This window comes from Nematostella vectensis, chromosome 6, assembly GCF_932526225.1.
Source record: "Nematostella vectensis chromosome 6, jaNemVect1.1, whole genome shotgun sequence".
NCBI lineage: Eukaryota > Metazoa > Cnidaria > Anthozoa > Actiniaria > Edwardsiidae > Nematostella > Nematostella vectensis.
In genome coordinates, this window is record NC_064039.1 from 10,770,373 (window position 1) to 11,833,981 (window position 1,063,609).

Below are 1,063,609 nucleotides of genomic sequence, written 5' to 3' on the forward strand. Positions count from 1 at the left end.
TATGTGCATTACGGGATGCATTCAATGGCGTGTCATCATCTACTATGTGCATTACGGGATGCATACAACGGCGTGTCATCGTCTACAGTGTGCATTACGGGATGCATTCATTAACGTGCCCATTCTGTCAGTCATTGCGAGGTACGATTTGACCTTCAAATATCTAAAGATAGAGTTGCCATTTTTTACTATATTCATTACGGGCTGCATTCAATGGCGTGTCATCATCTTCTTTGTGCATCACGGGATGCATTCAGTGGCGTGTCATCATCTACTATGTGAATTACGGGATGCATTCTAAGGCGTGTCCATTCTGTCAGTCATTGCGAGGTTCGATTTGACCTTCAAATATCTACAGATTGAGTTGCCATTTTGTACTATGTTCATTACGGGATGCATTCAATGGCGTGTCATCATCTTCTATTTGCATTACCGGATGCCTTCAATGGCGTGCCATCATCTACTATGTGCATTACAGGATGCATTCAACGGCGTGTTATCATCTACTATGTGCATTACGGGATGCATTCAATGGCGTGTCATCATCTACTATGTGCATTACGGGATGCATTCAATGGCGTGTCATCATCTACTATGTGCATTACGGGATGCATTCAATGGCGTGTCATCATCTACTATGTGCATTACGGGATGCATTCAATGGCGTGTCATCATCTACTGTGTGCATGGCGAGATAAATTTAATGGCGTGTCATCATTTACTGTGTGCATTACGGGATGCATTTAACGGCGTGTCATCATCTACTGTGTGCATTACAGGATGCATTCAATGGCGTGTCATCATCTACTATGTGCATTACGGGATGCATTCAATGGCGTGTCATCATGTACTATGTGCATTACGGGATGCATTCAATGGCGTGTCATCATCTACTATGTGCATTACAGGATGCATTCAATGGCGTGTCATCATCTACTATGTGCATTACGGGATGCATTCAACGGCGTGTTCTCTACTATTTGCATTACGGGATGCATTCAATGGCGTGTCATCATCTAATATGTGCATTACGGAATGCATTCAATGGCGTATTACCATCTACTATGTGCGATACGGGATGCATTCAATGGCGTGTCATCATCTACTGTGTGCATTACGGGATGCATTTCATGGCGTGTCATCATCTACTGTGTGCATTACGGGATGCATTTCATGGCGTGTCATCATCTACTATTTGCATTACGGGATGCATTCAATGGCGTGTCATCATCTACTATGTGCATTACGGGATGCATTCAATGGCGTGTCATCATCTACTATGTGCATTACGGGATGCATTCAATGGCGTGTCATTATCTACTATGTGCATTACGGGATGCATTCAATGGCGTGTCATCATCTACTGTGTGCATGGCGAGATAAATTTAATGGCGTGTCATCATTTACTGTGTGCATTACGGGATGCATTTAACGGCGTGTCATCATCTACTGTGTGCATTACAGGATGCATTCAATGGCGTGTCATCATCTACTATGTGCATTACGGGATGCATTCAATGGCGTGTCATCATGTACTATGTGCATTACGGGATGCATTCAATGGCGTGTCATCATCTACTATGTGCATTACAGGATGCATTCAATGGCGTGTCATCATCTACTATGTGCATTACGGGATGCATTCAACGGCGTGTTCTCTACTATTTGCATTACGGGATGCATTCAATGGCGTGTCATCATCTAATATGTGCATTACGGAATGCATTCAATGGCGTATTACCATCTACTATGTGCGATACGGGATGCATTCAATGGCGTGTCATCATCTACTGTGTGCATTACGGGATGCATTTCATGGCGTGTCATCATCTACTGTGTGCATTACGGGATGCATTTCATGGCGTGTCATCATCTACTATTTGCATTACGGGATGCATTCAATGGCGTGTCATCATCTTCTTTGTGCATTACGGGATGCATTCAATGGCGTGTCATCATCTTCTATGTGCATTACGGGATGCATTCAATGGCGTGTCATCATCTACTATGTGAATTACGGGATGCATTCAACGGCGTGTCACCATCTTCTATGTGCATTACGGGATGTATTCAATGGCGTGTCATTATCTACTATGTGAATTACGGGATGCATTTAATGGCGTGTCATCATCTACTGTGTGCATTACGGGATGCATTTAATGGCGTGTCATCATCTACTATGCGTATCACGGGATACACTAAATGTCAACATCCGCTGTATATATTTGAAGACAATACTAATCTCAAGTTGGCTGTCAGATGGGCTTTAAAAAAAATAGAAGAAACCAAAGTTTTCAACATTGAAACCTTTTCCTATAAAAAGTTTGCCCATTCTGTCAGTCATTGCGAGTTTCGATTTGACCTTCAAATATCTACAGATTTAGTTGCCATTTTAAACTATGTGCATCACGGCATGCCTTCAATGGCGTCTTCATCTACTATGTGCATTACTGGATGCATTCAATGGCGTGTCATCATCTCCTATGTGCATTACGGGATGCATTCAATGGCGTGTCATCATCTACTGTGTGCATTACGGGATGCATTTAATGGCGTGTCATCATCTACTATGTGCATTACGGGATGCATTCAATGGCGTGCCATCATTTACTATGTGCATTACGGGATGCATTCAATGGCGTGTCATCACCCACTATGTGCATTACGGGATGCATTCAATGGCGTGTCATCATCTATTATGTGCATTACGGGATGCATTCAATGCCGTGTCATCATCTATTATGTGCATTACGGGATGCATTCAATGGCGTGTCATCATCTACTATGTGCATTACGGGATGCATACAACGGCGTGTCATCGTCTACAGTGTGCATTACGGGATGCATTCATTAACGTGCCCATTCTGTCAGTCATTGCGAGGTACGATTTGACCTTCAAATATCTAAAGATTGAGTTGCCATTTTTTACTATATTCATTACGGGCTGCATTCAATGGCGTGTCATCATCTTCTTTGTGCATCACGGGATGCATTCAGTGGCGTGTCATCATCTACTATGTGAATTACGGGATGCATTCTAAGGCGTGTCCATTCTGTCAGTCATTGCGAGGTTCGATTTGACCTTCAAATATCTACAGATTGAGTTGCCATTTTGTACTATGTTCATTACGGGATGCATTCAATGGCGTGTCATCATCTTCTATTTGCATTACCGGATGCCTTCAATGGCGTGCCATCATCTACTATGTGCATTACAGGATGCATTCAACGGCGTGTTATCATCTACTATGTGCATTACGGGATGCATTCAATGGCGTGTCATCATCTACTATGTGCATTACGGGATGCATTCAATGGCGTGTCATCATCTACTATGTGCATTACGGGATGCATTCAATGGCGTGTCATCATCTACTATGTGCATTACGGGATGCATTCAATGGCGTGTCATCATCTACTGTGTGAATTACGGGATGCATTTAATGGTATGTCATCATCTACTATGTGCATTACGGGATGTATTCAACGGCGTGTCATTATCTACTATGTGCATTACTACAGGATGCATTCAATGGCGTGTCATCATCTTCTATGTGCATTACGGGATGCATTCAATGGCGTGTCATAATTTACTATGTGCATTACGGGATGCATTCAATGGCGTGTCATCATCTACTATGTGCATTACGGGATGCATTCAATGGCGTGTCATCAACTACTATGTGCATTACGGGATGCATTCAACGGCGTGTTCTCTACTATTTGCATTACGGGATGCATTCAATGGCGTGTCATCATCTGATATGTGCATTACGGAATGCATTCAACGGCGTGTCTTCATCTACTATGTGCATTACGGGATGCAATCAATGGCGTGTCATCATCTACTATGTGCATTACGGGATGTATTCAACGGCGTGTCATCATCTACTATGTGCATTACGGGATAAATTCAATGGCGTGTCATCATCTTCTATGCGCATTACAGGATGCATTGAATGGCGTGTCATCATTTACTATGTGCATTACGGGATGCATTCAATGGCGTGTCATCACCCACTATGTGCATTACGGGATGCATTCAATGCCGTGTCATCATCTATTATGTGCATTACGGGATGCATTCAATGCCGTGTCATCATCTACTATGTGCATTACGGGATGCATACAACGGCGTGTCATCGTCTACAGTGTGCATTACGGGATGCATTCATTAACGTGCCCATTCTGTCAGTCATTGCGAGGTTCGATTTGACCTTCAAATATCTAAAGATTGAGATGCCATTTTTTACTATATTCATTACGGGCTGCATTCAATGGCGTGTCATCATCTATTATGTGCATCACGGGATGCATTAAGTGGCGTGTCATCATCTACTATGTGAATTACGGGATGCATTCAATGGCGTGCCCATTCTGTCAGTCATTGCGAGGTTCGATTTGACCTTCAAATATCTACAGATTGAGTTGCCATTTTGTACTATGTTCATTACGGGATGCATTCAATGGCGTGTCATCATCTTCTATTTGCATTACCGGATGCCTTCAATGGCGTGCCATCATCTACTATGTGCATTACGGGATGCATTCAACGGCGTGTTATCATCTACTATGTGCATTACGGGATGCATTCAAATGCGTGTCATTATCTACTATGTGCATTACGGGATGCAATCAATGGCGTGTCATCATCTACTATGTGCATTACGGGACGCATTCAATGGCGTGTCATCATCTACTATGTGCATTACGGGATCCATTCAATGGCGTGTCATCATGTACTATGTGTATTACGGGATGTATTCAATGGCGTGTCATCATGTACTATGTGTATTACGGGATGCATTCAATGGCGTGTCATCATCTAGTATGTGCATTACGGGATGCATTCAATGGCTTGTCATCATCTACTATGTGCATTACGGGATGCATTCAATGGCTTGTCATCATCTACTATGTGTATTACGGGATGCATTCAATGGCGTGTCATCATCTACTATGTGTATTACGGGATGCATTCAATGGCGTGTCATCATCTACTTTGTGCATTACGGGATGCATTCAATGGCGTGTCATCATCTACTATGTGTATTACGGGATGCATTCAATGGCGTGTACATTCGGCGGCGTGTCATCATCTACTATTTGCATAACGGAAGGCATTCGATTCATCGATTATCTTTGAATTCATTCTATCTATTTTGTTGTTTTGATGTTGTCTTGGTTTCCTCACATCTGAATACTGTTTGTTTGTTTTTGCAGTTGCGTATTTTCATGTGCAGCGCTCCTCGTAATGTCAATAACAAAACGTTCTTGTTAAAAAAAAGTAATCCTCCCTAATCCTTTAATGAACTGTTTATTATTCTAAACCCGTTATGCTCTTTAATTAAATCATTAACGGTCCTCAAATCAATCTGTTGTATTATTTCTTACTATAGCCTTACGTTTGTTTCATTTTTGTGTGTGTGTTTTATGTCTTTTATGGGGAAGAGGCTTCTGGATTTCTGTTGAGTCAATGAAAAATCTCGCTTGAATCACAAGGCATTTATATATATATTAGTGCGAAGCCTTCATTTGTTTTTAGAATTTGGGTTAAGTATTTGGAAAGCACGCCTCCTCCCTCCAAAAACAAACAGAATAAAGAGTAAGTTACACAAAGAAGTAAAAAGTGTCACGTAATTAGGTCCGAAGTCACGCAACGCCATGCTTGACAAGCCATGTTGACGTCCAAGGTTATCTGTTGAATGCCAATATACATAGCACTCCTTTACAAGGTCACAATATACTTCACATCTCTGTTTATATCTAAGCACAATTCACCGACACTCGTTTGTATAGTTTTTCTTCGTAAGGTTTGCCGTCCTTCTCCGTTAAAGGTTTATTCTTCGAGAAGTCTTTTTCATAAGACAGGTGAGGTGCCGCTAATGGTTTTATTTCTTCATGAATTTATCGAGGGATAACAGCATAGTCTGTGTGTCTAACAGGCCACATGGATAAGGCGTTCTCGATTGAAAACTGAGGTGTTGTGTATAGTCTTCGACTGACCTGTTCTTAGCATTTCGCTATTATTACACGAACTAGAATTGTAGGTATTCTGGTTTGTTTGAGTATAATAATGTAGTGAGCTTTCTAATGAATTCTTGTTTACATCCTTGAGTGCATGTATTATAAAATCACGTCTTGACACGGCACGGCATATCTTAGTAAAAAGACACCAATTGTTCAAATACTACATTATAATTAAATTAATGGGGAATCCTCCATTTTGTTACTTTGAATTTGGTTAGTTACCGTTCATATAGGGTCTCAATATGCAAGAAGATAAAACGGATCCGACAAAATACCGTAATCTGTAATGATTCAGGCGTTGCTTGAAGTAACTGTGTATACGTACGGTTAAGACGCCGGCTAGAGGCACTTGGGTTCAATACTCGTTCTTGTTGCCTCCGAAATATCCTCATTCGGGTTTTTAGCAACTCCTTATTCCTCATTGTTCAAGCACTGGTTTTGATTCACGCTCAACCTAAGGGGTAGACACGGTTTTATGGTGACATAAAATTTAATTTAAATGTCTGAAGCATCCACAAATTAACCAGCTGCGAAATCTACACTCCTATATCCAAAAGCTACCCAAAAGCAACTGTTTCTTTAAGAGGTATCCATGCGACTTATCGTAGGTACCTACCAAGGGAGCCAAGGGGAGTGATGGATGAGGTCCCAGATTTCTCGTCCCCCTGGCACTTTAGTGATGTAGTGTTGGTCATAGAAGGGACTAAATTCCATGTCCACCGTAGCACCCTCTCCATATGGTCTCCAGTGTTTGAGCGCATGTTTACATCCGGGTTCACTGAGAAGACGGCCGAGGAGATTCCGTTACCAGGGAAACGCGCTGCGGAGATCGAGGTGCTCCTAAGGGTGATGTACACATTTGGCAAGGCGCAGCCAATCACGGGTGAGCATTAACCTAGCCAATCACATTTAGTAACACTCAAGCCAATCAGACGTGAGTGTCAGTCTCTCACACTCTAGCCAATCATAGACCTTCCTTGTGCCTTTTGCACTAGCAGCAGATAAAAGCTGATTAATCTTTAATTATTAAAATTTAGGCAATCTAGAGATGATATCTGCATGATAGAAAAATGCCCTGACCATATGTTAAATCACAAGAGAGAGGGGTGCTAACAAGATTTCGTCAAGTGGATGCGCCCACTACATATCTACGAGAGAAATCATTATCGTTCATGTTTTGATCTTTATAAAAGGGCCAAAATTCCGATCACAACGCGCAGCGTCATCCTACTCGTAATTAGCAGTGAATTATACATAGATAAATAGATATATTCGATGAGCTCCCTCGGCCAGTTTTTTTTTTTTTTTTTGAGTTGTAACGCCGTCCCTGTTCTAGAATTTTACGCATAGTATTAGATGACCGGGACATACTCAAATGTTTTTTTTTTTAGAGGGCAACTACACGTTCCTGCTGGAGCTTGCCGAGGAATATCAGATGGATCGAGTTAAGGAGCTGTGTGCCGAGTTCCTGAACTACAACCTGCAAGAATCCAACTGCCTCAAGTTCTACAGGGTAGCAGAGCACTTCAAACTTAAGGTAGAGACCAAAAGTCAAACTGCCTCAAGTTCTACAGGGTATCAGAGCACTTCCAACTTAAGGTAGAGACCAAAAGTCAAACTGCCTCAAGTTCTACAGGGTAGCAGAGCACTTCCAACTTAAGGTAGAGTCCAAAAGTCAAACTGCCTCAAGTTCTAGGGTGGAAGAGCACCTTCCAGCTTAAGGTAGAGTCCAAAAGTCAAACTGCCTCAAGTTCTAGGGTAGCAGAGCACTTCCAACTTAAGGTAGAGTCCAAAAGTCAAACTGTCTCAAGTTCTAGGGTAGAAGAGAACCTTCCAGCTTAAGGTAGAGACCAAAAGTCAAACTGCCTCAAGTTCTAGGGTAGAAGATCACTCCCAATATAAGGTAGAGTCCAACTGTCTCAAGATCTATAAGGTGAAAGAGCACTAGTCCAACTACCCCAAGTTCTGCAGGGTGGCTGAAAAAGTATCCGGACTTTTGCAGAGCTGTAAAAACCCTGACTTTCTAAATTGGAGAGTATGTATTCCTCGTTTTGCCGTTATGCCGGAGGTCCCGTCTCCGACAATTGGGGTCGCAAGCCCATGACACCATTTTTAGTAATAACATACTCACACACTCACATTCATGATTGGGTTAGGCGCAGTTAAGTATACCCACATGGATACTTTGTGCTAAAGCAATGCCACACACTCACATTTACTAAATATATCAATCCACTTTGAGGCCACTTTCACATAAAGGATGGGGGAGGGGGTGGAAGAGCAACAGGGAATGTTGACACTAATCGCGATTATTAACTCATAGGAAGTTATGGCGAGGAGCCTGGAGGAATCCCGTTACCAGTCCCTCGCGAACCTCCAAGACTGCGAAGATTTTGAGAAGCTTGGACCCGAGATCCAGTTGAAAGTATACGGCGAAAAGATCAAAGAACTGGAGCGAACACTGCAAGAGTACGCCAAGACGTGCTCAGCACTCATCGATAACATCTACCGCACAGTGGCCGCGCGCGTACAGGAGTCTGGAACGGACTGTGATAACATCGAGGTGCACCGAACAGGGGTACGCGAACCATTCAAGATGAGCTGCAAGTGCTGTAGGCGGAGGGTACAGAACACCGACTGCAAGTTAGAGTACAGCGCATTCCGGGGCTTGCTCAAGAAACTCTTCGACCTGGAGCACTATAATAGGACCGCAAGAAGAGCCAAAAATTCGGGAGATTAGGAGTATATTAGTTTGCTGCGTAGCTTGCGAGTTAAGAACTTAAGAGATAAGGGGAGAGATTACAGAGTTTGTTACGAGCCCCACCAGTATATGATGGGAACTCGGGGGATATATTTGGTAGTAGCCATCTGTAAATATATTTTATTATGTGCGCCCTTGTAATTGTTGTTTAATTTCTTTTGTATGACGGGACATGCCCATAGAAGGACTGATACCTTATCTACTGGATAAATATAGCTCGGGAGATACCCATATAATGATTGATCCTGTTCTGCTGGATGACGTAATGTCTGAGAAATGCCCATATAAGAGAGCCAGTGCTGAAAAACGCAAGACTAGTTCCAGTACTGCACCATTAAACCAGCCTTTTTGTTTCGAAATGACGGCGTTTTACCGGCGAACTATCACATTTTTGCGAACCAAACTTAAGGTTATAATTTTCTTTATGACTCCCTCATTATCACACAAATCTGTCATCTTTTGTACAGTATGGTTTTAATGCTGCACAGTTAGTCAAAACAGCGACTGAAGTCAGTCTTTCGTTCCTTTACTCGAACGATTCAACACTACGATTGTGCTTGTTTACGCCAGAGCACGCGCATGCGCATACGTTATTCAGGACTGTCTATAAGAGATGATACCTCCTCTACTTGATGACGTCACGTCAAGCGGTGTTAAGATCCTGAAAATGCTGGGCAACATTCCGTATATCGGAGCTCGGGAGATACCCATATAAGGATTGATACCTCCTCTACTTGATGACGTCACGTCAAGCGGTGTTAAGATCCTGAAAATGCTGGGCGACATGCCGTATATCGGAGCTCGGGAGATACCCATATAAGGATTGATACCTCTTCTACAAAATGACGTAAGGTTTTAGACATGCCCATATGAGGATTGATACCTCATCTATTGGATGACGTCAGGTTAAGCGGTGTTGAGATCCTGAAAATGCTAGGTGGCATGCCGGATATCGGAGCTCGGACTGAAACCTCTTCTGCTGAATGACGTAAGGTTTAAGACAAGGCCATATAAGAATTGATACCTCTTCTGCTGGATGACGTAAGGTTTTAGACATGCCCATATAAGGATTGATACCTCATACATTGGATGACGTCAGGTTTAGCGGTGTTGAGATCCTGAAGATGCTGGGCAACATGCCGGATATCGTGTGGAACATGTCGGCGGAGATCCCCTGTGGGATCATGAACTGTACATTGAGCGACTCCACGCCACTCCACGTGGTACACTCCATCATGAACCCTGCAACACAGCGGCTTAGTCAGGCTGGTCCAAACTACACTAAAATAGCCCTTATCAGCCACACATTTTGTTATTGTTTTGATTTGCATGAACCCTGCAACACGGCGGCTTAGTCATTCTGGTCCAAACTACACTAAAATAGCCCTTGTCAGCCACACATTTTGTTATTGTTTTGATTTGCATGAACCCTGCAACACAGCGGCTTAGTCAGGCTGGTCCAAACTACACTAAAATAGCCCTTGTCATCCACACTTTTGTTATTGTTTTGATTTGATATTGGAAGGCACATAAAATCTCGAAATAAGTTCAAGTCAACCCAACCCTCCCCTAACCATTAAAAGTAAATGTTGGCTTTCATCCATCAATCACAATTGAATTACTTTTCCATTTTACTCTGATTCTTATTGTAAAGTAAGCGATAGAGCAAGACAAGAAAACGCAACTGGTTCAATTTCTTGGGCTTGTTCTTGTGTTTGCATCTTAGTAATAAAAAAATCATAGGCCTGCCTGACGACTGAGTCAATGACAACGTGCAAGTGCAAATTGAGAATATATATTTTGCCTATGAGAGGAAACGAAGCTTCTATCGAAAACAGTATTTTGACTTTTAATGGGTTCCTTAAAAAGCGCACTTATCAGGTGGGTAAGCAGGGTGCGCGCGCAACCCCCGCCCCCTTGGAGAGGAAATCTCCAAAAACTCTGCTTTTTCCATATCATACCTATAACTGCGCACCCCCCCCCTACCCTCTCACCCAATTCTGGGTACGCGCCTCTACCATAGCCCTGAAAACCATCTTATGTTACATCACCTACAGCTGACCTTTGACACACTTGAGGATCAGCTCTGCGCGTTTCGCGCACCAGTTGTTAGTCATCTCCTCTGTCATGTCATGGAAGAGCAGCAGAGGGATGGTGATGGTGGTGATGTTGTACCGCACTGCGGTGTGTAGCACGTGCCTCAGGCCCACCACACACGGGTTACGACTATTCAGAGACGCAGACTTGACGCTATCATCCACAACCAAGTGGAACACCACTTGGGCTTCCGCGAGGTTTGAGTGACGTGTAACGTAAAAATCCCCTGTGGAACAAAGACAAATAAAGCCTCGATCAAACGATGCCATGCCAGCTTAATCGTTTACCCTCACACACTCTCAGCTACTCTTACTTACGTTCAACATGTTCAAATCGACATGATGCTAATGAGAGTTCTGATAAGTATTTCTATAAGCTGCTTACAAAAAATGAGAAAATGTAATTCAGTGAAATAATCACTTCAAATGATTTTAAGGAAATTGTATTCCATGTCTATCTTGTCAGAAAATATTTACCTATGAAATCCTATGATTCTAACAAAAAAGCACGTTTTGAATACCTGGACCACTCTCATAAACTTTCAAGGACTGTTTTGATCAACCCTGGCTTGGAATTGCCGGTAGATTGACGGTTTGGAACACGCTTTGAGCAGCATCTCACCTGTGTCTAGCGTCAGTGTCTTGAGGGCGGTATCCTCTGTTGCTTGATTGACACCTCGGCCTGGCGTCGTGAGGCTGGATGCAGACTTGGCCCTAGCCCTCTGCTCTATGTTCTGCTGAATCAGGCCGAGCTGTTGGTCGAGGTCTGGGAAGTGGAAATCTGTTGACTGCTGGCAGATAGCTGCGAATTCTAGTAGAAAGAATAATTAGTCTTTAGCAACCTCCTCCAAAGGTTTGCTGTTTTTTTTTTAGCTCAAAAAACAAGTGTAACTACAAGTATAAATAAACAGACCACAGACATGCGTATGCAATAGCATCACATTCAGAGTATTTTGTAAAAACACTGGTAGTTTCTTGGTGTCACGGAGCACCAGCGCCAAAAACACAATGGAACAAAATCCAAAAATAAAGACCTTAGAACTAGACAATGGAATAGAGTACAAAGGCCTTGAGCACCAACAAAGCAAAAACAAAGCTCTAAGTAACACCAAGGAATACCCAAAACACTGTATAAAAGACTCAGAAGCAGTTCCCAAGAAATAAAAAAATTGTGAAAAAAAACATTGGCATATAAGAAGAATAAGATATGACGTACAGTAATGGCACCGAAAGCATGACTTAAGAGAGAACACAAAAGCATAGTTAATGCCAAAAGCAACAGAGCATAAGATCGAACACATGGAAGCACACCTTTTGTGATTCCAGTATATGTATTGAGACGGTTATCTGCCAACAAGACCAGTCCAGCCAGTGATTCCGAGTACAAGGATAGAGCAGTCTGTATACGATGAGGCTGAGAGAGCACAGAACTGCAAAATAAAACAGTCAAATCTCATTTAAATAAGTTTATTTGCAGTCGCATCAAATAGGCACTATAAAGGGTGTTTACCAAGACTAGCACCACAGTCCTGGGGGTCATTTTCCAATAAAGCAGAACAATTTAGGTATCTTCTTGTAGCTTGCTGTGACACTAATAAAGTGACTGGGTCTCCCAGTGAAGTGGATGAAATCATCTAATCCCTGACGTCACCCAACAAGTTCTAAATAATCATCTTTTGCAAAGAAAGAGAAGTGGTTTGTACCAAAAGCTATTTAGCAGTCACTACACACACACACAAAAAAATACTTGCTTTCCACTTAAGAGCTGTATTAGATACCTTTATTCAGTGGCACACCTTCAACCTTAAAATGGCCATTTCTCGTGCTCCAGAGGGTAGTCACACACAGTATTAAACAACATGTGAACCCACCCCAAGCATATCCCAAAACTACCATAACGCCACCCTATCTAAAGAACACCCTCCTAAGCTCACAAGTTTGTAAAATCAGCTTAAATTGCCTTTTTGCTTAATCTGAGCTTGGCTTCTACTGGGGGGGGGGGGTGAATAGGGGTATGTAAATCCGCCGATCCGCTACATTTTCGGGGCAAATCCGTGGATCCGCAGAATTTTTTGATCAGCATGGTTTGACAGATAAACAATAGCATCAATTGAAATTAATTTAAAATCCGAAATTCGACCGTCAAAGCAGTCAAAATCCGAAATCCGCGCCCGAATTGTCAAGAGATCCGTGATCCGCTGTACTTCCAAAATCCGCCAATCCGCTGAAATAATAATCAAAATCCGTAATCAGTGAGCATTTCGGGTCCCCCCCCCCCTACTGGTTGAGTCTTCCTCAATGTCAAGAAATGCTTGCTACACAGGCTATAATTTAACGTGATCCTGACTGAGACTAGAACTCCAGTGCACTTTGGGTTTGTTCTTTATTGGTTATAGTTTGTAAAGAACGCCCCTCTCTTATAAATGCCTTCTATCTATTGAATATCCCCCCCTGGGACCATCAAAATTTCATAAACGCCCCTGGCATTTACTAGATCATTTATGATGCAAATAACAATACTTTGTATTAGAGACTGGGTAGCCTACCCTCCGGGTGGGACCTTGTGTCGGCACATGTCCAGCACATCCCCACAAATCAGTCTAACATTGTGCATTGTCTTCATCTGAGCCCCTGCAATACATATATTATATGCACATGAAATAGGGTATACACATGCAGCTTGGTGAATGATTGGATCCACTCTAAACCCAGTTTTAAATCAGCTAAAAATAAATACACATTTACCTCCACCGTATTCCTTATATAGTTCCCTCCCCATATTGGATGGTGTCCCCCCCCTTGAAGAAATCTTGACCCACCCCTCCCCATATTGGATGGTGTCCCCCCCTTGAAGAAATCTTGACCCACCCCTGAAACCTTTCAGAAAAATATCGGTATAGCCTCAGCACGGAAGACGGAAGAGCCTCACCAGCTTACAACTGGCTGTTGAGCACCCCTTTAGGTGAGTATAAACTTTTTCTATTTCAAGAGAAAAGTTCAGAATTGCCAGTGTACTGAAACATGACTAAAAGTGTGATTGTGAAGGTATAGGGGTGGGGGTTATGGCACCTGCATGCCGTCATTTTTCCCGGGAATGTACCTAGATGGATGGTGAAGCTTTCCTCCATTCTCTGCTCTGGTTCTGGATGGTATTCCTCTGACGATGGCGCACTTAGCGTCGAGACACTACGCAGCCTGAAATGCACACAACAACATTGGTTAACAACAGATCCCAAATCCTGTGAGCTGATGGAATATATTTAAAGTAACTATGAAGAAATATAAATACCAGGTTAAGAAGGGTGAAAATACCCAAAGGCACATTAAAGTATTTCGATTTTGAAGAGACTTCATTTTATCAAAACTTTTTCATTTTTACTCACTTGAAAAATGATCCAGCACTAGAGGAAACATCTGGAAAAATAAGTAAACAATGTCAAAAGCAGCAGGAACCACACAGCAAGGTAAGGGTGGGGGAAATATGTATTTGTGACCTGCTAGAGTTTTACACCTTCAGTATCCAGTATCCTTCCATTAGTACAATAAATCAAATTACCCTCAAAATTCTAAAAAAATGTGTATTATGATATATACATAGTAGGTACATCAAGTAGTTATCATGATCTGCATCACAATAATCAGAAATAAAGCAATAAGGTCAGGGAGTTTACCTGTTTACAGTATGGACTAACCTTCTCCTCTGGCGATGTCCTCATGTACTTTGACGACCCACTCACGGTACTCCCTCTTCTGCATCTCCTGAAGCTGGGATAACTCACTTGACCAGTAGGTCTCAAGCATCTGGGAAAAGATGGGTCATATTTATCCACAAAACAGAATAATATTGGATGAGTCATTGTGTATGTTAAAAAAGTCTAAGAAAAAAATATTTACTTGTGTGTCTTCACATTGCTTGGTAGCAAGATTAGAAACATCACGGTCTGTGTTGGTAAGACCAATGTTACTAATGGCTTCTTCTAATTTCTTTCTGTGCCTGGAAACAAAATGGACAGTCAAAAAATAAATGATCAACTCAGGACTGTATATGGCCTTGAAAACCTGGATTTCAAGGCAAGAAATCTGACTATAGTATACAGTGCGTCACTAAAGAGCTTGGGCAAATGCATGAAGAAAATGCACTTAATGTAAACAACAAAAACATCTGGTTAAAGTGCCTTAGTATCTTAGCTTGTATTGTTTTGTATAACAAAAAAGGTAATCTATTCTCAAGCAAGGGAAAGCTGAGCTCATCAGCCCTGCAAAATTTCAAAATCATCAACCATTTCTGAAAAACCTCCATTGCACTTGCGCTAGTTCTGTCGTGACATACAGTATCAAACATGGGCCATTAACATTTCCATTTTGGTTTTTTTCCCTCATTTAATGATACTGCTGTAATATGGCCAGCACAGAAAACCCATGTGCAAGTCTGTCCTTTCCTGTTCAACTCCAAACAGTATTCCTTGTTGTTGACTCACTTATCTTCAGAAGACTTTAGGGCAGCATCCCGATGAGATAGAAGCCCTTCAACAGCTAATGCATAAGTATTCTCAAGCTGTAGTAGAGTTTCAAGTGCAGCTGAGTGGATCAGGGAATGATACATCTCAGCAAAAGTCTCATTCTCCGTCTTATCACTTGCGGTGCAGTATTTGGAATGCTCTTGAGTGAAGGTGTTTGCCCAGGAGTTGATGTAGTCGCTGGTCACTTGAGGTGAGTCAAGGGCTTCTTTCAGGGCTTTGTCAGCCATTTCATCATACAGCTCATGGAGAGATTTTTTAGCAAAGTTATCAATTGCTGATGTCAGCTCTGTTGTGAATTTCAAATAGAATGTCACCTATTAGCAGATGGGGAATGGGAATGTTTCAAAGGAAACTTCGAAAATCAATATAGCAGAGAGATCACCCCTTATTTCTTTCAAGGTCAACTAGACTCTAGATCAACTTTCCTTTCAAACAATGCACTCAGCATGACTGTTTTTGATACTGTATGAAAACAAGGGGTAGCGATGGGTACCTCAAAGTTTCAAAAGATTCGCAAAGTATTGGAATCTCAGCTTTTTTTTTTACGCATGTCTCAAAGTCTCGTTTTTTTACAAAAAGCGTCTCAGAGCCTCTTTTTTTTTTCTACCACGGTCTTGGAGTCTCAGATTTTTCAATGCGATCTCGGAGTCTCTGGTTTTGTTAAACGCTATCTCTGTTATGTTGTTACCATGCTATGGGTTTCCCCGAGGTTGCATTGTAACTCTACTTACGTTTTTTCAACTGATGTTTCTGACAAACCTCGAGCAAGTTATCTAAAACAAACTCGGAAAAGCTTTGGCTTTTGACAAAAGTCTTGGACTGGGATTTTGAAACACGGATATTGGCACCTTGGCAAGTCTCGGATTTACCCATCGCTACCCCTAATACAATCACACTGGTATATACCCCCCTCGGGATTAAGTCTATCATTGCTGCTTCACATCCCTAATAAGGACACTAAAGCGATAGTTACCTGTACCTCTATTAACAACATTTTTGATCATCTGAAATATACTTTATTTTTCCAAATGTGAAGGTATACTTAAGTTCTATGTAGGTCGAGGGCCTGTCATATAAGCTTAAGTACATGACACATACTTAATACTTGTTCTACATAGCACAGTATCTGTAACCGACATCATTTCCATGAGATCTCACCTTGTTCAAGATAGCAGGGCATATTGTGCGCATGTATAAGCCTCCATGCGTACTCTTTGGAAGATATCTGTAAGGGAATTGGCACAGGAACAGTCAATTTCTTTACTTTTTTCTCATCTCTGAAGACGAACTCGAACCCTTTGGTACGGCCATCGAAAATTGGAGCAGACAGGATGTCCACACTCGACATGGTAAAACAAGGCTTATGTTCGCGTTACATAAGGAAATAACCCCGCGTAGGTTCTTAAGTAATCCCCAAAAATACCTAAGCTACCCATGCAGTCAAACATTCGAGAGTTCCTAAAGGTATGTTTTGAGTTGCTCTCTGTTTGGGGACTGGTGACTAAAATGCAAGCCCACGATCAACCGTAAGCTAGATCAGCGGTCACTCGTTAAGCTTTTCAAGATGGCGGAGGAAGATCATGGTTTACAAAGTAAGAAAATCAGTAAAATTATCTGCCTTCTCATGCATTGATCTGATTTATAAGTTGAAACTATCTTTCAGTTATTTGTTTTCTTCTCATGTTGCCTCTTCGATTCTGTATACCAGGCCACGGGTTTCTGATATTGATTGATGAAGCTTGTGTGTAAAAATGTGTAGCTTATTTTTCTACATGAATGAAGTTTTGATTATGTTCTTTTCGATGCGTTCCGGTATAAATAACTATGCGTTTTCTTTCAGATAATGAAAAGGAGGCTTACAGCCCCTTTGCGATTATGACCAACAACAGCATCATTGAGTTTTGGTTAGTGTTTGATTAGAAAGAGACAATTACATGATTTGTAGTTCATTGTAACAATGGCATATTTTCATTGATGACCAAATATTGTGACTATTAATAGGCACCTTAGTTCATTTTTAATGAAAAATTTTGTTGTTGTTTTTTATTTCATCCCAGTCGTACATCACTTGCGGCAATGGCAGGGATTTCTGCAGGGATACTGGGTCTTACTGGATTAAAAGGATTTATATTCTACTTTGCTGCCTCAATATTAATGTCTGTAAGTTGAAATTCCTTCAAAATGGTGATATTATCTTTTGAGGATCAGCTTATTTTGATGAAGAATTGCCAATTTTAACTTACCTTACAGTACAGCCAAATTTGTTGTTGTGCCACTTTGGCAAATCGAAAATCCTCGTCTTATTTGGAAAAAAAGCGCATACAGTAGTCAGACACAAGCTTTGGAGTGGTTTGTTTGGTTTAATAGACTATTCCAAAACAAAGAAAGGAATTTCAGATTCTGCAAGGTTGTGTAAAAACAAATTTAGCTATAACTTAACTTAGTAATACAGTATGGACTTATATACTCATATATTGAACTTTTGGTTGCTGTCTGTTGTCCATGGATGTCTGCCGAAGCTTCCTATGATTAAGGCTGCAATTGCACCAGTTTACCTCCCCGGGCCGACAAAAACCTCAACAGACAAAAGAATCTATTAAAATCCATGCTAACATATCGCTATCCAAGTACAGTAAACAATAGTGTACTATTCAGGCTCCTTTGATTACATCTTGTAGATTTACTGTTGTTACATTTTTCTCTAGAAAGTCTATTGGATAGTCTTTGAATACGGCTTATACATACTACATGTTTCTTTTTTGCTTTATGATTGACTTACAGTAATCTGTTTTACCAGATATTCATTTGCTGGAAGGCAGGCTCCTCGTGGCCAAAGTACTTCATTTCATGGTGGGACCTGAGTACATCAGGAATCTTTGGAGGAGTTTTTGTAAGTTCTGCCACCCAATCAAATTCCTTTTGAGTTATTCTGGTTACATTGCTTATTCTGGTTACATTGGTTACATTACATTGCAGTATATAATGCTCTGATCTAGATTGTACTCATACTATTTTCTTGTTTTTTCTCTTTAGACTTACCTGTTATTCTGGACGTATCCTTTCTCTCATTTTTTTCTTTGGAAAAAATTTAAAAGGGGTGGATTTAGTTGACCTAAGATAAAAAAATACTTTTTTTGAATTTTTTAGTTTGCTAATAAAAAGCAAAAGTCTAAGCAGAAAATGTATTGACAATGGTCAGAACATTTAACTATTTATTCATTTGAAATAACTGAACAAATGGGATATCTCCTTTTCTCTACTATCATTTAAAAAGACAGTTCCTTGACATAGTTTTTAGTTTTTTGTATGGAATGGTTCATGTCTATTAAAGAAAGAATTCATTGGTGTACAGAAGAAAACCTTGAAGAGACCCATTACTCCAGCAACCTACATAGATACTGTACAAAGACAGATAAGTGACATATACACAGAAAAAGTGACTACTGTGCCGATGATACAGTAGGGTGTACTATAACCGGCTGATAAGAGGTACCATAGCGTCATGTATGACGTACTTGAAAACCTTCGAATACAGTAACTATTGATAGAAAAATAAATATTTATTTAAATTGTTTGAAGTAGTCATTGTTAAACATTATTCCATTAATAAAGGGTGAATATTGTTCAAACATTTTACCTTTAATACCATCTGATTTGTAATGCAGGGCATATAACCAGGATTTGTAGTGAGGAGGTGCACAGGCATAGATATTGTATGCTAAAAGTCTCAGAATTGGCTTTTTTTTAGTTACAGAAGACTGTAAGATCTCACTCTAAGATCTCACTTTATCCTTGTTCCCTGGCTTCTGTTGGTTTGTCAGTTAAGATGTCACTTTTAAGAGTGACACTTGAAATAGATGAGTCTATGGGCTTTTATGGAACTAGGTTGAGATGTCTATGGCTTATAAGGGGAACTGTTATTCGAGCATTTCAACATGAAATCAGTCGAGTAAAGTACAAATTCACACATATCTCTTTGTTACTGAGACTATTCACTTCAACTAAACCAGATTTTGATAGATTCTCAAAGTGCAAGAGTAAATTTAACGTGATATTTTGCAAGTCGGTCTGGAGAATGTTTGACAACAGAGGGTTGTCACAAGATACCTGGGGATGAGGCTAGTTATATGCCACCTTTTGCTGTGTCGTTATTTGGATTGGGAACATAAAAGCACAACACTGAACACGGCTTCAGCAGTCATGCTGATTACGATTCAAAGCAGAGCTTTTGTTGTGCCAAATCCAATACCATATTTGACTTGATTCTGTCAATAGAAACTCCACATCAAGACATCTATGACCACTTAAACCTATTTAGTGCAACTAAATAAATGCTAAGCCTGAAATGTATTTGTGTCAACACAAAATGGCAATTAGATTTGGCAGAGAAAGAGTGTAATGTATGAATTAGGAATCTTTCAGTGACCATTCACCACCCCTGTAACAATGAGTTTTTGCTACAATTACAATTATTATACAATTTATTAATGTTGCACTTCCCTCATCTACATATTTCATTCATTTTTATGGTCTTTACTGACACTAGATTACAAGGAAGAAAGAGTTCTACAGTAAGAAAATCACATAAAATAAAATATAGGCACTAAGGTTTTATAGCTATTGAATAGTTTTAACTATTAAAAAATCCTCTAAATAAAATCCTTTGAAACCGACTAAAACTTGCTTTCTTATCACTGTATTTTTTACCATCCTATTACCTATAAAAAGCCATGGCGTGGGATACCTGTGCCCACCTAGCCATGCTAGTGTGTGTGGCATGGGATACCTGTGCCCATCTAGCCATGCTAGTATGTGTGGCATGGGATACCTGTGCCCACCTAACCATGCTAGTGTGTGTGGCATGGGATACCTGCGCCCACCTAACCATGCTAGTATGTGTGGCATGGGATACCTGCGCCCACCTAACCATGCTAGTGTGTGTGGCATGGGATACCTGCGCCCACCTAACCATGCTAGTATGTGTGGCATGGGATACCTGCGCCCACCTAACCATGCTAGTGTGTGTGGCATGGGATACCTGCGCCCACCTAGCCATGCTAGTGTGTGTGGGATGGGATACCTGTGCCCATCTAGCCATGCTAGTGTGTGTGGCATGGGATACCTGTGTCTCTTACCCGTCCTGCCTAGCCAGGCTATCGTGTGTGGCATGGGATACCTGTGTCTCTTTCCCGCCTTTCCTAGCCATGCTAGTGTGTGTGGCCAAGTGCTGCTTGAGGGAAGAGTGGTATCGGTACGTTCTGTCGCATATCTCACACTTATACGGTCGTTCCCCGGTATGGATTCGCCTGTGTTGACGTAATGTGCTGTGATTTGTGAACGCTTTCGAGCATGACTCGCACTGGTAAGGGCGCTGACCAGTGTGAATATTTATATGCTGCTTCAAGTCACCAGAGTATCGAAAAAGCTTGAGGCAGTAAGGACAGCGGTACGGCCGTGCCCCTGTATGCGTGCGCATGTGAACGGCCCGCTCGGATGGCTGAAAGAATGACTTGGAACAGAACTGGCAGTCATAGGGTCGATGACCGGAATGGCGGCGCACGTGCAGTTCCAGAGCGCGAGGGTTTCCAAAACTCTTCCCGCAAAAACTGCAAGTACAAGTTGCCTTAGTGATTGTGTTTCCTGTAGATTGTGTGGCGGGGAAAGCCCCCGTGACAGCTGGCTTGATGTCAGACGTGACAAGGGTATTTACATGTTTCTTATCCTTGATGTCAAGTGATGCCATTAGCACATCTTTTTCAGACTCTTTGAATGTGCTGCTCTCCATCGTCAAATTCTTTGTTGGTTTCTTTGATGGAGTGTCACTTGCATGAGCCCGCGGGCTGTAAAAGACGGTTTCTCCACTTCCTTTAAGTTCCCCATGTTGTTCGTGAGAGTGTCCTTCTAGAAGTAACTCTTGCGGCCCACGTGAGCTATTCCTCGTGCTATTGCAACCCAGTTCATCGAACCCCCACGAAATGTTCTTCTTCTTCAGGAAGTGTAGAAATGAACTGGAAGAATCACATTTTGAGGGCGAAGTGCTCTCTTGTGGTCTCCACCCGTCTTTAAAGTCTCCTACAGGAGGCGAGCCATTATTCCAGACCACGTAAGGTATTTCGTCTTTTATTTCATTCTTAAACGTTACAGGCGCGGAAACAACTGGCGTGACAGTAGTGCAAATGCGTGCCGTGACAGGGACTCGAACATGTTGTTTGGCGTCATCCGCGATTTCCCGTGTGACATTTTGATTTCTTCTTGTAGGGAAATTCGCTTCGATGGTATTATTCCTAGCTGATCTCGCCTGTCGCTCATGCAATTGGTTAGTGTTCTTTGAGTTGGGTTTAATTTTCACAAGCTTCGGTATAGTTCTGCTTGGCAATTTACTGGATCGTCTTTGATTTAATGGCATCACCGTTTGTACGTAACCGTGCTTGGTCAAGCAATCTAAAACAGTGAACAACACGAGATCAATCAGACTATTTAGCAGGAACCTATATAACACGGACCTACTTTCACAATCAAAGATCACAAAGGACAGTTGATCCCACACACGGAAAATCTAAAGAACTATAAAGGGAAAGGGAGTAGAATAGGAACATCTTTTTTTTATCTCCGGTGCTTTTTTAAGTGTTAGAAAGTGCGATATGCGCTGTCTTTGAAGTTAGTTTTTTGAAGTCTGTAAGGATACAAGGTGCTATCTGATTGACATGGAATTTACTAGGCAGTCAGCGTGACAAAGAAATGCCATAACAAAATCAGAGCACGGCATAATCCTCCTAGCTATGAAGTTCGTGTCGATCAAAGTGTCATTCTCGTATATAGGTTATGGTATTTATTGATAATAACCTTGAGGTATAGTCAGTGATATTTACCCTTAGATATTGCACATCTCCATCCTGCTAGCTCATGTCCAGTTTCCCATTCAGCGTTTACCACTGAAATCTCGTGTTGATAACGGATTAGTCGTGGACTAATGTGGAATGTGTCCACAGGGGTACTTGAGGTGGTGCAGTAGGGACATTCGCAAGTATAAACAGGCTGGAACTAAAAAACACAATATGGTCTTGATTATCATTGACCGAAAAAGAAACATCTTCTAATGGGTCAACCATTTAACTTTTGAAGGAGAATGTTTTTTGTTAAGAATTTGTTTCTTTCTATTTATGGTAACTGACAGACCTGAAAGGCAAACCTTCAAAAGTTTTAACCATTTAAAAATAGTCTGCCCCAAACAAGCCATATTCCATTCTGGAAGATTGAGCGGTTTCTTGCTTCTGACGCGAATGTCACGCCGGTGGAGACTACTTATGGGAGCGCAGTAACCACTGGATCTTCGTGAATGAGCATACTTCCGTTTTTTTTTTTTTTCAAAGATTCAAATCCATACGTTTGAATACTTAATAAAACTCCTCTCATATGTTGTAAAAAAGTCTATTCAAGGGCAAATCGAAAGAGATTAGACATCCCCTCAAAGGAACAGGTTACAATCAATGAAAGATGCATGCCACGGGTGCTTCCACATGGATGAATAGAAGTGTCAAAAGCTGTCTTCGCTCTGCTCAGACAGACGGCGGTGTTTTAAAATTAGATGTTTATTTTAGTCTTTGTTTGAAAGAAAAACATGAGGTGGGATCTAGGCTTAGAAAGCAATCAATCATACAGACTCGAATATTTTTTCACAAATTGTGAAATGCTGGTTAAAAATAGTGGAACTGGTATTTATAGCTAGGGGGCAACTTTGTGGTGATGATATAGGAGGTTTATAGGTACGTCACCTGAAGGGTGAAGAAAACATTACAGCTTTTTGGTTCAGCGAAGCTGCACAATATATTTTTTTTATAAAGAACATTTCTTTTGAATCTAAAGAATTTAACATAGCAAAGAACAAATTTTATGAAACGAACTAAAAAAGGGAGTTGAACTGTTAGGTAACACATGAGCCTGACGATTGCATAGCATGAAACTCTGAGTCACCGGTGCGCCAGGAACCATATATATTATTGTATAATTATCCTCTTCTGAATTTTAGTCACTATCGAGCACTCTTGGCCTGGCAGAACAAATGTACCTATATCTAACATAGCAAAGCTCAACGTTTGCAGCAAAAAAAGGGATCGATTTCTGGGCCACACGTTTCTCTCTCTTTTTTTTTGCTGAATACGATTTTATGCCAATACTTACAAGCTGTGGGGTGTGTCTATTCATGTCCATTTTTTAGCACTTTTACGTTAGCAGACCACTAGCGCTTTGAAGTGCAAAGTACTCCTGTCTACACGGCCCTCTTAAAGCACTAATATCAAAGCTGTCTGAAACGCGATGGTTTACCGACGGCTCATGCATTATTCAATGAGATGGATTGGCGCGTTTCAACAGAGCAAGTCATGGAGCAACAGGTCCACTGAGGATAGACACTACAAACCCCTGATTGCAATGGCAGGTTGAATAAAGCTCAACTCACGCGAACCGTGAAACATGTAAAACGAGGTGTGAAAAAAGGGAGGAGAAACACTTGTTTGCTAGTTACTAAAAAAGACAAAGGGAGGTGGTCTAGGTGGTGGAGGTGATCTGTGGACTTAAAATGGAAAAGAAATTAGACTTAAAAAGAAATTAAAATAGAAAGCGAGTTATCAAATCCAGGTGTCTTATATCAGGGACTTCCCTGCTTATATCTATTTTTTTACTGATCACCCGAAAAACGTTTTTCTCTTCATGTTGTTTTCTTTGTCTTACACCAGATTCAGTACTTGCGGACTCATTATTGAATAGAGGTATTGCGTGCTTATCCTACTTAAAAAAACACAAACTTACACGACATCTGTGACATTTTAAGGTCCCGATTATGATAACAGTATTGTAAAAATGCATGGTTTTCGATACGAGACAATAGACGAGTAAATGTATTGTTTCGCTTGGGTAATTTGACGAAACCCCATGATTTGAACCGACTTGAATAATAAAAACGGTGCCCTAGTATCTAGTACAACAAATAAAAATAAAATGGAATATGCGGGATGAGGAAAAAGGAATATAAAAGAAAAGAATGTGTAAAGAGGGGGAGAGAAGAATGTGTAAGGGTAACACATGAGCCTGACGATTGCATAGCATGAAACTCTGAGTCACCGGTGCGCCAGGAACCATATATATTATTGTATAATTATCCTCTTCTGAATTTTAATCACTATCGAGCACTCTTGGCCTGGCAGAACAAATGTACCTATATCTAACATAGCAAAGCTCAACGTTTGCAGCAAAAAGAGGGATCCATTTCTGGGCCACACGTTTCTCTCTCTTTTTTTTTGCTGAATACGATTTTATGCCAATACTTACAAGCTGTGGGGTGTGTCTATTCATGTCCATTTTTTAGCACTTTTACGTTAGCAGACCACTAGCGCTTTGAAGTGCAAAGTACTCCTGTCTACACGGCCCTCTTAAAGCACTAATATCAAAGCTGTCTGAAACGCGATGGTTTATCGACGGCTCATGCATTATTCAATGGATGGATTGGCGCGTTTGAACAGAGCAAGTCATGGAGCAACAGGTCCACTGAGGATAGACACTACAAACCCCTGATTGCAATGGCAGATTGAATAACGCTCAACTCACGCGAACCGTGAAACATGTAAAACGAGGTGTGAAAAAAGGCAGGAGAAGCACTTGTTTGCTAGTTACTAAAAAAGACAAAGGGAGGTGGTCTAGGTGGTGGAGGTGGAGGTGTTCTGTGGACTTGAAATGGAAAAGAAATTAGACTTAAAAAGAAATTAAAATAGAAAGCGAGTTATCAAATCCAGGTGTCTTATATCAGGGACTTCCCTGCTTATATCTATTTTTTTACTGATCACCCGAAAAACGTTTTTCTCTTCATGTTGTTTTCTTTGTCTTACACCAGATTCAGTACTTGCGGACTCATTATTGAATAGAGGTATTGCGTGCTTATCCTACTTAAAAAAACACAAACTTACACGACATCTGTGACATTTTAAGGTCCCGATTATGATAACAGTATTGTAAAAATGCATGGTTTTCGATACGAGACAATAGACGAGTAAATGTATTGTTTCGCTTGGGTAATTTGACGAAACCCCATGATTTGAATCGACTTGAATAATAAAAACGGTGCCCTAGTATCTAGTACAACAAATAAAAATAAAATGGAATATGCAGGATGAGGAAAAAGGAATATAAAAGAAAATGTGTGAAGAGGGGGAAAGAATAATGTGTAAGGGGGGGGGGGGGGTGAAGAAAAAGCAAAGGGGGAGACAAGTAGATGAACTTCCTCTCCTCGTGGAAAATCATATACGGCAAACCTGCTATTGTTATATTTTTTTACTTTGCCTTAAAACAAGATATAACATTTAAATATATCTACACATATTTACAGATGGCAGAGGACAAGCAATGTCTTTCTCAAATATGTCAATTAAACATGTTGCTAGAATTTCTGGCGAAAACGATTTTGCGTCGCTATTGCAGCATAGAGTCTGGTTTGTGAGTAACAAATAGACGTTGGAGGCTCTGGGATCATATATGGCCTATTAGAGACTAAGTTCTATTCTACTCCTTAAAGAGAATTGCCGGCCATAACTTAATTGTTTTTAATTGTTTTCATTCAATATTCAAATTGTGGAGAAATCTTGAAAAACCTAATCTAACATCAAACTTTTATCATTCATTAAGCGAACTCAATTATCACACTTGGTATTTTGCTAGGATGGCAAAACGGTGGCTATAAAAGGCTGTTTAACTTGTTTTGGTTCCGAGGTCCTCTTGACATCCTCTCATGTACCACTTTCTTTGACATCCCAAGAATTCCCTTCAACAGTCAGCAAAATTTTTCTGCCATGTTTTTGAAAGTACTGATGTTGGTATAGTGGTAGAACTTGCGCCAGCGCTAATCATTACACATCTCTCTAAAGGAAATCGAACTTTGGCGTGAGAGCAACAACATCATAGTCAAAGTCCTTGTCTAATTCGAATGGTTGAACATCACAGCTGTCAGAGGCATTCTGTAAAGAAAGACTAAGATTAGACTACTATTTGAGAGAAATCCTAGAAGAAATAAATTACCGAAAAATATTTGGAAGTAATTTTTGATTAATTGTTAATGTACTGTATGACCATTTTTAATTATGCTTTCCTTTTATGCACATTTTACGTTAAAACATTGTTAGTATTAGATTGGAAGGATAAGAAAGAGATAGAACAGACTAGGTACGATGTTCAAGACAATAAAGCACCTGCTCAACACTGTGTCCCAAGCTACTTGTATTCTCAGTGACTGGTTTACTTGTAGTTGTGATCCCAAGCTTTCTGACAGTCGGCTCAAGAGACAAACTCGCCCTTTCAATATCTGAAATTATGTAATGAGGTTACTATAAGTTGAGTTACATATATGAACAGTGGTACAAAACTATTGTGCCTTACTTGATTCTTCAACAACTTCTCCAGGCAAGTTATCCACACTGTCTTGCTGAATATCTGTATTCAGTCATGCAAAATCCATGTTAGAACTTGCAATATTATGTTTCCTAATAATCATATTCATTTGAATAACTGCTCCTTCGATTAAACTCTTGTTATTGCATTTACTGGTATCATATCTTGTTTGGGGGCCAAAGCAGGGGTTTCAAGAAAGGGGGGCCGGATTCATTGATTTTCCGTGGATTCCCTTATATTTCTTGTTTTTTTTTTAAAGCCAAATATCTGAAAATAGGGATCCGCCCCTGAAAAGTCCTGTCCATTATCAGTCTTACCTTGATGGGGTGATCTAAGACTCATTTGAATATCTCTGTCTGGCTTGCTATTCCCTGCTGGATGTATATCAGAACTGGACTGCAATCCTGGTAGCTCAATAAGTGTGCTGTCACTCCAGGATGATTCATCATCATCACTAATGTCTCCTTCATCATCCACAAAGTTATCAAGCTAATGAAAAGATTAAATCACATTGAATACAGACATTACAAGTCAAGTCAAGAAATACTATATATTATACGTACCATACATTTATTTATTACACGTATAATGAGAATTTTATTACGTAAAGATCCGTTGTAGAAACCAGTATGCTTTATTTTTCCATATAAAAAAGAGCTTTACAGCCAATCAGGATACCGTATAGCTTTTATCACATGTGCGAAATATAACCAATCAGCGCAAGCAATTTAGTTGTTCAGCCAATCAGGTGTTGCACTTTAATCGCTTCTCAGACAGATCTGGCAGTTGGGCATGTTTTGTGGCACGTTTCCTCTGCGAAAATGGAGGAAAATAGATTTGTTGCTGTCGATTACTCAATCGTAAAATTTGTCTCCTTTGTTTACTCAATGTGAGAAAGAAAGACAGCGAACAGTACGAGCCCTCGTCGTTCAGACAACCTCGTCATCCGTGAGCATTTGTGCTGCCTTCGGCATGTTGCCTTTTCCTTCTTTTTTTAGTCCTTTTTTCTTTGCAGCTAACCTCGTCGCTTTATGATTGAATCAGATATTTTTACTTTTGTTGACTTTATTAACCTTTGACTTGCAAATCAAAGTCTTCATGAAGACTTTATATTTAGGTTATTTGTTGTTGTTGTAACTATACTTTTCAGCTCAATAAACTGAATTAGCTACACGTATGTAGTCCACTGACATTCTTTCCTGCATTATTTTACCTTGATTTCTTCGCAAGGACAACCTCATCATATGGTTGTGTAATGTGCTCAAATAAAAACTTTCAATTATGTAATTACAATTAAATTCTCATTATACGAATAATAAAAAGCTCACAGCATAGAAAGTGCTTTGTACGGAATTTTATTCACTCGTGGCTTGTGACTTAATACTCACTCGTTCGTGTTTAGCCACAAGCCATTTGTGAATAAAATCCTGTATGTCGCACTTTCTATGAAGTAAACTATATGTATGTTATAATAGCCCAAGTTCAATATATGGTACTCTGCTAATAAACATAACATCAAATTAGCTGCAACTGCACCAGTTCACTCCGCTCAATTACGTAACAATCTCAGATACTGTATAATTAACGGAAAACACAAAAAACATTTCAAAATGGTAAAAGCAGTGTGTCTATTGGAAGTTTCTCTGAGGATGCGATTGATAATTTTAGCCTGTTGACTAGCCTGGATTCTAATACATTCTTTTGTCGGTTGAAGTTTCCATCGGCCCACCGGAAAACTAGTTTGATGGCTGCTTTAAGACTCTCATCTAGAATTCAGTAGATATATCAGAATTAAAGAAGTACCTGGTCTTGATGCTTTTGTCTTGTTAGCATTGGAATGTGTATCGAACCTGGGCTATTTCCATACATACTGTACCAACCTTTGCCATTTTACCATCACTACCACTGCTTAGTGATCTCATGAGAAACGGTTCTGTTTTTGTCCCCGGACCAATTTCCTACCAAAAGCATTCATTTAATTATTATAATGCATATCATATAATAAAACCCAGTTACTGAACATATGAAAGCATGATATAAAAATTCATGGAACTTTTTCATTTAATTTCAAATTCTATATTTGAATACAGTACCCATACAATAATGATGGCTTGTAAGGATGTTTTGTACAAATAAGTATGTTCAACATTATGACTACTGTACCATTTAGAAGAAAAGGCATTATTCCCAGCCAGAATGAGGCAGCATATAAGTGTGTTTCGGAGTGAATAGGCATGGGAGTACTTAGTAATGCTTTTGACATTATTCATTTGACCATTTCAAAACAATTTATCTAAATAGTATTTTTAAATACTATAAAGCTAATTAAAAGTAGCTTAAAAAATCCTAGTACCTCCCCTGGATTGGTATCCCAGTCGGTGTCGTCATCATTATTGGATGCAGTACCAGCATCTGTTCCTGGATTATTTGAATGAGGTGGTAGTGACTGGCTACCAGTAGATTGTTGGTGAAGGGAAGATGTCTGGCTACCAGATACAGCTTGCAAACTAAACCCTTGGGATGTTCCTGAAGAAGAAGAAAAAATAGAAAAAGAAAAACAAAATTAGACGAGGTGAGATTTTGTATGTGCAACCAAACATAAACTCTCATCAAATCCAAAATGTTATTAAAGGTTTTAGTGAAAATCATCAATTATTCATTTTTTAAAAAAAAAAATGTGCGTTGTTATAAAGTTTTGAAGCTTGAAAATTATACTGGCGAATATTGATGTAACAGTAAAATTATCCCTTCCCTTCAATAAATCAAGGTCTGTCTTTCTCGAATGCGGATACTGACAAAGAACATTATTATACACAATTCATCTACAGCCATGGTAACAGAGTACGGCCATCTTATAGAACCAAGATCACGTACCTTCGCCTTCTACCGTGTCGAAATTCACACAGTGCTGCTCGGCATTTTTAAATATCTGGTCTAGAAACTCAACCACGTACTGGTTAAGGTCCGTACCGGTCGCTGGGAGGCCCGAGGGGACGGATGTTCCGTTCGTCTGTGTACTCGTTTGTTTGTTGTCATCTTTTTCACCCGTTCCCACCGCCATCTTGGAAGTGTGGACACAGGATACCCAAGGACGCTCAGTCGCGCTAAGGATATTGGTCTTCCTGTGGTGTCTAAATTACCAAAGAACTGTACAGGACCCGAAATGATCCCAGGACGTTCGGGCCCTGTAAAGCCCCTCCCCAATAAGTGCCCCCTGTCGGGTCGCTTAGCGCACACAAAAAGAGCTCAATCTATTAGTCGGGTCGCTTAGCGCACAAAAAGAGCTCAATCTATACACAGCGGACAAAAGCACCAAAATTGGTATAATTATAGCCTATGAGATGGTAATTAATATTGAGACCGGTGCCCACCGGTACCATTAGCGGATCCATAGATAAAGAGCCATTATTTTTTTTTTTAGAAATCTGGTGTTGCAAGTTTCTCTGAGGATGCGATTGATAATTTTAGCCTGTTGACTAGCCTGGATTCTAATACATTCTTTTGTCGGTTGAAGTTTCCACCGGCCCACCGGAAAACTAGTTTGATGGCTGCTTTAAGGCTCTCATCTAGAATTCAGTAGATATATCAGAATTAAAGAAGTACCTGGTCTTGATGCCTTTGTCTTGTTAGCACTGGAATGTGTATCGAACCTGGGCTTTTTCCATACATACTGTACCAACCTTTGCCATTTTACCATCACTACCACTGCTTAGTGATCTCATGAGAAACGGTTCTGTTCTTGTCCCCGGACCAATTTCCTACCAAAAGCATTCATTTAATTATTATAATGTATATCATCGGTGCCCACCGGTACCATTAGCAGATCCATAGATAAAGAGCCATTATTTTTTTTTAGAAATCTGGTGTTGCGGGTACCCTGTGGTAAGATTTTCATACTTTTTCAAAACACAAAAAATATCAAAATGCATATATTTGAAAACGATGTCTATCATTTTAGCTGTATTCTATCAAATTCCGAGCCAAAAAAAACATATAATAGCTATAAAAAGCTACATTTAAAGAAGGAAAACCTACTGGAACCTAGGCCCACGCGGCTTTATTTACATCCCTTTTGCTAACATGCGACTATGACTGATTTTTGTTCATTAAATAAGCACAAATAGAAGTGGTGCACATGAATTTTCCAAGAAATTTTTTTCAATGAGTTCTCTAAGAATTATATTGGCTAAAGAGCTTTAACTCAACCAGCGCGGCTGCTGTAAGTCTTTCATTGCCATTACGCCCTGAGACGCCTGTGAATTTTGGCCCAACTCCAAAACGTCAGAAATGCAAATGAAACGTCCCCAGACCCGGATACCCATAGATTCCTCCAAGGCAAAGACGACCTTCAAAAGCGCATCTAAGCAATGTAATAGAATTGACTCTATTGTTGAAAAAAAACCCACAAAATTCTGAACTACAAATAGAGACAAGCACACACAGATCAAGTCACAAATAGATACCTTTATTGCGTTCCGTCAGGTCCCATTTTACAGCAATCAGTCACAATAATCAATGCTAGAACCTCCATTAGAAGCGAGTCACCGTGTTAAGCCTATTTTGCTTGCCTGCACTGCATCATGGGAGTCTTGAAAACACCTTGACAGACAGGCGGGCAATCTTCTCCCCCAGAATCGTAACAGTTTTTTTATAAGTCTCTTTGCACCGAAGCCAAACAAAACATTTCCAGGTCCAAGGAACCTAGAATAAGCCTGAAAACAATTTTTGAATAAGGTTGGGTAGCAAAGATGGCCCACATTGGAGACTTTAGCAGCACACTAGCATAGTCCTAATAAGGACGAAACAGCTGTCCATGGTTGCCGAACTGCACGGGTAATAGACTGTGCTAGCGTCCCGTCTTGGCCCGACTGGTGCCAATGTGTGTATGCTAGTGTGCTTCTAAAGTCCACATTTATGTATACATACTCGAAAGGATAGTTTGGCTATCCGACGGAGTTTTAGACTAGCAAAGGTCGCATGCGTGATCCGCACAATTGGCATCACGCTAGCCCGGTCGCAGCTCTAGATCCCACATGGATCTGAGCTGTGGTTTAAAGCACTTCGTTCGAGTCGAAGTCGCCCTGCAGTTTTTTTTTGCCGATGAAGTTTAACTGAGGCAAACCGGCTATGCCATGCTGACGAGTCCTAATAAGGACGAAACAGCTGTCCATGGTTGCCGAACTGCACGGGTAATGGACTGTGCTAGCGTCCCGACTGGTGCCAATGTGTGTATGCTAGTGTGCTTCTAAAGTCCACATTGGAGAGTATGAGGCCATTCACTAGAAAATTCCTTTCTCACTTGGTGAAGCCCAGACAATGAATTATCCCATTGAATCAACCTCAGCGTGGAAACATCCATAAGCAAAGCATTAATTATGCCCAAATAGACTTTATGATGTCCTAAAGCACTCTCCAGATGTAAAAAAGCTGTAATTTTTAAGCAAATTACAAGCAAAACTGTTGTAAGCAACAGGCTGTAGCAGTGCCGTCGCTAGAAAGAAAAGGCACCGCAGTGCATTGTTGGAAACTTCAAGGCATACCGTCTTGGGTCAGCAGTAGCTTAGCTTAACTGGTAGTGTTGGACTTGAAATGGGGGGGAGGTTTCTGTTTTCAGTCTGTTTTTCGTACGATTTTGCTCAAAAGTACCCAGGAGTAAAAGGGTTAATAGGCCCGTCAGAGGAAAAATATGCTACCGATGAGGGAGTTTTTTCATAGCCTGTTGTGCGTTGATAAATTATACCATGACAACTCGGATCATTTGTTTATCTTATCGTTACGGCCCTATGTTATTTTTAAAATCAAATTATCACAATTGTCTCCGAAGCGAGAGCCTCGCTCTACCCCATGCTAGTAACGGGCCAAAGCGGGGGAGCCGGCAGACGCCCTTGACTTCCAACCACTCGGTCGTACGAAGCCGAAAATTCTAGCTAATAGCGTTCCATGATTAATATTTTCATTTCGTAAAAAAAGATTACAAACTAATATAGATCAGCAGTGGTGGCTGGCGTCTACGGATATGGCGCTCAAAACCTTCTGATCCTTAGAATAATAGAATCATTCTGGCTTACGTCAGGTTTGAGGCTAAACGTGTCCTCTCTTAAGGTTGACGCTAGTATCGTCAACACTAGAGTTTTTGAACACTTGTTTATAGCACCGTCGGCACCTCAAAGAAAACGTCCCTGAGAAAGGAAAAATCCTCTGTTTGGAAAAGAAATTCCCGCGGACCCTGCGGACATGCTAGCGTACGCGCATCATTTTGAATAGTCTCTTTCAGTTTCTTTCAGAATAACTCCCCCCTTTTATTACAATAACGGTCCGCCGATCACTGATCCGCACCTTAGGAAAAGCCTCTAAAACACTGTCCTTTAGTAGAAAACAGTTAAAGGATTTCCCATTCCCAAAATCTCCCGAGCGTGTCTCATGTGCAATAAGGAGCTCGGACATCAGTAAAAAGGAACGTACCATTTTCAACAGCCTCCACTTATATATTCTGTTAATATATTCTATATAGTCCTCTATTGCTGGGGCGATTCGTTGGAGGTTTGGTTGCTATCCTGTTAAAAGCATGCGATGAGTTCAACCCCATCACTATAATGCACACGTAGGGAGCAATAAGCACTGTTTTTTTCGTAGTGCCTCTGCTTGTCAGCTTTTTTCGTTCTTTTAAGAACTTAAAAGTTCTTTCGAGCATTAATACCGCAAATTTGTAAAAAAAAAAAAAATCCTGTGCCATTTTGCGCTATTTGCGACAAAGAGTTTCTACAGATGTTTCTTCTGCAGAACATTCAAATCCTCTAATATTCTCAAAAAAAGAATCACAATCTAATAACTTTGATCAAGGAGGCATATCTAAAGCATCTTATTGGTCTTTGGTGTCTAGTTGACAGACACTTACAAAGCCCCCTTATTAAATCCATCTCTCCCTCTTTTTATTTAGCCAACGTCAAAATACCCGATAATTGCGATTAATAAACTTAATATCAATACAAAAGTTCATATTTAGTTGGTTATAGACATTGTAAGTCCTTGATACATAAAGAATGAGCTTTTTTTACCTAAAATACGCGATTTTATGAGGTACTTACAGCATATACAGTGCCAATATAAGCCGCCATCTTGGATAACCGTGAGGGGGACTGGGTCTAGCTTTGAAAAGTTTTTCTCTTAAATAAAGCGTTTTAATGCAGCCGACGACAGTTTTATAAAAAAAAAAACAATGAGATATTTCGCCTTAGTTTTGGTAATACAAGGTCTTTTAAATTTCCCCACAGGGAGCCCGTGATGAACGTTTTTTTTCTAATTTTTATTCCGTTAATACACAAAATCCTCAAGTGGTACCGGTGGGCACCGGTCTCAATAATCATCCTCTTGACTATCTTTATGCCAAGTTTGGTGCTTTTATCCGCTATGTATAGATTGAAACACTAAGTGACCGGACTACTTTCCAACAAGCACTCTCCCCAAAGACCAGAAATATAAGTGCCCCGGGCGCTTTTTCGAATCATTAGAATATACAAATTAAAAGCGACAAAATAAAGCTCTCCTATTTGTTGAGGCGATAAAGGTATATTTGTAGGCCAAGACGTGTTATACTTGATCGATCGGTTATCTTTTCCTGTGGCATGATAGAATGCTGCCAAGTTCATTGTGTATGTATGTGCATGGGCGCAGGTCTTCCTCCCAGCTGGACATCACCTGCCTAAGGGGGGAGACATGAGGGTATCCGAGAAAGGTAAACAAACAGATACGCTATCTAGTATCTGTATTTGCCGGGGTAAAATTCATTCTCAACTAAAGTGAGAAGCATCCCATCTCCCTCCACCTTTTATCTCTCCCCTGAAATCGGCCTTGAAATATAATATACAGATCGTGTGTGTTGGCTAAGCTGCACGAAATACATACAAATTGATAGATATTGTTAACAGCGCTGGTTAATTACTTATGAGTGGTCGAAATAGAAAAGGTCGGGGACAAATTGGTGCCACTATAATACGATCTCAAAGGCTCGGAGGACCTTTTAAAAAGGCGTTGGGGGAGAAGTGGGTAACTTATACATCGAGGCAAACGTCCCAGTTTTATGGACTTTGAAGCTGCGATATATGGTAGCATCAGTTGATGATCTACTGATTTTTTCATTGGCTTGACATGTTAATATAAAATGTAAATAAATATGGATGTCTGTTTAGATTTTTATCTTGATTTAACGCTTTTATTATTTAAACACGCTCCCACCTACTGAGAGCAAGCGACCAGAACACGAAAGAGACCACCACAAAGCCAAAATGTCTTCAACCACGCCAACGTTTTGTTCTCCGACTCTGGTAAATCCTTTATGAACCCTTAAGAGGGTATCATTCGCTGGTAACACACCAGAGCGAAATGGACACCAGACCCGGGTCCATCGGTGCACGACTGACGACAATCAAGATCTCCTCCACAGATAACTGCTGCGGCTTTCCTTCAATTATCTTTTGTTTGATTGACGGTATTTTTTAATAAGAAGTCCGTCTTTGCGTTAATCCCACTTTTTGTTCATATTGTTTGGAGATCTCACGGGTTAGGGTTCTCTTTTTCTCTGTGAATTGACGAGCCGCTTAAAGGCGACTGAACCAGTGGCACGCGCCAAGATCGAGGATTTATATACATCAATCGTAAGCCAACTCAATTCTTTTTCTGTCCTTCCTATCTGTTCTTGGCAAAAATGGATTTTCCGGGCACTAAACGGTAAGGACGGATCCAGTAATTGGACTCTTACAAAAACCCACATCGATAAATTATATTAGGAAAGAAAGGAGTTCTTTACTGCTTATATCTTATAAATGGATATAAGGCAGTAAGAGCAGCTTTTCAAAGAAACCAAAAACAGCGTAAAAACATGCAACGGTACTAACCAAATATATACAATTGATTCATTGTTTCTTCGGGGTTGTGTTTTTCGTTTAGTGCTTTCGGTATTCGTAAACAGAAAAATAACAATTCGTAAGATAAGATCTATCTTCACCCGAAAACGACCGGCCATGGGCACTTTATCTTTTTGCGTTTGCAAAATCACTCCCTTGCCTTTGAAGACCGAGATGATGCACAAAACTCCCTTGAGCAAAGCCTTTTAGGTTTACAGGTAAAACCTTCAAACAGGCGAATCACAGCAATGGACTTACATAAGGGCTGAAATCCCCCAAGAGGCTTTTCGGGCAACCACTTTAGTCTAAGCCTTTATTGAATTCCCCATATGTCATGGATAATGGCAGATAGCTCTTGAGGTGAGAGGACAGACGGTTCATGAGTGTTCTTACAGCGAAAGCTGATCCGCATGTTAGTATAGATATAGAATCGGGTATAGACTCAAGGCTACCAAAGCCGGCGTTTTTCTGACAGGATATTTGTCAGGCTCAAGTCTCAACCATGAGTTGTACCTGTGTACGGATTTCATCAGATTCATAAATGTCAAGTGTCACGTCTTTTGTGGACCACAAAAATATAAGGGGGGAGGGGAAAAAATGTGACCCTTGCCGTCCTTACAAAATTTCGTTCATTAATTTTCCAAATTATTGTTTTTCCTCTATCTGGCTTTAGACGTGTTTTTATGAACGGGACACACATGAATGCTTTATGTATGCCAGATATCAATCTTTCATCATGCTATCGATAGCATACTTTATCGTAAATTTCCTCTCATTTGTTTTGATCATTGTTGAATTTGTAAGAGCCTCGTTTCCGGGTCTGAACAATATCCAAACTAGTGCGCACATTGCATTCCCTTCCTTTCATTCATTTGTTTTTCTTTTGGCGCTCTTGTCACTCCCACGTCCGTTAAAAATATCTCTGCATGTCTTGTGTAGGAACTAAAAAGGCCCTTCAGTTCATTTACCCAATTGATCTCAATTTATGGAAGCACTTTAAGAATCGCAGCATCAAAGACCAAAACACAGGTATCGAGAAATCGGTAGATAATTAGTTCACTCCCGAGACACAAATCTCCATAGATAATTCGCGTGCGTTTTTTTTGCTTTTTCTGGGTGCCATCGAAGTAAGGTATCGTTTCAAAGATCTGCGTTCGCTCCAATGTAATTAGGATTTACTGAGTCCTATCTGAGGCACTTATTATATTTGTAGGCGGTATGTCAGGTTATCTGACGATGGTACAGTAGGCGACTGCAAATAAAGTTATCAAGCTGGAGAAATCTGACGGAAATAAGGAACATCGCGCGGGGGAGCACTGTTCGTTTTATGAATAACTACGGGAGAAAAATAATCCGTCAACTAAACAAAGTAAGTTTTCTATGGAATATGCATCATTCACATTGGACAACTTTGCCATATGAGAAAAATTTTTAGATAATCGTTATGATAGTATTTTTATTGGAATAACAAGTCTAGCGATAATTATTCTAGCGCAAGGCCTTTTGCCGTGGTTGTGTTACTATGATCTTTGTAAATGCAACAATTTTGGAAAAACTTGTTAATCTTTTTTCATGGGAGTTTATAAAAAAAAAGTCAGAATAAACATTTTCATTTTCTGAGCTATTTTCTAATTTCTATTATTATTTCCCCAAAAAGGTATGACTCACGGGTACGTATCCACACTTTATTTTCGGAAAGTCTATTCAATACATGTTTTTTTTTCGTGCTTCATTATTAATTGCTTGCTTCCTCCAATATAATGTGGCCAGCGCAAATTCAGTTGTCAAACGTAGCTTAATGATTAACTCTCATTAGCCATTAGTATCGCCTTCAGGCTCTAGTACAACGAAACACATGAGCAATGACACGGGGGAACTACCAAGTGACGTCACAACCCCTCGTTTAGTCACCAGTCTCCACCTCAAATAATGTGTGTGCGGGCCCTCGCTTATAAGCCATAAATGACGCGAGAAGTAAAAGTACAGATTTCTGTGTGATGAAAGAAAGAATACAGTTTCCAATTCCATAGGTCTCGGAATGGACTAAGAGTTTCACTCAGTCGTTCCTAAGGGCTATTTAGAAGAAATCTGGGAGAAACGGTGGCTTCTTGTCTCTTTTTTTACGAATCCTCATCTTCAAACGAGGTAAAGCGTAGTATTTTGTCTGTGTATTTAGTGGCATAAGCCTTCTCCATCTGCTCGTTTTGACCAAAATCGGTTATAATCGGTTGGACCTGGAGCCAGTGCTCGCCATCATATTGACATACACGGAGGCGTGAGCAGGCAAACAGGCGACTTAAGATTACTTATCCTATCCCACGCAATACCCAGCGAGGCCAACCACTGTCTAGTTGGTGACTAATTCCACCAACTCAAATAATATACGCCAAATATTTTTTTAAAGAAAGTTTGTCAGAATCGAGCTCTTTGGTATACCAAGCGCTACTCTTGCGAGAGTGTTAGTATGAAAACATGATGGCAGGAAGATTAAAAAGTTATTTGTATTATTTTAACAATGGCGCCTTACTCTACTTAACACTTCAAAATATATTGGACCGAGTTTTCAGTAATCAGCATTGACGATGACGGCATTTTTACCATGAGCTACCGCAGGCAACACTTTCCAACGATTTTAAACTGTGATGTTAGCTGAGAGAAATTACTGCAATTAGTTCCACCTAAAACCACAGATTGACCGGAATAACACCGTAGATGGAATACTTCCGAGACGCACCAGGATCCAACAACGTGGAACGCGTAATAGTCGCACAAGCTAAGAGTTCATTTTTCATACAAGAAATAAATTAATAAAAAAGGTTTTTACATGACGAATTTTAGAGTTGGCTCGTTATTTGCAGTTGCAAAATAAGGTAGAAGTCTCACATAACTGACGTATTCGCGTTCCGAGCCACAGAAATGTACAACCCCTGGGAGTTCGAGTCAGCAGTGTCACATAGAATATTGTTTTTTAAAAACAACTCGTTTGGCATCTTCCCAGGGTTTGTATAGTGAGGCATGTATTTATATCTAATCAACTCGCCTCAAGTCATTGATAATTGCCCATCATACAGTAAGCAATTCTAGGTGCTGTAGAGACTAATGGAAATATTGTTATTTTGCTCTCTGACATCTGGACATTGACGACCTAGTTTAAAGCGATCTTTTCTAGATATATAAACTAATGAAAATATTGCTAGTGAACACGTCCTACATCCTGGTCATTGAAGACATGTTGTACAGCGATCAGCAATTCTAGGTATATAAAATGAGTGGATATATCTCTAATTAATTCCAGCCATCTTGCCACGGACGACACAGTTTGAAGCGATCTGTTCTATGTATATAAACTATTGAAATGGCTGGTTAACTCTTTTTACATGGCCATCGATAACCTGGTTTACAGCGATTAGCAATTCTCTTCCTCGTAAGCTAATAATGGATTTGGCACCAAGTAACGTATTGCCGTAAACGGTAGGGCGGAGCATCAAATGCCGAAGCGCCTAGTGTCTAATCGTCAAAATGGCGGTAACAGATAAACCCAGTGTTCAGTCATTATACTAATGGGTGACGTTGATGCGTTATGCACCGTAATGCAAAAGGACAAATGGAAATCCGATAAAAAGTATTTTTTTTTACGAGGCATTCCACTTACGGTATGGAATCACCGTTTGCGTATTTTCTCCCTCCATTAAGTGTAAGCAAAATATCAGATAGCGCGCAAAACATACACTTGACGTGTAAATTATTTTAACACGAAAATTTGATGAGTGTTAATTCCTCTACATAAAATATTTCAAATAAAATAACGCGTTCCTAAAATGCTTTTGCTTACGATCGGTATGTTTTTTGTGGCCAATCAACATGCACGATGCATCATGGCCTAGACAGCCAATCAACGTACGCGACAGAAGTACCTTCCTTGAAAACGACAGATAATCGAGTACAATAAACTAAATATTTTAGAAAGTGATATTGGAAGGGGTTTCACCATAGTAACTGTTGTCACGTGATAACGCGGAAAACAAACGTTAATAACACGTGCTGTCTCGCTTAGATCACAGGGTTAATCGCGCACGCGCGGAGTACAAACGATTACACTAAAAGGCCTCGTGAGCATTCAAAATGCCGTCAAAGTTGCTTGATTGACAGATTGATGAGCATCGAGTTGGCAAACAATAACGTCTTATATTTTGTTTCAGTAATCTAGAATGCCTTCTGACACAATGTACGCACTGGATGCTGGGAATTTAGTGCAGCAATCAAGGTACCTACCGTTTTATATGACATTATATATTGTCCTGACCCTAACCCTAGACAATATATAGTATCATATATAACGTACCTAGGGTAATCAATCAAATGACCGCTGACAGGTCTCACAGTAAAAACCTTGAGAGCATGTAATATATTTTTCTAGGAAAATTCTGCTGATAAGGACTAATTTCCAAGAAGTAAGATCTTTTTTCTGTTTTTTTTTTTTATTTTTTTTCAGACAACTATAACCCAAAAAATAATAATAAAATATAATAATAAAAAATGTATGTATTCAAACTATCGGTATTTAACATTATTAGTGGGCTCAATGCCATTAAATTGCGGGGAAAAAACAAAATAAAGAGATAATCTGTCTGCTATTTTTTAATAATCTGTCCATGTTTTGCCATACGGGAAGACTAAAAGACTGTTATTCGGCAAATAAAAAAAGGTATCAGGGTATTAAGAACACGATACTTTACACAAATTACCTATCGCTGGGAATTAACTAATCTAAAATGGGCGGAATTTTAAATTGAAAACTTGTATTGGAGCTGCGAGATAAGAGATCAAAATTCAATTTGAAATTCGATATGGAGTCTTTTAATTTCGGGCTACTCTAATACTACATTACGCCATGCTATTTTTGGAGCTTGTTACGTACAGCAATAGAGTAAGGCTAAGTTCAAACGTCGTATTATCCATGAGCCGTATTCAATGCAAATGCATGCAAATGAATCAAGTCGATTGTTTCATCTTCATTTGCATGCATTTGAATTGAATACGGCTCATGGATAATACGGCGTTTAAAATTAGCCTAAAATATATTAATGTACAGCACCCGTAGTACAAATTTCAATGTTTTCCTAGATTCAGCCAATCAGTAGCCTTTCCGTATACGAGCTAACTGAAATCATGATAAGATTAAAAAAATCAGCAAACCGAATTTCACTCTTTTTATTTAATTTGCGAAACGGATATGGAAATATCAAGCTGCTGTCTTTTCCAAGGCTCAAAGCCTGTCGTACGATCATTAACAGAAAAACTAATTACTGACTAGAAGTAGAAGTAACGAAGTGCTTCGGCTAATTCATACGTTCTGTCAGTGTATAGAGGGGCCGTTCCATTAGCGAGGATACAGTTAGAAAACGCTTTTTTGTACTGCGAGATAAGAGTTTAAAGGGGATCATTTATGAGTTTTCCGTGGGCCACGGTAAACTAAAAAAAACCTCCACCAGAGCAAAGAAGGAAGATAGACTTAAAAAGCCCTTGTCAGCCACGCCTTTGTTATTGTTTTTAATATTGGAAGGCGCATAATCTGATAAAATCTCGAAGAATCATCTAAAAACAAAGTTTGATGCTTTATTTACCAAATTCAATCGAAAATATCGCAAGAGACCTGCCTTTGCAAACGGATGCTTTCTTTTTAAGCTTGGTACTTTGTTGGAACGACAAATGGCGGCTTACAGAGGCTGTTTAAGAATCTAAGTTAAGACTTTATAGTTCTCTAGGTCATCCGCTTTATATATTAAAATAATTTTAGCAAAAGTTTTAGTACTTTGTATGGCATAATGAAAAATTAAAAAAATAATGCATAAACTATGCGCAAATGATGCCCATTCAAAAAGTAGTTCCTCTAATGACCAACGCTCCCGAAAGTAAAGGTATAATTATTATCTTTGCTTGCTTTTTTCTTCTTTTGACTCTAGTTTTAGTCGAAAACAGTTCTAATCAAAGTAATCAATTTCTGGTTATATTTGAAAGACAGCTGTTGACATCTGTTATATGATGACGTCATTTAGGAGCCACAAAACACTTCAGACTAAAAACACTTTCACTCAAGACAAATAAAGCCACATACATGACAAGTTTCATGAAGGCTCCTCCCCCGAGACACGCGGTCTACTTCAAAGATCGACTAAATAATTGAATAGATGAACAAGTGGAAGTAATTGGTCTACACCCTTTATTAGTTATTTGGTCATTTTTCATCTGTGCTAATATGCCAGTAAACCAATGGACTGCAGTCCTGTCAATCACAGACAACTTGACCAATAAACTTGAGCCTTGTCAATCACATGACCTGTCAATCAAAGCCATCTTGTGTTTGAACTGGGCTTCTGAATTGTCGATAAAGTCAAGTAAAGGTCGATTTTAGGTTTAGAGTACGGCTTAGGAGCAGGTTGTTCGATACATTTTAACCCATAAATCTGCAAAAAATTGGCTAAGACGAAAATCAAGTGATTTATCGCAAATTCAGCTAAAGCAATATTTTAGTGCTTGCAAACGGACGGATGCAAACAGCTTTACCTCTTTGGGAAGCTACACATTTTTCAGGTATTTCAGTTTATGCACTAAATAATGCAATTCAAAGTATTGTTCTTTGATTTAGATGTTATACTTTTGGTTTAATGGATAGGTAAAAAAAAAGAGAAACATGCGTGTAGACAGATGGCAAATGTGGGAAATCACATCGCCTTTTATATCACTTCTCCTGCTAGGACAAAGTTTAAGCTCCCAGTAAGCAACGAGCAGTTACGAGGCCTAGTGAAGTAAGCAATGGTGTAGTCTAGTAAGCAATGGTGAGCAATGCATCTCCAAGAGGCATCATAAAAAAAGAAAATCTTCGGGTTTGTTTAAAACTTATCTATACGACTTTGCCAAGCTCAGTACAAACGCTGGATGGAATTTGCATCGATATACTTAGAAATGTTACAAAAACTGTCAAAAGCGGAACAGAGGTTTTCAAGTTGACTGTTGTTGTGACGTTAAGCCGGTAATACATTTTGCTGTTTGCGCAATTTTGAATGTTGTGTCCTTTTTGTTTGCAACCGTAACAAAAGACTTTGCTCTTAGTTTAAGAAAAAATGTTCTTTGAACGTACCGGCTTTAGTATGAATATTACCTACCCACTGTACGACCTCTAAATGTCTTTTGTTAGTTTTAGCATAATAACTATGGTTTTGTTGTGTACAGTTTCTTGTATAATAGAGAGGTGTTTAGCAGTATACGAGTGCACTAATGTGACGGACTTGTGCTAGATCGTAAAACATGATATAAAACATCGACATAATTTTTTCATTTTGTGCGCAATTAATTCTAACATCGCGGGGGAGTGGTTGTTTTGATTGGCTACAGTGTTCAAAATGCGACCAACTTCTTTTGCTGCCATAGCGGGCACGCGCCGAAAAGCATGATGGGTCTTAATATAAAACCCCAATACGCGGTGGTGGGGACAATTTCACGACTTCCCTTTTAACAAGATACGATTTTATTTTGTTTTCAGAATCTCTACACAATTCAGTTAGATCGCCAGTGCGGTCGAGCGCACAAGAGTGGAACCCACTGGAACACTAATCATAAGAACTGACTTGATCGAACAATCAAGAGTTTATCAGAAGAGTAGAAAGGTCCTTGAGACTTCTTTAGAAAGGTAAGTGATATCCATTACTAGCACATTGATAACCCCGTGCGCAAATGCTCTTCTTTATCAGCTCATGTGAATTCCTCGACATTTATTACTTAGAAGAATCCAATACTTTCTGCAATGCCCTTTATTAGTTGTACATTAATTTTTGTACCCCTCGTTTGTTATTAGTTACACTTCATCATTTGAAAGTTGACTCTGGGAAGAACGATAAATCTCTTGCTCATTATTTCTCTGAAGTTCTAGAGAGACTCTAGAGTACGTTTTAACCATCCTCGAACTTTATTGGATTTCTTTTTGCCTAACGCTATTTTCCGATTATTGCTTTTCACTTATTTCTACACGACATAATACGGCTTCTTTACGTGTCAATGTTCCGATTCCCTTCTATAAATCTCTCCCTATACTGCTTTCTTTTCGTTATGCATATTTTTACACACGACTCCTCTTTTTATGCTCCTCTCGCAACGCCATCCTCCTACGGCTATTTTATCTCTCCTATACGGTAATATTTTTTCCTTTTATAAGACTATTTTTTCCTCCTATACGACTGTTTTCCTCCTATACGGCTATTTTTCCTCCTATACGGCTATTTTATTCCTCCTATACGGCTATTTTATTCCTCCTATATGGCTATTTTTTTTCCTCCTATACGGCTATTTTTTTTCATCCAATACGGCTATTTTTTCCTCCTTTACAGCTATTTTATTCCTCCTATACGGCTATTTTCGTCCTTATGTGGCTATTTGTTTCCTCCTATACGGCTATTTTATTCCACGTATGTGGTTGTTTCATTCCATCTATACAGCTACTATCCCTTTTATTTAAATTTCTCTTTCTCTCCTTTCCTTCAGATTTTTCCGCCCAATTACTAGCAACTAATTCAAACTCTAATTACCAACCAAAATAAAACAGATTCCAATCTCAAGTCTTACAGTACTAAAAATCAGCGGGAGGCTTCCATTGATGTTTAGTCAGAGCAACGGGGGTTTCTTTTACCGTTATCGGCAGGAAAACCTTCGTAATCAACAGTAACATAGCGGCGGAAGATTCCAAGCTATTACTACGGTATATTTACATTATCTTTCCAAACGCTAAAGCTAGTTATCTCGTCAGTGGAATCCAAATGTTAAACATGACTAAGTCACGATGCGCAATTAGCCACCCCCCTCCACCCGCTTTCTATTTACCACCCTAACCCCCCCCCCCCCCCCCCCCCTCTGGGCCCGCTATATGCTACCCTAGCCTTCCCCTCTGAGCCCGTTATATGCTATCCTAACCCCTCCCCTCAAAGCCCGCTTTGGGTTATCCTAACCCTCCCCCCAAGCCCGCTAGCTATCAGTTCGTGCGTAATTTAGGGCAGGTGGCGTAGATAAAGAGCATGCGGCTGGTGTCTTTTCCATAACGGAGTTTATTGCGCTTTCATTGTCGCAGTGACTGTGGGAGGTCTGCTAACAAACTCATGCGAAAGGTAAGACACAGCAGTATCATCAACGTCAAGAATTCTTTAATTAAATTATTAACAAGGAGTCCATTGTGAGAATGAAGTAATACAAATACGTCAACAACAATCAACAACACGAAAAATAATGTGTAATTTTGTTGAATTGCTAGTGTTATGACTGATACGCTTGAGACTAGAAAACGAGGAACGAAAAGAAAACATTTAGCACATTCGATGGCTTATAATCAAGTGGAAACCATCTTTCTTGACAACCGCCATCCACATCGCTCTCTAAGCAAGACTTGCATTATAATGGGCGTGGACAACTGAATGATATTGGTTTTTCAAAAAGCCAAACTATGCCTCGAGGCCGTAGAAAAGAGCATCTCGATTGTTCGGCGATGTGTTTGTTATAACTCTCTCGTGATGTGAAGGACGTTACTCTATCAATGCTTGACTTATAGTGCTTATAAATCACGCATTTTTTTGTGTTGTATTATCAACATGCACTCGTTTTCGCGCCATTCAATGCTAAACTCCGGCGAGATCAATGTACGCAATATCTAAGGCTGGGATTACAGTACCAAGGATAAGATCAGATCAACCCCCGCAAAGAGTGTTTTTTGGATTGTTTGCTCCCTTCTGCCTTTGCACAGACAAGAAATCAGTATTAAATAACACAGGTCAATAATCCAGATTACACAGTATAGCTTCCTTGCTGCTATCGAATGATAAAGAAACTAACAGGATTTAATTTGCGAGTTTTAATAAGATATATTTTCCCCGGAATATTGACACTAACAAGAAAGAAATGAAACGGTCAAATTTGAGGAATTTCAAATATAGGGAATTGTAGAGTAATGCTTTGTTGGAATGAAGCGATAGGGACTTCATTTGCGTGATATCTACTTTAAATTAGCTTAAAGAACAAAACATTAAGCATTAGGAAATACTTTAGAGTGAAAAACTCTAATAGGGAATATGATTAATCACTAGTGAAGTCTGGACTAATGCTAACTGAGTAAAATGCAATATTTCAAAGTCCAGAATGCATCAATCCATTTTACGTAAAACACCACCGCATTATCAGCGTCAAAGAAACGCCATCCTCGAGGATTCAGCGCTTAGGGTGCCCGCAAAGGCCTCTGGGTCTCAGAGCTTTGGTAAATGCCGACTGCGAGTCGTATGCTAATCCCTGCCAAAATAACTATATTTTCCTATTGTCTGGCTATTGAAGCTCGTCTCAGCACACACAAGCTGTATACTAGAAGCGTTTCAAACTATAGCAAAAACAAATTCATTCAAATCCCCGTTAAATCAAAGTAACCTCCTCTCCTTCTAGAACATATATCATGATCTACCATTATTTTTTATATACACCCCAAAAGCATTATTGTGTATCGGATGAAAAAGTTTGGCCGTCGCGGATTCACTTGACACATGAAACTGTCGACATCGTCAACTTTTACATTAGCGTTCGTGAACAACCTTGAAGTACAATATAGACAATTCTTCTCACAAGAAGGAAAACACGAGAAAAAATTTGAATCAGCCAATCGCACCGTATCCTTGTTAAAGCAGCGCTCTTTTAATCCGTCTGGTTACTATACTTTTAACAAGCTTTAATTTTTATTTTTTTTTAAGCTTTAAGTTAACTTTAGTGTGTGTCCACCGTATTTTTTTTTTCTCTCTCAAGTTAGCAGTCGACGCGTCGAACTTGCTGCTCACAAACGAAAGCTAGCGAGACGTCGTATGACTAAATAATGTCTTCTATGTCATTGTATCTAGGGGCATTTGCCTTCTAGAAGACACCATTTAAAATTGTATGCGTTATCTTGTAGGGAAATCAGTAATATACTGATTGTTTGGGGTATTTAGTAACGCATGTAGGGCATGGAAACGCCAGCAACAATTCTGCATCAAATTTTCTTTCGGAGAATCGTACATGCTTATGTCATTTTGTTGGCAAAACAGAAAGACAAAGTCTCATCCGTTTTATCCAATATACACTTCAATTTCAAAACCAAATCCTTGTCTTCCAACTCACATAATCATCGTGTCACCGGATGAGATGAGCCCTTAAGCCAATACTAATATTTGAAATGAAGGGAATAGATAGCTTATTGTTTTGGTCTCACAATGCAATTATCGACTGTATTTGATGATGACGCCTTTAGATTTTGATTGTTTTACGAATGCAGCGAGCAAAAGGAACCTTCGGGCTAGAGCATATCATATACCGCTCGAAACTAAATGTATACCTTTAGCGGAGATGAGCAAATTGCATGGATTGAGATAGAAGGTTGGATCTGATAAAACCACATACATTTTTTTTCTTAGATCGACTTTGAAAGTGTTTAAGACACAGCTTTATGATGACAGAAAATGTGAACTTCAGTGGTGGCAGCGACAACGGTAAGGATAAAGCTATACTCTACTATAAGATAAGCCATACTCTACTAAACACTCAATGACATTGAGCCCTAAATAACAATCGGATAAAAAAAATTTAAGTGAAAAAATTTTCAATTTCGAACTCACGCCTTATTACCTTTCAACGAAATGATGCACATAAGGTAGACAAATTCCGCACTAAAAAATCCGTAAAATCAAGTGGTTAGGGAGGATAAAGAATGGCCATGACGAAGGTCATTGCTTGAAGTTAAGAGACCATGGGTCGAAAAACTAAGAGTACGCAAAAAAAAGGAAATACAAGTTGACAATGGGAAGTGAAGAGAGATGAGGTTAGCTGAATTAAAAAAGGGGTAGGATAAGTAGATCGAAATGATGATGACATGAGTGGAGAAAAGGGAAATGAAGTTGAAGTTAAAAGGAAATTAAGTTATGAGTCTTTGCCAGCCGCCGTTTTGTCATTCTAGCAATTTACCAATTGTGAGAGATTCCCACCGGCTGATATAGGGAAGTATCATAGTACATTCGATTCAATGTGAGAAATAAAGTACAAAATTTTCATTGACTGGGTTGGGATTTCTCCATATAAATTCCAATATTGATTAACGAAAACATTTGACAAAGAAGTGGCTAACTGTGGTAATTTCAACGACCCAACTATTATGACTACCACAACTTGTCAGAAAAGACTAAAAATGACCTCATGGCAGTGCTTGCTGGGAGGGTTCAGCTTTTACACAAAGGTTTACTTCAGCTCGAGCTCGACCCATGTCCCCCTCGCTTCGAAAATCGTTATGTGTTTCGATACAAGGCAACCAATTGATCAATTCCGGCTGCCCAATAGGCCATTATTGCTTACCGTAATCAAGGCATATACACCAAATGCAATAAAGCAATGCGCATCAGTTAGTAGAGGAAGACTTCTGACAGCTAAAGCATTTCTTAAATATGGCTTTTGAAACACTTTTACAGGCGAGAAGGAATGATCATTTATCATCTAAAATGACGCGGCAAGCCAGCTTAACACAGTTAACGTGACCAAATGACCAAATAGTACGCCTAGCTCTCAAAAGACTAGATTAATATTACGTGAAACCGTTTATCTCAGTGATTTACCACTGGCTGTCACATCATGAATAAGCCACTCTTACAAGCTTGACAAAAAAACACATTAAGGCGTGGATCTGTTATCGGAATATTTACAAATTGTTTTTTTTGACACGCAAATACGGAGATAAAAACAGAGACAAATAACAAATCACGAACAGGGCAATCGAGATATATCGTGTCTTCACATTGTTTCGTGTATAAAATGATAGTCTTTTGATCAGTCGAAGGCTTTTTAGTTTACTTGCGCCCCGCGAAAAACATGGCAAATTTCAGTAGCCCCGGGACTTATACTTTTCAAAGGCCCTCTTTTGGGGGGGGGGGGGGGGGGGGGGGGCTTATATTCGGGGGGGAGGGCTTATATTTGGGGGGCTTATTATTGGAGGGATTTTTGCGTCTGTATGAAACATTGACCATGGCCTATGGGCATTAAATATTACTGTGTTTATGGCCCGGTTTTTTAGTAAAAAAGTTTTTCAAACACAACAGACTTAACACCTTACATGATCGACTTCCGGCATGCCGTGGCCGCATGCCGTAACAGTTTTACTACAGGGAAAAAAAATGGAGGTATCCATTCCCAGAAATAAGGGACATTAGCCAGCGGTTTCTCTGGGCTCACATTTTGCTAGGCCCGCGAGGAATAACAGCGGTATCACAAATAAAAACGAGATTCCGGCCAGCACAGGGGCTTCCCTTTTGTTGTTACACTAGAAGTTTTTAATCAGGTTGACTAAAATTCCAAATAAAAGTAGTATTAGCGGTATTTAAACGTGCAAGGGGCATCTCTGATTTGATACGTCCAATGATAATGGAAGTGCGGCAGTCTTGCTGAGGTTGGAAAACATATATGCGCAAATTTAAAAAAAATGTATTTTAGAAAGGCTTTATGGTTCCCCTGTGTCTATCCCAGAAAGCCGTGGAAATGGAGAACCGACGAACGGAGAGAAGTTGTTCTTGCGGAGCGCACCGTTTTCCTTGCTTCAGTCTGTATCTTAAAGACAACAATAATGGTTCCTGAACTAGGCATAACTACATCAAATGTTATTTCTTCGGGAACAAGATTGAAAGGCGCTACTGCCTATTTTATTGGCCAATTTGATGGAAGGATAGTCGATTTACCAATTTCGAGTCCTGCACCTGTGATGCGGCGAACAGTTCTACCTTTTAAACGACTACTTTTATGCCCGATTTCAATGAAATTACAGAGAATGTATGGAGGATTGTACGCTCTCAAGCGAACAAAAGTGCAATGTCCAAGGAACAATTATAGGGCTTTCTCTGGCATCGTTTGAACGGAAAGTGTATCACTCGAATGGCAAGGTTTTTTTTTCGAGTCCTGCATCGTGAGCCCAAAATCTCTGAAACGAGAAAATTTGATAAATTGTGATGTTTAAAGGATCACAGCCACAGAGAAATCGGAAGGAATTCCATGATATTACCAAAACCAAACACAGAAAAATAATAGTCCGCGTTGCCTCCTTTGGAAACCCGTCTCAAATCTCAAAACAATGGTGAGTTGTATCTGTCTTACCTTGTCATCTGTTATCCCGGTAGGGACTGAGGGGAGCCTCGAGATGCCCCACGTGATCCAGGCGGTCATGACGACAGCCTATGCGCTGTCATTCGTGGTAGGTCTCCTTGGCAACGGACTGGGTCTCTTCATTATCTTCAAACGGTCCAGCAAGGGAAACGCGAGCACGAACGTACTCATAGGTAAGCTGCGGGAGATCTTGGGATTTCTTCCATTAGAAACAGGTAGCTGCCGGTATCTCTCTATTCCAATAACAATAGCCGCATGCATAAGCACGTATTCCTGACCTCACGTTCACGTACTTATCACGTGATCCTGTATACGCAGTCGTCGCGCACGTGGTACTAGCTGAGACCAAGCATGCATAAGCACGTGTATTTCTCTTCTCATGCACGCCCTGACCACGTGCATCTGTCCTCACTTGCAGGTAACATGGCCCTGGCAGACCTTTTAGTTACACTCTTCGCCATGCCTCACTCAGTCGGCTTTCTGTACTACCAGAACAAATGGATCGGCGGAATCATTGGCGAGATCGGGTGCAAACTTGCGCAGTTCCCCTTCGTCGTGTCCATCGCTGCGTCTATTCTTACACTCCTTGCTATCTCAGTCGAGCGCTTCTGGGCGATCTACTACCCTTTGAGGGCTCGCAAACTAAGAAAGCCCAAAGTGTTATCGTCCGTAATCTGGCTGCTCGCCATAAGCGTGTTCTGCCCGTATCTGTTCTCATACACGGTGAAGCGGACGGCAAGCGGGCAGTACTACTGCGTGGTAGAGTGGGGCGACATAGAGGAGACGTACCGCACCCAGCGACTCTACTACCTGATGATCTTCGTCTTCTTGTACGCCCTCCCTCTACTGGTCATCACGCTCCTGTACACGCTGATAGGCGTGAAGCTCTGGTACCGCAAGCAGCCAGGGCAGGAGAACGCACGGTCTCGCCGCACCGCTATCGTGGCAAAGAGAAGGATCCTGCGCCTGCTGATCGTCCTCGTACTGGTGTTCACTGTTTGCTGGCTACCTGCACATCTCATGCATTACTACATGTACTACGACCTTAAGGCGTGGTTCAACATCCCAGTCGCCGTCAAGCTCTTGTCGTTCTGGATTTGCCACTCCAACAGCGCGATAAATCCAGGGATTTATATTCTCCTCAGCGAGAATTTCCGGCGCGAGTTTTTAAAGACGACTCTGGGGCTTGTGTGTTCGAAGGCGCCGAGTCTTCCGAGGACTTCGTCCTCGAAGTCGAGAAAAACCGGACGAAAAGCGACGCTAAGCTCCAGACTGTTTGGCAGCAGACGGGGCGGGAGGACAGTGACATTTGTATAGAGACAGGGGACACTTGAAGCGTAAAGAAACCATAACTTGTAATCTCGCTATGGGTTATATTGCCCCTAGGGAGGGAGGGGAGGGATTTTCGTTCACATAAAGACAATTTGTAAAAAAGATGTAGAGAGCGTACTAAACCTACTCTATGTGTTGCGGTGTGCCTGTAAATAAGTAAAAATATATAAAATATTATCAAAAGACAACAATCAAAATGTAAAATCATGAAGACATAGAGCGTGGATATTAAGAAGGGAAGGAATGGAATTTCGTAGTAAACAATTTGCTTAATACTAAATAAGCAAAGGGTACTTGATAATATTAAAAATTGGAAAGGTTTCCAGTAAAAACGTTTACTCTCATTTTTTATAGTTTTTTCTTTCTTTATATTTTATTCTTTATAAATCGCAAATTCAAATTGAGCATTCTTACGTCTTGTGTTTAAACTAGGACATAGCGCAGGTCTATCTCTTAAGGCCCCTACGGGTCGCTTGGACCACAATAATCTAGATATAGGGAATATCTGAGTAAATGCTCGAGTTCCTAACGAACAGTATAGGAAATCACTATAGAACTGATAGAGATTTTAAAAGCCATTCAAGATGTTAAATATATATTTAAAATAACAATAATGATGATTTGTTAGGAAGGGCAAGTAATTTATTTTGTTTTGCCCTATGGTCTTTTAAAATATGTTTTTTTACGTGTATGTGTATCGCTTATGCCTTATCATTATCATGTTTTATTCGTAATCCTTACTGTCCCTATCGTCGTTTCTTATGATTCATCTTGTACTTGTCTCCAGCGGTAGTTTTTATCACCACAGGTATCTCGAAGCCTCCAGGGAGTTTTAGTCTTGCGTGACGCGCGCTGGTCAAGTCACGCAATCGGCTGTAGTCTCTTTGGGTGAGCTGGAGTGTGGCGGTGTCACGCGGCTCGTAATCCGATAACCACCCTTCAAAATAAATTAAATAATCATAGTTCTTTTTTTATAAAAAAAAAGAGTTTTCACTAAATTTAAGAACATGCCGAGTCTCGGATAGCAGCAAAATTTTGCTTTGTAAGTCTGATGCGCTCTAAAATGCTCTAAACCGCTCTAAAGAATCAAATTGTGTTCATAATAGCAACCTTATTTTTGCTCATTTGCGTAATTCTCTTCCCATAGCCGTAGCAGGCCTCGAATTAATGGGGGGGGCACGATTCGGAGACATTAAGAAAACAAGGAGGGGGGGGGGGGGGGGAGCAGCCACGCCACTACTGGTCATTTCAATCAAGAGACCATAATATAAGAGAACGAATCCCCGTGTCCCATGATAACGTCCAAGAAAGCTATTTTTAGATTGCGCGAGCTTGTCAATCATAGCATCCATACATGGTTCGTCGCGCCATATTTGGTTATGGGCACCACGAGCTAGTACAATTTCACACCAAATTTTTTCCCTCTGCACTTCTTTACTTCGTTCGCTACCTGTTTTTATCCTTTTAGCTTCACTTCAAGGCTCATGATCACAATGCTACTCATGGGGTGGTGTCCTGTAATCTGTTAAGTTATCTAATGTTCAGTTATCTAAATGTTATATAAATAATGGAACGGGAAGACGTCGGGGAGACGGTGAATTTGGAGTTCATTCGAGATGCATCGTGCAGACTCCTAAAAAGTTCTTATTCTCTGCAATTCGGTGAGATAGAATACCTAGGCATTCTCATAGTCTATGTTATGTATTTTAATACAAGAAGGCCTTTATTTTTCTTTGATTTATAACATTTTTAGATGAATGAACTTCAATATTTCACGCACATGTTCAGAAATCATGTCACTCAAGAAACCCTTGGCACTGGAATAAGATTTACTTCATTATAAAGACTTGAAATCTTTTATTTGTAATATCGGTGTGAATATAATGGTATTAAGTTCTGGATGTATCTTTTTCATTAAAAGGGAATTGGAAGAGAATTGTGTTTTGTAAACACAGATTTATGATTGATTGTTGTGTTATAAGTAATTTGCGAATCAGCAGTGAAAACTTTTACTGGGGAAGTTGATCCCAGAGCCTAAAATCACACACTTTATGCATTTCAATGTCCCAGAAACGGTTGATTGGTTCCAGCGTACTCTATGGAAGATCATTTTTACAGCGTTCGTATAAAAGGAAGGTATTTTCGGTCAAAAAGATTTCCGAAACATCCTTTGCCGGATCACATTGCTCAAGATGTGATCGCGCGTAAGACTCTTGTTGCTAGGAAACGTGAGCGCTAACTAATCAGAGACGTATCTAAAAATAACTGCTTGTTCTAAAAATAGTTTTTACAGACGTCATCATTGGAACATACCCTAATACGGGGGATTCGTTCTCTTACATCATGGTCTCTTGTTTCAATTAATTTCAATTATCGTGCTCGTGCTGCGCACTCGCTGATTTTTTTTAATTCGTGCCCTAAATCCGATAGAACACTGACGAGCGTTATGCAAACTAAAGGGTGCAGTTAATCTTAAACAAAAGCTTGTGAAATGTCATAACTGGTCGCGAAGGGAATACTCCTCCTTGTATTTGGTACAATTAAGTTACTTTTTAAAGTCCATATAACCTTTCAGAGTTGATAGACTTTGTCAATTCTTTATATTTTTATCTTCCAAATGGTATGTGGTTCGTATCGACCCTATGAAACACGCGTTCGCGTGAATAGCTCAAATCTGTAATTTTGAGGTATTTTGGTCAACCTTCGGAAAAAAGGCCGTGAACTGAAAGGCCCGGGTCCAGTCATTTGTGACGTAGATCGAGATGTCAACCAAATTACACGAGAAAACATATGCGCACGTTAATCGGTTCCCGTCTTCATTTCTTCTTAGTTATTGCTGAAGAACGTTGTGTGGTTACATCTTTCACCGTAATCTTTATATCTCAACCTGGTAGTCAAATGATTATTTAACTTTAGGAAACAAATCTGCAATATTTAGCAGATATTTTTTTTGTCTTTGAATTGTTTTTTTGCATTGTGCGCGCGCGCTGTGCATGTGCTTATCAAAGTAACCTTATGTTTATTAAGTACAAGGATGAATATAAACATTGCTTCTTTCATCATTTTTTTCTCCAAGGAAGTATTAGATTTATACGTATTTTATAATATTAAGCTTAATATTCACTATTTTAGGATATAAAACTCACCAGTTTTTCGTTTGCTATACTCAGACATGGTAGTCAAAGACATATTTATTCGATTTGGTTGCTTTACTCACTCTCAGACATTTCAATGAACATTTCTTCACAGAAGTAAGTGGTGAGTCCTGTACTAAAGTAAAATCCAAGAGATAGTTAACTTATAACAATGACTTAACATTTTTACCAGGAGTCTAAAGTAATTGAAATTGATTTTATACAATTGTTAAAGTTACAGTTAAAAATATCAGTATAGTAGTAGCAGCCACTTATCTACTGCATTAACTAATTATTCAAAATTTTTAATTATTTGAAGTAGCAAGCAAACGGTTTTTAGCTAATTTTACATCAAGTCAAAATATTGAAAGAAAAATTGGCAAATGCCATTGTACTACTGCATTTATGATAAACCAAATGTTACTGTTAGAATTGTTATCAAGCTTATCCATTCAAAGTGTAAGTTATTAATAAGCATATATTTCAATCATTTTTGTGTCTAACTTACGTACATAGTTGTCTTATTACATTACAATATATATATACGATGCGATTTTACTTCAATGTGATTAAAATCAACAGCTTACTTCTTTTCTCTTGAACATTCAAACAAGTCCAGTTAAGTAATATTGTCAAATGGTAACTAAATAAAAACGATATACATGATATATACATGATATGATATATATAAACAAATATCGATATCGATAATATTAACAAAATTAATAAGGATGCATTTTAAGACCAAGGTACTTCAGAGTTAATTCGTAAGTATAAGATATTAATAGAACATTTGAATTTTTTTTAAATAATTATCTTAGTGAAAGAATAACAACAGTGCGTTAGTTGTAATGAAAGACATTTCCTTTTCGAGAAATCTGATTTAAGAGAATCCCGGGTTCACGCAGCCATGCGTCTAGTTTAGATTGAAAAATGCTTCTCTAGCCATAGGCTCCAGAGACATCTGTGTAGAGGCAAACAGGTTTCTTTCGGCAAGTCACCGATTTCCTAATTTCGGATAGTCCACATTCGATGGATTGTTTTGGTGTGGACCAATTATCATGTCAAGTGGCGGGTGAAAATACATAAATGCTTTAGTTGCCATGCATCTGAACATAATTACACAACAAGGTGCTCTATAGAACAGATGCCCCAAGACTTTGGTATTCAAATGGTAAGCGTATTTTTTTTTCACGAATGCTCTGTAAATTATTCTGCAAATCTATAAAGCATGCAACTATGCTCCGTTTCGAGGGTTATATCTCGAGGAGTGGAGCGTTTTGTGAAATTCTACCTATATTTCCTGTTTTTGATATAAAAATCTCCGCGGACCGTAATGTCTTTACAAGAAAGCGTCTAGAAAAGACCCAAAATTCAACTTTTCGCGAAATTGTATCTGGCATTACAGCACAAATCGAGTGTTGACTGATTATTTTTTGGAAGGATTATATCAGACCGTTTTGTTTCTTGCAATATGGATTTGTTAGCGACACGCGGGCGAAAGCCCATTGACGATTCTTGGTTTGTGAAGATAAAACATTTTTATAAATTAATTATGAGCAAAAAGGAAGGGATTTGATATGTGATTCAGTAAATATGTTTTTATTGGTTCTCAAATGAAAAAAAAAAAAACTACGGATACGGAACTATAACCGCTGCTACGGAACTACTACCACTATGTGTTCAAAGAAAAAAACATATAAATCAATAAAATTTGAAAATGTGTAGTCTTTTCTGTGCATATTATATGCATAAGTGGTGTTTAAAAAAAGGAAAAAAAACATTTTTTTAAGAAAAAGGGTCAATATTGTCATGCGGCAAGTAACGCAAAGTAACAAAACTAAACACATGCTATTTTTAATAACTAGACATATAATACTAATTAGCTGCCAACTTGTCGGAAGTCAACAGGGCAACTAAGAGCATTTAACCTATCGCGTTTGACAGGGAAATCTAAAACGCTCGCATAGAAATTGCTTAGCCAAGCAGTTCCTGTTTCTAGCAGATGATCTTTTGTTGGGAAATTATTAATAGGCGTGCCGTTAGTTTTCAAGTGGTACTTGAGAACACAGAGTTTTGAATATTTGTTTTGGTCCTGTATCCGTTAACTACATAAGTAAAGATAGGTCTGAGTTCACACAAGGTTTACCCTAAGTAGGCTTCAGACCTAGCCGTCGGTAGAATTAGGTTTTGGTACGTTTTAACACTTTGACTGAAAAAATGGTTAGAAAGCTGTCAATCATTGTATTCACGTGTGAAACTTGTCATGCGCACTAGCACAGCAAGCATGTAGTGTGTTACCACCGTAGTCAATAGCGACCATGTAAACCTTACATAAGTCACGGCAGTCCAAGGGTAACCGACTGGCACACCCACGTAGGAAGGTCGCCCCTCGTACACCCATTGGCTAAACCCTTATCTAAAGGAGATAAAAGCTTTTCAGGATGTCAGTGTCTGTTATCCAAAAGGACATACCGTCTTAGGAGCATATAAAAACGAAAACGGGAGACACGGCGGTTTTGAAGAGAAACAGACAGAGAGACACGGTTATATATACGTACATGAACATACACGATTATAAATGTAGGATGACATGATTTGAAGTCTTCAGTTTGTAACAGCGAACATGTAAAAGCATACCCTGGTTTCAGAGCCTCGAACGTCTCTCTATGGCCACTTAATAGAGAGCCAGCTGGCCACTAAATAGAGAGACGTTCGAGGCTCTGGAACCAGGGTAGTAAAAGCAGGTACCGATACCCCATCTCGTTTCAAGCCGTTGTTACAATATACTTAAAAAAAAAATAACAAAAATTTGGTTTTTGGGCCAATTTCCAACTTTTTTCGAATCTTACAGTCAATGACTCTTAAATATTAGATTAAACTATAGAATAGAAACTGATTCTAAACCACTTTCAACCATTTGTTCTGATATCCTGTCGGTCTATGTTTTCTTCGTAAATAAGACTACTTAATACGGCGAAACAAATCTCAAAGCTTAGCCGATCATACATAAAGCCACATACCTTTGTATCACATTTCACAGAAAATAGCGTGGAACCCACCACCAATAATAAATAATACCACCAAGACCGGGCATAGTTTTTTTTTTATAGCGTAGCATATAAAATTTCTTATAGAATAAAATGAAGATAACTTATAATAAAAATTATATATATTGAATACACAGAGGTATAGATTAATAATTGATTGATTACTGATTATGATACCATTTTTTTAGATCAGATAGTGATTCTAATGTCTTATTATGAATTATAAACGTGAATGTTTCACGGGTACCCACTAGTAATAATAGTAATAATAATATACTCAAACCGTCGAAGGGCTCAAATAATATTTAAAGGTCCTGATTGCTCACAATGAAAAACATAACACTGTGATAAAAAAAACACCAAATAGAAGACAGAATTTCTTCATTTCTACGCCGAGAGAGCCCCAATTCACCATTCCCATGATTCACTGAATTGCAATAAAACCAATAATGAAACGCTGCCATGTATTTTGTAGCCTGGGGCAAAGGGCGAAGGAGATAAGCGATTGGGCCATTCTCAAAAAGGTGATAGGAGTAAAGGGAGCTTATTCCCAGAGGCGCGCTTGCTATGCTGGCTAACATGAACACGACATCCTATCTAGATTGTTTAGAAGGAAACAGTATGCGTTTGCCCGGGTCGGGAGGGTTGGCCACTAGGAGGTGACCAAGCAGGACTAGGGCTGAGACAGGCCCGAGCATATCTTCGGAAATCTTTAAAAAATCTACTTCACTGTTGACCTTGGCCCTGACCTTGCTCACGTGATTCCCGCGACTCATCTGAACCATCCCGCGCATCCCGCGAGTGCGGTTCTTTGATGTTGGGGACCCTGTGCTGCTTGAGGCCGGAGTTGACCGCAACGCCGATAATCTTTTCCACAAACTGCTGCATCTCGCGCATGTTTTCTTGGTCCGTGAACACCTCGGGGAAGCGGTAGCTGTGGAAGAGCATGCACACAGGAACAGGTAAATGAGCGAATCTCACAGTATAAGGGTGTTTAAGGGTATCGCCTTATGTAGACCACACCCATAATCCCCGAAGCAGCTCCCAGCAGCGGTAAATACATGATGAATATGGTCAAAATATTATACCTGATGATTATGACACATGATGAATATGATATATGATGAATACGATCTGAATATGATACCTGATGAATATGGTCTAAATATGATACCTGATGAATATGATATATGATGACTATGATACCTAATGAATACGATCTGAATATGATACCTGATGAATATGATACATGATGAAAATGATACATGATGAATACGATCTAAATATGATACATGATGAACATGATACCTGATGAATATGTTACCTGATAAATGATAAATGATAAATAGATGATAAATTATACCTGCCGAATACGACCTGAATATGATACACGATGAATATGATACATGATGAATATATTTCCTGATGAATATGATACATGATGAATACGATCTAAATATGATACATGACGAATATGATACACGATGAATATGATACACGATGAATATGATACCTGATGAATATGATACACGATGAATATGATATATGATGAATATGATACATGGAGAATATGATATGACTATGATACATGATAAATATGATCTGAATATGATACATGATAAAAATGATCTGAATATGTTAGATGATAAAAATGATCTGAATATGATACATGATAAAAATGATCTGAATGTAGTGTAAGCAAGCACCCTTGTTAATAAATAAAACTGGAAAAGCTACTGAATACAAACTTCAGAGGTACCTGTAATACAGCAACAATAATTGGTAAGGGTTAAAAGCTATCTCTAGAGGGGAAAATGTAGGAGTCAAAACCAAGCTGTCATACCTGAAGAAGGACATCGCATGAGCTCACGCGTTAAGTTAAATGCATTGACAAACGTAGAAATACTACCTTAGGAAAAAAACAGGGGTTTAACCTTAGTGTTACAAACGACGTGTTACAAAGTATGATTATACGAGTCCATCGCCCGAGTGTACTGAAAGGGCTTGCCATGAGAGCCAGGGTAACGTAAATGCCCTACCTTAGCCATAGATAGACGTCGCACACTTCATGCACTGCCTCAACGTCCTGCAGCGTCTTGAGAGATTTGGGCATCACCGGTGGCCACCGCACCATCTCCTTCACATCAATCACTTTGGTCTCTCTTTTCTCGCTCACTCGTCGAGCAAACTGTGAAAATCAAATGTTCTCAATGAGGTCAATATAATCGGCTACGGTAAAAGGTGTCATCATTTGGGAGGAAATGCTGGCAGGCTGAAGGCTCACACAAGCTGTGTGTGTCGTGACGTTGGTAGCGTGACCCTTGACACTGTCCTCGACTATGTTGGACAGAGAGCATCCTGTTACTTGACAAGTGTCGTGACGAGGATAGCGTGACTCTTGACATTTACCTCGACTATGTTGGAAACAGAGAGCCCAGTTAAGTGTCAAGTGTCGTGACTAGAGTAACGTGATGCTGGATACACTTCGTCTATGATGGAAGCAGAATGCTTCCTACAAACGTCGTGACGACGGTAGCGTAACGTGTGGCACTAAGCTTGACTATGATGGTAGCAGAGAACTTCCTGTTGCGTGACAAGTGCCGTGAAGTGCCGTTGTAGCGTGACCCTGGACACTCACCTCTAATATGACAGAAGCAGAGTTCGTCCTGCTGCGTGACAAGTTTCCTGACAGTGGTAGCGTGATGCGTGACACTCACCTCTACTATGATGCAAGCAGAGCGCGTCCCCTTACGTGACAACTGTCGTGACACTGGTAGCGTGACGCAGTACACTCACCTCGATTATGACGGAAGCAGAGCGCGTACTGTTATGTGACAACTGTCGTGACACCGGTAGCGTGACGCAGTACACTCACCTCGACTATGACGGAAGCAGAGAGCGTCCTGTTACGTGACAACTGTCGTGACACCGGTAGCGTGAGTACACTCACCTCGACTATGACGGAAGCAGAGAGCGTCCTGTTACGGCTGACTGGAGCTTGACAGATGGAGTACTGCTCCCAGATAGTTAGCGGTATCCCCTCGACAAGTTCCGCTAGGTACTGAAATAAGACAACATAACTGCATATGAGCATTTTCTCTGTGGTTTACACCCTATACACAAAACAGCCACCAAAAGCCTGCCAAAGTACACGGCCTGAAAACCCCAAGTTTGACAGTCTATCGAAAAGGCGAGCGTTTAATCGTTCAGCTCCCTGAAATGCAGAATTTTTTCCACTGACCTGGACATTCTCCAGATCACACATGAAGTAGTTTTCTCCATCAAGCTGCGCCACATCCAGGAAGAGATCCTAAAACCAACAACAACCAGATATTTCCAGGTACTAAAGAATGACGACTATGATCCAGATGCATGATATAATAATTAAAAGCTATAGACAACTGACGTACCACAAGGTCCCCAAGGGTGGCGTTCGGCAGCTGATGCGAGAGCATCTCGATCTGTTCCACGCTCGGTGATAATCCCGCACGCTGTAAGTATAACAGGCATAAGTATCAGCAGAGAGAACAGAGAAGGTGTCGAAAACCCAGCGCGCTGTAAAGATAAGAGGCATAATGATCCACAGTTAGAAGCAGAGAGAGCGAAGGCTCTGCACGCTGTAAAGCTAAGAGGGGTATCAGCAGAGAGAACAGAAAAGGTGGCAAAAGCCCTGAACACTGTAAAGATAAGAGGCATAAGTAAGGCATAAGTAATCGGAGAATGAGGAGGTGGCGAAAGCCCTGCGCGTGGTAATAAAGAGGAGAAATCAGGTCCCGATCAGAATCACAGGCAAATATTCAGAAATTATCATCGGTAGCATAGTACACCTGAACTTCGTCGGAGGGTTGGCTCATGAGTTTTTTTAGCGTAGGGAGACTCGAGGCGTACAATCTAGAAAAGTATAAGCACACATCAGGTACTGAAAATCGAGGTAAGCATCCGGCGACCACATTACGCTGTGATGCTGCTTTGTCTTTTTGATACTCCCGCTTGGCGTGAGAGGTGCTACTTACGTGGTGACTTCGCCTTTTGGGTACTCAGACCCGTATCTGCCGGCTCTGCCTGCTATCTGCTTGACGTGAGATGCGGTAAGTTGTGTGACAGACTGGCCATCAAACTTCTCCATCGCGTGGAAGATGATACGCTTGATATTTCTGAGAAAAAAAAATCAGATTTCATTCTAACGTCGCTTTCCCTGCGTCCTTATAAATATAGAAAGAAGTCGTTAAAGGAATCGTTACATTCAGTTAACGACCTTTAAACAATCGGACAACATACAGTGTAAGTGAAAAAAAAAATAGAAGAAGAAAGAAAGAGGATTAACAGAAAGATATAGGACGGGTAGGAAGGGTGCAAAAAGGGGAGAGTTGGAGAGAGCAAGAAGAACTGGAAGGAAAGATGGATGGGTGGGGAGGCCTAGGTGAGAAGTGGGCACAACCGACACCACTGAAATGCAGCTCTTACAAGTTGAGGCCCATGCCTATTGCATCTGAAGCGATAAGAATCTTGTGCTCATCGTCGGGGTTGTTGAATTTGGCCGCTTGCTCTACTCTAGTGGCTGAAAAAAAGAACAAATACTTTTAGCAAGACTAATGCGATGAGAGGGGTTTAGCACCTCTCGGCTTGCCTGTGTTATCGAGGCCTTGCCAGACCGCTTCAATGGAGCAGACGATAGATCTCGGACGTTAGATAACTATAGCCAAGTTTTTGATTATTAAAATACCGGCTTGGTACCAAGCAATGGATATCGTTTCAGAGATTTCCGTTGTGGATTTTAGCGCATTCAGCATCGATTGTCCGATTCGCAGCACCGACAGCCAAGCGGTACAAGAGCTGGCGAAGAATGTCATCCATGTTTTCAGTACCATGGGATTCGTGTACCTCACGAACCACGGCATCCCACAGATCCAGGTATTGTTAATATTATGTAGATAAGGAGAGAATCATAGCAGATACGATTTGAGGATAAATAATGGAGTAACTCTATACAACAATGGAGTAACTCTATACTTGCACACTTGACCACTTGACAGCTGTGTTGTCAGCGGTCAAGAGGCGGGATAACACTTGAATTTTGCGTCGAAAAGGTCTCTAATTACTATGACAACAAACGACTAAATCCCAGTTCTACTACTCCACGCGTTTCCCTGTAAACCTGTATCCGAACAAGCTAATCATTCAGAATTACCCTAATATTCGTGTTTCTTGAGCATTGGATATAGCCCCTGAATAAGTCTTATCAAAGACGAAAATCTGGCATAGTCGAGTACCTATCTTTTTGGTGAGCCCCGCCCAAGCAAGCTAACCCAAATAGTCGTGCGTGTTACCAAGGGCATTGAATATAACCCCTAAAGAAGTCTTATCAAAGACTACCAGTTCTTGGTGAACCACGCCCAAGCAAGCTAAGTATAGTATTTTCGATTCAATCGTTCAATACGAACGATACGCACTTGAGGCCATGGAAGAGTTCTTTACGTTAGACTAACAAGGCGAAATACTCAAGCAAGGTCGAGAAAACCCATCGATCAAACGGGTGGGACGCTTTCTTAGTATTACTGATAGAGGACGGTATAGGATGACTGGAGGTACGGCTTTTTTAGTATTAATGATACAGGACGGCATAGGAAGACTAGAGGTACGGCTTTCTTAGTAATACTGATAGAGGACGGTATAGGAAGACTGGAGGTATGGTTTCTTAGTATTACTGATAGAGGACGGTGTAGGAAGACTGGAGGTACGGCTTTCTTAGTATTACTGATAGAGGACGGTGTAGGAAGACTGGAGGTATGGTTTCTTAGTATTACTGATAGAGGACGGTGTAGGAAGACTGGAGGTATGGTTTCTTAGTATTACTGATAGAGGACGGTGTAGGATGACTGGAAGTATGGCTTTCTTAGTATTACTGAAAGAGGACGGTGTAGGAAGACTGGAGGTACGGCTTTCTTAGTATTACTGATAGAGGACAGCATAGGAAGACTGCGTCACCTTTCTACAATATTTGTATCTTTGAAATTCATCACAACTAAACATTTTGCATTTCTCGGTAATCAGGGGGTGGTTGTTAAGGGTTGGACCTATAGTTTATAACAATGTTTGGACGTATTCTCCAGGTAATCCTAACTCAAAGTCTCATGGTTTCGATGCATACTCCAAAGGTGCAAACTCTAGAGGGTGGATATGTACAAGTCACGCCCATCAGGGGAAAGGTTATAGTCAACATTGGAGACTTGATGCAGATGTGGACATCAGATTGGCTCAAGTCAAACGTAAGTCACGTGATACGCTTCGACAAAGTCGAACGCAAGTCACATGATAAACCAGACAGACCAAAGTCAAACACAAGTCACGCGATAAGCCTCAGACAGACCCAAGTCAAACGTAAGTCACGTGATACGCCTCGACAAAGTCAAACGCAAGTCACATGATAAACCACAGACAGACCAAGTCAAACGTAAGTCACGCGATAAGCCTCAGACAGACCCAAGTCAAACGTAAGTCACGCGATAAACCTAACAAGTCTTAAATACATCCTCAGACAAGCAAAAAAAAAAAAAACTACAAAAACCATAACAACCAGGCTCCCACCTTCAGCATTCGCAAATGAGTCATTGAGGGATGTAAGAAATTTGTAAGCTTGCTTGTATATATACAATATATATATATATACAATAACCGATATACAATATATATATATATACAATAACCGATATACAATAACAACTGACAAGCCAAGCACTATAGAACCATGTTCAGTGAGAAACAGCACATTTTTATCAATCGGCCTGTGAGTCTAGAAAGTTTGCCTCAAACATTTCCCGGATTTATATCAGTAGAACTTTCGGTCAGTTGACCATTTTGTTTTGTTACTAACCTGGAGGAAGACCACCGTAGACAATAGCACATTTTGTTACTTTTGCCTTCTCTATTCGCTGACGCAGTTTGAACAGCTCACGTTGAGAAAATGCAACAATGCAATCACCAGGGCGGACTTGGTGCAGTTGACCACCTGTGTGTGAACATAGACAACACGAAAATTATATTCAAAACACTGAACCTTTTGGATAGCTCAAATATGTCAGCCGCATTTAATTGAGTGAAAAATGTTTTGAATTGTTGTTCGATACTTTGTTAAGGGAGAGAGTGTATATCCTCTGCTAGCAGGGTAAGCCACAACTCGTGAATGCAAATGTATTTCCTAGTTATGTTCTTGTGTGCATAAAAGATATACAGGATAGTGAACAAAGCATGAACACATCCAAGATGCTGAGAGTACATAAAAATGTCCTTATACCTTTTTTTTTTCTTTACGATGTCATGACACACCAAGAACAGTATAATTAATTATTATCATAAAAAGTAAAAAAAAAATAATAATTGGCTCCCTCAGTGGGAATCGAACCCGGTAAGCTGTGGTCATAGACAAGTCTTCGCACCGCTAGACTAACGTGCCATTACTGAGTTGACCAGTAACTAAAATTATTTTTATTGGTAACGGTCCTTTACCTTATGTTTCTCGGACTTAAAAGTCGCAGTTTTACTTGTCGCTCTTCCAGCACAAATTCAAACAAACAACGCGAAAACCCAGAGACGCGAATCGGCAAGTACTAAAAGAAGAAAGCCTTGCTAGCATTTTACTTGTTTTGTTTGCCAAATTGAATTGGACTGAACCGTAGAAGATAGATTGACGTCGGTGACGAAGGCGCATGCGCACGCTCAACCCACATAGAAGACTTTTCTGAAAATACTAGCTTATATATTTTTTACGGCTATACAAACAAATGACCGTAGCGGTCACAGGTCGATGCCAAAGCCATTTTATGGTAGTAAGCTTTAACCGGAAGTTGAACACCGGAAGTTTACAGGATGACCTAAGGACTGCTGTGTTGCAAAAGCACAGAAAGACCATAAAAAGTTTACGGATTAGTGATCCAATGATGGAGGGACATCGGAGTCCCCACAATAACTTGTACATGCTTCGCATTCCCGAGTTAAAAAGTGAAGGGAAATGGTAATCACACTCTTACCTTCTACTCTTACTACTAAACACGTTGCTTTTTTGGTTCATTTTCAAAGCATGCAACAAGGACAGGTCACGGCTTTGAACAATTTGCGTCACGACAATTCACTTTGAGTGTCACGACAGGTTTAGTTCACAATATCGCACTTTGCGTCTAAAAACATCGCACTTTGTGTCTTTAAAAACTCATCATTTTGCCTTTGCTTAAAACATTTCAGTATATCGTTCACGGCATTCAACTTTGTGCTTAATATAACATAGCACTATTTGTCTATTGCATAAAATATTTGACTTTGTGCTTTATAACATGGGACTTTGTGTCTTAAAAAATCTCGCGATTTGCTGATGAGTTCTTTAAGACACAAAGTGCGATGTTTTTAGACACAAAGTGCGATATTGTGAACTAAACCTGCGATGTTTTAAGCGATAATCAAATAGTGCTTTGTCGTGACACTCAAAGTGAGTTGTCGTGACGCAAATTGTTCAAAGTCGTGACCGAAAGGTGAGATGTTGTTAACGAAAACCTTGGTTGGCCCTCATGGGCTTCCGTAGTTACCATTACCATAAATAGCAAGTGGTAAACGTTTAGTATTCAAGATGAATAGGTGGAACAGAAGAGTACTACAGCGTGCCAGAAGATATCACGTTTTAATATACATATATCAATATGTTGACGCTTGATAAGACTAGTGAAAATTAAATGGTGTATTCTACTAAATTCTATTATATATAATGTGATATGTACCTAAACTGTACGGCAGCACTTGAAGCTGGCTAAGTCTGTCGTAGTGAAAGACCTAGAAATAAGGAAAATGGGTGAACGTATGTCAAAGACACTAGAGTACACCCAATATAATGGTCAGCAATACTATGAGTTAGGCAAAACTCAACTTCTTTTATTACTAATTCTTGGGTGCCCTTAAAACAAGTGACCACTTGCTTTTTTGTTTAACACATCAATCATACAGTATGAAGATCCTCTTGCATGCTTGACATACAATTTGGTTGGAAAACACTGGGTGGAGAAAATCTGCACTTACCTCAAATTCATCACCGCAGGTCTTAGCAAGTCTCTTTATCAGCCCAACAGCTGTGTCTTCTCCACACACGTGGACCTCATCACTAACAACACCTGGACCAACAACAACAACAAAAAAAACATAATTGGCTCAGTGTAGAGTGATTTTCATTAACATGTGAGCTACACTTAAGCGTATTACACTTCAATGCCATGTAATTCCATTGTGTTTTCCTGACTATTACACTTTGACTATCACACTATGTTCACGGGTAAATGAAAACCACTCTAAAACATTTTCTTCAGTAGCCTATTTTTCTACTTCGTATATGTATTCGGAGCATAGCTTCTTTTATACTCGTTTATTAGTCCTCTCATAGCCTTAAAAGCTAAAATACAGGATTCCAATAACAAATAATATAATAAATAATGATTAACTGGTACAATATAATAAATACAGTCGTTTGACAAAAGGTTGTCATCAACCGGCTTTGCGACTCGCTACACCGTCTAAGTTATGCAGTGGCTAATATATGCAGCTAAGCGCTTCAGTGGTTTTTACCCATGCTTACATGCGGGCTTGTCGCGTAGTCGCAAAGCCGGTTGATGACAACCTTTAGTCAAACGACTGTATAAAAGGTAGCACGGTATATCAGATAGTCAAGGCCAGCGCGTGTTTGTTATGACAAAATTGCCAAATCTATTGGTCGCAAAGGGTTTGATGTGACAGCCAACGCGCGTTCTTATGTGGTATCTATGGGTATGAGCCTCTATGCGGTCTTGCACAAGCCGGTACACTCAGTTTTGTGGCGTCAAACAAGAGATAAACCTGCAGCAGGCATCAGACCAGAGTGAAGTTAGTTCCTTATTCGCAGTTCCTTTTTCGTCTGTTTCCTTATTCGCTCAGTTCCTTATTCAAATCCGGGGGGGTACTTACATGATACCTTTTAATTCGAGTTGAAACAGTATTTAGGCATAACAGTTTATTCAGAACAAGTCCAACAGCATTTTCGTCGGGTAAATTTCGATGCTTTAACGTGCTCGCTGCTAAGCGGAGCTGTGAACATGAGACTCTATCTGCTACAAAAGGTCAAATTACGAAATGCGTGCAATCGCTTTCACAAATGAATCTAGCAAAAGAGAGGAAATCTACCTCTCATCTAATAAATGTATTTGTATCTTGGGCTTTATTTCCAAACGCATTAATATATTTAGAGGAGAAATATTCACGCTTTACTTGACTACGTACGCGTGTAGAAGGAATTTGACCTTGCTAACAAAACCACAATTTGACAGATAGTGCTTGTTGTCAATTAACACCTTGGCTACTACATAAGGCTCTGACAAAACAAATAGATTAGTGCAGTGACACGAATAGGGAACTGCTCCTTATTCAAGTTAGTTTTCGCGAATAAGGAAATGGAATCTCCCAACGTCCGATTTCGTTTTACGACTTTATCCGAATAAGGAATAGACTATGAAGAGGGTTGTCAGTGTTTGCTCATCATTTCTCAATAAAGGACATGAAATTTCATAACGCCCGATTTCGCTTTAACGACTCCTTTCGAAAGAGTTCTCGAAAAAGGAAATGGTATTTCATAACTCCCTATCTCGTTTTAACTACTTATCCGAATAAGGAATAGACTAAAAAGAGGGTCGTTTATGTTTTCTAAACATTTCTCGAATAAGGAAATGGTATTTCATAGCGCCTGATTTCGTTTTACCTACTTATCCGAATAAGGAATAGACTAAAGAGAGGGTCGTTTGTGTTTTCTAAACATTTCTCGAATAAGGAAATGGAATTTCATAACGCCCGATCTCGTTTTACGACTTATCCGAATAAGGAATAGACTAAAGAGAGGGTTCTTTAGTATTTTCTAACCATTTTTTGAATAAGGAAATGGTATTTCATAACGCCTGATTTCGTTTTAACTACTTATCCGAATAAGGAATAAACTAAAGAGAGGGTTCTTTAGTATTTTCTAAACATTTCTCGAAAAAGGAAATGGTATTTCATAACGCCTGATTTCTTTTTAAATATCTATTCGAATAAGGAATCTACTTTAAAGAGGATTGTTAGTATTTTCTCACAATTTGTTTAGAGGAGTATATTCGCGCTTTACTGGACTACGTACGTATGTCGTGTGAATTTGACCTTATTCGAGAAATGTTAAGAAAATACTAAAGAACCCTCTCTTTAGTCTATTCCTTATTCGGATAAGTAGGTAAAACGAAATCAGGCGTTATGAAATACCATTTCCTTTTTCGAGAAATGTTTAGAAAATATAAAAAAACCCGCTTTTTAGTCTATTCCTTATTCGGATAAGTAGTTAAAACTAGATCGGGAGTTATGGAAAACCATTTCCTTTTTCGAGAACTCTTTCGAAAGGAGTAGTTAAAGCGAAATCGGGAGTTATAAAATTTCCTTTCCTTTATTGAGAAATGATGAGCAAACACTGACAATCCTCTTCATAGTTTATTCCTTATTCGGATAAGTAGTTAAAACGAAATCAGGCGTTATGAAATACCATTTCCTTATTCGAGAAATGTTTAGAAAGTACTAAAGAACCCTCTCTTTAGTCTATTCCTTATTCGGATAAGTAGTTAAAACGAAATCAGGCGTTATGAAATACCATTTCCATATTCGAGAAATGTTTAGAAAGTACTAAAGAACCCTCTCTTTAGTCTATTCCTTATTCGGATAAGTAGGTAAAACGAAATCAGGCGTTATGAAATACCATTTCCTTTTTCGAGAAATGTTTAAAAAACACTAACGACCCTCTTTTTAGTCTATTCCTTATTCGGATAAGTAGTTAAAACGAGATAGGGAGTTATGAAATACCATTTCCTTTTTCGAGAACTCTTTAGAAAGGAGTCGTAAAAGCGAATCGGGAGTTATGAAATTTCATTTCCTTTATTGAGAAATGATGAGCAAACACTGACAACCCTCTTCATAGTATTCCTTATTCGGATAAAGTCGTAAAACGAAATCGGACGTTGGGAGATTCCATTTCCTTATTCGCGAAAACTAACTTGAATAAGGAGCAGTTCCCTATTCGTGTCACTGCACTAATCTATTTGTTTTGTCAGAGCCTTATGTAGTAGCCAAGGTGTTAATTGACAACAAGCACTATCTGTCAAATTGTGGTTTTGTTAGCAAGGTCAAATTCCTTCTACACGCGTACGTAGTCAAGTAAAGCGTGAATATTTCTCCTCTAAATATATTAATGCGTTTGGAAATAAAGCCCAAGATACAAATACATTTATTAGATGAGAGGTAGATTTCCTCTCTTTTGCTAGATTCATTTGTGAAAGCGATTGCACGCATAGCGTAATTTGACCTTTTGTAGCAGATAGAGTCTCATGTTCACAGCTCCGCTTAGCAGCGAGCACGTTAAAGCATCGAAATTTACCCGACGAAAATGCTGTTGGACTTGTTCTGAATAAACTGTTATGCCTAAATACTGTTTCAACTCGAATTAAAAGGTATCATGTAAGTACCCCCCCGGATTTGAATAAGGAACTGAGCGAATAAGGAAACAGACGAAAAAGGAACTGCGAATAAGGAAACTTCACTCTAGTCAGGCATCAGTCCGACGATCTTCAAGGGTGGCTAGGTTTGCATGCCCTAGTTAGAGCCTCGTTGTAATCCATGCCCGGATAGATCATGGCGAGGGCGCGTCTCTGGTAGCGTGTTGTTCTTTATAAGGCTACACTATGTATGCTTAGATTTAACAGTTCACAAAGTAAGTTTAAAAGAGGCATGCCGCAGGCATTGTGACAAAAACAACACGGGCCCCGAGGGGAAGCATAATGAATGCTGTGTTTTGCTCACCGAGAAATGCCCTGGTCCAGGCCCAGCCTCTCTCGACATCCCGCATCATCTGAATTTCATCAATCACCACACAATCATCTGTGATAAGCACACATCTTTAATGGATAGACAGGCAGATAGATAGGGCATTACTTTGTCAGGGGTGAGATGTTGTACAAGGTGGGGTGTTGGATGTAATGTACAGTAGCGGGTCGTAATGTACAGTAGCCGCTTTTAGTTTCGGTCACGCAACATTTTCCTCATGTAATGAGAGAAAGTAGCGAGTGTCAGTTTAAATTGTGTTTCTTGAATGTAGCTTGGGGTTGTCATTGTAATGTGTGGTGTGAAGTACTCTCCTCAAGTGTTGGTAAAGGTGTGTTGTTGGTGTACAACCAGACAATGCTGTTTTAAGGTGTGGCATAGGGTGTACCGGTCAAAAGTGTTGGTATAAGCAGGCCTTCTGATAATTCGCAGAAAAAAATAGCAAAAATCGCTAGAAATTTCTAAGGTTCATTTTGTCAAATATATATTTTTATTGCTTTCCTTCGCATACCAAAAAGGCGTGATTCGCCTGGAATTTGAGGAAAAATATACTATATCGCAGGAAAAACTGCAGAATATTACATCTTACCCTTTTTGGGTGAGCAACAATGTTCCAAGGTGTTTATTGATTATCGTCGACGTGCAGTGTTCCTTTTGGGTAACTTTGCAGACGATCAACAGATCAGGTGCTTTCACATTCAGAGCAGTATTGCTCTCTATTTGGTCAGAAATTTCTCCAAGAAACTTTAAAGCCAAACATAAATTCTACATAATATGGTATGGTATCGGATGCACTAAAGTGTGGTATTGGGTGTACTCTAGTGTTGGTATAAGGTGTGGTGTTGGGTGCACTCTAATGTTGGTATAAGGTGTGGTGTTGGGTGCACTCTAGCGTTGGTATAAGGTGTGGTGTCGATGTACTCTAGTGTAGGTATAAGGCGTGGAGTTGGGTGTACTCTAGTGTTGGAATAAGGTGTGGTGTTGGGTGCACTCTAGTGTTGGTATAACGTGTGGTATTGGGTGTACTCTAGTGGTGGTATAAGGTGTGGTGTCGGGTGTACTCTAGTGTGGTATAAGGTGTGGTATTGGGTGTACTCTAATGTTGGTATAAGGTGTGGTATTGGGTGTACTCTAGTGGTGGTATAAGGTGTGGTATTGGGTTTACTCTAGTGTTGGTATAAGATGTAGTGTTGGGTGCACTCTAGTGTTGGTATAAGGTGTGGTGTTGGGTGCACTCTAGTGTTGGTATAAGGTGTGGTATTGGGTGTACTTTAGTGTTGGTATAAGGTGTGGTGTTGGGTGCACTCTAGTATTGGTATAAGGTGTGGTGTTTGGGTGCACTCTAGTGTTGGTATAAGGTGTGGTTATGGGTGTACTCTAGTGTTGGTATAAGGTGTGGTGTTTGGGTGTACTCTAGTGTTGGTATAAGGTGTGGTATTGGGTGTACTCTAGTGTTGGTATAAGGTGTGGTGTTGGGTGTACTCTAATGTTGGTATAAGGTGTGGTATTGGGTGTACTCTAATGTTGGTATAAGGTGTGGTATTGGGTGTACTCTAGTGGTGGTATAAGGTGTGGTATTGGGTTTACTCTATTGTTGGTATAAGATGTAGTGTTGGGTGCACTCTAGTGTTGGTATAAGGTGTGGTATTTGGTGTACTCTAGTGTTGGTATAAGGTGTGGTATTGGGTGTACTCTAGTGTTGGTATAAGGTGTGGTATTGGGTGCACTCTAGTGTTGGTATAAGGTGTGGTATTGGGTGTACTTTAGTGTTGGTATAAGGTGTGGTATTGGGTGTACTTTAGTGTTGGTATAAGGTGTGGTATTGGGTGTACTTTAGTGTTGGTATAAGGTGTGGTGTTGGGTGTACTCTAGTGTTGGTATAAGGTGTGGTGTTGGGTGTACTCTAGTGTTGGTATAAGGTGTGGTTATGGGTGTACTCTAGTGGTGGTATAAGGTGTGGTGTTGGGTGCACTCTAGTGTTGGTATAAGGTGTGGTGTTGGGTGTACTCTAGTATTGGTATAAGGTGTGGTATTGGGTGTACTCTAGTGTTGGAATAAGGTGTGGTGTTGGGTGCACTCTAGTGTTGGTATAAGGTGTGGTGTTTGGGTGCACTCTAGTGTTGGTATAAGGTGTGGTGTTGGGTGCACTCTAGTGTTGGTATAAGGTGTGGTGTTGGGTGCACTCTAGTGTTGGTATAAGGTGTGGTGTTGGGTGCACTCTAGTGTTGGAATAAGGTGTGGTGTTGGGTGCACTCTAGTGTTGGTATAAGGTGTGGTGTTGGGTGTACTTTAGTGTTGGTATAAGGTGTGGTTATGGGTGCACTCTAGCGGTGGTATAAGGTGTGGTGTTTGGGTGTACTCTAGTGTTGGTATAAGGTGTGGTGTTGGGTGTACTCTAGTGTTGGTATAAGGTGTGGTTATGGGTGTACTCTAGTGTTGGTATAAGGTGTGGTGTTGGGTGTACTATAGTGTTGGTATAAGGTGTGGTTATGGGTGTACTCTAGTGGTGGTATAAGGTGTGGTGTTGGGTGCACTCTAGTGTTGGTATAAGGTGTGGTGTTGGGTGTACTCTAGTATTGGTATAAGGTGTGGTGTTTGGTGCACTCTAGTATTGGTATAAGATGTGGTGTTGGGTGTACTCTAGTGTTGGTATAAGGTGTGGTATTGGGTGCACTCTAGTGTTGGTATAAGGTGTGGTGTTGGGTGTACTCTAGTATTGGTATAAGGTGTGGTATTGGGTGTACTCTAATGTTGGTATAAGGTGTAGTATTGGGTGTACTCTAGTGTTGGTATAAGGTGTGGTGTTTGGGTGTACTCTAGTGTTGGTATAACGTGTGGTGTTGGGTGTACTTTAGTGTTGGTATAAGGTGTGGTGTTGGGTGTACTCTAGTGGTACTATAAGGTGTAGTTATGGGTGTACTCTAGTGTTGGTATAAGGTGTGGTGTTGGGTGCACTCTAGTGTTGGTATAAGGTGTGGTGTTGGGTGTACTTTAGTGTTGGTATAAGGTGTGGTTATGGGTGTACTTTAGTGTTGGTATAAGGTGTGGTGTTGGGTGCACTCAAGTGGTGGTATAAGGTGTGGTGTCGGGTGTACTCTAGCGGTGGTATAAGGTGTGGTATTGGGTGTACTCTAGTGTTGGTATAAGGTGCGGTATTGGGTGTACTCTAGTGTTGGTATAAGGTGTGGTGTTGGGTGCACTCTAGTGTTGGTATAAGGTGTGGTGTTGGGTGCACTCTAGTGTTGGTATAAGGTGTGGTTATGGGTGTACTCTAGTGTTGGTATAAGATGTGGTATTGGGTGTACTTTAGTGTTGGTATAAGGTGTGGTTATGGGTGTACACTAGTGTTGGTATAAGATGTGGTATTGGGTGTACTTTAGTGTTGGTATAAGGTGTAGTTATGGGTGTACACTAGTGTTGGTATAAGATGTGGTATTGGGTGTACTTTAGTGTTGGTATAAGGTGTAGTTATGGGTGTACACTAGTGTTGGTATAAGATGTGGTATTGGGTGTACTCTAGTGTTGGTATAAGATGTGGTATTGGGTGTACTTTAGTGTTGGTATAAGGTGTGGTTATGGGTGTACACTAGTGTTGGTATAAGATGTGGTATTGGGTGTACTTTAGTGTTGGTATAAGGTGTAGTTATGAGTGTACTCTAGTGTTGGTATAAGGTGTGGTGTTGGGTGCACTCTAGTGTTGGTATAAGGTGTGGTGTTGGGTGCACTCTAGTGTTGGTATAAGGTGTGGTTATGGGTGTACTCTAGTGTTGGTATAAGATGTGGTATTGGGTGTACTTTAGTGTTGGTATAAGGTGTAGTTATGGGTGTACTCTAGCGGTGGTATAAGGTGTGGTGTTGGGTGTACTCTAGTGTTGGTATAAGGTGTGGTGTTGGGTGCACTCTAGTGTTGGTATAAGGTGTGGTATTGGTTGTACTCTAGTGTTGGTATAAGGTGTGGTGTTGGGTGTACTCTAATGTTGGTATAAGGTGTGGTGTTGGGTGTACTCTAGTGTTGGTATAAGGTGTAGTGTTGGGTGCACTCTAGTGTTGGTATAAGGTGTGGTTATGGGTGTACTCTAGTGTTGGTATAAGGTGTGGTGTTGGGTGCACTCTAGTGTTGGTATAAGGTGTGGTGTTTGGGTGTACTCTAGTGTTGGTATAAGGTGTGGAGTTGGGTGTACTCTAGTGTTGGTATAAGGTGTGGTGTTGGGTGTACTCTAGTGTTGGTATAAGGTGTGGTATTGGGTGCACTCTATTGTTGGTATAAGGTGTGGTGTTTGGGTGTACTCTAATGTTGGTATAAGGTGTGGTGTTGGGTGTACTCTAGTGTAGGTATAAGGTGTGGTATTGGGTGTACTCTAGTATTGGTATAAGGTGTGGTGTTGGGTGCACTCTAGTGTTGGTATAAGGTGTAGTGTTGGGTGCACTCTAGTGTTGGTATAAGGTGTGGTTATGGGTGTACTCTAGTGTTGGTATAAGGTGTGGTGTTGGGTGTACTCTAGTGTTGGTATAAGGTGTGGTATTGGGTGCACTCTAGTGTTGGTATAAGGTGTGGTGTTTGGGTGTACTCTAATGTTGGTATAAGGTGTGGTGTTGGGTGTACTCTAGTGTAGGTATAAGGTGTGGTATTGGGTGTACTCTAGTATTGGTATAAGGTGTGGTGTTGGGTGCACTCTAGTGTTGGTATAAGGTGTAGTGTTGGGTGTACTCTAGTGTAGGTATAAGGTGTGGTATTGGGTGTACTCTAGTATTGGTATAAGGTGTGGTGTTGGGTGCACTCTAGTGTTGGTATAAGGTGTGGTGTTGGGTGTACTCTAGTGTTGGTATAAGGTGTGGTGTTGGGTGTACTCTAATGTTGGTATAAGGTGTGGTGTTGGGTGTACTCTAGTGTAGGTATAAGGTGTGGTTATGGGTGCACTCTAGTGGTGGTATAAGGTGTGGTGTTGGGTGCACTCTAGTGTTGGAATAAGGTGTGGTGTCGGGTGTACTCTAGTGTGGTATAAGGTGTGGTATTGGGTGTACTCTAGTATTGGTATAAGGTGTGGTGTTGGGTGCACTCTAGTGTGGTATAAGGTGTGGTATTGGGTGTACTCTAGTATTGGTATAAGATGTGGTATTGGGTGTACTCTAGTATTGGTATAAGGTGTGGTGTTGGGTGCACTCTAGTGTTGGTATAACGTGTGGTATTGGGTGTACTCTAGTGGTGGTATAAGGTGTGGTGTCGGGTGTACTCTAGTGTGGTATAAGGTGTGGTATTGGGTGTACTCTACTGTTGGTATAAGGTGTGGTGTTGGGTGTACTCTAGTGTTCTTATAAGGTGTGGTATTGGGTGTACTCTAGTGTTGGCATAAGGTGTGGTGTTGGGTGCACTCTAGTGTGGTATAAGGTGTGGTGTTGGGTGCACTCTAGTGTGGTATAAGGTGTGGTATTGGGTGTACTTTAGTGTTGGTATAAGGTGTGGTGTTGGGTGTACTTTAGTGTTGGTATAAGGTGTGGTTATGGGTGTACTCTAGTGTTGGTATAAGGTGTGGTATTGGGTGTACTCTAGTGTTGGTATAAGGTGTGGTGTTTGGGTGTACTCTAGTGTTGGAATAAGGTGTGGTTATGGGTGTACTCTAGTGGTGGTATAAGGTGTGGTGTTGGGTGTACTCTAATGTTGGTATAAGGTGTGGTATTGGGTGTACTCTAGCGGTGGTATAAGGTGTGGTATTGGGTGTACTCTAGTGTTGGTATAAGGTGTGGTATTGGGTGTACTCTAATGTTGGTATAAGGTGTGGTATTGGGTGTACTCTAGCGGTGGTATAAGGTGTGGTATTGGGTGTACTCTAGTGTTGGAATAAGGTGTGGTATTGGGTGTACTCTAATGTTGGTATAAGGTGTGGTATTGGGTGTACTCTAGTGTTGGTATAAGGTGTGGTATTGGGTGTACTCTAGTGTTGGTATAAGGTGTGGTATTGGGTGTACTCTAGCGGTGGTATAAGGTGTGGTATTGGGTGTACTCTAGTGTTGGTATAAGGTGTGGTTATGGGTGTAATCTAATGTTGGTATAAGGTGTGGTATTGGGTGTACTCTAGTGGTAGTATAGGGTGTGGTATTGGGTGTACTCTAGTGTTGGTATAAGGTGTGGTATTTGGTGTACTCTAGCGGTGGTATAAGGTGTGGTATTGGGTGCACTCTAGTGTTGGTATAAGGTGTGGTGTTTGGGTGTACTCTAGTGTTGGTATAAGGTGTGGTGTTTGGGTGTACTCTAGTGTTGGTATAAGGTGTGGTGTTGGGTGCACTCTAGTGTTGGTATAAGGTGTGGTGTTGGGTGCACTCTAGTGTTGGTATAAGGTGTGGTGTTTGGGTGTACTCTAGCGTTGGTATAAGGTGTTGTGTTGGGTGCACTCTAGTGTTGGTATAAGGTGTGGTGTTGGGTGCACTCTAGTGTTGGTATAAGGTGTGGTGTTGGGTGTACTCTAGTGTTGGAATAAGGTGTGGTGTTGGGTGTACTCTAGTGTGGTATAAGGTGTGGTATTGGGTGCACTCTAGTGTTGGTATAAGGTGTGGTATTGGGTGTACTCTAGCGGTGGTATAAGGTGTGGTATTGGGTGTACTCTAGTGTTGGTATAAGGTGTGGTATTGGGTGTACTCTAGCGGTGGTATAAGGTGTGGTATTGGGTGTACTCTAGTGGTGGTATAAGGTGTGGTGTTGGGTGCACTCTAGTGTTGGTATAAGGTGTGGTGTTTGGGTGTACTTTAGTGTTGGTATAAGGTGTGGTGTTGGGTGTACACTAGTGTTGGTATAAGGTGTGGTGTTGGGTGCACTCTAGTGTTGGTATAAGGTGTGGTGTTGGGTGCACTCTAGTGTTGGTATAAGGTGTGGTATTGGGTGTACTCTAGTGTTGGTATAAGGTGTGGTATTGGGTGTACTCTAGCGGTGGTATAAGGTGTGGTATTGGGTGTACTCTAGTGGTGGTATAAGGTGTGGTGTTGGGTGCACTCTAGTGTTGGTATAAGGTGTGGTGTTTGGGTGTACTCTAGTGTTGGTATAAGGTGTGGTATTGGGTGTACACTAGTGTTGGTATAAGGTGTGGTGTTGGGTGCACTCTAGTGTTGGTATAAGGTGTGGTGTTGGGTGCACTCTAGTGTTGGTATAAGGTGTGGTGTTGGGTGTACTCTAGTGTTGGAATAAGGTGTGGTGTTGGGTGCACTCTAGTGTTGGTATAAGGTGTGGTGTTGGGTGTACTCTAGTGTTGGTATAAGGTGTGGTATTGGGTGTACTCCAGTGTAGGTATAAGGTGTGGTGTTGGGTGTACTCTAGTGTTGGCATAAGGTGTGGTGTCGGGTGTACTCTAGTGTGGTATAAGGTGTGGTATTGGGTGTACTCTAATGTTGGTATAAGGTGTGGTATTGGGTGTACTCTAGTGGTGGTATAAGGTGTGGTATTGGGTTTACTCTAGTGTTGGTATAAGATGTAGTGTTGGGTGCACTCTAGTGTTGGTATAAGGTGTGGTGTTGGGTGCACTCTAGTGTTGGTATAAGGTGTGGTATTGGGTGTACTTTAGTGTTGGTATAAGGTGTGGTGTTGGGTGCACTCTAGTATTGGTATAAGGTGTGGTGTTTGGGTGCACTCTAGTGTTGGTATAAGGTGTGGTTATGGGTGTACTCTAGTGTTGGTATAAGGTGTGGTGTTTGGGTGTACTCTAGTGTTGGTATAAGGTGTGGTATTGGGTGTACTCTAGTGTTGGTATAAGGTGTGGTGTTGGGTGTACTCTAATGTTGGTATAAGGTGTGGTATTGGGTGTACTCTAATGTTGGTATAAGGTGTGGTATTGGGTGTACTCTAGTGGTGGTATAAGGTGTGGTATTGGGTTTACTCTATTGTTGGTATAAGATGTAGTGTTGGGTGCACTCTAGTGTTGGTATAAGGTGTGGTATTTGGTGTACTCTAGTGTTGGTATAAGGTGTGGTATTGGGTGTACTCTAGTGTTGGTATAAGGTGTGGTATTGGGTGCACTCTAGTGTTGGTATAAGGTGTGGTATTGGGTGTACTTTAGTGTTGGTATAAGGTGTGGTATTGGGTGTACTTTAGTGTTGGTATAAGGTGTGGTATTGGGTGTACTTTAGTGTTGGTATAAGGTGTGGTGTTGGGTGTACTCTAGTGTTGGTATAAGGTGTGGTGTTGGGTGTACTCTAGTGTTGGTATAAGGTGTGGTTATGGGTGTACTCTAGTGGTGGTATAAGGTGTGGTGTTGGGTGCACTCTAGTGTTGGTATAAGGTGTGGTGTTGGGTGTACTCTAGTATTGGTATAAGGTGTGGTATTGGGTGTACTCTAGTGTTGGAATAAGGTGTGGTGTTGGGTGCACTCTAGTGTTGGTATAAGGTGTGGTGTTTGGGTGCACTCTAGTGTTGGTATAAGGTGTGGTGTTGGGTGCACTCTAGTGTTGGTATAAGGTGTGGTGTTGGGTGCACTCTAGTGTTGGTATAAGGTGTGGTGTTGGGTGCACTCTAGTGTTGGAATAAGGTGTGGTGTTGGGTGCACTCTAGTGTTGGTATAAGGTGTGGTGTTGGGTGTACTTTAGTGTTGGTATAAGGTGTGGTTATGGGTGCACTCTAGCGGTGGTATAAGGTGTGGTGTTTGGGTGTACTCTAGTGTTGGTATAAGGTGTGGTGTTGGGTGTACTCTAGTGTTGGTATAAGGTGTGGTTATGGGTGTACTCTAGTGTTGGTATAAGGTGTGGTGTTGGGTGTACTATAGTGTTGGTATAAGGTGTGGTTATGGGTGTACTCTAGTGGTGGTATAAGGTGTGGTGTTGGGTGCACTCTAGTGTTGGTATAAGGTGTGGTGTTGGGTGTACTCTAGTATTGGTATAAGGTGTGGTGTTTGGTGCACTCTAGTATTGGTATAAGATGTGGTGTTGGGTGTACTCTAGTGTTGGTATAAGGTGTGGTATTGGGTGCACTCTAGTGTTGGTATAAGGTGTGGTGTTGGGTGTACTCTAGTATTGGTATAAGGTGTGGTATTGGGTGTACTCTAATGTTGGTATAACGTGTGGTGTTGGGTGTACTTTAGTGTTGGTATAAGGTGTGGTGTTGGGTGTACTCTAGTGGTACTATAAGGTGTAGTTATGGGTGTACTCTAGTGTTGGTATAAGGTGTGGTGTTGGGTGCACTCTAGTGTTGGTATAAGGTGTGGTGTTGGGTGTACTTTAGTGTTGGTATAAGGTGTGGTTATGGGTGTACTTTAGTGTTGGTATAAGGTGTGGTGTTGGGTGCACTCAAGTGGTGGTATAAGGTGTGGTGTCGGGTGTACTCTAGCGGTGGTATAAGGTGTGGTATTGGGTGTACTCTAGTGTTGGTATAAGGTGCGGTATTGGGTGTACTCTAGTGTTGGTATAAGGTGTGGTGTTGGGTGCACTCTAGTGTTGGTATAAGGTGTGGTGTTGGGTGCACTCTAGTGTTGGTATAAGGTGTGGTTATGGGTGTACTCTAGTGTTGGTATAAGATGTGGTATTGGGTGTACTTTAGTGTTGGTATAAGGTGTGGTTATGGGTGTACACTAGTGTTGGTATAAGATGTGGTATTGGGTGTACTTTAGTGTTGGTATAAGGTGTAGTTATGGGTGTACTCTAGTGTTGGTATAAGGTGTGGTGTTGGGTGCACTCTAGTGTTGGTATAAGGTGTGGTGTTGGGTGCACTCTAGTGTTGGTATAAGGTGTGGTTATGGGTGTACTCTAGTGTTGGTATAAGATGTGGTATTGGGTGTACTTTAGTGTTGGTATAAGGTGTAGTTATGGGTGTACTCTAGCGGTGGTATAAGGTGTGGTGTTGGGTGTACTCTAGTGTTGGTATAAGGTGCGGTATTGGGTGTACTCTAGTGTTGGTATAAGGTGTGGTGTTGGGTGCACTCTAGTGTTGGTATAAGGTGTGGTGTTGGGTGCACTCTAGTGTTGGTATAAGGTGTGGTGTTGGGTGCACTCTAGTGTTGGTATAAGGTGTGGTATTGGTTGTACTCTAGTGTTGGTATAAGGTGTGGTGTTGGGTGTACTCTAATGTTGGTATAAGGTGTGGTGTTGGGTGTACTCTAGTGTTGGTATAAGGTGTAGTGTTGGGTGCACTCTAGTGTTGGTATAAGGTGTGGTTATGGGTGTACTCTAGTGTTGGTATAAGGTGTGGTGTTGGGTGCACTCTAGTGTTGGTATAAGGTGTGGTGTTTGGGTGTACTCTAGTGTTGGTATAAGGTGTGGAGTTGGGTGTACTCTAGTGTTGGTATAAGGTGTGGTGTTGGGTGTACTCTAGTGTTGGTATAAGGTGTGGTATTGGGTGCACTCTATTGTTGGTATAAGGTGTGGTGTTTGGGTGTACTCTAATGTTGGTATAAGGTGTGGTGTTGGGTGTACTCTAGTGTAGGTATAAGGTGTGGTATTGGGTGTACTCTAGTATTGGTATAAGGTGTGGTGTTGGGTGCACTCTAGTGTTGGTATAAGGTGTAGTGTTGGGTGCACTCTAGTGTTGGTATAAGGTGTGGTTATGGGTGTACTCTAGTGTTGGTATAAGGTGTGGTGTTGGGTGTACTCTAGTGTTGGTATAAGGTGTGGTATTGGGTGCACTCTAGTGTTGGTATAAGGTGTGGTGTTTGGGTGTACTCTAATGTTGGTATAAGGTGTGGTGTTGGGTGTACTCTAGTGTAGGTATAAGGTGTGGTATTGGGTGTACTCTAGTATTGGTATAAGGTGTGGTGTTGGGTGCACTCTAGTGTTGGTATAAGGTGTAGTGTTGGGTGTACTCTAGTGTAGGTATAAGGTGTGGTATTGGGTGTACTCTAGTATTGGTATAAGGTGTGGTGTTGGGTGCACTCTAGTGTTGGTATAAGGTGTGGTGTTGGGTGTACTCTAGTGTTGGTATAAGGTGTGGTGTTGGGTGTACTCTAATGTTGGTATAAGGTGTGGTGTTGGGTGTACTCTAGTGTAGGTATAAGGTGTGGTTATGGGTGCACTCTAGTGGTGGTATAAGGTGTGGTGTTGGGTGCACTCTAGTGTTGGAATAAGGTGTGGTGTCGGGTGTACTCTAGTGTGGTATAAGGTGTGGTATTGGGTGTACTCTAGTATTGGTATAAGGTGTGGTGTTGGGTGCACTCTAGTGTGGTATAAGGTGTGGTATTGGGTGTACTCTAGTATTGGTATAAGATGTGGTATTGGGTGTACTCTAGTATTGGTATAAGGTGTGGTGTTGGGTGCACTCTAGTGTTGGTATAACGTGTGGTATTGGGTGTACTCTAGTGGTGGTATAAGGTGTGGTGTCGGGTGTACTCTAGTGTGGTATAAGGTGTGGTATTGGGTGTACTCTACTGTTGGTATAAGGTGTGGTGTTGGGTGTACTCTAGTGTTCTTATAAGGTGTGGTATTGGGTGTACTCTAGTGTTGGCATAAGGTGTGGTGTTGGGTGCACTCTAGTGTGGTATAAGGTGTGGTGTTGGGTGCACTCTAGTGTGGTATAAGGTGTGGTATTGGGTGTACTTTAGTGTTGGTATAAGGTGTGGTGTTGGGTGTACTTTAGTGTTGGTATAAGGTGTGGTTATGGGTGTACTCTAGTGTTGGTATAAGGTGTGGTATTGGGTGTACTCTAGTGTTGGTATAAGGTGTGGTGTTTGGGTGTACTCTAGTGTTGGAATAAGGTGTGGTTATGGGTGTACTCTAGTGGTGGTATAAGGTGTGGTGTTGGGTGTACTCTAATGTTGGTATAAGGTGTGGTATTGGGTGTACTCTAGCGGTGGTATAAGGTGTGGTATTGGGTGTACTCTAGTGTTGGTATAAGGTGTGGTATTGGGTGTACTCTAATGTTGGTATAAGGTGTGGTATTGGGTGTACTCTAGCGGTGGTATAAGGTGTGGTATTGGGTGTACTCTAGTGTTGGAATAAGGTGTGGTATTGGGTGTACTCTAATGTTGGTATAAGGTGTGGTATTGGGTGTACTCTAGTGTTGGTATAAGGTGTGGTATTGGGTGTACTCTAGTGTTGGTATAAGGTGTGGTATTGGGTGTACTCTAGCGGTGGTATAAGGTGTGGTATTGGGTGTACTCTAGTGTTGGTATAAGGTGTGGTTATGGGTGTAATCTAATGTTGGTATAAGGTGTGGTATTGGGTGTACTCTAGTGGTAGTATAGGGTGTGGTATTGGGTGTACTCTAGTGTTGGTATAAGGTGTGGTATTTGGTGTACTCTAGCGGTGGTATAAGGTGTGGTATTGGGTGCACTCTAGTGTTGGTATAAGGTGTGGTGTTTGGGTGTACTCTAGTGTTGGTATAAGGTGTGGTGTTTGGGTGTACTCTAGTGTTGGTATAAGGTGTGGTGTTGGGTGCACTCTAGTGTTGGTATAAGGTGTGGTGTTGGGTGCACTCTAGTGTTGGTATAAGGTGTGGTGTTTGGGTGTACTCTAGCGTTGGTATAAGGTGTTGTGTTGGGTGCACTCTAGTGTTGGTATAAGGTGTGGTGTTGGGTGCACTCTAGTGTTGGTATAAGGTGTGGTGTTGGGTGTACTCTAGTGTTGGAATAAGGTGTGGTGTTGGGTGTACTCTAGTGTGGTATAAGGTGTGGTATTGGGTGCACTCTAGTGTTGGTATAAGGTGTGGTATTGGGTGTACTCTAGCGGTGGTATAAGGTGTGGTATTGGGTGTACTCTAGTGTTGGTATAAGGTGTGGTATTGGGTGTACTCTAGCGGTGGTATAAGGTGTGGTATTGGGTGTACTCTAGTGGTGGTATAAGGTGTGGTGTTGGGTGCACTCTAGTGTTGGTATAAGGTGTGGTGTTTGGGTGTACTTTAGTGTTGGTATAAGGTGTGGTGTTGGGTGTACACTAGTGTTGGTATAAGGTGTGGTGTTGGGTGCACTCTAGTGTTGGTATAAGGTGTGGTGTTGGGTGCACTCTAGTGTTGGTATAAGGTGTGGTATTGGGTGTACTCTAGTGTTGGTATAAGGTGTGGTATTGGGTGTACTCTAGCGGTGGTATAAGGTGTGGTATTGGGTGTACTCTAGTGGTGGTATAAGGTGTGGTGTTGGGTGCACTCTAGTGTTGGTATAAGGTGTGGTGTTTGGGTGTACTCTAGTGTTGGTATAAGGTGTGGTATTGGGTGTACACTAGTGTTGGTATAAGGTGTGGTGTTGGGTGCACTCTAGTGTTGGTATAAGGTGTGGTGTTGGGTGCACTCTAGTGTTGGTATAAGGTGTGGTGTTGGGTGTACTCTAGTGTTGGAATAAGGTGTGGTGTTGGGTGCACTCTAGTGTTGGTATAAGGTGTGGTGTTGGGTGTACTCTAGTGTTGGTATAAGGTGTGGTATTGGGTGTACTCCAGTGTAGGTATAAGGTGTGGTGTTGGGTGTACTCTAGTGTTGGCATAAGGTGTGGTGTTGGGTGCACTCTAGTGTTGGAATAAGGTGTGGTGTTGGGTGTACTCTAGTGTTGGTATAAGATGTGGTGTTGGGTGTACTCTAGTGTTGGTATAAGGTGTGGTGTTGGGTGTACTCTAGTGTTGGCATAAGGTGTGGTGTTGGGTGCACTCTAGTGTTGGAATAAGGTGTGGTGTTGGGTGTACTCTAGTGTTGGTATAAGGTGTGGAGTTGGGTGTACTCTAGTGGTGGTATAAGGTGTGGTTATGGGTGTGCTCTAGTATTGGTATAAGGTGTGGTGTTTGGGTGCACTCTAGTGTTGGTATAAGGTGTGGTATTGGGTGTACTCTAGTGGTAGTATAGGGTGTGGTATTGGGTGTACTCTAGTGTTGGTATAAGGTGTGGTATTGGGTGTACTCTAGTGTTGGAATAAGGTGTGGTGTTGGGTGTACTCTAGTGTGGTATAAGGTGTGGTATTGGGTGCACTCTAGTGTTGGTATAAGGTGTGGTATTGGGTGTACTCTAGCGGTGGTATAAGGTGTGGTATTGGGTGTACTCTAGTGTTGGTATAAGGTGTGGTATTGGGTGTACTCTAGCGGTGGTATAAGGTGTGGTATTGGGTGTACTCTAGTGGTGGTATAAGGTGTGGTATTGGGTTTACTCTAGTATTGGTATAAGATGTAGTGTTGGGTGCACTCTAGTGTTGGTATAAGGTGTGGTATTGGGTGTACTCTAATGTTGGTATAAGGTGTGGTATTGGGTGTACTCTAGTGTTGGTATAAGGTGTGGTATTGGGTGTACTTTAGTGTTGGTATAAGGTGTGGTGTTTGGTGCACTCTAGTATTGGTATAAGATGTGGTGTTGGGTGTACTCTAATGTTGGTATAAGGTGTGGTATTGGGTGTACTCTAGTGTTGGTATAAGGTGTGGTATTGGGTGTACTTTAGTGTTGGTATAAGGTGTGGTTATGGGTGTACACTAGTGTTGGTATAAAGTGTGGTGTTGGGTGCACTCTAGTGTTGGTATAAGGTGTGGTGTTGGGTGTACTCTAGTGTTGGAATAAGGTGTGGTGTTGGGTGTACTCTAGTGTTGGTATAAGGTGTGGTATTGGGTGTACTCCAGTGTAGGTATAAGGTGTGGTGTTGGGTGTACTCTAGTGTTGGTATAAGGTGTGGTGTTGGGTGCACTCTAGTGTTGGTATAAGGTGTGGTGTTGGGTGTACTCTAGTGGTGGTATAAGGTGTGGTGTTGGGTGCACTCTAGTGTTGGTATAAGGTGTGGTGTTGGGTGTACTCTAGTGTTGGTATAAGGTGTGGTGTTGGGTGTACTCTAGTGTTGGTATAAGGTGTGGTGTTGGGTGCACTCTAGTGTTGGTATAAAGTGTGGTGTTGGGTGCACTCTAGTGTTGGTATAAGGTGTGGAGTTGGGTGTACTCTAGTGTTGGTATAAGGTGTGGTATTGGGTGTACTCTAGTGTTGGAATAAGGTGTGGTGTTGGGTGTACTCTAGTGTTGGTATAAGGTGTGGTATTGGGTGTACTCCAGTGTAGGTATAAAGTGTGGTGTTGGGTGCACTCTAGTGTTGGTATAAGGTGTGGTGTTGGGTGCACTCTAGTGTTGGTATAAGGTGTGGTGTTGGGTGCACTCTAGTGTTGGTATAAGGTGTGGTATTGGGTGTACTCTAGTGTTGGTATAAGGTGTGGTATTGGGTGTACTTTAGTGTTGGTATAAGGTGTGGTGTTGGGTGTACTCTAGTGTTGGTATAAGGTGTGGTATTGGGTGTACTCCAGTGTAGGTATAAGGTGTGGTGTTGGGTGTACTCTAGTGTTGGCATAAGGTGTGGTGTTGGGTGCACTCTAGTGTTGGAATAAGGTGTGGTGTTGGGTGTACTCTAATGTTGGTATAAGGTGTGGTGTTTGGGTGCACTCTAGTGTTGGTATAAGGTGTGGTATTGGGTGTACTCTAGTGGTAGTATAGGGTGTGGTATTGGGTGTACTCTAGTGTTGGTATAAGGTGTGGTATTGGGTGTACTCTAGTGTTGGTATAAGGTGTGGTATTTGGTGTACTCTAGCGGTGGTATAAGGTGTGGTATTGGGTGCACTCTAGTGTTGGTATAAGGTGTGGTGTTGGGTGCACTCTAGTGTTGGTATAAGGTGTGGTATTGGGTGTACTCTAGTGTTGGTATAAGGTGTGGTGTTGGGTGTACTCTAGTGTTGGTATAAGGTGTGGTGTTGGGTGCACTCTAGTGTGGTATAAGGTGTAGTTATGGGTGTACTCTAGTGTTGGTATAAGGTGTGGTATTGGGTGCACTCTAGTGTTGGTATAAGGTGTGGTATTGGGTGTACTCTAGCGGTGGTATAAGGTGTGGTATTGGGTGTACTCTAGTGTTGGTATAAGGTGTGGTATTGGGTGTACTCTAGCGGTGGTATAAGGTGTGGTATTGGGTGTACTCTAGTGGTGGTATAAGGTGTGGTATTGGGTGTACTCTAGTATTGGTATAAGATGTGGTGTTGGGTGTACTCTAGTGTTGGTATAAGGTGTGGTGTTGGGTGCACTCTAGTGTGGTATAAGGTGTAGTTATGGGTGTACTCTAGCGGTGGTATAAGGTGTGGTATTGGGTGTACTCTAGTGTTGGTATAAGGTGTGGTATTGGGTGTACTCTAGCGGTGGTATAAGGTGTGGTATTGGGTGTACTCTAGTGGTGGTATAAGGTGTGGTATTGGGTGTACTCTAGTATTGGTATAAGATGTGGTGTTGGGTGTACTCTAATGTTGGTATAAGGTGTGGTATTGGGTGTACTCTAGTGTTGGTATAAGGTGTGGTATTGGGTGTACTTTAGTGTTGGTATAAGGTGTGGTTATGGGTGTACACTAGTGTTGGTATAAAGTGTGGTGTTGGGTGCACTCTAGTGTGGTATAAGGTGTGGTTATGGGTGTACTCTAGTGTTGGTATAAGGTGTGGTGTTGGGTGTACTCTAGTGTTGGTATAAGGTGTGGTATTGGGTGTACTCTAGTGTTGGTATAAGGTGTGGTATTGGGTGTACTCTAGTGTTGGAATAAGGTGTGGTATTGGGTGTACTCTAGTGGTGGTATAAGGTGTGGTGTTGGGTTTACTCCTCAGAAGTGTTGAAATTAGGTGTAGGGATGAGTGCACTCTAGCGGTGGTATAAGGTGTGGTGTTGGGTGTACTCTAGTGGTAGTATAGAGTGTGGTGTTGGGTGTACTCTAGTGTTGGAATAAGATGTGGTGTTGGGTGTTCTCTAGTGTTGGTATAAGGTGTGGTATTGGGTGTACTCTAGTGTTGGAATAAGGAGTGGTATTGGGTGTACTCTAGTGGTGGTATAAGGTGTGGTGTTGGGTTTACTCCTCAGAAGTGTTGAAATTAGGTGTAGGGATGAGTGCACTCTAGCGGTGGTATAAGGTGTGGTGTTGGGTGTACTCTAGTGGTAGTATAGAGTGTGGTGTTGGGTGTACTCTAGTGTTGGTATAAGATGTGGTGTTGGGTGTTCTCTAGTGTTGGTATAAGGTGTGGTGTTGGGTGTACTCTAGTGTTGGTATAAGGTGTGGTGTTGGGTGTACTCTAGTGTTGGTATAAAGTGTGGTGTTTGGGTGTACTCTAGTGTAGGTATAAGGTGTGGTATTGGGTGCACTCTAGTGTTGGTATAAGGTGTGGTGTTTGGGTGTACTCTAATGTTGGTATAAGGTGTGGTGTTGGGTGTACTCTAGTGTTGGTATAAGGTGTGGTATTGGGTGCACTCTAGTGTTGGTATAAGGTGTGGTGTTGGGTGTACTCTAGTGTTGGTATAAGGTGTGGTATTGGGTGTACTCTAGCGGTGGTATAAGGTGTGGTGTTGGGTGTACTCTAGTGTAGGTATAAGGTGTGGTGTTGGGTGTACTCTAGTGTTGGTATAAGGTGTGGTATTGGGTGTACTCTAGTGTTGGAATAAGGTGTGGTATTGGGTGTACTCTATTGGTGGTATAAGGTGTGGTGTTGGGTTTACTCCTCAGAAGTGTTGAGATTAGGTGTAGGGATGAGTGTACTCCAGTGTTGGTATAAGGTGTGGTCGGTCTTGGTAGGTGGCGGTGTAACATACAGTGATGTCTAGTGTTGGTATAAGGTGTGGTCGGTATTGGTAGGTGGGGGTGTAACATACAGTGACGTCTAGTGCTGCCCATCTCAACAGTACAGGCCATGTGTGAAGCTGGCTCATCCGGGGACAATGCCCATAGCCGTTCTTCTCCTGTTACCAAGTCACAAGGCACTCCCTGAAACAAAAGGAATGATGGTAGCAATTCATGATGGTTGTAGAAGGGTTGATTCGGTAGTGATTCGGTAATGATAATGTTGATGAAGATTAGAAGCAAAGAAGTGTGATGATATCGATGATGATAACAATAACAGTGATTGATGATAATGATGATGCCACACTCACATCATTGTTTGTCTGCTTGTACACCTCAGTTGCCAGAAGTCTTAGAGGTGCACAGTACATTGCTGACTTGGCAGTCTTGAAGCTCTTAAGAGATTGGTGTGTTTTGCCACTGTTTGTTGGACCAGCATGGTAGATAATTTTTCTTCTCAATTTTCTTGCTTCCGGAAATCTAAAAGAGACAAACGTCAGACACTTTTACATCTCACTCTGCAAGAGAGCAGACATACTATGTGTGCATATGTTCATAAATTGAAGGACTCACAGGTCATGTGGCCCTCGTAGGTCTGATATCTTCTTCAGCTTATCCAGGTCACACCCAAGCAATGGAAATATTCTGTTTCCTTCTGCCAGGAAGTATGGCACAAGTTCTTGTACATGAGCTATAAATAATATGAGAAATATCAAAGTTGGAAAATATCTCTATAATGTTCTTATATTCATCCCAGGCTTACCATCCCATTGTTATTGGGATTTCAGAAGCAGGTAAGTATGCCACAGAATGGATCACATATTTATTTTCTGTCATAGAGTAAGGGTCAAATTATCCCTCATTAGGTTGTCTTTGATGTCTGGAGGAAGAGAACTTGGAAAGACTGTTCTCCCTCTCCTTCCTTAGGATGGTAAGCATGTGTTCTTCATTAGATGTCACAACAAGGTCACTATATGTCCCTAGGCCTTTTTAAGTTAAGCATTTTTTTCAGCTTAATTACAGTGGAGTAATCTGTATTATTGGGGTGTCCATATTAAGCGGGCTGACCTACAAGGTGCAAAAATGCATTTTAAACGCATGCTACAACAACACAACATGTTTCATATTGAAATTTGTTATCTTTAAAACTCATGTATCAAGTTACATTTAGATAAAGTACTTCTGCAAACTAGTGACATTTCTTCAGTTCCAGTTCTTTCTTTATTACTCAAATTCATAGGGATATTTTTTTAAACAACAACAAAACAGTATAACTAATTCTTTCCTCGTTTGTCCTTGCAACGGTTCAACTTAATTATTCTAACTAAATCCATTATACTACAATTCAACAAAGGCTGCGAAAACTCTGCTCAGAAGGCATTTTCGAGCATCAATCTCCTAAAAGTGTGAGACTCGGATTCCTATTGTCCGTAAAGCGGGGTTAATTTTGTATGAAAAATGTCCTTTGGGACACATAAAACTGTCTGTTGTTCGTATTAACAGGTGTCTGTATAAAGCAGGTTAAATTATAAGAGAAAATATGAGACTTTTGTTTGGACTTTGATACTGTCCAGGAAAACGGGTACTGTTTTAAGCGGGTATCCATAGAGCGGGGTCCCACCGTATGTATATTTGGAAATATGAATAAACCAACCCTTTTTCATTTATACTATGTCTTTTTTTCAAAATTATGTGCTATTATATGCATTTATTCCAAATCATCCACTAAAAGGGAAATTATTCTATTTGCAATGGCACATAATGCCAGAAGGTCTACTAGAAGATAAAAGTCTTGGGACCAAAAGAAAGAGCAAAGAGTGTGATCTTATTGTAGATAATCAGATTTCACCTTTATTGGAGTCAATAGCACACATGAGAGCATGCAGCTCAATGTCTTGTTTCATGGCTCTCATCATTCCTTTTCTGAATGATCTGTAGATTTCTTTGAAATGAGAATCTAGGGAAAAAAAGCTAATTTATATAAACGTTTTCTGCATACAATGAAACCTTAAAGAAAATAATTCCTACCATCAAGACCTTGATTTTTAGCTGCACTTTGTACTGACTTGTCAGCTCTGAATCTCCACATTATGGCATCAACATCAGCTATAAACAGCAAAGAGACATCTTTATAAAGACTTGTTTAAAACATTGCCTATATGCACAAGAAGGTAGCACTTGGAGAATCTGTGTATCGTAACACAAAGTGCTTCATGGGTATCATATTATTTATATTCTATTGAGAATGCTTAGATAATACGGTATCATTCAACATTATAGTCTTATCTTTCAGACATTTGATTGTAACACTTTGGAAAAAAAACTGTCAAACAGATGGTCCAAGCTAAAGAGCATGATTTCTTTATTTTTTTGTATGTTTGGTAAAAGCAATTTTTATTTCTACTTTGATCAGATATTATACACATGGGGTGGGGGAAGCAAAATGGGGGTCAGAAAGTGAAATATACAGTAGATAATAAAAAACTGTAATTGCAAATATGCCTTCAATAAAGAAAAAGTAAATTAAAAAATCTCAGGTAACATGGTGTGTGTCCCGGGGGGGGGGGGGGGGGGTGGGGGTCTTCCAATGTTGACCTGATAGGGATGCTCGTCATATTATTTAGGGGTCGTAATCGGGACTCTGGTACTTTTTAGGGGGTATCTGAAAAAAAAGCTCTTCTCTTAGAAATGGTACTTTTTAGGGCTTCTGAGGAATTTTTTAAGGTGGCAATATTTGGTCATGCCGCTATTTTTAGGGGTATTTTTTGAATTTCCCGACAAGCATCCCTATCACTTTTACCCTGAAGAACCTCCCCCAGGGGTGTGTGGAGGGGGGGGCATCTCAAACTCCTCTACTTAATCCACCCCTGACAGGTTCGTACCCAGGATTGGCTGAGGTGGGTATGCAAACATTGGTACTGTGTCATGGGAAAATATTATTTGACAGTCCTTCAATGCACCCTATGCACACCTCTGGGTACAAACCTTTCCACAGCTTGTAGGGGATAAAAGGTAACTCTTCCTCTGCACTCTCCAAGCTCTCACGTGATTCATGCAAGTCTGGGGTGGTTCCATCAACGTCAAGTGTTTCCACTGATAGTTTGCTTTCAGGAGATCCAACTTTTGGGTCGTCTGGTGATGGGCCATCTCCATGGCTACCAGAGCTGACACCAAAATTACCTCCACTGGAATAAAATTTGTAACTTCCCTTGGAAATAGCAGAGCGTTTAGGTTTTGTCCCTACTAATATAGTATTATTTTCAAAGCATGCCACAAGGGACAATTGGAAGAGTCCTCGCCTGACCATTAAATCCCGGACTTCAGTGTTCGGAGTATAACCATACGAGCCTCTTTTTCTGAAGTTAAAAAGAGAACATCCACGCTTGGATATCGCAAACCGAAATCTGATGGCGCCATTTCCAAATCTTGGCAAAACAATCATGTTATTTCTTTGGAGGCAATGATATTAAATACATCTTGATGCAAATAGATTAAGTTATCATTATGGATTGAAATTGTAGCGCATAGTAAACCAGATCAAGAATTCATTGAGTAGTTTGCAAAAATCTTAAATTGCGCGAAACTCGTCCTGGAAGCCGCCATCTTTGAATGTGAAAAGAAGAGTGAGACTGGTACACATACACAGGCTACCCAAACCAAGCATCTTCCCGATCTCTCCGCGCTTTCCGCCATCTAATACAATGAAAAAATGACAAAATTATGGCTTATAGTCTTCCGATTCCGGGAAAACCTCTCAGTCGGTCATTTAGAGAAGTTGCAGAACACTCTAAACTCCTTGACTGGGAGCTAGACTCCATCAAAACCGAGCAAGATGAGACGGTTGGTAGAAGCTTGTTCTATTTCCGTAACCTGAAAACAGAGCTCAGAAACCAGTGCGAGAATGCGAGTTCGCAGCAAGAAAAACTAGACATTCAGACGACGGCCGAGGAAGCATCCGTGTGGGTGATGGGCTCATGGGGAGCTCTAGAGTCCGTGGACTGGAGGAGAGAGGAGGCGAAGGACTATGCGAATAGGAAATCTGAGTTAGTGAAGCAGATCCTTTCATTCAAGATTCACGTCCTGTGTTTGAAACTGTCACGAGTTAGCGCTGTTATAAGAGAGTTACAGGTTCGTAGTTTAGGCATTAAGTTTTATTGTGGATCCGTTTACTCCCTTCAAGGGAAACAAGGGACAGTGGGTAGAAGACTGTGTCTGCAGTGCCATGGCAGGCCTCAAAATATTGAGGAGTACGATACAGAATCATTTAGAAGATATTGGGGGCACAGCCACACCCCTATTGGTCATTCCCTTATAAATTTTGAAGATATTGGGGGGGGGTAGGGGGCACATGCCCCCAGTGCCCCAATCCCTGATATGGCCCTGATCTGTATAAGGGGTGGTGGTGGTGTTTAGGGTGGGGGAGGGGCAGAGGGACTGGGGAGCTTTAGACTGAGATTGATGTGATGAATATGGGGCGTCTCCAGATACAAACACGGTGTAGGGTCCAGCAGCTATTCACTTACCTTGGAATGCTTTAAAAAAATTTCAAATTCTAAACCATTCCTGAGCTCTAGTGAATATGTCACTAGACCCATCTTGATCTAAACTTTTTTCTATCCAAATTCACAAAAATGTCAATCATTTTCTTAACTTAATCTATTCAGCAGCTATACCAATATTATTTCTCATCTTGGCATCTTGGACATGATCTTCTCTGAACACATGCCTGCCAATGATCCCACAAAAATTCCAAAATTTTGAAAATCTTGAATTGAGATGCTAGAGTCTTGGAGTACTAAGACCCTGTTCACATGGATCCGGACGAATATTCGTCCGCATAAATTTTGTACCTGTAACACCTGTTTAGACATACCTGCGCAAAATCTGGCACAGTTTGCTGAAGTGTTCACACGGATCCGGGCCGGCTCTCAGTGACTTTTGGAGCCATTTGAAGCAGTGATAATTGTAGAAGTAAAGTCAACCCAGCCAAAATAGCTTAACATGTTGCTGCCGCTTGTATTGACATGCCTTGTTTTGTTTTATGAAACCAATGATAAAAGTCAATGTATCAAAATGTAAACAAACTATTTTTGTTTTGAAGCATAGCATCCGATCAATATCCGCGCAAGAATGGTTTCTAGTTTACAGTCTTAAACCGTGAAAGTGTGCAAAAAGTGTGCCAGTTCCGATTTTCATGCGAGTACAGACAAATTCGGAACCGTGCAGGACGAAAGTTGTACCTGCTTTTTTCAGGTCCCAAACTTGCACCCTTTGCCATGCCAGAATTCTCAGCTACGTCGGACCTGTGTGAACAGAACGCCTAAGTGCGCAAGAATTTGTGCGGGCGAATATTCATCCGGATCCATGTGAACAGGGTCTAACTCAAACCCTAACCAGACTTATTCTTGGTGATCTAGCTAAATATAGCATGACCAAAGACCAGACATACCAGGGTGGAGGTACTCAGCTAAAATTTGGATGGGGAAGGGGGGGGGGGGGTCAGACAAAGCCTAAAGAAGAGATACTAATGATAATATATACTTGTAACCCAACAAAATACTTCTTTGATCCCACCATTGAATGGGGATGTATTCCTGATACGCCTTCCCTCTGCTTCATAGTTATAGTAATAGTAATTTGCTTTTCTAACATGGGGTAAAATGTTGAACACAAAGTTTTCAACCCCAAAAAATAAATTGTCTCCAACATGCTCACTACCAAGCACCCACTTGGGCCGGCATTTACTCATTTCGTGATGCAAATTTAAGCTGGATTCAGAAATTCAAAAAGTAAACTTTTGAATAACCATTTCAAAACCCTGATTTTCTCAGAAAATCTCCTGTTGACCATTTGCCATCACTGAATTGTGGAGCTAACAATTGTGTCTTGCAGGAACTAGAGTCTGCAAATGGGGCAAAGTTCCAAACTCCTCCAAGTCTTCAACAACACAAATTTGAGGACTGGGTCCAAAGCAATGAACAAATTTTCCAGCTACAGTCAAAGATTCTTGACTTGGAAGCCAGGAAAGTCAGGTAGGTGATAATGTATTACTAGTCTTTCCATGGACAAGGGTGACCAAGCTAGCCTGACTACTTGAAATGGAGAGCATTTGCTGCAAATTTCAGGTTTGGAACTTGGAGCATTTCTGGATATGAGTAGCTTGTATAAGAAAGTGGATGAAAGACAAGCCGATCACCTCATGGGCTGTGCATATTATGGGCTGGGGGGCTTGAACCCCATACATTACAGACTTTTTTATACATTTAATACATTTAATTGAGACCTCTTCCCTTGTAGTGATACAATTCCACTACATGTCCCCTCTCCCAAAATCACTGCACGGCAACAAGGGCTCATATGTGATGTTCATTCTCAAATTGGAGATTGTAGTCCTTCTGTCATTTGACCTTTGAAACTCTCCCTGTCTATTTTCTTACATTATAAGCTTACATATACTAAACCTTCACATTTGCTACTTATTTCTTCCTACCTCTAATTCAATCGGAGAGAAAAAATAGAACTCTGTTGTGATTTTTTAACTTCAGTAACAAGCTTCTACATACAACTGAGTTTCTCAGCCAAAAAGAAATATGACAACTTTAGATAGGCTAAACTGTAGCCTGGATTTTGAACTTATGGGATGAGGTGAGAGGAGGGGGCAGCGGGTAGTTTGCCTATTTTCAGACCATGCTCTCACATCTGTCTCTTCATAGCTTGTAGTAATTTTTTTTTTTGGACCATGAATTCGAGAATGGGGGGGGGGGCTGTTTGAACTCCCTGAGACTCCTGGCTATGCTACATGAGTAGACACAATATGTTTTACTCTATATGATCCCGGATGGAAAAGTGAAAACCTTCAACAGCGGCCTCCCTGGATCCGATTGGATGCAATTTCTGGAGAATATGTATAAGGAATGTGTAAAAGTTAAGGAAAAACAGACAAAACAGAAGTCGAAAGATTCTGACATTTCATACTTTACTCTTATCAGGGTGCCACCCTCTATATGATCCATAACAAATGTGTTCTGCCTGCTATTCAGGTTGCACAAGGGCTACTTGAGTAAAAAAGAAAGGCGCCCTTCCATATCCTCTATCACCACCAAGGAATCGTTCGCATCAGTGCTGGACACACACCCTGGGCGGGAAGCAGATACAGAGTTCATGCACCGGTTTATTGACGAAGTTGTCATATCTGAGGCCCCGCCCACATCTAGCGACTCAGCACTGGACAGGTTATTGAGTATAACCTCCCAGAACATGAGCTTTGAAGCTTGCAAGTTGAAGGCCTATGTTCGAGAGTGCTGGGAGGTAGATAACATTGATGACAACTTCCCGACTGGGGTTCATCCTGACCGTTACCAAGAGGTGGTCGGGGGTATGTGCCAGTATGTCGTGGACAAGCATTCATCATATGGAGCACTACCTTATGATGCCATCTATGTAAGTCTAAGGATTTGAGTCGCCAGATCTCAATTGCGTAACAAATAATGCTTCCCCCCCCCCCCCCCCCCCTGGTAAATCCTAAATTTTCCTTGGAGTCCGGTTTTTAGAATTACAATTGATAGACTTTTTTTGGTGTTAAGGTAATTTCCTTGAATTGCACTGCGCACCCCTTCTGCGCGTAGTTGCGCGCGCTGTTTGTTCGAATTTCCCGGTATTAAGTGTGCGCGCGCGCCACAGTTGTGCAAGAAAACAAAGCAAAAGGCGCGCGTTTTTTACTTAAAATCGCTTTGACAGAAAAACGAAGTCGGTTACCCCCAATTTTTATTTGCTCAAATAGTTAAATATATACGAAAAAATGATATACTGAAAGAAGAAAAAAAGTTGGCTTGTAGAAGTTTGATTATTTTCTCTTAAAAGCCGTAAAAATACTTCAAAATGGCGCTTTTTTACCGTAGCGAAAATAGTGTCTTTTAGTGCGATCTCTTAAATGTGATTTGTTTTGAACGTTAGCTACTACGGGTTATTGTTTGGGAGATCGGATTTTGGCAGCTCAACAAACAGAACTTAATTTTCTAAAGACTATAGTCACTCTTTTGAAAACAAAGAGTTGGGATTTTTCTTGCGCGATCAGTAAAAACGCGTCAACTCTACGCCCCTCTGTTGTGAAAATGAGGTCGGTACCCCCATTTTTTTATTACATTGTTTGAAAGCCTTTAACTTCAATATTGTTTATGCCAAGTTTAAAAAAAAATCTGGGTTGTAGAACTCTTTCAAGGGAATTACCTTAAAATTCTTTAAATAAGGAATGTCTGGCTTTTTTCAGGCAAAGATTGAGCATCATCTCATTCCTGTGATCTACAACAGAATTCGTCTTTATACAAGCAAACCTGAGGATGACAGTAAAATACAAAAGCTGTCCTCTGATCACAGTCAAATAACACAGACAGACATTGGTATAAAGCCGTGTTACCAAGATGTTGGCTTAGCACCCTTTTACCCAGCTATTGCAGCATTGAAGAGCATGTCACTCTCAATGACACCGACCAGGAAAATATACAACGTCGTGAAGGCTGCAAAGCTGGTGTTTGAGAAACTGAATGAGCTGGCGGCACGAGACAGCAGACAACAGCCTGGTGCAGGTCGGTGGGTTAGGGTGGGGTATATCAGCGAATGCATGTATAACTGTTCATTTTTCAACTATGCAATCGCACTAAAACAACCCGAGCATTAAGTAAAGACCGCTCCACTGACATTCTGAAAAACTCTGCTTTGCAGTGTCATATTATAAAAGTAGTTTGTACTTTTAAGAACAAATACAGCAAATGATGCTTGGGATAAAAGTTTGGACCTTTCAACTGACACGCAGTCGTTGAACACGATGTCCAACGATTTTTTCAAAGTCGTCTATTGATAAAGTACATACGTAGAATACATTAATTTGATCATAATTTTCCCCATTTTCAGACGAGTTCATGGACGTGTGGGTGTACGTGGTCCTAAAGGCTAACGTCCCTCATCTCATATCCACCATCACATACCTCAAACAGTACTCAAACCCAAACCTGGGCTTTACCGAGGCTGGGTACTACCTGGCTAGCATAGAGTTCGCATGTCAGTACATCCTGAGGCTCAGGGAGACGGACTTGTGCAGTAAGCAGCTCACCGGAAAGGAAGACCTTCTAGTGGTGTGTGAGAGGGCCAGGTACCTTACTATGGCGGCCGGGGAGGATCCACTGGTAGAGGTGGTGGCGGAGGAGGCGTGGCTTTCGGGGTATGAGTTGTATGCAGTCAAGGAGTGGCAGCTGGACCAAACCAGGTGGGTCAAAGTGTACAGCTTTTTCAGACGTTGTGCGAATGTAAGGTAAATCGAATGCCCCTACAGTAGAACTGCTTTATTGTCTAAGGTGTCTGATAAATAGAGATTTTATCTATTTTGATTGGCTGAAGAATTTAAAAGAAGGACTTTAGAAAGTGGTGGGATTCTACTGTACCTTGACCGAAAGGTTATGTTGGCATCAAGTATTTGTGCAAAGGATGGGGAGTAAAAACTCCCTTGACTCAATAGCAGTGATGAAACGTATAATTTAAATACGAATAGACAGGCTCTGCGTTGATGATTGTCTAATGCCATTCCTTTATTCACAGATTTCGCACGGCCATCCTTATTCCGAGTGCTGAATCCACAGCAAAGGTCTCTATCTCCACCGTGCGACTCAACACACGGACGCTATCTCCAATTCAACTTAAAACTCTTGAAGAAAGTTTTCTTCACCCTCAAGGTTTAGACGGGCTATCATGCATTAGTACCCCATGTGGTCAGGCCTTGGTTTTAGACCCCAATAATGTTAACCGTCGCGTCACCTTAATAAGAATCCCTGATGGAAAGTATGATGATTATGAGGAGGATATAAAATGGTATTGCACGCTGGAGAGGCTTAGCTGTCTCTGCAGCACCCTCACAGAACACCGTTCATATAACCCCTCAAGCTCCGTGGAATGTTTTGAGGGTGAAGTCTCTCGAACTGCGTCGTCGAATTCGAATGAACATTGTGTGGTTGACCCTGATATTGTTTCAAAGGCAGCGAAAAGAAGAGATGACCTGGTCACCGAGTATTATGGAGGCAGGTGTGGAATAGAGATGCGTCAATGGACTATCTCTTCCTTTATGGTCGTGCTCGTGACACTCCTACGAAATCTAGGTTACCTTTCCCCGCTTTTGGATATCACTAAACCTTTCTACTCAAACCTAGTTCTACTCTCGGTTCATCGTTTCCAAATGGATCACAATGAATTGCTTAACAAAGAGAGCTCCAGAAACCAAGCTCTCTCCACCAGTGGATACTTGTGCCCCGGGACATGGGACGGCTTGATAGATCTCATGAACACTCAGTTGTCGAAACTCAAAAGGTTGGGGTTTGAATATGATGGTAACCCCTTTGCGAGTGACAATAGAGAACAAGCGAACTTTCGTAGATTTGTCCGTCACTGCCAGGAGTCGTTAGCAATAGAGATGCACAACCGGGGAACATTAGAGAGGCATACACGAGATGAGATAGATAGGCTCATCCTAGACATGTGAAGATCACGTGTCGTCAAACCATGCTCTTCAGTGATAGGCTTATCTCAAACAGGTGATAATCACGTGTCAATGTGTGAACAGTCATGTTCACATGCCAATCTAAGGGTTGAAATGATATTGTTCATTCTGACGGTGTTCGTTAAACCTCAAAATAAAATGAAACACAAAAGAAACAAAGGGCCTTTAGCTTGTAAAGTAGAATGCTATATGTTTACAAAGGTTAATGAAAACAACTATAAAATTTAATACTATTTGATATTTAAATCTGTTTCGTTTTTGCGGTGATGTCTTTTATCTCTAAAAAAAAACAATTCACAGTCTTTGAACTAGCCCAGCTAGATGATGGGTTCTGCTACCGTAACATTCTAAGATCTCTACTTTGCTTTATTCGATATATCCCCAGTCTCCTCTAGTGGAAGGAAAACCTCCTCCCTACCCTCTAGTGAACTGATGCCTCGCGCAAACAGCGCGTTCTCCTTTTTCTCCTGCTCTGTCCGATAATTCGACCATACGACGCTTATCAAACCGAACATGATGAGTGCTCCGCCTACAATCTGAACAGTGTTCATCAACTCGTCTAACACAATATAAGACAATACCGCGCTAACTAGAACCTGGAGCGGCCACGTGGCCGTAACCACGGACGACGAGATATGCATATTACACCAAGTAATCAACATGTCGCATAGAAACGAGGCGATAAATATTGCGTACAGAACTGAGTAGACTTGCTCTCCTACTACATAGGTTAAGTTCCCAGGTCTACTTAGACAGTACATTGCCGCCATGGCCATAGTGGTCGCACCCACGAGGTAGCTCCACGCAGTCACACCAATGGGCTTATTTTTCCAAGGCGATTCCTCGTTGTTGAAGATAAATTTTTTCTGAATCAAAACATAGGCCGTCATACATAGCGTGTTTCCAAGCAAGAAGCAGTAGCCGATGATGTCCCCGTATGTAGGATGCAGGAAGTCTTTGACTGCGTCCCTCACGCTGCTGAACAACATCATTGTGATGGCACCAGTTGACGCGAGCACGATACCGAAGATGCGTGTCCACCCTTCCATCCGGGTAAACTCAGGGCGGGGCTCTATGCGCGTCAAGATGGCCAGCAAGGCTGTCCACACAGGCATCGCCGACTGGAAGATGGTGGCCACTTTTGCATTGGTAAAACGGATACCGAGCACGCAAAAGAGGATACTCAGTGAGCTTCCTGTTAGGCCAAGAAGAAGAAATAGACCAGCTTCCCTGACAAAAATAAAGAAAGCAATTGCAAAATATCTTTTAAAACTACTAGCGACAAGATGTGCATGGAAAGCAAAGTAAATTATTATCCATAATTCAAGCTATTTTTCAAAGATCTTTGTGCACAGGTACCTGTGAGATTTTCTGCGAGGGTTTTTAGGGGTCGTTCTAGACAATGGTTTATGACATGAATATTTTATAACTAATTATTAGTCAGCAGATATAGGTGAATAGAAGAAATAATTTTCATTTTAACAGTACATTGTGACATCATTATAAAATACTACAGCAATACAGTTACTCTTTTATATTTCAAGCTGCACTCAAAGGTTCGATCTTACACTTACTTTGGCTTTGGTATCTGAAGACCTTGTTCAAATATCACGGATGTCAAAAGAAGAACAGGAAACGCTCCGCCAAGTCTTGTCAAAGCAAATAACACAGGGTTAACATTTTGACTCTTGGCAAACTTGGCAACTATCACGCCATATCCACCGTAACCAAGTTGGACTATCACAAGTGCCAACAATACTTTGTAATACGAAGCCATTTGCGCGGGCTTGCTGTGTTTACCATCAATACTGTCTCAACGCTACACCACGAGGTTGAACGTTCCCATGATACCTGCGAAGGTACCGAGTTTTAAGTTTATAGACACAAGATGACGTCACAAGAGGCCGCTGACTAGTTTTACGCCCGCCGTCAACCGACAACTATGAATTCAAACACAAATGTCTCGATTTAATATTTATTATATCCCAGTGATGAATTTTTACGCGCGCTCATTGGTCAATACGGGTCATGTGCACATTTTTACAGGCCAATTATCAGACGATAACGTCCAGCCAAAGTGATATCTGTCCTTGGAACATTTTTGAGCGGTCAACTCGATTTTCGTCTGCTCAATAACTCCTCAAACAAACACCAAGGTTTTCAAAACGTTAGGCACAGAAAGAATGATTTCTTTTATAGAATTATCATCAAAATAATTTTATAGAATTTATCCTGAAACGTGAAGGAAAAAGCAAACAAAAAACTTCACGACAGCGCGCGCTCGTGGCGTCATTCCCGTGCACGTCAGCGCGCGCGCAGAAGACATTTCAAAATAATAACTTTATTCCAATAAATACCAATACAGGTATATTAGGGTAATATACAAAGTAGGTTGGCTTATATGCCTATCCTCTATTTATAATATTTAATTACATCATCACAAAATTTTAGGACTAGGCTCGTAATGGAGTCCTGTTAAGCTCATAATATACAAATAAAGGTCTTTTGGCCTTAACAGTTTGAAAGAGTTATATATTGCGAATAGACCATTAAAAAATACTCGACGTATATCATTGACATATTTTTTTCATATTTTTCACAAATCCTTAATTCATAAGGTAAATTTTTATAGCGGCCTGTTTCAATTGCTAGTTTGTGTGCCGAGACACGCAATCTAGTCATAGATTGTCGGCGTCTAACATTAGCTTCTGATAAATATTTTTCTAGATAAACGTTACAGGGACATTAGATGTTGAAGAAAGGCTGATCTTCGCCGTTTTCCCCCACTAAGGTGTTTTCATATATCCTACTTTTTATTCAGCACCAATATTTTGCCACCAGGGAAGAAATTTGTACTATTAGTGGGGCTTTTCCCAGTTCTCCATATATAGTTAAATTTGTAGTTTTTGAGTGGACTCCTAGTATACGCTTGAAAAACTTCAGTTGTAGTTTTTCGAAATCATTAGATACTTTGAAAAATTTAGTGTCAAAAATTTCATACGATGAAGCCCCTCCTAAAAGGCATGTACCCCAAATTTCACAACCGTACAGTAATACTGGTACAACGAGTGACGAAAACAATTTCAACAGTACTTGTATTGACACATTTTCAACCTTTGACAGACGGTTTAAAATACAGTGGTATACACGTGTGGCTTTGTTGTATAGACTTTTTAGGGCACTTTTAAAATTTCCCGAGAAATGAAACTTCAGACCTAGATATTTGTATTCGTCTTCACATTCTAATGGCTCTCCACCGTAGTCCCATTTACCTGTTGTAAATTGCCGCCGGTATTGTTGCGGACCAAAAACTAATACTTTAGATTTTTTCATATAAACTGTGAGCTTCCATTTATCTGCGTACATTTTTAGTTTCTGGAGGCAATTTTCTAGACCTGTGGCTGAGTCGGATAGAATAACCAAATCATCAGCATAGAGGAGACAGTTAAGTTTTGATGTATTATCGAGTATACTGGGTCGCACGATGAAGGGAATATTTCTGGAATATCATTGATGAAGATGTTGAAAAGGGTTGGGGTTAGGTTGCATCCCTGTTTCACCCCAACGTGAGAAGAAAAGGGAGGCGTTATACCCTGGTCTAGCTTAACTGATGATCTAACATCTGAAAACATACTTTGTAAAAGGGTGATAAATCTTCCGCTACACCCTATTTTTTATTAGTTTGTAAAGTAAACCCTCTCTCCAGATACTGTCGTATGCTTTTTTAAAGTCGATAAAACACGCAAAAAGCGGTTGGTGGCTTGATTTATAAGAGTCAATTAGGGTTTTTAATTGAAAAGTAATGCTTCAATTTCTCACCTCTAATTTTTATTCCAGCTCTCAGCAGAACAATAATAAAACAGTCTAGGTGTAAATCCATCAGTTAAATGCAAGTTTTGAGCTTGTAGTTTTTGCTCTAATAAAAAATTGTTGCGTGGATTTTTATGAATTGTAAATTGCTAAAATAACAGCGGGCGCCCGTGTCGTCATTCCAGTGCACGTCAGCTTGCGCAAAAGAGAGCAGCAACAATTTCTACAAGAAAAGTTTCAACAGCTACAGATTCACTGTCGATATATTTATAAATTAATATAGATGTTAAATTCTTATCCTCCATTCCAAAAACATTTTTTTTTCTCCCAAGATTCGAGTGTGACCCGCCTTTTGTTCCGGGGGCGTAGACACTATGTTTGATTGCCTTACTTTGGCAACCTGTTTCTGAAACGAAAAGTGACACAGCAGTTTTTAAATGGCTTCACTGCTGAAAGTATGGCTGGCACTTGTGATAGTGCAGCTCGGCTATGGTGGATATGGCGTGATAGTTGCCAAGTTCGTCAAATTTCATAATGTGAACCCTGTGTTGTTCGCTTTTGCTCGACTTGGCGGCGCTTTTCCTCTACTTCTTGTGACGTCAGTGATATTTGAACAAGGACTTCAAATCCCAAAATTTGAGTAAGTCTTCTTAAGGCTGGGCTAGTATTTTTATTGGAAAGTAGAAGTATTTTGTCCTTTTTTTAATTACAAGGTTACATTCATCTCATTCATATTGTTATTTTGATCTTAACACTTACTCCTGTTTTATTTCGTGAATATAAATTGACAATAAATAAATAAATAAATAAATATGACACAGCTCTTGCCCCCTTGTACTACGAACCCTCGTATTGTTTTCATAAAAAAATGGTCAGTTTTTGTGTCAAAGTATCCAATAAGCAATTTAATAGCTGATATCTTTGTAAATTTCTTTGCACTAGTGACTTGCTCGTGCGTAGAGACGGGTACCTGTTACAGGGAGGGGGAAGGGGGGGGGGGGGGGGGGGTGGACACCGGTCCTCAGCTCTCGACACTTTTTGAAAGTTTTGTTAAAAAAAGATACATCATTTCCTCAAATTCACAATCTATTAAAGCTAGCCACGAATTACTTTTATTGCGTCAACGCAGTCAAAAGTAAACAATTCATTCAATAAAAGGAGGTTATGCTTTTCAGACCCTTTTTCGTCACCTTATTTTTGGGGAATCCGCGCTCAAAAAGAGATCAGAATTTTGGAGGAAGCAAGAGCATGAATGATATAAAATTCACACATAATGGTAACAATCAAGAGCATGAATTAAAATCACAGGCGACTCTCGACTGCTGTAATCCTAGTTCCGAGATAAGTGTTACCCCCCAAAAGAGTCTATCTATCGAAGTCCAACAAGCTAAAAGTATTATCCATGATGGCCCGCCATTTTTATGCACAGCTTGTCATGATAATGGCCTCACCGCCGTTGATCAGCTTGTCATGGTAATGGTCTAACCGCCGTTGATCTCTTGTTTCCAGGGAAACTTTGCTGTTTGTTGTTCTCGGGCTAACAGGCACCGCTTTCAACATCCTCCTCTGCGTGATTGGGATCTACTTCACAAACGCCAACATCGCTACCATATTCCAAACAGCCACGCCTGTCTGGACAACCTTCCTGGCGATCCTGACGCGCATTGAGCCCCGCCCTCAGCTCACCCGGTTGGACGGATGGGCGCGCATCTTCGGTATCGTGCTCGCCGCGCTAGGTGCCATTGTCATGATGCTGTGTAGTAATGTAGGGGACAGCATCAAACAGATTCTCCGACCTTCCTTGGACGAGATTATCGGCTGCTGCTTCTTACTTGGAAACACGTTTTGCATGGCTACTTACATCCTCATTCAGAAAAAGTACGTCTTTAACAATGATGATTCCCTTTGGAAGACTAGACCGATCGGGGTGACCGCGTGGAGCTACCTTGTGGGCGCACTCACTATGGCGATGGCGTCCATGTTTTGTCTGCGAAGGCCTGAAAACATGACGTTTGTGGCAGGAGACCAAGTCTACTCAGTTTTGTACGCCATCTTTATCGCCTCGTTTCTATGCGACATGTTGATCACATGGTGTAATATGCATATCTCGTCGTCCGTGGTTACGGCCACGTGGCCGCTCCAGGTTCTAGTCAGCGTGGTATTGTCTTACATTGTGCTAAATGAGCTTTTGAATCCGCTTCAGTACATTGGCGGAACGTTAATTATACTAGGGTTGGTCAGCGTGGTGTGGTCGAATTACAGCACGGAATCGGAAAGGAAAGAGAGCGCGCTACGGGCGCATGGAATTACTACGGCGGAGGGGAGGGAGGAGATGACAGCCTCACCTCGTCAAAACACTAAGGATGGTCACGTAGAATAAACAAGGCTTGTCTACGGTGGAGGGGGAGGAGATGAAAGCCTCACCTCGTCAAAACACTAAGGATGGTTACGTAGAATAAACAAGGCTTGTCTACGGTGGAGGAAGGGAGGAGATGAAAGCCTCACCTCGTCAAAACACTAAGGATGGTCACGTAGAATAAACAAGGCATGCCTACGGTGGAGGGGGGGGGGAGGAAATGACAGCCTCACCTCGTCAGAACAAGAAGGACGATCACATAGAATAAACAAACCGCGTCTAAGGATTGAACTCTACGAGGCCTTTACATCAATTCTACCAAAATCTTCCGGCGTCTGAACCGTGCTTTGGAATATGTATGGCAACCAAAGACCCCTAGGGTTAAATAAACTATCAAGCAGACTTCAGAAATCGAATAAATAGCAGTACTATATACAAGTAGAGCTCGCATAAACGGAACTAGTTGATACACTTTTTGGAGGATTTTTGTCCCTTATATACGAGATCTATTCTAGGGTAATCTTGTGGGGTTTTGAGAAGACATACGACCTCGTACGTTTTGGCGGCCAAGGGGGGCCAACAACCTCATGGGAAAGCCTTTTATCCTAGTACCTTTTATATAACAGTCCCGTTTAGGCTTAAATCAAATTGACACAACAAATCTTTATCGATTTATTAAAATAATTTAGATTTTATTCTTATTTACATTGTGCCACACTGAAAATAAAATCGATGGATACATCATGCATCATAAATAACTGTTTGCATATTGCCAAGAATTTTCGCAATAAAATATCAAAAAATACACTAAACATTTTTTAAGCAAGGAAATATAAGATCCAAGATATAAGATAGTGGACTTAGTGGTAATTAAAGGATGTCCTCTTTTCTACTCCCTAGTTATTATTGTTACGTTAGACAACTTTTCTCCGATGATGTCCTTGTATTTTTTTAAAATTATAGATATGGTAAAATTTAAGTAAAAAATGATATGACCCACTCGTTTTCTAAGGGCTAGCCACACCAATGTAATGTTATACCTTAGGAAGCATCGCCTTGTATATGATCAGTCTGCAACAACCCTTAGTCTAACGGTAATGACATAGGTGTGAGCCGAACATTATTACAATTCTTAAAATATGATTCAAAACTCGTTGGCACGTATGAATTTCACCTTTACGCTTGTTTATATCTAGGTTATGTTCGCATTTGTATGACCTTATTGGCCTTGGCGTGAATCTAAACTCTGTGTTTGTTAGCATTTGCGTGAGTCTAAGTATAAGTCATGTTGGCATTGGTGTTATCTTATTGACATCGGCGTGAATCTACTCTTATTGCCTCGGTGTGGAACTAAAGCTGTTTTAAAAAGTTTGAAGGAGCCCAGCCCGACTTGTCGGCGATCTTGACGAGCCACCATCCCGAGTCGTCCTGCTGCACAACCTCCATCTCATCGCCTTCATCAAAACTAATCGCATCATCATCTTCGTCATGGTACGATGCCAAGGCCACGTAAACGTGTTTGGCCGGTTTGTCCTGTTTGGCGTACTCTGGAGATTTCATTTCTAGGAAGTTTGCTGGTGCCCAATTTTCCTGGCCGGATAAGGTTCTTACTAGCCACCAGCCTGAATGAGAATCTTCCAGGAATTCAAACTCTTCGCCTTCACTAAAACTCATTGCATCTTCGCCTTCATGGACATAATCCATTTTTGCTACGCACAAAGACTTGACTCCGCTTATAACGTCTTTCGTATTTCCAGTTTTACCTGAACCAGTGTCCTTAGGAACATAACCCTTACTCTCGGCTCTAGGGGGAGCTACTGGGATTTTCGACTCGAAAAGTGTGACATCGAGTCTCCCAACAGGTTTAGCAGGTTTCGGGGCGGATCTGGGTATCGGCACCGGTTTATCCCGTTTGGGTTTAGGAGTCTGGTTGCGGTAGTATGGTTGCGAGGGTCGGGGTGGAGGAGCAGGTTTTAGATCTCTTGGTTGTACTTTAGGTGAGCCTGGTTTACCATGAGGTTGGTTTACCTTTGGTGTTTTTGCCTCAAGATAACTCCCCAGTACCCAGCCTTCTTTAGATCCCATCCGCACAAACCACCATCCGTCATCACGTTTCTCCATCAAAACTAGATTGTCTCCCTCCCTAAAGGACAACACGCCATCGCTTTTATCTTCGTAATCAGACTTGGCAACGTAAACCTCCTCAACGCCATGTGCACTCGGCCCAGCAGATCTCAACGCGGATTTTAAATCATTTTGAAAAGAATTCGACAATTCATTATTAGGAATTATTGTAATTTTCTTAGATACTGGTGGTCGCGCCGGTTTTGGCTTGGAACCCGTGTCTGGAATGTCAGGCATTACTGGTTTTGGTTTGGTTCTTAGTTCTTGCGCCTTTGGTGGGCTCGCTTTCATGCGAGCAGACAGATCCGGTGGTTTTGGTCTCTCGGGAATACGTTTAGAAGTAGATATCCCCGAAGATGGTTTAGTATCTTTCGGTGGATCAATGATTTGGAACCGTAAAGGCTTAGGTGACTCTTTTTGTTCAGTGTTTCTGTTATGATCAGGGATTTTAGGCCTCTCAGGTTTAGGTTTTGAGTGCAATTCTCCAAAAACAGGTTTAGCATTTTTCGGTGGATCAATAACCTGGAATCGTGCGGGTTTAGGCGACGTCGTCGCTTTCTTCTTTACACTCTTTTCCCTCTTGCCTAGATAAGAGGATGGGATCCACCCTTCGTTTCCGTCGATCTTGCCGTACCACCATCCGTTTGGATTCTTATCCAAAACTTCTACGGATGCTCCTTTCGAGAAGTCAAGACCTGATTGGATCCCAAGCGCACGAAACTCCCCTACTGTGAAGTATTCAGCATCGGGACTCTTCAAAGCGGGCATCGCCTCGATGCCCTTTCCATAACTGAAGTTCGTTATTGATAAGGGCTTCTTCACTGATCGCCGCACCTGATAGGAAGGAACAAAACCCGCGTTAGGCAAGGAAAAAACGGATTACACGACGGACTCATATGTCGAGGGATATCGATAAGTCGCATCGCTGACTCAACAAAGATGTGATCGAGAGAGTGGGATATAGCAAAGCGCAACATAGCTCCCATTCATTATATCCTTTTCCAGTCACACGTTTACACTATGTGCTTTTCGTTTACGAGTCACAACAGTTTCTGTTTCAGCTTTAAAATTTATCGTTTTTTTGCATCTGTCTCAGCTTTTAATTTTTTCCTATCTCGTATCTGTCTCAGCTTTTTAGTTTTCCTATCTCGTATCTGTCTCAGCTTTTAAATTTTACCTATCACGTATCTGTCTCAGCTTAGACCGATCACAACCAAAAGAACATCAAAGAGAATTGCCTTCCTAGCTACCGAGTTGTGAGTTCGAGTTGTTTCTTAGCTTTGCGTTGTTTTTGGTTAAGTGCGTGTATATTCCTAAGGAACTCTTGTATGCTTTTTTGACGCCCGGTGCTTTGTGGTGCACTCTCATTGGTTGGCGGTCAAACGGCCGCTGTAACTGCGAATTTGTTCCTTACGAATACTGCAATTGATTTCCTTGATTCAAATATACTCACCGACGCTTGTCTTGGTGGAACTCTTTTGCCTTTGTTTCCTGCGATAGGGAAAACAACATAGCATTGTAGCGATGAATCACATTTTTTCCAAGAATCTAAAACATCTATTCATTACCTGTTACAGGATTCACCCCAGGTCGCACGGCCGCTGGTGCTGTGACGGCCCCAACACGATCCTTGCTGGGTAACCCCCCGACTGCCTGAGCCGCATGGAGCTGGGACGGGTCAGGCTTTCGGAGATACATGGCTGGTGCCCAGCCCTCCTTGTCCTGATATCTGAAGATCAACCAATCATTTGGTGGGTTAATAACTATGGAGGAAGTCCCAAGAACAACCAGAAGCATTGCTCTCTATCTGTAACGTTGGTTAAGGTACCTTATAAGCCACCAGCCGTCGAAGTTCTTCTGTATAACTGATACGATGACACCAGTCTCAAAAGTGATTTCGTCATCCAGTTCCGCCTTGTGAGATGTGGTAGTAATGTACTGACCAACTAAATATATGAAAAGCATAATGTTAAGGACTACTAAAGTCAAAGGATTGATACATCTGCACGCTCTGGTATATACAGAGGACAGATGCACTATTCTGATTACCTAAGTGTTTACTCTAATCCATTATTGCATCAAAACAGTATGCATTTATTGTACTTGCCTTCTACAGTAGGCCCTTCAATGGGTGCTGCATCATCAGAATGACCATCAACTGACTCCAGATATGCCGCAGGAACCCATCCCTGTTCCTCGTCAAGATTCACAAACCACCAACCTAGAAAATTTCATGAAATTAGCACAAACCTTGCTGAAACAAAACATGAAATTACCACAACACACCAGTTTAGAGACAAAAAGACAAAAGAGGTTTTGCTACTCGCCATTTTCGTTTTTATCTATTACTTCCACAATATCCCCTGCAACCATGGTAATCTCATTTCTGTTCTGTTTCTGATAATCAGCAATGGCAACGTATTGTTCCAGACTCACGGGATCAGAGATTACATCAGCTATGAAGAAAAAAAAACAGAAGCAGTAAAAAAAACGGTAGAATGAAAAGTGGTTTAATTGTGATTACCACTTTGATGAACCAATTAATGAGCACTCTGAGCAGTGTAGCATTTTAAGCAGTGTAGCTGAGACATGGCAATCTGCCAATATCTTTTACAAAAAAACAACTCCAATTTGGGGTGTTGGATGACTCTAAGTGCCCCTTGGGCCACCCACATGGTAAATAAGATGTAAATAAGGGTAATAAGATGGAAAAGGGGGTATTGATTTTAATAAGCATGAAAAGTAGCTTACCTGTCTCTTTCTTTTTCTTCTTTTTTCTGAATTTGGAGAAAAAAGTTTAAAACTTAGCATAAAACACTTAATAATAGTAAAAGTAGCATATCAGGCAGAGGGGCACTGCCCAAACTCCCCAATGATTTTGACAAGCCATATTACAGATCCTCCCAATATTAATGCATACTCTAATAACAGGGGCAACAGGATCGTACCAAAAGTAGAGGGGTGTTGAAGTGGGGAGGTGGTTTCGAGAGTACCATTTGAAATGAATACAAACAGTTAAACAATTATAATATTGTCTTTAATCAAGCAACAGTAATGCTTAATACATAATACATAGTACATAAACCAATAGGCTCATGTAAGAAAAACACAAATCTACTCAGGGAAGAAGGGGCAAGCACCCTCCCTGCCCTTTCCCGTCCTTGAAATAACACTTACTCTAAAGGTAGCTCTATGTCCTCTGGTTTCGGCTCAAAGAATTTAAGCACTAGACCACTCTGGGAAATCTTTGGAGGCAGCTCAACCAGTTTCTAAGAACAAAAAAAATATAAACCAACATAAACATAAAGGCACGGATGGCCTAGTGTGTTAGCCTCTCACCGATGAATCCTGACTTAAACTGGGGATTTTTTCCCAGGTTCCTGCCTTGATTTGTGAGTTGTTTGTTGAAATTATCCTCCCGGGTTTCAAGTCTTCTCAGATAAGGACACTAAACCAGAGGTCCCGTCTCTTCATGCAAACCTGAACCGAAGGGATGTAAAAGAACCACTGGGATGCAATAAACCCTCTGGCAGTGACCACCCTCAATGACAGTGCTTACTAACAATACACACAAGGGCACACTTGATGTGGAGCCTAGCTCTGTGGTGCCTTCCACATAAGTATTAGTGGTGAAAGTTAGTACAGTACAGAACAAAACCTGTCTTTTGCATTTAAAAACAATTTTTGCTACTTACAGAACAATACTCTTGAATTGGCTCTTTTCTTTTTACGGCAACATCTCTCACATGGCTTCTCCCAAATAGGATTTTACCTTGAAAGAAAAAGAAACATTGTTTCTCAAACACTGACAGCTAAACCAGGTGCATACATAAGGGGGAGCGCAGGGTGCACACCCCCCCCCCTCCCTGGCTGCCAACAAGCGGGTCATTTCTTATTGATAGATCGTCAGACACTATCCTTTTTTCTTATGGTACCTATGCTTGCATACCCCCTCAGCAAATCCTGGGTACACATCTGTAAAGAAAGGGGTGACATTGAACCTTTCTTTTGCTTGAGCACAGAACTCATTTGCATTAAAAACAACCTTATGGTTTGGTATCAATTTTGAGTAACTGACTTCCAAGCTGTCACTGACTAAGTCAGTCAAGAGAATTTGACCACCATCATGTTTCACTTTCTAATAAGCACAAACAAAAGATTTATAGAATAATGAAAAATGTCACCTGGTGACAAAATATTTGAATTATCTGACATTTGGTGTCAGGCAAACAATACACCTGCTTTACATATATGCAATATCCTTTAACTACTAACAAGCACCATCATGTAATTTTGTTAAATGTGCAGAGTTTTTTTTCTGTCAGCGTGTTTGTTTTTTTTTTTTCTCATCTTGTAAGCCTTTGTCAAGATAAGTCTTGAATACTTGAATTAAATGAAAAATTCTCACCAGGAAGGAATGGCAAAACTCTCGCTGATGGATCTTTTACTCCTCCCTCATCTGGGAATTCCTCCAGTAATTTAGTCTGTAAGGCAATTAGTAACTAATTCTGACAAATGCCTGGATTTAAACTAGTACTAGTAAAAATGGGACAAGATAAGTTATAGTATAATAGAAATATATTTAAAAAAACCAGAACCAGGTGCAGACACAGGAATGGTTGATGTCTCCTTTTAAGTATACAGTCGGTACAATGGTTTTTGCCCATGCTTAAATGCGGCTTGTTGCGTAATTGCAAAGCCGGTTGAAGACAACCTTATGTCAGCCGACTGCATATTGTAAAAGTAACGTCCCTGCACAGGGCCGTAGCAGGGGGGTAAGGCAATGGGGGCGTGTGCCTCCTAAAAATTTTCGAAAATTATAAAATAAATGACCAGAAGGGGCATGGCTGTGCCCCCCAATATTTTCTTAATGGCTCTGTTGTATGATTTATAACAAACACAGTTTCAAACAAAAGTCTGGCCATCTTATACCAACCCTTTTTTTAAACTGTGAATTTGCCCCTAATGCATTCCCGTTCATGTGGAAATATGATTCTAAGTATCTTATTTAATTGAGAAGCCAGGCACATGGTAGATTGGGGAGAGGAGAGAAGGCATTGATCACAGGTTTTTCCATATATCAATAATACCTCCCAAAAAAAAAACTCACGATACAGCCTCTTAGCCAATTAAAAATATACAGAGTTCTCAATGAAAATGATCTGGCATATGAAAATGGTAGATTGGTAGCTAAAGTACAGGGTTATCTTTCCATGTGATTATTTACCTGGAGATCAAAGAACTTGCTGTATCTACGATATACAACGTTGACACTTCCATCCGACCATGTGACGCTGATGACATATACCTTAGATATAAAAATAAAAGAAACATCAACTTTTAATTAAACTTGATGAATAAGATTGGAATAAAAATGTGCCTATAAGAGTGCATTTCATTATATAATACATATTCAATAAGTAAAAGATATTAAATTCAACACATAAACTCTAACAATAGCTAGTTTATAGTGATCAACTTAAATGACAAAAATTTATGAATTCCGAAGAGAACCCGGCTTCAACGCGACTATTATTTCTGCAAACAAATCGCATGAAAAGTTTACTAATTTCTTAAAATTAAACGATTTCATAAGACCAGATTTATGTAAAATACTTACATAGTGCTTGCTTGGTATTTTTCGTTTCTGTACATCTACAATTTTTACATCTTTGATCGTTCTTTTTGTCATGTTTCGCCTTCAACGTACAAGCTTCAACACTAGTCAAATGAAGTCGGAAGTTTATGAGCCCGCGTTTTGTAAAATTTACAATCGGAAGTTACAAACAAAACCGGAAGTATGTATGCATGTGACGTCATGGATTAGACCCCCCGTAGGAGATTTGTAGAGTTTGCGAAGAGTTTTATGCGTATCCCCACCTCGTTTTTCGATATTTCACACATTTCGAGGGAAATGCATAATCTATTTAATTTCACTATAAGGTCTTTTGCCTATTTGTTATGGCTACCGACGCTATAATAGCGGATTCTGTTACTGGGAGTTAGTTGAATTACGGTTCCGCGTGGGCAACTAGGCGTGGTGACCTCTGAGGTGAGGGGAATGCCCCAGCACTGGGGAATGTAGGATTCGGTCTTAACATTACATTCGTCCGCTAGTGATAACAATGTGTGTCCTGTTCCTATGAACAGATGCAGTTGCTAGATGTTTTAGTAGAAAAGTTTAAGTGACGCCCACGCAGTCATTTCGCTCAACATTCGACTATGAAACTATTGACGACATGAATACATCAGGGATTAGTTCTTTTTCTGTGTAATTCTTTATCATTTCAAAGTTTGAAGGATCCCGAAAATCGCGATTATGAGAAAGCGCCTGAGAGATGCCGAAATGGAAAGGAGTCGAACAAAAAAACAAAGCGAGACCAATGTCCATGAAACATGAATTCCCTAGTATGCAAAGCATGCATGAGTATAATCGCGTAATGACTTCGTTAGGACTTTTCATTGGCGGTATATAACAACAGTGTCAAAATTGCGTAATTTTCTGCTTAGATAAACTAGAATTTCATTAGCGAGCTAAGCCCACTAACCATTGTTTTAACAAAGCCTAGTGTACACTTAACTTTGATAACATTTGCTCTTTTCACGTGAACCATGCGTGTCTGCATAATTTGAGTTGTGTGCATCAATGATTTAGCCCGAACACCCTCTCTTTTTACTCTGCGGCTGTTGGGTGGAGGAGCAATCCGGGACGAGGGCGGCAAGACAAAATTTGGCTCTAAACGAATCAACTGTCCCATTATATACTGCCCGGTAAGAAATCTTATTTTATAAAGAAAAGAGTTTTCGTAACTACTGAACAAAGCGGCGATAAGATATAAACAATGAATAGCGTTCCACAGTAACTGCGAGTTCTACAGAGCGTAAAGTCGAGTTTGTGTTTTTAACTTCGATCTGTATACGATATTCTCTCCATAACTGACAATGGAAATGATGCCAAATTTTCACTCAAAATGCACACATCAGATAAAATAATGGATCGAAATAATGAATTTCGAGCTTACCATTCTAAATGAATACCCTGTACCGTTTTGGAAGAGTAGTTTTTATACCAATCATACATAACTAACCAAAGGCGATTTGCGGCATATTTATTTTACCCTAAAACTAATTGTATAACATATATATATATATATTTTTTTTTGTTTAGAACTCTTAGCTGTTCCCGCGAATACTTCCATTATAATAAAGGATAAGTACTACTCTAAAACGCGAGTGGGCGTTCAGCTCGAGTTAGTAACGGATTCAATACCGCGGTGATCCTAGATACTAAAATTTCTTAGATACTAAACAGATACTAATCAGAAACTAATCTTTATCTAATATTTCCCAGGCCTGGAGATGCAAATCCCGGCGTTGTTCTGGTCAGTTCTTCTGTTCCTTATACTTTCAATATCGCAATGCGCTGTACCGAAAGCTAGAGTTACTGACCCTAAACGCCAATCAAAGGCTTCCCCAGCACAAGACAAGGTGACCCATAAGATCAACCCTGGGCATCTCCATCCAAACCAACACCTCAATAAAGACACTAAGCAGCCTGGTAAAACTGAGCAGATAAAGAGGTCAAATCCTGGAAAAGTAAGGCAATCTATTCCAGGAAGAAAGACCCTGGCTGTCGATGCAAAGAATGTCCGGGAGGTATTAAAGCCAAAAGCCACTAAAAGTGTCAAAAGAGATCAAACTAGTAAATCGAAAAAGACGACAGCGACAAAGAAGAGACCAGTGAAAGCGATCAAGGAGTTTCCACTGAATGAGATCATGTTCAAGGGCAAGTCTACAAGTGAGTATTATATAGATGACACACGAATTAATGGTACCAATCCTGACAGCAATTCTTACCCCTAAAAGGTAGGCACATTAAGTGTGTTCGAGAAAAATTCTGAGCACTGAAAACAAATTGTGGTCCTTTTGACGCCACCATCGAGCACATCTCTCTTCTGACTACATTCATGTCTAGTTGCATATTTAGGATGTGATGATCCACTTGAGTGCGACCCCTTAAGAAAAAGCCGAAGAGGAAAAATTTGAACACCCAGTTAGGGATAGAAGATAGTAGAATTTTATACTCTAAAATTATACGATCATTTCTGTCTCCTTTCTGTTATTGAGAGGTTCCTCCCTCCCCCACATAATAAAAAGGTGCCATGTCAGCATGTCATGGTGACGGTACTTACAGCGTGTAGTACATGGACTGTGTTGAACGTCGTGTCGTGAATATATGCACCTTGTCATGTCTTGAAGGTTTGTGCTGTGTCGAGAAGATATTGCACAGTTTATCGTATCGTGACTCTACTTGTCGTGGCTGTGTTGTGTCGTCTCGTGATAGTACAGTATCGTGTCGTGATGGTATTGTATCGTGTCGTGAGGGTACTGTGTCGTGTCGTGGCTGTTTTATTTCGTGAAGGTATTTTATCGTGAAACTTGTATTGCGATGTTATTATACCGTGTCGTGATGGTATCGTGTCGTGATGGTACTGTATCGCGTGAAGGGTCGTCTCGGTGTTTATAGGTTCAGCATTACAAGTTCCGCGGTGCTGTGTTCATCATTTCGACCCTTATATCAGATTCTTGCCATCTCTCGCCTAGTGCAGTTGTTCACACTGGTTTTCGTCCGAGAGGGAAGCCAGGGAAGTGCACAAAACGAGACTCTGATTGGCTCAGAATGGTTTAACTGACGGAACAGAGAATCCCAAAAACAATTCGATGTTTTGAAAATGCGATACATCGAAATCGGCTATAAAGAAGGCCAATCACGCCGCCATTTTATGTTTCCACATAATACCTAAAGTTAAAGAGTCCATTTCCGTCGGCTAATTCAAGCAAGTAACTGAGAATTTTTCATGATTAATAAGTATCAGACTTCAATCGTTCAAAGTTGATGGATATTTTGAAGTTTTATTGGCAATGAAACGTTGTATATTCAATTGTGAACAATAAGATGAGTGGTTGATCAACATTCTTTAATGCCTTTTCCTCAGATGAAGCTAACCAGTTCATCAAGGCGAATGACAAGGTCGGCAAAGCAATGGAGCTTGTGTATGAGCATGCGCGCGAGCAAGATCTCAATGACATCGAACAGAGGCTACAGCGGCGAAACCAGGAAATAGCCTCACGGTGACATCACCACGAAACCCGCGGGATAGCTGTCAGCCTCACGGTGACATCACCACGAAACCCGCGGGATAGCTGTCAACATCCTCTCCTTCCTCGTCTTCCCGCTTTCGGTCTCCTTGGCCCTGGGTCCCTGAGGATGTGCTGTCAACAACTGTAATAGGACGATACGTATTATGGGACGAGGAATAATAGTGTTTATCTCCCTTGGTAATCAAAAAAGTACTCATGGATTGCGTCTTTGAGCATGTCCTCCAGTGGTAGAGTTTCATTTTTTATGGCCATCCATTGGTCTAATTCTTAACACCGTAAAGAGTTGTCTTGTTATTATGTAAGCCTTGAATATGAATACGAGAGTGAGGGGAGATTTAGAGTCTCGTTCAAAACGTTACGGATTCAGCGTCTCGCCCTATTTGTTATCCAGGTAATTATTAGGCTCAATTTCCAGCTCGTCTCTGTGAGCCTATCGACGGCTGGAAAAAGAGCCTAGGTTTTTATAAAAAGCGCACTTTCCTCTGGCAGGATTACGTGTACCTTGATGCTGTTTTTATATAAATATATAAAATAACAGGAATGCATACTTCTTGAATCTAGAGTTATTTCTGTACTAACGCTGTTGGGACATGATCTGGAATTAATAACGTATAGTGGTTATTAAATGGAGTATTTTACTTTCGCTAATTCTCGCTTTACATTTTTTTTTTACAACTTCAGTATTTCTTTTATTACTTATATCTCAACTATAGACAGTTATCTACCGATGAAGCAAGTTTCTAATGAGATACAAGAGAAGCCTCGATTATTTTGTTACAAAAGCGAATATCGGTGAATTTTAAAAGTTAGTGCGTGAAAATTATGCTATCACCTAATTACGTTCCCCCTCAGGGGGGAGGGGAGTATATACCCTGGTTCCAGAGCCTCGAACGTCTCTCTAGTTAGTGGCCAGCAAGGTTGACTCGTCTCAACGTCTCAACCTCGCTGGCCACTAAATAGAGAGACGTTTGAGGCTCTGGAACCAGGGTAAGGTATACGGCCTTGATTACAAAACACCCCGAGGGGGAGGGGTGACAGTGAGCGCTAGTGGTCACTAGTGGAAAAGCGACGGCAGTGCGAGAGGAACTCTTAACACTTTTGACTTCCCAGTGAACATTTCAATTTAAGCAACACCGTTCCTCGCTTCATCGGCTGCTTTATATAGATATTCTACACAAATAAGGTAAAAATAATCTGTACATCTACCACGTATGTTTGTGAATGTCTTGTCACCGCAGCTTTGCGGGTATAAATAATGTACAAAATTAATTAACAGCTATTACAGAGTTTCCTTATTTTTAAATGATAATTTATTAATGAAGGCGACATTCTTAAATTGATTTCCTCGGAATACATCATTTGTTTATCACTTTGTGGGAATCGATCTGCTGCCAAAAATAAGATTAGATCCATTCTTGTTTGGCAATACTGCTTCAACTAAACTGACATGAACTCCACTTGAAAGACACAAAGCAGAGCCGTAGCAGACCTCGATAAAATGGGGGGGGGGGCACAATACAGAAACATTAAGAAATATGGGGGGCACGACCACGCCCCTACTGGTCATTGTGTTGTTATTTTTTTTAAATACTGAGGGGGTACATGCCCCCCAGTGCCCCACCCCCTGCTACGGCCCTGCAGAGCAAGACAGTGACTGACATACCAAGACTCGCTAAACACCTAGACTAGATTCGCAGACAATATTCACCTGCTGTCAAAAAGGTTCATTTTCAAAATATAGCTTTTGCTATAAATCTCTTTATAAAAATTTTAGCCTATAAAAATTGACTGTTTTTCTTATCCTATTGATGAGCCCTAGCTTGTGTCACCTAGCGCTTTTATCATAGGTCAGACAAAGGGCGTGGTCCCTCGTGTCGCCCCACCCTCCGTTTGGTTGCCCATGATTACTAGGTACGCTATGCTTCTGCTCTAAAATGAGGGACTCAGGGTAGAAGCTGCGCTCGTTGTTGTTGATTATGGTGTTAACGCGAGCAATGCTTTTCTGTGGATCACACTGCTTTTTCTTGTGATGCAAACCACTAAAGTAAAAAAAAAAAACAGAGGGAATGAATGCAAGTAAGCTTTCTTAGAAAAAACTAGCAATAGTAAAGGAGAAGAGGGGGAAGAGTTCACTTTTAGGCGCATTTTTGAACAGAATTACTACTACGTTGATCTGAAGTCCCATCCCACTTCTTGGGGTGCTCCACAGGCCATGATTTGAGACATACAGTCGACCCTGTCGCATTTCGCATGCAAAGTAAATTTAGAGATTTTAACATTTTGAAATAAACACATAACCTTTGTAAACTTGTTAATGTCTTTGTCTTGAACAATTCTCCATGTAAGAACTAGGCGACATGAACGACACGTGATGGCGTGCCAAAAATGTCTTTTGTGAATACTAGACATTTGATTGGCCAAAACTTAAAATTATAGCATGAGTCACACGTTTTGGGGTTTTAAAGTATGATACAAATTTAAATGAATTTTATGTAGAGAACCTTATAATGCAAGACAAGTATAAACTTTTGTTCCTGCTTCTTCTGATTGGTATACCACTAGCCTGTCAGCCAGCTCTCAGGAGTTTCTGAATTCTCCTTTCCCCACTTCCACAGGAATCCCCAAACTCCGAAGAGCCGGCTAGCAGGCTAGCTTACCACAGAAAATCACTAGGCTATTATACCACAGAAGATCACACACCACTAAGATAGATACATAAGGAAGAAAGGTTCCAAGTAATTTCTTCAAAATCTTACTAACTTCTCCATGCTTTGCCTCTATGTTAACTCTGAAATAGATCTCATAGTTATGATAAGGTACGCCATATACTGTCCCTGAACCTGGAGTGTGTACTTGCAGTGTGCTACTAACCATTCCCCAATGTGGAACATCCTGGGGGTTTTCATGACCATCGCATGAAGGGGCTTGCCAAGACAAGTTTTGCTCATTCTCATCAGAGTCCAATCCCAGTTATAATCATCATATTTGCAAAACATCTGATGAATCACAGAAATAGCAGTATTTTAACTTGAAAGCAATGAAAACATCTGGTCACAGAAATAGGCAGTGAAGCAAAGAAAATAGACAGACATGTGTTAAACATCTGAACACAAATGAGTGCAAAGTATGTACAGCATTTAGAGCAAATAATAAAAGACTTCACTTGTTTGTTATAGCATACAAGCACAGATGTTCAACTTGAAATTGTGCCAGGAATATTTATCTTATGAGCCTTTATTATTAGGAAACTAATTTTTAATTACTCATATTTTATCGACTGAGATTGTGCAATCCACATTTTACAAAAGTCCTTCTAAATTTTTTTCACATAGATAATAATAAAAATAATACTAAACATGTTATAAATCCCCTTATTTATACAACACCTCTTTGCAGTTTTTGAGCCTATTCCATGTGTTCCTGTCAAACGCCATCCCCATATTGTGCTTGACCGACTTCCAAGGAACTAATTCCACCTGAAAAATAACACAAAAACTATAATTGGAGGAATATAAATAAATACATTATTAGAAAACTCTTTAAAGGTTATAGACATTCACATGTCACAAGGGAATAACCAGGGGGGGGGGGGGAGGGTGAGATAAGGGGAACCTGGGGTATAAGCTGAGGGAGGCCTTAGGGGAATACGCCAATGGGCTTATGGGGGTGACAAGCCGAGATGCCCAAACCTATTGTGTCTGGTAACCTACTTTGAGGATGAAAGATACATTTAGAATTACAGTTTAGCATTTATGACCCTTTCCCCTTCTCCTAAGGCTGTCACACCCATGCCCTCCCCACATTTATGACCAAGTATAGTTAATACACAGCATAATTGTCCCACCTTTTCCTCTCCAGCCTCTTTATAGTCTGCAGGGACAGTATATGTCCCCAGAGTCATGATATCACAGCCATTTGCACAGCTAGCATCACTGTCGATAAATCAAAGTACAAACCATGAATAGCCTCATCAAGGTAAACGTCAGGATACATTCAAACTTGCTAGGTGTGTTACAGTTGTTCTGAGTGCCATTAGTCTCATATTTGGTTAATTTGAGATACTTAATGGATCTTACTCAACTCATATTGATAAAGCACATGTACTAAATTGAAAATATAGGCATGCTTCATGTTCTCCCTCAGAAAACAATTTTACCATTTTAGATGTGGGATAAATCCATCTTTGAATAGCATGATAGAGCTTCTCATAACATATTGGGGTGGCATATGAGCCTACCCTTGCTTAGCATGATAGAGCTGTCTCATCATAACATATTGGGGTAGCATATGAGCCTACCCTTGGTTATCATGATAGAGCTGTCTCATCATAACATATTGGGGTAGCATATGAGCCTACCCTTGCTTATCATGATAGAGCTGTCTCATAACATATGGGGGTGGCATATGAGCCTACCCTTGCTTATCATGATAGAGCTGTCTCATAACATATTGGGGTCGCATATGAGCCTACCCTTGCTTATCATGATAGAGCTGTCTCATAACATATGGCGGTCGCATATGAGCCTACCCTTGCTTATCATGATAGAGCTGTCTCATAACATATGGCGGTCGCATATGAGCCTACCCTTGCTTATCATGATAGAGCTGTCTCATAACTATGGGGGTAGCATATGAGGCTATTATTGCTTAGCATGATAAAGCTGTCTCATAACATATGGGGGTGGGATATAAGCCTACCCTTGCTTAGCATGATAGAGCTGTCTCATAACATATGGGGGTGGCATATGAGCCTACCCTTGCTTAGCATGATAGAGCTGTCTCATAACATATGGCGGTAGCATATGAGCCTACCCTTGCTTATCATGATAGAGCTGTCTCATAACATATTAGGGTAGCATATGAGCCTACCCTTGCTTAGCATGATAGAGCTGTCATAACATATTGGGGTAGCATATGAGCTTACCTTTGCTTAGCATGATAGAGCTGTCTCATAACATATGGGGGTAGCATATGAGCCTACCTTTGCTTAGCATGATAGAGCTCATAACATCTCATAACATATGGGGGTAGCATATGAGCTTACCTTTGCTTAGCATGATAGAGCTGTCTCATAACATATGGGGGTGGCATATGAGCCTACCTTTGCTTAGCATGATAGAGCTGTCTCATAATATGGTAAAAGTCTGGTGCTGCATAATGGTCCTCTTCCAGGAATAGAACTGGCCCATTATAATACTTGGTGATGTTCAAGCCATCAAAAACAGTATTAGCCTACAGAGTAACCAATACAAATCAAGATGGACAACAAATTAGTCTGGATGGTTTTAAGATATGGTTTTAAGATTTGACTTTTTCTTGACTGCAAATATGTAATAATTGTAATTTTGACCTGCTAAGGCAAAATGTGAATAAATAATTACTACGACTACTACTACCACCACCACCACTACTACTACTACTTATAGTATTATCATTATCATTATCATTATCATTATCATTATCATTATCATTATCATTATCATTATCATTGTCATTGTCATTGTCATTGTCATTGTCATTGTCATTGTCACTGTCATTTTCATTATCATTTTCATTTTCATTATCATTACCAACATTTTCATCATCATTTTCATCATAATTTTCATCATCATCATCATCATCATCATTATCATAAGACTGCTAGTTGTCATTGCTTTCCTTGTTCTTTTTATGAAGTCTAAAAAGTGGAGTCCATTAAGTACCAAGGGTCACTTATTCAATTTTTTCCACCTTAGGCAAGCAATATATTTGGGGAGATGCTAATGCAAGCAATAACAGTAGATGCGCTTATAGATTGTGGCCAGATGGGCCTAAAGGGAGCTCTTGCTGTGACTTTACAAGCCTCTCAAGATTTTATAAAACTGCATCAGCAAAAAACACACCTTCCACCACCAGTGGTGCTTTGTCATGGTAAACTTGGCCTCTCTGAAATGACCATACTTGTCCGGATGGTCTGCATTTTTACACTTCATTATCTTTGCTCTGATGACAAAAAAGCAAAGATTTATCTATGGTTATTGTAAGGATAAGCAAAGCTTTATACTGGCTACCTTGCAGTTTGTGAACATTGGTTCTACTGCATATTTAGTGATTTCTTACTTCTCTTTAGTAACATCCCTTGGACAATCCTTTGGATCAGTCCCTGGAAATTGATCTGGGTAAAGCTGCATGGAGTACGGAAAGAATATCTGCAAGACCTAGAAAGCACATGGAATCAGTCAGGCATGACTTTCCTTTGCATCAATAGGCTAATATCCCCTAAAAAAATTGATACAAGCAATGAATATAAAAAAAAAAAATACTGAGACTAAACATTAAAATGGCAACTTAAAAGACTAAGAGACTATACATTAAAATCACATCTAAAAAGCTCTAATAAGCCCAAAGGGAAGTTTATTATGGTATATCAAAGGAACTTGGGTGTTAGGAATCCTTAATTTCAAATACCTCAATCAACCAATAGAGGAAATCAACACATCTTTAAATGGTCCCTAATCATTTGAAAACCATAAAAATCACTAAAAAAACCTTGATCATTCCCTATAACCTTGACAGAGTTTTGATAAAGTCTCTGGATTTATGGCATTTATTGCTAAATTGTACTTAGTAGTAATGAGCTTGTAGTCATATGATAGAGTGAAAAAAGAAACGAAACATGTATGAATAGCAAAAAGCAAGCTTCACACATTGACAAAAACTTATTTGCTATGCAATCGTCGGCGAAATTACTCCCATTCTATGTGAATGCTTGGTAACACAATAATTACTACTGTATCAGTAATAATTTAAAGAGGATTTCAGCTACTTTCACAGGTAACAAATTGGTACCTGTATATCTTGTTTTTAACGTAAAAGAGAAACTATTTTGTTGTGGTAAATATCAAACGAATCAAAGAGAATAACTTGAGTCAAAACATGTAGTTTTCTTTTTAAAACAAATGTATCCCCGTGGAAACAAACCTAAAGCGAAAATATCTTATTTACATTACAATCATTGTTTTGCATTTATATTTTTAACACCAACGTTTCGTTGTAACAGTGACAAAATCTTGAAAAAACGAGCTAGGTTAAAATTGTGGCTTTTTATCAAAATAATAATCATGTAATGGAGTGCTGACGTAAAGGAAATAATGCAATTTCCATATTGGAAGAAAAATAATTATAGCTGGATCTGATTTACAAATAACAAATTATCACCCAATTCTAATAAGAAATTGAAAAAAAAACTAAAATGCACAATACCTATAGAAGACTGACAAATACGTATATACATTTAAAAAAGAAACTAGAAACACGCACTAAGAATTTCGAAAAGTGAAATATCGCTAATTGCGCGCGCCCACTAAATGCTTCCAGTAAAATTTGGGTAAATATTAAGACCAAAATTACAACAACAAAATTACCTTGCAGAAATCAATGGCCTTCGCTATTTTGTCCATCTCCTCGTTGTAAAAATCATGGCTGATAACTAGAAGGGTGTTTTGAATGCCCCTAGCGCGTCCCAAGGAACGAATTAGCTGGGAAAAGTAGTCAGGTCTGTTGTGAACTTGAACTATAATCACCAAAGAATTATCGCGTAGTGATCCAGGAAACTTTTCAAGGTTTCTTATCTCTTTTCGGTTATTTATTTCTTGAACGTATTTCCTTATTTTTTCGACATCTACAGTAGATTCTTTCATGTTCAATTGGAGCGAGGGTAAATTATAAGGCGTAGGAATTGTTTTCGACGCAAAGGATAGGTCGTTTTGTAAAATTGACTTCTCTGTGTCGATCATACTTCGTATGCTTGGGGGTTCTTGTAAATTTGAAGTAGTTCTCGCTACTGGGTAACGTCCTATATGTTCGTGGTCGATGGTAAGCGATTTGCTTCCGGATAGATGTTTTTCTTCGGTGAGTGGCATTGACAAAAACAATCCTTGCAAACGCATAAACAAAACCATGCTTACGGTACAAAACACTATCACAAAAAGTTTGAATGCCGATGTCCGTATGGTTGTACCTCTGTATCGAAATGACAGCATCCCTCGTGAAGGAATAAACATTTTAAACAACATTGCAGCCTCTTAGGCGTCCAATGGATAGATTCCAATGCTAAGCGCTGTTGTATTTTAAAGTCTTCATTTATCATCGCCAAACATTCGAGCTGCCGCCATATCGTCCAGCAAACACAAGCTAACAAAATAATACTAAATCCCACTATTATCACTGCCAGCAGCGAATTAAATGTCAAAATGGCTCCGTTTAGTCTTCTTTCCCTCTGACACCAACTAAGGAATGCTTTGCCGGAGCAAGAGGCAGAAAAATTGCAGTAGATCCTTGTTGGATGGGCTCATGGTGGCAAGTGGGCAGAGCGTGACACTACACAGCAGCTCAAGGTCTGGGAAGTGACGTCGTCGGTTGTGGCGTGACGGATATACTTCCTTAGTATCCCGGATTGAATACTTGAGAAAAACGATGCAAAAAGCGTGAGAAAAGCGCTGCATACAACTGTACAGCAAGAAGATCCTATAACATCTAGACCCACTGAGTCAGCATATACTTTAATAGTTTTCTCTCGTTTTTTTTTTTACAGATAGTGCGCAATTTATACCTTTTCGTAGTAGCACAAAGCGGGATACCTGCCTTTTCCTGAGGCCTGGTTACAAAAAGCCATGTACTTCATGAACCGCTAATCAGTATATCTATTTGTAAGTCTATTTGCCCTCGAAGTACTGTGTTGGATAGTAGTTTTGAGTGGGAAGTGAAATAATTGTCCTAGAAAAATGTCTTCCTTCTCCCAATTCTTCTCTCTAGGGGTAAGCTAATAAGATTGTTATAAATCTTGGTTTTGTGTTGTTCATGGTCACTATGTAGAATACAGATGGAAATGTTTCTTTTTTATTTATTATACATCTATATAAACTCACACTACAGGTTGGGCTTGTCACAGGAAACGTCCTTGGAATCTACATTGCTCAGACGTATGAGGTGAAGATGCTCCAGATTCATTTCTTTTGATTTAGCAATGGTCCAATCTTATTGCTTGGGCGGTGTGGGTTATTGTTGTATGTCAATTCTTTTATGTCTATTTACAGCTTCCTGACCTTCACTCAATGTTTGAAGATCTCTTTTACAAGGCAAAGAAACTTGAGGGAGATACCAGAAAAACAGAGAAGAAAGATGATAGATCTTGACAACTTGAAATGGATGATCAGCTAGAATTGTTGATGGAGCTCATTCATAATCAGCCAAAAATCTTTTTAGGAAAATCAGAGGAAGGAAAAGTTTTCAAAAACAGGTTGAATCAACAGGTAGCTTTAGCAGAAATGACTAACTATTAGACCTAATCCTCAAAAATCAAAGACGATGGGGGTATCAAAATAATATGACTTTTAATAGGATTCTACTGCTGGCCCGTACCCAGCAGAAAGCCCACTTGGGATTGCAAATAGACGTGCTATTTGTAGCCAAAGACAGAACTATAAAGCAAACTTTTTTATGCAAAATTGATAATAGACGTCCTGTGGATATCCTGCAATGGCATAAAAAAAATCCTTTATGTTCTTTCGGGGGTGGAAAACTCACACCCTCCCCCTCCCCCAGAAAAATTATCAACTTTTTCGGATTTTGCACCCCCTCCCCCCTCCCCCCAAAGAAAAATTCTGGGTACAGGCCTGTACTGTATCAGGCAGGTGACAGAAGCCTGCGACAAACTAGGCTACTTCGTGAGCTTGTACGGGCGAATTACAATTACCAGCTAAAAATCACCAGGTTTGTTTGCTGCCACAGCAGCATTCATCAATGTCCAGATGTCTTAAACTGGTGATCAAATTCGATCGTTTGCTTTTGAATTCGCTACTTCAAGCATACAGAATTGCCTAGTGTGTCATAGGCTCAACAGAACCAAGATTACCTTTTGTTCTTTGGGCTGCCTTCCTTCTCTTCTCTATTGGGATATAGAATAATTGTAGCCCTGACTGGAATACCCATACCACAGTGCCTTTACACTTATAAAATGTGAGATATTGGACAATTGTTTTCAAATTCAATCTGATTTGTATACAGTCATGTGTAAAATATAGGCAGTACAGTATATAAACTTTTACAAAAGAAGCATAATTTAAGTGAAACATGTACCAGAAATTAGTAGGTATTTAGCAACAACAACATTAGGCTATTACAATACTTTTGGTTACACAAAGTGTAAGTGTTGTGGTTTGAAATGCTTCTTGGTTTGAAATTGTTAAAACCAGTTTGAAAAAAATTCAAACCATGCCACATTTGTTGTGGTTTGAAATGCTTCTTGGTTTGAATTTTTTTCAAACTGGTTTTAACAATTTCAAACCAAGAAGCATTTCAAATCACAACATAAGTTATTGAATTCAGTTATTTTGTACGTTTCATTAAAAAAGGTTTCCTTGTAGGGTTAAAAATGCACATTACTATAATAAGGTGATTTAAATCCATTATGCCAGCCATGCTCAAAGTCCAGTGTACTTTGTGACCACTGGATCTTTCAGCATTCAAGATTCAATTTTTTTACGGCGTCCTGTCCTGAAGAGGATGTGAAAAAGCGTGAAATGCTGTCCCGAAGAATACGCACATACACGAGGCAATGTCCTCTTGCCTTGCCAACGTGGATCTAAATCACCCTAGTAGCTGACCTGACACATACATTGTTTCATACCTTACAAATCATAGACACCAAGAAGTCAGGTATTTAGTTGCAATAGTAGAGCATTGCAAGGTTTCCAATAAATAAGCTGTCACACTATAATTTTAGCTATTCTAATACAATCGCTGTCGCACAATGGCAACAGTAGCTTCCACCCCAGTTGGGGTTTATGAAAAAATGAAAATATATAACACTTCAGCACACTAACACCAACATATCTTTAAGAAACAACAACCAGTAATTTAGAAATTTAGCAACAATTTATGAAAATGTCACTTTTACATGATTCTGTTGCTGCTAAATCTCTAAATTGTCCAAGGAAAGTAACTGTCAATGGTAAAACTAGCAATATTCAGAGCAACTAAAGAGAATTCTGATTGTACAGGGTACCATAAAATATCACTTTTATAATATTCTTAAATATTCATCCAAGCCATGGGATCATTTTCATTCTCTTCTTCTGTTACTGTGCCAAGACGTAATGACTTTCTGCATTTCTGTGGGGTTGCCACTGAGGATTTTGCAGGAGTAAGAGCAAAGTCCAATTGATTTGGTGAAAGCAAGTACTCAAAGTCTGAATCTTTCAGTGGTGTGAAGAAACCACTGTCTGAATCATACTTTAAAGGAGTGAGTCCAGAGCGAAGTGATGAGTAAGTAAGTGGTGATGAAGAAGTTGGTGTTGAAATCTTTGAGCAGGCACCATTGTTGGCCTTGTTGGGGATGCAAACTGGTGAGAGCATGAGCTGAGATAACTCCTGGAACTTGAAATCCTTATCTAGTGGCATACACATATCATTTACAGCTGCCAGTGTAGGCTGATTTCTTTCCCTCAATGGAGACCTGCTTGGTCTATGAACTGGAGTGCTTTTCTTTGGAAATGATGGTTTTGGAAACAAGAAATGTTCCCCTTTCTTTTTCTTCTGTTCAGGTTCTAATGGATGTATGTTTTCATCATTATTCTGATTCTTTCGTGTTGGAGTTTTAATGGATGCAATATGATTGTTAGGGGCATCCAACTCGCTGTTGTTATTCCCATCACAGGTAGTTCCATCATCATCTGTGTTGTCACTCTCAAAAGAATCTAGAACCTTGTTGAAGTTGGCATTATTTAGAATCTCATTCATTAAATCATTCATATTATTGGAATCACTTGTATCATTTTGATGTTGAACCCCTCGATTTTTCTGTGAACTGTTGTGAGTCTCAGTGTGTGTAGTACTACAAGCAGAACCCAGTGGTGTTAAACTTCCCTTCACATTCCCACTTGCAATCTTTGCTGCCAGAGACATGTAGACATTGGTGGGAAGAACAACAACAGGCATCATAGCTCCTCCACTTGTCAAAGAACAAATTCCAGTTAATTTAGGCATTGGTTCACTTGCAGCAGGGACAGTCGTGCTCACAGTATTTTCACTTGGTTTAGGAAGAATAGGCCTGAGCCCTTGCCCACCAGCACCATATGGTGTCTGCACAAGAGGTTGGGCATGCTTGATAACCTCACGCATTATGTTTTCTTTGCCTTCTGGTGAGATGGACCAGTAGCTTCCTTTGCCAGGTAGGTCTGCAGGACGTTTTTCCTTTAGGAAAAAGCTGTGCAGTGATAAATTGTGTCTGATAGAGTTCTGTGGAAATATAAATCAAAAAACTTTGTTGTTTTTTTACTATACACTTCTTATAGTGGTTTTTAAAATCCCATGCAACAAAATGTAATTGTTAAAGTGTAATAGTCAAGTCAGAAAAAAAGAGAACAAAAACATTACAGTGTATTAGTACTAAATAAACTAAATAGTATTTCACAGGTTTTTTAAAACCACTCTAGCTACACACCTATATGTTACTTTATTCTATCTTATTCTATATGATCCACCTTAATTACCTGTTAATCAATAGTTCCTACTGACCAATATTTTCTAATAAGCATAACCCAGAAATTCTTCTCTTTCCACAAAACTTTTATAATATAAGTTACCTTCCATGCTTTCTTGCATTTTGTATAGTACGGGAAACGCTCCTCAATCCATTTATATATTTCCTGCAAGGTCATTCTCTTTTCCTCAGTGCTGTTAATTGCTAGGAGTATAAGTGTTGCATAGGAGTACGGAGGTCTGGTGTAGGGGTTGGGTGAGTGTGGGGGTGCATTCACAGGTGGGGCAGTAACTTCTGTCTCGCGGGACCCTTTCTTCGCAAGCAACAATTCAGACGACTCAAGCTCGCACAACCACTGGATGTTTGTTAAACTTTCGTCGAGACATTTTTTTGCCGTAGCTCCTAAAACAGAAGGGTTTATAAGGTTTGGTATTGACGTTTAACAAGAACAATGAGGCGAGCTTTTTGTTTGACGACTTACGAATTTTTACCGTTTGACTCAAAAAAAGCAATAAAACTGAAAACATGTAGATGTCTCGACAATATGTTTTTGTTCAATATTTAAGTGATAAGTTTGCTTTTTTTCCCTTTTTAAAACACATCGCCAGCTGTACAATAAACCCGCTACACTCATTAGATTTAGACGATTATAATAAGTTAACATTCTTCTATGGTGAAAGTTTTCCAAGATTTCGTGGTAAAACTACGATTGACCATAAGTCTATTAAGTTTACACTTTCCTCACCTTCTGTAGAAGCCATATTTTTTTCCAAAGCCAAAACAGATTCTGTATTTTGAAGCTAGACCAATTTTCTGCCGTTTAAGATGCAACCGTAAAAATTTATCATCGAACAAGTAATCGAGCAAACTCTTACCGGATTTGAAATTCCTTCCGTTTCAGATTCAGCCAATCAAAAGCTGTCTTTCCAGACTAGTTTCTAGTCTCCAAAGCGAATACCCATCATACATCACCGGAAATCGAACACCAAAGTGAAAGCGACTAGAGATGATTCGTGAATGGTTTCTATTTACCTGGCATTTCTTTGCTGTCCTCTAATTGAGACGACAAAAAAGTAAAATCAACACGTTATAATGCGGAGTAGATTTTTAGAACTATTGCTACTTATTTTTCTCGAAGGATTGCGATTTTATTCAGTGTTTTCGGCCAATTCTGTAGGTAAGTTTACGAGACATACACCGTCTGCCTGTTGTACCTCTTCCTGACTTCAACCCGCATTTTTTTTATATAATCTAGAGTTTTTAGAGTTTTTAATCATATTGGTTTCATTACTACTCAGCATCTTTTGTCAGGAATCTTTACCGTACTATTATGCAATTAAGTACGGCGCCTGTCTTTCTAAACAGAGCTAAACGTCATGTGAAACTAGGATGAATCGCTTAGCATAATTTGGCCGAATCACTTAGCATAATTTGGCCTTCAAATAACATGATGTCTATGATCTCCATTTATTAATGTATGATTTATCCTGAATTTAACTCACTTATTTTATCACTACAGATGGGGCAGGTGCTCCAAAGTCTTATGACTTACCAGCAAATTGTGGTCAAAAGTTTTCAATTCAGCCTAAATCAGAGTTGACATTATATCTAACAAGGACATCGCGTTCATGGCGATATATAATCTTCCAAGCCCATTCCTTATATAGAAACAATTTGGTCTCTAAGGATGCAGGATTTTCTCATGAGACCACAGACTTTGGACAAAATGCAGCAGTCCTCTTGGAGCTACCATACATGGGCCAGGGAGTGGCTTATTGCCCATTCTATGTGAAGTCAAATTTTACAGAAACCTATAACCTAGATGTGATATCAGTGCCGTATGATGATGGAGGTGGGTTTTGTTTGTATCTTTTAGGATACTAGAGGAATGCATAAAAGGTGGAGCTACAGATATAAGAAATGTCAAGTACATTACAGACATAATAAGGTTCATGATAAGACTTATACAAGGGAGGCATGGTAGGTTTCTTTCACAGTCATTCTGACCTCTTTTACACAATGTGCTATAGGAATGTTTGTATCAGGTGAGTAGTCATTAATGAGCTAAAGTGCATTGCATGAGAGAGGTCAGAATGACTGTGTAGGAGCAGGGCTACCCTCTGCCCTATTTTCCTGAGTATTCTGTTGGTTTTAATTTCCTTCTTTTAATCCTATAGTGCCATTCCCTGGAGGTTGTTGCCTAACATGTAACATGGATGTTGACCCAAATATAAAACTAAAATACACATCAGCAAAAACCACCTTGACATTCTCATTTGCAAATGTTTTCTTCAGAAGGTAATGTTTGAATTTGTTGATTTTGTTTAATTTTAAAATTGAATTTTTCTCATTTTCATTCTATCATTTTTTTCCCAGAAATGATAAAGAGCCTCCCTGTGATGGGAATACACACCCTAACATGAACCCTTATCATTTCCGTCTCAAGTATGACATTTATCAGATGTTTCTTCCTGAGGGAGACTTATCAGAAGATTCCCTCTTTAGTTATATGGAGAAAATGGCCTATCCTAATGTCATTAAAACATATGGAACAAAGGTAAACTGAAAAGATTTGTAAGACTGCATCCAACCTACAGTAGCAGACCCCTTGACATTTGGGGGTTTTGATGAATGCCAACAGACTAAACCTCTTGCTTGTCCTGGAGGTCTGCTTTAATGATAAAGAGAGAAGTGCCACAGCGACCTATTAAAAAGAGACCCCTTGAGAAAATCACCCACTTAATGGATGAATAAGCCCCCAACACCTAAATATAGGCTTTTGAATAACACTGTATTATTATTGTAATGACAACCTGGACCATGCCTTTCATACCACAGGCCCCTCTCAAATGAAAGTTTAATTACTTTTCATCTTGCTCTTTCCAGGTTTCCAGTCTCCAAGCACCCTCCCTACCCCTAGTGTCCTTTGACACATTGTTAGGACAAGGGGTCATTTACAATATCATAGTTCATGACCCAACCACCAACAAGGAGGCAGCTTACTCTCCTGTGCACACCTATGGATGCAGTTTTACCTCAAAGATTGACGGCTGCAAGTCAATAGGTTGGTTACGATCCACCCCATTCAGTAAGGGAAATTAAGCCTGTATGGATCTTTTTTATGACTTTTTTATTTTGCTACTAGTAATTTGTAGGCAGTTATATTGTTTTCAACTGAAAATGTGTCCCCCCCCCCCCCACAAAAGTCTTTCCTAGAGATTTTGTTCGATGTAACTTAGGGAGTCACCTTTATCCTTAATTTTTCTATGATAACTGTTAAAGGAAGGCACCAAATGCCTATCATTAGTTTATAAAAGCTTTATTTTCATTTTGTTTTAGTTTCTACTGTCAATAAGGTGTTTGCTGTCCTTGGAGCAGCTGTTGGTCTTGTCATGTGTTTCTGTGGTCATAGATTATTTAAGCTATGTAAGTACTGTAGAACAATACAATCTCTATTAGTTATCCAATTTTTAAAATACTAGTAGCTATTGTTAGCTATTGATACAATTTATGGTATTTTCTCTTTTTAGCCCTCTTTCTTGGTGGCTTGGTAAACTTTGGCTTCATCTTTTTTTTAATACTTGCAGAGATGACTTCTATAACACACTTAGGTAAGGTTGTCTTTTATATTTTCAGAGTTTGAAAAGAGACATTGATTTTGAACGTGAACCACAGGTTTGATGGACCCACAACAATGTATCCAGCTTGTGGATTTGGAATTCCATTAAAGGAAACTTATGCAGACTACTGTTTCTCACAATCATCTTTTGGGTTTCCAGGTCTTATGCTTTTGAGTGCTGGTATTGGAGTATTCTTTGGATTGGCAGTGTTCACGCTGTGGTGGTTTACAGAATACACACGATGCTGTTTGCTCACTAATGCTCTATTTCTTGGATTTATTTGTGCTGGCTGTGTCTTGTTTAGCCCTTTAGGTAAGAATCCTGAGAAAACCAGTAGATACATTAGTTAAGGGACAGAAAAAAGGCATTACAGCCCAATGTTGTTATGTTATTGTTTTGGTAATAACCGTTGTCAAATTTCCACTATTCTTATGCTATTTTTCCCTCTTTCAGGCGAATCAGACATATGGCAAAGCGACTTTGACTATGGGATGGTCATTGTGTGTATTACTGTTGTTATCCCGTTTCTTTTGCTTCCATGGCCAAAAGTGGTAAAAATAAATCAATCCTCAATCCCGCCCTTTACAATACTTTCAAAACGTTAATTTAGTACTGTTTTTTGTCCTCAGTTGAGTATTGTGTATACATCAACCTTGTCAGCTTATGGAGTGATTTTAGGTAAGTCAAGTGAGTGAACCAAGTCCCTTTCAACATTTGTGCCTATGCGGAGTACTGCCAAGTTCTGCTGAATTGCAATCAAACAATAGGTAGCACATATATTTTTTGAGTCTTCGATGATGAATCTTACAGTTCATGGTTTAATTTGTTTGCAGGCATGGATGTGTTTTTGCATACCAGTCTCTCATACATTCTGCTCAACATTGTCATACGTGCAATTGAAACAGACTACAGCAATGTCATTGTGCGAAGGCCGTTCCAAACAAACGGTGCGTACTTCGAAATATATTTTTGTTTGAGGAAAGGGCTCATAATCGTTTTCTATTCTTATGATCTCTACATTGAGCACAGAAACTCCTGTGTGACTCCTGTCTGTAGAACGAGATATCTGAAACAGGGCATGTGTAGAGCAAGATATTTTAACCAGGGGCGTGTGTAGAACTAGATATCCCAATCAGAGGCGTGTGTAGAGTGAGATATCTTAATCAGGGGTGTGTGTAGAGCGAGATATCTTAACCAGGGGCGTGTGTAGTGCGAGATATCTTAATCAGGGGTGTGTGTAGTGCGAGATATCATAACCAGGGGCGTGTGTTGAGCGAGATATCTTAACCAGGGGCGTGTGTAGTGCAAGATATCATAACCAGGGGCGTGTGTAGTGCGAGATATCTTAACCAGGGTTGTGTGTAGAGGGAGATATCTTAACCAGGGGGCGTGTGTAGTGCGAGATATCATAACCAGGGTTGTGTGTAGAGCGAGATATCTTAACCAGGGGCGTGTGTAGTGCGAGATATCTTAATCAGGGGTGTGTGTAGTGCGAGATATCATAACCAGGGGCGTGTGTTGAGCGAGATATCTTAACCAGGGTTGTGTGTAGAGCGAGATATCTTAACCAGGGGCGTGTGTAGTGCGAGATATCATAACCAGGGGCGTGTGTTGAGCGAGATATCTTAACCAGGGTTGTGTGTAGAGGGAGATATCTTAACCAGGGGTGTGTTTAGAGGGAGATATCTTAACCAGGGGTGTGTGTAGAGGGAGATATTTTAACCAGGAGCGTGTGTAGAGGGATTTATCTTTACCAGGGGTGTGTGTAGTGCGAGATATCATAACCAAGGGCGTGAATTGAACGAGATATCTTAACCAGGGGTGTGTGTAGTGCGAGATATCATAACCAGGGGTGTGTGTAGAACGAAATTTCTATACCATGGGCGTGTGCAGAGCGAGATAGTTCAACCAGAGGGGCGTGTGAAGGCTTGACGCCGACGTTGGCATGGAAATTGTTTCTATGGCCGTGGGCCGTTTCCAAAAGTTCGTTTGAAAAATTATAAAAGGAATCCCTTTGATACGGTAAAAAAAAATACCCCGGAAACAGAAAATAATGTCAATTTGATTGTTTTTGGCATTTACACAAAAAAACGTATTGTACGTTTTCCCATGGAAGGTCTTGACCATATGTACGGAGCGAGATATCTTTACAGGAAATTCCTTCTTGATTTACCGATCACTGTATGTGATTCAGCCATCAAATTTTTAACACGCATTTCTTTTTTTTTTCCAGACATCGTCCTGGCCTGTTGCTGGGGTTTCTTGGCATTGTGTGGAATAGCAAGCCAGTTTTATACAAACAGGAACCGCCTTGATTTCCCGAAAAGTGGCTACTTAGAAATGAAACGGGTGAAGCGATATTATGACAGAGATAAAATAGACGAAAGAACGCCAATACTTATTAACACCCAGGGATTCACGAACAATGAAATCTGCTGAAATGACAAATATACAATAGTTTTGTGCTATACACTAGGGATTTGTAAAATGACCTCTGGTTGATAGCTTCTAACATGCTTTTTTACTGTGCATACGCTCTGCCAGAGATGGGATATCTGTAATCTGCCCCCTCCCTAATATTAATAATATTAATATATATATATATATATATATATACCACGAAACAGACCTGTAGGGAAACCTATGTAGTTTGTATTTTTCTCAAACCAACACTATATATATATATATATATATATATATATATATATATATACAGTTGTTAAAAAAAAAAATGTTGACCCAACCAGAAATACATATATATAGATACCTTTTTTCTTTCCATCAAATTTTGACAGCTAAAAATATGGTACAATATGGTAATATATATATAAATCAGCAATGAACGACTCAGTTCATCCAGGTAAATTAGTTTAATACAGTTCTGTTTCGTTGTTCCACTCCTCAGTTAAACTACCGTTTCATCTCTACAAGCCTGTTTCGTGGTTGCCCACTCATCAGGAGATTTATTAAGAATATATTACTACCATCACTTATATACTATCTATGTATAAGATTAACATAAAAATAGGGCGCGAAATTTGAATGGCTGTTATGATGAAATTGATTAGTTCAGCTGTTGCATAACAAGGCTTTGTTCCTGTGGCGGCACGAAGACACTAGCTCGTTACGCTTGTTTAAAGTTGATAGCTTGGGTTAGCGGATAATGTTAAGCTTTTCTTTGAGGCAGAGATTACATCTTTTGCTAGAGCTGTTGTTAACAACTATATATATATATTTTTTTTAATATTAGGGAGGGGCACACTTGCACTTGCGTGGTAGGATGAAGTTTAACAAAGAATTCCCATTTCTCACACGGCATGCTAAGATTACCGGGCGATGTACAAGATTACCTGCATAGTTAAAGACCACAGATAATCCTACCCTGAGCACCATAGGCTCCAAGCTCACCCACAAAGCGGCGACAACGAGGGCTTCTCGTAGCCGAAACCGCCGCTAACACAAACTAGCGAAGCCTCGGGTCAAAGTGATCCCGTGTAGCCACAGCTTTACCTTCTTATGAATGAAATTGCCATGTACAGACAACATTTGTAAAAATCATATAATATCAATTTATTTTGAGATAAACGTTTGATTTTGCAAAAATTCATTTTTTTTTATAAACCGATTAAATGTATCGTATACAATGTATTTAATTGCTGAGCTAAAGCTTTACGGTTAGGCTGCCGATTTCGGCCCGCCTTCAGCACCCTGTATAATATCCGGGTCTATTAGCTCGCCTTGGTTATCTATCTATCTAGGGACTGCTTCACCCCTCGTACTCTTGAACATCCTGTGTAAATTCGGGCCGCGGAGGCTTGGGCTAGTGTAAATCAAGATGGCGGCCAAGTGGTCGAGGTTCGGTCTTGTCAGCGCTCGTAGCGTTTTGTGGACTTGCTTGAGACATTCACAACAGAGAAACCAGCCTCAACATCTCTATGCTCTTAGAAGGTTAGTATGCGTTTGATATCAGTAAAAGGGCCGTAGTCTAATAGGACAATATACAGTCTGCCTGTATCCCCGGCCCTACCAATCGGATCGGTAATTCCAATAAGGTAATGGTACGTATGGACACATTAGATTTACGCTTAAATATCCCGCGTTCAAAACACAATTGAGTCTTAGGTTTTAAAGCTAGAAATCACTGACTATTAAACATAATAGTTCGACCAATTTAACAAAAATTCGATGGTTAAATTTGGGAGAAATTAATCGTTTGTAAGACGTGTTGTAAAGCCCTATTATCGGATACCTAGCCTTATTATCGGACAGCAGCTTCCTTCTAAAAAAACAACGGGAAGATCATGCTTCATTTTCATTTAAATACTGCAGACAATAATTGTTGACATATGTACTTTGCAAAACTCACGATAGTTTTTAGTTTGAGACTCTTTCTTCTCCGTAGCAAGCGATTCAAAACACATGCAACGTGCATGTTACAAACTGCACGGCGAAATGTGCGTTTGCTCATGGATTGCTCAAATTTATGTTGAATTGTTCGATGATTGCTTGGCTGTTCAACAATAGGGCACCGAGGTTAGGTACAAACAATTCGAACTATCATGAAGTGTCTACGGAAACAAAGGCCAAATACATCCTTGGAGATCAACAACAAAATTGGCGTTTGTGCCAAGCGACTTTCATCACGATCGGTAAATCTTGGACTTTTTAGGGCTTCTTTTCGTCCTTGCATATTCAACTCAAAGAGAGGATTTCAATGGCCATTTTGCGATGTGTGAGAGAAACTTATTTCTATTTTTGCCAAAAAATAAACAGTCGTAAAAAGCTTTGGAATACATGTTTTCTGAATGTTGTTTCTTCCACTCGATGGGTCATTTTTCGGGGTGTGTTCCTGTTGCCCTAAAGTGTCCGATAATAGGGCACTCTCCAATAATAGGTACCACTACCTTAACCCTTTCAGGCCTAAGTTTCCAGAGCTGACAAATGAGCCCCTGTCCTGAATTAATTAACCTCACACAACTGAAGTTATAGTCACCTTCAAACATTGCTTTATCGTAAGGAAACTACTGATTATTGTAGCTAACAATATAGAAATTGCTTACTCCCCATATAATAAGTATTCTTTTAAGCCTAAAATGGGGTCAAACAAGCTTGGTTTAAGAGAATTACAAAGCAATGAAAATCATGTTTTTGAATTTCCCGCCACTAATCCACCTATTGTACAGTCTTTGTCAAGAGAAGCAGAAAGCTATAGAAACTAGAATTCAGTGGCATGGAGTATTAAACTAAGCTCTGATGTTATTGCTGTCCTTTCCTCAAGCAGGGGAATGTCCGTATTTCAGTTTATTTGTTGTCGTCTCTGCGCTGCTGGTGCCATTCACACCTCCCACGCACAAGTGAACATCACACTTTCGGCACCCGTTTCGCGTTTCCTTTGCACGTTTCACTGCCTGATTTCCAGCTTTTAGGCGCTTGTTCTTAGATTGGCAGTTTTTACAGGCTTTCGCCTTGTCTGCCAATTTCTCCGAAAAGTGCTCGACATCCGCGATAACCGGGAGAACGCGTGGACGTCCGGCTCGCTGTCTTCCCTCGTAAGTTCCAATGAGGCTCTTTGCGAGTGCAAGTCTAAACTCGAAGTTAGTAAGTTTCGCTTCAGCACTCTGGCCATGGAGCTGCAATGCGTTGATTATTGAGATGTCCATGTAAAAATAAAATAAATATTTCCACCATTTCACATGTCGTCTTGAGGATACCGTATAGTATGAGCGATGCTGATCGCTGAGGTCAACAATGCCCATCATGATGGTGATGCCGAGAAACGCCTTCAGTTCTTCGACTGTTAGAGGTTTGATGTTTCCCTCTTTGTCGAACCAATTCGCGTCCTTAGCTTTCTTCCTTCCTTCTTCGTCAAACTCGTCAGTGTTGCATTGAACCGCATACATATTAGTCTCGGTCACAATGAGTTCTATCACCTTTGATTTGAAAAACAACTCAAAGAAAGATAGGGGAGACAAGTTTCCAGGTAGGTTTTTCGGGCCGCATCTAGGAGTGAAGTCAGGAATAGAGATCGGCGAAGAATTTCTCGACAAATCTCGTCTTCAATGTCTTCGCTCTCGTGGCCTTCGTCTTCGGAAGAGCTATCCGAGCTTGAACCGCCAATTTCTTGGCTTTCAAAGCCCTCAAACTCTTCATCATCAGACTCTCCGAAGATATCTTCAAACCATGAATCCATTTGGTCAAAATGGAGTTCAAAACAGTGTAAAAAACGGTGGTTTATCGCAGTAGATATTGTTCGAATGATCGCAAGTTGTATAAGAAAGTTGTGTGAAATTTCACGCTCTATCTACTGAAGCACATGGCATTCCCATATAAGGAAGTGGTAAAGAGTTATTGGTCAGTTTTTGAAGGTCACTAGGGAAAACGTCAAATGACGTTCACCGTAAGATAACGCTATGTAACGCAACACGTCATTTGACGTTCACCGGCCTGAAAGGGTTAATCAATAGTTATCAATAAAAATAAATATCAATCAATCGATTAATATCGGAAATCAATAGAAATCTATAACGTGAAACTGTGTGAGTATCGATTATTATCAAGTTTTTATTGAAAAATATTGAAATTATCAATTATTATTGATTACATTGATAAATATCTTTTCTGTACATTGCATCAAAATGTAACACCCTTAACCCACATGATCAATTTTTTTACTTTGTTTATCCAAATAAAATCAGATAGATAAAATTAAGATAAACAATGAGTCTTTATATTGTTTCTAAAGGGCTGAATCTTACCATTTGCAAACCACATTCACAAAAAACAAGATAACAACAACATGTATTTACTAAAGGTTCTTTATTAACCCATATAATTCTCGATAAAAGGAGATTATTGAACACTACTCAGCTGTTATATTAGCTGGGAAGCATAAGTACAACCCTCAATGTATAAGTACGAAGAATTAACCCATATAATTCTCGATAAAAGGAGATTATTGAACACTACTCAGCTGTTATATTAGCTGGGAAGCATAAGTACAACCCTCAATGTATAAGTACGAAGAACTTATAAAACGATGTATAAAGCCCTGTTCATATGTTGCGTTTCTGCCTTGCCGAACCGATTGTTGTGTCTGCAGTTAACAAACATTTACAGATGAACCCATGCTGAGAAGCTAAATGTATCATTTCCAGTTCACAGGGTAACAGTGATTCAATTTTCCAGCCGTCAGTTTTAAATATAAGAAATCGATAAAATCCGATATTAATCGATAATAATCAATATAATTGAATACTTTTGGGCTGTGATTATTATTATCAATTTCCAATATCAATCAATAATAATCAACTGATCAATATCGATTAATATTGATTAATTTGATTAGTTTCCAATTATGGGTTGGTAGGGCTGGGCTGTAATGTAGAAATCAAATCAGTCCAACCTTTGCATTTGGTATGAGAATAATGTACAGACTGAGCGAAAGATTATTACATTCGCATATTATGGATTACAAGCTTACCACTAAAAGACCTGGAGTAATTTCAAGTGAAGGGCATAGCATAACGACAGCAGGCACATAGCTGAACAAGAGGACTGCGGGTGCCAACTAAGCAGGTGTTCTACCAATGATGTAGCATTTCAAAATTGCATCTGCCACAAGCTCTAGCCCAGATTTGTGTGAGACACCATTCTGGCTTTCAGAGGGAAAACATAAAAAATATGCTGCAATAATGATAATGGTTTGATAAGCATAAGATAGACTAAGGCACTCTAGAGGAACATAGAGACATCTAGCCTAAAAATTGGATTGGAGGCTGATTTTCCTGGCTCTTCCACCTGTAAGAAATCAGTGATTTGTTAAGGTTTTTTAAAATACTGATATGTCTTCCTTCCCTTTTGCAGCTATTCAACAAGAGTTGGGCCTCTGCAATCTTTGAGTGCAGAGCTTCCCACATCAACATCTCCTCAACCAGAAGTATCAACATCAACATCAGATAGGCACACTAAATACACCATTCTGTGAGTGACAATGAAGCCCTGACATTCATATCTACAGTACAGTCTGTAGTCTGGCTGTAATGAGACACATACAGTCAAACTACATGCTTATCGAGTGTACTTCATGCACCAAACTTCATGCACTTGTTTTCCTAAATAGCTTCTTTGAAGTCCTGTAAGAATCTTCGGGGCTACAAGACAATTTTTACCTAACATGACTATATAACAGGTAAAAATAAAACTGGGGGGAATTGTTTTGAGCATAAATCTTAAATGTTACAGATCAGAATCTGATGACACTATCGTCAAACCCAAACCTGCTGACTCCCACAGAAACCAATCTGCCTTTGATGATGAACTTGTCAAGTAAGCCATTAGGTCCCCCCTATATGTATATTGATACTGTACAATGTTTGACTCGAGTCCCTTACACTTTATTGCCACCCTAAAGTTTTATACATTGTTGCATACATTGTTCTTTGGTTCTGTTCACAGTAAGTTTGTCAACTGCATGATGTGGGATGGGAAAAAGTCTTTATCACAAAACATCTTCACTCAGGTAAACTTGGAAAACCAATAAACTTTTTGTTGACAGATTGTACTAACCAATTATTTGGTTGAGGGGCTGTCATCAAGGAGGGGGGAGGTACTCAGCCTAAACCATGACAGGAGGGAGGGGGTGTCTGACAAACCCAGACAGAAAAATACAGAGGATAGAAGTGACTGACACCATTGCTAGTTGATAAGACTAGGTTAAGAAATGCAGCAAACTTCAAAGGCCAAACCTTTTTTTTTGCTGCTGTCATGTGGTTGTGTAGGTACACTTGTCAACCATACAGCATCATAGGATATTTGGTGTAAAAGAAAAATGCACTTCATTTTTTTACAAACTCCTCACTATTGAAAAGCAGATTTGCACAAATCATATTAAATTTTGCTTGCCGGTAAACTCACTTAGATTGTCAATAGAGGTCTATGCTATTTAGGATTTAAGCCCCAATTGGCACAAAACATACATAATAAAATAGCAAAGTTTCAATTATATTAATAAATGATATGTGTCCGCATATTCATATTAATCAATCTCATACAATATGGTCTTGTGCTGTACACTTGGTTTGTGTATGGCTGTGATCACAGGGTTATTCAACATCAGAGAGCAGACCAGTCTTCTCTACTAACTATGCTGAATCCAACTTCCATACTCCCCCCACCCCCCTCCCCCTTCCCAAACCTCCCAATACAAAAGCTACAAACGGCAAATTAAATGTTGATAATTTTCAGTGGAAAATGCTTTTCATGTGTTCACGTCATATTTCTAGTATAACTCCTTTGTACCCCACCTCCCCCTTACTAGGAACCCCATTCTCCTTTCAATGTTGTAGTCTAACACCTGCGACCTTAGTCCTCAACATTGAATAGGGGTAAGGGGGGAAGTTTTGTGTTTTCATTTAAAAAAAAAACAGGATATTGAGTATATAACTGATTAAGAAATCATTTTATCACCATTTAATTTGGCGATTGTAGTAACTAACCACCAACAACAAAATCTTATCATGGATTCTATACCCAAAATAATATACTAACTATAGTTTTGCCAAATTAGGCTTCACTAAGGAGATTTATTATAACCCACTCATTTTCCCTGTATTCATTTTTTCAGGCAATGCAAGAAATAAAAAAGCAACAATTAGAAAAGTGAGTGATTTAGGATTAAAGAGAAGATCATCTGCTAAATAGATATGTTATCCAGATATTTTGGCATGCTATATCAGAGAGTTAAAAAAATGGTGCTCATTACAATCCAGTGTAGCCTGCTTGCAGGCGGTACTCGGTTATCATCGCGGAAAACCCTCTCCGTTTGATGATCGGGCGCCATATTGTATTCTAAGCTCGGTTATCATCGCGGAAAACCCTCTCCGTTTGATGATCGGGCGCCATATTGTATTCTAAGCCGCACGGTTCCTTGGGGCGAGCGCAAAAACTGACGCTTTTACGCTCGCCCCCAGAAACCGTGCGGCTTAGAATACAATATGGCGCCCGATCATCGAACGGAGAGGGTTTTCCACGATGATAACCGAGTACCGCCTGCAAGCAGGCTAAATCCAGTGCTTTTATTGGATTGATGATCTAATTCTTTTGATTATATTCTAACAGGCAAAGATCGTCCTCAGAACCTGAGAGCATAACGACAGACCCCACGGAGATATTTCACCAAGCAATAGAGAATGTCAAACCTGTGGTTGGATGCATTCCTCTGAGAAAAGCAGGAAAAGTATTCCAGGTTTGTTCAAGTTCGCCCCTTCATGGCGTTTTTGTATTGATAAAATAACACTTGCAACCCGATTTTTGCGCTTCTTAAATTGCGAACTTACTTGATTCCTGTTTGTCACCTCTTTGAAGAGCAATTTTCTATTTATGGTAATCCTTGTCAGAAAAAGACACCAAGTTATCTCTTTTGCAGGTTCCATCACCACTAAATCCTATTCGCCGCCGGTTCTTTGCAATCAAGTGGATTATAGACGCTGCGCGTGACCAATCAGGGCCCAAGAACGCTCGCATGCACAAGAAGCTAGCTAAAGAGCTCCTTGATGCGTATAACAATGAGGTAAGAATCTAGGCGTATCATTCACATATCAATCTACGTCCTGGATACCCCAAGATAGTTTTTAAGCGCCAAAGAAGTAATTTGCGAACAGTCTTTAAGATTTGACGATTCTAGCTAGATGCCTTGTTTGTGTTTTTTGCCATCATTGACAATGCATGGCTTCTTGTAGGGTACTGCAATTCTTGTTTGTGTTTTTTGCCATCATTGACAATGCATGGCTTCTTGTAGGGTACTGCAATTCTTGTTTGTGTTTTTTGCCATCATTGACAATGCATGGCTTCTTGTAGGGTACTGCAATTCTTGTTTGTGTTTTTTGCCATCATTGACAATGCATGGCTTCTTGTAGGGTACTGCAATTCGAAAGAAACAAGATCTACACAAGCGTGCTGAAGCCAACCGCGCCTTTGCGCATTACAGATGGTGGTGAATACGAATATTGTAAAGATGTGCAATAAAAACTGATGTTCTTATTATCTGTTGCGTCGTTTAGCTTATTCATTGTGCTCATCACGCTTATCACTTGAAGAATTAAGTGAAGTTTTCGATGCAGGCCCTTTGAAATGACCCTGTGTCTTCCTTTGTGGCTCCCGAGCTTCACCATTTTCACGCGATAACGCATTTTGCTAAGTCCTGGACGCGCGCTACTGAAACTTTAAGCCTCTGGTACCCCGATAAAACGTTGAATTTTTGGTACCCCAGTAAAGCTTTGAGCCTCTGGTACCCCGGTGAAGATTTGGGCTCTGGTACCCCGATAAAACGTTGAGCTTTTGGTACCCTAGTGAAAAGCTTTGAGCCTCTGGTACCCCGTTGAAGATTTGAGCCTCTAATCCCCGATAAAACATCGAGCTTTTGGTACCCATGTAAAAATTTGAGCCTTTCGTAACCCGATAAAACATTGAGCTTTTGGTACCCATGGGAAGATTTGAGCCTCTGGTACCCCGATGAAACATTGAGCTTTTGGTACCGATGTAAAAATTTGAGCCTTTCGTAACCCGATAAAACATTGAGCTTTTGGTACCCATGGGAAGATTTGAGCCTCTAGTACCCCGATAAAACATTGAGCTTTTGGTACCCCAGTGATTCTTTGAGTCTTTGGTACCTCAGTGAAGCTTTTAGCTTCTCGTAACCTGGTGCAAATTTCAGGCTCTGATACCCGTGTAAAATTCTGCCCCTACATAAAAGAACATACAAGTGATGCGTCTTCTGCTTGCACTTTCTTGACTTTCGTTTGGCTGCGGCGCTGAAATCGTTAACCTCGATTAACCTAATCGTTAAGTGTGGCTTTTTATTTTTTTTTTCGTTTATCTTTTGCAGCTTACTTTCTGTTAATTTCCATGATCACTGAATTTCCGAATAAGTTCATGTCAAAATTATTGTGAACGTTAGGCCAGCTTCGACATCTTTCTCTAAAACTTAGTCTAATTCGTTTAATAGCTTTAAAAAAAGTCATGTTTCAATGGGAGTTCGTTCAATTCCTTTATTCTCATTTCACACCCCTAGATACATCAATTCGAATTTAACATACGTCCAGCGTTTTCAATATGTGACTTCGAGCATGATGGGTTCCTGTTTCTCGCACCTCCCGGGTTTTTTTACTATTGATCTGGGGCACGTTGTTCATGGTCATCTTTTCGGGTGGTAAAACATGTGTGATTGGGCCCTGTACTGATGATTTAGGGCACGAGTTGTTCATGGTCATCTTTTCGGGTGGTAAACATGTGTAATTGAACCCTGTACTGATGATTTAGGGCACGAGTTGTTCATGGTCATCTTTTCGGGTGGTAAACATGTGTAATCGTAAAGAACAGATCACACGGCCTCCATTTTTTTCTTTTATCTTTTGCAGCTTTTTTCTTTTAATTTCCATGATCACTGAATTTCCGAATAAGTTCATGTCAAAGTTACAGTGAATATTAGGCCAGCTTCGATATCTTTCTTTAACACTTAGTGTGGATCCGTTTGATAGCTTAAAAAAGTCGTGTTTCAATGGGAGTTCGTTCAACTCCTTTATTCTCATTTTCATACCTCTAGATAAATCAAATTGATTTTTAACATACGTCCAGCGTTTTCAATACATTTTTATGAGGACCTTTTTTATAAAAACGTCCAGCCTGAGGTTTCACCAAATTTTAAGAACATGCCAAGAACATGCTGAGGCTCAGATAGCAGAAAACAATTCTGTTTTATCCTGATGCGTTCTAAAATGCAGAATCAAATCGAGCTCATAGTAACAAACTTATTATTGCTATTGATTATTAGTGTAATTCTCTTCCTTATAATTTATTGGGTATTATAGCCTTAAAATGTCCCAAAAACAACATGCTGAGGCTCAGATAGTAGAAAAAAAATTCTGTTTTATCCTGATGCGTTCTAAAATGCAGAATCAAATCGTGCTCATAGTAACAAACTTATTATTGCTATTGATCATTAGTGTAATTCTCTTCCTAATAATTCATTGGGTATTACAGCCTTAAAATGTCCCAAAAATAAGAACGGCCCAGCCTCAACTGAAAATTCGAGCACGAGGGGTTTCTGTTTCTCACACCCCTCCGGGTTTTTTCACTATTGATATTGGGGTACGAGTTGTTATGATCATCTTTTCGGGTGGTAAACATGTGTAATTGGGCCCTGTACTGATGATTTAGGGCACGAGTTGTTCATGGTCATCTTTTCGGGTGGTAAACATGTGTAATTTGACCCACGGTCGGAAAGAACAGATCGCACGCCTTCTATGTGAGCATTTCCGGTCTATTCTTGGATAATAACTGTCAAAATGGCCCGGAAGGTTGAAGGATCGCAGACGTGACGTCAGTAATACAGTAAAGATAACCTTGAGTGCTCTTTTACCAAAAGCTTTCGGCGCCGCGCGGTCATCCCTGCCTTGAACATGCACGTTTTAATGTTTTCTATCTGCCGTGCTCTGCTTCTGTAACGCCTGCGCGCGTGTAAAGTGGCCCACAATAAAACCGACACGATCTGAGTACCCGGATGCAGGTTATAGCCTAGCTCTTACAGCTCATATGTCGCAACTCAATGATTATCGCCCGCACGTCATTCTAACTTATACATACACCTCTTCTCGAAGCTTCCGCCTGCATTTCCACTGATTCTTGACGTTGGTTGCGAGCCGGTATATGCGATTGCCGTCTACCAGCATTAGTTATTGTGCAGCCTGAGGAAGCGGCAATTACTGCTATCATGTCGTCGTTTTTGTCAAGTCGTGGCCGTCGTATTGACGAATACCCGAGTGTATTGGCACGCGCTTGGAGCAACCAACTGGAAGATGGATTCCATGCTACAAAAAACCCAGAGGTAAGAACTGCAATACCATCATGATATCAGCAAATACTCCTTATTATTATAATACCACCCTTTTCAGTGTGTGTGATAAATATTATGTTGATGATCTAACAATGCATTGAGTATAAGAGATGGCATATAAACATTATTTATACGTTAAGTAAATAGCAGGGCTTATTAGTTTGATTTGTTAGTAAATGGAATAGCTCGATACAATGGTACTCGACGGGGGTTCATGGGGTTAACTACATTCCCTTTCACAAGTTTGGAAAACAGCCGACGGCAGCAGTCATAACCAGCTTAAATACCGGACAAGCTATAAGATACCAGTCCAGTTATTTGTAATTTCTTTGTATTTACTGGCTCGTTCTATAGAAATCGGTGTAAGAAGTCCCATTGTGAAGCCTCTGTGGACGGTTGTTCTGAACTTGCTCTCCAGAAATCCCCTTAGTCCAGTTGCCAGTGGTTGTCATTTTGACACGGTAAAGTGCTCTTTTGCGTCAATCCGGTGCAAACGGAGACGCTTACGGGCCAATCCCCTAGCTATCAATAAGCTATGTTTTTACCTGTATTTCACATGGAATTCCGCACTCAGTAATTTGGGTCAACTTCCCCACCGTGCGTGTGTGAGGATTTAGCATGCATTTTCTTTTCTTTGCAAAGCCGGATATCGGACCCTTTTTTCGAAATCGAGGCCTATGGGCTGTCACTTATAAGATTTCTCAAGATCTTTTTTATTAATTATGTGGACTGCTTCTTCCAAAGCTCATTGAATGCCTTTCTTTCAGTGAAAGATGCTATCTGCTAGTATTGCTTCCCTGTCAAATGTTCACTTGTTATTGTTATCCATGTTCAAAGATCAAGTATCCAATATATAGAAAAATCAGAACATACTTGAAATCGGATCATTTTCTGCATCCAAAAGATGAGCGGATCTAGCGCTCGACTCCTATTGCTAGTCTCAAGCTACCTGCGGTACGGGATACCTGTGTTACAGTTGACAGTTCCAAGATGGCGGACACATGAGATGTTTTGAGTCTAAGCGAAAGATGGAGAATTCTCTTTCTTTGCGCGGTAATAGACTAGCTGCTATCCCCAGAAATTCAGAACCAAATCTAGAAAAGTTGGATCAAGATAGCTACCATCCGTCGCGGAACCCTGGGGTGAAACATCTCGGTTTTTCCATTATGTCCTGTTGTGTTCGTAGTGTTGTTGGGAGAGCAATAGATTAAATTCTATCTTTTTATCTTTAGGGTGTAATCAATCTTGGTACAAGTGAAAACAAGTTAATGTATGATGTTCTCTCACAAAAGGTTTGTGCTCTCCGTAGTTTTTATGGTTCACCACATTTTTCTGATTGCTAGTAATGATCTACAACCCTTATCGAAAGTTTTTTTTCCATGTTATAGTGACGTTTACGTTTGATTTCTGTTCAGTTCCAGGAAAATGTATCTCATGATGTTCTTAAGGAGCACACACAGTATTGTGACTTTGGTGGCCTACCAAGGTACATAAACGAGACACCTTTGAAGATGTCTGTAGAATGACCCAGATCCTTGCTTATGCTAGTCATCCAGTTGAATGTATAGATCTTGGAGCTTAATCCTGCATTGTCACCATAAAATAGCGTGGATTCTATTAGATTCTATTGTCTTTAAACAGTTGAGGTTTCCTCTGTAAGTAAACTAGTGATAATGTGGCTTAAAGTATGTTAAACTAATTATGTTTTTGTTATTACTATTTAACTTTGTATACTTGTGTTTGCTTTTTTTTCTAGTTTCAAAAAAGCAGTAGCTGATTTTTTAAATTATTATATGAAGCCAGCTGAAACCATTGACCCAAATAATGTAAGTCCTCAAGATTGGTGACTTGAACACTCGCACATAACTTACAGTATTTTGGTAAGATCTTTCAAAGTGAAACTGTAAATTTAATGCAAACCTCTTTTTATTCTAGTTATTGGTCCAGAATGGCTGTGCTACAGTAGTTGAGGCTCTAGGTACAGTTTTAGCTGATCCAGGAGGTATGTCAAATATTTTGTGATATGTTTAGATCTCTTTACTACTTATCCCCATCTTCCCTTGTGGGAAATAGGGCCGCGACACCGTGACGCCACTCTTGGCGGTCCTTTGCAACTTTTAGTGCCTCGCCCCAAGTCAATCCCATCTCTAGCAGCTCAGCCTGGATTGTTCTTCGCCAAGTTGTTTTAGGCCGTCCAGGCCTAGATCTACAGAGTGAGCTAACTTTTTTTTATTTCAGATGGAATCCTTATTCCTGCCCCATATTATGGGGGTTTTAATGCCGACCTCTGCCAGAGGGCTCAAGTGGTGCCTTTCCCAGTCTATTTATCCAGCAAGGTACAAACATGATGAATTTGGTGCATACATTGCTACACTGCATACTAAAGCCTTTTCCATTAATGATCCTTTTTGTAGCCAGGGCCTGGTGAGAATGGACCATTTCAGCTATCTGTGTGGAGACTAGAGGACGCACTGGATAAAGCTAAGAAGCAAGTATGTATTTATTGATTGTTTGATGCTACACTGTAGCATTGTAAATAAGATATGTGATCGCCGTACATTTCATTTTTGTTTTATGTGAGCACTGAGGACCTGTGTCAAGCACCCTAGCAATGGGCTTAAAGCCACATTGTCACCAGTTTACTTCTGGTCGATTGCGTAAAAATATCCGATGATTTTTAACCGAAAACACGAAAAATATTTAAAAATATTGAAAGCAGTGTGTCTATTGGAAGTTTCTTTGAGGATTTTATTGATAATTTAGATCGGATGGCCTATTAAATATCTCGGATTTTAATAGATTACTGTATCATTTAATGGTTGAGGCTTCGGTCATACCTCCAGAAGTAAACTGGTGACAATGCGGCTTTAAGATAGAAAGGGAGGGTTAAGCATAGAGCTTATTTCTAGTTTTCCCATGCTTATTCTTAAGGCGGAGATGCTGCTTTATATGAATTTGGTCTCTTGATATAATATAGAGATTATAACCTGCAGTATTTTGTTTCAGGGTGTTACCATACGTGGTATCTTACTCACTAACCCAAACAATCCAGTGGGGAATATCTATTCAGATGAGCTATTACAAGACTGTCTAGACTTTGCTCACAAGTATGTGCTTAACTGTATGGACTTGAAGCATATTTGAAATGGCACTTGATTCAGATTGTCTTTTCTCTTGACAGGCATAAATTACATGTCATTTTTGATGAGATATACATGCTCTCAGTCTTCAAGAAAGAGTATTCATTTAAAAGCATTTTAAGTTTCAAAAAGTAAGTATAGGATTTATTGTAAAAAGTAAGCAAAAAATTATATAACTGTTTACTTTACACTTCAGATGATACCCACTTTGACTCTATTAAAATTATAAATGTGAAGATTTGATTAAAATCAAATTTAAGACAGGTTACATATTTATCAGATGAAAATGTTGACATAACCAAACTAATATCTTGTTATTTTGTTATTAAAGCATTCCTGACAGAGAGCGATTGCATGTCATTTGGGGCTTCAGTAAGGTCAGAAGGAGACACTACTCCCTAGTTGTACAATGCCCTATCCCATGTGCAAATAACTGATCAGCCCCAGGCAGGCAGGCGGGGCGGGGTGGGGGGGGGAGATTTTATTTACTTATTTAGTTAACCATTTTCTTTTAGGTAGCTTGTTTTAGCTTGCAGTGGTACTCAACATTCCTTCTTTATAGTGGCCCTTCCAATGGAGTGGCTTGGTTCGTCCTCTCTTTTCTCCATGTTTTATCTTTTGTTAGGACAAGATTTGGTCATCCTTTGGTTTTGCCATGGCTGTTACTTTGTTATTGATATTTCCTGGTATCCATAAAAAATGGCAAGCTTGCTGAGATGGAACAGGACCCCTCCCCCCTCTTATTCACTATGGCTTTCCAAATGTCTGTACTGTACTTTTTATTTATTTTTAATATATCTTTACTTTTTGCAGGATTTTGGAGTTTCTGGATTTAGATGTGGAGTCCTTCATACATGGAATAAGAAAGTCCAGAGCTCTTTACGATGGATAGCATATTTCCAGTCTGTCCCTACACCTACACAGGTGTGCTGAGTATCATTACTTTTTAAAGACGTTTTTTGTGGCTTGGACTATCTTATTCATACAAACCTAGGGGTGGCAAATGGTTCCTAGAAATATTCACTTTTTTATATTTTTTTCTTTGTAGGGTCTGGGATCTCGGGGTTTTAAAAAAGCTAGTTTCTCAGATGGTCTTCTTGGGGTCTTGAAATTTTTTGGATTGAACATTTGCCACCCCTAAACCTGGATTAGACTATTTTCTCAGATTTCCTGTGTGTATTGATGGATACTTTACTGCATGATAATCTTTAATTTCTATCTAAAATGATCAAAAGCAACGTCATTTTCATTTGACTTGTTTTTCAGATATTGCTGACCAATCTTATAGAAGATAAAGGTAATACTGTAGTTATAAATGGTACTTTTTATCTGCTAAAGGAATATTGATTTAACTAATTTTTAATTATTTTTTTTAAAATTAAAAGTATAATGGTAACATCAAAATAACTCCTTTTTATCTTTAGACTGGATCAATAACGTGTTCCTCCCAGCAAATCATCAGCGACTAAGGGAATGCTACCAGCTTGTCTGTGACAGCTTTAAGGAGGCTAAGATCCCCTACATAGACATCCAGGCTGGGCTCTTTGTATGGGCGGACTTCAGGGAGGTAAGGCGTGACTTTATACTTGACTACACTCTATAAGTTAACAATGTGCCTCCAACTTATGCCACCTTGAAGTAGTGACCTGTCTGTAACCCATTCTTTATGAATTACAGATAATGCCTTCATTGACATTTGAGGAGGAACTGGCGCTTTTCGAGAAATTCATTGAGCATAAAGTATACATCACTCCAGCTCAAGCATTCTTCTGTGACGAACCTGGGTGGTTCCGATTAGTTTTTGCTACAGATCCAGAAGAGCTCAAACTCGGTATGTATATTGCGACTCATAGTCAACATCCAATTATACTTTCAGCTTACATAGCACCTCCAATTATAGATGAGGGAGGCATGCTCCCAGACCCAGGGGTTCAGGGGTTGCGAAGAACCCACCCCAACTTGGCTGGAAGGCCCGCTCTAATTAATAAGGAAAATTAAGTGCCACTTCGACCCAGGACAAGATACCTAAGAGGAAATGGTCCGCTATATAAGTAAATGACCCCCCCCCCCCCCCCCTCAGCTCAAATTCCTGGGTATATAGGCGTGTACCAGGAGTGTACCAGGATTTGCTGAGGGAAGTGACACAGTCATAGGTATCATCCTTTTTGGGTCTGCTAGCTATAGATAAGATTTATGAATAAAGGGATATTCTTTTTAAATGGTGCAAATACAAACAATGCGTTCATTTTGAGCCATTGAATAGATGTGTTGTAATCTTGATCGCTCATTGATCTCATATTGAAAATTACCTTGAAAAAAAAAACACACCTATGTTTTTTTTATCCCTAGGGATGACCCGTGTATTGATGTGCTTCGAGAAGTTACGAGAGGAGGTAGCCAATAAGAAAAGACTTCTCGAAGGGAAAACACCGACAGAAAGTACAGGTCTAGAGCAGAATGGCGCCTCGTGTCGTGTGCTGGCCGGAGTAGCATCGCTTGACGAGGCTGGAGACACGTTAGAGGACCTTGCCAGGGCGTTACGGAAACAGATACAGAACAGTGACTGGCTACAGAAGAATACTGCCGAAAAATGGACTCAAGAAAACCCCGATCTCGCTAAAGTTTTTATGGACCTGAAGGATTCAGAATGAGTAATTTTGTGTCGCTGCAGTGATGTTAAGCTTAGTTCTAAATGAGATTTCAAAGAGGAACAGCGTGTTGTAACATCGACAAGTTAAGGGCGTGTGTATGAGTGCAGAGACATTGTTAGTACTCGGTGAAATGCTATCCTCTAATAAGTAATTAAACGTCGACAACTAAAACAACGTATTTAAAGAGTCCCCTACAGTCGCCATTTTGGCATCCTAGAATTACTCACAATATTTGTCTTCCAATATTTAAAGAAAATACAATAGCAAAGGTTTGACCGACTAATACTCTTTATTTTGAGGTATTTTCTGACCCTGTTACAATAAAGAATCATATTTCTCTGAGACGTCTGAGTGTTTTGTCAGATGGTAGACCAGCATTGCCAGCACGCCTCGCTTGGCTTGCCACGAGACAAAGAAAGAATAACTATTTGGTATGCCAGGCATGATGAAAGCAGATACGCTCCGAAGAAGGGTTGCGCGCCGCCTCCCCCTTGGCAGCCCAAAAGTGGGTCATTTCTTATAAAGGAATCTTAAAATACTATGCTTTCTCTATATTATACCTATGACTATAATCATGCAGGCCCGTACCCAGAAATGTTCTTGGGGCGGTGGGGGGGGTGCGAAATCCGAAAAAGTGGACCTAACTTTTCCGGGGGGGTAGGGATGGAATGAGTTCTCTGTTAAAAATCTGACCATCTCCGAAAGAACAAAAAGGGATTTTTTTATGCATTGCAGTATCTCCACGGGACGTTTATTATCGGATTTGGCTACATACCAGAGTGATCTAGCTTATGCTGTATGGTTTTGTCTACAAATAGCACGACCATTGGGAACCGAAAGTGGACCTTCGGCCGTTGTGGGGGGGGGGGGGGTGCGTTCTCACCCACTGCACCCCCCTGGGTACGGGCCTGTCCTGGTAACGCGCCTGAGGGCTAACGCTCGAAACGTCAGCTCTGTTCTCATACAGGCGTAAAACAGGCCATTTAAACCTTATTTCCCCTCCTTAAAATAGAGTTGTTCCGTTACGGGCATCAGCTCTTCCATTTCTGTGCGAATATAAAAGGAAATGCGTTTCCTTTAGCGCACCTCCTAGTCAAATATTAGATTGCAAATAATTTTCCAAACCAAATTCACCTTGGCGAAGTCCATAGGTACGCCGAAAGAACAATTGACGTAGAGGTCACAGTTACAGAATTTTTAAAACGCTGTGAAAAAAAAAAAGAATTAACGAAGCGACTTATGAAATGCGACCAAAAAAAATCATTAGCAGAGATTTGGAATCTTTCCAAAGCTACGAAACAGGCTCTCGGAAAGCGCCCCAGAAAAGCTCCAGGAAAAGCCGTTGTATCGGTCGTAGCGCGCTAGCTTGTGTGCAGCCGAAACTATTTCCGGATGCACGCAGACTAGTAGCACGCAAGCTTGGCTCCGAAATCTGCTCGCGATCACCTCCGCGTAACTAAGCTCGGCTTTACCGTCTTTCACGCAACTAGCGCTTAAAGTAGACTTAATCTTTCCAGGCGCGTTTCCAGAGGAGACCCCACCCTGCTCATGTGACGAAATAAGTTCGACTCCGGTTAACACCAGAGGGCTGACACCTTCTTTGGTAGTCAAGAAAATTATAATTTTAGGTGCGCATTTGGATAGAAAAAAAAAATCTAGATGGATTTAGAGGATCCAGAGCTAGGGATGATCCAGAGCTAAGGATGCCGATCTGAACTAAATTGGTCCGTGGTCAAATTTACTACTCTGGACCCCACCCTGCGTGTCTCTAGACACGCCCCTACTTTCAGCTCGCCATTCGTAGCCTGCGTAGCGGCTCAAGGGAGAGAGACGGGGCGAGAGAAGAAAAAGCGAGCGCGCGGCCTCGCTGCTGCCAAGGATTTGGCATTCCGTCAGAAATAAAAGACTGGGCACGCCCCCTGCGCACACCTTTGGCTGCGTGCCTGGTGTTTATGTGCGACTTCACACTAATAACCTGACCCACACGTCATCGTGTTGTGTCCAAAAGCACGGTGCGTGCGTGTATGACCGCAACTAAAGATACCGCAATAAGTAAATGTTGCAAATAATACACAAATAAAGTGCGTGCTAGAAAAACGAGGTGGTGTGTAAAGATTTGCTGGAGACGTAAATGTCATAAAATGCTTTTATTTTTAATTTTCTTATAAACTCTATTCTCTATATCATCAGGTTGTAAATAGCTAAATTTCCATGAGCTATAAAATAGCTATAAAAAGGTCTTACAAAAAAAGCCTAACATGGGGTATGGTCTTAGGGAAATGCACCAATTCCAAAAAAATATTTTGAAAGCCATATAATTCTAGTCTGCCAAACAATGTTTTTCAACTTCTGTTTGTTTGTCTTTCGAGACTGTGCTGCCACAGTCTGCACTGTTCTATCGTCTATCAAAAATTCTTTTTGAGAAACTGTTGATTACTAACTTACATACATACAACAGTGCAGATAAGGCAAAACAACTCTTCTTTTATAAATTATAGCAAAATATAATATAAGAGTAGAGCGCATAACAAGATAGAAAGAGGACAGTTCAAAGGATTGGGGGGGGGGGGGGGGTAAATGAGAGTTAGCCTCATTATATAGAATATATGTCATCTTAGAATTTGTCTCTAGAATTCATCATGCCGAGTCAGGGCATCACCAAAGTCTGTGGCTTGGCTTCCAGCAAACACTTCATGCTTATCAATTATTTCACTTTTAGTTAGGTATCCATCCTATAATAGAACACAACATCAATAAGTTAGTTTATCCGAAATGGTTAATATAGATAAAATAGATCAACAGGAAGTCTCTTGGGCTAAGTTGAAACATTGTATCATCCATGAGCTGCATTCAAGCCATATTCAAAAATGCAAATGAATCAAATCAATTGTTTCATCTTATTTGCATGCATTTGCAGATTGAATATGACTCATAGATAATATACGTTTGACCTTACAGCCAAATTTATTGTTAGGGACCTCAGCAATTTCAAAATTTAGAAATAGTGTGCCATCAAACCTTGGGTAAGGTTGCCAATACAAATTTATGCATGGTATTGTCAGTGTACAATTTGCATAGACCTGCCCCCAAAGTTTGATTGACTATACACTATTCCAAGATGGGACAAGGATCTTAAAATCACAGAGGTGACACAACAAGAAATTTGGCTGTTTTACTGTAATACTGTCTCAAACATGTCTCATTCTAAGGAAAAAGCCAAGATTCACCTTGTTAACATCAGCCTCATTGATAAGATGGGTGACCTCGGCACCAACATGATCAAAATCAGCTGGAACTATCCAATCCCTCACTTCATCCTAGAAATAGAAAGAATGAGGTGTTACTAAAGGGAAAATTAATTATAACCTTATCAGATTTTTAGTTCTAAGACTCATTGACACTTGCAAACTACCATAATCCAATGAATACATATAAAATATTTTAAAAATTGCCGTAGCAGGCCTCGAAATTATTGGGGGGGGGGGGCACGATACAGAAACACCGGTACTGGTCATTTCATTATAATTTTTTAAAATATGGGGGGGTGGTGCATGTGCCTACATCCCTGTAAAAATATTAACACTTGTTACAAAACTAGAAACTCTTACAATGCAAAGGCCAAGCAAGGGAAAATTGCAAGTGTTAGCATGACTTCTACTGTACCTTGTCCATCTTGCCGTCCCTGTTCTTGTCTCTGACTGTAAGGAACTGCTCCCTCTCTGTCTTCACCCAATCTGGCTCTTCATCTTCCTTTTCACTTTCCGGGTAAAGATCACCTGGTAAACAACATGTGACATTAAACAAACACAAACAACATTTTGAGCACCCCAAAGTAAAATCAGAGCTGGGAATGCCACTTTCTGGTTCCCTGTTATTAAAGTCCCCTTTAAAAGAAACTGAACAGAAGCACCTTGAATAATGTGAACACCTGAATTGTCAGACAATTAACAGTGTATAAAAGGTGTCCTTTTGTCTTAGGTATGTGTCCACTGGGTAAAAGGTATACATTGAGAAAATTGGAGATTTTGTCTTTAGTCTTGATATTCACCTCTTTATAATCATTATTAGGAATATTCACTAAGGGGTAGTTTACATGGGCATTATGCCTTTGTATATGCTATCAGAGCATGTACATAGGGGTACAGGCTTGCATCCCCCTCCCCTGCCCCCTCCCTTGAAAGCCAAAAAGTGGCTCATTTCTTATTAGGGAATCTTCTAATACAATTCTTTTATATGATACCTATGACTGTGCATTCCCCCTCAGCCAATCCTAGCTCCCACCTGAGTGTAGTTATCACAATTCTGGGGATAGTAGGCCTGAACAGCCTGTGAGATGCAAAACCTATACATCATCGGATACAGGCCTGTAGCCAGGATTTTGAGCGGGGGGGTTCGTTTACCCATTTAGCGGACCATTTTCTCTTAGATAACTCGCCCTAACTCGCAGTGGTACTCAGTTTTCTTTCATTGAAGTAGACCTTTCAGTCCAGTGAGGTTGTTTTTCGTAACCCCCGAACCCCCCTTGGCTACGGGCATGAGATATACATCATCCAATATACAACATCCGATATACATCATCCTATCTTATGCAATAAAATTGTAAGAAGCATACCTAGGTACTCCTCAAGAGAGACATATCCATCTTTATTCTTATCAATATCATCCAATGTCTCCTCAACAACCACATCTTTCATGTACTCATATTCCTCAGGATGCAGAAAGGCTGTGTATTCTTCTTTAGAAAGCTTGTCGTCCCTGTTGATATCTGCTTTCTCCCATCGACGTCTATCTCGCTTGATCATGTTATCATAATTATATTCTGATTTGTCATCCTCTGGAATATAAACAAATTGAAACGATCAGTTTATTTGAAAAAATATCAACAGGACTGCAGGACTAGAATCACAGATGAACCACGCAATCAAACAAGAATTAAAATAGAAAGTCTGCTCTAATGGAAGGAAACTTAGCATAAGTTTAAAGAACAAAATGGCCTGCTAAAAGGGTAACTAAACCCCCTACACAGCCTTGAGGTATGGCCCAAGTGATGGTGGTATTTGAGTTGGTTGTAAATGGGTTAGGGCTATAGAAGAAAGGTTAATGGCTATAGCAACTTGGAAAGGGAAGCTGATCTGTGTGGCCAATGTTTTATAGCATCATGATGTTATTACCTTTGATAAATCCATAAGTATTATTCTTGTACTCTTCCCATCCAATAGGTGCGGCCATGTCAACTCTCTTGCCATCTACTAAGTCATCCATCTTTATCTTCGCATGCTCTATCTTTTTTAGATGGTCCCACTGGCGATCAACATCCTCATAGACATATCTTTTGGCAGATTTCTTTATCCATTGTTTTAGTTCTTCTTCTGTGACTTTACCATCATGGTCAACATCAATTTTATCCACTAGTTTACTGTGAAAAGGAATTGGAATGAGATTTTGCTTAGCAGATTGGTTGTCATAGTGATTGATAAACTTGATAATTATAATTGACAGGCAATTACAAAGAAATTGTGATCATTTATGTTTTTTTAAGGAAAATAATTCAAGATAACTGCAGTTCTTTTTGAAGGAAAAGAATTTCTATATATTTTAATCTTTATATGAAATGTCGAGTAGAGTGGCAGCTGGAGACAAAAACAAACAACGAATGATATAGTATAGTATATCGTATCAAGTACACATTCATATCTTTATTACCCTAATCTCTCCTTTGACTCCTCTGGGGATAGCTGATCGAATGTTTTCTTCTCGTCCCCAAGAAATGCCTCATGATCATATTCTGTGTTGTGTTCTTGTTCAGTGCCACGGAAATGCTCCTCTTCCGAAACTTTCCCGTCGAAAACTCGAGTCTTTTTCTTATCTTGTGGTCTTGCTAACGCTACTGCACAAATGCATAGTAGGACGATAATATCCTTGTTCATTTTAAAACAATGCCAACTGTGTTTATGAATAATAAATAATGAAACAACACGGTTGATTTGTCAACCGGCGCCCGCTTAGTATGAACGCAACTTCAGCACACTTTCCCTAGGGGTACCAGCATAACAACCGTGTGAGCCTTCGATTGGTTGAATTTAGTCACATGGCCCTACCTATGTGTTGTGATTGGTCAAGAATACTGTCATGCCACGTTGCACATTTTTGGGGAGATTCTTCGTTTGCGTGCATTGGAATGGTTTATACACGTGGGTGACTGGATTATTCGAAGGAAATTTTCTTTGAGAAAAACCTTCATTCCAGCAAAACACAGGGTCTTTCTTCGCACAAAAGGAAACTGTTTATGAAATAATAAAAAAATATTTTCAATATACGGTTTTCATTTATTGGTTGTCCGTATATTTGCTCGGAGGGAGCGCAGCGACCGGAGAGCAAGTCTAATCTTGATATCGCATATGATTTTTCGTGTCCACACCACAGCCTTCCCAGTCGGTTGATTTGTATTTTTATTTCATGCAGACCAGCGGTCTTTTTAGCGCATGCGCGAGTTTCGTATAGCGGATGCGATTTTTCGTGTCCACACCACAGGCTTCCCAGTCGGCTGATTTGTATTTTGATTTCATGCTGATCAGCGGTCTTTTTCGAGAACCCCTCTACTGAAACATGTTCGTCCCGTCCTCCGAGCATTCACTTTCTATTAGAAACTTCTAGTCTAAAATTTATTTGATTTATAGTAACTGTGGAAGAGTGTCGTATCTATATATTATGTACGGATATGACGTGTAGCAGTTTTTATCTAGCAGAACTAAAGTCAGCCCTTTGCATTGGGCTTCCTGTGTGTTTTATAGTGCGATACCGCTGAACAATTAGCCAGTAAAAGAGTTGAAATCAGTGCTGCACGGAGAAAAACGAAAAACAGACTGTTTTGTGCAGGGTCCCTGTCCTTTTGGTAAATATGTGAGTACTACTTTGTAATGAATGTAAAGTAACAAAAGAAAGGGAGAAAATGGGCGATATAAGATACCAAAAACCTTTTCATATTCGAAATATTGTTCCATCATGTGTCGTACATTTTGTCGTTTGTCGCGCCATTTCCCCAATCCGCCTAAACACAGACCTGTTTCTTTACCTTTTGACCATAAGCCAATTCAAGCACGTCAAAAAATTACCATGACTTAATTTAACAGCAATTTAATTTAAAAGTAAAGTATAAAGGCTTTAGAAATTATTGTTAATATTGATTAGTAACTTAGGTATGAGTTATGTTTAAGCTTACTTTATTAGTGTATGGGTGTTGGGATATTTCTTGTTATGTACTTGGCGATTTAGTTGTTGGGCGCACACATGATCATCCGGGGAATTCACACTTTTGGGCAGGAAAATCGAATATTGGGAAAACAATTTATGTGTGCGCGATATTCCTTTGCTTTAAAAAAAAATGCCGAAACTGGTGAGAAAAACGTATTAAAACAGCAAATACTGTAAAACAAAAATAGGCGAGCATGATCTTTCACCTAGGGCACCTACTTAGTGACCTGAAATTGCTAATTTGCATATTTCAGAGTAAAAAGCAAGAGAATATTCGATATTTTGATAAAAAAATTCTTTCGCAACATTTCCATTTGTAACCAGGCTTTATAGCAATACTCAATTGTGATGCGTGGATAATTCTACTTCTGGTTTGCGTTTCCAACTCTATAATCTTTGAGAAGAGCAAACTAATCACGATTTTCACCTATTCACCTGGTTGCCGTCTACAAAACTACATATCGATTTTCCGATATATTAAAAATTAAAGAAATTATTTAGATAAGAGTGGAAAAAAAACTTTAAATTGTATGAAAATTTTATTATTTAGAAGAATCGAAGACGCATTCGTAACTTTGTAGGCACCCTCCTGAATAATGTTATAAAGCTACATTTATCATTGCAGATACTTCAACAGCTAAGATTATATAATTTTTCTGTTGTGACATCATGTGATGACGTCATCACCTGATGACCTCATCAAATTTAGAGATTCATAAACAATGATGCCATTCATTCCATTTCCCAAATGTTTGGCAGATTTATAACGTCTTGAAGTTTTCGTAGCAATGGCCCTCAGAGAAAAGTCCCAACACTCTTAAGCTTATAATTATCTATTGAAGTATGTCCTACGTTTTGTCTAAACATGGTTTCTAGGGCTAAAGTTGAACTAGTTATTTTCCTAAACTAGTTCTTTTGGACAGTGCTATATAACCTATGTGCATGCGCATGTTTTGGCGAAAACAAACAAAATTTCAGTGTTGAATCGTTCGAGTAAAGGTACGAAAGGCTGACTTCGGTCGCCGTTTTGACTTACTGTACAGCATTAAAACCATACTGTACAAAAGATGACAGATTTGTTTGATAATGAGGGAGTCATGTAGAAAATTTTAGCCTTAGGTTTGATCTAGTTTTCTTAGCATTCGCCAAAATGTGACAGTTTGCCGGTAAAACGCCGCCATTTCAAAACAAAAAGGCTGGTTTAACCGCGCGGTACTGGAACTAGTCTTGCGTTTTTCAGCTCTGTCGTTCTTTTGCTGATATTTTTTGGGGTATTTGGCCATTATTTCAAGCTTTATGTTGTCAAAATTGATTATGTTCTTACTTCTCTATTGTGGCATACCCCTACCCTTGGATTGAGTATGTTAATTGTTCCACAGTGATTGTTCTCCCTAGTTCTATTATGTGAGTATTAAAGCATAACCTCGCCACTGATGGGTAAGCGATCCAAAGAGCGTCAGCTGGTTCAACAGGCTGGCCGGAGGAAAGCAGTGCTCCAAATTGGCTCTGTCTCCCGTAGAGAAGTCTCCCAAGGTAGGATTTGCAGAGAATATTACACTATATTATAATCAAGAGAAAAATGCAATACCTTCTCTATGAATCTACTTCTAAGAATAAAAGCTTATTAAAAAAAAACACTTTTCATATCTTAAATGCTGAGAGCTTTCCTTGTGCATGTAGTTTGTAGACACCCATCTTTTGTTAGCATATTTCCAATGTATGTATAATACTTGTTTCTAAACAATTGAGGAAGTAAGAGAAAAATAACAAAGACTCAAAGTGACCATGACATGTGCCGATGTTTTCCCAACATTTCTTTCATGTTTCTAAAAAAAGTACCAGACATGGCAGATTTGTTTTTTGCTCAATTTCTGAATTTAAAAATTGTTTCCTTTAATTTTTGTTTTGTTTTCTTGATCTAGCTTCAGCCGAGCAGAGTTCACAAGTTGATATTAACCCTACTAATATAACTGGTATGTTTACAACAGTTCATGTTAGATTCTTTTGCACGGGAAATATTAATATTGTGTGCTCTACATAAACAGCACAGAAGGTGTGGGGATTGGTGGTTACTATACCATTTTATTGGAGACAATTAACATGGTTATTGAGATAATTATAGTTATAGATACAAATCAAATCTAGATCAAACAAGCAATAATGTCCATGTAATTGCTTTTAAAAGAATGGGAACATTTGAAAAAAAATATACATACAAAAAACAACACAATATGCAAACTAGAAAGGTCAAGTGAAAAGAAGAATGTAACTAACTAGATATAAAGCCATGAGGGAGTCTCGAAGGTGTTAGGGATACTGCAGTCTAATTGAACTGTTATCTAATATGCTGATTATTTGTCTCTAGGCATTGGACTGCTTGGTGCGTATGCCGACCACAGTGATGAAGAACAAGGTAATAAAATACTTCATTGCCGACTGATCATCTGTAACATAATAAGAAAACTGTAATTAATTCTAATTTGTTCTTTTTTAAGATTTTCAAAGCACTTCTGACACTTTTCTTTTTCATGGATACTTATACTTTTCAACAGTGATTAACAAATGACCATTTTTTGCAGACATGGAAGAGAAAAGCCAACCTCCTGCTAAAGAAATTGATGCCCAGCTGGAGGACTTCTTCAAGGTACCTTATTCCTCTTCATTTCCACCCATCAGTATTTTTGAGGAAATTTTCTTAACACTTTTCGTGAGTTTTTAATTTTGCGTTCGCATAGAAAGTTTGTGTTTGCAGGGGTTTAAATTTTACGAATTTGAAGTTCAAGTGACTTTTTTTAACTTTTTCAAAAAATTGACATTAACCAACAAATGAGACAAAACCAAGATGTTGTCTACAGTGATTGTAAAATTTTCTTGTTCCTGAGCTTTTACATGTTCTTATACTAAGATATTTCAATAGAACCTTCAATCTTTTTAATCAATATTTCTATATCGATTAAATTTTGTGAGATTAAAGTTTGCAGACATTTTTTGCCAGTCTTTAAGTTCTTGAATTTCTTGACGTTGTGAAAATCACGAATTCAATACATTAAATTAAGCAGAATAAGATATGTGACTTAATGACCATGGCTTAGTTCTATAAAGGCAGCAGGGATGTGTAATTTTCTCATTTTTGTCTGGCCACGTAGGAGATAAGATCAATGGAGAGTGAAGATCCAGTGACCAGCAAGCCAGGAAATGGTGGTAACTTCCAACAAGAGCAGGACAACGATAAGGAGCATGATGAGGAGCCCATGGAGGAAGGTAATTGCTGCACCTTATTTGTAAAAATTGCTTCCTCAAGAGAGTATCCCACCAAAGTGTGTGTATCAAACAATCTAATGGTGTAAGTTCTTATACAGTGGAAACCCCTTAACCCATCCCTGGGAGAAAGACAGTTCAAATTAGTGGGTAGTTAAAGTAATCAAATTAAAAATAAATCAAATTTAGCCCCTAAAAATCCCTTATCTAGTTTAATTCAGCTGATGTTCGGTTTAAATTTACTAGACTTTATCACATACACCTTACATATTTCAAACTTTGTTCATTTGGTAAATACCATAACTCAACAGTCTGCTGCAGTGCTGTTAACCCTCTGGCTTTTATCAAACATGATACTGCTGGATAGCATGATGTATTGAATGCTAACTCAGCCATTGCAATTATGCATGATATTGTTAAATAACTCCGTTGTTTGTTTATAGACCCTAATTACCCCTGGCAGGCATGCCGGGATGAGGCAAGCAATTGCTACTATTACTGGAATCAGGAGACAAATGAGGTTCAGTGGGAAATGCCACCAGGGTTCGAATTTCTTGATACCAATGGTACCGAGGTAGAAGCCCCAAGAGTAGACAACGAGAGTGAAGATGTAATAGCACCAGAAGAATCAAATGCTGTCGAGACAGATCATAGTGCAGGTACTGTAGGCTGGCAGTAAGTTGCTGAACAGCCTCTAAAGTATGTCACTATTATTTAAATTTAAAAATACAATGGTTTATCAACAAGAAACTAGTAACCATCAGCAATTAATGTCTGATACTTTATCTGTGATATTTGATTGAAAATATCTCAATTACTTTTTAACAGCCAACGGATCTGACCCCTTCTGTGGATGTAAAATGTATTGGCAGTACTCAAGTTGACAAGTGGTATCATTTAATTTTGTTTTGAACTTTCAGGTATACCTGAAGTAACTGGAATACCAGGTGATGGTGATAATGATTATGATGACAAGAAGAGTGAAGACTCTGTTGATGGCTATCAAGTCCTTGATGACATCAACACGGAACTAGATGATGAGCAGAGCAGCATCAAAGCAGCTGATGATAATGTTGATGATGAAAAGGATGATGATGGCGAAGCAGGTGATGATCCCCCCCAAAAGAAGCCACGCCTTGGAGACACTGACGATGATGACTTTGCTGCTCAGCTCTTAGAAGGTAACAGAATGTGACATGAGAATGCGGCCCAAGACACTAACAAATGTTGAGAACAGTTGGGTGTACTAACTGTTTTTTTTTGTGGATTAGATACGTATGAGAAAGGAACAAAAGACATGGAGATGTCAGACACTGAGGAGGATAGAGGGGAAAGTACAGCTCCGCTTCTCCCGCCAGAAGCATTCGAACGTGCAGCAACACCCCCTGATGTGAAAACAGCTGATATTACTCCTTTGGGTTTGTGCTTTTATTTATACAAAATATATTATTTGTTTATTTATCAAATAGGGTTCTGAATATCTGGTTCCAAATTTTTACAATATCAAGAATAACCAAATTTAAGTGTTAATTTTATTTCTGTATTTAGTCAAATTTATTAAAGTGTAGGGATCTGAATTTGATCTGTATTTTTATGTAGACCCTATCCATATGGAATGGTCATTTTAGTAGTTAAAGCCACATTGTCACCAGTTTACTTCTGGAGGGCAGACGGAAACCTAAACTGTTAATTAAGAGACAAAAGAATCTTCTGTATTAGAGTCAGAGCTATTTTATAGGCCATCCGCTCTAATTTATCAGTCACTTCCTCAAAGAAACTACCAATAGAAACACTGCTTTCACAATTTTTAACGTTTTTTGATAAAATCGTTGGAGATGATTGTAGTGTCATTTTTTTAAGTCTAAAATGTAAGAATAAACATCTGTATCAAAATGTGAGTAGCAAAATGAAAAACGCAAATAGTTTTTTTTTGTTTATAATTTTGCATTTGCCGTTATACTCTCTTTGAATGTTCAGTTATCCTTGTGTCTCCTGAATTTAGTTGCAAGGCAAGTTCACCAGTACTCAGAAGCAGAAGAGGAGGCATTCATGGTATGAATCTGATAATTTGATTTCCTAGATGTTGTACAACTGCGGTATTTCTGTTTTAACACTGAAATAAAGACAATAATCAACACAATTTCCCTTGGTGAATTGTGTATTGGTTTGTTTGTGGTATGTTGTTCAACCAGGGTGCAAAATAGCGGCCGGCTGCCAGCAATAGCCGGCTGTTTTCTGGTCATTGCCAGCTCTTTTTTTCTGTATTCTCCTCTCATATTTTGAGTATGCTTTTTTTCACCAAAATCCACAAAGCCGGCAAAATCTAGCAGATTTAAAAGAATTATTTTGAACCCTGACAACTGCAGTATTTCTCGATAACTTGTAGTTAATAATAGGATTTTTTATGTTTTTCTAGGATAAGGTTATTGCCATATCATCTCTGATTCAAAACAAGTTGCACTTCCTTCACATCGCAGCGAGTGGAATATCAAACCTGCACGTTCTTTTGGTTGAAATGGAGGTACAGCTATGTATTTATTATATAAGGAATATTGCAGAGTTATCAAAGTCTGCCAGCAATTCTTTAACATTTTTAATGGTGATACAACATTAACAATCGTCATCTTTAATGGTATTAGAAAATCTCATCATCATCAGCATTATTATGATAATGATAACAATAACAACAATATGTAGTTTAAGGAGACTCGAAAGAAATTCCAAGTAAGCCCAAGCGCGTCTAGGCCAAGATGCCTTTTTTTGCTGTAACTCGCACAATGCGCACGTTCCAGATATCATTACTTGGACCAAGTAATAGCCTATCCTTCTGTAATAGCTGCGACTTATTCGATTTTTAATAGTCTTGGTAATTTTAATAATATTGCGATCAAAGTAAACTCGCTATTAGCGCTTCTTAGGCCTAAAAAAAAAATTGTGCAGGCATTTTTGCACGTTACTTTGTCAGTCTTCTTCAACACACTTGGTGGACATTTCCTAAAAAACAAGAGCAAAATCGTAGGACGCATTTCTGCGTTTCATTGTTTTCTTTAAGTGCAGAGTAAAATGTCTCGCAATTAATTATACAAATTCAAATGTCTTTACAATCTTCTACAAAAGACCCGAACTTGAACTTTATTGACTAAAAGTAATCTAAGAACCTATAATATGTGAAGCATCAGTTCGATTGTCTGTAGTAAAAAGCAAACCAGAGGATTTTTACATTTCCAAGACTTGCCCAAACCTTCGCCTAATATGAAGATAGCGAAGTGTAAACACCACTATTTGAGGGTTCGATTTAGGCGACTAGTTTTCCTACTTGGCCCTCAATCATCCATAGACATATACCACCATGCTATTACTTGGTTCAGTCGAGATAGCAGACAAAATGTTTATTCTTTCTTGCGAAATAGACATTTGAGTATTTGGTACGACTTTGAGTTCAGGCATTGCTTCAAAGCCATCTTTGTTGATAAATGCTAATGCCACGGCATGAAATTCACTTATTTGAAAGGGGGTGTAAAGTCTCCGCTATTGTGGGAAAGAGGGAGGGGGAATAGACAAATATTCCACTCTAATAAGAGAATGCTAATTTGATTGGTCTTACATTTTCAATTCTTAAGGAATTATACAGTGATTGTGGAAAAGAGGCAATCACCTCTTACTTGGCAGGAAAAGTCAGGTGTGTCAAAGACAGGGCATGTCCGTGTGATGTTAGTTAACTTCGCGAGATTGTGAAGAAATTAAAAAGTATATTCTTTTTCACCCTGCCTCATGATTCCTAAATGTAAATAATTAAAATAAAGTTATGTTTAGAGCCTTGCATGTTAATTGTTGTTGTTTTTATTAGACATAAGAATTTTTGCAAGCTTGATGAATTGCCACGTGGTAAATTATCAGAACAGAAAGTTTGACTACTCCCCTCCCTCTCAGAAACAGACTTTTTACTACAGGCGGTTGACCTGATGCTTCACGTATTATAGGTTCTTAGATGACTTTTAGTCAATAAAGTTCATGTTCGGGTCTTTTGTAGAAGATTGTAAAGACATTTGAATTTGTATAATTAATTTGCAAGATATTTTTACTCTGCAATTAAAGAAAGCTAGTGTGAAACGCAGAAGTGCGTCCTACGATTTTGCTATTGTTTTTAAGAAATGTCCACCAAGTTTGATGAAGAAGATTGACAAAGTAACGTGCAAAAATACCTGCACAATTTTTGGGGGGAGGCCCTAGAAGCGCTGATATGGAGTTTACTTTGATCGCAATATTATTAAAAATACCAAGACTATGAAAAATCACAGCTATTACAGAAGGATAGGCTGTTATTTGGTCCAAGTATGATATCTGAAATGTTACAGCAAAAACAAGTTACAAGTTACAGCAAAAAAGGCAACTTGGCCTAGATGCTCTTGGGTTAGCTTGGAATTTCTTTCGAGTCCCCTTAATCAGCCTTTTTGAGTATACTGCTGAATGAAATATTACAATTACAATTATTAACACAGATAACCTGAAAAAAATATATGTTTTTATCTCAGTGTCGGATCCGTGATTGGCGCGAGGGTGCACTGGACAGTGGTTATTTAGTAAAGAAACTACAAGAAGCAGAAGAACACATAAAGGAATATGAAGAGTCAGCTTCCCCCCCTGGCTGGAGTTGCCACTGGGACAGGTACTGTATCATCGTATATTTTGCCAGGGGGGGTAATATCACTGCCACAGTGGCTGGACATAGAAGAGACTTTGCAAAGGACTAACTGATGCAAACATTACTTGCTATAATGTGCTGATGACCATTTGAGTGGAGCCAGGTGGTCTGGACTGTGTTATGTGCCGTGCTGTGTGGTGTACTCTAATGTGTGCAGTGTCATGTGCCGTGCTGTGTGGTGTACTCTAATGTGTGCAGTGTGCCGTGCTGTGTGGTGTACTCTAATGTGTGCCGTGCTGTGTGGTGTACTCTAATGTGTGCAGTGTGCCGTGCTGTGTGGTGTACTCTAATGTGTGCCGTGCTGTGTGGTGTACTCTAATGTGTGCAGTGTTATGTGTTAAGCTGTGCAGTGTCTCTCCTGCACCTTAGCCAAACTTCATGTCATGTTTGTCAATGATACTGTTGTGTCTTTGCTCACTGCTGTGGGATGTCTGTTCTTAGTTGTGTGTTGTGCAGTGGTGGTAATGTTAGTGTAACATGTATGTACTTACTTTCACATGTCTGTATGTAGCTGTGTGTTGCCCAGTAGCGTTAGTGTGTGTCTTGTTCGCACAATGAGTAACATGTAAATTGTGACGGCTCCACTCAAAACACACACTATTGGATACCATCAAATATTGCGGTTTGGAAGAGTTAAACCCTGTGATCAAGAGGAAAGAGAACACCCTTCTTCTCCAACAAGAACAAAGGACAGATGAAGGTCAGTGCGAGTGTCTATCATGGCAAGGCTGGGAGTCTGCGGGTATGATAATAGTTATTCTTTATCTTAAAATCCATGAATTCATTGAATGTGACGTAAAAGGATTGTTTGTACAAAAATGCTATTTTGCTATGCATATAGTGAAATATAGTTTAGTAGAAACAATTTTTTATATGGTCACAGTCAGTTAAACTGTCATCCAAATGTAACTGAAAAATAATTATTGCAGATAGTGAAGCTTGTGTTAATTATAAAGGGCCTTTTCACTTTGCGAAGGCCATCTCTGGACATGACACTCATTTGGTGCTTTGTCTGATTTATGTCTTTCAGGAAATACAAGCAGTACTTTTATACAAACCTGGAAACCAAGAAATCCCAATGGGAATTTCCTACTGATGATGCAGAACCAGAAACCAGTACAGATGGTGCTCCATCTTTCTCTACAGCAGTGGAGACCATAGCAGCTGTTACCATGGGGATGCCAACTCAAGCAACTATGACAGCTATCACACCAGCCGCTGCACCGGTGGCGCAACCTTGGCCAAATGCATGTGAGGAATATGTCTTCATAATGTCAGTCTGATTCAAAAACTAGAAACATTGTTTAACGTACAATACTGGATTTTTATAGTTAAGGCTATATTTTTAAATGATTATGATTCTTGATGATAGTTGCAATTTCCAGGTCCTTTTGAAAGCACATCAACTTTAATTATCATAGACTACTGTGGAGTTTGAACTTGTTCAAACTGGGCTTGATGGCTTTGGTCATTTGAACCAATGATGATAGGTTTCTAGCCTCTATTGAACCTGGGGCCTATTTGCTTGATGTTCACTCGTTTATTTTCCTAATCCACTTTAGCTGCTGTGATGCCAAGTTCCATGTATGCGCCTGTACCCATGCAACTACCTATGGTGACCGTGGCAATGTCTAGCTTGCCTCTTGGACACACGACAGGTAAAGATATCCTCCCTAGATCATGAAATACTTTAAATGCTTAAATGATTCTGATTATCAGCCAGTACTAGGTACATTATGTTTCTTAGCATTACATTGTCTCTGGTCTTTCCTGTAAGCTATATGTGCCTGATCATAACGTGTGTCATTACATTGTTTGACTTGAGTTGATGGTTTTGTTTCCTGTCTGCACTACAGTACCAGCTTCCTGTAAACTATATGATGTGCCTCATCATGTGTATCACCACATTCTCTGAGTGCAGTTTTGTTTTCTGCCCTCTGTACTTTGTCTCATGGTTTGACATGACATTTTTGTTTGTGGTCTTCAGCTCATTACCAGGTTCCTATACCTGCCGTCGCACCCGCAGTCACTCCATCCGAGGAACCACCTCCCCCACCCCCGGGTGTGGACATCCCCCCTCCCCTCCCCCCTAGCGAGGATCCGAAGCCCCCACCACCTCCCCCTGAACCACCTGAAGAGTGCCCTCCACCACCCCCTGGGGATGAAATGGCACTAAGGATTGCAAGGTAATGTTCAGTAATCCATAAGGGGGTGTACAAACAAAATTAAAACAATCAAGTAATCAATAGTTAAATAAAACAGCAGGCCCTAGCCTTTATTGCAGCACGTGTCAGCAATACAAAATATCACTCAAATACTGTACATGTCAATAAATAACCCATATACCTGCTCATATCTATATATAGTATGTAGCTTTTGGGTGGGGAGCCCGATTTAACAACAATTATCAAGAAAAGGATATACCGTAAATGATCTAATAAACGCAGGGGGTGTATATTAGACTTCGATGAGCTGAGGAGGTGCGTTCAATAGATAGGAGGCATGTATTAGAGGGGCTTCAAACTATAACAATAAAATAAACCCCAGTGCAGGAGGTATCTAATTACAGTCCGTGGCAAGCTTTTCTTGACATTAAGGAAGTCTCACCCAGTGGGGGGGAGGAGGGGGGAGGCTTATTAGATAGGTGGCGTTCTTCAGATAGGAGCCATTTATTAGATTATTGCAGTAGAAATAAAGTAGCTAAACTGTCCCGTTTTGTAGGACCCCATCAGTAACGTCTGGTCGCAGCTTGATAGATTACTCAGATCTTGATAGTTGTTCGGCAAGCCCACCTCCCCTGCCGCCAAGTGAGCCACCAGGAGTAGTTAGCGGTACCTCGTCCCCTCTCCCCGCCACGACGATGATCAGTAAGCCCAAGAAGAAAAAGAAAGCAAAGGTGGGTATATCACACCAGCGCAATGCACATAATTTTCCGAGTCTCACTGGAAATAAGTGCAAGAGCAAGCTCAATGGAACTTAACTTATAGATGTTCTTCGTGTCTGTGTTTGACAGATTCTCTCTTGTGTTTAGCTTGTGTTAGACCGATTCTCATTTGAGTTTCTCTTATGTATGACCGATTTTCACTCGTGTTTGACTAATTTTTCTGCTCATTACCGGATCTTTTCTCTTCTTTAAAAATTCCTTCAAGTCGCACTCGAAACTTCAATATCTAACGCCCATCTTCTATCCCATCCAGACAATCACCCTCTGCTGTCGTTTACTTCTCTTTTTTTTTTCGGCCGTTTTGCAATTCTTTCTCTTACTCCTCTTTCCCCTCTGCCTCGCCAACTAGACAATTTTATCCATCTCTTACTATCTCCAAATCAATTCTCACCTCCCACCCAACACCTCTGAATGTATCACCTCCTAGATTAATTTCTTTGTTTCTTTTAATCTGATATCTTACTGAATACAAGCGTTATAGTAAAACCTCCATAGATGTACAATGAAAACGTACTATGAGTAATGCTTGATTGCCTGTTAACCCTACTCACGTTCTTCTTCTTGGAGTCGTGTAAAGCTTTTCCCCATTATACCTTCCTATGATTGCCTGCGTAGCAATTGTTCGTGAGTTTGAAAGCGCTAAAAATTAAGCGCAAAAAAAAAATTCCGTATTTTCCAGTGATCGTTTCATTTCTTAGTTAACGGACTCGTTGCTTCAAATTTTCAGCTAAAACACACGGAATACTTGTTACGCGGGCTAATGTCTACTACATGTATGTTTGTACCAGGCCCCCAAGGTTGGCACCAGCATGAAGTCCTCCAAGCTGAAGAAAGTGTCCAGCCTGGTCCAGAAATGGCAGACGATCAAGCAACAAGTTGCACAAGAAGAGGAACCGGAACTGACCAGCAGTGAGGAGGAAGAGGATATGAGTGACATGAACGAACGAATGATCGAGGAATGGAAGAGAAATCAGCTAGTAAGGTAATGCCGGGTGATGGAACACATGATCGAGGAGTGAAAGAAAAATCAGCAGGTAAGGTAATGACGGGTGATGGAATGCATGATCGAGGAGTGGAAGAGAAATCAGCTAGTAAGGTAATGATGGGGTTATAGAACACATGATCGAGGAGTGAAAGAAAAATCAGCAGGTAAGGTAATGACGGGTGATGGAATGCATGATCATGGAGTGGAAGAGAAATTGGTTAGTGGGGTAATGATGGGGTTATAGAACACATGATAGAAAAGATGGAAGAGAAATTAGCTAGTAAGGTAATGATGGGGTTATAGAACACATGGTTGAGTAATGGAAGAGAAATCAGCTAGTAAGGTTATGGTGGGGTTATAGAACACATGATAGAAAAGGTGGAAGAGAAATCAGCAGGTAAGGTAATGACGGGTGATGGAATGCATGATCGAGGAGTGGAAGAGAAATTGTTTAGTGGGGTAATGAAGGCGTTATAGAACACATGGTCGAGTAATGGAAGAGAAATCAGCTAGTAAGGTAATGATGGTTCATTTTTTATTTATTTTCTGTGTTATTGTTCAGTTTCATTTATTTATCGATCAACCATTATTTTTATGTTTATTATCCTTTCACAATTAGGTTATTTTAGTAGCCTATATTTTATCTGGCGAGATAAAACCCGGACTTCGCTATCTTGGCCACCATTTTGGATGTTGAGGAGCGGGACGAGCTAATGGCAGCCAGATCACGAATCCGGGTTTTCTCTACGAAATAAGACTCCAACGCCTACAAATAGGCTGTTTTTGAGAATTTTGAGAAGCGGGTCGAGCTAATGGCAGCCAAATCACGAACTCCGGGTTTTCTCTACGAAATAAGACTCCAACGCCTACAAGTAGGCTTTTTTTGAGAATGTTTTTTTTTTCTATTTCTCTCCTCAGTGGTCAGGCCGCATTCAATCCCAACTTCGCAGAAGTGAAAGGTGATTGGCGTGAAAGGTTAAAGAAGAAAGATCCGACGTAACCCACACACACCACAGTTTAACTGCCCGACCCGCCCCGCGATGTAGATAGTTTAGTTCATTCAGTCAATAAAACGCGATAGACTTACCACAAGTCTGTCTAAGGGAGCGGTCATTAATTACTGGGGTGGGGCGGCAATTTTGCAAAACCCTGGGCTCAAAAAATCCCCCCCCCCCCTCAAATCCAAGCCCAAAGATTGTGAACCCCCCTAGACCGGGCGCCTAAAAAATTGCAAACCCCCCCTTCCCCTCTAATGACAGCCCAAAAAATGTTACCCCCCCCCCCCCCCCAAATCGGCTCCCTAAACATAGACGCAGATATCTCCCCATATAGCCCACGCCCGTAGTGATATATATATCTGTGTGCTACCTTGACTTACGTTGAGTTTTCGCTCCTATATTTTTCTTGTAAGAAAATGATGAAAAGTAATAAATGTGGTTACATGCTAAATGGGCATTTATTTGCACGCTCTTGTCTTCGCACATATTTATTTGCAGGGCTGGCGCCAGCATGTGCATGGGATCGTTCAACTTTACTACTACATCTAGGGGTGGGTGTTTTATTTTATCTAATTTATTATCTTGTTTATGATGGCATCATTGCTATAAAACAGACTACCGTCTCAGGTATTCCTTGGTGTTACGGAGAGCTTTGTTTTTGGTGCTCAAGGCCTTTGTACTCTATTTCATTGTCTCGTTCTAAAGTCTTTGTTTTTGGCTTTTGTTCTATTGTGTTTTGGAGCTGGTGCTCCGTAACACCAAGAAACTACCGAGTCTACCAAGAGACCCAAGGTGTTCAAATAGACCTCGACATTTCTTTCTCTACGTTACAGCGAGCTGCGTGGATTGGAACCTAGTTATTGTTCCTCCTTATTGATGCGCGGGTACCTATGATACATTTGTGTTGCACAGTTCGATGGCGATCCGGGGCCGAATTGTCCAGCCCAAGCTGAAGCTTCAAGCTGCCATATGAAAATTCAGCGCACGTCTGGGTGTATGGTCTACCTTTTCCACTATAAGTATATCGACTTCAATTCCCAGTCTTTTTCTTACCTTTGTCACTGGTTTTACAAAAAGAGCTTGAGGCATCATCCTAAGCATCTACTTTAACTTCAATGGGGGAAACACATGGCTAAAAGCACCCACCTAGTGCTTTAAGTCTATTAACGAGTATGAAATATAATTCACGAGATTTTGACGCCGAGTAGGGTTGTAGTAAACACCCGCGTATAAAGCTAGGATTTTCAAGATCAGGCTGAATAGGTTCTCATAAATCAGGCGACCTTGACAAATCATCATTTAAGTGATATTTCAAATAGTAGGAACCTTTTTTCCCCCAATAGGCTGATGAGATTTTTATAAGAAGGGTGCTTAAAATGCCAATTTTTAGCCTGTAAATTCATAATCTCTAGCTTTTTCTTTTACAAGAAAAGACATGGGGAAACAACAACAAACAGACATCACAAGCGACAAAGGTTGAATCTAGCGAGATTCTTCTTATACCCCGTGTGTTCTTTTTTCCTTTAGACCTTAGGGTAAGGTCATCTTTATTCGGGGGGGGGGGGAGGGGCTGCTTAATAAGATTTCAGTTGGGAAGGAGCTAATGATGCTATTTTTCATTTAGATTAACAATAATGGTGGTCCACCAGGCCTGGAGGTGTTTTTTCTAACCCATTTTTCAGGGGTGTAAATACTATTGTATAGGGGTCTGGGGGCAAACTCTCCCTTAAAAATTTTGCCCTTTCCAAATATATAAAATGCCCATTATTGTTAAAATCTAAATGGAAAATAGCATCATTAGCTACTTCCAACTGAAATCTTATTTACATATATTTTTATAAAACCAGTCAAAAAAGTTAGTAGGGCGAAGGACTTCGACATTCGCAAATTCAGTTATTGAAGTTAATAAAACCAAAACTGCAAAAAATAAAAATAAGTGGCAGCCACACTTTAGGGGATAATGGTTTCCAATGCCAGCGAAACGCAAGTTATTAACATTCGTTTATTTATTTTGTAGGGGGTCTGGGGAGAAAAATTTTGAAATTCCAGGCTCGAAAATTGCAGTCTGTAGTAGCGAAGGATTCCCTCGTTTTAGGGTCCTTCAGTCGGATCTCTATTAAGCGGTCACCCTCTATTATTCAACGGTCACTTACTGAAATCCAAAATGTTCTCTTTCCTATTGTAAACTTTGACCCTTGATTAGCGTCGCCTCTATTAAGCGGGCGTGGTCGCCATATAGACAGTCCCGTTTGCCAACTTTCACTGTATTAAACAAAAAACCGCGCTATAAAAAGGTTAGTGCCAGGCGTTTGTCACCTTCAGTTGTCATTCACCCTCCGAACTGACAACAGCTGCCAATAGCGCTTTGAATAACAACGTGAATAGAGAGAAAGATTTTTACTCCATCCTGCTTGAATTATTTCAAATTACAACAATTTATAGCATAAACTCTACTAGGAATCTTCAAAAGAGTTTCACCTACCGCAGAATGACAATAAACACCGGTATAATGTTGAATAACAATTACACGGCAGTTACGCGATCTCAGTCTCGCAATCTAACACTAAAGAGCTAAAATGATATTTTATAAACTACCCCTGCAGTTTTAAGTCCCGAGGGTGACGACTGCATTATTTGGGGATACCCGGGCGGACGTCAGGTCACGCGCCATCACGCAATCCCCAACCAGAAGTAGGGCAAGCTGAAGTGTCCAAGATGGCGTCTAAGTGTGTAGTATGGTTGGCGCTTGTGGTTATCCAGTTCGGATTTGGGGCTTATGGCGTGGTTGTATCTAAATTCGCCAAGGACCAGAAGGCAGACCCTCTAGTGTTCAGCCTGATAAGGGATGCCGGAGCATTTCCAGTACTTCTTCTGGCCGCGGTCATATCTGAAAAGAGACTCCAGATTCCGACTGTTAGGTAAGACATCGTACGTGGACGCTTATAGATAAACCTATGGTTCTTCTATTTTGGTGGTGAATAATGCTACTTGATTTCTGATCTACATGTCTAATGTATAATTCGTAGATAATACCCGGGTAGGTATTCATTTAAAATTACAATCTAAGACTTTTAATCAGAAATTTACAAAGCGATCTAAATTGGATTTTGCTTTGGGAATCATACATTTCTCTGCACCGATTTAACGCGATAGCTGAGGGTGACTAAAGAAGGGTGTGGGATGTATTGAAGACTAGTTTGCAGAGGTAGGGAGGCGAGGGAAGTGGACCATTACTCGCTTTATGGGGGTGACGGCAGGTACCGGGAACGCATGACTGACCTCTTGTCACACAATCACCTATCGGTGTCAGGTCTCATTTATTTAATTGTATGTAATTTTTCTGATCTATTACCCACTAGATAGATAAAGTGAAAGCCAGATTTTTTCTTGCTAGATCGTTATTGAATTGAAAAGACCAATGATTAAAAACCGACACTGTGAGAGCCGTTAGTCATGTATGCGGAGAGAAAAAAGCGCGCCGAAATGTCTAGAGTTACCGTCTACGCGCGCGACTAATTCTCTTTTTGCAGTAATACACTTTCTCGATTGTTTGTTCTAGGGATTTGCCTTTGTTTCTTGTGCTGGGCTTGGCTGGCATGTTCGGTAACCAGCTCCTATACTTGCTCGGCGTGTATTACACAAATGCAAACATCGCATCCATCTTCCAGCCCGCTATCCCTGTGTGGACGGCACTGATTGCTATAATTACTCGTATAGAACCCTTCCCTCCGGTCACCAAACTCCACGGCTGGGCCAAGATCCTCGGCATTCTCCTCGCCGCTGTTGGCGCGTTCACTATGAGCATCAAGGGCGGACTCTCTAACAATGGCGACAGCTCTGAGGCTCTCGGCTATGTCTTCCTGCTGGGAAATACTCTCTGCATGTCCGTGTACGTACTCATTCAGAAGAGATTCATATTCAATGTCGAGGACTCGACTTGGAGATCCAAGCCTGTCACTGTCACGGCTTGGAGCTACATGTTTGGAGCCATGTTCATGGCGCTAGCATCCCTTTATTACGTCAATAAACCGGAGAAATTCCACCATATCCCTAGAGAGGAGGTCTACCCGATCGTCTACGCCATTTTCATAGCGTCCGCGCTGTGTTACTTGTTGATCACCTGGTGTAACATGCAGATTTCTTCGTCGCTTGTCACTGCCACGTGGCCGCTACAAGTTCTTTTCTGCGCCGTATTGTCTTACCTTGTCTTGGATGAGGTTATGAACTCCCTCCAGTACGCTGGGGGTGTACTGATAATCCTAGGGCTGCTAGGAGTCGTGTGGTCGAATTACTCGGAGGAGAAGGAACGCGATGAAAATTTAGATGACTCGTATGGATATGTGAGGGTTTCGCAGGAAGATGGATTTATTCCAGAGTCCGTGGCGCGCAAGCATTTGAACTGTGATTGATTGATTGAATTCCCGGCCTAGTGTTCCACCGTCACCGCGTCACCTCTCCGTCATCATAATCATAGTCATTATCACCATCATCGTCATAGTCATCGTCATCTTCGTCATAGTTATCATCATCGTCATAGTCATGGGCATCATCGTCGCATAGTCATCATCGTCATAGTCATCACCACAATCATCGTCATAGTCATCATCACCATCATCGTCATAGTCATCATCACCATCATCGTCATAGTCATCATCACCATCATCGTTATAGTCATCATCACCATCGCCATAGTCATCATCGTCGTCGTTGGTGGTGTTATCACCACCAACCCCTCTTTTACCGCCACTATTATCATCATTAGTGAGACAATCTTCCTTTTTCCCTCAGATGTTTCAAAACTTTTAAAAGTTATGTACTTTTTGTTTGAAAAAGCCTTTTTCCTAAAATTACTTTGTTGATATATTTTTAATTCTTTGCTATGCGTATTTGCCTTATATTTGCGTAGCAGCTCTCTTTGACAGCAGATTTTAACAGAAATAGAGGAATTTTCCTTCTGTAGATGAATGTAGATGAATTGAATTTTAGAGCAAACTCTATCTCTCTAAAAACAATTTGCAGTGGACACATTTCTGATTTGTCAGAAGCATAGTTGTGGCAGAGGGGAACCGGTTATCATACGAAGTCGAACTGTCGGGTTTCTAGTGAACTACGAAAGTCACGGCGCATTTTCGGCGGGCGAGTATGAAGATTATAATCATTTGGAACTTGCCCAAGGGTAAGATTCCATTTGAACAACTCCAGGTGTCCCACTAAACCAAATTTACTCAATCCAGATGCTTGTGAATACCGTTGCATACGACGACTACACATCAATTGTGTTTTTAATGGACTTGCCACCTCGAGACGTCACTAAAATCCAGTCTATTTGTTTTTATTGCTATCACTCAGGCGTGTGATGAAAGGCGTATTAGCTTTTGTTGACTTTAATTGATTGCTATTGTTCAACGGCTTTGGCTTTTTGGCTGCCATGGTTATAAGCATAGCAATGCTTTAACAACAATAAAAAGAGTTGTGCCGCAATTCACATCAATTGGTTGACAATAACACCAAGGCCTTCGTAATTACTGTTCAGCGCTGCTCTATTGAAGACTCTATAGATCCAAACCTTACTGTGCAAGAAACTTAACCTACGATGAAGACTCTGACTTGGTCGGAGCACCGTCTGATAGAAGCGATCACTTCATCGCGCATTTATCAGACAAGGCAACTTCTAGAGACAGGAACCTCGGCTGAATTTCAAGACAAGGAAGGATTGACTCCATTGCTCAGAGCTTTAAGGTTGGGAGATGAAAAGCATCGCACAAGAACTAGCTTGGTCAAGTTGTTATTGCAGTATGGAGCAGACGTAAATTCTACTGACCCCGAGGGCAGACACGCACTCGCATATACCTGCCTCACGCAAAAACTAGACCTCGTGCGGCTTCTTATAAACACCTCAGTACATAATCTGGATTTTAATAAGCAAGATTTAGACGGGAACACTCCTCTGTTGCACGCCGTTAAAGTGGGAAACCTCGAGATCGTTCGCGTTCTTTTAGAGAGCCTCAACAGGTTTCAGATTAGTGTAGACGTAAGGAATGCTGAAGACAGAACCCCATACCTAGAGGCGGTCAAGTTAGGAAGGGAAGAATGCGCTCAAATACTACGAGATGAAGGCAATGCCTCCATGAATATCCAAGTCAATCCTTTCTTGGACTTCGCGAGTGGAGAGAGGGTGGTTAAGCATGGAGAGGTGAGGAGTGCGGGGACAGACTCTATTCACAGCAAGGGTTCTTCACGGGCAAAAAGCAGTCCTAAACACAGGAGTGCGAAGATCGAAAGATTACGGAAAACAAAAGAAGAAAAACAAAATCGATTATTGAAAAGAAAGGCTTCGCCCCCAAGTATCATAAAGGTGGAAAATCAAGAAGCAGATAAAAATCCAGAAAACGAAAATATAAATGGTGTTCATATAGTCAGAGATGAACTCCATGTCAAAGAGTGTGTAACAAAAGAATTAGAGAACAAGCCTTTAGAATTAGCCGAGATAGCTTCTCCTTCACCTCAGCATCTCTCAGTATCTGTGTCCCCCGGTGGTGACGTGCTGAGCTCAATTGACACCCTGATAATTGGGCCCGAAGGCGACACGCCGATACCTCGGTCCTCGAGGATTAGCAGGCCTCGAACTGCGGCGCGTATACACAGCACCAGGCACGAGTTCCCAGGAAGAACATTTCTAACCTCGGCATTCTCACAACAGTGCGATACCAACCGCGATTCGCCACTTGCTAGACTACCGTGGTCGCGACACTACCGGGCCAAAACCGCACCTAATAGAACCCTAGAGTCGCACAGGGAAGCCAACAGGAGGTCCAGTATTAAATCAAATGGTCTGTCCGATGTCCGGGTCAGTCTTTACACTCAATCCCCCGAACACACGCGGACACGTCGAACCAAGGATAAATTAGATTGTAATGATTGCATGGACGATAATTTTAGCTGGTATTCCCATTTCAGTGTAAATACGTCTCCTTCAGTCGCTTGTATTCACAAGATGATGGCGTTATACGCAGAACAACACTGCCCGGAATCCTCGTATCGCCTCGGCTACAAATTTGTGCCTACCGAACATTTCCCGCCTTCCTGTCCGACTCCCGAAAGCGAAATCGAAGGTCCGGCGACAGACGGCCGAAGCTCTTCGGGTAGCACAGTCAAGTCACTCCATATGTCGTCGGCTACTCCTAGTGGCCGCAGTAGGAAGTTCTCGACTATTTCTCGCAGTGTGACTCCCTTTTTGTCATCAAGGAAGTTAGGATCTGCGGCGAAAGGCAAGGCCGGGAGAACTTGAAAGGATTTACCGAAGCTTTTCTTCCCCAAGACGGCCCCCTATTTCCCTTTTTTTGTAAGGGTGTGCTGCTAGGAAACTGTAGCTTCCAATAAGACTAATAAGTCCTTAAGATCGTTTGAACTTTTCAAGCTATAGGCGTATTATTTGAAAAGAAACTATTGGTCCTAAATAAAAAAACGGTATATTTTCATTATTCTTATTACGAGTATCGCTTTGAACATTATCTAGCCTACTTGTTGGCTTTGATAGTTTTTTCGGCACGAAAACCCCACGGCCACCATCTTGGATAACGCGCTCCGCAGGATTACTGCACGAGCAGTAATCCAATTTCGGTTAAAAATGCGCGCTCTTCAAAGCAAAGATGGATTTTACCTCACTTTACCCTAAAAAAAAAAACATACATTTTACCTCGACTACACATCTCGCTCCCTCTTTGAACTGAACTGATAGAACATGTGCTTTTTTTGTTGCTATAATTCCTTTAGCCTCCTCCGCAAGCTTTTAAAAACATTAGCAGAATTTTCCCGCCTCATTCTTGGTCTCCCTTCTTCCGTTTTTCAAACGGAAATCCATCCTTTCTTAAAGCCGCATTGTCACAGTTTACTTCCGGTCGATTACGTAACAATCTCCGATGATGTTTAATGGGAAACGCGAAAAATATTTCAAAATATTAAAAGCAGTGTGTTTATTGGCAGTTTTTTTGAGGATGTGATTGATAATTTAGAGCGGATGGCCTGTTTAATATCTCGGATTTTAATATATTCTTTTGTCTTTTAACGGTTGAGGTTTTCGTCGGACCTCCGGAAATAAACTGGTGATAATGCGGCTTTAAGATAACCTGGGAGAGTGGTTTTCAAAATCCCGTGCAACAAAATGTAAGTGTAATAATAGTCAAGCCAGAACAAAAGAGAACAATGACATTACAGTGTATTAGTACTAAATAGTATTTGACAGGTTTTTGAAAACCACTCTAATCGGATACTAGTAAGACGTTTGCGCATTTCAATCTATCGTAGTAAGTCCGTGTTGCGCTGTCTGTTCGGCTTCTGTTTGTTTTGCTGCCTACCAACCAAGAGAGGAGGACTCAGGGCGTCATTTCTCAGCTACAAGCAGTATAATTTAGCCAAAAAACGCAATAGAAACGAAAGAAATATGGGAGTTGCGCCGAGAGATCGCGTGACTGTTTGGATGCCAAATTAGCGCGCGCTCAGGCTTTTAGCAGCAAAATAACAGCAACAAAAAGCAATTCATTTTTCAGAAAGGGTTTAGTTTCATTTATAGCCAAATTCGTTGTTGCCCGACCCCCCAGAATCGAACATTCCTTTCTTCGTTTGGAAATAGCGCGTAGTCAATCAAACCAAACAATCAAAACCAGACAAACAGCCCCCAAAGCTTGTGTCTGACTACGCGCTATTCCCCAAACGAGACAAAGATTTTGGATTTGCCGATGTCGCGCAACAACGAATTTGGTTGTAAGGGTTTTATTTTTTGGTCGTTCTCTGGTGTGGTGGGCGCAGTCATTTTTTATTTTTTTGTTTGATTTTTTTTTTAGTTTGTAACCTAGAAAGATCACGTGATCTCTTAGCGCAAGTCGCCTATTGAAGGCTCTGTTTTAAATCGGCGCTAGGCCTCACCAGCCCGCGGGTATGGTCATGGGATGGTCAAACACGTCCGCGACGTCACTTTCCAAAGAGACAGCTTCTTTGCACCGAATTCTGCTATAAAATACCCGAGATTACTCGAAAACGCAGAAATAATAAGCACTACATTTACCAGGAACACTCCTTAATTTTGTTATTCAGTTTCCCACAGACCAGCCATCAAGACGAATGCAAAAAAGCAATGCTTATTAATACGACACTCTAAACTACAATTTAAATTTAAAATTTGGCAATAAAATAAAATTTTACGCATTGTTGAATACGGTTTACTTCACGCTTTTTCAACAATTGTTTCACGTACAGAATATCAAACTTCAAAACTCTTGGATCTTCGCCGCAGAATGCCATAAATACCTCTTTCAGAGATTCAAATCTCATGAATAACAAAAGAATTACCAAATAAAATCGAGAACCAGTTGCCTTTAAATCCCTTAGGCTTCTGGCTGACTGCAACCAGCCTGATTTGAACCCTAATATTTGGTGTCATAATGCCTTACAAAATAATTGAGCGGTTTTATGCGCCACAAACAACATCTCAGCTGGGAATCGCACCCAGTCCTCACGACCACGCGGTCGCGCATGCTCTATTACACCACTGAGGTTTTGGGTTGTTTTGTTGCAAGGAAAAAAGCCGCCGGGTTGGATAAGTTACGGTGCTACAGAGATAAAATTGGTGCCAAAATATTTATGTCTAAAATTGACTGTAATAAAATTAAACAATTTGAAAATATCCAACCAGGGTAAAAACCTCGCAATTTAGTCCAGTTCGAGTCTGGTACAAAGTTAAGCCAAATGAAATAATAGTATGATAACAAAGTCAAATCAATCAATCGCCAAACGAGGAAATTTCAATAATGAATAGGGGGGGACTAAGTGTTTTTAAGTGCTTCACTAGCTACCTAGATGACAGATATTCGAAAACAAACTGTGCGCTCTAGGTTAGTACACAGTGAGGGGAGTCAAACCCCACCCGCTATTAGAAAACCAAAATGCATAAAGACAAATTGAAGTAGAACAGGACACGCCCTGACACGCAAGGCACTGAAATACAAAGACAAATCAAGTTCGTGTTTTTAAACCCCCGAGACACTGATAGAACAGGGCCAGTGTTCCTGAAACCCTACAGATAAATCAAAGTCATTAGAATGCGTGCTAATGAAATTTCAAGGCAAATCAAGTTTAGTAGAAAGTGTAATAATGGAATCCCAGAGGGTTGTCCAATACACCAACAAAATACCAGTGGTACAAGTGGTGGGGCCTTGTTACCCAGTGGTGTTTTGCATATAATTAAGGGCACTTAGAAAATACACACAGGCATTCTTCATTGAAGCCACTGGGCTATCCACTGGCACCATTGGTACAAGTGGTGCTACAATGGGTCACCACTCGTACAAGTGGTGTTTTGCATATGATTAAGGGCACTTAGTAGAATAGGACATTCCTGAAACCCCAAGATAAATCAATGTGATTAGATTAGGGTGCTACGGCAATACAAAGACAAATCATGGTTAGTAGAAGTGTAATCCTGAAACCACAAGACACATCAAAGTTAGTAGAAAATGACATTCCTTGAGCCCCAAAATTGTTCAAGATAAGTAGAACAGGACATTCCTGAAACCCCAAGATAAATCAAAGTTAGTAGAAAATGACATTTTTGGAACCCCAAAATTATTCAAGATTAGTAGAACAGGACATTCCTGAAACCCCAAAATTATTCAAGATTAGTAGAACAGGACATTTCTGAAACCCCAAGATAAATCAAAGTTAGGACATCCCTGAAAGCCCAAGATAGATCAAAGTAAGTAGAACAGGAAGGTCCTGAAACCCCAAAATTATTCAAGATTAGTAGAACAGGACATTCCTGAAACCCCAAGAAAAATCAAAGCTTAGTAGAACAGGACATTCCTGAATCCCCCAGATAAATCAATGTGCTTAGATTATTATTCAAGATTAGTAGAACAGGACATTCCTGAAACCCCAAGAAAAATCAAAGCTTAGTAGAACATGACATTCCTGAAACCCCAAAATTTTCAAGATTAGTAGAACAGGACATTCCTGAAACCCCAAGATAAATCAAAGTTAGTAGAACAGGGTGGTCCTGAAACCCCAAATTTATTCAAGATTAGTAGAACAGGGTGGTCCTGAAACCCCAAAATTGTTCAAGATTAGTAGAACAGGGCATTCCTAAAACCCCAAGAAAAATCAAAGCTTAGTAGAACATGACATTCCTGAAACCCCAAGATAAATCAAAGTTAGTAGAACAGGAAGGTCCTGAAACCCCAAAATTATTCAAGATTAGTAGAACAGGACATTCCTGAAACCCCAAGAAAAATCAAAGTTAGTAGAACAGGGTGGTCCCGAAACCCCAAATTTATTCAGGATTGGTAGAACAGGACATTCCTGAAACCCCAAGATAAATCAATGTGATTAGATTAGGGTGCTACGGCAATACAAAGACAAATCATGGTTAGTAGAATAGTGTAATCCTGAAACCACAAGACAAATTAAAGTTAGTAGAAAATGACATTCCTTGAGCCCCCAAATTGTTCAAGATAAGTAGAACAGGACATTCCTGAAACCCCAAGATAAATCAAAGTTAGTAGAAAATGACATTTTTGGAACCCCAAAATTATTCAAGATTAGTAGAACAGGACATTCCTGAAACCCCAAAATTATTCAAGATTAGTAGAACAGGACATTCCTGAAACCCCAAGATAAATCAAAGTTAGTAGAACAGGGTGGTCCTGAAACCCCAAATTTATTCAAGATTAGTAGAACAGGAAGGTCCTGAAACCCCAAAATTATTCAAGATTAGTAGAACAGGACATTCCTGAAACCCCAAGAAAAATCAAAGCTTAGTAGAACAGGACATTCCTGAAACCCCAAGATAAATCAAAGTTAGTAGAACAGGAAGGTCCTGAAACCCCAAAATTATTCAAGATTAGTAGAACAGGACATTCCTGAAACCCCAAGAAAAATCAAAGCTTAGTAGAACAGGAAATTCCTGAATCCTCAAGATAAATCAAAGTTAGTAGAACAGGACATTCCTGAATCCCCAAGATAAATCAAAGTTAGTAGAACAGGATGTTTCTAAAACTCCTAAATAAATCAAAGTAAGTGGAACCAGGGTGGCCCTAAAACCCCAAAGACAAATCAAGGCTAGTAGCAGAGGCTGTACCTAAATACCGAAATAAATTAAAGTTTTAAAAAAGTGTATTCCTGAAACCCCAATACAAATTAAAGTTAGTAGGGCAATGTGTTCCTAAAAACCAAAGACAGATAAAGGTTAATAAAAACTGGCATTCCTAAAACCTTAAAGATAAACGAAGGTTAGTGAAACAACGTGTTCCAAAAATCCAAGACGAATCAAGGTTAGTAGCACAGAATGTTCCTGAAACCCCCAAATAAATCAAAGTAGTGGAACAAGAGTGTCCCTGAAACCCCAAAGACAAATCAAGGTTAGTTAGAAGAGGCTGTACCTAAATACCGAAATAAATTAAGGTTTTAGAACAGTATATTCCTGACACCCCAAGACAAATTAATGTCAGTAGAAAATGACATTCCTGGAATCCCAAAATTAATCAAGATTAGTAGAACAAATTATTCCTGAAACCACAAGACAAATCAAGATTAGTAGAAGAGGGTGTTCCTGAAACCCTGAGACAAATTAAGGTTAGTAGAAAATGGCATTCCTGGGATCCCAAGATGAATAAAGGTTTGTAGGACATGACATTCCTGAGAACACCAAGAGAAATCAGAATGGGGCGTTACTGAAACCCAAAAACTAAGAACACAAATATTAGGACGTGGTTTTGACATCACAAGACAAGTAAGGTTAGTAGAACACAGTGCTCCTGGAACCTCAAATCTGACAGACGTTTCTGTGAGTACAATATGGTGTTCTTGATGCCCGTAGATAAAACAAGAAGAGCTTTTCCGACCTCAACGTCGATGATGCACTTCCGATGACATCAAGGCGGTTCAAAGAACAGGATTTCTGAAACTTAGGGCAAACAATATCGTCACTAATACTACCTACTTGATACTTGACGAGAAGCACAAAGAGAAGAAAGATGAATGGAAAAGGTTGGTGCCTTAGCTTGGTAGCGTACCACAAATTTATTGCTGAAGGCATTTACAGAAAGACAATATATTGACGATCTAGGACACTATAGCCCTTTCCTACCACATGCATGGAGTCATAAACCTTGTACCGGAAATTAGGTGATCACAAGGAATAATAAGAGAACTAGTTTTTACAGAAAGACAAGATTAACGAGGTACAGATTGATGGCATGTAAGTTGACAGAGCAAGTCCAAGATGCCAGATAGAGCGACCAGTGCAATAAAAAAGGTTTTCTAAAGCGCAAGCCGGAGGAAACAAGGACTTCAGTCGAGGTGATGTGACATGCCACAATTCCATTATAGATCACCAAAGAATACATGAAACTAAATGTACAACCCTCAAGAATAATACTCCATGAAGCTGCGCAAAATGGTACTTTCTATAAAGTACAGCATCGCTTACTATTACAGCTAACAATGATTCGCGTTCACTGGAGCTGAGTGAAATGAACACTAGTTGATAATTGATGTGTGCTCTATGCATTGTATTACATCCTGATGCGGGTCTGCCCGTCTATCGTATTCGTGACAATAATTACACGATGCGTAAGATGGTCTGCCCAGAATTGCCTTTCTCTTGATGATTTTAAGATGATGCCTTAATTGGGTTCGCCAGAGTCGCGGCTTAAATTTTCGTGATGATTTCCAGACGATGCGTTAGATGGAGTGCCCAGAATTGCGTCTTACAATTTTGTGACGATTAAGAGAGGATGTGTAATATGGTCAGCCCAGGGTTTTCTAACATTTCGTGATGATTTCCAAATATTACATTTTCAGGACGATTTCTAAAAGATGCGTGAGATGGTCTGCGCAGAATTGTGTCTTACTCTTCATGACGATTTCCAGACGATGCCTAAGATGGTGTGCGCTGAATTGCGTCTTACATCTTCATGACGATTTCTAGACGATGCACAAGATGGTTTGCGCGGAGCTGTGTCTTACATTTTTGTTTTGATTTCCAATTGACCCCTGAGATGGTCTGCCCGGAGCTGCACATTACATTTTCCCGATTTCCAGACGATGCATCAGATGGTCTGCGCAGAGTCGCGTCTTACATCTTGATGACTATTTCCAGACGGTGCGTGCGTACTGTGCGAAAAATAGGCGGTAAGCCAGTGTAGTGCGCGCGGTGCGACAAAGGAACAATTGCAACAATAGGAAATTAAAGCGGGGCGCGCTAAAGAAATCGTAATTATCTATGGAAAGGACAGTTTTTCGTTTATACCTAGGGTGGCTCTACAGCCAAGAGAGAAAATAATTCTATTCTCTTTCTAGATGCGAGAGTCATTGGAACCGTTGTGTAAAAAAACTTTACAAATAGACAAGTGGTGGACAGAGTCCTGGGAAGTTCAAATGCCTAGAAACTGGTTTGAGTCTACGGCGGTAGATTACATTATTGCGATGTTCACAAAAACGCGTGCAGAGCATTCGACCGGTTTCCGCGATGTAAACCATACCGCAAAGCTTACAAGAAATACAATAAATGAGATTGCTAGTGGTGCATGTGACAGAGTACGACTCTCTATTAGGTCCGATAATGCGGGTGGTAGGAATGTTGCAATTACAAGTGGTACATCTCTTCCTAGAGCACTTAAAAGTACCGGGCTCTAGATCATTGGGAGTCAAGGTGCTTCTGACAAGAGAGGTACGCAGATTCTTGTCACGGCGGAAAGAGAAAAGCGGCGGCTGAGGAGAGATAGCGGCCGTTTCAGGGTCATCTTGTAGAATATTAAGTTCCTAGAGACTAAGTGCTTAATGGCTAGGTTGGAGGAATGAAATGCGAGAGGAAAGGGGATTCTAACCGAATTTTTAGGTTGGAGGGTTGCAATGCAACAGAGCGATCATCGGAAAGAGCGCAATCGAGAGCGTTAGTGACAACATGTGTAGGATTACCACGGTCACTAAAGAATTAATACATTTTCTCAGATTGAGAGTGAAAGCCGAAGTCGGCCTTGCAAAGTCGGCGAAGTCTGAGAAACAGCGAATAAGAGATAGCAGTTTTAACATGTTGAGGATGAGGAAGAAAAACAGAAGATAACTGTGAGAGTCAGTGGGCTTGTAGTACACTGAAGTGGCTAGGTGATCATCCTTGATGGAAAGTGAAATATCCAGAATGGTGACCCAGGTCTCAGATATTTCTCAAGTGAAATCCAATGCAGGGTGAAAGATTTTGACGTAAGAGTTCGGGTCTCGGAGCAAGATGCTGCACCAATGCAATCGTCAATATAACGGCGATAGAAGAGTGATACGGGGCCGTCATATTTCTCAAAGATCTGTTCCTCGACATAACCGACGAAGAGGTTGGCGTAGGTCCCATCTTAGTCCCCATGGCAACACCGTTGACTTGCTTGTAGAAGTCACCTGAGAAGGAGAAACAGTCCCCATGGCAACACCGTTGACTTGCTTGTAGAAGTCAACTGAGAAGGAGAAACAGTCCCCATGGCAACACCGTTGACTTGCTTGTAGAAGTCAACTGAGAAGGAGAAACAGTCCCCATGGCAACACCGTTGACTTGCTTGTAGAAGTCAACTGAGAAGGAGAAACAGTCCCCATGGCAACACCGTTGACTTGCTTGTAGAAGTCACCTGAGAAGGAGAAACAGTCCCCATGGCAACACCGTTGACTTGCTTGTAGAAGTCAACTGAGAAGGAGAAACAGTCCCCATGGCAACACCGTTGACTTGCTTGTAGAAGTCAACTGAGAAGGAGAAACAGTCCCCATGGCAACACCGTTGACTTGCTTGTAGAAGTCAACTGAGAAGGAGAAACAGTCCCCATGGCAACACCGTTGACTTGCTTGTAGAAGTCAACTGAGAAGGAGAAACAGTCCCCATGGCAACACCGTTGACTTGCTTGTAGAAGTCAACTGAGAAGGAGAAACAGTCCCCATGGCAACACCGTTGACTTGCTTGTAGAAGTCAACTGAGAAGGAGAAACAGTCCCCATGGCAACACCGTTGACTTGCTTGTAGAAGTCAACTGAGAAGGAGAAACAGTCCCCATGGCAACACCGTTGACTTGCTTGTAGAAGTCAACTGAGAAGGAGAAACAGTCCCCATGGCAACACCGTTGACTTGCTTGTAGAAGTCAACTGAGAAGGAGAAACAGTCCCCATGGCAACACCGTTGACTTGCTTGTAGAAGTCACCTGAGAAGGAGAAACAGTCCCCATGGCAACACCGTTGACTTGCTTGTAGAAGTCAACTGAGAAGGAGAAACTAACCTTAGTAAAGTGGCAGTGCTTGGATGGAGTATACTCCTACGATCGAAAAAGTTTTCAAGGGCTTCAAGGCCCTCGCCTTGGGAATGACGGTGTACAGAGATTTCACGCCCATGGTGAAAATAAACTTACTGGCAGGAGAAAACGAGAAGTTGCTAAAGATGTTGAGAGCCCTTTGTTAGTGTCCTTGATGTAAGAAGGTAGAGATTGAACGAAGGGTGCCATTTGCTGGTCAAAATAACTAGAAATGAGCTCAGTAGGACAGTTACAGGCAGATACAATAGGACGACCAGGGTTGTTTGCCTTGTGGATTTTAGGCAGAAAGTAGATATTAGAAGTCTTAGGAGTGCGGACAATAAGAGAGGAAGCTGTAGCAGGCAGCTCAATTGCTTGAATGAGCTCTTTAACAATGTTAGAGACCTGAGTCTGAAAAGAGGAGGTGAGGTCTTTATCAACCTTGCAGTAGCCGCAAAGTTTCTTCTTTGTAGGAGGCATCTTTATGATGCAATGCGAGGGTCTGCGCGGAGTCGCGTCTTACATCTTGATGACGATTTCCAGACGATGCATAACATGGTCTGCGCGGAGTCGCGTCTTACATCTTCATGACGATTTCCAGACGATGCATAAGATGGTCTGCGCGGAGTTGCGTCTTACATCTGCGTGCGATTTCCTGACAATGCATAAGATGGTCTGAGCGGATTGCGTCTTACATCTTCATGACGATTTCCAGACGAAGCGTAAGATGGACTGCGCGGAGTTTCGTCTCACATCTTCATCACGATTTCCAGACGAAGCGTAAGATGGACTGCGCGGATTTGCGTCTTACATTTTTATGAAGATTTCAAGACGATGCGTAGGATGGTCTGCGCGGATTTGCGTCTTACATCTTCATGAAGATTTTTAGATGATGCGTAAGATAGTCTGCGCGGAATTGCGTCTTACATCTTCATGACAATTTCCAGACGATGCGTTAGATAGTCTGCGTGGAGTTGCGTGCGTCTTACATCTTGCTGACGATTTCCACACGATGCGTAAGATGGTCTGCGCGGAGTCGGGTCTTACATCTTGGCGATTTCCAGACGATGCCTAAGATGGTCTGCGCAGAATTGCCTATCCTCAAAGTCTTGAGTTGCGTCTAAGATTTTTGTAATAATTTCCACATGGGCCTGAAACGAAATTTAATCAAAACAGGGGCGGATCTAAGGGGCGGCCGAGGGGCCCCCCTATTTTCAGACATTTGGCTTAACAATACCAAGAAATATAAGGAAATATACGGAAGAACAATGAGTCTGCCCCCCCCCCCGCCCCATTCTTGAAACTTTTGCTTCGCCCCCCCCCCCTTTTTTAAACTTCTGGTTCCGCCCCTGCAATAGCCAGTTAAACAAAATCCCCTTTGCCGTGATACTCACTGCGCGGTAAATAATGCTTAGCGGGATCCTTGGATAAATTCGGGAAAGTAACAAGACCTGGAAATCCTGCAACAAAATGAGAAAATAGGGACTTAAAGATGAGACAACGGCGACGGCTAGAATTGCGTGGCAAAAAATTCCAATCAAGTTTCAATGAAAATGCAAAAACTTTATGTCCAGAAACAGACATGAATTAGGTGATGACTCAGTTGTATCAATAGTGAACAGTAAGGCTGAGTTACAATTCAAACGTACACGTTCTCGCCATAACGTACAACTTGAATTTATACGTCGTGGTTCGGCGGACAGCGGTTGAAATCTATCAGACAAAATACATTTTCACGTGCGGCCTTTTCCGAATCAATTCCATTGTTTTCAACCGTCGCCGCACTCGTTGCCGTCTTCGGATCTTAAAGTCCCTATTAATCAAAACGTCGCTTACCCTGGGTAGGCTCTGAGCTTCGCTCAAAACGTTTTCGCCGCAAAGCTCGAAGCCTCTAGTACCCAGAGTGAAGATCGCTACGAGGTGCGTTAACATTTTCGTGACGATTTCCAGACTATGCGAAAGATTTTCTGCGCTAAGATGTGAAGATTTCCACATGATGCATCATACTTAAGATGGTCTACTAGTTGCGTCTTTTTAGATTTTTGTAGCAACTTCCACACGATACAGAAGATAGAGGCCTGAAACAAAACAGAATCAAAAGTCAGCTAAATAACAAATTTTTGTCATCATACTAACTACTCATCAAATAATATAATCCTTGGATGAATTCAGAAATGTTACAAGACCTGGAAAACCTGCAAAAAAAAGAGAAAATAATTAGTAGCACGCGAAAACGAAACCATAGCACACAGAGAATATTTCATAAATAGTCAGTAACTATTTTATGAGAAATACGTTGTGAACTAGGCTTTAAGGTTTAGTGGCATCTGAAATTTGAATAAAGGTGTTAGTATAGTCGTTCGGAAGAACGATGAAAAGAGGTTTTCAGGATATGGTTGAAACAATCACGCGTTTACTTTACAGGACCTGAAACGAAAGAAAGAGTTGTTAGTAGAATACGGAAAAAAAGCCCCAGCACCCAGAGCATATTTCACACCTACAGCATGCCGTTTTTGTGAAATATTATCTGTGAACCGGGCTCGTTGTTAAGATTTTATCCTGAAATGTAAGGCGGTAGTTATAGAATCCTGTAACCAAAAGTAAGTCAAAGAATCCTGCAACAAAAAGTTAGTTATAGACTGCTGAATCAAAACGCCAGTAATAGAATCCTGCAACAAAAGTGATGGTTAGTGGGGAAAATAACTACACTGCACCGCAATTTCATTTACATTCTTTTATTCATTACCAATAGTTTTACAATGCCGATTTACAGAATAAAGACTGAGATAAATAATAAAGAAAATCCTCCTGCAATAAAGAAACGTTAGTAAAGAACTCCAAAATGTGTGCGTGACTAGTAAAGGGGGGGTTAAGGGAATAACCAGGCTACACCATACATGTTCATTTTCTTTTATTAATTTCAAAAATCTATCTTTACAAAAACATCACCCTGCAACATAAAACTGGTAAATAAAAAAGTCCTAATGTTTGCGGTTGTATGCAGTCTTGAAATTCAAAATGAAAAAAAGATATTCCCGAAGGTTCGTTTAATCGCGAAAAGACCAAGAAACAGAGAGAGATCGACAAGGCAAACGAAAGCGAAAAACATTTCCCCGAAAACTAGAAACACGCGAAGAAAAAAGAAAGGTTCCAACATCACTGCAAACGAAGAAATAGTTTTAATATATCTTCAAATAACATCTAAACTACATAATAATTGCCAAATATTTATCCTAGAAGCCCGTCACACCTAGAAAATACCTATATTGTGTTCAGTGTAGTGCATTCCTCTGAAAAGGAGCCAGCCGCTTCTCTTGTCACGACCGATCTGCAAGAAACGCCTACTTGCCCTAGATTCCTTGAGGGAATGGTCGAGCGAGGAAACGTCTCTTACCACGGGAAAAAAAAGAGCCAAAACGCCGAAAATGTTGTCAGAAAGCCGAAAAGAGTCGGTGTCAGGAACGCTATCGATTGCACAACTAAAATCTAAACTTAACTCTATAGTGAAGCTTTATATTAAAGTTATAGCATAGCGTTATGCCAACCCTGGAAAGAGCACCCAAAGCTAACCCTCGGGGTCAATTTTAGAGAAAAATGAGCCAAACTAAGCCTACAGAACAATTTTGGGAGCTCTTTTTTTTATATGCTAATTGGCCACACCCAGCCATGAACAGGTAGCGCTCCTGCTCAGGCGACTTACCTTCTCCCAAAACCTAGCTATACCCAAGTGAGACATCAAACAACACTTAAGAGAAGGGGCCTACAAGGGGTGCTACGGTGGGAGGGGTGGGGGTGGGAGAGGGGGAGGGGAGGGGAAGGGTAAAGGAGGAGGTGAGCTAAGCTGAGGGGAAGGAGTGGCTAACATACCTCCAAGAGAGTGAATCCTCCATCGTAGCGCCAGTAATGTAACTAGACTAACAAAATCTTAATGTTTCCAAAAAATTAAGTGACAGGCTTCATCTAGAATCTTCCCATTCCCTTTACCCATCCCACAGGCACTGGATTTGAACTCTCTCTGGCCTTCCTAATGGCTAAGTTTTGGACAATAGAGAGCTCTATCTTGGTTTAAACTAAATGATAATAACTATAGACACCAGTAATATAGTTATTATCATTATAATTATATCTTCATGAATATACTGTGTTATGATCATAACTATAATAATTATGATACTACAGCTATTTGACTTTTTATAAAAATACTATCAGTCAATCTATATGATTACATGTAGTTGTTTATAATCATACAGTTTTCTGCTTTATAGTTTCAAACTATGATATATAACTCTCTAGCTATATGGCAATGATATAATTAGAGAAATGACCTTATAACTTAGTATTTGCCTATTTCCCCTTTTAGCATTCCATTCGAGTAAGAATGCGTGCATCCCTTTGCCTAACACTGACTACAGTAGAAATAAAATCAGAGTTTCATAACAGCCTCAGCAAGCATGATTTCAAAATTACATGTCAAACTTTCTGCCAATTAGATGCACCTTAGTATCATAACATCAAAATAAATTTAGAATAAATCTTTTTAGGGACCTGTTAGGGCTGTACTCTGAAGAAAAACTCACAGTTGACTTGTGAATGGTCTTGCAGCTTGTTTCAAGTGAATGCAAATAAACGTAGTTCATGGCTACATTCACACATTTATTTCTTATCTTCAGAACATCTCTTCTTCTTCACACTGTGCATCCAGACTCTTGTACTTCTATAAACACTAAGATAAGATTTAATCACAAAAAAGCTCATGTATAGCAGCGGAACACTCGACCATAGTTTTGGGCACGTGGTCCCCAAATATTTTAAAAAGTTATAGGAAAAAAGACGAGTAGGGTGTGACTAGGAGCCCTCAATATTTTTACAATGTTTCTGCATCATGCCCCCCCTCCCCCTTTGTACTTTGTGGATACATCTTCTGTCTTTGTCACTTCTAACAGTTTATTGTTTCAGATACCCTTGCTACATAGAGCTTTCTCCCTGTTTTTTTCTATCAGTTAACTTATTCGTGCCACGCCTATGTTTTTATGCGTTATTGTAATCGAAAGAACAGAGACGCGACACGGATTAGTGAACTGATGGTTGGGTTTCCGAAGGGTATGTGGAGGGTAGCATTTAGACTATATTATATTTTTTTAAAAGACACAACCGCTCACCTGACGTCCATTTGATCAGTTAACAGACCCATGTCCTGAAAACTATTTCATCAAAATCAACTGTAAGGTAAAAACAAACATACGCATAACTGCATAAGTTAACACATTTTGTATTGTTGTATTGGTAAATAACGGCGCCTTTGCATGCGAAGCTTCTTATACGAAGGGCTGAGAGCGCAAATATACGTGGCAAATATCCTAAGTAATAAAAGACAATTTTTTTTACCTTTTCATGTATTTCGTTGTTGTCACTTGAGACGGTTCACTTTGATTTATAGCTTTGATTTAACTGTTGAGGTATATGAAAATTTTAAAAAATCGCTTCAAACATAAAATGAATGCTTATCCACAGTTCCTAACAAAGCTATGAAAGAGTAATACCGCATTCACACCAGCAATTAAACCAGTTTTATTTATATTTGAAGTATGGTCACTCTACCGATCATGTGGGAGAAAATACCTCACAAAGTTCTTATTAAATTAAAAATATATTAAGGCACATCTTACAGCTAAAGATAATAGTTTTCTTACCTTTTGAAAGATACTCTTTGCTTCTGTAGCCTGGCATCCAAAGCTTTGGTTTCTGAGCTAGAAAATGTAGCCAAAGTTTATGGTTCAATCCGGTCTGCAAATATTCTTCTAATTGGTAACTATAAAGGATTCGCAGCTATAGTGTTACTTTTTCTTACCTCATCAGGCGTTCTGCATAATCTCAGGCATTCTGTATTATATAATGCAGTTGAGTCTCTCCTATTTTTAAGTAAAAGAAAGCAACTCCAGTTCAAGAAAGTTACGAAGTCAAATTGAGGAACGTGCGAGGGAAAACGAAACGGCGCCAAAATAGCCCCGTGTCGAGTTTTGGCCAATCAAAACCAAACTCGCACTATACAAACACCAGATTCCGGCGTGCAGCACGAATGTCAATCGTCCAATCATAAAGCAATACGCCATGCTTGCAAAAAGCATGCCAACTTGCGGCGCGAAAACTAGTACGGTCACGGGCAAACCAGACGAAATGTTCGTGTATCGAATATTATCTTTTTTGTGTGTACCGAATATATTTGTTGTAAAACCAATTTTAATGAAGTTGTTGTCATAGATTGATCTGGTTCCGTTTTGTTAGAGCCGTGATTTATAACAGTTTACGCGAGTTTCCTCCCTCACATCGGTTCACCTCCTCCCCACTCGTAATAAAATACATTGTGTAGTTACGTTCCAGAAAATATCCATACCCCCCCCCCCCCCCCCCCAATTGAGGGGGTCGGAGGTATGACCCCCCATCCCTCGGGGATTTCAATCCCCCTGGAAAAAAAATAAATACAGTAACTGTTAAGGAAAAAGGGACATTCCTGGGCGTTTGAACTCCCCCCGGAATTTCCAATCTGGAACTACACATTACGAGTTCTGAGGAGGTGAATCGAGATAAGGAAGGGAAATCGCGTAAACTGTTATGAATCCACGACGTGGAATTGTGTAGTTCCAGAAAAAAATCCATACCCCCATGGAGGGGATTGAGAATTCCAGAGGGGTGGGGGTCATACCTCCGACCCCCATGGGGGGAGGGGGGATGATATATTCTGCAACAACACATTCCAAGTTTTACGGTCTGGGCGAGTAGGTTTGTTTCCTATTGTAGAAATGAAGTTTACGGTTAATTTCTGTTTGGTCTTGAATATAAAGTCTAGGTTATTTCATCAAAACCATTTTGAAATTTGTCGCCAAGCGTTATTCCTCGGTCAATCCGTCCTCGGAAGGCTACCTCTAGGGTTCGGCCCTGGGGTAAGTGGACTCGTCCTTCTACAAGAAACTCCCCTCCCCCCCCCCCCCCCCCCCCCCCCCACACACACACACACACACCACCACCACCACCATCACCCTTCCGCAGGTAATGTTTCGAGCAATTTGGCTTTCCTTGCCTTCTTCTGCGCAAAAATAAATTTATTTCTTTTGATTTTTCTGCTTTCTTATTTATAGAGTTTTAAATCACTAAATATGAGCTTGGACTTCCTGTGTATTGGTCGCCTGGTTAAAGCTAATGCAGCGTGACACGATGTAAGTAGCCTATACACAGACCTCCTTAAAATTTTTCCGGCTATTTTTCCTGGATAATCTTGATAGTTGTCGAGCTACAGTATGTTGTCTACAACCTTTCGCCAGGAAACAGGGAATGGGCACCTTTCTGCTTCACCGCCTTTTACAGATCTCAATAATTTAGCTTCGGCTGAGGTAAGAATTTAGTCCAAGTTTTTCAGTCACTCCAAGTTCATAAGTAGGAATGATGTATCTTTTATTCTGATTCACAACTTAAAAAACGGATGTGTTGAGTTATTGTGCCACTCAGCTTTTAACTTACTTTTGCAATTGCGAATTATGAAGAGTTTACAATAAGTTAAGTCGTGATATTCATTTTTCATTTAATGAAGTAGAGCGATTATTTCGAATGCAGGAATTATAGTTCTGGGGTCGGTTCCTGAAGCCCAGTTAGCAGTTATTGGTTTATTAATATGCTCTTTATCCCCAGATAAATATATCCGTAAATAAATTAGGTTACTGAAACAGCCGATAAAGTTATCCTCTGATAAAGTAGCAGATAAAGTTAGCAGAGATCGGGAGGACCCTGTCGCTATCTGCCGATAAGTCATGTAATCCAAGATGGCGGATTAGCTGTTGCCATGGTTATTGGGGAAACACAAGGGCTCCCAAGCTTGGAAATAAAATTCAAACCTTGTTAGAGCCGCATTGTCACCAGTTAACTTCCGGTCGATTACATAATAATATCCGATGATTTTTAACAGAAAACGCGAAAAATATTTCAAAATATTGAAAGCAGTGTGTTTATTGGAAGTTTCTTTGAGGATGTGATTGATAATTTAGAACGGATGGCCTGTTTAATATCTCGGATTTTTTTGTTTTTTAACGGTTGAGGTTTCGGTCGGACCTCCGGAAGTAAACTGGTGACAATGCAGCTTTAAATTGGGGTATTAAAAGAGAAAAAAATAAACTAGATTTAAAACTCTCCAACAGTGGGTTTTGGCGGTGAGTTTTGGCGTTTTTCATACTTTTGCTTGAAAAAACAAGTCCTAATTAAACTCAAGACATAAAGCGACGTCCAGTATGTGAAACTGAAGCTCTTAATTTCAAGTTGGCACAAGAGAGCATAAGATAAGAGAGGGACACTTTGGTATTACCTGCGCGCCATGTTGATTCCGAATCCGGCTATTTTTAGTAACCACCACCCCACCACTACGTGTGAGGATCTGCTCCTTTTATTTTGTCCTACTCCCCCGCGGGGGGTTGTTGTTTTGCCAACTCAGGGAATGAAAAGAGATCATGTAAAATAACACGGAAGAAGAAAACAAGTCTAACTTAAGTAAGCAAGATTGGCAAATACACTCACAGAAAGCTGAATGCCTGAATAGTTTGACTGTTTTGTTTGTCTGAGCAGCAAAATCAAGTGAAGAAAGAAAAAACAGACAAGCGATAAAATGGCTGTGATACCGCGTTTGATTCAAATCCCGACTCCAGCTCGTATAATAACAACATAATAATATAACATATAATAATAGTTTTATGAAATGTATTTTTCTTGGATTCCTTCTCAATTCACCGGAGTATTCACAAAAATCAATATCATATCTAATGTCTAACTTACAGATTTCGTTTGACCATTAGGAAGATAAATGAATGTTGAGAAACCATGAAGAAGCAGCAAGTTAGAGCGAAAACTGTGTTTGAAGAACAAGGTTTTCCGCTCTTAATTTTGAATGAAACCTCGTTTTTGAAATCTTGCAATCATTGAAGTACCATATCCTCTTAATAAACCGCAACTGCATGTATCCTTGATGCTGGAATGAAATTTTCGACGGTATTTGTGCAAAAAGGGTGTTTTTTTTTCAGCGCGGCTAATACCAAAGTGTACCTCTCTTATCTTATGCTCTCTTGGTTGGCATCAATGGGAGACCTCAATTGCTAGCATTACGAACGAGCGCTTTTTAAACCAGTTGAAAACAAAGTTGGGACTGAATAGAGGCTATTGCAGACAACATAGAGATGTTATGAAGATTGTCTGGTGAAATAAAACGAAAATTAAAGTAAACTGGGGTCATATTTGCTGATTTACCAGGTTTCCTGTGTACAATTTACTCGTCAAACCGGTTTTTTTGGAGCTTATCCTCCGATAGCTATCAGAGGGATAACTTTTCTTTCAGGAACCAGATTTTATTGGTCACATAGCTTTCCACCGCTAAGCAAATTTAACCAACGGGTAAGTCCTATTGGCAGATAAATTTATCTGACTTTTAAGGAACCGGCCCCTGGGGAACATGCCTGTAAAACATACTCACAGTTTGTTGATAAACCTTCTAGAAAATGCAGGAATAATTGACAGTAGTTACCTATGCAGAGCTCAAGCGCAACGCTTGACAGTCTGCATAGGAAACCCCAGTGTGCGCTAGGATCTTGAGGGCACGAGCCACTGTGGCTAATTTTAAGCCAAAGGAATTAGCCACACTGATGAGGAATTAACCACAACTGAGAAGTTATAGCAAAAAAATTAATCAAAATACCTTATTGGTCTCTTTAATTTCGCATTTGATCTCTTTGATTTCGCATTTAAGCCCCGTGAAATCCTATTCATACGAGCTTTAATATCGCAAAATTCAATCCCCTTTGCTCTTTGTTTCCCTTGTTTTCTTTAAATGACGACCAAGACAAGAGGATTAAGAACTTACGATTCTTAACTTTTGTCTCACAGCTATGATATTTGTAAATGTGTTAGAAAAAAGCATCGAGGACAATATGATTTCTACAGTTTTGTTTTGTTGTAATGTTCAATCATATTCTCGTTTTTGCGAAATTGAAAATGATTTTGAACCCAAATCACAAAATCTTTTTTTGCAAAATTAAGTGTCCGCGAAATACAGTAACAATATGGTAACCAATAGTAGAGATTGTCAAGAATGATCTTATTCCTGAAAATATATGCTACCCGGAACTAGAAAACGGCACAAAACGAGAGAGTTTATTCTTCGTCCTGTGTTTTTCCGATTTGCGATCTCCATCTGTACGTCATCTTGATGTATTAGAAATATGATTTCGAGGTGAAAGATCGTGATTCAAACTTCACGAGAATAGGAAACGGGCATATGCAACCCTGGCAAATGAGTTAGCAATAGCATTCGCCACATGGGGAAGGGATTTGTATTTTGCAAAGTGGTGAACGCTATCGCACACAGAGGAGACTAAGTCTTTCAAAAGTGTTTTATAAAGAACATTTCTGCATTGAAAATCCCTCTAAACAGAGCATTCCAGAAAAGTGAAATCTTGAGTTTGGGCGTGCCAAATGATATGTACCACAAAGTGCTGTGAAGTGGCGACAATGACTGAGCGCAGGGAAGAAGGAATGAAGGAGACTCTGGAACCAGGGTAACTGATATGAGTACCTTTGTTGCTTTTAATAGGTTGGAGCAAAGATTCTTTTTGCAACAGATGATTTTTTTGCTGTAGCAGAAAATTTACTCAATGTAAGTGTATCATATTTTAAGGATTGCAAAACTGCAAAACTAATCCCACACTTTTTCAGGATTCATAAAGTATACCAAATAAGACTTTAATGTGATATTTGACATGTTTTTTGATATGTAGCAAAATACTATGGGTAGCCGTCTTGCCGATTCGCTGGGTTATTCCAAAAATGTTTTGTTTTTGAATATTGAGATTCCTGTGGTGTTTGAAGGCTGATTTGTGCTGGTGCAAAGAAATGAGAGCTAGTGGTAAATCCCATTTTTTAAGCCTCTGTGTTTGCATTGCAGTGATTGCTGAAATAGATTTGTGCCATTTAAGTGTCTGAATGTGCCAAATCCTGTCGCATTGACAGGTAACAGTAAGATCAGAATGACAACATGTCCTTAATTAAGCTTTACAAGAATTGAAAGGCCATAATGCAACCCCATACCTGTCAACTCTCCTGCATTAGGCGGGAGTCTCAAGATTTTGGACCGCTTCTCCCGCTCTCCCGCATTGAGCACCAAATCTCCTGCTTTTTAGCGATTTTTATTGCTTCTGGAAAATTATTTTATAGAAAATTGTCATTTTGCTTATTTTCTATTAAAATATTTGAAAAAATAATTCCCTTGCGTAGCACAATTTATCTACCACCCTCGTTAGATATATAAGTGGATTTGTTTGCGAGAGCTTTCTATACGGTAAACGCCTGCAAGGTTAAACCCACCCCTCCCCCCAAAAATGATGAGATTGAGATTTTCGGAGGTTGACAGGTATGCAAACCTGAACAAGAACCTACATTTCATGCTTAGCTCGAAGTGAAGATATTCTTGTGGTTCTTCCCACTGGCTTAAGGTACAGCTTGATATTTCAAGTCTTTGTTGCTAGCTCAAAGGCAAAGCCTGAAGGAGCAAGCAAATTTTCAATCATGTTACATACCTTGTTACTTCAAATTAATGTTGCAGAAATTTCCATCCAAAGCCAAAAGAGTTGCCGTCAAAATAGTGGAATTCAAGCATTGCAGTGCGAGTTGGTTTATTATGGTCTATATGCTAGCCCTCCCATAAAATTGTCAAATCTTCTTCACTTTTAGTCATTGTTGAGCTTTTAAAGTGCAGTTAGGTGTGAAGTGGGTTGATACTTGAGAAATTAGGGGTTTTATGGCCATTTTTTTATTTCTTTGCACCCTTGCCCCACTGGACTCCCAATATTTGGAAACAAAACATTTCAAACTAACCCTGAATGTAATGAGAGCCAGCTAGCAGGCTTTATTAATGCTTGGTTTTTGTTTTTTTATCTTACAAGCCTGCTCCTCCAGAATGGAAAGAAGGTGTTTTTACTGCATTTGGAAAATGGATGGATGGATGGGAAACAAGAAGAAAAAGAATACCATCCCATGACTGGTGTCTTATTAAATTGGGAGTAGCAGGGATTATCAAAGGATTTGACATTGACACATCATTCTTCACTGGAAATTACCCTCCTAGGATATCAATCCAAGCAGCATGCCTTGATAATGGTAAATGGTTTTGGGATCAGCACAGTTCTGCCTACAGGTGTATAGCTGAAATTTGTTGGGCATTCTTCAGCATAAGGGCATGCATTTTGTTAGGGAGTGTCTGTTCACCTGTTACGGACAGCTCAGATTTTACACTTGAACAGGTTTTTAAAGTTTACTTGAGAATGTGTTTTCAACACATTTCAGTGAATTTAGAGAGGATTCTGTGGTTTTGTTATAAGAATTCTGTTTCACAAATTCTGTTTCTCCTGCCCTTGTAGTCTACAGTGTGTTCTGACAATCACCCCTGTCCCCCCCCCGGGGTTCTGATTCGTGATGTAGAGAATAAATATGATTGAACCTTAGCCTTGGGAAATATACATAGCACCTTTCTATTGGTGTGCCAAAAGTAGTCCTTGAAGATTTTGCAATCTCAAACAATTCTATGTCACAGATGAAAGTTTCCCAGAGCGAGTGAGTGAGATTGGAACATGTCCTACAGAAGACCAAATGAAGCAGGCAGAGAGCATTGAGTCTCAGGTACAAAATTTAAATTCCACTCAGGTATCTAATCTAGATAATTTTTTACGTTGTGATTATTCTTTTTAATACTTTTAGAAATGGGTTGAGATTGTTCCTCGAAGTAACCTTAAGCCAGGGTATACAGAATCCTGCCATAACTATTTCACAGTGTCAGAGAACTCACGATTTACACATATTCGGCTAAACCTTTTTCCAGGTATGTGCTATCAAACACAGATTATTACTTAAAGATATACACCTATTTCAAAAAAGGTTGTGGGTGCAAATGGTGAATGGCTATTGCTAAATGACAGTTCTACAACCAAAAGGTGCTTAGGGTAGTAATTATTTTGAAAAATGGCAAATAAAACCGCTGAGCGATGTCCATAGATTAATACTATTTAATTGATGGTCATATGTTTTATTTGTATTTTTCTGAATTCGGAATAAATATTTTAGGATCCATGGGTCCTTTTGGTTGTTGAACTGCCATTTGTCAATCTGCATTTGCTGTTTGCACTGACAACGTTTGGTAAGAAATGCTATTTCAAAATTAGATCTTAATTTTCAAATTATGTGGAATAAGGACAAATACTGCGCCTTCTAATACTAAGGACTGTACTGTTGTACCAGGGATCAAAAGGGCCTCCTCCCCCTGTGTTACTGTTGACCAAGGCCTGCCACCCTTCCTGACTAGGTAATCCTAGACTCTAATTATACTCCAAGGTAGATCCCCCTTTTGTATAAAAGGCATAACAACCTTAATAATACCCATTATTTTTCTGCATTTCTTTTAGATGGTGGAATTGCAAGGCTAAGGGTCTATGGTGTTGCCTTGAGAGACTGGAAAGGATTCCCTCAACACGAGGTACTATCAGATAAGCTTTCCCATACCCAGCAGCCATTTCTGGTTTTGTTATGGATTTGTTCATTAATTGAATCTGCTAGCCTACAAGGCTTATTAGTTCATCCCTTTGTATAGGAAAAAGGCACACAAAAAGTGATTAATTAGGATTTTAAACAAATTTACTGTTGCACTTTCTCACAATATGTTCTGGATGACGTTTCATGCTTTTTCACATCATGTCCATTATTAGTGGAGTGATTTGGGACTGACAACCTGTTGGACAGTTGCACTAGAGTCTAGTCAGCATGTGACGGTTTCAGAAATCAGCTGTTGTCTATTTCAATTCCAGAGTAGCGTTGCTCTTGCTCTTCAAACAGTACATCAGATTCAGTTGAAGAAAAGAGAAAGGAGTTCCAGCATTATAAACATTATCTGTTCCAGTATCTAACCTCCTGGCAGACCCAGAAGTTACAACAAAAAAGCAAGGATTTAAGAAAGGGGGGCTGGATTCATTGTCAGTTCTCCTTACTATTCTACTTCATATTCTTAAGTAAAATCTCTGAAAAAAAGGGGGTGCTGTGAACCTGCTCGACCCCACCTCTAGATCTACCCATTTCTTATTTCTTTTTCCATATGATGCCTTTATCTGTGCATCCCCCCCCCCCCCCCCCCCCTCCCTGTCCTTGGCAAATCCTTGGTGTGTCGTGTCTGACCTCTCTGTGCCTTTATCTAGATGGTAGATCTAGCAGCAATGGTGAATGGCGGGACTGCTGTGGCTTGTTCCAACAAGCATTATGGACATCCAAGGAATTTGATCGCACCTGGTCGAGCCCCCAACATGGGGTCTGGGTGGGAGACAGCCAGACGTCTTGACCGACCAGCTGTCTTGAGGTTGCGAGAAGATGGCTGCTTAGATGTTACAGGTGGGTATTATATAGCATGCCAGATTAGTTTCAAGAGACAGGCAAAGGGCACAGATCTCAAAACATCACTTGTAACTTTTTTGGCAGCTGTTGTGGTCTCTGCCATGCATGCTCCCTATTTGACCAGGTTTTCTAAGTAATGACCAAAGAAACCTAGTTATAGCCTTGCAAACTCTGTTCCTACTACCCTTGCTCAATACTGCAATTATGTTTGTGCAGGCAACGAATGGACAGTGTTGAAGCTTGGACATCCTGGGATTATTAAAAAGGTATTAAAGCATATGGAGGGCAATACTGTAAGAGCAAATTGTAGCCTCACGTTTGTATTCAATAACTGGTATGCTAGTAGCCAAGTAGTCATTGTAGTTTTTCTTGAACTCTCCCTGGCTTGTACCAAGGGGTCTCAAGTCAGTACATGTGAAAAATATCACTGCCACAGAAAGCAATCTGATACTAGTAAGAGTAATAAACTTTGGGAAGTTTTGGTCTGGTGCAAAGAACCAAGGGACCCAAGCTCTATTGTGTGTTCGGTCACGCTAGTAAGCACGTGGGCACAGGGGAGGAACTCTCCCCCCCCCCCCCCCAAAAAAAAAAAAAAAAAAAAAGAAAGAAAAAAAACATTGCAAGCAATGGTTTGATTTGTAAAGAGTAAAACCCAACTTCACCGTGCATGCATTGGTTAAGACACCATCTTCTAGCTAGAAATAAAACATTTGTCATCTGAGGTGGTTGTGAGTAATCTTTGCAGTCTAATTGTAGAAAGTAGTAAGGGGTTATTCCGTTATGGATGAAAGCAACAAAGCGATACATTGTGGGGTGGAAAATTTGGCATTTTTTAAAATTGTGTGTGGACCGAGCTTTTTGGTGAAACGAGGGTTTGGCCAAATGGGGATAAGCCTCCCTCCTAGATCCTCATGAAATTGTTCTCATTTTATGAGTCCTTGGTATATGGTATGAACTTTTTTCAGATTGAAGTTGATACAAACCACTTCAAAGGAAACTTTCCAGATTCCTGTCTTATTGAAGGTACTAAAAAACGTCTACTTTGTCTTCAATGTGCTGTTATAGTTTTATTTTTATGATAGTGTGATATAAGTCTTGGAAGTTACAAGAAGCTAAAAAATGCGAGAATTCAGTCTAGTATTCACCTACTATAAGTATCATTGTTTTTATTTTGCATGTTTGGCTTGCAGGTACTTTTCACAGCCGGTACAGGCCAGTTAAAGAGATAATGGGTTAATGTTTAGGGAACGCAAAAAAGGGCCTCAAATCTTATTATTTTACCATTTCTTTGATACCCAAGACAAAGATTCACGAAGTGCAACCTTATTTGTATTATGCTTATAGGTTTTTTTTTTTAAACAATCCCCCCCCCCAAGAATTCTGACGTGTTTCTATATTAAAGGTTGTATCATGACAACAGAAGAAGAGCAGAAATTCACAAGTGACCAAGAGAAATTTGAACCAGCATGGAGAACTTTGCTACCCAGTACTAAGGTATAATGTATCTTATGATTATTTTTATTATCACTTTTGTGACTGCAAGATGGTATTTCAAGGTGTTTATAAAGAAGATTATTACATAGACCCAGTTATGGGCTTGGGAGATGATGGTGGTGCTATGATGGTAATGCTGATGGGGGCGATCTTGATGATGACTCAGGTGACAATGATGTGCAGTTATGATGAAGACAATAACATAGTCATGGTGACGACGGCGGCTGCAGCGGCGGCGATAATAATAACAATCTGGCTGCTTATAGCCTTCTGTAAGGAGAAATAAACACCTGTTGGCTACTATAAGTTTCTGTTTCACATGTTTGCTAAATCTGTTGTTACCCTGGTTCACCTTCTCTATCCAAGATAATGGTGATGATAACAAAAACAATGGTGATATGATAATAAAGATTGATGCTGATGGTTGCAATCCTAATAATGATGGTGTTGTTGCTTTAGATGGCAACTATGATAAAATATTTAATAGAAATTTTTATTTTCCAGCTGTTTGCTCACCGTCAAATGTTCTTCACGAGCACTATCCAAGATTGTGGCATCATCTTCCATGTGCGATTGACCATCTTCCCGGATGGTGGTATCAGCAGACTAAGGCTGATGGGTTACCTGCGATCCTTGCAAGACAACGCCCTTCCTTCCAAACTATCAGGGCTGAACTGACTGGGAGAGTATAGCATACCATAGAACATGGCACATAGTCAGGATTTGCTGAGTGGCAGTCTGTAGTCATAGATATCATTTCGAAAAAGTATAATATTTCAGGATCCTTCAATAAAAATGCTCCGTTTTGGGAGTTTTTGGGTAGAAGTTGCGCGCAACACATTCAGCATGATAACACACAAATATCGTGCCTATCTACTTTATTTAGGTAATGTGACAAAGATTTTTCCTTTCCGTATATGCAAATCTTTCTGCGGCTAGAAAATAGTGAAATAGCTCACGACTTGAAACAATCTTCTTAAAATTGTAATAAACTAAGTGATTCCCCAGTGGTGAGTGGAAGAGTGGGGATTTTATATGAGTCTTTTGGAACTTCATGAACGGCGACATTGGGATTTCTGTGGTGGTCAGGTGTGAGGGGCCTGGGGAAACAGCAGATCTGCTCGACAGTACTCCCCTGTGTCTAGATTTAGCGCCATCAGCTGACCGGGCTCAAGGTTTGGAGTGCGATGTTCCACGAAAACCCGCCGTAAACAGCAGTCCTGGTGATACAAACACCCGGGGTTTTAGTGTCTTCACATTCAAATGCTATACTGTATGTCAATGCGTCGTGCAGAAAGTTCTCGCACCCGTAATTTTCCCGACTTTTCGCGTTAGTTTCTTGGCAGCGGTGAAAATTCTAGCGTGATCAAAATCATTTAGATTACAGCAGTAGAGGTCAAGGGGGGAGAGGTTAATTGCCATATCTATGGAAACCTTTTGCGATTATCTTAAAGGAAATGGCTTGTTGAGGGAGGTGGTGGGGGGCCTAGCCTTCGTAGCAAGCGCTTCTGGGGGGGGGGGGGGGGGGGTCAGAGAGTTCGGGATTGTGGTCAGGGACCGTGACCAGTCACGTGTAAGGGGTTACATAACGGATGTAGGGGATTTTGGGTAGAAGAAGAGTAACCGGGGAGCTTGTATAAACCTATTTCACAAAAGGTAGTCAGTGCAAATGGTAAATGGCTTATGTGTACTAATTATTCGTAAAATTAAAGGTGTTAAATAAAGGCCAGCAATGTCAGAGCCAAGCATTGGTAACCTTTAATGGATAGTTGTTTTGATTTATCCATATTCTTCGAGGCGCATGGTTACTTTCAGTCGTAGAACTGCCATTTGTCAGTCGCCATTTGCACTGACAACCTTTATTGAAATAAGTGTATGTGCGAAAAGAGTAGGATAATAAAGCAGATGATTTACCATAAAATTGCCGTCGTTTAAGCATCCGACCAGAACATTACAGTAAAGGAAATAGAGAGGGAACGAAGGGTATAGCCGCGCAAAGGCTGGGAAGGGGGTTCCCTGCTCATTCTTCCTGGGGCCATACTGTTTGCTTTCTTTCTATACAGGCTTCCTGCACCCATGTATTGTTATGTAGGCATCGGGTCGACTTCCAATTTATTGAAAAACCAAGAAAAATTTTAAATTGGTTCGAGTTATCGGGAGGTCACGAATACACTAGTACACTATTCGTTTTGATTTAGAAAATTTGACTGTGCACTTAAATTGCCAGTAATGTACAGGACCCGAAATGATCCCAGGACCCGAAACGAACCCAGGACCCGAAATGATCCCCAAAAGTACCCCAACTGATCCCGGGACCCGAAACGATCCCCAAGAGTCCCCGAAATGAACCCCAAGGAATTGCGGTAATGGACAAAGGGAAAGCAGAAGAAAGCACTTATCAATTAAAGCAAAATTAAGGGTTGACAGCGAATCTATTTCTAAATAACATGACTTAAAAAACTTATATTCCAATACAATACTTCTATTTATTACATTGCCCCGGCGGTAAACCCATAAACAGAGTCCAAAACAAATACACAACTTTTTTAAAACGAGGTAAAATTTCTTGTACATCGCAATAAATTGATCATTACCTTCAAGTAGTTTATAGCTTGTGTTGTCATCTTTGTGCATGCGGACGCATAGACTACTTTGAGCGTGGACGCGCAGCCATTCGTAAGAGCGAACACAGACTTGTCCGTGAGGGAATGGATACCAGAGACAACCACGTGGGCAAGAGGGCACAGCCGCGCAAGCTCGCTCACACCGGCGTCTGTCACCAACTCGCAGCCCTTCAGGTTAATAGCTTGAAGTTTAGGGCACTGCCGGGCAACAATTGAGACCATTTCATCATCCATCTCCTTCAAGCCTGCAAGGAGTAGAGTCTCGAGGTTCGGGCAAGACATCGCTAGCTTGCGAATGACGTCTATGGAGAACTGTACAAAGGGGGAAAAAATACGGTAAATGCTCGTTTTAACGCCCAGATAAGTGCACATTTCGGATTAGCGTCCCTTTCGTTTTGTTGTTCTTATATAATTTTTTGCTGTTTGTAAAGGACAAGTAAACATAAAAAATCAAAACAGACTATGGAAGTCTGATTTTTTGTTTGTTTGTTGCTTTTTATGCATATTTCATTAAAAAAGCCAGACAAGTATTGATTGGTGGCGAAGGGTGCCGACAAACAGTTGCTCTCGCAATGGAGCGAGAATAAGAAGTGGCATGGGGGGTACTGTGAACTTACAGGGCAGGTTTATACTAAGGGACAAGCGCAAACACAAGTGAGAACCGGGCGAATTATGGCGCCAGCGAAAGAGAAAACCGGGCGAACGAGGACGCAAGCACAAATAGGAACCGGGCGAATAAGGGCGCATGCATAAGTAAGAACCGGGCGAATAAGGGCGCATGCATAAGTAAGAACCGGGCGAATAAGGGCGCATGCATAAGTAAGAACCGGGCGAATAAGGGCGCATGCATAAGTAAGAACCGGGCGAATAAGGGCGCATGCATAAGTAAGAACCGGGCGAATAAGGGCGCATGCATAAGTAAGAACCGGGCGAATAAGGGCGCATGCATAAGTAAGAACCGGGCGAATAAGGGCGCATGCATAAGTAAGAACCGGGCGAATAAGGGCGCATGCATAAGTAAGAACCGGGTGAATAAGGGCGCATGCATAAGTAAGAACCGGGCGTATAAGGGCGCATGCATAAGTAAGAACCGGGCGAATAAGGGCGCATGCATAAGTAAGAACCGGGCGAATAAGGGCGCATGCATAAGTAAGAACCGGGCGAATAAGGGCGCATGCATAAGTAAGAACCGGGCGAATAAGGGCGCATGCATAAGTAAGAACCGGGCGAATAAGGGCGCATGCATAAGTAAGAACCGGGCGAATAAGGGCGCATGCATAAGTAAGAACCGGGCGAATAAGGGCGCATGCATAAGTAAGAACCGGGCGAATAAGGGCGCATGCATAAGTAAGAACCGGGCGAATAAGGGCGCATGCATAAGTAAGAACCGGGCGAATAAGGGCGCATGCATAAGTAAGAACCGGGCGAATAAGGGCGCATGCATAAGTAAGAACCGGGCGAATAAGGGCGCATGCATAAGTAAGAACCGGGCGAATAAGGGCGCATGCATAAGTAAGAACCGGGCGAATAAGGGCGCATGCATAAGTAAGAACCGGGCGAATAAGGGCGCATGCATAAGTAAGAACCGGGCGAATAAGGGCGCATGCATAAGTAAGAACCGGGCGAACGAGCGCGCAAACACAAGTGTGGACAAGGCGAACGAGCGCGCAAACACAAGTGTGGACAAGGCGAACGAGGGCGCAAGCCAAATGAGAACCGGGCGAGCGAGGGGGCAAACACGTGAGAACCGGGCGAGCGAGGGGACAAACACATAAGAGGACAAGGCGAACGAGCGCGCAAGCACAAATGAGAACCGGGCGAAAGAGGGCGCAAACACACGCATATATACATTTTCATCCTTGATTACTTAAATTCCTGATAACCAGGTAGCCTTGTATGCTTTTACGTTCGAATCCTACACTCCGTTGAATGCCTGTATGCCTGAAACAGCAACAACTGGAGAAACAGGGGCGTAGCCAGAATTTGTTAGGTGATTCTCGAATAAAAACTATAAGATTGATCGGTCAGAGCCGAGTTGGGTGTTGGGAAGCTCCCACTTACCGCTTTACATCCATTAGCAATCATAACTCTAATCTCGGCAGCCCTTTTAGGGTCCTCTAGCAGTGGAAAGAGCCTCCTGCCAGTCACTTTTGAGCAGAACGAGAGAATGAGGGACTCGATGACGTAACAATGCCTAGGTATGGCTGACAGGCCGTCATCAGTGATCGCACTACAAGCACTAAGGTCTAGCTCCACGAGAGTACCGCCTGCCGTGCTACACACCTGAAACGATACTAGGTATAAGCGAGGTGCCATTGCATCGAAAGTCATTTCACTACATGGCAACACGTGTAACAAAATCCATACACCTCTCATGGGTTCTAAAGCAAAAACGTAGAGTTCTGGGTAACGTTTTATTTTCTACTTCATTGCCCATAAACAACTAATGATTTAAAGCATGATAAGGGCTGGAGCATTTGCGAAAGAAATAACAAATCGTAAGTTGGGTGCTAAATCATGTTAGCATAAATAAGTTTTTTCAATTATTACAGAATAAGTTATGAATTTATCTAATGCTAGATCTCCACCCTAATAATGTGTGATAAAAAAAGAAACAAAGTCACTGTGGCATTTTTTTTTTTTTTTTTGCCTCCCCCCTTAACAAATAATGGACTCTGCACTGATATCTCTTCTACGGACGCACATGCAATAGAAACCGTTTTTAAAATCCGGACTATCAAATGCACTACTGAAGAGCCTGCATTGAGCCTTGTTATCCCTAATATCTTACTTACCTCTTCCAAGACGGTGTCATCGACAGCTTGAATCCCACATAGTCTTAAGATCTCACTCACCTCTTCCAAGACTGTGTCATCGACAGCTTGAATCACACATAGTCTTAAGATCTCACTCACCTCTTCCAAGACTGTGTCATCGACAGCTTGAATCACACATAGTCTTAAGATCTCACTCACCTCTTCCAAGACTGTGTCATCGACAGCTTGAATCCCACAAAGTCTTAAGATCTTGATCTTTGACAACCGCTGTGCCAGCTTCGTGATGAGATCTCCAGGAAGTTGGATTCCATGGAGGGTCAGCTCAGTTAGTGAGGCTGGTAGGAACTCCGCTGTGATGAAGCATGGCCCATTGCGACAAGCACGGTAACAGTAACCAATGTCTAGACAGGATAGTTTGGGGCAGCTTGTAGTAACCTATTGAACATAAGAATATAGCCAAGCAGATGTCTTACGCTTTATTGATACAGGAAAACAAGAGGCGGAATGCATAAAAGTCAAATATGCATAAGAGTCAAACTAGAACTGTTTTAATTAAAGGCATAAGAAGAGGATGACAACACATCCTCTAACATTTTGAGAGGAAGTAGTGAAGTTAAAGTCAGTCAATCAATAATTTTCATATATTGGTCTTTATTGAATGATTGAAGTACATACAAAAGGAAAGGCTGAAGAAAGACACTTTGTTAGCATTGAAACATCATTTACGAAAATATGCAGAGATTGATTGTAGTGCTAAATCTCTACTAAAGACTACTGAAACTAAAATCTAAAAAGATTTTATTGTTAACCAACTCTTTACTGTATATATAGTAAATAAAAAATACAATAATGCCTAGTAACAATGATACTATCTTATCACTAACTAAGTAAAAGTATCTTTGGGCCCATAGAAAGGACTTCGATTGAGGAGTCAAGGCCCCCTAAGGGGGTGTTTATTTAATGCACCGAGGGGGGAGGGATGATTATAATTAAGAGCCCCGCTTTCATTGTTTACATTTTTTTGGTGCCCCTCCTTTCAGAACCCCAAAATGTTCAGAGCCCCAACTCCCCTTATCGACCTTAATAAACAAAAAAGTCTCCAAATCTGGAAAATGAATACTATGAAGTTGCTCTCCTTGTCCGGGTTGATGCCCCAGTTAAGTTCATCATTTTATCAGAGTCTGACAATTTTTTTCCACAAACTTTAGTTTTCAGCCTTCTTTTATTTCGTACTTTTCGGCATGTAAAGTTGTGTAAAATGGTACTGGGTTGGGTTGCACCAATTTTTCCTCATTCAGTTGCTTGCAGGAATTTCTTTCTTAATTCACCCCCCCCCCCCCCCCCCCTTTAAAAGTCAATGGTTCGTCCCTAAGTGTAAGATTCAAACGTTACTTTTGGTCAATGTATTTCACCGTGACGTCACACGCTGTGACCACAAGGTTTTGTTAAACTACAAAGATGGCAGACGATCATAAGTTCGTTTCCTTTGTTTTATTTTGTTCCATTTTAACGTTTATGTTTTCTACACGTAATCAAACCACAACCATATCATCATTATCACTTGAAGAAGCTTGACGACCTTTGCCTCCGAGTTTTAGCCTTGTCAGAGAATTATAAAGAAATAAAGCAGTTTTGTTTGCATTGTGGTTGTGTTTAGAATCTGCCAAAAGTCAGGAAATCAAGTCAACACTAAGGACGCCTGTGAAGGAGTATACATTTGTATTTAGTTGTTTTTGTTAAGAATTTTTTTCTGTATAAAAAGGGATAATGTCAATCATATAAAACATTGTATGTATATCATTTTGTGGATTTGCATGCTCCACCACTGTTTAGAAGTCTATTTCCAGTTGTTCCTGTTACCTAATAATGAACTGTATCAGTAAATCCAACTGCTATATACTGAAAGCTTGAAGTATCTATATTATGGTTATGAAGACAAAAGTATTAAATACATTGGTCATTTGGGTTAATATTCAGGACCTTTTTTTACCCCCCCCCCCCCCCTTTTGGTGGTTAAAAATTTTTGGAAACTTCCCACACCTCCAATATCTTCCCTACCCAACTTGGTGTATTTAATGAACACTCCCTAAATTTAGATAAAATATATAGGTTTCTTCCACAGTTTATAGTTTGAATTTATATTCTATACAATTATAGTCTGTCTAATACTGTTAAGAATTCACCAACTAGAGATCTATCACAATTCCTTTATTCTGATAGGCTGATAAACTAATGGTCTATTAGCGATAGACAGTGAGTAGCAAAATGCTTGGCAAAATGGTGACTGAATGGTGATTGCCCGAACTCAGCAATGACTAAAGAGGAGCTGAATGGCTGTCTACGAGTATTTAAAGCTTCAGCTCGACAAAATGAAGGCATTGAATTTCAAAGTCACCTCAATGTGATAAATACAAGTGGCCATTGAGCAGCACTGAAAAAAAAATCACTAATATATGAACCATTTTAATCAACGCTATTACCATCTAGTTGGTGAATTCTAAAACAATTAGACCTCTGACCCTCTTGGACTATGATTTTGAATCAATCAGCCAATGGTGCATTATAATAGTTTCATATTTACCATTTGCAATCCATTCCCTGTAGTTATATTGCATCCATTTATGTTTAACCTGAAAATGATAGAATTAAAATCATTAAATCTACAATGATTTAGATATAGAAATGGCATCTATCTTAAGTACTCACTCTTTAAGATTTGGACAGGCTCCTAATGCCATCAAGCTCAAATCTGTAATTAATCGCTGGTTGTTTAGGTTTAAAATTTCCTGCAAGGTGCAAATCATTATGTAAATAGAGTGAAAAAGAAAACACAGTCAGTCAGACAGACTCCAGGGGCATAGCAAGGGGGTTCACCCCTTCTAGCAGCCAAAAATACAGTAATGTATTAGACATTATCTTAAATACAGGAGAAAATGCCTTAAAAGGGTCTTTTGGGCCCCCTCCTGTTGAAAATCCTGGCTATTCTGCTGGACTCATAGCTGTCAACCAAATTTGGACAGAAATCTTGTGAAATCGGGTGAAATACAGTAAATATGCGAAAAACCCCAAGAGAGCCAATGTGGATGAATACAGAGAATGTATGAACATTCTCACAAAAACTAGGCTTGTGATGAGGTCCAAAATCATGTGACACCTGTCTAAAGAGGGTGAATTGGCAGCTATGCAGACTGATATTCAGATTTTGATAATAATGGTAGGTCGGTCAGCATAAATATGATTCACATTATTCATATAGGTAACTTGCACTAAGATATCAGGTGACTTTTCCAATGGTAAATCCAAGAAAAAAGAAAAAAAAACAGAAATTAATAAAAAAAATATCTGAATAAAAATCTGAAGAATGTGAAATAAGCCCTTCCTGACAAAGAACCTTCTGGCTGATTCATAAGCGCTGAATAAGTTGCTTTTTGTTACTGTTTTTTTCCGCTAAAACCTGCATCATGGGTAAGTTTGTCACCAAAAAAGGCACATGATTTTTTGTATTGCAAGTTGCCTATTGTACTAACCAACTTTGTTTCCAGTGTATCAGTAATTGCTTGGACGGCCCCATCTGATACTTTGTAGCATCTACTTATCTTAATTTCACAGATGTTTGTACAGTTTTTCACCATTGTGACGATACTTGCATTGGTAATTTGCTCCAGACATTTCATATGAACTGTGGACAAGTCTTTAGATTTGATGGTACTTATGCTTTTATCTGTGATGTTTAATGACTTTAACTTGACATATTTCAGTTCAGTTTGTGTTTTCAGGAAGGGGGCAAGGCCTTTATCTGTTGAGAAAAATTGAAATGAAGTTATCAAATAAAGAAGGGACAAATTTCCAGGGAGGGAGGGGGGTTCTTCCCATGTCGACCTGATAGGGATGCTTGTCGTATTTTTTAGGGGTTAAAATCAGGCCTCAAGTATCTTTTAGGGGGTATCTAAGAAAAAAAACAGGCTTTTCTATAAGAAATGGTATTTTTAGGTGTTCGCAGAAATAGGTGCTACAAGCCTATGGTTATTCGTTACTTCCAACTTCTAAACAAAACACTTTGTCAATAGCAGGAGACAATAGTTGGGTTTAGTTTGGCCTCTGATATTATGACTGTATACACACATAATTTTCTGGCATGTAGTGAAAAGTAAGGGTAAAGTAAAAATATAGGAAATAATAGGCCAAGTGACCCCCTCCCCTCTGCCCCATCCAGACATTTACCAGCGGGGTGGTTCGTTTTTCCATTTGAGCATACCAAATTTCCGGTATACCCCTCTCCTCGCCTTACTTCATTAGGCAATCCATACTTCAAATAAATTCAATTTTGTATTTAAAATGTTATTAATAGGATGCCTTTTAACATATAGCTATAATAATAAAGATAATTATTTTTAAAGATTTGAATAGTCATTTTAAAGACATATTAATGTGCACGGTATATCCAGCCAACGTTGAGCGGACCTTCAAGCCGGGTGGGGGGGTTCGTCCGAATCCCCACTGGCTACGGGCCTGTTTAAGGTTAATCTAAGGTATAGGTTGTCTTACCGGTTATTCTAAAACAGTGATTCAAAGTGACCTCTTTTAAGGCACAGCCACATTCTGCAAGATTAACAAGCAGGGAGTCATTGACCTGATCACTGTACGAGAATGTCACTGTCCGCAAGTGCGAGGCGAAAAGGTGGTATGTAATCTGTGGTAGTCTCTCTGCGGATAGCATGTCATGATCGCACAAACGAAGCAGTAATTTCTCCTTGTCGAAACGAGAGAGGTATGTCCCAGCTCGGTTAATTGTACCGAGGTTTCCAGCAACACAGAATAAACACATATCTACTAAAGACTTCATGATGTTCAGTCGCACGGATTGCAATGCCGCTCTCCAAGTAAATAATTGATCCTATGATCCTAAAGTCGTTGAGTTTCCAGGCGGTGTGTCGACTTATGCTCAATTATGGTGGAGTAGCCATGCTTTTATTGCCTTCGAGCCAAAGGGACTATTTTCTGTGCATGACTTCATTAATGGGCGGCGTCTCGGGCTTCCTGTGGTAAGATCGATCGAGATAGACTAGGTATGAAAATTCGTTTATCGTGAAAACAAAACTAAAACTAATAGACCTTGTAAAAGTGTGTCTTTCTTTGTTGCAATTTTGCCGATAGAACGTCAGTAGAGCGATATTGAAGCGCCAAGCGCTCGGGGAGCCTACAGCGTGGGAAAAAAAACGGGCATACATACACGCAGGGGATGTTGGGAGAATTGATAAAAAAAACTTGAAAGTCACGAGCCGGAGGCGACCGTGTTGTGATATTTATTTTTTATAAAAAATATATTTTTTGTTATCGCTATATGTTAAAAAGCACCCTATTAATAACATTTTTTAAAATTATTTTTAATTTTTTTTAAAAATACAAGGTTTAATTTATATTTGAAGTATTGATGCCTAATGTAATAAGGCGAGGAGAGAGGTATACCGGAAACTTGGTCCGCTCAATCAAATGGAAAAACGAACCACCCCGCTCAAAATTCTGCATAATAATAATAATAATAATAATAATAATAATAATAATAATAATAATAATAATAATAATAATAATAATAATAATAATAATAATAATAATAATAATAATAATAATAATAATAATAATAATAATAATAATAATAATAATAATAATAATAATAATAATAATAATAATAATAATAATAATAATAATAATAATAATAATAATTATAATTATAATAATAAGAATAAGAATAAGAATAAGAATAATAAGAATAATAATATTAAGAAGAAGAAGAAGAAGAAGAAGAAGAAGAAGAAGAAGAAGAATAAGAAGAAGAAGAAGAGAGGCAGAGAGAATCCTGATGTGGTGGTAAAGGATTATCCTGTTTTGGTTTGATCAGAGACGAGACAATTGAAAAGAGTCTTCTTGAATCACCAGCGCACTCTTCTATACTATCTGCAGTGTCAAGACGAGTAGAATACTCACTTCGTATTTTAAGATAGTTCACTTTGTCTTCTACAAGTCCCGACTTCAGCATTTTTCTTTCGGGCTTTCTTTTTTTGGCTTTGAGGAGTCTGAGAGATTCGTCAAACCATGGTACTATGGGGCGTGCGAGGACCACTTTCTCTTTAGAGGTGCATTGGGCGTCTAGAATCTTTGCAAGTGAATCGTCATAACAAGCCGCTAAATCATCGACGTTGGAGGGAGGATCAACGACTAGTGGAGACTGCTGAATATCCTTCACGAACGCCTCTATATCGATTTGTTTAAGTCTTCGATACATATGAAGAAAATGTTGTCGCTTTAGGGGTCTGGCACCGAGGAAACTTAGTTTCTTTTCAGGGACCTTCTCAACTAACTAAAGATGGTCACAGTAACTGTTTTTCTCTTCTGGTTATAAGTTAACGAAGTTTACGAAGCCCCTGTGGTACGCTCACCTTAAAAATTACAAGAATCATGCAGATTTTCTAAATAAGGAATATATTAGTTTCCTTATATGGAAGTGACCGCGTTTGGCAAAAACGACAATTTTTGGCTCAATTTTCACGATATGTTGTGGTTGTATCGTCTTCTTCGGGCTTACGGGCCTGCTTATCCGGCGCTTACAAAAAAAATAGAAATCATTTTTTTTTCCCGAAAGGGTTTAGTTTCATTCGGGCGCAGTCATTTCTGATATTTGCCACCCAAAAAGATCACGTGACCTCTTAGCGCAAATCCCTATATTGGGGGGGGGGGGGGGGGGGGGGGTGTAGGGGTTCGCGGATCGGCGGATTTGGTACCGAAAGCTCACGGATTACGGATTTTGATGATTATTTCAGCAGATTGGCGGATTTTGGATGCAGTGAAATCACTGATCTGTTGTTCAATTTGGGCGAGGATTTCGGATTTTGACTGCTTACGGTCGAATTTGGGATTTTAAATGAATTTCAATCGATGCTATTGTTTATCTGTCAAACCATGCGGATCTAAAAATATCTGCGGATCCACGGATTTGCACCGAAAATGTAGCGGATCGGCGGATTTACATTTATCCCCCCCCCCCCCCTCTATATTCGACCAACATTCCCCAAGTGTCTGTATAAAAAAAGCCTAGAAAGACACGGGATATGAGTTTTTATTGCTTTTATAAAAGAACTAAGAAATAAAAATCCCAATCAAGAGATGCGTACAAATCATTATCAAAATCTGAGCGTTCAATATGTCACGTTTGAAACAGAGCGGCGATAAGAAGCCGATATCAAAAACTTTTGGAAACTTTAAAGACCAGATAAAACGCCTTTTTCAAGATTCACGATTTGAAATTTTAAACGAACGAATTTCAAATCGTGAATCTTAAAAAAGGCGCTTTAATACGGCCAAAGGACACGCAAAAAGTTAACATAAACCAATAGAGCATAAACATATCACTAGACTACACACGTCTTTTCAACTAGTTGTTTTTTATTTTCCAATAATTTTTTCGCCCTATGTTTACCTTAAAATCAAAAGGGACAAATAAAGAACTTGGGCTTTTCAGTCTACAGAACAGATGCTCATTTGCATCACAGGTAGCCCAAGCTTTTTCTTTGCCCCTATCATCGATTTTACGGTAAACCAAGAGAGCATAAGATAAGAGAGGGACACTGTGGTATTACCCACGCGCCATGTCGATTCCGAATCTGTCTATTTTTAGTAAACATCACCCCACCACTGCGCGTGAGCATTTTTACTCACCCTACCCCGCGCTTTGGCATTTACATCTTGTTTGTCGCTGTTTTGTGACTTGAAACCGAAAAAAAAACACCCTATTTGCACGAATACCATCGAAAATTTCATTCTAGCATCAAGGATATGGGCAGTTGCGGTTTATTAAAGGGATGTAGTACTTTGAGGATGGGGGGGGGGGGGACTGGGGGGTTTCATAGAAACTAGTGGGAGGCGCGGATCGCCCCTCCGGGCCTCCCAGCCCCGTCTTAGGCTTGGGAGGAGCGAGTCCCCCCTCCGAGCCCCGTCTCTTTTCTAGGTATCAGGCAGATAATGCTTCACGTACATAGATAATCGGCGATTGCTAATGTAGGCCGGGGCCGTTTTACGTACATAAATAATTGGCAATTGCTAATGTATAGGCAAGGGCCGTTCAACGTACATAAATAACCGGCAATTGCTAATGTAGGCCGGGGGCCGTTCCGCGTACATAAGGTCGGGGCGAAAAAGCGCATGGATAAATCTACGCAAAACCTACGGAGCGCGGAATAACGGCCGTAAATTCAAAGCCGCTGGCGTGGCGTTTAAACCTGAGTTTTACTCACGTGGTGCCCCCAATCCCAGTTTGATCGTGCTTGTTTTCATGACTTCGAACTTCTCTCGGGATTTCTCTGCTAAAGCAGCGGTAATAGGGCGATGAATACCGTCGTGTGTTCTTTTTATCGAACACTCGATCGCCGGCGAGGTCTACGATTTTATGGCAGCCACAGAAGCCTCCTGTTTCCGAAATACGGTTTCATAGAGGCGGTCGAACTCTTTAAAACTCCATCTACGAAGGCGTCCTCTTCTTTCCCCTCGGCTGTTACTGGAAGTTTCCAGCCCAGCACTTTAGGTCTAATTCCGTGTTGGAGTCGAGCCGCCATCTTGGGTAATTGAGCTTGGTACTTCATGACATACGTTTTTAAGGACTTTGTGACCCGCACCCTAATAAATAAAGCTGTTATGAAATATCATGGCTATATTTTTCCAATGATGCAGTCCGAACCCCCAAGGACTTGCAATTAGACATCCGTCTGTCCTGTGGTATACCGAGCATTCGAAGGATGAGGTACGGAAATGATTATTGCGGGTGGCTCAAGGTCGGCCACGCAAACACGTGCGGCCGGAGGTGCATGGACGCCTACTGCAAGGTGCACCTCAAAAGGCTCCGTAAGGGCATCCCCCTCCCCGTGCCGTGCAGGATCTGCGGCATAGGGACTCGGTCGGAGACGCGGTTGCGCGCCCATGCGGAGCGAATCGTGAAGGGCAGAGGATGCGTGGCGTCGAGAGGCGCGCTCGGAAATGGTTCGCACTCGTCCTGCCTGACATCGCAGCCCGCGGTACGGGCAATTGATACAGGGTGGCACAAGGCATACCCGAACGCCCGTCCTGTCCGACACCGCGGCCCGCGGTACGGGCGGTTAGAGACTGGGTGGCACAAGGCATACCCGAACACTCGTCCCGCCGGTTGTGATACGGGCAGTCGGAGACTGGGTGGCACAGGGTATACCCAAACATGGACGCTCATATAGAGGAGATTCTCGATAGCATGCCTGACAAAGAGGCGCCCGCCGTACTGGCAGGGCTGGTCCAGAACATCCTGGACGAGGACATCCCCGACGATGTCAAACACAAGCTGCTTAAGCCGCTCGTACCGGCGAAAGTGTGGACAGAGGAAGTCGACCCTTTGCTGCCGGGACGGCGGCAAGAGGGCCCGGAGAGCTTAGACCCCGAGGAGTACTATTTTCTCTTCGTCGGCGGCGCCCATCTTCGGTTCCCAAGCGTGGATGCCACTCTTCGGGGCCAAGACATAAGCGCCGGTGTTTACCAGGAGATTCTCGATAGCATGCCTGACAAAGAGGCGCCCGCCGTACTGGCTGGGCTGGTCCAGAACATCCTGGACGAGGACATCCCCGACGATGTCAAACACAAGATGCTTAAACCGCTCGTACCGGCAAAAGTGTGGACAGAGGAAGTCCACCCTTTGCTGCCGGGACGGCAGCAAGAGGGCCCGGAGAGCTTAGCCCCGAGGAGTACTATTCTCACTTCGTCGGCGGCGCCCATCTTCGGTCCCCAAGCGTGGATGCCACTCTTCGGGGCCAAGACATAAGCGCCGGTGTTTACCAGGAGATACGAGATCTTGTTGGAACAGGTGTCATTGCTCTAAAGCCGGTTATGCGGGGGCCTGATATTAATGACGACGCCTCGGTGTGGTGGGTCTCGCACGAGCGAGAGTCTCTGCGGGCGAACGCAGTGCTTCCGCTGGTGCTCGAGATGGTAGACCCCGACCGGCGTTACAGACTCTTTACGGTCGTTGGTAAGGCCCCCGCAGAGCCATTGGCGCCAATCACAGAGGAGGAAGGGCGCTCGGAGCACAAGATCGGTGGGTCGTTAGTCAAAAGAGGGGGCCAAATCGCAGTCGGTGCCCTGGAAGGCATCGATGCGGGTATTTGGGAGAAAGGACGAGAGTACCTCGTTACGTGAGATACGAGCTTCGCCCTTTACCTGAGCAAAATGGGGACCCTGGGCCAATGTTTGAGCGAGAGGGGAGTGACGCCTTCGCTAACTGTGTTGTGAGTTATGTTGCCCACTTCTTGAGGAATCGCGGCACCTCGCGCTCCCTTGGTCTAACCAAGACACGAGGTAAGATCCTCGAGCGATTCGACAAGAAGCTGGCCACTACGGGATGCACCAAAGAAGACGTCTTTGAGATGGAAAAGAAGCTCGAGGTAAAGCTAGTAGCCGTGGACGCCTTGGGTAACGTCCTGTGGGACTCGGGGAAGTACAAGACTAAGACGAGGATCACCATCCCCTGCCACAATAACCACGCCTGGGCGGAGCTTCCGACCGAACCACCTGCGATCGCGAGCGTCCACGGCCTTCGACTTCGAGGCTGAGGGGGAGCTTCGTTCGTTATGTCGGGGGAGGCAGCGCCTCGCGCTACCAGTGCCGCCGCAAAAACGCGCGAGGCAAAAGTGCGAGAGGTGCTCATTCGCTTTATAAACAGGGCGATCCCCAGAAGCACGAGAATCTGGCTGTGTGGGCGTGTTATAGTCACGCACGAAGGCAAACTGTACCGATCGGGACAAGACGGATGGGCTATCGACAGGGCATTTACAGACGAGACTGGATATGATCCTCAATGGCTCCCTGATGACCACCCAGCCTACCAAGAGTACACCGAAGCTACGCACTCGATGGGCGGTGCAATAGGGTATCGCTTCAAGAAGTGGACCCAAAGAGAGAACATCAGGCCAACGCCTCTTAAATACAGGGACGTCTGGCGAGCGGCGCAGGTTGAGTCCAAAGTGTGGAATAGCAAGGAAAACTTACGGGCGCAGCCTCATGCGCACATCGACATGCGTGCGGCGTACCTAGGATGCGAGGACAGCGTCTTCGGCGGCGCCTCGGACGCCATTGATTTGGTGCGGAAATACGGCTACCCTACGAACGTGTATCGTATCGCAGATGTTGTGGGACGGCCATTGAGCGAGGTTCTTCAACTGACCGGGGCCATTCAGCTGACCGAGTGGGGGTTCTCTGAGGCCTGCCACCCCTACACTTCCGGGAGGGTAGGGCAGCACTTGGAACAAAACGAGGGCTGGATCACCACGCCAGAGCTCAAGGACCTGTTTGACTCGGGTGACCTCGTCATGGCTGCGGCGAGGGAGGTGTTGTATAGCGTCGGAAAAAAGGACTCCATCAAGTTCCCCCACTCCATCGCGTGCCGCCCCGGCGGCGAAGACTCGCAGTACCCTGAGGGTCGAGATCTCGCTGTCCGTTTCGTAGGCAAGTGCGATTGCCATGGCGACGAGTCCTCGATCGTAGTCCGCTACCGTGAAGAAGCCGCGTATCTGACAGACCTCCTTGCGGGCACCGACCACTTACTTAACTTCGAACATGCCGACGGAGCTCATCTGATCCAATACAAAGACGGTGTCCGGCGCTCACAATGGTACCATATCAGGGCCTTCGTCTTGGCGTACACAAACATAGCGTTGCGACGCATGTTGAGGCGGATCCCTCGCGAAGACGTCCTCCGAGTGTGTACAGATGCCATATACGCAAAGGCGGTGCCCAGTGGTGTGAAGCTCGTGGAGCGAAATCCGAGGTATGGAGAGTGGCGCCACAAGAAGCCTTGGTACGAGTGGTGACCCGAAGCGGCTTGGGGTCCGAAGAGGTCGGGGTGCTTGGCTAGGAAGCCAAGCACTGCGCCGAGTCTGCCGTGCGATCTAGTGGCCGCAACCTCTGCAAGGATGTATCTAGCCGGCCAGGGAGGATCGGGGAAGACCGAGTGGGCGGTGAGCATGTTCCGCGGCCGCAACGTTGTGGTGCTCACCCCCGAGAACGACCTCGCCCACGACCATCGCAACAACCCGCGCCTCGCGGTGAAGGCTCAAACCTACCACCACTACCTCTGCATACCAGCGGAGAAGCCGATAGAGGAGTGGAGACCTTCCGAGCTGGGGCACAAACTCGACCGTCTCGCAGAAGTAATCATCATTGACGAGTGCTGTAAGGTACAGACTAAAGTGCAACGCGCCATCCTAGGGTATCTCGCCACGCGGCCGTGTCAGGTAGTGTGTTGTGGCGACTATGGGCAGGTCCCGCCCTGGGGAGATAAAGAGGGGCCTCACGATATGCTCAAGGAGTGGGCACAAGGGAACATCCGCTCGTTCGAGTCCGACTACCGCTGCCTGTGTGAAGACTGCGGAAAGCCGTACAGTACATGCGACTGCGGCTCTGCCGCGCCCTCCTCCAGGCTCCACGACATAAAGGGCCAGATTTGGTGTCAGCCAGATACCCAACAGCTTGAGGTGTTCCGAGAGGAGTGGGAATGGGGTGGCGTTCGACGCGGCGATCGAGCAGGCCCACCCAAGCGATATGCGGGTGTGCTCGACCAACAAGATGGGGGCCCTTGTTCAGTAGCGATTGGTAGAGCACCACAGGAAAAACTACCCCCAATTGCCAGCAACCATCCGCTTTGACCCCGATCCTAGCGTCGCGCATCGTTATCGCAAGCAAGGGCGGCCGGTGCCCGTGCCAGGCAAAAGGTGTGGGAAGGTCGACGCGTACAAAGGCACGGTAGTCGAGGTTCCTCTCGGCGTGGTCCTTAACGGGCTTCCCCTCGAGTGGAAATACGCGGGCTGGGGGACAGTCCACCGGGTGCAGGGCAAGACTATCCAGACTCCAAGACGTCTGTTTATCATAGACCACAGCTTAGAGGGCTGGATCACGAATGCTGTATACACCGGCATCTCCCGCGTGCGGCTCGCCGACCAGATAGTCCGCGTGATCCCCCCGATAACACCCCTGGTGCCTTGGTTCCCACATGACTGCAGGCTACGCCCAGTGAAGAGCTCATTATAGCGCGAATCAAGCGATACGCTATAGACGAAAGGCAAAAGGGTCGCACAAAGTACACGGGACCGCGCCACGTTCTGACGGTAGACCACGTACTCGGCGTGATTGCTGACGCGGAAAAGAAGTGCACGGTCTGTGGCACTCAACTTCTGCTCCAGGGGTACACCAAGAGTCATCCCCAATGCTTCAGTATCGACCGGCGGGACGACAGTCAGGGGCACTACAAGTGGAATGTCAGACTCACGTGCCTTAGCTGCAATAGAAGGCACAAGCGCTGATCGCGCTTGCGTGACGGCTGGGCACTAGTACTTCCTTGAGGTTCCTCCATTTGTGTTGACACGCGGTGTCAACTACTTGGTTGCTGAAGAAGTGGCAAGCTTTCAAATGAACGTCTACTCTGGGATGGCAGACTCGCCACTGTCCGTGTGCCGTTCCGGCAGGCAAACCATAGGTGAGTCCTCGGCTGTTACCTCGCGTTGACACCGCGCGTCAGCGCTTGCCGTTCCGGCGGTGTTCACATGACGTGCTATGTGTAACGCCCAGACGGCTAAAGCCATCAAACGACCGCAGCGTAGAGACAGGCTTCCGCACAATGTGCGGAGCTCGTTGTTGATGATGTAGTCGGACACTAGGTCATTGTGAAGATCGACCATACTGTCTATCGGCAGCGCCATGCCTACTAGCTTAGTCGTAAGCTTCAGAAAGCTGTCTGCCAGGGCGTCTGTAGTCCGGCTGGCTAGAGCGGTCTCGAATCGCCTCTCGTATTTCCTCACCTCCTCGGCGCTCATGCGTTTGACGTCGTCGTGAGTCAGGGCCTTGCCTACAATTTCTCTCGACTTCCCCGAAGCTACGAGAATCGCGAGTTTCTCCCTCGCGTCTGCTATCTCAGTTTGCTCACCTCCGGTTGCCGTTCCGGCAGGATGGGAGGCCTGCGGCGCCCCCCTCAAGAAGACTCTCAAAGCATTCGTCGCTCATCATGCCGTGGCTAAGGTGCAACACGTGTGTATACGTACGTATATGTGTGCACACACACGTACGCGTTATGCCCCAGGGCGGTGGTTACCGTTTAACTAGGGCGATGGTATAAGGGTGACGCAAGCAAAACTCTAACTTCGAGAACTTTTTCGTCTTGAGGGCCTTCATGTACTCTTTCATCTTCTCTTCTGAGAGCTCCGCGCCGTAGTCATGTAGGATAGCTTTCATGTCCGCCTTGCTCGGGGTATAGAAGACCACCAAGGCCGCGATGTTCTCACGGAACGGCTTCGTGGTGCTGGTGAGCTGCTGTGTGATCACCCACACGCTGATACCCACGTGGCGCGCGCTGAACGCCAAGTTGACGAGCTGGTCAGAGCGCCTCTTTACGTCTTTCGAGGCCGCACAGTCGTCGAGTATGATTAGTGTATTAGTGCCTTCGAAGAGAGCGGAGACAAACCTCAGCAGTATGTCGATCTGACCCGCCTCAGGTGCGATGACAAACAGACGATTGCCGCCCTCGCCGAAGCCGTCGTATGTTTTGTTGTAGACAAAGGCAGGGCACACGAGTACGATGTAGTCAAACTTGCCCCGGAAAGGGCCGCGCAGCCGGTCCACTACGAATTGGGTCTTCCCGAATGACGTCAGGCCCACGATGAGAACGTTAAATGGGATGTTTTTCGGGTCCATACCGCGCTGCCGCAGCGCTCCGGCGTATGTGCTCAGTATTGTTTGGACTCTAGCTGTCCGTTCATAAGGTTCATTTGGGCGTCGGCCACCACAAACACGTGACAGTTTACGGTACCAGTGCCGCTCGCCGTGCGTTTTATCTCGAGGTGCACACCGTCGCGGGTATTGACCAATCGGAGACCACCCCCATGGATAGCACTGTCGTCCGTCGTTCGAAGGTCGATCCACAGAGCAAACTTGTCATCGCCATAGAACGACTCGGGGCCGATTGCCGGGGCGGCAGGCGCTCCGCTGTGCCCCCCCGGGGAGGGGCGGACGAACCGCCTTTTCGCTTCCCTCCAGAAATCCGTGAGGCGCAGCCCCTGGCTGAAGACCTTGTTTGGCATGCCGTCGATTGTAACGCGAACGCTCTTGATGTCGGGGTACACGAACTTCTCAGAGTCGCGAGCCCCTGCCGTGTATGGCCCCACAAAGAGGTGCAACAGACCACTCATAGACCTTCGCGGCAGGTTGACACTCTCGTTGATTATGCTGTCCGTCCCTTTGCTAATATGGAAGGTCTTGTGAAGGTTCACTTGCTTGTAGAAGAACGTTGTGCCGTTTTGGTAGGCGGCGGCTGCAGACCGGGAGAGGTTGTCGTCCCTCAGGCTTTCGTATTCCAGCTCTAGATTTTTGATGCCATAGGATAATTTGGTAGCATCGCTTCCGACTACTACCTGGTCAACCGTTGCGAACGTGATTTCGAAGAGCAGCGCCTCGGAGAGCGCCCTTGGGTACAGTACGCCGTGGTCCGTCAGCAGAGAATGGTCTAGCGGGATGGTGTACCTCGCCCCGTGGGCGGCGTTTAGAGCGTTCTCCTTGGCGTTTCTAGTCGCTTTATCGCCAGCCTTGGAGCGAAGCTTGCGCATGTTTTCTGACTGTATGCCCTGCTCCAGGCGGTCCTCTCTCTCGACCTTGGACAGGTAAAGCTCCTCATACGTCTTGAAGACGTCGTAGCGGTTGGTGTCCTGGAGCGTTTCTACTGCAAACGTGATTTTCAGGCGGCTCACGAGATTTCGGCCGACGTTCTTCACGACGGTATTATTTGCATGGCCCGAGATGGAGAGATCGAGACCGACCCTCAAGGAGCCAGGCACGAGCGTGACGCCTTCCGATAGCTTTGGGACCGCCACATATAGCGTCTCGCCTGGGGAGGCTGTCGACGGGTTGAGAGTGACCCGGTGAACAGTTCTCTCGGCTTTCAACCCCAGAGGAGTTCTGGGTGTTCGTTGGGGGTCAAGTTTATCGCTGACTGACATCGTATACGTATATCATATATGTATATATACATAAAGTACGAAGCCGCGTGGCTATGGTCCGGACTGTTAGACATGTCTAATAAAGCATAGCACGAGTTATGCGCACGCATCATGGGTGATGTTGACGTTGACATTGACGATACTTTGCCGGGTGCGTCCGCCGATCGCGGAGCGGGGGACGACGCCCCTTATCCCGTTTGACCCCGACGATGGGGAGTCGATCCCAATGACGAGCACGTCACCGCGTATGCATGCTGCGCATAGCATGGCTACGCGAAGCGCAACGCAAACGACCGCTGAAACCTCGTTTACCACAGAGGGTGCAGCGACAAGATTCGGTCTCCAGTCCCTCAGGGAGAAATACCCAGACCTTAACGAGAATCTGATACGGTTCCAGTCAGACCGTAGGAGAAAGACGCTAATACAGCTTCGCAACCTCGGCAAAGGAGGTTGGACTAAACCAAAACAGCTGTTCAATGAGGACGGGGGCGTTCGACAGGACGTTGCAAAGCTGAAAGGCTTCAAGCTGGCGATGGGGTCCGTGGCAGAGATAGACGCGGTCATCCAGGAGAACACAGAACGAGTCCAAGAGCTGCAAGGGGTGGTAGCCACAGACAGGGAGACCATCGACGACCCTAACACGCCAGAGAGTCGCCGCCAAGAGGCCCGTGAGCGCAACGAGGAGAGGCTGTCCGAGATTGACGAACTAGAACGCGAAAACCGAGAGCTCGAGAACCAAAAGCCGCTAAGAGAGCGCATCAAAGCCATCTTCAAAAAGTACGGCTTTACCGTCACCGCTATCGGGTTGGCCGTAGCGACGACGATCGCGGCCATTGTGACGTCGCTCGGCAAGTCGCTCTCCTCCGTGGCCAGAGGGGTCGGTAACAGGCTTAAGGCTATCGGGAAAAAGCTAGGCGAGCTTCTCCCTGGGCTAGTAGGCAGCATCGCGAACTTCGTGTTTAAGGCTGCAGGAGAAGCGGTGAAATTCCTTGGCGAAAATGCGTGGCTGCTCGTTCTAGCCGTAGCCGCGTTCTTGGTTCGTCGAATGCAAAGCAGTCATCAGAACAAGTAATACGCCGCGGCCACCGCGAGTGCCGACAACCCCGCCTTGAGGGCGGTGTGGTCACTTTTTTCGCCCGTTCCGGCGGCAGTCATGCTATGCGCAGCGTGCGTACGTGGAGAGGGGGCAGGGGCCGCGCCCTCTGCGTGCACTTTCGCAGGGGCGGAATCCTTGCTTTGCCGCCGGGACGGCACGCGGTCGATCCCAGGGTCAGTCACGTGTTGCACCCTAGGATGCCCACCGGCCATGTTATGAGCACCGACTGGCTTTGTCTCGGTGTTGATCGCATTTGCGCCGAGCGTCATGGAGTCCGTGGCTTTCTGCAGCTTATTGTTGTAGCCCACGACGCTTTGCGTGTTTATTACCAGATCGCTCGGCATCAGCCACACTCCTGGTGCGATCGCAAGACTCAGCCTCACCTTGGCCTCCTGCACGGCCAACTGGTACCTTTGCACGCTTTGAGCGATGTCGTTTTCTATGATCGCGTCTTCAAGCAGATTCGTGAACTCCGCCTGCGCCTCCATGGCCGGCCCACCGGCCCCCGCGATAGAGGAACGGACGTTTACCTGCGCGCCAAGCACTGTGTAGACGAACGCCTCGACCGAGCGATCGAGTCTTCCTAGCCCTGCTTTTGTCAGTCCCTCACCTTTGGGAGGCGCAAACCAGCTATATTGCACGCCCCCGTGGTCGTCGTTGCGTATGTAACCCACCTGCTTCCCACTATTGTACGTCCCACCTTCGTCGCTAAACAGATCGAGGTGGCTCGGGTACTCGTCCGCCGCCGTGTCGTAGCCACGGATCACGTGCACGTTGCGATACCCCTCCCCCGGGAGAACATAAACACATCGCCTAGCCCGTGGTTCCGCCCGCCTTTCCATCGGAAGTCCGGCTTACGCGGCAAACCGAACTCTATACATAGAGGCTCGAAAGCGGCCTTCTTGTAGGGGTTACCTTTTTGCGTGAACGGGCTGTCGCCAGGCAGGGGAGCGCCGAGCTCGTAGAGTATCCTCCGGGTGGTAAAGTAGACGTGAAACCTTAGAAATTCCCTGATGACAGAGGGGAGCGTGGCGAAAGCGGGGTCGGTTAGGGACACCCCGCATCCAGCGGTTGCGCACCAGACCGCAAAGTTGAGTTGCTGTGGCCAGTACCCATAGGAAGGCTCCGATAGCCACCGGCGAGACTCCTTGGCGGACTTGTGCGTGACTACTGTCTCTTTGAATATGTCTCGGACCCTAGTCGTGAATGATTTGTCCTCAGCCACGTGTATCTCCAGCTGCGTGAGTAGTGGGGTGATGTCTGAGGCCGTGCTCTCCACGGGGGTCGCGGGCACGGCGTAGAGCAGCTTTTGCGCGAGGGTCAGAGACCTAGGGAAACCGGTTTTTGCGCGTTTGACTTGTTCGGCTATAGCGTGTTTGATATGTTCGGCTATAGAGGCTCCCGCCGCAACTGCCGCCTTGTTCGTCTCCTCCTCCTCCCTTCGGGGAATCGCCTCCTCGTTCAGCATCCGCCAGCCTTCCCAATCCATGCTCAGCCCTATTAAACACGAAGGCGGGCTATGTTCAACACAATGGTGGTCCTACATGCTGTGTTCACCGGAGGCAAACTGACGCTCTTCTTCGAGCAGCCGATAAGGCGCCCACGCTTCGTGGCGCTCCGGCAGTGCTCGCTGTTTAACAGCTGGTACAATCTCGAGCGGGAGCATCAGATAACGACCATAGCCTCCCTCCCGCCCATCGCTACTCTGCCAGCCGGGCACCACACGGCCGAGTCCATCGTGGAAACGATCAACCGCGCTGAAAGCAAGATTCTGAGCGCGAAGCTGTATCCCCTCACCGGGAAGATCGCGCTCATGTCCAAAGGCGTTGCGTTCCTGAATGCCGAGCTTTGCGCACTATTTGGCCTAGAGGCTAAAGACGATCAGTTGGGGGGCGGGGGCTCGTGCTGCCCGTGGGGGGGGGGGGGGGGGGCACTGATGGTGACATTGCCGAAAATAGAGGCCCTCTACATCTTCTGCGATGTCGTAGGCCGCACGCAATGCCTCGCCTTAGACGAGCCTTCAAACGTTCTCGCTTGCCTAGAAACCCGCGGGAGGCCGCACGAGAAAGTCATCTATGGGCCCGACATCCCCGTTTGTGTCGCAGCATCTTCCTCTGAGTTTATCTCGAGTATCCAAATATGGATCAGGGATGACCGCGGTAGACGGGTGGACTTTAAGGGCAAGCCTGTTCGCCTCGTATTAGAGCTAACCTAGGTCCGACATAACAAGCATGGCAAACAGCGACGTTAGCAGCGGTGCCATATACCCCTCGCTTCCCAGCGTCTGCCCCCCGACTTGCCCGCAAACGCACATGACGCCCACCGCTCCGGCAAGCATCGGCGGCGACGTGCAAAGCTTCCGACTCCAGAAAATATGTGACACTCAGGCGGTTCTAGACAACAAGATAACACATCATCGACAGGTGCGGAAGAAGTATAAGCGCGCCTTTGCCGTTACCCATGCTTTGTCTGTGGCATCCGGCATCGCTGCAGGGGCGCTTTCCAGTGCCGGGGTGGGGGTCTCTTTGAGTGGGATAGGGGTTCTGATCGGCGGTCCGCTGGCAGGGGTCGCTGGGCTGGTCGGTGTCGTGGGCGCGGGGGTAGTCTCTAGGGGTCTTACGACCAAGGTGGCTAAACACGAAGACACGATGGTTTTAGCGGAGAGTAAGAAAAACTCGATCATCGAGCTGGTCTCTAAGGCTCTGCAGGACGGGCATATCTCAGACGAAGAGTTTCGGCTAATACTTCAGGAACAAGAGAGATACTACGCGCTCAAGGCCGCTATCAGAGCTCGACACGGCCTCGCACCGCGTGATAAAAAAAAGCGGGAAAGGGCCCTCCCTGGAGGCACGCGAAAAGATGAAAAAGAGGCTGCGAGAAATTCGCGAGGAGTTCGGGAGCGAGGTGTTCGAGTAAAACTCAGGTTTAAACGCCACGCCAGCGGCTTTGAATTTACGGCCGAAAAACGGTTATTCCGCGCTCCGTAGGTTTTGCGTAGATTTATCCATGCGCTTTTTCGCCCCGACCTTATGTACGCGGAACGGCCCCGGCCTACATTAACAATTGCCGGTTATTTATGTACGTGAAACGACCCGGAATACATAAGCAATTGCCAATTATTTATGTACGTGAAACGGCCCCGGCCTACATTAGCAATTGCCAATTATCTATGTACGTGAAACGGCCCCGGCCTACATTAGCAATTGCCAATTATTTATGTACGTGAAGCATTATCTGCCTGATACATAGAAAAGAGACGGGGCTGGGGGGGCTCGGAGGGGGGACTCGCGCCTCCCAAGCCTAAGACGGGGCTGGGAGGCCCGGAGGGGCGATCCGCGCCTCCCACTAGTTTCTATGAAACCCCCCAGTCCCCCCAGAGGATTGCAAGATGGTGCCGAAAACGAGACTTCATTCAAAATCAAGAGCGGAAAACCTCGTGCTTCAAACACCGTTTTCGCTCTAACTTGATGCTTCTTCGTGGTTTCTCAACATTCATTATCTTCCTAATGGTCAAAAGAAATCTGTAAGTTACACATTAGATATGATATTGATTTTTGTTAATATTCCGGTAAATTGAGAAGGAATCCAAGAAAAATACTATTTCATAAAACTATTCTTGTAATGAGGGAATGCATTTTTGTGATGATCAAAGCCAGCAAGCTGAAGTATCTGAGCTTTTGTAATAATGAGAAAATAAAGAGGGAGATATTACTGTTCTTCTTTGATGTTGTTATTATAATAATATTAAATTATTATGTTGTTATTATACAAGCTGGAGTCGGGATTTGAATCAAACGCGGTAACTTATCACAGCCATTTTATCGCTCGTCGGTTTTTTCTTTCTTCTTCACTTGACTTCGCCGCTCAGACATACACAACAGTCAAACTATTCAGGGTTTTAGCTTTCTGTGAGTATATTTGCCAATTTTGCTTACTTAAGTTAGACTTGTTTTCTTTTTACGAGTTATTTTACATGATCTCTTATCATCCTATCGAGCTGGCAAAACAACAACACGCAACCCGCGGGGGAGTAGGACAAAATAAAAGGATCAAATCCTAACACGCAGTGGTGGGGTGGTGGTTACTAAAAATAGACAGATTCGGAATCGACATGGCGCGCGGGTAATACCAAAGTGTCCCTCTCTTATCTTATGCTCTCTTGGGTAAACATAGGGCGAAAATCAAAATTAGTGAAAAATAAAAAAACAACTTGCTGAAAAGACGTGTGTAGTCTAGTGTTGTGTTTATGTTTTCCTTTTGCGTGTTCTTTGGTCGTATTAAGTGCACCAGTCCCTTAGATTCAACTGAGGAGTTCCAAATAAGAAATTTCGAAATCGCTCAAAATTGGTTTAAAGTTAGCCCCTGGTTCTCTTATCATGTTTAAAAAGTTTGAGTTACATACAATAAATATTTTTCGAGAAATTCCGAATTTACGATTTTGCCTATAAAATCGCCGATTTGGGGGCATTTTTCACCTTTCGTAAAAAATCGCAAAATATTCTTTAAATATACGCGGAATTAAAAATAGCGATACAGATCCTTAGAAAGGAGTTGATAAGGTATAAATCGAGTGGTTTCTTTACTTTTTCCGGCAAAAAAAAGTATATTTTATTGCTGTCTAAACATGTCCATAAAAAATATCGACTTGAATAATAGCTTAAATTAGGGGCTTATAAAACCGATGGTACATGGATTTTCGCAGAAATTTTGCACTTTGATCAAACATTGGTGTTATTTCTTTCGATTCAGCAAATAAAAAATTGGGGGAATCAAATTCCCGAATTATAATGAAGCCGAACGCAACCCCATGTCGGGCTCAAATAACACGCGATTTTCTTGACAGCCGTCTTTATTAGATACACATACCTGTTTGTACAGGAGACAAACCACAGATAATAAACTCTACCCTTACTGTATACTAATCTCAGATGCTGTATAATTGTCTTGGTTCATCCTTGGAAGTTACTGGAAGTCAATAAAGACATTACAATGAAAAATATTTGCTATTTTGTACAGACTTCAGTTCAGAACGCCTGCCGGAATGGCAAACTTTGAAGGATTTGTTTGGGTTTTAAAGTTTCTTTACGCTCAATTGAAGTAAAAGATATTCAAACACGTCAGTTCTTACCTTCTGCCAAGAGGTTTCTGGGAGAAAAGCCGATTTGTAAGATTAATTTCAATGAAAGGTCAAGTACTTGAACACGAGTCTTGTTTCAGATGACAACTGATCAGCGGTCTACCAGATGAGAATGCATGAATTTGCAAAGGAAACCCGATATAAAGAATAGTTCAACTAGTCGGCTTGCAGTTTTTATTCTAGATTGTTTCTTATTTTATGTTCTTCATTCTATAAAAAAACATATTAATGATGCCAAAATTATTTTAAAAAGATACCGTAGGAAACACCAATCGAAGAATAAAACACAAATACCACAAGCAAACATGCTTCGTTGACATAAGGGCATAAGCTAAAAGAATTGTCACACTCCCTCAAAGCGGCATCCTGTTACAGTAACACCTCCGTTAGCCACAAAAGGCTTTAGGGCAACACAGAGAGATCACATGAGGCTGCTTCTTATAAAATCAGGCAAGCATAAAATTGTAATTCAGATGATGCTTGATATTTTTCTTGATCATGACTACCTGTGATTACGCTGTTTGCGTGGGTGGTCCTTGTGGCCCTAGCGTCGATTGCTCGAGCAATTCAAAGTGCGTTCTTAAACTTTAAACTGAGTTTGAACTTCTTCTTGCTAGAGCTGGTAAGTGAATCATGATTTAACGACCGGAGTATTTGTTAAGCGCGCGCGTAGGTGACTCTTGAAACGCAAATGTAATCACAGGTAGCCCAGGCAATGGTTGCTTGTCCGTAGCTCGGAATTCGGCTGTTCTGAGAGGGGACGAGTAAGGCGACGACGAGTGAAATGAGTTCTCTAATAGAAATCTGACTACCCCCGAAAGAACAAAGAGGGATTTTTTTATGCCTTGCAGTATCTTCACGGGACTTTTATTGTCGGATTTGGCTACGTACCAGGGTTATCTAGCTTATGCTTTATAGTTTTGTCTACAAATAGCACGTCAATTGGGAACCGAAAGTGGACCCTCGGCCGCTGTGGGCGCACACCCTGCATCCCCCCTCCCCCTCCCCCCCCCCTGGGCATATTTTGGGGAGTCCCTATTTCAACTCAACTTCCCGTTTCGTAGACTCAACTTATTTATCGCGCACCTCTGCTTTCCTTATATTAGTTTATGTGTGTTCCGATGTTTGTGTGTGTGTATGTGGGGGGGGGGGGGGATATGCGGCGGAGATTGATTTTTCATTACGGACTTTGCGCAAAAGTACAGACTAGCTCACAGGCTAAAACATCCCTCGCATTAAAACAATGTCAATCAGCATTATATCTTTCGTTTAGCGAAAGTATTATTTTACCCCTCAAACACGGGGAGTAGATCGTCGTCTGTATCGGAATCATAGACATGTTCATTCAATCTGTCGCAAGCTCCAACTGATTTTGTAACCCTTTTCCAGGCAGTCTTGTTGGCATTGCACAGTTGTTGTTCTTGTTATATCAAGCAAAGTAGCCAATAACGAGTTAATGTTCTCACGGCAATCTACGATTGTGCTTGTGCAGAAGGGAAGTAGCCCATAGAGGGTTACTGTTCTAACGGCAATCAACAGTTTACATTGAGTTAACTGACAGCTCATCAGTGGTTGGACAGAGTGATATTTGTTTTCTCTTGCTACAAAGTAGCGAAGCAGCCCATTTAAAGTCACTATTCTCACGGTAGTCGCCGATTTTCCAGCTACCGATTTTTCAAACTACTTCAGTCACCTGGAGCAAGTCCGTAATGAAAAAGAAACTCCGTCCCACCGGCGACCAGCAACAACGGCACATTTACCCTAGGGACTCCCACGCAAAAGGTAAAACCTTTAAAAGAAAAAGTCGACAACAACGCAGATTTATGTTTTTTAGAACGATATTTCGGCTGGCCAATACCTGCCTTCTTCAGCTTCAGGTTATAAATGAGTTACAATGGCATGTTACAGCTAGTATATGTACAAAGTTCATTGATGATTAACTAACAAAAGGTAAAAATAGTAATTGAGTAAGGGGTGACTTATGGAAGATGGTAAATAGGGTGGTGTGGATCACTAAGTAGCTAAACGGTTTCTTCACATATGTTTGTGTATTAAAAAAAAAAAATAAATAAAATAAAAATAACCCGGTCCGCCGAGGTCTGGTCCGCGTAGGTCCTGTCTTCATTTTACAAAGACCCGCTCCCATTATTGATAAAAATTTCTGCAGTAATCAAGCAGTGCTCATGCGCACACAACTAATATGCAGATAAACGTAACGTATACAATTTTTACTCTTACGCCTAAGTTCTTTACCAAATCATCAGATGTTTTTAAAATAGATAAACAAGACATGATATCGCCTTTTTTAAAATATGATTTTCTAATAAAGAAAGACTAGGACTCAAAACGGTATGTTCTTATCGGGATTAGGATACCTGTGGAAAGTCACGCATTTTCATCTGGCAGACCGCTGATCAGTTGTTGTCATCTGAAACCAGACTCCAGACTCGTGTTGTAGTACTTGACCTTTGCATTGAAATTAATCTTACAAATCGGCTTTTTCCCTAGAAACCTCTTGGCAGAAGGTAAGAACTGACGTGCTTGAAGACCTTTAACTTCAATTGAGCGTAAAGAAACTTTAAAACCCAAACAAATCCTTCAAAGTTTGCCATTCCGGCAGGCGTTCTGAACTGAAGTCTGTACAAAATAGCAAATATTTTTCATTGTAATGTCTTTATTGACTTCCAGTAACTTCCAAGGATGAACCAAGACAATTATACTGCATCTGAGATTAGTATACAACAAGGGTAGAGTTTATTTTCTGTGATTTTTCTCCTGTACAAACAGGTATGTGTATCTAATAAAGACGGCTGTCAAGAAAATCGCGTGTTATTTGAGCTCGACATGGGGTTGCGTTCGGCTTCATTATAATTCGGGAATTTGATTCCCCCAATTTTTTATTTGCTGAATCGAAAGAAATAACACCAATGTTTGATCAAAGTGCAAAATTTCTGCGAAAATCCATGCACCATCGGTTTTATAAGCACCTAATTTAAGCTATTATTCAAGTCGATATTTTTTATGGACATGTTTAGACAGCAATAAAATATACTTTTTTTTGCCGGAAAAAGTAAAGAAACCACTCGATTTATACCTTATCAACTCCTTTCTAAGGATCTGTATCGCTATTTTTAATTCCGCGTATATTTAAAGAATATTTTGCGATTTTTTACGAAAGGTGAAAAATGCCCGCAAATCGGCGATTTTATAGGCAAAATCGTAAATTCGGAATTTCTCGAAAAATATTTATTGTATGTAACTCAAACTTTTTAACCATGATAAGAGATCCAGGGGCTAACTTTAAACCAATTTTGAGCGATTTCGAAATTTCTTATTTGGAACTCCTCAGTTGAATCTAAGGGACTGGTGCACTTAAAGCGCCTTTTTCAAGATTCACGATTTGAAATTTTAATACGAACGAAGTGAAAGGTAGGAAATGTCTAATTTATGGACTGAATAAAATTTTGTTATTATGCGTGAACATTACTCTTTAGGATTGAGGCACAATTTAGAAAATGAAAACGAATTAAACGCTCAAAATAATTTTATTCACGTCCAAGGGACTTTATGCTAATGGTCGAGCATGATTTTATTGTAAATTTCCTCTTCTGATCTTCGCAATAAATCATGGTAGTGAGACACCGAGAGAGAGAGGGTCGTAGAAAAGCAGCGAAAGATTTTAAATATTTCGAATCATTTTTCTACCTTCTGAAAGGGGAATCCTCCATTTAATTGAGTATTTCGTGTGTTTTTATTTTCGTATTATGACACCATCGATCCTCTCTTCAGCCGCCTCCGGCTTTCACGTATGCAAAACGACTGCGCATGCGCTATGTTGGAATTTTAGATTCAACAAAGATGGCGGACGCCTGGTGGAAAATCCAGCCAAATACTGCCAAGATTCTACTTAGAACTCAATAACTACTTCGGAATAAGACGGCTTTATTGACTTAGAGTATCAATGTGACTCAAGCCATGTCGATCATGGCTCCGAATTGTGAGTGGGGGTGGCAATGTGCGACAAAACAGACAGTAATTCCATTACAAATCACCAACTCTGCCAAGTTAGGCTCTCGATCTAGTCAATCTAGCCTCTGGAGGTAAAACGCCAGCGAACTTTGTGGCACTTGAGGGTCAGTGCATGTTAGTGAAATGTCAAATCTATCCTCTAGTATAGCTGATCCACTCGGGGAACCAAGTAGTGGAGCTAAATGGCTTTTGGCAGCTTCTACACTGAGGCAGCTTCTATATTTCCTTGCGTCGTGGTATTGTACGTTTGGTTCCCCCTTGCAATAGCTGTGACATGTAAAGATATCCATGGAGTACTTAGGGGGGAATTGCTGTCCAATCGATAACTGTCACGGTAAGTAGAAGTTGTAAACGCATTGGCCATTAATAGGGAAATAAATGTACATACACTAGAACCATTCCTACCAAATAAAGTTGCTTGAGAAATGATTGGTGGAAGAAACCAAAATGTAGTTCACCCAAGTTTGAGACTTGCAACATTAATGCTAATTTGAGAATTAGGTTGGGTTCCTGTGGTTGATGTAGTAGCTCTTGTTACATGTGGCTGTTGTTGAGACAGTGGTTGTGGTTGAGAATGTGCTACAGGTTGAGATTGGCTCGTCTGAGTTGAAGGCTGTGGTACTGCAAAACTAGACAGTACTTTGTCAACATGCTCATTCCACTCATCTGAATAGTAATATTCTGCAGGTTTACTTGAGGAAGTATTAATTTCATCGACAATGGTATATTGGACTGATCTCATATACTGGCTGGATCTGTCATTTTCGTTGGGCTGATAATACTCTTATTGAAGGCATCAGAAAGTGTCTTCACTTTCTCTAGGATGGAGGTGGTGCAGGATGGGCATAGCTGGCTGTTTGTTTGTATACAGATATCATGGAAAGTGTGACCACAAGTTAGTCTAAATATTTCAGTATCACTTCTATTTACTGTGCAGTTTTGATTATCACAACAGTTATTTGGATCTGGAAAACATGACGAAGAGGATTGTTTCAAGTCCTTGTATGATAATGGGAGTGCTTTGGAGTTAATTGAGTTAGGTGAGCAGTTCTGGATAGGTTTTTTTTAGCTTTATTGTATGAGGCTATTGTTCTTGGTGCACATCCAAATCTAGTCAGAAGGCCACTGTTGAGGGCAGATCTTGGCAGTCCATGCAGGTGGAGGTACAAACCAAGATCCTTCAGTAATTTACTAGTTTTCTGAGACCTGAAAACAAGAATATGCTAGACATTTAAATAAAATGAATACTAACACTGCCCTCAAATGTATTTGAAAAATCAAAATTCATTTGTTTAGAGAGTACATTTAATGCCATATTCTAATGGAATATTACTGGTATTTTCAGTCATGGAATCACTTAAAGTATAACATACCTAAAGTAAGCCAAAGTGTGTAACAGAGTAACAGTGCGCTGCTCTTGTAGGGCGGAATGCTTGCATCTGGTCATGGTTTAGAATTGTTGAATATAGCCCTGGTACATACTTTTTGGCAAAGTCTCTCGTGGTTGCTGGGTCATAGAGTGGTGCTGAGTCAGCATCATAGTGCCGAAACAATGCAATTTGGAATTTTCCTACTTGTTCGTCAAATGTCTCATCTGATGATAAAAATAATTATATCAAAAAAATTCGGGGGAGGGGGAGGATAAAGACAGTTGTACAATGTGAATCAATATTACAATAGCCCATTTTCTTACAGTTCTTTTGTTACTTTACAGATTGTTTCCTCAATGGACCCAAAAGAAGAAATGACAGATCAATGCAAAGGGGAGGGGGTGTGGCATTATTTGCTTCATGCCCTCCTGCCAATCCCTACCCTCATCCCCCCACTCTACCCTTGGGTGATTGAGAAAATTTTGATAATTACCTTTATTTTGATATAAGCTAGTCATTATCTGCTCCCATTGTTAGGTATCTACATCTCCTCGGTCATTTTTCTGGCCTCACCGAGGGGGGTCATCAGGGCATTCCAGGAGAGGGGGTCTAGGGGGTTTCTCATTAATATTCTGTAGTTTGTCAGGCACTCTAGTCAGAACAGTAAAGTTTTGATATGCTTTCACATATTATTTAATGAGGTTAGGGGATCTTGGGATAAATTTTGCAATGAGTCGCACAAGCAAAGCACAGGTGAACGGGTAGTCTCCAATATCTGTAAACAACAAAATACATATTATAATTACACATCTTTTTTGTTATGTCACAATTAAAATCAATTTACACAACCATGTATAATATACTTGCATCAAAGGCGTTTATTTGTCCATAAAGCATGACTTCGAGACACCCCAGCTTGTTTATATTATGTTGTTTTGTTTGCACAAGATATACACGTACCTTGCTGATTGAACTCTTTGGACTGGTTGACATTTTGACATTTCTGTCATCACATGCTGCTCTCTGTTGATGGAATTGCATATATTATTACTCCAATATTTTTCATAATCAGTGCAACCCAAAAGTATGTTGTACTGTGGTTTTGGTTTGATAGTTGATTACTTTTTTTACGAAAAGTAAACTTGCCTTCCGTCGCCACCAGTTCCCGGCTTATAACCGGAGATCCTGCGTCCTACATCATCAAAAACCACATAAAGCCTTGTAGGGATTTTACTTTTAGCGAGACCACCACCGTGTCCCCAGAACGAAGGACAAGAGCAACGTTTGTCTTGGCGTGTGACTTCATTTCTGTGGTGTAAACAAAGCCACGAATCTTCCGGTATATCAGCATTTATTATATCAGCTACTCTCGATGTTTCACGGCTTGCAAATGAATCTACACGCGTACGTAGTCAAGTAAAACGTGAATAACTCTCCTCTAAATATATAAATGCGCTTGGAAGGAAAGCCCAATATACAAATACATTTATTAGATGAGATGTAGATTTCCCCTCTTTTCCTAGATATATTTGTGAAAGCGATTGCACGCATTGCGTAATTTGACCTTTTGTAGCAGATAGAGTCTCGTGTTCACAGCTGCGCTTAGCAGCAGAGGACGTTGAAGCAACCAGAATTACCCGGCGAAAATGCTGTTGGACTTGTTCTGAATAAACTGTAATGCCTAAATACTGTTTCAACTCGAATTAAAAGGTATCATGTAAGTACCCCCCGGATTTGAATAAGGAACTGAGCGAATAAGGAAACAGACGAAAAAGGAACAGCGAATAAGGAACCAGAATCACACTGGTACAAACTTGTCTGTTTTCTTTTCGGATCTGTGTCAAATCTTGAATGAAAATCGAGAATTTTAACGCGAATCTCGAAATGCACATAAAAAGTAGACCATGGATGCTGTATTATCTTCTCCTACGAGGATAAATCTGTTTTAAGTCTTAACCCGATAATTTACAAGCGAAAAGCGTTTTGAAAGAAGTAAGCACATGGCGATTTCGCTCCTCCCCAGCCGCCATCTTGAATGAAATGCTCCAAAAGTCACGCGCATGCGCAATACGTTTTTCGTCTTACACGACAATGCTGCCTTGATAGCACGTTTACGTTCACAGTTTCCTATCTTGATATGAGTTTTATTGACGCTATACGCTTACCATCAAAGACATGGTTTTATCGCCGAAGGCGCCGAGTTGCCGTAGTTATTGGATTTGCTTTGCTAGTCTACATCTCTTGGGACATGGTTTTCAATGGCAAATTTATCGAGGTAAAGTATCGCTTGTTCAAGTTGATAGCTTAAGAATCATTTGAAGTTCTCAGTCGATTTATTTTGCTTCGTTTGTGATGGTGTGTTATTCAATCTAAATTTAATGTAAAAGAAAATATAATGTAGAAGAATAGACTGTGATATCTGATGATTTCATATTTTCTGGCTTTAAAACATCCCCACGATAATTTAGAACAGCCAAGCGATGATTTTTAGCCTGAAAAGCTATTGAACAAGCGGCCTGCAAATGCTCGGCACAGTATGAACGAGGTGTGGAGATCGACAGTCGGATAGAACTGTTGGGCCTTAGAAATTTATTTCTGTCTTTATATTTTTCACTGATCCTTTAGTAGCGATTCTTCACAATTCAGATGTTCAATATTTTGATTTTAGATTTAATTTTTCAAATCGAATCGGATATCGTACAGCCGTGCATCTAGCGTTTGCGAGGGTTGAGGAGCTCTTCCACGGCCTCTTTTTGCTTAGCGTTATTTTTGTTAAAATAGTCGTTTCTTGGCTTTTAGTGAGGGCTATCGTCCAGAAATTGGTGAATAAAGCAGTCTTAGTAATCCATAGCCCAAGATAAGGGTAAGAAAATATTTTAACTTAGTTCTTACCTGTGTGATTTGGCGATTGATGGCGAAACGACCATTGTTGAATTCCACGCTTCGTTTACCAACCCATTGACTCCTGGCTTTTTTTTAGCTGAATTTACAAAATACAGACTGAAAACAGATACCTCCCCCCCTATTCTGAGTTTTATACAGCCCGTCAAAGTCAAACACAGCTGCACCTAGTCAGCGGTATCCAAGCTTTCCAACAGTGCTTTACGATCCCCACTTTTAATCCCTCGTCGTTGTGCTGAAGCCAGCACAAGTTGATGGTTGCTTGTATTTTTCATCGAAAATACAGCTATGAGCATATTAGGAGAGTGTCTCAGGACATCATGAAGTCTTTTGGGGCATAATTGAGTGCTTTGCTTATGGATATTTGCAAGCAAAGGTGGATTCATGATGATTTTTTCTTGTTTGGCTTTGCCTGGATGAGAAAATAATTTTCTAATGAATCACCACAGCTCTCCTAAATGCTGTCTTTTCTTAAACCAAATTGATTGCAAAATTGTTTACACTGCTATTCTGGGTCTGTATGACCTGGAATTGATTTGTTTGGCTTTGGGGTGAAAATACTTATAAAAAACCATCTGACTTTGGGGAGAGGAGTGTTGACTGGCCCTCCCCTCGTGAATTTTCCCATGGATCTCCCAGAATGCTTTGCAATACGCAAAGATATTTTCGTGGTTGTACAATTCTTCAAGGAATGGACATTGTGTTTTGAGGCCAAGGAAATGTACCTGGAGGATCAGAATAAAGGTATCTATTTGTGTCTTGAGCTGGTTTTGCTGATCTCTCTCCCTTGTGTGGTATTTTGAGCGTTTTATTGAAAGGGGTGATTCTGCTTTTCTCTCCTTGTTCGATTTGAGATTTGTCAAAGAACCTGTGCTATTATTTGGCTTAAGAGTAGATGCCAACACCTTGGTTGGATGCATATCTGCAAGACCATTTATCCCTTAGACTGATGCCTGAGTATCTTCATCTTGTTGTGTTTATTTTGCATTTATGAATTTTTTGGGTTGTGGGTACTTCCCAAAGCCGGTACAGGCCGGTTGAGGGGTCAATGTGTTAAGTTATGTGCCGAGCATTCGCGTATTTTTTAAAGCTCGAAGCCATCGTTTGACGGTTTTTAATAACGGTAGGAGGTTTTTAAAGCCAAAACTTTTCATTTTGGCTTAAAATGGCGAAACGAAAAGGGAAGTGCATCTTGTTTTTTTATCAGTGAACATCTGTTATCAGGAAGACGATTGTGGAACTCCACGCTTCGTTCATACTGTGCCGAGCACCCATTGCACAGCTTTTCAAGTTAAAAAACATCTCTTGGGAGTTCTAAATAATCGTGGGAGGGTTTAAAAGCCAGAAACTTGTTATTTAGGCTAACAATTGAGAAAATTGGAGACAGCCATGCATCTATTTTTTTTTAACCTTTACCGGAAGCCGTGCAAGTATACACAGTGTATAAACAATCGTTATTTTTCTGTCTTTTGTGTCTGGCCGCTGCAACAACAACAAAGACCCATGATCAGGGGCAGTAAGGGTTATTTTCGTAACCCGGCCTCGGAAACCCCAGGGTATTTTCCTCTAACGTTTCACTCGCGAGAAAAATAACCGGGAATTCATATATTAGCTAAGTTAGCAAATTAACTTACTAGTACTAGTAAATGAAATTGGGGGCGAGAAAGTTTAGTGGTATTATTTTGAAATTTTATAGAATTTTAAAATTTTATAGAAAAAAAACATACTAGTAAACAAAATTTCGGGGCGAGAAAGCAATCTGACAACTCGCCCCAACATTTGGTTTACTAGTATAATAATAACTATACTATTAAATGAAATTACGGGGCGTAAAGCAAAAACGACAACACGCCCCGAGATTTGGTTTACTAGTAGTAAATAATTATAATACCTAATATATAAATTTAGGCACTGCCTAAAAGCGGAGCCAGCATTGAACACCTTCTGTGTTGATTGATTGAGGTATTTTTGGGGGATCTAGGTCCTGCTCTTTACTGAGATTTATTTATTGTACCAACCAAATGGATCCAGGCCTTATTCAATAAGGCCTGGATCCAGGTGTTATGCTCATCAACTACATCAAAGTTAACAAACACAATTTCTGGTGTGAATATGGCTGTCAAAGTTGTCAAGAGTCTAATAGTAAATTCTTATGTCCCATCATAGAAGTTTATAAGTACTTTTTTTTTTTAATCAAAACAACACTCCGACAAGCTTTGCCCTTGTGCAGAATAGGTCATGGATGTAACAGCATTCCAAAGATTTGAAATAATATATTTAGACTGTTTAGATGCCATACTGTAATTTTTATGTATTTATTTAGTGGCGATTCTCTCCTTCATTGGACCGAATATTCAGAAAAATGTCTGGAAATTAAAATCCAAAAATATATCTCCTTTCATGCTTTACATATTGGTGCACCCACCATTTACCATATAGTGGCCTTGTTGTTGGTGGCCTACTCCAAAATGAATGCAATGAAGAAAAAACAGATTGATTTTGGAAGCAAATCCTAAAAAAAACATCTAAGGCATCACTGACAGTGCTAAAATGCTAACTTCTAATTTCAAACCAAACGCTTTCATTGATCTATGTTTGGGGTAGAAAGGAAGGAAAGAATATCAATTGACCAAAAATAGTCGATGGGGGAGGAGATATAAAGGGAATTGACTCAACTTGAAAGGTGTGTTGAAAAAATATAACAGTAATGAAAATAATTTGATTGAGCATTTCTTGACATTTCCCCTTTCCCATTATCTTAACCCTTTCATCACCACAGGCCTCTAAAGAGGCCATGTCTATGCTATCCAAGCTATGTGAGCAGAATTCTATTATTGAAAAAGAACAAGGTTGTTGCTATTGTTATATAGTTTAAGTATCTTGCCCTAAAAAATCCTTCCCTTAATAAAAGTGCCATTAATGTACATTTGTAAAGCTACATTCTGACAAGCTTTGTCCTTGCGAAGAACAAGTAATGGATGAAACAGGATTTCAAAGATAGAATATAGTGTCGGACACAATTTTAGATAAGATGCAATACTGAAGTTTTAATGTACCATTTTAAGTGGTGATTTTCCATCCCCATGGGAATTAATATCTACAAATATACATCCAGTAATGTATTATATTTTGGTGTTTTTAGAAACCCTGGATCCAACCATTCCAATGAAATAAATCTAAACCTATAAAATAAATGTAATGGAAAAGAGACTTGGAAAGGGAATCCTAAAAAGAAGATATAAGTGAAAGTACTAAATGAACATTTCTAATTTAAAAATCAAATCTGTTTATTAATTTATTTTTGGTGTAGAGGGGAAATAGCAAAGAGCATCAATTGCATAAAAATAGTCAACAGGGAGAAGGAAAGGAAGAAATATGACTCTTCTTTAGATGTTTGAAAAGAAAATATAATAACAATAATGTGATAATTATATTCAGTACTTTCCTAAAATATTCCCTTTCCCATTTATCTTTAGGTTAATAGAAAACTGTTTTCGTTACAGATTTATTATTTAAATAGCAAATTATGTTTTTAGTTTTATATAATATAAGCATCTTGTTCTAAAAAAACTATTGAGTGTGTACTGCTGAATCACATAGTAATGCCCTAGTCATTTGAGCCCCCTCCCTTATGGTCCTGGGGAAGTCAGGGGTTAATGTGGGGTTTTAGATTACTTTTTAACCAGAATATATCAAGAGGGGTGGTGGTATTGACTGTTTTTGACTCTTAACTTGGAAACAGGCTTTTATTAAAGTCTAATCCCCCACCCTTTCCTGGGACCTTGTGTGTGGGGGTATCAAATGACTAGTGAATAAGAACTACCTACTGTCTTTCAGACATGTCTTTCAAGACATGGTTTTCAATTCTCGTGTCTTCCAGTCTTTAGCATTCATCTTGGCCCTCAGATAGTCCCTGGTTCATAAAAGAGTGACATTTCTTTCAAAACAATCTTTACATCAAGACATTTATAATCTGACTAATTTCCACAAATATTTGAAAAAATAATAATAAACATGAGATGTAAGATGCAGACAATAACAATACATATTGGCAACAGGGGTTGAATTTTGTTTTGTTTTTATCCTCGGTAAGGAAAAGTTGCTGTATCTTCTAAGGATATGTATCTTCTTAGGACTAAGAGCACAGGATATAAAGACAAGAACGGTCTTCTTTACCAGTATATGACAAATGCAACACGATATTGGTTAGCCTTTATGAAATATTTCAACAGAATAAAGATAGAACAAAGAATGTCAAAACAAAAGGTGTTATGCTCATTCTCAAAGCAAACAAAAAGGACAACAAAAAGCCCAATAACTGTCATATCCTCAATAGACAATAGAAATCGTCGTCTGAAACTCACCTTGCATTTTGTCGCTTTCTTGTGGTTGTGTTCGCTTTTTAATGTGTGTGTGGCGTAAAGCAAAAACGACAACTCGCCCCGAGATTTGGTTTACTAGTAAGTATAAGTAATTATAATACCTATAAATGACGGAGCGTAGAGCAAAAACGACAACTCGTCCCGAGATTTGGTTTACTAGTACTAAGTAATTATAATACCGATAATTTACGGGGCGTAGAGCAAAAACGACAACACGCCCCGATATTTGGTTTACTAGTAATAAGTAATTATAATACCTATAAATTACGGGGCGTAAAGCAAAAACGACAACTCGCCCCGAGATTTGGTTTACTAGTAAGTATAAGTAATTATAATACAGATAAATTACGGGGCGTAAATCAAAAACGACAACTCGCCCCGAGATTTGGTTTACTAGTACTAAGTAATTATAATACCGATGAATTACAGGGCGCAAAGCAAAAACGACAACTCGCCCCGAGATTTGGTTTACTGGTACCAAGAAATTACGGGGCGTAAAGCAAAAATGACAACTCGCCCCGAGATTTGGTTTACTAGTAGTAAGTAATTATAATACCGATAAATTACGGGGCGTAAAGCAAAAATGACAACTCGCCCCGAGATTTGGTTTATTAGTAGTAATGTAATACCGATAAATTAAGGGGCGTAAAGCAAAGGGCGCAGGGCGCAAAAAAAGTAAAAAAACGGTCATAAAACGCTGCTTGCAAGATATTTGAAAAACTTGCAAGATATTTCCTGAGTTCTGCCAGACGTCAAGCGAATTCTGACCCCGAAACCGCATCCTGACCGTCGTGCATCGCGCGGCTTCTGGGAACGAGACTGGATTTAACATGTCTATCTGTCATCGATCAATTTTTTTTGGAGACAAATCACTGTGGGAAATCTTACGCGTTTAGATATATTTGCCGTTTCGCCAGCTCGATCTTTTGTAATTTACGAAAGAAAAATGGGTTAGCCTTCTCTAGTTGGAAATGTAAGGTAATCGGGAATTATTGCCGCGTTTGCGGGGAAACGCGGCAATCTCAGAAAAAAATGCACAAGCTATTCGGATCGCATTTGCTTGGAGAACAACTCTCCTCGATTACTGGAAGGAATGGATAGATAGATAAATAGTTTATTAAAAAATATGCATTGCAGCCAAAAGGCTGAATTACGCATTATGTACAAAAAAATTAAAAATAATATGAAAAATTTAAATACGACAATAGTTATAAATATTATTAGGATAAAATATAATTACTTCCTATAAAAATATATGATGAAAATGTATAGAACTACAGCCTAAGTTGTTTGATCATGGAGAATATGAAAGTATTACTAGCCCTTTTTGTGCGAAGTCTTGGAACATTAAAACGGCGCTGGTGTCGCAGAGCATATCGGGAGTGATCATTTACAGGCGGCAGAAGAGTACTTTTAAGTACAAGTTAAAACTTGTGGTTAGGATTATTAATAGTGTCATTAAAAAGCTTGCTGCACAGTAAATTATGATGGTCAAAGATCGGATTGATGTTAATATCCTTCACTAATTTACACCTTCCTGATGTTATTATTGATACCGCCCTTTTTTCAAGGTGCACAAACTCATTTTTCAAGTATTGAGGAAGGCTATTATAAAATACTGGCGCGGTGTAGTCCATAAGGGATCTAACGCATGACGTGTAAAATAATACTAGCTCTTGTTGCGGAACTCCAGCTCTTTTTAGTTGTGTTAAAAAATAGAGCCTTTTACTAGCCTTTTTCGTGTTCTCGGTAACATGGTCGTTCCAAGTTAAGTTGTTCGTTAACGTAAGACGTACCAGTTTTACACTGGTGACCACCTCTATCTCTTTACCTTCTATACTTATCGGAGGGAAATCTCTCTCCTGTCTGGCGAAAGAAATTCGGAGTTCTTTACACTTGTCTGCGTTTAGCTGCACTCTATTATCACAAGACCATTCTACCACTTTATCAACTAGCTCCTGCACGTGACTGTCACTGCCTTTCGCAATTACCTCTGACACCGTAGTGTCGTCCACATATTTCCACTGAAGCGCGCTTATATCTAGGTCATTGATCATTAATACAAAAAGCCAAGGGCCTAACTTCGTACACTGAGGAACGCCGGCGGGGACTGGGCCCTACTCAGAGTAACAATCTGATGCAAATTTAGTGCGCTGAGATCTGTTAGATAGGAAATCTATTATCCAGTTAACAATACTAGCTGGAAGATTGCACTGGCTACGTAACTTTCTAACAAGTATACTATGATCTATAAGATCAAAGGCTTTACGATAGTCCAATAATAGAGTTCTCACAGCGGCTCCATTCCCATCAGTACTTGTCGACCAGTGATGTAACATGTTGACCAGCGCCATCGTAGTTGATGATTGTGGGATAGCACCATACTGACTATCATCAAGAATGCTCATTACTGCAGGCTTCACAAAATCATCTACGACGAAACCCTCAGCCACTTTAGAAACTACAGGCGTCAGTGATATTGGCCTTAGGTCTTTCTGGAGGTCAACTACTGGTTTCTTTTTGGGTAGAGGAGTTACGTCGGCCATCTTCCAAATGGAGGGAAGGCGCTGCTCTGCATAAGAGGTGTTCAGGATATCGGTGATGGGATACGACACAAGATCAGTGTATTCCTTAAGCAGCCAGTTGGGTTTTCTATCCGGACCGCAGGCCTTTCTTGGGTTCAGTCTTTCTAACGCCTTTTGCACACGTTGCTCAGACACTGTCAGAAACAGGGGAGAGTCGAACTCCAGTGACACGCGCTCAAGAGGAATGGGTAACTTGTACTCTTCCAATGGCTCGAGCAGGGTTGAATTGATGACATTTGCTTGTTCACTGGGAGGCATGTTTGATATTCCTTCAATGTTGATCTGGCTAGCCAGATCGCTGTTGGTAGTCTTCAGACCACACAAGCGTTTTACTTCACTTCACCACGTTTGGGGTTTTTGACCTTTTAGGTGCTGCATTCTTGACTCATAGTACTTCACCTGACAGCCCTTCCTTTCTCGGTTAACAATGTTCCTGAAGTATTTGAACTGGACCAAGTCAGCTCCATAGATCTTGAACGCATTTTGTCTTTTCATGATAAGGGTTTTCAATTTATCAGTCATTCATGGGACATCGGTCGAGCAAGACCGGAAAGGTTTTGCAGGCATGATGGTGTCTAGTCCTACGTGTACGACTTCTTAAAAGACACGCCATTTTTCTTCGCAACTCTCCAGAGGCGTTATCAACAATGTCCAGTCTATCTGAGTTAAGTATCTTCCTAGTGCCGCCTTTTGCTCGGTCGCAGATCCCGCCTCGTCGCAACTTTTTTGATGTTGATGTTGCGCTTTCCGTCTTTAGGGGCTGCCACCATTGCGTTGTGATCAGACAGGACAAACGGTGGATATGCCTGTGGCGGGCTATAGTACTAATACATGTTGGTCAATATTAGGTCTAGGGTTGCTTTCTTCCTCGTCGGTACTTTCACAATCTGTTTTAGCCGGAAGTGGTTTAACAAGACATTGATGTTTAAGCGATTGAAATCTCCGGTTACCAAGAGACCACAGTTCGGGTAGCGTGCTTCCACTAAGGCGAGCGATTGAAACAAGTCTTCGCGTAGGTACGTGTCATCAGCCTTTGGCGGGTGGTATATGACAGCCGCGATAATACATGAAAACCCGCGGGGGAGCCGGTTTGGCCTTAGATAAAGCCACAGAGTCTCGTGATCTTCGCAGCAGTTTAAATCGTTTAAATGCTTGTATTTGCAATACTCCTGTCTGATATAGGCACATACTCCTCCATGGTCGATTGTTTTTCTATCCTTGCGAACCACAGCATACCCTGGAATATGCACCACACCGTCTGATACAACATCTTTTAACCATGTCTCTGATATAAACGCTAAGTTGACATTATTGCGAAAAATGAACTCAGTGACCTCGTCCATTTTAGGAACAAGAGACATAGGGTTTGCTAGCATAAGTGTAGGTACTTTGGGTTTCCATGCTGACTTGGTGATAACCTTAGAACAGTCAACCACCGGAATGGGACGGTTGTTTGTTTTGCCAGTGACTGAGGTGTCAACTTGAATATTCAATGAGGGCAATGGCGGAATACGCAAATCACAACCTTCCTCTCTTTGACTTATTTTAAGAGTTGTCGGGTTACACGAAGATAAGCAAGTTGGGCTGTGTAGTTCTGTAGAGTAGTTGGTTTCGCGTTGGTTTTCGTGATTTTTTTAGTTTGTTAGTTATTCACACAATAAACCGAAATAAACCATCTGATATAACACCAAGACTTTCTCTCTTCTCTGTTTTTTATATGTAAAAACTCCTGAAAATTTTTTTTACCTCCCCTTCTTTTACTCAAGGATAGAGTTCAAACAGCCCTGGGCTCCGGTAAAGGTCACAAGACCTATCTAGAGCCAAACTTTAATGTACTATCATAAAAAATAATAACCCTTCTAGCACACCCACATAATCCCTCATCCATGCAAATAAGCAGGGATCCGGATCTCTTTGACATTAAAGGCTAACACAAAAGATTTTTGTTTTCTTTAGATTGAAAATATGGACTTTCCAGGTCTTGGCGACTTTCCATGTGAGCAGTCTCAAGTTAGCGGAAAGTGTGCGTTCTTCGTTGGAAGACACTTAACTTTGCGAGCCAAGTGGAGATGTATATCCATGGGCTCCCTGTGCAAAGGCTTTGTGTTTAACTCTGGGACTATGATGATGGAGATAAAAAATGCTGTTGGAACTCAGCCGGTTTATGCACCCGGAATGGTGTTGTACATTCGTAACAAGTACGTCAGTCGTATGAATCTGACTATCGAAGAATGTGCGCCCGTATTAGACCAGGTAGGATCAATAACAGTATAATTTCTTGAATAAGAAACTCCTCCAAATCACCACTTCCCGTGAATAAGCGCCTCGCCTGAGGAAAATAAGGAATAAGCACCTCCTTCGAATAAGCGCCTCACCTAAACGCGTTGCTTCGCTTGACAGAACTGCCTGCCAAAAGATTTCATTAGTCAAAGCTTGTTTTGTTATGAGTTTGGGAGGATTGTTTCCCCTTTCATGCTGTGAAGGGGCCTTTTTATATTGGAATAAGCGCATTGCCTGGGACATGAAAAATAAAATAGGTGCCATAGCACTTATTCAAGCAATTTGGTAAGGTACACTCCTGTTGAAGCACGGGTGGTTGGCACACTGGCCTATCACCGCTGAAATCCAAGTCAGGAATTGACTTTTTTTGTATTTACAGGCTTTCCTATGAGAAACAAAACCGAAATCCCATCTCCTAATTGAATTTGTACAACCATCTCCCCGTCTTCCAACACCCTCTTCAATTGCACATATTTTCTAATAAGGTCGTAATCTTGAAATTTACTTCAAAACATTTTAACCACAAAGTGTTTGGACGATCCTTGGTGAGTCCAATTACAAGGAAAGTGCAGTGTATACGATGGCAATTTGAGGGCAAAGAGGGTTTCAATATAAAACAGTCTACAGTTTAAATGCGGGAGATTCCGTGATTTCTTAAAGTAAGCCCGTATCGCCTCTGATTTTTATAGGAGATCAGTGTTATCAAAACACAATATAAGTATACAAGAAAAGGGGTCTCAGATTGCAAGTGAAAACAATATACCTCTTTCAAAACAAAATACTTTAAGATTATTCTTTAATTTAGAAGTCTTCATCTCATGGTGATAGCGACTCGGACATGGCGTGCAAGCTCCCAAAGCTAGATCCATTTGACAAGGCGGTGATGCCATTAATGAGAGATAAAGGAAAACTCACATGTCCAGGCAGACTTGTCACTAGCATGAAGGATGGGGTGCTAGTCTTTGACCCAAAGGGTAAGTGACCATACAACCTTGTTACCAGGTATCGCGGGTGGAGTGCTAGTCTTTGACCCAAAGGCTAAGTGACCATACAACCTAGTTACCAGGTATCGAGGGTGAAGTGCTAGTCTTTGACCCAAAGGGTAAGTGACCATACAACCTTGTTACCAGGTATCGAGGGTGGAGTGCTAGTCTTTGACCCAAAGGCTAAGTGACCATTCAACCTTGTTACCAGGTATCGAGGGTGAAGTGCTAGTCTTTGACCTTAAGGGTGAGTGACCAGACAACCTTGTCACCAGGTATCAAGGGTGGAGTGCTAGTCTTTGACCCAAAGGCTAAGTGACCATACAACCTTGTTACCAGGTATCAAGGGTGGAGTGCTAGTCTTTGTCCCAAAGGCTAAGTGACCAGACAACCTTGTTACCAGGTATCAAGGGTGAAGTGCTAGTCTTTGGCCTTAAGGGTAAGTGACCATACAACCTTGTTACCAGGTATCAAGGGTGGAGTGCTAGTCTTTGTTACAAAGGTTGAGTGACCATACAACCTTGTTACCAGGTATCAGGGTGGAGTGCTAGTCTTTGACCCAAAGAGTAAGTGACCAGACAACCTTGTTACCAGGTATCAGGGTGGAGTGCTAGTCTTTGTCCTTAAGGGTAAGTGACCAGACAACCTTGTTACCAGGTATCAAGGGTAAAGTGCTAGTCTTTGACCTTAAGGGTAAGTGACCATACAACCTTGTTACCAGGTATCAAGGGTGGAGTGCTAGTCTTTGTGACAAAGGGTGAGTGACCATACAACCTTGTTACCAGGTATCAGGGTGGAGTGCTAGTCTTTGACCCAAAAGCTAAATGACCATACAACCTTGTTACCAGGTATCAGGGTGGGGTGCTAGTCTTTGACCTTAAGGGTGAGTGACCATACAACCTTGTTACCAGGTATCAAGGGTGGAGTGCTAGTCTTTGACACAAAGGCTAAGTGACCATACAACCTTGTTACCAGGTATCAGGGTGGAGTGCTAGTCTTTGTCCCAAAGGGTAAGTGACCAGACAACCTTGTTACCAGGTATCAGGGTGGAGTGCTAGTCTTTGTCCTTAAGGTTAAGTGACCATACAACCTTGTTACCAGATATCAGGGTGGAGTGCTAGTCCTTGACCTTAAGGCTAAGTGACCATACAACCTTGTTACCAGGTATCGAGGGTTGAGTGCTAGTCTTTGACCTTAAGGGTGAGTGACCATACAACCTTGTTACCAGGTATGAAGGGTGGAGTGCTAGTCTTTGACCTTAAGGGTGAGTGACTAGACAACCTTGTTACCAGGTATCAAGGGTGGAGTGCTAGTCTTTGACCCAAAGGGTAAGTGACCAGACAACCTTGTTACCAGGTATCGAGGGTTGAGTGCTAGTATTTGACCTTAAGGGTGAGTGACCATACAACCTTGTTACCAGGTATCAAGGGTGGAGTGCTAGTCTTTGACCCAAAGGCTAAGTGACCATACAACCTTGTTACCAGGTGTCAGGGTTCAGTGCTAGTCTTTCACCTTAAGGGTGAGTGACCATACAACCTTTTTACCAGGTATGAAGGGTGGGGTGCTAGTCTTTGACCCAAAGGGTGAGTGACCATACAACCTTGTTACCAGGTATCAGGGTGGAGTGCTAGTCTTTGTCCTTAAGGGTAAGTGACCAGACAACCTTGTCACCAGGTATCAAGGGTGGAGTGCTAGTCTTTGTCCCAAAGGCTAAGTGACCATACAACCTTGTTACCAGGTATCAAGGGTGGAGTGCTAGTCTTTGACCTCAAGGGTAAGTGACCATACAACCTTGTTACCAGGTATCAAGGGTGGGGTGCTAGCCTTTGACCCAAAGGGTAAGTGATTAGACGACCTTGTTACCAAGGTATCAGGGTGGAGTGCTAGTCTTTGATCTAAAGGGAAAGGATGGGGTGTTATTTGATAACAAATTGTTTTGAGCAAACAGCTATGCTCCTTAGGGTATGAGTGTTCAGCAAATAATTGTGGCGCTAGATGTAGGCTCGCGTTTGTTTTTTACTGAGTGAAGCAAAAGGCGGGTAGTTCACGATAGGAAGATAGGAACTTGCGATGAGATTGGCACATTTGAAATGTTTAATATTCGCTTTTCCAGGAACTAATGTCCAGCAAGTTGAATATGAGACGATTATCCGTGTGAAAGGCGATTTTGGACATGGTGTCGGTCGGAGGGGCATTCTAACTCGTTCCGACAACACCGTAATACTAAATCACGATACCGTACGAGTTGCGTTCCGCAATGACAAGGGCGAGCATCAGATGGATTTCCACATGGACATCAACCCTATTCCCGGTAAGTTCGTAATTTGACTTCCCTGGGTCTGTCATTGTAGTAATTATTTTCTGGATTCTGTGCAGTTGTTGTAGGGCCACTTCATTCTTGAAATTCATATAGAAATTATTACACGCCACGATTGATTCCTGTGAATGGTTAACTGTTTGGCACCTTTATGGTAATATTTAGCACGCAAAACGGTATCCGGCAATCGCTGATTCGAGCGGAACTACATACAAACATTCTGTTTGCCTTTTGTGGGAATTTGCTGGTCAAAGAAGATATCTCTCCCGCCCAGGAATAGTGCGAGTTTTGTCATAACATTCCACATCCTCCATTTTGATCATCATAGCGCGCATTGAAATGTACATGCGCAACAGAATAGGCCCTTGTTAGTGTTGACATGCTCCTTCTATATTTTGAGTCTGCATTATCTACTTGCTAACTGCAGCTTCTCGCTCAATCCATTGGGCACGCTTGTTTAAACTGTTAAATGCGCTGATGCTGGTGGCATCACCATACTTATGTGCGCTTCTCAATATTTCCGTCCAGGTGTGTCAGGCCGAGGGTCCAAATCTCCTGGTATCCCTGTCAACGTATTAATCATCGGATTTGACTCCACATCCCGGTCTCACTTCATGCGCAAGCTTCCGCGTGTCAAACAATGGCTAGATAAAGAGTTGGACACGTTCAGTTTTAGCGGCTACAGCACCGTTGGTGACGGTACCACACCTGCTATGATCGCCATGCTGGTGGGAAAGCTTGAGGAACAACTTCCAGAGGCCAGACGCTCGAGGTACAGCTTACAGTGGGTCCTTCTTTTCCTCCCTCAGGGGCCGCCCACTTTAACACGGATTCGTTTGAACCCGTATACTTTTTTATAAGTTTAAGCCTTCCGTCCACACTAACACGCGTGCTGGTTCCAGCGGATCCGATTAGTTTTGAAAACGCCGTCGAAAGTGAGTCAAAATGAATCTGTATACTTCACTGTCCGTAGTGTGGACAGTCGAATCGGTCAGAAAATGAAAACGATGGCGTCATATCGCAGGCGCGCGCTGCTTTGAGCATGCGCATGTCATAAAAATGACGTCACCCTGTACCTTTCAGCGTTTTCAAACGTTTGAATCCGTGTTAGTGTGGACAAGTGGATCCAGGCGAAAACGCTGCAAAAACGATAGTGTGGACGCGAATCAAGTGATGCGTTTTAGGTGAAACGAATCCGGATACTTTTGAACCCGTGTTAGTGTGGACGACCCTTTCAGCCGGCCTACCTGACCAACGACTGTTCCACATACTACCCTACTCCTTCCATGGGGGCCTTTCTACTCACCGTCCTGCCTACCGGCTGCTTGCTCGCCTCTCCTTATCCTGACCAGCCTTACATAGAAAGTTCTAGCCACGTACTTACCCAACCTAAACCTACTTAACTACCTACAGTACTACCTATCTATGATCTTGCTTTTCTGCCCGAGCGCCTACTAACCTATCTAACTACGTACTTCCCCTCCTACCCGACTACCTACCCACCTACTTCCCCGATTACCTACCTACCAATTTAACTACCTACCCAGCTACCTGCCAACTAAGCTACCCACCTACCAACATACCCACCTACATAAACCTACCAACTTTACTTACCTTCCTTAAGGGAAACATTAACCTAGAAACCTATAGTCTACCTATACTTGCCCTCCTGGGTAACGCCTATTCATTGCATGTTGTATTTCAGGGGCGGTGTTAATGTTGACGTGTGGCCCTTCATCTTTCCCGAATTCCATGACAACGGCTACGTAACTGCTTGGTCAGAAGACCAGGCCAAATATGGAATATTCCAGTATCGACTGGAGGGCTTCAAAGTGAAACCCGTCGATCACTACCTTAGGAACTTCTGGGTGGCTGTTAGTGCTCACACAGGAGATATGGGTAGCCTGTGCATAGGATCCGAGCCTGCGTTCGAAAAGCGATTTCGCTTCATTGAAAGTTTATTTGAAAAGTATCCCAAAACAAGGAAACTCTCGTTGGAGTTCTTCTGTATTACCCATGACGATATGAATGATATTGGGTATGTGCAGGATGATTTTCTAAGGTTTCTGGGGAGTATGAAAAGCAAGGGGTACTTGGACAACACCATGCTTGTGGTAATGGGGGACCATGGCGCGCGATATGGACCCATAAGAAGTACAATAATTGGAAAACTAGAAGAAAGACTACCTTACCTTTCCATATCTGTACCCAAATGGTTTAAATCCAAGCACCCCGACGTGCATAATGCACTCAAAGCTAACACAGATCGTCTTACGTCGCCATTCGACTTGCACGCCACCTTCCTCCATATACTACGATACCCTGATACACCCAAGGTCGACGTCGGTCAGAGCTTATTCCAAGAAGTCCCCAAGTCACGCACTTGTGAAGTTGCTGGGATACCTGTGCATTACTGCACGTGCATGGACTGGAAGCAAGTCAGTCCTGGACATCACCATATAAAGCAGCTTGCCGAGGAGGCGGTCCGTCATATCAATGAGCGCATCCAACGTGAGGGCGTCGCTGACAAGTGTGCGGAGCTCCGCTTAACCGGTATTCACAACGCGGTGTTTATCGCTCCCAGCCGGCAGGTACAGACCTTCAAGGGCAGCGATGACATGTATTACCGTGAGATCTACGAGGGCGATAACCCCAAAGGTGCGTCAAGAGCAACTGTCTTCCAAAAACTCGAACCTGTTGTTACAGCAAAATTCGTTGTTGCGCGACCATCTTCTTCAAAATTCTTGCCTCGTTAGCGCGTAGGGAATAGCGCGTAGTCATTCAACCGTCTACACCAATAGATGGCTTTCATGTTTTCACTGTCGCTTCTTAAAGCCGCATTATCACCAGTTTACCTCCGGTTGATTACGTAACAATAACCGATTATTTTTAACGGAAAATGCAAAAAAATATTTCAAAATATTGAAAGCAGTGTGTCTATTGGAAGTTTCTTTGAGGATGTAATTGATAATTTAGAGCGGATGGCCTGTTAAATATCTCGGATTTTTATAGATTCTTTTGTCTTTTAACGGTTGAGGTTTCCGTCGGACCTCCGGAAGTAAACTGGTGAGAATGCGGCTTTAATCCATTTGACTGCACACAGCAAGGGAGTTTATTGGTTACGGTGGTATGATTGAGTACACACTCTATTCCCAGACAAGAAATGGATTTTTTCCTTTGTGTCGATTCATGAATTAACATTTGACATTCGATATCGCGCTAAATCAAGGTGATTTCTGTTACACTTTAAGTAACTTTCTGCAATCATTTAATACAATGGTTGACAATACATGGTTGACATTGGTATAGAATACAAATTTAATACAGTGGTTGACAATACATAGTTGACATTAGTATAGAAGATGGAAACACCGAAATCTAACGCAATATCGTTTATCCCAGGTATGTGCAACTACCAAGTCCAGCTCAAGACCTCTCCCAATGACGGCATATTTGAGGTGACTGGTTACATCAGCAGCTACTCCCCACACGTCAACCCCATGATGAGTCGACTAGACGCGTATGGCGACCAACCACAATGCATCACGGAATCGCACCCTCACATGAGGGAGGTCTGTTATTGTTTGGATAAACGTAAAGAAAATGTTGGGTAAACCGGATCATCTGTGCGTCGATTTGGTGGTGGAATTCTAGTACTAAAACCCCCTGGCAGACACTTGCAAGTAAGGGAGTAAACTTTTGTGGTGGTGAAATCCAAAGAAATACTTGCCCCTTATGGTATACCCTTGTTGGGGTTCACAAGATATGGGATACTTCAAAGGAGCACTCAAGCCCAAAGACAAGCCCTTGTGAGGGGTGACTGACTCACGCGTGAATGAAGCTTAAAGTGGTATCAGAGCCTAGAGCAAAAGGACCGGATTCAACACCTGTCTGAACGCCAGTGCTGAATAACGTATGCGCATGCGCGTGTTCTGGCAGAAACAAACACAATCTCAGTGTTGACCCGTTCGAGTAAAGGTACGAAAGGATGACTTCAGTCGTTGTTTTGACTAACTGTACAGCATTAAAACCATACTGTACAAAAGATGACACATTTGTTTGATAATCAGGGACTCATAAAGAAGATTATACCCGTAGGTTTGGTCTAGTTTTCTTAGCCATTCGTCGAAATGTGACAGTTCGCTGGTAAAACGCCGCCATAAAAAACAAAAAGGCTAGTTTAACCGCGCGGTACTGGAACTAGTGTTGCGTTTTTTAGCACTGTCTGTTTGAACAGTATCCTCGAATACAAATAATTTTTTCGGATGATCAATTTCGAACACGTCTACAATACAAATTTATATTTATTGTAAGACTCTTTTAAAAGTGCTAGTTTCTGATATAGACGTAGCATAAATTGATTATTGTATATAATAATTTATCAGTTGCAAAAAGTATTTTTTAACCTATTTATCAGTTGCAAAAAGTATAAATTAACCTACACTGACTTATACAGAGGTTCTGAGTATGGAGTAAAAGGCCGTATTTTGTTCTATTGGATCAGGGTCAATACTTTCCACTTAAAGTAACAACTCTCTAAATTCTTTCTAAGGTTGCGGTACGTATGACTTGACAACTGAAGACATTATTACAGAAAAAAATCCATCAGTTACCACTTCATGACGTCATGTCATGGGACTGCGTGCACGCATGCGCCGTTGCCATGGGGACGACAAAAAATCCGAATGACAGTGGAGGCACTACTATGTTATCGTGAGCGACGCGACGCGGAGAGAGACTGGGCAGGGTGTGATCATCTACAAGCTTGAGAACTTCGCCGTTTAGCTCGACATCTCTGTTAAAAATAACCTTATCAATAATCACGGGTCTATTTACCGCCGACCACCCGACAAACGTTTAAACACTTACGATGACTGGAGATCCCCATTCGTAGGGGTCAGTAAGAACTGGTCAGCGTCTAGACCCTGAAGGGATCCGGTCATGCGCAACGTAACGGCTGTCTCCGTGTTTATGTTAAGAGCGATGATGGTGACGGCGCTTGCATTGTAATTTCTGGTATGCGAAGATAGACAACCGTCGGTCAAATGAAATAGAAATATCAAAAGGGAATCCATGGGTAATGATTACTTTCTGGAGGAGAGATCATTAGGGAAAACAAAAGGTATACGAAGGCTTTGCAAACAAAAAAATCATCAAGCACGTCGGTAGCGGATCTAGGGGGAGAGGGTTTAAGGGGTTTACCCCCCCCCCCCCCTTGTGCTGTGAGAAAGCCATATGTAGCAAAAAATTACCCCCTCCCCCCTTTGTCACTGATCCAAACCCCCTTCCCCCCTTTAGCGATAAGCTAGATCCGCCCCTGCACATTTTTTGAAGAGAATAAATGTAGAGCTATTTTCCAAAGCCCTTAAAAAACGGACAAAGTTTTTTTTTGTAATATCAATTAAAAAAATATCGTCAAGAGCTCACGTGTTCTGAGTATTGGTACAATGAGCATAGACCCGTGTCATCCTTCCTTCCTTTTGCGCATCTTGCACGTCGAGTACCCGCTGACCCACTAAACGCTTGTACAGTAGCGACAGCCAATAATCCTAAGAAGTGGCACAGAGTCAGAGTTAAGCGTGTCTCGCTAGGGGGGGGGGGGGGGGGGAGGAAAGAGTAAACTCACCGGGGTAGGGAGAAGGTCTAAGGTAAGAAGGCCATAACGACCACCGAAAAAAGTCTGCCTTATGACTACATCTTGTTGAAGCATTGCAGCAATCCCTAACTTGTCCAGCCACCTGACATAGACAAGGGCAAATGAGCCTAGAAATAGAATTGGCAAAAAAGACCTAAAATCGCCTGGGGCCGGTTCCTGAAAAGCCGATTCGCGCTAACCCAGGGTTAAATTTGTCCTAGACCAAGATTAAATTTTTACCCCCGGATTAGTTCTGTTCCCGAAACGCCGATTAGCGCTAACTCCGGGTTAGTGTGGAGATAAAATCTAACCCTGCTCGCGAGGTGGGTTAACCTACGGTTTATTTGGCGTAACACAGGCCTCCCAAACTTTGTGTGTAACGATGTTACACAAAAACAACGTATAGGGATCATTTTGTTTCATTTCGTCGTTTGCGGATTCAAAAAGTTGCGGATTCGCAAGCGTAACCGTCGTATAAGTGTGGGACCATAGCCGATCATTCTTAGTTAACGGGTACCATTGATGTCACACGTATATATAGCTCTACATTTTGTATTTAGGCGCAATTTCTTGAGAGATGTGTGATTTTGCGAAGAGTTTGGGTCTATGGGAGATTTTGTTTTAAGTTTTCTGTGTAAAAAGTTCGACATATTACAAAATATTGACCTCTAAACATGTAACGCTATACGAAAACCATATGTCACAAGAATAAAAAACAAAGTTTAAACCGGAAACTTGAGATGTTCTGCCTGTAGTTGCTGCCTAAATTGTGTCACAATTTGGAGATACATGTTTCAGGACTCACCTAAATTAAAGTTACGGTTGTCGTTGGTTTGCTCAACACACTGGACCGTGATCCAAGTGTCACGTGGATTTGGGTCATTTACGTTACCAGGCACAAAAAAATCGAAATATAATTTCTTGTATATCCGTACAGAAGCCCTGAAACATATTTATAACAACTTTAAGGCTCAGACCCAAACCAATATTAAGAACTGTTCATAAAAATCAAAGTGTTCAAGAAATCTTCATGCCAGCTAATTGGCAACGGTCACTTACGCTACTTAATCTAGGTCACAACTGCCAAGCTTCAAGACCTTAGGAGATCTTGTTAGCAGTGTCACATTGCAGAGCGACCTTAGTAATATCTTAAAGAAAAATAATAATCTAATTTTGTTGAAACGTGAAGAGACAGTAGCTTGACAAATGTTAGTGTCACATTACGTTACCGTAACGTAAATAACAATAGAATTTACGTACTATCGTCTAATGGGGCGCACGTGCACACACACTAGGGAGATGAGGATAATTTGTATAGGATTAAATTGCCAAGATATCTAACGTTTTAGTTATTAGTTAAAGCCCAACAAGCTGTAATACAAGTCTTTCCTTCGATGACCTTCGCGGTAGAAGTATCAACTCTATCTTCACTTTTAAACTCAATTTGGTTTTCACTTCTCGAAAAGCAGAATTAAGGTAAGATACCACGCCTATGGTATTGTGTGAAGCTAAATGACTGATAAAGGCACTGATGCATACGCATTAGCTAATATCTAGAATAGTGAGGCACATGCTTTTGCCAGTGGTAACGTAAATGACATTGAAAGTAACGTAATTGACAAAGTATTATGGATAAGGTACGCTAGTTAACAATTGGTGGGCTACTTAAAAAAGGATCAAATGACCACTATTTAGAATTAAAAAAGCTTTTAAAATGATTTTTCTGTAATTTTGTGAAAATTGCTGTATCTTATGGTCATTGTTTTATTCGAAGCATTCAAAATGGGGAAATCAAGAGCAGAGATTCAACGCGCCTACAGAGAACGAAAAAAAGGGAAAGATTCAAATTGGCAACAAAATGAGTCAATCCGAGTGCAAAAATACTACACACCAGCATCCAAACTTAGTGAAAAAGAGATTTATTAAAAATGCTAAGACCAAGAAAGTTAGCTATACAAGAAAGGGTCGTTTGGTGGAAATCCGCAAGAGACTCCAAGAAGATATAATCAGCTTCCTAGAAAGAGACGACAATAGTCGTATGATGCCAGGAAAACAAGATGCTAAAAAGTGTGGTGATAGAAAGATACAGAAGCGAATTTTGAGCGACTACCTTTACAACCTGCGCATGAAGTACCTGGCTGAAAACCCAAACGCAAAAATCTCGCAGGCGGTTTTCTACAAAATGAGGCCCCATTATATGATGCTAGCAAGCTTTGCCTGTCGTGATACCTGTTTTTGCCAGCATCACCAGAACATGGCGCTTCTTCTGCGAAGCATGAAAAGAAAGCTTCTAATCAGCACTGGTAATCCAGATTCCTTCATTAAGGATAACACAGACGAGCAGGTCCTGGAGATCCTGAAGAAGATTGGGGATGGAGAAGAAATAACATATGAACAGTGGAAGCGAGTTCAGGACGAGGACGGCAAGCACAGGACCAAGCTTATCAATACAAAAGCATCGAAAGAAGATTTTATAGACAAGGTAACAGCGGCGACATTGAAGTTCCGTGAGCACAACAGACGCCACTATGAGCAATACCAACAACTCCGGCGTCTGAAAAGCAACCTCCAAGCTGGGCATGTTGTAATTCAAATGGACTTTGCCGAGAATTACAACTGCCAGTCTTGCGAGGTGCAAAGTGCTCACTGGAATGGCCCCACTATGGTCTCCCTACATCCAGTAGTGGTATATTACAAGGCAGAAGGCAAATACGACCTCGAGCACAAGAGCTTTGCCTTTGTTTCGGAAGAGCTCTCGCATAATGCAGCTGCCGTGTATGCCATCTTGGGGAGACTGAATCAAGAGCTGAAGGGTCTATCCCTGACCTGGCCTTTGTACACTATTGGATAGATAGTCCCACATCACAATACAGAAACAAGACAATCTTCGCCATAGTCGCGAACCACAAGGAAGAGTTCGGAGTCCCAGCAAGATGGAACTATTTTCAAGCGGGGCACGGAAAAGGTCCCTGTGATGGTGTCGGGGGAGCTGCCAAGCGGATGGCTGACGAGGCGGTGCGGTCAGGCAAGGTCGTTATTGACGATACACACAGCTTCTTTGTTTGGGCCACCGAATATCAAAGTAGTGTGACCTACATTTACTACTCAACAGATGACTTCAAAATGGCATCAGCAAGGACAAGTACAATGGCACACAGACTGTCCCTGGCACAATGTCAATGCATGCCATATGCGCAGTGGACAGACACACCGTTCTCACTCGTGTCACCTCGTGTTACTGTCCCGACTGCCTTTCCAGCCCAAAGGATAGCCATTGTGCATGGAAAGCCGCCATACTCACTCTACCCAGTGCGTCGAGTCTACGCAATGAGCTCGCTCTAAAGGTAGACGACTTTGTCGCTGCCGCTTACGAAGGGGACTGGTATGTTGGCAAAGTACAGCAGATCGACCAGGAGGACGGCGAAGCTCTCGTGACTTTTATGTCACGTAGTGGCACTACCCTTCAATCTTTCAGCTTCAGATGGCCTGCCCGCGAAGATGTTATTTGGATCAAGAGGGACATGATCTTATGTGTCATCGAGCCGCCCACCCGAAGTAGTAAAACGCGCAAAACATATAGTTTGACTCTTGCGACACTGGAGCTCGTTGAGGCACGCTTCCGCCTACCTTAGTGTCATTTACGTTACCGTTTTTATAGAGGTTTTAGAAAAACGATGGTTTTTCTAATATATATATATATATATATATATATATATATATATATATATATATATATATATATATATATATATATATATATATATATATATATATTACAGTTAAGCGCTTGAAAGCATTTAAACGATTCTTTTTGTTTGGATGTGAAAACTGTCATTTACGTTACTAGTAGCAAAAGTTTAAGAAATTATGAATATGACCAAGTTATTGTTCAGAACCTTTAATGATAACTAAAAGGCGAAAATTTGACCAAAATTTTACAAGTTAAGAGTTGCATCGTGTATCCTACTGAGAAGGTCATATACGTTACTTTACATGTCATTTACGTTACCAATTCCAATCAGCATATATTGTTTAATTGCTTTATCAAATCAGAATCAACTTTATTGCGTTCAATGCATTGATATTGATGGTAGTAATTGAATGTAGGTGTATATTTCTAGACGTTCTGATTTTGTATTGAGAAAAACTTTAAGGAAGAACAATTTAATAATTTTGAAAACATAGATTTAACTCTTAAATCAAACAAAACAAGTTCTATGATGTTTATATTCAACAAAATTCATCTACTGCCACAAAAATAATAAAAGAAGGCGTATTTTACTGGTTAAACGGTCTTGTATTTGTGTGTTTTTGGGAAATGGACATGGAAAAGTCTCCTTTTTAGCTTGATTACCGAGGCATATATAAATTTGTGTAGCTTTTTTGCCTTGAAAGATATTGATGGGTCGTTTTGGGAGCTTGAATGACAAATAATTCTCCAAAATGTTGATTGCTTATCAAGCTAGTATAACAAGTTTTATTTTCCAACTTTTTTGGGGGGCTATTGGTACCACGGGGTCTTAGCACCAACTCGAATCCTGCAAACGTCATTTTTGGCGATGAAATTGAAATAATTACAGGCGATGTAAAGGTGTTTTGGGGCTTCTCTGCGAAAATAAAACCACAAAAACAACATCGCCAGTAATTATCTCCATTTCATTGCCAAAAATGTCATTTGCAGGATTCGATTTGGTGCGTGAGACACTAGCGAGACAGATTCATTTCAAGTATAAATTTCATGTAACTTTCTGTCTGTCCCAGCATAGTTTTCGAGTCAGCATCGCAACAAAGGTTGCATAACAAAGCGAAATGTTAGGACATTTGATCCCTACACTGATTTTTTAACGTCTCTTTTGTCGGCAACTTAATTTTATGAAACTTAAGTTCTACTACAAAGTTCGGGAAGCCTGTATTACGCCAACTAAACCGTAGGTTAGATTTTACCTCAAAACTTACCAACCAGCGTTTCGGGAACAGAATTAATCCAATCCGGGGGTAAAAATTTAATCGTGGGTCAGGAACCGGCCCCTGGTATAAGTGAAAAGACAGAAATCCCGTAGAGATTAGATCATGCGGTAAACAGAAAGACGGGTCTTTGACAATTCTTTGAGAAGTACCTGGGGCTGGCATGCCTTTAACACTTGCCTGAGAAAAATATTACAGAAGACTCAAGAGTTATAGATCTTACGTGTACACCGCTACGTGTCTGTTGGACAGGTTGGTCGCTCCTCCGCCGTAAGTAAGGCATTCAAGAAGACAGGTATGGTAATAAAGAATGACAGATCGTATGTGAACCCCGCTACGTATCTGTAGAATATGTTGTGATCCCCCTTCCCGCTGTACAAAGGCAAAGAAGACTGGTATGGTAATAAAAAATAATAGATCTTACGTGAACCCCGCCACGTATCTGTCGGACATGTTAGTCGCCCCTCCGCCATACGCACTGCTAGTCTCGCCCATCCAGCCCCGCTTCCCGGGAGCATGCTGGGACACGATGTCGTTTAATATGCTCGCCTCCCTTATCATGGCATCGAGGACATCAGGGTTGTAAAAATCTTCTATCGAACAATTCTTCCCGTTCATGTAGTATCTAAAAAGAAATACGTGCCATACGAATTTACGGACGATAATATATAATACTGCAGTAGAAAGAGATTTCAATGCTTCGGCTTTTTCAGGATTAATTGATAAACACAGCAAAAGACAGGAGCAAAGAAAGGCAAAATTACAATTGTAAGGTTGTGTTAGCTTACATTTTTTTATATTTTGCCTATCGGTTCCTTGCATAATATAAAACAAAATAGGCTTTAGTATTTTTTGGTAGATGATCCGTTCTTGAGATATGATTGAGCAAAGTTGCCAAAGATCATGAAAAAAAGTAGCAATTTCGTCCAAATTGGGCAATTTCAGACAAATCAAGGGTCTTTCAATTTGCAATCTCAAGAACCGATTATCTACCAAAAAACTCTAAAGCTTATTTTGTTTTATATTACACAAGGAACATTTGTGCAAAAAATGAAACGAATATAAGCTAACACGACATAAAAATTTGAACTTTGCCATTTTTGCTCCTGTCCAGTAAAATTAGTACATCTTCAAAAAAGAAATAAATCTGAAAAAATCTAAGAATAAATCTGAAAAAAAGAATAAAAATAAATCTGGAAAAAAGCCTTGGGAATTGGAGAGAACTCGCTGGAACCAGTGTACCAGGGGCGGATCCTAGCTTTTCGCTAAAAGGGGGGGGGGGGTTGGATCAGTAGGAGGGGGTAGGATTTTTTGTTGTTGTAACATATGGCTTTCTGGCAGCCCAAAGGGGGGTGGGTGTGTTTAAACCCCCTTACTCCCCCTAGATCCACTACTGTGTACAAATCAAAACCAGGTAAAGGGTATATAGCAAGACTTACTGGTGCCACGTGACAGCTTGTATGGCGTGACCGGCGACATCTAGAAACCTGCGAAAAATTAGAAAACTAAATAAAAGGTAGCGAAAGAAGGTGGAACTGCAGCTACCTAAATAATCTCGGGACCTTTCCATAAGGTTCCACAACTTCCGCCGCATAACAGTACGAGGTTTGCCTCAATTTTCTCACCCGCTGAGGTAGTCTGTTTTCTTTCTCTTTGAAATGCTTGTTATATCGGGTCCGACCAAGTTCCCCCCCAGACGAGAATGGTCGAGGATTTCTCTCAAGGTCTGGAACGATTTTCCAAGTTCGAAAGCATCCACAGGATGACCAAATTTGGCGAGATCCATCGGCTCTACAAATTTCAATTTGAAAACGCAAATATCTATTATTAGAGCAGCCTATGATAAACATGACACTTCTAACAGGTAAATAGATTTGGCAAGAAATGAAGTCAAGGGTGATCCCATGATCGTTTCTAGAGACATCTAAAAAGGGCTATACCCGGGACTGAACCCTGATTTTTCAAAAATCAGGCTAAATAGGTTCGTACAAATCGGTCAGTTTTTTTTCCTATTCATATACTGTAAATGACCTAATAAACGCCTCTGATTAAATGAACGCTCCCCCATAAGCTTACAAGTTTGCAATGAACGCCCCTCTCTAATAAACGCCCCCCTCTACTAAACCCCCCTCTCCCCTCCCCCGCTCCCTCCCCTGCCAGCTTAAAAACAAACGACATAGAAATTCCGAAAATATACATGGTAATTTAATTGCCATCTTGCTTAATCAACACTGGTAAGCAAGTAGCGTCTTGTTCAATGTCACGTTCAAAATGAGGGTCCGCTCTCTAACGTTCCTGATCTCATTGCTTAGGATGTTTGCAATTTTCTTTCGTTTTGTCCTCGCAGTGTAGCATCCAGGAATAACAAGGCCTACTTCTCGTTTCCGCATACTTGCACCTTTAAATCATTGCATTCGTCTCACGGTAAACACTTGCTGCGCAGGTTATAATTTATAATGATTCTGGCTGAGACTAGAACCCCATGGAATGGATGAATGGATTTGTTATATTTTCATAATAGAACGCCCCTTTCTAATAAACGCCTCTATCTAATGAACGCCCCTGGTCATTTACGGCCATACAGGCCCGTGGTTGTAATACATAATGCACCAAACATTTATGAAAAGTATCTTTTTTCTCGTGTTATCAACCGTAAATCAGAACTTTGATCTTTTAAATAAGAACCTTTTCTTCCCATCAGTCTGATTGAGGCTTTTATAAATAGAGTGCTTTTAGGTTCCTAATTTACTGTGGTCCAAAACGTTTATGCCTTGATGTCGGATTGGGTTCCCTGTGGGTGATAAGTGTTGTCACGTCACAGTAAACCAGCTCTGCCAAATCCACACGGTTTAGATGTGAGCACAGGTAACCCGGTAAGAATGCCTGTGACTGACTCCTTGGTTTAAATAAAATAAATTAACAATACATCCGCTTAGATCGCAGAATCAACTTATTCTAAAACATTACCGTTTCCAAGCTCCCACGAGAAATTGTAGGCTTTTCTTGTAGCATACTTGACAAGCTCAATAGGGTTGGTGTAATTCCACGTCCCGTCTTTGCTACGAAGCGCAACGTTCAGTCCAAAATACACATCAAAACCCGCGCTCACCGCAAAGTCACGCAACTTATCTACATCGGCAGGCGTGATATTAAAATTTGATCGAAATTTTGAAGGATGCTCTAGACCCAAATCATCAAACGCCAGCGGTTTCCTGTTTGTAGATAAAGGATCTCCATGGAGGGCATTTTCATCCGTCTCTTGAAAGATGGCAAAGTCCCCGTCAGTGCCGCCAATGCGTAGAATAGCGGGAGATAGCCCCCTGGCCAAGGTTTGGACTCGGACGGACGACGTATCGAAATAGTGCCATTTATTACGAATCAAATGAACGTCGATGGCCACAGATAGGAACCTTCTGTCAACTGAATGGAGTGGTTTATCCGTGTTGACTATTACATCTCGCTGGGGAGTCGAGCTATTGTGGAAGCTCTGCGATATTGATAGAAGTGCAAGCACAAGGCAAAGCACAGGGGTAATTCCAGTCATTGCTATGGCTGAGCTTCGCGAATGTACCAAGGACATCTGTGGAAAGGCTTGTGTGACACTAAGAGCGGCTGCTAAGCAGACTATAGGAAATCGAGCATGACGTGTTTTACAATGATCGGGTATTGCGTTACGCTGGGTGCAAGTTCAATGATTTGTTCCTATCTTTTTCAGCGCATTCATTTCTACGCATATCTGCGGCCACATCACACAATACATATTCTACCCTTGAATCCTATTTCAACGCCCAAGCCGTAGCACCAGCCCTAAACCCAACGCCATGGTGCATTATGGGGTTGGGTTAGGATTCGGCTCCGAATTAAAGAAAGTGTTTAGGGGACAGGGTTAGTGTTTGGTAAGCGAAGGGGAGGGAAGCCTGCGTGGCCTTCCGGATTATTCGCGCGATCATGCTCTTCACCCTCTGTAACGCAGCCTAGGGGAGCGGAAAAGGCCCTCGAGGTACCGCAGATGACTTTACCTTTTAGGATCTAAACTCGAGCCTCGTTTGAACTTAGCCTAACAAGCAAATAAACAAAGACAAACAAACGAACAAGCAAGCAAAACAAGGTCGAGGTACCGCAGATGCTTGACTTTACTTTTTAGGATCTAAACTCGAGCCTCGTTTGAACTTAGCCTAACAAGCAAATAAACAAAGACAAACAAACGAACAAGCAAGCAAAACAATGGCTATAGGTTCCTTGTATCACGGACTGATTTTCAAAACACAAATAACGCGAGGCCGAAGTGCACATAACCAGATTTTGGCTTTTTAAAATAATTTTTCCTTGATCATCATTGCCTTGTGTATCAGTTCAGGGACGAAAAGCTCAAATTTCAATGACACTTTACAAAAAGTCGAATCAATTTCAAATAAGTCGCACTTGATATTTTGTTTGCTATAAGTTACTAAGTACTCGGAGAAATTATCCGCCTTATTCGATGTGAAATGGGCTTATTTGAAGCGTCACGTCACGTTTTTCCGTCATGTCGTGAAAGAGCAAACAAACAAACAAAAGAAACAAGTCAAAGAGCAAATAAATGGACGGACGGAAAACAAATAAGAAAATAAGCAAAGAAATAACAAAGGATAAACGAACGAGCAAACAAACAATCAAAAGGAAAAAAACACAAAAAAGCATACAAACAAACAAAAGTGTAAACAACTAAAGCAAGTGAGCACAAAACAAGCAAACACAAAAACCTAAAAGACAAGCATGCCAACAGGCCAACACAATCGAATCATTACGCAGTGTAAAAATCATTGAAATATTATTGATTTGCAGGCACCGCTTGAGAGGCCATTAAACTAAACATCAGTCTAAGATATTTCCACAAGGTACCCAGAATGCATTGCACTTAAAAAAAACTATCCAATAAAATCCGCACATGCGCGGTTATGTGATGGTGAAATCGAGTCTGTTCCCGGTTGGCGTGAACTCTATCATTTCTACATCTGGCGATGTCGTCACTTCCGATGAGAAAGGGTTGAGTGGAGACGATAATCCGTACTGGGAACCAGTAATACTTGGGAAATCCACCTAAATAAACGAGCAACAAGTTAGAACTTGCCTGGATTGGTCAACCTGTGGAAGGTTGCAAAGGGACAGAGGGTAACCCCTAGAGGGGTAACATAAAATAGAGTGTTGTTGTATTTGTTGCATAACGATAACCACGGCTACGACGGCGTGATGCAGGAAAAAACATTAACGCACTTGGCAGAAGACTCCAAACTGGTTTAAATAAACACACCTAGACTTTTGTAATTAATGACAAAAAGAAATCATCCGAAATCTTACTTCTGCTCTAGAGAACAGTGATAGGCGAGTTCATACTGCAAACGTTCACGCCCTGGATAGACATTACAATGCAAGGAAAAGGGAGCTAGAAACGGTACCTTTGTGCGCCGTAGCGGGGTGGGCGTGTTGAAGACTCGGAATGCATGCTGATTTTTGGCCGAGCTACTTATCAGACTGGAAGTTGACGTATTTCCCGCCTAGAAAGAAATATTCAAGTCGGTAAGAAGCTCTGTTGACGTATTTTCCCGCGCTGTAATAAGAATCTTCTTCATCAGTCATTTTGTCATCCTAGCAGCCAGTGTAATAAGATAAAAACGATGTATTGGCAGAGTCCTGTCAGTGCTTTATCTTTCTATTGTTTAGCTTTGAGACTTTGCGAAAATTGTTCAGCTTGGATTTTGGTTGTGCTTGGATGCTCGGTCCTTGCATGAAAAGTCATGGTGATCGAAAGTTCGCACAAGTTTTGAAAAACGCATTGTACGCTTGACTTTATTGATTTCATGGTGATCGAACGTTCGCAGAAGTTTTGAAAAACGCATTGTACGCTTGACTCCATTGTACGTACTCCTTTGAATGAGAAGAAAATTTTAAAGCCACCGAATAAAATATTCAGGTGCTTGCTAACATCATGTCATGGCTCAATGAAGTGTTCATAAGTAATGGGGTTTACCTTCAGAGGCATGCGCTGTGCAGCTAACCGCTGACTTCGTCTGACTGGACTCATCAAACCTGAAGAGATTCGCGCACGCCGCTCAGGAGTGAACCGCTGGCCACCGGCACGCTGCCGTGGAGAGTATGGCCCGTTGGCAACAGATCTTTTGCTGGCTACAGAAAGTGTAAAAAGAATATCAGTAGAACAAGTAGCCAGTGAATGGAAAGTAACACCCAACAGTCTTCGGAAGCAGAATGATTTGAAGACAATGTCAATCTTAGCCCATTGAAAAAAAAAACATCACGCAGCCCATTTAAGTGTAGGACCAAAAATAATCCTACTCTCTTTTTTCTATTATAACACACCTCGTTTACCGGGAGATTTCCTTGAAGAGCAACAACCTCTCATCCCTTCCAGCACCCCCACGGGAGGACTTTGTTGTGACGTAGCTGTAAACGTCACCATCTCAAAAGCGTTTGATTGGATAGGAGCCGGTGGAGCGTGCCCAAATATGGCTTGCCTGATGGGCGTGGCGATGTACTCCACCATGCGATTAACGAGTGACGTTGCCACGTTATCGTCACCTGTCAATATAAAACAATTATTGCCCATCATCACAGATAAATACTGTTTCACGCAGTACACAATCCTGAGTGAACGCTAAGAGCTTTCAAATGGATGGTCGCCTATTAGAACGGTAATATTGGATACAACTAGCTATATTACCTGGAAAAGTTAAAAAGCTGGCTAAAGTGACAATCACACCAGTTTAATTCCGGAGGACCGGAAAAAACCTCAACCGACAAAAGACTAAAGAATCTATTATAGAATCCGCGGTATTTAACAGGCCATCCACTCTAAATTATCAGTCAAATCCTCAAGGAAACATCCAATAGACACGCTGCTTTTATAAATTGGAAATAATTTTCGTGTTTTCCGTTAAAAAATAAAAACCGGTGACATCGCCCTTTAATTCAATTTTGCGTACCGTTTGTTTTCTGGCGTTTTCTGCGGGGTTCGTCTTCTGCGACTTTCTCCAGTTGCCGCTTGGCTTTCCTTACTGTAAAGAGAAAAGGATAAGAATCAATTCAAAAGGCCCAAATAGTCGTGTTAGAAAAAAATATGAAACACAAGTAGGGTAAATAGAAATTAGGAACTCAAATTCCCTTTAAAACACATGTATATAATATAATTATTGACGAGGTGAACGTGAGAATATGCCCATTGATGTAGATGGCTTTATATAGTTGTTAGAGGACCTTTGCATTTGATTAAAATGTAATACTTACGCGTGACCGCGCGAGACAACACGCGTGAAGTTCACTCACTCTCACGCTTCGAAAGATAACACGCGTGAAGTTCACTCACTCTCCCGCTTCGAAAGATAACACGCGCGAAGTTCACTCACTCTCACGCTTCGAAAGATAACACGCGTGAAGTTCACTCACTCTCCCGCTTCGAAAGATAACACGCGTGAAGTTCACTCACTCTCCCGCTTCGAAAGATAACACGCGTGAAGTTCACTCACTCTCCCGCTTCGAAAGATAACACGCGTGAAGTTCACTCACTCTCCCGCTTCGAAAGATAACACGCATGAAGTTCACTCACTCTCCCGCTTCGAAAGATAACACGCATGAAGTTCACTCACTCTCCCGCTTCGAAAGATAACACGCGTGAAGTTCACTTACTCTCACGCTTCGAGAGATAACACGCGTGAAGTTCACTTACTCTCACGCTTCGAGAGATAACACGCGTGAAGTTCACTTACTCTCACGCTTCGAGAGATAACACGCGTGAAGTTCATTCACTCTCACGCTTCAAAAGATAACACGCGTGAAGTTCAGTCACTCTCACACTTCGAAAGACAACACGCGTGAAGTTCACTTACTCTCACGCTTTCACGGGAGACAACACGCGTGAAGTTCACCTACTCTCAAGATAACACGCGTGAAGTTTACTTACTCTCTCGCTTGTCGGATTCTTCATGTAGTACGGCCTGGACGGCATCGATCTCCCAACCATCCACACGGACACAGTAAATTAGCGGTACAAGGAACGCCTTGCTCATACTATGGCATGACAATAACCCACATGGACAATGTAGATTAGCGGTACAAGGAACGCCTTGCTCATACTATGATAATAACCCACACGGACACCGTAGATTAGCGGTACAAGGAACGCCTTGCTCATACTATGATAATAACCCACACGGACACCGTAGATTAGCGGTACAAGGAACGCCTTGCTCATACTATGATAATAACCCACACGGACACCGTAGATTAGCGGTACAAGGAACGCCTTGCTCATACTATGATAATAACCCACACGGACACCGTAGATTAGCGGTACAAGGAACGCCTTGCTCATACTATGATGAATACCCACATGGACAGGGTAGATTAACGGTACAAGGAACGCCTTGTTCACACTATGATAATAACCCACACGGACACCGTAGATTAGCGGTACAAGGAACGCCTTGCTCATACTATGATGAATACCCACATGGACAGGGTAGATTAACGGTACAAGGAACGCCTTGTTCATACTATGATAATAACCCACATGGACAACGTAGATTAGCGGTACAAGGAACGCCTTGCTCATACTATGATGAATACCCACATGGACAGGGTAGATTAACGGTACAAGGAACGCCTTGTTCACACTATGATAATAACCCACACGGACACCGTAGATTAGCGGTACAAGGAACGCCTTGCTCATACTATGATGAATACCCACATGGACAGGGTAGATTAACGGTACAAGGAACGCCTTGTTCATACTATGATAATAACCCACATGGACAACGTAGATTAGCGGTACAAGGAACGCCTAGCTCATACAATGACAATAACACACAAGAACAGGGTAGATTAGCGGTACAAGGAACGCCTTGTTCATACTATGACAATAACCCACACGGACACCGTAGATTAGCGGTACAAGGAACGCCTAGCTCATACAATGACAATAACACACATGAACAGGGTAGATTAGCGGTACAAGGAACGCCTTGGTCATACTATACAATAACCGACATGGACAGGGTGGATTAGCGGTACAAGGAACGCCTTGTTAATACAATGACAATAGCCCACGTGGACAGGGTGGTTTAGCAGTACAAGGAACGCCTTGGTCATACTATACAATAACCGACATGGACAGGGTAGATTAGCGGTACAAGGAACGCCTTGGTCATACTATACAATAGCCCACGTGGACAGGGTAGATTAGCGGTACAAGGAACCCGCATACACCTCACGTTGTTAATAGTAATCTCTAGCACTCACATGTTTTCAGGGGGGTGCAGTAGCATGGGTAGGCTGTGGGTGATCTCGGTCGTCGACAATAAGTCATCTGTCAATCAAAAGAAAAGAAAAACTCAAACGACTGTATATCATATTCAGGCTGTAAGTGCAGGGGTAGTAGAATATCCAATAATGATCGGCCCGCCTCCTTCCCCCTTTGAAAGCGAACGAACACATAACCCCTATACCCCCCCTTAACCACACATAACCCCTTCTATTGGCTACGCTAACGCTCAAAACGTCAGCGAAACTACTCTGATTTCACAAAGGCGTAAAACGTACCATTTCAACCTAGTGTTGGTTATTTCCACCACGCATACGTAGACTACCTAGTTATTCTATAGCTTGCCCCGACGAAAGGCTTACGCTCGACACGTAAATTATTAGAGTGATCAAACGAGAGCGAACGACTTAATCGTTCCACAACAAAAGAGTAAGTTATGCATATTACGGTTTTTTCCTCACCTGAAAGACCTCTTAAGATGGCGAATGCAACACGAAAGATGACGGAGACACCTACGAGACAAATGTGATCGTTTACATGAAGCATTGCGCTTGCTTGAATACACTTTTCACGAGGATTTGAGAAAATGGAAACGACGAAATAAAGGAGCGGTTACAGCTCATTTCCTTTTCTTTCGTTATATTTTTCATGCACATCTTGTGAAAATCGACCGAAAGAGGGTAAAGATTGAACGACGCTTGGTTTTAGTGAGATTGAAGTAGAGTATAGTGTGAACGAGACTTCTTCTTAAAGGAAAAGGTGATGGAAAGTGAAGTTTGAACGAGAACTAGTTAAGGGTAAAGTGTGGACAAGGCTTAATAAAGGGAAATGTGAAAGAAAGTGAAGTTGGAACGAGGTTTAGAATAAAGAAAAGGTAAGAGAGAGTAAGTTGTGGACCAGGCGTAGTAAAAAAGAGTGTATTGTGAAGGAGGTTTAGTAAAAATAGAGGTGATGGAGAGTGACGTGTGAACGAGGCTTTGTCCTTACCATCCAATATAATGAGGTCCCATATACAAAGCACAGTATCCCAGCACGAAAGCGAAGTGTAGAGGGCCATGAACCAGGGAGTGAGGTACATGAGAGGGGCCACGCCCTGATCATTCTAAAGTTAAATGCGTGAGTTCTACTTACGATTCGTATTTTTACCATATGTATGAATATCGAGCCTGGGCCCGCCCAGTCACCAAACTAGTCCGTTCACTAGTTTGCTGCATAATATAGTAATGATTCGAATAGGCGCCCAGGGCGCTTATTTTATTTTTCGGCTGTTGGGGGCGCTTATTGGGAAGGGGGCGCTTATTTTATTCTTCGGAAAATACCAGCTTCTGAATCGATTGAGAACAAAAAAATTGCGCATAGCCTCGTTCCCAGGCTTCTCCTTTGTCAGCTCAGGTCCCATGATGCAACGCGGTCATATTTATTTTCAAAATGGCGGATTGTTACGGCGGATTGTGACGTTACAAATAAGAAGCCGCGCAGCGAAAAGGAGCCTGGGGACGAGGCTAAATTGCGCACATAAGTTTAAAAAAAGGGTGAAGTGATAATAAATAGCTCCATGTTGTATTGTGAGGATGTAAATGTGAACTAAATAAAATTAAGATTTTCACCATTCCAGTGGTGTTTTGTTTGTATCGTTTTTAGGGGGGAGGGATGGAGCGCTTATTTAATGTAGGGTGCTTATTCGAATTATTACGGTACCTTAAGACATGAATTTTTTTTGCGTGTTCAAATCTTCGCGAGAGGCGAATATTTCGCGACACTTCGTTTTGCGCCAGTTTACTGTAACATCGTAATATTAAAAAAAATGAAGGGGCACGAATGTATTTCAGGTAAATTGTATGTAAATACCAAGTGCTTATAAAGACCAGGGATCCTCTGCTTCATTAGCCTCTCAAAAACTGCTGCATGTATTTGTATCCTAAAAAAACACACAGGGTTAAAGAAGGTCAATTACGCCGCCATTTTACACTCATATAACAATACCACATATACATATATGCACATAACAATACCGAGTTGAATATGTATACAGTTTATTTCGATCAGGTAATTCAAGCAAGTAGCTAAGATACTTTCGATCAAATATTGTTTTTCTATGAGAATAGATGGTTAATTTAAAATGTGAGTAATAACAAAGGATGGGCTGATAGGCATTAATTCTGGGTGCTGAGACTGGTTTCCAGGTTCTGTGAAAAGCTCCTATTGTTCAATTAACGCAGCGCAGATACAGACGGTTAATGAGAATATAACAAAAAAATGGATCCCTTAAGTTTAGTTCAAACAAACGCAAGCGCACAAAAAACAACAAGGGTAACAAATGTGAGAATCGCGCAAGAAAATTCTTGCGCTTGCGTTCGATTGAGATTCAAAAATAACTTGAATTGTGTTTGCGTCCCAGTGTTTAGTATAGACTTAGGATGGCTTACTTGCTTAGAGAATTGTCAAAATACCCTGCTAGGTACTTAGGTCGCTCAAAAAGGGAGACGAGACACCAGAATGCATCCTACGGAAAAAAAATAGTTACGTTGGAAAACTAAAAGATAACAATCCCGTCTAGCGAAGCAAAACAGGTAATGAGAGGGGGCGACGAGAGGCACTTGCTCGCACTCAATCAAGAGATTGCCCTCAACACGGAAGTGGAAATACTTGCGCTATTTGCATCATCTTCACCGTCATCATCATCATCACCATCGCCATCATCAATGTCATAATAATTATCACCAGGGGCTCATACTTATAAGCCCCTGTTATCACACAATTAAGAAATGCCAAGAGTGCAATTCTCATTATTCCAGTACATGTTTTTCCTTCAAGTTCCCATTACCCACCTCTTCATCCATGTTCATCAGTAACATCCCAGCGATATACGACATTCCTACAAAATAGAATTATACGACAATCGTAAATCGCGCGCTTTAATTGGTCAAGGGTCCATGTGTTATTAGGGGACGTGCGTACGCTTGGCATCAGTATGTGCGCGCATTCCCCGGGACTATATTGAAACGTTGTAATAAAACAAATAGATCTCATTTTTTTGTGCGTCTGTCCTCTAATAGATGCACAGAAGACTTCACAGCGTGTCATGAACAACAGTTACGTAACTCAACTACGTCTCGTTGAGTACTTTTTTATGACACCTGCGACGTCATTTGAGATGTATTTGTTAAATATCATTACTTGAGAAGAAATTGTATTTTTCTATTTCAAAAGTCACTCATTGACAGTAAGAGACTTGCGTGACATGTCATAAGTCACTCATGCGAACACTTAAAGTGGAGATCGCATACCTTGACAATAAGATAGTTGCGTGACAAGACATAAGTCACTCATGCTAACACTTAAAGCAGAGATAGCATACCTTGACAATAAGAGAGTTGCGTGACAAGACATAAGTCACTCATGCTAACACTTAAAGCAGAGATAGCATACCTTGACAATAAGAGAGTTGCGTGACAAGTTACTGTATAAGTCACACATACCTTGACAGTAAGAGACTTGCGTGTTATAATGAGCATAGACAGCCAGCACACGGAAGAGACTTGCTCTACCCTCTTTCCCTTCTGTGGACCCATCGATAAACATCTTGTGTGTAGGGAAAGAGCGTTCTGAACCAAGAAGATCATAGGTTTAGAAACTGCTCACTGTGGCGCCATAGTGTGCATGTATGTATGGGTATAAACAAGTGGATAGCATATAAGCCCAATCCAAATCCAATCCACAAGGCAAATGAAATTCATCTTTACCAGTGTTTATTCCTGGGTTGTGGGGGACTCCCATAAAAACAGACGGGGGTGATCGATGGCAAAATCAATTATAACTCTAAGGGATAGCACTCAGGGTGTGGTCAACAGCAATTTCTAACTCTAAACCAGATGCTACCATCGAGCACATCTCTTTTTCAACCACTGTCATGGCCAGTTAATATTAGGATATGCCCCTAAGGGATAGCAGTTAGTAGCAGTTTATTCCCTAAAAGATAGAACACTCATCCCTGTCTACTCTTATGGAGAGCACCCCCCCCCCCCCCCCCAACAAACAGTGCCAGTATTTGTGCAAGGAATACTAGCTCTTCCCACAAGGTGTGCCTCGCACCTCAGGCTTTATCTACGTTTGCTGATGTGTAGTACAGTATGTGCACTTATTTGTTCAGTAGAAAGTTCTCACTCATACCAACATCCAGCATGATTTGACGCATGTGTGTCATCTTCGCATGAAGTTCGTTGCTTGTAGTTTCTTGCTTGGGACTTGATGGCACACATGACATATTCTCTTTATCACATCCTAACAACCCTGAAGAACGTCAATTCAAACATGATCATATAATTTGATGTTTCCCTAAAAGTTACTCGAAAACAATGTCGAAACTAAAAACAAACTATCGACATTAACACTGCAAAATACTCTTCCGCCAAACAAAAGTGTTGATGTCATGCATGAGTCTGTGTGCAAAAATCCGGCTTAATCGAAATTGTTTCAAGGCCTTATCCGTTCTGTCCAAAACGGAGAATATTAAATACTCAAAATGTTAACAGAAAATGAGACAAACTTTAGGCGCCCAACTGATCGAAATTCCGTTTGCTGGATTTGAAAATTAGCTAGATGAGAGTCAGTGCATTTGACTGACAAAAGAGTATATGCAGTTGACTGTCGAGAGCTTGGGTGGATATTCTACAACTGCAATGACAGCAAAAGCTTTGCACACCAAAATGTGGGCTACAAATTATTGTTGTAGTATGATTATTTATTCTGTAAAAGAGTGCTAAAAAGAGTGTAATTAGTTTAGTTCACAAGGCTACGAATCCTGCATTGTACCTTATAATTAACTGTATTTAGAACAAATATAGGCTCGGTATGACATTGGTGAACCAATATTTTGAGCCATGACCCTTGCTCTGGTTCTTTATGGTACCTTGACAAGTCTAGGCCAAGGCATTCAAAGCATTTTGTTCATTTTTGTTAACCAGTTTCCCTCCCAACTCTCTATTGGGTCTGCCCTTCATGGAAATATCATTTTTACAACATACCAATTTCTATGCCAAGGTTAGTGATGCATTTTGATCCTCCATATTCACTCACTCCAGCATCAACAAGTAAACTCCTAACATCTGACAAGGTATTCTATGACAAATATGCCAAGAAAAATACATGTTAAGCACGCATAAACCAGCACAGACGCTTTGCATGGCATGTGGTATACTCTAGTATGTTTTACTGTGTATTCAATCCCTTCATATGGAATACACCCAATCTACTGTATGGTTCCTAGGAGACAATGTTACTAGAAGACTAATACTAACAGACAATCTTATAAGCACCAGGAAATTGCTATACTTAAAACTAAAAAAAAATGTATTTCTTGCATCCAAAAAAACAGACAAGCACTGAAATAGATGAATGAACAGAAGGGATTGCAAATTAAAAAAACAGTGACATAAGTTATATTCACTAAAGAATAGTGACTAGGTAGATTTGATCTTGTTTCAAATTATAATTAATATTCAAACTCATAGCAGAAAAAAATGTTTAAATTAAAAAAGGGGAATTAGAGATGAGTAAGCAAGACATACCGACAGGTGCATAAATGGACAGATACACAGTTACCTGATAATCAAATAAAGAGTTTGCCTGCAAAGCTTTTGCTCCAAGCAATGTTTTCCACATCTTGCCTCTTAAGTCGGATGGTACACCACATTTAATAAACTTGCGTAGCTTCATTGACCACAGGAAAGATAAACAATTAATTGAAAATTTTCTAAAGCCTGAATAAACACTAGTGACATAAAAGCTGACATGTTTAATTGCTATTCATGAAATTTGTTATTCAGAAGATAATAAGGTTGGATTCGCTCTGGCCTGGGTATACTGTATCAAAGCCAAGAGTAAGTGAAGGCCTGGGTACTAGTCAAGTCAGTGAGCTTCCTAGTAAGGGTGGGTGCTGTAAATATGCATCTGAAAAATTCCACTGGTTATACTAGTTTGGAAGGCACAACAGAGCTAGGCTCCAAATCAAGTCCCCCATCATGTGTATTGTTAGTAAGCAATGTCATAGAGGGCGGTCACTGCCAGAGGGTTTATGGCATCCCCTTACATCCCTTCTACTAAGATAACTTTTAGTGCAGCATGAAGAGACAGAACCTCTGGTTTTAGTGTCCTTATTAAGAGAAGACAGGAAGCAATGGTGATAGGGTCACTGTACCTATCTCTTCTTTCTTAATTCATAAAACCCCCTTTCAGTCTTAAAAAACTGGGATTACATTTATAAAAATCTACAAAATGCTTGATGAAGACACTTGAATGCTTGAATATACAAATTAGACACCAGTTTAAGGTGGGGGGTGCCCTTTGCCTTCACCTACAGTAGTTCTGTCCGGGGGGGGGGGGGGGAGCGGCAGGCATACACAGGGGGTTCCAGGGTGCGTGCGCACTTCCTTTGGCTGCAAAAAGTGGGTCATTTCTTATTAAGGAATCTTCAAGTACTATTCCTTTTCCATATAATTCCATATGATTGTGCCCCCCCCCCCCCCCAACCAATTATGTGTACGCGCCTAGAGAGGGGTGCCCTTTGCCTTCAGCTAAAGTGTAGCTACAGTATATGCGCCTTTCTGTGCAAGATGTTAGTCATACCTGAAAAGGCGAGAGAAGTTGACCGGATCCCCATTGGTCTAGCTGGTTTCTCAATGCTTTGTCCAACTTCTTCGAACACGAGTCATCGCTGGACAATAAAAGAATAAGATTCTAATCTTTCTTTTGTATCAAACCAAAGCTTATAAGAGTAGCATAAATATCGAACCCATATTTATAAACTAGAGAGATTTCAGTACAAATACCTGTAATTATGACACCTGTGATCGTCTTCGAAGTAAGGGGTTCCTTGTTTGAACACAGCAAATCCATAACGATCGAATCGTAGAACGTTTTCATCGAGAACTGTTTTGGATTGAGGTGTGAGGTTGTCGCCCATCTTGCCTTTAACTCGTTCCTTTGGCTATGCTGATTATATTTGCTGAGAAAAGATCTTAATTAAAGCATTTCAAGGCAGACCCATAAACAAAACTTTAGTGATGTAGTCGAGAATGAAAGCTTTGAGACGTGAATAGGATGTTGTTGAAGGAATCGAAACAAAAAATTCAAAACAACCGCGCTTTCTTGGAGCCTGGTGACGGGGATTCTCTTTAACACAGGCAACCATAACCTTTGTACTTATTGTTTTTTTTATTTGTTCCAATGTTAATTGCAACATTTGGTTTAATCTATTTTCTCGTGCTTTCATACATGATTTATGTACAGATGCTGGATAAAAAATATGGAAGACTGACACAAAGAAAGATCTAGAGACAAGAAAAATAGTTGTCCGTGGGAGTCTGGGTACTAACCGCCATTTTCAAAGTTCCAACACCAACCAAACAAGCATTCTTACTCCCCACTATTATCCGTCAGAATGGATTCAACTGAATACTCTTTTGAGATGAATATGGAGAAGAAGCGCCTCGAAACTTTCAAGGATTGGCCTTTTAACCATATGGACTGCAAATGTACGGCAGAAAAGGTTTGTTCAAAGAGTTCTTATTCGTGTTCGGTTCTAGCTTGCTGTTTTCAAGCGTTTCATGGTTTCTTGAAATCCTCATTCGTTGTTGCTGTATTGCTAGATGGCTGCGGCTGGCTTCTATCACTGTGAGACAGATGATGATCCCGATGTAGCAAGGTGCTTTGTATGCTTCAAGGAGCTCGATGGCTGGGAACCCGAAGATGATCCGTGGTATGTATAACTTATTTTAAGTTACATCTTCATCTAGATGTAAAGTACCAGTAGATGTGAAGTTTTTTTTAGAACTTCTTTATAAGTTCCATCTTGAACACTGTTAGTAATACTTGGTTATCATACTAAGAAGCTGCCAATATTTTTAATTCATTAAAGGCTATAGCTATAAATGTGTCGCCCATTTGGTAACATGGGAAAGAACAAGCTTTTCAGACTGAAATGGGATCTGAAATGATATTAGAGAGTGGAGCTTTTTTATCATTTTTTGGGACTCACCTTTGATATACAGGCCCGTACCCAGGGTTTTTATTGGGGGGGGGGGGGGGTGCGGAATCTGAAAAAGGTGACCTAATTTTTCCAGGGGGGAGGGGGAGGGAGGGAGTTCTCTGATAAAAATCTGACCACCCCCCCCCCAAAAAAAAGGATTTTTTTATGCCTTTGCAGTATCTCCATGGGACGTTTATTGTCGGAATGGCTACATACCAGAGAGATCTTTCTTATGCTTTATAGTTTTTTCTTTAAATAGCATGTCTATTGAGAACCAAAAGTGGACCTTTCGACCGTTTGTGTGTTCGCACCCCTTGCACTCCCCCTGGGTACGGGCTAGATAGATAGATAGATAGATAGATAGACTTTATTTAAGACAGGCTGATATATTATTTACTAGGAAGGGTGATCAGTGCCCTCCCTCTGATACAGTCTCTATTTATTAAAATCCACATTTTTTCCCATTCCTAGGCAGGAGCACAAGAAACACTCGCCTAAATGTGAGTTTGTCAAACTGAACAAATCCTCAAATGAAATAACAGTGCAGCAATTTCTTGAGCTTGAAGCAAATCGTCAAGCTAACCGAATGGTAAGTGAAAGAAATTAGAGCTACAGGGCCAGTTCTTAGAAAGCAGGTTAGCCCTAACCCAGGGATAAATACGGCTATCTTTGATATTTGATTGTATAAAAAGGCCATTCATCCCCGGGTTAGAGTTAACCTGCTTTCTTAGGAACCTGGCCCAGAAGGGCTAATGCTCAAAACATCAGCAATACAACTCTGTTTTTACAGAGGCATAAAACATATAGGGTGTATAGCATAGTCTGTCAACCCCCATCTACCATGAATCAAAAAAGTCTACACTATATTACACCATACAACAGTTGAATTATATATAAGCTTGAGGCACAAGGGCACATAGCATAATCTGTCATGTCATCCATCATGTGTGCAATTAATGGATACATTTTATTTAGCTAAACTAACAATTTACCCCTTTCAAATTATGTCTGCATGATAGATAATGATAGTGTATAGCACAAGGCTATCTTCCACTTTCACGGGCTATCACATGTGTATCTGAATGACGAAATATATCATCAACTACCATGCATACTTTCAAATTACATAAAATTATTGTTACACTCCATGATGAGAGTTTGTTATTGTGGGCTTTCAAGTGCTTATGAGAATTACAATTTTAATTGACTACCAAAGATCATTTGAAAGGACTTTAAAGTGTTCAATTGCATCATTTGATTCTATTCCAGAGAAAATATGTTGATGCAAATCTAAAGGATTTTGAGCACATGCGTGACCAAGCAAGAGAAGAAATGATGAAACTTGTTCCTGAGCCCTGAAAGTTTTTTTTTTGTAAATATAATAATAGACATAATAGACATATGATCTTTCCGTCTTTAACACTCTTTGTTAATGTATCATTTACTTGTGTAAAATAAACTTTGAATATAACAGAAGTTAGAACTGGTAGTTTTGAGCAAGCAACAGTGTGCATCTATGTCTGTCTGGTAGAGATTAAAGGGGATTAGTGGGAGCTTTAATATGGCAAACACTTCTTGATGTGGCAAGCTAAGAAAACATGATTCAACACATGCATTCTGAAAAAAAAAAAAGGCAAACCTTTCTGGCTATCAGAGCCTAAAGGAGAAAACTTACTGGGAAACATGTTTTCACTTTTTGATGGGGCAAGCTAAAAAAACATGACGCAAAAAAAAATTGGGGGGGTTCTATAAAGGGGGGGCACCCAAAAAAATGTTTACAATGAAAGGGGAGCTCTGAAATTTAAAGGTGTCTTGAGTAAAAATCTTCCCTCTCCCCCTCTGGATGTAATTAATGAACACTCCCTTAGAGCCTAAGCCTAACTTACTGGAAAACATGTTTTCCTCCTATGAATCTCCTCTTGCCTATTTTTCATTTTTATGGTTTTACCAAGTTCACTCCGACCAAAACCATTCACAAGGTTTGTTCTAGATTTCTTTGAACCTGATTTGGGGCACAAACTTTTCGGAGGTGTCTACGACTCAAACACGAAGACGACCCTTCTAAAATTATGAAAATATGATTGAGCAAATTACAATCAATTCTTAGCCTTTTTGTGTTATCGATAAGAGGCAATTATTGAGCACTCTGTGAAGTTAGAAAAAAAGAAGACTGTAATAACGCACTTTGCGATAAAAAAAGGCTAACGCATTTTTTAATTAACCAGAGTTTCAATTTCTTGCGCACTTATAATTGAATTGACGTACTTCGTGAGTACTTCCAATTATGACGTCACAGACTATTTGAATTACGAGTGTGACTTCTGATCTACCCGTAAAAATGTGAAGCCTACCCCCGTGAAAAGGCAATGGCTACGGACACGGTTCTAAACACCACCATCCATACTCTCCAGGATCTGCGACACCTTCCAGGGTGAGTCAAAGGGCTTTCTTCCACCATGCAAATCATGAATGCAGAGTGCGCGTGCAAAGAATTTGTTTTTAGAACTAACAAAGATGTTTTGCGTCTCACTTCTTGAATATGAATATACTCTTTTTCATAAATATATTATTTTTTAAGATCATTGCTCTAAAACATTCTGCCGGGAATTTCTCTTTAAATGAATACCAGCCTTGGTCAAAAAAAGTGTAGGGTTCTAACCGTCCGACAAAAATAAAATATCTGTGCGCGCGTATTTTTTGCTCGATACAGGCCAGGGGTGGAGCTGAAGAAAATGTATTTATCTCGAGCTGTTTCGGTAAATGTAGAAAACAAAAAAAAGGAGTGGATTGGCACTTACCTTACAAAATACAGAACTTACTTTCTATTCCATCTTTTTTTTTTATCTTACAGAAAGCGCCAATGTACCAGAAGAATAAGTCTCTTTGTAGGGGCGGATACAGGGGGGTGGATATACACCCCCTTTTTGAGTAAAAAAAATCGAAAAGTCACATTGTTTGAAGAAAATGAATGTCTGAGGGACGGGAGGTACTGTCCATTTTCCTTCGCCTGCTTGACTTTGCTGACGCGACAAATCTAATTCAGCATGAAGAATTGTAAGATCTATAATAAAGCGACATATCAAGAACCACTGGATTAGTAATAGGCCGTCTATCCGGCCATTATCCACTCCCTGCTTTGACATATTTTTTTATTTACTTCTCAGTGTACGGATGCCACTGACCCAATACCTTTTATTTTTTCTTATTCAGGTACGCAGGCTTCAGGCCCCAGCAACAATGGCGCTACGGGGACACATTCGGTAACGATACGGCGAAATACTTCCAAGACAAACGTACTGCCCAACTCAAAAGGAGCACGGCACAGGCGCCTGGTACCGAGTGGGACGCGAAGATCGCATTTCCTACCGTCTACTCGAACGACCCTAAGCTTGTAGTCGGAGCACGCACTAGGGAGAGAGACCGCTGGCTCTCCAGACCGCAGTATCAGCTGTTTAACCGCCATGACAGGGACTGGGAGATTCATGACTTTGATAAGGTAGGATAATGGCGAAATATAGATAGCTAAATTCGGAGTTCTTTGCTTATTTCGCCCGCCTCTCTCTTTTATCGAGAATGTCCTGTGGCACGAAGGAAAATGGACCGTACCTTCCGTCCCTCAGACATTTATTTTCTTCAAACAAAGAGACTTTTCGATTTTTTTTATACTCAAAAAGGGGGGGTGGATATCCACCCACCCCCCTGAAGAAAAAGAAATAGTGTTAAAGGTTGGTCAGGGGCGGATACAGGGGGGGGGATTGGGTGGATATTCACCCCCCCTTTTTGAGTAAAAAAATTGAAAAGTCTCTTTGTTTGAAGAAAATAAATGTTTGAGGGACGGAAGGTACGGTCCATTTTCCTTCGCTTGCTTGTCTTTGATGACGCGACAAATTCAGCGTGAAGTATCGTAAGATCTATGTAGTGACCTACCAAGAACCACTAGATCAGTTATAAGCCGTCTATCCGGCGATCACCCACCCCCCATTTAGAAATCCTGGATCCGCCCCTGGTTGGTTCTCACTTGGTTCTCACTGGAACGCATTATTGAATTATTAATTGAATTTATGGAAATATTGAAATCCTTTTTTTGAATCCTTTTTTTCCATATATTTATGCCTGCGCATCCCTTAGCCTGATATTGGTCAAACTAAAGTAAATGAACCTAAATGAAAGAGCATAGTCGATTCACCAGAAAGCTTTCATTGATTTGAAATGAAACACGCTGCAAAGGCAACGTAACTGGTGAACCTAAGCGGCCAGTCTCTACTGTTGAAACTAAACCAAACACGGTCGGGTGTATGCCACCATTTTTTAAAGCTTTTGGTTTACATTTAAGAAAGCACAGGAGCACCGCAGGTACTTGATGGATCAAAGCGGTACTGTACCTAGAGTGGCTTACTTCGTGATGCCGTGTAAATGCGACGTCCTACCAAGTATCAACAGGTATCGACTCGTTAGGAGGGTGGGTAAACGGACAAACCACGGCCAAACGCCTCACCGCATTGCTGCTTTTATCGTTAGTGAATGAGTGTCAGTCGTGCACTAGCCAAAAGCACTAAAATCTTTACTGTGAAGCTTTGGCGCTCAATGGTACCCAGGGGCGGTCGAGGGAAAATTGGGCCTCTGAAATGTCACAAAGGGGTACCTTTCAATAACGTTAAAGAATGCACTACGTTGTTATTGTTTGCATTTTGAAAAAGAAAAAAAAAACTTGGAAATAACCATCCACAAATAAACCCTAATACTTTAAGTAAAACTATTTGACTAAAATTATCTCATACTTGCTTGAATAGGCCATTCCAGCATAACTTTGCGCGCGCATAACCATAGAAACCTACCTCAACTACCAGAATGCAGTGCGCGTCTTTTTAAGATTACATCAAACGAAGCGCGCGCTGCATGCCGGTAGTTGATGTAGGTTTCCATGGTGAGTGTGCGCGCATGCTTAGAGGTGGAGTGGCCTATTAGCCGATGGAAACAATGGCTGTTTTGTGTGGCTAAGTTATGTGTGGGAGCGTATAGCGGCGTGCTAGACCTTCTTACGAAATATGCTTTTTGTTCAATCGATGAGGGTACTCAGGGCAAAAAGCATGGTACGGTAGAACCACGACCGAATAAATTAGTAACGCAATCTCTCCATCTCTCTCAGGGAACTGAGCGAACAAGAGCGAGTGACAATATGTTGTCCCTTGTGCGGCAGAAAGGCCCCTCCGGGCACAAGGAACATCAGGGCCCATATTCAAGGCCACCATCTAATCCCACCTAAACACAACCCTCCTAAGTCAACGTGGCGAGATCGACGATTTCGCGATTTTTACTTCGAACAGCGCTAAGCCTCGGGGTTCACCCGCATGCGGGCGAGCAATTATAGGTGAATAGTTGGCAAAACAGTGAAAACATGCTACGGTTAATATAAAGTTTATAATTTACTATGGTGTCTGTTGGCTTAACCAGACCGAATACTCGTAGCAACATTGTTACACCCTCCATACATCGTCCTGACTTGACTCGATAAATAGAATAATCGTCCATAAGCGAAAGTGTTTTATTCTAACCAAATAACACCATTGGCATCATTATCGTCGGAATCCGAATCCATGACGATTCCCTTCTGGCTTTTACTCGTTTTTCTCTTCGCTTGGAACTCGCTGTGGTTGGAATAATCCGTGGAGTTATCGACCGCTTTCCTCTTGGTAGATTTAGTTTTTTTAGATGCTTCCTTTGTGCTTCCTGGTGATGATGCATCGCTGTTTGTTGATCTCGGGTTTGTCCTGTCTTTTTGTGCCGTTTTCCCCTAAAAAACACATTTGTTAATAAACACATCGTTTTAACACATTGTCTCATAATTTCATCTTCATGATCACGATTTGGATACCAAATCTTAGGGGCCAAATACCGTGAGTATTTCATATCAGAATTTAAAAATAAGCAGTCTCTTTTTTAGCCCCCTACTGTCTCAAATAAACCCCATCTAAAAAAAGAGCTCACTCACACTATCCGCTTGCGTCAGTTTCCTACCAATGGTGTCAAGCCTGATGACTGGCCATATACTTTATGTAAGTCATCGATTCTGTGGCAGAGAGAGCAGTTCTAAATACCTTAGATAGGCGGCCCCCTCCACGCGCAAGCTCCAAACTCATGGCCTTCCCTCTTGACAGCATACCAGCATTAGCACCCTTAACAATGTAACTGATGGTCGAGTAGGGTGTAAAGTGAAACTCCTCCCTCAAGACACCCTCTACCACTAGGTGCACCACCACCCTCTCACACTCACTGGGGGTCAAAGAGGGTGCTGACACGCCCCTGACACGCAGTGACACCGCGCCACGCCCACACCAGGCATCTACGAGTTTGTTCGCGGTGACCCGGTCACCTGCAGCTTTTGCTTGTTCAAGGATCTTTAGTAGATCTGAGGCGTACTGGGTGATGTCGTGTAGCTCATTAAGACCTGGAAACAATCAATTCATTCCCTTTTTTGCTCAGCTACAATTTGGACGATTTTCCTTTTACTCTCTGTGTACTGTTATACAGTCAATTGAAAGCTATATTTTAAGAGATTTCAAGAAATGTGTGACACGTAAGCTCATTTACTTCTAAACAGGCCAAAACCAATGTGATAACTACCCGCGTGCTTAAAGAATTCATAAATGAAAATAAACACAATATACTAAGTCTAACAAATAGAAAATATGCATCTAAGTATTGGGACAAAAACAAATGCAAAATTATGTATGTGTTTTTAATTCTGCTATAACTTGGTGCATTGATATGACAGAGCAGTACACCAAGTGATTTCAAGCGCAAACATTCATTTGCGAAATGGATCAACAGTTTTGGCGGTGATTGTAGCTCCCCTCGTCCTTACCTCTCTCATCGTCTCTCCTTGAGCAGTTATCGCACATCTGCTTGCACTGGGCGGGGTCCCACCCTTCTCCAAAGTGCCGTCCAATCAGAGTGCGCCTACAAACACCCTGTTGCTGGCAGTACCTCACTATTCCATACAGATTTTGTAGGCCTGAAACAAGATAGACAAGGAGAGTGATAATTCCATCAAAAATTGATGGAAGACCCAATAGTGATTACAAATGTGTGTCAGTTGAGGTAGTAGTTTTGTTAATGCAGGTAACAGCATGTGGATCCAGGATTTTGTGAGGAGGGAGGAGAAGGCACTGACCTGAGGGATAGGCGAACTAATATACTATAAAAATAACATATGGCGACTGTGCTAGATTTGAATACTGTTACCACATAAATGCTTTCAGCACAAAAGCCATCTTTTTGAAAAGAAAAGCAAAGATGAAATAGAACATCTTGGTAAATTTGTAAATATGCGATATAAAATGTGTTTGGTCAATATAAAGGCTGGCTTAGACAGTACATTTTAGTTGTATGCGACACCTCTAAAACTCAAGTCGAAGAGTGTAAATCAGCCCTCAACTCCGCTACGATGCTTGACTTCAAAGGTTGTATGTTTAATTCAGGGTTAAGACATGTCATAGGCGGGTCGCATATGACCAAACCATGCAGTCTGAATCAGCCTTTAAACATTTTGCAATTCTTTCAAGGGTGTACTGGAGGATTTGAGCCTTTGAATGTGATTAGCACACTTGTAGAATTAGCCTTGCTTTGCCCTTTGTTATCATATCCTGAACACACCCTTAAGAACTAGAATCCCCTTTACCTGTCTGTTCAGTAAATACCATGGTGGAATGCCTGAATATGTCAAATGGTCTGTAAAACACGATACAGGAAGCACGCTTCTCGTCCCGCCCCGCCCTGCCACTCTCCTGATAGTAGTTCTCCATGGATTTACTGAAGCTGTGGTGAATAACAAACCGCACATTGGATTTGTCAATCCCCATACCAAAGGCCACAGTAGCAACAACAACCTGGAAAATAAGATAACAGGTTTAGTACTGTAAAATGTAGCCGCAGAGCCATAGCAAGCCACGAAAGATTGGGGGTACACAATACAGAAACATAAAGAAAATATTGGGGGGCAAAGCCACGTCCCTTTCCTTATAATTTTAAAAATATTGGGGGGGGCACATTCCCCAAGTGCCCCACCCCCTGATACAGCTCTGAGGCACAGAATAAACGTCATACAAGTATCTATGACGGTGTTTATGGATACACAAGAAAGTCAATCATTTCACAGTCACTCATTCATACAAGTATCTATGACGGTGTTTATGGAAACACAAGAAAGTCAATCATTTCACAGTCATTCATTCATACAAGTATCTATGACAGTGTTTATGGAAACACAAGAAAGTCAATCATTTAACAGTCATTCATTCATATAAGTATCTATGACGGTATTTATGGATACAAAAGAAAGTCAATCCTTTCACAGTCACTCATTCATACAAGTATCTATGACGTTGTTTATGGATACACAAGAAAGTCAATCATTTCACAGTCACTCATTCATACAAGTATCTATGACGGTGTTATGGATACACAAGAAAGTCAATCATTTCACAGTCACTTATTGATACAAGTATCTATGACAGTGTTTATGGATACACACGAAAGTCAATCATTTCACAGTCACTTATTGATACAAGTATCTATGACGGTGTTTATGGATACACAAGAAATTCAATCATTTCACAGTCACTCGTTCAGTGGTGAAGGGTCCCTGAAAGTTTTTGACAGTTTTTTTTTGTACTTTACAAAAATTAAATTTTTGTGTTTTATAATGAATACCGACTTGTAGTTTATTAGTTGTCCATGCCATGTGCACTTGACTGCGACTTTCTGGTGGCATATCGGCATGGTAACAGGCAGCCTTGATTCCTCTGGATGACATCTCTATGGCAACTTGCTCTGCATCCTTTCTTGAGAAGCAGTATATGATGCCCGAATCTCCAGAGAACCTCTTAGTAATTAACTGATGAATAGTGCTCATAAATGCACTGTTTGTGGTGGGCTTTGACTGAACCTGGAAAAAATACAAGAAAATTATTTACCCTTACATACTGGAGATTGGTTTTCCTTTGAAACTGTACTTCTGTTCAGCATTTTTTTCTTGACAGAAACAGGAATATAGAGTATTTTGACTCAGTATTTTGACTCCTGTACAAGCCACTACCCTGGGGGGTGCAGGGGGTGCTAACAACCCCCCCCCCCCCCCACATAGACCGATGGTCCTTTTTCGGTTCTCAATAGATGTGCTATTTTTAGACAAAACCATAAAGCATAAGCTAGATCACTCTGGTATGTATTCAAATCCGACAATAAACATCACAAGGAGATACTGCGAAGGCATAAAAAAATCCCTTTTTGTTTTTTCGGGGGTGCTCAGTTTTAATTAGAGAACTCACTCCCTTCCCAAGAATAATCCTGGGTCAGGGCCTGCTGTATTTTGCGAGTCCGATGCTTACATCTCTAATTTGCATTTTGATTACTACAGCCCCCCACCCCCTCCTCCCTCCATGATCCTGATTTCCTGTTTATTGTACATACACGGAGGCTGTAGGACTGATTTTGAATATTCCAAAAAAAACAGCTCTAATTTTTATTCTAAGCTATAAAGATTCACCTTTTAGTAGACTTATAACACAACACACTTTATGTTACCTACCTCATAGAAAAGGTTTGGTCTGTTAAATGATGCTTTGAGGAGAAGACAGTCTGCATGAAGCCCTAGAATCTTCTTTACATCCTCTATGACTTTAGTCGTGGCTGTAGCGGTGAGTCCCAGGATAGGTACCCCAGGATATTGTCTTTTGAGTATACCAAGTATCTTATAATCAGGTCTAAAGTCATGACCCCACTGGCTTGTACAGTGAACCTCGTCTATCACAATCCTGGAAAGCAGACCAGCTAAAAATGTAGACAAAACATTTTAGAGGGGAGCAGCAGCAAGGGTATTTTTTTTTTCTAGGCTGGGCTACCAGTTTTGAAATTTTAGTTTCATAGCTCAAATTTCTAGGCACACAGAATCTGTGTTTTGTTGGTATTGCACTATAGACCTTTAGAAACACTAACAAAGTTCCTCATATCAGTTAGTTGACTTATACATGTATTGCAGGTATAACACTTTCATTCCATGAATTTAGCTATCTGCATCAAATAGGAATACAGTCTAAGGCAGCAAATACTTAGCAGATACTCAGCCTTATTCCTCTTTGCAGATTTAGATCTCCAACAAAAATGCCATGACAGCCATATTCCTTCACACCATTTTGAAGACAAATGCACAGAGCCTAGCTTTCATTTCTGATATCAGCACTAGTCCTGGGCTCGCCAAGCAATAGCAAAAATGGGCTATTGTGTTTGATATTAATGCTTGCTTGTTACCTTATTGAATTTGTATTTTTAAAAGTCTACTCACAAACACAACCATTTGGTCGCTATTTAGTATTTTAGCTAACTTTGACCCCTTGGTTGCACTTAAAAGCCTGTTACTCCTTTATTTTGTAGTCTTTGGTCACATGGATAATATCTACAGTACATAAAGCTTACACTCATATGATTTCTCAAGCTTCGCCATGAATCTCTTGCTCTTTGCAATCTTCTCTGGTGTAACATACAGCATTTTGAGATCAGATTTCTTATCCACAATGGATGCATGTACAGAGTTCACTTCTTCTCTTGTGCTACTCGCATTTAGCAGTGCTGCTTTTATTCCAAGCCTCTTCAAAGCCCATAGCTGATCCTCCATTAATGAAACCAGAGGAGAAACAACCAGAGTTAATCCTTTAGAAACAACGGCGGGTAGTTGAAAACAAAGGCTCTTCCCACCTCCTGTGGGCATGATGAGGATACAATCAACACCAGACATAGTTGCATTGATACATTCTAGCTGCAGGTGACGAAATGTGTCTATTTTGAACACGTTTTTCAAAGCCGCCTCGACCTCTTGAGACCACGAAAACGCCGTTGAAGACCAATCCGATCCTTGCGCGCAAGCAACATTTGAAGAGAAAGAAAGAAGAACTGAGTCATTTGAGTTGGATAAGGCAATCACTTCTAGTTCTTGTTTGCGAGAAAGAAGAAATTGTTGCCGTTCTAGCAAGCTTTCTATTTGCACCTCAATGTCTTGTAATTCTTCTGAAATTTCTTGTAGTTCTTTCACGGTATCCATATGAAAATAACACTGCGGCGAAAAATTAGCCTCAAAATCCAGCGAAAACTAATCTACATATTGAACATTCATATCTTTTTGTCGTATAATTTTTTATGAACGATCGTCTTTTCTCTCACTTTGTCCGCCATTTTACCTTTAGCTGACCAGAAATGAGCCTGCGCTGTAGGTAGCTTTCGTTCGTTTCAGGTATCCCGAGAGAGAGACGGAATTTTCATAGGCGAAAAAATGCAAACCTAGAAAGTTACCAACAATATATAAAAAGTTAAACGTTCGATTAAATTAAGCGGCTTATTTGGAAATACCTGGGCTATCGTGGAAGCTTCTTTCTTTTCTATTTGTGGAAGCTTTTTTTTCTTTCCGCTTCCAATGTAATCACAAATGCGCTGATTTTACAAATGGCCAATGATAGCAGAATGTCCAGAGAGGGGGGGGGGGGGGGGGGGTGAATAACTTGTTCACTTTTTGTTATTCGAGAATTTGTTATACAATGGGATTAAATCTCTATCGTTTTTTGTATTTTCAGGGGTAATTTTTGATTCTGGGGTATTTTTAAGTTAGCAAATTTTGGTGTGTAGGTTTTTTTTAGGAGTATATTTCCAACTTTCCCGACAAGCATCTCTATCACTTTTACCCCGAAGACTACTGGCCCACTGAAACAGGTGAAAACCGTTTCTTATTTTGCGCAAAATTTTGCTTGAGTACACCGTGGGGTTCTTTGTGTACCATTTCCGGGGAGAATATTAAGAATGATATCATAGTTTTTACCAAGAGAGCTTACTTAATATTGTCGACGATTCTACTTTTCAGAAATTAAAATTAAAACTATTTTCATCAGCGTTGACAAATACAACCTTTTTGTTGTTTCTTGTTTTTTTAAATAAAGGCCGGGATTCATTAACACTGAAATTTAAAGAACATTTTCAGCCAAGCGGCCAAGCCAAGTTTCTCATTGTGATGAATTCTTACTAGCTAAACGATCATTTAGTAACATGTACAGCACAGTCTATTCAATTTTGTTCTTAGTTCTGTTCACTCTTGGGAGATTGAGATTTAAACCAGTTGAATTAAACTACCATTAAACTGGTAAGTGCTGGTGTGAATGTGGTATAAGACCAAGTGTAGTATTTGTTCTTATCAGCTTGATAACGCTGCTAATTGAGTAGCATTTTTTGGAAGCCTCTACTGCCTCTCACCACTGGGTTCCGGGTTCAATCCCCGGTTCCGACTTGAGTTGAGTTAGTTGGTCTCGCCTTTGCTTCGATGGTTTTAATCCGGGTTCTCCGGTTCCCCCCTCCACAAAACCAACAATTTTGATCCAAGCTGTGATCCGTGGTCAGACATGAGTTGTATGGCGGTTGCCTGAGGCACCTTTCTATGCCCTCAATTCGGCCACGTCTGAATCTTAGCTTCCAAATGTATTTTATATATAAAAATAAGAATGGCCCAGCTTCAAAAGAAAATTAGACGTTCTTTTAAAAAAAGAGTGTACAGGTGTATTTGACTGTGGTTGACAGTGGTTTTACTTAGCCTTGACTGAGATGAGTCATCACATGAAAATGTCATTTTCCGATAGCCATTGACAAATGCTTATCCTAGAATTCGCAGTAAGGATCACCGGCTAGGTTGTGCCGAGGTGCCCGCTGACTTTATAGAATAAAAAAATGCAAATACTCCACTGAGGGTTTCTATCGACAGTCGCATTCGGAAGACGATAAAAATACCTTGAAAATGAGCGATTGTTAATGTATTGAATAGTATTTTGATAAAAAACGAGACCTGAAATTGAAAATCAAAATCTGCCCAGCTTAAAGAACTCGGTATAATGGACAATCGCTTAAATTATTAGGCCTTGCAGTTATGTTGAATCAAGGCTTAAAAGTTATTTGCTATTTATTTAATCAAGTGATAAGATGTAACCAATTGGTAGTGGAACTATGCACAAATGTTTCAGCAAGGTTAGAAGATCTTCGAACAGCGTCTTCTTTGTTATTGTTTACATTTAAAAATACGTTTTCTTTTTGCGTTAGCCTGCCTCACAGCCGGAAATATCTGCATTATTACCTTCTGCGTATTCGTGGTAGTAACGAGCAAAACCGTGTCCCCCCCCCCCCCCCCCCCCCGCGAACTATTGAGAAAATAATAACTAATTTTAAGGTTGCACCATAGAATAAATGTTCCGTTATTTTCATTTGATACCCATGAAGCACTGCGGGTTACGACACAGATCCTCCGGATGCAACCACATTTGACATAGGTGTATACCAACCTGTGATTGACTCGAATTCTGTCAGAGCATCTGATTGGTCAATACACTAAAATGTTTGAATTTTCGATTGTACCACGTGAGTTACGTAAGTTACAGTACCATTTAAATTCGGTAATAATGCATATTATTTTCCGGCTGCGACACAGACATTGTTGTGTGAAAATATTATATGTCCAGAAGGCCCCACGTATCCTGAAAACGATAAAATCAAATATGTTTCGCGAACGCTTTAATAGTCTTCACGAATGCTATATCTCGGGAAAAAAGCGTCATGTATGTACAGAAAAAGGATTCCAGTAAAGGCCTGGCTAAATTAGGATACATGATATATGGTAGGAGATGTTTTCTAGTTCAGCCAGCCGGAGAAAACTTCATAGCGCACGCTAGATCCAGTAGCTGAGATACAAAAGTTTTTAGTCTCTAATAGTCAAGGAACATTCTCATGTCGCCGGCTACAAACGTTTTTGCAATTTCCCTTAATATAGCGCTAGCTAAAATAGAATCGTTAGAAAACATTTGCTACAGCGATCCATATTTAGTCAGGCCTTAAAAGTTTAGTTATTACTACTTTTGAAGGTCAAGTCATTGAATTCCCCTCCAAGACCGGCATCTTCTTCTAGAATGTTCATGAAAACCGCCATGCTCTCCTCGCTTTGCTGCATGGGACTTTCCATAGACTCGATTGCATGCTGCATACTAATCACCTGCTCAAGCAAGTGAGGTTGTGTCATTTCCGGCATCCCGTACGAACCGCGGGAAAACTTTGCCGACTGCACCGATCCCATGTCGCTTTGAGGGTAGAGAGGCAGTCTCGAGTCGCTCATGGTTGACATGCCAGGGTTCATCATACTGAAGTCGATACTGCTCCCAATGCTTTCAGGACCCGCGCTGTAGCCTCCTGTAACCGAGCCAGTGGTAGAGGACGGCAATGAACTGCCGAGAACCACGGGTTGCCTGTGTATGGAATACCGATATGGGTCTTTGTTAATAAAGTAAAAAACACAGTTGCGAAAAAAAGACACCAGAGTTGGTAAAAAAAGAAAGGAGCAAAGAAAATGTAAAATCTCGAAAGCTTATGCTTCTATGGTCACTGCGCACCTTAAATTTTTTTTTCTTCTTAAGTACCGTAAATAGTTAACTTCCCCTTTTTTCTACCTGTATCCAAATATTCTTTATCTTATTCAAAATAGTGCAAAATAAAAAAATGAAATGAATGAAAATGAGTAAAGAACTACTGATTGTAATGATTGTAAGCTCCCCAGTCTAACTGTCATCCCAACCCTACCCCTGTGCAGTCTGACTGTCATCTCCATTCCCTACCCCTGTGCAGCTGGACTGTCATCCCCACCCCCTACCCCTGTACAGTTGGGCTGTCATTCCCATCCCCTACCCCTGTACAGTTGGACTGTCATCCCTATCCCCTACCCCTGTACAGTTTAATTGTCATCCCCACCCCCTACCCCTGTACAGTTTAATTGTCATCCCCACCCCCTACCCTACTACAGTCTAAATGTCACCCCTAACCCTGTACATTTGGCATACCCATCCCGCCCCTACCCCTCTACAGCCTGACTGTTATCCTGGTATCCACTCCCTTCCCATGTACTGTTGGAATGTGTTGACAATGGTAGGGTAGGGACGTACTGGATGCTCATGGAATGATTGACACCTATCGCTCACCGTTTTGTCGACTGCTCATCAACCTGTGCTTCTTCAGCGAGAAGGATGCCAATCATGGATGGTTTAGGGGTGGACGCCTCCCCATCCTCCGATGAAGGGTACTGAAATGCTCGTCCTTTCTTCCCACCCTTACCTACAGAATATCGAATAGTCAATTATTTAAAATCACTACTGCGCCAGCTATGCGGAATAAATACAATGGTAACTTCGGTTCATCAGTTAGCAACTACCATGGTATATCATGAACTCGGCTCCTAAGAACTATAGTCATGCGTCCTTAGTTCTTCTGTCAAACGAACATCTACGCACAATGCATGGCAGTCATGACTTCTGCAATGTTTGGACAGACTGGGGAGCATGATTTTCTCACCCTGCTGCCTCTGAAGCACCTCCAATAGCTGCTTGACTCCCGGTTTCGAATTCTGCATGGTCATGAGTGTCTGTGGACTCGGGGCTGGAAGGATCGGCCTCTGGCTTGTTGGAGGTACTACCACGGTGTTGCTTTGCGGCGGCAAGTCAAACTCACTGATAAATTAACAGGAAATCAGGGGCTCAAACTCGTGATTTTTACAACACCCACCTGTGCGTTCAGTTTTGGAATTTAGGTCGCACAGCTCAAATTTTAGTTGCACGGGCTCTTCGTTAAAACAGTAGTGCACATCTTCACAGATTTGCAACATACTTGCCCCTGTTCACCGGCTTTGCCGCTCATTTTGTTCAAAACAACATTCCATAATTTCTACCATGCATTCAAATACAAATTTGTGACCAAATTTTTCAGTCGCATTTTGGAGAAATCTAGTCGCACGTTTGGTCGCCAACCTTGAGCCCTGAGAAGCTACCCATACTACCAACAGGCTGTGGGTATAACTGTCAAGAGCGCGTAAAAGAACGGGAGAAAAACGTGCGTCACGATTACTGCAAAACCTCAAATTAATGCAGCTCCTTTTATATGATAACGTTACTCACGTGAGGACATCGTTGGTGCATACAAGAAACTCGATCTCTTTCGTCCATGGATTACGGAACAGAGTTGACCTTGTTCTCAGAGGAATATAGTGACCTGCAATATAAGGAAATTAGTGGGGCTTGTCATGGCTCTTAGGAACAGGAGGGGTGGGGGGTGGGTTGGGGATAAAAACACACGAGGCGATCGACGGCAAAATTAATTTTAACCCTAAGGGATATCACATTAGGTGTGGTCGAAGCAAATTTCTAAACCTAAGAGATAACAAGCACATTTTCAGAATCATCTAGCGCATCTGTTTTCTGACGCTGTCTGAGTGCTGTCACTAGTCTTTGAGTCCAGTTGTTATTGGATAGAATGATCCACTGCCGTGATAACCCCTTAAAGGATAGCAGAATCGGAAGAATCTTTGGGTACACCCAGAGCATAGGGATAGCAGCTGGTACAATTTAATACCACAAAAGGAAGAACGATTAACCCCTTCTACCCCCCCCCCCCCCCCGAGCCTTTAGGTGACATAGAATGATAAAAGGTTCTATAAGAAAAATTTAAACATTTTGAAGTTTTCATACGCCAAAATCGCATATATTGGATAAAAAATGTCTTTCTCTTCAAAGGCCACAAAGGAACGTTTCTTTTAAACCAACAACGAGTTTCAAGCGGTACATATGCAACCGAGGACAAATTTGTTGAACAGTTCAAAGAGAAACCTAGGTTATCCCCTGCGTTCTAAAAAGAAAATAGCGCTTTAGAGTTTGAAAATACCACCCACTTTTCCCCCCTCCACCTGAAACCACTTCCCACCCCCCCACAACCCACACACACTTATGGGACCGCTCCGCCGCCCCTGAAACAGTTAATAAGCATGAAGTAGTAAAACAAGAACTGCTACTTCTTTGTTGTTGTTTTAAAGAATAATTTAATTCTATAATATTTGATCAAAAGTATCTAATTCAAATAAACCGATGGAAATAAATGCTTTGCGTGACTCAGTATTGTTCGAGTGCCTGATTAAAATCATGTGATGGCTTTGCTAGAGAATTCAAAAGGCGGATCCAGGGAAAGTGAATTTGGTGGATTTCTAGCACGTTTTTTTTTACAATTCACGGCTTTCATGTTTATTTTCAGGGAGTGGATATAGGGGGGGGGGGGGGGTGGAGCCCCCCTTCTATCTCTCTCCTTTTGAGTAAAAAGGCTAACATCTTTCGCCAAACTTTAGTCTGGCCCCTCTAATACATCCACTCCTGTTTATTTGTCCTCTTTGTTAAAAGATCTCCACATTCATATATTTTTTATATTGATTTGGATGCATTACCTGATTTACAGAGGAACCTGTAGGAGGATACGGCGGTCTCTCCCTGTAGCGCGCTCTTATGTGACTGTGCCACGATCTCCAGGTCCTCCGGGTGGAAGTAGTCATACCCTGACGTACCAATAACTTCTTGAGGCAAGTAGCCGCATATTGACACAATCCTGTCAAACAACAACAGAAGTAAGAAAGATTGTGATGTTAATTCTCGTGTAAGCAGCGGTGATATCGCTGGCAAAAGGCCCAGCAATTCTGGCGGTCTTTGAACACAATGATGGGTGGCGCTAGAGGAAGATGAGAAAAGTATGATTGAGATCTGGCTATTTCTGTATCAGCAATATTGGTTCTGTTGGCACGAAACTATTGTTTTCGTCGTGAAATCCGGCGCCACATATACCTCTCTTGCCACACTTAGCTCACGCTAGTTTTACAGTAATTACCTCTGGTCCACGTAGATAAACTTTCCGTCGCTTGAATGTCGCGAGGTGAACTGCTTGGCGACATCCGGTCGGGAAAAGTCCGTCATCTCATCGGAAACCTCGACGAGCCTTCCGACGGCCACGAGACAGCTAAGGTTTCGCGCGTCGTTGTCTTCGTCCTCTTCGTCCTCAGAGCCACCAGTCGGCGGCCAAGACTTTAGGTAACCGGTGAAATGAACTAAAAAAAAAAGTTGTTGTTACCTATATTCAAGTGCGACGCCAACAGAAATTACAGCCACGAATACAAGCCATAAATCAACAGGTTCAAAAGGTTATACACATCTCTGAGACAGGGCAGTCGCGTTGACGTTGCGAGTGTTAGCCCTTCGTCAGTAAGCCCTTTTTCAGGCACGTACCCAGGATTGGTTGAGGGGGGTAGGGGGAGGTGTGCGGAGTCAGGTCTCATATGGAAAAAAAGCATAGTATTTGAAGATTCCTTAATAAGAAATGTCCTATTTTTTTTGGCCGCCAGGGGGGGGGGGGGGGGGCATCCTGTACGCGCCTGTTTTTGCTCCGTCTTTTTAAGGCAATTTTAATTCTAAAAGTTACACATAGCACATGTATCTTACCAATCGAGAACTGCTTCTTATCGGAGTTACCAACTTGCTTGGCCTTGCTCTTGCGGTTCATAATGCATGGTTCTGGTGTCGAGTCTGAATCGTCTGCTTTACTTTTCTTGATCTTTACCCCACACTTCATACGGCAAAAGAACGATCTTCGTGCTCCAGAACACATCTGCCCCTGATTCTAGACGATCACAATATCACCAAGTCAGGATTACAAATGAATTGACCATAAGGCAACCAAACAAGACTTCGAGAGCTGAGAGATCGAGTTCTTAGCCTATATAGCTACATGGGATTTTTTGCATCGCCTTAATTTAGCAACCCTCAAAATACATTTAAATGACGTGAAACATAAAACCCCCGTGAAAACAGCGCCAACAATGCTAGCAAAGTCCCGTGAAAACAGCGCCAACATTAATAGCAAAGTCCCGTGAAAACAGCGCCAACATTAATAGCAAAGTCCCGTGAAAACAGCGCCAACATTAATAACAAAGTCCCGTGAAAACAGCGCCAACATTAATAGCAAAGTCCCGTGAAAACAGCGTCGACAATGCTAGCAAAGTCCCGTGAAAACAGCGTCGACAATGCTAGCAAAGTCCCGTGAAAACAGCGCCAACAATGCTAGCAAAGTCCCGTGTAAATAGCCCCAACATTGATAGCAAAACACTTGCGAGACGCTGGCCCAGCAATGTTGGCTCTGTTCGAATGCTGTGCAGAACCAATATTTATTGGTGTGGTGAGCCGAGTGTAATGGCAAGGCTAGGGTTGATGTCGTCGCTGTTTATACGGGGATTAAGTATAGCGATAATAAGACACTCGCAAGACCTTGACTCGAAAGACCTTGACTCGCAAAACCTTGACTCGAAAGACCTTGACTCGCAAGACCTTGACTCGAAAGACCTTGACTCGAAAGACCTTGACTCGCAAGACCTTGACTCGCAAGACCTTGACTCGCAAGACCTTGACTCGAAAGACCTTGACTCGAAAGACCTTGACTCGGAAGACCTTGACTCGCAAGACCTCCCAACAGAAACCATGACAACACTCAAGCCGTGCCCCCACCCAGTGAAGGCGTGGCACCCCCGCCCCAGTTTTCTTTATGACCCTGTATTGTGCCACCTTCAAATATTAAAAGGCCCATTATGGCCATGAGTCTATAGTGAAAATTTATGTGGTGAACGTATGCAACAAATAAAAAAGTCCAAAAGTTTGGTTTTGGCAAAAACACAAAATTAACGAGTTATAAAAATATTTTCCTCTCATAAACACGAAATTCTCACGCCTCACGAAAATTTACTGCATCTATGGTTGCAAGTGACCACAGTGTCACATTAGGTTTTGGAATCACTTCAGTCTGCACAAGTTTGAACAACCAAATAACTTGTTTGAATAATACATTCAGACCCATAGTCAGGGGGGGAGGGGGTTGGGGAGTCCTGAAAAACCCGACTGGAAGGTCAGCTCTAATTAAGGAGATTACAAAGTACAACTACGAAGTAGGATAAGCTACCTAAAAGAAAATGGTCCACTTTATGGGTAAACGAACCCCCCTCCCCCCTGCTCAAAATCCTGACTACTGGCCTGACATTCTTAACACTTATCTATAGTTATATACTTTGTTCGTCTCTATTTTTGGAGAGATGTTGATGTTTTTAGCAGCTTCCTGGGCTTGTCTCTCCTTGGGGGTCCCCTCAAGGGATGACAGCTGGTCCTTGATGGTTGCCACATCTCTAGGATGCACTTGATCATAAAAACTGTTTCCCACTAAATCAAGCTAAAGGTACACAGATCAGAAAATCATTATACCGTTTCATAGTATTAAAATAGCAACTGTTCTAGGTATCAAAGAGTTAGTGGGAGAGAAACTGCAATGAAGAAGAGGGATAAGGGAGACCCATCTTCAAAAAAAAATACAGAAAGGTAGGAGAAACTTGAAAAAATAAGAAGGATATGGGAGATTTCGAGGTCTATGCCTGTGCACCCACACACACCCCTCCTATGTCCCTGAAAGTAGAATTTGTGACCCCCCCCCCCCCCCGCCCCTTTATTCACCCTTGACCTGGACTGGACTGTCTGTCTATCTGTAAACAGGGAAAATCATTTCAATATCAGGGACTGCGAAGAGGGAGGGGCTGGTAGTGCTGAAGCCCTACCACTTTAGGGCTCCAGATATATACTTGTTTGTCTTGGCCAAATTTTTAGCCCTACAACTTTAAAATGGTCTCCCTGGTCCCTGCATTTTTTGCTTGTAAGCACATAGTCTGCTAAACTGGTATGAATACAAAGGGAATAAATTACGAAACAAACCTGTGACAGATAGAGTGAGTTTTGTATAGAATCTGACACATAGAGTATACGCCCCCTGTCACATCCAACTACGAACAAGAAGCCATCAGCTGCTTCAAGCACAAGGTTTTTTAGATCCTCATCAGATAAGAAGGCTGGCTTGTAATTGGTCTCCGTAAAAGGGACGGCTCTACCTGAAAAAGAAATCATATATATCGTTATACCAGTTATGATACCTGTATGGGTTCTTGGCTGGCCCCTTAGTAATGCAGGAGTTTACAATGAAAAAATAGTGTCTCTTGTCTCCAAAGCAAATAAAAAAAATCTAAGGCTTGCCCCCCTGAACAAAGTTTTCTGGCTACAGCCTTGGAGATAATGGATTTAGCTATGATTCAAGGAAATGACAATGTACAAAATCTAAAATATGAAACACTGTCTTTAGCTGCTATTATTGGTTACCTCGCAGAGCCCTCATATGTTGCACAGCCATTCTCAGAACTGTTAACTTATCCAGCTTGCGAGACATTGCATTACACATTGGGATCATTGTAGATAGCTCATTGATGTAAGTGTTCATCTTATCACGGCGCCTTTTCTCAATTTCACTATGGTTCTGCCTATGATTGCAGAATACAGTGATATTTAGTAATACATATTATTCAGGTATTCTAAAGCCATAGCGTATATACCTTTTTTGTTGTTTTCATTTATTGAAAGACTTTTTAGAAAAAAATTTTGAAATAACCATAAAAACAAAGTTTTCATTCCATTTCCAAAATTTGATCGAAAATATCACAATAGGTTCATACAAATTATCTAATAGAAATTGATGCTTTCTCACACATGAAAGTTTTGTAAAGATGACAAATTAGCAGCTGATAAAAAATCTAGTTTTAATAAACTTACTTTATGGCTCCTTTCTGGAATCCTTTGCTATCACCAGAATCTCTGGGGTAAGAAAACTAATAATTGTTAGCACAGAGGCTAGCAGCAATACATAAGTTGGTAGCCCAGGCCCTCATAGTTTCTTCCCAAAGATAAAAGAAATGTCCAACAATCGAACCCCAAAGGTAAAGTCACCCAGTACATTGCTGCTTCTCCATTCTACATATATTAGAAATAAGGTATTATTGAACATATATTGTGATTAAGTATTAATATAGCCAAATTATAATAAATTCAAAAGAAAAAAAATGGAGGAATAAATAACAGGAAAAAGACAATATGCGTTTTTGTATACCCCAAAGTTAAAGCAATATTTTTCTTGACAATTTTCCAAACTGCATTTTCTTAAATGGGTATACCAATAATGAACCCTCCATGCAACAGACCTCAATAAAACAGTCAGCCACCATCAAATGGATCTAATCTTTTAATAAAACATATATTAGTAAAATATCCACTTAGTGGACAACTCCATAGTCTGGACAAAATCCTTTGGTTACCTGAGAGACTCGGCATCTCCGACTTCTGACTGATCACAATCGCTATCATCACTAAAATAGAACCATGCCAACTGTGAGTTTATTCTTAAAATACATGCATGATTGCAAGCCTACACTGTACATATGTGGGTAAACGTTATGTTAATCAATAATATCCGACCAAATTTATTTGTTTAAATAGGTTTTAGTTTATTGGATTAAGTCTGACTTGAGTATGGGTGAATGAAATACATGTGATATCAAATTAATGTCAAACAGGTCAAGTGTTTTGTTTAAACACAAAACCGACAAGTGGTCAAAATAAGACGAAATAATAGCGTCTAACAACGCGTTCCTATATTTCTTATGAATATAAGAAGTGTTGTAGTACATAATACTCCGTACAAAGGTAAGGTTTTGCAAATTAAATATAGCGTGAGTTTGCAAACAGTTGAATGGGTTACCCTTCCGAAAAAGTTTCGTCCAGCAAGTCACGTACAACCACGACCAACAGTAAAACTTGACCGATCTCAATTTACTCATCGCTTGGTGTACGTTGAGCCGGCATTACTTAGGAGCCAATACTTACTCGTGAATAGACTCGTTAAACTTCCGCTTCATGTCCATCGTCGTTTGGTTCGCTCAGGGTCCGCTCGAGTTGTCTTTTCGATTCGATGGCGCGATCGCGAACGTAGGTCACGTCTTCTTCGTATCGAAGAAAATTACGGTTCACCTGTTTAACTTGAGTACCAATAAACAAGGGCAGTATCGCTTTTTAAGCCATGGTTGAACGAAAATATTTAGTCGGAAAGCGGCTTTTTTGGTGCATCAAGCAAAAACCAGACGTCTGTAACTTACAAGCCTGCAACTTTGCACAACAACAGCTGAGGAATCATGGGTAAAACGTCACGTAATTAGTTAGCTCGTGTAGAGACACAGGAAACCCACATATTATCTTCTAGTTTTGGGTCCGCTTGGTCGTGGACTAGGTGCCCCCGAGAAGGCTCCATCCGTATCTTGATATCTGTGGCAAACAATTCCTTTAAAGCTAAAACCTCTAAAATGAGCAAAACAAAACTTATTTTCTATGAAGAAGACGTGACATCTGCTGTGTACGGAAGTGCTATGTTACAAGCACAAAGTCATGAAAGTCGTGAACGATATACTGAAATGTTTTAAGCAAAGGCAAAATGATGAGTTTTTTTAAGACACAAAGTGCGATGTTTTGAGACACAAAGTGCGATATGGTGATCTAAACCTGCAATGTTTTAAGCGATAATCAAATAGTGCTTTGTCGTGACACTCAAAGTGAGTTGTCGTGACGCAAATTGTTCAAAGTCGTGACGGAAAGGTGAGATGTTGTTAACGAAAACCTTGAGTGGCCCTCATGGGCTTCCGTAGCTGTGATCTAAGCTAATGTCCCGGATAGACAGCGTAGCGTGACATAAAAAACAAAATTCCTGGTTTCCGCCGATCCAGAATAAGACTGGAATACAAAACATCAGCTTACAAAAACAGAGTAACCCTCCCAAAGAGTTGTAAGTATTCTAACAAAGTCATTATGTCTATGATTTGTGAAGACCACTTCTTTTATGCCGATCGATAATCGTAAGTTATATAAAGCGCTCGCAACTCGAATAGAAGGATTAGGAACCACGGGCTCATTAGCTGTTCCCGCTAGAGACCTGCAGTGCCCTATAAAATGTTTTGACGTAAAAGCAAAGCTTGCTGCTATACTAGAAGTGATTATAACGTCGTTATCTATATCTTTATAGCACCCTTTCAGTTGATGACTACTCGTTGTAAATCCCATAATTGTTGTATGCCAAGGGAACTTGTGAAGACCAAGTGTGAAGACCCTGTGAATAGCTTAGAAGCTCTTTGACTAGATCGCCGTGTATTATTGTTAATGTCATCCTAAGTCAGCGCTACGACCAATTTCGATGTTTTTTTTATTAAATTTTCGAGTATCTACCTTCATCATCTATGTCAGCTTGTTACTTTTTGAAGGCTTTACAGAAATATGCAAATTTTTGCTAACATCAATCAACTAATTTGACTGTGACTTAACAGTAGACAGGTAGACTAACTGTCCTTGCGTAGCGGCTCAAGGTAAGTGGGAACGCAGGATAGTGGAAAAGCAATCCAGCACAGGTCCGTACCCATTTTTCTTGTGGGAGGGGGGTTGAAATCCGAAAAAGTGAGTTCTCTAATAAAAATCTAAACAGCCCCGAAAAAAAAGGGATTTTTTATTCCATTGCAGTATCTCAACGGGACGTTTTGTCGGATTTGACTATATACCAGAGTGATCTAGCTTATGCTTTATAGTTTTGTCTACTAATAGAGCACGTGTATTGAGAACCGAAAGTGGACCTTCGGCCCACCCCCCCCCCCTTGGGTACGGGCCTGTAGCAATCTGTAACAACATGCACGCACTTGACTGATTCCAGACAATTCCAGAGGATTTAAAAACAACTGTTCGCCTCTTTTTTCGTTTATTTGGTGAGCGATTACATAGCAAACTACATTGCGCAATACGCTTATTGTCACCATGGAAACTTGTATATTTTTCTTAGCGTGTACCCGGATTGGCTGAGGGGGGGGGGGGGGGGGGGGGAGGGACAGTCATAGGTATCACATGGAAAAGTACTTACCGAATAACTGATTCTGCTTTCTGATTATTATGGTTTTTGTATAAAAGATATTTTTACGTTGCCTTACTGCCCCGTCAGATATCTCACGGACGTTCCCCTTTTTTCCCCTTTTGTTTCGTTCCTTCATAAAATGTGGCCAGCTAAAAAAAATAGAATAGCCTTATCAAGCAGGCTTTCCAGGATCCCTTCGAATGAGCGGCCTTATCTCATTTAAAGTTCTATGTTTGACACTTCAGAACATGGCTTTGCCCTCACAGCGGAGGCTGTCGTGCCGTAGCTTTCTGATGGTGGAGCCTGTCTTGTTCTTCTGGGCGTTTGGTCTGTTCATGAGCGTCCCCATATTGCAGCAATACGTGTATTTCCGGATTAGCGAAGACAATGGTTTCCCTTACAGCGCTGAGAGGGAGACTGGATGTCAGGCGGGCAACGATTCGGACATGGCTGCACTCGAGCGAAAGGTGAGCTAATTCATGTTCAAAAGTTCAAATATTTGTATTCGTTTTTTAAGGGGGGAGCGGCGGGGGGCGATTGTTAATTGTAGACTTCTGCCAATTAGAAAAAGACATTCTTATGGCCTCAAAGCAGTTAATAACCAAATAAAATCATGCATCCTATGCGACATGTGCTGCGTTCGTTCGCGAAGGAAACAACAGTAATCAAACATGAAGCGAAACGTATAATTAGTTTGAAATATTGTCTTAAAGTCAGGAGTAGGACATTGAATAAAAGTTATATAACGTACAATTGAGATTTAGGGCTTAGTCAGCTTCTTTGCCATCTGCTAGAAAACTAGAATTTGTCAGGGAGAAGGACGCCATTTTGTTTTTCATATGTCCTTAGTTCCGACTCTACTAGGCGGAGAAGAAATCCTTTCTCCCCTCCCCTATTTGTGGCTCCGAAATGTGTAAGTGGTTTTGTTTTTCCTCTGTTTAAATCTCTCTCAATTGGCCATTCCAGCTATAAGCTCGCGCGCCCATTCCAATAGAAACAGTGCCGTAGCAGGCCAAGTGAGATTGGGGGACACAATACAGAAACATTAAGAAAATATTGGGGGAGCACAGCCATGCCCTTACTGGTCATTTCCTTGTAATTTTGAAAATATTTGGGGGGCACATGCCCCCAGTGCTCCACCCCTTGCTACGGCCCTGAGGAAATCTACCCAAGAACCAGAAAGGAGCCCCCCTATTAAGTTTCCGCAAAACAAAACGCGCGCTGCATGACGGTAATTGAGGTAGGTTTCCATGTCGAGTTCTGAGCTGGAATGACCTATTTGACGCCTTTCTCTCGCCTCTTTGACAGGTCCAAGATAGTGCGGCGCGCTATGACATTGGTAACGTCATGATCATGTCGATCCCATCAGTCATAGTATCGCTTATGTTGGGGCCATGGACGGACACGGCTGGGAGAAAGAGAGCGATTGTTGCCCCTGCAATAGGGTCCCTGTTAGAGTCCATCAACACCCTACTGGTTATGTACCTAAAGTGGCCCATCCTGGTGCTGTTTGTTGGTTCCGCTTTTACAGGTTTCAGTGGATTTTTCACTGTCATGACCCAAGCGTCCATGGCGTATATCGCCGACACAACACCGGAACAACAAGTGGCCTTACGGTTAGGTGGGTCAATAGAACATGCTGAAGCATCTTTACCACCACTACTTTCCTAGTCACTTTAAAACTTGTTCTATTTTGAAACTCAAAAAAAGAGGGCGATGATTTCAAAACGTATAAAGAACGTCCGTCAACCTCGGTTTAGTCGGATTCAGCTTCCGCCCATTAAACTGACGGTGATGCAGTTAGAACCCGCGTATGAAATTTGGTACTTTAAGCACATTTTCACGCACCCCTTTTGTACGCGGGTGTTAACTGTACTATACTTTAGTAAAAGCGAACAGAAACTATACGTTTTCCTTAATATTCCCGACACTTAATAGCTTTAGTCCTTTCACAAGGGCGTGGCCATTAGAAGGACACACATGTATAGGGCACAATTCAGCATAACAACTATAGTAATGATTAACACAATTCATGTTTTTTTCTTTGTCCAGCGATAATGCAGCTAATGCTTCTGATTGGCGGGCTCGTTAGCCAGTTGACAACAGGACCGTGGCTACGAACATACGGCTTCATCGAGCCCTACTGGTTCATATTCGCGTGCTTTACTCTTGCCACTTTCTACGTCGTAGTGTTGTTGCCAGAGTCCACCCCTAAGACCAAGCGGGAGCCATGTAGACTGTTAAGCTGCGATAGCTTCAAAGTCATTTGGTCCGTCTACGCAGACCCACGAAATGGGTATCGGAGAAGTCTCTTCTTGCTTCTGATAGGGGACGGGCTTGTAAGCCTAGCCACTATGGGACTTAGTGGAGGTGAGAATCCGAGTTCTATGCTTGATGTTGTCTGTTGTCCATCCGGTTTTTTGTCTGTCCATTATGTTGTTCATCTGTGTCCGACACCAGAGCTTGATGTTGTCTGTTGTCCATTCGGTTTTTTGTCTGCCCATTATGTGGTTCATCTGTGTCCGACATTTCTCAGTATCTCACTACTCGCCCTGTGCAGTTCACTCTATTGGTCCGTCCGTCACAGTATGACGAGGCGCTTATTGCCGCCAGTATGGAACCCTTGCATGTTCGAAGGATTCAGCATGCCCCAGATTTGTTAAGTCATGTAGGAAAGACGGGTTACTTGTGGGGATTATTCAAACCCCAGAGGTCATGTCCTACGGTCGTGTCCTACGCTCCGGTCACCAGTCAATTCGCCCAACTGTGTCGAGAACAAACCACATGAACGACTTTGTGTCATTTAAATTTCAAACGTATTAATTATTATTGTGTCCAGCTGACGGGCCTGTAATTCAGCTCTTGGCTGCAAAAGGGTGTAATAAACCATTGATTGATTGATTCTCTTCCCTAGTAATTTCACAGCTTGATAGCGACCAATAATATCTGTGTCTATGATATTGATTTTGTTCCTTTTCTCAGTGATCTCACTATTCGTTCTGCGCAGTCCACTCTGCTGGTCGCCCACGTATTTCGGTGGCTTCATGGCATTTCGCTTCTTGACTCAAGGCATCGGAGGCATTGTGGGTATTGGTATATTCAAAAGGTTCCTGTCCGATTCCAATATAGCCAGAGTCGGTCTTATCTCACTCATAGCCTCCCTTGTAGTGTTCGCATTCGCCAGCAAGACGTGGGTCGTTTTCTTAGGTGAGTGGTATCAACTGAGTTTTGACACTCGCTGGGTGTCAAATTGTCAGTCAAGTGTATTCATCCGTACGTACAAACAAACGAAAATATAGCGTACATACTAAAGCCATTATCAAAAGCGTTACAGAATGAAAATGAGTTTAAAGGGAAGGGGAAAGGGAAAAGAAGGCGGGGTTGGTGGGGTACCGGAATCTAATCCCTACATTCCTTTTAAAATTTACGGTTGACATTTCTTGTTCTTTTTTGCAGTCCCTATTGTAGGGTTATTGACCGGTACCATATCGCCGATTATGAAGGGAATGATCACTCAACTCACTCGTCCTGATGAGCGTGGTACGTATCTCCCTCTAACTCGTGCCAATCAAGGTGTCAAAATGCATTGTTACAAGTTTCTTGTTGTGTTCTGTTATGGTGTTGGGGGGTAGCCGAGGATCGTACACACTGGGCAAGGGTCGGTCGTCTTCTTTGTTGCTTATCGAACCGCTATCGTGTTTAAAATTCGGTAGAGCTACCGCACTGACTAGCGGGAAGACAAGTACTTTTGGAAGGTAGTGAAGGAACATCTCTATCCAGGAAAGTTGGCGAAGCCAACTTTAGAGAGTCCTCACTAAACCAACCTAGAGCACTGCCGAGTACTATCCTCGTAACAAGTTACAGTCCAATCCTAAAGCTAGTTACAATTCCTTTATAACAGTGTGGCCGTAATAATGGGATCAGGGGTAACGTATTGGCGTGGATGTTGATGTATAGTACATTCTCGCATCCTAATGGTCTTACCACATTAAACTGTCGAGGTAGCGCGCGTCTCAATGTAACACTAAATGTGTATTTTGTTTCTCATAAAGGAGCTGCCTTCTCGGCTGTAGCAGCCATCAGTACATTCTGTAATTTCTTGGGTGCGTTCGTTTTCAACCCTATCTATATCCGATCACAGAGTATCGGCTTCCCTGGACTCGTGTTTCTTGTCTGTGCTGCTGTTACTGTCTTCCCTCTCGCCATATTCAGGTACAATGCTCTTATATTTTCATCATAAAGAACCAGTAGCTATGCATTCGAATCATTTCTTGAAATCTTGATAGTCGTGGTCGGGATAAGCAAGATTGTTTGGGAGTGAAAATCGAAAGAGTAAACATGTGTTTACTTTTCAGTTTTCTCAAAAACACAAAGTATCTTCCCCGAGACTGGGACGAAGAGACCACAGGAGTCGAGGAGGCGAGTGAGAAATCACCAGACCCAGAGACCAACGAGTACGACACCCAACTGCAAGAGAACAGAGAGATAGATTGGGTGGATTCGCATGATTTACAAGACGGAGAGAAAAACTGTCAAGAAAAGGATGAGGGTATCGTGACAGTGTTGTAAGTGTGATGCTAATGTGATGCGCGTAACAAAGCTCTGGATAAAGCTAAAACGCAAGGTTAGAAACTCGACAACTCCACCGTCACACATGACGGTCAAGTAACACAACTCGCGGTCACACAAGGCGGTCAAGTAACACAACTCGCGGTCACACAAGGCGGTCAAGTAACACAACTCGCAGTCACACAAAGCGGTCAAGTAACACAACTCGCAGTCACACAAGGCGGTCAAGTAACACAACTCGCGGTCACACAAGGCGGTCAAGTCACACAACTCGCGGTCACACAAGGCGGTCAAGTAACCCAACTCGCGGTCACACAAGGCGATCAAGTAACACAACTCGCGGTCACACAAGGCGATCAAGTAACACAACTCGCGGTCACACAAGGCGATCAAGTAACACAACTCGCAGTCACACAAGGTGTCAAGTAACACAACTCGCCGTCACACAGGGCGGTCAAGTAACACAACTCGCCGTCACACAAGGCGGTCAAGTAAGCAACTCGCGGTCACACAAGACGGTCAAGTAACAACTCGCGGTCACACAAGGCGGTCAAGTAACACAACCCGCAGTCACACAAGGCGGTCAAGTCACACAACTCGCGGTCACACAAGGCGATCAAGTAACACAACTCGCGGTCACACAAGGCGATCAAGAAACACAACTCGCAGTCATACAAGGCGGTCAAGTAACACAACTCGCAGTCACACAAGGCGGTCAAGTAACACAACTCGCAGTCACACAAGGCGGTCAAGTAACACAACTCGCAGTCACACAAGACTGTCAAGTAACAACTCGCAGTCACACAACGCGGTCAAGTAACACAACCCGCAGTCTTACAAGGCGGTCAAGTAACACAACTCGCGGTCACACAAGGCGGTCAAGTAACACAACTCGCAGTCACACAACGCGGTCAAGTAACACAACCCGCAGTCTTACAAGGCGGTCAAGTAACACAACTCGCAGTCACACAACGCGGTCAAGTAACACAACCCGCAGTCTTACAAGGCGGTCAAGTAACACAACTCGCAGTCACACAAGGCGGTCAAGTAACACAACTCGCAGTCACACAAGGCGGTCAAGTAACACAACTCGCAGTCACACAAGGCGGTCAAGTAAGCAACTCGCCGTCACACAAGGCGGTCAAGTAACAACTCGCAATCACACAAGGCGGTCAAGTAACACAACTCGCGGTCACACAAGGCGTCAAGTAACACAACTCGCAGTCACACAAGGCGGTCAAGTAACACAACTCGCAGTCACACAAGGCGGTCAAGTAACACAACTCGCAGTCACACAAGGCGGTCAAGTAACACAACTCGCAGTCACACAAGGCGGTCAAGTAACACAACTCGCGGTCACACAAGGTGTCAAGTAACACAACTCGCGTTCACACAAGGCGTCAAGTAATACAACTCGCAGTCACACAAGACGGTCAAGTAACAACCGCAGTCACACAAGGCGGTCAAGTAACACAACCCGCAGTCACACAAGGCGGTCAAGTAACACAACTCGCGGTCACACAAGGCGGTCAAGTAACACAACTCGCAGTCACACAAAGCGGTCAAGTAACACAACTCGCAGTCACACAAGGCGGTCAAGTAACACAACTCGCAGTCACACAAGGCGGTCAAGTAACACAACTCGCAGTCACACAAGGCGGTCAAGTAACACAACTCGCGGTCACACAAGGCGTCAAGTAACACAACTCGCAGTCACACAAGGCGGTCAAGTAACACAACTCGCAGTCACACAAGGCGGTCAAGTAACACAACTCGCAGTCACACAAGGCGGTCAAGTAACACAACTCGCGGTCACACAAGGCGTCAAGTAACACAACTCGCAGTCACACAAGGCGGTCAAGTAACACAACTCGCGGTCACACAATGCGTCAAGTAACACAACTCGTGGTCACACAACGCGTCAAGTAATACAACTCGCAGTCACACAAGACGGTCAAGTAACAACTCGCAGTCACACAAGGCGGTCAAGTAACACAACTCGCACTCACACAAGGCGGTCAAGTAACACAACTCGCGGTCACACAAGGCGTCAAGTAACACAACTCGCGGTCACACAAGGCGTCAAGTAATACAACTCGCAGTCACACAAGGCGGCCAAGTAAGCAACTCGCAGTCACACAGGGCGGTCAAGTAACACAACTCGCAGTCACACAAGGCGGTCAAGTAACACAACTCGCGGTCACACAAGGCGGTCAAGTAACACAACTCGCAGTCACACAAGGCGGTCAAGTAACACAACTCGCAGTCACACAAGGCGGTCAAGTAACACAACTCGCAGTCACACAGGGCGGTCAAGTAACACAACTCGCAGTCACACAAGGCGGTCAAGTAACACAACTCGCGGTCACACAAGGCGTCAAGTAACACAACTCGCAGTCACACAAGGCGGTCAAGTAACACAACTCGCCGTCACACAAGGCGGCCAAGTAAGCAACTCGCCGTCACACAAGGCGGTCAAGTCACACAACTCGCAGTCATCTCACACAAGGCGGTCAAGAGATACAACGCAAGCCATACAAGGGGCAAAGTATCAAAGCTCTTAGAGAGTACTCTGTGTTTTTTTCTCCCGCCGCCCATGCACGTACAACAGAACGTACAACAAGATGCTAGATATAAATAATATCTATTATTCCTTTTTCCTGCTGCGTCAATTGTCAATTTTACATTCATGTTTGTAAGTACTTCAGCTTTTGGAATAACAAAATCTTTTTTGATAATTTATTTTGTTGCTCTAAGAACGATATTTGAACTAATAATATTTAGTAGAACGTGGAACGCCAAATTCGTGACACGAGCTACGTGTGCTACAATCGCCCACTCATTCTGCTAAATCCTATGTTATGATTATGCTAAATATAGGATATCCATGCTTTCTCTTCCTACTGCGTCAATGGACAATTTCGCACCATTGTCTGTAAGTACTGCGTCTTAATGACTAAGTAAGAACTAGAAAGGAATCTAAAGGTAAAACGGCGAGTACGTGACACAAGTCAAGGACGGTTATCAATCACTCAAATTCTGCTTTTATTTGCACCTTCATTTAATCGCTGTTCTTAATCTGAACGTATTTTTTTTTTCCGCATTGCATCATTTAGGCAATGAGAACGCACCCACACGTGACCTACAAAGACGTGGTTTTCGCTGTTGTTACATAAAGAGGCTCCCTACGGTTTTCTAGTAACCTATCATTAGTTACTTAGAAACCTGCACGGACCTTCTTAAAGCTTCTTCCGTGCACTTCAGTACTTCTTTGGGTGTCTTTTGATATCAGATAGAGGACATGTCACATGGGCACTTACTCTTTGAAACCTAGCGATGCTTTAAGATTACATCTTTCTTTCTACATTCATACTGTACTCATAATCTAACTTTGTCTAGTTTTATCTCCGGGTTTGTACGTGCTATTCGTTTCCTTGTTAAATTCCCTCAATCTTCCCACGAGCTAGCCTTTATAGTACCTGGGGCCGGTTCCTGAAAGGCCGATTAACTTAACCCTAGATCAGCGTCTAATCCCGGGTTAAAATTCGCTAATCGTAGGTTAGGTAACCTATACAGATAACTCACCGTTCCCGCAAGCTTAGTAATCCCCCGACTTACTAACCCTGGATTTAGCGAGTGAAAAACTGGTTTGACGAGTAAAATTCACACAGGATACCCAGTAGATCAATAGAGAGCAACTCAAATTTACCTTTGGTGGTTTTATTTTTGCAGAGAAGCCCCAAAACACCTATACATCGCCTGTTGTCTCCATTTCATTGCCAAAAATGTCATTTGCAGGGTTCGAGTTGGTGCGTTACACTAGCGAGACAGATTCATTTCAAGTAGAAATCTCATGTAACTTTCTGTCTGTCCCAGCACAATTTGCAAGTAAGCAACGGAGGTCGCATAAAGGGCCGTATCCAGCATGAGGCACGTGAGGCAGTCGCCTCGGTAAAATTTTGATAGTCAGTGTTTCATAATTAAAAGTAAAGGATTTTACCTCCAAACTAACCCAGATTTAGCGCTAACCAGCGTTTCGGGAACAGAACTTATCCGGGGGTAAAAATGTAATCAAAAGCAAATGAACCCTGGGTTAGCGCTAATCGGCTTTTCACAGGAACCGATCCCTGATATCCAATCTAGACTCTATGCGGTCGCTTGCTCGGGTACCCTGGGTATGTAAATTATTATACCAACCTCTACTGATTTCCCATACTAAAGCGCCTATACCGATGCCGGAAAATTATCGATGAAGCGATACTTTTTGCCTTTATCTTATTTTTGAATAACAATTTCCAAAAGACCGTCACTAGACAACTCATTATCCCAGCGCCTATGTCTTGTTGTTTCTAAGTCCTGAAATCCCGCACGAGTTGTACTCACATTAAAAAAAAATAATTCAAACCTTAGCATCAGACTGGTTGTGACACTTTTAAGACAGTGTGTCTTGGAAAGACACTCCGCGTATTATAACGAGGCAGTCGTTCCGTCCCTAAATATCATTCACGACTAGAAAGTCCAGAGATTGCCACGACTAATTTGTTATGACTTCAGATAACTGTAAACATGGACAATGCATGCATTTCACACTTTAAAGATTTAAAAAGGGTTTCAATTGATTAATTAATACAAAAAATAATAAAAGCGCGCGAAGAGCCGGTTAAGGTGAGTGCGAATATCTCCACGTTAACAAAATTCACTCCCACTTTTAGAAAACTTATTTGTTGTGATAAAATCACTACAATTCACGACAATAACTTCGAATCTTATTTTTGGAATATCCAAAAACAGGAAGAGGATGTTTTTGCCATAGGGCAAATTACGATTAGTTGTTTTGGTCACGTTTAATCAGTTCTAGCTCTCGTGAAAAAGATGGCAAAAATAACACAGGTATTTTGAAAAGCAGAAAATTTTACATAACAAAGAGAAGTTTTCAAGGATAATAAATAAAAAGGCAAAACGGTCAAGTAAAACTTTCTGTTTTATTTTCATTAAAATACAGTTCATTACACCTGCTGATGTTTTTTATTTATTTATTTCAAGAAGCTAGTCTTTCCCCTCGCAATTATGAATATTTGATTTACCATCAAGTATTGACTACCACCCTACGCGTATTAGTTATCGTCATATCCCCCCGAGAATGCCTCCGTTCGATTATAGGTTGTTATGTCTACGGTCCGATTGTCACGTAGGAAAACATCCGTATTTTTTTTCTAGTCGCCATATCGATTACGTAAAAGACGCCAGTATAGTTGGCGTATGCCAAAAAAAGAGATTTCGGATGAACACAATCAGACAAGTGAAGGTGAATAGTTTCTTGTTTTTCAATTTTAACATTTGAAATATGATTATGTTTCTTTTACCAACAGATAATACATTATTTCTACAATTGGACGTGATATATCTCAACATTTAAATCTTATCAATGTCAATCGAGTGGATCTAAGAGGGGTGAAACTTCCACACAATACTTTTTTCTATAATGACATTTTTAATTAAAAACTATTTGTTGTAAGGGAGTGGAGCCATGAGTAATCGCCACCCTTGTGTCACGCCCCCAGTACTAATGCGGTGCGCTCCTATTGGTTAAGGGCTTGTATAATTGCAAGGCCTGTATTATTACGTGCGCAAGCGTTTTTTGTAGAATTATTTTTTTGGATTACCATTACGCCTTGCCGTGCGAGTTCCCGAGTAAAAGACATTAGAGTAAAACTTTCCGGTCAGGCAATGGTCTCATTAAATACAAAATTCGTCGCATTTCTTTTTGATGCTGGAAATCCCCTATTTTTTAAGCTTCTAGTCTCAATTAGAAGTTTAAAAGTATTAAAAATATTCATTGCATTTGTCAAGTCGGCTATAATCCCTTATACTTATGGCTTTACTGTGAATAACGAATGGGAGGATCATTTTTCATAACTATTAAAGAAAACTCATTAGTTTAATGAACTTCCGAAGACAAAATATAGGCGCCTAAAGTCATAGTATTTGCGACTGAATACGTGCTCACTCACATTGTATTTTGAGACGAGAATGTGTCGCTATGAATGGCGAGACTTGTCAGACGTACGTGCTCTGCTCAGAAAAATACCGTCGGCTTTGCGGCGATAGAGTAACCGACTACTTTGTACACAATGCGGATTGTACACGATTCCGGAAAGAAAAGCTTTAACGAACGGAAGAAAAACTAAAAGATTGAAAAAAAAAATATATGGAAATCAAAAACGGGATTTGTCTACGAGTTGTTATGATAACGTTTAGTTTGGATACGACTAAACGTGCTTAAAATAAAACACGCAACGATACAATTCATACAATATTTGGGTTCGCTGAAATCTTTGTATTAAAGTACTCATTTTTCGCTTTGGTCTTATCTAATGAAATTAGAATAAAAACACTGATAAATATTGCAAGTTTTGCAAATATAGCCAGAACATGTTGGCGCATGCGTAGTCGAGTCCTCTGTAAAATGTAAAATATGGGCTAACGGCCAATGCTGTAAAAATAGATAAGGTATAAGACATGATAAGACATATCATTACATTATAATAAAACAAGTGGAAACACACAAAAAAGTACTACCCACAAGTTTATAAGTTATTTCTTATTCAAGAGGGTAACATGATGAAAAAATTACTCTTTAGAAAGAACAAGACCCGTTTCACGTCAGCGGAAGCCGGGATATGGAAGTTTTTATATAGTAAGAGCAAATATAAAACAGAAATATTTATCGTTTTTTTATACTGAACTTTTTCAGTAAATATTAAAGAGCAAGATCCAAAGGACAATATAACAATGACCGCGCTACTCAATAAGTAATTTCGTTCCGTTGATTTGACGTTTCAAAGCCACGATGAAAACAGTATACCATATAATATCAAGATCATCCATGGAAAGCATTTAGCGGCTTTTGATTGTAATCCTTAAATGGTTGACGTCAGGGTAACAGCACGCCTAGTATTGTTATATCATGATGCCTTTCTAAGTCAAGTGCTTCTAGAAAAAATACTCAGATACTTTGGTTGACGGAGACAGAGGGGAGGGGGGAGTGGCATTTTTGTAATAGCAAAATACTTTTTTAGATTAAAAATACTTGGGCGATTTTTAAGAAACTGGCGCACACCGGATTGGGCGCAGATATCGGATATTTCGAATTAACAAGGATTAGGAGAATTCTCCTTCCCCATCAGGATATACTCCGTCTGCCAGCGCCACTCAGTTTTACGTAAAATGCCCTCGTCTTTTACCCCTGTTTCAAATAAGGTTGCACTCGAGACCTCACGTTTAGATGTGCCGTAACCCGCAGTGATGACTGAATCCTGGTCAGCTTATGACATTGTGAATGTTTGAAGGCACATAAAAATCAATGTAACAGCTATTTAAACTCAGATTTGCTTCCATTTAATCTTGTTTGCCTATTTTTATACACTGCCGGTCACACCACATGGAAGGAACCCTCGAATGAAACCTTATTTAAAATCCTTTCTCTAAGAAACATGAGCACTCAAGTCTAACACTCCTTCTAAGAACCTCTTTAAGCAACAGCTTTCCTATGATATTCGTACCCTTAAGTAAAAAATGCAAAAAAAAAAGAAAACAAAAATGCAAATATCTGTAACAAACATCGGCTTTCAAAACGTAGTATCTATTCGATATTCAGCAAAGTAGATCTTTAAAAAGCTTTTGTATAACATAGATGTTGTTTCTTCATTTGTATTGTTTAGTTAGTCATTAAAGAAAAATGCAATGGCCGTGCAAAATAACATCGATTGCGCAGAAAATCCCTTTCGCTCTACCTTTTCTTCTTGTTAGTTCAATCATTGTGACATAGCAGCTGGCATGACGGGATTTTGGTCTCTCGTGATAGAAACACGAGCGCTGAGTCAGTCTTTGCGCCACCCGGCGCCACCATGACAAACGGATACAAAAAGACCAAGAAATTGACTTGATGACTTGGTGTCTCTCAGTGATTTCCATGTTGTGATTTAAAATTTAGAGGTGTTTTTTTTTTCATATATCCACATCCGCTCACTCTCTTGAAAGAACGAGTATAGCTAATGGAAGCAAAGTCATCTTTGTTTTTAAACTTTTTTGTGTCCATGGCTAAGTAACGAAAAGGCGGAGGCCTGAAAGTCCCTTGTTGTCAGGAAGAGTCGCTTCTTAAAGGAGGTAAAATATATTGACAAGTCAGTTTCATAATTTGAGCTAGTTCCATTTATTTAAACTATTTTAATAAGTATATATAAAGTAAAATAATATTTAAAGTTAAATAATATTTACTATTTATAGCTCGTTCTTTTATACTTTCCTTTACATATTGCCTATTTTTTTGTTTATCATTTACCCTTCGTTACCGCTTTTTAATGTATAGCTAGACGATTTGTACATCATCTCGTCATCGAGTTGTACTATACCCTACCACTGGGACACTGACTGATTGTGAATGATTAAGATAGATACATGAGAGATACGAAATAAATACACTAAGATTTGTTAAGGAAAACCAAAATTTCCCCACAATTAAGATGACACTAAACGCTACCTAAAGTGTTTTATCCTTGAAACCATCTGTAGAAGAAAATATTACAGGATTTCTTTTGATTGCGATAAAGCATCTTCAGTTCACAACACGACATGATAAACAGCCCTTTACAGTTTATGATCAGAAATGGAACTGGAGGCACCCGGAGTTGAGTGATGACCCCGAAGCCAGGAAAAAGATAAATCGTCTAGCTCACAGAGCCTTTTTACTACAGACGCATTTGCTAAATGCCGTGTAGGCGTATGAAACTGATGCAAATTCTGACCTTTTACGTTCAACTCATTTATCAAGAAGCAGCAAACATTTCGTTGAATGTCAGGTAAATATCTGGTTGTAATCTATCCTTGTTAGACGATATATAATTGCTTGAAGATGCTGCATACTAACAGGCTTAACTGTTTTCCCGTAAAGCTATAGGACCAAGGGGACCTCTTTTGTGATTGTTAAGAAAATGCACATCAAAGACTACTTAGTACCCTGTTTTTGTGCTCCCAGAGCATTGGCTGAAGCACGAAAGCTGAGGAGCATACTACTCCTAAGCCTAAAGCCCTTGTCTCCCACTTTCGTTCAATTCTATATTCTCGCTGAATGATTTGATGTTTGGAAGCCCTTAAGGCTATTTGGAGAACCCGTCCTTGGAGGTGTTTCCCGTTGATGAAGATTCTTGCTAGAAATGATTTGATTTCTTTTTTAAGTGTCTTTTTAGAGCACTTTCTATAAGAGCAATAAAAAAATAACTGTGTCACCGCGCAAAAAGGGCGAGACTAAATGATAAGTAGGGAAAATACTTAGACGAATTGTTTTCAATCATCGTATGAAAGTCTTAAGTTGAAATAGAAATAAATTATGAAATACAAAAATGTAGATATCTCGCCTTCTTTTTAAGTTGGAATAGAAACAAAAAATAAAATACAAAAATATAGGTATCTCTCCTTCTTTTCAAAAATTCTAGGAGTAGCAGATTATTTATTATTTGTTTTTAGTGCGATAAACATGCAGATCGGAAAATTTTTCCAAATATTGACCAAATATGAGCTGTACTAGTTGGTGCATTTGAATAATGTTTGGAATAAAGAGTTATTATTGATGTTCTTTATAGTCCGAAATACTTAAATCCGATAAAAGCGCAAAGCCTTTGTGAAAAAAAAGGATTTAGGAGTATCGGCCCAAAGAATCAGGTTACCTCAAAGATCCTTGTTATTTGAAACAACATGGTTATAAAGAACTAAAAGAGACGGTGTGTCTCGGATTCGTAACTAAAAACAGAAAATTCCTTTATTTTAAATGAGTTTTTCCAATTTCACGCAATTATTACCAAGGTGCGATAAACGAGGAACTAGCAAACTTGGGGAAACTTCAATCAACCTGGAACCCATAACATGTCATTTCTCGTTCAATATCTTTCTTTGTTGTCGGCTTTAATTCCCTCATTAAATGAATATGAAGCGCTCATTTTTCCGCTAATTAAACATTTCTATCCCAAGGACAAGTCAAATAGACATTCATGAAAACCCATTCAGGAAAACTGACACAAAAACCAACATTCGCCTGGAGTCAAAACTTTAATTACAAAAAACGAGTCCTTCTATCCGAGAGGTGCTTTCCCATATTGATCTTTGGCAGTAAACATGGACTACACTTAGAAGACAATCACAATAAGATTTTGAAAACGGAGCGGATGGAGGGATCTATGGTAATATTGCGTTTTTAGTCTGTTAAGAAAATTAATATCTCTTTCGTCAGTTGTCGGCGAGTTGTAATGGTTACCCATGGAATCGGAAAGTGGGCCAAACATAAAGTACTTTGCCAATTATCAAATGTAATATGATTTGAAATGAAACTGTTCCGATATTTCTTTGAAAAAGTAAAACGCAAAAAAGCTTTTTAATGTAAATAAAGGAATGTCATGTTCGATGTTTCTAGGGGATTTGCGCTCCGCACAACTCAAGATGTACATTAACAGCCAAACTTAACGCAAATTTGCTCTTTTAATAGGCCAAAACCGAAAGCCGAAAACGTTCTATTGAAATAGCAAATTCATATTATCTTTTTTATCAGCTTTTCCGGTGGTACCTATATGGCATGGATCGCCCGCTTAAGACAGACGTCACCAGTCAACGCGAGATTTGCTTGCTTTTCTTAGTGAGACAGCTGGCCAAACAAGTTGGCTTCCCTCGTCCAATGATCAACTGCTTCCTGCCAGGCCTCGGAGGGAATTTAAGGAGAGCAGCCACACGCAAGAATTAAAACTTGAGATTCGCGTGAAGGAGTTCACGTCAGTTGGCGAAGGAGACACATAAACAAACGCTCTCCAAACATTTCTTATTATTCACCGCTAACGACCATCCAAGCAACGATAGAAACACTCCGGGACGAAATATATTTTTTTTCATACGATAAAAACATTAGAGTGAGGAGAGGAAAAGTTGTTGTGGACACGTTTGACACTATTGCGTATCAACTGAAGATATACTGCTTTGTTATAAAACACGCTGATCTGATTGAGGAAAGAGAAGTGATATTACTTTATTTTGCCGACAAGTGTTTTTAGTCAAAAAGAAAAGGCGCGCGGGCCGCTAATTGCAGACAGCAGGCCCGAAGCATTAAAGGTTGGTCATTATTGCACCCATGATAATATCGATAACTAGGAGATATACGCTTAGCTCGGGTTGGTCGGCAAAGACAGGGACAGAGAAAAGGTTTGTAACAAAACAAGACAGGCGATTTTTATCATGGCAGACCGGAAAGCATAACAGCTAGCTGGCCGAGCAATAAGCGTTCAAAAAGACGCAATCAATCTACAGCCCCCTGATATCAATTAGTACGAAAAAAAAAAGCGAGACAAAATCACGGTCATCCGTCCCCCGATTGCCTTAAAAGAGCGCACGCGCACTAGAGCGCGAAGTCAAGCCCTGTGCAAGTGCCGTGTCAGCCAGTTGAGTGTTGCTCAAGTAAACGCCGTAACTTCAAGATGGCAGTCAACCGCGTATTGCCACCGCTAGACCAACTGAGTCCACTCTGCCAATACTACTACAACAACTGCTCGAACGAGACAGTTCTAAATGTGCGGAATCCGTCTCAGTGCTGGCGAGATTGGTTTAGCATGTGTGCAGTGCAGGCCCCCAAGACCCCGCCGAACACCGCCATCCTTGTTGGTATAATCATCGTCATCGCCTTTTTTTCACTTATTGGGAACTCGATCGTTTGTATCGTGTTCTGTCTGTACGACCAGCTTCGATTAGTCAAACATTTCTTCGTGGTGAACTTAGCAGTTGTCGATAATATTCTGGTAACAGTGTCAATACCTCTCTTTGTGGCGTTTCTACTCGGCGGGGGTCAGAACTCGTCCCTTTGCCGGGCTCAGATTGTGATTGACATTCTCTGCGGCACGGCATCCATCATGACGCTCGCTGCAATCGCTCTGGAGCGCTTCGTCGCCGTGGAAGAGCCGCTATTGTACACTACCAAAGTAACAGCCCAGCGCGCCACGGTAGTGCTGGCATTTACTTGGATTTATTCCATCATAGTCTCCTTCGTGCCTTTCTTCTCGCTCCTATCCAATCCTAGGATGCAGTGCTTGTTCTTTGGAGGCGAGTTCGTGATTTTCATCACCGTCACAAGCTTTGTGGCGCCGGTAGGAGTGATGATATTCGCGTATTGGCGAATCTTTAAGATTGCGCATCGCCACGCTACGCGTATCATGGCTATGATCCCGCGCAGCCAGAATAACAACACAAGCGAGGAAAACGAATCGAGGCATCGCCATGTGAAAATGAGTAGGGAGCTGCGCGGTGCCAAGACTCTGACTATAATCATGTGTACGCATATAATATGCTGGTCTCCGTTATTCTTATTCTACCTTGTGGATGCCTACTATCCTGGCCGAAATAGAAAAGTTTCCTTAGTCGCAAACTACATCATTCTGGTGCTCCGTTACTGCAATACTCTCGCAAACCCTATTATCTACTCGGGAATCAACAGACAATTTCGCGCCGCTATTCTCAAGTTTGTTCTCCGCAAGGAGAGCAGGGAAGGACTTGGGGTTACTATTTTTACAAATTCTTGAAAACTGAGCAACGAGCAGCAAAGCAAAAAAGCGCTTATTATTCGGCATGATCATGGAACTAATGTGGACTGTAAACACTACCAAAAGATAGCTCAGGATTAAGATAATCTATTCATAAAAGAAAACGTGGCCATGATCGCGTACCATATGATGTTATGGAATAGATGGCGTGAACCGAAAGAAAATATCGTGCGGATGTCTGTTTTGGGCATTCAGAAAGAAAATAAACCCTCAAACGTTAAAGTGTTTTTAAAGTCTTTAAAGAGGTGAAAAGCCATGACTTAATAATGGGTGAGAAATTAAAAAAAAAAGTTCAATGGTACGTTATGAGATTGTATGCTCTCAGTACATTCTGTTCTCAAAACGCAGCATCTTTTTTCTCTGAAATCTACACACTGCACAGGACGATCAAATTACAATTGGATAAAAGGACGAGCCTATTTTTTAGGCCTGGTGGGCTCCCATGCGGTCTGAATTTGGTAGTTTGTGCATACCGATTTTTCACATCACAAGAACCAACACTTGGAGTCAGCGATGGATTACGCTTTTAGCCTCTTCAGACTCATAAGAGAATGTGTCACGCAAATACGAGAGATAACCGGATACATTGGTTTATAACGAATACTAATAAAAAATACTTATGGTAGGTGATAAAATGGGGAAAAAAGACAATGTGCGGAATCCGTCTCAGTGCTGGCGAGAAAAAAGACAACACATAGGAGTAACATTTGTATAAAGAATTAGATACAGAATAGCATTGTAGAAATCATGAATAGAGATACTAAATACTGTAAATACATGAATTATTACCTTATTTGCAAAATATTACGATGGTAGTAAGATAATGAATTGTTCCTGAAGGTACGGATCTGCGCCCGACATAATGATAAACCAGATAACGACATGTAAAAATGCCCACGAAAAGGTATTTCTAAATATGGTTCAGCTTGGAAAGATAAATTTACGGCGAAGTGTTTATTTTTTTTTCTATTTTGGTTTAACAGGAAGCTTTTCTCTTTTTGTGTGTGTGCCGAAAATACCCACGTTCATTCATACAAAACACACTTAAACATTGATCCTCTCTCGTTCAACAATTTACGCATTCTGAATGCGCCAATGACGCACACTAGATACAAACACGTTGACGGTGTTTCCCTCTTTACCGTGTTAGCCGCGCTTTACAAGGCGCAAAATACGACTTTCACGAAAGCATATATAGTTTCCCACCTGTTAAATCGTAACCGCGCCCTGTCAATAAAAGTGGTCATTTGGACGCTGTGTGGTGTTCTTTTAACCCGGATTGATTATGGTGGTGGTGGGGTGGGGAGGATATGAAAATAGCCCGGTTATCCTTTTTATCGTTTCCTATGAAGTATAAACCGGGAAGCAATTTTCCTCCAGCTTTTGAAAAATAAAATCGCCAATTTTCGGGCTAATTTGAAAGGAGAATTAAAAATGCAAACTTGTTGAAAATCATGGTCATGGAAGCTTTTATATTTTATCATCATTGAGAACCAAAGCTAACTAATTATTCAAAGACAAGAGAACATTGAAATGATAGGCGTCGAAATACGAGGATTTATTAGAAAATCTTTGTAAGCGGATTAGACAAAGAGAACTTGTATACTCTGCTGAGTTCTGGGCTTCGGCACGCCATTGGTAACGTTTGAGTAAAAAGGCAGAGATCAAAATTAAGATCAGTAAAAAATGAAAGGAAAAAAAAAACATTTAAGGGAAGTTAAAAAGATAAAAAAAAGTAAAAAAAAAAACGAAAAAATACCGCAAGTGTCATTATAGTAAGCGCCAATATCGTAACATGACAGCCTTCAAGTTTTTTATCCTCTTCCAAAATTAGAGGTCTTAAGCAAATTAACGGGTTCTATGGAAATACAAACCGAGGAAGCAACTGTCAGAATGGCAAAGCAGCAAAATGGCAAATAATATTAAAAATTACCGTCGACTGACAGAGGCGTTTTATCAAAATGAGCAGCTACACCTCGTTCCAGTTAGACGATATCGAGCTTTCTCTTGGGTCTTATAGTCTCGTGCGTATATTGTCTTTATTTTGAAAGCAAGATACATTCTAGACAATAACTGTAAAATATTAGATATGCACCTATATATATTGAATTCGGCGTTTCTTGGTTATTTATTCAAGGTGTTTTTTTAGAGATTAAACGCTTTAGCAGGAGTTAGGGAAAAAAAGGTGATTATGTTTTCTTTGAGGAGATTTATGCGCCGTAAACCAAAAAAGTCATGATAGTCGTCGTACTAACACTCCTTTGAATTTCCTGAAAACAAGGCTAGAAAAATCGCATTACTGCTGGAAAACGCTCAAAGCGTTTTCAAAAAGATATGCACTTAGACAGGGTAGGCGATAGACGCGACGCGCTTCCAACCAAAAAAAAAAAATGCCAATTTACGCTAGAATATCGCTATTAGCGCTCTTACAGATCACGTTATTTGCGCTCAGGCTCTTAGCGGCAAAAAAAGCAACTTGTTCAGCGCTTAAGAATTTTTTCTTTAAAGATTTTATATTTCCGTCATTCTCTGGCTCATTCATTTCTGTGTTTATTTTGGCTTGAGCCACTCAAAAACACTGTCTTGCGCGGCGCGCAAACTAAGAATTTTACCACATGAAGCCATGTCGTGAAAAATGTAAGCGGCGAACAAACTATATGATTGAAGGATTTTTATAAGAAAACTATGTCTATTTTTCGCAACAAACTCATCATTCGTCAACGGCTTTAAATGGTTTGGCTCTGTCTTCTACTGATTTTAAAGTTACCTGCTTACGAAATAGAGAACAATGTGCTATTGTTTTCATAAAAGGTGCAAATAACGGCGACTGCAAATGGCATTTTCTTTATTTGCTCTGGTGATCTAATTCCTTTGAGATATCCTGAGGTCACTATCTCAAATAATAATTTGATTGTTAAATATTTACAGGATGGGATCAAAAATTAAAGAAGGAATTTAGTGGTTGTTTCTTTTTTCTGTCCGAGTTCCAAGTACACAAAGTAGCATTATGCATCACAATGTCAGAGATTCACACAATGATTGAATAGCTATAGATAAACGCGTGACCCTACTAACAGAAATTTCCTTCTTCTTTCTATCAGTTCACTTATCGGTCGCGCGCCTATGGCACAAACAAACGAAAACGTAAAAGGACAAAGACGCGACACGAATAAGTGAACTTATAGAAACAAACAGGAAGAAAGCTCTACTAGCAGTGTAAGGTATGAGAGGAATCCAACGAATATGCATACGAATATATCGCGCATTCCCATGAGAGTATGGATATTCAAGAGAGCCTACGATATTAGCAATCTAATTTTCCAGATTCACCTATTTTCTTGCGCGCATTCAGCGAAAATAAGAGGAGACAATACAAATCTTGGGTTTAACATTAAAGAATACTTATAATGTACTAGAAAAGAAGCCACATCTCCGAGGACAGAGAATCAGTCTGTAAGTTTGGATCTTCTCGTTATCAAGCGCATAGAACACATGCTAGGGATACGCACTCAATTAGGCCTATCTTCTGCAGGCTGTTATAGATAGTTTCCTGATTCTATTATCCTTGATGCCTAGCAGAAAGGTACTATGTCAATAACTTCTATCGCTCACGGTATCTAGCTTATCCCACCCTTCCTGCTTAAAAGATAAACCCTAACTTTTTGCCCTATTAGGACGCACATGAAATTGATTTTTCGAAATAATTGGAATAATCATTCGAGATAAGGAAGCTGCGAGAACAAGGAATAGTGATCAACAGTTAACAGACAACGCCTCCATCGATCTGAGAAAGAATAGAGTTCCATTTCCACAGTCAGCACATAAAGCGTCTAAGTGTACAAGGGTGTGTGTATGGGGGAAGGAGGGGGTAGAGGGGGGATGCGTGTCTGGCCCTTTTCCCCAGAGGGATAGCTCCGTGTATTTGTGGGGCTCCGAGAGTGGTTATAAACAAACATAGTCACGTTTTAAAAATTATCTTTATCACATTTTAAGTGAAGAAAACAGATTACTATTCTAACCTTACCCTTACGAACCACAAATCATTCAATCGTAATAGACTTGAGGAAGTAATAAAAGATGGCCCTAAGGTAATAACAAAACAGCTTCACGAGGATGGCTGTCTCCTTTGTTTTCCTTCCTTTAATCACCATCATAGCGTAATTGTCTTTTTGCCTAATGATTAATTACGGAGGATGGTGGTTAAAGAAGGGCGTGGGGTCTAACCTTCTCCCATTAGACTACTACGAGTAATCACAAAAGGTCTCTAGTGTCATCTCCTTTATCAATCCCCGCTTTTCGCTTCTATTTCGTACTTCTAATTCTAATTCTAAAAAACCTACCCCTGACACTCGCAGATGAATAAAAGAATGGTACCAATGTAAACACTATAAAAACGTGTTTAACGAATATACTGATTTCAAGTCTTCAACCGCTAAAAGGCATTTTATCGATTGACGAATTGAGTTTGGGTATCGATATTAAAAGGTTTTTCCACTTCTTTCTCACTGCTTGTGCATATAATCATGCTCTCCGGTCTCGGATGTTTGGAAATGTTGTTGAGCTTGCTTGTGTATAGACATCATATTTGCAATTCTTTTTCCAACACTTTTGCGCGTGGCGCCAACAATATTAAACGGTGTTACGCCAGCAATATTAACGGTGTTACGTGTTGCGGCAGAAATATTGAATGTTGCGTGTTACGCGAAAGGTGTTGCGTATTACGGCGCAATGACAACAAAAGATATTGTGTTGCTCCTAAAATAAAGGGTGTTGCTTGTTGCGATATAAGAAAGCTGTTTTTGTTGCTGTAAAACAGTGTTAAGCCCTGTGCAAACTGCGCCAGCACCCGCCAGCATAGCTGGCGAATTCTTGCTCGACTGAGTACAAGACAAAGGAAATGTCAGAAAGTCCATTTCCCATATTGACATTTCCTTTGTCCTATAGTCAGTAAAGCGAAAATTCGCCAGCAATGCTGGCAGGTGCTGGAGCAGTTTGCACGGGGCTTTACACCAGCAATGTTGAGCAGTGCTGAACTGTTTCCAAACAAAGACCTCTGTGGAGAATAACCACGAATAGTATGGCGTGATACGTGTAGCTATTGTATCTTAGCATGATCAGCACAATCGTGTCGCGTGCTAGGTCCCATGCCCTCCAGCTTTTTCAAAAGCTGTTGCTTAATCTTCGTCTCAAACGCTAAATGATCCTTCAGCATCCCAATTACACATCGATGGGCTTTAGCCACCGACCTGAAGTAATGCAGGCACACGAGCACCAGGAGCGTTATGGGTAATATAAAGGCGGCAGTGCTCATGTAGAAAACAGCTTGATGCAGCCATTCAGGCCATTTGGAAACTTCCGCTGAGAGAATACTTAGTATACTAGTACTCAAATCACAATTGGCATTACGAAAAGGTCCACAGAGAGACGGGGGGACACGCGTTACTCCCCACCCGACCAGACCACAGGTCATAAAAAACGTGAAAAGTAGTAATAAAGTAAAGATGTAGGTAGACTTGGCGCCCTGATATGGGCGGTCGGGGAGGGTGTTGTTGTACATTAGGCTGACCTTTTTGACGTAGAAGAGTAGGAAAAGCTTTATGACGCCGAGAGCTGGCAACAAAGGGCTGAAGAATCCACCAAGTAGAATCAAGCACTGCCCATAGACAAGGTCTAGTACATTCCGGGGTATGTCAAACTGTTGCATTCCGATACGACGGAAGCAGCTAAATTTGTTGTAGAAGACTTTACGTAAGGTTTCTAGTCCAAGAGTTGTGAGAATGACGACAAAGAAGTCCATCCATACCAACATGTACATCTGTGCAGCCAGCTCATTTTCCCAGCACTGTTCGCAAGCTTCAAGTCTATAGTGTTGATTTCCACTTTTTTTCTTCGTCTTTTTGTCGATGTTGATGTACAGTAATATCATCAGTGCTGCTACGGAGGGGAGCTTGACAAACACGCGTCGCCAAAGGTTAAGCGCCAGCTCCACCTCGGCACTCCAGTCCTCAAAGATAGATAGAAATTCAAACAGTAACGGGAGAAGCAAGTTTGGTATAGTTATCGCCAGAGCAATTAAAAGACTCGATCCGTAACTAGCAAGGATGCGCTCCATGTTGCTTTGCCCCTTGTCGGTAAAGTCTAAATCCTCGGGGTTGAAAATAGCTTGTATGATAACTACAAAGGAGACATACCACAGGGCTGGTACCACAATGAAGTTGACCGCAATACGCGAAGAGTACAGTGCGCACTTCTGCTTCCTGGTTCTGTTCTGGACACGTCTCTTTCTCTGTTCCTCAGCGATGTCAGAGTTAATATCCTGCACAATTATCCTATGCTTGTGACGAGCGGCGATCTCCTCTGAGATACAGTAGTCCCAAACAGCGAACACCTTATTGGCGTACGAATTAAACATGCCCTCGCTCTCGATGTAGCTATCCTTCAAGTTACCCATCAGGTTAGTGATCATCAGAAAGAAGCAGAGTATCAACGTGCACCCCCCTGTTAGTAGGTAGGCCAGGGGGAGGTTGTAAGTCACGCCCTCTTCTGAGATGAGCCGTTTTGATGGATAATTGCTGTAGAACATAAGGGTTGTCCCTATCCATCCCTGACCGGTGAAGAACTGCAACACAGCATTGGGGACATCCCCGAGCTGAAGGCTCTGATTGGTCGATACCGGCTTTTGGTATGAACAGCCAGTGATGTTATTCATGTGGGACTCTTGATTCCAAGACGTGCAAATTACAACCGTGGGCAAGACAACAAACCCAAACTCCAGAGCAAAGATCAATAAATTCAAAAATAACAACCAACGCAAAAAACTGAAATAAGAAACCACCCCACTGCCGAACTGCCCCTCGACTTGCTTGAGATGGCCTCGCCACAACTCCATAGCGTATTTCCATTCCCTCAGCCCTGTTACAAAGCTTCTCCACCACGATAAAGCCCCTAGTTTCATTACCTTCCAGCGGGAGATTCCTCGGACACCTTGCATCTGCCTTATGGAGTCCCTATACTTCCGGCGTTGGGACATGGGTAAGGGAACAGCTTTCAAATCTGCCACTTCGAGAAGCTCCCTCGGTAGATCTTCTTCATCTAAAAGGCCCGGTTGATGGACATCCAGTGGCCCTCCATCGACTCTATCCGCGCGCTCTGATCGCCTCAGAGCCCGTGTGCGAGTCCTCAGAGCTGTCCTTCGCTGAATCTGCATTGGTACATTTGGTCGTCGAATTGTAGAACGGTTGATAGCGGCTATGGTGGAATGTCGAGCAACTCGACTAGGAAGATGCTGAATTGCGGCTTTTTTTGGCGGCAATTCAGGCGGTTCTTCTTCAGCACCGAACCTTAAAGTGTTCATCTCAATATGGACTTCAGCCATAGTAGGGGGTTTACGTTGTTATTGGCGTTTTAGGGAATAGTTTTGGTATTAGACTCGGAGCATTGCACAGACCGGAACTTGTCGATTTATTGTAACGACAGTGGCATGCCGGGTCGCGTTTCAGGTTGATGTTTAACTAGTCAATAAAAAGCTTCATCATGACAAGTCAGTAATGTTTACACTCAATTGACGTTGTTTACAGCTATAAGCCCGATTTCATGCCATTCACATTACACACCAGAACATTTTTATCTTAGTGGAGTTATTAGTTATTATCATAAAACTAGTTTGCTGAAACCGCAGTATTCACGCAACGCTTAGCTGCTAAGTTCTAATGCATATTAAATTTGGCTAAAAGATCTGGCGATTCACGTCCTATTATCGTGTGTTTGACAGATGAGCAATCAGGGATAACGTAAGGGGAGGCGATGATAAAAGTATACCATAATTGCTCCAATGAACGCTTATTTAAGTCTCGGGCGAGGTACTTTTACTACATGCAGTTAGTACAAATCCTCCCAGAACAATGACGAAAACAACTTTAAATGAAAAAGTATTGTCGGGTAGTTTTTTCAGATTTCTTTACTTCCTTCCTACAGACCCCTATGTTGCCATGTCATCGGCTTTTAGTTAAGGCGTTTTTTTTTTTAGGAAGGCTCTTGTTCGAGCATTAGCCTGCATAGCGGCGCTAAAGGGGAGGAGGGGGTCCGTATGCGAGAAAAAACTCGGAGCGGGCGGCAAAGGGAGAGTTCCTTCCCCTCCCCCCCCAGTCTTTTTATGGCATACGGACCCCTTCCCTTTAGCGCCGCTACGCAGGCTCACAAAAGGTTTACCGAGGGTGTGGTTTAGTGTGTAGTCCTCGATGGGTTTCCTGTGCTTGCAGATGAACCCAAAGGGTATGAGATCTGGGACTAGCACACGAAGGCTGCCAAACAGCACAGAAGATCCGGTGGGAGGCCTGGGAAAAAGGCTGGTTTGCTTTGCAGGCTTTTGACCGTGTTCATAAGAGAAGACCTAACAGCTAGCGCGATAACCGAGGGCAGGATTAGAATACCTGTCTAGTTTGGGGAAGGCAGCTCGACTACTGACTGCTTGTCCCTTATATACAACCACAAGGTCAAAAGGGTAAAGAAATCTTTAATGAGAGAAGTCTACAAGGAAATAATGATAATAAAATATCATAAAGGATGGACAAAACAAAGTAGAGAATAAGCACACTATTGAAGGATCGCTGTAATTGTATGTTAATGTGGAAGTCACAAAAAGATGGCATTAATATACTAGAGAAAGATTTCGTATCGTTTACAATTTCCTCTTACTCTTACTCTCCCCTCCCCTCCCCTCCCCTCACCCCCAGACGCTTCTGTATAAGCCGTAACTTTAAGTTGAGACCAAACGAAGCTAGGACTATCGTTTCTTATAAAGTTCTTCATTACCATTTTGAAAGATTACTTGAAGCAGTTCTAAATAAGAGCAACTCTATCAAAAAAAAAAAATTATCAACAATTAAGCTATGATAGTCAACCATTCCCTTTGGAAGTATTCGTGGTCCTGCTCTATATACAGATGAATATGCTGCTCTTGGTCAAGCAGTAGACCCCGATTTTAATCCATCGTAGGATATTTACGAGATCAAGCTACCCGAGGTAGACCCGAGATAGATGCTTATATAGCCAGGGCGTGACTAGAAACGGGCACTGACTACCTAGCGCGTATCATCTTCTCAATGATTCGTTCCAGCACTCGCTTCGCCTCGCACATTGGGAAGTTACGCATGTCGTAATACACGGGTGCGATCTTGATCAACCTGTATCAGAAAGATTAAGTCAGAATCACAATACAGTGAGTGTTGAGTGTTGAGCCATTAAAGAAGGCCAGTCACTGTGCATACAGTATGTTGATATCACTCACCAGTCGGGCTTGATATCGGTGACGGTGCGGATGTAGTTTTTGGTGGTCAAGACAAACTCGTTGTACAGGACCCACTCTGGCTTGTGGTCCAAGCATGTAGATGGGTGGAGCTGTACAACCTACGGACACAATAATAAACATTCATCAGGCCTACTACATACATAGTATAAACATTCTTCAGGCCTACTACATACATAGTATAAACATTCATTAGACCTACTTCAAGGATATTTACAATCTACATAGTATAAACATTCATCAGGCCTACTACATACATAGTATAAACATTCATCAGGCCTACTACATACATAGTATAAACATTCATTAGACCTACTACATACATAGAATAAACATTCACCAGGCCTACTACATACATAGTATAAACATTCATTAGACCTACTACATACATAGTATAAACATTCATCAGCCCTACTACATACATAGTATAAACATTCATCAGGCCTACTTCAAGGATATTTACAATCTACATAGTATAAACATATATCAGGTCTACTTCAAGGATATTTACAACCCACAGACACAATTATAAACATCTACAAAGGCGGTAAGAACAGAGTTTGCTAGGCTAAATTTTGATAATAAACCATGAAATTCCCTCATTTGGCTGAAATGTGCCTTGTTTGCGACACGCTCAGTGTTTGATTAGAAACCTAGTCTTGAAAGTTATGTTGTGTAATCTCAGCTTCTATCCCTGGCGCATAAAAAGTCCCCAACTTGCTAGCCAAACCTGTCCGACTAATAAAAATATCTCCTATGTATATGTCTACTCCATATCTACATTTTAATTGATTAGTTACATTTTTACTTCATTTCTAATGTCCATATAACAAAATTTGTAGGTTTACACATACATGTAACACCTGAATAAAGAGAGGGCTGAACTCAGTACCCACCTGGTTATCCTTGACTGTGAGGTAGTGACCAGACCGTTCGAGATGCGCCACCTACTCAGTGCGAGTGACAGTGAAGAGGAGAGAGGTGGGCGGGGGTAGATAGGGTGGAGTCACATAGCAATGGTAAGTATCCTTCACAAACAAAACTACATCACTCAAGTGTGGGACAACATTTGGCTGGGGCAGTCAAGGGACACTCAAAAACTGGGTGCACTAATCTTAGAATTGATTTCAGAGGTCAAATCATCTGGTAGTTTTTGGTGATTGTATGAGTTTTCCCTTCACTCTGTACCCCATAAAAATGTCATACCACACAAAATGCTCTACAAGTTTGCCAAGAAATAACAACCAATATGCTAGAGATAATAACAAAACACAGAAACTTCCTGTAATCCCTGCTCATACAGTAGCTAAACATGCCTGCAGGGCTGGAAATTGTGTGCCTATATGAATCTTTTTATGACTAGAATTTCAAATTTATGATCAAACAGAAATATTAGGTAAGATTTTTGAAAAAAATCGGAAAGGAAAAACAGGAACTAAATGTTCCATTGATTTACAGCCCAGGCCTGGCATATGTTAGCAGGAGCTATTGTAAACTTTAGTCAAGAAGCTCCTTTTAGAGCCTGGCCTTTGCCACATCAATAGCAAGTTATTAGGATTTTCTTATCACACACTCAAGATCACAGTACCTGCATAAAGAAGCCAGAGACGAGCGCCTTGCGGATGTTCAGATAGTAGTCTCGACTGTTGAAGTCAGTGCTACGACGCTGCAGGTTAAAGCGGTCCATAATCCTTGCCAGCTGGCCACGTACGTTATCAGCTGACTTCATTGAGCGATGTTGGATGAAGTTATCATAGCACCATTGTGTGTCTTCATGGTCTGCGACAGAGGAAAATTAAGTTTAATACTGAAAGTGGGTTTATCACTTTGGAGAGCTAAGGAAAAGTAAAAGTAAAACCTTAACAAGACTGGGACCTAAACTAAACTGGGACCAGATAGAACATTGTCCTATTTTGGCCTGTACAGTACATTATCTCAAAACTAAAGAGTTGTACATAAAAGCCAGCAAAGTACCCATCTTCCCCCTGCCCCTCCTCCCATCCCACACCGCAAAAGTGTTTCAAGTATATGAATAGTCTGACTCACTCTGTTTGTATGCATGATAAACATTGAGAAGCGTCAAATGGTCACCATCAATGTGTGCAAACTTCATCTTGGACTCATCAGCTGCTTTCTTTGCCTCGTTTGGTCTCAAAAACACCTGGGGGACTGAAAACAAACAAAAACAATTTGCATTGTAGGGGATAACTAAACAATATGCAGTGGTAGGGAATTCAAATAGTGTAAAGAGGACTTTTCTCCACAATGACACCAAAAATAGTTCAATTGTAATGCCTGAGTATAACTGAGGATATGAATGAGCAATACTTTTGTTAACTTGATTCCTGCCTACTAAACTGATTGTACTGTGTTTGATAACTTGATGATGAACAGTTGAAATAAGACTTATAAAAATTGTAACCTAAATTTCTACATAGTTTTTTTTACCAAAGTGCTTAAACATAATTTTGACCATGTCTTGTACCCTACATAGGAATACACTGCGAGGCTATATATGTCATGCAGACATGCATGAGAGTACATGGGTCAACTGTGTGTTTTAGCCCGTTTGTGTAATTTTAGCTCCCCAAGAATGGGTTGTTTGCCTCTATAGGAGTGTTGGATCGACATTCCTTCCCTCTTCGAGGCAAGCTTTTGAGAATAAACTAACTAACTTTTGTGCCTGTGTCTGCCCTCGTAAATCCAGGCATATCAGACTATAACTGAATTTGTTGTTTCTGATTTTAACGATAACCATAGCTCTCAGCTGACTTTTACACGAACAATTTATTTGAATCGCTTGCAGAACTCCTGTATGTATTTTAAGTGAGTATCAGTACTGTAAGTCTTCGGTTACGAGGTACGAGTTCCCGTTTGTCAAACGGTTTGTCCCGGTCTGTTCGCGAACACAGTGTTCGCGAACATCAGCTGTTCGCGAACAGTGTTCGCGAATTTCGCGAACATTGTTCGCGAATTTCGCGAACGTTGTTCGCGAATTTTGCGAACAATTTCGCGAACATATGTCCACATGTTCGAGAGCGGTACTGTATATGGACGTGTCCATGGGTTGTGGGTTGGTGTTAGCTTGTTGATAACTGGTTGTCTGGCTATATGGGAGTGTCCATGGGTTGTGGGTTGGTAACTAGTTGTCTGGCTATATGGAAGTTTCCATGGGTTGTGGGTTGGTGTTAGCTCGTTGGTAACTGGTTGTCTGGCTATATGAAAGTTTCCATGGGTTGTGGGTTGGTGTTAGCTCGTTGGTAACTGGTTCTTTGGCTATATGAGAGTGTCCGTGGGTTGTGGGTTGGTGTTAGCTTGTTGGTAACTGGTTCTTTGGCTATATGGGAGTGTCCGTGGGTTGTCGGTTGGTGTTAGCTCCTTGGTTACTGTTTGTTTGGCTATATGGGAGTGTCCATGGGCTGTGGGTTGGTGTTAGCTCCTTGGTTATTGTTTGTTCGGCTACATGGAAGTGTCCGTGGGTTGTGGGTTGGTGTTAGCTTGTTGGTTACTGGTTGTTCGGCTATATGGAAGTGTCCATGGGTTGTGGGTTGGTGTTAGCTTGTTTGTTACTGGTTGTTCGGCTATATGGAAGTGTCCATGGGTTGTGGGTTGGTGTTAGCTCCTTGGTTACTGGTTTTTTTGGCTATATGGGAGTGTCCATGGGTTGTGGTTGGTGTTTGGTTACTGTTTGTTCGGCCATATGGAAGTGTCACGGGTTGGTAGCTCCTTGAGTCCTATGTAGTAGCCTTACCAGAGAGCATGGATGTGATGGAAAGGATCTCATTAGAGCAGTTGAATTCGCAACTCGCAATCACCATCTTGGCTAACTGAGGGTCAAGCGGGAACTCTGCCATCATGGAACCTAGCTCAGTCAGGTCCCCATTGTCATCTAGTGCACCAAGGTAGTTCAGCAACTCAAGTGCTCGCATTAGTGTCTCAGGTGCTAGGATAATACATAGAGTTAGAGATACTGTAGTGTTTACTCCCACAGGAGTAGTGGATTGACATAGAATTTCAACGTTTTAATAAACTGCATGTATAAAAACACCTATCCCAGACAGGGAGTTTTATGCAGATTTTTGGGATGTGGTGCAAAACTGTCTGCAGTCAACACTGGCATCAATGGTACTGTAAAACCATGGGAAATACTGCTATTATACCAGGCAGCACTGAATAATTTAAACAGATACTTTAATCAACAGTTCTACATTGCTAAACTGTTGATATGACAATATTTACTAATAAGAGAGTGGGTTTCTGATAGTGGGCTCACAACTAGCTAATAATTGTAGTACTGCTATGACTTGGCTTTGGTATGATCTGATGCCCCCCCCCCCCCCCCCCCCTCTTAATCTCCAGCTTGTTTCTTAAAGCTGCATTGTCACCAGTTTACTTCCGGAGGTCCAACGGAAACCCCAACCGTTAAAAGACAAAAAAATCTATTAAAATCCAGATATTAAACAGGCCATCCGCTCTAAATTATCAATCACATCCTCAAAGAAACTTCCAATAAACACACTGCTTTCAATATTTTGAAAAAAATTTCGCGTTTTCCGTTAAATTCATAGGAGATTGTTACGGAGTAAACTGGTGACAATGCGGCTTTAAATACTGCACATAGCCAATTGAAAAAGATCCATTCAATGGCTTCCCATCAAGGTGGAGTGCTCACCTGGGGGGTCCATAAAGTCAAAGTGAACCAGGTCATCAATTCCCAGCTTCTTTAGCTGCAGCACCACAGTGCCAAGGTTTGACCTGAGGATTTCGGGGTATGTGTTTGGAGGCATTTCTTCCTGGAAAGCCTTTTCTGTGTACAGTCTGAAGCACTTGCCAGGACGGGTACGACCTGCACGACCTGCTCTCTGTTGGGCGCTGGCACGGGAAATAGCAGAGACCAGTAGGGACTCGACACGAATACGGGGATTGTAGACCTGAAATGATAATGACCAATCAATTAACTATTCATAAAACTGCAGGTGTAGAATACATGGACATTCACTTTGCTTTGTATTGGTTAGAAAACAAAATCAGTTATCAATCTAATTACACTTAATTTTTGCAAATTCAAAATTTCGTGATTTCGAGATATTATTTTATAGTTATAACATTTTATTTTCGCCACTTCACTATTTTCGTAATAAAGGTCAATTTACTTTCAGAATTTTGGGAAAATAAAATCAGGCACGACAAGTGGAATAAAAAATGTATGTATGCCTAAATTTAGTTCCACAAAAATCTATAAATACAGTCCAGGACTGAAACTCAACCCTTTACTCTAATGTACTATATGTACATTAGAGGGCTAAATACACAAATGGTTTCCATGTGGTAATTCCATAAGGTAATTATTATAATCTACTCTATACCTTTTGCTTTGAGAAACCTGGATCGATGACAAATACCACTCCATCAATAGTAAGAGATGTCTCAGCAATGTTTGTTGCTACCACACACTTGCGACCAATGGCACCATTTGGCCTATCGGGCGGGGCAGCCTCAAAGATGCGCTGCTGCTGGGTGGGGGGGAGTGTTGAGTAGAGTGGAATGCACTTGAGCTCTCCTATTTCTGAGCCAAGATTATCAACTTCCTTTTTAATCCTCTTACAGGCCTCCTCAATTTCCTGGTAGCCAAGCAGAAAAGTTAGTTACAATATTGTGCTAGCTTCCCTGCTAGCAGAGGCCTCTTTTCTCTGTATTTCGTTGGGCTGGAGTTTGCGAGGAAAAGATACCTCTGCCATGGGTCGCAAGTTCGTTTGATCACACCGCCGTCCACGATCGTGGACGAGATCCAGAGCGCATGCTCCATTCATTAATTACTGGCCACTATTTGAGCCCACAATGACTAGCGCATGCAAAAAACGTATATCCGCTGCGGGATAATAAGCCCGCATTCGAAACGGCGTCCTCCGTAGAAATATCACGCGACGAATTATAAAAGAAGCCATTCAATGCCTTATCTTCATTCAGAATTTTCTCTCTTTTGACTAACGAGTCAATCTTCCGTTTACAGGTTTTGCATATTCTTCTGGGAATAGCTGATCTAAGTTTACCAAAAAGTTTTGTAACATTTTCTTCGAATCCAACTGTGCGATATTTACATTGAAGAAACTCGCCTGCTTAGATGTCTTGAAATTAATCCCACAAACAAGACAAAACTCGTCTTTGCTGCGTTTGTTGTTCAATCTTTTTAGTGACGTTTTAGGTGATTGAAATTGAACAGTTGTTTTCTTTTTATATATATTGACAGCTTTCGCGCGATGGTACGGGTTTTGGCACGTCGGTCGCTTATTAACGCTCACGCATGCGCAACAGAAACAGTTTCGACCCATAGCAGAGGTATCTTTTCCTCGCGAACTCCAGCCCAGCGAAATACAGAAAAAAGAGGCCTCTGCTAGCAGGGAATGTGCTAGCCAAATTCAAAGGTGTTTTATGTAAAAAAAGCACTAACATGGTGTCACAAGTACTGGCTTTAAATAAAATTTGCAGGCAGGTAAAAAGTCAGGATTTTAGTTATAAAACATGCACTATTGTGGCAACTTAAACAATGTCTTAGAAAATCTAAGCTTTTATAAATGCTAGGATCACAGCTTTCATCGCCACAAGCTTAAAAGCTTTCTGATGACAATGCAAAGCATTTTTGCCATGCTTCATGTCAACTACAAAGTACATATATCTTTTGCATTTATATTTGCTTATTTCTCTTACAGTACCGCTCTCGAACATGTGGACATATGTTCGCGAACATTGTTCGCGAACACGAATTCTCGAACACGAATTCTCGAAACGAACAGACCTGCTAGCGAATACTTTTGAACAGCGGGAAGCCATTTATTTAACAAATACTTGTATTACACACGGGATAATTAATTTGGGGAAGGAATGCCGATCGCTTGATATTCTTCGATGATTTTCGAATGTGTGAAAACTGCTAGCGAAGAATTTTGAAATTCTATTTGACATATACTTGTAATAAACACGGGAGAATGAATGCCGATCGCTTGATATCCTTCGAAGATTTTCGAATTTGTGAAAACTGCCAGCGAAGAATTTTGAACATCGGAAAGCCATCTCTTTAGTTTGAGGAGGGAATGCCGATCGCTTGATATTATTCGAAGATTTTCGACTGTGTGAAAACTGCTAGCCAATCCTTTTGAACACTGAGAAGCCATTTATTTGACAAAAACTTGTATTAGACACGGGAGAATTTGTTTGGGGAAGTAATGCCAATCGCTTGATATTCTTCGATGATTTTCGAATGTGCGAAAACTGCTAGCGAAGAATTTTGAACCGCGGGAATCCATTTATTTGACAAAGCAAAGACTTGTACTAAACACGGGAGAAGGAATGCCGATCGCTTGATATCCTTCGAAGATTTTCGAATGTGTGAAAACTGCTAGCGAAGAATTTTGAAATTCTATTTGACAAATACTTGTAATAAACACGGGAGAAGGAATGCCGATCGCTTGATATCCTTCGAAGATTTTCGGATGTGTGAAAACTGCTAGCGAAGAATTTTGAACATTGGAAAGCCATCTCTTTAACAAAGACTTGTATTAGACACGGGAGAATTTGTTTGGGGAAGTAATGCCGATCGCTTGATATTCTTCGATGATTTTCGAATGTGCGAAAACTGCTAGCGTAGACTTAATAACAGCGGGAAGCCATTATTTGACAAAGACATGCAATAAACACAGGATAATTAGTTTGAGGAAGGAACGCAAGTAGTACAAGTCTTTGCTTTGTCAAATAATGGCTTCCCGCTGTTCAAAAGTCTTCGCTAGCAGTTTTCACACATTCGAAAATCTTCGAAGAATATCAAGCGATCGGCATTCCTTTCTCAAACTAATTCTCATGTGTTTATTACATGTCTTTGTCAAATAAATGGCTTCCCGCTGTTATTAAGTCTTCGCTAGCAGTTTTCACACATTCGACAATCTTCGAAGAATATCAAGCGATCGGCATTCCCTCCTCAAACTAATTCTCCCGTGTTTAGTACAAGTCTTTGCTTTTTCAAATAAATGGCTTCCCGCTGTTTAAAAGTATTCGCTAGCAGTTAACACACATTCGAAAATCTTCAAGGAATATCAAGCGATCAGCATTCATTCCCCAAACTTATATTCTGTCTAATACAAGTCTTTGTCAAATAAATGGCTTCTCGCTGTGCCAGCTGTTATTTTGCCCTGGATCACACGTTACCGTCCGTCAAACCGTTTATTTTGCATCTGTTCGCGAACAGCGTGTTCGCGAACAGTCTATATGTTCGCGAATTTCGCGAACCTTGTTCGCGAAAGTTTTGCGAACAGTGTCCCTATGTTCGTGAGCGGTACTGTAACTGTTAAACAGGCCATGGTAGTGTGTCAAACTTTAAAGGGTAAGTAATAATTATTTTATACCAAAACATGCTCCAAACAAGATGAATTTCTATAAGCTTTAACTGTATATGTCAGTTATGCTCAGCTCAGGCAAACATGGGCCAGCAAACATCATACCTATTGCTAAACTAGAAACCTACTAGTCACTTACTGCTTGTGGCATTGTTCTTTCAATTCTTCTAAAGTACTGACCTCTTGGCCTGTAAGAAAGAGTAAAATATCTCCCTTGACCTCCTCCACCATGTGAATCTGAATAACTGTGCGAATAGCAGCCTCCAGGTAATCCCTCTCAGGCTCGGGGGTGTAGAATATCTCCACCGGGTGAGTACGGCCAGGAATCGTCATCAGAGGACAGTGGTCAAAATAGTCCTGGAATTTGCCAGCATCTAAAGTAGCACTCATAATGATGATCTTCAAGTCATCTCTTTGTTTGGCAACCTGGAAAATGGGAAGGTATTAATGGGGAATGGCTAGTTGGATTACAATAAGAAGTTTCAGTATGTGACTTTCTTATTGTACTAAGTGGTTTATCTTTGTAAATTAGTTGAGTGTGAATTTCTGCCTATACAGAACATGAACATAAATTATAAAAACAATTTTCTGTATAAAGTGTGCAGTACCTCCTTTAACAATCCCATAAGGATGTCTGTGGCTAGAGTTCTCTCGTGGGCCTCGTCGAGAAGTATCACAGCATATCTATCCAACAGAGGGTCTGTCATAGCTTCCCTGAGCAACATACCATCTGTCATGTACCTGTTGAGAAACCAAAGGAACTTGAAGATGACTCCTAATATAGTGCCACTAAAATTACAATGGGTAAAAATTGCAGAGAACAATTGGAAAGTCCTACAGTAATAAAACCTTCCTAAAAAAATATCACTAAAACAAACATTGGAAATATTTGCAAGGACACTTTTTCCTTTTATTTATTTCTGTATTTCACAGCTTCTGCTGGGCAACAGCAAATGAATGTAGGGGGCAGACACAATGTTATAACATGCCTTGCATTGCTATAATAATCTTAAAACTAAAAAATGAATAAGTTTGTACATTCAAAAAATTAAATGACACACAAATCCCCCCCCCCCAAAAAAAAAAAAATATTGAATGTGAAAATGAAATTTTCACTTATAATATGATGTACTTACTTCAAGGCAGTCCTTGGGCCAGTGCAGTCTTCAAACCTAATAGTATAACCAACTTCTTGCCCGAGAGTAACGTCCAGTTCATCAGCTACACGCTGAGCCACACTCATAGCCGCCACCCTTCTAGGTTGGGTACATGCAACGCACTTGTTCTTGTCCATACGAAAGTCCATGCACCATTGTGGGATCTAGTGGAGTGCAATGAAACTAGACATTTGCAAAGGGAACCTTAAACATAGTACTGTACATCTTAAAGGTGTACAGTACTGTAAGATATAAACATAGTGGGGTACAATAAACTAGAAGAGGAGACCTCAAACTAGTCTAAAATGCTCTTATTTTTTGTCTTGATTTTTCATTATAGTTCAATTGTGATAAGCTAGAAAAACACTCTTTAAATTGTTCTCTGAATAGGACAGTGGAACCTTGTCAGGTCAGACCCTTAAGGGAGGCAAGAGTGGTTTTACGTTAACAAAAATTCAATATCAGAAACATTTGCAAAAAAAAAACTAATTTAGGCAAGCCAACATTCAGCAAGCCAACATTCAATAAAGTTAGCAGGTAGCTCAATTTATATGAGTTTGTTTGAGTAAGTTAGATTTTATTTTATTGTTCACTACATTCTAACCTACCTGAGTTGTTTTTCCAGAGCCTGTCTCACCAACCAAAGCAAACACTTTATTATTTTTTATAATCTCCATAAACTTTTCTCTGTACTCCCAGACAGGCAAGTCAATTCTCTTCTTGAGGATATCAAAATAGCGCTCTGAGAAGGGTCGCCCATTGTAAGGGTTTATCTTCCCTCTGAGATTACTTGGATTACTGGAAAAACAGTAAAAAAGAAAAGTTTTTACTATTCACAATACACCCTTGCATGGCCACCTTTAACAGTCCTGTGAAGTAAACAGTTAAGTACAGTAGTGAGGCGAAAACATGTTTGGAAGTACATCGGAAAACAGCAAAATCTTCTTAGTTCGAAGTTTAAGTAAATCAAGACTAAGGTTGTTGCATTCTTATTGACTAAATTTCTTAAAACTTTGTACTTATTGCCACAGCAGCACGGGTGCACTATAGATGCAAACGCAAGAGAAAGTGTAAAAAACTAAATACGCATCATTTTTTGCACAATTTGGAGCCATGGAACGGGAAAAATCTTAATGTGCGTCAATGTCATAAATCACAGAAGAGTCCGACGGAACATAGCCTACTTTATTTGTGGCTGAATGTGAAGCAGCAAAAATGACAGCAGTGTGATTGTTTCGTGATTTCAGTTACAATGGTAATATCTATCATAGGCATTGTTTCTCAATCAAAAACATAGACCACCAATATCAAACATACTTTGTGCAACTCATGATTTTTTTCCTACATTTTGCACGCAGTAGATTCCAACCACGCAAATTTACCGGCAAATCAATGTCGAAAGTTCTAATTATTTGACCACCACGTGTGGAGTCAGGCAAACTCGTCAAAACTTCTCACCTCAATTCCTCTTTAATTCTTTTAGCAGTAGTCATACTGCTGGTAGAGTTACCAGCTACATCAAGGCGCCTTTTGGACATGGTTACCTCGAGCTAAGCGCTCACAATCCGAAGATTTCGCAGCCTACAAAAACCTTCAAGATGGCGCCGACTCCTTCCACCCTCACGTGTTCACACTACCCAGTATACTTTGCGAGCCGTCGTGACGGACGGGCTTGCTATGGCCCACAGGGATCCCACGAGTGCACAGCAAATTGCTTATGAATATGCAAAGAAATCCGGAAAATTACGCTAAAATTGCGCTCATCACCAGGCCAACAATTTACTTTTTTTTATTAGAGTGGTTTTTAAAATCCCGTGCAACAAAATATAATTGTTAAAGTTTAATAGTCAAGCCAGAACAGAAGAGAACAAAGACATTATACAATGCTGTATTAGTCCTTAATAAACTAAATAGTATTTTACGGGTTTTTGAAAACCACCCTATATATTACAGTCATATATCTTAGACATATCTAATATAGCGTTGTTCTTGCAACACAGAACTAATATAGTTATTCCACTACAAATTTGATAATTGTAAATGGGTCAATTTATGCTACATTTCGAAATATTTCATGGCACCAATCCAGGCAATCTAGCCAAGGGGGGATCTGAGGGTTCAGAAGAACCACCCCACTCGACAGAAAGGTCCGCTTTGATGAAGGAAAATTGAGTACCACTGTGAGCTAGGACGAGCTACCTAAGAGAAAATAGTGCGCTTTATGGTTAAACGAACCCCCCCGCTCAAAATCTTGGCTACGGGCCTGCAATCTGAGGGTTTGGGCGCTCCGATAGTTGTCAAGTTAGAAAATACTCTCTAAAATAACTTTTCATATACACGTAATCATTGACGGGTAGGGTCACAATGAATGCATAATTCCATTTTACGAATCTCGAACCGCATTTTAAAATAAAAATCCAAATTCATGTGCGCCATATCACCTCTTAAGTCGGGTATGATGCTTAAAGGCTAAGTGCCATATAAACGACAACCCTAACCTAGGGTACGACTAACCGTAACCCTATTCCCTAACGGTAGCGTTAGCAGTTTTAGGTTAAGACTGTTGTTTACATGGGTTTATTGTCTATATAACATTAAAAAGGGCTGTTGTTTATATGGGTTTTATTGTCTATATAACATTCAGTCATCCTGTAGCTGCCCGCCCATAAGGGTGCATCTAAACAAAACGCACGGTGTGAAGTACTAATTCACTGACCACGAATCAATTCAAATCAACGATATTAGCTCTGGTGATAGGTGACGATCCATCAAAAACATTTTCTATTCAAATGCACAAATGAGATTAAACATTCAAGAAAGGGGTCAGCCGGAGTCAAACACATTTTGTCACCAACAGGGTGGGGTCCGGAACCCCCCTCCCCCCTTCTGGGACCATGGAGACAGAGTGATTTTGGGGAAGATATTAATGCTTTTTGCACACTTATAGGCACGTAGCTAGGGAGGGCTTAAAACTGGCGCCCGTATTCTCCCTCCCTCGAACAAAAACTCGTGGATCATTTCTTATTTAAGGGACCTCAAATATGAACCATTTTCCCTTTTTTCTTTCCGACAAAAACAGACGAATTGATTTTGAGTTTATAACATAAAAATAATATCACAAGTTATGTATGAGTTTAATGTTACTTGCTTTCTCATATAGTACGGGTAATTGTGGAGACTGCTAGTTTTGATATGAATCGCAGGTTTCACCTTTTTCGTCATTGACGCCTAGAGTATACAGTACTGGGATAGTGATGTTGCCAGGTTGCAGGACTAACATAAGGAAATTGGGTTCATTCTGGCTTTTAGTGATAAGAAAAACGTTCATCTGACGTAAGACATGAATTTCTACCAAGATGTACGGTTAACAACGGTCTTCGCTTGCTTCCATCATCAGTATCCCCTTGGTGTTTCTTGATATTGATTCACGTAGACCATTTATTTGAAAAAACACACTTAGACAGATTCTCCCTTGTCCATTCGGCAAATGAGGCACAGTGCAAATATCATTCCAAGAAGCTGCGTGACGTAATAAAAAAAGAGAAAAGAAATCAAATCCAGATATGTACGGAGCAAAGCTAATTATCGTTTTTTTTTTTTTTTTTTTTTTGGCGTAAGAGCAGGTTGACACGTCAATCTGAATCTTTTAAAGTAAGAATATAAGAGTTTTCATTTAATTTTCCCCCCCCGAGGGGAGGGGGGATTTTTGACCACCCAAAGCGGGAGGGGGGTGGGGGGGGGAAGGGGTGGCTCACCAAAAGTGGCTCTTATTTCTTTTATGAAACTGGATTTTTTTCTGAGCCACTTCAACGTGAGGGACACAGAAAGCTCTGATCAGGATACCACTTAAATGAATGGACAGAGAATACAAGCCTAAGGATCTGAGGAAAACGAAACAGATAAGCACCTGAATGACCAATATGGCAATAGCCATCCCAGCGATGACATTCAACTTGCTGGTGATCAACTCCTTGAGTTTCGTTTCGCAGCCCTAAAAACATAAGACAGAGCACGATAAGGGTGACAGGACTACTGGTAGAAGGAGGGTGGAGGGGACTAAAAACTTTGCGCAATAAACATAAGAAAACATGTGAAAAACGCATGGTGGGGTCCGTCAGTAAATCATTGGCTTCAGAACGGTATCAATTTCTAGGGACAAAAGCCATTCCCGAGCTCCGGTCAATAGGTCTTCTGACCCATCTTTCCGTATCCATCATCCTTGTTACAAATGATACAGGCGTATACCCCCCTCCCCCCCCCCCCACACACTTCCGCTCCTCTCTCATCCCTTTGGGACCACTCCTGCTATAACATTCCAAAGGGCAAATGGAAACAATTATACGGAGTTCGAGTTATCAAAAGCTCTAATTACCATTGTATAGATTGTCTTGGCCGCATTGGTGGGGGTAGAACTATCGAAAGTGGAACCACAACCAGATGTCTTTGTGATGCAACAGCTGTCAGGAACTTTGCTCACGTTGAACTTCGGGTTCATTGTCCAGTCCCGGTAACTAATACCACCACAGCACTTTTCCTGTCATGAGAAGACAAAGATTGATAAATTATTGCAACGTTTTGTATTTATCGTTAAATCATATGCTAAACACCATATTGTTATTGTCTGACGTCATTGTAGTGTTATTAAGTGGTTAGCAGACTAACTACTGAACACTGAACACCCTTGTTCACAGTCCGGCTGGGTGCCGGGGGGGACTCCGATAGAAACAGACGGGGTGATTGTCGGGAAAATCGAATTTTCCCTAAGGAATAGCACCTGGGTGTGGTCAACAGAATTTTCTCACCCCTAAGAGATAGCAAATTGGGTGTGGTAAAAGAAATTTTAAACCCTAAGTAATCGGAGAATCGGCAGAAATCTGCAAAATCAGAAAATCTCACAGCACCCCGTTGAAATAAGAATAAGGTGATCGTCCTAAGAATAGGACAATCATCCCCTTGGCGAGTCCCCCCCTTAAAAGTTCTGTTACCTTTTGCTGCAGCAAGTCGATAAGGTCCGTGGTTCCTTTGTCCGATCCGTATTTGGTGGCAATGGTGCTGTTGATGTCTTTTTGAAGCGTAGCCATGACCTTTTGGAAATGAAAAGGTAGTAATCATGGTCTTCCTGTGGTTTATTGATTCAAAAGGAAAAACGCGGAAAACTTGCAGATATCTGAACATAGTTATAGATCATATTCCTAGAAGTTCTGTAGAATATCGACTTTTGTATTCAACTAAAGCTATTCTGCAATATTTACTTATGGTTGTATGTTTTTACCTTGTCTTTGTGCTGATAGGCGAGAGCAGCTGACGTGATCTCCAAGATCAGGATGATAAGTAGCAGTGCAAAGAACTGAGGTATAAGCATGAAGACATTAGAATTTACCAATAGCTCAAGAAAAAATATCCCCAACCCCCCACACACATCAGTAAGTAAATGCCACCATTTTGTTTTTAAGTCAATATAGCTTTTTTAAATCATTATATACACCAGCGCCAACATTGCAAGCAACAAATACACCAAACTAGAAGTCCCTACTACCCTTATGCTACCTATGCACTAGAACTAGTTCTTCTTTCATGGGAGTGTACAGGGCTACACTGTAGATAAACAAATATAGTTTACTGATGATTCTGTGGTTAATTTTGCTGCACGCACACTTCTGCTTTTATGCATTTTTTAGACTGTTGCCCTGGCATGGCGGATGCAAATCTATAAATAGTTGATTGACAAACTAGATAGTGAACATAAACATAAAATGTGGGGGATAACACTGTATACAATATTGTCAAAATGGGGGGGATGGATATCCATCCTATTACCATGATTTTCTGAGTGGATGTTTTTTTACATGAATGTGAGGTTTTTACATGTACCCAAATGGTCACACAGAAACTCCCCCCCCCCGGCTTCAAAACCACTATCCCTCCAGCCCAGTCCCTCACTTCCGCCCCCCCCCCCCCCCCCCCCCCCCCCCCCACACACACACACAAACACACACCTTTGGGACCACTCCTTTGGCCCTGCTGGGGTACTTACAATCATCAGCAAGCACTTGTTCTCTTTGTAGGCACCACAACAACCACAGAACGCCACAACAGCAATAATGACACCAACAGCAATCAACAGCCTTGACCCAGAAGCGTATTCGATATTGGAGAGAGCAAGGTAGGAGCCATACTTAGCCTCTGCCCAACCTCCAATAGCAACCAAAATTATACCAAAGATCTAGGATAAAGAAAACAAAATATATTAATCTTAAGGGGGGTTGTCGAGTTAAGTGTTGGAAAAAAATTTGATTATGCATATCAAAACATCTCTATTGTTAGGAGAAGATGGCGAGAGGGGACAATTTAGCATTCGACACCACTTACAAAAAAGAGAAGGTTGAAGAACAACACCAGGTATTTGATGATTTTGGTACCTCCTTCAACTGCCATACTGCTTTTATTGAGACCTAGAATTAGTAAATCGTTTTAGTGGATAGATACACTTTTGGCTTGGTAAAGATGCTTAATTAAAAGGGGTGATTGTCACTGGGGCAGGGGGTGGCAGGGGTGGCTTGACCTCCCCTCCCCCCACTTTTCTGAGCGGATGTGTGTGTAATTTTTTCTCACATGAACGCGCGTTTTACATAAACATGCAGCGTTACGTGTATAAATCGATAAATCAAATCTGTCAGTAGGTAAAATGGCGACGCGAGCGGTAAGTGGAGCAAACAAATGTAGTTTCCCTGGCCTACACAGAAAGGGACTTGATATACTGGATTACTTGCTTAGACCTCGAGATATCTGAACATAGTTATAGATCATGTTCCGAGAAGTTCTGTAGAGCTTGGTACAGTTGCAGGAATATCGACTTGTGTAATCAACTAAAGCAATTTTGCAATTTTAATGGTTGTATGTTTTTACTTTGTGTATTTTTTCTACATGAACCCGGTTTTACATAAACATGCAGCGTTACGTTTATCAATCGTTTGCTTGATAAAAGTCGACATTATAGATTTTTTTAAACTGTTTGTATTCATTTAGCGGTATTCTATTTAAAATCTCAGGTACACCCTTTCTCCTCGAAACCACACACCACTCCCTTTCCCATTAATTTGTTTTTAAGCTTCAGAGCCGCTGGGAATTGGGTAGCGCAACACGCAACGTTTAGATGAGTAACATATGATCATCACCATCAGGGGGGGCGGATACAGGGGGTTGATTGGATGGATATACACCCCCCTTTTTGAGTAAAAAAATTGAAAAGTCATTTTGAAGAGAATAAATATCTGAGGGACGGGAGGTACTGTCCAATTTTCTTCGCCTGCTCGACGTTGCTGACGCGACAAATCCAATTAAGTGTGAAGTATTGTAATATCTATGGTAGCGACCTACCAAAAACCACTAGATCAGTTATAAGCCGTCTCTCCGGCCATTATCCCACCCCCATTTTGAAATCCTGAATCCGTCCCTGATCATGTTGATCGTTTTTCGATGTCACTATGAAATTGTCATATTGGCATTTGTCAGACAAATCTTCAGGTCCTTTTATTCCGAAATATCAACTAAATGTCAAACTCGTTTTAGATATACATTTTTTAGATGTTTAATTTGTTGAAATTTGGATCATTTCTACAAATTAAAACAAAGCAATTGTCGGCCAAAGGTCTTATCAAAACGATTGTCACCCCACGCATGTTCAACAACAATAATTCTTTTATATCGAAGAACATTAATCCCAGTCATTTGCATTTGTAACTTTAGATTCTAGAGTTCTTAATCATTATGCAGGAATATGAAGCGTCGTAACAATAGTGTTTTTAATAAACCTGTGGAATACACTAAGCTTATTTATCGCTAATGCACTCTTATGTCTTTGATCTCCACCTTTTGTTCTGCTGGCTTTACAATACCACATTTCACGGGTTTATGAAAACCACTGTATGGGCCCCCTCGTAGATAGCATTTATCAGCATTAAAAAAAACATTACAAAGAATAGCAATAATATTCGAGCAATGGCTTAGTATTATAAAACGCTGTCGACAATGCCAAGCGAGACAAAACATGAACTTTAATCCCGCATAGCTCATGACCGTGTTAGGCGGTTACTTGTTCCACCGCTTTCCGTATTTCAGGTCAAAACTTGTACAATCAGTTTTAGTACAGTACACCATGCATCAATATCTTTTAGTACATGTTTTTATAGCTCATTTAATTTTACTCATGATTTAAAAATTTGAACGATTTTAGGTTGAACTTTCTTCCACATCGTTGGTAGGGCGCTTAACAAGTAGCGCGTCCTAAACTAAGAGTTATCTGCATGATTAATTAGGAGTGCTAGATGCAAAATTATTTTATCGAATAAGCATTTAACCAAGTACAACTTTTCTTAGCAGGAAACAGATGTTCAGCTTGTAATGAACCATTTGTAAGCTAATATTTGGTCTTTTTTGCAGCTTGTACCAAAATCCTTCACAAAAAAAACAAAAGACCAACCGGAGTTAATCTAACAAATTCTAAATACTTTCCTCATCTAGAAAAGTTGTTTACCTTTTCTTTTTTGTGATTCCTGCAAGCCACTCGGAGCATTAGTCAAAGTAGAAACGCAGTGACAGTCTTATGATTTAGAATTTATAATTCCCTGCCAACGGCAATGCCTGTATGTTATTGGCCAACGCAGGGTAAAGTTTGCATTATTGTCACACCTTTCCAAAGCTTTCACGCTGTCACGATCTGATGTGATTTTGTTACGTAAGGGAGACTTTGTGACAAAAACCCTCAACAACGACCCGCTTCGCTGTTGACAAGAAATTGCAAGCAAGAAATAACGTACTCAAAAGACGAGTATAAAGTTGTCTTCTCGCAATACATTCTGCGTCACAGACCATTCCCAGACAGATATTATCAGATACAGATATAGCTACAACGGTTTTTCAGTGGTACTTCTAAACCTCAAAAATGGATTCGCGTATAACATTTCATTATACAAAATACCATCAAATAGAAAGAATATCTATATATAGCAATGTTTAATAAATATCTATATATAGCAATATTTCAAATAAACTGCTAAATACTATATAAGTATAGCCATTTCAGAGCGCGCGAAAATCGCTTTACACTGGTGTAGCCCGTTATAGGCCATTTTGCTGTTGAAACCCTACTTATATCGAACAACAGACGATAAGGGCGTAGCCCGTCATAGGCCATTTTGCTGTTGAAACAAATACTTATATCGAACAACAGATGATAAGGGCGTAGTCAGTCATAGGCCATTATGCCGTAGAAACACCTACTCATATCGAATAACAGACGATAAGGGCGTAGCCAGTCATAGGCCATTTTGCCGTAGAAACACCTACCTATATCGAACAACAGACGATAAGGGCGTAGCCAGTCATAGGCCATTTTGCTGTTGAAACACCTAATTATATCGAACAACGGACGATAAGGACGACAGCCACCCTTATAAGGCCATTTTGCTATAGAAACACCGACACCTATGTATACCGGGCAATAAAGACAATATAGTGTATTGTGTACCTATTCTCTCAATATAAGCCTAATGGCGCTTTTCGAGTGAACCCATTTTTGAAATTATTATAGTCGTTATTTGTGTGCCTCCAAACATCCAACCAGAGCTGTGACTTTTTTAGTAAATCATTACCCCCCCTCCCCCCCCCCCCCCCCCCCCCCCCCCCCCCCCCCCCCCCCCCCCCCCCCCACACACACACACACACACACACACACACAACGGCCAAACATAAGCTAGATATCACTCTGGTTTGTCAAATCTATAAGTCAGACTTTTTTGGAGTCAAAACCAAAAATTAACGTCCCGTGGAGATACTGCAAAGGCATAAAAAAATCCCTTTTTATTCTTTTTGGGGTGGTCAGATTTTTATCAGAGAACTCACTATTCCCCCCCCCCCCCCCCCCGAAAAAAAAATCCTGGATACGGGCCTGGAGTGCAACCTTATTTGGAATAATGTGATGGCCGGATGGTCTAAGTGACGGATGTCTTTCATGGATGTCTTTCGTGGGATAGAAACCCCATACATGCGGACAACAGAACACAACACAGTCCAGTCAATACAAGTTTATTGTTATTTTTAGAAAATTATTTTATCCTTTCTTAAAACTCATGTATGTGTATTGTTTCCTGGTTTCCGTGTTATCAACAAGTAAATCAAAAGTTTTTACCTCCGGTTCCATTCTACCAGGAAATCTTTCACTGTTCCATTGTACAAGTACAAAACCTGTGGTTTCCATTCTAACAGTAAAATCCAACGGTTCCATTATACAAGAAAATCACGTCCCAATCTCATTTTCCTTTACTCCTCCGTTTGCTTTCTGAGATTGAGCTGTATCATTCGCTTACCCATTCGTTTTGACCTCTGTGACGCAATGCGCGTTCACTCAGAACCCACCACTAAGCCCAAGCGCATTGCATAAAAGGGGTGAGAACTGCGTATGCGACCAGTTCTGTTTAGCGGTTCCAGGGTGAATAGAATAACTTGTTTCGTACAATATCTATATTAAAAGGTAACTTGATTATTTAATTAAGTTATTGACGTAAATGAACTAGCATATACATCTCTTTTAACGCGCCACGTGCATAAGAGAAATCGCCATGACGTAATAGTTGCCTTGACTACGCGTAGGATCCCTTGTGGATTCTGCAGATCAGCGTCATGGCCAGGATCATGCCAAGAATCTAAATAATAAAGAATAGTCACACAAAGAATAGAAACTGCAAACTCGCAAATGAAAATCACGCAACAGCACGCAAACACATTGTAAGTAACGCAACGGTCAAGTCACCCGGCCCGGAAAGGTCGCATAAAAGCCACGAAAAAAATATCACAGACTGAATGTCTCTAATGTGATGTAATAAAAGACTAAGCCATACAGAGAACATGATAGGTGATTAGGAAAGGGTATTGGATTAAATGGGAAGGCATCTAGTTGGTGTGGTCGGGGAGCGATGCCCTTACCTGGATAACGATAAGTCCGATGGCCAACCCAGCAATGATGATCAACTTGTCATTTACAAAGTCCTTCATCGCCTCAAAGCAACCCTGTGGAAAGAAAATTGTTGGATGACATTTTCTTAACCAATACGCCTTGATGAGCATGATATTTGAGTATAGCGCACGTTAAGAGCTTTATGGTTTGTCATAAGTGCAATTTTCACCCATATAAGCAATTTGGGCTTTTGGGTTGTTGGGACGTTTAGCAGTTCGGGCCTTAGGGTTCTTGGTTGTTTGGTGGTTCGGCCAGTGGGCTCCACGCGGACCAGATTACCTGCCCCTTCATAAAAGCTTTTATAGTGGCCATGGTAAAGAGCCATTTAATTTAAAATTGGGCCTACCTTACTGTATCAGGTTAATAGGGTTACTTGGCTTACCTTAATGTGTGGAGTTGATAGGGTTAATTGGCTTACCAAATAATGTTTTTGGTTAATAGGGTTACTTGGCTTGCCTTAATGTATTGGGTTAATAGGTTTACCTCTCTTACCTTACAGTATTGGGTTAATAGGGTTTCCTGGCTTACCTTACTGTTTCGGGTCCCTGGGAGACAAGCATCATTATCTGGTTTACCACAGCACGAGCCAGGGCCAGCTTTGTATTTCATTTGTCCATACAAAGTCCAGTCAGAAGGACCTTTAGCTCCACAGCATTCAAACTATGAACACCAATATTGAAGCAAATAATCATGTAATCTTATCTGTCGGGCATAAAACCACGAGGGAGAAAATATATAAAGAAGTTTTTTTTTTATTTTAACAGAACTCACGTCCATCTGCATAGCGTCAATCGCGGCTTTGTTGTTCTTTGGATACTCCTTGATGTTCCTTATGATGTCGTCTGTCAGATCACTCTGGATCTATTGCAAGGGAGGAAGCACAGTTACCCATGTAATATACCCTGATAGTAGCACAAGGTAAAGGTTGAGAGATGAACAGAGGATGTGGGAACAAGAGCCCCTTTAAGTAGTAGTAAAGAGGGTTCCTTTTCAAGTTAAAATTACGGTTGCGACAGGGGTTAGGGTTAATTGAATATGAAAGTTGTCCTCTATGGGGATCTCTTCAAATAATAGGATTTGCATTGGCTGTTGTCGTCGAATTACCACCTAAACCATACGCCATATATTAGTTTTCAATAGCATTGATAACTTTGTGTGCTTGTGTCGATCGTACATACCTTGTCCTTATTGATATACCCAAGAACTGCAGCCGCAATCTCGAGGCCAAGAACAATCAGCAGCAAAATAAAGAACTACGATGAAACACAGCACTTAATCACTTGGATAACGTATAGGGTCTTGTTAAATGGGTTATCGTACTCATCGAAGTAAGAATATCCTCCCTATCCCTGGATGTTGTGACATGGGCTGGGTGAGCCTCCGTTACTTAGTAATTGGCTACCCCCCTTACCCAACTACCGCCCATTATATCCATAGGCATACCCCAAGGATTGATTTTCGACCAAGGCAGCTTTTTAGAGGTGACTTACCAATATAAGCATGCATTTATTCTCCTTCCAGGCACCACAGCAGCCAAAAAAGGCGATGATGGTAATGATACATCCCACTGCAATAAGCAGACGAGAGCCACTCATGAAATCATTGGACGAGATGGAGATATACGGACCAAACTTGATCTCAGCATATGCTCCGTACCCAACCAGCGCAATCCCAAAAAGCTGTTGAACAAAGTTGTTAAGGGTGAGTTGGATAATACAGTGGATCCCAATTAAAAACCCACGTTTAAGAGCATTCAAGGTGAGATGCTCTGCAACCAAGGTATTGACTCCTGGCTTTTTTTTTTTAGCTAAAAATATAAAAAACTGACTGAAAACAGATACCCCCTATTTTGAGTTTTGTAACAGCCCGTCAAAGACAAACACCAAAGATCCAAAGATCATCCATTTCTAAAGTAGGTGCCTGTGTCTAATGTCTTGTTGAAAAAATTCAGAAATTCTCTAGATAAATCATTAAGTGATACATTCATTTCCTTGTGAGATTGAAAATGTTCCATATTTCTGGAAAACGCTTCACAAACTCTTAGATTGTTCTAAATCAATAAAGTTTGATATCGGTTGTGATTGAACTACTTACGAAAAAGAGGAAGTTAAAAAAAAAGACAAGGAACTTGATGCACTTTGTAGCTCCTTCTGCCATGGCGACCCTTGGTTATCTGGAAATAACACAATGTAAACTTAGCAAGTCTCACAACAATTTGAGTTTAAAGTTATTTCAAGGCTAGTCAATGCATATTGAACTTTATAAGGTATGGCTCGCATGATAACACAGCAGCAGTATAGCGTCGTGCACAACATATCGACAGAACATAACGACTTTAAGTTTGTCTTGTGAAGCGCGGTGCATACTTTTGCGATATAAAGACAATAGGCACGCACTGTTCTTATGTTTAAGTATGGACATTGTGACGTTTTTTCTCTTACGTTGTTATGTCAGTTTTCTAGAACCATTTGTGTTTTGACTCTCTTGAACTTTTGAAACTCTCTTCACCATTCTTATATTCTGTCAGCTTTCGAGGACTTATTTGTTTTCTTTAAGCTTTCGCATAAAAATTTACTTGCTCTCCCTTTCATCTTTTTTAGCACTGAGCTGTTTTAGACAATAACCAAATTGCAATATTTTTGCGTAAATTCCAAGCGCCTTCTGTTTCATTTTTCGTTAACGTACCGTTGTCACTGTCAGCTATTACTATTTTTATCGGTTCAAGTTCCGATTCGTAACCTCCACATGTGCGTCACGCGATAACACGACAGAAAACCATTAATGACAATATTAATTTTGCCAAACCCATTCACGGGTCTTCATTCTTTATTTTTACGAGAAGAATAAGCCGTAAAATATTTACACGTGTACAGAACTTACATCCAGCGTATCAATATAACGATACAAGCGCGCCTCTAATATATTCGGTTCAGCGACTGAACAGATAAGGTAAACATAAGATTTTCGGGCATAGTATATTTTGTTTTCCACTGGATGTGTACAAAGTACGAAATTAAGATAAAGCACAAAATTAAAACAAAAAATAATTTAACATAATTTGCATACACGCAGGCGTTTGTGCCTTCGAAAAGTGGCTGGAGAATGAATATTTTACAAGAAATAGCAGGGTGCATTAGCTTTCGGTTGTCAATATGCTCGGCTCAAGTGCACACATTTGAACGTGCACCACTGCCAGGTCTTATCGCTGTTTTGGCTACGCTTTAAGCTTGTAATCGAAGGGACGACTGTTAACTAAGCATAATTGAGCCATATATGTTTCCTTATTCTATGCCTGAGTGAACGGACTTGCATGAGCAGAAAAGCTGTATGAGCCACCCGTAAATAATTTAATTAATCCCTTATAATTTCGACTAAGGCAGAAGGAGTGACTGCATACGCTTGATAATGAATAAGGCTGATCACACCATGTATGTGGCGAATTCTAGAAATACACCCATGCAACCTTTTAACACTGTTACAAATAAAAGCAAATTTGCTGTCCAAAGAATCGTCGAGAGTATGCAAATATGTTGCCAATAATCTCGGGGAACTGATATTTGTGTCAGTTAAATCCTGTTTTCGGCTGACTGTCACACGCATTTAAATCGTATTTTGCACAAATAAGAGCCAATAAAGACCAACACCAAACCATCATTAGAATACACAACTCGACTCTTACCTTCTTCGCTCTGTCTTGTAGTAAACAGTGGGAGATACAGCGAACAGTACAACAACAGCCTCGGGTGTTTCTTGGGTGTGAGCGCGGATTGACCTGGCACTAGCACGTGACTTGCGAAAAAGGTGTGTTTGATGTGTGTTCATTAAGTAATGTTTCTGTTTATTTGTAGCTCTTCCTAGGGCATCGTGGTAGGAAAAAAGACTTTGGAATTTCTAGATCGTATTCATGATAAAGATTTCGAGTGCGTTTCGGTTGGCGCAGGAGATAAGTTAGAATTTTCGTTTGATCAGGAGACCAGATTATATTTGCATTGAGCCGTGAGGCGTCTGGCTCTCAGCGACCACCTCGAGTAGAGGCGGGGCATTGGAAACCGTGTGATTGGTAGTGATATATATATACCGTATATTAGTCTAGATGAGTTTCTTTTAATCTCTTTGTAAGCCTAATGACTTTTTTTCCTCGGTTTGTCACTCGGTGACTTCTACCCCTAAATGTTAAATCGCTTTGCTCATGCACAGGTCTAATTTTCCAATGAAATATTAGAATATGTTCTGAATTAATAATGAATGATTTGTAAATGGGAATTTTTAGAAACACTAAGGATAAATGTCACAAGATGACAGCTTTAATTTTACTCATTGCAACTTATTTTACTAATATACTAATATATCTAAAATCGTCTATCTGTCTGTAGGTGCGTATATATCCATTTATACTGTGAAAAATTAAGTCAGTGATTATAAAATTCAAAAGTAAAACATTAACATTTACAATTATGAAAAAGCACTAGTTGTTATTATGTATCATCGGGTCAGTCAAGCAACGATCCCCATGTCATCGAGTCTGTCACACTATGTCACGGGTCTGTCACGTAACCATGTCATCGGGTCAGTCACGCAACGATCTCCATGTCATCGAGTCTGTCACACTATGTCACGGGTCTGTCACGTAACCATGTCATCGAGTCTGTCACACTACTATGTCATCGGATCTGTCACACTATGTCACGGGTCTGTCACGTAACCATGTCACGGGTCTGTCACGTAACCATGTCATCGGGTCTGTCACGTAACCATGTCATCGGGTCTGTCACGTAACCATGTCATCGGGTCTGTCACGTAACCATGTCGGGCCTTTCACGTTATCATGTCGTCGAATATGTCACACAACTATGTCATCGAGTCTGTCACGTTATCATGTCGGGCCTGTCACGTTATCATGTCGGGCTTTGTCCATTACCATGTCGGGTCTGTCACGTTACCTTGTCGACTGTGTCACGTTATCATGTCGGGCCTGTCATGTTGTCATGTCGGGTCTGTCACGTTATCATGTCGGGTCTGCCACGTTCGTCACACAATCATCACCCCCACTATACTACTGATCTACAAATCGGCCTTTCACTACTCTGAGAATACAACAACAACTTCTTTAATGAGCGTCTTTGGTACCCACTTGTACGTCTCGTGGAAATTGGCGTAGACGTACCCAATCTCGTCTCTAACTTCCCCTCCGTCCTCGTCAATGCAGCACACCTCAGAGGGACTGGTGCGGGATGTCGGGTATGTAAGCTTGTCCTGAATAGAGGATTGAGGGTCCCGGAATGGTGGCGGCGGTAGGTAGACTGGTACCTCTTCCAGAAAGTTTGACGGCGCCCATCCCTCGCCGTGCCTGGACACCACATACCACCAGCCTCCCTCGGTCTTGCGAATCACTCGCACTTTCTCATGTTTGACGAGATTCAGCTCGTTCTCTTGGTCTGCCTCGTCGAAGTCATCTAGAACGACGTAAATATCAGACTGGGCTTCCGGTATGGCGTTCTCGTCATCTGACTCTGAGTATCTGTGGTTGAAATGTCAGTGTTTGTTTCATTATAGACAAGCTACCTTTTTATAAAAAAGAACTAAAAGGTGCTTTATTTTGGGTAAACACCATTCAAAGTTTCCCTGTACGCTATCTCTAACTTGTAACATTTCTAGTAGCCTTTTAGTGATTGGATTTGCTAACTAGCCAGCTATAGCCGGATCTCATTGGAGGTTATGAGGAAAATAATTTTTTCCAGCATTTGGAATCATGTAACGGGCGAGGACGAGGCGTACTGGATTGTGCAGGCTGTGAACCCGTCTTCGGCCTTCATACGTTGAAAAACAAAATTAAGGTAAATACAAATCTGATCTTCAATCCTCGGATCCTTTCGATCAGTTGTCACTCATATGTACTATACAGAGCCTTAGAAAGCCCCGAAATATTTGAGGGGTCGATACAGAAGCATCATTAAAAAATATTGGGGGCACGACCGCGCCTCTCTTGGTAATTTACTTATAGGTTTTGAAAATATTAGGGGGGGGGGGGCGTGTCCGTAGCCGGAAACCGTGCAGCTCAAAATACAAGCTGGCTTACACCGAGTACCGCCGACAAGCAGGCTAACGTATCCCCAGTGCCCCCCCCCCCCTTATTTTGGTATGTACTTTATGTGATTTTTGCTAATGCTCAAAATAAGCATATATGCATTTGATTAATTATCTAATTCATTAAAAAATATATTTGCATGGAATAACTAGTCTCACCATATAGTTTGTTTGAGCACGAGTGAACTTTATTCAAACAGACTGACACTTGAAGAAACATGTGTCCCAAGATTACCTGTATTCGACATTAAAACATATTTGAATCAGTACTAAAATTAAATCACTACCTACCCACTCTCAAATCCACCTCCAACACGGCGAATTCCTCATCGCTGTTGCTAGGAAGGCATCTGGATTCAATGAAAGCCTCCTGGACTTTAAAGTTTTCAAACGTGATGATATCTTTATCAGATTCGCTGTCTGAACTTGACTCATCCTTGCTGAGTTCTGGTATAAAGTTGCAAGGAAGTCTTGGATAGTAGGTCCCCTCGCTGTCCCGCCGATTGAATTTTACACCTGCTTCTGTAGAAATATCATCTACGTCTACGTGTATGGTTGGAAATTTATTTGAGCTCAGCAAAGGCGGAGTCCGAGAAGCGACGGGATTTTTTGTGATCCCCGGGTACCCCAAGGTAGTGTGAAACCGACCGCTCTTGATCTTGTTGGACCGTGATCCACATTCAACTGGTTTGTTGTCCTCGGTAGATCATCGAGGGGCTGGTTGCTATAGAGCAACACAGCTTGCGAGTGGTCCTTGCAAATTTCTCTTTCAATGACTTATGATCTACAGAGATAAGATGTCTTATAACCCTGATCAGCATTAAGGTGATTCCCTTGAAATAGTTCCTTTAGTCATTAAAAAATTAATAAGTTCTGTTTGCCCAGCTGCCGAAATCCGATCTCCTCAACAATAACCCGTAGTAGCTAACGTTAGAAGCAAATCATATTTTTAGACTTAAAAGCACTAAGCACTAAAAGACAGTGTTTTCGCCACTAAAAAGCGCCATTTTGAAGTATGTTTACGGTTTTTAAGAGAAAATAAAAAAAACTTCTACAACCCAACGTTTTTTTCTTCTTTCATTTTCCGTATATATTTAACTATTTGAGCAAATAAAAAAAATGGGGGTAACCGACTTCGTTTTTCTGTCAAAGCGATTTTAAGTAAAAAACGAGCCCCTTTTGCTATGTTTTCTTGTACAACTGTGGGGCGCACTCGCACTTAATACCGGAAAATTCGAACAAACAGCGCGCGCCATTATGCGCAGAAGGGGTGCGCAGTGCAATACAAGGGAATTACCTTAAATGGTAATCATACCCTGCGCTCAAACTCGCCGCGAGTTATGTTTCATGCTTCATACGTTATATTGAGTTATATCAGTCATTTTGATATGGGTTTAAAATCATCGCGACAACTAAATGTTCTATTCTCGGGCAAGTTATTTGATATTTTTTTATGATCGAAACGAAAACCTAATGTACAGTAATTTTCCTCATGTTATTCTTGTTATAAGCCATTTTGCACCATCATCATCATAGCTTTTTTATTATAAATGATATGAAATATATATAAAAAGATTAAAATAAATAAATTAATATATGTATAATATGGTGAATATAATATAATATAAATATATAATATAAATAATGATAAATGCATAAAATAGAAATAGTATGAATAAATTAGAATAATTCTACTCATACTTTCTTCCTTTCGGGTGGTGGTTTCGCTTTCTTGTCTGTAAATGCAGATTAACCTTATATTCGCTCAAGATGTTTTACACCCAATGGCAATAAAATTCGATAAGAAATCATTCATTTTATATCTGACTTGGCAAAAAAAAAAAAAAACACCGCGACAAAGATTCAAACAACTGAACTGGCTATGATAAAAATATCAGAGAAAGCTTCAGTGGCCGCCGCGTCGGGTATTGAATGGCCAATCCCTAACATACCTTCATCCAAGTTGCTCGAGAGCTGACTATTCTCCTCGTAACCAACTATGCTAATGAGAAAAAAAAATCGTGTTATATTTTATACATTACTAAGAATGATGGAAATCAATTAACACAGTTCAGGGGTGAAGAAAACTGAGAAGCTGTGCTGAGCGGATTCAGTAGTTCCAATTAGGAAGGGGGAAAGGGAGCGAATCAAGGATTTTAAGAAAGGGAGCATGGTAGATTGTTCTTTTTTGGATTTCCTTATACTTCTTCATAATTTTAAACAAATTTTCTCATGGGGAGGGGGAGGGGGCGCCCCTAGACCCACCTAAGTTGATTGACAACGCTAATGCTCACATTGCCTTCCACCATCAATCAAGTGATTTCGCCGTCACGTACAGCTGTACTCCGACATCGAAACTGAGCTCATCAGAGAACGCAGCCTTGTAAGCATGTGTGCTTACGTAGATTTCGGCTGTGGAAGAAACGCAGTAATTGGTTGAGTAAAAAGAACTCGAGACAGCCATCAACAGGAGGTTTATTTTTTAAGATTTTTGTTTAGCACACTATACAATAACAGATACGATTCAAGACACACGAAGAAACAAACCCAATGAAATATGCCATTTTATGCATAGACAATACCGAGTTACACAAAAGCATCATTTCCCACCACTATCAAGTGTCAAATTTTCCATCAAGTTTCGTAAAAAAGCAAAACTTCATTCATAGACCGTATTCTTGCAAATAGACCGTCGTATTACCATGTAAAAATACCAAAGAGTGGTTGATCAACATTATTTAAACAGCTAAATTCCATAGAAAAAACAAACAGGGGAAAATCTTCTAGCAGGGTAGTGGTGCGGGTAGAAGTTATTTTCCATTTAACGAGCAGCATTTATCCGAGTTTACTGACAAATTTTATATAATTGTCAATTAGGAAGGTGTCAATAAATAAAGAATGTACTTAGTAGTGTCGTTTTATGAATCTTATGGGTTTTCAGGGGCCTACCCAGGATTTGTTGAGAGGGATGTGCGATCATAGGTATCATATGAAAGAAGAGCAGTTTTTGACGATCTTTCAATAAAAAATCAACCACGTTTGAGTGGCTAAGGGGAGGGGTGTAGGGGGTTTGTGCGCACACTGTGCTACCATTAGGAATGCGACTGTTTTAAATGACGTCTCGGTTTACATTACAGGGTTGTCACACCTTGCTCAGGGCTTGTACAGCTCATGAATGCCAGGTTTTCTTGGTCGTCATCAAGGTTTTCGAGGTGTGAAGATGGCACCCACCCAGTCACTCCGTGGGCGTCTACAAAACACTAGCCTTAAAGACACGGTGTGTACTATTATATGCATCAACAAACCACACCAGCCTTTAGATATATGGGATGTACTATTATATGCATCAACAAACCACACCAGCCTTTAGATATATGGGGTGTACTATTATAAGCATATATTATTCTTTTATACTATTTGTATAGAGGAAAAACACTAACAAACACAGGCAAACATATATTGAACCACCATGTTCAATTACTAACCACCACTTGCAATCATACACTGACCACCATGTGCAACCACACACTGACCACCATGTGCAATTATACACTGACACCCATTGTGAATTAACACACTGACCGCCATGTGCAATCACCACCATGTGCAACCACACACTGACCACCATGTGCAATCACACACTGACCACCATGTGCAATCACACACTGACCGCCATGTGCAACCACACACTGACCAATCACACACTGACCTAAATGTGCAATTACACACTGAACACCATGTGCAATCACACACTGACCACCATGTGCAATCATACACTGACCACCATGTGCAACCACACACTGACCACTAATGTGCAATCACACACTGACCACCATGTGCAATCACACACTGACCACAATGTGCAATCACACACTGACCGCCATGTGCAATCACACACTGACCGCCACGTGCAATCACACACTGACCACCATGTACAACCGCACACTGACCACCATGTTCAATCACACACTGACCACTATGTGCAATCATACACTGACCACCATTTGCAATCATACACTGACCACCATGTGCAATCACACACTAACCACCATGTGCAATGACACACTGACCACCATGTGCAATCACACACTGACCACCATGTGCAATCACACACTGACCACCATGTGCAATCATACACTGACCACCATGTGTAATCACACACTGACCACCACTTGCAATACTTGCAATCATACACTGACCACCATATGCAATCCAACCCTGATCACCACTGGCGATCATTCACTGACCACCATGTGCATTCACACACTGACCACCATGTGCAGTCATACACAGACCACCATGTGTAATCACACACTGACCACCACTTGCAATCGTACACAGACCACCATGTGTAATCACACACTGACCACCACTTGCAATCATCACTTACCACCATGTGCAATCACACTGACCACACCATGTGCAATCACACACTGATTATCATGTGCAATCATACACTGACCACCATGTGCAATTATACATTAACTACCACGTACAACCATACACTTACCACCATGTGCAATCACACTGACCACCACTTGCAATCATAAACTGACAACCATGTGCAATCACACTGACCACCACTTGCAACCATACACTAACCACCATGTGTAATCATACACTGACCACCATGTGCAGTCATACACTGACCACCATGTGCAATCCCACACTGACCATCACCTGCAATCGCACACTGGCCACCATGTGCAATCATACACTGATCACCATATGAATCACACACTGACCACCATGTGCAATCACACACTGACCACCATGTGCAATCACTGACTGACCGCCATGTGCAATAATACATTAACTACCACGTGCAACCATACACTGACAACCATTTGCAACCACACACTGACCACCACTTGAAATCATACACTGACCACCATGTGCAATCACACACTGACTACCATGTGTATTCGATCGATGCAAAATACAAAGATCAGTCTTTTGTCATCTTACTTATGATGAAAGAAACTTACCGTTTTCGTTTTTGTCGAAAACTTCAAAATCGAGCCCCCCTCTAAACTGAGACAGCCTGATGATTTTTAAAGAATAAAACAACAAAAAAACAATCAACTCACAAATCTTCGAAAACGTCCTCAGGGGAGGCGGAATGGTTTAATCTGAGATCCTACAGCATCAGCTAATTTTTTATCGCACGAATCCTTCCATATTTATGCATATTTATAAAATCCTGGATACTTACTTTCTGAGATTTTTTTTTTGCGACGAGCCGTCCCGCTCTCTTCCGTCTTTTTTTCGCGGCTTAACAGACATCCTAATGGAACAAGAATCCTCAGACTTTTAAGTTAGCGTGCTTTTAATGTTTTATTCTATTAATTGAACAGCCAACAAAAAGGACATATAACATACCTTAGAGGCCTGCAACTTTAATAATCAATAATTAAATTTAACAATTAATGGGGTAGTTCCATCACAGAGGCCGAGTTGAGAATTATGGCTCTAGGTCTTCGCTAGGTATAGAATTTTTCGAGATTCAATTAAAAACACCACAGGGATCCCGAGTAGAAGGCTTGGAGCTAGGATGGAGGAGTAGAAAGCATTGTTACCCACCTTCTTGTAGTCTCAATATCATCTTTGTTTGGCTTGAAAAACTTTAGCACGAGATCGCATTATGTGAACGGGCAGACGACGTCCTAAGGAAAAATAATAGTTTTTATAAACCAGTGGAATACACTAGTATAATACCCTCTAAAATGCCTTTGTAACATCGACAGAGACGAGATTTCGGGACGGTACCGGGTTTACTTGATCGCTGTTACAAAGCTGCTTTACACAGAGTGTACAAGTAAATTTTAAGAAGAACTCGGGGTATCGTACCGCATCCCTTTTGTATGCTCTCTAATAACGGCAAGCCCAAACAAGAGACCTTCACTGACGACCCGAAAAGCGTTTAGTTTCGTTTGGATAAGGTTTTTAGCCAATGGGTTTACGAAGGGCGACCTTCCAACGTGGATGTGCCAGTGAGTTACCGTTGGACTGCCGTGACTGATGACATGGTTATTACTGACGGAGGTAACACACCACATACCCATAACTAAACAAAACGCATCATTAACTGCCGGAACAAGTTGGCGGTAAATTGTCTAAAATGATTAAGTTATAAAAATAGCGAAACCCATCACCTTGCGTTAACTTCCCGCGTGACAAGTACAAGCGTATCCCGACACTGCAATAATTTCCCGCGTGACACCTTTGTTGTCAGTATTGCGACCTGGCTGTTTTGGGAACTTATCGATGTATTTTGAGATAACGTGCTCTACTCGGTTTCTTGTGCTCGAAGATGGCCCACGAGCTGGTGCGGGGTCTGGAACGAGCTCATCCATGGTTACAGTTCGGGAAATGTTTTTTATGTCCAAATTTGGATGATTAACAACAGAATACGCGGTCAGAAGGTTGGAGTGCAGTTACAGGTTTGCTAGAAGATGTCTTCTTTATATAATAAATCTCGTGCGGTGCTGGTTGTTTGGATTATTATTCTGTTTGTACCTTGGTAAAGTTGCTAATTCTCTCCAACTTCTTCATCATGCTCACGTGCACTTTTATGCCATACACTTTTTTCGCTACAAGTTAATAAATGGCCATCATTATACAGTTTGTGACAACCCAGCGACCTTTGTCTTTCTTTATTCACTCTGTACTTTACACAGTTGGAGTTAATAATTAAAGGGAAAATAAGAATAGTACATTGAGTCTGGAATCCGGAATAACAAGTAGTTTTCGAGCCGGATTCCAGTTAAATAATAAAACCCTTGCGCTTTAGTTAATTTCTGAGAGAATTAAATAACAAAGGAATAAACGTTGAATATACCTTTGTAGTGTGTGTATGATTCGTGTTTTCGCATTTTTCTTTCCTGCTTCCCCAGGGAACGCCTCAACCAGTTTTTGCTACAAATAAAGAAAACAAATAAACATAAAGCATGTAGCCCGAGTATCAGGCAATTTTATTTTTCAAAAGTCGGAGAGGCAAAATAAAACTACGCCTGACACCCCTTTTCAGGCCGCTGTCAAAATAAGTCAACTGTCAATTGTCCCAATGACTCGCGTGGTAGCACGATCAAATGCACGAATCAAATTATAAACAATATTTATGCAAAGCAAAATTGTAATACAGTGGTATTATATCAGGGGTAATAATTTTAGTAACCGACGAACCCCGTTGAGGTGATTGTAATTGAAGATTGTTCACGGCGCAAAAGATTTACAGTTTACGTATATGACTGCAGATCCACACATCACCAAATTACTAAACAGGTTTGTTGTCTAAATAGACAAACCTCTCCTTGAACACAAATTTCATTATTTGAAATGCTCACTCAAACTCGCGGCGTAAAGTACCGCAAACAATCCCAAGAATTATTTGCTCTCACAGACATATTTCTTGAATATTCGGCGCCTGGTCTATCCAAGAATTTTATAACTACTACTTATGAAATCCGCAGTATTAAAGCTTCTATTGCATCTATATTTCATATATATGTATAAAACTAGTAGATCTTAGTTTCGAAAAATTATACCGAAATAACACGCATTGACCGGCCCGGGCAAGACATTTGAACATGCTGATAAGGGCCAATAAGAGCGAGCTTTTTTATTGGCATTGTTTTCTAGCCAATCCCAGTGGCCCAATTTTGGGACCCGAAAATGAAAATTGTACAGTATTTGTATCAGGTCCTCTTTTTATCGCTTCCCGGTATATACTCCATAGGGAACGATAAAAGGGCCTGACACTCGTGCTATGAAGCATGCAATTACTTACAGAATCCAGCATAGATGGCGCAAACGATAGATAGGGGGTTTACCAGCCTATTTCCTGGCGTTTTGATGGGGTTCTCTGGTTGGTAGAGGCCGATTGAGGGGTTAACGGGTTGAGTACTGTTTCGGCTAAGAAAAAAAGCAAGGACTGCGGCAACAAACACATCCTCACATAGGATTTAAATTATATTTGTTTTATTTGTGAAATGCTTACAATCAAAGTTGCGGAAAAACAAAGCTAAAAGCATTCATTTCTTGAGAGCGAAATAGACGGCTGAAAGAGTATGTAGATGTGAAATCCGTTTGCATCGCGCCGAATGTACTCACAAGAAGACAATCAAATTGCTTTTAGATGTGTCTTTCTCTGTGCTGGATTGGTGACGGTAGCATTCTTGAAAAATGCCGCTTCCGGTGCGACTGCCCCTTTAAACTACTAAATTACTTAAACCGATTCTAATCATAATAAACTTTAAACGTTCTCACTACGCTGCTCCACCAACGTGTATAAGTAACTTCTAATGATAAGTGGTGTAAGAGCTCTCATAATGCTGATCCATTCCGCGAGTATGGTTTGGCTTTATTTAGCCCTTAAATTAAGACTTTTGGTCTAAATTTTGAATAACAAACTGAATCTTTTGTAACACACTGGATATCATCATAGAAGGATCTAAAAAATCTTATTAATACAAATTGGGTATCATCACAGAAGGAACTTCAGAATCCTTGGAACACATTGGATATCATCACAGAAGGAACTTAGTATCTTGTTGTAACAGAGTCTTGTTGTTTCACACTGGGTGCCGTTACAGAAGGGTCTTCAGAGTCTTGTTGTAACACACTGGATATCGTCATCCTTTTCCATATAGTTCGATGGAGCCCAGCCTATTTGTGTGCCGCTTCTCACGTACCACCAGCCGCTAGAGGTCTTCTTGATTACCCTGAAAGTGTCTCCCTTTGTCAAGGAAACTTCGGCGTCACTGGGACATCCCTTGAAGTCGTCAATGGCTGTGTAACTAAAAGAATATAAATTTCAGTGATGACAATTCCAAAGTAAATGAATAGGATAGTAAGTGTATGTACATTGCAAACAAGAGTTTAGCCATCCATGTACGCCATGATGTTATGGTGCACGTTATCAAGTTGGTATTATTATTGTATTTCTAGATGTTGACGTGTCCCTGGCCACACGCCTCTGCAAGATTTACTTACTATTTATCCGGCTCTTGTTCGTCCACATCCTCACGTGAGTCGCATATATCTCAATGTCTGATTGGTTATCTGACAACCCGTAATCAATGGAATTTTGCGGATGCTGCAAAGCAGTTGAACCAGACTCGCTCAACTCGACATCCTTTTCCAGGTAGTTTGGTGGTGCCCAGCCCGTTTGTGTGCCGCTTCTCACGTACCACAAGCCGCTTGGGGTCTTCTTGATTACCCTGACAGTGTCTCCCTTTGTCAAGGATACCCGGCGTCACTGTGGCATCCCTGGAAGTCTTCAATGGCTGTGTAACTAATGTAAATCAATTTCAGTGGGCAATAACAAAGTAGATGGATGGGACAGCTCTTGAAAGTCTTTGTATATTGCTAACAAGAGCTTAGAAGGAGAGAGCCTTAGTATTTCTGCAAGATTTACTTACTCTGAGTCCGGGTCTTGTTCGTCTACATCCTCATAAGTCACGTGAGCCTTATATTTCTTAATGTCTGATTGGGTATCAGACGACCCGGAATCAATGGAATGTTGCGGATGCTGCAAAGCAACTGAACCAGGCTCTTCATCTCGTCTTGACGATCTTCGAGGCTGCTTAATTCTGTCAAAGAAATGTAAAAGGTTCATTATTTTACAATAATTGTCACTAAGGGGTGTGGTTTGGAAGTGCATCCTGACTGTTTGGGTGTGTTCATAGTAATTTGAATAAGTGTTTATTTTTATTGATTTGAAAAATACTTTGATATGAACCAGTTCTAGATCATATATCGATTCCAATATGAATTTTGCGCTAATTAAAAGTATTGCAACTATTATTATTTCACAGTAATATTGAGATAATAAAAATGATAATCTCTCAGGAATTACGTCCAAGAGTATTTGCAAAATAAGAAACATAATGACCTAATAAGGATGTTTTTCTTTCATCTTGCAGATCGCAGTTGATGCTCGAAGTATGACAACATGTCGAGCCGACCAAGGGACAGGCGAGCTGTGGGTTTTCTGTGGACAAAACCGATCCGAGCTGGACTCAGGAGGAATAAAAAGAAGCGAGTCGTGGAGCGAGCAGGAAAAAGTTAGACCGGCTAATAATTTATCCTCTGTAGAAAGTGGTATACAGATTATTTGTATACAGGGCAAATTGTATTAGTATTGCATTTATGGCGTTAGGCCATTCGATTATGGTGGTTATTATTATGATTATATTGGTGCCAGTATTGACATTGACTTATGGCTATATGCCATTGATACCAATAAACTAATTATTTACATCAACTTTTTTATTACTAGAAGCCCTCTACGCGCAGTATTTGTGTTTGAATTTGGGCAATGGTTTGCTCATAGAAGGTTTAGAATTGCTATGCTCTTTCCCGCCATACCATAAGCTGTTTTTCTTTTCTTCTTGATCTTCGCACTTTTAAATTAAATCAGTTCCAGATAACAGGAATAAAGCGGTTTTCTTGTTAGTATTAAACTATTCTATGAACAAGTGATCCAAAGTGATCGAAAGGGCAGTTTTCGAATTATAATTTTTGGAAATTTTCAAGTGGTTAAACAGAAATTGTTTTCATTTCCAAGTGGTCAATTGCGGATATGTCACTCAGGTTTTTCTCGCCTTTTAGTATCAATGTTTGAATTGACGCCATTTTACCGATCACCGAAGCTTCTTTACTTGACACTGAGTCAAGCATTGTGAATAATACACGAGAAAGAGTGAATTCGTTCTTTTTAATTCGCAAAAAGAGTCGCACTACATAGTTTAAAAAAAGGCATGACACTTAATAATTTCCCTATGAAAATATCGAGTAATTATCTGGAAAATCTAGAATTCTTATAACTTCAGTAGACTGTCGTTAAGAGCCGTAAAAAGTGCCAAATCGATTTATTCGGGTATTCCTTGGTGTTACGGAGAGCTTTGTTTTTGGTGCTCAAGGCCTTTGTACTCTATTTCATTGTCTCGTTCTGAGGTCTTTGTTTTTGGCTTTTGTTCTATTGTGTTTTTGGTGCTGGTGCTCCGTAACACCAAGGTATTTATTCATAATGTGATATTTAAATTTCTTTGTGTAAATTCGGGATCTAGAATTGCCGTGAAAAATTAAGTTTTTTTTTTAAATTCCGTTTAAACTGCTGTAACATTCGTCGAAAACCTATTAAAATGTACGCTTTTGAACGTGATAAGTTAAGCGCCAGATCGATTACATAAATGTGTCAGTTTTATTGCCTTAGAGATACATTGCCGCTTAAACAGTTCAAACTTTAATAAGGCGATAATCTGTGTGTTCGGAATGGCGGTAAATCCGCCGCTGATGTTCCTCTGTGTTATCGGGAAGCATTTGGCGCCAATAATTGTGTACTTGGTAACAATACTCCAATATCAGCCAATTTCTCTCATTATAAACAATAACTGCATAAAGATGTCAAATCATTCTTGACGCGCTATCCGATTGTTTTCAATTGGACTATAAATAGCCGAAGACAGCTCTTAACTCTCCACTGTAACTAATGTAAGAATTATCAAGTGGGTAATGCTCGTTACGGTTGTGTTATGGTTGTGCCGCTGTAGGAGTGCGTTGTTTTAACTTAGAGGGGGGCGAGTTATCCATGTGGGAAACTTGTGTTATTAGTTGGCAAGAAGTTTATCAGGTTTAGACTACTCCGAATACCCAACTCCAATCACCTGTCGAGTTTTAGCCAATCAGAGCACAGGTTTGGCTTTAAACAAGTCCATTATTCGCCACCGTCCATTTCCAACCTACTATATCAATTAATGTTTGCTTTGACAGAATATCAATCAGGGGTTTACGCTTGGCCGCGCGGATGTCAGTCAGAGGGGAACTTAAGTAAACTTTAGTTTATTAATGCTAACTTATTGTAAGCAACGAGCTGCGAGCCCAGAAGAAGACACGGCCCCGAGCAAAGTGGACAACATGGACAGACACGCGTTCCTTAGCGGGACTCCTTTCGGTGCATTACACCCCATGATGGAGCTAAAGCCACACTGCATCGCGCCGTATCCCCCACCATCTCCAAGCAGCTCACCGCCACTTTCTCCCGGCATTACAAGACTCGCAAAGCCTCTAGCTTCTAGACCTGTACCACGACCAACTTCGCACTCCATCGAGAGCATTCTTAGTAAAGATCGCGAGGAGAAAGTAGCATCACTGTCGCCCCCTCCTGCCATGAGAATTCGTCCATTTTACTTGCCGCCACATCGTTACGACTACCAGCGTCTTTCCCCAGTGTACTGGCCGGGACTCTATCATCATCCATGGAGAGATCGCATTGCAGGTAATATCAAGGAGATACAATACAGGCGTTTAATTTTTTAAAGATATCATGTCATTATTACAAACTAGTAACACCGTGAACTAACCGAAACACGGGTTGTGTGGTATAAACGTGCTGTGCTGAGGTTGTACTTGCGTGTGATTCATCTCCGTTGCGTTTGTACGATTATCTTTTAAATTTTATTCGTTCTGTTGGCTCTAAACTAGCCTGTTTGTTTTCCAAATTTGCTGGTAATTTCAACAAATTAAAATAACACGGATTAGCACCGTGGCTCTAAAAATCGCCCCGCTAAACTTCTGATAAGTTTAACTTGTTTAAGATTTGCGTAGAGATTCCAACAGCGTTGACAACCCCTCTAATAAAAACTCGTCGGCCTAGGTCAGCAAACTCTCTTAACTCTATTCAATTATTACGTGTTTTATCCCCATATGCTTTCGATCACTTGTTTTCTCTGTGCTATCTCCATCACGGTATACAATTTAACAAGCCACTCTTTATTCTATTTAACTGCAGAACAGCTCTATAATTTCTCTTCATTTTCCTATAGGAAAGCTGTTCAACAAATGTTGTTACAAAAAACAAAAGCGCAGGAAATGAAGTTGCGGAGTCGATATAAAGTGAAATTGGAATCGTGCTCTCGGCTGTCACGACGGTGGCTTTGTTATTGATTATTATTTGGTTTGAAGAACGAAAAAGACCGAAAATAAGAAAGCACTTGAAAGGGGTCAACAATCTGCGAAGTTTGGGAAAAAGAATACTTAAGAAGTCTTGTTTGACATTTGTGTGTATAATAGCCTTCCGTGTGACGCATACTCATATTTGCCTTTCCCTCACAAATCAAACCGAATTTAGAAATCCATGACTCAATTCAGTTTCTATTTCACAGCCACATCCCCTAGATGTAACAGCACGGAGGACGACAGCAAGAGAAAGCATACCAGACCTACCTTCAGCGGTCATCAAATTTTCGCACTTGAAAAAACATTTGAACAGACAAAGTACCTGGCTGGACCTGAGCGTGCGCGTTTGGCGTATTCTCTAGGAATGACCGAGAGCCAAGTAAAGGTTTGGTTCCAGAATCGCCGCACGAAATGGCGCAAGCGACACGCTGCAGAAATGAACATAAAGCGAAAAGAAATCTCCGGTAACGAGTCAAGCCACGAGGAAAGTGACAACGAGGGTGCACAAGAAAACGATTCCTCAAGTCCTGAGCCCACAAAAAAGACAACGACTTGATACAAGTTTATTGAGTTTTTTCTGTAACTTGTTGGCACGACAGTAAAATTCGCTGGCGTGCCAAATTGCCTCGGTGGGTGTTTGCAGACTTCAAACAGCAGGTGTTTAAAGTGTGACTGCAATTATTTCAAATTATTGCCCCATAAAATGCAATTAAGCTATAGATTTCATTATGTTTATAAAACTCGAGATTAGGATGCATAAAAAAAAACAGCATTCCCGCTCCATCTTTGGACATCATGTAGTCAGAGGAAATGCACTTGTAAAAAACATATTCTGTATCGACTTTGAAGAGCTCTTGGTAAGAAGAGCTTTTTTTATAAAATCGAGGAAAGGTCTCCAACTTCTATTCGTATGACGAATTCCAACCAGAAATGATCATCAAAATGGTAAAGAAAATCTAATCGTGAGAAATCCTTGTCTCTTTATGAATAACTAAGGTATGGGTTTACGGATAATAAACTGTATCAACTAGTGTGTATCCCTTTCCATTTTATTAATTTTTAACAAGTTATGTGAACGGGTACCCGTCCGATGCCAATATGTGGCTCAGTCTATTTATTAAGTGATCAAAGCGCTACCAGTATTAGCATGAATACGGCATCCCTCCAAATGCGCGCTCCACGGGTGGGGGTAGCAAGGACGCTATATTACCCCTCCGGGGCTCCCTGGGTGGTAATGGGAAAAGCAGGGTAATTCTAGGGTTTACCGCATCGCAAATGTAGAAACAATGTATCAGTAGTATTATCTAAAGCTAGAAATATTACTATATTGCTTGTATTTGGGATGAGATATGAGCTTCATGAGGTCAGCCAAATTGGGCAGTGCATGATCGAGAAACTCCCGGCAAGGACTTTTTATTTATATCTTGTAAGCTTTACTTGTGTTTTGCTGTACCATCATACTGTGTTTAAGACTATATCTCATTGTTTTGTGATCTGGACCGTTTTCATAACCTTGGAGGCACCGTTTCACAGGCTTCGCTTCAAACCGAAAATACCATTCTTTTTGTAATACTTAGTTCCCTTTTACATTCGTAGTGCTAAACCAGTCGATTAAACTATGACGAAAACAGAAGAGATGCGCGAAGTAAAGCAAACAAATTTAAGACTACGTGTTTTCTATTTCCTGCGCGAAAAGCAGATCTAGGTAGAAAATATTGAGTGTTTGCCACCTGAGAGAATAAAAATGCGAAAAAAGGAAACGAAGAACAAAAGTACTGCTAATGATATTTGCTTTGGTACAAAAGATTCGAGTGGTTTGGCCAAAATATTTTGTTCCTCATTTTTGTAAAATGCAGAGAATCCTGCATTGGGAGATGGGGTATTGATATGGAGTTACCTTTTTAGCCATTCCTAAAGACAAAATACAACTTTATGGACAGTATTTTTGGTGATAAATCTCTCTGAAATTTTAGCTATATTGTGGGACTAGGAGCTAAATTATTTTTTTTGTATTTTTTTCGTTCGTGTTTAACTCTAACACCTTTAAACTTCTTGTACTTATATAAAGAAGAAGAACAAAGAATCATTATTTTTTCCTTTTTCAACGGAAACTGTATGTTAACAAAAGATTATCTATTCGCTATTTATAAGTGAATTACCCTAAGCCTAGTTTTGACCTTTTCTTTGGTTTTACTGACCTCAAACAGGATATCTGCAGAAATACGTCAAATACAAATCAACAAATGTTTTTGGTTTTCCGTTGGAGATTTAATTTTGATCGTATCTACGATGCGCGACCGGAAATGTCTGAGCTGCGAGGCTTGAATACTAGTCAAGCAATATGTCAGCTTGTTAGGTCAGTCTGTCCGGTTAAACACGAGAAACATGCTTGAGAAATTCATTGATGGTATAAAGTGTCGAAGCTTTAAGCTCAGCGAAACCAAAAGTGGAACTTCAAGGCCTGGATTTTTCAACTTGCGAAACTTTCTTTTATATTATTACTTTAAAAAGATTAAATCGATTTTTTGTTGACACTTTTAATTCGTCATTATCAGTACTTAATTCCCTGCTACTTATCATTAAAATTATTATCACGATACTGCTTCTCGCGACCGTACGGGACACTTTGGCTGGTTTAGCAAATGTTCTTTCCGTCATAATCGAGTTTAATTGAAAGGCGCGATTATGTTCTTTGTTCGTGGTGCCCTGCCCTTTGTTTTAAGTCATATCCCTGGCATTATATGCCTTCTTTGAATTAACCCAGTGGAAAAGGGGTCCTGATTGTTAAATTGGCTTTTATTGACTTTAATTGACGAGTTTAACGCCCCGCGACGCGATCCAACCATAACAAAGCTGCAAACCAGCAGAAGGTAGAATAAAATGACAATGATGACATCTATATGAAAAGTAATTCATGTTTTAGGTGGTGAACAATAAACTTGACAGAAACCGAATTTCTTTCAAATTTGTCAAATGTTTTCCAATTTTCAACCTTTCAACTTCAAGCGGAACATAGCCCTATCACGAGCAAGATTAAGCTCTTAGACCCATGCCAGTCCAGCAGTAGCACGAGGTGAGAGGTAGCGTGCTGATACATGACTTTCCCAACGACACTTATTCCTTCATACGAGACGTAGAGCAAATACTTGTTGACAGGCTCATTAAGCCTAAGGATTTAAGACGTCCGCCTATGTAAACCATTTAAAACCGAATATGGCCCGGTTAATCCTGTCTGCGGGCCATAATAATAGATAAATACTTCGCACTTAGAGTGCTAATAGTGTTTCAGATTTCACTTGGAACAAGGATCGTGATCACCTCTGACCTAATACGTCCCACATGGGTCCGCATGAACGAGTAATAGCGACGCCTGACATCGCCTCGTACGACAGGATCCTTCAAGCCACGTATTGTTCAACGCGAACCTTCAGCGAGACACAAAAAGGGGCCTTCTGCGAGATGTCGATGTTAGCTAGACAGCGAGGCGCGATGAGCTCTTAGTGGAGCTGAACTCTAATCCTTTATTATTTGTTAGTGCTGTCTGTTTGGGGAACGGAAAACGACAATCCTCGTTGATCTTGTTTATGGGTAAGATTCATTAGACTTTGATTAGGCTCACAACAGTACTAGGAACTTGCAAGAAAATGGGGGCCATTAAACGCTCTATGCAAAGACTACGCATTAACAATCATTCTATGAATGATTGGGGACTGCAGGGCTGCGCCCTCATTTTTCGGGAAGGTGTCACATAGATAGCTGGTGAATATGGTAGAATTTTAACGTCAATAAGGTAGAAAAGTTAATATGGCTAAGCTTCGAAAATGTCAAAGTTTTTTAGAGGATCACGTAGCGTCCTTCAACCCCTTATTTTGTATTTACCTCGTCCCCTCCCCCTCCTGTGTCTTTGGATTTTTTACTCCGCCCCAGCATCTCTTCGACATGATGCAAGTACTGCATTCCCAGGAATAAGAGACAACATGGCCGCCACGCATGCGTAATAGTGCACATACAATGTCAAAATGTCCCTTATTTCTGGGAATGGTTATACGCCATTTGGAGCCCCTAAAGAGCAAAAAGACTTTCAGTCGTTTTACTGACTTACTTCAGTGAAATATTCCAAGTGCCTTGATGTTTATTCTTTGCAGCTGAATTATTAAACATTTTGATTGAGGACTTCTTTCACTTTTTACTATCCCAGTTGTCCCTAGCATCGTTGTTAATAATCTCCGAGACTTCCTCACTCTCCCTAGCATAGACCTAGGTATTTACCTTTAAACTTGGTACCTAGTACCTAGCATAGACCTAGGTATTTACCTTTAAACTTGGTACCTAGTACCTAGCATAGACCTAGGTATTTACCTTTAAACTTGGTACCTAGTACCTAGCATAGACCGTCAGATGTTTTATAACTTTCCATCTTTAACATAAAACGAAAGCCATCAAGGCTGAACCTGACCCTTGTCTTACTAATAAAGTACTTTACGAAAGCCATAAACGTGCAAGTTGACCCTTCGGGCTTGACAGCGATATTCCCTGTCAGTAGCTAAAATCGTGTTGTCAGTGACCCTTTTAGTGTTTGGGGCTTGTAGAATGCGCTTGGAGGACAGAAGGCATCACACATTTTAGTCTGATGTTAGACTTTTCGGCGCATAGATGATTATGACCCTTACCACGTACTTAATATGAATAATATCCTCGTTTGCTCTAAATGGAACATCAAGATGCAGATATGCTTTGTTATTCATGGGGTGTCTCTTGTAGTCTATTTGAACATACTATCGCTTGGTTCGTTTACGATCAGACACCCTCGTGAGTGACGTTATTGGAATTTTCCGACATTATTACAATACAGTATTTGAGTGGTATGGTAGAAGCGGTTTTTTTGCGATCCCGAAAGTAAGCCCTCATCAAAAGTGCAGTGCAGTAATGGGGCCTTTATCGGCAATTACTCTTTTTATGTGCATCTCACTCTGAATATAACAACTGATATTTTCAATAGCGAAAAGAGCCTGTTGCGCAGTTAATAATAAAAGGAAAATTAGGGAAGGTGCACTGGAGTTTTTCTGAATTGAAGCAATAAAGACAGAATTGATCTGAATGATACGAGCTGATACGCGCTGTGCTGTCACAGAAGTATCTATAAGGTTGGGTGTTTTGTTTATGCCCCTTTGGGTATAAACGGGAAAGAGCCCAATTCATTTACAATCATGAAATTGCAGCACTGTTACTTAATGATGATGACTTCATAGCATGCCGCGCCTTTGATCAGCGTTTTATTGTTGGTCGGCCCACATGCGTATGGATGCATGGGCTGTATAGCCAGTTGTTTTATCCTAAGGGACGTGCCGTGCATGTATATAGTTAGTTGTTTTATCCTAAGGGTCGTGCCGTGCATGTATATAGTTAGTTGTTTTATCCTAAGGGACGTGCCGTGCATTGATTGTTAGTTGTTTTATCCTAAGGGTCGTGCCGTGCATGTATATAGTTAGTTGTTTTATCCTAAGGGACGTGCCGTGCATTGATTGTTAGTTGTTTTATCCTAAGGGACGTGCCGTGCATGTATATAGTTAGTTGTTTTATCCTAAGGGACGTGCCGTGCATGTATATAGTTAGTTGTTTTATCCTAAGGGACGTGCCGTGCATTGATTGTTAGTTGTTTTATCCTAAGGGTCGTGCCGTGCATTCATTGTTAGTTGTTTTATCCTAAGGGTCGTGCCGTGAATGCATATAGTTAGTTGTTAAATTAATTAATTTAACTAAATTAATTAATTGAAAGGTAAGCTTTGGACAGGCAAAGGCTTGAGGAGGGATTTCTCTTGATGGCAAGTTTAGCGGCTATGAAATTACATGGGATCCCGATGACACACATCCCATACAACAGGGATGAGTTGGTTGAAGCCATCACAGACCGTTTCCACATGTCATTTGTAAATAAATGGGGAGGTGAGTTCTATATTAATTAAGTACCAAATGAAACAAGAAAATTTGTCAATATAGCCCCACTCTGCCAAAATGTTCTATTGGCAAGTTTTGTTAGTTTCGTAGATTCTGTTGTAATAGTGATTTGTTTTAAATGAAAAAAAAAACATTTGCATATAATAGTGGTTTGATCCTTATCTTTGTTTTCTTTTAGATCAGCGCCTAATCCCAGGTTAAAATGCGTTAGTCGTAGGTTAGCTAACCTACGGATAACTCACCGATCCCGCAAGCTAATCCCCCGATTTGCTAACCCTGGATTAAGCGGGTGAAAAACTGGTTTGACGAGTAAATTCACACGGGATACCCAAGTAAATCAATAGAGAGCAACTCAAGTTTACCTTTGGTGGTTTTAATTTCGCAGAGAAGCCCCCTGATTGTTTTTTTTTTTTGTAGGGCAAATATAACAGTATTTGTTAATATTTCAAGATAAAACTGTCGCCGGCTGGATTAAAATGATGAATTTAAGAGAAAACGTTTTCAAAGCTAGACCCAATCCCCCTCACGGTTATCCAAGATGGCGGCTTATATTGGCACTGTATATGCTGGAAGTACCTCATAAAATCGCGTATTTTAGGTAAAAAAAGCTTATTCTTTATGTATCAAGGACGTACAATGTCTATAACCAACTAAATATGAACTTTTGTCTTGATTATAAATTTATTTCTTCTAAATCTGCGATTAATCGCAATTATTGGGTATTTTGAAGTTGGCTAAATAAAAAGAGGTAGGGATGGGTTTAATACGGGGGCTTTGTAAGTGTCTGTCAACTAGACACCAAAGACCAATAAGATGCTTTAGATATGCCTCCTTAATCAAAGTTATTAGGTTGTGATTCTTTTCTTGAGAATATTAGAGGATTTGGATGTTCTGCAGAAAACATCTGTAGAAACTCTTTGTCGCAAATAGCGCAAAATTTGCGGTATTAATGCTCAAAAGCACTTAAAAACAAAACAAAAAGCTGACCAGCAGAAGCACTACGAAAAAAAACCAGTGTTATTAATCCCTACGTGTGCATTATAGTGATGGGGTTGAACGCATCGCATGCTTTTAACAGGATAGCAACCAACCTCCAACGAATCGCCGCACCAATAGAGGACTATTTTATTATCCTAAAGATGTCTTAATGATGACCTCAGGGATAGAAAGGGCCGTGGAGCATAAGAAAAGGAAAGTCTCCTGGAAGCTAGAGAGGATGATAAAAAATGTATAGAGCCTTTGTCAGTCTTATAGAATATATTAACAGACTGTATAAGTGGAGGCTGTTGAAAATGGTACGTTCCTTTTTCTGATGTCCGAGCTCCACAATGTACATGAGACACGCTTGGGAGATTTTGGTAATGAGAAATCCTTTAACCTTTTTCTACTAAAGGACAGAGTTTTAGAGGCTTTCCCTAAGGTGCGGGTTATTGATCGGCGGGCCGTTATTGTAATAAAGGGGAGAAAGTTATTCTGAAACAAACTGAAAGAGACTTTTCAGTATAATGCGCGTACGCTAGCTTGGCTCAGGGTCCGCGGGGATTTTTTTTCCAAACAGAGGATTTTTCCTTTCTCAGGGACGTTTTCTTCAAGGTGCCGAAGAAACGACGGCGCTTTAAACAAGTGTTCAAAAGCTCTAGTGTTGACGATACTAGCGTCAACCTTAAGAGAGGACACGTTTAGCCCAAAACCTGACGTAAGCCAGAATTATTCTATTATTCTAACGATCAGAAGGTTTTGAGCGCCATATCTGTAGAGGCCAGCCGCCACTGCCGATCCATATTAGTTCGATATCCTTTTTTTTTACAAAATGAAAATATTAATCATGGAACGCTATTAGCTAGGATTTTCGGCTTCATACGACCGAGTGGTTGGAAGTCAAGGGCGTCTGCCGGCTCCCCCGCTTTGGCCCATAACTAGCATGGGGTAGAGCGAGGCTCTCGCCTCGGAAACAATTGTGATACTTTGATTTTAAAATAACATAGGGCCGTAACGAAAAGATAAACATATAATAATAAAATGATCCGAGTTGTCATGGTATAATTTATCAACGCACAATAGGCTATGAAAAATCTCCTTCATCGGTAGCATATTTTTTCCTGCTGACGGGCCTCTCACAGCCGCGCTGGTTAAATTAAAGCTCTATAAACCTTAAAATAATTCTTAGAGAACTCATTGAAAGAAAATTTCTGGGAAAATTCATGTGCACCACCTATTGGTGCTTATTTAATGAATAAAAATCAGTCATAGTCGCATGTTAGCAAAAGGGATGTAAATAAAGCCGCGTGGGGCCTGGGTTCCAGTAGGTTTTCCTTCTTCTTTAAATGTAGATTTTACCTCCGAACTAACCCAGAGTTGGTGCTAACCAGCGTTTCGGGAACAAAACTAATCCGGGGGTAAAAATTTAATCGTGGGCTAGGGCAAATTTAACCCTGGGTTAGCACGAATCGGCTTCCAGGAACCGGCCCCAGGAAAATAGCCGGCGGACTGAGGCATCTGTACTTCATAGTGTGTACCGAGTGCACACCGAGTAGAACCGAGCGTACGCCGAGCAGTATTGAGAAAACACCAAGAGTTCCGAATGTGCACCAAGTGATTATCAGTTGGAAGTGCTTAACATGTAATGTGTTATTTTGTAAGTTGAGCTTTTATTTATATTTATTTACTTTTAGTATAGAAATGGCAATACATATATAGAGAATTACACGGTTGTGTTGCACTCCTGAATTTACAAAAAAAAAAAAAAAAACAGACCGAAAACAGAGTCTAAAAAACAAAGTTTATTGGGCATAATTGAGTGCCTTGCTTATGGATATCTGCAAGCAAAGGTGGATTCATGATGATTTTTTTCTTGTTTGGCTTTGCCTGGATGAGAAAATAATTTTCTAATGAATCACCACAGCTCTCTAAATGCTGTCTTTTCTGAAACCAAATTGATTCCAAAATTGTTTATTCTGGGTCTGTATGACCTAAATTGATTTGTTTGGCTTTGGGGAGAAAAGACTGTCTGACTGTTGGGAGAGGAGAGTTGACTGGCCCTCCCCTCGTGAATTTTTCCACGGATCTCCCAGAATGCTTTGTAATCTGTAATGGCAGCAAGATGGTTTCACAAGCCTTCAAGGAGGGGACATTGTGTTTTAAGGCCATGGAAATGGACCTGGAGGATCAAAATAAAGGTACGTCTTGAGTTGCGTTTGCTGATCTCTTTCCCTTGTGTGGAATGTTGCCCGTTTTGTTGAGAGGGTTGATTCTGCTGGTTTTTTTCCTTGTTCGATTTGAAAGTTCTCAAATAACCTGATCTATTATTTGGCTTAAGAGTAGTTGCTGTCACCTTGGATGGGTTCATATCTTCAAGACCTTTTATCCCTTTATCCATTTATCCCTATAGACTGATGCCTGAGTATCTTCATCTCGTTGTGTTTTTTTTTGCATTTTGCAGTTTTCTGGCTCGTACTGATTCTAAAAGAAAAGCAATTCTTCTTTTATAGCAAAGCATTTGGAGTTGCAGGAGAATTAAAACTTTCATTATATACCTTCTGTAGATACTGTCAAAGCAAATTTTTATCAGCGTATCACCGCTTAATGTAACAACTGCCGCTTAAGGGCCTATGGCACTCGTTGCTACGAAATGGAAAAGCGCTACATTCGGTAAAATAGACTAAAATCGCCGAGCCCCTTGGTTCCGTGGCCCAGTGGTTAGCACCTCGTAAGCAAGCACTCCGGGTTCAAGCCCCGGTCAACTCCTTTTTTTATTTTTATTTTCTTCGAAACTCCAGTTCTAATATTCTTTGTTCTTTTTTTTTCAAGAGATAAAAATAAACTTTCGACATTTTGTAGAAGAAAATGCAATTTTCATATTTTTTTCGAGAATAAAAATAAATGGCGAAAGAAACAAGATGGCGGCCATTTCCGCGCGAGAAAAACACGTTAATTTTGAACATTTTACAACAATTCTGAATTTTTTTCACTCAAACCATTGATATTACCATTCCTAACAACTTAGCGCATAGGATTTTTGATTTTTGAAGAAATAAAAAAGTTATTACCAAATATGTGGTTTTCGAAGAACATAAATATTCGCCATTTCTCGCGGTATCAAAATTTCGCAAATCCGATGCGTGAAGTTTTAGCAAATAGTGATGTAAAATATTTCTGCAAAAAAAAAATTATGGTAGATTTGAACAGTAGCTTCTCCGACACGTTTTTTTCTGTTCTGGGTCACGTGACCATGGGGGGGTCAGATGACGTCATCACTTGTGTCATTTTTGTCTAAAACACTTATGTTGAAAGTTCCAAGAGATTTGACAAAAAACAGAAGCTTTTATAAAACAAACAAATTTTCCTAGCAACGGACTCAAAAGATAGTACCATAGGCCCTTAATGTAACACTAACGCTTAATGTAACACAAATTGCCGCTTAATGTAATAAAACATTTAACGCTTAATGTAACAAATTTTCAACGCTTAATATAATAACGGACCGCGTAATGTAAGAACACTCGACGCTTAATGTAATAACCATGAATTTGGATAGATTTCGGAAGAATAAGTCGCAAGACAACCAAACTTAGGGTAAGTCGTCTAAGCGTCAAGGGCGTGTAACGGGGGGGGGGGGGGGGCATTTAGCGTTGCGTCATCAATGACGTCATCACTAAAACGAATATCAATATAAATTTGTTACATTAAGCGTTAACTGTTTTATTACATTAAGCGTCGATTTTGGCTACATTAAGCGTTAGTGTTACATTAAGCGGCGATTTTTGTTACATAAACGTTAGTGTTACATTAAGCGGCAGTTGTTAAATTAAGCGGTGATACAGCCCCCACCCCCTTTCCCCCACTCCTTCTCTATTTAGTATTTGTAAATTTGGAGGATATGCTGGCTATACCTTAGGCGGTGTCAAAATTCTTGAAATGGAGAAATTAATATAAAGATAATAATTCATATAATCTGAAGTCGGAATTTTGTAATAATGGAGGAAATATCTGACATCATGACATACATTGATAGAGAACCACCTTCAAAGTGATGCATGCCTCGTGTGTAAGATGAATTAGTCCTTTTTAGTCACTTTGTTGTTTTCATTCAAAACTGAAGGATAAAATTACGTGATAAAAGCTTAAATAGCCATCTAAAAGCAAACGTTTTTATTTACCTAATTTAATAAAAAAATTCGCAATACACTCTTTTTTTATAAAATCGTCTAATTTTCTGTTGAGGCTGGGCCGTTTTCATTTTTGTTAATGTTCTTTAACTGTTAACGATGTTCTTAAATCTTAATGTATACATAAATATATAATACCCGCCCAATGAATAAACACAAATGATCAATAGCAACAATATTTAACACTGTTCAGACCGGGCTATTGGGGGCTTCCTCTGACCGGGGGGGGGACTCTTTTGGCCCCTCATTCGTAACTTTTGAACCATTGGATCTATTATGACCAAATTTTCAAAGAATCATTATCTGACAAAGAGGAACAAAATGATATATTGTGTTGCCAAAGCAACACAAGATGACATTATGACGTCATTTAAGGACATATGTCTATAAATAGCCTACCTTTTTATAAAACGTCCAAAATCCAAATAAGTTATCGTAATCAGTTCGTATTCAAAAAGCGACCGATTTTTTAAAAAACATTTGACTTTGTGACGTCACGACGACGTCACTTAAGTGAGCAGAAAGGGCAATATTTCTTTTTTTAGATATGTATTTCTGTATGTCTTTTTTCGATAATCTTATTATCTTGCATTAGACATATATTATTAGTGACACTGTTTCTTTGACAACAATATATGACACCTGTGACGTCATTGATTGGTATGGTACCTTTAATATAATAATTAATAATAATTTAATATAGCATTATAAAAATCTCAATGCTTTACAAACATCCTACTCTATTCTACTCAATAATTTTGCTAAAACTCTATCTTACACATATATAACTGATGTATATATATATATATATATATATATATATATATATATATTAATACTAATACTTATGATAATATTTCTAATGGTTAAAAACTAATCAATTGTTGTAGTGCCTACAAAATAAGTACGTCTTTAAAGACGAATTTGCTGAGACAGTCGGTGTTTCTAATGTGTAGGGGGAGGGAGTTCCATAATTTAGCTGCAAAGTTTGAAAAAGATCTGTCCCCGTAAGTTTTTGTTCGTGATTTAGGAATGACGAGAAGGTTCTTGTTAGCGGATCTAAGGGATCGAGATGGCGTATACGGTGTTAAGAGTTCAGTGATATATTCAGGAGCCTGGTTGTGGAGAGCTTTATGTGTGATTGTAAGAATTTTAAAGTCTATTCTAGAAGCAACAGGTAGCCAGTGAAGTTCCTTAAGAATGGGTGTAATGGCGTCCCTCTTCTTAGCACCAACGATTAGTCTTGCGGCAGAGTTCTGAACACGCTGTAGTTTGGCGATTTCTTTTTCTTGGAGTCCAGACAGAAGACTATTACAGGCATCTAGTTTTGAAGTTATGAAAGCATGAATGAGCTGCTTACAGTTATTGCGGTCAAGGTATTTCCGTATTCTGCCAATGTTCCTTATAGAATGGTAGGCTGATTTGCAGATGCTGTTGACATGTTTTGTCATAGATAAACTCGAATCGATGATTACTCCGAGGTCACGTGCTGCCTGGGCTGGTTTGATGAAATGTCCATCAACGTCGATTTCAGGAATTATGTTGGTTGACGTGAATCGAGATGAGATATGTACAATTTCCGTTTTATCGGGGTTACAAGCGAGGCCATTTGACGTACACCAGATGAGGATATCCTTGACACAGACTTCAAGCCTTGATAGAACTGAAGACCGATCTTCAGACGGGCAAATGGACACATATAACTGCGTGTCATCAGCATAAATCATCGCACCAAGACCATGTGCACGAACAACATCTTCGATAGGCGCGAAAAACAAAGAGAACAACAACGGGCCGAGTACAGAACCCTGAGGAACGCCATAACGCAGTGGTTGGCTGGAGGATAGAACACCGTCTATAAGGACTTGTTGAGTTCTGCCAGTTAAATATGATTTGAACCACTGGAGTGCTATCTCATTAATTCCATAACGATGTTGCATACGCGACAACAGAGCCGAGTGTTCTATAGTGTCAAACGCAGCCGACAGGTCAAGGAGAACAAGTACTACTTCCTGTTGGCAGTCAATAGCGGTCAGAATGTCATTAAAGACGCGAAGAAGAGCAGTCTCTGTGCTGTGGAAGGGGCGGTAAGCAGATTGTAATTTAGCCAGTAAGCCGTTGGGGATGAGATAGTTCATCGTCTGGTTAGCAGCGACACGTTCAAGTGTTTTTGATAGGAAGGCAACGTTTGTAATCGGTCGGTAGCTTGGATATGCTTCGCGGTCAAGACTCTGCTTCTTGATGGAAGGGTTGATCACTCCACCCTTGAGAGAGGTAGGGAAAACACCAGATGACAAAGATGCGTTGACAATGGAAGTGATGGCCGGGGCAATAACATCAATGGATTGTTTTAGTACACTTGTCGGCACAGGATCTAATATGCACGATTTAGGCTTGGATTGTTGTAAAAGATCACGTATATAACTTACTGATAGAGCAGAGATCTCAGGGATTGACGCCACACATTGTGGCTGAGCTGGCATCACTGACATCTCCATCGTTAACAGGGGCGATGATCGTAGGTTGTCCTTTAAATGCTGAATCTTGGTAGTGAAAAATGAGATGAAATCTTCTGCAAGAGCTTGAGGGGATTCATATGATGGTAGCAACGGAACCGGCTTCACCCTGAAAAGGCCATCATATAAACAAAATAACTGCGTCTGATTGGAACCAGATATTTGATCCTTGTAGAAGTTCCGCTTAGCTACATTCTGTGCAGTGCTGTAAGCTCTACACTTCTCTTCGTACATCTGGCGGTGGATTTCTAATCTCGATGAAACGTATCTCCGTTCTGCTTTGCGTTTCTGTCTTTTCAATAACCTAAGACTATCATCATACCAAGGTGAATAGGGTCGCAGTGTAACTGAAAAAGTGCGAACAGGAGCATGTTTCTCGATGAAGTGGTTTAGCACAGTGTTATACTGGTCACATAAGACGTTGCAGTCAGAGTCATCACTCGGAGCAGAACTGTAGATGGCGGAATCCCTGATGTCATTGCACCAAGAGTCCAAGTTAATTTTCCGTAACGGACGCCGATGCAGTATTTTCTTGGAGGCACATGGCTTTGGCATGTCAACATCACAAATAATGGCACTATGGTCAGATACAGAGTTAGGGAATGCAATGATTTCAGGACGTTCGCGCACTGACAAGTCGCCGTCCCGCACAACAACTAGGTCAAGGGTGTGGTCTTTTCTGTGGGTAGGACCTACTACCTTTTGCTCGAATCCAGCTGCATCGAGCATATCCAACAGTCTGACAGCATCAGCGTCACCAGGGTCATCAATGTGAAAATTAAAGTCACCTGTTATAATTAATTTCCCAGGATCCATTGCAAGGTGTTCAAGAAGAACAGAGAAATCATCAAAGAACATTCGAGTAGTAAGCTTGTTTACTTTAGACGGTGGAGGTCTATAAACGGTGACTAGACGCATCGATGAGCACGATGCAGTGATAGAGAGATCAACATATTCCAGAGCCTTAAAGACAGTCGACGTATTAGGTTTAACATTAAAAGCCTTTCTAAGAAAGAAACCAATGCCGCCACCTCGTCCAGCACGCGGTAGGTGAATGAAGTCGAAGTCTCGTAGAGTGTTTATTACATCGGCAACAGTGGGATCTGAGTAGTTAGGAACAGGCAACCGGGTGCTTGTGCCTTCAACCACGGTAGACTTAGAGTTGTTTTCAGCAGTCAGCCAAGTCTCCACAAGGGCTAAGACATCAATTCTTTTGGATATGACAAGATCACAGATAGATGCAGCTTTCCTGTTCATGGCACGAATATTCCAAGTAGCTAAGTGTAATCGAGGCGCACTGTCCGGTGTAATTTTTCCAGTATTTATTTTTAAGAGATTAGATGAGTTCCTGGCATTATGAGTGTTGGCGCTGGTCGAATAATCATGGCGTGTGGTGATTAACACAGGTAGGTGTTGGCTATTGTTCTCGCAAAGCTTAGTTCCATGAACAATAGAATGGTTGCGGCCAGGATCACTTGAGATCGCGGTGTTGACATGAAGTTGTGACTCAAGTTGTAAATTAGCTTCAGAACTCATCCTCTTTCCAGCTCTTTTCCCTCTGAATCTGAATATACCCAGGTGCTTTAGTGTGCAAAATAATAAGATATTAACAGGTTTTAGAAACAGATTCCTTGTTCTCATTTGGCGGCGAATACTGTAGAGGGACTCACGAGAGAATGTTGGTGTTGTTTTAGTGTACGAAGCTGTATGCAAATCCATAGCAGGTCTCGAAGAATAATCTTAGTGAATTTCTGGGCCAGGGTTTATAGAAATGTCCATAAATATTGTAACATCAATCGGAGGATCATGTCCTGGGATTGCTAGGGATGTGTAGCCATGTTTTGATATCTTGGTGACGGAACGCGTCGATCGGTAAAATCCTGATGGCGCCAAGCGCAATAAGACTGGCAAAGGCTTGAAAACAGTGCCAAAAAAAAAACGAACTGGTGTTGGCTTGGGCGTTTCGGCGAAGACGAATCCATTATATTGATTGAGAGATTTTCATGAGGAACAGTACCGATCATACACAAAATTAAACACAGAGCAAAAAACATCGTGGCCGCCATGATCGGCGCCTGCGCGTATGTCCAACATAAGTTGGACTCTTAATTAAAGTAATAATTTAATTATCTTTTCCAAAAATATTTTTTCTACTTTTTATTTAAAATAGAGGAACATAAAAAGGATTTTGCCAAATTTAGATGTTAGTTTAAAAAAAGCGATTTTTAGCTTATTATGTGACATCAGCATCCGCCATCTTGGATCTAATGAAAGTTATTTACTTTAATCAATACAAACTGGATGGCAAAATCTGAAGCTTTTTGACAATATTTAATCTTAAACTTTCGCTTTCGCGCGAATATCGATTAGTTTATCGATTTCAAAAAGGCAAAAAACACCCACGCGCGGCCAACTAAAAAATGTAAAAGAGTAAAAACATTCAATATAAAACGACAACATACAAAATAGATCTTGGAGTGAGAGATATTGGTTTAATAGCCTTCAGACGTAAAAAGACGAATGATCCGTGGGCCCAGCAAATGAATGAAAAGCGATGCAAAAGGGTTTACTCGGTTCATTTACCGTTCAGCGCCGTTTTTATCGTTATGACAAGCACCGTGATATAATTCAACGACTTTTCGGGCTATTTCTTCTTATCTTCACTTTTGGAAGCTACAGGCTTCATCCCAAAGGTGCTATAGATCCAAACAATGAGAAAGAAAGCTAAGATGTCAGTCTTCACGGCATGAATGGACTGTTTGGTGTGAAAACTCCACGGTATGTAGAGAACAAACTTTTGATGTAAAAGAAAACACCAAACATTTTGTGCTGCTTTATGGTGAAAATGATCGAAATATAGCATTTACAAAGAAGCTGTAGTATCTTAAAACACGATGTTCCGGTATAAAAGGCGAGCCCCAACAGTTCGCAGGGGGTCTCAGTGTCACTAAACCTTCTAGAGTGAAGAGCTCCCGGAGAACTTCCATAAAAAAATCAAATCGACGCCATTTCCACTGCTTTTTCTAACTACGCCTGTCTAACACACTAAATAGTAAGAACTTGCAACGAAAAAGCAGAAAAGGGTATATACATGATTGTATTATGTGCTGCCATCTGTAAAATTTTTATAATCAAGCTTCCTTCTCATAATTAGGAAAAATTGTTTTTGTTGCCCACATGAACAGCTAACAATAGCGTGTGTTAATATTTATTAGTGTATACAAAAATGTTTGGGGCGGGGGCAACCATACACTTATAACATTTTTAAGCCAACAAAAGCAACATCTCTAACAAACTCTCTCATCATTATTTTCTTCCTTTTACCTCCAATGTATTTTTCCCTACACTCCTCACCTAAGAAGGTTAACAGGTATATCTCATAGAGTACTGTAAGCAAACAAAAATAATAGAGGGTGGGAAGGATGTCAGAAATTTCAATACTCTTTTTTACATACCTATACACCATTGAAGAAAAGAAAATAATTTAATTTCTCTGGAGATTCCTTAATATATTCAGGGACAAGAGATGAGTAATTTGTTATTTTGTTGTTTCTTATGTAAAATACTTTTAATAAGTTTTAATGTACAGTATGGTTACTTGCAAACAAAAAAAAAAAAAAAAAAGAGCTCACCACAATTTCAAAATACTTCATCTCCTAGGCTTGCACACAGAGCTTCTACTGATTTCTTGAAGGAAAGGATTTGAAGGAAAAAGACCCGACTGGATCTTTTCTACACTACAACAGGTAGCCCAGGCTCACGGCGAGTGTATTTTCAGTAGGTTTACTACAGAGTTTGTATGAGTAGTTTGACGTTGCTGCTGCTAAATCCCGCCATTAGAATGGCAAATAATGGCGAGTTTGAGTAGCAGCAACGTCAAGTTACTGTTTTATTTTCAAATCAGAATATTTATTTCAATGAAATTTGTTAGCTCATACAAACTCTGTTCGACTCTGTAATAAACCTAAACTCGCCGTGAGCCTGGGCTACCTGTGACTACAACAGTACTTATAAGCAACAACTATCCCTCGTAATCTAAATCGGCTTCCCTGACCATTTTTCAAATAATTTGCCCTCTCAAACGCTGTTCACAAAACCGCTAATACATTCACTTAAGCTAATGATAAAAGCATTGATCTCGAGCGAAAGGCCAAAAGCGAAGAGAGGTGTCTTAAACTTTTTGTTAAGTTCAGTGCTGGCCTCCATGATGGTTTTTGAGTTGTTCGGCAGCCAGGACTTTTACGCATTAATTCTTACGTATATCACGATATGAAGTACTGCTTTTGAGGATGTTTAGGGGCTCATGTTCGTATGGAAGAGTACAAGCTTGGTCGAAGTCGAAACGGCCATTTTGTTTTTTGGTTGGTCAGTTGGTCATTTGAAACGCGTTGGAAAGACGATGTGTGATTCAATAGACTGGATGTATTGATTGTTTTACACGTTAAATCATATTTTATGTCCATTTAAACGATATTCTTCGAGTTTTAGTTAGTGTTTTAGCGAAAAGTTAGGCTCCCCCATTTCTTGCTTCTGACTCGCCATTTTGAATTTAAAAAAAGACGCCATTTTTTGTGGGCGGAGCTAAGCCTTTTATACCGGAACCTCGTGTTTAAAGAGACTTTTAAGGGTAATTTGCATCCACTGTTATTTATTCTTTTGTTTGTTTGTCCGATATATATATATATACGATTTGTATTTCTAGGCTATCGGTGGCGCTCGCCGGCTTGTCAGATTGTTTTTCATTTGTAAAAATTTTCTTTTACATAATCTTGTCAGGATAATAAAACTCCGACTCAAAGTGCTCGTCATTGCCCATTCTCGACGGACTTCTAATATAAACCTGTTTCTTTTATTTATTTTTTTGTTGAATTTGTTTTTTTTGGTCGAGATTCGCAAACTAACTAGGCTATGTAAACAAAGCCCGCTGCAAAAAAAAAAATATCCAAAACTGCCCACAGACAATATCGTAGCCCGCTCAAAACAAATATATACAATAGTATACTCCTTCACAGGCGTCCTTAGGGGCGACCATTTGACTTTCGAGGGGGTTGGGGGGGGGGGGGGTGAGTTTGAAAAAAAAAAACGCTGCAAGCAACTGCTGATTGAGGAAAAGTAAAAAAAAACCTGCAACCCAACCCTGCACCATTTTACTCGATTTTACATGCAGAAAAAATGAAAGTATGAGGGCCGAAACCGAAAATTGTGAAGAACTTACTGGATCATCAACTAGGACAGGAGGGCAACTTCACAGATTTTCCAGATTTAAAGACTTTTTTTTGTTTATTGAAGTCGTAAGGGGGGGGGGCTCTGAAATTTTGTAAGGGGGGACAGGCATGGTCTTTTATTCACAAAACCTGTCTGATAGTCTTATTCGTTCTTTATTTAAAATTGAAATTTGAAGCAGAAATGAGATTTTTACTCCAAAAATTTCTGTTTCCATGAATACAGTTATAACAGTAATTGGGCGTGGCAGTGCATAAACTTCTACACCAAGCACAGCGTATGACATGCATTTCATGACACAGGAAGTTTGATTGCAAAATATTTAAAAGAGGCGCGGCTGGATTTTTTCAAAGTGGACCGAGTTTGGCTAATGCAGCCCAATGAAAATTAACACAACCTAAGTATCAAAAAGATGGATTATAATTTTACAAATGAAAACATGTTCTAAAAAACTGAACATGAATAACATAATAAACTAAAGCAGTAAAAAAATTGAATACAAGTAAGAGTTTCTTTCATTCACCCTTTGACAAGTGGACTGACAAAAATTGTGCCAACATAGGCCCTATAGGCTTTCTATATTATGTTTTAGCACTAGCACACAAATAGCAGGCCATAGCAGTACCATGAACCTCCTGATAATTTAGTATAGGACCATCCAGGACTTTTAGTCCAAAAAGCACACAAGAGAAGGTTGTTAAAACCTTTAGAATTTTTTTAATTTTTACTAAAAAACTTATACATTCACCTGGCAAATCCAATACACTACTTAAGGCTATCTTCTGATATGCTTATATATAGAATTTATTATGTTCTAGATTCTGAAGAAAATAACAATACCCCTTTTTACTGTATTTGCTTCATATTTTCCTGAAAACATGACAGTGCCTCCCTTTAAACCATGGGACTCGTCAAATTTCTACTGAATTGTATGACTAAAATTGAATGTATGCTGGCTACGCTTTTAGGCAGTGTCTAAATCTATAAATTATATCGATTTTACAGTTTTTCTATATCCCAAAACTATTATCCACAATGACGTCCTCTGTGAAGAGCCATAGTTTGACCTAAAATAAATTTGACAGCATTACGTCAAGGCTCTAATGGTAACCAGTAAATCATTGGAAATTTATTCATCGGCCTGACACAGTGCATTGGCGTAAATCTGTTTTATCTGTTTTAATATAGCGAAGGCGTATCTGCCACCCCAATCAACGCTAGCCGATTGTTATGGCTATTTATTGGCGCTTGGGGCGTTAGTCGGCACTTTTAATTACCCTAATCTCTAGTGCAATCTTCACGCTACGGCTAATCGCGAATTAAAGAAGAGAAAAAGTTGGTTTGTCATAGGGCAAACTGCTTCATTGTACGCTATTTTAACATGAGTTTTCTCTTTCCATTTAGCTTTATCCATAATAGGTGCATTATCTCATGGTTTTATTTGTTTAAGTGTATGTGATAAGTCCACACCCTGTTGGAATCGATGAAAGTACGAAAATTAAAAGACTTGAGGCGAGGAGCTCGCCGCCACGGCACTTGATACTCAAATCCGGATTCAAGAGGATCCGAATTAAACACAAAATGTGCACTAAAAGAACGGCCGATAACTTATGATCTTTATCCTCGGATTACTCCAACAGCCCGAATTCTTAATGAAAATTGGTTCCGTTTAGTTTCCCGGACCGCTAGAAGGATAATGATGTGAAAACAAGCATTTCCCGGGTCTGTACCGCAGCGAGACTTGGGCCGAGATAAGGCATCTGACGGGCTATTTGTATGAGCTCCTTATCTTTGATGACTTGAGCACGTGTGCTAGATCCGGTCATCTAGGGCAATAACTGTGCGAGGAGATTCATTTAACGATTTACACAGTAAATGACTGTTCCTTTGAACGTTTACATTAGAAGATGAGGCCAGATGACACGGGGATAATGCATGTGCTAACTGTGGTATCCATGGAACTAGTGACATGTTGCCAAGTGAACTTGGTGCAAAACTTTAAAATAAGGATGCATTTAAGCAAATCGAAAACAACGCCCAAATAGGTCTTTAAAATAAGGATAAGATAATTCAATTTAATTGTTCTTAGTATTGCGTATCAGGGCGTTCTTTCGCCGGGATTTGCTTCTCTTGCTTTCAACGATGCCGCAATATAGCCGTTCCTTGATAGTGTTTTAGAATCACGAAAAAAATAATAAACAAGCTAAAGTAGTAGAAATGATCGAATTTATCAACTAAGAAATATTCTAAACGTTTCTGACCTATTTTTTACTGTGACAGTTGGAATCGGTGTTAATGATCGCTTATCGCCTCTCGCTCATGGAGATTTATCAGCAACTATCAAACTGTTGAAGTTTAGAGCCGTTTTTAGTGACAAAGTAACTTCAAACATTTCACTCGACATCCGACAATCTTGGCGTTACCTCACGGTGATTTCCTTTTGTTGTTGTTCCAAGCTCTCGTCTTGGAGACCACTTAAGCATAGAGTTCTCGCTAACTGGTTAGAAATCAAATGTTTTACTTCTTGAGAGAATGGACTCATGCTGAGGCACTACAGACAGTCTACGGAAATGGGAACGAAATAATGGATTTTGAGAGCACTTGAATCAATTAAACATTCGAGAACCGTGGTAAATCAGTAATGAATAAAAAAGATTAGAATTGAAGTCATTTGAAGTTCTTTGGGAGCCTTCTGCGCTAAGTAAATTGTGCAATTGAGCACATTTGAGAATAGATGTAAACATGGAGTAATGGAGGCCACAGTATAAATCTGCTTGACTTTGAACATATGTCTTTTCCCATAAGAACATTTGTACGTAGATCAAACACAACGCAAAAACTACCTGTATATCTAGCGATTCTTTTGTCAACAGAAAACGATAATTTACGAATACTGTCAGTCTTTTTTATCTGTCATTTGTGCACTTGGGACGACTTTAAAAAATCATAAAACAAATTACGAACGTCTCTCTCAGTCACTATGCAATTATCTTACTGCTTTCGGAACTGATAGAAGAATAGCGAGTTTTTTATATCAATGAATTAGGGATGAATCTTAAAAAAAGAAACAATAAAAATGAAATTTTATTTTTAGATGTCTTCTTCCTAGAGTCGAGTAAAAAAAGGTTAGTGTAGAACAGCGGAGTAACATGATCCTTCGTACGATTCCCCACTGATGTCCCAATTAGGCAAGCGCAAGCAATGAGATTTTAATAGCAAAACATCGTGGTTTCTCTGAATTGGTGGGGTTTAGTCGCATTCTTTGTTCATAAGGTAATTATGATAAAACAGCGATCAGGCAAAAGAATGCAGTGGTTTACCAACATTATTCTTTTTGTCTTTTTTATTCGTTTTCATGCAAGGCTTACTGGAAATGAAAACACCAAAAAGATAGATACATTTTTTGCAAGGTGTGTTTCTTATGTTTTACTCGTATAAATGCTATGGAGTTTTGCGGCTTAAACCTTTTATGGTACGTAGTTCAGGATATAATTTACAGAAAATTGTTTTTGCGGATTTATCTGCTAGAGCAGCTTTGAGATTTACACATCAGGTTTTCCAATAACAATTGCGTGAAACAACGACTTATCAAATGCCGATCATTACGAAAAGGAACATTAAAAGAGATTGAAAATCAATTACGATGTACGGTTTCGATTTTTCAAAAGGAGTTTGTACTCCTAACTCCTGGTGACTTGATTTCTTGGTAAAAGGATTATTATTCCACTAAAAAAGTGTAGATAACAGCGATGCTGAATAATTCGTTATTTTAACGAGCGTACCAAAAAGAATGAAAAACACATCATCTCGGAAAGAAAAACAAATCAACCATGTGATAAATGCTCCATTGAACCTGCATCAGGCATCGTTTTACGCCCCCGAGTATCTAAAAATTGCTTTAGCTAGGTTCGAAAGCGCAAATTCCTGTCAATTCCTATCCTTAATAATTACTTCAATTTTGATAAAGGTTTGAGAAAGATCGCGATAAAGAGCACAGGTAGTGATGTCATTCTGCCTTTTCTAAATGCCCCTGCCACGAGTTAATTCAAAATCAATGTGCCACTAAATAGGATGCGATAACCCGCCCAGAGCGATTCCTGTCAAGGTCTCGGGCTATTTCAGGGGCATTGAAGGTCGTAGCAAAATACTGTAAGATAGAGTTGAATGTTTTTGCCTCGCAAGTGAAAACAGCCGCAGCTCATTTAAGTCAAGCTGGAACCATTTGTTTCTAATTACTAATCGGCTGTTTATGAAGTCACGATAAATGCTAGGAGGGACTTTTAGACCGCCAGGGATTTGGAAAGCTATGAAAATAAGTTAAACGAATTGAAGGTTTAAAAAAACTAGCGTGATTTTGTTCTCTATGTTCGATTTAAAAGTGCGAACAATTTGATCCAAGAAGTCACGTTTTTATACAATTGAGAGCGTGTTTTGTGCGAGAATATCTCTAGGATCATTAATTACCTGCCGCAAACAAGAAAACATGGCTTCATTTTCAGCCTGCGGTGGTCATTCAAGAAAACAACCTCAATTGATACAATGGCCGCGTTAGAAAGATGGAAACCACCGACTAATGCCACAGGCCGTAGGATGATAACAAAGTCATACGGAGTACCTACCGCTAACACTTTAATTCAAATTAAATTCATAAACGGGTACTGACAAGTCACGGGTTACATTCAAACATAAATCCGAATTCTACTGTGAAACACGGTCGGTGGTAATTTTTGTACATTTTAACGTATGTCTTAAACGAAAATCAATTAGTACATGTCTTTATTTCGTGAATTTCGCCTGAGTGATTTTACCCCTAGAGTTAATTCGATTGGAGACAAAACGATTAAAAGCAACATAAACCGAGCCTCGAGGCAAAACGTTTTTGAAATAGAGAATCAAAGCTCAATTCACGAAACAAACGCGTTTCTCTCCCGTGGCGTAAAGCTATTTGTATTCGATTTACAAAAATTCTGATTGAGCAGTTAGGTGTAAACTCTATTTAGGAACTGCGTGAAGTCTTGCAGTATTAAAACAAAGATTATCACACTTCCCAAGAGTCTCATTGTTAGTCATAAGAGTTCCGTTTGCTACATATTGTACGTCTATCAAGGGAAAGCTGAGCGTTAATTGCCCTGCATCTCAAACGTTTTAAAGTAATTGAGACAGCCAAGCATCGATTACACATCTTCAGCCCTCAAACCCCACGTCGCTTTAACACGGCGACGTAGATACGCTATAAATTCCCATTATAATTTGCTTATTTTTGATACGGTTTAACTTTTGTACTCAATGGTGTGTTTCGAAAATTCTGGGTCAATAGTTAATTTCTACGGCTCCGCTACGTGAAGAAATCTTAGCCTAACCGGTCTTTAACATTAGAAGAATTGTGATGGCAACTTGAATGAACAATTAACACGTAGACCTCTTTCTGTAACTCGCCACAAACTGGCCTTTCAGTAATTATTATTTCACTTATGAGTTGATGTTTTTCCAAACAGGAAATAGGTTTTAACTCATATCAGAGCTTTCTATGCCTTCCTCGTCCATTTTCTCACTCCTATCGTTGCTGTTATTGTTATCAATAGACCCAGCTAGAGAGCTAGAGTCGCTCTCATTACCACACTCGGTGCGCTGTTCATCTGAATTATGGTTCGCGTCCTCATTAATCTCTTTCTCTTGCTTTTTCCATTTTGTCCTACGGTTCTGGAACCATATTTTTACTTGTGTTTCTGTAACGTTCAAAAGTGAAGCCATATCACTTCGTTCCGTGGCTGTCAGATACTTCTTCGCCTCAAATTGCTTTTCAAGCTCGAAAATTTGACGACCCGTAAAAGTGGTCCTTGCTTTCTTTTTTTTCTTACATTTTCCGATTTCCTTGTCTCCCTTTCCTTTTGTAGCAGATTTCTTGGGTAAGGAGTTGTGGGATTTTTCTGTGGACGATTCTGCAATAGTCGAAGCAAACGTGAATTAAGGCGCTATTAAATCTATGACACTTATCACCGTGCTGTACCAACTCGACTTGAATTGCTTGCAAGTACAGTACTTACGTTTCGAGCGCGGATGACTGGTTTCTTCTTTGTCCTCTCGCTCCTCACTCGTGTCTGAATCAGATTTCTGTTTCTTTCTCTGCTTGAGGTCTGGCGATTTTAAGTTTTCAGTGTTCACAAACACTGGTAGATGAGACGAGTCGAGGCCTAGAATCGTCGCTATAAAGTAAGGGGTCGGTTGTTTTGGTGGATTGTCGTAGATATGAGCATGCCATGTACTGGTTGAAGTCATCCTTTTGAGCGCAATTACCTAATTACTGTCTCTGTATCGAGACTGTTTTGGCGTAGCACGCGCGTGAACTGGTCGATATCGAAACTGTTTCCTACCAAACGCTTAGGAGTCTATCTGTGACAGCGATGTGCAGTGAGATGAGCAGTCATACCATCTAAGCTTGCCGCCTTCCTATGACATATTAAATAAATCAATAACGTGATTGGATTGACGATAAGGGTAATTAGAAGGATTTGCTGACAAATGCGAGCGCTCCAAGAATTTTCACTCTCACTTGTGATTGGCGGACCAAGACGAGGCCACTTGTTTGCTGCTTTGTCATTGGCTCGTGTGGTCATGAAGCCATGGGCAATTTAGGAGGGTTTTGATCGCTAATTTGGTTAATTTCTATGTCAATCAAGTCAGCCTTTTGCTCATTCCTAATACACCTCTTATTTAATAGTTTTTCTTACGTGCCTCAATTGCCGCGTTTAAGAGACGCTTAAGCAATGAGCGGAAACCGATACACTTTCATTTTGAGGCGGTATGGAGTCTTTGGTTATTCAGGAACCATATCAGTGGTCTAATTATTTCTGAAAGGGGCCCTTAGCCTGGCTCTCGGGCACATTTTCAAGAAGTATCAACACCAAACGAAGGAGAACCTTCACTACTTTAAATGATTCATCTAACAGTCCAATGTGGCTTTATAGGATTCTCTCTATATTGTCGGCTCATTGAGTTTTTGCTTAACTTTAACTAATCTTGCGAAAAACGGATTATCAGCAGGGGACGATATTAAGAATAAATAAAAATGATCAATTAGTTCCCTTCATATCACAAACAAAGATAGATTTGTGTTATTCACCAGAAAGGGCAGGTTAAAACAGAAAGTGAATGGCGCACTTTGCGCCTTGCTTTCACAGACTAGATTACTCTTATTCGGAATCAGGATTGCGTCGATTCTGTTTGTAGTGTAAAGTAAAAATACTTAAAGCTGTATTCTAGTGTGCTCTAAATTTGAGCTATCAAACATCCGATAAGAGCTCGAGAGGATGAGGCCGAGCCTATCGCAAGCGGATTTTGACTATTTCTGTCAGGCGATGTTTGGTAGTTGCTAAACGCTTGGACCAGAGCGATAAAGGCCATAAAGCTCCTTAGCTTACGATATCTCCTGGTCGGTGAATCACGAGGAATTCCACTTGAAAGGCGCATAAGTACAAGTGCAAATCTGACGCTGAAGTGAGCAATTAAAGGATAAATTGCCCAGAATTAAAATGTGAGAGCGCACCACTAATGGAATATGATCTACTGGGTGATGGCTGATTCATATCTCACAATATTTTATTTTTGTCAAAGCCAAAATTCTGTAAATCGCTGCTGTTTTTAGAATTCAATTCATATAATCCCTACTTTAGTAGCGTAGAGTAACGCCATCTTTACTTAATGGGATTTTGCGGCCTCGGTAAATTCACAAAGTAAAGCGATTGTTTGCAGTGTTTATTGGTGTTGGAGGTTAGCGAACAAAGAGCGACGGTATAGCTTCAGGCGATGAACTAAACCAATTCAGCATACACTAAACGTCTGTTGCCGAAACTGCTTGGAATAAATAGGAAAAACACGACCAAAACCGTAAATTTTAACTGTTTTTTCTTGATATTGCGTTATTATAGTTATGTGTGAAACAAGTGCGAACTTGCGAAGTTGTTTTTAGGTGTTTGGATGTAATTAAATGATGGAAAGAGTTATTTGATAGCTCTAGACACTAAGACAACGGGAGGTCTTCTGTCATAATCGTTTTAAAAGCAACTTCAGGCTTAGACAAACATATTAAGGCCCAGCTATTATACGGGATTACATACAAGACAGGCTTAGACAAGTTTGAACTTTAGGATAGGACCTCTTAACCACTATTTTCGCCAATTTAGTTCACCTCCTCAGAACATGATCAATTCAACGTACGAGCTAGGTGTTTAGTTAAGGAATCAGGTGATTAAACTTACATGCCCGAGGCTAATTTACTCTTAACGCTTTTCGCTTTTTGATTTCTAGAAGACTCATCAAAACATCCCATAAAGAAGAAATCACTATTATTTTTTTTAAGCAAGCAAATATTACTTATTTCCGTACCCTGTCTAGTTTACATTTCGTTTTGTATTTTTCTAATTCTGTATCCATTTAATTCAGAAACATGACTCAACATATTTAAACCATTCTTTAGATAGGGTTTTGTTTCAGAAACGAATGAATTAATATCAATCTACTTTCATAAGTATGTCAAGAAAAAAACATCCCTTCCTCGTCAGCAGTTGTTAACCACTAGAGTTCACAAGGACACGACGCACTTCTTCTCTTATTGCACAACTACAGTGCGCTCTTATTGGTTCATTAACATCCCCGTACGGCCCCTCAGAAACAACGCAACACACTTTCTCAAAACCCTGTATAATAAATATGTTATTGTCCTCGTTTGTTTGAATTGGGCCTTGCGGTAACTTTGAACCCTAGATTTTTTCTATCGTTTCATTGCGCGTGAGCATCGGTCTTGGGTCATAAAAAAAGGAAGGTTTAAGTTCCCGTACACTGTACAATAAATTAGAGTTTTTTGCTACCTTAGAAAAATTTGGGTATCTCATCCGACTACTAAAGCTATATACATAGAATATTCTCGATTTACTATCGATATTTAGCTAAGAAAGACCCCTTGGATTGCACTGGTACGTGATGCTGGTTGTTCATGACTAAATTGGTGCATGGTTCCTTTTAGTCTTTGTTTGCACGAATGTAAATAGAATACTTGAGACTCTCAGTATAACGAGATATGACAAGAATACTTCGATAGAGCAAAGAGTCATAATATAATGAGGTAAACCATCTACAAAGAAAGGATCTAGATGAGGAGGGTCATACTAAGACATTTGTAACTGTCCTTGTAGTTATCCATGTGCACTGGTTTACCCTTTGGTCCGAGGCCTCTGATTTGATGAATGTGCGCACTTAACATTCTTGATTGATAGGAGGGGGATTCGAGTGGGAGGAGCTACGCGCTTAATTGGAAATGTCAGCTAACCTATTTCTAAGGGATATATGGTGCACAAAGGAGAAAGGAAGTAGGTTGTTTGATAGTGTGGGATAGACGATACGACGGGGGGGGGGGGGGGGGGGGGGGTTAGCAGGATTTTTTTTTCCAAAATTGTTATCGCGGTAATTTGGGTTTCGCTACAACGTCGGCGTGTCTCCATTAGCCAATGTTCGCTTGTTCAAAACTTGTTTTTAAGGTTTTGGCTGTTTAAAGTATTTGGAAAAGCTCGTTGCCAACTCGACAGATAGAGATCAAATGTTTGCTCCCTTACTGATTTTATATGACAAAAATTACGCCCCTGTTTAAAATGTCACAGACGGTAATCTACTCTAGAAGGAGTGCTCAAGAAATCCCATTATTAGCCACTCATTTACTTAAGCAGATTTGAAACGTCTGCCATTTGTTGCATCTATTCTGGTCTCATTGGTTGTGATTTTAAACTATATAATATAATCTGGTTTTGTTTTCTTGTACTCCATCCCCAAGAATGTGCTCTTTGGAACATAAATAAGATGTTTAAAACAATTAAAATATTTAAAAAAATACGGCTTCAAGGGCGCTAGAGGGGGTCATCCGATAATAATGATGATGATGATGTTAACGATTCTAATACAGAGGTAAAGGAGAGCATGCAAACTGATCAAACACATTTTGAATCAATACTAAGAATTTGACTTTACGGGAGTTCGAGTTAGCGGGAGTTCACATGGAGTTTGATGGTAATCGTTAGAATAGATGACCATAAAAAGGGCCACTGCTGCAAAGTTAACGTGAGCTTCTACCGGGGAAAGAAGAAAATCCAAGAAAACTTACGTGGTGTCACTCGGGTCTTTCGTGGTCACCCGGGTCTTTCGTGGTCACCCGGGTCTTTCGTGGTTACCCGGGTCTTTCGTGGTCACCCGGTCACTCGGGGTCAATCATAGTCACTCGGGTCTTTCCTGGTTGTTTTCTAGTTCAACAAGCTATATTAACATTAAAATAAACATTGCTCGGCTTTTGCATATTCTCCCCACTTGGTGAGGGATAGGGCCAATAATTAAAGTTCATTATTCGAAATTTTATTTGATTATTTGCCGTTTCAACTCCTGATCGAGTTTTTGAATTGTCAAAGCATAGAACTTTGATAGGACTTTGTCGTCGTTTTATATTTTATAAACCTTTTGTAATCTCTCTGTTGCTTAAAAGCAGTTGTTCAAATTTTGGCACATTGCACTACTGACCGTAATATTACACGAACTGAAACCTTTGCTTTGGGAACAAATTGCTACAAATATAACTGTATAAAAGATACAAGTACAAGGAAACATAGATGAATTTTAGGAAGAATGTCCGATTTTTGTGATTTATTTTCTTGACTTGAAAGCATTTCCAAATGTACATATTCGCTCAATTTCATTTACTTCGCGCAGACAATCGCTGGGTTTTTAACACTAGAACCACAAAAAAAGCAAGAAATATGCATTTTTTCGCTACTCTAAGCCAACATATTATAAAACACTAATATTGGGGGTAGTTTGAATATCAAAGAGAACTTATTTAAATTTTTGTAAGACGTTTTGTTTTAAACGTTTCTTGCAAAAACGGTTAGCAGTTAGCAATTGCTATTCAGGGCCAGTATTATAAATAATAAATATGAAATAAAATGAGATTTATATGCCTGGTGTACATAAGCTATTATTTTTCTTAATGTTCATTTTCAATGTTTTGCTTATTCCATTTTCTTCTTTTTTTTTTCTTTCATCTTTTTACTTTTTTTTCTTTTCTTGTATTTCTTAAATAAAATAAACTGTCAAATTTACAATTTAGAAACCGATTCAGTGTTTTAACAGGAACCATACTGATTGTTTGCATACGCTATTCGGGTTTCTAGGCTACTGGCAAACAAAATCTGAATAAAGTACATTTATGATATTAGGTTGAAGAATGTTTTAAACAAATATGGCACTTGGTTTACACTTGATTAAACTATGCAGAAACTTTTAAAGGACTTTAAAAGAGAAAAATAATTGCAGGAATATATATATATATATATATATTGTCTTTCAATAATTTATGATTCCAGTAACTGGGTAAATAGTTCGTTCTTAAAGTTTTGCAATGAATTAATAATGACTAGTGTCAACTCATCAATTGCAGCCTCTCTCATTCGCCAAACTTTCATCTGAAAAGAAAAACCAAAATTCAAGAATTCTTACAAACTTAACTGGTAATAATTACCAAGTTCAAAAATCACACAATGCTTTTCTATATTTTGGTATCTGTGCTTCCTTTTGCACGAAGCCATGACACACTAGCTGGTATAACAAGGGATGATTTTGAGTTCAACTTTGCGAACTTTATCAAGCACGAGAGTTCGTACCTCAATGTAACAACCCTAGTCAGTCACTTCGTGGAAGGAGAAGAACATTGTGCGAAAAAATGCAAAGACAACAATGCGTGTTTATCCATCAACATGGCGGCTCAGCCGAACTCTAATGCTTTGCACTGGTGTGGTCTTCTTTCCACCGATAAATACAACGAGTCGATGAAGTTCATCAGCGGCAACGAGACCTCGATCCACTACAGCATACAGGTAAACATTCTTTATCTTGGATTTTCAACTGTCACGGTCTCTATCTAGTTTAGTGCTTCTGATTCAACGATATTGATGTATTCTGTCTCAAAATTCAATCGTACTGATGTCTAAATATAAATAGAAATATGACAACTCAAATACTAAACCGTGCTCATGTATCAACGTGAAAACCTCAAAATTAAACCGAACCTTATAGTTTTTGTGGTTAACGAGAAATGTTTTTTATTGATCCCGGCCGTGTACCTGTATCTTGTGGTTGTCTTTATCTTATAGAGCCCGTGATATGTTTACATGGCAAATGACCGTGTTTATGTTTTTGCGTTTATAAAAGCTTTGTCGTTCTAGTGCCCGAGCGCTTATGTATCAATGTGGTGCCATCTTGTTTTATCCTAGAGCCCGTGTGCTGGAGGGGCGTGTCTCCATGGAGGGAGGTGTTACCCATCATACCGAGACGGAGACTTCAGATGCGCTTGCCCTCCGCTATACGCCGGCAAGGCCTGCCAGAAATGTATAATATATCTGACCGTCCATGGGAGAACAGTCACTTGGGTTTTCCGTGTAAATGCACGTAGGACATCTCAAATCGCTTTGAGTACACTTCGCATTTAACCCGCGAGCATTTCTCTAGCACGAAGTTAATTCTGCTTTTCTTCAAATGTTTCTTTATACAAATTTAGATTTCTCCAGTCGGGTGTCAAACTGGGGTCCAAGGGGGACTTTCTTTGTTTATCTTGGTCTGTTGGTGAAAACGTAGAACAAGTTGCAACTAATTGCCCATTTGCTAGAGCTCAGGAATGTCAAAGAATGTGAAATAAAATGCCATTTGCAAAACACATTTTCATGTCAGCGAATTTGAATCTAAGATCTGGCCACCAGACTTGCTACCCGTCGGTTGGCTCCACCCGCAGATTCAACCACTTCGTCACTGTGAAATGCCAGTTAGAACAATGACACATCCGTATTTTCCCATTATTTATCGCTGGCTGTTTAATTGTTGCTGACAGACCCGTAATTCAGTGTATACTGCAATGGGCCTTAATATTATTAAACATTTTCCCGCCATATCCCCCTGTAATTATTTACATTTGCCACTTGTCAAGCTGGTCAGGAAGAAGCGTAGCCACGATTTTTAAAAGGAGGGGGCCCAAAACGCGGTTTTTTTCATTTCCTCCTGTATCTTAAATAATGTCTCATACGTTTACTGTATTTTTTGCTGCTCGAAGGGAGGGCGGGGCCTGCCCCTTCCCCTGGCCACGCCCTTGTCAGGTATATCAAGACGTCATTTATTTCTTTCAGCCTGCTCAGCGCCTCTTGGCATGGAGGACGGGCGAATTCCTGACAGCCTGCTACAAGCATCCTCCATCTGGGGAAACAGGAATGACCACTCCCCCGCTTACGGGAGACTGAACATGGTACATGATCCATTTTCAAACTATTTCGGAGCCTGGTCCGCTTACTCAAATCAAGTAGGGCAATATCTTCAGATAGGTCTAGGGACACTGAACATAATAACTGGGGTTGGGACCCAGGGTCGGGTGCCTAGTAATCAGTGGATCACGAGATATACGATCCAGTACCTACCAGAGGGGAGTGATGTGTGGAATAGCTACCTGGAGAACGACGTTGTTAAGGTAAGACTTTTGATGCCCTGTCTGGGGTATTCCCAATAGTATCCTATCTCAATTGCACTCCTGCTTACCGACCCAGAGTGAGTTATGGGTGAAAGCGAGTCCGCAGGTTAGAGAACAGTTGGTCGCATGTTCCAATGTGCAGGGAAGGGTAGGGAAATAAAGAATAAGAACATCGAAAAGGCCAAACCGCCACCCCATCCCTACTCCACCCCGTATACACCAAGTGTGCTAGCATACCGAAAAAAAGGATTTGCCGAACTATGTATCCATATTTAAATCAGTTTAAGGACGAGGGTACATGGAATAGTAGTATAGAAGAGACCTAAAGGGAAATACTAGATTAAAAGAGGCATAAATGATACCCTATGATAAATTATATGGGCCCTGGTTCTTGGAAGACCTACGGTGGAATGAATCATCTCAGATGACCTATTAACTGTCTGCAGGGGCGACGCGCTCTCCTCACCGGTCAAGTTACGTTGCGTAGTCCCCGGCGCGCTGGCCAAAACATACCCGACGTCCCAAAACAAGTCACAATTCAGCCAAATTAGAGGGAATTTAGTGGATTATTATCAGTTCTTTTCCTTCTACCGTTGCGTCTGCAAACTGTTACTAATTTTAGGATCTCAACCTCCAAAGCACGTCCAAACGCTTTTTTCTTGCTTTCACTGAACTTAGAATACTGAAAATTCTTATGTCAGAAAAAAAAACATTGACAGTTTTTTTTTAATTTCCAGCAATTCCAGGGTAACAGTGACGGTAGTACGGTCGTCATTAACACTCTCGACCCATACATCAAGACGACAACCGTGAGAATCGTAGCTCAGGCGTGGCATAATCACGTGTCACTCAGAGCAGAACTCTACGGCTGCACACCTCCTTAACAGGCAACTCAGTGGGGCGGATCCAGATTACCCCCTCCCCAAGTTTGTTTAGTAGCTAGGAAGATCAGATTTGCAGCACAGGGACATTCCTGGGCTGTTTTCAGTTTTAAGCTTTAAACCCAAATTCCACGAAAAAATTTTATTCACGTGTATTCCAGTATTTATATTGTTGTTTGCTCTTAGAGACATCCAGAAATCTGGATAAGCCTGTGGCTAGACAGAAATGTGTCTGAAGGACATAAGTCAGAGAAGAGTATAAATATTATGGTATATTTTGGTACCCCCTGCACTATTGGTTTACCCCTCCTTTTCGAGAAATCCAGGATCCGCCTCTTCAGCTATAGCAAATGGTACCTTGCTGCTGCAGGAAAAAGCACTTACGCACTACAATCAGCACAGTAGGACTGTATTAATGAGGACACCGTTTCCTACCCACAAAGCTGTTCTCTTTAACGGGGTGCTCTTTAAACCTGTTTCAATTCTAGAAAATGTATAGAGATGTCTCCTGTCATCGGAGAAAACTGCCCATGTTAACAAGGTGTCGAAATGTATAGATGTATGTCTTCGGGGCAAAACTCTCTTTGATAAAAAGTCTTGTCAAAACATATGAAGATATCTTTCATCGGAAGAAAACTGTCCTTCCTAACAAGGTTTCCTAAATCTGCAGTGCAGGTAGACTTCAGTGTAGATTTTGCTCACCAATAAAGTATAGTTTTACGCAAAAGCGAAGGGGTTTCCTAAACCTCCATGATCCATAATATTGCGAGAAATTTGGTCCGTGATTCATGATTGCTACCTATTTCATCCTCCTGTCTATTGGCTAAAATAAAGTACAGTCCTTACACGCTATAAGAACCTAGAATTTCAGAACGTTAGCCTAGAAATTCAAATTTAGAACTCCGCTAAATAAGAACCTATTTAGGTTAAAATTTGGAACAGGTCCTTTTTTTAAAATAAACATGTATTCTAGGTCCTTTTCTTTTTTAAAAAAAAAAAACAAAAAACATGTATTCTATTGAAAAATCTTTTAGAATTACAACATATTGTTACGAAGGTCAGGCCAGTATTGACATTATTAATATAAATACCGCATTTCTACCAGCCATTAGTAGATTAACTTATATTTAAGATCCTATATTTAAGAACCTAAGTAGCATAAAATTTAAAATAGTAGACCCGTTAGAACCTGTTAGGCTAACCTGGACAAACCGGTTTTTACAAGCGAGAAAGTAGTGTAAGCTATTGAGGACACATTCAATCAAATACTGTTAGTTAAGTATCAGCTCTAGCATGGTTTTTGAAGCTTTTGTCGCTGATCTATACTTGCATTTCCAGCAAACTTGAGCCAGTAGAGAGTTTTTCAGTTACATTTTATTGCCGCCAAAAACGCGACCATAGGCTTACTTATGGCTTATATGCAGGCGTAAGTGTTATTATTGCGGAAACCCCTCTCCGTTCGTAGCCTGGGTACCAGAGGCTCCAATAAGCGGCGAATCTTTTAGTCGTTTCCATCTCTTCCTCCAGTGTTTCTGTGAATCTTGACTTTAATGCCGGTAATGCCCCGTGGACGAGTAAGCTTGCCTTCGCAGTGTCGTACCCAGACGCCGCGCGATGCATGACGGTCAGGGTGCGGTTTCGGGGTCGAAATTCGCTTGACGTCTGGCAGAACTCAGGAAATATCTTGCAAGTTTTTCAAATATCTTGCAAGCAGCGTTTTTATGACGGTTTTTTTTTTACTTTTTTTGAGCACAAGTCCAAGGGCCTACCTACACACACTCGTGGTAAACCATTTAGTTTTATTTTCGGTGGTTCCCTGTTCAATTAGACGATATTTTCGTTTCGTAAAACGCAAGACGGCGGACGACACTGTTGAACTCGATACATCATTTCATGAAATGAATTTGGATGGTCTGAGTGTTCTGGCACTCATTTGAACTCATACTGCTCTGGCTGGATTGTATTTATCACAAATATACACTTTCAGATATATAATTCGAGCACATACTGTTTTTATGTTCCCTAGAAGAAGCTCAATAGCGAGGAAGTCACTATTCGCACATGACCTTACGCCGAATTTCAAACTCCAGGAAAGTATTTAGGCTATTTCTGCAGTTGTCATGTGCACATGGAATTTTACAGGCAAGAAATGCAGTATGGATAGGTCCTTCGTCTGTGAAAATTCGTAACATTTTTGCTCGCCGATTTCGTCCGCCATCTTGGATCTGTAATCTGACAGTCGTTATTTTTTTTTCCGTCCTCGCTTCGTTAGCAGGATTTTTTTTTTCCAAAATTGTTATCGCGGTAATTTGGGTTTCGCTACAACGTCGGCGTGTCTCCATTAGCCAATGTTCGCTTGTTCAAAACTTGTTTTTAAAGTTTTGGCTGTTTAAAGTATTTGGAAAAGCTCGTTGCCAACTCGACAGATAGAGATCAAATGTTCGCTCCCTTACTGATTTTATATGACAAAAATTACGCCCCTGTTTAAAATGTCACAGACGGTAATCTACTCTAGAAGGAGTGCTCAAGAAATCCCATTATTAGCCACTCATTTACTTAAGCAGACTTGAAACGTCCGCCATTTGTTGCATCTATTCTGGTCTCATTGGTTGTGATTTAAAACTATATAATATAATCTGGTTTTGTTTTCTTGTACTCCATCCCCAAGAATGTGCTCTTTGGAACATAAATAAGATGTTTAAAACAATTAAAATATTTAAAAAAATACGGCTTCAAGGGCGCTAGAGGGGGTCATCCGATAATAATGATGATGATGACGTTAACGATTCTAATACAGAGGTAAAGGAGAGCATGCAAACTAATCAAACACATTTTGAACCACTACTAAGAATTTGACTTTACGGGAGTTCGAGTTAGCGGGAGTTCACATGGAGTTTGATGGTAATCGTTAGAATAGATGACCATAAAAAGGGCCACTGCTGCAAAGTTAACGTGAGCTTCTACTGGGGAAAGAAAGAAAATCCAAGAAAACTTACGTGGTGGTCACTCGGGTCTTTCGTGGTCACCCGGGTCTTTCGTGGTTACCCGGGTCTTTCGTGGTCACCCGGTCACTCGGGGTCAATCATAGTCACTCGGGTCTTTCCTGGTTGTTTTCTAGTTCAACAAGCTATATTAACATTAAAATAAACATTGCTCGGCTTTTGCATATTCTCCCCACTTGGTGAGGGATAGGGCCAATAATTAAAGTTCATTATTCGAAATTTTATTTGATTATTTGCCGTTTCAACTCCTGATCGAGTTTTTGAATTGTCAAAGCATAGAACTTTGATAGGACTTTGTCGTCGTTTTATATTTGAATCGAGAGGTATTTTATCCCGTTATCAATTCACATAAACCTTTTGTAATCTCTCTGTTGCTTAAAAGCAGTTGTTCAAATTTTGGCACATTGCACTACAGAGCGTAATATTACACGAACTGAAACCTTTGCTTTGGGAAGAAATTGCTACAAATATAACTGTATAAAAGATACAAGTACAAGGAAACATAGATGAATTTTAGGAAGAATGTCCGATTTTTGTGATTTATTTTCTTGACTTGAAAGCATTTCCAAATGTATACATATTCGCTCAATTTCATTTACTTCGCGCAGACAATCGCTGGGTTTTTAACACTAGAACCACAAAAAAAGCAAGAAATATGCATTTTTTCGCTACTCTAAGCCAACATATTATAAAACACTAATATTGGGGGTAGTTTGAATATCAAAGAGAACTTATTTAAATTTTTGTAAGACGTTTTGTTTTAAACGTTTCTTGCAAAAACGGTTAGCAGTTAGCAATTGCTATTCAGGGCCAGTATTATAAATAATAAATATGAAATAAAATGAGATTTATATGCCTGGTGTACATAAGCTATTATTTTTCTTAATGTTCATTTTCAATGTTTTGCTTATTCCATTTTCTTCTTTTTTTTTTTCTTTCATCTTTTTACTTTTTTTTCTTTTCTTGTATTTCTTAAATAAAATAAACTGTCAAATTTACAATTTAGAAACCGATTCAGTGTTTTAACAGGAACCATACTGATTGTTTGCATACGCTATTCGGGTTTCTAGGCTACTGGCAAACAAAATCTGAATAAAGTACATTTATGATATTAGGTTGAAGAATGTTTTAAACAAATATGGCACTTGGTTTACACTTGATTAAACTATGCAGAAACTTTTAAAGGACTTTAAAAGAGAAAAATAATTGCAGGAATATATATATATATATATATATTGTCTTTCAATAATTTATGATTCCAGTAACTGGGTAAATAGTTCGTTCTTAAAGTTTTGCAATGAATTAATAATGACTAGTGTCAACTCATCAATTGCAGCCTCTCTCATTCGCCAAACTTTCATCTGAAAAGAAAAACCAAAATTCAAGAATTCTTACAAACTTAACTGGTAATAATTACCAAGTTCAAAAATCACACAATGCTTTTCTATATTTTGGTATCTGTGCTTCCTTTTGCACGAAGCCATGACACACTAGCTGGTATAACAAGGGATGATTTTGAGTTCAACTTTGCGAACTTTATCAAGCACGAGAGTTCGTACCTCAATGTAACAACCCTAGTCAGTCACTTCGTGGAAGGAGAAGAACATTGTGCGAAAAAATGCAAAGACAACAATGCGTGTTTATCCATCAACATGGCGGCTCAGCCGAACTCTAATGCTTTGCACTGGTGTGGTCTTCTTTCCACCGATAAATACAACGAGTCGATGAAGTTCATCAGCGGCAACGAGACCTCGATCCACTACAGCATACAGGTAAACATTCTTTATCTTGGATTTTCAACTGTCACGGTCTCTATCTAGTTTAGTGCTTCTGATTCAACGATATTGATGTATTCTGTCTCAAAATTCAATCGTACTGATGTCTAAATATAAATAGAAATATGACAACTCAAATACTAAACCGTGCTCATGTATCAACGTGAAAACCTCAAAATTAAACCGAACCTTATAGTTTTTGTGGTTAACGAGAAATGTTTTTTATTGATCCCGGCCGTGTACCTGTATCTTGTGGTTGTCTTTATCTTATAGAGCCCGTGATATGTTTACATGGCAAATGACCGTGTTTATGTTTTTGCGTTTATAAAAGCTTTGTCGTTCTAGTGCCCGAGCGCTTATGTATCAATGTGGTGCCATCTTGTTTTATCCTAGAGCCCGTGTGCTGGAGGGGCGTGTCTCCATGGAGGGAGGTGTTACCCATCATACCGAGACGGAGACTTCAGATGCGCTTGCCCTCCGCTATACGCCGGCAAGGCCTGCCAGAAATGTATAATATATCTGACCGTCCATGGGAGAACAGTCACTTGGGTTTTCCGTGTAAATGCACGTAGGACATCTCAAATCGCTTTAAGTACACTTCGCATTTAACCCGCGAGCATTTCTCTAGCACGAAGTTAATTCTGCTTTTCTTCAAATGTTTCTTTATACAAATTTAGATTTCTCCAGTCGGGTGTCAAACTGGGGTCCAAGGGGGACTTTCTTTGTTTATCTTGGTCTGTTGGTGAAAACGTAGAACAAGTTGCAACTAATTGCCCATTTGCTAGAGCTCAGGAATGTCAAAGAATGTGAAATAAAATGCCATTTGCAAAACACATTTTCATGTCAGCGAATTTGAATCTAAGATCTGGCCACCAGACTTGCTACCCGTCGGTTGGCTCCACCCGCAGATTCAACCACTTCGTCACTGTGAAATGCCAGTTAGAACAATGACACATCCGTATTTTCCCATTATTTATCGCTGGCTGTTTAATTGTTGCTGACAGACCCGTAATTCAGTGTATACTGCAATGGGCCTTAATATTATTAAACATTTTCCCGCCATATCCCCCTGTAATTATTTACATTTGCCACTTGTCAAGCTGGTCAGGAAGAAGCGTAGCCACGATTTTTAAAAGGAGGGGGCCCAAAACGCGGTTTTTTTCATTTCCTCCTGTATCTTAAATAATGTCTCATACGTTTACTGTATTTTTTGCTGCTCGAAGGGAGGGCGGGGCCTGCCCCTTCCCCTGGCCACGCCCTTGTCAGGTATATCAAGACGTCATTTATTTCTTTCAGCCTGCTCAGCGCCTCTTGGCATGGAGGACGGGCGAATTCCTGACAGCCTGCTACAAGCATCCTCCATCTGGGGAAACAGGAATGACCACTCCCCCGCTTACGGGAGACTGAACATGGTACATGATCCATTTTCAAACTATTTCGGAGCCTGGTCCGCTTACTCAAATCAAGTAGGGCAATATCTTCAGATAGGTCTAGGGACACTGAACATAATAACTGGGGTTGGGACCCAGGGTCGGGTGCCTAGTAATCAGTGGATCACGAGATATACGATCCAGTACCTACCAGAGGGAAGTGATGTGTGGAATAGCTACCTGGAGAACGACGTTGTTAAGGTAAGACTTTTGATGCCCTGTCTGGGGTATTCCCAATAGTATCCTATCTCAATTGCACTCCTGCTTACCGACCCAGAGTGAGTTATGGGTGAAAGCGAGTCCGCAGGTTAGAGAACAGTTGGTCGCATGTTCCAATGTGCAGGGAAGGGTAGGGAAATAAAGAATAAGAACATCGAAAAGGCCAAACCGCCACCCCATCCCTACTCCACCCCGTATACACCAAGTGTGCTAGCATACCGAAAAAAAGGATTTGCCGAACTATGTATCCATATTTAAATCAGTTTAAGGACGAGGGTACATGGAATAGTAGTATAGAAGAGACCTAAAGGGAAATACTAGATTAAAAGAGGCATAAATGATACCCTATGATAAATTATATGGGCCCTGGTTCTTGGAAGACCTACGGTGGAATGAATCATCTCAGATGACCTATTAACTGTCTGCAGGGGCGACGCGCTCTCCTCACCGGTCAAGTTACGTTGCGTAGTCCCCGGCGCGCTGGCCAAAACATACCCGACGTCCCAAAACAAGTCACAATTCAGCCAAATTAGAGGGAATTTAGTGGATTATTATCAGTTCTTTTCCTTCTACCGTTGCGTCTGCAAACTGTTACTAATTTTAGGATCTCAACCTCCAAAGCACGTCCAAACGCTTTTTTCTTGCTTTCACTGAACTTAGAATACTGAAAATTCTTATGTCAGAAAAAAAAACATTGACAGTTTTTTTTTAATTTCCAGCAATTCCAGGGTAACAGTGACGGTAGTACGGTCGTCATTAACACTCTCGACCCATACATCAAGACGACAACCGTGAGAATCGTAGCTCAGGCGTGGCATAATCACGTGTCACTCAGAGCAGAACTCTACGGCTGCACACCTCCTTAACAGGCAACTCAGTGGGGCGGATCCAGATTACCCCCTCCCCAAGTTTGTTTAGTAGCTAGGAAGATCAGATTTGCAGCACAGGGACATTCCTGGGCTGTTTTCAGTTTTAAGCTTTAAACCCAAATTCCACGAAAAAATTTTATTCACGTGTATTCCAGTATTTATATTGTTGTTTGCTCTTAGAGACATCCAGAAATCTGGATAAGCCTGTGGCTAGACAGAAATGTGTCTGAAGGACATAAGTCAGAGAAGAGTATAAATATTATGGTATATTTTGGTACCCCCTGCACTATTGGTTTACCCCTCCTTTTCGAGAAATCCAGGATCCGCCTCTTCAGCTATAGCAAATGGTACCTTGCTGCTGCAGGAAAAAGCACTTACGCACTACAATCAGCACAGTAGGACTGTATTAATGAGGACACCGTTTCCTACCCACAAAGCTGTTCTCTTTAACGGGGTGCTCTTTAAACCTGTTTCAATTCTAGAAAATGTATAGAGATGTCTCCTGTCATCGGAGAAAACTGCCCATGTTAACAAGGTGTCGAAATGTATAGATGTATGTCTTCGGGGCAAAACTCTCTTTGATAAAAAGTCTTGTCAAAACATATGAAGATATCTTTCATCGGAAGAAAACTGTCCTTCCTAACAAGGTTTCCTAAATCTGCAGTGCAGGTAGACTTCAGTGTAGATTTTGCTCACCAATAAAGTATAGTTTTACGCAAAAGCGAAGGGGTTTCCTAAACCTCCATGATCCATAATATTGCGAGAAATTTGGTCCGTGATTCATGATTGCTACCTATTTCATCCTCCTGTCTATTGGCTAAAATAAAGTACAGTCCTTACACGCTATAAGAACCTAGAATTTCAGAACGTTAGCCTAGAAATTCAAATTTAGAACTCCGCTAAATAAGAACCTATTTAGGTTAAAATTTGGAACAGGTCCTTTTTTTAAAATAAACATGTATTCTAGGTCCTTTTCTTTTTTAAAAAAAAAAAACAAAAAACATGTATTCTATTGAAAAATCTTTTAGAATTACAACATATTGTTACGAAGGTCAGGCCAGTATTGACATTATTAATATAAATACCGCATTTCTACCAGCCATTAGTAGATTAACTTATATTTAAGATCCTATATTTAAGAACCTAAGTAGCATAAAATTTAAAATAGTAGACCCGTTAGAACCTGTTAGGCTAACCTGGACAAACCGGTTTTTACAAGCGAGAAAGTAGTGTAAGCTATTGAGGACACATTCAATCAAATACTGTTAGTTAAGTATCAGCTCTAGCATGGTTTTTGAAGCTTTTCTCGCCGATCCATACTTGCATTTCCAGCAAACTTGAGCCAGTAGAGAGTTTTTCAGTTACATTTTATGGCCGCCAAAAACGCGACCATAGGCTTACTTATGGCTTATATGCAGGCGTTAGTGTTATTATTGCGGAAACCCCTCTCCGTTCGTAGCCTGGGTACCAGAGGCTCCAATAAGCGGCGAATCTTTTAGTCGTTTCCATCTCTTCCTCCAGTGTTTCTGTGAATCTTGACTTTAATGCCGGTAATGCCCCGTGGACGAGTAAGCTTGCCTTCGCAGTGTCGTACCCAGACGCCGCGCGATGCATGACGGTCAGGATGCGGTTTCGGGGTCGAAACTCGCTTGACGTCTGGCAGAACTCAGGAAATATCTTGCAGGTTTTTCAAATATCTTGCAAGCAGCGTTTTTATGACCGTTTTGTTTACTTTTTTTGCGCACAAGTCCAAGGGCCTACCTACACACACTCGTGGTAAACCATTTAGTTTTATTTTCGGTGGTTCCCTGTTCAATTAGACGATATTTTCGTTTCGTAAAACGCAAGACGGCGGACGACACTGGTGAACTCGATACATCATTTCATGAAATGAATTTGGATGGTCTGAGTGTTCTGGCACTCATTTGAACTCATACTGCTCTGGCTGGATTGTATTTATCACAAATATACACTTTCAGATATATAATTCGAGCACATACTGTCTTTATGTTCCCTAGAAGAAGCTCAATAGCGAGGAAGTCACTATTCGCACATGACCTTACGCCGAATTCCAAACTCAAGGAAAGTATTTAGGCTATTTCTGCAGTTGTCATGTGCACATGGAATTTTACAGGCAAGAAATGCAGTATGGATAGGTCCTTCTATGTCTGTGAAAATTCGTAACATTTTTGCTCGCCGATTTCGTCCGCCATCTTGGATCTGTAATCTGCCAGTCGTTATTTTTTTTCCGTCCTCGCTTCGTTAGCAGGATTTTTAATTCCAAAATTGTTATCGCGGTAATTTGGGTTTCGCTACAACGTCGGCGTGTCTCCATTAGCCAATGTTCGCTTGTTCAAAACTTGTTTTTAAAGTTTTGGCTGTTTAAAGTATTTGGAAAAGCTCGTTGCCAACTCGACAGATAGAGATCAAATGTTCGCTCCCTTACTGATTTTATATGACAAAAATTACGCCCCTGTTTAAAATGTCACAGACGGTAATCTACTCTAGAAGGAGTGCTCAAGAAATCCCATTATTAGCCACTCATTTACTTAAGCAGACTTGAAACGTCCGCCATTTGTTGCATCTATTCTGGTCTCATTGGTTGTGATTTAAAACTATATAATATAATCTGGTTTTGTTTTCTTGTACTCCATCCCCAAGAATGTGCTCTTTGGAACATAAATAAGATGTTTAAAACAATTAAAATATTTAAAAAAAAATACGGCTTCAAGGGCGCTAGAGGGGGTCATCCGATAATAATGATGATGATGACGTTAACGATTCTAATACAGAGGTAAAGGAGAGCATGCAAACTGATCAAACACATTTTGAATCACTACTAAGAATTTGACTTTACGGGAGTTCGAGTTAGCGGGAGTTCACATGGAGTTTGATGGTAATCGTTAGAATAGATGACCATAAAAAGGGCCACTGCTGCAAAGTTAACGTGAGCTTCTACCGGGGAAAGAAAGAAAATCCAAGAAAACTTACGTGGTGGTCACTCGGGTCTTTCGTGGTCACCCGGGTCTTTCGTGGTTACCCGGGTCTTTCGTGGTCACCTGGTCACTCGGGGTCAATCATAGTCACTCGGGTCTTTCCTGGTTGTTTTCTAGTTCAACAAGCTATATTAACATTAAAATAAACAAACATTGCTCGGCTTTTGCATATTCTCCCCACTTGGTGAGGGATAGGGCCAATTATTAAAGTTCATTATTCGAAATTTTATTTGATTATTTGCCGTTTCAACTCCTGATCGAGTTTTTGAATTGTCAAAGCATAGAACTTTGATAGGACTTTGTCGTCGTTTTATATTTGAATCGAGAGGTATTTTATCCCGTTATCAATTCACATAAACCTTTTGTAATCTTTCTGTTGCTTAAAAGCAGTTGTTCAAATTTTGGCACATTGCACTACTGACCGTAATATTACACGAACTGAAACCTTTGCTTTGGGAACAAATTGCTACAAATATAACTGTATAAAAGATACAAGTACAAGAAAACATAGATGAATTTTAGGAAGAATGTCCGATTTTTGTGATTTATTTTCTTGACTTGAAAGCATTTCCAAATGTACATATTCGCTCAATTTCATTTACTTCGCGCAGACAATCGCTGGGTTTTTTAACACTAGAACCACAAAAAAGCAAGAAATATGCATTTTTTCGCTACTCTAAGCAAACATATTATAAAACACTAATATTGGGGGTAGTTTGAATATCAAAGAGAACTTATTTAAATTTTTGTAAGACGTTTTGTTTTAAACGTTTCTTGCAAAAACGGTTAGCAGTTAGCAATTGCTATTCAGGGCCAGTATTATAAATAATAAATATGAAATAAAATGAGATTTATATGCCTGGTGTACATAAGCTATTATTTTTCTTAATGTTCATTTTCAATCTTTTGCTTATTCCATTTTCTTCTTTTCTTTTTTTCTTTCATCTTTTTACTTTTTTTCTTTTCTTGTATTTCTTAAATAAAATAAACTGTCAAATTTACAATTTAGAAACCGATTCAGTGTTTTAACAGGAACCATACTGATTGTTTGCACACGCTATTCGGGTTTCTAGGCTACTGGCAAACAAAATCTGAATAAAGTACATTTATGATATTAGGTTGAAGAATGTTTTGAACAAAAATGGCACTTGGTTTAAACTCGATTAAACTATGCAGAAACTTTTAAAGGACTTTAAAAGAGAAAAATAATTGCAGGAATATATATATATATATATATATATTGTCTTTATATATATATTGTCTTTCAATAATTTATTATTCCAGTAACTGGGTAAATAGTTCGTTCTTAAAGTTTTGCAATGAATTAATAATGACTAGTGTCAACTCATCAATTGCAGCCTCTCTCATTCGCCAAACTTTCATCTGAAAAGAAAAAACAAAATTCAAGAAGTCATACAAACTTAACTGGTAATAATTACCAAGTTCAAAAATCACACAATGCTTTTCTATATTTTGGTATCTGTGCTTTCTTTTGCACGAAGCCATGACACACTAGCTGGTATAACAAGGGATGATTTTGAGTTCAACTTTGCGAACTTTATCAAGCACGAGAGTTCGTACCTCAATGTAACAACCCTAGTCAGTCACTTCGTGGAAGGAGAAGAACATTGTGTGAAAAAATGCAAAGACAACAATGCGTGTTTATCCATCAACATGGCGGCTCAGCCGAACTCTAATGCTTTGCACTGGTGTGGTCTTCTTTCCACCGATAAATACAACGAGTCGATGAAGTTCATCAGCGGCAACGAGACCTCGATCCACTACAGCATACAGGTAAACATTCTTTATCTTGGATTTTCAACTGTCACGGTCTCTATCTAGTTTAGTGCTTCTGGTTCAACGATATTGATGTATTCTGTCTCAAAATTCAATCGTACTGATGTCTAAATATAAATAGAAATATGACAACTCAAATACTAAACCGTGCTCATGTATCAACGTGAAAACCTCAAAATTAAACCGTACCTTATAGTTTTTGTGGTTAACGAGAAATGTTTTTTATTGATCCCGGCCGTGTACCTGTATCTTGTGGTTGTCTTTATCTTATAGAGCCCGTGATATGTTTACATGGCAAATGACCGTGTTTATGTTTTTGCGTTTATAAAAGCTTTGTCATCCTAGTGCCCGAGCGCTTATGTATCAATGTGGTGCCATCTTGTTTTATCCTAGAGCCCGTGTGCTGGCGGGGCGTGTCTCCATGGAGGGACGTGTTACCCATCATACCGAGACGGAGACTTCAGATGCGCTTGCCCTCCGCTATACGCCGGCAAGGCCTGCCAGAAATGTATAATATATCTGACCGTCCATAGGAGAACAGTCACTTGGGTTTTCCGTGTAAATGCACGTAGGACATCTCAAATCGCTTTAAGTACACTTCGCATTTAACCCGCGAGCATTTCTCTAGCACGAAGTTAATTCTGCTTTTCTTCAAATGTTTCTGTATACAAATTTAGATTTCTCCAGTCGGGTGTCAAACTGGGGTCCAAGGGGGACTTTCTTTGTTTATCTTGGTCTGTTGGTGAAAAAGTAGAACAAGTTGCAACTAATTGCCCATTTGCTAGAGCTCAGGAATGTCAAAGAATGTGAAATAAAATGCCATTTACAAAACACATTTTCATGTCAGCGAATTTGAATCTAAGATCTGGCCACCAGACTTGCTACCCGTCAGTTGGCTCCACCCGCAGATTCAACCACTTCGTCACTGTGAAATGCCAGTTAGAACAATGACACATTCGTATTTTCCCATTATTTATCGCTGGCTGTTTAATTGTTGCTGACAGACCCGTAATTCAGTGTATACTGCAATGGGCCTTAATATTATTAAACATTTTCCCGCCATATTCCCCTGTAATTATTTACATTTGCCACTTGTCAAGCTGGTCAGGCAGGAGCGTAGCCACGATTTTTTATAGGAGGGGGCCCAAAAAGCCGTTTTTATCATTTCCTCCTGTATCTTAAATAATGTCTCATACGTTTACTGTATTTTTTGCTGCTCGAAGGGAGGGCGGGGCCTGCCCCTTCCCCTGGCCACGCCCTTGTCAGGTATATCAAGACGTCATTTATTTCTTTCAGCCTGCTCAGCGCCTCTTGGCATGGAGGACGGGCGAATTCCTGACAGCCTGCTACAAGCATCATCCATCTGGGAAAACAGGAATGACCACTCCCCAGCTTACGGGAGACTGAACATGGTACATGATCCATTTTCAAACAATTTCGGAGCCTGGTCCGCTTACTCAAATCAAGTAGGGCAATATCTTCAGATAGGTCTAGGGACACTGAACATAATCACTGGGGTTGGGACCCAGGGTCGGGTGCCTAGTAATCAGTGGATCACGAGATATACGATCCAGTACCTACCAGAGGGGAGTGATGTGTGGAATAGCTACCTGGAGAACGACGTTGTTAAGGTAAGACTTTTGATGCCCTGTCTGGGGTATTCCCAACAGTATCCTATCTCAATTGCACTCCTGCTTACCGACCCAGAGTGAGTTATGGGTGAAAGCGAGTCCGCAGGTTAGAGAACAGTTGGTCGCATGTTCCAATGTGCAGGGAAGGGTAGGGTGGGGAAATAAAGAATAAGAACATCGAAAAGGCCAAACCGCCACCCCATCCCTACTCCACCCCTATACACCAAGTGTGCTAGCATACCGAAAAAAAGGATTTGCCGAACTATGTATCCATATTTAAATCAGTTTAAGGACGAGGGTACATGGAATAGTAGTATAGAAGAGACCTAAGGGAAATACTAGATTAAAAGAGGCATAAATGATACCCTATGATAAATTATATAGGCCCTCGTTCTTGGAAGACCTACGGTGGAATGAAGCATCTCAGATGACCTATTAACTGTCTGCAGGGGCGACGCGCTCTCCTCACCGGTCAAGTTACGTTGCGTAGTCTAAGCTACTACCCTGTGGCACGCAAACAGTCCCCGGAGCGCTGGCCAAAACATACCCGACGTCCAAAAACAAGTCACAATTCAGCCAAATTAGAGGGAATTTAGTGGATTATTATCAGGTCTTTTCTTTCTACCGTTGCGTCTGCAAACTGTTACTAATTTTAGGATCTCAACCCCCAAAGCACGTCCAAACGTTTTTATCTTGCTTTCACTGAACTTAGAATACTGAAAATTCTTATGTCAGAAAAAAAAAAAAACATTGACAGCTTTTCTTTTAATTTCCAGCAATTCCAGGGTAACAGTGACGGTAGTACGGTCGTCATTAACACTCTCGACCCATACATCAAGACGACAACCGTGAGAATCGTAGCTCAGGCGTGGCATAATTACGTGTCACTCAGAGCAGAACTCTACGGCTGCACACCTCCTTAACAGGCAACTCAGTGGGGCGGATCCAGATTACCCCCTCCCCAAGTTTGTTTAGTAGCTAGGAAGATCAGATTTGCCGCACAGGTACATTCCTTGGCTGTTTTCAGTTTTAAGCTTTAAACCCAAATTCCACGAAAAAATGTTATTCACGTGTATTTCAGTATTTATATTGTTGCTTGCTCTTAGAGACATCCAGAAATCTGGATAAGCCTGTGGCTAGACAGAAACGTGTCTGAAGGACATAAGTCAGAGAAGAGCATAAATATTATGGTATGTTTTGGTACCCCCTGCACTATTAGTTTACCCCTCCCTTTCGAGAAATCCAGGATCCGCCTCTTCAGCTATAGCAAATGGTACCTTGCTGCTGCAGGAAAAAGCACTTACGCACTACAATCAGCACAGTAGGACTGTATTAATGAGGACACCGTTTCCTACCCACAAAGCTGTTCTCTTTAACGGGGTGCTCTTTAAACGTGTTTCAATTCTAGAAAATGTATAGAGATGTCTCCTGTCATCGGTGAAAACTGCCCATGTTAACAAGGTGTCGAAATGTATAGATGTATGCCTTCGGGGCAAAACTCTCTTTGATAAAAAGTCTTGTCAAAACATATGAAGATATCTTTCATTGGAAGAAAAGTGTCCTTCCTAACAAGGTTTCCTAAATCTGCAGTGCAGGTAGACTTCAGTGTAGATTTTGCTCACCAATAAAGTATAGTTTTACGCAAAAGCGAAGGGGTTTCCTAAACCTCCATGATCCATAATATTGCGAGAAATTTGGTCCGTGATTCATGATTGCTACCTATTTCATCCTCCTGTCTATTGGCTAAAATAAAGTACAGTCCTTACCCGCTATAAGAACCTAGAATTTAAGAACGTTAGCCTAAAAATACCAATTTAGAACCCCGCTAAATAAGAACCTATTTAGGTTAAAATTTGGAACAGGTCCTTTTTTTAAAATAAACATGTATTCTAGGTCCTTTTTTTTTTTTTTTTTTTTTTTTAAAAACATGTATTCTATTGAAAAATCTTTTAGAATTACAACATATTGTTACGAAGGTCAGGCCGGTATTGACATTATTAATATAAATACCGCATTTCTACCAGCCATTAGTAGATTAACTTATATTTAAGATCCTATATTTAAGAACCTAAGTAGCATAAAATTTAAAATAGTAGACCCGTTAGAACCTGTTAGGCTAACCTGGACAAACCGGTTTTTACAAGCGAGAAAGTAGTGTAAGCTATTGAGGTCACATTCAATCAAATACTGTTAGTTAAGTATCAGCTCTAGCATGGTTTTTGAAGCTTTTGTCGCCGATCCATACTTGCATTTCCAGCAAACTTGAGCCAGTAGAGAGTTTTTCAGTTACATTTTATGGCCGCCAAAAACGCGACCATAGGCTTACTTATGGCTTATATGCAGGCGTTAGTGTTATTATTGCGGAAACCCCTCTCCGTTCGTAGCCTGGGTACCAGAGGCTCCAATAAGCGGCGAATCTTTTAGTCGTTTCCATCTCTGCCTCCAGTGTTTCTGTGAATCTTGACTTTAATGCCGGTAATGCCCCGTGGACGAGTAAGCTTGCCTTCGCAGTGTCGTACCCAGACGCCGCGCGATGCATGACGGTCAGGATGCGGTTTCGGGGCCGAAACTCGCTTGACGTCTGGCAGAACTCAGGAAATATCTTGCAAGTTTTTCAAATATCTTGCAAGCAGCGTCTTTATGACCGTTTTTTTTTTTACTTTTTTTGCGCACAAGTCCAAGGGCCTACCTACACACACTCGTGGTAAACCATTTAGTTTTATTTTCGGTGGTTCCCTGTTCAATTAGACGATATTTTCGTTTCGTAAAACGCAAGACGGCGGACGACACTGGTGAACTCGATACATCATTTCATGAAATGAATTTGGATGGTCTGACTGTTCTGGCACTCATTTGAACTCATACTGCTCTGGTTGGATTGTATTTATCACAAATATACACTTTCAGATATATAATTCGAGCACATACTGTCTTTATGTTCCCTAGAAGAAGCTCAATAGCGAGGGAGTCACTATTCGCACATGACCTTACGCCGAATTCCAAACTCCAGGAAAGTATTTAGGCTATTTCTGCAGTTATCATGTGCACATGGAATTTTACAGGCAAGAAATGCAGTATGGATGGGTCCTTCTTCGTCTGTGAAAATTCGTAACATTTTTGCTCGCCGATTTCGTCCGCCATCTTGGATCTGTAATCTGCCAGTCGTTATTTTTTTTTTTGTCCTCGCTTCAGGATTCCTGTGGATGTCCACGCAACAGCAGATACGACTGGGTACGAGTCTGTTGCCTTCGCTCTCCTCTCTAGTTGTCGAACGCAGTTTATGCAAATTACAGACAGGATTTTATTGTATCCGAGAGAACCTTCAGCTCGATAAACGCTCTACAAACTTCTCCTTTTTAGCTCTTGTTTCAGAAAACAAATTGAAATGACCTAGAACACGCTTCGATTTAATGTTGCTGCACACTCGATCAAAATTATTTTGATTAAATACAGTTGATCATAATTATTTTGATTAAATACAGTTTTTGCGGAGTTCACTGTATCCAAAAGTGACATACCGGAGCGAAACTTGTACGGGCATGTAGGTTTTGTCAAGTAATCTGAGACGTCGCCAGCACCATAGTGAGGCTGGCCATCCGTTGCACCAAAGGCTCTTTCGCTTCGCTCAAATCGTCGTCGAGCCTCTAGTGATCGGGTGTAGCGTTGCAGAATGGTCCTCGTTGCAGAAGTGTCTAACCAATCAGATTGTCTCTTGTATCTCCCATACCGTCCATCCAATCAAAGTGCCTTGTGATCGTGTCTTGTACCTCGTGGAGATCGTGCCAAGGGGAGATCGTTCATATTGTCGTGTTGGGATTGTTAACTTTGTGAATCACTTTTTCAGCATTTACCTTTATTCAAGGTAAGGATCTCCATTAATTATAATAATTTTTGGGTAGATAAAGTTCCGCTGAATATGTTCCTCTTGAAAATCTATAAGCAAAACAGCGAAGACTATTGTAATACTTAAGTATTAGCTCAACTGATGAAAAAAGCAAACTCCATCCAACTTTAAGTTATTAGCCCAACAAAGTCATGGAATAATGCATGTTTAATTATGTTACTTAAGACGATTTGTTAAGTTCAATCAGGCCCTGTTTTTAAAATTAGGTAAGGTTTTCACGCCGTTCCAAGGAATCCGAAATCAAGCATCCAGTGACACTTTCAAAGTATTGCTTTTGTTTCTCTGTTAAAATACATCCCTTTGGTAATATATTATCTGCAAGCATACCAGTCTTATCAAGTGAGACTTTATGTTCTCTTAAGGGATAATGATTTTTGGTTATCCTTACAGCTTTTCCTGATTAAAGTGGATTCCGATTTGTGTTATTTTGCCCTTGTAATCCACGTGTCGGTAGCCGTTTGTGGTGTCCGGAACTCATAGTGAACGAATAATAAGGAAATGCGAGAAAAAATAAAGGAAGCGCCCTATATTAGCATTGTTTAGAATCTAAGTGTTAGTGATTTTTTTTAATTTTCAAACGCATTAATTCCTAGCTCTAGTGGAGCGGGATTTGAATGATGTTGAGCCATACTTGTGTTTAACGATCTCAAATAATCATTTTTGTATTATCTATAAGCTTATAAAGCCTTGAAATAGAGTTTTGTATTTGAAATACACTTTTATTACCTAAAATATTTCTTCGCTGACCCTATTTTTGAACAAAAGCCTTATTATGTATTGCTTTGTGTGCATAATATTTATGCACACGCTTTATGAGTTATGGATGGTTCATGTGCAAAATTACTTAAACAAAAGCCTTTAAACATAAGGGTCTGTTGTAATCATCTTTATCCATTACCAACAGTTTTCCCTGCAATGCTAATTTTTTATATGCTTCCTTGGACCTTTACTAGCTTTCTAAAGGTTTACCACCTAATAAAAACAGGATCTGGTGGATGTTGGAATTTTGGAAATTCCAAATCAAGCATGAAAGCCAAATAGAATAATGTTAAAGAGTTTTTAAGATGCAAAAAACGATTTGTAAAAGGTGGTAAACAGTTTCAGAACATGTATATACAGTAACTTGTGTTTGAAGTCGTCATACAACATAAAGTAATTAAAAAAAGATTTGTCACTTATTGCAATCATAAACATACAGAAATAATATCACATACGTTTTTCAATATTATGCTGGAAAAAGCTTATATTTAGTCACAGATGTGAGTCTTGTGTCACACTCTGGTTCCATTACTGTATATGCATATAGCTGTGTAGGCTAAATGTCACTGTGACTTGGTTTGCACTTTATTTGGAAAGTATGTGTGTGTATAAAGCCCCATGTGCCAAGCAAAAAGCAAACATTTGAACTTAACCCATATGACTCCTAGACAACTTGGTAGAGGTTTTCAAGCAATGGATAAGATTATAGAAAGGGTTCTAATGGGTTTTTGGAGAAGTAGGACATCAACATAGTTTTGAAACTTGAAAAAGTGACCCAGTTTTTAATTTTCTCACACAAGCTCAAAATACACTAAAATGTGACTTCATGTGTATATGGGACTAAATTAATAGGTCCCAGTTAGTCCCTTTTTGTGAGTTCAACTATATGTTGGTCTGCACAACCCACATTGAGGTACTATGACGGTATTACACCACAAGCAAAAGTTGTTTGAAAAAAACTAAACATGTTCTGTTTGACAGGCTTGAATGGCAGAATAACCAGGAGACATACAAGGTAAAAGTCCAGCCAAACATGCAAACATGTTGTTAACCACTGATGTATATGTAAAGGTAATACCGGGGCTTACTTTTGGTCGCCATGTCAAAGATTGTACTAAAACATTTGTTGTCACCGGAATTTTGTTATCCTAAATAAAAAGAATCTCTTTTTTCACTCGAATTCATGAAATGTGAGCTTCAAAACATTGAGCAAAGTACAACAGGGATTGGAAGAAAAACCTACTGTAATTCACACTTTTGTTGTGTCCAGCAAACATTAAACTACTTTGACTGACAATTAAAAAAGTCTCAACATATGTAAATTTTTTGTCATTAACCTCATCACCCAAGTTTCACTAGGATGTTTTTTGCTTTTTGGGTTTCTTCAGTATCTTTCACAACTAATGTATAACCTCTCCCAGGTCTTAATGGTGGCAGCAACCGATTATGAGCCATAGCAAGATTCAAACAATGACAACATGCAAGTGAGCACCATCGCCTGATCCAAGTGCCAACTGTGCCAGAATGTGAACTTTTATTGGATCTGTATCGTACAGTGAAAAAACGTTGTTTGAGAAGCTAATCATCCACCTTTTAACTGTGGTGGCGAGTATTGAGATTGCAGATGTAACACATCATTTGATTGTGACCTTGACACAGCTTGATATCGAATCAGTACAAAAAGGGTGCAAGTGCATATAGTACAAATGAAAACCCCCCAGCTTTCTGGTCTGTCTGAAGTTGATCAGCCAAACTGTGACTTGCTTAAGCTGGCAATAATGAATCAGGTGGTTCCTGATGATACCCCCTGGTGAACCAGGTTAATATCCCTACCATTTTCTGTTATTAAAAATGTAGAAAATGGATAGGGAGGGGACCAGTAACCTTGCGTTGTCTCTTTTTATGTTTTATTTTAAGACTCCACAACCATACGTAGTAAACTGTATGTCCGATCGGGTCTTATGGAGGTAAATGACAGAGGATCGTGTGACAGCAGTACCGGAGATATGCTTTAAATATGAATAGAGTCTAGTGGCAAAGTTTAACTAGCGCAGATTTGTGTAGTAAATAAATACAGTTGTACTTTGAGTTGAAATGTCATTTGTTCTGTTCCTTGTTTAGTTCTTTATAAATTCAGTTTATAACCTTTAGTTGTCTTGTCAGTGTTTTTACTAGAAAACCTGTGGTAGCCTAGTCATAAAATGCATTTTTTTTTCGTCGTCTCGTGTTTGTGCAAAATACCCAAGAATATTTGCGCTATAGTCGATACCTTCTGCATAAGCTGTGTCATGGCCGCCATCTTGGATTTTGCGAGTCCAGCTCTCAGATCCATGTATTTGTGCAGTTGAAGGCCAGATTCCAGATTTCATTACTGTATATATTACCATAGTCTCTCTCTACCAAGTAGTTGTGCAAAATCATCTCAAGCAGGATTGATTTCGCTGTATTTACTCGTGTTTACATTTGCGATCGCCATGAATGAATCCCAAAGAAGTGACTACCTTAGTTTGAGACTATTGAAGAAAATCGTCTTCTACAAATCGCTGTGAAGAATCCCAAAGAAATGACTACCTTACATCGGGACACTTGTCCGGCTACCCATAAGACACATTTTGTTTTCTTACTATAAAATATCTTGATCACTCTCATTGAATGACGTGATTTTTTCACCAAGTAGATTTCAAATTATTTTGGTACTATGGTGCTTATTTTTTGGTATTTTGGTCCTTTCTTTAACCCATTGACTCCTGGCTTTTTTTGAGCTGAATTTACAAAAAACAGACTGAAAACAGATACCTCCCCCCTATTCTGAGTTTTATACAGCCTGTCAAAGTCAAACACAGCTGCACCTTGTCAGCAGTATCCAAGCTTTCCAACAGTGCTTTGCAGTCCCCACTTTTAATCCCTCGTCGTTGTGCTGAAGCCAGCACAAGTTGATGGTTGCTTGTATTTTTCATCAAAAATACAGCTATGAGCATATTAGGAGAGTGTCTCAGGACATCATGAAGTCTTTTGGGGCATAATTGAGTGCTTCGCTTATGGATATTTGCAAGCAAAGGTGGATTCATGATGATGTTTTCTTGTTTGGCTTTGCCTGGATGAGAAAATAATTTTCTAATGAATCACCACAGCTCTCCTGAATGCTGTCTTTTCTGGAACCAAATTGATTGCAAAATTGTTTACACTGCTATTCTGGGTCTGTATGACCTGGTATTGATTTGTTTGGCTTCTGGGTGAAAAAAACCATTTGACTTTGGGGAGAGGAGTGTTGACTGGCCCTCCCCTCGTAAATTTTCCCCTGGATCTCCAAGAATGCTTTGCAATACGTAAAGACATCTTCGTGGTTGTACAATCCTTCAAGGAGTGGACATAGTGTTTTGCGACACCAGCCCTCTCTTCTAAGCCAACCCTCTCTGATAAACTAGCCCTCTCAAATAAGCCAGCTCTTTCTGATAAGCCACACCTTTCTAATAAGTCACCAATCTCGAATAAGCCACCCTTCTCTAATAAGCCACCCCTCTCTAATAAGCCACCCTTCTCTAATAAGCCACCCTCTCTAATAAGCCCCCACTCACTAATAAGCCTCCCCTTTCTAATAAGCCACCCCTCTCTAATAAAAGTCACCCCTCTCTAATAAGCCACCCTTCTCTAGAGTCACCCCTCTCTAATAAAAGTCACCCCTCTCTAAAAGACACCCCTCTCTAATAAGTTACCCCTCTCTAATAAGTCACCCCTCTCTAATAAGCCAGCCCCTCTAAAAGCCACCCCTCTCTAAAAGACACCCCTCTCTAATAAGTTACCCCTCTCTAATACGCCATCCCTCTCTAATAAGCCGGCCCTCTCTAATAAGCCACCCCTCTCTATAATAAGTCACCCCTCTCTAATAAGTCAGCCCTCTCTGATAAGCCACCCCTCTCTGATGAGCCATCCCTCTCTAATAAGTCACCCCTATCTGATAAGCCACCCCTCTCTAATATGCCACCCCTCTCTAATAAGCCACCCCTCTCTAATGAGCAACCCTCTCTAATGAGCCACACCTCTCAAATAAGCCACCCCTCTCTAATAAGCCACCCCTCTCTAAAAGCCACTCCTCACTAATAGGTCAACCCTCTTTAATAAGCCACCCCTCTCTAAAAGCCACTCCTCACTAATAGGTCAACCCTCTCTAATGAGCCAGCCCTCTCTAATAAGCCACCCCTCTCTTATAAGTCACCCCTCTCTAATAAGCCACTTTATAAATCACTATATTTCCCAAGTGATATGTTTGGGGTTTATATCCAATTTTACACGTGTAAAATTAGATACAATTGGATTGATTTTTTAAGGAATAATCGGAATATTTTTGTGGCTGTAAAGAGAGCAATGTAAAACTTGGGCAGCCAAACGAAATGTCATATAAATGAGAAAAAGACCATTACGTTCCCAAGATTTTAAATAAAACGAGTCACAGTCACATTATAAACTGATGTTTTATTTTTTTTTTAAATCAGCAAATCCCAAACTCATAAATATACAATTAGATGCAAATGTTCGAAATGAAATAAAGCGGGTCAAGGGGGAAGGGTGTGTTTGTTTTTTGGATGGGCGGACATCAGCAAAAAAAAAAAAAGACTGTAGCGGATCTATTAAAAATTATACTAAGATTACTAATCCTGGTATTTGACAACAAAATGACCGTGAATTGCACAATTGTTAAATTAGCTAGAAAAAGAGCGATACGTCCCGACTAATCGGATGATGCGGCGAAAAAGAAGCGATTTCCAGCGTATAAGTTCTTCCAAAATTTCAAAATGTATTGGTGCAGATTTGTCAATTCATAGCTTCATCATCCTTTTCATCATCGTTTTCAAACTGTTCAGGCTTCGTGCAATAAAGTCGAAAATAAAAATAGCCGACATAGATGACACGCCGCAGATGCTTTTTCTTAGTAAGCATTTTGTAAATTCCCTCGTCTTATCTATAACATAAGATATGACCTTTTAAAGATCCTCCAAGCCTTGTGCTCTGCTTGAAAAGGTATTTCATAGTGAAATATTGCACTAGTGAAGATCTAAAAACTTGCTGACATTTGTTACATTTGCTGACATTTGTTACATTTGCTGACATTTGTTACATTTGCTGATATTTGTTACATGAAAATAGACATAGCCATACTCCACACCGCATTGTCATTTTGGCACGAGTTTGTCTTTTCTGATCACACATCATATTACGCTGCCGAAATCTTTAAACGTGATTATAGTAAAAGATTCGATGGTATAAAACTGACTATTTTTTTCAATATTCCCAGTTACGTGCTAATGGTTTACAAAAACGATATCCCCGTATTTTTAAGGCCACAAGCGTCCAAAATAGCTTAATCCAAAAAATATAGGGTTATAAACATTTCGTTGTATTGCTGTCTTTGTTGAAATAACATGCAGTTTCTAGCCGTGAGGCGACTCAATAGTCTCCTAGCGCGTTCTTCCAGGAGCTTCAACATTATTCTTAAACAGTATCTACTGCTTATTCTACCTAAATAATATTGAATAGTACGGTAACTACAGACATGTGCCACATTATTCTATGCTGAGGCCAGGAGGGAATACACCTTTTCATAGACTAGGTAATTAGTTGTGGTAATTAGGTGTCAAAACTTATATTGGCCACACGTAGGATAGAATCCTGCTAGGGAGACCCCTATTCATCCCCCCCTTCCTTATGAGACAGGTTTGGCTTATTAGAGAGGGATGGCTCAACAGAGAGGGGTGGCTTATAAGAAAGGGGTGGCTTATTAGAAAGGGATGGCTTATCAGGGAGGGCTGGCTTATTAGAGAGGGATGGCTTATTAGAGAGGGGTGGCTTATTAGAGAGGGGTGGCTTATTAGAGATGGGTGATTTATTAGAGAGGGCTGGTTTATTGGAGATGGGTGATTTATTAGACAGGACTAGCTTATCAAAGGGGTGACTTGTTAGATAGTGATGGCTTATTAGAGGGGTGACTTATTGGAAAGGACTGGCTTGTTTCATAAGGTTGGCTTAATAGAGAGGGTGGCTTATTAAATAATGCACTCTATGCAGCCTAACAGAAGGTGCACACTGGTATGTAAATAATGTAATACTAGAAATTTTGCCAAGGGGTGGGTAAATAGAGTCGTGGCTTGCTAGAAAGGGATTGCTTATCAGAGGGGCAGCTTATTAGAGAGCTATGTTTTTTTAAAGATGGCTTATTAAAGAGGGTTGGCAGAAAGGAAGGGCAGATCATTGAGAGGGGGGGCATATTATAGAGGGGGGATGAAAGGGCAGCATATTACAGTAGGAGAATGTTGATTTGGTTAGTGAACAGCTGCTTTAGGAATATGTTTCATTGCCATTCAGAGACAATGGAGTCATAAAGGAAACATGTGATTTATTGAAAGGTTATGCAAATAAATAGTTACATAACTACAGCAGAACATTATAAGCTATGATGTGACAAAGGTTGCTTCAGTAATCAAATTTGGAAATGCATCATGCCTGCTGAATAGATGGACAAAGGTAGTATAAGTCAAGTGTAACATACAAGTGAAAATCTCCTAGAGCTTGAAATAAAACAATGTAAAACATGTGAATTCTTCATGATCTCGATGTTATTTGTGAACCAATAATCTGAAACTTAGGCTCACACTGTCTTTATATGTGTCCTTAATTCCAATGGCACAGTTGAATTCAAAACTGGACTATTTGCTTGGTGCCGCCTAAAGCTAAAGATGAGCTAAAGATGACAAAATCTCTGGTTCAATTTTGTTAACCTTGGCACCTTTGACATTGAATAAAAAAATTTGACACTGCCTGAAATAAATAAAAATGGAATTCCTCTGCAGTATTTGTCAAGGGCAATAACCAACTGTGATGTGTGGACAACTGCAGTGCAATGACTTGGTCAGGATGAGATAATCAAGGTGGTGAAGCCCCTGTGACAAAGAAAAATCATTGTAACCTTGTATTACATATTACAATTGAGTCAAGAGAACATGTTGAAGATGTTAGAAATTCATCTTAAAAACACTATCTGGGCAAATGAGGAATAGCAATGTCAGATGAACGTATAAGAAGTAGCCAAAGACAAAGTTAAAAAAAAACATGTTAAAAAACTTTTACACTAAATGAAGACCCAGTTTATGAAGCTGAGGCTAATTTATTTACTGTTAACGGTGATTATGTGCCATTGTTACTTAGATTACATAGATATAACAAATTATTAATTACCCCATTAATGTACTTTTGCACAAATTTTTGGAAAAAAAAAAAACAGACCAAAAACAGAAACCTTCCCCCTATTTCAAGTCCCACACTATCAGTCAAGTTCAGCTACTGCTGATCAAGCAGTATGCCTTGAAGTTTCCAACAATGCACTGAGGTGTCTTTTCAGTCTGGGGATGGTGGCAGTCTGTTGCTGACAACAGTTTTGCTTGTAATTTGCTTAAAAATTACAACTTTTTTACATCAGGATTATAAAATTATAATTTATTTACATAAATAAAAAAATCAGTGAAATATAAAATACAAGTGCATAATGTCTTCAAAGTAACAAATCCCCCTGTTAACATAGTAGTAGATAGGTTGCTAAGCCAGCAATAAAAACATAAATACGCTCTATAGCAAGTTCTCTATAGCTAATTTGGCGTTTCAACAATAATCCAGGAAAACAATGAAAACAAAGTTGCAACTTAGGGAATACTAATCACTAAGTAGTAAGCACTTATTTCTAACTACACTCCCCACTAATTCTCTATTGCCTCATTCTCTATTGACTAATTCTCCCCACTCATTCTCTAATTCTCTATTGCCCCTTGAAACTTTAATTACTATGAGATTTAGGGGGTTCAAATAGAGGGTGCTGATTGGTCGAGGTGTCAGTGATCATTTTCTAATAGTTATTAGTATAAATATGAAATTTAATGGATTGCTTAAGCAAGGATTCGATATGGTGCAAAGGATTGGCAGGCACACAAACAGCATTTGCAGCATTTGGCAGTCATAGATAGCTATGGAAAAAGTCTAACATGACAACTGTTCAAAATCAAATACCAACTTTTTGGTGGTCAATGGTGATGACACGCCTGATAGAGAAGCATTCTAACGACTGTTGATTTCTTTTTATCTCATTAAAAATTTCAACCCAGGCTGAGTTTTCAGCACAGTCAGGGGGTCCAACCGGGTATTCCTAAAATGCTTGTAAAATTGCTTTTTCTATTATATGAGCAAGATTTCCAGCCTGGGCTGCTCACCCGTGCTAGGATGTTCACCCCAAGCTCCAGTAGTGGATGGAATATCTCCATGTAATCACATAAATAAAGAACACTTTATAAGGACTTTTTTTATATGAACGTCCAGCATTTCACCAAATTTTAAGAACTGCTAAGAACATGCCGAGGTGCTGTGAATAGTTTTAACTGTTCAAAAACGAATTTAGTACAGGCTGAAGCTAGCTACTAATATGAAAAACATTTTCAGTCGCCTGGCCATACTAAAGCTTCAGATTTTCGTAATGTAAACAGTCCCTTAGAGGATATGCCAATTCACCGTATTGATTTTTATGAGGCAGAGAAAGATCAAATCAGGTTACTTAGGGGACTGTGTGATAATTGTAAGCTTATAGCTGCAATCTTACTGTACAACTTAGCCCAACTTAGATAGTGGAACTGATTGATTATCAATTGAATGTTTTACTCGCATTGCGTTCACTTGTTTATCAGTAGTAGCCTTCAAATACATTTCCTATGAACTACTTGACCTGCTTAATTGTGGATATCTCCCCTAGCGAAGGACGGTACGAAAGTAAAGACTTTTCGAGGAGCGAGGGAGCGTGACTCACCTCTTAATGGCTTGTCTCCGTCTTAGGACGGACTCAGTAAGGGAACATAACATGGCTTTTGCTAAATCGTTTTCTCTTGGGTGTTTCTCTGCTATTTGAGTGTTTCTCTGCTTTATCAATTCCTCAGAAATCAGTTATATTATCAACAAACGACCATTCTGCCATAGCAAACTCGATCCCAGGGAAGAAGAGGGAAGACTGTTCTGCCACTCGATCCCAGTGTCACACGTGTGGTATTCTAACAAGGTCTATGATTGGACACATGTAGTCCTATCTGATTGGTTAGACACTTCTGCAACGAGGACAGTTCTGCAACGGTACAATCGGGCGCCATTCTGTATTATAAGCCAGGTGGTTCCTGGGGGCAAGCGCAAAAACGGACGCTCGCCCCAGGGAACCACGCGGCTTAAAATACAAGATGGCCGATCACCGAAAGGAGAGGGCTTTTCGCGATAATAAAACACCGAGTACCGTCTGCAAGCAGGCTAGCTCACTTATACATATATTTTCGGGTGGGCCTCGTTGGGACCTCGCTTGCTCCTCTCCGCACTTCTTTCTTTTTGTTATTGTTTATTATGTTTTACTGTGTATCAGTATGAAAGAAGCCTCTATAAATGAAAATTAAAAAATAAATATCCACAACGAGCAAACAAGTCTGACACACTGTACTGTATCTTTGTTTTTTTCTGTTATTATTGATAGTTTAAAAGTTTTAACTATTTAATTAAATAAATAAAATAAAAACATCAAACCCTTGTTTAATATTTATCTATTTTTTATGTATGGCTCCTTTAATTTAGTCTGTTTAGTGAGTGGTCTTATTTTTCTTATTATTATCATTCAATTATAATTATGACAATAATAATGATAATAATAATGTTGTCACTATTATTATTATTATACGAGTGCCTAAATGGATCACATAGAATTTTATAGAGTTTTATTCAAGTTGAGCACTTTGGGTCCCGGTGAAAGAATTCCAGCTAGAAATCTTTGGCTTTGATAAACTGTAAATTGTGATGCATGATTGTTCATAAATATATATTCTGCTTTAATTTTACTTACTCCATTTTCCCACATCCTGGAGAAAAGAGATAACGGTACTCATTCACTCACATACTTTCGCGAATACTTGTGTTTTGAAGCTCTGAAGAGAGTCCTGAAGGGGTAAAACGGGAGCCGGGATCACCTTATTTTGGGCCGGGAAAACTGATTCTGACAAAGAAAGAGAAGATTTCGTACACGATTTTTAAATATGTTTGAGACCAAGAGAGCATATAATAAGAGAGGGACACTTTGGTATTACCCGCGCGCCATGTCGATTCCGAATCCGGCTATTTTTAGTACCCACCACTGCACGTGAGCATTTTTACTCACCCTACCCCCATGCTTTAGCACTTACATCTTGTTGTTTGCCACTATTTTGTGACATGAAACCGAAAAAAAAAACACCCTATTTGCACAGATACCATCGAAAATGTCATTCTAGCATCAAGGATACGGGCAGTTGCAGTTTATTAAGGGAATGTAGTACTTCGAGGATTGCAAGATTTCCAAAACGAGATTATAACATAGCTACATTCTAACACGCGCTCTGATTGGCTAATTTTCTATGAACAAGAAATGGATATACCATAGAGATATACCATAAAAGAAAAAAATCATTGCTGACAACAAAAAGTTCGCCAGATAAATACTAGTTGCGACTTTTCGGTAACTCTACAACCTTTATACTTCTTTTTTGAGCTGCATCATTCTACAAATGTTGAACGAGGACGCAGATTTCCCGTGTTTTTCCCTTGAAGTAAGGGAAAATGTTGTACCAATGGCAATGTTTTTAGAGAGCGAAAGTCGCTGATTTGCAAATCTTTCGGAAAAGGAACTAGAAAGCATTTTGTCGGAGAAACAATCAGAAAAGACAAAAAAGACAACAAACTGGTGTGTCTCCACGTTTAAAGGTACGGTGCTATATATTTGAATTAAAACATTATTAAGAATTGTAACAACATAAAATCAAAATCTGCACTTTTGCACTTACGTGATATTTTCTTAGTAACGGTATAAAATGATAGAAAAACATGCATCATTTGCCTTCTTCGGCCCTTTTTCTAAATTTGTGGTTAGCGGTATTTGTACCTTGATATAAGATCTGGTCATTTACGAGAAATTATTCTGCTAGTGCGCCTACACTTTTACGGGAGTTTTCTTAATTTACCCTATCTACCCTATTTACCCTTACTTTTAATTTACCCTAAAAAAATGAGTTGTCATTTTTTTACCGATACGCTTATTTAAAAAAAAGCACGGATATAACCATTCTATGGTCTTGTCAATTTGAACTTTTTCGAGATCAAAAACGAAACTTGTCGACGAAATGGAAGATTACTTGCAGTCTCTTGACCTGGTTGAATATAGACAGTCTTTTCTGTAGCTATATGGTTAATTTGATAACGAGTTGTCACCGCTTGATATCTGTATTAAGCATAACGGACTTATCTACCGCTTGAAGTGTTTGTTATAAAACCATTGACTCAAAGTGGACATGTTCTACTTTATCAACTTTTATTCAAGAAGACCATATGTATACTCTCCTATGCTCTCCGTAAATTTACCATGCTCTCTGATGTTCCCCGTAAATTTACCATGCTCTCTGATGCTCTCCAGCTACCATGCTCTCTGTGCTCTTCGTAAAATTACCGCGCTCTCTGATGCTATCCGTAAATTTACCGTTCTCTCTGAGGCTTTCCGTAAATTTACCACGCTCGCTGGTGTTCTCAGTGAATTTACTATTCTCTCTAATGCTCTCCGTAAATTTAACATGCTCTCTGATGCTCTCCGTAAACTTGCCACGCTCTCGGATGCTCTCCGTAAACTTACCACGCTCTCTGATGCTTCTTGTAAATTGACCATGCTCTCTGATGCTTCTCGTAAATTCACCATGCTCTCTGATGCTTCTCGTAAGTTTACCATGCTCTCTGATGCTTCTCGTACCAACAGACCAAGGTAAATTTACAGAGAACATCAGAACAAGATAAATTTATGAGGAGCATTAAATAAATTCACGAGGAGAATCGGAGCAAGAAAACTTACTGGAAGAATCAGAAGTGTGACGCACTCCGAGCTGCTTATATCGCTGGCGAACAAACAACGCCGACGCGCTAGCCGTGATAAACGCAGGGAACGACATACGGAAATCAAAAATAAATAAATCTGACACACAAAAACCTTCTGGCTGATCCGTAAGAGCTGGATAAGTTGCTTTTTTGTTGTTGTTAATTTGCGCCAACAGCCGGGATGCGCGCTACTTTGGCACCCAAAAAGTTATGTGATCAAAGTTAGTGCAAGTTGCCTATCATCATTAGCTAGCTAACGTTAGCGTTCAGGTGCTTCAGACTTAAGTAGTTGGAAAGTGAAAATGCTAGTCACGTGACGGGAGTTGCGTGACAGATGCTTGAGTCTCCGCCGCTGATCTTCTTGGGTTGGTTCTGGGAATAATACATCTGCGTCTTGTCTCCTATAGCAACATTTTAGAACCAATATAATACTCTTTTTATTGGTAATAATTAACGGGAACTATGTTTTAGCGTATCCTTCGACCCCGAATGACTGTGTGTCTTCACATCGTATAAACTTATTATGTGAGCTTGAATTGTGACATAAGTACTTTCGATGAAAAAAAATGTTGTAGACAGGGGTGATCACTCTATCTTTTAGGTTATAAAATCCTACCGACCGCTATCCCTTATGGGGTATTCAAAAATTATTCCACCTCTTCTGTTATCCCTAAGGGGTACCCACACTAGTGGATCATGATATCCTAATAGAACTGGACATGAAAGTTGTCAGAAAAGAGATGTGCAGTATCAAAGAAAATCAGAAAAAACTGAAAAAAAATGTTTTTTAGTGCTTTAAGGTTACAAATTGCATGGACCACTCCCATCTATCAAGAATTTAAAAAATGGCTGTTGGTCACACCCAAAGAGTTAAAATTGATTTTGCTGACAATCACTCATCCCTGTTTGCTTTTATGGGAGTCCCCCATGCTATGAAACCACCTTCTATATAAACAGAAATTAGATTACTGTCGAAAAAAACTAATGAAAAAAGTGTCCTCAATTTGATGCAGTCATTTTCATGTACACAGGAGATAATTAAGGAATTCTGAACATATATCCATTTTTTCTAGAAAAACATTTTTTTTACAATCATTATTGTTTTTATCTATTTTTCAATGCTATAATGACACTGAAGATTGGAAAATATGAGGCAGGCCTTTAAAACTTGTTAGTAGATCTCTGCCTAATAAATACATAGGCTTTTAAATTATAGCACCCTTTTACAGTAAATGGAAGTCTGTTGTTTATGCAAGTATGAAATGATTTTACCTGGTTTCCTTGACGCATACATCCTGCAGCAATATTCCTGCCATTCAGCTGAGGCTTCACTCTTTTGGGCAAGTGTGTATATTACTATCCACTGAAAACAGCTTGCCACCCTGGCTGCCATTCTGTTTCTGCTGTCTTGGTGTGGCTATGGGCAAGTCACTTTATTTGCTCATCAGTGAAGCTAGGCATCTATAATTTTAATAATAAAGAGTCATAATTCTTACAGTTACTTTGGAATACCCAGGGGGCTGTTAATTAAGAATCATCATTCACCATTTGATATCACTGATGGGGTTGTCAACACAAATCCCTAGAAAATAAAATTGCAGCAAAAGACAATCCATTGCTTTATGCAGAAAATAAATAAATAAATAAATTAAATAATTAATTAATAATTTAAATTTAATAATTAATTAATAAATAAATTAAATAATTAATGAATGTTTAACTTCATTAATCCTTGGCACATAATAATAATAGTAAATTTTACATATCACACCTAAATGTATATAAGCTGAGCTGTTCAAGTTTGTCACATTTTTTCTCCAACTCCTTGATATATTTGCTGGTTGATAAACAACAGTTTATCAACCAGCTATCTGGTCATGGTCAGAGTGAAATGATGGTAATGGAACACTGGCCAGTATTTTAAGAAAAAAAAATATTCCCTTCCAATCTTAAATCAGATAATTTAAATCACAAGATTAACACATAGAAAGTCCTGCTTTTTACTGATATATATTAGATACTATAACTTAAGAACTGCTGTGTTGAACCTTGATTATTGCATCCAAGACTTGACAATATCAGATAATATCACATATAGACTCGTTCTACAAACGTGACAGTCACAGTAGATTTTGTAGTCGAATATATCAGCTATCTGCTGGAGGAATCTCTATAGATATCTATAAGATTCTAATAAGATAATCTCCGATAATATCCCAATATCAAGGGTTCAGTAGAGGGAAAGGGGGGGGGGTTCTAAATAGACATCTAGTAGATTCTAATAAGATAATCTCCGATAGTATCACAATATCGAGGGTCCAGCAGAGGGAAGGAGGGTATCTAAACAGACTTCTAGCAGATTCTAATAAGATAATCTCCGATAATATCACAATATCGAGGGTCCAGCAGAAGGAAAGGGGGGTTTCTAAATAGAAATAAATATCTTTAGATTATAATAAGATAATCTTCGATAATATCAAAATATCGAGGGTTCAGCAGAAGGAAAGGGGGGTTTCTAAATAGACATCTAGTAGATTCTAATAAAATAATCTCCGATAGTATCACAGTATCGAGGGTCCAGCAGAGAGGACGAAGGAATTTCTATAGCTATGTATTAGATTCTAATAAGATAATCTCCGATAATATTGCAATATCGAGGGTTCAGCAGAAGGAAAGGGGGGTTTCTAATAGACATCTAGTAGATTCTAATAAGATAATCTCCGATAATATCACAATATCGAGGGGTAAAGCAGAGGGAAGGAGGGTATCTAAATAGACATCTAGCAGATTCTAATAAAATAATCTCCAATAATATCACAATATCGAGGGTCCAGAAGAAGGAAAGGGGGGTTTCTAAATAGATAGCTAGTACTGTAGATTATAATAAAATAATCTCCGATTATATCACAATATCGAGGGTCCAGCAAAGGGAAGGAGGATATCTAAATAGATAGCTAGTACTGTAGATTATAATAAGATAATCTCCGATAATATCACAATATTAAGGGAAGAAAGGGTACTTTGAAAGAACAAGCGGAATTCGATGGTGATATTAGGAAGAGTATCTTCGAATCATTCGAAGATTGACGAGAATCGTGCGCCAGATGAACTGACCACCTGTTTAGAACTAAGCGGCGTTCCAAGCGAACCTTTCGAGGACTTTCAATTTTACTGCTAGCAATCCCGAGGAAGAGGAGATTGAACCACTAGCAAAATCTTTCAGGAAGTTCCCTGTTCACGCTACTCTTTTGCGAGTGTGTGATGTAGCAGTTAGAGGTTTTTATGATTCTTCACCCTCTTCGTTATTTGCTCTCGAATAATGGTCCTCTCTGTTACTTCAAGCTCTTTAATCTTTATTTAGCTGTTTAGTAGTAAATTTTCGGGGACATATCGGGGCATTTGGCTTAGTGCATGACAGCCGCATTGTCCCCAGTTTACTTCCGGTCGATTACGTTACAATCTCGGATGATTTTTAACGGGAAACGCGAAAAATATTTCGAAATATTGAAAGCAGTGTGTATATTGCAAGTTTCTTCGAGGATGTGATTGATAATTTAGAGCGGATGGCATGTTAAATATCTCGGGTTATAATAGATTCTTTTGTCTTTTAACGGTTGAGGTTTGCGTCGGACCTCCGGAAGTGAACTGGTGACAATGCGGCTTTAAGAGCGGAACATCAGCATGGTAAATTTACGGAGAGCATCAGAGAGCTAGTAAATTTACGGAGAGCATCAGAGAGCTAGTAAATTTACGGAGACCATCAGAGAGCATGGTAAATTTACAGGGAGCATCAGAGAGCAGTAAATTTACGGAGAGCTTCAGAGAGCAGGTGTGGCCAAATCGTGTATTCATTTAATTTATGTATAACTTAACCACATGTTATACAAACGGACAAATAAAATAACACTTGTTTCATTTAAAAGAGTTCCGGTTTTTATAGTTGTCAGGGTTTTTAACGATGTTCACATTCCCAACCGCCCCAAATAGGCATTTTTATAAACATGGCTATAGACTGTGTGATTTCGGCCATTCATCAAGGAACCAGACTCTGGATTAGGTACGTAAAAATGGCTTAGACGAACTAATATTATAAAGGAACCCTCGATTTAATGAGTAAGGGCCATTTTTAAGAAAGTTCGCTAGAAACTATAGCTTAATTGCCCCTTCTGGAAGGTGTAACATAGTGCATTTTTAAATGGTATTCCCAAAAAATAAAAATGCTCGTTTTACTTACTAAAATTAATGAAGTGCCAGATAATTCCCGTTACTTAGCCATTTTCTAACAAGTGCAAAAGTGCAGATTTTGATTTTTAGTTGTTTGTGCACTTTGAAAGGATAATCGTTAAGAAATACGGTAAAATTTCTAAATAGTAACAGTGACAGTGACAACAACAACAATACCAATGAAACAGTTTTGCGAACTTTGTTGATTTATTATAAACAAACAATCAATTCTAACCTTTTTCCTGTATAATTACAGCTTGGTGCAAGGAAAACCAAAGACGTACTCCTGTAGAAGACATAAGCCTTGGACAACTTGATGTAAACCTCCGTCGTTTTTACGCTGAAGCAAGAAAAATAAACGGAGAAATGTACAGCAAGAAGGAACTACTCGGCTTTCGGCATGCCATTGAACGCCATCTCAACCAGCCACCCTTGTCGAGAAGCCTTAAGCTGTCTACCGACCCTAGATTCAAGCGGTCAAACGAGATGCTGGATGCTCAGCTTGTACAGGCCTTGAGAACACCAAGCACAAATCCGCCATCGAGGATGAAGTCCTAAAAAAGCTCAAAACTTCCAAGACACTTTCTCCGGATAAACCATCCAGTCTCCTAAGAAATGTGTGGTTCCACGTGGTCCTGCACTTTTGTAGAAGAGGTAGAGAGGGTCAGCGAGCGTTGAAAAAAAAAAAACAAGCTTCCTGTTTGAACAAGATGCAAGCGGCCGGCGCTACGTAACTATGTCGCACTACGAAGCGACAAAGAACCATCCTGGAGGATGAACGACACCGCGAGTTTAGAGAAACAAGCACGAATGTACGAGACAGACCACCAATATGATGGCTTCAAAGCTTTTCAATTGTATATTTCGAAACTGAATCCCAAATGTGAAACATTTCTCCAGTTTCCAAAGAAATGCTGGTGTCCCGACGACGACGTGTGGTTTGACAACAAGCCTGTCGGAGTAAACAAACTGGACGGTATGATGAAAGAGATAAGCCGTGAATCAAACCTCTCACGTCAATACACAAACCACTGTGTCAGAGCCACTGATATCACTATGTCTAATGCTGGAGTTCCAAACCGCCATATTATGGCCATTTCTGGCCATAGAAACGAGCAAAGCTTGGCGCACTACAACACACGGCCGTCCACAGAGCTAGCTTCACCATTGCTCCGATGTTATTTCACGCAGTTTGACCAGGACAGTCCGTAGTCCCGATGAATCCTCAACAAACAGCAGTGAGTCTTTCGACGGCTGTCCAGCAGAAGAATGTGGTCGTTGATGTTACCAAGAGCCAAGGAATGCTATTTGTATCCTTGTTCAGTAACTGCACAATCCAAAATGTGCAGGTTGTAATGGAAAAAAGTGATCACTGAAATCGAACTGCAAGTCATTCCCAGAAAAAAGAGACAACATGGCCGCCACGCATGCGTAATAGTGCACATACAAAGTCAAAATGGCTGCCATTTATTATAAGGAAATGTGGGGAGACATCACAATTTATCAAATTTTCTCGTTTCAGAGATTTTGGGCTCACGATGCAGGGCTCGAAACCCTTGCCATTCGAGTGATACACTTTCCGTTCAAACGATGCCAGAGAAAGCCCTATAATTGTTCCTTGGACATTGCACTTTTGTTCGCTTGAGATCATACAATCCTCCATACATTTTCTGCAATTTCATTGAAATCGGGCATAAAAGTAGTCGTTTAAAAGGTAGAACTGTTCGCCGCATCACAGGTGCAGGACTCGAAAATGGCGCCTCCAACCTTGTTTCTTTCCTTAGTAGGGGGAGAGAAGTCATATATTCCGTTACGAAAACCCCCCAAAATCGTATATTACACATAAATATGACAACAACAAGGCATGTTCTAAGTTTTAAGGCAATTTTATTGGCAATGTTTCACAAAAAATCGCGACTTCAATCCACTCGTTTTAGCTCTAAGAATAACAGCCGAGTCCAAGCTACGAACAAGCTTCAAAACCATTGCCTGGGCTACCTGTGGTGGGTGGGGAACAGAAATAAATTGATTCTAGCATAACATTATTGCGCATTGGAATTATAATTTTAAACAAAGAACAACTTAGTCTAGAAATCTCCATAAATATCTGATTCAGGGTCGTCATGTGAATACGGCCTATTTGCCATCTATATTGGTGTCTGGATCTTTTAGGGGTAAACATTTCTGTTGACCATACCCAATACATTACAGTTAATACACCCTTTACAATACGTAGATAAAAAGCCCTTTTTAAAATGCTGTTGAGAGAATTAATATATTACATCTCAGCTTGGTTTGCGACTTTTAGTCAATGGACTAAATGCTCGGGAATTCCTAATTTATTCAAATAACCAACAAATTGTCGACCTAGTGAGTTCAAAGTATTCAATATTTGTTGAGAAAGGGCAAGGCAATCTGAATTGAGCTTTGTTGTCGATGTTGAATGTTTTCTGTTATCAATATACACTATAAAATCGTAATTATGCAGCTAAATGTAAATTTTCAACCTTGTGAGTTCAAAGTATTCTATATCTGTTTAGAAAGGGCAAGCCAATTTAAATTGAGAATGTTTTTCCTTGCTTGTGTCTACAAAACGAAGACCTAAAACCAAATACCTAAAACCTGTGACCCCAAAAGCTACGACCCCTAAAGCTACGGACTCCCCCCCCCCCCCCCCCAAAAAAAAAAATACAGTTATTATTTAGTCTACCTTGTTTCCCAAATGGCTACACAGTGCGAAAGTTTCATATGGAGGAAATATTCTCATGTGCGCGCCAATGAACTATTTTTAACCGTCGTTTTTTTGTCCCATTTAAAATTGTAGTTGCACACATTTTTCAGACACGCTCCTTTGCCCGAAAAATTATCCCAAAAACTCTCCCAGTACACCTAACAGACCCGGCAATTACCGGTAATTTAGAAAAATGCCCCCAGAAAAGTTTTCGAAATCCCTGGCGAGGAAGAGTGTTTATCAAAACAAAGCTTTTGCGTAGCATGCCGATAAGGGGTTCCCGACAAGTAAATTATAATTTCCAAAGTTTATGAATAGATTGGCTAAATATTTATTGAAATCCTAGTTTTGTCGATGTCTGTAGACAACTTGCACCCAAAAAATTGCTGTGGCATCGACATTTTTCGAAAGAAAGACAATAACAAGTACATAAAGTCTCATTTTGTAGAGAAACTTCTTATAATTTCGCAAAGCTGTTTATATGTTTAGGCGCACTGTGACAGCTAAATGTCAAATCATTTGACAGAGATGAAACCTGATTGGTTGGAAGGAAATCTGATAAAATGATGTAAGCCTTGATTGGCCCACTTTATACCTGGCAGTGGAATGGTTTTCTCTGTGATGGAAACTTTCTACAACTCGACATAACTAAAACATGGAGCGATTTCCCGAAAGTTAGCGGGGAATTAAAATTTTGGAAGAAACACCCGAAAATGTTTACCGGGTGACATTCCGGTTTCTAAGTTTATCGGCGTTTTAAGAAACGACCACCTGGAAACACAAGTAGTTCCCTTTTTCCCATTAAAAAAAAACTAATTGAATAAGCTTATTATCTCATAAGGATCACTGATTCCACGTGAAACTTCCACGCTGTGTAGCCATTTTGGGAAACAAGTTAGGCTAAATAATAACGGCAAAATTTTGGGGTTCGTTGCTTTTGGGGTCGTAGCTTTTGGGGTCACAGGTTTTAGGTTTTAGGTCTTCGTTTTGTAGACACCCCTTTCCTGACTGTTATTGTAAAATTGTAGCAGATAAAATCCAAGGGTCATCAATGTAGTGATTGTACGGTGTATTCAAGCAAGGAAAAACGCCCCCCCCCCCCCCCACCCAGCTTAAAAACAAACGACATAGGAATTTCTGTTATGTAAATCAAATTTAATTAATCTGAGTTTGGGCTTCTACAAAGTGAGACTTGCTTAATGTCAGAAAACGCTTGCTACATACGCAGGCTATAAAATTCCTCACTGCACTTGGGTTTGTTATATTGTTATAGTTTGTAAAGAACGCCCCTATGTAATAAACACCTCCTATGTATTGACCCCCCACCCCCCCCCCCCCACCCCCACCCAGCCCTCGCGCGGAATACACAACAGTTCGATTTTCCTTTTTTTATGAACTGAACGCATTTGAATCCGAATGTTTCTATTTCCTGGCAGATATGATCTCCTGTAAAGGCAAATCCTGTTTATCGGTTACTGCCTTTTGTTACCGTCTGAAAAAGGCGATAACGACATGAAGTGTTTCCGTCCTTCAGCGCTCTCAGCTCCGTTGTTCTAATCCACTTACATCAGTGATTTCTCACTCACAATCAGGCAGAAGCCACGATAATATTTTATGTGGTATCGGTGATTGAATACGTAATGTCTAAAAGATTGAAAAGGAAATGTGCCGGAGCATTGTTACGCTGACCACTTTTTACACTTCAACACAGCTGTTGACTGACATTTTCTCTCGTCGTCACCATAGCAACATAAAACGTCATATATTAGCTGATATGTGTCTTCATTCTGCATCCTCTTAGTATATAGTTACCACTTGGCGAAAATACGACAAGGCTTGTAACGTGCTGTGGTTTAAACTGTAGTTTGGGAGATTTAGTGCGAACTACGAAACGCCAAGCCCAAGGCGGATATACACGTTACTTCAGCAAGCCAGAACATTGGAAGTCCCACCATTCCGGAGATTAAAGGTATCTGCGCACTCACTGCTCAATTCTAAATACCGTCTACTGCTGAAGTGTTGTATGAGGTTCATAATTACTGTTATACCAATAGGCATTGATCGGATGGATTAGATAACATTAGATCCTTACAAAATTATAGAAGGTAGACTTAAACGTACAGTGGACTCTTGCGCACCGAGAGAAGGCTTTTACAAACGTATTATTGATTTCAGGTCACATACATTCACAAATAACGGCATCATTGTTTTGTAGAGTCTTTATAAAGCGCGCAAGTTCAAGACGAAGTATATTGTGTTAAAACTACGCGCGTTGTTGATATTAACTTTATAATAAGGGGCCAGTATCTGTAACGTTTTGATTTATGTTGGCCTTTGTTCCTCTAAAATCAACTATCCCCACAAGCGTTATGACAGTGTATCAATTATATTAAAGCGCATGTTGACTTGAGAAATGAAAGAGTTTACACGAAACAATAATGTTTGCAGAGTCTTGCCTGGTGTATGCTTGAACTAGCTCCTCGGATCTTGCACGTGTGCTCATGATATAGGGGTATTAATTAAATCTAAAAGTGGAAATCTGGTATGATTTCATAACTTTTATGGTAATATTTCTTTTTATATGTTTGTTTCACGTGGTAATTCCTTTATTCTGGCGGAAAACAGAGATGTATTTTATTAGCCTTTTATTATTTTAAATAATATGTTTACGCGGTACTAGCTTTTGATCTGCAGCTGTCAGCCAAATCCCTGGACGTCATACCCACGCTCATACTAGACGTCGGTAGATAATTAGCCCATAAATTTAGAAATTTCCGGTAACATTTTCGGCATGTTTCTGTCGCCCGATGAGGCTAAACTGCAGAATACCCGTCCACTTATTTGCATTTTCCTTGTATTTACTGCCTCGTTCTATAGAAATCGAGGTGTGAAGTCTCATTGTTAACTCTTTGTGGACGGGTATTATGCAGTTGCTCCCCCGATGATAACTGCCAAATGAAGCTGAGGCACTTCAGAACGTTAATGGAGAAAAAATAACAAATCTAAAAAAACATTCTCTTTTGAAAAAAAAAATAGCCTTTCTATTGAATTGAAAGCAAATATAGAAGCAAACTGTTTCAAATACAGTTGATGCTCCCCTTGTTATCTTTATAGTAGGCCCCTGTTACGACCATAATTTTGAATTCCCGGTGTCTAACGACTGTAAAGACTGGCCGTTCTAACAGCGCCAACATCGGCCAATTTTGCTGGCACGGCTACGTTCGGCTGACCAGAAGACAAAGAAATATTGTCATCTAACAACATCCTGTAAGCAAACACCAACCACCTTTACCTGGACTAGAAATGCTCAGTGTTTTGGCCAGCAGCTGGTGCTGTTTACACAGGGTTTGCAACCATAATTTTATAAGCGCGTGAAGGTACAACGTTTATTAATATATATTTTGAATATATAAGCCAAATAAGTACTGGAGTTCAACATCAAACATCGAATTAAAAGTCAGACTCAGTTTATATGTAGGGTTAGTCTTCATGGCTACGGGGGTTTGGGGCAAAACTAGTTTAGCTGAAAAAAAAGTAATGGGACTCGCTAGTTTTTACCAAAAATGCTCTTTTTTTAACCAACGTGATTCGCGTTAAAATGTACTTTTATGTCAAGATCGTGGCAAACAGCTCACATCCAATTATAATACCGTCATGATAGAAAAGGCAAAGCTTTAACATTTTTTTTGCGATGAATTGCGGTAGTATACATGCGTTTTAAAATCGGCTCGCTTCACTACTTACGTTGCAGGCCATCAACTAGGAAAATATCCTAGTCTTCTAATAAAAAGACATTTAAAAACCTTTTTTCGTCTTTATTCCAGTTTAACTTCTCTGATTGCTAGATTAGTTTTTACGGCTATGAGTCAACATGAGCCTGCAGTCTTAACATCGGGTTGAACTGCGGTCGAGTTAGTTGTTCTTTGATCGCTAGTAAACGCCAACATATAATCTCTGAACAAGGAAATGAAATAATCGGTTGTCTTGGTGGATAGATAAATACGGGCTGTTCCATATAATACGGATTTCGCGGTTGCGTAGGAAAATAACCCAATATCTGGTAAGGATTAATAGCATTAGTAATAGCATTTGGAAACGTGAGTCGGAAGAACTGAATTATTGCACTTTTACTGTTGATCACATCATGCTTACTTACTATGTTTTTGTTTTCAGTAATGTTCAATTTTACCTTACCGTACAACGGTTTCTTTTATTAATCACATACCATTAGTTTAGTGCAGTGAAGTAACGAGTTACTTAACCGTATATGGGGATAGCGCTTCTTTCCAGCAACGCTTCCTCCATCTGCTCTTACTGTGTATCAACGATATTAGCGATTTTTGTTTTTTACTACTAATAATTTAGTTTTTTTCGGAAATTCTTATTTTTGTTTCCTTTTTACAACTTGAATAAAAATCCGTTTTTCTAACATTCACATAAGAAACATGAAGTTAATTTTCGATTTTGTAATTATCTTGATGATGGGCTCATGCATACACAAAGCAAAGACAAAACATTACTTGACATACTTCATGTTACGTATTATTCAACTTACTTATCTTTTCAAAGCATGGTTTAAAATCGTCTTTGCAAGACAATATAGCAAAATCATGAACACTAAAACAAAAAATATAAGGAAAAAAGACAATCAATTTAATGTTGATCTTTTCGTGTGAATTTGCTTGGACTTCTGTCATTATCGCAATCCTATGTCGTTCAAAGATTTGAATGATAAGTTGAATAGCATAACTTAAGTACAGGAAAGTGTTAGAGCTTCTAAGATATGTCACAGTTTTTTTGTAACGTGGATATAAGTAAAGTGAAATTTTGACAAAAGATTCATTAGTTAATGAAGCGCGCGTCAAAGAATGACGAGTGATAAAAAAGAGATGATTTGGAAGCTCAAAAAAACGGAAAAGGTACATCCATTTTTTTTTTGTAAAAGGTGGAAATCCGATAGCAACCTACGAATAGCGTACATTTATAGTTTTGATATTATGTCTTTATTACGATCAGAGAAAATTTGCATTGGCAAAAGGCAGAAATTTCATTAGTCAAATAAGTTTGACATTTCATATTCCGATGTCAAATTATACAATTTGTGGCACCTAACTACACTAAACGTTATACTTAAGAACCACAAAATATTTTTGGCGGGGTAGTTCTTTGTTTCATCCATAGCAAGTAAAAGCAATTTTGCAACAAAAAGAGCCTTCGCTACCTTGCTTAGATTCAAAATCTCTTTTCTCTTGTATTTCTCTTGGATTTGGCTGCTTTATGAATATGTAACAAAGAACCTTAACATTGTTTATTTCACAAAAGAATTACTAAGCGGCATAAAGGTCGGAGCTCTGCTGGGGGAGTTATCCCTGTCTTTTAAGGTGTGTTGAATAAAGGAAATATTTACTTCATTTTGCAAGTGTAATTTTTGCTAATTAATCTCAAAATACACATTCCAAAGGCCAATGCTTTTTTGGTGAGAAAAAAAAATATAAAAAAATGCCGGAATGAAATAAACAAAAGGGGCGGTCTTATCCTTTAGAGTCTAACTTTTTTATTCTCTTTATTATGTTCACTTTGTCTTCACTATATCTCAAACATCGTCAATCACTGTCAAACACCGTCTTGTAGTACACCTCAACTAAATTATTTGACTATGAAGCCTCAACTATAGAAACCGCTTGTGTAAGTCAATCAAAATATTTTTGAGGAATAAATGGTGCAATATTTACTGCAGTTGTAAATATCCTGCGTCTTCCGTCGATGATTTCAACAGCTTTCAACAGCAACAAGTCGCCTTCTGGTTTCCGTCATTCAAAAACCTTAAAGCGTTTTCATTGGCTAGCACTTAAATGGCTTCCAACACGTCACCTCTAAGCAAGGCGCAGAACAATCAAAAAGCACCAAATGTAATTTGAATGACGGAAGCCAGAAAGCAGTTCAGCATCTTGAAGTTACTGTCGAGATATCGCATAATATTGGAAATGTCAATAAACCGCTGAAAACTGCTTACTCGAAAATTGTGGAATAGGGCCTACCCTCCCTTCATCGAAGTGAGGGTAGGCATTTGCCGTTTTTTGAGCGGGTAAACACTCTCATAATAGTAGTCATCTTGACGCTTAATGGTTAGAACAGATCACATGTCGTAAGACAAATTCCGGGAATTCGGACGATATTTTTTCCATGAAAAACCGATATATCGGAACGTGACTCGAAGGAAAAAAAACCATTTTTTTCTATATTTCAAAGACTAATTTCTTATAAACATTGCAAAATGTTTATAAGAAATTATTAATTCAATAAGCGCAGGTCTCTCGCAGAATAGAGGCTTTTCTAAGTTAAAAATAAAATTATTGACGAGAAACAGTAAGCACGATTATGACAAATCCCCTTACTGTTTTGATGTTGCTTAAAGATCGCCTTCTTTTCGGTCATTTTTCATCGACAAGCATTACACTAGATATCCTATTCGTCAAGAGGCGCCATTGATCAAAAAAACTAATATCAAGTTTTAGTGCCTATTCTGAGCCAAACGCACAACGGAATATCGCTGCACCGCTAAGAAGAGTGATTGATAGTGGTTATGTGTCAGTTTCAGTGATCCCCTGCCAGGAGACAGGCCGCGGTGTTTGATGGGATCGAAAGACGATAGCGCGGTGGAATTACTGCGGCTATCGGCGCCGTCGAACAACATGGACGCAACCATTAGAAGGTAAGCTTTTGTATGCCTCTCGTGTTGGTTTTGTGCTGATATTAGCTTCGGGGCCCTTATGTGTATGGGATGTTACTTAAGGAAACCATTGCAAAAGTGTGTGTTTTCTTCTGAAAATGGTTGCCTAAAGGACAAATATGATCGAATTTTCGAAGCGTAAGGCAGGTGATGCATTAGTCCACCCCCGTATATGTCATGTTATGGTTATAAGATGTGCTTTTCCTTCCGGGCACTCTCTAGTCACGTGATGCAAACCGTTACACTACTCGGACCGTCAAGGGCACCAGGACGAAAAATACTGAGTTGATGAAATTGAATTTGATTTAATTGATTTGATTTTCCATTTTCTAATCTCGCCTTTTCGAGAGGCCTCATGTCATTTGTCTCCTTTTTAAAGCACACATTTGACAGAGCTTTTTGAACGTTTTTTCGTGTTTTCGATAATGGCGACTGCTAGAATTATTCAAAGCTAGTACGTGTTTCGAGCAGTGCACCACCAAACATGATTTCCATGATTTTACATCTTTTTGGGTTATGGGCGGATCTAGCTTTTTGCTGAAGGGGAGGTTTCACTCTTTTTTTATTGTTACATATGGCTTTCTGGCAGCCCAAGGGAGGGGGAGGGGGGCTAAAACCCCTAAGCCCTCGCCCAAGATCTCCTACTAAAGTATAGCTTTGGATATATGTTAATTTTAATCAAACTGCACCGTTAAAATCCTTTTTCAAATTTTGAAAAGTTAGAATGCCTATAGAGTTTGAAATTGACATGAAAAGTGATTCAGGAAAACAGTACTTTTTGGAGAATTCAAAATCAAGTTCAACAGCGTGCAATACAAATATTGAAATGGCAAAACGCCAAACAAGTATACTAATATAATAATATATTTATTTATAAAGCGCTAAAACTATGTGTACATAATTAAAATAATATTATGTTTACGTATTTGTTTTAGAATCTAAAATCTCTCTAGAATCTGAGGTTTCTGACGCCCACCGATTGAAAATTGCTCGATATTCTGTTGGAATTTATCTTAACAACAGTAAAATTTAAAGCGAGGTTTACCTAAACTGTGTATGTGTAGGATCGTCTTTTGAATATTTCACACTAGTGTTGAATGAAATAGAAATTTAGCCTCAATCCGCTAAATAGCGCAAAAATCGCTGTAAAAATATTTTGACGTATTTCCAGTCCTAGTCTCTAATTCTTTGCAGAAAATAGGTAGTTTTTAATTTTGTTATATGTTATTAACAATTACCCTCTTTGCTATTCGTTTTTGTTTAGGATCTGATTAGTTTCTTATTAGTATCTGTTTAGTATCTAAATAATTTGAGTATCCAAGATCACCGCGGTTTGTTTTATGTGGCTTATTTTGATTTTATTACATAAAACAACTCAAGTTATGACACCTTTATACCCATTGTCAACGACTTAGCGTATACTGTGCACATGGGGCGCCTAGAGTCATCAGACGGCTCATGATCATTAAAAGGGCTCTTGAATTAGAGATAACACGTCTATTTTTGATAAATGCTTTGCGCTTTAGGTACTTTGTGATAGTCTTTGCCGGTTACGAAAAAATGGTTAGTTATTCAAATTATGATATTTTGGAGCTAAAATTATCTTATTTGTATTTTTTACTTTCCTTTGACAAAGGTTAATTAAAAAAAGCATTCTCTTATGTGAGTGAAACTAAAAATCAGACAAAAAAGCCCTGGGTTTCCGAGTATACATCATATGTTTGAAATATTAGAAAAAGGCCTTCATCTTGGTTTGTGATGAGAATTAACTGATTCATTGACTGATTTTGTAGACCGTTATTAGCCAGTTAGCTGCTAAATATCCTTGTATTTGGTAAAATAAATCAGATAGTACAGGAGAGTGTTCCGTATACATGAGAGGGGGTGGGAGATTTGAATTAGGACACCTTCAGCCCCACCCCCCCCCCCCCCCCCAATTTTTCGGCGGCCCCTTTTTGGTTTGTAAAAGATTGTTTCCTATAGAACACAACAGAACTTGGATTTATTGATTATGATCCACCGCCAGCTCTAGTGTTAGGCCCTGATAAAAAGGGGAAGGCGGGTTTTATCGTATTCGAAGAGTGCTAGACTGGAGGGTATTGACTTGAGCTAAGAGTGTTAGTCTAGAGAGTGTGGACTTGAGCTAAGAGTGCTAGACTAGAGAGTGTAGACTTGAGCTAAGAGTGTTAGTCTAGATGATATAGAATTTAGCAAAGAGTGCTAGCAGACTAAAGATTTAAGACTAGAGCTAAAAGTGCTTGCAGACTAGAGGTGTAAGACTCGCCCAAGAACACACAAGATTTCATGTTCTTTATTTAATGTGCCTCTTTAAAGCTTATCGTCTAGCAAGACAAAAAACGGACAGCTTAAACCTAGAGATTAAGTCCGGTTTCACATTAACAAACCTCATCCCATGTTTGTTGCATGCCATTTAATACGTTCAATACAAATTACTTGTTTTGGTGGTTCTCCATCAAGTACCTCATACAGGATTTTCGCGACGCGTTTTGGTCAAAAAACCTTTTAGGCTCGCATAAATTTTCGACTTTTGTAATTTGATCAGAACGATGTAAAAACCTTTTCTTTATTTTGCACGTCACAAATCTTTAGCAAAGTTTAGCGAGATTAAAGTGATACAAATATTCCTTGTAATGAAGCAAAAATGTAGCAAGAATGCACAAAATGACAAGAGAGTTTTTCATTCGGTTTTTGATCAAAGCATGAAAACAGGCCGGCGATTATTGGATTCCGTTTGCTTAGATTTTACGTCAAGGTTCGTCAAGGTTTCTCATCTTTAGATCAGAGCGATCATGTGGAAATATCGGAAATGTTTCATTTTGTTGAACATTCTTAGCCATTGTTAGTGCCGAAAGAAATGACTGTCTGTAGTTAGTCTGGATTCATATCTTTGCCCATTAGCACACTATATCGTACATACATTTACTTCAAAAAAGCTTTTCAGTGCAAACAGCCAATGGCAAATGGCGTAGTTTTTTTAAGACCAACCACTGTTTGTGGATAGCAATTATTTGTCATAAGAATAAGGATCATAATAAAACTAACCTTATGGTTTACCTATATTACTACATTAAGAAGAAATTTGACGAGATCGATGGCATCTTTCGTTAGAAGATCTGCCATTTGTTAATTGCCGTTTACGAAGACGTTTTTTTTAGATAGGTTTTTTACAGTCAATGAGCGATCATTTAATCTTTGCCTCTTTGCCAAATTGCCATTAAAACAAATAAAACAAATAAACAAATGACTTTAAGAGAATGTACATATGTGTGTAGTGCCGATGTACGTTTTTGTTCTGATTAGCATTATTTATATAAACTTCATTCGATATTTCACACAACAATGACATATTTACCTCTTAATCCATTCAAATCGCTAAATAGTCAGCATCTTGAACTGGTAGGCTTATGCAAAAAAAAAACGTGTACACACTCGTCAGATTAAAATACAAAAGTTTTGATATCCTAAAAAATCAAGATCAGTGTGCGCCTGCTGCTTTTGCTGTCAGTAAATGCGTCTGATGTATGACTGCTAAAAAAGTGGTCAATAATGGTGCGTTACGGACCGGGTGCGCGGTGCGCGCATGTACAAATGGCATAACTCAAGACTCAATCAAGTGCAGACGCCACATCGCATCATTTAGGAGGGGTCATCAGCGCGTACCACTCAGCATGCTGACAGCTAACTATTTATACTAAATTCGGAGCCAATATCCAACGATAAAAGCCTAAGCCGTTTATGTTTCGGCTGTGGGCTATTTTCGCCTCGGCTCCTTTGTTTGTTAGAGAGAGGATTTTCTAAAAGGTCTGTCGTGTAAGCTTGTTAATGCGGTAGAAATCTTCGCCTGGGAAAATGGTGGTTTAAAAGACCGTGTAACTCGATCCTAGAAGACGCAAAAGCCGGTAAAAACATTTTCCATAGAATTCAGGATTCGTACGCGACGGATCAACATCTGAGTTGTCTCAATAAGGAAAAAATCTAAGGAGCAAGAGAAAGAATTCGCAAGAGAGTTTCTTTTCGAGAAAAATGACGGATATTCCACTTCCTTCTGATAAAAATGCGAGGTAAGGTATTTCCTTTCCATGTTATTTGTTTTATGGCATCGTTAAGCTATTACATAGCCTCAAGAAACGCCATCGTTTCTTGTTGAAATGCGGAGGAGGAGAACCGACTTTCCTTCTGGAATTGTATCCGTTTTAATAAACATTTGAACAGAGTATCATAATATACGTAAGAAATGCTTATTGCAGGGACATAGAAAAAGTGCTGCTTTTTCTAAAAAAAAAAATAAATTAAAAAACACGAAGCGGGGAACGCCGAATGATAGTTAATTTTTCGGCTCGGGTATACAGAATATCTAATTTCTTTTGCTGTTATTATGAAATACTGTCAAAGAGAGTAACTAATAACATGATGTGTTCAATTATAAATTCTCACTTTTGCATTTATAAAATTTTCAGTTTCTATTAATTCAATTGCTCTTTTGGGTCGTGATGCTCTTAGTGGATTTCAAAACAAAGAATTAATTTTATTTTCAATGTTTTCAATTTGCAGTTTTTTTTATTATCTTTCCAAACATCATAAGAATTTTGTACGATTGGTCTTGATGTATATTAAAAATAAACCATGTCAATTTCCCCGCAATTGGACTATTTTTACTTCCTTATGCTAGCTATTATCTTAACATTGTGTTTGGGTTCTTGTTGAATTATGCAATTTCGCCTTAAGTGCAATGTGTTTATTTAGTTTGAGATGCGTGACTGTTATTTAATGACTCTCCTTGTCGCTACTCAACATGGTATCTTCTCTTTGTCCACGCTCTCCAGGCATCTGATGCGACTAGAAAGGACACTGAATCCACTATATTTAAGTGTAGATTGTACTTTTTTTCAGCAGTCTTCACCACAGACACCGACTTAACGCTCGATATCCTTTTCGACCCCCAAAAATCATATTTTATATCGCGTCTATTGACAGGCACTAGGTATTCATTCCCAAACTGAAGAATAAAACCAGTAATACCACTTTTTAAGACGTTCCTGGGAAATCGAAACATTATTATTCATATTGAGAATTTGTAGTTTTCGTACTCTTTCATATGGTATTGAGAAATATGAGCATAAAAAATAATTAAGTTTTGGAAGAAGAATTTCGTCAATATTTAGCAATTCAACTTTTTTTTAAATACATGACTAATGTTCTATCTGTGTACTTAAATTAAAAATCTCTCTTTTTTTTCATGTTTTCCATAAAACAATTTTTTTTCGAAATATCCTAAATTAATTTGCATTGTACTTTTTTATTATTTTTTTATTCATTTTCCAGGGAAGTACCCAATCTGACTTAATACAATAAATGGGGAGTTATACTTCTTTTAAAGAGACGACATGTCATTTTTAAACACCATTGTGGTTAAAACCTGCCATGTATATTTAAGTGTTGGCAAAATAATGTGTTGAGAGCGCTTGGGGCTTGGAAGGCCGAAAGAGCTGGCACTTTTGGTGTTTGCTATCCATTAGAAAAAACTAAACATCATGCTGTCGAATTATGGGCAATTGGGTTGTTTTATTGAAAAAAAGCCAACGGTTATTAAACAACGCAAACTAGAAAATAAAGTTAGCACAAGGATCAGAAGTGAGACCAGTCAAAAATAAAAAAAACAGGGTTCCATTTTTAATACAAAATGAGCTTGATCAATACCTGTAAATAGGTGAATCAGATATTAAACCTGATGTTGGTACGTTATCATCGATCGAAACAAACAAATACTTAGTTTCTGCACGATCTTTATTCGGTAGTCGCTGCCAGTCTGGCTACGTCGTCACCAAATCCATACCACATGTAATCGAAAACCCAAACCTCATTAAAGTCAGTCTGGTAAAAAAAAAAAAAAAAAAGAATGCCTTTCTTGTTCCAAAAAGAGATATAGAATTGTGCTATGTTTCTACGAAGCATAGAATAGATAGATTGAGGACGTAGACTCGTAGCCCGATGGTCCTTTGAGAGCCCCTTCCTCGCGCTAAGTACATCATTTCTTTGCGATAGCATCTGAGTCAATATGAGCAACAATCAATTTAATAACAAAATTGACAACATTGTAAGATTTAGTTTTCACCACAGGGTGACCAAAGTGATGCTATGCTATTCAAGCCTTTACTCTTTATGTAATTGTCAGACAAAGAATATATACTAAAAGTTTAACTCTTTTTTCCTGTTATAATAGCTCCAATGTAAATGGGTAATGAAAGGGCACCCGAATGGTCCCCCGAAATTTCGATGTGCTCGTAGTTTTCGGCTAATGCTCGCATGTTCGCGCAATTTATTCCGCTGTGCTCGCATTGTATTTTTCGATTGGCTCGCTGCTCGATGTGGTTTTTGGGTCAGTACGCAGCTCTTACAAGCTGCAATTTGATTGGGCAAATGAACAATATCCGCACCTCGACACAAAGAACGAGAAGAATAGAGGCAAAAGAACTCCTTTGTAGAGCAAAGATAATAGGAGACAAAGCAGATGCGTACTTACTCGTGTTTTTCGAAGTGCTCGCCAAAGACCATTCGGGGTCCCTCATGAAGGTGAGCAGCCCCTTATATCCAAGTTTAACACCACAAAAAAATTACATCTTTGTTACTTCAGGAGACTAGTATTGTATGCTTCTGTTTTTTTTGGGGGGGGAGGGGGGCTAATGTTTCTAGAAGAATTTGTTTAGAAAACTTGTGTCTCTGATTTCCCCGTAGAATCTCTCACGTTAAAGAGTGTCGATCAGCCACCCCTTTGTTATTGTTTATCAACGAAATACAACGATTTACCCGCAAGGAGACTATTTAATTGAAAATATCTTGGTTTCTCGCTTGAATTAGCCGATGAAAATGGATTCTTTGTGTGACTTGGAATTGAACGGGAGTATAAAATGGCGGCGTGATTAGCCTTCTTTAAGATAGACGGTTCAGCCCAGATAACACTACCCTCCCTCGCACGCGTTTTAACGTCATCTTGCCCCTCTCACACACATAAGTTGCCTTAAGGTTTTGCAGGGGGCGTAAATTTTAGGATGGATCTTTGTAAGCAAGAGTGCATTTACTTTTTCAAATATTGTAAGGACATTTTTGGCTTAAAATAAAGATTAGTCAATTGCGAATTTTGACAGGTCAGTTTAAGGCAACAATCCGTGTGCTTCAAGCTGGAGTATCGATTGTTGTTATTGTGAATTTAAAAAAAATCATCGCACAGATTTCGTGATTTTTATTTTAATAAAAAATTATTGCTTCCATTTAGCTTGCATGAAAAAAAATATTTTGATTTTCAAGAAAAGTGAATCTAGCAAAATCTGATAAAGCATAAATGTATTAATAAAATCTGAAACATTTACGAAAATCGCGCCGAGAATGAGTCTTCTATAGGAAACTTTGTATAAGCTGTTTATCCAAAACAACCTCGGCGCGCCACCTTAAGGCAGTCGTCGCTCCGCCTGCCTCAAAACGCCTGCGAGGGAGGCTAAGATGACACCACTCGTGTTCATGCCTTGTTGCCATCCACTCAATGCACTTTCGGGTATTCGGATTGCGCATTTTTAGAGTAGCTCGTAAGTAATTCGACTCGCTGGTTGCGACTGGTAACGCATCGTTTGGGTGTTCGTGTCGCGCCAGCCTCTGGGTACTTGGGAGAAGTTTGTCGCTTCTTTGAGTATTCGAGTCGCGCGTTCGAGTTTGCAAGAACCTCCGGAAACCTAATGTGAATTTGACGGTTAACGTAGGTTGGTAGGATAGCGTAGTGGTGTCGTGTTTTGTATGTTTGTTTTGTAGGTTTGCTTCGTACATAATACATAGGATATTGATGGCGGTCGTTTGCGATGGTTGGGGCTCTTTGACAGGATAACAGGCTGTGGCGATAACGTGTAGGCTCGTATGCGTCGTGCCTCGGGGAGCAGGTTGACGCTTGCTACGCGTGACATGGTAAGACATGTTGCACGATACCTTTGAAAGTACTATCAGCGCCTTTGTTTTCGCCGGTTAACTGTTTAAGCACCCTTTAAGCACTGTGAAAGCACAAAGTGAGAGAGAAAGCAGCAAAAGGACTGTCATATTGAAGGCAAGAGCATCAACCAGGCGACTTGGGCAGATCTGGTGAATGACACAACCGCCGGGAGACTAAAGCAAAGCGACACAGAGCGACAAAGAGCGTGAGACAACCACACCTACCAGCAACCAGAATGATGGAGATACGATGATAATGACGATAATGTAGACAAATTATAAGAGCGACGACGACGAGATGATGATGATGATGATGATGATGATGATGATTACAAGATGATCATAATGATGATGATGATTACTCATGCAGGAAGGCGTTTTACCTTTTGCTTTAATGATAATTAAGGTTGTGCATCCTCTTTTTGTTATTATGTTTCTTTTTGAACCCACAATTCTGGCGAGGCCGCCGATCAAGAGTAAAGGTTGCAATCTTTGGAGTCAGTAACACCCTTGATTGTCTTAAGCCCCGTGCAAACTGCGCCAGCACCCGCCAGCATAGCTGGCGAATTCTTGCTTGACTGACCAAAAGACAAAGGAAATGTCAAAACGTCCATTTCCTATTTTGACATTTCCTTTGTCCTAAAGTCAGTCAAGCGAAAACTCGCCAGCAAACCTGGTAGGTGCTGGCGCAGTTTGCACGGGGCTTTAGATCGCGAGCCTCAAGAGCTGAAAATAGCGAAGAAGTGGGCAAGGGTGCTAATGGTATCGACTCCTCGGCTCCTGTAAGCCGCCATGTTGTTTCCTAGCGGCTTGGGTCAGTAACAAAATCCATCTGAGTTCTCCTTTTTACAACCTCTTTGGCAATCTTAAAGACTGAATTTAGTAAGCCATCAACGATGAAGCTCTGTTTTTAGTTTCATCCGTAAATACTGTAAGAAAAGGGAGACGCTAAGAACCCCTTCAAGCCGAGGAAGAATGTCGAGCGGAATGTTGTCATACCCCTTCAAGCCGAGGACGAATGTCGAGCGGAATGTTGGCATACCCCTTCAAGCCGAGGAAGAATGTCGAGCGGAATGTTGGCATACCCCTACAAGCCGAGGAAGAATGTCGAGCGGAATGTTGGCATACCCCTACAAGCCGAGGAAGAATGTCGAGCGGAATGTTGGCATACCCCTACAAGCCGAGAAAGAATGTCGAGCGGGATGTTGGCATACCCCTACAGGCCGAGGAAGAATGTCGATCGGAATGTTGGCATACCTCTACAAGCCGAGAAAGAATGTCGATCGGAATGTTGGCATACCCCTACAAGACGAGGAAGAATGTCGAGAGGAATGTTGGCATACCCCTACAAGCCGAGGAAGAATGTCGAGAGGAATGTTGGCATACCCCTACAAGCCGAGGAAGAATGTCGAGCGGAATGTTGGCATACCCCTACAAGCCGAGGAAGAATGTCGAGCGGAATGTTGGCATACCCCTACAAGCCGAGGAAGAATGTCGAGCGGAATGTTTGCATACCCCTACAAGCCGAGGGAGAATGTCGAGCGGAATGTTGGCATACCCCTACAAGCCGAGGAAGAATGTCGAGCGGAATGTTGGCATACCCCTACAAGCCGAGGAAGAATGTCGAGAGGAATGTTGGCATACCCCTTCAAGCCGAGAAAGAATGTCGAGCGGAATGTTGGCATACCCCTACAAGCCGAGGAAGAATGTCGATCGGAATGTTGGCATACCCCTACAAGCCGAGGAAGAATGTGGAGCGGAATGTTGGCATACCCCTACAAGCCGAGGAAGAATGTTGAGCGGAATGTTGGCATACCCCTACAAGCCGAGGAAGAATGTCGAGCGGAATGTTAGCATACCCCTTCAAGCCGAGGAAGAATGTCGAGCGGAATGTTGGCATACCCCTTCAAGCCGAGGGAGTATGTCGAGCGGAATGTTAGCATACCCCTACAAGCCGAGGAAGAATGTCGAGCGGAATGTTGGCATACCCCTTCAAGCCGAGTAAGAATGTCGAGCGGAATGTTGGAATACCCCTTCAAGCCGAGAAAGAATGTCGAGCGGAATGTTGGAATACCCCTTCAAGCCGAGGAAGAATGTCGAGCGGAATGTTGGCATACCCCTTCAAGCCGAGGAAGAATGTCGAGCGGAATGTTGGCATACCCCTACAAGCCGAGAAAGAATGTCGAGCGGAATGTTGGAATACCCCTTCAAGCCGAGTAAGAATGTCGAGCGGAATGTTGGCATACCCCTTCAAGCCGAGGGAGAATGTCGAGCGGAAGGTTGGCATACCCCTACAAGCCGAGAAAGAATGTCGAGCGGGATGTTAGCATACCCCTTCAAGCCGGGGAAGAAGGTCGAGCGGAATGTTGGCATACCCCTAGAAGCCGAGGAAGAATGTCGAGCGGAATGTTGGCATGCCCCTAGAAGCCGAGGAAGAATGTCGAGCGGAATGTTGGCATACCCCTTTAAGCCGAGGAAGAATGTCGAGCGGAATGTTAGCATACCCCTACAAGCCGAGGAAGAATGTCGAGCGGAATGTTGGCATACCCCTTCAAGCCAAGGAAGAATGTCGAGCGGAATGTTGGCATACCCCTTCAAGCCGAGGAAGAATGTCGAGCGGAATGTTGGCATACCCCTACAAGCCGAGGAAGAATGTCGAGCGGAATGTTGGCATACCCCTACAAGCCGAGGAAGAATGTCGAGCGGAATGTTGGCATACCCCTACAAGCCGAGGAAGAATGTCGAGCAGAATGTTGACATACCCCTTCAAGCCGAGTAAGAATGTCGAGCGGAATGCTGGCATACCCCTTCAAGCAAAGGAAGAATGTCGAGCGGAATGTTGGCATACCCCTTCAAGCAAAGGAAGAATGTCGAGCGGAATGTTGATATACCCCTTCAAGCCGAGGAAGAATGTCGAGCGGAATGTTGACATACGCACACAAACCAAGCACTGGCTGCATGTTTATAGTCGTGGTCCATTTTAGTCGACAGAGCAAAAAAATGGCAAGTTTTCTAAAAATAAGGTCTGATTAACTTCGGTAAGCTTGAATTTTTGCATAGAGGTTCCTTATGTTATGAAAACTAACATATCAAAAAGTGTTTTTTCTAATGGATTTGTCGAGATATGAGACTTGAAGTGCCATTTTTTAAATGTTCCAAGTATAAATTCTCCTCGTTTTTAGGGAGAAGTTGGGCTCTGATCAGAAATTAAGCCAACTTTGCTCGCTAATATCTAAATTTCACATCTTCTAAATTTCTTTAAAATTGGAAATTAAGCTTTTGGTCAGAGAAACTCCTTGTATGCGTAAATTTGAGCTTATATATTGAGAATTTGAAAATTTTATGCCTTTTTTTTGCTCTGTCTTTTAGTCTGTTATTGTGCACACTTGAGATAAGAGTGTGTGCGCGCTTTTTGCTTAGACAAGCAAGTAAGTAAAACAGTAACAGAAAAAATGGGCCTGAAAAGGTATATTCTTTCAATAAGTCACTATAATTAACACATTTCGCCGAACTTAACACTCGCAATTTTGCCAGATCTATAAATTTGCTCAGATAATAAGAGGCAGTTAATGCTGGTGCGCGGAGGTAATGCAGCCGTTGTGTTTCCATTATCGGTATTGTGAAAAAGTAGTTGAGCTTATATAGGTGCAACTGTAATTTTGACATAGCCTAAACCTCGGGAGATATTGATATGAGTCAAACCTGAATAAGACAGGTTTTTAAAATTAACTGTTGACCGTACGTGACCGTCTACATGCCGGTGTGGCGCGCATCTCTGAGATAACAAAGCTCTATTTTTGTACCTTGTAGCCTCGAAGTTTCCGCACGATAATGAGTTGGTTTTGTCTCAGTTTTGACAGAAAATGAAATATTTGGACTAGATTTGCTGATACTACTATGGTGCAAACAGCCTGCTCCATCTTATTTCATTTTAAAAGGAGACAAGCTTTGTTAAAATAAAAATGTAATTAATATAGGGAACTGTTCGGCCAAGAGGGGGGGGGGGGGGGGATTCTCCATGAAAGTAGACGGGGGTGTTCAAATTTATTTTCCGCTTCTGCTATCTCTTAGGGATCTCACGCTAGTGGGTCATCACATCCTTATAACAACTGGAGAGTAGTCAGGAAATAGATGTGCTGAAAATGTGTTTGTTTTTAGTGCTTAGAGTTAGTAATAGCTTCGAACACACCTAATGTGCTATCTTTAAGGGGTAAGAATTGCTGTTGACCACACCCAAAATGCTACCCCTTAATAATTGATTTTGCCGAAGATCACCCCAATCTGTTTTTATGGGACCCACCTCCATATCCCCAACCCCCGACCTTGCCAAATTTTCATCTTTAATAAGCCTGCCCTGAAGAAGTCTTATTAAAGACGAAAATTCGGTCAAATACCAGTTTTTAGTGTATTGTATTTATTCTTCTGGTTCACGAACACGACTATTTGGGCTTTTTGTATTTATTAATTTTACAATTGGTATTGATGTAGCGGACTATTCATAATTTCTCAAAGGGATGCGCATCATCCAAGGCAATCGGAGAGGGGGGGGGAGGGGGGGGGGGGTAAGGAGGAACTTCGTGACTTTGATTTTCCGTTCATCGGCAAAAATAGCATCCTTCCCGCGAAGATGCATTTCCCAGCACAAAATGATCTTTTATATGCAAATCCAACTTCCGACACAAATGTCGTTTCTCTTTATAATTCTCTTGCCTGTTAATAGTGGGTGGCGTCTAAACGTGCCATCTTGGCTGAAGCCCCTGGTATTCACTCAAATGATCAAAGCGTCCAACTGACTAGACTTGCGTATGTAATCGCCTTATGCTGGGCTGTTGTATATCTTTTGCGAGTGTTGCTTTGCAATTTACCTAAAGTGTATTTTTTCATATGCTTTTCAAATAAAAAAAGACAAGAAGATATTTATCAAGATAAAGGAGATAAAGGACATTATAAACGCAAAGCTAACAAAAAATGGCCTGCGCTTGGGGACGAAAACATCCCTCACCATGCCTCTAATAATTCAGCAAATCCTATTTTGCTACGAATAACAGGGAGAGTATTAAGAGTCGGTGATTACGGTGCTCACCCCTGGTGCTTAATTATTTCGTCGTCTTTGATTGATTATTCTTAGGCTATTTTCTAATGATGTCTAGAATATAGGGGTGGGGAATGGATTACGTGTCATGACAGATTTCAATGATTTGTTAATAAGACTTTTCAAGAAAAGGTCGTTTGTATTTGTTATTGACCATATTTCGAGGCCATACCTTCCCTCTTTCAGGTAAAAATAAACACTTCAATGGCATGTTCGTTGATGAAATGATATTTTAACAAAAACAGAGAAGACTACACTGTGTTTTGTTGTTGTTGCCAGGGTTGTGTGTGTGTGGGAGGTTGGGGGGTGGGGTGGTGCACGCGCTGTCCTGCCTGAGCCCACCCCTATCTAAGCGCCCTTAGACGAAGATGGTAAGGCTATAATGGCACTGTATATTTTATGGAGTTTTTATCGTTTTAGTGTTGCTTATACCTGCGTCCACCCCCTCCCCTTACACAGGGGGATTTCCGAAATCTCGACTTCTCCTGTCTGTTGGATCGTGATTAGATGTTGGATCGTGTTGTTTCGATTATCCTTGCATGAATAAACTCAGCACTGCGAAAATGCCTATTTTGAGCCGCTTGAAGTTGCGTGGTCCCTAGCAATTTCCAGTTTTGATGAGCGCCTTGTTAATTATGGGGACTTCAATCCGACAGATCCACCTGCGACGGTCGGTAATTACCATGAACGAGTGCGAGTGTGTATTTTCCCGCCAGATCTTATCGTGTTAGCTAATAGACTGCATACAGAAAGCGATTCCGAATAGTTGAGAAAAGCTTTAAACAAAGACAAGGAAATTTCAGTGTTTTTCCTGGATTAATTAATCCCTTGTTGCAACGTCTATTGATTATGAGTAACGCCTTGGACTCATTTAGAGTGAAAGCTTGAAATCAAAGGTTGGAATATTTTTTTATGCAATCGCCGAAAAATCGCCAGTGGGTCGGTAAACAAAACTTCGGTGGCGATAGAATATTGACTGTGCGGCCGATCTAGGCCATCATCGAGGGAGAGAAAGCGACAGCTTATACTCGCCAGGTGAACTCTCAGAGCACGCTCTGGTTGTCGCATCCCTTTCAGTCACCGTCCTAGAAATGTTCCGTGTTCTAAAGTAAGTTTTTCTTTTTCTTTTTTTTTTTTTTTTAATCGACTAGTCACTGAAATCAGCTGAGATACCATCCAAAAGTACATAGTTTATCGCCGAATCTTAATTTACACCTAGTTCTCCTTGATATCATTTAATATTTATTCGCTAAGGCTACTGAAAAAGCGAGCTCTTTCGATGAGACAATACAACAAGCTTCCGCAGCCACAAACCATAATTGTCGACTATTTCCCGACAACCTCGGCGATGAAGCTCGAACCATTGCAGCCAGACGTCATATTCGAAGAGCATGCAGCAATGATTTACAACATGGGTAATAGTTGACTTGAGCAACACGAAGCGACCACGGGCTAGATCCGGGAGACATTTTATACAGAAAATAATATTTCGTAAAGAATGCCCGAGTCTCCACCTTCGTCAGCGAGGTAAAACTAAAAGTTTGTTCATTTTAATCGTATGACATTTTTCCGTTTAGTGTTGGACTCGGGTTTAAACTTAAACCATTCTCTTGGTTTAATGCTTCCCCCGTCCTTTATGTTTCCGTATTAGTAAGTATCGTAAGACTAATGAGAATTGTGACTGTCATTTTCGCAACATTAATTTGCATCGGGAGCACTTTATTATTTTCTAAGAAGGCGCAAGTCATGGTTTCGAAACGAGAGATAACAATAACAGCCTCAGACAGTAGCGATCCGCGGAATGCTTTTCCTGTGAAGCCTGATTTATACACTCTAAGCATTAAATTCAAATGTGGTTTCACTCAACCCACAAAACCCAGCTGTCCTTCGCGCATAAATTTGATTTTGCTTTAAGTTGCTCTAACGTTCGCTTTGCGCGCGTGACAGCGATCCACCGAAATGGACTCAAACATGGAAAACTCTCAAGCGAAACCCTTGTAAGTACTGGTAGTGATTATGAAGCAATTGCTTTTCCGACCAATTGCTCTATTTTATGGTTTAAAAGCCGTATCACCAAGGGAATATAATATTGTTTTTGTGCAAGGGAAACAAATAGTTGATTATTCCTCTACATGGTAAAGGTCATTTGAATAATTCGTCAGCTAGCACTGAGCTCGCCAGCAGGCCATTATTCTACGCGCTCTCTGTTATCGATTCACTTTTGGAAAAGACTAAGCGCTTGAGAGAGACTGTGTCGCGCCGAAGAAGGTCCAACTTTGCTAATATGTTCTCTAGAGTTCGACCTATCGCTGGCTTAGGCAAACTGTGAGCTGCTTTTTTGGGGGATTATTCAATTGAAGGTTCTTTATGGCCATGTCTCGGGAACGTCGCAAGCCAAATCTGAAGTTGACGGACAAGTAGGTCGAGCTGACAACAGTGGTAACACCACCACCACCATGTTATTATACAACTTACATTGCCTCAGAGCTTTTAACGCCAACACACAATCCGCTCTACATGAGTTTTGTTTATCGTTGGATTGTATAAAGGTGTCTTTGACCTTTTTAGCTATCACATGAGAACATTAGTACGTCAATAGGAATTATTTTATTTTGCCATTAGGAAAATGTCATAGTTAGTAACTATGGATAGCTCAATGCTTTTTTTTCGTAGTTAAAACCTGGCGCGTGCTTTACCGTCAATAAGATATATAGCCAATACAACCGTTCCAACCAAGTGTTTGCACTTTATATTTATTGCAATGATCTTTCTAGGCCACCTCAATATAGCTGGTCTCATTATAAACTCCGTAGATGCGTATGATAGCGAAAAAAAAAACATGCCTTCCTTTATTTAATGGTGGCATATTTTTCTATTTGTATTCATCGACCCTGCCAGTGTTTCTAAAATTATCAAAATATGTTTTCTAATATGGCACAAATTACAGAAAAATTAACGTTGTTTATAGTATAGACTAGCTGGGGGTATAAAAAACGCATAAGATTCTTTACTGCCAGGAAGTTGCCAGGTGTTTCAGTGAAAAAGCCAAGAAGATACGAACCAATTTTGTTGGAAGTTTTGTTTGCTGCCCTGTCAAACTTAGATGACGGTCTCTTGATGTGAAGACAAACTTTAGTTTCACTTGTGATTCTGCTCTCACTTTAGCACCTGTCTTGTGACGGAATAATCCTTGGGGGATTTTGTTATTGCAGTATAGTCGCCTGTTAAAGAGATTCTGCTCTTGTGATATTTGACCCAAAACCTTAATACCCCAGTAATCACAGTAATATTTTTTATCTAAACAAAGCTTCGAAACAGTATTGTTTTTGTTTGTTTCGTGTTTACAGGAGAAGTTTCGATGATGCGCAGAGTAGATTCAAGTGCAGAAAAGTCCTCGGAATCGGTGGAAAGGAGCCCTCAAAAGTACGTATGATAACAGTGATTTCGACAGCGGGACTAGGATTCACGGTGCCATTGTTAGAAACTGATTTTAATCTGCATCTGACAGCTAAAACTCCAACAATGTGTTTGTTGTTCCTCGATTTGAGACATTATCAAGAGATACAACGATACTCTTAAAGCGATAAGTTAGGCGAAAATTAAATAGTAATGATTATGTGAAATTAATCCATCTAAAATTCGTGGCTCCTAAAATGAGATAGGGTGAGATAAGGGATAGAGGGGGGGGGAGGGGGGTGCACAAATTCATTTAAAAAATTGAATAAGCTTCAAAAGCAAAAAATGGCGCAACTGAAATGCCTACTAAAAAAGTAATGGATCAGCGAAAAAGAAAAATCAAACACAGCTACTTCGCGAGAAAAATAATCTAGCAACCAAAAAAAACGTTCACTTATTCCTCCCGTCAAACACAGACCTATTTCAAAAATCATATCTGTCACCTGAAAGTTACCTAGAGGTATTAATAACTCCGACTTGCGTGACACTGGATCAGACTTGCGTGACACTGATATTATTTTGAAATATCTTATCATTTCGAAAAATGTGATTTACTCAAAGGTTATTTTATTTTCAAAATCCCTTGAAACAAAATGTAATAGCTAAAGTGTAATAGTAAAGCCAGAACAAAAGAGAACAAAGACATTACAGTGTCTTAGTACTAAATAAACTAAATAGTATTTCACTGTTTTTTGAAAACCACTCTAAAATAAAGCCGTTTAAATTTTAGTGGAGATTGAATCTCACAGTGATTCATCAGGATTTGCTTCATAATGAATGTACCTTATTTTGCATACATTTTTGGCGGCAGTGACGATTCACAACGCAACTAGAATCCCGATTATAATTCAGATTATTTGTTAGAATATAAGGATACAATAATGTCATTCGATGGGTAACCACACTCCCCTGCACAATACCCATGATGCTTTTCAGTCGTAGGATAGGCATTTTGGCATTTTGAAAAATCCTATTCATGGAATACTTCTGAAATAGTAAATACAAAAAACCCAAATAGTCGTGTTCGTGAACCAGAAGAATGAATACAATACACCAAAAACTGGAATTAGACCGACTCTGCCAAATTTTCGTCTTTAATAAGAATTGTGAAGCAGTCTTATTAAAGACGAAAATTTGGCAGAGTCAAATACCAGTTTTTGGTGTATCTGATATAGTAATATACAATACAGGAATGCATTAAGGGTTGATACTTTGCGGCAGTAGTTGTCGACAGAATGTTTTCTAGTAATTGCCTTATGCACGTGGTGTCAGCAGGCTCTGAGGATCCAGGGCTTTCTTTCTTTGACCGCAAAAAAAATAAATTTACGCCGGAAGAAGGTTCTTCTGCGGTAAGGATCTTTGGGAGCAACCGCAAATCCCGCTGGATCTCCGAGCATTATCGTGGCAGAACTGGTGATCCCACCCTCTGAAAAATAAACCTGTTAAGGATTCTTCAGGTGTAATCAGCATAAAACGCTTGTTTTTTTAATTTTAAAAACATATTTCAAGCTGCACTTGAAAACATGTGCGAGAGAAGAAACCCACTAGAGCGTCTGGTAGTTTACCAAAAAGAGTTACCGACTGTGAGCGACAGTGCTGAATAACGTATGCACATGCGCGTGTTCTGGCTAAAACAAACAAAATCTCAGTGTTGAATCGTTCGAGTAAAGGCACGAAAGGTTGACTTCGGTCGCTGTTTTGACTTACTGTACAGCATTAAAACCATACTGTACAAAAGATGACAGATTTGTTTGATAATGAGGGAGTCATAAAGAAACTTTTAGCCTCAGGTTTGATCTAGTTTTCTTAGCATTCGCCAAAATGTGACAGTTCGCCGGTAAAAAGCCGCCATTTCAAAACAAAAAGGCTGGTTTAACTGCGCAGTACTGGAACTAGTCTTGGGTTTCTCAGCACTGTCACAGTGAGCCGATATGTAAATATGACGGAGCCATCCCGTAATAAAGCTGTCGTATTTAATGTCTTTAAATACAGTATAACGTTTAAAAAACGGTAGATAACACGATAGGTTCTCCTCGAATTATCTCAGAAATCGAATTATCTCAGTCTAATTTCTTACTGTGCAACGCGCGCTACCGTGGCCACCTTGTTTGTTTTGTGTAGTAAACCAATAAGGATGCGAGAAACGTACTATCTGATACGACGCGCGCGTTTTGTGAAGTAAACCAATGAGGATGTGAGAAACGTACTATTTGAGAGGCATCAAGTTCACTAGCCAACCAGAGTGATAAAAAATGGTTCAGTGGATATGAGAACACGACGAAATTGGCCAACTTTCCTTCGGTACTACCGTGGTGTGTCGCATGGCGAACTTTCAAAAGAATAGCATGATGTAATCAGAAGCGGTAGCAGTGTGTTTTGGGGACGACATCTGCTTCGTGAGTAGAAGGGCCAAGGTCTTTTGTTCAACGAACACGTTCATCATCCTTCAGGGAATAGAAGTTTTGGAAGCCTACAAGCGCTAAAAATTGTTTAAATACCGTTTAGATTAATCTATTTTCGGATAATTGTGTGATACCGCACAATACATCGAGGGGAATATCGTAACCTTGCTTTGTTCACATGGTGCAATAAAAACATGGCTCCTGGAAACACTTTTTGATTGACAATGTCTGCCAGTGTCGGCGGATTTTACACTTGGGTAAAAAAAAAAAGTATGTTATATTATTTAAAATTTATTAAAAAGAAAAGAACTCGCAATTACTGTAAAACACTGTTTTTGTCAAGTAGTGTCTTTTAGTTACTTCATACATTTCCATCCATCCATATTTTGTTTTTATTCTTTTCAATTCAAGCCTTTTTTAGTAAAAAGGCCGCTATTCGATATTTATAGACTTTCACTTAACATAACTTCATCTCCGTATTGTTCGACTTCTATCGAAAAAAAAACAATAATCGCGTTCTAATTACTTTGTCTTGTCACGTTATAAGTGCTAAATATTTGCACGATTATTAAACCGCGACCCGCCCCCACCCCCGGGAACAATATTTTTCATCTACAATGTTCGTGTTATTGTTCATTTACAAAGTATTTGTGTTATTATATTGTTTTTTTACAACGTGCTTGTGTTTTTATATTGTTTGTTTATAACATGTTTCTGTTTTTATATTGTTTGTTTATAACGTGTTTGTGTTTTTATGTTGATTGTTTATAACTTGTTTGTGTTTTTACATTGTTTGTTTATAACGTGTTTGTATTTTTATATTTTTTGTTTATAACATGTTTGTGATTTTATATTGTTTGTTCACAACGTGTTTGTATTTTTATGTTGTTTGTTTACAACGTGTTTGTGTTATTATATCATTTGTTTACTACAATATTGTGTTTTTATATTGTTTGTTTACAACGTGTATGTGTTATTATATTGTTTGTTTATAACGTGTTTCTGTTTTTATATTGTTTGTTTACAACGTGTTTGTGTTATTATATCATTTGTTTACCACAATATTGTGTTTTTATATTGTTTGTTTACAACGTGTATGTGTTATTATATTGTTTGTTTATAACGTGTTTATGTTTTTATATTGTTTGTTTACAACTTGTATGTGTTATTATATTGTTTGTTTACAACGTGTTTGTGTTATTATATCATTTGTTTACCACAATTTTGTGTTTTTATATTGTTTGTTTACAACGTGTATGTGTTAATATATTGTTTGCTTATAATGTGTTTGTTTTTTATATTGTTTGTTTATAACGTGTATGTGTTATTATATTGTATGTTTATAACGTGTATGTGTTTTTATATTGTTTCTTTATAACGTGTTTGTGTTTTTATATCGTCTGTTTATAACACGTTGACAATTCCCTTCTCAGTCAATTAATGCAGTTATAAGCGTCTTTAGACAGATGGTCTTTATGAACAGCCTTGCGGCGGCAAAGCGCATTGGTTCATAATTTCTTCACATTTTATGTATAAAAAATGGAGGGTGGTGAACTGAGGATTGAAGCTCCCCATATACTGATTATAAAGCTCTCTTCCAAAGAAAGAGGTAAAGTCTCCCCCTCCTCAACCTAACACCGCCATTTCCGTATCCATCTTGCCTAAGGTCTTTTAAGTTCAAGGTAATTTTTATGAAATATAATGTCTATCTTGTCGGTTTATTGCTTTTTCTCTTTAAAACGAAATACTTTCTCAATTTCAAATCTAAAATCAATCATTTTAGAAAAGAATAATCATTGTTTAATTGCCAGAGCAACTATAGAAAGAAAGCTTGGGCGAAGAGCTCGATTGAGAACTAAGTAGGTGTAAGCGCCTGGACACACTCTTTTTATTGCACTTTTACCTGTTAATTTTAAGAGTACGACGAGCTCCCTTGTTGATAGTGCTAACTCTGTGGTCAAATAAGAACTATGATATTTCAAGAAATTTAACCATTCTCGAGTACGTGCGTTTGTAATCTAGACATTTCTTTGTAATCTGTTTAGTCCAAGGGATGAAACATTAACAAAATGTCCTTATCAATTCTAAGATCATCCTTTTCTACAATAAAATTGCTTTAAGTTCTCCCTCTACCCCCATTAAGGCTCAGATCTCAAAGTGGTGACAAAATGCGCCTTTAGTTAGAAGAAGATAATAATGTAGTAGCTCTCTATTCACTAACATTTCTTGATGGCGTAATTTCCTTTGGAAGTGTTTCTCATACTGTGAGTGTTGTTTTCACTTCCGCCCTTTATTCGCCTATTTTATGTTTTTCTAAAACTAAATATAATGTGCTTCAAACTTTCAAAAATACTAGCGGGGTGCATTAGTACACCCTGCAAAATGCATCAAATAATTAGCGCAGTTTATCTGTTTATATATCTCCTGTTGATTTAAGAATATATTTTATCTGAAAACATCTCTCAAGGTTGTAGTATATTTTATCACTTTCGAATCACTTTCGCTAAATACGAAAAAAAAGTAATCGCCTCTCAAGCCAAATTCACAGCGATTAACAAAAAGGAAAAAAAGACATCGGCTCAATGGAGAAAAGCGGGGGAGATGGAGTGAGACCCATTCTGTTGATTTAAGCCAAGATTAAAATACTATATAAAATCTGCGGTAATTTTATTTGATTATACCAAAGCTTTTTTTTTTTACTTTTTCAAATATTTTGAAAAATGTTTTTTTTTTCAAAATAACTAAAAAAATCATGAGAGGGATTTGAGCATCCGCGACTTACATACGTCGACAAAGGGGACTTCTATAAAAATAGAAGATGAAGCTATAGTGAAATATAAGAGTCTGTGCTACAAAACCTAGCTTCTAGCTTCTCAGTATGGTCCACTAAGTAGATAACATGTAGCTATTCCTATAATGTACAACATAATGTACAATAATAGCATGCTGCCCTGCTATCCACCGACTCTTGACCCCTCGACACCAAGCACTGCTTATTAGCAATCTATCAGCCTTTGTTTCCCTGTTTCGTAGATGTTTTGCTGTTGTTTGCTTCCTCTTTCATGCTCGATTGGGGAGCATTTCATTAACTAGCAAACGTTTGCGTTGATGATGTTAGTTCCGCAAACCCCCATCTTTTACTCGTAGTCTTTTGTGTGAATTTCTTATTGATATATATTTCATTTTGTCTAATACGTACTTTGCCAACGTACATCCGCCTATCTCCTCGGGTGAATCCTTTTTATTGCGCATGCTCTTTGCGCATATACTGTATTGGTGTGTTCGTGACCGTAGCCGAATCACTTAAGTGTCCTTTTGGGTTTTCATTATCACTGTTGTATAAATAATCATTTTTAAGGTCATTTCCTCAAATCAGGTAATTTTACCTATATATTGTAGGACATAAAATTGCAGCCACGGTAACAAGATTTCAGCTATTTGATTAGATCATTTTTATCTATCGCATAATCATAACTGCCATTTTGATTAAAACTTCGAATATTAGCATTCTAACGCATCTTTCATCGGTGTACCTTTGAAGACGGTCTTCTTTTGTTTTATTTTTACCAACTTGTTGTTACATTTTATTCTATGCAACAAAATCATTACATTTCTTGTCATATTACGATCAAAATACGATCCTCACATTTCCCCGTATTATACAGTATATGCGTATATAGTGGCTTATAGGAAGCCTAATGGATGACGTAAAAAGTATATTCCTCATTATTGAACGATCAACCTCTAAAAAGCGGCCTCCCGGAAAACAAATTATACATTGGGTGGGAGTTCATACTTTTAGGATATTTAAAGAATAGCGTGTCGCTATTGGGACTCATTATTTGAATATTTGACTCTGTTCAAGGTTTTACAAGTGCTTGGGAGCCAAGAATCGTATCTTATACTTATACCAAGAGGTCACGAGTAAGTCAACTTTACTTTTGATACATTAAAACCCGCCCATAAGGTTACCTATAAGAACATGATATGTTAAAATTTCCCATTAAAAGCACCTTAAGCCCCGTGCAAACTGCGCCAGCACCTGCCAGCATTGCTGGCGAATTTTCGCTTGACTGACTATAGGAAAAAGGAAATGTAAAAATGGGAAATGGACTTTATGACATTTCCTTTGTCTTTTGGTCAGTCATGCAAGAATTCGCCAGCAATGCTGGCAAGTGCTGGCGCAGTTTGCACGGGGCTTTAGTCCTTGTGAAGTTTAGGTGTAGAGTGGTGTAAAGCGCTGAAACAGATAGATTACTCAGACGTTTCGAGGCGACTAGACACTGGTGAAGAGGCAGCAACCTTTAAACGTCTGTACAGTCTGTGTAGCGCTTTTTACCTATCTACACTTATTCTGGATATCTTATTACCCAGCGCTGCCCAGCACCAACAACTTCTCGTTTGTTTGTTTGTTTATGTTTTTATGTTGGAAAAACGGGAAAAGTAGTAACAAACAACAATCTAGTAGTATCGTCGACGCCCTTTTGAAAATAAGATTTGTCATCCATGTCATCCATCTAATTGTTCTTGATTTTTATGTTATTATTTTTTCAGCCTGTGGCAGTTTTTTACTACGGGATGTTTCATACTTTTTGCAATTATGGTAAGAATTTTTAGGAAATCTCAGAATTTTTTGATCGTTTTTTTACGTGTATCGTGACTTAGCTTGTTTCCCGTATAGTGGTCTCGTCGTGGGACAAATATCTTTTACCACTCCACGGCATCTTCATTATTTTTTTCTCCGCTTAACACAAGACCACCAGAGCCTCTGTAACTGTCTTCTAGTCTAACCCTAACCTTTTACAGCAACACTTGGCGTTGCATCATCATTAGTAACCTACTCTTGTCTGTTCTTGCAGTGGCTAGTTTTCCCAGGCACGTTCGTGTCTTTCATCACTTCCCAAGCTCAACCTGACCTGGTTATATCAACCATGTGCTGTCGGATTATAGGTGGCTCTTTATGTGGTTAGTAGAATACCTCTCTATAAACAGACCACTTATCCTCTTTTTCTCCCGGCTATTTTCTTTTGCTTCTGTATGACGAGACCCTGAAGACTGACTATTATCCTAATCCCGAATAACGCCTAAATGTGACGTTATCCTTTTGCAGCAATGGCAGCAATCACGTGGTACACAGAACCAATAACAATGGCCTCTATAAGGTACGGCTCGCTCTAAAGTTTAAAAAGTCAAAGAATATAATGGTAGCGGCATGTATTTACCAAATATCTCATTTTTGCTGTGTTATCCTCTAATAATCCACGGATCAAAAAGCACGCAACCTGGTCGAGTTGCTCGACTAATGTCCACCACTCCCTGTGATCAGCGGTTGATTATTAGAGGACGGACACACAAACTACGCGCGCGATGACGTTAAACGCATTTTAATCACGAACTCTTTACTTGTAATCAGAGCTTGCGTTTAACTAGCGTTGCTTTTGTTTTACTAGCGTTGCTTATGATACTTTGTTGGAAGCGCAAGCGAGAAGGCATTACAGGATGGCAGGCTATAATATTACGCCGATTAGCGGGCATCGAATTGTCGGCCCATTTTTTCACATGGTGTCTACCCGCCCTTTGGAACTCTCACGTTCGTTACGCAACTTTTTTTGGTGTTGGAGACGATTTTTTTCTTCATAGATCACAGCAGGCGCCTTACAAATCGCAGTTTGTAAATACTCTAATCGAGTGTGTAAATCTGTCAATTTGTATGATATCGAGAATAGCTAGAAGGCGTTTCGGTAACTGACTGTTTTATTATATTCTTATATAACGGACCATTAGAAAAGTATAGGGGGATGGGGGGTGGTTACGGACCAAACATAAATGCATACAACGATATATATCGTCCCTAAAGTCGAAGGAAATTGAAAACATGCATTACTTATTCCTTTTGTTTCATCATAGGAATACTCTGATGCTGCAATACACGTACAGCGGTATCGCCACGTTTGGTGAGTACATGCGTGAACACTGCTACCAAAAGAACAAAAAAGCTTAGAAAGCTATGCTGGGAGGCACGGCAGGCATGTGCGACTGGTGTCACAATAAGTTGGTGCGTGTTGAAGTGGTAGAACTGGTGGGTGTAGAGGTGCTAGCTGGTGGGTATGGGGATGGGGATGGGACATGATGGGGGTTGGAAGGTGCGGACATGATGGGGTTGGTAGGTGCCGACATGATGGAATTGGTAGGTGCGGACATGATGGAGTTGGTAGGTGGGGACATGATGGGGTTGGTAGGTGGGGACATGATTGGGTGGTAGGTGGGGACATGATGGGGCTGGTAGGTGGGGACATGATGGGGCTGGTAGGTGGGGACATGATGGGGTTGGTAGGTGGGGACATGACGGGGTTGGTAGGTGGGGACATGACGGGGTTGGTAGGTGGGGACATGACGGGGCTGGTAGGTAGGGACATGATTGGGTGGTAGGTGGGGACATGATGGGGTTGGTAGGTGGGAACATGATGGGGTTGGTAGGGGGGGACATGATGGGGCTGGTAGGGGGGACATGATGGGGCTGGTAGGTGGGGACACGATGGGGTTGGTAGGTGGGGACATGATGGGGTTGGTAGGTGGGGACATGATGGGGCTGGTAGGTGGGGACATGATGGGGTTGGTAGGTGGGACATGATGGGGTTGGTAGGTGGGGACATGATGGGGTTGGTAGGTGGGGACATGATGGGGTTGGTAGGTGGGGACATGATGGGGTTGGTAGGTGGGGACACGATGGGGTTGGTAGGTGGGGACACGATGGGGTTGGTAGGTGGGGACATGATGGGGTTGGTAGGTGGGGACATGATGGGATTGGTAGGTGGGGACATGATGGGATTGGTAGGTGGGGACATGATGGGGTTGGTAGGTGGGGACATGATGGGGTTGGTAGGTGGAGACATGATGGGGTTGGTAGGTGGAGACATGATGGGGTTGGTAGGTGGGGACATGATGGGGTTGGTAGGTGGGGACATGATGGGGTTGGTAGGTGGGGACATGATGGGGCTGGTAGGTGGGGACACGATGGGGCTGGTAGGCGCGGAGGTGTTGGGCTTGGTGGGTGTAGGGTCCGCTTATCCCCGAGCTTTGTTTTGATCAAAATTATCTATGTAGCCAATCAAAATTCTTTCTTCATCAGCGCTGACCTGGGCTTTTATGACCAATAAGTCAAAGTTCCTGCTGGTTCTGTCCATCTTACACGGGCTCATCGCGTTAGGCAGCACTTACTACTTCTACGCTTTCCGTCTGCTCAACAAACCAACTCCCGACAAACCATCCAGTAAGGGCGTCAACGGCGATAACGACATGAACCACAACGACTGAAGACAGCGGCGGCATCCAAACGAGTTTCGTGTTGATATCGTTCGGTGGTACGAGTGTTACACGAGTGCAACGAGTTGATTTTGGCGGGTGATTAACTCTTTATGATCTTGATGACAAGTCCCGAGACTGTGTGAAGCTTTCGTGTAGAAATAGAGTGGAATTTTGCTGTGCTCGTTAATTAGAGGTATTTTGCATTCGCATGCGAATCCTGAATAAATAATTATGGTGTTTAGGTGGAGATTTACACGCCTTTTCCGCGTCCTTGTAAAACATTGTTTTTCTTGTTGTCTTTGAAGTATCTTCTTTGAGAGTGATTGAAGCTACTACAGCAGAATTCAATTATATTTTAACGTTAATTGGAGTTTGTGATGTTTTCTTTGTAAACTGTGCAAACATTGTTTAAAAGGGAGGTCTGCGCGCACGCTGCGCACCCACTTGTACACGCGCCTGGCCAGTTCTCACTAGTATTTTTTGTCACGCGACACCAGCTATCAGTTTGTGGCGATTTTATTGCACCCCAAATCGCGTGTGTAGACAGACTGCAAATTAGCAGAGATTTCACTACGATAGCTTGCAAATTTATTTCAGTTAATTCGAGCATGCTCGAAACATTTTACATAAAAATCGCAGCCCGTGTCGTGCGACAAAACTTTCCAGTGTACAATGGACCTTATAATGCTGCAATCGCACACGGAACAGAACATAAATAGTCTGTCTGAACATGTTCTGGTGTTAATGTGAACGCCGCATTTCTGATAAGAAAAGACTCTTCAGTATCTCATGTTTATATGTATTCCATGTGAATTTTGTGTAAGATGCCAAGAAAGCCACCTTTAATTTTTTTAGAAAGTAAGAAGGTGAAGAATGATCTTATCAACTATTCTGTAAATGAACAGGCAAAATAAATATGTCTTTATGGGTGCGTAACCGAAGATGTCATCGGACCATATTGGTCTCGAGTGGCTATCGGTTTCTTGTCTTTGTATGTTGAGAATGACGCATGATATGTGAAGTGATGTATATGTAGAAACAGAGTATATTAATATGAATATAGGTATAAAGTATTGTAATATATTCAATTATATTAAATCTTACAAAGATTCTCTACACTTGTAGAGTCTTGTTGTGGGTCATGTTGCAGCTCTCAGAAGATTTCACCACATTGGATTGATGCACCACCACAAAACAATGGGAAACAAAACAATAAAACGGGAATACAATAGAAAATGGGGTAATCCTGCCAATCCTGTTAGAAGTTACGAGCGGGCTGCTACATGAGTGCTTGTTGTTCTCTTTACTATGTCCATGGTAGTTCGCGTATAAGCGCCTCCCCTAAACGTCTTGTGCCATATAGACTTCGTTGAGGATGGAACAGAACGTTAGTAGAGAAGAAAAACCATTACCCGCTACTGCATTTTATCATTTAAAGCTTGCCTTGTTACGGTTCTGGGAAGATGTGTACCAGCTCCCTGCTATCTGAGACTGTCAAAGACTTCACATGGACTGTGCACACTGTTATAGTCTACAGTGGACTGCGCACAATATTGTAGTCTGCAATGGCCTGCGCACACTGTTATAGTCTGAAAATTGAGTGCGCACACTGTTAAAGTCTACAGTGGACTGCGCACACTGTTATAGTCTACACATGGACTGCGCACAATGTTGTAGTCTGCACAGGGACTGCCCTCAAAGCTGTAGTCTACACATGGACTGCGCACGATTCTGTAGTCTGCACAGGGACTGCCTTCAATGTTGTAGTCTACACATGGACTGCGCACAATGTTGTAGTCTGCAATGGCCTGCGCACAATGTTATAGTCTGCAAATGGACTGCGCACAATGTTGTAGTCTGCACAGGGACTGCCCTCAACGCTGTAGTCTACACATGGACTGCTCTCGATGCTATAGTATACACGTGGACTGCGCACAATGTTGTAGTCTACAATGGCCTGCACACACTGTTATAGTCTACACATGGACTGCGCACAATGCTGGTGTCTACACATGGACTGCGCACAATGTTGTAGTCTACACATGGACTGCGCTAAATCTTATAGTCTGCAAATAATGAGTCCGTCTTTTTTATCGTGCATTTAAGAGGATACAGAAGTCTAAGTGTCTTGTATAGTTTTCATTACCTCCATGCTTCACGCTTCAATTGATAGTATTCCTTCGCACAAAGTCTCGCCGTCCCGCTAGCTCGTCTTCAGTGGTAAGAAATAACACAAGTAAGGCGGCACCAACCGAATACCTGCACTGGACTGTGCGTGTGGTACCAAAATTCATAGTTGCAGCGCCGCGGCTTAGGGTAAGAGAAGGAAGTTTATTCAGAAAGACTTTGTACGTCAGTCTATACATCGCGCGACGATACTGCGTGTTACAAAAGCCGTATATGACGGGATCAATCGCTTGGTTAGTAAACGCTAGCATTACGGTAATCAACTCGATCCAAGCGGGAATCCGACCGGGAGACATGAACGACTGCGCGAGTGTTACGATAGTGATGGGTAAGAAGCATACAAGGAATGCTGCAATCACGATGAGGAGTGTTTGTGTGATGCGGATCTCCTCGACGTTGATGCAGCGTTGGTGCCTGTGACAATCCATGCGCGTCGAGTGAACACCGACCGCCCTGAACACATTAAAGTAACAGAAGATAATCAAGGGGACGTTGATGCCAAGTGTTGCGCAGCCAAGCACGATCCCGTAAGAGTTAAAGTCATCGCTCTCCACAAGACATATGCATTTGCTGGGCTTGAAGGCGTAGTCAGACCAGCCAAGTAACGGCGGCACGGAGAACAACAAAGGCAGAACCCAGATCAACAGTATGATCACGCTAATCGTTTTGCTGTTAAACACGCTACAGTACACGCGCGGTTTCACGATTTTTAGATAACGATTCACGCTAATAACACAAATTGTGAGCATCGAAGCGAGCAGCAACTCAGTGATTAGAAATGCGTTGACTTTGCACACGACCTCGTCAAGGGTCCACGCTCCCCCGTTCACGAGCGAGACGATCATGAATACCATGTTGCACGACTGAAGAAAGTCGCTTATCCCAAGAGTTGCAATCAGTTTGTGATTTTCGCCTTTGAGTCTTGGGCTCTTGAAGATGATGAACACGAGAAATGCATTGCATGTAGTACCTATTAGCACAATTAGCAACGCGAAAAATAAAGTTATGTAAACGGTGACCCACGAATGAAGCATCTTTCCCTGTCCGTTTATGATCGCCTTTTTTTTATCGCTTGTTTCTTCAATATCTCAAAAGGTGCACTAGGTTTTCATCTTGCTTGCGACTTTAATTTTGCTCCGACTCCAGAGTTTTTTGTGCGAGCGATTCTTTTCGTGCAGATGCTATCGCTTTCACTCTTGCTATAAGTGCAATTAAGTTTACCTAAGTCTTCATTTAATCGAGACAATGACAACTAATTTTTCTATTTGTGAAAGGAACCTAAGTGCAAATAGCCCATCCTTCTGGCGCTAACTACACATTCTTTGCAAGAGAAATCCTTCCTGACCCGCCTTGCTTTAGAGGTAATTTTTCACCTGGTCCTTTTAAAATGCACGTTCAATACCTTGGCCCTCGGTGTAACGCATTGCCTAACAGATCACTTTTTTTGTGTTTACATTTTTGCGAAGTCCTACGTGCTACTTTATTCCGCTTTCCGTCGTACTCGAGTCGTGGCAACTTCCCTTCAATAAAACCCTTTGCGATGGAAATGATTGCGTTTGTGTAATCCAGACAGGCCGTCAACCAGGGATATTGTTGTTCTAATGCAAAAACTTCAACTTGCGTCTCGTAAAGCTAACAGATCAGACACGGCTCAACGCTTTTTGTCTAGAGATCAGCTAAGTGAGATTTTCCTTGGTAGATATTGCTTGCGCCTTAAGCTAATGCTAAAATGTACACTTCTAAACGTGATTATATCGGGGTTTTTTTGCCGTTTGCCTCAAAGCGAGTATTTGCATTTCCGATTAGCATCAGTTACAACGATACGTGGTGGAGTAATTTGTATCTTTCGCAAAAGACTCCACCTATTTGCAGAATGGCCTTTCAATATTACTTCATGTTCGCAAGTATCTTAATCAGCGATTCTAACGTTTTCTTGGCCTGACACCAAAATTGTTGTTCCATGGACGCTTTCTAACATGGTAGGCAATTCCTGTGTCCTTGGCTTGGTTGTAACAAGTATCATGGCACGGAGAAAACCCTGAGCTGCCAACAGCGACATGCCACTCAGACGATACCCTTTTGCGAAGCAAAAGCTGTTAGTTTATGATACCTAGTTTTTCGGACAGAATTTCAAAGCTGCCTTGAGAACAAGTTATGTTTTTTTTGTTGCAGAAAAAAAAAGATAACTTCCCACTATAGTCAACTCTCATACAACGGACGCCTCGCTTCGGACATCCCTAGCGGGGCCGAAATGTTAAGAAATGCACGAATACAACCGTCGTTATTACTCACTCGTCTTATTACGGACGTTACATTTAAGTCGAGGAAATATGATTTATCAGAAATAACAACTTGCGTGTGGTCCGGTCTAAAGCACAAATTAAAAAAAAAAAACATAAAAAATCAGTTGTGTTCTTCTGGGCTTGTTTTTATATGAAAATATTATTCTTAGATTTCCTCCCTGCTGTGGGTTTACTCACTAAAAAAAGAAGAGCAGCTTGAATGCGGTCCGGTTTAAAGCACTACAGAATCAAAGCGTTTTAAAAAGCAGTCGTGTTCTTTTGAACTTGTATTCAAATGTAAATATCCTTTTTAGAAGATTTTCCCTTGCTGTGGGGTCACTCACTCTATAATTCGCTTCAGTCGCAAATGTTCTAACATTGAGGAACTACAATAGATTTACTGTCAGCATTATCAGATAGCGTTTCCGTGATCACTTTAACAAGATTTCCTTGTCGTATTTGCCGGATAAGAAGGACTGTAAGATAACAGGGCCGAGAATAAAGTAAATGAGTAGCTAACTTAATAGAATAACCAACAAAATATTAGAACCACCAAACTAAAAACAACATTTATGGATTTAAAATGGAATAACATACTGAAAATGTTATTATCGAAACAAATTAATAAAAAACATACAAACACAAATAAGGTACTTTGCATCTGACCTTTTTAAAGCACAATTTCTTTCGTACGTTTTCCTTTCAATTTGTTCGAAGGAAATACTTATATAAAACTCATGAATACCTGATGGTAACAATATCGACAGCAAGTGAACAATTAAAAAGAAAAAAAGAGATTTTGTTTTCAATCGATATTGCTTGTTTATATCCTGTATTTCATATATAACTTTAAGTACTTTAATACATATTTTGTGTTTCAATCTATACATTAATAGTTTCTTTGAAAAAATATTGCTTGTTCATATCCTGTATTTTATAAAGGGTTTTGAATATTTGAATATTTTTTTGTTTTGTTTTTCAATTTATACAATATTAGTTACTTGGGAAAAAGATATGCTTGCTCATATCATGTATTTTATTTAAAAAAATGAATATTTTGATTTTGTTTTGTTTTTCAATTCATACAATAATATAGCTTGCAAATATCCTGAATTTCATAAAAACGTTTCAAATATTTTAATATATCTTTTGAAAAGATAATATAAGTTCATTTCATATACGGAAAGCAGTTTACCAAATACATGAATTTAGAAATAATAAGGAGTAAAATAGAATTCTAGAGGAAACTCTTTACTGCATGAAAGGTTGAGTGAGAATTCTTATTATGAAAAATTTCTTTGGCTTAGCCTCTTAGGACAAAACTGTCATAATCCTTATGTTCATGTGAAAAAAAAAATAACCAAACAAGCGGGTATTCTTTAAAATTATTTTTCAAATGGTTTTAGATTTTAAATAATAAATGAACAGTTACTGGGGTCCATACCAATTGGGAAATTTTGGAAAGCATAAAAAATCAACGAGATCCCTGTGCTAGAGCGGAGAGGGGGGGGGGAGGGGGGGGAGTTCAAAGCCATCGTTCACAAGCTTGACTCCATCAACTCTTCACTCTGAATGACCTCTTCTATTCCGGGAAAGTTATCATATAGCAACTGCTTGAAGAGCTCCTCAAGACGTAACCCCTCTTCGAGAATCGTGGAACCCGGCTACAAAAATGAAACGATGGTGTTAATTTTGCTGTTAAAACTGCAAAAATATCGTAACAACCCCTAAAATAACTTCTCCTTAACATACGTCCAACGTTCTCTGAAACGAAAAGATATTTTCGAAAATAATGCTTTCATCCTTTTTGAATATGTCCCCAGCCGAAAGCCCTTTGAGAAGTAAAAGTTTTTTTCAAAATTGTACGGTATTTGGACTGAATCTCCGATCATAAACGCCTAAATCTCTTTAAAAGTCCTTATGTGCTTGATCCGATATTTCTGCTTGGTGATTTGTTGCTAGAAATAAAGTAGTTGGGAGTGACTGTGTGTGTATGCGTGGGCTGGGCTGGGGGTGGGGGGTGGGGTGGGGTGGGCAGAGGCTGACCTTGTTAAAGTCTTTGCAGTTGGAGAAGATCAAATTCATGTCACGCACGAACTCGACGACGGAGTGGTACTGATACGAATGTAGCTTCTCCTTCACTATGGATAGATCCATCGGGTTGGCAATCTGCTTGTAGTACTCAGGGCACTGTAAACACAATGATGGTCATCACAAAAACAACAACATATACCAGGATAAGCAAACACAAGGATGTGTGGAGAGAGATTGGGAGGGTGTGGAGAGAGATTGGGAGGGTGTGGAGAGAGATTGGGAGGGCGTGGAGAGAGATTGGGAGGGTGTGGAGAGAGATTGTGCAGTGTGGGGAGACATTGGGAAGGTGTGAAGAGAAATTGTGAGGGTGTGGAGAGAGATTGATAGGGTGTGGAGAGAGATTGTGGAGTGTGGAGAGACATTGGGAAAGTGTGAAGAGGGATTGTGGGGGTGTGGAGAGAGATTGTGAGGGTGTGGAGAGAGATTGTTAGGGTGTGGAGAGAGATTGTTAGGGTGTGGAGAGATTGTGAGGGTGTGGAGAGAGATTGGGAGGGTGTGGAGAAAGATTAGGAGGGTGTGGAGAGAGATTGTGGAGTGTGGAGAAAGAATGTGAGGGTGTGCAGAAAGATTGTGAGGGTGTGGAGAGAGATTGTGAGGGTGTGGAGAGAGATTGTGATGGTGTGGAGAGAGATTGTGAGGGTGTGAAGAGAGATTGTGACGGTGTGGTGAAAGATTGTGAGGGTGTGGAGAGAGATTGTGATGGTGTGGAGAGAGATTGGGAGGGTGTGGAGAGAGATTGGGAGGGTGTGGAGAGAGATTGGGAGGGTGTGGAGAGAGATTGGGAGGGTGTGGAGAGAGATTGTGGAGTGTGGAGAGACATTGGGAAGGTGTGAAGAGAGATTGTTAGGGTGTGGAGAGAGATTGTGAGGGTGTGGAGAGAGATTGATAGGGTGTGAAGAGAGATTGTGAGGGTGTGGAGAGAGATTGTGAGGGTGTGGAAAGAGATTGTTAGGGTGTGGAGAGAGATTGTTAGGGTATGGAGAGATTGTAAGGGTGTGAAGAGAGATTGGGAGGGTGTGGAGAGAGATTGTTAGGGTGTGGAGACAGATTGTGAGGGTGTGGAGAGAGATTGTTAGGGTGTGGAGAGAGATTGTTAGGGTGTGGAAAGATTGTGAGGGTGTGAAGAGAGATTGTGAGGGTGTGGAGAGAGATTGTGGAGCGTGGAGAGACATTTGGAAGGTGTGATGAGAGATTGTGAGGGTGTGGAGAGAGATTGTGAGGGTGTGGAAAGAGATTGTTAGGGTGTGGAGAGAGATTGTTAGGGTGTGGAGAGAGATTGGGAGGGTGTGGAGAGAGATTGGGAGGGTGTGGAGAGAGATTGGGAGGGTGTGGAGAGAGATTGGGAGGGTGTGGAGAGAGATTGGGAGGGTGTGGAGAGAGATTGTGGAGTGTGGAGAGAGATTGTGAGGGTGTGGAGAGATTGTTAGGGTGTGGAGAGAAATTGTTAGGATGTGGAGAGAGGTTGGGAGGGTGTGGAGAAAGATTGTGAGGGTGTGGAGAGAGATTGTGGAGTGTGGAGAGACATTTGGAAGGTGTGAAGAGAGATTGTGAGGGTGTGGAGAGAGATTGTGAGGGTGTGGAAAAAGATTGTTAGGGTGTGGAGAGAGATTGTTAGGGTATGGAGAGATTGTGAGGGTGTGAAGAGAGATTGGGAGGGTGTGGAGAAAGATTGTGAGGGTGTGGAGAGAGATCGTGAGGGTGTGGAGAGAGATTGTTAGGTTGTGGAGAGAGATTGTTAGGGTGTGGAGAGATTGTGCGGGTGTGGAAAAAGATTGTGAGGGTGTGGAGAGAGATTGTGAGGGTGTGGAGAGAGATTGTGAGGGTGTGGAGAGAGATTGTTAGGGTGTGGAGAGAGATTGTTAGGGTGTGGAAAGATTGTGAGGGCGTGGAGAGAGATTGTGAGGGTGTGGAGAAAGATTGTGAGGGTGTGGAGAGAGATTGTGAGGGTGTGGAGAGAGATTGTTAGGGTGTGGAGAGATTGTGAGGGTGTGGAGAGAGATTGTTAGGGTGTGGAGAGAGATTGGGAGGGTGTGGAGAAAGATTGTGAGGGTGTGGAGAGAGATTTTGACGGTGTGGAGAGAGATTGTGACGGTGTGGTGAAAGATTGTGAGGGTATGGAGAGAGATTGTGAGGGTGTGGAGAGAGATTGTAAGGGTGTGGATAGAGATTGTGAGGGTGTGGAGAGAAATTGTGAGGGTGTGGAGAGATTGTGAGGGTGTGGAGAGAGATTGTGAGGGTGTGGAGAGAGATTGGGAGGGTGTGAAAGACATTGTGCGGGCAATTTTGAAGCAGATGGGCCAAAGGATGGTAGTGATGATGAATTATATCAACTCTAACGATGTTATTGCTCTCTTGTTTTCTACCTGTTTGCGGTCAACTGGTCGGACAAATGCCCAGCTATCTTCATGTGCCCAGAGTTCTGTCAAAATCTTATCACATTTCTGTTAAAGTGAGATTTTTAAAATATTATAGCTTACTAGTTGTAAAAAAACCTGTATTAACGTATAAGATAGCCACCTTATAATCCTTGTTCAGCCCTAATCATCTTACTTATCAGCCCTAATTATCTCAATCACCAGCACCAATTGTCTAACTCACCAGCCCTAATTATCTAACTTGCTCGCCTCAATTATCTCATTCACCAGCCCCAATTATCTCACTCACCAGCCCCAATTATCTCATTCACCAGCCCTAATTATCTTACCAACCCTAATTATCTCACTCACCAGCCCTAACTATCTCATTCACCAGCCCCAATTATCTCACTCACCAGCCCCAATTATTTCACTCACCAGCCTCAATTATTTTAATCACCAACCCTAATTATCTCACTCACCTGCCTTAATTATCTCATTCACCATCCCTAATTATCTTACTCACCAGCCCTAATTTTCTTACTCGCCAACCCTAATTATCTCACTTACTCAAAGGCCCTTATTAGCTCATTCACCACCCACCCAGTCCCTAGCCAAACAAGGACACATGTTGCCGGAAACATTGGGAAAACATGTGTCCTAAATGATTCCGAGGGCGACCAAACGGTAACGAAACATCGGGAAACATGTTTTCTCTGCAGCGCCAGGCGCCTGCGCATTGTCTGTTATACCTTTGACCTTGGCATATTGTAAACAAAATGGTGGAAATCTCCTCTATCCCCTCGTATTCTTCCTTTTTTCTGTCTCTATGCGTATATTCTTTGTTGGATATGTCTCATAGACATTTCCTAGATTCGTAAGACACAACATTTTTTTGTATCTTGGACACAAAATTTGTGTCGCGCAACAATGTTTCCGTGGCGGAAACATCGAGGAAACATGCGCGCGGACAACATGTTTCCGGCAACATGTGTCCTCGTTTGGGCTTAACTTTCTCAGTCACCAACACCAATTATCTTATAATTATCTTATCTCTATGAGATAAATGCGCAGGCGCCGGTTATGGCGGCCACGAGAGTTTTTGCTCTCGCCCTTTTTGGATACTTTGCCCTCTATTACGGACTTAGTCCACTTAATGTTATCAGATTATCATCTCCTGGCGGTGTGGATCAGTTTCTATGGCCTCCAAACAAGATTCTGGGAATACCTTCTACCAAGCTCCGTGTTAAGCTTCGTCTTGCCGGCGTGAGCTTTTATAGGACAAGACTGTCAGCGATCAAGTTGGGAAAACATGGTAGTACATCGCTTTATATCCCTGGACACGATCCTCCTCTTGACATCGCCGTATTCCTTGATGTCTTAAAAAACCCTGGTCCTGACCTTGTTTCTCGTCCCGTCCTCTACAGGAATGAAATTGCTGGAAATTCGAATCGCCATCTTGATTTGCATAACCGCCAAACGCGTCCAGTAAATTATTCAAGGAACTGTCTTTTCAAACTTAGACCGGCATGGACGGACCGCTCATTTTTCAAGACCCTAAAAGAGAAAGGTATCTTCAAGTACAGGGGTAAACGTGCTGGTAAAGAGGTTAGGGACAAATGCAAGAGTGCCAACCTTGCTCCTTCAAATTCAAATCCAACTAACGCGAATGAACCATTAAATTTGCATAACGATGTAAACATCTCTCCAGCGCCTGATAGCCACATCCCGTTAAGACATAGAGCGTCCATTCCATCCTTGATTATCTCGAATGTGCGCTCCTTGGATAATAAAGTTGATGAGCTCGAATGCGTCGCTCGGCAAATTAGAGCTGATGTTGTCTGCGTAACTGAATCGTGGCTCACTAGTAACATACCTGACTCGGCTATCAATATCAATGACTACATCGTATTCCGAAAGGACCACTCCTATTCACGAGGAGGTGGCCTTGCTGTGTTTGTTAACTCTTCAATACCGTGCAAGGCACTTCCACAGTTCGAGGATCCTTCGATATTATCTCAATGTTTGTGGTTACAGCTGAGGCCCCGCCGACAAACTCACCGAAGTTATTTTCATCCCCGATACAGCTACCAAAAATTGGGTCCAGTGATCACTACTCTGTTCTCGTTACACCTGTAATTCCATCTTCGCCATCAACGAAAGTTGCCCTGTCACGGCGTGATACTAGGGACAGTTGCATCCGGGACTTCGGTGGATGGTTAACAAGGTTCAAATGGGATCATATTTACTCACTTGACTCGTGCAGTGAAAAGTTTGAGTGTTTCCACAGAACTTTGTTTGGTGCACACAGCTCTGATAAAGCCTGGATGACCAGTAAAATCAAGGCACTGATTGCCAAGCGACAAAAATTCTTGGCGATATATGGGAAAGACTCCCCCCTGTTCAAGTCAGTCCGCAACAAGGTCCTTCTTACGGTCAAGAACTCCAAGCGGGCTTTCTACAACAACAAAGTGAAAAATCTAAAAGAGACATGTGTCGAGAGGTGGTGAAAAGAGATCAAGTCCCTTGCGGGCGTGTCCGAAAAAGAGAGTCGATTGTACTCGAAATTACTTGATGCTGACAATGTTACCACTGTCGCACAGCTATGTGAGAATATAAACGACTTCTTTATTGGTCTAACTGCGGGCTTCTGTCCACTCTCCCCCTCTGACGTGTCCGATGTTTACGTTGATTGTCAGTCAATACCACCCGAGCTTTATGTGACTGATCGCGAAGCTTATGTTGCACTGCGGAGCACCAAAATCAAGAAAGCCCCAGGCCCCGACGGCATTCCAAACATAGTGTTGAAAGTGTTTGCGTTTGAACTCGCACCGCTGGTTGCGCACATGTATAATATCTCCTTGAGACAAGGTATACTCCCTCCATCCATGAAGCGCGCGGTGGTGACTCCCCTGCCAAAGCAGATGCCGCCCAAAAGGGTTGATGAGGATATCCGGCCGATCTCGCTGACTAACCAGCTCGCAAAAGTCATGGAGGGATTAACGCTTGCAAGGTCATTCCCAAGGGTATATGAGGAACTCGATTGCAAACAGTTTTCTGCTGCAGGGAAATCAACCCAACACGCAATCGCCTATATTATTCACCTAGCCCTAGAGGCTTTGGACAATGGTAGTTCGACCTGATTGACCATCACGTTCTTCTTCGCAAACTGAGTAATTTAAATTTCCACCCATGTCTTGTTAGGTGGATTGCTGCTTTCCTCCAAGGCCGTTCGCAATCAGTTCGCATAGGCTCTGCTTCATCGGTTGTTCGCTACCTTAATGGAGGAATTCCTCAGGGTACAAAATTAGGGCCTGTTCTCTTTTCTATCATGGTAAATGACCTTGTTTCTAAGTGGGCAACGCGTGCCAAATATGTAGATGACTTGACAGTCCTGGAGATAATCCCAAGGAACTCGCCATCTTACATGAAATATATTGTGAATGACATTCAGGATTTCGCCTTCAGTAACAACATGAAATTAAACCCGGCTAAGTGTAAGTCGATGTCGATTGACTTCCTTGATTACAATAGTTGTACGTATCCCCCCATTACCACCGGTGGTATCCTCATTGAACGTGTCAAGTCATTTAAACTACTCGGTGTCTATCTTTCTGAGGACCTGTCATGGGGGGTCCACTGCGACTATATAATCAAGAAAGCCAACCGACGATTATACGCTTTAAGAACACTTAAGAAATGTGGTGTACCCGTAGAAGATATGGTCACTGTATACTGCTCACTAATCCGATCTGTCACTGAATATGCCTCAGTCATTTTTTCAAATATTCCGTGTTACCTCTATGAAGCCCTGGAAAAGATCCAGAGGAGAGCACTTAAGATAATTATGCCTGGTTGCCAATACCAGGATGCTCTGCGGCTGTCTGGCCTCCAGACACTAGAGGACCGTAGGCATCTTGCATGTAAGGCCATCATGAAAAACTTGAATCGCCAGAACCCGCTTTACCATATAGCAGATAATAGAAGATCGAGAAAAACTAACTATTACTCGTTAAGACACCAGCAGACGCATAAATTTAAGAAATGTCACACTAAACGTTTTTCTGAATTTGTCACTTAAATATTTGTATTTTTTGAATTAGTAAATGTTGCGCTTAGCTTGTAATTTACCTACCTGCCTACCTACCTGCCTGCCTGCCTGCCTGCCTGCCTGCCTGCCTGCCTGCCTGCCTGCCTGCCTGCCTGCCTGCCTGTCTGTCTGTCTGTCTGTCTGTCTGTCTGTCTGTCTGTCTATCTATCTATCTACTCACCACACTAATCATCTCACTCACCAGCCCCAATTATCAAACTCACCAACCCTAATTATCTCACTCATATTTAGTGCACACTAGCGACATAGCGACATTGGCGCGCGCACTCTTATTTTCGACATAACGACATGGACATAACGCGGCATGTTTTTTCTTTTATGTAATTAGGTCCATGTGGTTATGTCGGGCTAAACATAGCATGCACGCCCATGTCGTTATGTTGTTATGTTGCTAGTGCGCACTAGGCGTCACCAACCCTAATTATCTCACTTCCCAATCTTCATTATCCCATTCACTGGCAAGCCCTAATTATCTCACTCACCAACGCTATTTATCTCACTCACCAACGCTATTTATCTCACTCACCAACGCTATTTATCTCACTCACCAACGCTATTTATCTCACTCGCCAACGCTATTTATCTCACTCACCAGCCCCTATTATCTCACTCATCAACACTATTTATCTCACTTACTGGCCAGCTCAATTATCTCAATCACTGCCAAACCCTTATTATCTTACTCACTAGCCAACCCTAATCATCTCACTTAATCACCAACCCTTATTATCTCATTCACCAGCCCTAATTATCTCTCTCACCAGCCCCATCTCACTCTCCTCTTACACCAAAAAGAAGAGCATTCAAAATCTCTTCTTGATGCGTAACATGATCTCTACACAGTAGCTAGGGGTGGATGCAATGAGGCGTTGGGCTCCCCTATAATCGCAAAATCGTTTTGTTTTAATTGGTTAACGTCGCTACTTTAATATATGACAGGTCAGACACAAAATCACAATATTAAAACATAATATTCAAGCAAGCTTAAATATCTAAAGAAGACAAATCAAGTCAGCGACTCCCTTTTACAAATCAAATTTATGGTCTAACAAAAGGTTTGTGAATGATTTGCGACTCACGTTAATTTCCCTGTCCAGCTCTCCTCCCCTGCGGAACCGCTTGCATCCCTCTGGTGACGCCTCCTGGAGCCTGGGGCGGAGCACACAGGGAGGCTTGTAGACATCGTCTGACTCAGTCCTCTGGCGACCACGTTTCCTTCCTGATAAACACATTTGACATACGCGTTAGCCACATAAATTGTTTTTTTTTTTATCCTGACTGAGTGATACGCTACCCTGGGCAAAGACGTTTCTTATTAAGAGAGGATAGAGAGAGTAAAGCCAACCCCTTCGCGGGAAACGAATTTGTTTGATGAATTCATTAGCACCAAACAAGTGTGAGGTTTCAAGTGCTCGTAAAGAAATTCAGTGGATTCCCTGCCAAACAAAAAGTACTTCCGAATCCTTTCGTGACTCTCTTGCTTAAACAAAATAACATAAAACACATCACCGCGTAAGCTAAGGTTGAGGCACTGCATCTAGCAGAAGGCGCTTACCGCTTTGAGAAGTTGGTGTGCTTGATACTTTTAGCTTCTCCTTTGGCGTTCGTGGACTTTTCTTTTCCCTTGATTGATTGTTGCCATGGCGACAATCCATTAACGCCACAGTTGCTTGCACAGTTCCTTTACCGTTTTTGACTGCTGTTGAGTCGCCACCAGCAGCGCGTGCACTCTTTGAGTTACGTGTCGTCTTGTCTGGTGACGCCATCCTGCATACCTCATGGTGGGTATCTGGAGACACCGCTGGGCTGTCATCTACAGGTGGCATAGCGTCTTCGATGAATGTTTGGTCCAGGAGCGAAGCCTCTTTCGACCCTTTTGGGGCTTTAGGGGATGAATGGATCAGCATGTCTAGTATGTCCTCCGCAGACGTGTAGAAACTGCTAGGAAACTGCTCGATATGTCGCGGGCTTGATGGGTTGCTCAGCGTCGTTTTTGCTGGAGACACTGTGGTTTTAATGAGTGGGCCAGTCAGCGACGATAGGGTTCGTTGTGGAGCCAATGTGGTGAGTGCTATGGCAGGCTTCGATGAGACTGTCACAGGTCCTTGCTTAGGTAAATTACAATTTTTGGCGGAAACGGAACTTTTTAGTGGTGTATGCGATGGTGCCACAGTTTGAATTCCAATTTGAGTACTTTTTGTAGTTGTTCTTAATCCCGTTTGTTTCCCATTTGTAACCGTTTGCTCTGGGCTTTCGTTTGCTTTATTTCGCAGGAGTGTAAAAGTGCTTTTTTTCGTCGTTTGCTGTCTGTTTAGGAAACCTTCTGTTACCGTTCTCAGGCTCGGTTGGGTATTATTTGATGCTGTTCGCAGACCTGTTGGGATAGCGTTTGTAACCGTTTGCAGGCCTGTTGGGGCAGCGTTTGTAACCGTTCGCAGGCCCGTTGGGGTACGGTTAATTAACGTTGGCACTCCCGTCGAAGAAGTCAAGACAGAAGACACCGAACTGGCTGCTAGCCCTGTACCATTAGGACCCGATGATAAGAGTACTCGTACTATTTGCGGGCAGCCTGATGCAGCTGCGTTTAAAGTGAGCGTATTCCCGGGTGCTCTTACTTGGGAAAATTCCGGTGTTCGTCCGAACGAGGTAGTCATAGCTCGGCCGGGAGATCCCTTCACAGAAGAAGGTATAGCTGGAGTTGCAGCCTTAGTGGTGGTCGGAAAAGGTCGTGCACATACTTCTGTTGTTGAACCTGTAACGCGGAAACCTGATTGTGTACGCTGTCCTGCGACAGGTGTAGCCATCGTTGAAACAGTCCTGTGTGCCTGGTCCCCTTTGTCCAGCATCTTCTGGATGTTTGAGAAGACATTCCCTTGTCCTGCAGGGTTGGGTACAGTCTCTGGGGATGTCCTGACTGGCAAGCGCACAGTGTTCCCTACGGCAGGCCTCTTAGTGGTACCACCGCGCTTTAGTGGTGAGCTTTTCAAATCGTTTGACTCTTCGTGCCCAGCATTCAATGACTCATTATGTGGCTTCTCACTTGCCTTATTTTTATTATCCTGCGTCATATTAAGCTGTTCGCATCCTCTCGATGGCTTTGTACCTATTACTTCTACTTCGGACAAGTCTCTTGTCTCTGTGGGTGCAGGACGAACGTCTTCCACATGCTGTTTGTCGTAGGCGTCTTTCACGCTTGTTGAGTGTGATACAGGAGCGCCTTGTCCACCCTCATGCTGTTCCGATGATACGTGTTCACAATTTTCCTGTTCCCTGTTATTCTGCGTTTCCTTGTCGTGGTTGCTCGGTCTCCTAGTGTCCGTTGGGGGCTTGATTCCGATGACGAACCTGACTCTAGAGTCTTTGCCAGAGTACATAATTTCACCCTCTGTTAAATATATGAAATGCATTAATAACTTTACTGTGAGTGGACAGACAGACAGACAGACAGACAGACAGACAGACAGACAGACAGACAGACAGACAGACAGACAGACCCTCTAGTATACATAATACCTTCCGCCTCAGGAAAATCGTTCAATGTTGGCTCGATAATCATGAGATTTTGAATACGGTTCAATACGGCTGGGCAGTATTTCACCGTGAATTTAAGGTCCCTTGCAGCTCTTAAGCCTCCTCGAGAAACCTTGAAGGTCAAGTTGTCCAAATTGCTTAAGGTTTCCTTGTATTGCACAACCATTGCTCTAGCATCATCACTGTGCAAAATACCTTCGGCTAAAAGATAAATACAATACCATTCTGTCAGGCACTCCGGTTGGATTAACACTACAGCAAAACTTTTCAACATAATTAGGAACAGTTTTGATGGTCTTGGCCCTTTTTGGAAGAATCAAACGAAGGCATGATTACATGTATGGGTAATGCGCATGAATGAATAATTACTTGAGGAAACAGGTGTATTCTTCAGATTGTTTCATTAGTACGACTAGAAAAAATGTTTTTGAGGGTTGATAAGCTTACAAATATAATGTATCTATATCTTACTAAATCAAAATAAACTTAAACGATACAAAGAGGTGGTGAAAGCTTTTGCTACTATAGTTTTATAGCTCTTAATCTTCTACAGCCCTTCCAAAAGGGTGAGGAGGGGTTTGCATGGCTGTAAACATGTCCTGGGTCTGATAGTGCTCAAATAATGACCCAGAGCAAAAAACTGTTCAATACCCTAAATGTTTTGTTCTTATGCTGCATTCACACCGAAACCATGTTTAGTTAAACAAGGTTTTTCTTTGCCTTATAACTTGCCAAGTATCTCAATGTGTTGAATTCTTACTAGCTAAATTATCACTTAGTAACATGTACAGCACAGTCTATTCAGTTCTGTTCTTGGTTCTGTTCACTCTTTGGAGATGGAGATTTAAACCAGTTTAATTAAACCACCTTTAAACTGTTTTAAGTGCTGGTGTGAATGTGGTATTAGTCTGTAGGAACAATTGGCACGAAAAGAATGTTAAAGGTTATGAAATCTCTTTCATGTTCGATCTCCCCAAAGTAACCAGCTAAACTTATATGGCTAAGTTTATAAGGCCCGATTTAAACATGAAAATACACTAAGAAAACGCATCTCAATTCACACTGTCCCTTCTTCTGCATCTTGCTCGTACAAACTTTTTTTTTATTTCTACGTTACGTAAACAGATTTTGTCTTTGTCTCTCCACAAAGACAAAGTTTTTGAGAAAACGATTGCTGGGATCCCCCTATTCCTCTGCCAAGCTTCATTTAACTACCCCCCTCCCCCCCCCGTACTATCACTATATCAATGTTACCTTCCTTTACTGCTTTTGACAGTTCACTTCTGTTATTCTTTAGAGCGGTGTTTTCTTCATCGTTTAGAAAGATGTCTTTACATAGCTGCACTTTGTCTTTAACCTGTTTTTCTCTTTTTTCCAATGCATTTCGACACTGAGCGAGCACATTATCAATCTGCCTATAGGCTATTTTCACAGCTTCTTGGGCTGTTTTCTCTACTTCTACAGTAACACGACCAGTATCTTCTAGCAAAGATTCTGTCGAAGCTACTTTTTCTTGGAGGAGTTTTCTAAGTTTTGGCACTGCTTCTTCGATGGTCTCTATTAATTCGACTTGACTTTCTGATTGGAGGGCCTTTTTACAAAGGACACAGAGAGCTCTACTAGTTGTGAAGTCAAAGAATTCCAGAGGATGACGATGTTCAGTGCAGATTGGACGTAGTTTCGACTGCTTTTCGTGACGACGTTTTCTCTCATTTCCTTGGTGCTCCAAATTGTAACAGGATTCACAGAACACGGCACAACACTGGGGGCAATAGCAGACTGCTGGCGTTCCATGACAGTACTCATGGCATTTAGGATTTAGAGAAGATGATGTGGAAGTTGTGGTAGACATATTTTCATTGCCTGTAAAAATATCCGACTTAATTTTATTGAAGTGATGAACTTTTTTAAAAAGAAATTTTACATGGATCTAACCATTTAGATTGCAGATAAAATGATTGTTTGGAAACAACAGAAACATTTAATACGATAGACACTGTGCCATTGTGTTGTTAAACTTACATACCTTCAATAGCCGCTTTTAGGCAATTATTGTTAACCGGTTGCTAATTACACCACGTAAAAAAAAAAAAGACAAGAACATACTTTCCTCGAACATCGTTCAAACACATCAAAAACAAACTGTTGAAATAACGACCATCATGGCGGCGCGCGGACGATCACGTGACCTTAAATTCAAAATATTGGGATCCAGATCCAGGCAGGGGTTTTAAAAGCACAGGGTTCCCACTAAGTTGTCAAGGGAAAACACATTTTGCTGAACAAAGATGCTTTATTTGTGAATTAAGAAAATAACAACCAGGTTTTCTTTTTTTTTTGCTATATACAAATTATGTAAAACGGCACTGGTATAGAGTTTTCTTCTAACATTGTTTGCTAATTTGCTGACTTTTTCTTCTTTCTTTTTGATGCATCTGACGACGTAGTTTGTACACCTTTTCTTTTCTAAAAGAATAATCAAACAAAAGAAATGCAATAAGATTCGAGTTCGTAATTCATAAATTATCCTTTGCTCTACACAATATGATTTGATCCATCATCAATATTCTGATCTCTCCAGGGATAATTCTTTTTGTAGAACATCAGTCACTGGGGATGATTTGTTGAGAGCTGTATTTATGTCTAATATATATCAGTCAACCATACACAATGAAATGCCTTGTGTAAAAAAAATAACTGCAAGAAAAACAGATAATATTCATTGTAGAACTATAAAATTCTATCTAATTAAAAATTTGTTACAGTTTTTTCTTCTGATTTTGGATTTTTTTTTAGCTTTTTAAGATACCTCAGGGGAAACCCTAGGAGATGTATAAATACTTTAAAGAATGTCGATCACCCACTCCTTTGTTATTGTTATTGAAAATACAGCAGTTTATTCACAGGTAAACTTCAAAATAACAATCTAAGAATGGAGTCTGATACGTTATTAACAATATTTGATTAAAAATATCTTGGTTACTCGCGTGAATTAGCTGATGGAAATTAATGCTTTGTGCGACGTGCCATTGAGTGGGAGCAAAAAGTGGCGGTGTGATTGGCCTTCTTCAAAATTCATCTAACCCAATATTCTGCATACTAACCTGGGCATTTTGCACTTTCTTTTTTAATGCTTCAATGTCAACTTTGTCATTTTTGCCTGGGTATAAAGTATAAGATTAGCAAAGTTTAGTTAGAAATACAAGTAGTTAAACAAACCAACACCACCCAACATTAATAAACAGTCTACAACATCTTGCTGCACAATACTGTTATGAGATACTCATTTGTTGTCTGACCTAATAATGCAGTGAAATTTACCTTTCTTATTTTCATTTTTCTCATTTTTTGGGACTGTCTCTACAGGTGGGATGTAAGCTTGCTCTCGTGTCACCTTCCTCTTTTCAGCTGCCGCTGCTTGTCTTTGCTGGATAGGGAATATGCAACCAGCAGAAAGTGCAATGAGAAAAAAATATATATATATATATATGTATATATACAAAATAAGTAAAAAAAACCCTAACCATTGTTTCTTAAAAAATGCATTTTGAGCAACTAAAATATGAGAATCCTGTCCCTGGACCCACTACAGGTGTATAGATGAAGTATCTCCCACCCTTCAAAAATGGGTTATCCTGAATTGCAGCAATCACACTTTCATTTCCCTAGCCTTACTTCAAAACTCTTGGACCCATGCAAAACCAAATGTAACTGCTAACCAATTTGGTGCTTCACTATCTAAAACCGGACATTTGGGATGAGGAGAGTACATAACTATATGATAATCATTATCATTGGCCTCATCCTTATTACTGCTGTAACCTTTACCTTGCGCTCGTGCTGTGCCTGAGCTTTGCGCTCTTTTTCTTTCAAGAAATATTCGCCACTTGCTAGCTCTTTGTCCATCTAATAAATAAAACATTACATTGTTTTTACCAGGTAGCACAGAGAAATAATAGGGTCAGTACGCAGCTCTTACAAGCTGCAATTTGATTGGGCAAATGAACAATATCCGCACCTCGACACAAAGAATGAGAAGAATAGAGACAAAAGAACTCCTTTGTAGAACAAAGATAATAGCAGACAAAGCAGCTGCACACTTACTCGAATAAAGTAAATAAACTTTAGAGTAATAAAAGATAACGTAAACCCTGTTGTGCAAAATGATATAACCAAAAATAACCTGAATAAAGTTAATAAGAGCTCGATTAAATGACTTAAAGGATTTGTTTTTTCTCCCCTTATTAAATCACAAAATTAGGAATACCTGCAGATAAGGGAATAGTTCCTGTAAGTTCTAAAGGCACAGTTACATATAAACCTCCCTCTTAGCCATTTATCAGCAGGGCAGCACAATGTTTTCTATAGAACTGTTCTGACATGAAATTAGCTCTGGCTGCTCAAAAGGAATTCCAAGACTCTTACAATTTTCAAAGAGAAGGCAAAGCTAAAAATTGCTTGTATATATTATAATCTTGTATAAATCACTAGTATCACTTGTGTAAATCATTAATTCATTCATTATCATTAACTTTAAAATGATTGTAAATTTATTAAAAAACATAAGGGATGATTAACAATGTATTTGTATTCTATTGCATTGCACTGTATTGTATACTGTCCTCAAGAGCCATCATGCATAGTACATCACTGTACTGTGTGGATAATACTCAGTAATGGATTATTCATAGAAAATAACAAACCTTGCTCTCTGGCTGCGGTGGTGGGAATGGAGTGTATTCTTTCTTTGTCTTTGGGACCTTCTTCTTTTTCTTTACAGCTTTTTTTCTGAACTTTGGCAGAAATCTGTCCCATGATTCATTCTTGAGATCTGGATCCTTAGCAAGCTCACGTTTAATCATCAGTGTCTAGGCAAACACAAAAAGAAACATTTTAGTGAGTCTTTTCTATATTTAACATTAAAAAATAAAAAAAAATATTTTTTTATAAAATGATTCCACAAATTAATGAACTATGAAACTTTGTACCTTGATGTTATAAATTGGATGTACATTCTTCATTGTCTCCTCTACAACTTTTCTAACCTGCAAAGAAAAGCAAAGTTATTTTCAATTACAATCTTGGGGACCATTTGCCACTGTTCACACATGCAGTTGTTCTATGAAAACACATGTCCAGGCAAAGGCTGCACTCAACAATTAAAATCGTTTTGTTTGGAATTAATTTTTGCTTTTACCATTTGCTTCTGTCACTGCTGGAAACAACAACACCACATTTAACACTAGTTTGATATAAAAAAGCTCGCAGCAAGTTCTCGCATGTTTAAGTAGATCTTGCATGTTTAAGTAGATCTCGCATGTTTAAGTCATCGTAACCTTTGCTTCTGTTAACCTTCTGATCAGCCACAAATTGTTCAAGATATTATTTCAAGATGTATTTTTTGAATCAATATGTCATATGAACATTTTTTGAAGAGTGTCCATGTATTAAATATTTCGTCTAGTCAGAAAACGATAAAGAAATGTCTTTATCATTGTTTCTTTAAGATCCCTGTTTTGGGTGATCATTCTTAAACCTTTGCATTTGCTAAAAAGGTGAGCGATATGATTTCTGCTAGTGGAATAGTTCTTGATTGCCTCATTAAATGTGCGAGTCTTGATTCTCAAGTTTTGAGAGTGCTAATGAGGACCCGACAGTCACGAGTAGAGGTTACAGTATGTTACTCTAGACCTGTACTGTAAGTAAAATTTTATGAGAAGGGGGAAAAGAATGTTGTACATGTGAAAGCAACTTGCAAAATTTAAATTAACAGACTTAAAAAAAATTCTGGAACAGGGCAAGTTCCTTAAGGAAATCATAGCTTAGGCTAGTTATGTAATGCGAAACTGAAAAAGAACCTGGTCATTAAAACAAATCCTTTTTAATGCCATATAAAAGGTAAAAACATGCATATTGTAAAACCAAAAGTAGTTTTTATTATTATTAAAAACATTAAGAGAAGCTTACACATTTGTAACCAATGATACGAATAGAAAAAGCAATAATAGAATAGAATAGCAATAAAAGGCATATACAGTACAGCCTGCAGGGAACTTAACATTTTGTGCGCGCATTCTGTGCGAATTTTGCACATTTGCGCATGTAGTTCAAGTGCAATTAGATTCACACTCAAACAGCACGCACCTAGAGTGGACTACACGCACCTGTTTGCCTTATTAACTTATCTATGAAATCCCTTGAGAGTATTTGTGGCTTCAACTCAATGCCATGCATTTGTATGCAAAAAGAAAACTTGGGCGTTTTCGAGGCTTTCGATGTGATACAACTTTAGCTCCTTTACTTTATATCGGCAATAAAAACTGATCTTTACAAACTTTATGCCTAATTTGGCTTTATACAAGTAGTTTTACCAAGCCAAAGCAGGATTTTTTTTGTACAAATAAAAAGGAATAAATGCGAAGGTTGTGTGTGGAACTGGTGCTTACGTACCTGCTAAAACAATGAAAAAAGTTACCGAAGCCGTTTCAAACTATTATATTTAGTTGCGCTCCGTGCAACTAAAATCGCTACAAAGTCTTTAGTCTTTATATTTTTTGGATGGTGTTAGTTTGTACTTCACAGTGTGTTGAAGGGATAAAAGCGAATGTTGTGTGTTGAACTCCTTCCAGTTTGTCAAACAACGGAAGAGTACTGAAAGCCATTTCAAATCTCACCGACACTGTTCTTAGAGCCGTTTTATGAAATCGCACAGAAATAATGACAAAAGCCTTAGTCAATCAATTTGGCATCAGTAACCAGTGACATAGGAGAGAGGTTCTTGATGCACGAAAGGAATAAATGTAAAAGTTGTGCGCGGTACGGCTTTTTTCTTGTCGAACAGCGAAATAGAACCGAAGGCGTGTCAAACAATCACGGATACCCTACTGAATCGTCCTACTAAAATATCCTTTGCATTTTTACATCTAGGAAAAGATAAGTTTCACTCAATTTTTTCTGAGCTTCTAAGTCAAACAAAGTAGGTTAGTCTAATTCATGAGAAATGCGAATTATAACATCACGGCAATCATAAAATGTGTTAGTTTTTCCAACCAGTCACACGGTTTCGTCACTGTATACAAAGTCTTGCCGGCTAGAAGATATGTCTAGTCTCGCTGTCTAGTCAGACACTACATGTAGTTGTTTGTCACTTCCATGACATGATGTTGTGTCATAAATTTCGCTTGTTGAAAACGCTGTTGTAAAACATTGACGACCACATCGGCATGTTAATGTTAATGTAATGGCAGCAACTAATGATTGTTTTCTCTTGCTAATAAACTTGAGCATCCAACAGACTTTTCTTTGCTATAAAGAACAACACAATCGGTAAAGTAGTCGATTAGTTTGAGCTGTACGCAACCTGGAAAGAGCGGGGTGACAACTGTTCTTCGCTTGCCTTTGCAAAACAAAGAGAGTGCAATGTCGGCGGCAACTAAACTAGGACTGTTTTCTCTTGCTATTAAACTTGCGCATCAAACAGACTCCTCGAAAAAGTATCATCTATATCTAAGCTTGAATATGCTATAAAGAACGTCACAATCGGTAAAGCAGTCGATTAGTTTTGTCGAACGCAAGCCAAGAGAACGAACAACGTATCGCATTATTTAAATGCATACATGCCGTACGCCTTCAACTGAAACGTCCTCATTTCATGTGGCTTTCATATGTAAGTATTTTCAGCATTATCGATAGTTCTCCCTGCATTAAAAATGCAAGCAAACAATAGCCAACATTTCTGCATAACAAAGGAAAACTACATGCACTGATCGCGTAGTACACTCAGCGTTTTACACGCAAAATCCGCCAATGCACTACACTCAAAATACGCGCAAAAAATGCATGCAACGCTGTTGAGTTTCTTCCAAGCTGTACTGTATACTGTACGATGGCACCTGAGGTACTGCAGTTGCCACATGACTCTGTATGACCACTGATTAAATTGTTGGTTTATGTAAAGTAATTACTTTACATTTTCATACTCATTTTGTCATGTTTATGATCTACTGTACTTGTACCTGCTTGAGTCCTTTGTATGGGCCGAGAGCAGATACAGTATTCCCTTGAACCATGATATAACATTCAGTTAGCAGCTCCAAAGCCTAAATCATGATAACAAAAGATGCAACTCAATATTCATAGCAATACTAATAACTAGTTTATAACAGAAATCAAAATATGATGTCAAGCATCGAGTACATATTCGGTTGGGCCAAATTGTGTGATGGATGCTTTTAAGGGTAATACAGGAAAACCCTAAACAAACAGAAGAATTATTTTAGTAGTTCAACAACTGCAAATAGATGCACAATCTTTAATAAGATAATTTTATAATCAAAGACTTCTTTGATTATTCTGATTAACCAACATCATAAGGCTTTTAGTGTTATGGTTTTAAAATTAAATAAGTATAAACAGTACAAACTTGGTAGACATACCTTTAATGTTGCACAATTTGGTCCAATCAATCTCTGTCTTCTTTTCACAAATCTTTCCTTGTTTCTGACTAATGAGGCGATTTTGATAATGTCACATGCTACTTCATCTTCTAAGATTCGTTTCGCCTAAAAACCACAAGGTTTAAGTTTAGAAAAACTTCCCTGTGATATCCTTTGAGTTTAAGTGTTATAGTTATTATAGTAACAAGTTTGAGCAATTGCAGAATACTGCCTGTACATTTGCATGCCATAGAAAGATACTAGAAAACACAAAACCAGAAACACAGCAACACAACAAAGCCAATTATGCTGCTGTGACATTACTATTAAGGAAATGCAGACTTATGACTTGAAGTGTGACGATAAAAGGCTTCCCTCATTAAGATACCTATGTACCTGTTCAAATTGGACACTTCTTGCCATTAGTTTAATCATGTCTCTAGCTTTGATGATGATGTATGGATCAAAGGTCTTTCTTGTTGTAAAGACAGTCATGCTTCCTTCAATCAAATCAAGCTGACACTTCAAATTCTGAAAAAAAAAATACCACACCTGGCATCTTAAAGACAGTTCAGGACATAAATCGTCATAAAAAGAGAAGTAATTTCATAAACAAGTTCTTACTACCTACTTCAAATAATATAACAACTGGAGCATTCAAACTGTGGCCCACAGTGTTTCAGGGATACCAAATAAATGTTACAAATCTGAGCTGGAAACTTGTAGTGTATTGTTTATGTGCTTGTAAATATTCACTTGGATTTTAGAGATCAGGATTCAGCCATTTATATGTTACTCATGAACCCTTGTTGTTAGGAGACATGGATTCTCGAGTGCAATGCTTTTCAAAATCGGTGTAAATCAAACTAGCTTGTATGCAATTAGGTAACGGTACTCTCCAAGCAACTCTGTTGCCACTAACAAGGAAGTGTGTGCGTTGTTATTTAAAGTTTCATCTTTGTAGCTCATGAATAGACTTACATGTTCCTTTAGTTCTTTTTCCACCAGAGGCCAAACCTCTTTGAGGTATTTTTCTCTGTATTTGGGAAAGAGCGTGGCAAACGAGCTTTCTTCCACGACTCCGTAGGGGTTGTCATCAGCGGAAAACTTGTCAACTCTCCAGTGGTCAATCCCTTCATGGTCCCAGGCTGTAGATTAACGCAGAATAAACTTTAGGGTGAATATAACCAGTCCAATATCTAAGAGACATACACATATACTTTACACAACTTGTGAAAACATTTTCTGCACGTGTTATTTTGAGCCATTGATTATACTCACGTTTATCACGGCGAAATCTGTTCTTTTTACTTTTCTCTAACAACAAATAGCAAGGACTTAGTATAGCATGTGTTATTATCTACAGGAATGTACCAAAAACAATACAGAAGACTGAAAAAAGGGTATTCAGTCCAACCTGGGGCTATTTCCGTCGTTTGTTCGTCCGCCATGTTTAGTTACTAGTCCTTTTTTTCCCAGAGCTCTTTTGGAGTTGTTTTTGAGCCCGCGGTTTGAAGCTCGTCCACCAATAAGAAAGCTGGACCCAGACACGTGACCCACTAGCCCGCGGCTGGAGCTTTCACTTCTTTACACTCCCGCGGACGTGCTGACATCTCCACGAGAAACTTGGGGGTAAAATACTCGTTCCTTTATTTACTAAATGAAACTGTTGATAAACCGGGATCATTCCCATCGCACGGTCTTTCTCGCTAAACAAAAAGCAAACAGAGCTTTGTCTCACTTGGCCCACAAACCCTGCTTCAACCAAACCAGAGCTCACCTCTAATGTTTGAATAAAATTCGAATTGTTTCTTCGTTTTTACGTTGTTTTTCATTTATTGCATTGATTTAGTTGTTGATTTGGTGTATTTTCTCATTAGGTAGAGGTCCAACGGCCGTCGTGCGAAATGGCGTTACCGGGCGTGGGACGAGCAAGTAGACCAGAATCAGAGATAAGTCAAGCACTCACGCAAAACTAAGAAACAATTCGGACTTTTTTTAAACCTTAGAGCTAAGCTCCCTGTGACCAAACTCTATGCAATAAGTGCCAACATCCCCTATTACATTCTGACATAATGCACAACTAGCACCAACAATGCTGGCCGTTTCCGCCAACAGCGTGATGGATCCATAGCTGTTTGCTAAGGTTTATTTATTTTATTTATTAAAGCTTATACGACTTGCCCAAAGATAGAATGATACCATACAGGGCATAGTCCCATAAAAGTTTCCTCTTTAATTATATCTTACATATATGTATCAATAACAATATATGATATTCAATGATTTATTCAATAATAATAAAAAAATAATAACAATAATTATCAGCCTCTGCTGTATTGTCTCTTTCGACCATGCCTTAAGCATTTAACACAGATTGAGTTTATTATTTGTTTGTTTGGGTTTGACTCAATTGGGAAAAGTTTTTTTTACTGTACATTGATCCCCACCCAAGTGTGGTTAGCTTGCCATATGGATCGTCTACACTTACGTGTGCATCAGCTGAATGTTGCGCTGGTCTGTGCAGCTGTTGGCCAGGTGCTTCCTCAACTTTGGCTGGTAACCTGCGGGTCTGCGCAGAACAGCAGTTTGAGCTTTGTTGAGTTTGTAGTTGTGATGGGTCACTCTCTGTACTAACCATGTAAGGTAATCCTGCACGATTGTGAGGGAGCCCATAAGAGTCTTTTCAGCCCTGGGTGATATGGACTGCCATACACACATTTACTCCTGCCTTCTGCATTACTTTTCTTTCTCCCCACTCCAATTTGAACATGTTAAGTTCTTCGGGAAAGCCTTTACGGTTCTGGCGTGTTGTTACGGTAGCGTAAATTTGATGCTCCAGGAGCGAAAACATTAAATCAACACTGGAGAAAAAGTTACTAAAATATAGGTTTAGCCCTTTGGTGCCTGCCCTAAAACGGGCCATTTTTGTGTGTCTCATTAAAAAATATACTGCCCCTTCTGCTTTTATCCAATTTGCTTGTGCTATATGTCTATGGGCTATATGTCTACTTTGATTTAGAATATCTTTAAAAAGAAAAGCACTAAAACGCTCAAATTTTTAATGTTATATGCAATCGACTGTTAAAATTTAAAGGCATGTTGTCTTTCCTTTCGTACTGCCTTAACTAGACCCTGCTTGCAGGGTTGACTGGGATACCTATGGATTGCATGTGCATTTGCAATTTGTTTGAGCCCCTGTTTTTTTTTTTGTACCATTGTAAAACACGTTTAAATTATGATAAAACTGTTTAAATGCCATATTATAACATTTATTAGGGTAAGAAAGGTAAGAAACACAGTTTTCCAGGCGGGGGAGGGGACTCAATAGAAGTAAATGGGGTTGTGGTTAAAAATTGTTTTGACTGTCCTCAATATACTATCTGTTTGGAGTATTAGCTGTTACAACCAGAGTTAGTCATCTCTATAAACAAGATAATTGTTTTTCTTCTTTATGGTGTTTATTTTTTTCACTTGTAAGAGCAAAGTAAACAACAAGACCTCTATGCTATCATATTATTTAGACGAATATTTTGGTGTCGAGTGAGAGGGCTATAAATAGAAATCCTGAAATGTATCAGAAATTAAATCTTAAATGTGTTTTCTGTAATGTTATGTCTACATAGATCTTAAAATTGCATTGATCACCCTCTTCTATTTCACAATGTGCTATTTCAGGTGTAAATTTTTATGTTACAAACAAAAATACCCATATTGTAATATCAGTGCTGTATAATGTTTTAAGTAGTTATTATGGCATTTATTATTTATGCTATCATATTGTTTAGACAAAAGTATAAAAGATAAATGCTCCTCGATGTTCAACTCTATTTATTGACAAAGATGTTGAAGTTGTTCTGACATTGATAAGATCAATAACATAATCATTTGAATAACATGAACAAGGAAATAATGAAAACATACAAGACTCTTACAACTATAAATAGGTAGGAACTAATGGATTAAATCCAGTAAAGCGATGTCCAGTTTTTGAGTCAACTTTGGTCCGCCATCTTGTTTTCTACACACGCCCATAGTCCTGGAAACAAGAATGGTCAGCGGTATTCTCTACATCAACCCCCCGTCCCGGAGCTATGGGCGACCATAGGTGGACTGGATGGCTCGTACCATTGGTCAGTCTCGGGCTCATGACGTTTTGGTGCTCGGCGTGGCATGGGCGTCCTACCCACTCGTTGGGGCTTTTTCCTTGCTGTTTCTAGAAAAAGACCCTCTCATTGACCGCTAGCGGTCTGAGTGGGTGCAAGTGTTTTTTCAGTGACTCAGCACAGATCTATTAGATTGACAGTACTGTTTATAGTTTGATTGACATTTTGTTGTCACTTATGGTGGCTTTGTAAGCCGCCAGCAAGCGTGCGAGAGCCCCTTTAATGATTTGGGAAATCGACATTTGAAATAAAAAGAGGGGTGCAGGACTTGTTTTGGAGCTGCGAGGTCTCAAACGCATCCCATTTATCACAAAATGTGGCTAATTTTGAGTATTTTATTTTAATGGTCAAAGACAGAATTAAGTTCTTACTCAAAGACAGGAAATCACTTCCAGGACGCTCATATTTTACCTGGAATACCAATGAGACATAGTTATGCTAACGAAACACATTTTTATAGATTAAGTGTAGAGTTTGGCCTGAAACAGTCGAAATTGGGATATAATGCAACAAAATAAGGCCTCAGCGAGGCTCATTTTGGAGCTTTGTGCTTTTCAAAAATAAGTAAAAACTTGGGGTTGCAGGGGTCCGTTTTCGCGCAATCCTTGAATAATGCAATTTTTAACACAAAATGCATTGTTTTTTCTGCGCGCGCGTACGTGATGACGTCACATTCAAAGGTGATGATAAATTTATAACCACCTTGTATGCAAGCCAGCAGTGAAATCGGAATCGTTGCCATTGGCACTGTCTGCCAGAACCCACAACTTCAGTCCCCATTTCGTCGGTTTGTTCTTTATATACTGCCTCATCCCTGACCGATGCTTTCTCTACCATTCTTTCATCTATCCCAACATTCTGGAAAGGCTGATATAATGCCTTGAGTCTCCCCTTAAAATGGTTGAGGAAACTCCGTACTTTACTCAGCTTGTCACGACCATCCTTTTCAATTGGATTTACAACATGTTACATGACCATCAAGGCCTTGAAACGGTCACGTGCCATGATTGCCCTTGCCCATACCCTTACATCCACAAGACCACAGTACAGAATCAGGGCAATCAGTTGATTGATCTCCTCAGTGTTTGTTTCGTTCCATGCCCTCATTTTATTGGCATACGACTGCTTCTTTTGTCAAATGTTGGCATAGGCATAGACGGGTGTGCACTGATTTGTGGGCAGTAAAAAATAGCTGAAAGAAGTCCAACGCACATGGTATGGCTCCTGTCAGTAGTGGTACTTCTAAATTTAGCCCAGGAATTCTACTTGGAACAAAATCGTGGAGCTGGTTCACTTGGTCCGCGTCTCCATAGCTGTTGTAGGAGGTTGCTTGCTGTGGCTGAGTAGTAGCAAGCTTCCTACGCTGCTGGCCTCTTTCCCGTCCTCTCTTCCTCTCGCTCAAACAGGTCTTGACCCCAAAGATATTGCCTTTTCTACCACACTCTCATCACTACTCGAGGTCCCTTCAGGATCAGCCTCTTCATCACAAAACTCTGGTTCATTTCGGAGCATCGAAAATTTCGATTTGAGGATGCTTAATACATCCTCACTGGAGTTGTTCGTTGACAGGTCCACATTTTGTAGCCTCCCCTTGCACTCTGCCTGTTTGAGCCTCGCCCCCCTCGGCACACAATGAGAGTTTCTGTCTCTCGTCTTATTTATAACTTCGTATTTTTTGCACACTTTCATGTAACGGGGGAGTGGTCGGGGACTCTGCTTAAAAGTAGATGGATGTCATCTATCTGTGAAATTGATAGGGCAACATATATATATATATATATATATATATAGGCTTCATCACTGTTTGTGAACCATTGGGCAATGGCATCATACAGACCAGACTCAAGGGTGTGCCTTCCTACATAGCTCCTACCTGAGCTTCTTTTAACTGAGTGTTATTAAAACCTTTTATAAGTTTTGTGAAAACTCTGTGTTTTGACCATGTGGCGACCATTCCATCTTCTTCATACAAGCGAGACAGGCTAACCTTTTTTTTAGAAACCATTGGAGTTTGTTTGGAAACCTTGTGAGACCTCGCTTAATAAATGATTTTTTGCCCGTTTGGGTGAAAGAACTCGCGATAAAAAAAGATTACAAAACTTTATGAAATATGACGCCTCCATGACATTCATTCAATGGTTTGTAATATTTGTTTTTTTTTATACTTCCATTAGACTATTATACCAGGTTCGAAGGTTGATAGTGTTTGTGTGGTTTGTTTTTCCAAACACTTTGCAATTCAAACAAGAAGAACGATGTTTATGGGGCGATTTAAAATAGACACATTTGTTAAACGCAAAATAAAGAATATTTTCTCATCTCTGTGTGTGCCAGCAATACATGACTCGTTGTTGCTGGCTTAAGTGCGACGAAATATAATATTGCTTGCTGAAAACGGCAGGGCCAATTGAATTACCTGTACGTAGTTCTTGTAGTATTGCCTTCTACATCGTAGTGAACGATGAATTTGATGACGATATCTCTGTAATCTGCACACAGAAGGGTTAATAAACCTACCTTCAATGGAGAATCCCCCGCGCTTTTTGTGATATGCTTTCCTGGAACTTTTCCATTAGAGCTTCATTAGTGTAATAGTTCACTGTTGGAAAAGCGTAACCGCTTCTAGCGCTCTCTCGGCCATCTCAAAGCGACAAAGCGTTGCTGTCGAGTCGCCCAGTCTTGTCTCGTAGACCCCGCGTACATCATATAACTTCATATTTTTTTCACACTTTCACGTAACGGGGGAGGGGTCGGGGACTCTGCTTAAAAGTAGATGGATGTCATCTATCTGTGAAATTAATAGGGCAACATAGGCGTTATCACTGAACCATTGGGCAACGGCATTATACAGACCAGACTTAAGGGTGTGCCTTGCTACAAACACTTCTTTGGGAATACGTTGCCATTCAAGACGACGTTCATCATTACTGATAATGGAAGAGGTCAATCGAGCATCATGCCTTATATGGCTTGTTCCATTAACCACCGCCTGCTGGTACTTGCACCATGTTGTTCCGTTGTTCCTTTGGGACAGCAGTCATGGAGATTCTGATCCTTGTTGGAGGCTCAGTGCACGAGATTAGCAAGTATGGCATTTCTCATGCCCTCCAGATTGCGAACATTGGATCGTATGGCAATGCCATAATAGTTTTGTAGTCTTTCTATCATGGCATCAGTTAACATTCCTCATCCTCCTAATAATTAATAATTTAATAATTTATAAATTTATATTGCGCTATTTTCATATAATGATCAAAAGCGCATTACAATATTACTGAATGTTGAACTAATATATACAATAAAATTTACAATTATAATCGAAAATAATATGAAATAATAGATTCATAGGAAAAATATTGAATAAAAAAAATAAAAATCTCTTTATATTGATGATTATGTGATATCAAGTGTTAAAAGCTAATTTAAAAAGATGAGTCTCAATTGATGGTGCGAAGATTTGCAGGAAGAGCGTTCCATAATGTAGGTTCAGCAACACTAAACGATCTGTCACCAAAAGACTTCATCATTTTTCCTGGGGGATGCATTAAAGAAAGGCCCTCATTCGAGCGCAGTGAATAGCGCGCGTTATTCTTAATTCTAATGAGATCAGTTATGTAAAGAGGAGCTAGCCCCTGAAGAGCTTTGAAAGTGATTAGCAAGATTTTAAATTAAACCCGATACCTTACAGGCAACCAATGAAGATTTCTTAGCACAGGCGTAATATGATCGTACTTTTTGCATGACGTTAGCAGCCTAGCTGCAGCATTCTGCACCCTTTGCAATTTACCCATTTCTCGTTCTGGTAGTCCATAAAGGACCCCCTACCTATCCCCGAATTATCGCACTCTACTGAACACGTTGGCTCTCGATCATGTGCAATTATTCATGCTATCTTTGACAAGAAAAAATGTCTGTATGTCATGCGTGTTTAATATACCTTAGCGAGCATATCTGAGTCTATCTGCCATGCCAGACTTAACGAGGGAGAAAATTTGTGTATCTGCTTCATGAGGAGCTACAATATATCCTACTTTTGGCATTGGTACTTTTGCATTGTTGTACCGTCGCCTTCCCCTGTTCCGCTCTGATGAGCTGTTCATAAGCTCTGTAGGTAAAATCTAAACTTAAAAATTAGGTGGTCCACTTATCCGGATTCCCTTTGCTAGATAATTTGTATTTCCGTCTCCTTGCGGATGCCATTTATTGCCATTTTTTTAAATGCAGAATGTGGCTTTCTGCAGAGTCTGCTGAACATTCGACAGCTTTCCTCTTAAACCATGGGTTTTAGCCCATATTTCGATGTTTAGACGGTGCATTGAGAGCTCAAGGCAGTTCTGTGGTTTCTCAGCATGGAGAACAAGGCGGAACCTTACCACAGGAAGGACTGGGCTCTGTTTCCTTATCGTCAGGGACCTCAGTGAAAGAGTTATTGACAGAGCTAACGTCATCTGCATTAACAGCTCGGCTGGACAGGAGGCTAGAAATAGATTCATTACGTACTTGATTTATTATTTCAATATCACAGGAAAAAATTCCGATTTTCCAATTTGGGAAAAAATGGGGAATATTTTGGGATTTCTATGGGTTTCTTATGGGATTTCCCAAAATTGGAAAAATGCTACCAAAACCAATATTGGGAAAATAAAATCCCAAAGACATCCCAAAATTGGTTTATTTTGTGGACAAGATTTTCCCATTGTTGGGATTTTATTGGGACCATCAAATCCCAAAAGTGGTTTATTTTGTAGACAACATTTTCCCATTGTTGGGATTTTATTGGGACCATAAGATCCCAAAATTGGTTCATTTTGTGGACAACATTTTCCCATTGTTGGGATTTTATTGGGACCATCAAATCCCGAATTTTTGGACAACATTATCCCATTTTTGGAAATTTATTGGGACCATTGAACCCCCAAATGGCTTATTTTGTTGACAGCAATACTGTATAAATTAAAATAAAAAATGAATGCAAAACAAAAGAACAATGTTAACATACTAGGAAAATTTAATAGAATTCAAACATCCCTTTTTGTAGTTTTAATGTAGAGTGCAAATAATTAAAGGTAAGTAACCTTTACAATAGTTTCTAACATGACAGCTTCAAGTACAGTAAAATGCTGTAAAATAAGTAAAATATTTAACACATTTGCCTGCAATTATCTTGTTGGCCAGCACTTCACACACTTGTGTGTGGGAGTAAGGTTCAATATGGTAGTGTTCTTGGGCAACTATCTACTAAATGCCAGGGAAAACTTTACCATACAGGTACTATGAGCTCAAAGTTTGATCTTTTTGTTAACAGTTTTTGTTTGGCTTTACCAAATATTCAACACATTTGCCTGCAATTATCTTGTTGGCCATGCAGCACCCACACACTTGTGTGTGAGTAAGGTTCAATAGTGTTCTTGGACCTATTGAAAAAAAGTGTTTTTTAAGGCATCAACTATTACCTCCCTATCCTTTGGGATACTTCCAGATACTGCCTTAATGATAACCTTCACTGCTTTACTATGTAAGTTATTTATGACTGGTATAGGTTCAGTTTCTGGGAGAGACAACTATCTACTTAAGCCAGTGAAAACATTAGCATACAGGTACTATGAGCTCAAAGTTTGACCTTTTTGATAACTTTTACATGGGTAGTTTTTGAAATTTCGTTTGGCTTTACCAAATATTTAACATATTTGCCAGCACTTCACACACTTGTGTGTGAGTAAGGTTCAATAGTGTCCCTGACACAACTATGTACTTAAGCCAGTAAAAACTTTAGCATACAGCTACTACATGTTTGAGCTCAAAATTTGACCTTTTTGATAACCTGTACATGGGCAGTTTTTGTAATTTCATTTGGCTTTGCCAAACACTTAACATATTTGCCTGCAATAATTTTTTTGGCCAGCACCTCACACACTTGGGTGTGAGTAAGGTTCAATAGTGTTCTTGGACCTATTGAAAAAGTGTTTTTTAAGGCATCAACTATTACCTCCCTATCCTTTGGGATACTTCCACATACCGCCTTAATGATAACCTTCACTGCTTTACTATGTAAGTTATTTATGACTGTAGGTTCAGTTTCTGGGAGAGTATCTGTACTTTTCTTGTCATCGTCAGAACCATCATCATCAGATCCATCATTATCAGATCCTTCATCATCTGGTTCCTCATCATCTTGACTGCCCTTCAATCAAAGGGGTAAAGAATTAATAAATTATTCAATTTTTTTTTTCAGTTTGAGTTTGTGAGGTTTGGTGTACAGTGCAACCTCTATCTGTATTCTGACTTATTATTATTTAAAAGCTGAACAAGTTGGTAACCTTTTTTAAGGAGATTAACAATGACCTGGACAAAAACTGAAGCATAACTTCTTGTGATTCAGCCAATTTTACATTCAACTATACAGAAGTGGCCCAAGGCAAGTGTATGAGCCCAGTGGGAATAGATGATAATGAATGCAAATAAACAATTAGATTGGAGATTTCCTACCATGGAAGGCATTTTAGGTAGCTTTGCTTGGGAGCATTGTAGTGAGAATTCCTCATCTGAAGAGCCAGCCTTGAAGAACACAAAAACAAATTTAATTGCAAGTTGCTTCAAAGATAACCATCACAATTTAGGTACTGTATTGTATTTTAGTTCTTCACAGTAGACAAAGTAGTAAATAAATAATCAAATAAAAAATAATAATAATTATCAAACTATGAAGCATGTTGAACAGTGTACATACCCTAGAAGAACTTGGTGTTCTAGGAGACCAGGAATCTGGAGGGCTTGTTCTCTGGAGAAAATAAAATCACTCATATTCATACCTTTCCAAAAAATCAGAACCAAAAGGATTCCTTTTAAATAGCAAGGTTTATCCATAAACTGGCAAGAAAGTCAGAAAGAAAAATAATAATTCTGATTATCATGCAGTTCACAACATTCCTCAGTGCAGTGACGTGCTTTTATTAGGTCTTACCATTCAAAGCAACCTAAAGTTCAGCTTGCACGTCAAAAGCAAATTAATTAAAGCCAACAAATGTCTCCATATTCTTAGGACCCTTAGGAAAGAACAGTATAGTCAACTAGAAATAGACCATTTATTCTTCTCTCTGGTGTTGCCATGTATCACTTACGGCTTATCCGTTTACGGGGCCTGCGACTCAGATCTAACGACTATTCAGTCATTCTTAGATAGGTGTCATAAACGTCGGTTCGTATCAACACCTGTTAGCATAGAAAAATACTCGCCAAGCAAGACTGTAAGCTGTATGAAAAAGCTGCAGCCATTCCGAACCACCCTTTACGTTGCTACTTACCCGCTATTAAAGAAACCAAATACAATCTTCGTGGTACGCGCTATATTACACCAAATGTAAAAACTGAACGCTTTAAGAACACTTATATCAACAGAATTGCTTTCAAATATCTTATGTAACTTAGTAGCTAGTTTTTAATTTTTCAGCATTATTTGTAACATAGGAGATGTATTTTTATCCTTTGATAATAAAGATTATTATTATTATTAATACATTTGCACCATACTTACTTTTCTTTCACGCCGCTGTTCACTGAAAAAATCCTTAGTGTGTTGCATAATGCCATCCACTGTGAAATTTATTTCAGGCACAGAACACTGGTCTTCAATTTCTTTAGCAAACTTTTCCAGTTGTGTTCTCATCATGGGAGTGTTGAACTTCGGGAGTTGCCCACCCCACTTTTCCATGGCAAGTGCGCCAATCTTCTTGCGCCTAAACATCAATCAAATTAATAAGGCTAAATGTGTTGCATAAATGAAGTTTACTAAACAATGCCAGAAAAAGGTGTTGCATGATAAAATAATGTAAAATAAATGCGCCACAATATGAATTGAACATCAGCATTTTGAAAAAATGTATAAATCAATTTACTTCAAAGGACATTCATCTATATCCAATATCAAAACACACTCACTTAGACAGGTACAGTCTTTGTATTTCAGGATCGTATGTTGACAACTCTGCCATTGTTGGTTTGCACTTGGGCAAGGCTGATGAAGATTTCTTTGGCAATTGGAACGACTCCTCAAAAATCCTTTTGAATTTTAGGGCCTTTCCATAGGTTAAGCCAACCTTTGAGTAAATTGGCGCATCAGCATCTTTAGATAGCAAGTCTACTATTGCTTCTGGGCATGTAATATCTTCATCTGCAGCCAAACAGAAGAAGAATGGATTCAATATTTGCATGCAAAAGATACATTTGAAAAAAGTTTTATTGATCTATTCTGTTGTTTTGTCGTTTCAATTTCTCTGCGAACCAAAGCTGCGTTTTATCTCTCTGACTTATTTATATTTTTGTTGTTCAGCATTATAAAATTAACCTCTACACAGAAATACCACATTTCCAGTTAAAAGCCATGCTTTCTCGATGCGATTTTGTGAAGGCCTATGTCGACGGGTTCCTCGCGCCATTTTCTTGCACATGTGAGAATGAGAAATTTCGTGCAGAGGCTACTTTTGCAAAGTCGAAAAACAAAGAAAGCAAAAAAAAAATATTTAGAGCAAGCGTTGTAATTGTGCGGCAATTTGGAATCCCAAAGAACAAATTACCTTTCTGTGGCCAGAAACAATAGCTATAATATGTTTACTATCCACGCGGCAGTTTTTGGCAAGTTCTTTTAGGCCGCCATGTTTCTTCACTTTCTTTGCCGAGTTGAAATTTGAAATTCCAACCTCATTTTCTTACTTTAGAAAGTACACTTAAATTAAAGATGATGGCCAAAGGTAAGTCAGACGTCCTTTATGAAAGAATTGTTCTGTTGCTTTGCGATTTCATTTCGAAAACGCTTTGAGATCCATTCGGCATTGCAAAAGCGAAAATGTGCGCGCCAAATTTACCCTACTCTGCTGACTTGAGAGAAACTTCCCCTTTTAGCTTTCACTGATTCAATGTAAGACTTCATACCTTTAAATCGCTGTGCAATTGCATCGCCAAAGTGCTCTGTCACTTTTGAAATAACATCTTCTTCTTCTGAGGGAGCTGGTGATGGATCCACAATATCTGGCTGTTCTTGTTGCTCTCGACTCATTTCAACGGCACAAACTGCAAACACTGAGCACACCCTGTCGACAGACTCGTACCCAGTCGCTTCTAAGGGGAAAGAGCGATGCGCGCAATGCATTGTGGGGCCTGCCCTGTCGATCTGAGCGCGAAAATCCGAAGGAGAGCGAAGTATGTGTTGCTGGCATTTTTATTCTGCTCTTCGGTGATCTGATTGGCTGTTTTTCCCGCTTTTTTCTACGATGTTGTTCATTGGTCAAACTTAAATCACGTGACTAAAATATCAGCCTAATATGGGTTGGCTGTGTACTTGATTTTTTAGCTGTTCTACTGGTCTGCGGTTTCGCTTTCAAAAGAAAAAAATGGCGGGTTTGTAGTTTCCGGCGGGTTGAATGTTTTCTAGTTAAAAATGTGGAAAAGAAGTGATGTGTCTTGCTGCAACTGCACTGAGAAAAAATACCGCCATGTTCACTGCCCTTGTGCTACCTGCAATGGTCGTGCAACTGATCGAAAAACTGAAATAAGACACTGGAAAGAAGCAAATAGAGCTGCATCGAGGTCATCCCAACGCCAATGTTCGACATCAGCCGCCCAAGATTCTGAGTCTTTTGTCTTTGCAGTTGAGGACAGCGATAGTGAAATAGAAGCTGATAATTTTACAATTGAAGATAATTTATTACCCAATCCAGATACACCTGATACAGATGAAACAGATACAGATGACCAAGATTTGAATGCTGATAATGATAATGATATTGATAATACTAATCATGATGCGAATTCCCGCCATTATAATCCCCTAAAGAGGCTTGTTGTCGATGCCGTTTTGAATGCACTAAAAATACAGAAAGAAAGCGGAATGTCAATCAAAACATTTGAAGATATTTTGGAATTTGGCAAACGATTATTGTTGGATTCATCCTCTGAACAGGTCTTTTTTGATAGAGACATTTTGACTACTTTGTGGCCTAAGTCGTGGAGTGATGTGCAAGCTCTTTTAAAAGAGGAGGGTTATCAAGATGCTCGAGAATATTTTATTTGCTTTTGTTATAAAACTAGGCCAATCAATTCAGACACTAGAATAAAGTACACTGGCAAATATAGTTTAATGACCAGCAAAGATGAAGTCTGCTCTAACTGTGGAAATAAAGGTGTTATAGCATACTATTATCTTGGCCTTCAAAACAAAGTTAAAAACTGGTTTCGTGATGAAAACATGTGCAACAAAATGCTATCTCACTGGAATGAACGTGAACACTGGCTCGGAGTGGAACAATCATGGCCAATCAAAAAGGAAATGTGGGATGGTGAGCGCTGGAATGAGTTGCAATGGTTTTGGGATCCTAATAAGACCTGGGTCATCCCATGCCGTTGTGAGCATTGTGGTATTCCCATACCAGCAAAGCATTTGATTGAATCACAGGATGCTGTTACAGCTGGTAAAAAGCTTGAGGAATGCCCAGAATGTCTGGAATCTTTTGAACACTCTCTCAAGACAACTAATGGTTCTCCAATAAACATTGCTCTCATTGGTCATTGGGATGGGTGGCAAGCCTTCAGTTCCAGCACACGAAGTTGTGGATCTTTGGAGGTCTCAATTGCAAATATGAAGAAGGCAGATAGAAGTCACACCAGTGAAGTTTACGTAGTTGGATTTGTCCCATTGTCTTCTACTCCAAAACTACCAGAAACATATGATCCATTTTTGCAACCACTCATGGAAGACATTTGTGAAGGTTTTATCAATGGCTTTGAAGTCAGGTTACCACAAGAGCCTAACATGAAAAGAGTGCGTGTTTTGTTGCTCTGTTGGTCTGGGGATCATCCAGGGCAGTGTGAGGTGGGGAAGCTATTAAACCAAGGTAAATGTGCTTGCCGCAGGTGCAAGCTTGTTGGGCAACATTTGCCAATGAATGAGTCAAATAACCATATGTACTATGGAGATAACCGAATTCATTACAGACATAAGTGGGAAAGTCGTGACATTTCTCTCATGCTAACAGACCTTTATGATGTTGAGGCAGAGTCAAGGATCAGTGTTCGAAAAAGAATGTCTTCTGAGAAAGGTGTCACAGGGATAAGCCTTCTCCATAAATATTTATATCCTCTTTACAATTTTGACATTCTCAAAGATTTAACATTTGATGTGTTTCATACTGTGTGTCTTAATGTTGTGAAAAGTCAAGCAGAGAGGATCCTGGATCATGAGTTAGTGGATAAGAAATCCCTTGACCGAGAAATAAAGAACTTTCCATGGCCAAGAGAGCTCAAATGTGGCCGACTTCCCAAGTCAATCCAAAGTTATAATGGATCTTTGGGACAGTGGAAAGCTGAGGGCCTACAAAAGTTTTCATTTCCAATGGCAGATTGTGTTCTTGATAGCAAGTTGGAATCACCAAAAGAGCAGGAAATACAACATTTGATATCAAGATTAACAGAATTGCATTTTAATAGTGGACGGTATGGCTGGACAAATAGTATGATTTGAGCGCACCACCGGTTGGCATGGCGCTTAAATATACTCATAGAAGAAACTCAAGGCCTGGAAATGTGTACAATTTCTGTACATAATCTTCTTCACATCCATGAAGACATCATCAGATTCTCGGCTACTGACAATTATTGGTGTGCAGTGTTCGAAAGAGCCGTAAAGGGTTACACAAAGACTGCTAGCAATTGTAGGGGAGTTGAAAAGACATTTGCATTGGCAGAGTCAAGGAGGGAATTCCTCAAACCATACTCAACTCAAGAAATAGGAGAGCAAGGAAAGATAAACATGAAAGTGGTAAGTTGAATGAAAGAAATACATATTATGGCTTATGTATAGTTCAGAATGCAGCTGTTGTATAAAAGCTAGGACGAAATTACAGAATATAAAAAGAGATGCAAGCTTTTCAACTTTTATGCAAATTAAGTGACATCAGCAAAATGTAAATCAGGCAAACACTATCTTTTCACTGCTTTTATGTATCCACGGCCTTGAATGAATGAACGAATGAAGTAATGAATGAATGATTGAATGAATGGATGAATGAATGCATGTCTATGGAGCCATACTCGCCACTAGTATCATTCTAACATAGATTCCAATAGGTAACATGGCAGCTTGGCGAGAATCAAACTCGTCCCCAGAACCGCCATTCTGAGTCGCAAGAAAGCCAAGGGGAGAGGTTGGGTGAGAATAAGGCTCGAATACTGTACCTGTAGGTTTATTATATGATTGCAGACCCAGATACAATTGTAACCCTTTAACCTTGACTCATTCCATCTCCATGACAACTTGTTGCTATGCTAGGGCACACGTTGCTTCGAAGAGAACATATTTTACTTCCGGTGCAAGCTGACAAGAGTTTTTTTCATTCAACTTTAGGATAGATAATATATTCAACGTGTTATGGTAGTTTGTAAGACATTGAAGACAGGCACCTTTAACTAAAAAAAATGTCAACATCACTTTTACTGTCATTCTTACTTGTTTTTATTTTTTCAGGGTATTGCAAGCTCTATTGAGACAGCAAGGATGGCTGTTTTCAGAAATGATGTACCATCTCAGTCATTTCTTCTTGGAGCTATGGATAACATGACCCTGCTGGAAAGGGATGAAAGGATAAAAGTAGCACATACTTTAAATGTTCCTCTCCAAAAAATTCCACAGTTTTCTTTCTCATCAAAGAAATGTTTCCTCCCAGACAAAGGCTATGAAGGGACAGTTTGTTCTTCTGGAGAGTCAGTGGTTGTAATGCTTGAACAAAATGAAATAGTGATGAAACTAGATAAATTTCTGTCTGTGAAAGACAACACAGAGTCTTACAAACTGCTTGCAAAGGGATACCTCTTTTGCAATGTTTACACAGACAATGGCCAGACAGTAAAACACTTTTGGAGTGGATTTACTTATGTAGAAAGCAATCCAGAGAGAGTACCCCATTTCTGTACTGCTGACAATATTTTAAGAAAAGTTATTATCTATAGCTCAAGTGATGATACATCAAATTCTGTTTCAACTGTAGTTGAATACCAGAGGCACCAGGAGAAACTTCCATTTGACATTATTGTGCCCATTTATCCAGAGCAAGGAGATATGTTGCTGGTGCAAGGTGCAGAAGTTGGTGACGTATGGTATGGATATGCCCGCAATGTTGACTATGCACGCAGAACTGTCGACGTGTATTTCTTTGTAGAGAGCCCTAGAATGCCAAACACTTTTATCCGTGAGACGATTGGACACGCTGCAAAAAATGTTGTTCCCTGGAACTCATTGTTGGGAATTGCAGATGGATTCTGGCCCAGTCCGTCACATTGGAGAAAGGCAGTGTAAATTTCTAACAAAGAAATTGAGAGAATATTTGTTTTCTTACATTGCACACACTTTATTATGCCATCATATGGACTTATTACATTGTACTATAATAGCCTAGTATAGCCTGCCACATATAGATATACATGTAAAGTAACACCAATCTTTCCTGTCAAAATCTGCACACAGGTTATATTAATTACATTGCAGTGTAGAATGTACTATAGAACCAAACCAGTGCAGATCCATAAGTGGCTCTTTCCTCTCTGTGCATATGAAAATATCTAAGTGTTAGTAACACTAATGTACAGTAATACAATCAATATAATTATCAAAATACTAATCTGTCTATTTTCACTTTTCGTCTTTATTTTGTTGAGGCTAAGATTGCCCTGGCACAGATAAAAAACTCAATTCTTTTGAAATAGAAAACGGTCCTTTTGTAATTGCTAACACATTTCCTATCCCTAAGCATGCAAGGAAAACTTTTATCTCAGGTTTAATTCATGATACGGAACTGTGAAATGGATTATTACAACAACAATTTAACTTTACCATAATTGATTGACTAAAGTGCCGGGGCGCTGCCCTTATGGTATTAATTTTTTGGAGTCTCAGAAGGGGAGCTTATTCAAGGGTCGTGCTTATTCTTTTTCAATTATTTCCCAAGTATGGTTTTCTATTGGGTTTTTAATTAATACTGTATGCAATTTTGGGATTTTCTTGTTAAAACTTTCCAATTATTTCCCAAGTATGGTTTCCTATTGGATTCTTAAGAACTGTTGCATGCAATTTTGGGATTTTCTTGTTAAAATTTTCCAATTATTTCCCAAGTATGGTTTCCTATTGGATTCTTAAGAACTGTTGCATGCAATTTTGGGATTTTCTTGTTAAAATTTTCCAATTATTTCCCAAGCATGGTTTCCTTTTGGATTCTTAAGAACGCTTGCATGCAATTTTGGGATTTTTCTTATTAAAATTTTCCAATTATTTCCCAAGTATGGTTTCCTATTGGATTCTTAAGAACTGTTGCATGCAATTTTGGGATTTTCTTGTTACAATTTTCCAATTATTTCCCAAGCATGGTTTCCTTTTGGATTCTTAAGAACGCTTGCATGCAATTTTGGGATTTTTCTTATTAAAATTTTCCAATTATTTCCCAAGTATGGTTTCCTATTGGATTCTTAAGAACTGTTGCATGCAATTTTGGGATTTTCTTGTTACAATTTTCCAATTATTTCCCAAGCTTGGTTTCCTTTTGGATTCTTAAGAACGCTTGCATGCAATTTTGGGATTTTTCTTATTAAAATTTTCCAATTATTTCCCAAGTATGGTTTCCTATTGGATTCTTAAGAACTGTTGCATGCAATTTTGGGATTTTCTTAGTTCACATTTTTCAATTATTTCCCAAGTTTGGTTTTCTATTGAGTTTTTAAGAACTATTGTATGTAATTTTGGGATTTTCTTGTTAAAATTTTCCAATTATTTCCCAAGTATGGTTTCCTATTGGATTCTTAAGAACTGTTACATGCAATTTTGGGATTTTCTTGTTAAAATTTTCCAATTATTTCCCAAGCATGGTTTCCTTTTGGATTCTTAAGAACTGTTGCATACAATTTTGGGATTTTCTTGTTAAAATTTTCCAATTATTTCCCAAGTATGGTTTCCTATTGGATTCTTAAGGAATGTTGCATGCAATTTTGGGATTTTCTTGTTAAAATTTTCCAATTATTTCCCAAGTATGGTTTCCTATTGGATTCTTAAGAACTGTTGCATGCAATTTTGGGATTTTCTTGTTAAAATTTTCCAATTATTTCCCAAGCATGGTTTCCTTTTGGATTCTTAAGAACTGTTGCATGCAATTTTGGGATTTTCTTGTTAAAATTTTCCAATTATTTCCCAAGTATGGTTTCCTATTGGATTCTTAAGAACTGTTGCATGCAATTTTGGGATTTTCTTGTTAAAATTTTCCAGTTATTTCCCAAGTATGGTTTCCTATTGGATTCTTAAGAACTGTTGCATGCAATTTTGGGATTTTCTTGTTAAAATTTTCCAGTTATTTCCCAAGTATGGCTTCCTATTGGATTCTTAAGGAATGTTGCATGCAATTTTGGGATTTTCTTGTTAAAATTTACCAGTTATTTCCCAAGTATGGTTTCCTATTGGATTCTGAAGAACTGTTGCATGCAATTTTGGGATTTTCTTGGTTCACATTTTTCAATTATTTCCCAAGTTTGGTTTTCTATTGGGTTTTTAAGAACTATTGTATGCAATTTTGGGATTTTCTTGTTAAAATTTTCCAGTTATTTCCCAAGTGTAGTTTCGTATTGGATTCTTAAGAACTGTTGCATGCAATTTTGGGATTTTTTTGTGAAATATTTCCCAATAAAATCCCAATCTTGGATTTTGTTGGGATTTATTCCCAAGATTGGGAATAAACTGATAATTTATTTTTTTCCTGGTTGCGTCTCTCAATATTTTCCCAATATTGGGTCCTGAATTTCCCAATCAGATCCCAAAATTGGGATAATTTCCAAAATTTTCCCAAATTTCCAAATTTGGAAAATCTGAATTTTTTCCTGTGTATATCTATTTTGTTTACGCATTCCTTTCATAGCTTCAAGGATGCGTTCAGGGAATTAATCAGTTAAGATTTTATTAATTCCACCTGAGATTTTAGCATCTTTAGCTTGTAATTCAGCACGAGCCAACAAAATAAGCTCTTCACGAGACCAACCAGCTTTGACTCTGGAAAAAGGAAGATTTTCAGCGTGTTATATGTCAGGATGGACACGCCGTCTATGCAGTGAGAGGCCACTAGCAGTTTTAAATCGTCTTTCACAATCCCGGCAAGGGAAGTAGCCGACCCCAGGAGAGGTGGACTAAATGAAATTATGCATTCTTATGCTATGGACTGTAAGCTCCCCCTTTTGCTCTCAGCGATAAATTCACAATCTGGGCAATTAAGTTTGTCCATAACGGTTCCAAATGGTACACCAATAATGGGTTTACAGGTGGCAAACCACTTGTCAAACTAAGAATTTTGAAATTGGTGTTTTATGATAGCAAAAGAAATAGCATCCACGTTGCCAGATCTCTAAATTTCACCCTCAAAAAACAAGGACTACTCACAGGAGATACCACGAGAAGGTCATGTTTGGCATGTTCTCCGGTAATGGCTTCAGATTATCGGCAACAGTGCTTAAGCCCAACAGCTTTTGTTTTTTGCGATTTTGGATTTTCAGTCGTTGCCCGCTTCTCAAACAACTTTCTTGTTTTCTATATTGGCCTCTAAATGTGAAACTTCCAGATTTTGGTGAAACATCACCAAAAGCTTAATCGCATGTGGGAATGAGACACAAAACAATGGTGACTTAAACATTCAAAAGCTAATCGCATGTGGGAATGAGACACAAAACAATGGTGACTTAAACATTGACAGCTCTTCGTTTAATCTGTCCGCCACCGGTTTTGGTTATATCCAGTCGTCGTCTATTATGTAATGTCGCCAAAGTGTTTTTAGTTGGTGCGAACCGAAGTTTGCAACACTCAAACGCTTTCGGGCACTGAAGGCCCTGTTCATTATTGTTAAGAATTTACCCTGTACAGTCCCGATGCTGAAACGCGAATTAGCTGTTACAGGCTTGTTAAAAAAAAAGCCGTGTTGTCTTTAAAAACTTCACAAGCATGAGGGCAAGGACTAGTCTTGCCTTCATTGAAATCAATTGCTTGCGATGGCTTTTTGGTCGCATTCTATTTCTGAGCCTGCCCCACTGCTGAATTCCATTTTTGGACAACACACAATTTCAATTGAAAAAAGGTATATTATAAAAAAACAAGTGGTTACCCGTGAAATATTCACGAAAAGCAATTCTTTGGTGTACAAAACTTCTTAAGGTATATTTCAATCCTTAAATGTATTGGGCTTCCTAATGCTTTAGGGGAATAGTATGCGTCGTCATAACTATTAATTAAACAAATGCCTCCCTTTTGAGTCCCAAATATATTGATATCATATTTAATTTACCTTACAAAAATGTGAAAAGGCGCTATTTTTAAAATACCGCCCATATTTTAGTATTCCACCTTTTCCTGTATTCATAATGGAAACCCTGTGTATAATGTTTTTGGAGGGAATCGGACAACCACATTCTTCGCACGTTCATATGTTGGGTTTTGTGAATAAGAGAGTGGATCGTGAATCCTCGCTTTGTTGGCTTTCTTGAGCTTAGTGTGTTATTTAGTGGTCGGATCCATACTTTTTGATGAAAATCGCTGTAACATAAAAGGTATGTGGGTCTGAGAACCCAAAATGACCGCCAACTATTTGTAATGAACAAACCTTTTGCTTTTATAAAAAAAGAGTATTTACTTCTTATATCGAGATTAATCTGATAAAATAAGAAGTGTTGTGCTCGATCTGCATGCTAATTATGATTGGGTCTTCAATTATGAGTTGTTTGACGGTAAAAAGAAGTTTGCGGGTGTTTTCGCGCGGTTATTCGCTTTATTTGAGAAAATACAAGAAAAGTGCCGAAAAACGCCGCTTGGTACGTCGGCGCAAAAACTACCAGCGGTGTACCCCAGTGGTGGGGATGTTGCCAAGGTAACAAATTATCTATTGCGCATGTCATTCCAAGGTGGCCGTCTCTAAAGGGGAAAATGTTATCACAGCTTCTTTTGCTACTTTTTACAGCAAAAAGGCCTTGCCGATTGTTCTCTAAATAAAGATTGATCACACAAGGTAATCTGACGAAGAGGTCGAGATTCGCGTGTTATTTTTGTCTGCGTATTATCTGTATTTCCGTGCTGTTATTGTACGCTGCAAGCAAAGTGTCTGCAAGCTAGAACATGGCGAAACACACTTCCTTTCACTGTACAATCTGCTCTGCGTATGATCTATGCTGATCCTGTTTCTGGGCATGGATTTTACATACTTTATCTTGTCAATAATTATACAAAGAAACAGCTTGCAAACCATATATTTGGCTACAATTTGTTATTAATCTTCACTCCAATAAGATTTACTTTTGTTTCTTTAATCAAATATTTTTCAAGGACTTTCCAGGACTGATAATAAGAATTCAAGCACTTTCCACACCTTGAATTTCAAATTTTAAAATTAAAGCACTTTCAAGGTTTTCAAGGACTTGTACGAACCCTGAGAAAGCACCGGTAAGAGATTGCGCCATACTATCTCATCATACCTGTTGCTTTTAGTTACTGGAAGATGAAGGATGCATGAAAATGTATTAGCTGTCGGAAACCTTAACAACCCCCCCCCCCCTTTTTCCTGGGTCATGCAAAAACTCGATGGTAGGAGATATCCCATGTTGTGGTAATTCTTTACAACTAGTGGCGAAGAACAAAATATCACTTAAGTTGATGTCAGAATCCTCTTTTCCTCGCTGTCAGACAAATTCATCCCGCTGGTCCTAGGCATCCCTTCAAGAATGAAGCGTAATAGTCATCTAGTTGCATTGAAGTCATTGAAGTATAGCCATTGAAGTATAGTTTCAGGATTTGTAGATCCTACCCATAGGATTTCTTTAAACTTTGTTTACAAAAAGAACTTATCGATGACACTCAAATATGAAAAAACGGGGGGTCGCCATGCTAATAAATCTTAAAATTTTAAGGAAAATCACCTATTTTGTCTGCGCGTGACTGGGTTCTAGCACCTCGGCTGCTACCGAGAACAATATTTTTCCCACCTTTAATTCAAGGTTTTCAGAATCCTAATTCCTTTTGTAGTACTAGAACCGATCCTACTGAAGGCGAAAACAAGCGTCTAGCACAAAGGTGAGGCAATTAGCAAAATGTTTATTTGCTTTAGATATATCTTTTGACTGCTGGGCTTCCCCTCAGTGACCACCATTCTTGTGAATTGAATTAATTTACTTGAATCTCATTTTTCCTAAAAGCTTTGACTTTAAAGGCTAAGATAACCCACAGAGCAGAGCTTCAATACGTGTTTCGCATCTGAACAGTTAAACGCCCTTCAAGAGAAGAATTTGTCAAGGGGAACGGCTCGCGTTGTCTAATGTTCATCATAATAAGCCTGGTAGGGCTTATTGGTAACATTCATCCTGTGGATCTTAAAGAAAAAGAAAAATGAGGGCAAAGTGGTATACTTATTTATCGGAGCATTAGCTCTTACGATGTGTCGGTTCTCGCTATCTACATTCTTTTGGGATTAACTTTGGTGATGCTTGGAAAATGGCCGGATTTTTTTTTTACTTTTCCTGCTAGTTTTACGGCTTCTTTGTCTTATTCCTCGTCAGTGCATCTCTGCTTCTAATAGCACTCACCGCCATTAATAGGTCGTGCACACGAACTATTATCGACGGTTGTTTACGCCATCGCGTACAAAGTTCTTTATTTGGGCAGCATTGGTGTTGGCTTGTATTGTGCCGGTACCGTATCTTGCTAGCGGCGAAAATACGTTTTCAAATCCTGAAAAATGCTACTTTCAAAAACCAAACTTAAAAGTAGTTTCACTGTACGTGTACTTTAATTGTAGTTGTTCCATGGTTGTTTTAACCGCGTTCTATATCAAGATTCTTAAAACAATTCGCATTCACCAAGCCAGAGTTACCTCCATGCAGCAAAACAGGTGGGACAAATAAATCCGGCAATAAGAAATTTAGCTGGTGATCGTAATATTTAGGCTGAACACGTAGAGTCAACACAAAGATCAAGAGCTCCTTGTTACTCAGCTACTTTCCGAAATATAGAGGTTAAGCAAATTAGTCCAATACAAACACAATAAACTTCTTGTGGGACCACAATATTAAGACAACATACGGTCAATAATGTTTTACTGTTACCAACTTTGCTGTAGCTCGTTTCAATTGTACATGACTCATGCCTCAAATTCAAAAATAATGCATGATTCACTGGTGAGCAACATGCATTGATTAACTGGTAAGCAACTGCTACTAAAACAGTTATTTGACACAAACTAGACTGATTTCGAGTAAAACGCTCTAATGACTACAGTATTTCAACTTTTTGGCACGAGCTCGCATTGCATTTGACTTTGTGAGGAGGACTAGTTGAGCACGTTCTTCAGCTTCTCTTGCTAGTTTATCCGCATCAAACTGCAAAGCAGCAATGTCGCAGGAAAGACGCTGCCGCTTGGTCTCCAGTTAGAGTTCCTTTTGGAATCTTCACTTGTGGGTCTCATTATTTTTCTACTTGGCCTTTTTATTGTTAAGTATTGAGAGTACCACCTTCTCCCTTGACTTGACGCATCTAGAAACGCCTTGCTGATATCAAGTTTGGAAAGTCTACTGATATCTGTAATGTGATCATGAACAACTCTTTGAGTAATGAAGGTTCTTTCCTTAAGGTTTTCAACCATCAGCTGGCGATTTACCGAGAAGCCCCTTTCGACATCTTGACAAGCTTCCACAGTTCTCTGAGACCACTATGCGAAGCTAGGTGCTGCAGGAAGAACTCCAGCCTGTCATGATTGTAGTTAAAATCCAAAAACAGCTTACACTTCTTTCGCGACAAACTCCATATACTGGAGCACCAGGGGATCCATTCTCTCATCTTAATGCGCTTGCACTCCACCATCTTCGTCAGTAAGAGCTTAAATTTGGAGATGCACACTTCATTTCGCAGGACTATCTGTGGGATCTAGGCAGACTATGTTTCCGGCCATGGAATACGCAGTTGGAGTCTCCTCTACTAGCTTCTGCACGACAGCCTTCAAGAAATCCCGGAACTCCTGCTTAAATTGGCAAACCTGGAAATATTTAAATCGAAAAAATAATAAAAAGAAAACCTAGGGACATGAAGAGAGTGGAAAAACTAGGAAATACTAAGTTTACATTTCTTTGCTATGTCGTAGATAGCACTATTAGATAGAATACTAACCACAGAGACAGGGACATTTTCAAGCCACCTGTGCTTACAGACCTTGAGGGGGAAACGGTAGTATCTGTTATTTGTTTAAAGTCCTCTCTTCTAGCAAGAGAGTCGACAAATAGCCAAAAAACTGAAGTAGGTACCTCCTCCACATTCCACTGAGAAGCCTTTGCTCCCGCTTTAAATGAATTGTGGACAATGTGTAGACCACATAAATGTGATTGGGGGTGCTTTCGTCGGCTTCCAGACGTTCTTCTTCAACGAGTTCTAGAAGCTTCCAATTCTCATTGGGGCCATCCATCGAAATCTGTAATACTTTCAACAAATCAATGCCATTGCTTGCAAAAGAAGTTCATAACTTGAAACATGTAACACGTTTCAAACAAAAATATTTTTTTCGAAACCGAATTTTCCGAGTAGAGTAGAGTAAAACCCTACATTTCACTCTAAAGTTTAGTTCCCTGTTCATTCCGAGTTTCGGACCCCAGTTATGAGCTTACTCTACATTTCGAATTTCGGACCAAAGCTATGAGCTCACTCTCCATTTCGAATTTTCTACCCAAGCTATGAGCTCACTTTACATTCCGAATTTCGGACCTCAGTTATGAGCTTATGATTTTGATTTAGTTCTCAATTTCACAAAAGACTTTGCCCTCTACCTATAGAAAGGTTAACAAAATTCAAGTCGCAAGACTTACTTTCTGCAATTATCTGAAATCCGCTTTATACATGAAAACGATTATTGGCTATTTTCACTAATGAACTGTCGTAAGCGTTGCCGTTACTACTTACAGTCGGGCAAAATTAGACCTTTTCTACTCTTTCTTAATCTTTCATTTCCTTATTTTACTCTTTTTTCGCTTTGCTGCCTTTGCCTCTTCTCTTTTTCGACCTTTTCGTAATTCCATTTGGCCCTAGAAAGTGAAAAGACAGTTATTAAAACCAATAAGTCACTTTATTTTTAGCCTTGTCATTGTGTATACAGCTATTCCACAGCTACGCACTAACAAAACTTATACTAAGTAACCACCCCCTTTACATCGAAACCGGCCGACATGCCAAATATGCAAAAACGTGTGTGAACAGCATACGAAAATAAAACAAAATAATTTTTTGAATTTGTAAGAACAAACACTAACGATATTCTAACCACAGTGCTCTAGCTTTTCTAAAAATCATACGTATAAATCAAAGAAGTTCTAGGGAAAAACTTTCTCTGCATGTCCTAAAAAGAAAGGTTCGTTAAGGGACGCCATTGAAGATAATAAACGTTTCCTATATTTTTTCTTATTTCATTTATTTATTTGGATGTGCCGGATTTCATACCGCATAACGAGAACGACCAAAAATCCAAAGTTTGGAGTTGATTCGGCAAATAACGATCGAGATACAGTCATTCAAAGATGCCAGCATTTTGTAAGACTTGACGCCAAGAGTCCGGTTTTTCGTAGATTACTTTTTTTAAACAAATCCTCGTAAAATGGGATTGCTGTTTCTCGATAACTATTGACCCGATTAATACCAAATTATGAATTTGTCTTTAGGATTCGCCTAAATCACTCACGGTATGAAACCCGCAATGTACATTTGTGTGTACTGGATGCCAAATAAACCTGTCTGTCCGTCCGTCCGTCTGTCGTTTTTTTTTGGTTACCAGTCAAGAATATTAGTGAAAAGGAAGTTTTAAAGGGTAAAGGCGTTTCTATTTCTGGGTATATGGGACATTTTATCAATACCCGATCCTTCTTGAGTCGAATCGAGTTCATCTTCAATTTCAAAATCGGATTTCATAGATACCTAAAAAGTAGCATAAAACAGGTTAATCCATCGGCATTAATATTAATGAAACACGATTTTGTTTTCTTTCACTACCCAGCAAAAGTACGCTTCCTTACATACACAGGTTTTACAAAAACGTTTCATGCAAGCACAATGCTCCCAAATACAGAATTAAAAAAAAACTTTTAAAGATCCATATCCTACCATTATACTGCATTATTTTGCCGTGCTTTTTTTACTCTACGAACGGGCAACTGTTAAGTCGGCTCACTTTGCGTCATAGCTTAAGGAAATGTGTTTCGAAGTATACTGGAAGCATTCTAATAGGATATGTTCTAAATTCTCCCTCTATTAGACAAAATAAGGAGACGTAAACTCACAGTTTATACAAAACTTAAGTACACTGTCCAGGGTGTGGCGAGTAATCGTCACCACACTGTCTTTAACTTCCGATGAACACAACAACATAGTAAAACAACACAAAAGAATCACAACATAAATAAAAAGCATGAGTAAATTGCCCGTAAAATATCCTCTACACGGTAGGCAAATGTCGCAATCATCAACACCAGTTAAAATATTCACTACCGAAAAATAGTTGTGTAAAAGTGGAGAAAATAGGAAAATAGTAATTCTTTGGACAATATAGCCTATTACGGGTTTCAAAATGTTGGACAACCTCAACAACGACGACAATAATTATGTGTAAAATTGATATCAACAATGCAGGGAGCAAAAAAAATGACCCCACCAGTCCAGCCAAGAAACCGCCACCCAGGCGGCGTAGCCGCGAAACTCCACCAGAAACACCACCAGTCCAGCTGAAACACCTCGCCGGCCCAGCAGAGAAACCCCACCGGCCAAGCCGAGAAACCCCACCAGTCCAGCCGAGGAGAAACCCCACTTGTCCAGCCGAGAAACACCACCGGTCCAGCAAAGAAACCCCACCGGTCCAGCCAAGAAACCTTGCTGGCCCAGCTGAGAAACCCCACCGGTCCAGACGAGAAACCCAGCTGGCCCAGCCGAGAAACCCCACCAGTCCAGCCGAGAAACCCCACCAGTCCAGCAAAGAAACCCAGCCGGTCCAGCAAAGAAACCCAGCCGGTCCAGCAAAGAAACCCAGCCGGTCCAGCAAAGAAACCCAGCCAGTCCAGCCAAGAAACACCACCGGTCCAGCAAAGAAACCCCCACCAGTCTAGCTGAGAAACCCAGCTGGCCCAGCCGAGAAACCCCACCGGTCCAGCCAAGAAACCTTGCTGGCCCAGCTGAGAAACCCCACCGGTCCAGACGAGAAACCCAGCTGGCCCAGCCGAGAAACCCCACCGGTCCAGCCGAGAAACCCCACCAGTACAGCCGAGAAACCCCACCGGTCCAGCCGAGAAACCCCACCGGTCCAGCCGAGAAACCCCACCGGTCCAGCCGAGAAACCCCACCGGTCCAGCCGAGAAACCCCACCTGTCCAGCCGAGAAACCCCACCTGTCCAGCCGAGAAACCCCACCTGTCCAGCCGAGAAACCACACCTGTCCAGCCGAGAAACCCCACCTGTCCAGCCTAGAAACCCCACCTGTCCAGCCGAGAAACCCCACCAGTCCAGCAGGGAAACCCTACCATTCCAGCCGAGAAACCCAACCAGCCCAGACAGGAAATTCCTGCTAATCTAGCCTAGGAAACATCACTAGTCTATCCGAGAAAACCCCCACTAGTCTTTCCAAGGAAAACCCCGACTAGTCTAGCCTAAAAAATACCCTAGTCTAGCCTAGAATACCCCCACTTATATAGCCTAGAAAACACCTACTAGTCTAGCCTAGAAACCCCTCCAACCCAGCCGAGAAACTGTACCAGCCCAGCCAGGAAACCCCAACCAGTCAACAGTATAGCTAAGAAACCCCAACCAGTCTACCCTAAAAAAACCAGCCGGTGAAGCTAAGTCCATAAAACATCATCTCGTCTTTGTGCATCTTCTTAGCTTCCTCATTTGTCTGTAAAAAAAACGAAAGCAGCTAATGTACATGGACGGTCGATCGAATAAATAAAAGTGTTAACACCAGAATTTCTTTTTTAACCACCAAGAACCACAAGAAATGGCATATCCAGAAACTCATTCCGAGAAAGAAACACCAATGGGCTTCTTTATTAAATCTTATGTTTTCGAAGAAATTTATCATAAAATTGTTTACAGACGTAAAACCTTATTACCATTGCATTCAATTCCACCTCTTCGCTCTGGACTATTTCACTCCTCTGGATCATTCCTCCGTTCCTTGACAGAGCAAAATGAAGAGGGAGGTCCTCTTGAGCCCCAAGCCAGTCATACACTTGCTGTATAAAACAATTTGATTAAGCACACTTTAAAATGTAATTTTATAACGTTATCTGCATAATTAAATCATATTAAACATCTAAAAAAGTTTCTGACCGAGGCAAATGCTTTTATAGTATATTATACAAACCTGTTAAATTAGCATTTCACTAACATAATATAGTTTTGGATATTTTAAGATATACATAATGCAGTAAATACATTCTCCATAAATTTATATACGTTAGCAAAGGCTGACATGAAACGAGCAGGTTGTGTCACTGTGTTTTCGGAAATTATTGAATATATGAATAAAATACTGTGGACCACCTTAAATGACATTTCATTTTTCATCATACCGGTATATACGGTATTACCATAACCAGCTCTATTCATCTACTTACTATGCTTAGATAGAGCAGGTTTCTCATCACTGTCACGAGTAATTACGATGGAAGGAAATTCAGATTCTTGTGAATTACTTAGTTCTCTGATTTTTCACTATAGTGAAAACTGATCTACAATGTCATGTTTTTACTTTTTTGGTTGAGTGGGAAATAGGATTGGAATTTAAAAGAGATACGAAGAACAGCTATGACAACTCACCTGGTATGTTGTACCAGCAATAAACCTACGTATTCGTACTGTGCTTTGTGCGCGTACACAAACAGTGACAGTATCCGTCAGCTCTACTGGTACACGAGAAGCCCTCACCACCCTCACCTAAATATAACATGGGTTACTATTTTGCAAACCAGCAAGCACCAAGCGTATATGGATCGACCTCAAGATGATAAATATCCTATTCATGCCCAACATAGTGAAAATACAGTGGAATGTATAAGAAATTAGCTAGATCTAACAATATTGGATACAGTGGGAACGTGCGAGTAACAAACATTTTAAACAGGTTCTCGTTTAAATGGTATTCAACACAATCTTAGGCTGTTTAGGTTCTTAAATATGTTTTTATTCTTGTGGAAAACAAATGAAATCCAGCTCCAAAACAACATCGTTGTCGTCGTCCTCGTCTTCCTCGTCATCATCATTACCTCTTTGCTTGATGGTGTTGAATGTGCCAGTATGGCTGCTGGTGGAGGTGCCAATGTGGCTGATGGTGGTTGTGACACGGCTGATGGTGGTTGTGACACGGCTGATGGTGGTTGTGACACGGCTGATGGTGGTTGTGACACGGCTGATGGTGGCTGTGACACGGCTGGTGGTGGCTGTGACATGGCTGGTGGTGGTGCTGTCCTGTTGGGTCCCTAAACAATAAGAAAGTATATGAGAAATCAATAATTGTAATTATATCCGCATGAAAGAACACCTACCTCAGTACTAGCAGGTGTGGCCAAGTATTTGATGCGTGCTTTTCTTATCTATAATAATGAAATATAGTAATTTTATCTAAAGAATAATGAGAGGATTTCTTGATTTTCAGTACTGCAATGTACTAGGCAGGATGCATTGTGGGATTGATAGGGGATTAAACTTTCTTTTTTACCTCTTCACTTGAAGGTGCTGGCGTGGTAGCTGATGGTGCCAGTAGTGTGGCTGTTGAGTTTGGTCCCTAAACAATAAAAAACTTTTAGAAAATCAATATTTGTAATGATATTTGTCGTATAAACAGAAACAACATAGCTTGGTATTAGAGGGCAGAGTCAGGCATGTGTCGTGCACTTTTCATTGTTCCATAACAATGATATATAAATATGCTAGAGGATTTCTATTTATCAATACCACAATGTACTGGGGAAGATGCATCATGGGATTGAAAGGGGGTTAATAATTTATTTTATTACCTTGGCTTTTTAAGTAAAAACAAACAGACAGTTTATTTACAAATTTCTAAACTTTAAAATGTATAACAAGAACGTTTTTATTTATTTTTTACTTTTTTTGTCAACTCACCAGCATATATATCAGAAATACCAAATGTCATACTTTAGGGAGACTCTACTTGAAAAGCCAGGGCCTTCTTAGGGCCCCCACCACTTCCATAATATAATGTAAACATGTAATTTAACTACTACATTTATGTGAATTGAATTTAATTGAGAATACTAATGGCTATCAAAATGGATACTAATAACTATACCCTTATTGTTAAATGCCCTTGCAGAATGACACTTGATTTAGGGCAGGCAAATGGTAGTTTCTGATGAGATGAGTGGCATTGATCAATTTCTAAGTATTTACTATTGTCTGATTGGGGAAGCCTGTTAAACCACTGACCAGTAGCAGACCTGACAAGTATGTGGGATGTTAAAAGCATATTTGCCATTTTGCCTGGCTAACGCCAGAGAAATATAGTCGCGAACTCGCGAAGAAATATATTGATACCGTAATTGTTATCTTCTCCAAGTGGGTCAAATGAATGACGAAGGGTTGTAATGTACTCATCATTAAGATCCAGGTTTACTGGTGGAACAACAACTCCTGTGGTGTCATTGTCAGGATCTGGAGGGGGCGCTGTTGGATCATCACCATATTCATCAGGATTGTCCAATACATCTCTGACTGCAGAGTTCGGTGAGTTATAATTGGCAAGCATGCCAGATGTCCACAGTTGCCGTGGAGTTGGCATGAACCATAACTCTCTCTCTGAATAGGTCCAAGTGGCGCTGCACTCTTGGAAGGAAAACGTAGTGAAGGGCATACATGTGAATATCCGAATCAGAATCAAGTAAAAGATGCAATTCCATAAAATAAAATAAAGAAGAGAACAGGCTGATAACACTCAAGCCAACATCCCTCCAAAGCCGTTCAATCCGTGTGTTTCTGACACTTGGCCCTGTTAGGAAGCTCCCTCTGTTGGCTCCCCTAAAGTACTCCATGTACTCCCCAACAGCCACATTTTCACCTCCGTCGTCTGCCCTTACACGTGATGGGTGACCCCACTTAGTGGTGCTGTTTTGGAAACAAGAAAGGACAGTCGCAGCCAGGTTGTTGGGATTTACTACTAGATATATAATAGCTCTAGAAAAGCCATCCACACACCCATGGATGCACATCCGCCAGCGCCTCATTTTCATATTAGTATCAATGTGCCACAGGAAATTTGGATTGGGTACAGAGTATGGACGTCTGACAATCCTCTGGGCCCATCTGTTTGCCCTGTTGATTGGGTCTACTCTCACAATTGACTCCCTCACCTTCCATCTCTGTATCCACAAACCTCTTCTTCTCAAACCAGCAATCAAATTTGTTTCCCCTGTTCCGGGGAATGCATTCAACTCCTCACAGGCAACAACATCCAGATCGTTTGCACTTATATTAGAAAATCCCTCAAAGTCCATAGAGAACCCTAATTCTCTACGTCTGTTGTAGACAGTCTGCCGAGAAACCCTAAGAGCCCTTGCCACTTGAGCCCAGCTGTTAAATTCATTTCTCAGACAGGACAGTTGCTCAGCTGATACTTGAAGTCTGGGCCTCCCAGGTCTGTCACTATGCTCTACAGAAGGGCGATATGAGTATCCATCCATTACAGATAGGGAGTAGAGCTGTGAATAGATGTTTCGCATCTGATCACGAAGCCTCTCCACTCCCCTAAACAAGCTCTGTTGGGTAGACTGTGATTGTTGCATAAAAATTGCAATATGAACAAGGTGCTGCATTGCACAAAGGACACGGTTGGCGTAAAATTCACATCTGTCTCTACTCTGTCGTATATTGTCGGATTCCGTGTCTAGCTTCCTTAACAGAGAATGTACACTGGAAATAAATCTTTCTAGATCATCATCAGATGATACCCTGCAATAAAACACAGGGAAGAAGGTTAAGTTAAAAGCAGAAGCCAGTAAGAAGGTATGTCAATTTACAGTAACAAAGGATGGAAACTAGTGAATATATAATCCCAGAAAGTTCAAATCTTTTATAGAGGTTTATATGGTGAGGTGCAAACTTTTGCAAAGCCATATTTATGCTAGTTTCAATGCTATGACATTACAAATTGGCATATCTAATAAATTTGGGGGGCTGCTAAGTTCGCTCCTATCAAATGGCGGAATTAGTCGCCAACTGGTCAATAAAGTGTGCCCACAGCTGTGTAGCATCAAATCAGATGGCTGCCACTTTGGAATTGTGCAATGAGGAGTTAAAATATCCAAGATAGTCGCTGCAATCAGAGTTTGTTATTCAAAGCTTTCTACTTGTCTTTTAGGAATAAAAAAATATCAAAAGTGTGCGAGATCGGCTTATAGGATATACCAGGCCTACATACCAATAAAGGAAATGAACAGCACCAAATGTATGTGCAGCATTTATACAATGTTGAATTGAGAGCTTAACATAGAACTTACCTTGTGACAAATAAGGCCAACAACAAGATGAAGACAAGCAAGAATATCTGTTCCATTTTTGCTGAAATGGAGCTTAATGTTGACTACAATATGAACAGATGAATAAACGCAGATGAACGTAGAAGAAAGCTAATGGTGCGACACGTGTCTTGTAGTGCGATACGCTAAGCTTTTCCGGTCAGTGGTGAGTGAATAGACAGTGCTGAATAACGTATGCGCATGCGCGTGTTCTGGCGAAAACAAACAAAATCAAACTGTTGAATCGTTCGAGTAAAGGTACGAAAGGCTGACTTCGGTTGCTGTTTTGACTTACTGTACAGCATTAAAACCATAAAGAAAATTTTAACCTTAAGTTTGATCTAGTTTCTAGCATTCGCCAAAATGTGACAGTTCGCCGGTAAAACGCCGTCTTTTCAAAACAAAAAGGCTGTTTTAACTGCGCAGTACTGGAACTAGTCTCATATTAATTATGCAATATGTTAGCCAAGCTGCGCATACGCAATGAGTAGATATTACTTTCCGGAAATGGTTTGGAATTTCGAAAATATTTCGGAGTCAGGAAAGATATTCCAAACGAAATTGTTGTTTCGTCTCGGAACTGTGGTGTTCGGCAAGGAACAAAGCAAAAAGAAACAGACTCGTGGTCTTCCACATTTAATACAAGATGGCGGATCTCTGACATGTGTTCTACCATGGTGCATTGCGCACCTTAACAATCCATAATGCAACGCGGCGGACACTACATCCCCCCCTTACTTAGCATTAAAGTCCATACTAGGAGCTAAATAACTATAACAGCTATAGTAGGGGTCCTACGCATGTATGTAAAACTGAAAAGAAAAATAAAACTAACAAAACTTATTGTAGCACATAATCCTTAAAGCGAACAGGTTGTTGCCTAGTGCGCGCAGGTCGCTGATTGGCTAGAGAACCAGGAGACGCTGGCATTTCAGCTGTACAATCAAGTGTGGACTGGTTCTGGGTCTCAGGTGCGGTTTGGTGTTCCTGCGCGATTTCAGGTGGAGTAGGCAGCATGTCTGCGGCGACTGCTTCCTGTGGTTTGATGAACTTCTTCATTTGTGCTACATTCCTCATCTTCCTATTTCTATCAGAATCCTCCAGTACAACTGCATTACCTGTCTTCTGCAAAACCTTGTAAGCTTCAGGCTCAAAAACTGGAGAGAGTTTGTTCTCGCGGCGAGTCTGTCGCAGCAGTACTTCATCGCCTTCATCAATTCCACTTGGCTCAGCATGTCTTCTAGCATCAGCATACTCTTTCTGTCTGAGTTTTGATAGAGCGTCTCTGTCCCTAAGTTTGTGTTGCCACTCTGACTCTGTCGCTCTATCCTTCGGAATCTTTACACTAGGTAGCTTGTCTCGGAGCTGCCTTCCCATTAGGAGTTCGGCTGGCGAGCATCCAGTTGCGGCATGGTTTGTTGTGCGATACTGAAAGAGGAAATCATCAAGCGCTTTCTTCCAATCATTTCCTTGCAAGTTTGCTATCCGAATCACTTTAAGAATTGTTCTGTTACATCGTTCCACTTCGCCGTTGCTCTGTGGCCAATATGGAATTCCTTTCTTATGTTCTATGCCTAAGAACTCTAAGAAATTCTCAAATTCTTTCGAGGCAAAGGGCGGTCCGTTGTCGCTGCGAACCGTGTATGGTATGCCATGTGTTCTGAATATTCCCTCCAATGCCGTGATGACGTGTGGCGCATCGGTTTTCTTAAGGAGTACTACCTCTGGCCATCTGGAGTAGTTATCCACAACTACCAGCAAGTGGTTTCCTCCAGGTATCTCAGTCAAATCTGTGGCGAGGTCCTCCCATGGTTCTTCAGGTAGTTCTGTTGATCGAACAGGTTCCGGTTTGCCACGTGGTCCAACTAGCTGGCAGGGGTAGCAGGCCTTGATGAACTGTTCAGCCTGTGCATCCATCTGCGGCCACCATAGTTTGCTTCGCAGGCGGGATTTTGTGCGCACCATTCCTTGGTGTCCCTCATGAGCTAAAATAATTGCTTGCTTCCATAGGGATTCTGGTAGCACAATTCGGTTTCCACGCATCACTAATTGTCCGGCAATCCACAACTCCTTTGACACTGCTTTGTACAAGGTACCTGTGAGGCGGGTGAAGTCTCCACTTCTAATTGCTTCGCGTACCAGAATAAGGGTTGGGTCCTTCTCTGAAACAACCTCTACATGCTTTGGGGTCATGGCGACAGGTACTGCGGCCTTTGCAGTGCTAAACACATACTCGCTGGTTGCTTTAGAATCAGCTGTCTGTACTGGACCAACTGGTAAACGACTCAGGGCGTCGGCTGAATTTTCCTTTCCGGAAATGTGCCTGACCACATAGCTGAATTGCTGAAGGTACAACAGCCAGCGTTCAATCCTAGCAGACGGGGGTTTAGACGTTGGACCTAGGACTGAAATTAAGGGTTTGTGATCAGTTAGTATTTCAAAATGGGTTCCATAAAGGAACATGTGAAATTTCTCACAGGCCCATTTGACAGCAAGGGCCTCTCGCTCGAACTGTGAGTAGCGCTGTTCAACCTTACTAAGCTTACGACTTGCGTAGTACACTGGTCGAAATTGACCATCACCAGGTTGTCTTTGCTCTAGTATGGCCCCCAGGCCAACTGGTGAAGCGTCAGTGATAATCCTGGTCTGGGCTCCCTGTGTAAAATAAGACATGACTGGTGCACATGTTGGCAAGTGCTTAATTTGTGCAAATGATTCTGCCTCTTTGGCACCCCATTTCCATTTAGCATTTTTACTGGTAAGATCCCACAGGGGAGCAGAAATGGTTGCAAACTGTGGAATGAATTTGGCACAAAATTGAGCAGAACCAAGGAAACTTCTCACCTCTGATTGGTTGGTTGGTGCAGGTGCCTCGACAATTGCTTCGACTCTTTTGTCAGATAACTTAAGACCATCTGCAGAAATGGTGTCTCCCATGAAATCCATACTCGAGGCTCCTACCACACATTTCTCATAGTTGAGGGTGAGCCCGCTGTCTTGCAGCTTTTGGACAGCTCTTTCCAGGTTCTCGTCATGCTCCTTTTGGTTCCTGCCCACTATAAGAATGTCGTCATGCATGTTGAAGGCTCCAGGGCAGTCTTTCAAAACTTGCCATATCAGGTTCTGGAACTTCTCGGTAGCCATGTTCACACCGAAGAGCAATCGACAGTAGCGATATAAACCTGTTGGCGCTGCGAAAGTAGTTATGTCTCGGGACTCTGGGGATAACTCGATTTGATGGAAAGCCATGTTTAAATCCAATTTGGTGAAAATCTTTGCATCTGAGATTTCTTGTAGGGTTTCTTGCATAGTAGGTACTGGGTGTCTTTCTCTTAAGATAGCCTGATTGGCCTGGCGCATGTCCAAACAAATGCGAACATCTCCATTTGGCTTTTCGACTGCCACAAGGGGATTGATCCAACTTGTAGGACTGTTTACCTTTTCCACCACACCAAGCTTCTCAAGTTCCTCTAACTTGCCAGCGACCTTCTGCCTGCGACTAAAAGGAATCCTACGCAATGGTTGTGCTACTGGCTTAATATTCTGATCAATATGTAACTTGAGTTTAAAACCTTTAAGCTTGCCCAAACCATGAAAAACATTAGGAAATTTGGCCTTAAGCGCTGCTTTGCTGTTTAACTGAGTATTTATAGCTGAGAAATCTGAGCTACAACTATTAACCTGAACTCCTACTTTGAGTATGCCTAGAGCTTCAGATAATTCACGACCTAACAAAGTTGACGCTTTTCCAGAGACAATGAAAAACTTTGCGCGCTTATCCACATTTGTTTCTGGTACATGCACATTAAGCATACAACTACCCTTAAGATTTAAAGCATCACTAGACGAATATGCAAAAATTTGCTTGCTACTTGGCTTCAAAACAATGTCTCCTTTTGATAAGTCATTGAATGTCCTTTCTGACATAAGGTTACAGCTTGCACCCGAATCAATGATGACATTCTGTATAACACCTCCAATAGATATCTCCATAGTACCAGGCGGTGACTCTGTGTGCGTGCAGAATACATTAAAAACATCTTCTTCCTCTTCGCTATCAGTTTCTTGAACATCAACAGCTTCCACTTGTCTTACATGAGATGGCTTCCTGCCCTTTGATTTTGGTCCACTTGCAGACTTTGCTTTTCCAGATGTCTGCTTTGATTTGCAGCAGACCTTGAAATGTCCAATTTTCCCACATTTTTCACATTGGTGATTTTGGCTACATCTGCAGTCAGCAGCTTTATGACCCTGCTTATTGCAACGATGACATCTGCCATCAAACTTGGGACCAGCACTGTCAGGCTTCTGTTGTACTCTCAATTGGTTAACACCACCTTGATCTGGCACAAGAACTAGTGCTTCTTTGTCATGGTACGTGTTGACAATTTCCAGGAGCTTGCTGAGAGTCAGACCTTCCTCACGAAAGAGTTTTGCTTTGAGGGGTTTATCCAATATGAAGGTCAAAATTCTATCTCGAATTTGACTGTCCTTTTGGTCGTTGTACTCGCAGTGTTCGCAAAGGGTTTGCAGTCTAATTGCAAATTGATGAATCCTCTCACCGGGTTTTGGTACCGCTGTCAAGAAGGCTTGCCTGGCCATCGGTACGTTTTTCTTGAGTTTGAAGTGTTGAGTGAGGGAGTCCATGGCTGTTTTATAGTCCTCCCCCTGTTGTTCAGCCGTAAAAGCGTGAAAAATTTCTCGTATTCCAGCTCCTGCTAGGTGAAGAAGTATTGCTCGTTGTTGTTTCGAGTCTTTGATGCCAGATGCAGTGCAGTAGAGCTCAAATTCGGACTTCCAGATTGTCCATCTTTGTTCCAGCGTGGCTGGTTCGCCAATGCAGTCGAAGGCTTTTGGCGTTGGTAATCCTGATAAACAGACGGCCATATACCGGCTTTTTTTTTGACAGATTTAACTTCAGTATGTGTTTATCCAGTTGTTGATCCCATCCTCGTCGCCAGAATGTGGTGTTCGGCAAGGAACAAAGCAAAAAAGAAACAGACTCGTGGTCTTCCACATTTAATACAAGATGGCGGATCTCTGACATGTGTTCTACCATGGTGCATTGCGCACCTTAACAATCCATAATGCAACGCGGCGGACACTACATCCCCCCCTTACTTAGCATTAAAGTCCATACTAGGAGCTAAATAACTATAACAGCTATAGTAGGGGTCCTACGCATGTATGTAAAACTGAAAAGAAAAATAAAACTAACAAAACTTATTGTAGCACATAATCCTTAAAGCGAACAGGTTGTTGCCTAGTGCGCGCAGGTCGCTGATTGGCTAGAGAACCAGGAGACGCTGGCATTTCAGCTGTACAATCAAGTGTGGACTGGTTCTGGGTCTCAGGTGCGGTTTGGTGTTCCTGCGCGATTTCAGGTGGAGTAGGCAGCATGTCTGCGGCGACTGCTTCCTGTGGTTTGATGAACTTCTTCATTTGTGCTACATTCCTCATCTTCCTATTTCTATCAGAATCCTCCAGTACAACTGCATTACCTGTCTTCTGCAAAACCTTGTAAGCTTCAGGCTCAAAAACTGGAGAGAGTTTGTTCTCGCGGCGAGTCTGTCGCAGCAGTACTTCATCGCCTTCATCAATTCCACTTGGCTCAGCATGTCTTCTAGCATCAGCATACTCTTTCTGTCTGAGTTTTGATAGAGCGTCTCTGTCCCTAAGTTTGTGTTGCCACTCTGACTCTGTCGCTCTATCCTTCGGAATCTTTACACTAGGTAGCTTGTCTCGGAGCTGCCTTCCCATTAGGAGTTCGGCTGGCGAGCATCCAGTTGCGGCATGGTTTGTTGTGCGATACTGAAAGAGGAAATCATCAAGCGCTTTCTTCCAATCATTTCCTTGCAAGTTTGCTATCCGAATCACTTTAAGAATTGTTCTGTTACATCGTTCCACTTCGCCGTTGCTCTGTGGCCAATATGGAATTCCTTTCTTATGTTCTATGCCTAAGAACTCTAAGAAATTCTCAAATTCTTTCGAGGCAAAGGGCGGTCCGTTGTCGCTGCGAACCGTGTATGGTATGCCATGTGTTCTGAATATTCCCTCCAATGCCGTGATGACGTGTGGCGCATCGGTTTTCTTAAGGAGTACTACCTCTGGCCATCTGGAGTAGTTATCCACAACTACCAGCAAGTGGTTTCCTCCAGGTATCTCAGTCAAATCTGTGGCGAGGTCCTCCCATGGTTCTTCAGGTAGTTCTGTTGATCGAACAGGTTCCGGTTTGCCACGTGGTCCAACTAGCTGGCAGGGGTAGCAGGCCTTGATGAACTGTTCAGCCTGTGCATCCATCTGCGGCCACCATAGTTTGCTTCGCAGGCGGGATTTTGTGCGCACCATTCCTTGGTGTCCCTCATGAGCTAAAATAATTGCTTGCTTCCATAGGGATTCTGGTAGCACAATTCGGTTTCCACGCATCACTAATTGTCCGGCAATCCACAACTCCTTTGACACTGCTTTGTACAAGGTACCTGTGAGGCGGGTGAAGTCTCCACTTCTAATTGCTTCGCGTACCAGAATAAGGGTTGGGTCCTTCTCTGAAACAACCTCTACATGCTTTGGGGTCATGGCGACAGGTACTGCGGCCTTTGCAGTGCTAAACACATACTCGCTGGTTGCTTTAGAATCAGCTGTCTGTACTGGACCAACTGGTAAACGACTCAGGGCGTCGGCTGAATTTTCCTTTCCGGAAATGTGCCTGACCACATAGCTGAATTGCTGAAGGTACAACAGCCAGCGTTCAATCCTAGCAGACGGGGGTTTAGACGTTGGACCTAGGACTGAAATTAAGGGTTTGTGATCAGTTAGTATTTCAAAATGGGTTCCATAAAGGAACATGTGAAATTTCTCACAGGCCCATTTGACAGCAAGGGCCTCTCGCTCGAACTGTGAGTAGCGCTGTTCAACCTTACTAAGCTTACGACTTGCGTAGTACACTGGTCGAAATTGACCATCACCAGGTTGTCTTTGCTCTAGTATGGCCCCCAGGCCAACTGGTGAAGCGTCAGTGATAATCCTGGTCTGGGCTCCCTGTGTAAAATAAGACATGACTGGTGCACATGTTAGCAAGTGCTTAATTTGTGCAAATGATTCTGCCTCTTTGGCACCCCATTTCCATTTAGCATTTTTACTGGTAAGATCCCACAGGGGAGCAGAAATGGTTGCAAACTGTGGAATGAATTTGGCACAAAATTGAGCAGAACCAAGGAAACTTCTCACCTCTGATTGGTTGGTTGGTGCAGGTGCCTCGACAATTGCTTCGACTCTTTTGCCAGATAACTTAAGACCATCTGCAGAAATGGTGTCTCCCATGAAATCCATACTCGAGGCTCCTACCACACATTTCTCATAGTTGAGGGTGAGCCCGCTGTCTTGCAGCTTTTGGACAGCTCTTTCCAGGTTCTCGTCATGCTCCTTTTGGTTCCTGCCCACTATAAGAATGTCGTCATGCATGTTGAAGGCTCCAGGGCAGTCTTTCAAAACTTGCCATATCAGGTTCTGGAACTTCTCGGTAGCCATGTTCACACCGAAGAGCAATCGACAGTAGCGATATAAACCTGTTGGCGCTGCGAAAGTAGTTATGTCTCGGGACTCTGGGGATAACTCGATTTGATGGAAAGCCATGTTTAAATCCAATTTGGTGAAAATCTTTGCATCTGAGATTTCTTGTAGGGTTTCTTGCATAGTAGGTACTGGGTGTCTTTCTCTTAAGATAGCCTGATTGGCCTGGCGCATGTCCAAACAAATGCGAACATCTCCATTTGGCTTTTCGACTGCCACAAGGGGATTGATCCAACTTGTAGGACTGTTTACCTTTTCCACCACACCAAGCTTCTCAAGTTCCTCTAACTTGCCAGCGACCTTCTGCCTGCGACTAAAAGGAATCCTACGCAATGGTTGTGCTACTGGCTTAATATTCTGATCAATATGTAACTTGAGTTTAAAACCTTTAAGCTTGCCCAAACCATGAAAAACATTAGGAAATTTGGCCTTAAGCGCTGCTTTGCTGTTTAACTGAGTATTTATAGCTGAGAAATCTGAGCTACAACTATTAACCTGAACTCCTACTTTGAGTATGCCTAGAGCTTCAGATAATTCACGACCTAACAAAGTTGACGCTTTTCCAGAGACAATGAAAAACTTTGCGCGCTTATCCACATTTGTTTCTGGTACATGCACATTAAGCATACAACTACCCTTAAGATTTAAAGCATCACTAGACGAATATGCAAAAATTTGCTTGCTACTTGGCTTCAAAACAATGTCTCCTTTTGATAAGTCATTGAATGTCCTTTCTGACATAAGGTTACAGCTTGCACCCGAATCAATGATGACATTCTGTATAACACCTCCAATAGATATCTCCATAGTACCAGGCGGTGACTCTGTGTGCGTGCAGAATACATTAAAAACATCTTCTTCCTCTTCGCTATCAGTTTCTTGAACATCAACAGCTTCCACTTGTCTTACATGAGATGGCTTCCTGCCCTTTGATTTTGGTCCACTTGCAGACTTTGCTTTTCCAGATGTCTGCTTTGATTTGCAGCAGACCTTGAAATGTCCAATTTTCCCACATTTTTCACATTGGTGATTTTGGCTACATCTGCAGTCAGCAGCTTTATGACCCTGCTTATTGCAACGATGACATCTGCCATCAAACTTGGGACCAGCACTGTCAGGCTTCTGTTGTACTCTCAATTGGTTAACACCACCTTGATCTGGCACAAGAACTAGTGCTTCTTTGTCATGGTACGTGTTGACAATTTCCAGGAGCTTGCTGAGAGTCAGACCTTCCTCACGAAAGAGTTTTGCTTTGAGGGGTTTATCCAATATGAAGGTCAAAATTCTATCTCGAATTTGACTGTCCTTTTGGTCGTTGTACTCGCAGTGTTCGCAAAGGGTTTGCAGTCTAATTGCAAATTGATGAATCCTCTCACCGGGTTTTGGTACCGCTGTCAAGAAGGCTTGCCTGGCCATCGGTACGTTTTTCTTGAGTTTGAAGTGTTGAGTGAGGGAGTCCATGGCTGTTTTATAGTCCTCCCCCTGTTGTTCAGCCGTAAAAGCGTGAAAAATTTCTCGTATTCCAGCTCCTGCTAGGTGAAGAAGTATTGCTCGTTGTTGTTTCGAGTCTTTGATGCCAGATGCAGTGCAGTAGAGCTCAAATTCGGACTTCCAGATTGTCCATCTTTGTTCCAGCGTGGCTGGTTCGCCAATGCAGTCGAAGGCTTTTGGCGTTGGTAATCCTGATAAACAGACGGCCATACCGGCTTTTTTTTTGACAGATTTAACTTCAGTATGTGTTTATCCAGTTGTTGATCCCATCCTCGTCGCCAGAATGTGGTGTTCGGCAAGGAACAAAGCAAAAAAGAAACAGACTCGTGGTCTTCCACATTTAATACAAGATGGCGGATCTCTGACATGTGTTCTACCATGGTGCATTGCGCACCTTAACAATCCATAATGCAACGCGGCGGACACTACAGGAACAACATTCCGACGCCTCGAAAGGTGTTCCGACGCTTCGAAAGGTATTCCGAAGTCGGAACAGATTTCCGTAATTTTTTTTACGGAAGGCGGGCCATATGAGCTCACTCTCCATTCCAGATTTCGGACACAAGCTATGAGCTCACTCTCCATTCCGAATTTTGGATCCCAGCTTTGAGTTCACTCTTCATTCCAAATTTTGGACCCCAGCTTGGTTCGCCCTTCATTTCGGATTTCGAACCAAAGCTATGATAAGTAAAATAATCATAGTATTATTATCTAGTAGCCGTATTCGTTATAACAACACTTATTTTCGGATTAGTAGGGTACTGAAGCTTGAAAAACGCATAGTGCAGGGTTTACTGTGATCAGGAAAAATAACCAACATGAGATAGGGCATTTAAAATAACTATCTTGACAAAACTTTAGGAGTTGACTGATTATGAGGCTTTCCCTTAGCCAATTTATGCTGGTATATGCTTTATACGACAGTTTAAATTAAACAAGCTTAGTGTGCTTTTCGATACTAATCAGTAAATCAGTCGACACCGGTTTTACTCTATCCTTACGATTTATTGATACACATTTCTTGTACCTCCAATTTCTACCTTTTCTGGCTTTGCAACAAAATCACATTTTACTTCCCTATTACTCATATCATGCAATTAAAAATACGAGGAACACATTAGGGGAAAGTAAATTGTTTTAAACAAAACACATTTGGATTCGAAGTCCGTTGAGATAGCGCGCCCAAGTCAAGAACGATAGTATGCTAAAGTCAGTCACAAATATCACATTAGTCCTGATAGTATCGCATCAAAAAGCACATTGTACACTTACCTTTAACTTCAGTCCGTGTTCTGCACATCAAGTCCTCAAAATAGGTAGAATTGAATGTTGAGACACGCAAACACACATTACATTTGGAGACTTCGGTAAGGAATGACCGACCGTTACAGCTTGCTTACAGCGCATTTAATCCAGACCCCCTTGGACACTCAAGCAAAGAAGGCCCGACACATTTTGGTAGTTTAGACCTTTGGGCTTTCTGCAATACGTTTATTTTACAATCTGAGAATTATCGGAAGAATATAACTCGAATTTTCATAGTATTTAAAAGCAAACATGTCGAGCTTATACTTCCTCTGCATAACATTCTCGGGGACCCAGGGCTTCGCAGAGATCGGGCACAAAGTGAGTGCTCTTTTTTTCTCGCGCGCCCCCCGTGTGCCCGATCTCCGCGACGCCCTGGGTCCCCAAGGATGTCTGCATATCGACTTTGAATAAACGATTTTCATTACATTTTCTTTCTCGCGCGCCCCCTGTGTGCCGGATCTCCGCGACGCCCTCGGTACCCGAGGATGTCTGCACATCGACTTTGAAGTCGTTCGGGTTACCTGTGTTATAAGGCCTGCTGTGACAGTTTGAACTTTGACGCGGCCGCCAAATACAAATAAGTTTACGAGTATTGATGCTGTTTTCCCCAAAAATGTTACATATTAAGGCCGAGAATTGGACAAGAAACGTTTTAAATTTTAAGGTAAGAGTACTGATGATGATAATGTGAGTTTAATTCAAGAATTTCATCAATCCTCGAATTGTGTTTTATTGTGCCTTTTTTATCTGATGCAGTCTCAATATTTAGTTTTGCAAGCATTAACCTTGAGTAATCTCGCCGAGCCACTCCAGAATCTAGTAGAGATAAGTCCATATTTCACAAGAACATTGCACCATAAACAACTACACATGAATGACTACGAAAATAAGTACCAAAATTATTGAGCGCAGACACTAAGCCATTCCCATGTTAACTAACCGGTTCCCTGGTTGTCAATGTAAACAAAACAAAAACATTACGTAATGCATCCACAGTTATTTGGGGAAAAAATCCCGTGCTCGATGTGTATGCACGATGTGATTAACGCAGTATATATATAGGAGGTGCCTAGGATGTGTTGTCATTCCTATATGGCCATTCCTGCTGTTCACTTCGTTGAGCGCAGAGCTAGGGCGTAAACATCGAAAAAGGTATAAGCCACAAATCGACTTCGATCATTTCTTAGTTAAAAAAAATATTTTAATGTACAACGGTAACCCGTATGGGAATTGTTTTCTATAAAAAAAATCGACAATAAAAAATGTAATGAAAATAGTCTGAAAACAATGTTTGGTTTTGGATTCGGCTTCTTAGTGGAACGCCTAGTACACTTATAGTTCTTAGTTCACCCTGAAACATCACTAATTGATGTGCATCATCACCGTTGTCTGTCAACAGCTTCACCATAGAGCCCCCTGGAGTCATCATTGATTGATGTGCATCATCTGTCAACAGCTCGGGAGCATTTACATTCTGGGTCAGTGCCTTCCTCGGGTACTTTGCATTCCTAACCTAAAGTTTTCCAGAGTTAACATTAACTTCAAAGGCTCCATTCTCCTTCTGTCTCACAATCACATGCAGCTTCTTGGATTAAGTTTTGTCTCTTCATATGCGCAACAAACACAATATCGCGCACTGACAAATCATGTATTATGGCACCTTTTTTTTATCAACACAACCCATAACCATCATCCATCTTTGTGATATCGCCCATACTGTTCCTCCAGATTCACAGTCTTTTTGTCCTCCAATCTCCCGATTTAACTGATTCTTGCTCTTCGATTAAAATGTTGACTTTGTTGTTTGCTTGCTTTACATCGCTTTGACTTGTTTTTCTGCATGTTCACTTGCTATGCACATATCCCATGCTTTGTTTAGTGTTAAATCTTGCTCCTTGAGAAGTGCCAGTTTCGTGCTTTGGAGACCAATTATCAGTCGATCTCGGATGAACTCATCGGTTTGAGCTCCGTATTTGCACGTCACGGCGAGTGACGCTTTTCTCTTCTAGTTGAAAGCAAGTGCTGATTTTTATCTCTTGAATACATTTTTCTTGGGCATGAAATACGCTTGAAGTGCATCATGTCCCATTATGGATGTCACCAGCTTTTGTTTAAGTATAATCATCCAAAAAAAAAAAACACTCCTCACATGAGTTTCCTTTTTTCAAGTCAAAACACCACCGCCGATGACGACTTACAAGGGCTATGACTAGTTTCAACTCTATTGGATTGCCACCAGACAGTTACTATATGGGATCCCCAGAATACCCTACATTCGCTCACCCTTACTCTGAACTAGATGCTTGTAGAGCATTTTGTGAGCTGTTCATTCTTATCAAACCCGATTAGTTGCATTAACCGCCGTATGCGGCGACCCAAAAATGTCAAATCCTGCATTTCAACTAGTTGAAAATAATAGTCAGACAACCATTTGGCAGGGGTATCTACTAAGCCCCATTGGCAACCAAAGCGATTTTTGTTGCTTTGAAATAGCGCCATTGTCTTGCGAGCGATTTGATTGGAGGACTAACATATGCATAATTATTCACTACCGACACTCGAGGTGCGTGTTTCATCTTGTTTTCGCCGATGAAAAAAGCTTTTCAGTCACTGTTTCCACAGTATTTAGGAAGTAAAAAACATAACGTAACAAAGAAACGACCAAGCAATGCGTGCCTTACGAGGATTATTGACAAATAAAGATTGATGTTATCGGGAAATATGTTGGTTTATTCCACACGATCACTCAAACTCTATTCTTTGTTTTATCACTTATAAGTACTATAACCTGTAATCAAAATTCTAGGTTAATAACAATGAAGCGAGAAGTCGAGGAGAATATATGCCGAACACATAGGAAGTATATATTTCATTGCTATGATATGCAAATTCATAAAAGAAGAAATACTTTAATAATACGAGTATTTACTAATAGCTACTATATAAAAAAAACTATCAATAATGCCTGGTTTCCAAGAGAGCCGTGTCTACATTAAAACTATAATTAACTATAAACTATAAAAAGAAGTTGCCGCAGCCCGATTTGAAACTATTCAGGGTATTTGCTTGCCGCAACTCGATCGGGAGGCTATTCCACAACAACGCACCCCTATAGCTGATGCTATCTTTTAGAAAATTGGTGCGTGGTTTTGTAATAGCCAATTTACTATCAGAGTCTCTTAATGAGTAAGAAGACACGTTCGCCAATCCGCTTGTCAGCAGAGGTTTTTCCCTTGGAGGTTTTGCCCATGGGGCTGTCCTCCAACTTCTCAGACAATCTCTGAATTGCTGAAGTCAGCAAGGAGACTTGTTCTGGCGTTACAGAGGTAGGAGCTGCCTCACTGTTAACTGATGAATGGGACGGCGGAACGTCCGCCGCCATCTTGGAACAATTAGATTACGCTGAAATTTCCAATAAAGCTTCTTCGTTGGTATCTTCCTCGGCCACCAGTTTGTTTCTACAGTCCATAGTTCACAGTAAAATGAAGTTTCTAACACTAGCTTGTTGTGAAAGGCGAAAGGTACAAACGTCAGTTTCACTCGTGGAAAACGTGCAGCTTCGCCCGAAGTCCAACTCGCACTGAGCTCAAAGTGCATGCTTGCTATCTCAACTGACCTCTGATTGTATGCAAATGCGAGGTAGAATAGTTTTTCATATCGCTCCGAAGAAATTTTTAAATTGGAGTCTTACTTACCTTCTTTTTTCAAACCTATCGTTTCTCCTTCCGTCCATCGTTTGTACGTCTTTATATTATAAAAGTGTTAAGATTTGTCGATTTTCTTTCTTGGTTTTAGCCACGACGAAAATAATGCAAAAACTTTTTCAACAATATTCACGGTGTCGGCCGCGAGTTAGAAGAGCAAAGCTTCACGGGCAGGCGTACGGGCTACACAACAGGTTCCCGGCGCTATGACCAGTATATAACCTCATAGGTATATACTGTTTCTATATACCTATGGAGCTCCGCTCGCGGTAGCGCTGGCTCCGCTATTATGATATACAACTGCATAAGCAAAAACGACCCTCTAGACACCTGTTCCCCCATGCCAGTCAGCCATTTCGAAGTGCAGATCAGCTGACTGTTCTTCTGGTGTAAAGCCATTTGCTAGTGACATGTGCCCATTGATTCCTCTCTCCAACGACACCCTTGTTTTCATACTGCCGATCCTCATCACCCCCATGGTATGGAACAATCTCATACTCGCGTATAATGGTCAGCATACCATCAGCAGCGTTTTCACTTTCGTAAATAATAACAAGGAATGTCTGCAAATTTATATGATTGATACTTATAACGTTATGCATGTTGTGAGTCATTATGTGGAATCGTTGATTCTTGACTTGATGGCTGAGTGGGATCCCTTTGTGCACCGAGACCATGAGCTGGGGAAGAAGGCCTTTTATAAGGCAAGAGCTACCCTGATTGGGAGTATTGAATTGATATGGGAGGGACTGCAAAACCTGAGTAATAGGCTCGGACTTGCTGTGCAAGGTCATTGGAAATCTTATATTCAAGATCTGTTGGACTGTCTGTCTCCCATAGATATTTTAAAGATGCCCCAGAAGAATGAGTTGCCTGGATTGTTGCGGGGAGGAGAGAATCAAGTTTGGGGTGTGACTGAGTCATTGCGCGTCAAATTGTGGGGAAGCCCCTCCAATCCCTTCACCCCTTTCTTAGAAGAGGAGACATTTTCATCGTTTTAAACGTTTTTATTATTAATAGTTCTATTAAGGTATAAAAAATGTTTTTAAATAAAAATGTTCTTTTTAACAAAATTGTCTATTTTTATCTTTTTTTTCTCCTTTGTCTTCATCATCTCCTTTGTCCCTTGCTAACGTTAATTGTTCCGGTATCAGGATGTGGTTGTTCCGCTACCATCTAGTCCTCTATATCCCATCCATCTCTGTAGCTTAACACATGGTCTGTATTGTCATTTTCATCGTCACTAATAACGATAATAGGAATGGGAACTCTAGGTTTTTTGTGCTCTTCTACAGTGCGGGCATGAGGGTTGTATTCCGTTATACTGTTGCGCCTTGTGTGTTCCTTTAGGCAATGATCGTAAATTGTGCGATTTCAGCAGGAAACTATTTCAATGACATATATCTTATCTTTTTTACATATAATACATTCCATATCCATATCCATTTTTTAATTTATGCACTATTTTTGAGTCTTAGGTTTGCCTGTCATGTGGGTGGCTTCCGCACCGTCTTTTATAGACCTTCAAGTAGGTCACGTGTATCGATGAGATCATCAGGAACGCCTCTGGTTGGCTAAGGATTGTATTGACCAATCAGAGGCCTGGAAAACGGGGGACGTCATACTGATGATGTCAAGGCTTAATTTTTTTACCCTCCCCTCCCCTCACTTGCAACGACTACGCACCCTGGCCAACAAGAGAATACCCAATGGTACCCGAAAACGCACCGTAACAAGTCAACGTGGTGGATTTCTCATTCCCCTTTTAATTGGGGCCTTGGCCGTCACAGCAGCCACACCTAAATAGAGTCGACTTAAAAGTTCACCTTCTCAGTTGACTTAAGACATTCACCATGGCCACACAAAAAGAAGGAGCCCACCGCATGGCCATGATCCCCGAATACATGCTCAACATGATCATGACCGAGGAAAACGTCACCATGGCCCCTCAATTCCGTATCATGGCACTGTTGGATGGGGAAATTCGAGCTATCTTGGATGACTCCTCGTTACCGTTAGACGCAAGAATACGCCACTACAATCGGGTGTTAAACCAATACTTCAAATGGTTACAACAAGTCAAAGACAATGGGGGAGGCAACAAAAGAAGAACATTAGCTTCGGCTAAACCGACCCTTAACCTTCCTTCACCACCAAGCAAAACAACTAGATCATCATAACAAACAAAAGTAGACAAGACCCCTCTACTTCCATCACCGCCCACGAATACGCCACGACCATCACGCATACCAAAACTGCGACTATAAACACCCTCAAGGACAACGACACCAGCACTACCACCTATCCATTCACAGCCACAAGACCAACACCCAGGAAGGCAACTCCCATGGGACCCATGTGTTTTTTATGTGCAACATTCTCTCTTTAATAATATAGAACAATAAAAACGCTTTTTTTTTTTACAAAAACCATAACGTTGTGATCGTGTGTTCTTTTTTTACACAGTAGTCTCAAAATGGTGCGGAGGGGTCTACTATACATTTTTTTGTTTCTCCTTTAACCACTTGGCAAACACAAATACTTCAGCTCTAGGGCAATGCACAAGGGCATGCCTCAGGCTGGAAAAAGTGATACCCACAAGTCACTGCACTAATGTCTCATAAAAAGTTCAAATGGGGAACAACAGAGTCATAATACTTCCATAATTGCTCGTATTTGGGGCATCCATACAGTTCCAAGTTAACATAGGGTATGCCGAGCTCTTGTAACGCCTTGCGTTCATAGGATCCTCCCTTGTAAGCAACGACACCGTCTTGACCTTACATGTCATACCACTGCTTGACCACATTGTTAATTTTGATGATTATTTCAGCGGATTGACGGATTTTGGAAATACGGCGGATCACGGATCTGTTGACAATTTGGGCACGGATTTCGGATTTTGACTGCTTTGACGGTCGAATTTCGGATTTCAAATGAATTTCAATCGATGCTATTGTTTATCTGTCAACCATGCGGATCTAAAAATATCAGCGGATCCACGGATTTGCCCCGAAAATGTTCTTTTTCTGTTTCTTTGGAATCCCACTTGGTTCTCTGCTTCGTCTTCTTACGAGAGAGCGAGAGCAGCTTTTTCTAATATATCACAGTCATTTGATGCATCAAAGAAAGCTGGAAAGTAGCGATAAAACAAAAACACCAAAGCTAAAATACACCCTCGATAGATATCTAGAAGTTGGAAGCGTATGACGCACGTGGCTTCGGGCTTTGCCATATAAGGATATTGTTGCGCAATTTTTCAACTTTGTGGCGGAGGAAAAAACGGAAAAAACCTAAATCTCAAGTCGGCCTACCACAGGTAGCCCGACTAATGATGGGAAGCGCCCCCTTTTGCATCGCTCATAATATTTTCGCTTAGAGAAGCGGGTAATGCATGCTGGAAAACTTGTGTGCCGTGCGCACTGTTCGAGCACTGGTCAGATTGAGTTAGAGTTAAAGCTAATGCTATCTTCGGCCAGAACATTTACTCTTTTCATAAGGAAGAGAATGTCCAATCTTGCAAGTTCTGCTCCCTAGACCAGTTCCCCTCTAAGCTAACTTCTGCTTGGCGTCAAATGGCCAGCCACGCTGGACAAGCCCTGCCGTCGTTAAATAGTCAATGTATTCCAACGTTTACTCCTGGGGGATACTCGTTGATCATAAGTAAAAATAAAAGCCCCGGGCCGAATTTAATCCCCCCGATGCAACACGGATGGAACGGGGCCGCATTCCGAAAAAACAGTCCACGGACAGCTTAACTGGCTGATTACGTAGCGAGAGAAAAACAATGATCCAATGGGCCACATCCCTGGGGATGCCGAGATCCAGAACCTTGCGGGAGAGCAACTGGTAATCAATGTACTCAAACGCCTTGCGGTAGTCAAATAAGACCACCCTGACATTCGGGTGGCCTGTGCCCAGTGATGAAGCATTGATATCAAAGCATGAGATTTGCAATACAGCCAGATCGACTTGCGCAGCGACCGAAAACTCATTCGCAACCTTAGAGACGGTAAGGGGTGAGGTTAACACCCTTGACGGGTTTTTCCTTGGTGGACGGCAACATCAGCCTGTTTCTTAGACAGTGGTAGCTTGTGGTTGGCCAGGGATATCTGCGTACTCCCTAAGTACCCAATTGGCTACACCGCCAGGTCCTGCTGCCTTACTTCCTAGGTTCCAGAGAGGCAGAGTTGACTGCATAAGCGATACATGGGAAGACGACCCAGTCCCAGACGCGAAGAACGTGATCAGACTTTTCCGCCAAGAATCTTACGATCCCAATTGAATGTATTTCGGTAGTGACGGTAACTGTCCATATCCAAAGAATGGAATGCTTGTTGACATTTAGCGAGGGTCGTTAGTGTGAACCGTACATCGAACAGCAGGCATGATAGTGTCTAGACTTCTAGCAATTTTGGTTCGAAATCCTCGATCGACCAATTAACGGAAGAAAGAAAACTGCTGAGCTCTCTTTTCTACTGGGCCGAGTGTCCCGCCTTGTAATGACTTTCCTACTAGTACCCTCACGGATTTGCCGTTATTAAGAGCGCATGATAACCACGTTGTGGTGGGAAACGCCAAAGGGCGACAGACTGTAGACAGCATTGGTGACGTAGAGTTACTGCAATTTAGTCATGACAAGGTCAAAAATATTGTCCTTTAGACTTGTTGACATTTTTTTCAGTTTTTAAAACAGTCGTTACTGGGGTTCAAGTGGCGAGTCCAGAACGGCTTCGAGGGAGACTAACGGTACCAGCGACTACAATATACACGGAGCACTTCCCGGCAGCCTCCTTGGCATGAGCCACACCCAGAGGGCCTCAAAGAAGGGGTGTGATAAATTGTCCAGTATTTAAAGGCGATTGAATCTTGGATTTAGAGTCCCACACCGCCATGGAAGTCAAAGCTACTGTTTTTCGCGAAAAAAACGTAAACCAGGGGTTTCGCCGATGGTGTCACGTAGACATATTTCGTTGAAGAAATCCAACCGCACTCGATCTTGGGTGCTAGGGACTGAGTGTTCGTTTTCGTTGAAGAAACCCAACCGCACTTGATCTTGGGTGCTAGGGACTAGTGTTCGTTTTCGCTTTGACGAATCGATTTGGCTGACCAATACATTGAACGGGTTGGTTGTTTACATTGCTATTGACGAAGGCGCCTCTTTGAATATTTGATTGCAACTTTCTTGTGAACTCGGGCAAACTTAAACAGGATGGAATGCCACCTCTGGTACTAGACCGCTTGTTTCACAAAAAATAAAGGCGATTTCTTTTTTCCTGCATGGAATTGCATGGATGCGCAACCAAGTTTTCTAAACCCTGAAAAACCGATGATAGTCACTAACATGAGCAGGCATTTTTAGTTTGGTCGGTAAAAAGTGTAGAACCGTTTTATGCAAGCAAGTAAAGTTTTCATGTTGAATATAATATCCCCTTGTTCTAAAACAATTGGATGTTTAGTCGCAATTTTAGATATTTTTTTAAAATCTTTTAGGGGAAATGTGTTTTTGTGATGTTGTTTTGAACAAGTTTCTCGAATGTGTCAACAAATGATTAAACAACAACAAAATAACATCCCATTATAAACACAACAAGGCTAATGACTTAACTATGCTATGAATTATAATTTTTGTATCTCCCCCCCCCCCCCCCCCCATAGGTCATTAAGGAATAAAAACTTGAAAACATACCTATGTCTTAAATGTGTTGTGTTATGAGCGAAATGACTCGAGCGTGTTAACAAAGAGTTGGGCACGAACAAGACCCGGAAACGTAATGAAAAACAGTTCACCAAATGAAACTCTATCATTCTATGATCCATTTTTGATCAAAGGTTTTTCTTACTAATCACCCCTATATCATAAAGATATGAAAACGGGAAAATATAGGAAATGCAGTGTATTGTTGCATTGTTTTTGTTGTGCACGAAATAATTCGAGCGTGTCAATAAGCTGTTGATAAACGGACAGGGAAGCATTAAAAAACAGCAATATAGTGGAGCGGAAAAGTAGAAAAATAAGGCTTACTTATTGTTTACACTAAGTTTTCATGGCTGCACCATCATGGACCATCTTCATGAGAGTAAAAAATCGTTTTTGTTTACCGAGTTTGCTGTTTGTAATAAAAAATCAGCAATAAGAGAAACATTCTGTATACATCAACTAACATTTCTGTGAACTATCTTTGAAAGACCGAGGAGTCAAATCGATCGAAATGTGTGTGAAACTATGCGTTTTTGATTTTGTTTATTTCTGTTTTTGTTTTGGGGCAACTCAAGCGTGTTAACAAACTATTTTGATCAAAATAGACCCAAAATAAGTCACTGACAGACAGTGGATTGGAATTTTTGGCATTAAAGAAAATCCACTAACTTTTTGAAATTGCCCAGTGGGCGTGAATATATTGTTTAGCTCTTGTTGTCGTGAGTTTCTTTACGAAAAAAGCCGAGAATGTGTCTATTTTCAATATCGTTTCGCTGAGTCATTCTATCATTGCTATTTGTCATTCACGGTGGTCGAGTCTTTTGTCCCATGATTTTTGTATTCTGGTCATAACACCGGTGATGCAGGGAAGAATTAAAACAAGCAAAGTTATGTGCTCATGAAAGGAGTAGTTTATTTAGAAAATTGTCCCATAATTTTTGTATTCTGGTCATAACACCGGTGATGCAGGGAAGAATTAAAACAAGCAAAGTTCTCATGAAAGGAGTAGTTTATTTAGAAAATCAGAGGAATGGTTGTATAGTGATCGGCTCTAAGATATCACCAAAGATCGCAATGTCCATGACATTGCCTGCGGGCTATGATATTTTGCTACTACTGAGCATTTAAAAACTCGAGAATACACGCATAGGCATGTGAGCAGAAAAACGAGGGGGGTGGATGGTGAATAAGCGACAATAGTGTGTAGTAAGGATAGCCTCTGCACACATCTCTTTTGAGCAAAAATAAGGAACTCATCTCTTTTAAAAAAAGTAAGGAACTAACACGGAATGTGTAGTTTGTGTGTTTCGGCAGTTCTCAGGACATCGCTTCTTTTTGCTCAAACACAGAAAGCCCGAGACAACCCCTCCTCCTATATTATTGTCTCCCGTTAGGCCCCGCCTTCAGCAAAGGTAGCCTAAAATATCGGTCACTTGACGCTGTCACAATTTTTATAGCCATCGTTATTCCAAGCGTGTCAAATAACAAGCGGTGTTGTCGCTCATCGGGTTACACCTAACAGTTAGCGTTTAATACTCGCTTGTCTCACTCTCCTGTGCAAATTCCGTCCCATAATGGCTGACGAACGCTTCAGTGTCGTCGACTATGTAGTGTTTTCTATTATGCTTCTAATCTCAGCTGCGATTGGGATTTGGTACGGGTGTGGGCCCGGGGGAAAGCAGACATCCACTAAAGAGTACCTACTGGCGGACCGTAAGATGAAAGTATGGCCTGTCGCTATCTCGCTGCTCGTGTCTTACCTCTCGGCCATCACACTACTCGGCGTCCCGTCCGAGATCTATACGTACGGAGCGCAGTACTACGTACTGATCATCTCCTACTTCATCATCTGCGCCTTCGTCGCCATCATCTTTGTGCCGATGTTCAGACGAGTGAATATAACTTGCGCAAATGAGGTTAGTGCACGCGAGCTTGACAACGCATCCCTTATGTGCATTGCATGCACACCTCCAAACTACGTGAAATGCTCCGAAGAGGGTTTAGCTAGTCGATAAGCTGCCTTTTTTTTAGACAAGTAGGCTACTTTACGAATGTTCAAGGCCAACATGAGCTGATACCCGATACCTGACGCACGTCACACCGCAGAACGTACAGCCAGCTATTTAAATAGGCATATAGCCTTGCAGCACACTTAACACTAAATCTCTAGTTTTAAAATTAGGAGAATTGGCTCAGCTCTGTGTATTTCGTTTGTTAAAGTGGAATTAGAGTGGCATAATGGGTCAAGTTGAAATATCGCCGAAAACACTTTTGGATACCTACAGTACTCAAGTTACTTGACCTGTGCAATCTACTCACACATCTTTTGAAAATCACGCTATCATTCATAGTCCTAAACAATTATTCTTAGCAGTTGACAGGGCTGCATCACTATCTAAACTTATATACCTGTGTTATTTGCATGTGTTGGTTGAGTTTAAGAGAGGATGAAAGAATCTGTACCTCGGATTTTTTCATCACGTTGTCGAGTCTTGAGTGTAACGTGATCGGGATATGCACGTGGTCGGTAGGAGGGAGGAAAGGGGTGGATTTAGGATTGTGCCTCGGATTTGCTAATTAGTAACCTGGGTACTTGAGGTACCAAGCTGCACCAGCAAAGGTCGCGAACCGACAACTCCAGTTCGCGGCTCTTTGGTAGGAAAGCTTGGAGCCTGTGGTACCCAGGGAAGTTTATTAGCATTTTGCAGTGACATGCCACATACGAGTTTAGTCTTGATGGGGTCATGAACAGTGGTCCGTAAAGTCTATATTTTGACATGAGTAATAAGGCGGCTTTTTATGTTTGGTTTTCCAACCAAGGAGTGCAGCCAGTCGTGCAGGGATCGCGATATTCAGTCTAGAACATCGGAATAATTTTAAGATTCAAAGAGTATTTTGTTGTGCCAAACTGATACAGATAGAGAAAAAGCTTTTACTCCCACGGTCTTTCGTATTTACGATACAAGTTGAAGATAATTTGCAATATCACCATCTGACCAGGCTCTCCTGTCTCATCTTTGCAGTACTTAGAGCGTCGTTTCTCCGTCGGTGTCCGGATAGTGGGATGTGCGTTCTTTATTCTGGAGTATGTAAGTATCAGAGGCTTTAGCACATCACGCAACAATGAATGTCACGCTATTCACGTGCGTGACCAGGATCTGCTGAAATATGCACGCTCCCCGCGCATCCATTAGCTACGCGTCTGTGTCAGGTCAACTCACTAGCGTCGGTGTCAGATCCAGCCCCCCCCCCCCCCCCCCCCCAAGCCATAGAACCCCAACATTTCTCTCAACGTCTAATTGTGTAACGCGTTACGCGTTCTTTCTATGTACTTGAGTGTCTTGTTCCTTCTGTCTACTCGAGTAACTAGTTCTTCATGTCTCATGTCTAATTGAATAACTCGATCTTCCTAACTGTCTAATTGAGTAACTCGATCTTCCTAACTGTCTAATTGAATAACTCGATCTAACTGTCTAATTGAGTAACTCGTTCTTCTTGACTGAGTAACTCGTTCTTTCTGTCTAGTTTGTAACTCGATATTTCTGTCTAAACGAATAACCCCTTCTTTCTTTCTTATTAAGAAACCCGTTCTTTCTGTCAAATTGAGAAACTCGTTCTCTCTGTCTAATTGAGTAACTCCTTCTTTCTGTCTAATTGAGTAACTCGTTCTTTCTGTCTAATTGAGTAACTCGTTCTTTCTGTCTAATTGAGTAACTCGTTCTTTTTGTCTAATTGAGTAACTCGTTCTCTCTGTCTAATTGAGTAACTCGTTTTTCCTGTCTAATTGAATAACTTCTTCATTCTGTCCACTCGAGTAACTCGTCTTTTTATTTCTGCAGACCTTGTATTTGTGCGTTGTGCTCTATGCGCCATCGCTCGCTCTCGAAGCCGGTAGGTTTGAATGATATTGCTATGCACTACAAATGCCATAGTTTGTTCGCGCTTTTAGTTGTACCATTGTCCAGGTTCTTATGTAGAAGGGCATAACTTATTATAGGCAATTAAATACGCATTTTATTAACGTGGTTTTGCAAAAATCGTATCTATCATAATGTGAACTCTGGAGCAGTCGTTTTGACATCCGTCACGCAACACGCCTGAGCTGCAGCTCTTTGCGTGACGGAAGTAGGACCATGACTGCATAGGAACCGAGATGTGAACGTTATCTTTAAACATTATTCTCCATTGAATGAAACAAAGGAATGATTTTTTTTGTAAACGATCGCTATTTTGAGCACGCATCATTTGATAATTTTTTTTATTTTCTAAGTTGCCGGCATACCGCTGACCGCCTCGATCCTGACCACGGGCATCGTCTGTACTTTCTACACAAGTTTGGTATGTTTTTTTATACTCGCTCAGCAACTAAAATAAAATCGTGATCTATTACGTCAGAATAAGCGTCTGTGATGATCATACAGAGAAACGTTAATTTACATTTTCTCCGTAATTTTGCATTTTTATGTTATCCATGATGCAACGCGGGTTTCGATATAGCCTAATTTATTGTTAAATTCGTTGTTGTGCGACCTCACAGAATCCAAAATTCCTTTTTTCGTGTGTTTGGGAATCAAACCAAACAATCAAAACCAGATGAACCAATCCCAAAGCTTGTGTCTGACTATGTGCTATACCCAAACGAGACAGAGATTTTGGATTCGCCCAGGTCGCGCAACGACCTGTAATATTTTTAAATGTATTTGATTCAATGTGTATAATGAGATGAGTCCTGTTTACGTCTTAGGGTGGCTTGAAAGCGGTCATCTGGACTGATGTGTTTCAGTCCTTAGTGATGGTAGCAGGACTGGTTGTGGTGGTCGTGATTGGTAGTCAGGAAGTCGGGGGATTTGGTGAAGTGTGGGAAATCAACAAAAATTTCGACCGACTCAACTTCTTTGAGTACGTACAATTGTCTCTGAAATATGTTCTTGTGAACTACTTTTGTCGAAAGGGATTGACGAAAGAGGGTGGAAAGAGAAACAAAAGAAAAAAAGCCATGCTTATAGATAATGCAATTGAGTAATAGCTTCTCTTATTTTGGTCAGATAAGCTTGAGAATTGACATCACGAAAAACCCTACCTTTTTACGTCAATAACATGTCTTGAGCTTATCCTCATTGTAAAAAAAAGACATGAAGTAAGTAGAGATGATTTCCTTTTCACCTTCCCCCCTCTAGCTTCAACCCCGACCCTAAGGTACGCAACACGTTCTGGACTCTGACGATCGGGGGCGCGTTCACCGCCATGCCTGTGTGGACGGTCAGCCAGACTGCTGTTCAGCGATTTCTCTCAGTGCCCAATACTCAAGCCGCTAGGAAGTAAGTCACGTGATAAGCCTTGCCGTGCATTGGGTAATAAATAGAAAGGGGGAACTGTCTGGTATGGTTGTAATGTCTACCTATATTACTCTGTTTTAGTGTTGTCATTGGGCATACAGTCTATTCACTACCATGTTTTAGTGTTGTCTGGCAGAATATTCCTTGGCTGATTGTCTATTTATTACCATGCTTCAGTGTTGTCTGGCTGTATATTTCTGGAATGATTATATATTCACTACCGTGTTTTAGTGTTGTCTGGCTGAATATTCCTTGACTGATTGTCTATTTATTACCATGCTTCAGTGTTGTCTGGCTGAATATTCCTTGACTGATTGTCTATTTATTATCATGCTTCAGTGTTGTTTGGCTGTATATTCCTTGACTGATTGTCTATGTTTTGACATGTTTTATTGTTGTCTGGCTGTATATTCCTTGACAGATTGTCTATGTTTTGACATGTTTCAGTGTTGTCTGGCTATATATTCCTGGAATGATTGTCTATTTATTACCATGTTTCAGTGTTGTCTGGCTGAATATTCCTGGCCTGATTTTGATTGTCACTTTGTGCTGCCTGGATGGACTGGTCATCTTCGCGGTATACTCCGGATGTGACCTGCGTGAAGACAAGAAGATTTCCAGTAATGACCAGGTAATGAGAGACGGAAAGAGTACCAGTTAATAAAAGACGCATAGATTACCAGTAATGACCAGTTAATGAGAGACGGGTAGATTACCAGTAATGACCAGGTAATGCGGAGACGGAAAAAGTACTAGTTAATGAAAGACGGGTAGATTACCAGTAATGACCACTTAACCACGAATGCGCGAAGACTAGTAACCAGAAGATAGTAACCAGTAATGACCAGGTAATAAGAAACAGTTAGATTGCTAGTAAAGACCATAGGTACTTAATTAGAGCGTGTCTGCGTGTAATGGTCACAACTCTACTCCACTAATGCGTTTAAATAGGAAAAATTGGTCCAGAGCATGGATACAATGTGTCCAGTACAGTCCGCTTTACCTCACGCTGCTCTCCGCCTCACTTTCATATTAATTGACCTTCAGATTTTGCCGTATTTCGTCATCAACAAACTTGGCTACTTGAAAGGCCTGCCTGGAATGTTTACCGCCTGTCTTTATGCAGGCGCCTTGAGGTTCGTATTTCTTTAGATGTCAGTACAGCTTTGTTATTGTTGATAATGATGCTTTCGGAGATGATGATGAAAATGCTAGTCATGCTGGTGATGTAGTAATATCATGATCACCTCGGATTTTATTGTTTTCTCAGCAAAACTTATTAATAAAATTCCCTCGAAAACTAGTGGTTCTAATCATCCCTCAAACCGCGGGTTCCCTTTAACCGCGGTATCTCTAAAACCGCGGGATCCCTTAAACCGCGGGATGACTTGTAAAAGCCCTCAGCTAATCCTCCCTCGGTTGTGGAGAAAGTATTTCGCGTTTGCAGGAAAGTTTTTATCACAGGTGCCATGGTGCTATTGATATAGCTTGTTGTGATAATGGTGGTGATGGCGGTCATGGTGTAGTCATGGTAAGGGTAGTAGTCTGGTACTTGTGATGATAACAACTTTTGCGGTGGTTTTTGTGATGGTGCCATAGATAAACACTTCCTAATCGAGTTGTAATGCGTTTTGCCTTGCTCTGTACAGTACGGGCTCTTCGGCACTAAATGCCATGGCACTCGTCGTACTTGAGGATATCGTAAAGAAGAGAGTTCCGGACTTGAATGATGGGGACCAAGCAAAAATCTGTAAATTTGTTGGTAGGTTATTTTCAAATGCAACAATCGCCAGTATATACTGTTTGATAAACGAGCTATTGTCTTTTATAGGTTTTAAGATCCCTCGTGACTATTTGACGTATTTTGTCATGATTAATAATTCACTCCCCATTGCCTAGCGTCATTTGATTTTGCAGGTTTACACTTTTTTTAATGTCCTTTCACGTCCTCTCATAGCGGTTGCTTTTGGAGCCATTGTTACCGGTGGAGCTTTCGTGGTCAAGTTTGTTGGTACCTTGGTTCTGCAGGTTTGTTTACTTACTGCATGTTGGATAATCTTTAGTTATGTGGGGTCCTTGTGCTCCACAACAGCCTCTTTGTCATCTTAACAAATTACAAAGTCATCTCTACAAAGTTTGAGAAAGCATCAATGATTCACAAGTTGAAATCCCGGATTTTAGGCTGAACCTCTGGCTTCCGTTTTGCAAGCTTCCATTTATTGATTCTTAGTTCTTACTTATTGTGACTTTCCCATTTTTACATCCCCAACTTGTTTTTTTTTCTTCCAGTTGGCGTACAGCATCTTTGGTATCTGTGGTGGACCGCTACTCGGCATATTTCTTTTGGGCATGTTTATAAGGAGGGCAAATTCTAAGGTAACGTCTTTGAAACTGCTGATGATTTTCTTTGCCAATTCCTGACTCGTCTTCAGTTCTTGACCATTAGCCAAAGAGATATGTAGTAAACAAATTCAAAGGGTCAATTGCACCAGTTTACTCCCGGAGGACCAACGGAAACCTCAACCGTTAAGAGACAAAAAAATCTTTAAGAATCCGTCTATTTAACAGACCATCCGCTAATAAATTATCAGCAAATCCTAGAAGGAACTTCCAATAGACAGGCTGCTTTTACAATTTTCAAATATTTCTCGCGTTTTCCGTTAAAAACTCATCAGAGATTGTTACGTTACGGGTGACATTGTCGAAGCTTGGCTCTCAGCAATAGGCAATCATCAGAACCCCATTTTTTATTCTCAACTCAAGCACGAGAGAACACAATTGTTTTGTGTTTGACTCTCACTTGAGTTGCGCTTCCAACAACATTAGTTTCGGCTCTCCAAACCTGCTATCATTTTATGTTAATTGACCATTTATGTGAGTCCCATTAATCGCTTTTTCGAAGGGACACTTGTTTTCATTGCAACAAATATACATGCCAGAAGCTCACCAAATTACATCAGTATGCCAATGTTTGGGGTGTTTTTGAGAATCACGAAAGACGCGAATATTTGATGCTATACTAATAAACTACCATGTTTGTGTCGTATAGGGTGCCTACGTAGGTGTCTTCGCTGGGGCTGCTATTACTCTTTGGGTATTCATCGGAGCCCAGGTCTACCCCCCTAACAAGTACCCAGGACGTCGCTCCATAAGAGAATGTGATTGGTTTAACGCTACGACCTCCAATAGTACAGGGTATATTGATAACCCCTGGACCCCACACAGGTAACCCAACAGCAGATAAGGCGTATATAAACACCCCCTTGAAACCACACAGGTAACCCAACAAATGATTACAGCGTAATTGGCAACACACCACACAGGTAACCCAAAAAGCATATATGGCGTATATTGACAACTTTCTGAACACCACACATATAACCCAACAAGCAGATACGGCGTATATAGACAACCCCTTAAAACCACACAGGTAACCCAACAAGCAGATACGGCGTATATAGACAACCCCTTAAAACCACACAGGTAACCCAACAAGCAGATACGGCGTATATAGACAACCCCTTGAAACCACACAGGTAACCCAACAAGCAGATACGGCGTATATAGACAACCCCTTGAAACCGCACAGGTAACCCAACAAGCAGATACGGCGTATATAGACAACCCCTGGTAATGTTCGTGTCGCTTGGGGCAAATCAGGCTATAACAATACGTAAATTTACTTCTTTTTATTTCATGTGTTCCTTAATATTTACTGTAATTCGGCTATACATCCCCCATAATGTTGTGTCATTATAAACTTAATTTTTGTCGTGTTTGTGTATCTTTGGCTTATTTATGTTGTTGTGTTTTCCTTTCTAGTAATGGGATTGCGGATTTCTACAGCATCTCCTATCTCTGGTTTAGCGGACTCTCCGTCTTTGTGTCGTTCATGGTCGGACTAATCGCCAGCTTTATGACCGGTAAGTTCGCTTGATATTTATTGGAAATAAGTCAATTCCTTGAATTCATGATTTACATAAATGGTATCGTATGCATTGTTTTGTGAACCAGCATTTGCGCTTTAACAGAATCACCGATTTCGTTTGATAATTGTGAATTTATTGAACAGAACATCGAATTCGAGATATTCAATTTAAGTCTCTTAAAACTATAGCTCGATAAAGTGAATTCAATGTATCTTGGTCGATGCTTGTGTTTCGTATTTGGAATATGCGCCGATGTAGGAGTCTTTCATCTTATTAAAGTTATGCCTTATTATTATCATTATTATCATTATGATTGTTGTTGTTGTTGTTGATGTTGTTGTTGTTGCTAGGCAGCCCATGAATAATTCTGCAAATACCTCCCCCCCGGTAAAATGTTAATGGGCTTGAATAATGTAACAGAATTGCCCATATAAGTATTTTGTTTGCGATTTTTGTGTGTCAGAGACGAAAGAAGACCGCGCACGCGCAAAACAACTCGACCCCAAGCTGCTGTTCCCAACAAAGGCCTGGTTACTGTCATTCCTTCCAGGGCACAAATTCGAGTGGGACATCGAGGAAATCACGTATGAGGAGCCTCCGCCATCGGTAGGCTTACGACCGAAAATACATGTCATGCATTGCTTCAGTATGATATTCGATAGTATTGTTAATAATTTTATCGCGGAGGCAATTCCAGGGAGGTGCAGTTAACAAAAGATACATCTCTCGTTATTCGTGTAAAGCTTGTTTTACTCATTAGGGTGATAAGATCGATAAGTACAACATTCTTGTCGAGGAAAGCCGATACAATACCGCCTTGTATCTTACATTGTATACATCGATATCATCCGCAGGAGCTGGTAATTGGGGCTGTTGATAACGATATAAAGAAAAAGGACGGCGCTCAGGTATGTAGTGATAATGACAGTGAAGCCCCGTGCAAACTGCGCCAGCACCTGCAAGCATTGCTGGCGAATTTTCGCTTGACTGACTATAGGACAAAGGAAATGCCAAAATAGGAAATGGACTTTCTGACATCTCCGTTTTCTTGTATTCAGTCGAGCAAGAATTCGTGGTGCTGGCGCAGTTTGCACGGGACAAGTACTACGCCCCCCCCCCCCCCCCCCCCCCCCCCCACCGAATCGTACAGAGTTATAATTGGAAAGTATTTTTTTATTCGCTTTATCTTGACAGGCTTTTGCTTTCTGTGATTTTTCTTTTGCTGTTTATAGGACCTGAATTGTAACGTCAACCTCGCGGCAGACGATGACATTGATCCACAGGAAACCCGGTTCTGAGTCACAGTGAACAAAGTGTGAGACGCCCCCAATTAGGTCGCTGGTGTCCAGGTCAGGTCAAGATAGTGGTTATTTAGTGAGAATAAATAATCTTTAGCAGCATACCTTAAATCTAAATACGTTTTATTTCTCAGTTTCTTTTGGGGCTGGTTTTTTTAACGTTCTTCTCTTGGTAGCCCACTATGCGTGTTAATCCTATAGTTTTATTGGCCGAAGGATGAATACCAACTCGCTCAGTCCTACCACAAGGTGCTCATGGCTACTGTCAGTGGTTTATACAGCTATTTCAAAAAGGTTGTACTCAGAGAATGTGTGTATCGTAACCCGCAGTGCTTCATGGGTATCAAATAAGATAAGCGTAAATAAAATACAAATCTAAAAAAAATACAATCTACTTGGGAGAATGGCATACTGACAGTAGCCTTGGGCTGCCTGTGGTTGGCGCTCCAATGTTGTAGATTTTTACAAACTTTAGCATTTCGAAAAAATGTTTTAAAATCTACCAACGTAACATTGTACATAGCAATTTTAAAGGTTTTTCTCTGTGGATCATTTGATATCGATTAGGATATAGGTGTACATATTATTATTAGTGTTAAAGCACATTTGCCATTTTTTGGCTTTCAAATCTGGTACTTTTGCCTATAAGCTATAGCTTTATGTAACACGCCTTTTATTATTTGCACTTTTTGCACAGCCTTTTATGTTCTATGCTCGGGTGCTTGATTTTTCGCCGCCGCAAATGTAAAGCGCCTGATCATCCAGAGCAGTATAAGTTTGTATTATTACTTTTTGTGGCGTGAGCTGTTAATATCTTGTTTGAAATATAGATTAAAAACATTGTTTGGACAAAATATCTCGCCGGTCTGTTTACTCTCCTTTTGGTATGTTGACCTGTCGACATTTTGCTGCTGAAGCCTCGACACAACGAGAGCGTCACAATTGCGTGATACTCCAGCGATTCCTTTCTTTGAGAATAAAAAAACACGCCGGAAAAGGGTTCTTCTGTGGTAGAGACCATTAGGGAGCGCTGAATCTCTGCCCCAGGTGTCATATAGCCCCGTTGAATATATCGAATTTTGAAACCTTTGACGTATGATTGTATCTATGCAGTATTTGTATATGTTCCAAGTAACCGAGGGTTACCGTAGTACCATGTAGATGCTTTATTATTATCAATGCAGTATATTGTAATGTTTCAAGTAACCGAGGCGTACCGTAGTACCATGTAGATGCTTTATTATTATCTATGCAGTATATTGTAATGTTTCAAGTAACCGAGGCGTACCGTAGTACCATGTAGATGCTTTATTATTGTCCTATATTTTCTTAGTGAAAACGGAATTAGTGCTTTATGTATCTCCAAAAAAAGCTGGTTTACAGTTATCCCTTTTGAAAACTGGGCGATTTCCGCTCCGAACTATAAGTGGATCGTGATGATTATGACTTTAGTAGAGGCGGCCCTGACATGTAAGATCAGGTGAGTCGCGATACGGCTGAGTGATATCAACAGCGATTTGAATATTAAACAGGCCGGTTCGCGGGAGGAAGCGTCTAACACTGTTCAAGCACGCGCCGTACAATCAGACCAATTGATTCCATCAAAATGGCGGAAAAATTCTCTATCGTTGACTATGTCGTGTTCGCCTTAATGATGCTTGTCTCAGCTGCGATTGGGATTTGGTACGGGTGTGGGCCCGGAGGAAAGCAGACATCCACTAAAGAGTACCTACTGGCGGACCGTAAGATGAAAGTATGGCCTGTCGCTATCTCGCTGCTCGTGTCTTACCTATCAGCCATCACACTACTCGGCGTCCCGTCCGAGATCTACACGTACGGAGCGCAGTACTACGTACTGATCATCTCCTACTTCATCATCTGCGCCTTCGTCGCCATCATCTTTGTGCCGATGTTCAGACGGATTCATATCACCTGTGCAAACGAGGTAAAACTGCTCATTCAGACTTTGCAAAGTTAATTGTACCTAGGCCCGGGACTAGATTATTGCAATACGTACGTGAGCAGTGCTTTATCAGGCGATAGACTATGTCTCATATTGTGGGATCTTGGACTTGAAGGGTAATTAGTTATTCAAGTTTATCTGCAGCTCGACTTTTTGTGTCAAATCAAGTGCAGTGTTTCCCTCCGTCTACAAGCGCTGTCTGTTTTCACCTTTTTTGAGTGATCGAGGATGAAGGATTCTTCAACATGAAATTTCAATTAATTGAACAAATCCTTGACCTTATGTATTCTCGGCGCTATTTACATTTTCACGTAAAAATACACTCGACTTGTTATTGCACGGTTGTACTGTCTCGGCTGTCTACCGCTCTTATTAACAGTCGAATTGACTGCGATCAGACACGATGCGAAGTAAAACACTAAACCACAACGTCGCAGTCATTTGCATCTAATTTGGTCTGGGCTAAGTGCTAACGACTTTCTGGTTCCATCTTTGCTAAAAACAACAATTATTGATCTAAAACAGGTGTTAGATATATAATGCGGGCACTATTCGAGTTTTAATTGTTCTTGTTCTTTTTAGCATTGAAGTATTTCGTCTGCTTTGTCCCTTTTGGGATACACACACACACCTTAGTCACGCAATGTCAAATAAATGTTTTGGGCCAGCACAAGTATCCATGGCACACACGCACGAGCATGAAAAAAACATCAGGGAATACATAGAATGTAAAAGGGGGGTTAGTCTTATTAGTAGCCTCCGCTCTGATATTGTCACGCCGTTCTTAGTGTCACGCCGTTCTTAGTGTCACGTTCGCTCAGCACTGATGATTGTCATTTCATCCAATACATATTGATTTATTGTTCGCTGCTCGTTTATAGACACAACTATAGCAGCCCCTCGTTACTGAATTATAGACTAGGGTCAGACCACAGTTCCTAAATGTACTCCGCTCATTTGAGCATCGCAAAGTTATAGAACCGTCCTGCCAGACAAACGACAAATTGTGCATCGAATTTTCATTACTTGCAGTACTTGGAGCGTCGTTTCTCAGAGGGTGTCCGGATGGTCGGATGTGTGTTTTTTATACTGGAATATGTAAGTATGCTTTTAGCACATCACGCAAGACTGAATCTCTTGCGACATCTTGACACCTTAAGACCTTGTTATTGTTTACGCTTTTACTCCGTCAAGTGCGGCTTTCCGTGCTACAATGTGCCAATATTCCCAATGTCGAGCCTCGGACCAGGTTTTTTTTCATCTATTTCACTATGATATTAGTGTTATAAATTTATTAATTTTTACAAAGGGGCGCAAGTTTATAAGGTTATCACTCTAGAAATAAGGCTTCTACTACTACACAAGTACATCCACCCCAGACGAGCGCAATTTGCATGACAGGAAATAAAACTTCCATTTCTCCTTCTCCTCAGTCTCTTTTCCTTTTTCACTGCCTCTTGCGCTTGCTGCGTAGGGTAATGGTCCATTGCATGTTATTCCTGATGGTTTTCTAGGAAAACTAGGGACAAAGCATGTATTTGTGTGTTTCAGACACTGTACCTATTCGTGGTGTTGTACGCTCCATCTCTTGCTTTGGAAGCTGGTGAGTAACCTAGGCAACATTTCCACGTGATATGCTTGCGCCATGCTTGGGCATGACGTCGCACGTGACGTATGCGAAAACTACAACAATTTGTAGCAGATCGAGACGTCATGATTCGAGCAGGCTACTTGCGACAATCGCTAGCTTCAATCATCTAAACTAGGGTCTGTACGTAAACATTAACGAATAAGAGTTGTACTTTTGTTATATAGAGGGTGTAACCCTATATTGGCCTGTTTTATGGAGTTTTACACAAAGTAGTTTGTCTTAGCATATCCACCCTTGGTTTTCAGTCGCTGGTATCCCTCTCTCGGCGTCAATCCTGACCACTGGGATCGTATGCACCTTCTACACTAGCTTGGTAAGTTTTTTTTCCTTATCATAACTCAGGGTAATAAAGGGCGGTCTATGGATAGACCTGATGGAAGCCTGTGTCCGACTGTCCTATCCAAATCTCTAACAATTCTTCTCTGCACTGATGAAGGTCGGATATCCCGCATCTGTTCAGCAGGTTCATCAGGCATGAAGACGTGCAAACAGCGACATTGTAGTGAAACATTGCCAGCGTAGCTTCACTTGACTAGCCATAAGACAAAGTCAATCCTGGCAAATAACCCCGTTGCAGGTTGTGTAACTTGGAATGCCTTGTTTCAACTATTGATCACATAATTTAAGAAATAAGAAAAAAAATTAAGCGTCTTCCGTTGTTTAGAAAGGGATCAATGGAGCTAATTCCCCTTTCCCCGCCGCCTTTGAACTTTGCCCTCTTACCCCTGTCTTTGAGGATTTTTTTACCATGACCCTGGTACACTTTCCGCACAACTATGTGTTAGTTTGTATCTCGCCCAATACGTGTCTTATTTATCATAGGGGGGCCTCAAAGCAGTGATCTGGACAGATGTTTTCCAGTCAGCTGTCATGGTTGCGGGCCTGATTCTGGTTGTTGTCGTTGGGAGTATGAATGTTGGCGGTATTGGCAAGGTCTGGGAGATCAATGAAGAATTCGACCGCCTTGATTTCTTCGAGTAAGAGGATGCAAGTTGTAAAAAATAAGTGTGACTGTATCGGGGTGGGTTTTCACCAGTGTAAGAAGCGGAGAAGGAAATATAGCATTCTGAAATATACATCATAAGAAACTTGCCACATTACCTCATATAAATCGGCTAAAGATTCTCTAGTAAAGTTTTTTTGTATTAATATAATAAATGTTTTTCCTCACTTCTAATCAAGCATGATAATCTCTCTCCCCCTCTAGCTTCAACCCCGACCCCAAGGTACGCAACACGTTCTGGACTCTGACGATCGGGGGCGCGTTCACCGCCATGCCTGTGTGGACGGTCAGCCAGACTGCTGTTCAGCGGTTTCTCTCAGTGCCCAATACTCAAGCCGCTAGGAAGTAAGTCACGTGACCAAAAATGTACATTCTGCAGAGTACTTTTCTTTCTTAACACAAGCCACCCTCCTCCCCTAGCAAGGATTCCAATAAGACATTTTTTTATCAATGTTCTTGTATTTGAGAGGACCTTCCCATCAAGTGGGGTTGTTCTTCCAAACATCCCAAACCCCTCAGAAACGCAGCGAACTACTCAATTCAGTTTGTTTCTCAATTATTGGATTGCTTTTATATGAAAAAGTAAATTAAACGTCTAATTGTCTATTTATTACCATGTTTTAGTGTTGTCTGGCTGTATATTTCTGGAATGATTTCTATTCACTACCATGTTTTAGTGTTGTCTGGCTGAATATTCCTTGACTGATTGTCTATTTATTACCATGCTTCAGTGTTGTCTGGCTGTATATTCCTGGAATGATTATCTATTTATTACCATGTTTCAGTGTTGTCTGGCTGAATATTCCTGGAATGATTGTCTATTTATTACCATGTTTTAGTGTTGTGTGGCTGAATATTCCTTGACTGATTGTCTATGTTTCGCCATGTTTTATTGTTGTCTGGCTGTATATTCCTGGAATGATTTTCTATTTATTACCATGTTTCAGTGTTGTCTAGCTGTATATTCCTGAAATGATTTTCTATTTATTACCATGTTTCAGTGTTGTCTGGCTGAATATTCCTGAAATGATTTTCTATTTATTACCATGTTTCAGTGTTGTCTGGCTGAATATTCCTGGAATGATTGTCTATTTATTACCATGTTTCAGTGTTGTCTAGCTGTATATTCCTGAAACGATTTTCTATTTATTACCATGTTTCAGTGTTGTCTGGCTGAATATTCCTGGAATGATTGTCTATTTATTACCATGTTTCAGTGTTGTCTGGCTGAATATTCCTGGAATGATTGTCTATTTATTACCATGTTTCAGTGTTGTCTGGCTGTATATTCCTGAAATGATTTTCTATTTATTACCATGCTTCAGTGTTGTCTGGCTGTATATTCCTGGAATGATTATCTATTTATTACCATGTTTCAGTGTTGTCTGGCTGAATATTCCTGGAATGATTGTCTATTTATTACCATGTTTTAGTGTTGTGTGGCTGAATATTCCTTGACTGATTGTCTATGTTTCGCCATGTTTTATTGTTGTCTGGCTGAATATTCCTGAAATGATTGTCTATTTATTACCATGTTTCAGTGTTGTCTGGCTGAATATTCCTGAAATGATTGTCTATTTATTACCATGTTTCAGTGTTGTCTGGCTGAATATTCCTGGCCTGATTTTGATTGTCACTTTGTGCTGCCTGGATGGACTGGTCATCTTCGCGGTATACTCCGGATGTGACCTGCGTGAAGACGGAAAGATTTCCAGTAATGACCAGGTAATGAGAGACGGAAAGGGTACCAGTTAATAAGAGACGCATAGATTACCAGTAATGACTAGGTAGTAAGAGATGGAAAGAGTACCAGTTAATGAGAGACGGGTAGATTAGCAGTAATGACCAGGTAATGAGAGACGGGTAGATTACCAGTAATGACCAGGTAGTGAGAGAAAAAAGAGTACCAGTTAATAAGAGGCGAGTAGATTACCAGGTAATGAGAGACGGAAAGAGTACCAGTTAATGAGAGACGGGCAGATTTCCAGTTATGACCACGTAACCACGAATGCGTGAAGGCTGCAAGATAGTAACCAGTAATGTCCAGGTAATGAGAAACGGAAAGATTAATAGTATTAACCATGTAATAAAAGCCTTACGAATGAGCTTGCTAGGACAGGAAGGACAGGCTCGTCTACATAACTCCTAGTTTATTACTTTTTATCCTTTCATCGCCTTGTTTTCCAGGTCTTGCCCTACTTTGTCATCAACAAACTCGGACACCTGCAAGGCCTGCCGGGAATGTTTACCGCTTGTCTTTACGCAGGCGCACTAAGGTACATACGTCATATTCTCGTTTCCGTGGCCCGCTCAGCCAAATCCTTAGTGACTGTCAATTCAAGTAATGGCTGCTTGATCATTGCGGACTCGGCACACGATTATGTGTTCGGTAAATGAGGGATTAGTTTCAGAATCTAAACAGGCCTATGAATTGTTTTTTTTTTTTTACTCTCTCAACGAAAAAAATTAAACATAGAAACACTCCAAAGCGAGATAAGTAGGAGACTAAAGTTGTTTTTCATTGCATTTAAAAGTTTCACAAGCCTTGTAATTAGATAATAAAATCACAATATAATGTCGGTTGTCGTGGGCTTTTCCCTTCTCCTTAGTTTATAGATTTAAGAGTTCTTCAATAACTTGACGCTAAATGTTGATTTGCATCAGCACCGCCTCCTCCGCCCTTAACGCGATGGCTCTCGTCGTACTCGAAGACATCGTCAAGAAAAGGATGACGGACTTGTCAGACGGCGACCAGGCGAAGATATGCAAGATAGTAGGTAAGTCCCAAACCTGTGACCATGCAAAGTTGTGTAAGTAATAAGACCCAAACCTATTTAAACCCCTCCTTCTCAGATGTTTCGTTAAGCTAGCGTGTGCCCCTTACCCGAATATATAGCCCCTCGATTAAGCTCCACGGCTGATGAAGCATCATCGTTGTGTCTTTACGTCTCTCGCTTGCTATCAACGCTGGCTCATACTGCTAGTCTCGTTCGAATTTAGCAAAAGATTAAAATTTAGGATTTTTACGTTAGCGCTACCCTCGATTAAGTACGGTCTTTGATTAAGCGAATCATGATATCAGAAAAAAAATACGTCAGTTTAAAAATGATAATACTGTTTGAAACCACACTTGGCCACTTGTAATTCCATAATTAATTTTTGATGTCTCTGCAGCTTTATCGTTTGGCGTCATTGTGATTGGTGGAGCTTTCATTGTTCAGTTTGTTGGTACCATGGTGCTCCAGGTGAGTCGGACGCTCCATGTTAAAGCCGCATTGTCACCAGTTTACTTCCGGAGGTCCGACGGAAACCTCAACCGTTAAAAAAAAGAATCTATTAAAGTCCGAGATATTAAACAGGCCATCCGCTCTAAATTATCAATCACATCCTCAAAGAAATATTTTTTTTTTAATATTTTTCGTGTTTTCTGTTAAAAAGAGATTGTTACGTAATCGACCGGAAGTAAACTGGTGACAATGCGGCTTTAATCGTCTGTCGTGATAATGTAGCATGTGGTTTATGAGTCTATCCATGTAGTTGGCGTACAGTAAGCAGGTGGTTTATGAGTCTATCCATGTAGTTGGCGGACAGTAAGCATGTGGTTTATGAGTCTATCCTTGTAGCTGGGGTACGGTAAGCATGTGGTTTATAAGTCTATCCTTGTAGCTGGGGTACGGTAAGCATGTGGTTTATAAGTCTATCCTTGTAGCTGGCGTACAGTAAGCATGTGGTTTATGAGTCTATCCTTGTAGCGGGCGTACAGTAAGCATGTGGTTTATGAGTCTATCCTTGTAGCTGGCGTACAGTAAGCATGTGGTTTATGAGTCTATCCATGTAGTTGGCGTACAGTAAGCAGGTGGTTTACGAGTCTATCCTTGTAGCTGGGGTACAGTAAGCATGTAGTTTATGAGTCTATCCTTGTAGCTGGCGTACAGTAAGCATGTGGTTTATGAGTCTATCCTTGTAGCTGGCGTACAGTAAGCATGTGGTTTATGAGTCTATCCTTGTAGCTGGCGTACAGTAAGCATGTGGTTTATGAGTCTATCCTTGTAGCTGGCGTACAGTATCTTTGGTATATGCGGTGGTCCGCTTCTCGGCATCTTTCTCCTCGGCATGTTCGTGAGGAGGGCAAATTCGAAGGTAAGCAAATGGTTATCGTATAAATATTTAAAGTTATACGAAAAGTGTATTTCCTACGTAAGAAGAGAAGGAATATTGTAGGATCCATGCTAATATTACATCATATGAAGATAATGGTTTCAAACTTATCTAGTAAGCTGCAGTGTAAAAAGTAATCGATTTAAGATAATTGCCAGCTCTTCCAATCATTACCAAGCTAGGGTGACATCTGTGGTTTGGTACTCACGGAGTTTATGTTGGACACTCATGGAAAAACCTGGGTATTCCTTGCCCCACCCCTTCTTGTTGCTCACCTGGGATCGTGTGCTGAAATATCCTGCGCAGCGATTATCACATTATGGGGGTTCAAACCCCCTATCTCCTAATGTCCGATTGCTGGCCTCGTTTCTCCCCCCCCCCCCCTTTCGCCTGTTCTCCGACTCCTTGACACCAGCCTTGTCCAATATTCGTTTCTTGTTCCCCTCCCCCAATACCCTATTCCTGGACCCCCCTGACTCTCGTTGTTCCTCAGGGAGCCTATGCTGGGATATTCTGTGGAGCGCTCATCACAACCTGGGTGTTCATAGGGTCTCAGTTCTACAAGCCTAACAAGTACCCAGGCATGCGCTCTGTGCGCGAGTGCCCCTGGTATAACCAGACGCTTGGCAACGATACCATGACCAGCAACATGTCCTTCGCCAACAGCACGAACCCTTATGGTGATGGGCTCATCTACAACAACTGGACACCACACAGGTACTAAGGGCGGGATGGGGTGTCACGAAATACGCAATACGATTCTGGTCTCAGGTAAACCTTGAGTGACCGAGTTGTCACGCAATACAAAACGTTTCTTCGCCGCACAGGTAGACCTAGTGGTATAGTGTTGTCACGCAATACAAAACGTTTCTTCGCCATTCTGGTAGACCGAGTGGTATAGGGTTGTCACGCAATAAAAAAAGTTTCTTCGCCATTCAGGTAGACCGAGTGGTATAGGGTTGTCACGCAATAAATAAAGTTTCTCCGCCATTCAAGTAGACCGAGTGGTATACAGTACCGCTCTCGAACATGTGGACATATGTTCGCGAAATTGTTCGCGAAATTCGCGAACAACGTTCGCGAACAGCTGATGTTCTAATTCTCCTGTGTTTATTGCATGTCTTTGTCAAATAATGGCTTCCCGCTGTTATTAATTCTACGCTAGCAGTTTTCACACATTTCGGAAATCTTTGAAGAAAATCAAGCGATCGGCATTCCCTCCTCAAACTAACTTTCCCGTGTTTAGTACAAGTCTTTGCTTTGTCAAATAAATGGCTTCCCGCTTTTCAAAGTATTCGCTAGCAGTTAACACACATTCGACAATCTTCGAAGAATATCAAGAGATCGGCATTCCCTCCTCAAACTAATTCTCATGTGTTTATTACATGTCTTTGTCAAATAAATGGCTTCCCGCTGTTATTAAGTCTTCGCTAGCAGTTTTCACACATTTCGAAAATCTTCGAATAATATCAAGCGATCGATCGGCGTTCCTTCCTCGAGCTAATTCTCCTGTGTTTATTGCATGTCTTTGTCAAATAATGGCTTCCCGCTGTTATTAAGTCTACGCTAGCAGTTTTCTGACACATTTCGAAAATCTTCGAAGAAAATCAAGCGATCGGCATTCCCTCCTCAAACTAATTCTCCCGTGTTTAGTACAAGTCTTTGCTTTGTCAAATAAATGGCTTCCCGCTTTTCGAAGTATGCGCTGGCAGTTAACACACATTCCACAATCTTCGAAGAATATCAAGCGATCGGCATTCCCTCCCCAAACTAATTCTCCCGTGTTTAGTACAAGTCTTTGCTTTGTCAAATAAATGGCTTCCCGCTGTTTAAAAGTATTCGCTAGCAGTTAACACACATTCGAAAATCTTCAAGGAATATCAAGCGATCGGCATTCATTCCCCAAACTAATTCTCTGTCTAATACAAGTCTTTGTCAAATAAATGGCTTCTCGCTGTTCCAGCTGTTGTTAAGCCCTGGATCACACGTTACCGTTCGTCAAACCGTTTATTTTGCATCTGTTCGCGAACAGCGTGTTCGCGAACAGTCTATATGTTCGCGAATTTCGCGAACGTCGTTCGCGAATTTCGCGAACACTGTTCGCGAATTTCGCGAACGTTGTTCGCGAAAGTTTCGCGAACAGTGTCCCTATGTTCGTGAGCGGTACTGTAGGGTTGTCACGCAATACAAAAAGTTTCTTTGCCGCACAGTTAGACCGAGTGGTATAGGGTTGTCACGCAATACAAAACGTCTCTTCAACGCACAGGTAAACCGAGCGGAACAGGGTTGTCGTGCAACACATTATTTCATAGATAGACCGAGTCTCATGTAATATCACACAATAAGGTTTTACATGTGCCCCCCCAAAAAAATCAATAATTCGAGAGCCGGCTATGACAATTACAAGGAATATGACTGCAAACAGCACATTTAATCCAGGCGGGCAAAGATAAATTATAATCTAAATATATACTTATAAGTAAATACAACTTATTTATTCTTGTATATATCTTGCTATATACTCAATCTAAGCTACATGCTGCATTGCGACTCATTCTACTATTTGCTATGATACTCTCGTACTTGTGTTGACTTGTTTGCTTGTGTTGTTAAATTAACCTAATATCCGCTGTGCACTTATTCTATTATTTGCTACGATACCCTCATGCTTTTGCTGACTGTAAAATTACTCTAATATTCGCTGTGCACTCATTCTATTATGATGTATAGTCATTGTATATAGCTTTTTCTGTTGCTGTGTAACGATACCTATTCTATCGTTTGATATATACTCATTCTAGGTTTTGCTATTATGCTCATTCCAGTGTTTGCATGCGTTTTCTAGCGACCCGATAGCACAATTCTATAGCATCTCCTATCTGTGGTTCAGTGGTCTCTCAGTCTTCGTGTCTTTCGTGGTTGGAGCAGTGGTTAGCTTCATTAGTGGTAAGTTGGTAAGGGAAACTGCGGGATGTGCAAATTACCACAAATGGATGATATCAGTTCGCCTAAAGAGGCGTAGAGAGCGCTTTTCCGAACATAATTTATGGATGGGAAAAGAAAAAGGGGGAAAGGAAAAACGCACGAGGGGGAAGGGAGATGGGAAAAATGCACGAGGGGGAAAGATGGGAAAACGCACGAGGGGGAAGGGAGATGGAAAAACGCACGAGGGGGAAGGGAGATGGGAAAACGCATGAGGGGGGAGGGAGATGGAAAAACGCACGGGGGGGGGGGGGGGGAGATGGAAAACGCACGAGGGGGAAGGGAGATGGGAAAACGCACGAGGGAGAAGGGAGATGGGAAAACGCACGAGGGAGAAGAAAGATGGGAAAACGCACGAGGGGGAAGGGAGACGGGAAAAACGCACGAGGGGGGAGGGAGAGGAAGGCGTGAAAGGGGCTGTACCACGGCCTTTCTCCTCTGTTTCTTTCTTTTCTCTTCCCCATTTTCATGTGGGTTGCTGTAAATCAGCTTCAGTTTTGCAGGTAAATAGGCTTAAATCGAGTTACTAATACAAACAAGGAATCCTTTCAACAGCCAACACTATAGAGATATTTCCTTGTGTTTTGTCTGTTCTTCATATGCACCAACTGTAATACCTCTTGTTCGTGCCCAATAGAGACGAAGATTGACCGCGCACGCGCAGAAGAGCTGGACCCCAGGCTGCTGTTTCCCACCAAGGCTTGGTTGTGGTCGTTCCTACCCGGACACAAATTCGAGTGGGACATCGAGGAAGAAGAAGACGTTTCACCTGTCCCCTCGGTAAGAAGGAGTCTTAGAGGGGGAGGCAGGCGAATAGATTTGCGAGAGAAGGGGTGGTTCCGTGCGTCCAATAGAACCACAAAACGATGATTCTGTATTCTAAGGGACAGAAAATCTAGGATTGATTCAGATAATTTAAAAGGCAATAGAAGCTATTAGAATCCGCGCTATTAAACAGGCCATCCGCTCTAAATTATCAATCACATCCTCAAAGAAACTCCCAATTGACACACTACTATCTCAATTTTGAAATATTTTTTCCCGTTTTCCGTTAAAAAATCATCGAAGATTCTTACAAAATCGACCGGAAGTAAACTGGTGACATTGCGGCTTTAACGGGAGATTCGAAGTTAGCTGTTTATATTATATTGGTTATAGCATTTTTGGTCTCTTTTCGCGTTCAACTGTCCATCCTTTGTGTCAAAGCTCTATCCAGTCTCCTATTTTCTTATCGCCTGCCCTTAAGAGAGGAAGCCCGCGTAACTCGACCTGCTTTCGAGCTTCTAACTTTCTCTCTGCACTCTCCAGGTTATAATGATTGGTGACATAGATCCTGACGACAAAATACCTGAAGAAAAGCAGCAACTGAACAGAAAAGAATGCGAGACTGCCATGTAACGGCCAGCGGATACTCGCAGTGCGCATTCTTATGTATTGTATCGTCGACTTGCTTCCTTGTAATAAGGACTAGATTCGAGTGTGCATGTGATTGCAAGGACGGCAGGTTTTCAAAACCTTTTAAATATGTTTCCATTGCCGGGTCACGGCACTGTAGATATTATTTCTGTTGTCCAAGTTTTTTTTATATTATCACTTCTTAGTTAGTGGCTTTATACGGACGTGTTTTTTCACAATAACCAGTCATTGTAACCACTCTAGTTTAGTTAACAGCGGTACCTAGCATGTTTTGCGTCATAAGTTTTGTTATCTTATATTTTAGTCAATAAAATAAAGGACTAAAACAAACAAACAAATAATCTGCTTCATATAATACTCGTTTTCAGTCACACGTGCAACATAGAGTTAAACATTTTAGCGTTTTAGAAGTTCGGATATGTCAAACCACCACCTCTAAATAGCATATCATGCTTGTCTTATAAACTAGCATTGAATGTTTGTCTTGTCAACTGGCGTAGCCATTTTCTTGATAGTTTCTTTAAAGTAAGAACTTGATCGTGCGTAAAACCATGAAGGTGCGAATTAGGTAAAAGGGACGGCCGCGGAAAATAAACTCAGAATACTGCAGACTTGTTGCCAATTATTATTTACACGTAATTCTAAGGTTCTATTTGGATATGATATTAGAATTATGCCTTTATTACCACCCTTCTGTCTATATATATATTGTTTTTGCTCCGACTCTGTTTCACAGAGGCGTTCAACATAATCCCTTGAACCTTTTGTTGATTTCTACCTTGTCTACACCACGCCCACGCAGACCATCTAGTGTTTCTACAGCTTGTTTGTTGTCTTTCTAGTAATACCATACATCCCCCTGTGTGAATGTTTATCTTCATTATCGTGGCACGACGCGCCCGCCCCTAACTTTATATATCAAACTTCTTCCCATTTTGAAAGGATATTGCATGTTATTTGCTTGAGAAGATTGTGATACGTGCTCCAGCTATCTATAAGTCGGTAACTCCATGTGTCGTGGGATTTCTATTTAAATTGAAGTAGTATTGATGACACTATAATACAGCAATTATCTACAGCATTGTGCTATAAATAAAACCACACAAGTTTTAACCCGTCAAACGGTGACAAATGTAATAGTTAAAAGTCATTAAGCAAGTATTCCTCCTCAAAAACGTGACGTCTTAAGCGTCCTCCGACACAGGCATCTCAACGAGCTACTGAGAACAAAATTTTCCGACGCGCTTGTTTGGACTTCTTGTGGTGTGCTCATGAAAGGGCCGCCAAGGAAACCCAAATCAGTTGTTTGTGTCTCCGCAGCCTATTGAGCAGCCTAGCGGAGGAGATAGGGGTATATAAGGGGTCTATAAATAAAACTGACTGAATTAACGCAGTAAATATAGTTTTTCCCTGAGCCTGAAATAACACATACGCCGCACTGAGGGCGGACTAAGTCAACTCCGGCTACTGGCGCTTGACTGACGGTTGAAATATAAAGAGTAGAGTAAGACTATATTTGGAAATCCCCGGAGATGAGTTCCATTTCATTGATAATGAATAAGCACTTTTGGCTGAGTGTATTTAGCTCTGAAATCTTTCACTTTATCAGTATTTATTGTTCTATATATCCTCTTCCTTCTTACCCTTACTTTACTAGACAAGACATAGTAAACCGTTTTTACGCTGGATTTACGTTTTATATTATGTAGAGGACTTTTATTTATATATGGCCCGTTGATTTCATTTTAAAATAGTGTTTGAAATAACCAGACAATCGTCAAATAGCAAGTGAATTGCGCGCATTGAAAAAATACACCTCTCCAAAATCAGATTTGGTTTATTAGCACTGTAGTTGTTGTTTTTTCTATATCATTTGTCCCGAGTATTTATAGAACGGGATTTTTATTATAATTTTAAAGTATTAGTCTTTAACTTCAAGATTATTTCAAAATTATTCACCGCTCAAAATTTATATTTCCATAAATACACAGAATTTGAAAACGATAGTTAAAGTGACTACCAGTTTTTCATATATATATTTTGTATATACACCGTACGAATAAAAACAAGTTATATTAGATTTTGTTTTTTTTTCAATTGCATATGAGCTATAGTACAAATACAAAGACATTATGAGCGCACTTACTAAAAACAAATGACGAGAAACACAATCTAGAGAACCTGTATTACTCGGCAACTGCAATGTTATTGAGGTTGCCATCAACAAATTATTGCTGTTATGGTAGGTTGCTAGCTACAAATTATTGGTGGTTTGTGGCGTTTTGCACTTTGAATTCTATAAGCGATAAAATATTCACAAATTTGTGGATCCTCCGCAAAATTATATGCGGCACGGGGGCGGTTTTGTTCCCTCGCTTAATATGGGTTAACAACGGAAGACTGCCAATAACAGGCGAGCACTCGTGAGTGGTTTAAAAATAATTACATCAAGTAATATGTGTAGGTTTGTTGGTAGTATTGAGACGGTACAGCGACGCGCATGAAAATTACGATCGTGCGGAAAGACACAGACCAACGAAGAAGTAGAAATAGCTATGCTTCAATGAGAGCCGTCAAAAACAAGCCGATCTCCGTGCCCCTAGCATATCACAGATAATCACGGACTCGTCACGCACAAACACGCTTATGCGTGATATCACCAAACCAGATTGGATATTCTACCGGATGTTTCTGGTAGCTTTGATTATTTCTGTTAATTTACCCCACCACACTGTCAGACGTGGCTACGACAAGTGAGCGAACAAGAGCTCTAGATAGCGCCATTCGTAATCGAGATCAATAGACATTTACTCGTCGTGACAGTACCACAATTTTTTTACCAAAAAGGACAAGATTTACGGAAATTGTAGCCAGCTGCAACTGCAAGTGTCCTCGATGCACTTAAACGGAATGTCTTGGAAAGAAATGCGACTTTTTTTCAAGTCGAAAGAAAAGGACGATAGCTTCGAGAAGAAAGTCAAATGGGCTGAAAAATTGGAGGAGATTCGTTATTTTATCAGAGACAAAGAGAACGAGATTCAACTTCAGCAAGCTCAAGGGCAGAGCACGGATGACTTGGAGGAAGAGGAAGAGGATTCGATAGAATGCGATAGCGATAAAAATAAGGATGACATCAATGGCAGTGAAGACTTTGTTAAAAGTGATACAATGTGCGAAGCTCAAAAACAGAACTTTACAAAAGAGATGGTACGACTAGCACTTTGTCGCGATAAAAACGATAGAAACTGGGAAAAGTTTTTCCATCTTAGTAGTGCAATTATGGAGGAGAAAATCAAGGAAATAATGGATGGTGACTGGGTGTGATTTCTCCTCATTCAAGAAAGAAGGATTTTGAAAAAAGAAATAACGGACGCCATGTTTGGCTTGCACTGTTATTTTGGATGCGTCATTGATATTGCTTACCGCATAACGAAAAGCCGTAGTAAACAGATAAGCGTAAGACGGAATCTGAATGTAGAACAGCGCGAACTCGAACAGTGGGAGCTTGAGCGAACAATGACGGCTGAATTGTGATGCTTATTCGATGCAAAAATTGTCACGACCAAGATTGTTTGGCTAAAACCAGTAGGAACGGTCGGGATAGGAAAGATCTAAAGATCTGAAAAGCCTATGGCAAGTGCTTTGACTAAATTGGAAATTTGTCTCCTCGTGAAAACGAGGTTCGTCAATTGCCAACAGAGTACTAATATAAAGCGGTTATTCCTAACGACTTAGCCTAAAAGATAACATTGCAATCTTAGACAGTGCTTTACCGATCGATTGTCAGAATAGTCAAATATGAATAAATGATGTGAAAAGATTCGTAATTGTTCTTCCATTATAGCGAACTCAGAGTTTCTATGAATGGAACAAGGAAACTTCATCCATTTGAAATAAAAGCATGCACTAGAAATAGTGTTATGGGGGGATGGGTAGGGATGTGTCATGTTTACCATGAGAATTCTCATAGCGAGTAGGCGTAATGGGGATTTGCGCCTGGGCGGTTTATTAAATCGAACAGGAAGATATAAAATATCATTGAAGTTGCTTTTCCGGTAAACAAGTAGCAGCTAAGTGGTACGGCTCAATTCTAAACCGTTTGCGGGGGAGGTTTGCACTGCAGTCCTTCGGTAAAAAACAGGAAGAATAAAATATCTGAGGGAAGACAGTTCTTTGAAAATGTAAGAGTGTTGTCATCCTGTCTGAGCAGGATGTCTATGTCGACAATCAGTGAGATGCGGAGGCTTGTATTTCTTCCAGTTTCTGTTTAATTCTCATTCTATAATTTGTTTTGTGGGGGCACACGATCTAGACTGTTATTAATTTCTATGGTTCCAATAACCAGGGACGAATACAAGTCAATACTATCTACGAAATCGATAAGTACTTCAATTATCTCTCTCGCGATAAAAAAGACATTACGGCGGAATCCTTTTTCCATCAAGAAATACGGCGTTATTTGCTGAACAATATCACTGGCCTGGAAGGGTTATTTTTTATTGTATTTTTTTTTATTCGTTCGTCTTTCAGACGTTACCACAGTCATCAACGGTTTTAATCGAAGCTGTTCGGATAAACAGCAAACCACAACTAAGTGGATAAACAAAGTCCCGGGTATACATCTTGGCATTACACAAATATGAAGTCTGCTATAAATGATATCTAATTCCGTGTAATAACCCAAAATTTCCCATCTTATGAGTGCTGGTTTTCTTCTCTAGAGAGAACACTAGGTGTGTTACCCCTTCAATAATCCTGCAAGTAGCAGCTTTCAGGAAAAGGCTCTTACAGTTGCACACTCCTTTACTTTCACTTTTACCATTCTTCCATTTCTTTTCCCTACTCTGCTTTGCCTTTCCGGACACGTGTCCGGAAAGGCAAATCAGGGGGATCTAAGGGATGGGGACCCCACCCTATTCTTTTGCAGAGAAGTGAGATTATGTCGGAAACCATGGGTTGGTAGATTGATTTCACGATTCGAAAATTCAAAGAAAGTGATTGATTTTTTACTTTTGTGTATATTTAGATAATTGATAAACTTTCTATTTCAAAAGGTGTAGTGACCTTTTTTACGAAACTCGGGAGTGGCTTACAAAAGTGAGAAAAGAAATTACCATCTTCAAACCATTCCATTTGTCTCTGGACAAACCCCTTCCTCTATTTCTTTCCTTTCATATTTTCACTTTCTTCCTGCTCTCTCTCCTCTTCCCTTGTGCTTGCTTAGCGGGTAGGCACACGTGTGTAGGGCGCAACGTGTTGTGTACAGAGATGAGATACGGGCGACGGGTGCTCGCGTGAAGGACATGTAGGGAAGCATGCTGCTTCTTTTGATTCCATAGAATCCTGTTTTGCAGCCAGGAGAATTGATTTTGTGACTTGAGCTTCCATAACTATCCATGATCTTGAGCTTTGGTCTGTAAACTTGTGCGGTTTACCCAGGCATGTTCACTTACAAGCCACCGTAACAACATTCAATACATACATAGAACCCAACAAGCGATCTGAGATAAGCGAGACACTTATTCATAAGGGCGTGGCTAGGTTTTGACCAAAGATACGCCAATTGTTACAAAAAGCCCTTAGAATTGTAACAAAAGACCCCAGAAAATATACCCAAGGCAATATCGTAAAGCCTCATGCCAGTAGCGCCTGCTGCAGACACTGTATTGCACAACCATTTTAGATGATGCTGTGAAGTAGTTAGCCAATATTTCCTTTGTTTTGTGGCCAACCGAACGAGTCTATTACTCTATTGCTCGTATTCGACTGGTTGAAATAGACACGTCATTGAGTTTTTCGCATGTATGTTGAGCGCTTAGCTAAAAATAATCAGAAAGATATATCCGCCACCTTAACCTCCGTCGCGCTCTATTTGTGATGTGTATCTATTCGAGATCTTTAAACGATCTGATAACTTACCGACGTCATCTGGCAGCAGGTTTTAGCTGCACATTTGCAAATGGCAAGCAATTGTAAAAGGTGAACCGCTGTCTCCATAACTAGACAAACAGGTATCTCTCTTTGGAGAGCCGCGATAATTAATTAGTACGGGCTTCACTTTACGAGCCAGAGTTCCCTGGCTCAATCATCTAGCTGATGTAAACAATAAAAACTATCATAAGGGCAATGGATCCCCCTTGTCAAGCCGGGGGGGGGGGGGGTGCTCTCTCTTCCCTTTTCGGAATTTTCAGGGGGTAACTGAGAGAAAATAGGCTTACTAATGGGTGATGTTTGCTTCTGGGGTAATATTTATGGGAGCAATTTTTGGTATTTTTTAGTGAATGGCTCTCTAGTTTTCTTTTCTTTTTCGGGAATGGGGATTTGGGATTTCTGTGGCTCATCGTGAACAAATTTTAGGAGGTTCAAGCTAGACTCAGTCATTAATACCCCTCCCCGTCACATATGCTTGTCCTATCCTTTAGGGTGTAAAATTTGCCCAAGTGCTATCCTTTAGGCCTTTCGTTTAGGTTGGCTATCCTTTATGCCAGTCTTTATGCTCTCCCATCCTTTAGGCCTTTCTTTAAAGTTTGTTACCACCGGGTTTGTTTCAAGCTTTAGTGGACCAAAAATAATAACTCACCAACAGAACATCAAAACAGAGGATTTAGTTGGATTTAATCAGTTTCTCTGATTAAGGGATATAATATTCTGTGACTACACCTTTTTAATCGCTTAGGGGTCAAAACTAGGCGCCCGACCATTCCCAGTTTATCTCTAAACGCTCAGTAGAGCCAGGGAGAGCAGTGTTTTGTATTGTGGCAAAGCTGGTAACATGTTGGACGATGTTCGAGCCTTTTGCTCGGGAGGGCAATGAAGGGTTAAAACCTCCTGTGGGATAAGTGTAAGACAAAACTCATCGATATCAAATATTTTATTCATTCCCAACCACCATGATAAGTGGATAGTTTATTTATATATTTTGCGGTGCCCCTCGCAATACTCGATATCTTACAAATGTTTTTTTATATAAATGTACAATTTTTTGGTGGCAAAAGAACCACCCCTCATTGACCGATTACACACCATATGGCGTACGTAAACGTATAAAAATACTGAAAAGAGAGTCAAAAGTAAAATATTGAAATTAGTCATTCATCAAATCGTCTTCATTGTAATTATCTACAATATTTTGCTATCATGACGATTTCAAATATGTTTATAAGATCTAAATATTTTTCTTTAAAAATAACTAACCATTGACTATAACTGACCATCTTTTTTGCCAGAAACTCCCATAAAAGTTTCTGAAATTACTAATTCTTATAACACTTTCCACTCCCTTTCCATCAGTAATATTTTGTTTGTTTAAAATATTTAGATGAGGTATTTACAGATTCCAAGATCTAGATCAGCTCACATTATCATGCAAGTTCGAGTTCGAGTGAGGTTTCGTAGTCTGACTCGATATCTGACTCATACCCATCAAGCACCACGTACTCATCTGACACATCATTTGAGTGACAGCCCAAGTGACAGGCCCCGCCCTCAGATTCCCACTGGCCTAGTTCATGCTGTAGCTCATCTGGGCTGTCGTGGACAGAGGTGACGCTTGCCAGCATGGGAAAGTCTCGGCTGCACCACACAAAGGATTCCGTGCTACTGAAGTTCCTGTCATGGATAATCTCGATGTCGCTGTCATCTGATGATGTGATGTCACTGGAGGAGGAGTGCAGTGATGTGTTGCAAGTTGCAAAAGATGTTGTGGTCTGGTTGGAGTTGATCCTTCTCAGATCAGTTTCATCTAAAAAAAACAATAGAGTTAATTGAGAAAGAGCTGGTTTAAAGAATGTAAATGACCCACTCCTACCTTGTTATTGTTTATCATTGAAAAAACAGCGATTTAAATGGAGGGGTTTCATTTAGTTTCAGAGTAGGCAATGGAGATTTATAAGTAGGGAGTGGAAGTTATTTTATTAGATGAAATAAAACTTAATTTAACTTAAAAAAAGGAGCTGGTGCTTGCTGGAAAATAGCAGGCAGTTTCGCCGCCTGCCAGGGCCTAATGAAACCCCTGGGGTGGTGTCATTTTTTGTTTCATTTGGCTTTCTGACTCACAGACATGAATACCTAAGAAGGCAGTTTTATTGAAAAAATTTGCACTGCGGTGTTTACAAAGAAGGAAATTACTTTTTCATAGAGGAATTCTCTTTATGGCAACCTTTCACGTAACAAATACCTTTGGCATCCTAATGGACGGGGGAGGAATTCTCTTTATGGCAACCTTTCACGTAACAAATACCTTTGGCATCCTAATGGACGGGGGAGGAATTCTCTTTATGGCAACCTTTCACGTAACAAATACCTTTGGCATCCTAATGGACGGGGGGGGGGGGGGGGGGGGAGGAATTCTCTTTATGGCAACCTTTCACGTAACAAATACCTTTGGCATTCTAATGGACGGGGGGGGGGGGGGGGGGGGAGGAATTCTCTTTATGGCAACCTTTCACGTAACAAATACCTTTGGCATTCTAATGGACGGGGGGAGGAATTCTCTTTATGGCAACCTTTCACCTAACAAATACCTTTGGCATCCTAATGGACGGGGGGGGGGGGGGAAATTCTCTTTATGGCAACCTTTCACGTAACAAATACCTTTGGCATCCTAAAGGACAGGGGGGAGGGATTCTCTTAATGGCAACCTTTCACGTAACAAATACCATTGGCATCCTCATGGAGGGGGGGAGGAATTCTCTTTATGGCAACCTTTCACGTGACAAATACCTTTGGCATCCTAATGGACGGGGGGGGGGGGGGGGGGAGGAATTCTCTTTATGGCAACCTTTCACGTAACAAATACCTTTGGCATTCTAATGGACGGGGGGAGGAATTCTCTTTATGGCAACCTTTCACATAACAAATACCTTTGGCATCCTAATGGACGGGGGGGGGGGGGGGGGGGGGGAATTCTCTTTATGGCAACCTTTCACGTAACAAATACCTTTGGCATTCTAATGGACGCGGGGGGGGGGGAGGAATTCTCTTAATGGCAACCTTTCACGTAACAAATACCATTGGCATCCTTATGGAGGGGGGGAGGAATTCTCTTTATGGCAACCTTTCACGTGACAAATACCTTTGGCATCCTAATGGACGGGGGGAGGAATTCTCTTTATGGCAACCTTTCACATAACAAATACCTTTGGCATCCTAATGGCCGGTGGGGGGGGGGGGGGGAAGAATTCTCTTTATGGCAACCTTTCACGTAACAAATACCTTAGGCATCCTAATGGACGGGGGAGGAATTCACTTTATGGCAACCTTTCACGTAACAAATACCTTTGGCATCCTAATGGACGGTGGGGGGGGGGGGGGGGGGGGAGGAATTCTCTTTATGGCAACCTTTCACGTAACAAATACCTTAGGCATCCTAATGGACGGGGGAGGAATTCACTTTATGGCAACCTTTCACGTAACAAATACCTTTGGCATCCTAATGGTGGACGGGGGGAGGAATTCTCTTAATGGCAACCTTTCACGTAACAAATACCTTTGGCATCCTAATGGACGGGGAGGAGGAATTCTCTTTATGGCAACCTTTCACGTAACAAATACCTTAGGCATCCTAATGGACGGGGGAGGAATTCACTTTATGGCAACCTTTCACGTAACAAATACCTTTGGCATCCTAATGGACGGTGGGGGGGGGGGGGGGAGGAATTCTCTTTATGGCAACCTTTCACGTAACAAATACCTTAGGCATCCTAATGGACGGGGGAGGAATTCACTTTATGGCAACCTTTCACGTAACAAATACCTTTGGCATCCTAATGGACGGGGGGAGGAATTCTCTTAATGGCAACCTTTCACGTAACAAATACCTTTGGCATCCTAATGGACGGGGAGGAGGAATTCTCTTTATGGCAACCTTTCACGTGACAAATACCTTTGGCATCCTAATGGACGGGGGGAGGAATTCTCTTTATGGCAACCTTTCACGTAACAAATACCTTTGGCATCCTAATGGACGGGGGAGGAATTCTCTTTATGGCAAACTTTCAGGTAACAAATACCTTTGGCATCCTAATGGACGGGGGGAGGAATTCTCTTTATGGCAACCTTTCACATAACAAATACCTTTGGCATCCTAATGGACGGGGGGAGGAATTCTCTTTATGGCAACCTTTCACATAACAAATACCTTTGGCATCCTAATGGACAGGCCGGGGGGGGAGGGGGGGGGTTAAAACCCCCTAAATGCTATGGTAGTCCAGCAGAAGTGACAAAAAAGAGTGGTACCTTTTTTAATAGATGGTAATGAACTGTTGTAGGGCATCTGGTGCATCCTTCTTCGTTTAGGAGATGGGACCATTCCTCTACCCCTAAATAGTGTTGAAAAAAGTTGATCACATTGATACATTTGTAGTGGTCATGACAGTGTTCTCTCTCATGTCTAATCGCTCACCTACCCAGACCCTTAAAGCAATGTAAAACAATCAGCTATATGGGGAGACATCCTTGATGTAGCTGCAGACCCACAGGTGGGAATCAATGCAGGGTTCCACTCACTGAATTAATGCCTGCACTATAACAGGGAGCAAATTGAAAAATTTAGTGGCTTAAATAATGGATGCTTTATACCTGCATTGGACTTCATGCTTATCCTTGTACGTGTGCACCACCATGTAGATCATGGCAAGCAGTTGGTCAAGGAACGCAAGTCCTGTCTTCTCTATCATCGGCAAGGACTCAACAATTCTATGGAGAATAGAAACATTGTCATTGGGATCTCATGTATGCCCTTAGGTTACAGTAATACTGTGGCCCTGCACCTAGCACATTTGCATAGATGCCAACCCGATTTTAATAAAAAGAGGGATATTTCACCATTGCTAATCCCTTTCCTTTGACATAACACACACAAATTAGGGTGACAGTTCACATGAAAACATGTTTGCCATTTTGAGGGAATAAAAATGGAAAGCTCAGCTTTCAAATGGATACAAATAAACTCAAAGAACAGTTGCATGTATAATTTCCTGCCAACTTCTAGGGTTTGAACACCCAAATGATTGATGAGTAAAATGAGATTCCAAAAATAATCAATTACAGTACATACAAGTTAAGGGGGAATAAAATAAATGGTTGACTAAAATGCTACTGGAAGTGAGACGTATAGTTCTGTCACTTACATATGTACCATGTGTGTGATTTGCTTCATCGTGAACACACAGGGTTGAGCAGCTAGTTTGAATACAACCATGACCCGACGGATGAAGTAACAAGACCACAGTTCTGCTTCTGTGACGGCATCACTTGTCGCATGCAGTACTGCAATGAATAGATCATTAGCCTCAGTATCATCATAATTATGTACTTACAGTGCAACTTTTTTTAAACATTTTTGTTACAACAATATCATGTAGGCCTCCTCGCACAAAAAGAGTACCATACAACTAAATTCATGTTTGATTTGCTATGCTTAGAGTATGTTTTCTGTCACTGCCTTTCCAATATTTGAAGCCTTCTGGCTTAGCAGAAAGTTCAAAGTTTACATACACATGACAAGCCTGGACTCATTCTCATCGACTTCGTCATCTGCATCATTTGCGCTGTCTGTGGCCAGGAAAACCTCAGCCTCCCCCCCACTGCATGTGCTGTAAGCTGAGAGGGAGCTTGAGCTAAGTCGGCGCTGGAGCTCAGCTGGTTGGTTATTAGTCTGGTCTAGACCACTCGGGGGTAGGCCTGGCATACTACAGGATATGGTTTTCCGTCTTGATTCCTTAGTAAGTGTCTCAGGATCTAGAAATAACAAATAAATATGGTTTCTTACTTACATACCTTTTACTAATATACAGTTATGTTAGTTTTCCGAGATAAAAAGGTCTATCATAAATAGGTGCCCTTGTGGAATAAAAAATAACAGCACAAAAAAATTAAAAAAAGCATATTTAAAGTCGCATTGTCACCAGTTTACTTCTGGCTTTACGTAAAAATCTCTGATGATCACTAGCAGAAAATGCAAAAAATATTTCAAATTTGAAAGCAGTGTATCTATTGGAAGTTCCTTTGAGTATGTGATTTATGATTTTGAGCGGATGGCCTGTTAAGTAGTGTGGATTCCAATCAATTCTCTTGTCTTTTAACGGTTGAAGTTATCGTTTGACCTCCGAAAGTAAACTGGTGACAATATCAGTTCATAGGGTGGGCCTGGCAAAACAAGATACTGTAAGCCTGGTTAACCTGCATTAGAAAGTGTACAAAAGTAGAGCAAAAGGATAAAGGAGCTATTCTACAGTATTTTTTTCCTTCTCTGTATGTGTCTCCTTTGTAATGACAATCACATGCAAATATGCATCTTCTGACTCTTGGTCCTCTTCTGTCTCGTTTCCTTCACTAGTTAAAACTGGCCTCTTTAAATACAGACCAGAAAAGCCCACATACTTAAACTTACAGTGTGTTTGCAAGAATCTCATCGTGTCGCGGTAGCCCTGTTTGCACATCTCAACTAGCACCTCTGCCTCCGGAGGGAAGAAGGCTCTGGAGCACCGGTAAAGGTTTTGCAGCGTAAACTGCACACTTGTGTTCCGGATGTCAAAATGAGCAAAATTTGGAGAGCCGTCATTGGGACAAATGTCACTTTCTCCACTGAATGGAGAAACTGTGATGGTTTCGCCCTCCGTAAAGTGCTGCGGCAAGTTGTCTGATAGACCACCATCAATGTAGTAGGTACCTCTAAACTTGGCAGGTAATATACCAGAGTAGAAGGGAACATGAGATGAGGCCATCAATGCCTGCAATTGAAACCAATATTGAAAGTTAACCTTTTTATTTTTTCATTTCTAGCATTTGTATCTATCAGATGTGCTTTTTCTCTTGTGGAAGAAGTTTAGTTCAAGGCTTCCTGGCTAGAACTAATAAGGTGTTGGTGAGGTAGGAGTTAAATGAACTTATTTTGAACCAACTTAATTATATCTGATGTTGAGGAAAACCACTCCCTCAAAAAACAGCTAATATATCTACATATTCTAGACAAAAAATTGAGCATGTAAATCCTCCTTATATGTATATCCTTGGCTAAAAAATGGATATAGCCATAGTATCTGTCTTTCCTAGACAAGACTTTTCAAATGCACTCTTTTCTTCTGATAAGAACATCTAATATTCAGTTGACGCTGGTACGTTCTTATTTTTGGAGTATTTTAAGGCTGAAAATGTTCTTAAGTATGTTCTGAAATTTCAAGTAAATAAAATATAGTACCCAATGAACTATTAGAAGAGAACTAAACAAATAAGCAATAGAAAAAATATTCAAAGTTGTTATTGTCAAAAAAATTTGATTCTGCATACATCACACTTGAAAAAATAATCAATATTTTGTTGCTATCTGAGCCTCAACATATTCTTAGCATGTTCTTAGCATGTTCTTAGCATGTTCTTAGCATGTTGGAATCTCAGGCTGGACGTTCTTATAAAAGAGCAGTGTAGTAGGACATGCAAAGACTTTTTAAAAGGCTCCTAGGCAGTAAGTTATGCCAACTAAAAAGCCAAAGAAGCACCAAATATACAATAAAACTCTACACCAATGAACTTGGAGAGAGGGTCACAGTGGTAGAGATACCATGCTGTTTGACAAAAAAACAGCACTTCAAACAGGAGTAGGAATGTTGATATGTGATGCTGTGATTGGCTTTCTGTCTAGCATGTCAAGGTATCTTGACCTATCAAGTATAGGGACATGGAATATGAATCACAATTTCTCTGAGCTCCTTTATGGATGGAATGCCAAGGTTTTGTCTAGAAAAAGCAGACTGCTACATGTAGATTATGAATTGTACCACCTACAGTTTAAGCATCACTGGATATTTTTTCCGCTTTGGCATATATCTTATAACAACTATGTTAATCTGGTTAATTATGCCAGCCTTTTGATGTAAACAACTTGGTACAATACAGTACCATTCACCTTACAAATACGCAAAATGTAACCTAATGATACCGCAATATGTATTAACTTGAGATTTAGTGTTTTATATGAGGTTTAGAATAAAGCAGGCCTACAGTTTGCTAAGAATTAAAAATTGTACTGTACAAATTGTACGCCTACGTTGTTATTCATAAACTAGAATTTTCCTCACTTGCTGCATGCTATTTCTTATCATTTGCACTGAAATCTCAAGATTTACAAACGCTGCAGGTAAGAGCGTTGGCGAACCAAAACAATTTAAATTCAAAATACTTAAGTTACTAGAAAAACAAATATCTGATTGGAAAGGCCGAGGCAATCCCTTAGTAAAAAAAATCATGTGCACGGATAGAGTTACTCATTCTTTTTAGTGAAAAAAAGTTTCATCACTTTTTTCAGAGGGAAAGAAATCAACATTCTAGTTGGGTGGTAATTTTGAGTCATTATTAGTAGCTTGTAAACAAGAGATCAGTGAATAATTCATCAAAACTTACTACAAGTACAAAGAATGTCTGATGCCTTTTCACTGAACTTTTGTCTCAGCACATTATAATTCGATCTTGAGCAAGGGAATTTCCATTTGATAACACACATGATAAAAGCTCAGTCTGGAAGTTTAGTGTAAAAATCCAGTTATTTACGAGTGTAAGGCGCTAACGGAAAAAAACATTAAGTTAAAAAACTCAGTAGGACATCGCATGTGACCAACGGTGAACGCGAAATTACGGCAAAAAAAGTCTGGAAGGCACCTAAATGAGAAAATCTCGAATAAAAAACGACCAAAAGTGCATAAAAAGTCGTGTCAATATGCTAAACGAAAATGTAATGAATGGCGGTGTCAAAAATATTTATGATTCGGTCACATTCTATTGATTGCGAAACTTTTGAATAATTAGATTCTTTCCTAAATCACAAAATAGCTTAAAGCAATCACTTAAAACTCACAAAAAATGCAAATTGATTGTACTACACACGACAAAATACACGGGGTTAGTTCTAGCCCGGCAGCGTAATATCAAACAGAGATACGATCACGCGACACGAGAACAAACGCATGAACAACAACACGTCATGTTATTCAACTGACTCGACTTTCCGTAAAAAAAGAATATACTTGACTCACCTCTATAAGATCTTCCTTTGAATGAAACTCTGAAACAATCAAGTTCGTAAAGTCAGAAACCCTTGTGAGTGATATGTGAAGCCTGCCACTCGCCAATTCGTGAGCGTTTTCGGGAAGAATCTTCTCAAACGATCGACGAAGTGTTTGTAGTATGCGAAAATTGGGGTGTAGTGGCCCCAAAGTTAGAGTTCTTGCCCTTTTCGCAAGTCTGAGAACAAACTCGGAGCTTTCTGCTATGTTCAAGTCCATTAATAGTGCCGTAGAGGCAAAGGAGCCGGCACTAGCCCCACCAAAGCATTTCACTTTCGCTAAAAACGATGGTGCGTTGTCTTTCATACAAGAAACAACTCCCAGATGATAAATGCCCAGAAAACCACAACCAGAAAACGTGAGATTGAAATTTGACTCGGTCATAGCTTTTTCTTGATATTAGTTAATATTTCTGCATAAAAATTGTTCGATTTTAAGGGCGGGAAGGGCCAAGTTCACTCGTTTCCTTCCCGCCGGTCTGTGTTGTTGTCTCGATGTAAACAGCGCTTGTCCTCTTGACAAAAACATCGCGCAAGATCGCGCATTCCCGTCATGTCGTGTCAACCCATGGCACGCCCCCTGCAAGCCCAGTTTTCTCGTGAACTTATTGGCTAGAATTCGTAATTGATTGTTTACGCTCGGTTTTGATTGGCTTATGAAAGTCTCGAAGGTGTCGCTTTGTCAAATATCTCTACTGGGTACCCTGTGTTCGGAGTGTTTATGTCTATTCATGCTTTTCACTTGTGTCCTCTCGTTGTTGAGTCTCCTGGACAGCCAGGGAAATTGGATTTTAAATGTTTGCAGCGGTTTTCAGAAAAGAAATCACTAGGAAAAAAAGCCGTACCTGAAACACTGTACCGATACAACTTCTAGTCAGCGGAGTGAAACACGATTTCTACGTACAAAATGCATTCCATGAAATAGACATAAATAACAACAGTTTTTTTTATTTACTTTAAACATGGATTCTAATTATCGAGTACTGGATGGTGGCTTGGCATACCTACTAGCAGAACGAGGATTCAAAATAGATGTAAGTTGCAGTTGGTTTTACTGTAGAAAATTAACTAACGCCCTGAGACGCCTGTAAAATATAGGCCCAATTCCAAAACGTCAAAAATGCAAACTAAACATCACCAGACCCGGATACTCATAGATTCATCAAAGGCATAGACAACCTTCAAAAGCGCATCCAAGCAATGTAATAGAATTGACTCTTTTGTCAAAATATCAACCTTGATTTCTGACCAATTCGTAAACAAATGCTAAAACTTAGAAACATTTCTTACCAAAAAAGACGCAAAATTCCGAACTACAAATAGAGACAAGCAAACACAGATCACAAATCACAAATAGATACCTTTATTGCGCTCCGTCAGGTCCCATTTTACAGCAATCAGTCACAATAATCAATGCTAGAACCTCCATTAGAAGCGAGTCACCATTGTTAGCCTATTTTGCATGCCTGCACTGCATCATGGGAGTCTTGGAAACACCTTTACAGACAGGCGGGCAATCTCCTCCCCCAGAATCATAACAGTTTTTTTTATAAGTCTCTTTGCCCCAAAGCCAAACAAAACATTTCCAGGTCCAAGGAACCCAGAATAAGCCTGAAAACAATTTTTGAATAAGGTTGGGTAGCAAAGATGGCCCACATTGGAGAGTATGAGGCCATTCACCAGAAAATTCCTTTCTCACTTGGTGAAGCCCAGACAAGGAATTATCCCATTGAATCAACCTCAGCGTGCAAACATCCATAAGCACAGCATTAATTATGCCCGAAAAGACTTCATGATGTCCTAAGGCACTCTCCAGATGTGAAAAAGCTGTAATTTTTAAGCAAATTACAAGCTAAACTGTTGTAAGCAAAAGGCTGTAGCAGTGCCGTCGCTAGAAAGAAAAGGCACCGCAGTGCATTGTTGGAAACTTCAAGGCATACCGTCTTGGGTCAGCGGTAGCTTAGCTTAACTGGTAGTGTTGGACTTGAAATAGGGGGGAGGTTTCTGTTTTCAGTCTGTTTTTCTTACAATGTTAGCTTAGCTTAACTGGTAGTGTTGGACTTGAAATAGGGGGGAGGTTTCTGTTTTCAGTCTGTTTTTCTTACAATGTTGCTCAAAAGTACCCAGGAGTGAAAGGGTTAATATAACTTAAGTTGACTTGTTTTCTTTTTATGCATGTTCCATTACTTGAACACCTCGTAACTTATATGTTTTTTTTTTCATGCAGGGTGATCCACTTTGGAGTGCAAGAGTTTTAGTTGAAAATCCAGAAGCAGTGAAACAAGTACACAAAAGGTGATTTACAATCAAGCAATCAATCAATCTTTATTGAGCTGTTTCAGTTCATATATTAATAATGCATAGCTCTCAACCCAACTTGGACAGAAATCTTATGAATCAGGTGAAATTTAGTAAATATGTGAGAAAAAAAACTCTTAAAAGGCAATGCAGGTGAATACAGAAAATGTATGAACATTCTCACAAAAATTAGGCTTGTGATGAGTTCCTAAATCTTAAGCTATGATAATGCTTGTTTGTTTTACTGCTGTTATCAACATAGCTGTCAACTCACCCACATTAGGCGGGTGTCACAAGATTTTGGACCTCATCACAAGTCTAATTTTTGTGAGAATGTTAATACATCCTCTGTATTCACCTGCAAGAGAGCCAATCTCTTTGGTTTTTTTCAAATATTTACTGTATTGCAACCGATTTCACAAGATTTCTCTTCAAGTTGGGTAAACAAATATGTATCAATATTCTGTAAACACTCGCCAATGATTTACAAAAGCTAAATTGCCTTCTGGTTTTTGTAATTGAAATAAAATATTAAGATAATTCTAGGTGAAATACAGGCTTTGCCCAAAAACTGATAATCTTGCTATTTTTCCATACAAATCAAAGTATTCTCTAGCTGAATGATACAAACTTACTACAGGACCTTCATACTGTTTGCTCCTATACTTTAATCTTAATTGATCATGACATGTTCATTATTTCCTAGTTTCCTGACTCATGGGTCTGACATTATCACTACAGCAACATACCAGGTAAGGAGAGTAGGTAGACTTGCCTTTATCCACCAGATAGCATGCACAATAAAGGAAGAGGAATTACAGCCATACTTAGATGACAGTGCCGTAGCAGTCCTTGAAATATTGGAGGGGCACAATACAGAAACAGAAAGAAAATATTGGGGAGCACAGCCATGCCCCTACTGGTCGTTTCCTTTTTGAAAATATTTTTTTGGGGGGGCACAAGCCCATAGTGCCCCACCCCCTGCTACGGCCCTGGATACTGAGATGTAGGAATGTCATCAGGCTCCTAGCCTATCCCTAGCCTACCATAAAAACAGACAGAGGACATAAACAAAATCAATAAAATTTGACCCCATGGGATAGCATTCTGGGTGAGGTCACTGTCAATTCTTAACCCTTAAAGATAGCACATTATGTTGTTATTACGATGTGACGATTCACTGGCATGAGACCCCTACTTTTTTATTGAGAGTACCCCCAATGATGATTCACTGGCATGAGACCCCTACTTTTATTGAGAGTCCCCCCAATGATGACCCACTGGCATAAGACCCCTACTTTTATTGAGCATCCCCCCCAATGATGATCCACTGGCAAAAGACCCCCACTTTTTTTGAGAGTATCCCCCAATGATGATCCACTGGTATAAGACCCCTACTTTTATTGAGAGTACCCCCAATGATGATCCACTGGCATAAGACCCTTACTTTTATTGAGAGTACCCCCCAATGATGATCCAATGGTATAAGACCCCTACTTTTATTGAGAGTCCCCCCAATGATGATCCACTGGCATAAGACCCCTACTTTTATTGAGAGTACCCCCAATGATGATCCACTGGCATGAGACCCCTACTTTTATTGAGAGTCCCCCCCAATGATGATCCACTGTCATAAGACCCCTACTTTTATTGAGAGTACCCCCAATGATGATCCACTGGCATGAGACCCCTACTTTTATTGAGAGTCCCCCCCAATGATGATCCACCGGCGTAAGACCCCTACTTTTATTGAGAGTACCCCCAATGATGATCCACTGGCATGAGACCCCTACTTTTATTGAGAGTACCCCCCAATGATGATCCACTGGCATGAGACCCCTACTTTTATTAAGAGTCCCCCCAATGAGGATCCACTGGCATAAGGCCCCTACTTTTATGGAGAATACCCCCCAACAAGGATCCACTGGCATAAGGCCCCTACTTTTATTGAGAGTCCCCCCCAATGATGATCCACTGGCATGAGACGCTCCCAGCTCCTAGCACTACAGTGGGACATTGTGACAAAAAAAAAAATAAATAAATAAATAAAAGTTTTTTTAATGACCAAGCAAAATGGTGGTCATTAAACAGAGACTATTGTTATATCTAGGTTCAATAGTAAGGTTGTGTCTTTCTCCAGGCAAGCATTAGTGGTTTCTGTAAACACCTTGGCGTGACAGCTGATGAGGCCAGGAAGCTGATTCAAAGAGGTGTTCATATAGCAAGAGAGTCTGTTGACGAATTCTGGGACAAGCACTCCAACTCAGTAAGACCTATAATTTCCATCAATTATGACTCCTTCTTATAACATACATTGAAAGTATTATATGTTTTATTTTGTATTCTTTCAAACCACAAAAGTTGTAGAAAATGGCCTTCAATTGGTGGTTCCCAGGTGGATTCCTATAAAATGAGGAGAAGGGGGGGGGGCTAATAAAAACCCATTTGTAACTTTTGCATATGTACTGAAATGGTTCATGGGATTCTTTTTAATAAATGGCCATTAATAAGGCCACAGGGTCATCCAAAAGGGAAGAATTTTCAACTTTCTGTCAGATGGGTTTCAAGCCTGTTTTTCATGAACGGGTTATCCGATTCTCAACAAGGTTGTCAACTAGGTTGGCAAAGGATGAGATCAATTTCGATCCTTTATGTTCAGCCATTAGTGACCAGAGATGAAGATGAACGAAGAAATAAAATTCCATAAAAATAATTTTATGTAAAAAGTCAGTTTCGATCACTAAACGAAAATAAATCTAGACTTCGAAAGGTACCATTTAAAAAACTGGTCTCAAATATATATTATGGTCTCTAACATCTCTACGCTTGTGGTGTCATCAGAAGCAAGGGTGATTGTTCTCTGAGTGGGGCTCTATCTCTACTGTGATCGGGGCTACAGTACTTTGGGGCGATTGTTCCTGATACCCCAGAGACACTCTAGTAAGATTATGTCTAAAACTGGGTCCTAAATTTAGTTTGCTTTTCTAAATTGGGTATGTAAATGAAGGACTGTTGTCCTAATACCCCCCTCCCCCTTAAATCTTCTGTAGTCTTAAATATCTTGTTTTGTCCAACTTTTAAATAAAATAATTTATTTCCCTCTCTTCAGGTTTGTTCAAATGATAGAATCAAGCCCCAAGTTGCTGGATCAGTCTGCCCATATGGTGCATGTCAATCTGATGGCTCTGAGTACCATGGCAACTACGTGGATACCATGACCATTAAGGTGATAGTTAAAAGCATAATGATAATCAACAATTATAAGATCAGCTATCCCCAATTCTTATTTATTACTAATAAAAATATGTTAAATTTTGTATAGCTTTAATTCTGTCAGTATTATAACTTGTTCAAAATGTTTTGACCCCACAATTGAAGGTATATAAGGGGTGAACAAATGGAGCTTTGAGGAAGGGGGAAGGAAGATTTTCCAAAAAAAAAATTCCTGTGTAGTGCACGGATGGGCAGACAAAAGAGTGTTATGAGAGAAAAAGCAATATAGAAAAGCAGTTTGAGCCATAAAAATATTTTGCAAGTAAAATTAAACATCCTTGAACAAGTCATTTGGATGGCTCTGCAAAAGCCCCCTCCCCCCAACTTCAGGCTTGGAGATATCTACCAGCATAAGAAGGTAAGAACCCTTTTCTTATCTCTGGTGGGTTTAACGCATTCTGTTTCTGTTCCATGAAGAATTTGATGGATTGGCATCGACCTCAAATACAAGCTTTAGTAGAGACTGGCCTGGATCTGTTAGCATTTGAGACCATACCAGCACAGGTACATGTAATGCTTGTCCAGGCTGACATCAGTGTTTGTGCCTCTCTGTTTCCACATACTTACCTTTTTTTTTGTTTCAAGGCAAATCCCTGCCAGCATATGAAAATTTGCTGCTGTACATTTAACAAATTTTAAATATGAATTATGTCTGTGCACCCCCTTTAGAAAATCCTTACCACACCACTGTTGGCACTAGTTGTGCATAAGCTTTTGTTGTATGTTGGTGCACTCCCCCTTAGAAAATCCTAACATGCAGTTGTCCCTTGCCTGGATGATGCCAAGAGCCTTGGCACCGAAGAAGGGCAGGAAACTCCAAAGTTAGTAAATAGCCATTGAAAGGAAAATTACCCCAAAATAATCTGGAAATCTACTATTTAAAGGAATACCTATCTGTTAGAATGCACAAATGGCCATTGTATGCCATTTTGTTTGTAAACATCTTTCCTAGCTTATTTTCTTTGTTTATAGAAAGAAGGTGAAGCCCTCGTACAGCTTCTGAAAGAATTCCCAGGGACAAAAGCATGGCTTTCTTATAGTTGTAAGGTGTGTTCTATCCTTTCTTGTAACCCCATCAGTTTTATATTTCCAATTAAATTTTTCTTTTTGATCAATTGTACTTGATGCAGGATGGATCCCACACTTCACACAATGAAGACTTTGTGTCTGCAATCATGGCTGCCGTCGCTGACTCAGAACAGGTTAGATATGGGTGATAGGGTGCGTGTTGTGATGGATAGACTCTGATGCCCAGGGTTCCTGGTGTTTTTTTTTATACCATATTAGGATTTGTTTGGAATAGTTCACCCCTGGGGGGGTCTCTCCAAAAAAGTAGACGATTGTGTGATTGTCTTATTTCTTAGGGTATAACATTTCAACTAACTGCCATCCCTTAGGGGGTGTTGAAGGATTTTTCCAATCTTGCTATCTCTTAGGGTGTAAAATAGTCCAACTGCTATTCCCAAGGGGGTGTTAAACGTTTTCTTTTTTCGATACTGCTTTGTCTTAGGGTTAAAAATACCTTTCTGTTGACCACGCCATCCCTTAATGTTAAAACGATTTTGTCGACGATCACCCCCGTCTTTTTTTTAACGGAGTCCCCCCCCCCCAGAAGTTCACCATTTTCTTTTGTTTTACCAAGTGAGGCTTTGTTGGACAGTGTTGGCATTGTTGGTGCAAGTCTTTAGAATAAAACATAGCCCAAACTAGATGAGAGGAACGTGACCACTGGTAGCGGTCAGTGTCAGTAATGTCGAGGGTCTGGGACCAAGGTAAAAGGGAGAGTGAAAGCAGGGAGTAATTGTCTTGTCCTTGTGATTTCTAGATCATAGCCGTGGGCAACAATTGTTGTTCACCCGTTTACGTCACGGTACGTATTTAAACGGTGGGAGGAGCCGGGGTAATTTCAAATAATAGAAATTAAAACAATGATGAAAAATATATTTCAGAAAAACAGAAGAATGATATTTTACAACTTTACAACTATAATTTCGGATTTCCCTTTGTCCCACTGATGCTTTTAAATCTCTACCCCGCATCTGCTCGCCCTCGGTGCTCGTTCTCTGGCACCCTGGTACTTTAAGAGCCCGAACGGTACTTGCTTACTCGGCATTGTTTTCGCTACTCGGCATTTGTTCGTTGCGCCTTTGGATGTTCAACGGTGCTACTCGGCATCCTCTCGCCGTCGGTGCTCGATCTCTGGCACCCGGTAATTTAAGAGCAAGAACGGTACTGGCTCAATTAAAACAGTACTAAACAATAAAATCCTAGAATGATGAATGTGGTTTTTACTTTGTACTAGTGTAAACCTAAGTATCTCTTGTTTTCGTAGTCGTTAATTCGAAGACTTAAACCCAAGACAACACTTCCAATCGTTATCTATCCAAACAAAGGAGAAGAATGGATAGACAGAAGGTATAGTGAGTTACTATTGCCGCCAAAAGCAAGCTCTTCATTTTTAAACAGCGCTCTCTACAAGGTCCCGCCGGTAGTGTCTTATGGCTTTTCTTGGTTCTTTTCCCCCCATATAGCTGCGCTCGCTCTTTTTTGCTGCCGATTGTTACAGGCTCATTTTAATTGTTGTGTTCTTATTTTAATTGTTTACGTGCTCAATTTCGCTTTTTTTATTGTTACGCGCTCATTTTAATTGTTACGCGCTCATTTTAATTGCCACGCGCTTATTTAAATTGTTACGCGCTCATTTTTGTTACGCACTCATTTTTATTGTTATGCGTTTATTTTTATTGTTACGCGTTCATTTTGATTGCTACGCGTCCATTTTGATTGTAACGCGCTTATTTTGTTGTTACCCGCTCATTTAAATTGTTACGCGCTCATTTTTATTGTTACGCGCTCATTTTGATTGTTACGAGTTCATTTTGATTGTTACGCGTTCATTTCGATTGTTACGCGCTAATTTTTGAAATTGTTACGCGTTCATTTCGATTGTTACGCGCTGATTTAAATTGCTACGCGCTCATTCTGTTTGTTACGCGTTCATTTCTATTGTTATGCGCTTATTTTGATCGTTACACGCTCATTTTGTTTGTTACGGGCCCTTTTGATTGTTACGCGTGCAGGGGCTTGTTGTTGCGCGCTCATTTTGATTGTTACGCACTATTTTGATTTTTACGCGCTCATTTTGTTTTACGCACTCGTTTTGTTTGTTTACGTTCTCTTTCCTTTATAATTCGCTGTCAAATTAATTGTATATGCGCTCTTATTGCTATAATTCGCTGTTTCTTATAACGCATCCATTTTGATTTTTTATGCGCTCTTTTCTCTATAATTTGTTTCGCGTCTTCTTTGGCTTTTTATTTCGTATAATTTATCCCCATTGTAACTTGCTGATTTTCATCATTTTGCAAATTCTGTTGCTTCATTTTAACTTGTTGTATTCAGGTGGCAAGACACGGGCAATGTCCCGCCGGTAGTGTCTTATCTTGACGAGTGGATTGATTCTGGTGCACAATGGATCGGTAAGAGCTTAGGATACTATGAAGCCAATAAAGACCGAGAAAACCCTGGGTAGGAGGATGGGCGTGCTTCGTGTAAGAATACCTGTCTGTCACGTTTCTTTTCGTCCCACTGATTCAATTACCGACTTAGTATTGAGGCTTGAAGAAACAAATCAGACATCCCAAGGCTAAGGAGACCTTGATTAAGAACCAAAATTTTGGGATTGAAGTTGCTTCTGGGGGCCTTGTGCATGGCCTGGCTAAAACGTGAGAAATCTCAAGTGTTGGGTTGTCTGGCTCTTCTTGTCTGCCTCGCATGGGCCAATTAAAGTAATTAATGTTCAATAATTTTTATTTCAGGTGGCTGTTGCCGCACATCTTTGACTGACATTTCTGAAACACGGGCTGCAATAGCTAGGCGTACGAGCAAGCCAGGCATAGGCTAGGTAGAGCTCACCATCTGACAAGACGACAGACCCTGATTTCTGCTCTTTATCAACGACCTGCAATAGCTAGGCACACAAGCAAGCCAGGCATAAACTAGGTAGCGCTCACCCATGTGCAAGACGGAAAATCCTACAGTCTGCCTTGTGCTGCTCTTTATCAATAGGGGCCTTACGGAAGACGAAGACGACAAGGAGAATGTGACCAAAAAATGGCGTTTATGACCTTAACCAAATATAAAGGCGATGGCAGAAAACAATAGAAAACCCAAAGAAATGGACTCTGATACTTTTCCGCCGTTTTCTTCCAAATCACGACGTTGAAACTCCAAGTTTCATCGCCTAGAGCGAGGACGGGGATAAAAATGCTGAATGCTATGTAGAAATAAGGTCCAAGGCTTCGTTTTTTTCTGGAACTATCAAAACGGGTTAGTTTTAGGGATACTATTTAAAGATTTTGCGCTTAGTACAAAAGCATTTTTAACTCACGCTCGCCTTGCCGTCGCAATATTTGTTGCGTAAGGCTCCCTAACTTCCCTTTACTCCCTCATTTATAGAATCCGTCAAAAGACAGTTTATCTCCAAGGCAGCAGGCTCTATGGGTAAACAATGTGTATCTATGGTAGCAAGGGTTTAAGCTTGACCATTTCTCAAACCATGGATTGATACCTTTTTTTATTCGAATGAAATATGAATTTATTTGAAATGAAAACACAAGCACTCTTAGCAGTTTTATCATTGTTCAGCTACACAACAAGACATAACCTTTTGTCCAACAAATCAATTGCCAGAACTGCATATAAAGCAATAATTCAATTCCTCTTGATAACACAATGTCAATATCCCAAACTTTTTATGAATTGCAACAGTTTATCCAGACCCCTCCTCTTTAACTCCTGCATCTGCACAGGTGGTGGCACTGCCTGTATCATCCTCTTCCAGGTCAGGAAGAGAGAACCCCCCTGGCGAAAGGACTTCCTGCATGCAATCGGCACATGCACACTTCATGGGAATACACTCTTTAGATGACTTGGCTTCTGAATAAGGCATATCATTTAAAGTAGGATGACCTATGATGAAATATCCAAATTAATTCTATCAAGCTAAAATTGTAAATCGTTTGTAGGGTGGTTTTTATAAACCTATGGAACACACAAGCTTATGAAACCTAAAAACCACTGATAACCCCTAATACTTTAGTTCTCTTTAGTTCTAGCTATTGGCTACTACACTTTGACTATTAAACTTTGTATCACAGGCTCATAAAAACAAATTCTAACTGTAATTGTTACTATGTCTTCAACATGTAATTATCACTATCACAGATTTCTGTCTATTTTTTTTATAACAAACCTGTTGTAAAGATTTTTTGCATTAGCTACATGCATATATTGCAAGTCTGTATTTTGTGAAGGGAAATCATACTAGAGTCCTGTCTTTATTGCTTGAGTGCACTGTCCTCCCACACGTTTCCCTAACCCATTAACTATGTACAAAACCACAAAAGATTCTTACTTGGAGACAATACCCTAACAGGGTGCCAAGGGTTTGGATTCAGGCAGACATTAGGTGGACCTTGTGCTTGGCTGATGAATTCCGAGTTCACATGTATGGTGGAGTCAGATGGTACCTGCCTGTGGACTGTCCCCATCATGGTAGTTCCAGCTTTTGTAAAATTTGGGACGTAGGGTATGTACTTTGGCTGGCGACACCAGCTAAAAATGTCATTGCTGTGACTGTTCAAGCGACTAAATAGCATGAATGGGTAATTCCAGTTTTCCTCTTGTATGGATTTGGCTATTGAGGGTGTGCCTTGTGGGGGCGCAGCTTGAAGTGGTTTGCCTATGGGTGTGGCCTGAAAGGGTGTACATTGGAGATAGGTCACTTGAAGTGGCCTGCCTTGCATGGGTGTGGTTGGTGGGGGTATGCCTGTTAGAGCTTGCTTGGGTATCGGTGGTATTGAAGCATGGGTTGACCACATTACATTAGGTGTGGCTCCTGTAGGAATCTGAAATGCTGGTTTGTTCCTGTGATGCACATCATCTTTAAATGGATTCAATAAAATGACTGTCAAATAATATTTCTCGTATTCGTGCAGAAAATAACCCTATATCTGGTCATACAATCTCATTCATACATATACAAGAAAAGTTTTGCATAATACAGCTTACTTATGAATAGTGACAAATCATCTGGTGCAATCATTGTTGTTGCATTTGTTAGACAGTGGCAAGACTTGTATAAAAACTCCGACGATATGAGAAAATGGAATATAAGTAACACCAGAATAACTTTTAGAGTGGTTTTCAAAATCCCGTGCCGCAACAAAATGTAGTTGTTAAAGTGCAATAGTCAAGACAGAACAAAAGAGAACGGGTGTCTACAAAACGAAGACCTAAAATCTAATACCTAAAACCTGTGACCCCAAAAGCTACGACCCCCCCCCAAAAAAAAAAAAAAAATACAGTTATTATTTAGTCTACCTTGTTTCCCAAATGGCTACACAGCGCGAAAGTTTCATATGGAGAAAATATTCTCATGTGCGCGCCAATGAACTATTTTTAATCGTCGTTTATTTGTCCATTAAAAATTGTAGTTGCACACATTTTTCAATACACGCTCCTTTGCCCGAAAAATTATCCCAAAAACTCTCCCGGTAACCTAACAGACCCGACAATTACCGGTAATTTAGAAAAATGCCCCCAGAAAAGTTTTCGAAATCCCTGGCGAGGAAGAGTGTTTATCAAAACAAAGCTTTTGCGTAGCGTGCCGATACGGGTTCCCGACAAGTAAATTATAATTTCCATAGTTTATGAATAGATTGGCTAAATAGTTATTGAAATCCTAGTTTTGTCGATGTCTGTAGACAACTTGCACCCCAAAAATTGCTGTGGCATAGACATTTTTCGAAAGAAAGACAAGAACAAGTACAAGTACATAAAGTCTCATTTTGTAGAAAAACTTCTAATAATTTCGCAAAGCTGTTTATATTTTTAGGCGCACTGTGACAGCTAAATGTCAAATCGGAAGGAAATCTGATAAAATGATATAAGCCTTGATTGGCCCACTTTATACCGGATAGTGGAATGGTTTTCTCTGTGATGAAAATTTCTACAACTCGACAAAACTAGAACACGAAGCCATTTCCCGTTAGTTAGCGGGCAATTAAGATTTTGGAAGAAACACCCGAAAATGTTTCCGGGTGACATTCCGGTTTCTGAGTTTATCGGCGTTTTAAGAAACGACCACCTGGAAACACAAGTAGTTCCCAATTTAAAAAAAAAAATTTGAATAAGCTTGTTATCTCATAAGGATCACTGATTCCACGTGAAACTTCCACGCTGTTTAGCCATTTTGGGAAACAAGTTAGGCTAAATAATAACGGCAAAATTTTGGGGGTTGTTGCTTTTGGAGTCGTAGCTTTTGGGGTCACAGGTTTTAGGTTTTAGGTCTTCGTTTTGTAGACACCCAAAAGAGAACAAAGATATTACAGTGTATTAGTACTAAATAAACTAAATAGTATTTCACGGGTTTTTGAAAACCACTCTATATTGTAGTGATTTAAACAAATTGGAAAAACTCTAAAAAAAAACGTATGCAAACAAGGCGGGACAAATTGTATTGATTCAATTTCTTGACTTGCCTTCTCTTTGCCGCTTTCTATTTTTCTCTTGAGCGATGCGCTTCTTATCTCTGTCAAATTCTGTTCGAATACATTTCTCACACGTGCAATTCCTGTATTTGCAATGGCGTTTGTGATTTTTAAAGGGTACAACCTCATTATGACCGGAACACTTTCTACAGAATCGAATTCTCGAGGAAATCTCTTCCATCCTACCTTTACCCGAACAGTGTCGTTCGTGTCTGAGCAAGTTTGGGCAAATTCCCCGACACAGTCTAGCACATGTAGTCAGGTAATGTGTAAGAAAATACACCTTTATACAAAAGCACGCTATTACTCAAAAACAAAATTCTTATGATGAAAGGAGATCAGAAGTTGCATCAAAGTAAACTGCGAGAAACAGTTTGGAGGTTGTTTTGGGGTATGAAAACTTTACGAAGAAAATGCGTTACGTACCGTTGACAAAGGACCAGAGTGAAGTTAATTCCTATTCGCAGTTCCTTTTTCGTCTGTTTCCTTATTCGCTTAGTTCCTTATTCAAATCCGGGGGGGTACTTACATGGTACCTTTTAATTCGAGTTGAAACAGTATTTAGGCATAACAGTTTATTCAGAACAAGTCCAACAGCATTTTCGTCGGGTAATTTTGGTCGCTTTAACGTGCTTTGCTGCTAACAAAGCTGTGAACATGAGACTCTATCTGCTACAAAAGGTCAAATTACGCTATGCGTGCAATCGTTCCACAAATGAATCTAGCAAAAGAGAGGAAATCTACCTCTCATCTAATAAATGTATTTGTATTTTGGGCTTTTTTTCCAAACGCATTAATATATTTAGAGGAGAAATGTTCACGCTTTACTTGACTACCTACACGTGTAGAAGAAATTTAAACTTGCTAACAAAACCACAATTTGACAGATAGTGCTTGTTGTCAATTAACACCTTGGCTACTACATAAGGCTCTGACCAAAACAAATAGATTAGTGCAGTGAAACGAATAGGGAACTGTTCCTTATTCAAGTTAGTTTTCGCGAATAAGGAAATGGAATCTCCAAACGTCCCATTTCGTTTTACGAATTATCCGAATAAGGAATAGACTATGAAGAGGATTGTCAGTGTTTGCTCATCATTTCTCAATAAAGGAAAGGAAATTTCATAACTCCCGATTTCGCTTTAACTACTTATCCGAATAAGGAATAGACTAAAAAGAGGGTTTTTTATGTTTTCTAAACATTTCTCGAATAAGTAAATGGAATCTCCCAACGTCCGATTTCGTTTTACTACTTATCCGAATAAGGAATAGACTAAAGAGAGGGTTCTTTAGTACTTTCTAAACATTTCTCGAATAAGGAAATGGTATTTCATAACGCCTGATTTCGTTTTAACTACTTATCCGAATAAGGAATAGACTAAAGAGGGGGTTCTTTAGTACTTTCTAAACATTTCTCGAATAAGGAAATGGTATTTCATAACGCCTGATTTCGTTTTAACTACTTATCCGAATAAGGAATAGACTAAAAAGAGGGTCGTTTGTGTTTTCTAAACATTTCTCGAATAAGGAAATGGTATTTCATAACGCCTGATTTCGTTTTAACTACTTATCCGAATAAGGAATAAACTATGAAGAGGATTGTCAGTGTTTAAAAGTGTGTTTTGTGAAATACCATTTCCTTATTCGAGAAATGTTTAGAAAACACAAACGACCCTCGATTTAGTCTATTCCTTATTCGGATAAGTAGTTAAAACGAGATCGGGGGTTATGAAATACCATTTCCTTTTTCGAGAACTCTTTCGAAAGGAGTCGTTGAAGCGAAATCGGGCGTTATGAAATTTCATTTCCTTTATTGAGAAATGATGAGCAAACACTGACAATCCTCTTTATAGTCTATTCCTTATTCGGATAAGTCGTAAAACGAAATCGGACGTTGGGAGAGTCCATTTCCTTATTCGCGAAAACTAACTTGAATAAGGAACAGTTCCCTATTCGTGTCACTGCACTAATCTATTTGTTTTGTCAGAGCCTTATGTAGTAGCCAAGGTGTTAATTGACAACAAGCACTATCTGTCAAATTGTGGTTTAGTTAGCAAGGTCAAATTCCTTCTACACGCGTACGTAGTCAAGTAAAGCGTGAATATTTCTCCTCTAAATATATTAATGCGTTTGGAAAGAAAGCCCAAGATACAAATACATTTATTAGATGAGAGGTAGATTTCCTCTCTTTTGCTAGATTCATTTGTGAAAGCGATTGCACGCATTGCGTAATTTGACCTTTTGTAGCAGATAGAGTCTCATGTTCACAGCTCCGCTTAGCAGCGAGCACGTTAAAGCATCCAAATTTACCCGACGAAAATGCTGTTGGACTTGTTCTAATGCCTAAATACTGTTTCAACTCGAACTAAAAGGTATCATGTAAGTACCCCCCCGGATTTGAATAAGGAACTGAGCGAATAAGGAAACAGACGAAAAAGGAACTGCGAATAAGGAACCAACTTCACTCTGGTTGACAAAGGTTCCTTTACTTGCCTTTAGAAAGCTGCCCCAGGTGCTGTTTATTTATTTAAGTTAATTATCTGATCACACAAATGTTAGGCTTTTTTTCTTATAAGAGGAGTGTGGCACTAGTGGAAGAGGAAGGGGTGGGTGTATTATTGATGTGTTAGCGCTCATGTTGATTGTTACGCGCTCATTCCAAATATTACACGTTCTCGTTGATTGTTACTTGTTCATTTTGATTGTTGCGCGCTCATTTTGATTGTTACGCGCTCATTTTGATTGTTACGCGCTCATTTTGATTGTAACGCGCTCATTTTTATTGTTACGTGCTTATTTTTTATTGTTACGCACTTATTTTGATTGTTACGTGCTCATTTTTATTGGTACCCGCTTACTTGATTGTTACGCGCTTATTTTTTATTGTTACGCGATCATTTAGATTGTTACGCGCTTATTTTGATGGCCACGTGCTCATTTTAATTGTTACGTGCTTATTTTAATTGTTACGCGCTTATTTTGATTGTTACGCGCCATTATGAGTTCGCGCTCATTTCAATTTTTACGCGTTCACGTTGATTGTTACGCGCTCATTCCAAAATGTAGAATTTCGGGAGCCCGTCCCTTCTACGTATAAGGAGTGTCTTTAGGCCTAAATTTTCGGCCCTCCTCAATGTTAACAGATCTGTTTCCCATAACAACAGTTAAAATCATTCCATAACATATATTGTTTTTCTATAATTTTATTACAAATACAATCCATATCTGGTATTTACAATATATATGTTCATATGAGATCTATGTAGTTGCCTGGCTCTAAGGGGGTAAAAGCTAGGGTCATTGTGATACAATGAGCACACAGAAAGGGAATTCTTTCAGAGATATGAATTTCTGCAATTTAGACTTTCTACTGTTAAATGTATAAAAGTGTACATACTGTAGCCGCCTAAAATGACAAATATTTGATTCCCTGCTAGCAAAGGTCTCTTGAGCAGTAAGGAAAATGAAAGAACTCTGCTTAGCAGGAAACTGTGAGTTGAGTTATTCATTGTAATCTATATGCAGTACTCTTGTTTAAATAGTATAGTGCAGCAGGTACATTTTTTTTTTCAGGACAAATAGAAGGGGTATTTCTATTTAAAAAAAAAAAAGCATTCCCAAGGACTTGCAAAGCAAGATCAAAATGCAACCAAGCCTAATAGGTCTGCATGTGTGACATTACCTATTATATTTTTCTTTCTTAGCAACAGAATATTATTTTCTTATCAAAACATATTTTCTACATAACTATTAAATATTCATGTGTAAGCCTGTTTCCAAAAATCTTTGAATCACTCTTACTCTAACATAAAATTCCATTTCAGGGATTTGTGGAAACTGCCAGGGTTAATCAAAACTAAGATAGCATTCAACTATCATGAAAGAATTACTGTCATGAAAGGATTACGAAGATGAGAATAAAAATCAAATTACAGATACTCCAGCACATGGGGTACCTATGGGGGGTACTCGGCTATAGATATGATAGGTTGTCCAGCAAGAACCAAAAAATATATATCCCCTAAAATATCAAGGATAAAAACTTACTACACCAAAATACCTCACTTTTTAACACTTCTCAAATTTCAATTTAACATTTATGCCACAACATTGTGAGAGTGAGTCAAAATAGAAATAAATACCTGATGCACAATCCTTCTACTTCACATATACATACAGTAGAGAAAAGTCTTCTTTTATCAATGGGCAAAATATTGAACACCAAAAATACTGAGGTCAAAAATTTTAACCCAAAATCTAATGTTATCCATAAGATAACATTAGATATTCATAAGATAACTACAATTTGATGAGCTTTATTGTATATTTACCTACATCTTTTGCTATCATACTGAATGTTGCCCTGCTTGTTTTATTAATATTGAGGATAGAAAAACAATGTCTTTGGTGGGAATGCATCTGTTGTTTTACTATTCACATCCTTGGGTATTCATTGCTATACCATTGAATTGCTGGGCTCTCCTGCAACTCTACTTACAATCTATGATGAGAACAAATGTTAAGTTAAAAGCAGACATTTTATAAAGATTGAGAGATCAAGGAAGATAGAGCAAAAGCAGAAGTGTTAAAATAATACTGTGCCAATTCAATTTTAATATTTAACAATCTCTAATACTTAAATGTGATTCATCCTTATCCATAATTATCATGACCATCACCAGCAACATTGTCAAGTGTTGCATCAACCAACACCATCATCACCTCTATCAGCCATCATCATCATTATTACTGGCATACTGTAATCATTATCATTATCATCATTAATTGTCATCATCAACAATACCATTCTCATTTACACCATTGACATAATTGCTTACACTACTTGCACTTACCTGACTTATAACTGGTAAATTAAGAATATTTCCAATAACTGGAACTCTTCTAAGGAAATTCACTACCACAGGGAAAAACCCACTGAAATATGATAAATAAAACTTGTTAAACAATAGAATACAACTTGGATTCCCATAGCTTGAGTTTTGTAGCCGGACCAGCATACTGTTTTACCTTAAAGGGCAGGGGACAAATAAGTTTGCTTAGACAGTAGCAGAGAACCCTGGAGAGAAGGGTTCTGGAAATATTTCAGTTTGATATACACACAGACAATGCATCTGAGTTTAGGTACATGGGTAATGAGATCCTGTGTCCAATTTATGTGATGAATATTTTACTGCTGCAAATATAGGTAAGCTATCCTAATACAATTCCCATCTCAGTGCCAAAATGAATCTGCTTGAGTGATAAAAACTGCTCATTCTATAGCAGAAGTATAAAATGAAATATTGACATAATCATATGTTATAATTCTGCCAAATAAAAAAAAACAAATCCCAACCAGTGGTATTACTGTTAGTCTCAGCATCTCACTTTTGACATTTTCTTTTTTCACCCAAAAAAAAAAAAAACACATTTTTTAAAGAGTGCAGGGGGGTACTACAAAGTCAGGCGTTGATCCAGAAGCTTAAAAAAGGGGGTGCAGAAGCAAAAGTTTCAAGAATGGGGCGGGGGGGGGGGGGCAGACTTATTGTTCTTCCGTATATTTCCTCATATTTCTTGGTATTTTTAAGCCAAATGTCTGAAAATAGGGGGCCAGGGCCCCCTTGGCGCCCCCTAGATCCGCCCCTGGTAGTGTGCTCACTGTTGCACTCACCTAAACAGAAGAACAAATCCATAGGTCTCAATGATCATCCCCACTAAAGGCCAGCCTATCAGCACCACCATGATACCACCAAGAAAGCAGGTACTACCACGTAACTTGTGCTTTTGGAAGAAAAATCTAAATGTTCTTTCCAGTCCTATAACTAGAGCCAGTCCTGATATGAAAAGTATCTGAAAGGCAAGACAGATTTTATTTATTATGTTCCTTGAGGGAAGAAAATTTCATTGTACAAATCGATGTGTACTCTCAATTCCCACAAAACCTCTTCACTTCTTCTTGTGACTCTCTAGAGTCAATCATGTTCATAAGATTGTTTTTAAGGTTTTTTTATTTGTGTAGTAAACTCCCAATCAATCAATTTGACGCCCAATCAATTTTCCAAAGAAAAGACATCACTTGCTTCTCACTTCCATTTTGTACAATTTAATTTAAGATATTATAATGTCTATTCAGAGCAATAACCTTATATGCACAAAAAAGGAATTTAAACTGGACCTCTTTTCAGATCAAAAGTTGTATAGTTACAATATGTGTATATACTTATCAAAGTTATTCTTCAAAAATCATGTTTCCTTATAAATGTGAATATCCTTTTATTTCTTAAATGTTGTTGTAATAATCAGAGATTTTAATCTGTTAATTACTTGTTGAAAGGTTAGGTGTTAGATTTCTTTCTATAGTATAAACCCCTAAATTTCAATCACAGAGCAAAGGGATGGTAGATGAATGACAATTGTTGTCTAGTCACTTCTTAAAGGGTTTGTGAATGGGATATCCTGTGGACAATCTACCCTATTGTATATTATATCGTTCACTTTTATCAGAAAAACCTTGTCAAATAAGGAGACTCATAGCTCTTTTCGAGTTTTAGCACAAAGATACGATAAATCAACCCTTTGCCAAAGTAAATGATAAAGAAGTGCAATGAAGTAGGCATTTTCTTTACACCTCACCATCAACAACGACCAACCAAGAAAAGGGCAAGCAGCCACAGTAATATCGTACATTGCATTACTTACATTGCCGATAGCAAGAAGACCTTTATCGAAAAACAGTAGTACGCCAAAAAACAAGAAGAACATCCCAAAGCCGGTGACACCGATGCCAATTTCTACATGAAAATAACTTAATTTTAGTAAATTAAGGTATTAGGGGATCTTTTGTCCATAAAGCATTATACTTACTTTGTAAATCCGTGATGGGAAGCATTTTTATGATTAAATAGAGAAATAAGGAGAAAATCCAGTGAGTAAAGTTGACAAATTCAAAACGTTGTACTGAGCCACGTATGAGACGGAAGATCACGCATGCGCGAAACACAACCGCTGAGTAGTACGCACAGCTAACGTCGGCGTCCTTTTTTCCCCCTTTTATTTTCGGTGCATGAACATGATTATTAGAGTCTGCGTAGCAAGCTAAAATGCTGGAAAAATGAGGCATAGACACCGCGTGCCTAGAGAAGGATAAAGCGAATAGCGAATGTAGAGGAAGGGAGCTCCCTCATCCTTCCCTAGAGCGCGCCCCTCTACTCCAGTGAAAGGGATGCTCGTCGGGAAACTCGAAAAATACCCCTAAAAATCCCTAAACGACCAAAAATCGCTACCCTTAAAAATACCTCTGAAGCCCTAAAACATACCCGTTCTAAGAGAAAACCTATTTGCTTTATCCTTCTCTAGGCACGCGGGGTCTATGCCTCATCTTTCCTTTAGCTTGCTACGCAGACTCTTAGATCATGTTGATGCACCTAAAAAGGAAAAAAAATCCCCCTAAAGACAACCTGATGCCCGATTTTGACCCCACAAAAAATAGGACGATCATTCCTATCAGGTCGACATGGGAAGAACCCCCCCCCCCCCCCCCCCCCCCGGGGCCCTGGGTCCCAACCCTTTGGGCTTGGCTACACATGCTACATGATTATGAGAACTCCACTTACTCACATCTAACATACAGGAAAAGAATTTGAGATTAGAACATGCGAATGAAAAGTATTAATACTAGCACTGCCGAAACAAAAGAAATTGCTGACAAACCTTCGGATTGCAGCCTCAAAGAAACGAGCTTGAGATCGGGCCAAAGGCCCCCCTCAATTTTCCCCGTTGTTGTTAATTACGAGCGTATTGCGTGACAGAGGACGGAATTTGGATGCCTTCTGCCGGATGATTTGATGAAACTTTTTTTTACGGTAATACATTCATTAAATAAGAACTTGCAAAATATTCCTTTGACCGCTATCCGACTCTGACAGATCCGGAAAAGGTCTTGCAAATCAGACCGTAACAATAGAGATGAATTCAATTGTTGTGGTATGTTAAGTTCCATCTAGTTTAGAAGTCAAGAGGTATAACATTAGCGGGAATTAATAATTTCGTATTTCGCATAGTTATCGTACTCCCGCCCCCGCCATTTGTCCCTAGGGGGTGTATGGCGGGCGGAACGAGTCATCTGTCACGCAACACCACGAGGACTGTTTGCTGTTTGGCATTTTTGTTGTGTGCGATTGGCCTCGAAAGAAACACCGCATTTAGTTTCGTTTCCTTTCGTGGTAACGTGCACAAATGACAGTCGTTATGCATTTACTGAAGAATTTATGTTAAGACTTGTAATGGTCTTGCCTAAAAGCGTCGTTTTACCGGTAAAATGCGCGGATTCCGGTTCTTGTTGTTGTTGTTTCTCTAGTTTCAGACACGAAGTGCGTGGGTTGTAGCTTTACGAACTGTGTTGTTTCTCTGCGATCACCTATGTTTACTGGTATAACGACGATTCTGTATCCAGGAATCATGAGGTCGTTCAGCGTTTGAAGGAGTTCAGAGGATTACAATTTTGTCTAAGACTGGTTGAGAGACATTTCGGAGTATCGCCAGGTCAGAATGCCAAAGTCACAGGGATTGCTTCAGTGTCTTATACGGCGAGAAACTGGCTGCTCTCTCGCCACCGATAAAAATACTTTGCTGGCACACGTTGAAGACTCCACCGCGAATTCCTGTACAAATGAAGAGGTTAGAATTTCCTGTCTAAACTTATGAAAAATGTTCAAGATTTGGTTGTTATGATTTTTGATCGTTAGTTTGAGACGTGGGTGCTTATATCCCCACGCGAAAATACCAGAGAGTCTTGGAGTTCTTGATGGTTTACAGATTTCAAGCATGTAAAACACGATTCTTGTCCCTGAAACGTCGCAATAATCCGCTGTCTTCTTCTAGTGATCGTAACTTGTTTCTTTAGAATTTTTGCTTATAACATTTCAAAGTAGGATAATGTTGTATTACGTTCTCACAAAGATATATACTTTCCCGTCTTATACCAGCAAAGTTTGTCCATTTGTGATCACGTTTTCCAAGCAGCTTTATTTGTTTTGTTTAGCAGTTTGGTAATTAGAAAAGGAAGGAAAATCTTTTTTCCTTTTAACCCTTAGGATATCGATCTAAACTCAAAATAATGTTGAATACGCTTAGAGCATTCTTATATTTAACGATGAACTTATAAAAATAATCTATATTTATTCAATTGATTCACATGCACCGGGAGTTAAAGATTAAAAAAATGCATCTGAATTTTTCGACCATGCGAAAAATGTATGACAATGTATGATAACTGCATTGAATCGATGTATTTTATTCGTAAAATATTTTGACATTGAACTTTTAATAGGTCATTCTGACGTCACAACACCCTAGTCTGATAATTGTCTAGTGTTTTTTGTTTTTATTCTATAATCAAATGCATTTTCTTCTTCTGTATTTCTAAACCCCTATATCAGTGATCTTATATATCCAGAGTATTTTTCAAGTGGATTTTGTCACGTCTTTGGTTTAGAGCTTTAAAATTGTTATCCATTGCAGCAGGCTTAGGGGCATAAATACGTACTGAGTAATTATATCGCTAGTTCTTTCTGCTTTGTGATTCATCTAGCAGCCGCTTGAAAGAATTAAAATTACAAATGACATGTAGAATTTTGATCTTTTTAAGATATACACCACAATCCCCTCTACAAATAAATAATGATAATGACGGAGTATATTGTGAACAGTATATTCTGCACTATTTTTTATATTTTATTTCATTTTTTTCACATTTCAATATCATACAGACCTTCCAGTAGTTTATTAATAATTAAGGTTGACATTGCATGCTTCTAGCCAAGGTTCAATTTGTACAGTATCCCAAGTTCATTAGAATCTGATTACTTTTTAACACCCATGACTGACCCTTTGCCAAGGTAATAGGGTTATCTGTTTTAAGGGAGGACATATAATATCTACTATGGTCTGGCACATATCTGATCATTAAAAGAATTAAAAAAATATAAAATCCAATTTTGAGCAGTTTAAGTAATGATTAATTTCCTGCCTTGTTTGGCATCATATGCAAAATAGTTATTACTTTTTATGGTTACTGCATTTCATTAAAAGATACTTTATTATCCCTTTTAAACACCAAGAAAACGAAAAAGTTTTTCATCTTAGTATACTAAGATCCACGAAAAAGAACAATCTTGTTCTCTTCATGCATATGTGGTGATTTTTTATGTCTGCTTTATTGATTTTTTTTTCTGTCTTATCACAGAGATGTGATCTGCCTGGCTCACCTCGCTCAACATTTTTGGTCTGCTTTAGCCCTGACAGGTAAAAACTTGGGGGTGGGGGGTGGGAAGGGAAGAAGGCAGATTTTGATATTGTGGTTACAGTAGTGGGGGGAAAGTATTGATAAATCAGAAAACAAATAGTGGTGGAAAAATGTTGAGACTCTTTGTTAATTCTTTGCCTTCAGAAAAAGAATACCAAATACTGTATTTGCCAAATAAGCTAGGTGGATACAATGCTTTCCAGAAGTACAGTTGATTGCAAGCAGAAAACAGTATGATTCGTACAGCATACTTCTTCTGTAAACTGTCTTCCCAGATGAACCTGTAGAGTATAGTTAGTGGCTTTTCGAAGTGCATTAATCAGTAACATTGTGGTTATTTCTCTTAATAAGGAGCAAGATGGCATCCACACATGGTGACCATACAATCCGGATTGTGAATAGCTACACTGGCAAATGCCTTCGCACACTCCAGGGACACCCGCGTACACCATGGTGCATTGCTTTTCATCCCTCTGCTGATGAACTTGTTGCGTCTGGTTGCTTGGGCGGTGAAGTTAGAATCTGGGATCTCAAAGTGAGAATTTTATTTGATTTCAGGGTTAATTGTGTATTGCAATGTATCATCCTTTTCTCATTTTCTAGGGAGGATGTGAGATGTATACCCCTCCTGACAGAGCAGTTATAGCTTCCTTGGCATTTCATCCTACTGATAAGGTTTTACTCATTGCTACCAGCAACAAGCTTTTCTTTTGGAAATGGGACCAGCCTCAGCCATTTGCTTGCCTTCAAACCAACTTCTTGGAAGAAAAAGTCAGGTGAGCTATTGGAAAGTACACATTATATTTTCCTGGTGGGAAAGGGGGACGTTGAGGGGGGATCTATTTACCACAATACCAAACAAAATATTTATGAAAATGCTGCAATAAAGCAGGAAAAGATCAGTGATATTGCATACCGCAAAGAAGGACAAGGTTTTGAAGAGCATGTGTAACACCTTGATATTTCGAGGTTTCCCGCTAGATCATCCTGTACCAAGAGCAAATTCCACACACCGCAAGACTAATTAACACCGCAACACAGCAATATTTGAATTTTTTATACTGCAATACTGCCGTTTAAAAAGCAAAATCTAGCAGTGTTTGAAATACCGCATCACTGCTTGTTTTTTTTTTACTTTTTTACATAAAAGCATAAGAGTGTGTCACAACTGAAAAAATGTGGCAAAACAATAGAAATGTTCAGTGTTTTTAACATATCATATTAACATTGAATTATTGCTAGAATTATGTATGTGTATTTATTTTAGTGAAATGCCGCTTTTTGGTGGGAGAATTGTGTTCCTGTGATGTCATGCTTATGTTATATGTCACTAGTGTAATATAGTAATAGTAATAGTATAATATTTACAGTATAGTCTTCTTTGCTAAGACACTTGATCGTTCTTTTTCTTAAATTTTCTTACAGACTTGTCAAGTTCTCCCCTTTTGGAGACTACATTCTTACTGGGATTACAAATGTTACACAAATGGTAAATTATGGAGATCACTTTCTCTGTGGAAGTAGCAGATTAAACCATCTTATACATAACAGGAAAGAAATACTTGTGGCCACCTATTAGAGGGAACATAAGGATGTGTTTGCATGCACTGTATTTGTTTATTTTATGAACCACCCAGAATAGGTATTTAATTTTTGGCAGGGTCGGATCTAGGGGGGGGTGGGGGGGGCGACCCTATTTTCAGAAATTTGGCTTAAAAAATAACAAGAAATATAAGGAAATATATGGGAGAACAATAAGTCCGCCCGCCCCCCCTTTATTGAAACTTTTGCTTCAGCCCCCCCCCCCTCTTTTTTAAACTTCTGGATCTGCCCCTGTTTGGGGTCGCAAGGGAGAGGGGTTACTAGTAGACAGGCACTTATTTGAAAATTGGGGCCTCATTTCGGACTTCGATTTACTCTGAGATAACAATCATCTCACAGACCCTTGAACTTAGTTCCCATTGATTTCTGTTGTTATCCTTGAGCATCATTGTCAGAACAGCTGCATCTTCAACATTAGAGACATTGAGATGTTTATTAGGGCAGAGGGACAAAGATGGCACACGCAAGGTTTCATTTATTTCTTAGATGTGCCCTATTGTAAACTGCTGTTGACATATAGTTTTCGCTTTCTTATAGGAAAACGGGAATGGCTCACAAACAAGGTGATTGTGTTATTTTCTGGTGTTATTGCGGAGTGAATGGATGGGAATGAAATAACTAGCTTACTGTACAGGATGGGAATTAGTATCGTACCACCTCCAATTATGATTATCTGTCCTGTCTAAAATCTTGTATTTGTGCAATTATCTCAACAGCAACCAGCCTCCGATCAACCACCTTCTACAGTCTGTTAGCTGCACTCAACTAGACAGTGACCAGGTGTCTCAGTACATCTTACGCCAGTCCAACAGCCAATCACAGTCTAGCTCAAACCCCTCTAGCCAATCAGAGATGCTTTCCAGCCAACCCAACCAATTAAGTGAAAGTTACCTTTCTAATCAATCAGCACCTAACCAATCAGAAAATAGTTTGTCATCGGTCAACCAATCACAGACAGCCTCTAATTTATCCTTGAATCAGTCAGAAACGATTGTAAGTAACTTTTTAGAACCGGCCTCGACTACTCAAGCTTCTTCGAGCCTGCTTAATGAAGAAGTGGATGTCATGCCGCCAACAGAGGGCCGTCTCCCTTTCCACGCTCAGTCACATACACGACCTCGTCACCGGTCTGAAGTCCTACAACAAGTTCTGAATACTCACCGACACGTCCCTAGACGAGAAGAGACTATACCCACCACAATCGCCGCGTCTGGCCACGAAGCTGCCACCGGGAGTCTAACCTACCCTAGCCGGCAATCAGCAATGTCAAGGACGCGGGGATCAGGGGATTACCGTGGGGTTTTCGCGATCTTCCGCGCCCGAGATGGCGGGAGCTGGAACCTGGACACCTCGGAGGTTGAAGGGGAACCCACTGATGTGGGAAGAACGAGTTTGCTGTTTAACCAGGGAGGCTCTGCATCTGAAAGTATGAGTTTTAGTCAGGTTGATAGTACTAGAGATGCGGCAAATATTATGGAATCAGGAACAGACTCGGGAGGTACTTTGACAACAACTTCGCAAGGAGGTCTTCTCTTCACAAGGACGCCGGGACAGAGGAACGTTACACTTAGAAATGTGACCACATCTAGCGAGCTTGTACCACAGCAAGGTCTGTCCAGTCAACCTGAAGAGTCAGGAAGCTTTGATGATCTAGGTAGAAATACGGGCGGATATTCTGGCGGTACTGCGGTGTACGATATCTCAGTTCAACCGGAATCTGTGCAAGATACAGGGACGTTTACTAGAATCACCACAAATCCTATGCACGAGCCTGCACTGCATGCCAGCGTAAGTCATCACTATGACGACGGCAACAGCGGTCGTTCCACTGACGTCACCGTTAGTATGGACTCTGTAGGCCTAGGCAACGAAGAGGGGCCTGGGTACAATGCCAACGGTGACCGCCTTTTGTCGGGCGTGGGATCTGTATTCAATGTGGGATCCGTCAGTTCGAGGACAAGTTACGTTTCGCACGGGTCAAACTACAGCTCAAGCTTGTCCACTCTGTCCAACGCCGAAGGTTCAGGAACAGCTATCGCTACTGCGACTGCGCGAACGTTTCGCCACGTGCACACTGCGGTGGTGATCGCGAATGGCACCAATGGCGGCCCTCAGGTCGCGCTAAGGACCGCAATCAACCGCGCTATTGCGGGCGCGTTTGCTGGTAGTGGTGAGGGTGCAGTTGCGAGTAACATTATCAACACTACACACAGGCTACAGTGGTGGGACTTTTCCAAAGTCAAGATGCCGGATATCAAAAATGGTAAGGGACTTTTCCAAAGTCAAGATGCCGGATATCAAAAATGGTAAGCGACTTTGTCAAAGTCAAGATGCCGGATATCAAGAATGGTTAGCGACTTTGTCAAAGTCAAGATTCCGGATACCAAGAATGGTAAGGGGCATTTCCAGAGTCAAGATGCCGGATAGTTGATGCCGGATAGTTTTAACTATCCGGCATCTTGACATCATATCCTTAAAAGATGCCGGATATAAAAAATGGTAAGCGACTTTTTCAATGTCAAGATGCCGGATATCAAAAATGGTAAGCGACTTTTCCAAAGTCAAGATGCCGGATATCAAAAATGGTAAGGGTCCAAAGTCAAGATGGCGGGTTCTAACAATGGTAAAAACTTTTCCGGCAAAGAGGGGCTTGGTAAAATAATGCCACAATGAGCGCATGTTGTCGGGTGAGCACTCTGTGTTCAATGTGTGCAATGCCGGGGAATTGCAAATGTAGAGCTTTTGAATTTATTAAAACGTTAAAGTGCGTTTTTTTTTGTTCTCATTACCATAATCCTCGTGATTACAAACATCATTTTCATCATCATCAATACTGCCACTATCTTTGTCACCACAATCATAACCGAAATCATCTTTATTACCATTGTAGCGCCCGTAAATGTAATGATTACCCGCAAATGTAGGAAACCCGCAAATGTAATAAGGTTTTACCCACAATTGAAACATTTGCGGGCGCTACACCATCATCATTATCGCTATTGCGCTAAAATGCGCGTTAGTAAATGATCCGATCTAAGTTGCAAGTACACTGAAAAAAGATTATCATTGCGTTCATCAGCAAATACGAACGTGCTGGTCCCATGCTGCAAAATCCACAATGACGCCAGCTGCGACATCTCTGCGGACGGTACCCTTCTCGCAACATTCGTGCCAAGTGCCTTTGGTTTCCCCGACGATGGAATGCTGGGTATTTATTCCTTGAAGAGAGAGAGCCTGGGGCAATGTTTGTTCACAAAAAAGTTTGGTAAGGACTCAATCCTTGTTCAAACCCCGCTGTTGTTGTCCGTTATTTCGGTGGCAACTCGGGTAAATAAGTGATAAAAATTCCCCTCGGACCTTGGGATGACTAGTAGGAGTCCCAGACGTCGGGACTTCTTATTATCCCTCAGTTGCGGGAAAATCTAAATTTCCCTTATAAGTTTGTGATAAGATTTGTCCTTTGGAATGACTGCAAACTCAATGTGCATGCCTCACTTTAATAAGATATGGACCACATGAAACAGGACTTATTTCTTCCTGTGTTTGCACTATGCTTATGTTTCGATTGACCTATTACACAGGGCCGAATGCAATTTCCGTCAGCCTATCAGCCTTGAATCGACACGTCGTCGTGGGCCTAGCGGCCAGACGGATCCATTGGCATTTAACGTCACGTCAAATGATGGCGCAAATCTTCAAACTCGAGGCTGACCGGAAAGCGGAGCAGTCAGACGACACAGGAAGACCACCGGTCCTTCCTCCGGTATTAAAGTGCTCCTCTATTAACTACGGGTTTTTGCACTTGAAAGAGATATACTATAGAATGAGCCCATGAGGCTGTATATAACATTTTCTACACCACTTGCGCGAAATCTCGCTTTCTGATTGGTTGTTAGCTATGGTAAAGAGGACATACCACTGGATTCGTCATTCACACAATCCTTAAAGGTTCACTTGAAGCGACAGAGACGAAAAGCCTTGGTTTAAATTCGAGAAATTTGGTTCTCAATCTTTTCTAGTAAATGTATTTTCCATTAGGACACTATAAAAGTAACAAAGACTGCAGGGTTTTGAATCTAAAGTTGCATGCGCTTGAACACGCAAAGGAAAACGCCATTTTTAACGAGTGCGCGCTGTTTTTTATTGTGTAAAATACTGTTTTCGTTGTTTGTGTTGTCGAAAACAAATTTCCCATAACATTTTGATCATGAGGTGACGAATATCGTGGTGTATAAGAGTAAATACCACGGAAAACTTTGGGAATTTTACTTCACCATCTAATACTACCCCCCCCCCCCCCAAAAAAAAAAAAAAAAAAAAAAAAAAAAAACTAGTTGATTGTTAGGTCCCTCATGTCAAATAAATCATTGTTCTTTAGGTTAACTGTCTTTGCTTCAGGATCTTTAGCGGTCTCCCCTAAGTTGTTTGTTTGTTCACACAGGCCGTATGTAACATTGTGCTCCATGAGCGGGATAACGAGCGCCGGTCACATGTTAGCGTTAATGCCGCCTTCTGGCACCCTGTGGTGGGCTGTGGCATCGTTTACGGGACAAACCGAGGCGACCTGAGACTAGTGCGTCAGCGAAGGTGAGAGGTCCTGGTAACCAATAATAACTGATGTACACGGGAGAAGTGGCGGCGTCAGACCAAGGCAAATAGCGTCTTTAATTACTGTGAATGTATTTATAATTTTGATGAAAGAGCAGAATCTTTTTATATTTATTTTGTTAAGAATTTCTAAAAGATAATTCTACTCCTGATTTATTTTGTCCCTGCAAAATCTGGTACCGCTATACCTTTATTAAACGCTATTTATGTAAAACGGGAGAGGCGTGGTTGCACGTGAGTGTACGAATGTTTGGTGTTGATGATTTGTAGAACCCCGTTAAAATAACCACAATCGTATTCGCGTAAACGGAGTAGAAGGAATTCCTTCTACTCCGTTTACGCGAATCCGAAGTAACGACAACTTTTGCTCAAAATATTTGTATAAATTATCATTAGTTTTATCATTCTGTTATATGAGATCTCTTATAAACTGTTTTACACTGATGTTTGTACCAACCCAGCATTGTTCATAGAGTTATAATAAAATCAGATAGCCCCATGTCTCAGTCTGTGCAAGACGTTTTACATGTAATTGAGTTCTAAATAACAAGGGCAAAGGACCACCAGTCAATTAATGTTTTAATGAGAATTATTGCTAGACACCCTTAATGTTTCACTTAGCCGGGATAGTCCTGTTATTATCACACATTCGGAGCTTGAAGCAACATCGTTGTGATGAATCTAGAAAGATAGCATACGCACTTAATCAGTCAGAGCGTATCATTTGAAATAGAACACTCGAGGAATTACATACACATATCGTATAAAGCTATCTAAAAGTAAAAGATCAATCTTCAAGATTCAGAATACACATTTTAATTTAATTGACTAGGACCACCCTTTAACGTGACTCTCTTTTAGCATTTCTCTGTTGGTGATGGGCAAAAGGTAAGCACACTAAAGACCAAATCTCTAGACTCGCCTTTTCAAGCTGTTCCGTTAACGACACTTCCGTCAAACCAGATCTTCTTAGCGATATCGATCTTGGTTGTTATCTCGGCTCCTCCTTCGATTTCCACTCTCACTTCGTACTCTGACTTGTCCAGGGGGTCCACGATCGCGTTGTTAGACGTCTGGGGGGTCCCAGAGAATGGCATCTTGATCTCAACGCCATATAGCAGGATCAGGGGGGACACGCCCTCCGGTACAGCGCTTAACTCGACGAGCTAGTATTTAAATAAAAACATTAGTAGTGGTAATAATAACAGTAATGATGGTGATGATGAAGATGATAAACGTCTGTCGGGCAAACGTTATTGAATGGTCGAGCGGTATTACGTCATCAACCTATCTTTTGGGCTTTTAATTTGGGCTCCATTATTTGAAAGACGGCAAAATATGATAAGAACACGAGGATAGAAAAAGTATGAGATTTATAGTAAAAAATACTTACGTAACTTGCATGTGCAACTAACGTACTACGTACTTATGTAACTTACGTGCCCAAATCGGAGACTTACAACACAACAAGACTTGTGTATTGAGTTGGAATTTGATATTAGCGGTTTTCGTTCGTCGATGAACATTTTGCACAAGTACTTAGTGATCACCAATGTGTCAAGTGTTTTCATGGCTTGGAATAAAAAAGTTTGTAAGAGTCTATTATTCAACTGGGAATTCATTTAAGTATCGATTAGTGGCCTTGGCCTTCAAAACCTATACGTATTATTATAAAACCCAATGAAAGACTAATAAATAAAAAATTTGGCGACAAAAATCATTTTAAAAATCATTTTATACATTTCTGAGGAAGAGCAAAAACATAGCATTTAATAGTACCTGCAGGAAGTCCGGCTGTTTGGTTGGAATGTGCATAAGGAAGGCCTTGCCAGCTGAGCCATACATGAAGTATCTGCTTGATTCTGGATATTCCTTCACCCTATGATCGAAGTGTTCAAATCTGGCCACGTCTACCACCCTGACCGTCGTCCGCATAAACGGCGCCTTCCCCTCCGTTGGCAAGCCGTAGTAGCAGTCAACCTACACATGGGACAATGCAGAGCGTACTTATACGTTAACATCATGCGGGAAAAAGCTGAATCCACTAAACGTTGATGTGTGGAGCACTTTATTCTTTGTACACCGAATTACCCAGCACCCACCCCTCCCCCTTAATCTTATTTGCTAGTACTGCGGATGTTAAAGTAAGAAGGATAGCGTGTTTTGGTAGAAGATTTGTATCCATTCTTTGGCTAACGAGTGATAATGTGACAATAGGCCTTCTTTTGAAGGCTAGAATAGCATTTGTGTTAAAATGTTAAAGATGGGATCCCAGTTTCAAACAACTTTTGATGAATAAAACTCAACTATTCTATGAGTGCCAAGTCGAAACCTTATTAGTTTCAAAATTCCCGCTTTTTTGCCCTCTCGATTTGACCGAGTTCCCTTTGGTAAAACCTAATTATCACTAATTACCATAAGTAAACATTTTGGCTGTGGGGACACTGCTATTAAAGGAAAGAAAAACCTACACAAATTCCCCTTTAGGGAGCTCATATCCGGAGGCTTAAAGAGCAGTCATTATTTATCTGGGGGGGGGGGGGGGCACGATTTTCTAAACTCGGATTTGGGGGAGGGCCTATTGAACAGGCATATTTTGATCAATTTCCGGACCTCATGAAATTCAACATTTATTCCTGGGGAGAATCCCCAAATTCCCTACATATATATCCCCTATATAATGCGTGAGTGCAGGCGTTCATATAACAGTGCTCAATACATAGGTGTAGAGCGGGGTATATCTTGGTTTGTAGGGAAAAAAAACACGCAAACTACCGTTTCATCTCTACAAGCCTGTTTCGTGGTTACTCATTAGGAGATTTTTTATATATATACAGCCGTTTCCTATCCAATAAATATATATAGAGATAGATGCCTTTTGTCTTTCCATCAGATTTTGACAGCTAAACAAAGGGTACCTACATATATTTGTTTCTCGGATAGGACAACATTTCGGGAAACTGCTATAATCGGCTCAAGATATGCTCTCTGGATCTGATCAACTGCTGTACATATAATGCTTGGTGACATTTTAGTGATTATCTACCATGGTGTGGAACGCAGAGCTAGGGAGGCGCGCTCTTCTTAATTACAAATGATAACAACAACATGCTAGAGCGCGTATACAGGCTGAGCTAAACGTTGTTTAGTTCTTCAGTCATGGCACGACGTCATGTACGGCTCTCCAAATGAACTTTCCCAATAAGCACCGATGTGCCCGTCATCTAAAGACGATCCGTCATCTCCGTCATCTCCTTTATCATTATCTTCTTCGTCTTCGTCTTCTACTTCTCTTCCCTGTACTTTCGGGAGAAATTCCCGTAGTAGAATTTTCCCACTGTCATTCAGCTAAGGGAACTTTTCAGAATGCAAATTTCGTAGCCATCTTTTCTCGCGTTACCCCAGGTTTGCGAGAACCCATTCGTCTAGATCGTGTTTAGTCGATAGCATCATCATCTTCGACAAACGGAGAGATTTTCTTCAGCAGTTCTAGGGACCGCTTTGAAATTGGCGCCTTTTCCGGGCAGCAGCGTGGTGCCTGTTTTGCTTGCGTTTTCATGATTTTCTTTTTGTTGAGGCAGAAAACCGACCCCAAAAGCAAAAAAAGCTGACATGAGCCTTCTCGAAGAAAAATGTACAACAGCCCCTGTCAGCGCATGCTATAGTAGCATCGGTTATTTGTATTTTTAGGTGAAATTGAGGACGAATCTATCGATGCATTTAGCAAGGGGTTCATCACAAACAAGAACTTTGTCACGGACTACTTACATTACCTGAAAGACCTTGAGTTTAAAAAGAAAAAGAGGCAAGGGTGACAGCTAACGAAAAAGAGAAGAAGCGAGATCTCTCGCTCTGGAGATTTAAACAAAGGGAAAGTGTCTGTCCTAGATCTCTATATTAAGCATTACAAGCTTAAATGCCCGCGAAGTAGTAGTAGTAGTAGTAAGTAGTAATGCTTTATTTATACACGGTAAACTCTCAGTATAATAGTTATCTTATAATATCTAATTATTATCTTATTTATAATATCTAATCGAAGCTATATAAAAATATATAATAAATAGTTATTAAAATACTGCTTCTCAGAGTGCCGTGTGTGCGAGAAAATAGGATTAGATAAAGAGTTTGCTGCAGCCTCTTTAAAATGTACTAAGGGTTTTTGCTTGCCTCAACTCAGTTGGAAGGCTATTCCAAAGCACAGCACCACTGTAGCTGAAACTATCCTTCAGATATTTGGTGCGGGGCTTTGGAATAGCTAATTTGCCCTCTCTGTCTCTCAACGTATACCTGGTAACGCTATTACGATCCATAAAAAGAGATGACAAATAGTCCGGTGCACCATGCAGTAATTTATGGACCATAATAGCTTTTTGAAACTTCCTTTGGCTCTCGAGTCTTTTCCAGCCTAGCTGATGAATAAGAGGGTCGGCACTAGTGTAATAGCTGGAAAAAGTCATAACCCTTGCCGCCCGGTTTTGTAACTTTTAAAGTTTATAGGCTAGGGAAATGTTACAATTGTCCCAGGCGAGAGAGCAATAATCAAAATGTGGTTGGACTAAAGAATTGTAAATGTACCGCAATGTTGTAGCTGGGACAAATTGTCTAATTGGTTAATTTGTGTATATGCTCACCCCAAGAAAGATTTTCATCAATAAGCACCCCAAGAGATTTGGTATGAGGTACTTGCTTTACGGGTACCCCTTCGATTGCCAAAGAGGTGCTGATTCGAAGGTGGAAAGACGTTGTCTGGAGCCAATAAGCATGAACTCCGTCTTAGATTGGTTCAGGGTGAGCATATTAGCGACAAGCCACTCACCAACATTCGCAAGGTCTTGATTTAAATAAAGATTTATGTCTTCAATATTATTACTCGCAAAAGTGAGGTGAGTGTCGTCAGCGTACATGCGTGGCTTTGAGTGTTCTAAGCAATTTGGCAGATTGTTGATATATATTAGGAAGAGAAGTGGACCTAATATTGTGTCTGTGGAACTCCACAAAGAAAGGTGCGATCATTAGACAGATGACCATTCACGAAACATTTCTGGCTCCAACCATGGAGGTAAGACGCAAACCAATTACTCGCAGAACACCCAAAGCCGTAAGCATCTAATTTTGAGAGATGAATTGAATGATCGACAGTGTCAAAGACCTTCTTGAGGCCAAGAAAGACTACCGAGTTGATATTGCCGCGGTCGATGTTATATGCCCAATCATTTGTTGCCCCAAGAAGGGCAGTGACTGTAGAGTGAAGGCATCGAAACCCTGATTGACACTTAGATGGAATATTATTGTTGGTCGAGAAAGCATAGGCTTGATCGTAAAGTATCCGTTCGAATACTTTCGCCACAACCGGAATGATTGAAATTGGGCGGTAATTATTCATGTCTCTGCGCTCCCCTTGCTTGAATAGGGGCAGGACTTTTGCACATTTCCACTCATCGGGAAAATACACTTCTCAATGGAACGATTAAAAATAGCGCACAGCTATTCTCGAAGAAGTCTAGTTGATATTTTATCCAAACCCGTTGCTTTGTTTTTATAAAGTTTAGACAAAAGAAATAGGACTATGGAGCGATTGGTTGGCTTTAAATGGAACTTGGTACTTAATGATTTACATGAAAGAAAAACGAACGGCTATTATTATCACTTACCGGTATCTCATTTGCGAGTTTAGGGCCAATACCGGCAAAATAATTATTGAATTCATCAGAATTTTTTTGAGAATCACTTATGGTGGATTCATTTAACTTAATTTCGTTGATTTGTTGCTCATTTCCTTTCCGTTAAGTTAACTCGTTTATAATATTCCAAGTTTTCATTACATTATTTTCATTTTCATAAAATGCATTATTATAGTACGATTGTTTCGCCAATTTTAGCTCATTGTTCACAGAATTACGAAGTTTCTTGAAAACAACCCAATCTACGGGGTCTTTAGAGCGCATCGCTTTAAACTTTTGAATATCCCGCTCGTGCACGCTTCACACGCACGGGAGCATGTCTATCAACAATGCAATTAAAGTTTGCCTTCCAAACATGCCACATATCGTTCGGATCGTTTAGTGTATTGACAACTTCCCAATCCTGTGAACTAATATCGGCTCTAAAACTGGCCGGGTCAAAATTTTTGAAGTTCCTATAGGTTCAAGTTTTGTGATCCTTGTTAGATAGACCAGTAGAGAGCTTACGGAAATTATAGATTAAGCTATGATCACTAATGCCGACATGAGAGACACCGGAGCAAATTACATTATCTGACGAATTAGTGAAAATTAAATCAATCATAGTAGAAGAAGATTCTATCAACTGCTCGAGGTTATATAAGTCTGCGATACTAGAGAAAATTTTAGAATTATGGTCTAAGGTGGCCGCGCCTAAATTGCAGTTGATGTCACCTAATAGCCAATATTCAACATTCTCGGCATCTAGCTTACCAATTAAAGCTCTTCGGTACCCCTTCGATTGCCAAAGATGGTGCTGATTCGAAGGTGGAAAGACGTTGTCTGGAGCCAATAAGCATGAACTCCGTCTTAGATTGGTTCAGGGTGAGCATATTAGCGACAAGCCACTCACCAACATTCGCAAGGTCTTGATTTAATATTCAATATTCAACATTCAACATTCTCGGCATCTAGCTTACCAATTAAAGCCTCAAATAAATCGAATTTATCCACCGTAGAGTTAGGTGGACGATACCAAGTTACCAAGAGAAATGTCTTGCAGCTCGGTTTGCGGATTTCGAGGCACAAATTTTCTAATTGATCAACAGATAAATCCGGACGGAGAGAAAAATTACTATTTTCACGAATATAAAAACAAATACCTCCTCCAGATTCTCCGTTGTCAACATTTTTGCCATCCGCTCTGTCGCGGCGGATTATATGATAGCCCGTGCTTACTTCGTTATCGCTTTTAGTAGAGTCAAGCCATGTCTCATTGATAGCCAGGACATCAAGTGGATTACCGGCAAGCAAAACCCTCAGTTCATCAACAGACTACGCACATTAAGACAGGCAGTTTTAAAACCACGATTTGAAGGTAATAATGAAAATGGATTGCTTTGTGTATTTAGCCTGTTGGGTGCGCTAAAAAAATTACTTGGTTCAGGGGCTACAGCAACTTCACACGAAAGAGCAGGTCAATAGGAAATAGTGGTGGAGAAATAGTCTTGGAGAGCTTCGCTTCCCTGCCTATTTAAGTATAGTTTAAGTGTTCCCTTGTAATGTTAGAGTTACTAAGGAAACTGATCTTGTTCTGGTCACACAAGCCCTCTAAAAAAGAGTTTACCTGACGCGCTTTTGATGCCAGTCCATCGTTGAAGTAAGCGGGGAATCTTGTTTTATTTGAGTGACAAGATTCAAGATCGAATCCGCAATATTCCTGGGAGCACAATTCTTTAAGTCGTTGGTCCCGACATGTGGAATGACGTTGTCTGGAGACCGTCTGACTAGGGGCTTCACGAAATCTTCCATATCGGAAACTGTTGCTCCTGAAAGAGTTTGACCACGTAGTAGTTATCAGGGTCAGAGGCACTAATCTTTACTACAACTATGTGTTTTACCAACGAATCCACTGCGATAAATGTAGTTCTTTTACGCCGGGATTCAGCTGCGAGTTGGTCTGCGACCGGGTGCGGGACGGCACTGCCTGCTGCATGGTCCGGACTGGGGTCGTTTGCTGGGGGACTATTGCTTGGCCTAGCTTTTTTCTTCCTCCGTTTCTTTTTCTTGCCGGTCGCGCTGCCCTGGTTTAATATCTGGACTGGGGTAGGACTGCACGGTTGAGTCTATCGCTCAATGTTGCAGGAAGGGAAATCATCATTGCTAGTTACCCGCTCACCCTGTTGACCTTGGCGTAGAAGCTGTTTGCTTAGTACTCAACTGACCTTAATTAGGCTGGCGTTGTTCTCTCGCAAACTCTCAATGATTAGCATATATTCGCTCGCGGCCATGGTTGGCGGGAAATTTTAAATCCGATTGATTTTCTGCTGTCAACCTTTTGATTTCCTCCTTCATTTCACTGATCTCTTATCTGAGCTCTAGGCAACCTGTGCAGCAACCATTTAAGTCATCTGCTGTCGAGTTGTGCGATACAAGATCCACAAACACGGGTAGAGCTACGGTTTCACCATCAATAAGATGCAGATTCGATTCCTCAAAAACTTTATCTGAAGAATCGATTGACATTTCTTCTCCCGACTTCCTCTGATTCAACGTTCTAGTTTGAATCGGAATTTTAGTTCTCACTATCGGAAATTATCAGTGCTCTTAAACAAGACAAGATTTACATAATCACAGTACATCTCGTCAGGTCACAGAATCACAACGTAGCACGAGACGACAAGGAAAGAGAGGGGGAGGCAGAAGTAGGAGATGAAGGACAGGAAGAGGAAGAAGAAGAAACGGAGGAGGTTGAAGAAGAAGAAGAGGAAAAAGAAGAAGAGGAAAAAGAAGAAGAGGAAGAGCACGGGGATAAAGAAGCGCTCATTGAAGAGCTGGGAATTAGTAGCAGTGAAGATGAGAGTGATGAAAGTGATGAAAGTGATGACAGTGATAAGAGTGATGAAAGTGATGAAAGCAATGAGAGTGAACTAGCCGTTACAGACATGCTGGTGACAACACGTTCTGGAAGAACGCAGGCGCGTACACGGGGGGGGGGGGTGCAGGGGGCGCACCCCCCTTGGCGATAAAATATGGGTCATTTCTTATTTAGGAATATCCAAATACTTTGCTTTTTCCATATGATGCCTATGGCTGCCCCCCCCCCCCCCCCCCCCCTTTAACCAATCCTAAGTACGCGCCTGGGACGTCTCGTACTTGGAAAGCTAGTGCTCTATACAAAGACCAATAAAAGTTTGCAGAGCCTAAGTTGTTGGATAAACCTTTTTTTTAGTTAGGGGGAGGGAAATCTTTTTTGTTCACCTTTTTGGGGGAGGGTCGGTATTTTTTAGCTGAGATTTTGGATGGGGTGGTAATTTTCGAGCTGAAAGAAATGACTGAAGTATAGAGCGAAAGTACTCTTTTCGTGACGTCAAAAAATTTAATTTGCATACGCTCTGGGAGTAAGCTTCGCGATTCACCAGTACCTAAACTTGTAATTCTAGAGAAAAGACATTTCAATATTTTTTTTTCGCAAACTGCAGAAAAAGATGTCGATGTATCTTATTTCGATATTTATTTACCCTGCTAGCAGAGCTTTTTTCCTGTTTGTTTCTACCAGCTCACTTATCCGTGTCGCGTCTCTGTTCTTTCGCGTTCTCGTTTGTTTGGGACACAAACAAACAAGAACGCGAAAGAACAGAGATGCTACACAGACAGGTGAACTGATAGAAGCAAACAGGAAGAAATCTCTGCTAGCAGGGTATAGGTTTTTTTTTGAAGTGGGATCCGATCTTTAAGAAATAAGATGACTTCTCACATTGACAATGGAATTGTCTGACGGACGACGGAAGGATACAAAACTTTCGGTACCTTGACTTCCGTTTGATGTCTGCCAGTGTCCCCTTCCTCGAAGTCGTACAACAGAAGATCATGGAGACGTTTCTGTTGCAAGCTACGTAGGGTCAGCGGCTCAGCATGCTGAGCGGCCGCGTCTGCCACAGCCTCCGCCTCCGCTGAGTTGGAGAAGTGGAACTTGAAAGCAGCGCAGTACTGGTGCGAAACCGCCGGAAACTGACCGGCGTAGTAGCAAATCATGTGCTTGTTCTTTTTGTCGCCTGTCAGCTGACCAGTGGTGATGAAGTCATGGTGGACAATCGGGTCTGTCACCTAAATTTATGATTAAACATTAAAGTATTTGCAAGAAAAGGTGTTAAGTTAATAGACTACAATTACAATCGTTTTCAGTCGCGAGTGTAAATTATGCTTTATGTTTCCGATTTGAGAAGGAGAGAGTAAAGTACGATGAAGCAACAAAATAACCCAACTTGTCTAGCAACAAAAAAAGTAAGTTGAAAAGGTTTGTTGCGGAAAATACAAGGTCTTTCTACCTTAAGTGATGATAAGTTCGGAATGTTTCACGTATTACTACAACGAACTAACTTGTCTCGCAGCAAAATAACGTCAACTTGATATCCATGGATTTCCCTTTTTTGTATTATTCCCTGTTAAACCTGAACCAGTACAATGGCCATATGTTCTTACCGTTCCGATGGCATTAAGGATAGCGTTCCTCATGATGGCGCCCAGATCATCCACGAAGTCGATAGAGGTCGCCCACGGATCCATGCACGTAGTGATGATGTACTTGACGCCTGTCGTGTCATACGGGTCGAGCTGCAGGGAGAAATATAATGGTTATCTTGGTCATATGATTGGTATATTGGGAGAATGTTAGTTTAATCTGTCGACGTGGCGCTTGAAAAACCTAAAACCCCATACGCAGACGGGGTATGCAACCAATAATGCAGCATCGAAGACCGCAGTCGTTCCTGTCAACAGTACCAACATAAGTACAATTCCCTCCCCAATCCTTTTACTCTATAATCTTCGATACTTACTCCGAGGCGTTTCTTGAACTCTCTGAGAGAGATGCTGTGTTCATGATGGGCGTAAGTGGACGCGGTCACAATCATGGGGAAGCGATACGAACATATACGATCATCACTCATACACAGATCCTTGAACACCGCCTGTACCAGGTCATTGCACAGATTCACGTCCGGGTTGTTCTTCAGGTTGAAGGAGAAGCAAGGAATCATGGTATCGGGGCCAATCTCGCGAAGGTATTCCATGGCTTCAGCATCCTATGAATACGGACACCAACATTGTGGTTATGCTTTGACGCTTAACACATTGACCCCTTCAACCGGCCTGTACCGGCTTTGGGAAGTACCCACAACCCAAAATATTCATAAATTCAAAATAAACACAACAAGATGAAGATACTCAGGCATCAGTCTAAGGGATAAATGGTCTTGCAGATATGCATCCAACCAAGGTGTTGACATCTACTCTTAAGCCAAATAATAGCACAGGTTCTTTGACAAATCTCAAATCGAACAAGGAGAGAAAAGCAGAATCACCCCTCTCAATAAAACGCTCAAAATACCACACAAGGGAGCGAGATCAGCAAACACAGCTCAATACACAAATAGATACCTTTATTCTGATCCTCCAGGTACATTTCCTTGGCCTCAAAACACAATGTCCATTCCTTGAAGGATTGTACAACCACGAAAATATCTTTACGTATTGCAAAGCATTCTGGGAGATCCAGGGGAAAATTCACGAGGGGAGGGCCAGTCAACACTCCTCTCCTCAAAGTCAGATGGTTTTTTATAAGTCTTTTCACCCCGAAGCCAAACAAATCAATTCCAGGTCATACAGACCCAGAATAGCAGTGTAAACAATTTTGGAATCAATTTGGTTTCAGAAAAAACAGCATTTAGGAGAGCTGTGGTGATTAGAAGATTATTTTCTCATCCGGGCAAAGCCAAACAAGAAAAAATCATCATGAATCCATCTTTACTTGCAAATATCCATAAGCAAAGCACTTAATTATGCCCCAAAAGACTTTATGATGTCCTGAGACACTCTCCTAATATGCTCATAGCTGTATTTTTGATGAAAAATACAAGCAACCATCAACTTGTGCTGGCTTCAGCACAACGACGAGGGATTAAAAGTGGAGACCGCAAAGCACTGTTGGAAAGCTTGGATACCGCTGACTAGGTGCAGCTGTGTTTGACTTTGACGGGCTGTATAAAACTCAGAATAGGGGGGGAGGTATCTGTTTTCAGTCTGTTTTTTGTAAATTCAGCTCCAAAAAAGCCAGGAGTCAATGGGTTAAGTAAACAGCCCTGTTTAGTATGCATGTCCTTGTACCTTTTCAGAATACGGGTTCAAGTGTGTCCCTACCTGAGTTCCTTGTTAGGCCATTTCAGAATGCGGGTTCGCGTGTCCCTAACTGAGCAAGCCCCTTGTTACGCCTGTTCAGAATACGGGTCCTCATGTCCCTACCTGAGCAAGCCCCTTGTTAGGTCTATTTAGTATGAGAGTCCTCATGTCCCTACCTGAGCGAGCTCCTCGTTAGTCCTGTTCAGAATACGGGTCCTCATGAACTTGATGTGCTCCTCAAGGGTGCGGTCTGGTGGTAAAGGTTTGGTGGGTACCACAAAGAAGGGGTCATCGTCCTGTCCCAGGCAGGTCCACATGCAGTATAACAGCTTGGAGGTGAATGTGCACTCAGCCAAGATACGACCGTAGCCGTTCTTATGCAGGCCTACAACCTGGAGATATATAAAGAAGAACGTAGCCTGAGTTAGGTCAATATTATATCAGGACAATCTGTATATCTTATCTATCATAAAGGTCTAATGTCTTCAAAATTGCTTTCTTTCCTCCAAACTAGAGGTAAATCATTATCCACTTAAACTCAAGTCCTGAAAGAGAAGACACTTGTCGAGGGTCCTGACTGAGTTCCTTTTTATTCCATTCACCTTTCATGCTAGCCAAAGTGATTCCTGCCGCCACAAAATCAGACATTGAACACTTGATGGCAGTTACGGACATTGCGGCAGTCTCCCTTATAATTCTATTCACTCATGCCATAGTATCTTACATTCTTGGAGGATCATGGCACTTACCCTGTGAGCCATGGTGATTCCCGCTGCCGCAGCGCCAGGCTTGGATCCCTCAATGCCCACATCTCCGAGGTTCAGTGCTCCATGGTAGTACAACACTTGGTTGGTGATGCCCAAGAAGCTGTTGATGCGCTTGTCGCGGTAGCAGATCGCTCCGCCGGGATAGGGACAGAAGCCGCTTTTATGTGGGTCAATCGTGATCGTATCTACCTGTGGAATTGCAGAGAGCTGCTTGGTGGTGTAGTTACTGAGATGCATCTCTGGAACGAACCATTCCGGATGTTCTTCATCCTCATCTACTGGTTTTGGTGGGGTCCGCAACATCGTGCAGAAGTAAGCTCCCCAAGCCCCGTCTCCGTGGATCATGAAATTCAAGCCCTGTGGACAGTGCAAGCTTGACTTGGTGAAAGCGGCACACATTATTAAGACATTATTTTGATACCCACCCGCCTGCGCATCTCATTACGAAGCTCAATGACGTCGGTCAGGGGATCCACAGCGCTCTCTTCGGTCGTGCCCATGATGGCGATGACACTCACTACAGGGACCTTGTTGGCCAGCTTGTCTTCCAGCAAGTCGCGGAGCCCTTGACATTAATAAATTATATGTCTCATGAGTAGTTCTTGTTTTACAGAAGCAATGCACGTTGGATAGAAGAATTTTCATTTCACTAAATGTCGTGAAAAAAAAATAGCAAAAATGAACCAATGCTCACTATAAAAAGACAAAGACAAAAATTTTACGTTGTTAAAAGGTGCGATGTAGATCTAAAAAATGCTTAGGTTTGGCTCTGCCTGCGGTGTAAGGTGCGTCACACAAGTCCTAATCCACAGGCCTTAAATTGAAGGTGCTTCCCATGCGCCATGCACACCTTTGACACACATCCGCGCGTTCTCATCCACGGGTATAGTGATCAGGTTCTCCTTCCCCATGCCGAGTATTGTGCAGCCTTTGTAGAGAGACACGTGGGCTGTGGTTGGCGCCAGTACGCACGGGTTCTGCTTCAAGCCATGGCGTGCGCAGAAGTTCTGGATACCTATGGCGTCGTACCGATAGTTCGCCGTGAACCCCAGAAGATCGGACGACGAAATAGCACACATATTGGACACCTGGAACATTTTTTAGTCATTATGGTTTCACGCTTGAATGAGTAGTAGTCGGCATTTTATGAGTAAGTACGCAGCTGCTTTGTCTCCTATTATTTTTGTTCTACAAAGGAGTTCTTTTGTCTCTATTCTTCTCGTTCTTTGTGTCGAGGTGCGGATATTGTTCATTTGCCCAATCAGATTGCAGCTTGTAAGAACTGCGTACTGACCCCATCTTATACCGAAACCTCGTCTTTTAAACCGCATTGTCACCAGTTTACTTCATGTCGATAACATAACGATGATTTTTAACTGAAACGCGAAAAACGTTTCAAAATTATGAAGGCAGTGTTTTCATTGGAAGTGTCGTTGAGGATGTGATTGATAATTTAGAACGAATGGCCTGTTAAATAGCGCGGATTCTAATAGATTCTTTTTTCTGTTAACGTTTGATGTTTCCATCGACCCTCCGGTCTCATTTGTGACAATGCGGCTTAACTAAACCAAAGTCTGCGCATAATTGTTTTTTGCCAGTAATCGCCTGCTTGTGATAAGGCCTAGGGTAAGTCCTCTAGGGTAAGTCCTCTTTAAAGCCCTTCATTGTCTGCCCCTGCCCTTTTCTGTTGAGCTCATGGAATCAGCATTGGCCTGGTGGAGCCTGCAGTGCTCTCGTTACTAATGCCTAAAAAGTTTAACCCCAATATATTCAATTCTCACCTTACTTTCACCATACTCACCTTATCGGGCAAATCAAGAATGGTGTCCACGTCAAGGTTAAGCAGCTCCCAGGTAGTACAGTCCGTAATGGCCACGTACGCGTTCCTGTGTGGTAGGAAGACCTTGTAGCCCTTAGCTTTAGCTAGAACCTCTTCATTCCTGATGGCATCGCACAAGCCAAGTGGATAAAATTTGACATTGCGAGCCGCCCACATCGCTTCTATATTAGCTAGTGTGCCACCAGCAACAATATGACCCATTCCCTGGAATAGAATAAATATGATCCATTGAAAGAGGAAGATTACCCATGCCTGGAAAATAGAGGGATAGATGACTCATTGCCTGAAATAAAAAGGTATAGTTTCACTCAATGCCTGAAATATAAGGGATAAGTGGCCCTTTGTCTGGAATGGAAAGGGATAAATGACTCATTGCCTGGAATTGAAAGAAATATACGACATATTGCCTGGAATAGAAAGGGATAAATGACTCATTGCCTGGAATAGAAAGGAACATATGACCCATTGCCTGGATTAGAAAGGAACATATGACCCATTGCCCTGGAATAGAAAGAGATAAATGACTTATTTCCTGGAATAGAAAGGAACATATGACCCATTGCCTGAAATAGAAAGGAACATATGGCCCATTGCCTGGAATAGAAAGGAACATATGACCCATTGCCCTGGAATAGAAAGGGAAAAATGACTCATTGCCTGGAATACAAAGAATCTTATGACCCATTGCTCTGGAATAGAAAGGAACATATGACCCATTGCCTGGGATAGAAAGGAACATATGACCCATTGCCTGGAATAGAAAGGAACAGATGACCAATTGCCCTGGAATGGAAAGGAAAATATGACCCATTGCCTGGAATAGAAAAGGAACATATGACCCATTGCCCTGGAATAGAAAGGAACATATGACCCATTGCCTGGAATAGAAAGGAACATATGACCCATTGCCTGAAATAGAAAGGAACATATGACCTATTGCCCTGGAATAGAAAGGAACATATGACCCATTGCCTGGAATAGAAAGGAACATATGACCCATTGCCTGGAATAGAAAGGAACATATGACCCGTCGCCCTGGAATAGAAAGGAACATATGACCCATTGCCCTGGAATAGAAAAGGAACATATGACCCATTGCCTGGAATAGAAAGGAACATATGACCCATTGCCCTGGAAAAGAAAGGAACATTTGACCCATTGCCTGGAATAGAAAGGAACATATGACCCATTGCCCTGGAAAAGAAAGGAACATTTGACCCATTGCCTGGAATAGAAAGGAACATATGACCCATTGCCCTGGAAAAGAAAGGAACATTTGACCCATTGCCTGGAATAGAAAGGAACATATGACCCATTGCCCTGGAATAGAAAGGAACATATGACCCATTGCCCTGGAATAGAAAGGAACATATGACCCATTGCCTGGAATAGAAAGGAACATATGACCCATTGCCTGAAATAGAAAGGAACATATGACCCATTGCCTGGAATAGAAAGGAACATATGACCCATTGCCCTGGCATAGAAAGGAACATATGACCCATTGCCTGGAATAGAAAGGAACATATGACCCATTGCCTGGAATAGAAAGGAACATATGACCCATTGCCCTGAAATAGAAAGGGACAGATGACCCATTGCCCTGGAATAGAAAGGAACATATGACCCATTGCCTGGAATAGAAAGGAACATATGACCCATTGCCCTGGAATAGAAAGGAACGTGTGACCCATTGCCTGGAATAGAAAAGGATGTGTAACCCATTGCCTGAAATAGAAAGGGATATGTGACCCATTGCCTGAAATAGAAAGGGATATGTGACCCATCGCCTCGAATAGGAATTGTTATCGGACCCATTGCCACGGCTTGGAGAAGAAATCCTCACCTTGTCCGGGTCGAAGTCGATCATGCTACAGAGGTCACGCCCAACTTCCACCTCGAACTTGGAGGTGACGGTGCCTCCCTCTGCGGCACAGTTGTTCTGATTGTACATGATGGCTACCATGTAACCAAGGTTAGCAGCCATCAGGGTGTCCCATGTCACGTGACCCTTACAAGAAATACACGACACAGTTACAGGGCGTTACAGTAACAGTGACAGTTACAGTGAGAGATGGGCCGACGAGGCGCTCTCCCCCACTTTTAAGCTCATTACTTGTTGATCTTGGGTGCTTTTTGAATTTGGTAGATTTCAAACATCCCCCTCCCCCCTCTTCGGTGCTCCGCGTCACCTTGGTTAGCGGTAATCCTAGAATTCCGTATAGACACTTATTATTAGTTATAGTATGGCACGAGGGGAATTTAGTGATTAAATGTCCCCGCAACCTGCGGCGTCGGGACTCCAACTAATCATCTCTCGGTTGTGGGGACATTTAATCACTAAATTCCCCAAGATATCATGCTATAACTTTGTAATACCATGATGAACGAGGAAATAAACTCGCAACTTTGAGCAATATTAGGTTGGATGAGCGAACACGGTTCAATGGATCAGGGCTTTGCATACGCATTGTTCTTTTTATCCCTTAGAGACCACCACATTTTCACGAACAATTCTCAAATCAAGCATAGTTGATTTGCTTAGTTGCTCTATATATCGAAATTTTAGTTCTTTGACGTCATTAGCACGCACGCGTACAGCAATCAAAATCATCCCACATGGATCTAGTATAAGGTTGTTTAGGTATCACGAGATCAAATACTCTGGTCTCTTGGCCCAGGGTCTATTTCTGAACTAATCAGGAAGCTGCCTTATATTTGTTTCCCTAGTGGAAACTAGAAGATAAGCATCTTGGTTCTCTTTCATGCATTGATGTAGAGGGAATTTAAAAGATAAAAGATTCTTTTGTCCCTTTCTAAATTTCCCTCAATATGAATGCACGAGGGAAATTTAGAAACTAAATCTTCCTCATCATTAATGCATGAGGGAAATTTAGAACCATCTATTGTTTTCGAGGGAATTTCGCTAGTAATCGTCCCTCAGAAAACAAATGAATCCGAGGTGATCATGGTATTACCTAAATGTTCACATGAAGTAATTTATTCGTGTGGCTAAACTTTGGTAGCACTTATACGGTTAAACACGAGGTTCCGCTATAAAAGGGAAAGCTCCTCCCACTCCCGGCTCGAATTTGCAATTATAAATAAAACACTGCAACGCTAGCAGTCACAAATGATAAGCCTAAAGTACAAAAATAGTTTTATTCCAAACGACTGAGGCTAAGGGATAAGCATTTTTTACAGGAGACTTGTAATTTGTGACCGCTAGCGTGGTGGTATTCTGATTATAATTGCAAATTCGAGCCGGGAGTGGGAGGAGCTTTCCCTTTTATAGCCGAACCTTGTGTTTCATGTTCGGTTATAAACGCCGTATTACGAGTCCGTACATCCAAGCAATAGTAATTCAGTACTAAACCCCACAATTGTGCACGGCACGCCTAAACCACAGATATCCACCTTGTATCTGGAGGAAAAGAATGGGACTGACTTCCGTAGCTCGCTGTGCATGTTGTTGATCTCTTCGCTCATCTTATGGATTGTCTCCCGGTAAGATGGCGCTTCTTTCATCTCGTCCGTGATAAAGTCCGGATCTTGAGGAAAGTAACTACAAAAAAGCGTCAAAATTGTATAAACTATACCGCCGCATCCAAACAACTTTAGGAAATAAGTTTTCGAAGATATAAAAAGTGAGTTTATTTCTCGCTATGTGTTTTACCCTTCCTATCTTCGCGGCTGTCTTCACCCGCACCCTTTGAGTGGATTTAGCCCCGCCTTTATAGGTAGAAGTACCACTGAAACATTCACGCTGTTCATCCACTCCTGAGTTAATCTCTTGAATTGCTGAGCACACACAAATAATATTCCGGGTACTAAATTCTATTTGATTAGAAATACCCCTTAAAATGTATATGGTCCAATTCTTATGAAATATCCATTTGCGATCTTGTTCTACAATTTTTTTCTTACACAAACACTGGTCGTATCAAGATGTTAATGTATTATTTGGTTCCCTGTGGTCTTGGCGGGAAAAAGTGTCACGCGCGCGGTCGCGGACCAAGGTCGAACTGAGACAAGAAGTGAGATCTATGAAGACGTCCGCCATGTTGGAAAACAACAAACGACTTATTAAACACCAATTTCCAATCTTTTATTTCATAAAATGTTTATTATGCATTTTTTTCCACTTTCATGGAACTGGCCCGACTTCACGATCAGCATGATCATCTAGTTAAACAAAAACTTACTTTTCTCTAAACTTGATGTGCCCATCGATGGCCTCAACCACTTGGCGCTTGAAAACGTCCCCGTTCTCGGCGTTTGGCCCGAGGAAATACGCTCCTGTCTTAGCCCAGGGCTTGTCTTTACGCGCATTGTCGCGAAAGAAGTTCGGGTATTTCATATGGCTGTACATAGTGCACTTGATGCGAGCCTTCGACTTGGCAATGGGGTTTTCTGACAGAAAACCGAGAATAACATTACATATGTTATATCTTATTAGCTAAGACGTGTATGTTTTGAGTTCGAATATAATTTGACTGAATTAAATTCTTCCACATGTAATATTACAGAGTGTTCAACCATCCCGATTTCGTCGGGATTCCACACATGTCCAATACTGTCATCACTCGAATTTCCCGAATCCCGACGCAACCTCGATAGGGATAGGAAAATCCCGATTTTTGACGATTTTATGTCATTGTCTATTCAGTATGCAGTCCATATATTTTCCACCTTAATTTTTGAAGAAAACATTCAAAAAAGAGTGATAAAAATGGATTATCAAAAGCTTTTTGCTCATTTTTTGTTTCGTGCCAACGCGCGGTAAATACCATGAACAATATCGCGGGCTCAGACAGAAGCGGCAAATACCATGAATTGTATCGCGATTTCACGAATTCTTTTTTATTTGGGGGGGGAGGGGAAAATTCGTGGCTGTCGAAGAAAAATCCCGATTTCTGAAGTTTCTAGGTTGGACACACTGTGATATTTTTTTGGGGATGAAACGAGCTACAAAGGTCAGTTTGAGATTAGTCCGATTAGTTTCACACTAGAAAGGTCGACTCAAACGCCAAGTACGTCTAGATACGCCTGTGATACGTGGTTATTTATGGAGACAAAGATGATATGGTTTTATTGCAGCAAGCAAGCGGTTGGTTCATAGACAATTCGAGTTATTTTTTTTACGCAGTGGCTATATGCCCGACAGTCGGGAAAGGTCCTCGATGGACTAAATGCCCGACGGTTTTCAATTTCTTCTATTAACCCAGTAAATGGTCCACCTAGTAAGTTCAAAGTATTCTATATTTGATGAGAAAGGGTAAGCAAATCTGAATTGAGTTTTGGTGTCGGTATTGAATGTTTTCCGTCATCTATGTACACCATAACATTGTAATTTTAGTGACAGAAATTTTCTAGAACATGCTGCTTAATGTCGGCAGTTCTGAATTCACGAAAATATCACGGTAAATTGTTGACCTATTGAGTATTGTATATTTGTTGGGAAAGTGCATGCGAATCTGAATTGAGCTTTGTAGTCGGAGTGAACTTTTTTCCTTGAGTGTATACACTATAAAATCGTTATCAAAGTGATACTTCGAGTTTTATTTGCTGCAACTGAATAGACAATGACATAAAATCGTCAAAAATCGGGATTTTCCTATCCCTATCGAGGTTGCGTCGAGATTCGGGAAATTCGAGTGATGACAGTATTGGACATGTGTGGAATCCCGACGAAATCGGGATGGTTGGACACTCTGTAATATTACATGTGGAAGAATATGATTCAGTCAAATTATAGTTATATCTCTTCGATATTCTAATGGGATATTCTAAACATCGGCGGGATAGTTCAAAATAAACTTGGATGCTCGACGCTGGATGTCCTCAATCAGAGCTTTGTGCTTGCCTGTCGAAGGCGACCAAATGCAAGAAGCATACTCCAGGTGGGGCCTAACAAGGGTGCAGTCTAGCAGCTATCTTGTAGTTGGGTCGAGGATGTCAGAACAGACCCGCTTCACTAGTCCAAGCACCCTGTTTGCTTTTGCGCACATAGGCCCGATGTGAGGACCCCAAGACAGATTGCCAGATTGCCATTCGCGTAAGATAATTTTTTTGTATTAAAGAACAAAAACTACAAGCTCAAAACTTGCATGTAACTGATGGATTTACACCTCGACTGTTTATTATTGTTCTGCTGAGAGGTGGAATAGAAATTGGAGGTGAAAAATTGAAGCAAAAGTTTTCAATTTTGAAATGTCTTCTGTGCGCAGGAATGACGCACGGGAATGACGCCACGGGCTCGCGCTGTTGTGAAGTTTTTTTTATTGCTTTTTCTTTCACGTTTCAGGATAAATTCCATAAAATTATATTGATGATAATTCTATAAATGAAATCAAACATTCTTTATGTACCTTCTAAGCGATTTGAAAACTTGTTGTTTGTTTGAGGGGTTATTAAGCAGAAGAAAAGCGAATTTTGATGCACAAAAATGTTCACAGGACAGATATCACTTTGGCTGGACGTTATCGACTGATATTTGTCCTGTGAAAATGTGCACGTGACCCGTATTGACTAATGAGCGCGCGTGAAAATTCATCACTGGGACACTGGATATAATGACTCATAGTGAGTAGCGAAAAAGCAGGAGAAAAACCCACTTAAAGAGAAAGAGACAAAAAACCTTTATTCAAATTCGAAAAATTTGGTTCACAATCTTTATCGTTTATCTGTGCGCGCTGCAAACACCGATTGCATGCGCTCGCGTACGCACTAAAAAACACGCCATTTCAAACTTTGTAAAAAACTGTTTTCGTTGTATGTGTTGTATTACTGAGAATTATTAAAATCATATTTTTGAAAGAAGTATGAGAGTGGATCTATACTAAAACAATTAGACTACTCGTTCTCGTTTTCTATGAGTCATATTGGCAACTCGGCGCTACGCGCCTCGTTGACTATCTGTTGACACATAGAAAACTCGAACTCGTAGTCTAATTGTTAAAAAGAAAAATCGGCCATGTCACACGTACGTTTTTTCTCTCGCGAGCGACCTGTTTCGCAAAAATATTGTTGCCGGTCGCACGCGCATTTTTTTGCGTGTGACACCCCCCTTTGCAACTCGTTTTGCATTTCTCAAAGTCGCACGAAAAGTAGAACGCTACTTTCTGCAACAAATTGTTTCAAGAAAAACTTCACGTGTGACAGGGCGCGTGCGACCTGAAACAATTTTTTTAAGAGACAAGCTGCAGCCGAAAAATCTACGTGTGACAGGGCTTTAATTGTTAAATAGAAAACTCGAACTCTCAAGGCCCTGTCACACGTACGTTTTTTCTCTTACCTGTCTCGCAAAAACATTGTTGCAGGTCGCACAAATTTCTTCAAGTCGCAGCAAAAAGTTGACGCGTGACATGGTTTTTGCAACAATTTTTTTGCGAAACAGGTCGCAAGAGAAAAAACGTATGTGTGACAGGGCCTTTAGTCTAATTTTTAAGTAGAAGAGACTGGTTCGGAAATACGAGGTACAAAAGGTTATGCCATTATTATTTTTTTAAGCGAGATAGTTTTAAGTCAACAAAGATATAGTTTCAAAGATACAATGGTAGCGGTCTCAAATATCTGTCCATAGATCTAGTTTTATTACACAAAAGCTCTTTTATTCCCATTCTCATTGTGTTTGTTACCTTTAAATGATTTATGTAAGATATTTTTTTAAAGAAATCCTAAATTTTGGGCTGCACTATTTCTTAATAGTTTGTGAATTTATACATTGTTCGAAGTAATTCTGGCACGAAAGAAAGAAAGAAAGAATGCTCTGACAAAGACAAACATATGTTTGGGGACTCTATCGCTTATTATTGGCTCGGTGGCTTGTGTTCATTATGTTTCATCATAACGGGTAGGTATCTTTAAGATACACGGCTTCTTCTTTCTTGCTTTCCAAAAAATTCTCTATTTCTTATATACTTTTCTGAACAAATGAACTACCTTAATCATAATGCCTTTATAACACGAATCGATATTTAGAACCATTGTTAGCCTCACCTTCCATCTTGAAAATGCAGCTAACTTGGAGCACGCGTCCTCGTCTGAGAGATAGCCCTCAAGTGAGCCGGGTGATTTCAGGGAGTGCCTTTATACTCCTTGTGCTCTGACCTTTTATCATTTAAGCAGTTTGAGGTAAGTCCGATAAGTCTGGAGCACGCCGTGTTAGGCTTTAAAGGTTTAGAGGTTTCACACTAGAAAGGGGTACTCAAGCGTGGTTATTTATGGTGACAAAGATGGTATGGTTTTAGTACATCAAGATTACACGTCCCTGCGTATTTACAAAATAATCAATGAAGTCACAATGAGGTAACTTTAAGCAAAAACTCTAAGCAACTTTTAAAACTTAACTGCGCATGCTCAAAGAGCGCGTGACTACAACATTTTCCTTTAAACGAAATAACGAATAGAAATAAATGGTGTCTAAACCAAGGGGTGAAAATGGCATGTAGTTTCGAAGAACATTCAAGAGTTTAAATTGTCAAATAAAATGAGACCATGATGGTCTCTTGGTATATACTAATAGCATATATAGTTAGAGTAAAACAATGATAATATCCCGTAATCTCAATATCAGATATCAGTGATAATGTTCGGTATCGCGAGTTTGAACTGTCCATAGTTTGAACTACCGACTGTATAAAAAGATACAGCTACAAAGATATAGTTTCACATATACTGTAGTGGGTAGTCTCAAATATCTGTCTCTATGTTTAGTTATATTAGACAACTAGGGCTCTTTGAAGAAAACTTACGTTTACCACCTACGAACTCTTTACTTCAGAGTAGAAAGCTTTCTTGTCTGGAACCAAGAATGCTGAACAGGACTAAATATACCTGCAGCCATAACCTGCTGCGCATACCCAAAGCTCTTCAAGCTCTCAAGTAGACTGAGTATGCTCCCATTGTTTGCTCTCATTGTAGATTGCCCATCTCTGCTCAACCATACCCAATGATCAGACCTTTTTCACGATGCGCGCGTCCAAAATGCCACAGACTGGCGGGCCTTAGCTGATCCAAAATGATGCGGACAAAGGGGAATTTGACTCTAGCGCCAAAACTCTGCAAAAGAAGCACTCTGGCAGCTTTTTCTATAGCTTCGTCTCTACTTTGTACGCTATCTTAGATCAGCTGTGGGCAGCCAGTCTGTGGCATTTTGGATGCGCGCGCAACATGGCGAAAACGGTCTATTAAGCTCTCAAGTACGTTGTTTTTGGTATTCCCATCTTTTGGCGATCTTTGTATACATCAGAATAAAAGGCTTTTCTTGTCTGGAACCAAGAATGCTTGACAGGACTAAAAATATCTGCTGCCAAGCTCTCAAGTACATTGTTTTTCTTATTCCCATATCTTGGCGTTCTTTGTAAACATGTAGAAGAGTCACAGACAGCCCAAGGCTTCTGTCGTTTTTAAGTCGTGGATACGCGAAGTGTAGGGACGACTTTTTGCGGTTAGTAGGGATATGTCACTCGTACGCGACTCAAATGTAACCCAGAACCAATCAGTTTCGTAACAATCCCCCTCTATTAACTATGTTTTGACTTATAAGACCCCGTCCCAACGAATCCCTCCGTTTCGCCGTTCTTTCGGGTACCGAAAACGGAGGCTTTCGAAAAACCTCCACAATCGGCCCAAGCCCAAAGCTAATGTAAAACTCATTTTCTGGAAATGTAGAACTAAGGATATAATATCCCGTGGCCATGTAATTCCTTTTACTGTACGCTTGGTTTGTGCAATCTATGGTCAAACTAATACAAAAGAGAGCACTTGATAATGTGATCTAAAGTGTGTTCCAAGTATGATGACTAAAGTCATAATGTGCAAGCACGTTTACTAGTGCGGAGTGCGGAGTGCTAATAACCGGGACTAAAAAAACACTAGTTGATTCATTGTTTGAGTTTACATCTTTTATTGCCCTTTTCAGCCGGGGACAGTCTTGTCATCATTGCGACGAATCTGGAAAAGATTGCAAACGCGCTTAGCCAGTCAGAAAGTAGCATTTTTAATAGACCACTTGGTGAATTACGGACTCACAGCCTTCATATAAAGCCAAAAGTAGGAAGCGGAATATGATTTCAATTTGATATCCTAGTGTGGCCTTATCCTTTGCAAAAGGTAAGCACACGAAAGACCAAATCTCTAGACTCGCCTTTTCAAGCTATTCCGTTAACGACACTTCCGTCAAACCAGATCTTCTTAGCGATATCGATCTTGGTTCTTATCTCGGCTCCTCCTTCGATTTTCATTCTCACTTCGTACTGTGATTTGTCCAGGGGGTCCACGATCGCATTGCCAGACGTCTGGGGGGTCCCAGAGAATGGCATCTCGATCTCCAGCGCGTACAGCGTACAGCGCTTAACTCGACGAGCTGGTATTCGCAGAAAAACGGTGATAATGATTATAATAGTTTATGGCTCAAACAATACGTATTAACTCAAACTATACGTATTATGGCAACTCACAAGAAAAACTGATGAATGAATAGCTTCGACAAACTAGAATCAGGAGCAGCCAGATCTATAAAGATGCCGATTTGAGGAAGAGCAGATACATAGCATTTGATAGTACCTGCAGGAAGTCCGGCTGTTTGGTCGGGATGTGCATGATGAAGGCCTTGTAAGCCGAGCCATACATGAACTATCTGCTAAATTCTGGATATTTCTTCACCGTATGATCGAAGTGATCAAATCTGGCCACGTCTACCACCCTGACCGTCGTCCGCATAAACGGCGCCTTCCCCTCCGTTGGCAAGCCGTAGTAGCAGTCAACCTACACATGGGACAATGCAGAGCACTCTTCATTAACTTCGCGTGACTATAACGGCTAATAAAAGGTTGATCCCTGATACTTCAGATTTTTGGAGAGGAAATCTTATTGGTTAGTAAAATTAAAAGGGATAACATGCAGATTTCACCCTTCCTATATGGCTGACCAGCTAGAATGCGAGAGTGAGGAATGAAATAATTTTTTTCCCACAATACTGTTATGGATAAATCACTGCAATCACTGAGTGAAAAATAATTAAATTTGTCATTACACCAAGACTTAGTACCTTGACTTCTGGTTCATGTCTGCCAGTGTTCCCTTCGTCGAAGTCGTACAACAGAAGATCATGGAGACGTTTCTGTTCCACGCTACGCAGGGTCAGTGGCTTAGCATGCTGAGCGGCCGCGTCTACCACAGCCTCCCCCTCCGCTGAGTTGAAGAACTGGATCTTGAAAGCCGCGCAGTACTGGTGCGAAACCGCCGGAAACTGACCGGCGTAGTAGCAAATCATGTGCTTGTTCTTTCTATTACCCGACAGCTGACCAGTGGTGATGAATTCATGGTGGACGCTCGGGTCTGTCCCCTACAAAGTTGATTAAACATTAATGTGTTTCTTTGCAAGACAGGGTGTTACCACAATTCCAATCGTTTTTATTCGCGCGTTTAAAGTATTGCTTTAAGTTTCTGATTTGAGAAGGAAAGAGTATAGGTAGGATAAAACGAGCAACAAAATAACCCAAATTGCCTCGCAAAAAAGTTTAAAAAGGTTTGTTGCAGAAAACAAGTTCGTTCTACTTCATCTGTTTTTACCGTTCCAATGGCATTAAGGATGGCGTTCCTCATGATGGCGCCCAGATCATCCACGAAGTCGATAGAGGTCGCCCACGGATCCATGCACGTAGTGATGATGTACTTGATGCCTGTCGTGTCATACGGGTCGAGCTGCAGGGAAAAATCACAACTTTAATCTCGATTCCAGAGGCTTGAAGTCCTAAACTTTTGATAATTAGGGTTTTAGAATCCTTTGGTGTTTATGGTTCTTTTTGGTTAGATGATAGGTATATTGGAAGAATCATAGTTTTGTCTGTCGGTGCGATGCTTGAGAAACCTAGAAACCCATGCAACCTATGATTTTAGCCCTTCGAAGGCCGCAAACATTTTCTTCAACAGTACTATCATAACTGGAAATCCCTACCCCATATTTAATCTCCTATACTCACTCCGAGGCGTTTCTTGTACTTTCTAAGCGAGATGCTGTGTTCGTGATGGGCGTAAGTGGACGCGGTGACGAGCATGGGTAAGCGATACGAAGACACACGATCATCACTCATACACAGATCCTTGAACACCGCCTGTACCAGGTCATTGCACAAATTCACGTCCGAGTTGTTCTTCAGGTTGAAGGAGAAGCATGGAATCATGGTATCGGGGCCAATCTCGCGAAGATATTCCATGGCTTCTGCATCCTATGAATACGGACACCAACATGTAGGTTACGCTTTGCCACTTTAGTAAACAGCCCTGTTTAGTATGCAGGTCCTTGTGTACCACATACCCAAGCAGGCTCCCCCCTACCTGAGCGAGTTTCTTGTTAGGCCATTTCCGAATACGGGTTTGCATTTGCCTAACTAAGCAAGTTCCTTGTTAGGCCTTTTGAGAATACGGGTCCTCTACCTGAGCGAGCTCCTCGTTAGTCCTGTTCAGAATACGGGTCCTCATGAACTTGATGTGCTCCACTCGGGTGCGGTCTGGTGGTAAAGGTTTGGTGGGAACCACAAAGAAGGGGTCATCGTCCTGTCCCAGGCAGGTCCACAGGCAGTACAACAGCTTGGAGGTGAATGTGCACTCAGCCAAGATACGACCGTAGCCGTTCTTATGCAGGCCTACAACCTGAAGATGTATAGCATAGCCACAGATCAATATTACATCAGGACACGAATCGGTTTAAAAGTTGCAATCCATTTGTACCATTTTTTTTTATTTATCATAAAGGTCTAATCCACTGCCATTTTTCGAGGATCGTAGAACTCACCCTGTGAGCCATGATGATTCCCGCCGCGGCAGCGCCAGGCTTGGACCCCTCAATACCCACATCCCCAAGGTTCAGTGATCCATGTAAGTACGACACTTTGTTAGTGATGCCCAAGAAGCTGTTGATGCGCTTGTCGCGGTAACAGATCGCTCCTCCGGGATAGGGACAGAAGCCGCTCTTATGTGGGTCAATCGTGATCGTATCTAAGTGTGGAATTGCAGAGAGCTGCTTGGTGGTGTAGTTACTCAGATGCATCTCTGGAACGAACCATTCCGGGTATTCTCCGCCGTCGTCTTCTGGTTTTGGTGGGGTCCGCAACATCGTGCAGAAGTAACCTCCCCAAGCCCCGTCTGCATGGATCATAAAGTTCAAGCCCTGTGGACGATGTTAACTTGGCTTGGTCAAAGCGACCCTCCTCATCTCCCTATCTACGCGAAAGTTGGCAAAAGTATAGGAGATGCATGGAAAAGGAAACAGTTTATAATTGTAGGAATCATTGAGGCTGTCAATCGACGTTGCTATTTATCATAAACCCTTTTACCCACCCGTCTGCGCATCTCATTACGAAGCTCTAGGATGTCGGTCAGGTTGTCCACAGCGCTCATTTCGGTCGTGCCCATGATGGCGATGACACTCACTACAGGGATCCTGTTTGCCAGCTTGTCTTCCAAGAGGTGGCGGAGCCCTTGGCAATAGAAATTGATTTTAACAAATTATCTTCCCTTATTAGCTAAGAGTTTATAGTGGAGTTTTTTCCCTATAAGTAGTTCATGTCCCAACATTGTTTTCGCTAAAGAAGCAGAATACGTGGCAAATTATTTCATTTGACTGATTGCCGGAAAAATTCAATAGCAACAATAAATCAATGCGCGCTATAAAAAGGCAAATTGACATTCGCGTGGATTTGCTGCAATGAACGGTCCAATGCAAAGTACGATGGGGTTCTGAAAAATGCTTGCAAATCAACCAAGTCTATTGTTTGATGTTTAGAACGGCGTTTGCAATAGCCCCTTTACAGGGGTTTCATAGCTTGAGTAAACGAGCGTCAAACAAGTCTAATCCACAGGCCTTATGGTTACGGTTCACGTTCACCCTTAAAATATTCGAAAATGTTTATCTGGAAAAAATGATTCGTTTAGGTTGTATCAGGGTACTGGAAACAAATAGACTGGATTTGCCTAAAGCACAAGATGTTCTAAGGTGCGAAAGTGTTGGAAATTAGAGAGCAAATATGGGATCTCATGACAAAAATGCGCTCATTTTTTAAAATATTGTTTTATTAACCTAATGTCATTCTCTCCAAAAGGCCGGAAATAGCTCAAATTTGCACACAGCAACTATATGAAATAAAATAGCCCTTAAATAGAATACGATATGGATAAAATGAGACACCTTTTTGAAGATTGACATATGCTGATATAAATAAGATATATTGCGTTAATCTAGGCACGCTATTGAGGTACCAACCTAAAACCAACAGTATGGTTCTGCACATTTCGGCCCCTGACCCAAATTGAAAAATTTCCCTACGGAGAAAAAAAGCCATGGGTAGATGCTCAGTTCTATTACGAATTTTAGTATCTGCACTTTTTTTAATATTGCCAAAAATCGCGCATTTTATTTTTAGCGCGACAGGGTCGTGAAGGTGAACCGTAACCTTAAAGAAAAGGTGCTTCCCACGCGCCTTGCACACCTTTGACACACATCCGCGCGTTCTCATCCACGGGTATAGTGATCAGGTTGCCCTTCTTCATGCCGAGTATGGTGCAGCCTTTGTAGAGAGACACGTGGGCTGTGGTTGGCGCCAGTACGCACGGGTTCTGCTTCAAGCCATGGCGTGCGCAGAAGTTCTGGATACCTATGGCATCGTACCCATAGTTCGTCAGCACCTCCAGAAGATCGGACGACGTCATGCCACACATAGCGGATACCTAGAACAGTATCGTAATGTTTTAACATTAAAAGTGATCTTAACGAAAGCCTGTTACCTTTGGGAGAGATGGTACCCAGGATACCGTTATGCTGCACATGACGGACAACCAACTGACATATTTTTTATTCAGCCTTTTTTCGCGCTTGAATGGGCAGTTAAGCAAAAAATCAGGGTTGCTGCCTTTTAAAACGTAAAATCAGCAAACAAGAGACACTCGTACAGTCTCGTTAAAAATAACAAGAAATATAAGGAAATATACTGAAAAATAATAAGTCCGGTCCCCCCTTTCATGAAACTTTTGCTTCGCCCCCCCCCCCCCTCTTTTTTAAACTTCTGGATACGCCCCTGCTTATCTAATTGAGCACACTGTCGACTAAATTATCTAAAATAATAAAACGTTTAAAAAGTTGAAAATTCCACAATATTTTTCTTCTCCCTCACCTTATCGGGCAAATCAAGAATGGTGTCCACGTCAAGGTTAAGCAGCTCCCAGGTAGTACAGTCCGTAATGGCCATGTACGCGTTCCTGTGTGGTAGAAAGACCTTGTAGCCCTTAGCTTTAGCTAGAACCTTTTCATTCCTGAGGGCATCGCACAAGCCAAGTGGATAAAATTTGACATTACGAGCCGCCCACATCGCTTCTATATTAGCCACAGTGCCACCAGCAACAATATGACCCATTGCCTGGAATAGAAAGGAATATGACCCATTGAAAGGGGTATATGAGTTATTGCCTATATATATATATATATATATATATATATATAGTGTTGGTTTGAGAAAAATACAAACTACATAGGTTTCCCTACAGGTCTGTTTCGTGGTTGCCCACTCATCAGGGGATTCAGGGAATCTATATATATATATATATATATATATATATATATATATATATATATATATATATATATATATATATATATATATATATATATATATATATATATATATAAAATGATGGTTGAAGGCTTTCATAGAAAGTGCTCAATACTCGAAAGTAGAGCGGTGTATAGTGTTGGTTTGAGAAAAATACAAACTACATAGGGACGTGCACTTGTGCACTTTCCCTGTCACCGCTCTACAGGCAAGACGTGTACTTCACCTGTCACCGCCCTACATGCAAGACGTGTACTTCACCTGTCACCGCCCTACATGCAAGACGTGTACTTCAGCTGTCACCGCCCTACATGCAAGACGTGTACTTCACCTGTCACCGCCCTACATGCAAGACGTGTACTTCACCTGTCACCGCCCTTACATGCAAGACGTGTACTTTCCCTGTCACCGCCCTCACATGCAAGACGTGCAATCATACTTAAGACACAGATTTACATGTACATCTAAGAGTCTATTAGACACAGATTTACATGTACATCTAAGAATTTAGTCTATTTGATCACCTGTCGAGTATGCGGCAAACTCTACATCGGCGAGACCGAAATGTTACTTAGAGGACACCGCCACTCAGTAACAGCTAACAAAAGAACATACCCCTCTGGAAACGAACTTCCTGTTGCCCAGCACTTCCTATAACCCGGACACACATTCTCAGATATGCTTGTATCAATCTGGACAGTGGAACACCAAAGCCCTCAGACAAGAAGGAGGCACGCGCATTCTTCAACCATAGAACACTTCAACTAAATGGGTTTAATACACCCTCTGTAGACGGGTATACCCCTCTTACTAATATATTATTAAATAAAATTCATAGTGGATTTTTCAATGCCTCCTTACCGCATTTTAGGACTTCATTCAGAACATTTTCTGCACCCGGGGCCTTCCCCGATGTTAATTCGTCTATTGCTGTTGCTATTTCTTTTTCTGAGATTTGAAAGTCTTAAGGCCCAACGGTGTCGGCTGGCTGTTCTTTTGGGCTTTCTTCGCCAGACCGTTACCCCGGAGGCCGTGCGTTTAGTTCCTAAAATTATTTATGGAATTTACCTGCTTCTTCAATCTTAATTTTTTTCGTATCTTTATTTTTCCCGATATTCAATAGGTTCTTTATTTGTTTCCAGGTATCTTTAGTTTCGTTGAAGTCTCTCGTGTAATGCACTGCGTGAGTCTGCCTGATCTGTGAGGCTTGTTTGCCCAGGGATCTGAGATTTTCTTTTTCATTTCTGCATTCTCTGTCAAACCACTTTTTATTTCTGTCCATTTTGTCTGTTTTGTTTGCTTGGTACCGCAAGCCAGCGCATTCACATGGGTCTACTACTGCTTCTGTAAATAATTCCGTCATTTTATCCACGCACGCACTTTAAAGCCGCCGCACCTAACCTATTTTGCACTTCATCAGATTCAAGAGCTAATTTTAGATCTTTCTGGGTCTTCCCGTCCCAGCGAATTTTTCTAAATTCATTGAGTCCGTCATCACTCTCCTCTTTTTCTTTTGTACTTCGTATGTCTTAGTCTCAGTGCATAGGACAAGGAACAATGGTTCGTTAATTGAGGCTCGAGGAGATTGACAATGAAATAATTCGTGACAATGAAATGAACGTGTTGTGTCTTGCAGGGAGGGGGGGGGGGGGTGGGAAGGGGGGGGAAAATCCGAAAAAGTGGAACTACTTTTTTCCGGGGCGGAGGGGGAGGGAGGGAATACTCTAATAAAAATCTGACCGCCACCGAAAGAACAAAAGGGATTTTTTATGCCTTTTCAGTATCTCCACGAGACGTTTATTGTTGGATTTGGCTACATACCAGTGACAGCTTATACTTTATAGTTTTGTCTACAAGTAGAACGTATTGAGCAGTATTGAGAACCGAAAGCGGGCTTTCGGTCGTAGTTCGCACCCCATGCACCCCCCCCCCCCCCCCTGAGTACGGGCCTGTCTTGGCAATCGATAGATACTAGTGCTCGGGAATGGTCTCTCCTTTCACCCTCAAAACTGATCGGTTATTTCCTTAATTTCTTCAATTGAAGCCAATGAAGCAATTACTGTGCAAGATTTTTGAGTCATTTCTTTAATATATGCTTAAAACAGCAATATTTTAGTTTTAATAGTTTACATATCATTGATATTTATATCTAACTGCAGATACCCCAGTCTCAAGCTCTTGATGCAAGCCACGTGATCGTCGTAGCTCCAAAATTCGCCGTAACCAAATATTGTTCGGTATGTTAGCTGAAAGGCAATCGGGGCTCTCTCGGGAATGATTAGTAGATTAATAGATTATCAAAGATCTCGGTAGGCATTCGTAGCTCATGTAGCTCACTCGTAGCGCCCGTAGGTCACGGTGGCTCGTTTTAGCACCAGATCTTTGTATGACGTAATCAGTGACCGCTTTCTACGAAGCTCGTCCGAGCACTTGCCGTGGTTATCTACAGCAGAAAAAAAAAACACTCTATCATGACTCTACATGATGACAGAAAAAAGCAATTGATCAGGACCCTTTGCGAAACAGCAAAAAAGAGCACTTGATGAAAAAAACCCTCCATGACTGAAGAAAAAAAAAACACTTGATCATAACACTTCATGATATTAATATTTGTGATGACCTAATAATTATTGATTAGTGATCACCTTTTTATCGGCTATATTTTATTCGATCTTGATCCCATTCACCTCTCAAATTTTTTTTGTCGCTTGCTTCTTTATCTTATCGTGGCTTCATTTTTTTCTTAAGATCAACCCCAAAAAAGATTTACTGTTAGAGTTCACCAAGCGTTCAACACAAAGTACGCTCTTGCACTGCGTTTCTTTACATTTTCCCTTCCCTCTCTCGGATTCTTACTTTCGGTCCTTCTCTTTTGTTCTGCGTTACAAACAAGCACTCACCACCCCATTTACCTTTCCTGGCGAAGACCGCGACCTCGCACAGACTAAGATAGACATTGCCGTACATCTGCACCGACACGTACTGTCCGGGGAGGGGTGGGGTGCACTGGGAAGTCCACAGCTCCCCCACGTGTGTACTAATCACGCGCGCTCCGCACATCGGGTTGGTCTTGAACTCCGCCGACATTCCCACGCGAATTTCGAAGTTGGACAATGCCTCGATCAGGGATCCCTCTGAAAAATGAGAGATGACGTGGCTATGAGAGGTTCTAATCACAGCGGTATTGATTGTGCTTATATTAGTATCAAGCATCTTCGCTGTCACCATCTTATCATCAGTATCACCAATACTTATCATAGCAGCAACACCATGATCATCAATGGCTTTTTTGGTCAACAACGACTTCATCATCAACATGATCATTATCATTTACATCATCACATCACCATAATAGCCAACATTCTGAACGAAAACACCATTTACATGTGCTCACTTCAAATTGTCGGCCTCCAAACCCACACTTAGGTTATCTAGAGCGTACACAGGGGGGTGCAGGGTGCGCGCACCCCCCTTGAAGGCCAAAATGTGAGTTATTAACAGTTTATTACTCATTAATTAAGAATCTTCATATACTGTACGATTTTTTTTTCCTGTGATACCTATGACACCCCCCCCCCCCCCCCCCTCGTCAGCCAATCCTGGGTACGCACAGCGGCTACGGGCTACGGAACTGATTATGCTTAATCAAAATAGATTTGATTGACGTTTGGCAGGGACGCCTAAAAAGATTAAACAAAAGAAAACAAAATTTTACTTTATTACACAAATTCACGTATTTTTTTTACAATTTTATAATTTTAATAGTCAGCGGGATATCATATTTGCGCATGCTTGAAATTCCCGCTCCCCAGCCATTGCATTCTGGGTCGTTAATGGCGCGCACCGAATTCAAGCAGTTCAAACTTGCTGCTATCGTCGAGGATAATTTCAATGTAATTTTCTAAATATACCTATATCAAAAGTGTTTGACAATTACATAAAAGGGATCTTCCTTGGAGATTGATAAATACCCGGTCTGACGGCGAAGATACCAGTTCTTATTTAGCTTCAGGCGGCCTGTTTGGTAACAAGACGCAGACTGGGTTTGGCTCTGGCTTTGGAACCACACAGACCACTGGGACTGGCCTCTTTGGTGCTGCGGGCACCAATACAGCGACTGGACTGTTTGGTGGTGGCACTGTGACTGGCAGTATGTTTGGCCAGCCAGCCTCAGCAGTGTCCACTGGATTTGGCGGGTTTGGCTCAACGGCAGGCACAAACACTGGGGGACTGTTTGGTAACACTGCAGCGTCTGGCACCACCACAGGAACTGGTCTGTTTGGTCAGACGCAGGGAGCGGCTTTTGGTGGTACCTCTACCTCTGGTTTTGGTACTTCAGGTATGAGAGGTCCAAAGTTGTGAATCTAGATAAGAGATCTATTGAAGTCCCCCTGTTGAGATTCTTAACACAGAATGTTCACAGCACTTTAGAGCCCCATTTCTCAAACTCTGAAGGGAATCTGAAATTTGTCCATGTTATCAGGGTAGAGTAAATCAGATATTAGGGACCTTAATCAAGGACGACAACGACAGCTAGGACAACTCACTCGCTTGTGGCAATCAATTCAAATTTAATTGCAATGGAATAAGCAAAACATTTTAGTCAGAGACAAAAGAAAAAAATAAATTAAGGACATTATTTCTACAGTAGAGAAAGTAATTAGAGGAGTTTGAACTCTGAATCAAATTCCATTGTTTTCTGCTGTCAACATCCACGCTGCCATTGGCATTGCTTAAGGTCCCTATTATAAATTGTCCCCAGTTTGACTTGGCTGTTTTTTTTATATCCCATTTGTTTTTACCATCCCCTAATACATGTTCAATAGGTATGATAAGAGATAAGTCTTTGAGCTTGACATCCTTATTTCAAAAGACTAGGAATTAATTGTCACCCTTGTAGAGTCGCCCTGCATATGGCATTCTTAAACTGATAATTCCATTGACTGGTACTGTCTATTTCAAAGAGATTGTAATGTAGTTGTGCATGAAGGTCACTTTTTCTTGTATGAATGCCTTGTTTTCCAGGGAGTCTCTTCAGTGCTCCACCCACAAGCACAACTGGTAGAAGTCTGTTTGGAGGAACTACAGGTGCCACTCAGAGCTCTTTATTTGGGGGTACTGGTACTGGAGCAACCACAGCATTTGGAGGTATGGAGACCATACATTACTTTGTCTTTGCAAAACTAGTAGCATAGGACTCTTGAAGGGGTAAAACAGGAACTAGGATTTGTCTTATTTAGAGTACTTGGGACAGGATTTGTTTTTAGTTAACAAGAACATTGGTGCCGCGGCTGGCAGTGTGTCACTCAGGCACTCTGCATTCCAGCTAAAATTGATTAGTTAACCTTCTGTTTTATAGGTTTTGGTGCAGCATCAACTGCTACAGGACAAGCGGGGACGCCTATTAAATTTTCTGTGAGTTGACTAGTCTATTTCAAATGATGCACGATAGTTGATTTTATACAAAGCTTGACGATCATCCACTCTCACTCACTTTGATGCATGTCTTACAATGAGACAGAAAATGGTTTGTGGGGATGTTGATAGTGCTTTGAAATTAGTGTATGATTATAACCAACAAAACATCAATTTATTGCCAAGTCTAAGCATGTTAAAACTCAAAAGTAGTCTACGATAGTTGATGATAGGCTTACAAACGTATGTGATAGCTTCAACTACAATAAACTAAGCGATTAATTTAAAAAGGTCTTGGTTCTTAACCCTTATGTTTGGTTGCCTAAGTTTACTGTTTGTTAGGTGTACTTTTGAAGTCGAAATTGTCCTGCAAAGGTTGCAATGTTTTTGTATTATCCACTGACTGTACATCATATCATCATGTCATTCCCGGCACAGACCAAATGGTCAAGAATGTTTGGTATTATCCACTGACTGTACATCATATCATCATGTCCTTCCGGCACGCACCAAATGGTCAAAAATGTTTGGTATTACCCAATGACTGTACATCATATCATCATGTCCTTCCGGCACAGACCAAATGGTCAAAAATGTTTGGTATTATCCACTGACTGTAAATGATATTGTCAGGTCATTCTCTAACAGACCAAATGGTCAAGAATGTTTGGTATTATCCACTGACTGTAAATGATATTGTTAGGTCATTCGCTGCACAGACCAAATGGTCAAGAATGTTTGGTATTATCCATTGACTGTACATGATATTGTTATTCAAGGCAGAGACCAAATGGTCAGTTATGTTTGGTATTATCCGCTGACTTTTTATCATATTGTCAGGTCATTCGAGGGACAGACCAAGTGGTCAAGAATGGACTTACAACTAATGTGAACACACAGCATCAGAGCATCACTGTGATGAAGGAATATGAGACCAAAAGCTTTGAGGTGAATTGACGTGGCATAGGTGTGGGGCACTGTGTTTATAGTTATTATGGATGGAAAACAAATTCCAATTTTTAATGGGAGAATTCGGTTGGAGAAGAAATGAAAACAAATATGCTCTTCCTTGTAGTAGCACTCATTTATTAAGAAGTGATGCTATGTTTTATATACCATATGCTAAGATTGGTGATTTTTTAAAGAAAAGGTGGCATTTTCTGGTGGAAGAGGGTGGTTGGTGGTTCTTTGACACATGCCCATAGCTACTCTACAGGCCTGGTAATAGAAATGCTGCGTTGTGAAAAGAGCTGAATGTAGCGTTTCTTATTTTCAGGAATTGCGCTTTGAGGACTATACTCTGGGCCGTAAGAGTGGCGCGACTGGGGCCACTGCATCGACAGGAGGCCTGTTCTCTGCCACTCCAGCGACATCAGCATCTACTGGCGGTTTGTTTGGAACCACTGCCACTAGCACTGGTTTTGGGGGGACTTCAGCGTTTGGACAGAGCAAGACTGGATTTGGAACAGGTTGGTACAATTCAGCTCATACAATTCATTGCACACACTAGAAGATTAGGGGGGGGGGGGGGGGCAATGAATTGACCATCAATTTTCCATCTAGCTCCCACATAATTTGGTGAACACATAATCATAAACTTAAATCATAATCATAAACTTAAACATAAACTTGCTTTTTATATGCTGCAGAAATATGGAAAATATCTTTCCACAACAACAACTTTCACAACATTCATTGAAAATCCTAAATGATAACCCTTGAGTTAAATTGTCTTGGTTTTGGCACTACACCAGCAAGTGATGGACTATTTGGACAGACAGCAACTTCTCAGACAGTGAGTAGAAACCTGTGTTTAGAGGAGAACATATCACCTAGACATCTTTAGAGAATCTTTAATATATAATTATTACACCATTGTATCTTTCTGGTAAATTGTTCTATCTGAATCATTGAACAAATGTATTTCTATTAGATGGCACCTTTTCTTTTTTTCTCTTATTATATGTTCTTGTCATCATCTCCACAAATCTCTTGACGAAACTTATTTTTTTCCTTATTTTGCAAAAATTTTTTGTAACCACTTTGTTGTTTGCAGGGTGGCCTCTTTGGGGGTACTACGACTACTCAGGCGGGCGGGCTGTTTGGTGGTGGTGCAACTGGATTTGGGGCGGCCACAGGCACCACTGGTACTGGACTGTTTGGGCAAAGTACTGGCTTTGGGCAGACCAGCCAACAGGTATGTGGTGTTCATATTGGCCTCAAGGCTTGGGTGGTATGGCAATCAGGGGTGGAGCTGAATCATTCAAATTCTGTATTATTTCATACTGCCAATGATGTTTTGATAACCAGTTCTGCATTGCCTTTATATGGGTGTAGGCATGGGTAAAATGGACCTATTTATTTAGGCTTTTGATTTAATAATTAAAGCGAAGCTGCTTTTCTTTAAGTTTGATGATGTAACATTTTCTGGGACCTTTTCCTGGGTACAGTTTTTCTTGAGCATAACCCAACCAGGACCCTCTCTGGGCATAATAGTTGTCATGTTCCTGGTGATTTCTTTTACAGTCCAGCCTTTTTGGTAACAAGCTTGCAACCTCAACAACTGGCTTTGGGGCGACCAACACTGGCGGTCTGCTGGGGCTGTCAGCACAGAAGCCTGCGACTGGCTTTGGTACAACAGGCCTTGGCACTGGTACATTTGGGGCAGGAACAACTGGCACACAAGGCTTGTTTGGCAACACCGCTACCGCCTTTGGCAAGCCAGCCACTGGTCTCGGCACTACTGGTTTCGGTGGTACTGGTACTGGCTTATTTGGTAGTACTACCGGCCTTGGAACTACAACTACAGGCCTAGGAAGTGGCCTGGGGGGCTCAATGTTAGGTAACACCCTCGGACAACCAGCAACTGGCCTCAACCTTGGTGGGGTTACCAACAATCTGAAGTAAGTTTAGATAATCATTTTATCTTGTATGAGCTGTACCTATATCTTAAAGGGTCACTTTCATGGTTCTAGAGTGATTTTACTATTAATTCTGTAAACTCTAAAATAGTTACAACCATACAGAATAACCAAAATAACTAACCTGGTTTATTATATGACCTTTGATTTTTCAGATAGTTTCAAATAAATATACAGTACACATGTTACATTGAAAATGGAAACTACTTGAAAATATTAATTTTAGCTTTCAGAACAGGCTGTAAACCAACTAGATCCGCTTACTGCTGAGTAGCTAAAAAGCAACGAAAAAGGAAAAGAACAAATAGAAACAAAAGTATTTTTGTGGCCTTGTGTATGTATTTCTGTGACTAGGTTTTTCTTCATTCTATTCCTTAGTATCGCCACAAGTAACCAGGCAAGTTTGTTATTAGCACAGCAGCAGCTCCAGCAGCATATCATGGCCCTCAACAACTCTCCTTTTGGTGACTCTAAGCTTTTCAGGAATTCTTTGACGGTAAGCCCAAGTTCAATCATGTTAGCATGGTGGGATACACTGGATTATTTCTCATTGAGCTTTTGTTTACCTTGTTACTTCTGTTTTCAACTGATGTGGATTAGTAAAAAGTCCACAGGGGACTAAATTAGGCCCCATACTCTTTGCGGTTATGGTTAACGTGCTGGTGAATTCTTGGGGCCCTCGTGTGAAATATGTTGACGACTTAACGGTCCTTGAGATTGTCCCGAGGAACTCGCCTTCTTTATTGAATCATTTAGTTGACGACATCAATTTGTTTGCTCACCAGAATAACATGCGCCTCAACACGCGTAAATACAAAACCATGACTGTTGACTTTCTTCACTACAATAGTTGCGTGCCAAGGCCCATTGCTGTCGGAGGATCTCTGATTGAACAAGTAGCCAGTTTTAAGCTACTTGGGGTTCATATTTCAGATGATCTAACATGGGCTGCACACTGCGACTATGTTCTCAAGAAAGCCAACAGACGATTGTATGCAATTTGCCAACTAAAAAAGTGTGGCGTTCCACCTTCTAAAATCATAAAAGCTTACTGTGCGCTCATAAGACCTTCCACCAAGTATGCATCGGTTGTTTTTGCCGGTCTTCCTAGGTATTTGTGTAACTCATTAGAAAACATCCAAAAGAGAGCCATGGCCATAATTTGGCCTGATGTACCATATCTTGATGCTCTCGTTAGAGCTAACTTAACAACCTTAGAGCAGAGACGGTTAGAGAAATGTGCCAATTTTGTAAAACAAATAAAACCGGACAATCCCATCTTTCCGCTTGTCAATAACAGAGTCGTTCACTCGACTAATAACATGCATCTGAGGCCTGGAAGAAATTCCCACCCATTTCTTTTTCTAAATGCGCAATTGCCTGTAATTCAGCTGCTAATAACTGCTAGAGGCATTAATAAACAGTATTATTATTATTATTATTATTATTATTATTATTATTATTATTATTATTATTATTATTATTATTATTATTATTATTATTATTATTATTATTATTATTATTATTATATAAAGTGTCACTTAAGTTATCCTCCAGTTAAATCTTAGATGTATTTTAATCATGTTTGTGGAGTAGCAAATGATTTATTTAAGCCTGATGCCTAAAGGCTATATTTAAATTTCCTTCAGGAAAAGGCAAAGGCTGATAGGGTTGCCAATACAACCACTGTTAACTCCCAAAGATTAGGGTCACCCTCACATTATAAGGTGAGTAAAGTATGGTAGCCTGTGGCGCAGTCGGCAGGGTGTCACTCTGCGGTTCCTGTTCTTCTCATCACTGGTTTCAATTGAGCTAGCTGGTTCTAGCCTTTTGCTGTGAGGGTTTTACCCCAAATTTCCACACTAAAGATTACCTCGCCTCATAGTGGTATGTCTCTACTTTAAGGTTTCTGCAAAACTAACTGCCAAAATAAAGCCACGGCCAATCAGTAACCATTCCATGAATAAGGTCAGTCTCAAAATTGACACTTTTTTAAATAAAATATTGCCATAAATTTGAATGTCCAATTATTCTATTAGTCACAGATGTTTGATGGATTGGAGGAGTCAGGGGTGAGTCCCGACACATTTGTGCCGCGCAAGAGCATCAAGAAGCTTGTCATTAGGAACAGAAACACCCCAGAGCAGGTATGCCTCTAGCTTAACATAACTAACCATGTGGGATGCACGAAAAGACAGTTTTGGTAAATTTCTGGATCCATTTCTTTTCCATTTATTTATTCCCTTATTTAAATCCGTCAACTTGGCTATTTTCATGAATAGTTCAGCTACCTGGCTACGTAGCTTAATTAGACAACTTTTCCTAGTTGCTTAGATTATTGTTGTTGTTGTGATGGCAAAAAAGTTATTATATTGTTCTTTTTCAGCTGTGTCATGCAGTATAGGGCTCAGATCACAAATAGTAGTTCTTAGTTTGAGTCAATTTTCAACTATTTCCATTGTGGACTTACAAGTGAACATGGCTTTTTTTAAATAAAAGTGGACTGGAATAGCCCATTATTTCAGTCAAGTAAAAACTTTTTTACATTCAGAGTATAAGTTTATACAAAGTAAAAAAAATTGTTCTTCAGATGTCTGGCTCAGCTGATAATATCAGGCTTCGTGTTGCCAACGACGATGAGGAAGACCTGGTTGCGCCAGTGTCACCCTACCCTCCGTCATCCCACAGCAGCAGAGCAATTCAGACGCCCCCGGGACCCATGACTGACCTGAACGACTCGCGGGGGTCTGAGCACACCACGCCTATCGGTGTCCGATTCTCATGTAATGCTGGGCAGCCTCTAAATGACACCCTAGAGGATCTAAACGCCCGGCGGCGGGACAGGAGGGTGGAGGCTGAGGGTGCTGCTGACGGTGGAGATGAAGCTGATGGTGAACCAGCGCTAGAGCCGTGCGGTATCATCCTCACGAGGTGATGCATTTAGATGACGACCTACTTTTGAGATCTTATCCATTTAGTTAGCAACCAACTGGTGCCTTTGGCATGCTTTTCGTCAAGTAGTTCCAAGGCATACGATTGGAGACCCACATGGATGCAAAATAAGCAATGAAACAAACTACCAAGTCTGGGGTTAAGTGAGTTAAGGAAATGGTGTGTTAGGGTGTACAGTTTGAATTTAAGTTATACAGCAATCATTTTGAAACTGAATGCACACATGCACCTAGAAAATAATGGTTGATCTAGGAGAGGTTCTGTGGGTCAATAGAAACATCCCTTTTTAAGCAATATTGAGCTGGTGACTAAATTTGCTATTGAGCTCGGTGATAAATTGAACTTCATAAATTGAACTACCCTTTGGAAAATACTTAATCTGCCACTGGATGGAATAGATGATTATCTGAGGCTTCTGTAATTTGTTATTTTGCTCTTCTGGTTGAAATGTTCCTGTAATTAATTTCTCCTTTTCTCCAGGCCTGAGTACTACACAGTTCCATCTATTGAGCAGCTGAATGATATGGTGGATGCCAATGGGGAGGTGTGGGTTGATGACTTTGTCGTCGGGAGAGAGGGATATGGCGAAGTGAAGTTCCCTGGAAAAACCAATGTTGCTGATCTCAATCTGGATGAGATTGGTAAGAACCTGTTATAAGATACTCACCTGTTCTCTTTTCTACATACACTAAAAAATCAAAACAATGTTAAAGTGGTATGTTTCTTTTCTCTGTGAAAGCAGGGTAGCTTTGCTGACATTTTGAGTGATCATAGTCGCATTGGAACTCGTATTTGTAGTATAGCATGCAAAACAATGAGTAGTGACATGCATATTTCTCTGTTTTGACAGGCATAAAATATGCCACTTCAACTTTGTGTTAATTTTTCCTGATTCCACTATGCTTAGGCATAGCTAATTTTGTTAACATGTCCCTCAAAGAATAATTAAAAGCACTGACACTGTGTACATAGATAAAATGCAAATACTAAGCGCAAGACCCTTGAATGCTAGACTTGCTTTTCAAATTTGTATGTCTTTCCCTTCAAAGTTTTCTTCAGGCGGCGTGAGATAGAGGTCTACCCAGATACCTATCCAAACAAGCCCGAAGTTGGAGAAGAGTTGAACAAGAAGGCAGAAATTACGCTGATCAAGGTCTGGCCAAATGACAAGACCACTCACAAACCCATCAAGGTAAGCAAGAGTGCTTTTAAGTCATGTATAATCATTGAAGAATGGAGACTTTTAAATAATTGCTCCGCCAGGACTCAAATTTCTCAAATTCTCAAGTTTCTATTATTTTAGTGAACCTTCCAGTCAAGTCGGGTGGTTCTTCTAAACATGCCAGAATACAGGACCCCTCCCCACTGACTAAATGCCAGTCATTTTAGTGAACCTTCCAGTCAGTGGGTTGGTTCTGAACACACCTGACTACAGGCCTCCATCCCCCTGACTAAAGGCTATTTGCCCCCCCCTGACTAAAGGTCATGTGCCCCCCTCTGACTAAAGGCTATTTGCCCCCCCTGACTAAAGGTCATGTGCCCCCATCTGACTAAAGGCTATTTGCCCCCCCCTGACTAAAGTTCATGTGCCCCCCCTCTGACTAAAGGCTATTTGCCCCCCCCCTGACTAAAGGTCATGTGCCCCCTCTGACTAAAGGCTAGTTGCCCCCCCCTGACTAAAGGTCATGTGCCCCCCTCTGACTAAAGGCTAGTTGCCCCCCCTGACTAAAGTTCATGTGCCCCCCCTCTGACTAAAGGCTATTTGCCCCCCCCTGACTAAAGTTCATGTGCCCCCCCTCTGACTAAAGGCTATTTGCCCCCCCCCCCGACTAAAGGTCATGTGCCCCCTCTGACTAAAGGCTATTTGCCCCCCCCTGACTAAAGTTCATGTGCCCCCCCTCTGACTAAAGGCTATTTGCCCCCCCCTGACTAAAGGTCATGTGCCCCCTCTGACTAAAGGCTAGTTGCCCCCCCTGACTAAAGGTCATGTGCCCCCCTCTGACTAAAGGCTAGTTGCCCCCCCTGACTAAAGGTCATGTGCCCCCCTCTGACTAAAGGTCATGTGCCCCCCTCTGACTAAAGGCTAGTTGCCCCCCCTGACTAAAGGTCATGTGCCCCCCCCTGACTAAAGGTCATGTGCCCCCCTCTGACTAAAGGCTAGTATCCCCCCCTGACTAAAGGTCATGTGCCCCCCTCTGACTAAAGGCTATTTGCCCCCCCCTGACTAAAGGTCATGTGCCCCCTCTGACTAAAGGCTATTTGCCTCCCCCTGACTAAAGGTCATGTGCCCCCCTCTGACTAAAGGCTAGTTGCCCCCCCTGACTAAAGGTCATGTGCCCCCCTCTGACTAAAGGCTAGTTGCTTCCCCCCCCCGACTAAAGGTCATGTGCCCCTCTCTGACTAAAGGCTAGTTGCCCCCCCCTGACTAAAGGTCATGTGCCCCCATCTGACTAAAGGCTATTTGCCCCCCCTGACTAAAGGTCATGTGCCCCCCTCTGACTAAAGGCTATTTGCCCCCCCCCCTGACTAAAGGTCATGTGCCCCCCTCTGACTAAAGGTCATGTGCCCCCCCTGACTAAAGGCTAGTTGCCTCCCCCCCTGCGTAAGGCATGTTGACCCCCTGACTGCAAGCCTGTTGACTAGTGTTGATTATTTTGTTGCTTGTAGACCCCCGAGAGACCGAAGCAGCAGGGTTGGTTAGAGAGAGCCGAGGCAGCTACAGCTAAACTTGGTGCTACCTTTATAGATTACCAGCCACACACTGGAAGCTGGGTATTCATGGTAAGTCTGTTCCATGTATACCATCTGATTCATAACTACCTAAGCCTGCCATGCCAAAAGGCCCCCAGTGTCTGCCAAATTGCATAGTCCAAAAAGAACCAAGAGAATAGGTATAAATCAAACAAGGCTGAAAAGGTATGTTAAACACCTCTGTGTAACAGAGTAGTTGTGCTGACGTTTTTACAGAGGCGTTTAACATAACTTTTTTTTTACCTTGTGTTGATTTATGTTTTGATATTATGTCTGCACAACACCTACGCAGACCATCTAATTTTTCTATAGCTTGCCGTAGTCTTTTTAGTTATATTATGACCAAGAGAATAGTTGTGAAAAGAAAAAAGCAGAGCATCTCTCATTTTGCCCTCCAGGTCTTTTCATGTGAAGGCAAATTTCTGTGAACTTCGTCACAAAGTGAGGCTCTTGTTGCTAATCTAATCATCTTCTGATCATTTTTTAGGTGGAACATTTCACACGGTATGGCATCCACGAGTTCCTGGACGATGAGAATATTCAAAAGAGGTTAAAACGTCCACCTATTGACACAAATCTGAAGGTATGTCAGGGACTTTGTAATGATATTGCTAAAACAATTGAGATGTTAATGTTGTTTTTTTGTGGTGCTAGTGGAGATGTTAACGTTAATAAAAAAAATATAGGGATAGCAGAAGGGATAGTTGTGGTGATGATGCAAGTAATAATATCTGAGGGTATGTGAGAGACTTTGTAACCATGTTGGTGATAGTCTAGATGTTAATGGCTTGTGGTGGTGGTAGTGGAGAGTTTGATATTGATGACAGAAATTATAGGGATAGCATAGGTAAAAGTGTGACGATGATACAAGAAATAATATCTGAAGGTATGTGATACACAATTCTGTGATGAGATAAAGATAGATGAGATAGACAGATGTATTAACAAGGTGCTGTAGAAAATACTGTTCCTGAGACAAGTATTCTTAAAGTGTTTTTCACAACCAAATTCTGCCATCTCGTACCTTATTGATGCCCATGATAAATATTGTTACCCTTCCCAAGGACATAGATGCTGACAAAGAAAAGCTTGCTATGCTGGAGAAGCTAAGAGCAGCTCAAGAGAAGCAGGAAGCCTACGAGAGAGAGAAAGCACAAAGAGACGAGATAGCCACAGAGCAAGCCACAGCTTCTGCGTCAGAGAACATGCAACAGGACGAAGAGAGTGAAGACATGGAGGACATTGACCAGCAGACTTTTCCTGGTACTAAATCCTCGAGTTTGTGCTTTGAATTCCAATGAATTGTGAGGCAGGATAGTTTTGCCTTTTCTGTTTTTAAAAACATAGCAAATGTCAATGTCATCACCTTTCATATTGGAAATTTATCAAATATGAGACTCTGCTAGAGTAGCTTTTTCTTTTTGCAAAATTGATGTAAACATTCCATGAAACGGGCCTAAACTTTCTGTTGTTCATGCACCATCTTACTGCAAAACAGGTGCGAACCTGTTTTTTAGGATTTAGGGATTAACATGCAAGAAAAGGAGGAGAGGGTCAATTTTCTTCATTTGCATTATATCTTCTAGAATGAAACTGTTGATTTTTGTTCTTATATAAGATGAGATTTATGAAGACAAAGAAGAGGGTGGATATGATTCCCCTGCAAGCCATCTTATAGCATCATCCCTTGGCATCAGTGCTCATCGCACCCAGCTCATGAAAGCCTCAATCTTTGGTGAATCTGAGGCTGCTCCACGCTCTCCCAAGCTCAAGGAGCGACCAGGTGACCACTCCTTTGCCATGGATGATGACACCCAAAGGATTGCATTTCCTGGAATATTTAGGCACAGTGCAGCACAGTCGCCTAAGTTTCACAGGATGTTGGATGCACCAGGCAGTGGACCAGCTTTGTTTGGAAGCCCAAGAATAGGTACAATTTAATAATTGTATTTGAAATAACATCTGATATGGAAAAGGTTTACCACTAGAAAATGTCCTATAACTCACTGTATAATCATATTCTTGGGGGCAATGCTTTGTATCTGAATTTTCTGTGCTTCACCAGAAGTCCACTGTTAATATCTGTGTAGCACAACTGATATTCTACTCATATGGGAAGTGAAAAAATTCATGACTTTCTAACATTGGAAATGTCTTTTTTATTGGGCAATAATTTAACCATTTTATAGCCAAATTCGTTGTTGCACGACCTGCCAGAATCCAAGATTCTTTTCTGCATTTGGGAATACCGCATAGTCAATCAAACCAAACAATAAAAACCAGACAAACCCGCCCCTAAAACTTGTCTGACTATGTGCTATTACCAAATGAGACAAGGATTTTGGATTCGCCGAGGTCGCGCAACAACGAATTTGGCTATTAATAGTTACAGGTATAAAGCAACTGTTTAGTAATCCAACTATTTGTGCTATGACTTGTCCAAGATCGCTTAAAATCTTTTTACTGTCCCTTACATAAAAGTAAAGGGATCTGTATGTATGAGGGATGTGTATGAATAATTTTATAAGGGATACAATATGAATTGGTATATGTATAAGGTGAATTTTAAGCTTAAACTTGACCTTGTTTCCACTTTAATGTGAATAAATCTAGTTTAATATTTTGATTAACAAGTATACTGTTCTGTTTTAAACCCTTAAGGCACCCTACCTCCCAAGTTCCCCATGGCTCATGACTTCACCAGTGCTGCACCTTCTTCACCAATGATGTGCCCAAATGCAGTAGGAAGTGCCATTGACATGGGAACCAAGCTTGTTGGGGCCAGAGCCCACCAGAGGGATCTAGTCCCCAAAGATGACTCCATTGTGGACGGCAAGGAGAACCTTATTGCAGACATGGGGCTTGTGATGGGCAGGTCTTTTCGTGTGGGATGGGGGCCAGGGTTCACTCTAGTCCACAGTGGAAGTCCTCTCGGCACACAGACCAAGAAACCAGCATCCATGATGCATTCATCTGTCACCGGAGATGCATTATTTTCGCGATCAAGACTCCTGACAGAGTCCACAGGAGGGCAGTCACCCTTTGGTGTGGTAGTAGAGAGGTTAAATATTGCTCCTGATTTAAAACCAGACTCCCCTAGTATGTTGGTGAGTAGTATTGCTCGGTGCTTTTATTTTATTTCTGTTGTTTAATACTGGTGAAAAAAATGACAAAACCCACACAAATCCAGTGTTGAGCTTTGCAGACATTTCTGAGAGAATGCAAAAGTGCCAAAGTCTGAATAACCTCAATTTTAAGTTGTGCGAAATCGTGCTTATGCTTATATACATTTTACATTTGTCATGACAATTCTGTACTTTGCTGATTTTGCTGTATAATAATGCTGTGTGGTAATCATAGTAATAACAAAGAGCTTTAAAGTGACAGCAATACAAGCAAATACAAAAAGCAATCAAAAAGCCACTTTCCAAAAAGCCAGTATTTTTTTGTGGTGTTTGAAACCATCAGAAGCAGCACCTGCAAGCATTAGAAGTGGAGTTAGAGCACTGCACCTCATCCCAGGCAAGTGATGGTTGCCCATTCTTTGAGCCAACACCTGGTACCAAAGCTCTCCACCAACATGCTGATGTGGCGAAAAAGAACCAAGAAACCCAAGGTTAGTCAAAAAAATTGTTGCACAGAATATCATTTTAAATTTTCACAACTTTAGATCAGCTAATTTAACTTGATACAGGATATGTACTTAACTAAGTAGTACCATTTTAGCTGAACCCAATGTTATAGTTATCAGTAGATATCCTAGTTTACTTTTTTCACTAATGAAGAGGTAGATGCCTCAAAACATCTGGACTACATCTAGACAACATATTTGCCTGATACCAGCGCTTTTTTAAATTATCTATGATATTTGTTTCTGAAAATAAATAATGCTTTAGTTCTAAAATTAAAAAAAAAAAAAGATAATAAGATGACCACATGGTTATAACCCTAGGGTCAAGTTCTAGTCGTGATGTGGCATTCCAGCACAGCCTGGTATGGGATCTGGTGGTAGCACTGTGGGGTGACCTAGGTGATAAGGATACAGCAAGCCAAGGTACTTATGAGCACCAGGTGGCAAGACGGAATGCACTCTCTCACTGGCTGGCTGAGGCTGCCAAAGATCGAGTAAAAGTAGAAGTCGACAAGGCTAACTTTGAGGTGGGTTTTATTTTAAATTTACTCCTACTTCTTCATTAACTTGTATTACTTTATTTCCAAATAACCCTCCACTGGCAGTACTTGACAGATTATATCACTATGCCATCATGAAAAGTGGGTCCAAATGTCGTCATATTTTGTTTACTGGATGATGATTACAGGATGGTGATGATAAGCGTGGGGAGGCTAGGGGTGGATCCAGTTGTTCCAAAAAGAGGAGGCTGAAACAAGGGATTCAAGAAAGGAGGGGTGGATTCTATTTTTTTTTTTTCGTGGATTTCCCTATTAAGCCAAATAGGGAGGGCTAGAGCCAGCTCGGCCCACCCCTAGATCTGCTCCTGGGAGCATATTTAATTGATCAAGTTCTAGACGAAGCACTTATATGGGGGAGCGGCTTATCCGCTCTATCCCTAGATAAGAAAAAAATGCTTTTTTTTTTTAGTAAAATCCTCCCAGAACCATGTCAAATCAAACTTTCAATAGTAAACATTTGTGGAGTATATTACTGTCAGTTTAGTACATTTTGTTGTATCTTGTTCACAGAATGTGAATAACAAATATACTCACCTGTTGTTATATCTTGTTATCTCTTAGGATGGTGACTACCTCAATGCCATCTTTAGCCACCTAACTGGTCAGCAGATCAGTAAGGCATCTCGACTAGCCCAGCGGCATGGTGACTACCGCTTGTCATTGCTCCTCTCACAAGCTACCAGTAGTTCCGCCATCCGATACCTTCTCCAGAAGCAGCTAAGCGACTGGGAACAGGTCAAGGTGCGAGCAAAACAAGCCACTATATTTAAGCTTTGTGGGTTTGGTGATGGTATGGTGACAGTATGGTGATAGTATGGTTTTCATGGCAAGGTTTTGTCAATGGAACTATTTCATTATCTTTTTGTAAGCCACAGTCGCTAGTCAGTGTATTCCATTAGAGGAGGAGCGGAGGATTGCCCTTTATGGTTTTGCAATTTGTTTTGTTTTGTTTTATAAGTGTTATCTTAGTCAATAGGAAACTTATGCTACTGTACGTGTGACTGTGCTGTCTACAAAGTAGACTTAATATCCCTAACACCTCACACCTTTATTCCATCACCTTCATTCATTTATTCATTCATTCATTCATTCATTCATACATTAAATCATTCATTCAATCATTTAGTCATTCATTCATTCATTCATTTATATTTCTAGGCTGATAGCTACATGACAGAGCTGCGCATCAAGGTCTATGCCCTGCTGGCAGGCTGCATGGTGTGGCGCACTTCTGATGATTTCCTCAACACATGCGAAGATCTGGACTGGAAAAGAGTCCTCGCTGTGCACATGTGGTATGAAGTACAGCCAAGTCACAAAAAGAGTTCTTATGATCTTATTACACAGCTGCTTTTAGATCTTTAGAGGTTAAGGTTAAGGTTTGAGAACACTATGTCACCAATTATTTTGTTTTGGGGTATTTTATTTTCCTTGCACAATCTTGATATTTGTTTCTTGTTTATATAAAAAATTGAAATATTTCTTGCTGGGAATGAACGAATCACTTCTCAATATGCTTTTCAGAAACCCCTCGAGACACATTGTTTATAGTAATTATAATGTTTGATTGTTATGCTACTAGGTATCACAACTCTCAGACGTCATCTATAAGTGAAATACTCTCTGGGTACGAGGATGCATTTAAGGTGGGTGTGATAGTCTGACATGGTATTAATACTGCAGCCTTATAAAAAAGGTAACAAACTTTTATTTGATTCCAGGGCAGGACAAGCTACGGCAAGTATGGAAAGCCACCACACCCTCCGTACAGGGAAATAGATGAGGACTCAGAATCTGAGGAGGAAGAGGAGAGTGGAGGTGGTGTCTCTATCCGCGACACATGCTACCATCTGCTCAAGCTGTTCTGTAAACGATCACATCGCCTGGAGAGGACCCTGGCGCCTGCCTCCTACACCCCACACCAGTTAGACTACAGGTTAAGGTAGAGAGCCCAGACAACGAACCCTCCACCACACCACTTACATGACCTTACATCACCTCTCCAAACTACATCTGATAGCATGTGTATCCAACAGTGTGTTTAGCAGCCCCAGTTAAACTACAGGTCCAGGAATTGACACCCTTCTTTCCTTATCTTTGATTGCCATTTCAACCTTACCCTATAATGTGCTTCAACTTTGGACACCATCCTTTCTTCTCTCGCCTCATCAACTCATCTCCTATCACACCACACCTTAATTTGTGGTCATTGCATTGGTACCTTGTGGCTGGTCACATACCTGTCCACACACTTTAAAATAATCTCACAACACATCTCCTCAGAACAATATTTGCACAAGAATACACTATCGTAAATATCAAAACACTATCATGTTTTGCACTATCCATATATGCTAAGTTCTTTATTATGTTTTATTGTCATATGTTTTATGTCATGCTAATTAAAATATTTTTTCCAGCTGGCACTTGTACCAAGCGCTCCAGTCTCTGGAATACTCTCATCTTTCACAGTACCATGCCGGCATGTTACACAGTGGTTTCGCATCTCAACTTGAACAACTAGGAATGTGGGAATGGGCAGCATTTGTTTTACTTCACATCACTGATAAAGAGAGGTACACGTTTACGACTGGCTTACGTGGCTCTGCTCCCCCCCCCCTCAATTTGATGGGGGGGAGCAATCTTATGTGGCCTGCTATGGCTCTGTAGTCTGTGACAGTTGGTCAGAAAGTGGAAAAACATTGTCATATGTCCATATTGTTATATGTCTAGTTGGCAAAATAGCGGCACAATTCTCAAAGTTTGAGTTATCCTCGTAGGCGTGAGCATTCTGTGCGTAGGTTGCTGTTCCGTCACTGTCAGCTCTCCCCGTCTGATGAGCACCAGAGAAAGGAGCAGTTCCTAAGGGAGAAGCTTCTTATCCCACCAGAGTGGATTCATGAGGCGAAGGTATGTGGAACAGCTGATATCACCTAGTATCACACTCTTGTTCTGTATGACCATCTGTGTGCCACAAATCAAGCATAATATGATTACGACCCGTGTTTATTTAGTCCAGATCTAGGCTCTTTTCACGGTCGCTCACATTTCTATCTCATTGTTATAGAAAGCGCACTCAAACTCGACTCACCTTAGGCATGGCCATTATTGTGCACGCTTGTAGTTTAATCTTTGCCATGAAGCTAGCTGATTATAACTGTATGCACATGCAATAAAGACTGGACTTTCTTTCCTGTTGGCCAGAATGCAGTGGTTTATTGTGCCACAATAGGTAATACCTAATATGATTGATTCTGTATGGTCCATGTTTATTGTGCCACAATAGGTAATACCTAATATGATTGATTCTGTATGGTCCGTGTTTATTGTGCCACAATAGGTAATACCTAATATGATTGATTCTGTATGGTCCGTGTTTATTGTGCCACAATAGGTAATACCTAATATGATTGATTCTGTATGGTCCATGTTTATTGTGCCACAATAGGTAATACCTAATATGATTGATTCTGTATGGTCCGTGTTTATTGTGCCACTATTCAGGCAATACGTGCTCAGCATGACTCTATGCCAAGCGAGGAAGCCCTGCATCTGCTCAAATCTAGCCACTGGAACAGGAGTCACAATGTTTTAATCTCAAGTCTTGCTAGTGATGCCATTATTAATGGTAAGCATTTTGTCTACTTTAACAATAAGTGTCTCCAACAAGATCTTCCAATTTCATCCATGTTATTATGTGCACTGTTTCACTGGTCACACTTATTAGCGGTTGTTCGTTTTTCTTTTAGACGATTATGACACTCTTAAGGCATTATTAGCGGAAATGGCTCCAAGGGAGAGATCTTCCAACATTATGGGCTGGGAGACTGGAGGACAGGTACACTACAATCTAAACCAGTAAACCCTTAAGGGGACATAATGTAGTTCAAGTTTGTTGGGAGTTAACAAAGCATTGTATTATGATTTACAATCCTGCATTTATTCAGTTGTTGCACCCATGATTTGCTGTGATACACGCCAGAGTAGTAACAAGGTATGGGATCAAAGGTCAGGGTGCCGGGGAGCTGTCGGGGATCAAACTTGTGTTGGTGGGGTCGGGATCATTATCAAAATATTGGTATCACAACAATTTTTTCTTTACCAGGTATGATTTGTCTTAGATTAGGGATCTTAATCCCAGTCAATATTTGGATCAGTGCAAAAATTTACTAATTCCTCTCGTTATACTTTCAGGTGTTACTTGACTTTCTGAATATCAATGAAAAGTTCCAAGATCTTTCCAAAGTGAGCACACTTATGTTTCCCTGCAACTAAATATGACAACATACTAAACTACTGCCTGCTTGTAGGGATCATGTGAACCGTCCAAAAGAGAATTTGAAGAGATTCATTCACAGGTTGCATCACTCTGTAACCGCATTAACAACCTTCCATGTGCAACAGCAAAAGACAGGTATGCGCAATACCCTTTAGGGACAGCCTCTCAACCATTCATCAGGATTGCTTGGATTGCTTGTGTGTAAAAGTCTTACTTGGCAACAACTTTCATGCTTGATCATCATCTTGGGTTGATTTTAAATCAGAGTACAAGTTCATAATTGGTGTGTCTGAAACTTGTCCATGTTTTGTCCCCAGACTTTGCCAATATGAGCTGGCCAAACAGTGTGCAAGTTATCTCAAATTGACAACAAGTGAATTGGTGAGTACAGAAAATCAAAAGAAAAAAAAACTCAAACCTGGTTAAACAAGAGAATGGACCCAAACAGTGTTATTACAGTCAACTTTTGCCTTACGGACACCCATGTTGGAAACCTGATTGGAAAAATCCTTGCACTCCTTCTCTTTCCCTCCTTCACTTATTGTCTGATGTCGTATTTTTTTCAGAGTGACCATTGCCAAGATGAAGATGCTCCCCTCCCCACCCAAATGATAGTACCACACATCAGTAAACTGCCACTGCCTGAAGACTGTGCACTTGCAGAGTTAGCAGAGCTTACAGAAAATTATGTTAGAGAAACAACAAGAGTATGATGCCAAGCTATGTGTAGATAGGAGTAAAGTAATTAAGTTCTGCCACAAGACAGCAGGTCAAAAAAAGGCACGCAAATAACTTCACAGTGTTAATGATGGGGTCTCGCAAATGTCCACTCATTGTTTTTTGAATAAAGAGCATTACATTTGACATAGCTGTTGTAAGTAATACTTACACACAAAATAAGTTATTTTCATACACAAACTGACAGACAGGATAGATTATACAGTACATGAAATATTAATAAATTTGAAGGGAGCTCTATGTAATGATTCCACTGGTCTTGTGGCTAAATTCCATCTTTTAATTCATTTTCACATTTTCCTGTAAAAAACTGTCCATTATTAGGGATTGGAACTCCTTGGTTGCATATACCTTTTTAAGATCCAAAAACATATCATCTGCATTGAAATGTTGGCTACAAACAAGGTCTTTTAAAGTTACTTGCCTTTTTTGGTATGTTTCAAACAATTTGCTACTGAGCATACTTGAATAATGCAATAAATGCTGTAAAACTGCATTGATAGGCAAATGATTTTTTTTATTTGCATAAGTTTATACATACATAAAACACAACACTGGGCTGTTCTAAATATAGAAATTTTCGACACTGCTGGACATGCACAAAAATATATCTTCCAAAGTTTCAAATAACTAATAGATACCAAAACCACAGTTGTAGAACTAATGTCCAATAGGGTGTAACAGGGTGTCTACATGCAACAATCTGTTCAATGGACTGAAATGCCATTTACTACATAGGTCATGGCTGGGGCCAAACCCTAGTTGGACACTACCTTTCCAGTAGCCATGACCTAGAGCAAATAGCTGTGGCTCAAAGAAATATGTGGAGTTCTGGGTAACAAACCTCACCTATGATACAATGAGAAAGGGGAAAAAAGAGTGTTTTAAAGCTGAGTAAATCTAAGGCTATTTCATAGATATGTAAACCACTTGTTATAATCACATTACACATATAAATATATTTTCATCACTTGACTAGAGGCCGGACTCTGTCTACTTCCTCTGTGCATGAAGTCTCTCTGTATTATGGGAGCCTAGGTGGCGCAGTTGGCAGAGCGTTGCTCTGTAGTGCCTGTGCTTCTCACCACAGGTTTCCCGGTCGCTCTGTAGTGCCTGTGCCTCTCACCACTGGGTCCCGGGTTCGACTCCCGGTTCCTACGTGAGTCGAGTTAGTTGGTCTCGCCTTTGCTCCGAGGGTTTTTCTCCGGTTTTCATCCCTCCACAAAACCAACAATTTCGATCTTAGCTGTGATCCGTGGTCAGACATGAATTGTATTCGGCTGCCTGAGGCGCCTTCAATTCGACCACGTCTGAATCTGCGCTCTCGTAATTCAGCTTCCCAGCTGCAATGAAAGTGATTAGCTACTCCAATTTATTTATTTATTTTATTTATTTTTATTTATTTCTTTACCTCCTCTAGGTAAGCATTCCAAGCTGTGTTCTTACTATCATCATGCTGCTGCAAAAAAAAAAAGGATAAGAATGGCCTGCATTATCAACAAACATCAGCGGAAAGGCATACAAGTGGGGCATGTTTTTCAGTTTATAAAATGTTCAATACTTCTGGGAACCACACAACCTGACAGTTATTCAGTGATTGTCAAGGGAAAATGTGATGTTGAGTAATCATGGTCTTGACCAAAGTGACTACATCAGGGCATGTACAGGACTCCTGGGGAATATCTGTAACATATTCTGAACTGATTTAATGTATAACAGGAAAGACTTCAGCCAGACTGTTTAATTTGTAGGCAGGACTGTGGACAGAGGTTATATTTCAAGCACTAGTCCCGAGGCATACAGTACAATCTCAACCCTGTGTCTTTGAAAACACTAATATGAACTGATTTTTTGGGTATCTCAACCCTGTGTCTTTGAAAACACTAATATGAACTGATTTTTTGGGTATAGTGCATTATTTAGTACCTTGGTTGAGTTCTTCTCCTGTTCAGCGGCTAGTTTTTCCTCTTTCTTCTTCTTCAACTGAAGCTGTCTAGCTGCACCACCCATACGGCCAGTCAGAAACTTTCTCTTTCCCTGTGTTATTTGGAGCAATACTTCCCCCATAAGTTTTCATTACTTGTTAATAAGCTATGGTAGCTTGATGATTAGGACAACTAATCAGGGAAATTCATTATGAAATTCATTATGGAATTGCCACTTTACAACATGTTGATTTAGAAATATCGTTGCCACCACTATTACTAGTCATACTTGTACCACGCTGTTGAAACTGAAAATACTTTCACAACAAAGAATAATTATTGTTTATAAGCTACCATAGCAACGCGCGCGCCGAGTTTTTTTGAGTTCTATTCCATGTGTTATTTCTTTGACGAAACGATCTTTTGATCTGAAAGAACCAACAATTTGACTATAATTTATAACTCAATAAATCACCCCTCTCAAATAACACGATAGCGTAAAATAATGCGCAAGTCTGGCTAAAATAAATATGTCCTTTCCTTTCGATTCCTTTTCTATAAGCACTGCATTTCTACAAAATGAGTATTATATGTAAACACATTCTATTTGGGTCTTTATAAATACCTTTCTGCTAAGCCTTCTCAGCTTTTCTCGCTTCGCTTTCACGTTTCTTCTCAGCGATGCTTTGCTAAAGGGAAGAAAACTCATCCTCCAGCTCCTGCAGTTCTCACGAAGAGTCCATCACATTCTGTCACTTTAATTTGGCCTCTCGCATTTACTCTCCGAGACTGAATCTCTTTGGCATATTTACAATTAAACTTGGAAATTAGAGTGAGGTTTCAAAAATAATCGCGCGAGAACATAGGAGAAATCTACAAAACCAAAATCATAGCGAAGACATTCAGGGATTCAAGAATCGGACTACCCTGCTGATTTTCAATAAATTCTTTCGACGTAAAAATAAAATCGGGACTCAAAATAACTGAATTCAAGACATTTTGGGATAAGTCGCGGAAAGACCGTATCCCTTTGAAGAATAGGCGCAGGAACCACGCGAAATTCTGGCCATGTTTGATACCAAATCAAACCTTGTTCTTCCGTCTGTGCTTTCCCGCCATCCGATCTTATTTTCCGAAGCTAGCGAAAATCCTACAAGCCTTCGAACATAGGGCCCGAGCAGATTCGTAAATTCGGCACCAGTCCTCTGAAAACGTGCCCCGTCCAAGATGGCGATTTGACACGAAAAACCCTGCCGCTTTTGGAGTGTTTTGTGCCCGGCGTGAAAAGATTTCCCTCCCCCTAACTAAAAAAAAAAGGTGTATCCAACAACTTAGGCTCTGCAAACTTTTATTGGTCTTTGTATAGAGCACTAGCTTTCCAAGTACGAGACGCCCCAGGCGCGTACTTAGGATTGGTTAAAGGGGGGGGGGGGGGGGGGGGGGGCAGCCATAAGCATCATATGGAAAAAGCAAAGTATTTGGATATTCCTAAATAAGAAATGACCCATATTTTATCGCCAAGGGGGGTGCGCCCCCTGCACCCCCCTGTGTACGCGCCTGCGTTCTTCCAGAACGTGTTGTCACCAGCATGTCTGTAACGGCTAGTTCACTCTCATTGCTCTCATCACTTTCATCACTCTCATTGCTCTCATCACTTTCATCACTCTCATCTTCACTGCTACTAATTCCCAGCTCTTCAATGAGCGCTTCTTTATCCCCGTGCTCTTCCTCTTCTTCTTTTTCCTCTTCTTCTTTTTCCTCTTCTTTTTCTTCCTCCTCCTCCGTTTCTTCTTCTTCCTCTTCCTGTTCTTCATCTCCTACTTCTGCCTCCCCCTCTCTTTCCTTGTCGTCTCGTGCTACGTTGTGATTCTGTGACCTGACGAGATGTACTGTGATTATGTAAATCTTGTCTTGTTTAAGAGCACTGATAATTTCCGATAGTGAGAACTAAAATTCCGATTCAAACTAGAACGTTGAATCAGAAGAAGTCGGGAGAAGAAATGTCAATCGATTCTTCAGATAAAGTTTTTGAGGAAGCGAATCTGCATCTTATTGATGGTGAAACCGAAGCTCTACCCGTGTTTGTGGATCTTGTATCGCACAACTCGACAGCAGATGACTTAAATGGTTGCTGCACAGGTTGCCTAGAGCTCAGATAAGAGATCAGTGAAATGAAGGAGGAAATCAAAAGGTTGACAGCAGAAAATCAATCGGATTTAAAATTTCCCGCCAACCATGGCCGCGAGCGAATATATGCTAATCATTGAGAGTTTGCGAGAGAACAACGCCAGCCTAATTAAGGTCAGTTGAGTCACTAAGCAAACAGCTTCTACTCCAAGGTCAGCAGGGTGAGCGGGTAACTAGCAATGATGATTTCCCTTCCTGCAACATTGAGCGATAGACTCAACCGTGCAGTCCTACCCCAGTCCAGGTATTAAACCAGGGCAGCGCGACCGGCAAGAAAAAGAAACGGAGGAAGAAAAAAGCTAGGCCAAGCAATAGTCCCCCAGCAAACGACCCCAGTCCGGACCATGCAGCAGGCAGTGCCGTCCCGCACCCGGTCGCAGACCAACTCGCAGCTGAATCCCGGCGTAAAAGAACTACATTTATCGCAGTGGATTCGTTGGTAAAACACATAGTTGTAGTAAAGATTAGTGCCTCTGACCCTGATAACTACTACGTGGTCAAACTCTTTCAGGAGCAACAGTTTTCGATATGGAAGATTTCGTGAAGCCCCTAGTCAGACGGTCTCCAGACAACGTCATTCCACATGTCGGGACCAACGACTTAAAGGATTGTGCTCCCTGGAATATTGCGGATTCCATCTTGAATATTGTCACTCAAATAAAACAAGATTCCCCGCTTACTTCAACGATGGACTGGCATCAAAAGCGCGTCAGGTAAACTCTTTTTTAGAGGGCTTGTGTGACCAGAACAAGATCAGTTTCCTTAGTAACTCTAACATTACAAGGGAACACTTAAACTATACTTAAATAGGCAGGGAAGCGAAGCTCTCCAAGACTATTTCTCCACCACTATTTCCTATTGACCTGCTCTTCCGTGTGAAGTTGCTGTAGCCCCTGAACCAAGTAATTTTTTTAGCGCACCCAACAGGCTAAATACACAAAGCAATCCATTTTCATTATTACCTTCAAATCGTGGTTTTAAAACTGCCTGTCTTAATGTGCGTAGTCTGTTGATGAACTGAGGGTTTTGCTTGCCGGTAATCCACTTGATGTCCTGGCTATCAATGAGACATGGCTTGACTCTACTAAAAGCGATAACGAAGTAAGCACGGGCTATCATATAATCCGCCGCGACAGAGCGGATGGCAAAAATGTTGACAACGGAGAATCTGGAGGAGGTATTTGTTTTTATATTCGTGAAAATAGTAATTTTTCTCTTCGTCCGGATTTATCTGTTGATCAATTAGAAAATTTGTGCCTCGAAATCTGCAAACCGAGCTGCAAGACATTTCCCTTGGTAACTTGGTATCGTCCACCTAACTCTACGGTAGATAAATTCGATTTATTTGAGGCTTTAATTGGTAAGCTAGATGCCGAGAATGTTGAATATTGAATATTAAATCAAGACCATGCGAATGTTGGTGAGTCGCTTGTCGCTAATATGCTCACCCTGAACCAATCTAAGACGGAGTTCATGCTTATTGGCTCCAGACAACGTCTTTCCACCTTCGAATCAGCACCATCTTTGGCAATCGAAGGGGTACCGAAGAGCTTTAATTGGTAAGCTAGATGCCGAGAATGTTGAATATTGGCTATTAGGTGACATCAACTGCAATTTAGGCGCGGCCACCTTAGACCATAATTCTAAAATTTTCTCTAGTATCGCAGACTTATATAACCTCGAGCAGTTGATAGAATCTTCTTCTACTATGATTTTTTTAATTTTCACTAATTCGCCAGATAATGTAATTTGCTCCGGTGTCTCTCATGTCGGCATTAGTGATCATAGCTTAATCTATAATTTCCGTAAGCTCTCTACTGGTCTATCTAACAAGGATCACAAAACTTGAACCTATAGGAACTTCAAAAATTTTGACCCGGCCAGTTTTAGAGCCGATATTAGTTCACAGGATTAGGAAGTTGTCAATACACTAAACGATCCGAACGATATGTGGCGTGTTTGGAAGGCAAACTTTAATTGCATTGTTGATAGACATGCTCCCGTGCGTGTAAAGCGTGCACGAGCGGGATATTCAAAAGTTTAAAGCGATGCGCTCTAAAGACCCCGTAGATTGGGTTGTTTTCAAGAAACTTCGTAATTCTGTGAACAATGAGCTAAAATTGGCGAAACAATCGTACTATAATAATGCATTTTATGAAAATGAAAATAATGTAATGAAAACTTGGAATATTATAAACGAGTTAACTTCATGGAAAGGAAATGAGCAACAAATCAACGAAATTAAGTTAAATGAATCCACCATAAGTGATTCTCAAAAAAATTCTGATGAATTCAATAATTATTTTGCCGGTATTGGCCCTAAACTCGCAAATGAGATATCGGTAAGTGATAATAATAGCCGTTCGTTTTTCTTTCATGTAAATCATTAAGTAACAAGTTCCATTTAAAGCCAACCAATCGCTCCATAGTCCTATCTCTTTTGTCTAAACTTTATAAAAACAAAGCAACGGGTTTGGATAAAATATCAGCTAGACTTCTTCGAGAATAGCTGTGCGCTATTTTTAATCGTTCCATTGAGAAGTGTATTTTTCCCGATGAGTGGAAATGTGCAAAAGTCCTGCCCCTATTCAAGCAAGGGGAGCGCAGAGACATGAATAATTACCGCCCAATTTCAATCATTCCGGTTGTGGCGAAAGTATTCGAACGGATACTTTACGATCAAGCCTATGCTTTCTCGACCAACAATAATATTCCATCTAAGTGTCAATCAGGGTTTCGATGCCTTCACTCTACAGTCACTGCCCTTCTTGGGGCAACAAATGATTGGGCATATAACATCGACCGCGGCAGTATTAACTCGGTAGTCTTTCTTGGCCTCAAGAAGGTCTTTGACACTGTCGATCATTCAATTCTTCTCTCAAAATTAGATGCTTACGGCTTTGGGTGTTCTGCGAGTAATTGGTTTGCGTCTTACCTCCATGGTCGGAGCCAGAAATGTTTCGTGAATGGCCATCTGTCTAATGATCGCACCCTTCTTTGTGGAGTTCCGCAAGCACAATATTAGGTCCACTTTTCTTCCTAATATATATATCAACAATCTGCCAAATTGCTTTGAACACCCAAAGCCACGCATGTACGCTGACGACACTCACCTCACTTTTGAGAGTAATAATATTGAAGACATAAATCTTTATTTAAATCAAGACCTTGCGAATGTTGGTGAGTGGCTTGTCGATAATATGCTCACCCTGAACCAATCTAAGACGGAGTTCATGCTTATTGGCTCCAGACAACGTCTTTCCACCTTCGAATCAGCACCTCTTTGGCAATCGAAGGGGTACCCGTAAAGCAAGTACCCCATACCAAATCTCTTGGGGTGCTTATTGATGAAAATCTTTCTTGGGGTGAGCATATACACAAATTAACCAAAAAGATCGCATACGGCATCGGAGCCCTGAAGCGTATTAGACAATTTGTCCCAGCTACAACATTGCGGTACATTTACAATTCTAAAGTCCAACCACATTTTGATTATTGCTCTCTCGCCTGGGACAATTGTAACATTTCCCTAGCCTATAAACTTTAAAAGTTACAAAACCGAGCGGCAAGGGTTATGACTTTTTCTAGCTATTACACTAGTGCCGACCCTCTTATTCATCAGCTAGGCTGGAAAAGACTCGAGAGCCAAAGGAAGTTTCAAAAAGCTATTATGGTCCATAAATCACTGCATGGTCTAGCACCGGACTATTTGTCATCTCTTTTTATGGATCGTAATAGCGTTACCAGGTATACGTTGAGAGACAGCGAGGGCAAATTAGCTATTCCAAAGCCCCTCACCAGCACTCTGAGAAGCAGTATTTTAATAACTATTTAGTATATATTTTTTTATAGCTTAGATTAGATATTATAAATAAGATAATAATTAGATATTATAAGATAACTATTATACTGAGAGTTTACCGTGTATAAATAAAGCATTACTACTTACTACTACTACTACTACTTCGCGGGCATTTAAGCTTGTGGTGCCTAATATAGAGATCTAGGACAGACACTTTCTCTTTCTTTAAATCTCCAGAGCGAGAGATCTCGCTTCTTCTCTTTTTCGTTAGCTGTCACCCTTGCCTCTTTTTCTTTTTAAACTCAAGGTCTTTCAGGTAATGTAAGTAGTCCGTGACAAAGTTCTTGTTTGTGATAAACCCCTTGCTAAATGCATCGATAGATTCGTCCTCAATTTCACCTAAAAATACAAATAACCGATGATACTATAGAATGCGCTGACAGGGGCTGTTGTACATTTTTCTTCGAGAAGGCTCATGTCAGCTTTTTTTGCTTTTGGGGTCGGTTTTCTGCCTCAACAAAAAAAAAATCATGAAAACGCAAGCAAAACAGGCACCACGCTGCTGCCCGGAAAAGGCGCCAATTTCAAAGCGGTCCCTAGAACTGCTGAAGAAAATCTCTCCGTTTGTCGAAGATGATGATGCTATCGACTAAACACGATCTAGACGAATGGGTTCTCGCAAACCTGGGGTAACGCGAGAAGAGATGGCTACGAAATTTGCATTCTGAAAAGTTCCCTTAGCTGAATGACAGTGGGAAAATTCTACTACGGGAATTTGTCCCGAAAGGGCAGGGAAGAGAAGTAGAAGACGAAGAAGATAATGATAAAGGAGATGACGGAGACGAAGGAGATGACGGATCGTCTTTAGATGACGGGCACATCGTTGCTTATTGGGAGCGTTCATTTGGAGAGCCGTACATGACGTCGTGCCATGACTGAAGAACTAAACAACATTTAGCTCAGCCTGTATACGCGCTCTAGCATGTTGTTGTTATCATTTGTAATTAAGAAGAGCGCGCCTCCCTAGCTCTGCGTTCCACACCATGGTAGATAATCACTAAAATGTCACCAAGCATTATATGTACAGCAGTTGATCAGATCCAGAGAGCATATCTTGAGCCGATTATAGCAGTTTCCCGAAATGTTGTCCTATCCGAGAAACAAATATATGTAGGTACCCTTTGTTTAGCTGTCAAAATCTGATGGAAAGACAAAAGGCATCTATCTCTATATATATTTATTGGATAGGACAACATTTCGGGAAACGGCTGTATATATATATAAAATCTCCTAATGAGTAACCACGAAACAGGCTTGTAGAGATGAAACGGTAGTTTGCGTGTTTTTTTTCCCCTACAAACCAAGATATACCCCGCTCTACACCTATGTATTGAGCACTGTTATATGAACGCCTGCACTCACGCATTATATAGGGGATATATATGTAGGGAATTTGGGGATTCTCCCCAGGAATAAATGTTGAATTTCATGTGGTCCGGAATTTGATCAAAATATACCTATTTAATAGGCCCTCCCCCAAATCCGAGTTTAGAAAATCGTGCCCCCCCCCCCCCCCCCCCCCGATAAATAATGACTGCTCTTTAAGCCTCCGGATATGAGCTCCCTAAAGGGGAATTTGTGTAGGTTTTTCTTTCCTTTAATAGCAGTGTCCCCACAGCCAAAATGTTTACTTATGGTAATTAGTGATAATTAGGTTTTACCAAAGGGAACTCGGTCAAATCGAGAGGGCAAAAAAGCGGGAATTTTGAAACTAATAAGGTTTCGACTTGGCACTCATAGAATCATTGAGTTTTATTCATCAAAAGTTGTTTGAAACTGGGATTCCATCTTTAACATTTTAACACAAATGCTATTCTAGCCTTCAAAAAAGGGCCTATTGTCACATTATCACTCGTTAGCCAAAGAATGGATACAAATCTTCTACCGAAACATGCTATCCTTCTTACTTTAACATCCGCAGTACTAGCAAATAAGATTAGCAAATAAGGGGTGGGTGCTGGGTAATTTGGTGTACAAAGAATAAAGTGCTCCACACATCAACGTTTAGTGGATTCAGCTTTTTCCCGCATGATGTTAACGTCAAAAATCGGGATTTTCCTATCCCTATCAAGGTTGCGTCGGGATTCGGGAAATTCGAGTGATGACAGTATTGGACATGTGTGGAATCCCGACGAAATCGGGATGGTTGGACACTCTGTAATATTACATGTGGAAGAATATGATTCAGTCAAATTATAGTTATATCTCTTCGATATTCTAATGGGATATTCTAAACATCGGCGGGATAGTTCAAAATAAACTTGGATGCTCGACGCTGGATGTTCTCAATCAGAGCTTTGTGCTTGCCTGTCGAAGGCGACCAAATGCAAGAAGCATACTCCAGGTGGGGCCTAACAAGGGTGCAGTCTAGCAGCTGTCTTGTAGTTGGGTCGAGGATGTCAGAACAGACCCGCTTCACTAGTCCAAGCACCCTGTTTGCTTTTGCGCACATAGGCCCGATGTGGGGACCCCAAGACAGATTGCCAGATTGCCATTCGCGTAAGATAACTTTTTTGTATTAAAGAACAAAAACTACAAGCTCAAAACTTGCATGTAACTGATGGATTTACACCTCGACTGTTTATTATTGTTCTGCTGAGAGGTGGAATAGAAATTGGAGGTGAAAAATTGAAGCAAGAGTTTTCAATTTTGAAATGTCTTCTGTGCGCAGGAATGACGCACGGGAATGACGCCACGAGCTCGCGCTGTTGTGAAGTTTTTTTTTGCTTTTTCTTCCACGTTTCAGGATAAATTCCATAAAATTATATTGATGATAATTCTATAAATGAAATCAAACATTCTTTATGTACCTTCTAAGCGATTTGAAAACTTGTTGTTTGTTTGAGGAGTTATTAAGCAGAAGAAAAGCGAATTTTGATGCACAAAAATGTTCACAGGACAGATATCACTTTGGCTGGACGTTATCGACTGATATTTGTCCTGTGAAAATGTGCACGTGACCCGTATTGACCAATGAGCGCGCGTGAAAATTCATCACTGGGACACTGGATATAATGACTCATAGTGAGTAGCGAAAAAGCAGGAGAAAAACCCACTTGAAGAGAAAGAGACAAAAAACCTTTGTTCAAATTCGAAAAATTTGGTTCACAATCTTTATCGTTTATCTGTGCGCGCTGCAAACACCGATTGCATGCGCTCGCGTACGCACTAAAAAACACGCCATTTCAAACTTTGTAAAAAACTGTTTTCGTTGTATGTGTTGTATTACTGAGAATTATTAAAATCATTTATTTGAAAGAAGTATGAGAGTGGATCTATACTAAAACAATTAGACTACTCGTTCTCGTTTTCTATGAGTCATATTGGCAACTCGGCGCTACGCGCCTCGTTGACTATCTGTTGACACATAGAAAACTCGAACTCGTAGTGTAATTGTTAAAAAGAAAAATCGGCCATGTCACACGTACGTTATTTCTCTCGCGAGCGACCTGTTTCGCAAAAAAATTGTTGCCGGTCGCACGCGCATTTTTTTGCGTGTGATACCCCCCTTTGCAACTCGTTTTGCATTTCTCAAAGTCGCACGAAAAGTAGAACGCTACTTTCTGCAACAAATTATTTCAAGAAAAACTTCACGTGTGACAGGGCGCGTGCGACCTGAAACAATTTTTTTAAGAGGCAAGCTGCAGCCGAAAAATCTACGTGTGACAGGGCTTTAATTGTTAAATAGAAAACTCGAACTCTCAAGGCCCTGTCACACGTACGTTTTTTCTCTTACCTGTCTCGCAAAAACATTGTTGCAGGTCGCACAAATTTCTTCAAGTCGCAGCAAAAAGTTGACGCGTGACATGGTTTTTGCAACAATTTTTTTGCGAAACAGGTCGCAAGAGAAAAAACGTATGTGTGACAGGGCCTTTAGTCTAATTTTTAAGTAGAAGAGACTGGTTCGGAAATACGAGGTACAAAAGGTTATGCCATTATTATTTTTTTAAGCGAGATTTTTAAGTCAACAAAGATATAGTTTCAAAGATACAATGGTAGCGGTCTCAAATATCTGTCCATAGATCTAGTTTTATTACACAAAAGCTCTTTTATTCCCATTCTCATTGTGTTTGTTACCTTTAAATGATTTATGTAAGATATTTTTTTAAAGAAATCCTAAATTTTGGGCTGCACTATTTCTTAATAGTTTGTGAATTTATACATTGTTCGAAGTAATTCTGGCAGGAAAGAAAGAAAGAATGCTCTGACAAAGACAAACATATGTTTGAAGACTCTATCGCTTATTATTGGCTCGGTGGCTTGTGTTCATTATGTTTCATCATAACGGGTAGGTATCTTTAAGATACACGGCTTCTTCTTTCTTGCTTTCCAAAAAATTCTCTATTTCTTATTTACTTTTCTGAACAAATGAACTACCTTAATCATAATGCCTTTATAACACGAATCGATATTTAGAACCATTGTTAGCCTCACCTTCCATCTTGAAAATGCAGCTAACTTGGAGCACGCGTCCTCGTCTGAGAGATAGCCCTCAAGTGAGCCGGGTGATTTCAGGGAGTGCCTTTATACTCCTTGTGCTCTGACCTTTTATCATTTAAGCAGTTTGAGGTAAGTCCGATAAGTCTGGAGCACGCCGTGTTAGGCTTTAAAAGTTTAGAGGTTTCACACTAGAAAGGGGTACTCAAGCTCAAATTACGTCTAGATACGCCTGTGATACGTGGTTATTTATGGAGACAAAGATGGTATGGTTTTAGTACATCAAGATTACACGTCCCTGCGTATTTACAAAATAATCAATAAAGTCACAATGAGGTAACTTTAAGCAAAAACTCTAAGCAACTTTTAAAACTTAACTGCGCATGCTCAAAGAGCGCGTGACTACAACATTTTCCTTTAAACGAAATAACGAATAGAAATAAATGGTGTCTAAACCAAGGGGTGAAAATGGCATGTAGTTTCGAAGAACATTCAAGAGTTTAAATTGTCAAATAAAATGAGACCATGATGGTCTCTTGTTATATACTAATAGCATATATAGTTAGAGTAAAACAATGATAATATCCCGTAATCTCAATATCAGATATCAGTGATAATGTTCGGTATCGCGAGTTTGAACTGTCCATAGTTTGAACTACCGACTGTATAAAAAGATATAGCTACAAAGATATAGTTTCACATATACTGTAGTGGGTAGTCTCAAATATCTGTCTCTATGTTTAGTTATATTAGACAACTAGGGCTCTTTGAAGAAAACTTACGTTTACCACCTACGAACTCTTTACTTCAGAGTAGAAAGCTTTCTTGTCCGTAACCAAGAATGCTGAACAGGACTAAATATACCTGCAGCCATAACCTGCTGCGCATACCCAAAGCTCTTCAAGCTCTCAAGTAGACTGAGTATGCTCCCATTGTTTGCTCTCATTGTAGATTGCCCATCTCTGCTCAACCATACCCAATGATCAGACCTTTTTCACGATGCGCGCGTCCAAGATGCCACAGACTGGCGGGCCTTAGCTGATCCAAAATGATGCGGACAAAGGGGAATTTGACTCTAGCGCCAAAACTCTGCGAAAGAAGCACTCTGGCAGCTTTTTCTATAGCTTCGTCTCTACTTTGTACGCTATCTTAGATCAGCTGTGGGCAGCCAGTCTGTGGCATTTTGGATGCGCGCGCAACATCGTGAAAACGGTCTATTAAGCTCTCAAGTACGTTGTTTTTGTTATTCCCATCTTTTGGCGATCTTTGTATACATCAGAATATAAGGCTTTTCTTGTCTGGAACCAAGAATGCTTGACAGGACTAAAAATATCTGCCGCCAAGCTCTCAAGTACATTGTTTTTCTTATTCCCATATCTTGGCGTTCTTTGTAAACATGTAGAAGAGTCACAGACAGCCAAAGGCTTCTGTCGTTTTTAAGTCGTGGATACGCGAAGTGTAGGAACGACTTTTTGCGGTTAGTAGGGATATGTCACTCGTACGCGACTCAAATGTAACCCAGAACCAATCAGTTTCGTAACAATCCCCCTCTATTAACTATGTTTTGACTTATAAGACCCCGTCCCAACGAATCCCTCCGTTTCGCCGTTCTTTCGGGTACCGAAAACGGAGGCTTTCGAAAAACCTCCACAATCGGCCCAAGCCCAAAGCTAATGTAAAACTCATTTTCTGGAAATGTAGAACTAAGGATATAATATCCCGTGGCCATGTAATTCCTTTTACTGTACGCTTGGTTTGTGCAATCTATGGTCAAACTAATACAAAAGAGAGCAATTGATAGTGTGATCTAAAGTGTGTTCCAAGTATGATGACTAAAGTCATAATGTGCAAGCACGTTTACTAGTGCGGAGTGCGGAGTGCTAATAACCGGGACTAAAAAAACACTAGTTGATTCATTGCTTGAGTTTACATCTTTTATTGCCCTTTTCAGCCGGGGACAGTCTTGTCATCATTGCGACGAATCTGGAAAAGATTGCAAACGCGCTTAGCCAGTCAGAAAGTAGCATTTGAAATAGACCACTTGGTGAATTTTGTACACACAGCCTTCATATAAAGCCAAAAGTAGGAAGCAGAATATGATTTCAATTTGATATCCTAGTGTGGCCTTATCCTTTGGCAAAAGGTAAGCACACGAAAGACCAAATCTCTAGACTCGCCTTTTCAAGCTGTTCCGTTAACGACACTTCCGTCAAACCAGATCTTCTTAGCGATATCGATCTTGGTTCTTATCTCGGCTCCTCCTTCGATTTTCATTCTCACTTCGTACTGTGATTTGTCCAGGGGGTCCACGATCGCCTTGCCAGACGTCTGGGGGGTCCCAGAGAATGGCATCTCGATCTCAGCGCCGTGTTGCAAGATCAGGGGGGACACGCCTTCCGGTACAGCGCTTAACTCGACGAGCTGGTATTCGCAGAAAAACGGTGATAATGATTATAATAGTTTATGGCTCAAACAATACGTATTAACTCAAACTATACGTATTATGGCAACTCACAAGAAAAACTGATGAATTAATAACTTCGACAAAAATCAGGAGCAACCAGATCTATAAAGATGCCGATTTGAGGAAGAGCAGATACATAGCATTTGATAGTACCTGCAGGACGTCCGGCTGTTTGGTCGGAATGTGCATGATGAAGGCCTTGTAAGCCGAGCCATACATGAAGTATCTGCTAAATTCTGGATATTTCTTCACCGTATGATCGAAGTGATCAAATCTGGCCACGTCTACCACCCTGACCGTCGTCCGCATAAACGGCGCCTTCCCCTCCGTTGGCAAGCCGTAGTAGCAGTCAACCTACACATGGGACAATGCAGAGCACTCTTCATTAACTTCGGCTAAGAGAAGGTTGATCCCTGATACTTCAGATTTTTGAAGAGGAAATCTTATTGGTTAGTAAAAATAAAATGGATAACATGCCGATTTCACCCTTCCTATATGGCTGACCAGCTAGAATGCGAGAGTGAGGAACGAAATAACATTTTTCCCACAGTACTGTCATGGGTAAATCACTACTGAAAGTGACCAAGCGAAGAATAATTAAATTTGTCGTTACACTAAGACTTGGAGTACCTTGACTTCTGGTTCATGTCTGCCAGTGTCCCCTTTCTCAAAATCGTACAACAGAAGATCATGGAGACGTTTCTGTTCCACGCTACGTAGGGTCAGCGGCTCAGTATGCTTAGCGGCCGCGTCTGCCACAGCCTCCCCCTCGGCTGAGTTGAAGAACTGGATCTTGAAAGCAGCGCAGTACTGGTGCGAAACCGCTGGAAACTGACCGGCGTAGTAGCAAATCATGTGCTTGTTCTTTTTATTACCTGACAGCTGACCAGTGGTGATGAAGTCATGGTGGACGCTCGGGTCTGTCCCCTACAAAGTTGATTAAACATTAATGTGTTTCTTTGCAAGACAGGGTGTTACCACAATTCCAATCGTATTTATTCGCGCGTTTAAAGTATTGCTTTAAGTTTCTGATTTGAGAAGGAAAGAGTATAGGTGGGATAAAACGAACAACAAAATGACCCAACTTGTCTCGCAAAAAAGTTTAAAAAGGTTTGTTGCAGAAAAAAAGTTCGTTCTACTTCATCTGTTCTTACCGTTCCAATGGCATTAAGGATGGCGTTCCTCATGATGGCGCCCAGATCATCCACGAAGTCGATAGAGGTCGCCCACGGATCCATGCACGTAGTGATGATGTACTTGACGCCTGTCGTGTCATACGGGTCGAGCTGCAGGGAAAAATCACAACTTTAATCTCGATTCCAGAGGCTTGAAGTCCTAAACTTTTGATAATTAGGGTTTTAGAATCCTTAGGTGTTTATGGTTCTTTTTGGTTAGATGATAGGTATATTGGAAGAATCATAGTTTTGTCTGTCGGTGCGATGCTTGAGAAACCTAGAAACCCATGCAACCTATGCTTTTAGCCCTTCGAAGACCGCAAACATTTTCTTCAACAGTACTATCATAACTGGAAATCCCTACCCCATCTTTAATCTTCTATACTCACTCCGAGGCGTTTCTTGTACTTTCTAAGCGAGATGCTGTGTTCGTGATGGGCGTAAGTGGACGCGGTGACGAGCATGGGGAAGCGATACGAAGACACACGATCATCACTCATACACAGATCCTTGAACACCGCCTGTACCAGGTCATTGCACAAATTCACATCCGAGTTGTTCTTAAGGTTGAAGGAGAAGCAAGGAATCATGGTATCGGGGCCAATCTCGCGAAGATATTCCATGGCTTCTGCATCCTATGAATACGGACACCAACATGGAGGTTACGCTTTGCCACTTTAGTAAACAGCCCTGTTTAGTATGCAGGTCCTTGTGTACCACATACCCAAGCAGGCTCCCCCCTACCTGAGCGAGTTTCTTGTTAGGCCATTTCCGAATTCGGGTTTGCATTTGCCTAACTTAGCAAGTTCCTTGTTAGGCCTTTTGAGAATACGGGTCCTCTACCTGAGCGAGCTCCTCGTTAGTCCTGTTCAGAATACGGGTCCTCATGAACTTGATGTGCTCCACTCGGGTGCGGTCTGGTGGTAAAGGTTTGGTGGGAACCACAAAGAAGGGGTCATCGTCCTGTCCCAGGCAGGTCCACAGGCAGTACAACAGCTTGGAGGTGAATGTGCACTCAGCCAAGATACGACCGTAGCCATTCTTATGTAGGCCTACAACCTGAAGATGTATAGCATAGCCACAGATCAATATTACATCAGGACACGAATCGGTTTAAAAGTTACAATCCATTTGTACCATTTTTTTTATTTATCATAAAGGTCTAATCCACTTATGCCATTTTTCGAGGATCGTAGAACTCACCCTGTGAGCCATGATGATTCCCGCCGCGGCAGCACCAGGCTTGGACCCCTCAATACCCACATCCCCAAGGTTCAGTGATCCATGTAAGTACGACACTTTGTTAGTGATGCCCAAGAAGCTGTTGATGCGCTTGTCGCGGTAACAGATCGCTCCTCCGGGATAGGGACAGAAGCCGCTCTTATGTGGGTCAATCGTGATCGTATCTAAGTGTGGAATTGCAGAGAGCTGCTTGGTGGTGTAGTTACTGAGATGCATCTCTGGAACGAACCATTCCGGGTATTCTCCGCCGTCGTCTTCTGGTTTGGGTGGAGTCCGCAACATGGTGCAGAAGTAACCTCCCCAAGCCCCGTCTGCGTGGATCATGAAGTTCAAGCCCTGTGGACGATGTTAACTTGGTTTGGTCAAAGCGACCCTCCTCATCTCCCTATCTACGCGAAAGTTGGCAAAAGTATAGGAGATGCATGGGGAAGGAAACAGTTTATAATTGTAGGAATCATTGAGGCTGTCAATCGACGTTGCTATTTATCATAAACCCTTTTACCCACCCGTCTGCGCATCTCATTACGAAGGTCTAGGATGTCGGTAAGGGGGTCCACAGCGCTCATTTCGGTCGTGCCCATGATGGCGATGACACTCACTACAGGGATCCTGTTGGCCAGCTTGTCTTCCAAGAGGTGGCGGAGCCCTTGACAATAGAAATTGATTTTAACAAATTATCTTCCCTTATTAGCTAAGAGTTTATAGTGGGGTTTTTTTCCCTATAAGTAGATCATGTCCCAACATTGTTTTCGCTAAAGAAGCAGAAAACGTGGCAAATTATTTAATTTGACTGATTGCCGGAAAAATTCAATAGCAACAATAAATCAATGCGCGCTATAAAAAGGCAAATTGACATTCGCGTGGATTTGCTGCAATGAACGGTCCAATGCAAAGTACGATGGGGTTCTGAAAAATGCTTGCAAATCAACCAAGTCTATTGTTTGATTTCTAGAACGGCGTTTGCAATAGCCCCTTTACAGGGGTTTCATAGCTTGAGTAAACGAGCGTCAAACAAGTCTAATCCACAGGCCTTATGGTTACGTTTCACGTTCACCCTTAAAATATTCGAAAATGTTTATCTGGAAAAAATGATTCGTTTAGGTTGTATCAGGGTACTGGAAACAAATAGACTGGATTTGCCTAAAGCACAAGATGTTCTAAGGTGGAAAGTGTTGGAAATTAGAGAGCAAATATGGGATCTCATGACAAAAATGCGCTCATTTTTTAAAATATTGTTTTATTAACCTAATGTCATTCTCTCCAAAAGGCCGGAAATAGCTCAAATTTTCACACAGCAACTATATGAAATAAAATAGCCCTTAAATGGAATACGATATGGATAAAATGAGACACCTTTTTGAAGATTGACATATGCTGATATAAATAAGATGTATTGCGTTAATCTAGGCACGCTATTGAGGTACCAACCTAAAACCAACAGTATGGTTCTGCACATTTCGGCCCCTGACCCAAATTGAAAAATTTCCCTACGGAGAAAAAAAGCCATGGGTAGATGCCCAGTTCTATTACGAATTTTAGTATCTGCACTTTTTTTAATATTGCCAAAAATCGCGCATTTTATTTTTAGCGCGACAGGGTCGTGAAGGTGAACCGTAACCTTAAAGGGAAGGTGCTTCCCACGCGCCTTGCACACCTTTGACACACATCCGCGCGTTCTCATCCACGGGTATAGTGATCAGGTTGCCCTTCCCCATGCCGAGTATGGTGCAGCCTTTGTAGAGAGACACGTGGGCTGTGGTTGGCGCCAGTACACACGGGTTCTGCTTCAAGCCATGGCGTGCGCAGAAGTTCTGGATACCTATGGCATCGTACCCATAGTTCGTCAGCACCTCCAGAAGATCGGACGACGTCATGCCACACATAGCGGATACCTAGAACAGTATCGTAATGTTTTAACATTAAAAGTGATCTTAACGAAAGCCTGTTACCTTTGGGAGAGATGGTACCCAGGATACCGTTATGCTGCACATGACGGACAACCAACTGACATATTTTTTATTCAGCCTTTTTTCGCGCTTGAATGGGCAGTTAAGCAAAAAATCAGGGTTGCTGCCTTTTAAAACGTAAAATCAGCAAACAAGAGACACTCGTACAGTCTCGTTAAAAATAACAAGAAATATAAGGAAATATACTGAAAAATAATAAGTCCGGTCCCCCCTTTCATGTAACTTTTGCTTCGCCCCCCCCCCTCTTTTTTAAACTTCTGGATACGCCCCTGCTTATCTAATTGAGCACACTGTCGACTAAATTATCTAAAATAATAAAACGTTTAAAAAGTTGAAAATTCCACAATATTTTTCTTCTCCCTCACCTTATCGGGCATCTCAACAATGGTGTCCACGTCAAGGTTAAGCAGCTCCCAGGTAGTACAGTCCGTAATGGCCATGTACGCGTTCCTGTGTGGTAAGAAGACCTTGTAGCCCTTAGCTTTAGCTAGAACCTCTTCATTCCTGATGGCATCGCACAAGCCAAGTGGATAAAATTTGACATTGCGCGCCGCCCACATCGCTTCTATATTAGCCACAGTGCCACCAGCAACAATATGACCCATTGCCTGGAATAGAAAGGAATATGACCCATTGAAAGGGGTATATGAGTTATTGCCTATATATATATATAGTAGTGTGAAGGAAGATGCTACGATTCCCAACTTTTAGACATTATTAAAAATTTACTAAACGTTTCGGCCCTTCGGCCTTCTTCAGTATAAAATAAGTTAAAAAGCTAAAAGATTTTTTAGCTTATATATATATATATATATATATATATATATATATATATATATATATATATATATATATATATATATATATATATAATGATGGTTGAAGGCTTTCATAGAAAGTGCTCAATACTCGAAAGTAGAGCGGTGTATAGTGTTGGTTTGAGAAAAATACAAACTACATAGGTTTCCCTACAAGCCTGTTTCGTGGTTGCCCCCTGATGAGTGGGCAACCACGAAACAGGCTTGTAGGGAAACCTATGTAGTTTGTATTTTTCTCAAACCAACACTATATATATATATATATATATATATATATATATATATATATATATATATATATATATGAAAATTCCCGTCAGCCAACAGCCAGTCTATCTAAAAGGATCCAAGATACCAAGGCTCAGTAGCGAAAATATAAATATAGTAGTGTGAAGGAAGATGCTACGATTCCCAACTTAAGTTAAAAAGCTAAAAGATTTTTTAGCTTTATATATATATATATATATATATATATATATGAAAATTCCCGTCAGCCAACAGCCAGTCTATCTGAAAGGATCCAAGATACCAGGGCTCAGTAGCGAAAATATAAATATAGTAGTGTGAAGGAAGATGCTACGATTCCCAACTTTTAGACATTATTAAAAATTTACTAAGGATGTCTTAAGCGCAAGGATGCCTTAAGTTGCGCCCTTAGCGCAACTGCTCTGACGAGAACTTTCTATGCCGTAGAAATAATGAATATAAGAATTATTTGATAGAACAGGGTTATAAACCTGAATTAGTTTCTGGCAAATTTAATGAAGTTGCTTCTCTTTCTAGAAGTGAGCTACTTTAGCCTAAATCGAATAGAGCCAAACGCAAGGTTACACCTCTGGTTATGGATTTCAATCCTAACCTTCCGGATATCGGGCAGATCGTTCGGAAAAATCTTAGTTTTTTGCATTCCTCTACTTTTATGAAAGAGGTCTTTCCGGAAGGTAGTATAATTTCGGCATTTAGAAGGCCTAAAAATCTCAAAGACATCCTTGCGCCTTCTAAATTCAAGCAACGTGTGGCCACTGAAATCAGTAACCAAGAGAATAATAGTGGTTGTTTTAAATGCGGAAAGATATATATATATCTATGCGGAAAGATATATATATATATATGCGTGAGTGCAGGCGTTCATATAATAGTGCTCAATACATAGGTGTAGAGCGGGATATATCTTGGTTTGTAGGAAAAAACACGCGAACTGCCGTTTCATCTCTACAAGCCTTTTTAGTGGTTGCCCACTCATCAGGAGATTTAAAAAGGGATAGATGACTCATTGCCTGGAATAGAAAGGAATATATGAGTTATTGCCTGGAATAGAAAGTTATATGTATGACCGATTGCCTGGAATAGAAAAGGAACATATGAGCCATTGCCTGGATTAGAAAGGAACATATGACCCATTGCCTGGAATAGAAAGGAACATATGTGCCATTGCGTGGAATTGGAAGGGATAGCTAACCGATTGCCTAGAATAGAAAGTTATTTGTATGACCGATTGCCTGGAATAGAAAGTTATTTGTATGACCGATTGCCTGGAATAGAAAGGGCTTTCGGACCCATTGCCACGGCTTGGGAAAGAAATCCTCACCTTGTCCGGGTCGAAGTCGATCATGGTACAGAGATCACGCCCAACTCCCACCTCGAACTTGGAGGTGACGGTGCCTACCTCGGCGACGCAGTTGTTCTGATTGTACATGAAGGCTACCATGTAACCCAGGTTAGCAGCCATCAGGGTGTCCCATATCACATGACCCTGACATGAAATACAAGCCACAGGTTACAGGGCTTGGCGAGAGAGGGGAAGCAGGGGTACAGGATCGCCTCAACCCATACATTTTGTACATTTTATACATTTTGTACATTTTAACCTCAAATTTTGTACATTTTTAGTAGATTACTTGGCGATCTTGGACCTCCAAGGACTTAGAACGCATGCGCATATAATTTAATCCATGTGGTTCATCCGCAACAGAAGGAATCAATCGTATATTATCACGTTTTCGTGTAGAAGGCAAATTCGATTTGAATACGCTTCGTGTAGACGTATTTTGGTAGTAAATGGTTAATATGCGGTTATGATCGCCGAATTATTGTTCAGACATCCAAAAATGAGTTATTCAGTACCAAACCCCACAAGTATTCACGGCACGCCTACACCACAGATACCCACCTTGTATCTGGAGGAAAAGAATGGAATTGACTTCCGTAGCTCGCTGTGCATGTTGTTGATTTCTTTGGTCATTTTACGGATTACCTCCTGGTAAGATGGCGCGTCTCTCATCTCGTCCGTGATAAAGTCCGGATCTTGAGGAAAGTAACTACAAAAAAGACAAAAAAAGACTATAGAGCTGCATACAAACGACTTTAAGAAATTAGATTTCGAAGATCAAAGTTGTAGGATCAGTTTTATCTGATAAATGTGATATTCGACCAGAATAGGCGACTTGTACTTATAAATCACGTGACTTTTTGGGTGGCAAACTCGCGCGGGCTCCGGCTTTTGGCGGGAAAATAACAACTAAAAGCAACTTATTCAGTGCTTACAAATCAGCCAGAAAATGGCTTAATCACATTTTTTTGTCATTTTGTATTGAATTTGCCACCGGAGAGCGCGCAGCAAAAATGGCATATTACAGCCAAATTAAAGGAAATTTTTAATAGGGGATGTAATTATTTTTTATATACGGTTTATGATGCCTTTGGTGGAACCTCAACCGAACGAGAACGTTTAATCTAGGCCTTAGCTAGTGTTATCTGATATTTTTCACAGCTAATTTGAAAGTAAAACTAGTTGACCATGTTGCTATATTTTGAAATCACTCTTGAGTGTTCTATCCTATACCGTTAAGATTAATTCATAAAACTTACTTCATTCTGAATTTGATGTGTCCATCGATGGCCTCAACCATTTGGCGCTTGAAAACGTTCCCGTTCTCGGCGTTCGGCCCGAGGAAGTACGCTCCCGTCTTAGCCCAGGGCTTGTCTTTACGCGCATCGTCGCGACCGAAGTTCGGGTATTTCATATGACTATACATATTGTACTTGGAGCAAGCCTTTATGTTGGCAAAAGGGTCTCCTGACAGAAAACCGAGAGTCACATTCCGTACGCCATTTAACAAACAAACCTCACTTTTACGTGCGTCGTCTTCTTATAGATCACAGATGACGTCACAGCGTGTCACGAGAAAGAAAATACGCAACAAAAAGCAGTAGAATATCTAGAGATCCTGACAAAATCACCAGGTAGTTTGTATAAATATTCCGTTATATATATCTTGGAGTAAATGCTACCGAGATAGCACTGCTTTAAGGAGTATGAAGATTTGACTCCTTGATTGGCCATTCGCGCATGAATACATTTTTTGTTTAAGCCGCCATAAGACTCTATCTCGGTGTAAGAACCTGTGAATTGTACACGAGTAGCGTTACATAGCCTCGCTTCTTTTTTTTTTAGAATGAATCATGATGAAAACAGAGCTTATATATAATCTACGCTTATGACTTGTGCTTATAAATAATCTATCTATATATATTATAGATTGCTACTACTAGCTACCTCAGCACTAGCACCTTCACTTTATAGGTCCTGAACACCACGTAAGGAGAAAATGCCGTTTTGTCGTTTGGGATGATTTACTTAAAATTGGCAAAAATGGAGTGACATTAACTCTATTTTAGCCGAAATCAAGGGATTTTTCTGTTATACTATAAGTAACGAATTTTGAATTAACCGTCCCGAGTAAAAAAAGGAAGGTATAAATTTATACCGTTCCGATTTCAAAAAGGAATAATGTATCAATTTATAACCGTCCCGAGTTCAAAAAGGAAGGTATAAATTTATACCGTCCCGAGCTCAATGTTCAAAAAGGAAGGTATAAATCTATACCGTCCCGAGTTCAAAAAAGAAGATATAAATTCGTACCGTCCCGACGGTAAATAAATTTGTAATGCGAATGACAAAGCACAGCGCCGAAAGTTCTTTATTTGTAGATCAAAAGGCAAATTATTCACTGTTATAAAACTCTTTTTTTCTGCAAACAGTAATCTAAAGTACATTAATTTCAATTACAACATATGTATATAATAAAAACTGATGTGATGATGTGATTTGTTTTGTTCCTGCCTTGGTATTAGATCTGTTAGAAAAGTCTTTATGCATGTTTTTATTTGTTTCTTAGGGAAACTTGTACCTGCCAAGATTGAGGCTATTGGCCTTGGAGGGACCATGAGGGTCATGTTTAACTGTAATGGCTGCGAAAACAGGACCATTACATTTAACGGCTCAGCAAACATTGAAGCATCCAGGAGGACTATTGAAGAGATATTAAAGGAAATGTTCAACCAAGAAAAGAAAAATATGAAGCAGAAGAGTGATAATGAACTAGGAAGTTGGCAGAAGGCTGTTGTGACGTCAAATGGATTGTGGCACACACGTGGATTGTGGCAAGAATGGAAGTTTTATTGTAAAGAATTATCTTACAGGCGGTTTGTTATGGTTTGGCCACAAGTGTATGAGAGGAGTCGAGGAGGAAGAGGATGATGAATTGTACAAAGGAACGGCAAAGTCGATGGAAGGTGTGTTGGCAGAAGAATGCTACAGGCAGGCGAAGAATGAAGGATGTGACATTGCTGTTGTATGGCAGGATGGGGATTCTACTGCCAAAAAATCAGTTACTAATGTGTTTGAGGATGAACCACAAAGAGTGGCGGAGGTCATGTGGGAAGGGCTCACGGAAACAATCTTAAAGATCTGGCCAAACAAAAAACATTTACAGATGGCCAAATCTCTTCATGGAAGTCCTCTTTTAAGGATTTAGATAAACTGAAATGCAATTGTAAGCGGCATAGCAAGACCTGTGGCTGCATGTCAGAGCAATTTCTCACGAATGTCCGCATTAATCAGTTTTGCTGTCTGCAGCAATGTAGTACTCCAGAAGAGTATGCTAGAAGGATGCGGGCCCTGTCTGCCCATCATTGCATCGATGAACATGAGTGGGGGGGGGGGGGGAAGGAAAGTGTGGATTCCACTATGAGCGCAAGTGCTCATGCAGCAACTGTGATGAGGATGACATCAGATGTGAAGGTGTACCCTACAGTACCAGCGTGAGACTTGGCATATGGCACATGGCATATCGTATAGAATGCGAGCTTCGTGCCCAGGATGCAGCACCTGTAATACATCCAGAGATGGGCAGAGGACATTCTAATCTATGCGAGGCCCATTTGTCTGTACTGCCACACTTCAGATCAAAGAGTCAGAGTGTAAACAGGTGAATATTGCTGAGTTTTATGTCACTTTTTAGGTGTAAACAACACATTGCAATATATTGAGATGGTGGGCCTGTTTTTTTTTTTTTATTGCATGTGGTTTAGAAAATGTTCATTTTCAATCTGCCCATTTATTACTGCAAATGATTTTCGGGGCTCAATATCTCCCAACCCTCTCCCCCTCCCCCTAAAAACATTTATTGCCACTCTCTAAGAATACCATGTTCTCTTACTCTTTTCAGACTTCACTACATAGCATCAACTAACTGTGGCCTTGCACAAGGCAATATGACCTGGTGCTACAATTGACTTCAACATCTGTAAACGACCGCAAACATGAATCTGTGCAAGTGCTACAAGATGAACAGTTTCTAACGGTGGGAGCCGTTAATCTGGTGGCCTCGGGTGCGCGCTTATCAATCTCCTTGCCTTTCTTCCTTATTCTACAGAAGAGTCAAAGGCAGGGGCGGATCCAGAATTTCCATAAAGGGGGGGAGGGGGCGAAGCAAGGGTTCCAAGAAAGGGGGGGGGGGCGGATTCATTGTTCTAAGCTGTATTTCCTTTTATATCTTGTTATTTATAAGGCACATATCCGAAAATCGGGGGCGTGCGGGTCCCGCCCGGCCCACCCCTAGATCCGCTTCTGAAAGGGGGCCAAAAAAATACCGGTAGAATTTCACGCATTTACAGGAGTGATACTATATCCTGTTGTGCGGGTAGGGGATAAAGGGTAAAATCGAACTCTTTTCGTAATGTTTACGTTTAGAAAAAGAGGAATATGAGTGTGATGGGCCAAATTCTACGGCTTAGAACCTTGACAGGATTAAACTAGGATAAATGAGGATCATGGCATACTAAAACAATCTTCACCGCAAGCCGAAATGAGTGCCCACAAGGTATGGTGAAAGTTGAGGAGAGCGGGGGTTGAATTGTGAGAACGAAAGTGCGAGTCAAGGCCCAACGTCCTACTTCAACAGGGAAGAATCGCCGAAGAATAGGTATGAAAAATCCGTGTAAAAATTTAGCCGAAAAGCACTGTACCCTTTCCTTGTCTCTGGGGTTCATTCTTTGCCAAAATGTCTTGCCCTTCGACCACCACAACAACAAACTCCACCAAGAATAGATAGCCCCCCCTCCCCCCAAAAAAAGTAACCCAAACCCGAGTTCTACTCCTAAAACATACAATAGCTTGAAACTTGCCAGCCCCGTAAAAAATACTATAGATGAAGCTTTAGAAGGTAAATTTGCTTATCAAATTTAATTTATTTATTCCCTTTTAGAAAAAAAACTCTATCCTCCTCACCTTCAAGGCCCTGCGTCAGCACACCACATGTGACATGCCCTCAGTCATCACAACCTCACTCCCCTTACCGTGCATTTCTCAACCTTTAATTTTACACCCCATGCCTTTTCCCAATTGTCTGCACACACCATAAAATAGCCCTCATTGATTAAGCGCATTACATAGCCACTCAAACCAGTGCCTCCCTCTAAAATCTAATGCTAGAGGTGTATAATATGTTAAAACAAGCATTTGCGATAAGAACGTTTTGATAAATTAGCCCCCTCCCTGCTCATCCTAAAAAATACCCAAACCTGAGTTCTATACATAAAATATACCAAGCATAGAAACTTACCTCCCAAACATAATTCTATACCCCAAACAAATAAATTCTTACTATCACTATAGTTTTAAAAGGGAGCTTCAACACTCAGACTTGCCTATCAAATCAAATTAATTTAATTCCATTTTTATTAAAAAAGACTCTTTGCACATATAATAGAGGCTGATGAGAAAAAAATGGGCCTGAAGTATCACCAAATATGAAAAAAATAGATATTTTCCATATGATATCTGCTCTAGTGAAGCTTGGAGCCTCTGGTACCCAGGGTATGACTACACTCCCATTCTCCTATAATCTCAAAGGCCTAGTAATCAAACCTAGAATCAAATCTAGAATCCATTTTTAAAAAGCCATAATGTGAGCATTTGTGGTAATGACTTTTTTTACAACGAGTAATAGCAAACTAAAGCAGCAATGTATAATGACTGCCATCCCTGAGATTTACAGATCATAGCAAATCTATTGATTCCAGGATCAAATATAAACATTTAAACATGTGTGTTTCATGTAGTGTCTTTTAATTGCATACAATAATCACTGACTCGCGGCCATTCTGTATACGATTCATTTTAGTTTCAATATCCCGGCTAAATTTTTTTCTTGGAGTGTCTTCATTTCGAGTGTAAAAGCAAGATAAATCCAGGGAAATACTGTGCAGTTGTATGACTCGATGAAAAGTACAACTAAATAATTGGCGATCAATGTTATACCCTGCTAACAGTGGCTTACCCTTCCGCGTTCATTACAGTACGATTCGGTGAAGTCGTAAAAATAACCCTGCAAATGAGGTCTGTTGCCGATGAGAAACAACACAAATAGGATATCACTGACGCACTGAGTCAGTGAAATTCCTGCTTAAACAGATAAGACTAAATCACTGCTAGCAGAGAGTTAAAAAGCGGCGTTCAACATGATTTTCCCGATTCGACGGAACCGCCATTTTGTTTTCCTACTCTGAGTTGAGGCGTGAACGCGTGAGACTGAGCATAGTAATACTCATCTCTGATTGGTTAATAAGATTGTTTATCAAATATAACCAAAAATTGTAATGTTCCGCACTGCCTACAGGCCAGTTGAGATAAAAGACAGAATTTCTGGCAGCACTGAGCGCTTTCCACTGCTTCCACACGACCGATGAAGTACAGAGAGTCGGAAGTAGACAAGGCAAGAATGCAGCTCTTCGTGAAGAAAGGAACAGCATTTGATGTCATTCTACCGATGAAGGCAGCTATCATACAACACACCAAGAAAGCTGCATTTCAAGCAGGCCATTGTTGAGGGCAAGCACTCCTCCCTGTCTAAATACTTACGTCTTTTTAGCAGGACAACAGTTGCTATAGCCGCTTTGGACAAACGCTACCAGAGCTTTCCAAGGCGTGCCAAGAAGCCAAGAATTAATAGATGAGGAATTAAGAGCTATTAGATGCAAATAGGCTGCCCAGCACGCTGCCAGCTTAAAATATTCAGCCCTTTGCGGCTCCACTGAATCGTGTAACCATAAAGCTGTAAGATATCTGAACTGCACTGAATGAAGATAACAATTCCCATCTGAGCTTGTTATTACGTTAGACCGACGTATATGAACCACAATCTTTTTGTTTTATATAACAATCTATTTTTTTTAAGAACGTCCAGCCTGAGATTTCATTAATTTTTAAACAAAATGCCGAGGCTCACATAGCAGGAAAACATTTTCTTTATATGAAATTGGCGCACTCTTAAATGCAAAATACAACTGTCATTTATCATTTGTGCAGTCCTATTTAAAAATGCTTCATTGCTTATTCGTATATGCATTAAGATTTGATTAGAGTGTACAGAAAAAAGTGAAAAATTTGCGGTTACTTTCAGAAATCTTGGGTTTAAATACACTCTTTAACCTTTCATTTTAGTCGTCTAGTGGAAAACAGTATCAAAATGTGCAAGTTTATTTATTTTTTAGAATAAAAGTACTTCCCGTTAAAAATGGCGGCCAAATCAATATTTCTTATTAACTAGAAATTAAAGCCCACAGTTTTGTTTCTTCTTGCTGTGTCGTTGAGCCTCTGGTCTCCAAATTCTCCTAGAAAGATGGATAAACAAGCGAAGGTGCCTTCTGGGCAAACACTACTATTTTTGGCAAGCCTGGAGTCATTTTATCCAGGTCTCTCTGCATCAACTCGCCGATCGGCCATTTACAGTAAGCCACCATTTTCTCTTGCACTTTCTTTGCTGTTTATCAGTGGGTCCGTCGAGCTCAATCCTGGGCCAGTGTACAAGTCTCCTTGTGGTTTCTGCTCCAAGCCAGTGAAGTCGAATCAAATGAGAGTTCAGTGTGATTCATGTGATAAGTGGTACCATGTTCGCTGTATGGACATGCCTACTGAGGTGTACCAAGAATTAAACAACTCTTACACGTCATGGATATGTTGCACTTGTGGGCTTCCAAACTTCTCATCTTCGCTGTTTAAGTCATCACCGATGTTTTCATGCAGTAACCCATTTGGTCCATTATCTGAGTCGCCTATTGAAAACTTAGAGAACTCTACAAGCTTCTTCCCTACCCAACTCGCGACCTTTTCACCACTACAGGTCGCAGGCCATCCTCGTCTTCCATCACTCGAGAGCTTGTCGAGATCTTGCATCATGCGCCCTATTGACAGTCAGACTAAGAAAGGCTTTTCTCCAAAGATTCTGGTGTCCAACATTGAGGGAGCAAGGTCAAAATCTGCAGAGCTTTCCTGTCTTCTAGAGGAGAACAAAATTGACATCTTACTTGCAACCGAAACTCACCTATCATCTCATGTAAACAGCTGCGAGATCCTGCCTCAGAATTTCCTTGTCTATCGCAAAGATCGCCCTTCCCACAAGGGTGGAGTCCTGATTGCGGTCAACAACAACTTGGTATCTATACCTCGCCCAGGCCTAGACTCGGACTGCGAAATTATATGGTGTGAATGCTCTTGGAGAAAGAGTCAATCCTACTTGGCTCCTATTATCGCCAAGAATCTAAAGGCATGGATTCTCTAGACGCTCTAGAGGTTTTTTTGTCCAAAGTCGTACAATCAGCTGGAAATCGCCACATCATTCTCACAGGGGACTTTAACTTACCATCTATAGACCGGGTTACGTCCAATGTGCCCTCTGGTGCAAAAGATGTAAACCTCTGCAAGCGTTTGCTTGATATTGCACATGATTTCCATCTTGAGCAGTTGGTCCATGAGCCTACGAGATACGGTCCCACTTCTGCTAACACTCTGGATTTGGTCTTTTCATCAAAACCTGACTTGCTGTCTGACATTCAAGTAATTCCGGGTGTAAGTGACCACGAACAGGTTGTTGCTCGTATTGACCAGTTTGTCGACCATGGTAACTCACAGGAACGTAAAGTCTTTGACTTCAACAAGGTAAACCTACAAGATTTCTGTCGGGACATGAAAGCTTTCGCTGCTTCCTTCATGCGAAATTGCTCTCAGCGCTCCGTTCATGAAAACTGGCAAATATTCAAGACCACGATTCTTTCCCTTGCCAACAAACACTATCCTGTGAAAATCCTGAAGCCTCAACGGAAAAACCAATGGTTTGACAGATCCCTACGGCGTGCATGTCGTAAAAAACATCGCTTATTTAAAAGGGCTAAATCAATCAATACAGCAGCCGCATGGGGAGCCTATCGACACCAGCGTAAATTTACCACCAACGCCATAAATTCAGCCAGGGACAAATTCGTTTGCGGCCTCCTAGATGAAAACTACAAGTCCCAGCCAAAGAAATTTTGGAAGTATATTAAATCGAAGAGGCAAGACTCTGTTGGAATACCTGCCCTGCGGCCAAATGATACTACCACCCTAACGGCTCCAAAAGAAAAGGCAGAAGCTTTAAATGGTTACTTTCAATCTGTCTTTAAGACGGACGCCCCAAACGAGCCCCTTCCTGTCTTGGCTCCTAAGGACTCACCACCTCTTGGCGAAATCTGTGTGACTGTAAATGGAATTGTCAAGCTTTTAAGTCGACAGAAACCCAACAAAGCATGTGGACCAGGTGTCTGCACGAATTCTGAAGCTTGCTACAGATGAAACCGCAGTAATCTTGAGGGAGATCTTCCAACAATCTCTGAGTTCTGGCGTGGTGCTTAGTGACTGGAAACGTGCATATGTCGCTCCAATACATTAAAAGGGCTCTCGGTCAACTCCAGCAAAATACAGGCCTATCTCATTGACATGTATATCTTGTAAGCTACTTAAACACATTGCAGCAAGTCATGTGATGAATCATCTGTAAGCCAACGGCCTTCTCTCTCCCTTCCAACATGGTTTCAGGGAACGCCATTACTGTGAAACTCAACTGCTTCTCACTTATAACGATCTGGCCCTTGCTATGGATAAAAAACAACAAACTGATCTTCTACTTCTGGATTTCTCAAAAGCGTTCGACTCGGTCTCAAACTCGCGTCTTTTAATAAAGCTTCAACACTATGGGATTTCTGGTCAAGTGTACTACTGGCTGGAGGATTTCCTCAAGAACAGGACACAATCAGTTGTTGTTGACGGGGAGCACTCTTCGCCTGCCATTGTAACCTCAGGCGTGCCTCAAGGGTCAGTGGTTGGTTCGTTGTTATTCCTCCTATATATCAACGACCTTCCAGATGAAATTAACGGCAAAATAAGACTCTTTGCTGATGACTGTGCCCTCTACCTCCACATTCGATGAATCTCCATCCCACCTTCAGCAAGACTTGAACAAACTCGCCGCATGGTCCAAAACTTGGAAGATGGACTTTAATCCTTCAAAGTGCTGTGTTCTGCGCATAACAAACAAAAGATCTACGCAGATTACTTCCTGTACGGGTCCAAGCTGGAGGAGCGAGAGAGTCATCCCTACCTCGGTGTGCAGTTCTCAAATGATCTCAAATGGAACAGTCACGTAGACCCCATCACTCTTAAAGCATCTCGTACTCTTAACCTAGTTAGACGGAACTTATATAGTTGTTCTAAAGTAGTAAAAGCCCGCGCCTACTGTTCCTTAGTGCGCCCCACGTTGTCCTACGCGTCAACTGTGTGGGATCCCTACACTCAGAAGAACATTAACAAGATCGAGATGGTCCAGAGGCGCGCAGCCCGTTTTGTATATAGTAACTATTCTCGCTATGTTAGAAACAGGATCGTCTTTGCATGTTGTATAAAATTGTAAATGGCCTTGTACCTATATCTCTCCCTGACCGCCTTAGTTATTGCTCGTCCGTCACTCATTGTAATCACCCGTTTAAACTTAATGTTCTTGCCCCCCGTACAGATGTTTACAAGTTTTCATTTTTTCCCAATACCATTCCAGACTGGAACAGCCTTCCGGCACACACCGCTAGTGCCAGTTCATTAGATTTATTCAAGACCTTAGTCTCTCAATAGAGCTGTGTAGCATATTATAATGTACTGTTTTAGTCTTATTTATTCATGTATATTTATTTATCTTGGTGTAATGCAATTCAGCCTAACCGAGCATTAAAACTGAAACTGAAACTGAGTTAACAAACAAAAAGTTCGACGTTGTACAAAAGTAGAGCTGCTCTATGATCGAATCTGTACCGAACCAGAACGGTGCGACTCTGGCACGCCGTTTAATTTAGGCCTTAGCATTCTTGTTTACTTACCTCTAAACGTTCACACAGCGTTCAGAGACCAGGATTTAGCGGAGCAACTGGCAAGGAGATGTGGCGAGAATGGGGAAGGGAGACAAATGTGAATGGGATAAAGCGAAGGTGATAGAAGAGGTTGGCCCAAAAGTGGAGAACGAAGTGGAGAACATCGAAGTAGCAGAATACCGCAGGAACAGGGCTCATCTTCTTTTGTCCGAGAAACCCTTTGAGCTGGGAGAGGACCAAAGTAAGTCAGAGGAGGAGGAGATGGCGACAGAAGAAAAAAAGCCTCCACAGGATCGTTGAGGTGGACGGATGCGCAAGGGCTCCCCTCTAGTTGAAAGACTTTGTTAGATATTGAACTTGTTGTACTAGCTATGCATTAGTTTAGTTTTACTGGATCAGTTCACCGTCCTGGGCCATCGTGAACGATTTTTAAAATCCTTCACGATTTTTAAAATCCTTCACGATTTTTAAAATTCTTCACGATTTCGAAATCGTTCACGATGTTTAAAAACCTTCACGATTTCGAAATCGTTCACGATTTTGGAAAGTCCTTCACGATTTGGAAATCCTTCACGATTATGAAATCTTTCACGTTTTTGTATTAGTCCGGCTTCACGACTTTCGAATTTGTGTGAAATTGTTATAGCGGATATAGCTAATAGAAAGGAGAAAGGGATCCGGAGAAAGTACCTGACGGCGTTCCCGTTCGCTTAGCCACCAGTGCACGGTGGAATGCGGCGAGTGCGCCCACTCGAATGGTTTCACAAGTTATTTAGATAGAAGGAAGTAGTTTAAAATACGGCTAATGGGTAATACAATGTTTGAACTTAGTCTAATACACTGTAATATTTTTGTTCTCTTTTGTTCTGGCTTGACTATTACACATTAACAATTACATTTTGTTGCACGGGATTTTGAAAACCACTCTATCACCTTTGTTAGTTTGAACATGTATTTTTCATTCAGTTCGGAGATATAGTGACACGGCATCGAACATACGCGTTTGGGAGGGGGGGGGGGGGTACAGTTTGGATTTTTTTAGGTAATAAACAATGTAATTTATCCACTTCACCGTATACAGATTTAGTACATAGGTTTGGCTGAAAGTGAATTATAAAGTCAGAGTCTTCATCAACATCTCCCTCCTTTTTGGGTTTCTTAATTAAGAGCATGAGAAAAAATACTTTGCCGCCTCCTTTGCTATTTTCTTTGGAGGGTTAAGTATTTAGAGAAAAATTCTGTCTCTCCGATTTCTTAGCGAAATCAAATCACCAGGATCTGCTAGATTTTTCGAAAAAGTGTGTTCTTAACTGCGCATATTTACTGCACGACAAAGTGGAACTCGTCCTCTACCGTGTCCGGACATAATTGGCATGTCCGTTCATGAACTGTGACACCTCCCCTTCTCTATTTCGAGATCATGGTCGAGGTAAAAATGGTGGCGCAAAATATGACGCCTCCCCCCTCCCCCCAAACAAAAAATAAAATAATAATAATGAAATAAAGGGCTTGTAATTTGTATAAGTTGTCTTTGTTGAAATAGCATTCCATAGTCATGTGATGTGGCGACTCCTTTTTATCTATCTCACATTGACATCCACACACCACCCTACGGTTCTTTTTATCCCTTCATCTTCTATGTCCAATGAGCGCCTCTCTCCCTGGCCCAACTGCGTACACGAGCTAGTGATGTAGAAGCTGATATGGAACACTGGACGTTACGTCAATCACTTGTGTACTACAGGAGGGACTTCTACATATTAGCTTGTAGTGCAAGCTAGTATGTTATTTGTTGCAAAAAACATTGATATGTATAGGTAATCTAGTTATCTAAATATAGTCTTCCATACTCATATTTATATTATATTATTCTAAATCAGTGTACTTTTACCTTGAACGTCGAAGATTGTTTTTGATCGCTATTGCCTCTCTTGGATCAAGCCACTTGTTGTACCAGAGTAATTAAAACGATAAACCAAAAAGTGAAGCGGACTCTGAAAGGTTTTCGTTGACCGTCGTTGCAGACAAAACCATTTTTATGAAAAAGGTTTTAAATCAACGACAATTGGAAAATACTCTCCAAATTTAATAAAATTACATTTTGAAGAAAGCAAAGCACACATTGCGGTTGTGAAAGGAAGAAAGGTAAGCAGGAGATAAACACGTATCGATTCTCGAAAAAGTTCTTCCATTCTGTACAGTATGTCGTTTTTTGTTAATATACGCAATTTCTTGTAACGTTTCGTATTGATACCCCTCCACAAGTTTTTCTTAGTTGTTAGTAAAAGTATTCTTTCTCATTGTAGTATAATCAACCCTTTTTGTTCCCAAATTTTATTTATGCTCATATAAGTTTACTGACTGAAATTATTTTTTTTTTCTTCTGGGTTAAATGGTAATGGTAATTAATATATATATATATATATATATATATATATATATATATATATATATATATATATTAGTATAAAAGTTGTACAACCGGTTCAAAATAGCGGCCAAATCAATATTCATTATTAAATCAGAAATTAAAGCCGAATTGAGTTTGGCTCTATATCCTATCTTGTAAAATTGGTAATTTTAGCAAAAAATGCGCAATTAAAGGTAAAAACTGCACATATCCGCCGGACTAATAGTTAGGTACATTTTGTCTTTCTATCCAAATTTTCTAACGGGCGGTGTCGCGCCCGTGGAGCACCCTCGCGTAAAAGACGGTCAGAGGTTTGCAAAATAAATTAATTTCGGGTCCAAGTCTTTTCTAATTAAATGTTTTTCTTTTTCAGTTTACACATTTTATAGTGGAGTTTGGGCAAGGGATTAAAAAGTATTCAAATAACTCTCCGGTTTTTCTCTCTCTAGATTCGCGCGCTACTATAAACTTACTTTCAACTGCAATTCTGCCTTCGTATACTCAATTGAATCTCTTTATTCCTAAAGATATATTAGCCTTTTCCGAAAAAGAGCAAATAGCAGAGCTATATTGAATGATCCAAAGTGTGTACTTTTATTTCCACTTTTATTGGCTTTCTCTCCGCGTTCATTACTTAACCACGCCAAGGCTTTGCCTCTATTCTTTGCGTGATGGAATTGCAGGATTCCATCTTCAATTTAACAAGCTATTGGCTAATGTGAATGACTTTTGTACCCCTTCTTTCATGACCTCAAATGGTGTCGCTCCTTAATTTTTATGTTTTATACCCGGGTGGGACTTCTATTAGAACCGACTTGGGTGCTCGACAGCAAAATCAATTTTAACCTTGACGGATAGCACTGAGGGTGTGGTCAACAACAATTCTTACCCCTAAGGACTTGTAACACCTGCACACTATTCCTGGTACCATTGTGAGCGCCGGACACCGTCTTTGTATTGGATCAGATGAGCCCCGTCGGCATGCTCAAAGTTAAGTAAGTGGTCGGTGCCCGCAAGGAGGTTTGTCAGATACGCGGCTTCTTCACGGTCGCGGACTACGATCGAGGACTCGTCGCCATGGCGACCGCACTTGCCTACGAAACGGTCAGCGAGATCTAGACCCTGCGAGTCTTCGCCGCCGGGGCTGGAGCGGGGGAACTTGATGGAGTCCTTTTTTCCGACGCTATACAACACCTCCCTCGCCGCGGCCATGACGTGGTCACCCGAGTCTAACAGGTCCTTGAGCTCTGGCGTGGTGATCCAGCCCTCGTTTTGTTTCAAGTGCTGCCCTACCCTCCCGGAAGTGTAGGGGTGACAGGCCTCAGAGAACCCCCACTCGGTCAACTGAATGGCCCCTGTCAGTTGAAGAACCTCGCTCAATAGCCGTCCCGCAACATCCGCGATACGATACACAATCGTAGGTAAGCCGTATTTCCGTACCAGATCAATTGCGTCCGAGGCGCCGCCGAAGACACTGTCCTCGCATCCTAGGTACGCCGCACGCATGTCGATGTGCGCATGAGGCTGCGCCCCTAAGTTTTCCTTGCTATTCCACACTTTGGACTCAACCTGAGCCGCTCGCCAGACGTCCCTGTATTTAAGAGGCGTTGGCCTGATGTTCTCTCTTTGGGTCCACTTCTTGAAGCGATACCCTATTGCGCCGCCCATCGAGTGCGTAGCTTCGGTGTACTCTTGGTAGGCTGGGTGATCATCAGGGAGCCATTGAGGATCATGTCCAGTCTCGTCTGTAAACGCCCTGTCGATGGCCCATTCGTCTTGTCCCGATCGGTACAGTTTGCCTTCGTGCGTGACTATAACACGCCCACACAGCCAGACCCTCGTGCTTCTGGGGATCGCCCTGTTTATAAAGCGAATGAGCACCTCTCGCACTTTCGCCTCGCGCGTTTTTGTGGCGGCACTGGTAGCGCGAGGCGCTGCCTCCCCCTGGCATAACGAACGAAGCTCCCTCTCAGCCTCGAAGTCTAGGACGTGGACGCTCGCGATCGCAGGTGGTTCAGTCGGAAGCTCCGCTCAGGCGTGGTTATTGTGGCAAGGGATGCGGATTTGTGTGTACCCCCTCTCGTACTTCCCCGAGTCCCACTGGACGTTGCCCAGGGCGTCCCCGGCTACCAGCTTTATCCCGAGCTTCTTTTCCATCCCAAAGAGGTCTTCTTTGGTGCATCCCGTAGTGGCCAGCTTCTTGTCGAATCGCTCGAGGATCTTGCCTCGTGTCTTGGTTAGACCAAGGGAGCGCGAGGTGCCGCGATTCCTCAAGAAGTCGGCAACATAGCTCACAACACAGTTAGCGAAGGCGTTGCTCCCCTCTCGCACAAATATTGGCCCAGGCTCACCATTTTGCTCAGGTAAAGGGCGAAGCTCGTATCTCTCGTAGACGAGGTACTCTCGCATAAGCGCCCCTCCTCCTCTGTGATTGGCCCCAATGGCTCTGCAAGGGCCTTACCAACGACCGTAAAGAGTCTGTAACGCCGGTCGGGGTCTACCATCTCGAGCACCAGCGGAAGCACTGCGTTCGCCCGCAGAGACTCTCGCTCGTGCGAGACCCACCACACCGAGCCGTCGTCATTAATATCAGGCCCCCGCACAACCGGCTTTAGAGCAATGACACCTGTTCCACCAAGATCTCGTATCTCCTGGTAAACACTGGCGCTTATGTCTTGGCCCCTAAGATGGGCGCCGCCGACGAAGCGAGAGTAGTACTCCTCGGGGTCTGGGCCCTCTTGCCGCCGTCCCGGCAGCAGAGGGTCGACTTCCTCTGTCCACACTCTCACCGATACGAGCGGCTTAAGAAGCCTGTGTTTGACATCGTCGGGGATGTCCTCGTCCAGGATGTTCTGGACCAGCCCTGCCAGTACGGCGGGCGCATCTTTGTCACGCATGCTACCGAGAACCTCCTCTATGTAAGCGTCCATGTTTGGGCACACCTTGTGCCACCCAGTCTCTAACTGAGAGTTTGGGTAAGCCCTGCGCCACCCAGTCTCTAATTGACCGCACCGCGGGCTGCGATGTCAGACAGGACGAATGCGAACCATTTCCGAGCGCGCCTCTCGATGCCACGCATCCTCTGCCCTTTACGATTTGCTCCGCAGGGGAGGCACAACCGCGTCTCCGACTGAGTCCCTATGCCGCAGACCCTGCACGGCACGGGGAGGGGGCTGCCCTTACGAAGCCTTTGGAGGTGCACCTTGCAGTAGGTGTCCATGCACCTCCGGCCGCACGTGTTTGCGTGGCCGATCTTTAGCCACCCGCAATAATCTTTTCCGCACTTCATCCTTCGAACGCTCGGTATACCACAGGACAGACGGATGTCTAATTGCAAGTCCAACGCCTAATTAATTATTCATGCACGCGAAATGCCCACCGGCCTGCAGCCCTAATTAATTATTCATGCACGCGAAACGCCCACCGGCCTGCAGCCCTAATTAATTATTCATGCACGCGAAACGCCCTCCGGCCTGCAGCCCTAATTAATTATTCTTGTACGCGAAATCGATTTGGCCTAGTTAATTATTCACGTACGCAGCCCTAATTAATTATTCATGTACGCGAAACGCGCCCGGCCTACATTAGCAATTGCCAAAAGCTTATGTACGTGAAATCGATTTGGCCTACATTAGCTTTTGCCGATTGTTTATGTACGTGAAATCGATTTGGCCTACATTAGCTTTTGCCGATTGTTTATGTACGATCTGCCTGTTATATAGAGACGGGGCTGGGAGGCCCGGAGGGGCGATCCGCGCCTCCCAGGCCGTTTCACTGAAACCCCGGTCCCCCCCCCCCCCCCCCCCCCCCCGACAATCATACGCTCGAGAGTTTTGTCAGTTTCTGAAAAACAGAGGACTTACGGGGGAAAAAAGAGGTTCTCATGAGAAAGGCAATGAAATTTTCTTTTGAATCCTGGATTTTTATTAACATCAGATACAATATTTGTGCTGCTTTGGTGGTCTGATTTCAGCGCTCGCGCCAATCGGCAGTGCATTGTTTACAGAACGCGCCTTTGGTTACCGTGGAAGCGAAATGCATTCGAAAGTGGGGAAATCTGCCGGCATTTGAAAGCGCCGATTTCGTGCGCCCGCGAGCCCATCGTGAATATATATATATATATATTAATTACCATTACCATTTAACCCAGAAGAAAAAAGAAACTAATTTCAATCAGTAAACTTATATAAGCATAAATAAAATTTGGGAACAAAAAGGGTTGATTATACTACAATGAGAAAGAATACTTTTACTAACAACTAAGAAGAACTTGTAGAGGGGTATCATTACGAAACGTTACAAGAAATTGCGTATATTAACAAAAAACGACATACTGTACAGAATGGAAGAACTTTTTCGAGAATCGATACGTGTTTATCTCCTGCTTACCTTTCTTCCTTTCACAACCGCAATGTGTGCTTTGCTTTCTTCAAAATGTAATTTTATTAAATTTGGAGAGTATTTTCCCATTGTCGTTGATTTAAAACCTTTTTCATAAAAATGGTTTTGTCTGCAACGACGGTCAACGAAAACCTTTCAGAGTCCGCTTCACTTTTTGGTTTATCGTTTTAATTACTCTGGTACAACAAGTGGCTTGATCCAAGAGAGGCAATAGCGATCAAAAACAATCTTCGACGTTCAAGGTAAAAGTACACTGATTTAGAATAATATAATATAAATATGAGTATGGAAGACTATATTTAGATAACTAGATTACCTATACATATCAATGTTTTTTGCAACAAATAACATACTAGCTTGCACTACAAGCTAATATGTAGAAGTCCCTCCTGTAGTACACAAGTGATTGACGTAACGTCCAGTGTTCCATATCAGCTTCTACATCACTAGCTCGTGTACGCAGTTGGGCCAGGGAGAGAGGCGCTCATTGGACATAGAAGATGAAGGGATAAAAAGAACCGTAGGGTGGTGTGTGGATGTCAATGTGAGATAGATAAAAAGGAGTCGCCACATCACATGACTATGGAATGCTATTTCAACAAAGACAACTTATACAAATTACAAGCCCTTTATTTCATTATTATTATTTTATTTTTTGTTTGGGGGGAGGGGGGAGGCGTCATATTTTGCGCCACCATTTTTACCTCGACCATGATCTCGAAATAGAGAAGGGGAGGTGTCACAGTTCATGAACGGACATGCCAATTATGTCCGGACACGGTAGAGGACGAGTTCCACTTTGTCGTGCAGTAAATATGCGCAGTTAAGAACACACTTTTTCGAAAAATCTAGCAGATCCTGGTGATTTGATTTCGCTAAGAAATCGGAGAGACAGAATTTTTCTCTAAATACTTAACCCTCCAAAGAAAATAGCAAAGGAGGCGGCAAAGTATTTTTTCTCATGCTCTTAATTAAGAAACCCAAAAAGGAGGGAGATGTTGATGAAGACTCTGACTTTATAATTCACTTTCAGCCAAACCTATGTACTAAATCTGTATACGGTGAAGTGGATAAATTACATTGTTTATTACCTAAAAAAATCCAAACTGTACCCCCCCCCCCCCTCCCAAACGCGTATGTTCGATGCCGTGTCACTATATCTCCGAACTGAATGAAAAATACATGTTCAAACTAACAAAGGTGATAGAGTGGTTTTCAAAATCCCGTGCAACAAAATGTAATTGTTAATGTGTAATAGTCAAGCCAGAACAAAAGAGAACAAAAATATTACAGTGTATTAGACTAAGTTCAAACATTGTATTACCCATTAGCCGTATTTTAAACTACTTCCTTCTATCTAAATAACTTGTGAAACCATTCGAGTGGGCGCACTCGCCGCATTCCACCGTGCACTGGTGGCTAAGCGAACGGGAACGCCGTCAGGTACTTTCTCCGGATCCCTTTCTCCTTTCTATTAGCTATATCCGCTATAACAATTTCACACAAATTCGAAAGTCGTGAAGCCGGACTAATACAAAAACGTGAAAGATTTCATAATCGTGAAGGATTTCCAAATCGTGAAGGACTTTCCAAAATCGTGAACGATTTCGAAATCGTGAAGGTTTTTAAACATCGTGAACGATTTCGAAATCGTGAAGAATTTTAAAAATCGTGAAGGATTTTAAAAATCGTGAAGGATTTTAAAAATCGTTCACGATGGCCCAGGACGGTGAACTGATCCAGTAAAACTAAACTAATGCATAGCTAGTACAACAAGTTCAATATCTAACAAAGTCTTTCAACTAGAGGGGAGCCCTTGCGCATCCGTCCACCTCAACGATCCTGTGGAGGCTTTTTTTCTTCTGTCGCCATCTCCTCCTCCTCTGACTTACTTTGGTCCTCTCCCAGCTCAAAGGGTTTCTCGGACAAAAGAAGATGAGCCCTGTTCCTGCGGTATTCTGCTACTTCGATGTTTTCCACTTCGTTCTCCACTTTTGGGCCAACCTCTTCTATCACCTTCGCTTTATCCCATTCACATTTTGTCTCCCTTCCCCATTCTCACCACATCTCCTTGCCAGTTGCTCCGCTAAATCCTGGTCTTTGAACGCTGTGTGAACGTTTAGAGGTAAGTAAACAAGAATGCTAAGGCCTAAATTAAACGGCGTGCCAGAGTCGCACCGTTCTGGTTCCTTACAGATTCGATCATAGAGCAGCTCTACTTTTGTACAACGTCGAACTTTTTGTTTGTTAACTCAGTTTCAGTTTCAGTTTTAATGCTCGGTTAGGCTGAGTTGCATTACACCAAGATAAATAAATATACATGAATAAATAAGACTAAAACAGTACATTATCATATGCTACACAGCTCTATTGAGAGACTAAGGTCTTGAATAAATCTAATGAACTGGCACTAGCGGTGTGTGCCGGAAGGCTGTTCCAGTCTGGAATGGTATTGGGAAAAAATGAAAACTTGTAAACATCTGTACGGGGGGCAAGAACATTAAGTTTAAACGGGTGATTACAATGAGTGACGGACGAGCAATAACTAAGGTGGTCAGGGAGAGATATAGGTACAAGGCCATTTACAATTTTATACAACATGCAAAGACGATCCTGTTTCTTTATAAGGTAGAGCTCTGGCCACTTGAGATCACTGATAAAAGCACTAACACTAACATAGCGAGAATAGTTACTACATACAAAACGGGCTGCGCGTCTCTGGACCATCTCGATCTTGTTAATGTTCTTCTGAGTGTAGGGATCCCACACAGTTGATGCGTAGGACAACGTGGGGCGCACTAAGGAACAGTAGGCGCGGGCTTTTACTACTTTAGAACAACTATACAAGTTCCGTCTAACTAGGTTAAGAATGCGAGATGCTTTAAGAGTGATGTGGTCTACGTGACTGTTCCATTTGAGATCATTTGAGAACTGCACACCGAGGTAGGGATGACTCTCTCGCTCCTCCAGCTTGGACCCGTACAGGAAGTAATCTGCGTAGATCTTTTGTTTGTTATGCGCAGAACACAGCACTTTGAAGGATTAAACTCCATCTTCCAAGTTTTGGACCATGCGGCGAGTTTGTTCAAGTCTTGCTGAAGGTGGGATGGAGATTCATCGGATGTGGAGGTAGAGGGCACAGTCATCAGCAAAGAGTCTTATTTTGCCGTTAATTTCAATAAAATAACAACGGACCAACCACTGACCCTTGAGGCACGCCTGAGGTTACAATGGCAGGCGAAGAGTGCTCCCCGTCAACAACAACTAATTGTGTCCTGTTCTTGAGGAAATCCTCCAGCCAGTAGTACACTTGACCAGAAATCCCAGTGTCCCAGCCCCTGCTACGGCCCTGAATAGAGAGGATATATGGAGTTGTTACTTTATGCTAGAATTTGTCCATAAAACTGTAATCCAATCCAACTTGAAGTTTTTGTAATTGTCTACTATTTTCGAGTTAAGGCAGAGGTACTACATCAAGTTTGATTTATTACAGTTTTATTGCTTCTACCACACACAACGTGCTAACTCTTAGGGTCAACAATTGCTGCAGACCACTTCCAAAATCCTATATTATTTATTCTTTACATTCCGAACGCTCTTGAGTCTTGCACAAAGCCCTGTGCAAACTGCGCCAGCACCCGCCAGGACTGCTGAGCCAGGACTGCTGAGCCAGGACTGCTGAGCCAGGACTGCTGAGCCAGGACTGCTGAGCCAGGACTGCTGAGCCAGGACAGCTGAGCCAGGACTGCTGAGCCAGGACTGCTGAGCCAGGACTGCTGAGCCAGGACTGCTGAGCCAGGACAGCTGAGCCAGGACTGCTGAGCCATGACTGCTGAGCCAGGACTGCTGAGCCAGGACTGCTGACCAGGACTGCTGGCGGAGTGCTCGGCCGGAGTTAGACCGCTGTGCAAACTGCTCCAACACGTACAGAAAGTGCTTCCTATCGGTCAAACACGTAATTATATCTCTTTATTACATGATTGATACCTCTTCCATAATTCTTGCAAGTACTTTATTTCACTAAAATACCTATGAATAATTTACAATCTTAAAGACCGGGGAGGGCTTGATGTATCAGCAGGGAAGAAGTAGGGTTTAATATGAACTCATTAAAGCCGCATTGTCACCAATTTACTTCCGGAGGTCCGACGGAAACCTCAACCGTTAAAAGACAAAAGAATCTATTAAAATCCGAGATATTAAGCAGGCCATCCGCTCTAAATTATCAATCACATCCTCAAAGAAACTTCCAATAAACACACTGCTTTCAATATTTTGAAATATTTTTCGCGTTTTCCGTTAAAAATCATCGGAGATTGTTACGTAATCCACCGGAAGTAAACTGGTGACAATGAGGCTTTAAATATATGAACGAGGCTAATAACTAGAATACTGATAAGGAGTAGGTTAAAAATTAGATATTAACCGTGAATACTAAAGGACCATAATATTAAACCTTGAGTAGAAATGAGCAAAACACACCAATTTTTCGCCACAGATTTACAATAAGAAAGATTGAATATTAACAATGCATCGATTACAATGTCATAAAAGCAAAATTTGTATTTGTAACTCGCGACAATAGGCTCAGCCAAAATTTTATATGCAATTTTTGAAATTATTCCAACAGCAAAGTTCTACTCATTTGTTCCGCTTGTTCTTTGTCGTCGACATTACAGTTCTTGAAAATAGATATTTGGCATAATAAAAATATATAAGTCGCTCTTCTTCGCTGTCAGTGAGCTCCATTCTCGCAGCGTGCTCACACTGAAACTCCGAGTTACGAAAATTTTGTAATTCAACTCCACCTTGGGTAATTGACTCCGTGCATGGAGCAGTCCCGCTATGTCTGAATGTTAATTTTGATTGTTTACAGTATTGATCTAATGGGCTTATTAAATTTGTGCAATCAACCACCAACTCTCCTGGGTTTTCTTGCAGGTCAATAATAACCTGAAACTTGTTTGATTTAAAAAAAAAAAAAATTAACTTTTATTGAGTTTTGTCCCTTTTCCACCGGTCTTTTTATCTTTAAATTGTTATTTACTAGGTATAGATCATGTAATAAGCCAGTTAAAGGCCCATAAGCAGCCAAGCCTACATCAGATCGAGGCTCTATTTTAGCGCTGCGCTAGATTTATCTATATGCTGGCATTTATGCGATGTCATATGAAAGCTGTTTTACCATCTCGAGCCGAAGGTTACGGGAAATTGAAGTATGCAAAAAGGTTCGTGAAACCTGTATTAATCGTCCACTGACGTCCAATAACAATCCAGAATTCCTTTTGCATTTTATGAGTGTATTTAACACAAGATAAGAACAATCTTCGCTTTTTTTTGCGTTCGTGTCGATGGCAGTATCTTGCCTATAACTGATAGGAAATCTTGACGCATTGCGTAATAACAATCACAAACGACTACAACGGAATTTGGGTTTAGTTTTACTGGAAGTCAAAGTTTTTCAGACTCTGAGCCACTTCACATATAGAGGGAATGAAAATAGCAGATTCGATTCAAAGGTAAGCCTCGATGCAACCCTGAAAATGCAAGAGTTTTAATTACAGGTTATAGTACTTATCAGTGATAAAACAAAGAATAGTTTTGAGTTCGAGTGATCGCGTGGAATAAACCAACATCTTTCCCGCTGACATAAATCTTTATTTCACAATGATCCTTATCCTGAAGCACGCATTGCTTGGTCTTCGTTACGTTATGTTCTTGTCTTCCTAAATACTGGCTTTCTTCACCGGCGAAAACAAGATGAAACACCTACCTCGAGTGTTGGTAGTGAATACTTATGCGTATTATAGTCCTCCAATCAAATCGCTCGCAAGACGATGGCGCTATTTCAAAACAAAAACAAACGCTTTGGTTATCAATGGTCTGCGCCCTCAGGCTTTTATACGGCAAACTTCCTCCGTCCTCGGTATTTAACCCTTACTTAAATGGTCTTTTTTTATGCTCGCATGGTTCTATATTCCGAAATCACTAGCACAAAGTACAATTCTAATGGTCCGATGTTTTGCAATCCCATTCCATAATAGGCACATTCAATCAACTCTACATCAACTTTTATTGCGTTACCTGCACACTATAGAAATCAATATTTTAAGGGTATTTTACTAATTTCATGACAATATCAGACAAAATTGTCAGGATTCAACTGTCTCAAGACTTTGCCTGTAACGTGACTGTTCCTCCTTTTTAAGTTTGTACAAAATAGACAAGTAATTTGCAAATAATATATTCTGCTTACAGATCACGTGAAGACAAAAACGCGTGACAAATTGCCCGAATAGCGATTGTAAACCTGATCAAGCTATTGAAATGCAGCGATTAAATCCACTGTATCAATGATATCTGTATAGATTCTAAGATTATTCTATTGACAATACATCAGACAACACTGTCTGAATTCCTTAAGGCCTATAATGAGACCGTTTTGTCTTTCTACCTTCTTGTCTGCTAGTTGTGTACAATGGAACCTGTTATACAGGCTCCCAAACAAAATCCCCAAGGGCATCTAGCCGCCAACAGGCCAATGGCTTTTCACCAGGTCATGCCGTGAAAAGCGTAAGCACTGGCCGCACATTCCTATTGGCTCAAACTGCGTGAATTGTACAAGGATCACAGCACAAGGAGCATAAAGGCACTCCCTGCAAACACTCACTCACTTGAGGTTATCTCTTCAGCTGAGGACCTTTGCACCACGTTAGCTGCATTTGCAAGTTGGAAGGTGAGGTCGACGACTATTCTAAACATCAGTTCTTTCCTTATGCTTGTTTATGGAGAACTCATATTTACGCAGCGACTAACGGTCCGGCAGTCCGAAATAGTTTTACGTTCCTCGTTGGATTCGACTATCGAACCTTATCAAGATAATGTGTTTATCAGCGTTATTTGCCGTAATTTGCCTCAATGGAATGACCGTATTTCCACACATATTAAGTTGATTAAGTATTTTTCTATATTCCAATATGTTGTGAATTTAAATCTGTTCTGGAACCAGAAGAGAATAACAGATGGAAATTCGATAGGTATTAATAGCTGTGTGAATTATGTTTGCGAAACCAAGATTATTCGGATATATTCGGATGGACTACCGAATTTTGCAAAAAAAAAAAAAACATCCTTTTAGGTTCACCCAGCTTCATTATAAGGCCAGTCGTGTTAATAATTTGCTTTTGTCTTATGCCTGATGCATACAGTAGCAACATAAAACATAACAGCGTTATGTCCAACCGAAAAGAAATGCTCTGTGTTTTTGGCATGACATTGCATTGCATTATTGCTAGAATTGTGTGTATTCATTTGAAGTCTAGCTTGTTAGTGGAAGAATTTTGTGGAAAAATGTATTTCCTAGACGTCATGCTTATGTTATTCCATTAGTTCACAAGGCTTTAGCACTTTTCTTAAGCTACAAAGTTACAAAAGCCAAGCCATTAGACAACGCACTGTATTTATTAAATCACAAATAGGTTTTTGTTACAAAGTTACAAAAGCCAAGCCTGGCATTAGACAACGCACTGTATTTATTAAATCACAAATAGGTTTTTGTTATTTCCTATTGCCGAGGGGAAAATCGAAGAAAGAACGAGCTGACCGCTTGGCATGTACAAGGTCAAGAAATAGCTGATACTCTACACAGAGCGGCCTGTCCTTCTGCGGTCCAGCTGTGCAAGTTATTCTTCCTTTTCACACGTGTATTTTTAAAAAACTTTTTTTTGTTTGAACTAGACCTCAAGGGCAAACCGTGTCCGTGCTGCAATTTTATAGTTTTATTAACTTTTGTTACCTTTATTAGTAATAGGTTAAATATGTCCCTATGTCTTTAAAACCAAAAGTCCCTTTTAGGACTTATTGCAATAACTATTGACAATAACTATTTTTGGCATCAGGAGGTCACACGCAGTGAATATCTCTTTATATACTTTCTTCGATCTTAAAGCATTACCGCGGCCCCTAAGTCAGCCTATTTCTAAGGCTTATCGTATGATGTTTTTAGGTCTAGTGAGGGGGGGAATTAGATAATTAAGAAACAGTCGATAAAACAGTTTGTTTGGTACTAGATAATCAACCTGTCGCCTTTTATTTTACTTACACATGGTTTTCCGTTACTATTTTTTTTTTACATAATACGGTGGTATATCCCCGATACCACATCATTTACCAATGATGCTTTCTAAAGGCTTTTGATTACATGTCTAATAAAATTGTCAAGGTGTCCCATCTTATCTACAATATGATTACTCGGCTTCTCCTAATAACCGCTAGATCACGAAACTACTTATCCCTTTCCCAATAACCACAAAATCATGCAACTAAAGCCCCCCCCCCCCCCCTAAAGAAACCTTACACATTTGTTTTCATTGATTCTAAACACTTATGCTGAATATTTGATTATATGGAAATGAGTGACACTATCGTAGTCATTAGTCAGTGTTCTCAAGTAAAGGTGAACTAGACCGTGATATGACTAACATTAGGAATGCTGCTTTAATTTTTCAAGACCGCATCATAAGAGTATAATTGATTGTGAGGTTGTTGTAGCTCCAGGTACAATAGTCCGGTCAATCTACGAAAATGTATAGCCGAACCTAAAAGTAATTGCAACACAAACAATTTTATTGTTGAATGACATTTGTTTAATAATTTCATACCCGAATGGGCAATAAAGGAGTCAAACCTTCTGCTTGATATTCGACGCTGTGACGTCATTAATGAATCTATGAGAGGATGGCGCATAGTCCGGGAGCAAGTGACTCGAAAAAAATGCTAGTTTACTTTGAGCTGGTCATTTCCTAATATTTCTTTTATTATTATTTTTTTAAATGTGTGGGCACAGCCCCCACTTCAACCCCCCCCCCCCCCCCCCCACCCTAGCTACGCCTTGAATAACGCATGCGTTCGACTCTCGGTTTTGTCAGGAGACATTACCAAGATGAAGACTCGCTCCAAGTGCAATATGTACAGCCATAAGAAACACCCAAACTTCGGTCGCGATGATGCAAATAAAGACAAACCCTGGGCTAAGACAGGAGCGTATTTCCTCGGGCCAAACGCCGAGAACGGGGACGTTTTTAAGCGCCAAGTGGTTGAGGCCATCGATGGGCACATCAAGTTTAGAGAACAGTAAGTTTTTTTTACAAATTAATCCTAACGGTAAAATAGAACACTCAATAGTGATACACTTGATTACGAAATGAAAGAAAAAAAAATAAAAAAACGCCACGACATCCTTACGGTCGTTGATTTAAATATAGCAAAAGGGTCAACTGGTTTTATATTTAAATGAATTGGGTAAAATATCAGATAACAGTTAGTTCTGGTTCGGGTGGTTTCGGGCAGGATGAACAGTTTGTTTTCTAAGGTTATTGGGTTGTTAGTCGATCCTTAACCTTACTTTTTCATCATGCATGGAATAACAAAAACAGACGACTTACACTGTGACGTCACTTGACGTTTTGAGTGGCAAATTCAAGGCAAAATAACAAAGAAGTGGCTGTGTAAGTCACGCCAGTGAGCGATGAAACAATAAACCTTTCAACGAAATCAAACCATTTTGACAAATACATTTGCTCTTAGTTATTTTGCCGTGAGCGCGCGAGGAGTTTGCCACCCAAAAAGTCACGTAATTTCTTAGCGCGCCTATTCTGGTCGAATATCACACTTATTAGGTAACGATTCTACGATCTTTGAAATCTAATTTCTTGTTGTGGATTCAGCTCTCTATTTATTGTCTGTATCTATAGCTACTTTCCTCAAGATCCGGACTTTATCACGGACGAGATGAAGGACGCGCCATCTTACCGGGAGACAATCCGTAAGATGTCCAAAGAAATCAACAACATGCATGGCGAGCTACAGAAGTCAGTCCCATTCTTCTCCTCCAGATACAAGGTGGATATCTGTGGTTTAGGCATGCCGTGATTACTTATGGGGTTTGGTACTGAATTACTCATTTCTGGATGTCCGAACGATAATTCGGTGATCATAACCGCATATTTACAATGTATATTTAAAAGTACTACCAGTGTATATTCCTCCGTATTAAGAAAAGACGTGCATCTACACGAAGCGTATTCAAATCGTATTTGCCTTCCACACGAAAACGCTGTAATCTCAGTCCTTGGAGGTCCAAGATCGCCAAGTTGTCCCCCCGTCCCCCCTCTCTCTCAAAGGCCCTGTAACCTGTGGCTTGTATTTCTTGTCAGGGTCACGTGACATGGGACACCCTGATGGCTGCTAACCTTGGGTACATGGTAGCCCTCATGTACAATCAGAACAACTGCGCCGCAGAGGCAAGCACCGTCACCACCAAGTTCGAGGTGGGAGTTGGGCGTGACCTCTGTACCATGATCGACTTCGACCCGGACAAGGTGAGGATTTCTTATCCAGGCCGTGGCAATGGGTCTGGTAGTTCTTTCTATTCCAGGCAAAGGGTCATATATCCCTCTATTCCAGGCAATAAGTCATCTATCCCTTTCAATGGCTTATATTTCTTTCTGTTTCAGGCAATGGGTCATATTGTTGCTGGTGGCAGCGTAGCTAATATAGAAGGCATGTGGGCGGCTCGTAATGTCAAATTTTATCCACTTGGCTTGTGCGATGCCATCAGGAATGAAGAGGTTCTAGCTAAAGCTAAGGGCTACAAGGTCTTCCTACCACACAGGAACGTGTACGTGGCCATTACGGACTGTACTACCTGGGAGCTGCTTAACCTTGACGTGGACATCATTGTTGAGATGCCCGATAAGGTGAAGGAGAAATGAAATATTGCGGAATTTTAGATCCAACGAATTTAGTCGTTTGTGTCGAGAGAAATGAGTGTTTAATTAGAACAATGATGACTCTGAGATTGTTTCATGGGTAGAACCACGAGAGGGGACTTACCCAATGCGTTATTACAAGCATTCAATGCAGACGAACACTATCATAATAATTTGCACGAGACCTTTGGCTTGTTTGTTGATTTTAAAGGCAAGGTTTTGTTCTGAAAAACAACTCTTATTTATTATTTAGTCGTAGTAATAAGGACTGCCAAATCAAGCGCGAAAGCTGAATAAAAATATTTCAGTTGGTTTTCCTTCATGCGTAGCATAACATAGTCCGACATCCAGGGTACCATATCTCCCAAGGGTAACGGGCTTTTGAAGATCACTAATATTACAAAACTGTTCTAGGTGTCCGCTATGTGTGGCATGACGTCATCCGATCTTCTGGGGGTGATGGCGAACTATGGGTACGATGCCATAGGTATCCAGAACTTCTGCGCACGCCATGGCTTGAAGCAGAACCCGTGTGTACTGGCGCCAACCACAGCCCACGTGTCTCTCTACAAAGGCTGCACCATACTCGGCATGGGGAAGGGCAACCTGATCACTATACCCGTGGATGATAACGCGCGGATGTGTGTCAAAGGTGTGCACGGTGCGTGGGAAGCACCCTTTCTTCAAAGCCTGTGGATCGGAACTGTGTGACGCACGTTTACTTGGGCTATGAAACCTCGTTCAAAAAATGGCAATAGCAAACGCCGTTTTTTTGTACCGTCCCGTTACATGTTACATGTACCTTACGTTACGTTATATGTACCGTTCAAAATGCATGAAATAATCCACTTGGTACCTTTTCACTGCAGCAAATCCGCGCGAATGTCAATTTGCCTTTATATAACGCCATTTGAGTTATTGTTATTTAGTTATTATTATATATAGCGAAGATAATTTCTTAAATCAATTACTATTGTCAAGGGCTCCGCGACTTGCTGGAAGACAAGCTGGCCAACAAGATCCCTGTAGTGAGTGTCATCGCCATCATGGGCACGACCGAAGAGAGTGCTGTGGACCCCCTGACTGACATCCTAGAGCTTCGTAATGAGATGCGCAGACGGGTAGGTAAAGGGTCACGACACTACTACGCATTATTACATACCTCTTCGTTATACGCCTTAACGTAAAACTTATTTTCTGTAGGGTCATGATAAATATCAATGTCGATTGTCTCGATGATCACGATAGTTATAAATTGTCCTCGTATAATTTTGTCAACATTGGCCTAGCTTGGGAGGGAGGGGGAGGGACTTTTATACCAAAAAAATGTATGTTGCTTTGACCAAGCCAAGTTAACATCGTCCACAGGGCTTGAACTTTATGATCCATGCAGACGGGGCTTGGGGAGGTTACTTCTGCACAATGCTGCGTACCCCACCAAAACCAGAAGACGACGGCGGAGAAAATCCGGAATGGTTCGTTCCAGAGATGCATCTCAGTAACTACACCACCAAGCAGCTCTCTGCAATTCCACACGTAGATACGATCACGATTGATCCACATAAAAGCGGCTTCTGTCCCTATCCCGGCGGAGCGATCTGCTACCGCGACAAACGCATCAACAACTTCTTGGGCATCACCAACCAAGTGGTGTACTACCATGGATCGCTGAACCTTGGGGATGTGGGAATTGAGGGATCCAAGCCTGGCGCTGTGGCGGCGGGAATCTCCATGGCTCACAGGGTGAGTGCCACGAACTTGGAAAACGTAAGGTACTAGGGCATAAGCTTTTAGTGGATCATGGTTTACTGGACATACCATTAGTTAGCAATTCTGATTACATCAGCACTTCCATTGGATTCAAACCTATGCCCCGATTCGAGTTGTTGATTAACGGTGTAGAAGCCATCATACTGAGGCTATACTCTTCTGCATATCTCCAGGTTGTAGGCCTGCATAAGAACGGCTACGGTCGTATCTTGGCTGAGTGCACATTCACCTCCAAGCTGTTGTACTGCCTGTGGACCTGCCTGGGACAGGACGATGACCCCTTCTTTGTGGTACCCACCAAACCATTACCACCAGACCGCACCCGAGAGGAGCACATCAAGTTCATGAGGGCCCGTATTCTAAACAGGCCTAACGAGGAGCTTGCTCAGGTAGGGACACGAGGACCAGTATTCTGAAATGGCCTAGCAAGGAACTCGCTCAGGTTCACACATAGGGTCCCGTATTCTGAAATGGCCTAACAAGGAATTCAGGTAGGAACACACTAAGACCTGTATTCTGAAAAGAAGGACATGCCTACTAAACAGGGCTGTTAAAAAAAGCGACAGAGCGTAACCGCCATGTTGGTGTTCCGTATTCATAGGATGCTGAAGCCATGGAATACCTTCGCGAGATTGGCCCCGATACCATGATTCCTTGCTTCTCCTTCAACCTGAAGAACAACTCGGACGTGAATTTGTGCAATGACCTGGTACAGGCGGTTTTCAAGGATCTGTGTATGAGTGATGATCGTGTGTCTTCGTATCGCTTCCCCATGCTGGTCACAGCGTCGACTCACCCACATCACAACCACAGCATCTCTCTCAGAGAGTTCAAGAAACGCCTCGGAGTGAGTATAGGAGATTATAGAGTAATAGGATTGGACATGGATTTCCAGTTATGATTGGCCGTTTACGTATGGTGTGTTCTCAAGCGCCACCCCGACAGATAAAACTATTTTTTCCCCCAATCTACCAATCATATAACCAAGAAGAAACAGCCTCTGGACTCGAGAGTAAAGTTGTGATTTCTCCCTGCAGCTCGACCCGTATGACACGACAGGAGTCAAGTACATCATCACTACGTGCATGGATCCGTGGGCGACCTCCATCGACTTCGTGGATGATCTGGGCGCCATCATGAGGAACGCCATTCTTAATGCCATTGGAACGGTATACATTATACCTTAGTGTCGTGCATTGTAGTAAATATATATATTATATTATATTATATTATATTATATTATATTATATTATATTATATTATATTATATTATATTATATTATATTATATTATATTATATTATATTATATTATATTATATTATGGATTGTACTATACCTTACCAATAGCATGCATTGTAGGATGGATTGAATTTCTTGTGATTCATTCACAATTTACATATTCCCCAGAAAAAAATGTTCAAATATTTCAATGAGATTTATAGGTGACAGACCCGAACGTCCACCATGACTTCATCACCACTGGTCAGCTGACAGGCGACAAAAAGAACAAGCACATGATTTGCTACTACGCAGGTCAGTTTCCGGCGGTTTCGCACCAGTACTGCGCTGCTTTCAAGATCCAGTTCTTCAACTCAGCCGAGGGGGAGGCTGTGGCAGACGCGGCCGCTAAGCATACTGAGCCGCTGACCCTTCGTAGCGTGGAACAAGAACGTCTCCATGATCTTCTGTTGTACGACTTTGACGAAGGGGACAGTGGCAGACATGAACCAGAAGTCAAGGTACTGCAAGTCTTAGGGCGCGTTCTTTTACTCGTGATTTCGGAATGGAATGAAGGCCATCCCACCTGTAGCAGAATGACTCGCATGTCATTCTGAACATTCTCTACCAACCATTCCCATTCCAGAATGATAGAAAAAAGCGCGCCCTTAACATTTAATTATTCTTCACTCAGTCGGTCACTTTCAGTGATTGTAGTGAATGATCCATGACAGGATTGTGGGGAAAATGTCATTTCATTCGCCACTCTTGCATTCTAGCTTGTCAGACCTTAGGATGGATGTATCTGCATGTAATCCTTTTTACTTTTCCTAACCAGTAAGATTTCCTCTCCAAAAAGTACCGTAAATGAACGCCCCCTCACTAAAGAACGCCTCCTATCTAGGCTAACAAGTTTGTAACGAACGCCCCTCTCTAATAAACGCCCCCCTCTATTTAACGTCCCCTCGGACCATCGAAATTTAATAAACGCCCCGATATCAGGAATTTAGCCTTCGTAGCCGTTACGTATTAGCCACGAGTTCAACCTTCTAAATAAGCCTTTACATACAAGTCACGCGGAGTTAACATAAAAGTATACTCTGCATTGTCCATGTGTAGGTTGACTGCTACTACGGCTTGCCAACGGAGGGGAAGGCGCCGTTTATGCGGACGACGGTCAGGGTGGTAGACGTGGCCAGATTTGATCACTTCGATCATACGGTTAAGGAATATCCAGAATCAAGCAGATACTTCATGTATGGCTCAGCTGACAAGGCTTTCCTAATGCACATCCCGACCATACAGCCGGACTTCCTGCAGGTACTATCAAATGCTATGTATCTGCTCTTCCTCAAATCGGCATCTTTATAGATCTGGTTGCTCCTGATTCTAGTTTGTCGAAGTTATTAATTCATCAGTTTTTCTTGTTGCCAAATACGTATAGTTTGAGTTAATACGTATTGTTTGAGCCATAAACTATTATAATCATTATCACCGCTTTTCTGCGAATACCAGCTTGTCGAGTTGAGCGCTGTACCGGAGGGCGTGTCCCCCCTGATCCTGCAACACGGCGCTGAGATCGAAATGCCATTTCCTGGGACCCCCCAGACGTCTGGCAAGGCGATCGTGGACCCATTGGACAAGTCACAGTACGAAGTGAGAGTGGAAATCGAAGGAGGAGCCGAGATAAGAACCAAGATCGATATTGCTAAGAAGATCTGGTTTGACGGAAGTGTCGTTAACGGAATAGCTTGAAAAGGCGAGTCTAGAGATTTGGTCCTTCGTGTCCTTTACTTTTGCCTAAGGAGGCAAGGCCACACGAAAAGAAAAGGGTTGTTCTAGTCAATTAAATTGAAATCTTATTCTGCTTCCTTCTACTTTTGGCTTTATATGAAGGCCGTGTGTACAAAATTCACCAAGTGGTCTATTTCAAATGCTACACTCTGACTGGCTATGCGCGTTTGCAATCTTTTCCAGATTCGTCGCAATGATGACAAGACTGCCCCGGCTGATAAGAGCAATGAAAGATGTAAACTCGAGCAATAAATGTCCTGTAGCATGAATGAACTGGTGTTTTTATATGAATTCATATTCAAGGGGGAATTTATTGATTTTCAAATAGATCAAACAAAAACAAAGTTATGTCATCATAACATAGCTGTGGTCAGTTTACGTAGATTAATCTCGAATTCAGAAAGGGAGGGATATGTTACTTGCGGATAAACATCACACAGGAAGTCGTAAAGTCCAAAATTTGATTCCCCAAAGTTAAAAATTTCCAACCCCTCCCAAAAAACTGACCCTTAATTACAAACCAAAACTGAACTTTTGTTAACATCGGAATAAATCTAGACGCGACTACAAAACTGGGAATAGATCGTCCCTTATACACCATCCTACAATGTTTCACAGATAAAGAAAAAGTCATGCTCGATTTCCATTGAACGATATCGGAAAGAAGGTGTGTACTTGCCAAACAAGCCCCGAAGGTGCATTGCTTGGGCTAGCAGATCACGCACCAGTAGCGTTTGATGAATAACGAAGCCAAAGGCAACCCATGATTCTGCTGGATTCTTTTAACATGGAGTACGAGCTATTTAAAGCCAGAAAGGTTTCGCGTTCTTAATCATAGGTGACGGAAAACGAAAACAAGAAATTAACACATGGGATTTTTTTTCTGCATGATACATTTTATTCATGTATCGGTCTCGTGACCAAATATTTGCATGATACATTTGATTCATATATCGGTTTTGTGACCAAAAAATTTGTAGTTTTAGTTTTTATGATATGTAGATAACTTCACTTAACTTAGGCCTCATCATCCCTGGTCGGACGTAAGGCCAGTGACAGAGAAAAAAAATGGCAAGTTTTCCCAACATAAGGTCTGGTTAACTTCGGTAAGCTTGAATTTATGCATAGAGGTTCCTTGTGTTATGTAAATCAGCATATCAAAAAGTGCTTTTTTTCAAATGGATTCGTCTTCGAGATATGAGGCTTGAAGTGCAATTTTCAAATGTTCAAAGAATGAATTCGGGCTCTGATCAGAAATAAAGCCAACTTTGCTAGCTAATATCTAAATTTCATATCTTCCAAGTTTCTTTAAAATTTAAAATTAAGCTTTTGGTAGGAGGAACTCCTTGTATGCGGAATCTTGAGCTTATATATTGAGAATTGGAAAAATTTGGTATCCGCTGTTGATCCATGAGGAGGACATGATCAAGCCATTTCAAGCGCCGGTATCCGATCTGTAAAGCTCCTCATTTGAGATGACGGTCGTTTTGGCAATGTTGTTTAGCCTCTATGTCTTAGTTTGCAGATGTTTGGAGAACAGCTAGATGACGAGGGCTGGATGAAAGAACAGCTAGATCATCTGCAAAGTCCAGGTCTTATGAGACAACAGCGTCCATCTTATGCCTTTATGGTTTATCCGATGTTGTATTGCGCATGATCCAGTCAATAGAAAGACGGAAGAGCATAGGCGAGATTGCAGCCTTGTCTCACACCAGATTGCACAGGGAAACAATCCGGTAGATTTCCGTTGCCTATGACTCTGCACTCAAAATGTTGGTAGAACAACTCTATCAAGGTCACCCATTTGGGGGAAACCCCATAGGACCTAACGATCTTCCATAGAGTGTCGCGATGCAGACTGTCGAAAGCTTTCTTAAAGTCAATTACAGTTACATTCTAAACATTGTTCGATGATATTTCTTAGAGCAAAAATTTGGTCTATGCAGCCTCTTCCCTTTCTGAATCCGGCCTTTTGGAGTCAATGGCCGAGTCTATTCTTAGAAGAAGGATACGACAAAATAATTTAGATGGTATAGATAGTAGTGTTATGCCTCGCGAGTTGTCACAGGTGTTGAGGTTTCCTTTCTTGGGGAGTTTTACAATAAGACCCCTGGCCCAGTCTTCCGGTATTGTTTCTGACGCCCAGATGACAAAGAAGAAGTCGGTAAGAACATCGGCTTGTTTCTATGTTGGCGTTTAGCATTTCTGCGTTGGTACTGTCAATTCCACAGGCTTTCCCATTCTTCAGTGCTTGATGGCCGTCTTTACCTCCTCCTTACTAGGCGGGCTGGTATCAATGTCCAGGAGGACTTGGCTATGGTCTGTTGAGAACTTCGCGAAAGTGTTCCACCCACCGTGCTGTTTGTTCACGTTCGGTTGAGATGTTATTACTGTGCTTATCTTTCACAGGGAGGTTTGGGTTGCTATTCATACCACTGAGTTGCTTTGTGATCGTATACACGGTGCTCAATTCACCTCGGCTGGCTGCAAGTTCAGCCCCCATTTGCAAGTTCTTCTACAAAGGCCCTCTTGTCTCTCCATGCACTTTTCTTGACTTCATGATCTTTGTTCTTATATGCAAGCCGTGCTTGATCTTGAAATCTAGGTGATTTGGCGTTAAGCATTCTGATTTTTAGGTCTTTGATGGTATACCCTAGTATCTTGCAGGCTTCGTCGCCACTTACCATTGATCACGATATAGTCAATCTGATTAGACGTTTTTTCCGTCAGGCGAATTCCATGTAAGTTTGTGAATATCTTTATTTGGACAGATGGTTTCTGAAATGGTGCAGTTATTTTCCATGCAAAACTCAGCAAGACGTTTTCCATTATCATTCCTATGGAGAACACTCAACTAGATATCCTCGGGATCAGTGAGTGCCGATGGATAGGAGCCGGCAAACAGGTTACAAGCAGTGGAACAGTTATGGTTGTGGTAGTGGAATAGTTAGGGTTGTTGGCCCCACGCCCAACCCCCAACTTGGAGGACCAAGCGCTGAATTTTGTCTGGCATCTACAGGGGAACAGTCCCCCGTTGGCATAGCTCTCAAGGGTCACGGATGCACGCAAGCCTCCCCACCACGGCAAGGTATCAGCACTCAGGGAAGATGATATATAGATGCGGTAACGTTTTTTCTCTTTGAAATGACAGCACTATTTGAACGCGAGCTATTTTCGGGCAAAAGCTTCTTTTGTTTGGAACAACGAATCATGATGAAAACAGAGCTGAATAGAAAGGTGTTCACTGGGAATGGTTCTCTGCGCCAGCAAAGCTGTTTTTGCTCGGTTGACCACGTTACATTTTGCGGGCCAAAATGCGCTACACGAGAGGCGAGTTGTCGAGTTACAATGCCTCTATTGACAATCTTTAGCCGAATAGCAATTATAGCAAGAATAGCAATGGAAACGAGAAATTAAGTCCTACAGTATAGCAATTTTGCTGAAGATTTTAAAATTATTTCGCTTTTAAATCGTCTGTTTACAACTTAGAATCTGCAACGTGACTTGCGCAACGGTAGTATATTTATCAATCGCGGCTTGTACCGTGCGATTCGCTCATCCTTTTATTAAGTGGTTAGAAAAACTTTTTTACAAAAGCATTGTTATATTACAGGTTTACTTTCAAAGGAGGAATTCTGCAGGGGTAGCTTATAGGCTAAAATGTAGATATTTTAGCTGCCACGTGTGAGATTGCGAGACTGAGATCGCGTAACAGCGCGCATAATTGTAATTCAACATATACCGGTGTTTATTGTCATTCTGCGGTATGTGCAACCCTTTTGAATATTCCTAGTAGATTTTAAGCTATGAATTGTTGTAATTTGAAATAATTCAAGCAGGATAGAGTAAAAAATATTCCTCTCTATTCGCATTGTTATTCAAAGCGCTACCGGGAGCTGTTGTCAGTTCGGAGGATGAATGACAACTGAAGGTGACAAACGCCTGGCACAGGCCATTTTATAGCGCAGTTTTGTGTTTAAGAAGGTCATTATTTAACGTGGGGAGAGGGTGGGGAGATGTTTTTTTTTTTCTTTTGGGGGGGGGGGGTTGCGATTTCTTGAACGTCGATTTGTGGGAGGACCTTAAATTATGATACAGGGCCTTAATTTTTAAATTAAAGCAGCCCCCCTTTCCCTTAGGCACCGCCTAAAGCGGGGCCCAAAACTTACTGTTATTATCTATCTACAGTACAACAATTGTTGGTTAGATATCCAAGAGAAACTACGGAAACTACCACAAGGGTGCTTATTTCAAAATTATTATTTCGAATGTGGGTCGAAAACGGCAAAGAGATTTCTCAACGGGAAAAAGTTAAATAATAGATCGAGCGAAATAAATTTCGATACATAGCTGTCAAACACTACTATCTAAGCCATGAGCTCGATAAACCTTATTAAGATGTGAAAAAAGTTACTAAGAGCTTTACAGGGCCGTAGTAGGGGGTGGGGCACTGGGGCATGTGGTACGGGGGCATGGGCTACGGCAGTGAAGGGAAAAGATTTCAACCGGAAGTCTGTTATCAATAACACTAGCAAATTCGTTGAATGAACGTTTTAATAATTTCGAATAATTTAATGTGTCATTAATTTTCTTTTATATTCACACGATACAGGATTTGTTATTTAGTATGCCGAAAGGAGCAAAAAATGGCAAAATAAAAAAAGGTAAGGTTGTGTTAGCTCACATTTTGTTTATATTTTGCCTAGAGGTTCCTTGGATTATCTGCCAAAAAATACTAAAGCTCATTTTGTTTTATATTCAATAAGGAACATCTATGCAAAAACTCAAGCGAATATAAGCTTACACAAACTTACAATTTAAACTTTGCTACTTTTTGCTCCTGTCTAGTATGCCAAGTTTAAATCTGATTTGACCCAAAATAGAATAGGAAATACAGGGAACTGAACGGGCAAATTCATATTCAAATTCATATGAATTGTTTTGGCAAACCCTACGGCGAACAGAACAAACGAAAGCTTTCTGCCGATAAAACATTTGTATTTACCTTCAATCACACTTATTCCATATTCATTAACATATACTACTTCATCAACAAGTCCCTCTAAAGTTGATTCATCGTTTCCGCCATTCAGCGTTGAGTGCAACACTTCCAATACTCAGTTCTGTACGAAATGCCAGGGTTTCTGGAATGCTTTCTCCTTTTACAAGTTTATCATCCTTAGGGCTTGCAGCTCAACTTAGAACGCTGGACTTACATTCGTGTATCAGCTCAGAATATTTCCTTTTTTGGAAACACAAATATGGCGGCCTAAATGGATTATGACGTCATCATTCAAGCCCCTCGCCTTTTACCGCCGGGAAGGTATATTGTTTGCTTTAAAAGCTTTTTCCCGTCGATTTTTGCAATTTTAGAGCAACCAGTGTGTTAGGTCATCTTTCCAAGATATCTCGGGCAAGGCTTCGAAGCGATGGAGTAAAAATATGGAAGATGGTCAGTATTTATTCGAAGGGAATTGGAGCTCTGCAGCGCCATGTAGAAATTTGCCAAGATCTCTCTACAAAATTTTTTCTGGGCTTAGAAAAAAATATTCTGAGAATAAGGGGTTATGTAGCTTTCGAAATCGGTAAGTCTCTATATGAGACGCGACGCCAGTTGCTGGGACGTTTGGTTTTTTTAAACAATATCGTGTTGAGCTCTGCACATCACAGACATAAGTATAGGCAACAAGGGCCCTCTCTACACTATCAAGTGGACTGCTTCGTTTGATAGCTAGCCTAGCCGTATTTATTGCTATCATTTTGTTTGGTTTTTCTGGCTGATTTTAAAACCAGAAATCTTATACAGCGCTGCCAAAGTTATTATTAAATAGCTAAATTGAATAAAAATAAAATAAATTGTGATTTTTCAATCGTGATGACCATCATCCTCGCTGTCATCTATTGACTATAGCGAATCGGACTTTCACACCGAACATAGCCATTCTAAATATAAATTCTACTTCGCCATTGGTCAATAGTCGCTGCGAAGTCACTAGTGAGATAGAGCGCGCGAAAGCAAGCAGGCAGTTTTTGCGTACGGATTCGAGCAGGCCGGTCAACGACTCGTTGACCACATCCGAAAAGCATAAACAATGGCAAAAGACGAGGAATTCAACGACGAAATACTACAAGCAGACCCAGAGCGAGATAAAAATAGGCTTCTTTGCCAGTTATTGACAACTATGAACGCCAATATGTGCGAAATGAGCGAATCGCTCAAAGCTCTCAAACGTGGCGCTAATGGCGACCATGAGGCAGACCCTGCCAAAAAAGCCGCAAAGACGGCAAATACTGCTTCGAATGCGAAGCCAGAGGGGGTTTCTGACACTGCAAAAGATCTCCTAGACTTCAACAATAATGAGAGCAAGGGTGAAGAGCCTAAAGAACAGCATTCCATTCACGAATCGCTGTTAGATGACCTTGCTAAATCGCTCGACACGAAGAAGCGAACGGCAGAGGCGGTGAATCAAAAATTGGCTGACGTGGCCAACAAAAGCTGGGTTAAGAAGCTAAGCGAAGAACAGTTAAGGGACACAGCAGACAAATACCTGCGTCCTAATAACTGTAGCCATGTTGTGGTCCCGAAGAAATCGAAGAAATCTGGTGAAAATTAACACGACAAGTGAAAACAAAGGATGTCTAATTTTCCCGCCTTCAAACCAACATAACCAAGGCTGGCCATATGGCAGTGAAAACTGCGGACTCCTTGCTTAAATTGTCAGCCAAAGCTAGCAAAGAGTTTCTAGCAGAGTTGGGAAACCTTTTAACTCTTTTTACGGATGCTCTGACAATTTTAGGGCATGCCAGTTTTGAGCTGTCTCAGCTTCGACGAGATGACATAAAGCCTCACCTTAACAAGGAATATGGCGACCTGTGTGCCGCAAGTGTACCGGTGACAGAGTGGTTGTTTGGGGATGATTTACTAACCAAACTAACTCACATTCGAGCTGCTAACAAAATTGGAAATACTGCCAGTGTTTCTACATTCAACAGACCCAACAGCAGGTTTAACAACAGACTTAATAACAGGACTTTGTTTAGCCCGAGCACCGCCGGCTCAGGGTCGGCAGAACTGGCAGAACAACAAAGGCAAGTCGCCATTCATCCCACGCGCGAAACAGCGCACGGATCAACAACAAAGGAAGTAGATTCCGTAGATGTTGTTTTACAGTCGGCTAAGGTGAGCGAATTTGAGTCCCTTGTACCGTCACTTGTAGAGGTATACAGGCTTAAACATTTTCTAGCGGGCCAACTTCCATTTTATATTAATGTGTGGAAAACACTTACCTCTGACTCAGAAATTTTGGAAACTGTGGCGGGACAGCACATCGATTTTACCACAATTCCTGAACAAACTAATCCTCCTTTTCAGCCAACATGGCATGACAGTGGGGCAGAGTTAATAGACACAGAGGTGCACAACCTTGTTGCATCAGGTGTCATAGTAGAGATTAGTCACGAACACGGCGAATTTATCTCCCCTATCTTTTTGCGACCCAAATTAGATGGTTCGCAACGCATGATACTCAATCTAAAACAATTAAACAAATTTGTCATATGAAAAAAATCAGCCATATGAGCTTATCACCAGAGGCAATAGAAGACCTTAATTGGTGGATATGTTCAGTTGAGAACGAATGTAAACCAGTCCGCCATGGGGAGATACAACTAACTATGGCTACTGATGCTTCAAAAAAGGGGTGGGGGTGCACAGTGCAGGATACTCCCTCGGGGGGGTAACTGGACCCCATCTGAAGCAGAATACCACATAAACTACCTTGAGATCAAGGCAGTCTTTTTGGCTTTACAAGCATTCTCACATATTGTCTCTTGCAAATGTGTAAACATTTTTGTTGATAATACAACTGCTGTAGCATGTTTCAACCAAATGGGAACCTGCCATTCTAGAGAGATAAATGCACTTGTGATACAAATTTGGACTTGGTGCATTGAACATGATACCTGGATAACTGTCGCTCATATTCCTGGGAAAGAAAATATCACTGCAGATAGCGAGTCTATAAAGCAAAGAAGGGAAACAGAGTGGGCTTTAGACACTGACATATATACAGCCACAGTGGCTAAATTTCAGATAAAGCCTGACATTGATCTATTTGCATCAAGGCTTAATTTTAAATGCAGAGTCTATATCTCATATCAACCTGACCCAGGGGCATATGCTGTTAATGCATTTCATACCTCCTGGAAAAACCTGTGTTTTTATGCATTTCCCCCATTCGGCATTATTCAGAAAGTTCTGAGTAAAATTTCTGAGGACCAGGCAACTGGTATCCTTGTTGCCCCTCATTGGCCGACCCAACCATGGTGGCCATTTCTTGCAAGTTTACTTATAGAACCACCTCTTATTTTACCCAGAAAGAAGAACACCCTGTACTTACCATCCAGTCCAGAGCTGAGACATCCACTCCACAAGACCCTACAGTTGTTGGCTTGCCCCTTGTCAGGAAACTGCACACAAGTCAAGGCCTTTCAGCATCAGCTTCCGAAGTTATCCTTGAGGGATGGAGGTCAGGAACACAGAAACAGTATCACTCGTATCTCAAACGGTGGAATGGTTACTGTAGTCAACGGAAGATTAATCCACTTTCGGCATCTGTGATTGATGGACTGAACTTCCAGGGTGTCTTGTAATTGATTGTAATTCTACGAGCTATTGGGCAGGAGCGGAGAAGTCACGTGCCCTCCCTTTTTTATTTATACAAATATTGTACCCTACCCCTATCCATAATAATCATAGATGGCCATTCGCAACTTTAAATACTGCCTGCTTGCTTTCGCGCGCGCTATCTCACACGTGACTTCTCCGCTCCTGCCTCCTCCTGGCTGTTTTCTCTTTCTATGGCGGGGCTGAAAAATATGGGGTTATCTGCCGCCAAACGCTCCTTTTTTATTGTCCATTCCAGAGACTACCTCTCTTCCTCTACTTTCTTGTAGTTTTTGTCTAGCTCCTCAAACTAAAGTAATAAAATAAGAACAGTAACTATTTCCTAAACCACAATTACTAGTTCTAATCGAAGAGCGTAGCAGAGATAGAATAAAACCCCCCTTTCCCAAATTGGCAAGCTGAGACAATAATCACTTTCGAAAACCAGCCAAAAAGCTGACTCTTGTGCTTTCTCTTTTTTTTTCAATTTTCCTAGTCGGGAGACCGGTTTTATACTGCTACTAGCCCCCTGCGCAGCTGTCCTTTGTGTCGGGCACGCGTGAGCCTTACGCGAAGGACTACACTACTGCCATAGCAGCTGGGAAACTACAATTCTTACAAACCTTTACTAACGCTGCTTTTCGGAGCGTTCTGCATTCTTTTTGCATAAGTTTGAGGTGGCTATCAGCCGCTGTAAAATTATGCTCCGCCATCTCGCTCTCATTTCCAATAAACCGACACCCGGCAATGGGACATTCAATTGCTCTTAACGGGCAAACCTTTATATGTCTGCTCACATCTATTCTGTAAAATATGATAAATAAGATAACATCAAGTAATTATATTAATCTTCCACAAATATAAACTGTAAAATAAAAGCATCTACGATTCCTTTAATTTTTAATGCACAATCTCTGTTTCTACCTTTAGCAGTAGATAATTACCAACATAAACAGTTGAAAAAAAAGATAAAGGTAGCATTTGCCGAAAATTCTGAAGACATGATTTAAATAATTTTATTGATATATTGATATATCAGGTAAAATATGGCCACGTAGTCTCCCAAGGGAAAAAAGGATAGAGCACGCGTTCAAAGTTGAGGAGTTCTACTATTAGGTTTTACAGTACTTAGTGACTCACAATTTCACTTTGTGGCTGGCCTTGGATCCAGGGGGTAGAAAAGGGCATTCCACCATCCTTCCACAGCATATTGCCTTGTGGTCGTTTAGACTTTCCACAATCTCCTGGCAGTCGTAGCATGACTCCTCAACAGGGCTTCCCCTTTAAAAATAAAACAAGGATACAGGTATAATGTTTATGTGCGTCATTGTTGCCCGCACAACCGACAACCGCCGTACACTCTTTACCTTTAAATCTATTTTCAGTTTTGGCAAAGCCTTAAAAAACACAAAGTGTATATATGGGTGAAGCATAATACCAATTAAGTATTATAGACACAATAAATTCTGCATCTTAGAACGATTCACTCTGATAAGAAAAGATTTTCCTAGTTTCTGAGCCTCGGAATTTTCTAAGCGTGGCACTGAACGACATAACAATGTTTTCAAATCATCTGTAGATTAACATGATTAAGAAAATTATAGTTTTTATCCTCATCATATATATAAAACTACGTACATAAAAATGAATGAGTAAGCATTTGATTTTTTCCCCTCTTAATGCAAATAAGATCGCCAAATTCTTTTGCAGTCCAGTGACTGCAGGCCTATAGGCTGCGTACGCCCCATATCTCACAGCCAAAAGCACCATTCAGAATTTCGATGTTTTCAAACAAGTCTCATTTAGTTTTCTGGCGAGGTGTTGCCAGGGTAGCACTTTGAGGACTTTCTTTTGGCGTCTTTCACGAGTACAGAACCGGGGTTCGAGCTCGGGCCGCAGTGTCGAGGGGCCAGTGTGATAGCCACCAGCCCACCTGTGCTTCACGATGGTTTGAGTAGTGTCCGTGCGAAACAAAGCCACATTTATTCCGATGACTGCAATCTGTACTCATTGCTTAAAGGATGTCCATCTGACACTCCTTTGTATTGTTTTGCGTTAAAAATGCATGGTCTATTTGCAAGATAAATAACCATTCACAATTGAATAATGATACTTTGACGACAATTTTTTATTGAAAGGACTTCAGTTTATACTTGCTTGAATTAGCCGATGGAAATGGATGCTTTGTGTCACTCGGTATTGAGCGGGGGTGTAAAATGACGGCGTGACTGGCCTTCTTAAAGGTCGTTACTTCGATTCGTTTATGTCTTTCCGTTCATTAATACCGCGGAAACAGCAGTTAAACAGGTTTATTCACCGGCGAAATGGGAGATGAAACGCGCGCATCGAGTCCTACCACCAAATACCCCGATCAAATTGCTCTCAAAGACAACTGTGCTCTTTCAAAACAAAACAAATCAGTTTGGTTGCCAATAAGTCCTTTCAGTTACATGTTTCTTTAGAAATTGAGGTGTGAAGTCCATTTATCCGCACATCCGACCTTAGACTCTGGGCATATATTAAGAAACTTGAAGTCTGGGCTAACGTTTCATAACAACAGCAACAAATAACACGATATAAAAAAAATCAACATGCAAAAAATATTACAGCTTGCTCAAGTAGTATGTGGACCGCGTAGAGAATTCTACGATTGGCTACTAACTTTAAATGTTCTCCACACCCCCTACTGCGGGATGTGTGGAATTCACATGGAGCTTAAAGAAAGAGCAACACATACCGATGGTTATCAGTGGTAAGTAATGATAATTTGGTAAGTAATGATAATTTTGCATGATATATCTTCTTTAAGGACGTACTAGGAGAAATCTCATAACTTCTATTTGTTCTCTTAGGAAATGTCCGCGTTGCCTTATTCGTAGGAGTCTAAGAACCAACAGCTTTTTCGAATTGTTTCCAAAGACGCCCCATTCGAAGCTCGTTGTTCTCATGTATTTCTGGTCGGTGGAAGTTTTACAAGTGCAGGCAAGCACAATGTTAGGTATGACACCTCAAATGGTTGGGAAAGTCTGCAGGGCGTTAAGACTATTGTGCTCGCGGGATATCGTCGATCGCCCAGTCTATCCGTTCGGCGGCCCGAACCATGTTTGCAAGTGCGACGAAACCATTATTTCGTTCAAGCGAAAGGTGGGTGAAAAAACTATCAAGCTACAAAAAAGCTACAAAAAGGTATGGTTGGAATAATATGTCTCGTTATTTTTACTTGGCCACACAAGGTGCATATAAATGACATTCAATGGATTTCATTCTAAGGTGATTCGACATGACGGAAAACATGACGTGAGGCTTCAAATAAGCCCATTTCACATCGAATAAGGCGGAAAATTTTTCTGAGTACTTAGTAACTTATAGCAAACAAAATATCAAGTACGACTTTTTTTTTAATTGATGCGATCTTTTGTAAAGTGTCATTGGAATTTGAGCTTTTCTTCCCTGATACACAGGGCAATGATGATCAAGGAAAAATTATCTTAAAAAGCCCAAATCTGGTTATGTGCACCTCGGCCTCACGTTATTTGTGTTTTGAAAATCAGTCCGTAATATAAGGAACCTATAGCCATTGTAAGAAATTGTGTCTTCTCTCTCTATCTGGAATTGCGCGTTTTCCAGGTTTTTCCGTCATGTCAGGTTATTCACATGTAATAGTAAAACTAACTATAGAACAATTTGCTTTATTATGTATATAGTATGGCAGAGGAAGGATATCCCGACAAAGATGGGTGTTTGGTCTGGTGACTACGGCCTTCCAGCCTTGCCAAAGGTTATTACACTGTTGTAAACAAGCGAACGAAAGAAGTCTTGGCGCCGATTATTCAGAAAGTCCTTCAGCCAGGAAGTGTCCTCCATTCGGATGACTGGGGGGCATACAGGAATATTACTGCTTATGCTCCCAACGTTTCCAGTCACCGGGTGGTGGTCCATAAAGACTATTTCGTCGACCTGGTGACTGGAGTCAACACTCAAGAGATAGAGTCTACGTGGGCAAGAGTGAAAAGAATGGTAAAAAGCAAAAAAGGGATCCCTACAGCTGATCTGCAAAGCCACCTAGACGGAGTGATGTGGAGACAATGGCGAGGAGAAAAATGCCCCTTCGACAACATGGTACTTTTGATTAGTCGGTACTACCGGAATACCACAATTTAAAGCCGATCCCAATATTGAAATACTCCGCCTATAATAACACATTGGGTAAGGCATAGGTTTCAGATAACTACGATCTCTTTTGAATCAATGGCCCTTTGTCAGTATTATATAGTATTCTGATCACGGATTTTTCATTTTGTTTGTAAATTACTAAGTTATTTGGTCTAAAATTCACCGGAAGTGTATTGTAAAAGGTGAACCCTTTATGGGTCGACACCTATCATTTTTTTTCTTTTTCGCTTCGTACTGACCTAGTATTGTCATTTTCCTTATTCGATATTTTTAGCCTAAACTTAAATTTTCAGAATTAAAAAAAGACCTTCCACAGTTATTTAGAACAGCCAAGCGATGGGTTTGAGATTAAAATCACATGCAACAGATTACATGCTTGGCACACCGGTAACGAAGCGTAAGTTTATGAGAAATCAACAGTTCCGGTGAATATGAGCGGCGAAGATATCCACCCTTATAAAAGTCAGGTATATTTTTCCATTGGAGTAAATAAAAAACTAGATTCTAAATCTGTATCAGGAGAAAATGAATCGCGCATTCTTACCGACTTGTGAATACATCAACCATCATACATTTAAGTGTCTCAGGCATTTTCACCTCCCCACTACGTCGACCACTTATCTATTTGTGGATTTCTTTACATAACGGCTCTAAAGACTCGCGCACCCAGAAGTAGAACAGAATCATTTTCTCTCTAGCTACAGAGCTTACCTGGGTATAATCGAGAAACTATCCTTTGCATAGATAATAACGATTTCTTTAGCGAGCCCGCTTCTTAATTGCCGTTTGTTCCTCATTCGGCTCGCGCGCGATTCGCCGGCCATTGTTCACTACTCCTCTATTGTAAATACAACCCCTCAACCGGCTTTGTTGTGCATTACTTTCAAGAAGAAATCATATTCCATTGTATTACATTAGAGTTCTAATTTTATTTTGAATGAAATAAACGGTCATTTTACCATTACACCATTGCAGTAAAATAATTAAATCACATAAGCGGCGGATCAATACATATATTCCCCTAGGACGTTAACTCAGATGTTATAAAATACAAATGGAAATAGAGATGGAGTACCATCTAACAACGCCAAACAATATAGAAAATCGATATACCCATTGTATTTAATTTGCCAAGTAAAATGAAACAAACGTTTCCCAACCGCATTTCTAGAAAAAAAACGAGCGGGCAATCCTCGAGAAGCAAGGCGACGCGGGCAGCGTAATGAGACGCGAAAGAGCGAGGCGGCGCGGCGGAACGGCGAGGAGAAAGTGGGGCGGGTAGCTTTTATTTGTATTTCCTGTACCATTATTATTGATCTATCCACAATGGACCTCCAAAAGGATTTTTTTTACTGGCTCCATATCATAACGCAAACAAAAGCAAATACGAAGGGAGTTTTTCACTGACGAAGGCTAAGGGAACGTCTAAAATAGCGAAAAAAGCTTAATTTTAGGAGTTTGAAAATTAGCAAATGTTGATATTTTGAATCGGCCCTAAAAAAATGACGCCGGCGAGGGCGAATAATTGTATTTGTTAACATGGCCTAGTCGAGTCCATTTGTTCAAAAAACTCGCTAGTAGTTCTTGCTTTGTAATAATAAAAGAATCCAGGCTTCCCGTGAGGAACTCAAGATCACGTGTGCTAGGCTAGGCATGTTGCTGCTCGTGAGTGGTGATAGACGGCTGCGCAGGAGACTAGAGAGGTGACCACGCCAGCACCCTCCTAAATTTGCTAGGTTTGTCTTGACCTGAAGTCGGTGATCCCTCATATATAGTTTGTATAGAGTCTACTTCCCTAGTCAGCGTTGTTACAGCATTGGGTAAAAAAAAGATCTAAAAAAAGCGTTTGGATAGAATATAGTATGGTATTGCATACGACATCTATCTGTGATATTCTCTATTCAGCACGTAGCATTTAAAATGCAAGAAAACGTTGGAGCGACTAATGCCAGTGTGTTCGGCTCAAAAAACAGGTAAGTCATCGTCTAACGTTTGAAAAACGTTCCCGTTCTCTAGTTGTAAATACACTCTTTTTATATAACACGCTTAGAAAATTCCGAGGCTCAGAAACTAGGAAAATCTTTTCTTATCAGAGTGAATCGTTCTAAGATGCAGAATTTATTGTGTCTATAATACTTAATTGGTATTATGCTTCACCCATATATACACTTTGTGTTTTTTAAGGCTCTGCCACAACTGAAAATAGATTTAAAGGTAAAGAGTGTACGGCGGTTGTCGGTTGTGCGGGCAACAATGACGCACATAAAAATTATACCTGTATCCTTGTTTTATTTTTAAAGGGGAAGCCCTGTTGAGGAGTCATGTTCCGACTGCCAGGAGATTGTGGGAAGTCTAAAAGACCACAAGGCAATATGCTGTGGAAGGATGGTGGAATGCCCTTTTCCACCCCCTGGATCCAAGGCCAGCCACAGAGTGAATTTGTGAGTCACTACGTACTGTAAAACCTAATAGTAGAACTCCTCAACTTTGAACGCGTGCTCTATCCTTTTTTTCCTTGGGAGACTACGTGGCCATATTTTACCTGATATATCAATATATCAATAAAATTATTTGAATTATCTTTTTTTTCAACTGTTTATGTTGGTAATTATCTACTGCTAAAGGTAGAAACAGAGATTGTGCATTATAAATTAAAGGAATCGTAGATGCTTTTATTTTACAGTTTATCTTTGTGGAAGATTAATATAATTACTTGATGTTATCTTATTTATCATATTTTACAGAATAGATGTGAGCAGACATATAAAGGTTTGCCCGTTAAGAGCAATTGAATGTCTCATTGCCGGGTGTCGGTTTATTGGAAATGAGAGCGAGATGGCGGAGCATAATTTTACAGCGGCTGATAGCCACCTCAAACTTCTGCAAAAAGAATGCAGAACGCTCCGAAAAGCAGCGTTAGTAAAGGTTTGTAAGAATTGTAGTTTCCCAGCTGCTATGGCAGTAGTGTAGTCCTTCGCGTAAGGCTCACGCGTGCCCGACACAAAGGACAGCTGCGCAGGGGGCTAGTAGCAGTATAAAACCGGTCTCCCGACTAGGAAAATTGAAAAAAAAAGAGAAAGCACAAGAGTCAGCTTTTTGGCTGGTTTTCGAAAGTGATTATTGTCTCAGCTTGCCAATTTGGGAAAGGGGGGTTTTATTCTATCTCTGCTACGCTCTTCGATTAGAACTAGTAATTGTGGTTTAGGAAATAGTTACTGTTCTTATTTTACTACTTTAGTTTGAGGAGCTAGACAAAAACTACAAGAAAGTAGAGGAAGAGAGGTAGTCTCTGGAATGGACAAAAAAAAAGGAGCGTTTGGCGGCAGATAACCCCATATTTTTCAGCCCCGCTATAGAAAGAGAAAACAGCCAGGAGGAGGCAGGAGCGGAGAAGTCACGTGTGAGATAGCGCGCGCGAAAGCAAGCAGGCAGTATTTAAAGTTGCGAATGGCCATTTATGATTTTAATGAATAGGGGTAGGGTACAAAATTTGTATGAATAAAAAAGGGAGGGCACGTGACTTCTCCGTTTCTGCCCAATAGCTCGTAGAATTACAATCAAACTTCACCTTACAGGTAAGTCTCGTTTAATTTCTAAATTCTACTTCGCCATTGGTCAATAGTCGCTGCGAAGTTACGTGTGAGATTTTAAAGCAAATGGTCATGAGCAATTCTCAGTAAGGTTTTTATTATCACATTAAACATCAGAGTCCACTGCATGTAACAGGTTAACACCAAAATTATCTGGCTCTTGGGTTATTGGTTTGTCATAGTATGTTCTGAAAGTTCCTACATTAGACCATCCTGCGGCATCCACTATGGTATTAATGGATATGTTTGCAGTTTTCCCAGCTGACATTGATGCAGAACGCGTACTGTGGGCACTGTACTTATTGATGTTGATACCAGACTTTGCAAGAACTTTCCTAAGCCATCGACCGATAGTATAGTGTCAATGGAAATTGGCTTATGGGGCTTCTGAAAGCTGATAAGGAAACAAGAGTCGTTGCCCCTCAACAACTTTGTTCTTTCAACAAATTCTTTGATGATAGTAACAACACATAATCGCTTGTCATTCTCATACGCTTTAAGTTCCAGGCGTCCGAAGTGTTTGGAAAGCCTTGAGGATTTCAAAAGTTCCTGTATGTAAAGTATACAATTTTTATCTGTTAAGTCCATTGTGGATTTATCCAAATCATGTAGAGTTTGGCAACGCTGGCCCGACAATAAGGCAATTAACATTGTAGTCTCCATTGTCAGTTCCATAAGGGATAATTTGTCCGGAGGGTGTAAGGTCTTCAGGTAACTGAGAACAACAGCAACATCCCATATTTCCTGATATCTTGGGAATGTTGGGCGTGCATTATATACACCTCTGACAAATCTTGTGACCAATGGGTGTGTCCCAACCGTACCACCTCCAGGTGGGAATATAACTGAAGATAATGCTGAACGAGCTGTATTGATAGCACTGTATTGAAGCTGTTCCTCGTACAAGACACCCTGGAAGTTCAGTCCATCAATCACAGATGCCGAAAGTGGATTAATCTTCCGTTGACTACAGTAACCATTCCACCGTTTGAGATACGAGTGATACTGTTTCTGTGTTCCTGACCTTCATCCCTGGAGGATAACTTCGGAAGCTGATGCTGAAAGGCCTTGACTTGTGTGCAGTTCCCTGACAAGGGGCAAGCCAACAACTGTATGGTCTTGTGGAGTGGATGTCTCAGCTCTGGACTGGATGGTGAGTACAGGGTGTTCTTCTTTCTGGGTAAAATAAGAGGTGGTTCTATAAGTAAACTTGCAAGAAATGGCCACCATGGTTGGGTCGGCCAATGAGGGGCAACTAGGATACAAGTTGCCTGGTCCTCAGGAATTTTACTCAGAACTTTCTGAATAATGCCGAATGGGGGAAATGCATAAAAACACGGGTTTTTCCAGGAGGTATGAAATGCATTAACAGCATATGCCCCTGGGTCAGGTTGATATGAGATATAGACTCTGCATTTAAAATTAAGCCTTGATGCAAATAGATCAATGTCAGGCTTTATCTGAAATTTAGCCACTGTGGCTGTATATATGTCAGTGTCTAAAGCCCACTCTGTTTCCCTTCTTTGCTTTATAGACTCGCTATCTGCAGTGATATTTTCTTTCCCGGGAAAATGAGCGACAGTTATCCAGGTATCATGTTCAATGCACCAAGTCCAAATTTGTATCACAAGTGCATTTATCTCTCTAGAATGGCAGGTTCCCAATTGGTTGATACATGCTACAGCAGTTGTATTATCAACAAACGTTTTTACACATTTGCAAGAGACAATATGTGAGAATGCTTGTAAAGCCAAAAAGACTGCCTTGATCTCAAGGTAGTTTATGTGGTATTCTGCTTCAGATGGGGTCCAGTTACCCCCCGGGGGAGTATCCTGCACTGTGCACCCCCACCCCTTTTTTTGAAGCATCAGTAGCCATAGTTAGTTGTATCTCCTCATGGCGGACTGGTTTACATTCGTTCTCAACTGAACATATCCACCAATTAAGGTCTTCTATTGCCTCTGGTGATAAGCTCATATGGCTGTCAAAATTACCCTTGTTAGTTTTAAGGGCCTGTGTTTTGTCCATTTCAAGATATCGGTAGTGTAATGAGCCATAAAGTATGCCTGGAAAGCTAGAAGTCATCAGCCCCAGAACTTTAGCCACTTCTCTGATTGATGGCCGTTTTTTAAGCAAGAGTAACTGACAGGTTTCTTTAAGTTTGGTAGCTTTATCAGGTGTTAGAGACACTGTCATAGATGTAGAGTCTAGTATAAACCCAAGGAAAACCAATTTCTGAGTGGGTACTAGAACTGACTTTTCTGGATGTACAACAAAGCCAAGTTTGTTAAATAGTGTAAGAGTATCAATGACATTCTCAACACAAAGTTCATAGCCGTCGGCCTGCAAGTAGGAATCATCGATATAGGCCACAGAAAGGTGACCACATTGTCGAAGTGTCGAGTATACAGGCTTAAGTAGCTTGGTAAATTTTCTAGGGCAAAAAGCCAGGCCATTTGGAAAACATGTGTACTGGTAAAGTTTACCACGCCAAGAAAACTTAAGTAATTTTTTATGTTCTGGTGCAATTGCAACTGAATAATAGGCGGATTTTAAGTCCACTGAGCACATGTAACAGTCAGGTTTCATCATGTCAACTGCTGTAGAGATAGTGTCCATTTTAAAATGGTGTCAAGTCACAAATTTGTTTAATTGTTTTAGATTGAGTATCATGCGTTGCGAACCATCTGATTTGGGTCGCAAAAAGATAGGGGAGATATATTCACCCTGTTCGTGACTAGTCTCTACTATGACACCTGATGCAACAAGGTTGTGCACCTCTGTGTCTATTAACTCTGCCCCACTGTCATGCCATGTTGGCTGAAAAGGAGGATTAGTTTGTTCAGGAATTGTGGTAAAATCGATGTGCTGTCCCGCCACAGTTTCCAAAATTTCTGAGTCAGAGGTTTCAACACATTAATATAAAATGGAAGTTGGCCCGCTAGAAAATGTTTAAGCCTGTATACCTCTACAAGTGACGGTACAAGGGACTCAAATTCGCTCACCTTAGCCGACTGTAAAACAACATCTACGGAATCTACTTCCTTTGTTGTTGATCCGTGCGCTGTTTTGCGCATGGGATGAATGGCGACTTGCCTTTGTTGTTCTGCCAGTTCTGCCGACCCTGAGCCGGCGGTGCTCGGGCTAAACAAATTCCTGTTATTAAGTCTGTTGTTAAACCTGCTGTTGGGTCTGTTGAATGTATAAACACTGGCAGTATTTTCAATTTTGCTAGCAGCTCGAATGTGAGTTAGTTTGGTTTGTAAATCATCCCCAAACAACCACTCTGTCACCGGTACACTTGCGGCACACAGGTCGCCATATTCCTTGTTAAGTTGAGGCTTTATGTCATTCGTCGAAGCTGAGACAGCTCAAAACTGGCATGCCCTAAAATTGTCAGAGCATCCGTAGAAAGAGTTAAAAGGTTTCCCAACTCTGCTAGAAACAATTTGCCAACTTTGGCTGACAATTTAAGCAAGGAGTCCGCAGTTTTCACTGCCATATGGCCAGCCTTGGTTATGTTGGTTTGAAGGCGGGAAAATTTGACATCCTTTGTTTTCACTTGTCGTGTTAATTTTCACCAGATTTCTTCGTTTACTTTGGAGACCACAACATGGCTACAGTTATTAGGACGCAGGTATTTGTCTGCTGTGTCCCTTAACTGTTCTTCGCTTAGCTTCTTAAGCCAGCTTTTGTTGGCCACGTCAGCCAATTTTTGATTCACGCTCCTTCGTGTCGAGCGATTTAGCAAGGTCATCTAACAGCAATTCGTGAATGGAATGCTGTTCGTCAGGCTCTGCAGCCTTGCTCTCATTATTGTTGAAGTCTAGGAGATATTTAGCAGTGTCAGAAATCCCCTCTGGCTTCGCATTCGAAGCAGTATTTGCCGTCTTTGCGGCTTTTTTGGCAGGGTCTGCCTCGTGGTCGCCATTAGCGCCACGTTTGAGAGCTTTGAGCGATTCGCTCATTTCGCACATATTAGCGTTTATAGTTGTCAATAACTGGCGAAGAAGCCTATTTGTATCTCGCTCTGGGTCTGCTTGTAGTATTTCGTCGTTGAATTCCTCGTCTTTTGCCATTGTTTATGCTTTTCGGATGTGGTCAACGAGTCGTTGACCGGCCTGCTCGAATCCGTACGCAAAAACTGCCTGCTTGCTTTCGCGCGCGCTATCTCACACGTGACTTCGCAGCGACTATTGACCAATGGCGAAGTAGAATTTATATTTAGAATGGCTATGTTCGGTGTGAAAGTCCGATTCGCTATAGTCAATAGATGACAGCAAGGATGATGGTCATCACGATTGAAAAATCACAATTTTATTTTATTTTTATTCAATTTAGCTATTTAATAATAACTTTGGCAGCGCTGTATAAGATTTCTGGTTTTAAAATCAGCCAGAAAAAGCAAAAAAAAAAATTGATAGCAATAAATACGTCTAGGCTAGCTATCAAACGAAGCAGTCCACTTGATAGTGTAGAGAGGGCCCTTGTTGCCTATACTTATGTCTGTGATGTGCAGAGCTCAACACGATATTGTTTAAAAAAACCAAACGTCCCAGCAACTGGCATCGCGTCTCATATAGAGACTTACCGATTTCGAAAGTTACATAACCCCCTATTCTCAGAATATTTTTTCTAAGCCCAGAAAAATTTTTGTAGAGAGATCTTGGCAAATTTCTACATGGCACTGCAGAGCTCTAATTCCCTTCGAATAAATACTGACCATCTTCCATATTTTTACTCCATCGCTTCGAAGCCTTGCACGAGATATCTTGGAAAGATGACCTAACACACTGGCTGCTCTAAAATTCCAAAAATCGACGGGAAAAAGCTTTTAAAGCAAAAAATATACCTTCCCGGCGGTAAAAGGCGAGGGGCTTGAATGATGACGTCATAATCCATTTAGGCCACCATATTTGTGTTTCAAAAAAAGGAAATATTCTGAGCTGATACACGAATGTAAGTCCAGCGTTCTAAGTTGAGCTGCAAGCCCTAAGGATGGTGAACTTCTAAAAGGCGAAAGCATTCCAGAAACCCTGGCATTTCGTACAGAACTGAGTATTGGAAGTGTTGCACTCAACGCTGAATGGCGGAAACGATTAATCAACTTTAGAGGGACTTGTTGATGAAGTAGTATATGTTAATGAATATGGAATAAGTGTGATTGAAGGTATATACAAATGTTTTATCGGCAGAAAGCTTTCGTTTGTTCTGTTCGCCGTAGGGTTTGTCAAAACAATTCATATAACTGAACTTGCCCGTTCTGTTCCCTGTATTTCCTATTCTATTGGCATACTAGACAGGAGCAAAATATAGCAAAGTTTAAATTGTAAGGTCGTGTAAGCTTATATTCGCTTGAGTTTTTGCATAGATGTTCCTTATTGGATATAAAACAAAATGAGCTTTAGTATTTTTTGGCAGATAATCCAAGGAACCTCTAGGCAAAATATAAACAAAATGTGAGCTAACACAACCTTACTTTTTTAATTTTGCCATTTTTTGCTCCTTTCGGCATACTAAATAACAAATCCTGTATCGTGTGAATATAAAAGAAAATTAATGACACATTAAATTATTCGAAATTATTAAAACGTTCATTCGACGAATTTGCTAGTGTTATTGATAACAGACTTCCGGTTGAAATCTTTTCCCTTCACTGCCGTAGCCCATGCCCCCGTACCACATGCCCCCAGTGCCCCACCCCCTACTACGGCCCATCTTAATAAGATTTATCGAGCTCATGGCTTAGATAGTAGTGTTTGACAGCTATGTATCGAAATTTATTTCGCCCGATCTATTATTTAACTTTTTCCCGTTGAGAAATCTCTTTGCTGTTTTCGACCCACATTCGAAATAATAATTTTGAAATAAGCACCCTTGTGGTAGTTTCCGTAGTTTCTCTTGGATATCTAACCCACAATTGTTGTACTGTAGATAGATAATAACAGTAAGTTTTGGGCCCCGCTTTAGGCAGTGCCTAAGTTAAAGGCTTTAATTTAAAAATTAAGGCCCTAAACCCTATATCATAATTTAAGGCCCTCCCACAAATCGACGTTCAAGAAATCGCAACCCCCCCCCCCCCCCCCAAAAAAAAAAAAAAAACATCTCCCCACCCTCTCCCCACGTTAAATAATGACCTTCTTAAACACAAAACTGCGCTATAAAAGGGCCTGTGCTAGGCGTTTGTCACCTTCAGTTGTCATTCATCCTCCGAAATGACAACAGCTCCCGGTAGCGCTTTGAATAACAATGCGAATAGAGAGGAATATTTTTTACTCTATCCTGCTTGAATTATTTCAAATTACAACAATTCATAGCTTAAACTCTACTAGGAATATTCAAAAGGGTTGCACATACCGCAGAATGACAATAAACACCGGTATATGTTGAATTACAATTATGCGCGCTGTTACGCGATCTCAGTCTCGCAATCTCACACGTGGCAGCTAAAATATCTACATTTTAGCCTATAAGCTACCCCTGCAGAATTCCTCCTTTGAAAGTAAACCTGTAATATAACAATGCTTTTGTAAAAAAGTTTTTCTAACCACTTAATAAAAGGATGAGCGAATCGCACGGTACAAGCCGCGATTGATAAATATACTACCGTTGCGCAAGTCACGTTGCAGATTCTAAGTTGTAAACAGACGATTTAAAAGCGAAATAGTTTTAAAATCTTCAGCAAAATTGCTATACTGTAGGACTTAATTTCCGTTTCCATTGCTATTCTTGCTATAATTGCTATTCGGCTAAAGATTGTCAGTAGAGGCATTGTAACTCGACAACTCGCCTCTCGTGTAGCGCATTTTGGCCCGCAAAATGTAACGTGGTCAACCGAGCAAAAACAGCTTTGCTGGCGCAGAGAACCATTCCCAGTGAACACCTTTCTATTCAGCTCTGTTTTCATCATGATTCGTTGTTCCAAACAAAAGAAGCTTTTGCCCGAAAATAGCTCGCGTTCAAATAGTGCTGTCATTTCAAAGAGAAAAAACGTTACCGCATCTATATATCATCTTCCCTGAGTGCTGATACCTTGCCGTGGTGGGGAGGCTTGCGTGCATCCGTAACCCTTGAGAGCTATGCCAACGGGGGACTGTTCCCCTGTAGATGCCAGAAAAAATTCAGCGCTTGGTCCTCCAAGTTGGGGGTTGGCCGTGGGGCCAACAACCCTAACTATTCCACTACCACAACCATAACTGTTCCACTGCTTGTAACCTGTTTGCCGGCTCCTATCCATCGGCACTCACTGATCCCGAGGATATCTAGTTGGTTGGTTTCCATAGGAACGATAATGGGAAACGTCTTGCTGAGTTTTGCCTGGAAAATAACTGCACCATTTCAGAAACCATCTATCCAAATAAAGATATTCACAAACTTACATGGAATTCGCCTGACGGGAAAACGTCTAATCAGATTGACTATATCGTGATCAATGGTAAGTGGCGACGAAGCCTGCAAGATACTAGGGTATACCATCAAAGACCTAAAAACCAGAATGCTTAACGCCAAATCACCTAGATTTCAAGATCAAGCACGGCTTGCATATAAGAACAAAGATCATGAAGTCAAGAAAAGTGCATGGAGAGACAAGAGGGCCTTTGTAGAAGAACTTGCAAATGGGGCTGAACTTGCAGCCAGCCGAGGTGAATTGAGCACCGTGTATACGATCACAAAGCAACTCAGTGGTATGAATAGCAACCCAAACCTCCCTGTGAAAGATAAGCACAGAAATAACATCTCAACCGAACGTGAACAAACAGCACGGTGGGTGGAACACTTTCGCGAAGTTCTCAACAAACCATAGCCAAGTCCTCCTGGACATTGATACCAGCCCACCTAGTAAGGAGGAGGTAAAGACGGCCATCAAGCACTGAAGAATGGGAAAGCCTGTGGAATTGACAGTACCAACGCAGAAATGCTAAACGCCAACATAGAAACAAGCCGATGTTCTTACCGACTTCTTCTCATTCCCAGAAATAAGGGACATTAGCCAGCGGTTTCTCTGGGCTCACATTTTGCTAGGCCCGCGAGGAATAACAGCGGTATCACAAATAAAAACGAGATTACGGCCAGCACAGGGGCTTCCCTTTTGTTGTTACACTAGAATTTTTTAATCAGGTTGACTAAAATTCCAAATAAAAGTAGTATTAGCGGTATTTAAACGTGCAAGGGGCATCTCTGTTTTGATACGTCCGATGATAATGGAAGTGCGGCAGTCTTGCTGAGGTTGGAAAACATCATATGCGCAAATTTAAATATATATATATATATATATATATATATATATATATATATTAGAAAGGCTTTATGGTTCCCCTGTGTCTATCCCAGAAAGCCGTGGGGCCGTTTAAAAACAAAATGGAGAACGGACGAACGGAGAGAAGTTGTTCTTGCGGAGCGCACCGTTTTCCTTACTTCAGTCTGTATCTTAAAGACAACAATAATGGTTCCTGAACTAGGCATAAATACATCAAATGTTATTTCTTCGGGAACAAGATTGGAAGGCGCTACTGCCTATTTTATTGGCCAATTTGATGGAAGGATAGTCGATTTACCAATTTCGAGTCCTGCACCTGTGATGCGGCGAACAGTTCTACCTTTTAAACGACTACTTTTATGCCCGATTTCAATGAAAATACAGAGAATGTATGGAGGATTGTTTGCCCTCAAGCGAACAAAAGTGCAATGTCCAAGGAACAATTATAGGGCTTTCTCTGCCATCGTTTGAACGGAAAGTGTATCACTCGAATGGCAAGGGTTTTTTTTCGAGTCCTGCATCGTGAGCCCAAAATCTCTGAAACGAGAAAATTTGATAAATTGTGATGTCTCCCCACATTTCCTTATAATAAATGGCAGCCATTTTGACATTGTATGTGTACTATTACGCATGCGTGGCGGCCATTTTGTCTCTTATTTCTGGGAATGTTGTCATCTGGGCGTCAGAAACAATAACGGAAGACTGGGCCAGGGGTCTTCCCAAGAAAGGAAACCTCAACACCTGTGACAACTCGCGAGGCATAACACTACTATCTATACCATCTAAATTATTTTGTCGTATCCTTCTTCTAAGAATAGACTCGGCCATTGACTCCAACAGGCCGGATTCAGAAAGGGAAGAGGCTGCATAGACTAAATTTTTGCTTTAAGAAATATCATCGAACAATGTTTAGAATGTAACTTTACATCAGTTTTATTGACTTTAAGAAAGCTTTCGACAGTCTGCATCGCGACACTCTATGGAAGATCGTTAGGTCCTATGGGGTTTCCCCCAAATGGGTTACCTTGATAGAGTTGTTCTACCAACATTTTGAGTGCAGAGTCATAGGCAACGGAAATCTACCGGAGTGTTTCCCTGTGCAATCTGGTGTGAGACAAGGCTACAATCTCGCCTATGCTCTTCCGTCTTTCTATTGACTGGATCATGCGCAATACAACATCGGATAAACCATAAAGGCATAAGATGGACGATGTTGTCTCATAAACCTGGACTTTGCAGATGATCTAGCTGTTCTCTCATCCAGCCCTCGTCATCTAGCTGTTCTCCAAACATCTGCAAACTAAGAAATAGAGGCTAAACAGCATTGCCAAAACGACCGTCATCTCAAATGAGGAGCTTTACAGATCGGATACCGGCGCTTGAAATGGCTTGATCATGTCATCCTCATGGATCAACAGCGGATACCAAATTTTTCCAATTCTCAATATATAAGCTCAAGATTCCGCATACAAGGAGTTCCTCCTACCAAAAGCTTAATTTTAAATTTTAAAAAAACTTGGAAGATATGAAATTTAGATATTAGCTAGCAAAGTTGGCTTTATTTCTGATCAGAGCCCGAATTCATTCTTTGAACATTTGAAAATTGCACTTCAAGCCTCATATCTCGAAGACGAATCCATTTGAAAAAAAGCACTTTTTGATATGCTGATTTACATAACACAAGGAACCTATGCATAAATTCAAGCTTACCGAAGTTAACCAGACCTTATGTTGGGAAAACTTGCCATTTTTTTTCTCTGTCACTGGCCTTACGTCCGACCAGGGATGATGAGGCCTAAGTTAAGTTAAGTTATCTACATATCATAAAAACAAAAACTACAAATTTTTTGGTCACAAAACCGATATATGAATAAAATGTATCATGCAAATATTTGGTCACGAGACCGATACATGAATAAAATGTATCATGCAGAAAAAAAATCCCATGTGCTAATTTCTTGTTTTCGTTTTCCGTCACCTATGATTTTAATCATAGAACGCGAAACCTTTCTGGCTTTAAATAGCTCGTACCCCATGTTAAAAGAATCCAGCAGAATCATGGGTTGCCTTTGGCTTCGTTATTCACAAACGCCACTGGTGTGTGATCTGATAGCCCAAGCAATGCACCTTCGGGGCTTGTTTGGCAAGTACACACCTTCTTTCCGATATCGTTCAATGGAAATCGAGCATGACTTTCTTTGTCTGTGAAACATTGTAGGATGGTGTATAAGGGACGATCTATTCCCAGTTTTGTAGTCGCGTCTAGATTTATTCCGATGTTAACAAAAGTTCAGTTTTGGTTTGTAATTAAGGGTCAGTTTTTTTGAGGGGTTGGAAATTTTTAACTTTGGGGAATCAAATTTTGGACTTTACGACTTCTTGTGTGATGTTTATCCGCAAGTAACATATCCCTCCCTTTCTGAATTCGAGATTAATCTACGTAAACTGATCACAGCTATGTTATGATGACATAACTTTGTTTTTGTTTGATCTATTTGAAAATCAATAAATGCCCCCTTGAATATGAATTCATATAAAAACACCAGTTCATTCATGCTACAGGACATTTATTGCTCGAGTTTACATCTTTCATTGCTCTTATCAGCCGGGGGCAGTCTTGTCATCATTGCGACGAATCTGGAAAAGATTGCAAACGCGCATAGCCAGTCAGAGTGTAGCATTTGAAATAGACCACTTGGTGAATTTTGTACACACGGCCTTCATATAAAGACAAACGTAGAAGGAAGCAGAATAAGATTTCAATTTAATTGACTAGAACAACCCTTTTCTTTTCGTGTGGCCTTGCCTCCTTAGGCAAAAGTAAAGGACACTAAAGACCAAATCTCTAGACTCGCCTTTTCAAGCTGTTCCGTTAACGACACTTCCGTCAAACCAGATCTTCTTAGCAATATCGATCTTGGTTGTTATCTCGGCTCCTCCTTCGATTTTCACTCCCACTTCGTACTGTGGCTTGTCCAGGGGGTCCACGATCGCCTTGCCAGACGTCTGGGGGGTCCCAGAAAATGGCATCTCGACCTCAACGCCGTGTTGCAAGATCAGGGGAGACACGCCCTCCGGTACAGCGCTCAACTCGACGAGCTAGTATTGGCAGAAAAACGGTGATAATGATAAAAGTTTATGGCTCAAACAATACGTATTCACTCAAACAATACGTATTATGGCAACTCACAATGAAAGACTGATAAATGAATAGCTTCGACAGGGGAAGAGCAGTGAAATAACATTTGATAGTACCTGCAGGAAGTCCGGCTGTTTGGTCGGGATGTGCATGAGGAAGGCCTTGCCAGCTGAGCCATACATGAAGTATCTGCTTGATTCTGGATATTCCTTCACCGTATGATCGAAGTGATCAAATCTGGCCACGTCTACCACCCTGACCGTCGTCCGCATAAACGGCGCCTTCCCCTCCGTTGGCAAGCCGTAGAAGCAGTCAACCTACACATGGGACAATGCAGAGCATACTTTTACGGTCACTCCGCGTGACCTATATATAAAGGCTTATTTAGAAGGTTAACTTATGGGTAATACGTAACGGCTTATAGAAGGCTAAATCCGTGAAATCGTAAATGATCTAATTAACGCCCCGGGCGTTTATTAAATTTCGATGGTCCGAGGGGGCGTTTATTAGAGAGGGGCGTTCATTAAAAACTTGTAACCCTAGATAGGAGGCGTTCTTTAGTAAGGGGGCGTTTATTAGATCACTTACGTTACAGATTTTTGGAGACGAAATCTTATTGGTTAGGAAAAGTAAAAAGGATAACATGCAGGTCCATCCATCCTTAGGCTGACCAGCTAAAATGCGAGAGTGGGGAATGGAATGACATTTTTCACACAATTCTGTTATGGATCAATCACTACAATCTCTGAAAGTGACCGCATGAGTGAAGACAGGGGCTCATAAGTAGGGGCAATCAACTTCCCCACATTCTGATATAGGTGCCACGGCATTTCCTAGGATCATGCTATTTTAGACGCGCGGATTAGCCAGTCAGATGCTTCCTTTGTGTGCTGACGTTTTGGCTGAGCTCAACTGCACGCGCAGTCTCAGACAAAAAGCTATGTTTTTTCTTCGGTACTTCTTTGACTTTCGTTGCTCTCTTTTTCAATATGAATCCAACTTTGCCTACGAATTTGAATTCTGGCTTGCAATTCTTTGGTTGAACAAACAAAATCGACGGATGATGGATAAAAAAGTATTCTTCCTAACTGCAATTTGCGCGTGCGGCCTCACGTCACTCGCCCGCGCGACCAACGTCAAAAAATGTGATTGGCCCGTTCGTGCGCGCGCGTCTATAAATAGCCTCATCCTAGGAAACGCCGGGACATTTAAATAATGGAGATGATTGTCCCTACTTATGAGCCGCTGGTAAAGAATAATTAAATTTGTCGTTACACTAAGACTTGCAGTACCTTGACTTCTGGTTCATGTCTGCCAGTGTCCCCTTTGTCAAAGTCGTACAACAGAAGATCATGGAGACGTTCTTGTTCCACGCTACGAAGGGTCAGCGGCTCAGTATGCTTAGCGGCCGCGTCTGCCACAGCCTCCCCCTCGGCTGAGTTGAAGAACTGGATCTTGAAAGCAGCGCAGTACTGGTGCGAAACCGCCGGAAACTGACCGGCGTAGTAGCAAATCATGTGCTTGTTCTTTTTGTCGCCTGTCAGCTGACCAGTGGTGATGAAGTCATGGTGGACGTTCGGGTCTGTCACCTATAAATTTCATTGAAATATTTGAACATTCTCTTTTAGGGAATTTGTAAATTGTAAATGAATCATTAGAAATTCAATCCCTCCTACAATGCATGCTATTGGTAAGGTATAATAAAATCCATGGACTACAATACACGACAAGATATAATGTATACCGTTCCAATGGCATTAAGAATGGCGTTCCTCATGATGGCGCCCAGATCATCCACGAAGTCGATGGAGGTCGCCCACGGATCCATGCACGTAGTGATGATGTACTTGACTCCTGTCGTGTCATACGGGTCGAGCTGCAGGGAGAAATCACAACTTTACTCTCGAGTCCAGAGGCTGTTTCTTGGTTATATGGTTGGTAGATTGGAAAAAAAATAGTTTTATCTGTCGGGGTGGCGCTTGAGAACACCCCATACGTAAACGACCAATCATAACTGGAAATCCATGTCCAATCCTATTACTCTATAATATCCTATACTCACTCCGAGACGTTTCTTGAACTCTTTGAGAGAGATGCTGTGGTTGTGATGTGGGTGAGTCGACGCTGTGACCAGCATGGGGAAGCGATACGAAGACACACGATCATCATTCATGCACAGATCCTTAAACACCACCTGTACCAGGTCATTGCACAAATTCACGTCCGGGTTGTTCTTCAGATTGAAGGAGAAGCAAGGAATCATGGTATCGGGGCCAATCTCGCGAAGGTATTCCATGGCTTCTGTATCCTATGAATACGGACACCAACATGGTTACGCTCTTCCGCTTTAGTAAACAGCCCTGTTTAGTATGCATGTCCTTGTACCTGAGTTCCTTGTTAGGCCATTTCAGAATACGGGTTTGTATATCCCTAACTGAGCAAGTTCCTTTTTAGGCCTTTTCAGAATACGGGTCCCTATGTGTCCCTACCTGAGCGAGTTCCTTACTAGGCCATTTCAGAATACGGGTCCTCGTGTCCCTCCTTACCTGAGCGAGCTCCTCGTTAGTCCTGTTCAGAATACGGGTCCTCATGAACTTGATGTGCTCCTCAAGGGTGCGGTCTGGTGGTAAAGGTTTGGTGGGTACCACAAAGAAGGGGTCATCGTCCTGTCCCAGGCAGGTCCACAGGCAGTACAACAGCTTGGAGGTGAATGTGCACTCAGCCAAGATACGACCGTAGCCGTTCTTATGTAGGCCTACAACCTTGAGATATAAAAAGAAGAATGTAGCCTCAGTTTGTTTAATATTACATCAGGACAATCCATTTGTATGTCTTCCTAATTGCTTTCTTTCCTCCAAACAAGATGTGTGTTAATTAAATTATTATCCACTCAAACTTAAGCCCTGAAAGAGAGGACACTTTTCGAAGTAACGAGGGTCGTGACTGAGTCCCTTATTAATCCATCCACCTTTCCTGCTAGCCATAGTGATTACCGCCGCCACAAAGCCAAACAATGGAACACTTGATGGCCACAACATCGAGGTACCCATAATAGTTCCGGACATTGCGGCAGTCTCCGTTATAATTCTATTCACCAATGCAATAGTATCTTACATTCTTGGATGATCATGGCACTTACCCTGTGAGCCATGGTGATTCCCGCCGCCGCAGCGCCAGGCTTGGATCCTTCAATGCCCACATCTCCGAGGTTCAGTGCTCCATGGTAGTACAACACTTGGTTGGTGATGCCCAAGAAGCTGTTGATGCGTTTGTCGCGGTAACAGATCGCTCCGCCGGGATAGGGACAGAAGCCGCTTTTATGTGGGTCAATCGTGATCGTATCTAAGTGTGGAATTGCAGAGAGCTGCTTGGTGGTGTATGTACTCAGATGCATCTCTGGAACGAACCATTCCGGATGTTCTTCATCCTCATCTACTGGTTTTGGTGGGGTCCGTAACATGGTGCAGAAGTAACCTCCCCAGGCCCCGTCTGCATGGATCATGAAATTCAAGCCCTGTGGACAGTGCAAGCTTGACTTGGTGAAAGCGGCACACATTATTAAGACATTTTTTTTATACACACCCGCATGCGCATCTCATTGCGAAGCTCAATGACGTCGGTCAGGGGGTCCACAGCACTCTCTTCGGTCGTGCCCAAGATGGCGATGACACTCACTACAGGGACCTTGTTCGCCAGCTTGTCTTCTAGCAAGTCGCGGAGCCCTTGACATTAATAAATTATATGTCTCATGAGTAGTTCTTTTTTTATAGAAGCAATACACGTGGGATAGAAGAATTTTCATCTCACTCAATGTCGTGACAAAAATGGCAACAATAAACCAATGCTCACTATAAAAAGGCAAAGGCAAGGATTTGACGTTGTTAAAAGGTACGATGGAAATCTAAAAAATGCTTAGGTTTGGCTTTGCCTACGGTGTAACGTGCTTCCCACGCACTGTGCACACCGTGCACACCTTGACAATAGTAATTGATTTAAGAAATTATCTTCGCTATATGAATAACAATAACTCAAATGGCGTTATATAAAGGTAAATAGCAAACGGCGTTTGCTATTGCCATTTTTTAAACGAGGTTTCATAGCCCAAGTAAACGTTCGTCACATAGTTCTGATCCACAGGCCTTAAAGAAAAGGTGCTTCTCACGCACCGTTCACACCTTTGACACACATCCGCGCGTTCTCATCCACGGGTATAGTGATCAGGTTCCCCTTCCCCATGCCGAGTATGGTGCAGCCTTTGTAGAGAGACACGTGGGCTGTGGTTGGCGCCAGTACACACGGGTTCTGCTTCAAGCCATGGCGTGTGCAAAAGTTCTGAGTACCTATGGCCTCTTACCCATAGTTTGCCATCACCCCCAGAAGATCGGTAGACGAGATAGCACACATAGCGGTCACCTGGGACATTTTTGAGTCAGTATGGTTTCACAATTGAATGAGTAGTAGTCGGTTTAGTTTATACCGATACCTCGTCTTTAAAGCTGCATTGTCACCAGTCTACTTACTGTCGATGACATCGATGACAATCTCCGACGATATTTAACGGAAAACACGAAAAATATTTCAAAATTACGCGCATGAAATCAGCACTGGCTCTGTTGAGCATGTAGTGCCCTCGTTACTAATGCCTAAAAAGTTTAACCCCAATATATTTAATTCTCACCTTACTCTCACCATACTCACCTTATCGGGCATCTCAACAATGATGTCCACGTCAAGGTTAAGCAGCTCCCAGGTAGTACAGTCTGTAATGGCCACGTACGCGTTCCTGTGTGGTAGGAAGACCTTGTAGCCCTTAGCTTTAGCTAAAACCTCTTCATTCCTGATGGCGTCGCACAAGCCAAGTGGATAAAATTTGACATTACGAGCCGCCCACATCGCTTCTATATTAGCTACTGTGCCACCAGCAACAATATGACCCATTGCCTGAAACAGAAAGAAATATAAGCCATTGAAAGGGATAGATGACTTATTGCCTGGAATAGAAAGGGATACATAACCCCTTGTCTGGAATTCAAAGAGATAGATGACTTATTCCCTTGAATAAAAAGGAACATACGACCCATTGCCTGGAATAGAAAAAAACTTATGACCCATTGCCCTGGAATAAAAAGGAACATATGACCCATTGCCTGGAATATAAAGAAACGTATGATCCATTGCCTGGAATAGAAAGGGCTATCGGACCCATTAATTTGAATAGAAAGAGCTACCGGACCCATTAATTTGAATAGAAAGAGCTACCGGACCCATTAACTTGAATAGAAAGAGCTACCGGACCCATTAACTTGAATAGAAAGAGCTACCGGACCCATTACAATGGCTAGGAAAAGAAATCCTCACCTTGTCCGGGTCGAAGTCGATCATGGTACAGAGGTCACGCCCAACTCCCACCTCAAACTGGGCAGTGACGGTGCCTGCTTCTGCGGTGCAGTTGTTCTGATTGTACATGATGGCTACCATGTACCCAAGGTTAGCAGCCATCAGGGTGTCCCAACACACGTGACCCTGCCAAGAAATACACGACACAATCACAGGGCCATGGAGAATGAGAGAGAGATGGGCCCGCAGGGCGCCCTTTCCCAGTTTTAAGCTCATTACTTGTTGATCTTGGATGCCTGCTTTTAGCCATCTCCTTCCCCCTCTTCGGGTGCTCCGCGTCCCGTTGGTTAGCGGAATTCTTAGAATTCCGTATAGACACTTACATAAATGTTCTTATAAAGTAATTTATTCGTGGTAGGACTTGTACGGTTAGTATTCGGTTATAAACGCCGTATTACAAGTCCGTACATCAAAACTATTGTACTTCAGTACCAAACCCCACAAGTATTCACGGCACGCCTAAACCACAGATATCCACCTTGTATCTGGAGGAGAAGAATGGGACTGACTTCTGTAGCTCGCCATGCATGTTGTTGATTTCTTTGGACATCTTACGGATTGTCTCCTGGTAAGATGGCGCTTCTTTCATCTCGTCCGTGATAAAGTCCGGATCTTGAGGAAAGTAACTACACAAAAGCGCAAAGTTGTATAAACTATACCGCCGCATCCAAATGATATAATTTTTCGAAAACTTAAAAAGTTGTAGGAAATCGGTATTTGATTTATGTGAAAACTAGTTGGTCACCCATGAAACATTCACGTTCAGCATAAACAGTCTTTACTTTATCACTTCAACCCTTGCAGTGTCAGATCCTAGGTGATACAAGAGAGGCCGATGTACGGGAGCTAAAAAAGTAAACTCATTTTCTCGCCATGTGTTTGACCCATCTTCGCGGCTGTCCCCACCCGCCCCCTCTCGAGTGGATCCAGCCCCGCCTTTATATGTAGAAGTACCACTAAAACATTCACGTAGTTCCACTCCCGAGTTAATCTCTTGTGTTGCTGAGTACACACAAATATTATTCCGGGTACTAAATTCTTTTTTGGTTAGAAATCCTTAAAATGTATATGGCGTAATTCTTATGAAATACCCATTTGCGATCTTGTTCCTTTTTTGAGTCTAGGTGCTTTAGGCATCCTAGACTCTATGTCAGCGTCCGCGTTCTGCCTGCGTGAACATAGTGCCTAGTCTACCGTGTCCGAGTATATAGGGACGCCTAGGCAATAATATAGATTTTACCCACAAATCTTCATGGGCATAAAGCGTGTGTGAGAGCACGATTTTGTCTATCGCTATCTCTGCAGCTTTATCTTTTAAGAAATGCTAGACTGAGTTTGTGCAGTTTTGAAGAATTGCATGACTGCGTTTGAATCAATTGGTGCATGTTTTGAAGAGGGTAGCAAGTGAGTTTGCGAAGCAGCGCGTGTATTTCGAAGAGAGCGCGACTGTGTTTGTGGAACTAAGTGCTTGTTTTGAAGAGCGTGTGACTGAGTTTGAAGCAGTTTGTATCCTCTGCGGCTTAATTAAGTTGTTAGTTTGTCAACAAAAAATTACAATGCTAGGAGAGGTTTTTTAGTCCTTTACTTTCCGATTCGCAACTCGACGTTCGATTGTTTATAGTTTGTATTTGAGCTGAGAAGGTCAGAACACATTGCCCCCACTAATTGATCGAATTACGATTTTGCACTTTTTAGATTATTTACATTCGCAACACACATTGTATAACGGTAGTGCAATTAATTGTGCTGGGTATTTTAGTTTTGAGTACAAAAAGAACAAAAAGAAAAGAAAATGACTCTAATTATAGTCCTTTCATTTTTAAGCAAAGCTACGTTAGTCTAGTGGTCCGATCGTCTGTCTATCAATGCGAAATCTTTGCGAAGCGCAGGTTCAAGATCAACCTTGACTACATTTTGTTCTCGTCATTTTTTCTTTCCCTTTTTCACTTTCAATTTTAAGTTACTAAACATATTTTCTTATGATAAAATTCACAAGAGACACAGTCAGAACAATGTTTTTATGAACGATTCTCGGACAGACTTGAAACTCAACATAATCGCCAGCGATGCAGGCTGGTTGGCACCTAGACTCGTGTACCCTTTGGGTACATATTTTTTTAATTGGCTTCCTGTGGTCTCGGCGGGAAAAAGTGTCACGCGCGATTACAATATTTCCTTATTCTTTGGAATGTTAGTTTTTGAGTCCCATCGCATTGTTACTCGTGGAAAGACAAGGGGCTGAAAGAATATAAAGAATTAATTTAGAAATTAGCTGATAGCTTCAACGGATATATATTTGAAATGTGAGAGGTTCTTACTGTGTCTGCGAAAACATGTGCTGTGAAGAATCTACTTCCTTTTTCCGAGGTAAGAAATTATTTTTTATATTTATAAAACTTTGCCCTAGATTTTTATTCTTTTTGTCATATGTTCGAGTCAATCTCATATTCCGTAACTACTCAGGTTTTTTTTGTCTTTCCGTCTGTTTATGATGCAAATAATAGAAGAAGAAACACCGGTCCCTTTGAAGGTTTGTAAGCAATTGGCAATTATGGTATTTTCTGTCCTGTTTAAGGGGTTCTTTATTTATTGGGATACCTGTGGTAGCCCAGTCATAAAATGCAACTGTGATATGGCCAAAGTTGCGTAATAGCGGAGCCCCTGCGGAGCCGCAAAGTTATAAAGTGGTATAGCTATATGATAAAGTTCCCGTGGTCACGATCGGATTCCTGTGAATTTTTCCCGTGTCGGTGACTCGCTTTCTGATTGGTCGAAAATTGAATAGTGCCAAAGTGGGAACGCGGGAAAAATATTTTTCCTTTATTCGTCGAACCTGCTACAACAAAGCCGAAGCTTGTACAGTTTATAGAACACTGTGAAAATAGACGAATATTAGTTTAGTCTTCTAAGGTGATCTCCGAGCTCTAAGGAACTTGTAAAAGGAGAAAGCATTCAAGAAACCCTTGCATTGATAGAGAACTACGAATTGGGAGTGTTGTTTTCAACTCTGAATGGGAAACCGAAAGGCGTTGACTCAACTTCAGAGGGACCACAGGTAGCCCAAGCTCTTTATTTGTCCCTATTGATTTTACGGTAAACATAGGGTGAAAAATAAAAAACAACTAGTTGAAAAGACGTGTGTAGTCTAGTGTTGTATTTATGTTATTTGAAATTTATTTAACGGCAAACGTCCATTTAACCAACGCGCTCGGTTGCTAGTGTTTTTGATAAATGATACTTAAGTTAACAGACTTTTTACGGTTGAGATCTTTCCCTTTTCCTTTCGACAAAGACTCAGGCACCTCAATTTAAAGCTTTTAGTATCTTCTTTCACATCCAAATAAGATTTTTCGAGTTCAGGCTTACATATAGTAGTGTTTGACAGCTATATAACGAAATTTATTTTTTTTTTCAATAAAACATGATTTCAACGAACTGCCCTCCCCAATCCATTATATTTTTTCCCCGTTGAGAAAAAAAATATTTCGACCCCATAACCTTTAGTCTAATCTTGGTGCATTCATTCCCATGAAAAATAAAAGAAAATAGCTTACAAATAATATTTATAACTTACTTTCTCAAAGGAAAATATCATTCAACAAATATGCTCGGTGATCAAAAAGGAAAAAAAAACTTCTAAGAAGAACCCCCAAAACAGTTATCAGAAGCTTGTGTTGTTGTGATCTCTTATGAAATATTTATAACTCATGAATGAATAATAAACATTAACAAGCCTTTTCAGTTTCCTGTTCAGTTCTTTACAGTATACTCTATACAAATACAATTTAATAGTACTGAAATCACAAGGATTGAAGTGGAAGTATTTTGCAGCTTATGATGAAAATGGTATCCTACTAATCGCTACGAATAAATCCCAAAAAAGTGACTACCTTACATCGCGACACTTGACCGGCTACCCATAAGACAAATTTTGTTTTCTTACTATAAACATCTTGATCTCTCCTATTGAATGTAATGATTTTTTCACCATGTATACACCTATTTCAATAAACTGAACTTTATTTAACACCTTTAATTTTACGAAAAGTTAGTACCCATAAGCCATTTACCATTTGCCTTTCGCCATTTGCACTGACAACCTTTTGTGAAATAGGTGTATTTCAATAAAGTAGAGCATATGTGTAAATTGAGACAAGTTCCAACAGAATTTCGAGCAGTTTTCATCAATATTCGTAAAAAATAATTTTGTTCCTTCCTTTAGATAATTTTTGTTTTCTTCCTAAAATAACTCTATCCCTCATTGAATGTCATTTTAATTTTATGAAACATTTTTAATGAAATCTAGAGCATTGTGTTGTCTTTCTATTGCTGTTAATGATATGTATATGCTATAATTTCAAGTCTGGATATTCTATAGCCCTCTCATTTACTTCAAAATAAAAATGTTTAAACAATATGATAGCATAAATAGATATTGTTGTTTACTTTGCACTTACATAAATGAAATAATAAATTAAATCTAAATTATATTGTCAATACAATATGGCTCACTTTGGGTGTTAAAATAGATTTTTCCCTGTACTAGCACATTGAGGGCAGTAAACCAAAAAATAATGTTAAAGAAATATTTAAAAATTTTCAATTTTCTTTGCTGCGGGGAAAGTATTTGTAAGATTTTTACACTGCAAAACATAAGACAACAAGCCCCATCTACTTTAATGGAGCACACCTCAAGTCCACCCCTACTTCAAGAGATGATGCTTCTTACCTTTCTTGCCCGAATCATTGTTGTGATATGGCATTTACAATAAAAAACAAGATTATACATATATATTTATTATATCCAAAGGTGGTGGGCAGTAGCATCTTTGTCATACATGTCACAACACAGGGCCCAAACAAATTGCAGATCTCAGGTATCCCCGTCAACCCTGCGCGCAGGGCCTAGTTCTGCTGCGATTATACCGCAATCCTCTTTGCGTGTGGCGATCTCTCTAAGTGTTCTATCCTATACCTTTAAGATTAATTTTTTTTAAAAACTAAAAACTTACTTCTCTCTGAACTTGATGTGCCCATCGATGGCCTTAACCACTTGGCTCTTGAAAACGTCCCCGTTCTCGGCGTTTGGCCCGAGGAAATACGCTCCCGTTTTAGCCCAGGGCTTGTCTTTATTCGCATCGTCGCGACCGAAGTTCGGGTATTTCTTATGGCTGTACATAGTGTACTTGGAGCAAGCCTTCATGTTGGCAATGGGGTGTCCTGTCGGAAAACCGAGAATAACATTACATACGTTAAATCTTATTAGCTATGAGTTTGGATATAATTTGACTGAATCATATTCTTTCACGTGTAACCAAATATTTTTTGGGAAATAAACCGAGCTACAAAGGTCATTCCATGATTATTTTTTTTAGTGAATAGTTTTAGGTCTACAAAGATACAGTTTCAAAGATACACGATAGCGGTTTCAAATATCTGTCCATAGGTTTTATTACACAAAGGCTCTTATATTCCAATTCTCATTGTGTTTGTTACCTTTAAATGATTTCTGTAAGATATTTTCTAAAGGAATCCTAAATTCTGGCTACTCAATTTCTATTAACTTTCTAAACGTGATACCTTCTCATTTTTCTTTGAAAAGTTTGTGAATTTTAATATTGTTCGTAGCAATTCTGGCAGAAAAGAATGCTCTGACAAAGACAAACATATGTGCCCTGCCTCGCTTATTATTGGCTCGGCGGCTTGTGTTGATTATGTTCCGTCATTGCGGGTAGGCAGGTTTAAGATACACGGCTTTTTCTTTTTTGATTTTCAAAAAGTTCTTTTCCGAAATCTCTATTTCTTATTTACTTTTCTGAACAAATGAACTACCTTAATCATAATGCCTTCATAACACGAATCGATGTTTATAACCATTGTTAGCCTCACCTTCCAACTTGCAAATGCAGCTAAACTGGTGCACACGTCCACGGTTGAGAGCTAGCCCTCAAGTGAGCTGGGTGTTTGCAGGGAGTGCCTTTATGCTCATAGTGCTCTGACCTTTTTTCATTTTATGCAGTTTGAGATAAGTCAGATTAGTCTGGAGCACGCCGTACGTGTTACGCTTTCAACTGTCTTAGAGTTCCACACTAGAAAGGTCGACTCAAGCTTCAAGTACGCCTGTGATACGTGTTTTTTTATGGAGACAAAGATGGTATGGTTTTATTACAGCAAGCAAGCAGTTGGATCAGAGAATTGCGATCGATTTTTTATTTGGTTTAAGGAAACGTTTTCTTAACCTGCTGTCGGTTTGTGGTTTGTGCTACTATTAGTTGGTAGAAGGGCGGCATCGTTTCTTTACAAAGTTTTCATAGGGACTGGGGTGCTGTCGATCAAATACTGGTAGACTTCTATAGGTAGACTTCTATATATTCTAGCAGAACTTCATTAGCATTGTTCGTTAGTTTTGTATGGATGGGTGCGGAGACGAGTTCCAAACGTGAAATGCTTGATTTTTGGAAACTACCCAATACTGTTTAAAGATACAGTTTTAACATATACTGTAGTGGGTAGTCTCAAATATCTGTCTCTATGTTTAGTTATATTAGACAATTAGGACTTTTAAAAGAAAACTAACGTTTGCCACCTACGGACTCCTCTTCAGAATGGAAAACTTTCTTGTCTGGAACCAAGAATGCTGGACATGACTAAATATACCTGCAGCCATAACCTGCTGCGCATACTCTATTTGGAAAATAGTAAAAGCACTCGGAGCACGCCGTACGTGTTACGCTTTCAACAGTTAATTAAAGTTTCACACTAGAAAGGTCGACTCAAGCTTTAATTACGTCTAGATTTGCCTGTGATACGTGGTTATTTATGGAGACAAAGATGGTATGGTTTTAATACAGCAAGCAAGCGGTTGGCTCAGAGAATTGCGAGCTATTTTTTATTTGATTAAAGGGAACATTTTGTTAACTTGCTGTCGATGCGTGGTTTGTGCTACTATTAGTTGGTAGAAGAGACTGGTTAGTAAACACGGGCGGCATCGTTTCTTTACCAAGTTTCCATAGGGACGGGGTGCTGTCGGTCAAATACTGGCAGACTTCTATAGGTAGACTTCTATATATTCTAGCAGAACTTCCTTAGCATTGTTCATTAGTTTGGATGGGTGCGGAGACGAGTTTCAAACGTGAAATGCTTGATTCTTGGAAACTACCCAATACTGTTTAAAGATACAGTTTTCACATAAACTGTAGTGGTTTGTTTCAAATATCTGTCTCTATGTTTAGGACTTTTAAAAGAAAACTAACGTTTGCCACCTACGGACTCCTCTTCAGAATAGAAGACTTTCTTGTCTGGAACCAAGAATACTGGACCGGACTAAATATACCTGCAGCCATAACCTGCTGCGCATATTCAATGTGGAAAATAGTAAAAGCACTCGATCACGATTCTCTGTTTAATGTTCTGATTCACTCGCTCGCTGTTTACAATCTCATCTCAATACTAAATCTGATATCCACCCCTATTATATATGTGATCATGCGGCGCCAATGTCACGCTCGTTATCGTGTCACGCTAAGTGGTACGTTAATCTCCGACACCCTCCCCCCATACACTCCGGAGGAGGTGTATGCTTCGCGAGGAGATTGACTAATTTCTACATCTTAATCAAGCATAATCATTGCCCGGTGACGGTCACGCAACGCTCTCAGGTATTCTCGTGTCCACCTGCACCAGACGACTTGTTTACACCTGAGGTGGTGTTTAGCGCGCTTACGTAAGTCGACGTCCGTGATGAGGTGTGGTTCAGCTCCGGTAAGACGTTGCTGTTGGCGAACAGCAAAGAATTCGGAAGAGGGAGTTGCACGTCTTCGTCTTCCACGTAGCTGAGTGGGCCGTTGTTCAGGCACACCTCGACATCCAGCACTAACTTTCGTAGCTAATCCCACTTTAGTATCCCGTTGCCGATGGTCTTGTCCAAACAAGACTTAACCATGCCTACTAGTCTCTCAAATGTCCACCCCACCAGGGTGCTCTGCTTAGATTGAACTGCCATGTGATGTTATTCACCTCCAGATAGTTCTGCACACGATCATCGTAAGACACTTTCTTGATCCACTTGTCCGCCCCAAACAAGCGTACGCCCGTTGTCGTAGTAGACTTTATCGGGTCTCCCTCGACGCGCCACGAACTCCTTGAAACTCACCACGAAATCCTTGGTCTCCAGAGAAGGCAGGAGGTCCAAGTATATGCCTCTCGTCAGACCACAGGTATACAAGAGGACATATGCCTTGCCCTCCTGTCTCGAGTTTACTTTGAACTTAATAGGACCTTCAAAGTCCAACCCGATGACTTGGTAAGGGTTGATTCCTTGGGTGTGGCTCACTGGAAGGTTTCCTGCTGGTGGTGCTGCGTATCCGATCGCTTGGTGGCGTTTGCAGCAGTGGCAACGCTTGCGCACTTTCCGCACTGAGTGCCTAAGGCGTGGCACCCAACACTTGCTTCGAACCTTCGCCATGGTCAAGCCCCACCCCTCCATGCAGTGTGCGTAGATGTGCGTCTTCCACAAGGCGTTGCGTGAAAAGATGGCTGTCAGGCAAGTAAACAGGGTACTCGCCTTACAGCCTTCCCCGGCATTCCAATATGCCTTGCGCGTCGCACCGACTCCACGAGTTCTGGTTCTTTCTCCTCCCAGTTACTAAGGTGAGTATCAAAAACTCCCCCAAGCAAGAACGGGGAACACACGAGTCTAAACAAAGCTCGCGGGAGTCTGAGGGTCTGAACTTCCGACTCTCTCTCGGGTCTCCAGTGGAACCTGAGTGCGTCTCTATCCGTTTCCCGAATACGGACTTGAAGAAAGGCCTTCTGAATATCACCCGCGATGGTGACTGGGTAGAACCGTCAGCGAGCAATGACATCCCACATCTTGTTTTGCAGAGAGGAGGGCCGCTATACAAGCTGTCTTATTGCGACGGTGCATGCTCATTTGCCCTCGCTGAAGCGTCGTATACCACTCGAATCTTCGTCGTGCCTTCGGACTTTACGACCATTTTGTGGGGAATGTAAAATTCTCGCACAGAGCTCGGGTATTCTGCCCGTTCCACCATTCCTGTCTCCTCCTGGTCTGCAATCATATATGAGAGGAAAACAATAATAATAATAATACCGTAATCTCAATATCAGATATCAGTGATAATGTTCGATATCAAAGAACATTATACAAAGATTCAGCTACAAAAATATAGTTTCACCTTTACTGTAGTGGGCAGTTTCAAATATCTGTCTTCACTTTATAAAACTAGGGAACCTCGCAAGAACAAGCGATTTTATTGGTTGAGAAACTCGGGATAAAATGCAATATACACCTCCTAGGGGGTGGATATTTTCATGCGCCCAGAAATCAAGCAAAATGGCGGGTGTAACAGCCGATTTGCAAGTGTTTCCGTAAAGAAAATTGCTCTACCATTTCCATTTCGGCGGATAGTAGATATTGGCTCCCGGTAGATATTTCGCCACTTTCCACCTCAATGGAAATAGTATAATTTTTAGATATGTTTGGTAATATTAGACAAATGGAACCAAGAATGCTGGACAGGACTAAATATACTTGCAGCCATAACCTGCTGCGCATACTCAAAGCTCTTTTTAAAGAGCTCAAAAGCTCTCAAGTAGATTGAGTCTGCCCCCATTGTCTACTCTCATTGTAGATTGCCCATCTCTGCTCAGCTATACCAATGTTCCCACATAATCAAAGTTCCTGTTTCTGCTTTATTAAGCTCTCAAGTACATTGTTTTTGTTATTCCCATCTTTGTACACTTCAGAACAGAAGCCTTTCTTCTCTGGAACTAAGAATGCTTGTCAGGACTAAATATACCTGCTGCCAAGCTCTTAAGTACATTGTTTTTGTTATTCCCATCTTTTGGCAATCTTTGTAAACATACAGAAAAGTCACAGGCAGCCCAAGGCTTCTGTCGTTTTTAAGTCGTAGATACGCGAAGTGTAGGGACGACCTTTTACGGTTAGTTGGGCTATGTCACCCGTACGCGACTCAAGTGTAACCCAGAACCAATCAGAGCTCTTCTCATATTACAACTCTGCCTACTCAATTTATTCCTAGTTATCTTAATCTTCTTCCTCTTAATTTTTCTTCTCTTACGTTGTGAGATTATCTTAATATTCTTTCTCTTAATTGTTCGTCTCTGACATTGTGAGATTCATCTTAATATGCTTCCTCTTAATTGTTCTTCTCTCACGTTGTCGAAAGGAATAAACAGGTTGCTCCCATTAAGCGGACTTCTAGTCCTTCATCAACCCCCTCAACAAGTTATCCCGCTTCATTGAATTGAATACAATCAGAGCTCTTCTCATATCACAACTCTTCCTACCAATCAAACCGACCGTTTTACAAGGTATTATATGACAACGTACATTTTGTCACGAAGTCAAGGTGGATTGACTCACCAGGAGTATCGTATCGTATCGTATTGATAGCATTGAGGTGACTTCAGTGCCATTCTTTTATCAAACCGAAGCATAAAATATTTGGAGACAGCGATTCAGCTCTTCTTTAGTCATTTTTTACTGGGATACCTGTGGTAGCCCGGTAATAAAATGCAACTGTTTTTTGAATTTTTCGTCGTGGTTTCTAACAACGTGCATTATTGCGCAATGCCCAGGAAGCCCATGCGGCACTGTGTATCTATTTTCTGTGTACTCATTGCGACCTCACATAAGCATTTTCTTACAAGAATTACCTAGCCTACCGTTCTACGTCATCGCAATGCCTAGTCACCAGAATACTTTCTGCATAATTTAAAACTATGTCATGGCCGCCATCTTGTATTTTAAGATTCCAGCTCTCAGATCCATGTTATTTTTGGAGTTGAAGGCCCGATTCGCGATTTGCTAACTGTATATTTTACCATAGCCTCAATTTTTTACCAAGTTACTGTGGAAAGTTATCTCAGCTTGGATTGATTTCGCTTTATTTATTAGTGTTTGCGACCCGAATAGACCCGATACAATTGTTTGAAACAATTGATTCATTGATGGAAATCGTCTCCTACAAATCTCTTTGTTGATGAATGAATCCCAAAGAAAAGGCTACTTAGATTGAACACTTGACCGGTTACCCATAAAATGAATTTTGTTTTCTTACTATAAAATATCTTGATCTCTCTCATTGAATGTCCTATCATTTTTACCACGTCCATTCCAATAAAGTACAGAATATGTGTTTTCATCAATATGAGTTTTCATCAATACTTAAGTGTCAAAAGTCTTCTACTAGAAAACTTAAAATCCTGCTGCTTTTGCTGTGGAATCTATTTAGACATGTCAGTAGTCATGTGCAGTGTAAGAGATGTAAATCTATGAAAATTATTTTGGTACTTTGATGCTTTTTTTTGGTGCTTCCTTTAGATGAGTTTTTTATTTCCCTAAAATACCTTTATTTCTCATTGAATGTCATTTTATTTTTATGAAACATTTTCAATTAAATCTAGATAATTGTGTTGTCTTGAAAATATGTATATGCTCTAATTTCAAATCTGGATATTCTATAGCCCTCTCATTTGACTTCAAAATAAATAAATGTTGTTGTTTACTTTGCACTTACATAAATAAAATGATAAATTTCGATAAAATTATATTGTTAATACAATATGACTGGCTTTAGGTGTTAAAATAAATTTACCCCTACGTAATAGCACATTGAGGGCTCTGAACCAAAGAAATTTTTAAGAAATTACAAATTTTGCCTCCATTTCATAACACTTTACAACAAACACACTCTCACATATTTTATCTTCTGCTTGTTAATACTCTTGTTAACAAGTCTAAGATCTATGATAAGGCGTTTCTTACCGCTGGTTTTGACTGAAACTGATAAAGGATTGATGATTTCTGGTTTATAACTAAATTCTTATACTCAATGATTAGAAATAAGTTGTTGTTTTATCAACAAAAGGACCGAGTACTTTAAGACAAGGAATTCAATATCCAACGACAACGGAGTCAAGGATAAAGCTTAATGCACCTATAGATTTCTAAAAATCTATAAATTGACTAATCTACCTATGACGATAGAACACTTGTTATGAAAAACTTTCAGAAACACAACATCAAAACTTTCGTAATAAGGGACAAAAATCCATTATTAGGATTATTAGAATTAGAATCAACTACACCTTGAGGGCCATATATTATAAAACTGTAAAAGGTTAATATGAAACCCTCGTTAAATAAAGTTTATTGTATTGTATTGTATTGATCTTTGTCGCTGCCATACTTCCGGCTTGACTTCGGTGTTGAGTTGAAGAACTCATCCATTCAGTGGCCAGCCTTCCCAAAGATTTTTAGAAGTTATTCGGCTTCTTTACGGCCTCTTAGCACTGAAAGCTGCTCCGAGATAAGGTCCGCGACGTTTTCCTTCTCCATACTCGACACGAAATTAGCAAAAGTCACGCTACGTCTCCCCTTATATACTCATACCCATACTGCACTCTCTTCACATTCCCACGTGTTATTCACATGCCGTCAAAATAAACATTTCTGCCTCTATCATTACATTCCATCGTCAGAAATGTATTATTTCAAAACACATTCTCACCTTTCCTTAATTTTATTACTGCGCTAACCCTGCAGGGGATACCCTGCTTTGGGGATACTTTTTGTAAGATGTTTACCCCGTAAAAGATAGGACAATCAGTCCCTTTCATGCAGCACACCTCAAGTCCACCCCCACCTGAAGAGATGATGCTCTTACCTTTCTTACACCAATCAGTGTTGTGATATGGCATTAACAATAAAAAAAAAACAAGATTGTATATATATATATATATAATTCATCATTTACAAAGTGGGCAGTAAAATCTTTGTCATACATGTCAGAACACAGGGCCCAAACAAGTTGCAGATCTCAGGTATCCCAGTCAACCCTGCGCGCAGGGTCTAGTTTACTATATAACTCAACATTGTTTTACTTCCATTCTGCAAAATATTAACTTTTTGTAGACACGATAGAAATGTTACTTCTCTCGGGATTTCACGCTTAAAGTTAAGAAACTAAACATATTATATGAATTTATCCTTTTCAGTTGTTTTCTCACGATTGAAAATCCTCATTCCATATCTGGTTCCGTTAAAATGTCGTCGCTAACTTCGGAAAAACGCAATCCAGCTGCCATTTTCCCGAGCATTTCGCTACTCACCGTTTATCACGAATAGACCATTAGAAGCTCAGCCAATCAGAATTTTGCAAAAAAACGTGAGTGGACAGCAAATCACTGTCTTGTTACCTGTGCAAAAATAGTTTTATTCCAACCGACTGAGGCTTAGAGATAAGGCTTAGTGGTTTTTAAAATCCCGTGCAACAAAATGTAGTTGTTAAAATGTAATATTCAAGCCAGAACAAAAAAGTACAAACATTACAGTGTATTTAGTACTAAATAAACTTAATAGTATTTCACTGGTTTTTGAAAACCACTTTATAATTTGTGACTGTTAGCATAGCTGTGTTCTTATTATAATATATATTATAATATTTGAGCCCGGGGGTGTTAGAGTTTCTCTTTTATAGTGGAACCTCGTGCTTAAAGCTGCCAAGGGTTGTGTGTTCGAGTCGTTGTTCTCTGCATCAATACTGCGGTGGTTTGAAAAGATCGAAAAGAGATCTAGACGGAGCGACAGGGCCAGGACATTGTAGGATGGTGTATAAGAGCGTATAATCTATTCCCAGTAATCTGTAGTCTAGATTTATTTCGATGTTAACAAAAGTTCAGTTTTGGTTTGTAATATAGGTATAGTTGTTTTAGGGGTTGGAAATTTTTATCCTTAGTAATTTTGGACTTTTTATGACATTCTGTGAAATGTTTATTCGAAAGTAACACCCCCCTCCTTTTCTAAAGGGAATTTTTCGCGGCACTTGCACGTATTTAGTGATTTTGTTGTTGATAAGTGTCTCCCAACATCACCCGGAACTCTCAATTCGAGATTAATCTACGTAAACTGACCACAACTATGTTATGATGATCTGACGCCCCTCGCTTGATCTATTGGAGAATCAATGGATACCCCTTGAATATGAATTAATATATAAACACTAGTCCATTCATGCTTAAAGGACATTTATTGCTCGAGTTTACATCTGTTATTGCTCTTATCAGCCGGGGCAGTCTTGTCATCATTGCGACGAATCTGGAAAAGATTGCAAACGCGCATAGCCAGTCAGAGTGTAGCATTTCAAATTGACCACTTGGTGAATTTTGTACACACGGCCTTCATATAAAGACAAACGTAGAAGGAAGCAGAATAAGATTTCAATTTGATCGACTATAACAACCCTTTTCTTTTCGTGTGGCCTTGCCTCCTTAGTCAAAAGTAAAGGACACTAAAGACCAAATCTCTAGACTCGCCTTTTCAAGCTATTCCGTTAACGACACTTCCGTCAAACCAGATCTTCTTAGCGATATCGATCTTGGTTGTTATCTCGGCTCCTCCTTCGATTTTCACTCCCACTTCGTACTGTGGCTTGTCCAGGGGGTCCACGATCGCCTTGCCAGACGTCTGGGGGGTCCCAGAGAATGGCATCTCGATCTCAGCGCCGTGTTGTAGGATCAGGGGGGACACGCCCTCCGGTACAGCGCTTAACTCGACGAGCTGGTATTCGTAGAAAAACGGCGATGATAAAAGTGTAAGGCTCAAACAATACGTATTCACTCAAACAATACGTATTATGGCAACTCACAAGAAAAACTGAAGAATGAATAACTTCGACAAACTACAATCAGGAGCAGCCAGATCTATAAAGATGCCGATTTGAGGAAGAGCAGATACATAGCATTTGATAGTACCTGCAGGAAGTCCGGCTGTTTGGTCGGGATGTGCATGAGGAAGGCCTTGTCAGCTGAGCCATACATGAAGTATCTGCTTGATTCTGGATATTCCTTAACCGTATGATCGAAGTGATCAAATCTGGCCACGTCTACCACCCTGACCGTCGTCCGCATAAACGGCGCCTTCCCCTCCGTTGGCAAGCCGTAGTAGCAGTCAACCTACACATGGACAATGCAGAGTATACTTTTATGTTAACTCCGCGTGACTTGTATGTAAAGGCTTATTTAAAAGGTTGAACTCGTGGCTAATACGTAACGACTTAAAGAAAGCTAAATTCATGATATCGGGGCGTTTATTAAATTTCGATGGTCCGAGGGGACGTTAAATAGAGGGGGGGGGCGTTTATTAGAGAGGGGCGTTCATTACAAACTTGTTAGCCGAGATAGGAGGCGTTCTTTAGTGAGGGGGCGTTTATTAGATCATTTACGGTACTTTTTGGAGAGGAAATCTTACTGGTTAGGGAAAGTAAAAAGGATTACATGCAGATACATCCATCCTAAGGTCTCACCAGCTAGAATGCGAGAGTGGGGAATGAAATGACATTTTCCCCACAATCCTGTCATGGATCAATCACTACAATCGACTGACCGACTGAGTGAAGAATAATTAAATGTTAAGGGCGCGCTTTTTCCTATCATTCTGGAATGGGAATGGTTGGTAGAGAATGTTCAGAATGGCATGCGAGTCATTCTGCTACAGGTGAGATGGCCTTCATTCCATTCCGAAATCACGAGTAAAAGAACGCGCCCTAAGACTTGCAGTACCTTGACTTCTGGTTCATGTCTGCCAGTGTCCCCTTCGTCAAAGTCGTACAACAGAAGATCATGGAGACGTTCTTGTTCCACGCTACGAAGGGTCAGCGGCTCAGTATGCTTAGCGGCCGCGTCTGCCACAGCCTCCCCCTCGGCTGAGTTGAAGAACTGGATCTTGAAAGCAGCGCAGTACTGGTGCGAAACCGCCGGAAACTGACCTGCGTAGTAGCAAATCATGTGCTTGTTCTTTTTGTCGCCTGTCAGCTGACCAGTGGTGATGAAGTCATGGTGGACGTTCGGGTCTGTCACCTATAAATTTCATTGAAATATTTGAACATTTTTTTCTGGGGAATATGTAAATTGTAAATGAATCATAAGAAATTCAATCCATCCTACAATGCATGCTATTGGTAAGGTATAATACAATCCATAATATTATATATTATATATATTTACTACAATGCACGACACTAAGGTATAATGTATACCGTTCCAATGGCATTAAGGATGGCGTTCCTCATGATGGCGCCCAGATCATCCACGAAGTCGATGGAGGTCGCCCACGGATCCATGCACGTAGTGATGATGTACTTGACTCCTGTCGTGTCATACGGGTCGAGCTGCAGGGAGAAATCACAACTTTACTCTCGAGTCCAGAGGCTGTTTCTTCTTGGTTATATGATTGGTAGATTGGGGAAAAAAGTTTTATCTGTCGGGGTGGCGCTTGAGAACACCCCATACGTAAACGACCAATCATAACTGGAAATCCATGTCCAATCCTATTACTCTATAATCTCCTATACTTACTCCGAGGCGTTTCTTGAACTCTCTGAGAGAGATGCTGTGGTTGTGATGTGGGTGAGTCGAAGCTGTGACCAGCATGGGGAAGCGATACGAAGACACACGATCATCACTCATACACAGATCCTTGAACACCGCCTGTACCAGGTCATTGCACAAATTCACGTCCGAGTTGTTCTTCAGGTTGAAGGAGAAGCAAGGAATCATGGTATCGGGGCCAATCTCGCGAAGGTATTCCATGGCTTCAGCATCCTATGAATACGGACACCAACATGGCGGTTACGCTCTGTCGCTTTTTTAAACAGCCCTGTTTAGTAGGCATGTCCTTCTTTTCAGAATACGGGTCCCAGTGTGTTCCTACCTGAGTTCCTTGTCAGGCTATTTCAGAATACGGGTTTGCTTATCCTACCTGAGCAAGCTCCTCGTTAGGCCTTTTCAGAGTACGGGACCCTATGTGTGAACCTGAGCGAGTTCCTTGCTAGGCCATTTCAGAATACTGGTCCTCGTGTCCCTACCTGAGCGAGCTCCTCGTTAGGCCTGTTTAGAATACGGGCCCTCATGAACTTGATGTGCTCCTCTCGGGTGCGGTCTGGTGGTAAAGGTTTGGTGGGTACCACAAAGAAGGGGTCATCGTCCTGTCCCAGGCAGGTCCACAGGCAGTACAACAGCTTGGAGGTGAATGTGCACTCAGCCAAGATACGACCGTAGCCGTTCTTATGCAGGCCTACTACCTGGAGATATGCAGAAGAGTATAGCCTCAGTATGATGGCTTCTACACCGTTATTCATACAACTCGAATCGGGGCATAGGTTTGAATCCTATGGAAGTGCTGATGTAATCAGAATTGCTATCTAATGGTATGTCCAGTAAACCATTATCCACTAAAAGCTTATGCCCTAGTACCTTACGTTTTCCAAGTTCGTGGCACTCACCCTGTGAGCCATGGAGATTCCCGCCGCCACAGCGCCAGGCTTGGATCCCTCAATTCCCACATCCCCAAGGTTCAGCGATCCATGGTAGTACACCACTTGGTTGGTGATGCCCAAGAAGTTGTTGATGCGTTTGTCGCGGTAGCAGATCGCTCCGCCGGGATAGGGACAGAAGCCGCTCTTATGTGGGTCAATCGTGATCGTATCTACGTGTGGAATTGCAGAGAGCTGCTTGGTGGTGTAGTTACTGAGATGCATCTCTGGAACGAACCATTCCGGATTTTCTCCGCCGTCGTCTTCTGGTTTTGGTGGGGTCCGCAACATCGTGCAGAAGTAACCTCCCCAAGCCCCGTCTGCATGGATCATGAAGTTCAAGCCCTGTGGATGATGTTAACTTGGCTTGGTCAAAGCAACATACATTATTTTGGTATAAAAGTCCCTCCCCCTCCCTCCCAAGCTAGGCGAATGTTGACAAAATTATACGAGGACAATTTATAACTATCGAGATCATCGATATTGATATTTATCATGACCCTACAAAAAATAAGTTATAACGAAGCGGTATGTAATAATTCGTAGTAGTGTCGTGACCCTTTACCCACCCGTCTGCGCATCTCATTACGAAGCTCTAGGATGTCAGTCAGGGGGTCCACAGCACTCTCTTCGGTCGTGCCCATGATGGCGATGACACTCACTACAGGTATCTTGTTGGCCAGCTTGTCTTCCAGCAAGTCGCGGAGCCCTTGACAATAGTAATTGATTTAAGAAATTATCTTTGCTATATATAATAATAACTCAATAACAATAACTCAAATGGCGTTATATAAAGGCAAAATGACATTCGCGCGGATTTGCTGCAGTGAAAAGGTACCAAGTGGATTATTTCATGTTTATGTGCGTGCATTTTGAACGGTACATATAACGTAACGTAACGTAAATGTAACATGTTACGGGACAGTACAAAAAACGGCGTTTGCTATTGCCATTTTTTAAACGAGGTTTCATAGCCCAAGTAAACGTGCGTCACACAGTTCTGATCCACAGGCTTTGAAGAAAGGGTGCTTCCCACGCACCGTGCACACCTTTGACACACATCCGCGCGTTATCATCCACGGGTATAGTGATCAGGTTGCCCTTCCCCATGCCGAGTATGGTGCAGCCTTTGTAGAGAGACACGTGGGCTGTGGTTGGGGCCAGCACGCAAGGGTTGTGCTTCAATCCATGGCGTGCGCAGAAGGTCTGGATACCTATGGCATCGTACCCATAGTTCGCCATCACCCCCAGAAGATCGGACGACGTCATGCCACACATAGCGGACACCTAGAACAGTTTTGTAATATTAGTGATCTTCAAAAGCCTGTTACCCTTGTGAGATATGGTACCCTGGATGTCGGACTAGGTTATGCTACGCATGAAGGAAAACCAACTGAAATATTTTTATTCAGCTTTCGCGCTTGATTTGGCAGTCCTTACTACTACGACTAAATAATAAATAAGAGTTGTTTTTCAGAACAAAACCTTGCCTTTAAAATCAACAAACAAGCCAAAGGTCTCGTGCAAATTATTATGTTAGTGTTCGTCTGCATTGAATGCTTGTAATAACGCATTGGGTAAGTCCCCTCTCGTGGTTCTACCCATGAAACAACCTCAGAGTCATCATTGTTCTAATTAAACACTCATTTCTCTCGACACAAACGACTAAATTCGTTGGATCTAAAATTCCGCAATATTTCATTTCTCCCTCACCTTATCGGGCATCTCAACAATGGTGTCCACGTCAAGGTTAAGCAGCTCCCAGGTAGTACAGTCCGTAATGGCCACGGACTCGTTCCTGTGAGGTAAGAAGACCTTGTAGCCCTTAGCTTTAGCTAGAACCTCTTCATTCCTGATGGCATCGCACAAGCCAAGTGGATAAAATTTGACATTGCGAGCCGCCCACATCGCTTCTATATTAGCTACGCTGCCACCAGCAACAATATGACCCATTGCCTGGAATAGAAAGGAATATCTGACCGATTGTCTGGAACAGAGGGATATATGACCCTTTGCCTGGAATAGAAAGAACTACCAGACCCATTGCCACGGTCAGTATAAGAAATCCTCACCTTGTCCGGGTCGAAGTCGATCATGGTACAGAGGTCACGCCCAACTCCCACCTCGAACTTGGTGGTGACGGTGCTAGCCTCTGCGGCGCAGTTGTTCTGATTGTACATGAGGGCTACCATGTACCCAAGGTTAGCAGCCATCAGGGTGTCCCATGTCACGTGACCCTGACAAGAAATACAAGCCACAGGTAACAGGGCCTTTGAGAGAGAGGGGGGACGGGGGGACATAACTTGGCGATCTTGGACCTCCAAGGACTGAGATTACAGCGTTTTCGTGTGGAAGGCAAATACGATTTGAATACGCTTCGTGTATATGCACGTCTTTTCTTAGTACGGAGGAATATACACTGGTAGTACTTTTAAATGGTAAATATGCGGTTATGATCACCGAATTATCGTTCGCACATCCAGAAATGAGTAATTCAGTACCAAACCCCACCTTGTATCTGGAGGAGAAGAATGGGACTGACTTCTGTAGCTCGCCATGCATGTTGTTGATTTCTTTGGACATCTTACGGATTGTCTCCCGGTAAGATGGCGCGTCTTTCATCTCGTCCGTGATAAAGTCCGGATCTTGAGGAAAGTAACTACAGATACAGACAATAAATAGAGAGCTGAATCCACAACAAGAAATTAGATTTCAAAGATCGTAGAATCGTTACCTAATAAGTGTGATATTCGACCAGAATAGGCGCGCTAAGAAATTACGTGACTTTTTGGGTGGCAAACTCCTCGCTCGCTCACGGCAAAATAACTAAAAGCAAATGTATTTGTCAAAATGGCTTGATTTCGTTGAAAGGTTTATTGTTTCATCGCTCACTGGCGTGACTTACACAGCCACTTCTTTGTTATTTTGCCTTGAATTTGCCACTCAAAACGTCAAGTGACGTCACAGTGTAAGTCGCCTGTTTTTGTTATTCCATGCATGATGAAAAAGTAAGGTTAAGGATCGACTAACAACCCAATAACCTTAGAAAACAAACTGTTCATCCTGCCCGAAACCACCCGAACCAGAACTAAATGTTATCTGATATTTTACCCAATTCATTTAAATATAAAACCAGTTGACCCTTTTGCTATATTTAAATCAACGACCGTAAGGATGTCGTGGCGTTTTTTTAATTTTTTATTTCTTTCATTTCGTAATCAAGTTGATCACTATTTAGTGTTCTATTTTACCGTTAGGATTAATTTGTAAAAAAAACTTACTGTTCTCTAAACTTGATGTGCCCATCGATGGCCTCAACCACTTGGCGCTTGAAAACGTCCCCGTTCTCGGCGTTTGGCCCGAGGAAATACGCTCCTGTCTTAGCCCAGGGCTTGTCTTTATTCGCATCATCGCGACCGAAGTTTGGGTGTTTCTTATGGCTGTACATATTGCACTTGGAGCGAGTCTTCATCTTGGTGATGTCTCCTGACATTAAACCGAGAGTCGAACGCATGCGTTATTCAAGGCGTAGCTGGGGTGGGGGGGGGGGGGGGGGGGGGGGAGTGGGGCATGTGCCCACACATTAAAAAAAAAATTGAAAGAAATATTAGGAAATGACCAGCAATGTTTCTGTATTGTACCCCCCAAATGTTAAGTTGCGTGCTTAGGCTCTGGTTATTTACCAATAGATCTCACTTTTGAGTGCTAGTCTGGGAGCAAGCGTTCAGAGAGGGGGTTAAAACACGAATTGCTTTACTTCGTGAAGAGACAGACATTGTCCCGCAGGATTGTTTAAATGTCGATGAGGAATAGTTTTTGGATGGCAATATAAAAGGAAACGTGGGTCAACATTGAAAAAAAGGGATATGATTTAACGCTCTCTGTCTTTGCATTTGTTTCCATTCTTTTGTTATTTTAAAATAAGCTTTGAGGATTCGAAAGTCAGATTTCAAAATAAAACCGCTGAAAAGTTTTGTTTGCAAAGCTGCCCAGAATCAAACCATTTACAAATGTTTGTCTATCATTCTTGAATAACATAGATGGTTTAAAAATGTAGTCAGCCAGTAATCTAAGGGTATTAAAAGGCAATTGTTTTTTTTATTATTTGGTAATTGGGCATTTATGGCTTTCTGTGGCGTAGATCTAAGCGGCGTTCAAAGTTTAATTTTGCGCTTGAAATGATTGTTAATAATATTACTTTAACTTTGGAAAGTCAAAACTTGGTCAGCTCTCAAAGGAAACGAGCATTTTTTTCGAGTCACTGGCTCCCGGACTACGCGCCGTCCTCTCAGATTTATTCATGACGTCACAGCGTGTTCATACAGTCGAATATCAAGCAGAAGGTTTGACTCCTTTATTGCCCATTCGGGTATGAAATTATTAAACAAATGTCATTCAACAATAAAATTGTTTGTGTTGCAATTACTTTTAGGTTCGGCTATACATTTTCGTAGATTGACCGGACTATTGTACCTGGAGCTACAACAACCTCACAATCAATTATACTCTTATGATGCGGTCATGAAAAATTAAAGCAGCATTCCTAATGTTAGTCATATCACGGTCTAGTTCACCTTTACTTGAGAACACTGACTAATGACTACGATAGTGTCACTCATTTCCATATAATCAAATATTCAGCAGAAGTGTTTAGAATCAATGAAAACAAATGTGTAAGGTTTCTTTAGGGGGGGGGGGGCTTTAGTTGCATGATTTTGTGGTTATTGGGAAAGGGATAAGTAGTTTCGTGATCTAGCGGTTATTAGGAGAAGCTGAGTAATCATATTGTAGATGAGATGGGACACCTTGACAATTTTATTAGACATGTAATCAAAAGCATCATTGGTAAATGATGTGGTATCGGGGATATACCACCGTATTAGGTAAAAAAAAATAGTAACGGAAAACCACGTGTAAGTAAAATAAAAGGCGACAGGTTGATTATCTAGTACCAAACAAACTGTTTTATCGACTGTTTCTTAATTATCGTATTTCGCCCCTACCAGACCTAAAAACATCATACGATAAGCCTTAGAAATAGGCTGACTTAGGGGCCGCGGTAATGCTTTAAGATCGAAGAAATATATAAAGAGATATTCACTGCGTGTGACCTCCTGATGCCAAAAATAGTTATTGTCGATAGTTATTGCCATCATAAGTCTCAAAAGGGACTTTTGGTTATAAAGACATAGGGACATATTTAACCTATTACTAATAAAGGTAACAAAAGTTAATAAAACTATAAAATTGCAGCACGGACACGGTTTGCCCTTGTGGTCTAGTTCAAACAAAAAAAAGTTTTTAAAAATACACGTGTGAAATGGAAAAATAACTTGCACGGCTGGACCGCAGAAGGACAGGCCGCTCTGTGTAGAGTATCAGCTATTTCTTGACCCTGTTGTCGAGGAGAACAAAACTGGTACCCCCCGCCAAGCGGTCAGCTCGTTCTTTCTTCATTTTCCCCTCGGCAATAGGAAATAACAAAAACCTATTTGTGATTTAATAAATACAGTGCGTTGTCTAATGCCAGGCTTTGCTTTTGTAACTTTGTAACAAAAACCTATTTGTGATTTAATAAATACAGTGCGTTGTCTAATGCCAGGCTTGGCTTTTGTAACTTTGTACCTTAAGAAAAGTGCTAAAGCCTTGTGAACTAATGGAATAACATAAGCATGACGTCTAGGAAATACATTTTTCCACAAAATTCTTCCACTCACAAGCTAGACTTCAAATGAATACACACAATTCTAGCAATAATGCAATGCAATGTCATGCCAAAAACACAGAGCATTTCTTTTCGGTTGGACATAACGCTGTTATGTTTTATGTTGCTACTGTATGCATCAGGCATAAGACAAAAGCAAATTATTAACACGACTGGCCTTATAATGAAGCTGGGTGAACCTAAAAGGATGTTTTTTTTTTGCAAAATTCGGTAGTCCATCCGAATATATCCGAATAATCTTGGTTTCGCAAACATAATTCACACAGCTATTCATACCTATCGAATTTCCATCTGTTATTCTCTTCTGGTTCCAGAACAGATTTAAATTCACAACATATTGGAATATAGAAAAATACTTAATCAACTTTATATGTGTGCAAATACGGTCATTCCATTGCGGCAAATTACGGCAAATAACGTTGATAAACACATTATCTTGATAAGGTTCGATAGTCGGATCCAACGAGGAACGTAAAACTATTTCGGACTGCCGGACCGTTAGTCGCTGCGTAAGTATGAGTTCTCCATAAACAAGCATAAGAAAAGAACTGATGTTTAGAATAGTCGTCGACCTCACCTTCCAACTTGCAAATGCAGCTAACGTGGTGCAAAGGTCCTCAGCTGAAGAGATAACCTCAAGTGAGTGAGTGTTTGCAGGGAGTGCCTTTATGCTCCTTGTGCTGTGATCCTTGTACAATTCACGCAGTTTGAGCCAATAGGAATGTGCGGCTAGTGCTTACGCTTTTCACGGCATGACTTGGTGAAAAGCCATTGGCCTGTTGGCGGCTAGATGCCCTTGGGGATTTTGTTTGGGAGCCTGTATAACAGGTACCATTGTACACAACTAGCAGACAAGAAAGTAGAAGACAAAACGGTCTCATTATAGGCCTTAAGGAATTCAGACAGTGTTGTCTGATGTATTGTCAATAGAATAATCTTAGAATCTATACAGATATCATTGATACAGTGGATTTAATCGCTGCATTTCAACTATTCGGGCAATTTGTCACGCGTTTTTGTCTTCACGTGATCTGTAAGCAGAATATATTATTTGCAAATTACTTGTCTATTTTGTACAAACTTAAAAGGGAGGAACAGTCACGTTACAGGCAAAGTCTTGAGACAGTTGAATCCTGACAATTTTGTCTGATATTGTCATGAAATTAGTAAAATACCCTTAAAATATTAATTTCTATAGTGTGCAGGTAACGCAATAAAAGTTGATGTAGAGTTGATTGAATGTGATTATTATGGAATGGAATTGCAAAACCATTAGAATTGTACTTTGTGCTAGTGATTTCGAAATATAGAACCATGCGAGCATAAAAAAAGACCATTTAAGTAAGGGTTAAATACCGAGGACGGAGGAAGTTTGCCGTATAAAAGCCTGAGGGCGCAGACCATTGGAAACCAAAGCGATTGTTTTTGTTTTGAAATAGCGCCATCGTCTTGCGAGCGATTTGATTGGAGGGCTATAATACGCATAAGTATTCACTACCAACACTCGAGGTACGTGTTTCATCTTGTTTTCGCCGGTGAAGAAAGCCAGTATTTAGGAAGACAAGAACATAACGTAACGAAGACCAAGCAATGCGTGCTTCAGGATAAGGATCATTGACAAATAAAGATTGATGTCAGCGGGAAAGATGTTGGTTTATTCCACGCGATCACTCGAACTCAAAACTATCCTTTGTTTTATCACTGATAAGTACTATAACCTGTAATTAAAACTCTTGCATTTTCAGGGTTGCATCGAGGCTCACCTTTGAATCGAATCTGCTATTTTCATTCCCTCTATATGTGAATAAGTGGCTCAGAGTCTGAAAAACTTTGACTTCCAGTAAAACTAAACCCAAATTCCGTTGTAGTCGTTTGTGATTGTTATTACGCAATGCGTCAAGATTCCCTATCAGTTATAGGCAAGATACTGGCATCGACACGAACGCAAAAAAAAAAAGCGAAGATTGTTCTTATCTTGTGTTAAATACACTCATAAAATGCAAAAGGAATTCTGGATTGTTATTGGACGTCAGTGGACGATTAATACAGGTTTCACGAACCTTTTTACATACTTCAATTTCCAGTAACCTTCGGCTCGAGATGGTAAAACCGCTTTCATATGACATCGCATAAATGCCAGCATATAGATAAATCTTAGAATTATTTGCCAGGTATTGTTGTAAAACGATAAAGTGATAACTATTTAAAACTTTGAGCCGCATTTCGACGATTTTAACACGATTTTAACAACGATAGAAGAGGTTTCTTAAAAATTTGAAACAGTTTGTAGACTTTCTATTTTAGCGCAGCGCTAAAATAGAGCCTCGATCTGATGTAGGCTTGGCTGCTTATGGGCCTTTAACTGGCTTATTACATGATCTATACCTAGTAAATAACAATTTAAAGATAAAAAGACCGGTGGAAAAGGGACAAAACTCAATAAAAGTTAACTTTTTTTTGAAAAAATCAAACAAGGTTTAGGTTATTATTGACCTGCAAGAAAACCCAGGAGAGTTGGTGGTTGATTGCACAAATTTGATAAGCTCATTAGATCAATACTGTAAACAATCAAAATTAACATTCAGACATAGCGGGACTGCTCCATGCACGGAGTCAATTACCCAAGGTGGAGTTGAATTACAAAATTTTCGTAACTCGGAGTTTCAGTGTGAGCACGCTGCGAGAATGGAGCTCACTGACAGCGAAGAAGAGCGACTTATTTATTTTTATTATGCCAAATATCTATTTTCAAGAACTGTAATGTCGACGACAAAGAACAAGCGGAACAAATGAGTAGAACTTTGCTGTTGGAATAATTTCCAAAATTGCACATAAAATTTTGGCTGAGCCTATTGTCGCGAGTTACAAATACAAATTTTGCTTTTATGACATTGTAATCGATGCATTGTTAATATTCAATCTTTCTTATTGTAAATCTGTGGCGAAAAATTGGTGTGTTTTGCTCATTTCTACTCAAGGTTTAATATTATGGTCCTTTAGTATTCACGGTTAATATCTAATTTTTAATTTACTCCTCATCAGTATTCTAGTTATTAGCCTCGTTCATATATTTAAAGCCTCATTGTCACCAGTTTACTTCCGGTCGATTACGTAACAATCTCCGATGATTTTTAACGGAAAACGCGAAAAATATTTCAAAATATTGAAAGCAGTGTGTTTATTGGAAGTTTCTTTGAGGATGTAATTGATAATTTAGAGCGGATGGCCTGCTTAATATCTCGGATTTTAATAGATTCTTTTGTCTTTTAACGGTTGAGGTTTCCGTCGGACCTCCGGAAGTAAATTGGTGATAATGCGGCTTTAATGAGTTCATATTAAACCCTACTTCTTCCCTGCTGATACATCAAGCCCTCCCCGGTCTTTAAGATTGTAAATTATTCATAGGTATTTTAGTGAAATAAAGTACTTGCAAGAATTATGGAAGAGGTATCAATCATGTAATAAAGAGATATAATTACGTGTTTGACCGATAGGAAGCACTTTCTGTACGTGCTGGAGCAGTTTGCACAGCGGTCTAACTCCGGCCGAGCACTCCGCCAGAGTCCTGGCTCAGCAGTCCTGGCTCAGCAGTCCTGGCTCAGCAGTCCTGGCTCAGCAGTCCTGGCTCAGCAGTCCTGGCTCAGCAGTCCTGGCTCAGCAGTCCTGGCGGGTGCTTACGCAGTTTGCACAGGGCTTTGTGCAAGACTCAAGAGCGTTCGGAATGTAAAGAATAAATAATATAGGATTTTGGAAGTGGTCTGCAGCAATTGTTGACCCTAAGAGTTAGCACGTTGTGTGTGGTAGAAGCAATAAAACTGTAATAAATCAAACTTGATGTAGTACCTCCGCTTAAACTCGAAAATAGTAGACAATTACAAAAACTTCAAGTTGGATTGGATTACAGTTTTATGGACAAATTCTAGCATAAAGTAACAACTCCATATATCCTCTCTATTCAGGGCCGTAGCAGGGGTTGAGACACTGGGGGCACGTGCCTCCCCCCCCCCCCCCCCCCCCCCCCTCCAATATTTTAAAAAAATATAAGGAAATGATCAGAAGGGGCGTGGCCGTGCCCCCAATATTTTCTTAATGTTTTTGTATTGTGCCCCCCCCCCCCCCCAATATTGCGAGGTCTGCTACGGCACTGCTATAAATGGTCAATGAGCCGTTTTTTTGTAGATCTTTTTAGAGTGGTTCAGTTGTCATTGGTTAAATGATCCACTAGAGTGGTTCAGTTGTCATTGGTTAAATTCTTAGAAGATCCACTAGCGTGAGACCCTTAAGGCATCAATCAAAAGCATCTTGAACACCCCTTAAGGAATAGGGTTAGTAAAATTTTATACCCTAATGGATAGGAAGATCACCCCCGTCTACTTTTATGGAGATCCCCGGCTGATTAAAATCATGAAAGGTTCAGAGAACTCTAGTGAAGGAGAAACAGAATTTGTTAGGCTACATTCTGATCGTAAACCGGGTGAGGACAATATATCTATTTTGCGAAAGTGTTACCATTTCTTGGTGGATGCGCTATACAATGCAAGACACGGGCTCTATCTTTTGTAAAACTTTTAGCCTTTATGCCCCCTCTCGTGCCGTCGGTACTTACCATCGCTGCACCTTCAGAGCTTGTTCGTCAAGTACACACCTTCTTTCCGATATTGTTCATTGGAAATCTGGCATGACTTTTTCTTTACCTGTGAAACATTGTAGGATGGTGTACAAGGGACGTATAATCTATTCCCAGTATTTGGTGGCGTCTAGATTTATATTCCGATGTTAACAAAAGCTCAGTTTTGGTTTGTAAATAAAGGTTCAGGTATTTTTAGGGGTTGGAAATTTTTATCCTTAGTAATTTTTGGGAATCAAATTTTGGACTTTTTATGACATCCAGTGTCATGTTTATCAGAAAGCAACACCCCCCTCCCTGTCTGAAGGCGGATATTTCGCGGCGGCTTGCACGAATTCAAGGATTTTGCGGTTGATGCGGTTGATAAGTGTCCACCTACACCCCCATCACCCGGAACTCTCTCAATTCGAGATTAATCTACGTAAACTGACCACAGCTATGTTATGATGATCTATCATTGTTTTTTGCGTGGCGTTGAACCCACGCAAGTTGATCAAAGCTTTTTACTTGTGATCTGTCCACGTAAAAAAATAACCACACTCTATTGAAGTCTAAACTAAATGACTGTTTTATGAATGTACGTCGGTTTCTTACGGGTTAGTTCAATGTTGCGGTGCAGATTTCACGTCACTTTCAAATTTCTTAAATTTTCTAAGAGATCGCGTCGCATGACCAAGTGCTTTCAGCTGAAGGATTTTATGGCGTTATTCGGTACATTAATGTTACCTGACAAAGTGTTCCTACCGCCCTGGGGTTCTTTGCGTTCATAACGAATATGATAAGTAGTTATATTTATGTGGTCGTGATAACATTTTCATGATAAACTCAGTGTTTGAGGCTCCGACCATTTTAATTAAATTAATTAAACATCAGTAACATTAGTTCAAATTACTTTTTTTTATCTATTCTATCATGACATGAAGCCTTTATTACACCCCCGTAAAATCGTGCATGTCACGTAAGGTAATGTTTATTGACCACCGAGTACCCATGACTGTTAATTGAAAGAGTCAGTTTTATTCCAATATCGACATCCCCAGGGCTTATGTTTTTACACGTTTAATATTACCTATTGTGTTTGAATTTGTAGCATATTAACATAATATCACAAACAGAAACAAGCAGTTGGTTTTGCCAATAGTTTAACCTGTAGAAATAAAAATAAACAAAAATCTGTGTCTAGTAACACTACATGCATATTGGTTTATTAAGAATGCATATAAAAAGCCATTTCAAAGAAAGTAAAAAAGATAAAACAGATGTTTAGTCGAGATCTGTGGGAGGAGTAATCCCCCGGCCCCTTCCCCATGCGACGGTCATGAATTCAATATCCTATTCTATGCACTCCGGGATGAAAGTTTTAATATCAGATTTAGTAGATAAACTCATTCTATATTTTAGTGTCCTACAGGTTTATTTGATTGTAGTTGATAATGATTGCATTTGAAATGGGGTCTTACATAACATAGAACTGTTATATAAGATCATTGAGCCTTTGCTTCGTGGTAGGGCTCACATCTTGAGATTATACTTGTAAAGTAAAGTGCAACTCTTCTTGTAATGTATGCTCGTAAATCACCATAGAGCACCTTTCCGTATTTCTAGTCGAGTTGCTAGAACTCCCACTTAGAGACAGACAGTTGTGCATAATGACTGCATGCACGCCTTTCATATGACCTCATGGCCAATCTCTATCCTAATCCGTAGAGCGAAATCGCCAAAGGCACCAGAGCAACAAAGTACAGAAGTTCCCTTGAGGAGCCGCTGATGCAACTGAGAAATGATGACGTCATTAGCCTCCAGCTTCCCCCCCCCCCCACCCCCCGCTAGGGAAAGTTCAAGGAATATCGCCAAAAGAGCTTCAAAAGACTGCAGCAGAGCTGTGTGTTCTATTTTATCTTTCCTTAGAAGATATATAGCGTACATGCCCGAAGCCAGGGGGGTTCGGAAGAACCACCCCACTAAACTGGAAGGTCCGCTCTTATAAAGGAAAATTTAGCTAGGGCGAGCTATCTATGAGAAAATGTCCGCTAAATGGGTAAACGGCTTGAGCGTAGTCTTACTCAATATCTCGCGCATTATCTCACTATATACACTTTTATTTATTATTTTTATTTTTCGGCATCAACCCTGCCTTTGACTATGCTTATAGCTTTGTGTTTTTGCTTCTATATTTCCATTGTAATACTTTAAAACCAGTTTGCGTTATTATTTCCTCATTAACTTTTTTGGTAATGAAAAATTATTATCACGTATGTGATCTGATAAGAATTCTAACTGTATCATGATTGTATCATAATTTCATCACGAAAATCTTTGTGGTGTTTGTGCTGGACACAGCATGGAAACAGCGTGTAAGTTTAATGTTCATGTATTTTTTGAATTTACTGTTATAAATGAAAACGGTTCAAAAAGTACATTCGTGTATGTGTATGTATATATCTTTAAAAATATATGTTGTCATTTGTCTTCTCAAGATATAAACTATTGTAAAATTTACAGCCCTTCCCACACGCCCACCTACTCCTCGTCAATTTTTAATTAATAGTACTATTTGATATATTGCAGTTAAATTCATGATCGTGCCGTGCAGTATTAACATTTAAATAACCAAATTTTCAAGAGTTAATATCGGAAATAATGCCTAGTCTGAGAACGGCTGACGCCTTCAACTTTTTACAAGCTTCCGATCTCGCCGAAGGGAATAATTTCTGTGAGCTTTTTCGATAAAGAAATTCTTAAATACATACTCACGTGTAACTTTTACACTTACCCCCTAATAAAAGCTTTTGAAGAAGTCTATTGTTTTGACGTAGTGATATCCTTTAGCGAAAGAGGGGGGCACTTTAAGAACACAGCCTAAGTTGCGCTTAAGAGTTTAGCCATCAAGGAACGCAACAATTAAAGAGGGAGGCGTACCGTTATCTTACACCAATAGTAAAAATAGCGCAATTGATAACGTTGATTTAGTAGACTGTCTTGGCTAGCCTGAAGATGATAAATGAAGCAGCAGCGAGCTAGCCCCGCGATATTCGGGTTTTACCATTGAACCACAACTTCTCCAGCACATTTACCGACCACACTAGCACTATAACTAGATCGATACAGGTATGTATTATAAAAAAAAACAATTCTTTTTTACTCTCAGTACCTTTTGTTGTAAGACTGATTTAATTTGTGTTGTGTGTGTTTTTTAACTTGATCACTATCCTCTTCTGAGCGTTAGGCAACCAAATTGTCTTATTTTCTAGCGTAAGCAGAACCGGTTATATGCAACTCTCTTTTATCCAGTTTGTAAATCTTAGTTAATTAATAACTCATCCAATATTCCCATTTCCTACACTATTTGAAATATATACACTTGGATGACAAATTTGTTTCAGCTTTAAATCAATTGGATCAAAATCTCGCGATAGATTACCACTGACGTTTCTTTGGCTTCGGAGGCAAGTGTTATACGTTTATTTTCTTAAATTTAATTTGCTTTCTTCCTATTATAATTTTGTCATATAATTGTAGTGATAGTGAATACAATTTGATTTGGGGGTTTATCTAGAAAAAAAATAACTACTGGTAATAAATTAAGTCGGGTCATGTAAGAAAAAGAGTTGAATCAAAATGAGTTTTTAGTCAAAATTAACGGGTCGAGAACAACATCTTTGCCTTAGTGAGTTTTATATTGTTACCTCTTTGTGTTTATTGTGTACATCTTTTGGTCCCAAATGGTATTAGTCGGCATGATAGACTACCATGTTTTCCAGATATCTTAATGCCGTCGTGAACTCTTTTCAGAACCGTCTTTTTTCAGAGCAGTCTGAACCTATCAGCAACAGACAGCCTATTTCACCTGTTTTTATCAGATGTACTGTAATTAACTATGAGGAAAAGAATCCAAGTCTCAAGGATCGTTTTTGAGCGACTTGCCTACAAATTGTATTATGCGCGCGTCCGAATATGCGCTTCTGGGCCTTACCCAAAGCAGTTTTCTTCATAAAGGACGTTGCAACTAAAATCGCTTCTTTTATTTTTTGGTTCTCAAATTGATCGATTTTTAGAGTATTTACTGGGTTAAATCTTAGTATGTTACTTTCTTTTGCCTTTAAAAAAAATGTTTTAACCTGTTATGATGTGGTGGAATAGTATTTCTTAATTATAAAGGGAAAGCTGTTCAAGAGATTTCGTGGCAGACAAATGAAATAGCGACTCTAACTATAGTAAGAGTTTAAATGTCATTAGCTATTTACCCAAATAAATCTTGTCGTCTTCCTTAAAGTAATTATAGTAGGCCTAGCAATGACGAAGCTAATGACTATATAAATGATAAGCCTATCCCTTTAAGAGTTCCGTGCCTACAAATTGCCTATGTTAAAAACACATTAGAAACATCCAAAGGCCTCAAGTAGACCATGCGTAGGAACCAAAACCATACGTAGGATAAGACTAGTGATTCCGTAAATAAGATAACGGAATTACGTACAACATTTTATTTTCCACGACGCATTTGAGTACACACTAGCAAATGAATAGCTAGTTCAGCTTTTGAACATGTAACTTGCTCCAGGCGATAATGAAAAGTGTTTTTCGTCTCGCCGCCGAAATGAAGACTTTATTGAATTCTTCCCACGTCTAATTACTGTTAGATTGATCCGAATTTTATAGCCAATATTCTGATTCAAAAAGCTTTTGACATAACACGGACGAGAAGGCCTTGATTTTAGATTATGCTTAAGAATGGATGCGGCCAAACAGTTTATACCATCTACGTCATATGAATGTACATACATCATCTAGTGGGGTTTTAAAAAGTATTATTTCCTTCTTGTCCGTAAGCAGGTGTGACAGTATGGGGCTATCAGCACGGTTTTTCAGCACCGGGATACCTCTTGTGGTCGTCGCGTGTGTTCTTTTGCAGTACACGGGTAAGTGGGTTGTTATCCAGGTCGAGATTTGTTATCTGATAAATGTTTGTCTGGAAACTGAATGCGGTGGTCTAAGACGAAAATTGGCTGTCTACAAGACTCAATACCGTCTATCCTTATTTCTAACCATCACCGGTCCTTTTAGAGCGCCCCTGAAAAGCCCACAGCTTAATAGTTTAGTACACTCCTTTGATTACCATTCTTTTAAGTCGATATTTGCAATGCAACGTGATCATTCTACTACCACGTGCCAAGTTGGCCGAGGTCTTTATACGATTTGAACATCACAAAATATGAATCAAATCCCTTTCGAAGACGTGCTGAAAAACGCCTAGTTCCAAAGACTAGTTCCAGTACCGCGTGGTTAACGTTTTGTTTTGAAATGGCGGCTTTTTACCGGCAAACTGTCACATTTTTGCGAATGCCAAGAAAACTAGCGCAAAGCTAAGGCTATAATTTTCTTTATGACTTCCTCATTATCAAACAAATTTGTCATCTTTTGTACAGTATGGTTATAATGCTGTACACTTGGTCAAAACAGCCACTGAAGTCAGCCTTTCGTACCTTTACTCGAACGATTCAACACTAAGATTGTGTTGGTTTTCGCCAGAACACGCGCACGCGCATACGTTTTGCAGCACTGTCCTTGACGAGCGTGATGGATTTCTTTTGCAGATTGTTACATATCTCGTCCGACTGCTACAAGCAAAACTTGCGTATACTTTAACCCACTGTGTCGAAAGAATTGCAAGAAGGTGGAAATATGCCCAATATACCAAGGCAAAGTGTCGCACTGCTTTGCGCTGTACAAGAACACAACACAAGGAGTTGAGGTAAAATATTAAATGGGAAGCATATAGGGTGCAATAAGGAGGCAAGAATGGTTAGATAAGGTAAGGCCTAAACAAGGATAAATGAAGCAGGCGAGGCAAGATGGAAATAATGAGGTTCTAGATCAGGTGATTGTCGTACCTCAACGGGGAGACAATAATAGTAAAGTTGTATGAGGCCAAAACAAGGCGGAATAAAGCAGGCGAGGCAAGATGGAAATGGTGAGGTTAGATCAGGTGATGTCGTACCTCAACAGGGAGACAATAATAGTAAAATTAGATAAAGCAAAAACAAGGCGGAATAAAACAGGCGAGGCAAGATGGAAATGGTGAGGTTAGATCAGTGGGGGCCCCCCAATATTTTAAAAAAATATATAAGGAAATGACCAGTAGGAGCGTCGATGTGCCTCCAAATATTTTCTCAATGTTCTTGTATTGTGCCCCCCCCCCCCCCAAATATTTCGAGGCCTGCTACGGCACTGTAAGGTGGGGTATGTTGTAAGATAAGCCATGGTAAGATGTGGCAAAGCAATAACAACGTAAGGCGATGAGGATGGTGTAAACTAAAGGGAAGGTTAGACGAGGCAAGTTACAATAAACTAAGGTAAGGTCAGTGAAGATGAAATTAAATCAGGCAAGGCAATTTAATGCTGATAAGGTAAGTAAACACTCTTAAGGTGAAGTTATATGTGGTAAGGCAAAGCAATGCTTTTAAAGTGTTTCTGAATCGAAAATCGTGTCGGGCTGTTCTTAGGCTTATTATAAAATTCAATCTTCGCTTAATATTATAAAAGTAAAATCAAAATAAAAGATTATGAGGAACATTATGCAATTATTCTTCAATGAGAGGTAACAAGTGCGACAAAAAATACAGCGAAATTACGTCATAGGCACCCCCCGTGTTTCGTCACACGGTTGCTTACTACGCTGAAGGAGCCATTTTGAATCGATCATTGACCGAAAAGTTCACTAGTTTGCCCTACTAGTTGTTGCGTTTATACTCTTACAGTGTTTGATTACAACAAATAGTCTAGTAGAGTCATATAAGAGGCATATAAAACTCTTCAGGAGGCAACAGGAGCGAATTTGGAGCGAAAGGAGCAGTGCATTTCCTTGGAGCTGAACGGGTGAGAGTCGTTTGCACGATGCAGGGAGAAATTAGTGGATTATAAAATGATCTGTTGGATCATCATTTTGGGAGAGGATAATCACGGCTTCCAGGGCAGTTTTTCAGAAGTCTAGAACTTGTGGTGAGTTTATTTTTCTGTACTTGAGCTGTGATTTGGATGCGAGCTAATACACTTTTTAGCTAGTTTTCAGTAGCAATCCGAAAAGAAATCATAAATCACATCATAAATTTAACTTCTATTTTGTATTTAACAAAATGAATGCAATTTATTCAACTAGCAAAACAATATACCTTGCCATTTTCTCGACGGCTTTGCCTTCTTGATAGACTTATTTCTCTCTAAAAAAGCTTTCACAGTTCGAGCCCCACAATACTCTTAGATTCGCTATCGATTTTTCTGAGCCTAGCTACAAGAATGTCAACTTTGCGTAACTTGTTGGCTCCGACGTAGCAGCTTTTCAAATTGCCTAAGGTTCGAAAGGTGCAAAATTCTTATTTCCTCGACGATTTTCACACAAGATTAGTCTATTTGCACCGTTCATTTTAGGGGTTGAAGGAACATTGAAAAGTCAGTTGTTAGGGCGTAATTTTTGCAACTTTCGTGGCCTCGGGAATCCGCAAAGTAAACTTCATACCGGCTTGTGTTGTGGCCATGACCGTCGCCTTCTTTTCGCGCGCTTTTTCTCTTCCCGCTGAGCAAGCAACCGTGTGACGTCACAAGCCCTTCAAAATGTCGCACTTGATAGGACAAAAACACCAACTTCACGCAATATTTATTTTCCAATGGGTTTATGTGGATCGAAAAAGCTTTGAAATGTTGTTTCTTTGATATTTGAGGTTTAAAAAAATGATACAAAAAGGCTGTTTCCTTACGTTTCAGAAACACTTTAAGGTGAAGTTATAGGTGGTATGGCACAGCAATGCTTTTGAGGTGAAGTTATAGGTGGTAAGGCAAAGCAATGCTGTTTTATAGTTGGTAAGGCAAAGCAATGCTTTTAAGTTGAAGTTATAGGTGGTAAGGCAAAGCAATGCTTTTGATGTGAAGTTATAGGTGGTAAGGCAAAGCAATGCTTTTGAGGTGAAGTTATAGGTGGTAAGGCAAAGCAATGCTTTTAAGGTGAAGTGATAGGTGGTAAGGCAAAGCAATGCTTTTAAGTTGAAGTTATAGGTGGTATGGCAAAGCAATGCTTTTGAGGTGAAGTTATATGTGGTAAGGCAAAACAATGCTTTTGAGGTGAAGTTATAGGTGGTAAGGCAAAACAATGCTTTTGAGGTGAAGTGATAGGTGGTAAGGCAAAGCAATGCTTTTGAGGTGAAGTTATATGTGGTAAGGCAAAACAATGCTTTTGAGGTGAAGTTATATATGGTAAGGCAAAGCAATGCGAGGTGAAGTTATAGGTGGTAAGGCAAAGCAATGCTTTTGAGGTGAAGTTATAGGTGGTAAGGCAAAGCAATGCTTTTAAGGTGAAGTTATAGGTGGTAAGGCAAAGCAATGCGAGGTGAAGTTATAGGTGGTAAGGCAAAGCAATGCTTTTGAGGTGAAGTTATATGTGGTAAGGCAAAACAATGCTTTTGAGGTGAAGTTATATATGGTAAGGCAAAGCAATGCGAGGTGAAGTTATAGGTGGTAAGGCAAAGCAATGCGAGGTGAAGTTATAGGTGGTAAGGCAAAGCAATGCTTTTGAGGTGAAGTGATAGGTGGTAAGGCAAAGCAATGCTTTTGAGGTGAAGTTATAGGTGGTAAGGCAAAGCAATGCTTTTAAGGTGAAGTTATAGGTGGTAAGGCAAAGCAATGCTTTTGAGGTGAAGTTATAGGTGGTAAGGCAAAGCAATGCTTTTGAGGTGAAGTTATAGGTGGTAAGGCAAAGCAATGCTTTTAAGGTGAAGTGATAGGTGGTAAGGCAAAACAATGCTTTTAAGGTGAAGTGATAGGTGGTAAGGCAAAGCAATGCTGTTTTAAGGTGAAGTTATAGGTGGTAAGGCAAAGCAATGCTTTTAAGGTGAAGTTATAGGTGGTAAGGCGAAGCAATGCGAGGTGAAGTTATAGGTGGTAAGGCAAAGCAATGCTTTTGAGGTGAAGTTATAGGTGGTAAGGCAAAACAATGCTTTTGAGGTGAAGTTATAGGTGGTAAGGCAAAACAATGCTTTTAAGGTGAAGTTATAGGTGGTAAGGCAAAACAATGCTTTTGAGGTGAAGTTATAGGTGGTAAGGCAAAGCAATGCTTTTGAGGTGAAGTTATAGGTGGTAAGGCAAAGCAAGGCTGTATAAAATAAAGCACAATTCCCTGAGAGTGATGTATATGGAGGAAAACGATTTTCCAACGCTCGGTGCAAATTGACAAATGTAAATATCCATTAATTTGATTACGTGGATAACACTATGTGTATGTCATTACTTTTGATTTCTACAGTTCATTCGCCAAGGTTGTTGGCTGCAGAATAAAGCTTTCTGTCCCATGTACCCATTCTGCATCAATAACGACATAAACAGCAAACATGGCATCGAGTTCTGCTGCTGTACTGGTGACGAGTGCAATAGAAACCCGCTTCCCAAATAGCAACGCATTGACTGCTTGCCGAGGGTCCTGAGAAGCGTAGGAAAGTGTGCTTTTTAACAAATATATGCCTTATAGTCCATGCACTGTATAAAGTGCATTTTTATGTATGAATAAATATGCCCTTCTGTATTGAGGCGTTGAACATACATATATCTCAGACAAATCAGCTCAAATGCTAAGTTTACTTTTACTTTTTATTTTCTGTACAAATTGTTTATAAAAGCAGAGAGTAACTGAATATTAGTCCCTAAAGCGAGGCTTCCCCGGGAAGGGTTATCTAATAAGCTTTGCACAATGAATGGTGCTGGTGTTGGGAAGAACTAATATAAAACACTCTGACGTACAAACTTTAAAAACTCTAACGCACCCAGTGTTATTTCAATTTTTGAGGCAAAAATACCATATAAAAATCAACTTTACAAACAAGTTATTTCCATAACAAAGACCAATAAAACGCGACCAGTTGCACTCACTAGGTGACCTAGCCTCTGCCCTCGCGCGTGCGCGTCTTGATGATGATCGCTTTCGTGTAGTCTTGTATCGCAGCCTCTCGCTTGGACAGCTTCCCCATGACGTCACCGCGCCGCTTGTAAACGAGGGCATCCCCAGGCCTCAGACTCAGCGCTGAAATGCATCATAACCAACATATTCCTCATTCCTCATCATCAACATAATGATCCTGAACTTTTGTCTTCACCTTCATCAGCATCATAGGCGATTTACACCAGAAACCACGTGACACTGGGCGACAAGCTCTCAAGCGCTCCAACTTTTAGCGGCCGCATGACTTTGGGTGGCAAGTTAGACCGCTCCAACTTTTAGCGGCAAAATAAACATAACAAAACGCAACATATTCAGCTAGAAAGTTTCTTCGCCAAAGATGGCTTACTTTCTTTGACTTTTTCGTCGCTCTTTGGTGCGTCAGAGTACCAAAGCCATGTCTGTGTGGATTTTCGCGCGAGTTTGCCGCTCAAATTGCCATGTGGTTTTTTTTAGTGCGGGTCACCTATTATCATCATCATCATCATCATCATCATCATCATCATCATCATCATCATCATCATCATCATCATCATCATCATCATCCCTAGTCATCATAAATCATTATTATTACCAACATTATCATGGCCATCAATAAATTTGTTTTAATTTGTTCAAATGTTTGTTTACAGCGCTAATAATGTTGTAAAAATTCAGCAGTTTCGAGGCTACTGCCTCTTCATCAGTGTCTAAAAGCAACTCAAAAATTGTCAAATATGTCATCACCACCACAAAAATCAAAGCCACCACACTTATCAGGATATCCATCACCATCCACATATTGACTTCATTACAACCATCACAACCATGGTAATAAACAAAATTATCACCAAAACCACCATCACCAAAATCATCGTTATCATCACGATAACAATCATGGTAGTAATATCATAATCATCGTCATCATCATCGTCATCCTCCTACTCATCGTCATCATCATTATCATAATCTTCATCACCGTCATCATCATCATAGATCATAATCTGGGACAATATAGGCACTATCGTGAGGTAAAATGCCGAGTGACGGTGGTAGAGGGTTACCTCGGGTGTAGTCCTCTTCGGCCTCCTTGTATTTGCGCAGGGATGTGTACAGATTAGCACGGTTGAAGTATACGTGCGCTGCGTATGGGTTCAACTCAACTAGAAAGGCATAACCAAAAACACTATCAGTGCACTCTAGCTAGCAACAATAGTGCAGACAACAATTTCCACAGAGTTCCATAGTTTATAACTTTAATAGTTGACATTCTATGTAATTCTGTCAATGATCTAAAATCTTTTTTAAGGATTTTACAATTTTCAACATTGAATTATTTATATAATTTCGTTCTCTATATTTTGTTCGCCTAGCTGTTGGATTGTGTGATCAGAAGTCATTCAAATGTTGGCCAGTGGGAAATCAATCTATACATGCTACGTTCTAGATTTTTAGTTCTGATTAGTATACTTGACTGACCTGCTAGGTTGAAGTCTTGTATAGCACCTTTTGCGTCTCGCAGCATCACCTGTAAGATATACCACAGTAAGCAGGTATATTTTACAGGTAATGCTGCAGGTAAGCAGGTATTCATAAGCAGTTTTCAAAATAATTTCATCACCATACCATACCATACTATACCATACCATTCCATGTACCATACCATGTACCATACTATGTACCATACCATGTACCATACTATGTACCATACCATGTACCATACCATGTACTATACCATACCATGTACCATACCCTGTACCATACCATGTACCATACCATGTACTATACCATGTATCATACCATGTACCATACCATGTACTATACCATAACATATACCATACCATACTAAGTACCATACCATGAACCCTACCATGTACCATACTATACAATATACCATACCAAGTACCATACCATGAACCATACCATACCATGTACCATACCATACCATGAATCATACCATACCATGTACCATCCATGTACCATACCATGTACCATACCATGTACCATACCATACCATACCATATACCATACCATGTACCATACCATGTACCATACCATGTACCATACCATGTACCATACCATGTACCATACCATACTATACCGTACCATACCATATACCATACCATGTACCATACCATACCATGTACCATACCATTACCATACCAAATCATGCCGCGCCACGCCATACAATATACTCTTACTCTGAACCTATATACACATCACCTTGGTGATCGCCCGGTTGAGCACAGCAGACTCATCATCTCCGATCCAAGACAAGGCTTTATTAAAATAGCTCAGCGCCTGGACATGAGAAGGCATGTTATTCAAGGTATAGGAGATGCGACAAGGCTTTGTTATAATAGCTCAAAAGTAATAAAATATATCATACATGACAAGATAAGCGAGAAAATAGCAGGAAATTAAGAGACGAGGGTTATACGGCTCCAAGCATAACGACAACAAAAAAAGGTGTGTAACAAGACATTTTCATTAAACAATAAATATATATTCACTTGATTATATCTTAACTTGAGAGAGAAATTAACGGGGTTTGGATGAAGAGCGCCTAACCTGCTTGAACTGTCTCTGCCTGAAGTACACATTGCCGGCGTTATAGTACGAGAGGGCGTATGATGGCTCCAGCCTGATGGCCGCCTGGTAGTCACGCACCGCATTCACATAGTCGCCCATGTACTGCAATAAGATGCATAACTCATCATAAGATAGGCATACAGATCATATGATAGGTATAACCGGTTATAAGATAGACATAACACATCAAACGATATTGATAACCCATCATAAGGTAGGTATAACTTATCAAAAGATAGGCATAACATACCATAAGATAGCCATAACTCATCATAAGATAGCCATAACTTATCATAAGATAGGCATAGATCATCATAAGATAGGCATAGCTCATCAAACGATAGGCATAACCCATCCTAAGAGGCATAATAACAGGCTTTATTCAAATTCATCCTTAAAGCACTCACTTGCTGGACCACGCCTCTGTTGTTAAGAAGTTCTGCCGTCTTCGAGATCTACAGGGACCAACATGGATAAGTGGGTAACTAACGGTAGCCCATTGTTATAACAGGGCAGTTAACCGACGGGCTGCTTATCATGTGCGACAACTGAATGACAGCCAAGTCATAGCTGAAGTGTCAGGTGCAAACAGACAGACAATAGGACACTTAGGACAGACTATAAGAAACTTAATAGATAATGGAATTACAAAGGACTCCAACAGGAGCGTAATAGCGGGTCTCATTTTGTCTACACCGTATTGCATTTTTCTTCATTTTACAACCTTTTTGCGCAAAAAAGCACACTAAGAAAGAAAAGTTGCGGGAAATTACTTTACGTACAACAATGGACGTTTATAAAGTAGTTCATTCTTATCTATTGGTTGGTCACCTTGAGTGCCTCATTCATGTCGACAAAAGCGCCAAACGTGTTCCCCATCTGTAGGTTGATGACTGCCCTTCCCTCGAGAGCGGCTTGACAAGCTGCCGAGACAAAACCGAAATATCACCGAGTGTGAGCGCAATTAACACGACGGATAACCGAGGGCTGGTAAGTGACTACTCTGCTTTTGAGAGTAGCTCGTAATGATACCGAGACAAATTCGAACTGAAAGACGAGAGAAACACGAGAAATGACCGAGAGGCGGCTAGTAATTGTTCAGTCCACGACGGATAGCCGAGGGCTGGTAAGTGACTACTCCGCTGTCGAGAGCGGCTCGTAATGATACCGAGACAAAACCGAACTGAAAGACGAGAGAAACATGAAAAATGACCGAGAGGCAGCTAGTAATTGTTCAGTCCTAGAGAAAGGCATGACAGATAACGAAGACAAAACTGAAAGGATGTCGACTGTAAGACAAGACAAACACGAAAGATAACCGAGTGCCTAACAAGATAAAACAAATAAATTGGATTTCAATATTTTAGATATAATAAGATTGTGCAAGCTGGGGAAGAGACACAATCACGACAAATTTTCAGTTTTGTTTTGCTTATGCTATGACTTCATAAGATACATCTAGAATAAGAAGGTAAGTCGATGGCTACTTCCCAAAAAAGTCACATTGATAAAAAAATAATTTATCTTTGGTGACAGCAATATGGGTTTGGTCACATGGAGCACATGACGAATTTACCACCCTAAGGAATAGAACATGAACGAATTTACCACCCTAAGGAATAGAACATGAACGAATTTACCACCCTAAGGAATAGAACATGAACGAATTTACCACCCTAAGGAATAGAACATGAACGAATTTACCACCCTAAGGAATAGAACATGAACGAATTTACCACCCTAAGGAATAGAACATGAACGAATTTACCACCCTAAGGAATAGAACATGAACGAATTTACCACCCTAAGGAATAGAACATGAACGAATTTACCACCCTAAGGAATAGAACATGAACGAATTTACCACCCTAAGGAATAGAACATGAACGAATTTACCACCCTAAGGAATAGAACATGAACGAATTTACCACCCTAAGGAATAGAACATGAACGAATTTACCACCCTAAGGAATAGAACATGAACGAATTTACCACCCTAAGGAATAGAACATGAACGAATTTACCACCCTAAGGAATAGAACATGAACGAATTTACCACCCTAGGAATAGAACATGAACAAATTTACCACCCTAAGGAATAGAACATGAACAAATTTACCACCCTAAGGAATAGAACATGAACGAATTTACCACCCTAAGGAATGGAACATGAACGAATTTACCACCCTAAGGAATAGAACATGAACGAATTTACCACACTAAGGAATAGAACATGAACGAATTTACCACCCTAAGGAATAGAACATGAACGAATTTACCACCCTAAGGTATAAAACATGAACGAATTTACCACCCTAAGGAATAGAACATGAACGAATTTACCACCCTAAGGAATAGAACATGAACGAATTTACCACCCTAAGGAATAGAACATGAACGAATTTACCACCCTAAGGAATAGAACATGAACGAATTTACCACACTAAGGAATAGAACATAAACGAATTTACCACCCTAAGGAATAGAACATGAACGAATTTACCACCCTAAGGAATAGAACATGAACGAATTTACCACCCTACGGAATAGAACATGAACGAATTTACCACCCTAAGGAATAGAACATGAACGAATTTACCACCCTAAGGAATAGAACATGAACGAATTTACCACCCCAAAGAATAGAACATGAACGAATTTACCACCCTAAGGAATAGAAAATTACTAACATACTGTGAAGAGTAAACGCGGCTGGGGTTCAACTAATTTATTAAAATCTGCCACTGATCTAAATTACAAGTGAATTATTAATAATAATAAAATACGATAAAATGAATAAACCCCCACTTGGGAGGGTGGGTGTGGTAAAAAGCTAAGCGTGCTCTCAGTTGAATAGGACGGTGAACTGAGCAATCACATCACATGCTTGAGATTAAATATCGTATAACCTGGCATTACCAACATGCCATTCTGATTGGTGTACTAATTGATCTACGTTAATAATTACCCATTTTGACAGGTCAAAATTAACACATGAACGAATTTACCACCCTAAGGAATAGAACATGAACGAATTTACCACCCTAAGGAATAGAACATGAACGAATTTACCACACCAAGGAATAGAACATGAACGAATTTACCACCCTAAGGAATAAAACATGAACGAATTTACCACCCTAAGGAATAGAACATGAACGAATTTACCACCCCAAGGAATAGAACATGAACGAATTTACCACACTAAGGAAAAGAACATGAACGAATTTACCACACTAAGGAATAGAACATGAACGAATTTACCACCCTAAGGAATAGAACATGAACGAATTTACCACCCTAAGGAATAGAACATGAACGAATTTACCACCCTAAGGAATAGAACATGAACGAATTTACCACCCTAAGGAATAGAACATGAACGAATTTACCACCCTAAGGAATAGAACATGAACGAATTTACCACACTAAGGAATAGAACATGAACGAATTTACCACCCTAAGGAATAGAACATGAACGAATTTACCACCCTAAGGAATAGAACATTAACGAATTTACCACCCTAAGGTATAAAACATGAACGAATTTACCACACTAAGGAATAGAACATGAACGAATTTACCACCCTAAGGAATAGAACATGAACGAATTTACCACACTAAGGAATAGAACATGAACGAATTTACCACCCTAAGGAATAGAACATGAACGAATTTACCAAACTAAGGAATAGAACATGAACGAATTTGACATTATAAGAGATAAAATGAACATATGTGATTCTCCGGCTCAAACTTACTGGAATCGATGGCAATTGCGGCAGAGAACTGATTCCAGGCCGCCTGAAATTTACCCTCGACCTGTGAATAAACAGGAATAACCTATATTTACATATCCATAAATCAATAAATGCACTACATTATGACGACGATAGATATTGCTACAAGAAGATGTAACTTGTACGGAAAAAGGGCCATAGCGGTAAGTCAAGCCGTGGTTCGCATGTGATACGTCTTACCTGTAAGTTATAAGCCAGGTTCACACGAGCGGACAGGCACAGAGGATCAAGATGTAGAGCCTTGAGGTAGTCGCGTCTGATAAGAATAGAGATTAGGATTAGAATCTAGTAGAATTGAAGAAAAGTGACCTCAAAACAATAAAACAACAGGTAACAATGGAAAAGTGGACAAAACGTTAATGGAACGACTAATAAAAAAGAGGACAGATTAACTGAAAAAAGAACAGACGATCAAAATAAAAAGGAAAACGAAAAAAGTCAACTGATTAAAATTGAGAATGGAACGAAAACCAAAACGAACCATCGAAAATGGGAATAAAAAGATCGCTACGAATGCAGTCAATCCCTACCTGCCCAGGACATTTCCTTGCTCGTGCCCAAAGTCCATGAGGGCGTTGCCTCGTCCATTGTACGCCTCCACAAAGAACGGGTCGATCTTGAGGGCATCGTCATACGCCGCGACGGCCTCCTCCAGCTTGTTCAACCTAGTGGCGAACAAAAGATGGTTCACCCATGAGGATCTCGAGCATAGTCAAGGGGCTTCCCCCTCCCCTCCCCCTCCACCTTTGGCTGCCAAGTGAATGGGCAAAAAATAACACACATATATACAAAAAAGCATGAAAAAAGCAAACAAAGCATGCCTACTCCCTAGTTGATGCTAAAAAAAACAATAACACCAATGGCGATAGCACTAACGACAAAAACAACAACACCAACAACTAAAACAACAATGAAGACAACGAACACAGTATCTCGTGTACTTACTTGTGGTAGCAGAGCCTTAGCGTGTGGCCGTGTACTTACTTGTGATAGCAGAGCCCTAGCGTGTGGCCGTGTACTTACTTGTGGTAGCAGAGCCCTAGCGTGTGGCCGTGTACTTACTTGTGGTAGCAGAGCCCTAGCGTGTGGCCGTGTACTTACTTGTGATAGCAGAGCCCTAGCGTGTGGCCGTGTACTTACTTGTGGTAGCAGAGCCCTAGCGTGTGGCCGTGTACTTACTTGTAGCGTGTGGCCGTGTACTTACTTGTGATAGCAGAGCCCTAGCGTGTGGCCGTGTACTTACTTGTGGTAGCAGAGCCCTAGCGTGTGGCCGTGTACTTACTTGTGGTAGCAGAGCCCTAGCGTGTGGCCGTGTACTTACTTGTGGTAGCAGAGCCCTAGCGTGTGGCCGTGTACTTACTTGTGGTAGCAGAGCCCTAGGGTGTGGCGAATCTTGGGGTTCAGCGTAGACACCTATGACCATGATCCAAAAATACATTACATGCATAGTGTACAATACAATAATTTCAATTAAAGCGTGAAACACCAAATAATGTTTAGAACTTTATTTTATTTTATTTTGTAGAATTTAGTACTATTTAGTGAATTTAGTAAAAATTGAAGCGTGAAGGCGGTGTAGATTACAACAATTCATCATACATTCGTTTACGGAGAGCTTGAAATCTACACCGCCTTCACGCTTCAACTATTTTTACTAAATTCTACAAAATAGTAACTACTTACTTAAGAGACTTTTCTCGGTTATTACACCCCTTATTATTTATTCATTTGCCTTTGTTTAACCGATATAAATAACTTAAGTTTTGTATTTTTTGGCTATCGGTGGCGCTCGCCGGTTCGTCATTCTTTTTTTTTTCCAAAATTTTCCTCTTCAATCTCTTCAGGATAATAAAACTCCGACTCAGAGTGCTCGTCCATTCCCATTTTTGGGATTTTATGGAGATTTGTGCAACCGAATAAAACAACACAAAAAAGCTCACAAAATGTCCCGCTCCGGATACGGAAAAAGACGGCCCGCCAACCAACCATTTCTGCTTCTTCTGGGTGTTTGAATTCACTACTCGTATGTTCGCTGTCGCTCATTTTGCAGTTTGAAGGTGGAAAATAATTTCAAAAAACAGAAGATTGTGAATTTTTTTTCGTAGGGCAATACGGAATTCCGTAATGCCCTCAGAGACGGGCAATACGGGAATGTAACGACTACAAATTAGCCAATTACAGCGCACGTACTATTGTAGCCATATAATAATACTAAATATTATTTAGTGTTTCACGCTTTTATTGCAAGCACTCTATAAGTATCCAGTAAACTGAAGCTGTTAGTAACGTTAAGTTTAGGCACTAAGTGAGTGAGCGTGACGATCATTTTTATTACCCTCGATTGTTTTGGCAAAAAACATAATTAACCATGATTACTCTTTAATTAAACAATAAAATGGAGCTATTTTCATTGCAGGATGAATAGTATTTCACAGTTATTAATGTGGATTAATATGAATCTTGTTTGCGTGCTTCGTCACACGAGTAGGAATAAGTGTTCCAGGGGACTGTGGGAAGTAATACAAATTTTCACCCCAATTTCTCGTTACAGCGCGACCAAGAAAACCGTGAACACCGGAAATATGTATGGAATGTTTGTTCCGACCAATCACTCGCGAGATATTTAAACAGTCAACTACAATCTTCAACAAAAGTAAGTGGGACACCTCCCATACGAACAACCGCCAACCCTCTCCCCCCGATTAATATTGGTTAGAGGCGATTTTTCAGCTCAAAACACAAGCTGTAGCAAGGTGATCATTTGCCCTCCAACATTGAGGAAGAAAAAGGGAAAGTGTCCCATTAGTTTTGTAACAGATTGTAGAAACATGTCTCAACAAGTCTCAGTGTCTGAATTCTCGCGTCTGATTCGTCAGAAGACAATAAACATTCCACACATATTTTAGGTGTTCACGGTTTTACTGGTTGCGCTGTAAATGCTGGTGTTGTGTAACGTTGTCTAAAAATGCTCTACCTTGGCTGCGGCTTTGAAATCTTCTAAAGCATTCTCGATGTCTCCGATCTCCAGGTAGAGCAGACCGCGATTCTGTAGAACCTGAAAATCAGTAAAAAAGGTAATATCACCCACTTTGTAAAGTGCCAATCAAAAGGTGAAAAGAAACGTCATAAAATACAAGAAATCAAATTAATATTTCAGGTACTTGAATAAATTATCTTTTTTCATTTTTTTTTTACGTATCCTCGCAAGATTTGCATGGAACGTCGATGATATGGCGCTACACACACCGAGTGACATTGAAATGGCGTTACGCACCGTAAGACGTTGACATGGCGTTACACACAGCGTGTGACATTGCGTTACTCACAGCGTGACAATGAATAAAGTTGCGCATCGAAAGACGCTGAAATGCCGTTACAAGCGCGTGGATTGACATGGCGTAACGCGAGCCGTGTGACAATGACATTGTGTTAGACCCACCACGTGACACAAAATGCGTGTGCGACATAGCGTTACACCAGCCGCGTGACATTGAAATAGCCTTACAATACCTTGAGGTTTGGATTGGTCTCCAGAAGCATAACCGTGCCGTAATCCATCAAAGCCTGTAACGAGAAATGAACGAGAATTCATTCATCGGACTGTTTAGCGTAACCTCTAAATTAGGATTTAAATAGAAATCGTACGACTGATTAGAATATGGAAGAAACCTTTTGAAAGTATTTCATCTCGTGGTGACAGACGGCGCGGTTGAAGTAGGCGAGGGAACATCGGCAGTCAATAGCAACAGCTTCTGTTAAGTCCTTCACAGCTAGACCGAAGGCCTTTATGTGGTACTTCAACGCACCCCTGTCGAACAACAACACGCAATAATGTGAATGCACCCCTTTAAAAAACATGTAGCTATCGTGAGAATAATTCCTTCCTGAATAATAAAGCAATGCAGTCATGAGGGAATAGAGAAAATATTTCCATCGTTTAATGCCCTGCTAGCTCTATTGCCATAAAACGATGGAAAGATTATCGGGTCCATAAGTTTCCGTACGGCCCGCGTACCCGGTCAATAAGAGGTATTTATACGCACCTGTAGAGATACGCGCGTACGGATTGCGGTTGTAGTTTGATGGCTTCGTTGCAGCTCATGATTCCCTTACTATATCGACCTTTCATCCCATAGTACGCAGCGCGACTGAGAAACGCCTGCATGGAAGCAATAAACGATGTTACTCAGTCATTTGATTCCCTTACTATATCGACCCTTTATCACATAGTACGCAGCGCGACTGAGAAACGCCTGCATGGAAGCAATAAACGATGTTACTCAGTCATTTGATTCCCTTACTATATCGACCCTTCATCCCATAGTACGCAGCGCGACTGAGAAACGCCTGCATGGAAGTATGAACAACATAATTCAATCACTTTCTTGAGCTTGTTTATAAAAATCTCCATGGTCAACATCAATAAGCAATTTTGGTAACTGTTTACTAGCACTTAATAATTTCACATCTAATATACGTTCATTGTTGAGGACTAATGTCTGATATCAAATCTCGGGTTGCGAGTTTTAACTGCTCGGTTGAAGTCCTACCTGGAAAAGCTTTGGGTTAATGGCAAGTCCTCAGTTGATGTCGTACCAGGAAAAGCTTTGGATTAATGGCAAGTGCTCAGTGATGTCCTACCTGGAAAAGCTTTGGGTTAATGGCACGTGCTCAGTTGAAGTCCTACCTGGAAAAGCTTTGGGTTAATGGCAAGTGCTCAGTTGATGTCCTACCTCGAAAAGCTTTGGGTTAATGGCAAGTGCTCAGTTGATATCCTACCTGGAAAAGCTTTGGGTTAATGGCAAGTGCTCAGTTGATGTCCTACCTGGAAAAGCTTTGGGTTAATGGCACGTGCTCGGTTGATGTCCTACCTCGAAAAGCTTTGGGTTAATGGCAAGAGCTCGGTTGATGTTCTACCTGGAAAAGCTTTGGGCTTATGGCAACTGTTCGGTTGTTGTCCTACCTGGAAAAGCTTGGGGTTAATGGCACGTGCTAGGTTGATGTCCTACCTGGAAAAGCTTTGGGTTCATGGCAAGTGCTCGGTTGAAGTCCTACCTGGAAAAGCTTTGGGTTAATGGCAAGTGCTCGTTTGAAGTCCTACCTGGAAAAGCTTTGGGTTAATGGCAAGGGCTCAGTTGATGTCCTACCTGGAAAAGCTTTGGGTTAATGGCAAGTGCTCGGTTGAAGTCCTACCTGGAAAAGCTTTGGGTTAATGGCAAGTGCTCAGTTGAAGTCCTACCTGGAAAAGCGTTGGTTTAATGGCAAGTGCTCGGTTGAAGTCCTACCTGGAAAAGCTTTGGGTTAATGGCAAGTGCTCGGTTAAAGTCATGCACGCCCTTAGTATGGCTGAGCTTCATCTTTGTCAGCCCTCTCTGGTAGAACGCCTAAACATGATGACAGGTTTGAGTTGTTGAGGGTGGAAATATAAAGAAAACATCTTAGACATCACCTTTGAAATTAACAGTAGATCGAGTTATCGAGGGCTCAAGTTACTGAATTCTACTGATGTATGATCTATTTATGTGTCTTGTCCAGTCACGTGAAGTCTGATACAGTCACATGATGCGTAGCCTAGTTACACTCACGTTATATTGTCTTGTCACTTTACAAGTAGTTGCGTCATGTGTCATGTCTGGTCACGTGATGAGTTGTCTAGTCTGATGGCTTGGTATCTAATCACGTGCTATTAGGTCTTGTCACGTAATAAGAGTCACGTGCCGTGTCTGATCACGTGATGTGTTGTCACATGGCTTGTTATCTAGTCATACGTGATTAGGTCTTGTCACGTAATGAGAGTCATGTGTCGTGTCTGGTCACGTGATGTGTTGTCACGTGATGTGTTGTCGCATGGCTTGGTATCCAGTCACGTGTGATTAGGGCTTGTCACGTAATAAGGGTTATGTGCCATGTCTGGTCACATGATGTGTTGTCACATGGCTTGGTATCTAGTCACCTGAAGTTTCGTCTTGGTCACGTGATCTATTGTATTTTTACCTCTGCATAATCAGGGTTGACTTTGATGGCTTCATTATAAGCATCTAATGCGCCGGAGTCGTTATGCACCTCTGATTGACACATGCCAATCAGGAAGTAGACGCCAGCAGCTTCTAGCGGCATGGGGTTGCGGCTATTCCATGGTGTCTACGAAAAGTGATGAGATCACACGAGAGCAAAGAGTGAATTGATTGTTTTTTTTTAAGAATACAGAAATAGCAAAAAGGCCAAGCTGTTGGGTTCATGGATCCCAGGGGACAATGGATCCAGCTTGACTTCCTTGACATTTTCCACCCAGTGTTATTGTAATGCTGATAAGATGAATTTTAGTGTGACACTAGTCTATAACTATTTTCATCTATTGTATCTATCTTAACATCTGTCTTAAAGATAGCGATGAAATGATTTTCTCCGCTAACAAAATTACTCCCTTTCACCGCCGAAAATTGTTATTACAACACAGAAATTCCCGCCCAAACAATACGCAGTCGTTTTGACTGCGTCACGCAATTCCCTCACTGAGCTCAAGCGCAGTCCTGGCCTGTGTCACGCAATGAGCTTACTGAGCTACTGAGGGGAGTAGTGCAAAATTCCAGCAGAGGATTCGGTAAAATAAGTGGTACAGCAAACGGGTGGACGCTCACCAGTATTTCGATGGCCTTCAAAAAGCTCGAGATGGCGTCCTCGAACCTTTTGGCCTTCATGTTGGTCTTGCCGAGGAGGACGAATATCTGCGCAGATGGCTTGACACGTGTCGCACGTTCCAGTACATCGATAGCCTGTAGGAAGCAAACATTACTTTTCTTTTATATGCTAAATGCTCAAGTACATCGATATCCTGTAGGAAGCAAACATGACTTGGCTTTTACTAAATACATCGATATCCTGTAGGAAGCAAACATGACTTGGCTTTTATATGCTAAATGCAAAATAGCTTGAGAAAGATGATACGAATGCTGGAGAAATTGTTATAAACATAGTTCAATATTTGCCAATTATGCTGGCTCTCAACATGTTACCTTGCCGTAAAAGAGAGAAGTTAATATAGCGTTGGAATGGGAACACTGGACATAGGCCCTACCTGATCAAAGTTCTTGAGGAAACTGTGTACTACGGCTTGCTGCGTTGCTGAAGCGCCCAGGCCCTGGTTAAGCTGAGCGGCTTGTCTAAACACAAGAGGTAAAACAAAGCAAGCTATTCAAACTACTTTGATTCTATTCAATATCGGAAGACTGACTGTGATGAAATCCCGGAGTAGCCATCTAAAAACAAATGTTTATATCCTATTTACAAACTTCAATCGAAAATACCGCTATAGCTTTGCAAAATCAGCCGATGGAAATAGATGCTTTTCCACGCTCTGTACTTTATAGGATGACAAAATGGCGGCTAACAAGGGCTAGTTTAAAGATATGTTGTGAGTTATTAACTAACTTGACATGGAAACTGGCGAGGTCTAACTTCTTCTGTTCCAGCAACAGTTTGCCCTGAAAACAGAAGGATGTAAGCATTTCCAAGGTGATCTGAGTACAAGAGAATGGCAAGTTTGGCAGAGACGGCGCACACTCCAAAGTGATCTGAGTACAAGAGAATGGCAAGTTTGGCATAGACGGCGCACACTCCAAAGTGATCTGAGTACAAGAGAATGGCAAGTTTGGCAGAGACGGCGCACACTCCAAAGTGATCTAAGTACAAGAGAATGGCAAGTTTGGCAGAGACGGCGCACACTCCAAAGTGATCTGAGTACAAGAGAATGGCAAGTTTGGCATAGACGGCGCACACTCCAAAGTGATCTAAGTACATGAGAATGGCAAGTTTGGTAGAGACGGCGCACACTCCAAAGTGATCTGAGTACATGAGAATGGCAAGTTTGGTAGAGACGGCGCACACTCCAAAGTGATCTGAGTACAAGAGAATGGCAAGTTTGGCAGAGACGGCGCACACTCCAAAGTGATCTGAGTACAAGAGAATGGCAAGTTTGGCATAGACGGCGCACACTCCAAAGTGATCTAAGTACATGAGAATGGCAAGTTTGGTAGAGACGGCGCACACTCCAAAGTGATCTGAGTACATGAGAATGGCAAGTTTGGCATAGACGGCGCACACTCCAAAGTGATCTAAGTACATGAGAATGGCAAGTTTGGTAGAGACGGCGCACACTCCAAAGTGATCTGAGTACAAGAGAATGGCAAGTTTGGCATAGACGGCGCACACTCCAAAGTGATCTAAGTACATGAGAATGGCAAGTTTGGTAGAGACGGCGCACACTCCAAAGTGATCTGAGTACAAGAGAATGGCAAGTTTGGCAGAGACGGCGCACACTCCAAAGTGATCTGAGTACAAGAGAATGGCAAGTTTGGCATAGACGGCGCACACTCCAAAGTGATCTAAGTACATGAGAATGGCAAGTTTGGTAGAGACGGCGCACACTCCAAAGTGATCTGAGTACATGAGAATGGCAAGTTTGGCATAGACGGCGCACACTCCAAAGTGATCTAAGTACATGAGAATGGCAAGTTTGGTAGAGACGGCGCACACTCCAAAGTGATCTGAGTACAAGAGAATGGCAAGTTTGGCATAGACGGCGCACACTCCAAAGTGATCTAAGTACATGAGAATGGCAAGTTTGGTAGAGACGGCGCACACTCCAAAGTGATCTGAGTACATGAGAATGGCAAGTTTGGCATAGACGGCGCACACTCCAAAGTGATCTAAGTACATGAGAATGGCAAGTTTGGTAGAGACGGCGCACACTCCAAAGTGATCTGAGTACATGAGAATGGCAAGTTTGGTAGAGACGGCGCACACTCCAAAGTGATCTGAGTACAAGAGAATGGCAAGTTTGGCAGAGACGGCGCACACTCCAAAGTGATCTGAGTACAAGAGAATGGCAAGTTTGGCATAGACGGCGCACACTCCAAAGTGATCTAAGTACATGAGAATGGCAAGTTTGGTAGAGACGGCGCACACTCCAAAGTGATCTAAGTACATGAGAATGGCAAGTTTGGTAGAGACGGCGCACACTCCAAAGTGATCTGAGTACAAGAGAATGGCAAGTTTGGTAGAGACGGCGCACACTCCAAAGTGATCTAAGTACAAGAGAATGGCAAGTTTGGCAGAGACGGCGCACACTCCAAAGTGATCTGAGTACAAGAGAATGGCAAGTTTGGCAGAGACGGCGCACACTCCAAAGTGATCTGAGTACAAGAGAATGGCAAGTTTGGCAGAGACGGCGCACACTCCAAAGTGATCTGAGTACATGAGAATGGCAAGTTTGGCATAGACGGCGCACACTCACCCTGGCCATGTGGTAGTCGGACACATCTGGTCTCATGTGGATGGCCCGGGCATAGTCAAGGATCGCCTCTTGTAACTGGAAACATTCAAGGAGAAAACACAGGTCAGAGTGAAATCGCAATGACATAATAAGCTATAATACAAACCAAAGAGAGACATAATACAAACCAAAGAAAGACAAAACACAAACCAAAGAGAGACAAAATACAAACCAAAGAGAGACATAATACAAACCAAAGAGAGACATAATACAAACCAAAGAGAGACATAATACAAACCAAAGAGAGACATAATACAAACCAAAGAGAGACATAATGCAAACCAAAGAGAGGCATAATACAAACCAAAGAGAGGCATAATACAAACCAAAGAGAGACATAATGCAAACCAAAGAGAGGCATAATACAAATCAAAGAGAGACATAATACAAACCAAAGAGAGACAATAAAAACCAAAGAAAGACATATTACAAACCAAAGAGAGGCATAATATAAACCAAAGAGAGACAATACAAACCAAAGAGAGACATAATACAAACCAAAGAGAGACATAATACAAACCAAAGAGAGACAATACAAACCAAAGAGAGACAATACAAACCAAAGACAGACATAATACAAACCAAAGAGAGACAATACAAACCAAAGAGAGACAATACAAACCAAAGAGAGAAAATAAAAACCAAAGAAAGACATATTACAAACCAAAGAGAGGCATAATATAAACCAAAGAGAGACAATACAAACCAAAGAGAGTCATAATGCAAACCAAAGAGAGGCATAATGCAAACCAAAGAGAGACAATACAAACCAAAGAGAGACATAATACAAACCAAAGTAAGACAAAATACAAACCAAAGAGAGACAAAATACAAACCAAAGAGAGACATAATACAAACCAAAGAAAGACAAAATACAAACCAAAGAGAGACAAAATACAAACGAAAGAAAGACATATTACAAACCAAAGAGAGGCATAATATAAACCAAAGAGATACATAATACAAACCAAAGAGAGACATAATGCAAACCAAAGAGAGGCATAATACAAACCAAAGAGAGGCATAATACAAACCAAAGAGAGACATAATGCAAACCAAAGAGAGGCATAATACAAACCAAAGAGAGACATAATACAAACCAAAGAAAGACATATTACAAACCAAAGAGAGACAATACAAACCAAAGAGAGACATAATACAAACCAAAGAGAGGCATAATACAAACCAAAGAGAGACATAAAACAAACCAAAGAGAGGCATTGCAGAGTGAAATCGCAATGATATAATGTAAAGGAGTAGCTTCATACCATGCCCATCTTCTGAAAGGCTTCCGCGCGACAGATCAACGCGCGCACGTACGTGGGGTCCACGCGGATGGCGGACGTGTACTGACGGATGGCCCTTAAATAAGAAAATAAAACAAATGTTAAAGGAGAATTCAGTTTAGCTTACGTGTACTGATGGATGACTCTTAAATAAGACAATCATTCGACAGTGAGGAGAATTCAGAAGATCAAATGGGAGGATTCACGAACACTTGTTGTGGGAACGTATGATTAAGACCAAGTTTTCCTGTATAATACATGTAGGATCATGTGGCAATGTTATAAACAGATAACGTGCTATGGCTCTGTGTGCCAGTGTTGATGTCGATGTCATGTTCAGGGACGTCGATCTTCTTACTTCTGGTAATTGCTGTGCTTGATGATGTAGATAAGCCCAATGTTGACGTAGGCTGATGCTAGCGATGGGTCCAGCCTGATAGCAGCCTCGAAATCGGGAATCGCGTCTTCCCACCTGATAACAACGAGAGATACATGAACAAGTAATTGCGAGGTGGAATCAAGGAAATATAAAGCAAACGTGACCAAAAAGAGGCCCAAGTAAAGTAATGGCGCGAGGTGGAATCGAGGAAATATACCGCGAACGTGACCATAAATAAGTCCAAGTAATCGCGAGGTGGTATCGAGGAAATAAACAGCCCATGTGACCATAAAGAAGTCCAAGTAGTTGCGAGGCGGAGTCGAGGAAATATACAGCGAACGTGAACGAAAAGAAGTCAAAGTAATCGCTAGGTGGAATCTCGGAAATAAACAGCGAACGTGACCAAAAAGAAGTCCAAGTAATCGCGCAATGTGGAATCGAGAAAATAAACAGCACACGTGACCAAAGAGAAGTCCAAGCGATCGCGCGATGTGGACTCCATTAAACATCCAACCAGAATTTGAATTAATAATCGGGAATCAGGAATAAATGGGTGGGCTTGCACCTGGGCGTACCGTTTGAGATCGGTGTAAAGTATACCGCGGTGCATGAATGCCATCACGTTCTCCTCTGAGTCGTCCAGAAGAAGAGAGACGCTGAAATCTTGTAGCGCTCTGCGGGGATGGATCCTTGGGGCAAGCAAGGACAACACATTCTTAACATTAGCGATCAAATATACTGTATCACTGTTTAGTCCAAAGAAATCGGACATTTGAAGAAATCAAAAATATTTTTCATGAGTAAAAATATATGGAGTAATTGAAAGGAAAAACAAATTACTTCGAGTTTATTGGAGTTAATTGCGATTATGGAGGGTTCGAGTTATCGAGATTTAATTGTATATCTGTTCAGTTAAGTTAATTTGTTAAAACATCCATCTTTTTAAGAATAAATCAACCGGATTGGACGTCAAGAGTTAACTTCCTGTATAAAATCAGTCCTTACTTTCTAAGAAAAGATCTACCGGATTGGACGTCTAGCGGTAACCTCCTATACAAAATTAGTCATTACTTTCTAAGAATACATCCACCGGATATGACGTCTAGCGGTAACTTCCTGTACAAAATCAGTCCTTACTTTCTAAGAATACATCCACAGGATGTGACGTCTAGCGGTAACTTCCTGTACAAAATCAGACCTTACTTTCTAAGAATACACCCGCGTTGGTAGAAAGCCACCGCGTTGTCCGGATTATAGTGCACCCCCGCTGCTAGATCTGGTAAGGCCTTGCTGAACTGACCCTGTCAACAATTACACGAAGGTTAAAGTCCATGATCCTACTTCCCTTTCTGATGAACCAAGGTACAGGGGAGGGGTAAGTCGTTACCAGGGGGAGGGGTGGGTACTTACCATTTTAGCAAAGACTGTTCCTCTATATAACTATAGGCACGGGAATCCTGATTTACTAGGGAAGGGGTGGGTCCTTACCATTTTTGCAAAGACTGTTCCTCTGTAAGTGTAGGCACGGGAGTCCTGAGGGTCCTGTTCCAGGATTTCCGTGAAGTCATTCACTGCACCAGTCCAATTCCTGGAAAAGAAAAAGGGCACCTGACGATGACAGGAAAGAATATACAAATAAAAAGGTAGAGATAATGATACGAGGATACTTTTTTAAATCAATAGATAGTGAAATGACAATAAAATTGAGAACAAAACGTCTGAGAAATCGACCAAATTTATCACTTTTACTTAACTATTACAATGAGTGGACCAGTACTCAACTCGAATTTTCATTTTCCAGACGAATAAGGAAGTACTCGCTTGAGTTGTTAGTCTACTCACTCGTTGTTGAATCGGTACATGCCGATCTCGAACATGGCCTCTGTCTTGCTCGGCAGCAAACGTGACGCGATCTTGTAGTCTTCCAAAGCGAGAAGCATATCCCCACGCTAGACAAACATGACATATATAGAATCAAAGACAGAACACAGCACTTATTATGACATGGAAAGCTTAGTATAAACCCGGTAACATTAACAACGCTGGCATAGTCCAAACATCTGTCAGTCCTCGCTTGACCAGGGTGACGATGCAAGATAGGGCCTGAATCAAAACAACGCTTGTGTGGACCTAGGTCGCCTGTGCGAGCATACTATGTTGCGTCAAGGTCGACCACGGCTGTGCCTAGCCCAGCTTTCCACGAGACAAAGAAACCGGTAAATGATTCACCTAAGGCACTATTTATAGGTCGCGCCCCTGCCTTGCCAAATCTAATTATTTGATTGAGCTCATGAAGAGTTAGACATCTGAATCAATTATTCGGCTAGTTCGGCACGCCAGTCGTGTAATGGCAAAAGTATGACACCCATTAAAACGTCGAGCTTTTGATTAAATAAATCAAATACCATAGTTATTTTGATATTGTGCAACAGGAACCCAACATCAAGTCATTTTTTTACTCCTCGCAACCTATTGAGCGCGACTCACGTCTGAATAAACGTTGAGCCCAATGCATTTGTGTCGATGCAAATAGACAAATAAATTCGGCACGGCAGGAGCGCTAGGCGCAAATCGTGTCTAAATCAGACTGTGCTTTGGGAAGTGTCTTCTAACCTGATGTAAACAGCGTATTATTGGTTTGCAATACTTTTCTCCTTCGGTCCCCTACCTCTCCCTCTATCAACCTATATCGACCCCTTCCCTCCCCTTCACCTCCCTCCAACTTCTTCCCATCCAGCCTTTCCTCTCTTCTGTTAAAATTGATAAGGGTATTACCATTTTAAACATGGCTGCTCGCTGGTAGTACGTCTCGACATCATTGGGGTTCAGCTTGATAGCCTGTTCGTAAAAATAAGAGTACAAATCTAGTTAGGAAATGTATTACAATGGAATGCAAGCAAAGTAAGAGTTACTAAAGTACGAGAATAGAGACCAAAATAAGACAGGTACGGGATGATTGACGAGGAGAAGTTAATATAAACATAGTCGTGACTAACCTGAGAATAGTTAACGATGGCCATGGTGGCGTCGCCTTCTTGTCGATATAGCTCCGCCCTGGAATAAAAGTGATGAATGAAAGTCACCATGCAATGGGTATTCGTGCAAATATAAAGAAAATGGTTACCTGCACCTTCAAAAGAGATCTCAATATTCTATCAAAGCAGAGTAAAAATTCCTTGAATCTATTTGGACAATTCCATTAACAGACAAAAAATTTGTCAGTTTTAAGGTGTCCTGCGCCCGCGAGCATAGAAAAAAATTCATTTTCATCACTAGGGCATGGATAAAGAGATCCCGCAGCTTGAAGGAAGCTCTCCTAGAAATAGTCCTCATTACAAACGAGGTGGCTTACCGTGACCTGTATGCCCGTGCCTGGCTACTGCTGTGCTTGATAATAAACGTCAGATCGTCCAAGGCGGCCTACAAGATATGACAGGACCAATGAGGGAAGATAGTCCATGTACAAGACCTTAATGAGGTGAAGATGGTCCATAGACAAGACCTCAATAAGGTTTAAATAGTTCACGGACAAGACCTCAATGAGGCGTAGAAATTTAATCGACAAGACCTTAATAAGGTGTAGATTGTTTATGGACAAGGCCTCAATGAGGCGTAGATAGTTCATGGACAAGACCTCAATGAGGTGTAGATAGCTCATGGACAAGACCTCAATGAGACGTAGATAGTTCATGGACAAGACCTCAATGAGACGTAGATAGTTCATGGACAAGGCCTCAATGAGGCGTAGATAGTTCATGGACAAGACCTCAATGAGACGTAGATAGTTCATGGACAAGACCCTAATTGAGATGTAGATAGTTCATGGACAAGACCGCAATGAGGCGTAGATAGTTCATGAACAAGACCCCAATGAGGTGTAGATAGTTCATGGACAAGACCTCAATGAGGTGTAAATAGTTCATGGGCAAGACCTCAATGAGGCGTAGATAGTTCTGAACAAGACCCCAATGAGGTGTAAATAGTTCATGGACAAGACCCATTTGAGGTGTAGATAGTTCATGGACAAGACCTCAATGAGGCGTAGATAGTTCATGGACAAGACCTCAATGAGGCGTAGATAGTTCATGGACAAGACCTTAATTGAGATGTAGATAGTTCATGGACAAGACCCCAAAGGGGTGTAGATAGTCCACGGACAAGACCCCATTGAGGTGTAGATAGTTCATGGACAAGACCTCAATGAGGCGTAGATAGTTTATGGACAAGACCTCAATGAGGCGTAGATAGTTCATGGACAAGACCCCATTGAGGTGTAGATAGTTCATGGACAAGACCTCAATGAGGCGTAGATAGTTCATGGACAAGACATTAATTGAGATGTAGATAGTTCATGGACAAGACCTCCAAGGGGTCTTGACTATCTACGACTCATTGAGGTCTTGTCCATGAACTATTTACACCTCATTGCGGTCTTGTCCATGAGCTATTTACACCTCATTGAGGTCTTGTCCATGAACTATTTACACCTCATTGGGGTCTTGTTCATGAACTATCTACGCCTCATTGCGGTCTTGTCCATGAGCTATCTACAAGACCTGAATAAGGCGTAGATAGTTCATGGACAAGACATTAATTGAGATGTAGATAGTTCATGGACAAGACCCCAATGAGGTGTAGATAGTCCATGGACAAGACCCTAATTGAGATGTAGATAGTTCATGGACAAGACCCTAATTGAGATGTAGATAGTTCATGGACAAGACCGCAATGAGGCGTAGATAGTTCATGAACAAGACCCTAATGAGGTGTAAATAGTTCATGGACAAGACCTCAATGAGCGGTAGATAGTTCATGGACAAGACCTCAATGAGGCGTAGACATTTCATCGACAAGACCTTAATGAGGTGTAGATAGTTCATGGACAAGACCTTAATTGAGATGTAGATAGTTCATGGACAAGACCGCAATGAGCCGTAGATAGTTCATGAACAAGACCCCAATGAGGTGTAGATAGTTCATGGGCAAGACCTCAATGAGGTGTAGATAGTACATGGACAAGGCGTAGATAGTTCATGGACAAGGCGTAGATAGTTCATGAACAAGGCGTAGATAGTTCATGGACAAGGCGTAGATAGCTCATGAACAAGGAGTAGATAGTTCATGGACAAGGCGTAGATAGTTCATGGACAAGGCGTAGATAATTCATGGACAAGGAGTAGATAGTTCATAGACAATGCGTAGATAGCTGTGGATACCTGTGCCGTACCTTTTTGTTGTTTTGTAGCAAATAGAGTAGATGTCTGTGCCAGTATGCATCCAGTAGCATGTTCTCCAGCTCAATTGCTCTACAAACACACGAGGGTTATTGGTATAATTGTAAAACATATGCTAGTTATGGTAAGAGAAGTCCAAGAAAAGAATGTATCGAACTCACTTGTTCAAGTCGTCCCAGGCTTTTTTCAGCTCCCCAACCTAAAAATTAAGGTCAAAAGATGCAACATTTGTGTAATACACCACTGGGTGTATGACCAAGTGCGTATACACCTTACGATGGATGGCCCCTCCCCAGCAGTCTCCCCGCCACTGGGCGTATGACCAAGTGCGTACACACCTTACGATGAATGGCCCCCCGCCGGCAGAGGTACATGGCGAGAGTCTCCCTCTTCTCTGTCCCCTCAATAAGTACGTCAAGTTTGTCTGCTTCTTCCTTCAGGGCCTGAGGTCAAAATGAAACTTTTAGTAAAAAAAAATACAGACAGGATATCCTGGCTTGAGGGCAAAATGAGAAAAACGGCCTGAGGACCAAAGTACACATTAGCAAAAGACAATAAAACAGCCTGATGACAAAATGGCACTTTGAACAAAGCACAACAACGCTCAACAACACAACAACTTTTTTTTTGCCTTATGACAAAATGAGACTACGAGAAACAAACAACCAAAAATCGAATCTCTTAAGTCTTTCATCACCATTACGCCCTGAGACGCCTGTAAAATATAGGCCCAACTCCAAAACGTCAGAAATGCAAACTGAACATCACCAGACCCGGATACTTATAGATTCCTCCAAGGCATAGACGACCTTCAAAAGCGCATCTAAGCAATGTAATAGAATTGACTCTTTTGTCAAAATATCAACCTTGATTTCTGACCAATTCATAAACAAATGCTTAAACTCACCAAAAAAGACACAAAATTCCGAACTACAAATAGAGACAAGCAAACACAGATCACAAATAGATACCTTTATTGCGCTCCATCAGGTCCCATTTTACAGCAATCAGTCACAATAATCAATGCTAGAACCTCCATTTGAAGCGAGTCACCATGTTTAGCCTATTTTGCATGCCTGCACTGCATCATTGGAAACACCTTGACAGACCGGCGGGCAATCTCCTCCCCCACAATCATAACAGTTTTTTGCCCCGAAGCCAAACAAAACATTTCCAGGTCCAAGGAACCCAGAATAAGCCTGAAAACAATTTTTGAATAAGGTTGGGTAGCAAAGATGGCCCACATTGGAGAGTATGAGGCCATTCACTAGAAAATTCCTTTCTCACTTGGCGAAGCCCAGACAAGGAATTATCCCATTGAATCAACCTCAGCGTGCAAACATCCATCAGCACAGCATTAATTATGCCCAAATAGACTTTATGATGTCCTAAGGCACTCTCCAGGTGTGAAAAAGCTGTAATTTTTAAGCAAATTACAAGCAAAACTGTTGTAAGCAACAGGCTGTAGCAGTGCCGTCGCTAGAAAGAAAAGGCACTGCAGTGCATTGTTAGAAACTTCAAGACATACCGTCTTGGGTCAGCGGTAGCTTAGCTTAACTGGTAGTGTTGGACTTGAAATAGGGGGGAGGTTTCTGTTTTCAGTCTGTTTTTCTTACAATGTTGCTCAAAAGTACCCAGGAGTGAACTTCAAGGCATACCGTCTTGGGTCAGCGGTAGCTTAGCTTAACTGGTAGTGCTGGACTTGAAATAGGCGGGGGAGGTTTCTGTTTTCAGTCTGTTTTTCTTACCATTTTGATCAAAAGTACCTAGGAGTGAAAGGGTTAAGGTTGCAAGAAAAAGGAGTGACTTGCACTTGCACAGAAAAGAGGCATTACTAACCATGTACAGTTCGTAGTTGGTACTGCTGATCTCGGGTTCTATTACTTGAACTTTGTCTAGTATAGCACTGTTAACGACGGTCCCACTTGACTTACTGCAAGAACAAAAAATGCAGTAGCTAAACTTCTACTCAGTGTCACACAATCAATGCCACCTGATCTAAAGACACGTCACGAATGAACGTCACAAACTACGTCAAACGATCACTCAACTTGGAAAAAAAAACCTCACGTAACTGTGTCACACAATAAATGCTATGCCACTTGGTCTAGAGAAGTTGTGTCACGCATGAACGTCACAAAATTACGATACATTATCACGATCACTCAAATCGGTCTAGGAAAGAAACGTCACGTAAATACGTTGAACCATAAAGGACTTGTAACTTGGCATCACGAAACGACACACACCACCACTGTCACAAAATTTACGTCACACAACTTGGGGTCAAGCAAGGCTTACCTCGCTCCAGTAGGCGCCCGAGGTGACGTGGTGCTCATTAAATCGACTGGGAATGAAATTGGAGTACGTTTATTGAGTCATAACGGAGTATGACAATGTGCAGTTACAAAAATATTATCCGCTTCCTCTACCTCCTCCTCAATAGGAAAATTTCAAAGCTGGTTCCCGGGAGTGATAAACAAACTGTTTTCCCCGTAAAATCACTCAGGGGTTGAGATAGTGGAAAGAGAGGCATTCTTCGTCAGCTTATATTGTTTATTTTCTGGCCAATTTTGTTGATTGAATTTTTTCGTGGCTTGGCTGTGTTTCTGTAACCATCGCTGCTTTGCTTGGTATTTTTTAGAAGGAAAATTTGGCTGACCCCTCATGAATGAATTCTTAGAAATCTATTTGTGTCATGTTATCATTTGTGCTTGTGAACTCTGGGTCATTATGGTTTTGGCAATTTCGGCCATTTCTGAAGCATTTGGTTTTGACCTTAATGCTGCTAATATCTTACATTGGATTTGTGGTGATGCTGTGCTTGGAGGGTAGACTTCGTCGAACCATTTGTACCAGTACTGCTCCCTCACCCAATCATACTCATCCAAGACAGGCCTGGCCATTCACAAACACAAGTTACACGAAATGACAACACTGTCAATTTAATGGGTAGGGCAGTGCGACAGAGCAAAAAAAAATGGCATGAATTTCTTCAATTCTCAAGCTCAAGATTCCGCATACAAGGAGTTCCTCTGACCAAATATGAAATCTAGAAATGAAAGATATGAAATCTAGATATTAGCAAGCAAATTGGGCTTGATTTTTTATCAGAGCCCGACTTCTCCCTAAAACGAGGAGAATTAATACTTTGAACATTTGAATAAGACTAATCCATTCGAATAAAACACCTTTTGATATGATGGTTTACATAACATAAGGAACCTCTATGCAGAAATTTAAGCTTACCCAAATTAACCAGACCTTATTTTGGAGAAACTTGCCATTTTTTTTTTTTTGCTCTGTCGGGCAGTGCTAGTAATGATGTAATGAGGGTGATAATAGCAATAATATAATACAATAGTAAAATGCAATAATATAATAATATCTCCCTACCCCACTGAGTTCTCTTTCACAAACTCATTAAAGTCCAGCAGAGAAGGCAAGCTCTTGCCTCTTTTGACCCCGGATGTGTTACAACTGAAATGAAACAGTCACCTCAAATAATATCACCTATTATAATATAAATCTTGGTACAGACAACCACAAGTACAGATAACATTTAGGCGAGAAAGAACATCGTCCGCGTTTGTATACTTCAATAATGAGGGTTAATGTTGGTACAGGTGTTAAAATCGTTGTTTCTATCATTCCACCAACGTTTTTCAAGTGTTCACAAACTGGTAAAAAATGCGCTTTATAACCAAATGGACGGAGTGTTCGACTCATCATCGTGCGAAATTAACCGGTGATATTTTCTCAAATAACTTAAAGGTATATGTTCGGTACCTGTCTTTAATTGATTGCAGCAACGTCTGAGCCTTGACCAGCCACTGGCCTCGTAACAGGGACAATGTGTGAAAGGAGCGAGACCTGAAATACATCATTTCTTTAAAATATAAACTTCTGTAGTGCACGCGTTTGCACTCTTTTATGACCTGATACGGCAAAATGACGTCACAGTCATGTTATACACGTGTTTTTGACAAAAAGACGCCATTGTCATGTTATACACGTGTTTGCACTCTGTTATGACCTTATAAGGCAAAAAGACGTCACGGTCATGTTATACACGTGTTTGCACTCTGTTGTGACCTTATAAGGCAAAAAGACGTCACGGTCATGTTATACACGTGTTTGCACTCTGTTGTGACCTTACATGGCAAAAAGGCGTCACGGTCATGTTATACACGTGTTTGCACTCTGTTGTGACCTTACATGGCAAAAAGGCGTCACGGTCATGTTATACACGTGTTTGCACTCTGTTGTGACCTTACATGGCAAAAAGACGTCACGGTCATGTTATACACGTGTTTGCACTCTGTTGTGACCTTACATGGCAAAAAGACGTCACGGTCATGTTATACACGTGTTTGCACTCTGTTGTGACCTAACATGGCAAAAAGACGTCACGGTCATGTTATACACGTGTTTGCACTCTGTTGTGACCTTACATGGCAAAAAGGCGTCACGGTCATGTTATACACGTGTTTGCACTCTGTTGTGACCTTACATGGCAAAAAGGCGTCACGGTCATGTTATACACGTGTTTGCACTCTGTTGTGACCTTACATGGCAAAAAGACGTCACGGTCATGTTATACACGTGTTTGCACTCTGTTGTGACCTTACATGGCAAAAAGACGTCACGGTCATGTTATACACGTGTTTGCACTCTGTTGTGACCTTACATGGCAAAAAGGCGTCACGGTCATGTTATACACGTGTTTGCACTCTGTTGTGACCTTACATGGCATAAAGACGTCACGGTCATGTTATACACTTGTTTGCACTCTGTTGTGACCTTACATGGCATAAAGACGTCACGGTCATGTTATACACGTGTTTGCATTCTGTTGTGACCTTATAAGGCAAAAAGACGTCACGGTCATGTTATACACGTGTTTGCACCCTGTGACCTTACATGGCTTGGTCATGTCAAAATGCTACTGACCGTGTGATTTTATGTGCTGGTTGCATTTTGAATTCACTGATTCGCTGTTCTCTATCCTGCAAAGAAAATGTCAAGTAAGAAAGTAAAAGAAAATGACAGCTAGTGAATAAAGAAATGAACATGAGGAAAAATCTTTGCTTTGCACCACAACACGTTCTCTCAAATGAAACAACATTTTTCCTTACCAGTTGCCTCACAGACTTCCTTTTTTGCTTCCGTTTAAAAGGTTTCCTATCAAGACAGCAATGAAAGTTAGGCTTTGACAATGAGACATCAACTTGACTTTCAATTAGACTTGCATTTTTGGCATTTTGGGCGGTCGGCTGACGCCTGTAGCAAGGCTGGTTGCTGTGGTGACTGACATGGATTCTGTTTCTGTCTGGACGTCATCGCTGTCACCGTTTGTCCTGTGAAAGTCTGAAAATAAGATATAAGTCTGCTATGGTACCTTGCTTGATTGAGAATGATATTCCAGCCTGTTAACTTACAGCCGATCTTCAAAAGGTTGTTCATCTAAAAAAGACATTCCCAATGTTCCAAATGTCCCGTGACCCTTTACATGTGTAGAATGACCGTAGTGTTACAGACTGTTACACTGGACTGTTTGCTTAGCGTGCTAAATTCAATTCTTCCAAAAATGTGAATATATTTACGAGTCACGTGACAGTGCCAGTTAGGTGTACAATCGTTTCAATATTAATTGCATAATAAAAACCTAATATCAAAAAAATAGCAGTTGTCCTGAGTGAGTTAGCAGGCATAACTTTAAGGACTGTTGCCGATGGGCAATGTACCTATGCACAATGGCACCGGCAAATGTGCCTGTCGGGTGGGCTTACGTGAGATGGATGCACCTTGTAAAATCTTTTTTTAAGCTCTAGTAGGACCTCTATAAAACGAAACATGGGAAATCTACTTAAAAAGAATTATTTGCAACACATTTAATTTGAACTTAAATATTGCAATGCTGATCGCTAAAGAAAGATTTTAGCTGAAATAGCTTTATAGATCACTGAATGTGTCAACATTAAGGAAACCCCTGACAAAAGGTATTAAACTACCAAGTCACCTTATTTTAAAATGAAAAACAATAAACTTACCTAATACGGTGCAATCTCAAACAAATAAATTAACTAGTATGGTGCTAATTCGTACAATAAATATATCTAATATGGTAATAAGTCAAACAATAACTTACCTTATATGGTGCTAAGTCAAACAATAACTTACCTTATATGGCGCCAAGTCAAACAATAAACTTACCTAATATGGTGCTATGTGAACGTACGGATTCCCGCTCTCCCTGACAAGAGAGACAAAAGGGCGTTTTTTATATACAGTAGCTACAATGCTACGCGTACTCCTGTTGATTATTAATGGTCCCTTCATCGCCTTTTGCCATAAAACAATTCTCAGGTCCATAACTTTCCTTATAGACTCGTTCGATAAGTGGTATACCGCACTAGACCATCCCCACTCCCCCCCCCCCAAAAAAAAAAAACTTTCTCAATATTTGATAATTTTTCTATGCGTCCACTACTCATTTTCCTTGTATTTACAGGCTCGTTCAATAGAAATCGAGGAGTGAAGTCCCATTGTGGGCGGGTACTCAGAAGCTGCTTCTATTCTACAACCCATGATCAAAATGTTATGAAGTCACAATCAATGTTTTATTTGTCTTCTTTGGCTTATAATCAAAAGTATCATCACATCAGATGCAAAAGTACTGAGGGTTTCAATAGTTTGTCCCAAGCCAAATTATGGATAACTGAAGTATGCATACAGCAAGCTTTTCCGTGAGTCTCTGTTTAAATATTGGGAAAGCGTGAAAAATTGCGCATTAATACCGTTGTTCTACTCTTGTCACGTGATTTGCGACTTGATGTTTTGTCATCTTCTCCGCCATTCTCATCCTGTTCATCTAGCTCTTGCTCTTTATTCCTTATTGCAGCAATCACGTCTTTCTGGTAATTGAGCTGTAAAACATAAATTGGTGTAAGGGTCACTTCGAAGATTATAAGAACCCCTTGTTGGCTATGAGCACGCCGAGCCAGCCATCCTCTTTGGTGTATTGTTATTATCATTTTTATTACACAATTACTACTATAAAAATAAGAACTATTATAACATTTTCATTAATGAGAACTATCATTACATTTACTTTTTTTCATCATCATTATTTATTCTTTATGATCATCAACATTTCTATTTACATTATCATTTTCATCATCATTATCATCATCATCATCATTTATATTACCATTGTCATTTTCATCATCATCATCATCATTTATATTACCATTGTCTTTTTCATCATCATCATCATTTATATTACCATTGTCATTTTCATCATCATCATCATTTATATTACCATTGTCATTTTCATCAATATCATAATCATATTATTATTATTATCATTTGTAGTGACTACCTCCCTTATGCTCGTGTCATAGCCTGAAGCAACTTTCAGCTCCAGCTTTTCTGAGTCCCAGTCCAAAAGAGGTTCTGAGTATGCTCGCCTGTAACCAAGAAAACAGTGAAAACCCAAACTCAAGGTCAAACTGGTACTATCCCTCATAATAGGGGGACTTGCGCTAAGACGTGCCTTTTTGGGTGGCAAACTCAAAACAAATTTAACACAGAAATGACGGCGCACGTCACACCAGATAACGACGAATAAACCTTTAAATAAAACTAAACCCTTTCTGGGAAAAAAAACCCTTTCTGGCTTTATTCGTGAGTGCTAAATAAATTGCTTTTTGTTGCTGTTATTTTGCCGCTAAAAGCCTGAGCGCGCGCTAGTTTGCCACAAAAACAGTAACGTGATCTCTTAGCGCGAGTCCCCTATTGGGCCTAATGGTTCCAAAGCATTTTAATTATAAACATACTGTACACAGACATGGGGATGAAAATAACTAGTAGTTCTCTAGGGGATTACTATTGCTGCTTCCCAATTTGTTTCAAGTTTTTTTAGAGAGCTGCACCTCACCTTAACAGAGGAGCTTCTTGTTCCTTCTCAGTGTTCTGTGGGCTGCACCTCACCTTAACAGAGGAGCTTCTTGTTCTTCCTCAGTGTTCTGTGGGCTGCACCTTACCTTAACAGAGGAGCTTCTTGTTCCTTCTCAGTGTTCTGTGGGCTGCACCTCACCTTAACAGAGGAGCTTCTTGTTCCTTCTCAGTGTTCTGTGGGCTGCACCTCACCTTAACAGAGGAGCATCTTGTTCCTTCTCAGTGTTCTGTGGGCTGTACCTTACCTTAACAGAGGAGCTTCTTGTTCCTTTTCAGTGTTCTGTGGGCTGCACCTTACTTTAACAGAGGAGCTTCTTGTTCCTTCTCAGTGTTCTGTGGGCTGCACCTCACCTTAACAGAGGAGCTTCTCGTTCCTTTTCAGTGTTCTGTGGGCTGCACCTCACCTTAACAGAGGAGCTTCTTGGTCCTTCTTAGTGTTCTGTGGGCTGCACCTCACCTTAACAGAGGAGCTTCTTGTTCCTTTTCAGTGTTCTGTGGGCTGCACCTCACCTTAACAGAGGAGCTTCTTGTTCCTTTTCAGTGTTCTGTGGGCTGCACCTCACCTTAACAGAGGAGCTTCTTGGTCCTTCTTAGTGTTCTGTGGGCTGCACCTCACCTTAACAGAGGAGCTTCTTGTTCCTTCTCAGTGTTCTGTGGGCTGCACCTCACCTTAACAGAGGAGCTTCTTGTTCCTTTTCAGTGTTCTGTGGGCTGCACCTCACCTTAACAGAGGAGCTTCTCGTTCCTTCTCAGTGTTCTGTGGGCTGCACCTCACCTTAACAGAGGAGCTTCTTGTTCCTTCTTAGTGTTCTGTGGGCTGCACCTCACCTTAACAGAGGAGCTTCTTGTTCCTTTTCAGTGTTCTGTGGGCTGCACCTCACCTTAACAGAGGAGCTTCTTGTTCCTTCTCAGTGTTCTGTGGGCTGCACTTCACCTTAACAGAGGAGCTTCTTGTTCCTTCTCAGTGTTCTGTGGGCTGCACTTCACCTTAACAGAGGAGCTTCTTGTTCCTTCTCAGTGTTCTGTGGGCTGCACCTCACCTTAACAGAGGAGCTTCTTGTTCCTTCTCAGTGTTCTGTGGGCTGCACCTCACCTTAACAGAGGAGCTTCTCGTTCCTTCTCAGTGTTCTGTGGGCTGCACCTCACCTTAACAGAGGAGCTTCTTGTTCCTTCTCAGTGTTCTGTGGGCTGCACCTCACCTTAACAGAGGAGCTTCTTGTTCCTTTTCAGTGTTCTGTGGGCTGCACCTCACCTTAACAAAGGAGCTTCTTGTTCCTTTTCAGTGTTCTGTGGGCTGCACCTCACCTTAACAGAGGAGCTTCTTGTTCCTTCTCAGTGTTCTGTGGGCTGCACCTCACCTTAACAGAGGAGCTTCTCGTTCCTTCTCAGTGTTCTGTGGGCTGCACCTCACCTTAACAGAGGAGCTTCTTGTTCCTTCTCAGTGTTCTGTGGGCTGCACCTCACCTTAACAGAGGAGCTTCTTGTTCCTTTTCAGTGTTCTGTGGGCTGCACCTCACCTTAACAAAGGAGCTTCTTGTTCCTTTTCAGTGTTCTGTGGGCTGCACCTCACCTTAACAGAGGAGCTTCTTGTTCCTTCTCAGTGTTCTGTGGGCTGCACCTTACCTTAACAGAGGAGCTTCTTGTTCCTTCTCAGTGTTCTGTGGGCTGCACCTCACCTTAACAGAGGAGCTTCTTGGTCCTTCTCAGTGTTTTGTGGGCTGCACCTCACCTTAACAGAGGAGCTTCTTGTTCCTTTTCAGTGTTCTGTGGGCTGTACCTCACCTTAACAGAGGAGCTTCTTGTTCCTTTTCAGTGTTCTGTGGGCTGTACCTCACCTTAACAGAGGAGCTTCTTGGTCCTTCTCAGTGTTCTGTGGGCTGCACCTCACCTTAACAGAGGAGCTTCTTGTTCCTTCTCAGTGTTCTGTGGACTGCACCTCACCTTAACAGAGGAGCTTCTTGGTCCTTCTCAGTGTTCTGTGGCAAAGCTTCCACCTGCTGGTCGCCAACTCCTTCCTGCTGGTCCCGCAGCAACTGTCGTCGCTGGTCAATCACAGACACAAACCTCACAGCTGGCTCATCGGGGTCTGTCGTTTCCACGGTCACCCCATCTGAGTCTGGTGGTTCATCTGTCATTTGTTGAGAGTCTGATAATTGGGAAGTTAACTCGTCACTGTTTGGTGGTTGTACAGGAACTGTGGGGTCACCAGGTTTAGAGTCTTGCTGAGTTGATGTACTTATTTTGACTGTTTGAATCTTGGTCAGATCGGAAAGCGATCCATGCGCACGATTGAGTGTTCTACAAAAGATCACATTTGGTTAAATATACATCTATTTCAAATAAGGTAGCACTTGGGGAATCTGTGTATCGTAACCCGCAGTGCTTCATGGGTATCAAGTAAATAAGCAAATAAGCGGAAATGAAATACAATTCCAGGTTTCAAAACCTAAAGAATTCTTGTTTACATTCTTATGACCATTCGCATAGCTTTCAGATACGATGATTCAGCCATTTATATGCTACCCATGAAAGACCGCGGGTTACGATAGATGGGTTCTCCATCGCAATCTTATTTGAATAATGTCTGAAGCACGTAAATCTGTTACACAAAAAGCTAAGATAAATTTTACACCAAGTATGCTAGTTGAAATAGTTATGTTTCTCTATGGAAAACGATTTCTTTCTATGGGTAGGGGTATTTTAGTAGGGGACATTTTTTATGGTAGTAGTGGTTAGTGAACGGGTATCGTTTCTTTATTCTTTGGTTCAGTAGCTCAAAGATTCATCCCCAGGTACCGAAAAAGATAAGAGAAAAAGAGATGTAGACTAGAATGGCAGCAAAAGTTAGGTTGGACGACAAATCTGATATAAATGACAATTATGATAGAGTTTGAAGTAAAGCGTCGTGCACACTGGCAACATAACGACGTAACAACAACAACAAAACCTGTTTTTCTTATACGCTGCTTTGCCCAGTCTTATGTCAATGTTTTGTTGTCGAGGATGTACACACTTGAATATAAGAACATAAAACAACACATGCCTATGTCGTTATGTTGTTATGTCGCCAGTGTGCCTTAAGGTGAGCTGGTCCCTTGAATTGTTGGTTTACCTTTTCCGAGCTTGTCGTTCCTCTGCTGCTTCCTCCTCCTCTTCCTCCTCCTCATCCTCATCGATCTCTGTTACTGCCGCCAGTGTCACATGATCAGTGCCCAGGCTCTCACGGAGTATGGCAGCCCCTTGATATTCTGGGTAGAGGTAGGACCTGATGGTATCAGGATCGAGACCCATTTTGGGTGGTGCAGGAGTCCAGTATAATCTGAGAAAAATTGAAAATTAGTATACTAGCATACAAAAGCTGGATGTAGTCATACCCTGGTGTACCTAAGTGGCTAACAAGGCACTTATCGTCAAAGCTCTAAAAACCCTTTAAGGTTATTAATGACTTTCTTTATTCCCTCATTAGCTTGGCCCCTCCCCAATTCAAAACCTGTCTACCTACTTTATCCTCAGTCCATTTGCTTTATCATTCATTGGCCAATTTATTTGGTAGCCACCAAATAAATGCTCCTAGCAAGGATTACCTTGACGTGTCATCCTTCAAAGTGATTTGCACACCAGCAATCTGCAAAGATTCATCCTCTTCTTCATCATCAAAAAACTGGAGTAAGTGAAAAGCACCATGAATAAGTAATTAGAGTTTGATGTAATTACACAATAACTATAAAATCATGAAATGTAGCTTTTTGTTTAAACAGTAGTAGAGCATAATTCCTCAATGAAAATATGGAAGCAGGAGAGAAGTACCAAGTCATCTGAAGCCTTCTTTAGCCGCTCCATGGTCTCATCTACATCAATAGTCATGGCTTCCTGAAGGATGCGGTGTGCAACCAAGGATAAACGCCTCTCCTCTTTCTCCTTCTCGTCCTCATTAGGTAGGGTCTCATCTGAGCGGTACACAAAGGACTCACCTCCCTCATGCTAAAGGAAAAAAACTTATGTAAGGCAAGAGTGTGGGGATGAGGCAAGTGGGTGGGGGATGAGGCAAGTGGGTGGGGATGAGGCAAGTGGGAGGGGGATGATGCAAGTGGGTGGGGATGAGGCAAGTGAGTGGGGGATGGGGCAAGTGGGTGGGGGATGGGGCAAGTGGGTGGGGATGGGGCAAGTGAATGGGTCGAGGCAAATTGGTGAGGGTGATACAAGTGGGTGAGGTAATACCAGTGGGTGGCGATTGGTCAAGTGGGTGAGGTAATACAAGTGGGTGGGGATGGGGCAAGTGGGTGAGGTAATACAAGTGGGTGGGGATGGGGCAAGTGGGGGAGGTAAAACAAGTGGGTGGGGATGGGGCAAGTGGGTGAGGTAATACAAGTGGGTGAGGGATGGGGCAAGTGGGTGAGGTAATACCAGTGGGTGGGGATGAGGCAAGTGGGTGAGGTGATACAAGTGGGTGGGGGATTGGGCAAGTGGGTGGGGATGGGGCAAGTGGGTGAGGTAATACCAGTGGTTGAGGGATGGGGCAAGTGGGTGAGGTAATACAAGTGGGTGGGGATGGGGCAAGTAGCTGAGGTAATACAAGAGGGTGGGGATGAGGCAAGTGGTCGAGGTAATACAAGTGGGTGGGGGATGGGGCAAGTGGGTGAGGTGATACAAGTGGGTGGGGATGGGGCAAGTGGGTGAGGTAATAAAAGTGGGTGGGGATGGGCCAAGTGGGTGAGGTGATACAAGTGGGTGGGGATGGGGGAAGTGGGTGGGGATGGGTCAAGTGGGTGGGGGATGGGGCAAGTGGATGAGGTTATACAAGTGTGTGGCGATGGGGCAAGTGGGTGAGGTAATACAAGTGGGTGGGGGATGGGGCAAGTGGGTGAGGTAATACAAGTGGGTGGAGATGGGGCAAATGGGTGAGGTGATACAAGTGGGTGGGGATGGGGGAAGTGGGTGGGGATGGGTCAAGTGGGTGGGGGATGGGGCAAGTGGATGAGGTTATACAAGTGTGTGGCGATGGGGCAAGTGGGTGAGGTAATACAAGTGGGTGGGGGATGGGGCAAGTGGGTGAGGTAATACAAGTGGGTGGAGATGGGGCAAGTGGGTGAGGTAATACAAGTGGGTGGGGGATGGGGCAAGTGGGTGAGGTGATACAAGAGGGTGGGGATGAGGCAAGTGGGTGAGGTAATACCAGTGGGTGAGGGATGGGGCAAGTGATTGAGGTGATACCAGTGGTTGAGGGATAGGGCAAGTGGGTGAGATAATACCAGTGGTTGGGGATGGGTCAAGTGGGTGAAATAATACAAGTGGCTGGGGATGGGGCAAGTGGGTGAGGTAATACAAGTGGGTGGGGATGAGGCAAGTGGGTGAGGTAATACAAGTGGGTGGGGATGGGGCAAGTGGGTGAGGTGATACAAGTGGGTGGGGATGGGCCAAGTGGGTGAGGTCATACAAGTGGCTGGGGATGAGGCAAGTGGGTGAGGTGATACAAGTGGGTGGGGATGAGGCAGTGGGTGAGGTAATACAAGTGGGTGGGGATGAGGCAAGTGGGTGAGGTAATACAAGTGGCTGGGGATGGGGCAAGTGGGTGAGGTGATACAAGTGGGTGGGGATGGGCCAAGTGGGTGAGGTCATACAAGTGGCTGGGGATGAGGCAAGTGGGTGAGGTGATACAAGTGGGTGGGGATGAGGCAAGTGGGTGAGGTAATACAAGTGGGTGGGGATGGGGCAAGTGGGTGAGGTAATACAAGTGGCTGGGGATGGGGCAAGTGGGTGAGGTGATACAAGTGGGTGGGGATGGGCCAAGTGGGTGAGGTAATACAAGTGGCTGGGGATGGGGCAAGTGGGTGAGGTAATACAAGTGGGTGGGGATGGGGCAGGTAGGTGAGGTGATACAAGTGGGTGGGGATGGGCATGTGGGTGAAGTAATAAAAGTGGCTGGGGATGGGGCAAGTGGGTGAGGTAATACAAGTGGGTGGGGATGGGGCAAGTGGGTGAGGTAATACAAGTGGGTGATGGGGCAAGTGGGTGAGGTGATACAAGTGGGTGGGGATGGGGGAAGTGGGTGGGGATGGGTCAAGTGGGTGGGGGATGGGGCAAGTGGATGAGGTTATACAAGTGTGTGGCGATGGGGCAAGTGGGTGAGGTAATACAAGTGGGTGGGTGATGGGGCAAGTGGGTGAGGTAATACAAGTGGGTGGAGATGGGGCAAGTGGGTGAGGTAATACAAGTGGGTGGGTGATGGGGCAAGTGGGTGAGGTAATACAAGAGGGTAGGGATGAGGCAAGTGGGTGAGGTAATACCAGTGGGTGAGGGATGGGGCAAGTGATTGAGGTGATACCAGTGGTTGAGGGATGGGGCAAGTGGGTGAGATAATACCAGTGGTTGGGGATGGGGCAAGTGATTGAGGTGATACAAGTGTGTGGCGATGGGGCAAGTGGGTGAGGTAATACAAGTGGGTGGGGGATGGGGCAAGTGGGTGAGGTAATACAAGTGGGTGGAGATGGGGCAAGTGGGTGAGGTAATACAAGAGGGTAGGGATGAGGCAAGTGGGTGAGGTAATACCAGTGGGTGAGGGATGGGGCAAGTGATTGAGGTGATACCAGTGGTTGAGGGATGGGGCAAGTGGGTGAGATAATACCAGTGGTTGGGGATGGGGCAAGTGATTGAGGTGATACAAGTGTGTGGGGATGGGGCAAGTGGGTGAGGTAATACAAGTGGCTGGGGATGGGGCAAGTGGGTGAGGTAATACAAGTGGGTGGGGATGGGGCAAGTAGGTGAGGTAATACAAGTGGGTGGGGATGGGGCAGGTAGGTGAGGTGATACAAGTGGCTGGGGATGGGCATGTGGGTGAGGTAATACAAGTGGGTGGGGATGGGCATGTGGGTGAGGTAATACCAGTGGGTGGGGATGGGTCAAGTGGGTGAAGTGATAACAAGTGGGTGGGGATGGGCATGTGGGTGGGGGTGAGACAAATGGTTGGAGGGCTGGTTAAGAAAGAGGTAACACTAGTGATTTGGTTCTATAATATAAGACAAACTTGCTCATGGGGATTAAGGTCTTTAAGCATTAGGGAAGTTATGGCAAGAGGCAGTCAATATGAGAAAAAAGGGTGTACAGGACAAATAAAGCTTTAACATTACCATTTGTTTTTGTTGGTATCTCTGCCTGACCAGATAAAACCTATCAGGGGTGTGGACATCTCTGGTCAACCTGTGTAATTCAGGTGGCAGTTCTTGTTCAGTTGCCAGGGTACAGAAGTGGTGCACATTGTGCTCAGGTGCAACCTGACATAATAAAAACACAAGTGATTATTACTAGTAGCTATATGTTTTGTTTTTCAGGTGAATATTACTGCATACTGTACAGTAGCTTTGGGGAGGGGGCTAATTCATAGACATTTTTTTATTGAAAATATATGTATGCGACATGCATTAACATTTTGAGATGGAAAATATTGCTACTCCCTCAACTCACCTGATGTCTTTGATGTATATGACTTATTTTAATATCACTCATCTGAAAAGTGCCCCTCCATACCCTGCCCTTATGTCCATCTATCTACCTGCTATAGCATCCTTTTAAAGAGAAAGTTCTCTGCGACAACTCCACAGTGCTTTTATACCTTGTTACTAATTATACATTTTCTGTTAAAAGACTTACCCTGTCTTTTGAACTCCAGGAGCCTAAGAACTCTACTTTCCTCTCACTTCTACGCTGTTCAATCTCTGAAAGCAAGTCGCTGGACATGTTCTTGATGTTATTGACTGGTATGGGCAGCTCACGCCCCACTAAAGTTGACTTCTGGCCCGCAACATTAATGACATCTTCTGATTGCACATCAAGGGAAAGTTCTAGAGCCTGATAATAAATAGACAAAGAACTATTTAGTATTAACAATTTCACACAAGCAACTATCTATTGTAAATGAACAATAATACCTCTCTTGCTTTCTCCTCTGTCAAAGGTGTGTAGTTGCCAAGGTTTGAATCATGTGTTACTAATCCAGTCCACTCTCTGGAAGCTATAATAAAATAGTCTAATTTAAGAGATCAAAAATCCAAAAGGTAAACATTTTTGGGTATTGTATTAATATGTGTAGTCCAGATAAAAGGTTAGATCCAGGATTCTTTCTAAAGGGACGGTTGCAGCACAAAGTTAGTTGTGGAGGCCTAAAAAAAATCTTTTTTACAGTAAATATTTTTTGTCATAGGAGGGCAGCGTTACTAGATCTACCCATGGGACAACCAGAAAACACACCTAGTTAAAAAGTGAAATTTATATTCAAACAGCCCAATTTCTTTCTTCCTTACAAAGAAATTACTTGTGTCTGGTATTACTTGTGTATTTTGAAAGCATAAGCACATGGGTTTATCATTGGAATTCTATGGTGTCCCACTCAGATCTGATCTGGGACCCTTTTTCATGACATCTGCTTTTAAATGAGGTTCTTTGATCCAGTAGGAGTAAAGTAGTAACTCACCGATGGGTTTTATTGAAGCTTTACTTTCTTTTCCTCTTTGTGTCTCCAAATCTATCTGATCACTTCTTGACCTCACTTCACTAATAGTCTTCATGGGGCTGACATAGGACTGATACATGCCTGTCTGGGTGGATGCACCATCATCACCCCCACTATGACGCCCTGCTCCAGGTGATTTAGGTGTCTGTGGTAGGCGGGGTGATACAGACTTGCTAGCCCCAATCACAGAGAAGTCTGTACCTCCCTGCTCAAGGGAGGGTTGTTGTAGCAGGGCTCGCGTGTTTAGTGCCTGAGCTTGCAAATCAGCTAATTCAGATGCTATATCATTTTTATTTTCTTGGTTATTCAAAAGATTCATTAGTCCAACATCGGGCATTGACAGAGTCTGGGTCATCTTCATGATTTCGGAATGGATATGGTCATATTCGTTATCACTGCTATTGGCTTCTTCCCTTGGAATGGGAGTAATTGATTTAGAGCCGTCTGTGAGGTAGTCAGGGGAATCTCTAGCTTCAGTGAATTGCTCCTTGTCAAGAAGCTCTTCTGAATCAGGGATGACTTCTGTGGAAGGTTCTGGTATTGTTATGGGATCCATTCTAATAAAAAAAGACATGTTAACTACTATTGTTATACTTCACTTCCTCTATTTAGCATGTTGTTTCTTTAATGACATTTTTTTCATCAACTTCTAATGCTAAAGCATAAGAAACAAAAGTGAAAACAGTTGTTGCACATATATAATGACAACCTTAAACCCAACCCTACCTCGTTTATATTGGGTTGTTGTCTACAGATGGCATTCAACCATGAAGCACATACCCCAAGAACCCCCATGTGATTGATTGTGTGTAATAGAGTACAGTAATACCTAGAGGCAGCACTCCTCTTGCTTACAGCACTATGCACAGACCCTGCGCTCTTAACAGTTCCTTGGCTTGACCTGGATGCCTTTGAAAGTGACCTTTCAGGCTGCTTTGCTGGGGCTAACTCCCTCTCTACTAACTGTATTTGCATGGTTGAATTCTGTGAGCTCAGGATCGCTGGTTTAGGGCCGGGTGCAGCAGGGGGTTCTGGGGATTTTATTCCTGTTTGGCTTTTTGCTGATCTTTGCCTCTGAGATAATGTCGTTTTCTCAGGCATTTTCTGTAACCAAAAACATAACTCTGTATCTAAAAGTAACAAGAATACATTTGCAAAAGTGTATGCATTGGTCAGGAACAACATTAGTGGGTGGAAAATTCAAAAATAAACACAGAAATGAATGTGGCTGTCATGCAAGGGAACTACAAAAAAAAAAAACTTTAAATGAAAATAAACTCTTTTTGATAAAAAAAACTTCTTGGCTTTATTTGTAAGCACTAAATAATTTGCTTTTATGTTGATGTTATTTTGCCACTTAAAGCCTGAATGTGTGCTAGTTCGCAAACCAAAAAATCATATGACCTCTTTACCTAAGCACTGTATTGCTATTGCTAATAAATACCATCATGGATCTTGTTATACATCTTCAAAATGCAAAATAAATATTTTTGCTATTTGCATACCCTCCTGTGGAGAGCTTCCTGTATCGCAGGATTAAAAAAAAAAAGGGCCACACAGAAAGCTCTGCGTTGAGGATAGACTGTGGTAAGATATTGTTAGCCTGCGTGCTCCAGTATCCATTCTGGTTGAAAAATAACCAGTGGTTAAGCTTGTGTTTAACGATGTAAGCAGGTTAGATATTTGGACTGAAGGAGTGTTTTGAGTTTTATGGTTGCATATTTTATAGTGAACAGTATTTTAGATATTTTGCTTAAACAGTACTTCTCATCATGCAATAATTATATTATTTACTCTATGATCTATTTGCTTAATGTGATGTAATCCTCTAAATAAACAAACAAACAAATAATAGCTTGCTTGTTACCTTTTGCAATGAACACAGTGGTACTGTATTTGCCTGAGCAGGTTTGGATTGCACACTTGATGCCTTTGACATCCTGTCTCCATCAATGCTTTTTCCTTGCATGACAACATTCAAATCAACTTTGGCCTTGATTGAAGCTACCTTTTGTGACGATGCCAGAGAAAAGGGCCTCTCCTGTCCAGTATCCCTGGCAGAAACAGGATTGTTACTTGGTGTCCCAACCCTAAAGTCGAGCTCGAGATCAACAGAAGGGCTTGGAGCAGCATAACTAAGCTCCGACTCAACAAATGCCACGTCTTCCTCGATTTTAGCACTAGGTTTCTTTTTCTTTGACTTTGACCCTTTCTTGTCATGAAGTTTAACTTTCGTTGACTCCTCTAAAATTGCTGCCTTCTCGTTGGGTTGAAGAGTGGCAAATTCCGTTTGAGACTTCTTGGCAAGTAGTCGTAGCTCTTTTTTTAAGTCTTCTTTCCTAAATGACCTCCCTCCAAACGACATGATTTCTTTACGTTACGGTAGTATTTCGGTGTCGTTTCAAACGTGGAAAACCGAGCGAAATAAAATATCGCGATATATGGGAAGAGTTGTCATTTTCCCGCTACTGGGTTAAGGTCTTCACAGTTTAACCAAAATGTGAAAACAACTGGATTTTGTGAGTCTCTAGTCAATGTTTTGGCGCCATCTTTGTTTAGTTTGGTTGCCTCGGAGTTAGTGCTCAGTTTTCCCTCTGCAACTAAAAACAGGGACCCCAAAACAACTTTTGAGTCGAGTCATATAGAAGACTTCATATAGATAAGCAAATAAAACACAGATCAACAAAAATAATTTGACCTTTAATCTTTTTTAAGTTTAGAGGAGTCTCCATTTGTAGCCATTTTCACGTTTGTGTCGTTCCGATGTGCCCCGAGGAACGCCTAGACAAATCTATATTGAATTATGTAATCCACTTTGAACTCTACAAAATGGCCGAGTCGCAAACCAATAAGCTTATTCGTATTCTAAATGATGAAGAAACGAAGGAACCAGGCGCGATTCTCCAAGCGCTCGAGCTATCTAGACAAATGCAGCGACTTATTTTAAAGATGAAGGGAGATTTTATGGATTCTGATGGCAAAGGGGTTGATTACAATAGCTTGAAGGGAAGTGCACTTTTCCAGGATTACATCAGGAAAGCTAGAGAACTCAAATTTGTAGACCTGTGGGGGTTAAACTTAGACGAGAAGAAGGCGTTTTTTATTAGTATCCTTTGAGACTGCTTTGTGGAGTTATTGCGTCTTTGTGTGTGTTAGGGGGGTATCCTATGTGATTGCTTTGTGGAGTTACAGTATTGCGTCTTTCCAGTTTGTGTTCAGGGGCGTACACAGAAGGGTGGCCAAGGGGGCCTAGCCCCCCCCCCCCCCCCTTCTAGCAGCCAAAAATACAGTAAATGTATGAGACATTATCTAAAATACAGGAGAAAATGCCTTGAAAGGGCCTTTTGCACCCCCTCCTGTTAAAAATCCTGGCTACGCCGCTGATATGTTTGTGTGTGTTTGGGGGGAGGGGGTCATATTGGAAACTTATGACTACCAATCAGTGAAAAAAAATAAAAATCATTGGACTTATATGTAATGTATTGGCCGATTAGTAAGGGATCTCAAGTCATGTAAGTTTGAAAAGTTAATATTATCATCTTATTGATCGACAGTCGATAAAAAGCTACTGTGCGTTTGACATGGAATGGTAATTAATTTTCAGTGTCATATTATGGTTTCCATTGATTGGTATCGATTGGTATCTATGAAATATGTACAGTATTCTGGTACCTTTGTACCCTGGGTACCAGAGGCTCCAAGCTGTGTGGCGACAACGATTAAAGCAAAGCGAACTCGTTCTGCTATGTGCATCTGCCAATGGTGACTGATACCCTCTTTAACAAATAGAACCTTAGACATATATAATGCTTTGACAATCCATGGGCTAGCAAGTCAGGTGGGAGCTAACCTGCCCAACTCAGTTTTGGAGATTACAAACTTTTGGAAAAAAACAGCTTACAATATTGGTGGATTCGTGTTGACTTTGGATGACATTGAGCATGGAATACTTAGAGGTAAGGTGTAAGAATATAACAAACAAGTCATTGCTCCACCTTTCAGTGAAATTTGTTCTCCACTCCCTTTAAGTTTTTTAGCTGTTTCGTTCAGCTTAACATAGTTGTTTCTACTATTGTAGAATAGTTGTTTTAACTATTATTAATGTACATAAAAATAAGTTTTGCTGATGATCATTTTTCCATCCAAATTAGCTTGATACACCCTCAGAGATAGAAAAATACCCTAAGAAATAACATTTGCAGAAATTTTTACTCCCTAAACGATACAACGAGCATGCAGTATATCACATTTTTTAGTTCTCTTGAGGTCTATATAATATCTACAGCATTCTTTTTGTTCGTAAAGCAAACAAGCCTCACCCATCAAGCCCAGAGCCATTATTCAACCTTAATGACCCCCGCCTGCAACTGACGCTGCCTTGTCTTGATCCAAGGATACATTTTGCTCTTGTTTGTGGTGCCAAGGTGAGGTGACTCTCTCTTTCCGTAATGGTGATGATAATGATGATACCTATACACGCCCTCAGGGTACAATTCTAGACAGTAGCTGCCAGGTAACAGTCTTTAAGATAACCTATAATCATTTTATTATCTGTAGTCCTGCCCAGCTATTAATGTGTACTCAGCCAAAAACTTAGATGCAGGTCTCACTGCAGCAGCCAAGAGTTTTATCACACAAGAAGTATTTTTATCAGATGGAGTGGTAAGTGCAAATCAAGCAGCCCTCAGTAGCTATTACTTTGAGGGGGGGGGGGGGGGGGTATTTATCCAGATGGATCATATTTTTTATTGTATATCAAGAACATATTCTGGGGTTGGATTTGGTGGATATCCATCCATCATTTCAATAAATTCCTGGTAATTTTTTGCAGTACCCCCTCTCTCCGTCCAATTGCATTTTCTAGTCTTCCCAACCCACACTTTACAGAGGCTGGATCCACAAGTGTAGCTATATTTGTCCTAACCTGAAAGGGTATCCATACACTTCCTGTCTTTAGCTAAAATATCTACAACTAGCATTCCACAAACAGGGACTTGTTTCCCATGGTTAACAGAGTCTATTTGTGTCCCACCCTGCTTGTAAAGGTTTCACCCTCTTGCATTCTATCAATTCAAGGATCCTCTGCAAGCCATGCTGAAGGATCCAGAACTTTCTAGATCTCATGCCCTCTGAGTAGTTTCAGCAAGCCTGTTTTTCACTGTCCTAGATGAATAAATTAATTGGTCAATAGCTTTCTAAGTGGTGGCTTGATACCTAAACCTGTCCTCCCTTACCCCCGCTCACTCTATAATCTGAAATACTGAGCTCATGATCTGTTTGTTCTCTAAGGTCACCTTATCCAAAATCTTCAATTGGTACAAAGGAGACTTTGCTACCGACACAGTTGGCCTGCTAAGGTAGAAAAAGTTGTGACCACAAACACAATTGGTCTGTCAAACTCAGTTTTTGTGATTTGTGAAATGGCAGAAACGTAGAGCCGCTAACACTAGACAGACTTACAGTAGGTCACACTCGTGGCAGTTTTTGAGTTTATCTAAGCAGAGATTTCCTGGATAACTTGCTAGGAAAGTAATGTTACTGTAAAGTAATGAGCAATCAAAGAGGACACACAGTTAGCAAAATATTTAAGATCACAGTAAATTAAAATTTGTTAATTAACTATATGCTGCCTTAAACTCCATGTGTCAAATGCAGGGGTGGATCCAGGATTTTAAAATGGGGGGGGGGGGGGGGTGGATAATGGCCGGATAGACGGATTATAACTGATCCAGTGGTTCTTGGTAGGTCACATTGATCTCAGATCTTTTACTTAAAAAGGGGGGTGGATATCCACCCCCTGTACCTACCCCTGGAATGGTTTTATCAATCTACTACTGAATTCAGAACATGAAAAATATGACATTTTAACCATGTGTAATGATATTATTGTTGAATCATTTAGGTGGATTGCCCAGTACTCACAACCTACTGATAAAGAACAAATTGAAGAGCTATTGAAAAATGGCGAGGAAGCCATCCAATTACAGTGGAAAGACTATAACTGGAAATTGAACAAACTATGATAAGATAAGGAGAAAGATAAAGAAGGTACAAATATATTTTCTTTTTTGTTAATGTACAAGAACTAAAAGCACCTATGATTATTTATCAACTTGAGGTACATGGTAAATACATATTCACATTTCCAGTTGATTTTGAATTGTGGTTATAAATAAATTATCCATAATAACAAAATTACTGTGTATGAAGTCATGCAATATCCTTCAAAATTAGAGCTATTTTAGTTAATCCATAAGCTAGTGGCGTATTCACAAAGTAATTCTCTTATTATTGCATACCAAAAGGTTAGAAATCTACCCTTTCATGGATTAATTGAAATAACTCTGTAAACATGGTGTGAACTAGAACTGCACATTATCACACAAAATGTAAATTTACATCTCTTACAAAAATAAACACAAATATTATGAAAACAATTGAATGTTTGATCCCTTGTATCAGAGGTTGCAATAAAGTATTTACAATTTTATAGTATTGTTAACATCATAGAAGTGAAGGTAACAAATTGCTCTATGCGTTTGCTAGAATTTCAAAGCAGGGCTTCTCCTACTAGTATAAATGACAACTATCTGGTAAATTCTAGCATATAGTACAAAAGGATTGAAAATAGCTTGGAATATTCTGGCCATATGATTTATCAGCAGGGACCTGGTTCCTAGAAAGCAGATTAATGTTAACAGGGTTATTGTAATTTACATTCTTTTATAAAACAGCCATATTTATCACTTGGTTAAGGCTAACCTGCTTTCAACAGGGCTTCTGGAATTACGCGCTTGTGCGGAAGCTTGTAATTTGGCTTTCTCTGCGTAATCCACAAATTCCCGCGTAATCCCGCGTAATTTGGGTAAATTTTGAAAGACAAAACATTTAAGTGCACAGCTGATGTGTTCTTTTGGGGTTCTTACCTCTATTTCTCATAAAAAGGCATATTCTTCGTAAGAGTGCGATATTTTGAACTGAATTTCGCAAACAAATAAAATAACTAGGCGTTCTTTGCTAAGCCGCGAAGGCCTAGGACTAATAATAAAATACCTTTTTTAATTGGCTGGTGGGTCAATGGAGCTAATGAAAACCCGCCTAAGATATTTTCGCGCAAAAAAATAAACCTTTTTCAAGTTATTTTGTGCTTTCCTTCGGTACAAAATGTAGTTTGGGTATTCCATGTAATTTAGCGCATAATTCAGGAAAGAATCCCGCAAAATTTTGATTTTTAAAGAAAAATGATTTGCAAAATCCCGCGTAATTTAGCACGTAGTGATTGATTTTCCGCGTAATTTAGCAAAGAATCCCGCGTAATTTTGGGTTTTTTTCTGCATAATTCCAGAAGCCCTGTTTCAAGGAACGAAACTCTGTTTAATACATAGAAAGCTTTAGAAAGCTTATTCTAAAGCTAACTCTGAAACCCATTTCTTTCTATTTTTGAAAACGTTTTTTTCTTGAGTGTTTCATTATTTTACTTTCCATATGTCCATTATTTCTTACTAAGCATGCATGCTTAGTAAGAAATAATCAATGGCTGTGCTACCATCCCCTTATTTTCATTCTCCTAACTCCTTTTTCTAGATTACCATTAAGATTTCGTAGACTCTTCCTTGTCTTTCTTCATATCCTGTACTGAATTCTCCAGTACATAAACTGCATCTTTAACTGCATGATAAATGATGTTCTTGACCTGCAAATACGGAAAAGTTTTGTCATAAAAGAGCATCTGGCATTTTTAAATTCAGTTTATTTAGCAATAAGCTAATGGTATTACCAAAACGGCTGTACTGCTGGTAGTTCTGTAAAGTTTTTCTAGATCTATATTTTATCACCCAAATAAAAGCAGCAATGTCACCAGCTTACTTCCGGTCAATTACATAACCATCTCCAATGATTTTTAATAAAAAATGTGAAAAATATTTCAAAATTGTAAAAGCTCTCAGCGTATCTGCTGGAAGTTTCTTTTGGGATGTAACTAATAATTAAGAACGGATGGCCTGTTAAATAGTACGGATTCTAATAGATTCTTTTGTCACAGTGTTGATTCTAATAGATTCTTTTGTCTCTTGTTGGTTTAGGGTTCCCTGGAAGTAAACGGGTGACAATGCCACTTTAAACACTAACTTTTAATGTAAAAAGTATTTCAAAATTGTAAAATCTCTCAGCGTGTCTATTGGAAGTTTCTTTTGGGGTGTAACTAATAATTTAGAGCGGATGGCCTGAGTGCGGATTTTAATAGATTCTCTTGTCGGTTGAGGTTTCCGGAAGTAAGCTTGTGGCAATGCCACTTTAAACACTAACTTTTAGTCTCAGAGTTTGGTTTTGTTAGTGTATGCCTCATTCTCTATGTTCCTGACTGACCTGAAGCTTATCCTCATGATTGGTGTGTTTGTCAGACAGGTGACGGAACTCCTGAGTAGTCTTGAAGCAATGCCCGATACGCTGAAAGACATAAAAATGTCATGCTATTATCTGAAAAATCTGTCATTTGTAATCATAATATAATAGAATGTGCTTAAGCATGACTGTATATAAGAGATACTTGCATATACTAGACTGGTCCTTTTTTTATATGTAACACCCACAATAGTTTCTTTACCCTTATTCTTCTATATTCATCTCTTCTGTTAATGCAATAAATTGAATCTTTGAAAAATCAAAATGAAACTCTTGGAAAGACCTCACTTTAACATTTATATGCAACCAGATTTTCATTTATTTAGAGGGAATAAATACTAGGTCCCAACTAGTCTAGGAACACTTTTGTTCATTTTTCACTAAGGCATGCAAGGGATGACAGAGCCGTAGCAGGCCATGTATGATTGTGGGGGCGGCACAATACAGAAAAATAATGGGGGGGAGGGGCACGTGTCCCCACCCTCTGCTACAACCCTAAATGAATACAAGTTGGCACTCCTCAGTCTGCAATTTGTCTAACAGTCGACATGAAACTGTGTTTACCTCTGGGGATACAAAGTCTTCTGCAATCTTTACACAGCTGTAGAGGTTGCGAACCTGGTGTGGGGCACCAGCAGGGATAAACACTCCATCACCTAGGCACTGGCAAATGGCATACCCTTCCACGTTGTACTCTCTCTTGAGCCGCTCACGGATCTCATGATCCAGGTAAAAACACTAAGAAACAAGGAAGATAAATATGCCATGTCACAATAGTTTAGAAAAAAACTGTTTTAGCTCCATGGCTTGTGCATTATCATTATGTATTATAAAAAGAGGTACCTGGTCAAAGGTGATACCTGAACTGGTCATAGATGTACCTGGTCATAGATGCACCTGTTATGTTGGGTTCACCTGGTCATAGATGTAATTGTTATGTTGGGCTTACCTGGTCATAGATGAACCTATCATGTCTGGCTTACCTGGTCATGGATAGGGTCATGATGTGCTGCATATTTCATTTTCTTTTCTCTAGCCACCTGAAAATAACAAAACACAGGGCATGAACCAAGATTGTGCCATATTTGGAATCTTTCTGATAACTATGCCATTACTCAGAAACAACTGATTTGTATACTGTAATTTGGTAGTCCAGTTGGAATGCTCACCTTGTGTAGAAGGTCCCGTATCTTGTCTGCATCTTCAACATGGTAGATATGCCACAGTGCTCCCTGAAAGCCAAGGCAACACATTATTATGGTGCTAGGAAAGGATATAAAGATAGTGGAAAACATTAACCACACAATAATCTTCAGCAATGACTAAGAAGACGTGAAGACAGGAACTGGTTTAGCGAGTGCATATATTTTCTCATGTAATTTGACTGACATCTCGATTTATGTCACAAATGAGCATATGTGCTAGTTGGTAACCCTTTGGTACCCCAGAAATCCCCATTTAGGGGAGTTCTGTACATACAAATGATCCAGCTAATGAGCTGGGAAGTTTATTTAATCAGGGCAATACTTACAATCCTTGCATTGTCGATCAGGGCAATACTTACAATCCTTGCGATGTCGCACCAGTCGACAGTGTTGATCAGGGCAATACTAACAATCCTTGCAGTGTCGATCAGGGCAACACATACAATCCTTGCATTGTCGATCAGGGCAATACTTACAATCCTTGCGATGTCCCACCAGTCGATCAGGGCAATACTAACAATCCTTGCAGTGTCGATCAGGGCAATACTTACAATCCTTGGAGTGTCGATCAGGGCAATACTAACAATCCTTGGAGTGTCGATCAGGGCAATACTTACAATCCTTGGAGTGTCGATCAGGGCAATACTAACAATCCTTGGAGTGTCGATCAGGGCAATACTTACAATCCTTGGAGTGTCGATCAGGGCAATACTTACAATCCTTGCATTGTCGATCAGGGCAATACTTACAATCCTTGCGATGTCGCACCAGTCAACAGTGTCGATCAGGGCAATACTAACAATCCTTGCATTGTCGATCAGGGCAATACTTACAATCCTTGGAGTGTCGATCAGGGCAATACTTACAATCCTTGGAGTGTCGATCAGGGCAATACTTACAATCCTTGCATTGTCGATCAGGGCAATACTTACAATCCTTGCGATGTCGCACCAGTCGACAGTGTCGATCAGGGCAATACTTACAATCCTTGGAGTGTCGATCAGGGCAATACTTACAATCCTTGGAGTGTCGGTCAGGGCAATACTTACAGTCCTTGGAGTGTCGCACCAGTAAGGACAATACTCACAACTCTTGCAGTGTTGCATCAGTAGGGGCAATACTTACAATCCTTTGAGTGTCAGTCAGGGCAGTACTTACAACCTCTGCAGTCTTGTGCCGGTCAGGGCAATAATAACAGTCCTTGGAATGTCGCAACGGTCAGGGCAATACTTACAATCCTTGCAGTGTCGCGCCGGACACGTTGCTGCTGGATTTTGTCACAAGCACTGTCCACTGCTTTAATGGCATCTAAAGACATGAAACCAAGGAGTAAATAACAAGGAACTGTTGGTTATCATGTTATACTGAAACATGTAGAATAGACATCTACAGAAAGGAAACGAAGGAGTCAATAACAACGAACTATTGGTAATCATTTTTATATTCAAACAATTAGAATAGACATCTACAGACACGAAACCAAGGAGTCAATAACAACTAATTGTTGGTAATCATGTTTATACTCAAACACATAAAATAGAGAGAGAGAGTGTAAAACGCCAAGAACATATTTTTGGGATGTCAATGAAAATACCTCTCCAAGGGCTTTTGCCTGTATTTTAATAGTTAAATCTTGTGCAAACAACAATGGGAAAACTTAACGAGCAGCAGCGATCAAAATATGAAGTGCTGCCTTTTTAAATTTTGATTCGACTTGTTTTATCCCAGCGTTTGTAAAAATCACCAAAAAAGCTATACATTTCGGTATACACTTATAAAGATATACATTTCGCCTTCATAGTATTTGTGCTTTCACCAAGGGGAATCAAACCGAAATGTGAGAAACCTTGACCTCATATTTCCATTTCTGCTATTTTTTTTAACCAAGTTGCTCATGCAAGGCTTTCCAACATGTTCGCCTACGTGGGCTTGCACAGCGGGTTAAAGACTTACCTCTCTTTTCCCTTTCGCCCGCGCCCTCATCACGTGGCACGCCTACATACACCATCACGTTAACCGCATCTGACATATCAATGTGCAAATTCGTGGTGCCTTCCTTTGGAAATGATGCAGAGCCTTAGAAAAAAGAGGAAATCATCTTATTGAGTGCCCTCCTTTTACGTAGAGCCTTTATTACAGCTTTGTGAATTCCACATATCGTTGCTAGGGACGTTATGCTAGGGATGAAGGTGAGGAAGATGTGTTGGTAACATGGAACAGTCTCCAACGACTTTTTAATTTAATTCCTTTAAAATAGTGAGTACAGTATAACCTGGACTTTATGATACTGGATCTCACCACATTTTCGAGTAATATGATATTGAAGTACACAAAACAAACGTCTTTTTATGAAAATAAGCTATATCTGACAAAGACATTACCTGGCTGATTAATAAGCGGTTATTAAGTTGTTTTTTATAATTTTGCCGCCAAAAGCTGGAGCACACGCAGGTTTGGCACTCAAAAATATCACCAAATTTCTTAGGGCAAGTGGCCTATTGTTGTTGCAGTCAATGTCCTATAGTAAAATACCAGCTGATAATAGGAGAGCACTGGTGCTCGTTGGGATGGGCATCAGGGGTCAAGGATAATGGTCGGGGTTCACCTACCGTACGCGTTGTACATCTTTGGTCCTAAGTCAGGCTTGACAAAGAAGTCAGGGAGTCTGCAACAAATGTACAATGGACGATACTTAAGTAACCAAAAAGGAACCAAAGGTTAAACAGAGGAGCTTAGATACAACATCAATTTAAAAAAACATTGAACCCTTTATTAATTAACTGCTAATGACATCTTTAAGCAGAACTCTCCGTTATCGGCCATAAGTTGCCTTGGTCAAAATTGACCAAATTGACTAACAATTAAATCATGTGATGATTCCTTTTGGTGGTTACAATTGTATGATTGTTTCTCACTCGAGCGAGTGTATGGGTGAATACGAACAAAAGTATCCACCGAAAGAAAGCATCGCATGATCTAAATTGATTGGCAACAAGGTGTTAGCCTGCTGTTAGCCTATTAGATTAATTTGAGTGGAAGCTCGATATCGCGATAAATAAAAGTAATATCTAATGATCACAATTTCAGGCACCAACAACAGAATATGGGCAATTATCTTGATAACAATTTTCTCGATATAATGCTACAAGTTTTTTTACATGACAGATAATAAAGCCTTCTTCGGAAGCAGCCGATGTCTGTTACATGCTAAAAGGTTTTATCGCAAGGCAGCACCCACCTGGATACAAGGTTACGGGAGCCGTCCCGTCTTGTGTAGTCTGGTAGAGGGATGTGATCCATAAGGTCTTTAAATCTGGACAAAAAGAAGGAACGGTGCTATTTATTTATTTTTTTATTTTTGGGAAGCAGCATAACGTTCAGGGTTTTCTTGGCTGTAATTCACCATAGATGAACAAACGGGAAGTGAAAAAGGGCAAAAGATATGTGGTACCTTGAAGGTAACTTTTCGCTAAAATCAGCTCCGGGAGGCCAGTCCTATTAAATAAGATAATCTTTATTTCAATTACTTCAACAAAAACAATTACTTTCATCAAAAGCAACAACAATTACTTTAACAAAACTGTTCTTTATTGTGATGTACCTTGAGTTTGAGAAGCATGGGCTGATTATTGCAGTCTACAGCACGATCTTGGGGAAACAATAGAGTACCATGATTGTAAGGTAAGCAGTCGACATATTATTTAATACATATACGCATATACGCACAAAAATCATATAAAGTTTAATTGTAAGGTACAGAGTGACTCCACACATACTTTTATTTATGTTATTTTAAGGTAAAAAATGTTGTCATGACTCGCAGCGGTTCACTCCATTTAACCCTCGAATTATGTCATCGACCCAGACCTTTTTGGTGCAACCTAGGACAGAGTGCGATCTTCAAAACTCCCTAAAAAATTCTGATTTCAATCAAATTCAAAACTGTCTTCGAAATATTAAAGCTGCCCTATTCTTCTTTTTGTCGATTATCTTTAAATGAAAATTATATGCACTTTAAGGAATAACTCGAGTCACCGCCCTTGGCAAGTCACAGTGTTTCCTCACCTTTAATACTCTCAAATCCTTTCCAGAATGCCCCAACTTCAAAGTTTTCAATGACAACGCCATTTCGACAATTCACCACATCTGCAAGCTCGTCTCCTGTAGTTAAATAAGTTGGGAAAAAATAATTTAAAAAGCACTTTTAAGATTACAGTAAATTAACTTTTAAAAGAAAAAAATTAACTGAACTTTTTAAGTCCAACCCAGACATACACACAAATAAAAGTGATATATAAAAAAATAGAATCTATAGAAAAAAAAATTCAATATGTTTTCTTCGAAGATTCGAAAAGCAAGCTTGCGCTGATACAGCCAAATAGACGCTATAAATGTTTGACGGCCGTTTTCAGACTAACAAATGTCGAATTCAACATTTTCTCTTTCTTTCATTTCCTTTATCTACTTGTTTCTGGTTCCGCTTAACTGTCATAAATCCCCAAGTAAGGATGTAGTGATTTGTCTGCCACAGACGACAGCGCGTGCGTGTCGTCCTATTTTTTCTTATTCCCCGCCATAGATGAAAGCGTGCACGTAATAACTCACCGAATTCTTCGCCAAATGATTCTGGCGACCAGAGGTTTGTGTCCAGCAACTTGTCAATGTGACTCACTAAAACCGGCTGAAATCCAAACAAAATGAAATATGAAAAGATTATGGGGGAAATGTTTAGTCGCAATATTGAAAGCAATATCATTTGATAATGATTGTGAAAATTTCAATTGCAACCTTTAAAGGCCGGTGCACACGGTGAGAAAACTTTCATGCGGCCAAAAACTCTCAAAAAGGAGAAAAATTCGCCTCAGCTGATCCTGATACGAATTTTGTTCGATTGACGTCCGTACACTGAGTTTTTGGCTCGCGAGGCAGGTGCATGCGTGAAAGTTCCATAAAAACCACAGGCACCCCGAAATCTGCTTACCTTGCCCTCAATCCACCGCTTCTCGAAACACTTGACGTTGCCATGGTGATGTGGCTCGTGGAGCCTCAGTAGACGGCCGTCACAAAGGAAGGAGTGGGGTGCTGGGTACTCGTCCGTGATGACTGGCTCGTCACTAAACGCGCTCCTGCTGGTCTCGTCCATGTGTGTCGTCTCCGTGCGCGTGGACTCGGCACTTGTCGCGACTTCAGGAAGAGGCTCACGAGGCACTAATGGCGCTATCGTTGTAGGAGCCTCAACGGGGTCAATTGCACCGCTACTCGAGCCCACAGACTCAGCCTTTTCGGTTCTAGGGGTTGGCCCTACAGGTAGAGTGGACGGTATGTTGACCGAATTGGATTCTATTTTTGATGACGTCGAAGCAGAGCAAGTCCATACAACAGAAGACGGAGTTGAGGAAGGCGCTGTGCTAAGGGCTTGATTGCAAGTCAGTGGAGGGTGTTTGCTTGTCTGTGAAATGCAAGTCACACTCGGGATAGCGAGGGGACTTGACATGATCGTGGAAGACTTCAAGACGCTTTGAGTCCCCGTTGACATCGTGTTAAACACTTTTGTGGTATGTCCGATTTGTTTTGTGTCACTGGTAGTTTTGGGAGCGATAGCAATGGGTTTTGTTTTAAGTGAGGCGGTATTCCCATCAGCTGCATACTTCATGTTGGAGTTCAGTATTTTGTTCCCTGTGTTAAGCCCAGTTTCTCTACTAGACACCACGTTTACAGGGATGGCGGTTGCCATGTTGCTGTTATTCACGGTCTGTAGTAGTAGCAAGGTTGTTGCGGGTGTGGTCGTTTGAGAATTCGCAGAGTTAGTCGAGCCTAGAAGTTAAAAAAAAAAGGAAAGAGTCAGAACTGACAGAATTTCTTGAAAGATTACAAGGTAGGCTTGACAGGGGGAAGGAAAGTTATACATTTTCTCCTGTGGGGGGGGGGGGGGGGGGGGGTGAATGGCAGTTTCGAGACCGAAAGGTGCTTATAAAGCCTTCGTCAGCCGCCATTTTGCCATCCTGGCAAGTGCAAGAAAGCATTTCCATCTGCTATTTTTGGGATGCTGTTGCGATGTTTTTTACTGAATTTGGTAAAAAAAAGTGTTAAACAAGAACAAAGTTGGGACACTATTTGGGAATTAATTTTTTGTCTTATATAAGGTGATAAACCTAAACCTCCAATTTGTCGGTCATATAGATGCTAGTGATGCTAGCTGTTGATTGTGTCCTTACCTGATTTCCTTGTCCCCTGAGTCACACAGAGCATCCCGTCAGAGCCCATGTTGACACGAATGACTTGCTGCCTCGCTACATTTTCAACAGCTTTGCTCGTCACAACACTTGCAGTACCGCTACCAATGCCAGTACAACCACCGTTACCAGTGCAACCAGTCTGTCCCGGGACAGATGTGATTGCGCTAACTGGTACATTCCCTTCTGCAGCACCAGTCTCCTCCTTCACGATGGGTGCAACAGGCTCTCTCTCCGACCCATACGGCTTAGCGCCTGCACTTGAAAAACCTTCATTATCTCTGTTCTGTTCCTTGCAAGCAACAAGAGCCAGCAAGTCTAAATTAAAGTCGAATACGTTCCCTGCCGCTTTGCTGGTGGAGGATGCAAGGCTGGTCGTGGTAGCCGCCGGGGTACCAGACGGGGAGTCATCCGGAGAGGAGTTGTAGCTCATGAGAAGCTTTAGACCGCTGGATGTGTTCAGTGCTTCTCCGCTGGCGTCTCTTTGGTCCTCGTCCAAGCTTACTGTATTGTAAAGAGATACACAAATATTAAATTGGAAAAAATTGGAACACAAGTGCAGTAGCAAGTGCAAGAGAAAGCAAATTTTTCCTTTGGTTGCGGTTGTTCGACCAGCCTTCGCTTGTTTTGCGCTTCCCTTGGGTAGTGATGTGGACATAATGTAACTATCATGTGAAACTCTTGCAGCCCGTTCGAAAAAGTTAAATTCTTATCTAAATCGAGTGTTGGCCAATGAAACACACTGAAGGGTTTGATCCAAGAGGTAAGTTTGCAGAATATTCTAAATCACAGTTAAGAAAACAGTACAAAAAGGAAACAAAGTTCGTCGATTCTAGTAAAGTAGGTTGTCATCTCAAGGGTCAATAAAATCCCTGGAAAAATTCAGATCATCCTACAATAAAAGCGGCTTAGTTATACTTCTAAAGCATGAAATAATACCGGAAAAGTTCTATTTTTTGATATGCTCATTAACAACATTGTCTCGAATTTAGCGAGCTTTTAGCTAAGCTTTAGTACTGTGTTGACATAGTTTACCTGAATCAGGTGCACTGGTCTGTCCCTCGCTCGTCCCTCCATCCTGCTTCATCACCTGTCCCTTCCCAGCAAAAACATGGTTTGCCGCCGGACAAGGCGCAGGGATCTTACCAGTAGCGGTGATCCCACTACTAGCCACTCGATGGTCGCTAGAGGGTCTCTCTTGCGCCTCAGCAGGTTTTGGACTATCTTGCCCTTCACTCTTCGTTCTACTAGTCTCGCGACTCCTAATCTTTTCTTTAATCAGTTCCTTCACCGTCATAGGTTCCTTATTCGGAACATCCTGTCCTTCCCCGACTTGGGCGTGTCCGACTGAAGGGATAGTCTCCGAGAAAGGTACCGCCCCACTCTTACGCCCATCAGATTCTTTGGACAGCCCTTGGGTGCGGTCATCGTCCTCCGGTTGGTAGTGACAGGGGCAGCCATCACTGATCTTCCACTTTATGCGGGTCTTGTGCAGATTCTCGGCGAGGTCTAACAATACTACCAAAATATAGGGAACCCTAAGTATCGTAGTTTTGTTGGTGGTTTACCCTGGCGCCCAGATATTTTAGTGCATAATGAGAACTTAATTATTGTATTTTAGATCAGGGACTGTAAATCCCTCGTTTTCTCAAATAAGCACGTTAGGCCGGAGGTTCCGTCGCTTGCCACCCAAGGAAATTAGGAAATTAGCCGACGACAGCGACGGCTAAGACAAGGCGATCGAAAAATATGTTTCAATAATAATTAAAATATGATCAATAATAATTAAATTGCAATGGAATAGGCAAAATATTATAGTTGGATACGGATAAAAGTTAACTTAGGACATTATTTCTACAGCAGCGAACGTAGTTAGTGGAGTTTACAGTGCAAACGTCCGCGTCCTCAATTGACCGTGAAAGTGGAGTTTTTACGTCGTGGTTTTATGTGAAACGGCTGAAATAAATCAGACAAAACGCAATTGAACGTGCTGCTATTGAATTCTGAATCAAATCCCATTGTTTTCTGCCGTCGTCGTCCACGAAATGTACTCGAAATGGATTCTGTCTGATACATTTCAGCGGTTTCACGTTTCACGGTCTAGCGAGGACGGGAACGTGTGCGCTGAAAAATAGACTATCCTTGTTCGCTATGTTAGAAATTAGGTTCTAGGCTTGTTTATCAAAACTAGTTTTGTTTATCAAAACTAGTTTAAAATTGAGCGCAAAGCATGATAGCTTTTTGGGGGTTACGTTCTCCCTGCCGTCGCCGTATTGGAGGACGTAAATTAACCACTGAAGGCGCTGACCCATGGTGCTATCTTCATTGACAGTGCTTACACGCTATCTCGAACTCATGATTGTAAACTGTGTGGGGCAGTCTGTACCTCTTCATTTCGTATGTATTTGCATACTGAAGGAATACCCCGTGGGTTACGCCTTTGTTATGAGCGCTATACTAAAACAACCATTACATTAATACTATCCCCGTCCATCTTGGATCTACACCAGTACTATTTACACGGTACGTTTTCTCATGTTTAGTCTGTTACACATACCCTACACACTACACATACCACATACCCTACACACTACACATACCACATACCCTACACACTACACATACCACATACCCTACACACTACACATACCACATACCCTACAAATACCACATACCCTACACACTACACATACAACATACCCTACACACTACACATACCACATACCCTACACACTACACATACCCTACACACTACACATACCACATACCCTACACACTACACATAACACACACATTACACACACCACATACCCTACACACTACACATACCACATACCATACACATACCACATACCCTACACATACCACATACCCTACACATACCACATACCCTACACACTACACATACCACATACCCTACACATACCACATACCCTACACACTACACATACCACATACCCTACACATACCACATATCCTACACACTACACATACCACATACCCTACACACTACACATACCAAATACCCTACACATACCACATACCCTACACACTACACATACCACATACCCTACACACTACACATACCCTACACATACCACATACCACATACCCTACACACTACACATACCACATACCCTACACATACCACATACCACTATACGTACCCTGTCTTGGAATGATCTGTGCTATCGTCAAATTCTTGGGAAAATGACAAATGCCGGGAGCGCAGTTAACCCACTTGAACTCGAATCCGCCGATCCCATCTAAGACAAACAAACGCAATACTTTAATAATGCAATGTTTACCCGGAGCCTGGATTAGACTCTTTCCTAAAACCTTAGCATTAAACATCATACTTATGAGATCGATACAGTAGAATCTCGATATCTGATTTGATACAATAAATCAGCTCTCAACTTAGCCAGGGTTCAAATTAACTTCATCACGAATTGGTTTCATCCTCCAGGGGCGTGGCCAGGGGGGATGGCCCAGCAGCCAAAAATACAGTAAATGTATGAGACATCACTTAACATACAGGAGAAAATGTCTTATATGGGGCTTTTTGGGGCCCCTCCCGTTAAAAATCCTGGCTACGCCCCTGTCGTCTATCAATCGCATAAAACGTCAGTTTCGTTCTGAGTCAAAAATAGTTTAAAAATTGAAAAATTTTTAAGAAATTCAATACCAAACACGAAAGCGTAGACTATTCTTAAAAATTCCAAGGCGATAATAGAATTGTGGTTGAAGCTGCAAAAGTAGTTAATATATTAATACTGTCTATACATTTGGTTCCCGCGCTGTAATGGGGAATTGGTGTCATCTTATTTTCAGTTAGCAGGGTTCATCGTATTAATCATCGTAGTTTTGCCTGCATTTACACTTACTCTCCATTTTCTCTTTCCTCTCCTGTACACGGAGCTCGTAACAATCGAGACAAACTCCAAATCCGCACTTCTGACACACCCAGTGGATATTGAAGATCGTCGTGGCACATGCATCACACATCTCCCTTACCCCGAGCACGGCACGTTTGTACGCGATCTCAACTGAAAACGCAGAGCAAACAGTGTTCATAGATGCATTATCTTGGTGTATTACTTTACCACTGTGACAGCTCACGGTCAAATGGGAGTTGGACAGATACGAATACTTTGCTATTCAACCGGTTAATTAGTGTTTATTTTACTACGCACGATAGTCAGAGTTTAATCCGCACTGCTGGCGATCGTTTAAATTTTGCCTCAAACCCCATGGCCCATAATCATAACGAGCTAGCGCGGATCTTCGTCTATAACCTTACCTCCTGAGGCTAGCGTGAACCTTTGCCTATAATCTTACATCTTGAGCTAGCGTGGATCTCCGCCTATAATATTACTTTCTGAGCTAGCGTGGATCTTCGCCTATAATATTACTTTCTGAGCTAGGGTGGATCTTCGCCTATAATATTACTTCCTGAGCTAGCGTGGATCTTCGCCTATAATATTACTTTCTGAGCTAGGGTGGATTCGCACATAATATTACTTTAAGAACTAGCATGGATCTTCGCCCCATGATCTTACCTCCTGAGCTAGCGTGGACCTTCGCCTCTTTCTCTTCCTGAACCAACGAGCAAAATTCATCACCGACTCGCTTCAGTATGTACATGGCTTCTTCCTTAGTCAGCTCGCTCAGAACTGGAAACAAACCATTTACACAACAAGATTGTCTTCAAACTTAGTTCCTCTTGACTAGGCACATTTCTAGTAGGACGGCACGTAGGTCACAATAAAAAATAGATAACAAATAAACAAACAAACAAACAAACAAGCAAGCAAGCAATCAAGCAAACAAATAAATAAGGGACGTTGCCGATCCCCTTTTTTACAAGAATTCTAAGCACTATCGCTCCCCTGCAATGGTGACATCAGAGAGAGCCTCTAAACAGGTTTTTTAGGCTAGAATCCCTCCTCTAAGCGAGACACATTCCGAGTGAGCAGCACATAGGTCACAATAAATAATAGAAAAAAAATGAAGGGACGTCACTGATCCCCCCCCCCCTTTTTTTTACAAGAATTCCAATCACTATCGGGAGAAGGATTCCAGCCTGAAAAACCTGTCTGTTTGTTTTGGTTACTTACCATCAGCGTTTGCAACCCAAGGCTTGAAGTCATCCGGTTCCGCGTGTTCGGGCATCAGAAACCCAGCCATGTGGATACGCCCTGACCTCTTCTTTCTCTTCAACCTGTCAATGGGATCAATCAAAAGAATGATCGACTGTGAAGCTTATCGTCCCTCTTGCAGCTGAGCTACAAGGGTGTGGACACGACCCTGTCGAGTTAATGGCATATGAAGAGGCCAAAGGAAGACAGACTTCTGCTTGATTATTTAAACAGAATAGAAGAAATTGTATGGTTTGTAGATGGAACTTGAACTTGAACAGGAAAAACAATTAGAGCAAGTCGCGAGGGGGCACCGATTCGAAGCAGGGCGCTTATTTAATTAATGCAGACCATCTTTATATGTATAACTGTCATGTCTCTGTTTCAAGTATTAATAGGATTATGTTTATTTCAAGCTCAATCTGTGAATACCGTAGAATTAAACAAGAACACCTCAAATTCAGTACGATATTCATGATCTTGCTTTGGTTATTCTTACTTTCGTGAAGGAATGGGGCACTTATATGAAGGGGACACTTATACAATATTTTGCGCCTTAAGAGCTGCGCTTATCCAAAGGGGGGCGCTTATGGGAAGTTGGACGCTAAAACAACATTTGCGTTAATCCACATAACAAACTTTTGCGGATTTTTGCATCTTTCCAAAATAGGCCTTAGACTTGCAAGAAAATAAAGCCTCCTGGGAGTTTTACGAAGGTTTTTGCCTTCCCGTCGAAAATGGCTTAAAAATCAAGGTGATGACCCTTTAACTAACTCTCCTACCTTCTAAACATGTTAAAGCGACAGCAGTCCGAAGGTGACTTGTCGTCTTTGTCGCGACAGTCTCGGCATCGGGGAAGTTTAGGAAACTTCACACACCCGCCATTCTGCAATACAAGAACGTTGGTAACAATTGCTTCACAAAGTAAATTATTTTTCTGTTAAAAAAAGTGTGAAAAATTCCTTGACAACAGCTGTATGCCGCTTCATGGTACCTGGATAAAGAATTCCTCGTTCGGTTCCTTTGACTTCGCTCTTTTCTCCTGAGGTTTAGCATCTTCTAAGGAGGAGACAAAGAGTTGAGCAAAATTATAAAAAATCTAAAACAATTCTAAGAATGTCGATCGGCCACTACTTTCTTACGGTTGGCATCTTATAGAAGTAACACGATCTATTTGCAAGGCCACTTTAAAATAACCACCTACTTCCTTAAATCGGCCCGTAGGCAGTTAAAATCAAACGTAACAAAGGAGATTTCTTTTCAGACAATTCAATGGTATGAGCTGTTGGGTATGTTATTTCAAGGAATATAGGATCTCGTTTTACTCACCACCTTCAGTTTTCTTTTTCTTTCTTTTGCGTGGCTTTTCCAAATTCTTTCGCTTCTCATTGGAGATTTTTCCTATCAACTCGATCAGTGGCTTCTCCTCGTCAGCCGTCCCATCGTCTTGGTCCGTTGTCTCCGCCGTTACCGTCACTATGGTAGCGGCTTCCACTACTTTTGGTGTTAATCCCTCCTCTCCGAGTACCGAAGTCCCTTCTTTATCTTCAGAAGATGCCTCAACCGCATTTTCTACCACGATTTCTGGTTTACTTACTGTTTCCTTTTCTAGTACTTTCGTTGTTTCGTTTCCTTGTTTTGCAGGTGCTTTTTCTCCGACGGTTTGACCTGATCTTTCAGCAATCTTAGCTACAGCCTGTAATGTTGTCAAAGTCCCTTGAGGTGTGTAATCGTTTACTCTAAGATGCTTGACAACAATAGCTTCACTGATTCTCACAGAAGTCGGTGTGCCTGACAAGACTTGGCTTTCGTTTGTTCTTTGGTCAGTAGCCGCATTCCCTTCGTACATGTTAATGTTATTACCCACGTTTTTAGGAACCACCCCAAATTGTCCAAAATTCAATTTATTATTACCTCCCTTTGTATTTATCGATAAGTCCGAAGAAGAGTCCGTTTTTGGAGTCTTTGGGGCAAACTTCCCCCCCTCTCCTCTAATGTTGTGAAACTGTATTTTTCTCTGTTGTACCTCAGTCTCAGATCCAGTTTCGAAATCAGGCCAAACTTTCTTTTTCCGTCTGCGTTTTTCCTTTTTCTCATCAGTACCATTCAAAGTTTTTCTCTTTTTCTTTGGAGACTTTTTCTTGGTTTCATCATCTTCTCCACCATCAACGTGTGGTTTCACTTTATCATCAGACTCCGATTTCTCTTTCTTTTTCCGCTTGGCCATTTTCTTTGGCGGAGGCTGTTCACATGGCTCCATCTTCTTGATCGGAATTTCTTCGCGACTTTTATGAAATGTCTCATGGGTGCTAAGATTCAGGACCGCATTGTCTGGTACAAAGTTGACAGGAACAGGAGGGGAGGTGGACTTAGGAGGATCTTCCTGTGCGGTGATGCCTGGAGTACGTGTTTTACAGTTTACTTGGGTATTTTCTATGTGACTGGCTGGAAAACTACTTAATGGGGTCCTAGAAAGATCTACCGCTCTAGCAGGGTCCCCAGGCTTCTCTGCAGCTTTAGTATTCAAAAAGCATTGGTCGTCAAACATTGATAAAATTTCGTCAGCTTTTTTTGAGGAAGGCACCCTGGAAGTTCCTGAAGACCTTACCGATACATCAGGTTTGGAAGATTCCTTAGACGGCATTGCTGATATTATCCCATCAGTCGTGTGTGAAGTGCGTACGCTGGGTTTTAATGAAGATTTTATTCCTAGATAAGATTTCTTGGAAGAATGATCGGATGACGTTGATATGACCTTACTATCTTCATGCGAAGTGTGTATACTGGTTACCTTTGGAGATTTTAGCTCTGAATCCGCTTTGGTAGAATGAGTTAAATTTAACGACTTCACTGGGGTGAGTACAATCTTGTTAACCGAAGTATTGGAACTCTTCTTGGTAGCTGCTACTTGAGAATCAGACGAATACGGTTCATTCCCAAGCCCATCATGTTCCATTAAGGCTCGTGTAGGACCCTGTAACTTAGACATTTCATCATCTGTTAGCTGCTTCTCGTTGGGTACATTTTGAGGTGATGCCGACGGCTTGCTATTACTTCCTTTTCCTTTGCCTTTAGCCTTCTCACTTTTCCGTTTCCTTTTAGCCTTATGTTCTATCACTTGTTCTTTGCTTGTCAGCGTATGTGGCTCATAAAGAACTTTGATCGCGTCCTGCGCTGATGTTTTATGGAATTCCAGTAGCCTGTCCACTGAAAACGGCGAAAGATCTCTTTCCGCCAACATTCTACCAGACTGCTCCTCATTGTGTTTGTCACTCCCCTTTAACTCAGTGCAAGAGTCGGGCGTTTTGCCCGTGTTAGAGCTATATAGTGATACTGGTAACCCGCGTCTATTTGCTGATGTAAGACTCGCCGATTCTTCCAGGACTGTAGCTTTGGGTGTATTTTTTTTAGCTGTGTTATGGTCGTAATTACTAGTTTTGGTACCTAATGTGTCTTGTCTTTGCTTTGATGGCCCGTTTAGTTTTTCCTTGGCTTTGTTGTCTCGAGGTGATAATTTCTCGGTGCATTTTTCAGAAGAAGCAGGACTCTTCCTTTTGAAATCCTGTAAAATAATATAAAATGGCTTACTCAATGCAAGAATACCGTAGTTTCGATAAAACTGAGGAACGTTAAGGAAACATTTAACAGTGAGTATATTAAGTCCATCGAGGTTATTGACTTAGTCTACCTTGAATTTTTTTTTAAATAAAATGCAATGTTTAGATAACGCAAATTAACATCGAGAGGCATCAAATGCGCTTCAGATGTAATTTACTTTACATAGATATGAACCAGAGGCAAAATTTTCCGAAGGGGTGTGTTTGTGTATGGAGGGGGTAACAAAAAGGAGGGGTACCAATATAAAAAAAAACATATGGGGGAAGCCCGAACGGCACCGCCCACTTGCACTCCCCTGGATCCCCTATTGTAACTGCTTCACTTTGTTTAACATAAGTGTAAGTGTCAGTATGTAAGCAATGCCACTGAAGATGGTACCACGGTCAGCGTCTCCAGCGGTTCTTTTACGTACACCAAATACAGGTTTAATGAATTGCGGTGAACAACAGGACCTTCCAAAATCCTTATTCGAAAAGACAAGTATTTTTTTTTTTAATTCCCAAGTTGACTTGACCTGAATTCAAGAATCAATGCTTGAGAATCAACGCCCGTAACAATACTGCGCTCATCTAGTTTTTGAAGGACTCAGTGATTTTTCGCCAAAATCTCTCAGCACATAGTTTTGAAATCACGTCGGAAGAAGCATTTGCAGAACAGGGGATTGCCACAGTCAACTTTTAGTTGAAAGAACTGCAACCTGTTACTAATTTTTCAAGGACCCAGGTGAAGAGCTCAACGCTGTAGTTTTAATTCCAACCACCAAGTACCTGACTGGATTGTACAAATAGCCTATCTCAGCCCAATTTGTATATAATAAAAAAAAATAAGTTTATTGCCAAAATAACTCAAAACTGTTTGATGTTAGTGATGTGAATAGATGTGTGAGTGTAGACAGACAAGTCTAACCATATAAACACATACCGGCTTCACACTCCTTGCGGATGGGGATGGTAGGCTGAAATCATAAACAAGTAGGCCATTTTATATTATAACCCTTTTTCTGATTTCTTGAGCCCGCTTTTCACTAGTGGACGAAATGGAGACATAAATCACATGACAGTAAACAGATTAAAGAAAGGAGAGGGGACAACTCTGATCTATTCTTTCTTCAATTGTGCTACCTTTAAACACCTTCACATACCTTCATACGGGTTTCACACAAACTCATACGGGTTTAACACAAATTCATACAGGTTTCACACTAATTTATTAGAGTTTCACACCAATTCATACGAGTTTCACGCAAAATTATACGGGTGTCACACAAATTCATACGGGATTCACACAAATTCATACGGGTTTTACGTACGCGTAAGCATCCTACGCCCCAGATCCCTTCTACAGTACGTCTTCACTTCCTTTGATAGTCAAAAAAGCCTTTATAAAACCTTACCCTGACGGCGAATTAACTAAAGCAGCCACAGCCTTCTGATCATCTGTCTTATTTTCCTCTTTCTTCAGTTCAACAGGGATGGAGTTATCAGCCATGAGCGACAGCTTTAAGCTAGCAGACGCTGACCTGGAGGGCTTGGGTGATACCTTAGCTGGTGGTGATCTATGCAGGGCAGTGGAGGTCGGGATGGTGGAAGATGAGGAGGCTGGTCTATCGGCCATGGCGGCAGCTCGCACTGCCATCAACATCTCACCACCATGTGACTGCATGGACTTGAGCTCTTCCTGATAAACCAGATAAAAATATGAACGTTTTCTTGGTTGTAGCTGACAACGTAATTGAAGACATTTGTGACATGTCAGACAAAAAAAAGACGTAGATTCTTTAGTGGTCATGACGAGTTTGACAGTGAAACTGATTCACAATTGGAGCCATGCATCCCTCGTGGTTCAGATGGATAAACCATAAATGTTGAACCCGTCCAACAAACCTGACAAAACCCAACATGGTGCTGTGGGACATTAAAGAACCAATGCAGAAGACGGAATCCATATTTAGTGTCTTCTGTACTTGATCGCATAACCATTGGGGCAATAATATACTAACACTTCTCTTATCCATAAAACAACATGGAAGCACATTGTACCTTAAAAGCATTGTTGTAAATTACAAATTCAGAATGAATCAGCCTAGGATGCATTTTTTTCTCTAAGTACATGAGAATGTCCTTCGCGGCTAAGTGGAAATGCTTCTTCTTTTGCTTTACTATATATTTGGACTTTAAATGAGAGACTTAAAAAGCCCCCCCCTCCCCCCCCCCCCCAACCCAAATCTATGTTACGGGCCTGCAATGCTCTTTAACCCCCACCTTGTGCTCCTGCATGTAGCGTCTAAGTCTTGCCTCGTGGCTGCTGGCCTCTTCAGCCTTCTCCAGTGCTCGTGCTGACTGTGCTGCCGACTGCTGCACAAACGTGGCATACAGTGTCTGGAGCTGCTCCATGTTCATAGTTGGAGATGGAGCACCTCCGGACAGCAGCAGCTTGTACTGTTCGGGGTCAAAAGCTTCTCCTACAAAAGCGTGCGGCGTGAAGGAGCTAGCCGACTGCTTCTGAAAGTGTTCCTGAACAAGTTTCATCTCTTCAGACAAAGCCGCAGATGCCTGGTAGTGTTCGAGCATCTGTGCCTGCTGATACTCGCCCACTAACTGAATGTGCATGCGATTCAGGTAGTCAATTTGCTGTTGGCTTAGTTCTCCACGCTGTGTTGCCTGCAGTTGCTCCGCCATGGACTGCAATTGGTACATCTGCATGATGTACTGATTAGAACCTAGTGAGGTCCGATGGTTGAATCGTTGCTGCTGCTGCTGCTGCTGCTGCAAATGCTGCTGTTGTTGAAGCTGCAGAGTGTAAAGTTGTGCTGCCGTCATGCCAGATTCAGCCGAGTGTGAGTGCAGACTGGGAGGCGCATATAAACCCATCAGGGGGTGAGAGGGAAATCCTGCCCCTCCTGGGAGTGAGCTGTAGAGATGTGCACTTATTGAGCCGTGGGGTGTCTGGGGGCTACTCATTGAATTGACATTATACGGTGATGCAGATGACGGAGAGCTGGTTGCAAATTTCTGAGGTGAAGATTTCTGTGAAGATGGTCTTATAGGTGGGCTCAGATGCTGTGGAGATGTGTGTTTATCTACCGGTGTATGTCTATGTGAAACAGGGCTCGCTCCAAGGGATCTTTGAGGAGATGCGAATTGTCTTTGTGGTGAAATGTTTTGCAAAACTCTCGGTTGAAAGGGGCTTTCTGTAGAGCCAAAGGGTGAGGGGTAAGTTGAACTAGATGTCGGAGAAGACGAGTGAGAATGCCTCGAGGAAGGGGGAGAACCTCTGTAGTAACTACACCCAGGCCTTAAATGTTCGCCATCTGGGATTCTTCCTACAGATGATTTGTCTGGATCATGTGGTTTCCTTGTTTCATTGTCACTCGAGGAAGCGGATTCCAATTTGACTGGTTCTTTCATAACTTCTCTGCTATTTCGTCTCTTGCTGTTCCTGTAAGAGAGCTTTATGGTCAATAGTCCAAATAACGGCAAAACAAAAACATTATGAATACTTCTGATCGCAAACCAAACTTATAAAGAACCATAAAACGTTAAACTCGAAACTCTCCATTACTGAATAATGTGCAGTTGGTCATATCTAAACCTTTAGATTCAGCAATATTTTCTGTTGACAGGTCTGTGATATTTAGTTGAAGTCGTCACTATATTAAACTTCAATTAGAGATTTTCTGTCGGTAAGAGTGAGACTTTATTAGCATGGTGATAGTGATAATATATTGGCAATGGGAGCGTTATTCAGAGTAGCTAAAGCAATATCAAACTTTAAATGGTTAAGAAATAAAATGGCCAGATCACCAGAATAAAATAAAATTCTGGTGATCATAAAACTAACCTTGAGGTATTACTTTTCCTTCTTTTTAATACTTTTACTGGATCTTTCTCTGTCTTGAGGAAGGATGTTGACTGTAACGGAGACGGGTTATGTTGACACAAGTCTTCTTGCTGGTGTGAAATATCTGATGGTTCTCCCCATATCCCCGAAAAAGACTTCAAGATCTACAATGAGATTACATTTTAGTTTGACTTGAAATAATGTCCAGGCACATGGAAATATGCATCATCCAAACACCATTACTTTAAAAAAATTACCATCCATTCATGTAACATTGAGAGCATGTTTACAGGTAAGGTATACCAGCACTTTCACGAAAGTAGTTCTTAAATTGGACTGTTTTTTTAATTACAATAAAGCGTTTACGAATCATAATGCCATGGTAACCATGTTGATTTACAGGATGTAAAGCTAAAATTTAAATGTCATTTGCCAACCAGCATGGCAAGGAAATACTTGAGTGTGCATGAGAACATGCTAGAAACCTTGTGTTGCAAATCCATGACAATCTGAACTCTATTGTTTACTTGCTCATTGGCTGTGACCACAGTATCAGTTGCTCATGGTCATAGCTAGGAACTTCTGCATTGCAAGGCAAGCCTCAGTAATTCCCATTCATATTTACTGTGGGGTCAAGTATCTTCCATATTTCTTTTGTTAAATCAAAGAAGCTTGCTTAGTTAGAGGGGGGGGGGGCTGCCCTTAAGTGCAAGACCAAAGGACCAGATATACAACGCAAAGCTTACTTACAGATGCACTAGAAGAGAATGAGGCTGAGGGAGAAGGAGTCATGCGAGAAGAGGATAGGACAACATGTGACTGGCGCTGCCTTCTTGCAGGGAGGACTCTAACTTGTTCACCACGAAGCAAACTTTCCAATTCATCATCTGCAAAAACAGAATATGCATTAAAACCAAGAAGCTGTCAGCAAGCATTAAAGATAGCAAGCACAGCAACCGAATATAAATGATCTTTCACAGTTTGGTTTTGGGGAAGATTCTAATACATTTTTTCATCACAGCAGGGCCAGCAAGGGGGGCATTACATCCTCCTCTCGATTTATTGTTTTGACAGCTATTTTTACACAGCAAAAGTCAAACATCTGTGAGATTCTAGTAAATCTACAGCCAAATAGAAGAAAGTTTCAAAAAATTAAAAAATGACAAAATCAACCAACAATCTTCGTTTCATGAGAGTAACATTTCAATCGCTCTTGCCAGATTAAAATGTCTTTGTCTCTGTGTCTCTATATATGTCGATCATTCAGGAATTTTAGTGAAGAAGAAAACGAGAATGTGATACACTATGGAGATAGTGACAAGAGGGGATTACGGGAGTGTCATGCCGAGAGGTATCAAGCTGCACAATGTTACCCTGAACAGAATGGAAGCAAAAAAACAGTGGGGTACCTTATGGTATCATAGTGACCACCCTCAGTGACAGTACTTATTAACAATACACACACTTAGACACTCAATTTGGGGTATTGTTGTGCCTGGCAGTACTGTATGTATGGTGGAAGTTATATATAACTACAATTACAACTAAATGTTTGCAAGGATAGGTCAGATTTGTGAATAAAATAAAACTCTTTGAGCATCTTACCATTCACAAGAAGCTGTACCATCACTAGGGTTGGATCAATACAATGGGTCTGTAATACTGTGTCATCCATGACATTTAGCTCCTGGTTAACAAAATATGTAAATACGATTATCATGGTTAACAGCGTACACCTTATTTCCTTATTTCAAGTACGGCTTCAGTCCAAGATTCCATGTCCAGGGCCATAGCAGGGGATGGGGCGTTGGGTTCAAATGCCCCCTCCCCCCCCAATATTTTCAAAATTTATAAGAAAATTACCATTAGGGGTGTGGCTGTGCCCCCATTTTTTTTAATGTTTCAGTATGGTGCCCCACCCCCCCCCCCCCCCCCAAATATTTCAAGGCCTTCTACGGGACAGATGTCTCATAACTCACAGTGGTTAATGATTATCACATACAGAAGTAAATAAGCAAAAATAAAAAAAATGAATCCAGTTTTCAGAGACTAGGATTTAGCTATTAATATGTTGTTACCGATAAGTCAATACAGGTTACAAAGCAATAACAATACAAAGTAACCTTATATTTGAAATTTAAGCAATAAAACGCATGTCTGTCTAGGTTTTTACAGACACACAGGGGATGTTGGGAGAATTGATAAAAAACTTGAAAGACACGAGCCAGAGGCGCCTCCTTTAAGCTTTTATAAAATAACTAAGAAATGGCAATCCCAATCAAGAGTGCGTAGAATTCTTATCAAAATTTAATTCTCCATAAATAGTGAGACTAGTGACCTGAGCATTGAGTTTGTCACGTTTGAAAAAGAGTGGCGGGAAGCAGCCGATATCAGAAACTTTTGGAAACCTTAAAGAACAGATAAATCACCAGCAGTCACTCCATCCTCGAAAGAAATAACAAGGAGTGCATGCTCAGAGCTTTCAAGGCTTGAAAAGAAAAGCAAGTAAACTGAAGCGACTTTACATTGTGAACTTTCATTTGACAGACATCGTGGTCGCATCGCTTTGAAAACTTTGTAATGCTTTTTCTTATTCTCCGTCCAACATTTCAGGTAAAATTTTCTGGATCCCTCTTCCAGTTCTCCATTCTATAAATAACGCAGGTTCAGTGTAAAGAAATTCTTGATATCTGAAAAGTGTCAAGTTATGATTTAGCGGCAACTTGCATGCGTGTGTTTTAAATAAATTGTTCGAGATTTTTTGTAAACATTTGTTTTTTTGTCTAATAATATATTCTTTACTTGGTTTATGAGAGAAATGATTATTAAGAAATATATTTCAATTTTTCTACCTTCTGAAAGGGGAATCATTAATTTTACTGAGTATTTCATGTGTTTTTATTTTCGTATCGCAACACCATCGATCTTTTTTCTCAGCCGAAGCAAAACGCACATTTGGATCTTTCATCATCTATTCTCTGTTCAAAATGTCCAAACTAAAATCAGGCAAATGGTCGCTAGCAAATTCAAGAGAAAAACAGTTTTGCACGAAATAAAAGTATAAAAGAGTGCTTGCTGTCAAAAGCGTGTCTGTACTGTTTTTTACCAATCATCGCATGTTATTTTATAATGTGTATACAGAAGTTAAAAAAAATTCAATAATACCAAGACCAAAGGATGATTAAGGTTATCATACTGTAACTAATTTGTGCTAAAATCTTACCCTTGAAATGAGATCATGACCTGTAATCACAGCTGAGAACCACTGCCTGCACATTTCCCTGAATCAAAAGAAACACAAGGGGTTACAGAAGGACTAATGCAAGAGGAACATGGATAGAAGGATGGAAGACTGATATAAAAAGAGGGATGGAAACTGAATATTTACCTGTATACTTGAACTCTAAAACCAGTGAGAGTGAAAGGACCTGAAAACAAATCGGAAAGTAATTTATTAACTTCAGGTGGCCCATATCACCTTTGAATTGAAGACAACAGGACATGGGCTTAAGCACAAACACAAAAGCACCAATTTTTGGCAGCATTACCTCCCAAACAGCATTTAAAGCATGAAATATGTCTTGAACATGATGGGATGTCATCAAGTACAACACACAGAATCAAATCTATCAAAATCACACAAAGAAAGAAATATAGCTTACCATTGACAAGGATCGCCTGTGATTTCTGCAAGGTCTGCCATGCTTTAAGATCTTCAACCACATCTTTGTTGTTTCTCAGTGCACGTTGCAAGCCATCATCATCTTGAAAGGATCGCATTTCAGCTCTACTGCAGATAGACCTATAAGAATTTCCATTCAAATCAAAATAAGTATGACTTAAACTGCATGCTCCTTAAGGTAAGGCGCGAGGATAAAAATCCCAACTTTTAGTTTTCAAAAAGAGTGCCTATTGTCTTAAAAAAAAATTTAGTTTTGTTTGTCAAGCTACCAAAATCCGATCTCCCAAACAATAACCTGTCACCTAGCTCTATCAGCTGAGTAAATTTAAGGAAGAGATTTAGGATTTTTTTTTATTTCAGGTGAGACCCATACGTAGAACAAAAACATATGAATGAAATTAGACTGCTAAGAAGCTGTTAGTTATTATTCACATGTCTCACTCCTGCCCGGCCAAACCTAATTATTTTAGGCAGTTGAAAGTCTGAATCAATGTCAAACCAAATAAATTTTGACCGACACAAATAGACAATTAGATTTGACATGGCTGGAATGTGACATATGAATCTGACCTAAGTCTAAGTGAAGGCTTAAGTTTAGGGCTGTGTATGTAGCTTACCGAACACGATCACCAAGGAACTCTACAGGGGCAGCTTTACCATCCAGCCCTTGCTTATCAATAAGGGCGTCAAAAACCTAAAACAAGTGTGCACAAATCAGTCCAAATTAAACAAGGACACAGACACAACAATTGGAAAAGATGTGGATCAATTGAGCCTTAGGCCACGGCTATAATGAAACATTACATTGCCCTAAAGCTCAATTGATTCAAAGATTTACAATTAAAAAAAATTATTACATTTCTAATATTGTATATTTCAGGATAGATTTTGTTACATTTAGTGCACTAGAAAAGCTAAATATACTGTAGTAATCCATTTAAACAAAGGATAGCATGGGCAGGGTAATCAGCAAATGACAGTTTTATTGGTTAGAATCAATTTTATATCAAAATAAAAACGAATAATAATATTCAACATATAAAACAAAACAAAAAACAAATTTAGTTAATTAAATAAACTTAATCAACTGCACATAAAAAAAAAATGTTTTCACCATGACTAAACACATTAGCCCAGACATTTCTACAGCTTGGCCGTATCATTATTTGTTATACCATTTATATACAAGTTATGTGTACTTACAAGTGCTGGCCAAAGCATTGGACTACTTTGATTGGATGGATCAAGTCGCTGAGCCCAAACAAGAGTTTTTTCAACCAGAAAAAATTTCCAGGATTTGGTATAGACAGCAAGCCATTCTCTAGTAGTCCATTCCTCACCATCATATTCTACCAGAACCTGAAAATTATAAAAGTAGTAGAGGGATTATAATCCTAGCATTTCCAAGTGTACAAGCAGTTGTTACTTGGTTAAATATGTAAAGGACACCAATAATTTCAATGCTACTGTACACACAAGCATAATGTATGTTGTACTACTAATGCACAATTTATAGCATCTTAGAGATTTGAAAGGGCCAAAAAATACCAACAGGATTTAAAGGTGGGGGTGGGTTAATGGAGACCCCTCTCTCAATTAACCCACCCCCTCCTCCGTCTCCAATAAGCTCCCTCTTTGATTTGGCTTATTAGAGTCTTAAGGGTATATGACTACAGATGAAGCTCTACTTAGCAACCACCTCTGGGATTTAAAAAAGAGGTCTCAACTGGGGTTGTTGATATACAAGGTGGGCTACCAGCTAAAATCCCTTATAAGAGCGAAATTAAAATTGGAATTTGTAAAGAGGAATTGTTTAGATATCTATAGCACTTAGTCCTGGATATCGCCCTAGGAGGGCAGTCAGAGTTTGAGAGCCAATCCAAATGAAATTTGAAATAGTGGTTATTACTGAAACTGATGGCTCACCCAACGTTGTAGCAAATAGAGCAGGCATGACAGAATCATACGACTAAATTCATATATTATTAAACTGAATAAACTGAAGAATTCAACACATGAGCACCTGTACATTAGCAGATAAGAATAATTCCATTGACCTTTTCACGCCAATTATGAAGTAACAGACTATAAATTTAAAACAAAACAAACATATCTCTGAATATACTTAAAGTAAGACAGCAATAAAATAGGTTCTGTTAAACAATATATTGTTGTTCATCCTAGAAAAAACATGTGGCCATCACTTACAGATAACCAGACATGATAGAATTCAAATATCCAATTGATTCAGAAATTATACCTTCTTGGAGTAAAAAGATACATCAAGCAGAGGACTTGGTTCAAATGTAGTCAGGTATAAATCTGTTTTGTTTAGACTGAATGTTTTAAGTAGCAACTGGAATTTTCAATCACCAACCTCATCAAGGACAACACATTAATGACATGGTTTCCATTTTAGATTTTAATTTTCTTGCAAACATCAATTAAAACTAAACTTGTAACTCATTGTAATCGCACTATTGCAAATACAATAACGTTATTCGCTTGAAGAGAGTATTATATGAATCTAGGAGAAGTAAGAATATTGTATGTATGCGTTCTATATTTAGAACAAAAGAAGACATAACGTATGTATGTATAATATCGTAAACCACATATTTTGGAAAGGGACGTTATTCGGAAGACTATGAATCAAATAAAGAAGAGCTGGCTAATTTAATAAAAAATAACAAACTTGTATATGATTCAAAACAAACACTTCTTCTCTGTACGATCAAACATGGTTACATATTATGAACCATAAGCTTACTGTTATATCATGAAACCAATAGCATGACATTTTGCACGTTTTCGAATACAACCACTCAGCTTGCTATCATTGATCATCTATTACACTAAACGAAATATAATTATATGATAGACTTCATACTAGTAGAGTCGTTGTTTTGGTGTAAAACGCCGAACCGGCAGAAATAGAAACTAAAAATAGCCCTAACACCCTAGATAGACCCTTACACAAAGATACGAGTGTGCAAGGTTTTTGTTTCAAACTCTCCCCTCTTTCATATCCTACCTTCAGTTCTGGATGATCTGACTCTTTCTCCGTACAAGCTCTAATGATACCACTCTTCCATGGGTAGTCTAATGGATTGGATGGTTTGCTAGACCTTGATTTTGACCGTTGAGAATTCTTTTCTTCTACACACAGAAACCGTTTACCAACAAGCTCTTTGCGACAAGGGTACATCTTCATACGAAGCTTTGTCCATTCACGCTACGAAATACTTCCCTCTCAATTATGCTGAGACTTTTCTAAGGCATCTTGGTTTTTCTGGGAGGGTGTAGGGGCGGGTAAGAAACCGAGAAAAGGGGAAATTGAGAAGAAAATCCTTTCCAAACTTTGCAAACGATCATGCAGGCCTCGCGACTCGTTGAGCGCTTGCGCTATAACAGGTATATCGCGGGCTCCGATAACAGACTCGCAAAAACAAGCACTGAAAATGCACAGTCCTTAAAAACCCAAAAACCTACAAGCATGATACAACATATAACCACATAACTGAATCAAAAACTACACTTTCATTCCTTATTTAATGTGGTTCGATTGAATTAGTGTGTGCGTGTGTTGTAGAAAATGTCGAAAAATGGCCACCAGAATGATCAAAATCGTTGGCAAGAAGATGAATATATTGAAAGAAGCAAGATCTTTTTTACTTTAAATATGTAGAGGGAAGAAAGCTACCATAAAGTTGTGTTCATTGCCTCGTATTTTCTGATAAGAGAAGTTTCGTTCCTTCGCTTGCTGTTATGGAACAAAGCACTTTTAATCATATGCAAACGCTAGATTCCAAGCTATTTTTAGCTCCGCTTATTTCCGTCGCCGCTTCGAGTGTTTTGGAACAGGGTTGGGGGGAAACAGAATTATTTATGGGGTTTATTTATGCGTTTTGAAAAAGAGCGCTCTCTAATATATAAGATAAGTACGATTAGTTTTTATTTGTAGAGAAAGGTAAGGCGTAAATTTCAGGGAAGAGGTAAGTTATAAGCACTGCAATGATTGGGGCACCTGTTTTCTTTCATTTTGACACAGTGTATTTTATTTTCCTTATATTCAACATGTCTTAATTTTTTAGGGGGGAGGCATCAATAAGAGGAAACTTGATAAACAAGAAAAAATCTGGAATAAAGAATGTGACGTTTGCGTCTCTATTTTGTATCACGGCTCCAACACAACTCGGTTTTGGTCAACGCGCGGGGGGGGGGGGAGGGGGTTATACGCTTCTACCAAAAAAACTGGTGGAGATTCTTAAAAAAAGATCTAAAAATAAAATAAAAAAAGGAGTGAATCGACAAAGTGCGCGTTGGAAGCCTTTTTATTTTTACATTCTCTTGAAACAGACTTGATAATATAAAATAATCTATTTATTCCGGTACAAATACAGGGAAAAGGCTGAATTCTATATGATCGTATTCGATCGCAAATGGGTTTCAAAATGATCGCACACGATAGCACTCGGTCGCAAGAGTTTTCTTATAGTCGTACACGATAGCCTGCGATCGTGCGTGACCATATCGAAACATATCTTAAGGAAGACAAACTACGTGTCATTATTTACAATGACATTCAACGAAACTTTCTTTGTGATCTATATGTAATTAATAATTCTTTCAAACTGTTGAACCCAAAAGATCTTTTCTTGTAGATTATGACACATTACGAGTCTAGCTCAGAAATATTGTGGTGATGGAGTGTACACATATATGCGATATTTGTAGTTAACTTCTTCTATAGAGAATGGTAACTTTTTGCAATTATGTTTCTCTGAATAAAAAAATTTACCGGTATGGCAAAATATAGAATAATGCTATAAAATAGGGTTTATTTTGCAATAATATTTATGACATAACTGCTAAATCCAACATACAAACTTTCGCAGATATGTAAAAACATAATTACAAAATAGAAACCCTCTTTTTCTTGAACTAAATGTCAAAATCATAATTGCAAAACCCAACCTCGGTATAAAGGTGAGTTCTATCTTTCGCAGTTTAGTAAAAAACATAATTGCAAAACCTAACCTCGGTATATAAGTGACTTCTACATTTTGCAATTTTTTTATTTTTCTGAGAAAAATAATTGCAAAATGCTATGATCCTCTATAGAAGAAGTCAACTGCGGAATTTGCAAATGTGTTTTATCCCGTGATAATGTGATGAAATGTATAGAGGATAGACATACAGGTCAACCTACTATGTAAGTTCCCCTTGGAATAAAATTATTATTTTACATGCGATCATTGCAATGAAATATTAGTCCAGAAAGCACAACTGAGGACAAAGAATCAATAAATTCTTTATATATGTATTTTTTACAAAGAGGATAATTTAAAAATACTATGGACAGGTTTCTTTGTGAAGATTAAATAACCTACAGTATCATCATATTCGATTCAATTTAGAAATAAGTTCCAAGGCAAGCTGTGATAAAGACATCAGGTAATCCCTTTCGTCGGAGTCTTGTGATGAAGCGGCAGAATTTGTCCATTCATCTCTAAGTCGTTGCAAACTCTTGAAGACAGAAGTGTGCTTGAGCTCGTGTTTACACCCCACCATCATGATATCAAGAGCTTGTAGCACTTTTTCTCTAGTGTCATTATCAGTTGTGTCAAGAAGGGCTGATACATGTGCACACAAGCCTTGGGCAACCATGGCTTGCAGAAGGGGCACCCTGCCAGCAAATGACAATGGTTAGTAAAAATAGATTAATTAGTTAGTTATAAAAGAGAACTATCCGGATTATTTTCACAAAAAAAGAATAGGATTTGCCTCTTGTACACAAGAGGTTCTCAGTCAGAAAGTTGCAGTCAGCACTACCTCTAAGTCGCGAAAGGAGGTGGCGGCAATGGGATAGCCACATCGCCTCTCCCCAAAGTAATGTTGAAAAGCATTGCTTGGCCCAGCAACACCCCTGGCTTATGATAAAACATTTTTAATGGTTAGGCAAAAGGAGGTGGTGGCAATGGGACAGCCACACCGCTCCCCCACCCCAAAGAAACTTTGAAAAGCATTGCTTGGACCAGCAACACCCCTAGCTTATGATAAAACCTTTCTAATGGTTAGACAAAGGAACTGGCTTACCCTAATTCAGCTATAAGAAGAAAAAAGAAGAAGTACAGTATTGTAAAACCAGACAATAAATGGGTGTATTTTTAGGGTGCATTGAGTATGTGGAAATAACTGATAGAACCTAGCTCTTTGTGTATAAAACTCTACTTACTGTTTCACAACTGACTCTAACTCTTCCACTCCTTGCATTTTAGCTTTGCCCTTGATATAGTCAAATTGTTCAGTCAATATATCTGTCATTAGAGTGAGGGCCTTCACTCGAAGAGGCCCAGCTTTGTCCTCGCTAAACAGCTTTATAAATGTCTCCAGACCATTAAGTTTTAGAAATTCTTGTTGGCCTTTGGAGTATAATCTGATAAGCGAGGACAGGCCATACATGGCTTTACGCCTGACTGCCATTGGCTGTGATGGTGCTAGAAGGCGGAGGAGGAGGAGCAGAGCTCCCTTGGACTGGGCTGATTTCTGTGTAGAGGGATTACTAAAAAAATGAATAAACAAAACAAATGAGCAGTTACAGTATTTACCACTGCATTAAAAACTGTGCAGTCACCTTGAATCACATTTTCGAATATTGATTTCAATTCAAACAATTTCACTGGTAGTACAAAAAGGTGAACAGTGTTGTCGTTGGAATGATTTCGTATGGTATTGTTGGACCTAGGGGCCACTGGCTGCAAACATCCAACACAGGTGGCAGGTGTTTTCAGATAAGAAAGTTAAAGTGTCATGCCGTGTCAAACCTGTTTTTGAGTGAAAATAGAGAGCAAGTGATTGTTTGTCTGATTATATATATAAGATCTTCTAAAAGCTGGGGGGAGGGAGTACAGAAGACCCACAGATGAGACCACAGATCAAGATACCCAAGCAAATCTGGTCTCATCTGTTTAATAAATCAAACAAAATCCTGCATCTCATCTTAAAGTCATTGATTATTTTTGTTTAATCAGTATGTTAATGATGATAAGGAAAAAACATCATTACATAATAAGAACCAAATCAATCTTAACAAAACAATTCATGCCCTAAAAGAAGTTTTCACTCTACCCCTTTGATTACACCCACCTTTGTACAGCTGAACCCAAGACATATGCAGCTCGACTACTCAGACCACTTTCAGTGCTGTTCATGAGCTTAATCACAATTGCCAGGCCCCCAATCGTATCAAAATCCTTGGCATTATCAATTTGGTGTACAAAGTACTCAAGCTCATCCAGGGCATGCTCAAGCTGTTCCATAGTGGACTCACTACTGTTCAAAACTTGAACATGTTCTTTAATCACATCAATGTCTTTCTTCATGAAGATGTCTGATCCCTCCAGTTCCTTTCGGATATCCTCGATTGGGCGGAAGTGTCTTGAAGCTAGAAATGAAAATAGTAGAGAAAATACTTTGCACAAAATGCATTATATTCATTTGGATTTGCAACTTTCCAACAGGGACCCTTATCACATCACTTTGAATCGAAAGAATCCTCTGTGATCCTTAGAAAATGCTCTAGCCTTGGGGAGATCAAAGGGCTGTATTGTGGTGATTCAAAGGGCTGTATTGTGGTTCAAAGGACTGTATTGTGGTGATTCAAAGGGCTGTATTGTGGTGATTCAAAGGGCTGTATTGTGGTGATTCAAAAAAAGGGGTTGTGGTGATTCAAAGGGCTGTGTTGGGGTGATTCAAAGGACTGTATTGTGGTGATTCAAAGGGCTGTATTGTGGTGATTCAAAGGGCTGTATTGTGGTGATTCAAAGAAAGGGGTTGTGGTGATTCAAAGGGCTGTGTTGGGGTGATTCAAAGCGCTGTATTGGGGTGATTCAAAGCGCTGTATTGGGGTGAATCAAAGGGCTGTGTTGGGGTGATTCAAAGGGCTGTATTGTGGTGAATTAAAGGACTGTATTGTGGGTGATTCAAAGGGCTGTGTTGGGGTGATTCAAAGGGCTGTATTGGGGTGATTCAAAGGGCTGTATTGGGGTGATTCAAAGGGCTGTATTGTGGTGATCTTTTTTTATTGGGGTGATTCAAAGGGCTGTGTTGGGGTGATTCAAAGGGCTGTATTGTTGTGGTTTAAAGGGCTGTATTGGGGTGATTCAAAGGGCTGTATTGTGGTGATTCGAAGGGCTGTATTGTGGGTGATTCAAAGGGCTGTGTTGTGGTGATTTTTCAAATAACATATGTAAGACACATTCTTACTCTGTATTTGCTCTGAGCCACTCCCAGTAGTTGTGTCATCATGAAACTTATCCTTAAAATCCCTCAATGCATCTTTCAAATGCTGCTTAGTGAATACATTTCTATCAATTTTAACAACTTTTTCCTTTTTCTGATTGTACTCTTTGTAATATTTAGCTTTTGCATGCTTCTTGTATTTACTGCCATCATCTCCATCCATCAACTTGGCTTGTTTCTCTCCAGTCTGGAGATTCATTTGTACATGGAGTCCAGCAGGAATAGCTTGTCCAGGCTTTATGGTCTGCCATTCTGATGTTGGCTCAAACACTTCTGAGCTCTTTGTTTCCTCAAGAAATGATTGAGTTACAGTGTCTGTGGGTGTTTCTTTGTTATTCACGTTATCATGGTCACTTGGGACAGCTATTATAGACCCAGGATTGTCCCTATCATGCCCAAGGCCTGTATGAAACCACAAAAACATGAGAGCCTGACAATGGTATAATAGGGGGGAGGGTAGAGATGCATCAAATAATCCACGATCAATGACCTTTACTGGCATGACCAGTAAAACTGTGAACATCAAAACATGAGTGGAATGTTTGTTGTCCTCTGGCAAATCACAAGAATTCAGGCACTGTGTTTTGTTGAGACATGTTTATTGTTGACTGTTAGAACACGGGCAAACCAGATGAAATGTTCGTGTATTGAATATTATCTTTAATTTGTTTACCAAATATATCTGTAAAAAAGCCAATTTTTTTGAAGTTGTTGTCATAGATTGATCTGGTTTCATTTTAGCCGTGATTTATATCAGTTTAGGCAACTTTCCACCCTCATCTCGGTTAAACTCCTCCCCACTCGTAATAAAATGCAACAGGGTTGGCAATCACAACTTCGACTCTTCGAGGCAACTTTTTCGGCAGAAAACAGACAGCTTTTCCCTTCAAAATCCTGTATGCCATAGAAGAATAGTTTCTAAACACATCTTTCGAAGAAAATAATCTAAAAGACCAGAACTTCCCTGCAATTTCCGCTGCAAAGTAGAAATTTATCGTTCTTCCAGGGTGCTGGCAATTGGTCGGTCCACTGAGCGCGGTCGGGGCCTGTTGTACTTTATTACGAGTGGGGAGGAGGTAAACAAATTAAAGATAATATTAGATACACGAACATTTCGTCTGGTTTGCCCGTGGTTAGAATATCATTTATGCGATTTTTTAAAACATTTATTCAAAACATATTTCTACTGCTCATCGTTGTACTGATTGTCCTGTAACATATTTAGTTAATTGATACTTAAGCCCAAATGCAATCAGCAAATTTTCTTTCTTTGAAGAAGTAACATAACAAATTGTTTGAGTTGGGGGGGGGGCTGATCCTAGCTTACCCAGAACATTGCCAGAACTATCTGATGGAGGCCGGTGTACATGCAAAGATATCATCATGAAAAAAGTATGCATCATATACCTGTCAACCTCCGAAAATCTCAAGGCTTGAGAATTTTTTGGGGGGGAGGGGTGGGGTATATTCATTTTTGGGGGAAGGGGTGGGTTTAACCTTGCAGGCATTTGCCGTATAGAAAGCTCTCGCAAACAAATCCAATTATAGATCTCATGAGGGTGTTAGATAAATTGTGCTACGCAATGGAATTTTTGTTTCAAATATTTTAATAGAAAATAGGCAAAATGATGATTTTTTTATAGAATAATTTAAAAAAATCAAAAAAATCGCTAAAAAGAGGGAGATTTGGTGCTCAACGCGGGAGAGCGGGAGAAGGGGTCCAAAATCTTGAGACTCCCACCTAATGCGGGAGAGTTGACAGGTATGTCCTTAGGCAGTCAAGGGAAGGGTGAACAAGCCCTTTCTTCTTGCTGTGTGTGCCTGTTTACTGCTCTGCAACTGAGTTTTACATAGTTGATTCCCAGCCCTCAAAACTTTTTATCACAGAAGCTAAGAAGGATAGAGACAATTTTGCTTTTCATGCACTGATATGCAATTCTGAAAGTTGATCATATGGGAAGTGAAAAGTGAATTTGGTGTCATCACAAAGAGGCAAATGTAATCAAAGACAAGGTATCATAAACCTTTGGGTGGAAATATAAACTTTTCATAGCAAAACTTGGAATTTTAAAAATAGGCTTATAGTTTATTGATTCTGCTAATAATTTATAGGAAAACTTTTATTAAACAATTTTAAAAGATTTCGCACGTGTAAGCTTATGAGTTTCAAACTTTACTCACCAAACACAAGAAGTCCCAGAAAGGCAACAAACGTCAAGACCTTCATTATAATGTGTATCGGTTGTTCGTGGATCACTGCTATGAAAAATCTATCAAAGACTCCAAGAAACCTCGCATAAATATGCGATTTATGAACCTCAGCATTTTAAACGTTTGGTTTCTTCTGCAGCCACGTAATGTATAACCGCTGAGATATTGTGGGCGCAGGTGAATGATGAAAGAAAAGCCTTGCATTGCGCATGACATAATCAAACACTTGGATTAATTTGATTGGCTACTGAACTGAAATTGTTATAAAAAGTACAATGATTGGAAATTGTTTTGTTGGAACATTTTATGAATATGTTGTGAACAAGCTCGCGAACGTGTAACGTGTCAGGTTATTTTTTTCATATCTAGATATCTGTTTCAACTGAGAGCATCAACAGCTAGCCTCCTGTGAGGAATCCCGAATCTCCGGAGAGCCGGCTAGCATCGGGCTTTCTGTATTAGAATTTGTAGTTGTTTTCTAGAGATTTGATGAGTCCACCTATTTTTGCGTATCTACAAATAACTCATGATTGGCCATAGGAACAAATCTTGTCTATTTTGTACAAATTAGTAACACCTTTTTATTTTTTTTATTAAAGAATTATTACATATAGGGATAATGCAATCTACACTGTCTCCAGCATTTTCAGATTCACTCGAGAGCATTATGGGAACTGTGCAAATAACCAGTGCCTAGGAGTGCGATGAATATAAGATAAAATAATTTAAAAGAGACGGACCATTAGAAAATTGATGGGGTCGGGGGTGCCGAATTACCCAAGGTGGAATTTTTTTTTTTCGAGTTTAATGCTCAATTTAAAAAGAAATACTCTTTCCCAACAACTAAATAGGCATTTCCCAAACTTTATATATTTAATAGCTAAAAGAAAACAAAAAAAAGACCACTGCATTCCCCTTGCTAACACCTTTCCATTACAGATGCTGTTCGGTGTTTAAAACACCATTCGAACGGTATGATTCCAGAAGAGAGGTAAAAGGACATTCCAGGAGAAGGGGGGAACTCAGTGCCAAATTTTAAGGGTAAAAACCTCATTTTCTTATACGAGCACTGTACTTTGGCCTCTTGTGGGGTAGGTTATTTCGAGGGTGGGGCGGGGCTAGTGATAAAACGCCCGCCTTTTCCTGCATCTTCTTCGTCTCGTGATAAGCTTTATTAACCCACTTCGCCCGTGGGTTCAAATGTAGACAGCCAATCAGAGCGCGCGTAAGAATCAAAGTCTAGCTCAAATTAAAATCAAATTAAAACCAACGACCCACTTTGTGTATGTTTAGGAGAGGATATGGATATAAACGTCTTCTCAGGAACACAAAGTAGTCCGATTACTTTGTCCTGAGACATTATGGTTCTAGACCAAACAAGCAATCCAGACAAGACTGAAAGCGAACTATTTTATTAAGTGGAACAAAATGGTCAATGGTCGCAATACTAAATCAATGAACCATGTATAACTATCAGGTCGAAATACAAATTCTCTTTTTGATAAAATATAAAAAAACAAGTACCCTTCCTATTCCCGCTTATCCCCAAAACTATCCCTACCCACCCTCCCGCGCAAATGGGATAGTCCCCGCTACTAAAGTTCTTTCCCACCAGAACTTACAAAAAATCTTCCGGGAATGGCGCCTTGCAAATGAGGTATTCACAAACTAATTCCATATAGTTGTTGCAATGTCCAGTGTAAATAGCGCCAAAACTGTTAGAAAAGTCCAGTGAAAACAGCGCCAGCATTGCTAGTAAAGTCCAGTGAAAACAGCGTCAACATTGATAGCAAAGTCCAGTGTAAACAGCGCCAACATTGCCAGCAAAGTCCAGTGAAAACAGTGCCAGCATTGCTAGCAAAGTCCCTAGTAAACAGCGCCAGCATTGCTAGTAAAGTTCCGTAAAAACAGCGCCAGCATTGCTAGTAAAGTTCCGTAAAAACAGCGCCAGCATTGCTAGTAAAGTTCCGTAAAAACAGCGCCAGCATTGCGAGTAAAGTTCCGTAAAAACAGCGCCAGCATTGCTAGTAAAGTTCCGTAAAAACAGCGTCAACATTGCTAGTAAAGTCCCGTGCAAACAAACAGCGCCAGCATTGGTAGTAAAGTCCAGTGCAAACAGCGCCAACATTGCTTGTGAAATCCCGTGTAAACAGCGCCAACATTGCTAGCAAAAAGCTGGCGAGACGGTGGTCCAGTTGTGCTGGCTCTGTTCGAGCACCGTGTCGGGGGTTGCTGCTATGAGGTATTTCGCCATCATTTCCTTTGTCTTGTTTTCAACTGGACGTGGCTGGTGTTGACGCTATTTGCAGGGTTAAAGCTCTTATGTTTAAATTTGCCTTTCAGGAATAAATCAACGTTCTCTTTATCAAATCCAATCAAATCTTTGCTCGTAAAACGTTTCCCTATCCTCTTCTTTCTAATTCCAGGCAGAGTGTCAACAGTTTCATGTAACAAAAACAGGCTGCCAAATGTATTGCTACAATTAGAGATATACTGGACCCTTCTACGATATACTACACCCATCTATGGATTCTTTTGGGCGTTAACCTAAAATATGGAGGTTCAATACTGCACGGTGCACAACTAGTCCAGTCCTATATACAAGCGAATACAGAAAGCTAGTACTTGTCCTCGTTATTAATCGTAGGCAGTAGGGGTAGTGACCCTCCAGTTTTCTTAGCACGAGGGCGTTGGCCCCACCTTGCTGGTGCCATTTGCGTATTTCCTCTCCTGGGCTAAAAACAAAAATAAAATGCTTATCTCGGTGACAAGGGAATTGCTTAGAGGTCTTTTCGCCTGCTGCTGCTGCTACGAGTAGAGTATCGGCCCTGAAACGGAAAAAGAATAAGTGGTTAGAATATTTTGTTTTTGTTTTCAAAGGCGATGCGTTTGGTGGATTAATATTTACCCGAGAGACCATCATGGTCTCTTTGATTTACTCAATGAAAGGGCAATGCATTCGTTTGTTTGAATTTTTTTGGGGAAAGGGACAAAACATAATAAAGATATAAAAAAAAGCAGAGTGTTAATCAGGCCGCTATTTTCTAGTAAGAAGATGTGGTTTAAGAAAAATATATTGAAAACATAGCACCATACATCGGTCTTTTGAATTACTTTAATGTTTCTTTTCAGATTTGATTGGGGGTTTTTATTTGGTTATTTCTGACTATCTAGCATCACCCAAAATTTATCAATATGTAATTTTATATGTGCATTGCTTCCCATTTTAAACAGCACATCATAAGACCTGCTAGCACGCCTTCTGTAGTTGAAGATTATTGGTGATAATATGGTAAAGGCAGCATTTTCAAATCAGCCAGCAATAACAAGCATAGGGTCATTTATTTACGAGTTTCAAAAACTGTAAACAGCTCTTGGATATCTAACCACAATTGTTGTACTTCATAGATAAGAACAATAAGTTTGGGGCTCCGCTTTAGGCAGTGCGTTAATTTATCTAGTAGCCAAAGAACCTTTGCGCCATAGTCGATACCTTCTGCATAATTTAAAACTGTGTCATGGCCGCCATCTTTGATTTTGAGATTCCAGCTCTCAGATCCATGTTATTTGTGCAGTTAAAGGCCATTTATCAATATGTAATTTTATATGTGCATTGCTTCCCATTTTAAACGACACATCATAAGGTAAAGGCAGCATTTTCAAATCAGCCAGTAATAACAAGCATAGGGTCATTTATTTACATAGTTTTACCTTGTGCGAGTGTGCTGTCATTGTGATACATAGTGGGCAAGAATGATGTTTTACTTCACTTGAATTAGCTGCTTTACAGTGTATGTTAGTAGTGCAAAACAATAAGAAAATTTATGGCTTCAACACAATGCCACAATTTATCAATTTAATTAGTCTTTATAGTTTATATATATAGTTTATATGAACGTTTAATATTTAGTTGAGGCTTGGGCGCTATACGGCTGTTACACTGTTATGAAAACAACTTGATTTTACACTAATATTTTTTCTTTGTTGATTTTTAAACTTCAGCATGTTCTTAGCAATTTTGTGATAATCTAAGGGGGAAACAAAAAAGTTTCTTATTAAGCAAAAAAAAAAAAAAAAGAAGTGAAGCCCACCTCATAGTTTCTTGGCAGAGTAGCAGACTGAAAGAAGAAAAAAAATGTTTGCAAAAAATAGATAAAAAAGCAAAAAGGATTGAGAAACAGACAAATTGACAAATAAATAAGCCAAGCAGACAAGCAGTATGACAATTTCAGTTTAAAAGCAGTGCTGAGATGTTTTGTATGTATGTTATTTCATTCCAATATACAGACCAACCTCATAATTGCTTCTTGAGTTTGTGGAAAGATCAGCCTAGAAAAGTAAAACAGCTCGTTTCAGTGTACTAGGTTACCAGTCCTAACACAGGCCTTAAAATACTGGGAGAAGGGGGGGGGGGGGGGCACAATACAGTAACATTAAAACATTGGGGCAAAGCCACGCCCCTACAGGTCATTTCCTTTTATTTTTTTATAAACATGGCAGGGGGGGGGGGGGGTAGGGGAGATGTGTCCCAAGTGCCCTTCCCCTACTACAGCCCTGCTTACCCAAACTAAAGCATTAATGTCAAATAAAATAAGAAGCATAAGCACCTCTTATTGGAACCTTTTTTATTTCAAATAACACCTTTTTTGCTCCACAGCATTTTATGTTCCAATACCTCAGCAAAACAAGAAAGTGTTAAAGTGGGAACCTGCTTATTTCAACAAAGTTTATGCATTGTCCCTTCTCTCACCTCATTGCTGTAGCCGCCAGAGTAAATTCTTGTGTAACTTGAAGATCTCTGTAAAGAGAAGTCAAAAGGCTTGGTCAATCGACAGGTGAAAGTCTATTCAACAGTTATAAACTTCTTTCATAGTACCCATATCCAGATAAACTCTCAATTTCATAAACAATCCTCAAATGAAGACATTAAGACTTATTTTTATTTTGCAAAAAGTCTTAATTTGAAATAAACAACCAGCTTCAAAACTGAAACCAATCTAAAATAAGCACATCACTTCCCTAAACACAGCAGGGGCGGATCAAGCTTTTTGCTGAAGGGGCGATTTTTGGCTCAAAGCCAAAAAGGCAGGTTTAAACCCCTAAACTCTCCCTCTAGATCTCCTACTGCAGAGCTGTACACTGAGATACAACTGTACAATGAGCTGAAAATACTTACATTGTAAGATCTAGGAAGGGTGGATGAACTGTACTGGGGAGATTTTCTTGTAGACCTTTTCTCCTTCCCTTTGTTTTCCCTCAATTCATCTTGAAGCTTGTCACTAAAACCATATTATAATCATTTTAAATCTATACAAAATATGTATCTCTCTAATACTGTAAGCGTTTTGTCATGCTTACTTGTTACAAGCACTTTTAACAGTTTTAATCCCGCTATGCCTATTTAGAATGACAATGCGGCTTGTTAGTGTAAACTAGACTGGTGCTGAGTTTTGAATGCCACTGTAGCACCTTTCTGCATCAGGGTCTGTATACTCCATTTCTTCTTCCTCATGGATAGGCTGTCCTGTCTCATCGATTGGCTGATAGTCATTCTGCTCAGAATCCATGCCACCATACCAAGACTTTGCCTTGCGAAGCCTACCATCTGAGCCATCTACACCCTCAGTTCCATACTGGCGTAGTTTCTCAGCCAGCACATTTTGACCCTGTGATTATGAGAGGGACTTCATATAATAAACAAGGCAGCTAATCCAGAATCCAGGAGAGGATTACAGGGGCCTTAAGGGTGTACTGACATTAGTGTTGTTCAGTAACGACGTTGCTACGCTGGTGGCGTTGAGTGCGCGCATATACATAACACAGAATTAGTCATTCACAAGCTTCCCTGAAGTAAAAGAAACAAAAATTTGCGTTTTAATTTACCCAAAAATCGACTTAAAGTTGATATCAGCCTTTTCGGGTGATGATATTTCCCATATTTTGTAAAAACGAAGATTCAGCGGAGATTTATTCAAGCCAACCTTTTTGAAGCCAAAGTTTTCAATTTTCACCACCTGCGTGCGCTGCAAACACCGGTTGCAAACGCTCGCGCACGCACTGAAAACCTTATTTCAAAGTAGCACGCGCTGTATCAGAATTTTAAAATACTTTTTCAATTTTCATCATGACATGACAGATATTGTTCCTTTGAAGTGTAAATACCACGAAACACTATTGGAATTTGTTTTTAAACTTCATTTCAATTTCATCATGTAAGATATCAGTGTGTCTGAGCAGGCCGAATGTGCACGCGCGGGCTTTGTTTCACTTCCGGGTTCTGCGTTTTCTAAAAAAAGCTTTTTTGTCGCCAAATTATTTCAAAACTCAATATTTTTTCTGTATTCTTTTTTATTAAAACCTCCTTCATATAGCCAAGCATGGATTTAGCATTCATCTAACAGAAATCAATATTATTTCAAATAATCTGGATTTCAGGACCTTTAAAAAATCATAAAAAACAGATACTCAATCATTTCTAAAACGCATGCTTGGCTTAATGCACCCATCCCTCAAGATTCATAAAACGTATTCAATATTCGTTTTCGAGCAAAATTACTTTTAATATTTGCTTTTATCTGTATCTATGACGTCATATTATGATATATTGACGTCACACTTTTGTTGGTCAACTTGGCAAATATCAGTCACTCTTTACAAGGCTTTTATGCTATATTCAATTTTCCTTAGCAACAGATGTCAGTACACCCTTAACATAAGTGTGAAATTTTATCTCTATACAAACCAAAAAGAAAAGACTTTTACATTTTTTTTACTCAAAAAGGCGGGAAGGGGGGTTGGTTCCCACCCAATCACCCCTCTCAAGCAGCTAAGGTTACCTTTACCACAAAACCATTAAAATCCGACCAAACATTGTCTTATGCAAACATATGAGTGTTTACTAGGTGCTTTTTTATGTGCTTTCTTCAAGGAGAGGGAAGAAAAGAATTTCTAAAATTTCAAAGAGAAGGAAAGGTTTTTATCAACAATTTGGGACTAGAGGCTAACTATTGAAGCATGGTAAGCTGCCATTTTAAACACATGGGATCAGTATATTTGAAAGAAAAAAGTTTGACTTTTACTCACAGTAACAGCTGTCCTCATCATGGTCTCAGCAGCAATACTGATGCTGTTGCGGCTGACACGTATCAGGGTATCATATCCACTTTCCTTGGCCTGCTCGATATAGCTATCAATTTCCTGAAAACAAATGACTTATCTTGTTAGCCTAATTAATATGCCTACTAGACTGCAATTTGGCTGTATACAAGGCAAAATAGACCCAGGCTCATGTCTAGAATAAAATGCAAAACCTGCACCAACCTTTTCATGCTTTGACAACATTGGATGGACAAACTTCCTGTACAGAACACTGGAACCCTGGGTGGAAAAACTCGAGGTAACAAACAATCCAATATCCCAGTATGCTTTTGGTGTGTTTTTTTTCTTGGTATATAATATATGAACATGATCTTGTTAGAGCTTTTACTTAGAAGAATCATGATTTTAAATTCCATTTTACACTAAAGTAGAGCTAACTTCATATAGCCTGTGTGCAGCCGGAAATAGTTCCAGTATTACTGTCTGCAAATTACAGACAGAAAGCTTGTTTAGACCCCCAACGCACCAACCGCCGGGATGAAGCGATTTCTGATTGGCTGTCATCCGGTTCAAATGTAACAAGCCACACGATTAGTCAATGGCTTGTGCCTTTGCCAGTTTGCTGCAGACATTCCTGTTCTTCCTGTTTCGTTCAAAATGGCTTCCGCGTGCAGTTTTAGAGAAGATCTTTGGAAAAGTGCAATTCACGCTGTAAAAAATCAATTTCTTAAAGCAATTGTATTGGTCGCTTAAGTTTCCTGAAGCATAGATGGCAAATATACTTGCTTACTTTTGTGGAAGAAGGACTCAGCTCAAAAGCTATATCGATTTTCCCTTTACCCCCGATGACAAATTTTTGGTCGCTATTAGCTACATCCGTGAGGCACAAATTACACAAAGGAATTTCCATACATTGGTTTGCACACTTCGCGCCTTTGCTGTCAAACTCACATGGGAAATCATAACATTCGAAAATTATGTATCCAGGGCTCATGGAGCTATTGACCAATCGATTGGCTAGTTACATTTGAACCAGATAACAGCCAAACAGAAATCGCTTTACTCTGGGGGTTGGTGCGCGGGGGTCTAAACAAGCTTTCTGTCGATAATTCACAGATGGTAATAATGGAACTATTTCCAGCTGCACGCAGGCTAACTTCATACCACAGGTTGATTTTCAACTTGCATGTATGTCTCATGTGAATATTCAAAGCAAATGCAATCCTTAAGAGAAAGGCAAGAGCCATACCCATATCAGTTACATGAACTGTACACTTTTTGTTTCAAATACACAAAGACAACCTCCTTATATTGTTACCTATTAAAGCTACTACCTAACAAATGCACAAGTTTAATAGTAATACCTAGTGTCACACCAGTAGCAGTAAGCAAATTACATATTGCTTTGACAAGTTGGTCCATTTGACGAGTCTCAACAAAAGTGGTTGGGTCAGGGAAACATTTAATAAGTACCTTTGTAGTTGGTGAGAGAAGCCATAACATGAAAATTATCTTGATTTCATAGTAAAATGGGAACCTGAAAATATAAAAATATAAATACAAAATATAAAATAAGATATATAATAACTGTATCTAGACAAAACATACTTGGTATTATATAAAGAAATGGCCTGCCAAGAAAAAAACAGACTTGCTCATGAAAAAAAAATGGACAAAAAAAAAGACATAAAAAATACTAGTGGTCTGTACCCTGCCTCAATCCTAAGGTTTCTAAATGAAAGAAAAGACATACTGGTACAGACATACCATACTCCCAGTAGCATGTCGGTAAATAGCTCTGCTGTTATAAACAGAGCAAACACGATCCAATACATCATCCATCGTACCTAGAACAAAATAAACCAGTTAAATGAAATGCAGGTGAAAGTTCTGTATATTCTCTTGCTTTCATTTACTAAAAATGTTGGTCAAATGAATCACCAAACCTCAGTATCATTTTAGAGGCAATTGAAATTCCACACAGGGTATCCAGTAATGTCAATTAAAATCCACAAATACACTAATTTTAGTTCTAAACTTAACATCCCTATTCAGTTACTGTAGCTTTCTAACCAGCCACACAGATGGTGTTCCGAACTGTACAAATCTTGGCAAACAGCCTATACAATATTACATCCCCCATTCTAGACGGCCACAGAGATAGTCCCTTATGAATCTTGGCAAACAGCCCTGTGATTTTTACCCCAATGCCCCCATACAATAGTGAACCCTTAATAAACAAAAAAAACCATGCCAGCCATAAAAATCCACAGGGAACTTGTCATAAAGCAAAATGTATAGGCCCACTGAGAAGTATCTCTCCATGATTTTGTTCTCTTTCTGTGTGAAAGAGTCCTAAAGGTTTTTGACATCAATACTTCATAAATGGAATTGTCACATTATGATAATTTGTCTAGACTTAAATATATCACTACCTTTCCATTTCCATGGTAAATAAACCAGTTATCCATAACATTGCTGTAGCTTTCAACAATAGGTCAATGGTCTGTTGTTTTATTCTTAGTCAGAGCAAAGACATTATGGCCTACTGTGAGAGATTAATAAAAACGACTTATATTCAGGATATGAACAAATCCTAAAATTTGAACAAGTCCTAAATTATCTGAAAAAAAAAATTAACAGAAAAAATACATAGAAATTAAAAGGCGAATATGTTGTTCACTTCAGAGAAGATATGCCAGTCGACAAAATTGTAAGGTAAATATCAGCTCGGAAGTGCAGATTTTTTAGTTTATTTATCGGCAATGTTGGTTTCGCAGCAAAAAAGTTATAATACAAAAATTACGCATGTTCCTTCGATTATTCATTTGCTAGTTACGAAAAAACGCATCAAGAAAATTCACTCGCAATACGGGATTGATGTTGCAGAGCCCTATCAACAAGATAACAAAAATAACACGATAAACAAAAGTAGCCTTCTATTAAATTCAAGAGGGGAAGCGGAATTTGTCAAATGGCTCATAAATTCCATGTAGGGATAGATATATATTTTTCAGCGAAAAAAGCTGTTGCGGTCTTTTCTTCGTTCTCCCTTACGGCTCGATCGCGTTCGAACGATTAAAAAAAGAAGAAAAAAAACACAGTAAAATTACGCGAGTGTAGTGGGAAAGAGTTATTCGGGAAAAAAAGGTAACTTTGAAGCGAAATTATGATAACTTGTAATGTTGGAGACTTCATGCAATTTAGTTAGAATAAGCGTTCTCAGCCGCTTCCTTATCTAAATCTAAAATTTTTCGAAACTGTCAGTTGTTACTTACATATTCCCTGACATTCTTGGTCTTTATAGCTTTGTACGAGTTATATGCAGGGTACAGCGTCCCGAACACAAGCCTAGACAGATAAAACATTCAATTTTAGGCGCTCGAAAACAATAACAACATTCAATGTTTTCAACTGACAGAGCAAAAATTTTCAGTTTAAGAGAATAACTGTGCGACCTACATTATTATCCTAGATGCGATATACGACACCATTTTGATGTGGCAGATTGCAGAAGTTCTTCTCAGTGGTTGATGGGGTCCTTTTAGATGGAGACAGTGGTTCGAAAGAATAAATAAATGCTAAATTATAGCAGACATATATGTGTTGCTTTTTAAGATCGTCGTTCTCAGCTTTAACCGTGTATGCAATATGAAAGTACAGCGGAACGACACGTAAGCGCAAGCGTACTTTATTTAATGACCACAGGTGTCCCGTGTACGACCTAGTTCACGCAGGTATCTCTGTGTGATTAGGCTAACGTTGGACCATTCTACTAAAAATAAAATCTTAAAAATCTCAATAATATTTGTAATTGATTATTGTGTCTTCAATGCAGTCTGGATGAAATTCTAAGCTATTTGGGCAAGTAATTTGCGAGCTATGTTGTTGAGTTTCTCGCACTCGCCATGAAAGTCGTGAGAGGAGATGTCCTCGATGGAGGCGTCATTTCTGGTTTGAGACTTTATCCTATTTGATACCTATGACTGCGCTTCACCCCCCACCCCCCCACCCGCTTAAAGTCACACTTTGTTCTTTACTTCACGGTGCGACAAGATATACCGATTTGCACAGCGCATTCCTATTGGACTTGACTGCCGCCACAAAGGATTTTGTATTGCTACTTTGGCTTATTGCAATAATCTCTAGGGAGTACCACAGTTGTGTAAGAAAACAAAGCGAAAGGTGCGCGTTTTTTACTTAGGCCCTGACTGTTACGCCGCAAAACGTAATAACTAACCCAAAATGTAATCTTAACGCGAAATGTAATAACTCTCAACGCAGAATGTAATCCTGACGCGAAATGTAATAACTTTCAATGCAAAATGTAATAATTTTTTAACGCGAAATGTAGTAACTTTATGTACTGACTAATAGTTAAAAGTTCTACTAATATTAGGAAAAAGATGAAATGTTAACATGTAGAAACAAACAAAAGGATCGTTTAGTGAAAGAAAGGCATATTGCGACTTCGAAGTGCATTGTTTTTCTTGGCTTCCATCAGGGTTTTTTGTTGGTATGGTGTGACATTATTCCCGATTTAGTTTGAGAAGTGACAAAGTCCATGGCGCATATAAATTGGGAGCAGGCCGTATTAGGAATTTTGAAAAATATGGGAAAACAAATAAAAAAAAGGATGGTGTATTTTACCACTGAGTTATAATGGTTTTGCAGTCGTATTGCGCTCTGTGTCTAGAAATTGCCTAATTCAATGATAACGGCATCGTCTGCAGTTGGCATTTGCTTTCTCTTTGCATTTATTGCTACTAGTATAACCAAAACCTCACAATGGTGCAGCTTTATAACCATGATTTTTAGGGGGGGGGGGGATTCGCCTTCCAGGTTTCTGACAACTGCTGGTCACTACACCGTTTTGTCTATTTTCTTAGTACAGCTTATAGGCGGTTTATAGGCTTATAGTCGTTATTTGGTATTAATAAATTTTGCGTTATTACATTTCGCGTTAAGGTGATTCCCTTGAATTGCACTGTGCACCCCTTCTGCGAATAGTGGCGCGCGCTGTTTGTTCGAATTTTCCGGTATTAAGTGCGCGCGCGCCCCACAGTTGTACAAGAAAACACAGCAAAAGGCGCACGTTTTTTACTTAAAACGCTTTGACAGAAAAACGAAGTAGGTTACCCCCATTTTAAATTTGCTCAAATAGTTAAATATATACGGAAAAATGATATACTGAAAGAAGAAAAAAGTTGGGTTGTAGGAGTTTTGTTATTTCTCTTAAAAGCCGTAAAAATACTTCAAAATGGCGCTTTTTACCGTATGAATAGTGGCGAAAACAATGTCTTTTAGTGCGATCTCTTAAAATGTGATTTGTTTTGAGCATTAACTACTACGGGTTATTGTTTAGGAGATCGGATTTTGGCAGCTCGACAAACAGAACTTAATTTTCTAAAGACTATAGGCACTCTTTTTGAAAACTAAGAGTTGGGATTTTTCCTTGCGCGATCAGTAAAAACGCGTCAACTCTACGCCCCTCTATTGTGAAAACGAGGTCGGTACCCCCATTTTTTATTGCATTTTTTGAAAGCCCTTAACTTTAATATCGTTTATGCCAAGTTTAAAAAAATTCTGGGTTGTAGAACTATTTCAAGGGATTTACCTTAAATAATTTATTGCATTTTGCGTTGAAAAGTTATTACATTTCGCGTTAAGATTACATTTTGCGTTGAAAGTTATTACATTTTGCATTACATTTTGCGGCGTAACACCTGACCACAACTATACAGAATCGAATGAGTCCGCAACTTTTTCCTTTCGAGCGCTACCCGTTGCGACGCCATCTTGTTTTATTCTACGGTTAGAGACTGGGTACGATTTTGACGTAGTTTGACGTCGTAAAGGAAATCGGACTTCTTCGGTGAATTCCAACCCCATGCGTCCTCATGGTGTATTAGAAGACCTTGATTAAAGTAGGTTCAAGTAACTTACTTATTGAGATGTTTTCGCAAGTTGATTTCTCAAGGGGAACCCTCGGAGAACGAAGAATCTGCAGGTAAGACCGATTTTATTCCTGCTTACATAGAATGCGACTTCGAAAGTGGTCAATCGAAAGTTTATTGCAGGTCAGTGGCTGCTGTAGAAATGGAGAGGAGCAGCGCGGAAGGGGGACCTTTTTTCCTTGGGCGGGGGATATTTTTTTTTGGGGGGGGGAGGGCGCTTATTTACAATTTTGCGAAAAAGCTTATTATCTTTATCATTTATAATATTATATATAAACCAATACTCTGACAAGTTTATATATGGCAGTTCTCCCTTCTATTGCTTAATCTATCTATCTGATATGCTTCAGTGGACTTGATTGTCTCAGACAATGCCATGCATAATTTTGTCAGAATATCGGACAACCCTCAAATCTTTACATTCCTTTTTCAACTCAGGGACAGGATATACATTCCTTTTTTAACTCGGGACTCAGTATAAATTTATACATTCATTTTTTGAGCTCAGGGACGGGATAAATTTATATATTCCTTTTTGAACTCAGGGACGGTATAAATCTATACATTCCTTTTTTAACTCGGGACGGTATAAATTTATACATTCCTTTTTAACTTGGGAAAGTAAAGGTTATTTTTTATTCTTTTATAGACAATTTTTGTTCGCTCCTTTTTACATGTAACAGATACTGACAAATAAAAGATTTTGATATATCTTCCGGTTAACATGGACATTTTTATTGGTTATAGCAAAAACAGGCCCCTGTGTGCGGGCCTGAACACATAAGGGTTACTTTTTTCCCATCTTAGACTGGATTTAACATCACGATCAAAATCGGTACCTTTTCCGTCTTTAATAGTACAACTAAAAAGACTGAGAAGGGTATGGAAAACATTTAATTTTTTCAAACCCTTGTGCTTCTTGCTGAAATGAGAACGAAACCGAAAGCATTTGTGCTAGTAATCGTGAGGATCAGATCAGCGAACTGGATGAGTCACTAGCGACAGCCTGTTCCCTTGATCTCGATAAGGTCAAGCAAGTGCAGATAACTCCATTGTTCTCCAATCTGCGATTTGCGTATATAAAGCGGCTGTCAAAATCTGATGTGTTCAACGGCCAAGATCTGTCAACAAGCCTTATTAGCATCGAACAACAAATGTCCCCGCTGGGATTGCTTTGGACATGTCATCACGCGGCAGATCTTGCGAGAAACTATTTGATAACATGCTCGCTTTGCTTACTTTCCCCAGGCTTTCCCTTTATCAGGCAATAATAAAACTTTAAATTTAACTATTCTCTATAGAACCACGAGTGCACCAACAAGTGCACAATTCCTAGAGAAACGATAATCTTTTTATTATATTTCTGACAGAGAAGCCTCTATTAACTTCTGGAAAGGCTTGTGAAAGTGTCTGGCTTATGAACTTGCAGCTTTTGTTTTCTCTCAACAAGCTCTCGATCTGGGAAAGACTCGCTTGCATGTACTCAATCCCTCTTCTCTACTAGCAGTCGAATTTAGGCGGGAATGCAGGAAAACCATTCACCCAACCGAGGTACGGTGCCAATCACTGTCAAACCTCCAAACGAACGCACGAAAACGTAAAATGAAAAAGGGTAACGATTTTGATGTGATGTTAAATCCAGTCTAAAGTGGGAAAAAAGTAAGCCTTAAGTGCTTTACTTCGTATTATATGCTGCTATAGAAATAGACCGATGATCAAAATTGTCGACATTTTATGAGCTCTTTCTATATCTTCAAATAGACGGCAAACATGTCCGTATTATTCTGCAAAAAGGGTACCCTTTTTCATGTTACCATTTTAAAATGATAAATGACAAAAAAAGTAGGCTTTTTCGTGTATGCTTATTTTACTTGGCAAGTAAAAACACGGGAAAGACCCATTTTTGGACAACCGCCTTTTATCATTTAACAAAACACAAAAACAGAATTGCCGGTTTGTTCAACTGATTCCATCTCTGGCTAAACGGCAAAACGGCATTTTCTCCCGACGTGCTGTTCCCCAAGCATTTATCATCAACACTACAATATCGGGAAAAATGATTTTATTTAAATTGATCCTCATTGATATGAAATAACAATATCCCTAGGTAAGTTTCTACCATGGCTACAAATAAAAGTGTTAGCTATAGCCACAACTCGATCTGTCATGATTTCACAGCAATTGTCCCCTGAAATATCCAACAAAGAAGCAGATTTTAGTTAGAACACGTGTTGTTGTGAAAAAAAAAAGTGAAACCAGAAGGCTGTGCCCCCAAATATTTTCTAAATGTTTCTGTATTGTGCCCCTCTAATATTTAGAGGGCTGCTAGGCCACTGTAGTATCTAATGGACTGAGATGGTTCCTTACCTCCATACTGGCAGATGGCTAGAAAGCATTTTCAAAATCCACAGACTTTTGTCCACCATTGATCACGGTGACTGGCAGTAACGGGTGTTCGGTTCTCATCAAGTAATTCTAAGTAAGGAAAGTATCATATTTAATTCATCTTGTGAACTGGGTCCTTCATGTAAGAAACGCAACACAATTTATATTTGTCCTTTAATACTAGGCCGATTACAAACTATAAGTTAAAACTGATAAAGTATTTTTTTCCCAGGGAATCAGAAACCTTGGGGAAAAGGTCTTAAAAATGAAAAAAAAATATGTTCAATGTTTTCCCCCTAAAATGTGGGGTCACGTCTTTGGCAGTTTACTTACGGTCGATTACGTAAAAATCTTCTATGATTTTTAACGGAAAACACAGTGAAAGAAGTCCGTCTCTTGGAAGTTCCTTTTGATGATTTTGTTGATAATTTAGAGCGGATGGCCTGTTAAATAGCGCAGATTCTAATAGATTCTTTTGTCACTTAACGGTTGATGATTCCATGGGCCCTACGGAAGTAAACTGGTGAGAATGCTGCTTGAATACACACTTACATGTGCATAGGTCATGGCATTCCTCCTTTCATCAATGCTTGCTGCCTTTCCAACATATACATAACAGTGGCGACCAGAGTCAAAGATATACACTGAAATATAAAGCGAATGGTGGTCAGTGTCACAAAATAATAAAGATCGACCTGTTAATAAGTTACATTTAAGAACAACTGTCAAACATACTATAGCTACTTCACTTATTCAATTGAGTTCTAATTGAGTTCTTGTAAATTCAGGAGAGGATGGAAACATGGTTCCAATTCCTTTGCTCTTGAGACTGAGAGGGGGCACTAAGGTTGCTAATCATTCATAAATTGCCTAAGTCAGTTGGCATCAGTTAATGGTGAGGGAGGGAGAGATCTGAGGGGGAGGTGTTGCGGCCATGTTAGTCAGCAGTTGTATATTTATATATATGCTCACCATCATCTTCTTTCAGCAGACTCCTCTTAACTTCCTTGCCACGTGCAATCTCATTACACTGTAGTTGCCCTGTTCTGTCAGAAAGGCTGTAAAACAAATAAAAGGACACATTTTTCATAGTTTATAAGGTGTTAGGCCACCCCCCATGCTCGAGGATCCAGCATACTTTGCGGGCGCTTCCAAAGGTTAAGCTTCTGACGTGTCACGCCCCCAGAACTAGTCTTACTAGGAAACTTTTCCAGCGGCTCTTCTGCGGTAGTGACCTTTGGGAGCGCCCGCAAAGTACGCTGGATCCTCGAGCATGGCCACCCCACTCTACCACCCAAAAGTGGGTAATCAATTATTGAAGAATCGCTCCAGAAAATCTTGTCTAAGACAAGGCATATGCACACATTTCTAAGTAAGGGATGCACACATACCTGAAAAGAACTTTCTCTGACGGCTCGGATCCAGCCTAAAATGATACAAAACATTCAATAGCTCACAACATGTTTAAGGTTGAACATGGAACGCTCTGCAAGCCTCCCAATAACAAATCATTGTATCAGTTTCCTGGTACTAATAGCATTAGGGAATTGAGGGTAGACAGTAACAATAAGTTTTACCAGGGCAAACTGGCCATCTTGCCAACCTGGAAAGCTCAAAAACCGGGAGATTGTACTTCCAATACAAGAGCTGTATAAGTAAAAAATCAATGTTTGATGAATTTTCCCGGGAGATTAAAGTAAATGTATATAGGAAGTTTCGAAGTTTTGAAGGGAGATGAATGCTGAGAACCGGGAGTCTTCCACGAAAACCGGGAGAGTTGACAGGTATGTCTTAATGACATCAAGACAGTTTATCATGGTTAATTTAAAGAAACACACCCTGTGGAACAACCTGTACCTGTTTCTTGAATGAGTTTTCTCCATCAGGAAGGATTCCTTCTAGCTCTTCTAGCTCTTCTATTTTCTCAACTGTGCAATCATCTGAGAAAATATTATATGTTCGCACAATTTACAGGGGTTGATTATTTTATACATTGGTTTTGCCAAACCTTTTTTTAATGTAATTTTCATTTAGTTTATTTCAGGAAGATTTTCTACTTACTTCTCTAACAATCAAGTCGAATTATCAACAATTCAGTTATCAACACTCGAAGTCGAATTATCAACAGTCGAAGTCGAACTATCAACGGTCAAGTCGAACTATCAACGGTCAAGTCGAACCATCAACGGTCAAGTCGAACTATCAACGGTCAAGTCAAACTATCAACGGTCAGGTCGAACTTTCAACGGTCAGGTCGAACTATCAACGGTCAAGTTGAACTATCAACGGTCAAGTCGAACTATCAACGGTCAAGTCGAACTATCAACGGTCAAGTCGAACTATCAGCGGTCAAGCCTTTGTAACTATCAACGGTCAAGCCTATGTAACTATCAACGGTCAGGTCGAACTATCAACGGTCAAGTCGAACTATGAACGGTCAGGTCGAACTATCAACAGTCAGGTCGAACTATGAACGGTCAGGTCGAACTATGAACGGTCAAGTCGAACTATCAACGGTCAAGTCGAATTATTAACGGTCAAGTCGAATTATCAACAGTCAAGTCGAACTATCAACGGTCAGGTCGAACTATCAATGGTCAAGTCGAACTATCAACGGTCAAGTCGAACTATCAACGGTCAAGTCGAACTATCAACGGTCAAGACGAACTATAAACGGTCAAGTCGAATTATCAACGGTTAAGTCGAATTATCAACAAGTCGATATATCAACATTAGCAAGTCGATATATCAACATTAGCAAGTCGATCATCATCATCATCACCATCACCATCACCATCACCACCACCATGATCATCATCATCATCATCATCATCACCATCATCAAAGGATAGTTTTTTGATTGTCATGCCAAGAACACTAGCTACCAAAAAGCAAAAAAGTGGACTTAAGCAAAGTGTGTATCTAATAAATATGCCAGTTGATTTTGATTGCCTTATTTTGTTTTGGCTGGTGACTTCATACAACTGATCTTAAAAAGGTTGCAACATATGGATATTAGAGTATAAACGTATGTATATATTGTAATGACTCTTGGGTCAGGCGACATTTTTAACGTTAGAAATGTCTTTTTTTTGGTGGAACCTTTTCAAGGTCTCCGGCATGTTCTATATACTGTAAGTTGCTACATTATATCTATGTTTCCTTGCTCATAATTTTAGTTGCTTAAAGAACACATTTAGATATATTGTCATATGCTCTTACCTAAAACGATGTGTCTTGGCTTTCCTCCACGTTTAGACTATATAAAAAGCATTTAAAAAAAGAATTTAAACTAAAATTTTCTATATATGTACCCAAGGCTAGCCATGCCTCGACTGATGCTAACTTACCCTTAGAACCCTATATGTACCCAACACTAGTTGCACCCTTGATGTGACCTTACTGTTAAATCCCTATATGTTACCAAGGCTAGCCAAGCCCTGATTGATGTTATCCTACCCTTAAATCTCTATATGCACCCAACGCCAGCCTCGCCCTGATTGATGTGACCTTACCCTCCAATCCCTGCATATCTCCCCAGCCTTCCACTTCTCCTCCTTGTTGGCATCAATACCATTCCACTGAAAAATCAAACAAAACACCTTATTTGCTGCTGAGAACCCATGTTGTTTGTTATAAGACTATAATCTTCCAGCATAAATTACAATTTTTATAATAAATTTTCAACAATTTTCCAATTGAGGTATTGCACTTCATTCACTATTGCCAGTGGCTCTCACCATTGGGTCCCAGGTTCAATTCCCATTTCAAATGTGAACTGAGTTTGGTTCTTGCCTTTTCCTCCAAGATTTTTTTTAGGTTCTCCAGTTCTCCTACTCCCCCCATACCAACCGAACAAACAATTTCAATTTCAGTTGTGTTTCGTGGTGAGACATGAGCCCAATGGCATGTATTCCTATGCCTTCATCTTGACCACATTGTATCTACACTCTTTGTATCTTACAAGGTTGACTAACTTCCCAATATTCTGTTATTTTATCCACTACACTATACTGCACCTGAAAAAGTTCAAGTCCAAGATCGATAATGAAGCAGTCATCATTCGTCAGGTTACCCTTCACAAGCTCTATATTCGTTAAGGTCACATTTTTCTGCAAATTCAAAACAAAAGTAAATAATTGTCATTGTATCACCAAATACAGTCAACTTCAAACTTATACAAAACGCAGTTTATGTACTGGAGGACCAACAGCACACAGGTTTGGATTAACTGTCTTATTGGACATTTTAAGTATTGCTTTAAATATAAAGACAAGAAAAAAATGTTGCAGCAATATTATTGTAAACTAAAAATGTTCAAACGGTCAAACAGACAATGAAATCTCATTACAAAACAGTTTGTGTGTGACATTTGTTACATTAACTCATCATGCCTTAACTGGTTAACAACTCAAACCGGTTTAACTATAATTTATTTTCAGAATGAAGCAAAAAAATGAATAAATAAATGAAGGGGGGACTAGACAGAAGGAATATTCTGCATCTCTCAATGTTGTTAGATAATCATTTGAGTTATTCTACAGTCAGTCTTACCTTGTTACCACGAACAAGGAAAAGCCTGGGGGTGTATTCCTTAGGTCCAACATGTTTAAAGCCACTCTCAGCTCTGTAAGATATAAAAGTTTAAGAAAGAAAAACCTGAGCCATGAAAAGGGTCATGAATGTGATCACTTACCCTCCATCTAAAAGAGTCATCTCAGAGAAATAGCTCTTGAATAAGTCTGACTCGTGGCCTTCAACTTCCCTGTGCTGAACTGGCTTGTCATCAAGCTAATAATAATAGTATCAAAAATTGTACATGAAAACTGAAAATCTGAAAATAAAAAAATAATCTAAAGAAACACATGGATATATACACCCAATAAAAAAAACAATGAAAATATGGTGTGGAAATTATAAAAGATATAAATAGAAACATATATCCAAATAGTCAAACAAGTCTGAAGCTAAAATGCACAGTTCCATTGTGATTTGGTCTTTCAACAAGCACTAGTATAGAATAAAGATAATAGTGTCAAGCCTGGTGCACTGCAAACCAATACAATTGGACACCCCCTCCACAACTTGCATCATAGAAAATAGAACATCAACAACAACAACAACAACAATATAACTTTATTTATACCACACACAGAAATTACAGTAAGAAAATAAATAATAATTACAGATTTTGGGTATTGGCTGCCTAGAAGTAACTAAAAAGCTAATCTGGCTAGGCAGCACAAAATAGTTCAATTAAATGGAGCGTATAGCAAGGACGTACAAGGCACGAATACAAAATACATGAAAGCAGCAGCAAAATAAAATGCAATAAAACAAAAAAACTAGATAGAAGCTAATAATTTTCAAGGATTGAGGTCTTTATTGCAGCCTTGAAGCTAGGCAAACGCATGGTTTTGGTAGGTTCTTTGATGTTATTCCAAATTGAGGCACCTTTAAAACGAATATTAAACTTTCCATAATTAGTTCGAGGTAAAGGGAGGCAGTACGATGATTTAGAAGCCAGTCTTGTATTATATTTGTGCCTTGAAGCAACCGTAGTAAAAAAAGAATCAAAAGGAGTTGGAAGTAGATTCAAATGAAATTTGTACATAAATATTGTGTTTAAGTAATAGATTAGATCAGGAGATTTCAAGATATTTAGTTTTCTAAAGATAGGAGAAGTATGTTCAATGTAAGATGAGAAAGTTATGATTCTAACAGCTTTCTTCTGTAAAATAAAAAGAGGCTTGATTGTTGATTCATATGTGTTGCCCCAAATAATAGCACCATAAGTAAGAAATGGATAAATTAGAGAATAATATAGCTGAGTGAGAATTGTTGGTGATACATAGTAACGCAGCTTTGCTATTATTCCGACCCCTCTGGAGATTTTCTTACTTAACTGGTTAATGTGCTCCTTCCAGTTAAGAAAGGAGTCAATAACTACACCAAGATATTTGATATTATTTTTTTGTTTAATGGTATTATTATTGATTGATAAAGAAATAGAACTAGCCAGCCTCTTTTGTGCTGGTCGAAAAATGACAAAATTAGTTTTACTGATGTTCAAAGCCAATTTATTTGCACAAAGCCAACGATTTATATTATACAGATCTGTGTTTACTTTGGTCTCTAAGGATGTCAATGAAGAATCGGCACAAAATAAATTGGCATCATCAGCAAATAAATGAAAGTCAAATAAGTTGGAGCAGTTATTAAAATCATTAATGTACAGAAGAAAGAGAAGGGGACCAAGTACTGAACCTTGAGGCACTCCACATGTTATTGGTAGTGGTGCAGATGACACATTACCAATAGAAACAAACTGTTGCCTGTTTGATAAGTAGGAAACAAACCATTCATAAGCTATGCCACGGATGCCGTATGAATAAAGTTTTGCTAATAATATTTTATGATCAACAGTATCAAAAGCTTTGCTAAAATCAAGAAATATGCCACAAGAGTATTGACCACCCTCAATTGATCTTTGGATTTTATCGGTAATAAGCAGAAGAGCATGTTCTGTAGAATGATTGGCTCGAAAGCCAAATTGATTTTTGTACAAAATATCGTATTTGTCTAGAAATTTTATGACTCTGTTATACATTAACCTTTCAAGTAACTGATTAAAAATAGATAATAATGATATTGGTCTAAAATTAGAAGTGTCAAAATGAGAGCCTGATTTGTAAATAGGTATGACACGTGCAATTTTGAAGGCATCAGGTACAATGCCAGAAGAAAAGGACAGATTGTATAATATCTCCAGAGGCCTTGAAATAATAGAGCTTAGTATTTTAAGAACTGTAATTGGAAGGCTAGAAGAACCACAAGCTTTACCTGATTTAATTCCTAAGATTATACTTCTAATTTCCTCTGTAGATGTGGGAGCTAGAAGAAAGCTGTTAGAATTAGCTGTTGGAAGAAATTCTGAAAATAAAGTGTTTACTTTTGGAATATTGTTGCTGATATTTCTGCCAACATTAGCAAAGAAGTAATTGAACTCATTTGCTATCTCATTTACATTGGTAAAAACCTTATTAGAAGATACAATTTTTGAAGGTGTGAAATGAGCCTTAGGCTTTAGCACGACAATTTCTTTTATCCCTTTCCAGATATTTTTTATGTTAGATTTGTTAAAATTAAAGTACTTTTCATAGTATTTTCTCTTACTTATTGCAATTAAATGGTTCAATTTATTTCTATAGATTTTGTATTTTTCAAAATGATATTGATTTCTAGATTTAATAAACTTCCTATAGAGCCTGTTCTTATAATTAATCGAAGTTCTGATGCCCTTGGATATCCAAGGTTTTGCTTTGAATTTAATTTCTTTTCTAGAAAGTTTTTTCATTGGAACATGGGAATTAATTATTTCATTAGACTTAGCAAGAAAACAGGAAAAAATATCGTTAACATTATCCATACCATAAAACTGTAAAGACCAATCAATTTGGCTAAAATCATTAATTAAAGCTTCCTGATCCAACCTAGAATAGTCCCTTTGGTAGAAGTCATTTTTTGAGACATTGATATTAATTGAATCTATTGTCAGAAAATTGGGAAGATGATCTGTTAAGGGATAAACAATATTGCCACTACAAGTTTTATGTTCGAGCGAGTTAAAAAATATATTGTCTATGAGCGTGGCCGAATGATCAGTTATTCTAGTAGGTTGCAAGATATGTGGCTGAAAAGAATATGAAAATAAAGTATTAAGAAATTCCCCTGTTTGTTGGTGGGAGTCTGAATTTAATAAATTCAAATTTATGTCACCTGAAAAAAGGCAGAGCTTTCCCTCCTTACTGATTTTGTCCATGGTTTTATAGAAATGTTCTAAAAAGGGGTCAAGAGAACTATTTGGATGGCGGTAAATAACTCCACATAATATGTTTTTGCTACCCTTATTATTTTGTATTTCAACCCATAAAGATTCTTGTTGATCATTTGAAATGGATAAGTCCTCCCTCAAAATGAAATTAAAAGAAACAGCTATAAATAAACCTACTCCCCCAACTGAAAATTTAGTCGGTTTCGATATATAAGTAAAACCTGGGAGAGAACAATTAGCAATATGCTCTCTACAGTCAGAATGCCAGGTTTCAGATAGAGCAATTAACTTAAAAGGATGATTTAAAGTAGAAAGCATATCTTGTAATTTATCAAAGTTTTTTGAAATACTTCTTATATTACAATGAAGAAGTGAGAGCGATTTGTCTGATAAATTTGAAAGCTCATAAGACGAGTGAAATTCATGGGGGGAGTAGTATTTTGAATTAATCTGACTAGGAATATTAATATCTAAATCAAAGTCACTTAAATTCGGAAAATTCAAACTAGAAACTATGTCTAGATGAGGAAGATTTTCAAGGCGAACGCGATCAATGAATGGGGAGCAGTGGCACAATGTATTGGAATTAAAGACTAGATCCAATAGATCATTGTTGTTTAAATTGTGAAAGGGAAAGACTTCAGAATAGCAGGGATGACAGAGCCATAAATCGTTGGTGAGCGATAAATGATTAAACTGTTTAAGCAACAATTTTGAGCATTTAAAGTGACACCACTGTAAACATGAATCGCATTCGACAGCACGACAGTTCTTTCTTATAATTTTAGAACAAATGTGACAGATAACTCTAGTCATTGTAAGTCAACATAAGAACTTATATGTGATCTAGTTAATTGTAAACTTCGATGGAAAGAATACATGTTAGCTATGTGACTTATTCTTAACTTGCTGTATTTGTACTTGCCGCACTGTCGCTCTTGGAGGAGATGTTGGTATCTGTCATCGCCGTCGCCCCTTCGACTTCGTGAACAAAGCTGGAGCTTCTTAGATTTATTAATACCGATTCATCGGTATAATACATACACAACCCCAGGGATGGATCTAGGGGTTGGCTGAGTTGTTTCTACCCCCTCCCCTTATCTTCAGATATTTGGCTTAAAGATGACAAGAAATATAAGGAAATCCACGGATGAAGAACAATGAAAATACAGCCTCCCTTTCTGATGCCCCCCCCTTTTCTGATGCCTCCCCCTTTCTGGAACTCCAGGATCCACCCTTGCTACCCTACTGATCTGTAAACATTAAAGCAAAGGGAACTAGAGTAGGATGTCACATACAAAGGTGTCCAGCTCCACAGTCTTGTAGGCAGCTGTACCATACTCATCCGCTGTAGATTTTTTGCCGATCCAGAAATGCACATCATGAACAAGTTCCTGTTGATTTAATCAATAGTTTGGAATGGATCATTGTTCTTTTAATAACATGACTTTATTATTGATAGTTACCTGCCTTCTGTAAGCTTATGCATTAAGTACCTCATTTTCTTTCTTCGTCCGCAGAATTATGTATGAATCTCCATTGTAAAAGCTTCCATAATTTTCTTCAGGCCATTTAGTAACCTAAAAAATACAAAAAAAATCTTATCTTTTATTTTATGCCTTTCTCTGATAACCCTTATGATGGTATAACGTGAATTTCCTCTTTCAAGAATAAGGAATGAATAGACACTCTTTGACCAGTAACCAGTGTAATATATTAGGATGGGCTCCCTGTGTTGTGTAACCTTATTTGGAATGCCTCGTGGGCATGTCGTGGATCGGTTCAGAAATAAACATGGCGTTCTGTTGTTGTGTTCAACAAGCGGTGTATTATTTGTGATGTTTTAGCCCCGTAAAACATTACAACCAGGGGTGCATAGACATAGATATTACAGTCAAAGCTCTCTAAGTGAACGCTCTCATAAGCAGTTAGCTCCGTTAATGACCATGGTCACAAATCACTGATTAAATTGTCCCAGGAGCATCAGTGCTTACGAGCCCTGTTAAAGACAACAATCACAAATCACCAATTGATAGTCCCAGAAGCATCATGACCACAATCACAAATCACAAATTGAATGTTTACATAAACTTAATAATGGTGCGACTAACTCCATTAACAACCACATTTTCAGAACTGATGATCATTCAATTGCAAGTGCACCCTGCCCCCCCCCCCTCCCATCTACTGGAAGTTTCTCTAATTTTATAATGGCTCTTGGATATCTGAATGCCTTAATATAACTAGTACACTATTTTTTAAAAAGACTAAAAACTGGCTGAGGTGACTGAGGTTCTGTATTTCCATGTGGGATAAACAAATTGGGGTAAAATTAGTGGACATGCACTTATTACAAAATCTAGCTTATACGAAAGTTTGCAAAACAAAAGGAATTTCATGGTTGATGGCCCACAAGAAAGAGTTAATCCAGTTGAAGCATGCAAGCTGTTGTGGAGGTATAACTTATCTATAAAGTAACAAAGAAATAACATTGTTGTTATTTATTGGGGGGTGAATAGTGTAATGTTTTTCGGGACTAAAACATCACGAAGAAATAGATAGCTCGTTGAACACAACAACTGAACTCCATTTATTTCTGAACAACCCCCGACATGCCCACGAGGCATTCCAAATATGGTGTACAACACAGGGAGCCCATCCGAATATATTACAAATAGGTTCGCGGATCGGCGATGATTGATGATTATTTCAGCGGATTGGCGGATTTTGGAAATACAGCGGATCACCGATCTGTTGACAATTTGGACACGGATTTCGGATTTTGACTGCTTTGACGGTTGAATTTCTGATTTTAAATGAATTTCAATCGATGCTATTGTTTATCTGTCAAACCATGCGGGTCTTGAAATATCTGCGGATCCATGGATTTGCCCCGAAAATGCTGCGGATCGGCGGATTTACATACCCCTATTCACCCCCCCCCCCCCCTTTATTGGTAATATGAATGTTGCTTGCACAAGCAGGGCTAAGAATAGCAACAGACATTCATTAGAGTGAAAAGTTTTAATAAAGAATCAAATTGTGTTCATATAGTGACATAAAATGCTTTTTGTCAAGTAAGTATTTATCATTTGCGTAATTCTGTTTTTAATAAAATTGTATTTTTGGGGAATCACACTCGTTTATTACAATATAGCTGGTGTTTATTTTTCGCGCTGCAATAAGAACATTTTAATGCTAAAAAAATAAGAATGGCTCAGCCTCAACTGAAAATTTATTATTAGTCGTTCTTATAAAAAAAACAAGAATGTAAGACATAATTAAATTCAATGTGTTAACTTACTTAAATATTAATGACTTATTGGTACTGCTGTAAGCACTAGTATCGAAGATTCAGTTACATATCCATAAAATAAAGCGCCCTGTTATTAGTAACACATTTGTAATGTATATTAATGGCACGTGCACCTTAGACCTAATTTACCCCGAATTATAACCACACCGCGATGGGAAAGATGATCTGACTTTAACCTGCTTCATAATCGATAACATAGACTCACAGACTAAATTAAAACACCAGTTGTATAAATAATCAATATTTGAAAAGTTGACAAATAACCAATTTCTAAAGGAATGGCTCGAAAGAATGGCTAAAAAAGCAACCACCAAGGAAAATATTTTAGCAAATCAACATCGATATTCTTACCTTAAACTTAACAATTCGCCATATCTTCATTCCCGGCTTCTCCCCAGCGCCAATCCAAGCGGTTTCAGTCTGGGCTGATTCTTTTTTTACCTTAAGAATACGCAAATGAATAGTTACAATAAAACACAATTCATCGTAGAAAGCTTAGCACAGGGTAACTTAACTTATTCAAATTTTTCACACTTTATTAAGATGTCAAGAGAAAAGCATAATTTTCCCAATAATTCAACACTTTATGCGATAAAAAAGAAATATGCACTAGGTGTGTTGGGTTAGAGGTTATTGAATGGTATGTTGTGAAATCTAACTGAAGAGGCGAGTCGAGAGCTCTCCGTTCGGTGTGTGTCTGTATGTTGTGTGTGCTGTGTCTACAAGGGCAAAGTCTCGCTATAAAAGTAACGCTATATCGCGCTCACAAGTGATAATCTTAATGGTTGTAGGGAGATAAATCTACATTAGTCAGTGCAGTCGACCAAGGATAAAAATTCTTCGCATATTGTCCAATGTCAGCGATGCCAATATATTCCCAAATAGATGTTTTCTGGTGACTGCCGTAAGAAAATAAACGAATGGTAAAATGCGCAATACGCGTGCGTCTTACATTTTTCTCGGTGTCACTTCCAAATAGAGCCAAGTTAGAGTCCTTCCAGTCATATTCTTTCTGCTTTCTAAGCCCGGACATTTTTATACGGAACACTCTGCCTTCTCCTAAGAATACAAGCCCAAGTATCTAGGCGTCCTCGCGTGTAAATTTATTCAGGGTACGCCTGTTTAGATTAGTGTGGGCGATCTTATTGGTGGGAAGATGTGACAAGTGCATTTATAATAACAGCAAAAATGACTAGCATAAATTTATATATTTATACAATTACGTAAGAGGATAAAATCTCGTAAAGAAGGTGAGAAGGAAGCGAAGAAAAAAAAAATAACAAGTTTGGCTTTGGTTATTTCGATACAAAAGCAAACGATGTATGGTACTTTTGCGAAACCGGAAACGAAGCAATGTACGAAAATATATAAAAGACAAAAGGAATTTAAATTTTTGTTTTTCATTTGTCACAACTGTGGAACTCTGACAGCATTTCCAAGTGGACACTTTAAACGTATTATTTCTTAAGTTTCGCAATTATTTAATATTGTAAGTTTAGCGTGAGCCTTTAGCGTGAAGCGTGACGGCGACCTTTCTTGGGCTCTATCGTAGTGTACCGGTTAATGTTGCATGACGTTGAAAAGCAATTGTTTGACCCATGACGTAGTTCACGACTTGGTTTCGTTAGCCGATACACGACGATACAACCCTTTTTAGGGAGGAGGAGATGTTGAATCGCGACCCGCGTTTTCAAAACACGATTTGTTTTGGTTTTCTGTTCCGTCAGTAAAACCATTCTGAGCCAATCAGAGTCTCGCTTTGTGCACTTCCGCCCTGGCTTATCCTCTGGAGGAAAACCAGACAGTGTCGCGACAGAAAGCCAGACAACTGCACTAGGCGAGAGATGGCAAGAATCTGATTGGCTTAAAATAATTTGACTGGCGAAACAGAAAATCGAAAAAAATTCAGCGTCGCGATACAACGGATTCGACCAACAGTAAAATACACCTTTGAAGTATGGCTTATATAGAACATAAGCATGGCTTATATAGAACATAATAAAGCGTTATATGCACGGCGTTTCATAATTTATTATGTATATGAACTTTTGCGCAAGCATTCGTTTAAAACAATATATATTTCAAGAACAGATAATAAATATTTAATGCTCTTTTAGTTTCAACTTAAATTTCTCTTCAGATCTGATCCGAACAGAGATAAATTCGAGTCTTCTTAGTCGTTTTTCTTGGCTTTGATCATCATCTTGTAGATCTGGTGTTGTGCTTGTTGCATAGGGTTCCGGTTTGGTCTCGGTTAGGACTGGGAAGAGATTAGTACTGAGAAAATCTATCACCAAACAACCTCGCAAATACGATTTAAGGAAAACACATGGAGGTGTTTTGTGTTTAGTTTTGAGACGGACATTTAGACGCATGCAACTGTTGTTATGCAATTTCTGCTTATCACATAACTTTTACAACAGAATGTCGGGAAATGTTGAACACTTAGCAGTGCCTTCAATCCCTGTATTCTAAGTGAGCTGGTAGAAAAGATGAAGTGTGTAAGGTTTAAAGATGTTATTTATCTGTTTATCCGTTTGCTGTGGGTGAGGCACGGACCATTTTTTTTAGAATACTTCCTAGAAGTTAAAAAACATACTTACAAGAAACATACTTACAAAGATACCTCCCTTGGCCCTATTTTGTGTTTCTTGCAACCCATCCCTTAGCAAAGTAGAGTGGATTCATAGGAATTTTTTCTTGTTTGGTTATGCCTGGATGATAAAATAATTTTCTAAGGAATCACCGCAACTCTCCTGAATGAAGAATTGATTCCAAAATTGTTTACGCTGCTGTTCTGGGTCTGTATTATCTGGAATTGTGATTTGTTTGACTTTGGTAAAAAGACTCGTCTAACTGTGGGAAGAGAGGCCATATCATGCCGAACTTTTCCATGGATTTCCCCTTTTTTTAATCTGTAATGGCGGTAAGATGCGCCATAGGTTCCAGAAGCTTTCAGAAATGGACATTGTGTTTTAAGGCCATAGAAATGGACCTGAAGCATCTGGATAAAGGTATCTCGTGCTGGGGCCGGTTCCTAGAAAGCAGGTTAGCGCTAACCCAGGAATAAATACGGCTATCTTGACGTTTTATATGAGAAAAAGAGCATTAATCCCCTAGGTTAGCGTTGACCAGCTTTCTTGGAACCTGGCCCCTGATCTTTTTTTCCTTGTCTGGCATTTTGAGCGTTTTGTTCAGAGGGTCAAATCTGCTGTTTTTCCTTGTTTGATTTGAAATTTGAATTGGAACCCGAACTATTTTATTACCTTGGTTGGATGCATATCTACAAGACCATTTATCCTTAAGAATGACGATAATAAAAACCACCCGATACTTTAATCTACAAATGATTATTTTTATTCGGCAAGCAAATGATTGCCTACGTAACACTCAAATAATATTTCAATGGTTGTTACCAAAATGTGTCCTATAATTCGTCACAAAATAAGAACGACGACTTACTTAAGGCGAATAATTAGAGTTGAACTCAGAGATCCCAAATAGCAGGGGAAACACATTACCCTGATGCGCTTGAAAACGCAACAAAATACCAATAACTTACAATTATAAAGTTATCAATTTTGGCTCAGCGTAATGTATCATAAATATACCAAAAAGATAAACTACAAAAAAAGTGGGAATTTTTTTTTGCAACTGTGGTTTCCCCTCACAATGATACCGTCGTTTGGACGCGTTTTAAAACATACAAACACAAAAGGAAAAGAAGTGGCGTGCTTACGTACGTATGACTTCATAGTGCGGCATTACGACCCAATAATGCCTAGTGCACACTAGCGAAATATCGACATAACGACATGGGCGTGCGCACTCTTATCTTCGACATAACGACATGGACATAACGACATAAGAGAAAAAAACATTTTTTTTTCTTTTATGTCATTATGTCCATGTCGTTATGTCGGGCTGAACATAGTGCGCGCGCCCATGTCGTTATGATATTTTGTCGCTAGTGTGCACTAGGCATAACTGGCCGCCATTTTACTACGATCTAAGCAGGATAGGCAAGAACGTGTCTAAGTACCAATAAAGTTCAATAATGCCTAGTGCACACTAGCGACATATCGACATAACGACATGGGCGCGCGCACTCTTATCTTCGACATAACGACATGGACACAACGACATAAGAGAAAAACATTTTTTTTTCTTTAATGCCATTATGTCCATGTCGTTATGTCGGGCTAAACACAGCGCGCGCGCCCATGTCGTTATGTTATTATGTTGCTAGTGTGCACTAGGCATAACAGTCGCCTTGCCAGTACGGACACCTCGATATAACGGACACAAAATCACAATCCTAAGGGTGTCCGTAATAATTGACTGTATTGACCATAAGTTACCGTCTCGAGAGTGTCTGTAATTTCGAGTGTGAACTACATCGAACATGAATTATGGCTCAAAGTGTGTCCTTAATAGCAAGAGTTGACTGTTTTGATCATACTTCCGGAGAGGAATGGGCGCCTAATAACTAACGCCCTCCTTTCTGTAGATGCGGCGGCTCGGAAAGTGGGGGTAGTGTCAGTACCCACACTCTATTGCTCTGGAAGAAGGAACATGTCTTGATGTGGGGCAGTGTCGACACCCGCACTCTATTGCTCTGGAAGAAGGAACATGTCTTGATATGGGGTAGTGTCGACACCCTCACTCTATTGCTCTGGAAGAAGGAACATGTCTTGATGTGGGATAGTGTCAGCACCCGCACTCTATTGCTCTGGAAGAAGGAACATGTCTTGATATGGGGTAGTGTCGGAACCCTCACTCTATTGCTCTGGAAGAAGGAACATGTCTTGATGTGGGATAGTGTCAGCACCCGCACTCTATTGCTCTGGAAGAAGGAACATGTCTTGATGTGGGTTAATGTCGACACTCGCGTTGTGCCGCTTGATCTCCTCATTCTTGTCCTGCACGTACTGTTCGATGTACTGTTCGAGGACTGTGAAAGGTTATAGGCGTCAAGGACTCGTCTAAATTCACAATAATCAAATTGAAATTCTTGCGCAATTCTCGCGCACTGCACTTTATCGCCTTTCAGTATTCTTTTATTTTGTTTGCAACATAGAAAAAATATCAACAACAGTTCAACCCCTTTTTCAGTTGTTGGTCTAACAGTGATGGCAACAATGCTGAGCCTGTGTCAAGCGAGTATACAAAACGCCCCAAAACATCTCCCAGCGCCACACAACATCATTACATGGTGTGCAAACATCACTGTTTGGCCCAATCGCTTTATGTTAATGCATAGGTATCATTGTCTCTGACGCGGGGATAACCAATGACATGTGTAAGTCAAGGATACGGGGATGTTGATAGGCCTTCTCTCCTGTCAGACTGACGTACTGTGTGCCCGTGTAGAACCAGCCCTCCGGAAGAGTGTCACACTTATGCTTGCCCTGTAAAACAAACAGAACGTCCAGAAAAAAAACAGGGAATACACGCATAACTAAGCTTCACCTGCATCCAAAGCTTTTAACAAATGTCGGCGAAGGCCTGGATGTGGAGATGAAAGATTTAAGGCATACTTGACGATGACAACGATGATGATGATGTAAAAGATTGTGAGTATGAATATGATGTTAATAAGAATATGAAGGAGAACGCTAAGAAAATGACGTCAATGTTATGTTGTTGAAGAGGATGATGAATATGGTAATTATAATGACGATGTTAAAATATTGTGATGTAATGATAATGACAACCAAAAAGATAAAAAATGTATAATAAACGTAATGAAAAGGATAATAAATAAAAAGAAAAATATGATCATGACGTGGCTACCTTTATGTCGTCAAGCTCCTTTTTCGACAGAGTTTTCTTGGAAACAAGAGGTTGCTTTTGGGGCGTCTGCAAGATCAAGGAGTAGAAAATGCTTTTAACGGCCAACCAGAGACGGGCATTCAGATGCTTTGATTGTCATAACATGGAATACAAGAGAAAGCTCCGCATGAAGCGCAACCAAATGCCCCCTTATAGTCCGGCGGATATGTGAAGATTTTACCTTGTATTGCATAGTGATAGTTTTTAATACCGCAAGCTCAGTTCGGCTTCTATTTTTGATTAATAATGGATATTGATTTGGCCGCCATTTTGAACCGGAAGTAAACTAACTTTTTCCAAAAAAATAAATAAACTCGCACATTTTAAGAATGTTTACTCATAGACGAATAAAATATAAGTCAAAGAATGCATCTAAACCAAAGCTTTCTGAAAGTAACCGCAAATATTTCATTTTTGTAACATTTACGGTGACAGCGACTTTGAACCGGAAGTAGTCAAGTATAATACTGGCACGCTTGTTTCACTTTGCGCCTTTTAACAAAAATGTTGTTGTTTCAGGAGTAGTTTAGAATCTTTACAAGATAGGCTATGGAGCTAGAAAAAAATCTGATTTAATCACGGATTATCTTGGGATATTTAAATGGCCGATAATTTAATCCGGAAGTGATAATCACGCGTCGATACCTGAGATTTCACTAATTTTCAAAATGCCGAGGCTCACAAAGCAGGAAATTTTTTTCTTTATATTAAATTGGTGCACTATTAAATGCAAAATACAACTGTCATTTATCATTTGTGCGACTCTATTTAAAAAAAAATTGCTTATTCGTAAATTCATTAAGCTGGTTTTATTAGAGTGTACAGAAACAGGTTTGGAAACTACTTCCGGTTTTGAAAAAGTATCAATAGATTTCAAGAATATTCTAGTCGTAGACTTTTAAACAAGATGTGCATCTCTGTGCTTTCAAAAATGACAAATTTAATCTCCAGTAGAAAATGGCGACAATTTTAGTAAACCATATTTGTCGGTGATAACAGCCGATTTTATCTTGGCTCCAAGGCTTATCTTATAAATGTTATTTCAACCTACAAGAGTGCAATAAAATTGGTGTCTTGCTAGAAGGCGCGGGGTGAAATAAACGTCCTAGGTTTTACTTTCGACTACTTCCGGTTAAAGGTGGCTATCACCTTTAAAGTTCCAAAAATGACAAATGTGCGGTTATTTTCAGAAATCTTGGGTTTGACATTCTTTGACTTTCATTTTAGTCGTCTAGTGGAAAACAGTACTAAATGTGCAAGTTTATTTATTTTTTTAGAAAAAGGTAATTTACAAATCAATACTCCTTACTAATTAGAAATTAAAGCCGATCTGAGCTTGGCTCTATAGCCTATCTTGAAAAGGGTTTTAAAAACTATCATATGCTTAAATTGGTAACTTTAACAAAAAGTGCACAATTCAAACACATATCCGCCGGACTATTCCTACCCAAACTCTTTAAATTTGAGTACGACGTATGGATACGTTGCTATCTTAAGCCTTATGTTTGGCCGATTCTCACGTGTTTTGAGCTTCCGCTCTTGCGCATGCGTCCTAGTGAGAAGAAGCCTTTAGAGACTGGGTCATGACTGAACAACAAGTTCAAAGATCTAACGCGCGCAAGAATATCCAATTAAAAAGCAGCAAATAGAAGCCAGCTACGTAAAACACGATCGCCTAACAATATGGATAGTCAGAAACTTGTCTTGTTGCCCAAACTTGGTGAAAATCCTTCAGAAAAGCATAAAACATACAATAACTACGAGTTCCAAGGTTGAATGGAAATGGTACAAGCCATGATCAAGACTGAACAAATAGGAAACTTCGAAATAAGATAAATCAGTGCTCTCAAAGCTATTTTCGTCAAGTTGCAGTAATTTCAGTGCAGGGAAAATTAGAAGAGAAAGCCGACTGTGTGGAACATTTTTTGGGACATTTTCGAAAAACATGGCAGCTACTACGTCACTTCTTTCTTGATTGGTTAATGGCGAGCGCGTGATTGACATGTCGTAGCTATAAGTTGCGACAAGAAGCCCGATGGATGTGTGTGTACGTACGGGTTTAATGCACCCTCTCAGCCAGTCCATAAGTGAGTCTTTCTTGAGGGCGAACCCAGTGAAGACGAGGAATTGTGCTAAATTGGCTTTGCTGGACTCCTGGTTGCCGTTCTGTGCAGGTTTAGATGGCGGCCGAGGTACATTGTTGGTTTCCACTAGGCTTTGTGACAGATGGCCTATCAGGGACGTCCAGTGAACTTCACTGATGGTGTTATGGTCTAAGACACAAATAAATTCTAAATCAGGGCGACAGTGCTGAATAACGTATGCGCATGCGCGTGTTCTGGCGAAAACAAACAAAATCTCAGTGTTGAATCGTTCGTACGGAAGGCTGACTTCGGTCGCTGTTTTGATTTAATGTACAGCATTAAAACCATACTGTACAAAAAATGACAGATTTGTTTGATAATGAGGGAGTTATATAGAAAATTTTAGCCTTAGGTTTGATCTAGTTTTCTTAGCATTCGCCAAAATGTGACAGTTCGCCGGTAAAACGCCGCCATTTCAAAACAAAAAGGGCTGGTTTAACCGCGCGGTACTGGAACTAGTCTTGCGTTTTTCAGCACTGTCCATCAGGGCCATAGCAGACGGGGAGCACTGGGGAGCACTGGGGAGCACTGGGGAGCACTGGGGAGCACTGGGGAGCACTGGGGGGCACTGGGGGGCACTGGGGAGCACTGGAGAGCACTGTCTCTTTATATAATTCTGAAAGCTATATGATTTTAACCACCAGGTAGTGTTTTTCACAGTTCTACGGCACTGTACATAAAAGATCCAGCTAACAAAATGCTAAGCCGTTGTCGGCTTATTTGATCGTTGATAAGCATCCGGGATAAGAATATTCTCAAAATTTTTAGATTAAATAAATGCTTTAAACATCTGAAATCTTGAAGTAAGCCTGATGCCATGTTCTTGCGTTGATGAAGATTTGTGAAAGACCAGCTTACCTGAAAATCGGACGTGACCTCTGATGCTGTGTACAGCCCCTGAGAATCCACAAACATGAACTCCATTAACATGATTTGAATGGAGTGATCTATTGTTTATTGGTTCCGTCTGTGTACAGCCCCTGAGAATCCACAAGCATGAACTCCATTAACATGATTTGAATGGAGTGATCTATTGTTTATTGGTTCCGTCTGTGTACAGCCCCTGAGAATCCACAAACATGAACTCCATTAACATGATTTGAATGGAGTGATCTATTGTTTACTGGTTCCGTCTGTGTACAGCCCCTGAGAATCCACAAACATGAACTCCATTAACATGATTTGAATGGAGTGATCTATTGTTTACTGGTTCCGTCTGTGTACAGCCCCTGAGAATCCACAAACATGAACTCCATTAACATGATTTGAATGGAGCGATCTATTGTTTATTTGTTACGTGAACTTTTCAGTAGTTCAAGGAAAGTATGTCGCAATCAGATCCATTGAATGGGGTGGTGGTTGGTGCTGTTGGTGTAACGATAAAGTTCTTGTTCTAAACAATGGGAATAACGAAGCAGTGATGGAGATAATGATGACGAAACTGAAGTGTATAGTGACCACGACAGATAGTGATAGCGATGAAGATAATAATGATTCATGGTGATCATTAACAAATATTATGTTTATCGTAGTCTCTAATGATGATTATAATAATGGTAACCTATTGGCGAGGAAAAAGCCAGTAGTCTGTAGTCTCTACCTACCTCTATCAAGCGACTCTGCAATGCACAGTTGCCCTTTCATCTCTGAAACCACAAAAGCGAGTGGCTTCAATGCCAATAGTTCAATAAATGGAAGCAAATCATTAAAAAACCTTTTACATACCTTTTAACTTGCTTTGGAAACGATGTCTTTCTAGAGGTTTGTAGAATTCGATAAAGATCTGAAAGCGATGACTGTAAGTTAGTCAAAGGCTCAAAGTCAGAGCCGTAGCAGGGGGTGGGGCACTAGGGGCACGTGCCCCCCCCAATATAAAAATACAAGGAAATTACTAGTAAGGGCGTGACTGTGCCCCGAAATATTTTCTCTTGTGTGTCTGTATTGTACCCTCCCCCCCCCCCCCAAATATTTTGATGCCTGCTACGGCAATGCAAAGTAAAAGAAAAAGAGGCAGACCAAACATAATCATATTATGATCCATTTTTAGCGCAAGAATATATGAAGGCATAATCACCTGCGCTTTACGTTTAAATGACAACCCATTAGTAGAGGATACAAGCATGAGTCTGAGTCAATGTGTAAGTGAGTAGATACCTCGTTAATTGGGGGTTCCATGCCACCGCTGTTGAAATCACCAAGAGTCCTATATACAGAAAAAAGAAATCAGTACATCAGAAGTATAACCAAAAATAGTGAGCCCTTCTTACTTAAAAACTAAGGATCACCATGGCACCAAAAAGAGCGATCCATCTTACATAAAAACTAAGTTGAATATATCGGCTGATCACTAAGACGCAAAAAAGAGTGAGCATCTCTTACATAAAAAACTCAGTTTAAAATATCGGCTGATCACTAAGACGCCAAAAAGAGTGAGCGATTTTGAACGTACCATCCTGGACACATGAGATGACGCCTCTGCGCGGAGTCTACCTCATCAAAGGCGGTCTCTGACAGGATCAGCTCGACGTCAGGGGTCCTGTCAAACATACAAGACAAACTTAAAGGGGCTAGGTTATACCATCCATGATGCATTGCTTTGACAGTCACTTAACATAAAAAAAAAGCACAAGCCTTTGTGTCAATATAGTGAAAATATGGTCCTGTAAGTAATTGTTCCAATGCTACATATATATTTTTTTAAATCAATGAGTCACCCTGAGGAAGGCTGTTGTACACAGACGAAATATAGGTGCTGTTGATCATAACAAAGTGCTTTCTCTTGTTATTAGTTAAATTGTATCGAGAATCTAGTTTTGACAACACAAAGAGATTCTTGTGATTTATTTATATTTATTTTTAAATCAATGAATGCAACCTTCTCGAAGTTTTGATGTGGCCAATCAGTTTACAATAAGAAATTCAGCAATTTCATATGCTTCAAGCAATCCTGTGCATTCAAACCAGAAGTGCAGACAAGTGTTGGAAAACTATAATACCTATGTGTTTTGGTTAGAGTGAGACCCTAGACGAATTCTGTTGAAAGCAAACCCTAAAAGGGTCGAGATAGAGTAAAACAAAGCGAATAAATTCAGACCTGGTCACTTTGCCGTCTTTGGCAAGGATAAAGGCCGCCTGTGGGTTGCACACACGGATCAGCTTTTGCACCGCAGACAGCTGCTCGTTCTGAGATTGGAAGGATAGTGAAAATCTTAATCATAATGGCACGAACACGATCTCATAGGTAAAGAGAAGATCAAAATGCAATAATACGCACCTGGGCATCAAGGCAGCTTGTAAAAACAATGTTGTTCACAAAGCCTGTGAAATATTGACACAAAGAAAGTGAACACTCGAGAAACTCGCCTTGACAATAATTCTAAAGGTTCCACGGTGGGTACAATGTTAAGTCATATGATACTACTGGTTTTTCGTCATTCGTCACAATTAAGTATGCATGAGCCTTTTTGTAATGTGGACATTCCTTGTCATATTTTGTCAATTGTTGTATTTATTGTGCTGCTCAATGCAACTTTAACGTAGGATCTATGTATTCTACAAGAGTTGCAATTAAACCAGCCTATCATTATAAATATATGTTAGTGTCTGTGATACAATTTAATGCGTCTACCTTGGGCGCACTGGTCTAACAGCTTCGGAAGAGTGTACCTAGAATGGAAAAAAGAGCACGGTGTTGAACAATACCGACAGCTCTGTATAATTATGCCGATAGCTTTGTGTAATAACTTATAAGTTAATATAAGTGAGTAATAACAAGTGCGCTATAACAGCCCCTCACCTATTCTCCATGAAGACGTTTTCAGGGTTCACACAGCAAGTGATAGCACCTATCTTTACATGGCTATAGACCTCGGCATTAGGGTGGTTGGCAATCGCCATGACAACATCCACAATGTCAGTAAACCTAAGGAAGGAAGATTGACAAAAGCCAAAATATTTTTTTTTACCAATAACACGCCAAGTACTCAAACAGTTAAATGGTCAATGTTGTCAAACCTGCGATGCGTCTTACTACATTTACATTATATTTTGAATACCAAGAGATAACACATGGATTCTCAAGTGCAACCTTACAGATGACCTTATAAAGGTTGTCAAGCTAAAAAAGACATGTCTAATGTTAGCGTGTAAATATCAGGTGTGCGTTCGACTGGTCACCGAAACAGGTTTTAACACCCAAAAATTCTACACGCGCAGAAAGTGGGTATTAATACGTCGCGTGACATTTCTTACATTGGAAATGTCTTTTTAGCTGGACAGCCTTTTCAGGTTCAGCTGAGTGTGTATAAGAAAATCAGAGACAAAGAGACTAGCAATATTCTACACACCCAGGGGTGACGACAATGACTTTGAGCCGTCTCCTACTGGCTGATAACCGTGCATGCAGTCTTCTCTGGCTTGTCAGTGTGGTAGTGAGCGAGGCCTGAAGACCTGGGAAGGTCATTAATCACAATGAACCATGAGGTACTGATTGAGGCCAAAATATCAACAAATCAATTTAGAGTGTCGTAATACATTTCAAAATCAGCTGATTGAAAAGGATGCTTTCTCACACTTTGTTAAGATATCAAAGAGACTAACCAATCTAGGTATCGTGGATTGGTAACAAAGTCAACTAACCTTCGGGATCAAACGGCTGCGAGCTGCTGATTGGGCTTTTAAGTATGATCCATCTAATAAAAAGAAACGCAAATCAGTAACAACTATAAACTGGGTTCACAATAACAGTTAACAATTTTCCTCCCATAAAATCATGTAAAATAAGTAAGAAAATTCGTAAAAACAATACACAGCAAAAGTCTTTCAATATGAACGAATTCAAACATAGTAAACATTGTGGATATCTATAAGCTATAAAAAAAAATTGTAGTCTCGCCTTTCTAGGCTTATCACATGTACAAGAGACCTGGGTGGGTTACCCTGAAACCAGAGCCTCAAACGTCTCTCTATTAAGTGGCCAGCGAGGTTGTGGGGTTACCCTGGTTCCAGAGCCTCAAACGTCTCTCTATTTAGTGGCCAGCGAGCTTGAGACGACCAATCTCGCTGGCCACTCAATGGAAAGACGTTTGAGGCTCTGGAACCAGGGTAGGGTGGGGTGGAAGAGCTTGACCTACTTGCTGTTCTCCTTAGCTAGAGCCACAAGTGTAGAGCAGAGCTCGTCCTTGCCGCTTCCAGGTACGCCAGTTAAAATCGTCAGAGAAAGCTAAGCAACAAAAACAGCATCGTTAGCGGTATTTTTTTGTTTCAGACAATCACAAAAACGGATCTGTAGGATCTTTGTCACGCTGCCTCCATGTAGTGTTTATTATTAGGGCTGTTTTTTGTGTATTGGATGTAACGTAAGTCAGTCTCATTTTAGACACGCTGCCACCATAACAGCACTCTTACCTCAAGGCTGTTATCTGATTTTGTGGGCGTCACGCAAGTCAGTCTTATTTAAGTCACGCTGCCACCATAACGGCACTTTAACCTCAAGGCTGTTATATGATTCTGGGTGCGTCACGCAAGTCGCTCTTATTTAGGTCACGCTGCCACCATAACGGCACTCTTACCTCAAGGCTGTTATCTGATTTTGTGGGCGTCACGCAAGTCAGTCTTATTTAAGTCACGCTGCCACCATAACGGCACTTTAACCTCAAGGCTGTTATATGATTCTGGGTGCGTCACGCAAGTCGCTCTTATTTAGGTCACGCTGCCACCATAACGGCACTCTTACCTCAAGGCTGTTATCTGATTTTGTGGGCGTCACGCAAGTCAGTCTTATTTAAGTCACGCTGCCACCATAACGGCACTTTAACCTCAAGGCTGTTATATGATTCTGGGTGCGTCACGCAAGTCACTCTTATTTAAGTCACGCTGCCACCATAACGGCACCCTTACCTCAAGGCTGTTATCTGACTCTGTGGGCGTCACGCCAGTCAGTGTCATTCAAGTCACCCTTACCTCAAGGCTGTTATCTGACTCTGTGGGTGTCTCTGGGGCTGTTCCCAGTGCTACTGTTAAGTCCTTTGATCTTAGAGGAACATCGCTTGTACTGCTGACGTTAAGATGAGCAAGAAACCTATTGGCAGCAAAGAAACTTACAGTCATTATAAGAAGTTACAAAATACGGACTCCTTTCCTTCTAGAAAAAAGTCTGATCATCAGTTAGCGTGGGTATCGTGGTCACTCTGTGTCACTTTAGTCATAGGGTATAAGAATTGTCCCTGCAGTCTCATCTCTAATCCTTTCTGGAAGCAGTGAGTTTCACTAAAATAATGCCTTTTTTTTTAACCAAAAGGGTTTGTTCACTGTTTTACTTACCCTCTTAAGTCTGGTAACATAGACATGACGTGCTGTAACCTGTTGTCAGTCCCAAAACTCAAAGTGTGAGGTAGGTGTTCTCCTAAACTTTTATGACTAAAAGAAAAGGGTAAGAATATCAATATAATACATATTTAGTATCTGTTTTCTAAAAATAGATTAGCCAACTTACATTTTAGTCAGGTCATCTGGTATTTCTGCAATAAAAAATGTCATAAATTAATTTTCCGGATATTTTGATATCAAACTACTCGATAGGTAGGCGGAACAAAGTAGGCCTCAAAACCAAGGGCATTTATTTTTAGTTTTTACAGTAAAAGCATTTTCAAAAACCGACCCGGTTTTATTGTGACCCAAAGTATTTTCACATCTCTTCTACCACAGTTTGTGTGAAGACCTCCCTATTTTAAGGGCCTCGAAACCAAATAAAATAACTGACGAAACCAAAGAACATTATATTGTATATTAAAATAAAACCATTCAAAACTACAATACCACCATTATAAAATATAAAGAGAGGCCCCAAGTGCATATTATTTTTGGTCAACACGTGAGTATATTCCAATAATACTACATAAAAAAAAACTTATGCGACACGGAGTTCAAACGTCGTATTATCTATGAGCCGTATTCAATGCAAATACATGGAAATGAAGATGAAACAATAGACTCGATTCATTCAGCCTGAATCATACAGAAACACGAACAAAATACTTTGATCTGAGAAATAATTAAAAAAGCCATATGACAATCGAATAAGGCTACTCTATCGTTGATTGCGTTACGTGCGTTACGTTGTTAAGCCAGGCCCATCACTTACCAAATACTTCTTCTAGTTTTGCTTGGCCTTTGGCGTTTTTCCACAATGGTAAGACCTCGCTGTAGAACTGCCTGAAGATTCTTGTGCGTGGAGCAAGAGCAAGCGTGAGGGTGTGGTGCTCATTGATGAGATGTAGCGGTAGATGACTGGCAAGTTCCGGCTTGTAGTGTAACATCACTAGCGCGATAACGCTGCTCGTCTCCTATAAATAAGACAATAAAGACATACACACTAAATATCATGCTTTAGTTTAGTACAGTTAACCGTAACAAAAAGCACAAATCACATTTTTAACCCTGATCTACATCGCATGTCAGTGTCGAAAAACTGGGTTAATCAGACCGCGCGTTGTTGTATGTTCCCTAATTCGTTTCTGAGTTCGTGAAGAGTCAGAAGCAGTCCACCTACCCCGTCATAGAACTGTATTTTGTCTACTTGAGAGAGAGGAAGAGTAACGAATCCAAATCTGCTGTTACTGAACAAGATCCCCTTCTCATACACATAAACGGTCCCTGAAACAGAGCAAAGCAAAAATTTGTCCAATACCAAATAGTTGAAATAACGCTTACAGAATATACCAGTAAAGTCTAGAGAAGCTCTTGATTATACTATCTGCAATACCTTCTTCCCACTTGCAGCGAGTCTGATTATGCTACCTGCAATACCTTCTTCCCACTTGAAGCGAGTCTGATTATGTTATCTGCAATACCTTATTCCCACTTGAAGCGAGTCTGATTATGCTATCTGCAATACCTTCTTCCCACTTGAAGCGAGTCTGATTATGCTATCTGCAATACCTTCTTCCCACTTGCAGCGAGACTGATTGATTATGCTACCTGCAATACCTTCTTCCCACTTGCAGCGAGTCTGATTGATTATGCTATCTGCAATACCTCCTCCTCACTTGAAGCCAGACTGATTTATTACGCTATCTGCAATACCTTCTTCCCCTTTGCAGCCAGACTGATTGATTATGCTACCGGCAATACCTTCTTCCCACTTGCAGCGAGTCTGATTTCCCATCAGGAACCCTTGGTCACCCATGATTAGTTGCTCTCCTAGCTCATCACTTTTCTCCTTTGACTGGACACAAAAACACATAGAATTAAGTTAATCTCAAAAAATAATAAAAGATGAAGCATAATAATTACTTACTCCAAATAAAAAAGCAGGCAGATAAATGAAGAATAAACACATACGTAGGAAATTACATAGGGAGAGGTAATTTTTCGATGCTTTAAAAAAGCAATAAAATATAAACAGGTGGAGAGAATCAAACAAGCAAAAGAAACTAACGACTAGGTACATAAAATGGAAATGCCATTCGCCAGAAAGAAAAACAATGTGCACAGAAATCCTGATAACCCAAGACCTGAATAGATAGAGCATCCTTCTTGGTCCGGCTATGGAACCTTCCATTTGATATATCTCTTTGGAAGGTTACTCCTTATTCCCAGCTTGATATTTTTCTTTTACTGCCAGTTGTATTGTATTATTTTTCTTTTCTTGCATTTCGCTGTGCCTTTTGGCTAAGGTTTGCTTGTTCAATATTTTTTGGCTGGATTTTCATAACAGGCCCTTCCTGGTTACAATAACAACTATGGTACCTTTACAAGCTCTTCCAAATTCCTTGACACAGTTTTCTCTTCATCATTCTATCAAATGAGGTACTCAGTTTAACAGTTTACAGTGTTGGCAAATATTTTTAAATATCGTTAAAACATGTTAAAACATGTCACAAAACACACAATATGTACTCAAAACTCTAGAACAGGCATTATACATGTAAGAAGATCCTTCTTTGCGTCAAACCAAACTAAACACAACTTGAATATACTATCAAAAAACTTTCTCTGGTGAAATTGAATGTGAATCTTATACCATACCATGTATAACACCCTACTATGTTCAACACCCTACCATGTATAACGCCCTACCATGTATAACACCCTACCATGTACAACACCCTACTATATACACACCACGTATAACACCCATGGGAGGGGGTACTGTACATACAAAAAGCCATGCTTCCACCTACCTGCCATGTTGCAAACCGTGTGATGTTTTCTGTAAGCACAAGATGATTGCAATCCAACACACTAGAGCTATCTGTTTTGAAAGCAGAGACATGACAATTAGCTATAATAATCATACTTAATTTGTTAACTTAAGTCACTGTCTCATAGTCAGTCCTAAGCCATCCTAAGCAAGTAAGGATGCACAGCAACTGAGCGAGTGGCTACAGAGACTTTGTAAGAGTCTACATTAACACTACATTCAAAACATATTTATTTGGAATATGTTACAATAACTTAACAATAACAGGCAAATAGTGGGAAATTCATGCAAAAAATAGATTTAGGGTTGGAATTAAATTTAGCCAGCGATAAACAACGATTGTACCATTGATAAAACTTTGTATATTACCAGGTAAAATAGTTCTAACAACGGAATCCAGGAAGGTCTCTCCAAATGCAATTGATCCCAACTTGTTCCCTGGCTGCTCGATGCTTGGTATGTCATAGATATACAGACACACCTAGGGACAAAATTTGTAGTCGAATTTGTATTTCAGCTAAGCTAAAGCAGCATATTCTCTGAGAAAGGCGCTAAATGGTCTAGCATTTAGAGCATTTACAAGAGTATTTTCGAAACTTCAGGTCTTGTAAAAGCTCTGAAAAGGGGAGAGTGTTTTTTTTCAGAGAAGGGGATGTGAGGTTAGGGGGAAATGGAGAAAAAGTAAACTGTGCAGCAGTGAGCATTAATAAACTCCATCCTTACCATCTTAATAACAGGTGCAGCCATTGAAGTTTGAAGATCAAATTCACTACAAACAAGCATATTACCATCTAGATTAACTTACAGAGAAGAGTACATACAAAGAGCTTATGTACTGTATTTTCTTATATAGATGTAGAAATGTTGATAGATGATAAGGAGCAAAACCCTGGTCCAAGTCATCAAAATTAAAAATATTGTCCTTTAATGTAAATGTTTTAGCTCAAGGAACTTCTTCAATGAGTAATCACATTTTTTTAACTCAAGCTCATTATCCAATTTGAAAAGAAAATTGCTTTTCAACTTAGATCAAAGAGAATGTTGTTTTTCCTTGGTATATTTTTAACTTGTTGCATGTTTTCTACCCAAAAGGTCACACACCTTTGCCTCAACCAGGTGCAGTCCTGAAAAACAGTGTGTCCCCACAGTAGATCACTAATGATAGATGGCTGCTAGATATTCTCCTGAATGCAGTGTTTGTTATTTCAAATAAGTGTTGTAAGAACAGTATACAGGTCATTATTTTTTACCTCCAGTCCGTAAGGTTTTAGGTTATTTTTTGTATGATACTGTACGATAAAAGTCACTAATTTCTAGTGCACACTAGCGACATATCGACATAATGACATGGGAGCGCGCACTCTTATCTTTGACATAACGACATGGACATAACGACATAAGAGAAAAAACATTTTTTTTTCTTTTATGTCATTATGTCCATGTCGTTATGTGGGGCTAAACATAGTGTGCGCGCCCATGTCGTTATGTTGTTATGTTGCTAGTGTGCACTAGGCATAAATAAAATAAAAAAAGCACATCCTAATGCATCTATAAAGTAAATACTTTTTAAAGCCACATTGTCACCAGTTTACTTCCGGAGGTCCGATGGAAACCTCAACCGTTAAAAGACAATAGAATCTATTAGAATCCGCTCTATTTAACAGGCCATCCGCTCTAAATTATCAATCACATACTCAAAGAAACTTCCAATAGACACAGTGCTTTGACAATTATGAAATAATTGTTATGTAATTGACCAGAAGTAAACTGGTGAATTGCACCTTTAAGATAAGTTAGAAAGACTAATCAAAAAGTGGTCTTACCTGCCAGACAAGTCAAAAGCTTGAACGGAAATCTCTACATTTTTGTAAAGAAGAGATGGATCGAGAGAAATCTTTCTTTCTCCAAGGCCACCATTCAATGCTGATAAAATAGCACTTTTACTCTGGAAAAGACCATGAGGAAACAAGTTATCTGAAGCACCTAATTCTTGTTGTTTTTGTTTACTCTTGAGTAATCTCTTGACCCCTCAACTGGCTCTACTGGCTACATATTTTGACTATATGTATCCAAGCAATTTGATAGGAACTTATTGTACAGCAAAAAAAGTTCAGGAGAGTTTAGGTGGCTCATTAGAAAAAGAATAATTCTAATCCAGTCAAGGACAAGGTCAACAGCAATCCCTATGAATCCACATCCAAAAAGATGAGACGTATAAAAAAAAAAGTTGTTGTAAACTCAATTGAAGGCTAGTGCAACGAGAGAATAGTCTTCTGGGCTAAGTGGAAAGAAAATTGCTAGTGACATTAGTTTAGTGGACTCTAACAGAGTCCACTAAATGCAACCCCTACCCCACACCAAGTCCAGCCAACGGGCCTGTGACCTGTGGTTTAACATAACCCTTCAACCTTGTGCTGATTTATCTCACCTTAGATAAGTCCTGACATTTCACAAAAATCCTTATTCCTTCTAAAACAGCATCGATAGCCAGGAGGTATAAGTCAAGCATCAACCTAAATCAAAAATCAACCATAAGCTGGTGACAAACAACCTAAATCAACCTAAATCAGAGACCAATCATAGCATGGTGACAAACAGCTAAATATTTACCAAGTAATATAGCTTTTTTTAAACAAAAATAAGAGAGGGGTATTGGCAATTGGTTACTAATTATTATAAGGATTGAAACAGGAATTTGTAATTTCACAGCTGTCCAAAATTCCCTGTCCACTCTCCACTTGGGTAAGGCATGGAGTCAATCAAAGAACCGCAACCAATCAATTTCCTTGCTGCATGCAGTCATCAAATGGTTAATGATGTGGCATGAAGATCGTTTAATACAAATCATGCAAAAAATGTAATTGCTTGAAGTGCCCTCTATAACACTTCCCCTGAATAAGTGCCTCGCCTAATTTTTTTCATTGAAAGCTTGTTTTATGGTTCTGTGAGGATTTTTACTCGATAAAACAGACTTCGAAACAACCCCTCATCTGGGACATGTAAAATTAAATATAGCTATTATTCAAACAATTACAGTATGTTAGAAAATGCCCTTGTTACCTTAAATCCTTGCTAAACACAATTCTACTTGGCTCTTTCCCTATGAAAAAAAGCAATAATATTGTGGGAAGAAGAAAAGTGGATAATAGTCAATATATTATTCCAGTGTGACCATTTAAAAGGTAGAATACTTTGGATGCAGATTTGTCGGTTTGAGAACAAATTCAGGCACATGCCAGCTAGAATCCTAAGGGTTTTTTTCTGATCCAGTTATCTCTTAGGGTATAAAATTTGACCAAATGCTATTCCTAAGGGGGTGTTTAACGTTTTTTTCCAATTCTTCTATCTCTTAGGGTTAAAAATTCCTTCGACACCCAATTTGCTTTCTTAGGGGTAAGAATTTTGTTGAACAAGCCCAAATTGCCCTCCCTTAGGGTTAAAATCAGTTTTGCTGATGATCAACCCCATCTGTTTTTATCGGAGTCCCCCCCCCCCCCCGGATGTTTGCATCCATAGCATCTCTGCCCTAGCACAGTAGAACACAAAATGTGACTACTGTATTACAGTAGAATCGAGGAGGAATAGGTGTTAAAATAAATAATTGTCCTTACCAGTGTAAGGGACAAATCCATTGGCAAAGAAGTAAGTTCTTGCTGAGGTTATGGTTCCTCTGGGGTCTCTAGCAAAACAAACCTACAAGTATGAAAAGAGGCCAGAATAAGATTTCTTGCAGATACTATCTGATATGTATAATAGGGTTTTGTAATTGAAGAAATCTTTGAAGCTGGACCTTAAAAAGCCACGAATGTGAACTATAATAAGGTAAGCAATTTATCGTTGCACTCAGACCACTTAGTTCGGAGCTCTGTAAAGAGAAGCCAAAAAGCTAGAATAGAGTTCAAAAGTAGCTTATAATACACTACTAAAGTAAAAACAGCTAAATATCTACCATTTCTTAAATCAGAAAAAAATAACGCAAAAATTGGAAAAACAAATTCAAGCAATGTTTTTTTTCAAATTTGTTGTTTTGGGGTCTAGTTTTGTAGACAACTATCATATGTTATACACAAGTCTCTAAACAAGCATTGTGGTATGTTGTCCTACCGTGTGTTTAGCTTTAGAGCCTCTTAAACCACTGCCAACTATCTTGTTTTTACTCTCTGAAGCATGACTTTGCCGCACCAACTGTATGTTCTTTCTTGATGTGTTAACCCCAAAAAGAACAAAGGGTCTTGGATTGTCTGAAGCACTGAGTAAGGAAAATGATTGTGAACTCTTTGTATTGTATAATGCAAGAATCCAATTCTATATAGACAGTAGTAAGCATTAAAAATTACTGTACTGTACCTAGAGTTCCCCTTGGCCATCTGACCATGTGTGAAGTAGCTCATTATTGGCTGAAAAAAACATAAATTATGGTTCAAATCCCTTTAATACGCAGCCCGACTTATGTTAAAAACTGTAACAAATCTTTTATAGCTGCACAAACAATAATGCAAAAAAGATATAAATTTTGGTAGCAAATTAAATTCCTAACAATGAAAAAGGTTTTATTTAATTGCTTATAAATTATAGTTTTTGGTGGTGAGAAGCAAAGATATCATATATAAAGCTCACATAAATTCATTGTCATTCTTACTTCTGCAACTTGATTTTCTTTTAATTCGCCAAAGCTATTACTTGATGAACTGCAAAAAAAAGATGAACAATTGTAGACAGTTTGTAATGGATAAAAAAAAAACTATAAAATAAAACATTTTTTACTAATCTCTCATAAACTTATTACCTTTCAACATCAATATTGGTTAAAACTGCTTTGCAGTGGTGACCAAACAGTGGGAGTCTCTAAATATAACAAATGTATACAAAGTTATGTAAAGCTTTTTTTTTTATTGTAAGCAGAATTGAGGTCATAAACCAATCCCATTAAAACCCTGGGCAGGGAGACACTAAAAAAGTAATATATAGATTTAGGCACTGCCTAAAAGCGGAGCTGGCATTGAACACTTTGTGTTGACAGATTGAGGTAGTTTTAGGAGAGCTAGGGGTCTAGGATCCTGCTCTCCTTATCTTTAGAATGTATTTTTTAATGAGATAAAAAAATACCAAAAAGTTTATCACAGCCTATAGTTACAAAATGGATCTAGCCATCATTTAGTAATATAAATTATGCAGTACATTAGTCAAAGTTGTCAAGATTCTAATGGTCAATTTTTATGTTCCTTCATCAGGGCTTCTGGAATTACGCGCTTGTGCGGAAGCGCGTAATTTGGCTTTTTTCGCGTAATCCACAAATTTCCGTGTAATCCCGTGTAATTTGGCTAAATTTTGAAAAACAAAACATTTATATTGCACAGCTGATGTGTTCTTTTCGGGTTATTACCCTATTACTTGTAAAAAAAGAGAGATATTCTTCGTAAGAGTGCGATGTTTCTAACTGAATTTCGAAAACAAATAAAATGACTAGGCGTTCTTTGCTAAACCGTGAAGACCTAGGACTAATAATAAAATACCTTTTTTAATTGGCTGGTGGCTAGGGGCCAATGAAAACTTGCCTAAGATATTTTCATGCAAAAAAATAACCTTCTCAAGTTATTTCGTGCTTTCCTTCGGTACAAAATGTAGTTTGGGCGTAACAGCTGATATTCCGTGTAATTTAGCGCGTAATTCAGTAAAGAATCCCGCAAAATTTTGATTTTTAAAGAAAAATTGCAAAATCCCGCGTAATGATTGATTTTCTGCGTAATTTCGCAAAGAATCCCACGTAATTTTGAGTTTTTTTCCCGCGTAATTCCAGAAGCCCTGCTTCATTGTAGAAGTTCAATTGTGAATATTTTTTAAATACAAACAATATTCTTACAAGCTTTGTCCTTGTAAAGAATATGTCAGGGATGTAACCGCATTCCAAAGATCCCCAAAAAAGTCAGTTTAGATGCCATAAACTGTAGTTTTTATGTATCAATTCAGTGGGGTTTCATTGGACTGATTATTTAGAAATATGTGTGGAAATTAAAATCCACAAATATATCTCCTTTCATGCATTACATATTGGTGCACCCTGTTGTTGGTTGCCTACTCCAAAATGAATGCAATGTTGAAAAACATATTTGCTTTGGAAGCAAATTCTAAAAAAATACATCTAAATCACTGACAGCTTGCTAATGCTAACTTCTAATTTCATACCCAACCAGTTCATTAATCTAGGTTTGGGGTAGAGAGGAAACAGCAAAGAATATCTATTGCATAAAAAATAGTTGACGGGAAGAGGAAAACAGAAGAAATTGACTCCACTTGAAAGGTTAAAGAAATAATAACAGTAAAATAACAGTAATGCGAATAATTGGATTGAGCACTCTCTTGACATTTCCCTTTTCCCGATATAAAACTGTTTTCTTTACAGATTTATTAAATTAAAAAAGCACAAGGTTGTTGCTAGTATCTCGCCCTTAAAAACCCCTCCCCTCATAAAAGTTTTGTTAATGTACATTTGGATCAAAGCTACATTCTGACAAGCTTTGTCCTTCAAAGAACAAGTAATGGGTGTAACAGCATTCCAAATAGATAGTATAGTATAGTTGGACACTGTTTAGTCTTGGCTTCTAAATTAGATGCCATACTGAAGTTTTCATGTAGCACTCAGTGACTATTTCCCATAACATAGCTGTCAACTCTCTCCTACATTGGGTGGCAGTCTCAAGATTTTGATCCTTCTCTCAAGCCTAATTTTCTTGAAAATATCTCTCCTTTACTACTCTTGTATTCTCCAGCATTAGCTATCTTGGTACTTCTGATACATTCGCTGTATTTTCTCAAGATTTTTCCTAAAGCGAGGTTGACAGCTATGTCACCTATGGAAATTAAAATTCACAAATATACATCCAGAAATGCATAATATGTTGGTGCACCCATCATTTAGCATGGTGGTCTGCTGTTTTTAGAAACCCTATATCCAGGCATTGTATACTCAAAAATAAATGCAATGGGAAACAGACTGATTTGGAAAATAAATTCTTTAGTGAAAGTGCTAGATGCTAAAAAAATTTCTAATTTCAAATCAAATCTGTTCATTTATTTTTGGTGTAAAGGGGAAATAGCAAAGAGCATAAATTGCATAAAAAATAGTCAACAGGGAGAGGAAAAAGGAAGAAATATCCTTGAAATGTTTGATAAACAAAAAATAACAATGATGCAATAATTATATTCAGTACTTTTTGATAATTTCCCCTTTCCCTTTTGTCTCTTAGACTTATCCCCACCCAGGACAGTTTGGGGCAAATTAAAATTTGAAACAGCCTACCATCATCTTGCAAAACCAATCAGGGGAATAGATAACCATATTTTGCAGAATAAATGAAGTGTAAGGAAGGCAAACTCTCTGTATATACTTGCATTGTACTGTTCAACATATCACAAAAACGTTTTGAGGGATATAAACAGCTCATTTCTGATAACAAGTCATCTTAAATGTACAGTTATTTTCCCAAGGGGTAGGGGCATTTGAGTACAGTTTGTTTCCGAAGGGTGGGGCTTTTATTACAACAGTTGTTTAAGGTTAAAGTCTAATCCCCCACCCTTTCCCAGGACCATGGGTGTGGAGGTTTCAAATGACTGTGCATAAGAATTCCCTACTGCGTTATCTTGCTTTCAGTTTTCATGTCTTCCAGTCTTTAGCATTCATCTTGGCCCTCAGGTAGTCCCTGGTTGATAAAAGAAAAAAAAAATTATTATTTCAAAACTTTATTTCTTTTCATCAAGCCATTTATACTTAACTTAACTTATAATATTTATCTTACTAATTTTCCACAGCTATTTGAATAAAAAAGCATGAGGTGCAAGATGAAGACATTTTGGGTTTTTCATCCTCAGTAAGAAAAATGTCTCTTGTAAGTTGAAAAAAAATACTGTATTAATAATTGATAATAATCTTCGAAGGACTAAAAGCACAGGATATAAAGACAATTACTGTCATATTCTCAATACAAATCGTCGTCTGAAACTTACCTTAGCAGTGTTTTTCTTTTTTGTCACTTTCTGTTTGTTGCTTGTGCTCGCTTTTTAATGTGAGTCGACACAACAAGTGAATAATTTCTAGCTGAAAACTGACACAGACTCACAGCCCTTTCTTCTTGGGATATCTTCAGATATATCTTGGCGTGAATGAATATTATTAGAACTCCTCTAGTTGCCTTAATCCTTTAGTCACAAAATTTAAGGCAAGAAAAAAACAGGCACTGAATTCCACATAATTGACAAGACTTTTTCCCTTTCTCTGTGCTTGTTATTCGTTGCCATTTTGGCAACGAGGGGGCCTGGGAGTTGCAAGGCTGACTTGGCGTGTGACACCACAGGGTACCCGCACTGTGTATATCAAGCATGTCAGGGTGTCATTCTCTCTGCTTGTTATAATTGTAACTCTCCAGATATTGTGCTTTATTAATTTGTACTGCTGAGTTGGGTTGGGCTGTATACCACCCTATAGGATAGCAGATTTTTCAAAAAACACTTGGGTCAAATTTTATACCCAAAGGGATAGGACAAGCATATGTGAAATTGTTGGGGAAGCCCCTATCCCCTTCCTGGGCTAATACCCCAAATCAATAGCAAATTCATAGCCTATAGACTCACTTCAGTCAGTAGCATCTCTACAACCACTGGGTCAATCATTCCAAACAGCTGTTCCATCTTTGAAGTAACATCTTTAATCTGCAGGGTAAAAAGATAAAAACAATACAGTTAGAACAACATTAGGATAAATACCAACCCTCCCCCCTAAATATATATATATATATATTCTAGTTATCAATGAAATTGGTTGATGTTTTTACATACCTCATGCTCCATTGTAAAGAATCCACCCCTGGAATGAAAATACAAATCAAGATCATAATAGAATAAATGACTAGTTTTAATGATAGAAATCATAAAACATCAAGAGATAATATATGCACATGGGTCTCAGGGAAAAACAATTTTTTTTAAATTGAGCCGATGATAGAAGTTTTTTAGTGCAAGGACAAGTACACCGATAGATTAAAAAAATTTTAATCTCCCATGTGGCAGAGAGTTCAAATGCCATGCAGTATATAAACGTGTTTTCATCATTTTAAGGCCTTTCAGCATTTAAAGAATATAATAGGATCCACTTACCCTCCTAAGCCCTCAATGGCAAATGCCTGGATAAGGGGCCATTTTTCCACCAGAAATGGGTCAAATGGTTTATCATGTTCACCAGCTTTGAGATACAAATCATAAGACATGATTGCACATTAGAGATGGGAGTTCACAGTTACAATTATACTCTCATGCTATTTAAAAACATTTCTCACAATTCACTATCAGAAGTTCACTATCAGAATTATAGTGCACCTACGTTTTCCATATGGAATTCCAATGTTGGAACAGCCATTGACCATGGAGACAAAACTAAGAATTTTGAATTCTTCCTGCTTTTCATCGTCATCCTGATTAAATAGAAAGGAAAATAATCCGTAAGGGCTTATAGGCTTATACTGTAGTATAACATACACATTACCTGGGCTCAAAGTTAGCAGCTACATAAATTATCCCATTTGGGACCAGATATTCCAAATTGCAACCAGATAATATAATTAAGTTGCAAACTAACAACCCAAAAATAATGTTTCTAGGGCAGGCCCGTAGCCAAGGGGGGTTCAGGGATTCAGAAGAATCCCCCTACTTGACTGAAAGGTCCGCTACTAATGAAGGAAAATTGAGCACCACTGCAAGCTAGGGTGAGCTACCTAAGATAAAATGGTCCATTTACTGGGTAAATGGTATTTTGGGTTATTTTAGATTTTAGCACACAAGATCACTAGAAAAAGTACATTGTACCTTTAGTCTGTATCACAGCAAATCAAAGCTTTTGCTCTTGATGAAAAAGAGATTCACCCATGATCAAACAGAGAGGAGAGTTGGTAAGAGTTCCACTCTTTCTAGCTTTCACAGGCAATGTCTTTGGTTTTTGTTAATGATAATGATATTATCGCCATGATCATTTAAGCAGCGTGTGCTTGGGTACACAAGGGAAGCACACGCTGTTTCTTTGATAAAAGTGTGATCACTCTCATCAACTCTCAAAAAGCATGTACCCCTGGGATCAAATGTTAATGATAATGGTGATAATATCATTATCATTATCATTACCAGAAGCCAAAGATTGCAAGAAGTCTGAGACAGAGAAGTTTGTACCTCTTCCTCCGCTAGGCAGTGGATATGAAGGTTCCTCCAGTGTCCAATCAATGGCAGAAGGTGAGGGTAATTAAGAGGGTTGCAGTAAACATGAACACTCTCTAGCTTCACCAGTACTACAACATCTAAGGTAAGTAATAGAATGCTGTTAATTCACATTCTTATAGGGCTAGCAGTATTGGCAGAGTACAATCAGACCTTGATAATACATAACCTACTGTAACAAAAAGCCATGATTGTTATGAACATTGAAAATACAAAAAAGAACGGTGATTTAAATTGAACGGATTAGATAGTTTAGACAATTGTTTAGTTGAGTTACCACAGCTTCCTCTGTTTTGAGCACAGCCGCCCTTTCCTATGATTAGACTGATAAGATTTATTGTAGTTTACGCATTTCCCTTTGAGTAAGAGTTTAGGAATGAGGCACATCCTACTTTAGGACACGTCCCACCTACCTATAAATTATAGTACCTATTTAGCAATCTTTAAGAGTTGAGCAGAGAAACCGAAGAGAGAAGAGTTGAGTTGAGAGCCAGAGAAGCAGAGTTAGAGAAGTCAGAGTAAAGTCTGAAGAGTTACGAGCTTACTTGGAGTTGTATTTCTTTAAGCCCCGGAGACGAGATCAGACGTAAGTTGAATTTGTAAATATTGATTTAGCCTTTTTGCGATTTACAGAACTGCCTGTAGTCCTTTGGTTTTTATCCTAAATTTGTGAATTGTTAATTACTTCATAGTTATCACCGCATGTGTTCGATAGTTGGACGAGTTGATTGTAATAAACGCTGTTAAATCAAGCTTGGATGACTGTTCTACACTGTGGTTGACACTAAAACGAGCCCACTGCACACTTCCCACAAGTCGCTGCTTTGGAACCACCGTAGATCAGTGGTAAGGACTTCACTCTTCAAACAAGGTTTGGCTTTAAAAACAGTCAGGTCTCAAAAACCAAGACTATATTCAGGTCCATTTCTATCCGTCAGTCTTCCTAAAAAGTAGGTAACACAACTTACCCTCTAGAATTTCATCTGTTACTTTGGAACTGCAATAAGTGAAAATGCAACACAACTTAATCTACAATTCTATATATAAAATAAATTTCCTAACAGACACCTGTTTCAAGAGATTCTTCTAAACTAAATACACAGGAAAAAATTATAGGGATTTGCCATACTTCATTGAGAAGTGGCAAACATGCTCAACTATTAAGAATACCGTAGACCCAAGTGGTAATTACCCCGATCGTCCCGGCAAAATCGCTCGCACTTGCATCGGATTAAAGCAAATGCCAACAAACTATATATCAATTTAAAGCTAAATGATTGTACTTTCCTCCTAAAATAACCATTTTTTATACGCGCTTAATTTTGAGTGCTTTTGCCTGGTCTGAAGTGCGAAATCGACCATTTTTAAACATGCGAATTATTTATACACACCAAAAGCGCGTAACCTCCCGGGATCTGTTTTATATCTTTCGTCATGTACTGAACTGACAAACCGTGTCTACATTTAACGTCACACAGCCTCGTTGATTAATAATCAAGGGTCAAAGTTAGGTGTGGAATAATTTTGCTTCTTTGGCTACAACGCGCTAATTAAGTCCGTAGCAAAAAAAGCTATTGATTATCCGCGGCACGGTGTGACAGAACAATATCTATACTAGACGCTTGCCAAGTTGCGCAGGAATCGGGCAGTTAGAAGTGTACCTTTAATTCACATATTTAGAGGAAGATGGGGTGAAATTTGATTGCGAGATATCGGGGATTGAAGTTGTGTAAACATTAGAGGCAGCATGACAGTAATGACAGACGAAGAGCAAATTGAGCAGCGTATGGCAACCAATCACATTGCACGCTCTACACGCAGCGGGAAAACTCTTAGGCGCTCAAATGTCATAGCGCTAGTCGTGCAAGTGAAGAAAGATGCCTAGATCGAAGCGAGCTTGCACCGAAGAAAAGAGGAGCGCGGAAAACTTAAAAGACTGCGAACGGAGACAACTCTATGTTTTGAGCTTTTTTCCTCGCTTAGCACTCTTCGGAGGAAGCCAAGGATTCTTACTTAATCATGGCGTAGCTTACAACTAAGCAAAATTTAGAGTAAACGCTTATAAAGTTGATATAAATACGGATAAATCTCTGATAAAATGTCGATAATCGTACTGACGCGCTTGTATGCTAATTAGAGGGAAAAGCCGTAAAACTAAGTTCCCCAGATGTTAATCGCGGGACTTTGAGCTAAGTAAACAGGATTATGGGATTATTGACGCCTTCGAGAATAACGCTACACTTGTTTGATGTTTTGCTAACATCTAGAGTGTGCCTATTGTCATCGAATGGCATAATAAAAAAAAATTTCACCCGAAATGAAGCCATTTGGGTCTACGGTATCGTTAAGGAAACCTGGAAAGGCATTCTCCTCTGAAAACCCTTGAAATTTTGGAGACTGGAGTTTATGAGGGAGCTTGAAAATTTCTCAATTTCCATGCATACAATGTTACTCAAGTCATAGGTGGGAAAGTCATCTCCTTTTCTCCCATTTTGACACAATCCATAATCCATCCCCATTCTCTTTTACATGGCCATGCTTTTTATGTGGCCAATGATGGCTCCTACTCAGCCTCCAAAACTTACCTGATACTGTCAGCGGCAATGTTGCAATATCCAAAAAGTAGGTAGTTCAACAACTGTTTGGTCCCACTATTATACCTTCAAAAAGATTTATAATTAGCATTTATGGCATTTATAATTACAGCAGGTTATCCTTTATGTGTGATAAGTAAAATCATAAGAAGCAAAAGTATCATTGACATCAAAATATACTATGTTAGCATTTTCCAAAAAAACATTAAGCCTTCTGGTATAACCAAACGCACAAAATGTTTTGTTTTTTGCCTTGTGCCATGTTATAATGATGATGTTAGGAACTTAAACATATAGATTAAATTGGTTTTTACTTTCCCATATCACATCCAGCATTGTCACAATAGCTACAAACAGGATTTACCTGCTATCAATCCCTAAAAGAAAAAGAAAACAAAATAAGTTTCACATGTTAATCTTAATCTGGATTTAACACACAATGAAGCATTTAAAGGTACTACATTTGGATAACCATTATTACTTGAGGATTCCTGGGATCAGTAGGGCACATTCTATCTTTGTCACCTACCTAGAATACACAGTAAAGCTGACAGGCCTTCACTTTTTATCAGTGACTGAACTCTTCTTAGCCTTCCACAGCTGTGCAATTGAGCAGGACAAGTGTTAGTATTAAAGTATACAGTAGCATCCTAAATAAGTTATTATCCCATTGGCTCATGACTATTTTTAGCTGAATTTACAAAAACAAATATAAAATACCTCCCCCCAAACCTCCTTCCTTCCTTACTTATCACAAGCCGGTACAGGCTGGTTGATGCTGGTTGATGGGTCAATGGGTTAACTAAGAGATATCAAGTATCACACATTGCAATTCATCATGAAATTTAGATATCACAGTATTGATCCTCACTCTTGATTTGATCATTTATCTTTTCTGCCCTGGTTAAGTGAAAAATGATCTAAAATCCAGGTTATTAAGACACAACACACCTAACCTGAAAGACCCTGAGAGACTTAGTCCAGACCTGGCATTCTTTTTGCACTCAACATTCTGGCTTGCGTGAAAGAGGGTCCAGTATTTATTGCATGTGCATGCGCAAACATGTACCAATCAGTGATTGGTACAAAAATGCTGCAAAAATTAAAATACAAGCGCGCACAATAAGGCATGTGCCTAAGGTTAGTCGATTCCCGCTAGACCTTGTCTGGTGCAGAGCTCCAAAAAAAGATCATCGCTTAGTTAAAAAGGAGTTTGATACATGTGAAGAAACATCAGTGAACTGCTTGAGATTTGTTTTCTATAACGCCATAAAATGTGATTGAAAATCGAATTCAAAAAAAGCTCACGCTTGTTTGAAATGACGCTATTGTACTAATTAAAGCGTGTGTGTAAAAATAATGAAAACTAAAAAGCTCTTTGATTGATATATTTTCCACACTCTATGTAATTATCATCTGTTCTCTTCTCAGAAAAGAATGACAATCAATTACTTACTCAAGACCAAAATTAGCGTATTATTTATGAAAAAAACCCTCGCCCGTCCCTTTCGCAGCCATCTTGAACAAAGCAACCACACCACATGTGGTGTATTTTTGTGCATTCGCATGCAATAAATACTGGACCCTCTTTCATGTGAGCCAGAATGTTGAGCGCAAAGAGAGTTCTCGGACTATGAGTGACTGAGAAAAATAACACCCTCAAATTTGGCATCAGCAAAAAAAGAGCTATTTCGTTTTCACTTTTACACTCCCAGAAAACCTGGGAGATTCCTTTCAAATTCTATCCAATTGCTCATTTAGAGTTTAAATAGTTCTTCCTCTTCTGACATAGCAATTCCTATAAATATTTTGTATGCCATAAAACTGGACACAACCAGCATTTTTACCAAGTGACAATAAAAATAATAAACATTTTTTTTATTGAGGCTAACAGCGAATACCAAAAGATAAAACTCAAGTGACCCTCATGAAATTAGCAAATTCAAGAGGCATGTGAAAAACTTACGATTTTCAGTTTTTTGTCACAAAGAGCAATTGATGGATCCATACATCTTTTGATGACAGTATCATGTGGTTATGTTTGTATAGCTAGTATATCCACCAATTAATTTATATTTTAATAGTTATCAGACAGTTGGGTAATCTAAGGGACCTCTAAAGATGCAGATGTTTGTTGGTTGGTTATACTGTACTCTGTGAGACTATTCATTTTACAAAAAAATTAGGAACATTAATCAGAGTGAAAATTAATGACCTTTTAGCAAATACTGAAATGTAATTATTATATTAAAGTACAATACTAGGGAACAAGCAGTCATGCAGTTTTAATCTATGGGATTTCCAAACCTTTTGTGATTCTGTTCCCCCTCCTCCTTCATGAAAAGAGGCACAGGGATTGGGGGCTTTCCCAGCCACTTCTGTTTCAAAATCCCATCTATTTAATAGCTGTTTACCACAAATCATGGTAGCTAAAGCCCTGTACCAGGTAACCAAAAATATATTTCCCGGCCTAAAGTCAACCTGAGACAGATTCCTCTTTTATTCCTTCAGGACACTGAGGGAAGGTGTACTTATAATGTAAATTTTAAAATCCTTTCCATTTCACTGACATCACTAATAGAAATTAAACCTACATAGAGGCCATAGAGGAAGTGGCGAATTAAATACTTTAATCAAACGTCTCCTCCACAACGCTTGATACATAATATTGCTTTTGGTTATGAGATTTGGTGATGTTTTTTGTTAAAAATTAAAAAATACATTAATATCATCGATAACAGCGAGTTAAATTGAGGTGGATATGATAATGCAGCGCTGCTGTTCAACGGAAATTGAATGTCGAAACCTCTATAAGGCACGTAGCAAATAAATCACATCGTATAAACATCGTGACAGATGATATGTCATTAGTTATCACAAATGAAAACCGTAAAACCGTCGTTTGTTTACTACAGCAAGTGCCAACAAAAATCGCACTTGTCACGTCGGTTAATCAGCAAAATCACCCTTTAAATACAGAAAAGGAAATTTTACCTGACAGGCGGAGAGAAGAGTTCATACTTCTTTTTCTTCTTAGCAGAAATAGGTCTTACTAGCGATACCCGCGTTGTAAAATCAGCCATTTCTTGCAGAAATCAAACCCAGGACGAAATGTCCGCCATTTTGGACTTGGAAACGCGCCGCTTTCACTAGTAGATGACGTCACCGGAAAACCGTTTTTGATTGGCTATAGTAGCTGCTTGCCGCGAAATACAAATTGGCGCGTAAGTGATCATACCTGAAAAGTTTTTGTTTACATTTGAACATCTGACTCGTGTAAGTTAACCGGGGCCAAAGGGGAAGCTCTTTTGTATGTAAATGGTTTTAAGCAAAATCACAACAAAGGACGCGTATAATGACTGTTTCCTTTTATTAGATTACAGTTCTCATTTGTTATATTTTCATCGGTTACACACTGTGCCAAGTTCGAAAGATTATGGGTGTTTTAGCATAGTTTTTTTTCGACTTTCCATACATTGGTTATGTGTTTTTAAAACGATAATATATGCAAAAATATACAAGAGTCGGATTCGCATAAAACACAACACTCATTTTATACAAGATACTTTGAAACCTAAATACGATATAATAAATAACCAGTTGTGATTATAGATGCGAATATGATGTACGCGTGTAAAAAGTCTTTTCATATACAAATATTTATATTTTTAACAGAACTAATTGTCTTCCTCGATAGAGGCAATGTCTAAATCTGAGTTATAATCTAGATGGTATACCCCTTCGTCTGCTGTGTTGCAGTTTTCTAGATTCTTTTTTCTGACATTTAATATTGATGCTGCGGGCTCTGATTCAAGCTGTTTAGTGGGGGAAGACGTTGGTGTTATCATCACGCTGGAAACTTTAGCATCGAGGGGAGAAGAAGCAATCGGCTTTAGGATGAATCTCTCTTGTTCTGTGAAGTATGTCGAGCCTGCACTTCTGGATTCACGTTTATTCTGTAAGGCGAAAACACTTAAGTTAGACAAGATAAATTCAGATTGCATTCACAGAAAAATATAATAATATTTTGATAATTTCCCTTACAGAGTATTTCGGTATCCTCAGTCCCCGTCTTTTGTCCTTACACCGAAAGTAAGATGACTGAAGAGAAAAAAAAAATATTCATAGGTGAAATCATAGGTTTCTTTGCACAATCTACATTGACATTGTCATGATTAATTATTCAGCGCAACTTGCCAACTATTTAGAGCACCTAAAACCAGCAAATAAAAAAATAAAAAACAACATGTAAAAAAATACCGCATAATGAAAATTGAGGTAATGTTAATAAAGAGGCAAACCTCTTCCATTTTGGCGAGATCCAACGCCGGTCTTAGCTTGTTTCCCGTTTCGAAATCGTCTTCGATTCGTCGCTTGATCCCACAGCTCCGAGCCGGCTCGAAACTAGGCTGCGAACGACTCCTCTGCAACCTCGGGCACACAATGTCCAATGCTTTCGCATTCGTTTTAGCTCCTCGTTTAGGAGTTTTAAGCACGCACGCATCCATATTCCAATTATAGTTTTTAGTCGATCCTTCGTCGAGTACAGCGAAGGCAGAGGCAGGACGTGGAGTGGGCGAAGCCGGTGGAGTAGAAATGAGGGTGACACCCGCCGGACTGGGTAAAAGCCCAACTTGTGGTCCTACCCGGCTTGGCTTAGCGTTATTTGGTATGTTGTCGGTTCGCTTTCGGCTCATTCCCTTTACTGGTTGCCATACATTTGAGGCTCTCGGAATCCAATGAGCCTGTTCTTGAAGTTCTACTGTTTCTTCGGCTGGTACGGAAAGCGAACGGCAAAGTTTTTTACTGGCGGGTGGTAGGCTTGTAGAAGTTGTAGCTGCACTAGCGTGCATGACAAATGACTCCAAGCGGGTTCCCCTAACACTTAGTCGCCTTAGATTATGTGATGGGTAACTCCATGTTCTGTTGTGTCCAAGCCCTTGCCGTCTGTCTTGGCTAAATTGATAGCTGATATCCCGCTCTTGAGAGAAGGGAAAAAATATAATGAGCGCCATGTGTTTGGGGCTCGTATTTATAATAACAGGCCCTCGTTGAATAGAATGAATTTTCTGTTTGTCGATGTTTCGGGTCTAAATTAGCATAGATGTGATCAATCTAAAATAATTATAATAAAATTCTCCGTTACCTGACTCTGTGAGGTAGGATTCTTGTTTCCTATTTGAAATGGTCACCATCTAAGGAAAAAATTAACAATGAAGAGAGTCAATACACGCAACACTACTCATTAACGAGTGGCAACCGTTTGGGAAAAGCTGTAAAAAGCCCCTACAACACCAACGACAACTTCAAATATTGCGCCTACCTTAAGCGGCTCGCTGGGTAGATCTTCTAGGGACTGATTTTTTAGTTTGTTGGTAATCAAAGTAACCATACTGTAGTCGACACATCCAGACTTCGGGGTCGTAGAGAATTTCCCGATTGACAGAGTGAAGTATTACGAGCGACACCGCTTGTTCAGTACTAGATTGCCCTGAAGAAAATAGAGCAAAACCGGAACATTGCAAAGGCTGCCATCAATAATAGCCCTCTTTGAATATTCCCGAATTCTCCGTTTCAACTGATATGAATGGAGTTTAGTCATGCACGAAATACGCTTTTGTGGCATTTTCACTTACCAAGGCAATATCTTGTAAATTCGACTAACACTTCGTGTCATTTGTGATCGTAGTAAAACTGGTAGAGCGGAGTTGCGAGTATAGCCCTGCGAAAAAAACTCGAGATAAATCATCGATAATCTACAGCAAGGAACAAGTGAATTCGGTCACGAGCCAAAACAATCGTAACCTTGTGCCATCTGTTAAGCGATACGAGGAGTATTCTACGTACTAAATTTTTACAACTACAGTGAAAAGTGAGTTATCACGGACTGGGTTGACAAAGAGCGTGTCCACGAGCGAGAGGACGTGAATTATGTTACCTTTACAGGGCTGGGGTAGTGTCCAGTCGCCTTAACATAGAGACCTGGTTGTAGATAGTGGCAGTGGCCAAAATCTAACTCGGTTTGCGGCGAAATTCGACCAGATTTACTGCCTCGCAAGGTTTTCTGTGCGTTCTACATGCCGAACTGGTACGCACAAATGATTATAAATGACATTTGCTAAGAACAGATCTGTCAACCAATAAGCAAGCGCGAGAGGGTCAGAGCTCAACTTTGATTGGCTAACGTACCACGGTGACGTTGATGGTTTTAGTTATCACTGAACGGTTCAGTACATATCAAGCCAGCCGTAGATTGAGCGTCGTGAGGCTGAAAATTGTCAGAAAACACTTTAATGAATGCTCTAGAACTACAAATACACGTCAATTTCGACACATCAAACTTCCTTTTGTGGAATTGGCAACAGAAAAAAAAAACAGAACAAAAGTTAAGCGGCACATTTAAATAAGTCTTTCCACTTCCCTTTCTTTCAGAAATACAACACATCAACGGAATCACTAAAGCACACCATTGTATTCTAAATATTCAAGGACAACACATTTATCCAGTTTCATGACGCAAGAGGATCATCTCATGTCATGAGAGATAAATAATGGTTATTTCCTCAAACGCGCACAGAAGTGCGAAATGCAGTATTTTCCAATCATATTAATATAGCTCTCCCACTACCAGCTTTCCTTCTCGTGGTGCAAAAACAAACAGGGTTGGCTGGAGCGGTGATAAATAATACATTCTCTCATTTCCATGTTTCTCATTCTAGAACTGCTGGGTTTTGCAAATTACTATAAGCTCTCCGTGCCTCTCTGTTGCGAAAGGCAAGTTGATGAACTATTGATTGATTCAATTTTCAAGTTCAGCCAATTGCGACAGGCTGTTTGAAGAGTGTTTTTTTTATTGGAAACGTTGTAGCAAGTCTTTTGTCAATAAGGCTTGTTCTAAGCTATCTGGGTCTCATGTAAGGCCAAGTGCACCATTCACAAGTTTATATTGTTTCTAAAATCTTAATTCTCTGTAGAACAGTTAGGGGTAATAGTTGTAAAGCGGTGAACATAACCAGATAAAAAACGAAACTAAAAATTGACCCCTCTTAAGTTAGACTATTGCATCATGACAAGGGAAATGTATGTGTTTATATTCCTTTAAAGATAAAAAATACCAGGGAAAATTTACCGGAACCCTTAAAATAAAAACAGACAAGCGACGCGGGAGGCATAGAATTGAATTTATTTATGTGCAGTTCGATAAGCTACTCTGAGCTCTCGATCGGAGATGGTTTATTCACATGTTTATTCACATTCAGTTTTTTCATCCCCCATTTTAGCAGTAGGACTGCTAGAGGGCTCAATTCTTTACTGGGATATAATTATTTAAACTCACACAATCGGCAAGGGTTTGGATTTATTGAATTAATGGGCAAAGACTTCGGTGAAATATGTCCTGCTAGTATTTTTTGAAAACATGGCTTTGGCCACGCACGAAACACGATGCATGAAAGTTAATATGAAATAGTATAAAGTCAATGCGAAAAAAAAAGCAAACTAAGATCATATTTGTTTTGTCTTTTTGAGAAAGCAATTAACAAAGAACAAGGACATGTGTTTCAATCTTGTTAAGAAAAGTTTGTTAAAAGAGAAAATTTTCTATTAAAAAAGTAGGGGCGGAGCAAAGATAACCTCTATCATCTATCTATTATTATTTCTATATTTTCGAATACAAAGTTTGCATAAAATGGATAAAAGAAATTTATGAATATCTAATTATGAGTGTTTTGAATTAGTATTGTGTAAACCTGAATTTAATTAGAAATTCGTTGAGAGAGGGGTGGGGACGCACTTAGCTTGCATTTGAGCAGTTGTTATCACCCATGCAATACAAATGGCAATTTTTTTTTACAATTATGAACATTACCTAAATATTTTTCATTCGGTGCTTTTGTTTGGCGTACTCGGAGTCACAAGTAGTTCAATTTCATTCAACACACGCGTAGTAGTATAGAACCACTTTCGCAAAACATTCGCAAGTGATCTGTATTGATTCTAGTGTAAACATCTTACCCTACTCGGTACATCCTATTTGCTCGTCAAAACCTTTAAATAAATACATTCAATAAGATTGCGGTAATGATTGGTTCGCTGACTTTTCTTTTAATGGGAAGCAATTTGAAACAAAGAACCCCAAAAACATCAGAGGAATTATAGAATGACGCTAAAGTGGACCTTGTTAACACCATGTAAGTGAAGGTGAGTGAAGTGAGTACTAGGTCGAACTGCTGCTTCCGATGCTTGGCGCTCATGTTACGATAGCTTCCAAAATAAACTCGTAGATGCACCAGTGGGTACCAATATTCTAAACGTTACCTTTAAAGAAAGCGATAGTATCTCATATGACGTTTAATTTAAGTGTCGTTATCAGGATGTTCACACGATGTGTAATGTATACGAAAAATGGGAGATATAGCGTCAACTACAACCCAACAAATATCAACTTTGTGTTCTCTGTCTGCGAATTGTCTATTAGCGATATGGGTTTTGCATCTATTTTAAAACGGACCATAAAAAATTTGATGCGGCGGGGGAGGGGGGGGGGGGGGTTGCAGGTTTCGGAAACAAATTTTTATGGGTGATTTTGCAAATACCTTATAGCACGATTTTGTTTATTTACATTTTTGGTCCGCTCCGTTTGTTTTTAGGCAACGCTGCACTCACCCCACCCCCATCAAATTTCTAATGGTCCATCTCTTAGTTTCGCTCAGTATTTCAGACGAAATTGATGCTTCCGTAGCGAGCGAACCGGCACCCTACGGTTTTTCTTTCATAACAGACTACCTACAGAGATCCAGAAAGGTAGATATTGCAATTGTTCTCATTCTAGAGCGTAAGCTGAACAACTTGAATGATCATATTTGCATGTAAAGCTGTACACCAAATAGGTACTATAGAACTCCGCTAACTCGAACTTGGATAACTCGAATTGTCCGTTTATAGCTAGAAGCGAGGAAGTTTTGTAGCACCCGGGTAACTTGAACCGTTTTTCGTTCCCTTGAACACATCGCTGATAACTCCAACTCCAAACTACAAAGTAGCATTTTTGACCACAATAGTTCTACTTTTTGTTTTCTTACGTACACCTAGATATGAAAAATCTTCCCATCACGCATATATAAAAATACAAGCAGCTGATAGAATTTTCATTTCTCTCTGTATTCAGAGTTCGATAGTTGTGCTGTATTTTTGACTTGTGTTTGCCAGCCGGGAAGTAAAATAAGCTGAAGAGCGCTGATGGTGTAATGTCAAGTAACTCATTCAGACAGGTATTTACACTGTCCAAACCTAGGTACTTAATTTATTTATTTGAACAAATTCCAGTTAGCAACTACGATATTCTATTTCAACTTTTTTTTTTTTTATGAAATGCATTTTATTTTCAGCTCAACTTAATTAAGAAAACAATAGCACAGTTTTATGCCTTAATTGATATTCATGTTTTAAATAACTGTTCGGGCAAAAATATAACAAACTATCAATAATATCAAGAATTAATTCGCACAAAAAACCCGCTCTGATGAGACCTGTTTAAAACGGGCACCCCGTTAAAAAACCCCTTTAAAGAGGATAGTTTGCAAGGTCCATAGAAAAGAAAACCCCATACATTCAATAATAGATATCCTTTTCCGAGGAAAGGACATCCCGTTCCAGAGGACAGTTTTCAATTCAAGGTCCCGAGGAAAGATAACCTATATTTTATAAATGATAATCCCGTTGTAGAGGACAGTTTGTCTCGAGAAAATAAAGCTATAAAATACGTTTCAGTATTTGCACCGAACATTGGCTACTTAGCATATAAATATCTAGGCTAGGCTATTAAAGTTGGATAGGTACCAGAGCGACTGATTGATTGAGCAAGTTAATGACTGATTTAGTCGGGTAAGTATGAATACTTTTTGAGTTATTTAGCAATTTGAACGAGTGATTTTGGGGGTATTGAGTGACGCGCGCGATTGAGTGATTTACGTGATTTAAGTGAGAAGATATAGACAAATACTTCGTAAATAGCACGATTACATTATCATTATAGATTCAAAAAGAGCAGGGCCGCGGCAAGGGAGGGGCATGGGGGAGACCTGTGTCCCAATAATTTCGAAAGTCATATTCTCAGTCTTCCGAGCTAGTTATCTCAAAGGGTTATTTGAAAAGACAAAAGGGAATATTCTTTTATGAACGTACATTAAGATTATGAAGAATCTTGATCACTCTACTCGGAGCGGTTGTTTCTAACTTACGGGACTAATAAGATGTTTTTTTAATGCCGTGTGTCTATGTCGCGAAGCTTATCTTATTTTTCCCTGCTTGGCTCTTTCATTTCATATTTCTTATCAACATGGAAAGCCGACATAAAAAGACAATAAGGTTTTTAGTGATTATGAATATTTAAGCTGGTGATTGTGAAATTAGCACACTGGTGGGTAGTATACAAAACCTAAGCTTTTAACTTATTATTTTAGGTAATTTAGCTTTTTAATTGGAGAAATTAAGAACGAATTAATTCCAAGTGTTTCGAGTATTAGCCGACAAAAGGGAAAAACCCTGGAACAAACCTGGATTGATGAAAATGACTTTCGGCATTTTGTTGAGTATAAAGCGCGTTTGTTGCTTATTTAGTACTGATACTAGGTACACTAAGCGCTCTTAGCATTAAGAAAAAGCCGCATACTATCCCGAATATCGTAGCCGCCCATCTGCTTGCTTCACATAGATCATTTGCAACGATATCTATTGCAAATGTGACGAAAATACAAACTTATAACTCATAACTGCCTACAACGCGACATTTATATTATGTTTAAACGAGCGGGAATGATATCAGAAAAACAAGAAAAAATAGCCATGTTTCCAGATGAAGCGACAAACAAAGACTTAGCAATCTTGAGAGGTTTTGTCACGCTCACCAAACATGCCAACTTTTTCAATTAACAAAAAGAGATTGATCTCTGCTCTTTCTTCATTTGTTCACACAAAAGCCTTTCATAGTCATGACAGGCTAACATCATTACTACATCATGTACATATACATTATATACAACTAATCGGGACGGAAGAATAGGAGAAGCGGGTAAAGTCCATAACATCTGTCCAGGAAATTGAAACTGATAGTAATATTTCCTCCCTTTTTCACATATCAATTGAAAAATGCGCCAATTTCATTTATTTAGTTTGAAATATCAAACGACTATCAAACGACCCTGAAATATCAGCACCCATTGAACCAAAAAAGACGTCGCACAAACAGAAAATCCCATCTACAGTGTGGATTTGATTGGAGGGGGGGAGCATTTTTTTCTCATATTCTCTTACCAAAATGGAACTTTGAAAATACGGAATGACTATAATTTCCAATTTCCTGAAGTTGAAGCTGTTGATTTTGTGATATTGTAATCCCTTAACACTATCTTTTGTCACTTGTCATTTGCGAATATCCATACGCACAGTAACTACTCAATTCTCCATTTGCCCGGGTAATGTTAGAGCAGTAATAAAAGAACAACAGAAAACAAAGAACGACACACCAGCCGTTCTTTCTTGTCATCGGAGTTAAAAATAAGAGAAGAAGAAAGGATAAAAAATGTTTGTCAGCTTAAATTCACCCTTTAAGCCTTGTTTTTACTAGTGACGCAAGCTCAAGCGCAGACGCAAGCTCAAGCGCAAGAGAGTTGCAGTCGACACAGCAATAAGCGCAAGCATAAGCGCAATGCATCACAAGGAATGCAAGGATTTCAAAGACCGCAACAATAAGCGAAAAGCTTGGGAAGAGGTTACCCAAGAAATGGGGATAAAACAAGGTAAATTATTACAAATATTCAAAATGAGGCCCAAAGTGCGAGACGAGAGAGGAAATGGCGCCTTTTTCTAAGAAGTAAAATCAGCAACACCAAACGCTTTTCTTTTTCCGCCATATTATATCAACTCACGGTATGGCATGGCACTAGTGAAAACTGAGTTTGTGCTTGCGGTTATCCAAAACTCGTTTGCGCTTGCGTCCGTGCTTATGCTTGCGTCACTAGTGTAAACTAAGGCTTTAGATGCGCTGTTATTCAAAAATAATGCAAGTATGTTGTTTACGTAGTTTCTTTTTACACCCGCTTACGTCCTCTTGAATGAAGAGTCTTAGTCGCCATTTTGTCATCTAGCAAAATACCAAGTGGGAGAAGGCATCCATTCACTTGCATTTAGCCAAGCCAATTTCAGCTATTGTGCCTTACTATAACATTTTCTGTTCAGGTCCGTAGCCAGGATTTTAAACGGGGGGGGGGGGGGGGGGGGGTTCGTTTACCCATTTAGCGGACCATTTTCTCTTAGGAGCTCGTCCTAGCTTGCAGTGGTACTCAATTTTCCTTCATCAAGGCGGACCTTCAAGTCGTGTGGGGTGGTTCTTCCGAACCCCCTGATTACGGGCCTGCTGTTGAATTCTGCAAGTGGCATTTTCTATTTTGCTTTCTATAACAAGCAGTTTGACAGTAGTGCTTGTCTACCCGTGAAGAAAACATCGATAATTCGCCATCTTATAGGGAAGAGTATAAATGGATTTTCTTTTAAACTTGAAAAAAATATCAATGTATAATTACCGTAATGTTAACACTGTTGTTAGAGATTCACATTATTTTCTTGAGTTGCGGTACAAAAAAACTTGCAAGGGCGATTCTACTCTTTACTACTGCTGCCCTCTAGGTGATCATAGATTTAGATGTATATTCATAGATGTATACACTCTTTAATTAGACGCTGCGCTATTTGTTAGGATATTAAACTAAAACAGGAACAGACACGCCTACAATGTTATTAGCATGCAGCTTTCAGAAAAAAACAAGTCAGGTAAATCATGTCAGAAATTATTTACTATAAACCGCAACTAGAGGAGGAAACAGGCTACCTTTATCCGGTATTGCAATAAATCTGAAGAATACTTAGGGTGTTACCAGTATATTATTCTATAATTTTTCGAGACATTACTCTCTTCTAATAAAGATTGCCTTGTTAACCAGAAAGAATTTCATGAAAGTACAAGGGTGCTAGGTAGGGGGATGGGCCGTAGCAGTTCTCGAGATATGGAGGGGGGGGGGCAAGATAAAAGATGACAATTGGGTGTCACAGCTACTGGTTATTTCCTTATATATTTTTTTAATACTGGAAGCCACTAGCCCCTAGGGTTCCTCCCAAATCACACTTTCTGCATATTCCAATTACCAGTACAAAATCACTAACCTTTAGTCGATCTTCTTTTTTCGTTTTGAAAACTGTGAAGCCAAGTGAGCTTTCTTTTCACATTTTTTTTTTAATTTGGCGATCAGGGGCCGGTTTCTGAAAGGCCGATTTACCCTAGATCAGCGCCTAATCCCGGGTTAAAATTCGCTAATCGTAGGTCAGCTAGTCTACGGATAACTCACTGTTCCCGAAAGCCAAATAACCACCCGATTTACTATTCCTGGATTAAATTAAGTGAAAAACTGGTTTGACGAATAAAATAAACACAGGATACCCAGTAGATCAATAGAGAGCAACTCAAATTTACCTTCGGTGGGATTTTTTTTCGCAGAGAAGCCCCAAAACACCTCCTCATCACCTGTAATTACCTCCATTTCATTGCCAAAAATGTCATTTGCAGCATTCGAGTTGGTGCGTGACACTAGCGAGACGAATTCTTTTCAAGTATAAATTTCATGTAACTTTCTGTCTGTCCCTGCACAATTTTCGAAGCAGCATCGCAACAATAGTCGCATAACAAAGCGAATTTATGTTAGGACATTTGATCCCTACATTGTTTTTGTGTAACGTCTTTTTTGACGGCAACTTCATTTTATGAAACTTTCGTTCTACTTCAAAGTTTGGGAGGCCTGTGTTACGCAAACTAAGGTTAGCGAGTTAACCCACCTCGCGATCAGGGTTAGATTTCACCTCCAAACTAACCCAGAGTTAGCGCTAACTAGCGTTTCGGGAACAGAACTAATCCGGGGGTAAAAATTTAATTGTGGGTTAGGGCAAATTTAACCCTGGGTTAGCGCTAATTGGCTTTTCAGGAACCGGCCCCAGAATGGGATTGACGTATATTGGATATTTCAGGACAACCAGAGGGCATCTCTTGATGCTTGATTCAAATTAATCATCTTTCATACATAAAAGCTAATTTGACAGTTAATTAGATAATTCAAACTCTTTTCGGAGTGACAAGTGAATTCGCAATTCCTTCAGGGAGAATAAAAGCCATTCTGAGTTTAAATGAGTTTGTGGGAAGCACTCATTGCATCTTCCTTCACTCATCACCTGTCGCTGCAATCCTTATTGGTTAAAGCATTTCACGCTGTCGCTAAAACATTGATTAACAATTCACACTTTTGTTAATTCAGTAGTCTCATGCAGTGTATGGATACACGTTAAACTGTGATAATGGATTTTCCGAGACCTTCACTCGCCATATGTTATCATAGCATATCTTGCATAGACACATGGAGATAAAAACAAATGGGAAAGTGGAGGGGCGAAGTTCACTCACGGATACGCGTTTTTACCTGAGGGAGGTTGTAATCTTTCATGAGAATGGAAAAAAAAAGAAATAGTTAAGTAACACATAAATTGTTCCGCTATACAGCATAAAATGGATTAAATAAGATTACGAAGGGTGGATAAATCGAACCAAAATTAATTTCCAAGAGATTTTTTCATGCATTTGTCATGCATAATTTTAACCCCATTTCAAACCCTCCATGTAAAAATAAGGAAATTCAATCTCTGAATGTTCACGCTTCTTTTTTATACTGTAAAAGCACACTAGCATACAGCAAGACAGAGGAAAAAAATGGCATGAAATTTTCCAATTCTCAATATATAAGCTTAAGATTTCGCATACAAGGGGTTCCTCTGACCAAAAGCTTAATTACAAATTTGAAAGAAATTATGAAAGAAAATATGAAATTTAGATAATAGCGAGCAAAGTTAGGTTAATTTCTGATCAGAGCCCGACTTCTCCCTAAAAACAAGGAGAATTAATACTTTGAACATTTGAAAATTGCACTTTAAGCCTCATATCTCGAAGACGAATCCATTAGAAAAAAATACTTTTTGATATGTTGGTTTACATAACATAAAGAACCTCTATGCAAAAATTCAAGCTTACCGAAGTTAACCAGACCTTATTTTGGGAAAACTGGCCATTTTTTTTTTGCTCTACAGCAATAGACCATGATGGTCTCTTGAAGACACATATTGGCACCAGTGGCCAAGACGGGACGCTAGAAAATTTGAAAAACAGATAATCGGCCTCTTTCATAAGGCAAGACTCACGCACTTAAAAGAATATATTTAAGTTATAATAATCACCATCTTCGACTTTTTTCGCGATTGTAAATGGAAATAACTCGACCTTATTTACGTTGTCCAGTTAGAGTGTCTCCTTACGAAATATTGAATGATTGATTTACTTGCTTTGGTGACATTGGGTAGAAAAAGCAATTGCTGGATTCTTCGCATTGATTTTACTACATGATGTTCCAATCATAAAGAGATAGAGTTGAGCGCCAGAACGTTGAAAATTGGGCGGCCACGGTAGCGCGCGTGCAAATACTAAGAACAGCTAATGTCAGGCGTTAAAACAATTGTTTTAAATCGTCGAAAACACTTAATATACCATTTAGGTCATCTCGAAATTTTATGGCTTGCTTTTGAAATGGTGGGCGTAAACTGCATGTGTATCAATCAAATACAGATCGATGTTGCATATCCTTGCATATTTTAGGTGTGTGAATTAAACATTAAAACGGCCTTCAGTTAAAAAAAAAGAAAAAAGAAAACGTCGGGCAGTAATGACAACTGCTCCCATATATAGCTGCGCAAATAATCGCGGGAATAATTGGGTCATAGAACTAGCGGATTTACTTATGATAACGGAAGATTACCCCATACCAAGGGGTTAGCGCTGCGAGTGATTCACGCAACCAGCTAAAATCATCTGTTGAAGATGACAATCCGACTAATAAAAAAGACATTCGGAAAATGCCTAAACTTCGGAGCAAGCCTTTCATTATATGCAACGGAAATAACTTCAACTTTTCTGTTTTTTTGTGTGTGTGTGTGTGTGTCATTTTTATCACACCGACCCAAAACAAATTCATTGATATTCATCAATCGATTGTTATACTTAGCTTCAATTATAAAACTGTTAAAGAAAAATAATACATATGTAGCTTATAGCTTACTACACTAGTTCAATGAAATTTTCCAACTGAAACATGAAAACATTTCTTGGTTATCGCCGGATGTGTTTGTAAGTTTTAGGTTTTGTTAGAGGTCGTACTGGGCTGTTTCAGGTCAAGTGAAACGCCGACACAAATTACCATGTTTTGATAGACCTCTTCAGAGTTGATTTTATCTCAAAGTGCATTACAGAGATCCGTGTGCCCACGCTTAGAGGGAAAATACATATTTTGTCAATCAAACGCCCGACTTAAGAATATAAATTACCCTTAATAGTTTCTATTTTATTTAATGTTCTTCTATAAAAGAAAAGACATATTTTGGGGAAAAATTTATCATGTATATAGGTAGAAAAATTCCACTCACGAGTACTTATTTTTTCACATTACGAAAAACCCTCTCAGACCTCGTGGTATGGAGGCAGAAAAAAATACATACACGATGAAAACAAAGCCTGGGGAAAATGTATACAGCCCAAATTAGACAGAAAGTTTTGCCAAAAATTGTCTAAAAACAGCTACTGTGACCATCTTTAGTCAACGGAGAAAATTTTTGAAAAGAAACTAAAATTCCTCGGTGCCAGACCCCCAAAACGACAACGCTCTGGGATTGAAGACAGTGAATCAGCTTGCGCGCACGGCATTGTGGTAAGGCGTTCGATGCTGAAACTGCTGATAGACAAGTACCTTCGTCGCAATTGGTAGGGTGCTGATAAATTATACCGAAAAACAAGCAAACATAAACATAAAGAGGAAAACTAGAAAACAAACAAACAAACAAGCGGAGAAACAACAAGCGAGACAAACAAGGGAATTAAATTTAGCGAAAATTTCAAAAGCACAACCCCTATCTTTTAGAATGTTAAAAACTGTTATTTACATCCAAGCCGTGAAACAAGTGAAAAATTGAAAATTGTTGATCGTCCAATTAATCTTTGGAAAAACAAGAAAAACAAAAAGTGGGCGGTTATAAAATTTCGCAATATTAAAATTCGCGGGTTTTTTATGTCGCGATTTAAAAAAAAAGAAATTGGTGCGAAATTTAAATGACGCGAAATATGGTACCAGTAACCTAAGTAGGAAACAAGAATAAACGAACAGGAAACAAATAAGCAAGCAAAACATAAAAACATACTTAGACAACAAAAGCAAAATAAACAACAACAAGCAAACAAACAAGAAAGCAAACAAACAAGAAAGCAAACAAACATTAATTAAGCAAATGAAAAGGCAAACAAAAAGCTTGCAAACAAACAAACAAACAAACCAGCACAGGTTATTAAGAAAATAAGCAAAAAAAAAAAAAAAAAAAAAACTTCTATTAGCCAGCTTGGGAGTCCCGGGCCCGGCCCGAATTTTAAATCCTTTTGTTATATTTCGTAAAGCGCGCAGTCACTCACTTGCGGTTTGATTTACAACGTCACCGCAAACGAGACAAGAAATAATGAAGACATGTTCGTCTGAGAGTCTTGTACAGACATGTGTCCACCCTGGGTGCGAAAGCTTGCGTAGCAAACCAAAAAGGTTGGAATAAGAAGAGACGGAGACGAGGCGCGCGCGCTAGGGAGAGGGAATGATAAAAGAGCTGCCTTCCTCTACATTCGCTATTCGTTTTATCATTCTCTCCAGGCGCCTGGGGCCTATCCCTCATCTTCCCCAGCCCTTGAGCTTGCTACGAAGGCTACGGGTGCTGGGGCTAGTCGAATCAAGACTTTAAACAATATGCTGATGGATAAAGCGCGCAATCCATCACCCGCCCTCCCGTCACCATTCCTACGTCGCACTTTCGGGTTCTCGGCGGTGCCAGAGTCCTAATCTCGAGTAAAGAATCATCTCAATAGGAGACATAGTATGCCAGACAACACTTAATGAAGACAAACACGTTGACATGGCTAGGCTCTGTAGACATAAGTAAGATAAAAATACAAGCTAAACAAGCAGAGACAAAAAGAGAAGCCGTTATTTGCAAATAGGACGTCGCAAAACAGCGGCAACAATGGTCAAAGAACAGGCAGTGCATTTAGGACAGCTTTCAGTGACACGACTTGACGTGCACCGTAAGACATCATAAGGGCCTTAGTAAAAGCTATTTGAGACACGACTTTACGTAAACCATCACATTGGATTAAAAACTAACAGTCAGTATTGTGATAATGGTCAACAATGCAATGAAGGGTTTTTCCCGGCTATTTTATGGTTTTTAATATGAGCTTTTTCATATTGTTTTTATGTGATTGACATTATTTAAACTATCTGGATTTGAAAGTAAATATTTACACTTGGATGGGCTATTTGTTATGTGTTTCGTGCAATTCTGGGGACACAGGGAAATAATCATTAGTATTATCAAAAGCATATCGCCAAAAGTTTATCGCTAGCTTCTTTATCACAAGAAAGGCTTAATTGTAGGAAATTCAAGTAGATTTTTATTGAAATTTCTTTCACCACTAATCTCTTAGATCCTCCCTTAAATAAAATAAAACCAGCCAGCCGTAGCTCTCTGAATAACCCACCTAATGCAAAATGCACGAATAATTTCAAGCCAAAAATAAAACTCTGTATCTTGTTCTACTCCTTTGATGAATGCGACCTGCAGAGAGCCAAATACGACCGCTACTACGACAATCTTAGCATTATGAATTCCACAGGATTCCACACGACTGAAGCAATTGTTTGTGACATATTTCCTGTCAAAATTCAATGGGAATATAACTCTATCGGTTGACTGATTCACCCCAGAACTGTTGGAAACCTACCTTTGGGAATGAGCGTTTCAACATTTTGGATATAAAAAAGGTAAAAAATGTCGTCCACGTTTAATCGTGCCAAATTTGACGCATAACTTGAGATATAGGTACCCTTTAATGAGTATGCAAAATCAGACACAGCTTTTACTAACGAAGGATCTAGGTGCGAGATATCTGTGACTGCGTTTTATGACAAAGGCATGCAATATTTTTTGTTTCCCTACCTGCACAAAGCGGAATACTGAAGCCGTGAATGAGGGATCGCGTCTCTGTTATCGCAATGTCGGCATACCAAGGAGTGCGTCTTTTACGATCCGAGAAGGGTTGTCTTCAACTGTTGTCGTGATACGGTTGAAAAAAGATAGGCTTGTCACATGGGAATAACGCCGTATTCCTGGTTCGGTAAATAGCAACAAAGAAATGGCTTTAACGTCATAATATCCTTAGGGTATTCCGAAATGGCAGCAGTGAAAAAGTGATATTGGAGGTAGAAACAGTCCAGCCACCCGTTGTAATGAGCGCGATAATAAACGAGTCATGAGAAAAATACTGCTGTTTTAAATTTGTGCAATTTTAAAAAAAGGCAATTAACAGCATTTTTGACATATCTGAATAATTCATTATTCAGATGTTTATTTATTCAATATGATACCTTTCTTTATACTTATAATCTATTTAATTCAAATGCATGATCACTTAAATACATCTCCCAGGATACCGTAAAAGCTCTAATGAGTGTTCCCCTAGGGCATTTTTCCTTCTCAAGGAAGGGAGGGGCTTATTGGAGATGATGCGTGCTTATCAAAAAATGTCCCTCCTTTTTTGACACTTGGTATCCCTTCTTCCCCATTCAAAAGTTCCAGATGCTGAAAGCTAGTGTATACACATATTTAAAAAAGGTTGCACTCAGAGAATCTATGGGTCGTAACCCGGATTGGTTTATGTGTATCAAATAAATAATAAAATAAGCTTAAAGCTTTAGCATTCTTATTTATGTGCCTCTAAACGTTCACATGGCGTTCAGTAACCAGGATTTAGCTATGTATACGTTACCCATGATTCGCGGGTGCAACCTTAATTGAAATAGGTGTATTATGTTTGTATATACATTAACATGTATTACTGTCCTTTCTACGTTTAACATTACTAAGCAAGGATCAGTTGTATTTCTCGAAAAAAGTTGTATTATATTTCCCATGCTTCTTAGAGAAGGGGGAGGGTGGGGTAAAATTGGTCCCACCCAAATCTTAAAAATAAATACAAAGAAATGCTTTAAAAGCTTTAGCATTCTTATTTATGTGCCTCTAAACGTTCACATGGCGTTCAGTCACCAGGATTTAGCTATTTATACGTTACCCATGATTCGCGGGTGCAACCTTAATTGAAATAGGTGTATTATGTTTGTATATACATTAACATGTATTACTGTCCTTTCTTCGTTTAACATTACTAAGCAAGGATCAGTTGTATTTCTCGAAAAAAGTTGTATTATATTTCCCATGCTTCTTAGAGAAGGGGGAGGGTGGGGTAAAATTGGTCCCACCCAAATCTTAAAAATAAATACAAAGAAATGTTGATACAAAGGTTCTTACTTCTTTTGCCAGTTGCCCCGGTAACGACGGTATACTCAGTCATCTTGTCATCAAGACCGGAGAACATCTTAAAATTAGCAAACAACTCGACACAAGTAGTCAAAACCGGCAGAAAACCTGGTATTTGGTCTATGCAGCCTGCACATTTCCACTTAAGTAGCAAACATGCAAAACAATACCAAAAAACACCAAACTTTAACTTTATCTTACAAAAAGGTTGTTCATGACAAGTCGTCTTGTTATGTTAATCTTTTCAAGTGATAAATATAGTTAGACGAATTAATATTTTTCCTTTGTACACGTTGCAAAGCAATTTGACCTTTTTTAAATGGAAGTTCGTAGTTCAAGTATGCTTAGATACTAATCTTTGCCTACAATTCAAACGATCCACTTTTCGCGCGTCAGTGATAGTTTGGAGTTGTAGAAAAAAAAATCATTCTATAGACAGAACCTCTTGAGCTGGTGTCCGATACCCGAAAGTTGACTGTTGTAAAAATCGTACCTTTATTAGGTCTGAAACTCCGTCCAAAAAATCAAACCCCCAAAAAATAATGTGCAAAATTAGATGTCATAGAACCCTCGAAGATTCTCATTGTCTCCCTTCCTCCTGGCTAAATACATCCCAATAAGAACTGTTAATGCAATGTTCTTCAATCCAAATTGTCCTACAAAAGCATCCAAACATTGTGGCACATGCCACATTAAGTGACATCTAATGTCTAAAAGCTGCTTGTATTGTTGCAGTCTTAGCTTGGTTTGCATTCAATGTCTCCTTCTTTTGAACCCTGCGTTTTCGCAAGCTCAACTTTGATAAGCTTCTCTTGCTCAAGAATCATAGGTGGTTTAGCGTACTGAAAAAAAAAAGAAACTTTCTTAATTACTATGGTCAGATTATATAAAAGACCCCTATTTTTTGACACTTTATAGAACATATAAACATTTGTAACCCCTTTTTTTCTTTATTGGGCAGGAGGGGGATGTTATTCAGACCTTTGAATATTTTTTGTGCCACTTTTGTAAGTACACCTTGAATTAAATATTGGTGATGGCCCTGTTGCATTTCTTATCTTTAACATGAGATATCCCATTAAGATAGATTGAGTGAATGCCTAAAGGAAAAACATGAACAGCAAAAATGTGCATGGCCAAAGAATATTGTATTAAGCATATAGCGGCCACAAATGTAAATAGTAACCCACAAATGTAATAAAACTTAATGCTGATGTTATAAGGTTTTACCCGCAGATTCAATTAAGGTTTTACCCGCAAATGTAATAAGGTTATAAATGGAATAAAAAAGTTATTTTCAACCAGGCACTGTTAGTTTTAAGCCTATTATGGACAATAATTGATTGGTTAATTACATTTGCAGGTATTATTGCCTTAACAGCAGACACTACAAATAGACCCACTAATCAAGTTATTCTAAGCTCCCACACCTACAGGGCTAAACTGTTTTAGATATATTTTATCTTACTTAGTTGGATTTGTTATTAGTGATCACCTACCGATATTATGAGCGTATTGTTTGCATGTGCAAGAGATATTGAGCTCTGGTCAAGTGGTAACTCCGCTCGCACCATATCAGGTATTGAAAACTTCTTAAAATATCTGGAAATAAAATTAGGATTTGAACTTCTCAATGTCCAAGTCATATAGATATTAAAAACAATAAAATCATCAATGAATAAATTTCATTTTGTGAGCTAACATGGTTTGATTTATCAACATTTTAAACAAGTAATGTAACAATGAATAAATGTCCACAAGCAAACAGAAAAGACTTGTACACCCAAGTAGGCCATAACTAATGATAAGTCCCAGGGGGGAGGGGGGGTTTCTTCAGGATAAATGTGATAGTGATGCTTGTCTGGAAATTCAAAAAAATACCCCTAAAAAAACGCACACCAAAATTTTCTACCCTAAAATACCTCAAAAGCCCCCAAAAATACCAATTCTAAGAGAAAAGCATATTTTATTTTGGATACCCCCTAAAAAATACCCCGATTTTGACAGATATGCATGATTCACAAAAATTTATAATTATTCACTTGAGCAACATTGTAGAACTAACCCTGTACAACACATGTACATCTATAAATCTCTTGTATTGCTTCACTGACTTTTTATTGTTTGTCCTAGTTGTGATGGTCTTTCTGTCATCATCAACTGTCACACTGTAGACTTCAAGTGGATAGGGAAGATTGCGAACCCTCCACTGGAAAGCTTTGTTCACATCTTTGCGGATAAAAATGGGCTGTAATGGAAAACTAGCAGGTTTTACAATTTGGGGATATGTCCTTTATTAATGTCTAGCCTACACATATGATAGGGTCAACAAACATCAAATATAAACTTGATAAAAAAAAATTGGGTTGTGAATAACACCTTGAATATTTGAAATTTGGAGAGCCACCCTAGACAAGAGCATTTCATGTTTGTCCCCTTCCCCTCCCCCCTTTTAACTATTTTATAGTGCAACATATGCCAGTGTGACCAACTAGTGAAGCATTTAAAATCAAGGCATGACTAAACCCTTTTGGAACTTTTAAAACTTTGTATTTGGTACACTTTAGAGTTTGAAGTTGAAGTGAAATTTTGTTTCAAGTTATATTGGCATTGGATTAACATTCCAAATTACATACCAAATAAAAAAAAACTAATTTGAATGCATGACTTTGATGATATCTTATAACAAGGCTTACTCACATTTGCTCTGCTCTCCATGATGTGTTCACTATCGATGTTCACAGGCTGCACTTCTTCCCCAATTTCATATTCCCACTTGCATTCCTTACCAAGTGTGGTCTTTTTCTTCCACTTTCTTACTATGGAAATCATGATCAAATAATATAATATTTATTTCATATATGAATATCAGTTGACTATAAAATCAGAAGACTAACTTTTGTGTCAGACAAAAAATGGATGCAAGATGAAATTAAGTGCAATAACAGAACCATTTCTCAATATAAAACCCATGATCCATACTTCAATGTGGAAGTAAAACCTTGTTGCTCAGTTGATAGGCTGGATGAGCCAAATTAACAAATCAATCAATATGGCTATGGTTAAGGCATTTATTGCAGGGGCCTAGCCAGGGGGGTGGCCTAGGGGGCCCGGCCCCCCTTTTAGCAGCCCAAAATACAGTAAATGTATGAGACATTATCTAAAATGCAGGAGAAAATGCCTTGAAAATCCCTTTTGTGCCCCCTCCTGTTAAAAATCCTGGCTACGTATGGCTATGTATTATCACTGCCTTCACTCTAGATCATGTTACCCTTTTTTATATAACAAGCTTTTTTAAATTGCATGCTTAAATAAAAGACGAATGATGCAAATGCAATAGTCTCTCAGACATTGTAAATCTTATTAAGGTCACTAATTAATATGTTAACAAGTTTTACAAGTTCATATTTGATATTCACTTACCCAAGAGTTCACCATTTGCAACAGAATATTCCTCCACCATCTGTGTACCATCAGCGAATGTGAAGTGAATTTTTCTCTTTCCTGCATTTCAGTTATGAGTATTTTCTCATGTCAACAATAAGGCTGCATTCATTAGGTATCCTGCAAGGGGGGCGGTGGGGGGGGGGGGGGCAGAGGATTTTTATTGTGGGGTCTCAAATTTTTAGGGCACAAAAAGGTGTCGGCAGATGATCGCTTTTTATAGCATTCGCTTGTAATTCAAGGCTGTTTTCTTCGGCTACCAGGAGTTTAGAATGCTAAAGGTTTCTTCTGGATCTCAGTCAGGTAATCCAATTTAAAAACAGGCCTGTCTTTCTTCCCATAACCGCTCCATATTGATGTTTGGAGGCCAGACACCAAGTATACATGTCTATTTGCCAATGGTTCTGAATGTAATGAGCTGACTTGTTGGGGACAAGTGACGTCATAAGTGCTCTCCAAATCAAGCTACAATCTGTAACAAAACTAATAGGACACTTTTCCTCCCCCTTCCTCAATGTTGGAATGGCAAATGATCACCTTGCTACTGCTTGTGTTTTGAGCTAAAAAAACGCCTCTAACCAATATTAATTGGGGGGAGAGGGTTCGCTGTTGTTCGTGTGGGAAGTGTCCCACTTACTTTTGTTGAGGATTGTAGTTCAAGCAATGGCCGCCGATTTTCGAACGTTTTATACGGGTTTTATTGTCACTTTTTACAACTTTGCTGTTGGAGTTTTGAGCTAATTTTTTCTAATGAATGTAGCGAGAAGGCGTAATATTGATGTGAATTTACGTCATACGGCCCTTATAAATTAAATTAGCAAGGGTTTCAAAACCTATATATATTGCTGGGGGCTGGTAAGGGAAAGTTAAAAAAAATGATCAGTGCATTATTACAACCAGCACCAACCAAAGTTTATCTCTCTCTTAAAATGAGGTATACCCTGCTTACATAGGCTTTCCCTAGTTTTCTTGGTTGTGCTTGTATTCGTGGTTTTGGCTACTAACGTTGTGTTTGTCATTTAACAACACAAAACCCCGAAACGCGAATAGGCAAGTAAAGTTTAAAAATTAGAGACGAATAGGCAAGTAAAGTTTAAAAACTTAGAGACCTAACAAAGATCACATTATTATAAGCACACACACTGAGTTGCTCAGATTAGCTCACAGGCAGTCCAAGCTCTTATATATAAATTCTTATATATAAAAGATGTAGAGTTAGCAAAACAAAAGAGTCCCACTCTGCTGTCCCTTTTTCACACTACCCGAGCGACGAAGTGGCGACTGTCTATCCGTAATATAAAGAAGTGGAACTTAAAATAATGAATTTATTGTAGCAACTTTACATTTTTATTATATAATTAGACAGACCTAGACCTTGGGCTGCCTGTGATTTTGTTGATCTGTTGTTGCCACAACACCACAGTTGCTAAAATATTTTTGTCTGCCTAAAAAATTATAAGACTGAAATTTTGAGGATGTCATTGAAAGCAATACAGGGATGTTATCCACATTCTTCTAAATAAGAAACACTTACCATCTTGAACTAAGCTTGTTTTTCTAGCGTTTCGTAGCGTTTCTAGCCATGGAAACTCTCGCGTCCCAGTGGCCGCCATTTTGAATAACGCGCTTGATAGGGGACTAGGGCGAGTACGCGGGAAAAGCATTATGGGTAACAAAAGAAAGGACGTGGGACAAGGGCAGAAGGAACAGAGTTTGTTAGGCTAAATTTTAAAACTAAGAAATCCCATTTAAATTGCCATGTTTAGCGACGCCTTCTCCATTTTTACTTAAAAACCCGGTCAAATTAAGTTGCGTAATCTTAGCTACCACCAAGAGATCATAGGATATGCTCTCTTGATACTACCATCTGGCTCGCGAAGAGTCCTATACGCAACATTACAGGGAATTTTGTGGTTAATTATCAAAATGTTTCTCTGCCTTTGGCGGAATAAGATTCTCATAGAGTCCTAGAGCGGCTGTTAAGGACAGGGGCAACATAATTTATTACGCTAAAAGGTCGCTAAAAGGCACATTTCAGCCGATGAGGAAAAAAATCATTTCGTTGGCGTTATAATTTAGAATTAGACTTAATCACCATTATACTTGCATGAATTATCTTTATATAACACACGAATCTGGCATTTTAACAAAAAATCGAGCTATGCAGGCCAGTACCCAGGATTGTTCTGGGGGGGGGGGGGGGGTCTTTGGGGGGGGGGGGGGGGGGGGGGGGGGGAATCCGAAAAAGTGGACCTAATTTTTCCATATGAAGAAAACGTTGTCGTTTTGAGGGACTGGTACCGAGGACTCTTAGTTTCTTTTCAGATACTTTCTCCATTGACTAAAGATGGTCACAGTCACTGTTTTTCTTTTCTGATTACAAGCCATAATGTTTACGAAGCACCTGCGGTACGATAACCTTAAAAATAACAAAAATCATGCATTTTCTCAAAAAAAGGAATATGTTAGTTTCCTTATATGGAAGTGACCGCGTTTGGCAAAAACGACAATTTTTTGCTGAACTTTCTTGATATGCGGGGGGAAGGGGGAGAGAGTTCTTGAGAACAAAAAGGGATTTTTTATGCCTTTTCAACATGGACGTTTATTGTCGGGTTTGGCTACATACCAGAGTGCTTATGATTTTTAGTTTTGTCTACAAATAGAAAGTCTATTGGGAATCAAAAGTGGACTTTCGGCCGTTGTGGGGGGGGGGGGGGGGTGCGTTCGCACCCTCTGCACCCTCCCCCCCCTGGGTACGGGCCTGCTATGGAGATGACAAGACCAATTTTATCGCCCATGAACAAGGACGTCATCCTTTCGGACAAGTTGCGCTCATTTCATCAACATAGGGGTGGCGCTAAGAGAGGCAGGAGACCCCCTCCCCCGTACCGGTCGCGCGTTATTCAAAAGCAGTATTCTCTTCTCAAAGAATCGCCAGATATAGGTCATATGTGTTATCTATGACTTAGCAGATCATGTCTACGCACCTTAGGCTAAAGGCATATGTCGAACCGAACTTGAACCGAATCAATGTTATTACTGGTCGAGCTTATTTCCAGTGGCGGCATACGTCGAGCCTATTTTTCAAAAGTATGGAAATCATTACTTTACGTTAGTACGTAAAGCGCATGCTCTTTTTAAAAGGAAGGATCCGGGTTTTTTTTTTTGTGGATGAGAGGGCACACTTACAGATTTTGTGCAAATGTTTGAATTTTAATCAATTATTTGTCGCATTACTTTTTAAATATTTATCTTATTCGGTTTAGGTATGATACAACGTATGCCACCAAGACACAAACGATTCGATTCGACTTGGCGACTCGCACTTGGATCTATTAACCACCTTCCATGTACCTTTTTCAAAAACAATGGGTGAGTTATTTTCTCATTTACATAATATATTTATTGAACCTTCCAGTTGAGTGAGGGTGGGGGGGGGGGGGGGGGGGAGAAAATAAAATTACTTGAACTTCCAATTCTCGAAGTTAAATCCCCTGTTAACATATATGTGCTGAGAAAATTTTCGCGAGAATTAAAAGACGTGCGAAAATAAAGAAGGTACTTTTTTTCCAGGAAGTGTTAACTTCCCATGTCGAACTAGGGATGCTTGTCGTATTTTTAGGAGTCAAAATTGGCTTTCGGCAGGGGCTCATGGGGGATACCCAAGAAAAAAATAGGCTTTTCTCTCAGAAATGTTATTTTTAATGCTTCTGAGGTATTTTTGGGGTAGCAATATTTGGTGTGCAGGTATTTTTAAGGGGTATTTTTCCAATTTTTCAACGAGCATCCCTATCACTTTTACCCTGAACATTTGCACTAATACCGATCTCAAAACATTTTGCACAGAAAATAGCATTTCTAGCATCTACCTCCATAATTTTGGGCCACCTGTCCTCTTTGAGCCACAGAAAGCCCAACCGCAACTATCGTGCCGCATTAGACCCTGGGGACAAGGTTGGCACCATCCTGATTGTTTATAAGCAGTGAGTGATTTTTTTCCGATTATTTTCTCCAGCATGTCAGTGATACAGAACAACTTGATTAATCAAAGCAAGATTATTCTGCGTGTTGCCCGAGGGATACAAACATGCCCAACCGGGAACAAAATATCTTATTGCTATGGATCCAAAACATATTCTACGAGTTCCTCGAGATCGGCTTCAACCAGAGTCAAGAGCCTTTCTGAGATACCAGGCCCAGCGAAGATGTCCATTGTTACCTCCATGTGGAAAGTATTACAATCAGAACGGGAAGGAACGCATATGGGGAGAAGATTTCTAGAAAGACACACACAGAACATCGAAAGATACGGCAAATTGTACAAGCGAGAAGCACAATCGACAATAGTCTATGTAGCCGATGTCAACGACGCGGAAAAGATTTTACGATACGAGGCAAAGTACCCTCATAGAATCGAAGATCCGGTTATAAGTCACTACATGGCAAAAAGACAGGCAATTCCTGGGGTTTTCTTTTCAAACGGTAATCTATGGTACAAGCACAGAAGAGCTATCAGCAAGAAGCTTCTCGTCCCCCGTATGGTCGAGCAATACGTGCCGACTTATAACGCGATTGTCGATGACTTTTTAGCACGTCTAAGCTTCATTAAAGGCCCCGAGGGATCATCTTACGAAAACGAAGTGTCAAATCTTCAGGATGAACTTTTCAGATTTGCATTTGAATCTGTTGGCTTCCTCCTTTTTGATAAACGGTTTGGGTTGGTTGATGGAGGAGAGGACATGAGACCTGAAGTAGCGTTATTTGCAAAGTCTTTGGATGGATTTCTGAGGAACATTGTAGGAGTTTCAGATCTCCCACTGTGGTTTTACAAGCTGTATGAGACAAGAACCTATAAAGATGTGATGAGGAGTTTAGAAGGCATGTACCACTGTGCAAGTGTCTTTGTTGATGAAAGGATAAAAGAAATGGAACAAGAACAGATATGCAAAGACTTTGAAAAAGATGTCACTAGATTGGATTTTTTCACATTTTTGTTGTTGAGAGGAAATCTTAAAAAGGAAGATCTACTTTCTAGTGTTATAGATCTCATATTTGCTGGGTCCGATACCACAGCAAATACATTTCAGTGGGCTTTATACTTAATGGGTAAAAATCCTAAAAAACAGGAGAAATTGCACAGAGAAGTTAGGTCAGTTTTGGGGGCTAATGATTGCCCTACAAGTCAACACATTTCAAATATGCCATATGTGACTGCTTGGCTAAAGGAAACTCTGCGCATGTACGGAACAGTTCCTTTTGTGACTCGAAAGCTTCCAGTTGAAATCACCCTTCAGGGTTATAAAATCCCAGCTTGGACTAGCTTTGTGATCCTTACTTCGGTCATAAGCAGAGATAAAGACAATTTTGATGAACCTTTAGTATTTAGACCAGAGCGGTGGTTGAGGGACGACACAGGACAAAAAAGGGAAACCTTCAATGCACTTGCATCATTACCATTTGGTTTTGGTAAAAGAATGTGTGTTGGACGCCGCATTGCAGAGCTAGAGCTTCGTATTTTGTTGGCAAAGACAACCCTGAAGTTTAAGGTTGCATATCCCCATGAAGATAGAATAGAGCCTTTCATGAGAGCAACTCTTATTCCTGATCTGCCATTGAGAGTTAGCTTCATTGATCGCAAACGCTAGCGGTTGCTATGATTAATATTGGATGCCTGTCCAAGCCTTGCTCTGGGGTATTTTATGCACAGTTGTAAATAACCTAAAAATTGTGTTTAAAAAATTGTGTTACTAAAAAAAAATTATCACCGCTTATTAATTTAGTGGTGGTTGTGATAATATGATAAATTGTAAAGATGATGATAATGATTAGTGATGATTATGTAGTGGTGTTGAGTGATGATGATAATAATGTCAGTAGTGGTGATGATAATGTTGTTATGGTAATGATGAGAACATTTGTATTTTATAAAAATACTGGGCTGTAGCAGGGGGTGGGTGCCCCCAGCATGTGCCCCCCCCCCCAATATTTAAAAAAAAATTATAAGGAAATGACTAGAAGGGGTGTGGCTGTGCCCCCTACTGTTTTCTTAATCTTTCTGTATCTTGCCCCCCCCCCCCAATAATTCGAGGCCTGCTGTGGCTATGAGAATGTCTAATTTCAGTTGAGGCTGGGTCATTCTTATTTTTGGAGCAATTTAAGGCTGAAGATGTTCTTAACGATGTTCTTGAATTTTAGTGTATATGAGAATGCAATACCCAATGAATTATTAGAAAGAGAGATACATAAAAGAATAAATAGCAACAATATTTAAAAGTGTATTATGAACACAATGCGATTCTGCATTTTAGAACACATCGCACAAACAAAACTCAACATTTTTAAGCATGTTCTTTAAATTTGGTAAATCTCAGGCTGGACGTTGTTATAAAAAAATCTTATAAAAATAATAGTGTATTGCTTTGAACCTCACCTGACATGAGCATGAAGTTCTTCTTGATGAAAGCTGTCGAGCATTCCCCATCCATCCATCCCCATACCACTCATGCTCGAAATGCCTGTAGTTTCCCCAGCCGTTGTTGCGCATTCCCTTATTCAACAGGCGTTGGGGTTTGGGCCATTTTTTTGTACGATATTGAGGTAAAAAAAAACAAAAAACATGCAGTATTTCAAAACACTACGAGATGCAAGACTTAAACGGTAACGGCGGTATTGCGGTAAATTAAAATATTGCGGTGTTGTGGTGCTAGTTAGTCCTGGCGTGCGCAGTATTTACCCGTTGTACGGGATGATATAGGGGGAAACCTAGAAATGTCAGGGTGTCGCGCATGTTCTTCAAAACCTCGCCCTTATGTTCGGTATGCGATATTCCCGGGTTTTTTTTTTGCTGCGGTATTGCGGTATCTTCGAAAATTTCGTGCGGTATTGCGGTAATTACCAGCGTCCCCCATCACCAACCAAACAACTCCGTACATCCGTACATCCGCCTTTACGGTCAAATACAGCGTAGCCAAAAAAATAGTCCGCAACAAAAACGACCGAACGACAGCCAGGGAGTACAGAGCCTCTTTTGAATGTGAAAAACCTGCGGTTGTTTGATAATTCTTTTCCTGCGTTCAGGAACCAAATTTGGTGGGGCAGCTCTGCTTTTCGAAAGATCGCTACGGAGGAAGCTTTCTACTGTGGGATGCCTGTGTACTTTCACGTGCGCGCTTTCTCCTTTACGTATCTACGCGCGAACTAATTTCGCCAATCACAGCTCATTATCACCTGTGACGTAACAATGATGTCCTTACACTTCTCAGTGCGACTTCAGCGCTGTCATAATGTTTACAAATTTCCCTGAATGTTTCTCTTAAAAAACACATAGAATTGTCATCCAAGCATCAAGGGTCTCAACAATAAGTTGAATCATACAGAGAGGAAATGCCCTGTTAAGTTTGAAGTTATTTGGGAGATCCTGGACCGACTAATTTTGATCGAACATCACCGATGTTGATTGAGCCACCTAAAGGAGGTAAGTTGTTATTCCTTTAATTTCTTTATTTAAGTATAAGAGTCTTTTTAATGGTTCAGATAATTGCCATCATTAGCAAACTAATCCGACAATGGGCGGTCGTGCGGTCCTGCAACGAGGACGATAAAAGAAAAGAAATGATAGTAATATTTACAAGATAAAATAAATAAGTAGTGCAGCTATAGACGGCTTGAGTCGATGACCAAGCAATGGATGAGTTACAGTAAGCTAGCGACTTCATTGCGGAATAGTTTCAATTTTTGCGATGTTGATAGTGTCTTTGGGCAAGCCATTCCAATAAATGGGCCGCTCATCAAAAAAAAATTTTCTTGCCGCAGAAGTTTTTGTAGATTGTCGATTTTCTATCGACAATCTTCATTCTTAATCGTTAATCTGCTTTTCGAATGAAGACCAACCACTCCATACTTTATTATTGTTTATGTTTGTAAATATACAGCATTCTACTTGCAAGAAAACTTCAAAATAGCATCCACGGTTAACTTCTGATACTTGCTTAAGTATATCTGATTGAAAGTACCAGTTACTAAGTTGATGGAAATGGATGCTTTGTGTCAGTATTGTGCTTGGCGTAAAACGGTGCTGTGATTGGTTTCTTTAAATGCCAAAACACCTGGTTGCATTGTAGTGTGATAAAGTGGGTGATTCCTAAACATATTAGTATAAATTGCAATTCGTTTACTGTTCTCTAGATGCTAGAATTGAAGTATTCACTTGGAATGTCTTATAACAGTCTTTTGATTTATTACCCCCATTTTTTTTATAGGCAATTCAACTTTTTTGAGTTTAATTAATCTTGCTAACGCTAGAAAATGATGTATACTTTGCTGCAGGACTTGTACCTTGTTATATGAGCTTTTTAAAGTTGTTGTGTATATTTTGCATTTTTGGGGAGTTGCGGGTACGATTCACTGAGAGTTTGGTGTAAAGAAATGAATAGGTTGTTCATAAACAGCAGACTAGGCCTGATTGTTGATTACGATGTTTTACTGCCTAATAGTTTTAGGATCATGATTCTCTAAAAAGATGTATGCATTTGATGTATATTAAAAAAAGAAATTGGTATATTTTTCTTTAGTTCCCTTTTTTATAGAAGCATTCCAACACATAACAGAACATAAGTTAGGATGCATACAGAACTTGAGAGACCCACCTCCCTTCCCTCTATCCCAAACTAAATTTTAAAACTACAGTCATGATGGCGGGGTAGGAAAAGGTATAACACCTGACAGATGGCATCGTACAAAAGTATATAACAGCACCCAAAAGATGGCAGGGTACAAAGATATAACACCACCCAACAGATGGCAGGGTACAAAGGTATAACAGCACCCAACAGATGGCAGGGGACATAGGTATAACAGCACCCAACAGATTGCAGGGTACAAAGGTATAACAGCACCCAACAGATGGCAGGGTACAAAGGTATAACAGCACCCAACAGATGGCAGGGGACATAGGTATAACAGCACCCAACAGATTGCAGGGTACAAAGGTATAACAGCACCCAACAGATGGCAGGGTACATAGGTATAACAGCACCCAACAGATGGCATGGTACAAAGGTATAACAGCACCCAAAAGATGGCAGCGTACAAAGGTATAACACCAATCAACAGATGGCAGGGTACAAAGGTATAACAGCAACCAACAAATGGCATGGTACAAAGGTATAACAGCGCCCAACAGATGGCAGGATACAAAGGTATAACAGCACCCAACAGATGGCAGGGTACAAAGGTATAACAGCACCCAACAAATGGCAGGGTACATAGGTATAACAGTACCCAACAGATGGCAGGGTACAAAGGTATAACAGCACCCAACAGATGGCAGGGTACTAAGGTATAACACCAATCAACAGATGGCAGGGTACAAAGGTATAACAGCACCCAACAAATGGCAGGGTACATAGGTATAACAGTACCCAACATATGGCAGGGTACAAAGGTATAACAGCACCCAACAGATGGCAGGGTACTAAGGTATAACACCAATCAACAGATGGCAGGGTGCAAAGGTATAACAGCACCCAACAGATGACAGGGTACATAGGTATAACAGCACCCAACAGATGGCAGGCTACAAAGGTATAACAGCACCGAACAGATGACAGGGTACAAAGGTATAACAGCACCCAACAGATGGCAGGGTACAAATGTATAACAGCACCCAACAGATGGCAGGGTACATAGGTATAACAGCACCCAACAGATGACAGGGTACATAGGTATAACAGCACCGAACAGATGACAGGGTACAAAGGTATAACAGCACCCAACAGATCGCAGGGTACAAATGTATAACAGCACCCAACAGATGGCAGGGTAGAAAGGTATAACAGCACCCAACAGATGGCATGGTACAAAGGTATAACAGCACCCAACAGATGGCAGGGTACAAAGGTATAACAGCACCCAACAGATGGCAGGGTACAAATGTATAACACCACCCAACAGATGGCAGGGTACAAAGGTATAACAGCACCCAACAGATGGCAGGGTACAAAGGTATAACAGCACCCAACAGATGGCAGGGTACAAATGTATAACCGCACCCAACAGATGGCAGGGTACAAAGGTATAACAGCACCGAACAGATGGCAGCGTACAAAGGTATAACAGCACCCAACAGATGGCAGGGTACATAGGTATAACAACACCGAACAGATGACAGGGTACATAGGTATAACCGCACCCAACAGATGGCAGGGTACATAGGTATAACAGCACCCAACAGATGGCAGGGTACAAAGGTATAACAGCACCCAACAGATGGCAGGGTACAAAGGTATAACAGCACCCAACAGATGGCAGGGTACATAGGTATAACCGCACCCAACAGATGACAGGGTACAAAGGTATAACAGCACCCAACAGATGGCAGGGTACAAAGGTATAACAGCACCCAACAAATGGCAGGGTACAAAGGTATAACAGCACCCAACAGATGGCAGGGTACATAGGTATAACAGCACCCATTAGATGGCATAGTACAAAGGTATAACAGCACCCAACAGATGGCAGGGTACAAAGGTGAAACAGCACCCAACAGATGGCAGGGTACAAAGGTATAACAGCAACCAACAAATAGCATGGTACAAAGGTATAACACCACCCAACAGATGGCAGGGTAAAAAGGTATAACAGCACCCAACAGATGACAGGGTACATAGGTATAACAGTACCCAACAGATAGCAGGGTACATAGGTATAACCGCACCCAACAGATGGCAGGGTACAAAGATATAACAACACCGAACAGATGACAGGGTACATAGGTATAACCGCACCCAACAGATGGCAGGGTACAAAGATATAACAGCACCGAACAGATGACAGGGTACAAAGGTATAACAGCACCCAACAGATGGCAGGGTACATATGTATAACAGCACCCAACAGATGACAGGGTACATAGGTATAACAGCACCCAACAGATAGCAGGGTACATAGGTATAACCGCACCCAACAGATGGCAGGGTACAAAGATATAACAACACCGAACAGATGACAGGGTACATAGGTATAACCGCACCCAACAGATGGCAGGGTACAAAGATATAACAGCACCGAACAGATGACAGGGTACAAAGGTATAACAGCACCCAACAGATGGCAGGGTACATATGTATAACAGCACCCAACAGATGGCAGGGTACAAAGGTATAACTGCACCCATTAGATGGCAGAGTACAAAGGTATAACAGCGCAGAACAGATGGTAGGGTACAAAGGTATTACACTACCCAACAGATGCCAGGGTACAAAGGTATAACAGCAACCGACAAGTGGAAGGGTTAAAAGATATAACAGCAACCGACAGATGGTAGGGTACAAATGTATAACGTAAGAGTACGAAGGCACCAGGCAGATGGCAGAATAAAATATGAGAGCCTTTGTGTAGAAAGCAACATGTAGCCATGTAAAGATTGGGATGCCTGTTTTGGGAAGTAGTCGGCTCTAAGAAGTGTAGGCCCTATGTTGAGAGCCATTTGGCAGCTAGTAATAAAAATAACATAGGAGCAATGAGGCAGCCAGCAATAGCCTAGAATGGGAGCCACTGAGAAACAAGCAATGAGAATAGGAGCCATATTTGGACTGCCAGCAATAAAATATAATGGGAGCCATTGAGCAGCCAGCAATAAAATAAAATGGGAGCCATTGAGCAGCCAGCAATGAAATAGAATGGGAGCCATTGGGCAGCCAACAATGGAATAAAATGGGAGCCATTGGGCAGCCAGAAATCGAATAAAATGGGAGCCATTGAGCAGTCATCAACGTAATAAAATGGGAGCCATTGAGCAGCCAGCAATGAAAAAAAATGGGAGCCATTGAGCAGTCATAAATGTTATAAAATGGGAGCCATTGGGCAGTCATCAATCGAATAAAATGGGAGCCATTGAGCAGCCAGCAATGTAATAAAATGGGAGCCATTGGGCAGCCAGCAATGGAATAAAATGGAAGCCATTGGGCAGCCAGAAATTGAATAAAATTGGAGCCATTGAGCAGTCATCAATAGAATAAAATGGGAGCCATTGAGCAGCCAGCAATCGAATAAAATGGGAGCCATTGAGCAGCCCTCAATGGAATAAAATAGGAGCCATTGGGCAGCCAGAAATCGAATAAAATAGGAGCCATTGGGCAGCCAGCAATGAAATAAAATGGGAGCCATTGAGCAGCCAGAAATCGAATAAAATGGGAGCCATTGAGCAGCCAGCAATGAAATAAAATGGGAGCCATTGTGCAGCCAGAAATCGAATAAAATGGGAGCCATTGAGCAGCCAGCAATGAAATAAATGGGAGAAATTAAGCAGCCAGCAATGACATAAAATGGGAGCCATTTGGCCGCCAGCAATGAAATAAAATGGGAGCCATTGAACAGCCAGCAATGGAATAAAATGAGAGCCATTGGGCAGCCAGAAATCGAATAAAATGGGAGCCATTGGGCAGCCAGCAATCGAATAAAATGGGAGCCATTGAGCAGCCAGCAATGGAATAAAATGCGAGCCATTGAGCAGCCAGCAATGAAATAAATATAAGCCATTAAGCAGCCAGCAATGAAATAAAATGGGAGCCATTTGGCCGCCAGCAATCGAATAAAATGGGAGCCATTGAGCAGCCAGCAATCGAATAAAATGGGAGCCATTGAGCAGCCAGCAATGAAATAAATGGGAGCCATTGAGCAGTCATCAATGTAATAAAATGGGAGCCATTAAGCAGCCATCAATGTAATAAAATGGGAGCCATTGAGTAGCCAGCAATGGAATAAAATGGGAGCCATTGAGCAGCCAGCAATGAAATAAATGGGGAGCCATTGGGCAGTCAGCAATGAAATAAAATGGGAGCCATTGGGCAGCCAGCAATGAAATAAAATGGAAGCCATTGGGCAGCCAGCAATGAAATAAAATAAGAGCCATTAAGCAGCCAGCAATGGAATAAAATGGGAGCCATTGGGCAGTCATCAATGTAATAAAATGGGAGCCATTGAGCAGTCGTAAATGTAATAAAATGGGAGCCATTAAGCAGCCAGCAATGGAATTAAATGGGAGCCATTGGACAGCCAGCAATAGAATAAAATGGGAGCCATTGGACAGCCAGCAACAAAATAAAATGGGAGCTATTGGGCAGCCAGCAGTGAAATAAAATGGAAGCCATTGGGCAGTCAGCAATGAAATAAAATAAGAGCCATTAAGCAGCCAGCAATGGAATAAAATGGGAGCCATTGGGTAGTCATCAATGTAATAAAATGGGAGCCATTGAGCAGCCAGCAATGAAATAATATGGGAGCCACTGGGCAGCCAGAAATCGAATACAATGGGAGCCATTGAGCAGCCAGCAATAGAATACAATGGGAGCCATTGAACAGTCATCAATGGAATAAAATGGGAGCCATTGGGTAGCCAGCAATCGAATAAAATGGGAGCCGTTGGGCAGTCATCAATGTAATAAAATGGGAGCCGATGAGCAGCCAGCAATGAAATAAAATGGGAGCCATTGAGCAGTCGTAAATGGAATAAAATGGGAGCCATTGAGCAGCCATCAATGGATTAAAATGGGAGCCATTAAGCAGCCAGGAATGTAATAAAATGGGAGCCATTAAGCAGCCAGCAATGTAATAAAATGGGAGCCATTAAGCAGCCAGGAATGTAATAAAATAGGAGCCATTGAGCAGTCAGAAATGAAATAAAATGTGAGCCATTGAACAGCCAGCAATGGAATAAAATGGGAGCCATTGAGCAGTCAGCAATGAAATAAAATGTGAGCCATTAAGCAGTCATCAATGGAATAAAATGGGAGCCATTGGGCAGTCATCAATGAAATAAAATAAGAACCATTAAGCAGCCAGCAATGGAATAAAATGGGAGCCATTGGGCAGTCATCAATGTAATAAAATGGGAGCCATTGAGCGGTCGTAAATGTAATAAAATGGGAGCCACTAAGCAGCCAGCAATGGAATTAAATGGGAGCCATTGGACAGCCAGCAATGGAATAAAATGGGAGCCATTGGGCAGCCAGCAATGAAATAAAATGGGAGCCATTGGACAGCCAGCAATGAAATAAAATGGGAGCCATTAAGCAGCCATCAATGGATTAAAATGGGAGCCATTGGGCAGCCAGCAATGTAATAAAATGGGAGCCATTGGGCAGTCATCAATGTAATAAAATGGGAGCCATTGAGCAGTCGTAAATGTAATAAAATGGGAGCCATTAAGCAGCCAGCAATGGAATTAAATGGGAGCCATTGGACAGCCAGCAATGGAATAAAATGGGAGCCATTGAGCAGTCAGCAATGGAATAAAATGGGAGCCATTGAGCAGTCATCAATGGATTAAAATGGGAGCCATTAAGCAGTCATCAATGGAATAAAATGGGAGCCATTAAGCAGCCAGCAATAGAATAAAATGGGAGCCATTGAGCAGCCAGCAATGAAATAAAATGGGAGCCATTGGACAGCCAGCAATAGAATAAAATGGGAGCCATTGGGCAGCCAGCAATAGAATAAAATGGGAGCCATTGGGCAGCCAGCAATCGAATAAAATGGGAGCCATTGGGTAGCCAGCAATAGAATAAAATGGGAGCCATTGAGCAGTCATCAATGTAATAAAATGGGAGCCATTGGGCAGCCAGCAATAATATAAAATGGGAGCCATTGAGCAGCCAGCAATCGAATAAAATGGGAGCCATTGAACAGCCAGCAATGGAATAAAATAGGAGCCATTGAGCAGCCAGCAATGGAATAAAATGGGAGCCATTGAGCAGTCAGCAATCGAATAAAATGGGAGCCATTGGGCAGCCAGCAATGGAATAAAATGGGAGCCATTGAGCAGCCAGCAATGTAATAAAATGGGAGCCATTGAGCAGTCAGCAATCGAATAAAATGGGAGCCATTGAGCAGCCAGGAATGTAATAAAATGGGAGCCATTGGGCAGCCAGCAATGGAATAAAATGGGAGCCATTGAGCAGCCAGCAATGTAATAAAATGGGAGCCATTGAGCAGTCAGCAATCGAATAAAATGGGAGCCATTGAGCAGCCAGGAATGTAATAAAATGGGAGCCATTGAGCAGCCAGCAATGAAATAAAATGGGAGCCATTGAGCAGTCAGCAATCGAATAAAATGGGAGCCATTGAGCAGTCATCAATGGATTAAAATGGGAGCCATTGAGCAGTCAGCAATCGAATAAAATGGGAGCCATTGAGCAGCCAGGAATGTAATAAAATGGGAGCCATTGAGCAGCCAGCAATGAAAAAAAATTGGGAGCCATTGAGCAGTCAGCAATCGAATAAAATGGGAGCCATTGAGCAGCCAGCAATGTAATAAAATGGGAGCCATTGAGCAGCCAGCAATGGAATAAAATGGGAGCCATTGAGCAGTCAGCAATCGAATAAAATGGGAGCCATTGAGCAGCCAGCAATGGAATAAAATAGGAGCCATTGAGCAGCCAGCAATGGAATAAAATGGGAGCCATTGAGCAGTCAGCAATCGAATAAAATGGGAGCCATTGGGCAGCCAGCAATGGAATAAAATGGGAGCCATTGAGCAGCCAGCAATGAAATAAAATGGGAGCCATTGAGTAGCCAGCAATGTAATAAAATAGGAGCCATTGGGCAGCCAGGAATGTAATAAAATGGGAGCCATTGAACAGCCAGCAATGGAATAAAATGGGAGCCATTGGGTAGCCAGCAATGTAATAAAATAGGAGCCATTGGGCAGCCAGGAATGTAATAAAATGGGAGCCATTGAACAGCCAGCAATGAAATAAAATGGGAGCCATTGAGCAGTCAGCAATCGAATAAAATGGGAGCCATTGAGCAGCCAGCAATGGAATAAAATGGGAGCCATTGAGCAGCCAGCAATGGAATAAAATGGGAGCCATTGGGTAGCCAGCAATGTAATAAAATAGGAGCCATTGGGCAGCCAGGAATGTAATAAAATGGGAGCCATTGAGCAGCCAGCAATGGAATAAAATGGGAGCCATTGGGTAGCCAGCAATGTAATAAAATAGGAGCCATTGGGCAGCCAGGAATGTAATAAAATGGGAGCCATTAAACAGCCAGCAATGTAATAAAATGGGAGCCATTGAGCAGTCAGCAATCGAATAAAATGGGAGCCATTGAGCAGCCAGCAATGTAATAAAATAGGAGCCATTGAGCAGCCAGCAATGGAATAAAATGGGAGCCATTGAGCAGCCAGCAATGGAATAAAATGGGAGCCATTGAGCAGTCAGCAATCGAATAAAATGGGAGCCATTGGGCAGCCAGCAATGGAATAAAATGGGAGCCATTGAGCAGCCAGCAATGTAATAAAATGGGAGCCATTGGGCAGCCAGCAATGGAATAAAATGGGAGCCATTGAGCAGCCAGCAATGTAATAAAATGGGAGCCATTGAGCAGCCAGCAATCGAATAAAATGGGAGCCATTGAGCAGCCCTCAATGGAATAAAATAGGAGCCATTGGGCAGCCAGAAATCGAATAAAATAGGAGCCATTGGGCAGCCAGCAATGAAATAAAATGGGAGCCATTGAGCAGCCAGGAATGTAATAAAATGGGAGCCATTGGGCAGCCAGCAATGGAATAAAATGGGAGCCATTGAGCAGCCAGCAATGTAATAAAATGGGAGCCATTGAGCAGTCAGCAATCGAATAAAATGGGAGCCATTGAGCAGCCAGGAATGTAAAAAAATGGGAGCCATTGAGCAGCCAGCAATGGAATAAAATGGGAGCCATTGAGCAGTCAGCAATCGAATAAAATGGGAGCCATTGAGCAGCCAGCAATGGAATAAAATAGGAGCCATTGAGCAGCCAGCAATGGAATAAAATGGGAGCCATTGAGCAGTCAGCAATCGAATAAAATGGGAGCCATTGGGCAGCCAGCAATGGAATAAAATGGGAGCCATTGAGCAGCCAGCAATGAAATAAAATGGGAGCCATTGGGCAGTCATCAATGTAATAAAATGGGAGCCATTGGGCAGCCAGCAATGGAATAAAATGGGAGCCATTGGGTAGCCAGCAATGTAATAAAATAGGAGCCATTGGGCAGCCAGGAATGTAATAAAATGGGAGCCATTGAACAGCCAGCAATGAAATAAAATGGGAGCCATTGAGCAGTCAGCAATCGAATAAAATGGGAGCCATTGAGCAGCCAGCAATGTAATAAAATAGGAGCCATTGAGCAGCCAGCAATGGAATAAAATGGGAGCCATTGAGCAGTCAGCAATCGAATAAAATGGGAGCCATTGGGCAGCCAGCAATGTAATAAAATAGGAGCCATTGGGCAGCCAGGAATGTAATAAAATGGGAGCCATTGAACAGCCAGCAATGAAATAAAATGGGAGCCATTGAGCAGTCAGCAATCGAATAAAATGGGAGCCATTGAGCAGCCAGCAATGTAATAAAATAGGAGCCATTGAGCAGCCAGCAATGGAATAATATGGGAGCCATTGAGCAGTCAGCAATCGAATAAAATGGGAGCCATTGGGCAGCCAGCAATGGAATAAAATGGGAGCCATTGAGCAGCCAGCAATGTAATAAAATGGGAGCCATTGAGCAGTCAGCAATCGAATAAAATGGGAGCCATTGAGCAGCCAGCAATGTAATAAAATGGGAGCCATTGAGCAGCCAGCAATGAAATAAAATGGGAGCCATTGAGCAGTCAGCAATCGAATAAAATGGGAGCCATTGAGCAGCCAGCAATGTAATAAAATAGGAGCCATTGAGCAGCCAGCAATGGAATAAAATGGGAGCCATTGAGCAGTCAGCAATCGAATAAAATGGGAGCCATTGGGCAGCCAGCAATGGAATAAAATGGGAGCCATTGAGCAGTCAGCAATCGAATAAAATGGGAGCCATTGAGCAGTCAGCAATCGAATAAAATGGGAGCCATTGAGCAGCCAGGAATGTAATAAAATAGGAGCCATTGAGCAGCCAGCAATGGAATAAAATGGGAGCCATTGAGCAGTCAGCAATCGAATAAAATGGGAGCCATTGAGCAGCCAGGAATGTAATAAAATAGGAGCCATTGAGCAGCCAGCAATGAAATAAAATGGGAGCCATTGGGCAGCCAGCAATGGAATATATTGGGAGCCATTGAGCAGCCAGCAATGGAATAAATTGGGAGCCATTGGGCAGCCAGCAATCGAATAGAATGGAAGCCATTGAGTAGCCAGCAATAGAATAAAATGGGAGCCATTGAACAGCCAGCAATGGAATAAAATAGGAGCCATTGAGCAGCCAACAATGGAATAAAATAGGAGCCATTGAGCAGCCAGAAATCGAATTAAATGGGAGCCATTGAGCAGCCAGCAATGTAATAAAATAGGAGCCATTGGGCAGCCAGCAATGTAATAAAATAGGAGCCATTGGGCAGCCAGCAATGGAATAAAATAGGAGCCATTGAGCAGCCAGCAATGTAATAAAATGGGAGCCATTGGGCAGCCAGCAATGGAATAAAATGGGAGCCATTGAGCAGCCAGCAATGGAATAAAATGAGAGCCATTGAGTAGTCAGAAATCGAATAAAATGGGAGCCATTGGGCAGCCATCAATGGATTAAAATGGGAGCCATTAAGCAGCCAGCAATGAAATAAAATGGGAGCCATTGAGCAGCCAGCAATGAAATAAAATGGGAGCCATTGAGCAGCCAGCAATGAAATAAAATGGGAGCCATTGAGCAGCCAACAATGGAATAAAATGGGAGCCATTGGGCAGCCAGCAATGAAATAAAATGGGAGCCATTGAGCAGCCAGCAATGTAATAAAATGGGAGCCATTGGGCAGCCAGCAATGTAATAAAATAGGAGCCATTGAGCAGCCAGAAATCGAATTAAATGGGAGCCATTGAGCAGCCAGCAATGTAATAAAATAGGAGCCATTGGGCAGCCAGCAATGTAATAAAATAGGAGCCATTGGGCAGCCAGCAATGGAATAAAATAGGAGCCATTGAGCAGCCAGCAATGTAATAAAATGGGAGCCATTGGGCAGCCAGCAATGTAATAAAATAGGAGCCATTGAGCAGCCAGAAATGGAATAAAATGGGAGCCATTGGGCAGCCAGCAATGTAATAAAATGGGAGCCATTGGACAGCCAGCAATGGAATAAATTGGGAGCCATTGGGCAGCCAGCAATGGAATAAAATGGGAGCCATTGGGCAGCCAGCAATGAAATAAAATGGGAGCCATTGAGCAGCCAGCAATGTAATAAAATAGGAGCCATTGAGCAGCCAGCAATGGAATAAAATGGGAGCCATTGAGCAGCCAGCAATGAAATAAAATGGGAGCCATTGAGCAGCCAGCAATGAAATAAAATGGGAGCCATTGAGCAGCCAGCAATGGAATAAAATGGGAGCCATTGGGCAGCCAGCAATGAAATAAAATGGGAGCCATTGAGCAGCCAGAAATGGAATAAAATGGGAGCCATTGGGCAGCCAGCAATGAAATAAAATGGGAGCCATTGAGCAGCCAGCAATGTAATAAAATAGGAGCCATTGAGTAGCTAGAAATGGAATAAAATGGGAGCCATTGAGCAGCCAGCAATGGAATAAATTGGGAGCCATTGGGCAGCCAGCAATGGAATAAAATGGGAGCCATTGGGCAGCCAGCAATGAAATAAAATGCGAGCCATTGGGCAGCCAGGAATGAAATAAAATGGGAGCCATTGAGCAGCCAGCAATGGAATAAAATGCGAGCCATTGGGCAGCCAGGAATGAAATAAAATGGGAGCCATTGAGCAGCCAGCAATGTAATAAAATAGGAGCCATTGAGCAGCCAGAAATGGAATAAAATGGGAGCCATTGAGCAGCCAGCAATGGAATAAAATGGGAGCCATTGAGCAGCCAGAAATGGAATAAAATGGGAGCCATTGGGCAGCCAGCAATGTAATAAAATAGGAGCCATTGAGCAGCCAGAAATGGAATAAAATGGGAGCCATTGGGCAGCCAGCAATGTAATAAAATGGGAGCCATTGGACAGCCAGCAATGAAATAAAATGGGAGCCATTGAGCAGTCAGCAATCGAATAAAATGGGAGCCATTGGGCAGCCAGCAATGGAATAAAATGGGAGCCATTGGGCAGCCAGCAATCGAATAAAATGGGAGCCATTGGGCAGCCAGCAATCGAATAAAATGGGAGCCATTGGGCAGCCAGCAATGGAATAAAATGGGAGCCATTGAGCAGCCAGCAATGGAATAAAATAGGAGCCATTGAACAGCCAGCAATGGAATAAAATGGGAGCCATTGGGCAGCCAGCAATGTAATAAAATGGAAGCCATTGGGCAGCCAGCAATGAAATAAAATGGGAGCCATTGGGCAGCCAGCAATGGAATAAAATGGAAGCCATTGAGCAGCCAGCAATGAAATAAAATGGGAGCCATTGAGCAGTCAGCAATCGAATAAAATGGGAGCCATTGGGCAGCCAGCAATGGAATAAAATGGAAGCCATTGGGCAGTCAGCAATCGAATAAAATGGGAGCCATTGGGCAGCCAGCAATGGAATAAAATGGAAGCCATTGGGCAGTCAGCAATCGAATAAAATGGGAGCCATTGGGCAGCCAGCAATGGAATAAAATGGGAGCCATTGAGCAGCCAGCAATGTAATAAAATAGGAGCCATTGGGCAGCCAGCAATGTAATAAAATAGGAGCCATTGGGCAGCCAGCAATGTAATAAAATGGAAGCCATTGGGCAGCCAGCAATGAAATAAAATGGGAGCCATTGGGCAGCCAGCAATGGAATAAAATGGGAGCCATTGGGTAGCCAGCAATGGAATAAAATGGGAGCCATTGAACAGCCAGCAATGTAATAAAATGGGAGCCATTGGGCAGCCAGCAATGTAATAAAATAGGAGCCATTGAGCAGCCAGAAATGGAATAAAATGGGAGCCATTGGGCAGCCAGCAATGTAATAAAATGGGAGCCATTGGACAGCCAGCAATGGAATAAATTGGGAGCCATTGGGCAGCCAGCAATGGAATAAAATGGGAGCCATTGGGCAGCCAGCAATGAAATAAAATGGGAGCCATTGGGCAGTCATCAATTGAGTAGAATGGGAGCCATTGAGCAGGCAGCATTGAAATAGAATGATCCTTATTGGGTAGCCAGCAATGAAATAGAATGATCCTTATTGGGTAGCCAGCAATGAGATAGGATGAAAGCCATTGTGCAGCTAACAATAGAATAAAGAAGCCAGCAATGGGATAGAATGGGAGAAAGATGTTGGTTGCCAATTGACAACTTGGAAAAGTTTTTGATGTTATTGACAGGGTTTCATTTCATAAACAGGGATGGCGGAAAGTGGTGTCAGGGGGGAGGGGGCGCTTGCCCCGCCCCCCACTTTTCCCCAAATCGACTGCTTCATGAAAGATGGTTTTACATATTTTACATTTTTTTTTGTTTTTATTTTTATCAATACTCTCCCCACTTTTATCAGCACATGTTTTTTTTTACATAAACCTGCGGTTTTTACATGTACCTAGATAGTCTTACAAGTGTTATATGTATAGATCGACTGCTTGATAAAAGATGGTTTTATATATTTTTCCCTTTTTTGTTTTCATTTTTATCAGTACTCTATGTCAAACCCAGTCTCCCCTTTCCCCCCTTTAAAATCACAATCCCCCAACCACCCCCCTCCCCTACTACCACACACACAAACATGTCACTTCTGCTCCCCCCTGTTTATTTCGTGCCCCTGTTATTTTGAGATGTGTTTTGTTAAAAAGTGATAACACACTTTCCAAAATAACTCTGGTATTAGGAAGAGTATCAATGGAGGATGGCAGGTTTTTAGAATGTGCATCAAACAGTTATTAATGCAAAACTTAAACGAAGCCTGTTCCTCGCCCTACTTTTATCCACTTTTTTTTTTTGCAAACGTCTTATGAAAAGATATAAAACGCTACAATTATAATATTAACAATTTGTGCGAAAAAGCACAAAGTTTGTGTGTGTGCGAAAGTATCTTTTGTGCGCGCTGCCCGTTGTTATTTCGTCACTGTTGATTAGCCATCTCTTCGTTCCACCTGTACGCGAAGCTGCACGTGGGTGATACAAATAGGGCCTCCAAAATGAACTCTACGCCATGCGTGCGATACGCGAGAATTGTGCGCCGTTCAGGACTTTTTGGTAAAACATTTTTGGCTTTTAAGCTTAATAGATTTTTATTCTACACTTTAATGCTTCCATTATTATTGCTTTGGCTTATATCGTGCTAGTAGATTCACGACATCACCCAAGTCAGTGTGTTATCTCGTGCGTTCATCTATGCGAATGAGTGTATCGTGCTCTAGATCAAGAGGTTGGCTCTTTTATTTTAACCCTATCCTTCTACTTATGTGTATTCTATTTATGTAATTGAGTGTCTAGCACATCCGAGCACCTGTAAAAAGAATTAAATGCACAAAGAGCATACTTTATTTAAAATCAAAGTTAAAAAGATGATTACATAAAATTGTCACTGTAAAATCCCATCAACCGACCAGTTCAATTTCTAGACGTGAAACACCGCATGTTTTTGTGTGAAAGTTCACGTTATATGAAAGCTGACAGGTTGTGAAATATGATGTTTTAGCGCCAGTGACCGCTTGGGTGGAGACTGAAGTGGCCATTATCTTCAATATTGAAGCTTTGCGCATGATGCCTTCTACTTGATAAGTTTTGACTGTGGTGATTTTAGTACAAGAGTCTAGGCGGAGTACATAAGGCTTACAATTAAGAACTTCAAAACGTTACCAACGTATTAAATTCTCCTACTTTTTGGAGTGGTATTTCGAATAATATATAAGAAATTTTATTTTGTCTACCTTTCCCATAGACCAATATTTGCTTTTTTGTCTCGGTCTAGAAATTTCTTTTAGTTGTTGTTTTTTAAATATTACTGTCAGGTCTATATTAGGAATAAATATTGCGGTTCTTTGCTGGGTCGTGACCCCTTTTTCAGAAGGCGGAGAGAGGCGGAATAAGAAACCATCAACTTCTAAAAATTTTGCGAGAATTTACACGATATCTTAATACTCGCTAACAAGCCGTCTATGATAATCTACTCATGTTAAAACAGCTTTGTCTTTAGGACAAATTGGTCAAACGGGTTACTTTGCGATCTAAGTGCTCTTCGCTCGTGGCCTTTTTTGCGGTTTTGCAGGATTTCCGTACCCGAATAGGAAGCATTTTAATACTGACTATTAGTATTGATGGATCGATCGTTGGCTGGATAATAAAATTAGTCCTATATTCGCGACGACAAGAGTATCCACGCTACGATAAATCGTCCACTTAGCTAGTGTAATATGACCCTAGATCATGTATCTGGCAGCCTTTTTCCTGCTAAATTGTTTCCGAAGCCCTTAGATATTTTCAGAATAACAGTTTTTCGAGCGATAACATCGACTTAAGACTTTCGTCACCCACTAGCCGTAGGCAAAGTGATTTACAAATCCGTGAGCCACTAGATGTTAAGTACCTGATAAGTACAAATAAGACAACAAAGAAGCAGCGCAAGAGAAACCCTGGGACCACCTCTAGAGGGTTATTAACCATGGGATGCATAGCCAGGGGGTGGTGTCGACTCCAGAAGGCAGGACTTCTGCACGCATTTGCGCTTTTTTTTCGCGTTTTAACGAATGGAACATTAATCAGAAAACTGCACTATTAATATCTAGCTGTCACAAAGGTCCCCGCGGCTACAAATTCCTATCGATCCAGACCGATCAATCACTTTACGCACCATTCATCGTTTTCATGCTAACAGCCTCAAGACGAATCTAAACAGCCAACGTTCACGCGCGTCACTCACTAACGATTTGCGCGAAAGCAGATATCCGCCTCGCTGCGTCCGTTAGAGCCCTTAAGTTTAGTAGCCACTGTAAGCCGAGCATCCGCAATAATTTTCACGTTCCGAGCGCTTTTATTATGAAATCACTTTGCTGTGGGTTTCTTTTAGGATAATTACTGGCTCTGTGATCTGTGGAGTCGTATGATAACTGCGTCTTCGCCATAGGGGCTCTCCTTGCATGGTTGCGTGTAACGCGTGCTGAGGACTCACTTTGTAGCGCGCTACAATGATTCTCGAGGTGGCTAAACCTAAACTAGAAAACACGCTCCATGTCGCAAACTAAATGTCTCCAAGTTTAGCCAGGCCTTAAGGGCCATCCTTAAGCACTAGTAAAGTTATGCGAAGTGAGAAAGTATGTATTTATGCAGCAATAAGCCTCTCTCCAAAAATTTATTTTAGAATTTTTAATTTGTTATACGCTTCCCAAATAGGTACTTTTTAAACGTCTAAGAGGACTCGAAAGGTTTTCACGCCTAAATGAAACCTAAATATTCAAAAATGTTTCCTGTCAAGGAAACCTCTTCAGAACAATTTTCGAGATCTGAGTTGTTTTCTTTGTTTCAAAAATAACCGGTTCTCGAGTTAATTCAAGAACCATTTATTCTCGAGATGCATATAAGAAGATCTGTTGATTGCTGTAACAAGTGCTTGAACATTTCTTTAGTCACCGTTATAATCCGAGAAGATATAAAGGGTTTGAGAAGAGTGAGCGAGAATAGATTTAACTTTTTTTCCTCAGGCCCAAAAGCACCTGTCACAATTATGATTTAGATGTAGGTGGAGCCAGAGATATTGGCGCAGTGTACCAGGAGTGTGGGCAATGCTGATAGGAAATACGCTATTAGGAGTCCTTCAAGTAATCAGAAGCCAGTGATTTGCTAGGAGCCGTGTAAAATGAGGCTAACATGCTCAATTAATGCTTTAAAGATGCATCCATTCTCTATGTGCCGTATATTCCGCAGAATATAGACGTAGTTGTATATTGGCGCCGGCGCCATTGTCTCAAATCAACACTGCCTTCGGCTATCAGCCATCATTTCTAGTGTCAACTAAATGATTTTATTTTCATTTTCTGCCCACAAGAAGCACTCTGCGTTAACCAAAAACTAAAAAAGCTGGAAAAATGAATTTTTTAGTGTGTAAGGCACAAATAAAGCGCGTCTTGTTTTGTCGTATTGTCTTCTAAAAAACAATTAGATAAAACTTGTAAAAATACAAAATGAGTGCGTTTTAAGCAATATTTTTTTTGCCAACTGATAACGAACTCGGCATGAATTAGCACTATAAAAAATGAAAATGTACCTTTTACTAATTTTAATTTGGATGACTAGCTGTCATATATGTGACCTGCAACGTCCGTCATCCGTACTTTCTTTTTTCTACAGCCCACACTATCCGTTATACGAGTACTCGCATGACAACGCCCTTCCCCCTCCTGCACCCCCGCGTGTCACTTTTTCATTGTGGAGAAAGCGGATGCACCTTATTTATTTGTGTACTTTTGTATTTATGTACAATTCCAGCCTAATAGCAATGGCATATCTCGCTTATAATTTGATATGTGTTCCCTTTTTATCGACTATCGAATCTTTGTATGCTTTGCGTTTTTATTCATCGATTCACAATAAGCTGTTCTGCTTTCTTTTGACACTTTGTAAGACAAGCACTCATTGCGAAATAGTTGTCGAAGTTATTGAGTTGGAACCTCGGATGCCCACGCTAAATTGAATGTCGCTGTCTGAAAGAATAGCGAAGTTCAATACGTGCAGGCTCTCACATTTAAGTGATGGATCTGTTCGTGAACACTGATTGGTTAAAAACATCACCTGGCCATATTTGATTGGCTGAAACGCGAATGGACAGGTCGCCAAACAGTTTTGACACTGGTCCGACAGCGTTGAGTACATGAAGCCATATGTCACAGGCGCTGATACATTTTCAGTAGGTTAGAAAAACAAGATCGTACATCAAACGGACGTGCGAGGAAGGTTAATCCTAAATGCAAACAATAATGAATGGAAGACTGTGTGTAGAGTGTTAGGTATGGGGGTGTTTTTTTTTTTTTTGCATTTTTCAATACGGCTTGGTTTGTCTTGAGGTTGGTATCTTGAGGTGTGCATTAGCTGTGACCGCATGCCTATAGTTCATGTGGTCGAGTGCGAACAAAGCCTATTAGTTCATGCATGACCGCATGTGAAACAATGCGCGCCTAGTGTGGTCTGTAATGCACAATGTCAACGAGTTCGACTGCGAGCGAGTAACAGGAGAGAAAGCTAAATGTGTGGCGATTTGTACCATGCGAGCGATGGCTCGTGTATGGGTGTGGGGGGACATTCTTATTGATGAACTGTACTCACAATCCCAAAAGGTCGAAAATTGGACAAAGTCTACTACCAGTTTACATGTACCAGCCTTTTGAAGTCCAGTAAATTAACAATACTTTGTTCTATTTTATTGGGCTACTATGACGATGATATTCCGAAGTTTAAAAGACTTGGAATCGTATTCTACTCTAGAATATTAATATTTTATGTGATATTTTGTTATTATACCGACATTTCTAAAGCCACCCTGACACGAACACCCTGGTCACATTAGACACTAGTCCAAATGCGAGATTAACAGTTAAACCGAAACCGACTCATTTAAAAATTATCCTGGAAAATATCATTGATTTATCATGATCATTGATTTTGTTAGAAATGTCGAGATTTAAACAATTTTCAAAAGTCGATACATTTCAAATGTGACCTATTAGTAAAGTAAAGCTGTCTCTCCTTCTCTACTACTAGAGGTATGTTTAAAATAAAATTCGACTACTGTTATCTTTTTACTTATACTTCCCTAGTACTTTTTTTAAATTTAGGTTAAATCAAGGGTAGATTGTTATAAGGCAATTTCTAACTGCATTAGTTTTATATCAGTTTTTGTTCTACTTGTAACAAAGGTGAGAAATACTAGTTAGATGTACAGGTGATAACGCTCATTCGCTTACTCAAAACACCACCAAAACACGAATAATGATATAGAAAAGTGCTCTTTTTTAGAATAGCATGAAGTGGGATAATCTGTGCACGAAAGTCACCTTTGTACAAATACTTTCGAAAAATAATTTTTGGTGGAATTTCCCCAAAAATGAAATTTCTACTAAAAGTTCAATGAATAGCACTTTAAATAATCGATAAGCCTGAGAATGAAATAGAAAATGCAAGTTCAGAATCTAAGCATATTTTGATGTCCGGTCTAAAAAAAAAAAACGGAAAGTTAGGATATCTTATAATTTTGAAAGTATTTCTGAATGCTACATTTGCTTATATCTGCTCTGATTGTTCGGCGATGGGAGGATTTCTGGTGACCAGGATATGAAATGGATGTATTCTTAGTTCTCAGTATCTTTGTCGAAAAAGCACGAAGGCACTTAGTGGCAAAAGGTTCTTCAATCTCAAGGGTTCGCTTAAGGGATCTTCCAAAACACTTCATGAATATTATATATTAAAAGTGTTACTACAATAGTTGCTGAAATTGGGCTGATTGCTTTCCATCGCCATCGCTTGAGACATTGAGATGTTTTGATTGGCTTGGTAGGTATTCTTTGCAACCAGGTTTAACGCTTAGTCGATTGGTTCTCATAGGTGCTTTTCCGTTCAAGTATAGTCACTGAATAGACATTCATCAACAAAAATAGACTAATGACTCAAAATGGACGCTTAAAAATCCAGGAAACCAGCTCTTGGTGGCTGTAATAACGACCATTCAAACCATTTCCTGGACGCATTAAAACCCTAGAGCAATAATACGAACTGCCGTCCTGTAGTGGGACGAGTTCCCGAGCTGATAGCTAAATTATATCCCCTCACAGCTAGAATAGAAACATCTAACACCACACTATAACATTAATAGAGTTCTAATTGCTGTACAAACTTTATTTTGAAAGGCTTGAATTGGTGTTAATTTAGCGTGAAGAGAGACACCTAATAACATTATCGGGAGTAGGCGTAGAATCCGCTCATTTAGTGACACTTGTACTTTGCTCGTGCTCACCGTTCATCGGCACTCAATAGTTGAGTGTCTCGCCGGAGTGATTCGTCTCTTTCAGAAAGAGCCCTCGATTCATTGCGAGTATTTTCCCTTATCTATTGTGTGATCGTTCAGGTGTGAAACCAAAGATGGTGAATGCTTTGTTGTTCGCTCTGAACGTCATAGCTGCAAAATCCCGCCTATATTTAACATAAAGAGATCCAAACAAGGAATAAGCGTTCCCGCAAACGCATCCTGTTACGGAGTGGGAGGTGCACAAATTAAACCTAGCACTATACATCACACTTTTAACTTTAGAAACTGGCAAATAATTTATTCTTATTAATAATTTAAAGTTGGAAATCCATTGTGATATTATTTGAAGCGATTGAAAGTACAAAGCTTATTCTTTGTAATAATTCAATGCAAATGTTTATATGTTCTGAAAGGATTCCTCCTATTTGCTTTTTTTTACTACGGAAGACAAGTATCTTTTTGCATCGTACAAAGTTTTGGTAGGCTGTTACCCTGTTGTGCTCTGGTGTGTTTAAATCTTTTGAGAGGAAATAGATTGATGCATCTTTGAAGAGAAATTAAAATAGAATCCCGCTAATCCCGAACTCAGTTCGAGTAAATGGGGTAAATTGTTGGCAAGGGGAACAAAAAATAGTTCAAATTAGCGGGGAGTTATATTTTTACTGCGGTTTATGTAATTTTCAAAGCTTCAAATCGATTCAAGGGCAATCGGATTTGGGGGGGGGGGGGGGGGGGGGGTTGTACGACGAGGCTCAGTATATGTGACTGAGATCAATACCAATTGACAGAAATCCTGATAGGTTTCACACTGTTATTTTATTATTTGTATCAGATAACGTAAATACGATGATAGACAATACCATGTGGTTGCGCTTCATACTGTAACAAAGGATCAGGAACTAAATGAAAGCTAAGAAACTAAATATACAAGCACTCTATAGTAAATACGCGTCTTGCTGCAATTCATACTAGGCACAACTATCGTCTGATATCCTATGTCACTATGTTTAATTAAGTGTTATATCGTGAAAATTGCGTTGTTAAACGTATATCACGAATGTAACTGGTGTAACAGAACATGAATCTATTTATACTCGCATTCGTAATTTGTGCTGGAGATCTATTTCCTTATTACCATACTCGCCATTACCATTACCATTTTTCTATTTTACCAGTTCAAACTCAAATAATCGAAAGGTCCCTATCTCCTCTTTTAACTTTCAATTTACATCACAGGTAGAAAAGTGCTGTAATTTTGGCCTATCGCCATGTTTAAAAACATGCTAAAAATTGTTTGGCCCCCAAAGGGATCTATCACTGCCCCATCCTAAATAGCAATAAGGGTTTTACAAGTGTCTACTTCAATCATTAAATCATAGATACCACAGATCATGGGTGCCACCGCGGTAATTAGGAAGTCATTAAAACACTACAGGGTTACGTATGTTGTTAAACTCATTTTGTTCATGGTTCCCTGCTAGCACAAGAGACCTCTGCTACGGAATACTCTCTGTTTCATCCTACAAATTTTAATAGATCGTCTAAAAAAACGTGAAACTTTTCCTAGATGTGCGACCTCAAACCGGTATTGACTATTTCCACCATCTAGTAATAGGGCCTAAAAGACTTCAAACACTTTATCACACATCCACGTCTGTTGGGGGCGACTTAGTTTTAATTTAAAGACTCTGTAAAGAAATACAGCGAAGTATCCGATGACACATTGCTAACCCATTCCACCTCGTCTTAAAATATTAAGTGATATTTGCAAAGGTTGGCATGCCCGAAGATCCTGTCTAAACAGCAATCCATCGGTGGCTTTGCTTGAATCCTCTGCTTGAGTACAAGTCCTTATTCCAAGGGCCTGATAAAACCGTTAGATCAGCTATGAAAATATCATAACACTTGGAACAGGCCCTAAAAACTAATGCACATGGACCCTAAAATAACAAACTAAGTACGCCATGTCATGGGGAGGGTTTGTGCCTGAGTAAACCGCCACAGGGAAGTTCTCAACAAATCATTATTTTATTTCACGCTGATAACAATTGCTACTGACAGCAAAATAGTGAAAACTACGTCATTTATTGATTTATTTTGCTCTATGTTATCGGTACAGGACCAGGCAAGATTATTCCGTGCTCACAATAATAAGGCGACAGCCGATTGTTATGGCTAGTTCGCTTGAGAGACAGCGAAAACAAACTAGATACTGCAGAGAAATGACCCCATTAACTCACTATCTCCGATAAGAATTACTGTCATAGACCGTGTAGACCTGATAAACGCAAGGTCATCAGTGATAACGTGTTTTCAAGATGTGCGAGATATGCTGGCTTCTAACAAAATTTTCCCCCACCCCAGCCCGCCTGCCTGCCAAGACCCATCATGTTGCGAATAAAACGGCGGGAAATCGATCCAGCCGCGCTTTATAGCATACGATTTTTACGCAATTAATCCAATATATCTGTATATCCTCTTGACTGTAAAACTAAAACACTCAAACAAAGGCACACATTTTTCACTTTTTAAAGACCTTCAAAATCAAGATGCATTGAAAAAGCCCTTTTTGGAATTAGATCACACGTTCCCCGAAATGAAAACGAAGTTTCAAGCAGTATATAAGGTACAGTATTCGGCTTTAGTTTTGTTAAAATACGCGTGTAGTACAATTTAGTCAATCTAACATTGTAGCCTACTAGTACAAAACATGTGCGGTTGTTTCATTTCGAAGCGATTATTTTGTGTACACATGCAAAATCTCGATTTAGACAAAAACTATATCTAATACTTCCTTCAACGGAAAATTCTTAATGAAAACAATGTAGCCAATAGTTATCATAGCCACCATAAAGCTTTTCCCATGGAATCCAGACATAACTCCTCTAATTAGTGTTTAAATATATTAGATGAAATGCCAATGAGAACAAACAATGTTTGTACTTTCGTCCATGTACAATTGTTTTTGCTGGATTCAAGTAAAAAGTGTCTTTTGTTATGGTGGAAATTATCTTTGTTGTTTAACATTGATGAACTAATTTGATTTGTGCATATCTTTTTTTTATTGTGTCTGATAATAATGCAAAAATAAGCGAAAATAAATCAGCCCCTTCAATTTACCGATAACTACCTCGAGTCAAGTGTCTTTGTGGTCTGGCATTAACATTTTAAAATCTTTAAAACATACATAACGCGTTAGTCAAAATGTGTCGTTTGAAAATAACCTGATTGTCATAAAAGCCGTTAATCGAAAAGCTCGCTTAGTAAGCAAAACCGGCTAGACAGCTGAAAACAGTGCCAGGCGTTTTAGCACTTAGAAGTGTGAAATTAAACATTAAAGATCGATCAATTGAAAACCTATTCACTCAAGCCACTAACAGTGGAAATTTGCTGTTATTGTTATTCGTTTGATCTTTGGTAAAAGGTCTATGGATCAGACGATGATCTGATTCGACCTTAGCGATCTATTCCCGTCAAAGCCCATACACTAGGCCCGATAAACACTTTAACTTAGTGCACTTAGGTAATGTTTATACACGTAATACACCGAGAACAGGAACTAATGAACAGCACACAATAAAATTGAAGAAATAACAAAGAGTTTTAACTGTTTGGTGAAGCTCGGATGTGTGTTTTATCGCGGATACTGTTATTGTGGGGCCTTCATCAGCTGAATATCCACGCTTTTTTCGCCTTAGTGTCATAGTGACAGCTTTGCTAATTCTAAGCTTACTGTTCCAGTTTCCTTGACATTTCACGGACGTATCACTTTTCCCAGTTCCGTCTCTGCAGCCGTCCTGAAGTATCAGTACATGGTTGCGCATCCCATCACAAGTAGATTTAGTTTCAGTATTACGCAGGCGAGACCCATGGAAGCGTTAAACCCCAAGACTCGTATAACCCGCTCCGAAGAAAGCCTTCCATTATACTCTTGAGTATTGTCCAACAAATTAATTAGAGGATCGCAAAATTAAGGGATGCTAATCGAAATAAAAAGACCCCACCATTTTCACGCCTTCGGTACAATAAACCATTTGCGTTAATGGCCGTCTATTGAGCGAATTGAATGTTCATTTGAAATTCCGTGTACTCAGTTGTCCCATTTCCGAAGGGTCTTTTGTTCGGTTTGCTTACTCGTTTTGACGTTCACGCTCAGGAAACTCGATGTTTCCCAAGTTTTTCTAGCTTGTATACTGCTTCCAGTCAACTCCAATAGGACTTATTATTACTTACGCCAAAAAATATGAACCCTTAAATATCTGATAACACTAATAGCGCGGCTGTCCGCTTACGGGAAACCGAGGCATGAAGGTATATTAGTACAATATCAAGCTTTCTTTTGTCCTGTTTAGTATATGGTTTAACGCGTCGCTGCCATAGTCTAAGTTATGTTTGCAGAAGGCTTCTTGATCTAACTTTACTCGTGGTATCCCCGATACCTCACACATGGCATTTCCCGAGACCTCTTACTTAAACGCTGACAGGTCTGCTGTAGAGAAGTCGAGCTGTAGAAATAGGAATATATGAGTTGTGGCCTAAGAGGGTCGAACGATAGGAATTGTTAGGTAAATTAAATTATGGAATTCTTTCAACTGCTTAAGTGGGTCACACGTCTTAATCGTTAGCATGAAGTGAGCGGTCGAGCACTTTATTGGTGGGCTTTCGCCCTAGGAGTCGGACGTTTCGCAAGCGCCGGATAGTCACCCTTTGCATGGTCTGATAACAGGAGATTTCTTGCGGGGCTAAAATGTTTTTGTTTGTCCGGTTTGTTTTCTTTGATGTTCACTTGTGACAGCACATTATCTTGTGATGGGGGAAACCTGAGAGGCTATTTTACGTGTGTGGTTTAAGGGGCATTAACTTTGTTGTCTTAGGCTACAACCGCCATTTGATTTGGATAGGGACATATTGGAATACCAGATATACTGACTAGGTGAAAGGACTCCAACTCGCTCAGACGCGAAGATCGCGCCAGCTGTGTTAAATATCAAAGCCTTGTTTTCGCGAACTGATTTTCACCTCATTCATCCAGTGCTAAACAGAACACTTCACACACTCAATCTGTTGATAATATAATGACCATTAAAACTTGTCTAAACGATGAAGCTTTCTTTGCGGGAGCTTCCCAACAGGAAGCGCTGTCACTCATGCGGATGAGCCAAACAAACTGCGCGATCCAAGTTATTCACAAAAAAATCATACTTTCATTACGGTTTATTCATCTTCACAGCACTACGGATCCTGACTGGTCCATATGTCCCTAATGGCAAAAACACATGACATTGTCTCTAATTTCATACATCCGCCAGCAAACGTGATGCAATGCTGCAACATAGCGCCCGGAGCGTCATGGCCCGGCTGGGGTCAGCCATCCGCAGCTTAGCACTGCGCGTATTTAGGTACATTTATTTTATGTACGTCTCACCGAGTTTGTGTAAAATGTGAATGGTGTATAGACATGTTATGGGAGGGGCACCTAAATGGTCTGAAGGGAAGTGCGTTTACAATCGCATTAAGCCGTGAATAAAAGGACTCGTAATGGGTCCTAATGAGATTCTTTGTCCTCTATGAACGCTGGATTGTAATCAACTCCTGCGAGGTAATCGTTCTTCAAGGGCGACCAACAATGATACGTTTTACTGCAAACCACGTACGATCTCCCACGAACAACACACGCGAACCCGTCAACGTGTGAATCCCTAGAATTCAATCGCTTCCAGACTGTTGCCCCAAACTCAGATGCCCCAAACCTCCCTTTATCTTTTCCTTCACTCTCTCTAAAGAAAACACATCACCGATATTGCATCAAGTGTATTTCGTCGTTAATTTACAATAGAATTATATATTGCATTACTAGACCACCTTGGCATGTGTGGCTAATGCTAAACGGACAATTTACACAGACGATAGAATGTACACAACCGTTACTACATTCCCATATCTAGCGATAACTTCACCTCGAGAATTGAGTGCGCTTTTGAGCCCTTCTTTCCCGTTCAAGTATACTTGTTTTATAAATAAATTACGTTGATGAGGCAAAGAAATAAAGCTGTCAACTAAAATGAATAGGGAACCGAGATAAGAGAGAACGGCACTCCATTAGCACGGAGATGTCTGCACGATCAACACGCATTGAGCGATCCACTTGGCGCTACCCGACTTAGCTCTTTAACTATTCAGTACATGTTCCTATATCTCTTAAACAACCCACCACACACTTCGCTTATTGCATCAGGGATTCACGAATGTCCGAATCCGGGATTATGCTTAATTAAAGTCTAATGCCATGCAATCGCCCATGATGAAAAGGGTAAACGAGTAAAGCGTCAAACACTCCATCTCAATGTTGGATTAAGTGTTGTACTTCCGTAGTGACGAGAGTAGAGAGAGCGCGATTTCCAAGGCGAGCTCATCTTCCCAAGTGATTCTCTCATCTCTACAGTACTTTTAAGTCTTTATAATCTTATAACTGTACAGCGGACTTAAAGCTACTGACCTTGATATGGCCTATTCTACGGTCGCGCTTTGCGCATATGAATTCTTCGCTCGCTATAGCGAGTGACTTGACGGTAGCATATGGTCCAAGCAATATAGCCCGTAGGAGCCAAGGCTTCCGAAGCTAGGCACATAAGGCGTAACTGGGTAGGAAGGTACGGCAGGCAATCCTAGATCTTCGTACTGCTTTCTGTCATCTCTAACGAGAACTCTTACCGCTACCTTCTTTGCCGCGCTTGGGGGACAAATCTCAGAGGCTAGTTGGCGACGCTTGGTTTTATACCGGCGGTTCTGGAACCAGATTTTAACTTGTGTTTCTGTCAGTTTGAGAGCCGCAGCGAGGTCTGCTCTTTCCGGCCCGGAGAGATATTTTTGGTGGCTGAATCTTCTCTCTAGTTCAAAGACTTGCTGGTGAGAGAAGGCAGCTCTTGATCGCTTCCTGCGCGGTTTACTCTTCTGTTGTTGGTTTGACGGCGAGGTGTTGCTGGCCTCCCTTTCGGAGCGAACTGTAATCAAGACACAAAAACGTTCAGTCCAAACACAAGATCACATTAATTAGTAGGCGGTCTGTATTCGCAGATTATTTAACTGAATTAAACCCAAACTGATTACGTTAAGTCCCGTCCCGTCCGGGACTCTCACATTCAATAAACGGCGCCACCGTTTTAGCGATCTCACTTAGTGTATAGTTTACGGACTCACTTTGTTCTTTTGCGTCGCACTCGTCTGGACTCTCCTCCGCTCTGCTGTCCTCGGCGTGAACTGAATCTGTTGGTGGTGTCGCCGCGGCTTGCGGAAGACAGTGATAACTTGCCAGAGGCACGTACGGTTGGAATGGGAATGTTGCCTGGCGGTAGGACGGCGAGGGAATGTATGTGGGGAAACGATGGGGCTCGACTCCACGTCGTTCCCACAACGATGGCAGCGCTATGCTGCTCGAGTCTAGGTTCTGGACGTCCTGTCTGCTGAGTATGTCGGTGATAGAGAATGGCGTAACCGCGGGTCTAGTGCTAGAATCGCTCATGGTCAGTGTTGTTCCTGCGTGCTCCGTCCCTTCGAGTGAGTGCGAGTCAGTTGCGCCTCACGTTGACGTACCCACGGATGTCCTATACTAAAATAGCACTCAGAGGCCTGGAGGAATTTTCCCTATATCATTACTTATTGATAAGAAATCAAAATTGAACATTAATCGCCTATTGGTCGGAGTTCACGTATCACTTAGTGCCTGTTGATGAGACAATCAGGCTAATCACGCCTTCTGATTGGACGAGAGCTTCATTTACGTAGTTTGTTGTCGTTGTGCTAGAGAGCGTTGACACAATGCAATTAGGAACACACACGGTACTCTTTAATTACACGAGGGCTTCGAACCACATAGGCACAAAGCGAAAACACAGCTTCCCAGAGATCCTGAGTAGCTGCAAATGACACAGTGCTTTTTCAAACACACCGTGTTTACTTTATATCATTGAGATAGCTTATCTGGTAAACAGTGCCTGCATATCGGAACGACACGTTAGCCCACTCCCCTCCCCAATACACTGGAGTAACCCCCCTGGTTTTAGAGTAAAAAACCTAGGTGAGAATTAACAGGACCAGAATGTGTTTTGACGGCGGAGGGGGGGGGGGGGGGGGTGGTGAATGGGTGAGAGGGTGGGGAGGGTGGTTTTCCTTGCGCGCAACTCGCCTCCTACAATCCGTCAGTCCTACATTTAAACAGATCTTAATAAAATGTCAGCGCGTGGGAAAGCCGCTCGGGAAAGCCTGTCTTGGAGGGCAGTGAAACTTTGTTTTGGGACAGAGCGCTTGCGTCGAGCCATTCTATAGCCGTAATGACTTCTCCTGGGCGCTGCCAATCAAACTCATGGCTTGCGCGTTAATTCGTTTATTATTTTGCTATTGTCAATTAATGTCGATTAGTGATTGCAGTGATTGACAAGCGGAGAATAGAGAACGCGCCATCTGGCGTGAAGTTTTAATTTTCAACGTTTACATACACTTTAATACATTTTCGTACAATAAGCAATTCAAGCAGATTTTGTTCTGATCTCGTTTTACCTCTCAACGGAAGCTCGAGGAAAACCATTTCAAGATGAAACTAAGGCAATCCAAATGACAATATTGGGGCATTAAAAAGGTTTTACCATAAGTACGGATTGCTTTCACTTCGATTTTCATCACATATCAATAATACGGTGACTTGTCAGATAGGCTAACACCGTCCTAATGCGATTATTAAGTTCTACACGGTTTGTCGTTTTTAGTGCCTCTTCTTTTTTCGATAGCTTTTCTAGTAGCTTTCTCCGTACATATCTTTTGACAGAGCTCATAAATTTGACGTATCTTTTCCCTTTTGTATCATACGTATACCAGCGTGCGCACGTTTTGGGTGAATTTTTAAATGTATATTTTCCTCTGCGTTTTGTAATATTTGTAACGTCTGTTTCATTGCACTTGTCAGCGAAAAAATCTATTTATACAGTGTCGAGACCTCTCTATCCTACTAGCTTACCAGAGTAAAGGTCGAATTTCTTATGATTGATCGGCGAAAAATATAAACCTATCATTTTGACGGCTTTTCAAAACATTAATACCTGGTTGAGGTATTAAGGAATTCTTTCTTGTCGTCTCGCCAGCAGTTGACAATTTCAAGAGAAAAACCAAAAAAATAGATAAAGTGCCTAAATTACCCGGCTAATGGGAATTTTTTTTGTCCATTTTCATGACATTAATGTTCAATTTGTTTTGTGGTTACGTATGTTGGGCATTGTAAAGAAAGAGTACCATCTATAGGAAACCTGCTAAATTATGCCTGATAATAAGACTGCATCGTTTTTTTTTTGAAAAACTGTGATAAGTTTTTATGCCTGGAAGGGTGGCGTCATTTCTGCTTATTGAAGCACTATTCAGCATAAGAAAACTGTCTGAAAATAATGGGCCATATAATCAATATGTTGCTGGCACGGAAATTTCTCTAATGGACTAAGCCGTATTTCGTGGTTAGTGTGATGCTTTGCTAAATCCATCCTAAATGTACACCCAAAAACGCAAATTAACCAGCAATAATGTCACCATTAATTTCAAGCTTTTGTCAGCCTGTGAAATGCTTGGCACTTTCGCGCTTACTAATTAGGATTATATCGTTCACGGCTAGAGCAGCATCTCAGGTGATAACCAATAAAGCGACTAAACCTTTACACAAAAGCCCCCTTTTCCCGGTTAAACGCTTCTATTATTTGCTTATCTCGTTGAGCCCGGAGTTATAGCCCTGTGTTTCTGTTAGCAGACAATGTATGCCTCTATCTCGGTATAAAAACCACACGGGAATTATCGATAACGAAAGTTCACGGGAAAGGTACAGCGCATTCGCACGCACGCTAGACGCCTCCACGACATCGACTTTGCGACAGGTTTTTCTTAAATACCTTTTATTTAGACTGTCTAACAAAACCTGAACATAAAAAAGTCTTGTATGACATCTCAGTCAACGTGTCATTGGACGCTGAAGTCAAATATTGATGTGAGAATGAGAGAATTGAGGCCCTCAGCACAGGGCTCATCTTGCGTGTTTAGAACTGTCTGCTAATCTAGCGCGCACACATCTTACTTAACAAAGAATAACTCTGTCTGTCTCAAGAGACGCATAAATACACAACTATTTGCGTCGTTAAATCTGGCTTTTTTCGAATATTATTTTGTTATTTATCTTTGACTTTGTTACTCTGATATAACATTATATACAATAGAGGGGCATATCTTAGCATCTGATGTATCAACCTAGTGTCTATTGAGCCATTCTATGCAGCTAAGATACCTTTGCCGGCTTAGTTTCCACTTGAAGTAGCAAAAATTTTAAATATACAGTGTGTTTGCTGAAGGCAAATTCCGTACCCTGCGCGGGACAGCGTGTGAACACTCGTCCATCTCGAGCTATCGGTCGCGTTTAACTCTACTGTCACCATTGACTTGGACAAGACCTGTTCGTGAGGGGATTACCACCCTGTTGGGGATACATATTCATATAGTGAGGCGGCGGGAAGTTCATATTCATGTTCGTGTTCATGTTATACCCGTAAGGTTCCCTCCCGAAGCACGTCTCTCCATCTCGCACTAATACGGGTACAGCTACCCTCCTGGGCTCCGGTGGCAAGCCATACCACGACTCCATACCCGCAGCACGCGCTTTGTTCTCCATCGCCTGCTTCTTACACTTATAGCGCTTGTTCTGAAACCATATCTTGACCTGATTCGGCGTTAGTTTGAGTAGACTTGCGAGGTGATCACGCTCCGGCGCAGAGAGGTACTTCTGCCCCTTGAATCTCCTTTCGAGCTCGTAAACCTGCGCTTGTGAGAATAATACGCGTGGTTTTCTGCGGATTCTTTTAGGTTTATTGCCTACTTCGCTCGACATTGAGCCGTTGCACGAATTCGTGAGCTGTTGCAGTTCCGTGCCGTTCGAAGTCGCTTGACTCGTCTGAAGGTCTGAATGCATATCTTGGCTTTCTGGCTTTGAGCTGAGCTCAGGATCCATTGACACTGAAAAGTTACAAGGAGAATCGTGTGTCAGCACAAAACACTAAGTATCAACAACGACACCACTAGAAAGCGTTTTACCCTAAGGGGCTCCCTCAGTAATTAGCGTAGTGAAAGACTTCCACGCCCCAAAGATTGCAGATTGTAAATATTTTCCTTAATGTGAATGACGTGTATTTGGAAAGCTTTCTGGTTCGGTAGGTCTGCGTGAGCACGCGGGCGGACGCGGAGCGCGAAGCCAAACTCGACTGAGTAGTGCAAACTTACATCGCACAATCCTACCTTAGAAGAAGTACCTATAACGGACCTTAGCAATGGCTTAACCTTTCAATGGAGCTCTTCTCTTGAACACTTGAAGCAATTTCCCTCCCCCCACTTTGCGTTCAGAGATTTGATTATAATTGTTAACATCATATGAAATAGCGCGCTCAAACATGATTCATAACAGCCAAAATACACAGAATCATTTCGCATACTTAGCGGTGTATATACCTTGCGCGGAGCCGTCGAGAATTTGACTTGTTGAAGTGTTGCTGTTAGCCGCTTGGCTAGAGTCGCTTTTCATGTACATCGGCCTTGTGGTGTCACCGTAGAGATAACTCTGGTTGTGACTGTCGTGCATGTGTAGTCCACTGGTTGTAGACGGCTCCAACTTGCTAGCCATCGTATGAATCGAAGTCATCTGCGTCAGGCAATCACTCTGGCCTGCCTCTTTGTAGTTTGGATGGAACTCGCTTAGACTCAATAGATTTCGCACTGTAAATGGAGCTGTAGGATTTGTAGGATGTAACATGACGTTCGCACGCTTCCCCTTTCCCGTCCGTATTCGCGTTGCTTTAACCTTGCGGTTAGGATTGACTTTTGAAAGTCACCTAAATGAACTAAATGCTACGAGGAAATGAGCAGACTGATGTTTATGGCCCACACCACTAGATAAGTAACTCTAGGGATGTCAATCAATACCAATTAGGTTCAGTCTTGCCTTCCTATTTTGACGTAACGCAACGCCTCCTCATTGGTACATACGAACACGCGATGACAGGGTTGGCATTTGTTACAAATTTTCAAATTGGCCGTGGCTGTCAGAGCACTTTCTGATACAAAGTGTTGCCATTTGCTCAGGCTGTTAGACGGGACACTATGTGCCTTACTATTATCATTTACAGGCATTAGTGAGTGACGTTTTCTTTTAAACACATCTAAAAGTGTGCTTTACTGAGCAAATACTCGGGTTCATTATGTGATTGTTTTAATTGCGTCTTTTTGCGCGCGCTTTTCTGACGTTATACAGGATTCTGGGGTTCTATTCGTGAGGGGGTCAGACGCGCTCGCAAGGCAAGACAGAAACATTGTGTTGTGGTTTATTTCAACCGTAACCCTAGATCGACGTAGAAATGCAGCAGTCACCTTCGTGGGAGCAGGGACTTCCTGCAAATAGAATAAGTCTGCTAGATAAGTTCAACGTGTCTCTGGTATAAAACAGGCGTCATCGTACGCTTGCTGTCAGCGTTTCGCTGCTATTTCTCTCAGATGCACTTTCCGTGTGAATCGGTTTCGCAACAAGCGCATTCTGCTCGTTAATTGCTATGCTTTGTTTGGCGCTTCATAGTCCGTTCTACCACGCATGCGCCGTTCTGATTGTGTACTAGAACGTTTGACTGTGTGTGCTGATGCGTCGAATACATCGGGACGTTTAACTCGCCTCGATTGCTCCTAATAAATTGTATAGATTGGCCGATAAGGGGTACTAGTTAAAAAACCCTTTTGTGAATACTTTGTACGAGCGTTGTCTTTTCTTAGCACCCCGATGGATGCAGCCAACTTTGTAAACAGGGCCAACCCAATCATAATATTATCTTCAAATCGAGAGCAAAATACGATAATACGAAGACTCCGTGAAACAATATCGGTAGAAAGTGTGGTTTGTTTTAGACAGGATTCCGCCTTGTTGTCGCCCGTGAGACACATTCTATAGATGATTCAGATACTGCTAATGGTGTCCAAGTCAATTGGATCTTTTGTTGTCGCATAAAAGGAAAATATGTTTCGAGAAATGTTTTCTCAAGAGAACAGGTGACGGAGGCAAGGCAGAAGTCAACATTTGTCCACTTTTTAACCTGTGATAAAAGCTGTGTAAATTGGAACACCCTAAGAAGGAAATATTACCATTGTGGTTCGTATATATTTTACATGGTGTATTAATTGCTTGAAAAAAATGATATATTAATTGGGATTTTATTATACTAAGATATTGGCACCGTGGATTTCTAAGCTAGCAACACATTTATGGTGAGTAATGTGCCATTAGCATGAGCGTAAACCCCAAGTGACACGATTTTATGTAATTCAGTTGATCTGTAGTTGTTGCGAATAAATATTTCTTTGGCTTTTTACGTAATTTTGTCGATTGAGAATAATCTATTCGCTCAGAAGTCCTCTCGGAAAATATTTGTTTTCACTTGAAACTCTCAAATTATAAGCCCATCCACGTAATTGTTTTCGGGCACAACATTACTTATGTTCTATGTCATGTTCAACACCAGGTTTAGGCTCAGTAAACTCAGGGATATTTGCGGACGTCGCTAAAGTAAATACTTGAAGATCTTAGGATTTTTGTTGTCGATAAGCGTGACAGGGACTGATTTCCTGTTTGCTTCTCTGCCTCGACACCTCGCTAAGCCCGTGTGTGCCTGCTATCGCGATCTTTCAGGGACCTGCTCAACGTGTGGCTAGCGACGCGAGCGCGACTGCGATTGTACAAGGTGTCGTTACGATTTCAATCGCCAATTAACGGGCAAAAAGAAGGTGTGAAATGCCGAGTTGTACTCAAGTGCATCCTATCGTATTGTTTGCTCCGTCGCCACCTAAACTAGACCGTCGTTTAGACTAGAGCGAAATTGTTTCTGGCCTTTTTCGGTTTTTATCTCCTAATGTCATGACCCCACGGGAACTACAGGGAATTTTGCGTTACATGCAACTGACAAATAAATCAATATACGCGACGAAGGGAAGTGTACGTCCAGTGCCAGCCTAAACCATGATAGCGCGCAAATGATTCCCTAGACTGCTGGTCAGTCAAGGGGTGGTGAGCGATCCAAGGCAATCTAGTGGTCCTGAGAGAAAGCTCGCCTTTCCTCAGCTGTGCCACAATAGCCTCTCTTAAAGCTGTTTGTTCAGTATATGTCACCAGCCTTAATTTATTTTCAGTTCGGGTTCGAGCAATATTTCGACATGATGTCATAAGCTATACAATTCCTTGGATTCGGCTTGAGACTGCGTGCCCTACCAGGCAGCCCAAGTTTCCATGGAATCCCGCGCTAAGATACTACGTTCGTTGTATGCCTAAGGTTACGATCACTGCTAAGTTAAACACTGTTTCAACACACCACCCGGTTTAAACCCAATATCGTGCTAGCGCCGGCGAACGACTCATTGTTTTGTGTAACTATAAAATATTTGTTTTAGGAAATATTAGCGGTCGCGCGGCCGGCATCGCTAAGCTGGTCAAAGCCAATAATAAAATGGCCGCTACAGTGCGATAACTTGAGTCAATCCCTGAGCCCACTCTGTTGGCTTTCTATAAATACCACAGCGTTTGTGGTGATTTGATGTACACGCAATGAATTGAAAGTGTCACTTTGTGACATGGCTTATCGGATTCCCTTAACCAAATTCACGAAGAGATGGCCTATAAAAGCTATCGTATTCGGTTATTGCGGTTGGCTGTTTGCGTTGCCCCTCGCCTCATTATCAGCTCATCGTATGCAATTAGTTTTCAGTAAGCATTAGGCATTATGCTTCTTGCTCGCGATAATGTCATCGGCAAAGGTGACTGTATATTATCGAATAATTGGTAGCTAATTTGAATGGGCGTTCCAACGTTAAGGGCGCTCTTAGGGGGTTGAGTCTATGTCTTTAGCTGTAAATGACAAGACTAACAGTACATCTTGCTGATAGAATACAACACACAGCAAGCTTTATACTAGTTGTGGGAAACATGTATAAAAGGGCAAGCAAAGGGCTTCTAGTAAATTGAACTAGCTAAATCCAGACTCTGCCTGCCTCATTTAAAGCTCGTCAGCATACTGTGCATTGCTAGGCCTAAAGGTCACATCAAACAGTCAATCCAGGCCTTATGAGTTACTATTCCATAAGTCGTGTGTTTTGCGATAGATAGTTGACTTGACATTGTGCTTGCCGCTTCGTCGAAATGCACATTACTTAGATAGTATCAGTTGTGAGTGATAGAATGAAGTCTGTGCTTCTTAAAAGGGGAGGGCAACAACTCTACTTCTATCGCAATCTTTCCGACACAAGACGAAAAAAAAGCTTGTTGTAATTGCATTAAATTGCGATATCGCTCTACTGCTGTTTTGTCCGTTTATAAGGACATTAGAGAGGTCTTAATTCTCCTGCCTCTTCGCTGACTCTTCGGAAGGCGATATTGGTCCGATAGTAGTCTTCGAATCGCGCTGTCTCGCACCGAGAATTTTCAAATCGAGGGGAAATCGGTGACCAAAAGGAGTTGTAGTTTGGCGAGTATGTCCTTACAGGGGTCGATAAATGAATAAGCTCTTAAAGATCGCCCAAGGGCCCTCCGTTAAGCTAACCCAGCCGTTAACTCTGGCTAAACGAAAGAAGAGCCCAACACAAAAGTCGACTTGACTCTTAGCGCCAAATCACGTCAAGAGGTCCTTCAAAAGGAATTCACAGGCTATTTTACGTAAAGGGGATGATTCTTTTTGAGGTTTTATAAGGCTTTAAAATTCTCTAGGAACACTCAAAAACCCGGGTATAAGCTGATCATTTAAGGGGGCAGCAATACACCCAACGGTTCTCTTCACGCTGGAACGTGCGTTGGGGATGAAGGCGGGAGATCGCGCGATTCAGCGCGGGGATTCAGCTCGTTTATGGTGACTTTCTCAAAGCCCCAAACCCTTCTTCGTTTAATCATTCTCAAAATCTCTATAGTGGACACTTCAAGGAAGGCATGAGCGAGGCATTGGAGAGCGGTGCAACTCATAGGTAGGCTGCTATTAGAAATGCATCGTTGGCTTGCGATAAAACACCATGTCGCCGGCTAGGCTTAATGTGTGCACAACGATGATTAACGATGCTTTAGGTAATGGATGTTTACCCGAACCAAGCTGTGTTTGTATGTAGATGGGAGGCACCGTCGTCTATTATTGTATTATATGACGCAGGACGCTTTATGCCTATGTCAACCTTATACAGAATGCCTGGGAAATAAAAAAAGGCCAGGCTTAGACTCTAAAAGAGTTTCTAATAGTCTATCTCGCACTGTAAGATGTTCAAAGTTAAGGCAAGCATCAGACCATGCCCGCACGCACATGGTACGCCACGCTAATCGTTAGTCTGTAGGCAGTTAAATGGACCGTATCTTGTATGTCTGCTAATTCAATTTATGCATTCTTTATTTCTTTTGCGTGAGTCCAACCTTTTATCGTTAATACAAAACATTCAGTAGATTTCCCGCAAGTTTGTAAGCTTTACATTAAACTAAAACTTGTACTCCGGAGTTTGAGCGATTTCGAATCGCAGCGGGGTGCCCTACGCTTTTTTACCTCTGTCGCGTACAATCCATATACAAACATTAAATGTGGTTTGCCAATAACCGCGTACAAGGGAACTAAAGAGGGATTTATGCTGTTTACTCATTCTGTTTATCACGTTTACTTTACTAACTCAAAGCTGACGAGAATGTATTTAATGGGCGATCTCTTATTGACTTAGTGAAGACACAAAGAGTTGCTCGCCTGCTTTCGTAGACAATAGAGCTTGTGTAATGCATACAACAGAACATAAGCGCTGTGATCAAAGATAGCTTGGCCAATATAAGACTGTCCCACGTGTAAGCTAGCTTTTATTTACGTCGCGTTAAAGAATCTTTTTTCAGTTGTTCAAACACATTTTTCGCTCAAGTTGAGTGCGATCGTACGATCGTCTACATGCACCGTGGAAAGACAGCTAGAAAAAGCAAATAAATTAACGGCTTCTTAAGAAAACAAGAAATCACCGAACTACTGAGGTATTGAATTTTCGGTTGTCACGCTTTTTCATTTTTCATTTGATTGATGGCCTTTGTATGCTTTCAAGGCAGCATGGAAATCGCTGGAAATATTTCCTTTTTAACACCACTTTGATTATTTCTTTTGTCTCAAGACTTACAAATCTAACAAAATTGTCGTGTTTTTTTTTTCATAGACTCAATGCAAAAAGAATATTTATTTTTAGTGGTTGATACATTATAAAGAAGTGTATTTGTTGGGATGATAAATGATTCTAAAATAATACGGTGAAAAGCCTAAGGCTGTTACTGCGCCTATTTGGTGCCGATCAAATTGTAGCCCTGAAAGCCATTTCTTAGACGGTCATTTCCCACTTTCTTCCTTTTTCTATTTCTGGATGTTGGCAGTAATTGTTTCTAGCATTGTTTAATGCCAGAGATTGTGATTTGTTAAGGGACAGCTTAAATATGATTTTAACTATGATGTACCGGGAAAATATTGACAGGCGAAAATATACGAGCAATATGCGAGATGCTGTGTAGATCGCTTTTGGCAAAAAAAAAATTCTTTTTGTCTTGTGAAAGATCCATTAATTCCGATTTATTTAACAAAACAGGACCATTAGAATTTTGATCAGTTAAACAAAATCCGAAAAATATTCGGAAATATAGGTCTAGATCGATTTTTGAGGGAATTCAAGTGTGTTGAGATTTTAAAGCCTATGTTTAGCACTTGCAAGAAAGAAAACAATAATTGTTACTGAATTGATTTGACTCTCCGAAAAAGTGGACCCGTTGTATTTTCTCAAATTACATTCATTTATCAACTTAAATTTGTTTTATTCGTATATGCAATACAGTAATAGTTGATCCTATGGCTTTGTAAATCCAAACCTTTCTATTGTACTAAGTCTTATCTGTGGTGTAATCTAAAAGGCACGCTTATCCAGCAAAAAAGTCGTTAAGAAAGAAAGTGAACCTTTTATTAGCCTTTTATCAACACAAGTGAACGGTGACTATCTCCAGAGGTTTATTACGCTCATTAGAATGTCCAGAGCTCGTCAGCTGTGGTCTTGGGGACCGAAGGCCTTGTGGTACCTCCCCCTAGATTGTTGTACTAATGCTTTCCGGAGTTTATTGCACTTTGCTGATAAATCATAAAACCAACCTGATCTTTTCCTATATTGTTTCGCTCATCCCTAATATTTCCACCGGATAAAGAAGTGAGCTCTCACGATTTGTGCTTTTAGGGAAAAAAACCTTTCGTTTTTATATCTCATATATACCCATTATATTTTGTTATATATTTTTACCATTGATCGAGTTACCTTCTGTTCTTTCCTTTCGCCTTCATAAATCAATAAGATATACAGAGCATTTATGTTAGTGGGTACATGAGAAGGGTCAGACTTTGTTGCCTGTATTTCCGACATAATTTTATTGCGTTTCTTACGGTTTTTTAAAATGCTAAAAAAAAAAAAATGGTAAAATATTTCACAATATGATTTTCCTGCGTTCAGTGCGTAAGCTGTTTACTCGATATTCTAGTCCGCCATGCATGTTGTTCTGTACTTTTTCTTTCGTGAACCTTCTGTTTGCTATCTCGGGGATCCGATAACATCTTTATACCTGCATTTCATGTTGCGTGAATGAAAACAACTTTAGATATATTTTTGTTGCATAAACGTGTTTGTTAATTAAAAGGAATATTTGGGCATCCAGTATGTTTCTTTGGTTACTTGTTTATTCATTGTAAGCAATATTCCTACTTTAAAGGCTTTTACTGTTTTCGGTTATAACCGAATATCTATTCCTTGGTAGGATGTCTCTCTATTATGAAGGCTAATTATAATATCATTCTTACAGCGATAAAACTAGGGGTTCCTGTATTAGTTTGAAAATAGGCAAGGGCGTAAAGACGTGTTTTATTTTACTATGAATTTTTCGCCCCAGCGATATTTTTACAATGACACTTTTTCCGTCCTTAATGTTTTAATTTTTTATACTTCTTTCGGCGGATCCTTCCTCCTAATTTGATTCTAATAACAAACATCCATTCTCCATTCATTGCTCAAGGGGCAACACAATTTCAATCATTTTTATTTTGGTTTTCTTTTTGTGGTACTTCAATTCTTTTTTCAGACCATTTTCGTACACAATGTTATAAGCATAACAACCTCACAAGTCCATAGCTGCAATAAAAAGGGTCACTTTTTGTGTCAATAAAATAAAATTGCTGATTTTATTAATAAAAGAATGACTATTAGAGTAGTTTCCTCTCGGAGTAAGTATACTGCAGAGCTTATGTTACTTTCCCCGCCTTCTAAAAAGCCTTAGCTCAAAAGCACTTGAGAGTCTGAGGAAGCTCTTCCCTCAAATTTGCATTAAACCTACGTACTCAGAAAATGTCCATATACACGTATCAGGGTATTCGTTTTCTTACAGGAAAGGCGCGCAAATACTATTTAAGGTTTGGAATTTCGTATGTGTCGGATAGGATGCATGTTCTGTGTTATTTCAAAGGGGATTGCCTTTGGTGATCCGATTACCTGATAATCGCTAAAAAATATGTGTCGTATTTCGTCGAAAAGGTTGGAAATCTGTTTTATAACCTATTCGCGGCGTCAGTAGGCAACCTTTGGCTGGGAAATGTTTGTGCGTGTGGCCTGAGATAGCCACTACATATAGTGCGGACGTGCATAACGCTTACACCGTATTTCGCAACGAGGTCAAACTACCAAAAGGCCACCGTAAAAGCGTTTCTCTCCCATCTATCACGTTGTTTTACTAAACGCGACTTAAAATCGAGTCTTATCAGCAAAGATCCAACTATTCAGTTTCACGACATCTTTATCATCATTGCACATAAGTTAAAGTGAGAAAATTAAGGGATTATGTAGGAAAACATACGCTTGTGCCAACTATCTTTTCTTGAGGATAATACTTCGACTCGAGAACGCCTTTTTAACCCACTTAAAGTAACTAGAAGAAGAAGACTTTCTTGTGAGATATGGGGAATCGAGATAGGAGTGGGGATCGAGTTCGTTCTTTGAAAGCTTCACGTCAGTCAAACAAAGAGTAATAAATCCAATATTTTTTCACCATATCGGTATTAGGTGACAAGGTAGTATTTTCAGTAGATTTATTTTTCTGTTCAAATCTCTTTTAAGATTGCAATCTTAATCAGGTCCTTGTGATGTCTTTTGTCTCGCTGTTCCTGAGGAACTGAAGTTATCGTGCCTATCTGGGGAGCTTTCGAAATCCAGTAGGAAAAAAGTGACCGAAGTACAGCCACACGGGGCCGTTCTAAGTGCTTTTCAAGGCCTCCCACTTGCCTTAAATTTGTACTTCATTAGGAAAAGAGGGAAATCCTTGTTGCTTTAAATAAGTGCATTTAGACCAGCTTTCTGTTAGCCAAAACATGTCCAAACGTAATAAATGAGTCTTCGGCCTGTCAGTAAAAGAGGTCGGACTAAATTTGGCTATCCACAATTGAGAGAAATATCAAATGTATATATTTTTTCTTCTCATATCGTATGAACCTAAGATGGTTTGACTTTTTACCAAAGTAAAAGTTTACTGAAGAAGATGAACTCACATTCTTTTTATTAATCCTTGAAGATCTCCAATATTGGGTTCTACGGTTTCAGAAACCACATGACGAAAGAATAAATGAAAGAAGTATACTTTCAATAGCCTTTTCATATATTTGCTTTATCATGTTTTATTGGTTTTCTAACGATCCATTATTTGACTGCCGGAACGCTTTGAGGTTAAAATAAAAATGAATTCGCGATTCTCTTTTCTCCCTGCTAAGTACTGAGATAACGTTCCTTATTCTTGTTCTTCTGATGAGAATATTACTCGACCAAAGGACCATATTGCGGTAATCAATGCAAACTATAGTCATCATTAGGAGCATTACCAGTATTAGTATTTGGTCAAAATAGAAATTATGTATATGTGTTTCATAGGTTTTGTTAATTGATTGTCGCTTACCTTTGAACTCAAACAAATAAAACAAGCTGATCACCATGGTCGAGTCGCAAACTTAACGAAATATTCTTGTTGCATTGTGCCACACCCTATTAGACAATAGTAAAAACATTAGAGTTTGATATCCTTTAATTATTTTCTACTCTGCTTCAACAAAAAAGACCGATTCCGCTATTTTTACTAATGGCACATTAAAGACCATGGTCTGTTTTTTAATAGCAAAACGAAAAAATATATTTTTCATAAAAAAATCACCGAGCTATTATAGGAACCCTTAAGTTTCTTGACCCATTTCCCATGGGAGTTAAAAACACTACACTATGTGTTTTTTTTTTCAGCAAAGTCTTTCAGGATAATCGTTCTGCTGCCGAGACACAAAAAGAATTAAAAAAGATTGATCTGGTCTAGAATCCAACATAAACCCTGTTAACACCTTAAAAGCCTTCTTTGTATCCACTCTAATCACTGGAGATCCCATATCCCAGTCAAAAAGTTATAAGTATTGTGAATAACTGCTTTTCAGTAATTGATATCAATTTGTTTAGCATTACGCATCTTACAAGATTGACTTTTTAATACGCAGCCCTGAAAGGAAACTAATGTAAGGTTTAACTTCAAGCTGAATCCTTTCATTATTTATTAGCGTTTCCCCCAAGGCCCAGCTCAGGGAATTTGGAGAGTTTAAGTAAAGAGCACTTGAAGAGAATGGACTTGAAATGGCAAATGCAGCGCCGATCCCCTCCCATCATTATATTGGTTGTGGTGACATTGATAACCTTTTTAAAACAGGCTTGTTTTTATCCCTTAATCAGCCCAACTTTTTAAATGGAAGTAAAGAAAAAGTGTTTCTTAGTGTTTTTTTTTTTTTTTGCCTCGGGATGCTCTTTTGTAGAGTCATTGGTATCACGCGTCTGCTCATCTTAAAGCTTTCGCTTTGGTTGAGAAGCACAGTCTGGTCAAGGCTCTAAAACACATGCTGCAAACATAAGGTTCTTTTTTATCAGCGTTAAGCAAAAACACCTAAGGATGCACGCTCAGTTGGACGCTGATTATTTTTGTACATTGTCATTCACTTGGAACCCAAGCCCAGCATGGCAAGGGGGAGATGCAGACCTATCAAAAACGCGCGCTTTTTGGAAATAGTCGTTTGCCGATCTAGTAGATAGTCAATTAAATGTTAAGCGGTAATAGTGTTTTTTTTAGAGCAAGGTTAAGCTGGATCTCGCATCACTGACGCTAGCGTCCTAAGTCGACACTAGGAGCATGCTAGTAATCTTTGGTGTATTTTATTAATTGACTTGTGTACTGTTGCATTACTAAGGGCTGAACGCTGGCTGACACCAGCATTTGAACAGCGTGCAACTACGGCTTCAAAGCGGAAACTCCACTTGACGGCTTATTTCCTGAACGATATAACTCCAGATAGCGGGAAAATAGAATAGAAAAGTGAGACATCGAAGAGAAAAGTACAAGCGGGGTGCTTACAAATCTCTTTTGTTAACATCAATTAGTTGCTTCTCAAGAAAAGCTTTTAAGAAGTGTATGGTATTAGTTTTTAATGGGTTTCTCTCTAAACTCCTTTTCGTCATTCAAATAGCCTTAAATCTTAACATAGATTTTTAACAAGAACACTTCACACGAAGAACGAAAAAAGAAGGGGATAAACGATGTCGGCTCAGAACTGAATCTGCGTGACATGGCGTATCTTGACCGTAGAATCTTGAGCGTACGAGTTTTTGCGCTGGTCGAGCGAAGCCCCCTACAGTGCTTCCAGCATATCTTATCACATAAATAGCACACATTGAACTATTAGATACGGCCCTTGGTTCTTTTCAAACGTATTTGCCTTTTACTTTTCACAATACAAGTAGATTAAAAAGTTGGGAGGGGGGATTAAGTAGACCCCTAGATTACAGCTAAAAGAGGCACGTTTACAAAGTTTTAGCGAGTTTGACTTGAAAGAGAACATAAGATACTAGATCAGTCTTATCATCAGTTGACAATGGCTATCGCTCTCCATTTCTATAAGCAAGCAGTAGACTAATTCTGCAAACTAAAATACCTCCCGACAAATGATTGCTTATTCAACCTCTGTTCTAACAAGGAATTACCAAATCCTTGAAATCTACCTTTGTAACCGGTAAAGAAATGTCTGAATGAATGCAAATCACACCTTTAATACAATGTTTATCCTTTAAGGCGTTAATGTTGTATAATATTTGTTATTTGGGGATCTAACAGTACTAATTCATAACTAATTGAGAACACCTGAGCTAGATTACGAAACTTCATGAACTTGGTTGTGATAAAGCCGATAAGGTTTGAGTTTGGGTGCTATTTCTTGCGCTTTTTTATCATCGTCGCTATGAAAGAAAAGAGAAACGACACCTGGTTGTTCTCAAGAACTCATTGCCTGAAGGCGAAAACATAAAACGGCAAAGAATTGCATTCCTTGTTATTTCCTTTTATTTTACACTCATTTCTATTCATGACAGCTATCCTGTTTTCGAGAGAAAACATGTTTAAATAGTAGTGAAAGGAAAAAAAATATTGTAATGCACTTGGCTTATTCCTTTTATTTCTTTTCAGGTTCTAACTTGCTAACGTTAGTTACTGCCTACGGTACTTTATTGTTTGTCTTTTGGAACACAAGGCGACGCTTACGACGTGGGCTGTATTAAGCAAAATGGTTTGTTTTGGAAACGAGCTAAGGGGCGTGCTTGAAAGTAATAATCATTCTGAAGAACTCTTTTGAGACATCAACTCGAAATTTCAACAAAACCACTTCAATCTACTAGTATTTAAGTCTTGACCGTTCAAAAAAGTTTTTCTTTCCATTTTATTCGGCTAAGGAATTTTCCGTTTGGTTTTGAAGGTGGGAACACAAGCGTATCCGTCTATCTCTGATGGCTGTGAATTTCCCTTGGAAGCGAGCCCTGCTTTAGGTGAAGTGATCAGACGAAGATAACACAATCCGGAAATGGCTACCTCACGGCCGTCTGTTCGTTTACCTTGCTTTCCATATCAGATCACTATTTTCAATCAATATCAATTCTAGGAACATCTTTAAACCATCTGCGACGTTGGTACGAGTTAGTAAAAAACATATACGTTTGGCCGTGCTCGCTTGTTATCTCGCTTCTTGGCAACTAGTCTCATGGCAACATTCAATGGGAAATGTTTTTAGTAGTTGTCGTACCTTTTTGCACTTAACCTCAGACAGGAGACGGATTAAGTTTGGGATTAGAGAGCTAGGTTCAATGCTAAAATTGCTCGAATTCATTCATTGTAGAAGGTAATTTCTGCGCATTTATTCATGACCTAGTTTCTGAATTCTCACGATCTTATCTTGAACGCGGTATTGACCAAAAGAGAGCACTACACCATTTAATGTTACAAAGGCAGCTATTTTGATATGGAATAAAGAGATGCTGAGGTAGATAGACGCGTTTTGATGCTATTTCCCCGAGACCCGTGTCAGGACATGGGCTGCTATGTAGACTACGCTCCTAATCCCTTTGATGGCTTCCTATCACTCAAGCACATTATTTTTGGCACATGAGCTCGTTGAAATTCTGTCGCGCTTTTGACAGAATGGTGAGAGAAAGTGGTAATTTAGGTGAATTTTTCGCCGAGTTTAGTATCTTTTTCCCCCGCTTTGCCAACATTGATTGACACATAAGCTTTAGCCCATTAGTAAGCGTCAACCATGTGTGATAATTTTGTCAGCAACTTATTTAAGCTGTCAGCTTGACAGACCTGTGCAGGTTTCAAAGTGCTTTGACGTTTGAAACCTCAATATCAAGCGCGCGTTGGCAAACGGAGTTAATTCTTCCGATAGTATCAGCACCGCAACTTTAATCAGCCATATTCCTTTCGTTCTACAGTCAAAGTTTGATAAACTATTCGTTGTGAAACGACTATACGACGAAGTAGCCATTTTTACTTAACTCGCTTTTCGTGACTCTTAGAATACTGAGCCGGTGGTAATTGTTCTGCGGATTATTGTGTATCTGTCTACTTATCATTAATCTTGTTAAAATTAAGCAATACTTAGATGGCGTGCACTATTCCCTAATGACTTTTTTATGAAGGCAGTAATTCAAAGATGTTTTTTTTAGCAATGTCTAGGTTTTGTGCGCGCAGAAAAAAATGAGAAGACATAATGCACGAGGGAATAATCGTTCCATAGTGAACCCACCTTAAACTGAAAGACTATTACTTATCATGTAGCCCACACACCATAGAACACGTTGTCAAGCGACGGCCCGGACGTATCTAGTTGAAACACGGTTTGTAATGGATTGTGTTGAATAGCCTCTCACTCCGTTCCAAGTGCCGTCTATAAAGGCAACTCCTTAGCATTTCCTTAAAGCGATTTTAGGAAATAAGTATTACTTGTTCAACGGCTTCAACTGCTTGTTAATTAAATAAACTCGGAAAGAACTTACAAGGGAAGTCAAGTGAGAGGTTTATAGTTTACTTGAATAGCTTCTCAGAGCTCTAACAATCGCTGAAGCGGTTTGAGAGGCTTTCTTAGAAGGAATTAAATAAAGAAGGGCTGTCTGTAATAGCAGACGGTCCCACTTGAAAGCAAGAAGATGTCCAAGATGGCCGCTGGTCGTCCTTCACGGATATCACAAATAAAACAACAAGTAAATCTTATAATTTACTGACACCTCAACAAATGTACTATGAAAATTATTTTCAACGCATTATCTTCATTCAGTAAAGGATAGTTTGTTTGTACGTCGGTGTAAGTGTCCGCTCGCGCCATTTTGGAGTTGTCTTCATGTAGAAATGTCAGCTGTGAAAGTACTTATTTTGTCTCGATGTTGTCAATTCTGAGACTTCTCATTACGTGCATGCACTTGAGAATAAATGAAATGATACTGGTGTTAGCTTTTGTTTTCTCGTTGAAAATAATTAGAGGACTAGAAAGGGGAGATTGTGCATGAATGGACCACCGATTACCCCCGGCTGGAGTCCAGCAATTAGTTGAATACTAGCTTAGATTGCTACAGGCGAACAAACATTATGTGCGAACAGTACTCAAAAGCTATAAACAACAATAAATCACTTGAGCTAAACACTATCACTGAAAGATTCCGCTACTTTTAAGAGCTTGGGAAATAGAAACACACAATGATTGCCTGTAGCGACTTGCTGTTCTTCAGATATAAATGGATGGTGTGAGGAAACGGAATGGTACTTGATATAACGAGCACTTCAAAAGGTCTTTTACTCATGCGAAATGTTTATCATTCGGTCACCTAAAGGCAGGCATTTATCATGTGGATGACTGTGAGCACTCGTGCCATCTCCTGACTAGGTAGCAATTTTCTTTGGGCTATTCAAGCACTCATAATTTTCTCATCCATCTTTGCATCATTATACCTCCTGTCTGGTATAATCTCCTGGCGATTCCGAACAACTTTCTATTAGTAGAACGCTCCATCATGTGACAAAGAAATAGGAGTCATTTATTACATGGCGTTTTCTGTTGTGCATGGAAGTTTTTTTCTAAATGCCCAAAGACGTAATTAATCATTATCTTATACAGGGGTATTAGTGGTACGGTCTTGTCTAGCAGTTTGACCATGAAGCGACAGTCAACCCTTAATTAAAACGGACAAACCAAAAACGGCATTTGATAAGAGCTCTTCTTTTCAAGTCTGTACCCTTATTCTAAATATTGGGATATTCACGTCTAACGAATCTAGAGGGAAAATATGCAATACATTTAGTGCCTGTCCAATATCCAGGCATGAAGTGGTCTTGGCGTAATTATTCCTCGGATCATTCAGATTTAATCTAACATTGTGTAAGTCCAACTATTGTAAGATAGGATAGTGCACCTTTGTAGTGGAAGCAATATTTTCTATGAACATCACGACAAGAACAAAGCTTAGGGATACGCCCATTTGAAAGTAAAATCATCACACCAAATCCTGTATGTATTTCGCTGGGCTGACACTATTTCAATCCCACAATAAAGACGGATTTTGTATGGGTCATTGGCTCCTGTCTAAATAATCCTCGGAACTATTTCTTTAAAAATTAAACATGTATATAAACTACGGTTGTCGATATCAAAAATATGTCTTAAAACAAAGGCTACATTTTTTATCTGTCTCTCCTAATACGATGAATGCAGTAATACGTTTATGAATTTTTGGAGATAAAGCGAAGTTCTCTAAACATACCCATAACAAACCTAATAAATACCTGAGATAAATTCTTTTGACCCCCTCGAACGATCTTTTTTCTTACTGTTGGTATTTATCCTTTTATTTAACTTTATCTCTTTAAGATACTTTTATATCTTATTTTGTATTGCTACAGGCGTTGTTAAGAGCACGCTAGGTTTTGGGGGTAGCCCAGGTCTTGGGGCGGAATCTTGACTATGTACATGTGGATATTGTAGCATTCCCCCGACGCCAAATTTTCGTCTGGTGATTTTTAAAAGCTCGTGCTCAAGAGGGCCTGCCAGCAAAGAAAGAAACAAACCAGACCGGAGCTTGACCCCGGGGCTGCGAGATATGACCAATAAAATACGTATTTGTGGGATGGAACCGTGATAACTTTAAGGTTTTTTCTAACTGGCTACCCAGGCCTAAAGAGAAAGTAGAAACGACCTTCCTTTTTTGGTTATTTAATGTGATATAACCTGAAAAGTTAATTATACAATCCTCTTACTCATACAGCGAGGGGGTAACGACCCCCCTGTGACGTAGCCAAGGCCAAGGGGGCCCGGGCTCCCGTTCTAGCAGCCAAAAAAGTAAATGTATGAGACATTATAACACAGGAGAAAATGCCTTGAAAGGGCCTTTTCGGCCCCTTCTTGTTAAAAAACGTGCCCTACGCCGTTGACTAACTTCAGCTCAGTGTTTCACATGTCCATGTCATAAGATTGGTATATCATTTAAATGTCGATCGGACACATTCGCACCCGCTACACTATCCGCGCACACCTTCAACTTTATGCTTCAGTGAAACCTAGACCAAATCGTAGGGCGTGTACACTCAAACTAAAGACTAATATAGGCAAAGCTGCCAATTCACCCGTATTGGGTGGGTGTCACAACATTTTTAAATTGTTAAAAAATTTTATTTAACACTTCCAAATTGCGTGAAATAAAATGACGTGTTTGGAACCATAACTTGCCTTGGCGATGACATTATACCGAATCCAACCACTCTTTCTTGAAGTTCAAGACAGGGTGGGGCTCTAGACAATTATAAAGCTGAAGCACTGAAAAGAATCATTAGGAGTTTGCATTGACAGAGAGATCCCACGCCGTGTGAAATTATTTCCTTTCATTCCGCGTTGCGTAAACCCATACTTCTCTCGGACTTCCCCCCTTACCATTAACTAAGTCACTCTGAGTACAAAAAAGCGTAGACATACATTTCGTTCTAGAACTATTGCGAGAGTAATTGCCTCTTTGTGAATTAGATTGAAGTGGTAATTTGTCCAAGAGGGCGCTCAGTTAAATCTTAGCTCTGGAGTAAGCACTTAATCGCAGAGCAAGGGCAGGAGGAGCGATTGCTTCAAGTGATTCTAAGGCAACAAAGATGCAAATATTACATACTTGACGGAGAGAGTGTCTCTCGAGCATCTGAATAACAGAAAAGAGGTATCTGTAACGAATGTACTTGGGCTAGAGAGCGTGAACTTTACTGTTATATTGACGCCACGAGAGCAGAAAAGTGTAGATATAAAGTGGGGAGACTCATGGGTTTAATACAAAAGACGTGCTAAATGTGGCTTATGCTTAGTGTGCAATACACCTTACCTTGAAGGTGAGTTAAAGTGCGCCGGTTATAACCATCTTTTCAGCTCTTTAGATTGATATTGCCCCAGGTTCAGATTCCACGGAGTTCGCTTTGAACAATGCAAATGTAAACATTTAGGAAAACAGGGGCGCAAACTTACTTCTTTTCTCAAAGAACGCAAATTAAGAAAAAAAAATATTTAGGATTTTTACACATTTTTATGCTGTATTTGTGCAGTTACTTCAGGGACGCAGTGGCGTTTTTTGCGTGTAGGTAGCTTGATGGAGAAAGAGTTCTAATGATCAGGGTGAAAACATTCAGCTGTAAAATGATAATCGGATTCCTATCAAATGGCGAACGACAGTAAAAGCTTTGATTTGCAAGTATTCACTCAAGTGTACGGCCTCGCCTTGATATGAAAAAGAAATCTATACTCATACTAGTTATCGTCACTAGACACTCTGCAAATGAGACTTTTATTGTTGCAACACTAGTAAGAAAGAAATCTATACTCATACTAGTTAGTTATCGTCACTAGACACTCTGCAAATGAGACTTTTATTGTTGCAACACTAGTAAGAAAGAAATCTATACTCATACTAGTTAGTTATCGTCACTAGACACTCTGCAAATGAGACTTTTATTGTTGCAACACTAGTAAGAAAAGATAAACAATTATGAATAAAATCTAGACATTAGCAACCTTATTTGATAACAGTGTAAATCCGAACAAAGTGTATTACATTCTAATATGCAAAGGCGATTTCTGAAGGTAGGCTTTACTCATATCTGAGTCATTTCTATATTCTGAGTAATATGAAACCTCCCTTGCGGCTTCGCAGATGTATTGTTTTTCACTATTTTTTTATCTGTTCTGTTATTAGCCATGTTCCGGGATTTACGAGAGTTAAACAGGACGCAGGATAAGGGGATCAAACTGGAATCAGTGCTATCAAATCTTAATTACCCTGTTTTCCGCATGTGTTATCCGCCCGAACAAATGCACAACGACGGCACAATCGAAACAGTACACATGCGTCTAAGAGAGTTTTTTTGAGCTTTTTAGTAATATATCTTAATCTGACACCGTCTTAACTTAGACAGACAACTAGCTTTTTTTGCACTGTTTTTTTTTTCGATATTCCAACGATGATAATAGTAAGTTCGCCATAAGACGTACATCAGACTTTGTTTCGATCAAATTAGCGGAGATTTGTAAAAGTTAACTTTTCTTTTAAACTTACTCACTCTGACAGTCAATTCTTGGTAAAGAAATTAAGTCAAATCCTGTAAAGCAGACAATATTCTTTTCTTTTTAGAACATCATCGGACACCGTTTTTCCGTTTGCTGTAAAAGGCCTCTCGACGTTAATCCTTTAATGGCGGTTGTTAGTGCGGGGCACATGAATGGTCTGCAAGGCGCCGGGAACTGTTTGTACCACAACAAGCCTTAGGATAGCACGCAACAAGAGCATGCGCAGAAAGAAATAAACGGCTTAGCGTTATAAGGCAGCACATTCGTTTTACCCGCTAAGATATCTCTAAGGGGATAAAGCGATTGCAAATAATTGAAAAATATTTTTTAATACGAGCAACACGGCGCTTTTTGTAAAGCTGGAGTTCAGTCACGTTATCGTTTTTACACCCTTTGTGACGCAATGCAATATGTGCAATGCGCAAGGCCACTAGATGTGTAGCTGCGAAGGTTCATTAGTCCTGCGCACAGCGGATATGTTGTCGAGGCGACTGCGTAATCACCTTCATCTCGAATCTTCAATCCCCCTTTACGGATTATCCTGCCTGAGATGAGTTATCGTGACTTATAGAGCGGCTTAATCCACAAATCTACCGATTACTGATTTTCTGATTGATAGCATGAGGGAAACGCGCTCTGTTTCCCGCCAAGCCCACGCAAAAGAACATTTGCCTTGTCACGGATACGAGAACATGTTCACCTGGATATTAAACGAGGGCGACTTACCCTTTGTGTTCTTTCTCCAAGTAGCCCCTATCCAGAATCCAGCCTTAGAAAGAATCGCCCGAAGCAGAGCGATATCAAAGTCATGGTATCAGGGTGATAGGGACATTCTTCCATCATATACCTTGTGTGGTGTGTTGATGGTTACGATTAGGTAGAAGCGCGTGTATGCGCTACCCCTGCGGCTCAACGCTTATTGTTTACCAAGAAACGGTATCGGATATAAGCCCAACTTCTGACGCCAAAGTAATAAATTTGCCCATCATATATGGTATATTTTGATTAGGTAACAAATCTGGAACGTCGTGATTGTGAAGTGCGCACTTTTAAACGCAAGAATTGCCTCTCTGCTCTCGTTGCTTTCTGTCTCATTCTTTTTTATTACTTAATAGACAACACAAGAACTTGTTTAAGTACTTCTGAAAACAAACGCATTCAAGTTTAAGTCTGCTTTCGTTTACTGCTTCCATCATAAAACACCCGTAAATACAAAAAGGAGTAATTCATTTTAAAAAAATGTTTCGAATAAAGAGTAAGCTGTAGTTTAAGGACTTGCACTTGAGATGGCCATATGAGAGACATCGAGTCGCTTACTATTCATACACACCATAAGGGCTTCCTGCCCTCCAAGAGCGTTTACCCAGAGCTCAAAGAAACACAAAGACCACAGGCGTCGCCCATTAATGACCGACTCAGGATTCTTACCTTCACCGGAGACAGGAATCGATGATTTTAATTTTAGCCCCTTACAGCTCAATTTAATTCTTGGCTATTTAAAATGACAAAATGTTCAAGGATTATCTATACATAAATGTCCATCCGTATGTTTGCAAACGCTTTTGTGTTAAGTTCACATATGCGAAAAGTATGTACCAAAGGGAGTTATTTTACTGAAAAATAATCCTGTAGTTGGTCAGAATTGAATTATAGCTAAGTTAATTTATCCATAAGCACTTCTTATTCAACTAGAAAACTTTTTATGAACTGCTCAGCTAGACATGCATTAAACAATGTTGCAAAGCTTAGCTTGAATTTTGAGATTTTTCTTACAAAAATGGGCGTCGGATGGACATGGGTCATTGGTATAAGAGGTTTAATATAGTTTTTCTATTGATCTTGGAGGATTTTGATGTAAACACGAGCAATCGGTCTCGGATGGTATTGGCGTGGTAAATGTTGTGTTGGTCTCAAAGGTGTTTGATTCGTTACATGGTGTGTTGGTTTCATAGGTTTTTGTGTGGGACGGGGTGTTTGTTACATGGGGGTTGGGTTTGGGGCATTAACTATTTGTCTCAGAGGGGTTTGATGAACAACATTAGGTGGGGGTCTCAGTTTGGGTTGATGTGTTGTGACATGGGGTGTGTGTCTCAGATTGGATTGATGTGTAACGTGGGTTGTGGGTCTCAGATGGGATTGATGTGTGATATGGGGCGTGTCTCAGATGGGAATGATGTATAACATGGGGTGTGTGTCTCAGATGGGATTGATGAGTAACGTGGGTTGTGGGTCTCAGATGGGATTGATGTGTAACATGGGGTCTCAGATGGGATTGATGTGTGATATGGGGTGTGTCTCAAATGGGAATGATGTGTAACATGGGGTCTCTGATAGGGTTGATGTGTTGTGACATGGGTTGTGGGTCTCAGATGGGATTGAAGTGTAACGTGGGTTGTGGGTCTCAGATGGGATTGATGTGTAACATGGGGTCTCAGATGGGATTGATGTGTAACATGGGGTCTCAGATGGGATTGATGTGTAACATGGGGTCTCAGATGGGATTGATGTGTAACATGGGGTGTGTGTCCCAGATGGGATTGATGTGTAACATGGGGTGTGTGTCTCAGATGGGATTGATGTGCAACATGGGGTGTGTGTCTCAGATGGGATTGATGTGTAACATGGGGTGTTGGTCTCAGATGGGATTGATGTGTAACGTGGGTTGTGGATCTCAGATGGGATTGATGTGTAACATGGGGTGTGTCTCAGATGGGAATGATGTGTAACATGGGGTGTGTGTCTCAGATGGGATTGATGTATAACATGGGGTGTGTGTCTCAGATGGGAATGATTTGTAACATGGGTTGTGTGTCTCAGATGGGATTGATGTGTAACGTGGGGTGTGGGTCTCAGATGGGATTGATGTGTGATATGGGGCGTGTCTCAGATGGGAATGATGTATAACATGGGGTGTGTGTCTCAGATGGGATTGATGAGTAACGTGGGTTGTGGGGCTCAGATGGGATTAATGTGTAACATGGGTGTGTCTCAGATGGGAATGATGTGTAACATGGGTTGTGGGTCTCAGATGGGATTGATGTGTAACATGGGGTCTCAGATGGGATTGATGTGTAACATGGGGTCTCAGATGGGATTGATGTGTGATATGGGGTGTGTCTCAAATGGGAATGATGTGTAACATGGGGTCTCTGATAGGGTTGATGTGTTGTGACATGGGTTGTGGGTCTCAGATGGGATTGAAGTGTAACGTGGGTTGTGGGTCTCAGATGGGATTGATGTGTAACATGGGGTCTCAGATGGGATTGATGTGTAACATGGGGTCTCAGATGGGATTGATGTGTAACATGGGGTCTCAGATGGGATTGATGTGTAACATGGGGTGTGTGTCTCAGATGGGATTGATGTGTAACATGGGGTGTGTGTCTCAGATGGGATTGATGTGTAACATGGGGTGTTGGTCTCAGATGGGATTGATGTGCAACATGGGTTGTGGGTCTCAGATGGGATTGATGTGTAACGTGGGTTGTGGATCTCAGATGGGATTGATGTGTAACATGGGGTGTGTCTCAGATGGGAATGATGTGTAACATGGGGTGTGTGTCTCAGATGGGATTGATGTATAACATGGGGTGTGTGTCTCAGATGGGAATGATTTGTAACATGGGTTGTGTGTCTCAGATGGGATTGATGTGTAACGTGGGGTGTGGGTCTCAGATGGGATTGATGTGTAACGTGGGGTGTGGGTCTCAGATGGGATTGATGTGTAACATGGGGTCTCAGATGGGATTGATGTGTAACGTGGGGTGTGTGTCTCAGATGGGATTGATGTATAACATGGGGTGTGTCTCATATGGGATTGATGTGTAACATGGGGTGTGTGTCTCAGATAGGATTGATGTGTAACATGGGATTTCAGATGGGATTGATGTGTGATATGGGGCGGGTCTCAGATGGGATTGATGTGTGATATGGGGTGTCTCAGATAGGATTAATGTGTGATATGGGGTGCGTCTCAGATGGGATTGATGTGTAACATGGGGTTTCAGATGGAATTGATGTGTGATATGGGGCGTGTCTCAGATGGGATTGATGTCTGATATGAGGTGTTGGTCTCAGATGGGATTGATGTGTGATATGGGGTGTCTCAGATGGGATTGATGTGTGATATTGGGTGCGTCTCAGATGGGATTGATGTATAACATTGGTTGTGTGTCTCAGATGGGATTGATGTGTAACGTGGGGTGTGTCTCAGATGGGATTGATGTGTAACGTTGGGTGTGGGTCTCAGATGGGATTGATGTATAACATGGGGTGTGTGTCTCAGATGGGATTGATGTGTAACATGGGGTGTGTCTCAGTTGGATTGATGTGTAACATGGGGTGTGGGTCTCAGATGGGATTGATGTGTAACATGGGGTGTGTCTCTCAGATGGGATTGATGTGTAACATGGGGTGTTGGTCTCAGATGGGATTGATGTATAACATGGGGTGTGTGTCTTAGATGGGATTGATGTGTAACATGGGGTGTTGGTCTCAGATGGGATTGATGTATAACATAGGTTGTGTATCTCAGATGGGATTGATGTGTAACGTGGGGTGTGTGTCTCAGATGGGATTGATGTGTAACATGGGGCGTCTCAGATGGGAATGATGTGTAACATGGGGTGTGTGTCTCAGATGGGATTGATGTGTAACATGGGGTGTTATCCTTCTGCAAGTATTGTGTGGATGATGAATCCCGTAGTATATCCTCTGATTTACCAGCTAACAACCAATCAGAAGATTGATTACGCGCAAGTGTTGTAGAATTAGTGTTACATCTTAATTTTCCCTTGAATTCTTGTCGAAAAAATGTAGTTGAAAGTTATCGTTAGACTCCAAACATGATAAAAACTGCACTATTGTTTTTCTTCGTTTGCTCAATCAATTAAAATCCCCTGATGAGTGGGCAACCACGAAACAGACCTGTAGGGAAACCTATGTAGTTTGTATTTTTCTCAAACCAACACTAATTAAAATAATATATAGATTTAGGCCCTGCATTTAACACCTTTTTGTGTTGACTGATAGGGGTAGTTTTAGGGGGTGTCTCTAGAATGTTTTTTAATGAGATTAAAAATATGTCAAATTTTACTGCCATGTTATTATGAATTGTATTGGCCCCTCCAAATAGATCAAGCAGAACTCATTCAATAATATTAAATAAGCAGTGTGAAAGTCAACAAAATACTAAAACTTGGTGTGAGAAAGGCTGTCAAGGTTCAAGGTGTTTAGTTGACGAGAATGTTTTTTTCAAGAGTCTAATGGTCAATTCTTATTTCCCTTTTTAGAAGTTCCACTATGTATATTTTTATCAAAACAACATTCTAACAAGCTTGACCTTGTGAAGAATATACCAAGGATGTAACAGCATTCCAAAGATTAAGATGCCGTACTGCAGTTCAGAGGCGGATCTAGCTTTTTGCCAAGGGGGGGATTTGGCCCAAAAATTTTTGTCATTATTTTAAAAATGAATGCAATGGAGGCAAATCCTAAAGTTATACTGAAAGTGCTTAATTCCAATTTCTAATTTCAAACCAAACCATGTTGACCTATGTTAGGGTTAGAGAGAAATAAATATAACAAAAAGTCAATGGGGAGAAGAAAAAGGGAGAAATGAATGACTCTATATTTGAAAAAATGTGACTCTACTTTTAAAAATATATAACAATAATGCAATAATAGCTTAAATGAGCATATTCCTAACATTTTCCCCTTTCTATTTAACTATAGGTTTTCTTTACAGATTTATTATTGAAAATGCACAAGTTTGATGTTGTCCTTATATAGTTTAAGTACCTTGCTCCCAGGGGGGAGGGGCTTTGAGAAACGGGAGTTTGAGAGACGGGGGTGCTCGGGGTGCTCGACAGCATAATCAATTTTAACCCTAAGGAATAGCACTAAGGGCGTGGTCAACAACAATTCTTACCCCTCAGAGATAGCACAGGTGTAGTCAGAGGAACTTTTAACCCTGAGAGACAGCATTAAAAAAAACAATGCTGGTTTTAATTTGCTGACGGATCTTATATTGTTATGTTACCAACAATAAAGTAGAAAGTATTAACCGATCAGTTGACTTGTGGTTTATTGTAAAATACATTTCAAGCGATTGGGCCACCACTTAACGTGAGAAACCTTAAAAGATAGCAGAATCGGAAAAATCCTAAAACACACCCTAAGAGATAGCAGTTGGAAAAAAAATTGTATACCGTAAAAGATAGGTTGAGCACCCCCGTCTATCTTTCTGGAGAGTCCCCCCTGGACCTTGCTCTAATAAAAAACCCTTCCCCTGATAGAAGTTTCATTAATGTAAACTTGTATCAAAGCTACATTCTGACCAGCTTTGCCCTTGCAAAGAAACAAATGATGGATGCAACAGCATTCCAAAGATAGAATGATATAGTTAGATACACTTCAGATGCCATATGGAAGATTAATCTATCACTTATTACTGGTGATACTCTATCACCAAGGAAATTAAGATCCACAAATATACCTCCAGTATTAGACATTGGTGCACCCACCCTTTAGGATGGTGGCCTGCTGTTTTTTTATAGAAACCATGGATCCACATATGCTAATGCTACTCCTAAATTAAATGCAATGGAGGAGAACAAATTGATTGAAAATGTCTAATTTCAAACCTATTACCTATTTTAATTTATTTAGGGTGCAGAGAGGAAACAGCAAATAATATCAATAATCAAGAGAGAGAGAGAGAGAGAAAAGGAAGAAATTGGACTATATCTTTGATAGAAAAATCATCAGTAATGCAACAACTTGGTTGAGCACTCTCCTAACATTTCCCCTTTCCTAATTATCTTCAGGTTGATAGAAAAAATGTTTTCAGATTTATCATTGAGGGCAAGTATTTGCTCTAAAAAAGCCTATTTCACATTTACTGCTGTATCAAAGTAAGAAATCCCCTACTTTATTATCTTTAAGACATTTGCCTATTCTCATGCCTCCCAGCCTTCAGCATCAATCATGGCCCTCGGGTAGTCCTTGGTTGGTTTTACCTAAAGAAAAGTGAAAACAATTATAAGTATTTTTTTTCTTTCAAAACAACATTTTCATCATGCCATTTATAACCTTATTAACTTTCCACAACTATTTGAATAATAAATAAATAAACAAAATAGATAGTATGCAAGTTGCAGACAATATAAGCTAAGCAAAAAGAATATAGGTATTAATAGGGGTATTTGTAGTTATGATAATGTTGTAAAAGTTGCTGTATCTTTGAGAAGACTAAATACGCAGAATATAAAGACAAGAAAGGTCTTCTTCAGCAATAAACGACAGGATGATATTTGTCAGCCTTTATTAAATATCTCAACGCAGTCAATAAAGTATAGAGAGAACGAAGAATATCAAAGGATGTTGTTATGCTCAAATTGTTTGATTTAGACCACGAATTCTCAAAGCAAACTCTATAAACAAATGTATAAATTGAACAAGCTAAGTGACATTGATACAGTAACTAGACAACTACGTATTTCTGTCGTTAAATTCTTACTTACCGTGAAGAATATATGCCTGAATTTATAGAACGTGTAAGTATTTACGAATTTAACATTTTCATGGCGATAGCCAGTGGAATGAAAACCACTCAAGTGCACGCCAATATATAAGCCAATCGGAATTCAAGTAGATGGTATTTTAGCCAATCAAAACAAGGATAGATGACTTTGATATGACATCTTGACGTCAAACTGGTACGGTGTTTTAGCTTGAGCGATTGGTTTTGGAAAAAAAAAAGACGAAGAAACGAGCATTATAAAAGCACAACAATAAAAGAAAAATAACTGTGATATTCTCAATACAAAACATCGTGAAAAACTCACCTTGGCAGTGTTTTTTGTCGCTTTCTGTGTGTGGTTGTGTTCGCTTTTTGTTGTAAACTGTGAACTTGTCGGCTTTCTGCTAGCAAGAAACTCGTCGACACAAGTGATTTTTTTTATAGCTGAAAACATACATCAATCCAAGGCACTTTCTTCTCAGGATCTCCTTATAGATCTCCATAGATATAGACGTGAAGGAATATTATTAAAATGGTAGTGTAGAGCCTCTAAGTAGTCTTCTTTTTGCTGCTGCAACGGACGGGATTCACGAACACTCGGGTAGGTTTTACTATCGGCTTCAGACAAAACGGTTCCTCAAAGATTTCAGCCCATTTGAATCCGCATATTTTCTCATTAAATACTATTTTCAATCTGCCTTTTTTGCTGTGAACACACGAACTTTGAAGGCGGTAAAAAAATAAAAATACGTGAAAACGTAAGACCGAGTGGGGCCTTGGGCTGGATGGATAGATTGTGACACCACAAGATACCCGCGCGATGACCACAAAACCAAGTCGCATAGCTATACCATATATCTATATCTATGTGGCTCCGCTATTATCTCTTGGAGATGTTTTTTTATCGCCATCAGTATACATTAAATTAACCCATTGACTCTTGGCTTTTTTTTAGCTGAATTTACAAAAAACAGACTGAAAACAGATACCTCCCCCCTATTCTGAGTTGCACCTAGTCAGCGGTATCCAAGCTTTCCAACAGTGCTTTGCGGTCCCCACTTTTAATCCCTCGTCGTTGTGCTGAAGCCAGCACAAGTTGATGGTTGCTTGTATTTTTCATTAAAAATACAGCTATGAGCATATTAGGAAAGTGTCTCAGCACATCATGAAGTCTTTTGGGGCATAATTGAGTGCTTTGCTTATGGATATTTGCAAGCAAAGGTGGATTCGTGATGATTTTTTCTTGTTTGGTTTTGCCTGGATGAGAAAATAATTTTCTAATGAATCACCACAGCTCTCCTAAATGCTGTCTTTTCTGAAACCAAATTGATTGCAAAATTGTTTACACTGCTATTCTGGGTCTGTATGACCTGGAATTGATTTGTTTGGCTTCGGGGTGAAAAGACTTTTCGTTTTATTGCGTTTTATTGAGAGGGGTGATTCTGCTTTTCTCTCCTTGTTCGATTTGAGAAATTGTCAAAGAACCTGTGCTATTATGTGGCTTAAGAGTAGATGCCAACACCTTGGTTGGATGCATATCTGCAAGACCATTTATCCCTTAGACTGATGTCTGAGTATCTTCATCTTGTTGTGTTTATTTTGCATTTATGAATTTTTGGGGTTGTGGGTACTTCCCAAAGCCGGTACAGGCCGGTTGAGGGGTCAATGTGTTAATGTTTTTTTTTATAATTTTCCTTTGTTGGCTTTGAACATCGAAATTGCTAAACAACTCGCGTATTTCCCCCTTTGCCTTGGCTGAAACTAGAAACTCTTCTATCACTCTAACACGCTCTAACGTCGTAGACCGTCTCTGTTTATCATTTTATGATGACTCAATCATGTTTATAGTTTTTTCCCATAGAATTTGAAAGGCGAGCATTTCCCGGTGGAAAACACGTGGCATAACTTTGACATAAGATATGTAAATTGCGTACTTTAAAAGGGGTATTAGTTACACAGCGGTTTGGTGTGGGTCTTAGTGTGTTACTCGCAAAAGAAGCTTAGGGTGTTTGTTAAATGAAGTTTGCGGGCGATGGTGTGTTTTCTTACAAAGGGGTTTGATGTGTGACAAGGGGTGTTGGTTACAAAGGGGTTTGATGTGTGACAAGGGGTGTTGGTTACAAAGGGGTTTGATGTGTGACATGGGGTGTTGGTTACAAAGGGGTATGATGTGTGAATGTGTGATGATGTGTGGAAACTTTTACGAAGTTCTAAGATCAATGTACTCCAATGATATATCGTGTGGGAAGATAAGGGATTCAATTAGTGAAAGTTTTAGATGCATGGTTGGGGTAAAACAAGGATGCATGTTGAGTCCAACTCTTTTTAATCTGTTCCTTAGCGATTTACCTGATACCTTAGCGAAATCTTCAAGTGCCCACATCTTAGGCAACACAAAATTAAATTGTCTTCTGTATGCAGACGACTTAGTACTTTTCTCGGAAACAAGTAGTGGTCTGCAAGACCTTTTAAATAGACTTTCTATCTACTCAGAAGAAAATAGTCTAAAAGTCAATACTTCAAAAACTAAGGTGATGATTTTTAATAACATAGGCAAAGTAATGAATAACTATCAATTCCTTTTGAACAGGGAACAATTGGAAAATGTCAAATCTTATAAGTACCTAGGGCTAGTATTCAGCGCGGTAGGAAACTTTAACTTAGCAAAAGAGGAGCTTAAAAAAACCGCACTCAAAGCTTTATTTAAGTTAAGGAAAGATCTCGGTATTCACTTCAGATCAGACATTAATCTTACATTAAAACTGTTTGATGCACTGATCAAACCAATTTTATTGTATGGCAGCGAGGTATGGGGTGCCGATAATAAAAGCTGTGTTGATGATAGAGATCCGCTTGAATCAGTACATCTTAAATTCTGTAAAATGTTACTAGGAACTGGAAAAACGGCTGTGAACAATGCGTGCAGAGGGGAACTAGGCAGATATCCTCTTTGTATAAATGCAACATATAGGAACATAAAATACTGGACCAACCTTCGGTCAAAAGAAGAGGCCCTCTCAAAAGTAGTTTATACAGAGTGTGTAAATAACCCTCACGTGTCCTACTGGACCCACAAAACAAAAGAAATAATTTTCAAAGCGGGTTTTGGGTTTATGTGGCTCTATCAAAATGAAACCGACCCTACATTGTTCCTTGATATTTTCTCTAAACGACTTAATGATATGTATTTTCAGAAATGGCATGGGGAAATTTTCAATGACCAAAGGAAAAACAGTAATGAAATGAACAAACTAAGAACTTATAGAACTTTTAAAAACAAATATGAATTAGAGAATTACCTTGTAGCCATCCCTAATGTGAAACATAGAGTTGCGCTAACAAAACTAAGAATAAGTAATCACCAATTGCAAATTGAGAAAGGCAGACATACGAGGCCTTACACAAAGGAAAAAGATCGGATTTGCCCAACATGCAAAAATGACGTGGAAAATGAATTTAACTTTCTAGTACAATGCCAAACATACAAAGAGCTACGAAATTCAGTTATCCAAAATTTGCAGCGCAATCAAATTACACAAAAACGCCATTTCAATTTACTAATAAATCCGCCAACTCAATTAGCAGGGATAGCTGCAAGGTACATTTCCGAATGTTTCAAGCTAAGGGAAACGCTAATATGAAAAATTAAACCTAAAGCACAATAGAAATCTGAAGTAAGCAGAGCAAAAAAAAAAAAAAAAAAAAAAAAAAAAAAAAAAAAAAAAAATACAAATACAAATAAAAATAAAAAAAAGGAAAGGGGAAAAAGGGAAGAAAAAAAGAAAAAAGAAAATACAATGTAAAACTAAGTAGTAACTAAAAACAATCAGAAAAGATTTAGAAAAAGAAAAAATGAAAGAAAGGAAATACAATGTAAACTAAAACTAAGAACAATCATATAATAGCTGTTGTACGTCTTATATACGTACTATTTTACCTTTTTTTAAAATTTTTTGGTCACTAACCGATGTAACTTTACTGTTTCAAGGGACCAATAAATAAAATCTGTCTGTCTGTCTGTCTGTGTGACATGGGGTGTTGGTTACAAAGGGGTTTGATGTGTGACATGGGGTGTTGGTTACAAAGGGGTATGATGTGTGACATGGGGTGTTGGTTACAAAGGGGTATGATGTGTGACATGGGGTGTTGGTTATAAAGGGGTATGATGTGTAACATGGGGTGTTGGTTACAAAGGGGTTTGATGTGTGACATGGGGTGTTGGTTACAAAGGGGTTTGATGTGTGGCATGGGGTGTTGGTTACAAAGGGGTTTGATGTGTGACATGGGGTGTTGGTTACAAAGGAGTTTGATGTGTGACATGGGGTGTTGGTTACAAAGTGGTATGATGTGTGACATGGGGTGTTGGTTACAAAGGGGTTTGATGTGTGACATGGGGTGTTGGTTACAAAGGGGTTTGATGTGTGACATGGGGTGTTGGTTACAAAGGAGTTTGATGTGTGACATGGGGTGTTGGTTACAAAGGGGTATGATGTGTGACACTGGGTGTTGGTTACAAAGGGGTTTGATGTGTGACATGGGGTGTTGGTTACAAAGGGGTTTGATGTGTGACATGGGGTGTTGGTTACAAAGGGGTTTCATGTGTGACACTGGGTGTTGGTTACAAAGGGGTTTGATGTGTGACATGGGGTGTTGGTTACAAAGGGGTTTGATGTGTGGCATGGGGTGTTGGTTACAAAGGGGTTTGATGTGTGACATGGGGTGTTGGTTACAAAGGAGTTTGATGTGTGACATGGGGTGTTGGTTACAAAGTGGTATGATGTGTGACATGGGGTGTTGGTTACAAAGGGGTTTGATGTGTGACATGGGGTGTTGGTTACAAAGGGGTTTGATGTGTGACATTGGGTGTTGGTTACAAAGGGGTATGATGTGTGACACTGGGTGTTGGTTACAAAGGGGTTTGATGTGTGACATGGGGTGTTGGTTACAAAGGGGTTTGATGTGTGACATGGGGTGTTGGTTACAAAGGGGTTTGATGTGTGACACTGGGTGTTGGTTACAAAGGGGTTTGATGTGTGACATGGGGTGTTGGTTACAAAGGGGTTTGATGTGTGACATGGGGTGTTGGTTACAAAGGGGTTTGATGTGTGACATGGGGTGTTGGTTACAAAGGGGTTTGATGTGTGACATGGGGTGTTGGTTACAAAGGGGTATGATGTGTGACATGGGGTGTTGGTTACAAAGGGGTTTGATGTGTGACACTGGGTGTTGGTTACAAAGGGGTTTGATGTGTGACATGGGGTGTTGGTTACAAAGGGGTTTGATGTGTGACATGGGGTGTTGGTTACAAAGGGGTTTGATGTGTGACATGGGGTGTTGGTTACAAAGGGGTTTGATGTGTGACATGGGGTGTTGGTTACAAAGGGGTTTGATGTGTGACACTGGGTGTTGGTTACAAAGGGGTTTGATGTGTGACACTGGGTGTTGGTTACAAAGGGGTTTGATGTGTGACATGGGGTGTTGGTTACAAAGGGGTTTGATGTGTGACGTGGGGTGTTGGTTACAAAGGGGTTTGATGTGTGACATGGGGTGTTGGTTACAAAGGGTTTTGATGTGTGACATGGCGTGTTGATAACAAAGGATTTTACTGTGTGACATGCGTGTTGGTTATAAAGGGTATGTTGTGTGACATGGGGTGTTGGTTACAAAGGGGTTTGATGTGTGACATGGGGTGTTGGTTACAAAGGGGTATGATGTGTGACATGGGGTGTTGGTTACAAAGGGGTTTGATGTGTGACATGGGGTGTTGGTTACAAAGGGGTTTGATGTGTGACATGGGGTGTTGGTTACAAAGGAGTTTGATGTGTGACATGGGGTGTTGGTTACAAAGGGGTATGATGTGTGACACTGGGTGTTGGTTACAAAGGGGTTTGATGTGTGACATGGGGTGTTGGTTACAAAGGGGTTTGATGTGTGACATGGGGTGTTGGTTACAAAGGGGTTTCATGTGTGACACTGGGTGTTGGTTACAAAGGGGTTTGATGTGTGACATGGGGTGTTGGTTACAAAGGGGTTTGATGTGTGGCATGGGGTGTTGGTTACAAAGGGGTTTGATGTGTGACATGGGGTGTTGGTTACAAAGGAGTTTGATGTGTGACATGGGGTGTTGGTTACAAAGTGGTATGATGTGTGACATGGGGTGTTGGTTACAAAGGGGTTTGATGTGTGACATGGGGTGTTGGTTACAAAGGGGTTTGATGTGTGACATTGGGTGTTGGTTACAAAGGGGTATGATGTGTGACACTGGGTGTTGGTTACAAAGGGGTTTGATGTGTGACATGGGGTGTTGGTTACAAAGGGGTTTGATGTGTGACATGGGGTGTTGGTTACAAAGGGGTTTGATGTGTGACACTGGGTGTTGGTTACAAAGGGGTTTGATGTGTGACATGGGGTGTTGGTTACAAAGGGGTTTGATGTGTGACATGGGGTGTTGGTTACAAAGGGGTTTGATGTGTGACATGGGGTGTTGGTTACAAAGGGGTTTGATGTGTGACATGGGGTGTTGGTTACAAAGGGGTATGATGTGTGACATGGGGTGTTGGTTACAAAGGGGTTTGATGTGTGACACTGGGTGTTGGTTACAAAGGGGTTTGATGTGTGACATGGGGTGTTGGTTACAAAGGGGTTTGATGTGTGACATGGGGTGTTGGTTACAAAGGGGTTTGATGTGTGACATGGGGTGTTGGTTACAAAGGGGTTTGATGTGTGACATGGGGTGTTGGTTACAAAGGGGTTTGATGTGTGACACTGGGTGTTGGTTACAAAGGGGTTTGATGTGTGACACTGGGTGTTGGTTACAAAGGGGTTTGATGTGTGACATGGGGTGTTGGTTACAAAGGGGTTTGATGTGTGACGTGGGGTGTTGGTTACAAAGGGGTTTGATGTGTGACATGGGGTGTTGGTTACAAAGGGTTTTGATGTGTGACATGGCGTGTTGATAACAAAGGATTTTACTGTGTGACATGCGTGTTGGTTATAAAGGGTATGTTGTGTGACATGGGGTGTTGGTTACAAAGGGGTTTGATGTGTGACATGGGGTGTTGGTTACAAAGGGGTATGATGTGTGACATGGGGTGTTGGTTACAAAGGGGTTTGATGTGTGACATGGGGTGTTGGTTACAAAGGGGTTTGATGTGTGACACGGGGTGTTGGTTACAAAGGGGTTTGATGTGTGACATGGGGTGTTGGTTACAAAGGGGTTTCATGTGTGACATGGGGTGTTGGTTACAAAGGGGTATGATGTGTGACATGGGGTGTTGGTTACAAAGGGGTATGATGTGTGACATGGGGTGTTGGTTACAAAGTGGTATGATGTGTGACATGGGGTGTTGGTTACAAAGGGGTTTGATGTGTGACAAGGGGTGTTGGTTACAAAGGGGTTTGATGTGTGACATGGGGTGTTGGTTACAAAGGGGTTTGATGTGTGACACGGGGTGTTGGTTACAAAGGGGTTTGGTGTGTGACATGGGGTGTTGGTTACAAAGGGGTTTGATGTGTGACACTGGGTGTTGGTTACAAAGGGTTTTAATGTGTGACATGGGGTGTTGGTTACAAAGGGGTTTGATGTGTGACATGGGGTGTTGGTTACAAAGGGGTTTGACGTGACATGGGGTGTTGGTTACAAAGGGGTTTGATGTGTGACATGGGGTGTTGGTTACAAAGGGGTATGATGTGTGACATGGGGTGTTGGTTATAAAGGAGTTTGGTGTGTGACAAGGGGTGTTGGTTTCAAAGGGGTTTGATGTGTGACATGGGGTGTTGGTTACAAAGGGGTTTGATGTGTGACATGGGGTGTTGGTTACAAAGGGGTTTGATGTGTGACACTGGGTGCTGGTTACAAAGGGGTTTGACGTGACATGGGGTGTTGGTTACAAAGGGGTTTGATGTGTGACATGGGGTGTTGGTTACAAAGGGGTTTGATGTGTGACACTGGGTGCTGGTTACAAAGGAGTTTGGTGTGTGACATGGGGTGTTGGTTACAAAGGGGTTTGATGTGTGACAAGGGGTGTTGGTTACAAAGGGGTTTGATGTGTGACAAGGGGTGTTGGTTACAAAGGGGTTTGATGTGTGACAAGGGGTGTTGGTTACAAAGGGTTTTAATGTGTGACATGGGGTGTTGGTTACAAAGGGGTTTGATGTGTGACATGGGGTGTTGGTTACAAAGGGGTTTGACGTGACATGGGGTGTTGGTTACAAAGGGGTATGATGTGTGACGTGGGGTGTTGGTTACAAAGGGGTTTGATGTGTGACAAGGGGTGTTGGTTACAAAGGGGTTTGATGTGTGACATGGGGTGTTGGTTACAAAGGGGTTTGATGTGTGACACGGGGTGTTGGTTACAAAGGGGTTTGGTGTGTGACATGGGGTGTTGGTTACAAAGGGGTTTGATGTGTGACACTGGGTGTTGGTTACAAAGGGTTTTAATGTGTGACATGGGGTGTTGGTTACAAAGGGGTTTGATGTGTGACATGGGGTGTTGGTTACAAAGGGGTTTGACGTGACATGGGGTGTTGGTTACAAAGGGGTTTGATGTGTGACATGGGGTGTTGGTTACAAAGGGGTATGATGTGTGACATGGGGTGTTGGTTATAAAGGAGTTTGGTGTGTGACAAGGGGTGTTGGTTTCAAAGGGGTTTGATGTGTGACATGGGGTGTTGGTTACAAAGGGGTTTGATGTGTGACATGGGGTGTTGGTTACAAAGGGGTTTGATGTGTGACACTGGGTGCTGGTTACAAAGGGGTTTGACGTGACATGGGGTGTTGGTTACAAAGGGGTTTGATGTGTGACATGGGGTGTTGGTTACAAAGGGGTTTGATGTGTGACACTGGGTGCTGGTTACAAAGGAGTTTGGTGTGTGACATGGGGTGTTGGTTACAAAGGGGTTTGATGTGTGACAAGGGGTGTTGGTTACAAAGGGGTTTGACGTGACATGGGGTGTTGGTTACAAAGGGGTATGATGTGTGACGTGGGGTGTTGGTTACAAAAGGGTTTGATGTGTGACATGGGGTGTTGGTTACAAAGGGGTATGTTGTGTGACATTGGGTGCTGGTTACAAAGGGGTTTGATGTGTGACATGGGGTGTTGATTACAAAGGGGTTTGATGTGTGACATGGGGTGTTGGTTACAAAGGGGTTTGATGTGTGACATGGGGTGTTGATTACAAAGGGGTTTGATGTGTGACATGGGATGTTGGTTACAAAGGGGTTTGATGTGTGACACGGGGTATTGGTTACAAAGGGGTTTGATGTGTGACATGGGGTGTTGGTTACAAAGGGGTATGATGTGTGACATGGGGTGTTGGTTACAAAGGGGTATGATGTGTGACGTGGGGTGTTGGTTACAAAGGGGTTTGATGTGTGACAAGGGGTGTTGGTTACAAAGGTGTATGTTGTGTGACATTGGGTGCTGGTTACAAAGGGGTTTGATGTGTGACATGGGGTGTTGATTACAAAGGGGTTTGATGAGTGACATGGGGTGTTGGTTACAAAGGGGTTTGATGTGTGACATGGGGTGTTGGTTACAAAGGGGTTTGATGTGTGACATGGGGTGTTGGTTACAAAGGGGTTTGATGTGTGACATGGGGTGTTGGTTACAAAGGGGTATGATGTGTGACATTGGGTGTTGGTTACAAAGGGGTATGATGTGTGACATGGGGTGTTGGTTACAAAGGGGTATGATGTGTGACGTGGGGTGTTGGTTACAAAGGGGTTTGATGTGTGACAAGGGGTGTTGGTTACAAAGGTGTATGTTGTGTAACATTGGGTGTTGGTTACAAAGGGGTTTGATGTGTGACACGGGGTGTTGGTTACAAAGGGGTTTGATGTGTGACAAGGGGTGTTGGTTACAAAGGTGTATGTTGTGTGACATGGGGTGTTGGTTACAAAGGGGTTTGATGTGTGACATGGGGTGTTGGTTACAAAGGGGTTTCATGTGTGACATGGGGTGTTGGTTACAAAGGGGTTTGATGTGTGACAAGGGGTGTTGGTTACAAAGGGGTTTGAGTGTGACATGGGGTGTTGGTTACAAAGGGGTTTGATGTGTGACAAGGGGTGTTGGTTACAAAGGGGTTTGACGTGACATGGGGTGTTGGTTACAAAGGGGTTTGATGTGTGACATGGGGTGTTGGTTACAAAGGGGTATGATGTGTGACATGGGGTGTTGGTTACAAAGGGGTTTGATGTGTGACAAGGGGTGTTGGTTTCAAAGGGGTTTGATGTGTGACAAGGGGTGTTGGTTACAAAGGGGTTTGATGTGTGACATGGGGTGTTGGTTACAAAGGGGTTTGATGTGTGACATGGGGTGTTGGTTATAAAGGGGTATGTTGTGTGACACAGGGTGTTGGTTACAAAGGGGTTTGATGTGTGACATGGGGTGTTGATTACAAAGGGGTTTGATGTGTGACAAGGGGTGTTGGTTACAAAGGGGTTTGATGTGTGACATGGGATGTTGGTTACAAAGGGGTTTGATGTGTGACATGGGGTGTTGGTTACAAAGGGGTATGATGTGTGACAAGGGGTGTTGGTTACAAAGGGGTTTGATGTGTGACAAGGGGTGTTGGTTACAAAGGGGTTTGATGTGTGACATGGGGTGTTGGTTATAAAGGAGTTTGGTGTGTGACACGGGGTGTTGGTTACAAAGGGGTATGATGTGTGACAAGGGGTGTTGGTTACAAAGGGGTTTGATGTGTGACAAGGGGTGTTGGTTACAAAGTGGTATGATGTGTGACATGGGGTGTTGGTTACAAAGGAGTTTGGTGTGTGACATGGGGTGTTGGTTACAAAGGGGTTTGATGTGTGACAAGGGGTGTTGGTTACAAAGGGGTTTGACGTGACATGGGGTGTTGGTTACAAAGGGGTATGATGTGTGACGTGGGGTGTTGGTTACAAAAGGGTTTGATGTGTGACATGGGGTGTTGGTTACAAAGGGGTATGTTGTGTGACATTGGGTGCTGGTTACAAAGGGGTTTGATGTGTGACATGGGGTGTTGATTACAAAGGGGTTTGATGTGTGACATGGGGTGTTGGTTACAAAGGGGTTTGATGTGTGACATGGGGTGTTGATTACAAAGGGGTTTGATGTGTGACATGGGATGTTGGTTACAAAGGGGTTTGATGTGTGACACGGGGTATTGGTTACAAAGGGGTTTGATGTGTGACATGGGGTGTTGGTTACAAAGGGGTATGATGTGTGACATGGGGTGTTGGTTACAAAGGGGTATGATGTGTGACGTGGGGTGTTGGTTACAAAGGGGTTTGATGTGTGACAAGGGGTGTTGGTTACAAAGGTGTATGTTGTGTGACATTGGGTGCTGGTTACAAAGGGGTTTGATGTGTGACATGGGGTGTTGATTACAAAGGGGTTTGATGAGTGACATGGGGTGTTGGTTACAAAGGGGTTTGATGTGTGACATGGGGTGTTGGTTACAAAGGGGTTTGATGTGTGACATGGGGTGTTGGTTACAAAGGGGTTTGATGTGTGACATGGGGTGTTGGTTACAAAGGGGTATGATGTGTGACATTGGGTGTTGGTTACAAAGGGGTATGATGTGTGACATGGGGTGTTGGTTACAAAGGGGTATGATGTGTGACGTGGGGTGTTGGTTACAAAGGGGTTTGATGTGTGACAAGGGGTGTTGGTTACAAAGGTGTATGTTGTGTAACATTGGGTGTTGGTTACAAAGGGGTTTGATGTGTGACACGGGGTGTTGGTTACAAAGGGGTTTGATGTGTGACAAGGGGTGTTGGTTACAAAGGTGTATGTTGTGTGACATGGGGTGTTGGTTACAAAGGGGTTTGATGTGTGACATGGGGTGTTGGTTACAAAGGGGTTTCATGTGTGACATGGGGTGTTGGTTACAAAGGGGTTTGATGTGTGACAAGGGGTGTTGGTTACAAAGGGGTTTGAGTGTGACATGGGGTGTTGGTTACAAAGGGGTTTGATGTGTGACAAGGGGTGTTGGTTACAAAGGGGTTTGACGTGACATGGGGTGTTGGTTACAAAGGGGTTTGATGTGTGACATGGGGTGTTGGTTACAAAGGGGTATGATGTGTGACATGGGGTGTTGGTTACAAAGGGGTTTGATGTGTGACAAGGGGTGTTGGTTTCAAAGGGGTTTGATGTGTGACAAGGGGTGTTGGTTACAAAGGGGTTTGATGTGTGACATGGGGTGTTGGTTACAAAGGGGTTTGATGTGTGACATGGGGTGTTGGTTATAAAGGGGTATGTTGTGTGACACAGGGTGTTGGTTACAAAGGGGTTTGATGTGTGACATGGGGTGTTGATTACAAAGGGGTTTGATGTGTGACAAGGGGTGTTGGTTACAAAGGGGTTTGATGTGTGACATGGGATGTTGGTTACAAAGGGGTTTGATGTGTGACATGGGGTGTTGGTTACAAAGGGGTATGATGTGTGACAAGGGGTGTTGGTTACAAAGGGGTTTGATGTGTGACAAGGGGTGTTGGTTACAAAGGGGTTTGATGTGTGACATGGGGTGTTGGTTATAAAGGAGTTTGGTGTGTGACACGGGGTGTTGGTTACAAAGGGGTATGATGTGTGACAAGGGGTGTTGGTTACAAAGGGGTTTGATGTGTGACAAGGGGTGTTGGTTACAAAGTGGTATGATGTGTGACATGGGGTGTTGGTTACAAAGGGGTTTGATGTGTGACATGGGGTGTTGGTTACAAAGGGGTTTGATGTGTGACATGGGGTGTTGGTTACAAAGGGGTATGATGTGTAACATGGGGTGTTGGTTACAAAGGGGTTTGATGTGTGACATGGGGTGTTGGTTACAAAGGGGTTTGATGTGTGACACTGGGTGTTGGTTACAAAGGGGTTTGATGTGTGACATGGGGTGTTGGTTACAAAGGGGTTTGATGTGTGACATGGGGTGTTGGTTACAAAGGGGTTTGATGTGTGACAAGGGGTGTTGGTTACAAAGTGGTATGATGTGTGACATGGGGTGTTGGTTACAAAGGGGTTTGATGTGTGACATGGGGTGTTGGTTACAAAGGGGTTTGATGTGTGACATGGGGTGTTGGTTACAAAGGGGTATGATGTGTAACATGGGGTGTTGGTTACAAAGGGGTTTGATGTGTGACATGGGGTGTTGGTTACAAAGGGGTTTGATGTGTGACACTGGGTGTTGGTTACAAAGGGGTTTGATGTGTGACATGGGGTGTTGGTTACAAAGGGGTTTGATGTGTGACATGGGGTGTTGGTTACAAAGGGGTTTGATGTGTGACATGGGGTGTTGGTTACAAAGGGGTTTGATGTGTGACACTGGGTGTTGGTTACAAAGGGGTTTGATAAGTGACAAGGGGTGTTGGTTACAAAGGGGTTTGATGTGTGACACTGGGTGTTGGTTACAAAGGGGTTTGATGTGTGACATGGGGTGTTGGTTACAAAGGGGTTTGATGTGTGACATGGGGTGTTGGTTACAAAGGGGTTTGATGTGTGACACTGGGTGTTGGTTATAAAGGAGTTTGGTGTGTGACATGGGGTGTTGGTTACAAAGGGGTTTGATGTGTGACACTGGGTGTTGGTTATAAAGGAGTTTGGTGTGTGACATGGGGTGTTGGTTACAAAGGGGTTTGATGTGTGACAAGGGGTGTTGGTTACAAAGGGGTTTGATGTGTGACATGGGGTGTTGGTTACAAAGGGGTTTCATGTGTGACATGGGGTGTTGGTTACAAAGGGGTATGATGTGTAACATGGGGTGTTGGTTACAAAGGGGTTTGACGTGTGACACTGGGTGTTGGTTATAAAGAGGTTTGATGTGTGGCATGGGGTGTTGGTTACAAAGGGGTTTGATGTGTGACAAGGGGTGTTGGTTACAAAGGGGTTTGATGTGTGACATGGGGTGTTGGTTACAAAGGGGTTTGATGTGTGACATGGGGTGTTGGTTACAAAGGGGTTTGATGTGTGACACTGGGTGTTGGTTACAAAGGGGTTTGACGTGACATGGGGTGTTGGTTACAAAGGGGTTTGATGTGTGACACTGGGTGTTGGTTACAAAGGGGTTTGATGTGTGACATGGGGTGTTGGTTACAAAGGGGTTTGATGTGTGACATGGGGTGTTGGTTACAAAGGGGTATGATGTGTGACATGGGGTGTTGGTTACAAAGGGGTTTGATGTGTGACACTGGGTGTTGGTTATAAAGGAGTTTGGTGTGTGACATGGGGTGTTGGTTACAAAGGGGTTTGATGTGTGACAAGGGGTGTTGGTTACAAAGGGGTTTGATGTGTGACATGGGGTGTTGGTTACAAAGGGGTTTGAGTGTGACATGGGGTGTTGGTTACAAAGGGGTTTGATGTGTGACACTGGGTGTTGGTTACAAAGGGGTTTGATGTGTGACATGGGGTGTTGGTTACAAAGGGGTTTGATGTGTGACATGGGGTGTTGGTTACAAAGGGGTTTGATGTGTGACATGGGGTGTTGGTTACAAAGGGGTTTGATGTGTGACATGGGGTGTTGGTTACAAAGGGGTTTGATGTGTGACACTGGGTGTTGGTTACAAAGGGGTTTGATGTGTGACACTGGGTGTTGGTTACAAAGGGGTTTGATGTGTGACACTGGGTGTTGGTTACAAAGGGGTTTGATGTGTGACACGGGGTATTAGTTACAAAGGGGTTTGATGTGTGACATGGGGTATTGGTTACATAGGGGTTTGATGTGTGACACGGGGTGTTGGTTACAAAGGGGTTTGATGTGTGACAAGGGGTGTTGGTTACAAAGGGGTTTGATGTGTGACAAGGGGTGTTGGTTACAAAGGGGTTTGATGTGTGACACGGGGTGTTGGTTACAAAGGGGTTTGATGTGTGACATGGGGTGTTGGTTACAAAGGGGTTTGATGTGTGACATGGGGTGTTGGTTACAAAGGGGTTTGATGTGTGACACGGGGTATTAGTTACAAAGGGGTTTGATGTGTGACACTGGGTGCTGGTTACAAAGGGGTTTGATGTGTGACATGGGGTGTTGGTTACAAAGGGGTTTGATGTGTGACATGGGGTGTTGGTTACAAAGGGGTTTGATGTGTGACATGGGGTGTTGGTTACAAAGGGGTTTGAGTGTGACATGGGGTGTTGGTTACAAAGGGGTTTGATGTATGACACTGGGTGTTGGTTACAAAGGGGTTTGATGTGTGACACTGGGTGTTGGTTACAAAGGGGTATGATGTGTGACATGGGGTGTTGGTTACAAAGGGGTTTGATGTGTGACATGGGGTGTTGGTTACAAAGGGGTTTGATGTGTGACACGGGGTGTTGGTTACAAAGGGGTTTGATGTGTGACATGGGGTGTTGGTTACAAAGGGGTTTCATGTGTGACATGGGGTGTTGGTTACAAAGGGGTATGATGTGTGACATGGGGTGTTGGTTACAAAGGGGTATGATGTGTGACATGGGGTGTTGGTTACAAAGTGGTATGATGTGTGACATGGGGTGTTGGTTACAAAGGGGTTTGATGTGTGACAAGGGGTGTTGGTTACAAAGGGGTTTGATGTGTGACATGGGGTGTTGGTTACAAAGGGGTTTGATGTGTGACGTGGGGTGTTGGTTACAAAGGGGTTTGGTGTGTGACATGGGGTGTTGGTTACAAAGGGGTTTGATGTGTGACACTGGGTGTTGGTTACAAAGGGTTTTAATGTGTGACATGGGGTGTTGGTTACAAAGGGGTTTGATGTGTGACATGGGGTGTTGGTTACAAAAGGGTTTGACGTGACATGGGGTGTTGGTTACAAAGGGGTTTGATGTGTGACACTGGGTGTTGGTTACAAAGGGGTTTGATGTGTGACACTGGGTGCTGGTTACAAAGGAGTTTGGTGTGTGACATGGGGTGTTGGTTACAAAGGGGTTTGATGTGTGACAAGGGGTGTTGGTTACAAAGGGGTTTGATGTGTGACAAGGGGTGTTGGTTACAAAGGGGTTTGATGTGTGACAAGGGGTGTTGGTTACAAAGGGTTTTAATGTGTGACATGGGGTGTTGGTTACAAAGGGGTTTGATGTGTGACATGGGGTGTTGGTTACAAAGGGGTTTGACGTGACATGGGGTGTTGGTTACAAAGGGGTATGATGTGTGACGTGGGGTGTTGGTTACAAAGGGGTTTGATGTGTGACAAGGGGTGTTGGTTACAAAGGTGTATGTTGTGTGACATTGGGTGCTGGTTACAAAGGGGTTTGATGTGTGACATGGGGTGTTGATTACAAAGGGGTTTGATGTGTGACATGGGGTGTTGGTTACAAAGGGGTTTGATGTGTGACATGGGGTGTTGATTACAAAGGGGTTTGATGTGTGACAAGGGGTGTTGGTTACAAAGGGGTTTGATGTGTGACACGGGGTATTGGTTACAAAGTGGTATGATGTGTGACATGGGGTGTTGGTTACAAAGGGGTTTGATGTGTGACAAGGGGTGTTGGTTACAAAGGGGTTTGATGTGTGACATGGGGTGTTGGTTACAAAGGGGTTTGATGTGTGACGTGGGGTGTTGGTTACAAAGGGGTTTGGTGTGTGACATGGGGTGTTGGTTACAAAGGGGTTTGATGTGTGACACTGGGTGTTGGTTACAAAGGGTTTTAATGTGTGACATGGGGTGTTGGTTACAAAGGGGTTTGATGTGTGACATGGGGTGTTGGTTACAAAAGGGTTTGACGTGACATGGGGTGTTGGTTACAAAGGGGTTTGATGTGTGACACTGGGTGTTGGTTACAAAGGGGTTTGATGTGTGACACTGGGTGCTGGTTACAAAGGAGTTTGGTGTGTGACATGGGGTGTTGGTTACAAAGGGGTTTGATGTGTGACAAGGGGTGTTGGTTACAAAGGGGTTTGATGTGTGACAAGGGGTGTTGGTTACAAAGGGGTTTGATGTGTGACAAGGGGTGTTGGTTACAAAGGGTTTTAATGTGTGACATGGGGTGTTGGTTACAAAGGGGTTTGATGTGTGACATGGGGTGTTGGTTACAAAGGGGTTTGACGTGACATGGGGTGTTGGTTACAAAGGGGTATGATGTGTGACGTGGGGTGTTGGTTACAAAGGGGTTTGATGTGTGACAAGGGGTGTTGGTTACAAAGGTGTATGTTGTGTGACATTGGGTGCTGGTTACAAAGGGGTTTGATGTGTGACATGGGGTGTTGATTACAAAGGGGTTTGATGTGTGACATGGGGTGTTGGTTACAAAGGGGTTTGATGTGTGACATGGGGTGTTGATTACAAAGGGGTTTGATGTGTGACAAGGGGTGTTGGTTACAAAGGGGTTTGATGTGTGACACGGGGTATTGGTTACAAAGGGGTATGATGTGTGACATTGGGTGTTGGTTACAAAGGGGTATGATGTGTGACATGGGGTGTTGGTTACAAAGGGGTATGATGTGTGACGTGGGGTGTTGGTTACAAAGGGGTTTGATGTGTGACAAGGGGTGTTGGTTACAAAGGTGTATGTTGTGTAACATTGGGTGTTGGTTACAAAGGGGTTTGATGTGTGACACGGGGTGTTGGTTACAAAGGGGTTTGATGTGTGACATGGGGTGTTGGTTACAAAGGGGTTTGATGTGTGACATGGGGTGTTGGTTACAAAGGGGTTTGATGTGTGACATGGGGTGTTGATTACAAAGGGGTTTGATGTGTGACAAGGGGTGTTGGTTACAAAGGGGTTTGATGTGTGACACGGGGTATTGGTTACAAAGGGGTATGATGTGTGACATTGGGTGTTGGTTACAAAGGGGTATGATGTGTGACATGGGGTGTTGGTTACAAAGGGGTATGATGTGTGACGTGGGGTGTTGGTTACAAAGGGGTTTGATGTGTGACAAGGGGTGTTGGTTACAAAGGTGTATGTTGTGTAACATTGGGTGTTGGTTACAAAGGGGTTTTATGTGTGACACGGGGTGTTGGTTAAAAAGGGGTTTGATGTGTGACACTGGGTGTTGGTTACAAAGGGGTTTGATGTGTGACACTGGGTGTTGGTTACAAAGGGTTTTAATGTGTGACATGGGGTGTTGGTTACAAAGGGGTTTGATGTGTGACATGGGGTGTTGGTTACAAAGGGGTTTGATGTGTGACATGGGGTGTTGGTTACAAAGGGGTTTGACGTGACATGGGGTGTTGGTTACAAAGGGGTTTGATGTGTGACACTGGGTGTTGGTTACAAAGGGGTTTGATGTGTGACACTGGGTGCTGGTTACAAAGGAGTTTGGTGTGTGACATGGGGTGTTGGTTACAAAGGGGTTTGATGTGTGACAAGGGGTGTTGGTTACAAAGGGGTTTGATGTGTGACAAGGGGTGTTGGTTACAAAGGGGTTTGATGTGTGACAAGGGGTGTTGGTTACAAAGGGTTTTAATGTGTGACATGGGGTGTTGGTTACAAAGGGGTTTGATGTGTGACATGGGGTGTTGGTTACAAAGGGGTTTGACGTGACATGGGGTGTTGGTTACAAAGGGGTATGATGTGTGACGTGGGGTGTTGGTTACAAAGGGGTTTGATGTGTGACAAGGGGTGTTGGTTACAAAGGTGTATGTTGTGTGACATTGGGTGCTGGTTACAAAGGGGTTTGATGTGTGACATGGGGTGTTGATTACAAAGGGGTTTGATGTGTGACATTGGGTGTTGGTTACAAAGGGGTATGATGTGTGACATGGGGTGTTGGTTACAAAGGGGTATGATGTGTGACGTGGGGTGTTGGTTACAAAGGGGTTTGATGTGTGACAAGGGGTGTTGGTTACAAAGGTGTATGTTGTGTAACATTGGGTGTTGGTTACAAAGGGGTTTGATGTGTGACACGGGGTGTTGGTTACAAAGGGGTTTGATGTGTGACAAGGGGTGTTGGTTACAAAGGTGTATGTTGTGTGACATGGGGTGTTGGTTACAAAGGGGTTTGATGTGTGACATGGGGTGTTGGTTACAAAGGGGTTTCATGTGTGACATGGGGTGTTGGTTACAAAGGGGTTTGATGTGTGACAAGGGGTGTTGGTTACAAAGGGGTTTGAGTGTGACATGGGGTGTTGGTTACAAAGGGGTTTGATGTGTGACATGGGGTGTTGGTTACAAAGGGGTTTGACGTGACATGGGGTGTTGGTTACAAAGGGGTTTGATGTGTGACATGGGGTGTTGGTTACAAAGGGGTATGATGTGTGACATGGGGTGTTGGTTACAAAGGGGTTTGATGTGTGACAAGGGGTGTTGGTTTCAAAGGGGTTTGATGTGTGACAAGGGGTGTTGGTTACAAAGGGGTTTGATGTGTGACATGGGGTGTTGGTTACAAAGGGGTTTGATGTGTGACATGGGGTGTTGGTTATAAAGGGGTATGTTGTGTGACACAGGGTGTTGGTTACAAAGGGGTTTGATGTGTGACATGGGGTGTTGATTACAAAGGGGTTTGATGTGTGACAAGGGGTGTTGGTTACAAAGGGGTTTGATGTGTGACATGGGATGTTGGTTACAAAGGGGTTTGATGTGTGACATGGGGTGTTGGTTACAAAGGGGTATGATGTGTGACAAGGGGTGTTGGTTACAAAGGGGTTTGATGTGTGACAAGGGGTGTTGGTTACAAAGGGGTTTGATGTGTGACATGGGGTGTTGGTTATAAAGGAGTTTGGTGTGTGACACGGGGTGTTGGTTACAAAGGGGTATGATGTGTGACAAGGGGTGTTGGTTACAAAGGGGTTTGATGTGTGACAAGGGGTGTTGGTTACAAAGTGGTATGATGTGTGACATGGGGTGTTGGTTACAAAGGGGTTTGATGTGTGACATGGGGTGTTGGTTACAAAGGGGTTTGATGTGTGACATGGGGTGTTGGTTACAAAGGGGTATGATGTGTAACATGGGGTGTTGGTTACAAAGGGGTTTGATGTGTGACATGGGGTGTTGGTTACAAAGGGGTTTGATGTGTGACACTGGGTGTTGGTTACAAAGGGGTTTGATGTGTGACACTGGGTGTTGGTTACAAAGGGGTATGATGTGTGACAAGGGGTGTTGGTTACAAAGGGGTTTGATGTGTGACAAGGGGTGCTGGTTACAAAGGGGTTTGATGTGTGACATGGGGTGTTGGTTACAAAGGGGTTTGATGTGTGACATGGGGTGTTGGTTACAAAGGGGTTTGATGTGTGACATGGGGTGTTGGTTACAAAGGGGTTTGATGTGTGACACTGGGTGTTGGTTACAAAGGGGTTTGATGTGTGACACGGGGTATTAGTTACAAAGGGGTTTGATGTGTGACAAGGGGTGTTGGTTTCAAAGGGGTTTGATGTGTGACACTGGGTGTTGGTTATAAAGGAGTTTGGTGTGTGACATGGGGTGTTGGTTACAAAGGGGTTTGATGTGTGACAAGGGGTGTTGGTTACAAAGGGGTTTGATGTGTGACATGGGGTGTTGGTTACAAAGGGGTTTCATGTGTGACATGGGGTGCTGGTTACAAAGGGGTATGATGTGTAACATGGGGTGTTGGTTACAAAGGGGTTTGATGTGTGACATGGGGTGTTGGTTACAAAGGGGTTTGATGTGTGACATGGGGTGTTGGTTACAAAGGGGTTTAATGTGTGACATGGGGTGTTGGTTACAAAGGGGTTTGATGTGTGACACTGGGTGTTGGTTACAAAGGGGTATGATGTGTGACGTGGGGTGTTGGTTACAAAGGGGTTTGATGTGTGACATGGGGTGTTGGTTACAAAGGGGTTTGATGTGTGACAAGGGGTGTTGGTTACAAAGGGGTATGGTGTGTGACACTGGGTGTTGGTTACAAAGGGGTTTGACGTGACATGGGGTGTTGGTTACAAAGGGGTTTGGTGTGTGACACTGGGTGTTGGTTACAAAGGGGTTTGATGTGTGACACAAGGTGTTGGTTACAAAGGGGTTTGATGTGTGACATGGGGTGTTGGTTACAACGGGGTTTGATGTGTGACACGGGGTGTTGGTTACAAAGGGGTTTGATGTGTGACACTGGGTGTTGGTTACAAAAGGGTATGATGTGTGACATGGGGTGTTGATTACAAAGGGGTATGATGTGTGACACTGGGTGTTGGTTACAAAGGGGTTTGATGTGTGACAAGGGGTGTTGGTTACAAAGGGGTTTGATGTGTGACATGGGGTGTTGGTTACAAAGGGGTTTGATGTGTGACAAGGGGTGTTGGTTACAAAGGGGTTTGGTGTGTGACATGGGGTGTTGGTTACAAAGGGGTTTGATGTGTGACAAGGGGTGTTGGTTACAAAGGGGTATGATGTGTGACATGGGGTGTTGGTTACAAAGGGGTTTGATGTGTGACATGGGGTGTTGGTTACAAAGGGGTTTGATGTGTGACACGGGGTGTTGGTTACAAAGGGGTTTGATGTGTGACATGGGGTGTTGGTTACAAAGGGGTTTGATGTGTGACATTGGGTGTTGGTTACAAAGGGGTTTGATGTGTGACATGGGGTGTTGGTTACAAAGGGGTTTGATGTGTGACACGGGGTGTTGGTTACAAAGGGGTTTGATGTGTGACACTGGGTGTTGGTTACAAAGGGGTTTGATGTGTGGCATGGGGTGTTGGTTACAAAGGAGTTTGGTGTGTGACATGGGGTGTTGGTTACAAAGGGGTTTGATGTGTGACATGGGGTGTTGGTTACAAAGGGGTTTAATGTGTGACATGGGGTGTTGGTTACAAAGGGGTTTGATGTGTGACACTGGGTGTTGGTTACAAAGGGGTATGATGTGTGACGTGGGGTGTTGGTTACAAAGGGGTTTGATGTGTGACATGGGGTGTTGGTTACAAAGGGGTTTGATGTGTGACAAGGGGTGTTGGTTACAAAGGGGTATGGTGTGTGACACTGGGTGTTGGTTACAAAGGGGTTTGACGTGACATGGGGTGTTGGTTACAAAGGGGTTTGGTGTGTGACACTGGGTGTTGGTTACAAAGGGGTTTGATGTGTGACACGGGGTGTTGGTTACAAAGGGGTTTGATGTGTGACATGGGGTGTTGGTTACAAAGGGGTTTGATGTGTGACACGGGGTGTTGGTTACAAAGGGGTTTGATGTGTGACATTGGGTGTTGGTTACAAAGGGGTTTGATGTGTGACAAGGGGTGTTGGTTACAAAGAGGTTTGATGTGTGACAAGGGGTGTTGGTTACAAAGGGGTTTGATGTGTGACATGGGGTGTTGGTTACAAAGGGGTATGATGTGTGACACTGGGTGTTGGTTACAAAGGGGTTTGATGTGTGACACTGGGTGTTGGTTACAAAGGGGTTTGATGTGTGACACGGGGTATTAGTTACAAAGGGGTTTGATGTGTGACATGGGGTGTTGGTTACAAAGGGGTATGATGTGTGACATGGGGTGTTGGTTACAAAGGGGTTTGATGTGTGACATTGGGTGTTGGTTACAAAGGGGTATGATGTGTGACATGGGGTGTTGGTTACAAAGGGGTTTGATGTGTGACAAGGGGTGTTGGTTACAAAGGGTTTTAATGTGTGACATGGGGTGTTGGTTACAAAGGGGTATGATGTGTGACACGGGGTATTGGTTACAAAGGGGTTTGACGTTATATGTGGGTTTTTTGTTACAAAGGCGTTTGACGTTATAGGTGGGGTTTTGGTTACAAAGGGTTTTGACGTTGTACGTGGGGTGTTGGTCACAAAGATATGTGTGACACGGTGGCTGCTAGCAATGTTTTGACGTCGGACATGGTGTGTATCGAAAAGGGTACTTCAGAAATGTTCTATCAATATAATTATTTTAAAATCATAATCTTCGATTTCCATATCAAGGATTTTATGCTTTGATGCTGTTCACTTGTGAAAAAGCGCATGTCTTGTGATGCCCCTTGTGAGACCCCCCCCCCCCCTCGGCTTATCCCAATAATCCGTGTCTTGAATACTTTTAAGTATAAGCTGTTAAAACAGCTTATCTCTGACGTTAAAAACAAAACACGTATACCGGACACTATTTCAAATCAATTAAAAAACGAAATAAAAAGCAATGAGCCGATTTCTTCTTGTTCAATAACACATATCAGATACTTTCTCACGCCCTTCTCTGCCATCTAACGCGAGTTTAGTTAACATCTTTTTTTGCGCGTGAACTGATTTTCTGCAATGTCCTTCACTTTCAAGTGCATATCAAAACACATCACGCATAGCAACATTTCGTGTCCCGAACCGAACAATATGACATATTTGAACAACATAGTGATGGCTTACGTAGATAGAGGCTTATCCTATGCATGCAGGCCAAGCAAACCGACATTTTATGCTCCCACTCAACGCCGAGTCACACAAAGCATCCAGTGACCAAGATATTTTCAATCAAATATCGCCAATAACGTATCAGTCTTTATGGCGAATCAGTTTCCTTGCGAATAAACCATTGCTTTTTTTAATGATAAACAATAACTAAACACTAACGAGGGACTAAAATCTAGGTTCCCACCTGAAGTGCATCTCCTCTACATTATGTAAGTATGTTATGTGCCCTTTAATGATTGATAACAGCTTCATGCTGCTCTCTGTTGCTTTCAAACAGAAGAAAGAACAAGACAACAGGCCTTTAAAAAAAAACCTCTATTTCTTACTTTTGCTAAATAACTGTGAAACAGCACTCATTTTCATCGGCTATTTTTCGGAAGTTTATGCGATATTTTCGATTAAATTTTGTCAATAAAATTCGACGTCACTGTGCCCCCGCGCACTAAACATAAACTGCGCACACTTATTAGATAGATATGATAGATAGATAGGTTTATTCAAAAACTTTGCAACCCGAAGGTTGAATTACGTTATGTTACAATAGTCAAATACTTAAAAAATCTAAAAATCTAAAATATGAATCTAAAATTACAGGCTTGATCAAATCTATACTGCGTTGATTAAATATCTAGTCGTAAAATTTAGTGGAGGCATTGAACATTAAAAAACTTTTTGCAAAACGTTGCGTGTTGGCTTTGATGGCAAAGGCCCGCCTCTTCCTAATATTAATTCTAGAGTTCTGCTGAGGGAGCAACCTATGTAGTTTGTGGTTTGGACTGGCCATGACTTCGCTAAAGAGTTTGTTTGTTGCGACCTCACGTCTTTCCTGTAGTGTTGTGATATTAGAGGCAATTAGTGCCTGTGCATAAGAGTCGTCTGGAAATATTATTCTAAGCGCACGCTTCTGACATGACTCCAAATCTGCTGCTAGGTACTTGGGCAAACTATTATGAAATAGCGCGCATGCGTACTCTGTACATGGTCTAATGCAAGTTAGATAAAATAGAATGAGCTCCTTTGGTTTTACATTTGCGCGCTTAAGCTTGTCAAAAGGTTCTCAATTACTGTCGTTCTTCTAGCTTGCTCGGACAATTCCTTATTAGAACATTACATATATTATTTGTGAGTCCGCTTTTTGACGCCCTAGAACTGTATAACTCGAGATTTTTCGAACTTACAGGAATTCGTGTTAACTACTTCATCTTATAGAATAAGGCCAGACTCCAACGTTTTGGAATAACACAGGTTTCCCGTGCTCTATCCCCAGGATCAGGACCATTTAGGGAAACGGCAGCTATTGATTGAGATCGGACCGATTTTATGCTGACCAGACGAGACCAGTTTCTTTTAAAAAATATCAGAACTTTTAATTGTGTGTATACAGCTATTTCAAATAAGGTTGCCCTTGCGAATTAAGTAGCGAATCTAGGGGGAGGGTTTAGGGGCTTTAACCCCCCCCCCCCCCCCTATGGGCTGCCAGAAACCTGTATGTAACAAAAAAATAATTACCCCCTCCCCCTTTGTCACTGAGCCAACCCCCCCCCCCCCTTTTAAGAAAAGCTCGATCCGCCCCTGAAATCCATTTGTCGTAGCCCGCAGTGATTCATGGGTATTGTATAAATAGCTAAGTCCTGCTATCTGAAAGCCATTCTAATGTTTATAGCAACATGAAGAAGAATTCTATAACTTGTAAAGCCTGGATTTGTTTTTATTTACGATAATTTTCTTATCTATTTCATACCCATAAAGCACTGTGCAACTTTATTTTAAATAGTTATGTAAGAGTAGGTGAAAAGGCGAAGGAATAACGACGCGTTAAGAAAATAATCCATATTTATTGGCTAACTCCATGTTAAAGTTTTTTTTTTACATTTCAGGTAAGAGACCAAAGAAGTTGAAATCAGTGGTACAGAAGAGCTACTACATGAAAAAATAATTACTGCCTTATAGGCCAAATGAAATGGGATATTATCGATATTACTAAATAGATAATATCTTTGTATTTATTTTAGATTTTTGTTGTTAACGATTTTATTGTTCTTAACGATTATGGCGAAGAGCATGTTTTCCAGCCATTTTACTTATTTTTAGATTCCTTGAATCTTGAGAAATTACAAACACTAAATAGAGTTAGGGGTGATAAATTTAGCTCGTCTGATCGAGTAGTATACGTACGATAATTAGTAGTGGGAATCGTCTGTAGAAAGTCTAGACCAGTCGAAAGATAGAGATAAGAGGATCAACTCGACCTGCTCAATAGGTTGTGGTAGGAGAGTGTTCAAGCACGCTATGTGGTGATCAAGTGAACTGACGGGCTTTGGGACATTTTGTAATCCATTATATAGACAGTTATAATCAATGCAGTTGGTGTATATGATATTTTTATCTATGTAGGGTGTGAAAGGTACTCGGTCAGCTACTCAGGTGTCTTTGGTAGTGATTCGTTCTTCTACCAACAGTAGTGGTTTATCTATCAAGGGTGTCTACGGTAGTGGTTTATCTATCAAGGGTGTCAACGGTAGTGGTTTATCTATCTAGGGTGTCTACGGTAGTGGTTTATCTATCTAGGGTGTCTACGGTAGTGGTTTATCTATCAAGGGTGTCAACGGTAATGGTTTATCTATCTAGGGTGTCTACGGTAGTGGTTTATCTATCTAGGGTGTCTACGGTAGTGGTTTATCTATCTAGGGTGTCTACGGTAGTGGTTTATCTATCAAGGGTGTCAACGGTAATGGTTTATCTATCTAGGGTGTCTACGGTAGTGGTTTATCTATCTAGGGTGTCTACGGTAGTGGTTTATCTATCTAGGGTGTCTACGGTAGTGGTTTATCTATCAAGGGTGTCTACGGTAGTGGTTTATCTATCAAGGGTGTCAACGGTAGTGGTTTATCTATCAAGGGTGTCAACGGTAGTGGTTTATCTATCAAGGGTGTCTACGGTAGTGGTTCTTCTACTAGGGTGTCTACGGTAGTGGTTTATCTATCTAGGGTGTCTACAGTAGTGGTTTATCTATCAAGGGTGTCTACAGTAGTGGTTCTTCTACTAGGGTGTCTACGGTAGTGGTTTATCTATCTAGGGTGTCTACGGTAGTTGTTTATCTATCTAGGGTGTCTACGGTAGTGGTTTATCTATCTAGGGTGTCTACAGTAGTGGTTCTTCTACTAGGGTGTCTACGGTAGTGGTTTATCTATCTAGGGTGTCTACGGTAGTGGTTTATCTATCTAGGGTGTCTACTGTAGTGGTTTATCTATCTAGGGTGTCTACGGTAGTGGTTTATCTATCTAGGGTGTCTACGGTAGTGGTTTATCTATCAAGGGTGTCTACGGTAGTGGTTTATCTACTTAGGGTGTCTACGGTAGTGGTTTATCTATCTAGGGTGTCTACGGTAGTGGTTTATCTATCAAGGGTGTCTACGGTAGTGGTTTATCTATCAAGGGTGTCTACGGTAGTGGTTTATCTATCAAGGGTGTCAGCGGTAGTGGTTTATCTATCTAGGGTGTCTACGGTAGTGGTTTATCTATCAAGGGTGTCTACGGTAGTGGTTTATCTACTTAGGGTGTCTACGGTAGTGGTTTATCTATCTAGGGTGTCTACGGTAGTGGTTTATCTATCAAGGGTGTCTACGGTAGTGGTTTATCTACCTAGGGTGTCTACGGTAGTGGTTTATCTACCTAGGGTGTCTACGGTAGTGTTTTACCTATCTAGGGTGTCTACGGTAGCAGTTCTTCTACTAGGGTGTCTACGGTAGTTGTTTATCTATCTAGGGTGTCTACGGTAGTTGTTTATCTATCAAGGGTGTCTACGGTAGTGGTTTATCTATCTAGGGTGTCTACGGTAGTGGTTCTTCTACTAGGGTGTCTACGGTAGTGGTTTATCTATCAAGGGTGTCTACGGTAGTGGTTTATCTATCTAGGGTGTCTACGGTAGTGGTTTATCTATCTAGGGTGTCTACGGTAGTTGTTTATCTATCTAGGGTGTCTACGGTAGTTGTTTATCTATCAAGGGTGTCTACGGTAGTGGTTTATCTATCTAGGGTGTCTACGGTAGTGGTTCTTCTACTAGGGTGTCTACGGTAGTGGTTTATCTATCAAGGGTGTCTACGGTAGTGGTTTATCTATCAAGGGTGTCTACGGTAGTGGTTTATCTATCTAGGGTGTCTACGGTAGTGGTTTATCTATCTAGTGTGTCTACGGTAGTTGTTTATCTATCTAGGGTGTCTACGGTAGTGGTTCTTCTATCTAGGGTGTCTACGGTAGCAGTTCTTCTATCTAGGGTGTCTACGGTAGTGGTTTATCTATCTAGGGTGTCTACGGTAGTGGTTTATCTATCTAGGGTGTCTACGGTAGTGGTTTATCTATCAAGGGTGTCTACGGTAGTGGTTTATCTATCAAGGGTGTCTATGGTAGTGGTTTATCTATCAAGGGTGTCTACGGTAGTGGTTTATCTATCTAGGGTGTCTACGGTAGTGGTTTATCTATCTAGGGTGTCTACGGTAGTGGTTTATCTATCTAGGGTGTCTACGGTAGTTGTTTATCTATCTAGGGTGTCTACGGTAGTGGTTTATCTATCTAGGGTGTCTACGGTAGTGGTTTATCTATCTAGGGTGTCTACGGTAGTGGTTTATCTATCAAGGGTGTCTACGGTAGTGGTTTATCTACCTAGGGTGTCTACAGTAGTGTTTTATCTATCTAGGGTGTCTACGGTAGTGGTTTATCTATCTAGGGTGTCTACGGTAGTGGTTTATCCATCTAGGGTGTCTACGGTAGTGGTTTATCTATCAAGGGTGTCTACGGTAGTGGTTTATCTATCAAGGGTGTCTACGGTAGTGGTTTATCTATCTAGGGTGTCTACGGTAGTGGTTTATCTATCTAGGGTGTCTACGGTAGTGGTTTATCTTTCTAGGGTGTCTACGGTAGTGGTTCATCTATCTAGGGTGTCTACGGTAGCAGTTCTTCTATCTAGGGTGTCTACGGTAGCAGTTCTTCTATCAAGGGTGTCTACGGTAGTGGTTTATCTATCAAGGGTGTCTACGGTAGTGGTTTATCTATCAAGGGTGTCTACGGTAGTGGTTTATCTATCTAGGGTGTCTACGGTAGTGGTTTATCTATCTAGGGTGTCTACGGTAGCAGTTCTTCTATCTAGGGTGTCTACGGTAGCAGTTCTTCTATCTAGGGTGTCTACGGTAGTGGTTTATCTATCAAGGGTGTCTACGGTAGTGGTTTATCTATCTAGGGTGTCTACGGTAGTGGTTTATCTATCAAGGGTGTCTGCGGTAGCAGTTCTTCTACTAGGGTGTCTACGGTAGTGGTTTATCTATCTAGGGTGTCTACGGTAGCAGTTCTTCTACTAGGGTGTCTACGGTAGTGGTTTATCTATCTAGGGTGTCTACGGTAGTTGTTTATCTATCAAGGGTGTCTACGGTAGTGGTTTATCTATCTAGGGTGCCTACGGTAGTGGTTCTTCTACTAGGGTGTCTACGGTAGTGGTTTATCTATCTAGGGTGTCTACGGTAGTTGTTTATCTATCAAGGGTGTCTACGGTAGTGGTTTATCTATCAAGGGTGTCTACGGTAGTGGTTTATCTATCTAGGGTGTCTTCGGTAGTGGTTTATCTATCTAGGGTGTCTACGGTAGTGGTTTATCTATCTAGGGTGTCTACGGTAGTTGTTTATCTATCTAGGGTGTATACGGTAGTGTTTTATCTATCTAGGGTGTCTACGGTAGTGTTTTATCTATCTAGGGTGTCTACGGTATTGGTTCATCTATCTTGCGTGTCTACGGTAGTGATTTATCTTATTATCTTCTCCTTAAGGTTGGTTATCACTAGAACGCAAGCGAAGCGCACGTTATTTTTCAATTCTTACTGGAACACAAGTGCAATCAAATAAAAAAGAATGCAGCTCAGCTTGCGATTGTTTGTGCTTGCGTACTAGAACAATTCGAGAACAATTCGACATCTTGGGATAGCAATTTGATTTACGTTTAGTCTTAAAGTTACTTTTAGTTTTGAGTTTAGTATTTAAGATACTATTTAGCGTAAAGATCTTTGCTTTGTTTTTAAACTCTTTGATTTGAACTTGCCAACTAACACCAGGTGAACAATGCCTAAGATAATTACTCCAGGTTTCTTTTGTAAAAGATATCGAGGACCGATGTTATTTTGTGAATTCGAAGAACATTTGAAATTTAAAATGACTATGTGATACTTTACTGTCATCAAATTCTGGTTTCCCCCTAGAAAAAATCAATGATGTTAATGGGGTACTGGTACCTTTGAAGATCTTTTTTTGCCGATTTCTCTTTATGTCTATGATTATGTTTAGAATGTACCACATTAAGATATCTTGAATATCCCAGGGCACCTCAATGTTTCCATAGACTTGTCTAATGCTGTTCTCCAAACTTTTTAAAGTGAATCCTACCGACAAGAAAAACTCCAAACAAGCTGCTGGCTTGGGGGCACTATGCCAGGGCAGGGTGTACATAGATTATTCCAAAAATACAGCCAAGCAAAAAGTAACACAATTTGAGTTAACAAAAATAGTTTTACGAATAAAAGGAGATAAAATAACTGAACAAGACAAAAAACTAAAGAAGTCAGAAATGTTAAAAAAAATAATTTGGCTCTATTTCATTCACCACTCGGGGGTTGGATGGGGTTGATCGTCTTATCTTTTAGGGTATAAAATTCCCTCACTGCTATCCTTTATGTGGTGCATTCAATACTGCCAACCATTAGGGGTCACACGCTAATGGATCCGATCCTATCCAATAACAACTGAACCATTCTAAGAGATCGAGAGTAAAGACATGTGCTCGATGTGTGCTAATGTTTTAAATGTTGGAGATAATAAAAATGACACCAATTTTGTTGTTAGAAACTATAATTCATTTTCAGTTCTTCGATTTCCCTTAATCTATGGTACCTCCATTTGGCTCAAATTTGAATTGCCCTGAAGAAGTCTTATTAAAGACGAAAATTTGGCAGAGTCGAATTCCAGTTTTTGGTGTATTGTATTCATTCTTCTGGTTCACGAACACGATTATTTGGGCTTTTTGTATTTATTGGCTCAAATTTGGTGTATACTGGCTCCGCTGTCAGGCAGTGTCTGAAGTGTTCGCACTTGCAGATAACCGAGTTCTTGAAAAAAGGGTAAGCTTATTTTAGATTTGATCTTGACTCATGATGAGAAATGCTTTCAGTCGATTCAGAATCAATATCGATCTATTGTTTGTTCCCATTGATATTTTAAGTGGTTTCCTAGCCTAAATGTTTTTGTCGGTGAACGGTCAAAGGATGGCAAATTATTTGTTGAGTGTTGCATTGTGTATTAATGCTTTACTATTTTGTGATTGTTTCAAGTATCGCTCACGCATTAGTTGTTCATTGGGCGTGTGATTGAACCGAAAAAATTCCCAACCAAAATAATGGGATTGCGCTTAGCTAAACAAACGATAAATGTCCTTGAAATTGGTATCACAAACGGATTTGGAACCCAAACAGAATTTGTGTTATGGTATGGCTAATCCGACGGCTATCCCGGAGCAAAGTTCATCTTAATTTCGAATGGGAACTAATTGGCCCTTGAGGCGTAGTGCCAATTCGCTTTACCTCCCGCACGCAATGGACAATACTATAAGAAGGCAGGTAATACGCTCCACCTGACCCTTTGCAGCCTGCATAAACAAACGTATTTATCTGAGGTTGGACCTTAATTGAAAACCTTAGACATAGCGACGACGTGAAGCCCCCCGGCACCAACTCGTTCGTTTTACGAAATCGAGCTTGCCTTCTCAGTTTTGTGTCTTGTAAAACCGATGCTCGAGTAAAGCCTAGAAGCACTTAATCTAATAGGCGGATAGTTTTTCAAGTGTGAGAAGTGATGATACTGCGCGAATTGGGTTTTCATTTAGCACCGGAAATAGGCAATCACTTAAGAAAAAATTGCGTTGATTGGGTCTGGCTTTCATCACGGCATTTGCCTGAAAAATGTCAACGTTTGTTTCACCTTGATATTTCTTCCCTCCTGGGGCGCACGGGCTCAAGTTACCTTTCCCTATTAAAATGTTAAACACTAAAGTTAATAAAATACTTTTGAAGGGTATACACACAAAACAACTAAAGTTATTTTCCATTTGTTTTGCCTAGAGGCAAGGAAACGTCTTCAATCACACGGCTTAAGTTGAAGCTTATCAACTTTATCTAGGCCTTTTGGTCCTATACCGCTGTGCAATTAGCTATCCACTTAATATTCATATAATCGGACATATCACTAAGGAGAACATGGGTCGTACACTGTAGATGATAAAAGCTTAGCTCTTCATGACATAAGAGTTAGTAAAATATGAACCCTCATTTTGTTCCTATTTCTTCATATTATTTTTATATAGATAAAAAGCCGGGCATCATGTGTTATGACAGCAATGCAAATTACACTGATTAGCATACAAGAGTGAACTCAAGAGAATTTTAGTATTTTCTAGTTTTGCATTAACAGCACTACCTATATAATGTATAATGTTTAATCACCAGCAAATATACAAAAAAATAGAGCATAATGCACAAGGCATACTGCATACTATCGTAGCTGGTTATTATGTTCCGTTTTTTGTGTGATTATTTTCTACGATCTAAATGGGAGCGAGCTAACCTTTTGTGCAGAGAAAAAATTTGCTTGATAGCTTTGATATATTAATTGTTAGACCCTCTACAGAATTTTTTAACCCTAGGTGTTTTATCACACATGTTGAAGTAGTAGGGAAAGTGTATGCTTCTTCTCGGAACACCAGGCTTCTTAAAAAAAAACACTGTTTAATAATTAGCCTTTTAGCCATATTTAATATTTAGCCATATTTAATAATTAGCCTTTTAGCCATATCCTTTTTCTCAAGGATACTCCAGTAATATCCTTTTTGTGTGTGGCTTGCACATGTTTTATTACTGTTTGTCTTCCTACTTTAATTACCCTTTTTTAAACGATATTATTTTTGACTCACACAGACTAGCGACCAAAAGAACAATAAAACTTCATGGAAGCTGATTTTTTCATCGTTCAGTGAACGCGACAACCACAACCGTGGTTTTGTTTTTTGGTTTGGCTTTAATTCTTTGCATACTCTTCATTTATACAGAAGTTTTAGAATTAATGTTTTCATAAACAGCTTCTACTTTTAATTAAAAAAAAAATGTGTATCGATATTATAATAATATTTAGGAAGCAGCACGTTACTCTCTAAAGGGAAACTGTCACAATAATACCGTAATGGACTAAGTGGCCCATTATGGGCTAAGTGGCCTATTGGGAACTCAGTAATGAATTTATATCTACATCTTAAATTTGCACCCAGTTCTCATCTAACTGACGAGTTTACTGCAGTAAAATATAACAGTGGAATATAGAATTATTATAGTTCATGTTTGGAAGGATAGTATATTTACACATTCCAATCAGGGTTAACAAATTCCATTATTGAACCCGTAAGTTTTTCAAATTAAAAATTTCTCAAGCAATAACACTTTTCAAAACTGGTGGGAAAACAGCTGAAAGTTGTTACAGTTTTATTGTATATGTAAAGGTCATCAGAAGTGGGGTGCCCGCTTCTGAGAGGGTGGTCCCTCAGTGAAGAGTTACGACAAAACAGGTATTTGGAAAGGTGCACATACGAATGGCCAATAAAGAGAGGGTCTCTTAGTAAAGAGTTATTGCAAAATGGGTAATTGAAACTATTGGAAGGGTTCTCATAAGAATGCCCGCTTACGGGAGGGTCTCTTAGCTAAGTGTTATTACGAATTGGGTATTTGAAAGGGTTTTCATAAGAAGAATGCCCGCTTACGGGAGGGTCTCTTAGCTAAGAGTTATTACGAAATGGGTATTTGAAAAGGTTTTCATAAGAAGAATGCCCGCTTACGAGAGAGTCTCTTAGCTAAGAGTTATTACGAAATGGGTATTTGAAAGGGTTCCCATAAGAATGCCCGTTTACGGGAGGTCCCTTGGTTAAGATTTATGACCATACAGGCTATTTAAAATGGTTTTCATCAAAAGAATACGCGCTTACGAGAGGGTCCCTTAGTCAAGAGTTATGACCAAACAGGCTATTTAAAACAAAAGGGTCCCTTAGTGAAGAGACTATTTAAAGGGTTTTTGGGTTAAAGTTTACTTATGAAACTTCCCCCAGGAAGACTCTATATTTTCTCTACACCCTCGACACATTCGTAATTTAAATTCGGTTGAGCTCATTCAAATTGAGTAATACTTTTTTTAATCAACCACAACAAAAAATAAAAACCTGTGTTATTGCGTGCTTTCTCTCATAGCACGGCTCATGTTATTGACTGAACCCATTTTAAAAGGCCAATCTATTTAATTTATCGGCAGTTTGGTTAAATCCGCCCAAACATTGCTCCTACCCGCACCTGGTTTCACCTATAATAGCGTAGTAATTTATAATTATTCATCGTTTGAAATGATTAGCTACCCCAATTTATTTATGTGCTCACGATAAGTATTGTATCATCATATTTCATGAAAATGGGTGCAAAATAAAGAAATAGAAAATAAATACACATATGTAAATACATATAATATATTTAACAATTATATCATTTCCATTGAGGTGGAAAGTGGCGAAATATCTACCGACAGCCGAAGGCTCGAGGAAGATATTTTAAAATTTGTATTATATAAAACGAGCTTCAGAGCAATTTTCTTTTCGTAAACACTTGCAAATCGGCTATTGCACCCGCCATTTTGCTTGATTTCGGGGCGCAGGAAAATATCCACCTCCTAGGAGGTGTATATTGCATTTTATCCCGAGTTTCTCAACCAACCAAACCGCTTGTTTTTGCGAGGTTCCCGAGTTTTATATACTGAACTATAATATGTTTAAATAAAATTTGTTATCTAAATCGTATTATAAATAGAAAAAATAGAAATAGAAAATGTATTCATCAGTGTCGTTCCACGCCAGGCCCAGCATATGCCAAGGCCTTCATGCCCTCGAGACAGCTTTCCCATCACCTGTTTTGCAATGTCTAGCAGCAGCATCGAATTATCTTCAAATTAACAATCTGTTATTTGTTTATGGCTTAAACAAATGCTTTTGGCATTCTGCTTTTGCGTCACATAATTCCGCGCTGGAATAGTGCGCGATATTATTTGGTAGCATAACAAAATAGAGGTGTTCGCATAAGTTGCTATTTTTCTGAAGTGTGCTCGCATGCTTTCATTTCTCTGCCAATGGACGAACAATGAGATACGCGCTTCTTCCTACAAAGCATACAAAACATTCAATACCGAACAAATAACATTTTTCAATATCGTACAAATAAAATTTTGGGTATACGCACAGACAAACTAGGGATTCCTGAGTATGTAACTAGAAAAACACCGATTGAATTCTATGTAAGTCAAACTGCCAATACCAAGGAAAATAGAAAACAATTTCGTAAACAGAAAAATTCGAGTCGTCGTGAAGTCATTAAGTCTATTAAGTCTATAGACGCCCCCCCCCCTCCCCCCGAATAGACGGGGCACTCGAATGGACATCACACATTGGACTCAAGATAATATGCGCCACCCTCAAATTTTGCCACACCAATAAATAATAATCGTCTCGAATAAACTTCGCAGAGTCTTAAGAATTAAACACAGTTTACAACAAGAGATAGCGGAA

At 40.6% G+C, this 1,063,609-nt stretch overlaps 79 protein-coding genes, 20 long non-coding RNA genes and 1 other non-coding gene across 179 annotated transcripts; 46 read left to right on the forward strand and 54 right to left on the reverse strand.

Moving 5' to 3' along the window:
* Window positions 1-5,662: 5,662 nt before the first annotated feature.
* Window positions 5,663-8,932, forward strand: LOC5519927 (kelch repeat and BTB domain-containing protein 2). Its single transcript, XM_032364864.2, has 4 exons — window positions 5,663-5,871; window positions 6,639-6,913; window positions 7,422-7,567; window positions 8,354-8,932. The coding sequence occupies exons 2-4, from the start codon at window positions 6,667-6,669 to the stop codon at window positions 8,768-8,770; spliced, it is 810 nt and encodes a 269-aa protein (XP_032220755.1). The 5' UTR covers window positions 5,663-5,871; window positions 6,639-6,666; the 3' UTR covers window positions 8,771-8,932.
* On the reverse strand, window positions 8,896-16,906 carry LOC116603520 (protein C12orf4 homolog). The gene is made up of 11 exons (XM_032364850.2): window positions 16,566-16,906; window positions 15,366-15,693; window positions 14,782-14,881; window positions 14,580-14,688; window positions 14,271-14,301; window positions 13,988-14,082; window positions 13,434-13,518; window positions 12,199-12,317; window positions 11,510-11,698; window positions 10,854-11,114; window positions 8,896-10,033 (listed from the first exon to the last, which is right to left on the reverse strand). The coding sequence occupies exons 1-11, from the start codon at window positions 16,753-16,755 to the stop codon at window positions 9,870-9,872; spliced, it is 1,671 nt and encodes a 556-aa protein (XP_032220741.1). The 5' UTR covers window positions 16,756-16,906; the 3' UTR covers window positions 8,896-9,869.
* A 24-nt stretch (window positions 16,907-16,930) lies between these two features.
* Window positions 16,931-20,080, forward strand: LOC5519843 (ER membrane protein complex subunit 6). Its single transcript, XM_032364865.2, has 6 exons — window positions 16,931-16,999; window positions 17,248-17,311; window positions 17,465-17,567; window positions 18,205-18,297; window positions 18,441-18,460; window positions 18,706-20,080. The coding sequence occupies exons 1-6, from the start codon at window positions 16,972-16,974 to the stop codon at window positions 18,734-18,736; spliced, it is 339 nt and encodes a 112-aa protein (XP_032220756.1). The 5' UTR covers window positions 16,931-16,971; the 3' UTR covers window positions 18,737-20,080.
* Window positions 19,871-24,952, reverse strand: LOC116603521 (zinc finger protein 699). 2 transcript variants are annotated; one of them, XM_048729615.1, is made up of 3 exons: window positions 24,732-24,952; window positions 22,277-22,448; window positions 19,871-21,848 (listed from the first exon to the last, which is right to left on the reverse strand). In XM_048729615.1, the coding sequence occupies exons 1-3, from the start codon at window positions 24,759-24,761 to the stop codon at window positions 20,539-20,541; spliced, it is 1,512 nt and encodes a 503-aa protein (XP_048585572.1). In that variant the 5' UTR covers window positions 24,762-24,952; the 3' UTR covers window positions 19,871-20,538. The 2 variants fall into 2 exon arrangements, with proteins under 2 accessions (XP_048585572.1, XP_032220742.1); XM_032364851.2 differs by lacking the exon at window positions 24,732-24,952 and adding an exon at window positions 23,586-23,695.
* Window positions 21,373-21,968, forward strand: LOC116603523. The gene is made up of 2 exons (XR_004290651.2): window positions 21,373-21,515; window positions 21,666-21,968. It is a non-coding gene; the product is annotated as an uncharacterized LOC116603523 (long non-coding RNA).
* Window positions 24,953-25,712: 760 nt separating the features above from the next.
* LOC5519928 (intraflagellar transport-associated protein) lies at window positions 25,713-30,485 on the reverse strand. The gene is made up of 7 exons (XM_001639750.3): window positions 29,712-30,485; window positions 29,191-29,363; window positions 28,718-28,795; window positions 27,155-27,326; window positions 26,826-26,879; window positions 26,639-26,751; window positions 25,713-26,407 (listed from the first exon to the last, which is right to left on the reverse strand). Exons 1-7 carry the CDS (start codon window positions 29,896-29,898, stop codon window positions 26,312-26,314), a joined length of 873 nt encoding a protein of 290 aa, XP_001639800.1. The 5' UTR covers window positions 29,899-30,485; the 3' UTR covers window positions 25,713-26,311.
* A 4,659-nt stretch (window positions 30,486-35,144) lies between these two features.
* Window positions 35,145-51,588, forward strand: LOC5519929 (galanin receptor 2a). Of its 13 annotated transcripts, none has more exons than XM_032364852.2 (8): window positions 35,146-35,561; window positions 36,951-37,106; window positions 39,937-40,001; window positions 43,278-43,424; window positions 44,853-44,889; window positions 47,203-47,277; window positions 49,939-50,097; window positions 50,343-51,588. In XM_032364852.2, the coding sequence occupies exons 6-8, from the start codon at window positions 47,235-47,237 to the stop codon at window positions 51,239-51,241; spliced, it is 1,101 nt and encodes a 366-aa protein (XP_032220743.1). In that variant the 5' UTR covers window positions 35,146-35,561; window positions 36,951-37,106; window positions 39,937-40,001; window positions 43,278-43,424; window positions 44,853-44,889; window positions 47,203-47,234; the 3' UTR covers window positions 51,242-51,588. The 13 variants fall into 13 exon arrangements, with proteins under 13 accessions (XP_032220754.1, XP_032220743.1, XP_032220746.1 ...); XM_032364855.2 differs by having other exon boundaries at window positions 35,146-35,488; XM_032364856.2 differs by lacking the exon at window positions 35,146-35,561 and adding an exon at window positions 35,581-36,766.
* Window positions 51,589-51,600: 12 nt separating this feature from the next.
* LOC5519845 (ATP-dependent RNA helicase SUPV3L1, mitochondrial) lies at window positions 51,601-91,439 on the reverse strand. Of its 3 annotated transcripts, XM_048729614.1 has the most exons (20): window positions 90,797-91,439; window positions 89,840-89,917; window positions 89,661-89,768; window positions 88,385-88,502; window positions 88,123-88,291; window positions 87,844-87,955; window positions 70,311-70,388; window positions 66,498-66,589; window positions 66,203-66,254; window positions 64,312-64,446; window positions 61,905-61,998; window positions 61,454-61,594; window positions 61,268-61,331; window positions 60,851-60,931; window positions 60,682-60,750; window positions 60,391-60,501; window positions 59,480-59,628; window positions 59,284-59,345; window positions 58,190-58,374; window positions 51,601-52,193 (listed from the first exon to the last, which is right to left on the reverse strand). In XM_048729614.1, the coding sequence occupies exons 1-20, from the start codon at window positions 91,251-91,253 to the stop codon at window positions 52,113-52,115; spliced, it is 2,436 nt and encodes an 811-aa protein (XP_048585571.1). In that variant the 5' UTR covers window positions 91,254-91,439; the 3' UTR covers window positions 51,601-52,112. The 3 variants fall into 3 exon arrangements, 2 of the variants coding, with proteins under 2 accessions (XP_048585571.1, XP_048585570.1); XM_048729613.1 differs by lacking the exon at window positions 59,284-59,345; XR_007312103.1 differs by lacking the exon at window positions 51,601-52,193 and having other exon boundaries at window positions 58,344-58,374; window positions 59,284-59,349.
* An 8-nt stretch (window positions 91,440-91,447) lies between these two features.
* LOC5503795 lies at window positions 91,448-98,506 on the forward strand. Its single transcript, XM_001624707.3, has 6 exons — window positions 91,448-91,939; window positions 93,704-93,843; window positions 94,852-95,251; window positions 96,078-96,393; window positions 96,719-97,070; window positions 97,400-98,506. Exons 1-6 carry the CDS (start codon window positions 91,532-91,534, stop codon window positions 98,331-98,333), a joined length of 2,550 nt encoding a protein of 849 aa, XP_001624757.1. The 5' UTR covers window positions 91,448-91,531; the 3' UTR covers window positions 98,334-98,506.
* LOC5503777 (WAT1-related protein At3g18200) lies at window positions 98,502-100,230 on the reverse strand. The gene is made up of 2 exons (XM_032372027.2): window positions 99,926-100,230; window positions 98,502-99,581 (listed from the first exon to the last, which is right to left on the reverse strand). The coding sequence occupies exons 1-2, from the start codon at window positions 100,126-100,128 to the stop codon at window positions 98,708-98,710; spliced, it is 1,077 nt and encodes a 358-aa protein (XP_032227918.2). The 5' UTR covers window positions 100,129-100,230; the 3' UTR covers window positions 98,502-98,707.
* A 2,343-nt stretch (window positions 100,231-102,573) lies between these two features.
* LOC5503791 (WAT1-related protein At5g45370) lies at window positions 102,574-104,924 on the forward strand. The gene is made up of 2 exons (XM_001624706.3): window positions 102,574-102,801; window positions 103,671-104,924. The coding sequence occupies exons 1-2, from the start codon at window positions 102,599-102,601 to the stop codon at window positions 104,539-104,541; spliced, it is 1,074 nt and encodes a 357-aa protein (XP_001624756.1). The 5' UTR covers window positions 102,574-102,598; the 3' UTR covers window positions 104,542-104,924.
* Window positions 104,925-105,176: 252 nt separating this feature from the next.
* LOC5503790 (SH3 and PX domain-containing protein 2B) lies at window positions 105,177-112,415 on the reverse strand. The gene is made up of 12 exons (XM_032372010.2): window positions 112,262-112,415; window positions 111,869-111,949; window positions 111,050-111,125; window positions 110,337-110,413; window positions 109,819-109,910; window positions 109,393-109,418; window positions 108,969-109,097; window positions 108,749-108,862; window positions 108,470-108,587; window positions 108,210-108,370; window positions 108,095-108,132; window positions 105,177-107,475 (listed from the first exon to the last, which is right to left on the reverse strand). Exons 1-12 carry the CDS (start codon window positions 112,331-112,333, stop codon window positions 105,868-105,870), a joined length of 2,592 nt encoding a protein of 863 aa, XP_032227901.2. The 5' UTR covers window positions 112,334-112,415; the 3' UTR covers window positions 105,177-105,867.
* Window positions 112,416-113,255: 840 nt separating this feature from the next.
* Window positions 113,256-116,451, forward strand: LOC5503793. Its single transcript, XM_032372012.2, has 3 exons — window positions 113,256-113,412; window positions 113,993-114,439; window positions 115,638-116,451. The coding sequence occupies exons 2-3, from the start codon at window positions 114,001-114,003 to the stop codon at window positions 115,775-115,777; spliced, it is 579 nt and encodes a 192-aa protein (XP_032227903.1). The 5' UTR covers window positions 113,256-113,412; window positions 113,993-114,000; the 3' UTR covers window positions 115,778-116,451.
* LOC116611619 (alpha-1,6-mannosyl-glycoprotein 2-beta-N-acetylglucosaminyltransferase) lies at window positions 116,422-124,167 on the reverse strand. The gene is made up of 8 exons (XM_048728916.1): window positions 123,207-124,167; window positions 121,903-122,000; window positions 121,686-121,785; window positions 120,905-121,035; window positions 119,648-119,735; window positions 119,190-119,279; window positions 118,675-118,799; window positions 116,422-117,842 (listed from the first exon to the last, which is right to left on the reverse strand). Exons 1-8 carry the CDS (start codon window positions 123,855-123,857, stop codon window positions 117,629-117,631), a joined length of 1,497 nt encoding a protein of 498 aa, XP_048584873.1. The 5' UTR covers window positions 123,858-124,167; the 3' UTR covers window positions 116,422-117,628.
* A 267-nt stretch (window positions 124,168-124,434) lies between these two features.
* Window positions 124,435-126,559, forward strand: LOC116611622. Its single transcript, XR_004293585.2, has 3 exons — window positions 124,435-124,598; window positions 124,717-124,770; window positions 124,878-126,559. It is a non-coding gene; the product is annotated as an uncharacterized LOC116611622 (long non-coding RNA).
* On the reverse strand, window positions 125,799-129,219 carry LOC5503778 (forkhead box protein N3). The gene is made up of 3 exons (XM_001624689.3): window positions 129,069-129,219; window positions 128,427-128,725; window positions 125,799-128,079 (listed from the first exon to the last, which is right to left on the reverse strand). The coding sequence occupies exons 1-3, from the start codon at window positions 129,082-129,084 to the stop codon at window positions 126,874-126,876; spliced, it is 1,521 nt and encodes a 506-aa protein (XP_001624739.2). The 5' UTR covers window positions 129,085-129,219; the 3' UTR covers window positions 125,799-126,873.
* A 70-nt stretch (window positions 129,220-129,289) lies between these two features.
* LOC5503788 (transmembrane 7 superfamily member 3) lies at window positions 129,290-135,546 on the forward strand. Of its 4 annotated transcripts, none has more exons than XM_001624704.3 (12): window positions 129,290-129,500; window positions 129,843-130,175; window positions 130,501-130,621; window positions 130,700-130,880; window positions 131,210-131,387; window positions 131,663-131,749; window positions 131,854-131,934; window positions 132,103-132,255; window positions 132,397-132,494; window positions 132,573-132,621; window positions 132,777-132,890; window positions 134,177-135,546. In XM_001624704.3, the coding sequence occupies exons 1-12, from the start codon at window positions 129,416-129,418 to the stop codon at window positions 134,380-134,382; spliced, it is 1,686 nt and encodes a 561-aa protein (XP_001624754.2). In that variant the 5' UTR covers window positions 129,290-129,415; the 3' UTR covers window positions 134,383-135,546. The 4 variants fall into 4 exon arrangements, with proteins under 4 accessions (XP_001624754.2, XP_048584918.1, XP_048584919.1 ...); XM_048728961.1 differs by lacking the exon at window positions 129,843-130,175 and adding an exon at window positions 130,200-130,303 and having other exon boundaries at window positions 129,321-129,500; XM_048728962.1 differs by lacking the exon at window positions 129,843-130,175 and adding an exon at window positions 130,200-130,271 and having other exon boundaries at window positions 129,323-129,500.
* Window positions 135,547-135,737: 191 nt separating this feature from the next.
* On the forward strand, window positions 135,738-142,983 carry LOC5503807 (30S ribosomal protein S7). Of its 2 annotated transcripts, XM_001624703.3 has the most exons (8): window positions 135,738-135,891; window positions 139,807-139,923; window positions 140,185-140,268; window positions 140,398-140,461; window positions 141,566-141,600; window positions 142,060-142,186; window positions 142,367-142,510; window positions 142,857-142,983. In XM_001624703.3, the coding sequence occupies exons 1-8, from the start codon at window positions 135,779-135,781 to the stop codon at window positions 142,935-142,937; spliced, it is 765 nt and encodes a 254-aa protein (XP_001624753.2). In that variant the 5' UTR covers window positions 135,738-135,778; the 3' UTR covers window positions 142,938-142,983. The 2 variants fall into 2 exon arrangements, with proteins under 2 accessions (XP_001624753.2, XP_048584921.1); XM_048728964.1 differs by lacking the exon at window positions 140,185-140,268.
* Window positions 136,927-137,982, reverse strand: LOC116611620. The gene has a single exon (XM_032372013.2). It carries the CDS (start codon window positions 137,841-137,843, stop codon window positions 137,217-137,219), a length of 627 nt encoding a protein of 208 aa, XP_032227904.1. The 5' UTR covers window positions 137,844-137,982; the 3' UTR covers window positions 136,927-137,216.
* A 2,411-nt stretch (window positions 142,984-145,394) lies between the features above and the next one.
* On the forward strand, window positions 145,395-151,964 carry LOC5503782 (1-aminocyclopropane-1-carboxylate synthase-like protein 1). 2 transcript variants are annotated; one of them, XM_032372028.2, is made up of 15 exons: window positions 145,395-145,822; window positions 147,064-147,123; window positions 147,247-147,317; window positions 147,588-147,657; window positions 147,767-147,833; window positions 148,070-148,167; window positions 148,246-148,323; window positions 148,838-148,938; window positions 149,013-149,102; window positions 149,303-149,348; window positions 149,785-149,895; window positions 150,238-150,268; window positions 150,396-150,538; window positions 150,649-150,802; window positions 151,321-151,964. In XM_032372028.2, the coding sequence occupies exons 1-15, from the start codon at window positions 145,709-145,711 to the stop codon at window positions 151,620-151,622; spliced, it is 1,536 nt and encodes a 511-aa protein (XP_032227919.1). In that variant the 5' UTR covers window positions 145,395-145,708; the 3' UTR covers window positions 151,623-151,964. The 2 variants fall into 2 exon arrangements, with proteins under 2 accessions (XP_032227919.1, XP_001624752.2); XM_001624702.3 differs by lacking the exon at window positions 145,395-145,822 and adding an exon at window positions 146,644-146,973.
* A 1,790-nt stretch (window positions 151,965-153,754) lies between these two features.
* On the reverse strand, window positions 153,755-157,664 carry LOC5503776 (calumenin-B). The gene is made up of 6 exons (XM_001624688.3): window positions 157,326-157,664; window positions 156,794-157,038; window positions 156,235-156,456; window positions 155,286-155,398; window positions 154,850-154,939; window positions 153,755-154,354 (listed from the first exon to the last, which is right to left on the reverse strand). Exons 1-6 carry the CDS (start codon window positions 157,547-157,549, stop codon window positions 154,250-154,252), a joined length of 999 nt encoding a protein of 332 aa, XP_001624738.1. The 5' UTR covers window positions 157,550-157,664; the 3' UTR covers window positions 153,755-154,249.
* A 638-nt stretch (window positions 157,665-158,302) lies between these two features.
* On the forward strand, window positions 158,303-172,211 carry LOC5503784 (formin-binding protein 4). 4 transcript variants are annotated; one of them, XM_048729014.1, is made up of 19 exons: window positions 158,308-158,522; window positions 160,253-160,406; window positions 160,796-160,846; window positions 161,239-161,286; window positions 161,453-161,517; window positions 162,020-162,134; window positions 162,575-162,790; window positions 163,052-163,312; window positions 163,403-163,549; window positions 164,134-164,183; window positions 164,548-164,652; window positions 166,664-166,797; window positions 167,864-168,084; window positions 168,396-168,491; window positions 168,821-168,875; window positions 168,945-169,019; window positions 169,555-169,729; window positions 170,566-170,759; window positions 171,681-172,211. In XM_048729014.1, the coding sequence occupies exons 2-19, from the start codon at window positions 160,307-160,309 to the stop codon at window positions 171,760-171,762; spliced, it is 2,190 nt and encodes a 729-aa protein (XP_048584971.1). In that variant the 5' UTR covers window positions 158,308-158,522; window positions 160,253-160,306; the 3' UTR covers window positions 171,763-172,211. The 4 variants fall into 4 exon arrangements, with proteins under 4 accessions (XP_032227907.1, XP_032227906.1, XP_001624751.2 ...); XM_032372016.2 differs by having other exon boundaries at window positions 158,303-158,522; window positions 160,269-160,406; window positions 168,821-169,019; XM_032372015.2 differs by having other exon boundaries at window positions 158,304-158,514; window positions 168,821-169,019.
* Window positions 172,212-173,339: 1,128 nt separating this feature from the next.
* LOC5503781 (WAT1-related protein At3g45870) lies at window positions 173,340-176,607 on the forward strand. Its single transcript, XM_001624700.3, has 2 exons — window positions 173,340-174,678; window positions 175,320-176,607. The coding sequence occupies exons 1-2, from the start codon at window positions 174,476-174,478 to the stop codon at window positions 176,167-176,169; spliced, it is 1,053 nt and encodes a 350-aa protein (XP_001624750.2). The 5' UTR covers window positions 173,340-174,475; the 3' UTR covers window positions 176,170-176,607.
* A 318-nt stretch (window positions 176,608-176,925) lies between these two features.
* Window positions 176,926-179,238, forward strand: LOC116611624. Its single transcript, XM_032372014.2, has one exon. It carries the CDS (start codon window positions 177,354-177,356, stop codon window positions 179,046-179,048), a length of 1,695 nt encoding a protein of 564 aa, XP_032227905.1. The 5' UTR covers window positions 176,926-177,353; the 3' UTR covers window positions 179,049-179,238.
* A 13,516-nt stretch (window positions 179,239-192,754) lies between these two features.
* Window positions 192,755-194,049, reverse strand: LOC116611623. Its single transcript, XR_004293586.2, has 5 exons — window positions 193,915-194,049; window positions 193,757-193,813; window positions 193,452-193,514; window positions 193,226-193,285; window positions 192,755-192,789 (listed from the first exon to the last, which is right to left on the reverse strand). It is a non-coding gene; the product is annotated as an uncharacterized LOC116611623 (long non-coding RNA).
* A 1,197-nt stretch (window positions 194,050-195,246) lies between these two features.
* LOC5503786 (allantoicase) lies at window positions 195,247-205,935 on the forward strand. 2 transcript variants are annotated; one of them, XM_001624698.3, is made up of 11 exons: window positions 195,247-195,451; window positions 198,685-198,747; window positions 200,033-200,246; window positions 200,680-200,765; window positions 200,844-200,964; window positions 201,545-201,615; window positions 202,328-202,517; window positions 202,737-202,786; window positions 203,486-203,543; window positions 203,923-204,014; window positions 204,519-205,935. In XM_001624698.3, the coding sequence occupies exons 1-11, from the start codon at window positions 195,359-195,361 to the stop codon at window positions 204,690-204,692; spliced, it is 1,212 nt and encodes a 403-aa protein (XP_001624748.2). In that variant the 5' UTR covers window positions 195,247-195,358; the 3' UTR covers window positions 204,693-205,935. The 2 variants fall into 2 exon arrangements, with proteins under 2 accessions (XP_001624748.2, XP_032227896.2); XM_032372005.2 differs by lacking the exon at window positions 198,685-198,747.
* Window positions 204,876-240,127, reverse strand: LOC5503780 (F-box/LRR-repeat protein 2). 2 transcript variants are annotated; one of them, XM_032372004.2, is made up of 8 exons: window positions 239,983-240,127; window positions 212,943-213,211; window positions 212,122-212,201; window positions 211,997-212,045; window positions 209,614-209,850; window positions 208,700-208,921; window positions 206,609-206,950; window positions 204,876-205,234 (listed from the first exon to the last, which is right to left on the reverse strand). In XM_032372004.2, exons 2-8 carry the CDS (start codon window positions 213,087-213,089, stop codon window positions 205,100-205,102), a joined length of 1,212 nt encoding a protein of 403 aa, XP_032227895.1. In that variant the 5' UTR covers window positions 213,090-213,211; window positions 239,983-240,127; the 3' UTR covers window positions 204,876-205,099. The 2 variants fall into 2 exon arrangements, with proteins under 2 accessions (XP_032227895.1, XP_001624736.2); XM_001624686.3 differs by lacking the exon at window positions 239,983-240,127 and adding an exon at window positions 213,961-214,434.
* Window positions 234,129-234,513, forward strand: LOC125568121. The gene is made up of 2 exons (XR_007312113.1): window positions 234,129-234,216; window positions 234,380-234,513. It is a non-coding gene; the product is annotated as an uncharacterized LOC125568121 (long non-coding RNA).
* On the forward strand, window positions 235,533-237,327 carry LOC125568120. Its single transcript, XR_007312112.1, has 2 exons — window positions 235,533-236,054; window positions 236,676-237,327. It is a non-coding gene; the product is annotated as an uncharacterized LOC125568120 (long non-coding RNA).
* On the forward strand, window positions 239,150-257,959 carry LOC5503789. Of its 4 annotated transcripts, XR_007312111.1 has the most exons (8): window positions 239,151-239,365; window positions 248,915-249,211; window positions 250,044-250,212; window positions 252,335-252,532; window positions 253,067-253,310; window positions 254,244-255,196; window positions 255,941-256,516; window positions 257,091-257,959. XR_007312111.1 is itself a non-coding variant. In XM_048729667.1 (7 exons), the coding sequence occupies exons 1-7, from the start codon at window positions 239,228-239,230 to the stop codon at window positions 256,150-256,152; spliced, it is 2,208 nt and encodes a 735-aa protein (XP_048585624.1). In that variant the 5' UTR covers window positions 239,150-239,227; the 3' UTR covers window positions 256,153-257,959. The 4 variants fall into 4 exon arrangements, 3 of the variants coding, with proteins under 3 accessions (XP_048585624.1, XP_048585623.1, XP_048585625.1); XM_048729667.1 differs by having other exon boundaries at window positions 239,150-239,365; window positions 250,047-250,212; window positions 255,941-257,959; XM_048729666.1 differs by having other exon boundaries at window positions 255,941-257,959.
* LOC5503802 (heparanase) lies at window positions 256,825-267,414 on the reverse strand. Its single transcript, XM_001624684.3, has 8 exons — window positions 266,106-267,414; window positions 264,764-264,929; window positions 264,578-264,625; window positions 263,563-263,763; window positions 258,165-258,276; window positions 257,966-258,087; window positions 257,408-257,551; window positions 256,825-257,333 (listed from the first exon to the last, which is right to left on the reverse strand). The coding sequence occupies exons 1-8, from the start codon at window positions 266,716-266,718 to the stop codon at window positions 257,156-257,158; spliced, it is 1,584 nt and encodes a 527-aa protein (XP_001624734.3). The 5' UTR covers window positions 266,719-267,414; the 3' UTR covers window positions 256,825-257,155.
* A 517-nt stretch (window positions 267,415-267,931) lies between these two features.
* LOC5503806 (TBC1 domain family member 10B) lies at window positions 267,932-279,606 on the reverse strand. Of its 3 annotated transcripts, none has more exons than XM_032372021.2 (18): window positions 279,279-279,606; window positions 279,076-279,163; window positions 278,053-278,160; window positions 277,476-277,569; window positions 276,622-276,741; window positions 275,931-276,056; window positions 275,280-275,326; window positions 274,878-274,954; window positions 274,300-274,369; window positions 273,439-273,553; window positions 272,913-272,963; window positions 272,430-272,496; window positions 271,090-271,196; window positions 270,116-270,187; window positions 269,502-269,711; window positions 269,146-269,300; window positions 268,574-268,672; window positions 267,932-268,217 (listed from the first exon to the last, which is right to left on the reverse strand). In XM_032372021.2, the coding sequence occupies exons 1-18, from the start codon at window positions 279,410-279,412 to the stop codon at window positions 268,074-268,076; spliced, it is 1,884 nt and encodes a 627-aa protein (XP_032227912.2). In that variant the 5' UTR covers window positions 279,413-279,606; the 3' UTR covers window positions 267,932-268,073. The 3 variants fall into 3 exon arrangements, with proteins under 3 accessions (XP_032227912.2, XP_032227910.2, XP_032227913.2); XM_032372019.2 differs by having other exon boundaries at window positions 269,493-269,711; window positions 279,279-279,605; XM_032372022.2 differs by lacking the exon at window positions 278,053-278,160 and having other exon boundaries at window positions 269,493-269,711; window positions 279,279-279,605.
* Window positions 279,607-279,723: 117 nt separating this feature from the next.
* On the forward strand, window positions 279,724-281,953 carry LOC5503801 (baculoviral IAP repeat-containing protein 5). Its single transcript, XM_001624696.3, has 4 exons — window positions 279,724-279,997; window positions 280,098-280,207; window positions 280,949-281,066; window positions 281,747-281,953. Exons 1-4 carry the CDS (start codon window positions 279,890-279,892, stop codon window positions 281,834-281,836), a joined length of 426 nt encoding a protein of 141 aa, XP_001624746.1. The 5' UTR covers window positions 279,724-279,889; the 3' UTR covers window positions 281,837-281,953.
* An 804-nt stretch (window positions 281,954-282,757) lies between these two features.
* LOC5503785 (protein FAM166C B) lies at window positions 282,758-286,008 on the forward strand. Its single transcript, XM_032372023.2, has 4 exons — window positions 282,758-282,908; window positions 283,688-283,973; window positions 284,811-284,917; window positions 285,624-286,008. Exons 1-4 carry the CDS (start codon window positions 282,844-282,846, stop codon window positions 285,805-285,807), a joined length of 642 nt encoding a protein of 213 aa, XP_032227914.1. The 5' UTR covers window positions 282,758-282,843; the 3' UTR covers window positions 285,808-286,008.
* LOC5503798 (ATP-dependent DNA helicase Q1) lies at window positions 285,882-291,858 on the reverse strand. The gene is made up of 7 exons (XM_001624682.3): window positions 290,948-291,858; window positions 290,064-290,305; window positions 289,191-289,421; window positions 288,156-288,363; window positions 287,340-287,489; window positions 286,573-286,922; window positions 285,882-286,268 (listed from the first exon to the last, which is right to left on the reverse strand). The coding sequence occupies exons 1-7, from the start codon at window positions 291,567-291,569 to the stop codon at window positions 286,020-286,022; spliced, it is 2,052 nt and encodes a 683-aa protein (XP_001624732.3). The 5' UTR covers window positions 291,570-291,858; the 3' UTR covers window positions 285,882-286,019.
* Window positions 291,859-294,050: 2,192 nt separating this feature from the next.
* Window positions 294,051-303,448, reverse strand: LOC5503805 (protein cycle). The gene is made up of 13 exons (XM_032372025.2): window positions 303,139-303,448; window positions 302,571-302,621; window positions 302,032-302,073; window positions 301,585-301,742; window positions 301,147-301,319; window positions 300,455-300,613; window positions 298,843-299,020; window positions 298,235-298,451; window positions 297,801-297,958; window positions 296,488-296,581; window positions 295,889-296,043; window positions 295,519-295,651; window positions 294,051-294,792 (listed from the first exon to the last, which is right to left on the reverse strand). The coding sequence occupies exons 1-13, from the start codon at window positions 303,174-303,176 to the stop codon at window positions 294,393-294,395; spliced, it is 1,956 nt and encodes a 651-aa protein (XP_032227916.2). The 5' UTR covers window positions 303,177-303,448; the 3' UTR covers window positions 294,051-294,392.
* Window positions 303,449-303,528: 80 nt separating this feature from the next.
* LOC116611626 (proton-coupled folate transporter-like) lies at window positions 303,529-315,953 on the forward strand. 6 transcript variants are annotated; one of them, XM_048729674.1, is made up of 9 exons: window positions 303,531-304,087; window positions 304,623-304,703; window positions 305,440-305,661; window positions 306,503-306,815; window positions 307,247-307,564; window positions 308,177-308,401; window positions 308,651-308,734; window positions 309,247-309,406; window positions 309,550-315,953. In XM_048729674.1, exons 3-9 carry the CDS (start codon window positions 305,443-305,445, stop codon window positions 309,761-309,763), a joined length of 1,533 nt encoding a protein of 510 aa, XP_048585631.1. In that variant the 5' UTR covers window positions 303,531-304,087; window positions 304,623-304,703; window positions 305,440-305,442; the 3' UTR covers window positions 309,764-315,953. The 6 variants fall into 6 exon arrangements, with proteins under 6 accessions (XP_048585635.1, XP_048585631.1, XP_048585633.1 ...); XM_048729676.1 differs by lacking the exon at window positions 304,623-304,703 and having other exon boundaries at window positions 308,177-308,281; window positions 308,363-308,401; XM_048729675.1 differs by lacking the exon at window positions 304,623-304,703 and having other exon boundaries at window positions 303,531-303,900.
* A 1,666-nt stretch (window positions 315,954-317,619) lies between these two features.
* Window positions 317,620-323,641, forward strand: LOC5503803 (octopamine receptor). Its single transcript, XM_032372007.2, has 2 exons — window positions 317,620-317,929; window positions 320,361-323,641. Exon 2 carries the CDS (start codon window positions 321,274-321,276, stop codon window positions 322,366-322,368), a length of 1,095 nt encoding a protein of 364 aa, XP_032227898.1. The 5' UTR covers window positions 317,620-317,929; window positions 320,361-321,273; the 3' UTR covers window positions 322,369-323,641.
* Window positions 323,642-326,347: 2,706 nt separating this feature from the next.
* LOC5503792 (transmembrane channel-like protein 7) lies at window positions 326,348-329,867 on the reverse strand. Its single transcript, XM_001624680.3, has one exon. It carries the CDS (start codon window positions 329,762-329,764, stop codon window positions 327,485-327,487), a length of 2,280 nt encoding a protein of 759 aa, XP_001624730.3. The 5' UTR covers window positions 329,765-329,867; the 3' UTR covers window positions 326,348-327,484.
* Window positions 329,868-330,884: 1,017 nt separating this feature from the next.
* LOC5503799 (putative pre-mRNA-splicing factor ATP-dependent RNA helicase PRP1) lies at window positions 330,885-342,889 on the reverse strand. Of its 2 annotated transcripts, XM_048729671.1 has the most exons (13): window positions 342,693-342,888; window positions 341,843-342,032; window positions 341,214-341,398; window positions 340,686-340,818; window positions 340,258-340,503; window positions 337,060-337,314; window positions 336,366-336,624; window positions 335,445-335,636; window positions 333,740-333,862; window positions 333,282-333,472; window positions 332,590-332,640; window positions 331,676-331,794; window positions 330,885-331,571 (listed from the first exon to the last, which is right to left on the reverse strand). In XM_048729671.1, exons 1-13 carry the CDS (start codon window positions 342,770-342,772, stop codon window positions 331,466-331,468), a joined length of 2,130 nt encoding a protein of 709 aa, XP_048585628.1. In that variant the 5' UTR covers window positions 342,773-342,888; the 3' UTR covers window positions 330,885-331,465. The 2 variants fall into 2 exon arrangements, 1 of the variants encoding a protein (XP_048585628.1); XR_007312114.1 differs by lacking the exon at window positions 330,885-331,571 and having other exon boundaries at window positions 331,712-331,794; window positions 332,590-332,721; window positions 342,693-342,889.
* A 1,460-nt stretch (window positions 342,890-344,349) lies between these two features.
* On the reverse strand, window positions 344,350-349,915 carry LOC5501717 (CD63 antigen). Its single transcript, XM_048729679.1, has 8 exons — window positions 349,768-349,915; window positions 347,604-347,686; window positions 347,269-347,457; window positions 346,507-346,581; window positions 346,220-346,318; window positions 345,607-345,768; window positions 345,142-345,225; window positions 344,350-344,753 (listed from the first exon to the last, which is right to left on the reverse strand). Exons 2-8 carry the CDS (start codon window positions 347,667-347,669, stop codon window positions 344,691-344,693), a joined length of 738 nt encoding a protein of 245 aa, XP_048585636.1. The 5' UTR covers window positions 347,670-347,686; window positions 349,768-349,915; the 3' UTR covers window positions 344,350-344,690.
* Window positions 346,338-347,457, forward strand: LOC125568122. Its single transcript, XR_007312115.1, has 2 exons — window positions 346,338-346,586; window positions 347,300-347,457. It is a non-coding gene; the product is annotated as an uncharacterized LOC125568122 (long non-coding RNA).
* Window positions 349,916-351,301: 1,386 nt separating the features above from the next.
* Window positions 351,302-356,057, reverse strand: LOC5501716 (leukocyte surface antigen CD53). Its single transcript, XM_001622934.3, has 8 exons — window positions 355,925-356,057; window positions 354,340-354,418; window positions 353,736-353,924; window positions 353,424-353,498; window positions 353,017-353,106; window positions 352,774-352,905; window positions 352,215-352,298; window positions 351,302-351,934 (listed from the first exon to the last, which is right to left on the reverse strand). The coding sequence occupies exons 2-8, from the start codon at window positions 354,400-354,402 to the stop codon at window positions 351,872-351,874; spliced, it is 696 nt and encodes a 231-aa protein (XP_001622984.2). The 5' UTR covers window positions 354,403-354,418; window positions 355,925-356,057; the 3' UTR covers window positions 351,302-351,871.
* Window positions 356,058-359,535: 3,478 nt separating this feature from the next.
* Window positions 359,536-368,359, reverse strand: LOC5501720. 2 transcript variants are annotated; one of them, XR_007312117.1, is made up of 9 exons: window positions 368,225-368,359; window positions 367,752-367,912; window positions 365,171-365,247; window positions 364,849-364,922; window positions 363,913-363,995; window positions 363,545-363,616; window positions 363,318-363,373; window positions 360,624-361,594; window positions 359,536-360,331 (listed from the first exon to the last, which is right to left on the reverse strand). It is a non-coding gene; the product is annotated as an uncharacterized LOC5501720 (long non-coding RNA). The 2 variants fall into 2 exon arrangements; XR_007312116.1 differs by having other exon boundaries at window positions 360,595-361,594.
* Window positions 361,468-372,324, forward strand: LOC5501715 (homeobox protein Nkx-6.2). The gene is made up of 3 exons (XM_032370011.2): window positions 361,468-361,606; window positions 370,105-370,609; window positions 371,496-372,324. The coding sequence occupies exons 2-3, from the start codon at window positions 370,180-370,182 to the stop codon at window positions 371,843-371,845; spliced, it is 780 nt and encodes a 259-aa protein (XP_032225902.1). The 5' UTR covers window positions 361,468-361,606; window positions 370,105-370,179; the 3' UTR covers window positions 371,846-372,324.
* Window positions 372,325-394,760: 22,436 nt separating this feature from the next.
* Window positions 394,761-396,612, reverse strand: LOC116608936 (homeobox protein HMX3-A). The gene is made up of 2 exons (XM_032370013.2): window positions 396,193-396,612; window positions 394,761-396,087 (listed from the first exon to the last, which is right to left on the reverse strand). The coding sequence occupies exons 1-2, from the start codon at window positions 396,422-396,424 to the stop codon at window positions 395,654-395,656; spliced, it is 666 nt and encodes a 221-aa protein (XP_032225904.2). The 5' UTR covers window positions 396,425-396,612; the 3' UTR covers window positions 394,761-395,653.
* A 4,612-nt stretch (window positions 396,613-401,224) lies between these two features.
* Window positions 401,225-403,360, reverse strand: LOC125568091. The gene is made up of 2 exons (XR_007312078.1): window positions 402,247-403,360; window positions 401,225-402,164 (listed from the first exon to the last, which is right to left on the reverse strand). It is a non-coding gene; the product is annotated as an uncharacterized LOC125568091 (long non-coding RNA).
* LOC116601143 (EGF-like repeat and discoidin I-like domain-containing protein 3) lies at window positions 401,586-405,291 on the forward strand. Its single transcript, XM_048729503.1, has 4 exons — window positions 401,586-402,054; window positions 402,451-402,565; window positions 403,354-403,688; window positions 404,426-405,291. Exons 1-4 carry the CDS (start codon window positions 401,719-401,721, stop codon window positions 404,570-404,572), a joined length of 933 nt encoding a protein of 310 aa, XP_048585460.1. The 5' UTR covers window positions 401,586-401,718; the 3' UTR covers window positions 404,573-405,291.
* Window positions 405,292-408,874: 3,583 nt separating this feature from the next.
* Window positions 408,875-412,580, forward strand: LOC5501714 (EGF-like repeat and discoidin I-like domain-containing protein 3). The gene is made up of 4 exons (XM_048729286.1): window positions 408,875-409,343; window positions 409,740-409,854; window positions 410,643-410,977; window positions 411,715-412,580. Exons 1-4 carry the CDS (start codon window positions 409,008-409,010, stop codon window positions 411,859-411,861), a joined length of 933 nt encoding a protein of 310 aa, XP_048585243.1. The 5' UTR covers window positions 408,875-409,007; the 3' UTR covers window positions 411,862-412,580.
* On the reverse strand, window positions 409,391-410,649 carry LOC125568022. Its single transcript, XR_007312022.1, has 2 exons — window positions 409,536-410,649; window positions 409,391-409,453 (listed from the first exon to the last, which is right to left on the reverse strand). It is a non-coding gene; the product is annotated as an uncharacterized LOC125568022 (long non-coding RNA).
* A 3,607-nt stretch (window positions 412,581-416,187) lies between the features above and the next one.
* On the forward strand, window positions 416,188-420,060 carry LOC125568021 (EGF-like repeat and discoidin I-like domain-containing protein 3). The gene is made up of 4 exons (XM_048729287.1): window positions 416,188-416,654; window positions 417,051-417,165; window positions 417,954-418,288; window positions 419,065-420,060. Exons 1-4 carry the CDS (start codon window positions 416,319-416,321, stop codon window positions 419,209-419,211), a joined length of 933 nt encoding a protein of 310 aa, XP_048585244.1. The 5' UTR covers window positions 416,188-416,318; the 3' UTR covers window positions 419,212-420,060.
* A 436-nt stretch (window positions 420,061-420,496) lies between these two features.
* Window positions 420,497-425,101, forward strand: LOC5499189. The gene is made up of 3 exons (XR_007312021.1): window positions 420,497-422,150; window positions 423,933-423,966; window positions 424,373-425,101. It is a non-coding gene; the product is annotated as an uncharacterized LOC5499189 (long non-coding RNA).
* A 4,221-nt stretch (window positions 425,102-429,322) lies between these two features.
* On the reverse strand, window positions 429,323-438,231 carry LOC116618098. The gene is made up of 4 exons (XR_007312020.1): window positions 438,050-438,231; window positions 436,173-436,361; window positions 431,788-433,002; window positions 429,323-429,883 (listed from the first exon to the last, which is right to left on the reverse strand). It is a non-coding gene; the product is annotated as an uncharacterized LOC116618098 (long non-coding RNA).
* Window positions 438,232-438,669: 438 nt separating this feature from the next.
* On the forward strand, window positions 438,670-440,336 carry LOC125567924. The gene is given in 3 exon segments (XM_048728958.1): window positions 438,670-438,729; window positions 439,592-439,861; window positions 439,863-440,336. Coding segments are annotated over 3 exon segments (804 nt in total).
* Window positions 440,337-446,755: 6,419 nt separating this feature from the next.
* Window positions 446,756-475,945, forward strand: LOC5512012 (tumor protein p53-inducible protein 11). The gene is made up of 9 exons (XM_032381371.2): window positions 446,756-446,774; window positions 448,448-448,567; window positions 465,014-465,089; window positions 471,390-471,448; window positions 472,079-472,127; window positions 472,384-472,489; window positions 472,635-472,686; window positions 473,432-473,478; window positions 474,654-475,945. The coding sequence occupies exons 2-9, from the start codon at window positions 448,488-448,490 to the stop codon at window positions 474,836-474,838; spliced, it is 654 nt and encodes a 217-aa protein (XP_032237262.1). The 5' UTR covers window positions 446,756-446,774; window positions 448,448-448,487; the 3' UTR covers window positions 474,839-475,945.
* On the reverse strand, window positions 475,892-479,958 carry LOC5512005 (tyramine receptor Ser-2). The gene is made up of 2 exons (XM_032381369.2): window positions 476,976-479,958; window positions 475,892-476,418 (listed from the first exon to the last, which is right to left on the reverse strand). Exon 1 carries the CDS (start codon window positions 478,048-478,050, stop codon window positions 476,992-476,994), a length of 1,059 nt encoding a protein of 352 aa, XP_032237260.1. The 5' UTR covers window positions 478,051-479,958; the 3' UTR covers window positions 475,892-476,418; window positions 476,976-476,991.
* Window positions 479,959-480,095: 137 nt separating this feature from the next.
* On the reverse strand, window positions 480,096-493,628 carry LOC5512003 (bromodomain-containing protein DDB_G0270170). Of its 3 annotated transcripts, XM_032381367.2 has the most exons (8): window positions 493,415-493,621; window positions 492,643-493,251; window positions 491,371-491,589; window positions 489,413-491,242; window positions 488,937-489,076; window positions 483,756-483,833; window positions 481,345-481,488; window positions 480,096-480,962 (listed from the first exon to the last, which is right to left on the reverse strand). In XM_032381367.2, the coding sequence occupies exons 2-8, from the start codon at window positions 493,238-493,240 to the stop codon at window positions 480,837-480,839; spliced, it is 3,135 nt and encodes a 1,044-aa protein (XP_032237258.1). In that variant the 5' UTR covers window positions 493,241-493,251; window positions 493,415-493,621; the 3' UTR covers window positions 480,096-480,836. The 3 variants fall into 3 exon arrangements, with proteins under 3 accessions (XP_032237258.1, XP_048584619.1, XP_032237259.1); XM_048728662.1 differs by lacking the exon at window positions 483,756-483,833 and having other exon boundaries at window positions 493,415-493,628; XM_032381368.2 differs by lacking the exon at window positions 491,371-491,589 and having other exon boundaries at window positions 493,415-493,626.
* A 33-nt stretch (window positions 493,629-493,661) lies between these two features.
* Window positions 493,662-501,315, reverse strand: LOC5512004 (KRR1 small subunit processome component homolog). Its single transcript, XM_001632349.3, has 12 exons — window positions 501,241-501,315; window positions 501,105-501,140; window positions 500,805-500,971; window positions 500,220-500,354; window positions 499,824-499,949; window positions 499,404-499,487; window positions 496,377-496,433; window positions 496,092-496,256; window positions 495,217-495,294; window positions 494,710-494,815; window positions 494,493-494,548; window positions 493,662-493,854 (listed from the first exon to the last, which is right to left on the reverse strand). The coding sequence occupies exons 1-12, from the start codon at window positions 501,272-501,274 to the stop codon at window positions 493,786-493,788; spliced, it is 1,113 nt and encodes a 370-aa protein (XP_001632399.2). The 5' UTR covers window positions 501,275-501,315; the 3' UTR covers window positions 493,662-493,785.
* Window positions 501,316-509,312: 7,997 nt separating this feature from the next.
* On the reverse strand, window positions 509,313-513,048 carry LOC125567876. Of its 3 annotated transcripts, none has more exons than XM_048728668.1 (7): window positions 512,915-513,048; window positions 511,925-512,156; window positions 511,521-511,722; window positions 510,717-510,767; window positions 510,476-510,544; window positions 510,047-510,170; window positions 509,313-509,513 (listed from the first exon to the last, which is right to left on the reverse strand). In XM_048728668.1, the coding sequence occupies exons 1-7, from the start codon at window positions 513,036-513,038 to the stop codon at window positions 509,404-509,406; spliced, it is 912 nt and encodes a 303-aa protein (XP_048584625.1). In that variant the 5' UTR covers window positions 513,039-513,048; the 3' UTR covers window positions 509,313-509,403. The 3 variants fall into 3 exon arrangements, with proteins under 3 accessions (XP_048584625.1, XP_048584626.1, XP_048584624.1); XM_048728669.1 differs by having other exon boundaries at window positions 509,313-509,504; window positions 510,038-510,170; XM_048728667.1 differs by having other exon boundaries at window positions 509,427-510,170.
* Window positions 513,049-513,113: 65 nt separating this feature from the next.
* On the forward strand, window positions 513,114-517,650 carry LOC116618096. 4 transcript variants are annotated; one of them, XM_048728665.1, is made up of 3 exons: window positions 513,114-515,795; window positions 516,104-516,185; window positions 516,501-517,650. In XM_048728665.1, exon 1 carries the CDS (start codon window positions 513,420-513,422, stop codon window positions 515,496-515,498), a length of 2,079 nt encoding a protein of 692 aa, XP_048584622.1. In that variant the 5' UTR covers window positions 513,114-513,419; the 3' UTR covers window positions 515,499-515,795; window positions 516,104-516,185; window positions 516,501-517,650. The 4 variants fall into 4 exon arrangements, with proteins under 4 accessions (XP_048584622.1, XP_048584623.1, XP_048584621.1 ...); XM_048728666.1 differs by having other exon boundaries at window positions 516,104-516,180; XM_048728664.1 differs by having other exon boundaries at window positions 516,104-517,650.
* A 6,848-nt stretch (window positions 517,651-524,498) lies between these two features.
* LOC116618091 lies at window positions 524,499-531,463 on the reverse strand. 7 transcript variants are annotated; one of them, XR_007311856.1, is made up of 7 exons: window positions 530,769-531,463; window positions 530,596-530,643; window positions 530,317-530,529; window positions 529,871-529,987; window positions 529,162-529,284; window positions 526,922-528,944; window positions 526,045-526,099 (listed from the first exon to the last, which is right to left on the reverse strand). XR_007311856.1 is itself a non-coding variant. In XM_048728670.1 (6 exons), the coding sequence occupies exons 3-6, from the start codon at window positions 530,497-530,499 to the stop codon at window positions 528,867-528,869; spliced, it is 501 nt and encodes a 166-aa protein (XP_048584627.1). In that variant the 5' UTR covers window positions 530,500-530,529; window positions 530,596-530,643; window positions 530,769-531,463; the 3' UTR covers window positions 526,045-528,866. The 7 variants fall into 7 exon arrangements, 1 of the variants encoding a protein (XP_048584627.1); XR_007311857.1 differs by lacking the exons at window positions 530,596-530,643; window positions 530,769-531,463 and having other exon boundaries at window positions 526,922-526,982; window positions 527,345-528,944; window positions 530,317-530,559; XM_048728670.1 differs by having other exon boundaries at window positions 526,045-528,944.
* Window positions 531,319-534,062, reverse strand: LOC116618089. Its single transcript, XR_007311855.1, has one exon. It is a non-coding gene; the product is annotated as an uncharacterized LOC116618089 (transcript).
* Window positions 534,063-554,362: 20,300 nt separating this feature from the next.
* LOC5512023 (sodium-coupled monocarboxylate transporter 1) lies at window positions 554,363-564,773 on the forward strand. Its single transcript, XM_001632326.3, has 16 exons — window positions 554,363-555,272; window positions 556,380-556,445; window positions 557,196-557,247; window positions 557,627-557,694; window positions 558,101-558,255; window positions 558,534-558,674; window positions 559,194-559,323; window positions 559,740-559,828; window positions 560,342-560,454; window positions 560,650-560,720; window positions 560,982-561,068; window positions 561,742-561,917; window positions 562,515-562,615; window positions 563,085-563,227; window positions 563,476-563,529; window positions 563,854-564,773. Exons 1-16 carry the CDS (start codon window positions 554,931-554,933, stop codon window positions 563,917-563,919), a joined length of 1,854 nt encoding a protein of 617 aa, XP_001632376.2. The 5' UTR covers window positions 554,363-554,930; the 3' UTR covers window positions 563,920-564,773.
* Window positions 564,774-565,144: 371 nt separating this feature from the next.
* LOC125567938 (sodium-coupled monocarboxylate transporter 1-like) lies at window positions 565,145-577,426 on the forward strand. The gene is made up of 15 exons (XM_048728990.1): window positions 565,145-565,864; window positions 566,915-566,980; window positions 567,434-567,485; window positions 567,779-567,846; window positions 568,356-568,510; window positions 568,741-568,881; window positions 570,132-570,261; window positions 570,724-570,812; window positions 571,201-571,313; window positions 571,711-571,781; window positions 572,590-572,676; window positions 573,188-573,411; window positions 575,540-575,640; window positions 576,314-576,456; window positions 576,985-577,426. The coding sequence occupies exons 1-15, from the start codon at window positions 565,526-565,528 to the stop codon at window positions 577,072-577,074; spliced, it is 1,869 nt and encodes a 622-aa protein (XP_048584947.1). The 5' UTR covers window positions 565,145-565,525; the 3' UTR covers window positions 577,075-577,426.
* Window positions 571,048-571,906, reverse strand: LOC125567939. Its single transcript, XR_007311909.1, has 2 exons — window positions 571,421-571,906; window positions 571,048-571,326 (listed from the first exon to the last, which is right to left on the reverse strand). It is a non-coding gene; the product is annotated as an uncharacterized LOC125567939 (long non-coding RNA).
* A 6,524-nt stretch (window positions 577,427-583,950) lies between the features above and the next one.
* LOC5512025 lies at window positions 583,951-592,766 on the reverse strand. Its single transcript, XM_001632350.3, has 7 exons — window positions 592,119-592,766; window positions 589,484-589,823; window positions 588,589-588,831; window positions 588,222-588,360; window positions 587,671-587,787; window positions 587,329-587,411; window positions 583,951-584,833 (listed from the first exon to the last, which is right to left on the reverse strand). The coding sequence occupies exons 1-7, from the start codon at window positions 592,530-592,532 to the stop codon at window positions 584,454-584,456; spliced, it is 1,716 nt and encodes a 571-aa protein (XP_001632400.3). The 5' UTR covers window positions 592,533-592,766; the 3' UTR covers window positions 583,951-584,453.
* On the reverse strand, window positions 586,079-587,314 carry LOC125567966. Its single transcript, XR_007311945.1, has 2 exons — window positions 586,513-587,314; window positions 586,079-586,368 (listed from the first exon to the last, which is right to left on the reverse strand). It is a non-coding gene; the product is annotated as an uncharacterized LOC125567966 (long non-coding RNA).
* A 70-nt stretch (window positions 592,767-592,836) lies between the features above and the next one.
* LOC5512035 (homocysteine S-methyltransferase YbgG) lies at window positions 592,837-602,345 on the forward strand. 2 transcript variants are annotated; one of them, XM_032381387.2, is made up of 12 exons: window positions 592,837-593,181; window positions 594,375-594,442; window positions 595,152-595,197; window positions 596,586-596,711; window positions 597,555-597,671; window positions 598,136-598,222; window positions 598,691-598,765; window positions 598,849-598,920; window positions 599,544-599,588; window positions 600,051-600,133; window positions 601,121-601,197; window positions 601,537-602,345. In XM_032381387.2, exons 1-12 carry the CDS (start codon window positions 593,110-593,112, stop codon window positions 601,620-601,622), a joined length of 954 nt encoding a protein of 317 aa, XP_032237278.2. In that variant the 5' UTR covers window positions 592,837-593,109; the 3' UTR covers window positions 601,623-602,345. The 2 variants fall into 2 exon arrangements, with proteins under 2 accessions (XP_032237278.2, XP_032237279.2); XM_032381388.2 differs by lacking the exon at window positions 599,544-599,588.
* A 6,113-nt stretch (window positions 602,346-608,458) lies between these two features.
* Window positions 608,459-612,284, reverse strand: LOC5512037 (vesicle transport protein GOT1B). The gene is made up of 5 exons (XM_032381389.2): window positions 612,136-612,284; window positions 611,971-612,062; window positions 610,943-611,121; window positions 610,125-610,206; window positions 608,459-609,772 (listed from the first exon to the last, which is right to left on the reverse strand). The coding sequence occupies exons 1-5, from the start codon at window positions 612,158-612,160 to the stop codon at window positions 609,728-609,730; spliced, it is 423 nt and encodes a 140-aa protein (XP_032237280.1). The 5' UTR covers window positions 612,161-612,284; the 3' UTR covers window positions 608,459-609,727.
* A 1,113-nt stretch (window positions 612,285-613,397) lies between these two features.
* On the forward strand, window positions 613,398-622,283 carry LOC5512038 (activating molecule in BECN1-regulated autophagy protein 1). The gene is made up of 10 exons (XM_001632329.3): window positions 613,398-613,947; window positions 615,515-615,573; window positions 615,926-616,109; window positions 616,178-616,350; window positions 617,000-617,063; window positions 617,714-617,739; window positions 617,893-619,439; window positions 620,256-620,441; window positions 620,758-620,939; window positions 621,618-622,283. The coding sequence occupies exons 1-10, from the start codon at window positions 613,819-613,821 to the stop codon at window positions 621,765-621,767; spliced, it is 2,700 nt and encodes an 899-aa protein (XP_001632379.3). The 5' UTR covers window positions 613,398-613,818; the 3' UTR covers window positions 621,768-622,283.
* Window positions 622,284-622,346: 63 nt separating this feature from the next.
* Window positions 622,347-651,656, reverse strand: LOC5512039 (L-tyrosine decarboxylase). 3 transcript variants are annotated; one of them, XM_048728743.1, is made up of 16 exons: window positions 644,985-645,172; window positions 644,230-644,340; window positions 640,434-640,641; window positions 639,646-639,793; window positions 638,075-638,239; window positions 636,190-636,432; window positions 635,239-635,476; window positions 634,814-634,953; window positions 634,371-634,745; window positions 633,798-634,013; window positions 632,283-632,528; window positions 631,927-632,058; window positions 631,255-631,551; window positions 623,564-623,764; window positions 622,707-622,950; window positions 622,347-622,465 (listed from the first exon to the last, which is right to left on the reverse strand). In XM_048728743.1, exons 2-15 carry the CDS (start codon window positions 644,234-644,236, stop codon window positions 622,711-622,713), a joined length of 2,856 nt encoding a protein of 951 aa, XP_048584700.1. In that variant the 5' UTR covers window positions 644,237-644,340; window positions 644,985-645,172; the 3' UTR covers window positions 622,347-622,465; window positions 622,707-622,710. The 3 variants fall into 3 exon arrangements, with proteins under 3 accessions (XP_048584700.1, XP_048584701.1, XP_048584702.1); XM_048728744.1 differs by lacking the exon at window positions 644,230-644,340 and having other exon boundaries at window positions 644,985-645,170; XM_048728745.1 differs by lacking the exons at window positions 636,190-636,432; window positions 638,075-638,239; window positions 639,646-639,793; ... (1 more) ...; window positions 644,230-644,340; window positions 644,985-645,172 and adding an exon at window positions 651,402-651,656.
* A 2,249-nt stretch (window positions 651,657-653,905) lies between these two features.
* On the reverse strand, window positions 653,906-655,175 carry LOC116614356. The gene is made up of 2 exons (XM_032375263.2): window positions 654,749-655,175; window positions 653,906-654,279 (listed from the first exon to the last, which is right to left on the reverse strand). The coding sequence occupies exons 1-2, from the start codon at window positions 655,164-655,166 to the stop codon at window positions 654,170-654,172; spliced, it is 528 nt and encodes a 175-aa protein (XP_032231154.2). The 5' UTR covers window positions 655,167-655,175; the 3' UTR covers window positions 653,906-654,169.
* A 475-nt stretch (window positions 655,176-655,650) lies between these two features.
* On the forward strand, window positions 655,651-675,323 carry LOC5496748 (nuclear pore complex protein Nup98-Nup96). 2 transcript variants are annotated; one of them, XM_048728740.1, is made up of 34 exons: window positions 655,651-656,175; window positions 656,862-656,984; window positions 657,196-657,251; window positions 658,092-658,199; window positions 658,528-658,720; window positions 659,006-659,046; window positions 659,308-659,448; window positions 659,778-660,154; window positions 660,551-660,668; window positions 661,822-661,899; window positions 662,078-662,140; window positions 662,212-662,319; window positions 662,763-663,103; window positions 663,605-663,765; window positions 664,174-664,316; window positions 665,792-665,905; window positions 666,363-666,458; window positions 666,940-667,138; window positions 667,494-667,805; window positions 668,537-668,982; window positions 669,344-669,491; window positions 669,828-670,033; window positions 670,628-670,807; window positions 671,225-671,361; window positions 671,649-671,712; window positions 671,788-672,008; window positions 672,487-672,642; window positions 672,847-672,976; window positions 673,571-673,694; window positions 673,816-673,904; window positions 674,261-674,311; window positions 674,377-674,480; window positions 674,663-674,726; window positions 674,912-675,323. In XM_048728740.1, the coding sequence occupies exons 1-34, from the start codon at window positions 655,989-655,991 to the stop codon at window positions 675,056-675,058; spliced, it is 5,226 nt and encodes a 1,741-aa protein (XP_048584697.1). In that variant the 5' UTR covers window positions 655,651-655,988; the 3' UTR covers window positions 675,059-675,323. The 2 variants fall into 2 exon arrangements, with proteins under 2 accessions (XP_048584697.1, XP_048584698.1); XM_048728741.1 differs by lacking the exons at window positions 655,651-656,175; window positions 656,862-656,984; window positions 657,196-657,251; window positions 658,092-658,199 and having other exon boundaries at window positions 658,583-658,720; window positions 658,901-659,046.
* Window positions 675,324-675,579: 256 nt separating this feature from the next.
* LOC116610178 lies at window positions 675,580-678,415 on the reverse strand. Its single transcript, XR_004293250.2, has 3 exons — window positions 677,010-678,415; window positions 676,495-676,542; window positions 675,580-676,426 (listed from the first exon to the last, which is right to left on the reverse strand). It is a non-coding gene; the product is annotated as an uncharacterized LOC116610178 (long non-coding RNA).
* Window positions 678,416-682,330: 3,915 nt separating this feature from the next.
* Window positions 682,331-688,515, reverse strand: LOC116619850. Its single transcript, XR_007311873.1, has 2 exons — window positions 687,492-688,515; window positions 682,331-683,396 (listed from the first exon to the last, which is right to left on the reverse strand). It is a non-coding gene; the product is annotated as an uncharacterized LOC116619850 (long non-coding RNA).
* Window positions 688,516-688,710: 195 nt separating this feature from the next.
* On the forward strand, window positions 688,711-690,011 carry LOC125567884. Of its 2 annotated transcripts, none has more exons than XR_007311875.1 (2): window positions 688,711-688,971; window positions 689,796-690,011. It is a non-coding gene; the product is annotated as an uncharacterized LOC125567884 (long non-coding RNA). The 2 variants fall into 2 exon arrangements; XR_007311874.1 differs by lacking the exon at window positions 689,796-690,011 and adding an exon at window positions 689,446-689,589.
* Window positions 688,970-769,296, reverse strand: LOC5512040 (L-tyrosine decarboxylase-like). The gene is made up of 15 exons (XM_048728750.1): window positions 769,144-769,296; window positions 768,267-768,474; window positions 697,331-697,478; window positions 696,749-696,913; window positions 694,708-694,950; window positions 694,030-694,267; window positions 692,882-693,021; window positions 692,337-692,711; window positions 691,977-692,192; window positions 691,523-691,768; window positions 691,113-691,244; window positions 690,589-690,885; window positions 690,112-690,312; window positions 689,672-689,915; window positions 688,970-689,477 (listed from the first exon to the last, which is right to left on the reverse strand). The coding sequence occupies exons 2-14, from the start codon at window positions 768,455-768,457 to the stop codon at window positions 689,676-689,678; spliced, it is 2,832 nt and encodes a 943-aa protein (XP_048584707.1). The 5' UTR covers window positions 768,458-768,474; window positions 769,144-769,296; the 3' UTR covers window positions 688,970-689,477; window positions 689,672-689,675.
* On the forward strand, window positions 719,679-730,302 carry LOC5498142. 2 transcript variants are annotated; one of them, XM_048728748.1, is made up of 16 exons: window positions 719,679-720,000; window positions 720,951-721,217; window positions 723,409-723,613; window positions 724,234-724,381; window positions 724,696-724,860; window positions 724,996-725,238; window positions 725,665-725,911; window positions 726,232-726,371; window positions 726,619-726,993; window positions 727,194-727,409; window positions 727,622-727,867; window positions 728,058-728,189; window positions 728,464-728,760; window positions 729,359-729,559; window positions 729,755-729,998; window positions 730,217-730,302. In XM_048728748.1, the coding sequence occupies exons 3-15, from the start codon at window positions 723,423-723,425 to the stop codon at window positions 729,992-729,994; spliced, it is 2,841 nt and encodes a 946-aa protein (XP_048584705.1). In that variant the 5' UTR covers window positions 719,679-720,000; window positions 720,951-721,217; window positions 723,409-723,422; the 3' UTR covers window positions 729,995-729,998; window positions 730,217-730,302. The 2 variants fall into 2 exon arrangements, with proteins under 2 accessions (XP_048584705.1, XP_048584706.1); XM_048728749.1 differs by having other exon boundaries at window positions 725,665-725,902.
* Window positions 740,428-742,716, forward strand: LOC5500193. Its single transcript, XM_048728753.1, has 3 exons — window positions 740,428-741,450; window positions 741,551-741,842; window positions 742,403-742,716. Exons 1-3 carry the CDS (start codon window positions 741,290-741,292, stop codon window positions 742,568-742,570), a joined length of 621 nt encoding a protein of 206 aa, XP_048584710.1. The 5' UTR covers window positions 740,428-741,289; the 3' UTR covers window positions 742,571-742,716.
* Window positions 744,613-746,222, forward strand: LOC116618086. Its single transcript, XM_032381399.2, has 5 exons — window positions 744,613-744,691; window positions 744,777-744,844; window positions 745,172-745,312; window positions 745,616-745,796; window positions 746,110-746,222. The coding sequence occupies exons 2-5, from the start codon at window positions 744,792-744,794 to the stop codon at window positions 746,155-746,157; spliced, it is 423 nt and encodes a 140-aa protein (XP_032237290.2). The 5' UTR covers window positions 744,613-744,691; window positions 744,777-744,791; the 3' UTR covers window positions 746,158-746,222.
* Window positions 757,269-762,232, reverse strand: LOC5512027. 2 transcript variants are annotated; one of them, XM_048728752.1, is made up of 10 exons: window positions 762,033-762,232; window positions 761,440-761,579; window positions 760,997-761,371; window positions 760,404-760,619; window positions 759,920-760,165; window positions 759,602-759,733; window positions 759,150-759,446; window positions 757,974-758,174; window positions 757,574-757,817; window positions 757,269-757,355 (listed from the first exon to the last, which is right to left on the reverse strand). In XM_048728752.1, exons 1-9 carry the CDS (start codon window positions 762,091-762,093, stop codon window positions 757,578-757,580), a joined length of 1,908 nt encoding a protein of 635 aa, XP_048584709.1. In that variant the 5' UTR covers window positions 762,094-762,232; the 3' UTR covers window positions 757,269-757,355; window positions 757,574-757,577. The 2 variants fall into 2 exon arrangements, with proteins under 2 accessions (XP_048584709.1, XP_048584708.1); XM_048728751.1 differs by having other exon boundaries at window positions 762,024-762,232.
* An 8,014-nt stretch (window positions 769,297-777,310) lies between the features above and the next one.
* Window positions 777,311-787,057, reverse strand: LOC5499668. 2 transcript variants are annotated; one of them, XM_048728747.1, is made up of 15 exons: window positions 786,914-787,057; window positions 783,893-784,097; window positions 783,123-783,270; window positions 782,684-782,848; window positions 782,325-782,567; window positions 781,661-781,898; window positions 781,181-781,320; window positions 780,582-780,956; window positions 780,165-780,380; window positions 779,656-779,901; window positions 779,337-779,468; window positions 778,861-779,157; window positions 778,054-778,254; window positions 777,616-777,859; window positions 777,311-777,397 (listed from the first exon to the last, which is right to left on the reverse strand). In XM_048728747.1, the coding sequence occupies exons 2-14, from the start codon at window positions 784,081-784,083 to the stop codon at window positions 777,620-777,622; spliced, it is 2,832 nt and encodes a 943-aa protein (XP_048584704.1). In that variant the 5' UTR covers window positions 784,084-784,097; window positions 786,914-787,057; the 3' UTR covers window positions 777,311-777,397; window positions 777,616-777,619. The 2 variants fall into 2 exon arrangements, with proteins under 2 accessions (XP_048584704.1, XP_048584703.1); XM_048728746.1 differs by having other exon boundaries at window positions 781,652-781,898.
* Window positions 787,058-793,924: 6,867 nt separating this feature from the next.
* LOC116618100 (activin receptor type-2A) lies at window positions 793,925-800,528 on the forward strand. Of its 2 annotated transcripts, XM_032381416.2 has the most exons (5): window positions 793,925-794,071; window positions 794,347-794,409; window positions 795,797-795,882; window positions 796,558-796,715; window positions 800,253-800,528. In XM_032381416.2, the coding sequence occupies exons 3-5, from the start codon at window positions 795,807-795,809 to the stop codon at window positions 800,397-800,399; spliced, it is 381 nt and encodes a 126-aa protein (XP_032237307.1). In that variant the 5' UTR covers window positions 793,925-794,071; window positions 794,347-794,409; window positions 795,797-795,806; the 3' UTR covers window positions 800,400-800,528. The 2 variants fall into 2 exon arrangements, with proteins under 2 accessions (XP_032237307.1, XP_032237308.1); XM_032381417.2 differs by lacking the exon at window positions 794,347-794,409 and having other exon boundaries at window positions 793,935-794,071.
* A 34-nt stretch (window positions 800,529-800,562) lies between these two features.
* On the reverse strand, window positions 800,563-842,601 carry LOC5512045. 4 transcript variants are annotated; one of them, XM_048729471.1, is made up of 55 exons: window positions 841,873-842,600; window positions 840,835-841,109; window positions 839,967-840,562; window positions 839,425-839,507; window positions 839,147-839,344; window positions 838,627-838,770; window positions 835,310-835,483; window positions 835,087-835,163; window positions 834,615-834,821; window positions 833,444-833,800; window positions 830,925-831,012; window positions 830,341-830,469; window positions 829,757-829,796; window positions 828,793-828,910; window positions 828,679-828,724; window positions 828,494-828,549; window positions 827,330-827,413; window positions 826,937-827,020; window positions 826,341-826,438; window positions 825,842-825,887; window positions 825,380-825,473; window positions 825,289-825,306; window positions 823,879-823,983; window positions 823,702-823,739; window positions 823,534-823,612; window positions 821,659-821,726; window positions 821,303-821,360; window positions 821,082-821,144; window positions 820,149-820,255; window positions 819,795-819,894; window positions 819,510-819,607; window positions 818,882-818,995; window positions 818,286-818,399; window positions 817,910-818,003; window positions 816,603-816,677; window positions 814,739-814,791; window positions 814,386-814,470; window positions 813,949-814,083; window positions 813,305-813,451; window positions 812,596-812,694; window positions 811,354-811,469; window positions 810,980-811,118; window positions 810,821-810,874; window positions 810,285-810,365; window positions 808,671-808,723; window positions 807,841-807,975; window positions 807,491-807,566; window positions 807,272-807,332; window positions 804,342-804,433; window positions 803,918-803,965; window positions 803,490-803,612; window positions 803,142-803,219; window positions 802,398-802,446; window positions 801,983-802,081; window positions 800,563-801,023 (listed from the first exon to the last, which is right to left on the reverse strand). In XM_048729471.1, exons 1-55 carry the CDS (start codon window positions 842,368-842,370, stop codon window positions 800,881-800,883), a joined length of 6,489 nt encoding a protein of 2,162 aa, XP_048585428.1. In that variant the 5' UTR covers window positions 842,371-842,600; the 3' UTR covers window positions 800,563-800,880. The 4 variants fall into 4 exon arrangements, with proteins under 4 accessions (XP_048585428.1, XP_048585429.1, XP_048585430.1 ...); XM_048729472.1 differs by lacking the exon at window positions 825,289-825,306; XM_048729473.1 differs by lacking the exon at window positions 841,873-842,600 and having other exon boundaries at window positions 840,732-840,844.
* A 198-nt stretch (window positions 842,602-842,799) lies between these two features.
* Window positions 842,800-846,439, forward strand: LOC5512028. Its single transcript, XM_032381415.2, has 6 exons — window positions 842,800-843,111; window positions 843,803-843,961; window positions 844,311-844,429; window positions 844,563-844,667; window positions 845,295-845,362; window positions 845,908-846,439. The coding sequence occupies exons 1-6, from the start codon at window positions 842,835-842,837 to the stop codon at window positions 846,026-846,028; spliced, it is 849 nt and encodes a 282-aa protein (XP_032237306.1). The 5' UTR covers window positions 842,800-842,834; the 3' UTR covers window positions 846,029-846,439.
* On the reverse strand, window positions 846,046-875,537 carry LOC5512047. Of its 3 annotated transcripts, XM_032381412.2 has the most exons (36): window positions 875,159-875,537; window positions 873,328-873,483; window positions 872,742-872,818; window positions 872,105-872,244; window positions 871,831-871,870; window positions 871,666-871,723; window positions 870,048-870,129; window positions 869,193-869,329; window positions 868,443-868,606; window positions 866,864-868,040; window positions 865,996-866,279; window positions 865,524-865,557; window positions 862,314-864,546; window positions 861,979-862,043; window positions 861,767-861,870; window positions 860,964-861,067; window positions 860,406-860,519; window positions 859,731-859,892; window positions 859,011-859,109; window positions 856,879-857,361; window positions 855,826-856,347; window positions 854,592-855,424; window positions 854,216-854,291; window positions 853,676-853,771; window positions 853,212-853,258; window positions 853,062-853,105; window positions 852,849-852,923; window positions 852,220-852,275; window positions 851,564-851,686; window positions 850,845-850,918; window positions 849,575-849,637; window positions 849,389-849,445; window positions 848,970-849,143; window positions 848,370-848,450; window positions 847,595-847,698; window positions 846,046-846,681 (listed from the first exon to the last, which is right to left on the reverse strand). In XM_032381412.2, the coding sequence occupies exons 1-35, from the start codon at window positions 875,336-875,338 to the stop codon at window positions 847,597-847,599; spliced, it is 8,316 nt and encodes a 2,771-aa protein (XP_032237303.2). In that variant the 5' UTR covers window positions 875,339-875,537; the 3' UTR covers window positions 846,046-846,681; window positions 847,595-847,596. The 3 variants fall into 3 exon arrangements, with proteins under 3 accessions (XP_032237303.2, XP_032237304.2, XP_048585427.1); XM_032381413.2 differs by lacking the exon at window positions 846,046-846,681 and having other exon boundaries at window positions 847,466-847,698; window positions 861,979-862,040; XM_048729470.1 differs by lacking the exon at window positions 846,046-846,681 and having other exon boundaries at window positions 847,466-847,698.
* A 903-nt stretch (window positions 875,538-876,440) lies between these two features.
* Window positions 876,441-882,806, reverse strand: LOC5512048 (nucleotide exchange factor SIL1). 2 transcript variants are annotated; one of them, XM_048729307.1, is made up of 6 exons: window positions 882,610-882,806; window positions 881,393-881,482; window positions 880,393-880,830; window positions 879,274-879,571; window positions 878,363-878,689; window positions 876,441-877,813 (listed from the first exon to the last, which is right to left on the reverse strand). In XM_048729307.1, the coding sequence occupies exons 1-6, from the start codon at window positions 882,653-882,655 to the stop codon at window positions 877,525-877,527; spliced, it is 1,488 nt and encodes a 495-aa protein (XP_048585264.1). In that variant the 5' UTR covers window positions 882,656-882,806; the 3' UTR covers window positions 876,441-877,524. The 2 variants fall into 2 exon arrangements, with proteins under 2 accessions (XP_048585264.1, XP_001632409.2); XM_001632359.3 differs by lacking the exon at window positions 881,393-881,482 and having other exon boundaries at window positions 882,610-882,804.
* A 1,229-nt stretch (window positions 882,807-884,035) lies between these two features.
* Window positions 884,036-893,398, reverse strand: LOC5512049 (receptor expression-enhancing protein 1). 2 transcript variants are annotated; one of them, XM_001632360.3, is made up of 12 exons: window positions 893,200-893,398; window positions 893,016-893,088; window positions 891,505-891,584; window positions 891,211-891,274; window positions 889,960-890,016; window positions 889,723-889,836; window positions 888,109-888,305; window positions 887,816-887,918; window positions 887,390-887,437; window positions 886,933-886,968; window positions 886,731-886,757; window positions 884,036-885,374 (listed from the first exon to the last, which is right to left on the reverse strand). In XM_001632360.3, the coding sequence occupies exons 1-12, from the start codon at window positions 893,229-893,231 to the stop codon at window positions 885,258-885,260; spliced, it is 948 nt and encodes a 315-aa protein (XP_001632410.2). In that variant the 5' UTR covers window positions 893,232-893,398; the 3' UTR covers window positions 884,036-885,257. The 2 variants fall into 2 exon arrangements, with proteins under 2 accessions (XP_001632410.2, XP_032237298.1); XM_032381407.2 differs by having other exon boundaries at window positions 884,036-885,467.
* A 4,343-nt stretch (window positions 893,399-897,741) lies between these two features.
* On the reverse strand, window positions 897,742-910,336 carry LOC5512029 (gelsolin-like protein 1). Of its 2 annotated transcripts, none has more exons than XM_001632361.2 (15): window positions 910,182-910,336; window positions 909,581-909,670; window positions 907,410-907,493; window positions 907,212-907,307; window positions 902,776-902,870; window positions 902,634-902,706; window positions 902,099-902,191; window positions 901,595-901,660; window positions 901,302-901,338; window positions 899,937-900,019; window positions 899,471-899,505; window positions 899,052-899,137; window positions 898,632-898,723; window positions 898,062-898,169; window positions 897,742-897,882 (listed from the first exon to the last, which is right to left on the reverse strand). In XM_001632361.2, the coding sequence occupies exons 1-14, from the start codon at window positions 910,260-910,262 to the stop codon at window positions 898,080-898,082; spliced, it is 1,101 nt and encodes a 366-aa protein (XP_001632411.1). In that variant the 5' UTR covers window positions 910,263-910,336; the 3' UTR covers window positions 897,742-897,882; window positions 898,062-898,079. The 2 variants fall into 2 exon arrangements, with proteins under 2 accessions (XP_001632411.1, XP_048584775.1); XM_048728818.1 differs by having other exon boundaries at window positions 909,581-909,668; window positions 910,179-910,322.
* On the forward strand, window positions 899,115-901,354 carry LOC116618073. The gene is made up of 2 exons (XR_007311884.1): window positions 899,115-899,863; window positions 900,114-901,354. It is a non-coding gene; the product is annotated as an uncharacterized LOC116618073 (long non-coding RNA).
* Window positions 910,337-913,193: 2,857 nt separating the features above from the next.
* Window positions 913,194-942,419, reverse strand: LOC5512030 (dynein axonemal assembly factor 9). 4 transcript variants are annotated; one of them, XM_048728660.1, is made up of 45 exons: window positions 942,253-942,419; window positions 939,788-939,858; window positions 939,623-939,635; window positions 939,250-939,324; window positions 937,633-937,661; window positions 936,620-936,744; window positions 935,781-935,871; window positions 935,558-935,642; window positions 935,240-935,267; window positions 935,036-935,113; window positions 931,197-931,255; window positions 931,050-931,098; window positions 930,758-930,807; window positions 930,515-930,659; window positions 930,022-930,103; window positions 929,471-929,510; window positions 928,839-928,923; window positions 928,234-928,355; window positions 927,134-927,179; window positions 926,780-926,891; window positions 926,391-926,461; window positions 925,957-926,004; window positions 925,339-925,432; window positions 924,758-924,861; window positions 924,350-924,551; window positions 923,702-923,726; window positions 923,530-923,625; window positions 923,170-923,287; window positions 922,341-922,429; window positions 921,847-921,899; window positions 921,555-921,657; window positions 921,005-921,130; window positions 920,837-920,874; window positions 920,483-920,526; window positions 920,303-920,391; window positions 919,658-919,744; window positions 919,363-919,411; window positions 918,934-918,991; window positions 918,813-918,854; window positions 918,067-918,105; window positions 917,120-917,337; window positions 915,026-915,091; window positions 914,547-914,640; window positions 914,092-914,183; window positions 913,194-913,977 (listed from the first exon to the last, which is right to left on the reverse strand). In XM_048728660.1, the coding sequence occupies exons 1-45, from the start codon at window positions 942,339-942,341 to the stop codon at window positions 913,954-913,956; spliced, it is 3,543 nt and encodes a 1,180-aa protein (XP_048584617.1). In that variant the 5' UTR covers window positions 942,342-942,419; the 3' UTR covers window positions 913,194-913,953. The 4 variants fall into 4 exon arrangements, with proteins under 4 accessions (XP_048584617.1, XP_032237249.2, XP_032237250.2 ...); XM_032381358.2 differs by lacking the exon at window positions 913,194-913,977 and having other exon boundaries at window positions 914,026-914,183; XM_032381359.2 differs by lacking the exons at window positions 913,194-913,977; window positions 925,957-926,004 and having other exon boundaries at window positions 914,026-914,183.
* LOC125567875 lies at window positions 937,203-937,416 on the forward strand. The gene is made up of 2 exons (XR_007311854.1): window positions 937,203-937,250; window positions 937,357-937,416. It is a non-coding gene; the product is annotated as an uncharacterized LOC125567875 (long non-coding RNA).
* Window positions 942,420-942,611: 192 nt separating the features above from the next.
* On the reverse strand, window positions 942,612-958,664 carry LOC5512031 (protein FAM53A). 3 transcript variants are annotated; one of them, XM_032381365.2, is made up of 8 exons: window positions 958,426-958,664; window positions 945,448-945,526; window positions 944,895-944,980; window positions 944,582-944,749; window positions 944,405-944,453; window positions 943,560-944,239; window positions 943,303-943,359; window positions 942,612-943,214 (listed from the first exon to the last, which is right to left on the reverse strand). In XM_032381365.2, exons 4-8 carry the CDS (start codon window positions 944,648-944,650, stop codon window positions 942,936-942,938), a joined length of 1,134 nt encoding a protein of 377 aa, XP_032237256.2. In that variant the 5' UTR covers window positions 944,651-944,749; window positions 944,895-944,980; window positions 945,448-945,526; window positions 958,426-958,664; the 3' UTR covers window positions 942,612-942,935. The 3 variants fall into 3 exon arrangements, with proteins under 3 accessions (XP_032237256.2, XP_032237257.2, XP_032237255.2); XM_032381366.2 differs by lacking the exon at window positions 945,448-945,526; XM_032381364.2 differs by lacking the exons at window positions 945,448-945,526; window positions 958,426-958,664 and adding an exon at window positions 945,197-945,365.
* On the forward strand, window positions 950,458-969,078 carry LOC5512032 (1,25-dihydroxyvitamin D(3) 24-hydroxylase, mitochondrial). Of its 3 annotated transcripts, XM_001632334.3 has the most exons (3): window positions 950,458-951,053; window positions 966,513-966,618; window positions 967,262-969,078. In XM_001632334.3, the coding sequence occupies exons 1-3, from the start codon at window positions 950,963-950,965 to the stop codon at window positions 968,889-968,891; spliced, it is 1,827 nt and encodes a 608-aa protein (XP_001632384.3). In that variant the 5' UTR covers window positions 950,458-950,962; the 3' UTR covers window positions 968,892-969,078. The 3 variants fall into 3 exon arrangements, 1 of the variants encoding a protein (XP_001632384.3); XR_004296019.2 differs by lacking the exons at window positions 966,513-966,618; window positions 967,262-969,078 and adding an exon at window positions 959,806-959,887 and having other exon boundaries at window positions 950,927-951,053; XR_004296020.2 differs by lacking the exons at window positions 950,458-951,053; window positions 966,513-966,618; window positions 967,262-969,078 and adding exons at window positions 958,013-958,250; window positions 959,806-959,863.
* On the reverse strand, window positions 958,798-964,925 carry LOC5512050 (protein DPCD). The gene is made up of 6 exons (XM_001632364.3): window positions 964,781-964,925; window positions 963,226-963,306; window positions 962,503-962,621; window positions 961,917-962,050; window positions 961,302-961,404; window positions 958,798-960,644 (listed from the first exon to the last, which is right to left on the reverse strand). The coding sequence occupies exons 1-6, from the start codon at window positions 964,908-964,910 to the stop codon at window positions 960,540-960,542; spliced, it is 672 nt and encodes a 223-aa protein (XP_001632414.3). The 5' UTR covers window positions 964,911-964,925; the 3' UTR covers window positions 958,798-960,539.
* A 1,331-nt stretch (window positions 969,079-970,409) lies between the features above and the next one.
* LOC116618074 lies at window positions 970,410-1,058,132 on the forward strand. 6 transcript variants are annotated; one of them, XM_048729214.1, is made up of 3 exons: window positions 1,003,268-1,004,310; window positions 1,004,386-1,019,967; window positions 1,053,815-1,058,132. In XM_048729214.1, exon 3 carries the CDS (start codon window positions 1,056,337-1,056,339, stop codon window positions 1,057,240-1,057,242), a length of 906 nt encoding a protein of 301 aa, XP_048585171.1. In that variant the 5' UTR covers window positions 1,003,268-1,004,310; window positions 1,004,386-1,019,967; window positions 1,053,815-1,056,336; the 3' UTR covers window positions 1,057,243-1,058,132. The 6 variants fall into 6 exon arrangements, 4 of the variants coding, with proteins under 4 accessions (XP_048585173.1, XP_048585171.1, XP_048585172.1 ...); XM_048729215.1 differs by having other exon boundaries at window positions 1,004,386-1,004,426; XM_048729216.1 differs by lacking the exons at window positions 1,003,268-1,004,310; window positions 1,004,386-1,019,967 and adding an exon at window positions 970,410-970,720.
* LOC116618076 lies at window positions 985,346-987,009 on the reverse strand. The gene is made up of 2 exons (XR_004296024.2): window positions 986,685-987,009; window positions 985,346-985,604 (listed from the first exon to the last, which is right to left on the reverse strand). It is a non-coding gene; the product is annotated as an uncharacterized LOC116618076 (long non-coding RNA).
* On the reverse strand, window positions 996,906-998,955 carry LOC5512033 (homeobox protein zampogna). The gene is made up of 2 exons (XM_001632367.3): window positions 998,307-998,955; window positions 996,906-998,110 (listed from the first exon to the last, which is right to left on the reverse strand). The coding sequence occupies exons 1-2, from the start codon at window positions 998,626-998,628 to the stop codon at window positions 997,659-997,661; spliced, it is 774 nt and encodes a 257-aa protein (XP_001632417.1). The 5' UTR covers window positions 998,629-998,955; the 3' UTR covers window positions 996,906-997,658.
* On the reverse strand, window positions 1,001,016-1,003,083 carry LOC5512053 (homeobox protein Nkx-2.3). The gene is made up of 2 exons (XM_001632368.2): window positions 1,002,630-1,003,083; window positions 1,001,016-1,002,140 (listed from the first exon to the last, which is right to left on the reverse strand). Exons 1-2 carry the CDS (start codon window positions 1,002,928-1,002,930, stop codon window positions 1,001,560-1,001,562), a joined length of 882 nt encoding a protein of 293 aa, XP_001632418.1. The 5' UTR covers window positions 1,002,931-1,003,083; the 3' UTR covers window positions 1,001,016-1,001,559.
* LOC125567997 lies at window positions 1,020,162-1,029,757 on the reverse strand. Its single transcript, XR_007311983.1, has 2 exons — window positions 1,029,043-1,029,757; window positions 1,020,162-1,028,214 (listed from the first exon to the last, which is right to left on the reverse strand). It is a non-coding gene; the product is annotated as an uncharacterized LOC125567997 (long non-coding RNA).
* Window positions 1,058,133-1,063,609: the final 5,477 nt, after the last annotated feature.

Bases quoted from the DNA above. Each gene is read 5' to 3' on its own strand.
- LOC5519927 (XM_032364864.2), top strand. From the start codon at position 6,667: ATGGATGAGGTCCCAGATTTCTCGTCCCCCTGGCACTTTAGTGATGTA. The intron at 6,914-7,421 runs GTGAGCATTAAC...TTTTTTTTTTAG, and splicing joins CAAGGCGCAGCCAATCACGG to AGGGCAACTACACGTTCCTG. The intron at 7,568-8,353 runs GTAGAGACCAAA...ATTAACTCATAG, and splicing joins CAGAGCACTTCAAACTTAAG to GAAGTTATGGCGAGGAGCCT.
- LOC116603520 (XM_032364850.2), bottom strand. From the start codon at position 16,755: ATGTCGAGTGTGGACATCCTGTCTGCTCCAATTTTCGATGGCCGTACC. The intron at 14,689-14,781 runs GTAAATATTTTT...ATCTTTTCCCAG, and splicing joins AGCAATGTGAAGACACACAA to ATGCTTGAGACCTACTGGTC. The intron at 14,302-14,579 runs GTTAGTCCATAC...TTATTTTTCCAG, and splicing joins GGACATCGCCAGAGGAGAAG to ATGTTTCCTCTAGTGCTGGA.
- LOC5519843 (XM_032364865.2), top strand. From the start codon at position 16,972: ATGGCGGAGGAAGATCATGGTTTACAAA. The intron at 17,312-17,464 runs GTTAGTGTTTGA...ATTTCATCCCAG, and splicing joins AACAGCATCATTGAGTTTTG to TCGTACATCACTTGCGGCAA. The intron at 18,298-18,440 runs GTAAGTTCTGCC...TTTTCTCTTTAG, and splicing joins GAATCTTTGGAGGAGTTTTT to ACTTACCTGTTATTCTGGAC.
- LOC116603521 (XM_048729615.1), bottom strand. From the start codon at position 24,761: ATGGACATGAATAGACACACCCCACAGCTT. The intron at 22,449-24,731 runs GTAAGTATTGGC...TGTGTTTTTTAG, and splicing joins ATAGACACACCCCACAGCTT to TTCCAGCCTGTTTATACTTG. The intron at 21,849-22,276 runs GTAAATATCACT...TCACTGTTTTAG, and splicing joins GAGATGTGCAATATCTAAGG to ATTGCTTGACCAAGCACGGT.
- LOC5519928 (XM_001639750.3), bottom strand. From the start codon at position 29,898: ATGGCGGTGGGAACGGGTGAAAAAGATGACAACAAACAAACGAGTACA. The intron at 28,796-29,190 runs GTACTAGGATTT...TGCTTTTGGTAG, and splicing joins GGGATACCAATCCAGGGGAG to GAAATTGGTCCGGGGACAAA. The intron at 27,327-28,717 runs GTTGGTACAGTA...TCTTTTCATTAG, and splicing joins GTGATGGTAAAATGGCAAAG to CTTGATAACTTTGTGGATGA.
- LOC5519929 (XM_001639663.3), top strand. From the start codon at position 49,893: ATGGTGAGTTGTATCTGTCTTACCTTGTCATCTGTTATCCCGGTAGGG. The intron at 50,098-50,342 runs GTAAGCTGCGGG...CCTCACTTGCAG, and splicing joins GAGCACGAACGTACTCATAG to GTAACATGGCCCTGGCAGAC.
- LOC5519845 (XM_048729613.1), bottom strand. From the start codon at position 91,253: ATGATTGTTTTGCCAAGATTTGGAAATGGCGCCATCAGATTTCGGTTT. The intron at 66,590-70,310 runs GTGAGCAAAACA...TTGTTGGTCCAG, and splicing joins CTGGACCAGGGCATTTCTCG to GTGTTGTTAGTGATGAGGTC. The intron at 58,375-59,479 runs GTAGGGCATTTA...GCTCTTCCACAG, and splicing joins GACGTCTATCTATGGCTAAG to CTACCGCTTCCCCGAGGTGT.
- LOC5503795 (XM_001624707.3), top strand. From the start codon at position 91,532: ATGGCTTATAGTCTTCCGATTCCGGGAAAACCTCTCAGTCGGTCATTT. The intron at 91,940-93,703 runs GTTCGTAGTTTA...TGTGTCTTGCAG, and splicing joins CTGTTATAAGAGAGTTACAG to GAACTAGAGTCTGCAAATGG. The intron at 95,252-96,077 runs GTAAGTCTAAGG...GGCTTTTTTCAG, and splicing joins TACCTTATGATGCCATCTAT to GCAAAGATTGAGCATCATCT.
- LOC5503777 (XM_032372027.2), bottom strand. From the start codon at position 100,128: ATGGCTTCGTATTACAAAGTATTGTTGGCACTTGTGATAGTCCAACTT. The intron at 99,582-99,925 runs GTAAGTGTAAGA...TATTTTTGTCAG, and splicing joins CTTCAGATACCAAAGCCAAA to GGAAGCTGGTCTATTTCTTC.
- LOC5503791 (XM_001624706.3), top strand. From the start codon at position 102,599: ATGGCTTCACTGCTGAAAGTATGGCTGGCACTTGTGATAGTGCAGCTC. The intron at 102,802-103,670 runs GTAAGTCTTCTT...TCTTGTTTCCAG, and splicing joins CTTCAAATCCCAAAATTTGA to GGAAACTTTGCTGTTTGTTG.
- LOC5503790 (XM_032372010.2), bottom strand. From the start codon at position 112,333: ATGACAAAAAGAACGATCAAAGATGTAAAAATTGTAGATGTACAGAAA. The intron at 108,371-108,469 runs GTACCTTAACCA...GTTGATCTTCAG, and splicing joins GACGGCTGGTGGCTTATAAG to ATATCAGGACAAGGAGGGCT. The intron at 108,133-108,209 runs GTAATGAATAGA...TCCCTATCGCAG, and splicing joins TGGGGTGAATCCTGTAACAG to GAAACAAAGGCAAAAGAGTT.
- LOC5503793 (XM_032372012.2), top strand. From the start codon at position 114,001: ATGCAAATCCCGGCGTTGTTCTGGTCAGTTCTTCTGTTCCTTATACTT. The intron at 114,440-115,637 runs GTGAGTATTATA...CCTTTTCCTCAG, and splicing joins GTTCAAGGGCAAGTCTACAA to ATGAAGCTAACCAGTTCATC.
- LOC116611619 (XM_048728916.1), bottom strand. From the start codon at position 123,857: ATGTTGTTTAAAATGTTTATTCCTTCACGAGGGATGCTGTCATTTCGA. The intron at 122,001-123,206 runs GTAATTTTGTTG...TGTGCTTTCTAG, and splicing joins AGGCCATTGATTTCTGCAAG to GTCTTGCAGATATTCTTTCC. The intron at 121,786-121,902 runs GTAAGAAATCAC...TTTTGTCATCAG, and splicing joins AGGGATGTTACTAAAGAGAA to AGCAAAGATAATGAAGTGTA.
- LOC5503778 (XM_001624689.3), bottom strand. The intron at 128,080-128,426 runs GTAACTTATATT...ATATTTCCACAG, and splicing joins AATGCAAGAAAGCATGGAAG to AACTCTATCAGACACAATTT.
- LOC5503788 (XM_001624704.3), top strand. From the start codon at position 129,416: ATGCGGAGTAGATTTTTAGAACTATTGCTACTTATTTTTCTCGAAGGA. The intron at 130,881-131,209 runs GTAAACTGAAAA...TGCTCTTTCCAG, and splicing joins TTAAAACATATGGAACAAAG to GTTTCCAGTCTCCAAGCACC. The intron at 132,891-134,176 runs GTGCGTACTTCG...TTTTTTTTCCAG, and splicing joins AAGGCCGTTCCAAACAAACG to ACATCGTCCTGGCCTGTTGC.
- LOC5503807 (XM_001624703.3), top strand. From the start codon at position 135,779: ATGGCGGCCAAGTGGTCGAGGTTCGGTCTTGTCAGCGCTCGTAGCGTT. The intron at 140,269-140,397 runs GTAAGCCATTAG...TTCTGTTCACAG, and splicing joins TTTGATGATGAACTTGTCAA to TAAGTTTGTCAACTGCATGA. The intron at 142,187-142,366 runs GTTTGTTCAAGT...TCTCTTTTGCAG, and splicing joins AAGCAGGAAAAGTATTCCAG to GTTCCATCACCACTAAATCC.
- LOC116611620 (XM_032372013.2), bottom strand. From the start codon at position 137,843: ATGTATGCGGTTCAATGCAACACTGACGAGTTTGACGAAGAAGGAAGG.
- LOC5503782 (XM_001624702.3), top strand. From the start codon at position 146,833: ATGAGATGTTTTGAGTCTAAGCGAAAGATGGAGAATTCTCTTTCTTTG. The intron at 147,124-147,246 runs GTTTGTGCTCTC...ATTTCTGTTCAG, and splicing joins ATGATGTTCTCTCACAAAAG to TTCCAGGAAAATGTATCTCA. The intron at 148,939-149,012 runs GTATGTGCTTAA...TTCTCTTGACAG, and splicing joins TGTCTAGACTTTGCTCACAA to GCATAAATTACATGTCATTT.
- LOC5503776 (XM_001624688.3), bottom strand. From the start codon at position 157,549: ATGAACAAGGATATTATCGTCCTACTATGCATTTGTGCAGTAGCGTTA. The intron at 155,399-156,234 runs GTATGCTTCTTA...GTTGTTTACCAG, and splicing joins CTCTCTTGAGGAGTACCTAG to GTGATCTTTACCCGGAAAGT. The intron at 154,940-155,285 runs GTACAGTAGAAG...TTCTATTTCTAG, and splicing joins GGGACGGCAAGATGGACAAG to GATGAAGTGAGGGATTGGAT.
- LOC5503784 (XM_032372016.2), top strand. From the start codon at position 160,307: ATGGGTAAGCGATCCAAAGAGCGTCAGCTGGTTCAACAGGCTGGCCGG. The intron at 160,847-161,238 runs GTATGTTTACAA...ATTTGTCTCTAG, and splicing joins TAACCCTACTAATATAACTG to GCATTGGACTGCTTGGTGCG. The intron at 163,313-163,402 runs GTAACAGAATGT...TTTGTGGATTAG, and splicing joins TGCTGCTCAGCTCTTAGAAG to ATACGTATGAGAAAGGAACA.
- LOC5503781 (XM_001624700.3), top strand. From the start codon at position 174,476: ATGGCGTCTAAGTGTGTAGTATGGTTGGCGCTTGTGGTTATCCAGTTC. The intron at 174,679-175,319 runs GTAAGACATCGT...TGTTTGTTCTAG, and splicing joins CTCCAGATTCCGACTGTTAG to GGATTTGCCTTTGTTTCTTG.
- LOC116611624 (XM_032372014.2), top strand. From the start codon at position 177,354: ATGAAGACTCTGACTTGGTCGGAGCACCGTCTGATAGAAGCGATCACT.
- LOC5503786 (XM_001624698.3), top strand. From the start codon at position 195,359: ATGTTGTCTACAACCTTTCGCCAGGAAACAGGGAATGGGCACCTTTCT. The intron at 200,247-200,679 runs GTAAATGGTTTT...TCTATGTCACAG, and splicing joins AGCAGCATGCCTTGATAATG to ATGAAAGTTTCCCAGAGCGA. The intron at 202,787-203,485 runs GTATTAAAGCAT...AACTTTTTTCAG, and splicing joins ATCCTGGGATTATTAAAAAG to ATTGAAGTTGATACAAACCA.
- LOC5503780 (XM_001624686.3), bottom strand. From the start codon at position 214,258: ATGAAGTCTTTAGTAGATATGTGTTTATTCTGTGTTGCTGGAAACCTC. The intron at 212,202-212,942 runs GTTAGTACAATA...TGCACCTTGCAG, and splicing joins ATACACTGGAAACAAAGTTG to GAAATTTTAAACCTAAACAA. The intron at 205,235-206,608 runs GTAATGATCAAT...TTGTATCACCAG, and splicing joins AAGCTATAAACTACTTGAAG to GACTGCTGTTTACGGCGGGT.
- LOC5503789 (XM_048729666.1), top strand. From the start codon at position 239,228: ATGAGTTTTATTGACGCTATACGCTTACCATCAAAGACATGGTTTTAT. The intron at 239,366-248,914 runs GTAAAGTATCGC...TGTTTTCTTTAG, and splicing joins TCAATGGCAAATTTATCGAG to ATTGAAAATATGGACTTTCC. The intron at 249,212-250,043 runs GTAGGATCAATA...TCTTTAATTTAG, and splicing joins GTGCGCCCGTATTAGACCAG to AAGTCTTCATCTCATGGTGA.
- LOC5503802 (XM_001624684.3), bottom strand. From the start codon at position 266,718: ATGTCCTTGGTACATTCGCGAAGCTCAGCCATAGCAATGACTGGAATT. The intron at 264,930-266,105 runs GTAATGTTTTAG...TGAAATTTGTAG, and splicing joins CTCGTGGGAGCTTGGAAACG to AGCCGATGGATCTCGCCAAA. The intron at 264,626-264,763 runs GTGAGAAAATTG...AATTTTTCGCAG, and splicing joins AAAACAGACTACCTCAGCGG to GTTTCTAGATGTCGCCGGTC.
- LOC5503806 (XM_032372019.2), bottom strand. From the start codon at position 279,412: ATGGGCGACAACCTCACACCTCAATCCAAAACAGTTCTCGATGAAAAC. The intron at 278,161-279,075 runs GTATGACTAACA...TGGTCAATGAAG, and splicing joins AACTTCTCTCGCCTTTTCAG to CTACGCAAGTTTATTAAATG. The intron at 276,057-276,621 runs GTATGAGTGAGA...TTCTTGGTTCAG, and splicing joins TCAAATCATGCTGGATGTTG to AACGCTCTTTCCCTACACAC.
- LOC5503801 (XM_001624696.3), top strand. From the start codon at position 279,890: ATGGATTCAACTGAATACTCTTTTGAGATGAATATGGAGAAGAAGCGC. The intron at 279,998-280,097 runs GTTTGTTCAAAG...CTGTATTGCTAG, and splicing joins GCAAATGTACGGCAGAAAAG to ATGGCTGCGGCTGGCTTCTA. The intron at 280,208-280,948 runs GTATGTATAACT...TCCCATTCCTAG, and splicing joins GAACCCGAAGATGATCCGTG to GCAGGAGCACAAGAAACACT.
- LOC5503785 (XM_032372023.2), top strand. From the start codon at position 282,844: ATGGCTACGGACACGGTTCTAAACACCACCATCCATACTCTCCAGGAT. The intron at 282,909-283,687 runs GTGAGTCAAAGG...TTTCTTATTCAG, and splicing joins GATCTGCGACACCTTCCAGG to GTACGCAGGCTTCAGGCCCC. The intron at 283,974-284,810 runs GTAGGATAATGG...TTTACATTTAAG, and splicing joins AGATTCATGACTTTGATAAG to AAAGCACAGGAGCACCGCAG.
- LOC5503798 (XM_001624682.3), bottom strand. From the start codon at position 291,569: ATGGATACCGTGAAAGAACTACAAGAAATTTCAGAAGAATTACAAGAC. The intron at 290,306-290,947 runs GTAAGCTTTATG...CTACATTTTTAG, and splicing joins GCTTGAGAAATCATATGAGT to CTGGTCTGCTTTCCAGGATT. The intron at 288,364-289,190 runs GTCGGTATTCAT...CTTATTTTCCAG, and splicing joins GGACAACTAATAAACTACAA to GTTGTTGTTGCTACTGTGGC.
- LOC5503805 (XM_032372025.2), bottom strand. From the start codon at position 303,176: ATGGACATGAAGCGGAAGTTTAACGAGTCTATTCACGA. The intron at 301,743-302,031 runs GTAAGTTTATTA...CTGCAATCATAG, and splicing joins TTCCAGAAAGGAGCCATAAA to GCAGAACCATAGTGAAATTG. The intron at 294,793-295,518 runs GTGAGCGATAGG...TTCCATACACAG, and splicing joins GATGAGCAGTCGACAAAACG to GCAACCCGTGGTTCTCGGCA.
- LOC116611626 (XM_048729674.1), top strand. From the start codon at position 305,443: ATGGCTTTGCCCTCACAGCGGAGGCTGTCGTGCCGTAGCTTTCTGATG. The intron at 308,735-309,246 runs GTACGTATCTCC...TTTCTCATAAAG, and splicing joins CACTCGTCCTGATGAGCGTG to GAGCTGCCTTCTCGGCTGTA. The intron at 309,407-309,549 runs GTACAATGCTCT...TTTACTTTTCAG, and splicing joins TTCCCTCTCGCCATATTCAG to TTTTCTCAAAAACACAAAGT.
- LOC5503803 (XM_032372007.2), top strand. From the start codon at position 321,274: ATGGCAGTCAACCGCGTATTGCCACCGCTAGACCAACTGAGTCCACTC.
- LOC5503792 (XM_001624680.3), bottom strand. From the start codon at position 329,764: ATGGCTGAAGTCCATATTGAGATGAACACTTTAAGGTTCGGTGCTGAA.
- LOC5503799 (XM_048729671.1), bottom strand. From the start codon at position 342,772: ATGTCCAAAAGGCGCCTTGATGTAGCTGGTAACTCTACCAGCAGTATG. The intron at 341,399-341,842 runs GTAGGTTAGAAT...GCACTCCACTAG, and splicing joins GCTCTGGAAAAACAACTCAG to ATCCCACAATGGTGCATGGA. The intron at 332,641-333,281 runs GTACTGTGATCT...CGCACTGAGTAG, and splicing joins TCTCTGGCTTCTTTATGCAG to GTGGCGCATCTCGAACGGTC.
- LOC5501717 (XM_048729679.1), bottom strand. From the start codon at position 347,669: ATGGCAGTTGAAGGAGGTACCAAAATCATCAAATACCTGGTGTTGTTC. The intron at 345,769-346,219 runs GTAACAGAACTT...TTCTCATGACAG, and splicing joins TCGACTTGCTGCAGCAAAAG to GAAAAGTGCTGTGGTGGTAT. The intron at 344,754-345,141 runs GTGCTTATCTGT...TACGTCACGCAG, and splicing joins TTGCCATATTGGTCATTCAG to CTTCTTGGAATGATATTTGC.
- LOC5501716 (XM_001622934.3), bottom strand. From the start codon at position 354,402: ATGGCAGAAGGAGCTACAAAGTGCATCAAGTTCCTTGTCTTTTTTTTT. The intron at 353,499-353,735 runs GTAAGTCACCTC...GTTTCATCGTAG, and splicing joins ATAAATGCATGCTTATATTG to TTCTTTATTTTGCTGCTGAT. The intron at 353,107-353,423 runs GTATGTACGATC...CCCTTGCAATAG, and splicing joins GGTATATCAATAAGGACAAG to ATCCAGAGTGATCTGACAGA.
- LOC5501715 (XM_032370011.2), top strand. From the start codon at position 370,180: ATGCTAACTTATTGTAAGCAACGAGCTGCGAGCCCAGAAGAAGACACG. The intron at 370,610-371,495 runs GTAATATCAAGG...TCTATTTCACAG, and splicing joins ATGGAGAGATCGCATTGCAG to CCACATCCCCTAGATGTAAC.
- LOC116608936 (XM_032370013.2), bottom strand. From the start codon at position 396,424: ATGACTTCAACCAGTACATGGCATGCTCATATCTACGACAATCCACCA. The intron at 396,088-396,192 runs GTAAGTACTGTA...CGACTATTGCAG, and splicing joins CAGTCATCCGCGCTCGAAAC to AATCGTCCACAGAAAAATCC.
- LOC116601143 (XM_048729503.1), top strand. From the start codon at position 401,719: ATGCTTTTCTATATTTTGGTATCTGTGCTTCCTTTTGCACGAAGCCAT. The intron at 402,566-403,353 runs GTATAATATATC...TATTTCTTTCAG, and splicing joins CGGCAAGGCCTGCCAGAAAT to CCTGCTCAGCGCCTCTTGGC. The intron at 403,689-404,425 runs GTAAGACTTTTG...TTTAATTTCCAG, and splicing joins TGGAGAACGACGTTGTTAAG to CAATTCCAGGGTAACAGTGA.
- LOC5501714 (XM_048729286.1), top strand. From the start codon at position 409,008: ATGCTTTTCTATATTTTGGTATCTGTGCTTCCTTTTGCACGAAGCCAT. The intron at 409,344-409,739 runs GTAAACATTCTT...GTTTTATCCTAG, and splicing joins CGATCCACTACAGCATACAG to AGCCCGTGTGCTGGAGGGGC. The intron at 409,855-410,642 runs GTATAATATATC...TATTTCTTTCAG, and splicing joins CGGCAAGGCCTGCCAGAAAT to CCTGCTCAGCGCCTCTTGGC.
- LOC125568021 (XM_048729287.1), top strand. From the start codon at position 416,319: ATGCTTTTCTATATTTTGGTATCTGTGCTTTCTTTTGCACGAAGCCAT. The intron at 416,655-417,050 runs GTAAACATTCTT...GTTTTATCCTAG, and splicing joins CGATCCACTACAGCATACAG to AGCCCGTGTGCTGGCGGGGC. The intron at 418,289-419,064 runs GTAAGACTTTTG...TTTAATTTCCAG, and splicing joins TGGAGAACGACGTTGTTAAG to CAATTCCAGGGTAACAGTGA.
- LOC5512012 (XM_032381371.2), top strand. From the start codon at position 448,488: ATGGGATCGAAAGACGATAGCGCGGTGGAATTACTGCGGCTATCGGCG. The intron at 472,687-473,431 runs GTACGGCTCGCT...GTTTCATCATAG, and splicing joins ATAACAATGGCCTCTATAAG to GAATACTCTGATGCTGCAAT. The intron at 473,479-474,653 runs GTGAGTACATGC...TTTCTTCATCAG, and splicing joins CAGCGGTATCGCCACGTTTG to CGCTGACCTGGGCTTTTATG.
- LOC5512005 (XM_032381369.2), bottom strand. From the start codon at position 478,050: ATGCTTCATTCGTGGGTCACCGTTTACATAACTTTATTTTTCGCGTTG.
- LOC5512003 (XM_032381367.2), bottom strand. From the start codon at position 493,240: ATGTCTACCACAACTTCCACATCATCTTCTCTAAATCCTAAATGCCAT. The intron at 491,243-491,370 runs GTATTATGTATA...TATATTTAACAG, and splicing joins CGATTTTCCTGAGGCGGAAG to AGGGTGAAATTATGTACTCT. The intron at 480,963-481,344 runs GTCAGCCTCTGC...TCATTTTTGTAG, and splicing joins ACTGCAAAGACTTTAACAAG to CCGGGTTCCACGATTCTCGA.
- LOC5512004 (XM_001632349.3), bottom strand. From the start codon at position 501,274: ATGGCGGACGAACAAACGACGGAAATAGCCCCAG. The intron at 499,950-500,219 runs GTACATAGGTAT...TGTGGTTTTTAG, and splicing joins GAAGTGTCCAATTTGAACAG to GCGAAACGAATCTTAGAAGA. The intron at 499,488-499,823 runs GTATGTCTACCA...ATCATGATTTAG, and splicing joins CAAATTGTGCAACATTAAAG to GCTTTGGAGCTGCTAACTGA.
- LOC125567876 (XM_048728667.1), bottom strand. From the start codon at position 513,038: ATGAGTCGAGAGCAACAAGAACAGCCAGATATTGTGGATCCATCACCA. The intron at 512,157-512,914 runs GTATGAAGTCTT...GTTTGGCTGCAG, and splicing joins AATTGCACAGCGATTTAAAG to ATGAAGATATTACATGCCCA. The intron at 510,171-510,475 runs GTAGGAAATCTC...CTTTGATTGAAG, and splicing joins TACCTAAAATGCCTTCCATG to GGCAGTCAAGATGATGAGGA.
- LOC116618096 (XM_048728664.1), top strand. From the start codon at position 513,420: ATGTGGAAAAGAAGTGATGTGTCTTGCTGCAACTGCACTGAGAAAAAA.
- LOC116618091 (XM_048728670.1), bottom strand. From the start codon at position 530,499: ATGTCACAGCCACCACCAGCCGTGTCACAGCCACCATCAGCCGTGTCA. The intron at 529,285-529,870 runs GTGAGTTGTCAT...TGTTTTATACAG, and splicing joins TTGCTGGTACAACATACCAG to CAAGTGTATGACTGGCTTGG. The intron at 528,945-529,161 runs GTAATAAGGTTT...TTTTTTTTACAG, and splicing joins AGGTGGAATTGAATGCAATG to ACAAATGAGGAAGCTAAGAA.
- LOC5512023 (XM_001632326.3), top strand. From the start codon at position 554,931: ATGGCTGACGAACGCTTCAGTGTCGTCGACTATGTAGTGTTTTCTATT. The intron at 555,273-556,379 runs GTTAGTGCACGC...TCATCTTTGCAG, and splicing joins ATATAACTTGCGCAAATGAG to TACTTAGAGCGTCGTTTCTC. The intron at 560,455-560,649 runs GTAGGTTATTTT...GTCCTCTCATAG, and splicing joins AAAAATCTGTAAATTTGTTG to CGGTTGCTTTTGGAGCCATT.
- LOC125567938 (XM_048728990.1), top strand. From the start codon at position 565,526: ATGGCGGAAAAATTCTCTATCGTTGACTATGTCGTGTTCGCCTTAATG. The intron at 567,847-568,355 runs GTAAGTTTTTTT...TATTTATCATAG, and splicing joins GCACCTTCTACACTAGCTTG to GGGGGCCTCAAAGCAGTGAT. The intron at 570,262-570,723 runs GTAATGAGAGAC...CTTGTTTTCCAG, and splicing joins AGATTTCCAGTAATGACCAG to GTCTTGCCCTACTTTGTCAT.
- LOC5512025 (XM_001632350.3), bottom strand. From the start codon at position 592,532: ATGACCGAGTCAAATTTCAATCTCACGTTTTCTGGTTGTGGTTTTCTG. The intron at 588,361-588,588 runs GTATGTAAACTT...TATTCATTGCAG, and splicing joins TGAGTCCAGGCTTGTCATGT to TACTGCATGCGACAAGTGAT. The intron at 584,834-587,328 runs GTACCACTCTTT...TGTTTTTTTTAG, and splicing joins ATTACCATCTATTAAAAAAG to ATGAAACTGATCTGAGAAGG.
- LOC5512035 (XM_032381387.2), top strand. From the start codon at position 593,110: ATGGATTCTAATTATCGAGTACTGGATGGTGGCTTGGCATACCTACTA. The intron at 598,766-598,848 runs GTGTGTTCTATC...TACTTGATGCAG, and splicing joins GGCTTTCTTATAGTTGTAAG to GATGGATCCCACACTTCACA. The intron at 599,589-600,050 runs GTACGTATTTAA...TTGTTTTCGTAG, and splicing joins GTTCACCCGTTTACGTCACG to TCGTTAATTCGAAGACTTAA.
- LOC5512037 (XM_032381389.2), bottom strand. From the start codon at position 612,160: ATGCTTCCCATCACGGATTTACAAA. The intron at 612,063-612,135 runs GTAAGTATAATG...ATTTTCATGTAG, and splicing joins TCCCATCACGGATTTACAAA to AAATTGGCATCGGTGTCACC. The intron at 609,773-610,124 runs GTAAGTGCAAGT...TTCTCATCATAG, and splicing joins ATTTACCAGTTATAAGTCAG to ATTGTAAGTAGAGTTGCAGG.
- LOC5512038 (XM_001632329.3), top strand. From the start codon at position 613,819: ATGCCAAAGTCACAGGGATTGCTTCAGTGTCTTATACGGCGAGAAACT. The intron at 620,442-620,757 runs GTAAGGACTCAA...CCTATTACACAG, and splicing joins TTTGTTCACAAAAAAGTTTG to GGCCGAATGCAATTTCCGTC. The intron at 620,940-621,617 runs GTATTAAAGTGC...TTGTTCACACAG, and splicing joins GACCACCGGTCCTTCCTCCG to GCCGTATGTAACATTGTGCT.
- LOC5512039 (XM_048728743.1), bottom strand. The intron at 638,240-639,645 runs GTGGATATCTGT...ATTTCTTGTAAG, and splicing joins TCTTTTCCTCCAGATACAAG to GGTCACGTGACATGGGACAC. The intron at 635,477-636,189 runs GTGAGTATGGTG...AAAATGTTCCAG, and splicing joins TTCTTGATTTGCCCGATAAG to GTGTCCAATATGTGTGCTAT.
- LOC116614356 (XM_032375263.2), bottom strand. From the start codon at position 655,166: ATGATAATGATCATGTTGATGATGAAGTCGTTGTTGACCAAAAAAGCC. The intron at 654,280-654,748 runs GTAAATGGGGTG...TTTCTGCTGTAG, and splicing joins CGCGGTCTTCGCCAGGAAAG to ATAACCACGGCAAGTGCTCG.
- LOC5496748 (XM_048728740.1), top strand. From the start codon at position 655,989: ATGTTTGGCCAGCCAGCCTCAGCAGTGTCCACTGGATTTGGCGGGTTT. The intron at 672,009-672,486 runs GTAGAGAGCCCA...TATTTTTTCCAG, and splicing joins CAGTTAGACTACAGGTTAAG to CTGGCACTTGTACCAAGCGC. The intron at 674,727-674,911 runs GTGAGTACAGAA...TATTTTTTTCAG, and splicing joins AATTGACAACAAGTGAATTG to AGTGACCATTGCCAAGATGA.
- LOC5498142 (XM_048728748.1), top strand. From the start codon at position 723,423: ATGAAGACTCGCTCCAAGTGCAATATGTACAGCCATAAGAAACACCCA. The intron at 724,861-724,995 runs GTGAGGATTTCT...TTTCTGTTTCAG, and splicing joins TCGACTTCGACCCGGACAAG to GCAATGGGTCATATTGTTGC. The intron at 725,912-726,231 runs GTGCGTGGGAAG...ACTATTGTCAAG, and splicing joins GTGTGTCAAAGGTGTGCACG to GGCTCCGCGACTTGCTGGAA.
- LOC5500193 (XM_048728753.1), top strand. From the start codon at position 741,290: ATGCAAAAAATATTACAGCTTGCTCAAGTAGTATGTGGACCGCGTAGA. The intron at 741,451-741,550 runs GTAAGTAATGAT...TTGTTCTCTTAG, and splicing joins CATACCGATGGTTATCAGTG to GAAATGTCCGCGTTGCCTTA. The intron at 741,843-742,402 runs GTGGGTGAAAAA...TTATGTATATAG, and splicing joins TTATTTCGTTCAAGCGAAAG to TATGGCAGAGGAAGGATATC.
- LOC116618086 (XM_032381399.2), top strand. From the start codon at position 744,792: ATGCAAGAAAACGTTGGAGCGACTAATGCCAGTGTGTTCGGCTCAAAA. The intron at 744,845-745,171 runs GTAAGTCATCGT...TTATTTTTAAAG, and splicing joins GTGTTCGGCTCAAAAAACAG to GGGAAGCCCTGTTGAGGAGT. The intron at 745,797-746,109 runs GTTTGTAAGAAT...TTACTACTTTAG, and splicing joins GAAAAGCAGCGTTAGTAAAG to TTTGAGGAGCTAGACAAAAA.
- LOC5512027 (XM_048728751.1), bottom strand. From the start codon at position 762,093: ATGGGGAAGGGGAACCTGATCACTATACCCGTGGATGAGAACGCGCGG. The intron at 761,372-761,439 runs GTGTGTATAAAA...CACTGTCCACAG, and splicing joins GCAATGAGATGCGCATGCGG to GGCTTGAATTTCATGATCCA. The intron at 759,447-759,601 runs GTATACATTATA...TGAAATTTATAG, and splicing joins TTCTTAATGCCATTGGAACG to GTGACAGACCCGAACGTCCA.
- LOC5512040 (XM_048728750.1), bottom strand. From the start codon at position 768,457: ATGAAGGCTTGCTCCAAGTACACTATGTACAGCCATAAGAAATACCCG. The intron at 696,914-697,330 runs GTGGGTATCTGT...ATTTCATGTCAG, and splicing joins TCTTTTCCTCCAGATACAAG to GGTCATGTGATATGGGACAC. The intron at 692,712-692,881 runs GTGGGTAAAAGG...CATCGTCCACAG, and splicing joins GTAATGAGATGCGCAGACGG to GGCTTGAACTTCATGATCCA.
- LOC5499668 (XM_048728746.1), bottom strand. From the start codon at position 784,083: ATGAAGACTCGCTCCAAGTGCAATATGTACAGCCATAAGAAACACCCA. The intron at 783,271-783,892 runs GTAAGTTTTTTT...CTGTATCTGTAG, and splicing joins CACATCAAGTTTAGAGAACA to TTACTTTCCTCAAGATCCGG. The intron at 779,158-779,336 runs GTATACATTATA...TGAAATTTATAG, and splicing joins TCCTTAATGCCATTGGAACG to GTGACAGACCCGAACGTCCA.
- LOC116618100 (XM_032381416.2), top strand. From the start codon at position 795,807: ATGGGGCTATCAGCACGGTTTTTCAGCACCGGGATACCTCTTGTGGTC. The intron at 795,883-796,557 runs GTAAGTGGGTTG...TTTCTTTTGCAG, and splicing joins TGTTCTTTTGCAGTACACGG to ATTGTTACATATCTCGTCCG. The intron at 796,716-800,252 runs GTAAAATATTAA...TGATTTCTACAG, and splicing joins ACACAACACAAGGAGTTGAG to TTCATTCGCCAAGGTTGTTG.
- LOC5512045 (XM_048729471.1), bottom strand. From the start codon at position 842,370: ATGTCGTTTGGAGGGAGGTCATTTAGGAAAGAAGACTTAAAAAAAGAG. The intron at 827,414-828,493 runs GTCAGTAGCATT...GATGTATTTCAG, and splicing joins CCAGCACATAAAATCACACG to GTCTCGCTCCTTTCACACAT. The intron at 814,792-816,602 runs GTGAGTGTGCGC...TTCTGTTTTCAG, and splicing joins CCGACTACCACATGGCCAGG to GGCAAACTGTTGCTGGAACA.
- LOC5512028 (XM_032381415.2), top strand. From the start codon at position 842,835: ATGGCCGAGTCGCAAACCAATAAGCTTATTCGTATTCTAAATGATGAA. The intron at 843,962-844,310 runs GTAAGGTGTAAG...TTGTTCGTAAAG, and splicing joins TGAGCATGGAATACTTAGAG to CAAACAAGCCTCACCCATCA. The intron at 844,430-844,562 runs GTGAGGTGACTC...TATTATCTGTAG, and splicing joins CTCTTGTTTGTGGTGCCAAG to TCCTGCCCAGCTATTAATGT.
- LOC5512047 (XM_032381412.2), bottom strand. From the start codon at position 875,338: ATGAAGATGTACCCTTGTCGCAAAGAGCTTGTTGGTAAACGGTTTCTG. The intron at 870,130-871,665 runs GTAAGATTTTAG...TTTGTTAACCAG, and splicing joins GTCATGATCTCATTTCAAGG to GAGCTAAATGTCATGGATGA. The intron at 864,547-865,523 runs GTATGTGTTTAT...ATTATTTTACAG, and splicing joins CCGCAAGGAGTGTGAAGCCG to GATTTCAAAAGGAAGAGTCC.
- LOC5512048 (XM_048729307.1), bottom strand. From the start codon at position 882,655: ATGAAGGTCTTGACGTTTGTTGCCTTTCTGGGACTTCTTGTGTTTG. The intron at 881,483-882,609 runs GTGAGTAAAGTT...CTCGTAATAAAG, and splicing joins TCTGGGACTTCTTGTGTTTG to TACAACAGGCCCCGACCGCG. The intron at 879,572-880,392 runs GTAAGAATGTGT...TTTCATTTCTAG, and splicing joins TGGCTCAGAGCAAATACAGA to CTTCAAGACACTTCCGCCCA.
- LOC5512049 (XM_001632360.3), bottom strand. From the start codon at position 893,231: ATGGTGTCGTATATCGCATCTAGGATAATAAT. The intron at 887,919-888,108 runs GTGCTACAGTGG...ATATGGTTTTAG, and splicing joins ACAGACCCTGATGCAGAAAG to TGACAAGCTTCAAGATGAAT. The intron at 886,969-887,389 runs GTGAGAGAAGGG...TTACTTTTCTAG, and splicing joins CTGGCGGCTACAGCAATGAG to GCTGATCTTTCCACAAACTC.
- LOC5512029 (XM_001632361.2), bottom strand. From the start codon at position 910,262: ATGTCCGGGCTTAGAAAGCAGAAAGAATATGACTGGAAGGACTCTAAC. The intron at 907,308-907,409 runs GTACTTAATGCA...TTAAATCAACAG, and splicing joins GGACGAAGAAAGAAAATGAG to GAACTTGTTCATGATGTGCA. The intron at 902,707-902,775 runs GTAAGTGATCAC...TATATCTTACAG, and splicing joins ATGACTCTTTTAGATGGAGG to AGCTGAGAGTGGCTTTAAAC.
- LOC5512030 (XM_048728660.1), bottom strand. From the start codon at position 942,341: ATGGCTGATTTTACAACGCGGGTATCGCTAGTAAGACCTATTTCTGCT. The intron at 926,892-927,133 runs GTAAGGATGGAG...TTTTGTCCCTAG, and splicing joins CTGCACCTGTTATTAAGATG to GTGTGTCTGTATATCTATGA. The intron at 919,412-919,657 runs GTACGTTCAAAA...TTCTGTATATAG, and splicing joins CATCTCATGTGTCCAGGATG to GACTCTTGGTGATTTCAACA.
- LOC5512031 (XM_032381366.2), bottom strand. From the start codon at position 944,650: ATGGTTACTTTGATTACCAACAAACTAAAAAATCAGTCCCTAGAAGAT. The intron at 944,240-944,404 runs GTAACGGAGAAT...CCTTCTCTCAAG, and splicing joins ATCCTACCTCACAGAGTCAG to AGCGGGATATCAGCTATCAA. The intron at 943,360-943,559 runs GTTTGCCTCTTT...TTTTCTCTTCAG, and splicing joins ATCTCGCCAAAATGGAAGAG to TCATCTTACTTTCGGTGTAA.
- LOC5512032 (XM_001632334.3), top strand. From the start codon at position 950,963: ATGCATCACAAGGAATGCAAGGATTTCAAAGACCGCAACAATAAGCGA. The intron at 951,054-966,512 runs GTAAATTATTAC...TATTCGGTTTAG, and splicing joins AGAAATGGGGATAAAACAAG to GTATGATACAACGTATGCCA. The intron at 966,619-967,261 runs GTGAGTTATTTT...TATTTTCTCCAG, and splicing joins ACCTTTTTCAAAAACAATGG to CATGTCAGTGATACAGAACA.
- LOC5512050 (XM_001632364.3), bottom strand. From the start codon at position 964,910: ATGCTTTTCCCGCGTACTCGCCCTAGTCCCCTATCAAGCGCGTTATTC. The intron at 962,622-963,225 runs GTAAGTGAATAT...TGATTTCCATAG, and splicing joins TGCAAATGGTGAACTCTTGG to TAAGAAAGTGGAAGAAAAAG. The intron at 962,051-962,502 runs GTGAGTAAGCCT...TTTCCATTACAG, and splicing joins TCATGGAGAGCAGAGCAAAT to CCCATTTTTATCCGCAAAGA.
- LOC5512033 (XM_001632367.3), bottom strand. From the start codon at position 998,628: ATGAGCGATTCTAGCACTAGACCCGCGGTTACGCCATTCTCTATCACC. The intron at 998,111-998,306 runs GTGAGTCCGTAA...TCTTGATTACAG, and splicing joins GTGCGACGCAAAAGAACAAA to TTCGCTCCGAAAGGGAGGCC.
- LOC5512053 (XM_001632368.2), bottom strand. From the start codon at position 1,002,930: ATGTTACATCCTACAAATCCTACAGCTCCATTTACAGTGCGAAATCTA. The intron at 1,002,141-1,002,629 runs GTATATACACCG...GTAACTTTTCAG, and splicing joins TCTCGACGGCTCCGCGCAAG to TGTCAATGGATCCTGAGCTC.
- LOC116618074 (XM_048729216.1), top strand. From the start codon at position 1,056,337: ATGGTAGTGGTTTATCTATCAAGGGTGTCTACGGTAGTGGTTTATCTA.